The sequence below is a fragment of the Podarcis vaucheri genome (assembly GCF_965113315.1).
Source record: "Podarcis vaucheri genome assembly, chromosome: 2".
NCBI lineage: Eukaryota > Metazoa > Chordata > Lepidosauria > Squamata > Lacertidae > Podarcis > Podarcis vaucheri.
The window spans coordinates 119095878-120226220 of record NC_138760.1 but is presented as its reverse complement, the minus strand read 5'-3'; the positions used below and the strand labels follow the sequence as shown (position 1 = coordinate 120226220).

At 47.3% G+C, this 1130343-nt stretch overlaps 42 protein-coding genes and 6 long non-coding RNA genes across 89 annotated transcripts; 26 read left to right on the top strand and 22 right to left on the bottom strand.

The window, feature by feature from the left end:
• The first annotated feature begins 6606 nt into the window (after positions 1–6606).
• LOC309524979 (zinc finger protein RFP-like) lies at positions 6607–55381 on the top strand. Of its 6 annotated transcripts, none has more exons than XM_082210263.1 (8): positions 6607–6631; positions 44636–45137; positions 45858–45953; positions 46290–46520; positions 48375–48397; positions 50100–50218; positions 52051–52080; positions 54170–55381. In XM_082210263.1, exons 2-8 carry the CDS (start codon positions 44739–44741, stop codon positions 54679–54681), a joined length of 1410 nt encoding a protein of 469 aa, XP_082066389.1. In that variant the 5' UTR covers positions 6607–6631; positions 44636–44738; the 3' UTR covers positions 54682–55381. The 6 variants fall into 6 exon arrangements, with proteins under 6 accessions (XP_082066389.1, XP_082066384.1, XP_082066385.1 ...); XM_082210258.1 differs by lacking the exon at positions 6607–6631 and adding an exon at positions 34358–34471; XM_082210259.1 differs by lacking the exon at positions 6607–6631 and adding an exon at positions 34366–34531.
• On the bottom strand, positions 16908–34141 carry LOC309524958 (zinc finger protein RFP-like). Of its 2 annotated transcripts, none has more exons than XM_082210221.1 (8): positions 34059–34141; positions 27449–27906; positions 25709–25804; positions 23773–24003; positions 23266–23288; positions 20931–21049; positions 20610–20645; positions 16908–17877 (listed from the first exon to the last, which is right to left on the bottom strand). In XM_082210221.1, exons 2-8 carry the CDS (start codon positions 27866–27868, stop codon positions 17363–17365), a joined length of 1440 nt encoding a protein of 479 aa, XP_082066347.1. In that variant the 5' UTR covers positions 27869–27906; positions 34059–34141; the 3' UTR covers positions 16908–17362. The 2 variants fall into 2 exon arrangements, with proteins under 2 accessions (XP_082066347.1, XP_082066348.1); XM_082210222.1 differs by lacking the exon at positions 34059–34141 and adding an exon at positions 31091–31232.
• Positions 55382–57774: 2393 nt separating the features above from the next.
• On the top strand, positions 57775–70606 carry LOC309524973 (zinc finger protein RFP-like). Of its 2 annotated transcripts, none has more exons than XM_082210252.1 (7): positions 57775–58279; positions 60618–60713; positions 61887–62120; positions 63266–63288; positions 64529–64647; positions 66616–66648; positions 69514–70606. In XM_082210252.1, exons 1-7 carry the CDS (start codon positions 57881–57883, stop codon positions 70020–70022), a joined length of 1413 nt encoding a protein of 470 aa, XP_082066378.1. In that variant the 5' UTR covers positions 57775–57880; the 3' UTR covers positions 70023–70606. The 2 variants fall into 2 exon arrangements, with proteins under 2 accessions (XP_082066378.1, XP_082066377.1); XM_082210251.1 differs by having other exon boundaries at positions 57777–58279; positions 69511–70606.
• A 4570-nt stretch (positions 70607–75176) lies between these two features.
• On the bottom strand, positions 75177–124142 carry LOC309526189 (uncharacterized protein). Its single transcript, XM_082212104.1, has 21 exons — positions 121902–124142; positions 119094–119189; positions 116810–117040; positions 115262–115284; positions 114238–114359; positions 113280–113312; positions 110791–111302; positions 104780–105379; positions 104146–104241; positions 101655–101885; positions 101329–101351; positions 100351–100466; positions 96720–96752; positions 93612–94117; positions 89861–90406; positions 88860–88955; positions 87835–88065; positions 86035–86057; positions 84478–84596; positions 83251–83283; positions 75177–75954 (listed from the first exon to the last, which is right to left on the bottom strand). The coding sequence occupies exons 1-21, from the start codon at positions 122325–122327 to the stop codon at positions 75383–75385; spliced, it is 4668 nt and encodes a 1555-aa protein (XP_082068230.1). The 5' UTR covers positions 122328–124142; the 3' UTR covers positions 75177–75382.
• A 1381-nt stretch (positions 124143–125523) lies between these two features.
• On the bottom strand, positions 125524–166710 carry LOC309526188 (uncharacterized protein). The gene is given in 23 exon segments (XM_082212103.1): positions 125524–126089; positions 128686–128718; positions 129676–129797; positions 131215–131237; positions 132553–132783; positions 132953–133048; positions 133866–134188; positions 134191–134484; positions 136027–136340; positions 138946–139510; positions 143544–143576; positions 145596–145717; positions 146726–146748; positions 147102–147332; positions 147632–147727; positions 148359–148880; positions 153398–153909; positions 155943–155975; positions 156899–157020; positions 158123–158145; positions 161039–161269; positions 161941–162036; positions 165919–166710. Coding segments are annotated over 23 exon segments (4965 nt in total). The 5' UTR covers positions 166348–166710; the 3' UTR covers positions 125524–125598.
• Positions 152025–153129, top strand: LOC309525392. Its single transcript, XR_014216216.1, has 2 exons — positions 152025–152164; positions 152465–153129. It is a non-coding gene; the product is annotated as an uncharacterized lncRNA (long non-coding RNA).
• A 3451-nt stretch (positions 166711–170161) lies between the features above and the next one.
• On the bottom strand, positions 170162–182431 carry LOC309524904 (E3 ubiquitin-protein ligase TRIM7-like). Its single transcript, XM_082210124.1, is given in 10 exon segments — positions 170162–170929; positions 171239–172872; positions 173121–173484; positions 173486–173991; positions 174216–174248; positions 175868–175989; positions 177571–177593; positions 180200–180430; positions 180730–180825; positions 181398–182431. Coding segments are annotated over 8 exon segments (1551 nt in total). The 5' UTR covers positions 181830–182431; the 3' UTR covers positions 170162–170929; positions 171239–172872; positions 173121–173376.
• Positions 182432–188248: 5817 nt separating this feature from the next.
• On the bottom strand, positions 188249–232358 carry LOC309526187 (uncharacterized protein; the record flags this gene model as incomplete). The annotated part of the gene is given in 25 exon segments (XM_082212102.1): positions 188249–189200; positions 190944–190976; positions 194377–194438; positions 194440–194496; positions 195895–195917; positions 198941–199171; positions 199959–200054; positions 200633–201121; positions 204645–205086; positions 205088–205148; positions 207519–207551; positions 207922–208043; positions 209167–209189; positions 209994–210224; positions 210791–210886; positions 212337–213002; positions 222320–222530; positions 222532–222568; positions 222571–222876; positions 226843–226875; positions 227403–227524; positions 228410–228432; positions 230404–230634; positions 231349–231444; positions 231954–232358. Coding segments are annotated over 25 exon segments (4638 nt in total). The 3' UTR covers positions 188249–188691.
• On the top strand, positions 232284–248350 carry LOC309525296 (E3 ubiquitin-protein ligase TRIM7-like). Its single transcript, XM_082210856.1, has 7 exons — positions 232284–232379; positions 240332–240528; positions 243436–243531; positions 244703–244803; positions 245142–245227; positions 245533–246255; positions 246849–248350. Exons 2-5 carry the CDS (start codon positions 240334–240336, stop codon positions 245191–245193), a joined length of 444 nt encoding a protein of 147 aa, XP_082066982.1. The 5' UTR covers positions 232284–232379; positions 240332–240333; the 3' UTR covers positions 245194–245227; positions 245533–246255; positions 246849–248350.
• An 885-nt stretch (positions 248351–249235) lies between these two features.
• On the top strand, positions 249236–255979 carry LOC309524945 (E3 ubiquitin-protein ligase TRIM7-like). The gene is made up of 7 exons (XM_082210205.1): positions 249236–249718; positions 250231–250326; positions 250907–251137; positions 251442–251464; positions 252365–252486; positions 252864–252896; positions 255038–255979. Exons 1-7 carry the CDS (start codon positions 249290–249292, stop codon positions 255556–255558), a joined length of 1455 nt encoding a protein of 484 aa, XP_082066331.1. The 5' UTR covers positions 249236–249289; the 3' UTR covers positions 255559–255979.
• A 2121-nt stretch (positions 255980–258100) lies between these two features.
• LOC309524957 (E3 ubiquitin-protein ligase TRIM7-like) lies at positions 258101–338583 on the top strand. 5 transcript variants are annotated; one of them, XR_014216035.1, is made up of 10 exons: positions 258101–258850; positions 259363–259458; positions 259759–259989; positions 261280–261302; positions 265337–265458; positions 265684–265716; positions 266179–266693; positions 277773–277791; positions 303925–303961; positions 338410–338583. XR_014216035.1 is itself a non-coding variant. In XM_082210220.1 (9 exons), exons 1-7 carry the CDS (start codon positions 258422–258424, stop codon positions 266685–266687), a joined length of 1443 nt encoding a protein of 480 aa, XP_082066346.1. In that variant the 5' UTR covers positions 258101–258421; the 3' UTR covers positions 266688–266693; positions 277773–277791; positions 277896–278977. The 5 variants fall into 5 exon arrangements, 1 of the variants encoding a protein (XP_082066346.1); XR_014216037.1 differs by lacking the exons at positions 303925–303961; positions 338410–338583 and adding exons at positions 277896–278025; positions 292643–292796; XR_014216036.1 differs by lacking the exon at positions 277773–277791 and having other exon boundaries at positions 266179–266711.
• Positions 270505–292623, top strand: LOC309527524 (uncharacterized protein). Its single transcript, XM_082214350.1, has 14 exons — positions 270505–270978; positions 271477–271572; positions 271878–272108; positions 272461–272483; positions 273524–273645; positions 274612–274644; positions 277265–277765; positions 286911–287392; positions 287897–287992; positions 288282–288512; positions 288845–288867; positions 290119–290240; positions 290898–290930; positions 291884–292623. The coding sequence occupies exons 1-14, from the start codon at positions 270550–270552 to the stop codon at positions 292396–292398; spliced, it is 2937 nt and encodes a 978-aa protein (XP_082070476.1). The 5' UTR covers positions 270505–270549; the 3' UTR covers positions 292399–292623.
• On the top strand, positions 296598–304146 carry LOC309524959 (zinc finger protein RFP-like). Its single transcript, XM_082210223.1, has 7 exons — positions 296598–297060; positions 297555–297650; positions 298650–298880; positions 299215–299237; positions 300572–300690; positions 301692–301724; positions 303286–304146. The coding sequence occupies exons 1-7, from the start codon at positions 296632–296634 to the stop codon at positions 303792–303794; spliced, it is 1440 nt and encodes a 479-aa protein (XP_082066349.1). The 5' UTR covers positions 296598–296631; the 3' UTR covers positions 303795–304146.
• On the top strand, positions 308807–338423 carry LOC309527523 (uncharacterized protein). The gene is made up of 14 exons (XM_082214349.1): positions 308807–309349; positions 309850–309945; positions 310256–310486; positions 310826–310848; positions 312835–312956; positions 313954–313986; positions 315622–316127; positions 324766–325317; positions 325933–326028; positions 326308–326538; positions 326869–326891; positions 334615–334736; positions 335489–335521; positions 337559–338423. The coding sequence occupies exons 1-14, from the start codon at positions 308921–308923 to the stop codon at positions 338056–338058; spliced, it is 2997 nt and encodes a 998-aa protein (XP_082070475.1). The 5' UTR covers positions 308807–308920; the 3' UTR covers positions 338059–338423.
• Positions 338584–340582: 1999 nt separating the features above from the next.
• On the top strand, positions 340583–349404 carry LOC309524946 (E3 ubiquitin-protein ligase TRIM7-like). The gene is made up of 7 exons (XM_082210206.1): positions 340583–341729; positions 342216–342311; positions 342882–343112; positions 343692–343714; positions 345029–345150; positions 346497–346529; positions 348041–349404. The coding sequence occupies exons 1-7, from the start codon at positions 341298–341300 to the stop codon at positions 348556–348558; spliced, it is 1455 nt and encodes a 484-aa protein (XP_082066332.1). The 5' UTR covers positions 340583–341297; the 3' UTR covers positions 348559–349404.
• Positions 349405–354256: 4852 nt separating this feature from the next.
• LOC309525166 (zinc finger protein 621-like) lies at positions 354257–360478 on the bottom strand. Of its 3 annotated transcripts, none has more exons than XM_082210638.1 (4): positions 360285–360476; positions 358858–358984; positions 357255–357365; positions 354257–355228 (listed from the first exon to the last, which is right to left on the bottom strand). In XM_082210638.1, exons 1-4 carry the CDS (start codon positions 360327–360329, stop codon positions 354666–354668), a joined length of 846 nt encoding a protein of 281 aa, XP_082066764.1. In that variant the 5' UTR covers positions 360330–360476; the 3' UTR covers positions 354257–354665. The 3 variants fall into 3 exon arrangements, with proteins under 3 accessions (XP_082066764.1, XP_082066765.1, XP_082066766.1); XM_082210639.1 differs by having other exon boundaries at positions 360176–360372; XM_082210640.1 differs by lacking the exon at positions 357255–357365 and having other exon boundaries at positions 360285–360478.
• A 3615-nt stretch (positions 360479–364093) lies between these two features.
• LOC309524976 (uncharacterized protein) lies at positions 364094–371426 on the bottom strand. The gene is made up of 4 exons (XM_082210255.1): positions 371203–371426; positions 369358–369484; positions 368070–368180; positions 364094–367161 (listed from the first exon to the last, which is right to left on the bottom strand). The coding sequence occupies exons 1-4, from the start codon at positions 371230–371232 to the stop codon at positions 366017–366019; spliced, it is 1413 nt and encodes a 470-aa protein (XP_082066381.1). The 5' UTR covers positions 371233–371426; the 3' UTR covers positions 364094–366016.
• Positions 371427–376319: 4893 nt separating this feature from the next.
• Positions 376320–380200, top strand: LOC309526352. Its single transcript, XR_014216729.1, has 2 exons — positions 376320–379766; positions 379802–380200. It is a non-coding gene; the product is annotated as an uncharacterized lncRNA (long non-coding RNA).
• Positions 380201–381530: 1330 nt separating this feature from the next.
• On the bottom strand, positions 381531–387491 carry LOC309526351 (uncharacterized protein). Its single transcript, XM_082212287.1, has 5 exons — positions 387310–387491; positions 385445–385527; positions 384099–384225; positions 383889–383984; positions 381531–383262 (listed from the first exon to the last, which is right to left on the bottom strand). Exons 2-5 carry the CDS (start codon positions 385517–385519, stop codon positions 382163–382165), a joined length of 1398 nt encoding a protein of 465 aa, XP_082068413.1. The 5' UTR covers positions 385520–385527; positions 387310–387491; the 3' UTR covers positions 381531–382162.
• Positions 387492–401441: 13950 nt separating this feature from the next.
• Positions 401442–418325, bottom strand: ATF6B (activating transcription factor 6 beta; the record flags this gene model as incomplete). The annotated part of the gene is given in 18 exon segments (XM_082209486.1): positions 401442–402341; positions 403428–403512; positions 405088–405199; positions 405677–405747; positions 405934–406024; positions 406146–406253; positions 406887–407057; positions 408079–408170; positions 410728–410913; positions 411652–411839; positions 412276–412452; positions 412987–413116; positions 413204–413307; positions 414494–414578; positions 416212–416315; positions 417777–417924; positions 417926–418117; positions 418119–418325. Coding segments are annotated over 18 exon segments (2535 nt in total). The 3' UTR covers positions 401442–402057.
• On the top strand, positions 407066–596850 carry LOC309525381. 2 transcript variants are annotated; one of them, XR_014216203.1, is made up of 2 exons: positions 407066–407375; positions 592471–596850. It is a non-coding gene; the product is annotated as an uncharacterized lncRNA (long non-coding RNA). The 2 variants fall into 2 exon arrangements; XR_014216204.1 differs by lacking the exon at positions 407066–407375 and adding an exon at positions 445824–446045.
• FKBPL (FKBP prolyl isomerase like) lies at positions 418197–426205 on the top strand. 4 transcript variants are annotated; one of them, XM_082210545.1, is made up of 3 exons: positions 418197–418338; positions 424911–425000; positions 425134–426205. In XM_082210545.1, the coding sequence occupies exon 3, from the start codon at positions 425232–425234 to the stop codon at positions 426177–426179; it is 948 nt and encodes a 315-aa protein (XP_082066671.1). In that variant the 5' UTR covers positions 418197–418338; positions 424911–425000; positions 425134–425231; the 3' UTR covers positions 426180–426205. The 4 variants fall into 4 exon arrangements, with proteins under 4 accessions (XP_082066671.1, XP_082066672.1, XP_082066673.1 ...); XM_082210546.1 differs by having other exon boundaries at positions 418316–418334; XM_082210547.1 differs by lacking the exon at positions 418197–418338 and adding an exon at positions 420190–420607.
• On the bottom strand, positions 420603–423812 carry LOC309525355. Its single transcript, XR_014216160.1, has 4 exons — positions 423794–423812; positions 423030–423145; positions 422466–422561; positions 420603–420877 (listed from the first exon to the last, which is right to left on the bottom strand). It is a non-coding gene; the product is annotated as an uncharacterized lncRNA (long non-coding RNA).
• On the bottom strand, positions 432554–458559 carry PRRT1 (proline rich transmembrane protein 1). 4 transcript variants are annotated; one of them, XM_082210591.1, is made up of 4 exons: positions 458270–458559; positions 439293–439705; positions 437453–437629; positions 432554–433289 (listed from the first exon to the last, which is right to left on the bottom strand). In XM_082210591.1, exons 1-4 carry the CDS (start codon positions 458286–458288, stop codon positions 433113–433115), a joined length of 786 nt encoding a protein of 261 aa, XP_082066717.1. In that variant the 5' UTR covers positions 458289–458559; the 3' UTR covers positions 432554–433112. The 4 variants fall into 4 exon arrangements, with proteins under 4 accessions (XP_082066717.1, XP_082066716.1, XP_082066715.1 ...); XM_082210590.1 differs by lacking the exon at positions 458270–458559 and adding an exon at positions 445507–445543; XM_082210589.1 differs by lacking the exon at positions 458270–458559 and adding an exon at positions 440519–441592 and having other exon boundaries at positions 437453–437578.
• Positions 462674–468258, top strand: SLC25A53 (solute carrier family 25 member 53). The gene is made up of 2 exons (XM_082212991.1): positions 462674–463865; positions 466144–468258. The coding sequence occupies exon 2, from the start codon at positions 466182–466184 to the stop codon at positions 467034–467036; it is 855 nt and encodes a 284-aa protein (XP_082069117.1). The 5' UTR covers positions 462674–463865; positions 466144–466181; the 3' UTR covers positions 467037–468258.
• Positions 469886–475530, top strand: LOC309525340 (thymosin beta-15A homolog). The gene is made up of 3 exons (XM_082210909.1): positions 469886–470028; positions 472843–472977; positions 475094–475530. Exons 2-3 carry the CDS (start codon positions 472878–472880, stop codon positions 475129–475131), a joined length of 138 nt encoding a protein of 45 aa, XP_082067035.1. The 5' UTR covers positions 469886–470028; positions 472843–472877; the 3' UTR covers positions 475132–475530.
• LOC309524780 (carnitine O-acetyltransferase-like) lies at positions 477944–523283 on the bottom strand. Its single transcript, XM_082209816.1, has 14 exons — positions 523114–523283; positions 519180–519401; positions 517629–517747; positions 494152–494205; positions 492727–492892; positions 492139–492313; positions 490656–490834; positions 488751–488851; positions 487550–487669; positions 485413–485535; positions 483786–483921; positions 481562–481624; positions 480281–480418; positions 477944–478466 (listed from the first exon to the last, which is right to left on the bottom strand). Exons 1-14 carry the CDS (start codon positions 523177–523179, stop codon positions 478239–478241), a joined length of 1890 nt encoding a protein of 629 aa, XP_082065942.1. The 5' UTR covers positions 523180–523283; the 3' UTR covers positions 477944–478238.
• On the top strand, positions 542645–590738 carry PPT2 (palmitoyl-protein thioesterase 2). The gene is made up of 9 exons (XM_082210609.1): positions 542645–542748; positions 573017–573189; positions 577329–577482; positions 579652–579747; positions 580847–580954; positions 583564–583647; positions 586450–586534; positions 589062–589116; positions 589945–590738. The coding sequence occupies exons 2-9, from the start codon at positions 573028–573030 to the stop codon at positions 590086–590088; spliced, it is 888 nt and encodes a 295-aa protein (XP_082066735.1). The 5' UTR covers positions 542645–542748; positions 573017–573027; the 3' UTR covers positions 590089–590738.
• Positions 596851–602299: 5449 nt separating the features above from the next.
• LOC309524739 (uncharacterized protein) lies at positions 602300–630248 on the top strand. The gene is made up of 11 exons (XM_082209714.1): positions 602300–602362; positions 607362–608792; positions 610746–610871; positions 613718–613816; positions 616521–616634; positions 618332–618469; positions 619636–619815; positions 621707–621883; positions 622645–622824; positions 626338–626422; positions 629893–630248. Exons 2-11 carry the CDS (start codon positions 607866–607868, stop codon positions 629922–629924), a joined length of 2058 nt encoding a protein of 685 aa, XP_082065840.1. The 5' UTR covers positions 602300–602362; positions 607362–607865; the 3' UTR covers positions 629925–630248.
• A 3530-nt stretch (positions 630249–633778) lies between these two features.
• SLC44A4 (solute carrier family 44 member 4) lies at positions 633779–695772 on the bottom strand. Its single transcript, XM_082209669.1, has 21 exons — positions 695606–695772; positions 677797–677845; positions 675706–675779; positions 674332–674410; positions 671266–671365; positions 670716–670844; positions 669688–669748; positions 658013–658118; positions 656664–656747; positions 656006–656118; positions 652047–652169; positions 651823–651922; positions 649772–649864; positions 648055–648157; positions 645302–645558; positions 641740–641834; positions 639090–639193; positions 637114–637187; positions 636851–637016; positions 636053–636137; positions 633779–635841 (listed from the first exon to the last, which is right to left on the bottom strand). The coding sequence occupies exons 1-21, from the start codon at positions 695631–695633 to the stop codon at positions 635735–635737; spliced, it is 2130 nt and encodes a 709-aa protein (XP_082065795.1). The 5' UTR covers positions 695634–695772; the 3' UTR covers positions 633779–635734.
• Positions 654936–762249, bottom strand: ZBTB12 (zinc finger and BTB domain containing 12). Of its 4 annotated transcripts, none has more exons than XR_014216031.1 (4): positions 761922–762249; positions 758034–758625; positions 752785–756767; positions 654936–655078 (listed from the first exon to the last, which is right to left on the bottom strand). XR_014216031.1 is itself a non-coding variant. In XM_082210151.1 (3 exons), exons 2-3 carry the CDS (start codon positions 758528–758530, stop codon positions 755747–755749), a joined length of 1518 nt encoding a protein of 505 aa, XP_082066277.1. In that variant the 5' UTR covers positions 758531–758625; positions 761922–762249; the 3' UTR covers positions 751887–755746. The 4 variants fall into 4 exon arrangements, 2 of the variants coding, with proteins under 2 accessions (XP_082066277.1, XP_082066278.1); XR_014216032.1 differs by having other exon boundaries at positions 752801–756767; XM_082210151.1 differs by lacking the exon at positions 654936–655078 and having other exon boundaries at positions 751887–756767.
• EHMT2 (euchromatic histone lysine methyltransferase 2) lies at positions 704270–744976 on the bottom strand. 3 transcript variants are annotated; one of them, XM_082209255.1, is made up of 28 exons: positions 744883–744976; positions 742784–742832; positions 741118–741357; positions 740108–740394; positions 736752–736824; positions 735754–735854; positions 734797–734940; positions 732899–733051; positions 730175–730289; positions 729271–729372; positions 727542–727687; positions 726150–726293; positions 723996–724225; positions 723073–723261; positions 721509–721591; positions 719842–719969; positions 717759–717881; positions 717282–717383; positions 715828–715932; positions 713111–713265; positions 712841–713008; positions 712022–712166; positions 711486–711563; positions 709435–709550; positions 709222–709308; positions 708917–708995; positions 707487–707662; positions 704270–705773 (listed from the first exon to the last, which is right to left on the bottom strand). In XM_082209255.1, the coding sequence occupies exons 1-28, from the start codon at positions 744910–744912 to the stop codon at positions 705593–705595; spliced, it is 3729 nt and encodes a 1242-aa protein (XP_082065381.1). In that variant the 5' UTR covers positions 744913–744976; the 3' UTR covers positions 704270–705592. The 3 variants fall into 3 exon arrangements, with proteins under 3 accessions (XP_082065381.1, XP_082065382.1, XP_082065383.1); XM_082209256.1 differs by having other exon boundaries at positions 719842–719948; XM_082209257.1 differs by lacking the exon at positions 741118–741357 and having other exon boundaries at positions 744883–744975.
• An 8456-nt stretch (positions 762250–770705) lies between the features above and the next one.
• Positions 770706–813440, top strand: C2 (complement C2). The gene is made up of 19 exons (XM_082212101.1): positions 770706–770953; positions 774902–775138; positions 777683–777868; positions 779105–779278; positions 780028–780155; positions 782256–782673; positions 782930–783066; positions 786568–786709; positions 788029–788160; positions 788507–788596; positions 794851–794991; positions 796355–796452; positions 796566–796683; positions 799315–799468; positions 800457–800533; positions 803698–803789; positions 807175–807307; positions 809834–809883; positions 810993–813440. Exons 1-19 carry the CDS (start codon positions 770908–770910, stop codon positions 811191–811193), a joined length of 2754 nt encoding a protein of 917 aa, XP_082068227.1. The 5' UTR covers positions 770706–770907; the 3' UTR covers positions 811194–813440.
• Positions 813441–815530: 2090 nt separating this feature from the next.
• LOC309525532 lies at positions 815531–946330 on the bottom strand. Its single transcript, XR_014216389.1, has 3 exons — positions 945768–946330; positions 944270–945735; positions 815531–815921 (listed from the first exon to the last, which is right to left on the bottom strand). It is a non-coding gene; the product is annotated as an uncharacterized lncRNA (long non-coding RNA).
• Positions 816468–856286, top strand: CFB (complement factor B). Its single transcript, XM_082209583.1, has 18 exons — positions 816468–816696; positions 821067–821273; positions 823104–823289; positions 824376–824549; positions 825769–825864; positions 828827–828963; positions 831179–831317; positions 834205–834357; positions 835671–835766; positions 837829–837966; positions 838602–838699; positions 840820–840937; positions 841520–841670; positions 843149–843228; positions 849336–849454; positions 852723–852855; positions 854278–854327; positions 855966–856286. The coding sequence occupies exons 1-18, from the start codon at positions 816636–816638 to the stop codon at positions 856146–856148; spliced, it is 2319 nt and encodes a 772-aa protein (XP_082065709.1). The 5' UTR covers positions 816468–816635; the 3' UTR covers positions 856149–856286.
• NELFE (negative elongation factor complex member E) lies at positions 856722–871506 on the bottom strand. The gene is made up of 11 exons (XM_082210503.1): positions 871368–871506; positions 868905–869001; positions 867249–867321; positions 866996–867141; positions 866172–866246; positions 863926–863960; positions 862430–862656; positions 860921–861065; positions 858151–858205; positions 857297–857399; positions 856722–856906 (listed from the first exon to the last, which is right to left on the bottom strand). Exons 2-11 carry the CDS (start codon positions 868977–868979, stop codon positions 856833–856835), a joined length of 1008 nt encoding a protein of 335 aa, XP_082066629.1. The 5' UTR covers positions 868980–869001; positions 871368–871506; the 3' UTR covers positions 856722–856832.
• Positions 871852–917344, top strand: SKIC2 (SKI2 subunit of superkiller complex). The gene is made up of 29 exons (XM_082209252.1): positions 871852–872020; positions 873626–873747; positions 875596–875705; positions 875911–876028; positions 877418–877532; positions 878530–878604; positions 879279–879332; positions 880235–880452; positions 882160–882309; positions 882921–883066; positions 884188–884334; positions 885513–885597; positions 886245–886351; positions 888818–888964; positions 890158–890257; positions 891867–892079; positions 894646–894756; positions 896026–896137; positions 897938–898056; positions 899809–899946; positions 903367–903504; positions 905628–905732; positions 907373–907535; positions 909323–909449; positions 911488–911698; positions 912929–913039; positions 913908–914126; positions 914262–914402; positions 917025–917344. Exons 1-29 carry the CDS (start codon positions 872002–872004, stop codon positions 917223–917225), a joined length of 3822 nt encoding a protein of 1273 aa, XP_082065378.1. The 5' UTR covers positions 871852–872001; the 3' UTR covers positions 917226–917344.
• On the bottom strand, positions 918676–931313 carry DXO (decapping exoribonuclease). Of its 2 annotated transcripts, none has more exons than XM_082210364.1 (7): positions 931066–931313; positions 928255–928646; positions 926268–926497; positions 924029–924248; positions 920645–920780; positions 920038–920132; positions 918676–919043 (listed from the first exon to the last, which is right to left on the bottom strand). In XM_082210364.1, the coding sequence occupies exons 1-7, from the start codon at positions 931078–931080 to the stop codon at positions 918902–918904; spliced, it is 1230 nt and encodes a 409-aa protein (XP_082066490.1). In that variant the 5' UTR covers positions 931081–931313; the 3' UTR covers positions 918676–918901. The 2 variants fall into 2 exon arrangements, with proteins under 2 accessions (XP_082066490.1, XP_082066491.1); XM_082210365.1 differs by lacking the exon at positions 931066–931313 and adding an exon at positions 930793–930961.
• WHR1 (winged helix repair factor 1) lies at positions 931571–938579 on the top strand. The gene is made up of 8 exons (XM_082210670.1): positions 931571–931721; positions 934699–934800; positions 934977–935122; positions 935446–935541; positions 935630–935769; positions 936661–936758; positions 936853–937000; positions 938038–938579. Exons 2-8 carry the CDS (start codon positions 934716–934718, stop codon positions 938081–938083), a joined length of 759 nt encoding a protein of 252 aa, XP_082066796.1. The 5' UTR covers positions 931571–931721; positions 934699–934715; the 3' UTR covers positions 938084–938579.
• On the top strand, positions 942202–972182 carry NEU1 (neuraminidase 1). The gene is made up of 6 exons (XM_082210374.1): positions 942202–942456; positions 953454–953646; positions 955804–956066; positions 957829–958014; positions 968881–969100; positions 971478–972182. The coding sequence occupies exons 1-6, from the start codon at positions 942331–942333 to the stop codon at positions 971696–971698; spliced, it is 1209 nt and encodes a 402-aa protein (XP_082066500.1). The 5' UTR covers positions 942202–942330; the 3' UTR covers positions 971699–972182.
• A 3264-nt stretch (positions 972183–975446) lies between these two features.
• ATP6V1G2 (ATPase H+ transporting V1 subunit G2) lies at positions 975447–978119 on the top strand. The gene is made up of 3 exons (XM_082210890.1): positions 975447–975622; positions 975900–976000; positions 977252–978119. The coding sequence occupies exons 1-3, from the start codon at positions 975541–975543 to the stop codon at positions 977423–977425; spliced, it is 357 nt and encodes a 118-aa protein (XP_082067016.1). The 5' UTR covers positions 975447–975540; the 3' UTR covers positions 977426–978119.
• Positions 977992–986085, bottom strand: LOC309525489. The gene is made up of 2 exons (XR_014216341.1): positions 985326–986085; positions 977992–978550 (listed from the first exon to the last, which is right to left on the bottom strand). It is a non-coding gene; the product is annotated as an uncharacterized lncRNA (long non-coding RNA).
• On the top strand, positions 983394–995017 carry DDX39B (DExD-box helicase 39B). Of its 3 annotated transcripts, none has more exons than XM_082210337.1 (12): positions 983394–983522; positions 984605–984718; positions 986753–986979; positions 987109–987236; positions 987398–987490; positions 988045–988228; positions 989378–989496; positions 991235–991366; positions 991782–991891; positions 992779–992923; positions 993444–993591; positions 994174–995017. In XM_082210337.1, the coding sequence occupies exons 3-12, from the start codon at positions 986769–986771 to the stop codon at positions 994188–994190; spliced, it is 1287 nt and encodes a 428-aa protein (XP_082066463.1). In that variant the 5' UTR covers positions 983394–983522; positions 984605–984718; positions 986753–986768; the 3' UTR covers positions 994191–995017. The 3 variants fall into 3 exon arrangements, with proteins under 3 accessions (XP_082066463.1, XP_082066462.1, XP_082066464.1); XM_082210336.1 differs by having other exon boundaries at positions 986749–986979; XM_082210338.1 differs by lacking the exon at positions 983394–983522 and adding an exon at positions 983535–983623 and having other exon boundaries at positions 986749–986979.
• A 4879-nt stretch (positions 995018–999896) lies between these two features.
• On the top strand, positions 999897–1009708 carry LOC309525241 (uncharacterized protein C6orf47 homolog). Its single transcript, XM_082210766.1, has 2 exons — positions 999897–1000276; positions 1004988–1009708. The coding sequence occupies exon 2, from the start codon at positions 1005603–1005605 to the stop codon at positions 1006236–1006238; it is 636 nt and encodes a 211-aa protein (XP_082066892.1). The 5' UTR covers positions 999897–1000276; positions 1004988–1005602; the 3' UTR covers positions 1006239–1009708.
• Positions 1009709–1012609: 2901 nt separating this feature from the next.
• On the bottom strand, positions 1012610–1037681 carry APOM (apolipoprotein M). 3 transcript variants are annotated; one of them, XM_082210785.1, is made up of 8 exons: positions 1037505–1037681; positions 1030288–1030315; positions 1024519–1024661; positions 1021173–1021246; positions 1017312–1017410; positions 1016030–1016128; positions 1014617–1014657; positions 1012610–1012727 (listed from the first exon to the last, which is right to left on the bottom strand). In XM_082210785.1, the coding sequence occupies exons 1-7, from the start codon at positions 1037543–1037545 to the stop codon at positions 1014632–1014634; spliced, it is 510 nt and encodes a 169-aa protein (XP_082066911.1). In that variant the 5' UTR covers positions 1037546–1037681; the 3' UTR covers positions 1012610–1012727; positions 1014617–1014631. The 3 variants fall into 3 exon arrangements, with proteins under 3 accessions (XP_082066911.1, XP_082066912.1, XP_082066910.1); XM_082210786.1 differs by lacking the exon at positions 1037505–1037681 and adding an exon at positions 1037204–1037235; XM_082210784.1 differs by lacking the exons at positions 1030288–1030315; positions 1037505–1037681 and adding an exon at positions 1027045–1027254.
• Positions 1037682–1037837: 156 nt separating this feature from the next.
• BAG6 (BAG cochaperone 6) lies at positions 1037838–1069425 on the top strand. Of its 9 annotated transcripts, none has more exons than XM_082209278.1 (26): positions 1037838–1038085; positions 1042015–1042123; positions 1044146–1044263; positions 1045415–1045638; positions 1047279–1047332; positions 1049328–1049402; positions 1050145–1050320; positions 1050586–1050715; positions 1051976–1052173; positions 1052328–1052604; positions 1053318–1053404; positions 1053532–1053639; positions 1054817–1054929; positions 1055022–1055106; positions 1056366–1056625; positions 1058089–1058422; positions 1060184–1060353; positions 1060462–1060515; positions 1061158–1061260; positions 1061363–1061487; positions 1063257–1063403; positions 1064951–1065010; positions 1065908–1066051; positions 1066169–1066276; positions 1068182–1068328; positions 1069088–1069425. In XM_082209278.1, exons 2-26 carry the CDS (start codon positions 1042046–1042048, stop codon positions 1069184–1069186), a joined length of 3474 nt encoding a protein of 1157 aa, XP_082065404.1. In that variant the 5' UTR covers positions 1037838–1038085; positions 1042015–1042045; the 3' UTR covers positions 1069187–1069425. The 9 variants fall into 9 exon arrangements, with proteins under 9 accessions (XP_082065404.1, XP_082065400.1, XP_082065399.1 ...); XM_082209274.1 differs by having other exon boundaries at positions 1037838–1038093; positions 1042021–1042123; positions 1056252–1056625; XM_082209273.1 differs by having other exon boundaries at positions 1037838–1038093; positions 1056252–1056625.
• A 2644-nt stretch (positions 1069426–1072069) lies between these two features.
• Positions 1072070–1114448, bottom strand: PRRC2A (proline rich coiled-coil 2A). 4 transcript variants are annotated; one of them, XM_082209136.1, is made up of 32 exons: positions 1114246–1114448; positions 1097226–1097394; positions 1096730–1096907; positions 1096516–1096615; positions 1094552–1094624; positions 1094055–1094198; positions 1093082–1093218; positions 1092875–1092954; positions 1091802–1091941; positions 1091603–1091693; positions 1091060–1091291; positions 1089892–1090315; positions 1088865–1089082; positions 1088213–1088573; positions 1087877–1088087; positions 1085484–1087571; positions 1083965–1084215; positions 1083144–1083271; positions 1082082–1082211; positions 1081839–1081924; positions 1081072–1081320; positions 1079304–1079495; positions 1079132–1079209; positions 1077578–1077740; positions 1077430–1077485; positions 1077210–1077298; positions 1075849–1076107; positions 1074297–1074395; positions 1073956–1074180; positions 1073774–1073862; positions 1072957–1073050; positions 1072070–1072819 (listed from the first exon to the last, which is right to left on the bottom strand). In XM_082209136.1, exons 2-32 carry the CDS (start codon positions 1097335–1097337, stop codon positions 1072682–1072684), a joined length of 6915 nt encoding a protein of 2304 aa, XP_082065262.1. In that variant the 5' UTR covers positions 1097338–1097394; positions 1114246–1114448; the 3' UTR covers positions 1072070–1072681. The 4 variants fall into 4 exon arrangements, with proteins under 4 accessions (XP_082065262.1, XP_082065264.1, XP_082065263.1 ...); XM_082209138.1 differs by having other exon boundaries at positions 1077430–1077482; positions 1114246–1114447; XM_082209137.1 differs by lacking the exon at positions 1114246–1114448 and adding an exon at positions 1112692–1112811.
• Positions 1114449–1116114: 1666 nt separating this feature from the next.
• On the bottom strand, positions 1116115–1128407 carry AIF1 (allograft inflammatory factor 1). The gene is made up of 6 exons (XM_082210857.1): positions 1128203–1128407; positions 1124339–1124400; positions 1122036–1122102; positions 1118483–1118524; positions 1117737–1117899; positions 1116115–1116453 (listed from the first exon to the last, which is right to left on the bottom strand). The coding sequence occupies exons 1-6, from the start codon at positions 1128213–1128215 to the stop codon at positions 1116366–1116368; spliced, it is 435 nt and encodes a 144-aa protein (XP_082066983.1). The 5' UTR covers positions 1128216–1128407; the 3' UTR covers positions 1116115–1116365.
• Between the last annotated feature and the right edge of the window lie 1936 nt (positions 1128408–1130343).

Here is a 1130343-nt window from a genome sequence, read left to right as displayed (position 1 = left end):
TAACTGCGCCAGAGGTTTTGCTTGATAAACTTCAAGGGCTGCTGGGATGTATCTGCCCCCCTTCGTATAGAAGAAGCGGGACAGCATCTTGATGCTTTGAGCAGCTTTTTCTTTGGCACATTTTTGGTGGACATCCCAGGACCCGGTCGACTGGAAAACGATACCCAGATATTTGAAGGCTTTGACTTGTTCAATTGTCTGGTTATCCATCCTCCAGCTGTACTGTCTGTGTTTCCTTGCAAAAACCATGATTTTGGTTTTCTGATAGTTTATTGCAAGTTGCTCTCTTCTACAGTATGCTGAGAATTCATCTATGAGCCTATTTAAGCCTATTCTTGTTCGGGATAGGAGTATCGCATCGTCAGCGTACAAAAGCACTGATATTGCTTTGTCAGCCAGTTTGGGGGCGTGGAAGTCCGGAGATGACAAACAGTTAACCATATCATTGATGTAGATGTTGAATAGAACTGGAGCCAGGATACAGCCTTGCTTGACCCCCTTACTGACAGGAACTGGTCCTATAAGATGGCCATTTAACGAAGTTCTTACATGCAGCACCGTGTCTTTGTATAAACAGCTGATCAGAAATAATAGTCTTTTGTCTATGCTAGAGGTGCTCAATTTATCCCAGAGTCTTACACGTGGAATTGAATCGAAAGCAGCCTTTAGATCAATAAAGGCTGCATATAACACCCCACGGGATTTTTTGGCATATTTGTCAATTAAATAGGCTAGGGTGAAGCAATGGTCTATGGTGGATCTGCCTTGCCTGAAACCCGCTTGCTCTTCCGCTAGAATAGCTTCAGTTTCCAGCCAGCTAGTTAGCTTGGTATAAAGATGTTTGGCATATAGTTTGCTGAGTATAGGCAGAAGGCTGATTGGTCTATAACTCGCCGGATCTGTCATGGGACCTTTTTTGTAGATTGGGATAATTATTGCCTCAGTCCAACCATCTGGGAGTAAACCCGTTGAGTCGATCCAAGAAAACAAAGATGCCAGCAGGGGGGCCCACCAGCCAATGTTGGACTTCAGAAGTTCGGCAGGGATGTAATCATTCCCTGGGGCCTTGTTGTTCTTTAATTGTACAATTAAATTCTCAACTTCCTTCGGAGTTACTGCTGGCCAATGAGGTAGGTCCTCCAGTTGAATGCATAGTTTGTAATGTTGGGCTTCCTGGTCATAGAACAAAGATTGAAAATGGCGCAACCACTCCATTGGTTCCACTGTACAGATGGAATTAGTGCGCTCCTGGTCCAGTAGACCAGATATGGTTCGCCAAAAGCAGGTAGTATCTTTCTCGTGCGATGCCTTAACCAACCTGTGCCATGCGGCTCTTTCAGCTTCCAGTTTCTTTCTCCTTAATAATTGTTTATACGACCGTCTCAGATAAATATAAGCGTTAAGTAGGAGAGCAGTCCCTGATTTCCTGTATCTCCGATAGGCTGTTCTCATTTGTCTCCTTGTTTGCCTGCACTCCAGGTCAAACCAGCTAGCTCCGTCCTTTGCCCTCTTTGTAGCGGAGCTATGTATCACTGTTGTTAAATGGGGTTTCAATCTTTCCAAGAGTAATTTAAAGCGTTCCATAATCGCAGCTGCTGAATTTCCTGATACAATAGCGGAGCGAATAAACTTTAACTCCACTGACTGAAGAAGGAGGGTTAGGTTTTCATTCAATATTGGGGACCATTTGAGTCTTTTGGGGGCTGGTATATCCAAATTTACAGAAGGTATATATTGTGGCTCGGCAATAGAATAGTCAAAAGGCCCGCCTACAAGCTCTAAAATTAGAGGTAGGTGATCACTCAGAGTATTATGGCCCACTTGAAACTTCCTTATAAAGCTGTGAGCAAATCTTGAGATTAAGATATAGTCTATAACACTTCCCCCAGCCTTGGAGAAATGGGTATATTCCCCGGGGCGGTCCCCCTCTATATTGCCGTTTAATATCAGCAGTTCCCTCCGTCTAGCAGCCTGCACTAAGCAGAGACCTGGGAAATTACTTCTACTATCTTTGGACAGACGTGTCGCGCCAATATCCGTCTGTTCTTCAGTGTCCAAAAATTGGTTGAAATGAGTGTGTAGACTGTTGTCATCTGTCCCTATACGAGCGTTGAAATCTCCACACACAATGGTCAGGGCAGACGGGTAAATAGATTCGAGTGGCTCTAAAAACGCCTCTAGCTCAGCCCATGTAGCCTTAACAACGGGTTTTTTTTGGCCTGGGGGGATATAGACATTGACCAGCAAGAGAATAGTTCTCTTGAAGCTAAGTAGGGCGGCTGTTGCTAAAGAGTTGCAGTTGGGTAGGGCTGTTAGGGAGTGCGCTAGCTCCGTGGAAATGAAGCAAGCTAGGCCACCACTGGATCTGCCGCCCCTTTGAGATGGAGAGGCAGGCAGGTAGTGGCAATTATACCCATTAAGGAATATAGGGTCATTCTGCCATGTCTCCTGAAGGAAGATGATGTCAAATTGCTTAAGGTAACACAAAAATTGTTGATTATTTTTCTTGGCGTGCCAGCCCGCGATATTCCAGGACAACACTTTTAGGCCCCGGGCCCTTCGGGGGGCTGGATCTATGTCACCACCATGTCCAGCAATTCTTTGGTGTCTAAAAAAACACACCCGTTGGTTCTTTTCGAGGCTGGCTGCTTGGAGAGAGTGTAGTGATCCTCTTTTCTTGGTGATTTGGGGCTAGGTTTTGGAGTTGGGGGGGAAGCTAATTCATTCGGAGACAATTTAAGATAGCTGTGCCAGGAGCTTTGAGGTTTCACACCTTGCTTTGGTCTTACTTTATTGTACATCACAGGGGGCTCTGATTGTAATTCCACGTCCACACATTTAAAGGTGCCTCCCACTGTCTTCTTATCCACCAGACATTTGGGAGATATAGGCTGCACATAAGGGTCCTTCATTGTCTCACCTTGATCATCCTTTTTTTCTAGTTTGCTTCGAAGTAAATCAAATCTTTTCAGGATCTCAGTTTGAGCTGGAGAATGCAGTGACCAGAATCGCTTTATCAGCGAGAGTTCTTCCTCCCAAACGGAGTCCTCACTGTCCCACGTGGGAGGCTCGACGCCAGTTGGGTGTGAGGCTTCCTTTTTTTCATTTAGTGCTGTTTGGTGGGGATGATCCTGCTGGAACTTATGCTTTCTGTTTCGATGGTTTTGGTGGTTGGTTTTTTCCCTTTTGTGAACTTCCACTCCTATGCTCTTGGGCCCTATCAGAGGGGTTGCAGGTGCTCTATTTTCAAATATTCTTAACAGAACTATTCTTTCTTTTTTGAATAGGTTTTTAGCTCTAAAAATGAAACTGGCCAGATTATGATCTAAAAAAGTAATCAATGCTCGTACCGAGCAATCATCTTGATGTAGATACTCTATAGCGGCTATGTCAGTTGCTTTTACTACCCCCGGTAAAATGCCACTTATAATAGACAAAAAGTGGTCTGTACGGTCCAACCCTGCGTAAAATCTAGGCGGTTTAGGGTAATTAGCAAAGACAAGCTTTTGTGGGATTAGGACTAAACTCCATTCTCTTTTGGGACACAACATCTGTCGAACTTGAGAGGAGTGGTTCCCCTCGATAGTTTGGGTCGCCTGCTCACCTCTATCTACTGATTCTGTACTGGCCATGAGAGGACTCTGGGGCAATATGACTGCAGATGGATCAGTTCCTTTGTCCCAGCTCGGTGTTGATTCTTCAGAACTTGATTTAGATTCTTTTATGGGAGTATCTACTTTACGTGTCTCTTTGATGGCACTCGACTTGTATTTGTTTTTTCCACTTGTAGAAAGGGATGGAAGAAGGTTAAAGAGCTTCTGCCAATATTTTTTACAGGTACGGTGAGTTGCCTTAAGCCGCCTTAGGTTTTTCATGTTTTTGCTTTTCTTCCTCTTAGGCTCAGCTTTTTTCCTCCGGGGTTTACTGGGGAGTGGTGGATCCGGGCTGGCTAGGGGATTTGTATTCTGGACTGAAGCGCTCACATGTTGTTTGAAGTTATCCACTAGGGTCAGGAGCAGCCCGTTTGTTATCGCTAGAAAATTTTTAACGTTGAGGAGATCCTTAGAGATCTGGTATATCTGCTCCTGAAGATGATCACCCCACATTTCTGTTCCACAGTCATTGGCTTTCACCCAGTGGGATGAAAGATTACCTCCAAGTTCCAGCGGTGACAAATGAGGATTGGCATCAGATGTGTTGGCTGTATTAGCCTTTGTAGCATTCTCTGCTATGGCAAGTTCTTGAGCCAGATTTGTTGGATGGCTTGTCCACTTGTTGTTTGTTTGCAAGTCCTTTAACTGTGTTGACCAATCCAGCACTGTAAGTGGCAAAGGCATAGCTACATCTAGGATACTCTCATTCAGAGTTCTCTTGCTCGAGTCTTTTTGGGGAAAGTAGCTGGTAATTTTACTTTGTCTCCTTCGTCGTTCCATCGGCCTCTGTGGTGAATTAGGCAGAATTCCTTGGTCCTTGTAATTTTTCCTGGTGAGGACCATAGTGGGTATATGGGTATATATGGATGTATGGTAGGGGGGTGCTTGCTTACCGGCGGCTTATCTTTTGTTCTAAGCTGGAGTAAACAGTAGCAGAGGTGCCGATTTATGGAAGTTTATGGAAGTTGCCTCCTGGACCTCTCCAACCTCTCCAACCTGTTAAGTTCTCCAGCTATTTACATCGGGGCTTGTGAGGTATCAATCATTTGAAATGTTGGAAAATATTACTGGTCTTAAGCTTCTATATTGTGCCTTGTTTCGTTTAAAGTTCAGCTAGGTCTTTCTCCCTCATTCAACAACCTCACGACGTAACCAATAAGGTAACTAGGCAATATAACGATGCAGTAACGATGCAGTAAAAAGAAAACAAAAGTCCCTTGTAATAATTATCGGGTTGGACTTGCCTTGTGTTTCTTGGGGTTATAGCAGCTTCATCTCCTTCCCTTTTTTTTTTTTGTAGATAAAAAGCTCGGCGTCTTCCGAAGGAGTAGTTGGCCTCCCCCGTCTGCTAATTACCAGCTTCGTGAAGATAGGGCGGCTTGCTGAGCCTCCTTCGGATAAAAATGGGCCTTTGGCAGTTAATAAAAAATAATGATAGTTTAAAGCTGCTAAGCTCGGTTAAAAGAGAGGAGAAGAAGAAAAAAAAAAACTTTAAAAGAGCTGAGGAGTACTAATAAATCTATATATCAACGCGGAGCACAAAATTGAGCTACCGCTAACGACGCCATCTTTCGGTGGTAGACGAATTTTGATTCTGTTGCTGTCTTGCCAAATGCAAGGTGGTTCTTTTTAGAATTAGATTCAGAAGCAATTCAGAAGCAAGTGGGTGAGAAGATTATAGATTTTGTTCCAAACAGCAAGCAAAATATACATTACCAAGGAGCACTTCAATCGGCCACTGAGAAGCCCTTAAGAAGTTGCAAAGTGCTAAAAATTAGAAATTACTTGAAAGTACTAAAATAGGCCTAGGACTAAATTAAACGGCCTCAGTCCTGTATACCTGAAGGAGCGTCTCCACCCCCATTGTTCAGCCTGGACACTGAGATCCAGCGCCGAGGGCCTTCTGGCGGTTCCTTCATTGCGAGAAGTGAGGTTACAGGGAACCAGACATGGGCCTTCTTGGTATTGGCACCCACCCTGTGGAACACCCTCCCTTCAGATGTGAAGGAAATAAGCAGTTATCTTCTCTTTAAAAGACATCTGAAGGAAGCCCTGTTCAGGGAAGTTTTTAATATTTAACACTGTACTGTTTTTAACACTTGATTGGGAGCCGCCCAGAGTGGCTGGGGAAACTCAGCCAGATGGGTGGGGTATAAATAAATTATTATTATTATTATTATTATTATTATTATTAGTTAATTAAATAATAAGATTTAGAACCTTAAGGAAAGTTAAGAAATTTTACTTTAATTGGAATACTGTCTTTTCAAAAAATGATATCAGAAAACTGCTACATTTTAATTACAAGGAAATTCATACGGGAGGGCTCAGAGGAAGACCAAAATATGTTTATGGGGATAGAAGTCTAAATAATTAATTAATTTGTGTGGTTTAGGTATCTACCGGTACCTTGTTTTTATTTTCTTTTTTGTTTATATTTGTGATCTTGTCTTTTATTTCTTTGTTTTTTTCTGTTTCTCTTTTGCAAGAAACTTAATAAAAATCATTTTAAAAAAAAGAAGTGGCAAAGTGACCCCCAAGTAGCCGTAGATGCACAAAAGGCCATGTGGAGCTTTTGAGTGCCATGCACAACAACTAGATATTTTATAGACCTGTGTCCTGTTAGGGCTAATACAGGTTCTACGAACTACTGTGCACCAAAAGACAAAAAGCCGGGCCATACATCAAAGGCATTTACTGACCAGGATAGAGAAAGCAATAAAACATAGATAAGCAGAGCCAGGAAGAGATAATCAGAGCCAGGAAGAGTTGATTATGTCAGATCACTTATCTCCTCGAAATCACCATAATCTTACAGTTGCCTGCTGCTCTGGATCAGGCAGAAAGGGATCACTTTGCTCCTTTATCTGCCGGATTAGGAGCGCTACAAGTTGTTGCTCTGGCCGGATGTGGAGACAGAAGGACACTCCAGCTTGGATGCACTTTGCACACCACTCTCATCCTGCAATATCTCAAAGGTGAGAGATGTTGTTTAGTCATTTAGTCGTGTCTGACTCTTCGTCACCCCATGGACCAGAGCACGCCAGGCCCTCCTGTCTTCCACTGCCACCCGCAGTTTGGTCAAACTCATGCTGGTAGCTTCGAGAACACTGTCCAACCATCTCATCCTCTGCTGTCCCCTTCTCCTTGTGCCCTCCATCTTTCCCAACATCAGGGTCTTTTCCAGGGAGTCTTCTCTTCTCATGAGGTGGCCAAAGTATTGGAGTCTCCGCTTCAGGATCTGTCCTTCCAGTGAGCACTCAGGGCTGATTTCCTTCAGAATGGATAGGTTTGATCTTCTTGCAGTCCATGGGACTCTCAAGAGTCTCCTCCAGCACCATAATTCAAAAGCATCAATTCTTTGGCGATCAGCCTTCTTTGTGGTCCAGCTCTCACTTCCATATATCACTACTGGGAAAACCATAGCTTTAACTATACGGACCTTTGTTGGCAAGGTGAAGGTGAGAGATAAAGGTAAAGGTAAAGGTACCCCTGCCCGAACGGGCCAGTCTTGACAGACTGTGGGGTTTGTGCGCCCATCTCACATTTATTGGCCGGGGGCCAGCGCTGTCCGGGGACACTTCCGGGTCACGTGGTCAGCGTGACATCGCTGCTCTGGCGAGCCAGAGCCGCACACGGAACGCCGTTTACCTTCCCGCTGGTAAGCGGTACCTATTTATCTACTTGCACCCGGGGGTGCTTTCGAACTGCTAGGTGGGCAGGCGCTGGGACCGAACAGCGGGAGCGCACCCCGCCGCGGGGATTCGAACCGCCGACCTTTCGATCGGCAAGCCCTAGGCGTTGAGGCTTTAGCCCACAGCGCCACCCGCGTCCCAGAAGGTGAGAGATAGACATTGTTAAATACATTTTTCGGGGTGGGTTTTTAAAAATTTCGTCGCCTGCTGCTTCAGCTCTCTCCCAAGTCACCAGAGCTTCTCTGGATCAGTCAAAGGCATGGGTAGGCAACCTTAAGGCCCGGGGGCCAGATCAGGCCCAATCGCCTTCTCAATCCGGACGGCGGACGGTCCAGGAATCAGGGTGCTTTTACATGAGTAGAATGTGTCCTTTTCTTTAAAATGCACCTCTGGGTTATTTGTGGGGCATAAGAATTCGATCACCCCCCTCCCCCCAAAAAATATAGTCCGGCCCACTACATGGTCTGAAGGACGGTGGACCGGCCCAGGGCTGAAAAAGGTTGCTGACCCCTGGTCAAAGGGTTCAGCCTGGGAGTATCACTTCCAGGCAACATCCATAGCACATGCCACAGGTTTTCGCTTCTCAATGTATTATTCTGAGTGGAGCGTTTGGGGACTTTTGTATTGCTTGTTGTTTTCCCTTTTAAAATCGATCTTTTTTTTTTTTTATAATAATTTTTATTACATTTTTTACAGAAATAACAAAGAGATCAAAAAGTAAGAAGAAGAGAAAAAAAAAAAAAAAAACCAGAAAAAAAGGAAAAAGAAAAACACGACCATTTCGATAACTCATTTCAAATTTCCATTGGACTTCCCCCATCCCTCGCAGAATGCATTTCTTAACAATAAATTTATCAGCAAATTATATCCTTATTTCGTATGTTTCTTTCTATTTTCAATTACAGTTTAAATTTAAATCTCTTGATCAATATATACTCTGAACAATATACCATAATATCGTTTTTACCCATTTAAACCTTGATTCTTTCATAAATCTTGTCAAATTTCATAAATAATTAAGTTTTGTTACTGGGGCTAGATTCCCAATCACACGACATCTTATGTTTCATATAACTTATAATACTTTTGCAAATAGTCTTTAAATTTTTTCCAGTCCTCCTCCATTGCTTCTTCTCCCAAGTCTCGAATCCTTGCAGTCATCTCGGCTAATTCCATGTAGTTCATCAGTTGCGTGTGCCAGTCCTCCAGTGTGGGCAAATCTTGGGTCTTCCAATGCTTAGCGATAAGAATTCTTGCTGCTGTTGTAGCGTACATAAAAAAAGTTCTATCCTTTTTAGACACCTTCTGGCCGACAATGCCCAGAAGGAAGGCCTCTGGTTTCTTGGGAAAAGTGTACTTAAACACCTTTTTTAACTCATTATAGATCATTTCCCAGAAGGCCTTCAGTCTTGGGCAGGTCCACCAGAGGTGAAAGAATGTTCCCTCAGCTTCCTTGCATTTCCAACATTTGTTATCGGACAAATGGTAAATCTTAGCTAGCTTAACCGGGGTCATGTACCACCTGTATACCATTTTCATAATGTTTTCTTTCAAAGCATTACATGCAGTAAACTTCATACCGGTGGTCCATAACCTTTCCCAGTCATCAGACATAATATTATAACCAATGTCCTGAGCCCATTTTATCATTGCTGATTTAACTGTCTCATCTTGAGTGTTCCATTTAAGCAGCAAGTTATACATTCTCGATAATAACTTGGTCTTTGGTTCAAGCAACTCTGTCTCAAGTTTCGATTTTTCCACCTGGAAACCTGTTTTTTTGTCTAGCTTAAAAACCTCATTAATTTGGGCATAATGCAGCCAATTTTGCACCTTATCCTTTAGTTTTTCAAAGCTCTGCAATCTCCAGTTACCTTCAATATTTTCTATTATTTCCCAATATTTCGGCCAATAAGCCTCCATATTGGTTGTTTTCCGAGCTTTGGCCTCTATTGGTGAGATCCACCTCGGAGTTTTGCTTTCCAATAAGTCTTTGTATTTTTTCCAGACCATATATATTGCTTTTCTGACAATATGGTTTTTAAACATTCCATATGATTTACCCTTGTCATACCACAAGTACGCATGCCAACCTAACGAATTGTTGAAGCCTTCCAGATCTAGGACATCAGTGTTTTCTAATAGAATCCAATCTTTCATCCAGCAGAAGGCTGCCGCTTCATAATATAGCCTTAGGTCCGGCAGGGCAAACCCCCCTCTCTCTTTTGCGTCAGTTAATATCTTAAACTTTATTCGGGGCTTTTTGCCCTGCCAGACAAACCTAGAAATGTCCTTCTGCCACTTTCCAAAGCATTCCACTCTGTCCACAATCTGCAAGGCTTGAAACAAAAACAACATCTTTGGCAAAACGTTCATCTTTATAGCTGCAATTCGGCCTAACAAGGATAATTTCAGTCTTGACCAAATTTCTAAATCTTTTTTAACTTCTAACCAACATTTCTCATAATTATCTTTAAATAGATTCAAATTCTTGGAAGACAGATTAACCCCCAGGTATTTCACTTTCTTAACAATATTTAGTTCTGTCTCTTTCTGAAACCCTTCTGTTTCCATGGCCGTCAAGTTTTTCCCTAAGACTTTAGTTTTTTGCTTATTCAACTTAAAACCCGCCACCCGACCAAATTTCTGGATCAGTTCTAAAACTCTTTTTGTACTGGGTTCTGGCTCCTGTAGTGTTAAAACCAGGTCATCTGCAAATGCTTTCAGTTTATATTGTTTCGCTCCGACCCGTATTCCTTGTACCTGCCGATCCTCCCTTATCATGTTCAGCAAAACCTCCAGGACTGAAATAAACAATAAGGGGGATAGGGGGCACCCCTGTCGTGTTCCTTTTTCAATATGAAGTTCTTCTGTCACCACATTGTTCACTATCAACTTAGCTTTTTGTTCTGAATAGATTGCTTCTATTCCATTCTCAAACCCCCTTCCCACTCCCATCCCTTCCAAATTTTTCTTCATAAATTTCCAGGAAATGTTATCAAAGGCCTTCTCCGCATCAATAAAGATCAATACTGCTTTGGTGTTAATATTTGTTTGTAAAAGTTCCAAGATATCAATAATGTTCCTGGTATTGTCAAACAAATGTCTGCCTGGGAGAAAGCCGGCCTGGTCTTTATGGATTATCTCATTTAATACTTTTTTAAATCTGTTGGCCAGAATATCCGCAAATATTTTATAATCCACATTTAGGAGTGAGATGGGACGGTAGTTCTTAAGTTGAGTCTTTTCAGTTTCCACTTTAGGTATCAATGTGATGAATGCTTCTTTCCACGTATCTGGTGCCTTCCCTCCCCCCATAATCTGGTTACAAACCTCCTCTAATGGTTGTATCAAATAGTCTTTTAACGTCCTATAATACTTGGAGGTAAGTCCATCAGGTCCTGGAGATTTGCCCAGCTGCATATTCTGAATGGCATCCTCGATTTCCTGTTGTGTTATTTTACAATTCAAGGTTGATCTCTTCTCTTGAGATATTTCTGGAAGACCATTTTCTTTCAAAAATTGTTCTATCTCGGTTACATCCTCGGGTCCTTGTGTATACAGCTTTTTAAAGTATTTCTGGAAACACTTTCTAATTTCTCCCGGTTTCTGAATGTTCTTTCCTTCAACTTCTAGATTGGTAACGTAGTTTAATTTTTGTCTCTTTTTCAACTGCCAAGCTAGCAGTTTCCCACATTTATTCGCCGATTCAAATGATCTTTGTTTCATTTGTTTAATTCTCCATTCCACTTCTTGGTTAATCAGTTGCGCATATTGTGACTGGTGGAATTTAATTTCTCTTAAGGTCTCTTTGGATTTTGGGTTTAATCTTAATTTTTTCTCGCCGTCTCTTATCTTCTCCAATATCTTGTCCTTTTTACCATTCCAGAGTTTTTTCTTAATCGTATTCTGTTGTATCAGAAACCCTCTCATAACAGCTTTGCTCGCGTCCCAGATTGTTCTTTTTTCCACCGAGGTGTTCAAGTTGATTTCAAAATAGTCCTTTAAAGCTTTTTGGGCCTTCTTTACAATCTCTTGATCTCTTAGCAGGTTGTCATTCATTTTCCATCTGAAGGAGTCGGCAGTAGTAAATCTCATTTCCATTTTCAGAGCGTTATGGTCGGAGCAAGTCTTTGGGCAGATCTCTATTTTTGTGGTCTTAGGTGCCAGCCCTCTAGTTGTCCAAATTTGGTCGATCCTTGTCCATGACAGGTGGGCCTCAGAAAAGAAAGTTCCTTCCTTACCTAGGGGGCCTTTTAAAATCGATCTTAACTGTTTTTCATCTTTGTTGCTTTGAGACCTTTTTAAGATTTGTATACTACCACTAAAAAACAAAACAAAACAAAACATGTTTTTTATGTATGCAACAAGGTTATTTATGCATGCAACTGCAGCCCGTGTTTTGTTAGCCCCAAAATGGAAAAATTAGCAAGGTCCCAACCAAAGCAGATGGGCAACTTAAGTTGACAGAATATGCACAACTTGCAGACTTAACACATAGAATAAGAGAACAAGAAGAACATACATTTAAAGAAGATTGGAAAATGTTTATTGAATATGTGAAAAATAATTGTGTACAGCTGAAAATAAATTCAACAGTGTAAATAAGTGTTGATGGATGTAATAATGGAAAACCAATTGGTATAGTTTTTGTGAAATATGCAGGGATATAAGATATGTAAAATAATAATAATAATAAATAATAATAATAATAATTTATTTGTACCCCGCCCATCTGGCTGGGTCTCCCCAGCCACTCTGGGCGGCTTCCACAAAGACTAAAAATACACTAAGATGTCACACATTAAAAACTCCCCTGAACCATGGAAAGAGAAGAAGGGAAGTCATTGATATTTTAAGTATGTAAAATGTTTATTTGAAATGGTAAAACAGAAAAGATGTCAAGGAAATAAGCAGCTATCTTCTCTTTAAAAGACATCTGAAGGCAGCCCTGTTTAGGGAAGTTTTAAATATTTAATGCTGTATTGTTTTTAACACTTGATTGGGAGCTGCCCAGAGTGGCTGGGGAAACTAAGCCAGATGGGTGGGGTATAAATAATAAATTATTATTATTATAGGTCCACCAAACAGACAAAGGACAGAGGGTCTCCGAACGCATCCTCAGCCCAGGGATTTGTGATCAGTAGCAGAACCAACCTTGGTTCTGTCCCGGGAGACAATGGTTGAACGCAGCTTTGGTGTTGAATGCATAACCATACCCTCTGATGTTTCTCCAATAAAAAATAGGGACGGCTTAAGGAAAAGCGGGACATTCCGGGATCAAATCAGAAACCAGGACAGCTTAAATCTGGGACTGTCCCTGGAAAATAGGGACACTTGGAGGGCCTGTAGTTGGGAGAGGGGCGTTGTCAATCTTTTAATGGCATTTGGTTGCCCTGAAGCAGTTGCAGTGGCGTAGCATGGGGGGTGCAGGGGGGGCCGGCTGCACTGGGCGCAACATCTGGGGGTTAGGGTTAGGGTGCGCAAATCCACGGGTTAGGGGGCGCAAATCCACGGGTTAGGGGGCGCAAATTACTTGCCTTGCCCCGGGTGCTGACAACCTACGCTACGCCACTGAGCAGGTATACCATGGCATTTGTTCTCTTGTGCTCCTCCCAGCGGCCATTCCTACTTTGGTCACTGCTGTAGATGCACAGGGCTTTAAAAGTCAACACACTTTTAAATGTGCTCAGGAACCTATATAATATTGTTTTAACTGGGTTTTTTTTTAAATAAAAAACCCCTACTATGCTTTTTCTTTGTTTGCTTTACTGTCTATTGAGGGTGCTTTAATGTCCAATCGTTTTGCCTTTGTCTGTTTCAATTATACATTGAATTTATGGTTACACACCACTTAGAAGCCATCTCACCCACTACAGAGGAAAACACATTTCTAGGGTGCACCTGCGCTCTCACTTTTGAGGCTTACGTATACAAGGCTGGGTCAGCTCAAACTATAATTTTTAAGGCAGAGATTGTCTTACCGTCTGAGCTCTGTTGGTCGAGCACAGCAGAGATGGAATAAAACAACAGGAAGGTGTCTGGATCTCACTTTATATTTGAAATAACAAAGCTTGAGCCCCCTCGACTCGACCCAAACCAGAAGATGCAAAGGCAGACCCCCACTTCCTGAATTCCGGGAATCCATTCCCTAATCAAAATCTGTTGCTTAATCCCTGCCTACTGTTGGTAATCACATCACATTACTGACAAGATTCCATTGTCTGCTGAAGGAGTGATTTTTGTAGGAAAAGGTCCCTGCCCAAGCTAATAGCTTGAAAAATGTGACTGGTCAGATTAACTCATCTTCTAAGTGACAATGGCCGCCAGAAAAGAAAGATAGCTAACTTTCCCCCCTTGGGTTTGCCCTTCCCCAGCCAGGAAAATCTCACAACCTCAAGTAACTGCTTCCCAACTACCCTGCAGGGGGACTGATTCCTGTCTTATGGTAGCGAGGAGGGGCTGTGCTGCAAATGGGTAGAGCACCCAGACCTTGGCATCTCCAGAAAAGGCTGGGAGAGATCCATGTCTGAAACACTGTCAGTTAGGACAACTTTGAGTTAGTTCAGGTGTGCGGAATCCTTCAGCCTCCAAATGGTGGAGTTTGGATTTGATATTCCGCTTTATCACTACCCTAAGGAGTCTCAAATGGGATGTGGATGGTGCTGTAGGTCAAACCACAGAACCTAGGGCTTGCTGATCAGAAGGTCGGCGGTTCGAATCCCCGTGACGGGGTGAGCTCCCGTTGCTCATTCCCTGCTCCTGCCAACCTAGCAGTTCGAAAGCACCTCAAAGTTCAAGTAGATAAATAGGTACCGCTCCAGCGGGAAGATAAATGGCATTTCCGTGCGCTGCTCCGGTTCACCAGAATCGGCTTAGTCATGCTGGCCACATGACTTGGAAGCTGTACGCCGGCTCCCTCGGCCAGTAAAGCGAGATGAGCGCTGCAACCCCAGAGTCGGTCACGACTGGACCTTAATGGTCAGGGGTCCCTTTACCTTTTAAGAGTTCAGAACTCTACTAATAACAAAGGCTTTGGACCAAGGATTCCCCTGGATGCTCTGTTTGGGGAGCAAGTGCTGGCAGGACCTCCACCAGCAGAGCTAAGCCTATAGAGCTTTTCATGGACACCCGGGGATGTTTCTGCAGGAAACCCAAAATGCTTCCCCAGGCACAAATCCCACATCCCCAGTTGCTCTCTGCCACTGGAGGAGCCAGTGCCACGAAGGATGGGGTTTTTTCCAGAACATTCTCTTTGTGTTTCACAAGTATCCACCAGTCCTGCGCAGGGACTCTGGTACTCCCAAGGGATTAACTACGAAGGAGTCATTCTGTGCCAATTTCTACACGTGTGTATTTAAATATAAGCCTTTGATGTAAGAAATGTGTTGCCGGATCAGACCAAGGGCTTATCCTCTGCTTGGAAATATTTTTCTTCCTGCTGTAAGGCTGCATCTCTTCAGAGGTGATCTGCTGGGGGTCCACTGGTCAAAGGCGGGTGAGGCCAGAGTCTTGGATGGAGAAGTGGTGGGCAGAGGCAAAATTTATATTAAATGTTCTGCCCATTTGCGCCCATCACTGCCATGTGATCCTCAGACATTTTGCCCAGAAGTGAACCTTCACCCCTGCTCTAGATACTAGTTCCTGAGGAGCAACACACCTAGGACCCTCGTACTTACAGGACCACCTCTCCCGGTATGCCCCACGGAGAGCCTCAAGGTCCATAAATAGCAACACCCTAGTGGTCCCAGGCCCTAAGGAAGTCAGATTAGTCTCAACCAGAGCAGGGCCTTCTCAGCACTGGCTCCGGCCTGGTGGAAAGCTCTGCCTCATGAGACCAGGGCCCTGCAGGATCTGATTTCTTTCCGCAGGGCCTGTAAGACAGAGTTGTTCTGCCTGGCCTTTGGCTTGGAGCCAATTTGATTCCCTCCCCCTCTTTCTTTTTCCTTTCTCCTCCTGTGATGAGGCTGCATTTTAATGTTTCAATATTTTAATTGCTGTATTTTAATCTTGTTTTTAAGTTGTATTCATTCAACTTGTTTTTATTATTGCTTGTTAGCTGCCCTGAGCCCGACCTTGGCTGGGGAGGGCGGGGTATAAATAAAAATTATTATTATTATTATTAACACTGAAAGAGTGCTGGTGCTCTCCTCTCTCATAAAAATCTGCTTGGCCCCTGTTGGCAAGAGGATTTTGGGTTAGGCAGGTGGCCCTTCTTTTTCCCTTACGTTCACATCACAACAGCAATGATTTGCGTGTGTATCTGCAAAGCTTTCATCTTACCCAGAATGAATAACATTGGCAGCCATTAACTCATTCCAGGATATTGATATTAAAACATGCACAGATTTTGAGGGCAAGAAACCCCCAAAACAGTTCTTTCAAATCACATCTGCTGCATTCAGAATGCAAGTCAAACGGTTTTTCAGCATGCTTTGAAAATATCAGTGGGAGGATTTGCCTGGTGTTTCCTTTTTTTTTTAAGTAAGTAAAAAATAAATATTATGTCAGTTTAATGTAAACATTTATTAAATTCTCAGTATCTCATGCATTCCAAATTGTTGCATACTGTGGTTTGTGTGTGGGGGGGGGAAGGTGTTATTTTATTATTTGTATTATACATATGTAATAAAATTAAGCCAAACTTTGACTTAATTAATTTCAACTTTGTTGAAAGACTACGTAAGCTGCAGATGTATAAATTAAAAGTGGAAATGTGGGTCCCATGTTGCAGCCTGGGAGTCAGTGATGTGTCTTGGGTCTGGACTGGTTGAAGACTGATGCTTTAGGACTCCTACAGTTTTATATTTCTTATTTTGCAGAATAGAAATCAACTCAGAAAATCAAGCCTTCCCCAAATTGCTACAGAAGGGCTTGTAGGAGAGCAGGAAGGCCCCAGCACTGACAAAGTCTATGTCACCGGGGTGAAGATTTTTTTTGGTTCTCAGACTGGAACAGCAAAGGTCAGTGCTGTGATAAAACCAGTGAGATTAAAAAGTGAGTCTTCTTTTGGTGGGTGGGTGTGGTGGCGGCTGTTATTGTTCGGGGGAAGGCACTCTGTTTGTGCTCAGAGGAACTTAATTCATTTCTTCATTTCTCCTTTGAAATAAAAAATTGAAATTCCTCTGATTTAGACCATGGAACCCCTTGCAACCATAGATCACAAGTTCAAATCCCCACTTGTCCATAAAGCTCAGTGGGTGATGCTTTGGGGCCAGTCACTGCCTCTTTTGCCTGGTGTTTCCATGGTCGCTTGGCAGTCCACCCTTCTCACCCCAACTTTTAATTAACTCCAGTACTTTTTATTGTATTGCTCTGTAACTTTTATGCAATTTTATTTTAGCCCAGTTTGGTTGTGCTATTTTTTTTTGATACGAGCTTCTTTAAATACATTTATAGTGAAAAGGAAGAACACCTTCTTTTCTATAAAGAGCTGAACATACATACACAACTGGGGCTGGTCTTTCTTAAAGAGATATACAAGAGCAAGAAAAACCATTAACACAAGAACAAAAAATGGATTTATGTGCACCTTTTTTAAAAAACATAATGCAAGAAGTTTCTCTGAACAAACAACTATTCTTTTCAGAGAAAAACGATATAAATTGGAATATTTCTTCTTTCATAATAGTCACACCCAATAGTTTTAAAGTCAACCCCTCCACCAAAAGAAAATATTGGAGTTGCTTTCCCAAGCAAGACAGCCTTTGGGGCATATAATTTGCAATGAGAAATCCAAGCTGAATTTGGTGGGGATCCATATCGGGAATTACCTGGGAATGGTTGGAAGAGGGGACCATTTTGTCCTGTAGAGTAGTATTTCGCCCCTCTGGGCCCCTCTTTGAGGTGGACCTCCTTCTCAATCTTTCTGGAAAGCGACCCAAACGTTTTGTGGGTTTCTCTCAAGTCACTTGAAAACAAACAATACCCCCTTTGCCTCGCTCCCTGTAATAGGCACCTATTGATCAGGTGTGAAATATTTCTGTTCTCCTCGCCTGCGCTGTCTTGCCTGCTCTAGGGAGAGAGGGTGAGGCTGGCCCTTTCCTGAAGCCAAAAGAAGGGCAGCAGCAGCTCTCCGCAGAATGAAGCTTCCGTGAAACCAACGAGAGCATTTCCTCTCTCGGCGTCGAAGAAGGCCAATCGCTGCCCGGTGCAGTTCAGAGTCACTCGGATCCTCCGCAGATCCCCATTTAGAGGCAGGTGGTAATGACGGTCGTGGAGAACCCTGTACTGACCTCCCCACCTCCCCATAGCCCAGATCCCTTCCATGGGCGTAAAGCTAAACGCGCCCTGTCTCTTCACGGTACTTTTGGCAACCCCCACGGCCCATTCTCCCTCATTCCCCACAGTGACCTCCCAGGTGAACCTGCCTGTTCTAAACCCCTCGCGTCCCAGCACAGCAGTCAGTTGTTTGAATCTCTGCGGGTGGTCGGGCACCTCTTGGCAAACATCGGCACACGTCACACTCAGGCAGTCCTCAGACAGAAGGAGCTGGGGGTGAGCTGTGACTGGATCCAGAGTTACTCTTGCTATCGAGGTTTGGGGGAGACAAACAGAAGGGAATAGAATCAGAGACAGCTGGGTGTGGGATGTAACCTAAGCAGTCAAAGACAACATTTCAAAGTGTTGGTGCTGACCTTTAAAGCCCTAAATGGCCTCGGCCCAGTATACCTGAAGGAGCGTCTCCACCCCCATCGTTCTGCTGGGACATGGAGGTCCAGCGCCGAGGGCCTTCTGGCGGTTCCCTCGTTGTGAGAAGCCAAGTTACAGGGAACCAGGCAGAGGGCCTTCTCGGTGGTGGCACCCGCCCTGTGGAACGCCCTCCCACCAGATGTCAAAGAGAAAAACAACTACCAGACTTTTAGAAGACATCTGAAGGCAGCCCTGTTTAGGGAAGCTTTTAATGTTTAATAGGTTATTGTATTCTGTTGGAAGCTGCTCAGAGTGGCTGGAGAAACACAGCCAGATGGGCGGGGTATAAATAAAAAAATATTATTATTGAATTCTGGTGCTGGAGGAGACTTGCAGTCTCCCATGGACTGCAAGAAGATAAAACCTCTCCATTCTGAAGGAAATCAGCCCTGAGTGCTCACTGGAAGGACAGATCGTGAAGCTGAGGCTCCAATACTTTGGCCACCTCATGAGAAGAGAAGACTCCCTGGAAAAGACCCTGATGTTGGGAAAGATGGAGGGCACAGGGAGAAGGGGACGACAGAGGACGAGATGGTTGGACAGTGTTCTCGAAGCTACCAGCTTGAGTTCGGCCAAACTGCGGGAGGCAGTGGAAGACAGGAGTGCCTGGCCTGCTCTGGTCCATGGGGTCACAAAGAGTCGGACACAACTAAACGACTAAACATCATCATCATCATCATTTTCTGTTTGCCTAGAGTGGACATGCAGGGGAATGTTGGTCCAGCCAGTTGAACTTCCTGTTACACCTGGTCTGGAGCATCCTTCCTTTTCATGTCACCAGGTAGGTGGGCGTGGCCCTTCCAGACCCCACAAAAGGTCCAGTCACGCAGCCACCTTCCTCTTTTGATGCCTTTTCTCCTCATGGACTGCGCTGCTGCCTCTCGGTCAGCAGCACATGGGCCCATCCTTACGAGGATGTAAGCCACACTGTCTCTGTAACTATAAGCTAAAGTCTGCCTTCAGGGATCCAATTGTGAACTGAATGAGAGTAAACATCTTATTACTTTTAAAAGAAAACTGTTGTGTCTTTATTCTTTTAGGAGGGAATCAAAGGGGCTTACCAGGAATAATGGAACTTAAGAGATTCTAATGAATCTGCAACTAGATTCCTGCTGTGTTAAGAGGGAAATGTACTCTGCTGTATGAATAAACTCACTAAGGTGAGTTAGGAAGGATAATATTGAATCAATATATTCCCTCCTGCGACCCACAACATTCCAAAACTGGGAGAAGGATCAACACCCCCCCCAGCTTTGAAGCTTCCCAGGAATTGCTTTCCTGCCACCGTAAAAATCAGTAGAAGCTCGAGACCAGTGTTTCCCAAACTTGGGTCTCCAGCTGCTTTTGGACTACAACTCCCATCATCCATAGCTAGCAAGACCAGCGGTCAAGAATGATGGGAATTGTAGTCCCAAAACAACAACAGATAGAGACTCAAATTTGGGGAACACTGCTCCAGATGTTACATTAAAGATAGGGATGCTCTTCTTTCTTCCGGAATTTGCCCACATTTGAACAAGCAGATTTCTAGTATAGGGCAGAAAAACACAGCTTCCTGCTAACCATAACCCAGGATTGTTATTGTAAAAAAATAAATATATCATGGCACTTCTGTACAGGCAAGTGAGTAGCCAGCAGGGAACACCCGTTGTATGGTATGGTTTGAGAATAGCGTCAGTGTACAGCTATCGGTCAGTTTTATTCAGCAAGGGACAATTGGGGTGGATCAACACACAGGAAAAAGCCCACTGTAAATAAGTCAGAAATGAAATCGTAACAAAAATGTTTAAACCCTATGTGGAAATGCTATAGAAAGGTTTTGTGCTCTTGTTTTGCATGTTTATAGTCCGTTCAAATAGATGTATTTTGAATAATGTAGCTGAGTCCAGGGTCTGAGCCTTCAATTTAGATGCTTTTTTTTTTGGTATTTTGTATGTTCCATAACTAGTTTTTTGGGCATGGACACTCACCTCAAAACTGCACATATTTAGTAAAGCACATATTATTTTAAAATGGTAGATTGTTGTACTTTTATTAATATTAATGAAGTTTTAAAAAATTTTCAGTACAGTGGTACCTCAGGTTAAGTACTTAATTCGTTCCGGAGGTCCGTACTTAACCTGAAACTGTTCTTAACCTGAAGCACTATTTCTGGGTTAGTGGAGTCTGTAACCTGAAGCGTATGTAACCTGAGGTACCACTGTATATCTGTTGTTTGCTGAAGGTTAGGCTGCAATGAACAGTCCTTGGCTGGCTACCTGGAGGAGATATTTACTTGCCAGAAATGACCATTTGAGAGCTGGATGCTGAGGAGTAGCAACTGAGGAGGGAAATTGCTTTCATGCCCTGATTCTGGGCTTCTGAGAGACATCTAGCTGCTCACTATGATTCAAAGTCTTATTTAAAAGCAGGGAGGGGGGAATAAAAAGTTGGCAGAAAACTCCTCCATCATAACTTTCCCACTACTTATAAATGGTCTATTAATGGTTCCAGAGTCCCCCATCCCCGCCCCTCTCCACCAAACTGCAGCGAAATGGAAGCAAGTTCTTTATCAAACCTCAAAGCTTACCTTTCTGCAAATATTTCAGATCAGATGTTAGGGTGTCTGGGGAAGGAAAAGGAAAAGAGATTCAGGACCACACCGGTATGCTTTGAACGCTGACTGGAAATATGAACTGAAGAATAATTCAAAACAATTCTGAAGAAAAAAAAATTATGGGCTGAGGTTGCAGGTGCAATGTTGAGCAGAGCCCATTCCGCTAATGGACAAGGGTTGCCTTCTCAATTGTCCTGGCCCAGGCAATGTTACAAAGGACTTTACTCCTCACCACACTCAGATCTGGACCAAAATCACAGACAGCACAAAATCCTTGCAGCTGTTGTCCCTTACATTTGAATTCCTGTATGACGTGGTCCAGAAAGGGGATCACATCGCTGAATTCCCAGGCCCTCCAGTGCAAAGCAACAGAAAAAACCACTGGTGTCTCAAATGCCTCTCTCTCCTCAAACCTGAAAACAAAACCAGAAAAAAAAGTTAGCAGCCCTCCATCCGGCCCAAAGTCCTAGACCGCATTACAATTGGAGTAAATTTATTGAATATTTAACGGAGAACTGTAAAAACGTAAAGACACTAGCAGGACTGGAATAATACCTTCAATGTAAAACAGTAGTGATATAAGAATAATGTGCGCGATAAGAATGGGATAAATATACCAATTGCAGGGAGGGAGGGAACTCAAGACTCGGCAGAGTCAAAGGGAACATATGGTAACAATAAGGATTGTTGGAAAAAGAATATGTAAAGAAAATAAGAAAAATTTACTTGGGGGGGGAAAAGTCCTAGACCGCATTAAAACAAAATAAATGGAAGGAAGAGGGATGCCCGCTATATTCTAGTTCTTGTTTTAATGGCCTAACTCTGTATAACACACCTTCTGATGTTTGGTATTTCAACTTTGATATTATCCCACCCTTTAAAAAAGTTTTTATTACAGATTTGTCTTACAAAACAAGCAAATAGGGAAAAGTACATCTCTTGTACCCACTGTCATTCACAAAGTCTTTTTCACATTTCGTTTAGACGCAGTGAGACACACTGTTGTTGTAGAAATCTTACAGTTGGGGGGGAAAAGAGAAAGGAGCGATAGATTCTTATTATTTCTGTATTGTTCTTTCTGTTGCGTAGGTTTTTTTTTGTCAGCATCATATGAGTGGGTATTTTTATTTTTATTTATTTTTATTGAGATTAAGGGGTCCAGAGGTTGGTTTAAAACCACAGGCACAAGGAAAGTGACAACAGTCACTCTTCAAAACAGAAACTTAAGGGATGCTAGACAGAACTGCTAGAAATTCCGTCTTAGCTGTGGAAGACTGCCATGTGGGGAGAGAGAACGGCAATCTGAATCGCTACAGCAGCAAGAGGAAGAATAGAAACATGGGTAGGCAAACTAAGGCCCGGGGGCTGGATGCGGCCCAATCACCTTCTCAATCCAGCCTGCGGACGGTCCGGGAATCAGCGTGTTTTTACATGAGTAGAAAGTGTCCTTTTATTTAAAATGCATCTCCGGGTTGTTTGTGGGGCATAGGAATTCATTCATATATTTCAGCCCCCCACAAGGTCTGAGGGACAGTGGACCGGCCTTTGCTGAAAAAGTGTGCTCACCCCTAAATAGAAAGATTGTTTTAAGGCAGTGGTTTTCAACCAGTGTGCCATGGCACCCTGGGGTGCCTTGAATGATGGACAGGGGTGCCATGGGCAACACTGGCCTCTCTCCCTCTTTCCTTCCCTCCCTCCTCTGATGCCCTCTCATGTCTCCACCTCCCAAAGGCTGTTTGTTGCAGCAGCCCTGGCTGCAAGCTCCCCAGGTCAATGGTGCCTCTGGGGCTGGCCAGGGGGTGTTTCCCAGTGTCGGGATGCGTCCGGGGAGTTGGGGGCATTTGGCAGCCCCCAGCTGGCTCCAGCCACTGGCCGGCAGCCGGGTGAACTCCGGTTTTCGGAACAGCATCAAAAACTGTGACTCAAGCCTCAGAAGCCTTCAGAAGCTTAAGCACGCAAGCCGGCAGAGATAATAACTCTTTGCAACAGAAGAGGCGGACAGAGGCCTATGTAGGCATTTTTGCAGCATCAGGAACAAAGGAAAAACATGTCTGCTTCCCTTTGTGTCCAAGCAAACAGCGGTATAGCAAAAGCAATATACAACGGAAGTTCCCAGCAGATTGTGCTGGAAGTAAACAGACATGTGACATACAACAATCCACACATCTGTTCTAAAGGTGGAATGGAACTATATCCTAACACCCAGGCCACTGTGGGGCAGTGTGAGGAGGTACCTCTCTTTGGGGCAGGGAGGGCAGCTCAGAGACCAAGGGGCGGCAGTAGTGGCTGCCCAGAGGACTGCCAAGGAGAGGAGGATGAGGGAACGCTCCAAAAGAGAGGGTTCGAAAAGGGGTGAGGGGCTGCCAGCTCTGCAGGCAAGGGGGTGACATAGCTGGGCCCCCAGTAGTTGGTCAAGGGAGCATGGACCCAAATAGGTTGAGAGCCTCTACTGTAAGGAATGGGAAGGAACACTGATTGTGGGAATGAAAGTAGGCCAGGTTTCAACTTTAAGGCCCATTTCTGTCTGTGAAAACCTAGAGGTCAAAGAGATTTATGAGAACCTGCCGGTCACATTATTCCCAGAAAAAAGGCAAAAAGGTTTGGAAGGATATGCATGGGTTCCACTTACCTCTGCCAAAGGCTTCTAATGTTCTGCAAGGAAAAGAGAAAAAGAAAAAGGGAGCTCAGTGCCTGCCCCAGACCAGGCTACAATTTCCACTCAATCCCATGCCCTGAAGGATGAAGTATAAGCGCCCAACTAAAATTATGCAGCCCCAGAAGATAAAGCAACCTCTTTAAAAGAAGCAGGAAAGTTTCACCCTGGGCAGCCTCCCTTTGGCAACGGCAACCTCTGGGAAGCTCAGAAGCGAGGCAGGAATGAGCCATTGGAAGCCATTAGACAACCAACCATGCGCAAAGAGCAGAAAGCATCCTATTTGAAGCAGGCGCCTCTACTCTGCATTAAGATGAACAAATTGTCCCTCTTGTTTTTCTTGCTCCAGTCTGCTACAGCCTTGGCTGCCAGCTCTATAAACTGCCCCCTTTCACTTCCTACGCAGCTGCAGGCACACAAGGATTTGGAGCCAGCCTTGCACCCACCGCAAAGGGGTCTGGCTTGCTTGCTTCCCAGTCTCACCTGCAGGACTTCACTGGCTGGCCTCTGAAGCTTGGCTTCCATCTCCAGGATGAGAGTTTCAAGGGGTATGAGATCCCTGGAGAGCCTGTCCAGGTGCTCCTCCCTTTTCCTTGCAATCTCCTCCTCCACCTCTTGCATTTTCTCCAGCAGAAGGTCCTCTTGTTCCTCCAAGAACTGGTGCAGTTGACTGAACTTGGCTATGGCCTTTCCCTTCTCTCCCTCTATGTGCTCCTAGAACAAGCAGGTGGGGCAAAGCGAGAGAAGCCAAGGAGGGCATTTTTAGGAATACAGACGGTCTTTGCAGCGTCAAGAGAAGGTCTCTTCTGGATTGCCCCCAAAACCACGTCAGCTTTTAGCAGGGAATGAGTTTGCTGGAGAATACAGGAGACCAGGCCTTTCCAAGAGGAGCAGAGCTGACTTGCACCTCCAGGCCAGCCTTCCCCAACCTTAGATCCACAAAGAGTGTTGTACTCCGGATCCCATCATTCCCAAGCAACAAGGCCCACAGTCAAGGATAATGGGACCTGTAGTCCCATAGCATCTGAGATCCCAAGGGGTAGAATTAATGCTACCTTACTACCAACATTCCATCTTGCTAGCTGCAATGATCCCTTCTCTCTTCCCAGTGTGTGCTGGTCTCCTGACACCAGGGAGGCATATTTTTTTTTTTTTTGGGGGGGGGGGAGGAAAGAGGAAGCCCCATTACACAAGTGAGCTATATCCTTGTGCAGGGCTTCCAATGATGGGGCGAGTTGAATCTTGCCAAGTTTTGGAAAAGCAGCTTTTTATTGTTTTGTTAAAAGGATATATATTATAATACCTACGGGGCCGCCTCCCCCGGTATGCTCCACGGAGAGCCTCAAGGTCCATAAATAGCAACACCCTAGTGGTCCCGGGCCCTAAGGAAGTTAGATTAGCCTCAACCAGAGCCAGGGCCTTTTCAACTCTGGCTCCGGCCTGGTGGAACGCTCTGCCTCATGAGACCAGGGCCCTGCAGGATCTGATTTCTTTCCGCAGGGCCTGTAAGACAGAGTTATTCCGCCTGGCCTTTGGCTTGGAGCCAATTTGATTCCCTCCCCTTCTTTCTTTTCCTTTCTCCTCCTGCGATGAGGTTTCAATATTTTAATGTTGTATTTTAATTTTGTTTTTAAGTTGTATTCATTCAACTTGTTTTATTATTGCTTGTTAGCTGCCCTGGGGAGGGCGGGGTATAAATAAAAATTATTATTAGTAGTATTAATATCACAAAGATAATAAATAATAATAATAATACCCCACACCTCTGGCTGGGTTGCAGAGCAATTATATGGGTGAAATAATAAATGACCAAGGGATAGCTCAGTTTGGTAGAACATGAGACTCTTAATCTCTGGGTCACGGGTTCGAGCCCACATTGGGAAAAGATTCCTGCATTGTAACCAGACTAGATGACCCACATACAGTGGTGCCTCGCAAGACGAAACTAATCCGTTCCGCGAGTCTCTTCATCTAGCGGTTTTTTCGTCTTGCGAAGCAACCCTATTAGCGGCTTAGCGCTATTAGCGGTTTAGCGGCTATTAAAGGCTTAGCAGCTATTAAAGGCTTAGTGGATTAGCAGCTAAAAGGCTATTAGCGGCTTAGCGGCTTAGAAAAGGGGGGGAGCGAAAAAAAATCGGAACACTTGCAAGACATTTTCGTCTTGCAAAGCAAGCCCATAGGGGAAATTGTCTTGCGAAGCAGCTCAAAAACGGAAAACCCTTTCGTCTAGCGGGTTTTCCATCTTGCGAGGCATTCGTCTTGCGGGGCACCACTGTACAAGTATACCTACATATGCTAGATATAACCTGCTTCAGGAAAAGCTGCTTCAGACCCTTCTGCTTTTAATATTTGTTTCCCACCATCCCCCCAAAAACCCCATTCTACGTCTCATTCATTTCTCAGCCCTGCTGATGCTTACAAGCAACTGTCGCCTTTCAATTTCTGTTTGTGCTTTAAAGGTCAGAAGTCTTTCTCTCTCCGTCCTCAAAATCGGCAAGCAACTGCTGATCTGTTCCTGAAAAAGAAGAAGCAGATTTTTTTTTTTGGGGGGGGGGTGTTCTTCCTCTTAGAAGCTTACTTTTTTCTTTCTTTGGCTGCCACCTGCAGCCGAGTAAGATTGTCTTCCATAAACACGGTTTTAACAATGAGTCTGTAAATGACTGTTGAGGCCAATTCTGGATCCACACCTCCTTCCACAGTGGGGACATTGGTTTCTGGGTGGGAGCTGATCACGGTGTGGATTTGCCAAGCGTGCCTTCCTCTTAGCACATTTCTCCCTTGCGTCCTGAGCTTGAGTGTCTTCACAGCCCATGACACCTTTGGTAAAGGCTGTTCTCCAACTGGAGCGCTCGCAGGCCAGTGTTTCCCAGTTGTCAGGGTTCATACTATTTTTTTTTAGCTTTGCCTTGAGACAGTCTTTAAACCTCTTTTGTTGACCACCAGCATTACGCTTTCCATTTTAAAGTTCAGAATAGAGTAGTTGCTTTGGAAGACGACCATCAGGCATCCACTCAACATGACCAGGCCTACTGGTATACTTTATATACGCATCAAAACAAGACACGTGGAGCAGATGTGAGGACCTCATCGCCTGTCACGGTGTTGGTGAACCAAACTCCCATTGCCCATGTTTGGTGGGGCTGATGGAAGTTGTAGTTCAGCCACCTCTGGAGGACTAAAGATACCCCACACCTGATTCGAAGTGCAGCTGAATCAGAGAGTCACTCCCTGCAGGTTATTCCTATGCCTTCCAAGTCCGAATCTTTATGCCACTGTACACTTACAAGCAGGGACGCGGGTGGCGCTTTGGGTTAAACCACAGAGCCTAGGGCTTGCCGATCAGAAGGTTGGCGGTTTGAATCCCCACAACGGGGTGAGCTCCCATTGCTCGGTCCCTGCTCCTGCCAACCCTGATGTTGGGAAAGATGGAGGGCACAAGAAGGGGACGACAGAGGACGAGATGGTTGGACAGTGTTCTCGAAGCTACAAACATGAGTCTGACCAAACTGCGGGAGGCAGTGGAAGACAGGAGTGCCTGGCGTGCTCTGGTCCATGGGGTCACGAAGAGTCGGACACGACTAAACAACTAAACAAACAACAAGCCTCGCTAAATGCTCCAATACCCGCCCTCCCCCATGAAATGTGCATAGGGTTGCAACACTGGGCTGGGCGAGTTTACGCAGAAGTAATCTTCAGTGGTGGGACACGGGTGGTGCTCTGGGTTAAACCACAGAACCTAGGACTTGCCGATCAGTTGGAGGTTCGAATCCCCACAACGGGGTGAGTTCCCATTGCTCGGTCCCTGCTCCTGCCAACCTAGCAGTTCGAAAGCACGTCAAAGTGCAAGTAGATAAATAGGTACCGCTCCGACAGGGAGGTAAGCGGCATTTCTGTGCACTGCTCTGGTTCGCCAGAAGCGGCTTAGTCATGCTGGCCACATGACCCGGAAGCTGTACACCAGCTCCCTTGGCCAATAAAGCGAGATGAGCGCCGCAACCCCAGAGTCAGCCACGACTGGACCTAATGGTCAGGGGGCCCTTTGTCTTTTACCTTTATGCTCACTAGCATATTGAATAGATTTACGGGCAGACTTCAGGGTTCAAGCCCGCCCCTTCCTGAATGATGCTGTGGGTCATTCCCATCCACCGCCCACTCTTACCTTGTATACCTGGGCGGCTTCTTCCGCGGAGACCACTGTGTGGCCCCTATGCTCTTGGGAACTGGCACATTCCCCGCAGAAGGGGACTTGGTCGTCCTCACAGAACAAGTCCCACGGCTGCCGATGCCTCTGGCATTCCGAGTCCCGTTGTTCTCGAGCCTCTCTCTCGGCGGACGCTTCCCAGTCCTTGAGTATTTCAGCCAGGTTCGAGAGAGACCTGTTGGGCCTGAAGGTTCTCTCGACAGTCCTTCTGCACTCGGGGCACCTGGCATTTGCGCCAGGCTGCTCCCAGCACCTCCTGATGCATGTTTGGCAGAAGCTGTGCCCACAGTTTAGCAGCACTGGGCTGGTGAAGTAGCAGAGGCAGATGGGGCAGGTAGCTACGCACCGGCACCGCTTCATGGAGTTTCCGTCACCCATGGGCTGAACCTTTGGCAGAGATGCAGCGCCACCTCAATCTGAAACAGGGTACATCAAAAGAAAACACCTTATGAGTGAGTTAATAAAGGGCAACCAAAATGGTCAAAGGCCTGGAAACGATGCCTTATGAGGAACGGCTAAGGGAGCTGGGCATGTTTAGCCTGGAGAAGAGGAGGTTAAGGGGTGATATGATAGCCATGTTCAAATATATAAAAGGATGTCACGTAGAGGAGGGAGAAAGGTTGTTTTCTGCTGCTCCAGAGCAGCGGACACGGAGCAATGGATCCAAACTACAAGAAAGAAGATTCCACCTAAACATTAGGAAGAACCTCCTGACAGTAAGAGCTGTTTGACAGTGGAATTTGCTGCCAAGGAGTGTGGTGGAGTCTCCTACTTTGGAGGTCTTTAAGCAGAGGTTTGACAACCATATGTCAGGAGTGCTCTGATGGTGTTTCCTGCTTGACAGGGGGTTGGACTCGATGGCCCTTGTGGTCTCTTCCAACTCTATGATTCTACGTTGCAATAAACTGCTTTGAGGTTCTCTGTCGACTAAGTGATAGATATCTATATAGCGATGAGCACTTCTTTACCAACGACAGTTGTACGATTATAATAGCCCAGGTGAAGAATTTAGAAGAATTTTATTATTACGGTCACAGACCAGTTCCGGGTCACTTACAATATCAGGAAAATCATGAAACACAACAGGGATACATTGAATTTCAATTCAGATATAGCAGCAGTTAAAAAAATATATTAAATCTTGGTGACTAAAATATAACCTAAATATAACTAAAATAAAACCTAAAATTATCATTTAAAAGCTTAATCTTTTTGGTAGTACAGCTTGTTCCCTACGTTTTGTGGCAGTCGCACAGAATTTGGCCACCCTTAGCGTAATCTCTAGATCCTTGTCCTCTACCAGGAGTTTTAGACATTGAAGTTCGGACCCACTGAAGTTTGGCCCAGGTGTAGCTTTGTGGTAGGCTGCAGATCAACAGGTGTAGCTTTGTGGTAGGGCTGGAGTTCAACAGGTCAGGTATTTTTGGGCTGTGATTCCTGCATTGCATGGAGTTGGAGCAGATGATCCTGGGGTCCCTTCCAACTCTACAAATCTAGGGTTTTATAATTGGCATGAATGGCACTTGCAGGTAGGTGCAATAACAGACCAGCACGAACAGCAGCCTTTTAAAGAGGCTAGTAGTTATCAGTTTCATACTGCTAGGGGGCCGCAGTACGCCTGCCTGGAAGTGATGTCCGGGGGGAAATTCCTGCAAGGCGGCGGTTTGTCCTGGATCTTTGGCAAGCAAACCAATAAATCACGTTTTAATGTTAAAAAAAAAAGTTCAACAATTTGGGGGGTTTCCTTAGAAAAACAAAAACTCTTTTGGGGTGTCCTGATTTTTATTTTTTGAAATACAGTGGTACCTCAGGTTAAGTACTTAATTTGTTCCGGAGGTCTGTTCTTAACTTGAAACTGTTCTTAACCTGAAGCACCACTTTAGCTGCCGCCGGAGCACGATTTCTGTTCTCATCCTGAAGCAAAGTTCTTAACCCGAGGTACTATTTCTGGGTTAGCGGAGTCTGTAACCTGAAGCGTATGTAACCTGAAGCATATGTAACCCGAGGTACCACTATATGGCAACCCTACATACTTCCTACAGAGAACTGAGCTTCTCTCCCTCTGCAGCTAACATGGGTCACCTCCACACTATATTTAAAGCACATTTTTAACACTTGGCAGAGCTGTAGCAGGGGGGTGGGGTGGCTAGCTGGGTTTTGTTTTGGCTCAGGTGAAATTTCCAAAGGGGTGCCACTGAGGCTCACAGCCTGTGTGTGTGTGTGTGTGTGTGTGTGCGCGCGCACGCTAAACTGGGTCTTAGACCCGTGTGAAATAAAGAGTTTGGATTTGATATCCCGCTTTATCACTACCCTAAGGAGTTTCAAAGCGGCTAACATTCTCCTTTCCCTTCCTCCCCCACAACAAACACTCTGTGAGGTGAGTGGGGCTGAGAGACTTCAGAGAAGTGTGACTGGCCCAAGGTCACCCAGCAGCTGCATGTGGAGGAGCGGGGAAGCGAACCCGGTTCACCAGATTACGAGTCTACTGCTCTTAACCACCACACCACACTGGTCTAGTTTCACCCCTGCCACTTGGTGTAAATCATGGTTTCCCCCCTCCAGGGACGCGGACTTATAAAAAATATTGGGGGGGGGGCGGGAAAGCTCATGAATAATAAATAAGCTCATGAATATGCAAATAAAGTGGCGGCGCCTCCTCGTGAGCGAACAGGGGAGAGCGTGCTGCGCCTATTAATCAGCTCCGGAACAGCTGATATGCGGGAAACGTGGGACTAGCCGGAGAAGAGAGGGCGAGCCCCCTCCGCTCCGGCCCTAAACCGCCAGGAGGAAGGAAATTCCCCCGGCAGTGCCTTGGCAGTGGCGGTGGTGCTGCGAAGCAGCGAGGCAGGAGCCCCCGCCCCCGGGGATTCCCTAATCTCGCGGGGGACGGCCGGGGCTCTCCGACTAGGGCGCGCGGCTGGCTGGCTGGCTAGGGAGCAGGTGGGGAGGAGGCGGGGGACGGCGGCGGCGCTCTGCTGGAAGGGCGCCCGAGATTATTGGGGGGGGCTGAGCCCCCCAAAAAAATTTTTTGAGGGGGCTCGAGCCCCCTCAGGCCCCATGGAGTCGGCGCCTATGCCCCCCTCCCCAAAAAAAGACCCCCCAGAAACTTTGGAACAGCAGTTTACGCCTCACATATCTCCAGTTGCCAGCAGCCCATACTAGTAATGTTTATGGGTTTATTTACAAGTTTGAGAGAACACAAACCCTCTAGTGACCGCCTTGATACATTATGTGAAGTGCTATTATTCATTGTGCAGGAAGCTGTACATAGTCAGGCTATTGGTCCTCCTAACTCAATATTGTCAACCTAGAAATGCCAAAGGTTGAATTTGGGAGCTTCTGTACAAAAAAAGCAAAGGCTCCACCACTGAGAAAAGCGGTAGGAAGAGCTACCATCATGTAACCATCCTATTTTGAGAAATAAAATATCTCTACACCTGCATGGGTGGGAATAAAGCTGGGCTGCAAAGCATCTCCAACACTTAATCTGGAGCCCTTCGGATAGTGGTAGGTTTGCTTTCTACATTTCCACCACACCCTTCGCCCAAAAGCCACCCCTCCAAAAAAAAGAAAAAGAAAAGCCAATTGCAAAGCCCTCACCTGGCGGAGGTGAGCAAGTTGACTCAGCTTGGCTCTAAGCCACGAGAGACGGCACCAGCATTGAAAGGGAGGAGCCGAGAGCAGCGAAATCAAATTCCCCGCCAAGAACTCGGGCAGCTTCGAAACTCACAAGCTGCCGCCCTTCTAACAAGCTGGACGCGTTTTGAATGGACAAACTGCGGGGCGGGGCAACCTGCAGCCAATCAGCGGCTCTTGGAATGCTCACCCGCGGACACGCCCCCGTTCCTTGGTCCTGCGGGAGGAGTTCCGCCGATTAGCGGAAAGTCAAAGCCGGAAAGTGAGTTCTTAGCTACTAACGCCGTTTCCCGCGTTGTTGCAAAATCGCGGCGGGTGGGATTTGCAGCCAAAAGGGTATGCAAAATGACGAGCGTTTAGTCTGCTGTGGGACGATGGCAAAATCGGAGCAAGCCTAATTCTGTGGCTTGCTTCTTTTGCAGCTGCGCCTGGAGGCACGTGGAGCTTCCTCTTTAATTTTGCAAAACCCGACACGGTGTGGGGAAGCCAACAGTGCATTACGGCTGCACGTTGGCAACATGTCACGTGCCTTTTTCTGCTAAAGTGGTCCCTGCCCTCAAGTTCACAATTTTTTAAAAAAGCCAACAGCCCACACAAATACAAAAGGAAAAAGGAATGTGAGGGAGGAAGGACAAACAAGCGCAAGTTGTATATATTCCCTTGCAGCTAAGACTGCAAGCATCATGTTATGCTGTATTTCTGTTGATCTGCTGTTACTTTTTATGGTGTCTTAGAGGATATGCCGATATGATTGACATTAAGCAAAACAGGCTCTATCTACATATGTGAATAAACCTTCACATATCAGCCATTAAAAATGGTAACACGCCGGGAGGCACTTAGTGGGGCAGCATTTCTGTCTCCCGGTCACTCAAGTAACAGACTCGAAAGATTTCTTAATCAGCATTTAGGTTTCAAAGGGAGACGCCACTGCGCTGCTGAAGAGCAATCTGCAGTCTTGATATCCCGCTTAGGCATTTTCGCCTCCCTTTTCCAAATTCCATTAACAGGCGGTGAGTGTCTCCCCCTCCCCCTGATTGAATCTACTTTTCTCTTGACCAGACGCCCTTTTCATTTGCACAGGCACTCACGTGTCTTCCTCTTACACCGCTGGGCCTTCTTGCCCCACCCTTGACTTTCTTTCAACATCTGGAGGACACCGCACAAGCTGTCCCTGCGCTAAGGTGTTAACAGAGGTAACAAAGAGAGCTACGCCTCTGGAACTCTCTCTGGCATTTTCTAGCAAAAAAATGAAATATATGGGCAGGAAAAATCTCCCTCTGCTGCCAGTCTGAGCAGGCAATTGTCAGTGTGCGCGCAGCTTCTTTATATTCTTTGCATGTTTTACTCAGAAGTAAAGGTAAAGGGACCCCTGACCATTAGGTCCAGTCGTGACCGACTCTGGGGTTGCGGCGCTCATCTCACTTTATTGGCCAAGGGAGCCGGCGTACAGCTTCCGGGTCATGTGGCCAGCATGACTAAGCCGCTTCTGGCGAACCAGAGCAGCGCACAGAAACGCCGTTTACCTTCCCGCTGGAGTGGTACCTATTTATCTGCTTGCAGTTTGATGTGCTTTTGAACTGCTAGGTTGGCAGGAGCAGGGATTGAGCAACGGGAGCTCACCCCGTCGTGGGGATTCGAACCGTCAACCTTCTGATCGGCAAGTCCTAGGCTCTGTGTTTTAACCCACACGCGCCCCTTACTCAGAAGTAAGCCTCGCTAAATGCTCCAATACCTGCCCTCCCCCATGAAATTCGCATAGGGTTGCAACGCTGAGCAAGTTTACGCAGAAGTAATCCTTAAAAAGCAGAGACATCACCTTGCCGACAAAGGTCCGTATAGTTAAAGCTATGGTTTTCCCAGTGGTGATGTATGGAAGTGAGAGCTGGACCATAAAGAAGGCTGATTGCCGAAGAATTGATGTCCCATGGACTGCAAGAAGTCCTATCCATTCTGAAGGAAATCAGCCCTGAGTGCTCACTGGAAGGACAGATCGTGAAGCTGAGGCTACAGTACTTTGGCCACCTCATGAGAAGAGAAGACTCCCTGGAAAAGACCCTGATGTTGGGAAAGATGGAGGGCACAAGGAGAAGGGGACGACAGAGGACGAGATGGTTGGACAGTGTTCTCGAAGCTACCAGCATGAGTCTGACCAAACTGCAGGAGGCAGTGGAAGACAGGAGTGCCTGGCGTGCTCTGGTCCATGGGGTCACAAAGAGTCGGACACGACTAAACAAACAACAACAAGCCTTGCTAAATGCTCCAATACCCGCCCTCCCCCATGAAATGTGCATAGGGTTGCAACACTGGGCTGGGCGAGTTTATGCAGAAGTAATCTTCAGCGGTGGGACGCGGGTGGTGCTGTGGGTTAAACCACAGAGCCTAGGACTTGCCGATCAGTCGGAGGTTCGAATCCACGCTATGGGGTGAGCTCCTGTTGCTCGGTCCCTACTCCTGCCAACCTAGTAGTTCAAAAGCACACCAAAGTGCAAGTAGATAAATAGGTACCGCTCTGGCGGGAAGGTAAACAGCGTTTCCGTGTGCTGCTTTGTTTCGCCAGAAGCGGCTTAGTCATGCTGGCCACATGACCCGGAAGCTGTACGCCGGCTCCCTCGCCAGTAAAGCGAGATGAGCGCCACAACCCCAGAGTCAGTCATGACTGGACCTAATGGTCAGGGGTCCCTTTACCTAATCTTCAGTGAGTTCAGTGGGAGATGTCAGCATGGATTGTCGGGGCGCACCTTCTTCCTTAGGAAGTCAGCTGGAAAGAACACAGCATGCATCAGGAATAGGATTTTTCTCCATTCCCGATTTGCACCCCTAGGTCGATTCCTACATGTGCTTGCTAGCTTTCCCGCGCGTTTGGTTATTTCAGCTGGAGGTGACGACAGCGTCGGGGCAGCCGATATAAATTGCTGGGTTAGGTTCTCACCTTAACCCCGCAGCCACGTTGGCCTCCAGCCCCGCGCGCGAAGACTTCACATCCGAGCCGGAAGTCGAGTTGCGAGGAATTACCGTACAGTACTCTCCCTTCGGCTTTGGCTCGATTGTGACGATCGGCCGCATTCCATACATGGAACAGGGAGGCGGAGCTTTCCACGAGGCGGCGTTCTAAGCACCGCTGATTGGTTGCAGCGCGGAGCCAGTTCGCCCCGCCCACGAACGTTTGCCCATTCACAACTTATCAGCTGCTGCAATTTACTGAATCTTTTTCTCGTGGCGGGGATTTTGAGTTCTCTCCCACCGGTTTCGGCTTCTCCTTCTTGCTCCGGATCTGGGCGCTTGAACCGAAGGAGTCCCCTTTGCTCCGCCAGATTGGGACAGCTGCTTTTGCCGGGCTTCGAGGTAAAGGGAATTCGCCTCCTGGACCCCGTTTTTAGGCTCAGTCTGTTGCCACTTAAATCGGTAGGAGTTTATTGCTCGCTTCGGCGTGCGCTTGTGCGCGCGTGCTGCGTTTTGAACACCCAGCAAAGCTGTTCTTAGGTTCTGGTTCATTAGTGCCCCTTTTCTCCTGCCCGCAGTTTTCTCATTGCTTCTTGCTCAATGTCTCCCGGGGGTCTGCTTTAAAAACAAAAAGCATAAATAAATCCCAACACACTTGCAATATAAAAGCGAGGGACCCGCGCTTCCTGGAAATCGTTCTGCAGAAAGGAAAACTGGGGCGGCGACGCAGGTGGTGGTTAAAAGGTCTCTTCCAAAAACTAAATAAATGTGTGTATCAGTCCTTGGTGTTTTTAGGGGGGGTTTAGAGAGGCAGCCCCCCATCAAGTAAAACAATAGAAATAATTAACTGACCAATCACGTAGGTTCTGTAACAAAAGTCTTGCGCCCCCCCCCAACAAAAATCCTGGCTACGCTGTGTGTGTGTTAAAAATCCAACCCCAAATGTTCCAGCCCCAGTTAAATGGGTGCCGCCCTCTTTTCCATCCCTCTTTTTGGGAGTAACGTTGCCTCATGCTCATTTTTTTTTTTTTTTAAAAACGGTTTCCTTCTCAAGCCCGATTCTCTGGTTTGCCAGTCCTCAGTCCTAGCCGTTTCCTGCTGGAGAAAGGTTTCTCCTTTCTCTTGCTAGTAACCGGAGTTGCTTCAGATCCGGGCGCTTGAACAAAAGGAGTTCCCGGATCTTTCGTCCAGTTAAAATCGCTGCTTTTGCCGGTCGTTGGGGAGCGAGGGGTAAACGAAATCTGGGCATTGGGAACTGGTTTGTAGCCCGATATTTCTTTCCCCTGTGAAGTTAAAAAAAACAATTAAGAGAGTTATTCTCAGAGAAGCGCGCGTTTTATTTTGCAGGTGGCTTCGCTTGCTGCGGCGGAGTACAGGAGAGCTGCCTGGGCTTGTCGCCTTGTCCGCGTGTTGCTATGCGGTTTCGACTCATCTATTTCCCCCCAATTACTTTTATTGATTTTTCCAAATGATTGCAAATCAGACCGAATTAATTCAGTTTAATCGCAATTGTAGATTTTATTCTCTCACCCCACCCTCGCTTTTCTCGTTATTTGCTTGCCCGACACTCAAAAAAAGGTAGTTTCCTTATGCACAATTCCTGGGATGCATAGTTTTAGACTGCAGGGCAACTCCTCCCCTCCCCCAGCCTGCTTGGGGGGGGGGGCGAGCAAAAGGTGGCCTTGATAGTGGGGGGCAGGGCTCAATCCCATCCTACCCAGGACCGGATTAAGACAGTGCTCAGGCCTAAACCCTGCCCAGGTAAAAAGGCTCGGCTGCATTAACAAAAGCAAGTTTATTTTCCTAACAGTGAGGACAATGACAATAGGGCTAATCAAGTCTTACATTTGCATATATAGGCAGAGGATGCCACTTAACTCATTAGGTAAAACTGGAAATTCAGATTTGATTTGATTTATTTATAGATTTCTCTAAATCTGAGGCCTGTGGGGTTTGGATTGCATTTTTACTTTGCTTGCATAAAATGGAGGTTCTATGAGGTTTTTATTCTGCTTTTATCCTGCCAACCTAGCAGTTCGAAAACACACCAGTGCAAGTAGATAAATAGGTACCGCTCTAGCGGGAAGATAAATGGCATTTTTGTGCGCTGCTCTGGCTTTGCCAGAAGCAGCTTAGTTATGCTGGCCCGGAAAAACTGTCTGCAGACAAACGTTGGCTCCCTCGGCCAGTAAAGCAAGATGAGCACTGCAACCCCAGAGTCATTTGCAACTGGACTTAACTGTCAGTGGTCCTTAACCTTTTTTTTTACTGTAGAGGGCAGGAGAGAATGGCTCACTGTCAAGAGAGCCAGCCCCATGTCGTGTGCATGCAATCTCCTCTAGGTGCTGTACTTGAACTAGAACCAGCTTCATTTAACCAACATGCTTATGTCAAACTAATGCTTGAAGGGTTTAATTCCACAGTAAGTGGTCCTGACAGGGTTAGCTGTGTCACTTCCCCTTACCTTGGGAGGAAATAGGCAATCTTGCCAATTGTCCCCACCCACCTTGCCTGAGAAGCTTAGTATATGCAGAGGTTATAGCTGGTTGCTCAAGATCAGAAGCCACATGGCTCTCACCAGCCACTGTTGTGTTCCTAATCCAAAAAAAAATTAGGAACTTTCACCACTTTGTAACTAAGCTAGATTTTACTCCCTGTGCAACTTTTCTGACGCACATGTTTCTGACCTCTGGAGAGTTTGTAAGTAAACCATTTTTTAACTTGCCGGCATGTGGTCTTTTCCTATGCTGCGGGAAGAGGGAAATTTTGAAACTCGCTTGGAAGGGCACATTTTAAAGGTCCATCAACCTATATTTCCATGCTTTACTTTCAAATTTATTTTGTGACTTTTCTGCTGGGCTTCTCTCACCAAAGAGTACTTGCCCCAAACCTGGATCTTGGCATTCAGGAATTCTCATACGGTGTGTATGTATGTATGCATGTGTGTGTATATATGTTGCACCAACAGAACTCTTGTCACCCAATGACATTTTAGCAATAGATTCCCACCAGAGGAAAAGCAGTACCCTTTGACAAAACGCATAATGAATATGTGGAATTTGCTGCCCCAAGATGTGGTGATGGTCACTAGGGTGGGTTCCTTATCAAAGCCACTGACCACATTCCTTTAGTATAATTCCATCAACAGGATTAGTTATGAGGGTGATAGAGCTCCTTCATAACCACTGGGATTGTTTTATTGTGCATACTCTTTATGGATGTTTATCTTTTACTGTTTGTATAACTCATTTTTGTGCTATGGTGATGATGATGATGATGATGATGATGATGATGATGATGATGATGATAAATTTATTATTTATACCCTGCCCATCTGGCTGGGTTTCCCCAGCCACTCTGGGCGGCTTCCAACAAAATATTAAAGTACAATAGTGCGTCAAATATTAAAAGCTTCCCTAAAGAGGGCTGCCTTCAGATGTCTTCTTAAAGTCTGATAGTTATTTTTCTCTTTGACATCTGGTGGGAGGGCATTCCACAGGGCGGGTGCCACTACCGAGAAGGCCCTCTGCCTGGTTTTCTGTAACTTGGCTTCTCACAGCGAGGGAACCGCCAGAAGGCCCTCGGTGCTGGACCTCAGTGTCCAGGTAGAACGATGGGGGTGGAGACGCTCCTTCAGGTATACTGGACCGAGGCTTAGAATCATAGAATCATAGAGTTGGAAGAGACCACAAGGGCCATCGAGTCCAACCCCCTGCCAAGCAGGAAACACCATCAGAGCACTCCTGACATATGGTTGTCAAGCCTCTGCTTAAAGACCTCCAAAGTAGGAGACTCCACCACACTCCTTGGCAGCAAATTCCACTGTCGAACAGCTCTTACTGTCAGGAAGTTCTTCCTAATGTTTAGGTGGAATCTTCTTTCTTGTAGTTTGGATCCATTGCTCCGTGTCCGCTTCTCTGGAGCAGTAGAAAACAACCTTTCTCCCTCCTCTATGTGACATCCTTTTATATATTTGAACATGGCTATCATATCACCCCTTAACCTCCTCTTCTCCAGGCTAAACATGCCCAGCTCCCTTAGCCGTTCCTCATAAGGCATCGTTTCCAGGCCTTTGACCATTTTGGTTGCCCTCTTCTGGACACGTTCCAGTTTGTCAGTGTCCTTCTTGAATTGTGGTGCCCAGAACTGGACACAGTACTCCAGGTGTGGTCTGACCAGAGCAGAATACAGTGGCACTATTACTTCCCTTGATCTAGATGCTATACTCCTATTGATGCAGCCCAGAATTGCATTGGCTTTTTTAGCTGCCGCGTCACACTGTTGGCTCATGTCAAGTTTGTGGTCAACCAAGACTCCTAGATCCTTTTCACATGTACTGCTCTCAAGCCAGGTGTCACCCATCTTGTATTTGTGCCTCTCATTTTTTTTGCCCAAGTGCAATACTTTACATTTCTCCCTGTTAAAATTCATCTTGTTTGTTTTTGCCCAGTTCTCTAATCTGTCAAGGTCGTTTTGAAGTGTGATCCTGTCCTCTGGGGTGTTAGCCACCCCTCCCAGTTTGGTGTCATCTGCAAATTTGATCAGGATGCCCTTGAGTCCATCATCCAAGTCGTTGATAAAGATGTTGAATAAGACCGGGCCCAAGACAGAACCCTGTGGCACCCCACTAGTCACTCTTCTCCAGGATGAAGAGGAACCATTGATGAGCACCCTTTGGGTTCGGTCAGTCAGCCAGTTACAAATCCACTGAGTGGTAGCATAGTCAAGACCGCATTTTACCAGCTTCTTTACAAGAATATCATGGGGCACCTTGTCAAATGCTTTGCTGAAATCAAGGTAGGCTACATCCACTGCGTTCCCTTCATCTACCAGGCTTGTAATTCTGTCAAAAAACGAGATCAGGTTAGTCTGACATGACTTATTTTTCAGAAATCCATGCTGACTATTGGTGATCACAGCATTCCTTTCTAGGTGCTCACAGACTGTTTGCTTAATGATCTGCTCCAGAATCTTCCCTGCTATTGATGTCAGACTGACTGGACGGTAATTATTTGGGTCCTCTCTTTTCCCCTTTTTGAAAATAGGAACAACATTTGCCCTCCTCCAGTCTGCCGGGACTTCGCCTGTTCTCCAGGAATTCTCAAAGATGACTGCCAGTGGTTCTGAGATCACATCTGCCAGTTCTTTTAATACTCTTGGATGCAGTTCATCTGGCCCTGGAGACTTGAATACATCTAATCTAGCCAAATATTCTTGTACTATCTCCTTAGTTATTCTGGGCTGTGTTTCCTTTGCTGAATCATTTGCTTCAAATTCTTCAGGTCGGGCATTGTCTTCTTTATCGGAGAAGACTGAGGCAAAGAAGGCATTGAGGAGTTCAGCCCTTTCTGTGTCCCCTGTTTGCATTTCACCATCTTCTCCTCTGAGTGACCCCACTGTTTCTTTGTTCTTCCTTTTGCTACGAACATACCCATAAAAGCCTTTTTTGTTGCTTTTAACCTCTCTAGCAAGCCTGAGTTCATTCTGTGCTTTAGCTTTTCTGACTTTGTGTCTACACGTGCTGGCTATTTGTTTGAATTCCTCTTTGGTGGTTTCCCCCCTTTTCCATTTTTTGTACATTTTATATACCGCTTATTTTGGCCATAAGCGGTATATAAATTTCAGAGGTAGTATGCCACTGAATACCAATTTCTTAAGGGCAAGAGCCAGAGAGGGCTACAGTCTTCATGTCATGCTTGTGGGATTTCCAAAGGAATCCAGCTGTATACTCAGCGATGTGGGGGTAGGATGCTGGATTACTTTTCAGCTGGGCTCTCCAGATACTCTCTTGCCATTTTACATAAGGCAGGTTCTGGACACAAGCCAACTATTGGTAATGGCAACATTCAGAAACCAGTGGGAGAGCCTTGCTATTCAGTAACAGGATTGAAAAGTAGACTTCATTCATTCATTCATTCATTCATTCATTTCATGTTTCAAAGAGAACATCCCATGCAAACCTCTTGAACTGGAATATGCAGGGTTGATACCATCAGAGTGTCACTGGAGACCTCATTTGCTGTGTAAGGGAATAAGATATTGTTAAGTATGCAAGCAGGAATTGAAAACTAGACAGCCGAGGGAGAAGAGGAAAGGGAGAAGAAAAAAGAATCAAATAGGAAAACGTGCAATTTAGGATTCGATATAAGGGTTGAAATGTGAATTGGAATATAAATTTCAAATATAAAGCAGAAAATAGGGGAAAGTAGGGATGTGGGTGGTGCTGTGGGTTAAACCACAGAGCCTAGGGCTTGCTGATCGCATGGTCGGCGGTTCAAATCCCCGCGGCAGGGTGAGCTCCCGTCGTTCGGTCCCAGCTCCTGCCCACCTAGCAGTTCGAAAGCACGTCAAAGTGCAAGTAGATAATTAGGTACCGCTCTGGCGGGAAGGTAAATGGCATTTCCGTTTGTTGCTCTGGTTTGCCAGAAGTGGCTTAGTCATGCTGGCCACATGACCCGGAAGCTGTACGCCGGCTCCCTCGGCCAATAAAGCGAGATGAGCGTGGAACCCCAGAGTCGCCCACAACTGGACCTAATGGTCAGGGGTCCCTTTACCTTTAGGGACACGGCTAGAAAGAAGAGCGGGAAGTCAATGTATCTGGGGGAAATGTATCAAATTTGATGTATTGATTGGTTAAAATTTGGAAAACCATTAAAAAGTATTTGGCACCAAAAGAAAGAAAGAAAGAAAGAAAGAAAGAAAGAAAGAAAGAAAGAAAGAAACCATCAGAGTGGCTAGCTCACTACCAAAAGCAATTTCCCCTCTTTGCATGGTATTTGTCTTGCTTTGCCAGCTCATTACCAGCTGGGGGCAGTAGTTCCATTTATTTGTCGGGCCCCCATCTGCATGGCATTGTGATGCCTTTATCTCTTGCATTGCTACACCTTCTCATTGTATGTGATGTCCACCAAGATACACTTAAGTTTCTGGCAAAATAAATATCTCACACCTTTCATATTCCACGTGATAACTTTTTTAAAAACTGCAATAGACAAGTAAGGCTACTCTTTCTAGAGTTTCAGCCTGTCTCCTACTATAAGAACAAATAACAAGGAGCAAGGTTGGGGAAAAGCAGGCTTTATGTGTATTACTCTGGAGGATAGCACCCCCAAATGGTTCTTAGTTTCTTTCTTTGCCTACACAGCTATTATGTTTACACTGCACACAAAGCATGAGAACAACAAACTAAATTGTAATTACATCAACAATCCACTGTTATCTGTTGTTGTGTCCGACTCTTCATGACCCCATGGACCAGAGCACGCCAGGCACTCCTGTCTTCCACTGCCTCCCGCAGTTTGCTCAAACTCATGCTGGTAGCTTCGAGAACACTGTCCAACCATCTCGTCCTCTGTCGTCCCCTTCTCCTTGTGCCCTCCATCTTTCCCAACATCAGGGTCTTTTCCAGGGAGTCTTCTCTTCTCATGAGGTGGCCAAAGTATTGGAGCCTCAGCTTCAGGATCTGTCCTTCCAGTGAGCACTCAGGGCTGATTTCCTTCAGAATGGAGAGGTTTGATCTTCTTGCAGTCCATGGGACTCTCAAGAGTCTCCTCCAGCACCATAATTCAAAAGCAGCAATTCTTCATCAATCAGCCTTCTTTATGGTCCAGCTCTCACTTCCATACATCACTACTGGGAAAACCAAAGCTTTAACTAGACGGACGTTTGTTGGCAAGGTGATGTCTCTGCTTTTTAAGATGCTGTCTAGGCTTGTCATTCTCCCTAAAACACAAATCAAAGCTGAATAAAGAGGAGTGGTAAAGAAGGGTATCAAAGTGGGAATCGGCCTCTGTGGGTGGTGAAGAAGAAGAGTTTGGATTTCATATCCCGCTTTATCTCTACCCAAAGGAGTCTCAAAGTGGCTAACATTCTCCTTTCCCTTCCTCCCCCACAACAAACGCTCTGTGAGGTGAGTGGGGCTGAGAGACTTCAGAGAAGTGTGACTAGACCAAGGTCACCTAGCAGCTGCATGTGGAGGAGCGGGAATCGAACCCAGTTCACCAGATTATGAGTCCACCGCTCTTAACCACTACACAATATTTTCCTTTATTGGTGCACATAATACTAACCTGATTCTCTTTTTTTTTTTTTTTTTTTTATAATAATTTTTATTACATTTTTTACAGAAATAACAAAGAGATCAAAAAGTAAGAAGAAAAAAAAAGACCAGAAAAAAAGGAAAAAGAAAAACACGACCATTTCGATAACTCATTTCAAATTTCCATTGGACTTCCCCCATCCCTCGCAGAATGCATTTCTTAACAATAAATTTATCAGCAAATTATATCCTTATTTCATATGTTTCTTTCTATTTTCAATTACAGTTTAAATTTAAATCTCTTGATCAATATATACTCTGAGCAATATACCATAATATCGTTTTTACCCATTTAAACCTTAATTCTTTCATAAATCTTGTCAAATTTCATAAATAATTAAGTTTTGTTACTGGGGCTAGATTCCCAATCACACGACATCTTATGTTTCATATAACTTATAATACTTTTGCAAATAGTCTTTAAATTTTTTCCAGTCCTCCTCCATTGCTTCTTCTCCCAAGTCTCGAATCCTTGCAGTCATCTCGGCTAATTCCATGTAGTTCATCAGTTGCGTGTGCCAGTCCTCCAGTGTGGGCAAATCTTGGGTCTTCCAATGCTTAGCGATAAGAATTCTTGCTGCTGTTGTAGCGTACATAAAAAAAGTTCTATCCTTTTTAGACACCTTCTGGCCGACAATGCCCAGAAGGAAGGCCTCTGGTTTCTTGGGAAAAGTGTACTTAAACACCTTTTTTAACTCATTATAGATCATTTCCCAGAAGGCCTTCAGTCTTGGGCAGGTCCACCAGAGGTGAAAGAATGTTCCCTCAGCTTCCTTGCATTTCCAACATTTGTTATCGGACAAATGGTAAATCTTAGCTAGCTTAACCGGGGTCATGTACCACCTGTATACCATTTTCATAATGTTTTCTTTCAAAGCATTACATGCAGTAAACTTCATACCGGTGGTCCATAACCTTTCCCAGTCATCAGACATAATATTATAACCAATGTCCTGAGCCCATTTTATCATTGCTGATTTAACTGTCTCATCTTGAGTGTTCCATTTAAGCAGCAAGTTATACATTCTCGATAATAACTTGGTCTTTGGTTCAAGCAACTCTGTCTCAAGTTTCGATTTTTCCACCTGGAAACCTGTTTTTTTGTCTAGCTTAAAAACCTCATTAATTTGGGCATAATGCAGCCAATTTTGCACCTTATCCTTTAGTTTTTCAAAGCTCTGCAATCTCCAGTTACCTTCAATATTTTCTATTATTTCCCAATATTTCGGCCAATAAGCCTCCATATTGGTTGTTTTCCGAGCTTTGGCCTCTATTGGTGAGATCCACCTCGGAGTTTTGCTTTCCAATAAGTCTTTGTATTTTTTCCAGACCATATATATTGCTTTTCTGACAATATGGTTTTTAAACATTCCATATGATTTACCCTTGTCATACCACAAATACGCATGCCAACCTAACGAATTGTTGAAGCCTTCCAGATCTAGGACATCAGTGTTTTCTAATAGAATCCAATCTTTCATCCAGCAGAAGGCTGCCGCTTCATAGTATAGCCTTAGGTCCGGCAGGGCAAACCCCCCTCTCTCTTTTGCATCAGTTAATATCTTAAACTTTATTCGGGGCTTTTTGCCCTGCCAGACAAACCTAGAAATGTCCTTCTGCCACTTTCCAAAGCATTCCACTCTGTCCACAATCTGCAAGGCTTGAAACAAAAACAACATCTTTGGCAAAACGTTCATCTTTATAGCTGCAATTCGGCCTAACAAGGATAATTTCAGTCTTGACCAAATTTCTAAATCTTTTTTAACTTCTAACCAACATTTCTCATAATTATCTTTAAATAGATTCAAATTCTTGGAAGACAGATTGACCCCCAGGTATTTCACTTTCTTAACAATATTTAGTTCTGTCTCTTTCTGAAACCCTTCTGTTTCCATGGCCGTCAAGTTTTTCCCTAAGACTTTAGTTTTTTGCTTGTTCAACTTAAAACCCGCCACCCGACCAAATTTCTGGATCAGTTCTAAAACTCTTTTTGTACTGGGTTCTGGCTCCTGTAGTGTTAAAACCAGGTCATCTGCAAATGCTTTCAGTTTATATTGTTTCGCTCCGACCCGTATTCCTTGTACCTGCCGATCCTCCCTTATCATGTTCAGCAAAACCTCCAGGACTGAAATAAACAATAAGGGGGATAGGGGGCACCCCTGTCGTGTTCCTTTTTCAATATGAAGTTCTTCTGTCACCACATTGTTCACTATCAACTTAGCTTTTTGTTCTGAATAGATTGCTTCTATTCCATTCTCAAACCCCCTTCCCACTCCCATCCCTTCCAAATTTTTCTTCATAAATTTCCAGGAAATGTTATCAAAGGCCTTCTCCGCATCAATAAAGATCAATACTGCTTTGGTGTTAATATTTGTTTGTAAAAGTTCCAAGATATCAATAATGTTCCTGGTATTGTCAAACAAATGTCTGCCTGATAACCTGATTCTCTTGCTGCTGTTTCTTTCCAGGGCAGAGATAGGGGCCTTTTGAGCTCTCTTCCGCTTGGGGCTGCTTCTGAGTGCAGGAGAAAAGAACTCTGTTCCCTTTGTGTTGCACTGCAATAGTGAAGCCATGGCTGAGACCCCCAGGAAGAGGCTTCGCTTTGAAGCCACTTGCCCTGTCTGCCTGGCCTACTTTGCAGATCCTGTGACTCTAGACTGCGGACACAACTTCTGCCAAGGATGCATCTCTACGTGCTGGGAGGAGGCTGGCACAGAAACCAGGTGCCCACAGTGCCGAGCAGCCGTCGGGCGGGATTTCAAATCAAACAGGTCTCTAGCAAGCATTGTTGAAATTGCTCAGCAGCTGAATTCCATGGGACTAGAGGGGCCAAAATGTGTGACACACAAGGCGCCCATGAATTTGTTTTGCAAGGATCACGAAATCTTCTTCTGCCTTCTGTGTGACGCCGCACAACAGCACCCATGCAAAGCTGTGGTTCCCATTGACCAGGCTGTTGAAGAATACAAGGTAAGAATACTACATTTGATATGATTTGGGCATATAACCAATGCTACATTTTCAGAAATATTGAGGGCCAGGGTTCAAGGGTGGTGAGAATTCAGACTCTCCTTGTGGGAAGGCTTTATATCTGATCCCAGGTGTGTGAGGTGACTTTGCAGACACAATTGCATGGAGAAATATGTGCTCCCATACCAAGCTGCTTGTGTATTACAGCCATCTTCTGTTAAGGCTCTCCTCCAGACTCCCTTACCATTCAGGAGAATGTTGCTGTCTGTCTATGCAATTTCTGTGCCAGGGAGACTTTCCCAGTGCCAGCGCTATTACATATCACGTTGCATATGACGTTTTGGGGATGGCAGCCGTGTGGGCTAAATTTCCCCAACACTGGGCACATGCCTCAGCAGTGGCGTAGCTAGTCATTTGGCTGCCCGGCGCGGTGTGTGTGTCCTGCAGCCGTGGCGGGGCAAGCTGCCCATGGGGGTGGGGCAAGCCAAGGCAGGAGGTGCTGCGTGGAGCCTCTTGGTAGCCTCCCCCTCAGCTGTAGGGTGGCTGAGGTGGTGGGCAGATGCAAGCCCCACGCTGCTCAAAAAAGCAACGCAGAGCTTGCAGGAAGTCCACCTGTTTTTACTGTATTTATATTCAGTGTTAGTCGCCCTGAGCCCGGTCATGGCCGGGGAGGGCAGGGTATAAAATTATTATTATTATTATTATTATTATTATTGACAGGATCGGATTTTTCGCTGCCTAGAAGTTCTGAAGGAGGGGAGAGAAATCATCCTGCAGTATACAGAGAACTTGGAAAATGAAAGCCAGGATCTGCTTGTAAGTGCCGATTTTTAAAATTAATTAACATTATATCTCTCTTCCTCCCAGAGGAGCCCAGAGACCACTGTTTGTTGGAACTGAGCAAGTAATGGAACCAACAAGATGGTTAAAAGCCGTGAGGCGTCCCAGCTCCTCAGCATTACTTGGTTTCTTTTAGAAATTATAAGAATATTTCACAGAAACATGGACTCCTATAGGTTTTTAGGAAATTCTTCCATTCTGGATGTTGATGCCATTTTATATGCCCTTTGTATGAAATCCTATCTCTCTTGATGGTGCAAACATGGATTACGCTGGCCTGATTTTCTGCTCTTTATATTCTGTTTGTTGCAGGAGCTAATGAAAGAAGAGAAGGGAAAAATAGTGGCAGAGTTTGGAAAATTATGCCAGTCTCTGAGAGATCAAGAGAAACTTCTTCTGCAGGATATGGTAAACGTGGAGAAGTGTCTTGCAGTGATAAAGAAAAGTTGCCTGTCCAGGTTCTCTGAAGAATTGGCAAGTCTTGGAGGTTTCATTCAGGATATGGAAGAAGTGCGTCAGAAGCCAGAAATTGAATTCCTTCAGGTAAGAAGAGTAGAAACAAACTATCCATTAGGAGAGCAAACTCCATATTTTGGTGTTTCTCCATTTATATATATACCATATGAAGGAGCCCAAATTTATGATTGTGGTTTATGAGGTTTGTAGCGTACAACATCCCAGATAAATTTCTAATTTCACTTCACTATGGATCAGTCTGATAGAATAGGTTTGTGTGGTTTTTTTTAACTCTCTGGTCATGTGTGTGCTCCTAATGCCCTCCTAATTAGGGTATTTTTGCCATCATTCCCCGCTTGTGGGTTTCCTGGAGGAATCTGCCAACCTCATGTTGGAAACAGGAAGATCAACCCTCAGTCTGATCCAGCAGGATTCTTCTGATGTCCTGTTTCAGGGCTGGAGACTTACGTTTTTAATATTATTCTTACTTTATATACCGTATTTACTCAAATGTAATGCGCAGCTTTTTCGGCCAAATTATGTCACAAGAATTAAGGTCGCATTAGATTTGATGGCACCAGCAAATCATAGAATCATAGAATCATAGAATCATAGAGTTGGAAGAGACCACAAGGGCCATCGAGTCCAACCCCCTGCCAAGCAGGAAACACCATCAGAGCACTCCTGACATATGGTTGTCAAGCCTCTGCTTAAAGACCTCCAAAGAAGGAGACTCCACCACACTCCTTGGCAGCAAATTCCACCGTCGAACAGCTCTTACTGTCAGGAAGTTCTTCCTAATGTTTAGGTGGAATCTTCTTTCTTGTAGTTTGGCTCCATTGCTCCGTGTCCGCTTCTCTGGAGCAGCAGAAAACAACCTTTCTCCCTCCTCTATGTGACATCCTTTTATATATTTGAACATGGCTATCATATCACCCCTTAACCTCCTCTTCTCCAGGCTAAACATGCCCAGCTCCCTTAGCCGTTCCTCATAAGGCATCGTTTCCAGGCCTTTGACCATTTTGGTTGCCCTCCTCTGGACACGTTCCAGTTTGTCAGTGTCCTTCTTGAATTGTGGTGCCCAGAACTGGACACAGTACTCCAGGTGTGGTCTGACCAGAGCAGAATACAGTGGCACTATTACTTCCCTTGATCTAGATGCTATACTCCTATTGATGCAGCCCAGAATTGCATTGGCTTTTTTAGCTGCCACGTCACACTGTTGGCTCATGTCAAGTTTGTGGTCAACCAAGACTCCTAGATCCTTTTCACATGTACTGCTCTCAAGCCAGGTGTCACCCATCTTGTATTTGTGCCTCTCATTTTTTTTGCCCAAGTGCAATACTTTACATTTCTCCCTGTTAAAATTCATCTTGTTTATTTTTGCCCAGTTCTCTAATCTGTCAAGGTCATTTTGAAGTGTGATCCTGTCCTCTGGGGTGTTAGCCACCCCTCCCAGTTTGGTGTCATCTGCAAATTTGATCAGGATGCCCTTGAGTCCATCATCCAAGTCGTTGATAAAGATGTTGAATAAGACCGGGCCCAAGACAGAACCCTGTGGCACCCCACTAGTCACTAGTCACTCTTCTCCAGGATGAAGAGGAACCATTGATGAGCACCCTTTGGGTTCGGTCAGTCAGCCAGTTACAAATCCACTGAGTGGTAGCATAGTCAAGACCGCATTTTACCAGCTTCTTTACAAGAACATCATGGGGCACCTTGTCAAATGCCTTGCTGAAATCAAGGTAGGCTACATCCACTGCGTTCCCTTCAAATACTTTTTGGGTTTCAAGGTTTTGAAAATTGAGATGCGCATTTGATTAGATGGCATATTGGATCTGCTTAAATAAGGTAATGCTGTACTTTGGGTCCCTACAGAGTCTGAAGGGGTCTTTATAGTACTGTATTGAAATCTCTGTTCTTTTTCTCTTCTTTCTGTAGGAAGCTAAAAGCATATTGCAGAGGTAAGTGGATCTCACTAATTTCTTGTTCACACATTGCACTTTTCATCCTTGTACAGCATTCCTGTTTCTAATAGTTTTCTTCTGTTTCCACTTGCTTGGGGTTTTTCATTTCATTTTATTTTTTACCTGCCTTAAGAAAGGCTTTCTAGTTATTTGCTAAATTAACCCCCCCCCCCAATTTATTAATACTGATCAGTGGTTGTTTTTTTTTCTGGGGGGACGCAGAGGTACACATATCCCTAAACATTTTGTGAATCTAAGTTTGGCCTCATTGAGGGGCAGTATTTCAATATGTGTAGGAAAATGAGAGTACCCCTAAACATTATTTTAGAAAAAAAGCACTGCAGCTGATGGTAGTCTGGGTGTCATGTTCATCTTTCTCCCCTTTCTGCTCACATTAAATCAATCTCCAAGAGTCTTTCGCATGTACTTTAGATTCCTTCTACTTTTCAGTTTGGCTTTGGAATGGAAACTGCTTTTGTTGCCCTAATTGTGGACGATCTTCACTAGGAGGTGGATGGGGCACAGTGCAAACTGATTGCGGCTGATCTAGATCCCCTCCATTTTGGCTTTCAGCCTGATCTCTTGGCCTTATAACCTGTAGGTTCTCACCAAGAAAACTAGCACTATTACGCCCAGGAACCTCATCAAAATGCTGGAGAGGGTGCACCTCCACAGGCACATACCTCCACGTGTGGTGGGAGTGCCCCCAAATCCAGCTATTCTGGACAAAAGCCATACGAGAAATATGTAAAATAACCAAGCAAGTATTAGAAATCACCCCAGAACTGGCCCTACAAAACATCTTCCAAGACAATAATGCCCACTTACACCACAAAGAACTCATAACCCACCTACTTTCAGCAGCCAGAAACACCATAACCAGACACTGGAGAGACCTGTCAGGAGTAAGCATGGACCAATGGTACCAAATAGTATGGGAAACAGCCTTAGTAGAAAAATTAACCAATAAACTGAAACTGACACGGGACAAATAGAAGAAGACGCCTTCACCCCGGTATGGCTCCCCTTTATCACATACACAGCCCAACAAGACAATGACAAAAATCCACCAACAGCATATAAATTAGTATGGCTAACCTGATCCAAAACACCCACTCACACATGAAAACAAAGACCACCACAGCCAACCACAAACGAACAACCACACCCTAGGCCAAACCCAACCTCTCTCACCACCAAAGGAACGCAAGTGAACAGCAGAGAAGCAATGCTGACACAAAACCCCATATATATTAAGTAAAATAGAAACATCTCCACCCGACCCCCCCCACTCATCTCCCCCCCACCTCTTTCCCCCTTTTCTTCCTAATGTATTAACAAATGAAACCGATTTGTAAAAAATGTTACATGGGGGGAAAATAAGAGAGAGAGACATTGCACATACTATTGTAAATCAAGAAAATCTTTAATAAAAATACATTAAAACCAACAACTGTTGGTTCTCTTAGATCTCTCAGGTGGCTTTCGTTACCATGTTCTGGGTCACCTTGAAAAGGATGGAGATTGAGGGTGCTTTGTTGAAATGGCTCTGCTCATTCCTGAGAAATAGGACTCAGAAGGTAGTTTCAGGCTTAGACATGAGGCTTTCTGCCATTCCATTGTATTCCAAACCTTTCTTGTGCTGTCCTTAGGGATTCTGAATTGCATCAATGGAGGGGTAATACTGTTTTCTTTCCAGATATGAAAAGAAGCAGCAATTTGAGAATCCGTTCTTTTTCTACACCGTGCTGAAGTGGAGGATTGAGGAATTTCGTGATAGAAATGTCTGTCTGAATAGTATCGTGCAGGAGCTAAGGGGTATGAAAACAGGGGTTGGGCGCTGGATCTTGCCACAGGGGTTGGAACCAAAAGTGGGAGAGACCAGCCACCTGTCAATCTTTGTGATGTCACTTGAGGTTGGCTGACTTAACTGCTGAGCTGCAGCAGCTATGGCATGAATTGTGTTTGAGTTTTTTTCTGCAGCTGATGTCATACAATGCTGTTTAGTTAAGTGCCAAACCCAGAAGGCCTAATAAGGTCCACTGGTTGGAGGCTGCCTGCAATTGTATTAACGAATAGCTGCAAGGATTTTATACTGGATATTATTTTTATTTAAAAGCATTTATAAACCACCTGGTATTTTTAAAATCTCTTAAATCAGTGCAAAATAGAAAAACAAACAGTATCATTAAAACAATAGTACAGTCAAAACCCAATAAAACAGTAGCATGAAAGTATATATCTGACTAGGGCCTGCTTAAAACAGACCCACTGAAATCAATGAAACTAAGTTGGTCATGTCTATTAACTTTAATGGGTCTACTCTGGGTGAGACTAGCATTGAATCCCACACAAATAAAACAGGAATTCAGATTTCTCAAACGCATAAAACAGGGTCTGATGTTATGCATCAGGAAAAGCAAATCTTTACAAGATGTCTGAAGCAATTGATGATTCCTGCTTCGTCTACGGCAGAGGAAGGGCATTCCATAATATAGAGGCAGCGACAGAAAATGTCCGTTTCAGGGTCATCACCCTATGACAGGCACGTTCAAAGTCCGTTTTGGGGGCCTTTGGGTTTAATCCGGCCACAGCGGCAGTTTATTTCCTGGGGTAAAAAGTTCAACAACATCAATCCTAGAAAAAAAAGCTCAACTTCAATCCCCAAAAGGTCAACACGTTTGTCCGGCCCTCACGCGTGTTCACTTCATCTAATCTGGCCTTCTTTGAAAAAAGCTTGGGCACCCCTGCACTATGATATTCTGAAGAGGTTGGTGCCATAAGTACAACTTCCAGATGATCTAAATGATCTTGCAGATGTTGGTGTGAAAAGCTCTAGGTTAGTGTGGGGCTTCTGGAAAGAAATGTGGCAGTGTCCTTTCCTCATGCACAGTGGTTGGGACCTGTGTATCCACACACACACACACACACACACACACACACACCTGTGTTGCTGGACTACAACTCCTATTATCCCTGACCATTGGCCTGGCTGACTGGCTGAGACTTGTGTGAGTGGCTTGTGTGAGTCCAACAACTTCAGTGGGGGGAGATTTCTTGCTGGAGTGTTTCTCCCAGAGCTGCCCTTTAGACCTAGCAACCATGCTTTCTCCCACCCCAGCATAATTTACATGGACCTGGGTGAGTGATGGGGAGGCAGCAGAATTCAGGGAAGAGGGATCCAGGAGTTGGCGAATGATGCTGAGCTACACAGAAGGCCTTTGTGCACTTTTGGGCTGCCAGTATTTACTCCTAAGCAGAGGGAGCAGGACATTCCATCCCACATATTCTATTTAGTTAGTTTTCCAACAGAGACTCAGTATTCTGAAGCTATTGAGTGTGCATATTTTCCTTGTTGTTGTTGTTTTTGTGTGTGTGTGTGTATTTTGAAATTTGTGCTTCAGCAAACCCCAGAGCTACATTAAGCATGCTGAAGCCCCTGTCTTGTTCCTTGTAGGCACATTCTTGTTTCAGTCAGCACTCAGTTTATCTATTAAAGGGAGTGATGGATGGATTTTTTAAATATATATTTTATTCAGGATTTTCTTGTTTTGTGATGGATGGGTTTTAAAAACATTTTTTTGCGACAAATACAATTGTGTGACATTTTATCTCTGTTTTCTTTTCTCTCCCCCCATCCTGGCCTCCAGGTGGTCTAACTGGATTTAATGCAGCCACAGGTAATTTTGGGGACTGGTGGAGGACCAAATTCACAGAAGGGATAGGGATGTCTTTTTTTTGCAGAAAGTTTTTTGATTTGTGTTTTATGGGGGTTGTCAGTTTAGGAATGTTAAACAGATTAACCCATAAGTTGTCCACACACAGGACAGCCTCATAGACTGCATTGCTTGGGAATTCTACGAAACCCAAGAAATCAGTACAGCTTTTAACATTGGTGCAGTTTTGAAAGATTCTGTCCTCCATTTTGGTTCAAAACGGCATCCAACTGTATCAAAACTTCCTTCATCTTGGGAACAATAATACAAAGTTTTGTTACGATATCTTAAGAGCCGCCCAAATGCAAAGCTAACAAACAAACCAATATGACAGATGAGGGCAAAAGCCATTTTCTGCTCTTGTTGTCTAGCAAATGGTGCTCGGAGGTATTGCACTTTTGATCCAAAATGATTAGTAGCCATTGCTAAACTCATTCCACAAATTTGTCTAATCCTCCTTTAAAGCCGCCTAAGGGCTTATTGTGAGGGCTGGGCCCTGCTGAGGCCATCACTTGCGGTCTTGGCTGTACTCCTTTCTGGCAAGTGTCATTCCTTGACGGAGAGACGTTTCTGTTGAAATTTTACCTCAGAGGAACGAGAGTTGTTGTAAAAGGACTAATCAAAAGACACTGAAGAAGAATTAGGTTACCTTGGTGACCAATATATGCTATAGCACATACACCTAACTATAAATCCTGAGACTTGAGTCTCTCTCTTTGGATTCATCTGCATTTGTCAACTTACGATGTTATAAATGCGTTATAACAGTGTGGCACCAGATGGTGCCATAGAGCTGAAATCCCAAGAATTTCCATTGTGAGCTTTTATAACGTTTCTTTTCATAGTGTTTTTATAGGTATATACCGTATTTTTCGCCCCATAGGACGCACCGGCCCATAGGACGCATCACATTTTTTGGGGGGGAAATAAAGAAAAAAAAATTATTTTCCCCCCACAGGCGCTTGTGGGGCAGGCAGCGGGGAGAAGCGCTCTTCTCCCCACCGCCCGCCTTGCGATCAGGTCCGGGGACAGCAGGAAGATGCGCTGCGGCTCCCTGCTGTCCCCGGAGTGGTGGGGCAGGCAGCGGGGAGAAGCGCTTTTCTCCCCGCCGCCCGCCTGGAGATCAGGTCCGGGGACAGCAGGAAGATGCGCTGCGGCTCCCTGCTGTCCCCGGAGTGGTGGGGCAGGCAGCGGGGAGAAGCGCTCTTCTCCCCGCCGTCAGCCTCCAAACCACTTCGGGAGACAACGGGATGGCGGTCTTCTGCCTCCCTCTGTCCCCCGACCTTGTGGGGCTGGCGCTGGGGCTCTCCTGAAGCCTGGAGAGCGAGAGGGGTCAGTGCGCACCAACCCCTCTCGCTCTCCAGGCTTCAGTGAAAGCCTGCATTCGCCCCATAGGACGCACCCAGATTTCCCCTTCATTTTTGGAGGGGAAAAAGTGCGTCCTATAGGGCGAAAAATACGGTAGATCCAGCCTTTGCATTCTCTTTCCCTTCCCTCACAGACTTAAAATTCCCATTTCCTAACAGCACTTCACTCACTCCTAATGGATTCTTTACTGCTTTGGAATGCTCCTGTCAATCACAAGCACATCCTCACAGACTTTCTAGCATTTTCCCTCAGCCCAGGTCCGCTTGCAGCATCAGAGCTGGGCTGAGAGAAAAGCGGCTGAAGCAAGAGAGCATGAGAAATGTGACTTTGAGCCTTTAGGTAGCATCTGATTTCCTCCCCCAAAATATCCAGTATGTGGCAAGGCATAATTTAGTCATTCACATATATATGTATAGTAAACAGATTTGCACACATAGGAACATAGAATTGTAAAGGTGGAAGGGAAACGAGGGTCCTTTATTCCACCCCCCCTGCATTTCAGGAATCTCAACTACACCATCCATGACAGATGGCCATCAAACCTCTGTTTGAAAACCTCCAAGGGCAAGGAGTCCAACATCTCTTGAGGAAGTCTGTTCCACCGTCAAACAGCTCTTACTGTCAAAAATATCATAAGTTGAAACAAAGCCCTTAATTATGCTTTTTATTTCCCCAATCCCTTCAGAAACTATAACCCTGGATCCAAAGACGGCTAGTCCCCAACTCATCATGTCAAGGGACTTCAAAAGTGTGAGACACGGAGGCAAAGATCCAGATCTGTCCACAAATCCCGAGAGAGTCTATGACGACTGGCCTTTTGTGATGGGCTCCCAGGCCCTCAGAGGGGGCAGATATACCTGGCAGGTCTTTTTGGGAAGTGAAGGAGACTGGGCTGTGGGAGTCTCCCAGAAGAATGGTTCCTCAACTCCAAAGAGAAATGAGATATGGCAGGTTGGGAAGTGGGATGGGGAACATTGGGCCTCCTGCCCCTCATGTTATCGGGATCACTCTCTGCCTTTCAGTGAGGAGATCCAGAGGATCCGAGTTGTTTTGAACTGCAGGGTGGGACAGCTAGTGTTTTATGACGCCGATTCGGGAGCTGAGCTCACTGAATTCAAAGATGTCAATTTTGGAGGACGAGATGCATTCCCCTTCTTTCGGCTGTCTGAAAAGGGGTATATCGCCCTCATTTCCTAAATCGTAGGATTTTCTGGTGTTACTGTCCAGGTTGTTGTTTTTTTAAGTCAAACTGTTTATTGGACAAGAGCACCTATGATAGCTCTGCAAAGGCCCAGCTTCTAGTCAAAGTCTCTGAACCTAACTGAAACCGGAGTCTGTTTTTCTTTGCCTGCCCTTTCCCAGATTTCCCTCGGCAATTTATTTCTTTAAAAAGGAGACGTAATCTAATTGAAAATAACTCTTTATCCTAAGCAATAGCAGAAGAGTTTTTATACAGGCAGTCTTTCAGGACCCCCAATTCTGCTTTCAGAGCACACTTACTCTGAGGTAAAATCCTGTTCAATACGGCTTCGCAAAGATGTTTATGATTTCAGCCTATTTCACTTTCCTCTCTCATATCTCACCCTTCCCTCAAAACGCTTGGGTGGATTGGATTGTACATTATTCTCCCCATCCCAATTCGTAGTTACAACTCTGTGAAGGAGGCTAGGCTGAGAGAGAGAGAGAGAATAATTGGCCCAGGGTTCACTTTATTTATGTTACCATTTGGGCATGTACCACACACCAACTGGATTTTCTCAGGAGGTTTCTTTTTTTCTTTCCAAATGTGTTCTGGAGACAAATGTGACGGAGTAATTCCTTTTGTAACGACAATGTCCCCCTCCTTTCTTGATATGTACATCCACATTGTGGCTGAATAAAAGTGTTAGTCTTTTAAGATGTCTTGGTGGTGTTTTTCTTGCAACAGACTAAAACTGCTGTTTTACTCACGGAACAGACATGGGATGACTGGAGAGTTACCTTCTTCAAACATTAAAAACTTCCCTAAACAGGGCTGCCTTCAGATGTCTTCTAAAAGTCAGATAGTTGTTTATTTCCTTGACATCTGGTGAGAGGGCGTTCCACAGGGTGGGTGCCACCACCGAGTAGGCCCTCTGCCTGGTTCCCTGTAACTTCACTTCTTGCAATAAGGGAACTGCCAAAAGGCCCTTGGAGCCGAACCTCAGTGTCTGGGCTGAACAATGGAGGTGGAGACACTCCTTCAGGTATACTGGGCCGAGGCCGTTTAGAGCTTTAAAGGTCAGGACCAACACTTTGAATTGTGCCTTTGAGCTGTTACAATGCTTCGAAGAAAGAACAAAGTGCCGCGTGTTCATACCTAATCCTAACTACTGACTTCACAACCCTTGATTTGAATTGGGCTTGTTTTCTCTCCTATATCCTGCTCTGGCTGAAGCCTTGAGCCAGGAAAACATACAACCCAAATCTGGATCTCTGAGTAGCAATCTTCACACACATGCCTGAAGATAGGACCAAGCAGAAGCATTTATCCAAGATGGCAAACAAACAATAAGAATAAATTCGATAAAATTACATAGATATTCTCAAATTCAAAACTGCTCAGCCTCTTCCTGAGGTCTAGATGTGTCTGTGAAAGGCTGCATGCACACCATCCATTTAAATCACATGCCTCCCCCCGCCTCCGAATTCTAGAACTGGTTGTTAAGGGTGCTGGGAATTGCAGGATAAATGATAGTTCTCAGGGTTCCATGTTTCCCTCTGCAAAAAAACAAAACAATAAAAAACTATGAAGCGCTGGTAGAACCCTCAATAGAGTATGCAAGGGGAGCAGACAGGAGCTCTTTCTGTCAGGTAAGTTCAATTGCTTGCATTGATGGAACAATCTCCTTAGTGCTAAGCTGAATACAACCCATTGTTTTTATAGTATGGTAAAAGATAAAGGACCCCTGGAATGCTAAGACCAGTCAAAGGGGATTGCAGTCATACCTCAGGTTACAGATGCTTTGGGTTGTGCAATTTCGGGTTGCGCACCGCACCGAACCCAGAAGTACTGGAATGAGTTACTTCTGGGTTTTGGCGCTTGCACATGCACAGAAGCGCTAAATCATGCTTTGCGCGTGCGCAGAATCGTGACCCACTCGTGCACAGACGCAGTGCTGCGGGTTGTGGACGTGCTTCCCGCACTGATCACATTCGCAACCTGAGCATCCACTGTATGGGGTTGTGGCGCTCATCTCACTTCAGGCCAAGGGAGCCGGCATTTGTCCACAGACAGCTTTCCAGGTCATGACTAAACTGCTTCTGGTGCAATGGGACAACGTGATGGAAACCAGAGTGCAAGGAAACACCATTTACCTTCCCGCCACAGTGGTACCTATTTATCTACTTGCCCTGGTGTACTTTTGAATTGCTAGGTTGGCAGGAGCTAGGACAGAGCAACGAGAGCTCACTCTGTCGCGGGGATTTGAACCGCCAACCTTCCGATCCACAAGCCCAGGAGACTTGGTGGTTTGGTTTAGACCACAGTACCACCTGCATCCCTGTGCTTACACAGCCCCTGCTTGATTCAAAGATGGGGTTCCTTGAACGTGCCACAAAAACACACAATTTGGGGGTGTTGTAGCATCAAGTGTTTCAGCAGGTAACACCATGAAATGAAGTGCACTGCAGCAGTTTGGCCATCAAGTTGTAGAAGTCCATTTTTGCTCCAATTAGTAGATGGCAGCAAGAAAATAAAAAAAGACTCTGCAGCTCCTGTAACAAAATAGAAGTTACAGGCTAGGCAAAGCAAATTTGGCATTCTGTGTGCAGTGACTGACAGCTGGGAAGGTGTTGTTGTTCAGTTGTTTGGTCGTGTCCGACTCTTTGTGACCCCCTGGGCCAGAGCACGCCAGGCACTCCTGTCTTCCACTGCCTCCTGCAGTTTGGTCAAACTCATGCTGGTAGCTTCAAGAACACTGTCCAACCATCTTGTCCTCTGTCGTCCCCTTCTCCTTGTGCCCTCCATCTTTCCCAACATCAGGGTCTTTTCCAGGGAGTCTTCTCTTCTCATGAGGTGGCCAAAGTATTGGAGCCTCAGCTTCAGGATCTGTCCTTCCAGTGAGCACTCAGGGCTGATTTCCTTCAGAATGGAGAGGTTTGATCTTCTTGCAGTTCATGGGACTCTCAAGAGTCTCCTCCAGCACCAGAATTCAAAAGCATCAATTCTTCTGCGAACGGCATTCTTAAAGGTGTGCATGGGGGCTTTGCTGGAAAAATTCGTTGGCTTTAATTTTAAAATAATGGCTGAGTTGTAACATACAGACAGAATTTCCCAAATGTTTCTTCATTCGTGCCCATCATTTAAACAGGAGTCCCCTTTAAGAGGCTGGTCGTTGGCTGTGTTGATGATTTCATTCCGGCGTCATTCACAGCCATGGCTGCTGCTGCTGGTGGTGGTGCAAATCCCATCCAGGATCTCTGCCATGAAGCCACTTGCCCCATCTGCCTGGAATATTTCCAGGATCCAGTGATCATCTCCGGGTGCGGGCACAACTTCTGCCGAGTCTGCCTGACCCGGTACTGGGGGGAGCTGGAAACTGGGGCGTCGTGTCCTCAGTGCAGATATACAGCTCAGCGGAACAGCGTCCAGCCCAACCGGCAGCTGGCAAATGTGGTGGAAATAGCCAGGAAGCTCAACCTCCAGGGCGGAAAGGGGGAAGGAGGAGAGCAGGGAGTCTGTGAGATGCTCCAGGAGCCCCCGAAACTCTCCCGCAAAGACCACAAGCCCCTCATCTGTGGGGCATGCGATAAATCCAAGGAACATGGAAACAAGGTAGGAGGAAATCATTCTGGATCTTGGCGGTGTGTGCGAATAGCTGTTGATGCCTTTTTATGGGAAGTTTTCTGTGAATTCACCCGTTTACATTCTTGCATTTTGGTATGCAAATAAGTGCATGGGGAAGCTTTACATTAACTCTTTCCCTCCCTGCTAGGCTCCCAATTGGTGCCAGGATACCAAAGTGGAAACAGTCAGCCTCAGAGAGAGGATTTTTTGGGTGACCCGTGGCAAGAAGGGAAAGCAAGGGGACTGGAAAACAATCTTAAGCGCTATCAGATGAACAACTAAACTCAGGAAGTTCCAACAGCTAAACATATGCATTCAATGGAACTTTCTAACTATCTCCACCCAGATAACATATGATGATGATGATGATTTATTATATCAATCAATTAATCCAATTAATTAATTTGTACACCACCCTTCATACGAAGATCACAGGATGGTTCATAACATCAAAATACAAAACGAGAACAAAAAACACATAATAAAAACAAGAACAAAAACAAACCAATTTTTTTTAAAAAAATCCTTCCAGTAGCACCTTAGAGACCAACTAAGTTTGTTATTGGTATGAGCTTTTGTGTGCATGCACACTTCTTCAGGTATCTTAGTTGGTCAGTTAGTCTCTAAGGTGCTACTGGAAGGAATTTTGTTTGTTTGTTTCGACTACAGCAGACCAACACGGCTACCTACCCTTAACAAAAACAAACCAGTAACCCTTCTCCCACAAACACTTTCAAAAGGTCATTGAATATTAATAAGCCAAAGGCCTGGTTATAGTTGAATGTTTTTTTGCCTGGCAAGTGACAAGTGCCGTCTCTTCCGCCCAGGGACGCGGACTTATAAAAAATATTGGGGGGGGGCCCCCGGGAAAGCTCATGAATAACAAATAAGCTCATGAATATGCAAATAAAGTGGCGCCGCCTCCTCGTGAGCGAATAGGGGAGAGCGTGCTGCGCCTATTAATCAGCTCCGAAGGAAATTGGGTGGAGCTTTTGCTCGGGAGGGAGGGCAGGAGGCATGCAGCCCGACCCTGTGCATTTTGGGCTGGGGGAGGGGCGGCGATGGCGCTCTGCTGGAGGGGCGCCGGAGATTGTTGGGGGGGCAGAGCCCCCCCAAACGAATTTTTGAGGGGGCTCGGGCCCCCTCAAGCCCCATGGAGTCGGCGCCTATGCTTCCGCCATGTCTCGAAAAAACCATGTCAACCTTTCTTTTTTCACTCAATTCCTATCTGCAATAGAGAAACAGGGAGGGGGTGTAATGCCCTTGTGCTCTGTGGGGAGCTGGCTCCAGGCCCTAGGCCCCTTGGCAGACCAACTATGCGTTACAAAGATGTCTGCAAATGTGGCAACATTAACCCCACCGTCTGGGAATCCCTTGCAGATGATCGCAGAGCCTAAGAGAGTCAGGTTGTGTATCCATAGCAGTGACTAGAGTAAGGATGACTCCTGGGAGGAGTGCAGAGAGAAGAAACACCATGGTGCACATTTGTAACAGCAAAACTGGATGCCTTCATCTGTCCCGGCTGCAACAAAACATGCCTCTCCCTTATCAGTCTCTACAGCCACAGCAGGCGCTGTAACACTCCAGCAGTTTGACTTCACCCCCGAAGTTGCACTCCTCCATTGTCTCCCGAGACAGGGATGCCATCAACAACAAGCTCCCTCAACTGCTTGGGGTTGATCTCTCACCTGCCGCTGACTCCTTCCCACTTTTTCGCAGTCCTTTGGGGCCCTACCTGCAAACAGGGAAGTGTGTCAGTGTGTCTCTGTGTATGTACAGTCATACCTCTTGTTACGTTTGGTTCAGGTTACGTCTTTTCAGGTTGCGTCCCGGGCGACCTGGAAGTACCGGAAAGGGTTACTTCTGGGTTTCACCGCTCATGCATGCGCAGATGCTCAAAATGATGTCATGCGCATGCGCAGAAGCGGCAAATCACGACCCGCGCATGTGGAGACGCAGGTTGCATTCTGCTTATGTTGCGAACGGGGCTCCGGAACGGATCCCGTTCGCAATCAGAGGTACCACTGTATTCATTTTGTGTTCTGTCTTCCACCCTGTGCTGTGAATGTGCTACTGAAGTAAAACTAGTGTCAGATTCCCACAGGCATTTGTAGTTGGCCACTGTGAGAAGAGGAGGCTGGCTTGATCCAGCAGGCTCTCCTTATGTTCATAATTATTACCTGATGGTCTGTGTCTGTTTTCAGAGGCTGTGAGGCCAGAGGTATCCCCAGACACTGGAAGGGATGGCAGGAAGCAAACAAGCCTCTTTCCCCCCTCCTCTCTCCTCTTTCTCACCCACCCACTTGAGCTCTTATTTTCTCCTCAGGATCTGATCTGTACTCGCCTGGAGGTACTGAGGAAAGAGAGAGAGAAAATTCTGGCATACAAAGCCGACACGGAAAGAGAAAGCAGAGACCTGCTTGTAAGCGTTGCCTCATTTTCAACTACTGCTGCAAGGGGAACAAGTACTTGAATCTACAAATATGATTCTTTTCTGGAGTAATATAAAATGGAGGCATCCCAAAAGTTCTTCTGTCCTGCTTTGCAGAGCTATCTGTTGTTTGGAATTGTCCTGGGGCAGATCTACACTCGTCGTTTATAACTTTAAAATGTGTTATTAAAATGTGACGCCAGAGGGAGCCTCCAATAATGGAAAATTGCAATTCAGGATTATGGAACGTTATATTTTTTAAAAAAAAGTTTAGCAGATCAATGTAGATCCACCCCTGGTCTCCTGTAAAAATTCTTAATGAAAGGCCTTTCTAAGGTTGGGCTCTTGTAAATCTTTAGGAAACACCCACCCTCTTTAAGTGTTAAAGTAAATATGTGAGGGGGCTGAGGACCCTGGATTCCTGCCTCCCCCCTCAACGTTCAAGGCAGTACTTTTGTAGTAACACTTTTATGTCTGCATAGGTTCCCATCCCATTTTCTTTCTGGTGTTTATAGCCCAAAAAGGCCCTCCAAGTTTACAAAAATCAGTACTGAGATGGTCCCTGCCCTCAGGCTTACAGTCTGAAAAGATCTGACACACACAGAAGACTCAAAACGTTGACTTCCATGAGTTGGAACGTAACAGAAATGGCATTTGGGAAGGGACAGGCCTTGAGTACTTGTCCCTGCTATACCCCAACTTGTTTACTGAAGTGCCTGAATAAGACTGGGCGATGATTGTGGTCTGTAGAATATCTGAGGTGCCCTTCCAGTGGAATTCTCCCCTGGGATCTTCAGATGAAGGGCAGTATATGTTAAGTTGTGGGTGAACATATCAGACGACACAGCGATTCTTCAAACAGCTCTTTTTTATTCACAGGACAGAACTGAACTGAAGGGTTCAGTCAGCCTGCTTATATAGAGCTCCAGTACAACGTAACTAACAATTTTCTAAAACTATCCAATCACTGAACATCACTTTCGATCCCTTATTTGCATAACTATCTACAGTATCCCCCCGCTGGCCCAGGGTGAGAACTTCAGTACATAACAGTATACATATTTAACAGATGATGTTGATGATGATGATGATGATTCCCATAACTTACCTCTTGATGTTCTAAAGACATCTGCTTTTCCTCCTCTTTCCAAATGCTTCTTTTAGCTTTTAACAGAAATGGAAAAACAGAAGACGGCCGAAATGTTCGGACAATTACGGCAGTTCCTGGAAGAGCAGGAGCAGGTTCTTCTGGCTCAGATGGCAGAGGTGGAGATGGAGATTGCAAAGAAGAGGGAGGAGCACCTGGCCAGGCTCTCCAGGGAACTCTCCTCTCTCGAAAGGATCATGCAGGAGATGGAGGAGAAGCACCACCAGCAGCCAGCAAGTGATCTCCTGCAGGTCAGATTAGGGCAGAAACAGCCTCGTCTGGGAGAGGCGCCTTGGACTGATTCCAAACCTTGAACCACTTCATTCACTTAAAAAAAGCAGGGGAAAGGAAGCAGAGTGTGGAGCTGAAAGCCAGGTCTCTCATCAGAGCATAGCTGTCAACGTTTCCCTTTTTAAAGGGGAATTCCCTTATTCCAAATAGGATTCCTCGCAAGAAAAGGGAAAAGTTGACAGCTGTGCATCAGAGTGAAGCAACTTGCCTTGGGAGCAAGCTCTCCCAGAGGAGGTGCGGCCTGTGTCATGCCCACTTCTCATTGCCAAGCACCCACCACAGGAAGTGGCGGTAGTAGCTGGCTGGGCAATGAAGCGTCAACAGCGGTGGAGGCTTCCCAAGAGCTGCTGCACCTCTCACCAGTGAGAGCCCGTGTGGTGTAGTGGTTAAGAGCGGTAGACTCGTAATCTGGTGAACCGGGTTTGCTTCCCCGCTCCTCCACATGCAGCTGCTGGGTGACCTTGGGCCAGCCACACTTCTCTCAAGTCTCTCAGCCCCACTCACCTCACAGAGTGTTTGTTGTGGGGGAGGAAGGAAAAGGAGGTTGTTAGCTGCTTTGAGACTCCTTCGGGTAGTGATAAAGTGGGATATCAAATCCAAACTCCTCCTCCTCCTCCTCTTCTTCTTCTTCTTCTTCTTCTTCTTCTTCACCACCTCCCTGCCACCACCTCACCAGCACCACCACTACCCACCCCCTCATAACTCCCCCATCACAGGCACTGCCGCCGCCACAACAGCGACATCCTTCCCCTCGACCCCAGTGGCTGTGACGGCCCTCTCCTCTCCTCACCCCTGGGGAGCCATCTTCCTCCTCTCCCTCTTGGGGGCAGCCCAGGGGTTTCCCCCAATTTCCCCTGTTTTAAGTCAACCACCTTCCAAGTCATTAAAAGGGCACCACTTTCCTTGTTGACTTAACTATCTCATGTAGGTTTCCCACCCACCCCCATGGGAAAGCAGCAAAAACTGCCCTCACATCCCCAATCCTTGTGTGGTGTCTGCTAGGCAGGCCAGAGTGATTGCTAGTCAGGGTCTTTGGCATCTTCATAGCATGGCCTGAGGCAGGCATTGAATTCCTTCTCCTCTGTCTCTCTCTCTTTCCTTCTAGGACGTTGGAAGAACCTTGCCAAGGTAAGTGGATCTCACTCACGGTAGGTATCCTGCTGCCACCAGTCACCGCCTCCCTTGCTTCCCTTCCCCGTCACTATTTCCCTGTCCACTCTCAATTGCTAGGAGGGGAGACTCCACAAAAAAACCCACTCAATAAAGCAGGTGTCTGAAGCAACATTGCCTTCTCCGTTTGCTCAACGCCTAGGTCCAAAGGCAACATGGGGGTCCCCTGGATGGGCTTTGGACAAATAATTTGAATTAGTTGTACATCTGTGGAAGGTCCTGCTGAACCTCTGCCCTAAAACCAGTTTTCAAAAGATATGTAGCTTGTCAAAGCCAAGATCCCTTTCAACTCCTTATTACCTCAGGAAACAAATATTTGAGTTTCACCGTCGCAAAGAGGAAGCTGTTGGTCTCCCACACAAAATCCGCGGACTTTCTTTAGGGCAACTGGGACGTTCGCTCCAACCAAGAGAGGCCAGTTCAGTCATTCTAGCAGCAACCCACCCAGGGGACAACCCACACAGTTCCATGCGCACACATGTCTCACGGGGCATCCATGCAGTGGGGCTACTCACAAGGGGGTGGACTATATTCATTTGCAACTTCAAGGTGCCACTCAGATTCAGGACGGAGGTTATAAGGAACACCTCAGTTTTGCCAACAGCAACCGCCATCTTTCTCTTCTCCACATCTCACTGGGGGGGTCAAACAGAGAAATAAACTGTGATGTGCTGTCATTACACAGTGAAGTTGGAGCAGAGATGGCCTGAGCAGGGTTGTAGCACATGACAAGTGATCTTTCAGTAGATACATGTGGGGAGATGCAGAGACATTTTGGCCCTCAGGTATCTGGCTTTAGAGTCCAAACTGCCACAAGGGACGCGGATGGTGCTGTGGGTTAAACCACAGAGCCTAGGACTTGCCGATCAGAAGGTCTGCGGTTTGAATCCCCACAACGGAGTTAGCTCCCGTTGCTCGGTCCCTGCTCCTGCCAACCTAGCAGTTCGAAAGCACGTGAAAGTGCAAGTAGATAAATAGGTACCGCTCCGGCGGGAAAGTATACGGCGTTTCCGTGCGCTGCTCTGGTTCACCAGAAGCGGCTTGGTCATGCTGGCCACATGACTTGGAAGCTGTACGCCGGCTCCCTCGGCCAATAAAGCGAGATGAGCGCTGCAGCCCCAGAGTCAGCCACGACTGGACCTAATGGTCAGGGGTCCCTTTACCTTTACTAGGAGTTAACATTGTTTTTCTCCACCAGGAGTGAGAAAATGGAGGCACTTGTGAATCCAGTGGCCTTCCCTCCAGAGCTGAAGCAGAGGATCAGAGAATTCCATTATAAAAATCCCTCTCTGGAGGAACTTATGAAACAATTCAAAGGTAATGAAGAATGACTGCAAGGATTTTGTGCCAGGCATTATTTGACTTCCAAAATTAATGTGTCAGGTTCTTATCATATTTTATATTGCTCTTTCTACAGACAGCAGTAGCACCAGCAAAGCTTCCTTTTCAGGGGCCAAGACACCATTTTCACCCAGAATGCCCTATATACGTTGCCACAAATGAAGGCCGTTTGCAATAAGCATATAGCAAAGCCTAGGTGTTCTGCTCCAACATGTGTCAGTTTACATTTACAAATACAGTGGTACCTCGGGTTAAGTACTTAATTTGTTCCAGAGGTCTGTTCTTAACCTGAAACTGTTCTTAACCTGAAGCACCACTTTAGCTAATGGGGCCTCCTGCTGCAGCCGCGCCGCTGGAGCATGATTTCTGTTCTCATCCTGAAGCAAAGTTCTTAATCTGAAGCACTATTTCTGGATTAGGGGAGTCTGCAACCTGAAGCGTATGTAACCTGAAGCATATGTAACCCGAGGTACCATTGTAATCTCCCGTACCCACACTGAATTCCAATCCTCATAATAATTGCAAGCCCAGATCATCATTAGACTTCCTTTCTGCCCATATCAAAGCTCATTTTATGAAGACCAGGCAGTCTCCTGGTCCTTTTTTCGTTTTAGCTTTATGCAGTTTTATCCTGAAGATTTTATCAATATCAAGTGATAAGACCTCCTCCTGAACCCCCAACCAGTCCGCCAGGGCTTTTAATAATTTTGTTGAAATGTCCTCATCCTGGCTCTCTGGTATTCCTCTCAGGCGGGGATCATCTTTAGACTTCCTTTCTGCCCATATCAAAGCTCATTTCACTGTACGATACTGACAGCTGCTGAAAAGAGCTTCAGAGGGAGCCAAGTGAAGCTTGTTCTCATATCCTGACTTTTGCTGTCAATGACCACATTTCAAGTTTCTGCATCCTGGAAAAGATCTCCCTCCATTCCCTTTCTGTCAAGGGTTGCATTCCATTACAGAAACATTTTTGGGCAAAAACCCATCCCACTCCATAGCAACAGAATCACAACTCCTATCCTGATAAACCCTGGATGAGAATGAGAACTTGCGGAATGAGCAGTGAATACTGGGCAGTATCTTTACCTTTCTCCATTTCCAAGTTTTTAATACAGTGGTACCTTGTTTCTCAAACTTAATCCGTTCCAGGAGTCTGTTCAACTCCCAAAACCATTCAAAAACCAAGACGTGGCTTCCGATTGGCTGCAGGAGCTTTCTGCACTCAAGCGGAAACCGAGTCGGATGTTTGGTTTCGAAGAACCGTTCGCAAACCAGAACACTTACTTCTGGGTTTACGGCATTCGGGAGCCGATTTGTTGGACAACTAAGTCATTCGAGAACCAAGTTACCACTTTATGGCTTTAGTAAATCAATGGCCTGCTTATTTTATGCTGTTGGTGTTAAGTACAGTGGTGCCCCGCAAGACGAATGCCTCGCAAGACGGAAAACTCGCTAGATGAAAGAGTTTTCCGTTTTGGAGGTGCTTCGCAAAACGAATTTCCTATGGGCTTGCTTCGCAAGACGACAATGTCTTGCGAGTTCCTGCTGGTTTTCCCCCCTCCCCCCTTTTTCTAAGCCGCTTATCAGCTGATCTGATCAGCAGATAAGCTGCTAAAAGCCGCTAATAGCGCTAATAGCGCTAATCCGTCAATGGTCTTGCTTCGCAAGACGAAAAAACCGCTAGACGAAGAGAATCACAGAACGGATTCTTTTCGTCTTGCGAGGCACCACTGTACACTTTGCCACTTCTGAGTTAAAATTTTTTAGTTAACTTTAATCTGTCTTCCATATGCTTTTCTGGTTGTTAATTACATGTTCCACTTTATATTTTACTCCAAAGAAGGAAACAAGAGAGGATTTGTTGTGAAGTGATTGTTTTTTACAATATTTATTTTAGGTGCAACCTCGTAGAGCTTCTGATTTATATCTTTATTTTCCCCACAGACACTCTGTTAATGAGACAACAGTTTCAGAAAGGTAAATTTTCTATGGAGGATGACACTTGGGGAGGGAATGGAGACTGGTGTTTTGTTGGCATCAAACAGTCTGTTCTGCAGACTTTGGAAACACCAATTGCTTTATTATCGTTATGAGCCCTAACGATAATTTAGATTTAGAGGGGTTGTGGCAGAAAAGGAACCTACTGGCACATGTGGTGGCCTAGTAAACATGTATCCAAATGTTGAGAAGTGGTGATGAAGGAGATATCTGAAAAAAATAGACCCCAAATTGTGTCCTTCATCAATTTGGATGGATTGAATATGGACTTAATATAAAAACAGCTTACAATCCAGCTCCATTCTGCTTTGCTGGATACTGTCTTCTCCCATCCCTGTGGATCAGCCATGACAAGGGGGTGAGACCATCCACCTATCACTCAGCTGATGTCAGATGACTGACACTTGCTCATGCAGAAGAGCTGAGTAAATGTTTTCTAGGTGGTTTTGCTTCTTGTAGAAGACAGCTTGATAGACACAAGGGGCACATTATAAATATTTCGACAACAGAAACCCAATTCATATGTGGTGGGATTGTCTATTAGTTAATGAATTTTGGAAACAGATTGTCATAGAAATATAAGGAATTGTGGGTAGGAAGGTGGGAATATCTAAATTAATGGTTCTTATTAGTCTGAGTAGCACCGAGTTAAAATAAAAGAGGAATGTAAATGGGTAGAATTGAGGGGAACTGCAGCCAGAAAGGTTATAGTGAGTAACTGGGAAAATGCAGAAGAGCTAGCGGTGAACCAATGGAGGGAAAAACTGAATAATATTATAATTTTAGAATATCTAACTGTGAAAATACACAGAAGGAAAGGATTTAAGGTCAGTGAGAAAGAGGAGAATTGGTTTGAGAAGACATTGAATTATTTGGGTAGGTTTGAACAATTTGGGGCAATTAAAATGTTCAAAGTTAAATAAACCTTGTGGATGGAGGAGTGTTAATGTCTATAAAATTGTACATATGGTTGATTTGAATATTATTATTGATTATGTATACCCAATGTATCAGCCGCCTGGGGGGTTTCACTGTTTGTGTTTTGGTTGTTGGTAAAAAAATAAAAATTTTAAACATTAAAAAAAGAAAAGAAACCCAATTCACTGAGATTTATTGTGGGCAAGTCTTGGAAGGAGGAAAGGAAAATCCCAGTCCTGGATGCAATGCAAGAACAGGGCCAGATGAACTGCATCCAAGAGTATTAAAAGAACTGGCAGATGTGATCTCAGAACCACTGGCAGTCATCTTTGAGAATTCCTGGAGAACAGGCGAAGTCCCGGCAGACTGGAGGAGGGCAAATGTTGTCCCTATTTTCAAAAAGGGGAAAAGAGAGGACCCAAATAATTACCGCCCAGTCAGTCTGACATCAATAGCAGGGAAGATTCTGGAGCAGATCATTAAGCAAACAGTCTGTGAGCACCTAGAAAGGAATGCTGTGATCACCAATAGTCAGCATGGATTTCTGAAAAATAAGTCATGTCAGACTAACCTGATCTCGTTTTTTGACAGAATTACAAGCCTGGTAGATGAAGGGAACGCAGTGGATGTAGCCTACCTTGATTTCAGCAAGGCATTTGACAAGGTGCCCCATGATATTCTTGTAAAGAAGCTGGTAAAATGCGGTCTTGACTATGCTACCACTCAGTGGATTTGTAACTGGCTGACTGCCCGAACCCAAAGGGTGCTCATCAATGGTTCCTCTTCATCCTGGAGAAGAGTGACTAGTGGGGTGCCACAGGGTTCTGTCTTGGGCCCGGTCTTATTCAACATCTTTATCAACGACTTGGATGATGGACTCAAGGGCATCCTGATCAAATTTGCAGATGACACCAAACTGGGAGGGGTGGCTAACACCCCAGAGGACAGGATCACACTTCAAAACGACCTTGACAGATTAGAGAACTGGGCAAAAATAAACAAGATGAATTTTAACAGGGAGAAATGTAAAGTATTGCACTTGGGCAAAAAAAATGAGAGGCACAAATACAAGATGGGTGACACCTGGCTTGAGAGCAGTACATGTGAAAAGGATCTAGGAGTCTTGGTTGACCACAAACTTGACATGAGCCAACAGTGTGACGCGGCAGCTAAAAAAGCCAATGCAATTCTGGGCTGCATCAATAGGAGTTTAGCATCTAGATCAAGGGAAGTAATAGTGCCACTGTATTCTGCTCTGGTCAGACCACACCTGGAGTACTGTGTCCAGTTCTGGGCACCACAATTCAAGAAGGACACTGACAAACTGGAACGTGTCCAGAGGAGGGCAACCAAAATGGTCAAAGGCGTGGAAACGATGCCTTATGAGGAACGGCTAAGGGAGCTGGGCATGTTTAGCCTGGAGAAGAGGAGGTTAAGGGGTGATATGATAGCCATGTTCAAATATATAAAAGGATGTCACATAGAGGAGGGAGAAAGGTTGTTTTCTGCTGCTCCGGAGAAGCGGACACGGAGCAATGGATCCAAACTACAAGAAAGAAGATTCCACCTAAACATTAGGAAGAACTTCCTGACAGTAAGAGCTGTTTGACAGTGGAATTTGCTGCCAAGGAGTGTGGTGGAGTCTCCTACTTTGGAGGTCTTTAAGCAGAGGCTTGACAACCATATGTCAGGAGTGCTCTGATGGTGTTTCCTGCTTGGCAGGGGGTTGGACTCGATGGCCCTTGTGGTCTCTTCCAACTCTATGATTCTATGATTCTATGATTCTATGAAAATCTTGCTGATTTGAGATGGATTGTGATTCCTGGGATGTTTTATGTATCCAGATGCCTGTCTGTCTCTCAGACTGATTCTGCCTCTCCTTCTCTTTTCCTCTTCTCACCCCCCCATCCCACTTTACAACAGCAGATATAATTATGGATCCAGACACAGCTCATCCTCTGCTCATCCTGTCTGAGGGCGGTAAAAAGGTGGAACGGGGAAACAAGCAGCAAGAACTGCCCGACAACATTGAGAGATTCAACAAACTGACTTCGGTGCTGGGGTGTGAGGGATTCACAGCAGGGAGACATTTCTGGGAAGTCATTGTGGGAGGGGAGGGGATGTGGGCTTTAGGGGTCGCCAGGAAGTCTGTGAGGAGAAAGGGCTTCTTTCCCTTCAGTCCCGAGAAAGGATTCTGGGCTGTAGGAAAGATTAATCATGGGTATTGCGTCTTAAACCCTCCTGATTACCTTCCTCTGAGTGGGGAGCCTGAGAGGATCCGAGTGACTCTAGACTATCAAGGGAAGCAAGTGTCTTTTTTCAATGCTGAAACAGGAGCCCTGATCTACACATTCTTGGGAGCCTCCTTCTCTGATGAGACCCTCCTTCCTGTGTTTTGGGTGAAAGAGAAAGCCCACCTCAGAATTGTGGGATGAAAGGTAAAGGGACCTCTGACCATTAGGTCCAGTCATGGCCGACTCTGGGGTTCCGGCGCTCATCTCGCTTTATTGGCCGAGGGAGCTGGCGTTTGTCCGCAGATAGCTTCCAGGTCATGTGGCCAGCATGACTAAGCCGCTTCTGGGGAACCAGAGCAGCACATAGAAATGCCGTTTACCTTCCCGCTGGAGCGGTACCTATTTATCTACTTGCTCTTTGCTGTGCTTTCGAACTGCTAGGTTGGCAGGAGCAGGGACCGAGAAATGTGAGCTCACCCCATCGCAGGGATTCGAACCACCAACCTTCTGATCAGCAAGTCCTAGGCTCTGTGGTTTAACCCACAGCGCCACCTGTGTCCCTGAATTGTGGGATAGCCAACCTCATATAACCAACATGCTTAAGTATAGTTAATGTACTAAAGGGTTAATGCGATAGAGTAAGCTGTCCTGCCAGGCTTAGCTAGGGCACTCCTTTGGAAGAAGATAATCAAAGCCTTTATTCAACATCAGTCTACCTGAGAAGCTCAATGTGTAAGGTCAGAGCTGGCTGCTGAAGCTCAGGCCGCATGGCTGTTAGAATCCACTCTTGAAAACAGAACTGTTAGAACCCAATACCAAGAATTTGTCAAAAATGTACAACTTGTTGCTGAAATGGAATACGCAAGATGAAACAGTGAAATCAGCTATGATAAAGTGGGCACAAGACATTGGTCATAACATTATGTTTGCTGACTGGGAACAGTTGTGGACCACCGGTATAAAATTTACGGCATGTAATGCCTTAAGAGAGAATATTATGAAAATGATCTATAGGTGGTACATGACCCCAGTCAAGCTTGCAAAAATCTACCATTTGCCTGATAATAAGTGTGGGAAGTGTAAAGAAATGGAAGGTACTTTTTTTCACCTTTGGTGGATGTGCCCGAAGATTAAGGCCTTCTGGGAAATGATATATAATGAAATGAAAAAGGTACTTAAATGTACTTTCCCTAAGAAACCAGAGGCCTTTCTCTTGGGCATTGTCGGCCAATTGGTGTTAAAGAAAGATAGAACATTTTTTATGTATGCTACAACAGCAGCAAGAATACTTATCGCAAAGTATTGGAAGACACAAGATTTACCCACTCTGGAAGAATGGCAGATGAAGGTGATAGACTACATGGGACTGGCTGAAATGACTGGCAGAATTCGAGACCAGGGGAAGAAGATGGCGGAAGAAGATTGGAAGAAATTTAAAATTTATCTTAAGAAATATTGCAAAATTAATGAGTGTTAAAATGTTGTGGTTATAGAAAGTAAGGGATTATAGCTGTAAAAGTTTAAGTAAAAGAAAAGAAAAGGAAAAAAATTAGATAAAATTAAGGGGGAGGATTTGCTGAAATAAATTTGGGAATTGGAATGTAGAAAGGGGAGGTATGGGGAAGTCGGTGAAGTAAGTTTTAAGAAAAAAAGGATTTTAAATTATACATGTTTGTTTTTGTGTGTGTATGTTTGTATTGTGTATTGTGTGTGTTTTTATAATTTGTGAAAATTCAATAAATATTTATATAAAAAAATAGAATCCACTCTTGAGTTCCTATACCAATAACTTAGGAGCTTTCACCATTGTAACGAAGCCAGGTTTTGCTGCCTGTGTTTTCTGACTGATGTATGGAAAAACACATGAACCTGACCTCTGAAGAGTTTGTAAGTAAACCAATTTTTAACTTACCAGACGTGTGGTCTTTTTCTATGCTAGGGGAAGAGGGGAACTTTAGAAGGAACTTAGAATGGCATATTGTAAAGGTCTAACAACCCATGCTTTATTTTGCAGCATATTTTGCAGTTTTAAATCTCTGCTGGAGTTATCTCCCCAAAGAGTACCTGCCCCAGACTTGGACCTTGGCATCCAGGAACTCTCCTCTTATTTTTCCTTGCCAGCCAACAATAATTACTTAAGGAGACCCAAGATATCTACCAGGCTTAGATGGAGTTTCTGTCCAGATCAGAATGAATGATAAAATCAAACATTTGCCAAGAGTGTGTGTGTTCATGAAGGAGGCTCTGCATGTTTTCCCCCTGCACTATTGCAGGCCTTACGCTGCTGAATGGAACCGCAAGCAGGGAAAGCTCTCTTGCAACCCGTTCCATGTTTTCCTTCAAAACGCTTTAAAAACGCATTGTGCATGGATGATTCTAGTTCTTGTAAAACGGCCATTTTGAGACACGTTTCTTTCTCCCTGCTTCTATCTCGCCCCTCGCTCAGTTCCCCCCAAAATGAGGCTCTTTTTCTAATAGGCTGAAGTGTTCCCCCGACATAGTGTGTTCTGGAGATGGAATAATGTTACCACCAAATTTACTCTTAATTCTACCTAACACACTAGTTTTGTTTTAAATACAGTGGTACCTCAGGTTAAGAACTTAATTCGTTCTGGAGGTCAGTTCTTAACCTGAAACTGTTCTTAACCTGAGGTACCACTTTAGCTAATGGGGCCTTCCACTGCCGCCGCACGATTTCTGTTCTCATCCTGAAGCAAAGTTCTTAACCTGAAGCACTATTTCTGGGTTAGCGGAGTCTGTAACCTGAAGCGTCTGTAACCCGAGGTACCACTGTAGTGAGTTTTGTTTCAAAATTGTGGCATGTAGGAACAGGAATAGTGAAGTCAGCTTCCCAATTTTGTTTAGCTCCTGGTGGTCAGTAGGTAGCCTTGGGCAACCCCCTCTTCTCACATGGTTGTTGCAACACAAAATTGGGAAAGGAGCATTCAGGGATTCCACCCTCCCAGAGTTCGGCAGAGGAAGAATAAGACAGACATTTTTGTGAGGCTGAAGTGTGACACAAAAACCATGCAAAGAGAACCCTTTTAAAAATACAAGTAAACATCTGTACACATTTAAAACATCACTAAAACATGTTTATTATACATTATGCAAAGGAGTAATCAGAGGTTCTATCTGCAGATTAATATCTGGATCTGCTCAGCTGCGGTTCATCTGTTCACCTTATCACAGAGCTTAGAAATCTATGAAACTGTTGCTGGCACCAAAAAATACCCATTTCACAGGGGGGAAAGCAGTGATGCTCACTGCCCCCAAGGCAAAACACTCATATATAACCCCCAAACAAATAAAACACAGACCAAAATAGCTAATGCTCCTCACCGAAACAAGAAACCTTCCCAACCAACCCAAGACATTACAATAAATAAATAAATAATGAAAATCAGGAGGGACCTCCAGGGACCCACAGCTGCCATACTGGGGACCCAGTATTATGCAACAACCAAATACATGGGGATGTATTCTCCCACTGTGAAATAATGTTCCCTTGCATCAATCAGATTTACCTATTGATACGGAACGGAAGGGGGGGGGCTCCTTTCCCCCTTCCTTCTAGGAACATCCGAGGCCCCGCTTATTCCTATGGCCCCGCTTTAGCCAATCACAGCCATGCATTCGTCCTGCAGAAGCTAGCTCAGGGAGCTCCTGCACGCCTCATTTCACCCCTGACAAGCTGCTGACGGCCCCCCACGGCGAGAACAATGGATCCGAAACCAGGGACCTCCTGTTACAATGTATCCATTCTGTTTCTGCTTTTGCCCTATAGTACAGAATGGGTTTGAAATCATTGAAATCTTTAGAAATTGATATAAAATCAACCGTAACTCCGATTTCTTCGCTCTCAGTGTCATTCAACTCAGTTCCCCGTGGACTCCATGATGCTATCCCTACTTCCATAATCCCCGAAGCGGCAGGTCACGTACGCAGGAACTTCTTAATTCGCCAAACCTTCCCTCTAGGCAATATTAGGTGGCAGACGATGCATATCTCTGACCCATTGTCTTGCCACCACTGGTACTCAATAAATGTGTATCTATGTATATTTCCCGCTCCGCATATCCCCCCTCCCTCATCCGAAAATGCTAATTAATGTAATCCCACCTTTTCATAATGTATTCATGACGTGTAAAGTATATTCATGATGTAACTTGTGAAACCCAACCTTCCCATAATGTATTCGTGACGTTTCATGCACTGTATTCTGGGATATGGAGGGAAATTTCAAAAGTTCATGTCACCCCTTTCTCTGGGTTCAATCTCGCCTTGAACCTGTTGCGCAATAAACTTGGATCTTCTGCAGTTTGCTCCTGCGTCCGGCTGAGCTCATTTTCTTCCGCAGGGACCCACGGACTTAGTCCGATGAGCTGGGTGGCAGAGTAACCCCGCACCCAGATTTTAGCCGTAACACCTATACCTGCTTCAAAATAGGTATCCCTTTCTCTCACAGGATACATCTCATTTGGTGCTTGCTAAACAACAAATATGTAGGCCTCTTTGGAGAAAGTTGTTTTGCCTAGAATGTCATGTTGGTCTGCCTGCATAGAAACTGTAATGTACTGAGCTGAATCCTAGAACAATAGGATCCAGAATGCAGCGGTCTGCTTGGTTCGTAGGATCCACCCAATCCAGCTCCAGGTGGAAGTGAATCAGTGACCTGATTGGCCTGCAGGAGCAGTGAATCAGCTTCTGGAGGACGTGAATCCGCAACCTGATTGGCCTACAGGAGCAGCCCGGAATTAGCTAATCACGCAGGGCCCATTGTGTAAATAATGTATATATAGCTAGACATTTTAGGGAAAGTTTCATTCATTGCTACTATGAGCTGAATAAAGAGCATGAAATTCACACTCGACTCTGAGTATATTTCAGAAACTATGAACTCCATCTCACTAACAGCTTGTAAACATTTTGTGAGGTAGGCAGGCAGAGAAGAAAAATAGAAATTAAGATCAGGGGTGAGAACAGATATATAGGTCTTCTCAACGACCATGATGTGCAATTACTGCCTCTTTAAGACATAAAGGTATAGCAGGAATAGGGAATTCTCAGATTCCCTCCGAATAGAAGCTCATGTTTCCTTTTTCAGTTCTGTATTTGAACCAATATATATAATTAATCAAAGTAATATAATTAATGTGCGGTATTAATAGTCACTCCTGGGGGAAAGCCTCAATTAAGTCTTTACAAGCCTGGTTCCACCATGAAGTACACCAGGGAGCAAAATGATGGAGGCGGTGTTGCTGCGGCTCTTCGCCACAATATGCCTGAACTAGAACTTTGAACATTGCAGTTTGGGTAAATAAAGATAGCAGCCATAACCACAGACACTTGAAGAGTTCCTCAAAACCCTGGAATGAGTCCTGGGTCTTAAATAGAATAGTTTATTATTATTATTAAGCACTAAGTAACAGCTGCTCTCTCTCTCCTACTACTACTTGGGCCCACAAAGGGTATATGTCCTTGAATCTGGGGCCTGGTTCTCTCAGACCTATAAATAAGGTGCCCTGTGGAGTACGTTCTCACATTCAACCAAATAATTATCAGGATCCCAACAAAGCAATATCATCCTGGCCTGTGAGGGAGAGCTTGCCATCTCTAGGTGACAGAGTGAGGTGGGCTTTGTCCCTGAGAAAAACCAAAGGCAGAAGAGTCTCTCCAGAAAATGAGGCCCCCGAGAAGGTGAAGAGGGGAACTCCACTGTCAGCGTCGAAAAAGGCCACCCGACCCCCTTCAACGTTCAGAAAAACTCGGATCCTTTTGAGCTCCCCGCTCAGGGTCAGAGGAGAATAGTGGGGGTTGTTGGTGGCAGAGTATCTACTGCCCAGCTTCCCCACAGCCCAGATCCCTTCCTTCGAATTCAAGGACAGCACACCCTTTCTGCTCAGAGACTTCCTGGTGACCCCCACGGCCCACCCTCCTTCGCTTCCCACAGCAAATTCCCAGAAGTGTCTGCCCGATGTAAACCCCTCGCGCCCCAGCACAAAAGGCGTCTTGTCGAATCTCTCCGGGTTGTCCGGCCGTTCTTGACACTCATCTCCCCATCTCAAGCTTTTGCGATCCTCAGACAGGATGAGGTTTGGATGAGCTGTGTCCGGGTCCAGAGTTATATGTTCTGTTGGGGATTCGGTGGGGTTATGAGGGAAGGAAAGAGAAGTCACTTTAACCAGGAGACAGATTTAAGACCTGATACAATCTCAAGAATGCTGCTCCCTCTTAAATCAATAGAATTTCCAAACAATCAGGGCTGGATTAAGACCTTTAGAGGCATAGCTGTCAACTTTCCCCCTTTTTAAGGGAAATTTCCTTATTCCGAATAGGATTCCTCACAAGAAAAGGGAAAAGTTGACAGCTATGTTTAGAGGCCCAGGATGAGGGTCATAATAGTAACTATGAGCTATGGGAGAATTTATGGACAGAATCTTACGGAGAATATGAATCTTACGGCGTGTTACGCACTAAAAGAAAATATGATGAAAATGACCCACAGATGGTACTTAAAAGGTAAAGGGACCCCTGACCATTAGGTCCAGCCGTAGCCGACTCCGGGGTTGCAGTGCTCATCTCGCTTTATTGGCCGAGGGAGCCGGCGTACAGCTTCCGGGTCACGTGGTCAGCATGACTAAGCCGCTTCTGGCAAACCAGAGCAGCACACGGAAACGCCATTTACCTTCCCGCCAGAGCAGTACCTATTTATCTACTTGCACTTCGTGCTTTTGAACTGCTAGGTTGGCAGGAGCAGGGACCGAGTAACGGGAGCTCACCCCTTCGCGGGGATTCGAACTGCCAACCTTCTGATCGGCAAGTCCTAGGCTCTGTGATTTAACCCACAGCACCACCCGCATCCCTCAGATGGTACTTAACACCTGTCAAACTAGTGAAAATATTTAAAACAGAAAAAAGCAAATGCTGGAAATGCAATGAAGTACAGTGGTATCTCCAGCTGCAAATGGGATCCCGCCAGATCCGGAGGTTTTCACAACCCGAGGATCACTGTTATACACGTGAGTGCGGCGGTAGACCACTTCTGCGCATGCACGCGGGGCGAAACCTGGCCAAATACTTCCAGGATTGCCACTTTTGCAACCTGAAGTTTACATAACCCGAGGGTTGTGTAACCTGAGGTGCTACTGTAGAGGAATCTTTTTTCCACATGTTGTGGTCCTGTAATTAGGGAATTCAGGGAAGTAATTTACAATAAGTTTTTAAAGATATTAAAAAAACACCCTCGCCCAAAGCCTGAGACATTCCTCTTGGGAATGGTAACAACAGAAGTCCCCAAGAAACAAAAGAATTTATTATTATGTACCACCACTGTGGCTAGAATCGTATTGGCACAAATGTGGAGAACCGAGTATGGCGCCCACTAAGGAAGAGTGGCAATTTAAAATGTTTGAGTATGCTGAATTGGCACGTATAACAGATAGGATAAGAGAAAAGGATGATAAAGGATAAAAGGAGGATTGGAGAATGTTTATTGAATATTTTAAGAACCAGTATAAACAAGTAAATAACCCAGCAGGTATTGAGTAAATCCAGCAGGATAGGAGCTAACAGAAATTAACAGAGGAAGAAATGTGAAGATTAAAGATTTGGAATACCTGATTTAGTAGAAAAGCAAAGAAACCAGGGGAAGGGGAGAAGGGGAGTCACCAGGTATTTAGTTGTATGCAGTATAGGTATGAAAGTTGTATAATTGGTGGTGAGTGGAGGGAAGGGAATGTGGGATGTGAGTATATTGTTTCTGTATTAACAATATGTGTGTGTGTGTGTGTGTGTGTATATATATATATATATATATGCAGGTTTTGGTGTCTTCGGGTGTCTTCCCGTGTAAGAGTCGGGGTGTCTGGGCGACGTTTCGACGAGGTCTCACTCGTCATCTTCAGGCTGGTGCTTTCGGCTTCTTGTTACTGGAACAGAGCAGAATCTGGTGTTTGAGTTCCTATAAATACTGTTGAGGGGTGTGGTGTATAGCCTCTAACGTTATGGGCAGGGAGGAAGTTCCTAGATTAGTGTGCCTTTTCTTCTTTTGTTCCTTAATTACTTGAGGGATATCTTGGGTGATTTCATGAGTGATATTCTGAATACCACTGGGTGGGTCATTAAGTGTAGATTAGTTGCTAAAGCTTTCGTGTCTTGACCTCTTGAGCTTGTGAAGAGTTTTTCTGAGAAGATGGCTGTGCTGCATTTAGTTGTGCTCTGGCTTGGCTTCGTGTATAGGGGCGAGCTGTGATTTTGTGCCTTGTGCCAGCCAGATCTGTGTAGGGATTGCAGGGGGGTGCAGCATCCGGAGGTGCCACTATAGTTTGGCTACTGGATGGAGTCTGTAATATGTCTGTGGAGAGGGTCTGGGTTTGGGTCTGGTGTGGTTGATTGGTGACGGCGTTCTGTGTGCCTCTGGTTCTGGTGTCGGTTTTTGTGGGGAGGGCTAATTTCCAGATGTCTGGCAGGCGGGACGTGTCGTCACGCTTGTTCATGTTGTGAGGGTGTTTCTCTATCTCGATGGCTTCCATGATTATTCTCTTGTGGTGATGTTCCATGTTAAAGAGCAATTTGGAATCTGCAAAATTAATTTCGTGTCCTGTTTCTTTCATGTGTTGGAAAAGAGAGGAAGTTTTTTCTTCTTTTTTGACGGCATTCTTGTGTTCTGCGATACGTGCATTTATTCGTCTGTTTGTTTGTCCAATGTACGTGGCTGGGCAGACTTTGCAGGGTATTTCATAGACCCCTTGGTTTTCCAGCTGGATTTTGTCTTTTGGGTTTCTGAGGATATTGGCTATTTTTTGGTTGGTGCAGAAGGCTGTTTTGATATTGTGTTTATGGAGGATTTTGCTAATTTTGTCTGTAGTGCCCTTGATATAAGGAAGGAGGGCCATGCCATTGTTTTCTTCTGTGTCTTGGTTTTTGGGGGGTGTTTCTTTTTGGATTAGCTTCGTAACCCTGTTTTTCTGGTATCCATTGGCGATTAACACATTTGAGAGATTCTGTAACTCAGTTGTCAAGTGGTCTTTGTCAGCCAGGCGTTTGGTTCTGGAGATGAGAGTCTTGGCTACGGAGTTTATTTGTGCAGGGTGGTGGTGTGATTGTGCATGTAAGTAGCGGTTACACAAAGAAGGAACACCACTCAGACCAATAGTCAGCTCCATAGGCTCACCTCTACAAAATCTCGCTAAATTTCTCGCTAAGCAACTTCAGCCCTATGCAGAATCCATCGCTTCACACGTTACTAACTCCTTCCAGTTCATAGAAACAATAAAGAAGCAATACCTACATCCCGATGACCTTCTTGTGAGCTTCGATGTTGTATCTCTCTTCACTCAAGTACCCATTAATGAAGCCTTGACAGCCATCCAAAACAAATACAATCCCCCCAAATACATCCTGGACCTGACCAACCACTGCCTAACCAACACGTACTTCATCCACAATGGACAAAGATACAAACAGATAGAAGGAGCACCTATGGGATCACCCCTCTCACCGGTCATCGCAAATTTGTACATGGAACACTTTGAAACCAATGCTTTAGACAAGTCAGAACACAAACCCAAACTTTGGCTCAGATATGTTGACGACACCTTTGTAATTTGGCCACACGGGAAAGAAAAACTAGATAGCTTCCTCACACATCTCAACAGCCTACACCCCAAAATACAATTCACTATGGAAATAGAAGACAACAACCAACTCCCCTTTCTTGACGTCCTAATCTACAAAAAACCTGATGGCTCCCTAGGACACACTATCTACCGGAAAAAAACACACACCAACCGCTACTTACATGCACAATCACACCACCACCCTGCACAAATAAACTCCGTAGCCAAGACTCTCATCTCCAGAACCAAACGCCTGGCTGACAAAGACCACTTGACAACTGAGTTACAGAATCTCTCAAATGTGTTAATCGCCAATGGATACCAGAAAAACAGGGTTACGAAGCTAATCCAAAAAGAAACACCCCCCAAAAACCAAGACACAGAAGAAAACAATGGCATGGCCCTCCTTCCTTATATCAAGGGCACTACAGACAAAATTAGCAAAATCCTCCATAAACACAATATCAAAACAGCCTTCTGCACCAACCAAAAAATAGCCAATATCCTCAGAAACCCAAAAGACAAAATCCAGCTGGAAAACCAAGGGGTCTATGAAATACCCTGCAAAGTCTGCCCAGCCACGTACATTGGACAAACAAACAGACGAATAAATGCACGTATCGCAGAACACAAGAATGCCGTCAAAAAAGAAGAAAAAACTTCCTCTCTTTTCCAACACATGAAAGAAACAGGACACGAAATTAATTTTGCAGATTCCAAATTGCTCTTTAACATGGAACATCACCACAAGAGAATAATCATGGAAGCCATCGAGATAGAGAAACACCCTCACAACATGAACAAGCGTGACGACACGTCCCACCTGCCAAACATCTGGAAATTAGCCCTCCCCACAAAAACCGACACCAGAACCAGAGGCACACAGAACGCCGTCACCAATCAACCACACCAGACCCAAACCCAGACCCTCTCCACAGACATATTACAGACTCCATCCAGTAGCCAAACTATAGTGGCACCTCCGGATGCTGCACCCCCCTGCAATCCCTACACAGATCTGGCTGGCACAAGGCACAAAATCACAGCTCGCCCCTATACACGAAGCCAAGCCAGAGCACAACTAAATGCAGCACAGCCATCTTCTCAGAAAAACTCTTCACAAGCTCAAGAGGTCAAGACACGAAAGCTTTAGCAACTAATCTACACTTAATGACCCACCCAGTGGTATTCAGAATATCACTCATGAAATCACCCAAGATATCCCTCAAGTAATTAAGGAACAAAAGAAGAAAAGGCACACTAATCTAGGAACTTCCTCCCTGCCCATAACGTTAGAGGCTATACACCACACCCCTCAACAGTATTTATAGGAACTCAAACACCAGATTCTGCTCTGTTCCAGTAACAAGAAGCCGAAAGCACCAGCCTGAAGATGACGAGTGAGACCTCGTCGAAACGTCGCCCAGACACCCCGACTCTTACACGGGAAGACACCCGAAGACACCAAAACCTGCATTCCTGTACCCGTGAAAATCTACGAAAGCATATATATATATATATATATATATATATATATATACCGTATTTTTCGCCCTATAGGACGCACTTTTTCCCCTCCAAAAAAGAAGGGGAAATGTGTGTGCGTCCTATGGGGCGAATGCAGGCTTTCGCTGAAGCCTGGAGAGCGAGAGGGGTCAGTGTGCACCGACCCCTCTTGCTCTCCAGGCTTCAGGAAGTTATCTGCAAGCCTTGGGAGCCCGCGGGAGTTCCCGCAGGCTCCCACGGCTTGCGCAGAGCTGCCTGCACCCCAAAGCCCGGGCGCACTGAACAGTCGCGCCTGGGCTTCAGGTAGCTCTGCGCAAGCCACAGGAGCCCTCCCACGGCTTGCGCAGAGCTGTCTGTTCTGGGGGCTGGGGTCGGGGGAAGCTCGGGCTTCCCCCGCCCCAGCCCCGCACCTGGGGAAAAATAAATCCCCCCCCCTTTATTTCCCCCCCAAAAAACTAGGTGCGCCCTATGGGCCGGTGCGCCCTATGGGGTGAAAAATATGGTATATATATATGAATGATTTTGGTGCCCTCACATATATCCAATTCCAAGTAGAAACAATAGTAAACCATATATCATTTATTACTACTATTACAGTATTACTATTTTATTATTACAGTCATACCTTGGGTTACAGACACTTCAGGTTGTGTTTTTTCGGGTTGCGGACCACCGAAACCCAGAAGTACCAGGACAGGTCACTTCCAGGTTTCAGTGGTTGCGCATGCGCAGATGAGCTGAATTGCAACCTGCACGTGCGCAGATGCGCCTCTGTGGGTTGCAGACACTGCAGGTCGCAAACGTGCATCCCGCATGGACCACGTTTGCAACCCGAGCATCCACAGTATTATTATTATTGTGTGTGACTATATGCAATTTTTTCATCATTTGTGGTAGCCTTTTTTTGTGGGATGTGGTTTTGCTGCACCATGTGGTCTGTGGCAAATCCAGTAATGGAAAATTTCTGTGGTGCCTCTCTTCCCTCGCTGCCCTAAGCATGTCCTTCTTTTGCTTAATGGTTAATTAAGGCCTGCATTCAATGTATTCAGGACTGGGGCATTTTCCACAATTACCTGGACAGCCACTGTTAGGAGTGGAGTGGATGAGCTTTGACTCGCTTTGACCTCAACAATGTGCTGCCATTAATATCATGCTACTGAATTCAAACTAAGGGCCAAATCATGCCTACGATTAGGATGTAGCATGCAGTTGTATCACTGATTCCCTCCCTCTTACTCCAAAGAAAGCACACCTTTGAGATCTGAATTGGGTCTGGTCCGTGTAGAATAGTGTTTTAACCCTTTGCCGCCTATTGTGGCCCCAACCTGAACAGAGACCTGCCCCCACAAGCAATTTTTTGGTATACAGGTGCGCCTCAGGTCCACAGCAAAGGCCATAGGCTAAAGCTACCCCCATCCCCACAAACTACCTTCCCAAAGCTGCCCCACAACCATGGCTGAATCCTAGATCGGATCGGGGGACTGAGCTTACTTCTGGAGCCAGAAGAAAAGCTCTTGCACAGCTGCATTATGCGTATTAAAGGGAAATGTAGCTTGATCCGTAGTCTGATCCAGTAGAATAAGTTCTTTTATCTTCCTAACAAAGGGTTTATTTTGGGATGAAGGGCAGGATAAAAATATAATTTTAATAATATTAATAATGATATTTATATATCGGCAGAGACATCACCTTGCCAACAAAGGTCCGTATAGTTAAAGCTATGGTTTTCCCAGTAGTGATGTATGGAAGTGAGAGCTGGACCATAAAGAACGCTGATCGCCAAAGAACTGATGCTATTGAATTATGGTGCTGGAAGAGACTCTTGAGAGTCCCATGGACTGCAAGAAGATCAAACCTATCCATTCTGAAGGAAATCAGCCCTGAATGCTCACTGGAAGGACAGATCCTGAAGCTGAGGCTCCAATACTTTGGCCACCTCATGAGAAGAGAAGACTCCCTGGAAAAGACGCTGATGTTGGGAAAGATGGAGGGCACAAGGAGAAGGGGACGACAGAGGACGAGATGGTTGGACAGTGTTCTCGAAGCTACTAGCATGAGTTTGACCAAACTGCGGGAGGCAGTGGAAGACAGGAGTGCCTGGCGTGCTCTGGTCCATGGGGTCACGAAGAGTCGGACACGACTAAACGACTAAACAACAAATATGAAAAGCCATGGAGCTTTCCCTTAACTTTCTACGGATGGTTTCAGAGCCACCAGGACAGAACTATGAGATGATAATGAAATGTTCTCTCACAAGATTCACCTCCTGTGAATGTTTTCCCTCAAAAGCCCCCAAAATTTACCTTCTTGCACCTTGACTCCAAATACCAGAGTGTCTGTGAAAGAAAAAGGAGGAGCGAGATATTAAGATCACGCTGCCATGCCTAAAGCAAATCTTGTAACGGCAATGTCATTTCACACATTTTTTCCCTTATTTCAGTGGGAGGGTTAAGTAAAAACATATTTTTTGATGGCAGAGAAGTATTCCCCTCAACTCTGTTACTCCTCCATCACCTTAAATTCAGCTCAGCCTCCTGAATTCCAGTTTCCTCTCCTCAGACTAAGAAAAGTCTGCAGCAGGCCTGGGTGGTTGTTATTTATTCATTTATATACCGCTTGCTTGCCCAAATGGTTTCTCAGTGGTTTACATGTATGAAATCAATGATAAAAATATGAGCAATAAAAAATGTCATCGAAACACTGAAACATTCATTCTTAATTAAAATATAATAGCAAACGAGGCTAGGAGTAAGGACTCTTGATAGAGATTGTAGTTAATAAGTCCAGTCAAAGGCGACTATGGGGTGTGGCGCTCATCTTGCTTTCAGGCCCAGGGAGCCGGCGTTTGTCCACAGACAGCTTTCTGGGTCATGTGGCCAGCATGACTAAACCGCTTTTGGCACAACGGGACACCATGATGGAAACTGGAGCGCACAGAAACACTGTTTACCTTCCCACCACAGCGGTACCTACTTATCTACTGGCACTGGTGTGCTTTCGAACTGCTAGGTTGGCAGGAGCTGGGACAGAGCAGGATTTGAACTGATGACCTTCTGATTGACAAGCCCAAGAGGCTTAGTAGTTTAGACCACAGGGCCCCTTGTAGTTAATAACATCTGGCTGGAGCCTGTATTCACTAGTCAAGGTTGAACAGCCAACACAAGTTCTTTAAACATACTGTATTATAAATTAAAGAAACTAATTATTAGTTAGCAAGCACTAATTCTATGCTATTTTGAAATAAATGCCTACTGTCCCTCAGTTACCTCAAGAGCTTTTCACCTCTAAGGGAAGGAAGCAGGAGGCAGTTTTAATATTACTAGGTAGAAAAAAAAAACCCTACAGGTGTTCCCTTTTATCTCCACAAGGAAAAGGAACAGAAACTTACTCTTAATTTTTAATTTTTTTAAAAAGGGAAGCTGCAAAGAACTTTCCTTGCCACCCTTATAACCTTATATGCCCCCCCCCAAGCTCACTTTTGGACATGTAAGATGTTCTGTATCAAATCTTTGCATCCATTTCCCCCTTACCTTTGAACTGCTTCATGGCACCCTCGAGAAAAGAGGTTTTATCACAGAAGTCCCAGATCCTCCACTTCAGCTCAGGAGAAAAAGCCTCGGGATTCTCAAATGCCTCCTTTTCCTCACACCTGGCAGAGCAACAATGTTAACCCACTGTCCATCCAACTCCGTATTTCCAAATAAGCCAAAAAAAAAGGAAAGGAAAGGATGTGTTGGAAAGTTACCTCAGAGAGCCTGGAGACAGAGGGGGGTGGGTGTATTGGCAAGGAGGCAATTGCCCCTCAATATTTTTTTTTTAAATGTAATGAAATTTATATACAACTTAGTTTTTTAAAAAATCCTCTAAACCAGCAGTTCTCAACCTGTGGGTCCTCAGATGTTGTTGGACTACAACACCCATCATCCCTGAGCTCTGGCCTTGCTAGCTAGGGGTGATGGGAGTTGTAGTTCAACAATATCTGGGGAGCCACAAGTTGAGAAAGGTAAAGGTAAAGGTAAAGGTAAAGGTAAAGGTAAAGGTACCCCTGCCCGAACCGGCCAGTCTTGGCAGACTCTGGGGTTTGTGCGCCCATCTCACATCTATTGGCCGGGGGCCAGCGCTGTCCGGAGACACTTCCGGGTCACGTGGCCAGCGTGACAAGCTGCATCTGGCGAGCCAGCGCAGCACACGGAACGCCGTTTACCTTCCTGCTGGTAAGCGGTACCTATTTATCTACTTGCACCCGGGGGTGCTTTCGAACTGCTAGGTTGGCAGGCGCTGGGACCGAGCAGCGGGAGCGCACCCCGCCGCGGGGATTCGAACTGCCGACCTTTCGATCGGCAAGCCCTAGGCGCTGAGGCTTTTACCCACAGCGCCACCCGCGTCCCAAGCGCCACCCGCGTCCACAAGTTGAGAAAGGCTGCTCTAAACCATGGGTAGGCAAACTAAGGCCCGAGGGCCGGATCCGGCCCAATCGCCTTCTAAATCTGGCCTGCAGACGGTCCGGGAATCAGCATGTTTTTACATGACTTGAATGTATCCTTTTATTTAAAATGCATCTCTGGGTTATTTGTGGGGTGCCTGGTGTTTTTACATGAGGAGAATGTGTGCTTTTATTTAAAATGCATCTCTGGGTTATTTGTGGGGCATAGGAATTCGTGCATCCCCCCCCCCAAATATAGTCCGGCCCCCCCCACAAGGTCTGAGGGACATGCCCATGGCTGAAAAGTTGCTGACTCCTGCTCTAAACAGTTTACATAACATAAAACATTCACAGGAAAATGCCAATAAAATCAGCAGGCTTACAGAAAGAAGTAAACACCCTAATTAAAATAATAAAACGGTCAAAACACAGATGAAATCAACAGTTTTAAAAAGAAATACACAAAATAAAATAGCGCAGTCGGACCCCCCCAAATAAGACATGTGAGGGCAAAATAGCAGCTCCATGTGACACCGGCATGCTCAAAACTATTCAGCTGCTACCCACAGCCAAGAAGAAAGAGAGCAAGAGTGTGTCACACACACGCGCGTGCACACACACACAGAGGAATGTGATGGTTGGTGGTGCAAGTTAAGCCACTTACCGCTGCAAGAAGCTTTTAATATCCTGCAGGGGAAAAGAGAGAGGCAAGGCAGAATTCAGTGTTTGCAGCAACCCACATTACAATGACCCTTTCAGCATTGAGACTGGTGCCCTCTGGGAACAAGCTGGCAAGACTTACCAAGCCCAGCCCACTCAAAAGCGGTAAGCCACATTGAGTCCCATCAGAGAAAATGGCGGGGTATAAATAAATACATAAAAGTAAAAATAAAAGCGGTACATACATGGCTTTGGCCCAGTATACCTGAAGGAGCGTCTCCACCCCCATCGTTCAGCCCGGACACTGAGGTCCAGCGCCGAGGGCTTTCTGGCGGTTCCCTCACTGCGAGAAGCGAGGTTACAGGGAAGCAGACAGAGGGCCTTCTCGGTAGTGGCGCCCTCCCTGTGGAACGCCCTCCCTTCAGATGTGAAGGATATAAGCACCTATCCTATCTTTTAAAGACATCTGAAGGCAGCCCTGTTTAGGGAAGTTTTTAATATTTAATGCTGTATTGTTTTTAACATTCAATTGGGAGCCGCCCAGAGTGGCTGGGGAAACTCAGCTAGATGGGCGGGGTATAAATAATAAATTAATAATAATAATCATAACAACAAGAAAACATTAAAAAATTCCTTCCAGTAGCACCTTAAAGACCAACTAAGTTAGTTCTTGGTATGAGCTTTCGTGTGCATGCACACTTCTTCAGATACACTGAAACAGAAGTTGCCAGATCCTTCTATATAGTGAGAAGGTGGGGAGGGGTATTACTCAGAAGGGTGGTGGGAATGGGAGATTGGGTGATCTCAACAGGCTCATCTCAGCTATCTGCCAATCACCCATTCCCACCACCCTTCTGAGTAATACCCCTCCCCACCTTTTCACTATTTAGAAGGATTTGGCAACTTCTGTTTCAGTTTCAGTGTATCTGAAGAAGTGTGCATGCACACGAAAGCTCATACCAAGAACTAACTTAGTTGGTCTTTAAGGTGCTACTGGAAGGAATTTTTTTATTTTGACTATGGCAGACCAACACGGCTACCTACCTGTAACAAGAAAACATGTAACCTGAAGCGGACGCGACATGAGGTATGACTGTATAGGGAAGTTTTTAATGGCTGCTGTGGTTTACTGTGGTTTTATAATTTGTTGGAAGCCACCCCGAGTGGCTAGAGCAATCCAGATAGGCAGAAAATAAAGAACAAATTATTACAAATTATGTCTGGACTGTCTCCTTGAAATTTGGTGGTGTTATGTACTAAAGTTCTCACCCTGGGCCAGCAGGGGGATACTGTAGATAGTTATGCAAATAGGGGATTGAAAGTGACGTTTAGTGATTTCGCTCGGTGTTTCAGCTCAGTGATTCAGCTCCGCTCAGAGGGTGGCTGCATCTGGCTGTGCTCTGATGTCCATCGATCCCACCTTCGTCACCAGTGTTAAGTTGTGGGTGAACATATCACACGACACAGCGATTCTTCAAACAGCTCTTCTTTATTCACAGGACAGAACTGAACTGAAGGGTTCAGTCAGCCTGCTTATATAGAGCTCCAGTACAATGTAACTGTAACAACTTTCTAAAACCATCCAATCACTGAACGCCACTTTCGATCCCCTATTTGCATAACTATCTACAGTATCCCCCTGCTGGCCCAGGGTGAGAACTTCAGTACATAACAGGTAGTGCCTCTGACTTTCCTAAACCGCGCCCCTTCGTTTCTTGTGTGGGTGAAGGAGCCGCACAATTGCATTGGAGCCAACCTCGCGCTGACTGGAGAACAGTCCAGGCTGCTCCTTCTGCCATTTTACCTGCAGGAGTTCGCCAGCTGTCTGCTGGCGCTTCTTCTCCACCTCCCGGAGGATGCACTCAAGGGCAAAGAGTTCGCCGGACAGCTGGGCCATGCGCTCGTCCCTCTTCCACCTGATCTCCATCTCTGCTTGTTTCAACTGGGCCAGCATGAGCTTCTCTTGCTCCTCCAGGAACTGGCGCAGCTGCCTGAACTCAAGCAACGTCTTTTTCCTCTTCGCTTTCGTTTGCTTCTGAAATAAGCAGGCAGGAGGAGAAGAAAAGGAAGCGCCTGTTAGGATATTTCCGTTCCTCCTTAAAAAGGGAACAGGCTGTTGTGTGTCACAAGCCTGCGTACTTCCTGCTCACAGGGAGTTTCCGTTTTGTATATAGCTTTTGTTTCTGGCTGTTTTTCCTCGACACGGATGCAAATAGTCATGTTTTTCCTTTGTTCTGACCAATGTTGAATAAAGCTGCAAATATGCTCTTCTGGGTGAATCTTCCGTTGTGGAAACTCTACGAAAAGGGCGTGCATGAGTCCTGGAATGTGTCTGAGGCTCGTGTCGCTAATTGACTGATGCTGTTCCAACGGGAGACTGGGAGATCGTCCAGAGACAACGATGGAGGCCTGCCTGATTGCCTCTGTCTCCCTGGCAGTATCCCAACAGCGCCCCCCCCCAAATGCGCTCAGGGAGATCACCCCAGCTGCCCCACCTCAGGCCCACGCCAGCTCCTCACCCCATAATACAGTCGTACCTTGGATCTCGAACGGCTTAGTTGCTGAACTTTATCAGCTCCCAAGCAATTGAAAACCGGAAATGATTGTTCCAGTTTTCGAACTTTTTATTATGAAGGCAAACGTCCAATGCGGCTTCCGATTGGCTGCCAGGAGCTTCCTAAAGCCAATCGGAAGCCGTGCTTTGGTTTCTGAATGTTTTGGAAGTTGAACGGACTTCTGGAACTGATTCTGTTTGACTTCGAAGGTACGACTGTACAGGTGTTAGACAGTGCTAGCAGCCCTTCACTTCTCAATAGGAGCAACACTTACGAGCAAGACTTTGCTTTCTCTTTTTGTGTCTGCTTTGTATGACAGAACTTTCTCCCTCTCTTTCTTCAGAGTCTCCAGGCAGCTGTAGAGACGATCCTGAAAAGAAACGAGGAAATGTTAATTTAATATATGTGCAGGAATTGATGGATGGATTGTTGTCTGAAAATAAATTAAGGTGTTGTTTTTTTAAAAAAGCAAGTATATTATAATGTAAGGTTATTTGTAATGTTTGGAGTTAGACTAGGATTAACTGGGAATATGATGCAGCACCAAGGAGAATCACAAGGAGAAATGTTTAATTTGTTTAGATTAAATATTAAATTTGTTTTAATTTAATTTAATTTGTTTCAATTAGTGATCAATTTGAAAAAAAAAAGAAAATCAATGAAAAAGATGTGTCCAGAGGAATGAGGAATTCCATTTTGGTCAATTCTTCGCTGTATATTGTCAAATCAAAAATATCACTTAAAAGACTTAAAGCATAAGCCAATTTAGGGCATCTTGAATTTTTCAACTTTCAAATTCTAAGAATGAGGGGTGTTAAAAAGTTTTAACATAACTTGGGGATTCAAAAGTTATTTTTGTTAAATTAATATAATTTGGTTTCTCTTGGTTAAGTAATATATGTGTAGCATGGCATAGCATTACCTGACATTTTCAGAAGGCAAAATTAGAAATCTGTGGTTTTCTGAAGCAGTTTATGTACTGCTTCAACAAACATAGACTAAATGTCATCCAATCACAAAGATAATAGCACACACCCAAAAACATAATTTTAAGACCACTCACTGAAAGTTTTTGCAAAAATTAAGTTTCACCCCCTAAAATGACACTCCCTACAGGACCATGCCTGTAATCAGACTATCTGATCACAGCAAAACCTGCAAGAGTACCGGTAGCTTGGGATTTATTTTCCAGCAAAAGTTAACAAGAATCAGCATGAGCTATATTTGGCATTCCCAAGAAAACGAAAAGGATGCCATTATCAAGTTATTTCCCACCTTGTACCCTTGGACAGACTCCTCCGGCGGAAGCAGTGTGTGTGTCCAATGTTCTTCAGATTCTTGACAAAGCTCACACACCAATTTCTCATCCTCTTTGCAGAACAGGCTGAGCTTTTCACTGTGGCTCTCGCACAGCTCCCTCTTCCCCAGATTCAGTGGCAGGAGTTTAATCCTTTCCACGATATTTGCCAGCTGCCAGTTTGCCCGGAACTTCCCTTTCTGGAGGATGGCGCTACAGACGGGGCACCTCAAGGTCCACAGGACATTCCAGTTCACCGCGTGCTCCTTGATGCAACCCCAACAGAAGCTGTGGCCGCAGTCGACGCTCACGGGGTCTGTGAAATACTCTTTGCAGAGGGGACACCTGGCTTCCTCGACTATGTAAGCGGATGTCTGAGCTGAGGCCATGGTGGGCAGAGACCCTCGAAACCCCGTCGCTAAAGGATGTAGCTTGTGGGACCTGTTAAGAGAACAGCAGGATAGCAGTGGACTAGAGAAGGAAGGAATAACTCTTGTGAGAGGATATTGTCTCCCATCCAGCAACTACAAAGGCTCTAATTCCGCATGTTATTTCTTTGTCAATTTTATTTGCAACCTGTTCCTCATTATTTGCAACCTGTTCCACACAATCCCAGAACAAGAGACAATATTAAAATGCAATGAAATAATATTTAGTTTAAATGCAACTACTGCATGCAACAGGGACGCGGGTGGCGTTGTGGGTTAAACCACAGAGCCTAGGACTTGCCGATCAGAAGGTCAGCGGTTCAAATCCCCATGACGGGGTGAGCTCCCGTTGCTCAGTCCCTGCTCCTGCCAACCTAGCAGTTCGAAAGCACGTCAAAGTGCAAGTACCTTCCTCTGGCGGGAAGGTAAACGGCATTTCCGTGCTCTGCTCTGGTTCGCCAGAAGCGGCTTAGTCATGCTGGCCACATGACCCGGAAGCTGTACGCCGGCTCCCTCGGCCAGTAAAGTGAGATGAGCGCCACAACCCCAGAGTCGGTCACGACTGGACCTAATGGTCAGGAGTCCCTTTACCTTTACTGCATGCAACATGGATCCTGAACACCTTGCGATTCAGGGTTAGGATTTGAGTACCACCTGACTGTAGCGAAAACATCTAAGTGGTTTGCAAGAAATATTAAACCAAATATTAAATTAAATAAAAAATGATAGTTGAAAACATTTAACAATAATAAGTCAAGATAGCATAATAATAATAATAATAATAATAATAATAATAATAATAATAATAACAATAATAATAATAATAATAATAATTATTATTATTATTTATACCCCGCCCTTCCTGGTTCAGAAAACCAGGCTCAGGGCAGCTAACAACAAATTTAAAACACTTAATTGTTGCAACAAAAAACAGCATTAAATACAGTATAAAACGGGAATAACAATAAATTCAGAATACAAAAATCAATTTGGGGGGGGATCCATCCAATAAACATTAGATGATCACCAGGGTTAGCTGGCTAAATGAGTCCTATTTGGGCCAGCAAGGAGACCAGGGGAGAATTAGCTGTGGGATCCCAGAGTGGGTAATCTTCATAAAAAGGAGAGAAGGAGGGAAGGAAGGGGAATAAAAGATCAGGCTAAGTTCAAACTGAAAGCCAGGCGGTATAGCTCTGTAGGAATGGCTAAACAAATATATCTTAAGCATATTCAGCGAAGGCACCTGTCTGGTGTCAATAGGTTTCACAAGATCTGGAGATCTCCTGGAACAAATCCTCCAGAACTGACTTCCTGCGATTAAGGAAGGCAAAGGGGAAAACAGCGCTTGCTTCAGGCAACTGTCATCTGACCTCCCCGCAAACAAACCAAGACAAACACTCTGCAGGTAGCTGACAAAGCTTACCCCACCCAGGAAACAAAACAGAATGAATGCTCAGCAGCAGGTGACTGGAAGTAACCTATGGCCAGCGCCCTTGGCTTCTTTGCAGAGAATGAGCACACAAAGACCTCTTGTGAGCAGCGCTGCTGGCCCACCAATCAGTGCATGGGTAGGCAAACTAAGGCCCGGGGGCCGGATCCGGCCCAATTGCCTTCTAAATCCGGCCCACGGACGGTCCAGGAATCAGCATGTTTTTACATGAGTAGAATGTGTGGTTTTATTTTAAGTGTATCTCTGGGTTATTTGTGGGGCATAGGAATCCGTTCATATATTTTTTTCAAAATATAGTCCGGCCCCCCACAAGGTCTGAAGGACAGTGGACCGGCCCCCTGCTGAAAAACTTTGCTGACTCCTGAATCGGTGTGCAAATTGGGCACTGTTGTTTAGTCGTGTCCAACTCTTTGTGACCCCATGGACCAGAGCACGCCAGGCACTCCTGTCTTCCACTGCCTCCCGCAGTTTGGTCAAACTCGTGTTCATAGCTGTCTAACCATTTCATCCTCTGTCGTCCCCTTCTCCTTGTGCCCTCCATCTTTCCCAACATCAGGGTCTTTTCCAGGGAGTCTTCTCTTCTCATGAGGTGGCCAAAGCCCTAAACGGCCTCGGTCCAGTATACCTAAAGGAGCGTCTCCACCTCCATCGTTTTGCCCGGACACTGAGGTCCAGCTCTGAGGGCCTTCTGGCGGTTCCCTCACTGCGAGAAGCCAAGTTACAGGGAACCAGGCAGAGGGCCTTCTCGGTGGTGGTGTCCGCCCTGTGGAACGCCCTCAAACCAGATGTCAAAGAGAACAACAACTACCAGACTTTTAGAAGACATCTGAAGGCAGCCCTGTTTAGGGAGGCTTTTAATGTTTGATGTAGTACAGTATTTTAATAAAAAATTTTTTTGGAAGCTGCCCAGAGTAGCTGGGGAAGCCCAGCCAGATGGGCAGGGTATAAATAATAAATTATTATTATTATTATTATTATTATTATTAAAGCAAAGTTCTTCTGAATATTCTGGACACTGTATAGTCTTTACAAAAAAGCTATCAATCACCTAGAAGTTATTTAGCTTCTTAGATGTAAGCTACTCTGTTACATTGGATATCATCAAAATTTGTGGAATCCCCTCCCCTGACAGTGATGCATATTTATTTATTTTATATCCCATCTCTATTTATCTCCCTGTGATCATGGGGTTCCTTCGAGGAACGGGTGTGTGCAGTATATGCTGTTTTTCTAAGTCTGAAATGAAACATGAGCAATAGGAAGCAAAACCTTTAATAAAATTAAACATCTCAACCACATGAAATACACCCCAATGTCTGCTGATACATATAAAAGCAAAAGTGCTCCTTAGAAATCTATAGATGGAACTGCCTAATCCTTAACTTCCAGTTATACTAGGGGCCATATTTGTATAAATGGAAATGTCTCACCATCCCCTAGAATTTGCTCTGTCCTCTCACTAGAACTTTAATTTAGCAGGCTCTTTATTTCCAGAGGGGACACTGATGTAGAAAACCACCTCAGTGACTCTGAACAGAATGAAAGAAGACTGGCTTTTTAGTTTTTGCATTTCAGGAGCTGCCTCGAGAGATGAATGTTCTTTCCAAGGAGAAGCCAGATTTGCAGATGAGCAATTGGCTGGTACTTGTGTCAATCATGATACACCTTCCCATTTTCAGGCCGGTGACATGGACGGTAACGATTGGGCGACTCTTGTGTCAGTTAGGACACCAACCTGTTGGCCCTCCCTACTCACTACACGAGTAGTGCAGGAGCTAAGCAAGCAAGCAAAATAATAATAATAATAAACCTGTTTTGATGTACGTCTTCTGTCTGTGCTGTCCTCCCTTAGTCAGAGAGGGTCAGGTGGGCTTTACGGGGCACCCAAAACAAGGGCAGGAGGGTCTCTCCTGAGAAGGGGGCTGCTGAGAATGTGTAGAGGAGGGCCGCCCTATCTGCATCATAAAAGGACACCCGTCCCCCTTCACAGTTCAGGGCCACTCGGATCCTCCCAGGCTCCTTGCGCAGGGTCATAGTAGCGTGGGAGGAGGCCTTGTATTCTCCTGCCCACTTCCCCAGACCCCAGACCCCTTCCTCAGGACCAAACGTGATCTGACCCTTCCTCTTCACAGACTTCCTGGCCACCCCCACAGCCCAGCCCACCTCACTCCCCACAACGACCTCCCAGAAATGTCTTCCGCCTGTGAACCCCTCGCCTCCCAGGACATAGGGATGCTTGTCGAATCTCTCGCAATTGTTGGGCAGGTCTTGTTCCTCGTCGCCGAATCTCACTCTCTTACGATCCTCAGACAGGATGAGGTGGGGATGGGCTGTGTCTGGATCCAGAGTTACGTTTTCTGTGGAAGCAGATGAGGAAAGGGAAGAGAGACAGGCCTATGTCTCGACATGTGACAGGAACGGCATTTCCTCCCAAATCAACAGGGCTTCTAAGCATTTACACTCAGCTTATTAGTTCTTCAAAGCACTTCATATGTGCTATCTACAGTGGTACCTTTGGTTAAGAACTTAATTCGTACTGGAGGTCCGTTCTTAACCTGAAACTGTTCTTAACTTGAGGTACCACTTTAGCTAATGGGGCCTTCGCTGCTGCCACACAATTTCTGTTCTCATCCTGAAGCAAAGTTCTTAACCCGAGGTACTATTTCTGGGTTAGTGGAGTTTGTAACCTGAAGCGTCTGTAACCTGAGGTACCACTGTAGTTATAAACCTTACAAAGACCCTTAAGGCAAATCCGTATTATTATCCCCATTTTTCAGATAGGAGGACTGAGGGTGACATAGAACAGCTTGCCTAAGGCCAATCGGTGAGTAGGTGGCAAAGGGGAGATTCAAAGCAGGGAGTCCCTGATTCGTAGCTCAATCTTTTCAGCCAACGTTCCAGCAAAGACCTCGCTTGAAACCTCAGGAAAAACTGGCAACGAAAGATATCCTCCTTGTGAGCATGACCCAGGTTTCAATTGTTCATGTAAAATACTTTCTAACCTGCCGTTTGAGGCACACAAAAACACAACAGAGCTATTTCTGTGTTTTCCCACTTATGAAAATGGTGGATGGTGGATTACTTAGCCTCTCTTGACACTCCCCCCAAGTGAAGTGGCCAGTTTGAATCTCCGAAAGCTCCTGTTTGGGTGTCTAGCTCCCAGGTTATGTGGCTGGGCTTGGGCATTTTATTGCCAAAATCCAGTTCTGGAGGGAGCAAGTCTTGATGCTTCCTTTTCTGCACCTTTTCCAGCTGTTGGTATAACCCTTTTGTTGGTGCCCAGCCCTAGGCCAAGCTAGGTACTTAATTCATTCCAGAGGTCTGTTCTTAACCTGAAACTGTTCTTAACCTGAAGCACCACTTTAGCTAATGGGGCCTCCTGCTGCCGCCGGAGCACGATTTCTGTTCTCATCCTGAGGTAAAGTTCTAAACCTGAGGTACTATTTCTGGGTTAGCGGAGTCTGTAACCTGAAGCATATGTAACCTGAAGCGTATGTAACCCGAGGTACCACTGTATGCTAGTGACTTAGTTTTAATTTATATATTTTTTAATGGTTGCTATATCTGTATTGTCCCTGTTACAAGGTAAAGGGACCCCTGACTATTAGGTCCAGTCATGGTTGACTCTGGGGTTGTGGCGCTCATCTTGCTTTATTGGCCGAGGGAGCCGGCGTACAGCTTCCGGGTCATGTAGCCAGCATGACTAAGGCGCTTCTGGCAAACCAGAGCAGTGCATGGAAACGCCGTTTTACCTTCCCACCGGAGCGGTACCTATTTATCTACTTGCACTGGCGTGCTTTCGAACTGCAAGCTTGGCAGGAGCAGGGACCAAGCAACGGGAACTCACCCCGTCGCAGGGATTCGAACCACCGACCTTCTGATCGGCAAGTCCTAGGCTCTGTGGTTTAACCCACAGCGCCACCTGCGTCCCTGTTATGCCTAATTGTAAATTCAAATGTATCCCTATCATGTTTTATGACTTCCTTGATATTGTGTGTGGGCTGGAACTGGTCTGTGACCGAAATAATAAAATTCATTCATCCCCCATTTTGGGAGACTGGGGGTGTGGGCAGGGGAGGGTTAATGCAGCCAGAAGTGTTGCTGGAGAGACTGCTTTCATAGTCCTGGCAAAGCGGCTGCATTCATGGTTTTTCTTAGAGACGAGGCTAAATGATTATGGAATACCTGGAAGACCACGAGAGGGGGAATGTTTCCCCTGCGCATGATAATGTCATGCCAATGTCTGGGCATGAAGAAAACCTGGAGCTTGAGTGAGAGACAGAAAGACCTGAATTTGGACTGTGCAAATTTACAGCATTGCTGTCTCTTCCTGGAGGTCTGACGCAGATTTGGCTGCTGGAGAATTTAAGCAGTGAACCTATGCTCAACCTGTGTAGATTGGTAGAAGAAGAAGAAGAAGAGTTTGGATTTGATATCCCGCCTTTCACTCCCTTTAAGGAGTCTCAAAGCGGCTAACATTCTCCTTTCCCTTCCTCCCCCACAACAAACACTCTGTGAGGTGAGTGGGGCTGAGAGACTTCAAAGAAGTATGACTGGCCCAAGGTCACCCAGCAGCTGCATGTGGAGGAGCGGAGACACGAACCCGGGTCCCCAGATTATGAGACTACCGCTCTTAACCACTACACCACACTGGTAAATGAATTTAAAGGCCTCCAATGAGTTAAGAGATTCAAAGGAAACCCATTGGAATGAACTGTGCAAAAACGCTTGTGAAGCATAGATCCTTGGAACTTCTCTTTCCCACAGTGATGTGGGGCAATTGTGCCACACCCTAGTTAAAATATATAGGTTCTTCTGAACAGTGAAAAGCCTGCGAAGGCAGATAGGGAGCACATTTTGGGAACAGAGCCCCACTTTGTCCAGCGGCCTCGTCTTTTGAGAGGCGGAGCTCATCTCCTCTGGAAATATGGGCCACCATCAGACCCCAAAATAACATACCTTGCTGCAGCTGAAATCCAGATCCCAGAGTGTCTGTGGAAGAAAAAAAGAACACTGTCATCCTCACAACAAATCTGGGAACACCACCACAATATTGCAGCATGCTATAAGTGAGGGCAAGGATGATGTGTTGGTGCCAAGGTTCAGCCCTTTTGTTGTTGTTATTGTTTAGTTGTTTAGTCGTGTCCGACTCCTTGTGACCCCATGGACCAGAGCATGCCAGGCACTCCTGTCTTCCACTGCCTCCCACAGTTTGGTCAAACTCATGCTGGTAGCTTCGAGAACACTGTCCCACCATCTCGTCCTCTGTCGTCCCCTTCTTCTTGTGCCCTCCATCTTTCCCAACATCAGGGTCTTTTCCAGTGAGTCTTCTTTTCTCATGAGGTGGCCAAAGTATTGGAGCCTCAGCTTCACAATCTGTCCTTCCAGTGAGCACTCAGGGCTGATTTCCTTCAGAATGGTTTGATCTTCTTGCAGTCCATGGGACTCTCAAGAGTCTCCTTCAGCACCATAATTCAAAAGCATCAATTCTTCAGCGATCAGCCTTCTTTATGGTCCAGCTCTCACTTCCATACATCACAACTGGGAAAACCATAGCTTTAACTATACGGACCTTTACATCACATTTTCTCAGAGAGCAGGCCCTTCACCTAGAAAGCCCCCCCCCAATCTCCAGCATCCATGAGGAGCCTTCAGATTCAGGCAACCCAGGCCTAGAGGCCTCAACACCAGTCACTCTTTTACAAGGTCATAATAAAAGAGGGGGCAGAAAACCCAAAAGAGGCGACAGGGTTCCAGTGCCCAGCTACCAACAGACTCACAGAAGTGTAGATTTGGAAGGGACCTCAAGAAATCATCTAGTCCAACCCCCTAAAATGCAGGAATCCTGCCTACAGCCATCCCTGGGTGGGCTCAAACCACCCACCTTCTGGTTAACAGCCGGACACACTGACTCATCGCACCACCTGAGATTTGTGCTTGGGAAATGTGAGACTTACTTGGGAAAAGTGCGAGATTATGTCTCAGCACCTGTGCAGATCCAAAGCCTGGATGAGGCCTTGGGAAAGGACAGAGCCTCCAGCTCATAAGCAAAGGGGCTAATAATAAATAATAATAATAATATTTTTTTATTTATACCCCACCCTTCCCAGGTCAAACACCGGGCTCAGGGCGGCTAACAACAAATTGAAAACACTCAATTGTAAAAGCAGTATAAAATACAATATAAAAACATGAATAACAATAAAATTCAAAATTCAGAGATCAATTTAGGGGAAATAAGCAATTAGATAATCCCCAGGGCTAGCTGGCTGAATTGGTCCTACTTGGGCCAGCGAGGAGGCTAGGGGAGAATTAGCTGTGGGATCTCAGAGTGGGTAATCTTCATAAAAGGGGAGAGGGAGGGAAGGGAAATAAAAGATCAGGCGGAATTCAGGCTAAGTGATTTGAGAAGTCCCCTTTTCGGTTGGAAAATAAAGTCAGGCCTCCATGCAGAGTGGATGAGGTGCATTTGCTGTATTCTAGAGATGTTTGCTGCCGTTGGGAGGATGGGCTGTTCTTTAGCAGTGCCCACTGCTTGTGGTGGGTGACGGGATGCGGGTTAAACCACAGAGCCTAGGGCTTGCAGATCAGAAGGTCGGCGGTTCGAATCCCCACAACGGGGTGAGCTCCCGTTGCTCGGTCCCTGCTCCTGCCAACCTAGCAGTTCGAAAGCACATCAAAGTGCAAGTAGATAAATAGGTACCACTCTGGTAGGAAGGTAAATGGTGTTTCCATGCGCTGCTCTGGTTTGCCAGAAGTGGCTTAGTCATGCTGGCCACATGACCCAGAAGCTGTATGCCGGCTCCCTCGGCCAGTAAACGAGATGAGCGCCACAACTCCAGAGTCGGCCACGACTGGACCTAACGGTCAGGGGTCCCTTTGCCTTTACTGCTTGTGGCAGGGAATGGCCATGGCTTCGTAGAAGAGCACCAGCTTTACACAAAAATGGTCTCAGCTTCAGCGCCTGGAATCTCCAGATAGGGATGGAAGAAACTCCTGCCTGGAATCCTGGAGTGGCTGCCAGCCAGTGTAGACAATACTGAGTGAGATGGAGCAGTGGCCTGACTCAACCTGAAGCAGGTTCCTTTGCTGATTCACTCCCTGCTCCTATCCTTAAGCAATGGCAGATGCTGAAGCACTAATAGGTATAAATGAGTAGACTCCGTTTTGTAGGAGGGAGCTTTGACCAGAGCCTTTTTCCATAATGGAAGATAATTGCCTTTTCTTTTCACACTCAGCTCTTCCATTTTCCCGACACTGCTAATATGACAAGCAACCTGGAGCCTTTTATGAACATTTTTTCTTACCCCCCCAAAAAAATTTATTTACATATACATTTACAAAATACACATACATAACACACTATCTTATTTTCATAACATAAAACATACCTACATTACTCTATATAAGACAGTGGTGCCCCGCAAGACGAAATTAATTCGTTCCGCAAGTTTTGTCGTCTAGCGAATTTTTCGTCTTGCGAATCACGAAATCCCATAGGAATGCATTGAAAATCAATTAATGCGTTCCTATGGACGCGGGTGGCGCTGTGGGACGCGGGTGGCGCTGTGGGCTAAAGCCTCAACGCCTAGGGCTTGCCGATCGAAAGGTCGGCGGTTCGAATCCCCGCGGCGGGGTGCGCTCCCGCTGCTCGGTCCCAGCGCCTGCCCACCTAGCAGTTCGAAAGCACCCCCGGGGGCAAGTAGATAAATAGGTACCGCTTACCAGCGGGAAGGTAAACGGCGTTCCGTGTGCTGCGCTGGCTCGCCAGATGCAGCTTTGTCACGCTGGCCACGTGACCCGGAAGTGTCTCCGGACAGCGCTGGCCCCCGGCCAATAGATGTGAGATGGGCGCACAAACCCCAGAGTCTGTCAAGACTGGCCCGTTCGGGCAGGGGTACCTTTACCTTTACCTTATGGTCAAAAAAAGTCCAAACAAAGCCAAATTTGGTACAACAACAGTTTCTTAACTGCTCTTTAAAGTCACACATACTGTAAAGAGCAGTTCAAAAATTGAAGGGAAAATAAATTAACTTTATAAACAAAACATGTCTTTGTTTTTAGACAAAGGAAACAAAGTCGCGAGACGTTTTTGTCTTGCGAAGCAAGCCCATAGGTGAAATTCATCTTGCGAGGCAAATCGAAAACGGAAAAACCTTTTGTCTAGCGAGTTTTTTGTCTTGCGAGGCATTCGTCTTGCGAGGTACCACTGTACCTACCTATACTGTACATATCAACATACTACACACCTACCCCACACAGACACCCACCAGACTTGACCTCCAGCCGTTCTTGTTACGCTACTTTATTTTTCCAACTAACTTAAACACGTTTCATTATTTCTTTAATCTCTTCTATCTTGACTTTATTTGCCTTTCACTCTAATCATTTTCTGGATTCACTCAATATCTGTCAGAAATCCTAGTTTTCCCACATAAATTTTGATGTATTCCTTAAAGATAGCCCACTCCTTATTCACTTTTTGTACCATATCTCCTCTTATCCTCCCTGTTAGTTCAGCAATATGGAAGTATTCCATCCTTTTAGATAAGCAGTCTGTTTTGAACATTTTTTCTTAAATTCTTGGTACCTCTGAACTGCTTCATGACACCCTCCAGAAAGGGATTTATATCGCCAAAGTCCCAGATCCTCCACTTCAGGGCAGGAGGAAAAGCCACAGGGGGATCCTCAAACTTCTCCTGATACCTAGGGAAGAAGAACAAGGTCAACTCACCATCCCTCTAACGCAATGAGCTTTCTGAAAAGCCAGGTGCCTCATCTTGATGTCAGCAAATCTCCACATCATGGTGAGCTGAGATCAGGGTTTTTAGCACATGATGAAAAGCAGCGTGCAGGTGGCTTGCAGATCTACAGTGGAACCTTGGTTCCCAAACGTAATCCGTTCTGGGAGTCCGTTCGACTCCCAAAACAGTTCAGGAACGAAGGTGCGGCTTCCGATTGGCTGCAGGAGCTTCCTACACCCAATCAGAAGCCGCACCAGATGTTTGGCTTCCAAAAAACGTTCGAAAATCGGAACAGACACTTTCAGTTTTTGACCATTTGGGAGCCGAGGTTTTGCTGTACAGTGGTACTTCGGGTTAAGTACTCAATTCGTTCCGGAGGTCCGTTCTTAACCTGAAACTGTTCTTAACCTGAAGCACCACTTTAGCTAATGGGGCCTCCTGCTGCCGGACAGAACAATTTCTGTTCTCATCCTGAAGCAAAGTTCTTAACCTGAAGCACTATTTCTGGGCTAGCGGAGTCTGTAACCTGAAGCGTATGTAACCTGAAACGCATGTAAACCAAGGTACCACTGTAGTGCACAAATTATGATGCAGCCCCAAAGGCAAGGACTTATTACATATAGAAGCAAAAGGATTATGCTACAATGTAAAAATAGATGTTATTTCATTTTCTGGAAGTGAATGAAACATAGGGTCTTTAGACACTGAGGACTAGAATCTTTTAACGTGAACCATTTTAAAAGAGAGAATGGGGGAGGAATAACAGTTTTTCAACAAGTGCAATGAGTTTTCCGACCAACCTGAAGTGCTTTTTGTGTGCTTACCTCCACAAGAAGCTTCCAATGTCCTGGAAGGAAAGAAGAGATTGAATTCAGTGGAGGCAATTCAGAGTGACAGAAGGAGGGAGAGAAAGACAGGGTGGGAAAAGGGAGAGGATTATTCTCTCAATACTTTTATACTGATTATGAGCTGGCCCAGGAAGACGGACCCTTCTGCTTTTTCATTAACCTTTAAACATCAACCTTCAAGATGAGAAGGATGCCAAGTGATGGAAAGCCCATCCCATCTGTGAACTGGCAAGCAAGGGCCCTCGGACTCAGCATCCCACAACCAGTTAGTTAGGAAGCTCAGAAGCAAGACCAGGCCTGACCTGCAGGAGTTCACTCGCTGGTTCCTGAAGCTTCTCCTCCACCTCCTGGATGAGGCCTTCAAGAGAGGAGAGTTCCCCGGAAAGTCTGGCCAGCTGCTCCTCCCTTTTCTTGGCGATCTCCTTCTCCACCTCTGCCATCTGTAATAGAAGACGCTTTTCTTGTTCTTCCAAAAACCGGTGTAGACGTCTGAACTCAGCCACTGTCTTTTCCATCTCTGCTTCCATTTGATTCTGCAACAAGTAGGCAGAAAAATAAGGACAGCTTGCCAACAGCGGGATTGAATATAGCCTGACTTTGCAGCCTCAGGTCAGTTAAGAGAATTCCCTTAAAAGGGCTCTTTTGACATTTTGGAAACATCACACCAATGTTCACAAAACCTTGCATATACCCACCCACCACTTTGGAATGCTCTTTTGTGAACTTTTTTTGGTGGGAGTTCTGGCCACTCCAAATACAGTGGTACCTTGGGTTTTTCGTTCCGGAGGTCCGTACTTAACCTGAAACTGTTCTTAACCTGAAGCACCACTTTAGCTAATGGGGCCTCCTGCTGCTGCTGCCATGCTGCCGGAGCACGATTTCTGTTCTCATCCTGAAGCAAAGTTCTTAACCTTAAGCACTATTTCTGGGTTAGCAGAGTCTGTAACCTTAAGCGTATGTAACCTGAAGCATATGTAACCTGAAGCGTATGTAACCCGAGGTAGCACTGTAGTAGCAAAACATATATTTCTGCATTTCATTTTTCCAGATATTGATTCTTGGTTAAGGTAAAGGTAAAGGTACCCCTGCCCGAACGGGCCAGTCTTGACAGACTCTGGGGTTTGTGCGCCCATCTCACATCTATTGGCCGGGGGCCAGCGCTGTCCGCAGACACTTCCGGGTCACGTGGCCAGCGTGACAACGCTGCTCTGGCGAGCCAGAGCCGCACACGGAACGCCGTTTACCTTCCCGCTGGTAAGCGGTACCTATTTATCTACTTCCCCCGGGGGGTGCTTTCGAACTGCTAGGTGGGCAGGCGCTGGGACCGAGCAGCGGGAGCGCACCCCGCCGCGGGGATTCGAACCGCCGACCTTTAGATCGGCAAGCCCTAGGCGCTGAGGCTTTAGCCCACAGCGCCACCCGCGTCCCCTTGATTCTTGGTTACAGGTCTGTTATAGAACTGGTGGTGGTTTGGATGATACAGTGGTGCCTCGCAAGACGAAAAGAATCCGTTCTGTGATTCTCTTCGTCTAGCGGTTTTTTTCGTCTTGCGAAGCAAGCCCATTGAAGGATTAGCGGATTAGCGCTATTAGCGGCTTTTAGAGGCTTTTAGCGGCTTATCAGCTGATCGGATCAGCTGATAAGCGGCTTAGCGCTATTAGCGGCTTTTAGCTGCTTTTAGCGGCTTATCTGCTGATTGGATCAACTGATAAGCGGCTTAGCGGCTTAGAAAAAGGGGGGAGGGGGGGAAACCAGAGGGACTCGCAAGACATTGTCGTCTTGCGAAGCAAGCCCATAGGAGATTCGTTTTGCGAAGCACCTCCAAAACGGAAAACTCCTTTGTCTAGCGAGTTTTCCATCTTGCGAGGCATTCGTCTTGCGGGGCACCATTGTATCTCATAATTTGTTGGAAGCCATCCAGAGTGGCTGGGGCAACCCAGATTATTGGTGTGTGTGTGTGCTGTCCTCTTCCATGTCTACGTTTTTATAACATAAGATGGGGGTCTGTAGTAGAAGGAACTCTTGAAGTGATTAGTCTGGTGTCTGTATAGTTAATAGCCCCAGCACAGCCTGTTAAGCATTCTTTTTACATATTTAAGGAGTTGGTGAAGCACAGGTACCATGGAAACAACTAGCTAGTGCAGGTGGGAAGTCAGGAGATGTCTGCCTTTCTTTCTGTGCTGAAACTAAAGCTACGAATCTGGGGTCCCCCTTGAAACTTAAGAGGGGAGCAAGATCCATTGGTGCTGTGACCATGAGCCCTTCTATCTTATGCTTAGCCTAAAGGTAAAGGTAAAGGGACCCCTGACCATTAGGTCCAGTTGTGGCCGACTCTGGGGTTGCGGTGCTCATCTCACTTTATTGGCCAAGGGAGCCGGCGTACAGCTTCCGGGTCATGTGGCCAGCATGACTAAGCCGCTTCTGGCGATCCAGAGCAGCGCACGGAAACGCCGTCTACCTTCCCACCGGAGCGGTACCTATTTATCTACTTGAACTTTGAGGTGCTTTCGAACTGCTAGGTTGGCAGGAGCAGGGACCGAGCAACGGGAGCTCACCCCGTCGTGAGGATTCGAACCACCGACCTTCTGATTGGCAAACCCTAGGCTCTGTGGTTTAACCCACAGCGCCACCCGCATCCCATTATGCTCAGCCTACAGATGTTTAAATAAAACCATGTATCACAAATACCAAGGAGGGGAAATCAAACTGAGCCGGAGGGAAGTGCTTTCACCGCTCAGAGAGTGGGGTGCTTGTAACAATACTTTTGGGCTTCCCAGGGATGTTGACACTTACAAGCAGGTCTTGGCTTTCCTCTTCAGCGTCCATTTTAAATGCCATGATCTTCTCCCTCTCCTTCCTCAGATGGCCTAAGCACCTACAGATCTGGTTCTGAAGACAAAACAAAATTCCAGTCTGGTTCTATTTTCTTTTCCTGCTGAGTTTTAGGATGCATGCAAGAGGGAAGTTGAACAATATGGCTGTCCTGCATTCCAGGGTCTTTTGTGGAGATTCCCACTTATTTATCCCAGTGGATTGAATAAGACAACCAAATCCAATATTGGTTTAACATAACTCCCTCCATCCCCTTGAGAGACTGCTTCAGACCAACTCAAGCTCCAGGTTTTGAAGAGCTGTTCAACATTAGAGCAGAGAGTAATAATATAATAATAATTTATTATTTATACCCCGCCCATCTGGCTGGGTTTCCCCAGCCACTCTGGGCGGCTTCCAACAAAACACTAAAATACAATAAATACTATAACCTGTGTGTGTTTGTGTTTTGGGGGGTCTTTCTCCTTGGAGGAAAGCAGAGACATTTACAAATTGAATCATAATAGATTATAAACATTTCCCACCATTTTTGCTCTCTCATGTTACCCAGCCGTGCCCTGCCCTCCCCCCATCAAGACCCACTGCCTTTTCCTACCTTGTACTCCTGGGACGCCTCCTCTAGAGGAACCACCTCGTGGCTTTTGTGCTCCTTGGATCTTTCACACACCAGACAGATTGGGCTTTCGTCCTCCTTGCAGAAGAGCTTCAGGGGCTCCTGGTGTTTCTCGCAGACTCTTTCCTTTCCCTCCGCCCGCTTTCTTCCACAGAAATCCCCACGGAGCATCTTGGCTTTTTCTGCAACATTTGCCAGCGACCGATTGGGGATGAGGTTCCTCTGCTGAACTGTTTTCCTGCACTCAGGGCAGGAAGCCTCTCCTTCGGATTTCCCCCAATATTGGATCAGGCAGGATCGGCAGAAGTTGTGCCCGCACTCCGGGATGATCACTGGATCCTTGAAATACTCCAGGCAGATGGAGCAAGTGGCTTCCTCGAAGAGATCTTGCACGGGACCCCCAGAAGCAGCCATGGCTGCAGCTTCGCCTGGAAGAAAGTTGCTTTCGCTTTCTTTCTTGTCTGCCAGCAACTGGGCGTGTTTCCTTTGCAGGAAGGAGGTGACGCAAGATCTCTCCTGAGTCTCTAACAATGGGTTTTTTAAAAAACAACAACAACAGGGAAATCGTTCGTGGCTGGCTGTTCATTTAGGCAGGCATTTTCCGATGACAGCTGGAGACAAGTGATTTTTTTGTATTGTTATGAACTTCACAACATCCTCAAATCGCACTGAAAGTCAGTGAATCAATCGGAGCCTCTTAAGCTCCTCCCATCTGTATGCTCCGCACGCACACACGCACACATGGAGAGAGTATACATTCAAAGCAGCATAATTAGCAGGCAACTAAAATATCAACTTAAAGATGTCAAAAGAAAACGTTGCAAAGGTCGATTACAGAGCGTATTTAATGCAGCAAAGTTAACGCAAAAATTAAACATTTCAAAAGAAAGCATTACTAAAGGAAGTCAAATATGAAATGCACATTTAAAGCAGCATGATTAGCAATAAAATAACATAACAAAATAAAATAATAAAATAAAATATTACTCTAGAACATACCTGCTGCTGTTGCTGCCAAACCTGCCCATAGGGGTTCCTGGCGGGCAGTGGCTGTGGAAGCTCAGGCTAAACGACCTGAGACTGCACTAAGAGACATCCAAGATCCCTGCCCTTTCTTGTAGAGTTGGGAGGGATCCTGAGGGTCATCCAGTCCAACCCCCTGCAGGGCAGGCATGCCAACTAAAGCATCCAGGACTCCCGGGCCAGGTGGGAAAAGGCCTGCAAAAGACAGCAGGTATTCCAGGACTCACAGCCAAGGTGGTCTCTTGAGGAACAGAGTGCCTCTGAGCATGTGCTCAGCCTAGGAATTTGTCATCAGCCCCAGAGCCAAGCTCAAGAGATGCGCACATTAATCCACGCCTGGTTTCCTCACTCCAGCAGCTTTTGCAGTGATGGCAAGCTCTTGAGTTGTTGCTGTGTTACTGGAGATCTGTCAGTAGATTCCAACCTACCTTCGACCCAGCCCTGCCATAAGCATCTTGTGGGAATGTTCAGGGTGTCAGGAGAGGATATATTGTTTATTAATATCCTTCCTAACTTGCGCTAGCAAGTTCCTTTACTTAGCAGAGTGCATTCCCTTTTACGCAGCAGAAAACTAGTTGCAAACTTGTGTGAGTTTCTTAAGACAATACGCAATTCAATCTGGCTTGTCCAGATTGAAATATGTTCTAATATTTTCCTGGTAAGACCCCTTGTAAAGGTAAAGAGACCCCTAACCATTAGGTCCGGTCGTGGCCGACTCTGGGGTTGCGGTGCTCATCTCGCTTTATTGGCTGAGGGAGCCAGCGTACAGCTTCCGGGTCATGGGGTCAGCACGACTAAGCCGCTTCTGGCAAACCAGAGCAGCGCATGGAAACGCCATTTACCTTCCCACCGGAGCGGTACCTATTTATCTACTTGCACTTTGATGTGCTTTCGAACTGCTAGGTTGGCAGGAGCAGGGACAGAGCAACGGGAGCTCATCCCGTCGCGGGGATTCAAACTGCCGACCTTCTGATCAGCAAGCCCTAGGCTCTGTGGTTTAACACACAGCACCACCCGCATCCCAAAGACCCCTTGAATTCCCTCCTAAAAGAATAAAGGCACCACAGTCTTATTCATAAGCAATAAAAAGAAAGTTTACTCACGATCAGGCAGAGCACAGTGTGATATCTGAAGGCAGGCTTTAGGCTTAAAGTTACAAACATAAAGAAACAGGTTTACCCCATATGTGGATTGACTACAGTTAGCAGTCCGGGAAGTTTGCAGGACAAAAGGAAGATGGAAAAGAGGGAGAGTGGCAGCATGCCTTGTCCTTTTACCAGGTCTGGAAAGGTCACTAGTCACATGCAAGGAAGGATACTTCAGGCCAGGAGGAACAGGAAGTTTGGACTGGCTGGACCAAACATTCCCTTGCATGTCCACTCTAGCAAAACAAGGAATGTTGTACTTGACTGCTCTCAGTGGATTACATCCCACACATCTTGATGAGCTCCTCTTACATTCTTATGACACCAAATGCTTTCCACTTGCGTTAAAACACTGCTCATAGTTTGTTTATTCAGTAGTGATAGAATCATGGAGGTGGAAGGCACATCAGCAGTCATCTTATCAATGAGGGATCTTTATGGTATGGATGATGTATACCCTGTCAGGAGTTTGTCCTACTCTCTAGTAGGACCCTGGCAGAGACACATGCCCGACTGGCATGTTCCCTCCCTCCTGGTCTTTCGTTCGGGAGCTTCAAAAGCTTTCTTCTGCCCGAACATCACAGCAACCGATGTCAACAGACATCGGTACACTTAGGGATCCGCAGAGTCTTCACAGCTTGCGTAACAGACCTCAGCAACTCAGCATTTTGGCTAATCTACTTTATTTACATATAGGAGCACTGCAACATGGTTCCCTCTCTCTCTCTAGCATTGGGCAGCAAAGAGAAAAAGAACGAAGGACAATAGTCCCCATTCACGGAACACAGTAACACAAACATCCTGTCTCCGTAACTCCGCACTCTGTGGAGTCAAAACATACACCATCATGTGATAGACAAAAATCCCATGACTGCAATCACGGAGCAGGAATTCTAACTCCCCGCCCCAGGCAAAATAAAATAAAGTATTGCTCTTCTCTACCTCTACATGGAGAACAGCTAGTTTGGGAAAGGTGGTTGGCCAAAGTTGAGGTAATACAAATCCTATTTAGGGACTCAAAGCCCCTCTCCTCATACTTCCTGTCAAGTGGGAAGGTCTGAGGGATGTGTGGCACATTAAATTAAGGCCTCTCTCCATGCCAGCCAACGCTGCCTCATCGGCATTCCTGATAGCAAGGGATTGGGTGGTTTCTGCGAGGCCTGGGTAAGTCAACACCTCTCCGCTGAGCCTGTCCTACTTCACAGGGTTGCTGTGAGCATTACATAGGATATCATACCTTGGCTACGTCACTGCAGTTCCTGGAGGCAGGATTATGTGGTGTATGGGGCTGTTATACTTTTCTTTTTTTTATATTCTTATTAAAGATTTCTTAGTGTACAGGAACATGTGCGTTGTCTCATTTTTCAGGTTGTGTTTTCTACAATTCTGTTTCATTTATTGTGAGACAAGTTTTACCTTGTTGCCTCTAGCTGGGCCATCACTTACAGCTGCTTCACTAGCAGTTGGGTCAGGAGAGGCTGAGGCGGCCTCTGGGTCTAGTAACCCACCGACATCTCCCGAGCTGCAGAGACTCAGGTCTGAGAGAAGGAGAGACCTGAGTATTCGTAGGAGGAGTGCTCGCCTTTGGGTGAGACAGGGAGGTGAGTCACCGGGGGATCAGGACTGGACGCTGCCATGTCAAAGATAAAAGGCTGCCGGACCCTGCCCCGGGTTGTGGGAGCAACATTGCTGCTTGCTGGAACCTGCCTGTTACCCTGTGCCTGACCTAGCCTGGTTTCCTGCCTTGGCTCTGTTGGACTGACTCCTCATGGAAGACTTGGATTTGGGACCGGACCTGGACCGTGTTACTTGGGTTAACCCAAGCACAAACAGAGACCAGACCAGAATAATTAAAGCAAAGCGGCTGTAAACCTGATCTTTTATTAAAAGAATGACTGTTGGCAACAGGGTTCCCACTCACGTAACAGGCGATGGAGGAGAATTCAGAACAAAAGAAAACTCTTACATTTATACCTTTGATTTTCAATACAGAACAATGAGAAGTTAGAAAAAACAGTAAATGACAGGCGAGGCGTTGTCTAAGTAAGCTGCCAGCTACCGTATTTTTCGCTCCATAAGGCACACTTTTTTCCTCCTAAAAAGTAAGGGAAAATGTCTGTGCGTCTTATGGAGCGAAAAAAACGGTAATTTATTTGCTCCCCAATGCGTGCATTGGTGAAAGGGAGCCCATGCCTTTGGCATGATTAGGCAGCCATTTTTACATAGTACGGATATGTGACAAATTTGGCAATATGTATGCAAATAAATGAAGTATATTGTTACAGCAGCAAGACAGCAGTAAGTTGAGCTTTTAGAGTCAACGATGCAACGAAAGAGAATGTAACGGACGAGCAGAAGGGGAACATAGTCTAGGTACATTTGATACAGTACATTGTGAACCAAACCATATCAGTGTAGCATGTAAGGACACATACACTCAAGGGTACAGTAAAATGGTAAGTAAGCATCAGTGCAGCAAATGAGGATACAAAGGATACTGGGACATTAATATTCTTATACAGTGGTGCCTCGCAAGACAAAAAGAATCTGTTCTGTGATTCTCTTCATCTAGCGGTTTTTTTGTCCTGCGAAGCAAGCCCATTGACGGATTAGCGGATTAGCGCTATTAGCGGCTTTTAGCGGCTTATCTGCTGATCGGATCAGCTGATAAGCGGCTTAGCGGCTTAGAAAAAGGGGGGGGAGGAAAAAAACCCAGCAGGAACTCGCAAGACATTTTCGTCTTGTGAAGCAAGCCCATAGGAAATTCGTTTTGCGAAGCACCTCCAAAACGGAAAACTCTTTCGTCTAGCGAGTTTTCCGTCTTGCGAGGCATTCGTCTTGCGGGGCACCACTGTAATGGGGAATGGTGAGTGTGGTGGCAATGCTTCTATTCTACTTAGAGTGTATGTGTGGGGTTTTGCGTCAGTGTTACTTGTGTGGGTTCTCTTACTATTCACTCGTTGTGTTTCTTTGGTATTGAGAGGCTGTTACGATTTTTGAGGTGCAAATGACAAAAGAGCAACAAGAAGCAAAATCTTTGATAAAAGAAGAAGAAGAGGAGTTTGGATTTGATATCCTGCTTTATCACTACCCGAAGGAGTCTCAAAGCGCCTAACATCCTCCTTTCCCTTCCTCCCCCACAACAAACACTCTGTGAGGTGAGTGGGGCTGAGAGACTTCAGAGAAGTGTGACTGGCCCAAGGTCACCCAGCAGCTGCATGTGGAGGAGCGGAGATGCGAACCCGGTTCCCCAGATTACGAGTCTATCGCTCTTAACCACTACACCATACTGGGGTTAACACACAAAAACCCCAAATATGTCCAGACACACAAAAGTACAAGCAGAGGCGCTCTCTAAAAATCTATAGATGGATCTGCCCAACTATTAGCTGCAGACTATTTCAATGGAAATAATTGTATACATAGAAATGTACCACCATCCCCTAGAGTTCCTTAGATCAGCACCATCCTGGCTTCCAGCATCACCTACAAGCTGAACGTGACCATCTTGGGAAGGTTAGTGAAAGACCTAGGCGGACACAGGAATTTCTTTCTTACATCTGAGTTTCATAACCAACCCAGGCCACAGACTCCCGAGGAAACACTGACTGAAGCATGGGACAGGGTCTACAGGCTTTCTGACAGTGCTTCCTAGACACCTGGCCTGAGCAGGACCAGCGGTGAAAGAGCCAGCCAGCCACTGTTCTACAAATATGGCTTCTCCTCAGGGAGAAAGTAACCTCTGAGCTCATTCCTGGGAAGGAAGCAGCATGCATGTGGTGACAGCGTGGGGTTCCTCCATCTTGTCTGCCTCCTCCCTTAGGCAGGCAGGTTTAGATGGCCCTTACTGAACACAGAAAACAAGGGCTGGAGGGTCTCTCCTGAGAAGGAGGCTGCTGAGAACGTGCAGAGGCGGGCTGCTCTATCGGCATCGTAAAAGGCCATCCGCCTCCCTTCACAGTTCAGGGTCACTCGGATCCTCCTGGGTTCGCAACTCAGGGGCAAAACAGTCCGTGAACCAAGACAGGCAGCCCTGTATGCGCCTCCCCACTTCCCCAGATCCCAGACTCCTTCTTCGGGACCAGCAGTGATCACCTGCTTCCTCTGGACAGAACTTTTGGCAACCCCCACAGCCCACCCCTCATCGCTCCCCACGGTGACTTCCCAGAAATGCCTGCCTGCTGTGAACCCCTCACGACCCAGCACGTAATAATAGTTGTTAAATCTCTCTGGTCTGTCGGGCAGAACTTGACGTTCTCCTCCTCGCCTCACACTCTTACGATCCTCAGACAAGAGGAGCCAGGGATTTGCTGTGTCGGGATCCAAAGTTACATTTTCTGTGGGGGCAGATGAGGAAAGAGAAGGCAAACAAGGTCAGCTGGGAGACTTGACTTTTGTCTAGGCACGTAACAGGGAAAAACAACACCCTCTGAAATCAACAGGACCTCATCCAGGACTGGGATGCATCCTTTGATTTATAATACAGATAATAATAATAATTTTTTATTTTTATCCCGCCCATCTGGTTGGGTTTCCCCAGCCACTCTGGGCAGCTTCCAACAAAACACTAAAATACAATAACCTATTAAACATTACAAGCTTCCCTAAACAGGGCTGCCTTCAGATGTCTTCTAAAAGTCTGGTAGTTGTTGTTCTCTTTGACATCTGGTGGGAGGGTGGGTGCCACTACCAAGAAGGCCCTCTGCCTGGTTCCCTGTAAGTTGGCTTCTCACAGCGAGGGAACCGCCAGAAGGCCCTCGGCGCTGGACCTCAGTGTCCGGGCAGAACAATGGGGGTGGAGATGCTCCTTCAGGTATTCACATGTGTGCCACATGCATTATATAATTATAATGTTTACAGCAACTCTGTAAGGCAAAACAGAATTATTATTATCCCCATATTTCAGAGTGGCTTGTCTAAAGGCTACCCAGTGATCCATAGCTAAAACATTTAGCCAAGATTTCAACAAAGACCAGGCCAATAAATGGCTGGACTAAGGGCCACGACTTTTATTAAGTGACATGTCTGTGACTTTAACATTATTAAATACTGAACGATTGTTTTCTCAGTAATAGTAGCCCAGTGCATTCCAACATTTATCCGATGAAATTAGGGACGTCCCATTCTTTAATGATAATTTTACTATTTATACCCCACACATCTTATTGGGTTGCCCCAGCTATGCTGGGAAGCTTCCAACATACATAAAAACATAACAAAACATTAAACATTTTAAAAAATCTTCCCTATACAGGATTGCCTTCAGACGGCTCAGGGTTTGGATAACTCCATACCCTCCAACATTTCTCCAGTGAAAATAGGGACGTTCTAAGGAAAAGCAGGACATTCTGGGCTCAAATCAGAAATCGGGATGGCTTCTCAAAATCATAGATGGCCCTGGAAAATAGGGACACTTGGAGGGTCTGTCCATGTTGTATAGTTTTAAGTACTAGTTGAAAACATGTCCTTCTACAGTGGTACCTCAGGTTAAGTACTTAATTCATTCTGGAGGTCCGTTCTTAACCTGAAACTGTTCTTAACTAGAAGCACCACTTTAGCTAATGGGGCCTCCTGCTGCCGCCGCGCCACCAGAGCACAATTTCTGTTCTCATCCTGAAGCAAAGTTCTTAACCTGAGGTACTATTTCTGGGTTGGCAGAGTCTGTAACCTGAAGCGTATGTAACCTGAAGTGTATGTAACCCGAGGTACCACTGTATTTGGTTTTCTGATGCCTGGACTACGGGCTGGTTAGCTCTCCCTTCACAGGCCTAATTGGCACAGTATCATTTTGGTCGGAGAGATTCCTGGCTAAATGGCTAAAATTATTGGGAAGGTCCAGAAATGGGGGCATGAGTCCCTCCACCCCACACACTTAGTTAAGGATATCATCTAGGTATCTCTCCATGTAGAAAAACTGAAGTTTGAGGCAGAGGCAGACATACAATGCTCTGAGTTTGGGTTCTGTATGCTTACAGCATTTCATGCTGTTGACTGCCTCTTGCTGGAGATCGGATGTGGGGCAGCGGACTTGCCTGCTTGTGTTTAAGCCGTGTGCCAACACCCATGTTCAACCTGTCTGTATTGCCTCCTTGAGCAACTTGGAAATTATCACTGCCCACAGAAGAGAGTGAATGTGAAATCTCAGGTAAAAGTTATAGCTCATTGGAAGCAGCAGAAACATGTATGGCAGACATAGAAAGTGCTAGCCAGGGAGAACTGACATGGACAGAGTAGGCCCAATGGCCTGGTCACTTGGAGAAAAAAGCCCATCTCTCCCAGGAGTTGTGCTTCCAGCAGACCCTGAAATTACATACCTTTTCTCAGCTGAAGTCCTGATCCCAGAGAGTCTAGACAAGAAAAGGGAGCAGAGACTTAGCGCCACACCAGTGTCCTTATAACAATCTGGTAACAACAATACGAACTCATAACATTATATCAGAGGTCAGGCAACCAGAGGTGTCCTCCAGACTACAAGTCCCATAATCCTTAAGCACTGGCCATGCTGGCTGAGGCTGATGGGAGTTGTTGCCAAAAGCATCTGGAAGCCACCATGTTGGCTTTCACACCACTACTGCTTGGATAAGTAGAGGGGATGTATTAGTGCCAATGTCCAGAATAAGGACATGGTGTCTCCTTAGAGAAAAACTGCCTCCCATCCAACAGATCTTTCCATCACCAGCAGCCTTGAGGAGCTGTCAGATCCAGACACCCCTGGCCCAGGATCAGAGATCTCACTTGCCAGAGTTACTGACTGGCTCTTGGATACCTCCTGCTCCCCTCTTGGGTGCCCAGGAATTGAATAGACTGCAGCCCAGGCATGAGCTTTGGGGCCCTCCAGCTCTTGGCTAGCAGTATGAGAGGCTGTGAGGTGTATTAAAGCACCTGCGTGAATCAAGGCCTGTTTGAGAGACGGGAAGGGGTGAATAGAAGTTCTTGGTCTGAGCAGCTTCATTGCTGAAACAGCCACTCCAAGCAAGCTCAGCCTTCCTGAACCAGGGGAATGAACTGCAAGTCAGTGTAGACAATACTGAAGCAGATGGAACAATGTTTTCTGACAGTGCAAGGCTTGCACTGTTCAGCAATGCTGGGTAGTTTGTAGTTTGCAGGTTGATCACTCCCCTTTTCATGATGAAATAAAATTGCTGCTTTTTCAGCTGGCCGTCCCATCTTCCATCTTCCTGGCCCAGCTAATATTACAAGTGACCTGGAGCTTTCCACGAACATATATTTTTTTAATGCCCACTATAAAACCATTGAAGCCATTCTTAGTACCTCTGAACTGCTTCATGACACCTTCCAGAAAGGGATTTATATCACAGAAATCCCAGATCTTCCACTTCAGCGCAGGAGGAAAAGCCACAGGAGGAGCCTCAAACATCTCCTTTGCTTGAGACCTGATGGAGAAGAACAACATCAACCACCTTCCTTCCAATCAGGGCCGGCCCACCCATGAGGCAAAGTGAGGCGACTGCCTCAGGTGGCAGAATCCACAGGGGCAGCAGATCTCAATGTTGATCTTCCTTCTGCTCTTGTTCCTGATGTCACCCCTACTTTGTTGGAAGTGAATGAAAAATAAAATCATTGGACAGTGAGAGATTTTAGGATTAGGCCCATTTAAAATTAATCATTTAAAAAGAGAAAAATAGTGTGTGTGTTTATATATATGCACAGCCCTGAGTGCTCACTGGAAGGACAGATCCTGAAGCTGAGGCTCCAATACTTTGGCCACCTCATGAGAAGAGAAGACTCCCTGGAAAAGACCCTGGTGTTGGGAAAGATGGAGGGCACAAGGAGAAGGGGACGACAGAGGACGAGATGGTTGGACAGTGTTCTTGAAGCTACCAGCATGAGTTTGACCAAACTGCGGGAGGCAGTGGAAGACAGGAGTGCCTGGCGTGCTCTGGTCCATGGGGTCACAAAGAGTCGGACACGACTAAACGACTAAACAACAAATGCACAGACTATATGAGGGTAAGGAATGCTTACCCAGTGAAAACTTGCCCTCTCTTTTAAGACATTATTATGTTATTTTAAAATGAAATAATACTTGTAAATCATGTGGCGTACAGTATTTCCATAATGGGTGTATTTCCGTATGGGTGACTGGGTATTTCATCATCATAAAACGTGATTGCATATTTTTTTTAGATGAGAAAGAGGTTGCAGGAGTCTGAAACATGTTGTATAGTTGAAAATTAATTTCTCTAAGGGAATATTTAAAAAGTAATTACCCTAATATGTAAATATTAATTACTCACAATAGTGAGAGGATCATTTTCTTTTATTTTCTGCTTACCTCTGTAAGAAGCTTCCAATATCCTAGAGGGAAAGAAAGAAGTCATTTGGGTCACTTCTCTGCAGAATACTGTGTGGGTCTGAATGAAGGAAGGAGGGAGGGAGAGAGAGACAGAGAGGCGTATCTATCTTTTGGCTAAACACAAAGCAAAACACTCCCCTCTAAAACATGCAGAGAAATTTGATTCTGATTGAGTCAAACTGAGGCATACGCAATATCAAAGAACCACAGATTCAAGATTGTAATGGAAACAAATAATTTCATTGATACAGAATGCTTCGTTCAAGCCCTAGTGCTCACTTTTTCTGAATATTTGGACTTATCCAAACATCCTCCTCCCCATCTAGTTGCTAAACGGGATGTCTCAGTTCCCTAGAATGACCTAACTTCTAAGTGTCTTGGCGTCCTAGCATTCATGAAATGCAGTTCATAGTCACCCAGCCAGAGCCATGGGCCAGAAAGGACCATGCATGCTTGGCCAAACGACGTCAACATGCCGTGCTTGCATGCCTCGCAACATGCGCGCATGATGTCAGCATGCCCCACAGAATGCTGGTGCCATGCTCACAAGCTAGGGATCATGTTCGCAAGCATTATAAGCAGTCAGTTCCCAAAAGCCTGTTGGAATAAAAGGGTTTTCACCTGGAAGTGACTGGGAGTGGCCACCAAGACCATATAACACCGGTCCTGAAAGGCCTACCTTGGCTCCCAGTACGTTTCCGAGCACAAGTCAAAGTGTTGTTGCTGACCTTTAAAGCCCTAAACGGCCTCGGTCCAGTATACCTGAAGGAGCATCTCCACCCCCATCGTTCAGCCCGGACACTGAGATCCAGCGCCGAGGGCTTTCTGGCGGTTCCCTCACTGCGAAAAGTGAGGTTACAGGCAGAGGCGGAGCTATCTGCTCTGTGCCCGTGGGGGCGGGGCTGGCATACCGGAGGCGCCGCCCACAGCAAGCGTCCCGGAGGTAGCAGCGCTGTGCTGTAACCCCCCTCCCCAGGGATGACACCCAGGACGAGCCGCACCCACCACACACCCCATCCTCTGCCACTGGTTAAAGGGAACCAGACATAAGGCCTTCTTGGTAGTGGCACCCTCCCTGTGGAACGCCCTCCCATCAGATGCCAAGTAAATAAGTAACTGACTTTTAAAAGACATCTGAAGGCAGCCCTGTTTAGGGAAGTTTTTAATGTTTAACATTATGTTGGCAGCCGCCCAGAGTGGCTGGGGATACCCAGCCAGATGGGGAGGGTGTAAATAATAATAATAATAATAATAATAATAATAATAATAATAATAATTATTATTACTGGAAGGACAGAAAGGAAGGAGCCAGCCTGGCTTCTCTGGGGAGGGAGTTCTTAAGTTTGCAGCAGCCCCTCATATATGACTGCTCCCCTGTAGAACAACACAAAAGTTCCCGGAAGTTAAAAACCAAGTAGCAGGGAGGAAGTAGCCAAGGTGTGCTACTCAGCTTCTTCTTCTCATCAACATTTTAAAATGTGGGGCAGAATTCAGAAGTGATCTCCCAGCGTCAGAAGGAGGCCTCACCTGCAGTTGTTCATTCGCTGGCTGCCAACGCTTCTCCTCCATCTCCCGGATGAGGCTGTCAAGAGAGGAGAGTTCCCCGGAGAGTCTGGCCAGGTGCTCCTCCCTATTCTTTGCAATCTCCTTCTCCACTTCTGCCATCTGGGCCAGAAGAAGCTTCTCTTGTTCTTCCAGAAACTGGCGCAGTCGTCTGAACTCAACCACCATCTTTCCCTTCTCTGCTTCTATTTGTTTCTGCGATAAGGAAGTGGAAGGAAGAGACAGGAGGACAATATCAGAAATACAGTCTGGCTTTGCAGCATCCAGAGGTCAGATTTCAGAAGGATCGGCCTAAAAGTAACTTTCTCTCACAACATCTACCTGTTAGAATATCGTCTTCAGTAATGAATAAATGGCAGCAACTGATACCAAAATTTAAATGTCAAAATAACCAGCCGAGACAGAAAGCCAGAGCTATATGTGATACTAAGAAGAGAGGTTTGCAACTTCCAAATATAACAGATTTGTATTTTTCAGCTGTAATAAATTGAGTAGTAGAATGGATTATGAATGTCTATGAGGAGACAGCTAAACATGAGCCAAATTTGATTGAAGTACCATTAAATAGAATATTATGGGGAACATACAACAGACCATTTTTGCTGAAAAATTGTTTATTTTCTAATTTGGTAAGGTTATGGGACTGATATAAAAGCTTGCTCAGCTCTAAATTTTCTCCCTTGGGATCAATAATAAACATAATACTGTAGAATAGGATGTTTCCAAGTTTAAAATGTAGAAAAAGTATATGTTTAGCATTTGGGCCTTAATTAGGCAAGGACCACATGATTTCATATTTAGAGATTAAGGGATGGACGGTGGGAAGCAATCCTTTATGGTCTGAATGCTTTTGAATCTGTTCTAAATTGCAAGGCTATATTAAAACTCCTAATTAAGCTGAACAAATTTGAGAAAATTTGGTGAACATTTTGGTAAAAAGTTATCAGTCGTTCTTGATATACAGTACGGACCCAGAAGAATTTTATGGTATAATATCCCAGAACATTGGGGAAATTGGAAGTGTGGGAGAAGTTATTGTTAATTGAATATAGGTTTACTTTGAATTCAGGGATAACAGAAAATTGCTATAAAATAATGAGCAGGTGGTACACCATGCCAGTAAAGATAAACAAAATAAATACAAATTATCCCACCCCTGCCACGTGTTGGAGATGTCAGAAAGAAAAAGGAGACCTTTTCCACAAGTGATAGGAAATGTGAAACAGCAAAGAAATAATGGAGTTAAATACCGTATTTTTTGCACCATAACACTCACTTTTTTCCTCCTAGAAAGTAAGGGGAAATGTCTGTGTGTGTTATGGAGCGAATGCCTGCGGGTGGCGGAGGGGATCTGCTGCAGTCGTGAGCAGAGGATCCATGGTTCCCCTTCCTTCCCTCCTCCGTGGCTCGCTGTGAAACAGCAAAGCGGGAGAAGAGCCGCGGAGTGGGGAGGAGAGAGGGACAGAGAGCCTGCTTCTTTAAAGGAGCAAAGCGGGAGGGGAGAGGAGCCTTCTCCCCTTATACCCCTCTTCTTCATTATTAGCAGCATTCTTCTCCACCCACCCCACACGTGCTTCTTCTCCCCTTAAACCCCTCTTCTGCATTATTAGCAGCATCCTTCTCCATACACCCCACGCGTGTTCATTGTCCCTTGAGTGCTATTCCTTCCTTCCCCAATTAAAACGTGGTTACAAAGCACGGATTCACATGGATCCTCAGGATTTTTGCACTGGGTCACCCCAAATTCACCATCAGATCACATAGCATGTCCATGGCTACATCTTGCACCAAAAAAATCACGCACCCACTGTTGCCTGGGGCCGCAGTGATGCAAAAACATGGTTACAAAGCATGGATCCACATGGATCCTCAGGATTTTTGCATTGGGCTACTCCAAACTCACTGTCAGATCACATGTCTGTGGCCACAGCATGAACCACAAAAATCATATATCCACTGTTTCGTTTAGAATATTTTTTTCCTTGTTTTCCTCCTCTAAAAACTATGTGCATGTTATGGTCTGGTGCGTGTTATAGAGCGAAAAATACGGTAAATGTTCATTTAGAAAGTATTATGGGATAAATCTCTCTCATTTTGAGTGAAGCCACACTCCCCGTGGCATCCATTTTGTGAAGAGCGCCCCCAGCACTCTCCCCAAAGTTGAAATGCGCCCACTGGTCCAAAAGGCTTGGCAACCCCCCTTTTTTAGACAATAGCACTTTTTCACTTCCCAGGAACAGTAACTTACAAGCAGGTCTTGACTTTCTTTTTCCATGTCTGCTTTAAATGCCAGTGTTTTCTCTTTCTTCTTCCTCAGATTGTCTAAGCAGCTGCTGATCTGATCCTGAAGAGAAAACAAAATTCCAGTCTGGCTCCCACTTTTATTTACTAATTGTTTTAGTATACATGGAACAGGCAAGTTGATCGATATGCTTGCTCTGTCATTCCAGGGTGTTTTTGCTAAGGTCTCCGAGGTGCCCTCTTTTCCCCACTGTAACACAGAAGTGGGGCGAGGAGGCTACTAGATTCAATATGGGTTCAACACCTCTCGAGATGGGGCAGACAGAGAGCTCCTTCCCATGTCCAGATTATGAATACAGTGGTATCTCAGGTTACATATGCTTCAGGTTACATACGCTTCAGGTTACAGACTCTACTAACCCAGAAATAGTGCTTCAGGTTAAGAACATTGCTTCAGGATGAGAACAGAAATCATGCTCCGGCGGCACGGTGGCAACAGGAGGCCCCATTAGCTAAAGTGGTGCTTCAGGTTAAGAACAGTTTCAGGTTAAGTACAGACCTCCGGAACGAATTAAGTACTTAACCTGAGGTACCACTGTAATCATCTCATGTTTGAGCAGAGAAACTTGAGGTTTTCTATTTAACCCACCCCTCCACTTTTGACACATCTCACACAATCCCACAAATTAGGATTTGTCGGGATCTCCGCTCGGCCAAGCTGATAAAGCTCATCTTCCTCTGGCTTAGTCATTCGGAATCGCCTCCGATAGTTAATGACCTGAGCCTTTGATGAGGCCTCAGGCATATTCCCATCCAGCAGAGAATCAAGGAAGCACGCGGAAGTGATGAGATTTATGGTTACATTGCAAAGAGTTTTATTTTCCTAACTACGTAGACAAAAAACACATCCTCTCTCTGTGAGAGAAGAGAGCAACTGAAAACAAAGGAATAGGAAACCAGTAAACATCAGATCCGTCTCCTGTCTTCCGTGAGACTTCCAACAGCCTGGAAAGTCTCTGGAATGTAAACAGAGTTTTGTGACTCTAAGCAGCTGTGCAGGGACAAACAGAAACTAACAGGGTTGCCATATCTCTGTTTCCCCCCAGACATGTTCCAAGGGCGGAATGTCTGGGTTTTGCTCAGCAACTTTTTGTGTCTGGATTTTTACTTCTTGAAATATGGCAACCCTATCATAAACCTCTATCGTGTGCCCCACTTACTAGTGGAGTTGCTCCAGCCCACATGCAGAGGGGCACTGTGGGGTAGTACTTGACTGGGTGTTCAGTTGCCTACACATTTTTTTGTGCCATAACGAGCCTCATATAATCAACCCGCATAAATCTAAGTAATGCATGAAGGGGTTAATGCCACAGAGCAGGGGTTAGCAACCTTTTTCAGCCATGGGCCAAGGTCCCTCAGACCATGTGGGGGGCTGGACTATATTTTTTTTTGGGGGGGGGGAAATGGACGAATTTCTATGCCCCACAAATAACTCAGAGATGCATTTTAAATAAAAGGACACATTCTACTCATGTAAAAACACGCTGATTCCTGGACCGTCTGAGGGCCGAATTGAGAAGGCGATTGGGCTGGATCCGGCCCCCGGGCCTTAGTTTGCCTACCCCTGCCATAGAGTAAGCTGTCTTGCCAGGCTTAGCGAAGTCACTTCCGCTCATCTTAGGAAGAAGGAATGCAAGCCTATTGTTCTCTCAGTCTATTATGTGAACTCCAATGTGTTAAGAGGTCCAAGCTGGTTTCTCCAAACTGAGACAGCATGACTTTTTGCAAAGTCACTTTGTGTTGCCTTCATCCTGCTTTAGTGTCCTTTTTTTTTTTTGGCAACGTAACCCCCAAACCCCCTCTTCTTATTTTCCTTGGGAGATTGCTTTGGTTGCTTTCATCTATACAGTGGAACTTTGGGTTACAAACCGTCCTCGATACGAACGCTTCGGGTAACGAGCTTCGCTAGCCCGGAACTAGGTCTCCTGGTAGCGAACTTTGCCCCGGGATGTGAGCGGAAATCGCGCGCCGGTATTGCGGTGGCAGCGGGAGGACCCATTAGCGAAAGCGCGCCTCAGGTTAAGATAAGGTTACCAGATTTTTTTTCAATGAATCTGGGGACAGTTTTCCACTTCAGTAGGAATGATAGGATTTTGTCAGGGTTTGTAAATCCGGGGACTGTCCCCGGTAAACAGGGACATCTGTAACCTTAGGTTAAGAACAGTTTCAGGTTAAGAACGGACCTCCGGAACGAATTAAGTGCTTAACCAGAGGTACCACTGTACTTTTTGGGGGCACATTTTCCATGTATTGAGGTCCCAAAATTTGTTTTGCTTTAATCAAAGTCTCAGAACAGTGGATCCATTATATGAGTTAATGCATCAGGCAATACTCAACTTTTAAATCACTTTTTTAGATTTCAAATGAGGATTTGTGCACTCTCGTAGAGAGGATAATTTTATTTTATTTTTTAAGTTAAATTCAACAGGCATGCAGGATTTTACAATGCTGCACAGGAATTCCTCCTAGAGAAATCACTTTTGGTAATGAGGGGGAAATTTTGTTGTAGGTCCTACTCAGTGCTCCCCCCCTAAAATATATGTTTAGGGGTACTCTCATTTTGACTCATGAAAATCATGATTTTATAGTTCAAACCGGGGAAAATAAATACAGCAAATGGACAAAAGTACAAAGATTCACAAAATGTCTAAGGGTATGCGTCCCCCTGTGTCCCCCCAGGAAGAAAAGCACTGGTCCTACATGTCTACAGCTATTTCCCTTGTCGACAAAATCATGATCCAGAGTGATTTCCTACCTTGTACTCCTGGGACGCCTCCTCCAGAGGAATCACCTTGTGGCTTTCATGTTCCTTGGACCTGTCACACACCAGACAGATGGGCCTTTTGTGGTCCTTGCAAAAGAGTTTCAGGGGCTCCTGGTGTGTCTCACACCTTCTCTCCTTTCCTCCTACCGTTTCCCAGCCCCGAAGACTGAGTTCTTTGGCTCTCAGCGTCTCCAAAACAGTTGCCAGTGGCTGATTCGGGATGAGGTTCCTCTGCTTAATTTGTTCTCTGCACTGGGGGCAGGAAGCCTCCGCCTCAGATTTTTCCCACCACTGGCTCAGGCAGGATCTGCAGAAATTGTGCCCACACTCCGGGATGATGACTGGATCCTGGAAATACTCCAGGCAGATGGGGCAAGTGGCTTCCTCGCAGAGCTCCTGCGCCGGACTCCCTGCCATGGCTGCCTCGCCAGGAAGAGAGAGATGGTTTAGTTTTCTCTCTTTTGCGTCTGCAAATGAGCGTGTTTCCTTTCCAGGAAATTCAGACCCGATGGCTCGAGATCACTGTTGTCTGAAGAGAGGGGGAGTTAGGTGGGACACAGAGATGAGAATTCAGATGAGGTTATTTCAGTCTCTGCTGTGGATTCAGCTGTGACACAGAGTCTCTTTGACATGGGAATGTTTTGTTGTTGTTTTTTAAAAAATAAAGAATGTGAATAATTTGTTGCTGCTAAGTTAAGGAACCATTTTCTTCTGAAAGGTGGAGATGCGGGAGTTTCTCCTTCGAAAGCTAGTGATTGAATAACTCAAACTCACGTGCCTTTTTCCAGCAGCAGGGCACAATGTTCAAAGTCCAAAAGCAACACAGCCCAACCTCCCACTGCTCTGCACATTCCCGCTGGGCAATTTGACACGCATTCACAACCACAGAGAACATGTGAAGGGAACTGGGGGATTTTTAAGCTGCTCCTCAGCTCCAGCTCCTTCCCAGTCCTATCCTTCCTCTGGTCCCATCTCCAGCCTGTCCATTCTCTCTGATGGATTTTTAAAACTTTAAAAATATTTTTTTACAAGCTGTCCCAGAAGGCTGAGCTAACTCACGGCCAGCATTTGTTTTTTGGGGGGAGGTGGGGTGCAGAAGAATGTTCTTTCTCTCCCTCCCTACTTGTAATATTTTAAGATACTGCTAAAGTTATTATTGTTGGTGGTTGATCAATATTCCTAATAAAAATATACAGTGGTACCTCAGGTTACATATGCTTCAGGTTACATACGCTACAGGTTACAGACTCTGCTGACCCAGAAATACTGCTTCAGGTTAAGAACTTTGTTTCAGGATGAGAACAGAAATCAGGCTCTGGCGGCGCGGCAGCAGCAGGAGGCCCCATTAGCTAAAGTGGTGCTTCAGGTTAAGAACAGTTTCAGGTTAAGTACGGACCTCCGGAACGAATAAGTACTTAGCCTGAGGTATCACTGTATTACAAATAGATTATGTTGTTCTGTGTTGATGCTTTTACAAATTTCATTTGATCCATGCTGAAGTGAGGGTTTTATTTTCCCTTAATTTGGGTATATTTTTAAGTGTAGAAATGAAGAGAAAATAATTAAGGCCATTATAAAGCCACCAGAAACTGCATTCAGATTCAGATTCTGGATCCTCATAGATTCTGCTTCCTTTTGCAGAAGGGTCCAGAGCTTAAGAAAGGCCTGAGGTGTCCCTGGGGAGACTTCTGAAAGCTTTTGGAGGTGGGATATCTTCAGACCATGCGGGGAAAAGTTCTGGGAGGACACACAAAAAGTAGTGGGGGAGCAGTTTATCTCCATGTAGACATTGTTTTACTTAGATCCATTAAGCTTATGTTAATCATTAAGATATGTGTTATTTGCACAGGCCCTGTGGCGGCAGCAGGTCAGGTCAGTGGGGAACTGTTTCTGGGGCTGCCAGAACACAACATCATGCTATGAGGAACCTCCTGGCGCAGAGGCAGTCTACCTCTGAATAAGCTGAAGCTGTGGAGGCAAACAAAAGTAAAGGGCTTTGGGCCTCAAACCCTCCTTTAAGAGGGCGTGCAAGTCAGTGGCCACCACCACAGGAAGTGCTGTGTGAAGAGGAGAATCACCAAAACCTGTGAGCTAATCATTTTCGTCTATCTATAAAAACATAGGCACTCCTATGTCTACTCAGAAGTAAATCCCATTAAGTTCAAAGGGACTTACTCCCAGGGAAGTGGGCCCGGGGCTGTAGCTTTAATTTTGAGACTCCTTAAGGGGAGTGAAAGGCCAAGTCCAAACTCTCCTCCTCCTCCTCCTCCTCCTCTTCTTCTTCTTCTTCCTCCTCCTCCTCCTCCTCCTTCATTTGGGTGGCAAAAATGTGGAAATGAAGTGCCCCCCATATGGTCCTGTGCCGAGGGCCTTCTGGCGGTTCCCTCACTACGAGAATTTACAGGGAACCAGGCAGAGGGACTTCTCGGTAGTGGCACCCGCCCTGTGGAATGCCCTCCCTTCAGATGTCAAGGAAATAAACAACTCTCAGACTTTTAGAAGACATCTGAAGGCAGCCCTGTTTAGGAAAGCTTTTAAGGTTTACTAGGTTATTGTATTTTAGTGTTTTGTTGGAAGCCGCCCAGAGTGGCTGAGGAAACCCAGCCAAATGGCGGGGTATAAATAATAAATTATGATGATGTGTGACACCCCATCTGCTTGACATGATTTGAAATGTTTAAGTAACAAACTGGAGGCAGTGGCAGCCCTATTGCTGTGGGGATCAGATGGGATATCACTCACCCGTTTATATCCTTGGGGGAAGTGTCATGTGGGATAGATGGGGCTATTATACTATTGAGTCTGAAATAACAAATAATAAGCAAATAGTAGCAGTATCTTTAATAAAAGCAAAGATGTTAACACATGAAACATATTTCCACATTAGTTCAGTGTCTCGCCCTGCCCTGCAGTCTCCCCCCTTCTTTCTATTTTTTGTTTGTTTGTTTCAACAAATTGCCCAAGGCTGCGAATGCATAGGTGAGTCATGCACAAATTTTGGATCTCTTTGAATAGAGAGATTTTGCCGAATTGTCACATAAATTGAAGGAAAGGGATTTTGGTTGAGACGACTGAAATGTCATCATGGTGATGAGTGGTTGGGGTGAGGGTGAGCTTTCATTCTTTCCAGAACTAACTGAATGATCTTGAAGATTCCAGAAGGTTCCGAAAACTGCTAGAAGCTGTCAGAAAGCTGGATGTTTATCTTTCGTCAAGGCCGCATCTGGGAGAGGAGCTGCTTCTGTTCTTACAGCAGCTGTATGAAAAGTGTGTTTAGTATGCATTTATTTGGCAAGCTGACAGAGAGGGAAGAGCAGGGCATTGTGGGTCGCAAAAAGCAAAGCCTGGGTAACTCTAAGGAAGAAACTCTTAGTCAGACGAACTCTGTAAATGGGAGCCATTAAGCTTTTATGACCCGGTAGTGAAATATTTCTGTCTGTACTTAATTGCCTCTGTGAGTTACTGCCTTCATTGTCTGGGTCAAAGCTCCTGAAGCGGTTTGATATTGCGCATTGCTCTGCTGATTTAGGATTGCTGGCACGGAAAAGCTGCGAACTGAGAAGCTAGTCTGTCTCTACACTCAAGAGATTTTCAGGTGGCCTTTGGCAGCCTGTCAGCTCAGTCCTGAAGAGGAGAATGAATGTGTCATAATGGCAATGAATATACCCTTGTCTGTCTGCACCTTCAGTCAAGAGAGTCTCAGGTTCCCTTTCTCCCTCACATAAAAGAAGGGCTGGAGGGTCTCTCCTGAGAAGGAGGCTGCCGAGACTGAGTGGAGGAGGACTGCTGTATCTGCATCGTAAAAGGACACCCGTCCCCCTTCACAGTTCAGGGTCACTCGGATCCACTTGGGCTCCTCTCTTGGAACAAAGTTCTGATACCCACCGCCCCACTTCCCCAAACACCAGATGCCTTCCCCAGAACCGAAAGAGAAAAGACCCTTCCTCTTCACAGACTTTCTGGCCACCCCCACCCCCCATTCCTCCTCTCTTCTCACAATGACTTCCCAGAAATGTCGGCCTGCTGTGAAACCCTCACATCCCAGCACATAGGTATATCTGTCAAATCTCTCAGGGTTGTCTGGCAGGTCTTGACACACTTCTCCATCTCTCACACTCTTTCGATCCACAGACAGGATGAGGAAGGGATGTGCTGTGTCTGGATCCAAAGTTACATTTTCTGTGGGGGCAGATGAGGAAAGAGAAGAGAAACAACGTCAACGGGGAAGCTGACTTTTCCTTAGGCACGTGACAGAAAGAGCATCCGCTCTGAAATGAACAGGGACTCCATGGCTCTGCATTTGAGACAGGGATGTTCATCAAGTTCTTAATAAGGATTCTTGAAACATTTGCAGTTCTTTCAAGTACTTAGCACACATTATCTACATATAACCCTTGCAACGACCCTGTAAGTTAGGTCAATCTTAGGATATCCATTTTTCAGATGGGAGGACTGAGGTTGAGAGACAGTGGCTTGTCTAAGGCCACCCCCACCCTCCACAGTTCATGGCAGAAGGGAGTCAAAGCAGGGACTCTCATTCACATCTTAATCTTTTACCTCACATCACATGACAGACCATGCTGGACATGCTAGGTAAAACTGAGAGCAGGAGCTCTCAAGTTTCAGTTACATATTTAAAGCATATATATTTAAATATATACATATTTAAAGCATACATATTTAAAGCACATATTTACATATTTAAACATATTTAAACTACCCCATCTTTCCAGGTAGTTTATAAAAAGAACAATACATAAAAATGTATTTCTGTCCTCTGATTGATACTCCCCGTCTAAAATTTCCTGCTTGGAATTCTTGATGTGAGTGGTTAACCAAGAACAAACTTAAATTGGTTTGTTTAGAGTGAAGCAGAAAATTGATAGTTCTATATTTTAAATTGACATCTATTACATTGTTGATATTGTTTCCTTTTGCTATGAGTTGTTTTAATGCAACCCCCCCTGGGCTCCCAGGATAAAGGGAGAGATACAGTAGAAGTCTCTTTAACTACAGTGGAGGCTCGGGTTGCGAACGTGATCCATGTGGGAGGCACATTCGCAACATGCAGTGTTCGCAACCCGCAGCGCCGCGTCTGTGCACGTGTGGGTTGCAATTTGGCGCTTCTCCGCATGCGCAAAGTGTGATTTAGTGGTGCTGCACATGCGCGAGCGCCGAAACCTGGAGTAATCCGTTCTGGTACTTTTTGGGTCCGGCGCAGTGTGCAACCCGAAAATGCACAACCTGAAGCATCTGTAACCCAAGATATGACTGTATTTAAATTACCGTATTTTTTGCTCTATAAGACTCATTTTTTCCCTCCTAAAAAGTAAGGGGAAATGTGTGTGCGTCTTATGGAGCGAATGCAGGCTGCGCAGCTATCCCAGAAGCCAGAACAGCAAGAGGGATTGCTGCTTTCACTGCGCAGCGATCCCTCTTGCTGTTCTGGCTTCTGAGATTCAGAATATATTTTTTTCTTGTTTTCCTCCTCCAAAAACTAGGTGCGTCTTGTGGTCTGGTGCGTCTTATAGAGGGAAAAATACGGTACTTTATTAAAGCCAAACCCGGTAACACCTAGGAGGTGCTGTTCCCACCCTCACCTTCAATGCAAAGATGCCATCCTGGCTCCCCACACCAGATAGGCTATATGACTCATCTTTCTCTTCTCTGTTCCTCACATATGCAAAAAACGGCTTAGGGAAGTTGCTGTGACGTTAACATATATAAGAGAGTGCTGGAGGGGAAATAGTTAAATAGGTTGCACAGACAGGACCCAGGGGGGTGGAGTCAGTGGGTTTATAAAACCAGTTCTGGGAGGAGTTCTGGAAGACGTTGGTTGGGAGTTGTTGGTGGGTAGTGGGTGGGTTTTCGTGGGTTGGCTGGTTAGGAAAGGCAGTCGGTAATAGAGAGACAGTTAGGGCTGTGGCTTCTTGAGTGTGGGGAGGTAGAAGAGATAGAGAGAGGAAAATAAGACTAAGAAAGTAAAGAGCAACAATGTTTGGAATGCTGTAAAAGTTTTGTTTGTGTCTAAAAAACAATACACTCTTCTTTATTAATTGAAAAGCTGACTGAGACTGAAGTGATTTTACCAGGGAGGACCTGGTTGGTGGCAGCGGATTAGTGGTGTATGGGTCAATAGTCCGTGAGATGACCGGGGGCTCCGTACGAACGCCACAGTTGTCAGGTCTCTTGTTATTGTTGTCGCAGAGATTTCTGGCTAAATAGCAAAAAAATAGCTAGAAGGTATCTGGAGGCATGTCCCCCCACCAAGAAAAAAAAAGTACTAGCTAAAGATGATGTTATCAGGAGTCTGTCAAGAATAAAAATTAATGTTTGAGTGTATAGCAAAGGAGGAGAAATAGGGAGTGGAGTTTGGGCTCTATCGGCTGAGAACATGTCATGGTCTTGGTCCTGGCTGCCTCTCTCTGATGCCAATCTGTGGACTTGTCTGTTGTGAATGTTTAAGCTCTGTCAGTCTATTGATACTGGTAAATAAAAAACTCAAAAAGGATGAAATGTCATAAGCCTCCAATGATATCCTTCATAAGGAAACATCTTTGAACTACTCACTGACAAGAAAATTGGGGGAGTATAACACCTTAAGTACAATTTATCACTTCCTGAAAGTGACAAAAAACTGTAAAAGAGACATAGAAAGTGCAAACGGAGGCTGGGGGTGGGGGGTGATGGACAGAAGATCCACAGTAGCCTGGTCTTTTGAGAAGCAGATTCCATCACTCCTGAAACTGTTCCTCCTTTAAACCCTGACATTTACCTTTTTGCTGCTGAAGTCCAGATCTCAGGGTGTCTGGAAGAGAAAAGAGAACAGAGATTTAGCATCTTGCCACTGTCTTGATAACTCATCTAGCAATGACAATACGAACTCATGAGATTGTACAGTCATACCTTGGAAGTTAAATGGAATCCGTTCCGGAAGTCCATTCGACTTCGAAAACGTTCAGAAACCAAAGCACAGTTTCTCATTGGCTGTCGGGAGTCAATTTGTTTGGGAGCAAAGGCATTTGAGATCCAAGGTACGGCTGTAGTTTAAAGGTAAAGGTAAAGGGACCCCTGACCATCAGGTCCAGTCGTGGCCGACTCTGGGGTTGCGGTGCTCATCTCGCTTTATTGGCCGAGGGAGCCGGCGTACAGCTTCCGGGTCATGTGGCCAGCATGACAAAGCCACTTCTGGCGAACCAGAGCAGCACACGGAAACACCGTTTACCTTCCCACCTGAGCTGTACCTATTTATCTACTTGAACTTTTGATGTGCTTTCGAACTGCTAGGTTGGCAGGAGCGGGGACCAAACAACGGGAGCTCACCCCGTTGCGGGGTGTAGGTGAAGATACTTGGGAAATTAAGATGCGTGAAAGCACCTAAGGCCTGGCTGAGAGATGTGAAGAGGTCAAGTACAACTTTTTACAGACAACTCGCAACTTATGTGAGGGTTGTACTCCATCTGAGATTTGGCATGTTCCCATAAGATCTTGATGGAGCCTCTCAGAGCCTAATAAACAAGGCAGAGGCGGAGCCCAGTAAACGATAATTTCTTGCCCGCTCTCTATTTTATAGCGATCCGCGTAAAGCTGTGATTGTGTAAAGAAAGCAGCATAAGCTCTGAGTCTTCACATGTGAAAGTATGGCTTCTAGATATTGAAAGAGAATAAATAAACTTCCATTTTTCCTGGCATGGCTAATAATCCGTATGACTTGGAGCCTGTCATAAACATCCATTAAACAATCCTTTCAGCCCTTCTTTATTACCTCTGAATTTTTCCATGACTCCCTCCAGGAAGGGATTAATATCTCCGAAGTCCCAGATCCTCCACTTCAGGGCAGGAGGAAAAGCCACCGGAGGATCCTCTAAGTTCTCCTTCTCCTGAGACCTGGGAGAAGAAGAACAAAGTCAAGCCACCATCTTTACAATGCAAGGAGCTTTCTGAGAAGACAGGTGTCTCATCCTGACAATAAAGGCATGATGGATATATATCATGAAGACTTAGGAACAGGTTTTTTCCTATGGCAAAAAGGAGCATCTAGAGAGCACCTAACAAGTTGAAGGAAAACTGACACTCACTTGCTTCCAAAATATACTGAAGGAAATATATGAATATGAGACTGAAGGTAAATAATAAATAAATAAATATTTTATTATTTATACCCCGCCCATCCGACCGGGTTGCCCCTGCCACTCTGGGTGGCTTCCAACATATATAAAAACATAGTAAAACATGAAACCTTTAAAAATTTCCCTATACAGAGCTGCCGGGATGGCTTTCGTAAATCCAGGAAAGTCCCTGGTTTCTGCTTTCCTGGTTTCTAGTTTCAAGCTTTCCACACCTTGCCCCTCTTATAAAGACGAAGCTGATATATGCAAATATTAAAGAAGCTGATATATGCAAATTATTTTTGTGAAGAAAAGTGAACAATACTGGGTCTTTACGGAGTGATTTTAGGACTACAATGGGCCCTTCCTTAGGGCCAGTGGTTAACTCGCCTTTCCTCTTCACAGACTCTCTGACCATTGACTACAATGGGCATTTCTGAAATATAAGGAAGTTCAGAATGCTTTAGAATGGCTTTTGCAATTAACATAAACGTATTTTAGCACAGCTGTTATATTATAAAAATGGTGAAAATATTAGAAATTAAAGCAGTATTTTCTAAACATGGAAGATTCTCAAAATTCATGAGTGTTTGAATATGTTGCAGTTGTTTTGGGGACAAGGCTCTCAGCGCCTACTCTTCACGATGGCTGAGTCAAAGGCAGTGGTGCCTCTGATCCACAGGAGGGGAGTGTCCTCTGTTGCTCGGATCCTGATCATGAGTTTCCCACAGGCATTTGGTTAAGCACTGTGAAAAGAGGATGGTGGACTAGATGGGCCACTGGCCTGATCCAGCAGGGCCCTTTTTCACATTCTTATGTCTGAGGAAGAACCTGCAGAAGCCAGAAATACACTGGATATTTAAGGGTAAGTTATAGTGAAGATATTTACAAGTACCTTTGGAATGTCCCCCCCTTTTTGTATCAATTGCAAAGTAAGTGAATCCATCATAAAGAAGGGCCTCCAGAAATATGCAATGGAGGGGAACGAGGAATGGCTTCCTTCCCATGATTGTAGATGAGACCAATAGCTACAAATGACTATGAAAATGTGTCCCTATTTTTGTCTGTGATCTTGTGAAATGGACGATGGAGTCCTAAGCTATCTCTGGGAGGAGGAACTGGAGAGTGAGGTTCTCACCCGTTAAACAGGAACTTTTGTAGCATCAGAATAAGGAAGGGTTTTTTCCATCACTTACCTCTGCAAGAAGCTTCTGATATCCTGGAAGGAAAGAAAGAAAAAGATATCCATGGAGCCATTTCTGCACAGAGTGCTGCGGTCAGTTATAAATACTAAGCAGCTGAATTGGTGAGAGGTTAGCCAAGCACAAAAGACCCCCAATAAAATATGCAGTGCCATGTAATTTGGAATAACCATCAGAGGGCAAAAGTCAGCCACTCCAGTGATAACGAATAAAAGGTCCCTTTCTTCTCTTTTGACCAAGTCACCCAAACACCGGAGAGATTCAATCCCACCTTCCTGATTTGCCATTTTGCCTGCAGTGCATGCTGACTCCATGTTCACATGCAACTAATCGGTTCACTGCTATGTACATCCCACACTCAATCATATCCTATGAACCACCCTGAGACTTGTGGGTATAGGGTCGTACACAAACTTATTTTAATAATAATGATGATAATAATAATAATATTAGGTCACCCCCTCTCTGGCTGGACCCAAGACAGCATCTGAATGAAAAAGTGATGCAGTGCCAATTTGGAAAGCCTGTGCTGGAGGCAGTATCGGTTGTATTCAACTCGCTTTTACTCAGGCACACTGAAATTAATGAACCTAAGATAGTCATCCCCATTAATAGAATACAGAGCTCTGTTTGCTTGTGGGCTTCCCAGAGACCTTGGTTGGCCAATGAACAGTATGCCGGACGGAAAGGGCCTGTGGTTTGATGTAGTAAAAATATTGGGGGTGGGCAGGTAAGCTCCGCCCCACATAATCAATCACAAGATGCAGTACACAAACCCCATTTCAAAACAAATGTCCATTATTGGGGGGGGGGCCCTCTCAAATATTTCATTGGGGTGTCAAGGGACCTTAGCCCCTCAGAGTTGGCTCCTATAATGACACCTTTTAGAATTCATGTACTGCTTGTTTCTCTTACAACAGTATTTTTATGTGGAGAATGACTAAGAAATGCTTGTACAGTGGTGCCTCAGGTTAAGTACTTAATTTGTTCCGGAGGTCCGTTCTTAACCTGAAACTGTTCTTAACCTGAAGCACCACTTTAGCTAATGGGGCCTCCCGCTGCCGCCGCACGATTTCTGTTCTCAGCCTGAAGCAAAGTTCTTAACCCGAGGTTCTATTTCTGGGTTAGCGGAGTCTGTAACCTGAAGCGTATGTAACCCAAGGTACCACTGTAGTAATAATAATCATAATCATAAAAACAACAGAATATGCATCAATTAATTAAAATACATCTGGGTTAGTGGAGTCTGTAACCTGAAGTGTCTGTAATCCGGGGTACCACTGTAGTCTGAAGCAGCACACTCCACCCTTTCGCATCAGGATGAGGCCTCACCTGCAGGAGTTCACTCGCTGGTTCCTGAAGCTTCTCCTCCATCTCCCGGATGGCACTATCAAAAGCGGAAAGTTCCCTGGAGAGTCTGGCCAGGTGCCCCTCCCTTTTGGCTGCAATCTCCTTCTCCACTTCCGCCATCTGGGCCAGAAGAAGCTTCTCTTGTTCTTCGAGAAACTGGTGCATTTGCCTGATCTCAGCCACCAACTTCCCCTTCTCTGCTTCCATTTGCTTCTGCAGCAGCAAAAAGAGAAAGAGGAGGAGAACAGCAGGCCACTATCAGGCACAATGTTGCAGAATGAAGAGACCAGTTATCAGAATTCACTTGGAAGGGCATGTCTGACATTTTAGAGAGATTTAAGACTACAGCACTTTTTCAACTTCAAATAACAGGGATGCTTACAAGCAGCTCTTGGCTTTCCTTTTCTGCATCTGCTTTAAACATCAGAATTTTCTTTCTCTCCTTCCTCACGTTGTCTAGGCATCTGCTGATCTGATCCTGGAAAAAAAAACAAAATCCCAGCTGGGTTGCTTTTTCGAGCGTTTTAGTAATATCAGGCAACTGAATCATATGCTTGCTCCCTGCCCCACATTCCCGGGTCCTTCCGGAGGTTCCCCTTCATTCCTGCCCCCTGCCTTGCCCCACCTTCCAGTTCTAGGAGCCTTCACTGGGAGTTGCTTCCAGAGGAAGAACTGTGGGGAGTGACCCCAATATGCTGCAGGGGGACATAGAGGGAAATTCATCCCTCGAAAAGAAGAAGAAACGTTTATCAACTAGTGTTTTCAGAAGTCTCACAAGGCTGCACAAACGCTCCTGCTAGAGGGGTATCTTGGCATCCTTCCTGCCTTGCAGGGGGTTGGACTAGATGACCCTTGGGTCCCTTCCGACTATGATTCTGTGATCTTGCAGGCCTGGCTTGTCAACAGCTATTCCAAGTAAATCCAGAGCAGAGGCGTAGCATGGGCCAGCCTGGGGGGGGGCCTGTTGTGAGCTGTTGCGTCCTTCGCGCAACGTCTTCAATCTGTAGGGCAGGTAAGAAGGACTAACAGGCTGGCACCCTGGCTTTTGCAAGTCTCAGAACACGGTGCTGGGCTCGCAGTGTGCTGTGAGACTTGCACCCCTCAAAGCAGGGCAGCATCGGCCCCATTGGCTGACCGAGCTCCCCACTGCATGGCAGAGCAGGCGGCGCAATTCCCCCCCTCTTAGCCCCAGTTACTGGGGATCGCTCCACCAGCACAACGTGTCCCCATGGGGTTCGGCATGTCCCGGGCACCAGCAAGGAATGCTCCGCCACTGATCCAGAGTGTTTTCCTACCTTGTACTCCAGGGACGCCTCCTCTATAGGAACTGCCTTATGGTTTTCGTGCTCCTTGGCTTTGTCACAAACCAGACAGATGGGGGCTTCATCCTCCTTGCAGAACAGCTTCAGGGGCTCCTGGTGCTTCTCACAAACTCTCCCCTTTCCTTTGGCCTCCATTTTTCTGCCCAGAAGCCTGAATTTCTGGGTTATTTCCACAAAATTTGCCAGCTGCTGGTTTGGCCTGACGCTGCCTTGCTCCACTGTTTCCCTGCACTGAGGGCAGGAAGCCTCTCCCTCGGATTTCCCCCAATTCTGGGTCAGGCAGGATCGGCAGAATTGTGTCCGCACTCCGGGATGATCACTGGATCCTGGAAATACTCCAGGCAGATGGGGCAAGTGGATTCCTCGCAGAGATCCACTACCTCCAGAAGCAGCCACGGCCACCGCCCCAGGGAGAGAGATGATTTCGTTTTCGCTTTTCCTTCTGCAAATGAGCGTGTTTCCTTTCCAGGAAATTCAGATTTGCTGCGTCCAGATCTCTGCTGATATGGAGCTGGGAAGTTAGCTGGAGCAGAGAGCCTCTTTCGTGCAGAGGAAATTAATTTCTTTATTTTAAAAGGAATGCTCTTGGCGGCTGCTCATTTAAGGAACCATTTCCAGTGAGAGCAGGAGAAAAGTGGGGTTGTATTTTCCCTAACTTCACATGAGCCTCAGACTACTTTGAAAACCTAACTCCATTTCCCCCGCAAATTGCTCCATTCTAGCTCTTAGCCTCGACGTAAAGAGCAGAAGCAGCCCAACTCTCCATCATGGTGCCTATTTTTAATGTGGACAAAACCACCAGCCTCTCTGATAAAAAACACTGGGCGCCCCCGCTATGTGAACACTGGGATCACACAGCATTTTTAGCAAAACGAGAAACTTTGTCTTTCATAATCAAAAAAGAACTGGCTCATTTTTAATCTGCTATGAAGACCCAGTGAAGCTGAAAGGAGGGAGAGTCAGGGAAGGAAGGACTTCTCTTCACACAAGATTTTGTGGGATTCTGATTAATTTTGCAACATGCAGAAGGGTTTGAGGTGACATGAGGGAGGGGATCCCAGAGACCGAGGCAGAAAAGTGGGCAGATGCCTGGAAAAACAAACTTGGACTCTTTTTGGGAAAAGGTGAGCGATGGGGAGGCATGGTAAGAGTTATAGAAAATGTGGCAAAAGTGGACAGGAATATGTTTTTCTCATAGGCTGTGAGCTAAAGTTCATGTATGTGCCAAATGCTGTTACACTTCTAATTTTGGTGCCATTCCATAGGAAAAACCTCCTGTTTTGGGAGGTTTGTAATGCTTGATGTTTTTATTATGTTTTAGATGTGCTGTAAGTCACCCAGAGTGGCTGAGGAAACCCAGCAGAGGGTTGGGGTATTATTATTATTTTATTACTTAAAAAGTGTGCCCCAAGGTAAAGGTAAAGGGACCCCTGACCATTAGGTCCAGTCGCGGATGACTTGGGTTGCGGCGCTCATCTCGCTTTATTGGGCAAGGGAGCCGGCGTACAGCTTCCGGGTCATGTGGCCAGCATGACTAAGCCGCTTCTGGCGAACCAGAACAGTGCACAGAAACGCCGTTTACTTTCCCGCCGGAGCGGTACCTATTTATCTGCTTGCATTTTGACGTGCTTTTGAACTGCTAGGTTGGCAGGAGCAGGGACCAAGCAATGGGAGTTCACTGTGTTGCGGGGATTCGAACCGCCAACCTTCTGATCGGCAAGTTCTAGGCTCTGTGGTTTAACCTACAGTGCCACCCGCGTCCCAAAGTGTGCCCTACTAAAAGGTTAATAGTTTGCATGCTAAACATGCAGTCCTTGATCTAACGCCAACGACGCAATGTCCCCCACCCGCCTTTAACTGACGAATGAGTGGGAAGAGAAAGAGAGGTAAATGCTTTTAATATTTATGGGCAGAGCCTGGATCATTTTGAAAGGTCTGAGAAATAATAGATTCTGATTGGCTGGAGGTTCTAGTCTATGGAAGGGGGCGAAATAAGTGAGTGTGGGGACAAAGCACGTGGGTTGTCTACAGGGCCGTTTTAAGCGTATCCGGCACGTGGTGCAAAGATCCCTCCGGCGCCCCCGCCCCACCCCATTTCCCGGACTTGTCAACCCTTTATTTAGGGAGGAAACACCAGCAGAAGCGGAAGAAGCCTCAGCAGCTGGAGGGCGGCTCCTCCGGCAGAGAAGAGGCAGAGGCGTCTCCCGGTTCAGCTGGCTGCTTCCTGCCCCACGGCAGGCGGAGGCTCCGGGTGGGTGCTGCTTCGGCGCAGCATGGCAGAGGCGGGCAAGGATGGCGAACTGATGCTCCTCAACCCGTTGGGCAAGCGAGCACACCAAGCGAGCAGGCCTGCGCCGAGCGAAGATGTGCGTGCCGCTCCCGCTGAGCGTCAGCTCGGTTTTCCCCCTTTTAGCTTTCTGGCGCCCTGCAGAATTCGGTGCCTGCAGGCTAAAAATGGAGTCAACGCTCGGCAGGAACGGCGCACTCACCCTCGCTCACTCAGCGCGCTCGTTCGGTGTTCCCCAGACTCTCGCCTGGCGCCCTCCAGAACTTGGTTCCTTGGCGCCCTGCGCCACTAGTGTGTATGGGTAACATGCCCCTGGTTGTCTAGTCAGAACAGATTTAGTTGACCACATGAACCACCATATGAAAGAAGGTTCAAAACCTGGGTAGATTTAATACAGTGGTACCTCCGGTTATGAACTTAATTTGTTCCGGAGATCCATTCTTAACCTGAAACCGTTCTTAACCTGAGGCCGTGCTTTCGCTAATGGGGCCTCCTTGCACCCCGGGGCATAGTTTGCTACCAGGAGCAACTACTTCCAGATGAGCGGAGCTTGTTACCCGAAGCATTTGCAAGGAGGACTGTACGTAACTCGAGGTTCCACTGTATATGCATTTGCATATACAGAATCTGGGCACAAACTGTTGTGTCGAATGACAGCCTCTACGCTGTCTTGGCAGTGAATCTTCCCTCCTGAGCAACCAATAAATGAAATCTAGGTGTCTGATCAAAGGAATTTGCACACACGTGTGTTCATCGCATGCTTCCTCAACGCTCAATGTCTGGCAGCTTAACACGCAAACTGACTCCACAAGGAAGCATGGCGTCGGAGGTGGTGTGCAAGTGGCTCTTGTGGCGACTGATTCATCACAAGCCTCCATGAGACGTTGCCGTCGTCCAGAGAGGGACAGACCTCTGTGAAGCAGCTTGAAGTACCTGGATTTCCTTTAAGACTGTGGCTCTAAACATATTTATTTGGGAACAAGTTCCATTGCGGGAAGGGGACAGAGAGAAGGGACAGCCCACGCCAATGTCTTTGGAGGGTGGGGCGAATAGTCCCAAGATCTTAATGCTCGCACTTGAATTACTTGTGAGTTGGGCAGGTGAGCTTTAAACCAAAGCTGGCAGAGTGCTCTGTGTTTGTTTGTTTGTTTGTTTGTTTGTTTGAGAGAGACAGCTGCATTGATGTGCCGTTTGGTCACTAGACGTGGGAACTACAATGTCTACTGCGCATGCATGAGATGAGAATGAATTCACTGTAGGTTCCTGTGGAATGCCCTCCCATCAGATGTCAAACAGATAAACAACCACACAACATTCTGGAGACATCTGAAGGCAGCCCTATATTGGGAAGTTCTTAATATTTGATGTTTTACTATGTTTTTATATGTACTGTAAGCTGCCCATGGGGAAACCATGCCAGATGGGTGGGGTATAAATAATAAAATAAAATAATTATTCTGAGACTGGAATAATGCGAGTCAGGACTGGAAGTTTTAATGGATAATGTGAGGTAGGCAAACCAGCTCCTTGAGTTGGAACCTGCCTGGTCCCCTGGGGAGCAGTTCTCTCACAGTCCTTCTCCCTTTTTTTAATAAGATATTTATTAAAGTTTCACAAATTATATAAACAAACACCATAATACAAACAAACACAGACAACAAAAAACAAGTATAATTTCAAACCCTTATTTTCTTATAACTTACTTCTCCGACCTCCTCATACCTCCCCTTTCTGTATTCCAATTTCAGATTTTAATTCAGAAAATCCTCACCCTTAATCAGTCCTTCTCCCATAAAGACCCTTATGGATCCATAACTGCTTAGTTTCTGCTCACTGCAGACAGATCTGCATGGACCTGTCTATTAACTACAAAGCCCATAAGAGAAAATAATTGTATACATGGGAATCTACCACCCACCCACCCTGAAATTCCCTAGATTGTCTCTGTTCTCTCCTCAGAGCTTGTCAGTGGTTATGTTCTGGGGGTCTGCATTCAAAGGCAAAATCACATAAAAGCAGAAAGACCCCCAGAAATGCCTTCTGCAACCTTCCTAGAGGGCAGTAAGGAAGGCAGAGGAAAACCCAGGGCCAAAAGAGTTTAATCCCTCTGCCTTGCTTTCTGGTCTCTGGAGGCTCTTGTGAGATATCGCACGGCCCCTTCTGAATGTTACTTCCAAGCCTTGCGCCATCTTGATATTTTTGTTTTGACGAAGCATGCAAGGCAAGGATCGTGTAACTAAGCTGTGTGCAGATTTTGGGCCACTTTGGATATAGAGATTTTACTGAAATGCCACATAAGCTTCCCTGAGCAACAGCAAAGAAGAAGGGATTTTGGTTCTTGCATCTCCACAGCCAGTGAAGGTCTTGGGGGAGGGAAAGGGAAACGGAAAACAGGACGGAGGCTGAGGGAGGTTTTAAGCGATGCCTATTCAGAATTCTGATTTTATTCAGAAGTGATGAGCGTATTCTCCATAGAAAGCTGTAAGTCAGACTTCACTGACTTTTAGGAGACTGGAAAAAGTATTACATCAGAACGGGCATGAGGGTAGGGTTGATTTTGTGTTTATTATTAGGCTGCTTCTTTGCCCCTCCTTTGAAGCAGCTGATTCCCAAGGGAGAACATGAGGGAAAGACAAGAGGCAGGTTTCAGGACTGACGCAACCGATTGTACCATTTACAGAAGTGGCCTGAGAAAAAAAAGAGTTGCACCATGATGGACACTGGGGTCAGTCTATCACTCTTTTGCCAATACAGCTGCCCCTTTACAGCTGCTTCTGAGATAAGAGAGAACATAGATTGAGGATGCGGTGTAATATATCTGCTAGTAGTCTGTCTCTATCCTCAGAGAGTGCTAAGTGGCCTTCGGCAGACACATAAAACAAGGGCTGGAGGGTCTCTCCTGAGAAGGGGGCTGCCGGATATGCGTGGAGAAGGGCTGCTGTATCAGCATCGTAAAAGGACACCCGTCCCCCTTCACAGTTCAGGCTCACTCGGATCCTCTTGGGCTCCTCACTGGGGGAGCAGAACTTGTACATACCGTCCCACTTTCCCATACCCCAGATCCCTTTTGTAGGATCAAAAGAGGAACCACCCTTTCTCTCAACAGACTTTCTGGCCACCCCCACCCCCCACCCCTCCTCTCTTCCCACAATGACCTCCCAGAAATGTCTGCCTGCTGTGAAACCCTCACATCCCAGCACATAGCCATGTGTGTCAAATCTCTCAGGGTTGTCTGGCAGGTCTTGACGCACTTCTCCCTCTCTCACACTCTTTTGATCCTCAGACAGGATGAGCCAGGGATGTGCTGTGTCTGGATCCAAAGTTACGTTTTCTGCAGGGGCAGAGGAGGAAAGAAAAGATGAACCACATCAACTGGGGAGCTGACTTTGCTTTAGACAGAAATGTAACTCCCTCTGAAATGAACAAGGACTCAGATAACTGTGTTCAGGACTAGGATGCTCCACAAGTTCTTAATACCGTATTTTTCACCCTATAGGGCACACTGGCCCATAGGGCACACCTAGGTTTTTTGGGGGGGGGAATAAAGAAAAAAAATATTTCCCCCCCAGGCGCGGGGCTGGGGCTTCCCCCGACCCCAGCCCCCAGAACAGGCTGCTATCCGCACGCCTAGGGAGCCCGCGGGAAGTCGCACCGGTCTCCCCAGGCTTGCGGATATCTGCCCAAAGGCTTCGGGATGCAGGCAACTCCACAAACCAGGTCGGGGAACAGCGGGATGGTGGCGCTCCTCCTCCCCGCTGTCCCCCGAACTTGTGGGGCTGGCGGTGGGGAGAAGCTCCGCCTCCCCGCTGTCTCCCAAGCTTGTGGGGCTGCCCGATATCTGCTCGAAGCTTCAGGATAGCTTCCTGAAGCCTGGAGAGCCAGAGGGGTCGGTGCGCACTGACCTCTCTTGCTCTCCAGGCTTCAGCGAAAGCCTGCATTTGCCCCATAGGACGCACACACATTTCCCCTTCATTTTTGGAGGAGGAAAAGTGCGTCCTATAGGGCGAAAAATACGGTAATGATTCTTGAAAGCTCTGTACGGTTTTGGGGGAGATGTGCCATCCTATTTTCTGGCAATGAAATCACTGTGCACAGAAACCTTACACCAGCCCTGTAAGTAAGGTCAACTTTATTATGCCCGTTTTTCAGATGGGAGGACTGAGGCTGAGAGTGGCCTCTTTACTCATCAAAGCAGAGACTCCCTGATTCACAGCTCAATCTTTTCCCTCACACAACACAGTATGCTTGAAATGCCAGGTAAATCTGGCAGCAGGCCACAGCATAGAACACACCCATCTCATGGCAACCACCGAAGTTCAGTTATGTATTTAAAGAATGTTTTACCCCACCTTTCCTGGCAGTTTATAAAAAGAAAAAACACTGACACCCATAAAACTGTCTCTATGCTCTGCTGCTTATGAAAGCGACTAGTCTCCCTTGACCCTCTCTGTGTGAAATGACCTTCTTGGGGCTCTGAGAGCGAATCGGGGGGGGGGGCGCCTCTGTTTTGATGAGCAGACGTTGTCAGGCAGGCTGCCTCTCTCTGCAGATGCCAGACAGTTGACGTGCCCGTTGGGAATGTTGAAGCTCTGCTCATCTCATTGATACTGGTAATGGAACTCAAATAGGGCAAAAATGCATTCTCCTCCAATGATATCTGCCCATGTAAGATTAACCTGAACTCATTTTTTGACAGAATTACAAGCCTGATAGATGAAGGGAACGCAGTGGATGTAGCCTACCTTGATTTCAGCAAGGCATTTGACAAGGTGCCCCATGATATTCTTGTAAAGAAGCTGGTAAAATGCGGTCTTGACTATGCTACCACTCAGTGGATTTGTAACTGGCTGACTGACCAAACCCAAAGGGTGCTCATCAATGGTTCCTCTTCATCCTGGAGAAGAGTGACTAGTGGGGTGCCACAGGGTTCTGTCTTGGGCCCGGTCTTATTCAACATCTTTATCAACGACTTGGATGATGGACTCAAGGGCATCCTGATCAAATTTGCAGATGACACCAAACTGGGAGGGGTGGCTAACACCCCAGAGGACAGGATCACACTTCAAAACGACCTTGACAGATTAGAGAACTGGGCCAAAACAAACAAGATGAATTTTAACAGGGAGAAATGTAAAGTATTGCACTTGGGCAAAAAAAATGAGAGGCACAAATACAAGATGGGGGACACCTGGCTTGAGAGCAGTACATGTGAAAAGGATCTAGGAGTCTTGGTTGACCACAAACTTGACATGAGCCAACAGTGTGACGCGGCAGCTAAAAAAGCCAATGCAATTCTGGGCTGCATCAATAGGAGTATAGCATCTAGATCAAGGGAAGTAATAGTGCCACTGTATTCTGCTCTGGTCAGACCACACCTGGAGTACTGTGTCCAGTTCTGGGCACCACAATTCAAGAAGGACACTGACAAACTGGAACGTGTCCAGAGGAGGGCAACCAAAATGGTCAACGGCCTGGAAACGATGCCTTATGAGGAACGGCTAAGGGAGCTGGGCATGTTTAGCCTGGAGAAGAGGAGGTTAAGGGGTGATATGATAGCCATGTTCAAATATATAAAAGGATGTCACATAGAGGAGGGAGAAAGGTTGTTTTCTGCTGCTCCAGAGAAGCGGACACGGAGCAATGGATCCAAACTACAAGAAAGAAGATTCCACCTAAACATTAGGAAGAACTTCCTGACAGTAAGAGCTGTTCGACAGTGGAATTTGCTGCCAAGGAGTGTGGTGGAGTCTCCTACTTTGGAGGTCTTTAAGCAGAGGCTTGACTACCATATGTCAGGAGTGCTCTGATGGTGTTTCCTGCTTGGCAGGGGGTTGGACTCGATGGCCCTTGTGGTCTCTTCCAACTCTATGATTCTATGATTCTATGAAAAACATTCCTCTTTAACCTTTGGCTGATTGACATCCGATGCCCTTTTAAAATGTGTTTGGGGCGGGGTTATTGGGTTGTTTATGTTTTTATTTTGATTATAGGATGGGGGACACCCGGCTTATGAGCAGTACATGTCAAAAGGATCTAGGGGTCTTGGTGGACATGTTAACGTGAGTCAACCATGTGATGTATCAGCAAAAAAAGCTAATGCTATTTTAGGCTGCATCAACAGAAGTATAATGTCCAGATCAAGGGACGTAATAGGCCACACCTGGAATACTGTGTCCAGTTCTGGGCGCCACAATTTAAAAAGGATGTTGACAAGCTGGAATGTGTGCAGAGGAGGGCAACCGAGATGGTCAAGGATCTGGAAACCAGGCCTTATGATGAGCGCTTGAAGGAGCTGGGTGTGTTTATCCTGGAAAAGAGGAGACTGAGAGGAGATACGATAGCTGTCTTCAAATATCATAAGGGCTGCCACATGGAATAGGGAGCAAGCTTGATTTCTCCTGCTCTGGAGGGTAGGACTCGAACCAATGGCTTCAAATTACAAGAAAGGACATTCTGATTAAACATTTGGAAAAACTTTCTCACATTAAGAGCTGTTTGGCAGTGGAACAGACTCCCACGAGAGGTGGTGAACTCTCCTTTCTTGGAGGGTTTTTAAGCAAAGGTTGGATGGCCATCAGTCACAGATGCTTTAGCTCAGATTCCTGCTTTGGACTAGATGACCCCTGGGTCCCTTCTATGATTCTATGTATTTTGTGGTTTTATATTGTGATTTTATTGTGTGAACTGCCCTGAGACCTCAGGTATAGGGCAGTATAGAAATTTAATTAATTTATTAAAATAATGAAAGGAAACCTCTTGGAACTACTAACTGACAAGAGAATTGGGGGAGTGTAACAACCTAAGTAAGGGACATGGGGGGTGCTGTGGTCTAAACCACCGAGCCTCTTGGGCTTGCCAATCAGAAGGTCGGCGGTTCGAATCCCCGTGACGCGGTGAGCTCCCATTGCTCGGTCCCAGTTCCTGCCAACCTAGCAGTTTGAAAGCACGCCAAAAAGTGCAAGTACATAAATAGGTACCACTCCGGCGGGAAGGTAAACGGTGTTTCCGTGCGCTGCTCTGGTTTCGGTGTCCCGTTGCACCAGAAGTGGGTTAGTCATGCTGGCCACATGACCCAGAAAAACTGTCTGCGGACAAACGCCAGCTCCCTCGGCCTGTAAAGTGAGAGGAGCGCCGCAACCCCAGAGTCGTTTGCGACTGGACTTAACTGTTAAGGGTCCTTTACCTTTACCACCCTAATTTATCACTTCCTGAAAGTGACAGAAAACCTGTAAGGCAGATGTGGAAAGTGCTAACGGGGGGGGGGGGGGATAAGGCCTGGACTGAAGAGCTGCAATGACCTCATCTTTTGAGAAGCAGATTCCATTTCTCTCAAAATTATGCCGCTATTCGACCCTGAAATTTACCTTTTTGCAGCTCAAGTCCAGATTCCACAGTGTCTAGGAGAGAAAAGGGAACGGAGATTTAGCATCACACCATCACCCTGGTAACTAATCTGGTAATGACAATATGAGCTCATGCAATTATAGCTGGGGAAGCCAGAGTGATGAACTTTAGGTATTGTGGACTACAGTTCCCATCATCCCTAACCATCGGCCATGCCAGCTGGAGCTTATGGGAGTTGCCATTTAAAATGTCTGAAACCCACCATGCTGCCTATACCTGCATAAGCCAGGGCAGGGGCAATGTCAAGATTCAGGCCTGCTCAGACCTTAGAGGAGGAGCAGAACCCCCAGAAGATCTCCCCATAAGCAACAATCTTGAGGAGATGTTGTTGTTATTTATTATTATTATTATTATTATTATTATTATTCCCTGCCCAGTCACTCTGCGCGGCTCACAGCATATACAGTGGTATCTCGGGTTACATACGCTTCAGGTTACAGACTCCGCTAACCCAGAAATAGGGCTTCAGGTTAAGAACTCTGCTTCAGGATGAGAACAGAAATCGTTCTCCGGCGGCACGGCAGCGGCAGGAGGCCCCATTAGCTAAAGTGGTGCTTCAGGTTAAGAACAGTTTCAGGTTAAGTACGGACCTCCGGAACAAATTAAGTACTTAACCTGAGGTACCACTGTATTGAAACACAGTAAAAAATCAAACATTAAAAACTTCCTGATACAGGGCTGCCTTCAGATGTCATCTAAAAGTGAGATAGTTGTTTATCTTCTTGACATCTGAAGGGAGGGCGTTCCAGATGGTGGGTGTCCCTACTGAGAAGGCCCTCTGTTTGGTTCCCTGTAACCTCACTTCTCGCAATGAGAGAACCGCCAGAAGGCCCTCGGCGCTGGACCTCAGTGTCCGGGCTGAACGATGGGGGTGTAGACGCTCCTTCAGGTATACTGGGCTGAGGCCGTTTAGGGCTTTAAAGGTCAGCACCAACACTTTGAATTGTGCACAGAAACGTACTGGGAGCTAATGTAGATCTTTCAGGACTGGTGTTATATGGTCTCAGTAGCCACTCCCAGTCACCAGTATAATTGCTGCATTTTGGTTTACTGTAGTTGTAGTTTCGGGGTCACCTTCAAAGGTAGCCCCATGTTCAGTGCATTGCAGTAGTCCAAGCGGGAGATAACTAGAGCATGGCAAGACAGCCTGCGGGCAGGTAGTGTCTCAGCCTGTGTACCAGATGGAGCTGATAAGGAGCTGCCCTGGACACAGAATTGACCTGCGCCTCCATGCACAGCTGTGAGTCCAAAATGACTCTGAGGCTGCGCACCTGGCCCTTCAGGGGCACAGTTACCCCATTCAGGATCAGGGAGTCCTCCACACCTGCCCGCCAGACATCCCTGTTCCAGGACTGGAGTTCTCAACCCCAGTTCCCTCTGCTCCTGGGGTGGCTTTTTGACAGCCTCCCGCCTCCTTCACATCAATCTCAAGGCCAGAGGAACAGAGGAGACACCCAAAAGGCTGTAGGTGAGGCAACTTGGGAAATGGGTGAGGTGTGGGAAAGCATGTAAGGCCTGGCTGAGAGATTTGAAGCAGTAAAATACAACTTTCTACAGAAAACGTACGCGAGGGTTACTTTCCTGGGGATTGTTCATAAAGTCATGCAAAATCAGAATTACCTCCCGAATCACCCCCTCACATTAAAGATCTTGAATGGCCCCAAAAGAGCCTCTCACAGCCTACTAAGCAATGCAGAGAGCTTTAAAGCAATTTTCATGGAAGGATTAAGAGCACCATTTCTCACAAGAACCTCCACATCCCAACAAGTAATTGTTTCCTCCCCACTTCCTATTTAATTGCTTGTGATCCCCATCAAGCTGTGACTGTGTGAGTAAAATTAGCGTAAGTTGTGAGTCATGTGTATACAAAAGGGTGGTATCAGGATATTGAAAGAGGATAAATACATAAACCTTTCATTTTCCTGGCATTACTAATATTACATATGACCTGGACACTTTCATGAACACTTTGAAATATCTAGTATAGAATCCTCACAGGCCTTTTTCATTACCTCTGAATTTTTCCATGACTCCCTCCAGGAAGGGATTTATATCACAGAAGTCCCAGATCTTCCACTTCAGGGCAGGAGGAAAAGCCACCGGAGGATCTTCTAAGTTCTCCTTCTCCTGAGACCTGGGAGGAGAAGAACAAAGTCAAGCCACAATCCTTCCAATGCAAGGAGCTTTCTGACAAGGCAGGGGTCTCATCCTGATAATAAAGGCATGATGGATATATCATGAAGACTTGGGAGCAGGGTTCTTCCTATGGCAAAAGGAGCATCTAGCTGACGTCTGAATCTAGAAAGCATCTAAGAAGTTGAAGGAAAACCGACACACACCTGCTTCCATAGTACATGGAAGGGAATATATGGAGATAAGACTGAAAAATAACAATACAAGGTCCTTAGAAAGAGATCTAGAACTGCATCAGTTTTAGTGAAGCATTTCAAAGGATTAAAGTTATTAATAATTTTTAGCCCTGTGGTTACATTTAAAGTAGGAAGAAATATTAGAAATTAAAGCTGTATTTTCTAAACATGGAAGATTTAAAAAATATATTGAAGTCATTTGGAGAACAAAGCTCTCAACACTTATTGGCCACGATAGCTGGGTCAAAGGCAGTGGTGCCTCTGAACCACAGGAGGGGAGTGTCCTCTGGGGCTCGGATCCTGCTCACGGGTTTTGCACTGGCATCTGGTTAGTCACTGTGAAAAGAGGATGTTGGACTTGATGAGCCACTGGCCGGATCCAGCAAAGCCCTTTCTCACATTCTTATGTCTGAGGAAGGACCTGCAGAAACCTGAAATATGTCTAATATTTAAGGGTAAGTTATAGTGAAGATATTTACAAGCACCTTTAGGATGTCCTCCCTTTTCTGTAATTATTCCACAGTAAATGAATCGATCAGGGAAAAGGGATAAATATCTAATAGAGAGGAATGAGGAATAGCTTCCTTCCTATGATTGTAGATGAGACCAATAGCTACAAATGACTATGAAAATGTGTCCCTATTTTTGTCTGTGATTTTGTGAAATGGACGATGGAGTCCTAAACTATCTCTGGAAGGAGGAACTGGAGAGTGAGTTCTTCTCAAAAGAACTTTTCTAGTAACATAATAAGGCAGGGGCTTTTCATCACTTACCTCTGCAAGAAGCTTCCAATATCCTGGAGGGAAGAAAGAAAGATGTCAGTGGAGCCATTTCTGCAGTCAGTTATAAATGCTAAGCAGCTGAGTACCAGCTTCTGGGAATCACAGGTTTGGAGAGCACTACTGTTTTTAGGCTTCTCAGAGACCTCTGGTTGGCCAATGAGAGAACACAGTGCTAGAATGAAGAGGCCTCTGGTTTGATCTAGCAGAGTCCCTTCTGCGACCCCAGGACTGCAGCCTTTCCTTCTTCATGTACTGTTTTCTTTCCAGCAGCATTTTTTTTTTGGGGGGGGGGGAACGACGACAACGACTAAGAAACGCCTGTTTGAAGCAGCACACTCCAACCTCTCGCATCAGGATGAGGCCTCACCTGCAGGAGTTCACTCGCTGGTTCCTGAAGCTTCTCCTCCATCTCCCGGATGAGGCTGTCAAGAGAGGAGAGTTCCCTGGAGAGTCTGGCCAGGTGCTCCTCCCTTTGGGCTGCAATCTCCTTCTCCACCTCTGCCATCTGGGCCAGAATACGTTTCTCTTGTTCTTCCAGAAACTGGTGGAGTCGCCTGAACTCAGCCACCATCTTTTCCCTCTCTGCACCTGTTTGTTTCTGCAGCAAAGAGGTTGAAAGAAGAGAACAGTGGGCCAATATCAGGCATCTAGCCTCCTGTTAAAGGATGAGGAGGCCAGTTATCCCAGTTCCCTTGGAAGGCCACTTCTGACATGTTCAGCAGAGGAAGGGATTCATAAAACTTACAAGCCCACGCCCCTCCTTTAAATGATCTTTCATGCTCTGTAAGAGATCAGACTGTTCTAAAATAAACCTCTTTCTGAATTTCGTATTCATTTCCCCAGATTTTGATTCAAGACTTCAGCACTTATTCACTTTCAAGTAAGAATGATGCTTACAAGCAGGTCTTGACTTTCCTTTTCTGCATCTGCTTTAAATTCCAGAATTTTCTCTCTCTCCTTCCTCACATTGTCTAGGCAGTTGCTGATTTGATCCTGAAAAGAAAACAAAATGTAAAAGTTTGGCTCCTTTTCTTCTTCATATTAACAGCAAAGTTGAATCATATGCTTGCTCCCTGCCCCCAAAACTGCCCCTTCCCAACTCAGGGATTCCTAAGGCAGTTGCTGCCAGAGGAGGAGCTGTGGGTGAGTTACTCCTGCGCTGTAATCCCCCAAGGTAATTCTGCACTCCTGTTACTCCTGCACTGTAATCCCCTCAGTTAATCCTGCACTCCTGTTACTCCTGCACTGTAATCCCCCAAGGTAATTCTGCACTCCTGTTACTCCTGCACTGTAATCCCCCAAGGTAATTCTGCACTCCTGTTACTCCTGCACTGTAATCCCCTCAATTAATCCTGCACTCCTGTTACTCCTGTACTGTAAACCCCTGAGTTAATCCTGCACTCCTGTTACTCCTGCACTGTAATCCCCTGTAGGAAAAGAGAAATGTTTATTGAACAGAGTTTCAGAAGTTTAGTTTTAGAAGGCTGCACAAAAGCTCCTGCTGGCGAGTGACTCTTTGGCTGCCGGAGGGGAGAATACATTAAAGCGTTTTCTTGCAAGACCCCCTTCTCTGTTGCTAATTCACCCTCATCATCCCCAAACAAAATCCAGAGAGATTTCTCACCTTGTACTCCTGGGACGCCTCCTCCAGAGGAACCACCTCGTGGCTTTTGTGCTCCTTGGATCTGTCACACACGACACAGATGGGGCTTTCGTCCTCCTGGCAGAAGAGCTTCAGGGGCTCCTGGTGCTTCTCGCAGATCTTCCCCTTTCCTTCGGCCCCCTTTTCCTCATGAAGACGGAGTTTCCAGACTGTAAGTTTTCCCAAAACATTTGCCAGCGGCCGATTGGGGATGAGGGTCCTGTGCTGAAGGATTTCCCTGCACTGAGGGCAGGAAGCCTCTCCCTCGGATTCCCCCCAGCACTGGATCAGGCAGGATCGGCAGAAGTTGTGCCCGCACACCGGGATGATCACTGGATCAAGGAAACTCTCCAGGCAGATGGGGCAGGTGGCTTCCTCGCAGAGATCCTGCACGGGACCTCCAGAAGCAGCCATGGCTGCTGCCTCGCCAGGAAGAGAGAGCTGGTTTCGTTTTCTCTCTTTTGCGCCTGCAAATGGGCGTGTTTCCTTTCCAGGAAATTCAGACTTGATGGCTCGCGATCACAGCTGCCTGAAGAGAGGGGGAGTTAGGTGGGACACAGAGTCTTTGGGGCAAGGGAATTTATATATTAAAAAGAAAGGGGATATATCCTGGCTGCCGATTTAAGGAGCCGTTTTCCAAGGAGAGGTGGAGGGAAGCGAATTTTTTATGAGCTTCATGTCAGTCTCAGTTTTAGTTGGAAACCAGTGAATGAATCTGAATCTTGCAAGCCCCTCCTACCCAGTGGCTCAAACTCACACGCCCTTTTCCAGCTGCAAGACACAAAAGTTCAGACTCCGAGGAACATCGCAGCCGGAGCCCAACCCTCCCCTGTGATGCACATTCCCACGGGACAATTGAACACGAATCTGCAGCCACTGAGAACATGGGATGGAGGCTGGGGGATTTCTAAGCTGCTCTCCAGCTCCAGCGTCTCCCCAGTCCTGTCCACCCACTGGTCCCATCTCCAGCCCCTCCAATGGTCTGCCGGGGGGGATATAATTTCTTAAAATAACATTTTTTAAAAGGCTTCCCCAGAAGGATATATTTTATTGGGATGGGGGGAGAAAGTGGGCACAAGGATGTGGCATTTATTTCCTCTTTGCTCCACAGAAGAGATTAAAAAGACGACCTGCCTTCCCTTCCTCTTCCCATTTGAGCAATGGGACTATGTCAGAAATGTTCCTGTAATGTTCCCTCTCCTTGGCTATTGACCCTGGTTCTTCAGTTGTCTCACTGCCATGGCAGATAAGGCTGAGTCTCACTCACACAAAGGACTTGGAATACATGCTGAAGTTGCAGAGACAAACATCAGAAAACGGTTTAATAAATCTCCCCACCTCACCCCCTCCAAGCAGCCCTTGCAAGTTCAATAAAAGCCTCCAGAATTCTCTCTTCAATCCCCTCCACAGCCCCATTGTCATTATTTATTCTGGCAAAAAGTGGGTCGTATTTAAGTCCTGCTCAGAACAGACCCATTGAAGTCAATAGGCATGACTATCTTAGGCTCGTTCATTTCAATGGGCTTACTCTGAGCAGGACATACCTGGAACCAACCCAGAATGTATAGGATTGCTAGCCACCCTAGCCCAGATGTTTCTCCCATGCATTTCAGCAGAATCCACCAGAATTCTCTCTTCTCCACCTGGCAGGTTCTGCTCCACCAAACCTGCTGAAGGGGAGAACGTGGCTTTCCAGAGGCCCTTTTTCTCACAGCCCTCACAATCATGAAGATATGTGTTATTTGCACAGGCCCTGTGGCGGCAGCAGGTCAGGTCAGTGGGGAACTGTTTCTGGGGCTGCCAGAACACAACATCATGCTATGAGGAACCTCCTGGCGCAGAGGCAGTCTACCTCTGAATAAGCTGAAGCTGTGGAGGTAAACAAAAGTAAAGGGCTTTGGGTCTCAAACCCTCCTTTAAGAGGGCGTGCAAGTCAGTGGCCACCACCACAGGAAGTGCTGTGTGAAGAGGAGAATCACCAAAACCTGTGAGCTAATCATTTTCGTCAATCTATAAAAACATAGGCACTCCTATGTCTACTCAGAAGTAAATCCCATTAAGTTCAAAGGGACTTACTCCCAGAGAGGTGGGCCCAGGGCTGTAGCTTTAATTTCCTCTTCACTCCATAGAGCTCAGTTAGAAAGACATGCTGCCCTCACTTCGTCTCCTCATTTGAGAATCAGCTTTTGGGTGGCAGAAATGAGGAAATGAAGTTGAAATGGTTAAGTAGCAAAGTGGGGGCAGTGGCAGCCCTATTGCTGTGGGGATCAGATGGGATATCACCCTGTTTATATCCCTGGGGGAAAGTGTCATGTGGGGTGGATTATACCATCAAGCCTGAAATAACATAGGAGCAACAATAATAAAAACAAGCAAGTTAACAGATGAAGCATATTTCCACATTTGTTCAGGCAAGTTACACAAAAGGATGAGAGGTGATCTCTAAAAACATGTAGAGTCATACCTCTAGATAGGTTGCCTTCGGGTAACGGAATTTCATGTTATGGACAGTGGCAAACCTGGAAGTCCCAGAATTGTTTACTTCCAGGTTTCGCCGTTTGTGCATGCGCAGCAGCTCGGAATTGTGCCGCGTGCATGCACAGACACAGCACTTCATCTTATGGACGCTTCGGACTGTGGATGTGCCTCCCTGTGATGGCCTGGGACTCGGGCTTGGACTCAGAACCAGAGGAGTCTCAGTCCGCACCAGATCCTTTGCCTCAGGCGGCATTTGGACCAAGTCTGGGGCCTGATTCTGAAGAGCCCCAGTCTGCACAGGTTCCCCTGCAACAAGCACCAGCTGGGCCGAGTCAGGGACCTGAGCCTGCCCTGGCTCCAGATAATAATAATAATAATAAATTTATTATTTGTACCCCCCCCCCAATCTGGCTGGGTTTCCCCAGCCACTCTGGGCGGCTTCCATAGAAACCAAAAATACACTAAATTGTCACCCATTAAAAACTTCCCTGAACAGGGCTGCCTTAAAATGTCTTCTGAATGTCAGGTAGTTGTTTATCGCTTTGACATCTGATGGGAGGGTGTTCCACAGGGCGGGTGCCACTACCGAGAAGGCCCTCTGCCTGGTTCCCTGTAGCTTTGCTTCTCGCAATGAGGGAACCACCAGAAGGCCCTTGGCGCTGGACCTCAGCGTCCGGGCAGAACGATGGGGGTGGAGACGCTCCTTCAGGTATACTGGGCCGAGGCCATTTAGGGCTTTAAAGGTCAACACCAGCACTTCAAGTTGTGCTTGGAAACATACTGGGAGCCAGATGCAGGGATTACCTCGTTGCCTTCAGCTGGGCCATCACTTACAGCTGCTGCACTACCAGTTGGGTCAGGGGAGGCTGAGGCGGCCTCTGGGTCTAGTAACCCACAACATCTCCCGAGCTGCAGAGACTAAGGTCTGAGAGAAGGAGAGACCTGAGTACTTGCAGGAGGAGTGCTCGCCTTCGGGCGAGACAGGGAGTTGAGTCACCGGGGGATCAGGACCGGCCGTTTCCCCGACAAAGATAAAAGGCTGTCGGACCCCACCCCAGGTTGTGGGAGCAACATTGTTGTTTGCTAGAACCTGCCTGAGACCCTGTGCCTGACCTAGCCTGGTTTCCTGCCTCGTGTCCTGCCTTGGCTCTGTTGGACTGACTCCTCGTGGAATCCTTGGATTCGGGACCGGACCTGAACCGCGTTGCTCAGGTTAACCTCCAGGCCCAGGACACTCCCGAACGGATTACGTCCACAACCTGAGGCACCACTGTAGATGTTTCTGATTGTTTGCAAGAAGTCACTGTTAGGTTGTGGGCGAACATATCAGACGACACAGCGATTTTTCCAAAGCAGCTCTTTATTTGTAAACTGGAACAGAACTAAACTGAGGAGCTCAGTCAGCCTGCTTATATAGAGCTCCAGAACAATGTAACTGTTGCCATTTTCTAAAACTATCCAATCACTGAACGTCACTTTTTGATCCTTCATTTGCATACAAAACTGTCCAATCACTGAACGTCACTTTTCGATCCTTCATTTGCATAACTATCTACAGTCTCCCCCTGCTGGCCCAGGGTGAGAACTTCAGTACATAACAGTCACCTTAGAGAAAATAATTGTATAAATGGGAATTTACTACCACTCCCTGAAATCCCCCAAATTGACTCTGTTCTGTCCTTGGAACTGTCAGAGGCTCTTTCGTTCTGGGGATTAGCAAGTCAGGTCAGGGAGACCCCTGCAAATGCTTTGAGGAACCTTTCCTGGAGGTCAGTAAGCAAGGCGGAGAGCTTTTCCAGAGCAGGATTTGGGCACCAAAATGGTGAGCCTCCATCCTGCTTTCTGGGCTCTGGAGGTTCTTGTGAGATCTCACACGGCCCCTTCTGGCAGTCACCGCCCCCAGTCTCCCAAACTCTATTTATTTGTTTGTTTTTGTTTTGACAAAATGCACAAGGCTGCAAATGCCTAAGTGAGTCGTGTGCAAATTTTGGATCTCTTTCGACAGAGAGATTATGCTGAATTGCCACATAAGCTGAGGGAAAGGGATTTTGGTTGAGACGACTGAAATGTCATCATGGTGATGAGTTGTTGGCGTGAGGGTGAGCGTTCATTCTTTCCAGAACTAACTGGAAGTTCTTGAAGATTCCAGAAGATTCTGGAAATTGCTAGAAGCTGTCAGAAAGCTGGACCTTTCGTCAAGGCCACATCTGTGAGAGGAGCTGCTTCAGTTCTAACTGTGTTTAGTCCGCATTTATCTGGCAAGCTGACAGAATGCGATATGGGTCGCAAAAAACAAAGCCCGGAAAACTCTAAGAAACGCTTCAGCAGACAAACTGTAAATGGGAACCATTATGCTTCTGACCCGGTAGTAAAATACATCTGTCTGTGCTTAATTGCCTCTGTGAGTTACTGCCTTCGTTGTCAGGGTCAGAGCTCCTGAAGCGCTTTGATGTTGCACATCTCTCTGCTGATTTAGGACTACTGGCATTGAGAAGCATACTTAGCAGTGAACTGGGAAGCTTGTCTGTCTGCACCTTCAGTCAAGAGAGTCTCAGGTTCCCTTTCTTCCTCACGTAAAAGTAGGGCTGGAGGGTCTCTCCTGAGAAGGAGGCTGCTGGGAATGAGTGGAGAAGGGCTGCTGTATCTGCATCGTAAAAGGACACCCGTCCCCCTTCACAGTTCAGCGCCACTCGGATCCTCTTGGGCTCCCCACCTAGAATCGAAACAGGGTGCCCATTGCAGGTGGAGACCCTGTACTGATCACTCCACTTCCCTATGCGCCAGAACCCTTCCTTAGGACCAGCGATGAACTCGCCTTTCCTCTTCACAGACTCTTTGGCCACCCCCACGGCCCATTGCCCCTCGCTCCCCACAGCCACTTCCCAGAAATGTCTGCCTTCCTTGAACGCCTCACGTCCCAGTACATAGGCATAAGTGTCAAATCTCTCAGGGTTGTCTGGCAGGTCTTGATAGACTTCCCCCCATCTCACTCTCTTGCGATCCTCAGACAGGATGAGGCAGGGATTTGCTGTGTCTGAATCCAAAGTTACTTTTTCTGTGGGGGCAGAGGAGGAAAGAGAAGAGAAACGACGTCAACTGGGAAGCTGACTTTTCTTTAGGCACATGACAGAAAGAGCATCCCCTCTGAAATGAACAGGGACTCCATGGCTCTGCATTCGAGAGAGGGATGTTCATCAAGTTCATATTAAGTTAATCTTACTGTGCCCATTTTTCAGATGTGAGGACTGAGGCTGAGAGACAGTGGCTTGTCGAAGGCCACCCCCACCCCCACACTCAGTTCATGACAGAGGGAAGTCAAAGCAGGGACTCCCTAATTCACATCTTAATCTTTTACCTCACATCACATGACAGACCATGCTTGATATGTCAGGTAAATCTGGCAGCAGGTGCTCTCGCCCGCCTTGTAACCACCATTCAGGTTTCAGTTGTATATTTAAAGTATGTTATACTCCATCCTTCCAGGTAGTGCATAAAAAGCAAGAAAGTGGTTAGGTTACCCTGCCCCCTGTGTGAAATGTCCTACTTGGGACTCATGACAGCACATCAAAGAATCATAGTGTTGGAAGGGACCCCAAGGGTCATCTAGTCCAACCCCTGCAATGCTGGAATCTCAACTAAAGCACCCATGACAAATGGCCGTCCAACCTCTGCTTAAAAACCTCCAAGGAAGGAGAGCCCACCCCCTTGTGCATGTTGTGCAAAAGTCACAAAACGGAACACCAAAACCAAGGTACCACTGTATATAAAATCAAACCAAAAGCAATAACCCAATAACACCCCCCCAAAACCCCACATTCTAAAAGGGTGTTGGATATCAATAAGATCAACCAAAGGCCTGGTTAAAAAGGAACATGGTTGCCTGGCACCTAAAGGTGTGTAATGTAGATGCTAGGCAAACTTCCCTGGGGAGAGCATTCCACAGATGGGGAGCCACTGCAGGGAAGGCCCTGTTCTTGTGTTGCCACCCTCTGAACCTTGAGGAAGAGGCACACGAAGAAGGGCCTCGGAAGATGATCTCAGGGTCCGGGAAAGTTTATGTGGGAAGAGGCATCCTTGAGACATTGTGGTCCTGAACCATTTAAGGCTTTATAGGTCAAAACCAGAACTTTGAATTGGGCCCAGAAACTAATTGGCACCAACTTAAGTTTCTGAACCGTTTTCAGGGGCAGCCCTACGTATAACGCTTTGCAATAATCTAACCTTGAGGTTACCAGAGCATAGACCACAGTAGTTAGGCTATCCCTAGCACTCTGGGCCACTGAGGCCACCTGAGCCTTGAGTGACAACAAAGGATCCAGGAGGACCCCTAAGCTACAAACCTGCTCCTTCAGAGGAAGTGTAACCCCATCAAGAGCAGGCAACCTCCCAGCCATACCAGCTGTACCTTTTCCAACTCTTATGATTCCCTTTTTGTGGTGTTCAGGATCAGGCCAGACTGGACTTCTGTCTTCCCATTGAGCCTTTCCCCCTGGTCTGTGGTGTAATTCTGCCCTGCTCTGCCCAGCTCTTTTAGGTTTACTCAAGTTTCTCTTGTTTTAGCAGAGAAACCATGTCTCCACTCCAATACAAGACCCCCAATCTTGCAGGAAAGCCGGACCACTGGAGTTCACACTCAGGCAGCCCCCAGCTCCCTCCACTGACACCAGAACCCATTCACCTTCCAGCCCCCAAAAGTAGTGGCAGCCATTTTCTGAGTTATTTGTGTTCGTGCATTTCCCACTCTTACACCTTACTCTTACATAAGCTCTCCTAAAAGGGGTGGGGATCCTGTATGGCTCAAAGGGATATTTCCCCCTCATGTGCCGGGAGCCTTTGGCTTCACACCACCCCTGTGTCTTACTGAGATTCGGCACAGAAAAGCCAGCCATCCTGGGCTGGGGGCTTCCTAAGAGTCTGCAGGATCAGGCCAAGAGCCCCTCTAGCCCAGAATGCTGCTCTCACGGAACAGATGCCTCTGGGAAATAGGGGGAAATAAGGCATGGAAGGAAGAGCTGCAGTGGCCTGGTCTTTTGAGAAGCAGATCCCATCTCTCCCGAATTAGTGTCTCTGCTTGACCCGGAAATGTACCTTTTTGCAGCTGAAGTCCATATTCCACAGTGTCTGGGAGAGAAAAGGGAACAGAGATTTAGCATCACACCATCATTCAGACAACAAACCTGGAATGAACAATATGAGCTCATGAGATTGTAGCCAGGTGTTGTGGACTACAAGTCCCATCCTCCCTAACCACTGGCCACGCCGGCTGGAGATTATGGGAGTTGTAGTTAAAGCTATCTGAAGCTCTCCATATTGGCTATCCCTGCAGAACCATGGCAGGGGTGATGTCAAGGTTCAGGCCTGTCCAAATCTTGGGAGGAGGAGCAGGACCCCCAGAAGATCTCCCCATCAACAACAAGGTCCAGATATCCCTGTTCCAGGACGGGAGGCCTCAGCCCCAGTCCCCTCTGCTCCTGGCTGGCTCCTGGACAGTCCTCCTCTCTCCTTCTGCTCCCCTTGCATCAATCTCAGAGCCAAAGAAACAGAGGAGATGCCCAAAAAGCTGTAGGTGAGGCTACCTGGGAAGTGGGTGAGATGCGTGAAAGCACCCAAAGCGTGGCTGAGAGATGGGAAGAGGTCAACGACAATTTTTTATAGACATCTTGTAATCGTGCAAAGTCAGAATGACCCCGAAATCACCGCTGCCATCTGAGATCCCAAGGTGGCCCCATGAGATTTCGCAGGAGCCTCTCAGAGTCCTGTAAACATGGCAGAGGTCTTAAAAGTGATTTGTATGGTGGCCAAACCCTACCTGGCAAGAACTTTCAAGCCCTTTACCTTGCTGACTGGAATCTGGGAGTCTCCCCCAAGATCTCCCAGGGGCTTCCAGAGCCCAGCAAGAAGGAGTTACCGTCCATTTCAATTGCCTAAGTAAAATCATTTGTGAATCATCTACATATGAAAGTGTGGCTTTTAGATATTGGCACTGCTAATGAGCTGGAGCCTTTCATGAACAATTTTAAATATTTTCAACCCATCTTTACTACCTCTCAATTTCTTCATGACACCCTCCAGGAAGGGATTTATATCACAAAAGTCCCAGATCCTCCACTTCAGGACAGGAGGAAAAGCCACCGGAGGATCCTCTAAGTTCTCCTTCTCCTGAGACCTGGGAGGAGAAGAACAAAGTCAACCCTCCATCCTTCCAACGCAAGGAGCTTTCTGACAAGGCAGGGGTCTCATCCTGATGATAAAGGCACCATGGATATATCATGAAGACTTGGGAGCAGAGTTCTTCCTATGGCAAAAAGGAGCATCAAGGTGACGTCTGAATCTAGAAAGTATCTAAGAAGTTGAAGGAAAACCGACACACACCTGCGTTCAAAGCATTTTGAATGAAATATATGAAGAGGAAAATGAAGATAAAGAAGCTGATATATGCACAATTTTTTTTGGAAGAAAAATGAACCATACTGTATCCTTACACAGAGATTTTAAGACTACACCAGATTTAGTGAGGCATTTCAAGTGATTAATGAGCAAAATAAAATAGATTTGGTATGTGCATTTCTGAAATATAAGGAAGTTCAGAATCTTTTAGAATGGCTTTTGCAATTAACATTATAAATGTGTTTTAGCACAGTGGTTATATTTTACAAATGGACAAAAAAATCAAAAAGTAAAGCAGTATGTTCTAAACATGGGAGGGTTTGTAGTTGTCTGGAGGACAAGCCTCTCAGCGGCTGCTATTCGCGATGGCTGGTCAAAGGCCTCGGTGCCACTGAAACCACAGGAGGGAAGTGTCCTCTGCTGTGGGTTTTGCACTGGCATCTGCTTAGTCACTGTGAAAACAGGATGGTGACTGGCCGGATCCAGCAGGGCCCTTTCTCACATTTTTATGTCTGAGGAAGAACCTGCAGAAGCCTGAAATACGTCAAATATTTATGGGTAAATTATAGTGAAGATATTTACAAGCACCTTTGGGATGTCCCCGCTTTTTGTATCAATTGCAGAATAAATGAATCTATCACGGAGAAGGGCTTTCAGAGATGTGTAATGGGAACAGCTTCGTTCCCGTGTTTATAGATGAGACCAATTGCTACAAATGACTGTGAAAACGTGTCTCTATTTTTGTTTGTGATTCTGTGAAATGGACGATGGAGTCCTCAGCTATTTCTGGATGGAGGAACTAGAACTCTGGACGTTTTTCACCCGTTAAACAGGAACTTTCCCAATACAATATCTTAAAGCAACAGATTTCCATCACTTACCTCTGCAAGAAGCTTCTGATATCCTGGAAGGAAAGAAAGAAAAAGATATCCGTGGAGCCATTTCTGCGATCAGTTATAAATACTAAGCAGCTGAAGTGGCGAGAGGTTAGCCAAGCACAAAACAAAAGACCCCCAATAAAATATGCAGTGCCACAAAATTTTGAAATAACCATCAGATGGCAAAAGTCAGCCACTCCAGTGATGACGAATAAAAGGTCCCTTTCTTCTCTTTTGACCAAGTCACCTGAACACCTGAGAGATTCAATCCCACCTCCCTGATTTGCCATTTTGCCCTGCAGTGCATGCTGGTTCCGTGTTCACATGCAACTAATCGGTTCACTGCTATGTACATCCCACACTCAATCATATCCTGGGAACCACCCTGAGACCTGTGGGTATAGGGTGGTACACAAACTTATTTTAACAACAACAACAACAACAACAACAACAACAACAACAATATTAGGTCACCCCCTCTCTGGCTAGACCCAAGACAGCATCTGAATGAAAAAGTGAAGCAGTGCCAATTTGGAAAGCCTGTGCTGGAGGCAGTATCGGCTGTATTCAACTCGCTTTTACTGAGGCACACTGAAATTAATGAACCTAAGACAGTAATCCCCATTAATTTCAATTGTCTACTCTGAGGAAATATTAATTGAATACAGAGGACTGTGAGCTGAAGATTCTGGATTTTGGATTGGCACGACACACAGATGATGAGATGACGGGGTATGTAGCAACTAGGTGGTACAGAGCTCCTGAGATCATGCTGAACTGGATGCATTACAATCAAACAGTTGATATTTGGTCTGTTGGATGTATTATGGCTGAACTGTTGACTGGAAGAACGCTATTCCCTGGTACAGACCGTATCCTTTAAAAACATCTAAAAATGAACTGAAACATTCATTTTCACACACAGCAACATGTAACCCAAGGAAGACTTAGGAACCAGCTCTGCACTTTAGTGTTGGAATTATTTCTATGCAGATGAATGCATTTTGAGAACTACTGCTGCATTCTCCAAGAATGCTTTTTGCAGGTGGTGGAAATGCATTATTTCAGTCTGTGGTTTAACATTAGGGTTTCACTTTCTCTGTCTTTGCTTGTTCTTCTCTTTAAAAGCTTTGAAAGTGGCCTTCCACCTTGAAGGGAAAATGTAATTACTTTTTTCAGCATCTCTGAGATCTGTTTTCCAGTTCCAGTAATTCAGATGTCCTGTCAAACTACTTCAAATTTGATACTAAGGTTCTATGAGAAGACCGGTTCCCTCATAATGTTTGGCAACCCCAGAGTAAAGGGATATCTTGACAAGTCAGTGTCTTGGCTAGTAAAAGGGAAGAATATATAATCTACAGGTAGATCTGTTAATCTGTTCTTATGTAACTTGTAAATATGACACAATTTTAATTTGATTTTAATTTGATTTAATTAATTTTATAATGAATGTTTTAGAATGTTGAACTATTTTGATTGTTGTTAGCCGCCCTGAGCCCAGCTTCGGCTGGGGAGGGCGGGATATAAATAAAATTTATTATTATTATTATTATTAGTTGCTTGTGGGCTTCCCAGAGACCTTTGGTTGGCCAATGCAAGAACTGGAAGCAGGAAGGAAAGGGCCAGTGCTTTGATCATAGAGTTGGAAGAGACCACAAGGGCCATCGAGTCCAACCCCCTGCCAAGCAGGAAACACCATCAGAGCACTCCTGACATATGGTAGTCAAGCCTCTGCTTAAAGACCTCCAAAGTAGGAGACTCCACCACACTCCTTGGCAGCAAATTCCACTGTCGAACAGCTCTTACTGTCAGGAAGTTCTTCCTAATGTTTAGGTGGAATCTTCTTTCTTGTAGTTTGGATCCATTGCTCCGTGTCCGCTTCTCTGGAGCAGCAGAAAACAACCTTTCTCCCTCCTCGATGTGACATCCTTTTATATATTGGAACATGGCTATCATATCACCCCTTAACCTCCTCTTCTCCAGGCTAAACATGCCCAGCTCCCTTAGCCGTTCCTCATAAGGCATCGTTTCCAGGCCTTTGACCATTTTGGTTGCCCTCCTCTGGACACGTTCCAGTTTGTCAGTGTCCTTCTTGAATTGTGGTGCCCAGAACTGGACACAGTACTCCAGGTGAGGTCTGACCAGAGCAGAATACAGTGGCACTATTACTTCCCTTGATCTAGATGCTATACTCCTATTGATGCAGCCCAGAATTGCATTGGCTTTTTTAGCTGCCGCGTCACACTGTTGGCTCATGTCAAGTTTGTGGTCAACCAAGACTCCTAGATCCTTTTCACATGTACTGCTCTCAAGCCAGGTGTCACCCATCTTGTATTTGTGCCTCTCATTTTTTTTGCCCAAGTGCAATACTTTACATTTCTCCCTGTTAAAATTCATCTTGTTTGTTTTTGCCCAGTTCTCTAATCTGTCAAGGTCGTTTTGAAGTGTGATCCTGTCCTCTGGGGTGTTAGCCACCCCTCCCAGTTTGGTGTCATCTGCAAATTTGATCAGGATGCCCTTGAGTCCATCATCCAAGTCATTGATAAAGATGTTGAATAAGACCGGGCCCAAAACAGAACCCTGTGGCACCCCACTAGTCACTCTTCTCCAGGATGAAGAGGAACCATTGATGAGCACCCTTTGGGTTTGGTCAGTCAGCCAGTTACAAATCCACTGAGTGGTAGCATAGTCAAGACCGCATTTTACCAGCTTCTTTACAAGAATATCATGGGGCACCTTGTCAAATGCCTTGCTGAAATCAAGGTAGGCTACATCCACTGTGTTCCCTTCATCTACCAGGCTTGTAATTCTGTCAAAAAACGAGATCAGGTTTGTCTGACATGACTTATTTTTCAGAAATCCATGCTGACTATTGGTGATCACAGCATTCCTTACCTCATTCCTTACAGCATTCCTCACCTGCAGGAGTTCACTCGCTGGTTCCTGAAGCTTCTCCTCCATCTCCCGGATGGCGCGTTCAAGAGAGGAGAGTTCCCTGGAGAGTCTGGCCAGGTGCTCCTCCCTTTGGGCTGCAATCTCCTTCTCTAGTTCTTCCATTTGTGCCAGAAGAAGCTTCTCTTTTTCTTCCAGAAACTGGTGCAGTCGCCTGAACTCAGCCACCATCTTTTCCCTCTCTGCTTGCATTTGCTTCTGCACCAGCAAAAACAGGAAAAGGAAGAGAATACGTCAGATATCTAGTCTGCTGTTGCATGATAAAAAGACCAGAATTCACTTGGAAGGGCATGTCTGTCATTTTAGAGAGATCACGGCAGTAGGAAGAGAGTTTCATAAAAATCTACAAGCCCACCCCCTCCTTCAAATGGTCTTTCATGCCTTGTATTTCAGTTTCCTCACATACTGATTCTAGACCATGGGTAGGCAAACTAAGGCCCAGGGGCCGGATCCGGCCCAACTGCCTTCTGGATCTGGCCCGCGGATGGTCTGGGAATCGCCGTGTGGATCTGATTCTGATCATTTGGGGCTGCACCATTTCCCCCCTCCCTCACACACACCACGGTGGCGTCTCCTCTTGGCTTCTCTCCGCCCTGCCTAGAGCTGAGAGCAGTGGCGGAGGAGGGAGGAAAGCAGGGAGAGGGGCTGGGGGAGAGGGGGGGAAGTGAAGCCCCCCTTCACCGGGATCCCCGTCGCCCAGGCCTGGGGTCGACCCCCGATTGCATCTCCTTTCAGTCTCTAGATATGTGTGTGTGTGTCTGTGTGTAGTTTGGCCTGCCACAAGATCTGAGGCACAGTGAACCGGCCCCCTGCTGAAAAAGTTTTCTGACTATAGCACTTTTTCACTTCCAAGAAACAGTGATGCTTACAAGCAGGTCTTGGCTTTCCTTTTCTGCATCTGCTTTAAACACCAGAATTTTCTTTCTCTCCTTTCTCATGTTGTCTAGGCAGCTGCTGATCTGATCCTGAAAAGAAAACAAAATTAGATAGATTAGATAGTGAAGGGGTACACTTAGGGTTACCCCAGAAAGCCCTAAAAACTGTTTGTGAATTCCCCCCCCCCCAGCCAGGCCTCGGAGTACGCATTTTAAAAACTGCATTTTCCTCTAAGACAAAAAGCATGAGCTAAGCAGTCCTCTCTGTAACAAAAACGCTGTAACAAACTCAGAGCTGAGAACAGTAAAGCTTTTCGCTTCCCAGATCCAAAATAACCTTGTCCTGGTACATTGATTTGCAACATACTTCCGGGAACAGAGTCAGAGAACGAAAAGCAACATTTCTATGTAAGAATCTGTGAAGGGGGAGAGGAAAAAAGGGGTTTGAAAAAAGGATAAAACCTGCTTGTAAAATGTTTTCGGTGCAGCCTGTCTTTTGTGAACTGAATCACACAGGTGCCTCTGCCCCCCCCCCCCCCCGCATGGCAGAATAAAACGCTCTTTCTCTGGATTAACCCCTTGGTGTCGTTTGGCTCCTTTTGTCTCTGCTCGGGTGCTAGATGATAGATAGATAGATAGAGATAGATAGATAGATAGATAGATAGATAGATAGATAGATAGATGATAGATAGATAGATAGATAGATAGATACCATATTTTTTGCTCTATAAGACTCACTTTTCCTCTCCTAAAAAGTAAGGGGAAATGTGTGTGCGTCTTATGGAGCGAATGCAGGCTGCGCAGCTATCCCAGAAGCCAGAACAGCAAGAGAGATTGCTGCTTTCACTGCTCAGTGATCCATCTTGCTGTTCTGGCTTCTGAGATTCAGAATTATTTTTTTCTTGTTTTCCTCCTCCAAAAACTAGGTGCGTCTTGTGGTCTGGTGCGTCTTATAGAGCGAAAAATACGGTATATCTTTATTGTCATTGTCCCATGCAGGACAATGAAATTGCAAAACTACATAAAACTACCACAAAACTACATAAAACTACCACAAAACTACATAAAACTACCACAAAACTACATAAAACTACCACAAAACTACATAAAACTACGTAAAAACTACATAAAACATTCAAAACCCCCTAAAAACTCTAAAACCCTATTTTAAAATACACTATACTGTAGAAACCCCTTATGCTGCCTTTAGAACCAGAATTGCATTTGCATAGAAACTGTTTCTCAGGCGGCTATTCTGAGAATCCCAGATGGGTTGATTTTTCTTTCCCCTTTTCAAGTGTTTTAGTAATATCAGACAACTGAATCATATGCTTGCTCCCTGCCCCACATTCCCGGGTCCTTCCGGAGGTTCCCCTTCATTCCTGCCCCCTGCCTTGCCCCACCTTCCAGTTCTAGGAGCCTTCACTGGGAGCTGCTTCCAGAGGAAGAACTGTGGGGCGTGACTCCAATATGCTGCAGGGGGACATAGAGGGAAATTCATCCCTCGGAAAAAAAAGAAGAAATGTTTTTTGAATCGAGTTTTCAGAAGTTTTAAGTTTCACAAGGCTGCACAAACACTCCTGCTACAGGGGGTGGGGAGAATACATTAGAGTGGTACCTCAGGTTAAGTACTTAATTCGTTCCGGAGGTCCGTTCTTAACCTGAAACTGTTCTTAACCTGAGGTACCACTTTAGCTAATGGGGCCTCCCACTGCGCCGCCGGAGTACAATTTCTGTTCTCATCCTGAAGCAAAGTTCTTAAACTGAAGCACCATTTCTGGTTTAGCAGAGTCTGTAACCTGAAGCGTCTGTAACCTGAAACGTCTGTAACCCAAGGTACCACTGTATCACAAGGTTATCTTGGCATTATTCCTGCATTGCAGGGGGTTGGACTACATCAGGCATAGGCACCTTTTGGCCCTCCAGATGTTTTGGACTACAATTCCCATCATCCCTGACGAATAGTCCAGTTAGCTAGGGATCAGGGGAGTTGTAGGCTAAAACATCTGGAGGGCCGAAGGTTGCCTATGCCTAGACGACCTTGGGTCCCAGAGGAAGAACTGTGGGGAGTTTCTCCAATATGCTGCAGGGAGACATAGAGGGAAATTCATCCCTTGAAATATGATGAAATGTTTATTAACAGTGTTTTCAGAAGTTTCACAAGGCTGCACAAAGGCTCCTGCTAGAGGGGGTGGGGAGAATGCATTATTTCAAGAGTATCTTGGCATCCTTCCTACCTATCGTCACATCTCAGGAAAAGGGGCCCTACTGGACGCCCGCGCCATGCGGTGCCAGATCGGGTGGTCCCTGGATAGAATTTCGAACTGAAAATCCCCCTTGCTTTTGGAAGCGGGCTCACGCACGGTTACGTGGCACCGACCAGTGCGGCTGGGATTGGGATAGAAAGCCAGACCCCTTCCTGCCCCCTCCGTAAGGGCGCTCGGGAAGTTCGGAAAGAGAGCTCCAACCCCTTGCTTTCAACTGGGATGCCCGTTGCGGAAAGTCGGCTGTCTTTCCAAGCCGGGTCTCACCGTCTTACTTTCGGACTCCCAATTGGTGCGGCTGGCTGGAGATTTTAAGGAAAAGAGATAGAGCTCAGAACCCCCCTTTCGGGTTGAGCAGCGGTCCCCGGTCTCTCTCACTAACCGGACCAAGAGAAAGGCAAGAAGGAGCGATAGAGAGGAGGGCAGAGAATTCAGTTGCCAGGAGACTTCCACCCCCTTCCCACCAGTGCACTGGATTTTCCTTTTTCCTTATACTCACGCGTCTTCTATGATGATCCCGGGATCGATGAATAAGCCGGCTGGATCCCTCTTTTGCTCCCCGGCTGAACTCCTAGGGCTTTCGATTACCGCCCAGAAGATGGCTGGGGGTCCAAAAGGATCTTCCCAGGCAAAATGGCCTGGAGCCGGCTGACGATTTCGGGGCCCCCAGTCAGCAGCTTGGGAGAACCGCAAGCCCCACGTTGGGCAGCCAACTGTTACGGCTAAAATCTGGGTGCGGGGTTACTCTGCCACCCAGCTCATCGGACTAAGTCCGTGGGTCCCTGCGGAAGAAAATGAGCTCAGCCGGACACAGGAGCAACTGCAGAAGGTCCAAGTTTATTGCGCAACAGGTTCAAGGCGAGATTGAACAGCGAGAAAGGGGGTGACATGAACTTTTGAAATTTCCCTCCATGTCCCAGAATACAGTGCAAAATACCTCCCAGTTACATCACGAATACATTAAGGAAAGGTTGGGTTACACAGATTACATCATGAATACATTAAGGAGAGGTTGGGTTACACTGGATTAACATATGGAGGAGGGAGGGGGGATATGCAGAGCTGGAGATATGCGCAGATAAGCACATCCTGAGAAGACAATGGTCCATGTACACATAGTCTGTCACCTGGCATTGCCCGAGGAAAGGTTTGGCAGAGTGATTTTGACAGGATTACTTGAGAGATTATGGAGGACAGGGGAGGGGTGATGGAGTCCTAGAGAAATTGAGCAAATATATTGTAGTGAAGAAGACATGCCCCCCCCTTCCGTAACACAACTCTATGATCTTGCAGGCCTGGCTTGTCTACAGCTATTCCATGCCCCAAGCAAATCCAGAGCAGAGGCGTAGCATGGGCCAGCCTGGGGGGCACCTGTCATGAGCTGTTGCATCCTTCGCGCAACGTCTTCCATCTGAAGGACTAACAGGCTGGCACCCTGCCAGCCGCACACAGCTTTTGCAAATCTCAGAAAGTGGTGTTAGGCTCGCAGTGCACTGTGAGACTTGCACCCCCCAAAGCAAGGCAGCACCGGGCACGTTGGTTGGCCAAGATCCCCACTACATGGCCGAGCAGGTGGCGCAATGCCCTCCCCCCTCTTAGCTCCAGTTACTGGGGTTCGCTCCACTGGCACAACTTGTCCCCATGGGGTTCGGCAAGCCCCGGGCACCAGCAAGGAACGCTACGCCACTGATCCAGAGTGTTTTCCTACCTTGTACTCCAGGGACGCCTCCTCTATAGGAACTGCCTTATGGTTTTCGTGCTCCTTGGCTTTGTCACAAACCAGACAGATGGGGGCTTCATCCTCCTTGCAGAACAGCTTCAGGGGCTCCTGGTGCTTCTCACAAACTCTCCCCTTTCCTCCTGCCTCCTCTTTTCTGCCCAGAAGGCTGAATTTCTTGGTTATTCCCACAAAATTTGCCAGCTGCTGGTTTCCCCTGATGCTGCCTTGCTCCACTGTTTTCCTGCACTGAGGGCAGGAAACCTCTCCCTTGGATTTTCCCCAATACAGGATCAGGCAGGATCGGCAGAAGTTGTGCCCGCACTCCGGGATGATCACTGGATCCTGGAAATACTCCAGGCAGATGGAGCAAGTGGCTTCCTCGCAGAGATCCACGACGGGACCTCCAGAAGCAGCCATGGCCACCGCTCCAGGGAGAGAGAGTTGGTTTCGTTTTCTTTGCTTTTCTGTCTGCAAATGAGCGTGTTTCCTTTCCAGGAAATTCAGACTCAATGTGTCCAAATATGATATGGAGCTGTGGAGTTAGCTGGAGCAGAGAGCCTCTTTCGTGTAGAGGAAATTAATTCCTTTATTTCAAAAGGAATGCTCTGGGCGGCTGCTCATTAAAGGAACCATTTCCAGTGAGAGCAGGAGAGAAGTGAGGTTGTATTTTCCCTAACTTCACATGAGCTTCAGACTAATTTTAAAACCGATGAATGAATCCTAACTCCATTGCCCCCACAAATTGCTCCATTTCTAGCTATTCGCCTCAATGTAAATAGTAGAAGCAGCCCAACACGCCATCACGGTGGCTATTTTTAGTGTGGACAAAATCACCAGCCTCTCTGATAACGTGAAAAAACACCGGGTTCGCCCCCTAGGTGAAGACTGGGATCACTCAGCATTTTTAGCAATATGAAAATTGGGTCCTTCATAATCAAAAAAATGACTGGGTCTTTTTTAATCTGCTGTGAAGACCCAGTGAAGCTGAAAGGAGGGAGAGTCAGGGCACACAGAAGGAAGGACTTCTCTTGTTACCGGAAAAATCCGAGGGCTCCCTTGGACAAAAAGTAAAGACACCAACCAGAGTTGTTGTTGTTGCTTAGTTGTTTAGTCGTGTCCGACTCTTCGTGACCCCATGGACCGGAGCACGCCAGGCACTCCTGTCTTCCACTGCCTCCCGCAGTTTGATCAAGCTCATGCTGGTAGCTTCAAGAAGACCATCCAACCATCTCATTCTCTGTCGTTCCCTTCTCCTTGTGCCCTCCATCTTTCCCAACATCAGGGTCTTTTCCAAGGAGTCTTCTCTTCTCATGAGGTGGCCAAAGTATTGGAGCCTCAGCTTCAGGATCTGTCCTTCCAGTGAGCACTCAGGGCTGATTTCCTTCAGAATGGAGAGGTTTGATCTTCTTGCAGTCCATGGGACTCTCAAGAGTCTCCTCCAGCACCATCAAAGCATCAATTCTTCAGCGATCAGCCTTCTTTATGGTCCAGCTCTCACTTCCATACATCACTACTGGGAAAACCATGGCTTTTACTATATGGACCTTTGTTGGCAAGGTGATGTCTCTGCTTTTTAAGATGTTGTCTAGGTTTGCCATCGCCTTTCTCCCAAGGAGCAGGCGTCTTTTAATTTCGTGACTGCTGTCACCATCTGCAGTGATCACCAACCAGAGTAAATTGGAGCAAATCAGCAGCCTGTAGGCTTGGTCTTTATTGAACTGTTGCAACAGGGTGTTCCCCTCACTTGCAGGAGAGAGGAAAAGACACAGAAAATGGTGTGCAAGACCTTATAAAAACTTTTGAAATTCCCATCCTCTAGGTCAAGCCCACCCCCAGAAACATCATGCATACATTACAGAAAGGAGGGGTTGAGGGAGGAGTTGTGGTGGTAACCTGAGTGTCCTGTCACCTGGCTGGTTCCCTTCTCCTCCTCCCCATGAGTCATTTTCTGAAGATAAAAGGTAGTCGCAGTTTCCTGCCCCCTGAGGGAAGATCTGATCATTGTCCTTTGTTCCAGTCCATGCTGAATCCACTCCCATATGCAAGTTCTTTGTGATCTTGATTGACTTCTGTCTAGGACCATCAGGGTTGGCATAGCAACTGGGCAGGGCTCCTGTGGATGTGCTGGGCTGGCCTGTATCAAACCTTCCCCATTTTGTAGTCCTTCCTTCATGGAGTAAAATAAAAGTGGAACAGTGCAAATCCGATGTATGGTTGATTTTCTATGAATTTATAACAGTGTAGCTTATGTAGTGTGTGTGTGTGTGTGTGTGTGTGTGTGTGTGAAGTTTGTACAAACTGAATGATGGGGGGGGGGTTCCTGCTACACTCTTCACACCGGATTTTGTGCGATTCCGATTAATTTTGCAACATGCAGAAGGGCTCGAGGGTGACATGAGGGAGGGGATCCCAGAGACCGTGAAATAAATATTTAATTGCCTCCCCAAGGGGTCCCTGCCTTAGAAGAAGGCCCAGGACTTCCGAAGGAGCGCGACTGAAGGCTCTGTACCGGTCGGGGAAAGACAGAGACCACACCAGGATTTGGAAAAAGCAAAGCCTGATCTTTGTTTAAAGAACAGGAGGGGGGGGAAACACCACAAAAAACTGTTGCAACAGGGTCCCCGCTCATGCAATGACACGGAGTCAGAGACCCTGAACAAAAGGACTGCCTTGATTCTTATACATTTTGATTTTCTTTTAAAAAAAAATAATTTATTAGTTTTCCAACAAATTAAACACAACTCTACAAAACACCAAAAAAGAAAAAACATACAATAAAATACCAAAAAAAGGAAACAAACAAAACAAAACAAAAACCATTTAAAACACAATCCAATTTCAACATCTTATCTTTCTTTCCCTTATTTCCTCGACCTCCTCACACCTCCCCTTTTGTATTCCACTTCTGTTAATTGTTTCAGCAATTCCTTTCCATCGTCCTCTGTTTTCTATCCTATAATTGTCTTAACACATTCTAACCACATTTTTCCCTTTAAAGCTCTATTAATCTATTTATACTTAATTCCTTGTAACATTTCTACTAAAGCCATATAATTTCATTCCAACATTTTTCTAACATTCATTAATTTTACAGTATTTCTGTAAATAGTCTTTAAACTTTTTTCCAGTCTTCTTCCACCGACTCTTCCCCCTTGTCTCGGATTCTGCCAGTCATTTCCGCCAATTCCATGTAGTCCATCAACTTCATCTACCATTCTTCCCTGGTGGGTAAATCTTGTGTCTTCCAATAACACGCGATGAGCATTCTTGCTGCTGTTGTTGCATACATAAAAAAAGTTCTATCCTTCCTTAACACCAATTGGCCGACCATGCCCAGGAGAAAGGTCTTATACCTTTTGATTTTCATCCAGATCAATAGCAGCGGAGGTGGCGGGAAGCGACAGGAGTGGTGCGAAGAGTGGGTTAACATAAGGTAAGTAGGATGTTGAAAGACTTTTGGGAGGTGTCAATTTGCTGAAGGGCTCAGGTGATATGTGTTATTTAATTTTGGATCTGCTTAAATGGCTTTTCCTTTAACTACAGGAAAGCCTCCGCAACTGCTGATAATCCACATGCAGATGTGAGGCTGGATGTTTGAGAAGATGTTCAGGAAATGGCTAAAATATTAATGTGAAATCCTATTCTGTATTGCTATGAATTCAGGTGTGATAGCCTGATGTTTGCATACTTTTTGGAAAATAAAACTGCTTTATTTTGAGCTCATGTCTGTGTGCATTCATGGTATGGTTTGCAGACCCAGTAGGAGGCAGTGTGGTGGAGAGAGTTTTGGCAGCCTTTTAGATACAATACTGAGTCAAGTACATACATTTTGAAATACTTAGATTGTTACAGTGGTACCTCGCAAGACGAATGCCTCGCAAGACAAAAAACTCGCTAGACGAAAGGGTTTCTTGTTTTTTGAGCTGCTTCGCAAGACGATTTTCCCTTAAGGGCTTGCTTCGCAAGACAGAAACGTCTTGCAAGTTTGTTTCCTTTTTCTTAACACCGTTAATACAGTTGTGACTTGACTTCGAGGAGCAACTAATAGAATGCGGTGTGGTGGCCTTTTTTGAGGTTTTTAAAGACTTTGGTGATTTTTGAAGCTTTTCCAAAACTTTTCCGACACCATGCTTCGCAAGACGAAAAAAATTGCAAGTCTTGCGAGGCACCACTGTACATTCTTTAAAACTACATTTTGGATACATTCAGAAAAGTACAGCATACTATGGCATTTCATTAAAGATATATTCACAAATACATTTTGTAAGGGAAACACATTTTAAAAGGATAGCTTCATGGAGAAAAGAGGTACGCTTCAAAGAGGTACACTTCATAGAGAAAAGATTCATATCAGTAAGGGCACCTCAGGGAGAATACATTTAGACTCATTTCAGTGAGACATGAATAGCAACAGGCACGTTCCACTAAGATGATGCAAAAAAATGGAAAAGGCACACATTATATCACATTCAACGATGCGTAAAAAGTCACAGTAAGATGACATATTCCCAACGATGCGTTCTTCAAGGCACAGTTTATTATTGTTGTGGGGCTTTTGGGTAAAATGATATCATTACGATCATTTCCCCTTTATTCCCCTCTCTGACCTTGATTCTCTTATGACAACCGAGGCTGACAAGTGGAAAAACAAACTCTGACTCCGTTTGGAAAAAGGTGAGCGATGGGGAGGCATGGTAAGAGTTATAGAAAATGTGGCAAAAGTGGACAGGAATATGATTTTCTCCTCATAGGCTGTGAGCTCAAGTTCTTGTATGTGCCAAATGCTACAATGCTCCTAATTTTGGGGCCTTTCCATAGGAAAATCCTCCTGCTTGATGTTTTTATTATGTTTTTAAATATGCTGTAAGCCGGCCAGAGTGGCTGAGGAAACACAGCAGATGGATGGGGTATTATTATTCTTATTTTATTATTTAAGAAGTGTGCCCCACTCAAAGGTAATAGTTTGCATGCTAAGCATGCGGTCCTTGATCTAACGCCACTGTCTCACACCCACGCCATTTCTCACCTTCTCACCCCTTGCCTTTTCCTGTAAGACCTATTACAGTCGTTAAGAGTCGTCAACAGGCTCATCTCAGCTATCTGCCAATCTCCCATTCCCACCACCCTTCTGAGTAATACCCCTCCCCACCTTCTCACTATATAGAAGGATCTGGCAACTTCTGTTTCAGTGTATCTGAAGAAGTGTGCATGCACACGAAAGCTCATACCAAGAACTAACTTAGTTGGTCTTTAAGGTGCTACAGGAAGGATTTTTTTTATTTTGACTATGGCAGACCAACACGGCTACCTATCTGTAACCCACCTTTAACTGATGAATGAGTGGGAAGGGAGAAAGAGAGGCCAGGGCCGTAGCTAGGGGGTGGTGAGGTGGGCCCCTGCCAGGGAAACAGGTGAGGGGAGGTGCAAAATCGGCTAAAAATATGTCCATAAATATGTTTATAAATAAAAATATTGATTATTGCCTCATAAGAAAAGGTTTTGTGATAGGAATTTTGAGGTCTTAGATATATTGTAATGTTCATAAGCGTACCAACCAAGCACGTACATAGATCAGCACAGGAAGACCGACCTGGATCCATTTTGATTCCTAAACTAAGGAAATGTTTTCTCTGCAAGGTCAAAGTGGGAAACCTCCCCATTGTCTCTTTCCACACAAATCCTGTCTTAAGGGCACATTTAAGATATGAATAGGGTGTGAGCCTGTGACCTGGCCCAGGAACTAAGTATTTATCATCACAAAAGACTGGCCAGGCTCCCCAGGAAATCCAATCAAGTAACCTGCCAGACAAGAGATAAACAATGACAGGAGAAAAACAACATTCAAATTTCTGTTTTACACCGCCTTTTCTGTGATGTATGTATGCTGTTTCTGGGGGTGGTCTTGATCTAGAGAATGGGAATTTCAAAAGTCTTTATAAGGCCTTGCGCGCCATTGTTCTGGGTTCCTCCTCGTCTCCTACGGGTGATGGGAGCACCCTGTTGCAACAGATCAATAAAGATCAGGCTTACTAGCTGCTTTGCTTCTCAATATTCTCTGGTTGGCCTCTGTTATCTTCTCCTACCAATAGGGAACCTATGTAAGGACTCTATATGGGCTCTTTGATACCGCATAAGGGAAAAGGGCAATTTTTGTTCACAGCAGTTTTTAATAGGGTGAATTGAATGGGTGGAGGGGTTGGAGGAGAGGTGGAAAGAAAAGCTAATTCGTCCATGGTTGGGGGTGCAATCTGGACAGTTCTGCCAGGGGCACAAAATCACCTAGCTATGGCTCTGAGAGAGGCGAATGCTTTTAATATTTATGGCCAGAGCCTGGATCAGGTAAGGAAGGAAAGGGATTCTGGAGCTTCGAACTCTATGACCAGTTCCTTGCTGAAGGAAAAGGGAAACTGAGAGCAGGATTGAGGCTGAGGGAAGTTTCAAGTGGTACCCATTCAAAATTCAAATTTTATTCAGAATAGTTGATGGTATTGTCTCACTGTCTTTCAGGAGTTTGAAGAACTAAATCAGAACAAGAGCGAGAGTAGGATTGTTTTTTTATTCCAATTACTAGGTCACTTCCTTTCACCTCTGTTCCCACTGCACCTACTGAAGGAGCTAATTCCCGAGGGAGAGCATGAGAGACGAAAGGCAGGTTTCAGCTGCTAGAATAGTGATTGCTGCTAGGTGGAAGTCACAAACTATACCCACAAAAGAGGAATGGATTTGTAAACTAAATGACTATTTAATTTTGGCAAAATTAACTGCTATAATAAGAAATCAGTTGAATCAAAAATTAAAAAGGAGTGGAAATGTTTTGATGAATATATGGCAAAATATTGTTCAAAAAAATATGCTAATATGCCTAGATTAAAATGTGAAGTACTGGATGGAAGAAAAATTAGTAAGGAAAGATAATTAGAATATAGAGATGACTTGAGAAGACTGTAGAATGCAAAGATTTTTATTTTTTTTTAAAGTATTTTTTATTGGTTTTACAAAAAAAATTTATAGACAAAACAAACAAATAAAGAAACAAACAAACATGTATAATTTCATATCCTTTTTTTCATAAACCTCACTTCTCTGACTCCCCCAGACCTCCCCTTTCTACATCCCAATTTCCAAAATTATTTCAGCAAATCCTAAACTTAATTTTATCAAATGTACCCTTCTTTATTCTTTTCTTTTACTTGTAGAATGCAAAGATTATTGTAAATTGTATAATGTGGAGGAAATCGAGTGGGGGCGGAGGGAAGTGGGAGGAGGGAGAAAAGAATAATATGATGGATTGAGGAAATAGAAACGTAAATGTATGGGGGGATGGGGAGGAAGTGGTGTTGGCTTTGGCACATTTGTATTATAATGTAATATGTGAAAGGCAGGTTTCAGGACTGGCAGGAGAGTCAAGCAATCGGTGCGGTTTACAAAAGTGGCCTGAGAAAAGAATTACGCCATGACAGAGACTCGGGTCAGCCAATCACTGTTCTTCCAATACGGCTTCCCCTTTAGTGCCTCTGAGAAAAGTCTGGAGAAGACTTGTCTGTCTCTACACTCAAGAGATTGTCAGGTGGCCTTTGGCAGACACGTAAAAAAAGGGCTGGAGGGTCTCTCCTGAGAAGGGGGCTGCTGAGAATGTGTAGAGGAGGACTGCTGTGTCTGCATCGTAAAAGGACACCCGTCCCCCTTCACAGTTCAGGGCCACTCGGATCCTCTTGGGCTCCTCACTTGGAAGAGGGAACTCATGGGGGGAGGATAACTCGTACCCACCGCCCCACTTACCCAAACCCCAGATCCCTTCCCTAGTATCAAAACAGAACTTGCCCTTCCTCTTCACAGACTTTCTGGCCACCCCCACCCCCCACCCCTCCTCACCTCCCACAATGACCTCCCAGAAATGTCTGCCTGCTGTGAAACCCTCACATCCCAGCACATAGCCATATGTGTCAAATCTCTCAGGGTTGTTTGGCAGGTATCTAAACACTTTCCCCCTTTGCACACTCTTTCGATCCTCAGACAGGGAGAGCCAGGGATTTGCTGTGTCCGGATCCAATGTGACGTTTTCTGTGGGGGCAGATGAGGAAAGAGAAGAGAAAGGACGTCAGCTGGGAGACTGACACTTCTTTAGACACATGAGAGAAATATGAAAAGGGTTTTCATGCACTGCGTTCAGAACTGGGGTGCTCCTTAGGTTCTTAATAATGATTCCTTAAACACCTGCAGTTCTTTCAAAGCACTTCACACCTCTCTCTCTTGAAACTGTGCCTCCTTTAGATCCTGAAATTTACCTTGATGCAGCTGAAGTCCAGAGTCCAGAGTGTCTGGAGAAGAAAAGGGAGGAGAGATTTAGCATCACACCACCATCCAGAGAACAAATCTGGTAACAACAATATGAGCTCCTGAGATTGTAGATGTGGTGCCAACCCATCAGCCCGAACCACCAGCCACACCAGTTGGAGCTTAGGAGAGTTGCAGCTGAAAATGTCTGAAAGCCACCACAATGGCCATCCCTGCATAAGCCAGGGCAAGGGCAATGTCCAAGTTCTAGGCCTGCTGAGACCTGAGAAGAAGAGCAGGACCTCCAAAAGACCTCCCCTTCAGTATCAACCTTGAGATGTAAGATCTCTTCCAGGACTGGAGATCTCATCCCCAGTTCCCTCTGATCCCAGATGGCTTTTTGACAGCCCCCCGCCTCCTTCACATCAATCTCAAGGCCAGAGGAACCGAGGAGACGCCTGAGAGGCTGTAGGTGAGGCTACTTGGGAAGTGGGTGAGGAGTGTAAGGCCTGGCGAGAGAGATGTGAAGCAGTAAAATACAACTTTCTACAGAAAATGTACGCGAGGGTTACTTTCCTGGGGATTGTGCATAAAGTTGTGTAATGTCAGAATGACCCCTGGAATTGCCCCTGCAATCAGAGATGTCGGACAGCCCTGCTAGACCTCGCAGGAGCATCTCAAAGCCCAGTAAGCAAGGAGGATGGCTTAAAACAAATTCCGTGTAGGGATCAAAAGCGCTTTTTCTCATAAGAGCCTCCAGAGCCCAGCCAATGAGGACTTCCTGCTTGCTCTCTCTCTTTTTTTTTCAGCAATCCACATAAAAGTTTTTTTGTTTTGTTTTTTAAATAAAGTTTATTGATACAACAAGAAAAAAGAAAAAGAACACAAATACCAAATTACACACAAGAGTAACCATAGACACATAATTTTCTTACCAAATAATAAAACATCTATTGGTCTTAACACTAAAGACCCAACCTCCCGTCTATTCCATATTTCAAATTCATATTACTTATTGCCAATACACACTTTTATCATAATTAAACTTATTCTTAATAAATCTAATTTCTTATATCTACCTTGCAACTATTACTGAAGTTCCTTGAATGCTGCAACAGAATTTAAACTATTATATTTATTTTTCAGATATTCTTTGAAAACCTCCCATTTTGAAACAAATTCCTCTTTTGATTTATTCTTTATTTTTTCTGATAAACCATCTAATTCGGCATATTCTGTCAGCTTTTGAATCCAATCTTGTATAGAGGGGATTTCATTACTCTTCCATTTTGCTGCGATCAAAACTCTTGCTGCCACCGTCACATTTAAAAAGATAACCCTTCCTCTTTTGTGGAATATCCAAATCTGTTATTCCCAGGAGGTAGGCCTCTGGTTTTTTATTGAAAGAGATCTTTAGCATTTTTTGCAGTTCTGCATGGATACTCTCCCAGAATACCTGTATTTTCCTACATATCCACCACATATGGTAGAATAAAACCAGCATGATGTGAGTCATCTGTATATTAAAGTGTGGCCTTTGGACATTGTAATAAAACAAAAACATAAACCTTTCCCCGCATTACTAATATTACGTATGACCTGGAGCCTTTCATAAACACTTTTAAACATTCAGTATAAAATCCCTGTTGCCTTTCTTCATTACCTTTGAACTGCTTCATGACTCCCTCCAGGAAGAGACTCATATCACAGAAGTCCCAGATCTTCCACTTCAGGGCAGGAGGAAAAGCCACAGGAGGATTCTTAAATTTCTCCTTCTCCTGAGACCTGGGAGGAGAAGGAACAAAGTCAAGCCACCATCCTTCCAATCCAAGGAGCTTTCTGACAAGGCAGGGGTCTCATCCTGATGATAAAGGCATGATGGATATATATCATGAAGACTTGCGAGCAGGGTTTTCCTATGGCAAAAGGGAGCATCTAGAGAGCACCTAACAAGATGAAGGAAAACCGACACACACCTGCTTCCAAAATATACAGAAGGAAATATAGGAATATGAGACTGAAGGTAAAGAAGCTGATATATGCAAAAAAAATTTTTTTTTGAAGAAAACTTAACCATACAAGGGTCTTAGGCAGAGATTTGGACTACACCAATTTTAGTGAAGCATTTCAAGTGAATATAATAATAATATTTTTTTTTTAGCCCAGTGGTTACATTTAAAAAGGGAAAAAATATTAGAAATTGAAACTGTATTTTCTAAACGTGGAAGATTTTAAAATATGTTGCAGTTGTTTGGGGGAGAAGGCTCTCCGAGGCTACTCTTCATGATGGCTGGGTCAAAGGCAGTGGTGCCTCTGAAACCACAGGAGGGGAGTGTCCTCTGGGGCTCGGATCCTGCTCACGAGTTTCCCACGGGCATTTGGTTAGTCACTGTGAAAAGAGGATGTTGGACTTGATGGCCATGGCCTGATCCAGCAGGGCCCTTTCTCACATTCTTATATCTGAAGAAGAACCTGCAGAAGCCAGAAATACGCTGGATATTTAAGGGTAAGTTATAGTGAAGATATTTCACTATGGAACTAGCGGAAATGACTGGCAGAATCCGAGACCAGGGAGAAGAGTTGGTGGAAGAAGATTGGAAAAATTTTAAAGTATATTTACAGAAACATTGCAAAATTAATGAATGTTAGAAGGATGCTGGAATGAAGTTATATGGTTTTAGCAGAAATGTAATAAAGAATTAAGTAAAAGTTGATTGATAATGGACTAAAAAGAAAAATGTAAGGTTAGACCATTAAGATAAATTATAGAACAAAAATTGAGAAAGATGGAAAGAATTTGCGGAAACAATTAATTGAATTAGAATACAAAAAGGGAGGTGTAAGGAGATCGATGAAACAAGTAAATAAAAGGTAAAGATATGGAATACTGGATGTATGTTTTTTAATGTGATTGTTCTTTTTTACTGTATTGTTTTTTATGTTATTCTTTTTATGTACTGCAATGTAATGTTTGTCTTGTTAAATTTTTTGTTGTTTTCTCTCTTTTTCTTTTTTTTGTAATCCCTAAACGTCTAATAAATATCTTTTTTTTTAAAAAAAAAGATATTTACAAGCCCCTTTGGGGTGTCCCCCCCTTTTTGTATCAATTGCAGAGTAAACGAATCCATCACAGAGAAGGGCCTTCAGAAATATGCAATGGGAATGGCTTCCAGTCTGTGATTGTAGATGGGACCAATAGATACAAATGACTACGAAAACGTGTCCCTGTTTTTGTCTGTGATCTTGTTAAATGCATGATGGAGTCCTAAGCTATCTCTGAAAGGAGGAACTGGAGAGCGAGTTTCTCACCTGTTGAATTGGAACTTTCCTAGAATCAGAATAAGGCAGGGGTTTTCCATCACTTACCTCTGCAAGGAGCTTCCGATATCCTGGAGGGAAAGAAAGAAAGATGTCAGTGGAGCCATCTCTGCACTGATCACTGCAGTGATGACTAATAAATGCTCCCCTTCTTCCCTTTTGGCCAAGTTGTCCAAATAGCTGAGGGATTCAATCTCACCCTGGTTTACCATTTTGCCCTGCAGTGCATGCCGGCTCCATGTTCACCTGCAACCAATTTGTTTACTGCTAGGTACATCTCATACTCCAGTCACAGATCCCAGGACAGCACCTGAAGGAACATGCGCTTGATGCAGTAATAAATTTTTTTTTTTCTTCCAGTAGCACACGAAAGCTCATACCAAGAACTAACTTAGTTGGTCTTTAATGTGCTACTGGAAGAAAAAAAAAAATTATTTTGACTATGGCAGACCAACACGGCTACCTATCTGTAACTTGAAGCAGTAATGATCACCAACTTGGAAGGGTTTGGAAGGTTGGGTTATGAAAACTAGCCACAAAGTGTGGGAGGCAGTATCAGTTGTATTCAACTAGTTTTACTCAGATACACTGAGGTGGCAAGAATACACAGAGGAATTATACCAGAAAGATATGGATGTCTCGTACACCCCAGGTAGTGTGACTGTTGACCTTGAGCCAGACATCCTGGAGAGTGAAGTCAAATGGGCCTTAGAAAGCACTGCAAATAACAAGGCCAGTGGAAGTGATGGTATTCCAGCTGAACTATTTAAAATTTTAAAATGATGCTGTTAAGGTGCTACACTCAATATGCCAGCAAGTTTGGAAAACTCAGCAGTGGCCAGAGGATTGGAGAAGATCAGTCTACATCCCAATCCCAAAGAAGGGCAGTGCCAAAGAATGCTCCAACTACCGCACAATTTCACTCATTTCACACGCTAGCAAGGTTATGCTTAAAATTCTACAAGAAAGGCTCAAGCAGTATGTGGACGAGAACTCCCAGAAGTGCAAGCTGGATTTAGAAGAGGCAGAGGAACCAGAGACCAAATTGCAAACATGCGCTGGATTGTGGAGAAAGCTAGAGAGTTCCAGAAAGACATCTACTTTGCTTCATTGACTATGCAAAAGCCTTTGACTGTGTCAAAACTGTGGCAAGTTCTTAAAGAAATGAGAGTGCCTGATCACCTCATCTGTCTCCTGAGAAATCTCTATGTGGGACAAGAAGCTACAGTTAGAACTGGATATGGAACAACTGAATGGTTCAAAATTGGGAAAGGAGTACGGCAAGGCTGTATATTGTCTCCCTGCTTATTTAACTTATATGCAGAATTCATCATGTGAAAGGCTGGGCTGGATGAATCCCCAGCCGGAATTAAGATTGCCGGAAGAAATATCAACAACCTCAGATATGCAGATGACACAACCTTGATGGCAGAAAGTGAGGAGGAATTAAAGAACCTTTTAATGAGGGTGAAAGAGGAGAGCGCAAAATATGGTCTGAAGTGAAACATCAAAAAAACGAAGATCATGGCCACTGGGCCCATCACCTCCTGGCAAACAGAAGGGGAAGAAATGGAGGCAGTGAGAGATTTTACTTTATTGGGCTCCATGATCACTGCAGATGGTGACAGCAGTCACGAAATTAAAAGACGCCTGCTTCTTGGGAGAAAAGCAATGACAAAGCTAGACAGCATCTTAAAAAGTAGAGACACCACCTTGCCAACAAAGGTCCGTATAGTAAAAGCTATGGTTTTCCCAGTAGTAATGTATGGAAGTGAAAGCTGGACTATAAAGAAGGCTGATCACCGAAGAATTGATGCTTTTGAATTATGGTGCTAGAGGAGACTCTTGAGAATCCCATGGACTGCAAGAAGATCAAACCTCTCCATTCTGAAGGAAATCAGCCCTGAGTGCTCACTGGAAGGACAGATCCTGAAGCTGAGGCTCCAATACTTTGACCACCTCATGAGAAGAGAAGACTCCCTGGAAAAGACCCTGATGTTGGGAAAGATGGAGGGCACAAGGAGAAGGGGACGACAGAGGACGAGATGGTTGGATAGTGTTCTCGAAGCTACCAGCATGAGTTTGACCAAACTGCGGGAGGCAGTGGAAGACAGAAGTGCCTGGCGTGCTCTGGTCCATGGGGTCACAAAGAGTCGGACACAACTAAATGACGAAACAACATTGTTTCGTCATTTAGTTGTGTCTGACTCTTTGTGACCCCATGGACCAGAGCACGCCAGGCACTTCTGTCTTCCACTGCCTCCCGCAGTTTGGTCAAACTCATGCTGGTAGCCTCGAGAACACTATCCAACCATCTCGTGGGGGATGACAGAGAACCTTAGATAGACATCCCCATTAATTTCAATCAGTCTACTCTGAGTAAAGGTTAATTGACTACAAGCTTATACCTCTGGGAATCACAGATGGGGAGAGCCCTATTGGCTTATGGGCTTCCCAGACACCTCTGGTTGACCAATGAGAGAAGAGGATGCTGAACTGAAGGGGCTTGCAGTTTGATCCAGCAGGACCCTTTTTTGTGACTCCAGAGCTAATAGCTTTCACCCTTCATATACCAACTGTTTTCTTTACAATGATATTTTTCTGTGGGGGAGGACTACGGAATGCTTGTAGTCTGAAGCAGCACACTCCACCCTCTCACATCAGGATGAGGCCTCACCTGCAGGAGTTCACTCTCTGGTTCCTGAAGCTTCTCCTCCATCTCCCGGATGAGGCTGTCAAGAGAGGAGAGTTCCCTGGAGAGTCTGGCCAGGTGCTCCTCCCTTTGGGCTGCAATCTCCTTCTCCACTTCTGTCATCTGGGCCAGAATACGTTTCTCCTGTTCTTCCAGAAACTGGTGGAGTCGCTTGAACTCAGCCACCATCTTTTCCCTCTCTGCACCTGTTTGTTTCTGCAGCAAAGAGTTTGAAAGAAGAGAACAGTGGGCCAATATCAGACATCTAGTCTGCTCTTGAAGGATGAAGAGGCCAGTTATCTGAATTCCCTTGGAAGGGGACGCCTGAGATATTGAGCAGAGAAAGAACTTCGTAAAAATTTACAAGCCCACCCCCTCCTTTAAATGGTATTTCATGCTATGTGGGAGATCAGACTGTTCAAAAAGAAACCTCTTTCTCTATTTCATATTCATTTTCACATATTTTGATTTAAGACTACAGCACTTATTCACTTCCAAGTAACAATGATGCTTACAAGCAGGTCTTGACTTTCCTTTTCTGCATCTGCTTTAAATTCCAGAATTTTTTTTCTCTCCTTCCTCACATTGTCTAGGCAGCTGCTGATCTGATCCTGAAAAGAAAAGAAAATCAAACTTTGGTTGCCTTTTTCTTTGTTGGAGTTTTAGTATTCATAATAACAGGAAAGTTGAATCACATGCTTGCTCCCTGCCCCAAAGACTGTGGTCTTTGCCTTTGTCATCCAGGGACCCTGTGGCGCAATGGGTCAGTGTGTCTGGCTGTTAACCAGAAGGTTGGTGGTTCGAGCCCAACCAGGGACGGCTGTGGGCAGAATTTCTGCATTGCGGGGGGTTGGACTAGATGGCCCTCAGGGTCCCTTCCAACTCCACCATTCTGTAATTCCATCCCTGCCACCTCCATTGCTCCTCCCTCCAGCCCTTTCCTAAGGGAGCTGCTTCCAGAGGAAGGACTGTGGGTGAGTTACTTCTGCATGCAGGCAGGGGGACATTGGGGGCACTGCACTCCCCCGAAAAAAGGAAATGTTCATTGAAGAGTTTTGGAAGTTTAGTTACTGTTTGGCTGCAGGAGGGGAGAATACATTAAAACATTTTCTTGCAAGACCCCCCTTCTCTGTATCTCTTTCACCCTCACCATCCCCAAAGGAAACCCAGAGAGATTTCCTACCTTGTACTCCTGGGACGCCTCCTCCAGAGGAACCACATCGTGGCTTTTGTGCTCCTTGGACCTGTCACACACCACACAGATGGGGCTTTTCTCCTCCTTGCAGAAGAGCTTCAGGGGCTCCTGGTGCTTCTCGCAGACCCTCCCCTTTCCTTCTGCCCCCTTTTCCCCTGGAAGAGAGACTTTCTCGGCTCCCAGTATTTCCACAACGTTTGCCAGCGGCCGATTGGGGATGAGGTTCCTGTGCTGAATGATTTCTCTGCACAGAGGGCAGGAAGCCTCTCCCTCGGACTTCTCCCAGCACTGGATCAGGCAGGCTCGGCAGAAGTTGTGCCCGCACTCCGGGATGATCACTGGATCCCTGAAACACTCCAGGCAGATGGAGCAAGTGGCTTCCTCGCAGAGAACCTGCACGGGACCCCCAGGAGCAGCCATCGCCAGGAAGAGAGAGAGCTTGGTTGCCTTTTATTCGCTTTCCGCGTGCGAATTGCTATGTTTCCGTTTCCCCGGAGGCGATTACTCCACGGTGGCGACTCAAGATTTCCCTTCCGCTCCGCAGATGTGGAGTTAGCAAGGAGATCTGGGATATTTCCTCTCCCGCCCAGGAAATTCAAGCGGGACGACTCAGGATCTCGGCTGCCTTAGAGATGTGTCTTTAAGTGGGACAGGGTCTCTTTGATATGGAAATTTATTTATTTGTAATGAAAATGGGCAGAATTCCTTGCTTCTAATTTAAAGAGCCATGCACCTAGGAGAGGCAGAGATAAGTGCTTTTGATTGTTTTTTTAGCTTCACTGCCAGCCTCGAACGCCACTGAATGAATGACTCTGCCGACTCCTTCCAACTGCAGGTCACAATGTTCAGCCCAATCTCCACTGCGATGCACATTCCCACGGGACAATTGGACCCTCGTTCGCACCCACAGACCTGGGAAATTTTTAAGCTGCTCTTCAGGACCAGTTTCTTCCCATTCCCCCCCCCCCCATTGATCCCATCTCCAGTCTGTCCATCCTCTCAAAAAAATTAACATTAACCATGCAATTTTTAAAAACCATTTTGTGTGTGAGGGAGGGGGAAGTGTTCTCTCTTTTTACTTGTGATATTTTATATCTTTATATACTGCTGAAGTATTATTGTTTGATGGTTGATACATACCATATTTTTCTGTGTACAGTGGTACCCCGCAAGACGAACGCCTCGCGAGACGAAAAACTCGCAAAACGAAAGGTTTTTTCGTTTTTGAGTTGCCTCGCAAGACGAATTTCCCTATGGGCTTGCTTCGCAAAAACGAAGCTTGCCCCGGGGACAGCGGGTCTTCTCTTTTGAAGCAAGGGGCGGCGGGGAGATCGCTTCTCCCGGTGCTCCAAAGCAGGGCGGCGGGAACACCTTCCCCCACCGCCCCGCTTCAGAACGGTGCTCCGAAGCGGGGCGGGGGGCGGGACCATCTTCTGAAGGCTGGCGGGGGGCAAAAGTCTTTGTCCCCCCTGCCTGCCTTCCCAGGGGCTTTTAAATCGCCCCGGACAGCGGAGAAGTCCTCCGCTGTCCCGGGGCGATTTTAAAATGCCGCCCGCCAGCATTTTAAGATCGCCCCAGACAGCGGAGAAGTCCTTCGCTGTCCCGGGGTTTTTAAAAATGCTGGGGGTGGGAATAAAAGCCCTTGTCCCCCCCCCCAGCCTTCAGAAGAGGTCCGGGGACAGACTGTCCCCGGACCTGGTCTGAAGGCGGTTTCCCTAGGAACGCATTAATTGATTTTCAATGCATTCCTATGGGAAACCGTGCATCGCAAGACGAAAAAACTGCAAGACGAAGAGACTTGCGGAACGAATTAATTTCGTCTTGCGAGGCACCACTGTATAAGATGCCCCCATGTATAAGAAGACCCCTATTTTTTGAGCCCAAAATGAAGAAATAAAAATATTTTAAACACCCAACAGAACAACTTTGATATTTTATTAAATATCTAGGCAATCACCAAAATCTGTGAGCTAATCCTTTGTGTAAAAAAAATAAAAATAAAGTGCACTCCTATGTCTACTCAAGAGTAAGTTCAAAGGGACTTATCCCAGGACACAGGGCTATAGGCTTAATTTCCTCTTTGCTCCACAGAGCTCAGAAGAGATTAGAAAGTTGTGCTGCCTTCCTCTTCCGATTTAAGAATATGCATTTGGAAGACCATGATAAAAATATTGAATGAAAACACCTCTCCCTATTTGTTGCCCCATCTGTTTGGCAGTGGTTGCTATGCTTCCGTTGAAAACAAGGCGGGGAACTATTATAATTGGCATTCTTTGCACCCCCCCCAATTTGCCCACAACTGACTGTATTTTTTAAAAATAGGGTGTCAATAGGGTATCTGCTCTCTTGCTGAAATGGCAGGTACTGCCGAGGCTCACTGCTCTCCTGGTTGTGGGATTCCCACAAGCAAAGGATGGGCAGACTTCAGACTTGGGAGATTTGCTTTCATTTCTAATCCGAATGCTTAGATCAAGAAATGGATCCAGGTGCAAAATACGAGTTTATGCAGGGAAGCCCCTGAAATCAGCCACTCACTCAAACTGGATCAACTCCTCCTGAAGACATGCACGGTAAATACAAGGTCTGAATATGAGCTTCCACATACAGGAACTTTGCAGGGAGGGCTGTCAAGCAAATCTCTGAAGGATCCTTGTTAAGATTTCAAATTCTGAAATCTTGGGATGACAAGGCCCAGGTTCAAACCTCTTTTGACCATAAACTTTAATTTGTTTCCTTTTTTTCTAAGCCTCTCAGCTCAGTTTCTTCAACCACACAGGGTTTCTCTGAGGATAAAACAGGATATCGCCCTCTTAAAATCCCTGGAGAAAGTGTCATGGGGAATGGATGGGGCCATTATACTGTTGAGTTCGAAACAACATAGGAACAATGAGAAGGACAATCTTTAATAAAATCAAATATGATAGCACATGAAACATATCCACAAATTCTTCCAGTTATACAAAAGGATAAGAAGAGGTGATGAGGAGAAGGCCTTAGATCAGACACTCCAAACTCAGCCATCCAGATGTTTTGGGACTACAACTCCCACCATCCTGACCACTAGGTCCTGTTAGCTAGGGATGATGGGAGTTGTAGTCCCAAAACATCTGGGGGGCTGAGTTTGGGGATGCCTGCCTTAGATAATATCTTGTGGAACTTTATGAAAAAATCTATAGAAATAATAGGGCTTGGGGAAAACTTAAAGAGAGGCATTGAGGCAATATATTGAAACCAGAGAACCAAACTGATCCTTAATATTGAAATAATGGAAGATTTAAAGATAAGTAAAGGGACCAGGCAAGGCTGTCCTCTTTCACCTTTAGTATTTATTGTGAACGCAATAAGGTAAGATCAAAATATAAAAAAGTATAACAGTGGGAAAGGAATCACATAAGATGAAGGCCTTTGCAGATGATCTGATCCTAACTACCAAAAATCCAGAAGAGAGTGTACCAAAAATAATATAAAGAATTCTTTAATTAGGAAAAGTGACAGGATTTAAACTAAACAAGAATAAGACCAATATGTTAGCAAAAATATGTCAATGCAGGAAAAAGAAGAACTGCAGAAGATATCAGGATTAACAATAGTAAACAAAACTAAGTACTTGGGAATTTGGCCGACGATTAAAAACAGTAACCTATTCAAGGATAACTATATAAAAATATGGAAATAATTCAAGAGAGATTTGGAAATTTGTAGTTAAGATGTGTGGCAGGATATCATTTGTGAAAATGAAAGTGTTGCCTAAAATGATTCCAGTTACAGATAGGTAGCCGTGTTGGTCTGCCATAGTCAAAATAAAAAAATTCCTCCCAGTAGCACCTTAAAGACCAACTAAGTTAGTTCTTGGTTAACTTAGTTGGTCTTTAAGGTGCTACTGGAAGGATTTTTTTTTTTTTTGCCTAAAATGATGTTCTTATTTCAAATGATACCAACCATTGGAGGGGTGGGATTTAAATCTTGGCAAAAAGATCTATCAAAATTTATTTGGCAGTACTGTATAAAAAACCAATAATTACACATAAACTTTTAATAGATAAAAAAAATAGGGGTGGATTGGCATTACCTGATTTAAATTTGTACAGTGGTACCTTGGGTTAGCCCCATTAGCTAAAGTGATGCTTCAGGTTAAGAACAGTTTCAGGTTAAGAACAGACCTCCTTAACGAATTAAGTACTAAACCCGAGGTACCACTGTAGAGGGGACACTACTACATGTGTGGTGGACATGTGACAAAATTGGAAGCTTTTGGGAGATGGTATAAGAAGAGCTAAAGAAAATGTTTAAAGAAAACTTTGTTAAGAAACAGAAGCTTTTTTATTGGGGATATTAGATACGAATATAGCCAGAGAAAATAAGAAAATATTCCTTTATGCTACTACAGTTGCGAAAACATTAATTGCTAAATATTGGAAAAAAGAAATAACACCAATAAGAAAAGAATGGCAAGATAAATTATTTGATTATATAGAATTGGCTAGAATGACAGATGCAATTAGGGGGCAGCCCAAACAAAAATTTCAAAAAGAATGGGGAAAATACAGGGATTACTTTAAAAAGCAGTGCCCTCAAATAAAAAATAAAAACAGAAATAAAAAATGGGTAAAAAATATACAAAAAGGAGGAAACAGTTTATCAAAAATGAAATGCAACTGTGCTGAGGATGAAGGAAGTCAGCTGAAAGAAAATAATTGAAATATAAAAAGGTAAAGGTAAGGTAAGGGACCACTGGATGGTTAAGTCCAGTCAAAGGCGACTATGGGGTTGCGGCACTCATCTTCCTTTCAGGCCGGGAGAGCCAGCATTTGTCCACAGACAGCTTTCTGGGTCATGGGGTCAGCATGACTAAACCGCTTCTGGAGCAATAGTTTATTATTTGTATTGTATGAGTTTTTGTATGCTATGCTGATATTGCTTATTCTTTTCACTAGTATTCTTATCTTTTATCTTTTAATGTCTTTTTACCTTGACTTTTACTACTTTTATGTTCAGTTGTATGAATGTGTGTGCCTGTGCTGCAAAATTTTACACACACACACACACACACAGTGGTACCTCTGGTTAAGAACTTAATTCATTCTGGAGGTCTGTTCTTAACCTGAAACAGTTCTTAACCTGAAGCACCACTTTAGCTAATGGGGCCTCCTGCTGCCACCACACGATTTCTGTTTTCATCCTGAAGGAAAGTTCTTAACCCGAGGTACTATTTCTGGGTTAGCGGAGTCTGTAACCTGAAGCATCTGTAACCTGAGGTACCACTGTATAAACAAAAAAAAGAAGAGGTGATCTCTAAAAATACAGATAAGTATCTGACTGTTCACTACAAAGCACCTTGGAGAATATACAGTGGTGCCCCGCAAGACGAATGCCTCGCAAGACGGAAAACTCGCTAGACGAAAGGGCTTTCCGTTTTTGAGCTGCTTCGCAAGACGAATTTCCCTATGGGCTTGCTTCGCAAGACGAAAACGTCTTGCAAGTTTGTTTCCTTTTTCTTAACACCGTTAATACAGTTGCGACTTGACTTCGAGGAGCAACTCATAGAACGCAGTGTACATAGTAGCCTTTTTTGAGGTTTTTAAAGACTTTGGTGATTTTTGAAACTTTTCCAAAACTTCTTTTGCAGCCATTTGGTAAGTTAAGCTTTTAAAACTTTTTGGGGGGGTTTTGGATTTTGGGTTGGGGTGTTTGGAATTCAAGGACTTGGTGTTGGGAAGGGGTTTGCAAGAATCTGGAAGCTTGTGTGGTTTTTTTCTGCATTTTTATGATTTTCTGTGACCATTGGGCTACTCTGCTGTTTTTTAAAAAAAATTCTGGATTTGAATTTCTGTGTGCTGGGTGGCTGGGGGAACAGTTGGGGAGGGGTTTGCAAGAATCTGGAAGCTTGTGGTTTTTTTCCTGCATTTTTATGATTTTCTGTGACCATTGGGCCACTCTGCTGTTTTTTTAAAAAAAATCTGGGTTTGAATTTTGAAATGCTATTTACAGTATGTGTGACTTTAAAGAGCACTTAATAAACTCTTGTTGTACCAAATTTGGCTTTGTTTGGACTTTTTTTGACCATAGGAACGCATTAATTGATTTTCAATGCATTCCTATGGGAAACCGTGCTTCGCAAGACGAAAAATTCGCTAGACGAAAAAATTCGCGGAACGAATTAATTTCGTCTTGCGAGGCACCACTGTAATTGTATACATGGGAATTTACGGGGGGAAAACCCACTCCCCCAAATCCTCTAGATTGTCACTGTTCTCTCCTCAGAACTTCTGACAGAGGCTCTTCACTGTTCAGAGGGGATTTTGTTACATCAAGGCCCAAAACCTGTGGGGGGGGTTATGTTTCTGGGGTCAGAATGCAAAAGCAATATTGGATAAGTGAGGAAGACCCCCGAAAATGCCCCCCAAGGAACCATCCCTACGTGTCCGAAGCCAGAGATCTTGAGAGCTTTATGCAACCTTTGTAGCGGCCAGTAAGCAAGGTGGACTTAGAAACCCTTTCTCCCACTGCTAAAGCACCCCCCAATTGCCTTCTGAGCTTTGGAGATCTTGTGAGATCTCACACAGTCCCTTCCAAGAGGTTTTCCCATCTCTCACCCTCTTTCTATTTATTTATTAATTTGTTTAGACAAAGTGCTCCAGGCTGCGATCACACAAGTAAGTTGTGTGTTCTGGACCGACTAGCAAACAGGTCTCTGATTTTGCTATATTGCCACATAAGCTTCCCTGAGTAGCAGCAAAAAAAAAAAAAAAAAAAAAAGAGAGGATTTTGGAACTTCCATTCATGGTCAGTGGAGGTTTGGGGGGAGGAAAGGGAATCTGAGAGAGGGATTGAGGCTGAGGAAGGTTTTAAGTGATGCCCGTGCATAATTCTGGTTTTATTCATAAAAGATGATGGTATTGTCTCTAGAAAACTCAAGTTGGAGGTTGGAGAGATAACGTCAAAACAGGAATATTGCGGGGGGGTGGGGTGGGGTGTTGCTGTTGTTTCCTAAATTATTTTCTTGCTTCTTCCCCCCTTTGCACCACCTGCACTGACAGAAGTAGCCGATTCCCAAGGGAGAGAGAACAGGCAAGTATGGGGACTGACAGGGGACCCAGTCAATCAGTGTCATTCACAAAACTGGCCTGAGAAGGGAGAGTTGCATCATGATTGACACAAGAGATGGCCAATCACAGTTCTGCAAATATAGTTTCTCCTGAAGTGCCTGTCAGCTCAGTCCTGAAGAGGAGACTGAATGTGCCATGATGACAGTGAATATACACTTGTCTGTCTGCACCTTCAGTCAAGAGAGTCTCAGGTTCGCCTTCTCGCTCACATAAAAGTAGGGCTGGAGGGTCTCTCCTGAGAAGGGGGCTGCTGTATCTGCATGGAGAAGGGCTGCTGTATCTGCATCGTAAAAGGACACCCGTCCCCCTTCACAGTTCTGGGTCACTCGGATCCTCTCAGGCTCCTCACTTGGAACAGGGGCCTCATGGGGGGAGCATAATATGTACACACCGTCCCACTTCCCCAAACCCCAGATCCCTTCCGTAGTATCAAAACCTAAATCACCCTTCCTCTTCACAGACTTTCTGGCCACCCCCACCCCCCACCCCTCCTCTCTTCCCACAATGACCTCCCAGAAATGTCTGCCTGATGTGAAACCCTCACATCCCAGCACATCGCCATGTGTGTCAAATCTCTCAGGGTTGTCTGGCAGGCCTTGACGCACTTCTCCATCTCTCACACTCTTTCGATCCTCAGACAGGATGAGGTAAGGATTTGCTGTGTCTGGATCCAAAGTTACGTTTTCTGTGGGGGCAAATGAGGAAAGAGAAGAGAAACGAGGTCAATGGGTAAGCTGACTCTGTTTTAGGTACATGACAGAAATAGCATCCCCTCTGAAATGAACAGGGACTCCAGGGCTCTGCATTCAAGACAGTTTCTTAATGATTCTTGAAATATTTGCAGTTCTTTCAAGTGTTTGAAGTACTTAACGCACATTCTCTACATAGAACCCTTGCAACTTCCCTGTAAGTTCCAAGGAAGAAGAGTCCACCACCTTCTGAGGGACTCTGCTCCATGTTCTGCAGTGTGATGCAGGAGTCCCAGGCCGGCGTTTGGGCCTATGGTTTGTTTCCCCCAGGCAAACTATGAGCAGTTAGCCAAGAACAAACTTAATTTTATCTTGCAGTTTGGTTAGAGCAATGCAGAAAATTGATAGTTCTATTACATCGTTGACATGAATGGCTTTCATATCAACGTTTAGGGAAGCTTTTAATGTTTGATGTATCATAGTATTTTAATATTCTTTTGGAAGCCGCCCAGAGTGGCTGGGGAAACCCAGCCAGATGGGCAGGGTATAAATAATAAATTATTATTATTATTATTTCTTTTCCTATGAATTGTGTTAATCGTTAATGCATACACACACACACACACACACACACACACACACGTCACCTTCAATGCAAAGACCCCATCCTGGCTCCCCAGACCTGATTTGGCTATATAATTCATCTTTTTCTTCACTGTTCCTCACATTTATGGAAAAGGTGGGCAGTGGAAGCATCACGAGAAACCAATTTAAAAATTGGTCAGGCTGGTGGACATTAGAAAGAAGATCCCTACCCCTGCCACGTTACGGAAAGTAATCAAGTGATTTCTTTTTAAAAACACACTTTTGCACTTTGGAAATTATGTGGGATATTTGATGTTGCCAGTGCTGTTATTAGTTTTTTGTTTTGTTAAATGTAATGTGTTTTTCTAGTTTATTGTATTGATTAACTTTTATGTATTTTACTCAGTGTTTTCTAAAAGAATCCCAGAATATGATTTTAAAGGTAAATAAGAGTTTCCTTTATGCTGCCATTTTTACATCTTTTCCAGCTCTTATGATTCCCTTTTTGTGGTGTTCAGGATCAGGCCAGACTGGACTTCTTTCTTCCCATTGAGCCTTTTCCCCCAGTCTGTGGTGTAATTCTGCCCTGCTCTTTTAGGTTTACTCAAGTTTCTCTTGTTTTAGCAGAGAAGTCATGTCTCCCCTCCAATACAAAAACTGAGGGAAGACCCCCATCTTGCAGGGAAGCCGGACCCCTGGAGTTCACACTCAGGCAGCCCACAGCTCCCTCCACTGACACCAGAACCCATTCACCTTCTCGCCCCCCAAAGGTTGTTGCAGCCATTTTCTGAGCTATTTGTGTTCATGCATTTCCCACTCTTACACCTTACTCTTACATAAAAGGGGTGGGGATCTGGTATGGCTCAAAGGGATATTTCCCCCTCATGTGCCGGGAGCCTTTGGCTTCACACCACCCCTGTGTCTTAGTGAGATTCGGCACAGAAAAGCCAGCCATCCTGGGCTGGGGGCTTCCTAAGAGTCTGCAGGATCAGGCCAAGAGCCCCTCTAGCCCAGAATGCTGCTCTCACGGAACAGATGCCTCTGGGAAATAGGGGGAAATAAGGCATGGAAGGAAGAGCTGCAGTGGCCTGGTCTTTTGAGAAGCAGATCCCATCTCTCCCGAATTAGTGTCTCTGCTTGACCCGGAAATGTACCTTTTCGCAGCTGAAGTCCATATTCCACAGTTTCTGGGAGAGAAAAGGGAACAGAGATTTAGCATCACACCATCATTCAGACAACAAACCTGGAATGAACAATATGAGCTCATGAGATTGTAGCCAGGTGTTGTGGACTACAAGTCCCATCCTCTCTAACCACTGGCCATGCCATGTGGAGATTATGGGAGTTGGCAGTTAAAACTATCTGAAATTCACCATACCAGCTATCCCTGCATAACCAGGGTAGGGGTGATGTTAAGGTTCAGTCCTGCCCAAATCTTGGGAGGAGGAGCAGGACCCCCCAGAAGATCTCCCCATCAACAAGATCCAGACACCCCTGTTCCTGGACGGGAGGCCTCAATCCCAGTCCCCTCTGCTCCTGGCTGGCTTTTTGATGCCCCCCCTCCTTACATCAATCTCAGGGCCAAAGGAACAGGAGAAATGCCCGAAAAGTGAGGTGTGTGAAAGCACCCAAAGCCTGGCTGAGAGATGTGCAGAGGTCAAGGACAACTTTTTACAGACACTCACCACTTGAGGGAGGCTTACATTCCTGAAGATTGTGCATAAAGGCAAATCGTGCAAAGTCAGAATGACCCCCAGAATCACCCCTGCCATCAGAGATCTCAAAACGGTCCCTTGAGATCTCGCAGGAGCCTCTCAGAACCAAGTAAGGTCTTAAAAGCGATTTGCACGGTGGCCAAACCCTTCATGGCAAGAGCTTTCAAGCCCTTTACCTTGCTGACTGGAATCTGGGAGGCTCCCCCAAGATCTCACAGGAGCTTCCAGAGCCCAGCAAGAAGGCTTTATCCTCCTCTTTCAATTGCCTAAATAAAATCAGTTGTGAGTCATCTACATCTGCTCTCGACCCATTCCAGTCCGGCTTCCGCGCTGGTCATGGGACCGAGACGGCTCTGGTCGCCCTAACAGATGATCTCCGCAGGCAGCTGGATCGAGGCGGGTCGGGGCTGCTGATTCTTCTAGACCTGTCAGCAGCCTTTGACATGGTCGATCACGAACTCCTGGACCACCGCCTTGCCGACGTGGGGATCCAGGGCACAGTCCTTCAATGGCTGCACTCGTTTCTCTCCGGTCGGGGACAGAGGGTGGCGCTTGGGGGGGAATTGTCATCGCGCCACTCCTTGGTGTGTGGAGTGCCTCAGGGTGCAATTCTCTCCCCGATGCTTTTTAACATCTTTATGCGCCCCCTCGCCCAGCTTGTCCGGAGTTTTGGGCTGGGCTGCCATCAGTATGCCAATGACACCCAACTCTATCTGTTGATGGATGGCCATCCTGACTCGGCCCCAGATACACTGATCAGATGTTTGGAAGCTGTGGCTGGATGGTTACGTGGGAGCCGGTTGAAGTTAAATCCTTCGAAGACAGAGGTCCTCTGGCTGGGACGGAGCGATATGGGATTGAGGGGGCAACTCCCGTCTCTTGCGGGGGTGCAATTAGTGCCAGCATCATCCGTGAAGAGCTTGGGTGTAATCTTCAATACCTCCCTCTCTATGGAGGCGCAGATTACAGCTATAACAAAGGCGGCATTTTTTCATCTCCGCCAGGCTAAGCAGTTGGCTCCTTATCTCTCTCGCCCTGACCTAGCCACTGTGATCCATGCGACGGTCACCTCCAGACTGGATTATTGTAACTCGCTCTACGTGGGGCTGCCCTTGAGACTGACCCAGAAACTCCAGCGGGTGCAGAATGCCGCAGCGAGACTCCTTACGGGGTCTTCGCTGCGAGATCATATCCATCCGGTGCTGTACCAGCTGCACTGGCTCCCGGTGGAGTACAGGATCAGGTTTAAGGTGCTGGTTTTAACCTTTAAAGCCCTATACGGCCTAGGACCCTCGTACCTACGGGACCGCCTCTCCTGGTATGTCCCACAGAGAAATTTACGGTCTGCAAATAAAAACACCCTAAAGATCCCAGGCCTCAGGGAGGTTAGGCTGGCCTCAACTAGAGCCAGGGCCTTCTCGGCCGCGGCTCCAATCTGGTGGAACGCTCTGTCACAAGAGACTAGAGCCCTGCAGGACCTGGCATCCTTCCGCAGGGCCTGCAAGACAGAGCTGTTCCACCAGGCCTTTTGTCAGGGCGCAGCCTGACCCCCTCCTCTGGCAATCTGCACAAAAATTTGCTTGATGGTTGCCATTAATTTGATTTTAATTTGATTTAATTAATGTTATAATGAATGTTTTAGAATGTTGAACTATTTTTATTGTTGTTAGCCGCCCTGAGCCCGGCTTCGGCTGGGGAGGGCGGGATATAAATAAAATTTATTATTATTATTATTATTACATAGCAAAGTGTGGTTTCTAGATATTGAAAGAGAATAAATAAATAAGCCTTCTATTTTCCAGGCATGGCTAATATTCCGTATGACCTGGGGCCTGTCATGAACACTTCTAAACATCCAGTACAAAGTACTTTCAGCCCTTCTTTAAGGTAAAGGTAAAGGGACCCCTGACCATTAGGTCCAGTCGTAGCCGACTCTGGGGTTGCAGTTCTCATCTCGCTTTACTGGCTGAGGGAGCCGGCGTACAGCAGTAAAGTAATGCTTTTCCCTGGCTTGGGCTTAGGATATTTCCGTTCCACCTTAAAAGGGAGCAGGCTTTGTGAGTCACAGAGTCTGCGTATTTCCTGTTCACAGGAAGTTTATGTTTTGTCTCTTGCTTTCGTTTCTCTCTCTGTGTCTGAGACACTGAAGCAGGCAGTCATGTTTTTTCTTTGTTCTGGCCAACGCTGAATAAACTTGTAAATATGCTCTCCTGAGTGCGTCTTTCGCTGTGCGAACTCTGCTGATAGAGCGTGCAAGAGCTCTGGAATGTGGGAAACTATTTCTGGGGCTCGTGTCGCCAATTGCTGATACTGTATCTACGGGAGATCGATGGATCGTCCGGAGGCGACGTGGAGTCATGATGGGCTTTATCTCCCTGGCAGTATCCCAACAGTCATGTGGCCAGAATGACTAAGCCACTTCTGGCGAACCAGAGCAGCACATGGAAACGCCGTTTACCTTGCCGCCAGAGCGGTAGCTATTTATCTACTTGCACTTTGACGTGCTTTCGAACTGCTAGGTGGGCAGGAGCAGGGACTGAGCAACGGGAGCTCACCCCATTGCGGGGATTTGAACTGCCAACCTTCTGATCAGCAAGCCCTAGGCTCTGTGGTTTAACCCACAGCGCCACCCGCGTCCCCTTCAGCCCTTCTTTACTACCTCTGAATTTCTTCATGACTCCCTTTACCATCCCCTTTCAATTGCCTAAGGAAAATCAGTTGTGAGTCATCTACATAGGAAAGTGTGACTTCTAGATATTGAAAAGAATAAATAAACAAACATTCCATTTTCCTAGCACTGCCAATGAGCTGGAGTCTTTCATGAACAATTTTAAATATCCAGTACAAAATATTTTCAACCCATCTTTACTACCTCTGAATTTCTTCATGACTCCCTCCAGGAAGGGATTTATATCTTTGAAGTCCCAGATCCCCCTTCAGGGCAGGAGGAAAAGCCACAGGAGGAGCCTCTAAGTTCTCCTTCTCCTGAGACCTGGGAGGAGAAGAACAAAGTCAAGCCTCCATTGTTCCAATGCAAGGAGCTTTCTGACAAGGCAGTTGTCTCATCCTGATTATAAAGGCACCATGGAAATATCATGAAGACTTGGGAGCAGAGTTCTTCCTATGGCAAAAAGGAGCATCTGGCTGACGTGTGGATCTAGAAAGCATCTAAGAAGTTGAAGGAAAACCGAAATACACCTGCTTTTGAATTTTGAATGAAAGATATGAATAGGAGATTGAAGATAAAGAAGCTGATGTATACCCATTATTATTTTTTTAAGAAAAGTGAACCATACTGGGTCCTTATGCAGAGATTTTAGGACTACACCAGTTTTAGTGAAGCATTTCAAGTGATTAATGAGGAAAACAAAATAGATCTGGTATGTGCATTTCTGAAATATAAGGAAGTTCAGAATGCTTTAGAATGGCTTTTGCAATTAACATTATAAATGTATTTTAGCACAGTGGTAATATTTTAAAAATGGAGAAAATCTTAGAAATTAAAGCAGTATTTTCTAAACATGCAAGATTTTCAAAATTCTTTAATTTTTGAACATGTTGTAGGTGTTTGGGGGAGAAGGCTCTCAGCGGCTACTCCTCACGATGGCTGAGTCAAAGGCAGTGGTGCCTCTGAATTCCAGTTGCTGAAACCACCGGAGCAGAGTGTCCTCTGGGGCTCAGATCCTGCCCACTGGTTTCCCACTGGCATCTGGTTAATCATTGTGAAAACAGGATGGTGGACTACATGGGCCACTGGCCTGATCCAGCAGGGCCCTTTCTCACCTTCTTATGGCTGAGGAAGAAACTGCAGGAGCCAGAAATACACTGAATATTTAAGGGTAAGTTATAGTGAAGATATTTACAAGCCCCTTTGGAATGTCTACTCGTTTTGTATCAATTGCAGACTAAATGATTCCATCACAGAGAAGGGCCTTCAGAAATATGCAATGGGAATGGCTTCCTGTCTGTGATTGTAGCAACAAACTACCACAAAAATGTGTCTCTACTTTTGTCTGTGATTTTGTGAAATGGACGGTGGAATCCTAAGCAATCTCCGGAAGGAGGAACTGGAGAGTGAGTTTCTCACTTGTTAAACAGGAACTTTCCCGATACAGTGGTACCTCGGGTTAAGTACTTAATCCGTTCTGGAGGTCCATCCTTAACCTGAAACTGTTCTTAACCTGAAGTACCACTTTAGCTAATGGGGCCTCCTGCTGCAGCTGCGCCACCAGAGCCCAATTTCTGTTCTCATCCTGAAGCAAAGTTCTTAACCTGAGGTACTATTTCTGAGTTAGCGGAGTCTGTAACCTGAAGCGTATGTAACCTGAAGTGCATGTAACCTGAGGTACCACTTTACATTATCTTAAAGCAGTAGATTTCCATCACTTACCTCTGCAAGAAGCTTCTGATATCCTGGAAAGAAGGAAAGAAAAAGATATCCGTGGAGCCATTTCCGCAGAGAGCCCTGCGGTCAGTTATAAATACTTAGCAGCTGAAACAGAGAGAGGTTAGCCAAGCACAAAACAAAAGACCCCCAATAAAATACACAGTGCCATATAATTTTGGAATAACCATCAGATGGCAAAAGTCAGCCATTCCAGTGATGATGAATAAAAGGTCCTTTTCTTCTCTTTTGACCAAGTCACCCAGACACCTGAGAGATTCAATCCCACCTCCCTGATTTGCCATTTTGCCTGCAGCGCATGCTGGTTCCGTGTTCACATGCAACTAATCAGTTTACTGTTATGTACATCCCACACTCAATCATATTCTATGAACCACCCTGAGACTTGTGGGTATAGGGTGGTACACAAACTTATTTTAATAATAATGATAATGATGATGATGATGATAATAATAATAATAATAATACAGTGGTACCCCGCAAGACGAATGCCTCGCAAGACGGAAAACCCGCTAGACGAAAGGGTTTTCCGTTTTGGAGGCGCTTCGCAAAACGAATTTCCCTATGGGCTTGCTTCGCAAGACGACAGCCCATAGGGAAATCTCCGGGACAGCGGGGAAGCGCAGCGCGTCTTCCCCACTGTCCTCGGACCTCCTCCCGCCGCCGGGCATCGGAGGGAAGCTCCGATGCCCGGCGGGGGGGGGGGACTTCTCCTCCCGCCGCCGGACATCGGAACGAAGCTCCGATGCCCGGCGGGGGGGGGAACTTCTCCTCCCTCCGCGTGGCATCGGAGGGAAGCTCCGATGCCCGGCGGAGGGGGGGAAACTTCTCCTCCCTCCGCGTGGCATCGGAGGGAAGCTCCGATGCCCGGCGGAGGGGGGGAAACTTCTCCTCCCTCCGCGTGGCATCGGAGGGAAGCTCCGATGCCCGGCGGGGGGGGGGAAACTTCTCCTCCCGCCGCCGGACATCGGAACGAAGCTCCGATGCCCGGCGGGGGGGGAACTTCTCCTCCCGCCGCCGGACATCGGAACGAAGCTCCGATGCCCGGCGGGGGGGGGGACTTCTCCTCCCTCCGCGTGGCATCGGAGGGAAGCTCCGATGCCCGGCGGGGGGGGGGAAACTTCTCCTCCCTCCGCGTGGCATCGGAGGGAAGCTCCGATGCCCGGCGGGGGGGGGGAACTTCTCCTCCCTCCGCGTGGCATCGGAGGGAAGCTCCGATGCCCGGCGGGGGGGGGGGAACTTCTCCTCCCGCCGCCGGACATCGGAACGAAGCTCCGATGCCCGGCGGAGGGGGGGAAACTTCTCCTCCCGCCGCCGGACATCGGAACGAAGCTCCGATGCCCGGCGGGGGGGGGGAAACTTCTCCTCCAGTCGCCGGACATCGGAACGAAGCTCCGATGCCCGGCGGGGGGGGGGAAAACTTCTCCTCCCGCCGCCGGACATCGGAACGAAGCTCCGATGCCCGGCGGGGGGGGGGGGGACTTCTCCTCCCTCCGCGTGGCATCGGAGGGAAGCTCCGATGCCCGGCGGGGGGGGGAACTTCTCCTCCCGCCGCCGGACATCGGAACGAAGCTCCGATGCCCGGCGGGGGGGGGAAACTTCTCCCGCCGCCGGACATCGGAACGAAGCTCCGATGCCCGGCGGGGGGGGGAACTTCTCCTCCCTCCGCGTGGCATCGGAGGGAAGCTCCGATGCCCGGCGGGGGGGGGAACTTCTCCTCCCTCCGCGTGGCATCGGAGGGAAGCTCCGATGGCCGGCGGGGGGGGACTTCTCCTCCCTCCGCGTGGCATCGGAGGGAAGCTCCGATGCCCGGCGGGGGGGGGGAACTTCTCCTCCCGCCGCCGGACATCGGAACGAAGCTCCGATGCCCGGCGGGGGGGGGGAAACTTCTCCTCCAGTCGCCGGACATCGGAACGAAGCTCCGATGCCCGGCGGGGGGGGGAAACTTCTCCTCCCGCCGCCGGACATCGGAACGAAGCTCCGATGCCCGGCGGGGGGGGGACTTCTCCTCCAGCCGCCGGACATCGGAACGAAGCTCCGATGCCCGGCGGGGGGGGGAACGCCTCCTCCCGCCGCCGGGCATCGGATGGCTTTCCTGAAGACTTGGGGTGGGAGGAGGGTTTTCCTTCCCACCGCCAACATTCAGAATGCTGTTCTGAATGTTGGCGGTGGGGAGGAAAAGCCCTCCTCCCACGCAAGCCCCGGGAACAGAGGGAAAGCGCTGCGCGCCTTCCCCTCTGTTCCCTTACCTGTCCTGAAGGCTTGCGGTGCGGAGAAAAGCCCTTCTCCGCATCGCCAGCCTGCCAAGCGGTTTCCCTAGGAACGCATTAATTGATTTTTAATGCATTCCTATGGGAAACCGTGCTTCGCAAGACGAAAAACTCGCAAGAAGAAAGAACTTGCGGAACGAATTAATTTCGTCTTGCGAGGCACCACTGTAATAATAATAATAATAATAATAGGTCACCCCCTCTCTAGCAGGACCCAAGACAGCATCTGAATGAAAAGATGTTGCAGTGCCAATTTGGAATACCTGTGCTGGAGGCAGTATCGGTTGTTTTCAACTCGCTTTTTCTCAGGCACACTGAAATTAATGAACCTAAGATAGTCTACCCTGAGTAAAGGTTAATTGAATGCAGAGTTGTATTGGCTTGTGGGCTTCCCAGAGACCTCTGGTTGGCCAATGAAAGAACAGGAAGCAGGACGGAAAGGGCCTGTGGTTTGATCTAGTGACAACTTGAAGATGATATTGGGGGGTGGGCAGGTAAGCCCCACTCCACATAATCAATCACAAGATGCAGCACACAAACCCCATTTCAATAGAAATGCCCATTATTGGTGGCGGGGGGGGAGCTGGCCCCCTCAAATATTTTATTGGGCAGTCTAAGGGACCTTGGCCTCTCGGAGTTAGCTGCTATGTCATGTACTGCTTGTTCCTCTGACAACAGTATTTTTATGTGGGGAAGGACTAAGAAATGCCTGTAGTCTGAAGCAGCACACTCCACCCTCTCACATCAGGATGAGGCCTCACCTGCAGGAGTTCACTCGCTGGTTCCTGAAGCTTCTTCTCCATCTCCCGGATGAGGCTGTCAAGAGAGGAGAGTTCCCTGGAGAGTCTGGCCAGGTCCTCCTCCCTTTTGGCTGCAATCTCCTTCTCCACTTCTGCCATCTGGGCCAGAAGAACCTTCTCTTGTTCTTCCAGAAACTGGTGCAGTCGCCTGATCTCAGCCACAATCTTTTCCCTCTCTGCACCTGTTTGTTTCTGCAGAAAAGAGGTTGAAAGAAGAGAACAGTGGGCCAAAATCATGCATCTAGTCTTCTCTTGCAGGATGAAGAGGCCAGTTATCCCAGTTCCCTTGGAAGGCCACTTCTGACATATTCAGCAGAGGAAGGGATTCATAAAACTTACAAGCCCACGCCCCTCCTTTAAATAATCTTTCATGCTCTGTAAGAGATCAGACTGTTCTAAAATAAACCTCTTTCTGTATTTCATATTTATTTTCCCAGATTTTGATTTTGTTTGCTTCTGCACCAGCAAAAAGAGAAAGAGGAGGAGAAAACCAGGCCAATATTAGGCATAATGCTGCAGGATGAAGAGACCAGTTATTAGAATTCACTTGGAAGGGCATGTCTGCCATTTTAGAGAGATCACTCCAGCAGGAAAAGAGTTTCATAAAAATTTACAAGCCCACCCCCACCTTCAAATGGTCTTTCATGCCCTGTGCGTGATCAGACTGTTCAAAAATACTGTAAACTTCTTTCTGTATTCCATCTTCATTTTTCCCCAGATATTATACTACAGTATTACCTCCAGGTTGCGGATGGGATCCATTCCGGAGCTCCAGTTGGATCTCGAAGTTTCAGCAACTGGAGGTGCCTGTTCTGCGCATGTGCATGATAGATCGCTTCTGCGCATGCGCGCAGTGAAACCCAGAAAAATACTTCTGGGTTTGCCATGTTCGCATCCTGAAGTTTACATAACCAGAGGGTTGTGTAACGCGAGGTACTACTGCATAACATTTTTCACCTTAAATAAAAATAATGCTTACAAGCAGGTCTTGGCTTTCCTTTTCTGTGCCCGCTTTAAATTCCAGAATTTTCTCTCTCTCCTTCTTCACATTGTCTAGGCAGCTGCTTATCTGTCCCTGAAAAGAAAAGAAAATCAAACTTTGGTTGTTGTTTTTCTTTGTTGGAGTTTTAGTATTCATAATAACAGGAAAGTTGAATCAGATGCTTGCTCCCTGCCCCAAAGACTGTGGTCTTTGCCTTCGTCATCCTGGGAGCCTGTGGTGCAATGGGTCAGTGTGTCTGGCTGTTAACCAGAAGGTTGGTGGTTCGAGCCCAACCAGGGACGGCTGTGGGCAGAATCCCTGCATTTCGGGGGGGGGGGGTTGGACTAGAATGCCCTCAGGGTCCCTTCCAACTCCACCATTCTGTGATTCTATCCCTGCCACCTCCATTGCTCCTCCCTACAGCCCTTTCCTAAGGGAGCTGCTTCCAGAGGATGAACTGGGGGTGAGTTTCTCCTGCAGGGGGACATTGGGGGCACTGTAATCCCCAGAACGGTAAAAATAAATTGAACAGAGTTTCAGAAGTTTACTGACAAGAGACTCTTTGACTGCAGGAGGGGGAGAATATATTAAAACATTGTCCTGCAAAACCCCCTTCTCTGTAGCTATTTCGCCCTCATCAAACCCAAAGGAAATCCAGAGAGATTTCTTACCTTGTACTCCTCGAAAGCCTCTTCCAGAAGAATCGCCTCGTGGCTTTTGTGCTCCTTGGACGCAATACACACGACACAGATGGGGCTTTCGTCCTCCTTGCAGAAGAGCTTCAGGGGCTCCTGGTGCTTCCTGCAGACCCTCCCCTTTCCTTCGGCCCCCTTTTCACCTTGAAGACGGAGTTTTTCCAAAACATTTGCCAGCGGCCGATTGGGGATGAGGCTCCTGTGCTGAATGATTTCCCTGCACTGAGGGCAGGAAGCCTCTCCCTCGGATTCCCCCCAGCACTGGATCAGGCAGGCTCGGCAGAAGTTGTGCCCGCACTCCGGGATGATCACCGGATCCCTGAAACACTCCAGGCAGATGGGGCAAGTGGCTTCCTCGTAGAGATCCTGCACGGGACCCCCAGATGCAGCCATGGCTGCTGCCTCACCAGGAAGAGAGAGCTGGTTTCGTTTTCTCTCTTTTGCGCCTGCAAATGGGCGTGTTTCCTTTCCAGGAAATTCAGACTTGATGGCTCGCGATCACAGCTGCCTGAAGAGAGGGGGAGTTAGGTGGGACACAGAGTCTTTGGGCATGGGAATTTATATATTAAAAAGAAAGGGGATAAATCCTGGCTGCCGATTTAAGGAGCCGTTTTCCAAGGAGAGGTGGAGGGAAGCGAGTTTTTTATGAGCTTCATGTCAGTCTCAGTTTTAGTTGGAAACCAGTGAGTGAATCTGAATCTTGCAAGCCCCTCCCACCCTTAGTAGCAACCCATGCGTAAAAAGCAGGGAAGTCCAGCATGAACAGAATTGACACTGATCTCTAACTAGGCATGAGGGTGGTGGGTGGGGTGGAATCCGGGACTCCTGAGCTCTCTGGAGGCCAAGAGGGAAACTGGACATCCCTTCCAACTTTTATTGCGCGCGGGCACCCGGCTCCCTTTGCTTTACGAATGAATGGCGCTTTCGCAGGGGAGGTTTGGGCGTGAGAGAATTCAGGGCCGACGGTTTACGTGGCTGGAGCTAATGTCAACACGAGTGAAGGGTGCGACGTGGCACAAAGTCCCGGCCCCACGCCCTGGTCGATCCTGCCGCCAGGTTAAGTCACTAGTCCAGTGTTTTTCAACCTTTTTTGGGCAAAGGCACACTTGTTTCATGAAAAAAATCACGAGGCACACCACCACTGCGTGCGGAGAGGGAGATGTCAGAGCTCCGCTGCTCTCTATGGGGAATCGGATGAGAGCGAACCGCCTTTTTTTAATCTTTCGAATTTTTCAATTTTCCCCATGGCACACCAGCCAACATCTCGCGGAACACTAGTGTGCCGCGGAACAGTGGTTGAAAAACACTGCACTAGTCCTCGGTGAGGATACCAAGCGGCGTCGCAGCACCGCCGCCCCCTAGCGACCGGGTATGGAAACGCGGAGTGTGTGTGTTAAACAGCACCCTTTCCCCGCTCCATGGAGAGGTTTCAGCTCTGAAGTTGTTGCTTTCGGAGCCCCTTTCCCGCTGTAAGACACAAAAGTTCAGACTCCAAGGAGCATCGCAGCCGGAGCCCAACCCTCCCCTGTGATGCACATTCCCACGGGACCATTGGACACCCATCCACAGCCCCTGAGAACATGGGATGGAGGCTAGGGGGTTTCGGAAGAGATTAAGAAAACAATCTGCCTTCACTTCCTCTTCCCATTTGAGGAGTGGGACTCTGTCAGAAATGTTCCTGTAATGTCCCCTCTCCTTGGCCGTTGGCCCTGTTCCCGGTTCTTCAGTTGTCTGGCTGCCATGGCAGATAAGGCTGAGTCTCACTCACCCAAAGGACTTGGAATGCATGCAGAAGTTGCGGAGACAAACATCAGAAAACAGTTTAATAAATCTCCTGCCACCCCTCTCCAAGGAGCCCCTGCAGTTCAATAAAAGCCTCCAGAATTCTCTCTTCAATCCCATTTTCATTAACATTTATTCTGGCAAAAGTGGGTAGTATTTCAAGTCCTGCTCAGAACAGACTCATTGAAGTCAATAAGCATGACTAACATTGGCTTATTCATTTAAATGGGCTTACTCTGAGTAGGACATACTTGAAACCAACCCAGAGGGTGTATAGGATTGCTAGCCATCCTAGCCCAGACGTTTCTCCCATGCATTTCAGCAGAATCCACCAGAATTCTCTCTTCTCCACCTTACAAGTTTTGCTCCAGGAAACCTGCTGAATGGGGGAACTTGGTTCTCAAAAGCCCCTTTTTCTCACAACCCAGCTGATGACGCAGGCACTCTCCTAAATTCCCTGGAGGAAGTGTCATGGGAAATGGATATTATACTGTTGAGTCTGAAACAACATAGGAGCAACAAGAAGAACAATCTTTAATAGAATCAAACACATTAGCGCATGAAACATATCCCCAAATTCTTACAGGACCATTACACAAAAGGATAAGAAGAGGAGATCTCTAAAAATACAGGTAAGTATCTGACTGTTCGCTACAAAGCACCTTGGAGAAAATAATTGTATACAGTGGTACCTCGGGTTACAGACACTTCAGGTTACAGACTCTGCTAACCCAAAAATATTACCTCCGGTTAAGAACTTTGCTTCAGGATGAGAACAGAAATCGTGCTGCGGCGGCAGCCGGAGGCCCCATTAGCTAAAGTGGTACCTCAGGTTAAGAATGGACCTCCAGAACAAATTAAGTTCTTAACCCGAGGTACCACTGTACATGGGAATCCCCCCCCCATGCGAAATCCTCTAGATTGTCATTGTTCTTTCCTCAGAACTTCTGACAGAGGCTCTTCACTGTCAGAGAGGATTTTGTTGCATTGAGGCCTGAAACCTATGTGGGGGTTACATTCCTGGAGTCAGCATGCAAAGGCAATATTGCACAAGTCAGGAAGACCCTCAAAAATGCCCCCCACGCAATTAGCGTGGTGTAGTGGTTAAGAGCGGTAGTCTTGTAATCTGGTGAACCGGGTTCGTGTCTCCGCTCCTCCACATGCAGCTGCTGGGTGACCTTGGCCAGTCACTTCTCTGGAGTCTCTCAGCCCCACTCACCTCACAGAGTGTTTGTTGTGGGGGAGGAAGGGAAGGGAGAATGTTAGCTGCTTTGAGACTCCTTAAGGGGAGAGATGGGGAGGATATCAAGTCCAAACCCCTCTTCTTCATCATCCCTACTTGTTCGAAGCCAGAGATCTTCAGAGCTTTATGTAACCTTTCTAGAGGCCGGGAAGCAAGGTGGACTTAGAAACTCTTCCCCCCACTGCCAAAGCCCCCCCCCAATTGATTTCTGGGCTCTGGAGTCTCTTGTGAGATCTCACACAGTCCCTTCCAAGAGCTTTTCCCGGACTCACCCTCTATTTACAAATTTGTGTTTTGACAAAGGACTTCAGGCTGTGATCATGTAAGTTAAGTTGTGCTGAGTTTTGGACCGACTGCATCCAACTAGCAAACAGGTCTCTTTGGATATGGGGATTTTGCTGAATTGCCACCTAAGCTTCCCTGAGGAGTAGCAAAAAAAGGGATTTTTGAACTTCCATCTCCCTGGCCAGTGGAGGCTTTGGGGAAGGAAAAGGGAATCTGAGAGCAGGATTGAGGCTGAGGAAGGTTTTAAGTGATGCCAGTGCATAATTCTGATTTTATTTAGCAAAGATGATGGTATTATCTATAGAAATCTTAAGTCAGAATTGGAGGTTGGAGAAAGAACTACATTGAAACAGGAATGTGTGTGGGGTTGCTGCTGTTTCCTAAATCATTTTCTTGCTTCTTACCCCCTTTCCAACTCCTGCACCGAAAGAAGTACTCGATTCCCAACGGAGAGAAAACAGGCAAGTTTGGAGACTGACAGGGGACCCAGTCAATCAGTGTCATTTACAAAGTTGGCTCAAGAAGGGAGAGTTGCATCATGATTGACACAAGGGTTGGCCAATCACCGTTCAGCAAATATGGTTTCTCCTTAAGTGCGTATCAGCTCAGCCCTGAAGAGGAGACTGAATGTGCCATGATGGCAATGAATATACACTTGTCTGTCTGCACCTTCAGTCAAGAGAGTCTCAGGTTCCCTTTCTTGCTCACGAAAAAGTAGGGCTGGAGGGTCTCTCCTGAGAAGGGGGCTGCTGTATCTGCATGGAGAAGGGCTGCTGTATTAGCATCGTAAAAGGACACCCGTCCCCCTTCACAGTTCAGGGTCACTCGGATCCTCTCGGGCTCCTCACATGGAACAGGGGCCTTACGGGGGGAGCAGAACTTGAGCTCACCATCCGACTTCCCCAAACCCCAGATCCCTTCCGTAGTATTAAAATACAAAACACCCTTCCTCTTCACAGACTTTCTGGCTACCCCCACCCCCCACCCCTCCTCTCTTCCCACAATGACCTCCCAGAAATGTCTGCCTGATGTGAAACCCTCACACCCCAGAACACAGCAACATGTGTCAAATCTGTTAGGGTTGTCTGGCAGGTCTTGACGCACTCCTCCCTCTCTCACACTTTCGATCCTCAGACAGGGTGAGGAGGGGATGTGCTGTGTCTGGATCCAAAGTTACGTTTTCTGTGGGGGCAGAGGAGGAAAGAGAAGAGAAACGACGTCACCTGGGAAGCTGACTTTTCTTTAGGTACATGACAGAAATAGCATCCCCTCTGAAATGAACAGGGACTCCATGGCTCTGCATTGGAGACAGGGATGTCCATCAAATTCTTAATGACTCTTGAAATATTTGCAGTTCTTTCAAGTACTTAACACACATTCTCTACATAGAACCCTTGCAAGTTCCCTGTAAGTTAAGTCAATATTAACTATGCCCATTTTTCAGATGGGAGGACTGAGGCTGAGAGACAGTGGCTTGTCTAAGGCCAAACCCACTGCAGAAGGGTTCATGGCAGAAGGGTCTTCTAGTCCAACCCACTGCAATACAGGAATCCCAACTAAAGTATTCATGACAGCCCCCCCCCAACCTCTGCTTATAAACCTCCAAGGAAGGAGAGTCCACCACCTTCTGAGGGACTCCCTCCCATGTTCTGCAGTGTGGGCCTATGGTCTGTTTCCCTCAGGCAAACTATGAGCAGTCAGCCAAGAACAAATTTGATTATATCTTGCAGTTTGGTTAGAGCGATGCAGAAAATTGATAGTTCTATTACATCGTTGACATGAATGGCTTTCTTTTCCTATAAATTGTGTTAATCGTTAATGCATTTATTGTTGCAATCCTAAGATAAAGGGTGACACACACACACACAAAACCACAAAAAAATTATGACCTTCAATGCAAAGACCCCATCCTGGCTCCCCAGACCTGATTTGGCTATATAACTCATCTTTTTCTTCACTGTTCCTCACATTTATGGAAAAGGTGGGCAGTGGAAGCACAATGAGAAGCCCATTTAGAAATTACGTAGTCAGGCTGGTGGACATTAGGAAGAAGATCTGCTCTGCAGTCCTCCCCCTCCTCCTGCCACGTTGTAGAAAGTTAGTCAAGCGATTTCTTTTTAAAGACACACATTTGTACAGAGGCCTTTGGAAATTAAGTGGGATATTGGATGTTGCAAGTGCTGCTATTAGTAAAAAAAAAAAGTAAAATGTAATGGGTTTTTCTAATTTATTGTTGTATTGATTAGCCTTTATGTATTTTACTTACTGCTGTTTTCTAAAAGAATCCCAGAATATAATTTTAAAGATAAGTAGGAGTTTCCTTTATGCTGCCATCTGCTGCATCTTTTCCAGCTCTTATGATTCCCTTTTTGTGGTGTCCAGACTAGACTTCTGTCTTCCCACTGAGCCTTTTTCCCTGGTCTGTGGTGCAATTCTGCCCTGCTCTTTTAAGTTTATTCAGGTTTCTCTAGTTTAAGCAGAGAAGCCATGTCTCCCCTCCAATACAAGACCCCCATCTTGTAGGGACGCTGAACCACTGGAGTTCACACTCAGGCAGCCCCCAGCTCCCTCCACTGACCCCAGAACCCATTCAGCTTCTCGCCCCCAAAGGTTGTTGCAGCCATTTTCTGAGCTATTTGTGCTCATGCATTTCCCACTCTTACACCTTACTCTTACATAAGCTCTCCTAAAAGGGGTGGGGATCCTGTATGGCTCAAAGGGATATTTCCCCCTCATGTGCCGGGAGCCTTTGGCTTCACACCACCCCTGTGTCTTAGTGAGATTCGGCACAGAAGAGCCAGGCATCCTGGGTTGGGGGCTTCCTAAGAGTCTGCAGGATCAGGCCAAGAGCCCCTCTAGCCCAGCATGCTGCTCTCACGGAACAGATGCCTCTGGGAAATAAGGGAAATAAGGCATGGAAGGAAGAGCTGCAGTGGCCTGGTCTTTTGAGAAGCAGATCCCATCTCGGAAATGACTGGCAGAATCCGAGACCAGGGAGAAGAGTCGGTAGAAGGTTGGAAGAAATTTAAAGACTATCTACAGAAACATTGTAGAATTAAGGAATGTTAGAAGGATGCTGAAATGAAGTTATGTGGTTTTAGCAGTAATGTTACAAAGGAGTATGTAAAAATGGATTGTTAACAGGTGAAAATGTAAAGTTACAATATACTAAGATAAATTATTAAGATAAAAACAAAGATGGAAAGGATTTGCTGAATTAACTAATTGAACTAGAACACAAAAAAGGGAGGTGTGAGGAGGTCAAGGAAACAAGCAAATGAAAGATAAGATGTGGAAAAATTCATTTGTTTTTAACTTTTATTTTTCTGTATTTTTTTGTATTTTGCATTTTTGTTTTATTTTCTTTTACTTTTGTAATTCTTTGAAATTTTAATACATATTATTAAAAAAAAGAGAGAAGCAGATCCCATCTCCCCCGAATTTTGCCTTGGAAAATGGCTGGGGAAACCCAGCCAGATGGGCAGGGTATAAATAATAAATTATTATGATTATTATGGTTATCATGATTATTATGATTATTATTAAATGTACCTTTTTGCAGCTGAAGTCCATATTCCACAGTGTCTGGAAGAGAAAAGGGAACAGAGATTTAGCATCACACTATCATTCAGATAACAAACCTGGAATGAACAATATGAGCTCATGAGCTTGTAGCCAGGTGTTGTGGACTACAAGACCCATCATCCCAAACTACTGGCCACACCAGCTGGAGTGATTCCAGAGACCAGCAAGAAGGGTTTATCGTCCTCTTTCAACTGCATAAGTAAAATCAGTTGTGAATCATCTACATATTAAAGTGTGACTTCTAGATATTGAAAAAGTATAAACAAAAAAACCATTTTCCTTGCATGGCTAATATTCCGTATGATCTGGAGCCTTTCATGAACACTTCTAAACAGCCAGTATAAAATACTTTCAGCCCTTCTTTACTAACCTCTGAACTGCTTCATGACACCCTCCAGGAAGGGATTTATATCTCCGAAGTCCCAGATCCTCCACTTCAGGGCAGGAGGAAAAGCCACAGGAGGATCCTCTAAGTTCTCCTTCTCCTGAGACCTGGGAGGAGAAGAACAAAGTCAAGCCACTATCTTTCCAATCCAATGAGCTTTCTGACAAGGCAGACGTCTCATCCTGATGATAAAGGCATGATGGATATATCATGAAGACTTGGGAGCAGGGTTTTCCTATGACAAAAGGGAGCATCTAGATGATGTGTGGATTTAGAAAGCATCTAAGAAGTTGAAGAAAAACCAACACACACCCGCTTCCAAAATATGCTGAAGGAAATATAGGAATTTGAGACCATATATATCAGCTTCTTTACCTTCAAATTATTTTTTTTAGGAAAGTGAGCAACACTGGGTCGTTAGGTGGAGATTTTAGGACTACACCAGTTTTAGTGAAGCATTTCAAGTGATTCATGAGGAAAACATATTGATCTGGTATGTGCATTTCTGAAAAATAAGGAAATTCAGAATCCTTTAGAATGGTTTTTGCAATTAACATTATAAATGTATTTTAGCACAGTAGCTATATTTTAAAAATGGGGAAAATGTTAGAAAATATTAGAAAGTAATATCTATAAAATATTAGAAAGTCTTAAGTTGTCTGGAGGACAAGACTCTCAGCGGCTACTATTCACGATGGCTGGGTCAAAGGCAGTGGTGCCTCTGAACCTCAGGAGGGGAGTGTCCTCTGGGGCTCAGATCCTGCTCACCATGGGTTTCCCACTGTCATCTGGTTAATCATTGTGAAAACAGGATGGTGGACTACATGGGCCACTGGCCTGATCCAGCAGGGCCCTTTCTCACATTCTTATGTCTGAGGAAGAACCTGCAGAAGCCTGAAATACACGGGATATTTAAAGGTAAGTTATAGTGAAGATATTTACAAGCCCCTTTGGGATGTCCCCCCTTTTTGTGTCAATTGCAGAGTAAATGAATCCATTACAGAGAAAGGCCTTCAGATATATGCAATGGGAATGGCTTCCTGACTGTGAGTTTAAGATGAGACCAATAGCTACCACAAAAATGTGTCCCTATTTTTGTCTGCCATTTTGTGAAATGGACGGTGGAGTCCTACATTATCTCTGGAAGGAGGAAGTGGAGAGTGAGTTTCTCACCTGTTAAACAGGAAAATTCATAGCATCAGAATAAGGCAGGGGTTTCCCATCACTTACCTCTGCAAGAAGCTTCCGATATCCTGGATGGATGGATGGAAAGAAAGGAAGAAAGAAAGGGAGGGAGGGAGGATGTCAGTGGAGCCAGTTCTACTGTTGTTGTTTTTATCAATTTTGTATACAACCCTGTACCCGCACGTCTCTGGGTGGTTCACAAGATAAAATCACAGTATAAAAATATATAATTAATAATAAAAATAAAAACAAGAGCAACCAAATAATCCAAACTGTCTTCAGAGGCAGCCCCATGTACTACCACCAAGCTATGTACCCAATCCATCAGAGGAAGCGTAACCCTATCAAAAGCAGCCCATCTCCCACCCATCCAGTCTAGGGGTCCTTCCACTAATAGCTCCTCAGTCTTATCTGGATTGAGCTGCAGTTTGTTGGCTCTCATCCAGTCCGTTATGGAGACAAGACAACGGTCTAGCACTTCCACTGCCTCACCTGAAGGTGTAAAGGAGAGTCACCAGCATATTGTAGACAACATGCTCCAAACATCAGGATGACCCCACCCAGTTACCAATACTAAGGAGCTGACCAGCACTTACTGGGAAACACAGGGGGGCAGAGTGCTGCTGGTTCTTTAGGCTTCCAGCCACCTCTGGTTGGCCAATGCAAGAACACGATGCTAAAGTGAAGAAGCCTGTGGCTTGATCTAGCAGCACCCCTTTTGTGACCCCAGGGCTTTCACACTTCATGTACCAATTGTGTTTTTTTACAGCAGCTTCTTTGCGGGGGGTGGGGTGGGGGCTAAGATATGTTATCCTCCTGCCTGTAGTCTGAAGCAGCACACTCCACCCTCTCGCATCAGGATGAGGCCTCACCTGCAGGAGTTCACTCTCTGGTTCCTGAAGTTTCTCCTCCATCTCCCGGATGAGGCTGTCAAGAGAGGAGAGTTCCCTGGAGAGTCTGGCCAGGTGCTCCTCCCTTTGGGCTGCAATCTCCTTCTCCACTTCTGCCATCTGGGCCAGAATACGTTTCTCCTGTTCTTCCAGAAACTGGTGCAGTCGCCTGATCTCAGCCACCATCTTTTCCCTCTCTGCATCTGTTTGTTTCTGCAGAAAAGAGATTGAAAGAAGAGAACAGTGGGCCAATATCAGGCATCTAGTCTGCTCTTGCAGGATGAGGAGGGCCAGGGGTCAGCAAACTTTTTCAGCAGGGGGCCGTTCCACTGTCCCTCAGACCTTGTGGGGGGCCAGACTATATTTTGAAAAAATATATATGAAGGAATTCCTATGCCTCACAAATAACCCAGAGATGCATTTTAAATAAAAGCACACATTCCACTCATGTAAAAACACGCTGATTCCTGGACCGTCCACGGGCCAGATTGAGAAGGTGATTGGGGCCTGATCCGGCCCCCGGCCTTAGTTTGCCTACCCATGACTTATCCAAATTCCCCTGGAAGGGCACGCCTGACATTTTAGAGGGATCACGCCAATATTTAGCAGGGAAGGAGCTTCATCAGCACAACCCCCCCTAAATGGTCTTTCATGTTCTGTGGAGATAAGGCTGTTCAAAAAGAAACCTCTTTCTGTATTCCATATTCATTCCTCCCCCCCCCCCGATATTGATTCTAGACTGTAGCATTTTTTCTCCTTAAAGTAAAAATGATGCTTACAAGCAGGTCTTGGCTTTCCTTTTCTGTGTCTGCTTTAAATTTCAGAATTTTCTCTCTCTCCTTCCTCACATTGTCTAGGCAGCTGCTGATCTGATCCTGGAAAAAAAACAAAGTCCAAATTGGGCTGCATTATACATGAACAGGCAAGTTGAATCCAATGTTTGCTCCTTGCTCCACATTCCTGGGTCTTTTGCAGAGGTTCCCCTTTTTCATCCTAGACAAGGCAGAAATGGAAGTGTCCTACATCAGAGCTGAGAAATATGTGAGTTTTTCTATTTCTCCCCCACACTGAGCACACCTCCCCCCCTCCTTTTTATTAAATTAATCCTATATGTTGTAATCTTTCGTCCCAGGGGAGTTACTGCAGCCTGAATTCAGGGGGTCACTGTGAAATAAATATTTAATTGCCTCCCCAAGGGCCCCCCTCCTCAGGAGAAGGACCAGGGCCCTGGAAGGAGCGCAATTGAAGGCTCTGTACCGGTCGGGAAGAGACAGAGACCACACCAGGATTGGAAAAAGCAAAGCCTGATCTTTATTGAAAGAACAGAAAAAAATAACACAAAAAACTGTTGCAACAGGGTCCCCGCTCACGCAATGACACGGAGTCAGAGACCCTGAACAAAGGGACTGCCTTGATTCTGATACCTTTTGATTTTCATTCAGATCAATAGCAAGGAGGTGGGGGGAAGCGATATGAGGGGTGTGAAGAGTGGATTAACATAAGGTAAGCAGGATGTTGAAAGAGTTTTTGGAGGTGTCAATTTGCTGAAGGGCTCAGGTGGTATGTGTGGATCTTCGTTCTTCGTGTTATTTAATTTTGGATCTGCTTAAAATGGCTTTTCCTTTATCTACAGGAAAACCTCCGCAACTGCTGATAAGCCGCATGCAGATGTGAGGCTGGATGTTTGAGAAGATGTTCAGGAAATGGCTAAAATATTAATGTGAAATCCTATTCTGTATTGCTATCAATTCGGGTGTGATAGCCTGATGTTTGCATACTTTTTGGAAAATAGGACTGCTTTATTTTGAGCTCATATCTGTGTGTATTCATGGTATGGTTTGCAGACCCAGTAGGAGGCAGTGTGGTGGATTGAGTTTTGACAGAACTCACAGAAAGAGGTACACAGGAATGGCAACAGGCACGTTACCTTAAGATGATGCGTTAAAAAGGCACACATTATATTACATTCAATGATACGTGAAAAGACACAGTAAGATGGCATCTTCCCAACAATGCGTTCTTTAAGGCACAGTTTATTATTATTGTGGGACTTTGGGGTAGGATGATATCATTAGGATCATTTTACCATTATTCCCCTCTCTGACCCTGATTCTCTTATGACGACTGGGCACACTTGAAATCCCTCAAATAGAAAAAGAAATATTTATGTTTCAGAAGTTTAGTTTTATCAGGCTGCACAAGATCTCTTGCTGGAGAATTCCTTTTGGGCAGCAAGTAGAGAGAATACATTACATCATCATCATCGCAAACCCCTCTTGTCAGCAGCTCTTCCACCCCCAAGTAAGACCCACTGCCTTTTCCCACCTTGTACTCCTGGGACGCCTCCTCCAGAGGAATCACCTCGTGGCTTTTGTGCTCCTTGGATCTGTCACACACCACACAGATGGGGCTTTCGTCCTCCTTGCAGAAGAGCTTCAGGGGCTCCTGGTGCTTCTCACAGACCCTTCCTTTTCTTTCTCCCTCCTTTCCCTCTCCCCCCCCCAGATGGTTGAATTTCTTAATTATTTCTACAAAATTTGCCAGCTGCAGGTTTCGCCTGATGCTGCCTTGCTCAACGTTTTCCCTGCACTGAGGGCAGGAAGCCCCTCCCTCAGATTTCCCCCAATACTGGGTCAGGCAGGATCGGCAGAAGTTGTGCCCGCACTCCGGGATGATCACCGGATCCCTGAAATAATCCAGGCAAATGGAGCAAGTGGCTTCCTCGCTGAGATCGCGGACGGGACCCTCAAAAGCAGCCATGGCTGCTGCCTCGACAGGAAGAGGGAGCTGGTTTCGTTTTCTCTCTTTTGCGTCTGTAATGGGCGTGTTCCATTTCCAGGAAATTGAGATGCGATTACTCAGGATCTCTGCTGCCTTGGAGTTGGGTGGAGCTCCATATATATATATAATTGAATGCTCATTCTTGGTGGCTGCTCGTTTAAGGAACCATTTCCCTGCGAGAGCTGGTGAAGTTTGTTGTTTTTTTGTTGACTATCAGCATGTCAGCCTCAGACTACTTTGCAAGCTGATGAATGAATTTCCGCCCCGCCCCCGCCTTGCTCCATTGACATCTTCTTTCTAGTTAGCAGCCCCTACATACAGAGGAGAGACAGCCCAGCCCTCCATCCCGGTGCCAGTTTTTAGTGAGTCCTTTTGACAGAATCGCCGGCGTCTGATAATGTGCAATAATAACCTCTGAACGAACTCTGCAAACGGCCTTTGCAAACAGCTCAGCTAAATGGTATCCAGATATTTGCCAATAACACCGCAGCGCAGCTATTAACAGCGGGTGCTTTCAATTAGCCCCATTTTCTCAATGAATGCAGCCCTTTGTCAGTGAAATATCACTTTAGTCAGAGAGAACATGAAACAAACAAGTTCCTCTTTTGGGAAAGCTGCCTGGGGGAGAGACAAGAGGCGGGCTTCCTCTCCTGATTGACCTAACAGAAAGCCAATGAAAATGTGGCCAACCCCGCCTGCCGCTAAAGATCATGCAGAGGCGCAGGGGTCAAACTAGGGACTCCTCTGATTCACAGCTCAATATTTTGCCTTGCATCTCATCAAAGACCATATTTGAAAGGTCAGGAAAAACTGGCAGCAGGCCACAGCAGAGAAAATACCCACTTTCCAGCTACCACCCGAGTTTCTCTTATATATTTAAAGTACGTTGTCCTGCAACTTTCCAGGTACTGTAGTTTATATACCGTATTTTTCGCTCTATAACACGCACCCGACCATAACACGCACATAGTTTTTAGAGGAGGAAAACAAGAAAAAAAATATTCTAAATGAAACAGTGGATGTATGATTTTTGTGGTTCATGCTGTGGCCACAGACATGTGATCTGACAGTGAGTTTGGAGTAGCCCAATGCAAAAATCCTGAGGATCCATGTGGATCCATGCTTTGTAACCACATTTTTGCACCACTGCGACCCTAGGCAACAGTGGGTGCGTGATTTTTTTGGTGCAGGCTGTAGCCATGGACATGCTATGTTATCTAATGGTGAATTTGGGGTGACCCAGTGCAAAGATCCTGTGGATCCATGTTTTGTAACCACGTTTTTGCACCACTGCGACCCTAGGCAACAGTGGGTGCGTGATTTTTTTGGTGCAGGCTGTAGCCATGGACATGCTATGTTATCTAATGGTGAATTTGGGGTGACCCAGTGCAAAGATCCTGTGGATCCATGCTTTGTAACCACGTTTTTGCACCATTGCAGCCCCAGGCAACAGTGGGTGCGTGATTTTTTTGGTACAGACTGTAGCCATGGACATGTAATGTGATCTGATGGTGAATTTGGGGTGACCCAATGCAAAAATCCTGAGGATCCATGTGGATCCGTGCTTTGTCACCACGTTTTAAATGGGGAGGGAAGGAAAGCAAAAGTCCCCCCCCCAAGCCAGACAGGATATACGAAGTATGATTTCTTTTTTATTTACGGTTGGTTTTTTTTGGCCACCTCTGTCACTGCAACCTTTGCTCTGTGCTTGCACACTTTTGGGCAATAGGGCATGTAACACACTTTTTTTCATCTGCCAAGATAGTTGATATACAGCATATAAATCCAGAGATTTCCATGTCTCACTCTGCAATCCAGCCTGCTGTTACTTACGAGCAGGGAAGCAGGGTTTCTCTTCCAAACAAGCATACTGTCTCCCTCCAGCAGTACATTACTTGGAGAAGCTGTAATTTGGAGGGGGCCTGGGGGCAGGGCTCTCTGCTTTTGGAAAAGAAATGAGAAACCTACCATTGTAAAGCAAAAGTCGTTCCCCCCACCACCACCCAAGCCAGCCCTCTCTCTCTCTCTCTCTCTCCCCCACCTGCATGCTTTTCGGCTGCCTGCGAGGCCCTAGAGCACGGAGAGGAGGAAGTGGTGGGCTGGAGCCTGCACGCAGTGTGACTAGGGAAGATTAGAAGGAAGGACGCGATCATTTCCTTAACCCTCTGCTTGCCAGGAGGACAAGGGATTCCCTGCTCTTTGTTGAGTTTGAGCAAACGCAGCAACAGAAGCGGGCGGGCAGTAAGACCCTGAGGCAGAATGCAGGAAAGCTTCTGCCTTCCCTCTTCCCTCCGCCCGCCCGCCCGCCCGATCTTATTTTTGCCTATTTTGCCCCTGCACTCCGTGAGTCAGCTCCAGGGACCACACATTCGCTCAATAACACGCACAGACATTTCACCTTACTTTTTAGGACAAAAAATCTGCGTGTTATAGAGCGAAATTTACGGTACATAAAAAACAGTGACACTTGAACCGAACCACCTTGGATTAGTTTATCCATGCCTTTTCTTCCCTGCACATGTCACAGCTGAGTGTAAAATGAATTGGAGGCTGCAGTCTTGGCGTAACCCCCCCCCCTTACATCTGTTTTCAAATGGACACACTGTTGGGTAACGCAAAATCAATTTGCAGTGAGCTTTTATTGTGGGAATGATACCAATTTATTGCTTGCAGTTCATTTAGAAGTGATGCAGAAAACAGATGTTGCATCTTTTATAATGATATCTATTGTACTGTTGCTATAAATTGCTTTCTTTTACTACAGATTGGTTTGAGTCAAGATCTAGGAAGTGTCACTCCCACTAGTAACCTTAAATGCAGGAGCCCATCCTGGCTCCCTGCATCGGATCAACTATATGACTTGTCTTTCTCTAGACCACGAGACTCTTCATTTCAGGGTTGTGGGTTCGTGCCCCACATTGGGTGAAAGGTTCTTGCGTTGCACAGGGTTGTTTGATGACCCTCACTGTCCCTTACAACTTCTACAAGTCTATGATTCTACGTTTCTCCTAAAACTCTGCCTCCATTAGACCCTGACATTTACTTTTTTGCAGCTTTAGTCCAGATTCCACAGCGTCGGGAGAGAAAAAAGGGAAGAGAAATTTAGCATCACACCATCATTCAGATAACAAACCTGGTAACAACAATATGTGCTCATGCGATTGTAGCCAGAGTGGTGCATTCTAGATGTTGTGGACTACAAATCCCATCATCCCTAACCACTGGCCATGCCAGCTGGAGGTTATGGGAGTTGCACTTGAAAATACCTGAAAGCCACCATGATGAGCACCCTTGCATATGCCAGGGCAGGGGTGATGTCAAGGCTCAGGCCTGCCCAGACCTAGAACCTGGTGTCTCCTAAGGTGATGTCTCTGCTTTTTTAAGTACCCACCACCTTAAGTACATCTTAAGTAAAGGTAAAGGTACCCCTGCCCATATGGGCCAGTCGTGTCCGACTCTAGGGTTGCGCGCTCATCTCGCTCAAGAGGCCGGGAGAACACCTCACAGAGTGTTTGTTGTGGGGGAGGAAGGGAAAGGAGAATGTTAGCTGCTTTGAGACTCCTTAAAGGGAGTGAAAGGCGGGATATCAAATCCAAACTCTTCTTCTCTTCTTCTCTCCCTTAGAGAATTATGGAGGAAGACGATGTCCAAGTCCGCCTTTCCTTTCGGAGCAAAATGTATTTGAAATGGGGGATAAATGCCCTCACAGGAAGTCTTGGGTTTGCAATTTTGGGAGAGGGGAGATTGCGGCGCTGGGGAATGGGCAGGCTGGCGAGTCCCCCTAGGTTTAGAGGCCCTGGGCTTCAGCCTAGTTAGCCTATACATAAATCTGGCCCTGCCTAGCACCCAAGTCACTACAGGTCTGGTTTCCCAAAAACTGAAACACAGCCAGGGATTTTTTTTTTGGGGGGGGGACTTTTGTGGTGAGGGCAGAACTGAGTAATCTGTGACACAGTTGGTCAGTTAGTTAAGTGTTTTTTATTTATTTATTTGATTTAAGGGGCCAGCTGCCCTCCCTGCCCCCCTCTGTCTACACCCATGGCAGACATCTTTGAGGGGAAAGATGAGAAAGCAGGGGTCATGGCAGAACCCAAACTGGATTTAAATCCACCTTCAGAGCTTCACTGTTGACACAGGAATACCTGAACATGAGCTGCAACATAAAAGAACTTCACAATGAAGCCTTGGGAGCACATCTCTGAAGAGGGCTTTGCAACATGGTGCAGATGCTGAGAAAATGGATAGGGAGATTTTTCGTGCATGTTATACAAAAGAATAAGAGGGGATCTGTAAAAAAAACATATAGATGTATCCAATTGTTCACAACAAGTCAGCTTAGAGAAAATAATTGTATAAGTGGGAATTTACTACCAACCCCTAGGTAAAGGTAAAGGGACCCCTGACCATTAGGTCCAATTGTGACCGACTCTGGGGTTGCGGCGCTCATCTCGCTCTGTAGGCCGAGGAGCTGGCGTTTGTCTGCAGACAGCTTCCAGGTCATGTGGCCAGCATGACTAAGTCGCTTCTGGCGAACCAGAGCAGCGCACGGAAATGCCGTTTACCTTCCCACCGGAGCGGTACCTACTTATCTACTTGCACTTTGACATGTCTGATCGGACTTGCCGATCAGAAGGTCAGCGGTTCAAATCCCCGCGACAGGGTGAGCTTCCATTGCTCGGTCCCTGCTCCTGCCAACCTAGCAGTTCGAAAGCACATCAAAGTGCAAGTAGATAAATAGGTACCACTCCGTCAGGAAGGTAAGCGGCGTTTCCGTGCGCTGCTCTGGTTCGCCAGAAGCGGCTTAGTCATGCTGACCACATGACCCGGAAGCTGTACGCCGGCTCCCTCGGCCTATAAAGCAAGATGAGCGCCGCAACCCCAGAGTCGGCCACGACTGGACCTAATGGTCAGGGGTCCCTTTACCTTTACCTGCTTATTTCCCACTTTGCACCAACTGAAGCAGCGGATTCTCAAGGGAAAGCATGTGGGAGAGACAACAGGCAGGTTTCAGGACTGGCAGGAGAGCCAGCCAATCAGTGCTGTTTACCAACCTGGCCTGAGATGGTAGACATGGAATCATGACTGGCAGGAAGTCTGGCCAATCACTGTCCTGCAAACACTGTTCTACTTCGGGGGGGGGGCAACCCTTGAGGACTGTGTGGTGATGAGTGGTTGGGGCGAGGGAGAGCTTTCATTCTTTCCAGAACTAACTGAAAGTTCTTGAAGATTCCAGAAGATTTCGGATACTGCAAGAAGCTTCCAGAGGGCTGGAGTTTTTCTTTAGTAAAGGCCACATCTGCGAGAGGAGCTGCTTCTGTTCTTACAGCAGCTGTATGAAAACTGTGTTTAGTCTGCATTGATCTCTGTTCAACAGTGGAATTTGCTGCCAAGGAGTGTGGTGGAGTCTCCTCCTTTGGAGGTCTTTAAGCAGAGGCTTGACAACCATATGTCAGGAGTGCTCTGATGGTGTTTCCTGCTTGGCAGGGGGTTGGACTCGATGGCCCTTGTGGTCTCTTCCAACTCTATGATTCTATGATCTGGCAAGCTGACAGAGAGGGAAGAGCAGGGCATTGCGGGTTGCAAAAAGCAAAGCCCAGAAAACTCTAAGGAAGAAACACTTCGGCAGATGAACTCTGTAAATGGGAACTGATATAAGTAAAAAAAACCTGCTCCTTTTGCCTTGTGTGGTGTAGTGGTTAAGAGCAGTAGTCACGTAATCTGGGTAACCAGGTTCGTGTCTCCGCTCCTCCACATGCAGCTGCTGGGTGACCTTGGGCCAGTCACACTTCTTTGAAGTCTCTCAGCCCCACTCACCTCACAGAGTGTTTGTTGTGGGGGAGGAAGGGAAAGGAGAATGTTAGCCGCTTTGAGACTCCTTAAAGGGAGTGAAAGGCGGGATATCAAATCCAAACTCTTCTTCTTCTTCTTATGGGGTACCCAAGAGCCCTTATAGAGTCCTTTTGTAGGTTCTCTATCGGTAGGAGAAAATAACAGAGACCAACCAGAGAATATTGAGAAGCAAAGCAGCTAGTAAGCCTGATCTTTATTAACGCTGTTGCAACAGGGTGCTCCCCCACACGCAGGAGAAGAGGACCCAGAACAAAGGTGTGCCCACCCTTATATAGAAAGAGACTGAGATAGACAGATTTTTAAAAATTAATGGACTACCAAAATTATCCCAGGAAAAGAGAACAATCCTGAATTATAAAATAACACAACAAGAAATTGAAGGCGCCATTCAGAATATGCAATTAGGCAAATCTCCAGGGCCCGATGGACTTACCTCCAAGTACTACAAGACATTGAAAGACTTTATGATACAACCATTAATGGAGGTTTGTAATCAGATTATGGAGGGGAAGAAGGCACCGGAATCGTGGAAAGAAGCATTCATCACTTTTGATACCCAAACTGGAAACTGAAAAGACTCAACTCAAGAACTACCGTCCCATCTCACTCCTAAATGTGGATTACAAAATTTTTGCAGATATTTTGGCAGGTAGATTTTAAAAAGTGTTGAACGAAGTAATTCATAAGGATCAGGCAGGCTTTCTCCCAGGTAGACATTTATCTGACAATACTAGGAACATTACTGACATTCTGGAGCTTTTGCAAACAAATATTAATACTAAAGCAGTGTTAATCTTTATAGATGCGGAGAAGGCCTTTGACAATATATCTTGGAAGTTTATGAAGAAAAACCTTGAAGGGATGGGAGTGGGACAGGACAGGGGTTCGAAAATGGGATAGAGGCAATCTATTCAGAACAAAAAGCTAAACTGATAGTCAATAATGTGGTGACAGAAGAGTTTAAAATTGAAAAAGGAACACGACAAGGTTGCCCTATATCCCCTTTGTTATTCATTTCAGTCCTGGAGGTGCTTTTGAATATGATTAGGGAGGACCGGTTGGTGGAAGGAATACAGGTCGGAGTGAAACAGTATAAACTTAAAGCTTTTGCAGATGACCTGGTTTTAACATTACAGGAGCCGGAATCTAGTACAAAAAGAGTCCTAGAATTGATTTATGAGTTTGGTCGGGTGGCGGGATTTAAATTGAACAAGCAAAAAACTAAGGTTTTGGAGAAAAATTTGACACCTTTGGAATCAGAAAGGTTTCAGAAAGAGACAGACTTAAATGTGGTTAAAAAAGTGAAATACCTAGGGGTTAATTTGACCGCGAAAAATCTGAATCTATTTAAAGACAACTATGAAAAATGTTGGTCAGAAATTAAAAAGGATTTAGAAATCTGGTCAAGATTGAAACTTTCCTTGTTGGGTTGAATTGCAGCTATAAAGATGAATGTATTGCCAAAGATGTTGTTTTTGTTTCAAACCCTACAGATTGTGGACAGAGTGGAATGTTTTGGAAAGTGGCAGAAAGATATTTCTAAGTTTGTCTGGCAGGGCAAAAAGCCCAGAATAAAATTTAAAATTCTAACTGATGCAAAGGAAAGAGGGGGATTTGCCCTGCCGGACTTAAGGTTATATTATGAAGCTGCAGCTTTCTGCTGGATGAAGGATTGGCTACTTTTAGAGAACACTGATGTCCTAGATCTGGAAGGGTTCAATAATGCATGCATATTTGTGGTACGACAAGGTAAAGGTTCATAAAGTGTTCAAAAACCATATTGTCAGGAAAGCAATATTTATTGTCTGGACAAAGTACAAAGACATATTAGAAAATAAGACCCCAAGATGGTTATCATCAATGGAGGCTAAGGCCCGGAAAAGACTCAATATGGAGGCTGGCTGACCGAAATATTGGGAAATAATAGAAAAAATCGGAGATAATTGGAGGTTGCAGAGCTTGGAGAAACTAAAGAATAAGGTGCGAGACTGGTTACATTACGCTCAAATTAAAGAGGTTTTTAATTTGGACAAAAAGATAGGATTCCAGGTAGAAAAATCGAAATTAGAAACAGAATTGTTAGAACCAAAGACTAAGGTACTTTCAAGAATGTATAACTTGCTGCTTAAATGGAACACTCAGGATGAGACAGTTAAATCAGCCATGATAAAATGGGCTCAGGATATTGGGTATAACATCATGTTTGAGGACTGGGAAAGGTTATGGACCACCGGAATGAAATTCACGGCCTTGAAGGAAAATATTATGAAAATGATATATAGGTGGTACATGACCCCAGTCAAGCTCGCAAAAATATATCACCTGTCTGATAACAAATGTTGGAAATGTAAGGAGGCTGAAGGGACATTCTTTCACCTCTGGTGGACTTGTCCAAGAGTGAAGGCCTTCTGGGAAATGATCTACAATGAGTTAAAGAAGGTATTTAAATATACCTTTACTAAGAAACCAGAGGCCTTCCTCTTGGGCATTGTCGGCCAGAAAGTGTTAAAGAAGGACAGAACTTTTTTTATGTACGCAACTACAGCAGCAAGAATACTCATCGCCAAATATTGGAAGACACAAGATTTGCCCACACTGGAAGAGTGGCAGACGCAACAGATGGATTATATGGAACTGGCCGAAATGACTGGCAGAATCCGAGACTTGGGAGAAGAAACAATGGAAGAGGATTGGAAAAAGTTTAAGGACTATCTACAAAAGCAGTACAAATTGTATGAATGTTAAGAAATTTCACGATCCAGAAAAATATGGTTCCAGTAACTCGATTGAAAGATATAGAAAATTAAGTGATATGTAAGAAAAGAACGAAACTTAAAGTAATATTATGTTTAATCTAAGTTACAACTAATTGATAAAAATTACTTGGAGTTTAGAAATATAACATTTGAGAGGTATAAAATAAGAAATGAAACAAGGTAATAATCTGCTGGCATTTTTATTACAGAGAACGCAGGGTAGGGAGATGTGAGGAAGTCCAGCTAGTTATATAAAAAAAGTGTTATGAACAGCTGTGCTTTTTCTTTTTTCTTTCTTTTTTATATTGTTTGTTGGTGTAATTGTATGTTTTTTCATTTGTTATGTCTTTGGTGAAGGGATTTTATGTGTTTGCTATGCGACTTTCTATTCTATGATTGAAAATTGAATAAAATATTTAAAAAAAACACAAGACCAACCCCCCAGACACATCATACCTACATCACAGAAGAGGCGGTCTACAGCAGAAATATGAGTGCGTTGTTTATCTCCTGTCTGGCAAGTTACCTGATTGCATTATCTGGGTTTTGGCCACTCTTTTCTTATTATAACTACTTAATTCCTGAATCTAGCTCACAGGTCACAGGCTCACACCCTGTTCATATCTTGAATGTGGATTTGTGAGGACAGGATTTGTGAGGAAAGAGGGAGAAATATTTGAGGTCAATTTGTTCAGGACCTAATCTGTGGGGTTTCAGACATGTGGTTTATACATACAGTTATGAACATTTAATTTTTTTATATATGACCTTAAAATTCTTATAACAGGAACCATTAAGCTTTTATGACCCAATAGTAAAATACTTCTGTCTGTCCTTATCCGAATCTGTGAGTTACTGGCTTCGTTATCTGGGTCAGAGCTTCTGAAGCGCTTTGATGTTGCACATTGCTCTGCTGATTTAGGACAGGTGGCACAGAGAAGCATATTCAGCAGCGAACCTGGAACCTTCTCTGTCTCTACCCTCAGAGAGTGCTAAGTGGCCTTTGGCGGACACATAAAAGAAGGGCTGGAGGGTCTCTCCTGAGAAGGAGGCTGCTGGGAATGCACGGAGAAGGGCTGCTGTATCAGCATCGTAAAAGGACACCCGTCCCCCTTCATAGTTCAGGGCCACTCAGATCCTCTTGAGGTGCAGCAGAACTTGGCGGTAGAAGAACTTGTACATACCACCCCTCTTCCCAAAAACCCAGATCCCTTCCATAGGACCAGAAGTGAAAGCACCCTTCCTCTTCACAGACTTTCTGGCCACCCCCACCCACCATCCCCTCTCGCTTCCCACAGTGACCTCCCAGAAATGTCTGCCTGCTGTGAAACCCTCACATCCCAGCACATAGGTAAGTGTGTCAAATCTCTCAGGGTTGTCTGGCAGGTCTTGACGCACTTCTCCCTGTCTCACACTCTTTCGATCCTCAGACAGGATGAGGCGTGGATGTGCTGTGTCTGGATCCAAAGTTACATTTTCTGTGGGGGCAGATGAGGAAAGAGAAGAGAAACGATGTCAACTGGGAAGCTGACTCTTTTTTAGGCACATGACAGAAATAGCATCCCCTCTGAAATGAACAGGGACTCCAGAGCTCTGCATTTGAGACAGGGATGTTCACCAAGTTCTTAATGATGATTCTTGAAACATTTGCAGTTCTTTCAAGTGTTCAAAGTACTTAACACACATTATCTACATAGATCCCTTGCAACGACCCTGTAAGTTAAGTCAATCTTAGTATGCCCATTTTTCAGATGGGAGGACTGAGGCTGAGAGACAGTGGTTTGTTCATGGCAGAAGGGAGTCCAAGCAGGGACTCTTAATTCACACCTTAATATTTTCCCTCACATCACATGACAGACTATGCTTGACATGCCAGGTAAATCTGGCAGCAGGTACTTTCACCTTCCTTGTAACCACGATTCCAGCTTCAGTTACATATTTAAAGTATGTTCTACCCCATCCTTCTAGGTAGTTTATAAAAAGGACAAGAATACATAACAATACATAAGGATTTAGATTTGGTGGACAGAGTGCCTGAAGAACTATGAATGGAGGCTCGCAACATTATACAGTTGGCAGCAACGAAAACTATCCCAATGAGAAGGAAATGCAAGAAAGCAAAGTGGCTGTCCAACAAGGCCTTACAAATAGCGGGGGAGAAAAGGCAAGCAAAATGCGAGGGAGATGGTGAAAGATTCAATGCAGGAAATTGAATGCAGATTTCCAAAGAATAGCAAGGAGAGACAAGAAGGCCTTCTTAAACGAGCAATGCAAAGAAATAGAGGAAAACAACAGAATGGGAAGAACCAGAGATCTGTTCAAGAAAATTAGAGATATGAAAGGAACATTTCGTACAAAGATTACCATAATAAAGGACAAAAGTGGTAAGGACCTAACAGAAGCAGAAGACACCAAGAAGAGGTGGCAAGAATACACAGAGAAATTATACCAGAAAGATATGGATGGCTTGTACACCCCAGGTAATGTGGTTGCTGACCTTGAGCCAGATATCCTGGAGAGTGAAGTCAAATGGGCCTTAGAAAGCACTGCAAATAACAAGGCCAGTGGAAGTGATGGTATTCCAGCTGAACTATTTAAAATTTTAAAAGATGATGCTGTTAAGGTGCTACACTCAATATGCCAGCAAGTTTGGAAAACTCAGCAGTGGCCAGAGGACTGGAGAAGATCAGTCTACATCCCAATCCCAAAGAAGGGCAGTGCCAAAGAATGCTCCAACTACCGCACAATTGCACTCATTTCACACGCTAGCAAGGTTATGCTTAAAATTCTACAAGGAAGGCTCAAGCAGTATGTGGACTGAGAACTTCCAGAAGTGCAAGGTGGATTTCGAAGGGGCAGAGGAACCAGAGACCAAATTGCAAACATGCGCTGGATTATGGAGAAAGCTAGAGAGTTCCAGAAAGACATCTACTTCTGCTTCATTGACTATGCAAAAGCATTTGACTGTTGTCAACCACAGCAAACTATGGCAAGTTCTTAAAGAAATGGGAGTCTCTGATCACCTCATCTGTCTCCTGAGAAATCTCTTATGTGGGACAAGAAGCTACAGTTAGAACTGGATATGGAACAACTGATTGGTTCAAAATTGGGAAAGGATTACGACAAGGCTGTATATTGTCTCCCTGCTTATTTAACTTATATGCAGAATTCATCATGTGAAAGGCTGGACTGGATGAATCCCTTGCCGGAATTAAGATTGCCGGAAGAAATATCAACAACCTCAGATATGCAGATGACACAACCTTGATGGCAGAAAGTGAGGAGGAATTAAAGAACCTTTTAATGAGGGTGAAAGAGGAGAGCACAAAATATGGTCTGAAGCTCAACATCAAAAAAATGAAGATCATGGCCATTGGTCCCATCACCTCCTGGCAAATAGAAGGGGAAGAAATGGAGGCAGTAAGAGATTTTACTTTCTTGGGCTCCATGATCACTGCAGATGGTTACAGCAGCCACGAAATTAAAAGATGCCTTCACCTTGAGACATCACCTTGCCAACAAAGGTCCATATTGTTAGAGCTATGGTTCTTCCAGTAGTGTTGTATGTAAGTGAGAGCTGGACCATAAAGAAGGCTGATCGCTGAAGAATTGATGCTTTTGAATTATGGTGTTGGAGGAGACTCTTGAGAGTCCCATGGACTGCAAGAAGATCAAAGCTATCCATTCTGAAGGAAATCAGCCCTGAGTGCTCACTGGAAGGACAGATCCTGAAGCTGAGGCTCCAATACTTTGGCACCTCATGAGAAGAGAAGACTCCCTGGAAAAGACCCTGATGTTGGGAAAGATGGAGGGCACAAGGAGAAGGGGACGACAGAGGACGAGATGGTTGGACAGTGTTCTCGAAGCTATGAACACGAGTTTGACCAAGCTGCGGGAGGCAGTGGAAGATAGGAGTGCCTGGCGTGCTCTGGTCCATGGGGTCATGAAAAGTCAGACATGACTGAACAACAACAAATTAAAGCCAAACCCAGTAACACCTAGGAAGTGTCATTCCCACCTGTAACCTTCAATGCAGAGACCCCATCCTGGCTCCCCAGACCAGATTGATATGACTCATCTTTCTCATCTCTGTTCCTCACATACATAAAAAGAGGCTTTAAAAAGTTTCCAGGTTGCTGTTGTTACAGAGATTTTTGGCTAAATAACAAAGAAATAGCTAGAAGGTGACTGGAGGCATGTCCCCACCACCACCACCACACAAGCAGGAAAAAAAGTCCTAGCTAAAGACAATGTTATTAGGTAAATAGGTAAAGGTAAAGGGACCCCTGACCATTAGGTCCAGTCATGACTGACTCTGGGGTTGCTGCGCTCATCTCGCTTTACTGGCTGAGGGGGTCGGTGTACAGCTTCTGGGTCATGTGGCCAGCATGACTAAGTCACTTCTGCCGAACCAGAGCAACACACGGAAACGGCGTTTACCTTCCCGCTGGAGCGGTACCTATTTATCTACTTGCACTTTAACGTGCTTTCGAACTGCTAGATGGGCAGGAGCTGGGACCGAACAATGGAAGCTCACCCCATCGTGGGGATTCGAACCACCGACCTTCTGATTGGCAAGTCCTAGGCTCTGTGGTTTAACCCACAGCGCCACCCGCGTCCCAATGTTATTAGGAGTCTGTCAATAATAAAAACTAACGTTTGAGTGTATGGCAGAGGAGGAGACAGAGGGAGTGGAGTTTGGGCTCTGTCAGGTGACAGCATGTCGGTGGTCCTGGCTGCCTCTCTCTGATGCCAAACTGTGGACTTGCCTGTTGTGAATGTTTAAGCTCTGTCAATCTATTGATATTGGCAAATAAAAAACTCAAAAAGGATGAAATGCCATAAACCTCCAATGATACCCTTCAAAAGGAAACCTCTTTGTTTCGGTAGTTTCATTCTCTCCCATGCTGCAGTGTGTGTGTGACTACTAGACCACATGCTCTCTGTGTTGACATTCCATTCTTTGGAGGCATGAGAAACGGAATATAGTCCTATGACTTCCTAATTCCGTCCTTTGTTTCCTGTCTGTTTGTTGCTCTCTCGGAGGAGAAGAGACGCACCATAATGGTTCTGTTCTTTGTTTTGATCTTGTAAATAAATCACTAAACCCTTATGCTACATTGCACTGGTCTCAGTTTAGGCTAACTCTGCTAATGACTACATGCATGCATTTTCGGATGTATGTCGTGCCTGGATGTCCGGAGGATGACTGGTGCCAGCAAAGCACCAACACTTCTCACTGACAAGAAAACTGGAGGAGTATAACACCCTAGGTACAATTTATCACTTCCTGAAAGTGACAAGAACCTGTAACGGAGACATGGAAAGTGGAAACGGGGACTGGGGGGGGGGGTGTCAGATGGGAGATCCACAGTAGCCTGGTCTTTTGAGAAGCAGATTCCATCACTCCTGAAATTGTGCCTCCTTTAAAACCTGAAATTTACCTTTCCGCAGCTCAAGTCCATATTCCATAGTGTCTGGAAGAGAAAAGGGAACATAGTTTTAGCATCATGCCACTGTCTTGATAACTAATCTAGTAACGATAATACAAACTCATGAGATTGTAATTTAAAACTATCCGAAATCCGCCATGCTGACTATCCCTGCATAAGCCAGGGCAGGGGCAATGTCAAGATTCAGGCCTGCTCAGACCTTAGAAGAGGAACAGGACCCCAAGAAGATCTTCCCATCTGCAACAACCTTCAGGTGATATCACGAGCCCAGGCTGCCATCTTGATAACACAGCACACAAGTCATAATTAGCTGAAGATTTACAATCAGCCTCGGACGCCTATTTAGCGATCTGCATAAAGCTGTAATTGCATAAGTAAAAGCAGCATAAGTTGCGACTTCTGCATATGAAAGTACGGCCTCTAGATATTGAAAGAGAATAAAAAAATAAACCTTCCATTTTCCTGGCATGGCTAATATTCTGTATGACCTGGAACCTGTCATGAACACTTCTAAACATCCAATATAAAATATTTCAGCCCTTCTTTACTACCTCTGAATTTCTTCATGACAGCTTCCAGGAAAGGAGTCATATCACAAAAGTCGCAGATCCTCCACTTCAGGGCAAGAGGAAAAGCTTCAGGGGGATTCTTAAATTTCTGCTTTGCCTGAGACCTGGGAGAAGAAGAACAAAGTCAAGCCACCAACCGTCCAATGCAAGGAGCTTTCTGACAAGACAGGTGTCTCATCCTGATGATAAAGGCATGATGACTTGGGAACATCTAGATGACGTGTGGATCTAGAGAGATCCTAACAAGCTGAAGGAAAACCGACACACAGCTGCTTCCAAAACATGTTGAAGCTAATATATGAGATTGAAGGTAAAGAAGCTGATATATGCAAATTATTTTTTAAAAAGAAAATAAATTAAAGCAGCATTTTCTAAACATGGAAGATTTTCAAAATTCATGAGTGTTTGAATATGTCTGGGGGACAAGGCTCTCAGCACCTACTATTCATGATGGCTGGGTGGGTCAAAGGCAGTGGTGCCTCTGAACCACAGGAGGGGAGTGTCCTCTGGCGCTCAGATCCTGATCGCGGGTTTCTCACTGGCATCTGGTTAAGCACTGTGAAAACAGGATGATGGACCACTGGCCTGATCCAGCAGGGCCCTATCTCATGTTCTTATGTCTGGGGAAGAAACTGCAGGAGCTTGGAATACACTGGATATTTAAGGGAAAGTTATAGTGAAGATATTTACAAGCCCCTTTGGAATGTCTCCCCTTTTTGTATCAATTGACTCCATCACAGAGTCTCCATCACAATCAAATGACTCCATCACAGAGATATGCAATGGGAATGGCTTCCTGTCTGTGATTGTAGATGGGACCAACAGATACAAATGACTGCGAAAACGTGTCCCTATTTTTGTCTGTCATTTTGTGAAATGGACGATGGTGTCCTAAACTATTTCTGGAAGGAGAGAGTGGACTGTGAGTTTCTCACCTGTTAAAGAACTTTTCTAGCATCATAATAAGGCAGGGGTTTTTCATCACTTACCTTTGCAAGAAGCTTCCAATATCCTGGAGCAAGGGAAGGAAGGAAGGAAGGAAGGAAGGAAGGAAGGAAGGAAGGAAAGAAAGAAAGAAAGAAAGAAAGAAAGAAAGAAAGAAAGAAAGATTTCAGTGAAGTCAGTTTTGCACAGAGCACTGTGATCAGTTTGTTGTTATTATCAATTTTGTATACCACCCTTTAACCGCAGGCCTCTGGGCGGTTGACAAGATAAAATCACTATATAAAAACATAAAATTCATAATAAGAGGGGCTGGGAGCTGGGGGCACTGCTATACAGTGGTCCCGCTCCTTCCTCCTGGGCCGTGTTCAGAAAGTGGTGGTGGGGGATGAGTGTTCAGACCCCTGGGCTCTCACTTGTGGGGTGCCTCAGGGTTCTGTCCTCTCCCCCATGCTTTTCAACATCTATATGCAACCACTGGGAGAGATCATCAGGGGGTTTGGGCTGGGTGTTCATCAGTATGCGGATGATACCCAGCTCTACCTCTCTTTCAAATCAGAACCAGTAAAGGCAGTGAAGGTCCTGTGTGAGTGTCTGGAGGCGGTTGGAGGATGGATGGCGGCTAACAGATTGAGGTTGAATCCTGACAAGACAGAAGTACTGTTTCTGGGGGACAGGAGACGGGCGGGTGTGGAGGACTCCCTGGTTCTGAATGGGGTAACTGTGCCCCTGAATGAGCAGGTGCGCAGCCTGGGAGTCATTCTGGACTCACAGCTGTCCATGGAGGTGCAGGTTAATTTTGTGTCCAGAGCAGCTGTCTACCAGCTCCATCTGGTATGCAGGCTGAGACCCTATCTGCCCACGGACTGTCTCGCCAGAGTGGTGCATGCTCTGGTTATCTCTTGCTTGGACTACTGCAATGCGCTCTATGTGGGGCAACCTTTGAAGGCGACCCGGAAACTACAACTAATCTAGAATGCGGCATCTAGACTGGTGACTGGGAGCAGCTGCTGAGACCACATCACACCTGTCTTGAAAGACCTACACTGGCTCCCAATATGTTTCTGAGCACAATTCAAAGTGCTGGTGTTGACCTTTAAAGCACTAAATGGCCTCGGTCCAGTATACCTGAAGTAGCATCTCCACCCCCATCGTTCTGCCCAGACACTGAGGTCTAGTGCTGAGGGCCTTCTAGAAGTTCCCTTGCTGCGAGAAGCCAAGTTACAGGGAACCAGGCAGAGGGTCTTCTCGGTAGTGGCACCCACCCTGTGGGAACACCCTCCCACCAGCTGTCAAAGAGAAAAACAACTACCAGACTTTTAGAAGACATCTGAAGGCAGCCCTGTTTAGGGAAGCTTTTAATGTTTAATAGACTATTGTATTTTAATATTCTGTTGAAAGGCGCCCAGAGTGGCTGGGGAAACCCAGCCAGATGGACTGGGTATAAGTTGTTGTTGTTGTTGTTGTTGTTGTTGTTGTTGTTATATCCCGCCCTCCCCAGGCGAAGCCGGGCTCAGAGAAGCTAACAACAGTAAAATGATACAACATTCTAAAATCATTTCATTATAAAATCAGTTCAAATCAGATTAATGGCAACCATTGGGCTAGAGTTCTGTGAGGATTACCAAAGAAGGGGGTCAGACTGTGCCTTGGCCAAAGGCCTGGTGGAACAGCTCTGTCTTGCAGGCCCTGTGGAAAGATGTCAAGCTTGAACAACGTGCTCCAAACCTCCAGATGACCCCAGTTATCAATACTAAGCTGCTGAAAAGCACTTACTGGGATACAGAGGTGGACAGAGAGCTACTGATTTTTAAGGCTTCCCAGAGACCTCTGGTTGGCCAGTGCGAGAACATGATAGAATGAGGGGGCTTGTGGTCTGATCTAGCAGATCCCCTTTTGTGACCCCAGGCCTTTCACCCATCATGTCCCAATTCTTTTCCTTGCAACAGCTTTTTGGGGCATGGGGACTAAGACATGTTATCCTCCTGCTTGTACTATGAAGCAGCCCACTCCACCCTCTCGCATCAGGATGAGGCCTCACCTGCAGGAGTTCACTCGCTGGTTCCTGAAGCTTCTCCTCCATCTCCCGGATGGCGTGTTCAAAAGAGGAGAGTTCCCTGGAGAGTCTGGCCAGGTGCTCCTCCCTTTGGGCTGCAATCTCCTTCTCCACTTCTGCCATCTGGGCCAGAATACGTTTCTCCTGTTCTTCCAGAAACTGGCGCAGTCGCTTGAACTCAGCCACCATCTTTTCCCTCTCTGCATCTGTTTGTTTCTGCAGCAAAGAGATTGAAAGAAGAGAACAGTGGGCCAATATCACGCATCTAGTCTGCTCTTGAAGGATGAAAAGGCCAGTTATCCAAATTCCCCTGGAAGGCCACTTCTGACATTTTAGAGAGATTACACCAGTATTCAGCAGGGAAAGAGCTTCATAAACACAAGCCCACCCCTTCCTTTAAATGGTCTTTCATGTTCTGTGGGAAATAAGGCTGTTCAAAAATAAACCTCTTTCTGTATTCCATATTCATTTTCCCCCAGATATGGATTCTAGACTACAGTCATACCTTCGGTTGCAAACACTGCGAGTTGCGTATTTTGGGTTGCTGACCACGGTGAACCCCGAAGTACCAGAACAGGTTACTTCCGGGTTTCGGCGCTCGTGCATGCGCAGAAGCACAAAATAGGTAAATAAATCATACATTTTTAGTTGTACAGTCATAACTCGGGTTACAGATGCTTCAGGTTGCATTTTTTTGGGTTACGGGTGTGCTGAAACCCAGAAGTACTGGAACAGGTTACTTCCAGGTTTCGGCACTCGCGCATGCACAGAACCGCTAAATTGTTCTTTGTGCATGTGCAGAAGCTCCAAATTGCAACCCACATGTGTGCAGACGTGGCACTGCAGGTTGCGAACACTGCGGGTTGCCAACATGCCTCCTGCACAGATCTGTATAGCACTTTTTCACCTTCAAGTAACAATGGTGCTTACAAGCAGGTCCTGGCTTTCCTTTTCTGTGTTTGCTTTAAGTACTAGAATTTTTTCTCTCTCCTTCCTCAAATTGTCTAGGCAGCTGCTGATCTGATCCTGAAAAGAAAAAAAAGTCCAAGTTGAGCTGCGTTACACATTAACAGGCAAGCTGAATCCTATGTTTGCTCCTTGCCCCACATTCCAGGGTATTTTGCAGGAGTTTCCCTTTTTCATCCCAGACGAGGCAGAAATGGGGCTGCCCTATATCAAGAGGTGAGAAACATGGGGGGTTTGCTATTTATCCCCCACACTGAACACACCTCCAACATCTCCCCCTTCCTTTTTATTAAATTAATCCTAGATGTTGTAATCTTTCGTCCCAGGGGAGTTACTGCAGCCTGCATTCAGGCGGTGCACTTTAATCTCTCAAAAAGAAAAGTAAATGCTTATTGTATAAAGCTTCAGAAGTTTAGTTGTATCGGGCTGTACAAGATCTTTTGCTGGAAAACTCCTTTTCGGCTGCAAGTGGAGAGAATACATTACAACATTTTTATTTTTGCAAGCCCCTCTTGTCAGCAGCTATTCCACCCCCCACCCCCCAAGTAAGACCCACTGCCTTTTCCCACCTTGTACTCCTGGAAAGCCTCCTCTAGAGGAACCATCTTGTGGCTTTGGTGCTCCTTAGATACATTACACACGACACAGATGGGGCTTTTCTCCTCCTTGCAGAAGAGCTTCAGGGGCTCCTGGTGCTTCTCGCAGACTCTTTCCTTTGCTTCTGCCCGCATCTTGGCTTTTTCTGCAACATTTGCCAGCGACCGATTGGGGATGAGGTTCTTTTCCTGAACTGTTTTCCTGCACTCAGGGCAGGAAGCCTCTCCTTCGGATTTCCCCCAATATTGGATCAGGCAGGCTCGGCAGAAGTTGTGCCCGCACTCCGGGATGATCACTGGATCCTTGAAATACTCCAGGCAGATGGAGCAAGTGGCTTCCTCGAAGAGATCCCGGACGGGACCCCCTGAAGCAGCCATGGCGGAGTCGTCAGGAAGAGAGTAAGTGCGTGTGTGAGAGAGCTGGTTTCGCTTTCTCTTCTTTGTGTCTGCAAATGGGCGTTTTCCTTTCCAGGAAATTCAGATGCGATTACTCAGGATCCCTGCTGCCTTGGAGTTGGCTGGAGTTCCGAGCCGCTTTGATATGGTGGAAATATTTATTTATTTGTTTGTTTTACGTGGAATGCTCATCCTCCCTGCGAGAGCTGTTGGAATTTGTTGTGGTTTTGTTTACTATCAGCACGTCAGCCTCAGACTACTTTGGAAGCTAATGAATGAATTGCCGTCCCCCTCCCCCGCCTTGCTCCATTCACACTCATCTTTTCTGGTATCTGAAGAAGTGTGCATGCACACGAAAGCTCATACCAAGAACTAACTTAGTTGGTCTTTAAGGTGCTACTGGAAGGAATTTTTTTATTTTGACTATGGCAGACCAACACGGCTACCTATCTGTAACTCATCTTTCTAGTTACTGTAGTAGCCAAGTCATAGAATCATAGAATCATAGAGTTGGAAGAGACCACAAGGGCCATCGAGTCCAACCCCCTACCAAGCAGGAAACACCATCAGAGCACTCCTGACATATGGTTGTCAACCCTCTGCTTAAAGACCTCCAAAGTAGGAGACTCCACCACACTCCTTGGCAGCAAATTCCACTGTCAAACAGCTCTTACTGTCAGGAAGTTCTTCCTAATGTTTAGGTGGAATCTTCTTTCTTGTAGTTTGGCTCCATTGCTCCATGTCCGCTTCTCTGGAGCAGCAGAAAACAACCTTTCTCCCTCCTCGATGTGACATCCTTTTATATATTTGAACATGGCTATCATATCACCCCTTAACCTCCTCTTCTCCAGGCTAAACATGCCCAGCTCCCTTAGCCGTTCCTCATAAGGCATCGTTTCCAGGCCTTTGACCATTTTGGTTGCCCTCCTCTGGACACGTTCCAGTTTGTCAGTGTCCTTCTTGAACTGTGGTGTCCAGAACTGGACACAGTACTCCAGGTGAGGTCTGACCAGGGCAGAATACAGTGGCACTATTACTTCCCTTGATCTAGATGCTATACTCCTATTGATGCAGCCCACAATTGCATTGGCTTTTTTAGCTGCCGCGTCACACTGTTGGCTCATGTCAAGTTTGTGGTCAACCAAGACTCCTAGATCCTTTTCACATGTACTGCTCTCAAGCCAGGTGTCACCCATCTTGTATTTGTGCCTCTCATTTTTTTTGCCCAAGTGCAATACTTTACATTTCTCCCTGTTAAAATTCATCTTGTTTGTTTTGGCCCAGTTCTCTAATTTGTCAAGGTAGTTTTGAAGTGTGATCCTGTCCTCTGCGGTGTTAGCCACCCCTCCCAGTTTGGTGTCATCTGCAGATTTGATCAGGATGCCCTTGAGTCCATCATCCAAGTTGTTGTCAAATGCCTTGCTGAAATCAAGGTAGGCTACATCCACTGCGTTCCCTTCATCTACCAGGCTTGTAATTCTGTCAAAAAACGAGATCAGGTTAGTCTGACATGACTTATTTTTCAGAAATCCATGCTGACTATTGGTGATCACAGCATTCCTTTCTAGGTGCTCACAGACTGTTTGCTTAATGATCTGCTCCAGAATCTTCCCTGGTATTGATGTCAGACTGACTGGGCGGTAATTATTTGGGTCCTCTCTTTTCCCCTTTTTGAAAATAGGGACAACATTTGCCCTCCTCCAGTCTGCCGGGACTTCGCCTGTTCTCCAGGAATTCTCAAAGATGACTGCCAGTGGTTCTGAGATCACATCTGCCAGTTCTTTTAATACTCTTGGATGCAGTTCATCTGGCCCTGGAGACTTGAATACATCTAAACTAGCCAAGTATTCTTGTACTATCTCCTTAGTTATTCTGGGCTGTGTTTCCGTTGCTGAATCATTTGCTCCAAATTCTTCAGGTCAGGCATTGTTTTCTTTATCGGAGAAGACTGAGGCAAAGAAGGCATTGAGGAGTTCAGCCCTTTCTGTGTCCCCTGTTTGCATTTCACCATCTTCTCCTCTGAGTGACCCCACTGTTTCTTTGTTCTTCCTTTTCCTACGAACATACCCATAAAAGCCTTTTTTTGTTGCTTTTAACCTCTCTAGCAAGCCTGAGTTCATTCTGTGCTTTAGCTTTTCTGACTTTGTGTCTACACGTGCTGGCTATTTGTTTGAATTCCTCTTTGGTGGTTTCCCCCCTTTTCCATTTTTTGTACACATCCTTTTTTAATCTTAACTCAGTTAAAAGTTCTTTAGATAGCCACCCTGGCTTCTTTAGGCACCTTCCATGTTTCCGTCTCATTGGTATTGCCTGACGTTGTGCTTTTACTATCTCCCTCTTAACAAACTCCCAGCCATCATGAACTCCCTTTCCTTTTAGTATTACTGTCCATGGGATCTCACCCAGCACTTCCCTAAGTTTTATGAAGTCGACTTTCTTAAAGTCAAGAAATTGAGTCCTAGTATGCTTGGCTGCTCCTTTCTGCTGTATAGTAAACTTCAGAAGAGCATGATCACTCGCGCCTAATGATCCTTCCACTTCTAACCCACTAACCAGGTCATCAACACTGGTTAGGACCAGATCTAAAATGGCTGTTCCTCTTGTTGCTTCTCCCACTTTCTGGTCAATGAAGTTGTCTGCAAGGCCAGTGAGGAATCTGTTTGACCTTATGCTCTTGGCTGAGTTTGACATCCAACAAATATCCGGGTAATTGAAGTCCCCCATTACTACTATCTCCCTTCCTTTTTGCATGCTTGGCCATCTGTTCCAGGAAGGCATCATCTATGTCCTCCGTTTGGCTTGGGGATCTATAGTAAACTCCCACAATGAGGTCACTGTTATTCTTCTCTCCCTTAATTTTGACCCAAATGTTCTCACTTTGGCTTTGAGGTTCTAAATCTTGGATCTTGGATCTCTTCACAGGTATAGCTGTGAAGTCATCATAGCTGTCAACATTTCCCTTTTTTAAAGGGAAATTCCCTTATTCCGAATAGGATTCCTCGCAAGAAAAGGGGACAAGTTGACAGCTATGCAAGTCATACAGAGAAGAAACAGCCCAGCCCTCCATCCCAGTGCCAATTTTTAGTGAGTCCTTTTGACAAAATCATCGGCGTCCGACAATGTGCAATAACCACCTCTGGAACCAACTCTGCAAACGGCCTTTGCAAACAGCTCAGCTAATGGTATTCATATATTTGCCAATCACACCACAGGGCAACTATTAACAGCAGGTACTTTCACTTAGCCCCATTTTCTCTATTATTATTATTAGTTGAATTTATATTGCGCGCCTTCCTGCTGCCCCCCATCCTCTGGGGCTGGCGATGGAGGAAGCACTGCTTTCCCCACCGCCAGCCTCGAAGCCGGGTTGGAGAGTAGCGGCAAGGCGTCGCGCGCCTTCCTGCTGTTGGGAAAAAGCACCAAGGCAAAAGCCAGCTCCAGATGGCTGGAATGCAAAACAGGATGCTGTTGTTTTGCACTGTACTGTTGGAGAAAAGGTGGAGCCTATTCTCTGTACTGAGCACCGGATGTTAGCTCAGAGTGTCATATGACCTGTGCTGGAAGTACAGGGGAGGAGTTGAGTCTCTTCTGATGGAGTCTGAAGGGAGCAGAAGCATTTCTATGTACTGTTGAGTGACAGGAATAAAACATGTAAAAAGGACTCCTGTCTGTCTCATTTCCCCTTCCTGGGGAGAATGCAGGGAGGGAGAGAAACAAAGTAGCGGAGGGTGTGTTCTCCACGTCTGATTGATGAGGAGAATCGCTGGAGTTATGACCTAGCCTGCCGGGAGACGCAGTGGAGAGGTCATCAAGTATCCAGCTTAATTGCCTGGGGGAGGCCAGTTACCTCTGACTGTAAGCTGAGATACTAACACCCGCTGCCCCCCATCCTCTGGGGCTGGCGATGGGGGAAGCGCTGTTTTCCCCCACCGCCAGCCTCAAAGAGCAGACTCTCCTGGCTTCAGCGGAAGCAACGGAAGCCTCCGGAGCGCAGGCTTCAGAGGCTTCGCGTTGCTATCGCTGAAGCCAAGGAGTCTGCATTCGCCCCATAAGACCCACACACATTTCCCCTTCATTTTTGGAGGGGAAAAGGTCCGTCTTATAGGGCGAAAAATGCGGTATATTGTGATTTTATTTTGTGAACTGCCCTGAGACCTTGGGTATAGGGTGGTATAGAAATTTAATTAATTAATTAATTAATTAATTAATTAAAATAATAAAAGGAAACCACTTGAAACTACTAACTGACAAGAGAATTAGAGGAGTGTAACAACCTAAGTATAATTTATCACTTCCTGAAACTGACAGAAAACCTGTAAGGCAGACGTGGAAAGTGCTAGTAAAGGTAAAGCGACTCCTGACGATTAAGTCCAGTCGCAAACGTCTTTGGGGTTGCAACGCTCATCACGCTTTACAGGCCGAGGGAGCTGGTGTTTGTCAGCTTCCACAGACAGTTTTTTCTGGGTCATGTGGCCAGCAGGACTAAGCCGCTTCTGGCAAACCAGAGCAGCGCACGGAAACGCCGTTTACCTTTTCGCCTGAGCGGTACCTATTTATCTACTTGCACTTGACATGCTTTCGAACTGCTAGGTTGGCAGGAGCAGGGACCGAGCAACAGGAGCTCAACCTGTCGCGGGGATTCGAACCCCCGACCTTTCAATTGGCAAGCCCAAGCAGCAAAGTGGTTTAACCCACAGCGCCACCTGTGTCCGTGGGGAAAGTGCTAACTGGGCGAAAATAAGGCATGGACAGAAGAACTGCAGTGGCCTCATCTTTTGAGAAGCAGATTCCAGTTCTCCTGAAATTGTGCCTCCATTCGACCCTGAAATTTACCTTTTTGCAGCTCGAGTCCAGATTCCACAGTGTCTGGTGAAGAAAAGGGAACAGAGATTTATCCTCACACCATCACCCTGGTAACTAATCTGGTAATGACAATATGAGCTCATGCAATTATAGCTGGGGAAGCCAGAGTGATGAACTTTAGGCATTGTGGACTACAGTTCCCATCATCCCTAACCATCGGCCATGCCAGCTGGAGCTTATGGGAGTTGCCATTTAAAATGTCTGAAACCCACCATGCTGCCTATACCTGCATAAGCCAGGGCAGGGGCGAGGTCAAGATTCAGGCCTGCTCAGACCTTAGAGGAGGAGCAGAACCCCCAGAAAATCTCCCCATGAGCAACAATCTTGAGATGTAGTAGTAGTAAGTAAAGGTAAAGGTACCCCTGCCCGAACGGGCCAGTCTTGGCAGACTCTGGGGTTTGTGCGCCCATCTCACATCTATAGGCCGGGGGCCAGCGCTGTCCGGAGACACTTCCGGGTCATGTGGCCAGCGTGACAAAGCTGCATCTGGCGAGCCAGAGCCGCACACGGAACGCCGTTTACCTTCCCGCTGGTAAGCGGTACCTATTTATCTACTTGCACCCGGGGGTGCTTTCGAACTGCTAGGTTGGCAGGCGCTGGGACTGAGCAGCGGGAGCGCACCCCGCCGCGGGGATTCGAACCGCCGACCTTTCGATCGGCAAGCCCTAGGCGCTGAGGCTTTAGCCCACAGCGCCACCCGCGTCCCACCGTAGTAGTAGTAGTAATATTCAAACCCTGGCCAGCCACTCTGTGCGGCTCACAGCATATATCGACACATAGTAAAACATCAAACATTAAAAACTTCCCTAAACAGGGCTGCCTTCAGATGTCTTCTAAAAGTCAGATAGTTGATTTATCTCCTTGTCATCTGAAGGGAGGGAGTTCCAGATGGTGAATGTGACTACAGAGAAGACCTTCTGCCTGGTTTCCTGTAACTTCACAGTAAGGGAACCAGCAGAAGGCCCTCAGCGCTGGACCTCAGTGTCTGGGCTGAATGATGGGGATGGAGACGCTCCTTCAGGTATACTGGGCCGAGGCCGTTTAGGGCTTTAAAGGTCAGCACCAACACTTTGAATTGTGCTCAGAAACGCACTAGGAGCCAATAAAGAATCTTTAGGACTAGTGTTATATGTCCTGGCAGCCACTCCCAGTCACCAGTCTAGTTGCCGCATTTTGGATTAGTTGTAGTTTCCGGATCACCTTCAAAGGTAGCCCCACATAGAGCGCATTGCAGTAGTCCAAGCGGGAGATAACTAGAGCATGCATCACTCTGGCGAGACAGTCCGTGGGCAGGTAGATTCTCAGCCTGCATACCAGATGGAGCTGGTAGACAGCCGCCCTGGACACGGATTTGACCTGCGCCTCCATGGACAGCTGTGAGTCCAGAATGACTCTGAGGCTGCGCACCTGGTCCTTCAGGGGCACAGGTACCCCATTCAGGACCAGGGAGTCCTCCACACCCGCCCACCCCCTGTCACAGAGGACATCTCTGAAGAGGGCTTTATAACATGGTGGAGATGCTGAGAAAATGGATAGGGAGATTTTTCGTGATCTTAGCTCCTGGAGTGATCCAATAAAACTGAAGGAGAGCTGGAGGCGCTGCTGCAGGAGGTTTTGGGCTGAGAATATATAGAGTCTAGAGGGTGGGGGTCTCTTCTGAAGGCCCACTTTTCTTCTCCAGAGCATCCAGAGATTTGCTTCCCAGCATGCCAGATCTCTCTTCAAAGTCAAGACACATTCTGGGTTCCCAATTTCTCCTCCTCCATATTATATCTTCTGAGGATTAGCTACTATTATGTACTGAGCTGAATCCTAGAACAATAGGATCTAGAATGCAGCAGTCTGATTGGTCCGCAGGAGCCACCCAATCTAGCTCCAGGTGGAAGTGAATCAGCGACTTGATTGGCCTACAGGAGCAGCCAATCAGGCTCCTAGATGAAGTGAATCAGCAACCTGATTGGCCTACAGGAGCAGCCTGGAATTAGCCAATCATGCGGGGCCCATTGTGTAAAAAATGTATATATAGCTAGACGTTTTGGGGAAAGTTTCATCATTGCTACTATGAGCTGAATAAAGAGCATGAAAGTCTCAGCCTGGAATTTGCTGCCAAGGAGTGTGGTGGAGTCTCCTTCTTTGGAGGTCTTTAAGCAGAGGCTTGACAACCATATGTCAGGAGTGCTCTGATGGTGTTTCCTGCTTGGCAGGGGGTTGGACTCGATGGCTCTTGTGGTCTCTTCCAACTCTATGATTCTATGATTCTATGAAAGTCACACTCGACTGAGTATTTTTCAGCTACCCCTCCCATATTTCAGACATTATCATGATCTGAGCCTGAGGCCTGATCAAGTCTTTCTTTCAGACTGGGTTACTGCTTTCCCCCCATTACATTTTATTGTAATTTTATTGGTCCTGGGCGGGGAGGACGGAGGATAAAAATGTTATTGTTATTATCACTACTACTACTACTACTACTACTACTACTACTACTACTATAGTGCTATCATATATCAGAATAAAAAGGGAATAGAAGCTGAACAACTTTGGGAATTGCCTGTAAAAAGCTCAACAATTTTGGGGGTTTCCTTAAAAAAAGAAGAAGCTCAGCAACTTTTGTGGTGTCGTGGTTTTTACTGGATCCCACTCTGGAAGATCATTGGTTTCCACATGCATTTTAGAAAAATAGCACCCCCAAATGTCATCTTTGATATTACAGCTAACTGAGCCTGAAATATCACCCGGGGCACCTGTGAGGAATGCCCCAAATAATTTAGAGTTAATGAGGCGTCTTATCTCCTGTATTCTCCAGTTTCTTTCCTGGTACTAAATCAAAGGTTTGTTCCTGGTACTGAATCAAAGGTTGCAGAATGTCCTTGCAAACTATGAGTTTGCTTTGCACATTCTTTCCACACACACACCTTTTTTATAATTGTTTAAACTTTCATTTTGGCTGTGGACTTTGACACACACCTGAGGTGCAACACAAAGTAGAAATCCCTGGTCACCTGGTTTCCAGGAAAGGGAACACCCAGTTTGTGAAATAAGTTTTTAACAAAAGACAGCAGAGAAAAAAGTAACTCTTGTGCCCGAGGTAGCCATGGCTGCTGAGGGTCTTGCTGAGGATCTCTCCAGACGTCAGAGGGGAACATGGAGCTTCTGCGAAAAACACCAGGAACCCCGGAAACTCTTCTGTAAAAACCACAAAACCGCCATCTGTGTGATTTGTGACAAAGCCAAGGAACACAAAAAACACAAGGTTGTTCCTCTGGATGAAGCGCCTGAAATATACAAGGTAGGAAATCACGTTTTCTATTCTACTAATACTCTACTAGCTATGGGCAAGCGAGTCCTGCAACAAAATGTTGCAGTGTGTCTCCATAAAAGGAATGCTCCAGTGTGCTTTGTGGTAAGGAGGTGGAGTATTTCATTAAGTGGAATGGCAGACGCTCCAAATGTCCCTATTTTCCAGGAACCGTCCCGGATTTACAGAAGCTGTCCCAGTTTGATCCTAGAATGTCCCACTTTTCCTTAGGACGTCCCTATTTTAACCGGAGAAATGTTGGAGGGTATGGTAGGATGTCCCTACTTTCAACAGAGAAACGTTGGAGGGTATAACTAACTTAGTTGGTCTTTAAGGTGCTACTGGAAGGAATTTTTTTATTTTGACTATGGCAGACCAACACGGCTACCTATCTGTAGTTGGAGGGTATGCGACCCCTGAGCCAAGGAGATAAGAAACTGGATGTTTTTAATGGGTGGCATGTAAATAATAAATTTATTACTATTATTATGATGGAATAGAACGCCCCTATTTTCCTCAGACAAATGTTGGAGGGTATGGAATGAGAACAGGAAGTCTCTCCCCCCCAGAGTTGCTGAATTACAATTACAGCCAAGGCCAAGCAACCCTGGCCATGGCCAGAGAAGCTGGAGGGAAAAAGGTCCCCTAAGTTTGGGACTACAGTCATACCTCAAGTTAAATATGCTTCAGGTCAAGCGTTTTCAGGTTATGCTCTGCGGCAACCAGGAAGTAATGGAACGTGTTACTTCCGTTTATCGCTGCTCGCGCATGCGCAGACGCTCAAAATGACGTCACACTCATGCGCAGAAGCTGTGAATCGCAACCCGTGCACGCGCAGACACACAGACGCAGGTTGCGTTCGCTTCAGGATGCGAACGGGGCTCCGGAACGGATCCTGTTCGCATCCAGAGGCACCACTGTATTTGTCACCCATCACCAGAGCATTTCTTATAGCTATATTAGAAGTCGTTCTGTAGAATAAGAAAGGGGGAAAGTATCCTTTGGGGAAGTAAGCTGGCCTCTGTTGCTACACCATGTTTATTTATATTCAGAATAAAGTAAAGGTAAAGGAACCCCTGACCATTAGGTCCAGTCGTGGCCGACTCTGGGGTTGCGGCGCTCATCTCGCTTTATTGGCCGAGGGAGCCGGCGTACAGCTTCCAGGTCATGTGGCCAGCATGACTAAATAGCACCCCCCCAAAAAAAAAACACATTTAAAAGAATGAAGAGTATTAATCAGCCAAAGGCCTTGTTGAAGAGGAATGTTTTCACCTGTCACCTAAAAGTCTATAAGGAAGGCGCCAGGCAAGCCTCCCTGGGGAGAGCATCACACAAATGGGGAGCCGCTGCAGAGAAGGCCCTGTTCTTGTGTTGCCACCCTCCGGACCTCTCACAGAGGAGGCACATGAAGGAGGGTCTCAGATTATGATCTTGGGGTCTGGGTTGGTCCCTATGGGGAGAGGCAGTCCTTGAGGTATTGCGGTCCTGAGCCACTTAAAGCTTTACAGTGGTACCTCGGGTTACAGACGCTTCATGTTACAGACTCTTCAGGTTACAGACTCCGCTAACCCAGAAATAGTACCTCGGGTTAAGACCTTTGCTTCAGGATGAGAACAGAAATCGTGCGGCGGCGGCAGTGGGAGGCCCCATTAGCCAAAGTGGTGCTTCAGGTTAAGAACAGTTTCAGGTTAAGAACGGACCGCCGGAACGAATTAAGTTCTTAACCCGACGTACCACTGTATAGGCCAAAACCAGCACTTTAAATTGGGCCCGGAAGCTAATTGGCAGCCAGTGCAGTTGGACCAAGATGGGTACAATATGCTCAAACCGTCTTGCCCTGGTGAGCAACATGGCTGCCAAATTCCGCACATTAGTCCAAGTACAGTATGTCCACCGGGTCACCTACATCTATTTGCTTATTGATGCTCTCAAAGATCTCCGATAGGCTTCACAGAGGCATCTGATTGGTCAGTATGAGAAGAGGATGCTAGACTTTGGTCTGATCCTGCAGGCTTCTTGTTCTCTCTTTCTTGAATGCGTGATTTCCCCAAGAAATCAGCAAGGATGCCCTTCCCCAGGATTTCATTTCAAGGAGTGTTAAACCCCACTAACTTATTCAGTCTTCTAACCCATTTGGGTAGCTCAGTTGGTGAGAGCAGTGTTTCTCAACCTTTTTCTGACCTTGTTTCCTTTCTGTGGCCTCCTGACCTACCAGTAGGAAGGTAGCTATTTTGTTTGCAAATAGAACATGTTTTATATATATATAACACTATACATACAGTAGTACCTCAGGTTACATACACTTCAGGTTACAGACTCCGCTAACCCAGAAATAGTACCTCAGTTTAAGAACTTTGCTTCAGGATGAGAACAGCAATCGTGCTGCGGCGGCAGCAGGAGGCCCCATTAGCTAAAGTAGTGCTTCAGGTTAAGAACAGCTTCAGGTTAAGAACGGACCTCCGGAACGAATTAAGTACTTAACCCGAGGTACCACTGTATATATATATTCTATAATTTCACCTGTGGCCCCCTTGGAATATCCTGAGGGCCCCCAAGGGGCCACATGGCCCACAGTTGAGAAACACTGGGCCTAGAGCATAGTGCTGGTAATTCCAAGGTTGCAGGTTTGATCCCCGTACGGGACAGCCGCAAATCCCTGCTTTGTTGGACTAGATGACCCTTGGGGTTGGACTAGATGACCCTTGGGGTCCTTTCCAACTCTACAATTCTATGTTGAATGCTGCAAAGTGACATGGAAGGTACAGGAGACCTCGATAAAACTCAAGTCACAAGCATTGCATTCAACTTTCCTCTCACTTTCTCAATTTTGATATTATAAATACTCAATAAATCAAAAAAGAGAGAAAGAATCAAAGTACAAATCATGTTTCTTTCCAGGATCAACTCTGCAGTCGCGAGGAGATTTTGTGTCAAGAGAGAGAGGAGGTTCTGGCTTACGGAGCAGCAATCTTAAAGGAAAGCCAAGACGAGCTTGTAAGTGCTGGCTTGCTGGCCACTGTGAGAACAGATCACTGGCCTCATCCTGCACTCCACTTCTTATGCACTCCATAGCTCTGCGTGATGCTACCTGCTTTGACATTTCCAATTGCTTGCTAAGCTCAAATGAAAACAATTCTTTCTGTCCTACGGCCTTGCGACACCTCAACCTTCCTTATGGGGAAAAGTCACAACATCTGAGGCTTTTGAGTTTAGAAAAACAAAAGTTAAGACAAGAGGGACATAAAATTATGCACAGTGTGAAGAAAGCTGATGGACAGAATTATTTATCTCTTATACAAGAACCTGAGGGCATTAAGTAAAACTGAATATTAGATGTTTCAACACACATAATGCAGGTGGCACTGTGGTCTAAACCACTGAGCCTCTTGGGCTTTCTGATCAAAAGATTGGTGGTTCAAATTCCCACTCCCATTGCTCTGTCCCAGCTCCTGCCAACTTAGCAGGTCGAAAGCACACCAGTGCAAGTAGATAGATACCACTGCGGCGGGAAGGTAAACGGTATTTCCGTGCGCTCTGGTTTCTGTCACGGTGTCTCACTGTGCCAGATGCTGGCCATATGACTTCTGGTGAACCAGAGCAGCACACAGAAACGTCGTTTACCTTTTCGTCGGAGCGGTACCTATTTATCTACTTACACTTTGACATGCTTTCAAACTGCTAGGTTGGCAGGAGCAGGGACCGCGCAACGGGAGCTCACCCTGTTGTGGGGATTTGAGCCGCCGACCTTCCGATTGGCAAGCCCTAGGCTCTGTGGTTTAGACCACAGCGCCACTCAGGTCTAAGAGAGGCATCTGGTTGGACAACGTGAAAAAGAGATGCTGGCCTGATCCAGATTAAAAGGACACTTTTTATGTTCCCTCATTCTTGAGTGTATTCTCTTCCCAAAGCATTGGGGAGGTCTCCCTTCCTTCCTATCAAGGTGTGTTAAACCCCCTACTTCACTTGCACCCTGTAATCTATTGAATCCAACCCATTCAAATGCTGCAAGAGGATATGGAAGGTTGCAGGAGATCTCTGTAAAAAGCACAGGAATGTGAGGGCAAGGAGCAAGCATGCCATTCAACTTTCCCCCTCGGACTTCACTTCAGAAATAGACAATAAAGGAACCAAAAACAAAATGAAGTGGTTTATGTTTTCTCTTCAGGATCAAATTGACGCTCTTGCGGAGAATCTGGAGGCGATGAGACAGGCAGCATTTGGAAGTGGGGAAAAACAGACGCGGAAAAGAAGATTCAAGGGGTTATTGTAAGTGTTGCTGATGTTAGGAAATGAAAAAGTACAAGTCTAAAAATAATAAACCCGGGGAAAAATAAATCCAGAAAGGATTGGATATGTTTTAAGCACACAAGGTCACCTTCTATTTGGGGCGGCCCATTTCTCCTGCAGGAAATGACTGACTATTCCAAGGGTGGGCACCCCTAAGCTTCTAAAAAGTTATTTTCCTGATTAATGTTGTGACCTTTGTAGGGAATTTAAAAGTGCCTTTCCCAGACAATGCTCAGGAATGACGTGGTCCCTTGATGTTGCAGAACCCGAATATATTCTCCACCCTGACTCCCTTTTCTCCTCCTTCCACCATCTAGCAAATGGAAATGGAAGAGAAGACAGCCTTCCTTGAACTGTCAGTCATCTTAAGCTCTTGGGACGAGGACTGCTCTGGGCCTTTCAGGTACGTCCCTTTCCTCCCTCTGTGTCAAGCCTCAGTCTCCGGGCGCAGAGGGAGGAGATACCATTCACTGTCATACCACATAATTTTATTCTATTTATTTTCTGCCTTCCCTCCCATAGTCGCCCAAGGATAGTTCCTTCCCTGGGTGAGCAAAGTACAAGGAACAATGCTGGGCATTTAGTTTCAAGTGGGAGATGAGAGAGGCATGCTTGCTTAGATCCATTTCACAGATTATGGACACTATTGTCCTTTGCAGCAGAATGAAACAAAAATTAATTCTGCTCCGCCTTTTGCCTGGATTTCAGATCTCCAACACCTCTGCACCTCTCAAAAAGCAACCTTGCAGTTCTTCTTCTATGGGGAGAAATTGAAGAAGCGGATGGAGGAAGAGGAGGAGGAGCAGAAGCCATTGCAGAGCTGGAAACATCTGGAGCTGTAGGAAGGACCTAGAAACATCAAGTGGAGTCTCACTATTACCTTTCAGGTTAAGAAAAGATCAGCCGGCCAGCCAAGGACAGTAATCATCATAGAGGCTGTGGGGAATGTCCTGAGCAGTCTGAAGGAAATCATAGATGGGAGGAGCTACTGCCTAGAAAGCGTCTCCTTTCAGGCAGTTGCGTGTCGAGACCCCGCAGCCACCCCCTCGTTGGAAATAACTCACACAAGGACACGGATATTAGGTTTATGTTATTGGGCAAATTTTGGCCACAACTTTATTGAAATTACAGAATGTGAGCAGTATTGGCTTAGCCATTGATTGTACCTGACTATTTTTGACTCCTGTCCATTGTGCAGGAAGTCGCCAGTGAGGGTAAGCCACTGGTAGGAGGAGCCCTGTCAATGCGGACCAACTCAAGCTCCCCCTGGTGTTCCCGTCGGGGTCGTGTCAAGGCCTTAGCCCCCCCATGCGGGCTTCAGACTAGATCAACACCCCTGGGTTCCTTTAACGGAATACCCTTAAGCATGGAGGGGCAGGTGATGGCCACACCTCCCCTCCCCCACACAAGGTCAAACAATGCCTAACCGCTGTGGGAATGTTCTGGGGTGCAGGAGAGGATATATTGACTAATTATATCCTTGTCCAACTTGTGCTAACAAGTTCCCAAAATATCAGCAGAGTTTATAGACATTCCCCTTTTAAGTTCGCAACGGTAACGTGTGCACAGGTTCGCTAGAACCTCTATAATAATTACTCTGGTAATTTCCCCTTTGTTCCCTCTTAAAATACAAGACACAACACAGTCTTTATAAAAGTATAAAAGAGTTTACTCACGATCTGTTCACAATATGATCCCAGACGGCAGACAGGCTTAAAAACGTAAAATACACTTAGAATCTATCTTATAGGAAGATAGCCCTCTCCTCTCTTGGCTGAGAGCCAAGAGGGCACCCTGCTTCTTCGAAAGGTGATGGCAGAGAGAGAGAGATGGCTGCCTGCCCTGTGCTTTTTGTCATTACCTGCACAGGTGAGGCCACACCCACCTCTGGTCACATGCGGAGGAAGTCCGTCCCCAGGAAGTTTACCTGCTTGCTGGACAGACATCCCTCTCCGTGTACACTCTAGGAATGTTGTCATTGACTGCTCCTGTGTTTACATCCCACAACCGCAACCCTAACAAAGTGGTGACGATTGCTACGAGGTAGGCGAAAACCAAGTGGCCAGCGCCAATTTGCCAAGTGGAAAAATTCCTACCAGGCCCCTCGGACAACCAAGGCGACCAACCGAAGTCCATAGCAAGGCCATAGCCTAACCTGCAAAATAGGGAGGGAGGGCGGGTGATTGAGGAAGCGAGCCAAAGTGGAAGTCCTCTGGTTCACTCCTCCGTTTAAACGGGCCCCCCTAGCCAGCGGGTTGGCTGGCCAGGCTCTGACGTGGCCGGGATCACCCAGGCAATGGGGGACAAAGTCCCCTGCCCCCGGTGGGGAGTGGGTGGCCATGCGGTCCACTGCAACTCCTCCCCACTGCAAAGTGGAGCGGATCTGCCAATAAACAATTCCCTGTCCCACCCCAAAAATAATTTACATTCATAGGATCATAGAGCCATCTAGCCCAGCCCTGTGCAATTCAGGGATCTTTCGCTGGGAGGAAACCGGAAGGGGAATCAGGACTGGATTTTTGTGTCCATAGACACCCAGGCTTGATTCTGGTCCTGATCACAAATTTCTGGGTTGAGCGTATATTGTCTGCCTGGCGAAGCCACTGTTGCGCCCCTGTCTCTGGTTGGCTGACCTTAACATTCTGGTTAAAAATCAAAGCAGAACCTGGAAGCCAGAAACCTATGGGGGCCCCACAAGCAGGACCCCAGGTCTGCATTTGCAAGAACCTAGTCATTTGGTGCAGCAGCATTTTGGGACTCCCTGCCTCTTGATATTAAGCAGGTGCCTTCACTGTGTTCTTTTTGGTGCCTGATAAAAACATTCTAGGGGACACGGGTGGCGCTGTGGGTTAAACCACAGAGCCTAGGACTTGCCAATCAGAAGGTCGGCGGTTCGAATCCCCACAATGGGGTGAGCTCCCGTTGCTCGGTCCCTGCTCCTGCCAACCTAGCAGTTCGAAAGCACATCAAAGTGCAAGTAGATAAATAGGTACCACTCCAGCGGGAAGGTGAACGGCGTTTCCGTGCACTGCTCTTGTTCACCAGAAGCGGCTTAGTCATGCTGGCCACATGACCCGGAAGCTATACGCCAGCTCCCTTGGTCAATAAAGCGAGATGAGCGCCGCAACCCCAGAGTCGGCCACGACTGGACCTAATGGTCAGGGGTCCCTTTACCTTTACTAAAAAACATTCTGGTTTCATCAAGCCTACCAAGATGCTGAGAAAACAAGTTTTAGTAGTTTAACTTCTGGTATATTTTATCCCCCCCCCCCAATTTTATCTTTCTGTAAACTACTTTGGTGTTGTTGGTTTTTTTGTTTTTGTTTTACAAAACAAGTGGTGTATAATTTTTAATGAAATAAATAAGCAAGCAAGTAAGTAAGAGCGCTTCCTCCTTCTTCTGCTCTGCAGAGACTGGAATTGGGAGGAATGGTTCCTTTGATCCTGGAGGTGGTTTATAGCCATCATGAATCATAGCCATTTAAAGCTGTATCCTCTATGACTTGGATGAAATGAATGAATAAATAAATAAATAAATAAATAATCACAGGCTCACCCTATTCACACACAAATATGCCCTTAAGAATGGATTTGTAAGCAAAAAGACAATGGGAAGGCTTTCCCAATTTTTCTCCCTTACTGCAGAGGAATATTTGGGGTCAAAATGGCTTCAGGATTGCTCTCCCGTACTATTTCAGACACATGGTTCATATATTCCTATATGTGTGCATTGGTGAGTATTTATTCTATATTTGAGACCTTAAAATTCTTATAACAATGTAATATTTCACTGACAAAGGGCTGCATTCATTGAGAAAATGGGGCTAAGTGAAAGCACCTGCTGTTAATAGGTGCCCTGCGGTGTGATTGGCAAGTATCTGGATACCATTTAGCTGAGCTCAAAATAAAAAAATTCCTTACAGTAGCACCTTAAAGACCAACCAAGTTAGTTCTTGGTATGAGCTTTCGTGTGCATGCACACTTCTTCAGATACACTTAGCTGAGCTGTTTGCAAAGACCGTTTGCAGAGTTGGTTCCAGAGGTTATTGCATATTATCAGACGCCGGCGATTTTGTCAAAACGACTCACTAAAAACTGGCACCGGGATGGAGCTGTTTCTGCTCTGTATGTCTTGGCTACTAACTCGAAAGAGGAGTGTGAATGGAGGGGGGCGGGGGAGGGGGACGGCAGTTCATTCATTAGCTTGCAAAGTAGTCTGAGGCTGTCGTGCTGATAGTCAACAAAGCTAATACAAACTCCACCAGCTAGCAAGGGAAAATGGTTCCTTAAACGAGCAACCACCAAGGATGAGCACTCCATTTAAAATAAATAAAAATATATATTTCCACCATATCAAAGCGGCTCGGAGCTACGGCCAACTTCTGAAGTTCCTAAACGAAACACGCCCATTTGCTAAAAGGAAGAGATAAAAGGAAACCAGCTCCCTGTTCCTGGCGAGGCAACAATGGCTGCTTCTGGGGGTCCCGTGCAGGATCTCCGCGAGGAAGCCACTTGCCCCATCTGCCTGGAGTATTTCAGGGATCCAGTGATCATCCCGGAGTGTGGGCACAACTTCTGTCGACCCTGCCTGATCCAGTGCTGGGGGAAATCCGAGGGAGAGGCTTCCTGCCCTCAGTGCAGGGAAACAGTGGAGCAAAGCAGCATCAGGGGAAACCAGCAGCTGGCAAATTTTGTAGAAATAATTAAGAAATTCAGCCATCTGGGGGGGAAAGAGGAGGGAGAAGGAAAGGGGAGAGTTTGTGAGAAGCACCAGGAGCCCCTGAAGCTGTTCTGCAAGGAGGACCAAAGCCCCATCTGTGTCTTGTGTAATGTATCTAAGGAGCACAAAAGCCACGAGGCGGTTCCTCTGGAGGAGGCGTCCCAGGAGTACAAGGTGGGAAAAGGCAGTGGGTCTTACTTGGGGGTGGAAGAGCTGCAGACAAGAGGGGCTTGCAAATAAATAAATAAATCTTGTAATGTATTCTCTCCACTTGCAGCCCCAAAACAGTTATCCAGCAAGAATCTTTTGCAGCCTGATAAGACTTAACTTCTGAAACTATAAATAATAAATATTTATTTTTCTATTCGAGGGATTTCAAGTGTGCCCCAATGACCCCCTGAATGCAGGCTGCAGTAACTCCCCTGGGAGGAAAGATTGCAACATTTAGGATTAATTTAATAAAAAAGAGGGGGGAGATGTTTGAGGAGTGTTGAGTGTGGGGGGCAAATAGCAAAACTCACATGTTTCTCAGCTCTGATATAGAGCCGTTCTATTTCTGCCTAGTCTGGGATGAAAAGAGAAACCTCTGCAAATGACCGAGGGATGTGGGGCAGGGAGCAAAAATACGATTCAGCTTGCCTGTTAATGTGTAACGCAGCCCAATTTGGATTTTGTTTTCTTTTCAGGATCAGATCAGCAGCTGCCTAGACAATCTGAGGAAGGAGAGAGAGAAAATTCTAGTATTTAAAGCAAACACAGAAAAGGAAAGCCAAGACCTGCTTGTAAGCATCATTTTTACTTTAAGGAGAAAAAGTGCTACAGTCTAGAATCAATACCTGGGGGGGGGGGAGAGGAATGAATATGGAATACAGAAAGAGGTTTACTTTTGAACAGCCTTATCTCCACAGAACATGATAGACCATTTAAGGGGGTGTGTGTGCTGATGGAGCTCCTTCCCTGCTGAATATTGGCGTGATCCCTCTAAAATGTCAGGCATGCCCTTCCAGGGGAATTTGGATAAGTCATGGATAGGCAAACTAAGGCCCGGGGGCCGGATCAGGCCCCAATCACCTTCTCAATCCGGCCTGTGGATGGTCCAGGAATCAGCGTGTTTTTACATGAGTGGAATGTGTGCTTTTATTTAAAATGCATCTCTGGGTTATTTGTGAGGCATAGGAATTCCTTCATATATATTTTTTTTCAAAATATAGTCCGTCCGCCCCGCCCCCCAATGTCTGAGGGACAGTGGAATGGCACCCTGCTGAAAAAGTTTGCTGACCCCTGGCCCTCCTCATCCTGCAACAGCAGACTAGATGCCTGATATTGGCCCACTGTTCTCTTCTTTCAATCTCCTTGCTGCAGAAACAAACAGGTGCAGAGAGGGAAAAGATGGTGGCTGATTTCAAGCGACTGCGCCAGTTTCTGGAAGAACAGGAGAAGCTTCTTCTGGCCCAGATGGCAGAAGTGGAGAAGGAGATTGCAGCCCAAAGGGAGGAGCACCTGGCCAGACTCTCCAGGGAACTCTCCTTTCTTGACAGCCTCATCCGGGAGATGGAGGAGAAGCTTCAGGAACCAGCGAGTGAACTCCTGCAGGTGAGGCCTCATCCTGATGCGAGAGGGTGAAGTGTGCTGCTTCATAGTACAAGCATACAAGCAGGAGAATAACATGTCTTAGCCCCCACCCTAAAAAAAGCTGCTGTAAAGAAAACAATTAGTACATGAAGGGTGAAAGGCCTGGGGTCACAAAAGGGGATCTGCTGGATCAAACCACAGGTCCCTTCATTCTATCATCATGTTCTCGCAAAATTGATAACAACAGTAGAACTGGCTCCACTGACATCCTTTCTTTCTTTCTTTCTTTCTTTCTTTCTTTCTTTCTTTCTTTCTTTCCCTCCAGGATATAGGAAGCTTCTTGCAGAGGTAAGTGATGGGAGACCCCTGCCTTATTCTGATGCTATGAATTTTCCTGTTTAAGAAGTGAGAAACTCTCTCCATTTCCTCCTTCCAGAGATAATTTAGGACACCATTGTCCATTTTCACAAAATCACAGACAAAAATAGGGACACATTTTTGTGGTAGCTATTGGTCCCATTTACACTCACAGAAGCTTTTTACTTTCCTACATTCCCACCACATATGATAAAAAGTTCCTTCTTTTTCTTTACATTTGCAACATTTATTACGTGTCTTATACATTTTAGTTAATTTCATGGGAGTAATATACCACCTATACATCATTTTCATCACATTCAGAGCATCACATGCTGTAAATTTTATTCTTTCTTTCCACAAGCTCTCTCATTCTTTTAGCTGTATATTATATCCAAAATCTTTGGCCCAGTGTATCATAACCAATTTTACTTCATCTTTCAAATGCCATTCCAGCAGCGCAAAAGGCTTTCTGGTTTTCCTTATATTTCAGAAATGCACATACCAGATCAATATGTTTTGCTCATTGATCACTTGAAATGCTTCACTAAAACTGGTGTAGTCCTAAAATCTCCGCGTAAGGACACAGTGTTTCTCATTTTCCTAAAAAAATTAATTTGAAGGTAAAGAGGCTGATCTATGCGATCTCATATTCCTATATTTTCTTCACCATATTATGGAAGCAGGTGTGTGTCGGTTTTCCTTCAACTTGTTAGATACTTTCTAGATCAACACATTATCTAGATGCTCCCTTTTGCCATTGGAAAAACCCTGCTCCCAAGTCTTCATGATATATCCATCATGCCTTTTCATCAGGATGAGATACCTGCCTTGTCTGAAAGCTCTTTTAATTCAAAGGATTGTGGCTTGACTTTGTTCTTCTCCTCCCAGGTCTCAGGAGAAGGAGAACTTAGAGGATCCTCCTGTGGCTTTTTCTCCTGCCCTGAAGTGGAAGATTTGGGACTTCTGTGATATAAATCCCTTCCTGGAGGGAGTCATGAAGAAATTCAGAGGTAGTAAAGAAGGGCTGAAAGTATTTTATACTGGATGTTCATGAAAGGCTCCAGGTCATATGGAATATTAGCCATGCCAGGAAAATGGACGGGTTTTTTATTATTCTTTTTCAATATCTAGAAGCCACACTTTAATATGTAGATGATTCACAACTGATTTTACTTATGCAATTGAAAGGGGATGGCAAACCCTTCTAGCTGGGCTCTGGAATCTCTTCAGCTGGCGTGGCCAGTGGTTAGGGATGATGGGACTTGTAGTCCACAACATCAGGCGTGCACCACCCTGGCTACAATCTCATGAGCTCATATTGTTGTTGCCAGGTTTGTGATCTGAATGATGGTGTGATGCTAAATCTCTGTTCCCTTTTCTCTTCCAGACACTGTGGAATATGGACTTCAGCTGCGAAAAGGTACATTTAATAATAATTATAAGTATTATTTATACCCTGCCCATCTGGCTGGGTTTCCCTAACCATTTCCAAGTCAAACAGAGGCAGAAATTCGGGAGAGAGGGGATCTGCTTCTCAAAAGACCAGGCCACTGCAGCTCTTCCTTCCATGCCTTATTTCCCCTTATTTCCCAGAGGCATATGATGAGTGAGAGCAGCATGCTGGGCTACAGGGGCTCATGGCCTGATCCTGCAGACTCTTAGGAAGCCCCCAGCCCAGGATGGCTGGCTTTTCTGTGCCGAATCTCCATAAGACACAGGGGTGGTGTGAAGCCAAAGGCTCCCGGCACATGAGGGGGAAATATCCCTTTGAGCCATACAAAATCCCCAACCCATTTAGGAGCGTTTATGTAAGAGTAAGGTGTAAGAGTGGGAAATGCATGAGCACAAATAGCTCAGAAAATGGCTGCAACAACCTTTGGGTACAAGAAGGTAAATGGGTGTCAGTGGTAGGAGCTGGGGGCTGCCTGACTGTGAACTTCAGTGGTCCGGCTTCCCTGCAAGATGGGGGTCTTCAGTCAGCTTTTGTATTGTATTGTATGACTTCTCTGCTGCAACATGATGGCAGACTAGAGAAACCTGAGTAAACTTAAAAGAGCAGGACAGAATTGCAGCACAGACCAGGGGGAAAGGCTCAATGGGAAGACAGAAGTCCAGTCTGGTCTGATCCTGAAAACCACAAAAAGGAATTCATAAGAGCTGGAAAAGGTGCAGCAGATGGAAGCATAAAGGAAACTCCTACTTATCTTTAAAAGTACATTCTGTGATTCTTTTAGTAAAGTAAAATACATAAAGGCTAACCAATACAACAATAAACTAGAAAAAACCATTACATTTAACATTATTTTTTTACTAATAGCAGCACTCGCAACATCCAATATCCCACATAATTTCCAAAGGCCACTGTACAAATGTGTGTCTTTAAAAAGAAATTGCTTCACAAACTTTCCATAACGTGGGGAGCAGGTGAGAGGACTGCAGAGCAGATCTTCTTCCTAATGTCCACCAGCCTGACCAATTTTTAAATGGACTTCTTATTGTGCTTCCACTGCCCACTTTTTCCATAAATGTGAGGAGCAGTGAAAAAAATGAATCATCATATAGCCAATCAGGCCTGGGGAACCAGGATGGGGTCTTTGCGTTCAAGGTGACAGGTGGGAATGGCACTTCCTAGGTTTTATAAATCTTGCCTTTCATCTTGAGATTGCAACAATAAATGCATTAACACAATTCACAGAAAAAGAAAGCCATTCATATCAACGATGTAATAGTTGTCAATTTAAAAGCTCCGCTTTAACCAAACCGTAAGAGATAATCAAGTTTGTTCTTGGCTGACTTCTCATACTTTGCCTGGGGGAAACAGACCAAAGGCCCACACTGCAGAACATGGGAGGGAGTCCCTCAGAAGGTGGTGGACGCTCCTTCCTTGGAGGTTTTTAAGCAGAGGTTAGGTGGCCCCCTGTCACGGATGCTTTAGTTGGGATCCCTGCATTGCAGGGGGTTGGACTAGATGACCCTTGGGGTCCCTCCCAACTCTACAATCATAGGATGCGCTTTCAAGAATCCCAAGCAGGACATTTCACACAAGGGGGTCTGGGTAGCCTAACCACTTTCTTGCTTTTCATAAACTCTTATAAATATATAACTGAAACTTGAATGGTGGTTACAAGGAGGGTGAGAGCACCTGCTGCCAGTTTTACCTGATCTGTCAAGCATGGTCTGCCATGTGATGTGAGGTAAAAGATTAAGATGTGAATGAGAGTCCCTGCTTTAACTCCCTTCTGCCATGAACTGGGGGGTGGGGGGTGGCCTTAAACAAGCCACGGTCTCTCAGCCTCAGTCCTCCCATCTGAAAAATGGGCATGCTAAGATTGACTTAACTTACAGGGTCAGGTTCTATATAGATAATGTGTGAACCCTTGAAAGAACTGCAAATGTTTCAAGAAACCTTACTAAGAACTTGGTGAACATCCCTGTCTCAAATGCAGAGCCATGGAGTCCCTGTTCATTTCAGAGGGGATGCTATTTCTGTCATGTGCCTAAAGAAAAGTCAGCTTCCCCATTGACGTTGTTTCTCTTCTCTTTCCTCCTCTGCCCCCACAGAAAACATAACTTTGGATCCAGACACAGCAAATCCCCTCCTCATCCTGTCCAAGGATCGAAAGAGAGTGAGAAAGGGTGACGTCTATCAAGACCTGCCAGACAACCCTGAGAGATTTGAGACACTTACCTATGTGCTGGGATGTGAGGGTTTCACAGCTGGCAGACATTTCTGGGAGGTCATTGTGAGAAGAGAGGAGGGGTGGGGGGTGGGGGTGGCCAGAAAGTCTGTGAAGAGGAAGGGTGTTTTCTCTTTCGGTCCTAGGGAAGGGATCTGGGGTTGGATCTGGGGCTTGGGGAAGTGGGGCAGTGGGTACAGGTTATTCTCCCCCCATGAGGCCCCTGTTCCAAGTGAGGAGCCCAAGAGGATCCGAGTGGCCCTGAACTGTGAAAGGGGACTGGTGTCCTTTTACGATGCAGATACAGCAGTCCTCCTCTACACATTCCTGGCAGCCTCCTTCTTAGGAGAGACCCTCCAGCCCTTCTTTTACATAAGCAGGAAAGCGAAGCTGAGACTCTATTGACTGATGTGCAGACAGACAAGTGTATATTCATGGCCATTATGACATATTCAGTCTCCTCTTCAGGGCTGAGCTGACAGGCACTTCAGGAGAAACCATATTTGCAGAACTGGGATTGGCCATCCCTTGTGTCAATCATGATGCAACTCTCCCTTCTCAGGCCAGCTTTGTAAATGACACTGATGGATTGGGTCGCCTTTCAGTCCCCAAACTTGCCTGTTCTCTCTCCCTTGAGAACCGGCTATTTCTGTCAGTGCAGGAGGTGCAAAGGGGGAAAGAAGCAAGAAAATAATTTAGGAAACAACAGCAAACCTCCCCACATTCCTGTTTCGATGTAGTTCTCTCTCCAACCTCCAATTCTGACACATTTTCTATAGACAATACCATCATCATTTCTAAATAAAATCAGAATTATGTACGGGCATCACTTAAAACATTTCCTCAGCCTCAATCCTGAACTCATATTCCCTTTCATCCTCCAACACCTCCACTGTCCAGGGAGATGGAAGTTTCAAAATCCCCCCCCCCTTTTTTTTTTGCTACTCCTCAGGGAAGCTTATGTGGCAATTCAGCAAAATCCATATCCAAAGATTGTTTGCTAGTTGAGTAGTTGGCCCAAATCTCACTGGCAACTTTCTTCTGTGATCTCAGCCTGGAGCCCTTTGTCAAAACACAAATTTATAAATGGAAAGAGGGTGAGAGACCGGGAAAAACTGTTGGAAGGGACTGTGTGAGATCTCACAAGAGTCTCCACAGCGCAGAAAGCATTTAGGGGGCGGTCTTTGGCAATGGTGGAAAGAGTTTCTAAGTCCACCTTGCTTACTGACCTCTAGAAAGGTCAAGATCTCTGGCTTCAGACAAGTAGTATGGTTGCTTGGTGGGCGTTTTCGGGGGGGGGGTATTCCTGACTTGCACCACATTGCCTTTGCATGCTGACCCCAGAGACGTAACCCCTCTGCAGGTTTTGGGTCTCGATGTAACAAAATCCCCTTCGACAGTGAAGAGCCTCTGTCAGAAGCTCTGAGGAGAAAACATTGGCAATCTAGAGAATTTTGGGTTATGTGTATGTGGTTAATTCCCATGTATAAAATTATTTTCACCAAGGTGGTTTGTAATGAAGAGTCAGATACTTACCTGTATTTTTAGAGATCCCCTCCTCTTATCCTTTTGTATAACGAGCCTAAAATAATTTGGGGATATGTTTCATGCGCTAACATGTTTGATTCTACTAAAGATTGTACTTCTTGTTGCTCCTGTGGTGTTTGGAACTCAACAGTGTAACATCCATTCCCTATGACACTTCCTCCAGGGATTTTAGGAGGGTGATATCCTGTTTTATTCTCAGAGGAACCCTGTGAGGTAGAAGAGGCTGAGCTGAGAGACTTAGAAAAAGGAGACACATTAAAGTTCATGGTCAAATAGGTTTGAACCTGGGCCTTGTCATCCCAAGTCCAACACACTGTGCACTCAGAATTTGAAATCTTAGCAAGGGTCCCTTCAGAGATGTGCTTGAAAGCCCTCCCTGCAAAGCTCCTCTACACTGGTATGTCGGGTTACGAACATGATTTGTTCCGGAGGTCCGTTCGTAAGCCGAAACTGTTCTTAACATGAGCGTACTTTCACTAAGGGGGCCTCCCACTGCCCACTCACCCTATGAAGGAGGGAGGAGAACCCTGAACAATGGTGTGCAAGCCCCTATATAGACTTTTGAAACTTCCCACCTGTAGCACAAGACCAAACCCCCCAAATATCAGACATACATCACAGAAGGAGGCAGTCTTCAGCAGAAATCCTTCTGTCAGGATACCTGTTAAAGGTCACTGATTGCGTGACCTGGGCAGCTTGGCCATTCTTTTGTGATAGTAAATGCTTTAGTTCCTGAATCCAGGTCACAGGCTCACCCTATTCATACACAATATGCCCTTATGAATGGACTTCCCCCATATTCCTCCCTTACTGCAGAGGAATATTTGGGGCTATTGGGAGAGTCAAAATGGCTTCAGGATTGCTCTCCCGTATGATTTCAGACACATGGTTCATATATTGAGTTATGTGTGCATTTATGTACAGTGGTACCTCAGGTTAAGTACTTAATTCGTGCCGGAGGTCCGTACTTAACCTGAAACTGTTCTTAACCTGAAGCACTATTTCTGGGTTAGCGGAGTCTGTAACCTGAAGCGTATGTAACCCGAGGTATCACTGTATTTATTTTATATTTGAGAACTTAAAATTCTTATAACGAAGTGATATTTCACTGACAAAGGGCTGCGTTCATTGAGAAAACAGGGCTAAGTGAAAACACCTGCTGCTAATAGCTGCCCTGCGGTGTGATTAGCAAATATCTGGATACTATTTAGCTGAGCTGTTTGCAAAGGCCGTTTGCAGAGTTCGTTCCAGAGGTTATTATTGCACATTATCAGACGCCGGCGATTCTGTCAAAACGATTCACTAAAAATTGGCACCTTGATGGAGGGTTGGGCTGTTCCTCCTCTGTATGCGGTGGCTACTAACTAGATAGAAGCTGTGAGTGGAGGAAGGCGGGGGAGGGGCCGGCAATTCATTCATTAGCTTGCAAAGTAGTCTGAGGCTGACGTGCTGATAGTCAACAAAACTACAACAAACTCCACCAGCTCCCACAGGGAAATGGTTCCATAAACGAGCAGCCACCAAGGATGAGCACTCCATTTAAAATAAGTAAATATATTTATTTCCACCGTATCAAAGCTGCTCGGGGCTCCACCCAACTCCTAGGCAGCAGAGATCCTGAGTTTCCCGGAAACCCGAATTTCCAGGAAAGGGAACACGCCCATTTGCAGGCGGAAAAGAGAGAAAACGAAACCAGCTCCCTCTTCCTGGCGAAGCAAGCATGGCTGCTTTTGAGGGTCCCGTCCGGGATCTCTGCGAGGAAGCCGCTTGCTCCATTTGCCTGGATTATTTCAGAGATCCAGTGATCATTCATGAGTGCGGGCACAACTTCTGCCGATCCTGCCTGCTCCAGTGCTGGGAGAAATCCGAGGGAGAGGCTTCCTGCCCTCAGTGCAGGGAAAATGTTGAGCAAAGCAGCATCAGGGGAAACCAGCAGCTGGCAAATTTTGTAGAAATAACTAAGAAATTCAGCCATCTGGGGGGGAAAGAGGAGGGAGAAGGAAAGGGGATGGTCTGCGAGAAGCACCAGGAGCCCCTGAAGCTGTTCTGCCAGGACGACGAAATCCCCATCTGTGTGGTGTGTGACAGATCCAAGGAGCACAAAAGCCACGAGGTGGTTCCTCTAGAGGAGGCGTCCCAGGATTACAAGGTGGGAAAAGGCAGTGGGTCTTTCTTGGGGAGTGGAAAAGCTGCAGATAAGAGGGGCTTGGAATAATAATAATAATAAGAATAATAAATTAATAATAATATTGTAATGTATTCTCTCAACTTGCAGCCCAAAAGGTATTCTCCTGATACAACTAATCTTCTAAAAATTAATACAATAAACATTTATTTTTATTTTTGAGGGATTAAAGTGCCCCCAGTGACCCCCTGAATGCAGGCTGCAGTAACTCCCCTGGGACAAAAGATTACAACATCTAGGATTAATTTAATAAAGAGGAGGGGGAGATGTTGGAGGTGTGCTCAGTGTGGGGGACAAATAGCAAAACCCCCATGTTTCCCAGCTCTGATATAGGGCAGCCCCATTTCTGCCTCAACTGGGATGAAAAAGGGGAACCTCTGCAAAAGACCCAGGGATGTGGGGTGGGAGCAAACACAGGATTCAGCTTGCCTGTTAATGTGTAATGCAGCCCAACTTGGATTTTGTTTTCTTTTCAGGATCAGATCAGCACCTGCCTAGACAATGTGAGGAAGGAGAGAGAGAAAATTCTAGTATTTAAAGCAGACACAGAAAAGGAAAGCCAAGACCTGCTTGTAAGAACCATTGTTACTTTAAGGTGAAAAAGTGCTATAGTCTAGAATCGATATGAGGGGGGAGAGAAGATGGAATACAGAAAGAGGTTTCTTTGTGAATGGTCTGATGTCCCACAGAGCATGAAAGACCATTTAAAGGAGGGGATGGACTTGTGAGTTTTTATGAAACTCTTTCTCTGCTGAATATGTCAGAAGTGTCCTTCCAAGGAAATTCAGATAACTGGCCTCTTCATCCTGCAAGAACAGACTAGATGCCTGATCTTGGCCCACTGTTCTCTTCTTTCAACTTATTTGCTGCAGAAACAAACAGGTGCAGAGAGGGAAAAGATGGTTGCTGAGTTCAGGCAACTGCACCAGTTTCTGGAAGAACAAGAGAAGCTTCTTCTGGCCCAGATGGCAGAAGTGGAGAAGGAGATTGCAGCCAAAAGGGAGGAGCACCTGGCCAGACTCTCCAGGGAACTCTCCTCTCTTGACAGCCTCATCCGGGAGATGGAGGAGAAGCTTCAGGAACCAGCGAGTGAACTCCTGCAGGTGAGGCCTCATCCTGATGCGAGAGGGTGGAGTGTGATGCTTCAGGCAACAGGCAGGAGAATAACATCTTAGCCCCCGCCCCGCCAAAGAAACCTGTTCTAAAATAAACAATTGGTACATGAAGTGTGAAAGGCCTGGGATCGCAAAAGCGGCCTTGCTTGATCAAACCACAAGCCCCTTCATTCTCTCATCATGTTCTCACATTGGCCAACCAGAGGTCTCTGGGAAACTTTAAAAACCAGTAGCTCTCTGCCCACCTTTTTCCCCAGTAAGTGCTGGTCAGCTGCTTAGTACAGTGGTACCTCGGGTTACATACGCTTCAAGTTACATAGGCTTCAGGTTACAGACTCCGCTAACCCAGAAATAGTACCTCAGGTTAAGAACTTTGCTTCAGGATGAGAACAGAAATTGTGCTCCCGCGGTAGCGGGAGGCCCCATTAACTAAAGTGGTGCTTCAGGTTAAGACCAGTTTCAGGTTAACCTGAGGTACCACTGTATTGATACCTGGGGTCATCTGCAGGTTTTGAGCATGTTGTCAGCAATATGCTGGTGACTCTCCTTTACACCTTCCAGTGGAAGTGCTGGACCATTGTCTTGTCTCTCTAGCAGACTGGATGAGAGTCAACAAACAGAAAGGCAATCCAGATAAGACAGAGGCACTCTTAGTGGGTGGTTCCCTAGACCAGATGGGTGGGAGATGGGCTGCTCTTGATGGGGTTGCACTTCCTCTGAAGGAGTGGGTACAGAGGTACCCCGCAAGACGAATGCCTCGCAAGACGAAAAACTCGCTAGACGGAAGGGTTTTCCGTTTTTTGAGTCGTTCCGCAAGACGAATTTCCCTATGGGCTTGCTTCGCAAGACGAAACGTCTTGCAAGTTCTTGCGAGTTTGTTTCCTTTTTCTTAAAGCCGCTAAGCCGTTAATAGCTGCTAAGCTGTTAATAGCCGCTAAGCCACTAAGCCGCTAATAGCCGTGCTTCGCAAGACGAAAAAACCGCAAGACGAAGAGACTCGCAGAACGGATTAATTTCGTCTTGCGAGGCACCACTGTACATAGCTTGGGGGTTGTTCTTGGGGCTGCCTCTGAAGTCAGTTTGGGTTATTTAGTAGTTGTTGTTTTGTTTTTATGATGAATTTTATGTTTTTATCTTGTGATTTTATTTGGGGAACTGCTGAGAGACCTGCGGGTATAGGGTGGTATACAAAATCGATAATGACAACAGCAGAATTAACAACAACAAACTGATGACAGTGCTCTGGCTCCACTGACATCTTTCTTTCTTCCCTTCCAGGATATTGGAAGCTTCTTGCAGAGGTAAGTGATGGAAAACCCCTTCCTTATTCTGATGCTACAAAAGTTCCTGTTTAACAGGTGGGAAACTCGCTCTCCAATTCCTCCTTCCAGAAATAGCTTAGGACTCCATTGTCCATTCCACAAGATCACAGACAAAAACAGGGACACATTTTCCTAGTCATTTGTACTTATTGGTCTCATCTAGAATCATAGGAAGGAAGCCATTCCTTGTTCCCCTCCATTACATATTTCTCCATTTTCCTTGATGGATTCATTTACTCCGGAATAGATACAGAAAAGTGGGAGCATTCCTTATATAAAAGGGAAAAGGGAAAGGACCCCTGACTGTTAAGCCCAGTCACGAACGACTCTGTGGTTGCGGCGCTCATCTCGCTTTACACGCCGAGAGAACAGGCGTTTGTCCACAGAGAGCTTTCCTGGGTCGTGTGGCCAGCATGACTAAGCCGCTTCTGATGCAATGTAACACCGTAACTAGAGCAGTGCACAGACAGGCCATTTACCTTCCCGCCGGAGCAGTACCTATTTATCTACTTGCACTTTTTGGTGTGCTTTCAAACTGCTAGGTGGGCAGGAGCAGGGACCGAGCAACGAGAGCTGACCCCATCGCGGGGATTCGAACCGCCAACCTTCAGATCGGCAAGCCCAAGAGGCTCAGTGGTTTAGACCACAGCGCTACCCGCGTCCCTTAAATATCCAGTGTATTATGCTGGTTCTTCAGACATAAGAATGTGGGAAAGGGCCCTGCTGGATCAGGCCAGTGGACCATCTCATCCAGCATCCTGTTTTCACAATGATTAACCAGATGCCAGTGGGAAACGGATGGGCAGGATCTGAGCCCCTGAGGACACTCCCCTCCTGTGTTTCAGAGGCACCACTGCCCTTGACTCAGCCATCGTGAAGAGCAGCCGCTGAGAGCCTTCTCCCCCAAACACCTGCAACATCTTCAAACACTCATGAATTTTGAGAATCTTCCATGTTTAGAAAATACTGCTTTAATTTCCAATATCCTCTGTATTTTTAAAAATATAACCACTGTGCTAAAATACATTTATAATGTTAACTGCAAAAGCCATTCTAAAGCATTCTGAACTTCCTTATATTTCAGAAATGCACATACCAAATCCATTTTGTTTTGCTCATTAATCACATTAAATTCTTCACTAAAACTGCTTATACCGAAAACAGAGACTGAAAAGACTCAGCTTAAGAACTACCGCCCCATATCACTACTTAATGTGGATTACAAAATCTTTGCAGACATTTTAGCCAAGAGATTGAAAAAAGTGTTGGTGGAAGAGATTCATAAAGACCAAGCGGGCTTTCTCCCGGGAAGACATTTGTCTGACAATTTGAGGAATATAATTGATATTTTGGAAAAACTAGAAGTGAACATAAATACTAAAGCAGTTTTGATATTTGTGGACGCGGAGAAAGCCTTTGATAATATTTCTTGGAGTTTTATGAAGAAGAACCTACAGGGGATGGGGGTAGGCCAAGGCTTTGAAAACGGTATAAGTGCAATTTATTCAGAGCAAAAGGCTAAACTAATTGTAAATAATGTAGTGACGGAAGAATTAAGATAGAAAAAGGGACACGACAAGGCTGCCCAATTTCCCCATTGCTTTTTATATCGGGCCTGGAGGTTTTGTTGAATATGATTAGAAGGGACCAGTTGGTTAAAGGTATACAAGTCGGAGCTAAACAGTACAAATTGAGAGCATTTGCGGATGACTTAGTATTGACATTACAGGAGCCAGAATCTAGTACTAAAAGGGTTTTAGAACTGATTCAAGAATTTGGTCAGGTTGCAGGATTTAAACTGAATAAGTTAAAAACTAAGGTTTTAGAGAAAAATTTAACACTGATCGCGAGAGAGAGGTTTCAAAATGAGACAGGTTTGACAGTGGTTAAGAAAGTGAAATACCTGGGGATTAATATGACAGCAAAAAAATGGGAATTTATTTAAAGACAACTATGAAAAATGCTGGGCCAAAGTGAAAAAAGATTTAGAAATTTGGTCAAACTTGAAGCTTTCACTGCTCGGTCGTATTGCTGTGATAAAAATGAATGTATTGCCTAGAATGCTGTTTTTGTTTCAAACATTGCAAATTGTGGACAAAATGGATTGCTTCAAGAAGTGGCAGAGAGATATTTCTAGATTTGTCTGGCAGGGCAAGAAGCCCAGAATAAAATTTAAGATATTAACTGATGCAAAGGAAAGGGGTGGATTTGCCCTGCCAGACTTTAAACTTTATTATGAATCAGCAACTTTTTGCTTCTTGAAAATACAGACATTTTGGATTTAGAAGGTTTTAACAATGTATTTGGATGGCATGCATATCTGTGGTATGATAAGGTTAAAGCACATAAAGCATTCAAGAATCATATTGTCAGGAAAGCATTGTTTAATGTCTGGATAAGATATAAGGATTTATTGGAAAACAAAACCCCAAGGTGGTTGTCACGGATGGAAGCAAAAGCACAGAAAAAGCTCAATATGGAGGCCAAGTGGCCGAAATATTGAGAAATTCTGGAACAAGAGGGAGATAGACTGAAATTGCAGAGTTTTGAGAAACTAAAAAACAAAGTGCGAGATTGGCTTCATTATTATCAGATAATGGAGGCATATAATTCGGACAAGAAAGTTGGTTTCCAGGTGGAAAAATCAAAACTAGAAACAGAACTGTTAGCACCCAAAACTAAGATTTTGTCAAAGATGTATAACTTGCTGTTGAAATGGAATACTCAGGACGAAACAGTGAAATCTGCTATGATTAAATGGGCACAAGATGTTGGACATAACATAATGATGGCTGACTGGGAACAGTTATGGACCACAGGTATGAAGTTTACGGCATGTAATGCCTTAAGAGAGAATATTATGAAAATGGTATACAGGTGGTACATGACCCTAGTCAAGCTTGCAAAAATCTATCATCTGCCCGATAATAAATGTTGGAAATGTAAGGAAACTGAAGGTACATTCTTTCACCTCTGATGGACGTGCCCAAGGATTAAGGCTTTCTGGGAGACGATATATAATGAATTGAAAAAGGTATTTAAATATACCTTCTTGAAGAAACCAGAGGCCTTTCTCCTGGGCATAGTCGGCCAATTGGTGCCAAAGAAGGACAGAACTTTTTTTATGTATGCCACAACAGCAGCAAGAATACTCATTGCAAAGTATTGGAAGACACAAGATCTACCCAGAATGGCAGATGAAGGTGATGGACTACATGGAACTGGCGGAAATGACTGGCAGAATCCAAGACCAGGGAGAAGAGTCGGTGGAAGAAGATTGGAAGAAATTTAAAGATTATTTACAGAAATATTGTAAAATTAATGAATGTTAGAATGATGTTGGATAGAAATTAAGGGGTTTTCAGCTGTAATACTATAAAGGAATATGAAAAATGGATTATTAATAGGTAAAAAATTAATGTTACAATACCTTAAGATTAAAGACTAGGATAAACAAAGAGGGTAAGGATTTGCTGAACCAACAAATTGAACTGGAATACAAAAAAGGGAGGCGTGAGGAGGTCCGGGAAATAAGCTAATGAAAAATAAGTAATGAAAAGAATGAGGTTTTTTTAACTATTTTTATTTTGTATTTTCTTACTTTTGTATTTTTATTTTGTAATACTTTGAAAATCTTAATAAATATCTTATTAAAAAAAAATTCTTCACTAAAACTGGTGTAGTCCTAAAATCTCCGCGTAAGGACCCAGTATTGCTCACTTTCATAAAAAAATAATTTGCATATATCAGCTTCTTTACCTTCAATCTCATATTCATATATTTCCTTCAGCATATTTTGGAAGCAGGTGTGTGTTTGTTGTTCTTCAACTTCTTAGATGCTTTCTAAATCCACACATCATGCTATATGCTCCGTTTTGCCATTGGAAAAACCCTGCTCCCAAGTCTTCATGATATATCCATGGTGCCTTTATCATCAGGATGAGACGTCTGCCTTGTCAGAAAGCTCCTTGCATTGGAAGGATGTTGGTTTGACTTTGTTCTTCTCCTCCCAGGTCTCAGGAGAAGGAGAACTTGGAGGATCCTCCGGTGGCTTTTCCTCCTGCCCTGAAGTGGAGGATCTGGGACTTCGGAGATATTAATCCCTTCCTGGAGGGAGTCATGAAGCAGTTCAGAGGTAGTAAAGAAGGGCTGGAAGTATTTTATAATGGATGTTTATAAGTGTTCATGGCAGGCTTCTGATCCTACAGAATATAAGCCATGCCAGGAAAATGGAAGGTTTATTAGTTTATTCTTTTTCAATATCAAGAAGTCACACAGGCTATAATCTCATGAGCTCATATTGTTGTTTGTTGTCTGAATGATGGTGTGATGCTAATCTTGGTTCCTTTTTCTCTTCCAGACACTGTGGAATATGGACTTCAGCTGCAAAAAGGTACATTATTTATTATTATTATTATTATTATTATTATTATTATTATTACAGTGGTACCTCAGGTTACATGCGCTTCAGGTTACATATGCTTCAGGTTACAGACTCTGCTAACACAGAAATAGTGCTTCAGGTTAAGAACTTTGCCTCAGGATGAAAACAGAAATCGTGCTCTGGCGGCAGCAGGAGGCCCCATTAGCTAAAGTGCTGCCTCAGGTAAAGAATGGACCTCCGAAACGAATTAAGTCCTTAACCCAAGGTACCACTGTAATGTGTGTTAAGTGCTTTGAACTCTTGAAAGATCTGCAAATGTTTCAAGAAGTTGAGGAACATCCCTGTCTCCAATGCAAAGCCATGGAGTCCCTGTTCATTTCAGAGGGGATGCTGTTTCTGTCGTGTTCCTAAAGAAAAGTCAGCTTTCCCGTTGACGTCGTTTCTCTTCTCTTTCTTCATCTGCCTCCACAGAAAACGTAACTTTGGATCCAGACACAGCACATCCCCTCCTCATCCTGTCTGAGGATCGAAAGAGTGTGAGTTGGGGAGAAGTGCCTCAAGACCTGCCAGACAACCCTGAGAGATTTGACACAGAGGGCGATGTGCTGGGATGTGAGGGTTTTACATCAGGCAGACATTTCTGGGAGGTCACTGTGGGAAGAGAGGAGGGGTGGGGGGTGGGGGTGGCCAGAAAGTCTGTGAAGAGGAAAGGTGTTTTGTATTTTGATACTACGGAAGGGATCTGGGGTTTGGGGAAGTGGGACGGTGTGTACAAGTTCTGCTCCCCCCTTGAGGCCCCTGTTCCAAGTGAGGAGCCCAAGAGGATCCGAGTGGCCCTGAACTGTGAAGGGAGACGGGTGTCCTTTTACGATGCAGACACAGCAGCCCTCCTCTGCACATTCCTGGAAGCCTCCTTTTCAGAAGAGACCCTCCAGCCCCACTTTTATGTGAGTGAGAAAGGGAACCTGAGACTCTCTTGACTGAAGGTGCAGACAGACAAGCGTATATTCATTGCCATTATGACATATTGAGTCTCCTCTTCAGGGCCAAGCTGACAGGCACTTAAGAAGAAACCTTATTTACAGAACTGTGATTGGCCATCCCTTGTGTCAATCATGATGCAACTCTCCCTTCTCTGGCCAGCTTTGTAAATGACACTGATGGATTGGGTCGCCTTTCAGTCCCCAAACTTGCCTGTTCTCTCTCCCTTGAGAACCGGCTATTTCTGTCAGTGCAGGAGGTGCAAAGGGGAAAAGAAGCAAGAAAATGATTTAGGAAACAACAGCAAACCTCCCCACATTCCTGTTTTGATGTAGTTCTCTCTCCAACCTCCAATTCTGACATTTTCTATCGACAATACCATCATCTTTTCTGAATAAAATCAGAATTATGTACGGACATCACTTAAAACATTTCCTCAGCCTCAATCCTGAACTCATATTCCCTTTCATCCTCCAATACCTCCACTGTCCATGGAGATGGAAGTTTCAAAATCCCCCCTTTTTTTTTTTACCCCTCAGGGAAGCTTTTGTGGCAGTTCAGCAAAATCTCCATATCCAAAGATTGTTTGCTAGTTGAGTAGTTGGCCCAAATCTCACTGGCAACTTTCTTCTGTGATCTCAGCCTGGAGCCCTTTGTCAAAACACAAATTAATAAATGGAAAGAGGGCGAGAGACTGGGAAAAACTGTTGGAAGGGACTGTGTGAGATCTTACAATAGTCTCCAGAGCCCAGAAAGGATTTTTTTTGGGGGGAGGTGGGGCCTTTGGCAATGGTGGAAAGAGTTTCTAAGTCCACCTTGCTTACTGACCTCTAGAAAGGTCAAGATCTCTGGCTTCAGTCAAGCAGTATGGTTCCTTGGTGGGCGTTTTTGGGGGTCTTCCTGACTTACACTATATTGCCCTTGCATGCTGACCCCAGAGACGTAACCCCTCTGCAGGTTTTGGGTCTCGATGTAACAAAATCCCCTTTGACAGTGAAGAGCCTCTCAGAAGTTCTGAGGAGAAAACATTGGCAATCTAGAGAATTTTGGGGTATATGTGTGTGGTAAATTCCCATGTATAAAATTATTTTTACCAAGGTGGTTTGTAATGAAGAGTCAGATACTTACCTGTATTTTTAGAGATCCCCTCTTCTTATCTTTTTGTATAACGAGCCTAAAATAATTTGGGGATATGTTTCATGCGCTAACATGTTTGATTCTACTAAAGATTGTACTTCTTGTTGCTCCTGTGGTGTTTGGAACTCAACAGTGTAATATCCATTCCTCATGACACTTCCTCCAGGGGTTTTAGGAGGGTGATATTCTGTTTTATCCTCAGAGAAACCCTGTGAGGTAGAAGAGGCTGAGCTGAGAGACTTAGAAAAAGGAGACACATTAAAGTTTATGGTCAAAAGGCATTTGAACCTGGGCCTTGTCATCCCAAGTCCAACACACTGGGCACTCAGAATGTGAAATCTTAACAAGGGTCCCTTCAGAGATGTGCTTGAAAGCCCTCCCTGCAAAGTTCCTCTCTATGTTGTAGCTTCTCTTCAGACCTTCCTATGTCGACCCTGAATGTCTGCAAGAGGAGTCAATCCAGTTTGAGTGAGGGTCAGATTTCAGGGGCTTTCCTTCATAAGCTCGTATTTTGCACCTGGGTCCATTTCTGGATCTCAGCATTCTGATTAAAAATGAAATCAAATCCCCCAAGTCCTAGAAGGCTCAAGCTTGGGGCTCTCTGCCACCCATAACCTGAGTATTTCTCAAAACTTTATTGGAATAGTTCCATAGAATAAGAAAGGGGAAAGGTGTCGTTTTGGGAAGTGAGCTGACCTCTCTTGCTACACCATGTTTATATCCAGGATAGTCCCCCCCCCACCAAAAAAAAAAGACCACATTAAAACGCTGTAGAAGATTAATCTGCCAAAGACCTGGTTGAAGAGGTTTTTTCGCCTGACACCTAAAAATATTTTCACATTTTTATTAGGAATGCCTATAAACCACTGAAGAGTTCAATAATGCCATACTGGTAAACAACAAGTAAAAAAAGAAAAGAAATAGATCATAAAATACTGCCCGCGAAGAAACTTTTCAATTTTCAGAAAGAATGACATTAAAAGTTTTTTCAATAAAAGTTCTCTTCCACATGGGCAGGTGGTAGATGGGATCAGTGGGGCAAAGCTAGGAGCTGTACAGCAGATTAAAAATCCACTAGCATCCATCCTATGTTATATGACTTCCGAAGCGACCTTTTTCCATCTTTCGCACTACCATTCTTAACATTTTAAAAATACATAAGAGGGTTTGAGGTCCAGCTACCTTCACACCTGCAGGGGGAAGCAGAGACCAGAATGTCACCAGCTGCAATTTCCTGGAAAGGAAACCCCCCCAGTTCTTGAATGGGCAAAAGAGAGTGAAATTTAACACACACACATACACACCCCATGGCTGTGGCTGGGGGTCCCATCCATGCCCCAGTTCTTGAATGGGTAAAAGAGAGAGAGTTTAGCCAAGGGAGTTTCTGCAAGGAGTCAGATTGCATGGAAACGCTGTTTACCTTCCCGCCACAGCAGTATCTATTTATCTACTTGCACGAGCATGCTTTGGAACTGCTAGGTAGGCAGGAGCTGAGGCAAAGCAACAGGAGCTCACTCCTTATGCTCCCTATTGATAGGAGAAAACAGGCCAACCAGAGTATATTGAGAAGCAAAGCGGTTAGTAAGCCTGATCTTTATTAAAGGAACTGTTGCAACAGGGTCCCCACTCACCACAGGCTAGGAGGGAGGGGAAGCCAGAATGATGGTGTGCAAGCCCCTATATAGGCTTTTGAAACTGCCCACCCTGTAGCCCAAGACCAGCCCCCCTCCCAATATCAGACATACATCACAGAAGGAGGCAGTCTTCAGCAGAAATCCTTCTGTCAGGATACCTGTTAATGGTCACTGATTGCTTTACCTGGGCAGCTTGGCCATTCTTTTGTGATAGTAAATACTTTAGTTCCTGAACCCAGGTCACAGGCTCACCCTATCCATACACAAATATGCCCTTAAGACAGGATTTGCCAGCAAAAAGATAATGGGAAGACTTTCCCCATTTGACTCCCTTACTGCAGAGGAATATTTGAGGTCATTGGGAGAAGCAGAATGGCTCATGGTTCATATATTGAGATATATGTGCATTCATGAGTGTTTATTCTATATTGGAGATCTTAAAATTCTTATAACAAAGTGATATTTCACTGACAAAGGGCTGCATTCATTGAGAAAATGGGGCTAAGTGAAAGCACCTGCTGTTAATAGCTGCCCTGCGGTGTGATTAGCAAATATCTGGATACCATTTAGCTGAGCTGTTTGCAAAGGCCGTTTGCAGAGTTGGTTCCAGAGGTTATTGCATATTATCAGACGCGGGCGATTTTGTCAAAACGACTCACTAAAAACTGGCACCAGGATGGAGGGCTGGGCTGTTTCTCCTCTGTATGTGGGGGCTACAAACTCGAAAGAGGAGTGTGAATGGAGGGAGGCGGGGGAGGGGGGAGGCAGTTCATTCATCAGCTTGCAAAGTAGTCTGAGGCTGACGTGCTGATAGTCAACAAAACTACTGTACAACAAACTCCTCCCGCTTCCACAGGGAAATGGTTCCATAAACGAGCAGCCACCAAGGATGAGCACTCCATTTCAATTAAATAAATAAATTTATTTCCACCATACCAAAGCTGCTCGGGGCTCTACCCAACTCCAACGCAGCAGAGATCCTGAGTAATCGCACCTGAATTTCCAGGAAAGGGAACACGCCCATTTGCAGACGCAAAAGGGAGAAAACGAAACCAGCTCCCTCTCTCCCTCCCTTCCCGGTGACTCCGCCATGGCGGCCGCCCGGGGTCCCGTCCGGGATCTCCGCGAGGAAGCCACTTGCTCCATTTGCCTGGAGTATTTCAGGGATCCAGTGATCATTCATGAATGCGGGCACAACTTCTGTCGATCCTGCCTGATCCAGTGTTGGGAGAAATCCGAGGGAGAGGCTTCCTGCCCTCAGTGCAGGGAAAATGTTGAGCAAAGCAGCATCAGGAAAAACCAGCAGCTGGCAAATTTTGTAGAAATAACTAAGAAATTCAGCCATCTGGGGGGGAAAGAGGAAGGAGAAGGAAAGGGAATGGTCTGTGAGAAGCACCAGGAGCCCCTGAAGCTGTTCTGCAAGGAGGACGACATCCCCATCTGTGTGGTGTGTAATGTATCCAAGGAGCACAAAAGCCACGAGGTGATTCCTCTAGAGGAGGCGTCCCAGGAGTACAAGGTGGGAAAAGGCAGTGGGTCTTTCTTGGGGGTGGAAGAGCTGCAGACAAGAGGGGCTTCCAATAATGATAATGATGATAATGATCATATTGTAATGTATTCTCTCAACTTGCAGCCCAAAAGGTATTCTCCTGATACAACTAAACTTCTAAAAATTAATACAATAAACATTTATTTTTATTTTTGAGGGATTAAAGTGCCCCCAGTGACCCCCTGAATGCAGGCTGCAGTAACTCCCCTGGGACGAAAGATTACAACATCTAGGATTAATTTAGTAAAGAGGAGGGGGGACATGTTGGAGGTGTGGTCAGTGTGAGGGACAAATAGCAAAACCCCCATGTTTCTCAGCTCTTGATATAGGGCAGCCCCATTTCTTCCTCATCTGGTATGAAAAAGGGGAACCTCTGCAAAAGACCCAAGGATGTGGGGCAGGGAGTTGTGTTAATGTTGTTGTTTTAATGTGTAGCACAGCCCAACTTGGACTTTGTTTTCTTTTCAGGATCAGATCAGAAGCTGCCTAGACAATGTGAGGAAGGAGAGAGAGAAAATTCTAGTATTTAAAGCAGACACAGAAAAGGAAAGCCAAGACCTGCTTGTAAGTATCATTGCTACTTTAAGGTGAAAAAGTGCTATAGTCTAGAATCAATATCTGGGGGGGGGGGGGAGAATATGGAATACAGAAAGTGGTTTCTTTTTGAACAGCCTGATTCTCCACAGAGCATGAAAGACCATTTGAAGGAGGTGGTGGACTTGTAAGTTTTTACGGAGTTCTTTCTCTGCTGAATCTGTCAGAATTGGCCTTCTAAGGGAATTCGGATAACTGGCCTCTTCATCCTGCAAGAGCAGACTAGATGCCTGATCTTGGCCCACTGTTCTCTTCTTTCAATCTCCTTGCTGCAGAAACAAACAGGTGCAGAGAGGGAAAAGATGGTGGCTGAGTTCAGGCGACTGCACCAGTTTCTGGAAGAACAGGAGAAACTTCTTCTGGCCCAGATGGCAGAAGTGGAGAAGGAGATTGCAGCCCAAAGGGAGGAGCACCTGGCCAGACTCTCCAGGGAACTCTCCTCTCTTGACAGCCTCATCCGGGAGATGGAGGAGAAGCTTCAGGAACCAGCGAGTGAACTCCTGCAGGTGAGGCCTCATCCTGATGCGAGAGGGTGGAGGGTGCTGCTTCAGACTATAGGCAGGATAACATGCCCCCCCCCCCCGCAAAGAAGCTGCTGCAAAGAAAACAATTGGTACATGAAGGGTGAAAGGCTTGAGTCCTGGGGTTGCAAAAAGGGCCCTTCTAGATCAAACCACAGGCCCCTTCATTCTAGAATTCTGTTCTTGCATTGGTCAACCAGAGGTCACTGGGAAGCCTAAAAAACAGTAGTGCTCTCCCAACCTGTGATTCCCAGCAATTGTCGCTCAACTGCTTATTATTTATAACTGACCGCAGAAATTGCTCCACTGACATCTTTCTTTCTTTCTTTCCTTCCAGGATATCAGAAGCTTCTTGCAGAGGTAAGTGATGGAAAACCCCTGCCTTATTATATTGTTACAAAAGTTCCTGTTTAACAGGTGGGAAACTCACTCTTCAGTTTCTCCTTCCAGAGATAATTTAGGACTCCACCATCCATTTAACAAGATCGCAAACCAAAACAGGGACATGTTTTCTTAGTCATTTGTAGCTATTGGTCCCATCTACAATCACAGACAGGAAGCTATTCCCATTGCATATTTCTGAAGGTCGTTCTCTGTGATGGATTCATTTCCTCTGCAATTGATACAAAAAGGGGAAACACCCCAAAGGGGCTTGTAAACATCTTCACTATAACTTACCCTTAAATTTCCAGTGTCTTTCTGGCTTCTGCAGGTTCTTCCTCAGACATAAGAATGTGAGAAAGGGCCCTGCTGGATCAGGCCAGTGGCCCATCTAGTCCACCATCCTCTTTTCACAGTGCTTAACCAGAAGCCTGTGGGAAACCTGTGATCAGGATCCGAGCCCCAGAGGACACTCCCCTTCTGTGGTTCAGAGGCACCACTGCCTTTGGCATCATGAATAGTAGCCGCTGAGAGCCTTGTTCCCCAAATAACTTCAATTTTTTTTAAATCTTCCATGTTTAGAACAGACAGATTTAATTTCAGATATTCCTCTCTACTTAAATGTAAGCACTGGGCTACAAAATATTAATAATTTTAATCATTTGAAATGCTTCACTAAAACTGATGTAGTTCTAAATCTCTAAGGACCTTGTATTCTTAATTTTTCCTCTAAATATTAATTTGCATATATCAGCTTCTTTACCTTCAATCTGATCTTCATATATTTCCTTCAGTATATTATGGAAGCAGGTGTGTGTAGCAGTTTTCCTTCACCTTCCTAGATGCTCTGTAGATCCACACATTATCTAGATGTTCCCTTTTGCCATAGGAAAATCCTGCTCCCTAGTCTTCAGGATATATATCTATCATGCCTTTATCATCAGGATGAGACGCCTGCCTTGTCAGAAAGCTCCTTGCATTGGAAGGAAGGAGGGTTGACTTTGTTCTTCTCCTCCCAGGTCTCAGGAAAAGGGGAACTTAGAGGATCCTCCTGTGCCTTTTCCTCCTGCCCTGAAGTGGAAGATTTGGGACTTCTGTGATATTAATCCCTTCCTGGAGGGAGTCATGGAAAAATTCAGAGGTAGTAAAGAAGGGCTGAAAATATTTTATACTGGACATTTAAAATGGTTCATGAAAGGCTCCATGTCATTAGCAGTGCCAGGAAAGTGGAACGCTTATTTATTCTCTTTCAATATCTAGAAGTCACACTTTCCTATGCAGATGACTCACAACTGATTTTTCTTATGAAATTGAAAGAGGGGGATAAGCCCTTCTGCCTGGGCTCTGGAAGCTCCTGCGAGATCTTGGGGGAGCCTCCCAGATTCCAGTCAGCAAGGTAAAGGGCTTGAAAGTTCTTGCCATGAAGGGTTTGGCCACCGTGCAAATCACCTTACTGGGCTCTGAAAGGTTCCTGCGAAATCTCGTGGCAAGGGATGATTCCAGGTATCGTTCTGACTTTGCACAATTTGCCTTTATGCACAATCTCCAGGAATGTGAGCCTCCATTAAGTTGTGAATTGTCTGTAAAAAGTTGTTCTTGACCTCTGTACATCTCTCAGCCAGGCTTCGGGTGCTTTCACGTATCTCACCCATTTCTCAAGTAGCCTCACCTACAGATTTTTGGGCATCTCTCCTGTTTCTTTGGCCCTGAGATTGATGTAAGGGAGGCAGAAGGAGGGAAGGAGGGGGGCTGTCCAGGAGCCAGCCAGGAGCAGAGGGGACTGGGGTTGAGGCCTCCCATCCTGGAACAGGCATGTCTGGATCTTGTTGCTGATGGGGAGATCTTCTGGGGGTCCTGCTCCTCCTCCCAAGATTTGGGCAGGCCTGAACCTTGACATGACCTTACGCAGGATAGCCAGTAGGATGAGTTTCAGATAGTTTTAACTGCAACTCCCATAATCTCCAGCTGGCGTGGCCTGTGGTTAGGGATGATGGGACTTGTAGTCCACAACACCTGGCTACAAGCTCATGAGCTCATATTGTTCATTCCAGGTTTGTGATCTAAATGATAGTGTGAAGCTAAATCTCTGTTCCCTTTCCTCTTCCAGACACTGTGGAATATGGACTTCAGCTTCAAAAAGGTACATTTAATAATAATAATACCGTATTTTTCGCCCCATAGGACACACCACCCCATAGGACGCACCTAGGTTTTTTTTGGGGGGGGAATAAAGGGAAAAAAATTATTTCCCCCCCAGCGTGGGGCTGCCGCGGGGGGAGCCCGAGCTTCCCCCAATCCCAGCCCCGAGAACAGCCTGCTATCCGCAAGCCTAGGGATGCCAGCGGTAAGTCGCGCTGGTCTCCCCAGGCTTCGGAATGCAGGCAGCTCTGCGCAGCCATCGGGAGGCGGGCGCGAAGTGTTGCCGGTCTCCCGAGGGTTGCGCAGAGCTTCCTGAAGCCTGGAAAGCGAGAGGGGTCGGTGCGCACCAACCCCTCTTGCTCTCCAGGCTTCAGCGAAAGCCTGCATTCACCCCATAGGACGCACACACATTTCCCCTTCATTTTTGGAGGGGAAAAGGTGCGTCCTATAGGGCGAAAAATACGGTAATAATTTATTTATACCGTGCTGTTTCCTCAGCCATTTCAAGATCAAACAGAGCCAGAACTTCTAGAGAGGGGCATCCGCTTCTCAACAGACCAGGCCACTGCAGCTCTTCCATCCATGCCTTATTTCCCAGAGGCATCTGTTCCGTGAGAGCAGCGTGCTGGGCTAGATGGGCTCTTGGCCTGATCCTGCAGACTCTTAGGAAGCCCCCAGCCCAGGATGGCTGGCTTTTCTGTGCCGAATCTCAATAAGACACAGGGGTGGTGTGAAGCCAAAGGCTCCCGGCACATGAGGGGGAAATATCCCTTTGAGCCATACAGGATCCCCACACCTTTTATGTGAGAGTAAGGTGTAAGAGTGGGAAATGCATGAACACAAATAGCTCAGAAAATGACTGCCACTACTTTTGGGGGCTAGAAGGTGAATGGGTTCTGGTGTCAGTGGAGATAGGTGGGGGCTGCCTGAGTGTGAACTCCAGAGGTCCGGCTTCCCTGCAAGATGGGGGTCTTCCCTCAGTTTTTGTGTTGGAGGGGAGACATGACTCTGCTTAAACACGATGGCGGACTAGAGAAACCTGTGTAACTTAAAAGAGCAGGGCAGAATTGCACCACAGACCAGGGGGAAAGGCTCAATGGGAAGACAGAAGTCCAGTCTGGCCTGATCCTGGACACCACAAAAAGGGAATCATAAGAGCTGGAAAAGGGGCAGCAGGTGGCAGCATAAAGATAAACTTACTTATCTTTAAAATTATATTCTGTGATTCTTTCAAACAACAGCAGTGAGTAAAATGCATAACGGCCAATCAATACAACAATAAACTAGAAAAACCAATTACATTTAACAAAAAAACGCACTGGCAACATCCAGTATCACATTTAATTTCCAAAGGCTGATATATAAATGCGTGTCTTTAAAAAGAAATTGCCTGACAAACTTTCCATAACATGGCAGGAGCGGGGCGGGGGGAGGACTGCAGAGCAGATCTTATTCCTAATGTCCACCAGCCTGACTAATTTTTAAATGGGTTTCTCATGATGCTTCCACTGCCCCCCCTTTTCCATAAATGTGAGGAACAGTGAAGAAAAAGACGAGTCATATAGCCAATCAGGTCTGGGGAGCCAGGATGGGGTCTTTGCGTTGAAGGTGACAGGTGGGAATGGTGCTTCCTAGGTTTTACTGGGTTTGGCTATAATAAAGTTATATATATCTTTTTAAAAATAAAAAATTAAACATTTCTCGCCTTTTATCTTGGGCTTGCAACAATAAATGCATTAACACAATTCATAGGAAAAGAAAGCCTTTCATATCAACGAAGTTTGTTCTTGCTTGACGGCTCCTGTCAAGAATTTTAGACAGGGAATATGAATCAGAGAATGCAAATACCTTTTTATGTATTGTTGTTCTTTTTATGTGGAACTATGTGGAAGGATGGGCTATAACATTACATTAAATATGTAACTGAAAATTGAATGGTGGTTTCAGGGAGAGCAAGAGCACCTCCTGCCAGTTTTACCTGTCCTGTCAAGCATGGTCTGGCATGTGATGTGAGGTAAAAGATTAAGGTGTGAATTAGGGAGTCCCTGCTTGGACTCCCTTCTGCCATGAACTGTAGGGGGGGTGGCCTTAGAGAAGCCACTGTCTCTCAGCCTTAGTCCTCCCATCTGAAAAATGGGCATACAGTGTTACCTCTGGTTGCGAGCGGGATCCGTTTCAGAGGCCCGTTTACAACATGAAAAGGTCACAACCCGTAGCGGCGTGACTGCGCATGTCATTTTGCGCATTTGCGCATGCGCGATAGGCGAAACCTGGAAGTAACCCTTTCTGGTACTTCCGGGTCGCCACAGGACGTAACCTGAAAGAACGTAACATGAAGTGGACGTAACCAGAGATACCACTGTACCAAAATTGACTTAACTTACAGGGACGTTGCAAGGGTCCTATGTGGATAATGTGTGTTAAGTACTTTGAACCCTTGAAAGAACTGCAGATGTTTCAGGAATCATTATTAAGAACTTGATGAACATCCCTGTCTCAAATGTAGAGTCATGGAGTCGCTGTTCATTTCATGGGGGATGCTACTTCTGTCATGTGGCTAAAGAAAAGTCAGCTTTCCAGTTGAGGTCGTTTTTCTTCTCTTTCCTCCTCTGCCCTCACAGAAAACATAACTTTGGATCCAGACACAGCACATCCCCTCCTCATCCTGTCTGAGGATCGAAAGAGTGTGAGACGGGGAGAAGTGCGTCAAGACCTGCCAGACAACCCTGAGAGATTTGACACATATGACTATGTGCTGGGATGTGAGGGTTTCACGTCAGGCAGACATTTCTGGGAGGTCATTGTGGGAAGAGAGGAGAGATGGGAGGTGGGGGTTGCCAGAAAGTCTGTGAAGAGGAAGGGTTTTCTCTCTTTTTTTCCTAGGGACGGGATCTGGGGTTTGGGAAAGTGGCTTGGTGAGTTATTCTCCCCCCACGAGGACCCTGTTCCAAGTGAGGAGCCCAAGAGGATCCGAGTGACTCTGAACTGTGAAGGGGGACGGGTGTCCTTTTACGATGCAGATACAGCAACCCTTCTCTACTCATTCCCGGCAGCCTCCTTCTCAAGAGAGACCATCCTGCCCTGGTTTTATGTGAGTGAGAAAGGAAACCTGAGACTCTCTTGACTGAGAGTGCAGACAGACAAGCGTATATTTATTGCCATCACGACATATTCAGTCGCCTCTTCTGATTGGAGCTGACAGGAACAAGGAGAAACCGTATTTGCAGAACTGTGATTGGCTATCCCTTGTGTCAATCATGATGCAACTCTCCTTTCTCAGGCCAGCTTTGTAAATGACACTGATTGATTGGGTCCCCTGTCAGTCCGCAAACTTGCCTGTTCTCTCTCACTTGGGAATGGGCTATTTCTCTCAGTGCAGTAGGTGCAAAGGGGGAAAGAGGCAAGAAAATAATTTAGGAAACAACAGCAACTGCACACACATTCCTGTTTCGAAGTAGTTCTCTCTCCAACCCCCAAGTCTGAGTTAAGATTTCTATAGACAATACCATCATCTTTTCTGAATAAAATCAGAGTTCTGCATGTGCATCACTTAAAACCTCAGATTCCTTTTCCTCCCCCCAAGCCTCCACTGTCATGGAGATGGAAGTTCCAAAATTCCTTTTTTTTTGCTGCTACTCAGGGAAGCTTATATGGCAATTCAACAAAATCAGAAACCAGTTTTTTTAGTTGAGTACAGTCGGCCCAAAACTCACACACAACTTACTTGTATGATCGCAGCCTGGAGCCCTTCGTCAAAACACAAATTAATAAATGGAAAGAGGGTGAGAGACTAGGAAATATTGTTGGAAGGGACTGTGAGAGATCTCTCCAGAGCCCAGAAAGCAATGGGTGGTGGCGGCGGGGGCTTTGGCAGTGGTGGAAAGAGTTTCTAAGTCCACCTTGCTTTCCAGCAAGAAAGGTTACATAAAACTCTCAAGATTTGTTGCTTCGAACAAGTAGGGATGGTTGCTTGGGGGGCATTTTCCGGGGTCTTCCTGACTTATGCAATACCGCCTTTGCATGCTGACCCCAGAAACGTAACGCCCCACGCAGGTTTTCGGCCTTGATGTAACGAAATCCCCTCTGATGGTGAAGACCCTCTGTCAGAAGTTCTGAGGAGAGAACAGTGACAATCTAGAGGATTTCAGGAGCAGGTGGTAAATTCCCATGTATACAATTATTTTCTCCAAGGTGGTTTGTAATGAATAGTCAGATACTTATTTGTATTTTTAGAGATGATCTTTTCTTATATTTTTGTATAATGGGCCTGAAAGAATTTGGGGATATGTTTCCTGTGCTAACATGTTTGATTCTATTAATGATTGTACTTGTTGCTCCTGTGGTGTTTCAAACTCAACAGTATAATATCCATTCCCCATGACACTTCCTCCAGGGATTTTAGGAGGGTGATCTCCTGTTTTATCCTCAGAGGAACCCTGTGAGGTAGAAGAGGCTGAGCTGAGAGACTTAGAAAAAGGAGACACATTCAAGTTCATGGTCAAAAGGCATTTGAACCTGGGCCTTGTCATCCCAAGTCCAACACACTGTGCACTCAGAATTTGAAATCTTAACAAGGGTCCTGTCAGGGAACTGACATTGGAGCCAGAGCTGGAGGTGAGGCTCTCAAGCGATGCTGGAGAAGGGCCCAGCAGGGGGAGAGGCGGCTCACCAGCTGGGGAAGGAAATCTGCGTAACACCAGGGATAAAGGGGGGCAGATGGGAGAATCGGCGAGGGGGCTCCAGGACTCCTCGCCGGAGATCAGCGAGGAGAGCACGGGTCCTCCGCTACCCACGCCCTCCCTGCCCAGAAGACTTCCGCGCAGGGAGAGTAGGAAGAGACTTGGAGTCAAACAACTTTTATGCTGGAAAAGGTTTAAGAAACGCCCACTGACGGATTCTGCTAGCGACTGAACAGCCACGAAGTGTAGGGCTGTCCAGACAGAAAAGGTTTAACAAGGCAAACTAGCCAGGAGTGGCACCAACCTGCGCACGAGTAACCCCTACAGTTATTACAGGTCCCTTCAGAGATGCGCTTGAAAGCCCTCCCTGCAAAGCTCCTCTCTATGTTCTAGCTCCTCTTCAGACCTTCCTGTGTCGACCCTGAATGTCTGCAGGAGGAGTCAATCCAGTTTGAGTGAGTGGCTGATTTCAGGGGCTTCCCTGCATAAGCTCATATTTTGCACCTGGGTCCATTTCTGGATCTCAGCATTCCGATTAAAAATTGAAGCAAATTCCCCAAGTCTGAAGTCTGCCCATACCTTGCTTGAGGGAATCCCACCACCAGGAGAGAAGTGTGTCTCAGCCATATCTGCCAGGTCAGTGAGAGAGCAGGTATCCTATTGCAGTGTTTCCCAACCGGTGTTCCGCGGCACACTAGTGTGCCGCGAGACGTTGCCTGGTGTGCCGTGGGAGGGAGGCGGGCGAGTCGGGCGGCAAGAGGCGGGGCGGCGGCAGCGAGGAGAGGCCGCCCAGCGCGGGGCTCTCGCCGTCTGCCTGCCTGGCTGCCTGCGTGGCGCTGACGTCACGGGGCTGTAACGTGCCCCACATAGGCACACGCGGGGCGGCGAGCGAGCTCCCTCCCACATCCCATCGCCGGCTCTGCACCAGGCGGTAGAGCTTGGCGAAGTCGCCGCATTGGAAGGCCAGCAGTGCGCGCACCTTGGCCAGGCTCTTGCCCGCCTGCGCCTCCAGGCACGGCGCCTCGGCATCGGGCGGCAGCGAGCCCAGGAAGCGGCCCAGCTGGCCGGGGTCGCCCGCCTGCAGCAGCGCCTCGCACACGCATGAGACCTGCTCCGCCGAGAAGCGCGGCGAGCACGGAGGATCGGGCGCGGCGGAGGCCAGCCCCGCGCTTGGAGAGGACGCAGCAGCCGTCGCCAAACCTGATCCTCCTCCTCCTGCTCCGCCGCCGTCCTCTGGCTCTCGGCTGGGAGGAGCCTGCGGCGACGGGGCGGGCGCAAAAGTTGGCGCGCCTCCTCGGCAGCGCCTTCGTCCTCCTCCTCCTGCCTCTGCTCTCCTCCGGCGGCGGGGGAGCGCCGCTCTCCCTGGCCGGGGGGCTCGGCGGGGCCCGCGGGGAAGGAGGCCATGTTCGCGGCGCGCGGGATCGCGGCCCCCCTCGCCTGCCTCCGGCCCGCTCCCCTCCCCCTGCGCGCTGCCCTAGCCGTGCGGGTCTCCTCCCCCTGCGCCGCCGTCCCCTTTCCACATCCTAGGAGCCGCGGTCCGCCTTCCGCCCCCGGGCTGCGGCGCGGCTCCCGGCCCGGGCTGGCCTCCGCCTCCTGGGACGCGCGCCCACCCCCGCGGCCCCCCAAACTTCAGAGCAACTCTCCAGACGCTTCCCCCCCGGCTCGGTCTCCCTCCTTTCCACTTCTCTTCCCCCCTTCCTTCCTTCCCTCTTTCTTTCTCTTTCTCTCCCACCCGCCTTTCCTTCTATTAACTTTCCTTTCCCCTTCCCATGTAGAACAGTCCCTGCAAATAAAAACCTAGCATATTTGGAAGAGGGATGCTAGCCTAAGCATTACCTTCTATGCTGTTACTATTTTTTTTTTTTTTTTTACATAAGTAAAAAGTGACCTTTCCCCATCTGGCATGGTGGTGTGCCTCGAGATTTTTTTCATGAAACAAGTGTGCCTTTGCCCAAAAAAGGTTGGGAAACACTGTCCTATTGACACCCTACTTTTTAAACATACAGTCAGTTGTGGGCAAATGGAAGGGGGGAAACTAAAAGAATGCCAATTGCAATAGTTCACCCACCCCCCTTTCAACATAAGCATTGCAACCTGTGCCGAACGGATGTGGTGTACAAATAGGGAGAGGCGTTTTAATTCAACATTTTTATCATAGTCACCCAAACGGCAATTCTCAAATTGGAAGAAACCAAAGCAGCACACCTTGGGTTGCATACGCTTCAGGTTACAGACTCCGCTAACCCAGAAATAGTACCTCGGGTTAAGAACCTTCAGGATGAGAACAGAAATCGTGCTGCAGCAGCAGGAGGCCCCATTAGTTTCAGGTTAAGAAGACCTCCAGAATGAATTAAGTTCTTAACCTGAGGTACCACTGTATTGTTTACATTATTTCTTTAGGTATGACATAATTGGTTCCCAATCTTTCTTAAACTCTATTGTCTTTGTCTCAAAGTCTTTCAGTTAGTTTTGCCATTTTAGCATATTCCATCAGTTTTCCTTGCCATTCTTCTTTAGTTTGTACTTTATTGTTTTTCCATCTTTGGGCTAGCAACATCCCAGCCGCAGTTGTGGCATACATACAAACTTTCTGCTTCTCTTTTGGCAAATCTTGACCTAAGATTCTTAAGAAGAAAGCTTCTGGTCTTTTGCTAAAAGTTATCTTAAACATTCTTTTCATTTCATTGTATATAATTTCCCAATAATTTTTAATTATTTTACATTTCCATATGAAAAAATGTGTCTTCTTTTTTTTTTACACTTCCAACATTTGTTGGAGCTAAAGCAGCACATCTTTCTTATCTCTTCTGAGCTCTCTGGAGCAAAGAGGAAATTAAGCCTTCAGCCCTGTGCCCACTTCCCATGGATATGCCCCTTACTCTGAGTAGATATAGGAGTACCCTTTATTTTCTGGATACAGACCAAAAGGATTAGCTCACAGGTTTTGGTGATTGCCTAGAGAAAGGACCTCTTCACACAGCACATCATATGACTTTGGCCACTGGCTTACACACCCTTTTAAAGTTGGCAAGATGAAAGGTTTGAGACCAAAAGCCCGTTCCTGTTGATCACCTCCACATCTTCAGCTTATTCAGAGGTAGACTGCCTCTGCGCCAGGAGGTTTTATTGAGCAGGATGCTAAATTCCTGTTGAAATTAGGCTTTCCCAGCACCTTTTCCCCTCTGCAGAGTTGAGAGACACCCATGAGAATAGTCCACCCTCAGATGTTGATGGATCCAAGTGGCTCTGGAGGATTTTCCGGATGATATGACTGGCACTTCTGTTGAAGCCCTGGTCAATCTGGTCAAACATCCAGTTGAAGCCCTGGTCTAACATCTGGTCAAACATCCAGATAGCTCAGGATATACGTAATAAAAATAATATTTATTATTTATATCCTTCACAATGCCTCTCCCAATTTGTGATGCCCATTTGGCCTTGTGGTTAGTGTGTACATTGGGATAAACTGCTGCTCATGCTACTTTTTGGTTTCCTCCCAGAACATCCACCCCAAAAAGTTTTCAGAACTGTCCCCTCAGCCTTTTATTCAGTGACAGACCCTTCTGCAAAATGTCAACACACAGACAGCAGGTATCATAATCCACAAGGATCCAGATTATGAAACTGAAAACAGATTTGGGTGGATTTGCAATAGCCTCAATTGTTTTGCCTTCATTTTTACACTTGAACATAGACCCAAATTAAGAAGGGGACCCTCAGTTCAGCATGGATCAAATGAAACGTCAGAGAAAAATGTTTAGCACATCAACACTGAAATTTTTTTTAAAGTGTGATTTGTAAAGAATTTTATGAGGAATGTGTCAACCACCAAACAAGAATAATTCAGCAGTATATAAAGATAAAAAGTATCACAAGTGAAAAGAGTGAGAACTCTTCCCACACACCAAAAAATAAAAAATAAATATAAAAGGTTCCATGGTTAATGTTAATTTTTCTGAGAGGATGGACATACTGGAGACATAGGCGCCGACTCCATGGGGCTTGAGGGGGCCCGAGCCCCCTCAAAAATTCGTTTGGGGGGGCTCAGCCCCCCCAATAATCTCGGGCGGCGGTGGGCGCATCCGCGGCTTTTATAGGGCGCCCGGCGCGCACCAGCTCGATAACGGACACCGGCGCGGCGGGGGGCGGCCGGCCTGTCTCCTTGGCAACCCCATTGAGCAGCGCCGGCTCCCCCGGGAGGGCCATCCCCCCGCGCCGCCGATCGCCAACACCGCCGACGCTGTGGCTGCCCGAGCCCGAGCCTGAGCCTGAGCCCGACCCGGAGCCCGAGCCTGAGCCCGAGCCCGACCCGGAGCCTGAGCCTGAGCCCGAGCCCGAGCCCAAGCCCGTCAGTCAGTCAGGAAGGAAGGAAGGAGAAATGGGGAGGGAGACGAGCAGGGACGCGGACTTATAAAAAATATTGGGGGGGCCGGGAAAGCTCGTGAAATGTAAATAAGCTCATGAATATGCAAATAAGCTCATGAATATGCAAATGAAGTGGCGCCGCCCCCTCGTGAGCGAATAGGGGAGAGCGTGCTGCTGCCTATTAATCAGCTCCGGAACAGCTGATATGCGGGAAACCTGGGGCTAGAGGCAGAAGCCCCCGCCCCCGGGGATTCCCCTGTTCTCGCGGGGGACGGCCGGGGCTCTCCAGCTAGGGCGCGCGGCTGGCTGGCTGGCTGGGGAGGGAGCAGGTGGGGAGGAGGCGGGGGACGGCAGCAAGGGCGCCCGAGATTATTGGGGGGGCTGAGCCCCCCCAAAAATTTTTTTGAGGGGGCTCAAGCCCCCTCAAGCCCCATGGAGTCGGCGCCTATGGAGACGAGGGAGGAAAATTGCGCGCAGGGTGAAGAAAGGAGAAGGGCGAACGAGACGAGCTTCCAACCCAAAAAAGGGCTGGAAGACTGGGAGGATGCAGGATCGGGAAAGAAAGTGACGCCTTCCCCGCCCGCGACGTCACCCGCTTGTCATTGGCAGCGCAGCCACGGAGGACAGCTGCGCGGCTAGCAAGGTGTGCCGCGTAGAGCGCGGCCCTTGTGTGGCCCGGTGGCCAGGCAAGCTTGGGCGGGGACCCCCATGCAAATCTAAGACGGGAGAAGAGGGCAGAGCAAAGGGGGTCCCTTCCCCAACCTCCGGCTCTGAGACTTCCCTGCGCCCCAGAAAAGCGAAAGGATTTTCTCTTCTTCTTTTTTTATAAATATTTTATTAAGGTTTCAAATACAAAGTTAGAAACATACACTGAAGAAAAAAGTAAAAGAACAAGAAAAAGAAAAAAAGAAAAAGAAGAAAAGAAAACCAACCATTCAACACATTTTTTATATAACTAACTGGACTTCCTCGCATCTCCCTTACCCTGCATTCTTTATAATAAAGATATCAGCAAATTATTACCTTGTTTCGTACCTTATTTTGTACTTTTCAAATACTATACCTCTAAATTTAAGATACTTTTCATCAGTTACTTATATCTTAAATTAAACATAGTATTACCTTAGATTTTGACCTTTTCTTACTTAAAATATAATTTCCTGTTTCCCAAATCTAATTGCTGAAGCTATAGTTTCCGAATCGTGTAAATTTTTAACATTCATACAACTTATATTGTTTTTGTAAATAGTCCTTAAATTTTTCCCAGTCCTCTTCCGTTGTTTCTTCTCCCAAATCTCGGATTCTGCCAGTCATTTCAGCCAGTTCCATGTAGTCCATCAATTGCGTCTGCCACTCTTCCAGTGTGGGCAAATCTTGTGTCTTCCAATATTTTGCGATAAGTATTCTTGCTGCTGTAGTTGCATACATAAAGAAAGTTCTATCCTTCTTTAACACTTTCTGGCCAACAATGCCCAAGAGGAAGGCCTCTGGTTTCTTGGGAAAGGTATACTTAAATACCTTTTTTAACTCATTATAGATCATTTCCCAGAAGGCCTTCACTTTTGGACAAGTCCACCAGAGGTGAAAGAATGTCCCTTCAGCCTCCTTACATTTCCAACATTTATTATCAGACAGGTGATATATTTTTGCAAGCTTGACTGGGGTCATGTACCACCTATAAATCATTTTCATAATATTTTCCTTCAAGGCATTACATGCCGTGAATTTCATTCCGGTGGTCCATAACCTTTCCCAGTCCTCAAACATGATGTTATACCCAATATCCGGAGCCCATTTTATCATGGCTGATTTGACTGTCTCATCCTGAGTGATTTTCTCTTCAACCTGCCCTCCATCCTCTTGCAGAAAACTCTTTGCCTGCCCTGCCCGTATCTCGTTTTTGCTTTTTAATTCCACACACGCACCCTTCGGACTTCGTGGCAATCGGGCGCGCGGGTGCGTTTCCTAAGAGAGTGAGGACCCCCGCCTCCTCCCCACCTGCTCCCTCGCCAGCCAGCCAGCCGTGCGCCCTAGCCGGAGAGCCCCGGCCGTCCCCGTCGCGCAATCGGCTGGATCTCCCTTCAGCAGGCCGTGCTCACAACTCGGCCCAGGGACCCCCCAGCAGCGGATCTCCGGCCCAGCTGAAGAATCCGGCAACAAGCCCCCTCCTCCCCAATCGCTCCGCCGAAATACGCTCCAAAACCCCCCAGATAGGCCGCCGGCCGCCAAGTCTAGTGGCGCCCTAAGCGAGGGTCTCTCCCCAACACCGCCACCTCGAACTGCGTTCTCCCGGCTACCCGAGCGAACCAGCGGCAGGACCCCGGTATGGGCCCCCCCAATATTTTTTATAAGTCGGCGCCCCTGACTGGAGATGGGATCAGTGGATGGGGGGAAAATGGAGGAAGCTGGACCTGAAGAGCAGCTTAAAAATTCAGCTGGACTGCTGGAAGATTCATTAGTTTAGAGGGGAGGATGGAGAGGAAACAGGGATTTTGTTTGAGATTACATCAGCCCACCCCCCCCCCTTGAAGCCTGAAGTTGGAAACCAGAAAGGGCAGCCAGGCCATTATTTTGTGATGGTTAATACTTTAGTTCCTGAATCCAGGTCACAGTCTCACCCTATTCATACACAAATATGCCCTTAAAACAGGATTTGCAAGCAAAAAGTCAATGGGAAGGCTTTCCCCATTTTCCTCCCTTACTTCAGAGGAATATTTGGGGTCATTGGGGGAGTCAGGTGGTGTGACTGGCAAATATCTGGATACCATTTAGCTGAGTCCAGAGGTGGTTATTGCACATCATCAGACGCGACGATTCTGTCAGAACGACTCGCTGAAAACTGGCACCGGGATGGAGGGCTGGGCTGTTCCTCCTCTGTATGTGGGGGGCTGCTAACTAGAAAGAAGATGTCAATGGAGCAAGGCGGGGGGGGGGAGGCGGGGCAATTCATTCATCAGCTTGCAAAGTAGTCTGAGGCTGACATGCTGATAGTTAAACGACAACAACAATAAACTCCACCAGCTCTCGCAGGGAAACGGTTCCTTAAAAGAGCAGCCACCAAGAATGAGCATTCCATTTAAAATAAAACATTTAAAATAAAATATATAAAACTATATATTTCCACCATATCAAAGCGGCTCGGAGCTCCACCCAACTCCCAAGGCAGCAGAGATCCTGAGTGATCGCAGCTGAATTTCCTGGATAGAAGCACGCCCATTTGCAGACGGAAAGGAGAGAAAACGAAACCAGCTCCCTCTTCCTGTCGAGGCAGCAGCCATGGCTGCTTTTGAGGGTCCCGTCCGAGATCTCCGCGACGAAGCCACTTGCTCCATTTGCCTGGATTATTTCAGGGATCCAGTGATCATCCCGGAGTGCGGGCACAACTTCTGCCGATCCTGCCTGATCCAGTGCTGGGAGAAATCCGAGGGAGAGGCTTCCTGCCCTCAGTGCAGGGAAAGGGTGGAGCAAGACAGCATCAGGCGAAACCAGCAGCTGGCAAATTTTGTGGAAATAGCCAAGAAATTCAGTCATCTGGGCGGGAAAAAGGAGGCAGAAGGAAAGGGGAAGATCTGTGAGAAGCACCAGGAGCCCCTGAAGCTCTTCTGCAAGGAGGACGAAAGCCCCATCTGTGTGGTGTGTGACAGATCCAAAGAGCACAAGGGCCACGAGGTGGTTCCTCTAGAGGAGGCGTCCCAGGAGTACAAGGTGGGAAAAGGCAGTGGGTCTTACTTGGGGGTGGAATAGCTGCAGACAAAAGGGGCTTGTAATAATAATAATAATAATAATAATAATAATTGTAATGTATTCTCTCCACTGCAGCCCAAAAGGAATCTTGAGCAGCCTGATAAAATAAACCTCTGCAACTTTATACAATAAACATTTCTTTTTCTTTTTACGGAATTAAAGTGCACCAGTGTCCCCCTGAATGCAGGCTGCAGTAACTCCCCTGGGAGGAAAAAATAAAAATCTAGGGTTAATTTAATAAAAAGGAGAGGGGAGATGTTGGAGGTGTGTTCAGTGTGGGGGACAAATAGCAAAACCCCCATGTTTCTCAGCTCTGATATAGGGCAGCCCCATTTCTGCCTCAACTGGGATGAAAAGGGGAACTTCTGCAAAAGACCCAGGGATGTGGGGCAGGGAGCAAACATAGGATTCAGCTTCCCTGTTAATCTGTAATGCAGCCCAACTTGGACTTTGTTTTCTTTTCAGGATCAGATCAGCAGCTGCCTAGACAATGTGAGGAAGGAGAGAGAGAAATTTCTAGTATTTAAAGCAGACGCAGAAAATGAAAGCCAATACCTGCTTGTAAGTATCATTTTTACTACTTTAAGATGAAAAATGCTATACAGTGGTTACATACGCTTCAGGTTACATACGCTACATACATAGCCGTTACATCCGCTAACCCAGAAATAGTACCTCGGGTTAAGAACTTTGCTTCAGGATGAGAACAGAAATCGTGTTCTGGCGGTGCGGCAGCAGCAGGAGGCCCCATTAGATAAAGTGGTGATTCAGGTTAAGAACAGTTTCAGGTTAAGAACCGACCTCCGTAACGAACGAAGTACTTTTTCTTTTTCTGTTTTTTATGGTGCAGATACAAACAGGTGCAGAGAGGGAAAAGATGGTGGCTGAGTTCAGGCGACTGCACCAGTTTCTGGAAGAACAAGAGAAGCTTCTTCTGGCCCAGATGGCAGAAGTGGAGAAGGAGATTGCAGCCCAAAGGGAGGAGCACCTGGCCAGACTCTCCAGGGAACTCTCCTCTCTTGACAGCCTCATCCGGGAGATGGAGGAGAAGCTTCAGGAACCAGCGAGTGAACTCCTGCAGGTGAGGCCTCATCCTGATGCGAGAGGGTGGAGTGTGATGCTTCAGACTACAGGCATTTCTTGGTCCTCCCCCCCCCCATTAAAATGCTGCTGATAAGAAAGCAGTACGTGAAGGGTGAAAGGCGTCAGTCCTGGGGACACAGAAGGGAGTCTGCTAGGCCCCTTCATTCTAGCATCATGTTCTCTCATTGGCCAACCAGAGGTCTCTGAGAAGCCTAAAAAACAGTAGTGCTCTCCAAACCTGTGATCCCCAGCAGTTGCCACTCAGCTGCTTAGTATTTATAACTGACTGCAGAAACGGATCCACTGACATCTTTCTTTCTTTCCCTCCAGGATATTGGAAGCTTCTTGCAGAGGTAAGTGATGGAAAAACCCCTGCCTTATTCTGATGCTATTGGTCTCATCAAGAATCATAGCAAGGAAGCCATTCCTCCTTCCCCTCCATTACATACTTCTCCCTTTTCCCTGATGGATTCATTTCCTCTGCAATAGATACAGAAAAGGGAGACATTCCAAAGGGGCTTCACTATAACTTACCCTTAAATATCCAGTGTATTTCTGGCTTCTGCAGGTTCTTCCTCAGACATAAGAAGGTGAGAAAGGGCCCTGCTGGATCCGGCCAGTGGCCCATCTAATCCACCATCCTCTTTTCACAGTGCTTAACCAGAAGCCTGTGGGAAACCCCTGATCAGTATCCGAGCCCCAGAGGACACTCCCCTCCTGAGGTTCAGAGGCACCACTGCCTTTGTCTCAGCCATCGTGAAGAGTAGGCGCTGAGAGCCTTGTCCCCAAAACAACTTCATATTTTGAAAATCTTCCATGCTGAGAAAATAGTTCTCTCTGCTTTTGAATTATGGTGCTGGAGGAGACTCTTGAGAGTCCCATGGACTGCAAGAAGATCAAACCTATCCATTCTGAAGGAAATCAGCCCTGAGTACTCACTGGAAGGACAGATCCTGAAGCTGAGGCTCCAATACTTTGGCCACCTCATGAGAAGAGAAGACTCCCTGGAAAAGACCCTGATGTTGGGAAAGATAGAGGGCACAAGGAGAAGGGGACGGCAGAGGACAAGATGGTTGGACAGTGTTTTCGAAGCTACCAGCATGAGTTTGACCAAACTGTGGGAGGCAGTGGAAGACAGGAGTGCCTGGCGTGCTCTGGTCCATGGGGTCACGAAGAGTCGGACACGACTAAATGACTAAACAACAACAACTTTAAATGTAACCACTGGGCTACAAAATAATAATAGTTTTAATCATTTGGAATGCTTCACTAAAATTGGTGTAGTCCTAAAATCTCTGCAAAAGGACCCATTATTGTTCACTTTTCTTCAAAAAAAGGATATGAATGTATCAGCTTCTTTATCTTCAATCTCATCTTCATATATTTCCTGCCATGTATTATGGAAGCAGGTGTGTGTTGGTTTTCCTTCAACTTGTTAGGTGGTCTCTAGATCCACACGTCATCCAGATGCTCCTTTTTGCCATAGAACTCTGCTCTCAATTCTTCATGATAGATCCATGATGCCTTCATCATCAGGATGAGCCTTGTCAGAAAGCTCCTTGCGTTGGAAGGATGGAGGGTTGACTTTGTTCTTCTCCTCCCAGGTCTCAGGAGAAGGAGAACTTAGAGGATCCTGCTGCGGCTTTTCCTCCTGCCCTGAAGTGGAAGATCTGGGACTTCAAAGATATAAATCCCTTCCTGAAGGGTGTTATGAAGAAATTCAGAGGTAGTAAAGAAGAGTTGAAAATATTTTATGCTGGATATTTGAAATTGTTCATGAACGGCTCCAAGTCATTAGCAGTGCCAGGAAAATGACAGGGGTGACCTGGGGTGATTATGCACAATCCCCAGGAATGTAAGCCTCCCTCAAGTGGTGAGTGTCTGTAAAAAGTTGTACTTGACCTCTGCACATCTCTCAGCCAGACTTTGGGTGCTTTCATATCTCACTTTTGGGGCATCTCCTCTGTTCCTTTGGCCCTGAGATTGATGTAAGGGGAGCAGGAGGGAAGGGGGCTGTCCAGGAGCCAGCCAGGAGCAGAGGGGACTGGGGCTGAGGCCACCCGTCCTGCAACAGGGGTGTCTGGACCTTGTTGCTGATGGGGAGATCTTCTGGGGGTCCTGCTCCTCCTCCCAAGATTTGCACAGGCCTGAACCTTGACATCACCCCTGCCCTGGTTATGCAGGGATAGCCAGTAATGGTGTGTTTCAGATAGTTTTAATGGCAACTCCCATAATCTCCAGCTGACGTGGCCAGTGGTTAGGGATGATGGGACTTGTAGTCCACAACACCTGGCTACAATCTCATGAGCTCATATTGTTCATTCCAGGTTTGTTGTCTGAATGATGGTGTGATGCTAATTCTATGTTCTCTTTTCTCTTCCAGACACTGTGGAATATGAACTTCAGCTGCAAAAAGGTAGAGTTTGGATTTGATATCCCGCCTTTCACTCCCCTTCAGGAGTCTCAAAGCTGCTAACATTCTCCTTTCCCTTCCTCCCCCACAACAAACACTCTGTGAGGTGAGTGGGGCTGAGAGACTTCACAGAAGTGTGACTGGCCCAAGGTCACCCAGCAGCTGCATGTGGAGGAGCAGAGACACGAACCCGGTTTCCCAGATTACGTGACTACCGCTCTTAACCACTACACCACACTTCAGGGAAGCCCAACCACTTTCTTGCTTTTCATAAACTACCTGGAAGCCACGCGGCTCTCCCAGGGCTAGCGGACTGCTTGCCGGCACCCAGAAGCTTGGGGCGCGCTGAGCTCAGCACGCCCCAAGCTTCAGGATTAGCGCAGGTGTCTGCTAGCCCTGGGAGAGGCGCCTGGCTCTCCCACGGCTAGCGGAGACCTTGCCGGCACCCAGAAGCTTGGGGCGTGCTGACCTCCGCACGCCCCAAGCTTCGGGATTAGTGCAGCGCACCTGGGGGGGAAATAAATTTTTTTTCTTTATTTCCCCCCAAAAAAACTAGGTGTGTCTATACGGTAAGATGTGAATTAGGGAGTCCCTGCTTGGACTCCCTTCTGCCATGAACTGTATGGGGTGGGGCTGGCCTTAGACAAGCCACTGTCTCTCAGTCTCAGCCTCAGTCCTCCCATCTGAAAAATGGGCATACTAAGATCGACTTAACTTACAAGGTTGTTGCATTGGTTCTATGTAGATAATGTGTGTTAAGTACTTTGAACTCTTGAAAGAAATGCAAATGTTTCAAGAACCATTGTTAAGAACTTGACGGACATCCCTCTTTCAAATGCAGAGCCATGGAGTCCCTGTTCATTTCAGAGGGGATGCTGTTTCTGTCATGTGACTAAAAAAGAGTCAGCTTCCTCGTTAATGTTGTTTCTCTTCTCTTTCCTTATCTGCCCCCACAGAAAATGTAACTTTGGATCCAGACACAGCACATCCCCGCCTCATCCTGTCTGAGGATCAGAAGAGTATGAATTGGGGGAAAGTGCGTCAAGACCTGCCAGACAACCCTGAGAGGTTTGACACATATGACTATGTGCTGGGATGTGAGGATTTCACAGCAGGCAGACATTTCTGGGAGGTTACTGTGGGGAGCGAGGGGGAGTGGGCCGTGGGGGTGGCCAGAGAGTCTGTGAAGAGGAAAGGCAAGTTCATCGCTGGTCCTAAGGAAGGGATCTGGCGCATAGGGAAGTGGGGTGATCAATACAGGGTCTCCACCCGCAATGGGCGTCCTGTTTCGATTCTGGGTGGGGAGCCCAAGAGGATCCGAGTGGCCCTGAACTGTGAAGGGGGACGGGTGTCCTTTTATGATGCAGATACAGCAGCCCTTCTCTACTCATTCTCAGCAGAATCCTTATCGGGAGAGACCCTCCAGCCCTTCTTTTATGTGAGCGAGAAAGTGAACCTGAGACTCTATTGACTGAGAGTGCAGACAGACAAGCATATATTCATGGCCATCATTACACATCCAGTCTCCTCTTCAGGACTGAGGTGACAGGCACTTGAGAAACCACATTTGCCTAACTGTGATTGGCCATCCCTTATGTCAGTCAGTCTCTCTTCCTGGGCCAGCTTTTTAAATGACACTGATGGATTGGGTCCCCTGTCAGTCCCCAAACTTGCCTCTCTCCCTTGGGAATCAGCTACTTCTGTCGGTGCCGGAGGTGCAAAAGGAGGAAAGAAGCAAGAAAATGATTTAGGAAACAACAGCAAACCCCCCCCCCCACGTTCCTATTTCAATATAGTTCTCTCTTCATCTGCCAACTTAAGATTTCTAGAGACAATACCATCTTTTATGAATAAAATTATGCCCTGGTATCATTTTTAGAGATCCCCTCCTCTTATCCTTTTGTATAACAGGCCTGAAAGAATTTGGGTATATGTTTCCTGTGCTAACATGTTTGATTCTACTAAAGATTGTTGATTCTTGTTGCTCCTGTGGTGTTTGGAACTCAACAGTATAATATCCAGTCCCCATGACACTTCCTCCAGGGGTTTTTAGGAGGGTGATATCCTGTTTTATTCTCAGAGGAACCCTGTGAGGTAGAAGAGGCTGATCTGAGAGACTTAGAAAAAGGAGACACATTAAAGTTTATGGTCAAAAGGGATTTGAACCTGGGCCTTGTCATCCCAAGTCCAACACACTCCGCACTCAAAATGTGAAATCTTAACAAGGGTCCCTTCAGAGATGTGCTTGAAAGCCCTCCCAGCAAAGCTCTTCTCTGTGTTGTAGCTTCTCTTCAGACCTTCCTATGTCGACCCTGAATGTCTGCAAGAGGAGTCAATCCAGTTTGAGTGAGGGGCAGATTTCAGGGGCTTTCCTTCATAAGCTCGTATTTTGCACCTGGGTCCATTTCTGGATCTCAGCATTCCCATTAAAAACGAAATCAAATCCCCCAAGTCCTAGAAGGCTTAAGCTTGGGGCTCTCTGCCACCCATAACCTGAGCATTTCTCAAAGCTATATTGGAATGGTTCCATAGAATAAGAAAGGGGAAAGGTGTCCTTTTGGGAAGTGAGCTGACCTCTCTTGCTACACCATGTTTATATCCAGGATAGCCCCCCCCCCAAAAAAAAACCCCACATTAAAATGCTGTAGAGTATTAATCAGCCAAAGGCCTGGTTGAAGAGGAGTGTTTTCGCCTAGCACCTAAAAATATTTTCACATATTTATTAGGAATGCCTATGAACCACTGAAGTGTGCAATAATGCTGTACTGGTAAACAAGTAAAAAAGAAATAGATCATAAAATACTGCCTGTTGAGAAACTCTTCAATTTTCAGAAGGAATGACAAAAGTTTTTTCAATAAAAGTTCTCTTCCACATGGGCAGGTGGTAGATGGGATCAGTGGGGGAAAGCTAAGAGCTGTACAGCAGATTTAAAATATGCCAGCATTCATCCTATGTTATATGACTTCAGAAGCGACCTTTTCCCATCTTTCCTCTACCATTCTTAAAGTTTTAAAAATCCACATGAAAGAGGCTCTGAAGTCCAGCTACCTTCACACCTGCAGGGGGCAGCAGAGACCACGAGTCACCGGCTTCAATTTCCTGGAAAGGAAAAAAACCCGCCCCAGTTCTTGAATGGGCAAGAGAGAGTGAAATTTAACAACCCCCCACCCACCCCATGGCTGCAGCTGGGGGTCCCATCCATTCGGGACCTCTGCGAGGCAGACACTTGCCCCATCTGCCTGGAGTATTTCAGGGATCCAGAGATCATCCCCGATTGTGGGCACAACTTTTGCAGAGCCTGCCTGAGCCAGTTCTGGGGGGAGTTGGAAACGGGGGCCTCGTGTTCTGTCAGCCTCAGACTTTCCGCTTGAAAAATGAGGACGATAAAAGTGTCTTAACATACAGGGTCCATGTAAGGATTCTGAGCAGATAATGCGCTTGAAGTGCTTTGATCACCTGAAAGAACAGGTGGTTTCAAGAATTATAACTGAGAACTTGTGGAGCGGGAATGAAATTTCTGTCATGGGTCTAAAGAAAAGTTCATCTCTGAGCTCCTGCTGTTTCTGTCCTCTTTCCTCATCTGCCCCCCAGAAAACGCAACTTTGGATCCTGCCTCATCCTGTCTGAGGATCAAGAGAGTGTGAGAGATGGAGATGCGGATCCAGATCTCCCCAACAATCCTGAGAGATTAGACACACACGTCCCCATGTGCTGGGGCAAGAGGGGATCACAGTGGGCAGACATATCTGGGAGGTCACTGTAGGGAGTGAGGGGCATTGGGCTGTAGGGGGCACAGGAAGTCTATGAAGAGGAAGGGCAAGTTCGCTCCTTGTCCTGAGGATGGGGTCTGGGAGGTGGGGAAATGGGAAGGTGAATAGGGCCCTCCTTCCTCCTGATGACCCTGCTCTGTCCCTGCTTGAGGATCCGAGGGACCCTGAACTCTGAAGTGTCCTTTCACGATGCAGATCCAGCAGCCCTTCTCCATGCATTCCCAGCATCCACCTTCTCAGGAGAGACCCTCCAGCCCTTCTTTCTCTCCAGGGAGAAGCCCTATGTGCAGGACCGAGATTGGCCGGCCCTTGTGTCAGTCCTGGTGCAACTCTCCCTTCTCAGACCAGCTTTCTACACAGCACTGATTGGCTTGCTGTTGGGTCAATCGGGAGAGGAAGCCCACCTCTTGTCCCTCCCCCAGGCAGCTTTCCCGAAGGAGTCACTTGTTTGGTTCATGTCCTCTCTGAATAAAGTGAGAAAGGGCTGCATTCATCTCATGGCAACAGGAGAACGGGGCCTTCTCTGCAGTGGCTCCGTGTCTGTGGAATGCTCTCCCCTGCAGGGAAGTTTGCCTGGCGCCTTCATTATAGACCTTTAGGCACCAGGCAAAACCGTTCCTTTTTAATCAGGTGTTCATTTGACCTGTTTGACATACTATATCCTTTTAAAATGTGGCTCTTTTGGCGAGGTGTTATTGGGTTGTTGTTTTTATTCTGATCATATATGTTGTGATTTTTTCTGTGAACCGCCCTGAGACCTCCAGGTATATGGCAGTATAATAATAATAATAATAATAATAATAATGCAAACAAAGGGCTGCCTTCACTGAGAAAACGGGGCTAAGCAGATGCGGCACTGGGGTGCAAATATTGGCCCAGCGCCCCCAAATTACCAGGGATAATGTTGGGGTGGCAGTAGCTCCACCTGCCAGCCATGGGGGGGGGCGCAACTCTCCCCAATGCCGTTACAGGAGAGCGATCCCCACAGAGATTTGGGAGTGAAGTTGTGCCCCTCCCAAGCCGCCTTGAGAGCAGAGCGATCCCCGCAGAGGTTTTGGAGGGAAGATTCACGCCCACCAGCCTTATGGTTGGTGGGGCGCAGCTGGCAGGCATGCAGGGAAAGGAGAGGCCGTGCAGCCCCCCCCCTTGCTGCGGCACCCCTGAGGGGCCCTGGGGCAACGCACCACTAACCCCTATGGGAAAGGCGGCTCTGGGGCTAAGGGAAAGATGCTGGTAATAACTGCCCTGTGATGTGATTGGCAAGTATCTGGATACTATTTAGGTGAGATACGTTTGCAAAGGCGGTTTGCAGAGTGGGTTCCAGAGGTTATTACAGTGGTACCTCAGGTTACAGACGCTTCAGGTTACAGACTCTGCTAACCCAGAAATAGTGATTCGGGTTAAGAACTTTGTTTCAGGATAAAAACAGAAATCGGGCTCCGGAGGCACGGCGGCAGCAGGAGGCCTCATTAGCTAAAGGGGTGCTTCAGGTTAAGAACAGTTTCAGGTTAAGTACAGACCTCCGGAAGGAATTAAGTACTTAACCTGAGGTACCACTGTATTGCACATTATCAGACGCTGGCGATTTTGTCAAAACGACTCACTAAAAACTGGCACCGGGATGGAGGTCTGGGCTGTTCCTCCTCTGTATGTGGGGGCTGCTAACTAGAAAGATGAGAGTGAATGGAGGAAGGCGGGGGAGGGGGACGGCAGTTCATTCATTAGTTTGCAAAGTTGTCTGAGGCTGACATGCTGATAGGAAACAAAAACAACGAGAAACTCCCCCAGCTCCCACAGGGAAATGATTGCTTAAACTCCAAGGCAGCAGGGATCCTGAGTAATCACATCTGAATTTCCTGGAAAGGAAACCCTCCCATTTGCTGACGCAAAAGAGAGAAAACGAAACCAGCTCCCTCATCCCGGTGACTTCGCCATGGCTGCTTCTGGTGGTCCCGTCCGGGATCTCTGCGAGGAAGCCACTTGCTCCATTTGCCTGGATTATTTCAGGGATCCAGTGATCATCCCGGAGTGTGGGCACAACTTCTGCCGATCCTGCCTGGTCCAGTGCTGGAGGAAACCCGAGGGAGAGGCTTCCTGCCCTCAGTGCAGGGAAACAGTGGAGCAAAGCAGCATCAGGCGAAACCAGCAGCTGGCAAATTTTGTGGAAATAGCCAAGAAATTCAGTCATCTGGGCGGGAAAAAGGAGGGAGAAGGAAAGGGGAGGGTCTGCGAGAAGCACCAGGAGCCCCTGAAGCTCTTCTGCAAGGAGGACCAAAGCCCCATCTGTGTCTTGTGTAATGTATCTAAGGAGCACAAAAGCCACGAGGCGGTTCCTCTGGAGGAGGCGTCCCAGGAGTACAAGGTGGGAAAAGGCAGTGGGTCTTTCTTGGGGTGGAATAGCTGCAGACAAGAGGGGCTTGCAAAATAAAAAATAAATATAAAATGTTGTAATGTATTCTCTCCTCTTGCAGCCCAAAAGGAATCCTCCAGCAAGAGATCTTGTGCAGCCTGATAAAACTAAACTTCTGAAACCTTATACAATAAACATTTTTCTTTTTGAGGGATTAAAGTGCAGGCTGCAGTAACTCCCCTGGGAGGAAAGATTGCAACATCTAGGGTTAATTTAATAAAAAGGAGGGGGGAAATGTTGGAAGTGTGTTCAGTGTGGGGGATAAATAGCAAACCCCCCATGTTTCTCACCTCTTGATATAGGGCAGCCCCATTTCTGCCTCCTCTGGGATGAAAAAGGGGAACCTCTGCAAAAGACCCAGAGATGTGGGGCAGGGAGCAAACATAGGGTTCAGCTTGCCTGTTAATGTGTAGCGCAGCCCAACTTGGATTTTGTTTTCTTTTCAGGATCAGATCAGCAGCTGCCTGGCCAACCTGAGGAAGGAGAGAGAGAAAATTCTCATATTTAAAGCAGACACAGAAAAGGAAAGCCAAGACCTGCTCGTAAGCACCATTGTTACTGCTTCAAGATGAAAAATGATATAGTCTAGAATCAATATCTGGGGGGGTGGGAATGAATATGAAATACAAAAAGAGGTTTGTTTTTGAACAGCCTGATCTCCACAGAGCACGAAAGACCATTTGAAGGAGGGGGTGGGCTTGGTCCCCCCCCCCCGTTTTTAAAAACTGTTTTATTAAATTTGCTTAGTAACATAACATTATTATATATATTCTATAAACAAAGAATACAAAACACAATTCATTCATACTACAGTGCATACCTACATAACATTAATATATATAGTTTCTTAAAAAGGGCTTACATAACAAAATCCATTCAAAATACCATTCACTTTACCTTTCCCCCCTCCAACCCCCCCCCTCAGGCCTTCCTTCTTCATAACTGCCATTCCAGCTAGAATCATAATCTTGTACAACTCTTGCTTATTACTTTTTACTTTGTTATTTCCCAGTATTCCCCAAAATAACAAATCCCTATTAACTTCTATGTTTATTTGAAATAACCCAGAAATTACCTTTATAATCTTTTGCCAATATTCCTTAAGCAGATTACATTCCCACCACATGTGTGAATTTAGTCCTTTTTCCTGACCACAATGCCAGCATTTGGGACTAAACCCTTTCACTATATACACCATTTGTGCCGGAGTTCCATACCATTTTAATAAAAATTTTCTACTTAATTCTTTATACTTTTCTATTTTAATATATCTTCATCAGTTCTTGGGCTGTGTTTGGATGGATCATACCTTCCTGCTCCCATTTAATCTGAATTATCCTTATCATTCTTTCTTTGTCGCTTATTATTGGGGGGGGGGGGTTGTAAGTTTTTACGAAGTTCTTTCTCGGCTGGAGTGATCTCTCTAAAGTGTCACACATGCTCTTCCAGGGGAATTCTGATAACTGGTATTTTCATCCTGCAACATTAGACTATATGCCTGATATGTTCTCTTCCTTTTTCTGTTTTTTTTTCTGCTGCAGAAACAAACAGGTGCAGAGAGGGAAAAGATGGTGGCTGAGTTCAAGCGACTGCACCAGTTTCTGGAAGAACAGGAGAAAGGTATTCTGGCCCAGATGGCAGAAGTGGAGAAGGAGATTGCAGCCCAAAGGGAGGGGCACCTGGCCAGACTCTCCAGGGAACTCTCCTCTCTTGACAGCCTCATCCGGGAGATGGAGGAGAAGCTTCAGGAACCAGCGAGTGAACTCCTGCAGGTGAGGCCTCATCCTGATGCGAGAGGGTGAAGTGTACTGCTTCAGACTGTAGGCATTTCTTAGTCACATTAAAATGTTGCTGGAATGAAAACAGTACATGAAGGGTGTAAGGCGTCGGTCCTGGGGTCGCAGAAGGGGCCCTGCTAGATCAAACCACAGGCCCCTTCATTCTAGCATCGTGTTCTCTCATTGGCCAACCAGAGGTCTCTGAGAAGCCTAAAAACCAGTAGTGCTCTCCAAACCTGTGATCCCCAGCAGTTGCCACTCAGCTGCTTAGTATTTACAACTGACTGAAGAAATGCCTCCACTGACATCTTTCGTTCTTTCCCTCCAGGATATCGGAAGCTTCTTGCAGAGGTAAGTGATGGGAAAACCCCTTCCTTATTCTGATGCCACAAAAGTTCCTGTTTAACGGGTAAGAAACTCGCTCTCCAATTCCTCCTTCCAGAAATAGCTTAGGACTCCATCATCCATTCCACAAGATAACAGACAAAAACAGGGACACATTTTCCTAGCTATTAGTCTCATCTACAATCATAGGAAGGAAGCCATTCCTCATTCTCCTCCATTACATATTTCTGCCTTTTCCTTGATGGATTCATTTACTCTGTAATTGATACAAAATGAGGGGACATCCCAAACGGGCTTGTAAATATCTTCACTATAACTTACCAGTGAATATTTGACATATTTCAGGTTTCTGCAGGTTCTTCCCCAGACATAAGAACATGAGAAAGGGCCCTGCTGGATCCGGCCAGTGGTCCATTTAGTCCAGCATCCTGTTTTCACAGTGACTAACCAGATGCCAGTGCAAAACTCGTGAGCAGGATCTGAGCCCCAGAGGACGCTCCCCTCCTGTGGTTTCAGAGGCGCCACTGCCTTTGGCCCAGCCGTGGTGAAGAGTAGCCGCTGAGAGCCTTGTCCTCCAGACAACTTCAAAAAGTCATGAATTTTGAAATTCATGTTTAAAAAATATTGCTTTAATTTCCAATATTTCCCCCATTTCTCAATATAACCACTGTGCTAAAATACATTTATACAGTAGTACCTCGGTTTATGAACTTAATCCATTCCTGAAGTCCGTTCTTAAACCAAAGCTGTTATTAAACCAAGGCATGCTTTCCGTAATGAGGCCTCCCACCGCTGGTGCCCTTCCACCATTCCGATTCTGTTTGTAGATCGAGGTAAAGTACGCAAACGGGAACACTACTTCCGTTTTTGCAGAGTTTGTAAACCGAATAGTTCATTAATAGTTCATAAACTGAAGTACAACTGTAATGTTAATGGCAAAAGCCATTCTAAATCATTCTGCTCTTCCTTATAATTCAGAAATGCATATACCAAATCTATTTTGTTCTCCTCATTAAAGCTTCACTAAAACTGGTGTAGTCCTAAAATCTCTGTGCAATGGCCCAGTATTGCTCACTTTTCTTCAATTTTTTTTGCATATATCAGCTTCTTTACCTTCAATCTCATATTCCTGTTTCCTTCAGTATATTTTAGTTTTCCTACAACTTGTTGGGTGTTCTCTAGATCCACACGTCGACAAAATGCTCATTCTTGCCATAGGAAAACCCTGCCCCCAAGTCTTCATGATATATCTATCATGCCTTTATCATCAGACTCTTGCCTTGTCTGAAAGCTCCTTGCATTAGAAGAATGGAGGCTTGACTTTGTTCTTCTCCTCCCAGGTCTCAGGAGGAGGACTTAGAGGATCCTCCTGTGGCTTTTCCTCCTGCCCTGAAGTGGAAGATCTGGGACTTCAAAGATATAAATCCCTTCCTGGAGGGAGTCATGAAGAAATTCAGAGGTAGTAAAGAAGGGCTGAAAATATTTTATACTGGACATTTAAAATTGCTCATGAAATGCTCCAGGTCATTAGCAGTGCCAGGAAAATGGAAGATTTATTCTCTTTCAATATCTAGAAGCCACACTTTCCCATGTAGATGACTCACAACTGATTTTTCTTGTGCAATTGAAAGAGGATAAACCCTTCTTGCTGGGCTCTGGAAGCTCCTGCGAGATCTTGGGGGAGCCTCCCAGATTCCAGTCAGCAAGGTAAAAGGCTTGAAAGCTCTTGCCACGAAGCATTTAGCCACCACTCAAATCACGTTTAAGACCTTACTGGGCTCTGAAAGGCTCCTGCGAAATCTCATGGGGCCGTCTTGAGATCTCAGATGGCAGGGGTGAATCCGGGGGTCGTTCTGACTTTGCTCTATTTGCCTTTATACACAATCTCCAGGAATGTAACCCTCCCTTAAGTTGCGAGTTGTCTGTAAAAAGTTGTCCTTGACCTCTTCACATCTCTCAGCCAGGCTTCGGGTGTTTTCACGCATCTCACCCATTTCTCAAGTAGCCTCACCTACAGCTTTTTGGGCATCTCCTCTGTTCCTTTGGCCCTGAGATAGATGTAAGGGGGGCAGAAGGAGGGAAGGAGGGGGGCTGTCCAGGAGCCAGCCAGGAGCAGAGGGGACTGGGGTTGAGGCCTCCCATCCTGGAACAGGCATGTCTGGATCTTGTTGCTGATGGGGAGATCTTCTGGGGGTCCTGCTCCTCCTCCCAAGATTTGGGCAGGTCTGAACCATGACATCACCCCTGCCCTGTTCATGCAGGAATAGCCAGTATGGAGAGCTTCAGATAGCTTTAACTACAACTCCCATAATCTCCAGCTGGCGTGGCCAGTGGTTAGGGATGATGGGACTTGTAGTCCACAACACCTGGCTACAAGCTCATGAGTTCATATTATTGTTGCCAGGTTTGTTGTCTGAATGATAGTGTGATGCTAAATCTCTGTTCCCTTTTCTCTTCCAGACACTGTGGAATATGAACTTCAGCTGCAAAAAGGTACTTTTAATCATAATAATAATTTATTATTTATACCACGACCATCTAGCTGGGTTTCCCCAGCTGTTTCCCCAGGCACAAATTCAGGAGAGATGGTATCCGCTTCTCAAAAGACCAGGCCACTGCAGCTCTTCCTTCCATGCCTTATTTTCCCCTTATTTCCCAGAGGCATTTGTTCCGTGAGAGCAGCTTGCTGGGTTAGAGGGGCTCTTGGCCTGATCCTGCAGACTCTTAGGAAGCCCCAGGAATACCAATTTATAATACAATTCTAATGTAAGTCATTCAAATACCAAATTATATAACTTATTTAAGGTGCTAGAATTGATGATTTTCTTTATTTCTGTGTTCCAAAATCTTATCGATTTCAATGACATTCCAGTCATCATCATAATCCCTTATACAACAGCTGCAATATTTATAACTTCTATTCATGTTAACACATAAAATGACCAATTTTTAAATGAATTTCTCATGATGCTTCCACTCCATAAATGTGAGTCATACAGCCAATCAGGTCTGTGGAGCCAGGATGGGGTCTTTGCATTGACGGTGACAGGTGGGAATGGCACTTCCTAGGTTTTACTGGGTTTGGCTTTAAAAAAGGCCCCTTGTCTTGGGATTGCAACAATAAATGCATTAAATCAAGTCAGAGCAAAAGGAAGACATTCATGTCAACTATGTAATAGATGTCAATTTAAAGGACAGAACTATCAATTTTCTGCAATACTCTAACCAAACACAAGAGATAATCATGTTTGTTCTTGCTTCAGGAATCCCAAGCAGGACATTTTAGACAGGGAGTGTCAATCAGAGCCCAGAAATACCTTTTTGGGTATTGTTGTTCTTTTTATAATCTATCTGGAAGGATGGGCTATAAAATTACATTAAATATGTAACCAAAACTTGAGTGGTGGTTACAAGGAGGGTGAGAGCACCTGCTGCCAGTTTTACCTGGCCTGTCAAGAATGGTCTGGCATGTGATGTGAGGTAAAAGATTGATGTGAATTAGGGAGTCGCTGCTTTGACTCCCTTCTGCCATGAATGGTGGGGGTGGGGGTGGGCTTAGACACGCCATTGTCAGCCTCAGTCCTCCTATCTGAAAAATGGGCATGCTAAGATTGACTTAACTTACAGGGTTCTTGCAATGGTTCTATGTAGGTAATGTGTGTTAAGTACTTCAAACCCTTGGAATAATAATAATAATAATATTTATTTATACCCTGCCATCCCTGGCCAAGACTGGGCTCAGGGTGGCTAACACCAAATAGAATACATCAAAAACACATAATCACATGATTGGTTAAAATACAGTTCAAAATCACATATGAAATCAAAATAAAATTAAGTGGAAACCCATGAATCACAACCGTAGGGGTAAGGAAAGAACTGCAAGTGTTTCGAGAATCCTTATTAAGAACTTGATGAACATCCCTCTCTCGAATGCAAAGCCATGGAGTCCCTGTTCATTTCAGAGGGGATGCTATTTCTGTCATGTGGCTAAAGAAAAGCCAACTTCCACGTTGACATCGTTTCTCTTCTCTTTCCTAATCTGCCCCCACAGAAAACATAACTTTGGATCCAGACACAGCACATCCCAGCCTCATCCTGTCTGAGGATCGAAAGAGTGTGAGACAGGGAGAAGTGCGTCAAGACCTGCCAGACAACCCTGAGAGATTTGACACATATGGCTATGTGCTGGGATGTGAGGCATTCAAGGAAGGCAGATATTTCTGGGAAGTCATTGTGGGAAGAGAGGAGAGGTGGGCGGTGGGGGTGTCCAGAAAGTCTGTGAAGAGGAAGGGTGAGTTCTGTTATGCTACTACGGAAGGGATCTGGGGTTTGGGGAAGTGGGACGGTGTGTACAAGGTATGCTCCACCCATGAGGCCCCTGTTCCATGTGAGGAGCCCGAGAGGATCCGAGTGACCCTGAACTGTGAAGGGGGACGGGTGTCCTTTTACGATGCTGATACAGCAGCCCTTCTCCACACATATCCGGCAGCCCCCTTCTCAGGAGAGACCCTCCAGCCCTTGTTTTACGTGAGGAAGAAAGAGAACCTGAGACTCTCTTGACTGAGGGTGCAGACAGACAAGGGTATATTCATTGCCATTATGACACATTCATTCTCCTCTTCAGGACTGAGCTGACAGGCACTTAAGAAGAAACCTTATTTGCAGAACTGTGATTGGCCATCCCTTGTGTCAATCATGATGCAACTCTCCCTTCTCTGGCCAGCTTTGTAAATGACACTGATGGATTGGATTCCCTGTCAGTCCCCAAACTTGCCTGTTCTCTTTCCCTTGGGAATCGGCTACTTCTGTCGATGCAGGAAGTGCAAAGGGGGAAGGAAGAAAATAATTTAGGAAACAACAGCAACCCCACACACATTCCTGTTTCGATGTAGTTCTCTCTACTACCTCCAACTTGAGATTTCTAGAGACAATACCATCATCTTTTCTGAATAAAATGAGAATTCTGCACAGGCATCACTTAAAACCTTCCTCAGCCTCAATCCTGCTCTCAGATTCCTTTTCCTCCCCCCCAAGCCTCCACTGTCATGGAGATGGAAGTTCCAAAATTCCTTTTTTTGCTGCTACTCAGGGAAGCTTATATGGCAATTCAGCAAAATCAGAGACCAGTTTTTTTAGTTGGGTACAGTCGGCCCAAAACTCACACACAACTTACTTGTGTGATCGCAGCCTGGAGCCCTTCGCCAAAACACAAATTAATAAATGGAAAGAGAGGGTGATAGACCATGTGATATCTCACCAGAGTCTCCAGAACCCAGAAAGCAATGGGGGGAGGGCCTTTGGCAGTGGGAGGGGGGAAGAGTTTCTAAGTCCACCTTGCTTACCGGCCTCCAGAAAGGACAAGATCTCTGGCTTCAGACAAGTGGGGGCATTTTGGGGGGTCTTCCTGGCTTGCACTATCTTCCCTTTGCATGCTGACCCCAGAAACGTAATCCCCACATAGGTTTTGGGCCTCGATGTAACAAAATCCCCTCCGACAGTGAAGAGCCTCTGTCAGAAGTTCTGAAAAGAGAACGGTGACAATCTGGAAGATTTGGGGGGGGGGGTCAATTCGTATGTATACAATTATTTTCTCCAAGGTGCTTTGTAGGGAACAGTTAGATACTTATCTGCATTTGTAGAGATACCCTCTTCTTATCCTTTTGTATAAGGGGTCTGGAAGAATTTGGGGATATGTTTCCTGTGCTAACATGTTTGATTCTATTAAAGATTGTACTTCTTCTTGCTCCTGTGTTGAACTGATGAGTCTCCAGAGCCCAGAAGGCTGGGGGGGGGGGCCTTTGGCAGTGGGGGGAAGAGTTTCTAAGTCCACCTTCTCCCCGGCCTCCAGAAAGGTTGCATAAAGCTCTCAAGATCTCTGGCTTCGGACAAGTGGGATGGTTGCTTGGGGGGCATTTTCGGGGGTCTTCTTGACTTACGCTATATAGCCTTTGCATGCTGACCCCAGAAATGTAACCCCACATAGGTTTCTGGCCTCGATGTAGCAAAATCCCCTCTGACAATGAAGAGCTTCTGTCAAGACTTTTTGAGGAGAGAACAGAGCAATCAGTGACCGTTATCAGGTATCCTGGCAGACAGGATTTCTGCAGTAGACCGCCCCCCCCCCCGCCATGTATTTCCTCTGGGGACTGCCTCTTTCTTTGATGTATGTATGGTGTTTTGGGGGGGAGTGGTCTTGAGTTGCAGGGTGGACAATTTCAAAAGTTTATATCAGGGGTCGGCAAGCTTATCGGACGATGGGCCAGTCCACGCTTCGTCCGTCAGAGAATGGGCTGGAGTGTGCGCACACACAAACTCTTCTGGGTTGGAGCATGCATGCGCACACACTATTTCCGGCGCACAGGTGCCATTGACCCAGAATTCAGGCCCTGTGACGCGCCGTTAAGAGTGGGCAGCTGGGGGCGGCAGAGGTCACCATGGGCCGGTTAGACCCCTGGTCTATATAAGGGCTTGCGCACCATTGCGCTGGGTTCTCCTCCCTCTTGCTTGTGGTGAGTGGGGCCCCTGTTGCAGCAGTTTAATAAAGATCATGCTTACAAGCTGCTTTGCTTCTCAATATTCTCTGGTTGGCCTCTGTTATTTTCTCCTAATGATAGAGAGCCTACTTAAGGACTCTGTATGGGCTCTTGGGTACCCCAGAGGGGAAAAGGAGCAGTTTTTGTTTAAAACATCTGTTTTATCCTCAGAGAAACCCTGTGAGGTAGAAGAGACTGAGCTGAGAGACTTAGAAAAAGGAGGCACATTAAAGTTTTGGTCAAAAGGGATTTGAATCTGGGCCTTGTCATCCCAAATCCAACACACTGTGCACTCAGAATGTTAAATCTTAACAAGGGTCCCTTCAGAGATGTGCTTGAAAGCCCTCCCTGCAAAGCTCCTCTCTATGTTGTAGCTCCTCTTCAGACCTTCCTGTGTTGACTGAATGTCCGCAGGAGGAGTCAATCCAGTTTGAGTGAGGAGCAGATTTCAGGGGCTTCCCTGCATAAGCTCGTATTTCGCACCTGGGTCCATTTCTGGATCTCGGCATTTGGATTAGAAATGAAAGCAAATCCCCCAAGTCTGAAGTTTGCCCATCCCTTTATTTGTGGGAATCCCACCACCAGGAGAGAAGTGAGTCTCAGCTGTATCTGCCAGGTCGGTGAGAGAGCAGGTATCCTATTGACACCCTACTTTTCAACACAGAGACAGTTGTGGGAAAATGAAAGGGGAGGAATGAAAGGAATGCCAATTGCAATAGTTCCCCACCCCATTTTCAACGGAAGCATTGCAACCAGTGCCAAACAGATGGGGCACAAAGGCAGGGAGAAGCATTTTAATTCAACATTTTTATCATAGTCACCCAAATGGCAATTCTCAGAGGACGCAAAAACAGCACATCTTTCTAATCTCTTCTGAGCTCTGTGCAAGAATGAGGAAATTGAGCCTACAGCCCTGTGCCCAGTTCCCTGGGATAAGTTCCGGAGATGACAGGATTAGCTCTTAGGTTTTGGTAATTGCCTAGAGAAAGGACTTCTTCACACATATGGTTCTGGCCACTGGCTTACACACCCTTTTAAAGTTGGCGAGACAAAGGGTTTGAGACCAAAAGCCCTTTCCTGTTCGCCTCCACAGCTTCAGCTGATTCAGAGGTAGACTGCCTCTGCCCCAGGAGGTTTCATTGAGCAGCCCCAGACACAGTTCTGCCTTGACAACTGTGGGGCTGTCCCAACATGCTGTTGGGCTGATGAATATCGCTGGTGACACTGGAGCTTGGGGAAGAAGAGAGTGATCTGAAACTGGGAGATATGGACCTCAGTCTGTTGTCCTGGGCAGATCACTTCCTGTTGAAATTAGGCTTTTCCAGCACCGTTTCCCCCCTGCAGACGTGGGGCACCCAGGAGAATGGTCCACCCTCAGAGATTGACGGATCCAAGTGGCTCTGGAGGATTTTCCGGATGATATGACTGGCACTTCTGTTGAAGCCCTGGTCAGGATCCCTCAGGAACCCTCTCCCTTTCCCACTTTGTGATGCCCATTTGGGCTTGTGGTATCCTCTCAGGCTGTTCATGTTACAGTTATCATCATAATCCTCATTAATATAGGCTTCATGAAAACAACAAAAAACGTTGGTGTTACATTGGGATAAACTGTTGCTCATGCTGCTTTTTTGGTTTCCTCCCAGAACATCCACCCCAAAAAGTTTTCAGCCTTTTATTCAGTGACAGACCCTTCTGCAAAATGTCAACATACAGGCAGCAGGAATCATAATCCACAAGAATCCAGATTATGAAACTGAAAACAGATTTGGGTGGATTTGCAATAGCCTCAATTGATTTGTCTTCATTTTTACACTTGAACATAGACCCAAATTAAGAAGGGGACTCTCACTTCAGCATGGATCAAATGATACATCGGAGAAAAATGTTCAGAGCATCAACACTGAAAATTTTTTAAAAGTGTGATTTGTAAAGAATTTTATGAGGAATGTGTCAACCACCAAACAATAATAATTCAGCAGTATATAAAGATAAAAAGTATCACAAGTGAAAAGAGTGAGAACTCTTCCCTCACACCAAAAAAATAAAAAAGAAAGATAAACGTTTCCATGGTTAATGTTAATTTTTCTGAGAGGATGGACAGACTGGAGATGGGATCAGTGGATGGGGGAAAAATGGAGGAAGCTGGACCTGAAGAGCAGTTTAAAAATTCACCTGGACTGCAGGAGGATTAATGTGGAGAGGATGGAGAGGAAACAGGGAGGTTGTTTGAGATTACATCAGACCCCCCCTTTTGAAGCTTGAAGTTGGAAACAAGAAAGGGCATTCTGGCCATTCTTTTGGGATGGTTAATACTTTAGTTCCTGAATCCGGGTCACAGTCTCACCCTATTCATACACAAATATGCCCTTAAAACAGGAATTGCAAGCAAAAAGTCAATGGGAAGGCTTTCCCCATTTGCCTCCCTTACTGCAGAGGAATATTTGAGGTCATTGGGGGAGTCAAAATGGCTTCAGGATTGCTTTCCCGTAGTATTTCAGATACATGGTTCATATATTTAGATATGTGTGCATTTATGAATATTTATTCTATATTTGAGACCTTAAAATTCACTAACAAAGGGTTAATTGAAAGCACCTGCTGTTAATAGGTGCCCCGTGGTGTGACTGGCAAATATCTGGATACCATTTAGCTGAGTCCAGAGGTTATTGCACATTATCAGACGCGACGAGTCTGTCAAAACGACTCACTAAAAACTGGCACCGGGATGGAGGGCTGGGCTGTTTCTCCTCTGTATGTGGGGGCTGCTAACTAGAAAGAAGATGTCAATGGAGCAAGGCGGGGGGGGGGGAGGGGCGGGGCAATTCATTCATCAGCTTGCAAAGTAGTCTGAGGCTGACATGCTGATAGTTAAACGACAACAACATTAAACTCCACCAGCTCTCGCAGGGAAATGGCTCCTTAAAAGAGCAGCCACCAAGAATGAGCATTCCATTTAAAATAAAACATTTAAAATAAAATATATAAAACTATATATCTCCACTATATCAAAGCGGCTCGGAGCTCCACCCATCTCCAAGGCAGCAGAGATCCTGAGTGATCGCAGCTGAATTTCCTGGAAAGGAAGCACGCCCATTTGCAGACGGAAAAGAGAGAAAACGAAACCAACTCTTTCTTCCTGTCGAGGCAGCAGCCATGGCTGCTTTTGAGGGTCCCATCCGGGATCTCCGCGAGGAAGCCACTTGCTCCATTTGCCTGGATTATTTCAGGGATCCAGTGATCATCCCGGAGTGCGGGCACAACTTCTGCCGATCCTGCCTGGTCCAGTGCTGGGAGAAATCCGAGGGAGAGGCTTCCTGCCCTCAGTGCAGGGAAAATGTTGAGCAAAGCAGCATCAGGCGAAACCAGCAGCTGGCAAATGTTGTGGAAATAGCCAAGAAATTCAGCCATCTGGGGGGGAAAGAGGAGGGAGAAGGAAAAAGAAGCGTCTGCGGGAAGCACCAGGAGCCCCTGAAGCTGTTCTGCAAGGAGGACCAAAGCCCCATCTGTGTGGTGTGTAATGTATCCAAGGAGCACAAAAGCCACGAGGTGGTTCCTCTAGAGGAGGCGTCCCAGGAGTACAAGGTAGGAAAAGGCAGTGGGTCTTTATTGGGAGTGGAATAGTTGCAGACAAGAGGGGCTTGCAAAAAAATAAATAAATCTTGTAATGTATTCTCTCCACTTGCAGCCCCAAAGGAGTTATAGAGCAAGAATCTTTTGTAGCCTGATAAGACTTAACTTCTGAAACTATAAATAATAAATATTTATTTTTCTATTTGAGGGATTTCAAGTGTGCCCAATGACCCCCTGAATGCAGGCTGCAGTAACTCCCCTGGGACAAAAGATTACAACATCTAGGATTAATTTAATAAAGAGGAGGGGGGAGATGTTGGAGGTGTGTTCAGTGTGAGGGACAAATAGCAAAACCCCCATGTTTCTCAGCTCTGATATAGGGCAGCCCCATTTCTGCCTCATCTGGGATGAAAAAGTGGAACCTCTGCAAAAGACCCAGGGATGTGGGGCGGGGAGCAAACATACGATTCAGCTTCCCTGTTAATGTGTAATGGATTTTCTTTTCTTTTCAGGATCAGATCAGCAGCTGCCTAGACAATGTGAGGAAGGAGAGAGAGAAAATTCTAGTATTTAAAGCAAACACAGAAAAGGAAAGCCAAGACCTGCTTGTAAGCACCATTGTTACTTCTTCATGATGAAAAATGCTATAGTCTAGAATCAATATCTGGTGGGGGGGGGGAGAGAAATATGGAATACAGAAAGAGGTTTATTTTTGAACAGCCTTATCTCCCACAGGGCATGAAAGACCATTTAAAGGAGGGAGTGGGCTTGTAAGTTTTTACGAAGCTCTTTCTCTGCTGAATATGTCAGAAGTGGCCTTCCAAGGGAATTTGGATAACTTGCTTCTTCATCCTTCAAGAGCAGACTAGATGCCTGATATTGGCCCACTGTTCTCTTCTTTCAACCTCTTTGCTGCAGAAACAAACAGTTGCAGAGAGGGAAAAGATGGTGGCTGAGTTCAAGCGACTGCACCAGTTTCTGGAAGAACAAGAGAAACGTATTCTGGCCCAGATGGCAGAGGTGGAGAAGGAGATTGCAGCCCAAAGGGAGAAGCACCTGGCCAGACTCTCCAGGGAACTCTCCTCTCTTGACAGCCTCATCCTGGAGATGGAGGAGAAGCTTCAGGAACCAGCGAGTGAACTCCTGCAGGTGAGGCCTCATCCTGATGCGAGAGGGTGGAGTGTCCTGCTTCATAGTACAAGCAGGAGGATAACATGTCTTAGCCCCGCCCCCCAAAAAGCTGCTGCAAGGAAAAGAATTGGTACATGAAGGGTGAAAGGCGTCAGTCCTGGGGCAGCAAAAGGGGCCCTGATAGATCAAACCACAGGCCCCTTCATTCTAGCATTGTGTTCTCTCATTGGCCAACCAGAGGAGCCTAAAAAACAGTACTGCTCTCCAAACCTGTGATTCCCAGCAGTTGCCACTCAGCTGCTTAGTATTTATAACTGACTGCAGAAATGGCTGACATCTTTCTTTGTTTTCTTCCAGGATATTGGAAGCTTCTTGCAGAGGTAAGTGATGGAAAACCCCTGCCTTATTCTGATGCTATTGGTCTCATCAAGAATCATAGGAAGGAAGCCATTCCTCATTCCCCTCTGTTACATATTTCTCCCTTTTCCATGATGGATTCATTTACTCTGCAATTGATACAAAACGAGGGGACATTCCAAAGGGGCTTCACTATTACTTACCCTTAAATATTTGATATATTTCGGGTTTCTGCAGGTTCTTCCCCAGACATAAGAACATGAGAAAGGGCCCTGCTGGATCCGGCCAGCGGTCCATTTAGTCCAGCATCCTGTTTTCACAGTGACTAACCAGATGCCAGTGCAAAACTCGTGAGCAGGATCTGAGCCCCAGAGGACGCTCCCCTCCTGTGGTTTCAGAGGCACCACTGCCTTTGGCCCAGCCATCATGAATAGTAGCCTCTTGAGAGCCTTGTCCTCCAGATAACTTCAAGAACTTATGAATTTTGAAAATCTTCCATGTTTAAAAAATATTGCTTTGATTTCCAATATTTTCCCCATTTCTCAATATAACCACTGTGCTAAAATACATTTATACAGTAGTACCTCGGTTTATGAATTTAATCCATTCCTGAAGTCCGTTCTTGAACCAAAGCTGTTCTTAAACCAAGGCATGCTTTCCGTAATGAGGTCTCCCACCGCTGGTGCCCTTCCACCATTCCGATTCCGTTTGTAGATCGAGGTAAAGTTCGCAAACTGGAACACTACTGTCAGGGGTTCAGGAGCAGAGACGCAGGAAAGGGAGGAAACAGAGAGCGAGGGGGAGGAATCCGAGGGAAGGATGAGTGATGATGACGACCCGAGATCTCCGAGTCTTTCCAGTGAATCGGAAGATTCACAGAAAGGGGCGCCAGTGGTCAGAGCAGGGGGGGGACCCAGGGGGACACCCCAGGAAGAAGGGACCAGAGGGGACTCAGAGAGCAGCAGCTGGAAATCGGGGCCAGCGTCCCCAGCTGAGCGCAGCGGGGAGGAAGGGGGCCAGGCATCGGCTGCCGGAGGCTCTCAGCAGGAGGGAGGGCATGAGTCAGGAGTGGTCACGCCCACATCAGGGAGCGAGGAAACGGTCAAGAGGAAGGTAGAAAGTTGGGCACGCGCGCCAAGTTCAAATGCAGCGGAAGCTGGCGCAGTAAGCAGCCCGGAGAGGGAGCCAGGTCCTAAAGCCCGCCGCAAGGAGGCAGAAGGGTCCGGGGGGTCGTCGTCAGCGTCAGAAGAGTCTAGGAAGGAGGGGACCCCGGGGGGCAGAGGGACCCAGAGGAGGAAAGAAAGACGCAAGAGGTGGAGCAAGGCGAGGGTATTAAGTTGGTGTGCAGGAGGCGGGGAATCAGACGGAGCTTCGTCGGTCTAGCGTATAAGACGTAGAGCTGCACGCTGCAGTTCGGAAATGGAACCTGTAACTCAATAAAGACTTTTATAAAGTGAGCGCTGGCTAGCGTGGTCCTATGTGAGCTGGGATCTGGAAGCAGCTCTGACAACTACTTCCGTTTTTGCAGAGTTTGTATACCGAATAGTTCATTAATAGTTCATAAACTGAAGTACAACTGTAATTTTAATGGCAAAAACCATTCTAAATCATCCTGCACTTCCTTATAATTCAGAAATGCATATACCAAATCTATTTTGTTCTCCTCATTAAAGCTTCACTAAAACTGGTGTAGTCCTAAAATCTCTGTGCAAAGGCCCAGTATTGCTCACTTTTCTTCATTTTTTATTTTTTTTTGGCATATATCAGCTTCTTTACCTTCAATCTCATATTCCTGTTTTCTTCAGTATATTTTAGTTTTCCTACAACTTGTTGGGTGTTCTCTAGATCCACACGTCAACAAAATGCTCATTCTTGCCATAGGAAAACCCTGCTCCCAAGTCTTCATGATATATCTATCATGCCTTTATCATCAGAATGAGGCTCTTGCCTTGTCAGAAAGCTCCTTGCATTGGAAGGACGGTGGCTTGACTTTGTTCTTCTCCTCCCAGGTCTCAGGAGAAGGGGAACTTAGAGGATCCTCCTGTGCCTTTTCCTCCTGCCCTGAAGTGGAAGATCTGGGACTTCAAAGATATAAATCCCTTCCTGGAGGGAGTCATGGAAAAATTCAGAGGTAGTAAAGAAGGGCTGAAAATATTTTATACTGGACATTTAAAATTGCTCATGAAATGCTCCAGGTCATTAGCAGTGCCAGGAAAATGGAAGATTTATTCTCTTTCAATATCTAGAAGCCACACTTTCCTATGTAGATGACTCACAACTGATTTTTCTTGTGCAATTGAAAGAGGAGGATAAACCCTTCTTGTTGGGCTCTGGAAGCTCCTGCGAGATCTTGGGGGAGCCTCCCAGATTCCAGTCAGCAAGGTAAAGGGCTTGAAAGCTCTTGCCACGAAGCATTAAGCCACCACTCAAATCACGTTTTAGACCTTACTGGGCTCTGAAAGGCTCCTGCGAAATCTCATGGGGCCGTCTTGAGATCTCAGATGGCAGGGGTGAATCCGGGGGTCGTTCTGACTTTGCTCTATTTGCCTTTATACACAATCTCCAGGAATGTAACCCTCCCTTAAGTTGCGAGTTGTCTGTAAAAAGTTGTCCTTGACCTCTTCACATCTCTCAGCCAGGCTTCGGGTGTTTTCACGCATCTCACCCATTTCCCAGGTAGCCTCACCGACAGCTTTTTGGGCATCTCCCTCTGTTCCTTTGGCTCTGAGATTGATGTAAGGGGAGCAGGAGGGAGGGGGCCGTTCAAGAGCCAGGCAGGAGCAGAGGGGACTGGGGTTGAGGCCTCCCGTCCTGGAACAGGCATGTCTGGACCTTGTTGCTGATGGGGAGATCTTCTGGGGGTCTTGCTCCTCCTCCCAAGATTTGGGCAGGTCTGAACCATGACATCACCCCTGCCCTGGTTATGCAGGGATAGCCAGTATGGAGAGCTTCAGATAGCTTTAACTACAACTCCCATAATCTCCAGCTGGCGTGGCCAGTGGTTAGGGATGATGGGACTTGTAGTCCACAACACCTGGCTACAAGCTCACGAATTCATATTATTGTTGCCAGGTTTGTTATCTGAATGATAGTGTGATGCTAAATCTCTGTTCCCTTTTCTCTTCCAGACACTGTGGAATATGAACTTCAGCTGCAAAAAGGTACTTTTAATCATAATAATAATTTATTATTTCTACCCCGACCATCTAGCTGGGTTTCCCCAGCTGTTTCCCCAGGCACTAATTCGGGAGAGATGGGATCTGCTTCTCAAAAGACCAGGCCACTGCAGCTCTTCCTTCCATGCCTTATTTCCCCTTATTTCCCAGAGGCATCTGTTCCGTGAGAGCAGCTTGCTGGGCTACAGGGGCTCTTGGCCTGATCCTGCAGACTCTTAGGAAGCCCCCAGCCCAGGATGGATGGCTTTTCTGTGCCGAATCTCCATAAGACACAGGGGTGGTGTGACGCCAAAGGCATGAGGGGGAAATATCCCTTTGAGCCATACAAGATCCCCACCCCTTATATGTGAGAGTAAGGTGTGAGAGTGGGAAATGCATGAGCACAAATAGCTCAGAAAATGGCTGCAGCAACCTTTGGGGACTAGAAGGTGAATTGGTTCTGGTGTCAGTGGAGGGAGCTGGGGGCTGCCTGAGTGTGAACTCCAGGGGTCCGGCTTCCCTGCAAGATGGGGGTCTTCCCTCAGTTTTTGTATTGAAAGGGAGACATGAGATGATTGCGGACTAGAGAAACCTGAGTAAACTTAAAAGAGCAGGACAGAATAGCACCACAGAATGTGGAAAAAGGCTCAGTGGGAAGACAGAAGTCCAGTCCGGCCTGATCCTGGACACCACAAAAAGGGAATCATAAGAGCTGGAAAAGGTGCAGCAGAAGGCAGCATAAAGGAAACTCTTACTTGTCTAAAAGAATCCCAGAATATAATTTTAAATATAACAGCAGTGAGTAAAATGCATAAAGGCTTATAAATACAACAATGAACTAGAAAAACCCATTACTTTTCACACACACAAAATTGACTAATAGCACTGGCAACATCCAACGTCACATTTAATTCCCAAAGGCCTCTGTACAACTGTGTGTCTTTAAAAAGAAATTGCTTGACTTACTTTCCTTAACGTGGCAGGAGGGGGGGGGAGGACTGCAGAGCAGATCTTCTTTATAATGTCCATCAGCCTGACCAATTTTTATTTTTTTTAAAAAAAATTCAATTATAATAATAGCATCGTTATAACAATACCAATTTATAATACAATTCTAATGTAAGTCATTCAAATACCAAATTATATAACTTATTTAAGGTGCTAGAATTGATGATTTTCTTTATTTCTGTGTTCCAAAATCTTATCGATTTCAATGACATTCCAGTCATCATCATAATCCCTTATACAACAGCTGCAATATTTATAACTTCTATTCATGTTAACACATAAAATGACCAATTTTTAAATGAATTTCTCATGATGCTTCCACTCCATAAATGTGAGTCATACAGCCAATCAGGTCTGTGGAGCCAGGATGGGGTCTTTGCATTGACGGTGACAGGTGGGAAATCAAAATAAAATTAAGTGGAAACCCATGAATCACAACCGTAGGGGTAAGGAAAGAACTGCAAGTGTTTCGAGAATCATTATTAAGAACTTGATGAACATCCCTGTCTCAAATGCCGAGCCCTGGAGTCCCGGTTCATTTCATAGGGGATGCTATTTCTGTCATGTGGCTAAAGAAAAGCCAACTTCCACGTTGACATCGTTTCTCTTCTCTTTCCTCATCTGCCCCCACAGAAAACATAACTTTGGATCCAGACACAGCACATCCCCTCCTCATCCTGTCTGAGGATCGAAAGAGTGTGAGACAGGGAGAAGTGCGTCAAGACCTGCCAGACAACCCTGAGAGATTTGACACACATGGCTATGTGCTGGGAGGTGAAGCATTCAGGGAAGGCAGGCATTTCTGGGAAGTCACTGTGGGGAGCGAGGAGAAATGGGCCGTGGGGGTGGCCAGAGAGTCTGTGAAGAGGAAGGGTGAGTTCTGTTATGCTACTACGGAAGGGATCTGGGGTTTGGGGAAGTGGGACGGTGTGTACAAGGTATGCTTCCCCCATGAGGCCCCTGTTCCATGTGAGGAGCCCGAGAGGATCCGAGTGACCCTGAACTGTGAAGGGGGACGGGTGTCCTTTTACGATGCAGACACAGCAGCCCTTCTCCACGTATATCTAGCAGCCTCCTTTTCAGGAGAGACCCTCCAGCCCTTGTTTTACGTGGGCAAGAAAGAGAACCTGTGCCTCTCTTGACTGAGGGTGCAGACAGGCAAGTGTATATTCATTGCCATTATGACATATTAAGTCTCTTCAGGACTGAGCTGACAGGCACTTAAGAAGAAACCTTATTTGCAGAACTGTGATTGGCCATCCCTTGTGTCAATCATGTTGCAACTCTCCCTTCTCTGGCCAGCTTTGTAAATGACACTGATGGATTGGGTTCCCTGTCAGTCCCCAAACTTGCCTGTTCTCTTTCCCTTGGGAATCGGCTACTTCTGTCGATGCAGGAAGTGCAAGCAAGAAAATAATTTAGGAAACAACAGCAACCCCACACACATTCCTGTTTCGATGTAGTTCTCTCTACTACCTCCAAATTGAGATTTCTAGAGACAATACCATCATCTTTTCTGAATAAAATCAGAATTCTGCACAGGCATCACTTAAAACCTTCCTCAGCCTCAGTCCTGCTCTCAGATTCCTTTTCCTCCCCCCCTCCCCCCAAGCCTCCACTGTCATGGAGATGGAAGTTCCAAAATTCCTTTTTTTGCTGCTACTCAGGGAAGCTTATATGGCAATTCAGCAAAATCAGAGACCAGTTTTTTTAGTTGAGTACAGTCGGCCCAAAACTCACACGCAACTTACTTGTGTGATTGCGGCCTGGAGCCCTTCGTCAAAACACAAATTAATAAATGGAAAGAGAGGGTGAGAGACCGTGTGATATCTCACCAGAGTCTCCAGAACCCAGAAAGCAATGGGGGGAGGGCCTTTGGCAGTGGGAGGGGGGAAGAGTTTCTATTTTTTTTTTAAAAAAAAGATATTTATTAAAGTTTTCAATTTTTATAGAAACAAAAAGAAAACAACAACATTTAAACACATAAATTTCTCAACTTATTTTTCAATGACATATTTCCCTGACCTCCGCATACCTCTCCTTCTTGTATTTCCAGTTCGAATTATTTGTTCAGCAAATCCTTATCTCAAAGCATTACAGCTTTAAAACAAGAAAACACCTTATTTTCTATCCAACATCTTAGGTTATTTTAACCTTCAATTTTTACTTATAAAAAACCATTTTTTCATATTCCTTTATACCATTACAGCCAGAAACCACTTAATTTCAATCCAACATCATTCAACATTCCTTAATTTTACAATATTTCTGTAAATAGTCCTTGAATTTTTTCCAATCTTCTTCTGCCGACTCTTTTCCCTGGTCATGGATTCTGCCAGTCATTTCTGCCAATCCCATACAGTCAATCAACTTCATCTGCCATTCTTCCAAAGTGGGTAAATATTGCGTCTTCCAATACTTTGCAAGAAGTATTCTTGCTGCTGTTGTAGCATACATAAAGAAAGTTCTATCCTTTTTTAACACCAACTGGCCGACCATGCCCAAGGGAAAAGCCTCTGGTTTCTTCAAGAAGGTATATTTAAATACCTTTTTCAATTCGTTATAAATCATTTCCCAGAAAACCTTCACCAAAGGTGAAAAAATGTACCTTCGTTTTCTTTACATTTCCAGCATTTATTATCGGGCAAATGATAAATTTTTGCAAGCTTGACTGGGGTCATGTACCACCTGTATATCATTTTCATAATATTTTCTCTTAAGGCATTGCATGCCGTAAATTTCATCCCAGTGGTCCACAACTGTTCCCAGTCGGCAAACATAATGTTATGTCCAACATCTTGTGCCCATTTAATCATAGCAGATTTAACCGTCTCATCCTGAGTGTTCCATTTCAACAGCAAGTTATACATTTTTGACAAAATCTTAGTTTCGGGTTCTAACAGTTCTGTTTCCAATTTAGATTTTTCCACCTGGAAGCCAACTTTCTTATCCAAATTGTAAGCCTCCATTATCTGAAAATAATGAAGCCAGTCTTGCACTTTGTTTTTTAGTTTCTCAAAACTCTGCAGTTTCAGTCTGTCTCCTTCTAGTTCCAAAATTTCCCAATATTTCGGCCATTTGGCCTCCATATTGAGCTTTTTCTGAGCTTTCGCTTCCATTGGTGACAACCACCAATAAATCCTTATATCTGATCCACACATTAAACAATGCTTTCCTAACAATATGGTTTTTAAATGCTTTATGTGCTTTAACCTTGTCGTACCACAAATATGCATGCCACCCAAAAACATTGTTAAAACCTTCTAAATCCAAAATGTCTGTGTTCTCAAGAAGCAGCCAGTCTTTCAACCACCAGAATGCTGCTGATTCATAAAAAAGTTTAAAGTCTGGCAGGGCAAATCCACCTCTTTCCTGGGGGGGGGGGAGAGTTTCTAAGTCCACCTTCTCACCGGCCTCCAGAAAAGTTGCATAAAGCTCTCAAGATCTCTGGCTTCAAACAAGTGGGATGGTTTCTTGGGGGGCATTTTCGGGGGTCTTCCTGACTTGCGCTATATAGCCTTTGCATGCTGACCCCAGAAATGTAACCCCCACATAGGTTTCTGGCCTCGATGTAACAAAGTCCCCTCTGACAATGAAGAGCCTCTGTCAGACTTTCTGAGGAGAGAACAGAGCAACCAGTGACCGTTATCAGGTTTCCTGGCAGACAGGATTTCTGTAGTAGACCGCGCCCCCCCCCCCCCATGTATTTCCTCTGGGGACTGCCTCTTTCTGTGATGTATGTATGATTTTTTTCGGGGGGGTGGTCTTGAGCTGCAGGGTGGACAATTTCAAAAGTTTATATCAGGGGTCGGCAAGCTTATCGGACGATGGGCCAGCCCACGCTCCGTCCGTCAGAAAATGGGCTGGAGTGTGCACACACACACACACTCTTCTGGGTTGGAGCATGCATGCGCACACACTATTTCCGGCGCACAGGTGCCATCAACCCAGAATTCGGGCCCTGTGACGCGCCATTAAGAGTGGGCAGCGGGGGTGGCAGAGGTCACCATGGGCCGGTTAGACCCCTGCTCTATATAAGGGCTTGCACACCATTGCTCTGGGTTCTCCTCCCTCTTGCTTGTGGTGAGTGGGGCCCCTGTTGCAACAGTTTAATAAAGATCATGCTTACAAGCTGCTTTGCTTCTCAATTTTCTCTGGTTGGCCTCTGTTATTTTCTCCTACTGATAGAGAGCCTACTTAAGGACTCTGTATGGGCTCTTGGGTACCCCAGAGGGGAAAAGGAGCAGTTTTTGTTTATAACATCTGTTTTATCCTCCAAGAAACCCTGTGAGGTAGAAGAGGCTGAGCTGAGAGACTTAGAAAAAGGAGGCACATTAAAGTTTATGGTCAAAGGGGATTTGAATCTGGACCTTGTCATCCCAAGTCCAACACACTGTGCACTCAGAATGTGAAATCTTAACAAGGGTAAGAGTCATTTCAGAGATGTGCTTGAAAGCCCTCCCTGCAAAGCTCCTCTATATGCTGTAGCTCCTCTTCAGACCTTCCTGTGTTGACTGAATGTCTGCAGGTGTAGTCAATCCAGTTTGAGTGAGGAGCAGATTTCAGGGGCTTCCCTGCATAAGCTCGTATTTCGCACCTGGGTCCATTTCTGGATCTTTGCATTCGGATTAGAAATCAAAGCAAATCCCCCAAGTCTGAAGTCTGCCCATCCCTTTATTTGTGGGAATCCCACCACCAGGAGAGAAGTGAGTCTCAGCCATATCTGCCATGTCAGTGAGAGAGCAAGTATCCTATTGACACCCTACTTTTCAACACAGAGACAGTTGTGGGCAAATGGAAGGAGAGAAACTCAAAGAATGCCGATTGCAATAGTTCCCCATCCCACTTTCAACGCAAGCAATGCAACGAGTGCCAAACAGATGGGGCATACGAATCAGGAGAGGCGTTTTAATTCAACATTTTTATCATAGTCACCCAAATGTCAATTCTCAAATCAGAAGAGGAAGTGAAAACAGCACATCTTTCTAATCTCTTCTGAGCTCTATCAGCAAACAAGAAATTAAGCCTACAGCCCTGTGCTCACATCCCTGGGATAAGTCCCTTTGAACTTACTCTTAAGTAGACATAGGAGTGCCCTCTATTTCCTGGGGATAAAAAGGATTAGCTCACAGGTTTTGGTGATTGCCTAGAGAAAGGCCTTCTTCACACACATGGTTTTGGCCACTGGCTTAAACACCCTTTTAAAGTTGGTGAGAGGAAGGAATTGTGAGACCAAAAGCCCTTTCCTGTTGTTCACCTCCACAGCTTCTGCTGATTCAGAGGTAGACTGCCTCTGCCCCAGGAGGTTTCATTGAGCAGGATGCTGTGCTCTGTCCCTGGTGACATTTCTGCCCTTTCCTCAGCCCCGGACTGCACATCTCCAACTCCACGGATGTCCTGCCCTGTTCAAAGGGACGTATGGTGTGGGAGACAGGGAAAAAAGGGTAAATGGCACACACAGAGGGAAGGTGGTGAAGGTGCTGTGTGCCAGCCCTTCCAGCCAGAGGAACTGATCTCCTATCTGCCAGGTTGGCTGTGAATAAAGTTCCTCTCCTCCATGACTTGACTGCGGATGAGCAGGCTGGTCTAGTCTATTCCTGAGGCCTTATGGGTAAACATGGTGGAGTTGGTGTAGTGTCAGGGCAGACTTGAGAGCCAGCCAGTGGGGGGTTACTGTGGTCTACAGTGGTACCTCGGGTTAAGTACTTAATTCGTTCCGGAGGTCCATGTTGTTGTTTAGTCGTTTAGTCGTGTCCGACTCTTCGTGACCCCATGGACCAGAGCACGCCAGGCACCCCTGTCCTCCACCGCCTCCCGCAGTTTGATCAAACTCATGCTGGTAGCTTCAAGAACACCATCCAACCATCTCATTCTCTGTCGCCCCCTTCTCCTTGTGCCCTCCATCTTTCCCAACATCAGGGTCTTTTCCAGGGAGTCTTCTCTTCTCATGAGGTGGCCAAAGTATTGGAGCCTCAGCTTCACGATCTGTCCTTCCAGTGAGTGCTCAGGGCTGATTTCCTTCAGAATGGAGAGGTTTGATCTTCTTGCAGTCCATGGGACTCTGAAGAGTCTCCTCCAGCACCATAATTCAAAAGCATCAATTCTTCGGCGATCAGCCTTCTTGATGGTCCAGCTCTCACTTCCATACATCACTACTGGGAAAACCATGGCTTTTACTATACGGACCTTTGTTGGCAAGGTGATGTCTCTGCTTTTTAAGATGTTGTCTAGGTTTGCTATCGCCTTTCTCCCAAGGAGCAGGCGTCTTTTAATTTCGTGGCTGCTGTCACCATCTGCACTGATCATGGAGCCCAAGAAAGTAAAATCTCTCACTGCCTCCATTTCTTCCCCTTCTATTTGCCAGGAGGTGATGGGCCCAGTGGCCATGATCTTCGTTTTTTTGATGTTGAGCTTCAGACCATATTTTGCGCTCTCCTCTTTCACCCTCATTAAAAGGTTCTTTAATTCCTCTTCACTTTCTGCCATCAAGGTTGTGTCATCTGCATATCTGAGGTTGTTGATATTTCTTCCGGCAATCTTAATTCCGGCTTGGGATTCTTCCAGCCCAGCCTTTCGCATGATGAATTCTGCATATAAGTTAAATAAGCAGGGGGACAATATACAGCCTTGCCGTACTCCTTTCCCAATTTGGAACCAATCAGTTGTTCCATATCCAGTTCTAACTGTAGCTTCTTGTCCCACATAGAGATTTCTCAGGAGACAGATGAGGTGATCAGGCACTCCCATTTCTTTAAGAACTTGCCATAGTTTGCTGTGGTCAACACAGTCAAAGGCTTTTGCATAGTCAATGAAGCAGAAGTAGATGTCTTTCTGGAACTCTCTAGCTTTCTCCATTATCCAGCGCATGTTTGCAATTTGGTCTCTGGTTCCTCTGCCTCTTCTAAATCCAGCTTGCACTTCTGGGAGTTCTCGGTCCACATACTGCTTGAGCCTTCCTTGTAGAATTTTAAGCATAACCTTGCTAGCATGTGAAATGAGTGCAATTGTGCGGTAGTTGGAGCATTCTTTGGCACTGCCTTTCTTTGGGATTGGGATGTAGACTGATCTTCTCCAATCCTCTGGCCACTGCTGAGTTTTCCAAACTTGCTGGCATATTGAGTGTAGCACCTTAACAGCATCATCTTTTAAAATTTTAAACAGTTCAGCTGGAATACCATCACTTCCACTGGCCTTGTTATTTGCAGTGCTTTCTAAGGCCCATTTGACTTCACTCTCCAGGATGTCTGGCTCAAGGTCAGCAACCACACTACCTGGGGTGTATGAGACATCCATATCTTTCTGGTATAATTCCTCTGTGTATTCTTGCCACCTCTTCTTGATGTCTTCTGCTTCAGTTAGGTCTTTACCACTTTTGTCCTTTATTATGGTAATCTTTGTACGAAATGTTCCTTTCATATTTCCGATTTTCTTGAACAGATCTCTGGTTCTTCCCATTCTGTTGCTTTCCTCTATTTCTTTGCATTGCTCGTTTAAGAAGGCCTTCTTGTCTCTCCTTGCTATTCTTTGGAAATCTGCATTCAATTTCTTGTATCTTTCATTATCTCCCTCGCATTTTGCTTGCCTTCTCTCCTCCGCTATTTGTAAGGCCTCGTTGGACAGCCACTTTGCTTTCTTGCATTTCTTTTTCATTGGGATGGTTTTAGTTGCTGCCTCCTGTATAATGTTGCGAGCCTCCACCCATAGTTCTTCAGGCACTCTGTCCAGCAAATCTAAATCCTTAAACCTGTTCCTCACTTCCACTGTGTATTCATAAGGGATTTGGTTTAGATTGTATCTTACCTGTCCAGTGGTTTTTCCTACTTTCTTCAGTTTAAGCTTGAATTTTGTTATAAGAAGCTGATGATCTGAGCCACAGTCAGCTCCAGGTCTTGTTTTTGCTGACTGTATAGAGCTTCTCCATCTTTGGCTGCAGAGAATATAATCAATCTGATTTCAATGTTGCCCATCTGGGGATGTCCATGTGTAGAGTCGTCTCTTGTGTTGTTGGAAAAGCGTGTTTGTGATGACCAGCTTGTTCTCTTGGCAGAACTCTTATTAGCCTTTGCCCTGCTTCGTTTTGATCTCCAAGGCCAAACTTGCCAGTTGTTCCTTTTATCTCTTGATTCCCTACTTTAGCATTCCAATCCCCTATAATGAGCAGAACATCCTTCTTTGGTGTCACTTCTATAAGGTCTTGTAAGTCTTCATAGAATTGGTCAATTTCAGTTTCTTCAGCACCAGTAGTTGGTGCATAAACTTGGATTACTGTGATGTTAAAAGGTCTGCCTTGGATTCGTATCCGGAGTATCCATACTTAACTTAAGTATCCGGAGGTCCATACTTAACCTGAAACTGTTCTTAACCTGAAGCACCACTTTAGCTAATGGGACCTCTTGCTGCCACCACGCCACTGGAGCACGATTTCTGTTCTCATCCTGTTCTGTTCTCTTAACCTGAGGTAATATTTCTGGGTTAAGGTAAAGGTAAAGAGACCCCTGACCATTAGGTCCAGTCCTGACCGACTGGGGTTGCGGCGCTCATCTCGCTTTATTGGCCGAGGGAGAAGGTGTTTGTCCACAGACAGCTTCTGGGTCATGTAGCCAGCATGACTAAGCCGCTTCTGACGAACCAGAGCAGCGCACGGAAATGCCATTTACCTTTCTGCTGGAGCGGTACCTATTTGCACTTTGACATGCTTTCGAACTGCTAGGTTGGCAGGAGCAGGGACCGAGGAATGGTAGCTCACCCCGTCGTGGGGATTCGAACCGCCAACCTTCTGATTGGCAAGTCCTAAGCTCTGTGGTTTAACCCACAGCACCACCCTTGTCCCTATTTCTGGGTTAGCGGAGTCTGTAACCTGAAGCGTATGTAACCTGAGGTACCACTGTATAGAGATTCTCTTTCTCTCTCTAGCTGAATGGGGATCTAGATTTGGGATTCGGCTGGTTTCCCGCCCGCCTGGCTTCCTAGCAGTTCCCCTGCCTGAGTGGCAGAGCCAGTCTCGGTGGCAGAGTTGGGGGCTCCCAGACGGCTGCATCTGGGGGCTTCAACCTCCATGTTGAGGCGACTGGCTCTGGGGGTGGCGGCTCAGGAATTCACATCTGCCGTGACAACCGTGGGGCTGTCCCAAGAGGTTGCTGGCCTGATTAATATCGCCAGGTGCACACCAGATTAAGAGGAGAAGCCTCACTTCATCATGGATCAAATGAAACATCAGAGGAAAATGCTCAGAGCATCAACACTGAAATTCCCCCCCCCAAAAAAAAACCACGTGTTCTCTTTTTTCATGAGGAATATGTATCAGCCACCAAACAATAATACTTTAGCAGTATCTAAAGATTAAAAAAAATCACAAGTCAAAAGAGAGGAAACACTTCCCCCACACCAAGAGATAAAAAATAAAAAACTTCCATGGTTCATGTTAATGTAAACCCCTGTTTAAAAGGCAAGCAGCCACGCCTCCGGCCACTCCGATTGGCCAGCCGGGGGGAGTGACGCGGCTAGGAGAACCAATCACGCGGCCGACATCCCTCCGCCCACAGAGAGTTCACTCCTGCAACTCCGGAAGCGGAGAGGTTTTCTCTTCCTCTCCTAAGCGCCTGGCTCCTTGAGTTACTAGCAAGCAGTTCTGCCCGTTCTCTTTGAAAAAGCGAATTTCAATGTCAGAGAGACCCTGTTCTACTGCAATGCATGTCTCTAAGGCAGCCGAAATCCTGAATTTCCCTCCTTGAATTTCCTGGGTGGGGGAAGCAGAACCCCAGATCTCCTTGCTAACGCCACGTCTGCGGAGGGGAAGGGAAATCTCGAGTCACCCCCGGGAATCTCCTCATGGAAAGGAAACGGAGACATCCATTCGCGCGCGAAGAGCAAAGCAAACGAAAGCATCTCTCTCTTCCTGGCGAGGCAGCAGCCATGGCTGCTTCTGGGGGTCCCGTGCAGGATCTCTGCGAGGAAGCCACTTGCCCCATCTGCCTGGAGAGTTTCCGGGATCCAGTGATCATCCCGGAGTGCGGGCACAACTTCTGCCGATCCTGCCTGATCCAGTGCTGGGGGGAATCCGAGGGAGAGGCTTCCTGCCCTCATTGCAGGGAAATCCTTCAGCACAGGACCCTCATCCCCAATCGGCCGCTGGCAAATGTTTTGGAAAAACTCCGTCTTCAAGGTGAAAAGGGGGCCGAAGGAAAGGGGAAGATCTGCGAGAAGCACCAGGAGCCCCTGAAGCTCTTCTGCAAGGAGGACGAAAGCCCCATCTGTGTGGTGTGTGACAGATCCAAGGAGCACAAAGGCCACGAGGTGGTTCCTCTGGAGGAGGCGTCCCAGGAGTACAAGGTGGGAAATCTCTCTGGGTTTCGTTTGGGGATGGTGAGGGTGAATTAGCAACAGAGAAGGGGGTCTTGCAAGAAAATGCTTTAATGTATTCTCCCCTCCGGCAGCCAAAGAGTCACTCGCCAGCAGGAGCTTTTGTGCAGCCTTCTAAAAACCAAACTTCGGAAACTCTGTTCAATAAACATTTCTTTTTTCCTTGCAGGGGATTACAGTGTCCCTAATGTTCCCCTGCAGGAGAAACTCCCCCCCCAGTCCTTCCTCTGGAAGCAGCTCCCTTAGGAAAGGGCTGGAGGGAGGAGCAATGGAGGTGGCAGGGATAGAATCACAGAATGGTGGAGTTGGAAGGGACCCTGAGGGGCATCTAGTCCAACCCCCAACAATGCAGAAATTCTGCCCACAGCTGTCCCTGGTTGGGCTCGAACCACCAACCTTCTGGTTAACAGCCAGACACACTGACCCATTGCGCCACAGGATCCAAGGATGACGAAGGCAAAGACCACAGTCTTTGGGGCAGGGAGCAAGCAGGTGATTCAACTTTCCTGTTATTATGAATATTAAACTCCAAGAATGAAAACAGCAACCAAACTTTGGTTTTGTTTTGTTTGGTTTTGTTTTCAGGATCAGATCAGCACCTGCCTAGACAACATGAAGAAGGAGAGAGAAAAATTTCTGGTGTTTAAAGCAGACACAGAAAAGGAAAGTCAAGACCTGCTTGTAAGCATAATTGTTTCTTTTAAGGTCTTTGGGGGGGGGGCAATGAATGTGGAATAGAGAAAGTGGTTTCTTTTTGAACAGCCCTATCTCTCACAGAGCATGAAAGACCATTTAAAGGAGGGGGTGGGCTTGTAAGTTTTTATGGAGTTCTTTCTCTGCTGAACATGTCAGAAGTGGCCTTCCAAGGGAATTGGGATAACTGGCTTCCTCATCCTTTAACAGGAGGCTAGATGCCTGATATTGGCCCACTGTTCTCTTCTTTCAATCTCTTTGCTGCAGAAACAAACAGTTGCAGAGAGGGAAAAGATGGTGGCTGAGATCAGGCGACTACACCAATTTCTGGAAGAACAGGAGAAACGTATTCTGGCCCAGATGGCAGAAGTGGAGAAGGAGATTGCAGCCCAAAAGGAGGAGCACCTGGCCAGACTCTCCAGGGAACTCTCCTCTCTTGACAGCCTCATCCGGGAGATGGAGGAGAAGCTTCAGGAACCAGAGAGTGAACTCCTGCAGGTGAGGCCTCATCCTGATGTGAGAGGGTGGAGTGTGCTGCTTCAGACTATAGGCATTTTTAGTCACATAAAAATGTTGCTGGAATGAAAACAGTACATGAAGGGTGAAAGGCGTCATTCCTGGGGACGCAGAAGGGAGTCCGCTAGATCAAACCACAGGCCCCTTCATTCTAGCATCATGTTCTCTCATTGGCCAACCAGAGGTCTCTGAGAAGCCTAAACAGTAGTGCTCTCCAATCCTGTGATCCCCAGCAGTTGCCACTCAGCTGCTTAGTATTTATAACTGACTGCAGAAACAGCTCCACTGACATCTTTCGTTCTTTCCCTCCAGGATATTGGAAGCTTCTTGCAGAGGTGAGTGATGGAAAAACCCCTGCCTTATTCTGATGCTATTGGTCTCATCAAGAATCATAGCAAGGAAGCTATTCCTTCTTCCCCCCCATTACATACTTCTCCCTTTTCCCTGATGGATTTATTTCCTCTGCAATAGATACAGAAAAGGGAGACATTCCAAAGGGGCTTCACTATAACTTACCCTTAAATATCCAGTGTATTTCTGGCTTCTGCAGGTTCTTCCTCAGACATAAGAAGGTGAGAAAGGGCCCTGCTGGATCTGGCCAGTGAAATCCCCCCCCCCCAAAAAAAGCCATGTGTTCTCTGAGTTTATGAGGAATATGTATCAGCCACCAAACACTAATACTTTAGCAGTATATAATGATAAAAAAATTGCAAGTAAAAAGAGAGAAAACACTTCCCCCACACCAAAAGATAAAAAATAATAAAATTCCATGGTTCATGTTAATTTAAACTCCTGTTTAAACGGCAAGCAGCCAGTGACCCATCTAGTTCACCATCCTCTTTTCACAGTGCTTAACCAGAAGCCTGTGGGAAATCCGTGTTCAGGATCCGAGCCCAGAGGAGAAAACACAGCTTTAATTTCTAATAGTTCTCTTCACTTTGAATATAACCACTGGGCTACAATATATTAATCATTTGGAATGCTTCACTGGTGTAGTCCTAAAATCTCTGCATAAGGACCCATTATTGTTCACCTTTCTTCAAAAAAATGATATGCATATATCATCTTATTTCCCTTCAATCTCATTTTCATATATTTATTCCCATGTATTATGGAAGCAGGTGTATCGGTTTTTCTTCAACTTCTTCAATGCTTTCTAGATCCACACGTCATCCAGATGCTCCCTTTTGCCAACTCTGCTCCCAAGTCCTAATGATATATCCATGATGCCTTTATCATCAGGATGAGACACCTGCCGAGGACTTCCGGTTCGGCGCCAGCGCTAATGGCTGCTCCCTCTCCGAGCTCCGGAGAGAGGACGGCTCTGCGAGTTCGGGTCTGACCCGCTACGGCAAGCGGGGGACCCCTAAAATCACAGGAACGGAGCCTGTGAACAAGGAGATTCGGTGGGCACCTGAAGCGCCCCCCTTTACCGCAGAAAGAGCCTTTTTAAAGGCTCCGGAACGACAACGGGGAGCGCGGTGCTGAGAATCGCTACCCAGCCCGCAGGGTGAAGCCGCGTCGCCATTAGTGGAGAGCGCCGATTCCCTTCCTGAATAATCTGGACAAAAAAGACCCGTGAGTAAGATTGAACCTTTATTCGTGTCAAAACTACTTGAAATTAGGCTGAAAACGGGAAAGGCGAAAATTAAGGAAGTCTGCCTTCCCCCGACTGCATGACAATTAAAGCAACGAAAGTTACTGAGCTGCATCCATATGGGATATTGTCTTTAACTGCTTGAATCCGACATTTGGACTTTGACTATCCCCTCTAGCTTGCAGGGCAGAGGGGAGGAATAAGTGATTTTATAAGCTGCATGACCAACTTAAAGGAAAGGGAATTCTCTGCAGCCTTCAACCTGGCACAAACTGCTATTAAAACAAAGGAACACTGAACTGACTTGACTCCTGTGAAAGTAACAAAGTGGAAGTCTCATTGCTTATTTGTTACAAAGTTTTGGGACTCTGTGGACACAATATATCAGGGAAGGCTGGGACTCTATCTATTGGGAAAGTGTTGCAATATACATATAGAAGCCTCCCGATAAATTTGCTTTTTAAATACTCTTTGCCTTTGTTTGCGGACATTTTTATTTGCTCCCTCTAGAGGGTAAATTAAAAGTTGCTACGCTTTGGGACAGTGGAATTTTCCTTTAGGAGAAGGCTCTCGTGGGAAACGACCTTGGGATATGAGTGGCCCAGCAGACGAGATAAGCACGAGAGCCAAGACAAGGCAATATCAACAACAGCTACAGCAACACAAGAAAAGAGGCTCGATCTCAGGCATAACCCCTACAGTGACAACAGGACAAGAAAAAGGTACAGCAGTCTCCATGGATGCAGTGTCGCAAGCCCTTCTTAAGATAAACCAGTCTCTGGAGAATCTAACAAAGCAGACGGCTGAAAATACCAAGAAATTGACAGAGAATTCACAGAAATTGACAGATTTAACAACAAGACTTGACCTGAATACAGAATCTATAAACAGGCTTACGCAAGAAAATTCTGCCACACGTCAAATTGCGGAGGAAGCTAGAACTATTGCTGGAGAGACCCAGGAAAAATTAGAACCGATTGCCAGGAAGGTCTATGACCACGACGCAACTCTGGCATTGTGGGAACTACAAAGAAAAGAAAGGAATTTGAAACTACGATCAATTCCAGAGGACGAAGGAGACAATCTTACGGACTTTTTAACGAAAGAGTTTGCTGATTCCTGGGAAGATCTAGAGGAAGACGAATTTAAAATTACAACAGCATTTAGACTGGGCAGAAGACAGAACAGAAAGGCGCCGAGAGACTGTCTGATTACCTTGAGATCGAAGGAGGAAAGAGACAAAATTCTAAGACTGCACTTTGAAAAGGCCTTACAAATTGGGAACTCACCGATACAGATCTTTAAAGACATTCCTAAACATATTTTGGACTTGAGAGCTTCTTATAAGGATTTGGTTTACCTGTTGAAGAAGAACACCATTCTCTTCAGGTGGGAATTTCCACAGGGACTGTCTTTTGACTATAGGGGGAAGAAGGTGAAAATAAAGACGATACAGGATAAAGACAGGTTCCTGCAAAGAAATCAAGAAGATTTACAGAAAGGAACTGTAGACCCAATTGCTGAGCAAAAGAGTGTAATAGACATCCTGAACCTTTCGTTTGGACAGAATCTTCCACCACCAACAGAGGAGGAACAACAATTGGGAGCTGTTGGAGGAATACCAGAAAAATAACAAGATGGCCCTGCAATTCCTTAGCTGGAATTGTAATGGGATGAACAGTCCTTTGAAGAGACGACAAGTATTCCATATTTTGTACAGAGAACAACTGGACTTGATTTGCTTACAGGAAACCCATATAACTAGAGCACACAGGAGACTGCTTATGAATAAAAAATTGGGACAAGAATTTATTTCGTCGGACAAAGTGAAAAAAAGAGGAGTTGTGATTTATGTAAAAGAGAAGTGGGCTCCAAAAATGATGTTCAAAGATGAACAAGGAAGATATTTAGCGGTGGAGATTCAGGTACAAGGAGAAAAATTTCTGATAATTGGGATCTATGCACCAAATGAAGGTAAAGCAGAATTCTTCAAAAAACTCCATGAAACTTTGACGGATTATTTGGAATACAATATGATAATCATGGGAGATATGAATGGTGTAGTCTCTACAAACATGGACAAGACACAAAGATTGACACTTACTAAAGAAGGGAGACTCCCGAAGACTTTCTTCGAAATGACTGAAAATATGGACTTAATAGACATTTGGAGAACAAGGAACCCTCTTGAAAGAGAGGGAACCTTTTTCTCCCATGCAAAGATGACCTGGACCAGAATCGACCAAATATGGGTTACTAGTGGAATGGCTCCGAAGATTAAGAAGGTAGAAATCTGCCCCAAAACCTGTTCCGACCATAACGCCGTGAAGATGGAAATGAAATTTACAACAACTGGTCAGTTTAGATGGAGAATGAATGACACCCTATTCCGAGATAGAGAGATCCACATGAAGGCCCAAAAAACTCTAAAGGACTATTTTGAAATCAATCTAAAGGGCGATGTGGAAAAAAGAGTGATCTGGGACGCAAGTAAAGCTGTGATGCGAGGATTTTTGATTCAACAAAATTCAATAAAGAAGAGAAAACAGAATGAGAAAAAGGAAAATTTTTTGGAAAAGATAAAAGAAGGAGAGAAAAAATTAAGATCAAAACCAAAGTCCCAGGAGATTTTGAGGGAGATTAAGTTGTATCAAACACAATATATGGAATTGATGAACCAAGAGATAGAATGGAAAATAAAGCAAATGAAACAAAAGACATTTGAGTCGGCAGACAAATGTGGTAAACTTCTGGCATGGCAACTTAAGAAAAGACAGAAATTAAATACAGTCACAAGTCTAGAAGTGGATGGAAAAAATATATCTAAACCCAACGAGATAAGAAATTGCTTTGTGAGTTATTTTAAAAAACTTTATTCCCAAGGATTACAAAATGAAGAGGACATAGATAAATTCCTTAATAAATATGGATTACAAAAAATCTCTCATCATAGCAAGGTGGATCTAAACCAGAGAATAACAGAACAAGAGATAGAGGGTGCCATTCAGGACATGCAACTGGGCAAATCTCCAGGGCCAGACGGACTGACTTCCAGATATTACAAATCTTTAAAGGAATGGCTGATACAACCGTTAAAGGAAGTTTGTAACGAGATCTTAGAGGGAAAAAAGGCACCCGAATCGTGGAAAGAAGCATATATCTCACTCATACCAAAGACAGAGACTGAAAAGACTCAACTGAAGAACTACCGCCCAATTTCGTTACTGAATGTGGATTACAAAATTTTTGCAGACATTTTAGCAAAAAGATTTAAAAGAGTACTGATGGAGAAGATTCACAGAGACCAAGCAGGCTTTCTCCCAAAAAGACACCTCTCAGACAATGTTAGGAATATAATAGACATTTTGGAAAAGTTAGAGGTGAACATAAATACTAAAGCAGTTTTGATATTTGTGGATGCGGAGAAAGCCTTTGACAATATTTCGTGGAGTTTTATGAAAAAGAATCTTCATGGGATGGGGGTAGGACAAGGATTTGAGAATGGTATGGGTGCAATATATTCCGAACAAAAAGCTAAGTTGATTGTAAATAATGTAATAACTGAGGAACTTAAGATAGAAAAAGGAACACGACAGGGGTGCCCAATTTCCCCATTGCTTTTTATTTCGGTCCTGGAGGTGTTGCTGAACATGATTAGAGACGACCAGCAGGTTAAAGGTGTAAAGGTCGGAACCAAACACTATAAGTTAAGAGCGTTCGCAGATGACCTTGTTTTGACCTTGCAGGAGCCAAACACTAGTACAAAAAGAGTGTTGGAAATAATCCAACAATTTGGACAGGTAGCTGGATTTAAATTGAATAAACAAAAAACTAAAGTCTTAGGGAAAAACCTAACAGATATGGAAAAGAATAAGTTTCAAGAAGAGACAGGTCTGACGGTGGTTAAGAAGGTGAAATATCTAGGGGTTAATTTAACATCTAAAAACTTGAATCTGTATAAGGACAATTATGAAAAATGTTGGTCAGAAATTAAAAAAGATTTAGAAATATGGTCAAATTTGAGATTGTCAATGTTAGGCCGAATTGCAGTGATTAAGATGAATGTACTGCCTAGAATGTTATTTTTATCTCAAACTTTGCAGATTATTGACAAGATGGACTGTTTCAAGAGGTGGCAGAAAGACATTGCGAAATTTGTCTGGCAGGGCAAAAAGCCCAGAATAAAATATAAAATTTTAACAGATGCAAAAGAAAGAGGGGGATTTGCCCTGCCGGACTTAAAATTGTACTATGAAGCAGCAGCATTCTGCTGGCTGAAAGAGTGGATGCTCCTCGAGAATACAGATATCTTGGACTTAGAAGGTTTCAATAATGCATTTGGTTGGCATGCATATCTATGGTATGACAAAATCAAAGTGCATAGTGCCTTTAAAAATCATATTGTAAGGAAAGCGTTGTTTAATGTTTGGATGAGATATAAAGATCTGTTGGAAAACAAAACCCCTAGATGGTTGTCACCCTTAGAGGCTAAGGCCCACAAGAAAGTTAATATGGAGGTCGGATGGCCAAAGTATTGTGAGATCTTAGAACAGGATGGAGAGAAACTGAAATTAAAGAGCCATGAAAAATTAAAACCCAAAGTACAAGATTGGCTCCACTATTATCAAATAATGGAGGTTTTTAAACAAGACAGGAAAATTGGCTTCCAGGTGGAAAAATCAAAACTTGAGACAGAATTGTTAGAACCCAATACTAAGAATTTGTCAAGAATGTATAACTTGCTGTTGAAATGGAATACACAAGACGAAACAGTTAAATCAGTTATGATTAAGTGGGCACAGGACATTGGTCATAATATTATGTCTGCTGACTGGGAAAGGTTGTGGAACACTGGTATTAAATTTACGGCATGTAGTGCTTTAAAGGAAAATGTGATGAAAATGGTCTATAGGTGGTACATGACTCCAGTTAAGCTAGCAAAAATTTACCATTTCCCTGATAACAAATGTTGGAAATGTAAGGAAACTGAAGGTACTTTTTATCACCTTTGGTGGACATGCCCGAAGATTAAGGTTTTCTGGGAGATGATATATAATGAAATGAAAAAGGTATTTAAATATACCTTTCTTAAGAAACCAGAGGCCTTTCTCTTGGGCATTGTCGGCCAACTGGTGCCAAAAAAGGATAGAACTTTTTTCATGTATGCAACAACAGCAGCAAGAATACTGATCGCAAAGTATTGGAAGACACAAGATTTACCCACCTTGGAAGAATGGCAGATGAAAGTGATTGACTATATGACATTGGCAGAAATGACGAGCAGAATTCGTGACCAGGGAAAGGAGACTGCGGAAGAAGACTGGAAGAAATTTAAGATTTATCTTAAGAACTATTATAAACTTGATGAAGTTTAGAATGTCGAGATTCTACAGAGAGAAAGGGTTGCAGTAATATAAGACTAGATTAAGAAAGGACTATGATGAATTAGGATCGGAAAAAACATTTATAAGTTGCTATAAAATTTGGACATGAGGATGCAGAAAGGGGAGGTATGGGGAAGTCCGAGGAAAGAAGTTTATGAAAGGACATTTTGAAATTATATTTGTTTGTTTGTCTGTTTTTCTTTTATGTTTGTTTGTTATAAAAACTCTTGTAAAACCAATAAAAATTTTATAAAAAAAAAAGAAAGGATGAGACACCTGCCTTGTCAGAAAGCTTCTTGCATTGGAAGGATGGTGGCCTGACTTTGTTCCTCTCCTCCCAGGTCTCAGGAGAAGGAGAACTTGGAGGATCCTCCTGTGGCTTTTCAAACGGGCTTCACTATAACTTACCCTTAAATATCCAGTGTCTTTCTGGCTCCTGCAGGTTCTTCCTCATATGTAAGAATGTGAAAAAGGGCCCTGCTGGATCAGGCCAGTGGCCCATCTAGTCCACCATCCTGTTTTCACAGTGCTTAACCAGAAGCCCATGGGAAACCCATGATCAGGATCCGAGCCCCAGAGGACACTCCCCTCCTGTGGTTCAGAGGCACCACTGCCTTTGACTCAGCCATCGTGAAGAGCAGCCGCTGAGAGCCTTGTCCCCAAACAGCTTCATATTTTGAAAATCTTCCATGCTGAGAAAATACAGCTTTAATTTCTCTACTTTCATTTGAAATGCTTCACCAGAATTGGTGTAGTCCTGAAATGTCTGCATAAGGACCCATTATTGTTCACTTTTCTTCAAAAGAATAATTTGCATATATCAGCTTCTTTACCTTTAATCTCATCTTCAAATATTTCCTGCCATGTATTATGGAAGCAGGTGTGTGTCGGTTTTCCTTCAACTTGTTAGGTGGTCTCTAGATCCACACGTCATCCAGATGCTCCTTTTTGACATAGAACTCTGCTCCCAAGTCTTAATGATAAGATCCATTTATGCCTTTATCATCAGGATGAGCCTTGTCAGAAAGCTCCTTGCGTTGGAAGGACGGTGGCTTGACTTTGTTCTTCTCCTCCCAGGTCTCAGGAGAAGGAGAACTTAGAGGATCCTGCTGTGGCTTTTCCTCCTGCCCTGAAGTGGAGGATCTGGGACGTCTGTGATATGAGTCTCTTCCTGGAGAGAGTTATGAAGAAATTCAGAGGTAGTAAAGAAGGGCTGAAAGTATTGTTAGCTGGATGTTTAGAAGTATTCACAACACTTCAAAGATATAAATCTCTTCCTGAAGGGTATCATGAAGGAATTCAGAGGTAGTAAAGAAGAGCTGAAAATATTTTATACTGGATGTTTGAAACTGTTCATGAAAGGCTCCCAGTCATTAGCAGTGCCAGGAAAACGACAGGGGTAACCTGGGGTGATTATGCACAATCCACAGGAATGTAAGCCTCCCTCAAGTGGTGAGTGTCTGTAAAAAGTTGTCCTTGACCTCTTCCCATCTCTCAGCCAGACTTTGGGTGCTTTCACACATCTCACTTTTTGGTCATCTCCTCTGTTCCTTTGGTCCTGAGATTGATGTAAGGGGGGCAGAAGGAGGGGGGCTGTCCAGGAGCCAGCCAGGAGCAGAGGGGACTGGGGTTGAGGCCTCCCATCATGGAACAGGGGTGTCTGGACCTTGTTGATGGGGAGATCTTCTGGGGGTCTTGCTCCTCCTCCCAAGATTTGGGCAGGACTGACCTTTGACATCACCCCTGCCCTGGTTATGCAGGGGATAGCCAGTATGGAGACCTTCAGACTTCAGCTCCCATAATCTCCAGCCGGCGTGGCCAGTGGTTAGGGATGATGGGACTTGTAGTCCACAACACCTGGCTACAAGCTCATGAGCTCATATTGTTCATTCCAGGTTTGTTGTTTGAATGATGTTGTGGTGCTAATTCTATGTTCTCTTTTCTCTCCCAGACACTGTGGAATATGGACTGCAGCTGCGAAAAGGTACATTTCCGGGTCAAGCAGAGACACTAATTCAGGAGAGAGGGGATCCGCTTCTCAAAAGACCAGGCCACTGCAGCTCTTCCTTCCATGCCTTATTTCCCCTTATTTCCCAGAGGCATCTGTTCCGTGAGAGCAGCTTGCTGGGCTAGATGGGCTCTTGGCCTGATCCTGCAGACTCTTAGGAAGCCCCCAACCCAGGATGCCTGGCTCTTCTGTGCCGAATCTCACTAAGACACAGGGGTGGTGTGAAGCCAAAGGCTCCCAGCACATGAGGGGGAAATATCCCTTTGAGCCATACAGGATCCCCACCCCTTTTATGTAAGAGTAAGGTGTAAGAGTGGGAAATGCATGAACACAAATAGCTCAGAAAATGGCTGCAACAACCTTTGGGGGGCGAGAAGGTGAATGGGTTCTGGGGTCAGTGGAGGGAGCTGGGGGCTGCCTGAGTGTGAACTCCAGTGCTTCAGCGCCCCTGCAAGATGGGGGTCTTGTATTGGAGGGGAGACCTGGCTTTTCTGCTTAAACTAGAGAAACCTGAATAAACTTAAAAGAGCAGGGCAGAATTGCACCACAGACCAGGGGGAAAGGCTCAGTGGGAAGACAGAAGTCTAGTCTGGCCTGATCCTGGACACCACAAAAAGGGAATCATAAGAGCTGGAAAAGGTGCCGTAGATGGCAGCATAAAGGAAACTCCTACTATCTTTAAAAAAATATATCTGGGATTCTTCTAGACAACAGCAGTGAGTAAAATGCATAAAGGCTAATCAAGACAATAAGAAACTAGAAAAACCCATTACATAAAAAAGAGACTAATAGTAGCACTGGCAACATCCCACATCAGACTTAATCTCCAAAGGCCACTGTGCAAATGTGTGTCTGTAAAAAGAAATCACTTGACTAACCGGGGGGGGGGGCAGGGGGGAACGACGGCACTTCAGAGCAGATCTTCTTTCTAATGTCCACCAGCCTGACCAAGTTTAAATAGGCTTCTCATTGTGCTTCTACAGCCCGCTTTTCCCATAAATGTGAGGAACAGGGAAGAAAAAGATGAATCATATAGCAAATCAGGTCTGGGGAGCCTGGATGGGGTCTTTGCATTGAAGGTGACAGGTGAGAATGGCACTTCCTAGGTTTTACTGGGTTTGGCTTTAACACACACTCACACAAAATGTAATAGATGTCAGTTTGAAAGAAAGAATTATCCATTTTCTGCTTCACTCTAACCAAACCACAAGCGATAATCGAGTTTGTTCTTGGCTGACTGCTCATACTTTGCCTTGGGGAAACAGACCAAAGGCCCACACTGCAGAACATGGGAGGGAGTCCCTCAGGAGGTGGTGGACTCTCCTTCCTTGGAGGTTTTTAAGCAGAGGTTGGGTGGCCCCCTGTGGTGGGTGCTTTAATTCAGATTTCTGCATTGCAGGGGGTTGGACTAGATGACCCTTGGGGTCCCCACCAACTCTAAGATCATACGATGGGCTTTCAAGAATCCCAAGCAGGACATTTCACACAAGGGGGTTCTGGGTAGCCTAACCACTTTCTTGCTTTTTCTAAACTACCTGGAAGGATTAAACATTAAACTGGTTAGAAAAGAGCGAGAATACTTGCTGCCAGTTTTACCTGGTATGTCAAGCAGGGTTTGTGGTGTGAGGTAGAAGATTAAGATGTGAATTAGGGAGTCCCTGCTTTGACTCCCTTCTGCCATGAAGTGCGGGGGGGGGGGGCCTTAGACAAGCCACTGCCTCTCAGCCTCAGTTTTCCCATCTGAAAAATGGGCATAGTAAGATTGACTCAACTTATAGGGTCATTGCAAGGGTTCTGTGTAGATAATATGTGCTAAGTACTTCGTACCCTTGGAAGAACTGCAGATGTTTCAAGAAGCATTTTTAAGAACTTGATGAACATCCCTGTCTCAAATGCAGAGCCCTGGAGTCCCTGTTCATTTCAGAGGGGATGCTATTTCTGTCATGTGCCTAAAAAAGAGTCAGCTTCCCAGTTGACATCGTTTCTCTTCTCTTTCCTCATCTGCCCCCACAGAAAATGTAACTTTGGATCCAGACACAGCAAATCCCTACCTCATCCTGTCTGAGGATCGAAAGAGTGTGAGAGAGGGAGACTTCTATCAAGACCTGCCAGACAACCCTGAGAGTTTTGACACACATGGCTTTGTGCTGGGATGTGAGGGTTTCACATCAGGCAGACATTTCTGGGAGGTCACAGTGGGAAGAGAGGAGGGGTGGGGGGTGGGGGTGGCCAGAAAGTCTGTGAAGAGGAAGGGTGTTGTGTCTTTTGATGCTACAGAGGGGATCTGGTGTTTCGGGAACTGGGTCTTTGGGTACGACCCCCTTGAGGCCCCTGTTCCAAGTGAGGAGCCCAAGAGGATCCGAGTGACCCTGAACTGTGAGGGGGGACAGATGTCCTTTTACGATGCTGATACAGCAGCCCTCCTCTACACGTTTCCTGCGGCCTCCTTCTCAGGAGAGACCCTCCAGCCCTTGTTTTACGTGAGGAAGAACGAGAACCTGAGACTCTCTTGACTGAGGGTGCAGACAGGCAAGCATATATTCATTGCCATTATGACATATTCAGTCTTCCCTTCAAGATTGAGCTTACAAGCACTTGAGAAATCATATTTGCAGAACTGTGATTGGCCATCCCTTGCGTCAATCATGATGCAACTCCCTCTTCCTGGGCCAGCTTTTTAAACGACACTGGTTGATTGGGTCCCCTTTCAATCCCCAAACATAGGAAAAACATAGGAACATAGGAACTAACCCTACACACATTCCTGTTTCAATGTAGTTCTCTCTCTAACCCCCAACTCTGACTTAAGATTTCTAGAGAAAATACTGTCATTTGTTCCTGAATAAAATAGGAATTATGCAAAGAGCATCACTTGAAACCTTTCTCAGCCTCAATCCTGTTCTCAGATTCCCTTTTCCTCCTCCAAGATCTCCACTGGCCAGGGAGATGGAAGTTCCAAAATCCCTTTTTTTTTGCTACTCCTCAGGGAAGCTTATGTGGCAATTCAGCAAAATCTCTATATCCAAAGAGAAAGAACATGAGAGACCTCATGGGGGGGGGGGGCTTTGGTAGTGGGGGAAAGAATTTCTAAGTCCACCTTGCTTCCCGGCCTCTAGAAAGGTCAAGATCTCTGGCTTTGGACAAGTAAGGATGGTTGCTTGGGGGGCATTTTTGAGGGTCTTCCTGACTTATGCAATATTGCCCTTGCATGCACAAAGAGTCGGACACGCCTAAACAACAACAAAAATGCTGACCCCAGAAATGTAACCCCCCACGTAGGTCTTGGGCCTTGAGGTAACAAAATCCTCTCTGACAATAAAGAGCCTCTGTCAGAGGCAAAGACAATCTAGAGAATGTTAGGGGTGTGTGGTAAATTCCCATGTATACAATTATTTTCTCCAAGGTGCTTCGTAGTGAATAGTCAGATTGTTGTTGTTTAGTTGTTTAGTCGTGTCCGACTCTTCGTGACCCCATGGACCACAGCACGCCAGGCACTCCTGTCTTCCACAGCCTCCCGCAGTTTGGTCAAACTCATGTTGTGCCCCCCCCCAAGTTTTTAGGCAATCTATGGGTCTGAGGATACCCACCCCCCAACAGGTTTTTACTGTTTCCCCCGTGACGCCTCATCCCTTCTGCTCTAGACTGGGCATCAACTCCACAGAAATCCTGCCCTGATCAAAGGAAAGTATGGTGTGGGAGACAGGGGGGAAGGATCAGGGACCCACAGCAGAGGCAGCTGGGGGGTGTTACGTGTGCCAGGCCTCCCTCCGACCTGAGGAACTGATATCCTATCAGCCAGCCCTGAGGACCATGTAAGGTTGCCTGTTAATAAAGTTCCTCTCCTCCATTACCTGATTGTGGGTGAGGAGGCTGTATTCCTGAGACCTGGATGGGTAAACAAGGTGGAGTTGGTCTCACCCAGTTGTGCCCACCTGGCTACTCAGTGCAGGATCAGGGCAGACTTGAGAGCCAGCAAGTGGGGGGTTGCTGTGGTCTAGAGAGATTCTCTTTCTCTCTCCAGATGAATGGGGATCTACAGTGTTCGTTCCTGGCACTGGGTAATTAATTGGGACAGATTTGGGATTCTGCTGGCTGCTTCACTTCCCAGCAGCCCCCCAGCCTAGGTGGCAGAGCCAGTCTTGGTGGCAGAGTTGAGGGCTCCCAGACTGCTTCATCTGGGGGGGACATCCATGTTGAGGCGACTGACTCTGGGGGTGGCGGCTCAGGAATTCATGGCTGCCTTGACAACTATACAGAACCAATAAAACAACAAAAAACAAGAACAGAACAATTGTGCAAAAATTAATCCCCAACCAAATATCCATCCCACCCACCCACCCCCCAAAAAGGAAAAAAAGAAATAAAAATTTTAATTGCCACCGACTGCTTGAGGACATTTTAAAACACATTAACCGCTTGGAACAGGGAAGCAATGGCAGAACACTTCCCACACTTCCCCAAAAGTTTGTTCCAAATAAGGGCTGGGCCAGTTGGAAAGGCCTTGGAAGGAAGAAGAAGAAGAAGAAGAAGAAGAAGAGGAGTTTGGATTTGATATCCCGCTTTATCACTACCCGAAGGAGTCTCAAAGCGGCTCACATTCTCCTTTCCCTTCCTCCCCCACAACAAACACTCTGTGAGGTGAGTGAGGCTGAGAGACTCCAGAGAAGTGTGACTGGCCCAAGGTCACCCAGCAGCTGCATGTGGAGGAGTGGAGACACGAACCCGGTTTCCCAGATTACGTGACTACCGCTCTTAACCACTACACCACACAGTCCTCCCCACAGCCAATGGTCCGAGGCCTCACCGCAGCAGGAGTCCCTTTATAGCTGGGAGAGAGGCCCTGGGGCAGTTGGAAAAGGCCTTGGAAGGGAGCAGGCCCAAATTAGACCCAAAATTAAGAAGAGTGCCCTCACATCAGCATGGATCAAATGAAAATGTCAGAGGAAAATGTTCAGAGCGTCGACACTGATTTTTTTTTTAAAACACTGATTTGAAACGAATTTTATGAGGAATGTGTCAACCACCGAACAAGAATAATTCAGCAGTATAGTGGTACCTTGGGTTACATACGCTTCAGGTTACAGACTCCACTAACCCAGAAATAATACCTCGGGTTAAGAACTTTGCTTCAGGATGAGAACAGAAATTGTGCTCCGGCGGCGCAGCAGCAGGAGGAGGAGTCCCCATGAGCTAAAGTGGTGCTTCGGGTTAAGAACAGTTTCAGGTTAAAAACGGACCTCCAGAATGAATTAAGTACTTAACCTGAGGTACCACTGTATAAAAAGATTAAAAAATGACAAGTAAAAAGAGAAAGAACTCTTCCCCTCACCAAAAAATAAAAAAGAAAGATAAATGATTCCATCCATGTTACTTTTTCTGAGAGGATGGCCAGACTGGAGATGGGATCAGTGGATGTAAAAAAAGCAGGAAGAAGCTGGACCTGAAAACAGCTTTGAAATTCCCCAGGTTGGTGGCTGCTGAGGGGTCTCCAATTGTCCCGTGATTGTGCCCTGAAGCTGGAAAGATTTAAAAATGAATTTCCATATCAAAGCCTTAAATCCACGTCTCAAAGGCAGCAGAGATCCTGAGTCACCCTGCTTGGGTGGGGCAAGCAACATGCCAGATCTCCTTTCTAACTCCACATCTGCAGTGCAAGGAAATTTTGAGTCACCCCCTGGAAAGGAAATGGAAACACATCCATTCGCGCGCGAAAAGCAAAGCAAAGGGATCCAAGCTCGCTCTCTTCCTGGCGATGGCTGTTTCTGGGGGTCCCGTGCAGGATCTCTGCGAGGAAGCCACTTGCCCCATCTGCCTGGAGTATTTCAGGGATCCGGTGATCATCCCGGAGTGCGGGCACAACTTCTGCCGAGCCTGCCTGATCCAGTGCTGGGGGGAATCCGAGGGAGAGGCTTCCTGCCCTCATTGCAGAGAAATCATTCAGCACAGGAACCTCATCCCCAATCGGCCGCTGAAAAATGTTGTGGAAATACTAGTAGCCGAGAAAGTCTCCCTTCCAGGCGAAAAGGGGGCAGAAGGAAAGGGGAGGGTCTGCGGGAAGCACCAGGAGCCCCTGAAGCTGTTCTGCAAGGAGGACCAAAGCCCCATCTGTGTGGTGTGTGACAGATCCAAGGAGCACAAAAGCCACGAGGTGGTTCCTCTAGAGGAGGCGTCCCAGGAGTACAAGGTAGGAAAAGGCAATGGGTCTCGATTTGGGGTGCAGTGGGAACACATAGGTGTGCACAAGGGAGACTTGAAACAAAATGCTTTACTACACACACACGCCAGACAAGAGAAAATCTCCAGTAAGAGATCCTGGGCTGCTTCACAGGGACCAAATTCTGGGATGCACAAGGGTGACCCAAGCATACTACAGTGGTACCTCGGGTCAAGTACTTAATTCGTTCCGGAGGTCTGTACTTAACCTGAAACTGTTCTTAACCTGAAGCACCACTTTAGCTAATGGAGCCTCCTGCTGCTGCTGCGCCGCCAGAGCACAATTTCTGTTCTCATTCTGAAGCAAAGTTCTTAGCCTGAAGCACTATTTCTAGGTTAGCGGAGTCTGTAACGTGAAGCGTATGTAACCCGAGATACCACTGTATTTAACTTGCCTATTATCTGTATACTAAAACGTTTGTTTTTAAAGAAAGGAACCAAACTGTTTTCTCTTCAGGATCAACTCTGCAGCTGGATAGAAATTCTGAAGAAGGAGACGCGGGAAACTCTGGCAGTTAAAGCAGACTTTGAGAAGGAAAGCCAAGACCTGCTTGTAAGTGTTGCTCTTCCCGGGGTGTGGAAAAGTGCCATATATTTCAGAATCGCTGTCTGAAATCCAGAAAGGGGTGTATGTGTGTGTGAGAGAGAGGGGTGTGTGTTATCTAATGCACCCCCTTACTATTTATAATGGCCTGATTGCCCAAAGAACATGAAATAGCATGGGGTGAGGGGTGATTGTAAGCTTGCTTCTGAATATTGGTGCGAATGTCAGATGTGCCCTTCCAAAGGAATTCTCAGAACTGATCTCTTGAGTCTGCAAAGCCTCGCTCTTGGTTCCTGAGACTCAACGTCTGTTCTCACCTTTTCACTTTACAGTGGTACCTCGGGTTAAGAACTTAATTCGTTCCGGAGGTCCGTTCTTAACCTGAAACTGTTCTTAACCCGAGGTACCAGTTTAGCTAATGGGGCCTCCCGCTGTCACCGCATGATTTCTGTTCTCATCCCGAGGTAAAGTTCTTAACCCGAGGTACTATTTCTGGGTTAGCGAAGTCTGTAACCTGTAACCTGAGGCGACTGTAACCTGAAGCGCCTGTAACCCAAGGTACCACTGTATTTGCTGCAGAAACGAACAGAATCAGAGAGGGAAAAGATGGTGGCTGAGTTCAGACGGCTACGACGGTTTCTGGAAGAACTAGAGAAAAATCTCCTGGCCCGGATGGCAGAGGTGGAGAAGGAGGTTGCCAGGAAAAGCGAGGAGCACTTGGCCAGACTTTCAGAGAAGCTCTCCTCTCTTGAAAACCACATCAAGGTGATGCAGGAGAAGTTTCAGCAGCCAGCCAGCGAACTCCTGCAGGTAAAGTCTTATTCTAAAGTGACAGAGTAGAGTGTACCAATCCACATTACAAACAGGGAGATACCATTTTTTGAAATCTCCCCCACCTCCCTCCCCCACAGCCCAGTACTTCCCTCCACCCGTGTGCGATCTTCTTTACCTACTATTATTTTTGTTATTCAATTTATTTGTTATTCCATCCATAATATATTATTATTCTATCTCCTTGCGCCTTTTAATTTTTAAGCTCCAGCACTGACTTTTTTCATGTAAAAAAGTAGCCAGTCAGGGGAGGAAGGCTGAACTGGTACACATTATCCCAGTCTTCAACACTTTCCAGCCTGAAACTCACTTTTAAACCAAACATGCATTTTTTAAAAAAACTGCCCCTGCACAAATGGCTGTACTTTGCCATTTGACTCACTTATCTTACGATTATAGATGTGTGTGTATTTGATGGGGAAGGTTTGGTTTTGCACTTGGCCTATATATATATATATATGCCTGTTTCTGCTTGAGCTGTTGAGCGTTTGAAATAGACCCACTCCATGTTACACAGGGAAATGTCTTCACTGAATCTCCCTTTTTATTTCCCTCTAGGATATCAGAAGCTTCTTACAGAGGTAAGCACAAAGATCACCTAGGATCACTGCCGGGGAGCAGACCCAACTCAGGCGTAGAAAACGATAGGAATATGTTAAGGAGGAGAATGAAACAACAGTGACCTTACTATATAGTGGTCATGGGAGATTTCAACTTCCCCCATATCTGTCGTAACTCAACCGCTGCCAAGAAATTAAGGTCCCACAAATTCCTCCATTTCTGTGATGCTAGGATTCTAATTAAGATTCCACACCTACATAGAACTGCAGAGTTGAAAGGGACCCTGAGGGTCACCCAGTCCAGCCCCCTGCAATGCAGGAATCTCAACTAACTCATATAGTACATATAGGCCATCCAACCTCTGCTTAAAAATCTCCAAGGAGGGAGAGTCCACCACCTCCTGAGGGAGTCTGTTCTGCTGTCATACAGCTCTTACTGCTAGAAAGTTCTTCCTTAGTTGGAAACTCCTTTCTTGTAATTTGAAGCCAGTGTGGTGTGGGAGCCAGTATGGTGTAGTGGTTAAGAGCGGTGGACTCATAATCTGGTGAACCAGGTTCGCTTCCCCGCTCCTCCACATGCAGCTGCTGGGTGACCTTGGGCCAGTCACACTTCTCTGAAGTCTCTCAGCCTCACTCACCTCACAGAGTGTTTGTTGTGGGGGAGGAAGGGAAAGGTAAATGTTAGCCACTTTGAGACTCCTTAGGTAACAGTAAAGGAACCCCTGACCATTAGGTCCAGTCGTGACCGACTCTGGGATTGCGGCGCTCATCTCGCTTTATTGGCCGAGGGAGCCGACGTGCAGCTTCCGGGTCATGTGGCCAGAATGACTAAGCCGCTTCTTGCGAACCAGAGCAGCGCTCGGAAACGCCGTTTACCTTCCCACTGGAGCGGTATCTATTTATCTACTTGCACTTTGACGTGCTTTCGAACTGCTAGGTTGGCAGGAGCAGGGACCAAACAATGAGAGCTCACCCTGTCACGGGGATTCGAACCACAGACCTTCTGATCAGCAAGTCCTAGGCTCTGTGGTTTAACCCACAGGGGCACCCGCATCCCTTTGAGACTCCTTAGGGTAGTGATAAAGTGGGATATCAAATCCAAACTCCTCCTCCTCCTCTTCTTCTTCTTGTCTTACCCTTCAGAGCAGGAGGAAACAAGCTTGCTCCATCTTCCATGTGACAGCCCTTTAGATATTTGAAGATATCCTCTCAGTCTCATCTTTACCGGGTTAAACATGCCCAACTCCTGCAACCGTTCCTCATAAGGCACGTTGCTTTACAGAGAGCTGCTCTTCACTGGAAGGATGGTGGGTTGATGATGGTCTTCTCCCCCAGGTCTCGGGCAAAGCAGAACTTGCAGGTTCCTCCTGTGGCTTTTCCCTCTGCCCTGAAGTGGACGATCTGGGACTTCTGCGATATAAATCCCTTCCTGATGGGTGTCATGAATAAATTCAGAGGTAATGAAAAAGAGCTGCAAGGTTTATGTTAAAAATTGTGCACGAATGCTTTGAGGTCATTTGCAATGTGAGCAAGGCTGGGAAATAGAATAATTAGGCAATGAAAAGGCAAATATACTTAATTGCAGAAAGGGCTATGCTCAAACATAGTCTGGACAACTGCATCTGCTCATTTGTAGATGCTATGGGCTTCAGCCTTGTTTAACAGTGGGATGGGGGAATGATTTCACATCGTCCCAACTCTGGGTCCCTCTAGCTCAATATTGTCTACAGTGATGCTCTCCAGGAGTTCAGGCAAGAGGCGTTTCCATCCCTCCCTGGACAGGCCAGGGATTGACCCTGAGACCTGGGACGGCTGAAGATAAGGCTGTCCTCCAATGGCAGCAAGCCTTAACTCCCCACTCAAAAACCTGGGAATTCAAACCACCCTCTCAGTCTGGGGAGCTGAATTTGCAGCCAAAAAAAAGGGACAGCTGAGACTCGTTCTCCACTTCCCAGGATCAGGAGGGTTCAGCTGAGATCTGGCAGCTCCTCAAGGTTTCTGGGGAGATCAGTGAGTGGGGGTCCCTGTTTTTCCAAGTTTGTAAGTCCAGGCACCACCCCTGCCCTGATGTATGCAATGAGAATCAACATGGTGGCTTGCCAATGTTTTTGCCCGCAACTCCCATCATCCCCAGCCAGCATGGTCAGTTCCTAGGAATGATGGGACTTGCAGTCCATAACATCTAGAGGGCACCATGTTGGCCACCCCGAGCTATAATGCTGTGAGCTCATCGAATTGTAGGGGACCTTTTCCCAAATGCAAAAGGGTTCATTCTTAATGGATATTTGAAGTAACGACAAACCACCGGTGGAGGAGAAAGTCTGGATTTATTGAGCAAAAATAGGACATTAGACCCACATACAAAAATGCAAATCCTCACCCAAAGTCAAACAAAAAGGCAGGCAATCAACAAGCCATTAACACAGAGGAACTAAACAACCAACAAACAGCCACATCTCCCTCTTTACAAGGGCACAATACTAGACTATCGGTAGAATCCCTCCTTCCAACTGCAAGGAGGCCCAAGGACGAGCTTAGGTCAGTATTGAATGAAAGGTTAATTGCACAAGGCGAGCTCCAGCTCCTAAATCACAATTCTTCCGCATTTCCACTAAAGGGTCATCTAGTCCAACCCCCTGCAAAACCGGAAATTTTTGCCCAACATGGGTCTTGAACCCGTGGCCTTGAGATTAAGAGTCTCGCGCTCTACTGATGGAGCTACCAAGGCTCATGTTATCATTACCAGGTTCTGACCAGGAATGGTGGTGTGGCACTGAGTCTCTGTTCCCCTTTCCTTCTCCAGAATCTCTGCGGTCAGGACTTCAGCTGAGAAAAGGTAAATTTCCAAGTCTGTTTGGGGTGAAGAGCTCCAAGAGATCTCCTTCAGAAGGGGGTCGTTGGAGGCGCATTTCACGTTCTCACATCTGTGTCCGTTCACCAATAAAGACTGGCAGAACATAGGTGTTGGCAGCACACAGCTTAAATGATCTGGCAGGTGGATCCACTGCCCCACATCAGAGAGATCTCTCCCCATTTGCTTTAAGCTCAAAGAACCCAAATTCTGTTGTGTGTCCTCTTCTGCCTGTGACTCACTCAGCTATGTGTTTTTCTTCATGCACAGACAATAAGATTATATCCTCCTTAGCCATGAGTCCAGACATGTTTGCTTTCAAGACCTCACAGATATTTCTTTGTTATTTTGTCAGGGATGTTTTTAACCAAAAAAGGAAGGCGACAACTCTGCTGGGGCTAGAGCTCCATTAACTCCTCCTAATCTAACTTCTAATGGGATGCGGGTGGCGCTGTGAGTTAAACCACAGAGCTTAGGACTTGCCAATCAGAAGGTTGGCGGTTCGAATCTCCGTGACGGGGTGAGCTCCCGTTGCTCGGTCCCTGCTCCTGCCAACCTAGCAGCTCGAAAGCATGTCAAAGTGCAAGTAGATAAATAGGTACCCCTCCGGCGGGAAGGTAAACGGCGTTTCCGTGTGCTGCTCTGGTTCGCCAGAAGCGGCTTAGTCATGCTGGCCACATGACCCAGAAGCTGTACGCCGGCTCCCTCAGCCAATAAAGCGAGATGAGCGCCACAACCCCAGAGTCGGCCATGACTGGACCTAATGGTCAGGGGTCCCTTTACCTTTATCTTTAACTCCTAATCTCATAAAATGAGGGAGGCAGTGCAGGATGTGGAGACAGAAACCTGGTCTTCTCCTGGGCATTTTATCCTGGACATTTTAGCAGCAGGTGGGTAGCAGTGTAGCAGGACTGGGTGATATATCCATATATTGTCCAAAACTGGTTTGAAATCCATATTGTGATAATCGGTTTCATAATTTTTGACCTGGTAATATATCACGAATCACGATGTGTGTATGTGTGCTATGCAAAAAACACAGTGTAGGAAAAGCCTGGAAGCCAGCCAATGCTTCTTTCACTTCCGGCTGCCCCTGTTAACTCTGCCAGCTCAAACACTCCTTTGCCTCATGCAGGGGGCAGCGAATCTGTTGGTGCAGGTGCCCCAGAAACAATAGCCAACAGCCGCATTGGACGTTCAGTTTTGAAAAACTTTCAGAAACCAGATCACTTACTTCCAGGTTTTCGGCGTTTGAGAACCAAGGCGTTTGAGAACCAAGGTGCCACTGTATCACCCAGCCCTACAGTGAAGCTGCCCCCAGGAGCCTGCTGGCCTGAGGCAACTGCCTCACCATGCCTCTTGGGCAGGCCGGCATTGAAGCCTTGTTGACAAAATAAGGAAGCGCTTTCCCCTGCCATATGTTTAGACGCAATCCAATCTCCCGGCTGACGTTGCTGGTCTTCTCTTTCCTCCCCTGACCCCCCACCCCATTGCAGAAAACGTAACTTTGGATCCAGGCACAGCCCATTCCCTGCTCATCCTGTCTGGAGATCTTAAGAGTGTGAGGAAGGGAGAAAGGCATCAAGACATACTAAACAACCCGAAGAGATTCGACTACCAATACTACGTGCTGGGACGTGAGGCGTTCAGGGAAGGCAGACGTTTCTGGGAAGTGGCTGTGGGCAGCGAGGGGGAATGGGCCGTGGGGGTGGCCAGAGAGTCGGTGAAGAGGAAAGGAGAGTTCATCCCTGGTCCTAAGGAAGGTTTCTGGCGCATAGGGAAGTGGAGTGATCAATACAGGGTCTCCACACGCAATGGGCCCCCTGTTTCGATTCTGGGTGGGGAGCCCAAGAGGATCCGAGTGGCGCTGAACTGTGAAGGGGGACGGGTGTCCTTTTACGATGCAGACACAGCAGCCCTCCTCCACTCATTCTCAGAAGCCTCCTTCTCAGGAGAGACCCTCCAACCCTTCTTTTATGTGAGCAAGAAAGGCATCCTGAAACTCTCTGCCTAAGGGTGGAGACAGATGGGCATAAACTCACTGCACTGATACAGCTTCCTCCCTGGCAGTGGCGGGCTTTGGCAACCTTTAGTAACCTGGTGCCCTAAGCAAGGTCAAAATCTGCCAACCCCAAATGGTTTTTCTAAGTCGCAGGCATTCTCAATTTTGCGCCCCCTTCAGCTCAGTGTCCTGTTCACCCTAAATGCAGGATCAAACCCACAAGGTTACTTCAGCCCTGAGGAGCCGTAAGTTGCTGCAGAATGATTGGCTGGCCCATGTGGCATTCACGATGCCACGCCTCCTTTTCAACCCAGTTCTGTACAAGGGGTGCTACCCAACTGAGCAGACCCCTTTGCATTCTTTGACAAAGCTGGCCATGTTTATTAACTTTGAAGGGTATACTCTGAATAGGACTAGCATTGGGCACCACCCACAGCAATGATTTTGGCTGCCTCTTGGGTCAATCCAGAAGACTGTCAAAAGCATTTTAGTGCCAACTTCTCCTAATAAACACATGTCTATATGCAGTTTTGACCAATGCACACATTCCCCCCCCAATATATTTCTCCTAGCATAATGCATCTTTGTATGTTATTTTCACAACAATATTCATTTTCACGCTGCCAGTTTTTGAGCACTTTCACCCAATAAACGTATTATTGTGAGCATAGGTTTGGCTTGGGAAATGGCATTGCAATATTTGGATAAATGTACATTTCAATGGATAGCTATGTTTTAGGTTGTCAGGTTGCTGTTGGAATGTGTGGGTCAGATTGATTCAGTTTTCAGTAGGTTCTTTTTTTAATTATTTTTTAAAACACATTTTTATTTTTATTAAAGATTTGTTGGTTTACAAAAGTATGAGCAATGTCTCTTTTTTCAAGTTACGCTTTCTACAGATCAGTTTCATTTGTTGAGACGTTAGTGTTACATTAGGAAGAAAAGGGAGAAAGAGGTGGAGGGGGGCATGGTGAGTGGGGGTGGGGTGGAAACGCTTCCATTCTACTTAGTGTATGTGTGGGGTTTTGTGTCAGCGTCACTTGTGCAGGTTCTCTTTACTATTCACTCGTACAGTGGTACCTCTGTTTGCGAACGCTTCTGGTTACGCACGCTTCGGGTAATGAGCTCCGCTAACCCAGAAGTACGTGCTCCTGGAAGCAAACTTTGCCCCTGAATGCGAGTGGAAATCGTGCACCAGAGGCACACGCACAGCAGGAGACGCCATCCTCAGGTTGAGAATGGTTTCCCGTTATGAACGGACCTCTGGAACGGATTAAGTTTGTAACCGGAGGTACCACTGTATTCCTTTGGTGGTGAGGGAGGTTGGGGTTGGCTTAGGGGGATTAAGGAGGCAGAGGAAATATTTACAGTGGTACCTCTGGTTGCGAACGGGATCCGTTCCGGAGGCCCGTTCACAACATGAAAAGAACACAACCTGCAACGGTGCATCTGCGCACTTGCAGGTTGCAATTCGCCGCTTCTGTGCATGATGTCATTTTGTGCGTCTGCGCATGCGCGAGCAGCGAAACCCAGAAGTAAACCTTTCCGGTACTTCCAGGTCACCGCAGGACGTAACCTGAAAGAACGTAACATGAAGTGGACGTAACATGAGGTATGACTGTAGTTTTTTAAGGAGAGCCAATATGGCTTCTGGATTGCTCTCCTGTACTGTTTTAGACATGTGGTTTATATACTTATGTATGTGTGTTTATCTTGTGCAATTATCAACAATTATTCTATATTTGAGACCTTAGAATTCCTGTAACACCTGGCACCTAAAGCTATATAATGATGGTGCCAGATGAGCCTTTGAGGAGAGCATTCCACAAGTGGGAATTGGCTCAACACGGGGATGTCGTCTACCATCATTCAATGTGTGTGTGTGTTGGGATATCTGATGGGTTTGGGACTTTGGAATTGGAAAACCTGCTTTTAAAAGTCCTGCTCCACTGAATATCAAAGGTAATGCTGAGCCGGTAAAAAATTCTGCCATCATCATGTACAGAAAATTCCTTTTTGTTGTTGTTGTTTAGTCGTTTAATCGGGTCCGACTCTTCGTGACCCCATGGACCAGAGCATGCCAGGCACTCCTGTCTTCCACTGCCTCCCGCAGTTTGGTCAAACTCATGCTGGTAGCTTCGAGTATTGCAATTTTACATATTTCCTGCAAACACCCCTGCTTACACAGAGCTGCATTTCTGCGTTATCTTCAACCAGGGAACAGAAAGCTATCAAAGTGGAACTTGGGTGACCTCTGCTGGCACGTGGAGAATTAAGTGTTGGAAAGCATGAGGAGAAAAATGGCTTTCTGCCACCAGATGAATGATGGAGACTTTCCGATCAGCAAGCCCAAGAGGCTCAGTAGTTTAGACCACAGCGCCACCCGCATTTTACCTTTTTTGTGCATGGACAGTGCTGCTTTTGGCTACCTAAGTGCAACAATACTCACAGCCTGGACACAGGTTATGGAGGCAATGATATGCTTTTTGTGGACTAGACTCCAGTTCATCAAATGCATGAAACAACTGGAATATTTCTAGCATGCCTGGAATAAGGTAAAGGTAAAGGTACCCCTGCCCGTACGGGCCAGTCTTGCCAGACTCTAGGGTTGTGCGCCCATCTCACTCAAGAGGCCGGGGGCCAGCGCTGTCCGAAGACACTTCCGGGTCACGTGGCCAGCGTGACATCGCTGCACTGGCGAACCAGAGCCGCACACGGAAACGCCGTTTACCTTCCCGCTAGTAAGCGGTCCCTATTTATCTACTTGCACCCGGGGGTGCTTTCGAACTGCTAGGTTATGCCTGGAATACCTGGAATAATCCTACACAAAATGGAATGATAGTCATCCCCTCTCCCTTACGTCCATAAAGATCATATTAAGAGAACACTTGTAGCTATGCATGTACCATACATTTAAAGTACAGTGGTACCTTGGGTTAAGTACTTAATTTGTTCTGGAGGTCAGTACTTAACCTGAAACTGTTCTTAACCTGAAGCACCACTTTAGCTAATGGGGCCTCCTGCTGCCGCCGCCAGAGCCCAATTTCTGTTCTTATCCTGAAGCAAAGTTCTTAACCTGAAGCACTATTCTGTTCTTAACCTGAACCATTATTTCTGGGTTAGCGGAGTGTGTAACCTGAAGCATAAGTAACCCGAGGTACCACTGTACATTCTTATTATTAAATGTATATACTGTCCTTCATCAAAAGACTACAGAGATATTTACAGCATAGAGCACAAATGTCAAGATGTAATATCTGTACAATATGAACAAGAGAAGTCACCCAAGACTCTGAATTGTGCCTCAAAACAAACTGTCAATCAGGCAACCGAAGGGTTTGTCTCCTGAGTGAATTTTATTTATTTTATAATTTCTATACCACCCTTCATCTGAGGATCACGGGGCAGTTTACAACATAAAAACACAAAAATACATAACATAATAACAAAGAAAAGCCCAGTAGCCCCCACCTTTATTGAAACTCTTTGAAGTGAAACATTGTAATTCATTGAAACATTGAATTCTCTCTTTAAAAGCATTCTTTAGAGTTTTATTTTATATATTTTTAATTGAAGCAGGTCAAACAAATCAATATAATAAAAACAACAGAAATGCAGGGGAAAAAGCAGCGAGTGACTTCTCAGTTGGGTTTCCACAAGGGAACTCTGAGCAAAACATTTTTGATTTTCTGCACATTTACAGGGTTCCTCCCATGTGCAGGCTCTCTAGTCCTGAGGTACCATCAAAATTTTCCCTACATTCCAAGCATTCATGGGTTTGTTTTTTTGTCCCGTGTGGAGGTTGATGTGATTTTCCAAAAGGCTTGCACATTGATTTAACTATATCCCACTCATGGCATTTGCAGGGTCTCTCCTATGTGGACTCTCTAGTGCAGGCTTCTTCAACCTTGGCCCTCCTGATGTTTTGAGACTACAATTCCCATCATCCCTGACCACTGGTCCTGCTAGCTAGGGATCATGGGAGTTGTAGGCCAAAAACATCTGGAGGGCCCGAGGTTGAGGAAGCCTGCTCTAGTGTCTGAGGAACACGAAGTATCGATAAAAACTTTTTCCTACACTCCATTTATGAGGTTTCTCTCTCTTGTGGAGCCTGTGGAGTAGTGTTGTAAACAAAAATTGCCCTTTTCCCTTATGGGGTATCCAAGAGCCCATATAGAGTCCTTACATAGGTTCCCTATTGGTAGGAGAAAATAACAGAGGCCAACCAGAGAATATTGAGAAGCAAAGCAGCTAGTAAGCTTGATCTTTATTGATCTGTTGCAACAGGGTGCTCCCCTCACATGCAGGAGAAGGAGAAGGACCCAGAACAATGGCACGCAAGGCCTTATAAAGACTTTTGAAATTGCTACCCTGTAGATCAAGACCACCCCCAGAAACATCATACATACATCACAGAAGGGGTGTAACCTAAGACCATCCCTCAGATACATCATACCTACATCACAGAAAAGGCAGTCTTAAAACAGAAATTTGAATATTGTTTGTTGTTTATCTCCTGTCTGGCAGGTTACTTGATTGGATTTCCTGGGGAGCCTGGCCAGTCTTTTGTAATGATAAATACCAGTTCCTGGGCCAGGTCACAGGCTCACACCCTATTCATATCTTAAATGTGCCCTTAAGACAGGATTTGTGAGGAAAGAGACAATGGGGAGGTTTCCCACTTTGACCTTGCACAGAAAACATTTGCTCAGTTTAGGAATCAAAATGGTTCCAGGTCGGTCTTCCTGTGCTGATCTATGTATGTGCTTGGTTGGTACACTTATGAACATTTAACATATAACTAAGACCTCAAAATTCTTATCACAGTAGCTGGGGGGGAGGCTGTGGGTCTGTGGCCCTGGGTGCATTTTTTTAGAGGGGCCGCGACCAGCCACCCCCACAACAGGCTCCCTCATCGGAGACTGGCTCCAACGCATGGGGGAGCTGTGGAGGCAACTTTCTGGTGCAACAGTCCAATGCTGTCAGCTGCAGCTACACTCCGGGGCAGAGAGAGGAGAGTTGGTGGCAACTTGGGACGGAATAGTTTGTTTACTGAGCAGGTTGAGTCATGGAGTGTTGGTTTTTTTTTCCCCTTCCAGCAAACTGTTACCTAGCAACAGCTCCTGATTGGCCAGTTCCATGGGAGGCAGTTGGAGTGGAGTGAGAGAAGGTGTGAGGGATTCATGGGGTCTGAGAGAGGGATTCTGTCAGGAAAGTTTGTTCTGACATGGGGTAGAGCTGAGGAGAGCCGAGAACTGACAGTATATGCTCTCAGGTTCTGAATCGCAGAACACTGTTAAAATAGAAAAGACACAGTCCCACACAGAAAAAGGGTCCTCTGAGGGAATACTCTGACAGGAAAGAGCAGTACAGTGGTCCCTCGGGCTACATACGCTTCAGGTTACAGACTCCGCTAACCCAGAAATAGTACCTCGGGTTAAGAACTTTGCCTCAGGATGAGAACAGAAATCGTGCTCCGGCGGCACGGTCCATTAGCTAAAGTGGTGCTTCAGGTTAAGAACAGTTTCAGGTTAAGAACAGACCTCTGGGAACGAATTAAGTACTTAACCTGAGGTACCACTGTAGTGATTCTGAGGCAAAGGAGGATTTGGGGGTCTGTAAGGAAACAGTCCAGTTAAAATCCTAAATTCCTGAAGTATGTGTGGAGAAGTCTGATCTATGGAAGATGTGTAAAAGAAAGTAACCTGAGCAGCATTCAGCTTAAAACCGTACTCATTTTAATAAAAAGCAACAGCACTGGTTGTTACATTTCAGTGGAAGAAGAAGAAGAACCAAAACTCCTAGTTTACATCTGTTATAATACAGTTTGTTTACAACCTGTTTTCCCAAAAGAAAAACCCACTGTCGCTCGTGATTCATTCTCCATTGGGGATTTATCCTGTGGGAAAGGGAAACAGAGGGCTGGCCCAGCGGCGCCAGGGAGAGAAAGTGCTGTTGCGCCATTGCACCCCTCTCCTCGGCTGGGTGCCGCCATGCGAGAATACTGCCAAGGCAGTTTTCTCACGCCTGGCCGCAGCATACCCTCCACCGCTGTGTGGATCTTTTGGCGGCTCAAAAGCCACAAGCGTCAAGCAAAACACTCTCCACACTTCAGGCATTTATAGGGTTTCCTCACTTGTGTGAAGCCTCTGATGTTTGAGGAGGTGTGTTTGTTGGGAGAAACGCTTCCCGCACTTTCCACAACGATAGGGCTTCTCTCCTGTGTGAATCCTCTCATGAGCCTGAACCTGCGACTGCTGAGTAAAACGTTTTCCGCACTCAGAACAGCCATACGGTTTCTCCCCTGTGTGGATTCTCTCATGTGCTATAATGTGCGACTGCTGGCGAAAACGTTTTCCGCACTCAGAACAGCCATACGGTTTCTCCCCTGTGTGGATTCTCTCATGTGCTATAATTTGCGACTGCTGGCGAAAAAATTTCCCACACTCTGAGCACTGATAGGGCTTCTTTCCAGTGAGAACTCGCCGGTGGCTCAGGGGGACCTCTCTCCTTTGCGGTTCACACGTTCGCTCAGAAACTGTGGTTTTTTGACAGAACATGTTTGATGCTCTAAGGAACCGTGAGGTTTTTTCTCCAGTACGGCATTTCTGCTGTTCGATAAGGCAGATCTGAGGAAGATTTTTCCCATACACAGGGCACAATGGCCGTCTCTCAACATCACCTGCAAGGATAAACAACAATTCACTTCTGAACTTGAGAAGGAAAGAAAGGAAGGTAGTAAAATAATAAAGGAAGGAAACAATACATGAAGATGTGTAAGAAACTGAAATTGGTTGGTGGGGTGTGCGTGAACAATTGATTATCATCTGTTGTTGATAAATGGCCTCGGTCCAGTATATCTGAAGGAGCGTCTCCACCCCCATCGTTCTACCCGGACACTGAGGTCCAGCGCCGAGGGCCTTCTGGTGGTTCCCTCGCTGCAAGAAGCAAGGTTACAGGGAACCAGGCAGAGGGCCTTCTCGGTGGTGGTGTCCGCCCTGTGGAACGCCCTCCCACTGGATGTCAAAGAGAACAACAACTACCCAACTTTTAGAAGACATCTGAAGGCAGCCCTGTTTAGGGAAGCTTTTAATTTTTGATGCATTACTGTATTTTAATATTTTGTTGGAAGCTGCCCAGAGTGGCTGGGGAAGCCCAGCCAGATGGGCAGGGTATAATTTTATTATTATTATTATTATTATTATTATTATTATTATTATTATTATTATTATTATTATTATTTCATTCTGCTCAATTATTTTTACTTCACCCTATACAAGTGTGGGGCATTCAGTGCCTTTCTGTGAACTACAGGAACCAGCAGTCCCATGTAATTTATCTGTTACTGGACTGAACTGACTACAGGCTGAGAATGAAATGTTTTAATATTCCTCCATAAATAAACTTCTTGCACATAGAAAAGTAATGTGTCAGGGGGAAAACTTCACTCCCCACGCTCTTTTTTAAAAGCAAGCATTAAGACATCAGACCATAGAATCATAGAACTGTACAGTTGGAAGGGACCCCAAAAGTCTTCTAATCCAACCCCCTGCAGTGCAGGAGCTGGATAGTGTGTGGCGCTGATAATCCTAAGGTTGCAGGTTCGATCCCTGTAAGGGTCAGCTGCAAATTCTTGCATTGCAGGGGGTTAGACTAGATGATCCTTAGGGTCCCTTCCAACTCTGTGATTTCATGAGACAGCTAAAGAATCTCTGACAGATTGCCCTCCAACCTTAGGGTTTTTGCCTCTCACCAACCAAGACAACTATTCCTAAATGGGAGCCAGGATAAAATAGTTGATAAAAATACCCAATACAGTGGAACCTTGGATCTCGAACTTAATTCACTCCAGAAGTCCATTTGACTCCTGAAACCAAGGCGCGGCTTCCAATTGGCTGCAGGAGCTTCCTGAACTCAAGCGGAAGCTGTGTCAGACGTTCGGCTTCCGAAAAACGTTCAAAAACCCAGAACACTTACTTCTGGGTTTTCGGTGTTCGGGAGTTGATTTGTTCGGCAACTAAGCCGTTCAGCAACCAAGGTATGACTGTATAGTGATTCTTGTAACATGGTAAGGGACAGTGTCAACTGGAAACTGTGAACTGATCCACAGCTTAGGGGAGGTACAGCGGCTGTTACGGAGGTGTTGACAGTTCTCTTCTTCACAGTGTGGAATAAACTTTGTAGATAAGCAAAGCTGAGGTGGCAAAGCTGTGGGTTAAACCACAGAGCCTAGGACTTGCTGATCAAAAGGTTGGTGGTTCAAATCCCCACAATGGGGTGAACTCCCGTTGCTCAGTCCCTGCTCCTGCCAACCTAGCAGTTCAAAAGCACATCAAAGTGCAAGTAGATAAATAGGTACCGCTCTGGCGGGAAGGTAAACGGTGTTTCCGTGTGCTGCTCTGGTTCGCCAGAAGCGGCTTAGTCATGCTGGCCACATGACCCAGAAGCTGTACGCCGGCTCCCTTGGCCAGTAAAGCGAGATGAGCGCCGCAACCCCAGAGTCGGCCACGACTGGACCTAATGGTCAGGGGTCCCTTTACCTTTACCATAAGGATGCAATGTCTTCTGGGTGATTATAACTCTCTCTTGGAACAAAATGGCTCTTACATAAGAGCCAATTCTCAAGAAGCAATTAAGAGTTCCTGGTAATCCCTAAATAGTTTTTTTTTGTGTGTGTTTTTGTCCACCAGCTTCCCCTAACTTCTCACCTGACTCGGTGTCCGACATTCCTGATGCATCCAAGACTTGAGTACCCGGCACCCAGGGCTGTTCTCCCTGTTCCAGCTGGGAGATGAGAGGAGGCTTAGCCAGTAAAAATCCTTGCCAAGAAGGAACAAAAGAGTGAGTATTTTGGTGGAAACTTCCTAAATTCGGGGATGGGGAACCTGTGCAGATGTTGTGGCATTCCAACTCTCATCAACCCCGGCCAACATGGCCAGAGATTTTGGGGAGTTGTAGACCAATAACACATGGAAAGCCGCCGATTCCTGGTTCCTGCTATCATTGAAGGGAGGAGTGGGGAGAGAACAGAAGACAAGACAGCCCCTTTCAAAAAGCTGCCCAGGGCAGATGTCTGCTAGCTCCATCTGGTAGGCTGGCTGAGACCCTACCTGCCTGCACACTGTCTCACCAGAGTGGTGAATGCTCTGGTAATCTCCTGCTTGGACTACTGCAATGCACTCTACGTGGGGCTACCTTTGAAGGTGACTCAGAAACTACAACTAGACTGGTGAATGGGAGTGGCTGCTGGGACCATATAACACTGGTCCTAAAGGATCTACTTTGGCTCCCAGTATGTTTCTGAGTGCAATTCAAAGTGTTAGTGCTGATCTTTAAAGCTCTTGTGGCGATCACACAGGTACACGTTTCTCACGGGTACACACGGAGTCAAGTCAGTTGGTAACATTAACAAATAATCAAGTTTATTTTATAGGCATGAACAAGCTTATGGTTTCAGTTAATTTTTCTTGGCAGTTTCTTAATCTTAGTTCCTTAACTGTCTTATACGTTCCTAACAACTTCAAACTGATTATCCCAACTAACTATCTATCTATCTGACTCCACCTAACAATTCCTCTCACAACACAACTCCACCAACCCACAGACTATTCCTCCCTCTTCCTTCTCCAACTCCCAACTCTCAACTGGCTTTCACACAACTCCCCCTCTAACCCTAACTCCTCCTATCAGTTTCCACTGGCTAATCACATCACACTCATTTTAACCCTTTCCTTATGACCCACCTAGGAGGCAAACACCACAGCCCTAAATGGCCTCAGCTTTATATCTGAAGGAGTGTCTCCACCCGCATTGTTCAGCCTGAGGTCCAGCTCTGAGAGCCTTCTGTCTGTTCCCTCACTGCGAGAATTTCTTATACTGATTCCCGGTTGTTGTTGTTGTTGTTGTTTGGTAATTAGTAAACTGATTACAGATTTCTCTCAAATAATAAGAAGCGGTGCACAAAATAAATAAATCACCACACTCATGTTTAACTACCGCAACAGCTGTGATACCCCAGGAGAGATAGATTTCATTATTACAGACCACCCTTGATCGTTGCCTGTAGATCTCAGCACAGAAACCAAAGAGGCTGCTGACAGAAGCATAAAGCAATGCATTTCCATGCTTCCAATGTCCAAGTGATCTCCATATTCTGGAGAAAGAAAGCAAATGGAAGTCTGACCAACTGAAATAAACTCAACTCTCCTGAAAATGTAAAGGATTGGTGGGAGAGAAGAGATGTCGTTGACAAATGCACAGGTTCCTTGCAAATCATCCAGCCTCCACTAGAAGAGGAATCAAAATGCTTACCTATCGAGGCCAAGTTCTCATAGTTCTCCATCATGACTTCAGCGTACAAGGCTTTTTGATATGGATCCAGCAAACCTCCTTGTCCTTCGGTGAAATACACGGCCACATCCTCAAAAGTTACTGGACTCTACAGGAAGAAAAAGGCCTCGGTTGTTCTCTCAGGCAAAGTGATGCCTAAAATTTAGGGATGGTGGCAACCTGGGAGGGTTGGGCCATAATGTGCAGTGGGGATGTCATCTCCTTTACTTATCAGAGTGCTGTTCAAGGATGGGCGATGTATAATGATAATGAATGGCATAGGTGTGACCAAAATATGGGCACCCCTGTGTGTGTGTGTGTGTGTGTGTGAGAGAGAGAGAGAGAGAGAGAGTATGGGGGTGGGGGGGGTCCATTCCTTTTCAACTGCCCAAGTAAACCGTGGTTTGCTTCTTTCCTCTAGCTCCACCTTGGCCAACTTGGTTCTTTCCTGATGCTTTGGACTACAACTCCCATCAGCCCCTGCTCCACGCATAATACACTAGAGCAGTGGTTCTCAACCTTGAGTCCCCAGATGTTTTTGGCCTACAACTTCCATGATCCCTAGCTCACAGGACCAGTGGTCAGGGTTGATGGGAGTTGTAGGCCAAAAACATCTGGGGACCCAAGGTTGAGAAAGGCTGCACTAGAGGCTTGGTGGCACATTGGAAACTGTCTTACACATGTCAGAATATTTGTCCTTCCAACCCCAGAATTATCCATTCTGACTAGCAGACCAGATACCACCTACCCAATCCTTCACTAGAAATGCTAAGGGTTCAATCTTGGGACGTCCAAACGTCCAGCATGCAAAGCTCCAATCATCATTATCATCATCATCATCATCTACCCATCTGACTGGGTTGCCCCAGCCGGAATCCCTGGCAATGCTGTTGCTATTAACTGTTATTATATTTATCACCATCACTTAAATGTATGCACCACCCTTTGTCTAAAAGAACACAAAGGAAACCAAATCGGTTTCGGCTGCGGCATCTTAAGATGATCTTAAGAAACATTTGAATTGCGCGCCATCCTGCCTCGTTTAAGAAATGGTTGAGCAGGGGGGGAGACGGGTTACTGGGAATCGCCCGCGCGCGTAACACGCGCACACGTTCAGAGCGAACACCCGGGCCTTTTGAGGTCGTGGGAACTGCGCTCAGCCACGAGCTTCTTCCTCCCGAACCCGCTCGAGCTCTGCCCAACTCGGGGCGGCGCAGCCGAGGAGAAACGCGCCCCTAAATTCCTGCAGAAACCGAAACACTCTCCCCACCGCGCCTCCCATTTCCCCGCCGCCACTGACCGGCATCTGCACCACTCGAAGAATCATTCAGACGTTCCCTCGAAGCTGCACACCCCGCTGCTTCTATCCCGGGATCTCAGCCCTTCGGGTCCCTGTTCCATCCACCAACCTGCAGAGGTTTAGACCACTGGTCTCTTAGCCTAGGAATTTGCATTTCCTGGAGGATTTCTTTCGGCGTCGTTTGCGTCCGCCCGCCCCCCACAAGACCACTTCCTGCCGGTCGTGGGAAATGCAGGAATCCTCATTTGGGGTCCTCATTTTTACGCGCGCGCATTCACACGCAGCCTGAGTTTGAAAGACCACATCGAATCAGATTTGGAAGGGGTCCTGAGCATCATCTACTAGTCCAACCCCCCCCCCCCCCTGCAATGCAGGAATATGCTGCTGTCCCACGTGGGGATCGAACCTGCGACCTTGGTAGAATCAGCACCATGCTCTTAACCATATTCTGCTCCCAAGGATCTACCTGTGCATAAAAAGGAGAAGCTTTTGGATTTCTTAAATTCGCCCTAGGGGCACCATAGGAGGGGGGGGGGAAAGGTCGTCCAGCTTTGTTTTCTCCATATTGGAGGCGGGGGGGAGAGGGGGGCCATGAAACTAGGCAAAATATTCACACCAATCCTGCCGGGTAGACCACTGCCATTATCTCCATACGGCCTGCTGAGTTTCCCTGCTATGCTGTGAAACTGAAAGCACTGAAGGAAGAAGACTGAAAGAATTTAAAAGATTTTCTAGGAAATACAGTCTGCCTCCCCGCTGCTATTATGGGCTGGCTGTTAAGGTGCCTGGGAAAATAGGGAGCCAAAGGGGTCAACCTTGGAATTCCTATTTTAGAATGAACTATTTTAGAATGTATTTGGACTGGAAAGAATATTTGACAGAGTGGACTGTGCAGATAAGAAAAGGAAAAACATCTAGTAAAAGTGAACTATTGGGCTTTTAGACATGCAGAAGGGAGGAAAGGAATTTATTTTAGAAATGATGATTGCTGATTTATTGTAGATCGATAATTTGTGGACAACCCTCACTTGTAGATACTAGTTACAGGTAGGTAGCCATGTTGGTCTGCCGTAGTCAAAATAAAATAAAATTTAAAAATTCCTTCCAGTAGCACCTTAGAGACCAACTAAGTTAGTTATTGGTATGAGCTTTCATCTGCATGCACACTTCTGCTCACATCAATAACTAACTTAGTTGGTCTCTAAGGTGCTACTTGTAGATACTGTAAATGTTAAAATATTGTATGTGCAGGAACTAACAAGCGGACAGCTGATGGTTAAGGATAAATAAGTTTTTAAAAAAACCTATTGTAATGTAAGATTAATTGTAAGGAATGTAAACTAGAAACAACTAGGAAAATAAAGCAGCAATGAAAGGAAATTTTGGACACATCAAAAACGTAGTGCAAGAAACCAGTTTTTGAAGAAATTGCATTAAATTTGTGTTAATTTGTAGCTGATCTGGTAAAATTTGGAAAACGAATAAAAACGATTTGGTGAAAGGTTCCCTTTATCTGGTTTAGAGAAGTCGTGTGAAAAGAATGGAAGGAAGAACCTTACCTGCCAGGTGTGCAGCTGAAGACTCAGCCAGAAATTTTCATGGCCACATGCCTATGTCACTCAAGTACAACATTCCTGTAGAAAAAATCTGTCTTGGGCTGAGTGGTACAGTTTTCAGTATACTGAAGTGTGCAATCAAATACACACACTTACCTGGGAGTAGGTTCCACTGAGCACATTGAGTTATTTCTGAGTCAACATGCACAAGGGCTGCTCAGTAAGAATTAACAAAATGCAAATATCTGAATTTCGCATCTTTAAGTGCTTCTTAATTTTAATTCAGATGGGAGCAAAGTAAGACACAACATAAATTCAAAGCTTTGCATCCTTTGATCAAAGCAAAGGCAACCTACATTAATAATAAGGAAAGCAGATGTAACATATGCTAATAAACTCAGTTAATGCAAACATTTTAAATGCAAAACTAAGGAAAGCTAAATGCCTGTTATATTTTCGATAAAAAACTACCCCACCTCCACTAAAACATAAGGAACTATGTATAGTACTCATCTGATTTAAAACCGGTCCCAAAGAGACATTATCCTGTGGCCAATAAGGGAAGCCTTTATATTTAAGGAGACAGGGAAGTGTTGAGTTCTTTATTTTTCTGGATGTTGATTTGCTACAAATTACTTACATGTGTGGGCAGACTAGTGTAAAAAAAAAAGGTCGAGAATTTAAGACACCAGGTTGATTTAAACAAGCAAAATTATGTTTATCAAACACAGGGAGAGATTTTTAAAAAGGTTGCAGTTGAGTCGCCTGCAGGTATCCCAAACGATTCATCCAATTTATTCAAGTTATCAAAAGGCGACAGCACTTTGCAAAGGCAGGCAGCCACCCTGGTGGGCTTACGACACACCCTTTTAAATTGCCATGGCCTGAGCAATCTTCACAGCGCATCGCCTTCAGCGAACTAGAACCTTTTCCGCAGCTTCTCCTATCAATAGTAGCAGCACATTGGACATTATGCCCTTTTAAACTCCCCTTGCCCCACACCAAATACACTCCTACGACCAGAATGAACTGCTTCTCAAACAGCTTCCCTTAAAAAGCAGTGGATGGGGAGCTGGTGTCCTCCCAGATCCCATCAGCCCCAGTCAACACAGCTGGAAGCCAGGGATTATGGGAGTTGTAGTTCTGCTGACAAAGATGCCCTAAAGCTCAAATCAGACACTGATGTGCGGGGAGGACCTGCTAGTCAGCTGCATCTCCTTTTCCTGTATGGATAGCTCAGTCGGTAGACCACAAGACTCTTACTGATCTCTGGGTCAAGGGTTCGAGCCCCACATTGGGGAAAAAATTCTTGCGTTGCAGGGGTTGGACTAGATGATCCTTGTGGCCCCTTCCGACTCTACAAGTTCTATAACTCTCTGACCCAGAACTAATAAAATAAAATAAAATTTAAAAATTCCTTCCAGTAGCACCTTAGAGACCAACTACTGTATTTTTCGCTCTCTCAGATGCACCTGCAGCATCTGAAAAAGCAGAGACATCACCTTGCCGACAAAGGTCCGTATAGTAAAAGCTATGGTTTCCCCAGTAGTGATGTATGGAAGTGAAAGCTGGACCACAAAGAAGGCTGATCGCCAAAGAATTGATGCTTTTGAATTATGGTGTTGGAGGAGACTCTTGAAAGTCCCATGGACTGCAAGAAGATCAAACCTATCCATTCTGAAGGAAATCAGCCCTGAGTGCTCACTGGAAGGACAGATCCTGAAGCTGAGGCTCCAATACTTTGGCCACCTCATGAGAAGAGAAGACTCCCCGGAAAAGACCCTGATGTTGGGAAAGATGGAGGGCACAAGGAGAAGGGGACGACAGAGGACGAGATGGTTGGACAGTGTTCTCGAAGCTACCAGCATGAGTTTGACCAAACTGTGGGAGGCAGTGGAGGACAGGAGTGCCTGGCGTGCTCTGGTCCATGGGGTCACGAAGAGTCAGACACGACAAAACAACAATAGGACGCACCTGACCATAAGACGCACCTAGTTTTTAGCGGAGGAAGTGGGGAAAGCCCTGTTTTGGGGAGGGTCAGCTCACAGTTGTGCAGCTTCTTTTGCAAAGGGGAAAAGTTCCGTGTTCTTGAGGATCACCTACAGTTGTGCAGCTTGTCATTGCTATGAGCTTTTGTGTGCATGCACACTTCTTCAGATACCAAATTAAATAAACTAATTTAAACTGCAAGAAGGCATGAAAAGGGCAAAAACGGAACGAAAATCACAGGAAGGCACTTTGGCATATCAGTCTACCTCACTTGTCGTCGTTTCCACAATGTCCTCCAGCGATGCGGAAGACCCTGTCACTATTCAGGCCAGTCTGGTAAGTGCTGCTGGCTTTTGAAGGTTTTTTTTTTAAAAAAAGGTTTTAAAGAGCTATAGGTGTTTGCAGGCTTTATAAACAATGTTCCCCACGACACGTAATTTCAGAATTATGCCCGGTACCCAAGGACGTAACCCCTGCGTTAGGTGGGGAGATGCCTGTATAATATTTTAATTGCTTTTACGTGGGCAGTTGTTTTACATGTGCGGTTCTAAAATTATTTTTAAACGAAGTTTGTATTTCAAATTACATCACTAACTTTTTGACGGATGCTGCCCTGGGCTCCTTTGGCAGGGGGAAGGACAGGACAGAAATTTAATAAATAATATGGTTAATTGTGAAATTGCTTCATGATGCTTCGTAGGAAGCGATTAACAAATGAAATTAATAATAATAATAATAATAATAATAATAATAATAATAATAATAATAATAATATTTCCAGGAGGCAGGGAAATGTCAAGTGCAGTAATGTCGCACCACTGATCTCTTTTCACTTGATGTTACTGGAGAAACTGGAGAAATCAGATGCACGTCAGTCCTAAGCACAAATCTCTCAATTCACGTCAAGTTCAGGGCCTTGGAAAAAGCACCGTTCAATGCAACCAGCTCTGGACTCAGGTGTTTCAAGAGTTTATTCACCTGAGAGAACTCCCCAGTGCAGAATTTAGAACTGTGGCAGTCCAATGTGGGTTCACATTTCCAAGCTTAGTGCTGCACAAAACTCTCTGGGTGATTTGTTAACAGGGAAATACACCTCTCATGGCTCATTCCATGTCAAGTGATCCAGTGACTTTTACCTTACCATTTTATATTGCTTTCAGATTTAGTTTCCTAAAAGTAGTATAAGCGAAGATCCCAGATTTCGGCAAGCTATCGTTCTGCTTTGAAAAACATTTTTAAAAGAAAAGCCCAACTAGCTTTTAACTGAATAACTTTTTAAAGAAATGCCTGAAGGTCTGGTTTATTCTGCGATATTTCACTCCAAGAAAACCCAATTATGCTAAATAGAATCCAATAAGGCAGACAGGTACGTACAAAATATTTTTATTAACTGTAATGTCATTGAGATCCCAAGATGAAATTTTGCAGGAAGCTCTTAGAAATATGAAATATTCCATACATTTGGGGGGGGATCTTAATCATATTGATTTTTTAAAATCACCTTTAAATTTTTTAGCTTAATTTTAAAATTTAAAGGAGATCCATCATGTGCCACATCTTATTAAACTTCTGTATTTTTAGTTTTGACGTATCTCCATTCTGGGCTGAGCTTTTAAGGTTTTTGTGTAATAGGGCATGATCAAAACTGTCAATTTTTTGAAATTCCAAACCTTCATACGTCAAAAAAGGGACAAGACGAAAGAATTAAAAGTTTAGATTTAAACTTAGTTTTGCTCATTCAACGAGTGTACAACAGGTGTAAAGAGTGTACAAAGTTTTAAGAAAATTGGATTTACAATTTTATAATATGCAGAGAATAACATGTGCTGAAAAACCAGAGAGAGGAGCTGAGGGAAGTCTGGGGTGGGGGTGGGGGTTGCTTTTATGAGGAGGGGGGAGGGAAAAAATGGGGGAGGAGGAGCTTGGATTTGATATCCCGCTTTATCACTACCCGAAGGAGTCTCAAAGCGGCTAAAAATCTCCTTTCCCTTCCTCCCCCACAACAAACACTCTGTGAGGTGAGTGAGGCCGAGAGAAGTGTGAGTGGCCCAAGGTCACCCAGCAGCTGCATGTGGAGGAGCGGGGAATCGAACCCGGTTCACCAGATTACGAGACAACCACTCAACCACTACACCACACTGGCTCTCAGTGTGAGGAGGAGGAGGATGTGTTTTTGATAAATTGTTATGTTGAAATTCCTAATAAAAAATATTCCCCAAAAAAAGAAAGAAAATTGGATGGCAAAAAATTAATTAAAAGCTGGATCACTTGACATGGAATGACCCTCACCAGAGATTCAGAGTGCTTCTTGTTTGACTGCTCCAGCACAAGGCAACTTGCCCGCGGCAGACAGCTTCTCTTTCACGTGAAACTTCTGGTGCTTCACAATGTGCGACCGGTGAGAGAAGCATTTCCCGCACTCCAAGCACTTGTAAGGCCTCTCGCCCGTGTGGACTCTCTTGTGAGCCAAGACGTTCGAGCGGTCCGAAAAGCGCTTCCCGCACTCGGAGCAGGCGAAGGGCTTTTCCCCTGTGTGGACCCTCCTGTGCCTGGCCAGGGACGAGCTGTCGGCGAAAGACTTCCCACACTCGGAGCAGGCGTAGGGCCTCTCCCCCGTGTGGATGCGCTGGTGTTTCACGAGCCCCGACTGCTGGGCGAAGAACTTGCCGCACTCCAGGCACGTGTAGGGCTTCTCGGAGGTGTGGACGCGGCAGTGCTTCACGAGCGCCGAGGGCCGGGGAAAACACTTGCCACACTCCAGGCACTCGTAGGGCTGCTCCCCGGTGTGTATCATCCAGTGGCTCACGAGCGCAGAGTGCTGGTCAAAACATTCCCCACACTCCAGGCACTTGTAGGGGTTGGCTCCCTGGTGAACTCTCTGGTGCGCCACGACGTGCGACCGGTCAGCAAAGCACTTCCCACACTCCAGGCACTTGTAGGGCTTCCTCCCCGTGTGGACCCTCTGGTGCCTCACGAAGGCCGGGTGGTCGGCAAAGTGTTCCCCACACTGCAAACACTTGTGGGGCTTCTCCTGCAGGTGGGTTTTCTGGTGGGCCAAAAGGGACGAGTCCTGAGCGAAGCCCTTCCCGCACTCCAGGCACGTGTGGCGAGGCCCGCCGGCCGCCGCGTGGATGCGCCGGTGCTTCACGAGGGACGAGGGCTGAGGGAAACACCTCCCGCACTCCAGACATTCGTACGGCTCCTCTCTGGTGTGCACCCTCCAGTGGCTCACGAAGGCTGCGTGCTGTTCGAAGCCATCGCCGCATTCCTGGCATTTGTAGGTTTTCTCTCCCGACCGGGTCGCGACGGGGCCCGGCTGCCGAGCAAAACACTCCCCGCACACCAGACACCGGAAAGATCTCTTGCCCACCAAGATTCTCTGGGGCACGACGCCGCAACGATTCCCACACCGGGGGCACGCTTCCATTTCCAGAGGGTCACCTGGTGGGAGAAAGGAGGATTTCTTAGTCCATGTTTTAAACTAATGGAATCAGAGAACTGTAGAGTTGGAAGGGAGCCCAATCTACTCCAACCCCTTTCAAATACATATACAGTGGTACCTCAGGTTACATACGCTTCAGGCTACACACTCCGCTAACCCAGAAATAGTGCTTCAGGTTAAGAACAGTTTCAGGTTAAGAATGGACCTCTGGAACAAATTAAGTACTTAACCCAAGGTACCACTGTACATACATACACGCCTGCTTAATTTTATCTGTACGCTGCCTTTCCACAGTTCAAACCGTGCTCACATGAAACAAATACATACCCACGACATAGCAAAAGTAGTCAAAATCAATAAATGAATCATTAAAAAATACAAAGCCAAACTGAACGATTCCCACATAAATCGCAACAAAATCTAAAATAAAAATACAAAAAAGAAGCAGCGCTCAACAAATAAACCCAAACACCCCGGCCTACTGCAAGAATCTCAGCTAAAGCATCCCTGAGAGACGGCCATCCAACCGTCTGCTTAAAAACCTCCAACGAAGGACAACTCCATAACCTCCTGAGAACCCACGTTTTATGTTCTATGGAGTTTGCGGATCCCGTGCACATCCAGAGGTATCACTGTATCTTAATTATCTTGAGATGGTGGTTAAAAAGTGATTTAAGAAATGGATGGTGAAGATTTTGTTGAATCTATACTGTTACGTTTTGGTTGGAACAGCCTTACTTGTTTTTATGATTTTATTATTGTAACTCACCCTGGGATATTGTGGATACGAAATTTAATTAATAAATAAATGCACAAGGGGGAAGGAGTGTTCCAGACCATCACTAAAAGGGAGGCAAGGGGAGAACATCAACTGGCTGAGGGGTTTTTTTTATCACCACCAACTTACCTGAGCAGGCATCAAGGATCCCTGCTTCACTTCTGTTTTGGGATTCAGGTACCCAGAGTTCTTCTCCTCGTTCCATCTGGGAGATGAGTTCAGGCTTTGGGCACAGAAATCCTGTAGGCAAGGCAATGTGAGAGTGTCAGTTTGCATTTCGTAGTACAGAAAGTATCGATCTTTCCTATTCTGCTTAGTTCAAGAGGGTTCTAGAAAGTTTCTTTCTATGTGAAAGAAACAGGAAGGTTTCTGTTGTTTGGATTATTTCTTCTGGGAAGCTGAGTACAGCTGGTTTAAACTGCTTCTGTTATCTTTTTGTCAAGGCCATACTGACTACAATAGCAAGACCAGAAGGAACCTGGGCCTCACTCACTTTCTCTTTTCTGTCTCCTTTGTTCTGGTGTTCTGTTTCTGTTTGCTATAGTGTTACAGTTTAAACGTATTATAAGTATTGTAAGTTTTATTGTAATTGCCACAACTGGATTTTTTATGGACTGTGCCAGTCCTGAAAGTGCTGGATTTGTGACCACTGTGCTCATTTGCCTTCAGTACCAGTAAAGCTCTGCTGGATGAAGTACAATTCCCTCTGGTCTATTTTTGGGGAACCCTGCTGTGTGTTTAAGTTTCTTCCTGCTCCTCCTTCATGGCTGACAGAGAGTACTTGATGTACATTGTCAGAATTCCTTAAATAGTGCTAGTCAAACTGAGTCCTGGGGAAATCTAAGATTCCTCAGAAGCTCTTCACGGGTGCATAAGAAGAATTCCCACAGATGAGCTTCCATCTTATATAGTGCAGATATAGGTTGATATAGGTTTTCCCAGTAGTGATGTATGGAAGTGAGAGCTGGACCATAAAGAAGGCCGATCACCAAAGAATTGATGCTTTTGAATTATGGTGTTGGAGGAGACTCTTGAGAGTCCCGTGGACTGCAAGAAGATCAAACCTCTCCATTCTGAAGGAAATCAGCCCTGAGTGCTCACTGGAAGGACAGATCCTGAAGCTGAGGCTCCAATACTTTGGCCACCTCATGAGAAGAGAAGACTCCCTGGAAAAGACCCTGATGTTGGGAAAGATGGAGGGCACAAGGAGAAGGGGACGACAGAGGACGAGATGGTTGGATAGTGTTCTCGAAGCTACCAGCAGGAGTTTGACCAAACTGCGGGAGGCAGTGGAAGACAGGAGTGCCTGGCATGCTCTGGTCCAGGGGGTCACGAAGAGTCGGACACGACTAAACAACAACAGGTTGACAGCCTCAGCGAGGATCAGGCCTCTACATCGAGGCTGCAAACTCCTTACCCAGTGAGGTTACATTCCCATAGTTCTCCATCATGACATCCCTGTACAAGGCCCTTTGGTCTGGATCCAGCAGAGCCCCCTGGCTCTCCGTGAAATAGACGGCCACATCTTCAAAAGTCACCGGACTCTGTAAGAATAAAGGGTTCTGTCTAGTTCCCACTACTTCATGAACGACATTTCAGGTTTTTTTTAGAAAATGTAATCAATTAGTCAGTGAATAGTTTGAAAAGATTTATGGCATGTCAGCTTTAAAAAAATTGATTTTACAACAACTTCTTTGCATGGGTAACATTCCTAGCTCTAAGCCAGTCATAGGCAAACTCGGCCCGCCAGATGTTTTGGGACTACAACTCCCATCATCCCTAGCTAACAGGACCTGTGGTCAGGGATGATGGGAATGTAGTCACAAAAACATCTGGAGGGCCGAGTTTGCCTATGCCTATTTGCTCCTGGACAGGCAGGTGTCGTTTTGGCTATATAAGCACCGGCAAAAGGAAAACTTAGGCCACTTTTAGTATGTACGCTATGGTGTTAAATATGCTTACCACTGACAGAGAGGATAAGTAAACCTCAACATCGCAGGCGGGGAACAAAAGGCAAGTGCCCTTTCTGGCCTTAGGAGGCTGGATTCTCCCTACCCAACATCTTCTATTGTAATGGGAGTTAGAATCACAGAGTTGGAAGGGACCACAAGAACCATTTAGCAATGCAGGAACTTTTCACCCAATTCTTATTATTTTTGAACATGGCTCTCCTATCCTGTGCCAATAGCTCTGTAGATCAGGTGAGCAGAAGAGCCTGAACAGTGGTACCTCTGGTTAAGAACTTAATTCGTTCTGGAGGTCCATTCTTAATCTGAAACTATTCTTAACCTGAAGCACCACTTTAGCTAATGGGGCCTCCTGCTGCCACCGCCGCGCCGCAGCAGCACGATTTCTGTTCTCATGCTGAAGCAAAGTGCTTAACCCGAGGTACTATTTCTGGGTTAGCGGAGTCTGTAACCTGAAGCGTCTGTAACCTGAAGCGTCTGTAACCTGAGGTACCACTGTATTTCTGAGCCTCAGCAGAAAATAAGGCCGCTTGCTTGGCATCCCCTAGCCCAATCCTATGCTCTGGAAAAGCCTGTCCAAACTGGGAACCCTCCAGATGTTGCACTCCAGTGCCCATCAGTCCTGGCCAGCACGGCCAATGGTCGGGGGGATGATTAGAGTCCAGCAGAAACAGCAGCGGGAAGGGACCAGGCTTGGGTCAGTTGCTTGGCATAAACATCCTGCTGAACCCAGCAGGACCCGACTCTCAAGTCCAGGGCAGCAGCCATAGGTGCCTGTTCCTTCCCCATCGCAGAGCCTTCCTCCTTACCTGACCCAGCTCCGTTGGCATATAAGTGAAAATTGCGTAAGTGGGGAGCACCCTCTAAATGCCCTCTCTGCCGCTCTCTCTCCAATCCAGATCAGAAATACAGTGGTACCTCAGGTTACATACGCTTCAGGTTACATATGCGTCAGGTTACAGACTCCTCTAACCCAGAAATCGTGCTTCAGGTTAAGAACTTTGCTTCAGGATGACAGCAGTAATCGTGCTCCGGCGGTGCGGTGGCAGCAGGAGGCCCCATTAGCTAAAGTGGTGCTTCAGGTTAAGAACAGTTTCAGGTTAAGTACAGACCTCCGGAACGAATTAAGTACTTAACCTGAGGTACCACTGTACTATAGCAAAACTAGCCACAACTGCAATTGAAGCTGGAATTGAAGCAGGAGGCAGGATCATAGCTGTCAAGTTTTCCCTCTCAAGTCAGGGCAGCAGCCATAGGTGCCTGTTCCTTCCCCGTCGCAGAGCCTTCCTCCTTACCTGAGTCAGCTCCGTTGCTGCCCTGGCCATTTCTACAGAAAGGGGGGATAATCCGGATTCAAGCGCCGATTCTGCGGGGGACCAAAGGGTGGCTTATCAAAATTGGGGATACGAGCAACACAGAGTCACATACATGTAACCCTCTTTGCCCCACTTGTTCCCAGAGCATCCTCTACTTCACTTTCCCCTTTTCTCCCCGCCCCCAACCAAATAATAATAATAATAATATTTTTTTAAAAAAATATTTATACCCCGCCCTTCCCGGTTCAGAAAATCAGGCTCAGGGCTGCTAACAACAAATTAATGCAACAAAAAAAAGCATAAAATACAGTATAAAACGTGAACAACAATAAATTCAGAGTTCAATAATCAATTTAGGGGGGCAATCCATCCAATAAACATTCGATGATCACCAGGGCTAGCTGGCTAAATTAGTCCTATTTGGGCCAGCGAGGAGACCAGGGGAGAATTAGCTGTGGGATCCCAGTTAACAACCCTGTCAGGCTGAGAGAGACACACAGAGAGAAAACAGAGCAGAAGAGAACAGAAGAGAGGAGAGAAAGAGAGAGAGAATATGAATATATCTGATCATGGGATAGCCAAGTGAGCTTCAAGGCCATTGGGTACCCAACCTCCCTCGTCTCAGTCCAACACTCTTAACCACACTAGCCTTCTGGATAAAAGGTGCCCTCTTAAGAAAAAGAAAGGAAAAAGACTTTTGACTATCTCTATCCTCTTCCGGGACCCTAAACTGCGGACCAATAGCCTCCCAGGCAAGGTTGCCATGGGAGTGTGGAGAGACAACTGGCAGCAGGTTGATGGAATCCTATTGAGTGTGCAGGCAAGGAACGGGAATTAGTCAGCCATTCCAGCTACTTCCTATGGGAGCCTTATTTGCCTTCTTTGTCTGGTATGTCCCCCGCCCCCTTTTAGTTTTATTTTTCAGTCCGGAAAGCACTTATCCAGCAACAATGGCAGGGCGTGCAAAGAGAGGAGCCTTTTTGCAAAAAAGAGTTCTGCCTCCTCCTGCTCCTCCTCCTCCCAGCTCCATGACGTCTTTCGCCCCTCCAGGGTCCCCCCAAAAGCCAGCCAGCCCGCCCACCCACCCCTTGCGCTCCTTCACGGGGCTCCGGCGGGCGCTTCCTCGGCGTCGCTCCTGACCATTCCATCCCATCCCTCATCCGGGCTCCTCCAAACTGGGGCGCACGGAAGCCCAGTGGCCGCTGGGAATTGTAGTCCTTTGGCCCGCGTCCTTCCGTTGCGCGAAGTTACGTTTTGCAAAGGGGGGTTTCTGGGAATTGTAGTCCTCGCTTCCCTGCTCTGCTCGCAGCTGGCGCTTTGGAAACAAGAGTTGGTGCTTGCTTTTGGCAGTTCTTGCGTGGTGGTGGGAGGGGGGGCAACCTAACGTTGTTTTTGTTTAATAATAATAATAATAATGTATATTGTATTTTAAAATTGGGTTTCAGAGTTTTTAGGGGTTTTTGAATGCTTTATGTAGTTTTTCAAATTAATTGTATGGGACAATGACAATAAAGATATTGTATATCGAATAATAATAATAATAATAATAATAATAATAATAATAATAATAATAATAATAATTTATTTATACCCGCCCTCCCCGGCCAAAGCCGGGCTCAGGGCGGCTAACACCAGTAAAATTACAATGGAAACATAATAGGAGGTGGGAACCCAATTTAAAATACAGGTTAAAACGCAATTTAAAAAGCAGCCTCATTTTAAAAGTAGCCCCCACCTTCCCCCCCTGACAGATAAAAATAAGAACAGCTGAAAATTTGGGAGGGGTGAATAATTAAAAAGCAATTAAATTAAGTATAACGTTAGGGATTAAACCATATATAGAGCCTTGCTAATTGCTGCAGAATTTCCTTCCCCCCACCCCAAATGTGCTGCAAAGTCCTGCACTGTAGAGGGTCAGGCTAGAGTGGGGTCCCTTCCCACTCTACAATTCTGAGATTCTATGAAATATTTGTTAATCTGAAGCCTTATTTACTTAGGATCCATTTGCCCACTTACCCAGAACTTAGAGGTTGCAAAAGAAGCACCAGGGATTCAGTTCCTTCGGAGAAAAGAGTTTATTGTGATCTGCGCAGAGGCAACCAGCGGAATTGTTTCCAAAGGCTGGTGGCCCCCAATACACGTAAGCCAGCAATAGTTATACTTCTGCAGCCCCTCACCCCACCCCACCATATCATATTCCTCGATTTGCCTTATTGCCTCTTTGGGTGTTTCTAAAGCATTTTGCCAGTGCACTCCTTTCGCTTATCAGCCAACCCTACGTATCTTGTTTGCTCCAGATGCATTTCTCCTCCTGCTCTCCGGGCGTTGCCTTCCAACTGTCAGTGCACTCCCTGCCTACTCCCTTCAAGTGAGTGAGTAAGAGAGAGAGAGAGAGAGAGATGTTGCTTTCCCTTGGGAGAAAGGCACTCTGTGCATGCCCAGGGGACCTTAGGCATAGTTTTGCAGTATTTCGATACTCCCTTCAAAACCTCAACAATATTCCGCCATACTCATGTTCCATGTTTGCACTGATGCTTCTTTAATACTCTTCTCCCACCCTCTCCTGGGTATCTTCTCTCTTTTCTTTCTTATTGCCCCCCCCCCTTCTCTTATGATTTTAAAGCTGCAATAAAATTATATGAGGGGGAAAAGGAAATAAACAGGGCCTTGCTGGATCAGGCAAAGAATCCTTATAACAACTTTGGATCGGCAGAACTGGCACTGTTACAGGTACCATATTATACTTGCTCCAGGTTGGTAGGGAATCAATCTTTTAGTGCGGCACCATTTACACTCTGGAACTCCCTTTCTATTGACATCAGGCAGAAGCCTTCGCTGAACTCTTTTCAGTACCTGCTGGAAATATTTTTGCTTATGCATGCCTACCCAGATATGCAGAATGCTGACGTGTATTTTATTCAACTTTTTATCTTATTGTTGACATCAATTTTTTAAAGAGTTGTCTTTACTGATAATTACATTGTTTCATTCTTTTTTATTCAAACTGCTTTGAAGTTGTTGGTGGGCTGTTGTTGTTTTGCAATCAAGTGGTATACATTTTTACGCAATAAATAAATATTGAATCCTAGAGTTGTTTCCCATGAACTTTCTTCTTTTTTTCTTTTAAAGAAAGGCTTGTGCTGTAAGTTACGGGATGTAATGAACATAGTCAAATGAAAAGATAAAGTGAAAATACAACAACGGATATTGTTTTATGATAACTTGGAAGTTCCTTTATTGATTACAAGGAATATATGTTAAAACTTTTCTTAACCGTTAACGTGAAAAGTTACGTTTATCCATACAGAACACAAAGACAAGAGACATCACAAAACCCCCCAGGTAAGAAAAAAATCCAATAAGGTTACATCGTTTAATGCATTCTTCTTACCCACTCACGTAAATGATCCAATATATAAGTACCCTATATACTGAGTTTATTCTGAGTATTCATTTTTTCAATCAATCAATCAGCTTACAGCAAGCCCAAGTTACTCTCAAACCGTCCAGAATATTATTCCACTTTTAAATATTACAAGTGCCTTGTATTAAAATATTAACAATAGATCTATGCTGCTGGAGCCAGAAGGATAGTTACCGTATTTTTCGCTCTATAAGATGCACCAGACCACAAGATGCACCTAGTTTTTGGAGGAGGAAAACAAGAAAAAAAATATTCTGAATCTCAGAAGCCAGAACAGCAAGAGGGATCGCTGCGCAGTGAAAGCAGCAATCCCTCCTGCTGTTCTGGCTTCTGGGATAGCTGCACAGCCTGCATTCGCTCCATAAGACACACACACATTTCCCCATACTTTTAAGGAGGGAAAAAGTAAGTCTTATTAGAGCAAAAAATACTGTATGTTCTACCTCCACTGTCGGAGAAAGTATGCCTCTGAAAACCAGCTGCGAGGAGCTGCAAGGAAGGAGAGCACAGCTGTGATCAGGATTCCTACTTGTGGGCTCCCCAAGGCCACTGTGAGAATAGGATGGGCTTCATGGGCCCTTGGGCTGTTCCGGCACAGCTTTTCTGACGTTCCTATGAACCGGTGGCGCCCGTTGTAGTTTCACTGCCCAGGCGCCAGTCGTTACTCCATTTGAGGCCACAACAAGCGGGAGAAGGAGTGCTCGCTGAATGTGCAACCGGCAAACTCACCTCCAGTGTTGGGGTCTGATGGCAATTGACACTGGTCAGCCCCCATGACCCACCAGAGGACACATGCTGACGGTGTCTGCCATAAAAACAATGCCCGTTTCGCCCTGGCAAGCAGAGCATAAACAACAGGGTCACCGAAGAAGGGGAGCAAAAGGAAGGGGTGGCCCCATAGTGATGCAACAGGGCCACTTCCTTGCCTGCCAGGAAGCCTGACTGTTTAGGACAGATGTCTAGCCTGCAAACACCAGTTTGTGAGCCAAGTGGCCACTGACCAAGGAGGAGCAACCCCAGGTTTTTCTGGCAGCACCCAAAGGAAGTTGAGAGAATAAAGGTCAGGAAGCGACTCTGGGGGCGCCCAATAACACACCAACCCGTGATTTTGATTTAGCTACAACTTGCTACCTCCCGTTTATTTTGGATCTTCAGGGGTGGAATATTCCCCCCATCTTTATTTTCCATTTCATCAATTCTATCTAACGTTGATTATAAATTATTTTCCTCCAGTATTTCTTAATTTTTAATTCAAGCTTGCTGAATATCATTCGTTCATATATCTGCATCTTTTTAGCCTGTTCAGTTTTTATTTTAACCAGGCTATGGGCTATTTCCACCTATGTAATACTGATTAATATTTTTATCGTTTTTTTCTTTATTTGCAATATATATCATTCATAAATGGTGATTTATACACTGCTGTTTTCTTGTTTTTGTAACCCCACCTCCTGTCACAGAAGCACCATGTGTCTGAGTTATGTTTAATTTTGAAGTCATTTCAGCTTTTAAACAAAGGTATCATCCCACAAATGTGTTCTGCTGATTTAGAATCATAGAATCATAGAGTTGGAAGAGACCACAAGGGCCATCGAGTCCAACCCCCTGCCAAGCAGGAAACACCATCAGAACACTCCTGACATATGGTTGTCAAGCCTCTGCTTAAAGAATATTTTTTCAGTTTTATTCGAGAAGTGTGATGAAATATTTCTGTCCCTGTTCTTTCCCATGCAGAGCTACTTTATATTTATATTTAATATTTAAAAATCTACAGGATTTTTACAAAGTAGTTCTAAGGATATGGGATTCATAAACTAATTTTGTCATCCAGAGCACTCATTATTCTCCCCTTACATAATCCTATGAAATTTAACTGCAATTTGCTATTAGCTCTATCAATCAGATTGCAAACACTGAATCTTATTTGAGATTGCTATTCTAAACACACTTACTAGACAGCAAATCCCACTGAAGACAGTGGGATATTTGTCTCAGTAAACTTGTGCTCTGAATCAGTTGAATATATCCAATAAAACTGATTTTTCACAACACCACAATACTCAAAATCTAATACCTACTTCAATTAAGAAATATTTATTTCTTAAAAACCAACGTGATAAATTAATATAATTAATCGTCACAGGTCCCCAATTTGCCATCTCTCTCCTCACAATTGTAATGACTGCAGTAATCACACTGTGGAAAACATTTACAGAACGATGCATACATATCCAATATTAATTTGCTGGAGTCTTTTTATCCAACATTTAAACACAAGATTATTATGCATATCAAATGCCAACTGCTCTTATAAATCCCCCTATCTATTAAACCGATTAATAAGTTCCTTCTTTTATTTAACAACACCAACCAAGGTTGCCATAGTTCATAAAGTGAAACTCAGGACACAGAAGTTATTTTTGGCAAAGTTTTCTAGCCTTTTTTTGCTAGATCTTTTTTTAAAAAAGTGGTTTTGAGCTACAGTATTTTTAATGCCAATTGCCAAAATCTACACTACCAACATGGGCCACGTCTGGAAAATTTCACATGTATGTCAACCCTACTTTAACATTGCACACGATCCTGACAAGTACAGTACTTCTGAGTGCCCTTCGATTTTGACCGCCAGTGTTAAGCAACTACCATATTTTTCGCTCTATAAGACGCATCAGACCACAAGACGCACCTAGTTTTTGGAGGAGGAAAACAAGAAAAAAAATATTCTGAATCTCAGAAGCCAGAACAGCAAGAGGGATCCCTGCGCAGCGAAAGCAGCAATCCCTCTTGCTGTTCTGGCTTCTGGGATAGCTGCGCAGCCTGCATTCGCTCCATATGACGCACACAAATTTCCCCTTACTTTTTAGGAGGGAAATAGTGAGCCTTATAGAGCAAAAAATACGGTAACTGTTCCAAACTCTCCCACTGAACTCAAATGAGAGGCTGTAGAATCACAGAATCGTAGCGCTGGAAGGGATCCCGAGGGTCATCTAATCCAACCCCCTGCAAGGCATGAATCTCTCCCCCCCCCCCCGCCTTGGGGCTCAAACCCACAACCGTGAAATTAAGAGTCTCATGCTCTGTTGCCGGAGCTACCCTATCTGAGTTAAGTGCAAAGCTCATGTTTTGCACGGATTGCCAAGCAGTTATGACCATGCCATGCTAGATGGATTCAAGGTTTGACTATAAGGCAGCTTCACGTGTCTCGCTATGAGATTTGGAATTGCTTAAATTAGGCTGGGTTGTGCCTATTGATTCTCGTTTAATTCTTTCCAGTTGTCAGCGCCTAGGGGCTGTATCTAGCACTTGCAGCCGTGCTCATGCAGCAGACTTCCATGAGTACAACAAAACTTCTACTGCTTCTCCTGTCCCCTCCACCAGCACCCTCAAAATCAGCTCCCAAGGGATGGGGAAGTCAGGTTATTATTTCCAAGGTGGAAAGGAGAAGAAATGGAAGTTCCATTGCATAAGCAAAACTCCAGCGTTCAATGCAGCCCTTTGTAGTGATTAATACTATGAGGTTGTGTTTTTAAAAAAAAAACACCAGAAATTTCTGAGCCTGTTTAAAAAAAAACCAGAAAGCTTTAAAGCGTAATTTGAGCCACGCCAAACGCAAAAGAACAAGAAGCAATGAAATATTGCATGTATACACGCACATGCATACTGTTTCTATGTAGTGGAATATCAAATCAATAAACATTATAGGATTATAATGAAATTATAAATTATCGAAGGCAAACTTCACATAAATTGCAAGCTGGAACAAAACATGCAGCACAAAGCAAACATAGAGGGAAAATGAAGGTCACAAACACAACACAAAGAGCAAAGAGCCATGACTGGTACAGATGTACAGAATGGTGAGCTGCGAAACGAACTTTCCAAGTGCTACGAACGAACTAGTTCGTTTTCGCAAAGTTCACTGGATTACTTCAAAAAATCTCCAAAGCCGTCCCTATAATCCCCGGGGGAAGAGAACGTGAATTAAGTTTGTTTTGAGGGTAGAACTTTGAACCATGTCTAGTTCAGCTTCAGCTTCTTTCTCTTATGTGCGTTTTTGACTCTTCTAGACTCCTTGGGCCTTTACAATCGTTAATTGTTTCAACAAAACAAAATAAACAATTCACACCTTGTCTTCTTAAACTATATTTCACTCTTCAGCACAGCAGCCTGTAGCATCCTGAATGCTGAGATTCTTTTTGGTCAAGGATCCTTTAGGCGCACTTGAATTGAACTGTGGTCCGAACTAGTTCGTTTTGCAAAGGGAAGACACTGAACTGGGAGAAGTTAACTTTTGGACTCACTGAACTTGAGCTAGTTCCTATGAAAAAAAAAGAGCTTTCTAAGCTCCAGACTGACTTTCCAACTTGGCCTACAGCTAGGTAGCCAATAAGTAAATAATTCATTTAACATCCCCATCGTTTTATTTTTTTATATTTGTAGCCCACCTCTCCTCCAACAGGAAGCACATGCCCTCCCCCAAAATTTTATGTCAGTTTATTCTGGTGGGTTAGTGAGAAAAATCCTGTCATGCAAAATGGTGGTTTAGGCAGGGCTGGCCTTGCATGAGGCGGCCGAGGAGGAGAGCTGAAGGCAAGAACTGAGGTCTTAATGGTACAAGAAGACTTTTCAAAGTGTTTGCCCTGGGAGGGCGAGGAAGGGTGCCATTTTGGCTCTGCTTCAGGCCGGAGTTAAACATCATTAGACTCTGCTGCAGGTTCCAAAATGGACTCTGCGTGTGTGTGAGAGAGAGGGATCATGCTCACTGCATACATTTAAAGCAGTATAAAACACGTCATGGCTTCCCCCCAATAATTATGGGAGCTATAGTTTGTTAAGGGTGCCGAGAGTACATTCCCCCTCTCAGAGCTACAGTTCCCAGAGGGATTGACTGTTAAAACCGCTCTGGGAATTGTAGCCCTTGTGAGGGGAATAGGGAGGTCTCCTCACAACACTCGGCACCCTTAACAAACTACAGTTCCCAGGATTCCTTGGGGGAAGCCATGACTGTTGAAAGCGGTGTAACAGTGCTTTAAATGGGATCCCTGAGAAGGGGTCTGTGCATATTTTATACCCCCAAATCCACCCACTCTGTACCCACCTCTATGGGATCCCTGTCAGGGTACTATCTGGGCTAAGAGAGAGGTACTATCTTAGCCCAAGTACTATCTGGGCTAAGAGAGAGGTTCTCTCGTGGCAGCTGCAATGTCCTCATGGGATATTGCTTTTCCTTTCAGAAGCGCATGGTGACGGCACATTTAATGCAACCAGAATTTCAGAAACACTGCTAGGAACCGGAGCCAAACCTCCTTCCTGTCCCTGGTGACCCCCCCCCACCCCCAGCCATTAAGAACCAAGGCTGCCCCTATCTGTATATAAGCCTGCTCCAGGTTCTGGTTTAATTTTAAAATTGAAATAACTTTTATTGTTGTTTTTTTCCAAAAAGGAGGAGGTTATACAAGATTTTGCAAAACAGTGCTATCAAAGGAGGACTCTAGTGGCAAGATAAATACCCCGTATACAATTATAGATCATTGTCGAACATAAAATAAAGCCTAAATAAATAAACAAACGGCACCTACGCAGATGTGTGGAAGGTAACAACTAGAACTGTGTATAACACAGATGACGTAATGGTTGATCAAGACAAGCTCTGGCACCCTCCATATGTTTCCAGATTACAGCTCCCTTCGTCTCTGACCGTTGGCCATGCTTGGCGGCAGCTGAATGGAGCTGAAAGGTTGATACCCTACACACTTTGAGCTCTGGCTCCACCCATCACAGACTTTGGCCCCACACACTCCTTCAGGATGTGGCCCCCAACAGATCACCCTCAAGAGAAAGTGGCCCTCAGTGTGTGTGTGTGTGTGTGTGTGTGTGTGTGTGTGTGGAGTTTCACCACCCCTGACAGAACGCTGCAAACCGTAATATACATAGCTAGATGCTCATAAGCATTATCTCGCCTTAGAGACACAGAACTGAGCATAAACTAGGCCGCTAAGCAGCAACAACCAAAGTACTTAAACGACAACAGTGCTAATCGGAAAACTGAAGTGCTTACCCCTACTGTACCATTCCGATTCAAACCCTAACGCGACAGGTGCCCGGAATCGGGCTTCGGGTCGCAAAACTGCCATACGGAACATTTTAAAGCCAGCATTACAGATCAGAACAGCTTTGTTTATATAGCTGTACGTTCAGCTGAAATCTTTCCTCTTCTCTCAACTACTCAAAAGCAGCTTATAATTTTCTTTAAGGCATTCAGCCCCAATTCCCGAAATTCTACTCTTCCTGCTGCTTCAGTGACTGATGGGAACATAGGTGTGGCTTAAGGAGATGTTCAGTAAACGAAGGTGCAACTTTACAGAGGAGGCTCCACAGCCATAAAGCATACCAGATATTCAAGGATAATGGGGGCAGCCCTCCGCAGTAACTTCACTCCTGAGCCGGACACTCGGAATCAAAAGAGTACATACCTGATTTCTCCCACACCGTTACAGCCTAGTAACAAGGACAGATACAAACATTTCAGAGTGGTAGGGTGACTGGCAAGGGCCTCTGCTGCCTTCAATATAAATGTGTTTATTCTCTTAGCCTGGGGGGTAAGCTCCAAAAAGCTGGAGCCAGGGAAAGGGCAGTTGCGGACAGCACCAACTGGCTAGCACCCATGACGTCACAAGCAGCTTTCCCTGCTCCCCCCGTTATGCAAACAGTCGTAAAATATTTGGTGGGTTGGGTTTTCCTGTTTGAGAAAGGAACAACAGAAGAACGTACGTGAGGTCCGCTGGCTTGTTTGTTAAAGGTAGACAACACACACAGCTGAGCCCATTTGACTTGTTGGTGTGTGGCTGCCCTGCTGACTGCAAAGTCAAGCTCAGGTAAAGAACTTCTCACCTAAGCCTGAGAAGGTCCTCCTGGCACGCTTCCCACAGGTATCTGGTTGGCCACTGTGGGTGCAGGATACTGGACAAAACGGGCCTCTGGCCTGATCCAGCAAATTCTTTTTATGTTCTTAACCAGGTGGTTAAGAAAGCCCAACAGAGACTCCATCTCCTCAGAGTATTGCGGAAGAACGATGTCAATCATTCATGCTGCATCACGGTGTGGTACGCTGGTTTGACATCATCTGATAGGAAGTGCCTGCAGAGGGTGGTGAATACAGCACAAGATATTATGGGCTGTCCTGTGAATCCGCTAGATGACACTGCGGAAAAACGTTGCCTCAGGAGAGTGAGGAAAATTCTCAGGGATGATTCACACCCTGGCCGGCACTTTCTTGATCTCCTGCCCTCAGGCAGAAGATATAAAAGCAGGATTAGTCCCACCAACAGGGTAAAGAATAGCTTCTATCCGTGGGCTGTTAGGCTGCTGAATGAAAAGATCACAACAGGGCAACTGACTTTCGGGTTTGGTGGGTGTGTCAGTAAACGAGGGGAATTAAGTGAGCTGAGTTGGGGGTGCTGGGTAATCTCACTGTATACAAGTTGTACAAGTGACAATAAAGTATTTCAATTTCAATTAAGTGCTGGCTATTTGATACTGAATAAGGCCCCCCTTCTCCATCAAGCTCTCGAGATCGTTGAGGCGTTGGCTGACTTTCGCTCTCAAGTGAACTCTGTGGTGAACACGGAGGTGTGAGTGCCGTGCGAAACACTTCCCGCACTCCAAGCATTTGTAGGGTTTCTCTCCCGTGTGGACTCGCTGGTGCTTCACAAGGTTGGACAGCTGCGAGAAGCATTTCTCGCACTCCATACACTTGTAGGGCTTCTCTCCTGTGTGGACTCGCTGGTGGCTCACCAGGGCCGAGCGCTGAGCGAAGCACTTCCCGCACTCCTGGCACTTGTGAGGCTTCTCCCCCGTGTGGACCCGCTGGTGGTTCACGACGTCCGAATGGATGGCGAAACACTTGCCACACTCCAAGCACTTGTACGGCCTCTCCCCCGTGTGGATGCGCCGGTGTTTCACGAGGTCCGACTGCTGGGCGAAGCACTTCCCGCACTTCAAGCACTTGTAGGGCTTCTCGCCCGTGTGGACCCTCTGGTGGTTCACGAGGTTCGACTGGTGAGCAAAACGCTTCCCGCACTCCTGACACTTGTAGGGCTTCTCCCCCGTGTGGACTCTCTGGTGGTTCACGAGGACGGACTGCCGTGCGAAGCATTTCGCACACTCCACGCACTGGTAGGGCTTCTCCCCCGTGTGGACCCTTTGGTGGTTGATGAGGACCGAGTGGCGTGCGAAACACTTCTCGCACTCGGGACACTTGTACGGCTTCTCTCCCGTGTGGACTCTCCGGTGCCTGACAAGCTGCGATCTCTGGGTGAAGCACTTCACACACTCCAGGCATTTGTAAGGTTTCTCCCCCGTGTGGATCCTGTGGTGATTCACGAGGACGGACTGGCGCGAAAAGCACTTCCCGCACTCCAGGCACTTGAAGGGCCTCTCCCCTGTGTGGACCCGCTGGTGTTTCACGAGCTCCGAATGGTGAACGAAATACTTCGCACACTCCAAGCACTTGAAGGGCTTCTCTCCCATGTGGACCAAGCGGTGTATGACGAGATCCGGTTTCTGAGGGAAGCATTTCCCACACTTGCGGCACGAGTTCTTCTTCCTCAAGACACCTGGAAGGGCGTGAGAAGGGGGGGGGAGACACTGACAGGACTGACCTTCAACTCCAGAAGAGGAAGAATCGTAGCAAGTCAATCAGGGTGAGTTGTGGGAAATAAGCTGTAAATTTCCTGCAGACATTTTTTGCCACAGGAGGTGGTGGCGGCAACCAGACCGCCAAATCGGGTGGCTTTAAAACTGAAAGTAAGCTGTAAATTTCCTGAAGCCAGTTTTTGCCACAGAAAGTGGTGGCCACCAGACCGCCAAATCAGGTGACTTTAAAACAGGCTGAGACAAACTCACAGAAAAATAAGTCTCTTCATGGCTACTAAACGACTTAGGCCCTAAATATCTGAAAGACCATCTCCTTCCCTGAAGACCCTCTTTGATGTTAAGATCAGAAGAGGGAGGGAGCCCTTTGGGTAGTTCAGAGGTTTGGTGACTGGGGCGACCCGAGAGAGGGTATTCCTTGTGGCAGCCCCAAAGTTGTGGGATTCCCTCCCCACACAGGGCAAGCAAGTGATGTGGGAAGAGGCAACACATCCACATGTAATGGCTGAGACTCATGGCTGGCCATGTTTGGGTGATGGGGACACTCCTCAATGGATTATCTGCCTGTTGGCATGCCCTAGCCTCTCACCTGAGCACCTGCTGCCCAAGTTCCGAGGATCTGGTACCCAGGGAGCTTCTCCTTGTTCCAGACGAGTGATGAGGACAGGCTTTGCAACCGGAAACCCTTGATAAAAGATTTTCAAAAAATTAAAAGCCCTCCTCTTCCCACAAAGGACTATCAGAAAGCAGGAGTTTTTTTCTCCCTAGCTTAACAAAACAAGGCAGCAAAGTTCCTTACCTAAGGAGGTCACGTTCTCATAATTCTCCATCATGACCTCTCTGTAGAGAGCTCTCTGATTTGGGTCCAGCAGAGCGCCTTGTGCCTCTGTGAAATAGACGGCCACATCTCCGAAAGTCACCAGCCTCTGGAAGAAAGAAGAATCCTCGTCTCAGCCTCAAAAGCTCTCACCCGCAGAGAGAAAATGAAAGGCTGCAAACATTTCTATATTTCATTCCATAGTACAGTGGTGCCTCGCAAGACGAAAAGAATCCGTTCCGTGATTCTCTTCGTCTAGCGGTTTTTTCGTCTTGCGAAGCAAGCCCATTGACGGATTAGAGGATTAGCGCTATGAGCGCTTTTAGCGGCTTATCAGCTTATCGGATCAGCTGATAAGCGGCTAAGCGGCTTAGAAAAAGGGGGGGGGAACCCGCAGGAACTCGCAAGACATTTTCGTCTTGCGAAGCAAGCCCATAGGAGATTCATTTTGCAAAGCACCTCCAAAACGGAAAACTCTTTCGTCTAGCGAGTTTTCCGTCTTACGGGGCACCACTGTACTTATATACCAGATTGTTTAAACAACCAATCCTTCTTCCTAGAGAGCTCTGGGAACTGTAGCTCTGCAAGGGGAGGAGGGGGTCTCTTAACAATTCTCAGCACCCTTAACAAACTATAGTTCCCAGGATCCTCTGGGGGAAGCTATGACTGTTGAAAGTAATGTTAATAGTGTACAGTGGTACCTGGGGTTACATACACTTCAGGTTACAGACGCTTCAGGTTACAGACTCCGCTAACCCAGAAATATTACCTCAGATTAAGAACTTTGCTTCAGGATGAGAACAGAAATTGTGCAGCAGTGGCACAGTGGCAGCGGGAGGCCCCATTAGCTAAAGTGGTGCTTCAGGTTAAGAACAGTCTCAGGTTAAGAACAGACCTCCAGAACGAATTAAGTACTTAACCCGAGGTACCACTGTCTTGTATCACGTCCACGCAAGCCAGATGCGCAATCCCTCAATGGGCAGCACTTTTCCGTGGAGTTAAAAGGGTATTTTTGCATGTTCAGTGGTACCTCTGGTTGCGAACGGGATCCGTTCCAGAGGCCAGTTCGCAACATAAAAAGAGCGCAACCCACAGCGGCACATCTGTGCACACGTGGGTTGCGATTTGCCGCTTCTGCACATGCGTGTGACGTCATTTTGCGTTTCTGCGCATGTGCGAGCGGCAAAACCCGGAAGGAACCCTTTCCGGTACTTCCGGGTCGCCGCAGGATGTAACCTGAAAGAACGTAACATGATGCAAACATAACACGAGGTATGACTGTACCCCAATCACTTCCACTTGGAAGGACTTTGGGTCCAAAATCTTACCTGCGTTGGCTCCGCTGCAGCTCTTTCCCATCCTCTGGAAGGAGGAGACAATCCGGACAGAAACATGGCCCTCATATTGTCTTCTGTAGAAGTTAAAAAACCAAAGAAAAAGTGGTTCATTTCAAGTACAAAGGAGGTGTGGGGGGGGGGATCTCGTTTTTCAACATTACATTGGATTTTATGAGGTAAAATGCACGATGGGAAAAAGAGACACACACACCCCTATATTCCCCTCCCAGAGCTACAGTCGCCCAGAATTCCATGTGAAGAGGATTTGACTGTTGCACCACTCTGGGAATTGTAGCTTGGTGGGGGTGGGAGGGAAAAGCCCCCATTTACCCTTTTCCTCCCCACCCAGGGCCAGCCCAAGACATTTTGCAGCTTGAGGCAAAGGGACAAGCTGGCAGAAGCTGACCACATAGGCGGCCGAATCGTGCTTCAACGCCGGCGAGAGGACAGCAGCCCCTTTCACCTCACCTGAGGCTAGCAAGCCACCTTTGGAGGCGCAGGCTAGGCAACATGGCGCTTGCTCAACTCCATCCTCCCAACAGTTCAGCCCCGTTCTCCGCCTCACCTGCTGCCCTGAGGCGGCCACCTCAGTCGCTCTAGCACCCTCATCCAAAGAGATCCCAGGGGCATTGAAACATCTCTCCAGTTAAAGGAGCAAGGCACACGACAAAACAGGAAAGCGCAAACTAAAAACCAAAATCCGTCGCCCAACATGTGCTTCCTGCATCTGACAGCGCAGACTCCAGTCCGCAAAAACTTCTGCCACCATGACTTCAGGCGCCCTGCGACTCTCTTTGGTGCGTTAGCTGCAACGGACTTGCATCCTTGCGGCCCCCCCCCAGACTCTGCCCACCTGCACATGCGTTTTGGAGTAGGGGTCAAGAAGGAGGACGCTATCGGAGGCTACTAGCCACAACGGCTAGAGAGGCAGCATGCTTCTGTATACCTGCTGCCAGGAATCTCAAGCAAAGGGACTGCTCTTGCACCCGGGTCCTGCTTGGGGGCACTGGGTTGGCGACTATGAGACCAGGACTGGGTGAATCCTGCTTTCGGTGCACCATATTGATTGGTTTGCAATCCTTTTTTTTAGCCACCCCTCATCCAAAGAGATCCATAGATGTCAACGTTTTCCTTTTTTTAAGGGAAATTTCCTTATTCCGAATAGGATTCCTCGCAAGAAAAGGGGAAAGTTGACAGCTACGAAGAGATCCCAGGGGCACTGACACAGCTCTCCAGTTAAAGGAGCGAAGCACACAATAAAACAGGAAAACGCAAACTAAAAACCAAGTGGGTTTTTTTTTAATAAAGTCCTGCTACTACCCTGTGGGCCGCGAGATGCTGTTTGGTGCCCACAACTCTAACCACCGCTAATGGTCAGGGATGATGGGAATTGCAGCCCGGAAAAATCGGGGGGAGAGGCACCCAGCAAGGCTGCAGAATTGCTAGATGACCCGACTTCTTTTTGCTTTGCTTTTAAAAACCTGTTTCTTCCTGCCCTGCCCTTACCATCTCGTTCGATTGCTAAAAAGGGGAGAGGGCAGCAGGCGCCCAAGCAAGCCATGATCTCCTTCTGCCCACCGTTTTTGCCTCCACTGAATTCCCCCCATTCTTCTTCTTCCACCTTTCCAAGGTTTGGGGTTTGGGGGGGTGGGAGCGGCGGCGGGAGAGGAAACAAAGGAAAACTCAAAAGCCCTGCAGCCGCTCCCTTCTCCACCCCACACCGCTTCCAGGTCCATCACCCTCAAAATCTAAGACAGAATCAGAAAAGTGGGGCGGGGGGGGGAGGAAAGATGGGAGCCCACCCCACCCACCCTCCTTCTCCAGGAAGGCAAGCGCCCCTCTTTCTGGACCCTCACCTGCATTGGCTAAATTGCGCACAGGCTCCTCCAGGATGCAATTCACCAAGGTTGGGGGCGCGCCACCCCACCGCACCCCACTCCCAGCAGATCCCTTTCCGCTCCCCAACCTCCCCACCCCCAGATCCAATGACTCCGCTAGATCTCTGGGGATTCAGACAGCCTGACCCTGGCTGCTGGGACTTGTAGTCCTCTTTCCCCCCCCCTCTCTCTCGCCCCCTCCTTTGCGTCTGCCCCGCACAAAAACCAAACAGAGGGGATTCTGGGAGCTGTAGTTCCCCCAGCGCCACCCTCGCCTGTCATTTAGGAGCAAACGCCAGGCTGTCGAGAGCCCTGCTGTTAAAAATATAAAAAAGGCCCTGCGATGGGCTTGCATTTTTCAAAATCAAACAGAAACAGACGGGTTATAAGCCCGTCGTGGTTTCATTCCGATCAAGCTCATGCCCAAAATTCACTGTTTTATGTTTTATGTCCCATCCTCTGGCTGGGTCGGGATGGCATGGGGATGAGGGACCAACTCCCGTCTCTTGCGGGGGCCCAATTAGTGCCATTGCCTTCCGTTAAGAGTTTGGGTGTAATCCTTGACGCCTCCCTTTCCATGGAGGCGCAGGTTACAGCAACAGTCAAGGCGACATTTTTCCACCTTCGCCACATCAAGCAGTTGGTCCCTTACCTTTCCCGCCCCGACCTGGCCCGAGTGATCTATGTGATGGTCACCTCCAGGCTTGACTATTGTAATTCCCTCTACGCGGGGCTGCCCTTGAAGCTGTCCCACAAACTCCAGCGGGTGCAGAATGCTGCAGCGAGGCTCCTCCCGGGGTCTTTGCCATGGGAGCATATTCACCCAGTGCTTTTCAAGCTGCACTGGCTCCCGGTGGAGTACAGGGTCAGATTTAAGGTGCTGGTTTTTACCTTTATAGCCCTTCACGGCCTAGGACCCTCTTACTTACGGGACCGCCTCTCCCGGTATGCCCCACGGAGAGCCTCAAGGTCCATAAATAGCAACACCCTAGTGGTCCCAGGCCCTAAGGAAGTCAGATTAGTCTCAACCAGAGCAGGGCCTTCTCAGCACTGGCTCCGGCCTGGTGGAAGGCTCTGTCTCTTGAGACCAGGGCCCTGCAGGATCTGATTTCTTTCCGCAGGGCCTGTAAGACAGAGTTGTTCTGCCTGGCCTTTGTCTCTTGGAGCCAATTTGATTCCCTCCCCCTCTTTCTTGTTTCTTTTTCCTTTCTCCTCCTGTGATGAGGCTGCATTTTAATGTTTCAATATTTTAATGTTGCATTTTAATCTTGTTTTTAAGTTGTATTCATTCAACTTGTTTTAATTATTGCTTGTTAGCCGCCCTGAGCCTAGGGGAGGGCGGGGTATAAATAAATATTATTGTTGTTGTTGTTGTTGTTGTTGTTATTATTATTATTATTATTATTATTATTATTATTATTATTATTATTATTTTCCTAAATGGTGTGTTTTATGACGACTCTCGTCTGATCTGTAGCTGAAGAACATATTTGGTTTAAAGGGAAGTCAGAGTGAACTAGCTGTTAGGTTGCCTTTATTGCGTAGAGGAAAACAAGCTAGCAGGCAGTTTGGTTTCTTCTCAAGTGTAGTAGCGTTTGCACCTCTTTCCCTGCTCCTCCTGACCCTAGACTTAAATGTCCGCATGCAAAGAACCGATGCAATGGCTGTTGTACTCCTGGGATAGCTCAGCTGGTAGACCACGAGACTCTTAATCTCGGTCATGGGTTCGAGTTTGGGCCCAAGATTCCTGCACTGCAGGGGGTTGAACAAGATGATTCTAAAATGGTCTCCTTTGCTGCAGCACAACCTTCTTTCGGACCAGGCCAGGCTGAGGTCGCTCAGGATTGCCACAGCCTCTGTTTCCTTTTGGATTTCCAGATCTTTTCCTCAAAAGGCACTCTGGTCTAGCCCTTTCACTTATAGGGATATAATAAGAAATATTTATAACACATTTTGTGTTTTTTTTAAGAGCACCTCGCTTGTATTTGAGCTTCATTAGCAAAATTTGGTTCAATGGTTCTAATTATTCCATAGCTCCCTGTTCCCAAGGAACTTACGTAGTGACTGCGGAGAAATGAATATGCGTGAGATCGGTCGCAGTTGGCAAGAATGAGAATGCCATTATTATTATTATTATTATTATTATTATTATTATTATTATTATTATTCCGCCCTTCATTCGAACATCTCAAGATGGTTCCCAGAACAAAAATGCACGATAAAAACTCAAAATGCATAATAAAAACAGAAACAAATCTATAACCCCCTTCCTCTTTCCACAAGCATGTAAAAGGATATGAGATGTCAGTCAGCCCAAGTCCTGATTAAATAGGAACATTTTTACCTGGCGCCTAAAGATGACTAAAGATGGACCGTCTAGAGGGGTTGGGAGCTGGGGGCACTGTTATACAGTGGTTTCGCTCCTTCCTTCTGGGCCGTGTTCAGAAAGTGGTGGTGGGGGATGAGTGTTCAGACCCTTGGGCCCTCACTTGTGGGGTGCCTCAGGGTTCCGTCCTCTCCCCCATGCTTTTTAACATCTATATGAAGCCGCTGGGAGAGATCATCAGGGGGTTTTGGGCTGGGTGTCCATCAATATGCAGATGATACCCAGCTCTACCTTTCTTTCAAATCAGAACCAGTGAAGGCAGTGAAGGTCCTGTGTGAGTGCCTGGAGGCGGTTGGAGGATGGATGGCGGCTAATGGATTGAAGTTGAATCCTGACAAGACAGAAGTACTGTTTTTGGGGGACAGGGGGCGGGCTGGTGTGGAGGACTCCCTGGTCCTGAATAGGGTAACTGTGCCCCTGAAGGACCAGGTGCGTAGCCTGGGAGTCATTTTGGACTCACAGCTGTCCATGGAGGCGCAGGTCAATTCTGTTTCCAGGGCAGCTGTCTACCAACTCCACCTGGTACGCAGGCTGAGACCCTACCTGCCCGCGGACTGTCTGGCCAGAGTGGTGCATGCTCTAGTTATCTCCCGCTTGGACTACTGCAATGCGCTCTACGTGGGGCTACCTTTGAAGGTGACTCGGAAACTACAGCTAATCCAGAATGCGGCAGCTAGACTGGTGACTGGGGGCGGCCGCCGAGACCACATAACACCGGTCTTGAAAGACCTACATTGGCTCCCAGTACGTTTCCGAGCACAATTCAAAGTGCTGGTGTTGACCTTTAAAGCCCTAAATGGCTTCGGCCCAGTATACCTGAAGGAGCGTCTCCACCCCCATCGTTCTGCCCAGACACTGAGGTCCAGCGCCGAGGGCCTTCTGGCGGTTCCCTCATTGCGAGAAGCGAAGCTACAGGGAACCAGGCAGAGGGCCTTTTCGGTGGTGGCGCCCACCCTGTGGAATGCCCTCCCATTGGATGTCAAGGTGATGGACAACTACCTGACATTCAGAAGACATCTTAAGGCGGCCCTATTCAGGGAAGCTTTTAATGTATGATATTTTAGTGTTTTTTGGTTTCTGTGGAAGCCGCCCAGAGTGGCTGGGGAAACCCAGCCAGATGGGCGGGGTACAAATAATAAATTATTATTATTATTATTATTATTATTATTATTATTATTATTAATGAAGGTGCCCAACGAGTCTGCCAGGGGAGAACATTTCACAAATGAAAACAAATTGAATAACAGTCACAACAGAATGGAATGCCTCTGTCACATGACTCACAGTCAGCCAATCACATGAGAGATACGGGTGTTGTGGGCTTTGAAGATGCTCAAACTCAGGACGAAAGGGAAAAATGTGCTAAGAGGAAGACACGCTTGGCAAACCCTCACCGTGATCAGCTCCCGCCCAGAAACCAATGTCCCCACTGTGGAAGGACGTGTGGGTCCAGACTTGGCCTCCACAGTCACTTATGGACTCACCGTTAAAACCGTGTTCATGGAAGACAATCTTACTCGGCTACGAGTGATCGCCAAAGAAGAAGACTGCCAAAGGAATAACTTTCTGTGTGAGAGTGAGAGAATCATTTGTTCCAGAAACAGAGAAGAACAGAGAAGTTGTTTCAAGAAGCAGCAGAAGGCGGAGATTGTTTTGTCTATGCAAGGACCTTTTCTGTGGGAACTGTTCTTTGGACTTGCTCAGTGTGACAGGAAGTACTGATAACAATGGTTCTGTGAGTCTCTTGCTTGCGTCTTGTGGAGAGAAGCAAAGGGAGAGTGTTGGACTCTGGTTGGACTCTAAGCATGCCTTGACCACCACAGTGGTGAACGTCTGTATAGAGCCAGTGTGGTGTAGTGGTTAAGAGCGGTAGACTCGTAATCTGGGGAACCGGGTTCGCGTCTCCGCTCCTCCACATGCAGCTGCTGGGTGACCTTGGGCTAGTCCCACTTCTCTGAAGTCTCTCAGCCCCACTCACCTCACAGAGTGTTTGTTGTGGGGGAGGAAGGGAAAGGAGAATGTTAGCCGCTTTGAGACTCCTTGGGGTAGTGATAAAGCGGGATATCAAATCAAAACACTTTTTCTTCTTCTATATATTTGCTACCGATATGCTTTTATGTCTGTCAAGTAAAACTCTGCACTTGACTGAATCTTTATGGCGTCCATGAGTATTTATTGTCTACTGTGTGAACCTTCACACAACCCCGAAGACACTTCCAAGGAAGGAGCTTCGTTAGATGAAACACTGCCGAGTATGGATACTGGGACAAACACGCAACGAAAATGATGCTTGACCCAATCCTTCTAAATTATCTATCAGAGGTTGATGGATTGATCCAATAATAAAGGTAAAGGTACCCCTGACTGTTAGGTCCAGTCCCGGACGACTGTGGGGTTGTGGAGCTCATCTCGCTTTATTGGCAGAGGGAGCCGGCGTACAGCTTCCGGGTCCTGTGGCCAGCATGACTAAGCCGCTTCTGGCAAACCAAAGCAGCGCACAGAAACACCGTTTACCTTCCTGCCGGAGCAGTATCTATTTAGCTACTTGCACTTTGACGTGCTTTTGAACTGCTAGGTTGGCAGGAGCAGGGACCAAGCAACTGGAGCTCACCCCATTGTGGGGATTTGAACCGCCAACCTTCTGATTGGCAAGCCCCAGGCTCTGTGGTTTAGACCACAGCTCCACCTGCGTCCCTGATCCAACAATAGCCCCATGCTAAAAAATACATCTCAATTCAACATAAGCAAACATTCCTATTTCAGGAAATTAATCCATTATTCTTAACACCCCTACTTTTAATTTACCTGAAATAACAAAATATTTAGCTTACATAACCTCTTCCCCCACCCTGCAAAATCTAAAAAGTTAGCTCCTACTATAGGTTTTGTAAAGGCTCCTACTAAAGGCTTTGTTTACACTACTCTGCCTCCCTGCCTAACTGCCCCAAAGCTATGATTCAATTTGTGAATATTTTTGGATACAGTATTTCTGGTATGGATTGAAGAGAAAGCAGCAGAGAAGGTGTTTAAAAGTGTGTTTAGAGGGTGCTCCCAGTTTCCACTTATGTGCACGGGGGCCCAGAACGTAACCCTGATGTAAGTGGGGGGGACACCTGTAATCTGGATTACTGTGGACAAGCTATTCCAGTGCAGGAACGGTCGCAGCTGCTGTCCTGCCTGCCAAAAAGTTGCTCCTAACTACCCGAGCCTCAAGTGATGAAGCTGGATCCAGAAACGATCTTGCTCACATTCAGGTTATTTTCTTTGCCACCCGCCCTGCCACGTGGCAGGCACAATGATGTGCACTCACCAGTGCTTGAGTCCTTAAAAATGAGGCTCCACTCTGAAAGTCTGGCTTGCTTCACAGGCAATAGCTTTTGTGTTCCAAAGAGCAGCTCAGGCTCCACAATCGTAGGGAGGAACCAGGAGCTATTGCGGCCTAGGACCCACATACCTACGGGACCGCCTCCCCTGGTATGCCCCACGGAGGACCTTAAGGTCCACAAATGACAATATTTTGGAGGTCCCAGGTTGCAAGGTGGTTAGGTTGGTCTCAACTAGGGCCAGGGCCTTTTCAGTACTGGCCTCGATTTGGTGGAACGCTCTGTCACAAGAGACTAGGCCCTGCGGGACTTGACATCTTTCCGCAGGGCCTGCAAGACAGAGCTGTTCCGCCTGGCCTTTGGTTTGGACTCAGTCTGACCCTTATGTTTCCCTCCCCTTAGTGTCTTGATTTATTGGCTACTTTTAAAATGAGGCTCCATTTTAAATTGCATTTTAACCTATACAGTGGTACCTCGGGTTAAGGACTTAATTCGTTCTGGAGGTCCATTCTTAACCTGAAACTGTTCTTAACCTGACGCACCACTTTATCTAATGGGGCCTCCTGCTGCCGCCGCGACGTCGGAGCCCGATTTCTGTTCTCATCCTGAAGCAAAGTTCTTAACCCAAGGTAATATTTCTGGGTTAGCAGAGTCTGTAACCTGAAGCGTATGTAACCTGAAGCATATGTAACCTGAGGTACCACTGTATCTTAAATTGTATTCCCCCCCCATTACGTTTTTACTGTGATTTTATTGGTGTTAGCCGTCCTGAGCTCTGGGTATAAATAAAAAAAAATTATTATTATTATTATTATTATTATTATTATTATTATTATTATTATTATTATTGCACCAACCACCCGTCTCACTGATCCACAACAAAAGGAATGCTTTGGTTAAAAGCATTGGCTTTCCGCTGCCACAGAACTGCCCCCGGCGTTCAGGAATCCATGAGGTTCCATCAGCCTCCAGGGACTGGCCTCACCCATGAGGTTCCATCAGCCTCTAATCTGGCCTTACCACCCCTCCAGACCTTATGAGATATGGTGGTCCAGGGGGATACACTGCACACACAACCTCTTGTATGTACACAGAACCCTATATAGTTCTAGGAAGAAACACCACGCAGTCATGGGCATATGATGCCAGTGGGCACCCTGACACTAAAATATTAAAGTATAAGAAACCAGAGGCCTTCCTCCTGGGCATAGTGGACCAATTGGTGTTAAAGAAGGACAGAACTTTTTTAATGTATGCTACAGCAGCAGCAAGAATCCTCATTGCAAAGCATTGGAAGACACAAGACCTACCCACCCTGGAAGACTGGCAGACTACATGGAGATGGCGGAAATGACTGGCACAATCTGAGACCAGGGAGAAGAGTTGGTGGAAGAAGATTGGAGGAAATTTAAAACCTATTTGCAGAAATATTGCAAAATTTTTGAATGCTGATGACATTGAAATGAATTGCAGGGGCTCTAGCAACAGGGTAAAATGTAAGATTGGATTATTAATAGATAAACTAATAGGAGATGAATTTGCTGAATTAATTATTAAAAGGGATACAAGAACGGGAGACGTGAGGAAGTCAGGAAAATAAGTTAACTAAAGATGTAATTAAGAAAGAGGGAATTTTGTTGGTTTTTTGTTTCTCTGTGTTTTTCTTTTTTTCTTTTTTGTGTTTAAAGTGTGTATTTTGTAACTCTGTATTTTCTCTGTCTTTATATTTTTCTGAACTTTTTTATTGTTAAAACTTAATAAAATATTGATTAAAGAACCTAAAATATTAAAGTATAACTCCTGCTCCCTGAGCGATAGCAGCTGGTTGAAACCAGGTTTTTTCAAAAATCCTTGACTTGCTACCTGTCCGCTGGCAGCTCTCACCTAGAATCATAGAATCATAGAATCATAGAGTTGGAAGAGACCACAAGGGCCATCGAGTCCAACCCCCTTCCAAGCAGGAAACACCATCAGAGCACTCCTGACATATGGTTGTCAAGCCTCTGCTTAAAGACCTCCAAAGTAGGAGACTCCACCACACTCCTTGGCAGCAAATTCCACTGTCGAACAGCTCTTACTGTCAGGAAGTTCTTCCGAATGTTTAGGTGGAATCTTCTTTCTTGTAGTTTGGATCCATTGCTCCGTGTCCGCTTCTCTGGAGCAGCAGAAAACAACCTTTCTCCCTCCTCTATGTGACATCCTTTTATATATTTGAACATGGCTATCATATCACCCCTTAACCTCCTCTTCTCCAGGCTAAACATGCCCAGCTCCCTTAGCCGTTCCTCATAAGGCATCGTTTCCAGGCCTTTGACCATTTTGGTTGCCCTCCTCTGGACACGTTCCAGTTTGTCAGTGTCCTTCTTGAATTGTGGTGCCCAGAACTGGACACAGTACTCCAGGTGTGGTCTGACCAGAGCAGAATACAGTGGCACTATTACTTCCCTTGATCTAGATGCTATACTCCTATTGATGCAGCCCAGAATTGCATTGGCTTTTTTAGCTGCCGCGTCACACTGTTGGCTCATGTCAAGTTTGTGGTCAACCAAGACTCCTAGATCCTTTTCACATGTACTGCTCTCAAGCCAGGTGTCACCCATCTTGTATTTGTGCCTCTCATTTTTTTTGCCCAAGTGCAATACTTTACATTTCTCCCTGTTAAAATTCATCTTGTTTGTTTTGGCCCAGTTCTCTAATCTGTCAAGGTCGTTTTGAAGTGTGATCCTGTCCTCTGGGGTGTTAGCCACCCCTCCCAGTTTGGTGTCATCTGCAAATTTGATCAGGATGCCCTTGAGTCCATCATCCAAGTCGTTGATAAAGATGTTGAATAAGACCGGGCCCAAGACAGAACCCTGTGGCACCCCACTAGTCACTCTTCTCCAGGATGAAGAGGAACCATTGATGAGCACCCTTTGGGTTCGGTCAGTCAGCCAGTTACAAATCCACTGAGTGGTAGCATAGTCAAGACCGCATTTTACCAGCTTCTTTACAAGAATATCATGGGGCACCTTGTCAAATGCCTTGCTGAAATCAAGGTAGGCTACATCCACTGCGTTCCCTTCATCTACCAGGCTTGTAATTCTGTCAAAAAACGAGATCAGGTTAGTCTGACATGACTTATTTTTCAGAAATCCATGCTGACTATTGGTGATCACAGCATTCCTTTCTAGGTGCTCACAGACTGTTTGCTTAATGATCTGTTCCAGAATCTTCCCTGGTATTGATGTCAGACTGACTGGGCGGTAATTATTTGGGTCCTCTCTTTTCCCCTTTTTGAAAATAGGGACAACATTTGCCCTCCTCCAGTCTGCCGGGACTTCGCCTGTTCTCCAGGAATTCTCAAAGATGACTGCCAGTGGTTCTGAGATCACATCTGCCAGTTCTTTTAATACTCTTGGATGCAGTTCATCTGGCCCTGGAGACTTGAATACATCTAAACTAGCCAAATATTCTTGTACTATCTCCTTAGTTATTCTGGGCTGTGTTTCCTTTGCTGAATCATTTGCTCCAAATTCTTCAGGTCGGGCATTGTTTTCTTTATCGGAGAAGACTGAGGCAAAGAAGGCATTGAGGAGTTCAGCCCTTTCTGTGTCCCCTGTTTGCATTTCACCATCTTCTCCTCTGAGTGACCCCACTGTTTCTTTGTTCTTCCTTTTGCTACGAACATACCCATAAAAGCCTTTTTTGTTGCTTTTAACCTCTCTAGCAAGCCTGAGTTCATTCTGTGCTTTAGCTTTTCTGACTTTGTGTCTACACGTGCTGGCTATTTGTTTGAATTCCTCTTTGGTGGTTTCCCCCCTTTTCCATTTTTTGTACACATCCTTTTTTAATCTTAATTCAGTTAAAAGTTCTTTAGATAGCCACCCTGGCTTCTTTAGGCACCTTCCACGTTTCCGTCTCATTGGTATTGCCTGTCGTTGTGCTTTACTATCTCCCTCTTAACAAACTCCCAGCCATCATGAACTCCCTTTCCTTTTAGTATTGCTGTCCATGGGATCTCACCCAGCACTTCCCTAAGTTTTATGAAGTCGGCTTTCTTAAAGTCAAGAAATTGAGTCCTAGTATGCTTGGCTGCTCCTTTCCGCTGTATAGTAAACTTCAGAAGAGCATGATCACTCGCGCCTAATGATCCTTCCACATCTACCCCACTAACCAGGTCATCAACATTGGTTAGGACCAGATCTAAAATGGCTGTTCCTCTTGTTGCTTCTCCCACTTTCTGGACAATGAAGTTGTCTGCAAGGCCAGTGAGGAATCTGTTTGACCTTATGCTCTTGGCTGAGTTTGACGTCCAACAAATATCCGGGTAATTGAAGTCCCCCATTACTACTATCTCCCTTCCTTTTGCATGCTTGGCCATCTGTTCCAGGAAGGCATCATCTATGTCCTCCGTTTGGCTTGGGGATCTATAGTAAACTCCCACAATGAGGTCTCTGTTATTCTTCTCTCCCTTAATTTTGACCCAAATGCTCTCACTTTGGCTTTGAGGTTCTAAATCTTGGATCTCTTCACAGGTATACACATCCCTGACATATAACGCCACTCCTCCTCCTTTCTTGTCTGGTCTGTTTCTCTGAAATAGATTGTATCCCCCCATTATTACATTCCAATCGTGGGACTTATCCCACCAGGTTTCAGTGATGCCTATTATGTCATATTTAGTTTGCTGTACCAAGAGCTCAAGCTCATCTTGTTTATTTCCCATGCTTTGCGCATTAGTGTAGAGACATTGAAGTCCATTAATCATTCCCCCGTGTCTCTTATTTAAGGATTTTTTCCTCCCACCACTAGGTCTGCGTGCTGTTTGCTCCATTTGGTCTATGACCTTTGGATGATCATCTTCATTAATTGATAGACTCCTACCTTCAGGAGCACTGTCTCCCTCCCCCACATTAGTCAGTTTAAAGCCCTCCTGATGAGGTTTCTGAGATTTTTGGCAAAAACATTTCTCCCAACCGTTGTGAGGTGCAGCCCATCACTTGCCAGAAGTCCATCTTCAAGAAACTGCAGTCCGTGATCTAAGAATCCAAACCGTTCCTGTTTACACCATTTGCGAAGCCAGCTGTTCACTTCCACTATTTTCCCCTCTCTCCCTGGGCCACGTCGTTCAACTGGGAGGACAGACGAGATGACAATTTGTGCATTTAGTTGCTTCAATTTCCTGCCGAGAGCCTCGTAGTCTCTTTTGATCTTCTGGAGGCTATTGCTTGCAGTGTCATTGGTTCCCACATGAACCAAGAGGAAGGGGTATTCGTCAGTGGGTTTTATTATTCCTTGCAGTCGTTCAGTTACATCTTGGATCTTAGCCCCGGGGAGACAGCACACTTCCCGAGACATCTTGTCAGGCCCACAGATCACTGCTTCTGTTCCCCTCAGTAGGGAATCCCCTATCACCACTACACGCCTCCTCTTGGGTTTGGTCGGGGTTCTTCCGTGAGCTGTCCGTTCCAAGGTCACCTGCACATTCCCTGAGGACTGACTTTGCTGCTCATCTTCATATACCTGATCGACTGTAATGAGGGAGAGATCCTCAAATGGAGTCTGCTCTTCGTCTTCCATGCTAGGGGAGAGGACCTCAAAGCGATTGTGTATTTCTAAACAATCAGAGTGAACCCTGGGCCTCCTACTTCTTTGAGTCACGTTTCTCCATAAATCTGGCTCCTGTGTTGGTGAACAAGCCTCCTTCTCAGGGGAGTCCCCTGTCTCCTCCTTGGTGGGGACGGTGTGCTCTGTTGCTTCCAAGAAGAGCTCCAGCTCTCTAATTCTTTGGAGCGTAGCTACACGTTCCTCCAGTTGCTGGACTTTGTCTTTTAAAAGGGCAATCAACATGCAATTGCTGCAGGTAAAGCTGCCTGCAACCTTTGGCAAGATGGCAAACATTGCGCAGGAATCGCAGGCGACTGCAGCTGTTCCCTCCCCTTCCATCATGAGATCGTGTTGTTGGGGGTGGCTACAGAGGTCCTCCATCATAAAAAGCTTGAAGACAGGACAAATAACTTCCCCCACAAAAAAAAACCTAGGTCTCCCCAACAAACGTTTGAGATTAGCTCCCCTAAATCTAAAAGATGGGTATAACTGCGGCGCCGCTAGGCGCGCGCCGCTGCCCTACAAACTCTGATAAGCTCCTCCCACAGCTAATCCCCTGCCTCAACAGAAACCCTGCCCCCTCTGACCTTTACACAGGGAAAACAGCTAATCAGCCAGAAAGAAATACACACACACAAGAAAACCCTTTTTGCTCCTTCTTCAACTGCTGCCCTACAAACTCTGATAAGCTCCTCCCACAGCTAATCCCCTGCCTCAACAGAAACCCTGCCCCCTCTGACCTTTACACAGGGAAAACAGCTAATCAGCCAGAAAGAAACACACACACACACAAGAAAACCCTTTTTGCTCCTTCTCCAACTGCTGCCCTACAAACTCTGATAAGCTCCTCCCACAGCTAATCCCCTGCCTCAACAGAAACCCTGCCCCCTCTGACCTTTACACAGGGAAAACAGCTAATCAGCCAGAAAGAAACACACACACACACAAGAAAACCCTTTTTGCTCCTTCTTCAACTGCTGCCCTACAAACTCTGATAAGCTCCTCCCACAGCTAATCCCCTGCCTCAACAGAAACCCTGCCCCCTCTGACCTTTACACAGGGAAAACAGCTAATCAGCCAGAAAGAAACACACACACACACAAGAAAACCCTTTTTGCTCCTTCTTGCATTCCTTCTCTTGCGACATGGTTCCCAGTTTATGTGCCACTATGAGTCTAGACATGTTCTGGACGGGCATGTGAGTCGCGTATGTGAGCACCAGGCTTTTCCCAGCCCCTCCCTACCCTGAGCAAGGCTCCACCTGATTGCCAACTATTTTAATTTAAAAAAAAAAAAAGTTTGATTTTTACTATCCATCTGATTTTGAAACCCCACGATGGAATTGTGCTTTAGTTAACAAGATACGTGAAGCACTTCATTAAAGTGTTTTTGCCTGCATAGCTCAGCTGGTTAGAGCGTGGTGCTGATAACGCCAAGGTTGCAGGTTCGATCCCCGTATGCAACAGATGCCTATTTTTCTGCATTGAAGAGAGTTGGACTAGATGATCCTCAGGGTCTCTTCCAACTATAATACTATTGGGGGGGGAAGCGCTCTAAGTGGCTCACATAATACAAAACGTTCATAAGAAAATACAGATAAAAACCAATGCGCTTAAAAGAAAAACAAAAACAAATTGCACCTAATAAAATTAGGCAAATCTAGTGAAAGAGGAGAGCGCAAAATATGGTCTGAAGCTCAACATCAAAAAAACTAAAATCATGGCCACGGGCCCATCACCTCCTGGCAAATAGAAGGGGAAGAAATGGAGGCAATGAGAGATTTTACTTTCTTGGGCTCCATGATCACGGCAGATGGTGACAGCAGTCACGAAATTAAAAAACGCCTGCTCTTTGGGAGAAAGGCGATGGCAAACCTAGACAGCATCTTAAAAAGCAGAGACATCACCTTGCCAACAAAGGTCCGTATAGTTAAAGCTATGGTTTTCCCAGTAGTGATGTATGGAAGTGAGAGCTGGACCATAAAGAGGGCTGATCACCGAAGAATTGATACTTTTGAATTATGTTGCTGGAAACGACTCTTGCAGTCCCATGGACTGCAAGAAGATCAAACCTCTCCATTCTGAAGGAAATCAGCCCTGAGTGCTCACTGGAAGGACAGATCCTGAAGCTGAGGGTCCAAGACTTTGGCCACCTCATGAGAAGAGAAGGCTCGCTGAAAAAGACCCTGATGTTGGGAAATGACAGGGGACGAGAAGGGGATGACAGAGGGCGAGATGGTTGGACAGTGTTCTCGAAGGTACCAGCATGAGTCTGACTAAACTGCGGGAGGCAGTGGAAGACAGGAGTGCCTGGCGTGCTCTGGTCCATGGGGTCACGAAGAGTCGGACACGAATAAATGACTAAACAGCAACAACAAGGATAAAATTCAGTTTTAAAACTGATATACGTAATATAAAAATCGCAAGTCTGGGGAGGCCTGTCTTAAGCTAAAACGTTTGCAGCTGGCCTTGAAAAATGTACAAATGCACCTGCATAGTATCAACCTGCAGAGAGTTCCACAGAGTAGCCTTGCTATGCTGCAAGACAGATTGTAGCTTCGCTAAATATTGAAATACGACATGTGATCGGATCGTAGCTTTTGCAAAAGCACTCAGCTTTTCGCCAGAGGGGAGTGGGCAGCAGTATTTTGAACCTCAAGACAAAACCAGGAAGAGAAGCTTTGCTCTCTGTCTGGACCGTGCTGTGCCTCTGTCTATTCCACCACAGCATCAGTTCTCTCTTGTTCAGACGATATGAGTCGCCTTATTGTGGTGCTTGAAAACCAGGGGGAAGGGGGGGAAAGCAAGAAAAAACGGTTCTGGTCACATATTAAATTTATTTTGCAGCTATTATTTATCCTTTTTTAAAAATAAAAAAAACACAAGGAGGATCCAAAGGGAGCAGATCTAAGTGCCATCAGAGTAACTGGGAGGGGAGTGTACACACACACACACACACACACACACACACACTGCATTTTGCAAACTTCCCTTTGCCCTTCTCCTACATACACACACACACACACACACACACACACACGATTGGAGACAGTAGTTTAAAATAGACACCCTTCCTCACTCTCCCACATTTACCCAAATGCACAGGTTCCTTAGTCTCAGCCATCAGGGGGCAGCAGAGGCGCACAGAAAGTCTCAACTGGGCCACAAAGTGGGGGGGGGGGCGTTGTATGGGGAAGGGGGAGGTAGTGTCCGCGGTGCCAGCCCCCAGCCCCCCGAACCGCAGGATCCAATCCCCACTGACCCCTCCTGGAGGCAGCCGTGAGATCAGCTGACAGAAGTGGCATAGCCCGTTTCTCGACACAAGCAGGAGTTCCACTGAGGGGGCAGGTCCGTTCCCCTGGCGCGAGGGCCCCCACTTTCCGTTAAGGGGGCTCTTCTCCCCGGTGTCGTCGGGGTGGGGGACCTCCCTTTTCTAGCCCCCTCCCCCGTGCTCCCCGAGGTACAGGGTGCGCTGCGGGGGCCGCCGGCCTGAGGGCAAGGTGGGCCTGGGGGCCCGCAAGGCCGCGCGGGCCGTCGCTCTCCCGGAAAAGGCTGGCGGGGAAGAAGGGTGGGTGCGGTTGTCGCGGGTGGCGGCGTCGTGCCGCCTCAGGAAGGGAGGCACCGTGGAGCTCTTGATGTGGATGACGCGGGTGTCCATGACCTCACAGTCTATCTGCATCATCACTTCGTAGCCCAGGGACGAATTGTACAGGCTCTCTGGGGGAGAAAGAAAACAAAGCAAGAAGGCGATTCTTATTTGTTTCATATTTGCTTCATAGAATTTATACGCTCCCTCTGGAGGGAATGAGAATGGTCGTCTTTCCCCCCAACTGTATATAACATTATTGTAACCTGCCCTGGCACCTTATATTATAAATTTTATAATATAGGTAAAGGTAAAGGGACCCCTGACCATTGTTCCAGTCGCGGACGACTCTGGGGTTGAGGCGCTCATCTCACTTTATTGGCCAAGGGAGCCGGCATACAGCTTCCGGGTCATGTGGCCAGCATGACTAAGCCGCTTCTGGCGAACCAGAGCAGCGCACGGAAATGCCATTTACCTTCCCTATTTATCTACTTGCAGTTCGTGCTTTCGAACTGTTAGGTTGGCAGGAGCAGGGACCGAGCAACGGGAGCTCACCCCGTCGTGGGGATTCGAACCGCCGATTTTCCAACTGGCAAGCCCAAGAGGCTCAGTGGTTTAACCCACAGCGCCACCCGTATCCTAGTAATAATAATAATAATAATAATAATAATAATAATAATAATAATAATATAGGTTAAAGAAAGGTAAAGGTAAAAGACTCCTGGACGCTTAAGTCCAGTCAAAGGTGACTATGGGGTTGCAGTGCTCATCTCGCTTTCAGTCCAAGGGAGCCAGCGTTTGTCCATAGACAGATTTACGGGTCATGTGGCCACAATGACTAAACCATTTCTGGTGCAACAGAACATCGTGATGGAAGCCAGAGCGCATGGAAATGCTGTTTACCTTCCCGCCGCAGCGGTACCTATTTATCTGCTTGCACTGGCGTGCTTTCGAACTCCTAGGTTGGCAGGCGCTGGGACAGAGCAATGGGAGCTCACTTCATTGCAAGGATTCGAACCGCTGACCTTTCGATCGGCAAGCCCAAGAGGCTCAGTAGTTTAGAAAACAGCGCCAAAGGGATATATATATATCTATATACATAGATATAGATATAGATATGGAGATGCAGATGTAGTCGGTGACTGCATCTGGCACAAAACATTTGGACACAAAGTCCTCAAGTCTACCCGCACGTTTTCTTTTCTTTCTTTTTTTACCGTTGAGAGCCATGGCTGGCATCACCAGTGACATTTTTGGGCGGGAGGTTTTGTTGTGGCTGATGGCAGGCAGCAGCAAGTGATCCTAAGGTTAAAGAGGGGGAAAGACAGGAGAGGAAAATCTGTTAGTTTGCATTTCTTTGTGCAGAAAGTATGTATTGATCTGATGTGTAGAGATCTTTCCTACTCTACTTAATTCAGGAGGGTTCTGGAAGCTTCTCTGTGTGAAAGACGCAAGCAGAAGGCTCCTGATGTTTGGGTTATTGCTTCAGAAAGGCTGAGTACAGCTGGCCTAAACTGGTTCTTTTTTTTTTTTTTTTTTGCAAGTAAATTTTTATTCATGGCCTAAACTGGTTCTGTTATCTTTTCTGACAAGGTCATGCTGACTATAATAGTACAGTGGTGCCCCACAAGACGAATGCCTCGCAAGACGGAAAACTCGCTAGACGAAAGAGTTTTCCGTTTTGGAGGTGCTTCGCAAAACAAATCTCCTATGGGCTTGCTTCGCAAGACGAAAATGTCTTGCAAGTTCCTGCGGGGTTTTTCCCTCCTCCCCCTTTTTCTAAGCCGCTAATCAGCTGATCCGATAAGCCGATAAGCCGCTAAAAGTGGTAATCCGCTAATCCGTCAATGGGCTTGCTTCGCAAGACGAAAAAACCGCTAGACGAAGAGAATCACAGAACGGATTCTTTTCGTCTTGCGAGGCACCACTGTAAGGCCAGAAGGATCCTGGGTTTGACTTTCTCTTACTATCTCTTTTCCGTCTGGTGTGGTGTTCTGTACATAGACTTATTAGAAGTTACTGTAAGTTTAAGTTAAGTCTGCTGCAACTGGATTTCTTATGGACAGTGCCAGTCCTGAATGTACTGGATTTGTGACCATTGTGCTCATTTGCCTTCAGGAGCAGTAAAGCCCTGCTGGATGAAATACAATTGCCTCTGGTCTTTGGGAATCCTGCAATGTGTTTAAGTTTTTACTCTGCTAACTATAAGTCGGAGTTCTGCTCTGGATCAATATTGAGTGGGATTTCATGACAAAATCATCACTGATGTAAGAATTAAGAGACCCAGGGTATGCTGGAGTTCAAGGACACGCCCTGACAACCTCTCCCCGTTTGGCTCCCAGACTCCACAAATGCCGGCCCAAGGAGCTGAGTTCATCATCCCAGATGCCTGCATTGCAAGGCGTTGGACTAGGTGACTCTCATGGCCCCTTCCCATTCTACAATTCTATTATCCCAGCTGTTAAAAAAACATTTAAAAGAAGGGTGCAAAGCAGAGGTAGGAATGGGGTATGGTTGTGAAAGGGATGTGGCCTGGGGACAGCCCCAGCATCCCTGAGCGCCAGCAATGCTGGAAGGAGCTGGTGGGAGTTGTAGTTCAGCAACTACAGGAAGGGCCACAGCTTAGGCACTCCTGCCTGGTGGCTTCTGAGAAGGGAAAATTCTCCATTTGCATCTTTGCCGCAGTGTGCCTTTATGCAACCTGTAATCTTCTGCCCAAGTCTGAAAGGGCTTCCTTCCTCTACTGCTTTCTTCCTGGCTCTCTCTCTGGAGCCACATGCCTGAAGCAGAACATTGTGCAATGCAAAATCTGGGGCGCCGCACTGCCTGCGCAACTCTCTCAGTGGCTCAGTGCCCCGCAAGCCGCTCTTTACTCACCCTGCGGAAGGACACCACGTAGAAAGTATCCTCGCGGCGGTCAATCGCGTCCATGAAGTCGTGTTCCGTGTGGTCAGGGTGCTGGTATACCTGCAGCTGACTGAGGGAATTCCTGGAAAGGCAGAGGAGGAGGGCGGGTTGGAGAGGAGGTCTGTTTGCAAACATAAGGGCTCCCTCCACCTCATCACTGTCACGGGACACAGGAATGGAGTCTCCAGCGGGTGGGTAGAGGGAGCAACGAAGAAAGGAGCCAATTTGAAGAGGTTCCACCAGGCCTCCTCTCCCTTAGCCCTGGAGGCAGCTGTTCCGTTAGCCAGTCTCTGGGGGAGAGATGGGAAGCAGGGCTCACCCCATCCGTTCTGCTGTGAGAGGCCAGCTCAATTGCGCACCTCCTACCCCTTATAATGCCAGCTGGTCATTATAAGAACTTAAGAATTGGTGCTGGAGTTTGAGTTCTTCCTCTTCCCTCCCTGATCCCTTTTCCTCGTGTGTGTTGGGAAGGGGGTTAGCTTGTAAGCCAGAGGGGCAGGGTGTTTCCACATTGAAAAAGGGAGCTAACTCAAAACAATTTGGTGCAGAAGCCGCTTACCTCTCAGGGTGCCTGGGGGGGCTGGCGGGCACGTAGCGGGAGGGGCTAGGGGGCTTCTTTTGTGGCTTTTCCTGAAATGAAGAATGAAATTAGGATATGAAAAGGCTGTGAAGCAACAGAGCCCCTGGCCCTGCCCTCAACCTTGTTGGCAAACCACAGTAAGATTCTGGGCGCCCTTGTCTAGCCCCACAAGGGATTATCGCCACTGCACCCCTCCATTTCCCTGCCCAGTTGCCTCCCCACAATCCACATCACACCTGGCTGGCTTGAGCTGCTTTGCGAGACTGTGAGGGTTTCCTGCGGTTGATCTGGTGCCGGCGGACCCAGCCGCTGAGCTCGTCTGCCAGTCTGTAGGGGGGATGAGGACGCAGACAGAAGGGTCACCCACAATGTTCCCAGGCCTCAATGCTCACAAAAGTCCTCTCCAAAATGCTTAGCACCCCCTCCCTTCTCCTGGCCCAGGACCCACCTGAGGGATTCAGTGCGGTTGAACTGGCGGCAATCGGAAGCGAGGAACAACTTGTCTAAGTCCCTCAGCATCAGGTCCTTCATGTCAGAGAAGGGAGCTGACAAGTTTCTTGGGGTGGGGGGTGGAGAGAGAGTGAAGAAAATGTGAATTTTAAATAGAGATTGGCCGAGAGAGAAAATCAAGTGTTGAGGGAGAGCTGAGAAGAGCACATGGTGATTTGGGAGTCGCCCAATCTGTAAGTAGCTGCTCAACCTGGAGCCAAACCACATGTTTCCATAACAGAATGAGGTGGGCTGGCTGCAGTTGGGCAGTCCCTTTCCCTTCCTGCCAAACCAACTTTGCATTTTACACCATACGTTTGTAATGCGGGAATCTCGACTAAATCCTCCATGACTCATGGCCATCCAAGCTCTGCTCAGAAACCTCCAATGTCACCTTTGAGTTCCTTGGGAGAAATGGGTGGGGCAGGAACGCAATAAGCAAATAAAGGAAGGCCTGGGGAGGGGAGTATGAGTTGGCAGAGTCAAATGGGGCCACCAGAGAGGCATGGAGGGCGATTGTCGGTCCTCTCCAAGCCTGAGGACCCTCACCCCTGGTTTAGCATCGCATCCAAACACAGTCAAGGACTCCTTCCTGGTTGCCAGGGCCCCCAAAATAATTTTAACAGAGAGATGCATGGGCAGGTTGTTTCTCCTGCTCTTCACCACCTTGTTGTTTCTCCTGCCTGCCCCCCAAATTTACCGGAATTGTGCCTTTCTCAGCCTGGCTGGGGCCTCCTCTTGCCGCTCTTCCTGCTCCTCCTCTGGAGAGTCATGGGTCTCCTCCACGATGCCTAAAAGGTGCCTCCGGCCAGGCCCAGCCTCCACCTCCTGCTTCGGCAGCTCCACGTCTGCCGCCTTGCGCTCACTGATGCTGGAGAGATGGAAACGGGGAGTTAAGTTCCCTAGAGGAGTTCAGGGACACTCTACCAAAGAGGTCTGAGCTTACTTTATTATCGTTTTTATTTCATTAAAATATCTATGAACCTATCTGTAAAGGTAAAGGACCCCTGGATGGTTAGGTCCAGTCAAAGGTGACTGCAGTGATACCTCGGGTTACAGACGCTTCAGGTTACAGACTCTGCTAACCCAGAAATAGTACCTCGGGTTAAGAACTTTGCTTCAGGATGAGAACAGAAATTGCGTGTTGACGGCGCAGCAGCAGGCCCCATTAGCTAAAGTGGTGCTTCAGGTTAAGAACAGTTTCAGGTTAAGAACGGACCTCCAGAATGAATTAAGTTCTTAACCCGAGGTACCACTGTATGGGGTTGCGGCACTCATCTCACTTTCAGGCCAAGGGAGCCAGCGTTTGTCCACAGACAGATTTCTGGGTCATGTGGCCAGCAGGACTAAACTACTTCTGGCTCAATGGAACATCGTGACGGAAGCCTGGAAACGCCGTTTCCCTTCCCTTCCCGCCGGCGTGGTACCTATTTATCTACTTGAACTGGCAAGCTTTCGAAATGCTAGGTTGGCAGGAGCTGGAACAAAACAACAGGAGCTCACTCCATCATGGGGATTCGAACCGCCGATTTTCCAACTGGTAAGCCCAAGAGGCTCAGTGGTTTAGGCCACAGGGCACTTAGTCACAGCATGTGACTCCTTCCCTAGCGTGATGGAAAAAGGAGAGTTGCCTACAAGAAATGCGGGATGTGGAGAGCTTTCAGGGCTCTAGTCCAACTTCAACCCAGGAAATATGCTTCCCTATCCAGTCTGCTAAACTTTGCCAAACATCCAGCAAGCCTACACATGCCGGCTTCACCACCTACGAGTGAAACCAATTTCTCTGGGGCCTTGCCAACTTCAGAGGCTCCCAGACAGGGACTGCCTAGCAAAGTCATTCATTCCCCAATTGTGGGACTGGAGGGACACCGGCAAGCACTCAGAAGCCTCACCTGACAGGCCCAAAGTTGAAAGCTATGAAGAGCAGCAGCACCATGACGCAGATGACTTTCCGGTTGCCAGAGCCAAATTTCAGCTCGTTGTTCTGCAGGGAGAAGGCAAGAAACATGTGGTTATGGCCACAGAGGCATGTTGCCCACTTAGAAGTCTCACTGCCGGTATAATACCACTTTTCCAATTTTTCCCGGCAGTGAGACTTGGTATTATACCAACAAAAATAGAGTGGCTTGCCAAATTATTGGAGTGCTGCAATATATCCAAAACAATGGGAGAAATTGGAAGGATCTCAAAAGAGAAGATAGATAGGGACTGGAAGGTGTTTAAAGGATACTTGCAAAACCATATCGAAAAATCAGAACTCCTATTAGAATAAACAAGTTCTGTTTTAAATACTGAAATACTAAATAAGATGGATAACAATGTGTAATAGAAAAAGGAGCATGAAATTAGGTTGAAGGTGTGTGAAAGAAAATAATAGAAGTGGAAAGAAATTGCAATTGAGTAGATTGGAAGTCTAACACAAAGGTGGGGTGAGGGGTGGTGGATGGTGATGGGAAAAAGGAATTATCCGTGGGACTGAGTGTAGGTATGTTTGAACATTTTTAAGGATTGTATAAAATGTATGTTTGTATGCTTGTATATTTGCAATATGTGTGTATTAAAGCTGAATTATTTTAAAAATAAAAACTTTAAAAAAAGAAGTCTCGCTGCCCTTGCAGTGCCCAAATCGTTATTATTTAGCCAAGGGACGTCAACTGTGTCCCTTCTGTGTCCCTTCCAATGGGATTGTGAGAGTTTGGGGCTCCCATTTGGGAAGTGGGCATCATCGTATCGTAGCCCTGCATGGCACTGGTAGACGGCCCAGCCGACTTCTCGTACAGAGTGAGACAAACTAGAAAACAGCTAGACAAAGTTTCCCATCACTGAAGAGCAGCTTTCCATTAACCACTTGCATCCAAATGGCATGTTTAAGGATTTCAAGACAAACAGAACCAAAGAGCGATTATTTTGAAAGCGGACTGCTGTTCTTCATAAAACAATGGAGATGTTAGCAGCTGAGCCACTGGAACCAAACTTGTGAAAAAACCCCAGTTTACTGTTTAGGGAAACTTTTAATGTTTAATAGACTATTGTATTTTAATATTCTCTTGAAAGCCGCCCAGAGTGTCTGGGGAAACCCAGCCAGATTGGCAGGGTATAAATTATTATTATTATTATTATTATTATTATTAATAATAATTATCATTATCATTATTACTGGTAACTAAGCACTAGAATGGTTTTTACTGCTTCTTTAGTTTCCTGTTTGTGTCTTAATGTTTACTATATATTGTATTTGGGAGGGGAGGACTTGGAATTTATGATGAAGGGTGGTAAATTATAAATATAAATACAACACCTCCCCAGAAGAGGTGTAAGCATTTCAGTGCCGGTGAGGCATTTATAGATGCACAAGTGATATGTTTCAGCAGGTATGAAGATCCCACCCCTGCCCAGCACAGGAGGGAAGACAGATACAGGAAAGGAGGAAGTCTTAGTCCACAAAGGAAGAGGGCCACGACATGTGTTCCCTATTTTCTCCTGCAAGGAGAGGCAGAACAGGCAGAAGGAAAACCACACTGCCAGACTCCTCAGGATGACCCTGCATTCTGGCTTTCACATGTTCACTCCAAACTCCATCCATCTGCAGAGGTGAGACTCATGTCCAGTCATGCAACTGCCCAAGCAAACGTGTAAGAGGCAGTCAGACAGAGTTTCTTGGGCCACAGCCTCTCTTGTTGTACCATAATCACTCCCTCTAATAGCAGGCTCATAATAATAATAATTTATTATTCATGCCCCGCCCATCTGGCTGGGATTCCCCAGCCACTCTGGGCGGCTTTCAACAGACTATTAAAATATAATAATCTAATAAACATTAAAGCATTCCCTAAACAGGGCTGCCTTCAGATGTCTTCTAAAAGTCTGGTAGTTGTTGTTCTCTTTGAAATTTGGTGGGAGGGTGTTCCACAGGGAGGGTGCCACTACCGAGAAGGCCCTCTGCCTGGTTCCCTGTGACCTCACTTCTCGCAGTGAGGGAACCACCAGAAGGCCCTCGGAGCTGGACCTCAGTGTCCGGGCAGAACGATGGGGGTGGAGACGCTCCTTCAGGTATACTGGACCGAGGCCGTTTAGGGCTTTAAAGGTCAGCACCAATACTTTGAATTGTGCTCGGAAACGTACTGGGAACTCAGGTGGTGAGGGCCGACAGGACTGGGGTTAAAGTGGGACCACAGAGAAATGAGAGAGGTTCATGCTTGCTCAAAGGAACCCTGAGGTTTACAGAAGAACAGAAAGAATTGGAAAATTAAAATCTGACGGGGCAATCCCACCTCTCCACCAGCCTGAAAATCAGCTCAGTGAGAACCAAGCAGGCAGGCTCAGCAGCCACGGGGGGTGCTGAGTGTCATTGGCTGAAATCCGGAACAGAAGAGCTCCTGTTAGGAGGCAAAGCTACACTGCAGCATTTTGTTGCAGTCCTGCTGGTAATCCACAGATTGCTGAAATGTGGATGTAATGCGGGTGGACAAATATGCAGGCACATAAGGTGCGGGGTGTGTGAGGGACCCAAAAAGCTGCAGGTCTGGCTGGCACGCACTTACCTCATTGAGGACACAGTCCAGCCGGCGGCGAAGGAGCGTGTTCTCCCGCCGCAGCCGCTCGTTATCCGTCAGGGCCTCCCGCAACCGAGACTCCAGCCCTTGCAGATATTCCTTCTTTTTCCGCCGCGACTGGCAGGCTGATTCACGGTTCTTGATCATCCGCTGCTGCCTTTTAAGTACCTTGATCTTTGGGGAATTAGCAAAGTGGGTGGGGAATGCTATATTCTCTCTCTCTCTCTCTCTCTCTCTCTCTCTCACACACACACACACACACATGCATACACTCTCGCTTTAAAACAGAGATGCAGAGGCTGCGGCCCTCCAATTGTCATTGGGTTAAAATAATAATAATAATAATAATAGTAATAATAATAATTTTTTATACCCCGCCCTCCCCAGCCAAGGCCGGGCTCAGGGCAGCTAACAAGCAATAATAAAAACAAGTTGAATGAATACAGCTTAAAAACAGGATTAAAATACAACATTAAAATATTGAAACATTAAATATTAAAATGCAGCCTCATCACAGGAGGAGAAAGGAAAAAGAAAGAGGGGGAGGGAATCAAATTGGCTCCAAGCCGAAGGCCAGGTGGAACAAATCTGTCTTACAGGCCCTGCGGAAAGAAATCAGATCCTGCAGGGCCCTGGTCTCATGAGGCAAAGCGTTCCACCAGGCAGGAGCCAGTGTTGAGAAGGCCCTGGCTCTGGTTGAAGCTAATCTAACTTCCTTAGGGCGCAGGACCACTAGGGTGTTGCTATTTATGGACCCTGAGGCTCTCTGTGGGGGATACAAACACAAAGCACACATGTGGCCATAATGTTCAGCCATATACCCCCCCCCCGTCACATGTGTTCAGGAGAAGTCCCAGGACAGGACCAGTGAAGCCCGGAGCAGCAGAAAGAAGGGGGCCAAAAGGTACTTACGTCAATCTCTTGGTTGCAGGGTCCTATTTGCGTCGGCGCCGGGACAATAGTTTTGGTTTCTGGTTTGGGGGCAGAGGGAGTTGGTTTTGCTGGGAGACTTTCCTTTAGAGGGGACTGGACCTTGATCAGCCCAGAGACAGGGAGATGCAGCAGTTCAGACTGGGAAATCACAACGCTCTGTGCTGGAACTGAGGTTAAAAAAGAAGGCAAGGTCCTATAAATCCATGCCTGCCACACATACATTGTAGTTTTGCCCCACAAAAAAAGGTTCTTTTCATTCATTATTAAATTTCTATACTGCTCTCCCTCCCAAAGGACCCCAGGGTAGCAAACAACAAAGCAGCAAAAGAGCACAATGAAAAGTAACATAAAAACAGCTCAGAGGGCTGGTGGATGCCAAGGGAAGCCCTCAAGGGTGCAACTGTGCCAGTGGGTGCCACATTTAACAACATTAGGAAAATCTGAAGAGGACTTGTGTGCCCCTTAGTACAGCGTGTTCGGTTGCACTTGGAACCTGGGTTCAAGCAGGCTACTATTAGCCAAAACTATCTCTATTTCTGTACTGCCCAATCTGTGGCCTTTCACATGCTCTGGATCACAACCCCCAGCCAGCAAAAGCATTACCTGAAATCGCTGGGTTGATAGCCTGTGGCTGGGACACAGGTACAGGCTGCAATAAGATGGTCTTACTGGACGTGGCTGCAGGCTGCACTGGGACAGTGGTGACCACAACTGGCTTTGGCTGAATGGGGGGCTTCCGGCTGAGAATACTCTCGGCTTTATTGGAAGCGGCCGGTTTCCCTGTAACAGAACAAGCTGATCAGTGAAGCCGCTTTTCTGAAGGGCACTGTATTAGGTTAAACTAAATGACCCAATTTTTTGCCACAGGAGTCTCATATTGACTTAATTTGCATCCCTTTCTCCCTAAAGGTAAAGGGACCCCTGGCCATTAGGTCCAGTTGTGACCGACTCTGGGGTTGCGGTGCTCATCTCGCTTTATTGGCCAAGGGAGCCGGCGTACAGCTTCCGGGTTATGTGGCCAGCATGACTAAGCTGCTTCTGGCGAACCAGAGCAGCACACAGAAACGCTGTTTACCTTCCCGCCGGAGCGGTACCTATTTATCTACTTGCACTGTGATGTGCTTTCGAACTGCTAGGTTGGCAGGAGCAGGGACTGAGCAACGGGAGTTCACCCCGTTGCGGGGATTCGAACCGCCAACCTTCTGATCGGCAAGCCCTAGGCTCTGTGGTTTAACCCACAGCGCCACCCGTGTCCTCCCCTTTCTCCCTAGGCACTTTGCTATTTCTACTCACTCTCTCTCATCCACTACGTACCTGTCTCAGGAGCCGGAACGACACTGATCTGCACCGTGCTAAAGTGGGGGGGTAGGACATCTCCATACATGCATGGAGGGGTGGGGGGTTGCTCGGTCTTCACTCCCATCACATCGGCCTGGCCAGGGGCCTGCGAGAGAAAAGCACAGGCCTGAGCACAAGAGCTTAAGGGGCAGGAGGCAAGATTCCACTGTATCAAGAGGTCCAACAAGCATACCTGCCCTGAGAGATCAGCGGAGGAGGAGGAGGAAGAGGACAGCGTAGAGGAATCAGAGCAATGCGACGAGGCAGGCGAGACGGGCTCCGACTTCACCTGCAGCTCTAAAGGAAGAAGGGGAACAAATCACTAACATGCTTTCACTGCCAGCCAGTGGCATAGCGTGGGTTGTCAGCACCCGGGGCAAGGCAAGTAATTTGCACCCCCTAACCCGTGGATTTGCGCCCCCTAACCCTAACCCCCAGATGTTGCGCCCGGTGCGGCCGGCCCCCCCTGCACCCCCCACGCTACGCCACTGCTGCCAGCCACTTCAACCGTGGAAACAAAGAAGTCGCTCAAACTTATCTCCTCTGTGCCCCCTGGGAAGTTTGCACTGAAAATAAATGCTGGACAAGTATTTGTCTGGGAGGTGCCAAGGCAAAGAGAAGCTCCTTGTTACCAAGAAGCCCAGTCTAGCCCTGAAATGGGCTAGATTGCTGTCCAGTGGCAAAGGGCAGCTTAACCCCTGCCAAGCTGCCTTCTGGAAGAAGATGGAAACTGCCAAACGCAAGCTGCAGGTTATTTGTGGTTTTGAGCCTTAGCTGGTAGGGCAGAGCTTAGGGAGATCAGTGAAAGCAATATGCCCTCTCACCCCTTCTGCTGCTCTACCCAACAGCCAGTTTAGTTGCTGGCATTAAATATAAGACTTATATATAGAAACTATAGAAACTTTAACTAGGTGGTCCAGGATGGGGGAGGGGAAAAACTTTCCTCCATGTTAATTCTAGGCTGTTCAAACCATACTAAGGCTCAGAAATAACAACTGTTCTGCTGTAACAGACCAATGACCCATCTAACCCGCTAACAGTGGCCAGTTAGATGTTTCTGGTGAACCCATGACGAGGGCATGAAGGCAACAGCCGTCTCCTCTACCCCTCAAAACTGGAAGAAAGGGATCTCCCTCTGTAGCATGGGGCTGCTTTATACCAACTGGTCCATGGGTTCTACCTAGTCCAGTATTCTAGACTCTGATTGGCAGTGACTCTCCAATGTTTCACTGAGGCCTTTTTAAACTGGAGAGACAGGGGAATCAGACCTGGGATCTTGTCCATGCAGAGCGTGCACCTCCACCAAGAGTGCTGACACATTATTTGCATTAACTCACAAAGACAACCAAGCCTAATATGGGTCTCATCTCTGTGCACCTGGTCCACACACTTGTATACTGTATCATCCTACCATATATATATATACAGCTCTGCATCTCTCAGGCTCTCAACAGCCCTCCCACAATCTCGCAAAGGTACTTACCTGGGAAGAGAGAGTCGTGCAGTGGGTCCCAAGGTGGGTCGGGGGGCACCGTTTCCATGTCCAGGTCGAACCCATCACTGAACTGCTGCCAAGAGAATTAGGATAGAAAACAAAACTGATCTCTGTGTGTGTCTTTCTGTGAAGCATTTTGACCCCCCTCTTTGGCCCTAAATAAGCAGCTTGCAAAGATCAGTAATAAGGCTTCAGGTTTACAATCTAAATGATGCAACAGAAAAAGGAAAAAGGAATTATGAAGAGAAGAAAAATGCAAACTTGTGCATCAATTCTTAATGTTACAACATTCCATTTCCACTGTAAAGGAAACATTTCAGGGAGAAGATGAACCACACATTGTTAGCGTTTTAGCAGAGATGGTGGGGTGCTTCCCTTCTCGCCTTCTGTAAATCCTGAATGAATATATATTAATACGCATGCACAGCCGACAGGCAACAAGCCAGTGAAAGCTGGGAATTTGAGGGCATTATTGTGGGTGTAGCTTATTAACAAGTATGGGGTTTATAGTTTTGTAGGGCAAGAGTGGGTTAAACTTGTAGCGGGAGATGAGAGTGTGTGGCTTGGCGTCACAGATTTGGTAGTACACATCTGGGCAGCTTATTCAAGGACCAAGGTGAACATAGATACATCTAGTACATGCAATCTAAAGAGGAAAATGTCCCTTTCACTGTGAAGATCTCCCAGATGCAAACCCTGCTCACACCATCCTATACCAGTGGTGGAGAACCTATGGCACGCGTGCCAGTGGGCACTCATAGAGCCCTCTCTGTTGGCACACGCACCATCGCCCCAGCAGGGCCAAAGTGGGCAGCCACTCCCCCCCCCCACAGCACTGTGGGCGGGAAACACTCCCTATAGCATGCACCGGCCACAGCAGCGTTGGGGGATTTGCGCACCCGCCAACCAGCCGACATTCGGCCGCACCACTCCCCCTCCCACACCGTGATTGGTTGGATTTTTTGCTGCCATGAGCAGAAGATAGTCAGTAACGATATTGCATGTGACTTGCGGCTGTGTCAAGCCCCTTTATTTTTTTCTGCTGCCGGTGAGCGTTGAGATGATTTGTAGCTTCAGCCTGCTACAGGAAGTGTTGTCCATGTGTGTTAGTGTTTATCTGCACAGCCTACCCCCCCCCCAAAGCTCCACAACTCCTGCCAATCCTCCCCACATTTTTATTATGGTATTTATTTTTATGTGTACATGCAAACAGTCATTATTATCCCATATTAAATTGCCGTGTTGGCACTTTGCAATTAATTAGCGGGTTTTGGGTTGCAGTTTGGGCACTCAGTCTCTAAAAGGTTCGCCACCACTGTCCTATAATAATAATAATAATAATAATAATAATAATAATAATAATAATTTATTATTTATACCCCGCCCATCTGGCTGGGCCTCCCCAGCCACTCTGGGCAGCTTCCAACAAAATATTAAAATACAGTAATGCATCAAACATTAAAACCTTCCCTAAGCATCCCTATATCATGCACAAGCCCCATGATACATGCGTGTGCCCTCAGAAGATGTAGCAACAGGAATGAGGCTGAGCAGGTCCTCAAGACAAACAGCATTAAGGACTGATGTTAAGTAGCAGGGAGTGGATAAAAGATAAACAGGAGGTGAGAAGAGCATGCTGCTATGCAATGGCATAAGGAAGTAGAAAGCCTTTTCTAGGAAGGCATGTGAGAGGAAGCAGCTCTCACCAGGGAATGGGCACAGCCGCCATCCACAATGCTGCGTTCGAGGCAGGGGAAGAGCTCAGCTGCCACATCCCCATCGTCTTCCAGGCAGCTGTACAGACCTGCATCTGCGGGGAGAATGGGAAGGGGCAGTCAGTAGGGCAAGGAACAGACTCAAAACATGTTTTCACCCTTTACTGCTCTCCTTTTTCACTTACAGCCCATACCAAGCACATCTGTGTGTGTATGCATTAAGCAAGGCCTGGCCCCACCTTCTCCCCAAATACAACTAGAGCCGCTCCCCCTTAAAATACTGTTCTAGAATTCTAGAGATTAGCAACATAAACAACTCACGCCATGATAATACAAATAAGCATGTTTTTGCCAGTTTGACTGAATCCCCTAATATATTTTAAAGATTTCCCCCTCATTTCACAGCGTGTATATTTTCAATTTTCACTGATGTTTACACACTGTATTTTGATAAAAATAATAATAATAAAAGACCACACACGGTTTGTCCTTTACCTCACAGCAGGTGCCTTTGGCCTCAACTACATTATTATGACACGTAAAGAACAAAAACAAAGCACAAGCAGCCTTGTGGTACTTCAGAGACTAAAGTCAACGTGTCCCGAACACGATGGATGGCGTTGTGGGAGGTGGAGACCTGTGAACCTCCGCATCTTTGTTAAGGCAACAACTCACACATCCCTGAAGCATAAGCTCAGTCGGTAGAGCATGAGACACTTTTAAAAAATCATTATTTTTAATAAATTTTATTTTTGCATTTTCCTATTTTACATAAACGATTGAATTAAAAACATAAACATACAATACCTTCTGACTTCCCTCCCCCTCTAGTGTGGATCTTAATGTAATGGTTTCTTTCCCCCTCTGCATCTCTATCATAACTCTTATTTTTATAAATGCTTTGTCAATTCATAGTTCAAATTTTTACTACAAGTTTTCTGTCAATCCTACCAATGTACAGTGGTACCTCAGGTTAAGTACTTAATTCATTGCAGAGGTCCGTTCTAAACCTGAAACTGTTCTTAACCTGAAGCACCACTTTAGCTAATGGGGCCTCCTGCTGCTGCCGCGCCACCGGAGCACGATTTCTGTTCTCATCCCGAAGCAACGTTCTTAACCTGAAGCACTATTTCTGGGTTAGCGGAGTCTGTAACCTGAAGCATGTGTAACCTGAAGCGTATGTAACCCGAGGTACCACTGTATGTAGTTGCTTACAACAGCTTAATCTCAGGGTCGTGAGTCCCACGTTGGGTGAAAGACTCCTGCGTTGCAGGGGGCCATAGCTGTCAACTTTTCCCTTTTCCTTGCGAGGAATCCTATTTGGAATAAGGGAATTTCCCTTTTAAAAAGGGAAACGTTGACAGCTATGCAGGGGGCTGAACTGCGTGGAGACGCAGAGGGCCTGTCGCGCACCTGTTTAAACTGTGGGCTAACGTAGCGCAGAATCATCCTTCCCTCCCACCTTCTTCGCCTTTGCAGCCCCTTCCCCAACAGCCACGCTCCGCCCACCCCAAACAAGCTCCGCCCACCGGCCCCCCCCCCCGCCGAGCACCCACCCCAGTCCTCGCTGCTCAGCAGGTTATCCGCGCGGAAACGGCTCGAGTCGCTCAGCAGCAGCAGCTCCGAAGCCAGCGCCGCCATCTTCCTTCCGCCTTCCCGGTACACTACGCTGCACGGCCGACTCCGGCTCCCGCCCCCCCCCTTTGCTGCCATAACAACAGAAGCGCCCAATAGGACGCCGGCTCCGTCGCCTCCTCGGCCAACCAGAGCGAGCAAGAGGCGGGTCACGGCCGGAATATCCACCAGTGGAGAAGGAGGATGATAGGGAAGTTGTACCGAGCCGGAACGCACGCGGAGAAGGCGGAAGGCGGGAGTGCGCTTGCGCGCGGTGGTTGCTACGAAACAGCGCGCAAGCGCATTATGGAACGCGAAGTGGGTTTCTTCCTTTTGAATGTCCGCTTGGTTTTGTGGGATGCCTCACGGAGCCGCGCTTGGGTCGAAGGACGCATGCGCAGTGGGGAAACTGCGCGGCGCTTGTCCCCGGGCGCCTTGAAATTCCAGCGCGGAGGATTGAGCCGGCACCACGCTGCGTCAACGTGCTCCATGAGGCAAGGGTGGGTAAGTATTAATTCGGCGCACGCGCACTGATAAAATAGAGGTTTCAGGCGCTGCGATGCCTTTGTGCGTGTATAGAATCTAGGGAAAAGAGCGCATGCGTAAAGAAGGGGAAATACCTTGACGCGCAAGTGCTTATGGGAGTTGTAGTTTGGTTGTATTTTTTTAAATGAAGGGTTTCTATTCCTTTTAAGAATTATTATTATTAGGCCTCTTTGGCCCTTGAGAAATGTTGGAAAAGTGGCATATTCTTAGTCTCAGTTTCCTGTTTGAAAAATGAAAACAGCATCATTTCTCTCACACGGGTGTTTTAAGGATAGTGAGGCGCATTTTATATTATAGAGCACCTAAAGGTTGCTGTCGTTTTTATTCATGCATCTTTCTGGCTCTATTTGTATCTTTTTTAACCAGCAGTCTAGTGCACAGGTATTTTAACAAAGGACTTTCCCCCTTGTATGGAGCTAGGGAGTCGAAAAAGAGAAATGCTTTCCGCTGCCGATGGTTGATGTTTAAAGATGCCAGGAGCACAAGGGGCTATATATTAATTTATATGTTTTAAAACCCATCCCTTTTGTTTTGGAAAAAAAAACCCAATACAAATATTTTATATGAAAGCGAAAAAGAAAAAAATATATGCCAGGTTTAAAATGGCATTTACTTATTTATTTTATATAAAAAATTGTGTGACGCTTGATTGTAAAAATGAAACAAAACCTCAAAGTGGATGTGACACGTGCAGTTTTGGTTTAGTCCCTGGTTTTGCCAGGACAGCAGGGCAAATTGTGGCAAAGTTTTTCAGAGGCGCATCAGGGAATTGGGTGTTAGGAAGGTTGCCATCAGTGACCTCATTGCCCCACAGCACGACTGATTTGGCATGGTATGCCCTAGATGTAGCAATGATATTATCAAAGGGCGGGGAATGAAATAACGCCAGGTTTCCTTTGCTTTTACTACTCTCTCTTATCCACCATCAAATCCAGACTTCCAAAGAAATGCTTCTCATTCCCTTTGTTTATATTCCAGCAGAAGCAGCCAGTTCCTAAGGTTGCAACATTTTTCCAGCAGCAGAACAAATTTAGACAGGGGAAAATTTTCCCAGGAAAGCGTGGGTTCAGGGAGCCTACTTGAATAAAACATGGGGGGGGGCGTGCCTAGGTAAGCCCCACCCTGCATAACCCTGTCAATTCCCTGGAGAGAGAAGGGACTCATGGAAAGTATGTGTTAACGTGGATATCCACAATTGGACAAATATCAAAATCCAGAGATTGTTCATGATGCTGAAGGGTCCTACCAACCAAAAGTCAAAGAAGCCCTTCCTGATCATCCCACCCTCACCATTATGAGATAGGTGATTGAAATTCAATAAATAACGTAAGTAACAATCATGTTTAAATCACGTTGCTTCCTCCAAAGAATCCTTAGAACTGTTAAGGATGCTGGGGAATAGTGGCTTTGTGAAATGCAGACTACAGTGGTACCTTGGGTTAAGAACTTAATTCGTTCTGGAGGTCCGTTCTTAACCTGAAACTGTTCTTAACCTGAGGTACCACTTTAGCTAATGGGGCCTCCTGCTGCCGCCGCACGATTTCTGTTTTCATCCTGAAGCAAAGTTCTTAACCCGAGGTAATATTTCTGGGTTAGCGGAGTCTGTAACCTGAAGCGTATGTAACCCGAGGTACCACTGTACAGCCCCCAAGATTGCTTGGGGGAAGCCATGTGCTTTAAATGTATGGGGTGTGTGTATGCAGCAAGCCTTACAAGGAACAGTTGAAAGAGCTGGCTATGTTTAGTCTGGATAAGAAAATATGAAAGGGAGGCATGAGAGCAGCCCTCAAGTATCTGAAGAACTGTGGAGTGGAACTGTTCACTGTTGCACCCAAGGGCAGGACTAGACCCAATGAGGTGGAAACTGGGGGGAAGCAGATTTTGGCTAAGTGTTAGGTGATGCTTCCTGACATCATGAATGGTTTGACAGCAGAATGGACTGCACCGGAAAGATATAAGGCTTCTGTGGAAGGATAGCTGAAGAGGAAAAATACTGTTCTTTTCACCTTTGTGTTTGTGTGTGTATATACCAATGTGTTCTTTCTTCGGTTTCTATTTTCCTTTCATCATCCCATTTCCTGCCCCAACCTGCGAGTATGAGACTGCCAAAAAAAAAAAAAAATACTCCCAATAGAGAAAAACATTGTGGATCCCATTCTATTTCACAACCATCTCCTGCAAAACATACCGACCGACTCCCAAATTATGCTTCTTACAATGAGTTGGTGTATTAGAGCACGCAAAGTGCTTCTTTTATTAAAGCAGATTTAACAGAGGAATGGTGAGGTGGAGGGGAGGCTAAAGGATGCTCAGGTCCGTTCGATTCCTGCGTGCACAGGAGTTGTCAAACGGACCGTCATTCTCCTTCTGCCATCCCTCATTTTATTCCATCAAGAATGTGGCTTATGGATCCCAACTTCTGTTGTGGCAGCAGGGGGGGTTGCCCCTTGGCTGACAGGGGAACTAGTAGATGGCGGCACTGTGCTTTTTTGCTTGCCTATAAAAAAAGACAACAATAAGATATGTGGATGCTGCCCAGGCTGTCAAGAATGCTGATATTAATGCCTTCTCTTCACCATTAGCAAAGGCTGATCCAGAACTACTAACCTGGTTCCCTCCAAATGTTTTGGACTACCAGCTCTCTTCAGCCCCAGGGATGATGGGAACTGTAGTCCAAGAACTTCTGGAGAGGCACAGGCTTCTCATCCCTGATCTACTTGATCCTTGGCAATGCCAGGAGAAGGATAACAAGATACCTGGAGATGGACAGAGCTATTGTCCAACACCACACTGCCTCTCCCTATCCTCCAACATTTGTGCCCATATCCCTGCCCAAATCACTGAGATCTTCAGAGGAGTTGCTGCTGGTGGCCCCCTATGGCACAGATGCGTGGCTCATTTCTACCAGAAGCGCTGCATTAAGTATTGCAGGTGAGACTCGAAAAATTAGAATATCGTGGAAAAGTTGATTGATTTCAGTAATTCAACTTAAAAGGTGAAACTAATATATGAGATAGACTCATGACATGCAAAGCGAGATATGTCAAGCCTTTCTTTGTTATCATTGTGATGATCATGGCATACAGCTGATGAAAACCCCTCAGAAAATTAGAATATTCAATGAAATCAGCAAAACAAGGATTGCAAATCGAGCAAAATTGGACCTCTGAGAAGTAGAAGCATATCTCGCTTTGCATGTCATGAGTCGATCTCATATATTAGTTTCACCTTTTAAGTTGAATTACTGAAATCAATCAACTTTTCCACGATATTCTAATTTTTCGAGTTTCACCTGTATTTGCCCGATTCTGTGGAGCTGCCTCCCAGCTGAGATTAGACAGGCCCCCTTCCCATTGAACGCTTGGCAAAGACCTCTTCTTTCAGGTACCTTAGAATCATAGAATAGAATTGTAGACCATGAAGATTGTCTAGTCAAACCCCCTACAATGGAGAGATATTTTGCACAATGTGGGGCTCGAATCCACAACCTTGAGATTAAGAGTCTCCTTGTACATTACCAACTGAGCTGTCCCAGGACTGAAAAATACCTTTCTCCTACAGCTGACATTTTCTGTTTTGATGATTAGTTTTTTTAAATAACTTTTATGCGCCACACTGCTTAGAGACTTCAGTAATTTAAACCATATTTAAATACCTTTAGTAAATAAGATGAAATCTGCTGGCCTGTGGCAACTGCCACACTGCCTCATAGTAAGGCATGAAAAGCACTTGCATTCCCCAACCCCAAGCAAGAGTAGGAATATGAAAGAAGATCTTGTCTGGGAAGATTTTGGACAAGGAACGAAATATAAAATTGACAATGCGAAAAGCAATGGAGTTGGCGGCAGGGGGAAGGAGTCATTGAGAGCAGCAGATGTTTTGGGTTTGGTTGCAAGGGGGGTGGGGTCCAACTGAGACAAAGATTAAGGGATTTACATAAAAGGTTTTGTGATTCTTTTTTTAGGGAGTGGTTTAAGGAAGGGGCTTAAGCAGAGGCCGCATTTCCTGGAAGGGGGAACTTCCAGAAGATTACGGCTGGCAGGGAGAGAGGCTGGGGTGGGGTAGGATGGGGGGGGGTCACTTACCCAGCGGGCACACCCCATTCTTGCACGCCAACACGGGCTCCCCCAGATCCTCGTTGCGCAGCGATGCAGCTATTCTCCTAGCCACATAGCGGCAAACTGAATTGGAGAGAGGAAATACTTAGCGATCTGTTATTTCCCTGGAGGAGCTGGACACATCTGTGTGGCTGGTACTGGCTCCTGTTTGTAGGTTTGCAAGAAGTTTTGTGAGGCGAATTATTTGAATTATTGCAAAAATTGGTAAAGAGGAGAATTGTTAGTTAAGATAATCAAAGGCAATATGAATTTAAGAAATGCAGAAGAAGTGGATCATCAGAGGTGAGGTGCTGATGGAAGTCCAAAAAGATTGTATAAGAAGTGATGTTTTGTTGTATGTGTGATAATTAATATGTTAAAATGAATATATATATATATGTACTGGCTCCTGCCCAGGAATCCAGCCTCTAGTCTAGTGAGCACTGACTTCCTAGCTTTCTGCCTGCACACAATGTGCCCCCCCCCCCCCGATTCTAAAGGAACCCAGGAGTCCGGGCTCCCCTTGCCTCCATCTGCAGACCCGATACGTACCACCAATTATAAGTCAGACCATGCTTCAGGAAGGAGAGTGCCGGTCAGTTTGGAAGCTCTGCTATGGACCCCTTGCATAAACTGGATTATAAAAGGCAGGAAGGAAGGAGGTGGAGCTGAAGAGTAAAGAAAGGCATTATGGGAAATGTAGTTATATTACCTCTACTACAAGGTCGGGGGTGGGGTAGCTTTGTTGATCTGTTTCAGCAAAGCAACAAAGGCTTTTAAGGGGCTTAGGATTAATTGTTAGGCTCTAAAATGCCACAGGACTTTTCTACCCCATCTCAGAAAACCCATGAGTCCGTTCTTGGGGCTGTAATTTGCTTTTAGTACTGTATTTTTAAATTGCCATAACCTGCCCTGAGACCTTATGGTGAAGGGCAGGTAGGAAATCAAATAACTAATAATAATGTAGCGTATCTTCCATAGTCTTTTATATGCCCCTTCTGGAGTTTCCAGGCATCTTCCGGCCACATGTCCATATTTCTTACCCATTTCTCTCTCTCTCTCTCTCTCTCTCTCTCTCTTTTTTTTTAAATGACTTGTGGGATTTGCCATCAGCATTGAATCCAGTCAAGTACGGAAGGTGACATCACGTTGCAGGAAGTTCCTGTCTTTCTGACTTTACCTGTCCTGGCATTAATGTATATTTACTATATATTTTAAAAAAAGAAATGAAACAAACCTTTCATGCTGGAAAGCAGTAGAATGATTCCGTCAGCTTTCCAGGGCAGGCTTAAAACGTAGGGCGTTTTTCATATTACCTGCATTTCTGACAGAGGGTTCTGGTACAGAGCTTGGGAGTTGTGAGTTCACATCCTTTCCGTGAATATTGTGGGTTTTTTTAACCCTCAGCTTCTCTCTGGCAGCTGACTGAAAGCTGCATAGACAAGATGTCAAGAGGAAAAGGGGCGGCTTCCTATAAATTGGAAGGGGGGTCCCCTGTTTCATAACGGCGAGGGTGGGGTAGTCAGGGAGATCTCCCCTGGCTTCTGGAAAAATAAATAAATTATCCCTGCTTGCCTGCCTGCCTGCCTTTTCTCCTAGCATCTCCTGAAGGAAGGTTTCTGCTTACAATGGTTGCTAAGACAGGTGGTTGCTGAGGAAATGACGTTGGGGGGGGGGAGAGAGGAAGAAGAAGAAGGGGGAATGTGGAGGGGGACTAGATAAACGAGTGTGTGACTGAGGGAGAAGCTGAAGCATATGCCCTGCTCATCCATCCAGTGCTGAGGACCAGTACTGAGCAACTGAGGTAAGGGGAGGAGAGCATGGTTGATAATGATGGGGGGGGGGGAATAAAAAGAAATCATGAGGCATAGGATGAAGCAGGAAATATTGGGGGACTTTCACAGACTAAAAAGATAATTAAGCATTTTGCTGCTCTGTCAGAAAGGTTACTGCAGCATGGATGTGTTTTCGGCGGGAGGAGAGATGGGGTGCTGAATCGTTTGAGAACCTCATTTGTTCTGTTTTATGTGGCATATTAAATCTATTTTGGGTTTGGAGCCAGTTTCTGGGGGACAACTGAGTGAATGTAATCTTCATAACGAGGGAGAATGAGCTAAAGGTTGGCTGTCAAAGACAAGCCCTGCCCAGTCATTGGTTGACTTGCTGTGATGTCATCAAATGTTCGTGGGGTTTCTAGTGGCTCAGGAGAAAATGGGAGTCCTAGAAGGTCGACAAACATGGCAGGGCCTTTCTGGCTCTGCTAGCGAAAGGCAGTGGTCAAGCAGTGTGCGGCATTTAATTTGGACAAATGCCCAAACGTCCCCTTCACGTTCAGAAGAAAATGCTTCTTATAGTCTTATAGCTTGCTTGTTGCTTGTTGCTTGTGCTCACAACAACTCTGTGATTTAAGCTGCCGCTGTTCCCATTTTACAGATGAGGAACTGAAGCTGGAAGACTGTCGGCATCGCCCAGAGCCACACAGGGAATCCTTGGCTGAGCTGGAATTTGGAGTTGGGTGGAAAGGTAACAACTGTGCGCACTGCCATACGTCTGGGCTCAGTGTGGGGAGGTGTAACAGGAATTTTATGGCAAAGGCAGTGCAATTGCCCATTCTTTTCAACAGCATCTTGTGCTTTTTCTTCTTCGCTGTTACTAGGCCGGATTGCCTCCTGGCGAACAGCTCCTTAACGCCCTGCCCTTCCCTCGCTGGTGTTCAGGAGCATTGCATCCCCAAAGCTGGCAACAGTTGATGACATGATGGCAAGTACAGAGCCCGTCACTGAGAAGATACCCGGCAAGAAACCCAACCAGGGGTCAGCCGTTGGCCAAGGGGGCAGCCGTGGCGCATCCGTTGGGAGTGGAGGAGAGAAGGGGAGCAGGGCGGAAGGAGAGGACCTGAAAGAGAACCTGCCCCTTCGGGACCCAGCCGGCAGGGACGTCCCTTGGGCCTGCCCGGACGGCACGTTCGTCAAACTGGTCCTGGAGACGGGCACGGGTTTAGATAAGCCGAAGGAAGGCTCCCTCTGCCAGGTCTTCCTCGAAGCTGATCCAGGGTCACCCTTGAGTTACCCAACCCACCGGTGGGCTGAAGTGGAGCTGGGTGGCGGTGACGCCGAGTGGGACGGGGTCGTGGACCGCTGCCTGGAGACGATGCTGGCCGGGGAGCAGGCCGAGGCGAGGTTGGCAGCGGGAGGCACCGTGGCCATCCGGTTAGCGAGTTTCACGGAGGCCAAAGACTCCTGGGAGATGAGCGCCGCCGAGAAGTGGGACTTGGTCCTCAGCAACAAAGAACGGGGCGGGGAGTTGTACCGGGCAGGGGACGTCGCTGCTGCGGCACGACGCTATGCCAGGGCCTTGCGGCTGCTCGTTGTAGCTGCCCCTCCGCCGGACTACGACCAGATCAAAGCCGAGCTGCACGCCAACCTGGCTGCCTGCCAGCTGAGGCTGCACCAGCCGGCCAATGCCGCCTGCAACTGCACCAAGACCCTGGCCCTGCAGCCGGCCAACACCAAGGCCCTCTTCCGGCGGGGCTTGGCTCACGATGCCATGAATGACCTGGAGGGGGCAGCGCAGGATCTGAAGGGGGTTCTGCAAGTGGAACCGGGGAACCGGGCAGCCCGGAGAGAACTGGAAAGAGTCATGGAGCGGATCAGGGCGCGGGATGCCAAGCTGGCCCGAGCCATGCAGAAAATGTTTGCCTGAATAAAAATAATAAAAATAATAATTTACCCTAGGGTTCCTGGGGCCTAAGGAAGTTAGATTAGCTTCAACCAGAGCCAGGGCCTTCTCAGCACTGGCTCCAGCCTGGTGGAACGCTCTGCCTCATGAGACCAGGGCCCTGCAGGATCTGATTTCTTTCCTCAGGGCCTGTAAGACAGAGTTGTTCCGCCTGGCCTTTGGCTTGGAGCCAATTTGATTCCCTCCCCCTATTTCTTTTTCCTTTCTCCTCCTGTGATGAGGCTGGATTTTAATATTTTAATGTTTCAATATTTTAATGTTGTATTTTAATCTTGTTTTTAAGTTGTATTCATTCAACTTGTTTTTATTATTGCTTGTTAGCAGCCCTGAGCCCGGCCTTGGCTGGGGAGGGCAGGATATAAATAAAAATAATAATTATTATTATTATTTATACCCCACCCATCTGGCTGGGTTTCCCCAGCCACTCTGGGCGGCTTCCAACAGAACACTAAAATACAATAATCTATTAAACATTAAAAGCTTCCCTAAACAGGGCTGCCTTCAGATGTCTTCTAAAGGTCTGGTAGCTATTTTTCTCTTTGACATCTGGTGGGAGGGCGTTCCACAGGGTGGGCGCCACCACCGAGAAGGCCCTCTGCCTGGTTCCCTGTTACTTGGCTTCTCGTAGCGAGAGAACCACCAGAAGGCCCTTGGCGCTGGACCAAATGAGGCAGTGCTGCTGATGTTGATCTTTGTGGTGTGCTTTTTATCACCCTGCCCTTTTATAGAGAACGTGTAGCGAATGCGGTACGCTCCACGTGTTTCAGGCTACAATTCCCATCATTCTCATGTCAATGGCTGGGGCTGATGGGAATTGTAGTCCAAAACTCTCTGAAAGTACCAGGTTTGCTTCCCTGAATGTGTTGTCCCCTGCCCCCCCTTTTTTTTGCTGCTCTGTGACGTGAATGATGCTTACTCTGAATACCAGTTGAAGGGAACCACAGGGGTTTATAGAATCATAGAATCATAGAGTTGGAAGTGACCACAAGGGCCATCAAGTCCAACCCCCTGCCAAGCAGCAAACACCATCAGAGCACTCCTGACATATGGTTGTCAAGCCTCTGCTTAAAGACCTCCAAAGTAGGAGACTCCACCACACTCCTTGGCAGCAAATTCCACTGTCGAACAGCTCTTACTGTCAGGAAGTTCTTCATATGTTTAGGTGGAATCTTCTTTCTTGTAGTTTAGATCCATTGCTCCGTGTCCGCTTCTCTGGAGCAGCAGAAAACAACCTTTCTCCCTCCTCTATGTGACATCCTTTTATATATTTGAACATGGCTATCATATCACCCCTTAACCTCCTCCAGGCTAAACATGCCCAGCTCCCTTAGCCGTTCCTCATAAGGCATCGTTTCCAGGCCTTTGACCATTTTGGTTGCCCTCCTCTGGAAGGTTTCCTGGGGTTTCCTATAGACATCTGGTTGGCCACTGTGGAAGCAGGATGCTGGCCTATGTGGGCCATTGCCCTGATCCAGCAGGCTCTGCTTTTGTTCTTAAGTCCATTCGAGTGGAGACACAAACCCTGGTGTGGGAGATCAAAGCATAATTTCTGTGCAGTCACATGATACTGTACGCAGATAGAGATCTTGGCACCCAGCATGGAATTTGGCTGGGTGCAGGGACTGCTGCCTTCGTTTTATTTTAAAAATGAGCACGTTTGCAACCCTTATGGATGGAAATGTATGAGCTGGTGAAATCTCAGCAATTAAAAAAGGGGGGGGGACCTGTTTAGCGATATCACTGCCCAACGCCACGTACATTTCTGTTTTCTGCACCGCTGGGATTACATTAGACACATGATTTTACTAGAAATGTTGCCTAGAGGTCAACACCTTCAAAATATTACCCCTCATCTCATACAGAGCTTTCATTCTTGAAAGAAAGAAAGAAAGAAAGAAAGAAAGAAAGAAAGAGAAAGAAAGAAAGATGTAATGACAAGTTTCTAGACCTTATGGCTGCAAAACCACTTAGTGTGAAAACACATGGGCTTGGTACAATCTTGGAAGAAAGGAAGACTGGGAGCAGGGCTTCAATATTTGGTGGTGTTTTTGAATCATCCCATAGTTGCAGAGCTGAATAACTAGTGCTTCTTTCTTTCAGGGGGCAGCACATACAGACTTCTTTTGCCCTACAGACCAACTCTCCCTTATCTTCGTGCTCTTTAGCACAGCCTCCTCTTTCCCTAAAATCCTTCGAAAAGCAAAATTCTGGAAACAAACTGTACAAACATACCAGCTGCTTGTAAACTGCCATAATTCCCTCCCCTATGTGGTAGATTATTTGGGATGTGGAGAAGGGGTGTTTCAAGCAATCCCAAGCCAAAACCTTGGCGCGACCCTGAAATGATGGTGCGTTGCTGGCGGGAGCTGAGTGATGGGTTCCAGTCGGGCGTTGTGATGTAGCCAAGAGAAGCTGCTCAGAAAACCTGCAGTTCTCCCTTGCTCATTGCAGTTCTCATTGCGGGTTCTTCCCGTTTGCCTCCCCTGCAGCCAACCTCTCTTTACCGTGGGCTGTCTCACACGCTACTGCTTTGAATCCATACGTACCCCTCTTGCTGTTCCTAAGCAACCGTCTCCTGAGAGACAGCAGAGCTTTGGAAGTCCATATTGGCGGACGGTAGACCAAGAGGAAATAATAGGGAAAGGAGGGGGGCGGGAACACTGGGTTTTGAAAGAGAGAAGAGGTGAGGTGAATGGCGGGGGAGAGGAAATTCTGGATTTTCTGGCATAGCTCGTACACCATCTGCAAAGAGGAGCTGAGGCCAGGCAGGATCCAGGAGTAATAGATGGGCCAGGTTGTGACAAGGGGGGGGGGGGCTTGGCATCTATCCCCATTGTCGAGAAAAAGGCAAGGGGTCCCACGCAGAGCAAATTGGGGTGCTAGTAGCTAATGCTGTTTAAAAATACAGCCAGTTAGGATGCTGAGAATCAATCAAATGTCTTTATTAAGTAATATATATATATATATAGAGAGAGAGATTCTGTAACCAGTCACTTGCAAACAGATAATAAATAACGGAGTCCAACATCCAAGAAACTAAAAGTGGGTGTGCGGGGAATGAATTGGGAGCTCGTGTGACAGAATATGAGGTTTGGTGGAGTCTGGGGCAGGGCGGGCGGCCTGGAAACGAGAAGCCGAACAGCCAATACCCAGATTTAATTATGCCCTGCAGCGCCTGAACCATTCAACATATGCTCACACTTATGCGCCCATGTCTAGCCTCATATATGCTAAATTTTTCTCAATGCCCCTTGGAGCCAATCTACTTGTCACACTGAATGAAGTGGTATGATACCATGTTTAAAAACACCCCACCCCTTAAAAAAAAACCACCCCACCCTTCCCTGCATTTAGAAAGCTAGCCCATCAGCGTGAAAGGTTTAGCAGACGGTAGTTCTCCCACCCTGGACCAACAGACTATAGTCCAGAATTCTGCCTTTGTTTAGCACAATATGCTGACTGTCTCTAAGGTTGGCTCTGTACACAACAAAGTGACAGAGTGAACTGTGCCGTTACAGATCGTAGCTGGGGAATGCCCTATTTGAAAGTCTGCTTATAAACAAACAAACCTCCTTGTAAATAAAACAGTAGTTCCCCAACCTCACCACCACCACCACTCTCTGCAAACCACTGGAAAATTGCTGACTTGATTATTTTTCTTCCCAGTGTAGTGCCACACTAGATACTGTATGATTTCTAGGGAAGGTTGGGTTTTGGTTTGGTTTTTTTGCTGCTTTTATTTCTTATATATTGTATTTTGTTGTGTAGAATTCAAACTGCAATACAGTAAGCCATAAGAAAGAAAAGCAGTGATTAAAACGCAAATTAAAAAGCAACATGGCTTTTTAATATGATGGATGTGCCGTCTCCCAACCTCAAGCTTGTGAGCCACTGGTTGTCTGTGGACCATAGTTTGGGAAGTCCTGTCTATCAGGAAGCCCTGATAGAAACCTATCTTCCATAAGAAGGGCCTCGTCCATCTCTTCTCCTGTTGTTTGTTACATTTTCTATTTAAAAAATCCCGCCCTTCCTTCAAAGAGCTACGGACAGAATACATGGTCCCTCTGTTTAATCCTCACCACGACCCTCTGAGGTAGGTCAGGCCGCGAGACGGTCATGCAGGAATCTTTGTAGCCAAGTGGTCTAAGTCAAATACTCTTACATGTTAACTACTCTTAGTCTTATCACTGATACTTATAAGCCGCTCTGGGGCTCGGGAGTCGTTTTTGGTTGAAGAACAGGATTAAAATGCTGTTAAGATAAATACGCTTTGCCACAACATCACATGGGCTCTATTTACAAAGTGTCGTTAAGGTAGGGGATCAGTTTGGTGTTTTGTTTATTTAAAAAAAGGAAAATGCAGTCCCCGCAGCTGCAGTCTGAAGTGCTTGCAAACCGTAGACTAGGCCTCACTGGGTTACTTTGTACAAGTCAAAATGCCTTTCTTGCAGTCTTGCCCTGGCTTCTGCCTGCTCACTGGAAATACCATTGTCACAACCTGTTTTTTGAGGTTCTGCTGCTTATTCCCCATATTTTGCCCTTTCTCTTTCTCCACCTAATTCTTTTTGCTTTTTAACAAATAAAAAATAACTAAAAGTGGTTGTGGTATGTTTTTCATATGGCAGCCAAGGAACAGCCTTGCTCTCCAAAGTTTTAAATGACTATTACCTCTATAAACCCAGCTTGTAAGGCAAGCAGTGTGGATAAGAGATGGCTATATTTCAATCTACCCCCAAGCATTGAGAAGAGAGTGGGAAGGAATCCGAATAACTGGCTACATACAAGGCTTTGTGTGATAGCTCAGTCAGTAGAGCGAGAGACCCACAAGGTTGTGGGTTTGAGCCCTACATTGGGTGAAAGATCTCTGCATTGTGGGTCCCTTAGGTAAAGGTAAAGGACCCCTGACAGTTAAGTTCAGTTGTGAATGACTCTGGGGTTGCGGCGCTCATCTCGTTTTACTGGCCGAGGGAGCTGACATTTGTCCACAGACAGTTTTTCTGGGTCATGTGGCCAGCATGACTAAGCCGCTTCTGGCGAAACCAGAGCAGTGCATGGAAACGCTGTTTACCGTCCCGCTGGAGCGGTACCTATTTATCTACTTGCATTTTGACATGCTTTCGAACTGCTAGGTTGGCAGGAGCAGGGACCGAGTAACGGGAGCTCACCCCGTCGCAGGGATTTGAACCGCCGACCTTCCAATCAGCAAGCCCTAGGCTCAGTGGTTTAAACCACAGCGCCACCCGCTTACTCCCCAACAATTCTATTCTTCTTCTTTATATAAACATCAGGGCTGTGTGATATATCAGTATATCATCCAGAACCAGTTTGAAGTCCATAACTGCCCTGAGACCTCCGGGTATAGGGTGGTATATACCGTATTTTTCGCTCTATAACACGCACCCGACCATAACACGCACGTAGTTTTTAGAGGAGGAAAATCCGTAGGCATGCCACCCGTGGGCATTCCCTCCATAACACGCACAGACATTTTCCCTTACTTTTTAGGAGGAAAAAAAGTGAGTGTTATGGTGCAAAAAATACGGTAAATTCAACAAATAAATAATATCGCAATATTGGTTCCATAATCTGGCAATATATTGTGAATCAATATGTGTGTGTTAGGTCTGGTTTTCAACATGGTGATAAATCACCAGGTAAACATTGTGATATACTGATATATCATGATGTCTGAAATAATGTAACTATGTAGAGGTGAACGGTATAATGTCCTGGCAAGTGCTACTGCTTAGGGGTCTAAAACAGATAAATTTCACAATGTTGAAAACCAGGTATCACCCAGCTCTAATATCCATCACTCCCTCTGCCACCACATGGGAGAAGATATTTCTTTCTCCTACTCTCAGGTTCCCCCCCCCCCCCGTACGTTCTTTAGCGATGGGAAGTTTTTAAAAAGAAGAGTCATATGAAATGGAGAGGTATTTTTAAAAAGAGATGCTTTTAAGCAATACAGGGCATTCTTCAAAGAAACCTCGAGAAGGACTGGGAAGCTAGGAGCAGATGCACAAATGAAATGGTGAAGGGAAGGCTATGGCTTCCTAACTGCACATGAATCTTTTTGACCGCTATCTTGAATAATTCTTTGGGAATCAACCTATTTTAGAAGGGGTTCCTATCTAAAACAGAGAGCTAAAAGACAACAGAGCAAGGCTGTATTATTCAGTGCAGAGAGGAAGGGTGGATTTGGATGGGAAACAAAATGAAAGGGAGGTAAGAGGTTCAAACTGCCCCCAATATTCAGTCACTCCACCTCCTCCTGCAAGGAAGGGAGAATTGGCTGATGGAACAGCAGCAACATTGGCAGGGCATCTTATTTGGCCTTATTTCACGTGGTGGAACTGCCAGAAAGCAATTGTGGATACAAAGGGGTAATGCTTAATGAATACACAGGTGTGGTGCATTGTCCTGTTAAACAGGCAGTAGGATGCATGCAGAATGCAGCAGAAGGAAGGCGGCTGTTGCCATGGGCACGAGAGAGTGGAGCCTACTCTTTGGGAAGGAAAGAAGCAAGCAAAGTATTCTGGATTAAAATAAAAAAATCTAAAAACCGGCAGGATGGAAAATTCGTTGTGAGGAGCCCCAGCTGACGGGCCCCCTCGGGTGTGTCAGCATTCAGTCTGAATATCGTCTTCCAGAAGTCATTTTGCTGAGTAGGTACCATTAATACTGCCGGGAGCTTTGTGGGAGACGGTTGCCAAGCATTCCAAGTATTGTTGGCGGTGGGGGAGGAGACGGTTGCTAAGGACCGCAGGGGAGACAGTTGCCAAGGACCATCCTTGGGAGCAATGGTTGCCGGGGTGTGTTGTCGGTTTCCTTCCAGGGCTGTTGACACCGGTTGCCAGGGGCACAGGAGGAGTCGGAAGGCAAGGCTGCCGGGCGCTAGGGGTCCCAGTCATTGTCATGGTGCTGAGCAGCGATGATGATCACTACAGTGAGGATAGTGCACAGGACCATGGCCGCGATGCCCACAGCCAGGCTGATGAAGGAGAAGTTGCGGGCCTCTCGTGAGGCAATTTCTGCTGATACGATGTCACCGCGGGCAACTGCAGTCCGCACCTGAAGAAGTGAGAGGAGAATGGTTATTTCGTGTGCTGCTTAATGCCAAAATAGGCTTCTGAGCAAAACATAAAGGTAAAGGTAAAGGTAAAGGTAAAGGTAAAGGTAAAGGTACTCCTGCCCATACGGGCCAGTCGTGTCCGACTCTAGGGTTGCGCGCTCATCTCGCTCAAGAGGCCGGGAGCCAGCGCTGTCCGAAGACACTTCCGGGTCACGTGGCCAGCGTGACGAAGCTGCTCTGGCGAGCCAGCACCAGCGCAGCACATGGAAACACCGTTTACCTTCCTGCTATAAAGCAGTACCTATTTATCTACTTGCACTTAAGGGTGCTTTCGAACTGCTATGTGGGCAGGAGCTGGGACCGAACGATGGGAGCTCACCCCGCCGCGGGGATTCGAACCGCTGACCTTACGATCAGCAAGTCCTAGGCACTGAGGTTTTACCCACAGCGCCACCTGCATCCCATAAACAAAACATACAACCCAATTATTTGATTGATTGAGTGAGTGACTGAATTTATACACTGCCCTATACTTGGAGGTCTCAGGGCGATTCACAGAATAAAATCAAAATATAAAACCACAAAATACATAATCAAAATAAAAACAACAATCCAATAACAACCCCCCTCAAAAAAACCACATTTTAAAAGGGCATAGGATTACCCGTTCTGGGGGTTCCCGCAGGACTCTGCAATAAATTTGGAGGTGGTCAGAGTGTGTGGGGTGGGGAGAGCTCCCAGGCCCTTTTAATATCCTCCCTGTCTTTGTTAGCCTCTGTTAGACTGTTCATCTCTTCCCTGTCCCTGTTATTATCCGCTGGATTGTTTTAAGGGTTGTTTATTTTTTAATATGGTTTCAGCTTTCCAAATAGCTCAGTTAATTGATTGTGGTTGTCTATGGATTTTGTTCTCTGTGCTGGTTATGGATTTTATTGTGGCATCTTTGCGGTACTTTATTTATATTTTTGACTTTCAAAAGCTGTTTTTAATTCTCTGCGAGTTGTCCGGAGGCCTGTGCTTTACGGAACAATTAATAAATAAATAGTCTGGCTGGAACTTCCTGTGATCCTTCTGAGCAAGCCTGCTCGGCTCCAGATAACTTAACCTTGAAAGAGAGCGAACTATGCCGGCGTGGAAACTGGGCCCCAAGTGTGTGAAAGGAAATTAAAAAGAAGAGGGACAAGGGAGGCCGGGACAAGTAATAAACACAGAGGGTGGAATTGCAATTCCCTGGATTCCCTGGGAGAAGAAATGATTATCAGCAGTAAGTTATACTAAGAAACACACCCCATTGTGTTCAAATGCTTAGACCAGGAGTGGAGAGTCTTGGGCCCGTGGCCCAAATATGGCCCTCCGGGTATTTCTATGTGGCCCTCAGGATTCTCTCCAAGCCACAGCCCTCACCAGCCCTGCTCCATGACCTCCTTTGCCTGAAATGTGTCACTGAACTGTGAGAATACCTTATGCTTGCCTGGATAGAGAGAGATCTATATGTGGAAACCCCTTGACCTATGCAAAGCCTGCAACAGTTCTCCGATGAAAATAGGGATGTCCTAAGGAAAAGCAGGACATTCTGGGATCAAGTCAGAAACCGGGATGGCTTCTGTAAATCTGGGACAGTCCCTTGGAAAATAGGGATACTTGGAAGGTCTACCTATGCGTAAATGGGATGTTGCCTACATTACAAAGGGAAGAGCCACATCTGTCACCTCACCCACTTTTGCCTGTAGCCCCACCCATCACTGACATCTGCCCCCACCCCACCCCGCTCCCCTGAAGGTATTCCCCACCCTAAGCTTAAAGGTAAAGGGACCCCTGACCGTTAGGTCCAGTCGCGGACGGCTCTGGGGTTGCGGTGCTCATCTCACTTTATTGGCCGGGGGAGCCGGTGTACAGCTTCCTGGTCATGTGGCCAGCCTGACTAACCAGGCGAACCAGAGCAGTGCACGGAAACGCCGTTTACCTTCCGCCGGAGCTGTACCTATTTATCTACTTGCATTTTGGTGTGCTTTCGAACTGCTAGGTTGGCAGGAGCTGGGACCGAGCAACGGGAGCTCACCCCGTCACAGGGATTCGAACCTCCGACCTTCTGATCAGCAAGTCCTAGGCTCAGTGGTTTAACCCACAGTTAACTCCATTTAGGACTGTATCAAAAACCAGTTTGTAGCTTTTAGAAATAACTCCACAAGCACTTTCCCAACATTGTCATCTTCATAGCATGTTCCCAGAACGTTTTTCTCTCTGAGTAGGAGTCTGCGGCCGCCAAGCACCAGAGTTACATGTTATTTATTCTTTATGGGTGGGCGGGAAGGCAGGCAGGCAGAGATGGACTCAGCACCTCAGCTGGAGGCAAGAAACCTCGCGCTCTTCCAGCTTGGTAAAATGGCTGCCAGCCTCCTCTCAAGCATGGGATTATTTCCAGAGCACAGAACGAAGCGACTGAGTACAAAATGTGTGCGCGTGTGGGAGGTGAGGGGTGCCAGCCAGACGTGAACAGGGAGTGCGCCGAGCATATGTTCCTGAGGAATTAAAACTGTTTCCTTTCCCCCCGTTTTAACTGCTTGCATATTCCTCAAAATCTTCAGCCTGTTTCTGCGGATGAAAAAGGGTGGCTTGCCGCTCACAACATGGGACAGAATTTACCGTTGTGACAAGATTAAAACCTTCAACAGCAACAGTATCGGCTGCCACCCTATTCAAACCCATGGACTGCATTATGGAGCAGGGTTTTGTGACAGCTGTGATCATCGACCATGGGTCCCCAGATGTCATTGAACTACAACTCCCATCATTCCTGACCATTGGCTAAGCTGCCAAGGAATGATGATGGGTTGTAGACCAACTCTTTGACAGTGGAATGGTCTACCTCGGAAGGACTCTCCTTCATTGGAGGCTGTTAAATTATGGTTACCAGAAGTCCCCGTTTCCCGGGGACAGTCCCTGGATTTACAAATCTGTCCCTGGACAAAATCCATCCCCGGATTTCATTTAAGGTCCCTGGATTTATATTTTAAGTGTTGTGGATTTATTAGTAGGGAATGAATGTTGCGTGATTGGTTCAACGGCACAAAACACATCATATGGGGCTTCTGGAGAGGCAGTAGCTATGGGCCTCATCAGACCTAAATCTGGCCCTGGTGACCAACTCTTGAGATATTTGAAGATGACTAGGATATCTTCTCTCAGTCTCCTATTTCCAGGCTAAACATACCTAGCTCCTTCAACCATTCTTCATCAGGCTTGGTTTCCAGACCCTTTATTATCTTGGTTGCACACCTTCCAGCTTCTCAACATCCTTCTTAAACTGTGGTGCCTAGAATTGGGCGCAGTATTGCAGGTGTGGTCTGACCAAGGCAGAATAGAGTGGGACGATTACTTCCCTTGATCTGGACATTATACTTCTGCCGATGCAACCTAAAATAGCATTAGGTTTTGGGTTTTGTTTGCTAATGAACCCCCCCCCTCACAGAAATAGCAAATACATTTTAAATAAGACTGAAACCCCACCAAAGTAGACACTTGTGGTAAAGACCCATTTACCCCGCTGAGAAAGCCTGTTGGAACAGGAGTGTTACGTTTTCCATAGTCATAGCTGTCAACCTTCCCCTTTTTTGCGGGAAATTCCCTTATTCCAGCACCGTTTCCCGCTGCTTCCTGCTGCTATCCCGGATTGTTAGATATCCCGTAGACGGTCCCCAGGACAGGTGAGGCTGCTAATCCCTTATTTTCGAGGCTGCTGCTCCCTTATTTTCAAATCTGAAAGTTGACAGCTATGTCCATGGTATCGGAAGAATGCAGATAGTAAATGCTGGTTGTATCTTGACATGAAGGCTTTCCCACAGAACAAAGCCAACCCCACCAAAAGCCCTGCTCTGAGTTACTGCATAGCAGGTTTCTGAGATCTTTGCAGGAGAAGCTCTCCCGTAGACTGCCGCAATCTGGGTTTATAAGGGATAAGGCAGTCCCTCAAGTAACCTGGTCCTGAGCTGAGCAGGGCCTTATACGGATAGCTCAGTTGGTAGAGCATAAGACTCATGATCCCAGGGCTGTGGGTTCGAGCCCTGAAAGATTCCTGCATTCCAGGAAGTTGGACTAGGGCTCCTTCCAAGTCTACAGTTCTATGATTCTTGTACCTCCCCTCTTCCCTTCCTCAGCTGCTCACCTGCACGGCCTTGATGATAGCAATGATCCCCGTGGGCCAGAAGCAGCAGATGGTGGTGAGGACCGCGATGGGAAGGTAATCGTGGGGCGGGCGCCTCGGTTCCAGGATGGCGATGCCGGGGGTCATCTGTGTAGGGGACAGAGATGGTGGTGGAGGAGGGTTGGCCTGAGGGTAGGCCTGCAAGCAAGAGGGGAGAAAAGCCGGTGTCACAGGAGGAAGGCGTCTCCATTTTGCTTCTCTCCCGAAGTGTCAAAGGTGGCCTAAAGAATTCAGCACACTCAGGTGGATTTCATATTGTAAACCCCTCAGAAAGCATTGTTTGTTGTTTAGTCGTTTAGTCATGTCCGACTCTTCGTGACCCCATGGACCAGAGCACGCCAGGCACTCCAGTCTTCCACTGCCTCCCGCAGTTTGGTCAAACTCATGCTGGTAGCTTCGAGAACACTGTCCAACCATCTCGTTCTCTGCCGTCCCCTTCTCCTTGTGCCCTCCATCTTTCCCAACATCAGGGTCTTTCCCAGGGAGTCTTCTCTTCTCATGAGGTGGCCAAAGTATTGGAGCCTCAGCTTCACGATCTGTCCTTCCAGTGAGCACTCAGGGCTGATTTCCTTCAGAATGGAGAGGTTTGATCTTCTTGCAGTCCATGGGACTCTCAAGAGTCTCCTCCAGCACCATAATTCAAAAGCATCAATTCTTCGGCGATCAGCTCTCACTTCCATACATCACTACTGGGAAAACCATAGCTTTAACTATGGAAAGCATAGGCCCGGCCTGTTTGTAATGCACCAGGCACATGAATGGCACGATAAATGTGAATAAGCACTTGCAGTACTGTACCACTTCAGGATGCCGGTGGGAGACAGGGTTCTAGGGATGGGGAAGAATCTTGATTCACTTAAGTTTCTTAGATATTCACTTATGTTTTTAGATGTGATGAAACTGCGGGAGGCAGACAGGAGTGCCTGGCGTGCTCTGGTCCATGGGGTCACGAAGAGACGGACACGACTAAATGACTAGACAACCACAAATGCCACCCAGAGTGGCTGGGGAATCCCAGCCAGATGGGCAGGGTATAAATATAACCATAATTTAAAAGGCAAACCTGTCCAAAACCACACTTTCCAAAACAACGCACAGACTGAAACACAGCCACCTTTCAAACTTTGCTCCAGATTTTTGCAGTGCAGTTCTCTATCCAGATAACGTGCACACAAATGCAGGTTAAAGTGTGCCTAAAAATGCACAAATTAATGACAATAGCACGCAAAAACTCATAATATAGGTGACTCCCCACCTTTCTGGCACCCTACGTATATAAGTGAAAATTGCGTAAGTGGGGAGCACCCTCTAAATGCCCTCTCTGCCGCTCTCTCTCCAATCCAGATCAGAAATACTGTAGCAAAACTAGCCACAACTGGAATTGAAGCAGGAGGCAGGAGCATAGCTGTCAACTTTCCTCTTTTTAAAAGGGAAATTCCCTTATTCCGAATAGGATTCCTCGCAAGAAAAGGGGAAAGTTGACAGCTGTGGGCAGGAGAATGTGAGGGAAATTGGTGGCTGTGGCTGCTGCGCTGCCCCACATTTCAGCTGTTAGGGGGGAAGGCTGAGCAGCATAAGCAAAGCCCTGCTGCACATCCAGCCTCTTCTCTGCCCTCACTGATGTCGCCTTTGGGCTCCGGGAAGGGTCTCTTCACGGGCCACAAGAACTCTCCAGCTCTCTCTCCCCATTTCCAGGTATGAATTTAATGATTTCCTAGCGCCGCACATAGACGCAGTTGCCCGCAAGTTGATCACACCCATAAGAAGCACTTCAGATTGCCCACCACCATCAACAACTCACCGCCCCTACTGGGTAGACCGGAAGGTATGCCGTGCACGGCTGTAGCTGGACAGGGTATCCCGGGTGCATATAGCCTCCGATCGGTAGGGTCCCGACTGGTGGATGAGTCTGCACGACGTAGCCCTGAGGGGCTCCATTGAACTGAGTTTCCTGCATGTAGGGATCCGGGGGGAGGCGCGGCAGGGTGGCGGAATGGTGGCGCGGAGGGCGCGGCAGGGTGGCTGATGTAGGGGGAGGGCGTGGCAGGGTAGCAGCCCCTCCGAGCCGGGGCAATGTGGCAGTGCCTGAGTGGACGGTCGTGGCAGGGGGGTCGCTGTAGCCGGGGATGGGGGCATCTTGCGGGGGTGGAGGAGGCGGCTGCAAAGGGGCGTTGTAGGGGGGAGGAGAGGTGTGGGGGGCAGAGTCGGGGAGTCCTAAGGAGGAAGGAAAAGACAACATGGGGGTGGGGAACCACAAAGGAAAGATGTTAAAGGGGCATCAATATACACTCAGCAGCACAGCATAATTTGAAAAATTGGACTTTAGCTGGTAAGGGATTGCCCCAAAACAATAACAGCAACCCCCAAACAGGACTACTTGTGTCTTTTCCTTTTCTGCGAAACCTCCATTTCAACAACCAAACAAAGACACATTCATTTAATGAATCCAGCAACATTGTCTTGAATTCAAATCTCGTCCACCAAAGTGCTTGCAATCTGTCTGAGCTTCCTGTTGCCTACAAACCTGATACACATTCTCTCCATTCTGGCATTCGGATGACTGGTGAAAACAGCTTTTGGAACAAACGTACCAGACCTATGTATGCTTTTCTCTTAGCTCAAATAAGTTCTAATGCTGGTGGAATGCTCTTTCGATGGAAGCCCAGCTACACATCAAAGCACTCATCAGAGAGATGCAATGTGACGGCATCTTACCAGGCTGATATACAAGGGGCACACCATGCAGTCATATTGAACAAAGCCCAGAAACGAAGGTTCACAGTCTGTATTTTGCAGGATACAAAAACAACCCAAGCTTTAGGTTTGCACAATTAAGTGCCCCTCCAGATGTCCCTTTTTTCCAATAATCATTCATCATGCTTTGTGCTCATGATATTATTGGGGCGTTATACACATCCGCACTTTCAATATCATTTGCACCTGCAAAAGCTTTGGGGTGCTTTGCTTGCAGTAAGTCAATGACATAGTAACATTGGGGAAATACGGCAGAACTGCAGAATGGCATACCTGCCAAGTGTCCTGGGGGAAAACAGGATATCCTGGTTTTTTCTTGTGAGATTGTGGCGGCCATTTTGGGTGCTGTGCTATCGCGCTGTGCTCTCGCCCCCCAAAAAAACACTTGAGGGGGCAAGAGTGAGTCGTGGGTCATATGACTCATGTGGGAATGCGTCCCAGAAGATTAACATCCCAGTTTTGGGTGAACTGTCCAGCATAAATCCACTACTAACGTATTATTATTGCATTGATTACAGGCACTAGCCTGGAGGGGCCTTTTTGCAGTCTAGAAAGTGACAGAGAAAGACATTGCAAAATGTGGGATGAATGAATGACTATAACTAACAGTGAGATGTAGGAACACCCTGCAGGTCTATCAGGATGAATGCTCCTTGCCATATAACCACCGTGTAAACAAATAAGAATGAAGGCTTTCGAAAGACTGGATCTAGACCAGACTTCCTCAAACTCGGCCCTCCAGATGTTTTGAGACTACAATCCCCATCATCCCTGACCACTGGTCCTACTAGCTAGGGATCATGGGAGTTGTAGGCCAAAAACATCTGGAGGGCCAAGTTTGAGGAAATCTAGACTAACAATCATGTAAGCTTTGAGCAGGCAAATTAGGATGGATGCTGAATAAGCAGGTTTCCTGAGGGAGCCCTTTGTTCCAGCATTAGCTAACTAATTTCCTTTCTCTGCCTTTCCCTAAGCTACGCTCTTCCGTTCTGTGTGTCTTTTCAGTTTGTAAGCCTGAGGGCAGGGCCTCTGTCTCACACTTTAATCAATGCGAGTTGTTTTTTTGGAGATCACAGTTGTCTGAAAAGCGAGGTGGATCGATGGAAAATGACTGTAGTATGGAACCGGTGACAAAGAGGCAGGCAGTGGAGAGGGTATGTCAGGGACCCTGGGGAGACTGAATTACAAATGTCTTTGGCCTGAGGCAGGGAACTAGCCTAATGTGCTGCCTCGACATGCCCGGATGGGTGTTTGCCGCTTCCTCCTGAAATGGCAGCCAGTTGCCGCCATTTTGTTCAGCCTTCCATGCACCCTACCTGTTATGTATTGAAGTTCACCCACTACTTAATCCTCCCCCCCCCCAGCTGAGCCACATGTTAAGTTGTGGGTGAACATATCAGACGACACAGCGATTCTTCAAACAGCTCTTGTTTATTCACAGGCCAGAACAGAACTGAACTGAAGGGTTCAGCCAGCCTGCTTATATAGAGCTCCACTAGAATGCAACAGTAACCATTTTATGTAACTATCCAATCACTGAACGTCACTTTCAATCCCTTATTTGCATATGTGGACCTGAACTATCTGCAGCATCCCCCTGCTGGCCCAGGGTGAGAACTTCAGTGCATAACACCACACAACCTCGGTCAGCAGAACAGCCTTTTACAAGCAGGTGCCTTCTGGAAGCTTTGGACCGAAGCTGTGGCTGGTGGAAGTTGTGGTCTGAACAACCTGAAAGGAACCGAGGCTGGTGAAGGCTGTCCTAGGCCCACCAAGCCGTGCCAACAAGGAGTAGCAAGCAGGCGAGAGAATGGTGGCCATTTTGGTGGCTGTGATTTCACACCACAATTTCTCCCAGAAAAAAGGCTCTGCCCGGGCTATAATCTTGTGTGGCACCCCAAAATGTGTGTTTTGGGCACCGTGCCCCCCGCAAAAACATCTTTCTCCAGGGAAAAATGTGGCGCAAAATCATGTGAGATCATGGAAACCAAAATGGCTGCCCGTCTATTGTGATCAAAAAAATGGGAGATGGTGTCTGGGAAGACTGTATCCCATATTTTGCCGTCGCTGTGTTGGAGCATATGCTGGGACACCCCCACCTTATAGGAACATAGGAAGCTGCCTTGTATCGATTCAGACCCAGCTCAGTACTGTCTACACACCAGGGGTTCGGTTCCCAAACTGGTCTGTGGACCTCCATTGCTCCTTAAGATGTTCCGTGGCATATCTGCGTTGAACATAAAAAATATTTTGAATCCTGTTTTTATTTCTCCTTTATTTCTTACATCCATGGACTGCAAATGGTAACGCAAGAAAATGCAAGAAATAAAAGAAGCAATAAAAAGACAATTAGGAACTATGCCGCCTCTAGCACAGCACATTGCAATTGCTACAACAGGCAGAAAAAAATAGTTAAGTGGTCCGGGAAGACCCTCAGCTATTTTCAAGTGTTCTGTAGACAGGGCAAGTGTTTGGCAACCATGAATCTACGCTGACTAGAGCAGCTCTCCATGGCTTCATAAGGGCCTAGGAAGAGCCAGCAGCCCATTTAGTCCAGCATCCTGTTCGCATAGTGGTCAACCAAATGCCTGTGGCCAGTCGCCATGGAGATAGCCTTATCCTCTATGAATTTGTCCAGATAAATCCTGCTTAGAATCATAGAATCATAGAATCATAGAGTTGGAAGAGACCACAAGGGCCATCGAGTCCAACCCCCTGCCAAGCAGGAAACACCATCAGAGCACTCCTGACATATGGTTGTCAAGCCTCTGCTTAAAGACCTCCAAAGTAGGAGACTCCACCACACTCCTTGGCAGCAAATTCCACTGTCGAACAGCTCTTACTGTCAGGAAGTTCTTCCTAATGTTTAGGTGGAATCTTCTTTCTTGTAGTTTGGATCCATTGCTCCGTGTCCGCTTCTCTGGAGCAGCAGAAAACAACCTTTCTCCCTCCTCTATGTGACATCCTTTTATATATTTGAACATGGCTATCGTATCCCCCCTTAACCTCCTCTTCTCCAGGCTAAACATGCCCAGCTCCCTTAGCCGTTCCTCATAAGGCTTGGAGGTGCTAGGGATTGAAGCTGAGGCCTGGCCTTCTGCATGCAAACAGATGTTCTGCTACTGAGCTGTGGCCCTTCTGCGCATGAGTTCGGTGCGCCTCATGATAAGGCCTCAGAATAACTCTCTTCCAAAAGGCAATATGAAACCTCTGGATGGGCCAGGCCTGGTATAAAAGCTAGGAGCCTGACTGTTGAGCTTTAAGGCTTCAGCATCCACAGTGCTGGCAGTTCAACGCTTCTTGGCTGCAGCTGTGGAGCCCATTGTCCTTCTGTGCCTGGAGAGCCTACTCTTCAACACTTACAGCCTGGCCCTGGCCCCAAAAACATGTGGGATTTGTCAACAGCCGCCTGGTGTCAGCGCTCTGCCTCGCCCGCCCGCCCCTGCAGTGACCCTGAAGGAGACTACTGTCCTAGCTCCACAAAGAGCCATTGTTTGCCTAACATTCCCCACGGCTGTTTATTCCAGAGTCAAGCCAGGCAGGGCGAGGCAAACCACCTCAGGCAGCGTATTCGAGGGTGGCAGCTTCTCCAACCCTTCCTCCTCAGTCCCCAGGCCACTTTCCTCCGCTAGAGATCAGAGCGACATGCTTCACAGGCCTTCCATGCACCCACTAAACGGCACTATTGCTCTCAAGTGCGCTGGATAATGCTATCTAATGGCCTGCATGCACACCATTCATTCAAAGCACACACATACACAAATCCTGGGAACTGCAGTTTGTTAAGGCTGCTGGGATTGTAGCCAGGCCTACTACAGTTTCCAGGATTATTTGAGGGGTGCGTCCTCTAAATGCATGGTGTATATGCAGTCCAATTGCCGGCACTGAACTGCCAGTCAGCTTCTGTCCAAGTAATGCGGGTGAGATGTGCAGGAGGGCAGTTTTGTCCTTTGCCTCAGCAGCGGCGTAGCATGGGTTGTCAGCACCCGGGGCAAGGCAAGTAATTTGCGCCCCCTAACCCGTGGATTTGCGCTCCCTAACCCTACAAATCTATGCCTATGAATGATGGTCCCTCTCTCTCTCTCTTTCTCATATTCCAATTGATTCCCATTTCCGCCGATCGATCCCCAAAGGTCTCACCCAGCGAAATTCGTACATAATTACACTTCGCCATCTCTAATTCTGCCGCTTCCACCAGGAAATCATGACGGTGCGTTTCTCCTTTCCAAACTTTCCCCGGCCCTTTGCCGGCCGGTGCAGCCCTTTTGGCTACGAGCTCCCCTCCTTCTCTGCCCGCTTCCGACCCCACCTCCCCGTCCAGCCTCCCTACCTCCTGAAAAAAGGCGCCGGCGCCAAGCAGGACACCCCCGCGGGCATCGGAGAGAGGCGGGGCCAAGGGAGGCAAGCCAATGGGCGAGGCGGGGGTAGGTGGCCACGGGGGCGGGCGCTGCCGCAGTCCTCGGGTGGGCAAGGTAGGAGCAGGCAGAGGCTGGCCGGCCACTCTGACAATAGGGGCGGGCCAAGGGCACGACGGGGCTGGGCCCTCTGGACTCGCGCCCCCCCAGATGTTGCGCCCGGTGCGGCCGGCACCCCTGGCACCCTCCACGCTACGCCACTGTGCCTCAGGCAACAAATTGTCCTGGGCCGGCTCAGAATCCAGGCCAAGGGGAGAGAAACAGGGATGCCCAACCATGTGGTGTGTGGCCTACGGGCTCCCTCATGATAACAGCCTTTCTCTCTGGCGCAGACAAGAAGGGAGCACTCATCCTCTGACCAGCGAGAGACTCAACAGCGAGGACACACCATTTCAGACACGCCGTTTCAGAGCTCATGAGGGATTTTGTGGGACAAGGTGTCGGGAAGGGCTTGTACCACGTGGAACAGCCGACGCTTGCTGGGTACTGTCACAAAAGTCGGGTGCCTCTGTCTCTCTCTGCTGAGCGGTGGCAAAAGCTCATGGGGTTCCAGCCATCCCCACAGGAGAGAGTGGAAGACATGGTGGAGACTGTCATAGGTTTAAGAAATACGGTGTACAGCTGTACCTCGGGTTACGAACTTAATTCGTTGTGGAGGTCTGTTCTTAATCCGAAACCGTTCTTAACCTGAGGTGTGCTTTCGCTAATGGGGCCTCCCGCTACTGCTGCACCGTAATTTCCGTTCTCATCCTGGGGCAAAGTTCTCAACCCAAGGTACTACTTCAGGGTTAGTGGAGTTTGTAACCCGAAGCGTTTGTAACCAGAAGCGTTTGTAACCTGATGTACCATTGTATCCTTCAGTCTGCATGGAGGGAGTCCTGATCTTACCAGCATGGTTATTTCAAGAGAGCATCCCTAGAGTCCAAGACATCTCTCCCAGTCAGCCCTGCAGCCAGCCTGCCCAAAGATTGGTCCCAGCCTTCCTTCCTTCCTCTTCTTCCCAGCAACCTTGGCTACCACACTCCCTTTCCCTGTCTCCTCAAGCATACAGTGACCCCTAGCAACCTTCCAAACCCCTGTCTCTGTTCATTGCCAATGGCCCTCAAAGGCCCTCAATTGTTACTTAATGGCCCTAGCTCAGCCGGGTCCTTTTACATAGGCTAACCCAGGAATTCCTCTGCAGCTGGTATTTCTCCCTTCTCATCCTAAATACAGTGGTACCTTGGGTTACATACGCTTCAGGTTACATACGCTTCAGGTTACAGACTCCGCTAACCCAGAAATAGTGCTTCAGGTTAAGAACTTTGCTTCAGGATGAGAACAGAAATTGTGCTCCAGCGGTGCGGCAGCAGCAGGAGGCCCCATTAGCTAAAGTGGTGCTTCGGGTTAAGAAGAGTTTCAGGTTAAGTACAGACCTCCGGAACGAATTAAGTACTTAACCCGAGGTACCGCTGTATACAAAATCCTACCGTTTATTAATTCATAGGTTTTAGCCTCACCCGCTGACAAAACCCCTGTAACAATACATTCCCAATTAAATTGCAAATGAGCAACGTGAGCATTCATTGTGACTTTTCATTATCGCTGTTGCACAGCATGGTGTGGTTGCCATTAGAGCGGGGGAAGGGTGTGTGTCTCAGGGTCTAAGCCTTCAGGTGCTGCTGGACTCCAGCTCCCATCAGGCCTCAGCCTGCAAGGCCAATGGGCAGGCATGGTGGGAGTTGTAGTCCAGCGACATGTAAAGGGCCCACAGGTTCTCAGTCTCTATGTTAGGGGGTCAGATTAGAACTGGGCAGGCCTATGTTCAAATTCCTAAGCGAACAAGGTGACTTGGGGCCAGTTCCTATCCCTCAGCCTAAGATAACCTCACAAGGTTGTCACAGGGATAAAACTGCAGAGAGTTATTGACGTATAAATCTAAGAATGATATGAGCTCCAGAGGAGCCAATCCCCTGAGTCTGCCTGTGACTAAGGCATAGCTGTCAACCGTCCCTTATTTGGCGGGAAACTCCCTTATCCCAGTGCTGTGTCCCGCTGCTGTCCCGGATTGATGATGTCCCTTAAATTTCCCGGGTTTCATGGCCGCCCGGCTCAGGAGGGAAGCAGCGGTTCGGGGTCCTCCGCCTCGAGAGAGCAAAAGAGAGCATGCACACGAGCTGCCGCGTCTCCGTCTCTCCCTTTCCCCCCTCAGGGGCACATCATGAGAAGACGGGCGGCAGCGGGTGGGCAGGCAGCCCCTCTCTTGCGAGACTTCCGTCGCGCTGCCAGGGGAAGCCAGAGGCAGCAGCGGCGGCTGAGGAGGCAGCCTGAGGGAGGAGGAAGAGGAGGGGATGGGGAGGGACGCAGAAGGGTGGCACTTCAGCGGCTGCGCCACAACCGCCTCATGCCAGGCTCCTGGGGGACAGCGTGGGTGAGAGTCTCCCTCCCTCTCGGGCGGGGAAGGGCCGATGGAACTCATAAGCTAAGCAAAATCCCTTATTTTGGCTGCTGATCGCTTATTTTCGAGGCTGCTGGTCCCTTATTTTCAAATCTGTAAGTTGACAGCTATGGACTAAGGGTGTGCTTTCTGACTTTCAACGTGCTGGAGGCAAGGCCCAGCACGGCGCCACATGCAGGGATGCAGCAAGCAGCGTCCCTGAGAGTCAGCATGCCTCTATCAGGAAGAATTGGATGATGAGTTCACATCCCATGCAGAGATGCTGCAGGAATGCCCGGTTGCGGCACGGGCTGATTGGAAAGAAGCAAAACTGGAGCAACAAACCACACAAAGACTCAGCAGGGTCTGTGGGTGGGTACTTTGGTCCTGCAAGAACCTACAATTACATCCCTCCAAAATGTTCGCTGTTCCTCTGGCAGAACACTAAAGTGCTACAGCCCACAGTTCCTGGCCTGAATTCTTCCCGTGCTCTCGGGCAAGGTGGCTCCTCGTGGTGATATCAAGCCCAGTAAATAACCTGAGCCCCTAAATGCACGGCAATCTCTCCCTTACCTCTTTCCCCTTGACCGAAAAGGAACCCTGCCGCAGGCTCGTGCTAAGAGTCCTGCCAGGGAGCCGTATAGAACTCTGTACAAGAAGCAAGTAAGTTACCAACATCTGCACGGGGCCTAAATGCACGCTCTGGCACCAGCTTCACCTGAAAGGAGCAGGGAGATGGGCCGATCTGGCGCAAATAGGACAGTGGCATTGAGGCAGGGCCGTCCCTTCTGTTAGGCAGGTGGCAGATACTGGGAGTGGGGGTTGCAGTGGCAGCCCCTGTGGCCATTGCTCCTGAGCACTGCAGCCAGACGGACCTGTGGCACCAGCTCCGTGCCACATCAGAGCAACATATTGATTACATTTACAGTGGTACCTCGGGTTACATACGCTTCAGGTTACATACGCTTCAGGTTACAGGCTCTGCTAACCCAGAAATATTACCTTGGGTTAAGAACTTTGCTTCGGGATGAGAACAGAAATCGCGCAGCAGCGGCACGGCGGCAGCAGGAGGCCCCATTAGCTAAAGTGCTGCTTCAGGTTAAGAACAGTTTCAGGTTAAGAACAGACCTCTGGAACGAATTAAGTACTTAACCCGAGGTACCACTGTATATCCTTCAACTCAAGGGGGAAAACGTGGTTCTCTTCCTCCGCATTTTATCCTTGAGGCTGAGAGATTCTGACTGGCTCTTATGGTTAACCCAGTGAGTTTCATGGATGAGCAGAGCAGCGGTTTGGGCCCTGATCCCAGGCCCTTGCCTGACACTCTAAAAACTACACCACCACTGGCTCTCACTAATCCTTTGTTGTTTTCTCATTATTATTACTATTATTATTATTATTATTAGTTATTAAACTTATTTGTGGTTCTTTCCAACGTGCTGCCTGCATTAACCTTGCTTGCCACCTATATATGAGTGTGTGTGTGTCAGTATGATATGATCGCTCTGTATTGTTAGATTTTAGGATGGAGTGCTGTGCTGCCTACGTTCCCTTCAGTTCGTAAATTCCTTTTTTTGCCCACCAGCTCACTACTTTGTGTCAAGCTCAGCTTATTTCCTGACTAACAGCGCCATTTACTCAGCTGCACCTAAAGTATTCCACGGCACAGTTTCCCTTAATGAGGAGGTTAATCTGATTCAGCTTAATATAGCAAACAGGGGACCTTAATCGTGCCTTCAGTGCGCATTTATGCTTCCGTTGATCACAACGGCAACTTGCTCTTCAGCACAATAATGTCGCTTCCGGTGCCTTTGAGGATTGAACTGGCTCATTGCCTGCTATTTTATGGGGGTTCTGGCACACCTTTGTCAAGATGTTAAATTCTAATGTGCTTTTAAAAGGGTATTATCTGGCACTGTCAACCTTGGCCCAATAACGTTTTAAAAAGCAACAGCAACGCGCCCCTCATTGGCTTAGAAAGGAAAATTGCAATTAGAAACTAAAAGGAATTTTAGGCACCCTCCTTTAAAAAGGTGGGGGAGAGAGAATAGGATGTTGTCACCATTCTTGTTCTCTTTGGCAGAAACATAAAATCATGACTGACAGTCTTCCTGTTTCAGTCCGTATGTGTGATACTTGCTGCAGCCTGTGGCCTTGAAATCTTATTTGCAGCACATGTTCTAAGAGGATTTTATTCAGAAACTAGCACCCCTGAAAATCAGCGACAACTTTATAAAGGAAGGGCTTGTGTGGAACTGTTCCGGAAGCTCTGCAAACACCATCTTGGTAGTCGGTATATCCCCATGATTACGGTAAATGGTAGTTGTTGTAGCAACGAGATCATGATTGTATTCACTTCCTTTGATATCCGCTAATCGGCTTGCTTTATCCTTATCTGGGGGCATGAGGTGCTGGGCTCTGTGCCCAGAAAGGGGCGCTATCTGTAAGATTTGGGTATTTGCCACCTATGCCCTCATCTGGTCATGTGAAGCGATGAGAAGTACCTGGCCAAAGTGACATATGCTGCTTTGTGTATAAAGAATGTACGGTATGAATGTTTGCTTGGGCACAGACAAGCCATCCCCTCGCTGCAGTGTTTACCCCACATCTATAAAGGCTGAGGGACTTGGCAGGCTGCTTTGCTGTCAGAGAATGTGTAGGCCTTTATTTAATAAAGCACTAGAACTGATCATTCTGACACGTTCTCCGCCGCCCCCCTACAATTTTCTTGTCTTTGCTCCCCCCCCCGCCTGCCTTCAAAAGCTGTCCGGCCAAGGCTTCGCGGACCTCTCCGCCAGCAGCGGCAGCGCTGCCGCTGCTGGCGGAGGGTTGCCGGCATGCCGAAGCCCGCGCGCGCTGACATCAGCGCTCCCAGGCTTCGCGGACCTCTCCGCCAACAGCGGCAGCGCTGCCGCTGCTGGCGGAGGGTTGCCGGCATGCCGAAGCCTGCGCGCGCTGACATCAGCGCGCCCAGGCTTCGCGAACCTCTCCGCCATCTCCCTGCAGCCCCTTGCTGCAAAAGACGATCTCCCTGCAGCCCCTTGCTGCAAAAGACATCCGGGGGAAGCGGGGAAGAAGCGCGTCGCTTCCCGCTGCCCCCGGACCTCTTTTGAAGCAAGGGGCGGTGGGGAGAAGCGATCTCCCCGCAGCCCCTTGCTTCAAAAGAGAAGATCCGCTGTCCCCGGGGCAAGCTTCGTTTTGCGAAGCAAGCCCATAGGGAAATTCGTCTTGCGAGGCAACTCGAAAACGAAAAAACCTTTCGTTTTGCGAGTTTTTCGTCTCGCGAGGCGTTCGTCTTGCGGGGTACCACTGTACTTCGGGTTAAGTACTTAATTCGTTCTGGAGGTCCGTTCTTAACCTGAAACTGTTCTTAACCTGAAGCACCACTTTAGCTAATGGGGCCTCCCGCTGCTGCTGTGCCGCCGGAGCACGATTTCTATTCTCATCCTGAAGCAAAGTTCTTAACCCGAGGTAATATTTCTGGGTTAGAGGAGTCTGTAACCTGAAGTGTATTTAACCTGAAGCGTATGTAACCTGAGGTACCACTGTAATAGCTGTTAGTTTTGCCAGAGTCAAGTATTCATTTAGTTTACAAATCCATTCCTCCCTTAAGGTTAGAGTTTGTGACTTCTGCTTAGCAGCAACCACTACTCTAGTTTCTGTACTTGCATATAAGAAGATTCTCCCCCCACCCCTGTGGTATCTCTTCCCCAATCAATCCAAGGAGATATATCTCCGGTTTTTTTTATTATTGATATTTTCAACATCTTCTTTAATTCTTCATGGCACGTTTGAGATCCTTCTTTGGTATCCCTGCACCCAAGCCCTCCTTTGGGCCTGAGGTTCAGAACAGGGCTGTAGTTCGGTGGCAGAGCATCTGATTTGAATGCAAGAGGCCCCAGATTCATGCCCCCCTTCTGAAACCCTAGAGAGCTGCTGCCAGATAGTGCAGGCAGTACTGAGATAGATGGACCAATGGCACAAGAGAGAAGAGAGGAAGATGATGACAATTGCGCAAGCGGAAATCTACTGAACGCTTTGGCTAAAAACTCACTTCTGTTTCTAGCCCCACCCAACGTTGACATGTGGCCCTCAGAGAGTTGGCCAGAAGGGAATTCGGCCCTCAGGCTGAGAAAAATCCCCCCCCACCCCTGCCCTAGAAACCTAGGAACTACCAACAGAGTAACAAACGAGATAGCCAGCAATTTGCTGCCCTATTTAACAGCATCCCAAAATCGGCCACCTGAGGCAGCTGCCTCACGCCGCTGAATCACAGGCTGGCCCTGCGGCCGCATCCACGTCCCTAACCGGTCATTACGCTCTGGGTATTTTTGTCCAGCTGCCCTTTCCCTTCAAATAGCGGTTCTGCATTAAATTACGTTGGCGATGTGTTTGTTTGTTTGTTTGTTCCCCGCCCCCCTCAAAGGCCGCCCATAGCATCCTTTAAAGAGGCGGTCAAAAAAGGAGGGCAGGTACACAACACATACACACACGCACACCGACACACAATTGCACACTGACAGCTTTTCCAGTGTGGCAAATATATATGATCCACTTTGGGGGTCATACAGCTGCCCTCTCTACACACAGAGCACACAAAATAGATCTTTATTCATGCTCTCTCTCTCTCTCTCTCTCTCACACACACACCCTCTCCAAAGTAGGCCATCCCTCCAGAGGGTGAACAAATTCCCGTTATGGGTTTTTTAGGTCACTTTGTTTGTGCTTGCCTGCTTTCTATTTATAGAGGGAGAAGGAAGAAGTGTCCTGGGGGGAGAAGAGAAATGGGGTGGGGGGGGAGGTTGTAAGGGGGTTAGATGAATGAGTGAGTGGATTACAAAAGGCACATGGAGAGGTTTGTTGGGATTCAGATGCGCGGTCTCGGCCCCCCCACAACCTGGGCAGGTCATTTTCTCCCTCGGCATCAGTTACCGGCCTTTATTATTATTTTTTAAATGATATTTATTAAAGTTTCAAAGAAAAGATTACATAAATAAAAAGAAAAGAAAGAAAGAAAGAAAAAGAAAAAAAAAACTTTAAAACCGAGAGCATCCCTCTCCCGGGCAGGCTGGTTGTGATGGCGAGGATAAACCGGCTTGTAAGATTCTGAAAATTTCGTAAAGGTTAAATGGGGCATAACAGCTCAATGGCTGCTGATGTTTCAGGGCCAGCAAAGGACGAGGCCTTTTTTATTAACCTCACATTCCCTTCAGGACCGAAACCATTAGCAAACAAAGCCACCCGTTCTTCCCCCCTGTTTCCGAATATCTCATCCGTCAATCCGTAATGAGCAATAATAGTACAAGGGGCAAGATCCAGGAAATGTTAAGCTCTTCTAAGCCGTATTGATTCCAATTAGAGCGGTGGGCACGTGCCGAAGCGTCTTGCCGTCCAATCGATGGGCTGAAGTGCTTAACTTTGGTGGAATTAAGCCCTTTGTATTGGCCTAGGCCTCTTCCTAAACGTTCAGCGGGGCTTACAACAGCGGTGCAAGGTAGGCTAATATCATTCCTATGTCTCCGGAGGTGAGGCGGAGAGATCGTTTTGCTTAAAGCCCCCCAGCGTACAATCTTGGAATTCAGAAATAAGTCCCTTTGAGCTCAGTGGGAGAGTTTAACATTAAGTGCGTATAAGATGGCAGCCTTGGTGAGTCAGTGGCCAAGAGGTGACGTCTGAATTGGGGACTCCCAAGCATGCAATTCTTTGTCTCAGCTGCTATAATGCACTGGTCTCAGAAAAATGGGTGTGCACAGATCCTCCAATGTCCGTATTTTCCAGGGACAGTCCCAGATTTACAGAAGCCACCCTGGTTTATTTTTTTATTCTGGAATGTCCCACTTTTCCCTGTTTTCATCGGAGAAAGGTTGGAGAGTATGCAACTCTCGAGCCAAGGAGATAAGAAACTATACAACCTTTGATGGAATAGGAACTATTTTCATCAGAGAACTGTTGGAGGGTTTGGTGTGCAAATAATAATAATAATAATAATAATAATAATAATAATATGCTTTATTTATACCCCGCCGATTTGGCTGGGCTTCCCCAGCCACTCTGGGTGGCTTCCAACAAAATATTAAAATACAGTAATGCATCAAACATTAAAAGCTTCCCTAAACAGGGCTGCCTTCAGATGTCTTCTAAAAGTCTGGTAGTTGTTTATTTCCTTGACATCTGGTAGGAGGGCGTTCCACAGGGCGGGTGCCACTACCGAGAAGGCCCTCTGTCTGGTTCCCTGTAACTTGGCTTCTCGCAATGAGGGAAGCACTAGAAGGCCCTCGATGCTGGACCTGAGTGTCTGGGCAGAACGATGCGGGTGGAGACACTCCTTCAGATATACTGGACCAAGGCCGTTTAGGGCTTTAAAGGTCAGCACCAACACTTTGAATTGTGCTTAGAAACATACTGGGAGCCGATGTTTCAAGACCGGTGTTATGTGGTCCTGGCGGCCGCTCCCAGTCACCAGTCTAGCTGCCGCATTCTGGATTAGTTGTAGTTTCCGGGTCACCTTCAAAGGTAGCCCCACATAGAGCGCATACATATACGCATGCAAACAGGAAAGAGCAGAGTGTGTATGTGCGTGGAGAAAGGAAGGCTATTCAAGGCTGTCAGGGGTTCAGGAGCAGAGGCGAGGGCAAGGGAGGAAACAGAGAGCGAAGGGGAGGAGGCAGAAGAAAGGATGAGTGATGACGACGACCCGAGATCTCCGAGTCTTTCCAGTGAATCAGAAGATTCACAAAAAGGAGCACCAGTGGCCAGGGCAAGGGGGGAGACTAGGGGGACACCCCAGGAAGAAAGAGCCAGAGGGGACTCAGAGGGGAGCAGTTGGAGATCGGGACCAACGTCACCGCCAGAGAGTAGGGAAGAGGAAGAGCGCCAGGGAGCAAGCGCTGGCAGCTCGCAACAGGAGGGAGGGCACGAGTCAGGAGTGGCCACACCTCCATCGGGGAGCGAAGTGACGGTTAGACGGAAAGTGGAAGGTTGGGCGCGCGCGCCAAGTTCAAATGCACAGGAAGGTGGCGCAGTAGGCAGCCCGGAAAGGGAGCCAGGTCCTAAAGCCCGGCGCAAGGAGACAGGAGAGTCAGGGGGGTCAGCGTCAGAAGAATCCCGGAAGGAAGAGACCCAGGGGGGCAGAGGGACCCAGAGGAGAACTGTCAGGCGGAAAAGATGGAGCAGGGCTAGGATATTAAGTTGGTGCGCAAGGGGCGGAGACTCAGACGGAGCTTCGCCGACCTAAGCATAAGGCGTAGGGTTGCACGCAGCAGCTCAAGAATGGAGACTGTAACTCAATAAAGACTTTTATTTAACGATCGCTGGCTAGCGTGATCCTCTGTGAGCTAGGATCTGGAAGTAACCCTGACAAAGGCCATGAGGTAAATTGGGGCTAGGAATCCTTTGCAACCCGAGGGCCAGGTTTCTGAGGGCCACATGCCAGCGGTGGGCAGGGCCAGAGGCAAAAATGGGTGGAGCAATAAGCTTCCCTTCCTACAGGAGTGTAGTTTCTACACTCCGCACACTTAGACACACATGTTCTTCTCTGTCCCTCCACCCAGACAAGCAAGAGCCATGGTCAGAGTTCAAGGACCTATTCCAGCTAGGTAAAAACCCTCAAGCAAGGTGCAAGGCAGGGCTGGCAGGGTGTGGGTTTGTCCTCAGGAAATCTCCAAGCAGCTGATGGAGAGCCCTGGAGGACCACATTCGGCTCCAAAGCCTAAGCTTCCCCACTCCCAAATTTCCTACACTTTGTTGTGTAAGTGTGGGAGAGCAACAGGTCACATGGGTGTCCACAAAACCACCTGCGTGATCCTGGCATGTCGTCCTAGAATGATGTGCATGTTCAAACGGGCTGACATCCTTTGTAAGTATGTTAAATTGCTTCGTTAGTTCCCGTAAGGGTATTTTAGTTCTGGTGGGGCATAAAACAGAAGGGATTCCTGAAGGAGCCCTTTTGGAGTGGCAGCAATGAGTGTGTCTCTGTGGAAGTTTCTGCCTGCTGCATGTGTGCACCTGCGAGTTCAGAAACTGTTGTGGAAAATACTTGTGCGTGTCCATGCCCATGTGTTTGTGTATGGTGTCGTGGGCTGCCTAAGTGCGACATGCATAAAATACATTTGTATACTAGGATGTAGTGTGTTGGATTTCTGTTGTGCTCTGTGTGCATTGATTATGTGTTAGTACTGACGGGTGTGTGTATGTGTGTGGGGGCACTATCCATATAAAGCACATCCATCGCACATTTTAAGCATGCCTTCTCCCAGAGAATTCTGGGACCTGTAATTTGTTAAGGATGCTGAGCAAGCACTGAATGAGCTTTAAATGTATGGCGTTTGTGGTATATGGCAGGGATGGGGAACATTTTTCACTCCAGGGGCCACTCTCCCTTCTGGGTAACTTTCTGGGGCCCACATTCCTATAGCGGACAAGGCCAGAGACAGAAACGCGTGGAGGAAGGAATGCGAATTTAACCTTTGTACAGTGGGCTAATTTCCATCTAGGCCAGAGCTTTCCATGTTGGGGGACACACTTTTAAGATACGCTTTATTTCGCAACACAGTAATTAAGTTCTATTAGCAAACTGGAGGTTAAACTAAACCCCTTTCCAGCCCCGGGAGGAGCGCGGGGAGCGTTCGCACGACACAGCTGCAGCCAATACACTAACACACAGTTTGGAAAGCTCTGATTTAGGCAAACAAAAGCCATTACCAGATATCAAGAGCACCTTCCAGACAAAGCACTCCTGGATACTGTGAAGTAGGGCAAGTGAGGGATGTGGTCTGAGGAGAGGTGTGTGGCCTCTGGAGAGTTCTGAGGGCCAAGTAGAGAGGCGTGGAGGGCCGCATTCAGCTCCAGGCCCTAGCCTCCATACATACCCCAGGTATCAGATCATTTGTGAACATGCAAAAGCTGTGTCAGTGAATTTGTGTTTTGGAGGTTGTGGTCCGACTTCCTTTGCAAATGATGGGAAAATGCAAAGGCCAAAGGGAGCTATGTTTACATGATAGCGGTGCACGGAGTGTGTGTGTGTGTGTGTGTGTGTGTGTGTAAGATTGGCAAGTAAGGTGCTGGAGGAGACTCTTGAGAGTCCCATGGACTGCAAGAAGATCAAACCTCTCCATTCTTAAGGAAATCAGCCCTGAGTGCTCACTGGAAGGACAGATCCTGAAGCTGAGGCTCCAATACTTTGGCCACCTCATGAGAAGAGAAGACTCCCTGGAAAAGACCCTGATGTTGGGAAAGATGGAGGGCACAAGGAGAAGGGGACGACAGAGGACGAGATGGTTGGACAGTGTTCTTGAATTGCGGGAGGCAGTGGAAGACAGGAGTGCCTGGCGTGCTCTGGTCCATGGGGTCACAAAGAGTCAGACACGACTAAACGACTAAACAACAACAACAAAGGAAGAATCTTGAGAGAACCGAGTTCTGACAGCTCAGCTGGTAGAGCGTGAGACCCTTAAACTCAGGGTTGTGGGTTCAAGTCCCATGTTGGGCAAAAAGATTCCTGCATTGCAGGGGGTTGGACTAGATGACCCTCGGGGTCCCTTCCAAATCTACAATTCTATAGTTCTATCTGATTGACCAAAGGTTCATACCACATCCCTTCCTTTTCTTAAATGCAAGCAGAGTCACAATGAAGGAAAGCGCTTTAGATATTCTTATGAAGTCTGGATGCAATTGAGCCGCTCCTTAGATGCCCACGCCATTCCTTCTATATCAAGGGGAAGCCCTTCTTTAGATGTCGCCCATTTGCCATGTTGGATTGGATTGGTGGCAGCCCGAGTCCAGTATCTGGAGGGCACCCTTGTTCTGCCTCTGGATGAACAAGGGACGAACAAACACTGGGACCCACAGAGACCTCTACACCCCCTGCCCCAAAGGCAGAATCCTAAGCAATCAGACCTAGCCTGACACCATTACTAACAGAGAGATGCTGTGCGGCTCACACCTCAAACCCCGTTGTGTACCCCCATGACGGCCCACACCCCCACACTTAAAAAAACCCAAACGATATATAAATACAGTCTTCTCTCCACTGCGAAAATGCAGATGCACATTCCTCGCGGCAATATTTGGCGAGGCAGTATAAACAGAAGCGGCTCCGCTTGTCATGTCATATCAGTGGCATAATCCCTCTGCTCTCTGTACCTGCCGGATCCCATCTCCCATTTCACACCCTGCCTGATACACACACACACACACACACCCCCCGAACACCCAGACACATAACAGATGACATCACAAAGTGATGCGCACACAGTTACCCCCGGCACAGCGCTCCTGCTAAACAGTCTCACACCTCGCACATGGAATCTTGCGTCCCTCACCCGTTGCACACGCTACCTGTGCCGGTGACCTCCGTGGAAACATCTGATCAATGCACAAGCTCACCCAACTCTCCAGCGTACCAAACATCCTCCTTTCTGTGCATGTTTGAGGGAGAAAAAAACCCAAATAATTGCAAGCGCATTACACACACACACACACACACGGTTGAGGCTAACTCTCTTTTTCACAGAAATTAACGGGCCTTTGTAAGCTGTATTTATTCATTTCAATGGGGTTACTCTGAGCAGGACCAGCACTGATGCAATCTACAGGCCCCAGCTGACTGCACAACCTTTGGAAAGGCCATATACACAGATACCTTCAGCTTCTGCACTCCTCCTTTGCACACCTGTCAACACAACCACAAAGGCATTTTCCACAAGAGCTCCGCAGCACAAATCCCAGCAACCGAGTGATAGGCTGGCACGGTTGCGAGAGCCTTAAGAACTGCGCTCCGCTCCTCACAGCGGACCCATGCTCCCTCTCAAATTTCTCCTCTGCAAGCTGCATTCGTGGACAGAACATTGCACCGAAATATTTCCATTCTGCACAACGCGCAGCATTTGCACGACCCCCTCCTGACAGCACCACACACGGCGGGATAATTCCCGCACACAGCTTGATGGGCACATGTGCAAAAAAAACCCCCCAATATATATATGTATCTCAGATCTGCATCAGAGGGAATGGCACACGCTATATATATATATATATAAACAGTCTTCATGTGCCGTTCCCTCTGATGCAGATCTGATCTTTCCCCCCCCCAACCCCACCAAACGCCCACCTTGCGCCCAGCTACCCAGGCGGGCCCGATCCCCGCCTGGTCGTTCCCCACCAGCAGCATCCTTTATTAAGAGACCCATCCTTCACCTGTTTTCTCCGAAGACATCTCTGCCGCTGCTCTCGACGTGGCTGCCCCTCTGTGTCTGTGTGTCTGTTGTGGAGGCGGGGGGGGGGGTTAGAGACCCACCGGAGGAGGGAGAGAAAGCTCTCTGCGTCACCCCCCACCAAGAAAAGCCTCCCTCGCCGTCTCCTCCTGTCTCTGCCTTGCTTTGCCTCCCTCCCTCTTTCTCTCTCTCCCTCCTTCCCCGGACGAGCCACGCGGCTCTTGCTGTCCCTGCGAAGATGATGGGGGGCGATGGAGCGAGAAAGAGGCGCGCGCGGGTGGGGTGTTGGGGGGGGGAGTTAAAGGGCCAGGCGGCTTCACGGGCAACCCACGGAGCCCACCTCTCGGGTGTTTTTCTCCTGCGATGCGGGATAGCTCGCTTTCAGACCCAGGAGGACTTTCATAGGTCTCTGACATACATATATATACACAGGAAGCTGCGTTGTAATTTTTGGTCCCATCCAGCCGCATATTGTCGACACTGACTGGCAGCAGTGGGAGATGCCAGGGATCGAACTTGGGATTTTCGGCATTCAAAGCAGATGCTCTACCTATCATTGTAGAACTGGAAAGGATCCCCCAAAGGTCATCTAGTCCAGCCCCCTGCAAAGGCAGGAATCTCAAGTAAAGCATCCATGGCAGCTGGGCCATCCAACCGAAAACCTCCAAGGAAGGAGAGCCCACAAACCCCCAAGAGAGTCCGCCCCACTGTCAGAAAGTTCTTTCTCTTGTTTAGTTAGAATCTCCTTTCTTGCAACTCGAAGCCCTTGGCTCGAGTCATATGGTCCAGAGCAGGAGAAAAACGAGCTTGCTCCATCTTCCATGTAACAGCGCTTGAGATATTTGAAGGTGACTATCCTATATCCTAAGGGACGCGGGTGGCGCTGTGGGTTAAACCACAGAGCCTAGGGCTTGCCGATCAGAAGGTTGGCGGTTCGAATCCCCGTGACGGGGTGAGCTCCCATTGCTCAGTCCCTGCTCTTGCCAACCTAGCAGTTCGAAAGCACGTCAAAGTGCAAGTAGATAAATAGGTACCGCTCCAGCGGGAAGGTAAACGGCGTTTCCGTGCGCTGCTCTTGTTTGTCAGAAGCGGCTTCGTCATGCTGGCCACATGACCTGGAAGCTGTACACCAGCTCCCTCGGCCAATAAAGCGAGATGAGCGCCACAACCCCAGAGTCGTCCGCGACTGGACCTAATGGTCAGGGGTCCCTTTACCTTTACCTTATGCTATATCCTCTCAGTTTTCTCTTTTCCAGGCTGAGCATATCCAGCTCCTTCAGTCATTCCTCATCAGGCTCGGTTTCCAGACCCTTGATCATCTTGGTTGCCCTCCTCTGCACACATTCCAGCTTGTCGATATCCTTCTTAAATTGTGGCGCCCAGAACTGGACACAGTATTCCAGGTGTGGTCTAACCGAGGCAGAACAGAGCAGTACTATGACTTCCCTTGACCTGCACACTACGCAGTCTAGAATGGCATTCGCTTTTTTTGCTGATGCAAATGCATTTTGCTGATGCATTTTTGCTGACTCCTTTGACTCGTGTTAAGTAAAACCCCTTACTTAACCCCTACTGAGCTCTGGGCCTTCCACAAGCCTGTCGACCCTGGCAGTGGTTGCCTTTCCAGTCAGGCTTGTTGCCTGATTCTGGAACTTTGCACTTTTCTGCCATACAGTGGTACCTGTACGGGTTAAGAACTTAATTCGTTCTGGAGGTCTATTCTTAAACTGAAACTGTTCTTAACCTGAAGCACCACTTTAGCTAATGGGGCCTCCCACTGCCGCTGTGCCGCCGGAGCATGATTTCTGTTCTCATCCTGAAGCAAAGTTCTTAACCCGAGGTTCTATTTCTGGGTTAGTGGAGTCTGTAACCTGAAGCATATGTAACCCGAGGTACCACTGTATACACCACTGAGCCCTTCCAGTGTGGTGTAGTGGTTAAGAGCGGTAGTCACGTAATCTGGGAAACCGGGTTCGTGTCTCCGCTCCTCCACATGCAGCTGCTGGGTGACCTTGGGCCAGTCACACTTCTTTGAAATCTCTCAGCCCCACTCACCTCACAGAGTGTTTGTTGTGGGGGAGGAAGGGAAAGGGGAATTTTAGCTGCTTTGAGACTCCTTATGGTAGTGATACAGTGGGATATAAAATCTAAATTCCTCCTCCTCCTCCTCTTCTTCTTCTTCTTCTTCTTCTTCTTCTTCCTGTCCCACAGCACACAAAAGGTGTGTTCTAGACCATGGGTAGGCAAACTAAGGCCTGGGGGCCGGATCCGGCCCAATTGCCTTCTGGTTTGTTTTGCTCTTGTTTTTATTCTGTATTTTGCGTTTTTATATTGTGTTTTTACGCTGCGAACTGCCCTCAGATCTTTGGATGAAGGGTGGTATACAAATTATTTGATGATGATAATGATGGTGATGATGATGATGATGATGATGATAGGTGTACAGTGGTACCTCTGGATGCGAACGGGATCCGTTCTGGAGCCCGTTCGCATTCTGAAGAGAACGCAACCCGCGTCTGCGCGGGTCGCAATTTGCCGCTTCTGTGCATGTGCGTGACGTCATTTTGAGCGTCTGCACATGCGTGAGTGGCGAAACCCGGAAGTAACGCGTTCCATTACTTCCGGGTCGCTGCGGAGCGCAACCTGAAAATGCTCAACCTGAAGCAACTTTAACCTGAGTTATGATTGTAGATTTGCCTCTCGCACCTGCTAGCCATTGGGGTCTGCTTGGCCACTGCGAGAAGAGGAAGAGAAAGAGGGAGCTTAAATAAAGATGGAAAGAAGAAAAAGTTCCTACCAGAGAAGAATGGCAGATCAAGTTGATGGATTATGCCAAAATGGCTAAAATGACCGGAAGAATCAGAAATGAGAAAGACAAATTTTTTAATAAGGAATGGGGAAAATTTATAACTTATTTTATTGTAAACAGTTAAAATCGTTTGTAGGATTGGAATATCACTTGTAGTTTAATGGTGAATTTTGGATACAATGGAGAGATAGAAGATTTGGATTATTATAAAAGATGCGGGAGGAAATGATTAACAGTAGGACCCGGAAAAGGGAGGACAGAAGTCCAAGAGATCCTTTGGAATCTTGCTTTTATGTTGTGTGCTGGATATGTGATGTAAAATTTCAATGGAATCTTTTTGCAGCTCTTCCAATTCATCAAAACAAGTTTTTTTTGCTTCTAATATAGCAGGTACATCCATTATTTATTTATTTTTGACCCCTTGAGATCTCCCACGTGTTCCTCCTTTAAAAGTGGGGGTCAGGGTAACCTGGGAAGGATTTGCAAAGGGGTAGATGGAATTGGTGGGGAAGGGTAGGGGACCCCTAGCAGGGGCGTAGCAATGGGGGTGCAGGCAGCACCGGGTGTCAGGCTGAAGGGGGGGGATACCATTTGGTGCGCGCCCCGTGACTCCCCAAAATCCAGCGAGCGGCAAAGCCGCTGCTACCACTCTCTCCTTCCCCTGGCTCACTGTAGGCTTGGGAGTTGTGTGTGTGTGGGGGGGGCAAATGGGTTGCAAAAGAGTGATCCCATCCCCAAACTAAGCAGCCTTCCCCATCCCTCCCACTTCCAGCCAGACAGCGGCAGATTCAGTGGCGTAGAGTGGGGGGTGCAGGGGGGGCCGGCCGCACCGGGCGCAACATCTGGGGGGGCGCACTCGCCGCCTCCGGAGTTGCCGAAGAGCCTCGGGCGCAGGCTGTAGCAAAGCCCCATGTCTCGCGGAACCGACGAGCTGGCAGCGGCTCTCACCGCTGGCAACGGTCCCCGCGCGTCAGGACCGTGGAGGGTGCGCCAGGCAGCCCCTCCTCACAGCCCCCCCCCCCCGCCGCCGCTGCTGCTGCTGCAGCTGCTGGGCCATGTTGCATTTTCCTCGCCTCTCTGCCCTCCTCCTCAAGCGGCGTCGTTTGGGCGCCAGCGCCAGCGGCAACTCGCCTCAGATCACCTGACACGGACCCGCCGCCGCTGTGGCTACCTTACCGTAAATACCCCAGCCCAGGCAGCAGCAAGAAGAAGCTGGCAGCGGGGGCAGGTTAGGGGTTAGGGGGCGCAAATTACTTGCCTTGCCCCGGGTGCTGACAACCCACGCTACGCCGCTGGGTGGATTTAACTTTCCACATCAACATCAAGGGCTCCCTAGTATTGCATATAATTTTCTTTCTTTTTTTTTTTTCAAAAAAAATTATTGGTTTTCCAAATTTACAACAAACACACATAGAAAAAAACATTACAATATTAAAACGAAAAAACAAGCAAACATATAAACGCCTAACTGTTTGAAGCCCTCTTTAATTTTCTTTTGTTAAATGACTTCCTCAAATCCCCCCTGAGTTTCCATAAATCTCATTGTAGCAGTTTTTCAATATCCACTTTCTAATAAACTTAACTTATTCAAATTGCTATCTTTCTTTCTCTTAATGATAATTTCAGTCCATAATGTTATACAATTCAACATATTTTACTCCTAGGCCAATTTGGCACTTACAAATAGTTCTACTTATATTATATTAGAATATCTAGCTAAATAATCCTTAAATTTCTTCCAATCTTCTTGATATGCCTCCTCTTTCTGATCGCGGATTCTTCCAGTCAGGTCAGCCAGCTCCAAAAAGTCCACCATCTTCATCTGCCATTCCTCCACTGTTGGTATTTCTTGCAATTTCCCATTTTTGGCTAACAAAATTCTTGCTGCAGTTGTGGCATACAAAAACAATCTAACATCTTTTTTGGGCAATTCCAATCCTGCATATAACTTTCTTAATGGGGGGGGGGCTTTCCTGAATTCCACAGCGATTCTCGCCGCCCCCCTGCCCCAATCAAGAGTGGTTTTGTACAACACTCACAGAGACACAGTGGCCCTAGAATAAAATAACAAATAAGGAAATGGGGTGGGTACCCCACAAAAAAATCATAGAATTGTAGAGTTGGAAGGGATCTCCAAGGCTCATCTAGTCCAACCAAACCCGTGGCGTGCAGGAATCTCATCCAAAGCAATCCAGGTATTGATTGGAGGAAATTATTGCGGCTCCTGATGGAGAGCGCGTGGTGCTGTGCTTTTTGCTTAATGTTTCGCTGACAATTGTGCGTTTCAAAATTTCATTCAAAGAAGCACGTGGGAGCTAGTAGCCACTTTCTGCGTTGTCTCGCAGGGTATGGGGGGAGCGGGGGAGAGAAGCCTTTCGTTTAATTTTCTGCAAAGCTGCTTGATTTTCTGCAAAGCGCTCCGTTGCAAGACGGGGTTGGGCTCTCCTGACGCCAAAGGATGCAGCGATTGCATCTTTGGCTGCTGAGCAGGAGAGCACAGGCAGCCGGAAGTCCATGGACCGCGCAGACAGCAGCAGCAGCAGCTTCTTGTGAGAAAGGAAGTGGGAGGCGTCTCTCTCTCTCTCTCTCTCTGCAACCCCCCCCCCCGGCACCTGGAAGAATAGAGTAAGCGAGCGAGAGAGTTAAGGGAGGAGGATGGCACGGGGACAGATCTCCTGGCCTGTGGCTGCTGTTTCTTTGGAGCGCTGCAAGGAAGAACTGCATCTCTGAGCATCACTTGGGGCCTTTAGGAAAGAGAAGATTTGTCCAGGTACCCGAGCCAAGGCCGGTGGCTGATGCATCACCCTCTGCCAAAATGTGGGGCTTTCAGAGGCTGCTGTCCAGAGGATTGGGGGATGGAGGGTGGTGGTGGTGGTGGTGGGAATCTGCCTGCCCTCTGCGATGGGACCTCCTAATGAACGGCGATCCCCTGCAGCCTGATGAAGCCTTAAGGAGACTCCGCAAATGCAACCCCACCCCATTTTGCAGGAAGCTCTCCCAGCGTTGCAGTCGATTCATGCGAGGCCTGATCTACGCATGCAGCCAAATGAGGTGGTAGAGCAGATCTGAAGAAGAGATCTAAGGCTGGATCCGGCCAGTGGCTCACCTAGTGCAGCCTTCTGCTCTCCGGCCAGAAACCCCTTAGCATCACCTTTCCGAGAAGAAAGTGAGCCCTCCTGCAACATTACTGCAGATCTGAGGAGGATAAAAGCTCAAGGCCACAACAGAGCCTTTGCTTCCCTCCTCTCTCCCAACCCCGCTTCTTATGAAGGGGCATAGCCAGTATTTATGTTAGGAAAAGGCAGGGCACTCATCTTGTGTCTGGCTCTGTCTAGCAGAATCGGTCTAGCAGAATTGGAATGATATGTCTCAACAAGAGATGTTTTAAATTGTTTTCTTTTGACCCCACGTGCTGAGAAAAATCTGACAGAATCTTTCTACAATTTCTAATTTTAGTTAAGTATTTTTAATTGTTTTACTTCATTTAAGGGGGGCCGCTTGCCCTCCCCGGCTACGCCTCTGGGTGACAGACCCCTCATGTTAGTCATATAAGTCTCTGTATCTCTTCATAGGAACCTAGGACTCCATCTTGCCCAGTCAGGGTGTTGGCCCACCTACTCCAATATTGTCTATACTGACTGGCAGCAATTTATCTCCAGGGTCTCATGCGTGGGAGGGGGGTGTCTTTCCCAGCTGGGACGCTGGTGGTGCTGAAGTCTAAACCACTGAGCCTCTTGGGCTTGCCAATCAGGTCAGCAGTTTGAATCCCCACTACAGGGTGAGCTCCCATTGCTCTGTCCCAACTTCTGCCAACCTAGCAGTTCGAAAGCACACCAGCGCAAGTAGATAAATAGGTACCACTGTGGCGGGAAGGCAAACGGTGTTTCCGTGCACTCTGGCTTCCGTCATGGTGTTCTGTTGCACCAGAAGCACTTTAGTCCTTCTGGCCACATGACCTGGAAAGCTGTCTGTGGACAAATGCCGGCCCCCTCGGCCTGAAAGCGAGATGAGCACCGCAACCCCATAATCGCCTTTGACTGGGCTTAACCATCCAGGGGTCCTTTCCCTTTCTCTTTCCCAGCCCTGCCTAGTGATGCCACAGGGGACTGAACCATGTGGCATTGCAAATTGTGCCATTTGGCGTTCCTTCTGAGTCAGCAGAGTCACTCAGAAAGTCTCCCAGAATCTTCTTCCTCAGTTCAGCTCATCTGTTGGTGAATTCCCATGTGGGAATAAACCCCTTGCCCATGCCAGTTCTGCTTCAAATATTTCTTGAAGAATTAACATTACAACTTATGCAACTATTGGCCTGAGGAAAATAAATCGAAACTATATACAGAGAATCATTCCTCATCTGTGCTCTCTAGCCATCCGGCCAAGGTAACAGCTACAATACTGTCCTCCAGAGCATGTCTAATAAAGAAGTCTATTGCTAAGGAAACCCTGTTGCTGGGGAAGACCTGTTGCAGGGAGAAACTTGTTGCTAGGGGCAAAACTATGCAAGGATCATTTCAAGTCTGTTTTTAGATTACACTAACACCAGGGAGCTTCTACATGTGCAGGGAGTTAAGGGGCTTCTTGGTAGTGGCACCCACCCTGAGGAACACCCTCCCATCAGATGTCAAGGAGATAAGCAACAACAGTCATTTCTCGGGTTGAAGTTGCTTCAGGTTGAGCGTTTTCGGGTTGCGCTCCACGGCCACCCGGAAGTAACAGAATGCATTACTTCCAGGTTTCGCCGCTCGCATGCGCAGACGCTCAAAATGGCATGCGCATGCGCGGAAGCGGCGAATTGCAGACGCGGTTTGCGTTCGCTTCAGGATGCGAACAGGGCTCCAGAACAGATCTCGTTCACATCCAGAGGTACCACTGTATAAAACCTTTCGAAGACACCTGAAGGCCACCCTATATAGGGAAGTTTTTAATGTTTTATTATGTTTTTAAATATGCTGGAAGCTGCCCAAGTGGCTGAGGCAACCCAGTCACATGGGTGGGGTACAAATACTAAAATGATTGTTGTTATTATTTCTCTCTTCCAAATCTTGCAGTCCAAAAGAGGAAGACTCCCAGCAGGAACTCTGAGAAGATGGAGGAGAATCACCACAAAAGATGGAGCTCCGCCAGCTGTGCTGTGGGAGCGGCTTCCAGCTTCGCCACCACGCTGGTGACCTTCCCCGTCTACAAGACCATTTTCCGCCAGCAGCTCCACGCCTTGTCCATCACGGAGGCCATCGGTCAGCTGCGCCAGGAGGGCCTTGCTGGCTTCGCACGAGGCATTGCTCCTCCGCTCCTGGCCAGGACGCTGCAAGGGGCCTTGATGTACGGCACCCATGACAACCTCCTCCGTGCCTTTTCAGACAGGTCCCCTGGGCCTTACTCGCTGAGAGACCGAGCCTTCGCAGGCCTCCTCTCGGGCTTCCTGGAAGCGCTGGCCTTTGGCCCCTTCGAGAGGGTCCAGAACGTTCTCCAGGATGGGCGGACCGTGAGGAGATTCCCCACAACATGGAGCATCCTGGAGGAATTCAACTCCTACGCCCCCAAGGAGAGGCTGGCCCTGGGCTACTACCGAGGCCTCAGCCTCATCCTGACCCGCAATGGCCTGGGCTGTGCCCTCTACTTCTCCTTCAAGGACCCCCTCCGCGATGGCCTGTCTGACAGGGCCTTGCCCCGCTGGCTCCCCGCCCTGGTGTCGGGCAGCGTGAACGGAACTGCCATCTCCTTCCTCCTCTTCCCTCTTGGCGTCCTCATCGCCAACGTGCAGTCTCAGGTCGGGAAGGAGGAAACCCTCAGACTCCCGGCGGCGGCTGCAGCCGTCTGGAGGGCTCGGGGCAGGAAAGCCACGCTCCTCTACAGAGGAGGGTCCCTGCTCATCCTCCGGGCCGGAGTCACATGGGGCCTCACCACAGCCATCTATGACTTGCTCGTGGACATCAGGGGCTAGGAGCCCCTATCCCATCCCGTTAAGGCCTTCCCAGAGTGGGGGACATTATTCTGGGCCAGGCCAGAGAGGAAAGGTCCCCGTAGGGGAGGCAGGGAGAGGAAAACAGCACGGAAGACTGTTAAGTTGTGGGTAGACATAGCAGACGACACAGCGATTCTCCAAACAGCTCTTTATTTGTAAGCTGGAACAGAACTGAACTGAAGGGTTCAGCCAGCCTGCTTATATAGAGTTCCAGTACAACGTAACTGTAACAACTTTCTGTAACTATCCAATCACTTTCGATCCTTTATTTGCATATGTGGACCTGAACTATCTACAGTATCCCCCTGCTGGCCCAGGGTGATAACTTCAGTACATAACAAGGACAATGTTTAATCTTGGGGTGAGGTGGGGAAGAGACCCAGTTCTAGAGCAAAACAGCAGGTGGAAAATACAGGTCGCAGAATCTTCTGCAGAAACCTGAGGTAATGGAGAAACACCTGCTGATCTTGCCACCTAAGGCCTTCTCCTCGATCCAGTCTGTGCCTCCAACTGCAGTCCTCAGCACCATCAGAAGTGGTTCCCATTGAGATGGGGACCTGCCTCTGAGGAACAGGCGCTTGCCTGGGGCTGGGCAGGACCAAAACTGGAGGTCCACACCTCAGGTTCTTCCTTTTCGTACTATATGCGGGCAGTGCTGGTTTTCTAGAAAAAGAGGTGCCGCAACTCACCATGAATGCCTCCCTCATTCTCTTAGAATGGGAATGGTGCCCACCTGAGAGGTGCCAGGTGAGCTCCAGCTGAGGGGGAAAAACTTGCTGCATGCGGGTATTAATTAATTTAAGCTGCAGTGCTAAACAAGCATAAGGGGAAGTCCCTTTGAACACACTGCCACTTTCTTCTGAGTAAACGCAAGGGGGCTTCCACTGTTAACAAACCAGGGAAGCAAGGAACAAACAATGCAATGGTTGAATTAATTTGCACACTAAAGACTTTGATAAGCCAAACTCACCTCTGACTCTTCTGAGGAAGTGGGCCTGTACTTATTGCTGCAGATATATGCACCCACATGCATACCTAGTTATTCAGTATTACAGTATACAGACACAAATCATTATGTGTAATGCAGTAAACTTTGCTTTTTTTAAGTGAGCTGTATCTCTGTACTGACTAATGGCATGAATTAAACTGATTCAGTAGAAAGAACTATTCGAATAATTACCTGAAGCTGGTCATGACTAGCCATTATTATTTTATTTTGTTATACCTGTAAATAAGTTAAATTTAAAACATGAATTCATTACTGTATGCTGATAATGGAAAATAATAATCAAAGTCCTGGCTTTGGAGCTCCCACATTCTGCCACTGGTTGGCGCTCAAAGCAGCAGTGAAGTTTTTAATTTTTAAAATGTTTTTAAATATGCTGGAGGGACGCGGGTGGCGCTGTGGGTTAAACCACAGAACCTAGGACTTGCTGATCAGAAGGTTGGCGGTTCGAATCCCCGTGATGGGGTGAGCTCCCGTTGCTCTGTCCCTGCTCCTGCCAGCCTAGCAGTTCGAAAGCACATCAAAAGTGCAAGTAGATAAATAGGTACCGCTCCGGCGGGAAGGTAAACGGCATTTCCGTGCGCTGCTCTGGTTCGCCAGAAGCGGCTTAGTCATGCTGGCCACATGACCCAGAAGCTGTACGCCAAGTCCCTCGGCCAATAAAGCAAGATGAGCGCCGCAACCCCAGAGTTTGTCACAACTGGACCTAATGGTCAGGGGTCCCTTTACCTTACCTTGGGTTAAGTACATACAGTAATTCATTCTGAAGGTCCGTTCTTAACCTGAAACTGTTCTTAACCTGAAGCACCACTTTAGCTAATGGGGCCTCCTGCTGCCGCCGCACGATTTCTGTTCTCATCCTGAAGCAAAGTTCTTAACCCGAGGTAATATTTCTGAGTTAGCGGAGTCTGTAACCTGAAGCGTATGTAACCTAAAGCGTCTGTAACCCGATGTACCATTGTGCCTGGCAGTCAGAAATGGTCCCCTTGTCACAATTTCAAAACTCACCCATCTATCCCGCCCTAAAAATTAATCGATCCGTTGGCTGGGGGCCAGCAGACATCTGACAGGTGTTGCTAGGAAGAACACCAGCCATCGAGACAGGCCGGGCTCGCAAGGCTGTTGTAAGAATTACTGCAAGAACGAATCAATGCAGGTGGGGCGCTAACAGCACGGACAAACATGTCCTGTTTACTCAGTGGTCACTTGGGGCCTACGGGCTTACTTTCGAGTAAGTGTGGCAGGGTCGAGGAACCAAGCAAGGTTACGGGAAAGCTCAGCCGTGCTGTCATTTCGATCAGATGACAATCCATTTGGCGGCGGAGAGGGATCAGTCAGAGGACACGCATCGGGGGCTGCCTGGAACAGTTCCCGTGTCTAGGCAAAGACGACTTTCCCGGGTGGGAGAGGCGTTGTCACCATTCCGTTGCCCGGTGGCACCATGCACGACAGCGCGCATCGAGCCGTCGGGGTGATTTCTTGCTGGCACATTGGGGGGGGGGGGACAGAGGGGCGCCACATCCTCGCTACTGGACCTAGAGTGGGCTGGTAGGGACTGGAAGGCAAAGACTTCCGAGGGGAGGTTTCTCACTGGGTGCTTTGAAATTCCTGCCTTGCTGGGGGGGGGTTGGACTAGATGCCTCCTGGTGTCCCCTTTCAACACTAGGGTTGGGCATTCAGAAAAACCCCACCTGCCTTATCGCCCCGCTTCCCGGGGGCCACGTGCTGCCCCTGCCAGCTCGGGCATGCCCTCCCGAGGAGCGGGGGGCGGGGAGGCGGGCCCGCCCCGTCCAGCCCTGGGGCGCGTAGTTTTCTCCGCCGCGGCCGCCGCAGCTCAGCCAGGCGAGGGGACTACACTTCCCGGCGTGCCGCGCGGCTCGACGCCAGCTATAAAAGGTACGCCCCGGACACGTTGCCTTCGGAGAGCGCGGTGCGGATCAGTTCGAGGGCTGCAGACAGTTGAAGGTAGCGGAGAGAAAGAGGGGCGGTGGCCGGAGCTTTGTGTCCGGGGCTGTTGGGCTGTGCCGTCCAGGGGCGCGTGGCGGGGGGGTTGCAAAGCCTGGGGAGGGGGCGCTGCTTGCTTTGATCTCCCTGGGCGCGGCGCCGGGTGGGATCCCTTGGGGCGTGCGCGTTATGGCGAGGGAGGGGGGCGGCATGCACATGCTTCCGAAATGCTTGCCCGACGTTGACCTGGATGCACGGGGGATTAAGCGTTTCCCTTGCTCCTGCGAGGTGCAGGATCCTGTGGGTGTGTCCGGCGAATTCGGTGCATGCCAAATTCGGTGCATGCCTGTTTTGCAGTTTGGGTTGGGACCCCATCGCGGTAAAGATGGTTTGGGGGCCATCGAGCACTTGTGCTGCTGTTTGGAGGGAGAGAAACCCGAGCTCGCGTTCAGACGACCAGACTGACTCGCATCAGCTGTCGGGCAACGGGAGCAGCCAGGGAGGCGGAACGGTGCAGAACTTTCGAACAACATGCACCTTGAACAATAGGCTTTCTTGAAAAAAACAACCTCTCCAGTATGTTGCTTCCAGCCTGATAACGCTTGTAATAGCATGATGACTTAACTATGTCAGTAGTGAGGGGAGAGATATTGTGTTGTACAGTACATAATGGCTTTTTCCACCTGCCTTGTCCCACCCTCCAGATCTAGGAGCCTTCACAGAATCATAGGGTTGGAAGGGACCCAGGGGTCATCTAGTCCAACCCTCTGCAGTGCAGGGATCTCAACTGAAGCATCCATGACAGGTGGCCACACAACTCTGCTTTAAAACCTCCTAGGAGAGGTCTACAACCGCTCACAGAGTCTGTTCCACTAGCAAACAGCTCTTACTGTCAGAAAGTTCTGATGTCCTTCCTTGTCACTTGAAGCCCTTGGTTCGAGTCCTGCCCTCCAGAGCAGGAAAAAGAGAGCCGTTTCCAGTGGAAAAAAACCGAGGGGGGAGAGAGACTCTGTTTGCCTTTGTGGGTGTTTGATTTCACCTGTGCTGCCCCTCCTTCAAAAGGGAGTTGCTACCTTGGCAGGGCACTGAGTTTATGTGTATTTTATCGAGCTCAATAGAACAAAATATGAGTCACAGGGGCATGGAGAGTGTATGCATTGACTTAACAGTACTTAGTCTTAATTAATTCTAACATTGCTTTACAGATTATAAATGCTGTATCAATTTGTTCATCACATATGTTCTATTACGTTTTATCATGCTGGTTATTTGTAAGCCACTTTGGGATACCTTTGAATGAAAAACAGCAAATAAAAAACATTTTGTGCAAGGCTCCCGCTGGCAGCCGGAGCTGTGGCTGGCAAAAAACCAGCTGCACCAATACAAGATGGGGGACACACACCTTACAGTACGCATGAAAAGGATCTAGGGTTTTAGTGGACCACAAGCTTAACATGTGTCAGCAGTGTGATGCAGCAGCAAAAAAAGCGAATGCTATTCTAGGCTGCATCAGCAGAAGTATAATTTCCAGATCAAGGGAAGTAATAGTGCCGCTCTATTCTGCCTTGGTCAGGCCACACCTGGAGTACTGTGTCCTGTTCTGGGCACCACAGTTTAAAAAGGATGTTGACAAGCTGGAACATGTGCAGAGGAGGGCAACCAAGATGATCAAGTGAGGAACAGTTGAAGGAGCAGTTTATGTTTAGCCTGAGGGAGGAAGGGGAGATTGAGAGGAGATCAGACACCCATCTTCAAATATCTTAAGGGCTGTCATGTGGAAGAGGGGAAAAACTTGTTTTCTCCTGCTCTGCAGGGTAGTACTCGAAGCGCCATGAAAGGAGATTCCTAAACACCAGGAAGAACTTTCTGACAGCAAGAGCTGCTTGACAGTGGAATGGACTCCCTTGGGCTCTGCCTCATGGAGGTTTTTAAGCAGAGGTTGGGTGGTCGTCTGTACGATCTAGTTGAGATTTGTGCCCTGCGAGGAATTGGACTCTAGGGGTCCTTCCAACTCTACAATTCTATGATTTCAAATTATGTTTTATGCCCTTTAAGAACAAATGTGCCGGGTGTGTTTGCGTGCACTTGTGCATGTCTTATCTAAATGGGGGGTGCCAAGCCCAGGGGTCAGCAAACTTTTTCGGCAGGGGGCCGGTCCACTGTCCCTCAGACCATGTGGGGGGCCAGACTAGATTTTGAAAAGGAAAAGGAAAAATGAACGAATTCCTATGCCCCACAAATAACCCAGAGATGCATTTTAAATACAGTGGTACCTTGGGTTACATACGCTTCAGGTTACATATGCTTCAGGTTACAGACTCCGCTAACCCAGAAATAGTACCTCAGGCTAAGAACTTTGCTTCAGGATGAGAACAGAAATTGCGTGGCGGCAGTGGGAGGCCCCATGAGCTAAAGTGGTGCTTCAGGTTAAGAACCGTTTCAGGTTAAGAACGGGCCTCTGGAACAAATTAAGTTCTTAACCCGAGGTACCACTTTAAAGGCACAAATTCTACTCATGTCAAAACACCAGATAGGCCCCACAAATAACCCAGAGATGCATTTTAAATAAAAAGACACATTCTACTCATGTAAAAACACGCTGATTCCTTGACCACCTGCGGGCCAGATTTAGAATGCAATTCGGCCGGATCTGGCCACCAGGCCTTAGTTTGCCTACCCCTGCCCAAGCCTTTGACCCGGGTGAAATAAAGCCTAGTTTTTTTGTGTGTGTGTGTGTGCGGAGCGGGGGGGGGGGGGTGCCTTTCCCTCTGCTGTTTGGGTGCTGCCTCTCCCGCCCACCCCGCCCTTAACGGAAGTGTCTGTGCTTTCTTGCAGTTCTCAAGTTGTCGTCTCGCTTCCCTGTGGCCAAGATGTGTGACAAACCCGACCTCTCCGAAGTGGAGAAGTTTGATAAGAAGAAGCTCAAGAAAACCAACACGGAGGAGAAGAACACGCTTCCTTCGCAGGAGAGTAAGTGTTTTCCTGGCACGGAGCCTTCCCTGCGGGCGTAACTGGGACTCTGGTTTCCCTAAGCTCTGCAACTTGGGGAAGGGCGAACTTGACCCACGGCTTGGCGGGGCAGCTGGTTGCAGCTTCAAGCAAGAGCCCACGCAGCTCGCCCAGTTCACCGGCATCTCCGGGGGGTGGGCAAGAAAGGTCCCTGCCTGAAACCACGGAGAGTGTAGGCAATACTGAACAGGGTCTGACCGGAGTCTGGTGCTGCTGGGAAAGCCCAGGGCAGACTGGTGCTGCTTGGGAGTCCCACAGAAGCGCCTTGGCTGCCTGACCCCTGGCCGGGCTTGTTCTGCCTTCAGCGGCCCCACCCCTGGGATTGGCGCTCCGGATAAAACTGGATTCCTCTTTCCTCTACTTCTGGTTCCTGTGGCAGCAGAGGGGCTGCTGCTGCTGCTGCTGCTGCTGCTTCTGCTTTCTGTCGACATCATCCAACAGGAATCTGGCTGCTGAGGAGGAGCTGAGCATGTCTGGGCATTTCAGGGCCCCACCTGAAAAAGAGTTTTTGCACTCGGCTGGCTGGCTGGCTGAGTGAGGCCTCCATGCCCCCGAAGACCCACTTTTTATTAGTAGTAGTATTTTTTATTTTTATTTTTTTTTAAATTATATTTTATTAATTTTCCATACATTCATACCACATTACAATTTCTATTAGATTTTCCATTTTTGACTTCCTTCGGCTTCTCTGCCAATCATCCAAATTCTAACTTCTTTAATTACGCATTTCCAAATTTTTCTATTTCCTTTATACCTAGCCCCCACTTCTGTTTTGCCTTTTTGCAGTATTTCTTATGCTGTTACAGAGCTTCTCTAAATTCCACTAGCGTTATTCCATTATCACTTATACATTCCCAGTATTCAACTAATTTTCCCCAGTCCTCGATAGTAGTAGTATTTTTTAAAAGGAATTTCAGGTATTCGAAATAAGTGATGAAAGAAAACGGGGCTGGGGGAGTACAAATGATACAATAAGAAATGTATAGTGTAATTCAGGGGTCAGCAGACTTTTTCAGCAGGGGGCCGGTCCACTGTCCCTCAGACCTTGTGGGGGGCTGGACTATACTGTATTTTGAAAAAAATATATATGAACGAATTCCTATGCCCCGCAAATAACCCAGAGATGCATTTTAAATAATAGCACACATTCTACTCATGTAAAAACACCAGGCAGGCCCCACAAATAACCCAAATAAAAGGGCACATTCTACTCACACTGATTCCCGGACTGTCCACGGGCTGGATTTAGAAGGCAATTGGGCCAGATCTGGCCCCCGGGCCTTAGTTTGCCTACCCATGGTATAATCCAATGTGTAGAATCGGTTACATTTCAATACGTTATTATATAATAATGTCCTAATACGTACCTGATTATTAGTAACATATTATATGCTGTATAAGCTCGTACCAAATGTCAATATATCCATCCAAAGTCTACATCTATAAGCAATCCATTCATATGTTTGAAACACAGGTATATAAACTGCAGTTGCGATATAAGGGATTGGTATTTGGACTGGAGCATAATTGAAATTAGTAAGATTTTGGAATGCAGAAGCAAAGAAAATGATCAAGCCATTAATACTAGCATGTGGGGGAGGTACCTAAATTGTATAATTTAGCATCACAGTGATTAGTATTATTAATTGTATTATAATTTCGCATTGTTATAATGAGGCTATTATTGGATTGTTGTAATTGAAAACTAATAAAAATTATTATCAAGGTTAATAATCTAGTTTACGGTCGCCCCAATGTCTAGGTGCCATTTTCCCCGCCTAGAGGAGTTTCATTATTATTATTCATTTCACTTCCGTACTGCTTTATAATTTAAAGAAAAAAATCGCCGAACCATATTTATTTACCTACTTAACTTACAAAGCTGCCCCATAGCAGAAGTACTCTAGGAAGCCAGTGTGGTGGAGTGGTTATCGAGTGGGAGATCACTCAGTCATGAAGCTCACAGCCTCTTAAGGAATCTCCATGTAGTCGCAATTGGACCCATTCCAGTCGCAAAACACGCCTGGGTCATGTTTAACACTTGCCAGAGCCCTAATAGTTCCTCCTTCTCTTTCAGCCATCGAACAGGAGAAGGAATCTGCGAAGTGCTCATAGAGAAGGCCTCTCCTCATGGAAACATCCACGTTCTTCCTCCCTTTTTTTAATTGAGTGAGGTGTTTTTGTAATATGATGATGTCTGTTGTGTATATTGAGCAACGCAACCTCCTCTTTAGCTGCTTCGGGGGGCCTTGGAGACCTGCCCCCTCCCCATTTCTTCCTGGGCCGCTTCCTGTTTTGGGGCTGCCAAAGGGGTGGGCAAAGGATGCCAAGAAAGAAAAGAGTTCTGGGGCTCACGGCCCCCCCGCAAACCCCTCTCCTTCCTCTTCCCACACGCAGCAGCTCCACAAAGTGCCACTGCCTCAAACCTCTTTCAGCAGCTTTCCTCAATTTGTTTTTCCTACAAATGAAATGGAGAAATACCTGTGAAAAATAAAGGAACATGAACTCCTTCAAGGTTGTCTTTTGTGTCTTTGTCAGAACTGCGGAGACCTGTTGCTGCTTCCTCCCTTGTGGATTAAAGGTAAAGGGACCCCTGACCATTAGGTCCAGTCGTGGCCGACTCGGGTTGCGGTGCTCATCTCGCTTTATTGGCCGAGGGAGCCGGGGTACAGCTTCCGGGTCATGTGGCCAGCATGACTAAGCCGCTTCTGACAAACCAGAGCAGCGCACGGAAACGCCGTTTACCTTCCCGCCGGAGCAGTACCTATTTATCTACTTGCACTTTGACGTGCTTTCAAACTGCTAGGTTGGCAGGAGCAGGGATCGAGCAACGGGAGCTCACCCCGTCACGGGGATTCGAACCACCGACCTTCTGATCGGCAAGTCCTAGGCTCTGTGGTTTAACCCACAGCGCCACCCGCATCGCTCTCTTGTGGATTGCATATCCTCAAAAGTCTCCCGGTTTTCCAGGGACAGTCCTGGAATTACAGAAGCCATCTTGGTTTCTAATTTGATCCCAGAATGTCCCGGTTTTCCTTTTTCCTCCACCTCTTAGAGAAGAATTAAAAGTGGTGTGTGTGTGTGTGTGTGTGTGTGTGTGAGAGAGAGAGAGAGAGAGAGAGAGTGAGTGTGAGAGTGAGATTGGGTACGAAAACAGTCCTGTTTATACTGAAAATAAAAACCAAATGAAGGAAACATTGAAGCTGGCATACAAAGCCCTATAATTTTGAAGGAAGATGTCACCAATCTACTTGAAATTCTTTCATTGCAGTGCTTCATATGTTACAACAATGGCAGATTTTTGCATTTTTATTGCAGGCCGACTATGCATGGCTTGTAACATTTGAAGGACGACTGTGGGCTGCTCCACACTTGTGTCCCATCAGGTGAAAAGGCAGGAAATAAACAAATAAAACTTGATCACTGTACACTGATCTGTTTTTACCCATGCAAGTTCATCCCTGGATGAGTGCATCCTCACCACAGATTATGCGCCATTCCTTACATTGTGTTAAGAACAATTAAAAATAAAGGTGGGGAGAAGCTATTGAAACGTGCAAAAAAAGTTTATAATAGGTATTTTTGACTTGCTTTGGAGACACAGAAATCTGCCTTTTGCTGTGATGCGTGAAGTTGCAGTAAGACAGCAAAACAGCTACAAACAGAATACTTGGGGCATGTTTGTCCCCATTCCTAATCAAGATTAAAGTATAATCCTATAAGGTAAAGAAAGAAAAAGGTATATAATCCTATAAGGTAAAGAAAGAAAAAGGTAAAGGACCCTTGGATAGTTAATTCCAGTCAAAGGCGACTCAGGCTGTGGCGCTCTTCTCGCTTTCAGGCCGAGGGAACCAGCGTTAGTCCACAGACAGCTTTCCAGGTCATGTGGCAGCATGACTAGACTGCTTCTGGTGCAACGGGACACAGTGATGGAAACCAGAGTGCACGGAAATGCCATTCACCTTCCTGCCACTGGCGTGCTTTCGAACTGCTAGGTTGGCAGGAGCTAGGACAGAGCAACGGGAGCTCGTTCAGTCATGGGGATTCGAACTGCCGACCTGATTGGCAAGCCCAAGAGGCTCAGTGATTTAGACCACAGCACCACCCGCGTCCCTGTAATCCTATAGAGTGGTACCTCGGGTTAAGTACTTAATTCGTTCCAGAGGTCTGTTCTTAAGCTGAAACTGTTCTTAACCTGAGGCATGCTTTTGCTAATGGGGCCGCCTCCCACTGGTGTGCGATTTTCGTTCTTATCCTGGGACAAAGTTCTTAACCTGGAGCAACCACTTCCTGGTTAGCGGAGTTTGTAACCCGAAGCGTCTGTAACCTGAGGTACCACTGTAATCCACTTATGACACATAGGCCACACCTGCGCTATCCCTTTTTAAAAGAGTCATAGCACGTTAAACATCCTTGGGTTTGCGAAGGGTGCTGAAAATGATTAGGAGACCCCCTATTGCCCTCCCGCAGATACAATCCCCAGAATTCACTATGAAGAGAGACTTGTGTATTAAACCACTCTAGAAATTTGAGCTCTGAGGAGAGGAATTGGGGGTTGCTCAAGAGTTGCACCACCTTTGTGAAACTTGCTGGTTAAGTCTTGCTAAAGAGAGAGGTGGCACAAGAACTTGAAGAAAACTGCCCGTTAAGAAGCTGTGAAGAATTACTGTCAGCACGCCAGCTGGAGAAACCACAACATGCTCCGTTAGATTTCAAGAAGACGGAGATACAAAATGTGTTCAGATGACTTGCGTGGCAATAAGCATCCTTTGAGGAGACACTTTTCCCTTGAGAAATGGATCCCGTTACAGAGGAGGGACTTGCCCTGTGAGCCTACAGATCTGTTTCTTCAACTCCGCTGAACCGCACCATGCATGTGTGTCCGCCATGTTCTTTTTCATTCCTCCCCAAACATGAAAGACAAGCATTTTCCTGAAAGAACCATTTATTTCATTATTCCACGTGGAAATAAATTAGATTTGGCTTCCAATTAAGACTGTGTAGAAAAAAAGAAAGCTGTTTCCCCCCCCCCCTGGAGTGATACAAAGGGAATTCTGGATAAGGAAAGGCTAGAGGATAACAAGCTTTGGCACAAAGGGGTGGTAGAGCACATGTTTTTGGCCTGAGGTGTTTGGAATTATGGGTGGTAAGCGTTGGCCTGAGGCTGAGAGGATCTTCTCTCGGGTCCAAGGTGAGGAAGCGTCGAGGTATGGAGTGTCTTCTCAAGGTTGCCTTTGATCGCTCCCAACTCCCCAGTTCCCCAGCAAAGCTCCCACATCATCCAGGGCCTTCTGGATGCTACCAGCCAGATGCTCAGCATTGGTCTCCTGGCAACAATTGAAGGCACTAACAGCAAAGTTAACATGGGTAGGCAGAGGGTTGTAGCAGACAGCATAGCCGTCGGGGACCAGTGGCCCGTAGCACATCACACAATCCGTGCGGGCAGCTACCTGAGGGAGAAAAAACAAAATGTGATCAGCAGATCATCACCATCCCTTGTTACTTCTTTCTCTTCAAAGTATTGGCTGTTTTTCCACATTAAGATAATAATAGTAATAACAGTAATAATGATAATTTATTATTTATACCCCGCCCATCTGGCTGGGTTTCCCCAGCCACTCTGGGCGGCTTCCAACAGAACAATAAAATACAATAACCTATTCAACATTAAAAGTTTCCCTAAACAGGGCTGCCTTCAGATGTCTTCTAAAAGTCTGGTAATTGTTTATCTCTTTGACATCTGGTGGGAGGGTGTTCCACAGGGCGGGTGCCACTACCGAGAAGGCCCTCTGCCTGGTTCCCTGTAACTTGGCTTCTCTCAGTGAGGGAACCGCCAGGAGGCCCTCAGAGCTGGACCTCAGTGTCCGGGCAGAACGATAGGGGTGGAGAGGTTCCTTCAGGTATACTGGACCGAGGAATGACATAAACAACAATATTCCACAAACCACAAAGGAAGTAAAACAAAAAAAGGTCTTCACCAGTAAGCACCAGCCTCAGAAGCAACACACTGATTCATAAGTCTGTCTGGTGGAACAAGCATGTTTTTTTCCACTTGGGGCAGGAAAAGTCTTGTGTCGGAGGAGCACCAGATTCAAATTCTCACTCAGCCATGAAGCTAACTAGGTGATGTTTGACCACTTTCTCTCAACTGGACCTTCTTCACAATATTGGTTAGAGTAAGAGGAGGAAGGAAAGAGAATCTCAAGCTCCATAAGGAAAAGGTATGACTAAATTGTAATAAGAATTGGGGTGGGGTGTTTTTTAAGGGATGTTGCTTGTCAGGCCTCCTGGGAAGAGCATCCCACAATCATGGTGCCATCACTGACGAGGCCCCGCTCCGCACACCCACAGATTCTAAGAATGAAACCCAGAGCAGAATTTCTCCAGAAGGCCTTGGCAACCAAGGAGGTTCACGTGTGAGGAGACGCTTGAAAAGTCACCACACAAGGGCCACGGCTCCGTGGTACGACACATATTTTTCATGCAAAAGGTCCCAGGTTGAATCCTTAGCCTCTCTGGGTAGGGTTGGGACAGAGGCCACTTTGAAACCTTGGAGGACCACTGCCAGCCAGTGTAGACCAGTGTTTCCTTGGCCTCGGTCCAGTATACCTGAAGGAGCGTCTCCACCTCCATCGTTCTACCCGGACACTGAGCTCCAGCACCGAGGGCCTTCTGGCGGTTCCCTCACTGCGAGAAGCCAAGTTACAGGGAACCAGGCAGAGGGCCTTCTCGGTAGTAGCGCCCTCCCTGTGAAACGCCCTCCCACCAGATGTCAAAGAGAACAACAACTACCAGACTTTTAGAAGACATCTGAAGGGAAGCTTTTAATGTTTGATGTATCACAGTATTTTAATATTCTTTTGGAAGCCGCCCAGAGTCGCTGGGGAAACCCAGCCAGATGGGCGGGGTATAAATAATAATAATAATAATAATAATAATAATAATAATAATAATTATTATTATTATTATTATTATTATTATTATTATTTCCCAAACTTGGGCCTCCAGCTGTTTTTGGACTACAACTTCCATCATCCCTAGCTAGCAGGACCAGTGGTCAGGGATGATGGGAACCACTGGACTGTTGACCAATGGTGAATATATACCACTTATTTTTTTTAAAAAAGGAAATTGCTATACATAAGTATTTTTATAAATAAATGTCATTGGGACATATAATTAGGGACTCAGAGAGGATGAACAGAAGACGTAAAGGACTCTGAGCTTGAGCTACACAGGAATGCGGAGGCCTAGCAGGCTCTACCTGTCCCGTGGAGAGTTTCCAGTGAGACGCCACAGCGTAGGAAGTGTCCATGAAAAGCTCCGGCACCCGGAAGCCATCGGCAATGGCCTCCAGCTTCATTCCCAGCAAATGGCGGTCGATGCCTTGCCCAGCCAGAGCCTGCAAGAGAATCAGAGGACAGAGGGTTTCTCCCTGCTCTATGGGAAGCGGACTTTGTGACGCTGCTGTTCCAAGGCACCCCCAAAGCTTGCACGCGTTCAGGACACAGCTAGAGAAGAAAGGCTGGGCTTGCTTATCCAACAATGGTGTACAGTTATATTTCCATAGCTTGATACCTGTGGGCTCTTGTTTTCTTAAAAAAGGAGCCTGGACTCAGGACAAGGCAAACCATGGTTTTCCTCCACACTTTCCTTGGTGTTGCAATACTTGTGCTCTGTCACTACGGGCTGCTATTGTGCTGTTTGTTCCACCCACCTAAAAACAGCTTCTCCTGTAACCACCACCACGTCATCACAGGGTGTCAAGAGGAGCTTTAAATATATCTAAGATGTCACAGTTGGAGATTCACAACCTACAATCTTTGGGAAAGGGTGCGGAGAAGAAATCAAATCACAAAAACAGCACAGGCAAAATAATTTAAGCGCACTTCCTGTAGCACTGTGGAGCTGGTCTAAATTCCTTTCCCCCTTGCTCCCACCCACCAAACCTTTTTGTTCTTTTCAAATACTGTAAGAAGGGATCTAGTCAAAGATTGACTGTTTCATCTATTTACGCCCTAATTGTCACCTGCAGTTCCTCAGGGCTCGGGCCTACACGTAACAGCATTTTCTTTTCTTTTTTAATACACACAAAATCAGGCCTTCTTTCACTCAGCACCAGATGAGTTCCCAACAAGAAACACACTTTATGTGTTTTTAAAGAAAGAATCCTGCTGCCATTTTGACTTGTAGCAGAATTCCCAACGATGAGCTTCCCATTCGTTACCAACAGGAAGACACAAGTCCTACAGAACTCCTCACAGAGTCCCTTGCTTGTTGGTTACATTTTTTTAAATCTCACTTCATACGATTTGTGTATCCAACTGCTGCTCACATCAATTAGAGAGAGAAAGAGAGAGCATGCGTGGCAATGGGCTTGCAAGCTAAATAAAAATACAAGTCACACAAAGAGAAGGAAAGGGTCAGGAAAAAAGGAGAGAGGGGAAATTAGTCATTCAAAGCGAGCTGTAAAAGTAGGCATTAAGTGCTTCCTGTGTCTATCTTTTATGCAACCATGCCACTCCTGTACAGGGCGTTTTGTTACCTGCTCTGTGAGGGTGCTGTGAACCTCGACTGCTTTCTTCAGCAAAAACAATCTTTCCGGAGCCTAGTGTGCAGAAGAGGAGGAAATGGATCACAGATGGAGGGCAGGAAGTTCCAAGTTGCTCTCACACAAATAAATAATAATAATAATAATAATAATAATAATAATAATAATAATAATAGGTGGCATTTGCCTATTGACATTATTATCATTACAGTGGTAACTCGGGTTAAGAACTTAATTCGTTCTGGAGGTCCATTCTTAACCTGAAACTGTTCTTAACCTGAGGTACCACTTTAGCTAATGGGGCCTCCCGCTGTCGCTGCGCGATTTCTGTTCTCACCCTGAAGCAAAGTTCTTAACCCGAGGTAATATTTCTGGGTTAGCAGAGTCTGTAACCTGAAGCATCTGTAACCAGAGGTACCACTGTATTTATTACTAGGTTATACTCAGAACAGACCAACCCTGAAATTAATGAATATAACTAAGTTAGGTCTATTCATTTGAATATGTCTACTCTGTATAGAAGGGATGCAGGTGGCATTGTGGGTTAAACCACAGAGCCTAGCACTTTCCGATCAGAAGGTCGGCGGTTTGAATCCCCGTGATGGGGTGAGCTCCCGTTGCTCGGTCCCAGCTCCTGCCAACCTAGCAGTTCGAAAGCACATCAAAGTGCAAGTAGATAAATAGGAACGGTTCCGTCGGGAAGGTAAATGGCATTTCCATGCGCTGCTCTGGTTCGCCAGAAACGGCTTAGTCATGCTGGCCACATGACCCGGAAGCTGTACGCCGGCTCCCTCGGCCAATAAAGCGAGATGAACACCGCAACCCCAGAGTCGGCCATGACTGGACCTAATGGTCAGGGGTCCCTTTACCTTTTTACTCTGTATAAAATTTAGTTGAATATACCATCCAATGCATTTGATTTATTATCCACCCTTCACCATGAAGTCGCAGGGTGGCTTACAACAATAAAAACAACAACACAATTCACAAAATAAATTGTAGTCAAGAGAATAGACTGGGACCTAAATATATAGGTACAGTGGTGCCCCGCAAGATGAATGCCTCGCAAGACAGAAAACCCGCTAGACGAAAGGGTTTTCCGTTTTTGAGCTGCTTCGCAAGACGATTTTCCCTATGGGCTTGCTTTGCAAGACGAAAACTTATTGCGAGTGTTCCGATTTCCCCCCGCTCCCCCCCTTTTTCTAAGCCGCTAAGCCGCTAATAGCCTTTTAGCCGCTAATCCGCTAAGCCTTTAATAGCCGCTAAGCCTTTGATAGCCGCTAAACCGCTAATAGCGCTAATCCGCTAAGCCGCTAATAGGGTTGCTTCGTAAGACAAAAAAACCGCTAGACGAAGAGGCTCGTGGAACGGATTAATTTCGTCTTTCAAGGCACCACTGTATCTTGGATGTCAAAGGTCAGGGGTTAAGAGGGGCGTCTTTTGCAAAACTGTGTATGGTTTCTACTGTGTTTCTATATTTTGTTGTGAGGCTGCCTAGAGTGGAAGGTACACATGATATTATTTTTATTTTTATTATTATTACTGCTACATAATGAAGGTGTCAGATGCACCTCTGGGGGTGGGGATTCCACAACTTAGGGTCTGCCGCAGAGAATGCTCTCTTTCCAAGCCAACTCCCCAAATTCAAGGCAGTGGGATCACCTGATAACCCATCCCTCTTCGCAGGGAACTCTGGGAATTATAGCTCTGTGAAGGGAAGAGGGGTCTCCTAACAACTCTCAACACCCTTAGAAAACTACACTTCCCATTGGTTCTCTCTCTGAGAGGGCCGGAAGCCATGACCATTGATGATGTGTTATATAATAGGGCTTGAAATGCACAGTGATAATGTGGCCTAGTCTCCCAGGTCCATAGCTGTCAACGTTTCCCTTTTTTTAAAGGGAAATTCCCTTATTCGAATTGGATTCCTCAAAAGAAAATGGGAAAAGTTGACATCTATGCCCAGGTCCTGGTTCAACACTCTAGCCACAGTTCATCATATCCAAAGTTAGTGCGGTCCACCAGTGGCGTAGCGTGGGTTGTCAGCACCCGGGGCAAGGCAAGTAATTTGCGCCCCCTAACCTGTGGATTTGCGCCCCTAACCCTAACCCCCAGATGTTGCGCCCGGTGTGGCCGGCCCCCCCTGCACCCCCCATGCTACGCCACTGCGGTCTACTCTTGTCCTTTCAAGCCTCCTTAGGAAGCAGGGGCTAGATACCTGACAGTCGTCATCAGCCATAGCTCGGACAAAGGCCAGCGCGGCAGAGGTAGTGGAGCGAATGGTCTCCGTCCGGCCGCGGTGGAAGCGACGGAGAGAGGCCGACTCGGCAGTTGCGCACAGCTCCCCATGTGCCCTAAGGAAGGCACAGCAGTCAGGCACAAAGACACAAACACGCAGCCCTTCTGCGCAACGCACACAGCCTGCCCTTCCTCAGACGAGCAATTCCACATACCGTATTTTTCGCTCCATAAGACACACTTTTTCCCTCCTGAAAATCAAGGGGAAATGTGTGTGCGTCTTATGGAGCGAATGCAGGGGGGAGGTAGGCAGGAAAACCCCCCAAGAGCCACACACAAGCTCTTGCAGACTTTTCCCCAGGAGGGAGAAGGGACTGACAAAGCCAGTCAGTCCCTTTTTCCTCCTCGTAGAAAAGCCCGCAGGAGCCACACGCTCCTTAAAGGGTGTGGGCTTTTGCAGGAGGTGGGGATTCTGTGGGAGGTGGGGCTTCTGCAGTGAGAGGCTGTGCGCGGCTAAGGAAGCCGAGACAGCGAGAGGATCCATCCCGCTCACTCTCTTGGCCTCTGCCATAGCCGCGCGCAACCCCTCTGGCGGCTAAGGAAGTGAGCGGGGTCTCGGCTTCCTTAGCTGCGCACAGCCTTTCCCGGCCGGAGAGGCTGTGCGTGGCTATGGCAGAGGCCAAGAGAGCGAGCGGGATGGATCCCGCTTGCTGTCTTGGCTTCTTTGCTCTTTGGGGCTGGGGGCAGGGGGGACCCGGGCTTCCTGGGCTTCCTTGGCAGCCCCGAGAAGCTCTGGGAGAAGTGGACAGGCTTCATATTTTTTTCTTGATTTCCCCCTCTAAAAACTAGGTGTGCCTTATGGAGCGAAAAATACGGTACACAAAAGCACATTCTTCCGTTTAGCCTTAACTGGTCTGATGCCAACTTGCACCTATTCCTGGAAAAAAACAGGACAGCACCTTCCATTTAACATTCCCTAAAGCCGGCTTCACTCCTGGATAGCTCAAGTCGGTCTGAGCATGGTGCTGATCATGCCAAGATTGCAGGATCGATCCCTGTTTGAGACAGCTAGTAGGGACTAGATGAACCTCAAGGGTCCCTTTCCAGCTCTACAATTCTATAATTCTACCTGTCAAGGGACATGGGTGGACCTGGCTGTCGCAAGCGGAGCAGAGTGTTCTTTTGTACCAAACAGATGTTTTTTAGGGACAGTTGAGATGAGGTTAACAGGACAGGAAACAGAGGGACACATTGTACAGCGCCACAGAGCCTAGGACTTGCCGATCAGAAGGTCGGTGGTTCGAATCCCCGTGACAGGTGAGCTCCCGTTGCTCGGTCCCTCTTCCTGCCAACCTAGCAGTTTGAAAGCACCTCAAAGTGCAAGTAGATCAATAGGTACCGCTCCGGCAGGAAGGTAAACGGCATTTCTGTGCGCTGCTCTGGTTCACCAGAAGCGGCTTAGTCATGCTGACCACATGACCCGGAAGCTGTATGCTGGCTCCCTCGGCCAATAAAGCGAGATGAGTGCCGCAACCCCAGAGTCAGCCACGACTGGACCTAATGGTCAGGGGTCCCTTTACCTTTACCTGTCAAGGCAGTCACCTCACCTGTAATAGGCCAGCTGCAGTGCCACCTGCAGGACAGAGTCTGGGCTCAGCCTAAGGCGTTTGAGAAGCTCCTTGCCAAACCCGCAGTAAGTGAAACAGCTGATGTCGAGGTCGGTGATGAGACTGTGATAAAAGAGAAAAGGGAGGCAGACTGATTAGACAACAACCCTCAGCTGCAGCTTACAGCCTGCCTGCCTGACCACACACCCCCTTGCTATGCCAGAAACTATGTACCTTATCCTACCATCTTCCAAGGCCAGCTTAAATGCCACAGTGCAGCATGGTGGAATCTTCACCCAGTGCAAAATTCCGCCGCTAGAATTCTGCGTCAGTTGTGCTGTTTCTGTGCCCAGAACTGACAGGGTTTCTGGTAAAGGTAAAGGTAAAGGGACCCCTGACCATTAGGTCCAGTCGTGGCCGACTCTGGAGTTGCGGCGCTCATCTCACTTTATTGGCCGAGGGAGCCGGCATACAGCTTCCGGGTCATGTGGCCAGCATGACTAAGCCGCTTCTGGCAAACCAGAGCAGCGCACAGAAACGCCGCTTACCTTCCCACTGGAGCGGTACCTATTTATCTACTTGCACTTTGACGTGCTTTCGAACTGCTAGGTTGGCAGGAGCAGGGACCGAGCAATGGGAGCTCACGCTGTTGCGGGGATTCGAACCGCTGACCTTCTGATCGGCAAGTCCTGGGCTCTGTGGTTTAACCCACAGCGCCACCTGTGTCCCTAGGGTTTCTGGTACTAAACTTCAAAGCTCTGAACCCTTTGGGACCAGGTTTTGCCTATAGCAGCCCAGGACCATGAGAGCCACTGCTATCCAGACAACACAATGCTGGGAGACTAGATGGACAACAATCGGACATGGGAATGACCCAAAATGATCAAAGGGCATGTGCAAATTTTTTTTTTTGGGGGGGAGGCAAGTAAGCGGGGTGGGGAGGGAAGGGAGATGTCAATAGGAAGATGTTTTTTGCCCCTTTCTCATAACATTAGAATTCAGAGACATCCGAGGGAGCTGAATGTGGGACGATTCAGGACAGGGGGGGAAAGGAAATTATTTTTTTCACACAGCACATGGTTCAACAATGGTAGTTGCTCCCACAAAAGGCAGCGATGGCCAAGTTGGACGGCTTGGAAAGAGGATCAGACAAATTCATGGAGGGTAAGGCTATCTCCCTCATTGCGACAAGTGAGGTTACAGGGAACCAGACAGAGGGCCTTCTCGGTAGTGGCGCCCGCCCTGTGGAACGCCCTCCCTTCAGATGTGAAGGAAATAAGCAGCTATCTTATCTTTAAAAGACATCTGAAGGCAGCCCTGTTTAGGGAAGTATTTAATATTTAATGCTGTATTGTTTTTAACACTCGATTGGAAGCCGCCCAGAGTGGCTGGGGAAACTCAGCCAGATGTTAAATAGTAAATTATTATTATAGCCATGATTTTATTTTATGATTTTATTTATTTAATTTATATTCTGCCCTATACCCGGAGGTCTTAGGCTATGATAAACCACCTTCTGAATACTGGCGAGAGCACTGTTGCGCTCAGCTCCTGCCTGTGTGCTTCCCATGGGCATTTGTTTGGTGCCTTTCAAAACAGGATGGCAGACTAGATAGGCTTTTGGCCTAATCCAGCCGTGGATTCTTCTGTTCTCGTGGAAGAGGGCTGCTTCCTGTGTTCCCAAGAGGCCTCTGTTGCTCATCTCCGGTAAGTTGCAGCTTCCCATGTGCTGCCTTTCATATGCAAATGGAGGTGGCGGACAGGAAACAGAGGGACACATTGTACAGCACCAGCCACCCTTGCTCCGGCTTAACCTCATCTCAACTGTCCCCAAAAAACATCTGTTTGGTACAAAAGAACACTCTGCTCCCCTTGCGACAGCCAGGTCTCTGCGACTCGGAAGCTAAGAGACAAGGCTTAATGGGGAGAAACAAGAATCACTGTGATCTTCTTCCCTGGGCTGTGGCAGGGGTCTCTGAATGAAAACCCAGCACAAGGAGCAAGACGGACCTGGTTTTCACACTGGGAAACGCTCAAGAACGAGACCACACCATTGTCTCCAGTTTGGCTGTGGTTCTCCTCCTGCTGCCCAAATCCCACTCTGATTGTGACACCACTCTCAAACACACACACTCACATGTCCAGGTTCTGTTTGGCGTGTTCGATGTCGCGTTTGATTTCTGGTGTGAAACAGAAGTAGAGTTTTTTGGGTAACTGCAGAGGTATCAGTGGGGCACGGACTGGGACAGGATCTTTGCTGGCAATTGGGGAGGAGAGAGAGAGGGAAAAAATGCATTAAAAAGAAAGTGATGGGTTAAAGACCCACGTTTGTTTGTCTCCCTACGGCAAGGGAGACAAACTCCTGATATTGTTGGGACTTCAGATCCCATCAGCATCCCAGGAGAAGTTCAGTTCACATTATGAATGCAAGCACCGTCAATAACATCTTAAATTCAGCATATAGGGTACTATAAACCTTCCAAATATCTAGACTGGTATCCACACAAAACTGATGTCTATATGAAGTATGTTCAAATGTAGCCAGGACTGTGAGTTCCTCAGATCATTGCATAATGGATAAAAAAAACAGTTTAAAAAAGGTTTTCTCAAAACAGGAAGTTCCAACTCTCATCTTTCATCTGCCTCCCAGTGTTGAAGAACACAGGAAGTCCTCCCCTTGCACAGGGCAGCTTTCGACAAAAGAGGAACCAGTGCTGGGCATGCAATATTTATTCATTTTCATATGAAACTCAAGAACTGCCCTCTGAGGACCCTTAAACAATCTCCCCCAGTTTTTCTGTTTTTACTTCCAGACCTTTACATCTCTAGCAGTGCACCTCCCTACTCCTGCTATATATTGTTTTGTTGTTGTTTAGTTGTGTCCGACTCTTCGTGACCCCATGGACCAGAGCACGCCAGGCACTCCTGTCTTCCTGCTATATAGGCAGTGATCCCCCTTCATGGATCACTGCCTTGCCGTGGCAAAGGGGCTTGAAAAACTCAGAGAAGCTATGAACTATGCCAAGCAGGGCACCCAAGATGGACAGGTCATAGTGGAGAGTTTTGACCAAGCGTGATCCACCTGGAGCAGGAACCAGCAAGCCACTCCAGTATCCCTGCCAAGAAAACTCCACGGACAAAGACTGCTATATATTAAGGCTCCTAAACTTCCTCACAGTAATTTTTAAGAGAGCTTGAGCACCTAACATCCTTAGAACAATTTTTTAAAACAGAAATATGCTTGTCTCTTCCTCAGCATCGCCATTGCACAAAGCCTTCTCCTGGACCTGAATCTGACGAGTGCCACATCCCTTCCGCGCTCCTGGTGAGGGCATTACCAGTAGTCAAGGACGTGGTCTATGATGGTGGCGATTGGTGGTCCTTCAGCAACAGCTTGTTCATAAAGCACCCCACAGGAGCCATCTTCTCCCACAATAAACTGGGAGAATGGGGTGGGGAACAAGAGAAGGCAAACATGTGGAAAGAAAAGACAAAGAGAGAGAGGGTGTGATAGACAGAAAGGACTTACGAGAGCTTCCATCTTGAAACAGAGGCAAGGAACCTCTTCCCCCTTGGGATGTTTCCGGACTACAATTCCCATCATCCCTGACCACTGGCCTTGCTGCTTGGGGTTGATGAAAGTCAGGGCCCAACAACAACTGCAAGGCCAGATTTCTTCTCCTTTGCTCAATCAGTCACAACAGGCAATTTTTATTATCTACATTGTCAACACCTATTTTGGACCCTGGCCTTGCCCACCCCTGGTACACAGTCCAGATAAGGTTTCCTACAAGGGCTGAAAAAGTTTCCCCACCCCTGGGATAAAGAATAGGCAAAGGTAAAGGACCCCTGACAGTTCAGTCAAGTCGCGAACGACTCTGGGGTTGCGGCGCTCATCTCGCTTTACCGGCCGAGGGAGCTGACGTTTGTCCACAGACAGTTTTTCCGGGTCATGTGGCCAGCATGACTAAGCCGCTTCTGGCGAAACCAGAGCAGTGCATGGAAACGCCGTTTACGTTCTTGCCGGAGTGGTACCTATTGATCTACTTGCACTTTGATGTGCTTTTGAACTGCTAGGTGGGCAGGAGCAGGGACCGAGCAACGGGAGCTCACCCCGTCGCAGGGATTTGAACCGCCGACCTTCTGATCGGCAAGTCCTAGGCTCTCTGGTTTAACCCACAGTGCCACCCGCGTCCCTAATGGAAGGATAGAAAAGCATTAAATAAATAAGTGTGGTGACACCAAGCCGAAACAGTGTAGTACACCTTTTAAAAGGTTTGGGTTTCGTCATACCAAACCGCTCTGGCCATGCATCTGACTGGCTATGTTTCCCCATAAGAACCACAAAAGCAACGATCCAATTCTTTCCTGCTTGCTTCTGCATTTATTTAAGTACAGCCTTTGCTTAGGGTGTCTTCACAGTTTCAGGTTTTTTGCAGGAGCGAGCCAAGCGCATACAGGAGGGCAACCCAGTCAGATGAGCAGGGTAATAATAATAATAATAATAATAATAATAATAATGGAATAGGACGTCCCTATTTTCATCAGAGTGGGACGCAGGTGGCGCTGTGGGTTAAACCACAGAGCCTAGGACTTGCCAATCAGAAGGTCGGCGGTTCGAATCCCAGCGACGGGGTGAGCTCCCGTTGCTCGGTCCCTGCTCCTGCCAACCTAGCAGTTCGAAAGCACCTCAAAGTGCAAGTAGATAAATAGGTACCACTCTGGCGGGAAGGTAAACGCTGTTTCCGTGCGCTACTCTGGTTCACCAGAAGTGTCTTAGTCATGCTGGCCACATGACCCGGAAGCTGTACGTCAGCTCCCTCGGCCAATAAAGCGAGATGAGCGCAGCAACCCCAGAGTCGGCCACGACTGGACCGAATGGTCAGGGGTCCCTTTACCTTTATTTTCATTGGAGAAATATTGTGTGTGCCATTTCCAAGATTCTTTGGAGGAAGCCAAGACTGGGATGATACTGCTTTTAATGTACAGTGCAGAAGGAGCCTTAGTTGCTTCCCTCCCTCTCCAAAAAAAGCACGACAAAAATAATGCTACCCTTTTATGTGGCGCCCTATAGATGCTCTGCCTTGTGAGCCCTTCCCTACCTGAACCAAGACATGGGGGTGGCGGGGGGGAAGAGAGACCCCCACTTTCCAAGCACCTCTAGTCTGACCTCAGCGGCGGTGCCTCCTCCAGGCTTTCAAAAAGGAGTAGCCCTCCCCCCTTTACCCTGAAGTCGTCCTCACCTGCAGAGTCTTGTCGAACCAGCGATTGCCGCTATTTGAGTAGCTGCCTCCGCCATGTAGCATCTGTGCTGCCAGGCGGCTGCTCGCTAGCGCATCCGAGACTTTCAGGACAGGAGCGTCCAAGCAGACGGTGAAGAGGCTGCGCTGAATGGCACGGGCCGAATCCCGGTTCAGCTTGTCTGGTGGCAAGGAGGGAGAGGAAAGTGAAACACGAAGGTTATGCCAGCCCTGCAGTGCAGCACAGAAGGAGCGTTGCGCTTACAAGCTAACCAATGCGTTGTTTTGAAGAAGCGGCCCACCAGAGAGTGCTCTCCACGCTGGCCTGGTGTAGACATTAATGCTTGACTTTATTAGCCTCCATAGTTAAGCGTTAACACTGGGGAGGTCTTGGAAAACTGGATTAAGAGCACGCTGTGAGTGACTCCCTGGTCCTGAATGGGGCAACTGTGATAAAGGACCAGGTGCGCAGTCTGGGAGTCATTTTGGACTCACAGCTGTCCATGGAGGAGCAGGTCAATTCTGTGTCCAGGGCAGCTGTCTACCAGCTCCATCTAGAGCCAGTGTGGTGTAGTGGTTAAGAGCGGTAGACTCGTAATCTGGTGAACCGGGTTCATGTCTCCGCTCTTCCACATGCAGCTGCCTTGGGCTAGTCACACTTCTTTGAAGTCTCTCAGCCCCACTCACCTCACAAAGTGTTTGTTGTGGGGGAGAAAGGGAAAGGAGAATCTTAGCCACTTTGAGACTCCTTCGGGTAGTGATAAAGCGGGATATCAAATCCAAACTCTTCTTCTTCATCTGGTACGCAGGCTGAGACCCTATCTGCCCGCAGACTGTCTCGCCAGAGTGGTGCATGCTCTAGTTATTTCCCGCTTGGACTACTGCAATGCGCTCTACGTGGGGCTACCTTTGAAGGTGACCCAGAAACTACAACTAATACAGAATGCGGCAGCTGGACTGGTGACAGGCAGTAGCCACCAAGACCATACAACACTGGTCCTGAAAGACCTACCTTGGCTCCCAGTACGTTTCCGAGCACAATTCAAAGTGTTGGTGCTGACCTTTAAAGCCCTAAACGGCCTCTGCCCAGTATACCTGAAGGAGCGTCTCCACCCCCATTGTTCAGCCCAGACACTGAGGTCCAGTGCTGAGGGCCTTCTGGCAGTTCCCTCACTGAGAGAAGCAAAGCTACAGGGAACCAGGCAGAGGGCCTTCTCGGTAGTGGCGCCCGCCCTGTGGAACACCCTCCCATCAGATGTCAAGGAAATAAACAGCTATCTGACTTTTAGAAGACACCTGAAGGCAGCCCTGTTTAGGGAAGTTTTTAATGTTTGATGTTTTATTGTGTTTTTAATATTCTGTTGGGAGCCGCCCAGAGTGGCTGAGGAAACCAGCCAGATGGGCAGGGTGTTAATAATAATAATAATAATAATAATAATAATAATAATAATTCTATAGCTGACCCAGCATGCACACGCAAATATACCTCTCATGAGAGTGGTGTAGGCCTGTCCCCACGTGTGTCGGTGGTCACTAGTCAGCACTCCCAGGGGCTCCTTATCGGTCTTCCAAGACTGCGCACGGATTCGCTGGAGCTGCCAGTGCAGCTGGTCGACGGTGAGAGGCGTCCCGTCGCTGTTGTACACTTCAAGTTGGAAGAACTGCAGGAAGCATAAAAAGCACCGCCTTGTAGTAAGGTTTCAGCTTACTGGGAAACAATATAAACAGTGGTACCTCAGGTTACAGACGCTTCAGGTTACAGACGCTTCAGGTTACAGACTCCGCTAACCCGGAAGTAGTATCTCGGGTTAAGAACTTTATTTCAGGATGAGAACAGAAATCACGCGGCGGCAGCGGGAGGCCCCATTAGCTAAAGTGGTGCTTCAGGTTAAGAACAGTTTCAGGTTAAGAACAGCCTCCCACTGCTGCCACGTGATTTCTGTTCTCATCCTGAAGCAAAGTTCTTAACCTGAGGTACTATTTCTGGGTTAGCGGAGTCTGTAACCTGAAGCGTCTGTAACCTGAAGCGTCTGTAACCCAAGGTACCACTGTATAGCGAGACAGCGATAGTTACCTGGAAGTTGCGGACTACCGTGATGTACGTGGGCGGTCTTCGGCCGGGTGGAGGCAGCAAGACGGAATCGTGTTTAGGCCCTGGAAGTCTGCACGAGGCAAAGATGCGGGAATATTGCTCCATACAGAGAGGGTAGCCTCGGGAATATTCGACTAACAGGGTCTGGCTGGCATGAAGGGGGGAAAGGGGGATAAACAAGTCAATGCCCTTCAAATCTCAATCTGTAAGGTCGCTGCTGCTGCTTTGGGCAGTAGAGGTGATATGGGGTGTGTTTTAGGCAAGGCAGTCCACAAAAGCTTATGCCACAATATACACGTTAGCCTTTATCATCACATATATGCTCTTGAGGACCACTTCTTATTTTATTTAACAAATTTATAGAGTGTTTCACAGCAGAAAGCCACCAAGTTGAAACACCAAGTTCCAAAAAGCCATTCTGGAAAACTCTAAAAACGATACAGCCTTCTTTAAAAGTTCTAAAAACAACAGAACATTTTTTTTCTTTCAGCTACACAGTTGCTCCATAAATGACTGGGTCACCCCTTGGGGAAACGCTTCTTTCAACAAAAATGTCTTCAGTAGTCACCTAAATATTGAAATGCCTAATTCCAGAGGGCTGGAGCTGCAACACTAAAAGCCCCCCTCTTTTGCTGCATACGAAGCTCACCTCTGAGACACGGAGTACTCTCAGCAGTGCCACATTATTAGGAGCAGTTTCCAGGCAGGGATGTACGGGGCAAGGCAATCCCTGAGATATACCCAGGTCTCAAGTTGTTTGGGCTTTAAATGTTAAAAGGACCTCAAGGAACTGACCCAGCCCTGCAATCACCCTCTGAGGACCTTTTATGTGTGCCTCCTCCATGACAGGTCCGGAGGGTGGCAACACGAGAACAGGGCCTTTTCTGCAGTGGCTCCCCGCTTGAGGAATCCTCTCCCTAGGGAGGCTCGGCTGGTGCCATCATTATATATCTTTAGGTGCCAGGCAAAAACTTCCCTCTAGAACCAGGCCTTTGGACTTAGTTTAAAGTTTAATCTGCGGCCTTCTAGAAGCGGGCAAGATGCTTTTAAAGTATTTCTCCCCCCCTTGGTTTTAACTTATCTAAGTGAGGTTTTTGTTTGTTTGCCTGCTTGTACAGCAAAGATGATGTATTCTTCTGGGTTAAGCCCAAGGGAAGCCGCACATTAAGTGTGTTGCAGTAATCCAGTCCTGAGGTTGCCAGTGCCAAGACCACAGTGGCCAAGCTATCTCGGTGTGGCAACAGCCATAGCTGTCTCATGCACACCCAATAGCGCCCTGAAACAGTAGACTCTCCTCTCACACACACACCTGAAGATACCCTATGTTTACATCTCACACCAGCAGGTTGTGTCCTGCATGTGACACTCTCTCTGTACTTCCCGATTATGTCAGTCCAGAATACTCACTGGTCAATCTTTGCCTTGAAATCCAACACGCCAGCAATGAGCTTTGCAGCAAACCTACATGAAGGAGAGATAAAAATAAAATCCCAGGTTAAACGCTTCATAGAGAAACCTCCAGCTCCAGTATTCATGCACCACGGGTCCTGGGCTGCACAATACCCCTTAAACACGCTAAAATAGATTCCCTACTTAATAAAATCATTGCCTTTGTTATTATGACTGACCAACCAAAAGGGGGAAAAGATTGAGGAAGAAAGCTTCCAATTTCTCAGGAGCTCTCCATCAAGCTAAGTTGGGGATGCTTAATATTTTTATACCTGTTAGAAAAAGTAATTATTTTTCAGTGTGAGAGTGAAATTTTTTTCAGCAAACTTTTTCAGCAGGGGGTCGGTCCACTGTCCCTCAGACCTTGTGGAGGGCCGGACTATATTGGGGGTGTGTGAACGAATTCCTATGCCCCAGAGATGAATTTTAAATAAAAGGACACATTCTACTCATGTAAAAACATGCCGATTACTGGACTGTCCGTGGGCTGGATTGAGAAGGCAATTGGGCCAGATTCGGCCCCCAGGCCTTAGTTTGCCCACCCATGGAGTGAAGCATGCCTCCAGTTATAATTCAGGAGCAGGGAAGTGTGATTCAGATCTAGAAAGTTTGGGAAACAAAGTTTATATGCGCTTTATGCACAACCACAGTGGACGCTTGGGTTGTGAACATGATCCGTGCAGGAGGCACGTTCGCAACCCGCAACGTTCACAACCCGCAGCGCTGCATCTGTGCGTGTTGCAATTCGACGCTTCTGCGCATGCGCAAAGAGCGATTTAGCACTTCTGTGCATGCGCCGAAACCCAGAAGACCCTGTTCCGGTACTTCCAGGTTTGGCACAGTGCACAACCCAAAAACACGCAACCCGAAGCGTCTGTAACCCGAAGTATGAATGTATGTGTTTCAGAGCTTCAAAGAGCAGAATCACACTTTCCTTCAAAACTCACCAGAAGAGTGAGGAAAATTGCTGTTTTTAATACACATACTCAAAATACACAGAGATTTTTTGAGCACCCTTCTGAACAAAGAGAGACATTTTTAAGGACTGTATTTATACCTTACTTAAAACCCATGTACCTTTTCAGTCTCTCTTTACAATTTTGAATTTAACTATTCAATTAGGAATAATTACTACATTAATGTACATTAATGCCCAGGTAATGTTTAATTGTGGTGTTGTAAACTTCACAAAACTATAATTATGCTAAATACAAAAGAGAGGGTTGGTAGCACCAGATTAGAACCAAGACTCCTTGATCAGAAGTCAAATACCAGAACACAGGTTTTTAATCACAAAGAAATCTATGTAAGGGCACCAGATATGCCCCATATCTTTCTATAAGCAGGTCTCTTTACATCATAAATTAAGTCCTACTACCATTTTGCACAGGCTTGATCTGCAGTCAAATTCTCTACCACTGAGCTAAATGTGGAGAAGCCATCTCTGTGCCACCACTGATCTTATTTTACACCACTGTTTATTAAATCCATGTTACCCACCACAAGGTACTGGAGAAAGCAGGATGGTGGCAAACCAGAAACAAATTCCTCTAAAAAGAGGGGGCACCCGGACTTGAACCAGGGACCTCTTGATCTGCAGTCAAATGCTCTACCGCTGAGCTATACCCCCGGCACATAGACATGTCTGCCCAGCAAGCCTTCTTATGGATACTGGTTTTGCCGCATAGTTCTCCTACTGTGTACTTATGACTAATGGCTTTAAATGCTCTACCTACAGGAAACTTTGATCTTCTTCTGTCTTATTGTTGTTGTTGTTTAGTCATTTAGTCGTGTATGACTCTTTGTGACTCCATGGACCAGAGCACGCCAGGCACTCCTGTCTTCCACTGCCTCCCGCAGTTTGGTCAAACTCATGCTAGCAGCTTCGAGAACACTGTCCAACCACCTCGTCCTCTGTCGTCTCCTTCTCCTTGTGCCCTCCATCTTTCCCAACATCAGGGTCTTTTCCAGGGAGTCTTCTCTTCTCATGAGGTGGCCAAAGTATTGGAGCCTCAGCTTCACTCTTCTGTCTTAGTATATATCAAAATTGTAAGGATGTCATCAAGCTGCAGTTTGTATGGCCAACTAGCAGAGGGCCACACAAACTGCAGTGTGAAAACAAGAGCAGGTGGGCAGCTCAGGCAGGCTGTCAGGGTGTAGCCCAGGCAAGACACAGAGGAACAGGCAGGACGGACTGAGGCTGCTGCTGCCACCTGCCTCACAGCCACAGAAATTGATAGGGAAAAACCTCTGGGTCATGAAATGCAGGCTTCCTTCTCTTGGTAGTAGGGGCAATGAAGGTGTAAAAGGTAAAGGTAAAGGGACTCCTGACCATTAGGTCCAGTCATGACCGACTCTGGGGTTACGGCGCTCATCTCGCTTTATTGGCCGAGGGAGCCGGCGTACAGCTTCCAGGTCATGTGGCCAGCATGACTAAGCCACTTCTGGCAAACCAGAGCAGCGCACAGAAACGCTGTGTACCTTTCCACCGGAGCGGTACCTATTTTTCTACTTGCACTTTGACGTGCTTTCGAACCGCTAGGTTGGCAGGAGCAGGGACCGAGCAACAGGAGCTCACCCCGTCGCGGGGATTCGAACCGCCAACCTTCTGATTGGCAAGTCCTAGGCTCTGTGGTTTACCCCACAGTGCCCCCCGCGTCCCTAATGAAGGTGAGACGTCACTAGATGCTGGTTGTGGGGCATGCAGGAAGCTTGACATATCTGTGTGGTGGCAAGACCGTCAGATTGGTCTATGCCACATGCCCGCTTTTGGTCAACAGCAGCAACCTGCGGTGTTGGAAAGTAGACAGAGTAATGGAGCTTGCCCTGAACTGACTCAGCAGCTACTACGGCATGTCAGAAGATGTCTGGTAGATTGGGTGAACTATGGATATGGAAAGTTGGTGAGGTGTAAAAGGAGGGGAATTTGCAAGGGGTGGTGGGTTTTGTTGACCTTTCCATTCCACCTTAAGGAACATACATGGGATTGTAACGTGTCACATGTCTGTTTTCATTCCAGCATAATATGCTGGGAACTTCCATTGTGTGTATAGCTTTTGCTTTTGTTTCTCTCTGAGACGACCTGTTTCTTTGTCCTGATTTATGATGAATAAATCTGTAGTTGTAGCATGCTTCCACAAGCCTCACGCCTATTCTATGTGCGCAGTTCTATCTGTTGATAGTGTGCCCTGGCTTTGAAGCCCGGGTCTCTGATTTAAGTCGGAGCAGAGGCAATGGTCTTCGAACTGGGAAGACTGGAAGGAGACGGTCCAGCTGGGGCTAGCCAGCTGGCCTCCCGGCCCTCTGCATGCCGACAGGTTTGGCAGGGGGTAGTGGATGGGTGGGGATGGTGAGCAATGCGAGCAGGGGCACAGTCTCTGTTACATCGTATTCCACTAAACCTACCTATGAGTTTTCCCACTACAAGCTATTGGGGAAAACAAGGAGCTGGCAACACCTGGAAATACATTCCTCTAAAAAAGAGGGGGCACCCGGACTTGAACCAGGGACCTCTTGATCTGCAGTCAAATGCTCTACCGCTGAGCTATACCCCCGGCACATAGACATGTCTGCCCAGTAAGCCTTCTTATGGATACTGGTTTTGCCGCATAGTTCTCCTACTGTGTACTTATGACTAATGGCTTTAAATGCTCTACCTACAGGAAACTCTGATCTTCTTCTGTCTTAGTATATATCAAAATTGTAAGGATGTCATCAGGCTGCAGTTTGTATGGCCACCAGCAGAGAGCCACACAAACTGCAGTGTGAAAACAAGAGCAAGTGGGCAGCTCTGGCAAGCTGTCGGGGTGTAGCCCAGGCAAGACACAGAGGAATAGGCAGGACAGACTGAGGCTGCTGCTGCTGCCTTCCTCACAGCTTTCTCCATTCCTCTCTTCCTCCGCCAGCAGCAGTGGCATGTAGTGAAAAGAGGAAGGTCTAAGCTGCACCATGCTCCCCCTGCTACCACAGCTGGCGGGGTGGGAAGAAGACCCCCCACTGCCACAGAAATTGATAGGGGAAAACCTCTAGATTGTGAATTGCAGGCTTCCTTCTCTCGGTAGTAGGGGCAATGAAGGGGAGAAGTCACTGAATGCTGGTTGTGGGGCATACAGGGAACTTGACATATCTGTGTGGTGGCAAGACTGTTGGATTGGTCTACGCCACATGCCCGCTTTTGGTCAACAGCAGCAATCTGCGGTGTTGGAATGTAGACAGAGTAATGGAGCTGGCCCTGAACTGCCTCAGAAGCTACTACTGCATGTCAGAAGATGGCTGGTAGATTGGGTGAACTATGATCACTACAGATGGTGACAGCAGTCACGAAATTAAAAGATGCCTGCTTCTTGGGAGAAAGGTGATGACAAACCTAGACAGCATCTGAAAAAGCAGAGACATCACCTTGCCAACAAAGGTCCGTATAGTTAAAGCTATGGTTTTCCCAGTAGTGATGTATGGAAGTGAGAGCGGGACCATAAAGAAGGCTCATTGCCGAAGAATTGATGCTTTTGAATTATGGTGCTGGAGGAGATTCTTGAGAGTCCCACAGACTGCAAGAAGATCAAACCTCTCCATTCTGAAGGAAATCAGCCCTGAGTGCTCACTGGAAGGACAGACCCTGAAGCTGAGGCTCCAATACTTTGGCCACCTCATGAGAAGAGAAGACTCCCTGGAAAAGACCCTGATGTTGGGAAAGATGGAGGGCACAAGGAGAAGGAGACGACAGAGGACGAGATGGTTGGACAGTGTTCTCGAAGCTACCCGCATGAGTTTGACCAAACTGTGAGAGGCAGTGAAAGACAGGAGGGCTAGGCGTGCTCTGATCCAGGGGGTCACGAAGAGTCAGACACGACTAAACGACTAAACAAAACAAATGGATCTGGAATGTTGGTGAGGTGTAAAAGGAGGGGGATTTGCAAGGGGTGGCAGGTTTTGTTGATAATTCCATTCCACCTTAAGGAACAGACATGGGATTGTTATGTGCCACATGTCTGTTTACATCCCAGCACATTATGCCGGGAACTTCTTGTTGGTTTCTGCTCTCTTCACTGTGCAGCAAAGTGCTTGTCACAAGACAATGTTTACATTCCACAGTCAGAGTACTGTTGGGTTTTCCCACGGGAATGGGAAGCTGGATGTGATGTACTCTGGTTTCCTGTTTTTCACTGTTTTCTCTCGGTGTTCGTTATTCCGAGGAGAAGGAATGTTGCTTCTCTGCTCCCGCAGAGGCAAGATGCATGTTTGTAATTTCTCAACAATGAACTGAAAATAAAGCAACTTTAAGCATGTGGCACGTACTGTTCATCATTCCGTTGTGCAAAGGACTCTGCAATCACAACATTTTGGTTCCGGGCCCAGAAAGACGTAAATCAAACTGAGGAATGCCGGCAGAGGTACGGAGGAACGGATCGCGTTATCTGCTCTGCGCGTCAAGTTTGATTGATGAAGGTATGTGCTCATGCTCCGGAGCAGCCTGCCAGTTTCTAATTTATGGTTTTATGGCTGGACTTTGTACTTTTAAAGCCGTTTTGCTGCGATAAAGATAAAGGCACAAGCTCACAGGCTTGGATGACTGGGAAAGCGAAAGTACTTTTTACAAGTGCTTTTGGAAGCTGTACTGTGACGCAGCTCGATTAAAGCAGCAATGATGGCTGAAGCAAAGCTGGCTGAAGCTTTTGGGATTCCTAAGCTCAATAAGAAAAATTACACGGAGTGGGTGCTATATGCAGAGGCAATTCTGCGGAAAGAAGGTCTGTTTAATGTTATTACAGACAACCCCCCAGCTCCAATTACAGCTGAATGGACTGCTAAGGATTCCAAAGCGAGGGGAACGCTTACGTTGATAGTATCCCCAGAAGAGCTCTGTCTGTTGCGTGGAAAGACCACAGCCAAAGAAATTTGGAACACTTTAAGAGAGGCTCACTTGAGGACAGAAGCTGGTTCCTCAATGTACTACTATGCCAAGCTGCATGGCATGGCTCTTGCTGAAGGTGGAGATGTGCGTAAACACCTGATGGAGATGCAAAATCTGAGACATGAGTTGCAACAGAGAGGACTGACCTTTCCAGAGGCTGTGTATTCCTTCATGATACTACATTCTTTGGGTCCAAGTTGGGAGTCCGTTGCCACTCAGATTGCTGTTCAACCAACTGCTCAGCTCACAGTAGCCTATGTTACTGCCGTGATCCAGAATGAAGCAGATCGCCGGGGTGCTAGCTGCATGGGTAAGGGGGAGTCTTCACAGACGTCATCCCAGAGTGCAGTGGAACCACCAGAGGGCGCCAAAGCTTTCAAGGCAGTGAAATGCTACTCGTGTGGACGTCTAGGCCATATGAAGAGGGAATGCAAATATCCCAAGGCCAAGACAGAGCAGCGCAGCGGAAGTTCATCGCGTGGAAAAGGCCAAAGCAAAGGCAAAGGTCCGGTGTCCAGGACAACGCAGCACAAGGCAATGGTCTCACGCTTCACTCCAAAGGTTGCAAAGGTCCAGAAGACGTCTAGATCTTTCTTCGTTGTTGATTCAGCAGCTACCCACCACATGTGCAACGATAAGAGACTGTTCGTGTCTTTTACACCGCAGGAAGGTGCGATTCACCAGGCGGATGACCACATGATCCCCAGTCAAGGCTACGGAACTGTTGTTCTTCACAGTTTGGACTTATCGATACAGGATGTACTTTATGTTCCAGATGCCACACACAATCTTCTCAGTGTGATGCAGCTGAATGAGCGCAACATTGACGTTTCCTTCAAGAACAAGAAATGCACCATCACAAAGAAAGACGATTATGTGTTGCATGCTGAATGTGTTGATCGTTTGTTTGTTTTGTATTATGATGATGTTGTGCAGAATGAGACTTGTTGCATTGCAGGTTCTAACAAAAGTTTGCATGCAGGATGTATTCATGATTTTCACAGGAAATTTGGTCATTTGCATTTTGAGGCAGTATCTAAAATGCCTACCTTGGTTGAAGGTATGACTATTAAACCCTGCAGGTACCACATGAAGTGCAAGGCATGCGCAGCAAACAAGGTGAAAATGGCTGCGAAAGGTAAGGTGTCTAGTAGGCAAGCTACAGAACCATACCAGGTTGTTCATGCTGATTTAGTTGGTCCACTATCGCCCTCTTTAGGTGGCAATAGGTTCTTCATGGTTCTCATTGATGCATTTTCCAGGTATATTTACGTATATAATCTCAAGCAGAAATCAGAGGCTTTTCCAAGGTTCAAGGAATTCTGTGCTTGGTTGGAAAATGTGCATGGTAAGAAGATAAAAATTCTTTTCACAGATCGCGGAGGGGAATTCACTTCTCAGCAGTTTGAAGCTTTTCTGACTGAGAAAGGAATTCAACACGATTTGTCCAGTCCTCGCTCGCCATGGCAGAATGGGCTTTGCGAAAGGGCAAATCAGACATTGCTTCAAGGGTTAAAAACCTTGCTGCATGATGCAAATCTTCCAGAGAGTTATTGGGCCGAAGCTCTCTCATGTTTTGTTTACAGTTACAATCGCAGGTTATCTTCAGCGATTGATTGTACCCCCTATGAGAAGATGTTTGGCAAGAAACCATACATCAAACACATGAAAATTTTTGGTTCTGACATGTGGATTCACTCACCACAAAGCTCCAAGTTAGGCAAACGTGGATTGCATGGTATCTTTCTAGGTTATCAGAAAGGTTCTTACAGAATAATGATGACTGACTCTAAGACAATTAGGCTCACAAGAAGTGTTGAGTACAATGCCAAGTGGGGGGAGAACGTGGGAATTTTCCAATGTTATCCTGATGACAGTGATGAGACTGAGGATAGGCAACAACAACCCACACCCACTGATAAAGGTTCTGATTCTGAGTCTGAAACTGAATCGGATAATTCAGAGGATTTCAAGAGTGCGAAAGCCTCTATGCGACCCTCTGAAAGCTCTGATCAGGAATTGGAAGAACCATTGTTCACAATAGGTCACTTTTCTCCTAAGAAGGAAGAGGAGAGTGTTGAAGACCAAAGGCTAATTCGTAGGTCACAAAGAGCCACAAAAGGCAGACCTCCAAAGAGATTTGCTGATGAATTTGCCAAGACAGCAATAGCAGCTGTTAAAAGCTCCAAGAAGGTATTTGAACCTTCAAGTTTCCAAGAAATCCAGGATTTGGATTCTAAGGAAGCTGAGCCATGGTTAAACGCCATGAAGGCTGAGCTTGATTCCTTAGAAAGGAACAAAACTTGGGAGCTAGTTCCAGTAGTTCCAGGAATGAAACTGCTTGGAAGCAAATGGGTCTTCAAAGCGAAGACTGATCAAAATGGCAAGATAGTCAGACACAAAGCCAGATTGGTAGCCAGAGGTTTTGCACAGGTACCAGGTGAAGACTATCACGAGACCTACTCACCCACGGTGAGATATGAGAGCATTAGGCTTATGCTCAAGCTAGCTGCAGAGGAGAATCTACACATTAGTCACCACGATGTGAATACAGCGTTTTTGTATGGATCTCTAGGTGAATCACTATATATGCTTCCACCTGATGGCGTACAGGTAAAACAGGGATTTGTTTGTGCTCTAAAGAAGTCCCTTTATGGTCTCAAACAAAGTGCACGGTGTTGGCACACAAAACTCACTGAAGCATTGTTTTCTCTAGGTTTTCAGCAAGGGAAAGCTGATCCATGTGTATTTGTCAAAGAGGAAGGGCAAAAGAAGCTGTACTGTTTGTTTTATGTTGATGATATTTTATTCTTTTGGAAAGATGTCACAATGTACAATAACGCCCTAGCTCAACTGAAAGAGCACTTTGACATGAAAGATCTTGGTGAGGTAAACAACTACCTATCTCTGGAAATAGAGAGAGATCAAGATGGTAACATTCTAGTACACCAGTCACGGAAAATTGCTGATGTGTTAAGCAAACTAAACCTGATGGATGCTAACCCTGTAGACACACCCATGACAACAGGTTATCAGGTAGAAGACACTGAAGAAGCATTTTCTGACACTACACTGTACAGAAGTGTGCTAGGCAAGCTAAACTTCATTGCCAGATGTTCAAGACCTGACATTGCTGTTAGCTGTAATTTGCTAAGCAGACAAGTTAACAATCCTACTGTTAAGGATTGGAAAGCTCTGAAACGCATAGCACGCTATTTGAAAGGCACTATGCATTACAGACTGAGATTTAACAATCAGAAGTCTGGTGGTCTTGAAATTTTTGCAGATGCAAGTTTTGGAAGTGACACTACAGACAGGAAAAGTACGTCTGGAGTTTGCTACATGTACAATCAGGGTCTATTTGATTGGTCATGCAAGAAGCAAACAACAATTAGCTTAAGTACTTGTGAAGCTGAACTGAATGCACTGTCTTATTCACTTAAGGATTGTGAATGGTTGTTACAATTGTGCAAAGACATGAAAATTCCTGTCAAATGTCCAATCCAGGTTTACCAGGACAACAAAGCATGTTTGGCTTTGCTGAATTCGGAAGGTTGTAAGCAAAGCACGAAGCACTTGCAATTGAAGTTGCAACATGCTAGGGAACATATTCAGAAGGGACTCGTAACGGTGTCCTATATGCCAGGTAATGAAATTCCTGCTGATGTATTGTCCAAGATTGTATCAAGGGATCAACACTGTACCTATGTACAGAAGTTGGGTTTGTACTGATATTGTACGAACACGCTGCCCAGTGATGTTCACAGAAAGGGGGAGGATGTTGGTTTCTGCTCTCTTCACTGTGCAGCAAAGTGCTTGTCACAAGACAATGTTTACATTCCACAGTCAGAGTACTGTTGGGTTTTCCCACGGGAATGGGAAGCTGGATGTGACGTACTCTGGTTTCCTGTTTTTCACTGTTTTCTCTCGGTGTTCGTTATTCCGAGGAGAAGGAATGTTGCTTCTCTGCTCCCGCAGAGGCAAGATGCATGTTTGTAATTTCTCAACAATGAACTGAAAATAAAGCAACTTTAAGCATGTGGCACGTACTGTTCATCATTCCGTTGTGCAAAGGACTCTGCAATCACAACACTTCTGTTGTGTGTATAGCTTTTGCTTTTGTTTCTCTCTGAGACGACATGAGAGAGAGAGAGACGACCTGTTTCTTTGTCCTGATTTATGATTAATAAATCTGTACTTGTAGTATGCTTCCACAAGCCTCACGCCTATTCTGTGTGTGCAGTTCTATCTGCTCATAGTGTGCCCTGGCTTTGAAGTCCGGGTTGCTGATTTATGTCGGAGCAGAGGCGATGGTCTTCGCACCAGGAAGACTGGAAGGAGACTGTCCAGCCAGGGCTAGGCAGCTGGCCTCCCGGCCGTCTGCACACCGACAGGTTTGGGAGGGGTAGTGGATGGGTGGGGAGGGTGAGCAATGCGAGCAGGGGCACAGTCTCAGTTACATTGTATTCCACTAAACCTATCTATGAGGTTTCCCATTACAAGCTATTGCAGAAAACAAGGTGCTGGCAACACCTGGAAATACATTCCTCTAAAAAAAGAGGGGGCACCCGGACTTGAACCAGGGACCTCTTGATCTGCAGTCAAATGCTCTACCGCTGAGCTATACCCCCGGCACACAGGCATGTCTGCCCAGGAAGCCTTCTTATGGATACCAGTTTTGCCACATAGTTCTCTACCCTGTACTTTCGAGAAATGGTTTAAACACCCTACCTACAGGCAACTCACTCCACATCAAGCTTTCTACTGAGGAATAACCTCCCGCAAATCTTTGTCTTGCAAAGTGCTCTAGAGCAGAGTCAGCTGACACGGAGGTCGCAGCTTTAGGCCCAAAAACAATCCCCTGCAAAATGATTATTACATATGAGAACACTACCTGCACTTCTTCTAGTGGCACATGGCAGGAGAAGATCAGTAAAGGCGGGCATATAGAGATTAGATAGATATAGATGATATAGATATAGATATAGATAATCACCACTGATCTTTTTTCGTAGTATATAATAAAATTGTAAGGCTGTCACCATGCTGCAATGTGACTGGTCACCAAGAGGTGGCCCCATGAACTGCAGTGTGAGAAAAGGACAGGAAGCCGGCAGCTGAGGGAGGCAGACAAGAGTAAGCAGTGTCTCAAATTCCTCCTGTCACTGGTGGGGAGGAGAGGAACAAAGCGGAGATAGTAATTCTCCCCTTCGTCCTCCTGCCCTGCTGCTGTTGGAAGCAAGAGAAAAAAGCCTGTAATTTAATACACAGGCTTCTTTCTTTCAGCCATGGGGGGAATGAGCATGAGACGACACTTCCCTACACTGTGCCACTACCTACTGATCAAATGCTCATGCGCCATGCAATGTGCCAAGATCCCTGCCACCTCTCCCTCTCAGGAAACAGCAGTGGCCTGCAATGCTGGGAAGCTGGGAGAGCATGGCAGAACCAGCTGCACTTCCTCACCAACCCCCTTAAAAAATGGGGGGGGTCACATCCGGGTTTGGAGCAATGTGCACGGTCGCACACATTTCAGACGCGCATAAAATGGTTGCAGCCTCTATATCCTTACACCCATCTACCAGGTTACCCACCACAAACTATTGGAGAAAGTGAGGAGGTGGCAAACCAGAAACAAATCCCTCTAAAAAGAGGGGGCACCCGGACTTGAACCAGGGACCTCTTGATCTGCAGTCAAATGCTCTACCGCTGAGCTATACCCCCGGCACATAGGCATGTCTGCCCAGGAAGCCTTCTTATGGATACCAGTTTTGCCACATAGTTCTCTACCATGTACTTTCGACTAATGGTTTTAAACGCCCTACCTACAGGCAACTCATTCCACATCAAGCTTTCTACTGAGGAATAACCTCCCGCAAATCTCTGTCTTGCAAAGTGTTCTAGAGCAGAGTCAGCTCACACGGATGCTGCAGCTTTAGACCCAACAACAATCCCCTGCAAACTGATTATTACATATGAGAACACTACCTGCCTGCACTTCTTCTGGCGGCACATGGCTGGGGAAGATCAGTAAAGGCGGGCAATTTTATTTTTTTTAACCACCACTAATCTTTTTTCATAGTACTGTATATAGTAAAATTGTAAGGATGTCACCACGCTGTAATTTGAATGGCCACCAACAGGTGGCCCCATGAACTGCAGTGTGAGAAGAGGACAGGAAGCTGGCAGCTGAGGGAAGCAAACAAGAGTAAGCAGTGTCTCAAATTCCTCCTGTCACTGGTGGGAAGGAGAGGAACGAAGGGGAGATAGAAATTCTCCACTTTGTGCTTCTGCCCTGCTGCAATTGGAAGCAAGAGAAAAAAGCCTGTAATTTAATACACAGGCTTCTTTCTTTCAGCCATGGGGGGAATGAGCATGAGACGCCACTTCCCTACACTGTGCCACTGCCTACTGATCAAATGCTCATGCGCCATGCAATGCGCCAAGATCCCTGCCACCTCTCCCTCTCAGGAAACAGCAGTGGTCTGCAATGGTGGGAAATCAAGGCAGAACAGCTGCGCCTCCTCACCAGCCCCTTTAAAAATGGGGGGGGGGTCACATCCGGGTTTGGAGCAATGTGCACGGTTGTGCACATTTTGGATGCGCAGAAAATGGTTGCAGCCTCTATTTCCCGAAACCCCTCTACAAGGTTACCCACCACAAGCTATTGGAGAAAGTGAGGAGGTGGCAAACCCTAAAAAGAGGGGGCACCCGGACTTGAACCAGGGACCTCTTGATCTGCAGTCAAATGCTCTACCGCTGAGCTATACCCCCGGCACATAGACATGTCTGCTTAGGATGCCTTCTTATGGATACTGGTTTTGCCACATAGTTTTTACCATGTACTTACGACTAATGATTTTAAATACTCTGCCTACAGGAAACACTGGTCCCATCATTTTTTCTACAGAGGAACAACCTGCTGCTAATTTCTGGGTTCTTGAGCAGAGTCAGATCACATAATGCACTAGCTATTTCTTTGGGGCCACCATCCCCTTGCAAACTGAGATTACGTCTGAGAAAAACAGCTTAAACACCCTGTACCTGCACATGGCGGAGGAAGATCAGTAAAGGTGAGCAAACCATATAATAAAAATGTAAGGATGTTGTCACATTGCAGTTTGTATGGTCACTGATAGATGGCCACACTAACTGCAGTGTGACAACAGAACAGCATGCTGGCAGCTCAGGAGCAAGGAGCAGAGAGCATGGTGACAAAGGGAATCTGATGCGCTTGCCACCATGCAATGCACTGAGCACTGCGCACCTTCCCCTTTTGGTAAGAAGCGGGAGCCTGCAATGTTGGGAAGGCAGGAGAACAGCAGAGCCCCACCTGCCACTAAAAAGAGGGGGCACCCGGACTTGAACCAGGGACCTCTTGATCTGCAGTCAAATGCTCTACCGCTGAGCTATACCCCCGGCACATAGACATGTTTGCCCAGGAAGCGTTCTTATGGATACGGGTTTTGCCACATTGTTCTCTGCTGTGTACTTACGACTAATGGTTTTAATTGCTCCACCTATAGGCAACTTTTGCCACATCATCAATTTTTTTCCTGCTGAGAAACCACCTCCTGCAAATCTCTGCGTTGCAAAAGGTTGTTGAGCACATAGTCAACTCATGCAGAGTCCTGGCCCAGCCATCATCTGCTTGCAGGCTGAGAGGACACCTGGGAAAACTACCTACACTTCCTAGTGTTGCACAAGGCAGGGGAAGATGAGTAAAGTTGGGGAAATCACCTTTCTACCATCACTGATCTTCCTGTTCTACATTAAATTTCATTAAAAGCATCTCCCATGTTACCCACCACAAGTTATCGGAGAAAGCAGGATGGTGGCAAACCAGAAAAAAATCCTCTAAAATGAGGGGGCACCCGGACTTGAACCAGGGACCTCTTGATCTGCAGTCAAATGCTCTACCGCTGAGCTATACCCCCGGCACATAGACACATCTGCCCAGGAAGCCTTCTTATGGATACTGGTTTTGCCACATAGTTCTCCTCCTGTGTACTTATGACTAACCACTGCAAACATTATACCTAGCAGGCAATGCTTCCACATCAATCTGTGCATTGCAAAGGGTTTATGGAGCAGCCTGGTGGCCTCTGGTGTTTAGAACGTCCAACTCTCATCAGTCCAAACAGCTGGAGGACACGGCTAGTCTATGTGTTCGGAACCTTGAGGCTGGACTACTGTAATGTGCTCTATGTGGGGCTGCCCTTGGGCCTGTCTCAAAAGCTCTGGCTGGTGCAGAATGCGGTGGCTGAGCTGCTGAAGGAACATCTGACCAACAGCGTGTGACAGCGTTGTTAAAGCATCTGCACTGGCTGCTCACCTAATACCGAGTCAGGTTCGAGGTCCTTGGATTAATTTACAAAGCCCTGAAAAATATACAGTGGAAGCTCGGGTTGCGAACATGATCCGTGCGGGATGCACGTTTGCAACCCGCAGCATTCACAACCCGCAGCTGCACGTCTGTGCACGCGCGGGTTGTGATTTGGCGCTTCTGCGCATGCGCGCCCGCCGAAACCCGGAAGTAACTCGTTCCGGTACTTCCGGGTTTCGGCAGTCCATAATCCAAAAAAACACAACCTGAAGCGTCTGTAACCCGAAGTATGACTGTACGTCCTGGGTACCTTAATCTCTAAATTCCAGCTCAATCCCTGAGATCATCTGCCAGAGTATCACTGGTTGTTCCCTGAGATCTCATTTGACAACAGAGAGGTAGAGGTAAAGGGACCCCTGACCATTAGGTCCAGTCGTGGCCGACTCTGGGGTTGCAGCGCTCATCTCGCTTTATTGGCCGAGGGAGCCGGCGTACAGCTTCCAAGTCATGTGGCCAGCATGACTAAGCCGCTTCTGGCGAACCAGAGCAGCACACGGAAACGCCGTTTACCTTCCCGACGGAACGGTTCCTATTTATCTACTTGTACTTTGACGTGCTTTCGAACTGCTAGGTTGGCAGGTGCAGGGACCGAGCAATGGGAGCTCACTCCGTCGCAGGGATTCGAACTGCCAACCTTCTGATCGGCAACTCCTAGGCTCTGTGGTTTAACCCACAGCGCCACCCATGTCCCCCGACAACAGGGAACTGAGCCTTTAATGTCATAGAATACTAGAACTGTAGAATTGGAAGGGCCCTCCAAGGTTCATCTAGTAAAAGGTAAAAGGCAAAGGACCCGTGGACAGGTAAGTCCAGTTAAAGGCGACTATGGGGTTGTGGCGTTCTTCTCGCTTTCAGGTCGAGGGAGCCGACGTTTGTCCACAAACAGCTCTCCAGGTCATGAGGCCAGCAGGACTAAACCGCTTCTGGCGCAACAGAACACTGTGATGGAAGCCAGAGTGCGCAGAAACACCGTTTACCTTCCCGCCGGAGTGGTACCTATTTATCTACTTGCACTGGTGTGCTTTCAAACTGCTAGGTTGGCAGGAGCTGGGACGGAGCAACAGGAGCTCACCCCGTCACGGGGATTCGAACCGCCATCCTTCTGACCGGCAAGCCCAAGAGGCTCAGTGGTTTAGACCACAGTGCCAACCCCTGCAATGCAGGATTTCAGCTAAAGCACGCAGGACGGCATCCAGGTCACTGTGGGACACTGCCAGTAAAGGTGCAGCTTCAACTTTTAAATGCCTGCTGAAAACTTTAGTTTAAAAAAAACCTAAATCTCTCTCTATAAGTAGCTAAAGGTAAATGGTAAAGGACCCCTGGACAGTTATGTCCAGTCAAAGGCAACTATGGTGTTGCGGTGCTCATCTTGCTTTTCAGGCATTTGTCCACAAACACTTTTCTGGGTCATGTGACCAGCATGACTAAACCACTACTGGCGCACGGAGGACCGTGACAAGTGTCAGAGCGCACCAAAATGCTGTTTACCTTCCCACCGCAGCGGTACCTATTTGCAGTGGCGTGCTTTCAAACTGCTAGGTTGGCAGGAGCTGGGACAGAGCAACAGGAGCTCACTCCATCACGGGGATTCGAACCGCCAACCTTCTGACTGGCAAGCCCAAGAGGCTCAGTGGTTTAGACCACAGCGCCACTCATAGAATCATAGAGTTGGAAGAGACCACAAGGGCCATTGAGTTCAACCCCCTGCCAAGCAGGAAACACCATCAGAGCACTCCTGACATATGGTTGTCAAGCCTCTGCTTAAAGACCTCCAAAGTAGGAGACTCCACCACACTCCTTGGCAGCAAATTCCACTGTCGAACAGCTCTTACTGTCGGGAAGTTCTTCCTAATATTTAGGTGGAATCTTCTTTCTTGTAGTTTGGATCCATTGCTCCGTGTCCGCTTCTCTGGAGCAGCAGAAAACAACCTTTCTCCCTCCTCTATGTGACATCCTTTTATATATTTGAACATGGCTATCATATCACCCCTTAACCTCCTCTTCTCCAGGCTGAACATGCCCAGCTCCCTTAACCGTTCCTCATAAGGCATTGTTTCCAGGCCTTTGACCATTTTGGTTGCCCTCCTCTGGACACGTTCCAGTTTGTCAGTGTCCTTCTTGAATTGTGGTGCCCAGAACTGGACACAGTACTCCAGGTGAGGTCTGACCAGAGCAGAATACAGTGGCACTATTACTTCCCTTGATCTAGATGCTATACTCCTATTGATGCAGCCCAGAATTGCATTGGCTTTTTTAGCTGCCGCGTCACACTGTTGGCTCATGTCAAGTTTGTGGTCAACCAAGACTCCTAGATCCTTTTCACATGTACTGCTCTCAAGCCAGGTGTCACCCATCTTGTATTTGTGCCTCTCATTTTTTTGCCCAAGTGCAATACTTTACATTTCTCCCTGTTAAAATTCATCTTGTTTGTTTTGGCCCAGTTCTCTAATCTGTCAAGGTCGTTTTGAAGTGTGATCCTCTCCTCTGGGGTGTCCCTATTCTCTATATGTAGGGAGTTATAACACCCAGATAGGATTTATTCCTCCTTTCCCCCAAAGAGGGGGGTAAGAAAAGCTTGATCTGCAGTCCAATGCTCTACCACTGAGCTACCTCCTTCAACAGACAGGGAACGGAGTTATCTCTAAAAACTCTTAATGATGGATATAGGATTTGCCCAATCATATGTTTCTAGAAAGAAGTGTTACCCAACATGAGCTTTTGAGGTCATGGAAGAAGAAAGATGTAGACATTCCTTTAAAAAGTTGGGAAGCACCTGAGCTTGAATCAGGCACCTCTTAGTCTGCTATTATTATTATTATTATTATTATTTACCTGCCCTTCACCCTAAGGTCCCGGAGTGGGTTACAACACTAAGACACAGTGTTAAAGACAGTTTTAGACACCTCAAAACCACAAAAGTAAGATGGTTCCGGTCGCAGGTGCCGGGGCATTTTCCCGACAACTCGGAGCGCTGAGCGGGGCTACGGCCGTCGGGGTGGCTGCCTACGAGGCTCACGATTTCCGCCGCAGCGACCGAGATGACTACTTGAAAGAGCTCTACAAGGCGGCCAACAAATACCACCTCCTCCACAGCCTGGCCCTCCTGGCTGTGCCCCACTGCCGCTATCCCATGATGGTGGGCAGCATCCCGTCTCTGGGCATGGGGGTGTTTTCTGGCGCCCTGTATTACCACGCCGTGACAGGGGACCCGATCCTGACCAAGGCAGCCCGTTATGGTGGTTCCCTCCTCATCCTCGGCTGGATCGCCATGGCCTCTTGACACCCTGTTCTGTCCCCATGTGCCCCCCCCCATCACCAGGGCAGCTAACCCTGCCCCTCCCTCCCCCCTTAGGCTAGCCAGAAGGGAGCCCTAGGAGAGGAGAGATTTCCAAATGTCAGAGTGGGATCCCTTGAGGTCTTTAGCCCGCCCCGAACGCGTCCCTGTCCTGCATCTTGGAATTCCCCGAATGCCGAATCCCTTTTTTTTCCTTCCAAAAATTGCAACCAGATTTGAGTTTGCAATGGAGGCCCTGAAATGCAATGTCTGATCGGTGCTTTTCAATTGGTTATTAATGATCATTAATAAATGATAAGAGTGATTAAACTTTTTTTAAAAAACCCCACACACCTTTTTTCCTGTGAATAAATTTATTCAGGGGGGGAGGGAGGAGTAAGATGGTTGCCAGGGCCATATATACCTCAAGTGTATATTTGGCCCCTACAGACACGGAACTGTAGGTAATGTGGTCTTCCATCAGAGACTGCCCAATTGGACCAAAATTCAATCGCAGAGGCCATAATGGGTGTTGCCCATTCAGAGCACATTGCACTGCTCTCCTGTCTAGTATGCTGCTTCCCAGACTGATTCTGAGCTTTGAATGGTTTCCTAGGACCCTGGTTCCACTTGCCATCCGATACGTGAACTTCTCGGTTGTGGCTCCCGGAATGGGCAATGGAAATGTCTGCATGGGCACCCATGGGAAATTTTGTTCTTGGTGTTGTGGGGGTGGGGTAAAAAGTAAAACCCTTAAAAGGGGGAGCAGGCTAACAAGAGGTTGCAGGTTCAATTCCTGGCATTGGTAGGTAGAGCTGCTATTGTCTGTAGACAATACAGAGCTAGATGGACCATAATAATAATATTATAATAATATTTTTTTATTTATACAGTACCTCGCCTATCTGGCTGAGTTTCCCAGTGGTCTGACTCAGTATATGGCAGTTCCTATATACCTAATTGTGTCTGAGCATTTTGTCCCATATCCTGGGTTCTACAAATTCTATTTTTTTTTAATGAAAGCTGGGAATGTGGGGATTATGTTTTATCTGGGGCAGGGGGCAACTGCCCCCCTTGCCCTCCAGGTGGGCACCCATGTAAATATCTGCCTCCCTCCCAGGAAAAAACTTTATTTTCTTTCCTCTATGTGATTAACCAAGAATCCCCCCCCCCAAAGTCAGAAATGCAGTTTTAATGACTTAAGCTGTGGATTTACAGTGGTGCCCCGCAAGACGAATGCCTCGCAAGACGGAAAACTCGCTAGACGAAAGAGTTTTCTGTTTTGGAGGTGCTTCGCAAAACGAATTTCCTATGGGCTTGCTTCGCAAGACAACAATGTCTTGCGAGTTCCTGCTGGTTCCCCCCCTTTTCTAAGCCACTAATCCGCTTATCAGCTGATTCGATCAGCAGATAAGCCGCTAAAAGCGCTAATAGCGCTGATCCGCTAATCTTTCAATGGGCTTGCTTCGCAAGACGAAAAAACCGCTAGATGAAGAGAATCACAGAACAGATTCTTTTCGTCTTGCGAGGCACCACTGTATGTCTGTGTGGAGATAATTTTCTAACCAAAGCATGTTTCAAGAAGACTGTGGAAAATATAAGAGCTTTGGAATGACGCAGTTAAAAATACCGTCGCCATGTTGGCAAGTTCTGCCGGAGGACTTAAGTCTGGGAGGAGGGACAGAGCTGCTTTTATATTGTGGGTGAGACTCCTCAGAGGGACTTAAGAGCGACAGATCTGCGAGATTAATGATGGAAAGAGCGATGTTATTTATGAAAGCGATGATATATGGAAACCATCTTGATATGAGGATTGGACGAACGGAAAATTCACACAGGATTATAATTGGCGTTTATCTGCTTAAGGAGATTATCAGAAGAGATCATAAAGAAAAAAAAAGAAAATAATATACAAATAAGATGAGATGTGGAAACAGCAAGATAAGACTGGATAGAATTATGAACATTATTTGGACTGATTTGGATATTAACGCAGTAGCAAGAAGATGATCGGAATCCCCCTTCGGAACTTGAAATATGGGTCCCCTCAAGAAAAATTTAAAATTCGGCTTTGTAATTCGGAATTTATGTGATGTGATGTGATGTGATTTGATTTGATTGGTCGGCTAATAAAAATTATTTTTTAAAAAAAAAAAATATCTGCCTCCCTCCCAACTTCACTAAAGGCTGCAAAGATTTATTGATAGTATACAAGCACATATTTCTTGGGTAGCCTGCTTCTGTTTTAACCTGCTGGTGATCTTTAATGTTTGTTTGCTTTTACGCTGTGTTTTGATCTTATTTTGTTGAAAGCTGCCTTGTGGACATTTTGCCAAGAAAGCAGGGTAGAAATAGAGAAAGTAATATTGAAAGATGTGAGATCGCTTTCCTGATACCTTCCCATATGTTCCTAGTAAGGAGGTTACTCCTGAATTTTATCCACTATGAACCTTTAAGGAAAGGAAAGGTGAGAAATCAGACAAAATCCCTCCTAAAAATAAAAAAGAGGGGGCACCCGGACTTGAACCAGGGACCTCTTGATCTGCAGTCAAATGCTCTACCGCTGAGCTATACCCCCAGCACACAGATGTGCCTCACCTGAAGCTTAGTTATGGATACTGGTTTTGCCACATTGTTTTCTGCCGTATATTTATGAGTAATTGCTTTTGAATATTCCATCTGCAGGGAATCTTCCCACAGCAGCTTTTCTGGTAGGCAACAAACCCCTTGCATTGCAAAGGGTTTGGGAACGTATTCCAGAGCACAGCCTCTGTTGACACAGAGCATGGACCACACACACCTATGTTTGTTTGCCTTCCATCTACAAGTGGAGAACACAACCAACACTTCCTGTAGCCACAGATTATGGGCAATTATTAGTACAGTGGTACCTCGGGTTAAGTACGTAATTCGTTCCGGAGGTCCGTTCTTAACCTGAAACTGTTCTTAACCTGAAGCACCACTTTAGCTAATGGGGCCTCCTGCTGCCACTGCACCACCGCTGCGCGATTTCTGTTCTCATCCTGAAGCAAAGTTCTTAACCCGAGGTACTATTTCTGGGTTAGCGGAGTCTGTAACCTGAAGCGTATGTAACCTGAACCGTATGTAACCCGAGGTACCACTGTAGTGGGATCTCCTGTACCAGTGTTACTGATTTTATTAAGAAAAGAGCAAAAGTGTCAAGACCTCCAACTTTCCCCCTGAACCTGAAGAACCATAGAAATGTAGGGCTGAAAGGGACTCTAGGGGCCATCTAGTCCAACCCCCTGCAACGCAGGAATATGCAGCTGTCCCACAAAGGGATCGAACCTGCAACCTTGGTGTTATCAGCACCACGCACTAACCAACTGAGCTATCCAAGGATGAAGCATCTCCCAGACCTCACAATTGGTTCAGAAAAAATAGGTTCAGTAGCAAAATATTTTGCTTCTTTTTGAACGTTTTCAAAATTCATTGGCAAGCTCAACTCTTCCCCTCAACTCTTGCCAGGTCAGAGAAGGACAGGGGCTTGTCCCCACAGTCACACCGGGCCTCAGAGTATCTCCATGGGGCCGACCCTACTGTTAGGCGAAAGGAGGTATTCTTCAGGCAGCTGCTTTTGGGTGTCATGAGAGGGACATTGTTTTTATAGCTTTACTGCCACGGAGAGGCACTGGGGGATTTTCTGCCACAGAGGCCAACATAAACTCAGCCAGACGGACAGAGAATAATAATAAAGTGGTACCTTGGGTTAAGAACTTAATTCGTTCTGGAGGTCCGTTCTTAACCTGAAGTACCACTTTAGCTAATGGGGCCTTCCGGTGCCGCACCGCAATTTCTGTTCTTATCCTGAAGCAAAGCTCTTAACCCGAGGTACTATTTCTGGGTTAGCAGAGTGTATAACCTGAAGCGTCTGTAACCCGAGGTACCACAGTAGTAGTAGTAGTAGTAGTAATAATAATAATAATAATAATAATAATAATAATGGCCAGCCCTTCAGGGCTATGTGCCTTGACATGTGGGGACACAGAATTGCTGCTCCAGTTCTGACAGCAAAATATACAGTCATACCTTGTGTTGCGTCCGCTTCATGTTGCGTCTTTTTGCATTACGTCCCGCAGCAACCCGGAAGTACCGGAACGGTTTACTTCTGGGTTTCGCCGCTCGCGCATGTGCAGAGGCACTAAATCATGCTTCATGCCTGTGCCTGCGCAGTGCTTCGAGTTGCGGGCATTTCACATTACGGACGGGCCTCCGGAACGGATCCCGTCTGTAACACGAGGTACCACTGTATTGGTATCGTTCAGATGTTCTGTTCAATGACAAAATTACCTGCCAAAGTATTTCAAGATTTTACCCACAAGAAGGAGGTGCTGGGGATTTGAAGAACCAAAAATGTAAAAAGTGTTTTCTCCACACACACACCCCCACACACATAAGGGAGACCTGGCCTTGAACAAGGAATATGGGGCCTGTCGTGGCCCTTATTGTAATATTTTCCAAAGGAAAAACAATTATACATCTTAACTAACCTGAAACACTGGGGCTAGGGGAGGATTAAAAATGAGAATTCCTCCAAAAATAGGGGGCACCCGGACTTGAACCAGGGACCTCTTGATCTGCAGTCAAATGCTCTACCGCTGAGCTATACCCCCAGTACAATTGTTCCTTCCCAAGAAGCCATCATAAGGATACAGGTTTGGTCACCCGGTCCACTTTGATCTGCTGCCAGCAACAGGTTAATTAACTGCAGGGATAGCTGTGGTTAATTGCCACTCACCCACTTTGTAATTATACTTCGTTTTACATCATGCTTAACTAGTTCGGTGTCCGGGTGAGCTCATATCTAAATACCGTGACTCAGCCTGAAGCAGTTGTGTGACAACCCGGATTCAAGCCAGGGGTGTGTTCACACGGGCAGCTTAAATAAGAGCTGCTGCTGCAGGATTAACACGGCGTGGCGAACCTGTGTCATCCGGGTGTTGCAGAACTACCACTCCCACAACACCTGACCACTGGCCATGCTGTCCTGGGCTGGTGAGAGTTGGGAGTAAAACTCTGGAGGGCCAAAGGTTCCCCCTGAATGAACAGAACCCATCTGGCTACGTTTCCCCAGTCACCCTAAAAAGCCCTGGGTCCAGTATATCTGAAGGAGCGTCTCCACCCCCATCATTCTGCCCGGACACTGAGGTCCAGCTCCGAGGGCCTTCTGGCGGTTCCCTCACTGTGAGAAGTGAGGTCACAGGGAAGCAGGCGGAGGGCCTTCTCGGTAGTGGCACCCGCCCTGTGGAACACCCTCCCACCAAATGTCAAAGAGAAAAACAACTACCAGACTTTTAGAAGACATCTGAAGGCAGCCCTGTTTAGGGAAGCTTTTAATGTTTGATGCATTATTGTATTTTAATATTTTGCTGGAAGCCGCCCAGAGTGGCTGGGAAAGCCCAGTCAGATGGGCAGGGTATAAATTATTATTATTATTATTACTACTACTACTACTACTACTACTACTGCTACTACTCTGGGCAGCTTCCAACAAAGTATTAAAAATACAATAAAACATCAGACGTTAAAAACTTCCCTAAAAAGGGCTGCTTTCAGATGTCTTCTAAAAGTCAGATAGTTGTTTATTTCCTTGACACCTGATGGGAGGGCGTTCGACAGGGCGGGTGCCACCACCAAGAAGGCCCTCTGCCTGGTTCCCTGCAACCTCACTTCTCGCAGGGAGGGAACTGCCAGAAGGCCCTCGGAGCTGGACGTCGGAAATGGGTTGTGCAGGGAACATAACCTGAGCAGCCTAAAGCCAAGGCAACTTCCCCAATGACTGTCAAAATTCCCCAGCCGTCTTTAGTATCCTTCCATCCCCCACCCACTGCCCCCTTCCTTACCTCAATTGTCCTTTCCAGTCATTAAAATCCTGCTTGGGCAGCACGACAGCGGGGCTGGAGTGAACAGCCAGGGGCAGGCGGCTTTCCAGGTATGCAGACTGAACCCACCAGTCTGTGATCTGGAATGAATGGGATACAGTTAGGACAAGGGAATACAACAATTCTCTCTGCCCTGATGTGTCACACACAAACAGACAGGGCTTTTTTCCAGGAAGTAGTAACAGGAACTCAGTTCTGGCACCTCTCAAATGGGCGCCATTGAGGGAGGTGTTCGTGGTGAGTTTTCAAAACCACCAAGCCTCTTCCGTTTGCCGATCAGAAGGTCGGTGGTTCAAATCCCCACGATGGGGTGAGCTCCCATTCCTCTGTCCCAGCTCCTGCCAAACTAGCAGTTCAAAAGCACACCAGTGCAAGTAGATAAATAGGTACCACTGTGGCGGGAAGGTAAACGGCATGCACAGGTGGCAGATTACCAAGGTCTGCTCCTGGGCCATGCCAAGTCTGTCCTAACGGAGCAGCTACAGTACCAACTTTAAAACAGCGATGCCTTTCCCCAAATCATCATGGGACCCGTAATTTGTTATTTAGGGTCCCGAGAGCTGTTAGGAGACCCTGATTCCCCTCCCAGAGCTACAACCCCCTGCGTTCCCAGTGACTATGAAACCACTCTGGAAACTGTGTTGTTGTTGTTTAAATTTGTGTACCGGCCTATACCTGTAGATATCAAGGCAGTTTGCAACATAAAATTACAAAATACAGTGGTACCTCGGGTTACATACGCTTCAGGTTACATACGCTTCAGGTTGCAGACTCCGCTAACCCAGAAATAGTACCTCAGGTTAAGAACTTTACCTCAGGATGAGAACAGAAATTGCACGGCAGCAGCAGGAGGCCCCATTAGCTAAAGTGGTGCTTCAGGTTAAGAACAGTTTCAGGTTAAGAATGGACCTCCGGAACAAATTAAGTACTTAACCTGAGGTACCAGGTATACAGAGGAACCTTGGTTTTCGAACATAATCCATTCCGGAAGAGCGTTTGACTTCCGAAACGTCCGAAAACCCGTTGAGAAAATTGAAAAACATGGAGCGGAAGCCATTCAACTTCTGAGGCGCGTTCGAAAATGGAAGCAATTACACTTGAAAACCAAAGGCCCGGTTAAAAAGGAACAGTTTCCCCCGGCACCTAAAGGTGTATAACAGGCACCCCCAAACTTGGCCCTCCAGATATTTTTGGGACTACAATTCCCATCATCCCTGACCACTTGTCCTGCTAGCTAGGGATGATGGGAGTTGTGGTCCCAAAACATCTGGAGGGCCAAGTTTGGGGAAGCCTGTTGTATAATGAAGCTGCAGCTCTGTGAGGGGTTTAGCATCTCTCAGTTCCCAGAATCCCTTGCGGGGGAAGCCATGGCTGTTTAACATGGCAGCATAGCACTTTCAATGTATGCGGTGAATTTGCCCTAAGAGCTCTGCTAGGAAGCCCCACTGCCAGCGGCAGCTTCTTCCTGCTTTGTGGGGTCTCTCCGCCGAGCCCCGGGTCCCCCTTCCTTACCCAGTTCTCCATGCGGTCCGCCCGGCACTGCAGCCGTGCTTGGAGCCTCTCGCCCTCTCCGCCTGGCACCCCAAACTCAGCCAGCAGCTGCTGCGTCTGCTCCAGCTCCTCTGGGCTCACCAGCGGCTCCAGGGAGCGCAGGTACCGGGCCGTGGTCTCCGCCAGCGAGGGCAGGGGCTGGCGAGGGAGAGGGAAGGACGAGGCATGCCTGCAGTGGAGCGTCTGGAAGGGAAGAAAGGGCAGAGTCAAAAGAACAGTCACTCCCACTCAAGCAGGGTCAGAAATTCCCCAGGCGCCACAAGGAGATTTCTGGGCGCTTACATCTCCATCTGGCTTCCTTAAGCGGATCGGCAGAAGGCCTTATTTATTGCATTTATGGCCCATCTTTTTCTCCAAGGGGTCTATGCTTCACCGCCCCCCTCAGATAATCCCTATGACGACCCTGTGAGATAGGTTAAGAGGCTGCGACTGACTCCAAGGTCACCCGGTGCGTTTCATGACTGAGTGGGGATTTGAACCCTGATCTCCCAGGTTATCTAGTCTGACACTTTAACCACTACGCTACACTGGCTTCCTAGAGTCCTTCTGCTACGGGACAGCTATATAAATTAAACATAAAGCTGGGAAATGTAAAATGTCACATAGAGAAGGATCTGAATTTTTTAAAATTGATGCTTGAATATGATTTTTTTTTTCTGGGTTGCTTTATTTGATGCGTTGTAAACCGCACTGAAGGGACGCGGGTGGCGCTGTGGGCTAAAGCCTCAACGCCTAGGGCTTGCCGATCAAAAGGTCGGCGGTTCGAATCCCCGCGGCGGGGTGCGCTCCCGCTGTTCGGTCCCAGCGCCTGCCCACCTAGCAGTTCGAAAGCACCCCCGGGTGCAAGTAGATAAATAGGTACCGCTTACCAGCGGGAAGGTAAACGGCGTTCCGTGTGCGGCTCTGGCTCGCCAGAGCAGCGATGTCACGCTGGCCACGTGACCCGGAAGTGTCCCCGGACAGCGCTGGCCCCCGGCCAATAAATGTGAGATGGGCGCACAAACCCCACAGTCTGTCAAGACTGGCCCGTTCGGGCAGGGGTACCTTTACCTTTACCTAAACCGCACTGAATTTTTTTCTTTAAAATATAAAGCGGTACAGAAGCGGAAAATAATAACAACAGCAAGAATAAGAAATTTCACTGTAAAAAAAAAAGGCACCTAGACATTACAGCGCGGTGACCGTAACCGAGGTTTAAGGTACCATTTGGCGATTAGCTTCTGTATCTGAGTTTCTGCACTCAACAAGTACAGTGGTGCCTCGCAAGACGAAAAGAATCCGTTCTGTGATTCTCTTCGTCTAGCGGTTTTTTTCGTCTTGCGAAGCAAGCCCATTGAAGGATTAGCGGATTAGCGCTATTAGAGGCTTTTAGTGGCTTATCTGCTGATCGGATCAGCTGATAAGCGGCTTAGCGCTATTAGCGGCTTATCTGCTGATCGGATCAGCTGATAAGCGGCTTAGCGGCTTAGAAAAAGGGGGGAGGGGGGAAAACCAGCAGGAACTCACAATACATTGTTGTCTTGCGAAGCAAGCCCATAGGAAATTCGTTTTGTGAAGCACCTCCAAAACGGAAAACTCTTTTGTCTAGCGAGTTTTTTGTCTTGCGAGGCATTCGTCTTGCGGGGCACCACTGTACCGTATCTTCAATGGCTGCTGAGATTTCCCCAAGGGCAGATCCCCACAAATGGGTTTTAATTGAGTTGCCTTTGTGTGCTGCCAACCTGAAGGGACAAAACATGTACAAAGCCCTTCCTCTTGCGCTACCCTCAATAAGGCATGGCTCTGCCCTCAGCATCTATGCACAGCACAAACAATGAGTTCTAAGCAGAGGAAGCCCATTTAAATTAATGGTCCTATGTCAGTCATGACCACTAATTTCAATGGGTCTACTCTGAGTTTAACCAAGGCCCCTCTGCATTATACAGCAGTATCATACTGCTTTAAACAGCACCCCCACCCCTCAAATAATCCTGGGAACTGTAGTTTTGTTAAGGGCACTCAATGGTGTCAGGATGCCTTCAAGAGAGCTACAATTCCCAGAGTTCCCTGGGAAGAGGGGTTGCTTGTTAAACCTCTGTGAGTTCCACCCTTTACAGTGCTACAATTCCCAGCACCCTTAACAAACAACAGTTTCCAGGAATCAGGAATCTTTACAGGGGGGAGTTTTAAATGAGTAGACTGTAGATAAAACAAAAGGGGAGAGATGTCGGCACACACTCTTAGAAGTCTGGTTATAGTGAGGAATAAGAGTTCATTGAGGGATGTGGGTGGCGCTGTGGGTTAAACCACAGAGCCTAGGACTTGCCGATCAGAAGGTTGGCGGTTCGAATCCCCATGACAGGGTGAGCTCCCGTTGCTCGTTCCCTGCTCCTCCCAACCTAGCAGTTCAAAAGCACGTCAAAGTAGATAAATAGGTACCACTCCGGCGGGAAGGTAAACGGCATTTCCGTGCACTGCTCTGGTTCGCCAGAAGCGGCTTAGTCATGCTGGCCACATGACCCGGAAGCTGTACACCGGCTCCCTCGGCGAATAAAGTGAGATGAGCACCGCAACCCCAGAGTCGGCCACAACTGGACCTAATGGTCAGGGGTCCCTTTACCTTTAAGAGTTCATTGCCTCTGATTGCCAGCTGCTTGGGAACGGAGGTGGGAAAACACTGTTGTCCTCATGTCCTCCCTGTGGTCATTCTATGGCAGTGGCATCGTCTGTCTGACCACTGCGGCAACAGGATGTTGGGACTAGATCAGGGGCTGAGAAATTTTGCCACTCAGAGAGGGCAAATGCCAGGGGTCACTTTTCAGGGGCAAAAGTGTGGCTGTTTACATTTACTGTTGTGTAGTTGGGTACATCCCAGTTACACAAAAGCCAGATATTTCTGCATGCCCCAAAACTCTTCATCCAGAGAAGCAAAAGACGGGAGGAGGGCCAGTGAGAAGGCACAGCTTGGCAAAGAGACCCGAGGGCCCAAAAACGAAGCTTGGAGAACTGCATTTAGCAACTGTGCCTGAGGTTCCCCATTCCTGAACTAGACAGGCCTAGCAGGAATCTTTGGGTGCGTACAAATCACATTTTAAAAGCACCGCCCCCCAAAAAAAACAAATCTTAGGAACCATCGTTTTTAGAAAAGGGGTTTGGGAATTGTAGTTCTGTGACTGGTAAACAGCATTTCCCAGGATTCTGGGGACGCTGGTGGAATGTGCTTTAAATGCAAGGTGCTTGCGCCACCTTCCAACACGCGGAGCGGGAGGAACTGGAAAAAGAGGCGGCACCATGTTCAGAGGGGCAGGATTGCAAATGGCTTTGCTTTTGTGTTTTTTAAATAAGAGTTTTGCGGTTTTGCTCTGTCTGGCGCGGCCCCACCCGTTTGTATCCTAAGGGCCTCTCTCCACCCACTGCAGTTTCTCCGGGCCTCTCCACTCTCACGGGCGCTGGGATCATCTGAAGGCTAAACTCGTGGCAACTTTCCCCTTCATCCTCTGTGAAAGAGCCGTCCACCTTCCTCCCCTTGCAGGCAGACGCTCGCCATATGGAAGCCCCGAGGGCGCGCACGCTTTGCAAAACAAATGCCACTTCCCTCTACCGCCCACTATCAAATGTGGGGAGTTTTTTGGGGGTGGCTGGGTGCGAGGTTCTCCATTTCCCAACTCGATCCGACTCCGTGCATAGGCTTCCTCGTGAGGAGAGAGTCGTCGTCGTCCTCCCCCCCCCCCAGCTCCCCGGGATTTCCCACCCAAGTCTGCGCGCAAAGTCTGCCCCATCCCCATCTTGCAGACGCGGCTCCCTGCACGTCCGCACGCGGGCAGCGTGTTTGCAAAACAACGGGCTCCGCCCACGCTCGTCGGGATCGCACGCATCTCTCTCTTTTTTTAAAAAAAAAGCGAGGCTTTCCACTCACCGCGGATCTCAGTCCCGGGGGCTTCGTGTGCCCCCAAGCCCGCCACATCAGCCTCCACCTGCCCATCGCCGGAGTCCCATGCGCCCTCCTGCACAGCTATGGGGCTCGTAGGCTGCCTTAGGGGGCGGAGGGAGGGTTTAGGTGGGGGCGAGGCAGGAGGGCTGGTTGACCCGGGTGCAAATATTTGTCATTTCCTGAAAAGGAGGGAGGAAGAGGATGGTTGGGAAATGGGGGTGGGGCTTTCTCCGCGTGCCCCCCCCCCGCCCCATTCCCCACACCAAATGCATCCATCTTCTAAGGTCCTGGGATTTGCTGTGCATTTGATCTCGAGCCATAAAAACAACTGGCGTTTTTTGCTACAAGGGGAAAATATGTTTCTGTCCACGAAGGAACGGAGCGTGTTGCAAATCTCTTCCAGCGGAGCGGCGAAAGAAGGTTGCAGGCGGGGCTTCAACATTGTAGCCGCAAGAGGATGCGAAATTGGCTTTGCAATCTTTTCCTGGGATACATCCTATAGCGCGTCGCTGAATTAAGTTTCCAGGCTTGGGTTTATCGGGGTGCGGAATATTCAGGCTCGCAGAATTTTAATTGTACGCTGCCTTTCCGTAGTTAAAACCATGCTCAAGGACGCACAACATGGAAAAAGTCAAATATGATTACAACATGGCAAAAAAAGTGATAAACAATAAATAAAACATAAAAAAATATGCAACCGAGTTGTGCAATTCCCACATAAATTGTAAGACCTAAAATAAAGATACAAAAAATTAATGTCTAAAACAGCAGCAGCCCCACCCCCAACAAAAAAAACCCTTAAACAATACCCCAGCCCAAGAATCTGTTCAACAGCCTCAGCTGCAGCTGGAGTCAGTCCAGGCCCCCACCCTCACCATTTTGTGAACCGCCCTGACCTCTGAGTATAGGGTAGTGTATAAATTAACTAAATAAAAACTGATCTCTCCTCCAGATCAAGCTGCTATATGAAGGTGCAGCCACAAGGACCCATTGAAAAGCTCAGATCTTGCCCTTAAACTGATTTTTGAGAAGCTGAGTCAGAGGAACATTTTTTATTTTTTATTTTGTTCCTGTGTCTGGCAGTATAAAGATAGTAGATAGGTAGCCGTGTTGGTCTGCCATAGTCAAAATAAAAAAAAATTCCTTCCAGTAGCACCTTAAAGACCAACTAAGTTAGTTCTTGGTATGAGCTTTCGTGTGCATGCACACTTCTTCAGATACACTGAAACAGAAGTTGCCAGATCCTTCTATATAGTGAGAAAGGTGGGGAGGGGTGTTACTTAGAAGGGTGGTGACACCCCTCCCCACCTTCTCACTATATAGAAGGATCTGGCAACTTCTGTTTCAGTGTATCTGAAGAAGTGTGCATACACACGAAAGCTCATACCAAGAACTAACTTAGTTGGTCTTTAAGGTGCTACTGGAAGGAATTTTTTTTATTTTGAGTATAAAGATAGACTGCCTCAATTTTCTGGAGGCTGTACATGACTAAACTTTGAACCATCCTTAATTTTTCCAAGGCAAAACTTGGCTTGGTGGAATGGGGGGGGGATGGGACAGCAGCTAAGGTTGTGTGTGTGTGTGTGTGTATGTATGTATACCTTGGTAGCCAAATGGTTTGGCTCCTGAACAAATCAGCTCCCAAAGCCACAAACCCGGAAGTGAGTATTCCGGTTTGCGAATGTTTTTCAGAAGCTGAATGTCCGACATGGCTTCCATGGCTTCTGATTGGCTGCAGGAACCATTTTGGAATTCAAACGGACTCTCAGAATGGTTTAAGTTTCAGAACCAAGGTCCCACTGTGTGTGTATATATATGGCAAGATCTGAGCTTTCCAACAGGTCCTTGTGGCCATGCCTCAAACTGCAGCCCTGCAAAGGCAAGGAGGAAAAACTCATCTCTGCCTGCTTCTTGGGAGAAAACAATGACAAACTTAGACAGCATCTTAAAAAGCAGAGACATCACCTTGCCAACAAAGGTCCGTATAGTTAAAGCCATGGTTTTCCCAGTAGTGATGAATGGAAGCGAAAGCTGGACCATAAAGAAGGCTGATCGCCGAAGAATTGATGCTTTTGAATTATGGTGCTGGAGGAGACTCTTGAGAGTCCCATGGACTGCAAGAAGATCAAACCTCTCCATTCTGAAGGAAATCAGCCCTGAGTGCTCACTGGAAGGACAGATCCTGAAGCTGAGGCTCCAATACTTTGGCCACCTCATGAGAAGAGAAGACTCCCTGGAAAAGACCCTGATGTTGGGAAAGATGGAGGGCACAAGGAGAAGGGGACGACAGAGGACGAGATGGTGGGACAGTGTTCTCAAAGCTACCAGCATGAGTTTGACCAAACTGCAGGAGGCAGTGGAAGACAGGAGTGCCTGGCATGCTCTGGTCCAGGGGGTTGCAAAGAGTCGGACACGACTAAACGACTAAACAACAGCAACTAATTACTTTGTATCTGGCTCACATAAAAGGTCAAAAAAGGGAAGGGCTGTAGTTCAGTGGTAGAGCTACTACCTTGTAAGCAGAAGTTGCCAGGTTCAATCCCCAGTATCTCCAGGGCAGATCGGGAGAGAACCTTGCCTGAAACCCTGGAGAGATGCTGCCAGTCAGTGTGGACAATGCTAAGGTACATGAGCTGATGCTACTTCTGATGTTCCTTTAAAAAAAGTACCATTAAAAAAATTGAAGAGTTGCAATTCTGCTTGAGGCAGCGAAATGTGTTAGTAAATGTTCACAAGCAACAGAGAGAGATGATAAAAAAAATCCATCTCGCCTGCAGTCTGGGAGAAGATCTAGGCTTTACACCTTTATAAGAGACAATGTGGTTAGAACAATTACAGGGCAATGCTATGCATGCCTGTTCAGACGAAAACTCCATGTTAAGTATTCAGAACAATATTGCAGTCTGCATTTACATGGCAGCAAGCCCAGTTTGACACAATAAGAATCATATCCAAGTAAATATTCAGTCTGTAAGAGGGACCGCTGTCTGATGTTTTCTATTCAAACCGTGGGCCAATCATGGACAGTTATTATGATGATTATTTTACTATTAGGCTGTCTATCATTATGGATTTAATTACGGTTTTCTTGTTGATGTTCTGTAATGTGTTTTTAATGCCATACACTGCTCCGAGGTCTTCTGATAAGGGACGGTATATAAATTGAAAAATAAATAGTAACAACAACAATAACAGAGCTCGCAAGGCAAGTCACTGCTGGGGGCTGAATATGCCCCTCCCAGGCCTATCTGACCCCTTACTGCCATGCAGGTGGTGCTGTGGTCTAAACCACTGAGCCTCTTGGGATTGCCAATCAGAAGGTTGGTGCTTCGAATCCCTGCGATGGTCGTTGTTCTGTCCCAGCTCCTGCCAACCTAGCCGTTTGAAAGCGCGCCAGCGCAAGTAGATAAATAGGTACTGCTGTGGCAGGAAGGTACCGGTAAACGCCATTTCCATGCACTCTGGTTTCCGTCTCAGTGTCCTCTTGTGCCAGAAGCGGTTTAGTCATGCTGGTCACATGACCCGGAAAGCTGTCTGTGGACAAACGCTGGCCCCCTCGGCCTGAAAGCGAGATGAGCGCCACAACCCCTTAGTCACCTTTGACTGGACTTAACCACCCAAGGGTCCTTTACTGTTTTTACCTTTTTACCATAACTGTGTCCTTGACTGTGATGGTAATATCTCTTGCTTACCAAGATGGAGGATTGAGAGGGGGACATAGAAACCTCTGTATTTTTTTTCTTGTTTTTTCTTTTTGCATGGCTACAGAGCTTTCCAAATTTTTCATGTTGGGGACACACGTTTTAGACATGTATCATTTCACAGCACAGTCATTCAGTTTTACCAGTGTTATAATAATTTTAAGATCTTAGATATATAATAAATGTTCATAAATGGACCAAGCAAACACATACATAAATATATAAACCACATGTCTGGAGCAGCGCAGGAAGACAGTCCTGAAACCATTTTGACTCCCAAACTGACCAAATGTTTCTCTGCAAGGAGGGAGGGGGTGAGGGAACCTTCCCATTGTCTCAGGAATTAAGTGATTACCATCTCAAAGGAATGGCCAGACTACCAGGAAAGGCAATCGGATAAGGCATTATCAGATAACCTGGCAGACAGGAGATAAACAAAGCACTCAGATTTCTGTTGTAGACCACCTTTTCTATTATGTAGATATGATGTTTCTGGGGGTGGTTTTGAGCTCCAGGGCAGGGAATTTAAAATGTCTATATAATGGTAGGCACACCTTTGTTTGGGGTCCTCTTCCTTTCCTGCGGGTGAGCGGAGCACCCTGTTGCATCAGCGTTAATAAAGATCAGGCTTACTAGCTGCTTTGCTTCTCAATATTCTCTGGCTGGCCTCTGTTCTTTTCTCCTACCGATGGAGAACCTACAAAGGACTCTATAAGTGCTCTTGTGTACCCCATAATGGAACAAGAGATTTTGATTACAACACCAGCAAAACAGAGTTTAACCCCTTTCCAGCCCCGGGAGGAGCATTCGTGTGACACGCTGCAGCCGGCACACTTAACGTGTCACGACACACAGTTTGGAAAGCTCTGGTGTGGTCTGTTGTACAAAGGCACATCCATTGCTCTGCTCACTTTTGCCTCTGGCTCTGCCTACCACTGAAATGTGCCCCCCCCAGGCCACTTCCGGTTCGGCGCCAGCGCTAATGGCTGCTCCCTCTCCGAGCTCCGGAGAGAGGACGGCTCTGCGAGTTCGGGTCTGACCCGCTACGGCAAGCGGGGGACCCCTAAAATCACAGGAACGGAGCCTGTGAACAAGGAGATTCGGTGGGCACCTGAAGCGCCCCCCTTTACCGCAGAAAGAGCCTTTTTAAAGGCTCCGGAACGACAACGGGGAGCGCGGTGCTGAGAATCGCTACCCAGCCCGCAGGGTGAAGCCGCATCGCCATTAGTGGAGAGCGCCGATTCCCTTCCTGAATAATCTGGATGAAAAAGACCCGTGAGTAAGACTGAATCTCTATTCGTGTCAAAACTACCTGAAATTAGGCTGAAAACGGGAAAGGCTAAAATTAAGGAAGTCTGCCTTCCCCCGACTGCATGACAATTAAAGCAACGAAAGTTACTGAGCTGCATCCGCATGGGAAATTCTTTTTAACTGCTTGAATCCGACATTTGGACTTTGACTATCCCCTCTAGCTTGCAGGGCAGAGGGGACGAATAAGTGATTTTAAAAGCTGCATGCCTAACTTAAAGGAAAGGGAACTCTCTGCAGCCTTCAGCCTGGCACAAACTGCTACTAAAACAAAGGAACACTGAACTGACTTTAGACTCCTGTGAATGTAACAAAGTGGAAGTCTTATTGTTTATTGGTTACAAAGTTTTGGGACTCTGTGGATACAATTTATCAGGGAAGGCTGGGACTCTATCTATTGGGAAAGTGTTGCAGTATATATATAGAAGCCTCCCGATAAACTTGCTTTTTAAATACTCTTTGCCTTTGTTTGCGGACATTTTGATTTGCTCCCTCTAGAGGGTAAATTAAAAGCTGCTACGCTTTGGGACAGCGGAATTTTCCTTTAGGAGAAGGCTCTCGTGGGAAACGACCTTGGGATATGAGTGGCCCAGCAGACGAGATAAGCACGAGAGCCAAGACAAGGCAATATCAACAACAGCTGCAGCAACACAAGAAAAGAGGCTCGATCTCAGGCATAACCTCTACAGTGACAACAGGACAAGAAAAAGGTACAGCAGTCTCCATGGATGCAGTGTCGCAAGCCCTTCTTAAGATAAACCAGTCTCTGGAGAATCTAACAAAGCAGACGGCAGAAAACACCAAGAAATTGACAGAGAATTCACAGAAATTGACAGACTTAACAACAAGACTTGACCTGAATACAGAATCTATAAACAGGCTTACGCAAGAAAATTCTGCCACACGCCAAATTGTGGAGGAAGCCAGAACTATTGCTGGAGAGACCCAGGAAAAATTAGAACCGATTGCCAGGAAGGTCTATGACCACGACGCAACTCTGGCATTGTGGGAACTACAAAGAAAAGAAAGGAATTTGAAATTACGATCAATTCCAGAGGACGAAGGAGACAATCTTACGGACTTTTTAACGAAAGAGTTTGCTGATTCCTGGGAAGATCTAGAGGAAGACGAATTTAAAATCATAACAGCATTTAGACTGGGCAGAAGACAGAACAGAAAGGCGCCGAGAGACTGTCTGATTACCTTGAGATCGAAGGAGGAAAGAGACAAAATTCTAAGACTACACTTTGAAAAGGCCTTACAAATTGGGAACTCACCGATACAGATCTTCAAAGACATTCCTAAACATATTTTGGACTTGAGAGCTTCTTATAAAGATTTGGTTTACTTGCTGAAGAAGAACACCATTCTCTTCAGGTGGGAATTTCCACAGGGACTGTCTTTTGACTATAGGGGGAAGAAGGTGAAAATAAAGACGATACAGGATAAAGACAGGTTCCTGCAAAGAAATCAAGAAGATTTACAGAAAGGAACTGTAGACCCAATTGCTGAGCAAAAGAGTGTAATAGACATCCTGAACCTTTCGTTTGGACAGAACCTTCCACCACCAACAGAGGAGGAACAACAATTGGGAGCGGTTGGAGGAATACCAGAAAAATAACAAGATGGCCCTGCAATTCCTTAGCTGGAATTGTAATGGGATGAACAGTCCTTTGAAGAGACGACAAGTATTCCATATTTTGTATAGAGAACAATTGGACTTGATTTGCTTACAGGAAACCCATATAACCAGAGCACATAGGAGACTGCTTATGAATAAAAAATTGGGACAAGAATTTATTTCGTCGGACAAAGTGAAAAAAAGAGGAGTTGTGATTTATGTAAAAGAGAAGTGGGCCCCAAAAATGATGTTCAAAGATGACCAAGGAAGATATTTAGCGGTGGAGATCCAGGTACAAGGAGAAAAATTTTTGATAATTGGGATCTATGCACCAAATGAAGGTAAAGCAGAATTCTTCAAAAAACTCCATGAAACTTTGACGGATTACTTGGAATACAATATGATAATCATGGGAGATATGAATGGTGTAGTTTCTACAAACATGGACAAGACACAAAGACTGACACTTACTAAAGAAGGGAGACTCCCCAAGACTTTTTTCGAAATGACTGAAAATATGGACTTAATAGACATTTGGAGAACAAGGAACCCTCTTGAAAGAGAGGGAACTTTTTTCTCCCATGCAAAGATGACCTGGACCAGAATCGACCAAATTTGGGTTACTAGTGGAATGGCTCCGAAGATTAAGAAGGTAGAAATCTGCCCAAAAACCTGTTCCGACCATAACGCCGTGAAGATGGAAATGAAATTTACAACAACTGGTCAGTTTAGATGGAGAATGAATGACACCCTGTTTCGAGATAGAGAGATCCACATGAAGGCCCAAAAAACTATAAAGGACTATTTTGAAATTAATCTAAAGGGCGATGTGGAAAAAAGAGTGATCTGGGACGCAAGTAAAGCTGTGATGCGAGGATTTTTGATTCAACAAAATTCAATAAAGAAGAGAAAACAGATTGAGAAAAAGGGAAAAATTTTGGAAAAGATAAAAGAAGGAGAGAAAAAATTAAGATTAAAACCAAAGTCCCAGGAAATTTTGAGGGAGATTAAGTTGTATCAAACGCAATATATGGAATTGATGAACCAAGAGATAGAATGGAAAATAAAGCAAATGAAGCAAAAGACATTTGAGTCGGCAGACAAATGTGGTAAACTTCTGGCATGGCAACTTAAGAAAAGACAGAAATTAAATACAGTCACAAGCCTAGAAGTGGATGGAAAAAATATATCTAAACCCAACGAGATAAGAAATTGTTTTGTGAGTTATTTTAAAAAACTTTATTCCCAAGGATTAATAATAATAATAATAATAAATTTTATTTATATCCCGCCCTCCCCAGCCGAAGCCGGGCTCAGGGCGGCTAACAACAATAAAACAGTACAAAGGTACAACATAAACAACATTCTAAAATCATTCATTATAAAAATTAATTAATTCAAGCCACTAGCAACCATTGGGCCAGAGCTCTGCGAAGATTGCCGAGGGAGGGAGTCAGGCTGTGCCCTGGCCAAAGGCCTGGTGGAACAGCTCTGTCTTGCAGGCCCTGCGGAAGGATGTCAAGTCCCGCAGGGCCCTGGTCTCTTGTGACAGAGTGTTCCACCAGATCGGAGCCACAGCCGAAAAGGCCCTGGCTCTAGTTGAGGCCAGCCTAACTTCTCTGTGGCCTGGGACCTTCAAGATGTTTTTATTTGAAGACCGTAGGTTTCTCTGTGGGGCATACCAGGAGAGGCGGTCCCGTAGGTACGAGGGTCCTAGGCCAAAATGAAGAGGACATAGATAAATTCCTTAATAAATATGGACTACAAAAAATCTCTCATCATAGCAAGGTGGATCTAAACCAGAGAATAACAGAACAAGAGATAGAGGGTGCCATTCAGGACATGCAATTGGGCAAATCTCCAGGGCCAGACGGACTGACTTCCAGATATTACAAATCTTTAAAGGAATGGTTGATACAACCGTTAAAGGAGGTTTGTAACGAGATCTTAGAGGGAAAAAAGGCACCCGAATCGTGGAAAGAAGCATATATCTCACTCATACCAAAGACAGAGACTGAAAAGACTCAACTGAAGAACTACCGCCCAATTTCGTTATTGAATGTGGATTACAAAATTTTTGCAGACATTTTAGCAAAAAGATTTAAAAGAGTATTGATGGAGAAGATTCACAGAGACCAAGCAGGCTTTCTCCCAAAAAGACACCTCTCAGACAATGTTAGGAATATAATAGATATTTTGGAAAAGTTAGAGGTGAACATAAATACTAAAGCAGTCTTGATATTTGTGGATGCGGAGAAAGCCTTTGACAATATTTCGTGGAGTTTTATGAAAAAGAATCTTCATGGGATGGGGGTAGGACAAGGATTTGAGAATGGTATGGGTGCAATATATTCCGAACAAAAAGCTAAGCTGATTGTAAACAATGTAATAACTGAGGAACTTAAGATAGAAAAAGGAACACGACAGGGGTGCCCAATTTCCCCATTGCTTTTTATTTCGGTCCTGGAGGTGTTGCTGAACATGATTAGAGATGACCAGCAAGTTAAAGGTGTAATGGTCGGAACCAAACACTACAAGTTAAGAGCGTTTGCAGATGACCTTGTATTGACCTTGCAGGAGCCAAACACTAGTACAAAAAGAGTGTTGGAAATAATCCAACAATTTGGACAGGTAGCTGGATTTAAATTGAATAAACAAAAAACTAAAGTCTTAGGGAAAAACCTAACAGATATGGAAAAGAATAAGTTTCAAGAAGAGACAGGTCTGACGGTGGTTAAGAAGGTGAAATATCTAGGGGTTAATTTAACATCTAAAAACTTGAATTTGTATAAGGACAATTATGAAAAATGTTGGTCAGAAATAAAAAAAGATCTAGAAATATGGTCAAATTTGAGATTGTCAATGCTAGGCCGAATTGCAGTGATTAAGATGAATGTATTGCCTAGAATGTTATTTTTATTTCAAACTTTGCAGATTATTGACAAGATGGACTGTTTCAAGAGGTGGCAGAAAGACATTGCGAAATTTGTCTGGCAGGGCAAAAAGCCCAGAATAAAATATAAAATATTAACAGATGCAAAAGAAAGAGGGGGATTTGCCCTGCCGGACTTAAAATTGTACTATGAAGCAGCAGCATTCTGCTGGCTGAAAGAGTGGATGCTCCTCGAGAACACAGATATCTTGGACTTAGAAGGTTTCAATAATGCATTTGGCTGGCATGCATATCTATGGTATGACAAAATCAAAGTGCATAGTGCCTTCAAAAATCATATTGTAAGGAAAGCGTTGTTCAATGTTTGGATGAGATATAAAGATCTGTTGGAAAATAAAACCCCTAGATGGTTGTCACCCTTAGAGGCTAAGGCCCACAAGAAAGTTAATATGGAGGTCGGATGGCCAAAGTATTGTGAGATCTTAGAACAGGATGGAGAGAAATTGAAATTAAAGAGCCATGAAAAACTAAAACCCAAAGTACAAGATTGGCTCCACTATTATCAAATAATGGAGGTTTTCAAACAAGACAGGAAAATTGGCTTCCAGGTGGAAAAATCAAAACTTGAGACAGAATTGTTAGAACCCAATACTAAGAATATGTCAAGAATGTATAACTTGCTGTTGAAATGGAATACACAAGATGAAACAGTTAAATCAGCTATGATTAAGTGGGCACAGGACATTGGTCATAATATTATGTCTGCTGACTGGGAAAGGTTGTGGAACACTGGTATTAAATTTACGGCATGTAGTGCCTTAAAGGAAAATGTGATGAAAATGGTCTATAGGTGGTACATGACCCCAGTTAAGCTAGCAAAAATTTACCATTTGCCTGACAACAAATGTTGGAAATGTAAGGAAACTGAAGGTACTTTTTATCACCTTTGGTGGACATGCCCGAAGATTAAGGCTTTCTGGGAGATGATATATAATGAAATGAAAAAGGTATTCAAATATACCTTCCTTAAGAAACCAGAGGCCTTTCTCTTGGGCATTGTCGGCCAATTAGTGCTAAAAAAGGATAGAACTTTTTTCATGTATGCAACAACAGCAGCAAGAATATTGATCGCAAAGTATTGGAAGACACAAGACTTACCCACCTTGGAAGAATGGCAGATGAAAGTGATTGACTATATGACATTGGCGGAAATGACGAGCAGAATTCGTGACCAGGGAAAGGAGACTGCGGAAGAAGACTGGAAGAAATTTAAGATTTATCTTAAGAACTATTATAAACTTGATGAAGTTTAGATTGTCGAGATTTTACAGAAAGAAAGGGTTGCAGTAATATAAGATTAGATCAAGAAAGGACTATGATGAATTAGGATGGGAAAAAATATTTATAAGTTGCTAGAAAATTTGGACATGAGGATGCAGAAAGGGGAGGTATGGGGAAGTCCGAGGAAAGAAGTTTATGAAAGGATATTTTGAAATTATATTTGTTTGTTTGTTTGTTTTTCTTTTATGTTTGTTTGTTATAAAAACTCTTGTAAAACTAATAAAAATTTTATATATAAAAAAAAGAAAAAGTCAAAAAAAAAAATGAAATGTGCCCCCCCCCAGGGACCCCTAAAAAAGAACGTGGCCCTTGAGCTGGAAAATAAATCCCCACTCCTGCTATTCATGCTAACTGGGAAGTAACGCATATTTAGCTCAGTGTGACCTACTTCTCTGAATAAGCTATTAGGAATGGAGAGGTTTAAAATAATTTGTCTTGGGCTCCAAGCCTTTACTTCTTCAAATAAAGTAAGAAACATTCCTTAGCAGATCAAAAGAAGAAGAAACAGAATATGTGAGGGGCGCAGAAGATAAAAACATGCACTGATTAAATCAGAGCAGACTTTTTTTATTTGTTTCTTTTAAAGGCAGGCGTGCCAAACTGAATATTTCAGCTACATTTGACAAGTAATGTTTCCCTGAAGGAAAGGGCTGCACCGAGACAAGAAAGGATATTGTTTGCAACGATTCAATAGATCTTCTGGACCCTGGATATTGTCTGCTTTGCATCAGGCTGAATTTGTAGCATCACCCTCTTTTGTGGCTTCGTGACTTTGCTGATAATTGAAGGCAGGAGGTGGAGGAGGAGGTGCACATTGGAGAGGCGAACAGGCAGCAGAGAATATGCTGGAAGGATGGAGCAGAGCATATACAAGCAGGCAAAGGTATAGCTATAGAAATAAAACAGCCATGTGGGAAGCGATGGCGCCAGTAGCCCAATAATTATATCCAAACCCAGCTTCCAGTAGGCCTCAGGCAGGCCTGACTGCTGATGTAATACATGCATATACACATTGGGCCATCTCTACCATTAGGCAGAGGGAGGCAGCTGCCTCACACGGCAGATTTGTTGCAAGGGCAACAAATGGTGCCTCCTGTCACTATTTTGTGGGAGGGATTCAAGAAGAAACAGGAGCTGTAGCTTTGCACAATTAACATGTACTAAAGTGCTCTGTCACCACGAGCTTGGTGCAGTTCAGAAAGTGATTGAAAAGTCTGGGATGAATGAATGATTCATGGGGAGACACCCTGCCCTCAAGTGAATCTGGAACGAACGTGGGACAAACGCTCTTTGTTATATAACTGCCCCGCAAGCAAATCAGAATGAATGTTCAATAAAGACTGGCTTTCATTCTTTCCTTTTCCAGATTGTCTCTGGTTTGGGATGGGATTCAACAGGCAAATTCCAGATGTGAAATTACAGTCGACTGGTCTTGTGCAACTAGGAGCTTCCCCCAAAGATCGCTGATAAGGGAAGCGACAGGAACAATCACTGGGAAGTGTGGGAGGGATAATGCTTGATGCAATGTCAGTTCCCCCAATGCAATCTAACCTCCCCACAAACAAATCAGAATGGATGTTCATTAAATAGCCAGCATAATCTAATCTCTCTCCAAATGAATCAGGATGCGTGCTGAAAAACAGGTAATCTGGAGAATTCCAAAGCGTTCATTGTTTAGTTTGCTATTATTCCATTTTGACTCCCAGGGGGGAGGAGAGGTCCTTTTCAGAAGCAGCAAATATCTGACATTGAACCACCGTGAGCTGCAGGGGATTGTGGAACCATTCTATGGAATGTGCAGTCAGTACATGCACTCAGGGACGCGGACTTATAAAAAATATTGGGGGGGCCCGGGAAAGCTCATGAATAATAAATAAGCTCATGAATATGCAAATAAAGTGGCGCCGCCTCCTCGTGAGCGAATAGGGGAGAGCATGCTGCACCTATTAATCAGCTCCGGAACAGCTGATATGCGGGAAACGTGGGGCTAGCCGGAGAAGAGAGGGCGAGCCCCCTCCACTCCGGCCCTAAACTGCTGAAACCGCCAGGAGGAAGGAAATTCCCCCCGGCAGTGCCTTGGCAGTGGCGGTGGTGCTGCGAAGCAGCGAGGCAGGAGCCCCCGCCCCTGGGGATTCCCTAATCTCGCGGGGGACGGCCGGGGCTCTCCGACTAGGGCGCGCGGCTGGCTGGCTGGCTGGCGAGGGAGCAGGTGGGGAGGAGGCGGGGGACGGCGGCGGCGCTCTGCTGGAAGGGCGCCCGAGATTATTGGGGGGGCTGAGCCCCCCAAAAAAAATTTTTGAGGGGGCTCGAGCCCCCTCAGGCCCCATGGAGTCGGCGCCTATGCATGCACTGGCAAGGCCTGCTCAGCCTCACTGTCAGCATGTGTGAACTCAGAAGCTGCCACAATCAAACACCCCCCCCACTCTCTTGTGATTCGCACAATAATATATTTTTACTCATGGTGGATCTTTCTCTTCCAGACTGCTTCCCCACCTCCAGAGAAGCTTCTATGAAATTATAGGATCCCCCAAAACACAGAACCGAAGAACCATAGAGTTGTTGTTGGGCTATGAACCTTGTTTTGTTTTAGTTATTGTTTGGTGTCATGTGCGAACCAGACACCTTTCCATAACCATGGTTTGTCTGACTAGACCACCCCAGATGCTTACAAGTTTGCAAAGGCATGATCAGCAGCTGGGACACACAAAAAATATTTGGAGAAACGAGCCATGGTATGTGTTATGTACTGAGTTGAATAGGATCCAAAAGGCAGCAGTCTGATTGGTCCTAGAACAATAGGATTCAGAATGCAGCAGTCTGATTCGTCCTAGAACAATAGGGTTCAGAATGCAGCAGTCTGATTGGTCCACAGGAGCCACCCAATCCAGCTCCAGGTGGAAGTGAATCCACAACCTGATTGGCCTACAGGTGAATCCCAGAATTAGCCAATCACTTGGGGCCCATTGTGTAAATAATGTATATAAAGTAGACATTCTGGGGGAACTTCCATTCCTCCTCACCACTATGAGCTGAATAAAGAGCATGAAATCCACTCTCAACTCCGAGTATATTTCAGTATGTTTGATTGTTTGTGGGACAACTTGTGGTTTGTTAAACAAAGTATGGTTGAGAGTGTTGGATGAGGAACACGCCTGGCAAATCCTCACCATGCTGAACTCCAACCCAGAAAACTATGTTCCCACTGTGGAAGGACGTGTGGATCCAGAATTGGCCTCCACAGTCACTTATGGACACACAATTAAGACGTTTGTCATGGAAGACAATCTTTCTCAGCTACGAGTGATCACCAAAGGAGCAGAAGGAGGAGGAGGAACAGTTTATAGCAAAATAGCAGTGTTTCATCTGTCACAGTATTAAACAGCAGAGTCATGTAGCACTTTAAAGACTAGCAGATGTCATTATCTGCTTTCACTGATTAGAGTCCATCATGCGCATGAAGAGTAATCCTCAGGTGAGTCTCAAACCTTTGGTGAGTTAGGGACGTCTCTTGCATGCAAAGGCAGGTTCTGGTAGATTAAGTGGATGAGACTGTAAGAAACAAAAATCTGCCCTTGTTCCCTTATGGGGGACACAGGAGCCCTTATAGAGTCCTTTGTAGGTTCTCCATCGGTCGGAGGAAAGAACAGAGGCCAACCAGAGAATATTGAGAAGCAAAGCAGCTAGTAAGCCTGATCTTTATTGAACTGTTGCAACAGGGTGCCCCCCTCACCCGCAGGAGAGAGGAGGAGGACCCAGAACCAAGGTGTGTCCGCCCTTATATAGACATTTTAAATTTCCCACCTTGGAGTCCAAGACCACCCCCAGAAACATCATACCTACATCACAGAAAAGGTGGTCTACAGCAGAAATCTGAGTGTGTTGTTTACCTCCTGTCGTTGTTTACCTCCTGTCTGGCAAGTTACCTGTTAATGCTTACTTGATTGTATACCCTGGGGAGCCGGCCAGTCTTTTGTAATGATAAATACCTAGTTCCTGAGCCAGGTCACAGGCTCACCCTATTCATACACAGACATACCCTTAAGATGGGTTTTGTGAAGGAAAAGACAACGGGGAGGCTTTTCCATTTTCCTTTGACTTTGCAGATAAAACATTTGGTCAGTTTGGGAGTCAAAATGGTTCCAGGACTGCTTTCCTGTGCTGCTTCAGACATGTGGTTTATATATTTATGTACGTGTTTGCTTGGTTCATTTATGAACATTTATTATATATATATAAGACTTTAATTTATTTATTTCAAGACCAAAAGCGGGTCCAACAGTCAAGAAGGCAGTTGCTGCATGTGCTGCAGAGGGAAGTGAGGGGCAGATGGGGCTCCTCAGCCTGGGAAGGTAGCCCATCTAGGGGAAGAAAAACTCTGATCCTTCAGGAGAAGGAGCGGCTGAGGAGTAAACCTGACACAAACCCTAAGACTTGCCAGTGGTGCATGCTCTAGTTATCTCCCGCTTGGACTACTGCAATGTGCTCTATGTGGGGCTACCTTTGAAGGTGACCCGGAAACTGCAATTAATCCAGAATGCGGCAGCTAGACTGGGGACTGGGAGCTGCTGAGACCACATAACACTGGTCTTGAAAGACCTACACTGGCTCCCAGTACGTTTCTGAGCACAATTCAAAGTGTTGGTGCTGACCTTTAAAGCCCTAAACGGCCTTGGCCCAGTATACCTGAAGGAGCGTCTCCACCCCCATCGTTCAGCCCAGACACTGAGATCCAGCACCGAGGGCCTTCTGGCGGTTCCCTCATTGTGAGAAGTGAGGTTACAGGGAACCAGACAGAGGGCCTTCTCGGTGGTGGCGCCCTCCCTGTGGAACGCCCTCCCTTCAGATGTGAAGGAAATAAGCAGCTATCTTGTCTTTAAAAGACATCTGAAGGCAGCCCTGTTTAGAGAATTTTTTAATATTTAATGCTGTATTGTTTTTAACAGTTGATTGGAAGCCACCCAGAGTGGCTGGGGAAACTCAGCCAGATAGGCGGGGTATAAATAATAATAATAATAATAATAATAATAAGAAGAAGAAGAAGAAGAAGAAGAAGAAGAAGAAGAGTTGGATGAGCGGGGTATAAATAATCTATTATTATTATTATTATTATTATTATTATTATTATTATTATTATTCAGTTGGATGGTGCCTTGAATGCCTCCTGTCAACTCCTGCAGCCAAGCTCTGCTTCCCTTTGGGCCACATCATTGAGGCCAAGAGGTCTTGTCACCTGGGCAGCCCAAGACCTCCAGACACACTGACCAGGCTTGAGCCCCTAGGAGATCACTTTGGTCCTGCTAACTCATTGGTTTGGCTTCACCCCTGGAGGCCCACTCCATTCTCTCTCCGGATGGATGGATGCCGACAACAACAATCCACAGGAACATAGGACACTGCCTTATATTGAGTCGGACCCATAGCTGTCAACTTACAGATTTGAAAATAAAGGACCAGCAGCCAAAATAAGGGATTTTCCAGGCACAGGCATGTTCGACTTCTGAGCCCCTCCAAGCCAAAGGCAGAAAGCCCAGCCAGCAGCCAAACGAAGCCTCAAGCGGTGGTTCCCACAGCGCAGCAACCCGGCAAAGGGGATGCAGCAAGGAAAACCACCGTCACCTCTCCGCTGGGAAGCGCTGAGCAAAGGCGAGTCCCCAGGCAACGCGGCCGACTTGATTGGCACAAGGCATGCAAGCTCCACCCCCCCAGTCATTCTTAGACTCCTTATTGGGTGAGCAACGCAGCCAAGCAACACAGTTGGAGCCTCCCTCCTCCCTGGCCGGCAGGGAGGGAGGGAGGGAGAAGAGCTGCTTCCTTTGAAACCTGGGAAATTTAAGGGACATCATCAATAAGGGACAGCAGCAGGACACAGCACTGGGATAAGGGACTTTCCCGCCAAATAAGGGACGGTTGACAGCTATGGTCAGACCACTGGTGCATCTAGCTTAGTATAGCCTACACTGGCTGGCAGCATGGCTCCACGTTTTCCAATAGTTATCTTCCAGCCCTACCTAGCTATGCCGGGATTTGAACTTGGTACCTTCTGCCTGCAAAGCAGATTCTCTACCACTGAACTATACAGTCTCCCCCCCCTTGCAGGTATAGATACACCTGTCTGGTGGTGGGTAAGTTGTAAGCTGTGGTTCAGAGGAAAATGACATGCAAAGAAGTACAGATGGCAACATGCTGATTTATTTGTTTTTTAGCCCTGCCAAATTCAACCCCTTTGGCAACATTTCCTTTTCCCTCTTGCTTCTTCAGAAGGCTCCCTTTCCCCTCTACATCTCCTTGAGCAACCACCACTTTGACATTTCCCACTTGACAAGCCCTTAGTGCCTTTGGATTGTTTCCCTAGCAAACAGAGTCACGTGTCGCTGGGTTAAGTATTGGGTGGAACTCAGCTCCTACCTAAGGGAATATCACTTTTTCTTAGGAGAAATGATAGACAAATAGTAAAATAATCATAATAACAGTCCATGATTGGCCACGGTTTGAACAGAAAACATTAGACAGCGGTCCCTCTTACAGACTGAATGTTTACTTGCATATGATTCTTATTGTGTCAAACTGGGCTTGCTGCCATGTAAATGCAGACTGCAATATTGTTATGAACACTTAACATGGAGTTTTCTTCTGAACAGGCATGTGTAGCATTGCCCTGTAATTGTTCTAACCACATTGTCTCTTATAAAGGTGTACAGCCTAGATCTTCTCCCAGACTGCAGGCAAGATGGATTTTTTTTTTTATCATCTCTCTGTTGCTTGTGAACATTTGCTAACACCTTTCGCTGCCTCAAGCAGAATTGCAACTCTTCAATTTTTTAAATGGTACTTTTTAAAAAAAGACCATCTGAAGCAGAGCATCAGTTCATGTACCTTAGCATTGTCCACACTGACTGGCAGCATCTCTCCAGGGTTTCAGGCAAGGTTCTCTTCAAATCTCCCCTGGAGTTGCCGGGGATTGAACCTGGAAACTGCTGCTTACTAGGTAGTAGCTCTACCACTGAATTACAGCCCTTCTCTGTTTTGACCTTTTATGTGAGCCAGATACAAAGTTATTAGTTGTTGTTTAGTCGTTTAGTCGTGTCCGACTCTTCGTGACCCCCTGGACCAGAGCACGCCAGGCACTCCTGTCTTCCGCTGCCTCCTGCAGTTTGGTCAGACTCATGCTGGTAGCTTTGAGAACACTGTCCAACCATCTCGTCCTCTGTCGTCCCCTTCTCCTTGTGCCCTCCATCTTTCCCAACATCAGGGTCTTTTCCAGGGAGTCTTCTCTTCTCATGAGGTGGCCAAAATATTGGAGCCTCAGCTTCAGGATCTGTCCTTCCAGTGAGCACTCAGGGCTGAAGTGGTCCCTTAGCATGTACCATATATGTGGGAAATAAATGTAGGAAGTAAACCATAAATTAATATAACGCGATGGAGTTCCCAGGGGCAGGTATTGTCACCATATGAAAGGCCTTCATATGGAATGGGTCTCCTGATAAGGTTGTATCTCCCGGAGACCCTCTCCTGCAGAGTACAGGTGATCTTTTAGGTCCTAAGCTCTATAAGGCTGTGTACACCAGAAAAAGGAACTCGGACTTCACTCGTTTAACTTGGCCAGCTGGCAGCTGGCGCAATACTTTATGCAGAAGTGTCAACATGTGGCAAGAGTCTGCTCCGGTGGTTTACATAGGATACAGCTGTAGATGAGAAGATAAGAGAGGAACCTGGCTGTTGCATCAGGCCAATGGCCTACCTAGTCCAGCATTCTCAAAGTGGCCAGCCAGCTGCCTCAACGCCAAGCCCCGGCCTGAGCACCCGCAGCAAATGCACATGACAGCAGGACTTGGTTGCAACCCTAATTTGAGAGCAAATGCCATTAATGTTAATAGGATTTATGCATGAGGGAACATTGCCGGGGATTATTACGTTTTAAAACTGGTTGGTTCAAGAGTATGGGTAGGCAAACTAAGGTCTGGGGGCCGGATCTGGCCCAATCGCCTTCTAAATCCGGCCCACGGACGGTCCAGGAATCAGCCTGTTTTTACATGAGTAGAATGTGTGTTTTTTAGTTGGTCTTTAAGGTGCTACTGGAAGGAATTTTTTTATTTTGCTTTTTAAAAAATGCATCTCTGGGTTATTTGTGGGGCATAGGAATTCATTCTTTTTTTTCTTCTTTTCAAAATATAGTCCGGCCCCCCACAAGGTCTGAGGGACAGTGGACCGGCCCCCTGCTGAAAAAGTTTGCTGAGCGCTGTTCAAGAGCCGCCTTTTAGTGCGGCTCCCCTTTCAATCTGAGCTCCCTTATTGGCGACTGGTAGAAATCAAAGCCTTCATTTGCAGGCACTGGAAGCCGACGCTTTGGGGAACCGAAGGTTTGCATCCATTAAGAGGCAAATTAGCTCCTTTTTCTGTTATTACAGTATTGTTGTTGCAAATCCAGATGTCCGGGAACATTCTAGCGCAGAGAGGGAGGGAGGGGGTTGTGATTCCGGCTTGACCCCCAGCCCCCTCCTGATTCGCGGTCTCTTCCTCTCTTTAGGGGGCGCCAGTTTCGCGATGAATGAAGCGGGGGTGGGAATAGAACGTTGCAACATTTGGTTTCCAGGGACGCCTGCGCGGTCGCCGGGGGCGGGGGAGCATCCCCGGATCTGACGCGCGCACTCCAGGAGCACGAGAGGGGAAATAAACAACAAGAGAAAAAGCGAGAGAGAGAGAAGAGAAGAGATCAGCTGGCGGATGGGGGCAGGGAAGCGGCCGGTGTCTTGATCCAGGCAAGATCCGATGGGCGGCGGTGGGGCGCACGATCCGGTGAACTGCAAGGCGGGGGGGGGATAAAAGTTTGCGAATTAATGGGGTTTACAGCTGGGGAATCCCATTCAGGAGAGGCGGGGTGGCGAATTGCTCCACGATCTTAAGCTGGGAGCGTGTGGGGCGAGGATGGGAATGGGTTTGGTTTGGTGCTGAACGGGGCTTGATCGGGGATCCGCAACAGAAATCATTCATATACGGATCTGCTGTGGCTGGAGAAGGGCCTGCAAGGGAGCCGGGAGGGTCGCGTCGACTTTTCCTTTTGGCCTCCGTTAAGGTTTCCAGGTATGGATACTGTATTTTTGGAGAGTTGCACACGCAGAAAGGACTTTCCCTCCGGGGTGGCTCCCCAGCGCCCACCCCCCTTCTCCTAGCTGCACCGGCGAGAGAAGGCGAACCTGATGGAATTTTCCCCGCTCGGCAGCCCTTAAAGATACAGGAGCCCAAGCGGCTTTTATGACCCGGAGTTATTTTTTTATATATATTTTTATGGCTTTGCAATGAGGTTGGGTGGAGAGGGGACGCCTTAGTTTCTCGATCGCTGGGTAAAGAAAGGGCGGATTTCTTCCTGCCAGCGTTTTGCAAATTTACAAAAGGCGCAAAAGAAATGTGGAGGGGGGGCGGTTATAGTCGTTTCGGCGGGGCAAATAACTCGGTGCCTACCGAAGGAAAAGTGGAGGAGGGCTTTTGTTCGCACCTGCTTTCGTTCTCTGCCGAGCTTGCCGGCTGCTGTAGTTATTTATTTGAACCACAGCTTGGTGCGCAAGAGAAGCTCTTCGCAGCATTCGCGCCTGCACGTCTGGCTGCTGTTCAAATCGAAAAGAGCAGAATCGCGCTTTGCTCCGATCCATTGGTGAAAACCCTGCTTGCAATCTCACGAATGCTTCAGCCGTGCGGCTCTTTTGGTGCCAGCGTTGGATTTTCACAGGATCTCGCTAATTTTTGTGGCTTTGGGTGTGTGTGTGTGGGTGTGAGAGAGAGAGATAGATTCATCTTTTGGGGGGAGGGAGTGTTGTGTTGCTTTTGTGCATCGGTTTTATAGCCCGCTTTTCCTCCCAAAGGAGCTCAGAGCGACAAACACACCAGCATTTCGACAACAGCAAAACCAAAAAATAGTTTGATGCAATGGCAGGGTAGGATTAGTTACAGATAGGTAGCCGTGTTGGTCTGCCATAGTCAAAATAAAAAAATTCCTTCCAGTAGCACTTTAAAGACCAACTAAGTTAGTTATTGGTATGAGCTTTCGTGTGTATCTGAAAAAGTGTGCATGCACACGAAAGCTCATACCAAGAACTAACTTAGTTGGTCTTTAAGGTGCTACTGGAAGGAATTTTTTTATTTTGGGTAGGATTAGTTACTGCTCTGGCCAACAGCCTGTGACTTTGAAGCTGTTCCTTTGTATTATGTATATTTAGGGGCTGGACAGGAGAGAGGAAATAAGTCAAGTTTTGCAGTGCTAACAGGTTCTGCATCCCCACTAGGAAATTCTTCCCTTCTCCAGATGGTGAGGTAGCGCTGCTCAGTAGTTACCTTCATTACTGTGCTTTTCACTTGCCTTAGCTTAGGTTGCATACACACCCTAATCTTAAGGCACACAAATTTCGCAAACAGTCCTGGGCACTGCAGTTTATCTCTTAAGGTAAAGGTAAAAGGACGCCTGACCATTAGGTCCAGTCGTGACTGACTCTGGGGTTGAGGCGCTCATCTCGCTTTATTGGCCGAGGGAGCCGGCGTACAGCTTCCGGGTCATGTGGCCAGCATGACTAAGCCGCTTCTGGCGAACCAGAGCAGCACATGGAAACGCCGTTTACCTTCCCGCCGTAGCAGTACCTATTTATCTACTTGCACTTGGACGTGCTTTCGAACTGCTAGGTTGGCAGGAGCAGGGACCGAGCAAAGGGAGCTCACCTCGTCGCGGGGATTCAAACCGCCGACCTTCTGATCAGCAAGTCCTAGGCTCTGTGGTTTAACCCACAGCGCCACCTGCGTCCCTTATGGAGCTACAATTCCCAGCACCCGTAGCAAACTACAGTTCCCAAGATTCTTTTGCAGGAAGCAGTGTTCTTTAAGTGTGTGATGTGTAGGCACTCTGCTTTTCCTTCTCCTCTCCTTCCCCTCTCTTCTGAGGATTGGTCAGCTATTCCATGCTTGCACCTTTAGGAACAAATAAGTCTTTCTAGAGATATTCTCTCGCCTCTTAAGCAGGGATTTCTGGCCTGGGGAAAAATGGATTCCTTTTTATAGAACTGATGATGAACTGGTCTGTGAATCAAGATGCAGCTTCTGAGGAAGGGTTATAGCTCAGTGGTAGAACTCTTGCCTGGTACACAGTGGCGTAGCGTGGGGGGTGCAGGGGGGCCAGCCGCACCGGGCGCAACATCTGGGGGGGGCGCTCGCACTCGCAGCTCTCTGCCCCTACCTGGCTCACTCACTCTCTCTCACTGCAGTGCTGGCTGTGCGAATCCGAGCCGCTGGGTCGCCGCCCACTGTGGAGGGGGGGTGTGCCAGGCGTGCGGTGCGGAGAGAGAGCGAGGGACTATCTGGGGGAGGGACAGTGCAGCGGCCGCCCAGCGCAGCGCTGAGCGCGGGAGAGAACCACACCAGACCAGACCAGGCAGCAGCAAGAAGAAGCTGGCAGCGGCGGCAGGTTAGGGGGCGCAAATTACTTGCCTTGCCCCGGGTGCTGACAACCCACACTACGCCGCTGCTGGTACTTATAAAGTCCCAGGTTCAATCCCCAGGTATGGCTGGGAGAGTTTCTCTGCCTGAAATCTTAAGAACTGATAGTTGGTGTAGACATTACTGAGTCTGATGGACCAATAGCAGTTTCCTGTGTTCCCTCTGTCCTTTCTGGGACTTTTAATCCACCGCTTCTTTGCAGCATGGCCCGTCTGCTCAGCCTTAGCTGCCTCCTCACCCTAAGAGAGGGCACTTCCAGACAACCTGTTTATTGAGCATGCACACTGATTTGCTGGCAGGAAGCCTAGGTGACGAGTTGCATCAGATTCAGGTCACACTTCCCAGTGCATGTCCTCCACCACTTTCCTTGTTGCAAAACACCCAGGCTATCTCCACATTGCAAGCAATTATAATTGTGCAACCTGCATTTGGTGGGATGCGATTGCATCCCAGTCCCCAAAAAACAACTCCAAAAACTGGCGAGTCCAGAATTTGTCAGTGACAAATGTAGAGGCATGGGAGAAACTCTGGGATCTGACCTCAGAAACTTCACACGAGATGGGAAGGACTTTCCCCAGGGCTGTATCCATGGAATCAGATGCAGCAGGTCAGTAGTCGGTGAAGTTAACTCTTCAAGGAAATGACACACAACTCGGCAACACTTCACAGTAGGTCTTGCCCTGTGGAGCAGGTCCCTGCCCTCCACCCTTTCTAAGGCTCCTCCTCTCCTGGATGTTTCCCAAGCAGTCTCAAACTGCCTCCCTCTAGCCTCTGTTCTGCCCTCCTCAATATTCAGCACATTCTTCGAAACCAGGGTGGAGGTGGGCTTGTCGCAGGAGGAGAGGGAGACCCCCCCCTGGATTCTTCAGCAGTATCCTGATTCCTCTCCTCTGCTTCAGCCTCAGAGTCTGAACAGCTCCCCGTCACATATTCCTCCTGCTCACTAAACCCTGTTGCTCCTTCAGCTTCTGGAACCTCCTCTCAATTTCCCTCTTCTCATTGGTGTCCTGCCACCAATCCCTGGGCTCTGAGCCTTCCTCCTCTGGGGTTTCCCTTGGGGGTCCCCAGCTGGTACCTCCCACCACTCGTGTTCTTCCAGCCAGTCCCTGCCATTGGGGGACTGGCCCCCTCAACAAAATGCCAAGATATAATATCTTCTGTGCATTCTCAGCTTTCATCTTTAAAAAGTCTTACTTACTGAGAAACCAGGAAAAATATGTTTGCTGCGTTCTACTTGGTAGAGAGTAAAGGGGCCCATGTCCCTCCCTCCAGATGTTTTTGAACTACCATCAACCCCAGCCAGTGGCTATAGCTAAAGGAAGCTGGAGTCCAGCAACATCGGTCTTTTGTCAGTAAGTGTGAAGAAACCGGGGTGAATGACCGGTACTTGGAACATTGGTTTCTAATTCCAGAATTGAATAGAGAAAATAAATTTTGAACATAACTGGGCTGCACACGTTTTCTTGCCACCACTGGTTTTGCATGGGCTTTGTCCTGGGTCAATTGGTGCGCAACAACTGTGCAACATTTCTGTGGCCGTTTGTGGTTATGGACCTAAATTCCCTACACATTAAAAAAAAAAAACAAGCACCTGACATCAGTCTTGCATTATGAAAAAGCAAGATCCTGTACTGTGAGCAGTATATATTTTGCACATTGAAATTATTTTTCATAACTCTGTTTTATTTTGCACAAAAGAACAGCTATGATTTTGCCCTTTTTTTTTACTCCTCCTGAGATACCTGCATGCGATTTGTGCTCACGTGCTTTCAAGCAGAGTATTTGCAGCTAAAGACTTGCTCTGGGACCACCTTCTGTACTCTGTGCTACAGCAGTATTTATTTACTAACTTAGTGCATTCATACTCCCCCTTTTTTTTCCCAAGGAGCCCAAGGTGGCATGTATGGTTCTTCGCTCTTCGTTTACTTCCCACAACACCCCTGAGAGGTAGGTTAGGCTGAGAGGAAATGACTGGCCTGACATCACCCAGCGAGCTTTGTGGCTGAGTGGGGATTTGGCCCTCTGGTCTCCCAGGTCCTAGTCTGACACTTTTACACCTGTGCTGCACTGGCTTGCGCCCTGGGTGCAATCCGTACTATGGTAGCTCAACATCCACCTTCCAAGGGGGTTGTTTTACTGAGCAGTAAATAAATGAAGGGACGTGGGTGGCTCTGTGGGTTAAACCACAGAGCCTAGGACTTGCTGATCAGAAGGTTCGAATCACTGCGACGGGGTGAGCTCCCGTTGCACGGTCCCTGTTCCTGCCAACCTAGCAGTTCGAAAGCACGTCAAAGTGCAAGTAGATAAATAGGTACCACTCTGGCGGGAAGGTAAACGGCGTTTCCATGCGTTGCTCTGGTTCGCCAGAAGCGGCTTAGTCATGCCAATAAAGCGAGATGAGCACCACAACCCCAGAGTTGGCCACGACTGGACCTAATGGTCAGGGGTCCCTTTACCTAAATAAATGAAGGAGCGTCTCCACCCCCATCGTCCAGCCCAGACACTGAGGTCCAGCGCCGAGGTCCTTCTGGCAGTTCCGTCACTGCGAGAAGCGAGGTTACAGGGAACCAGGCAGAGGGCCTTCTCGGTAGTGGCACCCGCCCTGTGGAACGCCCTCCCATCAGATGTCAAGGAAATAAACAACTATCTGACTTTTAGAAGACATCTGAAGGCAGCCCTGTTTAGGGAAGTTTTTAATGTTTGATGTTTTATCGTGTTTTAATATTCTGCTGGGAGCCGCCCAGAGTGGCTGGGGAAACCTGGCCAGATGGGCAGGGCATAAATTTATTATTATTATTTTATTATAAAGTTGTTTATGTAGTCATTGGGACACATGCATGGGAAGAGGCAACTGAACACCTCTGCCCCAATCTCCTCTTTTGACTGCCGTAAACTAATGTTTAAAGAGTCATTATTTTTGTTGGTGGGAAAATACTGCAATCCTATTCCCCCCTCCTCAACTGGCACCCAGGATATGATATGATAATTTTAATTGCTGTTTTAACTGTTGTTCCATCTTAATGGGGTTGCATTATTGCACATTTTAATTATGGGTGTTGCAATATTTTGATGGAATTGTTCTAGCGTGTGTTGCAATTGGTTTTATACCTACTAAGAAGAGGTTTGGGGACAGGGGTGGCGCTGTGGTCTAAACCACTGAGCCTAGGGCTTGCTGATCTGAAGGTTGGTGGTTCGAATCCTCGCGACAGGGTGAGCTCCTGTTGCTCGGCCCCTGCTCCTGCCAACCTAGCAGTTCGAAAGCACATCAAAGTGCAAGTAGATAAATAGGTACTGCTCCGGCGGGAAGGTAAACGGCGTTTCCGTGCGCTGCTCTGGTTTCGCCAGAAACGTCTTAGTCGTGCTGGCCACATGACCCGGAAGAACTGTCTGCAGACAAACGTTGGCTCCCTCAGCCTATAGAGCGAGATAAGTGAGCAACCCCAGAGTCGTCCGTGACTGGACTTAACTGTCGGGGGTCCTTTACCTTTACCTTTTTTTAAGAAGAGATTTTGGCAGTCTGAAGACATATGGCCCACCCACCTTTCTGAATCTAAGTATCGTTGGGTCTGGGCAGTGCCTGGATGCATGACCTCCTTGGTAACCACATGAACACCATCTTGGGTTCCACGATTAAAGAAAGCGGGGGACATAAATGCAAGAAAATGAACTTCAGAATATTATGGATACTTGCAATGATGGCTGAACTTTGCTTGGAAGCACCACTTGGCATAGAATCTCAGAGTTGGGTCATTCCAAGGATTATCTATTCCAACCCCTGGCAATGGAGGCATGATTCGGTTCAGTGTGGTATAGTGGTTAGGGTGTTGGACTAGGACTCGGGAGACCAGGGTTCGAATTCCCACTAGGCCGTGATGCTCACTGGGTAACCTCGTAGCCCAGGGGTCAGCAAACCTTTTCAGCCGGGGCCGGTTCACTGGCCCCCAGTCCTTGTGGGGGGGCGGACTATATTTTGGGGAGAAAATGAATAAATTCCTATGCTCCGCAAATAATCCAGAGATGCATTTTAAATAAAAGGACACGTTCTACTCATGTAAAAACACCAGGCAGGCCCCACAAATAACCCAGAGATGCATTTTAAATAAAAGGACACGTTCTACTCATGTAAAAACACGCTGATTCCCGGACCGTCTGTGGGCCGGATTTAGAAGGCGATTGGGCCTGATCCGACCCCCAGGTCGTAGCCAGACACAGTCTCTCAGCCTGATTTGTTGTGAGGATAATCTAGAGATGGAGAGCTCCTTGGATAAAAAGGTGGGATAAAAATGCAATAAATAATGAGGATGAAGAAGATGAGTGACCAGATTGAGAGATGGTGAGCTAACGGAAGGAAAATGAGCCTCGATAGCTCAGTTGGCTGGAGCATGGTGCTGATAACGCCAAGGTTGCAGGTTTGATTCCCGTATGGGGCAGCTGCATCTTCCTGCACTGCAGAGGGTTGGACTAGATGACCCTCGGGGTCCCTTCCAACTCTATGATTCTACCAGTGTTGCCATCTTGGCAGGGAGTTCCTGACAAATGGCAGCTTGACTGAACAAGCCTGGGGGTGAAATGTCTGGAAGGAAGTTGTTTGGGAGGGCAGGGGGCGAGGAACCATTGGGCCTCCAGATGTTGTTATTAGTATAAAATATGCATTTATTTAAATTTATTCTATCCCGCCCTTCCTCCCGAAGCTGCCCAGGGCGGGAGATGCACACATTATAAAACAATTAAAAGATCTGAAAAGGATCTTGTTGCTGCTGAACAACATCTTGCAGCAGCTCACACAAGCATACCCAATGGCTAGGAGTGACGGGAGTTGTAGTTCGAATGAATTTATTATTTTGGTCACAGACCAGTTCCAGCCCACATACAATATCAAGGAAGTCATAAAACACAATAGGGATACATTTGAATTTGCAATAAGGTATAACAGGGACAAAACGGATATAGCAACAGTTAAAAAAATATATAAATTAAAACTTGGTCACCAACATACAGTGGTACCTCTGGATATGAACGGGATCAGTTCCAGAGCCCCGTTCGCATTCTGAAGTAAATGTAAGACGTGCGTGCGTGGGTTGCATTCCTCCGCTTCCGCACATGCCCATGTCGTCATTTTGAGCGCCTGCACATGCTCGAGTGGCGAAACCCGGAAGTAATGTGCTCTGTGACTTCCGGGTTGCTGCAGAGGGCAACCCAAAAATACTTAACTTGAAGCCACTTCAACCCGAGGTATGACTGTATAGCCTAAAATGATCATTTAAGGCCTTAATCATTATGATAGCACAGCTTGTTCCCTAGGTTTTATGGCAATCGCACAGAATTTGGCTACCCTTAACGTGATCTCAGGATCCTTGACGGGAGTTGTAGTTCAGTAACATCTAGAAAAGGGACGCGGGTGGCGCTGTGGGTTAAACCACAGAGCCTAGGACTTGCTGATCAGAAGGTCGGTGGTTTGAATCCCCGTGACGGGGTGAGCTCCCATTGCTCGGTCCCTGCTCCTGCCAACCTAGCAGTTCGAAAGTGTGTCAAAGTGCAAGTAGATAAATAGGTAGCACTCTGGCGGGAAGGTAAACGGTGTTTCCGTGTGCTGCTCTGGTTCACCAGAAGCGGCTTAGTCATGCTGGCCACATGACCCAGAAGCTGTATGCCAGCTCCCTCGGCCAATAAAGCGAGATGAGCGCCACAACCCCAGAGTCGGCCACGACTGGACCTAATGGTCAGGGGTCCCTTTACCTTTTACCTTTAACATCTGGAAATGGAACAAAACAAAACAAAACCCAAATTAAGAGAGGGCAAATCCCACTGGGCTCTTCTGTGTGTTTGCTTTCTGGCACCCTTGTGGTGTCTTGTTTCCGTCATCCAGCCAAGAATAAGTATCTTAACACTTATTTTATGCTTTCTCTTTGGGACAATCTAGAAATATGCTTTGCTCGCTGCCTGCAAACCCCCTCTTGCTTCTGAATCTGTGTGGCTGATTCACTGTTTCTCCAAGTCGGTGTGTGTTCGGCGGGTGTGTTGTTGCTGTGAATTTGGGGTGTGGCTCCTCGCCCCGTCTTGTTTACTGTTGCGCGCCTCTGCTGAGCCAGGTGTAATGTTTCACTGGAAGGGAACAGATACGATTCGGGCAAAAGGAAGCAAATTGAAGTGCCACTGATTTCGGCAAGAGACTGGCAAGGAGAGGGGGCAGTGGATGAAGCTTTTGCTGTGCCACCGACGCTGGGAAATGAGAGAGTGTGCAAGGCACAAAAGCGCAACCCCCGTTTTGTTTCTGTGCCCAGTTTGAGGTGCTTCCCCCCCACAAGAGGCTGCTTGTAGGCTGTGGTTGTCATAAACCCTGCCCCCACCTCACGCATGTAATCGTAAAATTGTACAATTGTGAGGGACCTCAGGGGTCATCTAGTCCAACCCCCTGCAATGCAGGAATCTCAGCTAAAGCATCCATAGCAGATGGCCCTCCCAACCTATGCTCAAAGACCTCCAAGGAAGGAGAGTCCAGAACTTTCCAAGGTTGAACCACTGCTGAACAGCTCAGAAAGTTCTTCCTGATGTTTAGCCAGAATCTCCTTAATTGTACAGTGGGTGCTCGGGTTGCGAACGTGATCCGTGCGGGATGCACGCTCTCAACCTGCAGTGTCCGCAACCCACAGCGGCGTGTCTGTGCATGCGTGGGTTGCGATTTGGCGCTTCTGCGCATGCGCGACTGCCGAAACCCGGAAGTAACCCGTTCTGGTACTTCTGGGTTTTGGCAGTCTGTAACCTGAAAAAGAGCAACCTGAAGTGTCTGTAACCCAAGGTATGACTGTACAGTGGTTTGTTGGGTTACAGACGCTTCAGGTTACAGGCACTTCAGGTTACAGACTCCGCTAACCCAGAAATAGTACCTCGGGTTAAGAACTTTGCTTCAGGATGAGAACAGAAATCGTGTGGCGGCAGCGGGAGGCCCCATTAGGTAAAGTGGTGCTTCAGGTTAAGAACAGTTTCAGGTTAAGAACGGACCTTGGGAACGAATTAAGTACTTAACCCGAGGTACCACTGTATCTTGAATCTGTTGTTTTGGATCTGCCCTCCAGAGCAGGAGAAAACAAGCTTGCTCCCTCTTCCATGTGGCAGCCCTTGAGATATTTGAAGAAGATATCCTATCTCCTCTCAGGCTAAACATCTCCCAGGGTAAACATACCCAGCTCCCATGACCGTTCCCCATAAGGCTCGCTTTCCAGACCTTTGATCATCTTGGTTGCCCTCCTCTGCACACCTTCCAGCTTCTCAATCTCCTTCTTAAAAGCGCTGTTTTGCTAGAAAAGGAGCTGCCAGAACTCACCATAAACGCCTCCTTCCTTCTCTTATAATGTCAATGGTGAAGTGCTGGAACTGAGTTCTGGTGAGTTCCGGCTGCAAAAAAGCCCCGCTTCTTTTATCTGCTTACAAGTGTTGAACTAATTGGCTGATGAAGAATTCAACGAGACAGTAGTTGTTATCCAGAAACACCATTCAGCGGAGTTCAGAGCTAGACATCAGAATTGGACATTTGCTGATTATACAAAGCTTCCCAGCTTGCTCTCCGCCAGGTAAAGTCTGGCACCGTGATTCATTTAAGGACTTTCAGAGACTTCAGTTTGTTAGTTTTGATGTTTTGAATTATTCCATAAAGTTTTCCACGTTGTTCTTGTTTCTGGCCACCGTGTTGCTTTTGATATTGCTGACTCTTTTATTGTGACACCTAGGACTGGACACAGTACAGTGGATGCTTGGGTTGCGAACGTGATCCGTGCGGCATGCATGTTCTCAGTTCACAACTTTCACAACCCGCAGCGCTGCATCTGTGCATGCAAGGGTCATGATTTGGCACTTCTGCGCATGCGCAAAGCGCATTTTAGTGCTTCTGCACGGGTGCCGAAACCCGGAAGTGACCCGTTGCAGTACTTCCGGGTTCGCCGTGGTGCGCAACCTGAAAACATGCAACCTGAAGCGTCTTTAACCCGAAGTATGACTGTATTCCAGGTGTGGTCTGACCAAAGCAGAATAGAGTGGGACTATTAATTCCCTTGATCCGGACACTGATCTGGACACTGTTGATGCGGCCTAGAATATTTACAGAATATTTGAAAAATTATTGTACACAACTTAAAGTCGTTGGTAGGGTTGACTTAACATCGTGCAGTGAGAGTAACTTTAATGGACTATGAAGGATAATTAGAAAAATAAATTGGACTTTGAGATGCAGCGATAAAAGATATTGCATTAGCAACCGCAGAACGGGGGGGGAGGGGGCCCGAGGACATGAAGTTTTGAACGAAAGATGTAATTTTGTGTTGATGATAATGCAAACTGAGCAAATTAAAAATAAAATACTTTAAAGTAGAATAACAATAACAATAAAATAGAATAGCATTTGCTTCATTTGCTGCTGCGTTGCACTGCTGACTCATGTTTAGGGAAGTTTTTAATGTTTGATATTTTACTGTGTTTTTAATATCCTGTTGGAAGTTGCCCAGACTGGCTGGGGAGGCCCGGCCAAATGGGCAGGCAATAATAATAATAATAATAATAATAATAATAATAATAATAATAATAATAATAAATTTATTATCACGTTCAGCTTGTGGTCTAATAAGACCCCTAGATCCTTTTCACATGTACTGCTAGTAAGTCAGGTGTTCCCCATCTTATATCTGTGCAGCCAGTGGCGTAGCGTGGGGGGTGCAGGGGGGGCGGGCCACACTGGGCGCAACATGGGGGGTGCGCTCGTACTTGCAGCTCTCTGCCCCCTGCTAAAATCCATGGGTTAGGGGGCGCAATTTACTTGCCTTGCCCCGGGTGCTGACAACCCACGCTACGCCACTGTGTGCAGCTGTTTATTCCTGCCTAAGAAAGGCCATAGCTCAGTGGTTGAGAATCTTTTCATGCAAGACATCTTAGGTACAATCTCCAGCTTTCTGCCTGGAACCCTAATCAGTGAGCTAGATTGACCAATGGGCTTGGTTCTGTCTGAGGCAGTTTCCCAAGTTCCTATATCAGGATATTCGTTTCAACAAGAGAATGAGGCTGCAATTCTACAGCCATTTGGGGGAAGCCTCTTTGGGCTAAGTGGGACTTGCTTCCGAGTACAGTCGTACCTTGGAAGTCAAACAGAATCTGTTCCAGACGTCCGTTTGACTTCCAAAATGTTCGAAAACCAGAGCACGGTTTCCTGCAGCCAATCAGAAGCCGCGGAAGCCTCATCGGATGTTTGGCTTCCAAAAGAACGTTCGGAAACTGAAACAGTCTCTTCCAGGTTTTGATTGTTCGGGAGCCTAAACGTTTGAGAACTAGGCTGTTCGAAAACCAAGGTACAACTGTAGGCAAGTATAGAGCTGTTCTGCTAAAGATTCAGGGCCTGAGCAAAAAAATCTATCTTGCATATAAATATTTATCGTAGTCTTTCTGGGTCATTATTAAAAGAAATATGCTTTTGGGAAGATGCATGTTTTTTCTAATGTAGCGCTGGTCTTTTTTTTGTACAGTTTGCTAGGCTCTTCTGGGGTTTTGAATTGTTCATATATTTTTAATATTGTTAGCATTTTAATGATATTATTCTGGGGGATGGGATGGAACGGAAGGTGCAGGATAAAAATATTCTCATAAATTAGTAATGGCTGTTTTGAGATTAGAACGTTTTAGTAATAGCATATTATATTGGAGTAGCATTTTTAAAAAGCAGCAACGCACCCTGCTTTTATGCGCAAAAGGCTCCCTGGTTGGCTTACAAATATCCTGCTCCGGAGGACAGGACTCGAAGTAATGGTTTCAAGTTACAAGAAAGGAAATTATGACTAAACATCAGGAATAACTTTCTGACAGTAAAATCTGTTCAACAGTGGGACAGCTTGAAAGGTTGTAGTTTTCCCCTCGGCCCAGTATACCTGAAGGAGCATTTCCACCCCCATCGTTCTGCCCGAACACTGAGGTCTCCAGCGCTGAGGGCCTTCGGTCAGTTCCCTCACTGCGAGAAGTGAAGCTACAGGGAACCAGGCAGAGGGCCTTCTTGGTAGTGGCACCCGCCCTGTGGAACGCCCTCCCATCAGATGTCAAGGAAATAAACTACTATCTGACTTTTAGAAGATATCTGAAGGCTATCTACCAAGGAAAGTTTAGGGAAGTTTTTAATGTTTGATGTTTTATCGATTTTTTATCATTATTAATAATATTCTGCTGGGAGCTGCCCAGGGTGGCTGGGGAAACCCAGACAGGTGGGTGGGTATGTATGTACAGTGGTACCTCGGGTTAAGAACTTAATTCGTTCTGGAGGTCCATTCTTAACCTGAGATACCACTTTAGCTAATGGGGCCTCTCGCTGCCCCGCGATTTCTGTTCCCATTCTGTGGTAAAGTTCTTAGCCTGAGGTACTATTTCTGGGTTAGCGGAGTCTGTAACCTGAAGCGTCTGTAACCCGAGGTACCACAGTATGTATGTATGTATGCATGTATAAATAAATAAACATTATTTTTGTTATTATTGCTGATGGTCTTGGTAGACCACTTAGAGAGCAATCTTAAAACCATTTACCTGGAATAAGCCTGGCTTCCTTTTCTGTAACCTTCTCCAGCTTGGAGGGCCACATCCCATCGTGCACAACCTTCAGGGGGCCACATAGATATGGTGGGTGATGCCAAAAATGCTCTACTCTCCATTCAGACAAGTAAAGAGGGATTATCAAAGTTCAAAGATGCATTCCTTCCAGGAATAGTAGAGGAAGAAGCCAGTGGGAGATGCAGGTTGTACAAAGTCTCAAGGGCCAGATAGGCAGGCTTGTAGGGCCGCATTAGACACCCACCCACCCCCTGGCTTTGAGGTTCCCCATGCCTTGTGCTCTGTAATCCTTTGCCTGCTGCCCTTTCTCCTTCTGCAGTTACAGAAGGAGTTTACCTGGTCACTGTGTGACTTTTTATAAATTTCTGTTATGATCTGTTTAACTGCCGGGAGTTCTTCTGTGTTCTTCTCAGGCTTTTGTTCCTGTGGTTGGGGATTGTGCAGTAACTTTTTTTTTAATTTATAATATTTTATTAGGTTTTGACAATAAAAAGTTTAGAAAAATAGTAAAAGCAAAAAAGATACAAAGTTATAAAATACAAAGATACAGACATTAAACACAAAAAAGAAATAAAAAACATATATAATAAAAAGACAAAAATTCCCTCTTTCTTGATTTCTCCTCTTTAGTTAACTTATTTTCCTGACTTCCTCACGTCTCCCACTTTTGTATCCCTTTTAAAAGTTGGTTCAGCAAATTCATGTCCTATTTGTCTATTATTAATCCAATCTTACATTTTACCTTGTTGCTAGAACCCCTGCAATTCATTTCAATGTCTTCAAGATTGTGCAGTAACTTTAATTGGAGGGTGAGTCACCGAGGTTGGCAACATGGCCAGATGCCAGCAAGAAAGCAATTATAAGGGAGCAGAGAGGAAGCTCTCTCTGTCCCAGAGGACTGGCTGCTGAGGCCACAATGGCAAATGGGTGGCAGAATAGAATCACAGCCTATTCTGTTGAATTGGAAGGGACCCCTGGGGTCATCTATTCCAACCCCTGGCTATGCGGGAATCTCGGCTAAAGCATCCATGACAGGTTAAAAACTCAGGTTTAAAAGCTTATCACCAAGGGACACCTTAGGTTACAGTCACCACAACAGAATGTCTAGGCGCTTTTCTCTCCCCCCCCCAATGAAATTTATTATTGATATTTATTTGCTTGGAAGTAAGCTCCCGCCACCTCCAGAGGGGCTTTCTTACCCTCAAGAAAGTGCGCCGCAGATTGCAGCTCATGCAGCAGCGCAGAGGCAAATTTTGCTGCCCCGTGAGCCAGCTGATCCGCAGGGCAGTGCAGGAGCACAAGGCCACGGGTGCCAAGTCGTGCCTGACATTGGGTGTGTGGGTGGGTGTGTGACATTAGGCATGCAGCGCACATGATGCCATGAGCATTGCATGTTCCATGTGTGATGGCTGTCGCATCAGGAGAGGCTGACCAAGTCTGAAGTGTTTGTAACCCGAGGTACCACTGTATAGAATGAAGAGACCGATTCATAAAACCCCTGCTTACGAATGGAACGCACCCGAACAGGGTGGAAAGGGTGAAATGGCTGCTGAGTGATACGGATGACTTCGTAACTTATAAAGTAGCACTATATGCATTGGCAGCTAAGAAGATCAGGAGAAAAGAACTACCGTATTTTTCGCACCATAGGACGCACCGGACAATAGGACACACTTTGTTTTAGAGGGGGGAGAACAAGGAAAAAAAATTCTCCCCCTCTCTGCCCAGCGCCCCTTCAGTGAAGCAGCAGGAGGCGCTGCACAGAGAGGGAGAGAACTTTCCCCCTCTTGTTTTCCCGCTCTAAAACAAGGTGCCGTTTAAGGTGCGTTCAGACGGTTACCTTGGAAGCCTGGAGAGCGAGAGGGGTCGGTGTGCACTGACCCCTCGCGGTCTCCAGGCTTCAGGTTCCTTTCGGCCTGCTCTTTGGGGCTGGCGGGGGAAGCCCACCACCAGCCCCAAAGAGGAGGTCAGGGAGCAGCGGAAAGGTGCAGCAGAGAGGCTCCTACTATAGCCGCGCGTCACCTCTCCAGCCGGGAGAGGGTCACGGGGAGCTGCTTTAGCCCCGCGCGCGCTCTCCCGGCTGGAGAGGTGACACGGGGCTGTAGAGGTTCCTGCCATAGCCGCGCATCACCTCTCCAGCCGGGAGAGAGTCACGGGGCTATGGCGTCTTCGCTCCATAGGACGCACACACATTTCCCCTTCATTTTTGAAGGGGAAAAAGTGCGTTCTATAGAGTGAAAAATACGGTAGATAAAATAGCGGTCAGTTGCAAAGGTGATTCAGACATTTAAGCTGGCACATTCCACCTGAGACTGGGCAAACCCAGCCAGATGGGCGGCGTATAAATAATAACTTGTTGTTGTTGTTGTTATTATTTCCACGTGGTTGCAACATGACCCTTGGGGCTTTTGAATACAGTGGTACCTCGGGTTAAGTACTTAATTTGTTCCAGAGGTCCGTTCTTAACCTGAAACTGTTCTTAACCTGAAGCACAACTTTAGCTAATGGGGCCTCCTGCTGCCGCCGCTTCACAATTTCTGTTCTCATCCTGAAGCAAAGTTCTTAACCCGAGGTAATATTTCTGGGTTAGCAGAGTCTGTAACCTGAGGCGTCTGTAACCTGAAGCGTCTGTAACTCGAGGTACCACTGTACTGCCTCCGACGAAGGAGAATCCATCAACTTCCAAGGGATTCCATTCCTATGTCGAGTAGCACAGCTTTTCCTGTAAAACTCTGTCAGGGGTAGCGAATCCACACAACTCCCACCAGCCCCAGCTAGCATGCCCATGGGTCAGGGCTGATGGGAGTTGTAGTTCCACAGCATCTGGAGTTTCCCACCCCTGCTTTTACGATGCTGAGAGAAGACTGAAGTCTTTACGAGGCAGTCAAGATATTGCACATGATAATAATAATAAATTTTAAATTATACCCCGCCCTTCCTGGTTCAGAAAACCGGGCTCAGGGCAGCTAACAACAAATTTAAAACACTTAATTGATGCAACAAAAAAACAGCATAAAATACAGTATAAAACATGAATAACAATACAGTGGTACCTCGGGTTAAGTACTTAATTCGTTCTGGAGGTCCGTTCTTAACCTGAAACTGTTCTTAACCTGAAGCACCACTTTAGCTAATGGGGCCTGCCACTGCACAATTTCTGTTCTCATCCTGAAGCAAAGTTCTGAACCCAAGGTATTATTTCTGGGTTAGCGGAGTCTGTAACCTGAAGCGTCTGTAACCTGTAGCGTATGTAACCCAAGGTACCACTGTAAGTTCAGAATACAAAAATCAATTTAGGGGGAAAATCCATCCAATAAACATTAGATGATCACCAGGGCTAGCTGGCTAAATGAGTCCTATTTGGGCCAGCAAGGAGACTGGGGAGAATTAGCTGTGGGATCCCAGAGCGGGTAATCTTCATAAAAAGGGGAGGAGGGAAGGAAGGAAGGGGAATAGAAGATCAGGCTAAGTTCAAAGGCATGAGCATGCGTGTCTGTCTGATATTCCGCCCAAATAGGCATGTAAAGTAGATCAGCTAATTATAATACAGTGGTGCCCCGCAAGACGAATGCCTCGCAAGACGGAAAACTCGCTAGACGAAAGGGTTTTCCGTTTTTGAGCTGCTGCGCAAGACGAATTTCCCTATGGGCTTGCTTCGCAAGATGAAAACGTCTTGCAAGTTTGTTTCCTTTTTCTTAACACCTTTAATACAGTTGCGACTTGACTTCGAGGAGCAACTCATAGAACGCAGTGTACATAGTAGCCTTTTTTGAGGTTTTTAAAGACTTTGGTGATTTTTGAAGCTTTCCCAAAACTTCTTTTGCAGCCATTTGGTAAGTTAAGCTTTTAAAACTTTTTTTTGGGGGGGTTGGATTTTGGGTTGGGGTGTTTGGAATTCAAGGACTTGGTGTTGGGAAGGGGTTTGCAAGAATCTGGAAGCTTGTGGGTTTTTTTCTGCATTTTTATGATTTTCTGTGACCATTGGGCCACTCTGGTGTTTTTTTAAAAAAATTCTGGGTTTGAATTTTGAAATGCTCTTTACAGTGTGTGTGACTTTAAAGAGCACTTAATAAACTTGTTCTACCAAATTTGGCTTTGTTTGGACTTTTTTTGACCATAGGAACGCATTAATTGATTTTCAATGCATTCCTATGGGAAACCGTGCTTCGCAAGACGAAAAATTCGCTAGACGAAAAAATTCACGGAACGAATTAATTTCGTCTTGCGAGGCACCACTGTATTAGCTAATCATAATATTTATTAGCTTCATTCTGTGCAAAGAAGGGAAAGAAGAGGCTACCGCTTTAGTTGGGTAATCTTATTTCTGCGCAGTCCCCTATGTAAAGCAAGCTCGCAACTGACAACATGTCTCTCTGTACCTTATTTGCACTAGATTGCAGTTGCGCTTCTTTTACGAGGTTTTAAAGACAAGGACGGGGTTGGGGAGTGAAGGTCAGCAAAATGCATGAGGGAGCCTGCCCTTTTCCCGTCCAATCGCTGACTGCCTTTTACCCAGCGGGGGAGGGGAAGGAACTCTGTGCATGTTCAGAGCAGCCCTTTTTTGTGCACAGGGAGCTTGGGAGGGATATTGGCAGGTAGAGCAAGTGGAGGCAAGCAGAAACGCACGCACCCTCCCAAGTAATTATAAAAGTAGCTCAGGTTTGCCAAAGGGCTGGGGAACAAATCTAGACTCCTGTGCTATTTGGGGTGGTTTTTGTACATTATGCTAAACCGAACAGACTTGCTTCCGGCTCCTTGGCAATTATGGACGCTAGATTGAAGGGTCAGAGGCTCCCGTGATTGAGAGTGAGGGAATTCAATTACAGTGGTACCTTGGGTTACATACGCTTCAGGTTACGGATGCTTCAGGTTACAGACTCCGCTAACCCAGAAATAGTGCTTCAGGTTAAGAACTTTGCTTCAGGATGAGAACAGAAATTGTACGGGGGCGGCAGGAGGCTCCATTAGTGGTAACTCAGGTTAAGAACAGTTTCAGGTTAAGAACAGACCTCCGGAATGAATTAAGTACTTAACCCGAGGTACCACTGTATCTTTATGCAGGTTCTTGGGTGGTGTTTAATATTATAGAGCAGAAAAGACCTTCAACAATTGAAGAAAGTCTCTGTCATTATGGAGGCATCCTTTGTAGCTTTATTAAGCACTGCAGGAAATATTCTTACAATGTGTGTTTTTCTTTGGTTTTTGAAAGTTCTCTAACACGTCAATAAATAAACCAACTAGAACAGAGGAGGGGTAGGCTGGACTGTTTTGTCTGTTCTAAAGGTAAAGGGACCCCTGACCATTAGGTCCAGTCATGGCCGACTCTGGGGTTGTGGTGCTCATCTCACTTTATTCGCCGAGGGAGCCGGCGTACAGCTTCCGGGTCATGTGGCCAGCATGACTAAGCCACTTCTGGCGAACCAGAGCAGCACACGGAAACGTCGTTTACCTTCCCGCCAGAGTGGTACCTATTTATCTACTTATAATTTGAAGTGCTTTCAGACTGCTAGGTTGGCAGGAGCAGGGACCAAGCAACGGGAGCTCACCCCGTTGCGGGGATTCGAACCGCCGACCTTCTGATCGGCAAGCCCTAGGCTCTGTGGTTTAACCCACAGTGCCGCCCACGTAGCCCATAAATCAGAACCATAAGGGGAGGGAAACATAAGGGTCAGACTGAGTCCAAACCAAAGGCCAGGTGGAACAGCTCTGTCTTGCAGGCCCTGCGGAAAGATGTCAAGTCCCACAGGGCCCTGGTCTCTTGTGACACAGCGTTCCACCAAGTCGGGGCCAGTACTGAAAAGGCCCTGGCCCTAGTTGAGACCAATCTAACCACCTTACAGCTTGGGACCTCCAAAGGCCCTAGGCTCTGTGGTTTACCCACAGTGCCACCCACATCCCACGTTTGTCTTACACCCTGCCTTTTAGCACTTTTCCTTACAAGTTGAGTGCTAAAAACAGTTTTTCTTCCTGACAGGCCCATGCAGAGGCGGGTGACAGGCTCTTTCCCCTGAGCCTCTGATAGTTGAGCTGGTTGAGGCCCCCGCCAGGGATCAGTTGTTGTTTTTTAGTTTATAACGTTATTCTTTCAAGACTCTTGCCCCAGGCCTCAGACAAATTTTGCACAGGCCTGACTTCATGCATTTATACAATCCTTTTTTTAGGATTGCCTTTTGGCCCCTCTCCTGCTGAGTTGGCTCATAGGCACATCTTTAAAACACAGCGCTCTTTTCAAAGTAATAAATGGGAATGCAGAGAGCTAAAAATGTAGAGTTGACTGGTGGGTGCTAGTTCTTTATTTGCAGGGTCTGTTTCCAAGTGGGGGCCATTCAGAGATGGACACCCTTCAACTGCCGCCTGGGGTCTCCAGCCCAGTGTGACTGATCCGAATTTATTAATTGACATCACACCCTTTCCCTCTCTTTTTTTTAAAAAAATAATTTATGCTTTTCAAGTTTATGCATTTCATTAATTTTACAATCATTTTGACATTTCTAAACTTGACTTCCTTCCTCCTCTTTCTGCGGTTCCTTAAATTTATTTTTAGTATCTTCTGCATATCCAAATTGACCTAATTTGCTCATTTATTCATCTTCTTTAAATATATACAGTGGTACCTCGGGTTAAGTACTTAATTTGTTCCAGAGGTCCGTTCTTAACCTGAAACTGTTCTTAACCTGAAGCACCACTTTAGCTAATGGGGCCTCCTGCTGCCGCCACACCGCTGGAGCACGATTTCTGTTCTCATCCTGAAGCAAAGTTCTTAACCTGAAGCACTATTTCTGGGTTAGCAGAGTCTGTAACCTGAAGCGTATGTAACCTGAAGCGTATGTAACCCAAGGTACCACTGTACTCCTAAAAAACTGCAGGTTATTACAATAATCCTGCCAATGTTTTTATCTGTTTACAGTTTATCTGTAAATATTCAATAATCCATTTCCATTCTTTTATAAAAAGTTTGTTATATTGATTTCTTATTCTTCCAGCAACATTTGCCATTTCTGCATATTCCATAAGTTTTTGTATCCGTTCTTCCTTTGCTGGAACTACTTCTTCTTTCCATTTTGGGGCAAGTAACATTCTTGCCGCTGTAGTCACATAGATCAATAAGTTTCTATACAATATAAATAGTTCTGTCCCTATAATTCCCAAAAGAAAAGCTTCTGGGTTGTTGTTTTTTTACAAAGGTTATTTTAAACACCTTTTTCAGTTCATTATGTATCATCCCCCACTTTCTTTTTTTTCCTTTCTCCTTGTGTGATGGAACTCCTATTTGGGGACTTTCCTGGCTTTTTTCTGGCCCACGTAGGACCAGTCTGGATAGTTAGCCTTGGTGAAGACTTGATGCTTTTCTCCCCCAAAAAGTTTTTGATTTGAGTTTCTACTGAAAGGAGGCTGCATTTTAATGTTGTATCTTGTTTTTTAAGTTGTAGTTCAATCAATTGTTTTATATCCGGTGTTAGCCACCCTGAGCCCGGTCTTGGCTGGGGAGGGTGAGGTATTAATTATTATTATTATTATTATTTTCCCCCAGTAGGCTTTAACCTACCACATATGATAAAAAGAACCTTCTTTCTCTTTACATTTCCATCACTGTATCACACCTTTTATCCAAGGCGCTCAATGTGGCGTACGCAGTTCCTCTCATTGCGACAACCCTGTGAGATAAACTGAGAGAGGCAGTGACTGGCCCAAGGTCACCCAGAGAACTTTGTGGCCGAGCGGGGATTTGAACTCAAGACTCTCCTGTATCCTGATCTAGCCACTGCCCTTCCTGTGCTCCTCAGTGCAGTGAACAAACACCCCAGGGCCAGAACACCTGAGGGAGCTTCTATCTCCACCTCCTTGTGTTGCTACTGGCTGAAAGGAGGAGGCTGGACCAGGAGGCGTCCTCATAAGCCCCAGAAACTGGGAAGGTGGCCAGAAGGACCGGCCACTGGGGCGAGGCCTCTCTGAGCAAGCAGTTCCCGATTCAGGAGTGTGTCATCCACACAGCCTTCGGCCAGGTAAGGGCTCAGGGATAACTAACGCCCGGGATCTGGGAGGCCTTCCTCCTTGGAAGCAAGGCAACCCACTCCTTGAAACTCGAGTGGGGCATCTGCTGCATCTCTGAAGCCACCTGCCGCCTTTCCTGAGAGATGCTAATAGGGCAGGTGCTGGAAATCCAGGTTTGCAGGCAAAAGAGGGGCAGATGTGGACTTTCAGATGTTGTTGGACTACAACTCCCATCGTCCCTGATGGTTGGCGGACATGCTTGGGGTGGAGGACCAGAGACCCCTCTGCTTTTGGCTGAGAAACCGCAGCCTTTGTTGCGGAAGCTTGCTCTCCTCAGGTGAAGTGCCAAATGTTTTGCGCCATGACTCAGTGGTGAGGGATTCTGCACATGCTTGGGTGAATTATTATTTACGGCCTCTGCCCAGTATACCTGAAGGAGCGTCTCCGCCCCATCGTTCAGCCCTGAGGGCCTTCTGGCAGTTCCCTCACCGCGAGAAGTGAGGTTTCAGGCAGAGGGCCTTCTCGGTAGTGGCACCCACCCTGTGGAACGCCCTCCCACCAGATGTCAAGGAAAGAAACAACTGTCTGACTTTTAGAAGATATCTGAAGGCAGCCCTGTTTGGGGAAGTTTTTAATGTTTGATGTTTGATTGTGTTTTTAATATTCCGTTGGGAGTCGTCCAGAGTGGCTGAGGAAACCAAGCCCGATGGGTGGGGTATAGATTATTATTATTATTACTACTACTACTACTACTACTGCTACTACTATTTGTATCTTCAAAACAGGTTCCAGTTCTGAGTGCCGGGCTCCAGCTTTTAAGTCTTGCACTTATCTAGCAGTTGTGCTTGTTTGTTTGACTGATTATCTTTAATTATTATTATATCAATATCCCTTCCTTTCCTCCAAGCAGCTCAAGGTGGTGTAAATGGTTCTCCTCACGCCTGGACTAATTTCCAAAACAACTCTGTGGACTGAGAGGCAGCGACCAAGGGCACCCAGTGAGCTGGATGGGCGAGTGGGAATTTGAACCCCAGTCTGCCAGGTCCTAGTTTGGTGCACTCTAACCACCGCACCACACTATCTCTAGGACAGCAAACATCTCTCTCCCTCCCTGCCCCCTTTATTCTTGAGACAGCCTTACACATGGCACGGCTTAGTCTCTACGAAGCTGGTGGGGTCAGGGACTATCCAGTGAGCGTCGTGTCTGAATGGGGAGTTGAGCCCATCTTTCTCTGTTTGGATACCTCAATGTGGCTAGGGGCTCCTCAGAATGGAGGGAGCCTGAACTCAAATTTCCCACTTGGCTGTCAAACTCAGAGAATCAGAGAATCATAGAGTTGGAAGAGACCACAAGGGCCATCGAGTCCAACCCCCTGCCAAGCAGGAAACACCATCAGAGCACTCCTGACATATGGTTGTCAAGCCTCTGCTTAAAGACCTCCAAAGGAGGAGACTCCACCACACTCCTTGGCAGCAAATTCCACTGTCGAACAGCTCTTACTGTCAGGAAGTTCCTCCTAATGTTTAGGTGGAATCTTCTTTCTTGTAGTTTGGATCCATTGCTCCGTGTCCGCTTCTCTGGAGCAGCAGAAAACAACCTTTCTCCCTCCTCTATGTGACATCCTTTTATATATTTGAACATGGCTATCATATCACCCCTTAACCTCCTCTTCTCCAGGCTAAACATGCCCAGCTCCCTTAGCTGTTCCTCATAAGGCATCGTTTCCAGGCCTTTGACCATTTTGGTTGCCCTCCTCTGGACACGTTCCAGTTTGTCAGTGTCCTTCTTGTGGATAACCCCAAGCCAGTATAACTCTCCCCTTCTCCCTCTTTCCACTGATCCTACCTCGCAGGATAGTTGTAACGATAAAATGGGGGGGGGACAAATAATTGTACCCACCTTATTGTGGTTTTTCTGTTGGTGTAAGCCAGGGTTAGGCAACCTAAGGTCCGGGGGCCTAATCACCACCTCAATTCGGCCCGCGGACGGTTTGGGAATCAGCATATTTTTACATGAGTAGAACGTGTCCTTTTATTTAAAATGCAGCTCTGGGTTATTTGTGGGGCAAAGGAATTCATTCTCTCCCCCTCCCCCCATATAGTCCGGCCCACCACATGGTCTGAGGGACGGTGGACCGGCCCCCTGCTGAAAAAGGTTGCTGACCCCTGGTGTAAGCACGCCTTTTCTGTTCTTTCTGGGAAAAAGCAAGTCTATGCAATGGTTTCTAAAGAGGTACGAGTGTAAATTTGTAATTGGGGGGAAGGGCAGGCTTGTAGGCCATTGCAACTGACTGCAATGCCCCCCTTGTGAGCGCTGGGTGGTGGTGATTATAATAAAAGGCCGTTGTTTTCAGTTCTTTGTAACCTAGTTTTGCAAATCGCCTAGTATTGTCAAGGCTCAGTATTTTTGGCTTTGAGAAATAATCTGCAATGCAAATGTGTTCAGCCTCTGGAAGCCTGGCCTCTTTTTCACCTATTTACACACACACACACACACACACACACACACGCATGCCTGTGAGTCTGCTACAGCTGCATTCCCCCTGGTGAAGGGTTCTGTGAAATGCAGAAGTTTGCATGTGCCAACGGCAAAGTACGCTGGCCCAGTTAGAAGTCACCGTCTTCTGAATCTCAGATGCCCAAAAGACAAGAGAGACGGTGTTTGCAACAGAGGTGGTAACTGCAGGTGACCTTCACCTGGGAGTGCTGTTTATGTCCCAAGCTGTTTAGGTCTTCCTACACCAAAACCAGCACCTTGAGGTTCACCTGCTCACTGCTTATCAGCCTGTGCAATTCTCTCAACAGTGATCAGGCAATCTCCCTCCTCAACAGTGTTAGGTAAAGGTAAAGGGACCCCTGACCATTAGGTCCAGTCATGGCCGACTCTGTGCTTGCGGCACTCATCTCGCTTTATTGGCCGAGGGAGCCAGCATGTAGCTAGCATGACTAAGCCGCTTCTGGCGAACCAGAGCAGCACACGGAAACGCCGTTTGCCTTCCCGCCGGAGCGGTACCTATTTATCTACTTGCACTTTGACGTGCTTTCAAACTGCTAGGTTAGCAGGAGCAGGGACCAAGCAATGGGAGCTCACCCCGTCGCGGGGATTCGAACCGCCAACCTTCTGATCGGCAAGTCCTAGGCTCTGTAGTTTAACCCACAGCGCCACCCCGCGTCCAAACACTCAGCTATATAAACTAATCACTAAATGGCACCTTTAACCTACGTTACGGTTGCCGCAGCAGAAAGTCTAGGCGTCATTTTTTTTTTTTTGCAACAAATTTTTATTCTTATTCCTATTCTTAATAACTCCATTTCTACAAAGCTTTATATTTTAAAGGGGGGGGGGGAATCTCCCAAGCAGTTTTCAACATGTTAAAACATCAAAGAAAACAATCCAAGAAAAAGAAAACAAATGCAAGCTTCAATGAAAATGTTTCAGATCCTTCTCTAAGTGACATTTTGCTTTCCCCATACGTCTTGAGTGACTTAATTTATAGAGCTGCCCCGTAGCAGGAGGACTCTAGGAAGACAGCGTGGTGTAGTGGTTAGAGAGTCAAACTAGGACCTGGGAGATCAGGGTTCAAATCCCTCCTCTGTCAGGAAGCTCACTGGGTCACCTTGGAGTCAGTGACAGTCTCTAAGCCCACCTCAAAGGGTCCTTGTGGGGATTAACTGAAGGTTAATCCTTGGAGAAAAAGATGTGATATAAATGCAATAAATAAACTCTTCTGTTTACCTGTTCAAGAAAGCTGGAGGGGCTAGCCAGATGGAAATTTCTTTTGCCAAACTGTCATCCAGAAATCTTCATCATACACCTGGCGAATACCCCAGTGAGCAGTGGTTAGAGTGCCATTGCAGTGGTGCCTTGGTTCTCAAATGCCTTGGTACTCAAACAGCTTGGAACCCAAACACTGCAAACCCGGAAGTAAGTGTTCCGGTTTGCGAACTTTTTTTGGAAGCTGAACGTGTTCCGTTTTGAGTGTTACGCTTCCGTTTTGAGTGTTACACTGAGGTCTGTCTGTTTTTGCTATTTATTTTGCGTTTTTGTTTTTGTGGCTGTGTGGAACCCAGTTCAGCTACTGACTGATTGATTGTGTGACTGCAGTACATTGCTTATTGCTTTCGTTTTATGGATCAGTGGTCTCGTTAGATAGTAAAATTCATGTTAAATTGCTGTTTTAGGGGTTGTTTTTAAAAGTCTGGAATGGATTAATCAGTTTTGCATTACTTTCTATGGGAAAACGTGCCTTGGTTTCGGAATGCTTTGGTTTTGGAACGGACTTCCAGAACGGATTAAGTTTGAGAACCAAGGTATCACTGTATAGGGTTGCCATACGTCCAGAATACCCAAAATACTGTAGTCGGAAGCAGTGTCCGGGCAAAAATATCCAGGAAATCTGGATGTATAGCAAGCCCTGTCTATTCAAAAGAGCTAAAAAAGGCGGAAGAGAAAGAACTACGCGTACTACCCAGAACTGCTTGGAGAAAGAAGCAGGATATTAAGCCAGGCTGAATCTTGCGTCTGTTTGGTTTAAAGATCTGAATCTCGCTCACCTGATGGAATGCGTTTTTCTTGTATGCTTATAAAATATTGGCTGCTTAGCCACCCTTTTCATATGGAAGGATTTTTCTGAGAATCGGTTCTCTGGCTCTGTCCTCCCATCACAATCTGTGATAGTTTCCTTTTTAGAGTGGATCACACCGTATGTTACTTATGGAGCGGTGGATTTCTGTGCCAAATTTTAAATCGTGGGAAGAGCTAGTTAGTTATTCAGATGACAAGAGAGGAAGAGGGCGCAACAGATTAAAACAGCAATTTTAAATTCATACGCATGTGTATGTAATGGGCATGCGAGACTGTCGTGCCGTCCTCTTTGGTGTGAAAATATACAACTGCTTGACTGTCTAAACCTACTGTAGGTGCACAACAAATTTGCATCTCTGTGACAAAACTGCTGGTTGAGCGTGCAAACTTTGACCTTATTTGCCTTCCAGGTGGGAGGGGCACCGGCATTAGAGAAATGTATATGCAAATGTAATGCATCTTAGGATCTCTGATTGCATTCTTGCAGTTGCCTGGTTTGTGAGGGAGGAGGACAACAAATAGGTTTTTAAAATTATAATTATGGGGCAAATTGCAGACTACTCCTGGGCCTCAGACACATGGGAATTCCAGGGTTGAAAGATTCCACAGTGAAAGCAGAGCTGATTGATCTGGCTTCTAGAAAGATGCTTCATTGTACAGGACCCCTTTTTTGTGGTGCTGATTGGTAAAAATGCCAGTGTGGGATTCAGGATGAAGGGCCTTTTCAGTGGTGGCACTGCATACCCAATGAGACACACCTGGTCACCTCTCTCCAATCTTTTAGATGACAGGCAAAGACACCTCTCTTCTGCCCAGCTTTTCATAGAATAATAGAATTGTAGAGTTGGAATTGTAGAGTTGTTTATCAGCTCCATCTGGTATGCAGGCTGAGACCCTACCTGCCCATGGACTCTCTTGCCAGAGTGGTGCATGCTCTAGTTATCTCTCGCTTGGACTACTGCAATGCGCTCTACGTGGGGCTATCTTTGAAGGTGACCCGGAAACTACAACTAATCCAGAATGCGGCAGCTAGATTGGTGACTGGGAGCGGCCGCCGAGACCACGTAACACCGGTCCTGAGAGATCTGCATTGGCTCCCAGTATGTTTCCGAGCACAATTCAAAGTGTTGGTGCTGACCTTTAAAGCCCTAAACGGCCTCGGTCCAGTATACCTGAAGGAGGGTCTCCACCTCCATGATTCTGCCCAGAACCAGAGGTCCAGCTCTGAGGGCCTTCTGGCGGTTCCCTCGCTGCGAGAAGCCAAGTTACAGGGAACCAGGCAGAGGGCCTTCTCGGTAGTGGCACCCGCCCTGTGGAACGCCCTCCCATCAGATGTCAAAGAGAGCTTTTAATGTTTAATAGGTTATTGTATTTTAATATTCTGTTGGAAGCCACCCAGAGTGGCTGGGGAAAGCCAGCCAGATGGGTGGGGTATAAATAATAAATTATTATTATTATTATTATTATTATTATTATTATTATTATTATTAGGCCCCAATGGTCATCTAGTCCAACCCCCTGAAATGCGAGAATCTCAACTCAAGCATCCCTGACAGGTGGCCATCCAACCTCGTGTTTAAGAAACCTCCAAGGAAGGAGTGTCCCATGAAGGAGAGTTTTGGGAGGGGGTAGAATGGTTTGGAAAAATTTCAGTTTTCTTCAGTTGGCCCGTTGCTTTAAGTATGCTGCCCCGTGAGTTGAAATAGCTTTTATGAACTTCTTGTTTGTTTGATTTCGGTACACCTCCCAGCGACATAAGGGGAAGGGCAGCATGCAGATACTAATACAAGATAAATAGGTGATGTGTTAATGAGGATATGCTTCGTGTTGTTTTTCGTTCAATAAGAGCAATAATACCTTGTGAAACTGGAATGGGCTGGCGCTTTATAATTTGTCTGCAGGAAGTCCCGGGTTCAGTTCCTGGCGTCTGCACCAGGAAGGGCTGGGAGGAGAGCTGCTGCCAGTCAGTGTAGGCTATACTGCGCTGATTCATGCTGAAGTGCTAAACTTGTATCTGGGCAGTACCATTTCAGTTTGCACGGACAGGGGAAATATCTCGTGACTGCACTTAATGACTACAAAACATGAAATCCCTGCACACAGAGTGCTAGCATGCCAGGAAGAGGGCAGGCCAGAACCTTTCCCTCTGGCACCTAGATTTCATCGTAGACATAATTGTTTCTGTACATAGGAGCATTCGCTCCCTCGATTCCCTTGCCTGCAGTCTGAAGTGCTGCAGCCCAAGCACAGATTTGCAATTAAACTAAGTTTCACTCAAGGTAGACCTACTTAAATGAATGGACCTAACTTAGTCATCTTCGTTGATTTCAGTGTGTGTGCTTTGGGTAAAACGCAGTTTAATACCTTCCCAGGAAATTCTTATTCCATTAAAGAAAATGACCCTGGAACATTTTTACAACAGAAAAACTTAAAATGCAATCACATGAAAGCAGTGATGAAATAACATCTCCGTCCATCAAACCACTGGGTGGTTTTCAGTAAACTGCTGTCTCTTTCAACTCCCTGTTGTTGTTGTTGTTGATAATAGTAATACTCCACCCATCCGGCTGGATTGCAGAATGGAGGTAATGTTGCCTATTTTACAAGATGATGACATGCGAATAATTGAAAGCACTTTACAAACAAGATCTCTGGCAATAATAATAACTTTAGGGTGATATTTACCAGGGTTCACAAGGCCGTGTGTGGCGAATGGGAGGTGACAGGTTGCAGAACTTTTAAAAGCACTGGCAGGATTTCTGGGTCATGACCCAGCAGAGGAGAGGTGTGTGGGTTGAACAGGTCGTAGACTCATAGAATATACAGGCTGTGTTCATATGCCGTGCTGAACCACAGTTTAGTGCTTTAGGCTGTGTTAGTACGTAATGCTAAGCCACAGTTTACAGTGGTGCCACGCAAGACGAATGCCTTGCAAGACGGAAAACTTGCTAGACGAAAGAGTTTTCCGTTTTGGAGGTGCTTCGCAAAACGAATTTCCTATGGGCTTGCTTCGCAAGACGACAATGTCTTGCGAGTTCCTGCGGGGTTTTTTTTCTCCCCCCCTTTTTCTAAGCCGCTAAGCTGCTTATCAGCTGATCCTATCAGCAGATAAGCCGCTAAAAGCCGCTAATAGCGCTTGCTTCGCAAGACGAAAAAAGCGCTAGACGAAGAGAATCACAGAACGGATTCTTTTCGTCTTGCGAGGCACCACTGTACTACTATGCAGCTGAGTCTCTATCAGTCGTGAGCAAAGAAGCATCAGGCTTGTGTGCTGCCATCTCCAGCTCCCATATGGCTTGTGCTAGGATTATATTGGATTTCGCTGAATCTCGCCTTAGCTTTACGGGCAAACCAGGTTTACTCAACCACTAGTCAGTTTGAACAACCTGGCTTCATGAACCCTGGTTTGAAGTTGGGCTTGTTAAGCAACCGATTGCAGTTTGTTGCAAACCAGTACAGTGGTACCTCAGGTTACATACGCTTCAGGTTGCATATGCTTCAGGTTACAGACTCCGCTAACCCAGAAATAGTGCTTCAGGTTAAGAACTTTGCTTCAGGATGAGAACAGAAATCGTGCTCTGGCAGCGCGGCGGCAGCGGGAGGCTCCATTAGCTAAAGTGGTGCTTCAGGTTAAGAACAGTTTCAGGTTAAGAACAGACCTCCGGAACGAATTAAGTACTTAACCCGAGGTACCACTGTATTCCTGGTTCATAATAATAATAATAATAATAATAATAATAATAATAATAATAATATTTTTTTTATTTATACCCCGCCCTCCCCGGCCAGAACCGGGCTCAGGGCAACTAACGCCAATAAAATTACAATAAAACATAATAGGAAAGGGAAAAAAGAAATAAAAAAGTTAATTAAAATATGGGTTAAAATGCAATTTAAAATGCAGCCTCTTTTTAGCAGTAGCCCATAAATCAGAACCATAAGGGGAGGGAAACATAAGGGTCAAACTGGGTCCAAACCAAAGGCCAGGCGGAACAGCTCTGTCTTGCAGGCCCTGCGGAAAGGTGGCAAGTCCCGCAGGGCCCTGGTCTCTTGTGACAGAGCGTTCCACTGAGTCAGGGCCAGTACTGAAAAGGCCCTGGCCCTAGTTGAGACCAAACTAACCACCTTGCGGCTCGGGACCTCCAAAGTGTTGTCATTTGTGGACCTTAAGGTCCTCCGCGGGGCATCCCAGGATGAAGGTTGGATTCTGTGAAAACCATCTTGGCAGAAATCCTCCTCTTGGCTGCAAAGGGAGGAGGAGAACATGAGGGGTCCTGGAGGTCAGTCTGGGTTCCACAACAGAGGATCAAGTAAGGAGACAAGGAAGGTTAGGCAGAAGAAGGAGAAATTGCACAGGGAGGTCCCATTAACCCTAACCCTCATCTCTCTCTTTCTCTCTTGTCTAGCTGGTGGGATCATGCGGCAGCACCAAGGCTATATTGGGCTACTTGCTCCATTATGTATCCTGTTCCTTTTCCTCCTGTTCACACTCACTGCCTCTTACAAACCCATCATCGTGGTCCATGGCCTGTTTGACAGCCCTTCCGACTTCCGGCAGCTGTTGGTGTTCATCAATGAGGTGAGGCTGAGGACCAGAATTCCTGGCATGAATGTGGGAAGTGGGAATAGAATAGTTCATGTATCTTAAAAGGTAAAGGTACCCCTGAACATTAGGTCCAGTCGTGGACGACGCTGGGGTTGCAGCACTCATCTGGGAGCCGCCATTTGTCCGCAGACAGCTTCCGGGTCATGTGGCCAGCATGACTAAGCCGCTTCTGCTGAACCAGAGCAGCTCACGGAAACGCCGGACACCCATATCACTAAAACTAAGGGGCCTGTCACGAAGCTGGATGCTTCCTTTGATCTTTGATTTCTCAAAAGGGCTCTCAGTTTGGGATTTGGCAAACGAATCCTCAGTTGTTTAAGCGAAGCGTACCTGCAGGATGCATCAAACCTCTCTTGTGACTCTGATGCATACCATATATGCCACTCATCTGCTGCAGGGCAGACAAACAAAGGGTTTTTATTTTATTTATTTTTTGCTCTTACTAGCGGAAGACCTGTGTAATTTCACAAGAGGAAGGGAGGAAAGGAACAGGAGCTTCCAGTCCCTGGTGCCACCCTTCTTCCTTGCTCAGTCCCAGATCTTTATTTTATTTATTTATCTTGTTTAGGCTTTTATCGTAGAATCATAGGGAGGCAAGGGGCCTGAGGGTCATCCAGTCCAACCCCGGCTGCAATGCAGGAATCATTGCTAAAACATCCATGACAAGTATCCATGCAACTTCTGCTGAAAAACCTCCGAAGAAGCAGATTCTCTTGGGGGAATCTGCTCCACTGTTGAATGTCTCTTACCACCAGAAGTTCTTCCTGATGTTGAATCTTAATCTCCTTTCTTTTCACTTGAAGCCATTGGTTTGGGTCCCAGCCCTCCAGAGCAGGAGAAAACAAGCTTGCTCCATCTTCCATGCGGCAGCCCTTAAGATATTTGAAGATGGCTATCCTATCTCCTCTGTCTCATCTTTACCAGGCTAAACATACCCAGCTCCTTCGACCGTTCCTCATAAGGCATGGTTTCCATGCCCTTGATCATCTTGGTCACCCTTCTCTGCACACCTCCCGGCATGTCAATATCCTCCTGAAACCGCAGGGCCCAGAACTAGACACAGTACTCCTGGGGGAGTACTATCCTTTGCCCCAAGGATCTTTGGGGTGGAGATTTTACTTTCTTGGGCTCCATGATCAATGCAGATGGTGACAGCAGTCACGAAATTAAAAGACGCCTTCTTGGGAAAAAAGCAATGGCAAACCTAGACAGCAGCATCTTAAAAAGCAGAGACATCACCTTGCCGACAAAGGTCCGTATAGTTAAAGCTATGGTTTTCCCAGTAGTGATGTATGGAAGTGAGAGCTGGACCATAAAGAAGGCTAATCGCTGAAGAATTGATGCTTTTGAATTATGGTGCTGGAGAAAACTCTTGAGAGTCCCATGGACTGCAAGAAGATCAAACGTATCCATTCTTAAGGAAATCAGCCCTGAGTGCTCACTGGAAGGACAGATCCTGAAGCTGAGACTCCAATACTTTGGCCACCTCATGAGAAGAGAAGACTCCCTGGAAAAGACCCTGATGTTGGGAAAGATGGAGGGCACAAGGAGAAGGGGACGACAGAGGACGAGATGGTGGGACAGTGTTCTCTAAGCTACCAGCATGAGTCTGACCAAACTGTGGGAGGCAATGGAAGACAGGAGTGCCTGGCATGCTCTGGTCCATGGGGTCACGAAGAGTCGGACACAACTAAATGACTAAACAACAACAAATGTGATTCCATGCCTCAGAACAACAACCCTATGAGGTATTCCATGCTGAGAGAGAGAGAACGACTAGCTCAAGGTCACACCGTTAAGTTTTAAGGCAAAACAGGAGGAGGAGGAGTTTGGATTTGATATCCCGCTTTATCACTACCCTAGGGAGTCTCAAAGCGGCTAACATTCTCCTTTCCCTTCCTCCCCCACAACAAACACTCTGTGAGGTGAGTGGGGCTGAGAGACTTCAGAGAAGTATGATTAGCCCAAGGTCACCCAGCAGCTGCATGTGGAGGAGCGGGGAAGCGAACCCGGTTCACCAGATTACGAGTCCACCGCTCTTAACCACTACACCACACTGGGTCCTCCCCTATCCTAGCCTGACATGCGCACCCGGGTTAGGGAACATTTAGCCCTCCAGATGTTGCAGTACAATAACATCTGGAGGGCCAAAGATTCCCCACCCTTGAGATAGCGGCTACACCCAACTGGCTTTATGCTTCGCCCTCTTCCCTGATTTCACCCCACCTCTCTTTTTCTCAGGGTTAATACGGGAGGGATAATTGTGTAAACATCTCTCCTAATAAGAGGCAGTGATGGGTTGTAATTTACTTCTCCAGGCCCTGTGTGACTCAGAGCCATCACAGGTGGAGCCGATGCAAAGATCCCTGTATGGCAGGCTGATGTCTGCACTGGGATTCACTGGTTAGGCTGGAATGGCAAGTTACCTGGGTAGTGAAAGAGGAAGCATGGAGTTCTGGCAACTCCTGAGTGCTTGCTTGTCTCAAATTCGTTTGCAGAAATAGAACCACAAGACTAGGAGAGTTCTTAACTGGCCCCTTGTCACTAGTCAGATAAAGCATTTGCAGGACTCTCTCACTCTGTACGTGGCATAGCACCATGCAAATGCAAAATGGGATGCAGTTTCCCAAATGTTTGCTTGTTTTTTTTAATGTAGTGGCATAGCTTAGGGGTGGTTGCCCCAGATGCAAAATTGTTCGGTAAAGGGACCCCTGACCAGTAGGTCCAGTCGTGGCCAACTCTGGGGTTGCGGTGCTCATCTCACTTTATTGGCCGAGGGAGCCGGCGTACAGCTTCCGGGTCACATGGCCAGCATGACTAAGCCGCTTCTGGCGAACCAGAGCAGCGCACGGAAACACTATTTACCTTCCCGCCGGAGCGGTACCTATTTATCTACTTGCAGTTTGACGTGCTTTCAAACTGCTAGGTGGGCAGGAGCAGGGACCGAGCAACGGAAGCTCACCCCGTCGCAGGGATTCGAACCGCCGATCTTCTGATCAGCAAGCCCTAGGCTCTGTGGTTTAACCCACAGCGCCACCCGCGTCCCTTGCAAAATTGTTAGGGGTGCAAAATTTCAACACCCAGTGCTGCCTCAATACAGCTGCACACTTCCGTCGCTGGGCTCCCTATAAAATGTGAGGGTTCTGCCAGCGATATAAGGCACGATTAAACTAGGCAAGAGGATTGGGCATCATAGCACGGGCAGACAAACTCACGCTGCCTGTGCTTTTTTCTACCTAATCCTGCTCTTAATTTATTTGTTCATTTCCGTTCCTGAATTGTTTCCTATTCCCAGAGTTCCCTGGGAAAGGGGATAGATTGCTGAACTGCTCTGGGGAACTATAGTTCTGTTTGGGGGGGAAAGGAGTCTACTAACGAGAGCTGGACCATAAAGAAGGCTGATCGCCGAAGAATTGATGCTTTTGAAATATGGTGCTGGAGGAGACTCTTGAGAGTCCCATGGACTGCAAGATCAAACCTCTCCATTCTGAAGGAAATCAGCCCTGCGTCTTCACTGGAAGGACAGATCCTGAAGCTGAGGCTCCAATACTTTGGCCAGCTCATGAGAAGAGAAGACTCCCTGGAAAAGACCCTGATGTTGGGAAAGATGGAGGGCACAAGGAGAAGGGGACGGCAGAGGACGAGATGGTTGGACAGTGTTCTCAGAGCTACCAGCATGAGTTTGACCAAACTGCGGGAGACAGTGGAAGACAGAAGTGCTTGGCATGCTCTGGTCCATGGGGTCACGAAGAGTTGGACACGACTAAATGACTAAACAACAACAACTACTTTCTGCTCCCGAAACAAACTACAGCTCCCAGAATTCTTTGCAGCCGTGGCGGGTGGGGAGCCATGACTTAGCAAAACAGTAGTTCCTATGCATGTGTGGAGATAGCCTTGGCATGATGTGAGCCGCGAGTGCTAGCCATGAAAAGCAGTGTTGCAAAAACTGAAGTTAATATTTACTTTTTAAGAAACGTATTTTCGGCGGGGCAGCAGCAGCTCACCTTAAGCCTTGGGTGCTCAAGAGAGGTTGAGCTTTCAGCCCTTTTAAAATCTCTTCTCTCTTCCCTCTCTTCCTCCATCTCTCTGTTCCCGCTGCTTCCTTGAAGACCCACCCGGGTACTAACGTCACAGTCATTGATCTGTTTGACCACACCGAGAGCTTGAAGCCTCTCTGGATGCAAGTGGAAGGTTTCCGGCAAGCCATTTACCCCATCATGCAGAATGCTGTCGATGGAGTCCATCTCATCTGCTACTCCCAAGGTATGTGTGAGCTGAGGACTTCAGAAGCTCTTTCTGGGTCTAGCCAATGGCCCATTGTCTGGTCACAGGAACACAGGGACCTGCCTTATACAGAATTGGACCATTGCTCCATCCAGCTGCTGGTGTCCTGGGTTTTAGAGACGAATTTTTCTCAGTGTTATGCAGAGATTATCATTTTCTGATTACTCTGGGAAACACCATGTTTTTTCCGTGTATAACATGCCCCCCGTGTATAATAAACAAATAAATAAATAAATAAATAAATAAATAAATAAATTTTTGTTTATACCCCGCCCATCCCGGTTTAAAAACCGGGCTCAGGGTGGCTAACAGCAAATAGAAAACATTGATTAAAATGCGACTTCAAAACAGCATAAAACCTATGTATGCAAGCATTCGATTGACATTGGAGAGAGACTGAGCTGAGAAACAAGACCAAGGGTACATATTGATATAGAAATGTATTAGATAAAATGTAAAGAAATATACAATAATAAGAGTACATTCATTTGTAAAAAAAGGAAGATACAACGGGATAGACAGGAAGTCCAAAGTGTTGGTATATATATGATTTCAGAGTAAATTTGGAATAGCTTTTTATTTTTGGGTTTTTTTTCCTTTTCCTTTTTTCTTTATGTATGTAAAGTATACATACAGGTTGGAAATTACAGCATAATAAGTTTTGTGATGTAATATGACAATGTCTGTCTGATGATGTAACGTAAGAACTTTAATAAATAAATAATAAAAAGCATAAAACAGCATAAAATACAACATAAAATGCAGCATCAATATCAATAAAATTCAGGGATCATTTCAGGGGGAAACAAAAAATAAAACACCCCAGTCAGTAGACATCGAATGATCACCAGGGCTAACTGGCCAAGTTGTTCCTACTAGGGCCAGCAAGGAGACCAGGGAAGAGTTTAAATGTGGGGTCCCAGAAAGGGTTTCTTCATAGGTAAAGGTAAAGGTAAAGGTACCCCTGCCCGTACGGGCCAGTCTTGCCAGACTCTAGGGTTGTGCGCCCATCTCACTCAAGAGGCCGGGGGCCAGCGCTGTCCGAAGACACTTCCGGGTCACGTGGCCAGCGTGACATCGCTGCTCTGGCGAACCAGAGCCGCACACGGAAACGCCGTTTACCTTCCCGCTTGTGGGGTCCCAGAAAGGGTTTCTTCATAGAAGACTCCAAATTGAAAAAGTGTGGGGGAGATCGCCTAGGGTTGTTGAGCTATTTTGCAGGGGATGGCCCACAGTTTCTGAGCTTCTTTGGGGGGGTTGCCGAAAATCGCTCACCCACTGGACTGCCACAGCCAATCACATGCACATCGACAAAACCACCAATCGTCTACACGTCTGAAGCAAGCGCCAAGCACCCACAGTAATTGCCACAGCAGCCAATAGCCAGCAGGACTTGCCGTACCCACCAATCACCCACAAAAACTCCACTGACAATCTCTAGCTCGCGGCAGCCACCAATCGCCCGTCCCATCTATCCACTATCCGTGTATAAGACGACCCCAAATTTTGAGCATAATTTTTAAATACAGTGGTACCTCGGGTTCCAGACACTTCAGGTTCCAGACGCTTCAGGTTACAGGCTCCGCTAACCCAGAAATAGTACTTCGGATTAAGAACTTTACTTCAGGATGAGAACAGAAATCGCGCGGCAGCAGTGGGAGGCCCCATTAGCTAAAGTGGTGCCTCAGGTTAAGAACAGTTTCAGGTTAAGAACGGACCTCGGGAACAAATTAAGTTCTTAACCCAAGGTACCACTGTAAAACAACCTCGTCTTATACACGGAAAAATACAGTGGTACCTTGGGTTAAGCTGCTCTCCCTGATGGTGTTTCCTGCTTGGCAGGGGGTTGGACTCGATGGCCCTTGTGGTCTCTTCCAACTCTATGATTCTATGTAACCTGAAGCGTATGTAACCCGAGGTACCACTGTACAGTACATTGTATTTTAGGGCCTTCATAAGATCTTCCTTCTTACCTGTAAACAGACACTACAAGACTGAGCAGTGACCACCACTTTGGGGGGGTGTGTGTTTCCTGTAATAAATGTTTTTTTAAAAGAAATGGAGCAATGTGGAACAAGGTTGACATCATACAGGACTAGGGTTCTTCTTCCTCTAAAATATGACCCCCCCCCCTCCTCTGTCTTCCAGGAGGACTCATCTGCCGCGCTCTCCTCTCCACGACGCCCGACCACAATGTGGACACCTTCATCTCTCTCTCTTCCCCACAGATGGGGCAATATGGGGGTAAGTCGTGGGGCAAGGGCAAGCCAGTGATTCCACACCTGCAATACTGTGTCCCAATTCAGGGCACCACAATTTAGGAAGGGTGTTGACAAGCTGGAACATGCGCAGAGGAGGGCGACTAAGATGATCAAGGGTATGGAAACCATGCCTTATGAGGAACGGTTGAAGGAGCTGGGTATGTTTAGCCTGGGAAAGAGAAGACTGAGAGGAGATATGATAGCCATCTTCAAATACCAAAGGCTGTCAACATGGAGGAGGGAACAAGCATGTTTTCTCCTTTCTGTGGAGAATAGGACTCGAACCAATGGAATCGAAGTTACAAGAAGGGAGATTTCGACTCAACAACAAGAGCAAGCTTGAGTGCTGCTGGATCCTTTTCTCTCTCTCTCCTCTCTATATAAAAGTATATATTTTTTTTAAAAAAAGTGATTTTATATATGCCATTGTTTTCACTTTTTATATATATATATATATACAGTCATACCTCGGGTTACAGATACTTCAGGTTGCATTTTTTCGGGTTATGGACGTGCCAAAACCTAGAAGTACCGGTACGGGTTACTTCCGGGTTTCGGCGGTCGCGCATGCGCAGAAGCACCGAATCGCAACCCATGTGTGCGCAGACACGGTGCTGCGGGTTGCAAACACTGCGGGTTGCGAATGTGCCTCCCACAAGGATCACGTTCGCAACCCGAGTGTCCACTGTACTGTGGTACCTCAGGTTAAGTACTTAATTTGTTCCGGAGGTCCGTTCTTAACCTGAAACTGTTCTTAACCTGAAGCACCACTTTAGCTAATGGGGCCTCCTTCTGCCGCTGCGATGGGGGAACACTTTTTCTGTTCTCATCCTGAAGCAAAGTTCTTAACCTGAAGCACTATTTCTGGGTTAGAGGAGGATGTAACCAGAAGCGTATGTAAGCTGAGGTACCACTGTATATGTAACTGCTTCTTCATTATCTTGTAAATTCACTTAGGTGTGCCTCATGGTAAGCAATTAATCAATAAGAAAGAAAGAAAGAAAGAAAGAAAGAAAGAAAGAACCACAGAGGGGGAAGCAAAGTCTGTGCTCACTCTCCTTTGATTCCTTTTGTCGTTTCAGACACCAAGTACTTGAAGTGGCTCTTCCCGGAGCACATGAAATCCAACCTGTACCGTTTATGCTACACGCAGCTAGGCCAGGATTTCTCAATCTGTAACTACTGGAATGGTGAGATTGCTGCTGCTGCTATTATTGCTACTAACGAGATCACAGATCATAGAACTGTAGTGTTGGAAGGGACCACGAGGGTCATCTGCAATGCAGGAATCTTTTGCCCAATGTGGGGATCAAACCCATGAGTCTCATGTTAATAATAATAATAATAATAATAATAATTAATAATTTATTATTTATACCCCGCCCATCTGGCCAGGTCTCCCCAGCCACTCTGGGCGGCTTCCAACAAAATATTAAAATACAGTAATGCATCAAACATTAAAAGCTTCCCTAAACATGGCTACCTTCACATGTCTTCTAAAAATCTGGTAGTTGTTGTTCTCTTTGACATCTGGTGGGAGGGCATTCCACAGGGTGGGTGCCGCTACCGAGAAGGCCCTCTGCCTGGTTTCCTGTAACTCACAGGGAGGGAACCGCCAGAAGGGCCTTGGCGCTGGACCTCAGTGTCCGGGCAGAACGATGGAGGTGTAGACAATCCTTCAGATATACTGGACCCAGGAAATGGAAATGTTCTACCAACTGAGCTATCCCAGCAGCCCCGGGGTTTTGAGGCTTCCCAGTAGCTCTCATTTACGTACCCAATCTACAAGAATGTAAATTGCATACATGCAATATGCCTTGCATGAGAGTTTGGACCTCAATAACATCCTCAAGGTCCCAGGCCTCAGAGAGGTTAGGCTGGCCTCAACTAGAGCCAGGGCCTTCTCGGCTGTGGCTCCAATCTGGTGGAACGCTCTGTCACAAGAGACTAGGGCCCTGCGGGACCTGACATCTTTCCTCAGGGCCTGCAAGACAGAGTTGTTCCGCCAGGCCTTTGGTCAGGGCGCAGCCTGACTCCCTCCTCTGGCAACCTGCACAGAATTTTGCTTAATTGGTTGCCATCAATTTGATTTTAATTAATTTTTATAATGAAATATTTTTAGATTGTGAGACTATTTGACTGTTTGATTATTTGATTGTTGTTAGCCGCCCTGAGCCCGGCTTCGGCTGGGGAGGGCAGGATATAAATAAAATTTATTATTATTATTATTTATTATCAATGATTATTTATATGAGGATGGTGACGATTATCAATATGGGAGAATCTGCAGAAAACACAGCCCAAGAAGAATCCGCAGCTATCCCTGCTCCTCCGCCACCGCCTGTTATTTGACAATTTGAGTTGCCAAAACAGCATTTGCTTACGTTATTTTGGCAGTGCTTACGATGGCCCTGTAGGGTAGGCCAGGTTATCATCCCCATATTTCAAATCAGTATCCTTGAGAATGAGAGAGAGAGAGAGCGCAGCTTGCAAGGGCCATTTGTGGCTGAGGACAGATAAGAAGCAGAGATGTCCCAGCTAATACTTTTAACCCTTAGGGACTAGCTCTGATGGCTCCATTGTGGATTTCCCATCCATCATCCTGTCTTTTGGAACACCAGAAATTTGCCACTACCAGGAAGCAGGATATTGAGATTGCTTAAACTCCATAGATGGCCATTGCTCATGTTTATGCTCTTATTTAGATGTCATAAAGTGTCATAAAGGCATTGCCCTCCAGACCAGAAAAACCAGTGACCTCAAATAGTATGTGGCTTGGCTCACTTGTGCGAGTCATCGGCAGCTATGAGATTTCCCGCAGTTCTGATGAAGTGTGCAACATATGCCATAATAAATTACCGTATTTTTTGCACCATAACACTCACTTTTTTCCTCCTAAAAAGTAAGAGGAAATGTCTGTGCGTGTTGTGGAGGGAATGCCTACGGGTTGCATGCCTACGGACTTTCCTCCTCTAAAAACTACGTGCGTGTTATGGTCATGTGCGTGTTATAGAGCGAAAAATACGGTATGTTAGTCTGTTGCAGTAACAACAACAGAGTCTCGTGACACTTTGAAGATGGTTGTAGCTGGTAATCTGGCATTTGCTTTCTTCTTCTGGCTCTTAGTAGTCTCAGTTGCAGGGGCTAACAAGGACTCATTTGTCCTACCTCAGTACAGTGGTGCATGACTAAGCCGCTTCTGGCGAACCAGAGCAGTGCACAGAAACGCCGTTTACCTTCCCGCTGGAGCAGTACCTATTTATCTACTTGCACTTTGACCTGCTTTCAGACTGATAGGTTGGCAGGAGCAGGGACCGAGCAATGGGAACTCACCCTGTTGTGGGGATTCGAACTGCCGACCTTCTGATCAGCAAGTCCTAGGCTCTGTGGTTTAACCCACGGCGCCACCTGCGTCCCCTGTCAGACTAGGACCAGAGCAAGGGAAAGGACCTTGAGCTCTTTGGAAAAGGAGGTGGGAGATAGAAAAAATAAATAAAGATTATTCCGTTGCAGGGAAATGCACTCTGCGCATTCTCTTGAGTCAGTCACAGCTTCTCGCTACTGCTACGCTTGTTCCAGAGATAAAACCTGCCAATAAAAATAAGTTCCAGGGCTATGTTCAAATCTAAAGCTGTCGTCCCGTCCCCCCCAAAAAAAGAGACTGGTTTTTAAAATGTTATTTATTTATTTTACATTTATATATTAAAATAAGGGGGAGGGGGAGTTGGCGCCTGTCTCCTGGGTTCTGGGGGTAAAGCCCAGTGTATAAAGCAAACGAGATTTCTCTGCCTTTTTTCAGATCCACACCATCGGGATCTTTACCTCAACAACAGCAACTTCCTGGCTCTCTTGAACGATGAGAGGCTCCATCCCAACGCAACAGGTAATAAAGTGCCGTTGCTCCTCAGTTCCCAATGTGAAAGGGGGAGTGGTAGGCTAGCCCCACTTGGCAGGCCTACCCCACATCCACACTTGCAGCTGATGCTTGTCTTATCCTGGCAGCCCTGTCCATAACAGCCCCACAGCCCTGGGCGACGTAGGTCTGCGTTGCTAATCTTTGGTCAGCTAGGTCTCTCAGGCAGTCTTCCTCGTAATTTCTTTTTTTTTCTTCTATAATTTTTATTACATTTTCCGTTTTACATTTTAGAAAATTCATTCTTAACAACCTTAAAACACCAGTGACTTCCTTTCTTCTCTTTCCATGGTTCGTTTTCCAAAACGTAAATCCCTGCATATTTTATATAAACTAAACCAGTCGGTATTCCATTATTACATCCCTCAAAACCTATTTACACTGTTGAGTTTATCTTAATGCTGCCCACGTTTTCAAATAAACACAATTTCCCTCCCTATATTCTATAAACATTTTCCAACCTTCTTTAAACATATGTTTAAATGTTTATAGTCTTGCTCATAAGTTCCTTCCTGAGGTGGAGAGAGAACTCCGTTGCTAAATGCACACCCACAGCAAAGCAATGGCCGAAGAGAAAATTGAAACGGGGGCTTCCTAGCTTACAAATTATCCTCTTAGGGCCAAACTAATCGTGTCGGTGGATGCCAATGTTTGTTCGTTCAGGTGTCCTCCCAATTCCTATCTCAAACATTTTCCTCCCTGGTCTGATTCACTTCCAATGTCAGTGCTGAGTTGAGAGGAAAGTGTCTGCCATGATAGAGTGCCTGGCTCTTCTCCACCTGCAAGACTGTTGTGCTTTAATAATAACAACAACAATAACAACAACAACCACCGACCCCCCCCAATTCCAGTTGATTCATGACAGGATCACACTTCAAAACGACCTTGACAGATTAGAGAACTGGGCAAAAACAAACAAGATGAATTTTAACAGGGAGAAATGTAAAGTATTGCACTTGGGCAAAAAAAATGAGAGGCACAAATACAAGATGGGTGACACCTGGCTTGAGAGCAGTACATGTGAAAAGGATCTAGGAGTCTTGGTTGACCACAAACTTGACATGAGCCAACAGTGTGACGCGGCAGCTAAAAAAGCCAATGCAATTCTGGGCTGCATCAATAGGATTATAGCATCTAGATCAAGGGAAGTAATAGTGCCACTGTATTCTCCTCTGGTCAGACCTCACCTGGAGTACTGTGTCCAGTTCTGGGCACCACAATTCATGTAGGACACTGACAAACTGGAACGTGTCCAGAGGAGGGCAACCAAAATGGTCAAAGGCCTGGAAACGATGCCTTATGAGGAACGGCTAAGGGAGCTGGGCATGTTTAGCCTGGAGAAGAGGAGGTTAAGGGGTGATATGATAGCCATGTTCAAATATATAAAAGGATGTCACATAGAGGAGGGAGAAAGGTTGTTTTCTGCTGCTCCAGAGAAGCGGACATGAAGCAATGGATCCAAACTACATGAAAGAAGATTCCTCCTAAACATTAGGAAGAACTTCCTGACAGTAAGAGCTGTTCGACAGTGGAATTTGCTGCCAAGGAGTGTGGTGGAGTCTCCTACTTTGGAGGTCTTTAAGCAGAGGCTTGACAACCATATGTCAGGAGTGCTCTGATGGTGTTTCCTGCTTGGCAGGGGGTTGGACTCGATGGCCCTTGTGGTCTCTTCCAACTCTATGATTCTATGATTCTATGATTCATGAAGAATAAACATGGCTGCCTCCCCTGGCCTGCCCTTAACCATTGTTCTCCTCATAGTCTTTTACTGCCTCTGAGGTGTTACAACCAGGCCAAGTCTCAAGTTGAATAGGGAAACTCTGTTTTTTTAATTAAAAAAAAAAAGGGCCTTGCCGGCATCCTGACACAGAAATTTAACAGGTTATTGGCCCACAACATATGGCAACCGAGCACGACGTTTTGAAGATGGAGTGTTCTTTTGTTTGCGCGAATGCGGCTGCCTCAAGTTAAACTTTCCCCAAAATGGAGAGTTAAAATGTGGGGGTGGTGGTGGGGAAATCCTTGCTTGCTAAAAGTTTATATGTCAGGCTGCTGGAATTCTCCAGAAAGGTTTGCCAGGCCAGTTCAGCTATAGAAAGGCTTGTAGAAACCTTTCTGTGTTTTGTTTTGCCAATCCTTTTTGGAACGGATTCAGTTGGATCCTGGATTCCTGCCACAGACTGCTTGCTGACTGTGCTGTGTGTGTGTGTTGTGTTTTACGACTTTTCACTGGGTATTTCCACCCAGCCACCCCTGTTTTGCTTTATTTTAATCACCTGCTATCTAGTTTTTAATACTTCAAGCTGTCTTGTGGGTCCTCATAGGAAGAAAGGCAGGCGACAAATATTTGAAGGAAATAAAAGTATGGGAGCAGAGCCAGAAAACAAGTCGTCACAGCTAATTCCTCTTTTTTTACTGCAGTTTGCCTTAAGACTTCTAAACAGCAAAGCGCTGTGAGATCAGTAGGAAATGGGCACATCTATCAGTTTTGTGTTCTTTCAGTTTCTCATTTGTTTCTGTCCCCACCTTCCCACACCAGTTTGTGAGGCCATAATAAAATTTAAGTTGCTGGCCATCACTACCTCTTGCAGGAGCAAATTATGTAGATTAACTCAGGTCCACATCTCAGAGAATTCAGAGTGAGGAGAGATCGGTTGTTGTCTGTCAGGGGCAGAGGAAGGAGAAGAACATGGGGCAAAGGAGGAGAGTCTCCACAGTGACTTTTGCGACCAGATTTCTGAATCTTTTGCCTCTCTCTCTCTCCCAATACAGCCTGGAAGAGAAACTTCCTGCGGATCCGAAAGATGGTTCTGATTGGGGGTCCAGATGACGGTGTAATCACGCCATGGCAGTCCAGGTGAGCTTTTGGAAGCCGCTAGAAGACCCTCTCACCCAGCTTGAGATATGATACAATAATCTTTATTGTCATTGTCCCATACAGAACAACGAAATTGAAAACATCTACATAAGACATTCAAAAACCAACAAGCTTGCTTTCCCAGCTATCCCAGCCTGGTTAGCCCCCTAAAAACTCTGATACCCCATTTTTAAACACAATATACTCCCATAGAGACTTCTTAAAGGTAAAGGGTAAAGGGACCCCTGACCATTAGGTCCAGTCGTGGCCGACTCTGGGGTTGCGGCGCTCATCTTGCTTTATTGGCCGAGGGAGCCGGCGTACAGCATGACTAAGCCGCTTCTGGCGAACCAGAGCAGCGCACGGAAACGCCGTTTACCTTCCCGCCGGAGCGGTACCTATTTATCTACTTGCACTTTGATGTGCTCTCAAACTGCTAGGTTGGCAGGAGCAGGGACCGAGCAACGGGAGCTCACCCCATTGCAGGGATTTGAACCGCTGACCTTCTGATCGGCAAGTCCTAGGCTCTGTGGTTTAACCCACAGCGCCACCCGCGTCCCAGAGACTTCTTACCCTGCATTTAAAACCAAAATTGCATTTGGATAGAAACTATTTCTCAGGCGGCTATTCCTAGTCTTTATAACCCTGTACCCTCTTCCAGAAGGCAGAAGCTGAAAGAGATCATTTCTGGGGTGTGCACTATGCTGCGCTATCTCTGCAGCTTTCTTATGGCACCCGGAAGCCATAAGGGGGAGAGGGGGAGATTCAGATCTTGATGAAGTAGATCAGGGACAGGCTATATGTTACCCTTCTGGGACTACAACTCCCATCATCCTGCACCATTGGCCATGCTGGCTGAGGCTGATGGGAGTTGGAGCCCAACAACATAAAATCATAGAATTGTAGAGTTGGAAGGTACCCTGAAGGTCATCCAGTCCAACCCCCTGCAATGCAGGGATCTCAACCAAAGCATCAATGACGGATGGCCATCCAAACTCTGCTTAAAAACCGCAGGGGTAGAGGCAAGTGTTCCTGAACTACCTTGATGCATTGGGTGTGTGCGTTAAATACAGTTTAAAGTCCCAATACAGTGGTACCTCAGGTTAGATACACTTCAGGTTACATACGCTTAAGGTTACAGATTCCGCTAAGCCAGAAATAGTACCTCGGGTTAAGAACTTTACCTCAGGATGAGAACAGAAATAGGCAGGAGGCCCCATTAGCTAAAGTGGTGCTTCAGGTTAAGAACAGTTTCAGGTTAAGAATGGACCTCCAGAACGAATTAAGTTCTTAACCTGAGGTACCACTGTACTGTGTTTTATTAATTTATCCATTAGACCAGATAGAACCACTTCTCTCACTTCTGTGTTGAAGGATCCTTTCTCGCTTCCTGCATGTTTAAGAGTGAAAACTCTCGGTGCCGCTGCTGCTTTGATTTCTCTCCAGCCTGTCTGCTGACTCATTCGCCTGCTTATGCCCCAACAGTAGAGCAGGGTAATAAATTGATAATAAATGAGGATAAGGCTTTTGTCTCCAAGCACAGATTTCTGCCTTCTCTGTCACTCTTCCCCCCACCCCACCCACATGCTATCAATGCAGAGACGCCATTCGGACTTGCCGATAAGGCCATAAGGCTTTTAGGCTTGTGAATCAGAGCACACAGCCCAGATTACGAACTTGTCTCACTGTTGAGATCTTTGTTGGAGGGCCAGCTTTGGAAAGTCCCCGCTCTGAAGTGAGATAGGGCTGCCTAGTCCTCTGGCCCCCTGCCCTAATGCTTTTTAGGTTTTGTGCAGAATCCCTGTTGTATTCCTAGGCCATTGGTACTGTGTACACTTTCTTTGCTGCTGGTTCTGGCCCCCGCCCCCCCAGTATTGTATCCTAATTTTCCTTTTTAATTAATTTTTATTGAATTTTACAAGAAAAGAAAAAGAAACCAAAAACAATACATAACACTGTAAACACATTTATATACATGTTTTCCAAAATGCAATCTAAAAAAAGAAAATATTTTTCATAACCAATAATATTATCAAATTCACGCTTCGATCATTGCAATATAGAAATCTTAGTTAAAATATTATAAAAGACTTCTACTGCACTCACCGCACATCTTAGCTATCTTGCTCGCCTTCACATCTGTTCTTCAATCATTTCCCTTTAGATTCTTTCATAATCAGTCAAATCTTTATGTTCTCTATATTCTTCACAAGGTTAGTCTAGGCACAACCAAACTTTCATTTTTGAGCCCTGCTTGCATAAATATTTGTTTAAGCATTCCCATTGTTTTTGAATTCTAATTTTTTATTTATGCCTTATCAAATCCGTTTCAGCCTTCAAAATTTGAAAGATGTGACACGAAAGGAAAAGGGATTGGGGAGGGAGGAGGAAGAAAGCAAACACAGGCAGCGGTTCTTAATTAAGAGTTTCAGGTCATGGGGTTGGATCTCGGCCCTGAGTGAGAGAGAGAGAGAGATCAAGCACTGTCCTTGTAATGAAACCTCTTTCTTCCCTCTTCTCCCTGCAGTCTGTTTGCCTTCTATGATGATAACGAGAATGTGAGAAATATGACATCACAGCCGGTGAGTGAGGCTAGACTGCCAAATTGGGGGGACGGAGCAGCATGTCGAAAGAAATGTACATTTTGGTTTACTCCGAAAGGAAGTTGGTATTGGGAAAGGAGGATGTTTTGAATTTTTAATAACTTGTTTTTAACTTGGATTTCCATTGATATTTTTAAATGCGCACAGATGCACAGAGAGAGAGAGAGAGAGAGAGAGAGAGAGAGAGAGGTACCTTGGTACTCAAACGGCTTGGCTCTCAAACAAATCAGCTCCTGAACGCTGCAAACCCAGAAGTGTGTGTTCTGGTTTGGGAACGTTTTCCAGAAGCCGAGTGTCCGATGCGGCTTCTGCTTGTGTGCCGGAAGCTCCTCAGCCAATCGGAAGCCGTGCCTTGGTTTTCGAACCATTTCTGGAGTTGAACGGACTCCTGGAATGGATTAAGTTTGAGAAGCAAGGTACCACTGTATATATCTTAGAATGTTCCTGTCAGTTGCAAGTCCGCTCCTCATCAACCTACCTGAAGGCCTAGATTTCGAATGCAAATATTTCTAGGCTGGTTTTCTTCCATAAGACCTTCAAAATGGCTCCTGAAGGCTAGGGGGGGATGCCTCTAGATTTGAAATATCAGAGGAAACCCGAAGCATTTGTGGCCTAGTTAAAACAAGTGTGTAAGAACCAGGACCTCAAAATCCCGTCGAAAGGTACGTGTCTCTTGCGTGTTGCAATCTAAAGACACAACCAAGCGACATATTAACTGGTTTTGTCTTCAGCTTCATGACAGGGCACTTTTTTTATTCTTATTTTTTGAGCAGGAGTTTAAAAGACCTCGTTTCTCCTTTCTCTCAGGTCTACCTGCTGGATACCTTTGGCTTGAAGACTCTGGACGCTCGAGGCGACATCGTTTTTTACAAAATGCCAGGCGTCACCCACACAAACTGGCATTCCAACCTCACAGTTTATGACACTTGCATTGCCAAATGGTTGACGTAGCTGGCGGGGACTTGAGGAGAAGCTGGCAGAGGAGGAGAGTGTCCTAAACCGAGATGCGCTGTGGTACCTCATCTTGGCATTTCTTCCCAACCGAGAAGAAACCCCGCTTTTGTTACCTATAGCTTTTTGTTTCGTTTTTGTTTTTAGGATGGTTGATATTTTCTTTCATAGTGGAAGAAACCTTTTTCCCCTGCAGGACCTTTTGGGGAAGGCTTGGAGCAGTTTGGGGGATTCCAGGGGGCTGCAGGGCAGGAAATGACCGTGCCATTTTTTAAATTTTTGGCAGCTCTGACCTGTGAAAGCTGCAGGAAAAACCGCAAAAGGACAATTCAGCAGGATCAAATACTTGAGAAGAATGGGGGGGCGGATTTAGGTGCTGAATTTAGCAAAGAGACTGAAATCAGGAAATGTATTACATTTAAATGCAACAGATAATGTTCCTATTTCATATTTCCCGCTTCCAAACCTCTTGCAGAAATCTATGCCTTGTGGAAGCTGGCCATATTTCTCTTTGAAATTCTGACACTGAAAAGGTTGGATTTAGAAAATGCCTTTTCAATTGGACTTTTAAAAAAGACATCACAGTCTTTCTGGCAAAAATCTGAATACTGTTTCTAATGGAGACTAAAGTTCCAGAAAGGTGACAGAAACTAATTGTGAGAACGTTTCAATAAGCTACCATTATTTTGCACAGATATGTTGAGATTTCTGCTTTGACATTTCAACAGAGAAGATGGGTCAGTTTGTAATATTTTACCAAAACTCCAGTTCCCTGGCATTTTCAAATTTTAACCATGTAGGCGTCACCACAAAATCATCTAATGGTTCAGGGTTGCAGTTTTTCCAGTAATTTGCTTCAGTCTCTTTGTTTGCACCACAATGTTGGAAGGCGCTTCAGAGCTTAGTCCTCCAATCATAGATCAAAACAAATATTTTAAATTATTGACTAAATGGAAAGGCGATATGTATTTATTAGAAATGTGTATATTTCCCCTCCTTTAGAAGCACATTCTCAGAAACTCAGGTTAGCAACAAAAATCAATGTAGACAGAAACTTCGTCGTTTAGTCTGTTGTCTATATTTTTAAAAAAATGTTATGTGCTTAAACCACCCAGTGACAGCTGTTAAGAGGCAGCTGCTGGCTGATTTTGGGAGAGCATCTGCTAAAGTACCCTCATCTCTTGGAGGGAAAACTGCAGAGCTTCACCACTTACAGAAAGGGAAAGGGACTGGGCCCTTTCTGATGTTTTGGGACTACAACGTCCATCATCCCTGACTGCCGGCCATGGTGCTTGGGCTGATGGGAGTTGGAGTCCCCCAAGATGCGAAGGGCCACAGATTCCCCACCCGCCTGCTACAGTATTAACTCTTACTATCACCAAGGTACAATAGGACATAACGCAGTAGGACTCAGGTTTAACACTGACTGTGGATCCAGGCTGTGTTTATGTGAAGCACATTCGTTTCCTCAAATAATTACAGGCGCTGTCGTTTACCCCTCACAGAGTTACGATTCCCAGCAGCCCTTAACAAACTGCAGAAAAGAATGTGCCTCAAAGTGTATACTCAGCTGGAGTTTGAAAAAGGAAATGAAAAGGGAAATGAAGACAAGACAGGGTTCACTTTCAGCTGTGCTTGGTGAGGCTTGAGGGGAATAATTATTCTTGGAAATGTTTTACATGCTATGTGGAATGAGAGAATGGAACGCTAGACTGCTCCACTTCTAGCAGCGTGGAGAGAAGTTGTGTTTTTGAATGTTCCTCCACATAAAAGAAAAACACAAATCCTTTATGTAGTAAACTGGTACACTGGAGAGAAATTCTTAGCTTAGCGCTTTACCTGTTGTCTTAGCTGCCTGCATGCTACAGAAGGGGCTTTTTAGCAGGGGAACATCTAGAAATGTGACCCACACAATCCGAAGTCTGGCCACCCAGACTCCTTATCCCTCCCTTTCATTCCATCTACTACGTTGATCAGCTGGCTCTGATGAGGTGATGACCAGAGCTGTGTATATAGCCCAGCTAGCAAGCAAATGGGCAATATTCAGATTTCATCATGCAAAGTTTGAGTTCGTTTGCACAGGCTGCCTGGAATTTTTTTAAAAAAAATTATTATTTGAATAAATCAGCCGAAAGGCGCAAAACTTTGGGTTTTACTGTAACGTATGGCAAGCAAGGTAGATTGTAGAGTTGAGGAAAATCCTCACTACAGTGGTACCTTGGGTTACATATGCTTCAGATTACAGACTCTGCTAACCCAGAAATAGTACCTTGGGTTAAGAACTTTGCTTCAGGATGAGAACAGAAATCGTGCTCCGGCTGCGAGGCGGCAGCAGGAGGCCCCATTAGCTAAAGTGGTGCTTCAGGTTAAGAACAGTTTCAGGTTAAGAACGGACCTCCGGAACGAATTAAGTACTTAACCCGAGGTACCACCGTATTCCAAAGTAAAAGTGCAGGTAGTGGAGGTGATTAATATCTGAGGTGCCAGATTGCTGTGAGGTACTGAGGACTTCCTCCGATTTTCTCCCTTGGCGTGAATAGTATTTTCGGTTTGCTGTCCGGGCACCAGAAGAAGGCCACATTTGCACCTAACTCCCATTTTTGCTTAAGGTGCAAAAATCCTTGTTCCAGTGGTGGCTGGTTGACATTGGGACCGATAGGGCAGGAAGGAGGGAGGCCGGCAGTAGGTGGCGCCGGAGCCAATGGCAGGCAGAAGCAACGAATTCTACTTTTGTCCCTATCCTCCCTGCTGAGTCCTCTAGGGGGCAGCCCTAAGCAGGTGGAAGCTGACACACAGCGCCACCCACTGGCTGTAAATAAGAAGGCTGGCAAGTCTGGGCTGGCAGAGAGCAGGCGGACAGTGGGGCAGACTGACAGTGGTGCTCTTGAGTGTGCCCCATTCCTTTTTCCATATAAGTCAGGGGGAGACAACCTAAGGCCCGGGGGCCAAATGCGACCCAATCGCCTTCTCAATCCGGCCTGCTGATGGTCTGGGAATCAGTGTGTTTTTACACGAGTAGAATATGTCCTTTTATTTAAACTGCATCTCTGGGTTATTTGTGGGGCATAGGAATTAGTTCATTTCCCCCCCTCCAAAGTATAGTCTGAGGGACGGTGGACCGGCCCACGGCTGAAAAAGGTTGCTGACCCCTGATATAAGTGAATGGATGCATTTCCTTCACCCCGGGGGGGGGGGAGCAGAGAGTAAAGCATTGCATTTTGGGACATGGTTGCTGAGGTAAAGCCTTGGCATTCGGTTGCAAACATTTGGCACTGCCTTCCCATGCAGCTGCCCAGTTTTAGCAAAGGTCTTAAGATCCTTCTGGCGCAAAGTGCCAAGGACTGGAGGTTCTAATCATAGAATAAGGACCTTTTAAAAAATACGCATTTGGTTTTGTTTTTTTTTTGCGAAGCATGTTCTGTACTTTTCCACATGTGAACACAGCCCCAACGAAGTCACTTGGGTTTGCTTCAGATTGTACTTTGTTTCAGGACTCCACCTTCATAATAATGTTCATAATAATAATTATTATTTCGAGGCTCAAATAGTTAGAAAAATTGATGGACATTTGTGTGTGAAATTAACAGAACTTGGGAGTGGGGGCTGTTTTGAGGAGTTCATAATTTACTAGCCACTAGTGTGGATTTTAGCAGCATTCTTACAGTACTTCATAGTTCTGCAGAAACTTAAGATTTTATTTACCGTATTTTTCGCTCTATAAGACGCACCAGACCATAAGACGCACCTAGTTTTTGGAGGAGGAAAACAAGGAAAAAAATATTCTGAATCTCAGAAGCCAGAACAGCAAGAGGGATCGCTACGCAGTGAAAGCAGCAATCCCTCTTCCTGTTCTGGCTTCTGGGATAGCTGCGCAGCCTGCATTTGCTCCATAAGACGCACACACATTTCCCCTTCCTTCTTAGGAGGGAAAAAGTGAGTCTTATAGAGCAAAAAATACGGTATTTTTTTTGCGTTCTCACATGCAATGTCTTGAAGGTTTTTTGGGTTATTTTTGCCATGTAGATAATATAGGATAAGGGATAAGGAAATGTTTTTGGCATGGATATTTATTTTTATCATATGGAAAGCTGAAGCCGTACACATTTTGGATCTGGCTTGAATTAGTAGAAGTGTCCCCCAAATTTCTGATGGCCAAGGCATGCTTTTAGTTGTTGTTGTTGTTGTTGTTGTTAAAATTGGAAGCGCAGGTGCTGTTGTTACACCTGAAAACCTTTCCTTTGGAATGTGTACGAGTCAGAACAGAGAATCTCACCCCTTTAATTTCTGCATGAGCTGCTGTCATCTAGGCCTACCTCCTGATTTAAAAGTAAGACTTCTGGAACAGCGGCCATTGCTGCAACCTACATTTAAAGCACACAGCTTCCCGCAAAGAATCTTGGGAACTGTGGTTTGTTGAGGGTGCTGGGAATTGTAGCTTGGTGGGTGTAAACTACGGCTCCCAATGGTTTGTCCAATGATTTTCCAATCATGCCTGATGCAGAGACAGGGCCGAACTGTTTTATCCTATCTGCTTGCCTCCCATATCTGGATTTGGAGGAAAGAGGTGCTAGACCAGTTAATCGTTCAAGGAGTTTGGTGGGGGTTCACACAGACTTGCTCTTAGGGGGGCAAGTTGTGGACTACCCTGAGTTGGATGGCGAGTCTGTGGCAATGAATTCCCTATACAACCACCCATCCCACTTCCAGAAGGGTTGTGAGGGTGGGGTGATCTGGTTGTGTGGCAAGGAGATCTGGCAGCTGCTCAGCATGAATCTGGTACTTGCTTGTGTCCTCAGCGTGGCATAAGTTACCTCTGAGCAGCTGCTGAAACCCTTTTCAAATTGGGGTTACTGCAATTTGGGGGCTGCTTTTGAAGAGGGTATGTACATTTCTAACCACAATCCACACATTACAGCCCTATTTTTCTCAATCTTTTGTCCAATGTGGGACTCAAACCCACAACCCTGAGATTCAGAGTCTTGTGCTCTACCGAATGAGCTATCCCAGCCTAGTTACAATGGTGGGAATGACTTGGCTAATGAGTCCCATCAGCAAAAGCCATGTGCATGGGCTTCGGCTTTTGTAATAGGGCTCCCCCTCTATTCACCCTCAAAATTGGCTTGGGGTGGTGGCGGCGGCGTCGAGGTCAATAAAACAGCACACAAGGGGAGGAGAAGCAGCGATTGCTCCATCTGGCCCAAATGCTTGCTGGGACAGATCGATCTTAGTGCAACGTTGAATTGGCATCTGTTTTGTCTCGGGACATTGAATTCCTCCCATTAAGTTCCTTGAGAGGATGAGCAGAGGAGACCATTTGCAGAACAGGTGATCCTGGCATTGCATCCTCGAGAGCAAGTGAGAAGAGTGCATGAAAATGATAAAAAAGTGAGTTTTCCCCACAATGTAAAGCTATTGTTTCTCATTTTCCCGTGTTCTAAAAGCACATTATCTGTGAATAGCACATGATCAATGAGACTTAGAGGAACTATTACAGCCCGTGTGGTTTCTTTCTTTCTAAATCTTATTTGCATCCCTGAAAAGCTTTCATATAATCTGCATTTCTCACGCTGCCTTATGTGAGGTTCCCGCCCCCCTCTTCTGTTTAGGTCCATTGTAGCTTGTGTCTGCAAACATAGGTACAGTTTAGAGCAGGCATAGGCAAACTCCAGCCCTCCAGATGCTTGGGACTACAATTCCCATCATCCCTAGCTAACAGGACCCAGTGGTCAGGGATGATGGGAATTGTAGGCCGAAACATCTGGAGGGCCGGAGTTTGCCTATGCCTGGTTTAGAATGAAGACAAAAGGAAACTTTTATTTTCTTTTTTAGAGAGGTGGGGTTGCTCCCTAAGTACACTTCGCTACATTTAGTTGAGACATTTTCTTTCCCCTGCAAGGCCAGACTCAGGAGGTGTGTGGGGATACAACTGTTTCAGGCTTGAACTGGAAAATCGCATGTGGGAAGCGATTGGCTGGTTTCCCATCATGTCACCAAGGTCACAACATAACACCTCACACCATTTTAACAACTTTAGGCTCTCCCAAAGAATTCCGGGGACTGTAGTTTGTCAAGGGTGCTGGGAACTGTAGCTCTGTGAGGGGTGAACTATAGTTCCCAGGATTCTTTGGGGGAAGCCATGACGGTTAAAGGCGATAAAAAAATGTGCTTTAGATGTACAGTGTGACAGGGATGTAACAAATGGTTTTTCGTCAACTGCTCTCTGCAGCAAGAAAACATTAGGCGATAAAGGAACCAAAAAAGTCTATGAACATTCATGTAGCATTTCTGAAGAATTAAAAAGCAGTTCAAAGTGAGAGCTGCTATTCAATTGGTTGGCATGCCCAACCCTCATTTTAGCTGTGCTTTGGGCCTTATCTCACAACTGCCCTCTGTTTTTTTATGTTCTGCCTTTACCTTTTTACATGTCCTGTTGAACTTTTATGAGTATAAATTCCTAGGCCTGGAGTTCCCTTACTGCCCGCTGGGACTGTTTACATATTTATGGTTTAAAAGAACCTTATTTATTGCTGGTAAGTTCTAAGCATGGCTTGTCTGATTGGGGGAGCGGCCAGAGTTCGTCTCCTCCCAAAAAAACCCCAACCCTGTGATAAATTCTTCCTCTGCCTTAGGGTCAGGCACAGTTTTGTCGATGGGGTTACACATGGCCTTCTTATGTGGCCAAAGGAGGCTGGTTGCCTTCCCTGGCATCTAAAGTCTCTCTGTATTTATATGAATAAAAGCAATTTGTTCCCAAGAAGAAAATGTGCATTTCTGTGTGTTGTGTTCTGAGGAGTCATTTGAAAAGGGGAAAGAGGTGGGTGGGGGGAACATAAAAGCTGCTGTTATGAGAGAAAAAACACTGTTCCTTTTCCCTTATGGGGTACCCAAGAGCCCATATAGAGTCCTTTTGTAGGTTCTCTATCAGTAGGAGAAAATAACAGAGGCCAACCAGAAAATAATGAGAAGCAAAGCAGCTAGTAAGCCTGATCTTTATTAAAGCTGTTGCAACAGGGTGCTCCCCTCACATGCAGGAGAGAGGAGGAGGACCCAGAGCCATGCGTGCAAGCCCTTAAATTGTCCACCCTGGAGTCCAAGAACAGCCCCAGAAACATCATACCTACATCACAGAAAAGGCGGTCTACAACAGAAATCTGAGTGCCTTGTTTATCTCCTGTCTGGCAAGTTACCTGATTGCATTATCTGGGTTTTGGCCACTCTTTTGTTATTTTAACTACTCAATTCCTGAATCTAGGTCACAGGTCACAGGCTCACACCCTGTTCATATCTTGAATGTGCCCTTAAGACAGGATTTGTGAGGACAGGAGACAATGGGGAGGTTTCCCGCTTTGACCTTGCAGAGAAAGATTTGAGGTCAATTTGTTCAGGACCTTTTCTGTGGGGTTTCAGACATCTGGTTTATATATACAGTTATGAACATTTATATATATGACCTTAAAATTCTTATAACACTGCCTTTTTACCAAGTCGGATCGCTGCATCTAGATTAGTATTGTCTACACTGACTGGCAGCTGCAGCTCTTCAGGGGTTCAGAAAGAAACCTCCCCCTGCCCTCCGTGGAAATGCTGGGAATTGAAGGTTCATGCAAAGCGATGGAATTTGCTTGGGCTTAAGCTATGGCCCAGGGACGCAGGTGGTGCTGTGGGTTAAACCACAGAGCCTAGGACTTGCTGATCAGAAGGTCAGCGGTTTGAATCCCCTCAACAGGGTGAGCTCCTGTTGTTCAGTCCCTGCTCCTGCCAATCTAGCAGTTCGAAAGCACATCAAAGGGCAAGTAGATAAATAGGAGCCACTCCAGTGGGAAGGTAAACGGCGTTTCCGTGTGCTGCTCTGGTTCACCAGAAGCGGCTTACTCATGCTGGCCACATGACCCGGAAGCTGTACGCCGGCTCCCTCGGCCAGTAAAGCGAGATGAGCGCCGCAACCCCAGAGTTGGCCACGACTGGACCTAATGGTCAGGGGTCCCTTTACTTTAAGCTATGGCCCACCTGTGGCCCTCCAGCGGACGCAGGGCTACAACTCCCAACATCCTTCACAGCTGTTGCCCACCTGTTGCTCCCCAAATGCTTCCTACTCTCTTAGAGTCCACCAAGTTGCCTGCCGCCCTGGAGCACAGTGTCCCATCACCTGCACCTGAAGGGCCTGGCTGCGGATTTTGTGCAGATGTTGCTGAACTACCATTCCCATCATCCCTGGTTCTTGACCCTTCCGGCTGGGGCTGATGGGACTTGGAGTCCACCAAGACAAGAGTCTCCCCCCTCTCCATTGCCTGCATGTGGGGTGGGGTGGGGAGGAGGGCTTGTATACCATCTCCACACACCCCCTCCTGAGGCAGAAGGATGTTTGGGCCTGGCTCTGCTTCCCGATCAATAGTAAAGGTAAAGGGACCCCTGACCATTAGGTCTAGTCGTGGCCGACTCTGGGGATGCGGCGCTCATCTCGCTTTATTGGCCGAGGGAGCCGGCGTACAGCTTCCGGGTCATGTGGCCAGCATGACTAAGCCGCTTCTGGCGAACCAGAGCAGCACACGGAAACACCGTTTACCTTCCCGCCGGAGCGGTACCTATTTATCTACTTGCACTTTGACATGCTTTCGAACTGCTAGGTTGGCAGGAGCAGGGACCGAGCAACAGGAGCTCACCCCGTCACGGGGATTCGAACCACCGACCTTCTGATCGGCAAGTCCTAGGCTCTGTGGTTTAACCCACAGCGCCACCCACGTCCCTCCCGATCAATACCTGTGCTTTAAAGTAATTGGGAGTAAACGGCACATAGAATCATAGAGTTGGAAGGGAGGATCACCTGGAATATTCAGCTGTCCCATATGGGGATTGAACTTGCAACCTTGACATGAGCACCACACTCAAACCCATGGGTAGGCAAATTAAGGCCTGGCGGCCGGATTTGGCTCAATAGCCTTCTCAATCCTGCCCGTGGACGGTCCGGGAATCGGCGTGTTTTTTACATGAGTAGAATGTGTGTTTTTATTTAAAATGCACCTCTGGGTTATTTGTGGGGCATAGGAATTCGTTCATTCCCCCCCCATCTAGTCCAGCCCCCCACAAGGTCTGAAGGACAGTGGACCGGCCCCCTGCTGAAAAAGTTTGCTGACCCCTGCTCTAACCAACTGAGCTATCCAGGCTGGTGGGTGTCAGTAACTGCCCGGGCCCACTAGATGGTGGTCTAGGATCACCAACTGTCTTCACGTCTGTTGCCCATTTTAAACTTCATTCTGGATTCTCACCTCTCCTAAAATACCAAAAGGAAAAGAAGTGGGGTGGTTAAAAGCAACCCTTAGCTTAGGCTGGGAGTGTGGCTTCCCCTGCTTTCATCAGCCTGTTCTGGACGGCAACTCCCAATACGGCCAATCGGAGTTGTAGGCCAAAGCATCCAGAGAACAGCATGTTGGCGAAGCTGGGCCAGTGAGCTTTGTCGCTGAGTGGAGATTTGAACCTGGCTCTCCCTGGCCATCTGGGACGTGGGTGGCGCTGTGGGTTAAACCACAGAGCCTAGGACTCGCCGATCAGAAGGTCGGCGGTTCGAATCCCCATGATGGGGTGAGCTCTCGTTGCTCGGTCCCTGCTCCTGCCAACCTAGCAGTTTGAAAGCACGTCAAAGTGCAAGTAGATAAATAGGTACCACTCCAGCGGGAAGGTAAACAGCATTTCCGTGTGCTGCTCTGGTTTGCCAGAAGCGGCTTAGTCATGCTGGCCACATGACAAGGAAGCTGTACACCGGCTCCCTTGGCCAATAAAGCAAGATGAGCGCCGCAACCCCAGAGTCGGCCACAACTGGACCTAATGGTCAGGGGTCCCTTTACCTTTACCTCCCTGGCCATAGCCCAGGACAGGGGGCCCTTTGGTCATCCTGATGTTGTTGAACTACAATTCCCATCAGCCCCAGCAAACCTAACCCAATGGCTAGGGATGGTGGGAGTTGTAGTTCAGCAACATCTGGAGGACCAAAGATTGGGTACCCACACCTGCTCTAACCACTCCATCATGCTGCCTCTTATGCAATCCACCCAGCTACAGTGCTGCCGCATTAATTGATGAAGAAAAGAAGAATTTAAATTGAGAGCAGGAAGGCAGTTCCCAAGCCACCGGCTCCAGTGCATGGATGTATTTTTTAACTGGGGAGGGAAACAAAATGCTTTCACATATACTGTACTTTATTAATGAATCACCTTCTGCACTTTTATAACTGCAATGAAAAGGAAAGTAATTAAAGGAGGAAGCTTTCCGAGATGGTTCCCCCCCCCTTCACCTGAACAAAGAGTTTGATCTAACCCCGTGACTAACTTTCCCCAGTCCCTCCTCTCCCAGAGAACCCAGGCGTCCTGGCTCCCTGCCCTGCGGGAGTGGATTAGTTTTAGAAGCCAGTGGCCATTTTTTGCTTGTCACATTCCATAGTAGCAACCCATGCGTAAAAAGCAGGGAAGTCCAGCATGAACAGAATTGACACTGATCTCTAACTAGGCATGAGGGTGGTGGGTGGGGTGGAATCCGGGACTCCTGAGTTCTCTGGAGGCCAAGAGGGAAACTGGACATCTCTTCCAACTTTTATTGCGCGCGGGCACCCGGCTCCCTTTGCTTTACGAATGAATGGCGCTTTCGCAGGGGAGGTTTGGGCGTGAGAGAATTCAGGGCCGACGGCTTACGTGGCTGGAGCTAATGTCAACACGAGTGAAGGGTGCGACGTGGCACAAAGTCCCGGCCCCACGCCCTGGTCGATCCTGCCGCCAGGTTAAGTCACTAGTCCTCGGTGAGGATACCAAGCGGCGTCGCAGCACCGCCGCCCCCTAGCGACCGGGTATGGAAACGCGGAGTGTGTCTGTGTGTGTTAAACAGCACCCTTCCCCCGCTCCATGGAGCCTTCCGAAGGGAGAACCCAGGCGTCCTGCTACGGTTCCTGCTCCGCGGGGTTCCGGCAGGGGAGGGATGGAGAGAGGAAGGTAGGGTCAGGGAAAACAAGCAACCTTTCCAGCTGGGCAGCCAGACGGAGGAGTGGATTAGCCCGGGCAAATCCTTTTAGCGCGCCCCATCACATGGTCCGTTTAAGTGGCTTGTTGGCTGCAAACCTCTCCCGCAAGGCAATTAGCAGCGCGGGGGGGGGGGGAGAGGGAGGAGAGAGCGAGGGAGAAGATGCCCTTTAAAGGGGAAAAGGACGGGGACGAACTTTGTCCGGAGAAAAATAGCGCAGAGAGCGAGGTAAGCCAAGATCAGAAAGAAAGAAAGAAAGAAAGAAAGAAAGAAAGAAAGAGGTTTTCCTATCCTCTCTCTGGGCCGATCTTTTCGCGGGACCCCCGAGTGCTCTGATTTGTAGCAACGCCGTGCGTAAAAAGGGGGAAATGGGTTACTTTTAATGGAACACCGTGCATTTAAAGCGCGCGCGCTGTGCACACACAAGTATTGCGCAGTGTAGTTTGAGGGCGCTGGGAGCTGTAGCTCTGCGATGGGCAATCTACAATTCCCAGGAATATATATATATATTTAGGGGGTTCGGATGTGCTTTAGAAGACGCGTCCGATTTAGATCACACACTAAAGCTGGGGGGGGGGGCGGATTTGGGAGCCAGGATTGCCCGGGTTCTTGGGAAAGTGGGGCGCTTCGATTTTAGCGTCCTTTTTGCAGAGAGATGGGCTTCTGTGCTTGGCCAGGCAGACAGCAGTTGGCCGGGTGCAGCTTGCTCTCCTGGCGTGGAGATGCGACGAGGAAGGCTTCACCTGGTGGATTTCTGCCTGTTAGGGTGGGGGTGGGGGACAGATCCTGAAGCTGAGGCTCCAATACTTTGGCCACCTCGTGAGAAGAGAAGACTCCCTGGAAAAGACCCTGATGTTGGGAAAGATGGAGGGCACAAGGAGAAGGGGACGACAGAGGACGAGATGGTGGGACAGTGTTCTCGAAGCTACCAGCAAGAGTTTGACCAAACTGCGGGAGGCAGTGGAAGACAGGAGGGCCTGGCGTGCTCGGGTCCAGGGGGTCGGACACGAGGGAGAGGAGCTAGCCAGAGCTCTCAAGTTCTCCCTGCGCGTGGGGCGGGGAGGGGAAGTCTGGTGAGGGCGGGGAGAGGCTCCGGTAAGGAAGAACCGGTCCGGGATGCCTGACTGTGGGCGTTCCTCCCTTAGAGGCGGGCTCAGGTGTCCGCCAGGTGTGCTGGCTGCACTTTGCTCGGGGTGGAGCAGCGGCAGGTAAGGGAGAGATGATGTGTCACAGCTAATGGAGGGCGAACAGTGCAGCCAGCCTCCCCGCACAGGTAAGCGCAGCAGCCTGGGGTCGAAAGGTGTGTGGTGGAGGGGAGGTGGCCCAGAGACGCCTGCAATGGCCGAGGGAGCAAATCAGTACAGAGTGAAACTGTAGAATGCAAAGTCCACGCTGGAGAAGCAATATGCCTCACCAGGACTCCTGGGTCCTCTTCCGTGGAGGAGGGACGTTGGTCAGGAAGGCTCCCCAGGTAAGAAGATACCTCAGCAGGAGCAGATGGGCTGCAGTAGCTTTTACATGAAGAACAATCCAGGTTCAATCTACTGCATTCCCCTGGAGAACAACTGCCAGTCAGTGTAAAGGTAAAGGGACCCCTGACCATTAGGTCCAGTTGTGGCCGACTCTGGGGTTACGGCACGCATCTCACTTTACTGGCCAAGGGAGCTTCCGGTTCATGTGGCCAGCATGACTAAGCCGCTTCTGGCGAACCAGAGCAGTGCACAGAAATGCCGTTTACCTTCCCGCCAGAGCGGTACCTATTTACCTACTTGCACTGGTGTGCTTTCGAACTGCTAGGTTGGCAGGAGCAGGGATGGGAGCTCACCCCGTCGTGGGGATTCGAACCGCCGACCTTCTGATCGGCAAGTCCTAGGCTCTGTGGTTTAACCCACAGCGCCACCCACGTCCCTGCCAGTCAGTGTAGACAATACTAAACTACTTGAACCCATGGTCTGAATTGAGGGATGGGGTGATAGGGTGGGTTGCAATGGGGCTGGCAGCCAGAGCCTGCTGGAGAAGGAGTGGGACTGTAGCTCAGCAACATGCAAAAGGCCCAGCCTGGGTTCAGTCCCTGGCATTACCCGTTATAAAAGTTGAAAGGAATCTGGTAGCAGGCAATGGGAAGGAGAGGCTTGCTGCCAGTCAGAGCGGGGCATTACTGGGCTAGCGGTAGAATGGAGTCTGACCTGGAAGGAAGCAACTGTGCTGCCTCCTGCCAAATCTGGTCAGGTAAGGCAAAGGTAAAGGGACCCGTGACGATTAGGTCCAGTCGTGACTGACTCTGGGGTTGCGGCGCTCATCTCGCTTTATTGGCCGAGGGAGCTGTCATACAGCTTCCGGGTCATGTGGCCAGCATGACTAAACCGCTTCTGGCGAACCAGAGCAGCACACGGAAACACCATTTACCTTCCCGCCTATTTATCTACTTGCACTGGTGTGCTTTCGAACTGCTAGGTTGGCAGGAGCAGGGACCGAGCAATGGGAGCTCACCCCATTGCGGGGATTCGAACTGCCGACCTTCTTATCGGCAAGTCCTAGGCTCTGTGGGCTTGCGGGGGGAAAGGCAAAATTCCAGCAAGGTGGTTGCTACTGGTTTCTTGGGGCAGAAATCCTGGACAAGCAGTGACGAGGGTCTGATACTTTTATGGGCTGGAACCTGATTAGTCAGATAGCATGTGGGTCCGTCGGCCTGCAAAACAATATCCCATGATTTAAAAAATGGACGGGTTTTTTCTTTTGTTTTTAAAGGTGCCCCACAAATCCTGCTTTCTATCTCTGGTTGGCTTTGTAAGCTGAAGGGAGCTTGAGGGAAGCGATATGTCCTGTCCTTATATTCTTGCTTAGGGTAGCTGCTTCCAGGAGTGAGAAGATTGCTTCTCTTGTGTGTATGGATTTATTACTCTCCCTTCCTGCCTCTGAAAAAAATCAATCGCCATCTGTCCCTGTTTTTCCCCTGGTCCCCTTTTGGATGTCTTGATCCAGAGACCGAGGCTATATACACACCAGATGCTTAATGCATGTAACTTTCCCCAGAGAAGGCTGGGAGCTGTAGTTCTGCACAGGACAAGCTACAGTTCCCAGGATTATTTGGGAGAAGCAAGATGCTTAAAAGGTACAGTGTGTGTACAGTGAGTTTAGAGCCCGATTTCCTGGTACCAGAGAAGCCAATCTTCTGCTTTCTTGATTCATAGCCACCAGCCCACCTGTTGTGCCTGGGGAAAGGGAGCTTTTCTCCAGGAGACACTGGTTGATAAGAACATAAGAAGAACATTGCTGGATCAGGGCAAAGGAACATCTAGCCCAGGGGTCAGCAAACTTGTTCAGCAGGGGGCCGGTCTACTGTCCCTCAGACCTTGTGGGGGCCAGACTATATATTTTTTTTGGGGGGGGGAATGAACGAATTCCTATCCCCCACAAATAACCCAGAGATCCATTTTAAATAAAAGCACACACTCTACTCATGTAAAAACACCAGGCAGGCCCCAAAAATGCAGTGGTACCACGGGTTAAGTACTTAATTCGTTCCAGAGGTCTGTACTTAACCTGAAACTGTTCTTAACCTGAAGCACCACTTTAGCTAATGGGGCCTCCTGCTGCCGCTGGAGCATGATTTCTGTTCTCAACCTGAAGCAAAGTTCTTAACCTGAGATACTATTTCTGGGTTAGCAGAGTCTGTAACCTGAAGCGTATGTAACCTGAGGTACCACTGTAACCCAGAGATGCATTTTAAATAAAAGCACACATTCTACTCATGTAAAAACACGCTGATACCTGGACCGTCCGCAGGCCGGATTTAGAAGGGGATTGGGCCGGATCCAGCGCCCAGGCCTTAGTTTGCCTACCCATGATCTAGCCTAACATCCTTTTCTCACAGATATCTATGGGAAACTCACAAACAAGACCCGTTCCAGGCCAAAGTCTAGTCCAGCATTCTGTTCTCACAGTGGCCAACCGGATGCCTGTGTGGGAAGCCAGCAAGCGGGACCCTGAGCACAAGAGAACTCTCACAATCCTGGATAGCTCAGTTGGTTAGAGCGAGGTGCTGATAATGCCAGGGTTGCAGGTTCAGTCCCCGTAAGGGACAGCTGCGTATTCCTGCATTGCAGGGGGCTGGACTAAATTATCCTCAGGGTTCCTTCCAGCTCCACTATTCTGTGAGTCTTTGATTCCTCTCCTGTAGTTTCCAGCAACTGGTATTTAGAAGTATTATTGCCTCTGATAAAGGTAAAGGTAAAGGGGACCCCTGGCCATTAGGTCAGGGTTGCGGCGCTCATCTCGCTTTATTGGCCAAGGGAGCCGGCGTACAGCTTCTGGGTCATGTGGCCAGCATGACTAAGTCGCTTCTGGCGAACCAGAGCAGCGCATGGAAACGCCGTTTACCTTCCTGCCGGAGTGGTACCTATTTATCTACTTGCACTTTGACGTGCTTTCAAACTGCTAGGTTGGCAGGAGCTGGGACCGAGCAACGGGAGCTCACTCCGTTGCAGGGATTCGAACCGCCAACCTTCTGATCGGCATGTCCTAGGCTGTGTTTTAACCCACAGTGCCACCCGCAGAGAGTATTTTCCTCCAAGAATATGTCTAATCCCCTCCTAAAGCTGCCTAAGACAAAAGCTGTTAACAAAATAAAGTCATAAAACAATTAAATACACATACACACAAGCGCAGAACAATTATGGTAACTGAAGCAGCAGCAAGCTAAAATCAGTTTCAATAAGACCAAAAATAAAAGTTTCAGTGACTTTAATGATATAAAATGTAACCCAGCAGCAATTAAAAACGGGCTGAATAATCCAGGTTTCTAAGGCTCGTTTAAATATCGAGGCAATTCAAAACAGAAATTTGTGGAAAAGTGGGATAGATATAAGATATATGTTCAAAAATACAGTAAAGGTTTGCTATCTATGCTAGCATTCAATTGACGTTGGAGAGAGACTGAGCTGAGAAATAAGAACAAGGGTACATATTGATATAGGAATGTATTAGATAAAATGTAAAGAGATATACAATAATAAGAGTATATTCCTTTGTAAAAAAGGAATATACAACGGGATAGACAGGAAGTCCAAAGTGTTGGTACATATATGATTTTGGAATAGTTTTTTGTCCTTTTTTCCCTTTAGGTATATAAACTTTGTATATAAACTTCATATACATGCTGAAAATTATATTATAATAAGCCTTGTGATGTAATATGATAATGTTTACCGATGTAACATAAGAATGTTAATAAATAAATAAAACTCCATATATATAGATATATGGCAGGACCAACCCATGAGGCTGCGTCTTCAAATAGGCATTCCCTCTGAGTGAGAGAAAAGGGGTGAATGTGTCTTTTAAAAAGCTGCTTGCCACCTGAACTTTTATGTATTAAAATGATTTATATTGAAATCTGCTGCCTGATTAATTGGGAGCAGGTTTTGAAATCTTTTTAACTGAATGAATTTACAGTACACTGCTTAACAAGCTTCACAGCCCTAATGATTTTTGCTGTTGGGTGTATCTGCTGTGGTAGCTCAGTCGGTAGAGCATGAGGCTCATAATCTCAGGGTTGTGGGTTCAAGCCCCACCTTGGGCAAATGATTCCTGCATTGCAGGGGGTTGGACTAGATGACCCTCGGGGTCCCTTTCAACTCCACAATTTTATACATCTATGATTCAGTGGATCTCTTGGCTGTTGGATCATAGCTGTCCATCACGTTCCTTGGGAGTCACACTTTCAACTAAAGAGAAGCACTTTCCCAGTCTTTGAGAGGCTAGACAAGTACGTTTTGGTTTCATACCTAGGATTTAAGTGGTGTTCATTTGGTTCACATGTGTACACCTCCCTTATGACAAAGCCTAGTTTCACAGCAAGAATAAAACAGGTTCCGCTGTCAGAATAAATGTATGCCAGTGATGATATTCTTCTTGAATTTGAACTATTTATTAACTTGCGTTGATTCCGGCCTTCAAGTTGTAATCTTTAAAGCAGTTTAAAAACCAGGACTAGAAACATGCTCTTTTTTTCCTCTCTCGGAAAAACATGAGAATACTTGGTGTGTTACTCTCTGTGTGCAAATATCGCGTTTGTGTGTTTTCACAGCTCTGGGTGCTGAGGAGAAAGAATGCACTCTCTTCCCCCACCCCCAGCCCTCCACCTTCCTGGGAAATTACAGACGGTTTTTTTAGTTCATTAAGTTTCTGGTTGGTCTGGTTTTTTGTTTTGTTTTGTTTTTTTTGTTTCTAATCCTGGGTGTGTATTTGTAAAATATATTCTTTGCCTGCAGGTGCTTCTGGCATATTGCATTTGGATGAATTTGGCAAGCAATGATCTTGATAAATGATACGAGCCATTGGGAGCAGGAACAGAGGAAGCCAAGCTGATCCATCAGTAGGTATTTCTGTTGTCGTCTTACTCAGAGTTGAAGCCGAGAAACTAGAACCTGGCTTTCCGATTTCCATTGGGGAGGCAGACTAGACCTTAAGAGGCCCAGATCAAGAAATCTTGAGTGCTCCAGAAACAAAAGCCCCAGGCACTATCTGGACCGAGACAGGATCAGAACTCTGTAGTAAGGAAGCTACAATTAGAATTTTGGAGAAAATGAAATACAGGCTTTGAGGATCCAGAAAAAACCAATCCAGAAACATTCTTTGGCTTAGCCTGAGCAGGTTGTTGAATACAGAAAAGTTATAGAAATTCCAGCTCTTGCAGTGATTTACAGCTGCCAGGGACTACATGGAGGCTCAGAAGAGCGCAGGATTTCCTTCCGCTGCCCCTCGCCTCTGAACCCATGGAGAGCCTCAACAATTTCTGCCGCCTCTGCGGCGCGGTGCTTCGCGGCAACCACCGGCGATGGCTCTTCAGCCGCAGTGGGGGCGGCTCGCGCCCTGACCTGCAGGTGGTGCTGTCCTACGTCCTCAGCCGGGAGCCTCCCCAGCGCGGTGATGGGCGGGGGGAGTTCTTGTGTGGGAAATGCGCCCAGGCCTTGGGCCGGGTGTACCGTTTTGACACCGTCATCGCCCGGGTGCAAGCCCTGTCCATCGACCGCCTCCAACGCCTGCTCTCGGAGAAAGACCAGCTGGCTCGCACCCTCCGCCACATCCACGCGCAGCGGTTCCCGGAGGATGCCGGCGCCACGTTCTCCTATGTGGGCCAAGAGATCTCCGCCAGCATCGCGGATCTGCCCCACGTGCGCTACCAGCGCCTCCTGCAGGATGACATGGCCCTCTCTCAGTATGAGTGCTGGGCCGCGGACGCCGACGGCAGCTGCCCGGGGACGCCCTGCCGGTCGCGGCAGTGCCGCAGCTGCCACGGGCTCCGGGTGGAGGATTCGGATTATGAGTGGGTGTGCCGGACCCCGAGGCGGCTGGGGGTGCTGTCTCCCGGCTTCCCCCTCTGCCGGGACAAGTCGCAGAGCATGCCCACAGTCCACCGCGCCGGATCCCGCGCCTCGCTCCGCTCGCAGAGCTTGGGAGACGCCGAGTCGTGTTCGATGCTGTCATTGGACACTCTGCACACTCTGCCAGAGTCAGACGTGGCCTGGGAGGCTCTGAGGGCACTGAGGGGCATCGAGAGGAAACAGCTGCGGGTGCCGGCGGGCAGCAGGATCCCTGTGCTGGCCAGGAACAGGCATGTGCCCACTCCTCGGAGGGAGAGCCCCTTGGGAGAGGAGGCCTTTGAAGAGATGGTGGATGAGTTCCTGCCGCTGGAGCCGAAGGTAAGAGGCAGAAAGAGAGGCAGGCAGGTGAGGTCTTCTCTGAGGATCTCTGCTTAAATCATTCCTGCTCAAGGATCCATGCAGCAAAACTGCTTTAATGGTGTAGCATATTTCTGAGCTAAGCTGTCAGGGAGCCAGGCCGCAATAAATCACACTGAGTACATGAAGTTAACTCTTTATTAGAAGAAAGAAGGCCTGCTCAGGACAGCCAGGCCTAATGAGCGCAGCAATTCTTCTTGGTAGATCTTGGCCCCATGAGGCCAAGATTAAATATTCCCGCCTTCCCACAGCTGCTTAAGTTTCCTTCTCTCCTGGGTCCTTCCCAAGCAATCTGAGACTCTGCCGTCTTCCCTGTCTGTGCTCCTCTCTCTTCATACCTCTTCGGGTCCTGGGAGACTGTAGGGAGAGGACCTTGTCACAGCAGGAGTGGGGAGACCTCCTAGACTCTTCACCAGCCTGACTCATCTCTGCCTCTTGCCTCCTCTCCTGATTCCGCTTCTGCTTCCGGACTGCTCTCTGCCGCAGCTTCTTCCTGCTCACTAAACCCTGTTGCCTTTTCAGCTTCCAACCCTCCTCTTCCTAGTCTGCTCCCTCTTCTTGCTCTGACCACTCTTCATCATCCCACCACCTCTCCCTGGGCTCTAAGACTTCTTCCCTTGGGGGTCTCCCAGCTGGTGCCTCCCAGCATTCCCCTGCATCCAGCCAGACTATGACTATGGAGTCTCCTTCTTTGGAGGTCTTTAAGCAGAGGCTTGACAACCATATGTCAGGAGTGCTCTGGTGGTGTTTCCTGCTTGGCAGGGGGTTGAACTCAATGGCCCTTGTGGTCTCTTCCAACTCTATGATTCTATGAGCCATGGTTTGTTTAGCCCAAGTGTTGCGTGTATGGACGTCAGATTTAACCATGGTTTGTTTGATACCAGAAACCACAACATGCAGCTGTAGTTTGTTATTGGCGCATGAACCGCCTAAACATCCACCAAACTAAAAAGGTAGAACCAGCTGAGGGGAAAACAAAACAAAACTTGAGGAAATAAACCAGGGGTCAGCAAACTTTTTCTTCCTATGCCCCACAAATAACCCAGAGATGTGTTTTAAATCCAGTGGTACCTCGGGTTAAGTACTTAATTCGTTCTGGAAGTCAATTCTTAACCTGAAACTGTTCTTAACCTGAAGCACCACTTTAGCTAATGGGGCCTCCTGCTGCCGCCACACAGTTTCTGTTCTCATCCTGAAGCAAAGTTCTTAACCCGAGGTACTATTTCTGGGTTAGCGGAGTCTGTAACCTGAAGCGTATGTAACCCGAGGTACCACTGTAAAAGCACACATTCTACTCATCTAAAAACACCAGGCAGGCGCCACAAATAACCCAGAGATGCATTTTAAATAAAAGCATACATTCTCCTCATGTAAAAACACGCTGATTCCCGGACTGTCCACGGGCTGGATTTAGGAGGCGATTGGGCCGGATCCTGCCCCCGGGCCTTAGTTTGCCTACCCATGAAATAAACCATACTTTGTCTGCTCGTTTCTGAGATAACCCAGGAACTGTTGAAGCAAACCATGGTGTATACTAGGTCCAAATTCCCACCCAGCCATGGCTGACCTTGGGCCAGATGCTTCCTCTCAGCCGAACACACCTTGCCAGGGTTCTTGTGTGGTTCAAATGGAGACGGGAAGAGCAATGCACGCTGCCTTCAGCTCCTTGGAGGAGCCTAGAAGTTAAGAGGCGGTTTCTGGTGGGGAAATGCGGCGAGAGTATCCAAGACAAAAGCAGCCTGTCTGCTTGATTCTGGCCCCGAAACTTGCGGCTTTATTCCTCCCTTGCCCCACGGGACCCTAAGGAGGAGGCGCACCGCTGGGTGAGGTCTTGAGACCTGGCAAGCCCTCTCACCCGCATAGATCTTGCCACCCAGGAATCCTCCCGCTCTAACCCTGTTTTCTTTCCCTTAGTTCCAGGCTCCGCAGATGCTGCACCAGGATGTCCAAGGGGCGTATGAGAACCTGAAGCAGCGCCTTGCGGCTGCCGAAGAAGAACTCCGGAGCTTTCAGGAGAAGCTGGGAGAGGACGTGAAGCCGGTAGCGCCATTTTGCTTTGGGGCAGGGGAGGGCAAGCTGGCCAGGGCGGCCTTTGCTTCGCTCCCAAATTGCAAGCTGCGCATAGGGAGCTCTGGAGCCTTCTGTCAAGTCAGACCTTGGCATCATCTAGCTCAGGATTGTCTGCACTGGCCGGCACCTGCTTTTGTTGTTGTCCCTCTAGGACCGCCTAGAGGGGTTGGGAGCTGGGGGCACTGTCATAAAGTGGTCCCGCTCCTTCCTCCTGGGCCGTGTTCAGAAAGTGGTGGGGGGGATGAGTGTTCAGACCCCTGGGCTCTCACTTGTGGGGTGCCTCAGGGTTCTGTCCTCTCCCCCATGCTTTTCAACATTTACATGCAGCTACTGGGAGAGATCATCAGGTTTGGGCTGGGTGTTCATCAGTATGCGGATGATACCCAGCTCTACCTCTCTTTCAAATCAGAACCAGTGAAGGCGGTGAAGGTCCTGTGTGAGTGCCTGGAGGCGGTTGGAGGATGGATGGCGGCTAACAGATTGAGGTTGAATCCTTACAAGACAGAAGTACTGTTTTGGGGGGACAGGAGGTGGGCAGGTGTGGAGGACTCCCTGCTCCTGAATGGGGCAACTGTGCCCCTGAAGGACCAGGTGCGCAGCCTGGGAGTCATTCTGGACTCACAGCTGTCCATGGAGGCGCAGGTCAATTCTGTGTCCAGGGCAGCTCCTTATCAGCTCTATCTGGTACGCAGGCTGAGACCCTATCTGCCCGCGGACTGTCTCGCCAGAGTGGTGCATGCTCTAGTTACTTCTCGCTTGGACTACTGCAATGCGCTCTATGTGAGGCTACCTTTGAAGGTGATCCGGAAACTACAACTAATACAGAAAGCGGCAACTAGACTGGTGACTGGGAGCGGCCACCGAGACCATATAACACCGGTCCTGAAAGACCTACACTGGCTCCCAGTTCATTTCCGAGCACAATTCAAAGTGTCGGTGTTGACCTTTAAAGCCCTAAACGGCCTCGGCCCAGTATACCTGAAGGAGCGTCTCCATCATTCAGCCCGGACACTGAGGTCCAGCTCCGAGGGCCTTCTGGCAGTTCCCTCCCTGCGAGAAGCGAAGTTACAGGGAACCAAGCAGAGGGTCTTCTCCGTAGTGGCACCCACCCTGTGGAACACCCTCCCACCAGATGTCAAAGAGAAAAATAACTACCAAACTTTTAGAAGACATCTGAAGGTAGCCCGGTTTAGGGAAGCTTTTAATGTTTAATAGGTTATTGTATTTTAGTGTTTTATTGGAAGCCGCCCAGAGTGGCTGGGGAAACCCAGCCAGATGGGCGGGGTATAAATAATAAATTATTATTATTAATTATTATTTGTTAGACAGGAACCTCTCCCAGGCTGCCTGGAGACGCCGGGGATTGAACCTGGGACCTTGTGCATGCAAAGCAGATGCTCCACCACTGAGCTATGGCGCTTGTAACATCCTCTTACCAACTAAGGGGGTGTCAGCTGTGCTGGGCACCTTTGGGAAGAAAGGTGGGATATAATTGAATAATAAAAAGGCTACAGAGTAAATCCAGAGTGGAATCCCTAAGATGTTTGGGTGTTGCTTTGAATGCCTCCTTCCAGCAACTCCTGCAGTCAAGGTGGTGCCAAACATCTTGCTATGCTTTCCTTTCGATGACATCAGAGAAGTCAAGAGGAGGGTCTTGTCATCTGGGCAGCCAAGGACCTCCAGAGATGTGGCCCAACCTTGCACCCTGGGGAGGTGACTTGGGTGCTGCAAAAACAACAAACGAGGCAGCAGTTACAGATTACCAGTCTCTTCAGCCACTTCACCCATGGAGGCGCACTCCATTGTCTCTTGAGACAGACAGATGCCAACCCCTCCCAAAAAATATTATTGTAATAACTGCAGGGATGCAGATGGCGCTGTGGTCTAAACTACTGAGCCTCTTGGGCTTGACGATCAGAAGGTTGGCGGTTCGAATCCCGCGATGGGGTGAGCTCCCATTGCTCTGTCCCAGCTCCTGCCAACCTAGCAGTTTGAAAGCACGCCATTTCAAGTAGATAAATAGGTACCACTGCGGCGGGAAGGTAAGCGGCGTTTCCTTGCACTCTGGTTTCCATCACGGTGTCCTGTTGTGCCAGAAGCAGTTTAGTCATGCTGGCCACATGACTCGGAAAGCTGTCTGTGGACAAACGCTGGCTCCTTCAGCCTGAAAGCGAGATGAGCGCCAAACCCCATAGTCGCCTTTGACTGGACTTAACTGTCCAGGGGTCCTTTACCATTTTACCTTTACCTATTATAACAACTATTACGGAGTTCTCTTCTCAGGACAGCCCTGAGCAAGTGGTGGTTTGATATTGGAGGGCAGAGTTTTGCATGCCCCCTAAGCTAGGCCATTGCTCCTGTGTCTGGTGGAGGCAGTGAAGGGCTCTGCCCCATCTCTAGTGTTGAAGTAAGAATGTACTGCCAGCCTGGCTGGCATATGGGAAAGTGGATGGGGATCACCTTCTTTTTATTTTCCCTCGGGTAGCAAAATGTCTGATCGTAGTAGCTCAGTGATGGAGCATCTGCATTGCATTACGAAGGCCCCAGTCCCTGGTGTTTCCAGGTCAGGCTGGGCAAAGCTGCTGCCTGAAACACTGGACAACTGCTGCCGGTCAGAGTTGACAGTACTGAGTTGAATAGACTTGGTGAAAAGCACTCAGTTCTGACTTGGTGAAAAGCAGGTTGCCAAGTCTTGGTTTAGCACTGCCTCTTGATGTTAGGACCTGGTCACTGTTTCCTTTTTGCTCCCTTCCCTGCCCTCTTGGGCCTACTTCAGAATTTGTCCAAAACTGTTTTGTTTTGTTCCCCAATATTAGGAGGCTGGGATTTCACCGGAGGTGAAGGCCGCCAGTAGCCAAGAGCGGCTGATTCAGCGGCTGGCAAGGTGTCTGCAGAGCAAGGAAAAGGCCTTACAGGTGAGGAGAGAGAGAGAGAAAAATCTTGGCCTCCCATGCTGTGATAGAGTGGCCCATCCGAATCTCTCAAACGGGTGAAAAGGATGAATCGGAGGTGCAGGCTTCCCATGGAGGTATCCGGTCAGCCACAGTGAGAACAGGAAACTGGCTGGGCCTAATCCTGCAGGGCTATTCTTACGCAGAATGGGGAACCTGACTGGGACTGCTGTTTTTTGTCACAACCCCTAATACCTTTTCCTGCATGGGTCTCCTCAGACTCTATTGGTGGTTCTCCGCTAGCTTTCTCTGAGTGGGCCTGTGGTCTAAACTACTGAGCTTCTTGAGCTCTCGGAAGGTCGGCGGTTCGAATCCCTGCGACGGAGTGAGCTCCTGTTGCCCTGTCCTGCCAACCTAGCAGTTCAAAAGCACACCAGTACAAGTAGATAAATAGGTACCATTGCAGCAGGAAGGTAAATGGTGTTTCCGAGCACTCTGGCTTCTATCACAGTGTCCCATTGCGCCAGAAGCGGTTTAGTCCTGCTGGCCACATAACTCAGAAACCTGTCTGTGGACAAACGCCAGCTCCTTCGGCCTGAAAGCAAGATGAGCGCCACAACCCCATAGTTGCCTTTGACTGGACTTAACCGTCCAGGGGTCCTTTACCTTTTTTACTGATACCTTTCTTTGGGTGCCGCCCTTCAGAGACGTTCAAAGGACAGCAGTGCAAGAACAGGGCTTTTGAGGGGATTAGTCCTGTATTTGTGGAACATTCCATTTTTATGGCGCAAGGCAAAGACCTTTTTATTCTCTGAGGCAACACGCTGATGTGCTGTTTCAGTGGCTCCCCCCCCCTTCTTTTTAACCAAAGTTGTTGTTCTTGGGCTGTGGGAGAGAGGTGGGGGTTTTTTGGCATGAACTTTAGAAGTACCACTGAGGAACTTAAGCGGCCCTCCATTCTTCTCTGAGTGGCCTTCAGGACTCTCCTCAGACCAATGCTCCTCCCCAGTCCTGATCTCCCTTGAGTGATTTTACCCCTTGCTGGAATGTCTCATTGACCTTTTATAAGGACTCTTGCATGCCTAGATTGAGAATAGAGAGGGACTGAGTCTTGGAACAGCTTCAAAAGCTGGATTTCTGCCTGAGAACACAAAGTTGCCCCGGTTCAAATTCTCCCCTGCTGTGACGCTTGCTGAGCTTGCTTGAGCCAGTGGTGTGCTCTCGGCCTCACCTACCTCATAGGGTTGTTGTGAGGATTAAAATGTGCATAATTTTGTGTGCTGCTTTGAGCTCCCTGGAATAAGGATGGGTTAAGATTTCAGAAACTATTTTTCCCCCAAAGGTAACTGAGGCATAGGCACCTCTCCCCTTCCAATACCTCAAATGGCAATGGGCAGGACATGGTGGCTTTTGTAGTAAGGTTAAAGCTTACTGGGAAATGATATACAGTGGTGCGCCGCGAGACGAACGCCTCGCGAGACGAAAAACTCGCAAGACGAAAGGTTTTTTCGTTTTCGAGTTGCTTCGCAAGACGAATTTCCCTATGGGCTTGCTTCGCAAAACGAAGCTTGCCCCCGCACCCCGGACCTCTTTTGAAGCAAGGGGCGGCGGGGAGAAGATCGCTTCTCCCCGTTGCCAGCCCCGCAATCTCCGGGGACAGAGGGGAAGGTGATTCTCCCCGCTGCCCCTTCCCTTGCTTTAAAACAGGTCCCCTCTGTCCCCGGACGGTCTCCATAGGAACTCATTGATTGATTTTCAATGCATTCCTATGGGAAACCATGCTTCGCAAGACGAAAAACTCGCAAGAAGAAAAAACTTGCGGAACGACTTAATTTCGTCTTGCGAGGCACCACTGTATAATGAATTGAAAAAGATGTTTAAAATGACATTTGTAAATAAACAACAACCCAGAAGCCTTCCTTTTGGTACCTTGGGTTAAGTACTTAATTCGTTTCAGAGGTCTGTTCTTAACCTGAAACTGTTCTTAACCTGAAGCAACACTTTAGCTAATGGGGCCTCCTGCTGCCGCCACGCAATTTCTGTTCTCATCCTGAAGCAAAGTTCTTAACCTGAGGTAATATTTCTGGGTTAGCGGAGTCTGTAACCTGAAGCGTATGTAACCCGAGGTACCACTGTATAGGGACACAACTACTCAGACTGTATAGAAATTTATTTATGTATGTGACTACAGCGGCAAGAATGTTACTTGCCCAAAAATGGAAAGAAGAAGTCCCAGCAAAAGAAGAATGGATACGAAAACTTGTGGAATATGCAGAAATGGCAAAACTTACTGAAAAAATAAGAAATCAAGCAAACTTTTTATAAAAGAATGGAAATGGTTTGTTGAATATTTACAAACAAACTGTAAACAGATAAGAGCGTCGACAGGATTATTGTAATAACCTGCAGTTTTATAAGAGTATATATTTAAAGTAGACGAATAAATGAGCAAATGAAGTTAATTTGGATATGCAGAAAATATTAAAAATAGTTTTAAGGAACCGCAGAAAGAGGGAGAAGGAAGTTGAGCTTTGAAATATTAAAATGATTGTAACATTAGAGAAATGTATAAACCTGAAAAGCATAAATAAAATAAAATAAAAAGCAGCATAGAAGTTAAAATGATTGCAAAGTTATTGAAATGTATAAAATTGAAGATTAAAAATAAAATAATTTTATAAAGCTCTCTCTCTCTCGTTCTCTCTGTCATCCTCTTTCTCTTCCACAGGACTGTCTTCTCCTCTTGCAGTCTCTTGGCCCTCCGGGGGTCAAGCCCTCCATGCTGGAAGCTCAGATAAAGCAAATGGCCCATCGCCTGAAGGAGAGAGACCAGGCCTTAGAGGTAACGGGAGTGCATGGAGCCAGAAATAAGACCCTGATCACTGAGGATCCCGATCCACACATCCAATTTCCGCTTTAACAGCCATGGAGAATCCTGGGAACTTTAGTTTTAAGGGTGCTTGGGATTGGAGGTCTATGCGGTCAGCACCATTAACCAGCTACATCTCCCAGGACTCTTTGGGGGAAAGTAGTGACTGTTAAAGTGGCGTGAGAGTGTTTTAAATGCACATGCGAACCATGAAAGCTTGCACCGTAATAAATTTGTTAGGCCACAACCCCACCATCTATACAAAGCACATGTAACACACTTGGCTTCACTCAAAGAATCTTGGGAACTGTAGTTACCCCCTCACAGAGAAATAATTCCCAGCACCCTAAACAAACTACAGTTCATTCCAGGATTGTTTGGGGAGAAGCCATGCGCATTAAATTTCTGTTTAACCTGCTTTAAATGTATGGATCAGTATGACATGGTTTTTGCTGCTTTGGAACTTGGGAATCAAAACTCCTTGCTGATCTACTGCCAGTCCTCCGGGGATCTACCAATAGTAGTTGTTAATTGAGTTTATATACCACCCTATACCCGGAGGAAGCGGGTGGCACTGTGGGTTAAACCACAGAGCCCAGGCTGGGCCGATCAGAAGGTCGGCGGTTCGAATCCCCATGTCGTGGTGAGCTCCCATTCCTCGGTCCCTGCTCCTGCCAACCTAGCAGTTCGAAAGCACATCAAAGTGCAAGTAGATAAATAGGTACCACTCCGGCGGGAAGGTAAACGGCGTTTCCATGCACTGCTCTGGTTCGCCAGAAGCGGCTTAGTCATGCTGTCGGTGGACAAACGCCGGATCCTTCGGCCTATAGAGTGAGATGAGCGCGCAACCCCAGAGTTGTCCATGAGTGGACCTAATAGTCAGGGGTATCTTTACCTTTATACCTGGAGGTCTCTGGGTGGTTCATAGAAAAGATCACAACATATATATTCAGAATAAAAATAACCCAATAACACCTCCCCCCAGAAAAGAGCCACATTTAAAAATGGTATACAGTGGAAGCTTGGGTTGTGGACATGATCTGTGCAGGATGCACATTCGCAACCCGCGTCTACGCGCGCGGGGGTTGCGATTCGGCGCTTCTGTGCATGAGCAAAGCGCGATTTAGTTCCGGTACTTCCGGGTTTTGGCAGTCTGCAACCTGAAAAAACACAACCTGAAGCGGATGCAACATGAGGTATGACTGTACAGTGGTACCTCAGGTTACATATGCTTCCGGTTACAGACTCCGCTAACCCAGAAATAGTGCTTCAGGTTAAGAACTTTGCTTCAGGATGAGAACAGAAATCATGCTCCTGCGGCACAGCGGCAGCAGGAGGCCCCATTAGCTAAAGTGGTGCTTCAGGTTAAGAACAGTTTCAGGTTAAGTACAGACCTCTGGAACGAATTAAGTACTTTACCTGGGGTACCACTGTATATAGGATGTCAAACAGATCAACTGAAAGCCTGGTTAAAAAGGAACGTTTTTGCCTGGCGCTTGAAGGTGTGTAATGAAGGCGCCAGGCGAACTTCCCTGGGGAGATCATTCCACAGATGGGGAATAGACCCTGATCTGTCTTCTTCCCATCCCATATGTAAGGCATTGGTTCGATTCGGAGTAAGGCAGCTCCTGGTATCTCTTCATTTTGTCTCCTTCTCTTTGCCCTGACAGAAGACCTTGTCCGGTCACTTCCTGGCATTGGAGTCTGTGCACCGTGAGGTGAGGCACCTTCAAGAGGCGCTGAAGGACAAAGACGCCGACCTGGCAAGACTTGGCGCTGCCCTCCGCACAGGAGAGGAGACCTTGCATGTATGAACGGAGAGAGGGGGTACTGTGACCGAGGGAGGAGGGGCCCAAAACCAGTGGCGTAGCGTGGGTTGTCAGCACCCGGGGCAAGGCAAGTAATTTGCGCCTCCTAACCCGTGGATTTGCGCCCCCTAACCCTAACCCCCAGATGTTGCGCCCAGTGTGGCCGGCCCCCCCTGCACCCCCCACGCTATGCCACTGCCCAAAACTAAGGACAATATGGTGGGAAGTTATTTGTAATTCAACACAGTGGGAAAACTAATTTGAGTCCTGGCCTCTCCTGTGGTCAAGGCTGGGGATTTTAAATATATATCTATATGCATATATATACAGTGGTACCTCAGGTTACATGCGCTTCAGGTTACATACGCTTCAGGTTACAGACTACGCTAACCCAGAAATAGTGCTTCAGGTTAAGAACTTTGCTTCAGGATGAGAACAGAAATCGCGCGGTGGCAGCGGGAGGCCCCATTAGCTAAAGTGTTGCTTCAGGTTAAGAACAGTTTCAGGTTAAGTACGGACCTCCGGAACCAATTAAGTACTTAACCCGTGGTACCACTGTATTTGTGGGGCCTGCCTGGTGTCTTTTTTTAATTTTGGGCCACGTTTCTTTCCGAATGGAATTCTGGATAAACCCTGATAGCTTGGGACTTTTGTGTTTCAGCAAATGAACAACCAAGAACTAAGTTTCTAGCCCTCTTGGCTGCAAAGGCACATTAACCTGACATTTCAGATAAACGTAGGGTAGGCCTTTGCTTTGTGTTTTAAGAAGGATGTGGGGAGCAGCGCGGCATCATGGGAAATGCAGCCCATTTCACTAACTTGTGTTCTCACTTCGTCTCGTTTGCTTTTCACATCTTTCCTTCTAGTATGTTAATTTTTTAAAGAAAAAACACGTGCCATTTGCAAACATTTTTTTTTTAAAAAAAAATAGTCCATTGTTTGCTGGGGGTAATTAATCTGGATTCTTCCAGGGTTAGACAGACAATCCCGGATACAAAAAGTTTGCTGGGTTTAGCAGTCAGGATTCTATGGTTGCTAAGAGACGGCACCTCCGATGACATGGTTGTTTCTGCGAGGACAAAGGAGGATCCGTGAAAATAACATTGCTTTCTCCTGTTCTGGGGGTTTGTCTTGTCTACCCTTGGCAATTGCCCCTCTTCCCCCAGGCTTTGCGCGAGGTCCTGCACCAGAAAGATCGGGAGATCCAGCGGCTGGAATCTCTCTCCGCCTCGACCCGCGGATCCTGGCAGCAGCGGGACGAAACTTTGCTCCTAGCCCTGAAGGAGAAGGAAGCCTTAATCAAAGCCCTCCAGGAAGCGCTCGCCAGCAGCACCAAGGATGTGGAGGTAGCTACTGCTAGGTTTCTAGTCCTTATGGTGTCTCCTCCTTGGCAATGCTAGAACGCCACAGGATTTTTGATATTTAACACGTGTGACGCAAATGTGCGATCTCCCTGATACCAGCGTGAGCACCAACCAGCACAAATGAAATGGAACAGAGGTCTGGAGGAGACCCAAAACCTTTCTCTCAATGTTCAACTCAAATTTACCCTCCCATAGTTGAGGTCCATGTGGCACTGTGGGTTAAACCACAGAGCCTAGGACTTGCCGATCAGAAGGCCGGCGGTTCGAATCCCCACGACGGGGAGAGCTCCCGTTGTTTGGTCCCTGCTCCTGCCAACCTAGCAGTTCGAAAGCACGTCAAAGTGCAAGTAGATAAATAGGTACCACTCCGGCGGAAAGGTAAACGGTGTTTCCATTCGCTGCTCTTGTTCGCCAGAAGTGGCTCTTGAGACAGACGGATGCCAACCCCTCCAAAGAAACATTATTGTAACAACTGCAGGGACGTGGATGGCGCTGTGGTCTAAACTACTGAGCCTCTTGGGCTTGCCGGTCGGAAAGTTGGCGGGTCGAATCCCACGACGGGGTGAGCTCCCATTGCTCTGTCCCAGCTCCTGCCAACCTAGCAGTTCAAAAGCACACCAGTGCAAGTAGATAAATAGGTACCGCTGCAGCAGGAAAGTAAACAGTGTTTCCTTTTGCTCTGGTTTCCATCACGGTGTCCCATTGCGCCAGAAGCGGTTTAGTCATGCTGGCCACATGACCCAGAAAGCTGTCTGTGGACAAACGCTGGCTCCCTTGGCCTGAAAGTGAGATGAGTGTCTCAACCCCATAGTTGCCTTTGACTGGACTTAACCGTCCAAAGGTCCATTACCTTTTACCTTTACCTTTTTTCTGACCAGGATGTACCCCACATCCTGCATGCGTTGCTTGAGAGTTGGGGAAGGCTACCTGTGGGACGCGGGTGGCACTGTGGGTTAAACCACAGAGCCTAGGGCTTGCCTATCAAAAGGTCAGCAGTTCGAATCCCCACGACAGGGAGAGCTCCCGTTGTTTGGTCCCTGCTCCTGCCAACCTAGCAGTTCGAAAGCATGTCAAAGTGCAAGTAGATAAATAGGTACCGCTCCGGCGGAAAGGTAAACGGTGTTTCCGTGCGCTGCTCTGGTTCGCCAGAAGTGGCTTAGTCATGCTGGCCACATGACCCGGAAGCTGTCTGCAGACAAACGCCGGCTCCCTTGGCCTGACCTGTCGTACTACCTGACACCTGCCGACTACCTGATCATAAGCGTCACATGAGCCGATTGGAGTATGCCAATCGGAGCTGATCAGAGTGGTACAGAGTGCATGGACTGGGCTCTGGTTTGCCAGAAGCAGCTTAGTCATGCTGGCCACATGACCCGGAAGCTGTACGCCGGCTCCCTCGGCCAGTAAAGCAAGATGAGCGCCGTAACCCCAGAGTCGGCCATGACAGGACCTAATGGTCAGGGATCCCTTTACCTTTAATTGAGGTCCATAAGCTCTATTCCTGCAAAAAAAAAAAAAAAAAAACACCAAAAAAATTCCCCTCTTTTTCGGCTGTGGCCCCGATCTGGTGGAACGCTCTGTCACAAGAGTCTAGGGCCCTGCAGGACTTGACATCTTTCCGCTGGGCCTGCAAGACAGAGCTGTTCCACCAGGCCTTTGGTAAAGGCACAGCCTAACTCCCTCCTTTGGCAATCCTCACAGAACTCTAGCCCAGTGGTTGCCATTTATCTGATTTGAATTAATTTTATAATGAAATGATTTTAGAATGTTTTATCATTTTACTTTTGTTAGCTGCTCTGAGCCCGGCTTCGGCTGGTGAGGGCGGGATATAAATAACATTTTATTTATTATTATTATTATTTCTCCACCCAAGGCGCTCGCCAATTCCCTCAGCAGCCCTGACTTCACCCCAGGGCTGCTCCAGAGGATCCAGGAGAAGGAAGACTTGCTGGCCCGGTCTTTGGCTGAACAGGAGGAGATCAGAGCCCAGTGGCAGAGGCGCCTGGAAGCTGTGGAAAACGCGGCTTCTGCCACGGAACAGGAGCTGCAGGTAGGAATGAGAAGGAGCACAAAGGGGCACTCTGTGGGATCTTAACCATCTCCAGAATATATATATATTATTTATTCATTCAACTTATTACTCACTTGAGGAACTTTTGTAAAACAATAAATTCAAAAGTAATTCGCAACAAAAATAAATAACATACCAAGCCAGTAGAAAGCAAAACGGAGGGGGGAAAGATAACAACAACAACAACAACAATTATTTATTATCTATACCCCAAGGGACGCGGGTGGTGCTGTGGGTTAAACCACAGAGCCTAGACTTGCCGATCAGAAGGTTGGCGGTTTGAATCCCCACGACGGGGTGAGCTCCCGTTGCTCGGTCCCTGCTCCTGCCAGCCTAGCAGTTCGAAAGCACGTCAAAGTGCAAGTAGATAAATAGGTACCGCTCCGGCGGGAAGGTAAACGGCGTTTCCGTGCGCTGCTCTGGTTCGCCAGAAGCGGCTTAGTCATGCTGGCCACATGACCCGGAAGCTGTACGCCGGCTCCCTCGGTCAATAAAGCGAGATGAGCGCCACAACCCCAGAGTCGGCCACGACTGGACGTAATGGTCAGGGGTCCCTTTACCTTTACTTTCCCCCCTCTCCTGCCTACTCTTTTGTACCTGACTCAGGTTCGTTAGTAGGCCTTAGGGTTGTCGCAAGCCAACCAACAAAGCAGATCCCACAAGCCTGAAGTTTGTCCTACGTCAGCCAGGTGACAATAACGGAAAGGCCGGGATTCTCAATCTTCTCCATCTCGTTGCAGGAGCAGCTGTGCCGCCATTTGCAGGATGCCCGAGAACGGGCGCAGGAAGCGGAGAAGCTGCGCAGGCGCCTGACACAGGCAGAGGCAGAGCTCACCCAGGGTGCTGCAGCTTTGGAGGAGCATCGCACAGAAATTGCGCGGCTGCAGGGGATGGAGGCAGTGAAGGAGCAGGTCCTGGCGGTGAGCAGTTTTTGTTTTCAGAAAAGGCCTCTTGGGAGAAGAAGAGGCTAGGATGCTCCAGGTATGGAAAAGCAGGTCAAGAGCTGGAGTGGACCTGCCAGACTTTCCCTTAGAACCTCAAAATCCTGTGACTACAATCTGTGTACAGTGGTACCTCTGATTGCGAACGGGATCCGTTCCGGAGGCCCGTTCACAACATGAAAAGAGCACAACCTGCAGCGGCACATCTGTGCATGCGCGGGTTGTGATTCACTGCTTCTGCGCATGCGCGTGACGTCATTTTGCGCTTCTGGCATGCGTGAGCGGCGAAACCCGGAAGTCACCCTTTCCGGTACTTCCGGGTTGCCACGGGACGTAACCTGAAAGAACGTAACATGAAGCAAATGTAACATGAGGTATGACTGTATAGGAAATGTGCATGCAGCCCTCTGCCTTCTGTGCTGTATTATTACATTACAGTGGTGCCTCACAAGATGAAATTAATTCGTTCTGTGAGTTTTTTCGCCTTGCAAATTTTTCGTCTTGCGAAGCACGGTTTCCCATAGGAATGCATTGAAAATCAATTAATGCGTTCCTATGGTCAAAAAAAGTCCACACAAAGCCAAATTTGGTACAAAAAGTTTATTAAGTGCTCTTTAAAGTCACACATACTGTAAAGAGCATTTCAAAAATTGAAGAAACAATAATTAAAGTTTCTAAACATGACAGAAAAGCATTTTAAAATCACCAAAGTGTACTGTACATACATTTTCTAAGACTCTGGGGGACAACTCGAAGGTTCCTCTTCCACTCTTTGCTTCTTGCTGAAGAACCTGTCCATGGTCTGCTGCTTCATCCGCCTTTTCAGCACCTCCCTGAAAGGCGATATGACCCTCGTATCAAAAGCGTTCGCAAGGTCACGTGTCAGGTCCTTGTCAGGGTGGTGCCGCTGTGCAAAGCCTGCACATCTTTCCACTTCTGGAAATTGTCCCTCAGTTCCTTGGAGGACAGCTGTTCCTCAGTTGCTTCCTCCTCTTCCAGCGAGGCCTGCTCCTGCGCAGCCTCTGCCTGCAGTTTGACCAGCTCCTGGGTGGTCAGCTCGTGGTCGTGCTCCTCCACCTCCTTCTTCATTTCCAGCGTAACCTTCTCCTTCTTCCTCTTGCCGGCCTCTGCAGCAGCAGTCTTCTTGGGCCCCATGGCAGCACAGCTCCTACCTTCGCAACCCCCCCCCAAAAAAATCAGTGCTTCACATCCAAAAAATTCAAAAGCATCAAACCTCCCAGAAGACACACAAGCTTCCAGATTCTTGCAACCCTCTCCCCAACACCAAGTCCTTGAATTCCAAACACCCCAACCCAAAATCCAAACCCCCCCCAAAAAGTTTTAAAAGTTTAACTTACCAAATGGCTGCAAAAGAAGTTTTGGAAAAGCTTCAAAAATCACCAAAGTCTTCAAAAACCTCAAAAAAGGCTACCACACCGTGTGCTATGAGTTGCTCCTCGAAGTCAAGTCGCAACTGCACCTCTTCAAGCAATGCACCCTGGGTATTAACGGTTTTAAGAAAAAGGAAACAAACTTGCAAGACGTTCTTGTCTTGCGAAGCAAGCCCATAGGGAAATTCGTCTTGCGAAGCAACTCAAAAAACCAAAAACTCTTTCGTCTTGCGAGTTTTTCGTCTTGCGAGGCATTCGTCTTGCGACGTACCACTGTATTACATTATTATCTCGCTCTGCTTCTTTCTGTTGCATTTCCCCCACTAAATGGAGCTGGCAAGTGGAGCCTTCCTTTTCCGCCCTCCAACTTTAAAAATAGATCCAAATTAAATATTTCATCAGCAAGGTTTGTGAAAAGCTCTTCCCTGCAGGCTTGGTCTGCCTTTGTTTACCAGACTTTTAATTGTTATCTTTCCAGCTTCAGTGGCAGAAAGAAAATAGCAAAGCTTAAAAACAAAAAAGAAATCTGAGTAAATAAAACAATAAGAATCTCTTTCTTATTGCTCAGCTCATCCTAACATTTACTGCCCGTCCTCAAAGCTGGCTTTCTTCTTCTGCTCTGATATCTAGCAAGCTGTTTCACCACATGGTATTTGCTTGGTTTAATTCCTTGCTTAGCATCTAGTGGCTGACATAGGGATTACACTTTTTGACATCGGGACACAGGTGGCGCTGTGGTCTACACGCCACTGAGCCTCTTGGGCTTGCTGATCTGAAGGTTGGCGGTTCGAATTCCCACTACGGGGTGAGCTCCCATTGCTGTGCCCCAGCTCCTGCCAACCTAGCAGTTTGAAAGCACACCAGTGCAAGTAGATAAATAGGCACCACTGTGGCGGGAAGGCAAACGGCATTTCCGTGCACTCTGGCTTCAGTCATGGTGTCCTGTTGCGCCAGAAGCGGCTTATTCATGCTGGCCACATGACCTGGAAAGCTGTCTGCGGACAAACACTGGTTCCCTCGGCCTGAAAGCAAGAAGAGCACCGCAACCCCATAGTTGCCTTTGACTGGACTTAACCGTCTGGGGTCCTTTACCTTTACCTTAAATTTTTTGATGGAGCAGGTTCAGCTACAGGGAGTGCCAGTGTGGCACCCATGGGTGCCCATAATTCCACACACACACCAACTCCTAGGGGCTGAGGTCCCTTTCCCCCCTCCCAATAAAATGTTTGAGGGGTGCAGCCCACTTGCCCACCCTCCCAATTCATGGGCATTGTCATTTAAATGTGCTGTGTCTTCTCATCTATTATGTGGAGCAGGGCATACTATCCCCCCCCCAATATTTTATTCAAGTTGACACCCCTGCACACACACACACACACACACTTTCTCTTGCCTGGAGGTGGGGGTTGCTGATATGGACATAGGAGAGAGACTTGACTGGAGTGGGTGGCACCCATGGACAAGGGTGTACGAAGTGGGGGGGTGGAGGGGGCAGGCCGCCCCGGGTGCCACTCTGGGGGTGGGTGACAAGATGGCCCCTGCCTCCACCCAGTTGTAGAGCAGCCGAGGGCGCGTACTGTCCATATGGGCATCTGTATGGGCTGCTCCGTGTGCGCACTCTGTACGGGATGCTGCACATGCGCAGTCCGTACGGACGTTGCGCATGTGTCACCGGGCAGTGCGTTCCACCCCAGGTGCCAGAGAGGGTTCTCTGCCACTGCCTGTGGGGCACACTCCCCCAAACATGCCCATGGCCTTGGTGATGATACGTCTGACAGCTGCTTCTGACATCACAAACTCTTCTGGTGGTTCCCTCATTGCAAGAAGCAAAGCTACAGGGAACCAGGCAGAGGACCTTCTTGGTGGTGGCACCCGCCCTGTGGAATGCCCTCCCACCAGATGTCAAAGAGATAAATAACTACCTGACATTCAGAAGACATCTGAAGGCAGCCCTGTTTAGAGAAGCTTTTAATGTGTGACATCTTAGTGTATTTTTGGTCTTTGTTGGAAGCCGCCCAGAGTGGCTGGGGAAACCCAGCCAGATGGGCAGGGTACAAATAATAAATTATTATTATTATTATTATTATTTCATCCCCGGCAGGAAGCTTTGCGAGAGGCAGAGGAGAAGGACCGGGTCCTACAGAGGTTGCAGGAGCTCTGGCTGAAGAAGGTGCCAGGGAGAGAAAGTACGTGGCTGGGAGGGGCGCAGAGGGTCAGGGTGGGAAGGTGCTGCTCTTTTATAGCAGAGCTCGAGGCCAGCTCAAGATGTTTTGCTGCTTGACATGCACAAGCTGATCTCCACCCCACCCCCCAAAAAGAATTTAATGTGTAGAAACCAACCGAACCTCCACCAAACTCTTATTTGAACACTGGCAATCACTTTATCCCAAGTCCCAAGTATTGTCTACACTGCCAAATTCTCTCAAAGCCGTACTTGCGGATTCCACAGATTGAAGCTGGGATTTCTGTGTGCAATGAGGCTCCTCTACTGTAGAGCTACGGCCCTTTCCCAAAACCAGAAGAGGTAACAGAGCAGTAGAGACAGGAGGGAGGAAAAAATGCATCCAGCTTCAGTCTCAGGGGAGCAGGTTCAAAAGAAGCGAGAGGGGGCAGACATTCTGCTGCATCAACCTGCTGTAGCCCTGCTCCAGATGTTTTGGACCACAACTCCCATCAGCCCTGGCAGGCACAGCTGTGTTGCCATCTGCTCAAGCATCTTCCAACTGATTGGGAGCCCGAAGCATCCGCAAGCATGCCTTATTCAGAGAAGCTGCATTATGCTACTTGCAATAATACCAAGATGCTGCGGTCTAAACCCCTCTTGGGCTTGCCAATCAGAAGGTCGGCGGTTCGAATCCCCGTGATGGGGTGAGCTCCCGTTGCTTGGTCCCTGCTCCTGCCAACCTAGCAGTTTGAAAGCACACCAGTGCAAGTAGATAAACAGGTACCGCTGTGGCAGGAAGGTAAATGGCGTTTCTGGTTTCCATCACGGTGTCCCATTGCGCCAGAAGCGGTTTAGTCATGCTGGCCACATGACCCAGAAAGCTGTCTGTGGACAAACGCTGGCTCCCTTGGCCTGAAAGTGAGATGAGTGTCTCAACCCCATAGTCGCCTTTGACTGGACTTAACCGTCCAAGGGTCCTTTACCTTTTACCTTTACCTTTTTTCTGACCAGGATGTACCCCACATCCTGCATGCGTTGCTTGAGAGTTGGGGAAGGCTACCTATGGGACGCGGGTGGCGCTGTGGGTTAAACCACAGAGCCTAGGGCTTGCCTATCAAAAGGTCGGCGGTTCAAATCCCCGCAACAGGGTGAGCTCCCGTTGCTCAGTCCCAGCTCCTGCCAACCTAGCAGTTCAAAAGCATGTCAAAGTGCAAGTAGGTTAGCTAAAGTATGTTACTGGGACACGGGTGGCGCTGTGGTCTAAACCACAGAGCCTAGGGCTTGCCGATCAGAAGGCCGGTGGTTCGAATCCCTGCGACGGGGTGAGCTCCCGTTGCTCAGTCCCAGCTCCTGCCAACCTAGCAGTTCGAAAGCATATCAAAGTGCAAGTAGATAAATAGGTACCACTCCGGTGGGAAGGTAAACAGTGTTTCCGCGTGCTGCTCTGGTTCGCCAGAAGCGGCTTAGTCATGCTGGCCACATGACCCGGAAGCTGTCTGCGGACAAACGTTGGCTCCCTCGCCCAGTAAAGCGAGATGAGCGCGCAACCCCAGAGTCATCTGCGACTGGACCTAACGGTCAGGGGTCCCTTTACCTTTACCTTAGGGCACAGGCCACGTAGCGCATACACAGCAGTCTCGGAAAGGAGGCCGCTTTAAGGAGCATAGGGAAGTACCTTGCATACTTAGTTAGACCAGATGGTCCATGTACCCCAGTACTGTTTGCACTGGCTGGCAGGGAAGCACCATTTTTTTCAGATGGGGGGAGCCTTTCCCAGCCTTACCTGAAGATTGGGCCTGGGCTCTTCAGTGTGCAAAGCAGACTCGCTTACCACTGAGCAATCACCCTTCCCCAAACACCTCTGCCATGTTTGTCCTCAAACACTGACCTGTTCTTCTACCTGACACCTGGCGGCTCCCCGATCATAAGCATCACGTGAGCCGATCGGAGTGTGCACACCCATAATGCCTGGTACAGAGTGCATAGACCGGGCTGCTTCTCTGCCTGCTTACTAACTTCGCACTGATTTTCAATGTCACCTTATTATAAATAACTTAATTTGAATCCAGAGTTCATTGGTGGTTTTTAAGCAGAGGTTGGATGTCCACCTGTTTTAGCTGAGATTGCTGCGATGTAGGGGGCTGGACTAGATGACTCTTGGGGTCCCTTCCAACGCTACGATTCTATTCACAAGTAAGTCTCCTTGAGGCATGCTCCTAGATAAGCGGGTGCAGGATCGCAGCTTTCAGTGTCATCTTTTTTTAAAAGGTGTGGCAGAACTCTTAGCTTCAGAGATTGGTAACAGACTGTGGCGATCACACAGGGTCCCCAGACATTTAACGGTCTATTGATCCCTGTGCCACCACTGGGCTCGCTCTCCTGCTGCCACCAACCAGTTACTCTCTGGTAAAATACTGAGTCCAGTCAGTTGTTAAAAGTGAACACACAAAAAAAAGTTTATTTTACAAACATTAACAGGTTTATGGTTTCTCAGATAATATTCCTGTCAGTATCTTAACTTTTGTTTCTTTACTGGCCTATACCTTCCTATAACTAATATCTTCTGACTGATTATCTCAACTGTTTAACGCACAAACTTCTCTTCTCAGTCTCTCCTAACTCCAGACTGTCTTCTCAACAACTCTAACTCTCTAAAAACCTCTGTGCTTAAATCTTATACACCGTTAACTCTGCCCGCTGGGTTCCCATTGGTTAGTCATTTTACAATACGTTAACCCTTTCCCTATGAACCCAGTATGATGTCATACACATAGGAGGGCAAACGTCACACAGACTTAAAATATTTCCAGAGGTTGTGGCTCTTGCTTTTGCTGTCACTGAATTAACAGCGATCTATTGAGATGCGCCTGCTTCTCAGAACACAAGAACTTGGGTACGTCCAGTAAGTTGGGGAATTCAGGCCAAAAGACAAAAGAAAGGACTTTTTCACACGGCGCATAGATAAACTGTGTTATTCTCTGGTCACCAACTTGGGATGGCTTTAAAAGAGGCTCTACCAGTATTCCTTCTGAACACTAGGTAAAGGTAAAGGTACCCCTGCCCATACGGGCCAGTCGTGTCCGACTCTAGGGTTGTGCGCCCATCTCACTTAAGAGGCTGGGGGCCAGCGCTGTCCGGAGACACTTCCAGGTCACGTGGCCAGCGTGACAAAGCTGCTCTGGCGAGCCAGCACCAGCGCAGCACACGGAAACGCCGTTTACCTTCCCGCTATAAAGCGGTACCTATTTATCTACTTGCACTTTGACGTGCTTTTGAACTGCTAGGTTAGCAGGAGCTGGGACTGAAAGACGGGAGCTCACCCCGCTGCGGGGATTCGAACCGCCGACCATGCGATCGGCAAGCCCTAGGCGCTGAGGTTTCACCCACAGCGCCACCCGCATCCCTGTTCTGAACACTAGTGGCTGGGAATTTCCGGTGGGGAAGAGTGCTCTTGTGCAGAAAAACAGCTCTGACAGTTTTGCTTCTTCCCAGTTCCAGGCCAGACTCTCCTGCCTGCTCTCTGAGCCTTGCCCCTGACTGACCTCAAGTGCTCCAGAAATTGAAGAGATGCTGGACAAAATGAAATTATACTTGATCAGCGGAAACACTGGACAGAGTGATATAAAACTGCGGGGGCTGGGGGAGTTCCCAGTTTTTTTTAGAAAGGGTGAGCTTCTGTTTCATTCCTGGGGAAGAGGATCTAATGTAGGGAACACTGATTGCGATTGCGTTTTTTAATCTGGGTGTGAAGTTATTGGAAATAGTAGGGGAAGCTGGAATGCAAGCTTCATGCAACAGGAGCTGTTTCTTAGGAATGCACTGCCTGAAATAATAATACAAAAGTGATCCTAACACATTGTGAAGTCTTTTTGTTCTGATGCTGGCAGCGGTGAGTGCTTCTGGATACCAGTTGCAGGAACCTGCAGGAGGGGAGAGCAGAGCTAGGCTCTAATCCTGCTCACATGCTTCCCAGAAAAGGAGGCTGGTTTGTAGGCTTGTCCACATTTGAGCATTATTTACCGTATTTTTTGCTCTATAGGGCGCATATGACCATAGGGCGCACCTAGTTTTCAGAGGGGGAAATCAAGGGGCGAAATATGATTCTCTCCCCCCCCCCCCCAGCTCTGGGAGCAGCAGCCTGTTCGCTTCTCCCAGACCTTCTCCCTGCTATGGCAGGAGGTGGAGGAATTCCCCCATCTCCCGCAAAAGCCCACAGGAGCCGCGCACCCTTTAAAGAGCGCAAGGCTCATGCAGGCTTTTCGACCAAGCTTATGGGGCTGGCGGTGAGGGGAACCGCTGCTTTCCCCCACTGCCAGCCTCAAAGACAAGTCTCTCCTGGCTTCAGTGAAAGTAGCGCGAAGCCTCCGGAGCGCAGGCTTCGGAGGCTTTGTATTGCTATCGCTGAAGCCAGGGAGCCTGCATTCGCTCCATAGGACGCACACACATTTCCCCTTAATTTTTGGAGGGGAAAAGTGCATCCTATAGAGCGAAAAATACGGTAGCTGTTAATCCACCTTCCAGCCCATTCATATTAAACTGGAGTTCTCCACACCAGTACATATTTGAATTTTTGTAGGGGGAAGAGCATTAATAATTAATATAATAAATGTATTATTAATAATAATAATTCCCCAGCCACTCTGGGCAGCTCCCAACAGAATATTAAAACCACAATAAAACACCAAACATTAAAAACATCCCTAAACAGGGCTGTCTTCAGATGTCTTCTAAAAGTCAGATAGTTGTTTATTTCCTGGTTACAGGGAACCAGACAGAGGGCCTTCTCGGTAGTGGTGCCCGCCCTGTGGAATGCCCTCCCATCAGATGTCAAGGAAATAAACAAGCACCTGACTTTTAGAAGACATCTGAAGGCAGCCCTGTTTAGGGAAGTTTATAATATTTAATGCTGGATTGTTTTTCACACTCGATTGGGAGCCGCCCAGAGTGGCTGGGGAAGCTTAGCCAGGTGGACGGGATATAAATAAAAATTATTATTATTCCTTGACATCTGATGGGAGGGTATTCCACAGGGCGGGCGCCACTACCGAGAAGGCCCTCTGCCTGGTTCCCTGTAACCTCGCTTCTCGCAATGAGGGAACCACCAGAAGGCCCTCAGCGCTGGACCTCAGCGTCCAGGCTGAATGATAGGGGTGGAGATGCTCCTTCAGGTATACTGGTCCAAGGCCATTTAGGGCTTTAAAGGTCAGCAAGAACACTTTGACATACTGGGAGCCAATGTCGGTCTTTAGTCTTTCCTGCTCATCCTGGCAGGCTTTCCCTTTTGCATTTGTCCCCACTGCTGTGTGAACTTTCCACACACACAAAATCCCTGCTCAAGAAGTGTGCAAACACATACTGTCGGGCAAGTGTAGATTTGCTTGTGTGGTTTCCTGGTTTTGTGCAAATCTGAAGGAATGAAAGAAGACGAAACGCGCTCCGTTCAGGAGCGCACTAGAAATAGTTACACACACAGCCGGAAAAGAACAATGCATTTGAGCTCATGTGCACGGAAAGGAAAGCAGCAGAAAGCGACAATTGATCCACCCACCTCAGAACAGTATTTCCATGCCAAATGGCCCAGCTTTCCCTAACGTATTGGATTATCACTGTATCAGGTAAGCCAGACTTTACAGGGGGGATTTGAAGGGCAAACGTTATGTGGACTATGCAAATTAAATGGGGAAACACACAGCAAACTCTGGTGTTGCCAAGCGCTCAGTGGGCCACTGGCCTGATGCAACAGGTTCATCTTAGATGGGCAGGGATTTCTTCTTGCAGTAAGGGGAGTGGTAAGAGAAAGCAGCTAGAACAGATAAGGGAAATGATCTAACACCAGCAAAGGGGGCTGTTTCTGCTGAAATTCCAGACACACATGCATCCGATGCAGAAACTGACACCTGCCCCACAGTTTCTACGTTATATTTTCTGAGAATGCTCCGGAAAAACCATCTCTCAAAGGACCTGTTGATGGCATTTTACCATTGCACTGTGGAGAGCGAATTAACTTATGGTCTGTCTGTGTGGTTTGGGAGCTGCATGGCCAGGGGAAAAACAATGCTGTCCAGGGTTGTAAAGACTGCAGAGAGAATAATTGGGTGCACTCTTCCCACCTTAGATCATATCTATGCTGCCAGGTGCCATAAGAAAGTGGCAGAGATAGCACAGGATAGTGCACACCCCGGAAATGATCTCTTTCAGCTTCTGCCTTCTGGAAGAAGGTATGGGGTTATAAAGGCCAGGACTAGCCGCCCGAGAAACAGTTTCTATCCAAATGCAATTCTGGTTCTAAACGCAGTATAAGGGGTCTCTATAGTATAGTGTAGGGACGCGGGTGGCGCTGTGGGCTAAAGCCTCAACGCCTAGGGCTTGCCGATCGAAAGGTCGGCGGTTCGAATCCCCGCGGCGGGGTGCGCTCCCGCTGTTCGGTCCCAGCGCCTGCCCACCTAGCAGTTCGAAAGCACCCCCGGGTGCAAGTAGATAAATAGGTACCGCTTACCAGCGGGAAGGTAAACGGCGTTCCGTGTGCGGCTCTGGCTCGCCAGAGCTGCGATGTCACGCTGGCCACGTGACCCGGAAGTGTCCCCGGACAGCGCTGGCCCCCGGCCAATAAATGTGAGATGGGCGCACAAACCCCACAGTCTGTCAAGACTGGCCCGTTCGGGCAGGGGTACCTTTACCTTTACCTTTATAGTATAGTGTATTTTAAAATGGGGTTTCAGAGTTTTTAGGGGTTTTGGAATGTTTTATGTAGTTTTTCAATTTCATTGTTCTGTATGGGACAATGACAATAAAGATATTGTATATCATATCATATACATGCATGAGAACCTCAGATTTGTTTCAGAGGCTGCATCTACAGCTATATCCCTGGCAATCACACCCCTCTTATTGTGGCACATGCAGTTCCACAGAAACAGCAAAATCGTTGTGCTAGCTGGAGCTAGTACAACTCCCATTATCACAACGGGGCTTTCTCCCCTCCCCAAATTGGCTTGGGGTATGTGGGAGAACCCATAGAATAGCAAGCAGGGGCAGGAGGAGAAAGGAGATTATTCCACCTGGCGAGCAGAAACACTTTCGCTGATGGAACAATTACAATAGCGCACCATTGAATTCCACCTCATGAAAATACCTTTGCAAGCAAACTCTCCAGGTGGGTGCATGGAATAAATTCAATGTCAAGGATGCCCTCCAACCTCCTGAAAAGGGAACTGGGCTGAAAAGCAGGGTTAAAAAAAAACTTAACAACTTGCCAATTAAGCAGTATCGTAGGCCATATGAATGGAAGACAATTTTACTTGGCTACGAGTGATCGCCGAAGAAGAAGAATATAAGCAAATATAATCCTTCGCTTACATGAATAAGAGAGACAATGTGGTTTACTTAAAATCAGCTTTAATAAATTTGTATCCTTTCTATAAAATTATTTTTGTACAGAAAGAAAAAAAGTCTATATACAGTACATTTTTAGCATTTTGAATAAAAAACTCCCCAGCCAAACAGAATGGCTGACAGGAAGTGGACCGGGGCCAAAATAGTTTAGGAGTCAATAAATTGGCACAAAATCACCAGGAAATTAAGTGGGAAAAGGATAACCCAGTTTGTCAATGAAGGCACTTAGGCAACAAAATGATTACCGTGCAAGGCAGAGCTAAGTGTGATTCAGCCCATTTGTTTCACTCGATTTGAAAGCACCACTCTTTGTTGGATGTGCGGCCAATGCCAAAGCAAAAAAGAAAAAGGTCAAGATATTCTGAAAGAGAACGACGTAATCAGGAATTGGCACAGTTGGGCCTGAAAAACCAGGATGGCAGATGGGTCAACTTACAGATTTGAAAATAAGGGACCAGCAGCCTCAAAAATAAGGGATCAGCAGCCAAAATAAGGGATTTTGCTATTGTAAAGTTACATACATTGGTAGGATTGACAAATGCTGGCAATCCGACATGAGGCGGTTGCGGCGGCGCCCTTCTGTGTCCCTCCCCATCCCCTCCTCTTCCTCCTCCCTCAGGCCGCCTCCTCAGCCGCCGCCGCCACCGCTGCCACCTCCGGGCTCGCGGGCGGTGTGGACAAGAGTCTCCCCTTCTCTCTCAGGTGATAAAACTCCTTGCGCCAGGACGACAGCGCTGGTGCGCACTCTCTCTCGCAGCGGAGGACCCCGAGCCGCTGCTTTCCTCCTGAGCCGGGTGAGCACAAAACCCGGGAAATTTAAGGGACATCATCAATAAGGGACCGCAGCGGGACACGGCGCTGGGATAAGGGAGTTTCCCGCCAAATAAGGGACGGTTGACAGCTGTGCAGATGGGAATTATATAAGCTGTTTGAAAGGTTTGCCATGGAACCAGTTGGGGAGGAGATCAATTGTAGCTTCCAGCCACCTTACTGTCTACTTCTCCTCACTGCAAAAGCCGGGGGAACAGTCTAACACTGAGCTTACCACACCGTAGGCAGCTAAAGCTGACTGCCTCTCTGTGTGATAGGTTTTTAGAAGAGGCTCTCCTGAGTGCTTCCTGATCACCCGATTTAACTCAGAGAATGGCACACAGACCTGGAAAATGCTGTTTACTGAGAAGTTGCATAGCCCGCGAAAGAACATCAGCTGAGCCCTAAAGGAAAGGACACTTTTACTGTGGCCTATAAAATCCAGCAAGATATTTGGCGGGGGAACATCGCAAATATCGGCCAAACGTCCTTTTCGCTGGGTTGGATGTGACGAGGCCCAAGCCAAAATAAGTGGGATGGCTTCTCATGAAGATGTCTGCAGGGTTGGAAGGCAAGATGGGCAGCAAAACACCAGCATGGAGGGAAAAGTTGGCACTGGCACAGAATCAGCGTGTGGGGAAGCACCGGCATTGCAGCAGTGGGAACGGGACGTCTGCCCAGCCTGGCACACGAGCGCTTGCACGCTGGGCAGAACACATCACGTGACATCGTGTGATGTGTGGGGCAAGTCAGCGCCCCTTGGGATGAACAGGACATCTTGACTGGATACAACCCCAAATGGGTGGACCAGAGGGAAGGGCAACATGTTAAAATGGCTGCCTTCATTTGAAAGGTGGGCTCTAAAATAAGATGGCCAGTAAAGGAGGATGCGGAGGAGAATGTCTTCTCAATATGGCACCGTTTAAGAAATCAATATGGCCGACATGGAGCAAGACAACATGAGGCAAGAGTGGCAAGGCCCCAAAGGCTGAAATGTGTTCAAAATGCACTGGAAAGGAAAGCAAGGGAAGGGATATGTTAAAGTGCTCTTGAGACAGGCCTGGGGCCTAAAAGCCAGGAAGCGATATACTGTAGCACGAGATGATGTGGACCAGTAACACCAAATTTTCTTCTACTTGGCCTTGCCATTCTTGTTCTTCTTGTTGAGGATATTCATGAGAGACTTGGACATGTAATACGGCTTGCTCTGGGAGCCGTCATTCCGCTCCAGGTCTTCCACTGCAGGGGAAAAGGAAAGGTCCCATCAGATTAGCAAACGAATGGTTAATCTGCGGAGAGGGGAGCCCCTCCAGGCATTGCTGAACTACAACTCCCATTATACCTGGCCATGGACTGTGCCAGCTGGGGCTTATGGGAGCAGGAGTCCAGCAACACCTGCGGAGCCCCAGGTGTGCAGTAGAGTATAATTAGGGCAAGAAGAATTACTCACAGAAACAGAGGAACAGCGTGTCGACACACATATTGTAGACGCTGAAGAAACCTTGGGCTATGAAGTAGGCGCCTACCACAACCGTCTGAAGCAGAGAGAGAGAGAAGGGGGGGACACGGCATGACTTGAGAGGGTCAAGACTTCCAGCACTGGAATCAGATGTTTTGGATCACAACTCCCATCAGCCTCATCCAATATGGCCACGGTGGATGTGGACGATGGGAGCTGTAGTCTAAATCTGCTTGAGGACACTGGGTTGCCAAAGGCTAGTTCACAATATTCTCGCCCACCATATTTTTAAAGCTCCCAGTTTGTTGGGGAGAACTCATATTCTTTCTTTAACGGTTTCTGCTGTTATTTTGTGAAGCAACACAAGAAGCTACTAAAGTTGACTAACTTGTAGCTCTTCAGATTTGGCTGAGCTACAACTCCCATTACCTTTGGCCATTGGCCATGCTGGATGTCAGCAGCATCCAGAAGGCCACAGGTTAGCCTCTCCTCAGGCCATTTGTCCAACAAAGCATATACAAAGCATTCCCTGAGCTAAGGATCCTCCTTGAGACAACCAAGATTCTTCGCCCCCAGCAATTCCTTGCAGTTTTCTGTCAGCAACTTTGGTGTTTGTTTTTTTGGAGGGGGGGTCTGTACTACTTTTTAGCTAAACTAATGCAAATCTGTGCATCTTAGCCGCCATATTGGATTGGAATGGTGCAGAATTGCCTTAAAATGGGCCGGGGAAAAGAGAGAGAGATTGAGAGAAAAGGTGACGGCCCAAGAAATGGGCACAGTTACACATACCAGGATGGGCAGCCAATAGTAGTTGAGTTCGGGAGATTTGAACTCGGGTTTATCGATGGGAATTCGCCCAGTGAAGAAGAAGAACGACAGAATGCCAACTCCGCCAACTACCAAGAGCTTCCCAGAAAACAGCAGCAGGTCCGTGACTTTATCCAGGACTACAACTCTGAGGGGTAGAAAGGGGAGGTTCGAACCAGGAATGTCCATCTTCATCCCTGCCTCTCCTTGGCCCCCTGCTGATCCCATCCTCTTGCCCCCATTACCTGGCGGCATTGCGCATCAGTAGCATGAAGGCATTTTTGGCCGACACACAGAAATTCTTTCCATAAATGGCAATCTGAGGAGGGGAAGGGTTTGAAAGAGACAAAGGAAATAAGCTCGGTCTTTTGCAAGGATGTAGGACTATGTCCTTCCCCTCCCTCAACACCACCACACCCCCTGCCCCCAAGTTGCTGCCTAGGAGTGTGGTGGAGTCTCCTTCTTTGGAGGTCTTTAAGCAGAGGCTTGACAACCATATGTCAGGAGTGCTCTGATGGTGTTTCCTGCTTGGCAGGGGCTGGGACTCGATGGCCCTTGTGGTCTCTTCCAACTCTATGATTCTATGATTCTAAGTTTTTATTGGGATTAAGATGGCCATATAGAACCACACACCCCTGCCTAGAATTTTATGGGGTTCCACAATCAATCCACACTCCACCACTGATTCCCAACCAGTTATTATTTTGCTAGAGGAAAGAGCCTGGGGGGGGGTGTAACACCACTGTTCAGGGAGCAGAAACTCTCATAAACATCGCAACATCTCCCTGATGTACTGTATGCTTCTTTTTAAAATATATATATTTTTATTAATTTTTATGTAAAATTTCCAAACAACATGCAACATATTTTCTTATCTTATTCAGTGTTTTGGACTTCCATCAACCACACCTGAAGATTTTTCAATCTTTATCACTTAATCTGCATTTCATTAATTTCACTATTACTTTTAATAATCCTTCACTAATAATTCTCTTCATACTTTTCTCTGCAATATTTCACATAGTCCGATGTACTATATGTTTCAGTGGGTATTAATTGTAAGTCGCTTTGGGAGCTGATCTTGCCTGAGAAGTGGTTTGGAAATAAATAATCAGTGTTAACCATAGAGGCTTTGAAAACCCAACCGCACTTTCCAAACCATAGTTTCCAAGGTGACCTGGTTTGTTTTAACCACAGTGCCACCACTGTTGTGCGGATGCCTGATTATTGTCTTCCAAAGCAACTACTCTATTCTGAACTTAAAAATGGAAAGCGTAATGCTGGTGGTCAACAAAAGAGGCTTAAAGACTCTCTCAAGGCAAAGTAAAATGTAGCATAAAAACTATCACTGGCAATGCCCATCAACTTTGGGGGCCCTGTCCCCCTCAAATATTTTATTGGAGCTAGCCGACCTGACTGATAGAGTCCGCGACCAGAAGGAGGTGAGTACCAGGAGGAATGGATGAAATTTAAAGACTATTTAGTTAAATATGTTAATATAACTTAATTGGAAAAACTTGCAAATACCAGATAGGTTTAAATATGTGATGTTAGAGAATAATATGTTTAAAGTCAAAATGAAAACAAAGAAGGATGTTAAGTGATTAAGTTAATTTTATGAGAAAATTGGTATTGGAAAACTGTTATAATGATAGACACTGAAATTCAGCCAGGGGGATTTGAGGAAGTCACTTAACAATGTTACTAAGATTGGGTCAAGTATAGTTAAGATGTTTGTTTGTTTGTTTGTTTGCTTGCTTGCTTGCTTGCTTGCTTGTTTAATTTTTTTTGGAAAACTAATAAAAAAATTTGGGGGGAAAATTATTGGGGGGACTGAAGAATCCTCGGCCCTGATGAATTGGCTCCTATGCAAGCCGTAGTTTTGAGGGGGGCACTGTTTGCCATGTTTGTGTAGGGGTCCTGCAAACACAGAAGAAGATCTCTGCTAGGTGAGGCCAAAGGCCTATCTTACCCAGAATCCTGTTCTCACAGTGGTCAGCTGGCCACAAGAAGGACCTGAGTGCTGTGGGAGCAGGTGTAGCAGGTCTTTGAGCCCCAGTTTCCCACCCCCAGACGCATCACAGTGGCTCTCAAGCCTCCCCCAGGATACACATTCACTTCCCTCGCCTCCTATTCCCTCGCGGGCGTCCCCATCTGTTTCCCTCCCAACCGCCACCATTAAGACCCCTGATCTCCTAGGTGGCCCACCTGCAAGGCTTACCATGATGTAGGCGTTTCTGTTGAGGAACTTGATGAACTTCTCCAGACACCAAAAGCAACACTTCATGCAGCAAAGGAGGCACTTGGCAAGCTTGTTACCGGAACCTACAAATGCCACAGGAGAATTAGGTAGCCGGGGCTTGAAAAGGACACGCTCCCCTTGGCTCTTCCCCGTTTAGTGGGGTAGGAGAGCTGAAAATAACATCAGTGTATTCCACATCTGGCAACCAGTGTGCCCCTTTGGTTTCAGATAGTACATAGGTCGGTAAAAGGTAAAGGGACCCCTGACCATTAGGTCCATTTCGTGACCGACTCTGGGGTTGCGGAGCTCATCTTGCTTTAATGGCCGAGGGAGCCGGCGTTTGTCTGCAGACAGCTTCCGGGTCATGTGGCCAGCATGACTAAGCCTCTTCTGGCGAACCAGAGCAGCACACAGAAACGCCGTTTACCTTCCCGCCGGAGCGGTACTTATTTATCTACTTGCACATGACGTGCTTTCGAACTGCTAGGTTGACAGGAGCAGGGGCAGAGCAAAGGGAGCTCACCCCATCACGGGGTTTCTAACCGCCGACCTTCTGATCGACAAGTCCTAGGCTCTATGGTTTAACCCACAGCGCCACCCACATCCAGTACATAGGTAGAAGAGTCTAAAGAGCCCGGGACTCAAATTTTCACGGCCTTCTAGCATCTACGGTGTCTCATTTGCCAGAAGTCACGAATTTAGCATTAACTCTGCCACCATGCGATTTCTGTTCTCATCCTGAAGCAAAGTTCTTAACCCGATGTACTATTTCTGGGTTAGCCGAGTCTGTAACCTGAAGCGTCTGTAACCCGAGGTACCACTGTACTTTCAACCTAACTAAACCTCCTAAGTTGAATACAGTATTACTGTATTTGAAATTTGCTCTTTTTTTCCATTCTTGTACTTCTGTATTAAAATTACAGTTACACCTTAAGGATGCCTCATAAAGGGGGGGAATGAATGTTTCGTTTTTAATTATTTATTATTATTTTGTGGTCATGGTTTTTTTTGTGGGGGGTCATACTGATGTATATTTTGTTCTAGGAGGTTTCATTTGGTCAAAATCGAGTACAGTGGTACCTCGGGTTACAGACGCTTCAGGTTACAGGCGCTTCAGGTTACAGACTCCGCTAACCCAGAAATAGTACCTTGGGTTAAGAACTTTACCTCAGGATGAGAACAGAAATTGTGCAGTGCCAGCAGGAGGCCCCATTGGCTAAAGTGGTACCTCAGGTTAAGAACAGTTTCAGGTTAAGAACGGACCTCCAGAACAAATTAAGTTCTTAACCCGAGGTACCATTGTATACAATTCCAGAGTTAATGCTAGATACATGACTTCTGGCAAATGAGCCGTCCTAGCCACTAGAGGGCCGTGAAAATGTGTCCCAGGCTTTTTATATCCGTCTATTCTCGTACTATCTGAAACCCAAAAGGGCACATTGGGTGCCAGAAGTGGTTCCCCCACCCCCGCTCTCCTACCCCACTACTTAACAAAGCGGCGGCTGTAATTTGAATTACGTGAAGAGTCTGAAAATCTTCAAAGATTCCTTCATTGCAGGGGGGTTGGACTAGATGACCGTTGGGGTCCCTTCCAACTCTACAATTCAAGAATTCTATGAAGCTGCCACACTCTGCCTAATGCTAGGGCCAGCAACATAACAGACCAGCTCTGAAACCCTTTCAGATTGTAGTTACAGATAGGTAGCCGTGTTGGTCTGCCATAGTCAAAATAAAAAAATTCCTTCCAGTAGCACCTTAAAGACCAACTAAGTTAGTTAGGACACTGGCACCAGAGCCTGCAATAAACCCAGATGCCAACTTTGCTGCCACATACACCCGGACAACACCATTACTGGCCCCAACAACATCACACATACCATCTCGGGACTATTCAATTGCTCATTGTCTAACATTGTGTATGCCATCAAATGCCAACAGTGTCCTTCAGCTCTCTATATTGGACAAACAGGCCAAACCTTACGCCAAAGAATAAACGGACATAAATCTGACATCAAGAATCACAAAACAGAGAAACCAGTAGGAGAACACTTCAATCTCCCAGGACATTCTATACAAGATCTCAAAGTAGCTGTTTTACTACAAAGGAATTTCAGAAATAGACTGGAAAGAGAAGCTGCTGAATTGCAACTCATTACCAAACTTAAAACCATGGAGAGACCTGGTCTGAACAAAGACATTGGATTCTTATCTCATTATACATGACTAAGCCATTTTTCACCTTCTCACCCCTTGCCCTTTCCTGTAAGACCTATTGCAGTCGTTAAGAGTCGTCAACAGGCTCATCTCAGCTATCTGCCAATCTCCCATTCCCACCACCCTTCTGAGTAATACCCCTCCCCACCTTCTCACTATATAGAAGGATCTGGCAACTTCTGTTTCAGTGTATCTGAAGAAGTGTGCATGCACACGAAAGCTCATACCAAGAACTAACTTAGTTGGTCTTTAAGGTGCTACCGGAAGGATTTTTTTTATTTTGTCTTTCAGATTGTGAAAGACTTTAGTGCTAGTCTACTTCCAGAGAAAATGGGCAACCCGACTCTGGTTATTCTGACTATTACTGGTATTTATTCCTGCCCTGCCCTTCTTGCCTGGTTTACTCATCACTTGCCTTTTAACTTGTGGTCCATATATTCCAGCACGATACGGATCAGTTGGACGATAGTGAGGATGAGGGAACCAAAAGCAAGAGATCCTATATGGTATCTGCGGAGAGAGAAGAGAGGTCCTGTAAGGTGGAGCTGCCTTTCGAAACATTCTGGGTCAAGACAAGGAACCCCAGACTTTGACACCATTCCTAATTAAGGCTGAGGCTGCTGCTCTTATCCAAGGTTTACGTTTTCATGTACAGTGGTACCTTGGGTCTCAAATGCCTTGGAACTCAAACACTGCAAGCCCAGAAGTACGTACTTTGGTTTGCGAACTTTTTTCGGAAGCTGAACGTGCTCCGTTTTGAGTGTTACGCTGAGATCTGTCTGTTTTTGCTATTTATTTTGCATTTTTGTTTTGGCGGCTCTTTTTGTTTTGTTTTTGTGGCTGTGTGGAACCCAGTTCAGCTACTAACTGATTGATTGTGTGACTGCAGTACTTTGTTTATTGCTTTCATTTTATGGCTCGATGGTCTCCTTAGATAGTAAAATTCATGTTAAATGGCTGTTTTAGGGGTTGTTTTTTAAAGTCTGGAACGGATTCATCCGTTTTGCATTACTTTCTATGGGAAAGCGTGCCTTGGTTTTGGAATGCTTTGGTTTTGGAACGGATTAAGTTTGAGAACCAAGGTACCACTGTATTGCATCTCCCAAAACAAACAACGCCAGCTACTCTAAATACAGGAGGGATGAGCAAATATTTTCAGCTAGTCTACAGGGTCGCATTCTCCTCCAGGGGCCACATTCCAGTAGTGGGCAGGGCCAGAGGGAAAAGAGGGTGGAGCAATGAATATAAATGTTCCCTTTGCCTGGTAGGCTAGTTTCAACACTCACTCAATCCTCTCTATGCAGGCAAGCTTTATATGGAGTTCAAGGACACATTCCAAACCAGGAAAAAGCACTCAAGGAGGGTGTGGAGCAGCAGGGCCAATTAGGGAATAATAATAAATAATAATAATAATAATAATAATAATAATTTTATTTATATCCCGCCCTCCCCAGCCGAAGCCGGGCTCAGGGCGGCTAACACCAATAAAATAGTACAACATTCTAAAATCATTTCATTATAAAATTAATTCAACTCAAATTCATGGCAACCATTGGGCTAGAGTTCTGTGAGGATTGCCAAAGGAGGGAGTCAGGCTGTGCCCTGGCCAAAGGCCTGGTGGAACAGCTCTGTCTTGCAGGCCCTGCGGAAAGATGTCAAGTCCCGCAGGGCCCTAGTCTCTTGTGACAGAGCGTTCCACCAGATTGGAGCCACGGCCGAAAAAGCCTTGGCTCTGGTTGAGGCCAGCCTCAACTATGGCTTGGAGCAAGTCCCATAGCCCAGGCAGAGAGGCCTGGAGGACTTGAGAGGTTCTCCACCCCCGTTTGAAGGCTGAGAGGTCAAGTGTCTGCACTGAGTAGCAGCAGATCCTGAGAATGCCAGACAAGGTATCTCCCAGCCATTCCTTGAGATATTGGGGAAGCCACCCAGAGTGGCTAAGGCATTGCAGTCAGCTGGGTCGAGATGGCAAACTGACTGGAAAACTCAGAAACCAAGAGGATAAAAGCTTTATAAAAGAACGGGGAAAATTTAGAAGTTATTTAGGAGACCACTGTAAGCAGGTGGAAGCAATTAGCAGGATTTTGATCTCACTTGTAGTTTAAAGATTACCATGGATAATATTTCTTATCTCATTATACATGACTAAGCCATTTTTCACCTTCTCACCCCTTGCCTTTTCCTGTAAGGCCTATTGCAGTCGTTAAGAGTCGTCAACAGGCTCATCTCAGCTATCTGCCAATCTCCCATTCCCACCACCCTTCTGAGTAATACCCCTCCCCACCTTCTCACTATATAGAAGGATCTGGCAACTTCTGTTTCAGTGTATCTGAAGAAGTGTGCATGCACACGAAAGCTCATACCAAGAACTAACTTAGTTGGTCTTTAAGGTGCTACTGGAAGGAATTTTTTTATTTTGACCATGGATAATATGGTTTGATATAAACATTGGAGTATGAAAGAATATGCAGTATTAAATGTTTATAATGGGACTTCATGGAGGGGATGGGGGGGGGAGTCCTGGGATTCGGAGGAATCTCTGTGTATGGATATACTTTTTGATTCTCTGTTTATAACTTTGTATTTGTAAAACTAATAAAAATGATTTCCAAATATTAGTATTATTACTACAGTAAACTGCCCTGAGACCTGCAGGTATAGGGCCATATACAAATTTAATTAATAATAGTAATAATAAACAAACAAACAAATACAGTTTCTGACAACCACCCCTATGTAAATGAGCGAAGGCCGGGTGGTTCCCTCGCCCTCCAGTTGGCAGGCAACACTACAGCCATGTGTGAGCCTACCAATAGTAGTAGGGCCATAGCTCAATGGTAGACCTTCTGCTTCGTAGGCAGAAGGTCTCAGGTTCAATCCCCAGCATCTCCCAGTAGGGCCGGGAGAGACTTCTTCCCAGAAACCCTGGAGAGCTGCTGCCACTTGGTGTAATAATAATAATAATTTTATTATTTATACCCCGCCCATCTGGCTGGGCTTCCCCAGCCACTCTGGGCGGCTTCCCAAAAAATATTAAAATACTTTAATACATCAAAAATTAAAAGCTTCCCTAAACAGGGCTGCCTTCAGATGTCTTCTAAAAATCTGATAGTTGTTCTCTTTGACATCTGGTGGGAGGGCGTTCCACAGGGCGGACACCACCACCGAGAAGGCCCTCTGCCTGGTCCCCTGTAATTTGGCTTCTTGCAGTAAGGGAGCCGCCAGAAGGCCCTCGGTGCCGGACCTCAGTGTCCGGGTAGAACGATGGGGGTGGAGACGCTCCTTCAGGTATACTGGACCAAGGCCGTTTAGGACTTTAAAGGTCAGCACCAACACTTTGAATTGTGCTCGGAAACGTACTGGGAGCCAATGTAGGTCTTTCAAGACTGGTGTTATATGGTCTCGGTGGCCGCTCCCAGTCACCAGTCTGGCTGCCGCATTCTGGATTAGTTGTAGTTTCCGGGTCACCTTCAAAGGTAGCCCCACATAGAGCGCATTGCAGTAGTCCAAGCAGGAGATAACCAGAGTATGCACCACTCTGGCGAGGCAGTCCGCGGGCAGATAGGGTCTCAGCCTACGTACCAGATGGAGCTGGTAAACAGCTGCCCTGGACACAGATTTGACCGGTGCCTCCATTGACAGCTGTGAGTGCAAAATGACTCCCAGGCTGCGCACCTGGGTCCTTCAGGGGCACAGTTACCCCATTCAGGACCAGGGAATCCTCCACAACTGCCCGCCTCCTGTCTCCCAAAAACAGTACTTCTGTCTTGTCAGGATTCAACCTCAATCTGTTAGCCGCCATCCAGACAACACTGAGCTAGATGCACTCAACGCTTTGACTCTTTCGAAGGCAGCTTCCTATGCTCCAGTTCCCAAGGGAGACGCTGGCACAATGCAGGGCCGGCAGCAAGGCGAGGACCAGATCCTCTGCTTCCCTGCCCACCACCAGACGCATGGGAATCCCCACACAAGATGCGCACCGTAACGTCCGGACGAAGGCGTTGCACACAGCACAGGCCGGGATATCCTCAGGCTTGTTGAAGGCCCAGTAGTAAGAGGCAAAGGCCCCCGCCAGCACACACTGCCCCAGGGCAATGACGAAGTTAATGCACCAGAGGAGGCCCACAAAGTTGTAGATCTGAAGGTTGAAGAGGTTGCGCTGGAAGAGCCCTTGGTCATTGTACTTGAAGAAGATGCAGTCCACCAGGCAGGGCCAGTAGGTGGAGGCGTTGAATGTCTGGAGGAAGAAAGCAGGGAACGGTGCTCTTAATACCAGGGCATGGAAACGGCTGGTCGTCGCGAAAAGGAGAGCCAAGCAGAGCCCCACAAGTTGCTCCACAGCCAAACAGGATCCATTTTGAACCCTGGCAGAAATATAAAACCCAGGGACGTACAGGAGATGGACTTGGAGCAGGGAGACCTGGGCTGAGATCTCTGAGGAGAACTTCCAGCCAGTCCTTTTCTGACTCACCTCGCTTTAATAACTTACCTCACACTTCCTTACCTCTCTTCGTCTCTCTCCCCCTAACTTATTTCACTATTCTCTACTGAACTTACCTCACAGTCTATTGTGCGAATAAGATACCACCACAAAATTAATAGGAAGTACAGAACTGCCACCCCCAGCATTGAAGATGCACTTTTAAATACAGTGCTGTGGAGCACGATTTGATTTATTTACTCGGGCTTTTGGAGGAACTTGAGATATCAGTGTGCACAGTACAATCCACATGTGTATATGTTGCACGATTTCAACTTTATGCAGCTGAAGGCTAGCCAGTTGAAACTGCACATGTTTATGAGGGCTCCGGGATGCTCTCCTGAAATCTCACAGGCTTCCAGAGCTACCATGTTGAGAGGGCCTTACCCCCTTCCCCACCTCGTAGCAAAGTAGAGCACAATCCAGCGGATCTGGCACAAAAAGAGCTTTTAAGCCCTCTCAGGGGTTCGATTCTGGGATGCTCACGCAAGATCTTGCAGGGCTGTCCGAGTTCCCAAAAGATCTTATGTGAGGATCTCTAAGTGTCCAGCACCAGTGCGGTTTGCCCCCTCCAAGCAAGACAAATAACTTAGAAGAAGATATTTTTGTACCATGTCATTTGGGTTCTGGGTTTCATTTTCCGTTGCCTATGAAGCCAAAATGGCCACAATTGTCCCCATTGAAAACCTAAGCGGGGATGAGACACCAACGCAGCCCAGAATTGGAGGGTTAGTCAGGGGCCGGGATGGATATATCTGCTAATTTTGATCCTCTCAGTATCTCAGTTTTCCAATCTTGCATTCAGTTCGCCACATTCTGTAGCGGTTCATGGGTTTAAATTTTTTTCTTTAAAAACGCTCATGAAAATTCGTCTGCATTTTAATGCAAATTTCTCCTAATGAGCCCATTTTTGTATTCAGTTTTGAATAATGTAATTTTGCAAGCAATTTTCCCTAACCTAATGCACTTTTTTGCATATTACTTTCCATAATACTATTTTGGCCCAAATATAAGCTGCACCTGCAAATAAGCCACACCTTTAAAATTCAAAGGGGGGGGAGAGAAAAAAGACAACACCCAAATATAAGTTGCTCCCTTAAAATTGGGTTACAGGCTGAAAACCAATGCGGTTGGTAGAATTGTAACTCCGAGCCAATTTAAGCCTTTCATCTTGCAAAAATGACCGTACAATCGCCAAAATCACAAATTGCTATTCAGTTGCTACAATTCCGCAAGCACTCAAGCTCGCAAATCAGCAATAAAACATTTTCTTGTTCTAATTTATCGTATGTCTGTTTCAGCAACAATATCGTAAATGTCAGTTTTTGTAAGGTCACGAATATAAGCCGCACTTTAATTTTTCATGGTCAGAATTTGGAAAAAAAGTGAGGCTTATATTCGGGACAATACGGTAACTTCATTTTTATGAAACCTTCCCCTAAAATATGTATTTTTGTAAGCATTGGTTGGTTGACAAAATTCAGAAAAGTGCAAATTTCCAAGGATAGATGTGTTTCGCTCCACATATTGTTTCAGAAAGTAGAAATGACTTTAAATGTGTACCAAATCAAATTGATCCCCCATCCCCTCTAGTCAGAGAGGTACCGTATTTTTTGCACCATAGGACGCACCGGACAATAGGACACACTTTGTTTTAGAGGGGGGAGAACAAGAAAAAAAAAATCTCCCCCTCTCTGCCCAGCGCCCCTTCAGTGAAGCGGCAGGAGGCGCTGCACAGAGAGGGGGAGAATTTTCCCCCTCTTGTTTTCCCGCTCTAAAACAAGGTGCCGTTTAAGGTGCGTTCAGGTGGCTACCTTGGAAGCCTGGAGAGTGAGAGGGGTCGGTGTGCACTGACCCCTCTCACTCTCCAGGCTTCAGGTTCCTTTCGACCTGCTCTTTGGGGCTGGCGGGGGGAAGCCCACCACCAGCCCCAAAGAGCAGGTCAGGGAGCAGCAGAAAGGCTCCTGCCATAGCCGCACGTCACCTCTCCAGCCGGGAGAGGGTCGCGGGGGGCTGCTTTAGCCCCCCGCGTGCGGTCTGCCGGCTGGAGAGGTGACGCGCGGCTATGGCAGGAGCCTCTACAGCCCCGCGTCACCTCTCCAGCCGGGAGAGGGTCGCGGGGCTATGGCGTCTTCGCTCCATAGGACTCACACACATTTCCCCTTCACTTTTGAAGGGGAAAAGTGCGTCCTATAGAGCGAAAAATATGGTAGATCTGGGAACCAAGATCCTTCAGCTACGTTTGTGACTCACCATTGGGCTGCAGCTCTCGTTCCCAGAGATCCCTATGCAGTCTGGGGAACTATCATTTTTGGGAGCGATGCGATAGAGGGGCGCTCCAGAGGTGGCAAGATATCTGAAGGTGGGGAGTAGTCAAGGAAAGAAGATATACAAAGGAAAAGGAATAATGGGGGCTTCCTGAAGCCCCAGCACCACCCTCACTTTTTGCCATCTTCAGTGCGGAAATGTTTAAGACCTTGGTGTTATGTACTGAAGTTCTCACCCTGGGCCAGCAGGGGGATACTTTAGATATTTAGATATACTTCACTCAGGTCCACATATGCAAATAAGGAATTGAAAGAGGTTCAGTGATTGGATAGTTACAGAAAGTTGTTACTGTTGCTTTGTAGTTGAGCTTTATATAAGCAGGTTGGCTGAACCATTCAGTTCAGTTCTGCTCTAGGCCTGTGAATAAACAAGAGCTGTTTGACTAATCGCTGTGTTGTCTGATATGTTCACCCACAACTTAACACTTGTGGTACATAGAACACAGAAATTTCCCTACTGGGAACAAAAACCTGAAGAGATGGAAGCAGTGAAGAGATGAACTTGAATACTCACGGACATTTCTAAAGCTTGCCGAGAATTTTGAGATTCAAAATTGGAAGCTGACGCTCTTACCTGAGGATAGGAGGGTTTCAGGATGTTGTTGCCTTGGTTTTACTAGGTGTTAAGATATAAAATCTCTGAAGCTGTCACCAGGAACTGCTATGTTCCGCCATTATACACTAGGTATCAAACGCCAAGTAGTACAGTGGTACCTCGGGTTACATACGCTTCAGGTTACAGACTCCGCTAACCCAGAAATTGTACCTCAGGTTAAGAACTTTGCTTCAGGATGAGAACAGAAATTGCAGCGGGAGGCCCCATTAGCTAAAGTGGTGCTTCAGGTTAAGAACAGTTTCAGGTTAAGAACAGACCTCTGGAACGAATTAAGTACTTAACTCCGAGGTACCACTGTATTACATATCTGCTATGACTTCCTGTCAAACACCAGCCAAGTATTGAAATACAAAGTTATTCTCTTCATTCATGTACTCGTCCTATGGTTGTGTACACACTTTTAAGCACACTCAAAGCACGTTCTTTCCCTCAAAGGATTCTGGGCCTTGTAGTTTACCCCTCACAGACTTACAGCTCCCAGCAGCCCTTAACAAACTACAGTGGCCAGAATTCTTTGAGGGGAGTAAACGTGCTTCAAATGTGCTTCACAAGGCACTGTGTGTAGGCAGTTTATTTCTAGCTTTCCTCCCCCCCCCCAATAATGGCATAAGCTTGGTAGCAATTCAACAGGAACTACAAAGGTAAAACCATTAAAAACAAAATGGCGCAGTGCACTGCTTCTATTTAGGGTTCAAGTCTCACCATTCCATTTTGTGCTATCTTTGCCCCAATAGCCAGTCAACTTTCCATGGCTGTAGACATACTCAGTCGCTGTCCCCACCAACCAACACCCCACTTTTTAGGGCACAGCCCCCAAAGATGTGTGTTTCGGGGTGCCATTCAAGATTGCGGGGGGGGGGCCCAAAGCGCTTTTTCCAGGGGGGAATCGCATTGCAAAATTGGGCAAGATCACAGCAACCAAAATGGAAGCTGTTCTCTCACAGTTAAAAACAAAACGAGATGTCCGGGTTTCCCCCGGGACACTTGCAGGATGCGAAGTAACATGTCTTCTCTTAATAAAGGATACAGAGCAGTAGTACCCCAGTAGGCCACACATATCACCAGCAAGACGAAGGTCACCAACGGGTAGAAAAGAGAACTCATCATGTACCCAATGGCTCTGCAGGAGAGAACAAGAGAGACCCCTGTAAACCCAGCTTTTCAGCTTCAATCAAACTCGTCTGTAGTACAGTTCTCCAGAGACACTTCAAACCAGTTAGAACCCATAATATAGCCTTTGCACCTTCTCTGCTTCTACAGTTTTGCAATGTTTCCCTTCTACTGTTCCCCATCTTCTTCCCTTTAAACACGGGTCTTCCCTTTAATTAGATTCAAGAAATTAAAGAACTTATTTATGTATGCTACAACAGTGGCAGGGACGCAGGTGGCGCTGTGGGTTAAACCACAGAGCCTAGCGCTTGCTGATCAGAAGGTTGGCGGTTCGAATCCCCACGATGGGGTGAGCTCCCGTTGCTCGGTCCCTGCTCCTGCCAACCTAGCAGTTCGAAAGCGGGAAGGTAAATGGTGTTTCTGTGCGCTGCTCTGGTTCACCAGAATCTGCTTAGTCATGCTGGCCACATGACCTGGAAGCTGTACGCTGGCTCCCTCAGCCAGTAAAGCGAGATGAGTGCCGCAACCCCAGAGTCGGCCAACTGGACCTAATGGTCAGGGGTCCCTTTACCTTTTTACAACAGCAGCAAGAGTCTTGTTAGCACAAGGATGGAAGAATGAGGAAATCCCAACAAAAGAACAGTGGCAAGAAAAATTGATGAGCTATGCGGAATTGGCTAAATTGACATGTAAACTATGTGAAAAGGACAACAGTGACTTCAAAGAAGAATAGGAACTTTTTACAAATTAAAAAGACAACAAAATGATCTGGACTCCTTGGTAGGTTTTGAATAAACATCCACAAATTTATTAGTTGAACACGATAGATAAAGCAAGGATATGTACAATTTTATAATATGCGGAGAATAATATGTGCAAAGAAATCAGAGAGGGGAGCTCAGGGAAGTCCTTGGTGGGGGGGAAGGGGGAAAATAATGTAATTGATTATGTGGATTGATATTTTGTTATTATGAAATTGTTTAATAAAAATACTTTTTTAAAAAAAGATAGTTGCATTCAGTAGAATTAAATAAAGTCTCTTTAGCAGACAGTTCAAGAAATGACCACATTAAATGGGCTTCAATGCACTTTAGCACTATGCAATTATCTCCAGTGTACTTCAAAGATTTTTTAAAAACCCCAGAGACCCTGGCTGTCGAGGAGCTTTTCGTGAATGACGTGCAAAGGGAAAAACAAGCAGAGCGAACATAAGCTTCCTTCAGGAAGACTACAACTCCCATCATCCCTAGCTAGTAGGACCGGTGGTTAGGGATGATGGGAACTGAAGTCCCCAAACAGCTGGAGACTCAAATTTGGGAAACCCTGCCCTAGTTCACGTATTTTTTTGGGGTGAAGGCAACACTCCTCATTTATTTTTCTGACACAAGATTCAGGGGATTGGAGGGAAGTCAGTTTGTTGTTGTTTTTTATTTTTGTTAAATTAATAAAATATTATTAAAAGAGAGAGAGAGAACTAAGCTGTTTGAAAACCAAGCTACGAATGTATAGAGAATTGGGCTGGGGCAGTCTAGGCAAGGGAAACTTCTCGAGGTTAAAGGGCAGTTCAGTGGAGGCAGTGAAGCACATGGAGGAAAGAAGGGGATACCCACTTTGTGGCTACAGTGAAATTAAGAGGAAGGGGCTTGCTTTCCCTCTCTCAGTGGAGGCAGAAGTGGGTGGAGCAAAAAACACCTATTTTACCCGTGCCCAGAAAACTAGTTCCTCTTGTGTGCCTCTTTCTCCATATCCTCCATCCAGGCAAAAAAAAGAGGTGCTATCAGAGCTCAAGGACACATTCCAGCCAGGCAAAAACTCTCAAGGAAGGTGTGAAACAGGGCTGGCGAGGGGTGTGGCCGAGGAAGAGGGGCGTGTGGCTTGGGAAGAGGGTCCCAAGGGCCGGACAAAGGTTTGCATTTGGCCCCCGGGACCGAGGCTTCGCACGCACTGGCCTTACAGAGACTCCCTTACCTGCTGGCTTCCTTGATGAGAGCGATGGCGATCAGGATCTGCTTGCGCAGGAACAAGAGGGTGAGGAGCATGATGCCTTCCACCACGCAGAGGATGATCACTGGAGGCGAGAGAAGGAGATTCGCACCTGGGCCACTCTCATAACCAAGCTTTGGGAACTTTGGGTTTTTTAGACCATCTTCCAACACCCGTTTTCCTGCCCGCTCCCCTCCGCCCAGGCTTACTGGCAGCCAGCCATGTCTCTTTGACGCTGCGGTAGGCGCCCACGTCCGTGGTGAAGCCAATGTTCTTGATGGTGGCTCCTTTCTGGTCGAGCTCACGGTACTCCATATAGCAGTGGTAGATCCCTGCAAAGCAAAAGAGGCAGAAATCGATAGAGTGTTAGTTTCTGTTCTTATCACTGAGCAGCTGCTTGGAGTCACAGGACTCTGTTTACATTCCAGAGACCTTCCAGTCTCACGGGAAAGGAGACGGGATGTGACGTTTGTGGTTTCCTGTTTCCCTTTGTTCAGTTGTTCTCTGCTTTCATAGAGAGAGGATGTCTTTTTTGACTGCGTAGCTTAGAAATAAACTCTTTACAATGTAGCCCAAACCTCTCGTCTCTTCCCTGTGCTAGGAACTCTGCTGAAGAATGTGCCTTGGAGCCTCATCAAAGGCTCAGGTCGTTAATTATTCGTCGGAGGCGATTCTGAAGGCTCGGCTCGGAGGAAGATGAGGCTTTATCAGCTAGGCCGAGCGGAGATACCGACATAGACGCTCCCCCACTCCCATCCTGAAAACAGAAATAGTTTTCAGGAGAAGAGCTGTAGGTCAGGTGAGGTCCCCAGGTTCAGTACCCAGCGATAATATGCAATATTTTATATGGGCTGAATGAATCCCAAACCGGAATTAAGATTGCCAGAAGCAATATCAACAACCTCAGATATGCAGATGACACAACCTTGATGGCAGAAAGTGAGGAGGAAATAAAGAACCTTTTAATGAGGGTGAAAGAGGAGAGTGCAAAATATGGTCTGAAGCTCAACATCAAAAAAACGAAGATCATGGCCACTGGTCCCATCACCTCCTGGCAAATAGAAGGAGAAGAAATGGAGGCAGTGAGAGATTTTACTTTTTTGGGTTCCATGATCACTGCAGATGGTGACAGCAGTCACGAAATTAAAAGACGCCTGCTCCTTGGGAGAAAGGCAATGGCAAACCTAGACAGCATCTTAAAAAGCAGAGACATCACCTTGCCAACAAAGGTCTGTATAGTTAAAGCTATGGTTTTCCCAATAGTGATGTATGGAAGTGAGAGCTGGACCATAAAGAAGGCTGATCGCCGAAGAATTGATGCTTTTGAATTATGGTGCTGGAGGAGACTCTTGAGAGTCCCATGGACTGCAAGAAGATCAAACCTCTCCATTCTGAAGGAAATCAGCCCTGAGTGCTCACTCGAAGGACAGATAGTGAAGCTGAGGCTCCAATACTTTGGCCACCTCATGAGAAGAGAAGATTCCCTGGAAAAGACCCTGATGTTGGGAAAGATGGAGGGCACAAGGAGAAGGGGACGACAGAGGACGAGATGGTTGGACAGTGTTCTGGAAGCTACCAGCGTGAGTTTGACCAAACTGTGGGAGGCAGTGGAGGACAGGGGTGCCTGGTGTGCTCTGGTCCATGGGGTCACGAAGAGTCGGACACGACTAAACAACAACAACATCATCATCAAAATAAAAGGCTTTTAATAAGGAAGAGGGGGCCTGCTCTGAATTGTCCTGACAGTGCTCTCTCTGTATGGAAGTAGGTCCAGCGGGGCAGCATCTGGTTTGCATGCACAATGCTTCAGTTCCCAAGTGTATCTCCAGGCAGGGCTGGCAAATATCCTCTCCCTGAAGCCCTGGGAGCTGCTGCCAGTCAGTGTAGACAATACTGAGCTGGGTGGGCTAGTGGTCTGACTCAATAGTCAGCAGGCATCCTGTGTTCCAGGGTTATCGTTCGCTAGCAGAGTACAGTGCTACCTCAGGTTACATACGCTTCAGGTTACATATGCTTCAGGTTGCAGACTCCGCTAACCCAGAAATATTACCTCGGGTTAAGAACTTTACCTCAGGATGAGAACAGAAATCACGCGGCGGCAGCAGGAAGCCCCACTAGCTAAAGTGGTGCTTCAGGTTAAGAACAGTTTCAGGTTAAGAACGGACCTCCGGAACGAATTAAGTTCTTAACCCGAGGTACCATTGTATCTGGTTCAGTCTCCAGCATTAACGTACAAAATAAAAAAAATATATATTTATAATATAAGGGTTGTTTTTTTTAAAAAAAAAAAGGAGAACGGCCCTTGTTGTTAACTGTCCTGGCAATGCTCTTTACACACAGAGCCAGCCTGCTTGAGTTGTTGTTGGCACCCGTCTGTCTTGGGAGACAACAGAGGCATGTGCCTCTCTGCTGCTGGAGATTATAGCACCTGTGAGGCTGTAGAGACCGATACAGTCATACCTTGGATCCCGAATGTCTTGTGAGTCGAATGTTTTGGCTCCTGAACGCCGCAAACCCAGAAATGAGTGTTCCGGTTTGCAAACTTTCCTTGGAACCCGAATGTCCAGTGGGGCTTCCACAGCTTCTGATTGGCTGCAGGAGCTTCCAATCAGAAGCCACGCTTTGGTTTCCAAACATTTTGGAAACCGAACGGACTTCTGGAACGGATTCCGTTCGACTTCTGAGGTATGACTGTATATGGGAGAGATGAGATTCTTGTCGTTGCTCAAACTGAGGGCTTTAATTCACCCTGGGAATTTGGACTTCCCACCTTCCAGGAAAAAGATTTCTCTCAGGTAAGAGGTCTCAGCTTCTGATGCTCCCCAGCTCATCCCTTGCCCTCCCTTTGTGTGGAGGAGATCAGAAACAGACAAATTCATGTGGGATAAAGAAGGATCCACACAACACACATGACAGGAAGGCTGGCAACATCAACCCTGCCATGTGGAAATAATAATAATAACAATAATTTTATTATTTATACCCCGCCCATCTGGCTAGCTTGCCCCAGCCACTCTGAATGGCTGCCAACACAAATAAAAACACATTGGGTACCTTGGTTTAAGAACTTAATTCGTTCTGGAGGTCTGTTCTTAACCTGAAACTGTTCTTAACCTGAAGCACCACTTTAGCTAATGGGGCCTCCCGCTGCCGCCGCGCCGCTGGAGCCCGATTTCTCTTCTCATCCTGAAGCAAAGTTCTTAACCTGAGGTAATATTTCTGGGTTAGCGGAGTCTGTAACCTGAAACGTATGTAACCCGAGGTACCACTGTAAAACATATCATGTTATACAGTGGTGCCTCACAAGACGAAATTAATTCGTTCCGCAAGTTTTTTCTTCTTGCGAGTTTTTCGTCTTGCGAAGCACGGTTTCCCATAGGAAGGCATTGAAAATCAATCAATACGTTCCTATGGAGACCGTCTGGGGACAGAGGGGACCTGTTTTAAAGCAAGGGAAGGGGCAGCGGGGAGAATCGCTTCTCCCCGTTGCCGCCCCTTGCTTCAAAAGAGGTCCGAGGTGCGGGGGCAAGCTTCGTTTTGCGAAGCAAGCCCATAGGGAAATTCGTCTTGCGAAGCAACTCGAAAACGAAAAAAACTTTCGTCTTGCAAGTTTTTCATCTCACGAGGCGTTCGTCTTGCGGGGCACCACTGTATTGTAAAAATCAATCAATCAATCAATATCCCATGCAAATGACCGCAGGGCCTGGTGACAGAGAGTCAGGTGGCCAGAGGAGGAATGACCCCCGGGAGGAGCGCAGAGAGAAGAAATGCCATGGTGCATCTGCAACAGCACAACCGGACGCCTTCATCTGCCCCAGCTACAACAAAACATGTCTCTCCCGTATCGGTCTCTACAGCCACAGCAGCCTCTGCAATCTTCCAACGGTTTGACTTTACTTCCAAAGGCGCACTCCTCCATGGTCTCCTGAGACAGACGGATGTCAACAGCACCATGCACTTAAAGCACATTCAGTGCACATTTAAATTTTGTGGCATCCCCCAAAGAATCCTGGGAGTTGTAGTTTGTTAAGGACGCTGGGGAATTATTGCTCTGTGAGGGGAAAACTGTACCTCCCAGGATTCCTCGGGGAAAATCGGGGAGATGTAGGCTTGTGGCCTTCTTCGCTTTGGCTCCTCCACTTTGGCCAATCCCCACCACGTTACTCACCGTAGGCCGCGGCGGCCAGCACCCCAACAATAAGGATCCACACCAGAACCCCAGCGATGCAACGTAGCAGCAGCAAGAATATCAGGCTCAGCACCAAGGCAATCAGCAGCCCTCTGGAGGGAAGGAAGACAAGGTAAGAGAGAGTCAGAGCACAGAGGTGATCTCCCAACGTCTGCTGAAAAATGCACTCATCCAGCCAACCCCAAATCTAACTGCCAACTTCCAGCCGCAGTTGGGTAGCGGTCAGTCAGCCACACACCCTCCTCCGAATACTCCATCCCGGCCTGCCACCCACCCGGTTTCCAGCATTCCATGCCATGCCATTCCACTTGGCCAGCACCACTGAGCGCAGCCAATCAACGCTGGGCTTTTTAAGGGGAGGCGGGCTTTCCCTGAAGGCCTTTTGTACTCCTGCCAACCTTCGGGTTCCCCCAGTCATTGTAGGACTACAGTTCCCATCATCCCTGACCCTCAGCTAAGCTGGCTGGGGGTGATGGGAGTTGGAGTCCAATAACATCTGGGGACTCCCAGTTGAAGATCGTTGCCATATACACCTTCAGCCTCCAGAGCCACCCACATGCTGTATGCAGTAATGCACAAATCATTGCTGGCCCCTCCTCCACAAAGCTACTCCCTCTCAACTTTTTCAGCCACTCACATCAAGATCCAATACCACGACCGCGTGAAATCCTCAAAGATCTTCAATCCAAGGTTCTTGGCACCCAGAGCCTCCAACAGCTGTCTGCAGAGACAAGGGACCATAAAAGTAGCTATGAGAAAGGGGGGGACCCAGGAGGTAAAGGGACCCCTGACCATTAGGTCCAGTCGTGGCCAACTCTGGGGTTGCGGCACTCATCTCACTTTATTGGCCGAGGGAGCCGGCGTACAGCTTCCGGGTCATGTGGCCAGCATGACTAAGCCTCTTATGGAAACCAGAGCAGCACACGGAAACGCTGTTTACCTTTCCGCCGGAGCGGTAGCTATTTATCTACTTGCACTTTGATGTGCTTTCAAACTGCTAGGTTAGCAGGAGCAGGGACCGAGCAACGGGAGCTCACTCGATGGCCCTTGTGGTCTCTTCCAACTCTATGATTCTATGATTCTATAAATTGTCTATCTATTATATTAACAGTCAATAAATTTGTGTATGTTTATTCAAAACCTGCCAAGGAGTCCAGTTCATTTTGTTGTTTTTTTAAGCAGTTTGTAAAAAGTTCCCATTCTTCTTTAAAGTCACAGTTGTCCTTGTCTCGCAGTTTGTATGTCAATTTTGTCAGTTCTGCATAATCCATCAATTTTTCTTGCCACTGTTCTTTGGTTGGGGTTTCCTCATTCTTCTGTCCTTGTGCTATTAAGACTCTTGCCACCGTTGTCGCATACAGTGGTGCCCCGCAAGACGAATGCCTTGCAAGACGGAAGACTCACTAGACGAAAGAGTTTGCCGTTTTGGAGGTGCTTCGCAAAACAAAACTCCTATGGGCTTCGCAAGACAACAATGTCTTGCAAGTTCCAGCTGGTTTTTTTTTTCCCCCCTTTTCCCCGCCTTTTTCTAAGCCGCTAAGCCACTTATCAGCTGATCCAATCAGCAGATAAGCCGCTAAAAGCAGCTAAAAGCAGCTAATAGCGCTAATAGCGCTAAGCCGCTTATCAGCTGATCCGATCAGCAGATTAGCCGCTAACAGCCTCTAAAAGCCGCTAATACGCTAAGCCGCTTATCAGCTGATCCGATCAGCAGATAAGCCACTAAAAGCCTCTAAAAGCCTCTAAAAGCCTCTAAAAGCCGCTAATAGCGCTAATCCTTCAATGGGCTTGCTTCGCAAGACGAAAAAAACCGCTAGACGAAGAGAATCACAGAACGGATTCTTTTCGTCTTGCGAGGCACCACTGTACATAAATAACCTTTTTATTTTCCTTGGCAGGTCTTTTCCTACAATCCCTAGCAAAAATCCCGATACCTAATTTAACCAGGAATTCATTGAAGTTCACCCAGGGAGTCAAAGGACTTACTCTGTGCCATTCTTGATAGTGTCCAGAGTTTTATTTTTATCCATCCCGCCCACATTGAAGGATTCAGCCTGAGAGATGTTAAAAGTAGGGAAGCAACGGCTCAGTACTGTAAAAAGAAATAGACGTAGATTAGGGTCAATTCTTGAAGACGCGGGACATCGGCAGAGCAGGCTAGCATTGCTGTCCTCACACTGGCAGGATCCCAGGCCTTGGGGACAATTACACGCCATACTGGAGGGTGGTGTTCATGAGATTTTGATGCCATGCCTAAAACTCTGCCCCATTCTGAGCACTGGACGAGGGCAACACTGGCCTCTGTCCCTCTTTCCTTCCTTCCCTCCTCTGATGCCCTCTCATGTCTCCACCTCCCAAAGGCTTGCACGGCTAGTTGTTGCAGGAGCCCTGGCTGCAAGCTCCCCAGGAGAATGGTGCCTCTGGGGCTGGCCAGGGGGGGCTGGATGCAAGGAGCTAAAGTGGCCTTGCAGTAAGCAAGCAGGGGAATGGACAGAGCAGTGGGAGGCCGGGCAAGCAGGCAGGTGCTGCGACAGCCTTTCTTATTGAAATAAATAAATTAAGGTCTTACATAATCCTCGTCGAAACGTCGCACAGACACCCCGACTCTTACACGGGAAGACACCCGAAGACACCAAAACCTGCATATATATATATATATATATATATATATATATATATATATATATATATATTTGCTTTCGTAGATTTTCACGGGTATAGGAATGCAGGTTTTGGTGTCTTCGGGTGTCTTCCCGTGTAAGAGTCGGGGTGTCTGTGCGACGTTTCGACGAGGTCTCACTCGTCATCTTCAAATATATATATATATATATATATATATATATATGCAGGTTTTGGTGTCTTCGGGTGTCTTCCCGTGTAAGAGTAGGGGTGTCTGGGCGACGTTTCGACGAGGTCTCACTCGTCATCTTCAGGCTGGTGCTTTCGGCTTCTTGTTACTGGAACAGAGCAGAATCTGGTGTTTGAGTTCCTATAAATACTGTTGAGGGGTGTGGTGTATAGCCTCCAACGTTCTGGGCAGAGAGGAAGTTCCTAGATTAGTGTGCCTTTTCTTCTTTTGTTCCTTAATTACTTGAGGGATATCTTGAGTGATTTCATGAGTGATATTCTGAATACCCCTGGGTGGGTCATTAAGTGTAGATTAGTTGCTAAAGCTTTCGTGTCTTGACCTCTTGAGCTTGTGAAGAGTTTTTCTGAGAAGATGGCTGTGCTGCATTTAGTTGTGCTCTGGCTTGGCTTCGTGTATAGGGGCGAGCTGTGATTTTGTGCCTAGTGCCCGCCAGATCTGTGTAGGGATTGCAGGGGGGTGCAGCATCCGGAGGTGCCACTATAGTTTGGCTACTGGATGGAGTCTGTAATATGTCTGTGGAGAGGGTCTGGGTTTGGGTCTGGTGTGGTTGATTGGTGACGGCGTTCTGTGTGCCTCTGGTTCTGGTGTCGGGTTTTGTGGGGAGGGCTAATTTCCAGATGTCTGGCAGGCGGGACGTGTCGTCACGCTTGTTCATGTTGTGAGGGTGTTTCTCTATCTCGATGGCTTCCATGATTATTCTCTTGTGGTGATGTTCCATGTTAAAGAGCAATTTGGAATCTGCAAAATTAATTTCGTGTCCTGTTTCTTTCATGTGTTGGAAAAGAGAGGAAGTTTTTTCTTCTTTTTTGACGGCATTCTTGTGTTCTGCGATACGTGCATTTATTCGTCTGTTTGTTTGTCCAATGTACGTGGCTGGGCAGACTTTGCAGGGTATTTCATAGACCCCTTGGTTTTCCAGCTGGATTTTGTCTTTTGGGTTTCTGAGGATATTGGCTATTTTTTGGTTGGTGCAGAAGGCTGTTTTGATATTGTGTTTATGGAGGATTTTGCTAATTTTGTCTGTAGTGCCCTTGATATAAGGAAGGAGGGCCATGCCATTGTTTTCTTCTGTGTCTTGGTTTTTGGGGGGTGTTTCTTTTTGGATTAGCTTCGTAACCTTGTTTTTCTGGTATCCATTGGCGATTAACACATTTGAGAGATTCTGTAACTCAGTTGTCAAGTGGTCTTTGTCAGCCAGGCGTTTGGTTCTGGAGATGAGAGTCTTGGCTACGGAGTTTATTTGTGCAGGGTGGTGGTGTGATTGTGCATGTAAGTAGCGGTTGGTGTGTGTTTTTTTCCGGTAGATAGTGTGTCCTAGGGAGCCATCAGGTTTTTTGTAGATTAGGACGTCAAGAAAGGGGAGTTGGTTGTTGTCTTCTATTTCCATAGTGAATTGTATTTTGGGGTGTAGGCTGTTGAGATGTGTGAGGAAGCTATCTAGTTTTTCTTTCCCGTGTGGCCAAATTACAAAGGTGTCGTCAACATATCTGAGCCAAAGTTTGGGTTTGTGTTCTGACTTGTCTAAAGCATTGGTTTCAAAGTGTTCCATGTACAAATTTGCGATGACCGGTGAGAGGGGTGATCCCATAGGTGCTCCTTCTATCTGTTTGTATCTTTGTCCATTGTGGATGAAGTACGTGTTGGTTAGGCAGTGGTTGGTCAGGTCCAGGATGTATTTGGGGGGATTGTATTTGTTTTGAATGGCTGTCAAGGCTTCATTAATGGGCACTTGAGTGAAGAGAGATACAACATCGAAGCTCACAAGTAGGTCATCGGGATGTAGGTATTGCTTCTTTATTGTTTCTATGAACTGGAAGGAGTTAGTAACGTGTGAAGCGATGGATTCTGCATAGGGCTGAAGTTGCTTAGCGAGAAATTTAGCGAGATTTTGTAGAGGTGAGCCTATGGAGCTGACTATTGGTCTGAGTGGTGTTCCTTCTTTGTGTATCTTGGGGAGACCATAGAGTTTGGGGCATCTGGATGATTTTTCTCTGGGGATGATTCTTAGCTGGATTTCTTCACTGATAGGAGAGGCTTTTATTTTGGATTTGGTGGTTTTTTCCAGATAGGTGGTGGGATCTGTTTTTATAGGTTGGTAGGTAGGGTCTTGGAGTAGATTTGATAGTTTTGCTTGGTAGTCCGATGTGTTCATCACAACAGTGGCGTTGCCTTTGTCTGCTGGGAGAATGATTATGTTGTTGTCTTTCCTCAGGTTGGTGAGTGCTTTCTGTTCTTCTTTGTGTAAATTGCTTCTGGGTGGTTTGCTGGAGCAGAGGATGTTGGTGACTTCAAGTCTGATTTTATTGGCTTCATCTGGGTCGATTTTGGTCAGGCTAGCTTCGACTCCGCATATGATGTTTTCCGTGGGGATGCGTCTCGGGGCGACTGCAAAGTTGAAACCTTTGGAGAGTACTTTGGTTTCAGTTGGGGTGAGGATCCTGTTTGATATGTTATGTACTGTTTGTTTCATGGGTTGTTGTGGAGGGTGGCTGGGCTTCTGGCGTTTCTCTAGTTTGTAGAGTTTGTTGGTGTGTCTGTCTGTCTTATGTGAGGAACCTATGGGATCACCCCTCTCACCGGTCATCGCAAATTTGTACATGGAACACTTTGAAACCAATGCTTTAGACAAGTCAGAACACAAACCCAAACTTTGGCTCAGATATGTTGACGACACCTTTGTAATTTGGCCACACGGGAAAGAAAAACTAGATAGCTTCCTCACACATCTCAACAGCCTACACCCCAAAATACAATTCACTATGGAAATAGAAGACAACAACCAACTCCCCTTTCTTGACGTCCTAATCTACAAAAAACCTGATGGCTCCCTAGGACACACTATCTACCGGAAAAAAACACACACCAACCGCTACTTACATGCACAATCACACCACCACCCTGCACAAATAAACTCCGTAGCCAAGACTCTCATCTCCAGAACCAAACGCCTGGCTGACAAAGACCACTTGACAACTGAGTTACAGAATCTCTCAAATGTGTTAATCGCCAATGGATACCAGAAAAACAGGGTTACGAAGCTAATCCAAAAAGAAACACCCCCCAAAAACCAAGACACAGAAGAAAACAATGGCATGGCCCTCCTTCCTTATATCAAGGGCACTACAGACAAAATCAGCAAAATCCTCCATAAACACAATATCAAAACAGCCTTCTGCACCAACCAAAAAATAGCCAATATCCTCAGAAACCCAAAAGACAAAATCCAGCTGGAAAACCAAGGGGTCTATGAAATACCCTGCAAAGTCTGCCCAGCCACGTACATTGGACAAACAAACAGACGAATAAATGCACGTATCGCAGAACACAAGAATGCCGTCAAAAAAGAAGAAAAAACTTCCTCTCTTTTCCAACACATGAAAGAAACAGGACACGAAATTAATTTTGCAGATTCCAAATTGCTCTTTAACATGGAACATCACCACAAGAGAATAATCATGGAAGCCATCGAGATAGAGAAACACCCTCACAACATGAACAAGCGTGACGACACGTCCCGCCTGCCAGACATCTGGAAATTAGCCCTCCCCACAAAAACCGACACCAGAACCAGAGGCACACAGAACGCCGTCACCAATCAACCACACCAGACCCAAACCCAGACCCTCTCCACAGACATATTACAGACTCCATCCAGTAGCCAAACTATAGTGGCACCTCCGGATGCTGCACCCCCCTGCAATCCCTACACAGATCTGGCTGGCACAAGGCACAAAACCATAGCTCGCCCCTATACACGAAGCCAAGCCAGAGCACAACTAAATGCAGCACAGCCATCTTCTCAGAAAAACTCTTCACAAGCTCAAGAGGTCAAGACACGAAAGCTTTAGCAACTAATCTACACTTAATGACCCACCCAGTGATATTCAGAATATCACTCATGAAATCACCCAAGATATCCCTCAAGTAATTAAGGAACAAAAGAAGAAAAGGCACACTAATCTAGGAACTTCCTCTCTGCCCAGAACGTTGGAGGCTATACACCACACCCCTCAACAGTATTTATAGGAACTCAAACACCAGACTCTGCTCTGTTCCAGTAACAAGAAGCCGAAAGCACCAGCCTGAAGATGACGAGTGAGACCTCGTCGAAACGTCGCCCAGACACCCCTACTCTTACACGGGAAGACACCCGAAGACACCAAAACCTGCATATATATATATATATATATATATATATATATATATATATATATATATATTTGCTTTCGTAGATTTTCACGGGTATAGGAATGCAGGTTTTGGTGTCTTCGGGTGTCTTCCCGTGTAAGAGTCGGGGTGTCTGTGCGACGTTTCGACGAGGTCTCACTCGTCATCTTCAAATATATATATATATATATATGCAGGTTTTGGTGTCTTCGGGTGTCTTCCCGTGTAAGAGTCGGGGTGTCTGTGCGACGTTTCGACGAGGTCTCACTCGTCATCTTCAGGCTGGTGCTTTCGGCTTCTTGTTACTGGAACAGAGCAGAATCTGGTGTTTGAGTTCCTATAAATACTGTTGAGGGGTGTGGTGTATAGCCTCCAACGTTCTGGGCAGAGAGGAAGTTCCTAGATTAGTGTGCCTTTTCTTCTTTTGTTCCTTAATTACTTGAGGGATATCTTGAGTGATTTCATGAGTGATATTCTGAATACCACTGGGTGGGTCATTAAGTGTAGATTAGTTGCTAAAGCTTTTGTGTCTTGACCTCTTGAGCTTGTGAAGAGTTTTTCTGAGAAGATGGCTGTGCTGCATTTAGTTGTGCTCTGGCTTGGCTTCGTGTATAGGGGCGAGCTGTGGTTTTGTGCCTTGTGCCAGCCAGATCTGTGTAGGGATTGCAGGGGGGTGCAGCATCCGGAGGTGCCACTATAGTTTGGCTACTGGATGGAGTCTGTAATATGTCTGTGGAGAGGGTCTGGGTTTGGGTCTGGTGTGGTTGATTGGTGACGGCGTTCTGTGTGCCTCTGGTTCTGGTGTCGGTTTTTGTGGGGAGGGCTAATTTCCAGATGTCTGGCAGGCGGGACGTGTCGTCACGCTTGTTCATGTTGTGAGGGTGTTTCTCTATCTCGATGGCTTCCATGATTATTCTCTTGTGGTGATGTTCCATGTTAAAGAGCAATTTGGAATCTGCAAAATTAATTTCGTGTCCTGTTTCTTTCATGTGCTGGAAAAGAGAGGAAGTTTTTTCTTCTTTTTTGACGGCATTCTTGTGTTCTGCGATACGTGCATTTATTCGTCTGTTTGTTTGTCCAATGTACGTGGCTGGGCAGACTTTGCAGGGTATTTCATAGACCCCTTGGTTTTCCAGCTGGATTTTGTCTTTTGGGTTTCTGAGGATATTGGCTATTTTTTGGTTGGTGCAGAAGGCTGTTTTGATATTGTGTTTATGGAGGATTTTGCTAATTTTGTCTGTAGTGCCCTTGATATAAGGAAGGAGGGCCATGCCATTGTTTTCTTCTGTGTCTTGGTTTTTGGGGGGTGTTTCTTTTTGGATTAGCTTCGTAACCTTGTTTTTCTGGTATCCATTGGCGATTAACACATTTGAGAGATTCTGTAACTCAGTTGTCAAGTGGTCTTTGTCAGCCAGGCGTTTGGTTCTGGAGATGAGAGTCTTGGCTACGGAGTTTATTTGTGCAGGGTGGTGGTGTGATTGTGCATGTAAGTAGCGGTTGGTGTGTGTTTTTTTCCGGTAGATAGTGTGTCCTAGGGAGCCATCAGGTTTTTTGTAGATTAGGACGTCAAGAAAGGGGAGTTGGTTGTTGTCTTCTATTTCCATAGTGAATTGTATTTTGGGGTGTAGGCTGTTGAGATGTGTGAGGAAGCTATCTAGTTTTTCTTTCCCGTGTGGCCAAATTACAAAGGTGTCGTCAACATATCTGAGCCAAAGTTTGGGTTTGTGTTCTGACTTGTCTAAAGCATTGGTTTCAAAGTGTTCCATGTACAAATTTGCGATGACCGGTGAGAGGGGTGATCCCATAGGTGCTCCTTCTATCTGTTTGTATCTTTGTCCATTGTGGATGAAGTACGTGTTGGTTAGGCAGTGGTTGGTCAGGTCCAGGATGTATTTGGGGGGATTGTATTTGTTTTGAATGGCTGTCAAGGCTTCATTAATGGGCACTTGAGTGAAGAGAGATACAACATCGAAGCTCACAAGTAGGTCATCGGGATGTAGGTATTGCTTCTTTATTGTTTCTATGAACTGGAAGGAGTTAGTAACGTGTGAAGCGATGGATTCTGCATAGGGCTGAAGTTGCTTAGCGAGAAATTTAGCGAGATTTTGTAGAGGTGAGCCTATGGAGCTGACTATTGGTCTGAGTGGTGTTCCTTCTTTGTGTATCTTGGGGAGACCGTAGAGTTTGGGGCATCTGGATGATTTTTCTCTGGGGATGATTCTTAGCTGGATTTCTTCACTGATAGGAGAGGCTTTTATTTTGGATTTGGTGGTTTTTTCCAGATAGGTGGTGGGATCTGTTTTTATAGGTTGGTAGGTAGGGTCTTGGAGTAGATTTGATAGTTTTGCTTGGTAGTCCGATGTGTTCATCACAACAGTGGCGTTGCCTTTGTCTGCTGGGAGAATGATTATGTTGTTGTCTTTCCTCAGGTTGGTGAGTGCTTTCTGTTCTTCTTTGTGTAAATTGCTTCTGGGTGGTTTGCTGGAGCAGAGGATGTTGGTGACTTCAAGTCTGATTTTATTGGCTTCATCTGGGTCGATTTTGGTCAGGCTAGCTTCGACTCCGCATATGATGTTTTCCGTGGGGATGCGTCTCGGGGCGACTGCAAAGTTGAAACCTTTGGAGAGTACTTTGGTTTCAGTTGGGGTGTCTTTCCCGAAGACACCAAAACCTGCATTCCTGTACCCGTGAAAATCTACGAAAGCAAATATCTCACCTCTACGGGGAGGAAACCTTCCAGCTGACAAGAACCTACGAGAAACTAGAAATCCGAAGAGCCACCATCTTATGTGATCTCCTGTTCCTACGCAACTGCCGAGACAACAACTTAACTCCCACATGCTTCCAACTTAAATTCCACTCTAAAACCCCAGCTACCGAAAGGATCCTGAAACGAACTGAACTATCCCTAATCAGAAACGAAATACATAAGAAAAGATACCTACTAAACCAAACCAACAAAGAGCTGCTCACTCTTCACCTCAAACTATGTAACAAAATCCACCCTGCACTCTGGGACAAATGCAAACAACTAGCCGTCTGGAGAGCTGAAACTGAGACCTCACATAAGACAGACAGACACACCAACAAACTCTACAAACTAGAGAAACGCCAGAAGCCCAGCCACCCTCCACAACAACCCATGAAACAAACTGTACATAACATATCAGACAGGATCCTCACCCCAACTGAAACCAAAGTACTCTCCAAAGGTTTCAACTTTGCAGTCGCCCCGAGACGCATCCCCACGGAAAACATCATATGCGGAGTCGAAGCTAGCCTGACCAAAATCGACCCAGATGAAGCCAATAAAATCAGACTTGAAGTCACCAACATCCTCTGCTCCAGCAAACCACCCAGAAGCAATTTACACAAAGAAGAACAGAAAGCACTCACCAACCTGAGGAAAGACAACAACATAATCATTCTCCCAGCAGACAAAGGCAACGCCACTGTTGTGATGAACACATCGGACTACCAAGCAAAACTATCAAATCTACTCCAAGACCCTACCTACCAACCTATAAAAACAGATCCCACCACCTATCTGGAAAAAACCACCAAATCCAAAATAAAAGCCTCTCCTATCAGTGAAGAAATCCAGCTAAGAATCATCCCCAGAGAAAAATCATCCAGATGCCCCAAACTCTACGGTCTCCCCAAGATACACAAAGAAGGAACACCACTCAGACCAATAGTCAGCTCCATAGGCTCACCTCTACAAAATCTCGCTAAATTTCTCGCTAAGCAACTTCAGCCCTATGCAGAATCCATCGCTTCACACGTTACTAACTCCTTCCAGTTCATAGAAACAATAAAGAAGCAATACCTACATCCCGATGACCTACTTGTGAGCTTCGATGTTGTATCTCTCTTCACTCAAGTGCCCATTAATGAAGCCTTGACAGCCATTCAAAACAAATACAATCCCCCCAAATACATCCTGGACCTGACCAACCACTGCCTAACCAACACGTACTTCATCCACAATGGACAAAGATACAAACAGATAGAAGGAGCACCTATGGGATCACCCCTCTCACCGGTCATCGCAAATTTGTACATGGAACACTTTGAAACCAATGCTTTAGACAAGTCAGAACACAAACCCAAACTTTGGCTCAGATATGTTGACGACACCTTTGTAATTTGGCCACACGGGAAAGAAAAACTAGATAGCTTCCTCACACATCTCAACAGCCTACACCCCAAAATACAATTCACTATGGAAATAGAAGACAACAACCAACTCCCCTTTCTTGACGTCCTAATCTACAAAAAACCTGATGGCTCCCTAGGACACACTATCTACCGGAAAAAAACACACACCAACCGCTACTTACATGCACAATCACACCACCACCCTGCACAAATAAACTCCGTAGCCAAGACTCTCATCTCCAGAACCAAACGCCTGGCTGACAAAGACCACTTGACAACTGAGTTACAGAATCTCTCAAATGTGTTAATCGCCAATGGATACCAGAAAAACAAGGTTACGAAGCTAATCCAAAAAGAAACACCCCCCAAAAACCAAGACACAGAAGAAAACAATGGCATGGCCCTCCTTCCTTATATCAAGGGCACTACAGACAAAATTAGCAAAATCCTCCATAAACACAATATCAAAACAGCCTTCTGCACCAACCAAAAAATAGCCAATATCCTCAGAAACCCAAAAGACAAAATCCAGCTGGAAAACCAAGGGGTCTATGAAATACCCTGCAAAGTCTGCCCAGCCACGTACATTGGACAAACAAACAGACGAATAAATGCACGTATCGCAGAACACAAGAATGCCGTCAAAAAAGAAGAAAAAACTTCCTCTCTTTTCCAACACATGAAAGAAACAGGACACGAAATTAATTTTGCAGATTCCAAATTGCTCTTTAACATGGAACATCACCACAAGAGAATAATCATGGAAGCCATCGAGATAGAGAAACACCCTCACAACATGAACAAGCGTGACGACACGTCCCGCCTGCCAGACATCTGGAAATTAGCCCTCCCCACAAAAACCGACACCAGAACCAGAGGCACACAGAACGCCGTCACCAATCAACCACACCAGACCCAAACCCAGACCCTCTCCACAGACATATTACAGACTCCATCCAGTAGTCAAACTATAGTGGCACCTCCGGATGCTGCACCCCCCTGCAATCCCTACACAGATCTGGCGGGCACTAGGCACAAAATCACAGCTCGCCCCTATACACGAAGCCAAGCCAGAGCACAACTAAATGCAGCACAGCCATCTTCTCAGAAAAACTCTTCACAAGCTCAAGAGGTCAAGACACGAAAGCTTTAGCAACTAATCTACACTTAATGACCCACCCAGGGGTATTCAGAATATCACTCATGAAATCACTCAAGATATCCCTCAAGTAATTAAGGAACAAAAGAAGAAAAGGCACACTAATCTAGGAACTTCCTCTCTGCCCAGAACGTTGGAGGCTATACACCACACCCCTCAACAGTATTTATAGGAACTCAAACACCAGATTCTGCTCTGTTCCAGTAACAAGAAGCCGAAAGCACCAGCCTGAAGATGACGAGTGAGACCTCGTCGAAACGTCGCCCAGACACCCCTACTCTTACACGGGAAGACACCCGAAGACACCAAAACCTGCATTCCTGTACCCGTGAAAATCTACGAAAGCATATATATATATATATATATATATATATATATATATATAAAATAAATGTTCATAAATGTACCAAGCAAACACGTACATAAATATATAAACCACATGTCTGAAGCAGCACAGGAAAGCAGTCCTGGAACCATTTTGGCTCCCAGACTGACCAAATGTTTTCTCTGCAAGGCAGAGGCTTGACAACCATATGTCAGGAGTGCTCTGATGGTGTTTCCTGCTTGGCAGGGGGTTGGACTCGATGGCCCTTGTGGTCTCTTCCAACTCTATGATTCTATGATTCTATGATTCAAAGGAAAAATATGAATGAAAGCGTGGGGTGAGACACAAAAAGCTTTGGGAAGAAATCAGTCCGACATCCGTTCTATTCGCAGAGCACATGGGAGCACTGAGTTATTACCTCACACTCTATTTCATCTTTTTTATTAAAAAAAATCCTCATAGCAACCCTGCAAGGTAGGAAAGTTAGCTTGAGAGGGAATGACTGGTCCAAGGTCCCTTAAGTGAACTTGGACCTTAGTCAGTCCACTTCTAACCATGATACCATACCACACTGGCTCTCTGGTACAAATTCTTAACTGAATAAATTATAAAATCACAGCAGCAAATTCAAACACACATGAAATTCACATACAGAGGCATACATATTTCAAACATGAACTGCAATATTTTCATTGAACCGAGAAGTCCTCGCTCCCTAAACTCCTCCTTGGAACATAAACAGCTGCTTTATACAGAGTTTGACCACTGGTCCATTTGGCCTCAGGGTACAGAGAGGGTCCAAGCCCCACTGAAAGTTGTACAAGGGAATTTTTTTGCTAGGCATTGCTTTTCCTTTTGGCAGTGCTGAAGCCACGAAAGACCCAGCAGAATCCTCTCCTGTGCTGCTCATCAAGGTAGATGAAACGTCAGTCAAAGGACTGGGGGCTTGTGAGCAGACTGAACCCTGATTATGTGCTCACCTGGCTCGGATGGGACAGTGAATTCTGGACAAAGTTGCAGGTGGAGAATTTCTGATACACTCTGTGAATTAAACAGGAAGTTAAAATTTGCTTTCTGGTGCAGTTTCATTCATTCAAGATATCCCCACCACCACCATCTAAAAATATTTCAGCCAACCTGGCTCTTCCCAGCAATTTAGTGCAAATTTCTCCGAATTAACCCATTTATTCTATGCAACGTTGAGACTTTGGGCGAGCAACTTCCCTTACTATGTGATCTACTGTGGAAGGACGTGTGGATCCAGAATTGGCCTCCACAATCACTTACGGACTCATTGTTAAAACCATGTTTATGGAAGACAATCTTACTCGTCTATGAGTGATTGCCAAAGAAGAAGACCTCTGAATATACAGTGGTGCCCCGCAAGACGAATGCCTCGCAATACAAAAAACTCGCTAGACGAAAGTTTTTTCCGTTCGCGATTTGCCTCGCAAGACGAATTTCCCCTATGGGCTTGCTTCGCAAGACGAAAACGTCTCACGACTTTTTTTCTTTGACTAAAAACAAAGACATGTTTTGTTTATAAAGTTAATTTATTTTCCCTTAAATTTTTGAACTGCTCTTTACAGTATGTGTGACTTTAAAGAGCAGTTAATAAACTGTTGTTGTACCAAATTTGGCTTTGTTTGGACTTTTTTTGACCATAGGAACGCATTAATTGATTTTCAATGCATTCCTATGGGATTTCGTGCTTTGCAAGACGAAAAATTCGCTAGACGACAAAAATTGCGGAACGAATTAATTTCGTCTTGCGGGGCACCACTGTACTTCTGCTGGGAATTGCAAGGAGGAGAGGGCTGTTGTGTTCAAGTTCTGCTTGTTGACGTCCCGTCAAGGCATCTGACTGGCCACTGCGAGAACAGGCCGGACTAGATGCGCCACAGGCCAGATCCAGCAGAGATCTCTTCTTATGGCCTGTACGCTTGCGGAGTGGAGAAATGGGTGGGGGTGAAGAACTAACCTGCCGTAATAAAAGGTGCCAACTTACCAGGCTGGTCGTCGTGAGGTTAATCGTTGGCTGGCACAGGGTCTGGTCCCATATGCCCTCGGGTTTATCCTTTCGGATAATCTGCGGAGGTACCGCCCAAAACTTGGAAGGGCAGGAGGGGACGCAGATCTGGAGAGAGGGAAAGGAAGGCAAGAGCACGGAACAAACGCTGGAGGGGTTTGCAAAGATTATTGATTGCTTTGATCTGACAGAATTTCCAGCTGTCACATCTGGAGTCTGGGAGAAGTCAAGGCGCCCACTTCTCACTTTCTTGGTTTCGCCTTCTCTGGCAGTTAGGGTTGCCAACTGTTTACAATGGCCCTACTCTTATTTTATTTTATTTTATTTTATTTATTATTAATGTTGCAATACATATATGAAATCTTTACATAATGATACATATACATTATATTCATAAATTCACATGTTCACATTTCATTATGTACCAACATTTATCCATTTCTTATTTCTTGCCCTGTGTCTTCCCTCCACCTGTGCTTGACTTCCTTGTTATTATTTTAAAACTCCTGAGCCCGCCCACTATTCTTACCTGCGGTGTAGAGCACTGCAATCCGCTCATCGCAGCTGATATGACGTTGAAGCTTGTGGCGCATTTCATAATGTTGAGGTAGAAAACGAAAGGTTTGCCTCTGCAAAACACAGAGAGGGAGAGTGAAACAAACCCAGATTAAATAATTAGAGGATAAGGAGGAGAGGGGAGGCCGTATCTTTTCGTTTCTTTCTTTTTTATTCATTTAAATTTTATTAACATATAAAACACTTACACAATACACATACACAACACACTACCTTATTTTCATAACATAAAACATACCTACTTTATATAATACCTACCTATACAGTGGTACCTTGGGTTTACATATGCTTCAGGTTACATACGCTTCAGGCTACAGACTCCACTAACCCAGAAATAGTACCTTGGGTTAAGAACTTTGCTTCAGGTTGAGAACAGAAATCGTGCTCTGGTGGCGCAGCGGCAGCGGGAGGCCCCATTAGCTAAAGTGGTGCTTCAGGTTAAGAACAGACCTCCAGAACGAATGAAGTTCTTAACCCAAGGTACCACTGTACTGTACATATCAACATACCTACACACCTACCCCACACAGAAACCCACCAAGTGACTTGACTTCCAGCCATTCTTGTTACGCTCCTTTATTTTTCCAACTAGCTTAAACGCATTTCATTATTTCTTTAATCTCTTCTTCTATCTTGACTTTGCTCTCCTTTCACTCTAGTCATTTTCTGGGTTCACTCAATATCTGTCAGAAATTCTATTTTTTCCACATAAATTTTGATGCACTCCTTAAAGATAGCCCACTCCTTATTCACTTTTTGTACCATATCTCCTCTTATCCTCCCTGTTAGTTCGGCAATATGGAAGTATTCCGTGAGGGGAGGCCGTATCTTAGGCAGGGGCAGAGTCAACAATTCAGGGGCCAAGGGCTGAGAGAAACTTTCTTCCCAGGGCAAATGGAAGGGAGGAGCAACGTCCACTGGGCCCGGGGCATGGACAAATGTGGGGTTAAATGCACCCTAGAGTGGTTTAACAATCATAGAACTGTAGAGTTGGAAGGGAACACGAGGGTCATCTAGCCCAACCCCCTGCAAGGCAGGAATCTTTTGGCCAACGTGTGTCTTGAACCCACAACCTTGAGATGAAGAGTCTCATGCTCTACCAACTGAGGTATCCAAGTGCCAATCACTCTTCCCAGGGAGCTCCAAGAACCGCAACTCTATGAGGGAAACAACTCTCAGCACCTTTGACAGAATACAGTTTACAGGATTCTCTAGGGGGAGCCATGATTATTTAAACTGGTATCACGGTGCTTTTAACATATAGTGCAGATGCGGCCAATACTGAAAGTTGGATCATGTACAACCGCCCTGATACCATCAACGAGCTCAAATCATCACAAGTTAGGGATGGAAGGAAATATCTGTTTTAATTCTTGAATTTTCCCATTCTATCTCAAATTCCTTACTTAAAAAAGTAGAGACATCACTTTGACAACAAAGGTCCATATAGTTAAAGCTATGGTTTTCCCAGTAGTGATGTATGGAAGTGAGAGCTGGACCATAAAGAAGGCTGATCGCTGAAGAATTGGTGCTGGAGGAGACTCTTGAGAATCCCATGGACTGCAAGAAGATCAAACCTATCTATTCTTAAGGAAATCAGCCATTAGTGCTCACTGGAAGGACAGGTCCTGAAGTTGAGGCTCCAATACTTTGGCCACCTCATGAGAAGAGAAGACTCCCTGGAAAAGACCCTGATGCTGGGAAAGATGGAGGGCACAAGGAGAAGGGGACGACAGAGGACGAGATGGTTGGACAGTGTTTGCGAAGCTACCAGCATGAGTTCGATCAAACTGCAGGAGGCAGTGGAAGACAGGAGTGCCTGGTGTGCTCTGGTCCATGGGGTCACGAAGAGTCAGCACGACTAAACAACAACAACAACAAATCTCAAATTCCATTCTCCACACTTCCGCAGTGATGTGCAAATTTCTTTTTTCTTTTTTTTAAAAAAGTGTAAATTTTAGTGTGAATTTCTCCTAACAAACGCATTTTTGAGATGCGTTTTTTGACTAGCAAGAGATTTCCCCGTATATAATGCATTTCTGTATGGTATTTAAGTGATACATCATTACGCATCACTTGCATAGCAAAGTTTGGATGAGGGAGAATTCTGAAGGACGGCTATGCTTCCGGGTTCTCATACCGTTTTGGAAAGTGAGCGTTTCATAGATTCACTTTCAAATTTCTGCTCCCAACCCTCCTATCACGAATGCACAGTAAAAAGGATTTCGGGGGGGGGGGAGGTGTTGGGAAACTGTGTACGTGCAGCTACTCACACAGAGTCAATTAAGGTTTGGCAGACAGCCAGAAGGCAATCTGAAGGAGTAAGTCTGCCTGGTGATAACAGAGTCATGGAGACAGCTCCCTGATTGGTCAAGCTCTCTCAAGGGAGTGATAATTAATGGCCTACTAACTGGAATGTGTGAGTTCAGAGGTTCAGAGTTCTGTGTGTCAGTGTAGGAGTTGTGAGTCGTATTAGAGAGAGCTAGCTAAAGATCCATGTTCTGTTCTGTTCCTGTAAATAGTCCACTGTATATAATAAACACCTAACTACAAGTTCCTGGTTCCTACTTTGTCTATCCTGTCTGCAGCCAAGTCGCCAATTGCTTCCATGGATTCTGTGTTTACTCTGCTAGGTCTGCCTAAGGTCCTGCAACTAGTCAGAAAGTTGCGAAACACAAAATAGGTTTTACCAAAAGGAGGTGGGTGCAAGTCATGTAAAGAAAGAGACTGGGAAAAGGACACAGCAAATGCGTAAAATGAAGAAGAAAAAGGTGAAGCAGCGGCTTCGTTGGAAGACTTGACTGTTGACAAAAGGGGAAACACAAATGTTAGAAGGAAGCAAAAACTAAAAACAAGTTAAATCGATGAGGAAAAGGAGGAGGAAGAAAATGGCTCTGCCAGGCCAAGGTACGTTTCTGGCCATGGGTTCCAGTCTTGTGCACTTACTAAACACGCTCCCTGTGACAATGCACCCTTCGCCATTGGTTCCCCCTTCTTTCCCGTGGGTCTCTGTACCTACCGGTTTTCGCCAATTCCGCAATATGCTCCAGTTGAATTCCTGGGATAAATAGCCTGCCGGGGATCACCGTACAGCCAGGCTGGGATTGAGAGGAAACAAAGAATAATAGAAGTGAGGAAAAGCACTCACATTTTTACAGAGGCGCTGTGAGGTGGTGTTGGTTAGGGGTGGACTCAAAGGCGGGACAATGACAAGTGCTATTTTTATAGAAAAGGAGGTGTTGGAACTCACCATGAACACCTCCCTTGTTCTCTTAGAATGGCACCTGAGAGGTGCCAGAACTGAGTTCTGGTGATTTCCAGCTGGAAAAAAAGCCTTGGGACATCCTATTCCATACCCTCCAACATTTTTCCGATGAAAATAGGGACATTCTAAGGAAAAGTGGGACATTCAGAAACCAGGACAGCTTCTGTAAATCCAGGACTGTCCCTGGAAAATAGGGACACTTGGAGGGTCTGTGCCAAGGATCAATACAGTATATTCTTTCAGGTCTCAGGGCATTAGTAAAATACACAGCAAGTTTCTATCTCATAACACTGCAGTTTTTTGTTTTTATGCTGAAGACTCTTACAATTACGGTGTCTGTAAATGGTAAAACGCGTCTTAGCACAAAGGGCAGCACTTTGCAACTTATTTACTTCCGCTGGCACTGAACTGCGATTGTGCCCAAAATCAAGCGTGCAAACGAAAACAACCTGAGTGTTTGATTAATTTCTGCAAGACGGTTTATGACTCTTAAGTTATGTATGTGAGGCAATCGTAACAATAATTCACAAAGGAAACAGTTGAAAAGAAATAAACTAAAAAGCAGATATCAGGGTGAAGGAAGTCAAAACTTTACGTTATTTATATTTATGTGGTGTAAATGTTTAAGTTTTGTTGGTTGTAACTTTTACTCTCATTATCTAATTTTTAATTTCTTTTTATTGCTGTATGTTGTTTTTGTTTTGTTTTTCTGTTTTGTTGTTGTTGATCTGATGTATCACTAAAATCTATTTAAATTTTTTAAAAAAATAGAAGGAAGGAAGAAAACAACCTGAGTGAATTTGGTTCGCATGTCATGTACTGAAGCTGGCAGAGCTTCCAGACAAACTGCGTCTGCCTGGCGAAACAATAGCTCCCAACTCAGTGGCGTAGCGTGGGTTGTCAGCACCCGGGGCAAGGCAAGTAATTTGTGCCCCCTAACCCGTGGATTTGCGCCCCTAACCCGTGGATTTGCGCCCCCTAACCTGTGGATTTGCGCCCCCTAACCCCCAGATGTTGCGCCCGGTGCGGCCGGCCCCCCCTGCACCCCCCACGCTACGCCACTGTCCCAACTTGATTCCACCTTCCTTGCCCTCATCTCCAAGCCCTGTTACTTTTAGCACTACTTACCCAGAATCCCCACCACGATGTAGCCAGCGATGAAAACCATGAAGATAAAACAGCAGATAATGTCAGTACAGCTCCTGGAACAGAAGGACGGCAGAAAGGCATGTATGAATAAATAGCAGAAATGGGGATGGAGGAGTCTGCTCGGACCCCAAAAACACTCACCCTAGGCTCAGCCTTCAGCAACCTCCAGATGTTCTGGACTACAACTCCTATCAGCCCCAGCCAGCTTGAATTACTCTAAACAAGAGAGCCAGTGTGGTGTGGTGGTTAAGAGCGGCAGTCTCGTAATCTGGGGAACCGGGTTTGCGTCTCCGCTCCTCCACATGCAGCTGCTGGGTGACCTTGGGCCAGTCACACTTCTCTGAAGTCTCTCAGCCCCACTCACCTCACAGAGTGCTTGTTGTGGGGGAGGAAGGGAAAGGAGAATGTTAGCCGCTTTGAGACTCCTTAGGGTAGTGATAAAGTGGGATATCAAATCCAAACTCTTCTTCTTCTCTTCTAAATAGGCCATATAAGTGTTGTGCGGTGAAGTTTTCCGTAGGGTTTGGGAAGGAGGAGCCAGGGGAACATTTAAGGGACTACTCTAGTCCCCCTATTCCACTGACCGCACACCACTGGGCCAGAGGAAAATTTTCTTCACATAACTGAGTCATCACTAGGGATATTGGAGAATATAGGCGACGGGAAGCCAAAATCGCCAATGTTCCCATATCCAGAATGTGAATCAGTCCAGGGAATGCAATCAGCATTTGCTCTCCTTTATTTTATCTTCATTTATTTCTTGCATTTATATCTTACCTTTCCCTCCAAGGAGCTCAATGTGGCATACAGTCACACTTTGGTTCTCGAACAGAATCTGTTCCGGAAGTCCGTTTGACTTCTGAAAACTAAGGCGCTCAAGACGTGGCTTCCGATTGGCTACAGGAGCCGCAGAAGCCGTGTCGGACGTTCGACTTCCCAAAAACATTCGCAAACCAGAACGCTCATTACTGGGTTTGCGGCGTTCAGGAGCCAAAACTTTCAAGTTGCAAGGCGTTTGACAACCAAGGTATGACTGTGCACGGTTCTCATCTTCCTTAAAGTGGTACCTCTGGTTACGAATTTAATTTGTTCCAGAGGTCTGTTCTTAACCTGAAACCGTTCTTAACCTGAGGTACCACTTTAGCTAATGGGGCCTCCTGCTGCCGCTGGAACACGATTTCTGTTCTCATCCTGAAGCAACCCGAGGTACTACTTCTGGGTTAGCGGAGTCTGTAATTCAAAGTGTTTGTAACCCGAGGTACCACGGCATTTAATCCCACAGGGTTTCAATCCCCACACAGCGATGAAGTTCACTAGGTGACCTTGGGCCAGTCAGAACTTCTCAGCATAAGCTACCTCACAGGTTTAGTTATAGGTAGGTAGCCGTGTTGGTCTGCCGTAAATAAAAAAAAAATCCTTCCAGTAGCACCTTAGAGACCAACTGAATTTGTTTTTGGCATGAGCTTTCGTGTGCATGCACACTTCAACTTCAGTGTGTGTGCACACGAAAGCTCATACCAACAACAAACTTAGTTGGTCTCTAAGATGCTACTGGAAGGAATTTTTTTATTTTGTTTTGACTACCTCACAGGGTTGTTGTGAGGAAAAAATGAGGAAGGGGAGAACCATGAATGAGCCCCTTGTAGGAAAAGGCAGGATATAAACGCAATCAAATAAACAGATGGGAATTTTTTCAGTTTTATTCACACTTTCCCCTAATTTATGTTTTTTTTTTATAAGCATTGATTGGAAAACAGCATCATAACATTCGGGTAAGGGAGAACTGTGCAAAATGGCTGTGTTTCAGTTCCCGTATTGTTTCAGAAAGGGTCAGTTGGATAGACCTAGCTGCAAATGTAATAATAATAATAATAATCCCACATTCCTAGTCAGGGGTGACGGTAGCTGTCATCTGGCAACATCTGAAGGGCTACAGGTTCCCTGCAGTTGGAACCTAAGCCTGCCCATTCTCCTCTTAGGCCTCCTTGCCTCTCAGCCGCTTTCAAAGACACCACACAAGTACTCCAGATTGCAGCCAATTCACCTGCCCATGCGCAAAGCGTTTCTTACCTATTTTTGATGGGGCCGTGGAAAGTCGGGTCATGTTTCAACTTGTCCCCTGGTGAGAGAGAGATGGGGGTGGGTGAGTAAATAGAGTACAGGAGGAAATATCTACTATGTCCCAGCAAGAAATGTGGAGGCTTTGAAATCATAGAACTGTAGAGTTGGATGGGACTCCCAGGGTTCATCCAGTCCACCCCCTGCAATGCCGGAATCTTTTTGCCCAACGTGGGACTCGAACCCACATCCCTGAGATCCAGAGCCTCATGCTCTACCAACGGAGCCATCCATGGGTTTATATAGGTTTTACTGTTCGGACCCAGAGCCACGGCAAAGCCTTTGGAGCAACTTTCTTTCCCCTCACCATGTCAGTTATAGAAAAGTATTTAATTTTACAATTAACATTTGTAAAACAGCCTGAAGCATTTTTGTTAGGGATTGTAGGGAAAGACCTGCCAAGGAAACTGAAAAACATCTTTATGTACGCGACAACGGCGGCAAGAGTCTTAATAGCACAAGGATGGAAGAACAAGGAAATTCCAACCAAAGAACTGCGGCAAGAGAAATTGATGGACTATGTGGAATTGGCGAAATTGACACACAGACTACGTGATAAGGACAACTGTGACTTTAAAGAAGAATGGGAACCTTTTACAAAGTACTTAAAGAAACAACAAAATGAACTGGAATCCTTGGCAGGTTTTGAATAAACATACACAAACTTTTTATTGGTAACATATAGTGTAATGGGAATTGGGGGTTGCTCATGCGTAAGTTGCCGCCACTCTCGGTGAGGTTGCCTGGATAAACCTTTCCCTGGCTGGACAGTCCTGATTCTGCGTCTGTCTCAGTCACTGGCAGAATCCGTCAGTGGGCGTTTCCTGAACTTCTTCCAACATAAAAGTTCCTTGACGGATAGTCTCCGCCTAGCCTCCCTGCGCGGAAGTCTTCTGCGCAGGGTGGGCGTGGGCAGTGGAGGACCAATGCTCTCCCCGCTGGTCTCTGGCGAAGAGTCCTGGAGCCCTCCCTCCGAAACCCGCCTCTGCCCGCCTTTCTCCCTGGTGTAACGCTGATTTCCTTCCCCGGTCACTTAGTCCCCGCTTTTCCTGCTGGGACCTTCTCCGGCATCGCTCAGGAGCCCTTCCACCACTCCTGACTGCGATGGCAGTTCCCTGACATATAGATAGATAAATTAAGGATCTTTACAATTTTATAAAATGCAGAGAATAATATGTGCTGAAAAACCAGAGAGAGGAGCTGAGGGAAGTCCGGGGAGGGGAGGGTGGGTTTTTCTTTTGGGGAGGAGGGGGGAGAGGGAAAAATGGGGGGGGGGGAATGAGGATGATGTATTTTGGATAAACTGTTACCATATTTTTCGCTCTATTGGATGTACCCGACCATAGGACGCACCATATTTTAGAAGGGGAGAACAAGAAAAAAAATTCTCCCCCTCTCTGCTCAGCACCCCTTCAGCGAAGCGGCAGGAGAAACGGAGCCCCTTCAATTTCTCCTCCCACTTCGCTGAAGGGGCGCTGCGCAGCTCTCCCTCTCTGCTGAAGCCAGGAGAGTCTTGCTCTCCAGGCTTCAGCGAAAGCAACGCGTAGCCTCCGGAGTGCGGAGGGAACGCTCCCTCTGCGCTTCGGAGGCTTCGCATTGCTATCGCTGAAGCCAAGGAGCCTGCATTCACTCCATAGGACACACACACATTTCCCCTTAATTTTTGGAGGGGGGAAAGTGTGTCCTATAGAGCGAAAAATACGGTATGTTGAAATTCTTAATAAAAATATATTTTAAAAAGAAAGAAAAGTATTTCTCAAAAGGTATGAATCCCAATCAGCTGTGCTTTATTCATTGACTGCCTGGCCTTCCCCAAAGGTCCCTCCCAGGGGCTGGAGGCAGCATAACAGCACAGAAGGCAGCCCTAGAGCAGCTTGCAATTCTACAACAAGAGCAGAACTTTAGCAGGCAGCCTGGTTGCACGTAAACTGGAAAACTGGCTCCCTCCTTCGAGGAGAAACTAGCCAAGTTGCCGCAACCAGCTGCTTCCAGAAGGTGGATGTTTTTTTATTCAAGCCAAGGAGCTGCCACTGCCTGGCTGCCGCCCTGCCTCCTGGGCTAGTGGCCGGCCTGTTACACAGTGCAACAGGATGCAACAAAGACTGGTTGGTAAGCAACCACAGCCTTCCCTGAATGTCCAGAGTCCCTTGTGGGTGTACAACCCAGGCAACTCGAGAAGCGTCTTCTCCAGATTATATACTTGCCTTATTTCCCCCAGTGTCAAATTGCCATGCAAATATGGCCCGGTGGAAGGATTGCTTCCTTCCGCCTCACTGGGAGCGTGATCTTTTTATTCAAACTAAGGCCCGGGGGCCGGATCCGGCCCAATTGCCTTCTAAATCCGGCCCGCGGACGATCCGGGAATCAGCGTGTTTTTACATGAGTAGAATGTGTCCTTTTATTTAAAATGCACCTCTGGGTTATTTGTGAGGCAAAGGAATTGGTTCATTATTATTTTTTTCAAAATACAGTTTCGGGTTGTGAATGTGATCCGTGCGGGATGCACGTCTGCGCACGCACGGGTTGCGATTCGGCGCTTCTGCGCATGTGCAAAGCGTGATTTAGTGCTTCTGTGAATGTGCGACCACCGAAACCCGGAAGTAACCCGTTCTGGTACTTCTGGTTTTCAGCGGTCTGCAGCCCCCAAAAAACCCAAGCGGCTGAAGCGCCTGTAAGCAGAGGTATGACTGTATAGTCTGGCCCCTCACAAGGACCAACCCCCTGCTGGAAAAGTTTGCTGTGTTCTCATTTCATATTTTTGTGTTGTGAACTGCCCTGGGATCTTTGGATGAAAGGTGTTATACGAATGTAATAAATAAATAATAGTAATAAAATCCACCTCCCTCCCCAAGCATTCAGGAATCCCTCAGTTTCTATAAGGGGTCAGCAAACCTTTCCAGCAGGGGGCTGGTCTACTGTCCCTTAGACCTTGTGGGGGGCCAGACTATATTTTTTGTGGGGGAAATGATGCAAGAGTACCACGAGCCCTGGTGGCTGCTTACCTGTGTCTTGCGAGCAGCAGGGGCTGGCAGCGGCGGAGGGACGATGAGTGGTGCACGAAAGGGCTCTGGAGAGGGGCTGCTTAAAATGGCCACCGCTCAAGCGCTGCTGCTACTGGCACCAACAAAGCCCAGCCCCCTTCCTCCTCTAGTGTCTTCCACTGCCTCCCGCAGTTTGGTCAAACTCATGCTGGTAGCTTCGAGAAAACTGTCCAACCATCTCGTCCTGTCGTCCCCTTCTCCTTGTGCCCTCCATCTTTCCCAACATCAGGGTCTTTTCCGGGGAGTCTTCTCTTCTCACGAGGTGGCCAAAGTATTGGAGCCTCAGCTTCACGGATACCCACCCCTAATCTGCAGGGAAGTATTTTCACAGCCAAGCCAAACCTCACTGGGAATGATCCAGTTGCCTGTAGGAAACTCAAGAAGGACCCTAGCACGAGAGCACCCTACCTGCCTGAGGTTTCCAGCAAGTGGTGTTCACAGACGTTACTGCCTCGGACTGTGGAGGTAGAGAAAAGCCTTCATGGCTATTATTCATTGACAGCTATATCCTCTGAGAAAGACCCAGGGCCTGGAATTGTCCGGTCTCCTAAGTAGATGGAGCAGAATTTGGAGCATGCCCGTCACTTGGATGAGTTCAATGGCAGCGCTGATAGCGAAGCTATTAGACTCAATTACCAAGAGATAAGCGAGGGAGAGCTGTAAAACTCAAACCAGGAAATAGCCACTGTAACCTGAGCCACGGAGGGCATCAGGCGCAAGAAAAGACTATAGCAGCCGCCGATGTGGAATACAAAAACATCACTGAAAACAAGCTTCTTCCCCGGAATGACATCAACCCTCAGGTATTGGCTGAGCACCTGGGTTCTTTTGCATATAGCACACACACCTGGGCATTTTCATTTTGGCACTGTGCCAAACTTGGAAGCTGATACCCACATGCAAACGTTCAATGCTCCAGTCGCATCTTGCCATCCACAAATCACCTGCAAGGACTGCCGCCAGTGTTGTCCCCTTAACCCAGGGGTCAGCAAACTTTTTCAGCAGAGAGCCGGTCCACTGTCCCTCAGACCTTGTTGGGGACCAGACTGTATTTTGAAAAAATAATTCCTATGCCCCACAAATAACCCAGAGATTTGTTGTTGTTTTGTTGTTTAGTTGTGTCCGACTTTTCGTGACCCCATGGACCAGAGCACGCTAGGCACTCCTGTCTTCCACTGCCTCCCACAGTTTGGTCAAACTCATGCTGGTAGCTTCAAGAACACCATCCAACCATCTCGTCCTCTGTCGTCCCCTTCTCCTTGTGCCCTCCATCTTTCCCAACATCAGGGTCTTTTCCAGGGAGTCTTCTCTTCTCATGAGGTGGCCAAAGTATTGGAGCCTCAGCTTCAGGATCTGTCCTTCCTGTGAGCACTCAGGGCTGATTTCCTTCAGAATGGATAGGTTTGATCTTCTTGCAGTCCATGGGACTCTCAAGAGTCTCCTCCAGCACCAGAATTCAAAAGCATCAATTCTTCGGCGATCAGCCTTCTTTATGGTCCAGCTCTCACTTCCATTCATCACTACTGGGAAAACCAAAGCTTTAACTATACGGACCTTTGTTGGCAAGGTGATGTCCCTAACCCATTGATGCATTTTAAATAAAAGGGCACATTCTACTCAGGTAAAAACACGCTGATTCCTGGACTGTCGGCTGGCTGGATTGAGAAGGCGATTAGGCCAGATCCGGCCCCCGGGCCTTAGTTTGCCTACCCACACCTTAACCTCTCTGCAGCATAAGAAAAGGACGACTCCCTGAGCTCTCAATAGGTGTGGAGTTATATTCATTTATTTTAACTGGTTTGCTAATACACTTTTCAAGGGCCATAGCCCTCCCCAAGACAGATCGCAACACATAAAAACATCACTGATAAATACGAGAAGCTCCAACATCAAAACCATCGGCTAAGGAAACGTGGGAAGCTGCTTTATACCGAGTCAGACCATTGCTCAGTATCGCCTGCACTGGCTGGCAGCAGCTCTCCAGGGTTTCAGGCGCCGAGGTTTTCTCCAGCCATAGCTGGAGGCGCCGGGGATCAAAACAGGGGCCTTCCCACATACAACAATAAAATAAAATAAATAAATGCCATGGGAAGCCTTCCATGCGATTCTCAGTTCAGCCTTCGTGGTTATATGCCTGGTATGAGGTTCTCCTATTAGGAGCTACACGGCTACACTTTGGATGAAGGGACATTTCTAGGCAGCCTTTGGGTAGGTCCGCATTAGTAATAAATAAATAAATAAATAAATAATTCATTACTTATACCTCGCCTATCTGGCTGGTCCTCCCCAGCCACTCTGGGCAATTCCCAACATAATAAAAACACGATAAAAACTTCGCTAAACAGTGCTGCCTTCAGATGTCTTCTAAAGGTCAGATAGTTGTTTATTTCCTTGACATCTAATGGGAGGGCGTTCCACAGGACAGGCGTCACTACCAAGAAGGCCCTCTGCCTGCTTCCCTGTAACTTGGCTTCTCGCAGTGAGGGAACCGCCAGGAGGCCCTTGGAGCTGGACCTCAGTGTCCGGGCTGAACGATGGGGGTGGAGACGCTCCTTCAGGTATACTGGACCGAGGCCGTTTAGGGCTTTAAAGGTCAGCACCAATGCTTTGAATTGTGCTCGGAAACGTACTGGGAACCAATGTAGGTCTTTCAGGACCGGTGTTGTATTAGGGCTGCGGTGTCCAAACTTTTTTCAAAGAGGGCCGGATTTGATCAAGTGAAGGGCCGTGAGGGCCGGCCAAAGGGCCAACCACAATTTTTGAGCTTTTTTTTATGATTGACGTTGTTGAGCTTTTTAGGGTTGAGGGTTTTTTTAGGATTTTACCGCAGGAAATAAACTGCCACAGGGGCCGGATTAAACTGACCAGAGAGCTGGATTAGGCCCCCGAAACGGACTTTGGACATGCCTGTGTTAGGGCTTGCTCACACACACACACACACACACACACACACACACACAGTAGCCGCAATCTGTAGTAATCCTTTGCAAAGAGGTAAAGGGCTCCTTCCCTCATGGTAAACACAGAAGCGGGGAGGTTCTCTTCACAGAAAGCGCATAAGGGAAAAGAGTTGCCTCCACCCAGGAAGCATAGAAGGAAATCCCACAAATCTCTCACAAGGAGATTTGAACACTTTGAAGCCAAAATCCGGGACGCCATCTTCCCAGACGCCATGTTTTGATTTTTTTTAAATCACAAGATAAACAAAGAGTCAATTCCAACTTGCACGGTGTGGTTTACTGCCAGTTTCCTTCTGAGCCCCACCCCATGCTGACTTTAAGGGCAGCCCCACATGTGGCATGTTGTAGTAGTCAATACAGGCAGGATCGGATTGTAAGCCCCACCAATTCAAGCCCTCCCCCTTCCCCCCCAAGACTTACCCCTTGACCTGCAATTGCCCTGCGCAACTCCAGCACACTGCATTTACCATATAAAGGTAAAGGTAAAGGTACCCCTGCCCGAACGGGCCAGTCTTGACAGACTGTGGGGTTTGTGCGCCCATCTCACATCTATTGGCCGGGGGCCAGCGCTGTCCGGGGACACTTCCGGGTCACGTGGCCAGCGTGACATCGCTGCTCTGGCGAGCCAGAGCCGCACACGGAACGCCGTTTACCTTCCCGCTGGTAAGCGGTACCTATTTATCTACTTGCCCCCGGGGGTGCTTTCGAACTGCTAGGTGGGCAGGCGCTGGGACCGAGCAGCGGGAGCGCACCCCGCCGCGGGGATTCAAACCGCCGACCTTTCGATCGGCAAGCCCTAGGCGTTGAGGCTTTAGCCCACAGCGCCACCCGCGTCCCGCATTTACCATATAGATCATAGTAATTACTATGATCTATATGCATTTACCATATAGATCATAGTAATTACAAGGCGGCAAGAGGAATGCTATGGGCGGTCATTAGTTTGCTGTTGACTGCGAGTGCATAAAATGAATGGGTACAGCAGGGCAATGAGCGTTCCAGGCTTTCCCTAGAGAGGAAGGCTTTCCCTCTGCAGGCTGCTCAGCATGGGAAACACTCAGATTTCTAGTCCGACAAGTTTGGCCGCTCTACAAATCAAGGGCCAATACCTGGTCACCGGGGCATAGATGAAGCCCGGTTCAGCTAAGGACTAAACGCTAGGTTTGTACATTGTAAAGTTCCTCAACTGCTTAACTTGTTGTTGATTAGTCGTTTAGTCGTGTCCGACTTTTCGTGACCCCATGGACCAGATCATGCCAGGCACTCCTGTCTTCCACTGCCTCCCGCAGTTTGGTCAGACTCATGTTTGTAGCTTCGAGAACACTGTCCAACCATCTCGTCCTCTGTCGTCCCCTTCTCCTTGTGCCCTCCATCTTTCCCAACATCAGGGTCTTTTCCAGGGAGTCTTCTCTTCTCATGAGGTGGCCAAAGTATTGGAGCCTCAGCTTCACGATCTGTCCTTCCAGTGAGCACTCAGGGCTGATTTCCTTCAGAATGGATAACTTAGAATGCTTAACTTAGATGACTTAAAAAAGGGAGTGTCCAGATTCGTGAAGGATTGAACGCATTCATTCAAGAAAAGCGGGGACATATACAGTGGTACCTCAGGTTACATACGCTTCAGGTTACATACGCTTCAGGTTACAGACTCCACTAACCCAGAAATAGTGCTTCAGGTTAAGAACTTTGCTTCAGGGTGAGAACAGAAATTGTTCTCTGGCGGCGCGGCGGCAGCAGGAGGCCCCGAGGTACCACTGTATGGGTAGGGATGCCATAGTCTGAAGAGCAAAAAAAGAGGACACATTCGCCAACTTCTACTTTTAACTATGGATCGCTATGACTACTCTCCTTTTACATGCGCATGAAAAACAGGATGCGTCCTGGGAAAAGAGGACATGGGGCAGCCCTAAATTAGCTCCAGGGCACAGATGATAAATCAAGATGGCGGCTACACTCACCTCCCTGCTGCTGGGGTCCTCTGCTTTGAAGGCCCCTGACCTTCAAACCTACATCTGTCCCTGAGCAGTTTTAAATGGCTGCCTTGAGGGATGCTCAAGTGTTTTATGGCTGGGGAGTGCTTCCCTAAGGTCCGAAGGCCATTCACAGTAATGAAGCCTCACCCTGAACAGTTCTGGAGAGAAAGAGATGAAGAAACATCCTTTGCTTTCAGGCCAGAATTGCTCTGGGCTTGTCCTCAGGACGTTGGTGGCAGGAGGAGCAGCATACATTCGGATGGTTAGGGTCTGCATAATCCAGTTTATGACAAGAGATATAACTTTCAGGAAAACCTCTCTCAAGCCATAACGCCATCAACTTTCATGGAACCATGGAACCCAACGGTGAGTGCAAAAGTAGACTGGGACTTGTTTTTAGATCTCTGCGCAATTGGCGGTCCATCGCCAAGGGGTTCTGCTTCCTGGACATTTAACAAAAGCAACAAGAAAAAGACACCATTTCCTCTCAACTCACAGCTGCATCCGCCAAACACGTTTCGCTTAAGAGTAGGCCTACTTAAATTAATGTGCCCAAGTTGGTCATATCATACAGTGGTGACTGATAAGTGAAAAGGCAGCAGAACCAACAGGAGACCCTCTCTATTTTCCAGTTTCTGGTTTTATCCCGCTTTTCCTTAAAGGTAAAGGGACCCCTGACCATTAGGTCCAGTCGCGGATGACTCTGGGGTTGTGGCGTTCATCTCGCTTTATTGGCCGAGGGAGCCGGCGTACAGCTTCCGGGTCATGTGGCCAGCATGACTAAGCCACTTCTGGCGAACCAGAGCAGCGCATGGAAATGCCATTTACCTTCCCACCAGAGTGGTACCTATTTATCTACTTGCACTTTGAAGTGCTTTCGAACTGCTAGGTTGGCAGGAGCAGGGACCGAGCGACGGGAGCTCACCCTGTCATGGGGATTCAAACCGCCGACCTTCTGATCAGCAAGTCCTAGGCTCTGTGGTTTAACCCACAGTGTCCCCCACTTTTCCTTAGGACATCCCTTATTGTCATGAAAGAAATGTTGGAGGGTGTGGGGTTATGCAACCCCAGAGTCAAGGAGATAAGTAACTATACAACCTTTGGAAGACAACTGAAGGCTGTACAGGGAAGTTTTCTTTTTATGTTTAATGTTTTTATTATGTTTTTATATATGTTGGAAGCTGCCCAGAATGACTGGAGACAACCCAGTCAGATGAACTGGGTACAAATAATAAAATGATTATTGTTGTTATAAGAATTTTAAGGTCTCAAATATAGAAGATTCATAAATGCACACATATGAAAATATATGAACCATGTTTCTGAAATGGTATGGGAGAGCAATCCTGAAGCCATTTTGACTATCCCAACAACCTCAAATATTCCTCTGCAGTAAGGGAAGAAAATGGGGAAAGTCTTCCCATTGTCATTTTGGTGGCAAATCCTGTCGTAAGGGCGTGTATTTGTGTATGAATAGGGTGAGCCTGTGACCTGGATTCAGGAACTAAAGTATTAACTATCACAAAAGAATGGCCAGACTGCCCAGGTAATGCAACCAGTGACTATTATCAGGTATCCTGGCAAATAGGATTTCAGCTGTAGACTGCCTCCTTCTGTTACGTATGTATGATTTTTTTTGGAGGGGGGTCTTGGGCTACAGGGTGGGCAATTTCAAAAGCCTATATAGGGGCTTGCACACCATTTTTCAGGGTTCTCCTCCCTCCTTCAAAGGGTGAGTGGGGACCCTGTTGCAACAGTTCCTTTAATAAAGATCAGGCTTACTAGCCGCTTTGCTTCTCAATCTATTCTGGTTGGCCTATGTTATTTCTCATACCAATAGGGAACCCACTTAAGGACTCTACAGTGGTACCTTAGGTTAAGAACTTAATTCATTCCGGAGGTCCGTTCTTAACCTGAAACTGTTCTTAACCTGAGGTACCACTTTAGCTAATGGGGCCTCCTGTGGCCGCGGCAGGATTTCTGTTCTCATCCTGAGGTAAAGTTCTTAACCTGAGGTACCACTTTCGGGTTAGCAGAGTCTGTAACCTGAAGCGTTTGTAACCCAAGGTACCACTGCATATGTGCTCTGGAATACTCCATAAGGGAAATGGAGTAGTTTTGCTTATAACATTGTTATTATGGAATGCGTCCCTATTGTCATTGGATAAATGTTGGGCCATAAAGAAGGCTGATTGCCGAAGAATTGATGCTTTTGAATTCTGGTGCTGGAGGAGACTCTTGAGAGTCCCATGGACTGCAAGAAGATCAAATCTCTCCATTCTGAAGGAAATCAGCCCTGAGTGCTCACTGGAAGGACAGATCCTGAAGCTGAGGCTCCAATACTTTGGCCACCTCATGAGAAGAGAAGACTCCCTGGAAAAGACCCTGATGTTGGGAAAGATGGAGGGCGCAAGGAGAAGGGGATGACAGAGGGCGAGATGGTTGGACAGTGTTCTTGAAGCTACCAGCATGAGTTTGACCAAACTGCGGGAGACAGTGGAAGACAGGAGTGCCTGGCGTGCTCTGGTCCATGGGGTCACGAAGAGTCGGACACAACTAAATGACTAAACAACAACAACAAATGTTGGAGGGTATGCAACAGTGGCTGGAGCCAGAGCCATTGCCAGGTCAGAGCCAACTCCTTATTCCGCCTCCACTGTCCCCTTGAACACTTGGCTTTTCCCCTTGCGGAACTCAGCAGGGAGGACAATGGAAGGATAGAAAAGCATTAAATAAACAAGTGTGAGGACACCAAGCGGAAACAGTGTAGTACACCTTTAAAAAAGCCTTGGGTTTCCTCATACCAAACCGCTCTGGCCATGCATCTGACTGGCAATGTTTCCCCATAAGAACCACAAAAGCAATGAACCAATTCCTTCCTGCTTGCTTCTGCATTTATTTAAGTACAGCATTTGCTTAGGGTGTCTTCACAGTTTCAGGTATTTTGCAGGAGCGAGCCAAGCGCACACAGGAGGTTTAAGTTGGTGCATTTAAAGCACTCTATCCCTCTAGTGAAACAAATCCCCCCAAAAGTGCAAAAGGTAGACTTTTTGCAGTTTGGAACATGGCAGGGAAATCCACTGTGAAGTGTGGAACAGGTGAATGAGTAGCAAGGAGATGCGTGAATGCTCCTTGCCATATAACCGCCCTGTGAACAAACTGGAACGAATGCTCAACAAAGGCTGTGTATCATCGCGGCACCGCATAAGCTTTGTGCAAGCCAATCAGGAGGAATGCTAAATAATTGAATTGTCAGGAGGAGGAGGAGACCTGAAGCTTCCCGTTCATTGATGGAGATGTGGCAGGTGCAAATCGCCATGTTACCCCGGTGTGTTTTGTGTCTGGGTTGCAAGAAAGGTGAAGTCCCTCTATTTTTAATGGGCGATATTTTATTCTGAGGCATTCTGTTCCCAAAGGTCCAGAGATTCAGAGCTATAAAACTTAACTCTAAATAACATGGGGCACAATAAAGAAGAAGGTACCTCTGAGCCCGTGCAGAGTCTCTACCTCATCTCACTGAGAGATCACAGCTGGTCATCATATTTCAGGTTTTCAGAATAGTGGGGGGGGGGAGAGAGGGAGAAATTTCTCCCAATATAAGTACTCAGGTGTCACCTAGTGAAGTTGTTTGTCAGTAGATTTGAGGAGGACATAAAATAAGGGTGGTTTTTTCCACACAGTGCAAAAATTCCTGTGGAACTCACTGCCACAAGCTGTGGCAATGACTACTGCCTTTTGGCAACTTAACCCCTATCAATAAAGCTCCAGAGAGAAACTGGAGAAACTACCATCTACAGAAACACCGGAATTCCCTGCCTTTTGATATCTGGCGGGCATCTTCACTGTACGCTTTTCAGTACCTGCTTAAAACAACTTAGCCCATATATTATTATTTTATTATCATTTTTATTCACTGTTTTTTAAAAATTTAATTTGTATCCTGTCCTTCATCCGAAGATCTCAGTGTGGTTCACAACAGCAAAATTCGACATGAGAATCCAAAATAAATAATAAAACAAAAACAAACCATGTTGACACGTTTTAATCTCCTTTTTTGTTCATTGCTGGTTTTAATTGCTCTTCAAATGTTTTTAAACTGCTTGTTTTCAACTGCTTTTTGTTGATAACACCAATATTTCTGGTAAACTAACCGGAAGTATTTGTTACGTTCCAGCATGTATATACATGTAGTTAAATAAAACAAAAATCAAAGCTAGCTTATCTTGTGCTTCCATTTAAAGAGAGTTTTGTTCCCTGAAGCAGGAAACTGCCCTTTCTATAATAACCTTGACTGACTTTATAGTTTGCCAGCGAAAGGCTGCTGCACTTCCTTGTCTCAGTCTGGACTGAGGTGAGCAAATATCCGCCTTATTCACCTTTTAGATCTTGTTCAGCTACACACCCTCCTGGATAAACACTCCAGCCTTTTGCCTTAGGACCACTGCCTGCCCCAACCCCCCCCCACAAGATCCAGGATACCACCCCTCCCCCGAGAGTCATTTAGTCCAACCCCATCTTTTACCCAGTGCAGAACTCGAACCCACAACCCTGAGATTAAGAGTCTCATGCTCTGCCGAATGAAAGATTTAAAGGCCTCTAAAGTTACTTTACAGCAGGGGTCAGCAACCCTTTTCAGCCGTGGGTCGGTCCACCATCCCTCAGACCATGTGGTGGGCCGGACTATATTTTGAAAATAATAATAATAATGAACAAATTCCTATGCCCCACAAATAACCCAGAGGTGCATTTTAAATAAAAGGACACATTCTACTCATGTAAAATGCTGGTTCCCGGACCGTCCACGGGCCAGATTGAGAAGGCAAATGGGCCGCATCCAGCCCCCGGGCCTTAGGTTGCCTATCCCCGCTTTACAGGATGAGTAAAACACTTTGCAGGAAAAGTGCAAGATAACCATTGCTGGGATGTAACCCTCACCCGAACCTCCACCACAAACCTACCAGGATGGATTGCTCAGCAAACAGGTCTTTTGGAAGTTCCCCAAAATTCCTCCAGACTGGCAGCCTTTCTCAACCTGTGGGTCCCCAGATATTGTTGAACTACAACTCCCATCACCCCTAGCTAGCAAGGCCAGAGCTCAGGGATTATGGGAGTTGTAGTCCAACTACATCTGGGTCCCACAAGTTGAGTACCGCTGCTCCAGAGGAAAGAAAGGAAAGACACACAAGGAGGGAGAGATGCTAGCATTATGCCCTATGCCTCCTCCCCCCCCCCCACGGCTCTTGGCCTATTCTCTGAACTCTGATCCCAAGACGACGACCAAAAGTTAGGAAGATATATAAATGATTCCTTCAAAATGACTCTCCTGTTTATTGTTTGCCTGCTTACATTCAGAGTGAGCTGTCCACTCTCTCACTTCCTGGTTTCCTCCTTCCAAGTGACAACGGAAAGACCTGCATTTCTCCACCAAAATATTAGTGTTTGCCAAGGGGGTGTTTGCCAAAATGTACCCAAAATCATTATTCATAGGAATGGCTATGCTGCCCTCACACTATAAATTCCAAGGACGGTTTCGAGGAAGGGAAAGCTATGATAGAGGCATTTGTGGAATCCAGGATCAGGAAGGAGCCTGAAGTGGATAACTTCAACTCGCAATATTGTGTAAGTGTTTTACAGCCAGTAACCACGCAACTGGTGTTAAACGTTTAGCTATTATGCCTTGAAACAACTTATGACGTAGACTGTTGATTTCCTGGAATAGCTGTTTATTTGCTAATTTTATACACACAGCCTGACACTCTACTCTCTTTTCATTAACAGAAGGCGACTCAGCAAGAGATATAATGTTAAAATAATTAACATTATTGTAATTGAGTACAGCAATTGATCAGAAGGTTGGCGGTTCAAATCCCCACGATGGGGTGAGCTCCCGTTGCTTGGTTCGAAAGCACGTCAAAGTGCAAGTAGATAAATAGGTACCGCCCCTGCAGGAAGGTAAACGGCGTTTCCGTGTGCTGCTCTGGTTCACCAGAAGTGGCTTAGTCATGCTGGCCACATCACCCAGAAGCTGTACGCCGGCTCCCTCGGCCAATAAAGCGAGATGAGTGCCGCAACCCCAGAGTTGGCTACGACTGGACCTAATGGTCAGGGGTCCCTTTACCTTTACCTTTACTTGAGTAAAGTAGGCTGGACTCAGTCCGTTGTCATGCTGTTAGCAAGACAGAGAGGATTACTGAGTCTTAGGTATGAACCTTCCCAAAAAGAAATGGTATCAAGATGAAGAAGGCATGATGTTGGGAACTTAATATTGCAAAAAAATTCTGGATATTTCAAATATCACAGACAGGTGGAGCCAGTGTGGTTTGTTGGTTAGAATGCTGAACTGGGACTGGGGAGACTGGGGTTCAAATCAGTCACTAAGCTCACTGGGCAACTGTGGGCCACTCACCATCTCTCAGCCTTAACCACTTTGCAAGGTCATTGTGAAAACAGAATAGGGAGGTGGGAATCACCTCCAGCCCCTTTGATGAAAGGCGGGATATAAAAATAATGATAAATTACAGGTTGCCAAGTAGTTTTTGGTTTTTTTAAAATGGATTTCTCCCAAGAATGGCAAGCCTGGGGAAAACACAGCCGGCCTTTCGACGACAATAATGTCATGCGGTCAACTGTGGGAAACTTGCAAGCAGGAGGAGACCCAAAGGTTTTCAGAAGTGGGATGATTTCCAGCAAAGCAGCCTGTTGCAGCAGGACAAACAAAATGGCTTGTGGCACCTTAAAGGCCAGCCAGTTTTGTCGTGGCATCAGCTTTCATGTCCACCTGGTGCAGGAAGCACAATCCTCAATGTTGTGAATGGCCACAGCTCTAACTGAATTTGTTACTATGGGCCCATCAGCGCTACACATTCAAAGCAGTATCAAACCACTTTAAACTGTCACGCCTCTCCGCAAAAGAATCCAGGAAGCTATAGTTTGTGAAGTGTGCTGAGAGTTGTTAGGAAACCCCTATTGCTCTTCCAGAGTTTCCTGGGAAGAGGGATTTGGCTGTTAAACCACCTGGGAAACGGCAGTTTTGTGAGGGGTCTCCGAACAACTCTCAGCAGATTGAATAAGCGGCAGTTTCCAGGATTCTTTGGGCGAAGCCCCAAAGAAGACTGTTTTAAAAGTGGGGTGATACTGTTTCAAATGTTCAATGCAGACAGAGCCTTTCATTTCCCTCTGACCTCACAGCTTACAACTGTTTGCAAACACCTACCAATGACGGTTTAAACTCGACACATCTGATGAACCAAACTCTATCCCACAAAACCTATGCCCTAATGGCGTTTGTTCATATCTAAGGTGCCATAAGACTGACAATGGAAAGGCAGACTTACCATGTTTGCAAGAGATTGTTGAATTCATAATTCTAAATTTTACATATGTACGTAAGGAGAGTCCCTGCTGAATCTGGCCAAAGGGCCATCTATTCCGGCATCCTGTCATTTCTTTCCTTTTAATTATCACGTTAGGCTTTCTTTTCTTTTTTTACTACCCCTCTACAAAAGTTCAAGTGCAGTATAGAATAAGCAAAAAGGGCTTCCTGGTGGTGCTAGCCGTACTTCTCCCTTGCAGACAGCAGAAGGTGCATTTCCCTTCTTAAAGGTAAAGGGACCCCTGACCATTAGGTCCAGTCGTGGCCGACTCTGGGGTTGCGGCGCTCATCTCGCTTTACTGGCCGAGGGAGCCGGCATACAGCTTCCGGGTCATGTGGCCAGCATGACTAAGCCGCTTCTGGCGAACCAGAGCAGCGCACGGAAACGCCGTTTACCTTCCCTCCGGAGTGGTACCTATTTATCTACTTGCCACTTTGACGTGCTTTCGAACTGCTAGGTTGGCAGGAGCAGGGACCGAGCAACGGGAGCTCACCCCGTCGCGGGGATTCGAACTGCTGATTGGCAAGTCCTAGGCTCTGTGGTTTAACCCACAGCACCACCTGTGTCCCTATGTTTCCCTTCTTATGTAGAGCCAAACAGGGAGAGTAAATTGTGACGGTCCCTTAACTATCTCCATGGTTGTGAAAGTTTGTGCAGCAATAAGAGAGGGAGCTACAAATCAGGAAGAGCCCACCCTGTAGTTAAAAATCTTACCTCTTGCTATGAAGTCAAAGCCTTTGGCAGGTTTCCACCCTTCTGGGTCTCAGCTTCCCACCTGAAACACTAGCCTCCCTCATAAGGCTGTTGTAAGCGTCACCTAGACGGCATTCTGTTGAGTGTTTTAAAGCGCTATAAAAATGCTACTTATTTTTTTAGCTGCTTTGTTCTTGGGAGCCAGACTCCTGGTCAACCTAAGTCCAGAGCTGTCTGTTCTGGCTGGAGGGAGTCGCTCTCTGGGGTTTCGAATCCCGGCTATTCGGTTCTTCCAGCTGAAGATATATGGGATTGAACCAGGGATCCTCTTGCAGGAAAAGCATTCCCTCTACCAATGCGCCTTCACACACCGCTAAAGGCTACATTCGTGTTTCCTAAGCTTTGGTCTCCAGCTGTTTTTGGACTACAGTTCCCACCATCCCTGACCGCTGGTCCTGCTAGCTAGGGATGATGGGAGTTGTAGTCCAAAAACAGCTGGAGACCCAAGTTTGGCAAAACTTTTATTCCATCATGTAGCCCGGAGTATCTCAGAGTGTTTTAATCCATTTTCTTTTCCCGCCCACTCCAGTTTGGAAGCAGAACCAAGTTTAAATGTCCCCTAAGCCTGAGGACGTTTATCTGAACTGAGCACATTACCCCTCGCCTGTGCTAACACGCCCCACAATCATTCCCCTCCCCTTTTGTCAAACGCTTGATTTTAATCTCCTCGGGGCAGGGAACTTCTCACGCGCCACTGACGGCACTGTACAAATAAAATACATCAACCATGCATGCAAAAAACGAGATCCGATACTCCCTCTCCAAACATGCAAACACACATCCCTGGACCCTGGAAGCGGCTTGAGCTGATCCCGACGGCAAAGAGCCCATAACAAGGAAGTGGGTTTTCCATTTACTCCTCCGGACCAATTAAATGCATAAAATAAAACATCCACGTGAGCCCAGCTTGTCTCAGTTAACTCCCCACCAAAAACAAAAGGGCGCGTGGCGTTTGCTGATTTGCGTTCAAGTTTCTGAAACCCACCCAAAAGTGTTTCCTACTTTCCCCCCCTTGCCCATCCCAAGTGGCCCAACACATCCGGCGCGAAAGCCTCTCCCAAAATGCTGTGTTCCCTTTTCAAAGCCACCAAACTCACCATCCTCCGAAACCATTTCCTGGTCTAAGGCAAATACACCCCCCCTCCGCCCCTCAGATCTCAGAAATGGTGGGTGAGGGGCATTTGCGTAGCCAGAGGGGCAGGGGCATGGCAGCTCGTAATCAAGCAAATAAATAAAAAATACTTAGGGTAGAAACTGTAGAAAGATTTTTTTTCTGAGCACTTGGGGTCGAAAGAAAGTAATTTACAACTGTTGTGGAGACCTTTCATTCCGATTGAGCCAGGCAGAGAGAGGATGACGACAGGTGGGTATCCCGCCCCTCCCTTAACATAAATCCTGGCTGTGCCCAGGTGAAAAAAGAACAGAGAATTTGGGCTTTGGGTGTCCCCCGTCCCCCGACACACTCCACTTTCAATCCCAACTTCCCATCCTCACCTGCCCCCCCCCATCCTGCACCCCAGACACTCCACGCGCGCTCACACAAAGCCGATTTATCCAGATTTAAAAAGGGGGGGTCTCCCCCTCTGCCAACCACCATCACAGCACCCCCGAGTCCTGAAGCTTGGGGACCCCCGACCCCCCCACACACACAATGGACTCACCATAGGGGCTGACGGCTTGGCTCCCCATGGCCCAGGGTCGCCACCTGATCCCAGGACTGTGCAAGGACGGCGGCGAATGCTTCGAAAGGGAGATTCTGATCTGGAACCTGTTGCTTAGCAGTTGCCTGCCAGCCTCCCTCCTCCCGCTTTGACATCACCGCCGCCCTGCCTGGCGCTGGAGAGACACACCTGCTGGCTGCGCTCACCTGCCTCTCAGCCCGGCCACGCCCCCTGCCCGCGCAGCCACGCCCACGCCACGCCCCCTCGCGCCGGCCGCGCGGCGCCTTGACCCGGCCAGAGGCTGGACGCCATCTCCTCCACCCTCCTCCTACCCTCCTCTCTCGTTGCACTTCGGGAAAGCCACCCTGATTTTCAGCCTCATTCCACGTGCTCCAAAGTTTTCCCGAAGAGAAGAGAAAAAAAACTCGGAACCTCAACATTGGGGATCGGCCCCCCTCCCCCCACCAAAAAAAACCGGGGACAAGGTTTGGCAGCAATTTTGCAGAGAAAAAAACCGTGTTTTGCAGCAGCCCCCAAACTAATTGATACTCAAACTGGGAGGTATCACCCCAAAAACCAAACAATTTTTTTTTTAGTAAGAACACAATAGGATATCAAACACTAAAAACTCCCCTGAAAAACATTTTTGCAGCATTTTGCAGAGAATATCTCATGTTTTGCGGTGGCTCACAAACTGAGTACAGTGGTACCTCGGGTTAAGAACTTAATTCGTTCTGGAGATCTGTTCTTAACCTGAAACTGTTCTTAACCTGAAGTACCACTTTAGCTAATGGGGCCTCCTGCTGCTGCCGCGCCACCGGAGCACGATTTCTGTTCTCATCCTGAAGCAAAGTTCTTAACCCGAGGTACCTATCTCTGGGTTAGCGGAGTCTGTAACCTGAAGCTCTGTAACCCGAGGTACCACTGTAATAGTCACTCAAACTGATTTGGGGGTTTGTCACTCATTGAAGCTGGATAAAAGCTTCCTTATCCCCAAGCAAAAGAACATCCACAATAACCTTGATCGCCTGGGGTTAGGGGTATACTGAGCTGAGGTGGGTCAGATCCAGAGCCGAAAAGTCAGATGACCACTCTCCCTCCTCCAAGCAAGGGCTGCCTTTCTTAATTCCCAAAATATGGATCAGGGTCTACTAAGAGGGCACATAGGTGAAGCCAGGATTTGGGCTAGCGGGGCCAGGCTTTTGTGGGGAGGGGAATCTAAGATTTGTATTGATTTTTACTGATGGCTCCCTTGTCCATGTGCAGAAGCCGTTAATATATCCTGCAGCACCAGTGTGCTTAGTGTCCTATTTATTAAAAGTATTTCTATCCCAGCTTCCTCTAAAGTCACAATCAGGATGAAAAAGAGGAATTAAGGAGAACGAAGATGACCCAAAATATCCAGAAGGTTTGGAATTTGACCTTACCAAGTTGCATAAGCAACGCGAGACAGGTCCCTGCTCCCAAGGAACTTACAGTCTCAGTCTGATAGGGAAAAGCAAGCGAAATGTTATAGAAGAAGCAGAGGAGGGGGAGCTCGCCCCCCCTCCACAATGTGCACCTCCACATTTTTCTGTATGGCAAAATAAAAAAATTCCTTCCAGTAGCACCTTAAAGACCAACTAAGTTAGTTCTTGGTATGAGCTTTCGTGTGCATGCACACTTCTTCAGATACACTGAAACAGAAGTTGCCAGATCCTTCTAGATAGTGAGAAGGTGGGGAGGGGTATTACTCAGAAGGGTGGTGGGAATGGGAGATTGGCAGATAGCTGAGATGAGCCTGTTGACGACTCTTAACGACTGCAGTAGGTCTTACAGGAAAAGGCAAGGAGTGAGAAGGTGAGAAGGTGAAAAATGGCTTAGTCATTTTTCACCTTCTCACCCCTTGCCTTTTCCTGTAAGACCTATTACAGTCGTTAAGAGTCTTCAACAGGCTCATCTCAGCTATCTGGCAACTTCTGTTTCAGTGTATCTGAAGAAGTGTGCATGCACACGAAAGCTCATACCAAGAACTAACTTAGTTGGTCTTCAAGGTGCTACTGGAAGGAATTTTTTTATTTTGACTATGGCAGACCAACACGGCTACCTATCTGTAACTGTATGGCAAAGTTAGCTTTCAAAAGCCACTGGAGCCCTGCCAGAAAGAAAAGGTGAAGGGAGAGGTTTGCCAGCTGCAGATTCTCCTCAACAGCGGAGAAAAGCTGGTAACCCTGTTTCCCCTTCTGTGCCACTGTAGAGACACTGGGGGTTACAACATTTCCGTATGTTAGTTGCATCCTCAGCAAAAACCTTGTGAGGTAAGTTAGCCCAACAATTTTGCAACCCTCAACTTGTGTCCGTGTTTGTATCCTGGTCTCTCTCTCCCACAGGTACGAAATCTAATAAATTATTATTATTATTACTACTAATAATAATAATACGTGCCCCCTTCATGGATCACTGCCTTGTCGTGGGGAAGGGGCTTGAATAACTCAGAGAAGCTATGAACTATGCCGTGCAGGGCCACCCAAGATGGACAGGTCATAGTGGAGAGTTTTGACCAAACATGATCCACCTGGAGCAGGAACCGGCAAGCCACTCCAGTATCCCTGCCAAGAAAACACTGGACAAAGTTTAAAAAGCAGAGACATAACCTTGCCAACAAAGGTCTGTATAGTTAAAGCTATGGTTTTCCCAGTAGTGATGTATGGAAGTGAGAGCTGGATCATAAAGAAGGCTAATTGCCAAAGAATGGATGCTTTTGAATTATGGTGTTGGAGGAGACTCTTGAGAGTCCCATGGACTGCAAGAAGATCAGACCTATCCATTCTGAAGGAAATCAGCCCTGAGTGCTCACTGGAAGGACAGATCCTGAAGCTGAGGCTCCAAGACTTTGGCCACCTCATGAGAAGAGAAGACTCCCTGGAAAAGACCCTGATGCTGGGAAAGATGGAGGGCACAAGTAGAAGGGGACGACAGAGGAAGAGATAGTTGGATAGTGTTCGCAAAGCTACCAGCATGAGTTTGACCAAACTGTGGGAGGCGGTGGAAGGCAGGAGTGCCTGGCGTGCTCTGGTCCAGGGGGTCACGAAGAGTCGGACACGACTAAACGACTAAACAACAACAAATAATACGGGCACTGTCTGTCTGACCTCAAATGGGAGTTCCACAAAATTGGGACCATCCACACACAACTCCTGGTGGATACAAGCCCTAATAGTGATTCCCCCGAAAGGCTGCATAGCTCAGTCAGTAGAGCACGAGACTTTTAATCTCGGGGTTGTGGGTTCGAGTCCCATGTTAGGCGAAAGATTCCCGCCTGCATTGCAAGGGGTTGGACTAAATGACCTATGTGGTCCCTTCTATGAAGGCTTCCGTGATCAGGCAGGGATTAAAGGAACTGCTAAGCATCCCGGACTCCAGTTGTTAAAAGGCCATGCAAATCAACACAATAACTTTGAACCTGGCCTGGGAGCATATGGGCAGTTGGTGCAAATTTTGGGAAATAACCTGAATTATGTGCAGACAACAGTCTGTCCGCATCAACAGTCTAGCAATTTTGCACATGTTGAAGCCTCTGGACAAGGCCCAAGAGTAGCCGCAGGTAGTTGTTGTTGTTGTTTAGTCGTTTAGTCATGTCCAACTCTTTGTGACCCCATGGACCAGAGCACGCAAGGCACTTCCACTGCCTCCTGCAGTTTAGTCAAACTCATGCTGATAGCTTCAAGAACACTGTCCAACCATCTCGTCCTCTGTCGTCTCCTCATTGTGCCCTCCATCTTTCCCAACATCAGGGTATTTTCCAGGGAGTCTTCTCTTCTCATGAGGTGGCCAAAGTCTTGGAGCCTCAGCTTCAGGATCTGTCCTTCCAGTGAGCACTCAGGGCTGATTTCCTTCAGAATGGAGAGGTTTGATCTTCTTGCAGTCCATGGGACTCTCAAGAGTCTCCCCCAGCACCAGAATTCAAAAGCATCAATTCTTCGGCAATCAGCCTTCTTTATGCTCCAGCTCTCACTTCCATACATTACTACTGGGAAAACCATAGCTTTAACTATACAGACCTTTGTTGGCAAGGTGATGTCTCTGCTTTTTAATATGCTGTCTAGGTTTGTCATTGCTTTTCTCCCAAGAAGCAGGTTGTACACACTGTTATAAGGGTGTCTCTCAAGTAAAAGGCACACTGAGCCTCCGGTGACAAAAGATGGATCCAGGAGCAGCCCCAAACTCCATTCCTATCCCAAAGAGGCAACTTGGCCACTCAGTCCAGATACAGAAGATTTATTAAATCAGCTTTAATCTGTTTACAAGCTCTCATCAACCAGGGGCAGCAAGGTAAGCAGCGGAAACCAACTTATTATTCAGGTGAACTTTTCCCTCACAACATACCAGATTTAGGCTCCACCCAAAGGCAAATTAGCTGATGTTAACTGAGAGAACGCAACTAACACCCAGGTTGTTTTGGTTTTTTAAACACAAGAGTGGGTGTGTGTTGGCCTAAGCAGCCAAGGGAGGGAGATGGAGAAACAAGGGGGGTTAACTCTTTCCCTGCCACAGACAACAAAACTGCCTGAAACCGCTATTTGTTTTTGTAATCACAACCCCATTCTTTGAGGAACTTCCTCCACAAAGCAGTTTACGGTCACCAGTAAAAATCAGCTCCAGCTCCTATGTCACCTAAATGTACATGGAGCTTGGCATTACGTCAAGCCCATAATAGCCAACTCTTGACACGGACTGTAATCGGTGGTTTTTCCTAGAAAAAGAGATGCTGGAACTCACTACGAATGCCTCCCTTGTTCTCTTAGAATGCCAAAGGTGCCCACCTGAGAGGTGCCAGAAACTCAGTTCTGGCGAGTTCTGGCTGAGAAAAAGCCTGGGCCGTAATCCTGTAACTCACTTAACCTCAGGGAATACAAGAGGATTTACCTCTGAGAAGACGCAAAACAGGAGGATGCTGGAGATAATTCAAAACAATCTGACCAGGAGATGCATCAAAACAGCCGCAAACTGTGGAGGGCAATTGAGGAGCTAGGCTGGGGTAGCAAATCGCACTCACAGCTCACAGTTCAAGGAAGGGATGTAGTTAAGAGATGAGGAGCCCACCCATTGCAGGCAGAAAGCCCGGTGTTTGTGTGTGTTTTTTTTTTGTGTGTGGTCCAAACCATCACCTCTAGGGAGGTTGAGAAACTTGTCTTCTGCTTGGAACCTTAGCAAGCCCCTAGGCACCGTGTGGGAAGGGCTGGGCTAGCCTAGCCTTTGTTCTGCAACCCAAGATGGCTGTCCATGTAGACAGTACTGAGCAAAATGGACCGGTGGCGTGACTGCAGAAGTCTAGCTTCTACAGTGCCTTTTCATATTGTCATTTTACGTTGTGAACCGTCCCGAGATCTACAGGGGGCATAGCTGTCAACCGTCCCTTATTTGGCGGGAAAGTCCCAGGTTTCAAAGGAAGCAGCTCCTCTCCCTCCCTCCCTGCCGGCCAGGGAGGAGGGAGGCTCCAACTGTGTTGCTTGGCTGTGTTGCTCACCCAATAAGGAGTCTAAGAACGACTGGGGGGTGGAGCTTGCATGCCTTGTGCCGATCAAATCAGCCGCATTGCCTGGGGACTCGCCTTTGCTCAGCACTTCCCAGCGAAGAGGTGACGGTGGTTTTCCTTGCTGCATCCCCTTTGCCGGGTTGCTGCGCTGTGGGAACCACCGCTTGAGGCTTCGTTTGGCTGCTGGCTAGGCTTTCCGCCTTTGGCTCAGAGGGGCTCAGAAGTTGAACATACCTGTGTTCTGAAAATCCCTTATTTTGGCTGCTGATCCCTTATTTTCAAATCTGTAAGTTGACAGCTGTGACAGGGGATAGGGCAGCATGCAAATTTAATAAATAATACTAATACATTCTTGTGAAGGGAATATGGAGTCAGCAACCTGTGAAAATGGCTCGCAGCCACGTTTTACATATCAGAACACTAGATACCTGTGAGATCACGTACACATGCACACACGTGAACCTGCTTCCCTGCAAATTTCCTTTCTTCCTCTGAGAGGCAGGTCTGGATTTTATTCTGGGAAGAGTTTACCTCTTTTATAACCTTTGCTATGTTTCTGTATCATTTGGAATATAGTGCTGTCATGCAATGGGTTGCTTGTTATATTGCTTCCAGCCTGCAATGGCATTGGAATGTATATTGTATCTGTCATTCATTGATACCTTTTAATGATTTACAGTTTGTTTCAGGATGATGACTTTGAAACGCCATAACGTACATGTAATCCAATTATTTGCTAAGTTGTGTTACAATTTTAAATGATTTTGTGTTTGATTGCTAGTGTAATGATGTACAGATTTTCATTTCTGCTGTGTTGTAAAATGCTTTGAGCATATTTACATGCAAATGTGGGATGCAAATTCAAATAAATAAATCCAGCCAACATTTAGGGCTGCTTATCTGAATCTGGCCTCCCAGGCTGACACCCTACCTCGCCAGAGTGGTGCATGCTCTAGTTATCTCTCGCTTGGACTACTGCAATGCGCTCTACGTGGGGCTACCTTTGCAGGTGACCCGGAAACTGCAATTAATCCAGAATGTGGCAGCTAGATTGGTGACTGGGAGTGGCCGCTGGGACCACATAACACCGGTTCTGAGAGCTCTGCATTGGCTCTCATTACATTTCCGAGCACAATTCAAAGTGTTGGTGCTGACCTTTAAAGCCCTAAACGGCCTCAGTCCTGTATACCTGAAGGAGCGTTTCCACCCCCATCGTTCAGCCTGGACACTGAGATCCAGCACTGAGGGCCTTCTGGCGGTTCCCTCATTGCGAGAAGTGAGGTTACAGGGAACCAGACAGAGGGCCTTCTCAGTAGTGGCACCCACCCTGTGGAATGCCCTCCCATCAGATGTCAAGGAAATAAGCAGCTATCTTATTTTTAAGAGACATCTGAAGGTAGCCCTGTTTAGGGAAGTTTTAAATATTTAATGCTGTATTGTTTTTAACACTCGATTGGGAGCTGTCCAGAGTGGCTGGGGAAAACTCAGCCAGATGGGCGGGGCATCAATAATAATAATAATAAAAATGCAGCGTGATGTACCTGTCATTGTTTCTATAAATGGAGACACCGGCAAAGGCCTCTTTATTCTCCCCCTGCTCATAACCACACAGACACGCAGAGCAAGAATGGCTTTAGCAAAGGCTTCCCTTTTAATTTTGCCCCTCACCTCTTCTCTGCCATTTAGCTCTGCCTTGGCTGGTGCCAGGAGCAGCCGAGATGCTTCGTGTGAGAGCCGGTTCTTCCTGTCAAAGCCTCTCCCGCTGTGGGATGGGGCTTTGAAGAGTCCTTTGCCCACCTCTAGCTTCCTGCAGGAGGGAGTCAGGGGACAGGGCCAATGCTTGCTGCCCCCTTGTCAAATGAAACTAGGGCCCTCTGTTAAAACTGGGTTGCAGGCACTCCACCTTGGCAGGCCAAAAAATGACGTCCTCTTCCGTCAACACAAGAGACCTAATGGATGAGGCCGCAAAGGCCTATCCAGACCAACAGCTCTCTCCCCAACTCGTGACTCCTAGCAACTAATATTCAGAGGCAAACTGCTTTGAACAGTGGAGGGAGAACATAGCATTTGTGACTAGTAGCCACTGACCGCCTGATCTGCCACGAATTTGTCTAACCCCACTTGTAAAGCCATCCAGGCTAATGGCCATTGCTACTGTCCATTCCATTATGCGCCGTGTGTGTGTGTGTGGGGGGGGAATAGTTTCTTTTATCTGCTTTGAAGCTTCCAAACTTCTGCTCCACTGGATGGCCCTGAGTTCTGGAATTGTAATAAAAAATGTAAGGTCTTATATATATGTTCATAAATGTACCAACCAAGCATGTACATGGATATGTGGACCAGATGTCGGGAGCAGCACAGGAAGACCGCCCTGAAACCATTTTGACTCCCAAACTGACCAAATGTTTTCTCTGCAAGGAGGGAGGGGGTGAGGGAACCTTCCCATTGTCTCAGGAATTGGGTAATCACCATCTCAAAGGAATGGGCAGACTACCAGGAAAGGCAATCAGAAAAGGCATTATCAGATAACCTGGCAGCATGAAAAACAAAAAAAATCAAATTTCTGTTGTAGACCGCCTTTTCTGTGATGTAGGTATGATGTTTGTGGGGGGTGGTCTTGGGTTACACCCCTTCTGTGATGAATGTATGATGTATGGAGGGGTGGTCTTGAGCTCCAGGGAAGGGAATTTAAAATGTCTATATAAGGGCAGGCACACCTTTGTCCGGGGTCCTCCTCCTTTCTCCTGCATGTGAGGGGAGCACCCTGTTGCAACAGTTCAATAAAGATCAGGCTTACTAGTTGCTTTGCTTCTCAATATTCTCTGGTTGGCCTCTGTTACTTTCTCCGACCGATGGAGAACCTACAACGGACTCAATAAGGGCTCTTGTGTCCCCATAAGGGAATAAAGGCAGAATCCTCTAAGGGACTTTGAGGGATGGGTGGGGATCTTGCTGAGCTTCTGGGATTCTCGGAAGACGTCTGCAAGGTCGTGTAACTACACAGACAAGGCCCTGTCCGTCCCCCCCCCCAAAAAAAAAAATCCAGAGAGGTACAAAAGACCTGCAAACTAGCATTCAGATGCCTCTTACCCACACAGTCCCCAGCTAGGAATGAGGCAAGAAGGGGGGAAAAAACACACCATTGCGGCTTTGCTTTAAGTTTGTATCAAAAAATTGCCAGATGCCAACGTTTATTGGTTTTATGGCCCCAGAAAATTACAGTTTAAAAAACAAAATTGTGAAAACCCATAGAAAAGAGAGAAGATAGAGAGGGAGAAAGAGAGAAAGATAAGGCTGGCCCCTGCAAACTGAATCAATACTTCTGCTGTTCCAGAGGTTGAAAGGAGATACAGCTATGGGACCGTCACAGGCATCACCGAGCTTGGAAAAACCTTGGCTCCAGTTCGAAACTGAAACTTGTGTCACACGCACACAACACACGGACAAAAGGTAAACATTAACTTGGCCCCCAAACAAGAAAAAGGCCATTAAAAAACATTCCCCCCCCCTTCAGCTGACAAGGCGCATCAGACAGGAAGCAGGATAGCAACACGCACATACACCATCCCACCAGGAGGAGGCAGCGTTATCTCTGAACGCAACCCTCAGGCTCCTCACTGCTTGATGTCGGCTTGTCCTCCATCAACAACCACACTGCAACATGGGGGTCTGATCCCCCAGAGTCTTTCCTCACAAACAGGAGCCTGTTTGGCGGGCCTGTCCGTGAGCCAGCGTCAGGCGATTATTTGCAGCATGTGGTTGTTGAAGGAAGAAGACCACTGGCTCCAGGCGCAGGGCTCAAAGTGTGACCCCGCTTTGGTGCCTGCGCACAACGAGAGCACCCTGGCCCGGCACGAGAGGAAAGTCCCGCGTGCAAAGGTTTCCCCGGTTGGCAACAAAAGTGTGGGTGGCTCGGGAGTTATACTGGCCTGGCTATGTGCGTCAGGCCCAAGGCCTCCAGGTGCGCACGTGACCTTTGACCTCTGCCCTCTGTATGCCAAAGATGGGGAAGCTGCAGCCCCCCAGGCGTTGCTGGACCCCCAGGCCCCACAGCGAGAGATGCAGTGCAGCCATCTCTGGAAGGCCACCAGAGCCCCACCCATTGCTCTGTCCAAGGCGCTGGGCACCTTTCGGCCCTCCAGATGTGGCCGGACTACAACTCCCATCATCCCTTGCCATTGGCCATGCTGGCTGGGGCTGATGGGGGCTGCAGTCCAATTGTGTCTGGAAAGGTTCCGCACCAAGCACAGAGGCTCCCCTCGCTTTCACCTCCCTGGAACAGGAGACAGTTTTTCTCCTTCGCCAGCCGGACTGTTTCTTTCCAGGCAAACTCTTCCTCTTGGTGGAGGGGGTTGGGGGGGGAAGGAGAAACTCCTGCGCTTCCATCTCGCTCGCCATAGGAGAGCAGGCCGCAGCCGGCTGGAGAAGGAGGGGAGGGATCCCGACGCCGGGGTCTGGCAGCTGGGCCCGGCTCAGGCCTGCGTGGCAGGGAGGTTGCTGCTGTCGGGGAGGCCGTCTTGGTGAGCCTCCAGGCGGGCGAGGCGGCTTTGCTCCAGGGCAATGGCCTCGGCCGAATGCTTGCACTTCTCCGAGCCGCACTGGCATGTGAAGTATTTGCTCTTGATGTCCCAGAAGCGGTCGCCGTAGTCAAACCTGGGTGGCAGAGCAGGGGAAGAGGAAAAGGAGGAAGAAGAAGAGAAGAAGTGTTTGGATTTGATCTCCCGCTTCATCACTACCTGAAGGAGTCTCAAAGCGGCTAACATTCTCCTTTCCCTTCCTCCCCCACAACAAACACTCTGTGAGGTGAGTGAGGCTGTGAGACTAGGTGACTAGGCCAAGGCAGCTGCATATGGAGGAGCAGGGAAGCGAACCCGGTTCCCCAGATTACGAGCCCACTGCTCTTAACCACTACACCACAGGGTGAAGTTTGGGTGGGGGCAGACCGGAGCCTCACCTCGTGACAGCAGGCACTGACTCTGCACTGGTGTATCCAAGTACAGCCGCTTCAGGTTGCATTTTTTTGGGTTACGGATGCGCCGAAACCCAGAAGTACCGGAACGGGTTACTTCCGGGTTTCGGCGGCCGCGCATGCGCAGAAGCACTAAATCACACTTTGCACATGTGCAGAAGCGCCGAATCGCAACCCGCGCATGCGCAGATGCGCCGCTGCGGATTGCGAACATGCCTCCCACACGGATCACGTTCACAACCCGGGAGTCCACTGTAGCTGGAAGCAAGGGGTTGACAACCTTTCGGGGACACGTTTGCAGGCCACAGAAATCAGCAACTTGGGGGTGGCGTTAGCCACAGTGGCTACGTTCCACCTCGGTGGATGGAGGTGGAAGATACCAAGTCGCCAAGTAGGGAGAGTGGGTACTATATATGTGCCAGGACTCCCCCTACTTGTGAGCCCCACCCGCTGGAATTGCCCCGAAGCTGCAATATAGGCTTGGAGAAAACCCACTCATATCGGCTAATGAAAGTTTCTTTCAAGCCTAATTCCAGAAGGGGGGACGGGAGACAGGTTCGTGAAAGGTAAAGGTAAAGGGACCCCTGACCATTAGGTCCAGTCGTGACCGACTCTGGGGTTGTGGCGCTCATCTCGCTTTATTGGCCAAGAGAGCCGGCATACAGCTTCCGGGTCATGTGGCCAGCATGACTAAGCCGCTTCTGGCGAACCAGAGCAGCACACGGAAACGCTGTTTACCTTCCCGCTGGAGCAGTACCTATTTATCTACTTGCCACTTGGACGTGCTTTCGAACTGCTAGGTTGGCAGGAGCAGGGACCGAGCAACGGGAGCTCACCCCGTTGCGGGGATTCGAACTGCCGACCTTCTGATCAGCAAGGCCTAGGCTCTGTGGTTTAACCCACAGCGCCACCCACATCCCTTACAGGTGCCTGTAGAGGCCAGGAATAACCTCCAAAGGCACATGCATACCCATGGGTACCATGCTGAAAGTGGTGTGTGTGTGTGTGTGTGTCTGCATACCTGCATACTTTTGACACAGCTGCCATTGGTAGACAGCCCTTGGAAGAGGTGGTCAACCCTCAGTCAGGCCTTGTGCTGAAACAGCGTTAGCATGACTGATGGAGAGGGGAGGGACTGCTTTTCATCAAGGGAAAGACAGCCAGAACCCCCACCGAGGTCGGCATTAACTGTTAACTCTTGACAACCTGTGCCTGAGCTGGTGTTTTCCTCTTCCCTCCTCTTCCTATTTCCTCACGTGCCGTATCTTTTTTTAAAGATTGTGAATCTGAGGGAAGGACTGTCTTGGTGCCGATTTTGTTAATTTTCTTGCAAGCCTTTTTTGGCTAAAGGGTGGAGGGGGGAAATGGCTCAATCAATGCCTCTTCTCTCCACTGACCCTAGCTCTTCGCCGGTCTGAATGTCCCGGCTGCTGAAGAAGGCAATGCGGGGGAAGCGCAGGTCCTGGTGAAGCATGAAGACGCGCACGGGGATGATGTTGGGGTCGCACAGGTGGTTGATGAAGCGGCTGACGTTCCCGTAGTAACGTGCGTCGATGCAGTAAACCTCACCGTCCTGCAAGGTGTAGAGGGAGGGAAGGAGGGAGATCAGACATAGGAGGAATCTGGGCAGTTTCCAGGGCCTTACGACCATCCAAGACCAAAGAGACTTTGGGCGTCCATGAGAAAGGGTGGGTGGGGAGTCCCTCTAGGAATCCCCAGATTCCTAGATTTTCTTTTTATATAATAATAATTATTATTATTTATTTATACCCCGCCCATCTGGCTGAGTTTCCCCAGCCACTCTGGGCGGCTCCCAATCAAATGTTAAAAACAATACAGCATTAAATATTAAAAACTTCCCTAAACAGGGCTGCCTTCAGATGTCTTTTAAAGATAGGATAGCTGCTTATTTCCTTCACATTTGAAGGGAGGGTGTTCCACAGGGCGGGTGCCACTACCGAGAAGGCCCTCTGCCTGGTTCCCTGTAACCTCACTTCTCGCAATGAGGGAACCACCAGAAGGCCCTCGGCACTGGATCTCAATGTCTGGGCTGAACGATGGGGCGTGGAGACGCTCAGACACTGAGCAGGTATACAGGACTGAGGCCGTTTTTAAGAAAAAAAGGAAGTTTCTAGCATTTGTAGAAGCTGAGATCCAGGGTAAAATGTGCAAGCACTCGTCTTCTCATTTTGGGAGTGAGAAACTAGCCTGCTCCCCCACTCCAGTGTTTTATGCCACCACCTTCCTGGAAATTTCCTGCTGATGACCCTGAATAATAACAACAACAACAACAATAATAATAATATTTTTATACCCCCCCCCCCACTCTGGGCAGCTCCCCACAGAATATTAAAACCACGATAAAACATCAAACATTAAAAGCTTCCCTAAACAGGGCTGCTTTCAGATGTCTTCTAAAAGTCTGGTAGTTGTTTATTTCCTTGCCGCTACCAAGAAGGCCCTCTGCCTGGTTCCCTGTGACATCACATCTCGCAGTGAGGGAACCTGGGATGTAAGACTTTCAATTCCTAAACACTGACCAATTTAACTCAGGTTCACCCTGATCTGCTTCCCTGAGCTGGGGCCCTTCCTTTTTAAGAGAGGATCCCTCTCTTCAGGCGCCCAACTCCCACCCAGGCAAACCAGGGACTCAGCTATATAGCTGCAAACAATGAGGCTTTAAGTGCATTATGCAAATGTGACACTAGATGGCGATGGTGAGCTTATGAGAAATTCAATATATTTTTCAAAACTTTTTTTTTTTTAAGCATTTCCACAGTGTTTTTATGTGTGTCTAGATTCCACCCAGGAGCCTGGATAGCCTCACCTTATTGTCCAGATCAAACAGGTACGAGTCGTCTTCCCTGACATCAGCTTCTGCATCAGAAATCAGTTCCCCCACATACCTTCAGGCAGGAAAACGTGGGAGATGTGAGAGAGGGGCTTGCTGGGCAGCTGCTCCTTGAAGCAGGCAAAGTCTAGTACCAAAATCCCAAAGTTTGGAGAGGAGGGCCTCTCTGCCTCCCTCCCTCCTTCCCACCCACCCATCCATCACAACGCCTCTCTTGATTTAGCTGGAGCTTCGGGGACAGGGGAAAGGGAAAGACGAGCTTTCCTCCAGCACCAACTCACTCGCAGATAAAGGTTCCTTGGGGAATCGTCTGCAATGCCCGGACACCCCATCCCATCTTGGCCGTGCGGTAGAGCTGCAGGCGGACCCTGCAGTGAAGGGAGAACAGAAGGACACTGGTTTCCAGCAGGCTAGAGAGGCTTGTGGTGGGGCCTGAGTCCCCTTCCATGGTTTTGGAGGTTCTGAACGCAGCAGCAACAACAAAAAGAACTCACTTGATGCCACTCTGCACCACGCGGTTCTTGCAGTTTCTCCAGCAGGTGCAGGCCTGGTTGCATTCGAAGATCAGGGGCGGCTCGATCTTGTTGAACTCTTGCAGCAAACGGCCGTCCTGCAAGGGGGGAAAGAACAGGAAGGAGAGGGTAAGGAAGTTATCCAGGCAGAGGAAGAAGAGTTTGGATTTGATATCCCGCTTTATCACTACCCAAAAGAGTCTCAAAGCGGCTAACATTCTCCTTTCCCTTCCTCCCCCACAACAAACACTCTGTGAGGTGAGTGGGGCTGAGAGACTTCAAAGAAGTGTGACTGGCCCAAGGTCACCCAGCAGCTGCATGTGGAGGAGCGGAGACGCGAACCCGGTTCCCCAGATTACGAGTCTACCGCTCTTAACCACTACACCACACGGGCTGCTGTTTCCCAATTGCCTTTCGAATCTATAGCCAGAGATTAAAATAGGGCTTGCCTGAGATGTTGAGATTTCCCTGTCAGCCTGTGTGGACAAAATGTGCAAAATGGAAATTCTGCCCATAGGACAGTGGTCTGCTATCTTCAGGGAACTGTTTCCTGTTGACGTGTCTGCAGAGGAGCTCTGCAAGTACACCTTAAAACCCGTTTGCCCTGCAAAGGGTTCCCTGATGTTCTTCAGGGCCTGGTCATTTCACAGTGGCCAGGCACTGAGTAGATGGAGTTGACGCCAGGGACCCCCCGGATGCACATCTGGCCCAATCTTGCCCACCCACTCCTGGCTCTGCCTAGTGTGGTGTAGTGGTTAAGAGCGGTGGACTCGTAATCTGGTGAACCGGGTTCGATTCCCCGCTCCTCCACATGCAGCTGCTGGGTGACCTTGGGCCAGTCACACTTCTCTGAAGTCTCTCAGCCCCACTCACCTCACAGACTGTTTGTTGTGGGGGAGGAAGGGAAAGGAGAATGTTAGCCGCTTTGAGACTCCTTAAAGGGAGTGAAAGGCGGGATATCAAATCCAAACTCTTCTTCTTCTACCAAAATCACCAGCACCCAGTTGACTTTTCCCGTGGGTCAACAGCCCTGCAAAGAAAAGAAAGGTTCCTCACCTTCGCCTTAGACCAGGGGTTGAGGAGCCTTTTTGGGCCAGAACTTTCTCTCACACTGCTGGCCAACATTTTGAAACAGGTGGGCAGGAGAAACCTACCTGTCACTCACCCAACACCATGACAAAGTCAGGTAGACAATCCTGCCCACCTGCCAAAGGTGATCCATGGGGGGAAGGGGTGCGCTTTGCTAGTGTGTTCCCCAAACTCCAAGTACCCAGGAGGGAAGAGTTTAATTTTACTCAATGTATATACGTCACTTCGTACTATATAAATATATAAAACTGATTCACAACCAAGGTAAACAAATATGATACACACACAAAAACATTGTGAAGAACAGTTTTAACCATGTCACATCATAATATTGGTGCTGTTCAAATGAACAAGAAATCAGAAACCCTTTTAGCTGCTGCTAAAAGGCCTCTTGGTGCTGTGGGTTAAACCATAGAGCCTAGGGCTTGCCGATCAGAAGGTTAGCGGTTCGAATACTTGTGATGGGGTGAGCTCCCATTGTTTGGTCCCTGCTCCTGCCAACCTAGCAGTTCGAAAGCATGTCAAAGTGCAAGCAGATAAATAGGTACCACTCCAGCGGGAAGGTAAATGGCGTTTCTGTGCGCTGCTCTGGTTCACCAGAAGTGGCTAGTCATGCTGGCCACATGACCCGGAAGCTGTACGCCGGCTCCCTCGGCCAATAAAGCGAGATGAGCGCCGCAACCCCAGAGTCGGCCACGACTGGACCTAATGGTCAGGGGTCCCTTCACCCTTTACCTTAAAAGGCCTCTTTGGGGAGAAAATTCCACAAATGAAGCTAAGCACCAAAGCCACCTTCCAGTTCAACCAAACGAAGACCATACCCCACTCTGACAAAAAAAAGGGGTGCCAGTTTATATACTCCACTTACTATGTTTCCTGACATTTCAATGTTTCCACCTTTCTGGGTCAGCTAACAAGCCACTTATACTCCCTCAGTCACTCACCTTGTCATACCAGCAGCGGATGCTGAGCTGCCCACATAAGCAGTTGCTGGAGGAACAGTCATCCTGGCAGGTGCAATGCTGGGAATGAGAAAAGAGAAGGTGTGAGATGGATGCCACACAAGGGGAGGGAGAGGGAGAGGTACCAGCCCCCACCTGGGGCAAGGCCACCTGCAGCCCACAGGTGTACTGCCTTGCCAACTTGGAGAGGGAAAGGGGGAGGGTGGAGCCGGCACTACAAGAGGGGTTTTGCCACTGTGGCGCCCTTGAGATCTTCCCCTGGGCCCCTGCCAAGCCTCCCCTGACCCCGGCTCCCCCAGCACTGGCCCCTTAAACACAAGGTACTGGGGACGGTTAACACCTGCCCCCTAAAGAAAGCAGATGCCCAATTCCAGATTAGCACAGCGATAGCCCTTTCCGGCTCCTTGCTAAAAGTGTTTCGTTCTTTAAAACTGTCCCTTTTCGTCTCAGAAACTGTTTTTATTTTTGGAAGGAGGGCACTCGCTACGAAGCCCAGGTTGCCCAGTCAATGGAAGTACCTGCAAATGGGTGATGTTGCGGTCGATGTTCATGGTGGAAGTCTCACAGTTTTCCGAAATGTATTTGTAATCCTCTGGGCAGGGCTCGTCGTCCACGGAGTTGACACAGGGAATGGGGACGTTCTCGTAGCCACGGGCCACGTCCCTGGAAAGAGAGAGAGAGAGCTTTAAAGGTACGTCGTGTGCGCAGCCAAAGTGATGTCTTTTTGAGTACAGTTGTACCTCAGGTTACATACGCTTCAGGTTACAGACTCCGCTAACCCAGAAATAGTGCTTCAGGTTAAGAACTTTGCTTCAGGATGAGAACAGAAATCGTGCTCTGGCGGCGTGGCGGCAGCAGGAGGCTAAAGTGGTGCTTCAAGTTGTGCGATTTCAGGTTGCGTCCCGCGGTGACCCAGAAGTAACGGAAAAGGTTACTTCCAGGTTTCGCCGCTCACGCATGTACAGACACACAAAATGATGTCACGCGCATGCAGAGAAGCAGCAAATCGCGACCCACGCGTGCGCGGACGTGGGTTGCGTTCTTTTCAGGTTGCGAATGGGCCTCCGGAACGGATCCCGTTCGCAACCAGAGGTACCACTGAAAATCAATAAAAACAACTGCTATAGCATGCGCGCGCGCGCTCTCTCTCTATATTTATATTATTATTATTATTATTATTATTATTATTATTATTATTATTATTACTGGTGAGACAGAATGGATGCAATTCTCTTCTAGGTCCACACAGAGACAGCCATACAAGCACCATCTCGTCCAGCAGGGAGGAGTTGGAGGCAGACCCCCTTCCCTCATCCAGACACGACCTCAAACCGCACCTGCTGATGATGCGCTCGGTGCGCACGGAGCGGTTCATAATCCCTTGGCGGATCTTGCGGTTCAGCTGCAAGGCAAACCACACCTCCGAGTTCTCCAAGGTCAGGTCCAAGGGAGTGTCCCCTTCTTTGTTCCGCACTTCAGTGTCGGCCCCCCGGGACAGAAAGAGGCTGCTCGGGGGAAGGAAGAGAGGATTAGAGCCGAAGGTGTCGTGGCGCCCAGCCTGCCTCCAACCCCCCTGCAATGCGGAAGGGAACCCTGGCCGGTCTTACAGGACACACTCGTGGTAGCTCTCCCGCGCGGCTATGTGCAGAGGCGTGTCTCCGTGGAAATTGACCGCGTGGAGGTCGCACTGGGCGTTCAGCAGGACTTCCGCAATCTCCGCGCTCCCCGTGAAGGAAGCCCAGTGCAGGCAAATGTTCTCTTCCTGGTTGGGAGAAGAGGGAAGGAGTTACAGGAGGATATGATTCTGTCTTGGGGGGGGGGGGTTACTATTATTGCAAGGGAGGAAAAGCAGCATAAAGGAACAGAGCAAAGAGAACACTAGGAGAGACTTTTGATCGTAACTCTACGCGTTCAGCAGGCGGGCTGTGTCAGGGAAGAGTTAGAGTTAGAAGATTCCAGTTTCCCAGAGGGAGAAAGCATTCCCCAAGGGGGGGAGGAGAGCAGTGAATTGAAGAGAAGAGAGCAACAGGAACAACAGGGAGGGACCGGCTGTTCCCAGGAAAGGCAAGGGTTAAGTTCTAGCTCAGATTCGGAGGAAGGGAGATACAAGCCAGCTCTAGCCAGGAGGTTAGAAAAGGGAAAGCGAAGGGAAGGCACCTTCGCCATTTGGAGAGTGGCTGGTCATGGAGAAGCAGAGCTCAGAAGGCAACTGAAATAAGTGACTCTGAGGAATAATATTTAAGAACCGTTTATAAGAATGTTTTGTTAATAAGCAATAAAAAGTTTTATAAAAGAACAAGAAGCGTTTGTGTGGTGATCTGAAGAGGACAACGACCAGTCCTGACAGGCTAAGAGAATGAAGATTCCTTCTGCTGCTTTTTCAAGCTATAGTTTCTTGAGTTAAAAACAGTTTCTCTAAATTTTAAGAACGTGCATGCTTTCCTAACGTAAAGTAGATCAGTTGGGAGTCGTTCTTGAGTGAATATTTTGAATAATTTATTTTATGTAGCTGACAGAATTAAAATCAGAAGTCCTTTTTATTTTTCTTCTACTTTTTGGTGTTCCTTTGGCATTTTCTTTTCTCTCTCTCTCTGGTTTTGTTTTTATTTAGACTGGTTTCTTTTATCTACTTGTGTTACGGAAAAGCTTTAATATAATCTTATTTAAAAAACAAACAAACTTGCACACGTTTCACGTCGCTCTAGGGTTCATCTCTGAAACGCATGGAGCTGCAATAAAAAGTCTTACACTGGTGAGCTCCGGAGCCCAGTTCTCCTCTTTGCTCTGTTTTACAAACAGCTACTAAGTCACGATGGATATGCATTTCTTCCATGCAGATTTATGCAAGTTGAACTGATTATCCCACTCGTTAGAAAGCAACAGGCTTCAGGGTCAGAACCACGTGCAGCAGAAGGGGGTGACAGAACGTTGAGGTGACTGGATGGACTGTACCACTCAAGGCTTCAAGTGGGATGGGGGTCACATTTATGGAACGGCTCACCCACATTAAACACAACAGAAAACCAGCACATTAACATGGTAGGATAGGACATTTCCAGGGCTTTCTATTGGCAGAGAGTTGTGTGCTTTTTAAAAACGTGAATGCACATTTTCTTTAAAAAAAAATTTATTATTATTTATTAAATTTGTGATAAATTTGATAAGTGAAGGTCCTGTGTGAGTGTCTGGAGGCGGTTGAAGGATGGATGGCGACTAACAGATTGAGGTTGAATCCTGACAAGACAGAAGGACTGTTTTGGGGGGACAGGAGGCGGGCAGGTGTGGAGGATTCCCTGGTCCTGAATGGGGTAACTGTGCCCCTGAAGAACCAAGTGCGCAGCCTGGGAGTCATTCTGGAGGCACAGGTCAATTCTGTGTCCAGGGCAGCTGTTTACCAGCTCCACCTGGTACGCAGGCTGAGACCCTATCTGCCTGCGGACTGCCTCGCCAGAGTGGTGCATGCTCTGGTTATCTCCCGCTTGGACTACTGCAATGCTCTCTACGTGGGGCTACCTTTGAAGGTGACCCGGAAACTACAATTAATCCAGGATGCGGCAGCTAGACTGGTGACTGGGAGTGGCTGCCGAGACCATATAACACTGGTCTTGAAAGAACTACACTGGCTCCCAGTACGTTTCCAAGCACAATTCAAAGTGTTGGTGCTGACCTTTAAAGCCCTAAATGGCCTCGGTCCAGTATACCTGAAGGAGCGTCTCCGCCTCCATCATTCTGCCCAGACACTGAGGTCCAGTGCCGAGGGCCTTCTGGCGGCTCCCTTACTGCGAGAAGCCAAGTTACAGGGAACCAGGCAGAGGGCCTTCTCGGTAGTGGCACCCGCCCTGTGGAACGCCCTCCCACCAGATGTCAAAGAGAAAAACAACTACCAAACTTTTAGAAGACATCTGAAGGCAGCCCTGTTTAGGGAAGCTTTTAATGCTGAATAGGTTATTGTATTTTAGAGTTTTGTTGGAAGCCGCCCAGAGTGGCTGGGGAAACCCAGCCAGATGGGCGGGGTATAAATAATAAATTATTATTATTACTGCCCTTCATCCAAAGATATCAGAGTGGCTCACAGCATAAAAATGAAAAATTAAAAACACAAAATGCATGATACAAACATGAATAAAAACAAAACAACCCCATAACCCCTCTCCCCACCTGCAGGCCAAAGTGGTACAGTCCATTTGGCCCCCTCGTTTCTGAGCACGTGCAGACGCAACCTCTAGTTAATCTAGAGCAAGCCCCACCCCACTTTTCTTTTGAGCCAGCTTTGCAGGCCTGAGCTCATCCTGCACGGGAGCCAGGGGACCAAAAACTCACATACATTGTCAGTCAACGTGACGTCGGCTCCACGGGTGAGAAGCATGCGGATCACCTCAATGTGCTTATGCTCAGCAGCCCAGATAATGGGGGTCCAACCGCCGCTATCCTAAACAAGGGAAAAGAGAGAGAGAGAGAGAGGTGTGATGGCAACAGAAGGCCTGTGGCTCAAAAGGCGGTTGTGTGCTATTGGGAGAATTGCACTGCCTGCCAATTAGCTGCTGGGGCAAGTTCAAGGTCAAGGTCCCAGAGTGGGCATCTTGCAGATACCGTTCTATCAAGAGGACTTTCCCTTCACCTGCCCCTTGATTCTTTGAACTGGAAATGCTGGGAATTGGACCTCCAGTGCAAGAACAAACCAAATCTCTCCCAAATAAATACCGTATTTTTCACCCCATAAGACGCAACGGCCCATAAGACGCACCTAGATTTTTGGGGGGGAAATAAAGGAAAAAAATTTTATTTCCCCCCCAGGTGCGCTGCGCTACACCAGGAGCTTGGGGCGTGCGGAGGTCAGCGCGCCCCAAGCTTCTAGGTGCGCGCAAGCAGTCCGCTGCCGCCCCAAGCCTCGCGCACCCGGTGGGACCTCCTGCCGGGCGCGCGAGGCTTGCAGGCATTCGCCCCATAAGACGCACCCCGATTTCCCCTTCATTTTTGGAGGGGAAAAAGTGCGTCTTATGGGGCGAAAAATACAGTAATTATAATGTCTATTATGACATGAGCCATTGCTTTAGACACTTACAGAACACCTTTATTCAGTGAGGGAGGCTACCCAAACATGATTTAGTTACCAATATTCATTTTGTTTGTTTTTAATTTTATTCTATTTTTTGTTCTCAACAATGATGGTTTTAGGCACATTTGTCTCTTAAACTAGTTTGTAGATTTTATCCATGCTTTAGTTACAATTTCATTTCTGTACCGCATGAAGAGCTCTTTGACCAAGCAGTTTACAAACCACCTAAATAATTCATTTTAAGCATTGCTGTATTTCAGTGTGTGTTTTCCCAAAAAATGGTTGTAGAGCTGCTGTTTTCAATACAGTGGTACCTCGGGTTACATACGCTTCAAGTTACATACGCTTCAGGTTACAGACTCCGCTAACCCCGAAATAGTGCTTCAGGTTAAGAACTTTGCTTCAGGATGAGAACAGAAATCGTGCTCCGGTGGCGCAGCGGCAGCAGCAGGCCCCATTAGCTAAAGTGGTGCTTCAGGTTAAGAACAGTTTCAGGTTAAGTACGGACCTCCGGAACGTATTAAGTACTTAACCCGAGGTACCACTGTAAATCGGTTTTAAATATTTTTGCTACCTCCTACACAGCTTCGACTACTTGCACGCAGATATGTGTGAGTGTGTAAGTGCCACAAAATAACATGCACAAACCAAGATGTGGAGGGAAGAAGGGGGAACAATGCAAGTCCGCCCCAATACTCACTTGCAACGAGCCCCTTACTCACCTGGGCGTTGACGTCCACCTGTCCTGTGGAGAGCAGCAAGCTGACCATCTCCACGTTTCCATTCTTGGCAGCGTGATGGAGACAGGTAGAGCCATCATCTTCCTGCAGTGGCACCACCGGGATGATAAAAACCAGCAGAAATTTATTTATTGCGGTTTATTTATTCCTTCCTCCTGAAGGAGTCCGAGGTAGCAAACACATTGATTCAGTGGTACCAGTGGCACCGATCCCTCTCGCTCTCCTGGCTTCAGCGAAAGCAACGTGAAGCCATGGAACCTACATTCGCTCCATAAGACGCACACACACACACTTCCCCTTACTTTTTAGGAGGGGAAAAGTGCGTCTTATAGAGCGAAGAATACGGTAAATGGCATCTCTGCCCCTACAATGAAACCCTCTCACAAACAGCCCAAATATCCCTCTAAGAGGGGTGCCTCCCCCACTCTCATCTACACAAATAGTAAGTCTCCTCTTGACCTTAGTGTAAACGCAGCCGCCCCTTTTGACCAGGTAACGCGCCAACTCCACATGGTTGTTTGCGACAGCCTCCATCAGCGGGGTCCGGCGTAACTTGTCCACCGTGTTTATATTGGCACCAGCCTGTGGGGGAAGAAGAAAAGTTAAACAGGGCTTGTATATTCCCCACTGTGCAAGCCCAAACCTACCTCACATGTCACACTAAACAGTTTAAGGTAAAGGGACCCCTGACCATTAGGTCCAGTCGTGGCCAACTCTGGGGTTGCGGCGCTCATCTCGCTTTATTGGCCGAGGGAGCTGGCGTACAGCTTCCGGGTCATGTGGCCAGCATGACTAAGCCGCTTCTGGCGAACCAGAGCAGCACACGGAAACGCTGTCAACCTTCCCGCCGGAGCGGTACCTATTTATCTACTTGTACTTTGACGTGCTTTTGAACTGATAGGTTGGCAGGAGCAGGAACCAAGCAACGGGAGCTCACCCCGTTGCGGAGATTCGAACTGCCGACCTTCAGATCGGCAAGTCCTAGGCTCTGTGGTTTAACCCAAAGTGCCATCCGTGTCCCTTCTAAACAGTTTAGCCAGACACTAAATTGACTAAGTCAACCAGGAGAGGCTCACCTAGTTAGGATAGGATAGGCCTAGTTTGTAGGAAAGGCCTAATTTAGTCAACCAGCGAAGATAGGCCTAATTCGTATGTCATCGAGGAAGGATGGGCCGAGATATTAGAAACAAGGGGAAGTTTGAGTGGCTGAAGGTGGCAGAGTTGGTGAAGGGAAGGCTAAAGAATATAAGAAGAAATAGGATTGGGAAGATAAGATGGGACAAAACTGCAGACAGTTATATAGATCAAATGGATGGAATATTATTGCCAATGTCAGCTGGCCATGGAGTTTTGTTTGTTGTTACTTTTTGCTGTCATTATGTTTATTTCAGGGTGGATAATAATCAATGATTTTAAATAAATAAAATCGATTTATTTATTTATTTATTTATTTAAATCAGATTTTTAAAATAAAATGCTTTTGGAGGAAAAACCTTTCTAAAGATAGTTTTCTATTTAAGATACATTATAGTCCAAAGGCTATTCATCAGGAAATAAGGATTTGTTTTAAGTTTTTCATGTGTGCTAAAACACAGTCTATGGTTGTTGTTTTTTTAAAAAAATTGTTTAACCACATCACTTAACAAACACGGATACATATGCTATAATGTTATTGTTTTAGTTAAATAAATTGTTTAAATTGCTATTAAGGAAATGATTATTTTTCTCCTTCCAGCAGAAAAATTGTCCAGATATAAACAGCTAACTTATTAAACCTCACAATAATTTCAAAATTATCGGTCTGTATATTTCTAACAGTATAACCAAATCAGTAATTTTTTATAGAACTGTAAAAACTACTCTGAAAATTTATTATTTCAAAAATGAAACCTTCATCTGGTTGTAATTAAGATTATACCAGCAGGAATGAGTCTTTCTGTTATAAAATAAATAAATAAATCAAGTCTTACTGACTAGTGATTTAAATCGTGATTTAAATCAATTTGATTTAAATCAAATCCACCCTGGTTTAATTTTCTTTCTTTCTTTCCTGTTCCAATTGCAAATTGTGGGGAATGGGGAGTTCAGGGCAAAGAGTTCAGCTTGTATTCAGGAGAGGATAGAAAGGCAGAAGAGGCCCAAATGTGTTGGTTTCTGTTTCCCTCACTGAGCAAGTGCTGGTAGTCACAGGACTATGTTTTCATTCCACAGTCCAGATACTGTTGGATTCCCACAGGAAAGGGAGACGGGATGTGACGTTTACTGGTTTCCTGTTTCCTTGTTCTGTCGTTTCGTTGTTGGAGTTGCTCTCTGCTTCTCACAGAGACAAGATGTATATTTGTATACTCTCTGCATAGCTTAGAAATAAAGCTTAGCAATGTAGCCATACCTGCCTCATCCTTCTGTTGCGGACTCTGGGTGTTTTATACTCTGCTGGGCTTAAGTGAAGATGAGCCGTATCAACTCGGAGGACCGGAGCTGAATTTTACTAACAAAATGCACAAACACACGACACAAACACACACACACACACGTGTCACACCTGCAGCAGGACATGGCAGATTTCCAGGAAACCCTTCTGTGCCGCGGCATGCAGCGGGAATCGCTTGCTCTGCTGCTCGCTCTGGAAATTGGGGTCTAAGCTGTCCACTGGAAAGGAAGGGCAGACGTCTGGGAGCCGAGAGAGATAAAGCAACTCGCTAAGTGGGACGCCTCAGGGCTACTTCCCAAGCACATGCAGAAGCGGCTATAAAAGCAAGTCACCAACCCCCCTAACACGGATTTCAGTCCTTGGGCATGAAGAGGCATTGAAAGACTGGGAAAGAAAACCTGTCTTTTCACTGCTCCCTTCACAAGGCCCTCCTTGAAACCATCAGGGGTCTGTGCGCATTCTGTTTGAGAGCTCGCAAAACCCCAAGGGAACAGAGGAGGCTGCTTTATACAGAGTCAGACCATTGGGTCCACTGCCCACTAAGCTGTGGCCCTTCCCCAGGCAAGAGGGTTTTTGCATGCACTCATGGGTCCCCAATGCTTGTGCCTTAGCAGTCTTCATACGCTGCTTGCTGAAGTTGATGGATGCCGAGACACAGTTTGCAAAAACACATACAGTGGTACCTCGGGTTACAGACGCTTCAGGTTACGCGTTTTCAGGTTGCGCACCGCGCCGAACCCGGAAGTACCGGAACGGGTTTCGGCGCTCGCACATGCACAGAAGCACCAAATCACGCTTTGCGCATAATAATAATAATTTATTATTTATACCCCACCCATCTGGCTGGGCTTCCCCAGCCACTCTGGGCAGCTTCCAACCAAATATTAAAACGCATCAAACATTAAAAGCTTCCCTAAACAGGGCTGCCTTCAGATGCAGAAGCACCGAATCGCGACCCGTGCATGCGCAAACGCGGCACTGTGGGTTGCGAACGTGCCTCCCGCACGAATCACGTTCGCAACCCGAGGTTCCAATGTAGAAACGTTTTAAAGCATGCAGCCCACAACAGCATTCCCAAACCACCTCTTAGCCATATTATGACGACACTCTGTTAACTAATTAATTAATTAATTAATTAATTAATTTTTATTTAATTTGTATATTGCCCTATACCCTCAGGGTGGTTACAACATAAAACCACAATATAAAAACACATAATAAAAACAGTAAACAATAAACAACCCCAACATATTTTAAAAGGGCGCTGGCTATCAATCAGCAAAAGGCCTGGTTTAGGAGGAATGTTTTCGCCTGGCGCCTAAAGGTGTATAATGAAGGCACCAGGCGAACTTCCCTGGGGAGAGTAGTAGATAGGTAGCCGTGTTGGTCTGCCATAGTCAAAATAAAAAAAATTCCTTCCAGTAGCACCTTAAAGGGTCTTTAAGGTGCTACTGGAAGGAATTTTCCCTGGGGAGAGCATTCCACAGATGAGGAGCCACTGCAGAAAAGGCCCTGTTCTCATGTTGCCACCCTCCAGACCTCTTGTGGGGGGGGGCACACGAAGAAGGGGCCTCAGATGATCTCAGGGTCCAGGCAGGTTCATATGGAAAGAGGTGGTCCGGGGGGTACTGAAGTCCTGAGCCGTTAAAGGCTTTAGAGGTCAAAACCAGGACTTTCCCCCCCATTTTTTAAAAGTAGGCTTGTTTTTGCCACTGGCCTCCCCATCTGAATGTCTACAACGCAGAGGATGAGGGAAAAGGATGCTCAGAGGAACTTACGCAACATCAGGACCACTTTCTGGAGCTCCCCTTGCTTGACCGAGAGATAGAGCTGGCGGGGGTGAAAACGCAGTTTCTTGCGCCTGAGAGAGATCACAAAGGAGCCAGTGTGTTGTGGCGGTTAGAGGATCGGGCTACGGCCTGGGAGACCACGGTCTGAACCCCTACTTGGCCAGGAAGCTCGCTGGGTGACGTTGGGCCAGTGACTCGTTCTCAGCTTAACCTACTTCGCAGGGTTGTTGGGGGGATTAAATGATCCAGTGGAGAATCATGCAAGCCCCCTTGAGCTCCACGGAGAAAAAGGTGGGATATAAATGCAACCGATATATGACAAAATAAATAAGAGGAAGTTTTCTCTCTGGCCGATGCCTCTTTAAAATGGCCCCTAATCTGCTTTACTGTAAAACCCCACGACACTGCTTGACGTTAATAAATATTCACCAATATAATAAAAACAGCAATAAATGTAAAGGTAAAGGATCCCTGGAGGGTTAAGGCCAGTCAAAGGCGACTATGGGGTTAATAATAATAAATATTTTTTTATTTATACCCCGGCCTCCCCAGCCAAGACCGGGCTCAGGGCGGCTAACAACCAATAATAAAAACAAGTTGATTAAAAGATTAAGATACAACGTTAAAACAATTAGGAAGCACTCTCTTCATAGGAGGAGAAAGGAAAAAGAAAGAGGGGGAGGGAATCAAACTGATTCTGAGCCAAAGGCCAGGTGGAACAACTCTGTCTTACAGGCCCTGCGGAAAGAAATCAGATCCCGCAGGGCCCTCAAGAGACAGAGCATTCCACCAGGCCGGAGCCAGTGCTGAGAAGGCCCTGGCTCTGGTTGAAGCTAATATAACTTCCTTAGGGCCCGGGACCTCTAGGGTGTTGCTATATATGGACCTTAAGGTCCTCCGTGGGGCATACCAGGAGAGGTGGTCCCATAGGTATGAGGGTCCTAGGCCGTGAAGGGCTTTAAAAGTCAAAACCAGCACCTTAAATCTGACCCTGTACTCCACCGGGAGCCAGTGCAGCTGGAAAAGCACTGGGTGAATATGCTCCGATGGCAGAGACCCTGTGAGGAGCCTCGCTGCAGCATTCTGCACCTGCTGGAGTTTCTGGGACAGCTTCAAGGGCAGCCCCGCCTAGAGTGAAATACAGTAGTCAAGCCTGGAGGCACTCATCTAGCTTCAGGCCGAGGGAGGGCACATGAACCAAATAATGGTGGCCTTTGTCCACAGACAGCTTTCCGAGTCATGTGGCCAGCATGACTAAACCGCTTCTGGCACAATGGGACTGCGTGACGGAAACCAGAGTGCACAGAAACGCCTTTTACGTTCCCGCCGCAGCGGTACCTATTTATCTACTTGCGCCGGCGCGCTTTCAAACTGCTAGGTTGGCAGAAGCTGGGACAGAGAAACGAGAGCTCGCCCCGTCGTGGGGATTTGAACTGCCGACCTTCTGATCAGCAATCCCAAGAGGCTCAGTGGCTTAGATCACAGCACCACCCATGTCCCAATAATGACCAGTCTTGCTTCCACGAAAACAGAGAGAGAACGCTTCACTTACCGCTCGGATTCCTGTACCACCAGGGCCCGCTCCAATTGTTCCCGGCCAGGCCCTGGAGGCAGCCCCTGAGCGGACAGCACCGCCCCGTTTGGTAGGGTCAGCCGTGGCCCCGCACTGTCGATCCCTGGGCCGAGACCCGCCATATCGTCCTGCGGGGGCTCTACGCTTGAGCCCCCCCGCATCCGAGCACTGAGGAAAGGAGATTACACAGACCTGTGAAATAATCTTGTATACACTATACAGTGGTACATATGCTTCATGTTACATACGCTTCAGGTTACAGACTCAGCTAACCCAGAAATAGTACCTCGGGTTAAGAACTTTGCTTCAGGATGAGAACAGAAATCGTGCAGCAGCAGGAGGCCCCATTAGCTAAAGTGGTGCTTCAGGTTAAGAACAGTTTCTGGTTAAGAACGGACCGCCAGAACAAATTAAGTTCTTAACCCGGTACCACTGTACATTTAAAGCGCAATGACACCCCTCTAACAGACTTGGCCCCCCCTCAAAAAAATCTTGGGAACTGTAGTTTTCTACTGGTGCTATTAGGAGAATCCTCACAGAGCTCCAATTCCCAGAGTGGTTTAACAATCCCTCTTCCCAGGGAACTCTGGGAATCGTAGCTCTGCTACAATGATGCATTGTTTATGGTAAATATTTTTCTATTGTCTAATCTTTCTTTTTTCTTTCTTTTTCCTTCTTTTCTAAACACTGCTACAAATATGTAAATAATTATGTATATATGCATATGATTGAAATTTATTTTGTTTTTTACATTCTTGTATTATTTAATAAAATTAATAAAAAAAATTAAAAATACAATTATGCATTTATTTCTCAACGTAAGTCACCAAGGAAAAGCCTGCACTATTCCTTTTCTGAGGAGCCAGCGGTCCTGGTTCCTAGCTGGCCAGCATCGGTCTCACCTGGGCTGGGTAGTGTCAGCACGGCCTGTGCTCTCAGAGGCTCCCTGGCCATGAGAAGGTGGAATGGGGACAGGAGTGGAGGTGTCTGCCTTGGCTATCGTGATCTCCTGGGCCTCGGAAGCATCTTCCCCACAGTGCGGACAGAAGATCATGCCGTTCAGCTGCGACACACAGGCCTTGTGGAAGCGATGGGCCACGCGGAAGTCAGGGTGGCACTCCAAAAAGGTGCCCTGGGGCAGGAAAACAGGCCATGAAGGATCGGAAAGGGGCAAGGGAAATTAATAATAATAATAATAATAATAATAATAATAATAATAATAATAATAATAATAATTAATATTATTAATAATATTAATATTATTAATATTAATAATTAATATTATTATTTATTGATTAATATTTCTACCCCGCCCTCCCCAGCCAAGACCGGGCTCAGGGCTGCTAACACCAAATATAAAAACAATTGATTGAAATACAGCTTAAAAAACAAAATTAAAATACATTAAAACATTAAAGTGCAGCCTCATTTCAAATGGAACTCAGTCAAAAACTTTTGGGGGGATGAAAACGTCAAATCTTCACCAAGGCCAACTATCCAGACTGGTCCTACGTGGGCCAGAAAAAAGCCAGGGAAGTCCCCAAATAGGAGTTCCAACACAGGAGGAGAAAGGAAAAAGAAAGAGGGGGAGGGAATCAAATTGGCTCCAAGCCAAAGGCCAGGAGGAACAACTCTGTCTTACAGGCCCTGCGGAAAGAAATCAGATCCTGCAGGGCCCTGGTCTCATGAGACAGAGCTTTCCACCAGGCGGGAGCCAGTGCTGAGAAGGCCCTGCTCTGATTGAGGCTAATCTGACTTCCTTAGGGCCCGGGACCTCTAGGGTGTTGCTATTAATGGACCTTGAGGCTCTCCGTGGAGCATATCGGGAGAGAAGGGACCGTAGGTACGAGGGTCCTCAGGAAACTCCTGAGCTCGATGGCCGAGCTTCCAGAAGTGTCCCAGAGCCCTCTCCAGACAAAGGAGAGGATGGGAAGCAAAGGGCCTTGGCAACTGTCAAGCAGTAAGAAACCTCTCAGGGTTGACTGGGCCTAGTGTAACTATTGGAAGACTGGCCCTCCCTGCTGCAGTTCAGACCTGCGCCTCAACAACAGGCCTCAAGGGCCCTTGGCCTGCCCCCAAAAGTATTAAACTGCGGAACTCCCTGCCCCAAGATGCCGAGATGGGCACTGGCTTGGGCGGCTTAAAAAGGGGATGAGATAAATTCATGGGAAGATAAGGCTGTATCAGTGACTAGCTATGGTAGTTCTGCCTCCACTGTCAAAGGCAGCATGCCTCTGAATATTATTATTGATTAAATTTGTGTATCGCCCTATACCCATCGACCTCAGGGCGGTTCACAACATGAATACCTGTTGGTGGGACTCGCAAGTTGGGCACCTGCTTATAGGCTTCCCAGAGGCATCTGGCTGGCCGCTATGAAATCAGGATGCTGGCTTTGGCCTCATCCAGCTTCAGGGCTTTTCCTATGTTCTCATCTACACCTTTATTCCCACAGCCCTAAAAAACAACAACTGCCAGCAACATTTATGTTCCACGTTTCTTTCATCTTGGGATTCTCAAAGGATCATCCATCTGGGCACCAGACCTGTTTAGCTTTGAGATCTGCAGGTCCGGGTGGTACACAAATTTAATAATAATAATAATAATAATAATAATAATAATAATAATAATAATACATGTGGTGGCTTCATCTGCTTTGAGACCATACTACAGTGGTACCTCAGGTTACATATGCTTCAGGTTACATACGCTTCAGGTTACAGACTCTGTTACCCCAGAAATAGTGCTTCAGTTTAAGCACTTTGCTTCAGGATGAGAACAGGAATCGTGTGGCGGCAGCAGGAGGCCCCATTAGCTAAAGTGGTGCTTCAGGTTAAGAACAGTTTCAGGTTAAGTACAGACCTCCGGAATGAATTAAGTACTTAACCCGAGGTACCACTCTATGTTTTTTCGCCAGGGCCCAGCACAGATAGGCGCAATCTGGAATCACAATCTTCCTCTCAGAGGCCTCATGCGTTCTGGTGACGCCTCCCCAATCGTGACTTGCTAGCAAGCCCTGCAAACCAAACACCCTCCTTTCGGTTTCCTTTCCTCACCGCAGTGCAGAAGTAGCCACACCCCGGGCAGCAGTGATGCTTCACCATCCTGGCTCGGTGAGCCTCGCACAGGACCATGAGGGGAACGCGGCTGGAGGGACGCATCGTCTCCCGCTTCAAGATGCTGCTGCTGCAGCCGTTCAGCTGTGAATAAGCAAACAAGATGGTCGCTCTCTTGCTCTCTCCGGCCTACGGCTCACAGTGAGGCAGGGCAGTACTGCTTTAGACTGCTCACATGCCCAAATGCTCCTCTCTCAATCAATCAATCAATCAATCAATCAATCTGCATCTGTGTCTCTGTGTGCATGCACAACACCTATCAGAGACATTTTGTCACTCTTCTTCCATTTAACTTTGAGTCCCAGAGAGAGAGAGAGAGATGTCTCATGATAGGCTAAACCTGATGAATGACACACACAGGTAACAATGATAATGATGGCGATAATAACAATAGTAATCACTTTCATCACCATCGCTAGTAATTATTATGCTTAACCATTAGAACCTGGAACAAAATGTTGCAGTGTATCCTTTTCCTAACAGGGCACTCCCATTCAGGGTTCCAGACAGCTGTTTTTTTAATTAATTAAAAGCATTTCTGGCCTGCTGGCCACTGGGAACAATTTCCTCCAGACAAGATCATTCCACTCTTCCACAAACACCCTCTTGGTTTTCTTTTCCAGCTGAAGCTCTGCATTCTGTAACAACTGAGAATAAGTCATCCTCACTGGGCTGCTGATGGATCTGTTTGTTTGTTCTGCCCCCTTAAGGTTTAGTTGTTTCAATATACAGTGGTGCCTCGCAAGACGAAATTAATCCATTCCACGAGCCTCTTCGTCTAGCGGTTTTTTTGTCTTGCGAAGCAACCCTATTAGCGGCTTAGCGGATTAGCGCTATTAGCGGTTTAGCGGCTATTAAAGGCTTAGCGGATTAGCGGCTAAAAGGCTATTAGCGGCTTAGCGGCTTAGAAAAGGGGGGGAGCGGGGGGGAAATCGGAACACTCGCAAGACGTTTTCGTCTTGCAAAGCAAGCCCATAGGGAAAATTGTCTTGCGAAGCAGCTCAAAAACGGAAAACCCTTTCGTCTAGCGGGTTTTCCGTCTTGCGAGGCATTCGTCTTGCGGGGCACCACTGTATTGCACTTCTGCAAACCTTGGGGCAGCCCTGAGGAGCCGATACCTCCCTCTCATTTTCCTCAGTGGCTGCACTTGAGTTCCATTTCTGTTGGCACTCGTCGCCTGACTTTGCTGCTAGAAGGAAAAACGATGATGCTTTATAATAAATGAAGGGCCTGCAATGGATCTCTGGGGTCGTAACAGGACAAAAGGAGGAGGAGGAGGCCTCTAACATATGTTCAATAACAGCTTCTTCCAGATTTCCCCTATTTTCTTACCTCTCCATCCGCACTCTCAGTTGCCATGCACTGATTTCCAGCTTGCTGGCTGAGGCGCTCAATGGTTGGAGCCTCCATGCGGCAGGAGCAGAGGGGCAACTCCTCAAAGCGCTCCGTCTCCAGAGAACTCGTCTCATTCGACACCCCTGGGGCGGGAACGAAAAAGGGGAGGAAATAGGACCCGGAAATGGCTGCTTTTCACAAAACAAAACCCTTCCTCTATTGCATAGCCATCTCCCTTGATGCTGCAACCATCCCCTGGTCTCACAAGTAGCATCCAAAACCCTCCTCTATTAACCCTTTACAGAAATGGCGTTTGGCACATGAGGCGGAAAACACTTTTAAGCTAGCTATTTATGTTCGTGGAACGATCTTAATGCACGTGAGCAGCAAAGTTTTAAAATGGCATCTTCACTGGCGTTAGCATTCCAATCAATTTAATCCTCCTAAATACTTAAAATGTACATTACAGAGAATATAATACGGTTCTCGTTAAAAGGAGATGCATTTTTAAAATTATTCAGAGCGCCTTCTCGGTAGAGGTGCCCTCCCTGTGGAACATCCTTCCATCAGATGTCAAGGAAATAAACAACTATCTGACTTTTAGAAGACACCTGAAGGCAGCCCTGTTTAGGGAAGTTTTCGATGTTTGATGTTTTATCGCATTATTATTATTATTATTATTATTATTATTATTATTATTATTATTATGTTGGGAGCCATCCCGAGTTGCTGGGGAAACCCAGCCAGATGGGCAGGGTATAAATTAATAATAATAATAATAATAATAATAATAATAATAATAATAATATATCCTTTTAACGTGAACTGTATTTGAATACCGCTTGGGGTGGGGTTGTTTTTTTTAAAAAAGCCTCCTCAGTTTGTCAGAGTAACAGTACCAAGCCATAGAACAGAACAGTTCTCATTAAAAGGACAGACATCTTAAATAATTATATCTTTTTAACAAGAACTTCATTTGAATTCTGCTTGGTTTTTGTTTTTTTAAGTCTCCTCAGTTTGTGAAAATAACAGTATCAATACAAAAAAATGACAATTAGTGACTTTTCAAAATGAATCTTGAGGCAGAAGCAGTAAAATCCGACACCTAAGGCAAACAACCACAACTTGCCTAACGGTAAAGAGTTTTGCCCTGATGTCTCCTATTTATAGCCAATGGATGTGAATAATATTCAAAGAAGTTTTTTTAACAATTCTCCTTGCCTTCTATTCTGGGGCGACCTAAGCTGTTAAGATTGCTTTCAAAGACAAATTAAAACTAGTTGCACATAAACACAGAGCAACTAGACGAGTCAGTTTTTAAAAACTTGGGTATGGGTGTGCATGGAGACATCACAACTCCGAAATGAAGTCTACTGGGTACCCAGACTCTGGTTGGGTTGAGCAGCAAGGAGACCTCATTCTGCATTTGCTATCAGTGGTCAAGATCTTCCTGTCTCCTAAGAAGGGGCCTGTTGCCACCATCGCTTCCTGATCACCAGCCTGCCCAGTATTAAAAGAGGTTCTTTTAAACTGAGGCAAAGTCACGCAAGCTCCATCCACTGAGGACACAGGCATGAAGACTTCTCTTAGGTCAACCTCCTGCGGCCTTCAGATGTTTTGGACTACAACTCCCATCAGTCCCAGCGAGTGCAAGAGGCGAACAAGGAAGTAGTGAACAAGGCTTGCTCAAAGCCACCCAACCCACAAATTCATAGTTTGGACGCACCGGCATTGTTGGGGGACAGCGCTCCCTGGTTGGGCAGCTCCAAACAGCCAAGAGGCACCTCCGTGTACTCGCTCTGTGTGGTTGCTGGGCCACCATTCAGCCCTGGAGAGGGAGAAAGAGAAAAAGCAATGTCCGAAGGGAAGGAAAGACAACCATTCCAGCCTGCCAGGTGCCTCTTCACTTTGTCTTTTTAAAAATTCATGCCAAATTCCACTGCAAGGATGTCGAACCTCACGGAGGCCCTCCAAATATCATTGGACTACGAATCCCATCATCCATTACCATTGGCCATGCTGCCTAGAACTTCTGGGAAATGGAGGTTTAACATCGTCTGGGGCTACAGTCAGAGCAGTACAGCTTCTGTCTGCAAATGCTGTGAGGATACACTGGATGGGGCTGGCCAATATACAACACGCCACATCATGGGTTTTGTATTACTTAGCACTACAAGGGGGGAAGTGGGGAAAGCTGTGGCCCTCCAGATGTTGTGAGATCACAGCTTCCATCGTCCCTGGCCATGCCAACTGGGGCTGATGGGAGTTGGAGTCCAGCAACATCTGGAGGTTCCCCAACCATGTCTTACTGGTACAGTGGTACCTCGGGTTTTGTACTCAATTCGTTCTGGAGGTCCGTTCTTAACCTGAAACTGTTCTTAACCTGAGGTACCACTTTAGCTAATGGGGCCTCCTGCTGCTGCCACATGATTTCTGTTCTCATCCTGAGTTAAAGTTCTTAACCTGAGGTACTATTTCTGGGTTAGCGGAGTCTGTAACCTGAAGCGTCCTTAACCTGAAGCGGCTGTAACCCGAGGTACCACTGTACTGCTCTCGTTGTGGCTTCATCTTCCCAACTTTCTCCCTCCCATTCCAGATCTTGGCTCTGGAGCCATCAGACAAGCAATCACCTCTGGCATCCTTGGGGTTTGGTTCTTTGCGCTTCCGTTTGCGCATCGGCTTGACCCAGGGGCTGTCGTTCCGCCACCGCTTCCGGGCCTTTCGTTTGGAGCTGGAGGCAGCACTCTGAAGGAGGAAAAGGGGCAGGGTGAGAAAACGAAGTCTGAGGAAGGTGCTGTCTTTCAATCGGAAGGCCTCAAGTTCTACCTCTGGCTTCTCCACTTAGGAACATATAAGGAGCTGCCTTATACTGAAGGACCAGGTGTGCAGTCTGGGAGTCATTTTGGACTCACAGCTGTCCATGGAGGCGCGGGTCAATTCTGTGTCCAGGGCGGCTGTCTACCAGCTCTATCTGGTACGCAGGCTGAGACCCTACCTGCCCACAGACTGTCTCACCTGAGTGGTGCATGCTCTGGTTATCTCCCACTTGGACTTCTGAAATGTGCTCTATGTGGGGCTACCTTTGAAGGTGACCCGGAAACTACAAATCCAAAATGCGGCAGCTAGACTGGTGACTGGGAGTGGCTGCCGAGACCATATAACACTGGTCTTGAAAGACCTACACTGGTTCCCAGTACATTTCCGAGCACAATTCAAAGTATTGGTGCTGACCTTTAAAGCCCTAAATGGCCTCAGTCCAGTATACCTGAAGAAGTGTCTCCATCCCCATCGTTCAGCCCGGACACTGAGGTCCAGCGCCGAGGGCCTTCTGTCGGTTCCCTCACTGTGAGAAGCCAAGTTATAGGGAACCAGGCAGAGGGCCTTCTTGGTAGTGGCACCCGCCCTGTGGAACGCCCTCCCACCAGATGTCAAAGAGAAAAACAACTACCAGACTTTTAGACGACATCTGAAGGCAGCCCTGTTTAGGGAAGCTTTTAATGTTTAACAGATTATTGTATTTTAATATTTGGTGGAAGCAGCCTAGAGTGATGGAAAGAGAACTTTTATTTATGAAAGTGATGATATATGGAAACCATCTCGACATGATGACTGGACAAACGGAAAAATTCACACAGGATTAAAACTGGTGTTTACCTGCTTAAGGAGATTATCAGAAGATATCATAAAGCAAAAAAGAAAAATATACGAACAAGATAAGATGTGGGAACAGCAAGATAGGACTGGATAGAATTATGAACATTATTTGGACAGATTTGTGGATATTAACGCAGCAGCAAGAAGATGATTGGAATCCCCTTCGGAACTTGAAATATGGGTCCCCCCAACAAAAAAATTAAAATTCGGCTTTGTAATTTGGAATTTATGTGATGTGATTGGATTGGATTTGATTGGTCGGGTAGTAATTTTTTATTTTTTAAAAAATAAGGAAGCTGCCCAGAGTGGCTGGGGAAACCCAGTCAGATGAGCGGGGTACAAATAAATTGTTATTATTTATTATTATTATTATTATTATTATTATTATTATTATTCTGAGGCCACAGTCACCCCACACGGTTGAAACTGAGTAACCCCCAAGGGAAGAAGTCTCAGAGCCTGGGGAGAAGTGGTGGGACGACAATGAGTGGTCAGAGGGAGAAGATTGGGAGAAGGAGGCATGGGAAGCTGAGGAGATCACAGGGCAAAGTGAGCAGGAAGAAGCTGAGGAAGAGAAAGTCCAGAATCAGAGGCAGAAGCTGAAGCAGGAGGCGAGGGGGGCCAGGAGGCAGAGCTGAGTCAGGCTGGTGAAGAAGTCAAAGTGTCTCCCCCTCCTGCTGCAACCAGCTCCCCTCCGCCTTGGTCTCCCAGGACCAGAAGAGGTATGAAGAGGGAGGAGCAGAGACAGGTGTGCAACAGAGTCTCAGATTGCTTGGGAAGGACCCAGGGGAGAAGGAGACTTAGGCAGCGGTGGGAAGGCAAGGACCTTCAGTCCCCACAACTGCCTCATAGGAGCAGACTTGCTGTACTCATTAGGCCTGGCACCCTTGAGCCGACCTTGTTTCTTCTAATAAAGAGTTCACTTCATTTACATCCCGTGATTTATTGCTGGCTGACTCCTGACAACTCTGATACCACTTTAAACGGCCATGGCTTCTCCCAAGGAATCCTGGGAACTACAGTTTGTTAAGGGTGCTGAGAGTTGTCAGGAGACCTCCCCGCCATTCCCTTGTCCCAGAGAGGGCTAACAATCCATCAGGCTTGCATACAGCAAGCCGACTGCATGTCTGCTCAGGGTTTAAGCTCCCACAGAGTTCCATGGGACTTACTCACAGGTAGGTACGCACAGGACTGTAATTGGAAAAGGAGCGAAGAATGTGAATGCAGAAGAAAAAATTATAGAGGAAAGGGAAGAAAAATGGAGGGGGGGAGGCAAGAAGAGGTTAAAAACAAAAACGAATGGAATGAAATGTATAGTGTGGGGGATGACAACAAGGGGGGAATTAAAATTTAGAATGCAATGAAAGACACCTAAAGGCAGCCCTGTTTAGGGAAGCTTTTAATGTTTAATAGCTTATTGTATTTTAGTGTTTTGTGGCTGGGGTACCCAGCCAGATGGGCAGGGTATAAATAATAAATTATTATTATAATTATTATGAAAGAGAAAACAAGTTTCCCCTGCCCTTTAGCTGCCCAGAAGTTGTTGGACTACAACTCCCTTGATCCTTGACCATTAGCTCTCCTGGCTGGGGCTGATGGGAGTTGTAGTCCAAAACATCTGGACGACACCTGGTTGAGGAAGACTGGTTAAAAGGAGAAAGAGAGAATTTAGAACCATGGAAAGGCAAGCCTCAACCTACCCTGTCAGAGAGGTTACCCGACTCTTCGTCTTCATCTTCTTCCTCGTCATCATCTTCGTCGTCCTCTTCCTCCTCCTCCTCTTCTTCCTCCTCTTCCTCTTCCTCCTCTTCTTCCTCCTCACTCATATGCTCTCCAGCAACATCTGCATCAGACTTGTCAGGCAAAAAAGGGAAAGTGTGACAGCATGAATTAAGAAATCTGTGCTTTTGACTCTGAACAGGAGACGGCTACAACAGTCAAGAGGGAGAAGGGCACATGTCATTCACTGTGGAAACAGCCCTACTGGTCCTTTGCTACCTGAGTCCTAGGAAAACCAGCGGTCAGTTTCTCAGGGCAAATATTCTGAACATTTGGGTGTCTTATGTGTCTTATCCAGAAGGGGCATCCTTTTTCTGTGAAGCCAAAGAGCATCTATACCTCAGGCAATCCAGACTTGGGATGAGGAACATTTCTCCACCAGAGGGCCAAATTCCCTTCCAGGCAAATTTCTTTCTTTCTTTTTTTTTTAGCAGGCAAATTTCTGAAGGCCGCATGACCAGAGGGGCACGACCAGAGGAAAAAGTAATCAGAACAACAGATGCAGCTCTTATACCAGGGTTTCCCAAACTTGGGTCTCCAGCTGTTTTTGGACTACAATTTTTGGTTTGGGGCCTTCTGGCGGTTTCCTCACTGTGAGAAGCCAAGTTACAGGGAACCAGGCAGAGGGCCTTCTCGGTAGTGGCACCCGCCCTGTGGAACGCCCTCCCACCAGATGTCAAGGAAATAAACAACTATCTGACTTTTAGAAGACATCTGAAGGCAGCCCTGTTTAGGGAAATTTTAAATGTCTGATGTTTTATTGTGTTTTTAATATTCTGTTGGAAGCCACCCAGAGTGGCTGGGGAGGCCCGGCCAGACTGGTGGGGTATAAGTAATAAATTTACTATTACTACTATTATTGTTGTTGTTGTTATTGTTGTTATTATTACACTTCTCAATGTCTCTGACCACTGATCCTGTCAGTCAGGGATGATGGGAATTGTGCTCCCAAAACAGCGGGAAACCCAAGTTTGGGAAATCCTTCCTTATACAATAGGATACAGTCAAGCCACACAAAAGGCAGAGGCTTCTAGTCAGGCACCTGCATCTCTCAGGTATTAAGGCCTGCAGCTGAGCGGAAGAGCAGCTGCTTTGCATGCAGAAGGTGGCAGGTTCGATCCCCACCATCTCCCTGCTTGAAATCTCAGAAAGCTGCTGCCAGCCAGTGTAGGCAACACTGAGCTAAATGGGCTTCCTACGCCCTTATCTCTCCATTCAGATAAGCCAGAGTTCAAGGGCATGTTCCAGCAAGGCAAAAGTGCTCAAAGAAGAGGCACAAAGGTGAAGGGCCTTACAGGGTGAGAGCCCTGAGGGACTCCATGAAGTGAGAACAGGACTAGGTAAGCCTTTTGCCTGACGCGGCAAGGCTCTGCTTATGTTCTTACCTACCACTCAGCTCTACGAAAGGTAAAAGGTAAAGGACCCCTGAACGGTTAAGTCCAGTCAAAGGCAACTATGGGGTTGCGGTGCTCATCTTGCTTTCAGACCGAGGGAGCCGGTGTTTGTCCACAGACAGCTTTCCAAGTCATGTGGCAAGGATAACCAAACCGCTCCTGGCCCAACGGGACACTGTGATGGAAACCAGAGCGCACGGAAACGCCGTTTACCTTCCTGCCGCAGTGGTACCTATTTATCTACTTGCACTGGTGTGCTTTCGAAAGGCTAGGTTGGCAGGAGCTGGGACAGAGCAATGGGAGCTAACCCTGTCACGCAGATTTGAACCGCCAACCTTCTGATCGGCAAGCCCAAGAGGTTCAGTGGTTTAAACCACAGCGCCACTCGCCCTATGAGAAACAAGCCCCGCCTTGCTTGGCATTACCTTGCTGTCAGAATCAACATGGCCGTCGACGGAGTAGCTGTCGTAGAAGAGGCTGAAGTCATCCCCCACCTCAGTCTCCCATTCCTGACTCCTCTCCTCCTGCGAGGCAGTGGCTGGGGCCGTCATCTCTTCCGTCACAGTGATCTGGGAAGGAAGAAATGTTTATGCGCTGGTGGTAATAGTTAGTCACTCGTTAACCATAGTCCTCAGAGCGGCTTATGCACGGCAAAAGCTCAGGAATACCAAATAAAAGCATCAGTTTAAAAGATACAAATCAGCAAGTTAAAAATGGCAGCATAAAACAATCCCAAACTAAAAGGCCGGGACAAATTACAGAGGGCCCTCCCACACCCTTAGGCACCAAAAAATATAGTAAAATAAAAAATCTCCAGAACAAAAGACAAGACAGTGGCCCGAAAAACCTTTCAGGAAGGGAATTCCAAAGGCTGGTTTCACAACCAAGGCCCCATTTGCAATACATATTTAAAGCACGATTGTGCCATTTTAAACAGTCATGGCTTCCCCACAAAAATTATGAGAACTGTAGTTTGTTAAGGGTGCTGAGACTTCTTAGGGTGCCCTCTACCCCCTTCACAGAGCTACATTTCCCAGAGTTCCCTGGAAAGAGGGCATGCTTGCTAAACCACTCTGGGAGGGAACTGCTGGGTCTTCTCAGTGTGGGCCTCTGGCTGAAAAAGGTATCAAATCAATCGACTACGGATGTGATCCTATGTACACAACGACTTGGGAGCAAGTCTCATTCAATTCAATGGGACTTTCGAGTAGTCATGAAAGGATTGGCCGTGCAGATCCACCACAAATGGTCAGACTGACCAGCTAAGGTTTCTCTACTCTATCGATAGAGAGCCCTGATCAGAACCTGACATAATCTGAATGTTTATTTTTTACAATGTATAAACCTCTGAAGAAAAGCAAAGAAGGGGGAGAGAGTCATACCTCAGTTGTAGCTCTGGGACTTGACCGCTGAAGAGAGAGGGGCATCCTCTTGTGTAGGGCATCAGCCATATAATCGTATTTTCTACGCTTGGCAGGTTCCTCTTTGGAAGGAAAAGCAGAGGAAATGGAAATATAATTCTGACAGACTCCAGAAGCTTAGGATTACAATATCATCATCATCATTATTTAATATTAGTTCCTTTATGTTGCTCAGGGCGACGAAAAGTGCCTTATAACCCAAAACCCCCACATAGATTAAAGGTAAAGGGACCCCTGACCATTAGGTCCAATCGTGACCGACTCTGGGCTTGCGGCACTCATCTCGCTTTATTGGCCGAGGGAGCCGGCGTACAGCTTCCAAGTCATGCGGCCAGCATGACTAAGCCGCTTCTGGTGAACTAGAGCAGCGCACGGAAACACCGTTTGCCTTCCCGCTGCAGTGGTACCTATTTATCTACTTGCACTGGCGTGCTTTCGAACTGCTAGGTTGGCAGGAGCAGGGACCGAGCAACGAGAGCTCACCCCGTCGCAGGTATTCGAACCGCCGACCTTCTGATCGGCAAGTCCTAGGCTCTGTGGTTTAAGCCACAGCGCCACCAGCGTCCCTTCCCACATAGATTAGGGTTGTCATATTTCCAACAGTGAAAATCTGGACAAAAGTTGTTCAGCTGCCATACGTCCAGACGTTCCTGGACATATGGCAACCCTACACATAGATACATTAAAACCAAGAGGAAAGACAAATACATTTCAATCATCCTTCCCACTTCCAAAAGGCCACAGATAGTTAAAGGCCAAAGGCCTGGTTACAGAGGAAAGGCCTGGCACCTAAAGCTATATAACAATGGCACCAGACAAGCCTCCCTGGGGAGAGCATTCCACAAGCAGGGGGCCACCACAGAAAAGGCCCATTCTTGTGTTGCCACCCTCCAGAACTTGCAGTCGAAAATATCTGGAGAGCACCAGATAAATGTCGATTGACCATCGCCAAGCCATACCTGGTTCTTCAATGCTCCTGAGGTCATCGGAGACTCGGAAATGCAGCATCTCAGAGACTCGCTTTTCAGGGACCTTCGGAAAGAAAAGTTACACCCAAGATTAGGTTTTTAAATCTTTCTGCATTCGGCAACTTCACACAGGGTAGATCAGTATGTACAAGGGAATTGAAGAGAACAATAATGTTATTTAATGTGTTTTTAATGTGTGACATCTTGGTGTATTTTTTGTCTTTGTGGAAACCGCCCAGAGTGGCTGGGGAAACCCAGCCAGATGGGCGGGGTACAAATAATAAATTATTATTATTATTATTATTATTATTATTATTATTATTATTATGCGGCCCAATGTAAATGTGACTTGAATGACACTGTGGGCTGTATTCAACTAACTTTTACTCTAATGGGCAAACTAAGGACCATAATGGACCATATAACCCTGTTCCTAAAGGATCGTCACTGGGTCCCAGTATATTTCTGAGCACAATTCAAAGTGCTGGTGCTGAGCCCTAAACGGCCTCAGCCCAGTATACTGGAGGGAGCGTCTCCACCGCCATCGTTCAGCCCGGACACTGAGATCCAGCTCCGAGGGCCTTCTGGCGGTTCCCTCACTGCGAGAAGCGAGGTTACAGGGAACCAGGCAGGGGGCCTTCTCGGTAGTGGCACCCTCCCTGTGGAACACCCTCCCTTCAGATGTCAAGGAAATACATTTTAATGTCTGATGTCTTATTGTGTTTTACTTTGTTGTGAGCTGCCTGGATTGGCTGGGGTAACCCAGTCACATGGGCAGCATATTAATGATGATGATGATGACGACGATAACATCCAGTAATTTCAGTAGGTCTGCTCTGAGTAAGTCACTTTAGTAAAAAAATGTAAAGGTAAAGGACCCCCGGATGGTTAAGTCCAGTCAAAGGTGACTATGGACTTGCGGTGCTCATCTCGCTTTCAGGTCAAGGGAGCCGTCGTTTGTCCTCAGACAGCTTTCTGGGTATGTGGCCAGCAGGACTAAACCGCTTTTGCCACAACGGAACACTGTGACAGAAACCAGAGCGCACGGAAACGCCATTTACCTTCCCGCCAGAGTGGTACCTATTTATCTACTTGTGCTGGTGCGCTTCTGAACTGATAGGTTGGCAGGAGCTGGGACAGGAGCTCATTCCGTCGCGGGGATTCAAACCGCCACCCGAGAGGCTCAGTGGTTTAGACCAAAGCGCCACCCGCGTCACTTTAGTACAACCCAATAATAACTTAATGTAGGACAACAGACCAAACACTACAGACAGTGTTCCATCATTAACAAGACACAGTACTTTTCCACTGCAAACATTTCAGCCCATAAGCTGCAAGTGACTTCTGCTGTTGGGGGCAGTATATGCCTCTGAATACCACTGGCTGGGAATCACAAATGGGGAGAGCGCTGCTGTACCTGGTTGGCCACCGTGAAGACCGGATGGGCCTTTCCCCTGGTCCAGCCGAGTTGCTCATATGTCGACAAAACAATATTTATTCTTATTTATTACATTTCTATACCACCTTTTTCTTCCAAGGTGCTCGAGGTGGTGTACGTGGTTCTCCTGCTCATTTCACCCTCACAACAACCCTGTGAGGGAAGTCAGGCTAAGAGATGGCAACAGGCCCCAAAATCACCCAGCGAGCTTCATGGCTGAGCAGGGATTCGAACCCTTCTCTCCCAGGTCCCTAGTCCAGCACTCTTAAGCACTGTGCATGTGGTCTTGTGAATCAGCCCTCAAGCTGGACCAACATTCGTATCACTTATTATTATTATTATTATTATTATTAGGATTTAAAATAGAACTTTATTTCTTTATTTGGCATAGCAAGGTCTACAAGTGGTGTCTAAAAATGTTTTTTTTTTATTGGCAAATTATTCTAAGTCTTAAAAATGTTGCTAGCGTTAACTGAGGTAGGTTCTTGACTTAAGGGATGTATATATCCCTTGCCTGGTACATCTTGTACCTTGTGCTCAATGCTGTTTTGATTCCTGATTGGATGGCAGATGTCTACACAACACACTGCCAGCTGTATTATATTTTACTTGTATTGCTCTTTATTATTAATCAAACATATTAGACACTTTTTTCACCATGTTGGCGAAACCAACATTAAAACCAAGTACAGTGGTACCTCGGGTTAAGTACTTAATTCGTTTGAAACTGTTCTTAACCTGAAGCACCACTTTAGCTAATGGGGCCTCCTGCTGCCACCGCGCTGCGGGAGCACGATTTCTGTTCTCATCCAGAAGCAAAGTTCTTAACCCAAGGTACTATTTCTGGGTTAGCAGAGTCTGTAACCTGAAGCGTCTGTAACCTGAGGTAAGGTAAAGGGACCCCTGACCATTAGGTCCAGTCTAGCTTTACTGGCTGAGGGAGCCGGCGTACAGCTTCCGGGTCACATGGCCAGCATGACTAAGCCACTTCTGGCAAACCAGAGCAGCGCACAGAAACACCGTTTACCTTCCCGTCAGAGCGGTACCTATTTATTTACTTGCACTTTGGCGTGCTTTTGAACTGCTAGGTTGGCAGGAGCAGGGACCGAGCAACGGGAGCTCACCCCATCACGGGGATTTGAACCACCAACCTTCTGATCGGCAAGTCCTAGGCTCTGTGGTTTAACCCACAGCGCCACCCACGTCCCTTGGAACCCAAGATACCACTGCATAAAAACCAGAATAAACCATAATCCTAAAAAACTCCAATACATGTAAACAGGGAGATCTAAACCCATCTTGCTAAACAGATGAGCAAGAAAGAGGTGACAAATATCTCGATCACTCATCGGGTTAAGGGCCAAATGCTTGGGTATACATTGAGGTTTTTGTCTGGTAAAAAGCAGAGACATCACCTTGCCAACAAAGGTCCGTATAGTTAAAGCTATGGCTTTCCCAGAAGTGATGTATGGAAGTGAGAGCTGGACCATAAAGAAGGCTGATCGCCGAAGAATTGATGCTTTTGAATTCTGGTGCTGGAGGAGACTCTTGAGAGTCCCATGGACTGCAAGAAGATCAAACGTATCCATTCTTAAGGAAATCAGCCCTGAGTGCTCACTGGAAGGGCAGATTGTGAAGCTGAGGCTCCAATACTTTGGCCACCTCATGAGAAGAGAAGACTCCCTGGAAAAGACCCTGATGTTGGGAAAGATGGAGGGCACAAGGAGAAGGGGACGGCAGAGAACGAGATGGTTGGACAGTGTTCTCGAAGCTACCAGCATGAGTCTGACCAAACTGCGGGAGGCAGTGGAAGACAGGGGTGCCTGGCATGCTCTGGTCCATGGGGTCACGAAGAGTTGGACACGACTAAACAACAACAACAAAGCAAGAAGGTAGCGGTGCTCCCTACCTGTCCACTGTTGGGTTTGGGCATGGTTTTCCGGGCCCGGTGAACCTTTGGCTTGGCCTCTTCCACGGTAGGGGCTGGAGGCTGAGCAGGGGCCGGTGTCGGGGCTGGGGCTTCTGCTGCGGGAGTCCCAGCATCCCCAGGAAGTCGCGACCCAGGCATACTCAGCAGGCGCATGGCCAAACTTTGGATAGACGTTGGGGACTTGCTGGTTCCGGTGAGGGACATCTTTGCCCGGCTAGTCCCACCTGCTTTGCTAGGCGACGATGGGAAGGTCTTGGCGGCGTGTCCTGAAACGGAGGAAGAGAAGCGAGCGGCCTTTAACCGTTTCGCTTGGTTTTATTTATTTATCTATCAGATTTATATACGCTGCAAGGTCTCAGGGCGGTTCGTAAGACAATAACACAAGACAAAAGCAGAAACACACAGTCCAAACAGGGTCCCAACGAAAGAAAAGCAGCTTATGAAGGTGATGGAATATGCTGAGATGGCTAGACTGCGAGAACTCAAAGAACAGAATGAAGAAAAGTTTCCCGAAGAACGGAAATATTTTGTAGAACATGTTAAAACGTACGCAGGGTGTGAAGTACAGCAGCAGATGAGGAGTGGTAGTTTAATAATTTATAATTAACATATAACTGGGTAAAATAGAAGCAACATAGAAGCATTTTAAGGGAGGAAATGAAAAACATGGAACGGTGGGTGTGAAGTCAACAGAGATGAATGTTCTGGTGGTTGTTTAAGAGAATTTGAAAAATTTGAAAAGCTAATTTTTAATTTTGTTTTTTAAAAATAGTTAAAACAGAGTACCTGGGGCAACCCACTCCGATGGGTGAGGTACAAGTAATAAACAGTAATAATAATAATAATAATAATAATAATAATAATAATAATGGCAGCTCTTGGGGGTTCTGAGGTCCTGAGCCATGCAAAAAGCTTTATGGGTCAAAACCAGCAGTTTAAACCAGGTCCTGCTGCCACACCCCCCAGCTCCCTGCTTCCTTCCACCTCACCTGGCAGGCCTTTATTCCCTGGACTAGGGCTGGTGTTTGGGCCAGCAGAGACACCCCCCGATTCGGGCGACATTCTGCCCATTTCCTTACTGCTCCCGGTCATCTGCGCTCGTGTTCCCTCTTCACCATTCCTGTTGGAGCCCAGCGGGTTATCTCCCGCTCCCCCCAAGCTACTTTTGGGTTTCCGAGGAGACAAGGACCCCGAAGAGGGATCGGGGCCATCTCTGGACGACACCACGCCTGGAGCAGGAAACACACACACACACACAGGCGCTTAGCTGAGCAGCAGAGAAACTGCCTCGCTTTCAGAAAGAGTCCTTGCTTGGAGAGCTGCTGCCTGCCAGTGCAGACAATACTACATGCAGACAGTACTAGGTATAAGACAGCTCCATGCATTATTCCAATGCCCTACCACCATAGCTCAGTGGTAGAGCAGCCACACTGCATGCAGATCATTATATTTATCTATCCCTAAAAAATACAGTGGTACCTCGGGTTACATACGCTTCAGGTTATAGAAACTTTAGACTCCGCTAACCCAGAAATAGTACCTCAGGTTAAGAACTTTGCTTCAGGATGAGAACAGAAATCGTGCTCCGGCGGTGCGGCGGCCCCACTAGCTAAAGCGGTGCTTCAGGTTAAGAACAGTTTCAGGTTAAAAACGGACCACCGTAACGAATTAAGTACTTAACCCGAGGTAAAAGGTAAAGGGACCCCTGACCATTAGGTCCAGTCGTGACCGACTCTGGGGTTGCGGCGCTCATCTCGCTTTATTGGCCAAGGGAGCCAGCGTACAGCTTCCGGGTCATGTGGCCAGCATGACTAAGCCACTTCTGGCGAACCAGAGCAGCGCACGGAAATGCCGTTTACCTTCCCACCAGAGCGGTACCTATTTATCTACTTGCACTGGCGTGCTTTCAAACTGCTAGGTTGGCAAGAGCAGGGACCGAGCAACGGGAGCTCACCCCGTTGCAGGGATTCGAACTGCCGACCTTTGGATCAGCAAGTCCTAGGCTCTGTGGTTTAACCCACAGCGCCACCCACGTCTCTAACCCGAGGTACCACTGTACTTGTCCACCGCATTTTGCTAAAATGTATCAGAGCAGCTGACAACCATTACAGGCACAACAAAACCGCGTGGAAATTTAAAACCACAGATCTTCAGCTGACTGTTCCAGAATGCTGCTCTCCTAGTTGTCTACAGAAGCTGGCAGCGTAGAAAAAATTTCAGCAAATCGATAAAGGTTAAAATAGAGGGAGACTGCTGGATTCCACCAGACCAGGCTGACGATGCTAACCGTCGCGTTAATGTCCAGTGAGCCTCGCAAACTCGAGGGAAGGCCGACGCTGCTCCTGAATATGATCTCGGTGATCCAGCTGGGATCAGCTGGTCCCCAGGGTACCCTGGAGCAGTTCATAGCTTTGTAAATGAACACAAGGATCCTGGCTCTGTATTTCAGTTCCTGGGGAAAAGACCCCTACCTTGAGCAGCTGCCAGTCAGCGTATAGAAAATACAGAGCTACATGGTTCATACACAGTAGCTTCCTATGTCCCATGCTCTAGGAGGGCTCTGGGGCCAGCAGGCTTCAAATGTGGGTGGGCTGTTAAGAAGAAAACCAGGAACACCCCCCCCCCTCCCCAAGGCAGGCAGGAACAAAAACCTACCTATTTCGTCCGGTCTCACTTCCACCAGCGACGCCGCCCCTGTCACAGCCTGGGAGGAGGGGGCGAAAGCAGAGATTAAAAACTCAGACTGAATTCCATTTTATTAGTAACACCAGAACTGTAGTTTGTTAAGAGCGCTGAGGGTTGTTAAGAGGCCCTTATTCTCCTCAGAGAGCTACAAATCCCAGGGTTCTCTGGGAAAAGGGATTTGACTGTTAAAGCATGATGGGTATTATAATAAACAACCTAATAATAATAATAATAATAATACCTTTATCGTCAATGTACAACCTGCGTACCATGAAATTAACCAAAACTCCCTCCCCCACACACAAACACTCAATCTCGTGTGCTTGTCGCACAACACACCAACCCCGAAAGTCAGTTGCACTATATTATTTTCCGTTCAGCAGCCTAACAGCCCACAGATAGAAACTGTTTTTTAGCCTGTTGGTACGACTGATTATACTTCTATATCTCCTGCCTGAAAGTAGAAGATTAAAGAGGTGCTGGCCGGGGTGTGATTCGTCCCTGAGAATTTTTCTCGATCTCCTAAGGCATCGATCCCTTGCGATGTCATCTAGCGGGCTCAGGGGACAGCCCATGATAAGAACGTGCGTTTGATTGTTTTAAACAAGGGTCCCTCCAGATTATGTACGATTATCTTTTTTTTTGCAAAAATTTTATTAGTTTTTACAATATCAATGACAAACAAAAACATAAAACAAACAAAACATAACAAACATAAATCATAACCTTATTGAAAATAACAGTTATTTACTTTGTAAAACAACTTCCTTGTTTCCCCTTAGTTGAATTTCATTGCATATCCTTATAACGGTTTTCCAAATCCCAATTTTAATACCCTTTAAATTAAACATTAACATCTTTAAATCTTCTCCTTCTTGTATTAAACATATTATTTTATCAGTTAACATAAATACAATCCTAAGCCCATTAAGTATCTGGACGCTATTTCCAGTTATTTTAGCTTAACAAATTTAGCTAAATAATCATTAAATTTCTTCCATTCTCAGATTATGTATGATTATCTGTGCTCATGATGGCTATATATATATACTTTCAATACTGTTTGTGGCTGCAAAAGTTTCAGGGCAGAGAGTTTATTTTCCCATCTGTGCATGTCCCATAGCTTCCTGCTGAAATCCTGTAACTTTGCATTCCGCAAATGTTTCGGGGTTGTTTTGCTTTTGTCCTCATTTTGGTAGCAGTAAAGTTCACAGAGAGCCCTTCCAGGTGGCAACAATGATATAAGGGAAGCATTGCAGAGCGACTGATTAAATAAAACCATCTGTGTGGACAGTGCAGCGCAAATCCACACTGGATGTTACTGTTGCTATATACTGGGAAGAAAATGTCCAATCTGGAGGTTCCCTCACTTTCTCATGAAATAGGATCTCTCTGCGAAATTAAGTCCCCAACAAAAAGAGGATTGAATCTATCCAAACTCTTCTAGTTAGAGGGTTGGAGGAGAGGGGGGCGTTTGGGGGAGGATAGTTGGGATCTGTTTGAAAGCCACGAGTTGCAACGTGGGGCAGGTTGCAAATGCGGGCATAGGTCAGACGGGAAGGAAATAAGGGAGCATATGCCGAGAAGGGATGGCTCAGAAGTCAAAGAAGGACGAAAGCCCGTCCTTCCCGCCCCCGCCCCCCGACGCGACGGATCCCTACTCTCCTCCCCCCCCCGCCCCGAAATAATCCTTCCTCACCCTTTCCCTTCTTCCTTGAAAGAGAGAGACGGCGGCTGCTCCGAACCAGCGCGATCGCCCCCCACCTCCCCATTGCAAATCACGACCACTCCTCCCGGGATCGGATCGGGTGGGGAACGACGCCCCGCGCCCGCCACGCCGCGCTCCGGATCAATGCAACATTTTGCTTTTTTTGCATTTGCGAATGTGAAGGAAGCCCCTCCCAGTTTGCAATGGGGAGCAAAAAAAAAAAAAAAGGAGGCCACGAGTGATGGGAGGCCGGTGGCAATCGGAAAACCTTCCCGCTCTCCTGATATTTAGAAATAAATATTTTTGCAAAGAACCCCACCCGCCACCCCCCGCCTCCCGCCCCGCCATCCGCGTCCCCAACCTGCGCGGGTCCCGCTCCCGCAGCCTCCATGGCCTCGCGCCGTAGCAGCAGCAGCAGCAGCAGGAGAGCCGGCCCCGCACTGACGTCACGGGCGCGGGGAGAGTGAAAGGGGAGGGGGAGGGAACCCCTTAAAGGGGCAGCGCTTTCGCTCGGCTCAGCCCAGACAAAGAGGGAAGGAGGGAGGGAGGGGGCGATGGCGCGCAAATGAACCCCCTGCCTCTCTCCACTCCATAGCTGTCAATTTACAGATTTGAAAATAAGGCATCAGCAGCCAAAATAAGGGATTTTTGCTTAACGTATACAGAAATCCGCCACTGATGGAGCCATGCTGCTTTGGCTGCCACTGACTGTGTTTTTCAGGGGGTTGGACTAGATGATCCTAAGGGTCTACAACTCCCACCAAAGAAGAGGGGCAGACAAAACTGATGAACGACGTCGAGATGGCAAAGTTGACAGGCAGAATTAGAAACCAGGAAGAGGACCTCTTTCATAAAGAATGGGGAAAGTTTATCATTTAGTTGAAAAGCTGTCGTAAAGAGTGACATACATTGGTAGGATTGACAGAAAACTTGCAGTAAAAATTTGAACTATGGATGGACAAATGATTTATAAAAATTGAGTTATGAAAGGGCTGCAGAGGGGGAAATCACGACATTAAGATGCTGCACTGGTTGGAGGGGATGCTAAGCAGCACATCGGGGCTGCCGTCGTCCTAGCGCCTTCATCATATTAGGCGAGGGATTCCCAAGGGTCATCTAGCCCAACCCCCTGCAATGCAGGGATTTTATTTTACCTTCCCCCCCCCCACCCAACGTGGGGCTTGAACCCACGCTGGCCATGAAATTAAGAGTCTCTCCCACTACCGACATTGGGCGAAGCTGAATGTTGTAAGACGATTCAAGGCAGAGGAAAAGGAAGGACTTCTTCATGCAGCACATGGTGGATCTGTGGAACTCGCTGCCACAAGAGGCAATAAAACAGAATCAACAGCAAGGGATTGCAGAAACCCACACTGGGGCCATTAGCTTATTAGGCCAACCCAATGCTACTGTGCAATGCTTGACAGTGCTTAGCTTGCGTGTGGTTTTCCAGTGGCTATTCTGTTAATGTTGTTAGCATTGTTTTGGAGATTATGAACGCCGTACTGAGTTGTCAATCATAGGACTTTGCTGTAATTGCGATGTTTGGCTTATTTTTCAATTGCTGCTTTGTTTGTGGTGTTATGCAGATTGCAATGGGTGCAACTGATGATTTGTTCATTATTCAGTGTGGTACACTGGTTTGACATCAACTGATAGGAAGTGCCTACAGAGGGTGGTGAATACAGCACAGGATATTATGGGCTGTCCCGTGAATCTGCTGGATGACATTGAGGGCCTCAGGAGAGTGAGGAAAATTCTCAGGGATGATTCATACCCTGGCTGGCACTTTCTTGATCTCCTGCCCTTGTGGGGCAGAAGATATAGAACAGGGGTCAGCAAACTTATTCAGCAGGGGGCTGGCCCACTGTCCCTCAGACCTCGTGGGGAGCCGGACTATATTTTGAAGAAAAATAATGGACAAATTCCTATGCCCCACAAATAACCCAGAGATGCATTTTAAATAAAAGCACACATTCTAGTCATGTAAAAACACCAGGCAGGCCCCACAAATAACCCAGAGATGCATTTTAAATAAAAGGACACATTTTACTCGTGTAAAAACACGCTGATTCCCGGACTGTTCGAGAGCCAGATTTAGAAGGCGATTGGGGCGGATCCAGCCCCCGGGCCTTAGTTTGCCTCCCCATGATATAGAAGCATGATTAGTTGCACCAACAGGGTAAAGAACAGCTTCTATCCGTGGGCTGTTAGGCTGCTGAATGAGAAGATAATAACAGGGCAAATGACTTTTGGGTTTGGTGGGTGTGCGTCAGTAAACAGAGGAATTAAGACTAAAAGAGCTGAGTGGGGGGTGCTCATGTAATCTGACTGTATACAAGTTGTACAAGTGACAATAAAGTATTTCAATTCAATTTCAATTACAATTTTACACGATTATGTTGTGTTGGTGACGGTCTATTATGTTTTATCATGTGGTTGCTATTTATTGTTTGTAAGCCGCTTTGGGATTCAACTGAAATGCAATAAATCAAACCAAATCTTCATCTGGGTACATAGTGAGCAACAGTGTTTGCAGATTGTTGGTGGATGTCTAACACTGCAATCAAGCCTACTGCAAAAAAAAATAAAAAAAAATGAGAGGCACAAATACAAGATGGGTGACACCTGGCTTGAGAGCAGTACATGTGAAAAGGATCTAGGAGTCTTGGTTGACCACAAACTTGACATGAGCCAGCAGTGTGACGCGGCAGCTAAAAAGGCCAATGCAATTCTGGGCTGCATCAATAGGAGTATAGCATCTAGATCAAGGGAAGTAATAGTGCCACTGTATTCTGCTCTGGTCAGACCTCACCTGGAGTACTGTGTCCAGTTCTGGGCACCACAATACAAGAAGGACACTGACAAACTGGAACGTGTCCAGAGGAGGGCAACCAAAATGGTCAAAGGCCTGGAAACGATGCCTTATGAGGAACGGCTAAGGGAGCTGGGCATGTTTAGCCTGGAGAAGAGGAGGTTAAGGGGTGATATGATAGCAATGTTCAAATATATAAAAGGATGTCACATAGAGGAGGGAGAAAGGTTGTTTTCTGCTGCTCCAGAGAAGCGGACACGGAGCAATGGAGCCAAACTACAAGAAAGAAGATTCCACCTAAACATTAGGAAGAACTTCCTGACAGTAAGAGCTGTTTGACAGTGGAATTTGCTGCCAAGGAGTGTGGTGGAGTCTCCTCCTTTGGAGGTCTTTAAGCAGAGGCTTGACAACCATATGTCAGGAGTGCTCTGATGGTGTTTCCTGCTTGGCAGGGGGTTGGACTCGATGGCCCTTGTGGTCTCTTCCAACTCTATGATTCTATGATTCTATTCTATGATTCTATGATTCTATGATTCTATGAATTCAATGGGATTTACTCCCAGGTTAGTGGGATTAGGATTTGTGTTCATTTTATATCAGCATAGGAACATAAAATGAGACTGCCGGATTAGGCCAATGGATCCGTTCAGTATCCTGTTCTCACAGCGGTCAATCAAGATTCCTGTGAGAAACCTGTGGAACAATGAGGTTGGTTTCAGTTCTAATTTCAGAGACGGACAGCCCTTCAGATATTATTCCATTTACAGTGGTACCTCAGGTTAAGTACTTAATTCGTTCCAGAGGTCCGTTCTTAACCCAAAACTGTTCTTAACCTGAAGCACCACTTTAGCTAATGGGGCCTCCTGCTGCTGCTGCTGCCGCGCCGCCAGAGCACGATTTCTGTTCTCATCCTGAAGCAGAGTTCTGAACCTGAAGCACTATTTCTGGGTTAGCCGAGTCTGTAACCTGAAGCGTATGTAACCTGAGGTACCACTGTATATCCTCAGGGTGGCATACTGGGTTCTCCCCATTTTATCCTCACAACTGAGAGGTGGGTCAAGAGTGAGAGGCAGCGAGTGACATGCAGTAGACACACCATACGGATTCTCCTCGTCCAAATTTGTTTAGGGTTTAAAACACGATCATACCTCTTTCAACAGTCATGAAGAACCCTGGGAACTGCAGTTTGAGGGGGCTGGGAGTTGTAGCTCTGTGTAGTTACCAAGGTTCTCCTTGACGGATAAAGAGGTTGCTTTAAAGACTTGACATTTTCGTCCCCAAAAAAGTTTTTGAATTTCCATTGAAATGAGGCTGTATTTTAATGTTTTAATGTTGCATTTTAATCTTGTTTTAAAGTTGTATTTCAATCAAATTGTTTTTATATCGGGTGTTAGCCGCCCTGAGGCCGGTCTTGGCTGGGGAGGGTGGGGTATAAATAGAATTTATTATTATTATTTATTATTAAATGTATGGTGTGTGTGCAACCCAAATGACAGATTCATAGGAAGGGACCCAGGGGTCATCTAGTCCAACCCCCCTGCAATGCAGGGATCTGAACTCAAAGCATCCATGACAAATGCCCATCCAACCTCTGCTTCAAAACCTTCAAGGAAAGAGAGTCCACAGCCTCCCAAGGGAGTCCATCCCACGGAAAGTTATTCTTGACGTTTAGCCAGAATTTCCTTTCTTGTAACATGAAGCCATTGATTCAGGTCCTTCCCTCCAGAGCAGGAGAAAACAAGCTTGTTCCATCTTCCACGTGACAGTCCTTGAGATATTTGAAGATGTCTTATCATATCTCCCCTCAGTCTCCTCTTTTTCAGGCAAAACATACCCAGCTCCTTCAACCAATCCTCACAAGGCCCTTGATCATCTCGGTTGCCCTCCTCTGCACACGTTCCAGCTTGTCAACATCCTTCCTAAATTGTGGTGCCCAGAACTGGACACAGTATTCTAGGTGTGGCCTGACCAAGGCAGAATATTAATGGTACTATTACTTCTCTTGTTGGGGACGCGGGTGGCGCTGTGGGCTAAAGCCTCAGCGCCTAGGGCTTGCCGATAGAAAGGTCGGCGGTTCGAATCCCCGCGGCGGGGTGCGCTCCCGCTGCTCGGTTCCAGCGCCTGCCAACCTAGCAGTTCGAAAGCACCCCCGGGGGCAAGTAGATAAATAGGTACCGCTTACCAGCGGGAAGGTAAACGGCGTTCCGTGTGCGGCTCTGGCTCGCCAGAGCAGCGTTGTCACGCTGGCCACGTGACCCGGAAGTGTCTCCGGACAGCGCTGGCCCCCGGCCAATAAATGTGAGATGGGCGCACAAACCCCAGAGTCTGGCAAGACTGGCCCGTTTGGGCAGGGGGTACCTTATTACTTCTCTTGAGCTAGGCACTGTACTTCTGTCGATACAGCATTAGCTCTCTTTTTTATTTTATTTTTTGCTTCCGCAAATTGTTAGCCTGCGCAGTTCTCTCAAGACAAGACCAGAGCGATAACACTGCATTATCAGCTAGCATTTTGCACTAGCTGAAGCTTTCAAACCATTCTCAAGGGCAACCCCACATAAAAGTACGTTCTAGTAATCTAGTCAGGAGATTACCAGGGCATGATAGGCTGCCTTTGTTAGGTCTGCCTTACGTCCGGATTTTCTAAGAATTGACGTCTGGGGTGAATTTTGTGAAAGGCGGCATTTCGTCTTGAATCTTAGGCAACTGAAAAACTGGGTTTTTGCTCAACAACTTGGGGGGGGGGTTTTCCTAAAAAAAGCACAACAGGTTTCAGGGTGTCCTGGCTTTCTCTTTTTGAAATGCGGCAACCCTAGAGGAATGACAACTTTATCTGGTGAACCAGCTGTAGCTGTGAAAAAGACACTCCTTGATGCTGAAGTTGCTCGTACCTCGAGCAACACGTGTTTCAGACTACACACCTTTACTTTCAAGCGGAGGGCTATCCCCCCATCAAGAACTGGGTGCCCAACTCCTGGGTCACCAGTACAGAGCGCCTCCATTTTGAAGGATTCAGCTGTGGCCTACTGAGTCTCACCCAGCCCATCAGCGCATTCAAGCACTGGTCTACTTTTGTCAAAGCCTTGCTTGATTTCAGTGATACGGAGTCAAAAGAGCTGGCGTTATCCACAGGCTGATGACGTCCAGCTCCAAAACCTCTGATGACCTCACCACACAGCTTCATGCAGATATTCAACAGCATGAGGGGCAAGATGGATGCTGGGTGAACCCCACAACTCAAGCACCATGGAGCTGAGCTTGCAGCAGTCCCCCCCCCCACCCATACCAGCTTCTCATACTGGTCCTGCAGGTAAAAGTGACATAATTTTAACATGGTGCCTCCAAGTACTAGCAGCTGGAGTCAGTCCAACATGAGACCAATAGTATCGGAAGCCACTGAGAGATCAAGCACTGGTCCCTTTTGCAATACAAACCATCTGTCAGAGTGGCAGAGTTTATTTCAATTCCAACCTACGGTAGAAGCCAAAGTGAAATGGACCGAGATTATCCATTTCCTCAAAGACTCTCTGAAGTGAAACAGCCCCCACCTTCTCAGGAAACCTGCCTGCAGAGGGGATATTTGCACCCAGGAGGTAGTTATCATTTTCTTCTGGGCCTAGGTGGGTTTTTAGAGAGTTGCCTCACTGCTACCTCTTTACCGGCTGTTAAAAGAGAAAGCCGCCCCATTCAGACCCTGCTTATAAGCTTTCTACAGGAATTTGGCAGGGATAAATGGACCATCTTAAACAGCCGTACCCTGGATTCCAAAAGCCTTGCGGGTCAAATGTTTTGGCTCCTGAACGCCGCAAACCCAGGAGTGTTCTGGTTTGCAAATGTTCTTTGGAACCTGAACATCCGACACGGCTTCCGCAGCTTCCAATTGGCTGCAGGAGCTTCCTGCAGCCAATCGGAAGCCGCACCTTGGTTTCCGAACGTTTTGGAAGTCGAACAGACTTCTGGAACAGATTCCATTCGACTTCCAAAGTACGACTGTACCTCATAGAAATGCAGAGTTGAAAGGGAATCCAACCCCGCTTTTCTTCACATCTTTCCCAAGTCCCTCCTCCCTGATGCATACATACACCCTAGGCAAAGGTAAAGGTAAAGGGAGCCCTGACCATTAGGTCCAGTCGCAGACATCTCTGGGGTTGTGGCGCTCATCTTGCTTTACTGGCTGAGGGAGCCGGCGTACAGCTTCCGGATCATGTGGCCAGCATGACTAAGCCGCTTCTGGCGAACCAGAGCAGTGCACGGAAACGCCGTTTACCTCCCCGCCAGAGGGGTACCTATTTATCTACTTGCACTTTGTCATGCTTTTGAACTGCTAGGCTGGCAGGAGCAGGGACCGAGCAACGGGAGCTCACCCCGTTGCGGGGATTCGAACCGCCAACCTTCTGATCGGCAAGTCCTAGGCTCTGTGGTTTAGCCCACAGTGCCACCCACGTCCCTCTATACATACACCCTAATGCACCCTGAATTTAGTAATTTGTGCTTTTCGTCTTCTTTTTTACAATTAGGGCTTCCTGCCCTCCGCTGAAACAGGTAACAACAACAAAATTATAGTTTCTTTTATTGATTTATTTTTAGAAAAAAAAGTTTTAATGAGAAAAAAGACACTAGTTAAGGGTCTTGGAGATCAGAGCCATTACCACCTCAAGGAGATAATTCACCACCCCCCATTGCCTCTGGGACAGATTCAAGAACCGCTGAGTATCCTGCGTGCGCAACTTGGCATTTTGGTACCATGTACAGAATTCAGTGTCCTGAGAATTTCAGTTCCTGTTACGGGTTTTGAAAAAGGAAAGTTTCTAGTCCTCAAAGTTGTGACATGCTTGAAAGTGAACAGTGTTGCCGATATCTCAGAAACCAGAGCAGCAGTTTGGCAGGATTCCTTGTGGGAAGCGCTTAAGGATTCGGTACCGGGCTCCAGACCCAACAATCCCCACCCCAAGTTATTCATTAGCAGAATGAATGATCAAATATAAGCAGTGATACCCATGCACATCCCATACAAGTTGTAAGATCCAGCTTTCCACGGCTCAGAATTTTGATATTATATACACACACACGTGTGTGTATATAATTTAGCACAAAGCACATGCAGGGTCGAATAATGCTCCTTAGAAGTGGAAACTAAGAATGGCCACATCTGAGTAGCAGAATATCTGCTTGGCAGTTCAATCTCAGGCATCTCCAGATAGGGAAAATAACATCCTCTGTCAACTTTCCTGGCAAACAAACAACAATGTTGATAGTACAGTGGTACCTCAGCTTAAGTACTTAATTCGTTCCAGAGGTCCGTTCTTAACCTGAAACTGTTCTTAACCTGAAGCACCACTTTAGCTAATGGGGCCTCCTGCTGCCGCCATGCCGCCAGAGCACGATTTCTGTTCTCATCCTGAAGCAGTTCTTAACCTGAGGTAATATTTCTGGGTTAGCGGAGTCTGTAACCTGAAGCGTATGTAACCTGAAGCGTATGTAACCCGAGGTACCACTGTATTGAGATTGGTGAACCAGGAGTCTCACTTGGCATAAGGCAACTTCCTATGTATTCAGGGCCAGCCCTACCGTTAAGACAGTGAGGCAGCAAACTTCGGGTGTCAGGAAAAGCTAACAGGTTGTTATCAACTGACTTCATTACCGCTGGGGTTATTTTACTGCCAAGGAGGAGGGAGATGCATGGGGGATTTTCAGCCTCAAAATGCCAAAATAACTTGGCTGGTGGCCTTGGGTATTATGTACCTTTATTTGGGGGTGAGGGGTAGTGCCCTATGCTGCTTTGTCCCAGGCAGCAAAATGTATTGGCCTGGCCTTGGAAGGACACCTATAAATGTGCCTTGCTTGCCCTTTTCTGGACCAAATAACAGTATCTTTGCATTTATTTGGCACTTGCTCTTTCTTAGTATTCAGCATGACTCGCCTCCACAAAAGCTACCAGCCTGAAAAATGTTTTACTAGCCCGGCAGGGGCAGACTTTGGTCACCTTTCATACAATTTGGCACCCCCAAAATGCATCTTTTCAGTTATGGATCTTCACAATTTTGCTCCCCCCCCCCCCCCGCTTGGTGCCCTGTGCAGGGGAACCACCTACAATGCTCTAAAATTCAGGGGTCAGCAAACTTTTTCAGCAGGGGGCCGGTCCACTCTCCCTCAGACCTTGTGGGGGGGCAGACTATATTTTAGGGGGGAGATGAACGAATTCATATGCCCCACAAATAACCCAGAGATGCATTTTAAATAAAAGGGCACATTCTACTCATGTAAAATCACTGATTCCCGGACCTTCCGTGGGCCGGAATGAGAAGGCGATTGGGCTGGATCCGTCCCTTGGGCCTTAGTTTGCCTACCCCTGCCCTAAATCTTGAGACACAACAGCTCTGTTCCTCCCACTGCATTTTTATAAAGGGCTCTTAGCAGGAGTACGGAGGGATTCTGGCAACGCACTTGTATACACAGGTCATTGCATCCCAATTTATGGCTCATGGTGGACAGCATGTAGTTGGCCACTGTGAGAGAAGGATGTGGAGGCAGGTGGGTCACTGGTCTGATCCAGGAGGAATCTTTGTACGCTCCTAACTGGCTTCTTGCTCCAATCCACTATTTTGCATCTGGCTCTGGTCAGTGGGCTTTGGGATCTCACCTCCTTTTTTAAACGAGGAGATCCCACAAGCTCCAGGTTTCCCATCCCTGCATTAGCCAATACAGTCGTAACTTGGAAGTCGAATGGAATCCGTTCCGGAAGTCCGTTCGACTTCCAAATCGCAGCTTCTGATTGGCTGCAGGAAGCTCCTGCAGCCAATCGGAAGCCCCATTGGACGTTCGGCTTCCAAAAATAGTTTGCAAACTTTGAACAGTCACTTCTGGGTTCCGATTGTTCGGGAGCCAAAACATTCGAGAACTAGGCTGTTTGGAAACTAAGGCACGACTGTATCTCACATTGGGTTTCTAAAGGTTTCCTTCTTGGCGGTGTTGTTTAGTCTCTGTGATTTGAAAAAAGAAGTAGCGGTCAATCCACATTTTGCACCAAGGAAAGCAAGGCCTTGTGACCTGAGCAGACTTATAGAAAGTAAAGGGCTTCACTGGTTTATTTTTGTGTCATTCATTTTTTTGCTGCTGCTAATCGAAAGGAGCGAGGAGGTCTGCCCCGGAAATCCACTCTCTGATCAAAGGAAGCCCTGCCTCCTGGCGCTTTCCCAGCTTCCTGCCACTGCTGCTATCAGATTCCAAACATATGTTCACAGCCATAAAGACTAGTAACTTCCTTGTTTGTTTAAAGTATTGAAGGTTGAGATTCCATACTTACACGGTGCAGAATATGCTCAAGCCTTGCTGTCCCGCCACGCTCTGGCAGTTCCTCACAGAATTACAGTGGTACCTCGGGTTAAGTACTTAATTCAATCCAGAGGTCTGTTCTTAACCTGAAACTGTTCTTAACCTGAAGCACCACTTTAGCTAATGGGGCCTCCTGCTGCCGCCGCGCCGCTGCTGCACGATTTCTGTTCTTATCCTGAAGCAAAGTTCTTAACCCGAGGTACTATTTCTGGGTTAGCGGAGTCTGTAACCTGAAGCGTATGTAACCTGAAGCGTATGTAACCCGAGGTACCACTGTACTGGCTTCTCAGTATTTGGATCAAAACGTGCCCCAAGACTAACCGGTTTCTGAAGTCAAACTACACAGTAGAGACTTTTGTGTGCGTGTGTAGGGGTCTGGCTCTCGCGGCGAATTGACATGGGAGAATAAGATCACTGCCGACTTCCCTGTCACAGCTACAGTCACGGGGAGGCTTAGGGCCACATCTGGCTCCCCTCTGCAGGCTCCTGGGTGATTTTGCACCCACCCAGCTCTGCGTCAATACTGAAGGACAAAGGGGGACAGGCTTAGGGCAGTGCTTGCCGTCTCTTGACGCAATTCACCCTCCCTACAGACACCGTGTTGTTTCTTCAATGGCCTTTTAAAGTAGTTCTTTGGCTGCTGAGATAGGTCCGGGCTATAAAAGAGGTAGTGGTTTCTGGTAACTGGGCACAAAGGACAGAGGGATGGGGCACTGCGGAAGAAGAGAACAGATCCAAACAATCCGGTATCCTCACAGCTCCCTCCCCTCACTAACTAGATCCCCTCCCCACACCTCCCAGGCAACCCAGGAGCAACGCTTCCCACGTGTTTTACGCTTCTCTAATCCTCTATCCCTACCCACCCTCATTCCCTTCCAAACAATCCAGGAATTCCATCCCTCTAGCAAACTAAGACACTAAACCTAGTCCCTACCCCCAAAAAACAACCCTCAAGGGGTTCCTGGCTCGCAGCCCCCACATTCTAACTGCTACACCCCCGCTTCCCTCCCTTGGAGCTCAGGAGTCCCCTCCCTTTCCACTTCCTGCCGCCGCGACTCCGCCTCTTCCTCCTCCTCCTCCCTCAGCGAATGAGGACGTTGATCTCGGTCACGTTGGCCTCCATGACGTTCTCGGCCGTCGTCTTCCCGTGCTGCTCCTTGAGGTGGCGCCGTATGGCGGGCTTGTGGGCGAAGCGGACGTCGCAGTAGGAGCAGCGGTACGGCCTCTCGCCGCTGTGGAGGTTCATGTGGTCGTGCAGCGTGGACTTCTGGGTGAAGCACTTGCCGCAGATGGTGCATGAGTGCGACTTGACGCCCCGGTGGACGTTCATGTGCCGGTTGAGGTTGCTGCTGTGGTTGAACTGCTTGCCGCAGCGGGGGCACATGAAGATGAAGTGGTGCGCCCGCATGTGGAAGACCAGCTTCTCCACCCCCTGGAACACCTCCTCGCACTTGGTGCAGCGGATTATCCGCGAGCCGCCGCCGCCTCCCCCCGGCGTCCCCGAACCGCCGCCTCTCCCTGCCGAAGGGAAGGTGGAGAAAGGCCGCCCGCTCAGTCCGGCCAGCACCAGCCCCATCCCTCCGCCGCTGCTCTGGCATTCTGCTGCAACGGCCGCCGCCTCGCTGGTCTCCTCCAAGTAGCCTCCGCCGGGGATGATGAGAAGGCCTTCGCCCTCAGCGTCCTCCGAGAGGCTGTAGGAAGCTTTCACCACCCCCTGCTGGGACTTCTCCGGTGTCGACTCTGGAGGGGAGCCCATGGCCTCCGCCACCGTCGAGTTGACCTGAGGTTCTTCCTGGTCTCCGGACGCGTCCTCGCTCCAGCCGGGAGGCGGAGAAGACTCTTTGCCCCAAGCTTGCTGGGGAGAAGGTTCTTTGCTCCAGCTCTGCTGCGGGGACATATCTTTGCTCCATGTGGTTCCCGCCTGCTGCTGCTTCTTCTGCCGCTGCGCCACCTCCAGGGCGGACTCCACTTTCACGATGCAGATGTCGGAGACAGCGTCATCGTCCCCGTAGTCGTCGTCCTGCTCCTCGTCCTCATCCTCCGCCTTCATCTCCAGGTCTTCCTCCATTGGGAACTCCAGCTTGATGGGCCGCGGCATGGACCTGCCAGCCACAAAGACACAAATTAGTGCAATGGTGGCAGAGAATCATCACGAGGAATCCCTTATACAGTCGTACCTCGGAAATCGAATGGAATCTGTTCCGGAATTCCGTTCGACTTCCAAAAGGTTCGGAAACCAAAGCGCGGCTTCTGATTGGCTGCAGGTAGCTCCTGCAGCCAATCAGAAGCTGTGGAAGCCCCGTCGGACGTTCAGCTTCCAAAAATAGTTCGCAAACCGGAACACTCCCTTCCGGGTTTGCGGCATTCGGGAGCCAAAACGTTTGAGAACTAAGCTGTTCAAAAACCAAGGTACGACTGTACATGCATTGGGCGGTTGGCTGATCTAGGCCTTCAGATGTTGCTGGGACTATTAACTCTCATCAGGCACAGTTTGTCAGGCATGGTAGAGTCGGAGGGATTTGAGGCCAGTGGTTCTGACTGGCTGCATTTCTCTTTTTAAAATCAATTTTTATCGTGAATTTTCAACGTAACAGGAAAGAAGCAAGAATAAACAAGAGATTAAAGAATGAAAAAAATAAAAAACAAACACCAGGCCCTCTGTTGCAACTATATCTTAATCCTTATTCCACACACAGAAAAGTGAACCCTCCCAACTATTACCTGGGAGCTTCCCCCTCTTCCTCCAGCCTCACACCCTGGGAGAACTTCCCTACCCTGCCTTCGCCTTCCACTAATTGGCTGCATTTCTCCAAAGTCTTGGGCAGAGGACACTTCCCAGCACTGCTTCTAGGTCAAGAAGTCAGGTTGCTGAATGCAAAACCTCCCACACAGAAAAACCGGGCTCCACCGCTGAGCTACCGACCATCTCCCATATCTATAGGTTGGAATTAGCGCACTGGAAAACTTGCCCGCTTGCTACTGGCGATCCTGAGCAGGTGAACAGGTGTTTGTTTAGTCAAAACAGGTTAATTAGCTCAGATTAATTGAAAATTAAAGCAGATGGTGTGCTTCTTTCACTGGCTACCAGAAAATGGTGCTTTTGCCTTACTTACCCAAAGCATTCCTTACTGCACATTTAAACAAATATTATCATTAAACCGCTTGCCTTGGTCACCTGTGGTGGGCAAGAAATCACCTCCAGGCGACCAGGCGGGGAACCTTCCCCAAAAGTTGGTTTTCTTTTTATTTTATTTCTTCTTTCAGGAAGGAACTTAATTAAGGCGGGTAATGTGAGCTCAAGTGGACCGATTTTTTTGCGGACTTAAGGGGGGGGGAAGGATCAGATGAAAGCGGATTCTTCAGCAAACCTCTTGCGTGAATGTTCTTTGCGGGACGAGGTGGAGCAGCCAACTACGCTAGGGGACTTGGACCTCCGGTGGCCTCCGAACTTTGCCGAGTCTTCCTTGAGGCTGATTTTGGGCTCAATGAACTGGGACAGGGCATTCCGGCACTTCTCCACCACGTGCTCCATCTGCAGGTAGCTGGCGGCGGTCAGGTAGTTGACGATGTCTCTGACGGCAAACTCCAGGGCGCCGGTGTAGCAAGAGAGGAGCAGGTCGGCCACGATCTTGGCGCTGTGCATAAGGGAGACCTGGAGCTCAGAGGAAGGGTTGAGGAGGAACTGGTCCCTCAGGAAAGGGGAGCAGGCAGCCAGGATGACCTTGTGGCCGCGGAACTTGAGGCTGTCGGCCACGATGGTGACATCGCAGAAGCGCTCCTCCGAGCGGAGCTGGTTCATGTTGCGAAGGGTGGCCGCTTCGTGGCCGGGGAGCTGGAAGCGAAGAAGCTCGACGCCAGATGCCATCAGTCCTCACGGGAAGGAGAAGAGGGTCAGGCTGTGCGTGGAGAAGGAAGGAAGATGCGGAAGAGGCTGGCCCAGGAGGGCAGGAGGCCGAGACACTGAAAAGAAAGAGAGGAAAATGTGGTGCTGCAATATTGAAGGATCAACAGCCTTTGGGCCGAGAGGCAATTAGGATCATTGGAAGAGCCTACTGGATTCGGCCATTGGCCCTTATAGTCCACCATCCTGTTCTCACAGTGGCTGAACAGATAATAATAATAATAAATAATAAATTTTATTTATACCCTGCCCTCCCCAGCCAAGACAGGGCTCAGGGCGGCTAACAACCAATAATAAAAACAAGTTGAAATACAACTTAAAAAACAAGATCAAAATACAGTGGTACCTCAGGTTAAGTACTTAATTCGTTCCGGAGGTCCGTTCTTAACCTGAAACTGTTCTTAACCTGAAGCACCACTTTAGCTAATGGGACCTCCCACTGCTGCCATGCAATTTCTGTTCTCATCCTGAAGCAAAGTTCTTAACCCAAAGTACTATTTCTGGGTTAGCGGAGTCTGTAACCTGAAGCGTATGTAACCTGAGGTACCGCTGTACAACATTAAAACATTAAAATGCAGCCTCATCACAGGAGGAGAAAGGAAAAAAGAAAGGGGGGGAGGGGATCAAAGTGATTCCAAGCCAAAGGCCAGGAGGAACAACTCTGTCTTACAGGCTCTGCGGAAAGAAATCAGATCCTGCAGGGCCCTGGGCTCATGAGACAGAGCGTTCCACCAGGCGGGAGCCAGTGCTGAGAAGGCCCTGCTCTGGTTGAGGCTAATCTGACTTCCTTAGGGCCCGGGACCTCTAGGGTGTTTCTATTTACGGACCTTAAGGTCCTCTGTGGGGCATATCGGGAGAGGCGGTCCCATGGGAAACCAGCAAGCAAGACCTGAGCACAACAGACTCTCCCCTCCTGCAAATTCCAGCAACTGATATCACATTAACAGGGATAGGCAACAGGGTAACCTTCGGATAGAACATACGTAAGATAAATTGTGAGGTACCTATACCAATCAGGGTGCAAGGTTTGGGCAAAAGCCTGCTCCAGGCTACATCAGGCAAATGACAGCAATGGGTTTGGGATGCAGAAGACCCTAGGCTAGCTCAGCTCCTGCCAGCGCTGTAGGACACCCTGGTTTACGGCTTGCCGTGAGCAGCAGGTGGTTGGGAAGTTGGACAATTCTACAACCTGGAAAAGCCAGTACAGTGGTACCTCGCAAGACGAATGCCTCGCAAGACGAAAGAGTTTTCCGGTTTTTGAGTCGTTCCGCAAGACGAATTTCCCTATGGGCTTGCTTCGCAAGACGAAACGTCTTGCGAGCAGTGGCGTAGCGTGGGGGGTGCAGGGGGGCCCGGCCGCACCGGGCGCAACATCTGGGGGTTAAGGTTAGGGGGCGCAAATCCACGGGTTAGGGGGCGCAAATCCACGGGTTAGGGGGCGCAAATCCACGGGTTAGGGGGCGCAAATCCACGGGTTAGGGGGCGCAAATCCACGGGTTAGGGGGCGCAAATTACTTGCCTTGCCCCGGGTGCTGACAACCCACGCTACGCCACTGCTTGCGAGTTCTTGCGAGTTTGTTTCCTTTTTCTTAAAGCCGCTAATAGCCGTGCTTCGCAAGACGAAAAAACCGCAAGACGAAGAGACTCGCGGAACGGATTAATTTCGTCTTGCGAGGCACCACTGTACAAAGGACCAAGATTCAGGCAGCTCTTCAGATAACCTGGGTCCCAAATCATTTAGAGCTTTAAATGGAACCACCAGCACTTTCAACTGGACATGGAAAGACCAGTACAGAATTTGTGCTATATGCTCCAATCGACTGGCCCGCCAAGCAGCCAGGTGATGCTTGAATTTTCAAGCCGCCTTTAATAGAAGCCCCATGCAGAGCACATGAAGTAGTCTAATCTGGATGTAACCAGGGTGAAAGCAAATGAAGCCAGATCTGTTTTCTCCAGATAACGTCTCAGCTGGCAAATCACCTGAAGCTGACAAAAAAGGCAGTTCTATATATGAAGATGTTCATCATTTTCTTTAACTTCCTCTTTTGAGATCAGTGCACCAGTACAGTAACACCCATTTATCCGGCCTCCCTTTCCAAATCTTAGTTCACACGTTACACTGAAAAAGAGAGGCGCAGATGTAGGTCCGTCACCACTGTGATTTCGAAAACTTACGCTTCCACTTCCATCTCATCTTTCAGCCCGTAAGATGTCTGAACCGTGTGTTCAAAGAGAGTTCATTTGCTGGGAACCAGCAGCTGAACCGGGCTTTCCAGCACATGAACGCATTGTGAAATAGATGCACGTGCAAGCAGAGAGATGCAATTAACTCCACAAATGTTGTTTTTTTTAAAGAATGCTGTTTGCTGCCTTCAAGTTCTGCACAGAGAAAGCACGTGAGCGATTGGGGGGTTTAGAGAGAAAGTGATTAAACTCTCTGCGGATCATTATGTGGGTGGGTGGTTGCGTTTCTCCAAAGCTAATGGGTGTCTGAGGCACCTGCAAGCAAACGCTGGGAAATCTCCTACACGCAATGTGTGAAACGGCCTGCCAACCTACCTCTCCCCCCTCCCCAGCTCTCCCGTTCACACCCATCCAACGTGGTGATGCGAGCTAAGGCGACTGAGGCGCACCAACGCTGCTCCTTCCTTTGCACCCTGGTGATGGTTTTTTTGGTTTTTGGCAAGGAATAAAGCTTCCCACGCTCCCGCGTGCGGCATCGCGCGATAATACAGCGGTACCTTGGGTTAAGTACTTAATTCGTTCCGGAGGTCCATACTTAACCTGAAACTGTTCTTAACCTGAAGCACCACTTTAGCTCATGGGGGCTCCTGCTGCCGCTGCGCTGCCGCTGCACAATATCTGTTCTTAACCTGAAGCACTATTTCTGGGTTAGCGGAGTCTGCAACCTGAAGCGTCTGTAACCTGAAGCGTCTGTAACCCGAGGTACCACTGTTCAAGCAGCGTGTGCGTTTTCTCCTATTTAAAATTTCCCCAAAAAGAGAGAGAGAAAAGCGTCTTTCTGCAAGGTTTTCGAAACGCCCACCGCCCGCCCTTTTCACACACCCCCTTTGCTAGCAAGCAAGTGCAAAGGAGCTCTTTCTTTTTCTCTTTTTCCCCCCACCACCCGCCCCCTCCCCCCCTTTTTTGCAAGCCTTCCCCCACTTCCCATTCACAGCCGGGAGCAGACAATACCATCCCCACCCTCCTCCTCCTCCTCTTTGGCTTACCCTCCTCTGCCCCCTTTTGCACGCTCCTTTCTTCCTCGCGAGCAAGCGGCAAAGAGGCACCCTTGGCCCCCCCTCCCACCTCTGAGTTTCCCAGCCCCCCCCTCCTTCCCCTTCCCCCTCCTCACCTTGCAGCCTTGCTCCCCCTCTCTTGGAGGAGAAGGGGTGGGCCCCGAATGGCCAAACAAGGAGGCAAGAGCCAGAGAAAGGAATTAAAGGGGCCTCCTTAAAGGGCCAGGCGGCCGGGGAAAGGGGAGGAATATTCGTCCTCCACATAGGGAAGGGGGGGGAATAAAAAAAAACAATGAGGGGCGACGTGTTGGGGGAGGGGGAGAAGCGAAAGAAACTACTTGGCTGCACGGTGGGACAAGTTGCTAATCCACTGCGCGGGCGCTTTAAGAGAAGGGAGGGGGGAATCCTCGCCCTCTTCCCCTTTAAGGCCCGTGGCGTCATAAACGCGCGACGCCGCGAAAGGAGGCTGGCGGGAGGAGCGAGGTTCCGGTCGTGCGCCCCCCCCGTCACCTTGGCAACCAATCCCCGCCCTCCTCTGGAAACAGGAGGCTTCGCGGCTTCCCGGGAGCGGCGCTTGAGCCACGTTGCCGCCTCCTATAAGCGGCCCCGGATGCCGCTCCTCGCCCCGACGGGCTTTCGTTATAGTCTATCGCTTAGGAACTTCCGACAATGTTTTGCTTTTATTTTAGGGTTTGACCAGTTTCTCAAAGCGCAAACTTATTATTAGTAGTAGTAGCAGTAGTGTTGAATAATAATGATAATGATAATAATAGCTTGCATTGCGACCATGGCAAAAAGAGACAAAATTTACAGCCTGCTACACAATAAAAGAAAATTTCATGAAAATGTTGCACAGGTGGTACATGACCCCCAGTAAATTAGCTAAGATCAGGGGTCAGCAAGCAAGTTATTTATTGTGTGTTAAAAAGATAACAAAGGTAAACAACACAATGGAAAAGGAAAAATAGGATAGAAGAAGCTGCAATGAGGTGGTGAGAAATCACTGGTGAAAAAACATGGATATTGTTTATACACACGCACAATATATATGTTTAAATAGGGACTGGAATATATAACCGTAACTAATGAAAATCTACCAAAAAGCATTAAAAAAATAATAGCTTGCTGTGTAACTAGTGAAAATCTAATAAAAAGCATTTTTTAAAAAATAGTAATAGCTTGTATTGCATCAGTGCTTGTCCTGAAGGAATTAGGGGTGAAAGGGTAGAAAGTCCCCTCAAATAATAGATCTTTTGATATGCCCATGATGGAAACTTTGGAGACACTTGAATTTTAACAGCACATTACGCAATATTCTCTGGAATGGATCTGTGTGCTGGAACATTTTCTTTTGCACTCGAGAAAGATAATTGAACGTTGCTGCATTACTTCTTGTTGCAATTTAAAATAAATTCATGTTTTACCATTTTCCTTACTTTTTTTCCTGACAAGGTGCCTGTTTCGGAAAATTGCAGTTAGCATTATTTTTTATTTTTTTTAGTGAGGTGTAAGTAGTTAGCCTGGTCTAGGACACAAAATAGCCTGGTACCAGCACAGGTTGGTGAGGAGAGAGAATTCTACCAGTGATCATGGAATTGTAGAGTTGGAAGGGACCCCCAGGGCCATCTAGTCCAACCCCCTGCAATGCAACATGGGGCTCAAACCCACAACCCTGATATTAAGAGTCTCATGCTCTACCAACTGAGCCATGCTCGCACCTTATCCAACCCCATGGCCAAATCAGGAAGTCCTACAGCATCCCTGCTAGGTGTGGCCTTCCAGGCTCTGTTTACAAACCTAGTGGAAGAAAGTCCACCACCAACCTGCTTCTCATTGTTGAACAGCCCATACTGTCAGGAAGTTTAGTTGAAATCCTTTTTCTTTTGATTTCAACCCATTAGTTTGGGCCCTCACCCCAAGGGAACATATAACAAATTTGCTCCATCGTTGTGCGACAGCCCTTCAGATATTTGAAGGTGACTTTCATATCGCCTGTTAATTGTCTCTTGTCCGGCCAAAGCAATGCCTGGCTCCTTCCATTTCCCCCCTCTACTGGACATGTTGCAGTTTGTCAGTCTCCTTAAACTGCAGTCCTTAGAAGTGGACAAACTGTTCCAAGTGCCTCAATATGTAACTATTCCCAGAAATGTCTATTTAGTAAGGAGGAGGAGGAGTTTGGATTTGATATCCCGCTTTATCACTACCCAAAGGAGTCTCAAAGTGGCTAACATTCTCCTTTCCCTTCCTCCCCCACAACAAACACTCTGTGAGGTGAGTGGGGCTGCGATATTTCAGAGAAGTTTGACTAGTCCAAGGTCACCCAGCAGCTGCATGTGGAGGAACAGGGAATCGAACCCGGTTCACCAGATTATGAGTCTACCACTCTTAACCACTACACCACACTGGGGAAGTCTGGCTTCTTATGCTTGGTAAAGGTAAAGGTGTCGGAATCTCCGCTGGGCCAAGCCGATAAGGCCTCATCTTCCTCCCAGCTGAGCCTTTGAAATTGCCTCCGACGTGTTTAATGACCTGAGCCTTTGATAAGGCCTCAAGCACATTCTATCCAGCAGGGTTCCCAGCACAGGGAAGAGACGAGAGGTTTGGCTACATTGTAAAGAGTTTTATTTCTAAACTATGCAGAACAGAAAAGACATCCTCTCTCTATGAAAGCAGAGAGCAACCAAACAAAGGAACAAAGGAAACAGAAAACCACTAACGTCACATCCCGTCTCCCTTTCCCGTGAGACTGCAAGGTCTCTGGAATGTAAACAGAGTCCTGTGACTCCACGCAGCTGCTCAGTGAGAAACAGAAACCAACAAAAGGGACCCCTAACCATTAAGTCCAGCAACCCCAACTCTGGGGTTGCGGCGCTCATCTTGCTTTATTGGCTGAGGTACCCGGCGTACAGGTTCCGGGTCATGTGGCCAGCATGACTAAGCTGCTTTTGGCGAACCAGAGCAGCGCACGGAAACGTTTACCTTCCCGACGGAGCGATACCTATTTATCTACTTGCACTTTGACGTGCTTTCGAACTACTAGGTTGGCAGGAGCAGGGACCGAGCAACAGGAGCTCACCCCGTCACAGGGCTTCGAACCACCGACCTTCCAATCAGGAAGTCCTAGGCTCTGTGGTTTAACCCACAGCGCCACCAAATAGCAGCTGTGTGCACGTGACACACCCCAAATAATCCTGCAAACTATGCCCTTCACAGAGCTACAATCCCAGCACACTTAAACTTCAGTTCCTGTGTGCTTTAAATATATGGTGTGTGTTTAGGCAGTCATTGTGGAAAGGCTTACTGGCAACGACTCCTGAGCGACTCTCCCCTTCGTCAGGTCCAAGATTTGATAGTCTTTTGCTTCCAAGTCAATTTCCCCTGCCTGGTCTTTCAGGGCAAATTTTGGGGGAGTCCTTGCACAGGGCCATTTGTCATGTGCCACAGCTCCTTGCTGGTTCGTGACCTGTTTCCAATTCTAATTAAAATGTAAAACAGTGGTATTGGATATCCCTGAATATACTTTGGTTGCAATAAGCCCTTGACATCTTTCTTTCTTTCTTTCTTTCTTTCTTTCTTTCTTTCTTTCTTTCTTTCTCAACACAGCTGAATTGTGAGCCTATCCGTCATTTATTTCTTTGTATCTTCATCTGAAGACCTCAGGGCATAAAAATGCAGAATAAAACCACAAAGTACATTTAAAAGATGTCAACATCTCAAACTTTCATTTTTGCCTAACTAGAATGGGAAGGTCCAGTGGTTTTCCCCGGGTGGGAAGATCCTGGAGCTTTGAAAGATTAGATATGCTGGGAAGGCCTTGACCCCTGCCTTAGTAAACTTGCAAAAATAACACAGATTTACGGGAAATCAAAGTGGGGAGGGGGTTGTTTGCAGAGGGGATGTTTTGCCATCACAGCAGCATACCTCATGCCAGCTGCACAAGGCAAAAAGTGCCAAACTAGGCTGTCTTTAGGTACCAGTGTCTCCACACACACATTCCTTGCTAGCAGTGTTGGTTCCAAGTTTTGGAGGAGCTTTGGGCAAGATAGCCTCTATATGGCTCCATCCCTGCCTCCTCACTGTAGCAAGTCCAGGGAGGCTCTTGCCACTAGGCTTTGGTTGTGGGTGGGCATTCAGCTCACCCACATGCCAACCCTTGATACCAGGCTAACAGCAGCTTGGGGAGGGATAATAATAATAATAATAATAATAATAATAATTTTTATTTATACCCCACCCTCCCCGACCAGAGCTGGGCTCAGGGCAGTTAACACCAGTAAAATTACAGTAAAAACATAATAGGGGGAAAACCCCAACTTAAAATACGTACAGGTTAAAATGCAATTTAAAATGCAGCCTCATTTTAAAAGTAGCCCATAGATCAAAACCATAAGGGGAGGGAAACATAAGGGTCAGACCGAGTCCAAACCAAAGGCCAGGCGGAACAGCTCTGTCTTGCAGGCCTTGTGGAAAGATGTCAAGTCCCGCAGGGCCCTAGTCTCTTGTGACAGAGTGTTCCACCAAGCGGGGGCCTTGGCCCTAGTTGAGACCAATCTAACCACCTTGCAACCTGGGACCTCCAAAATGTTGTCATTTGTGGACCTTAATGTCCTCCATGGGGCATACCAGGAGAGGCGGTCCCGTAGGGGGATAAGGCAGCCTGAGATCCAGAAAATTGCCTGGGGAGGAAGTTAAACACTTCCTCCTTGAGCATCACTACCCTGGTCCATATTTTTTCCCTCCCCTGCTATGTGGTAGCGGCCATATATTTGACTTTACAGAGGACAATCCTCTATTGTTGGAATGGCTGCCTGGTCTAAATCTCGTTTAAAGACCCAAAGCCCTAAGGCCCTGAAGCTGCCCATCAACAGCTTCTCCTCCTCTTCTTCTTCGGTGATCACTTGTATCCAAGTAAGATTGTCTTCCATGAACATGGTTTTAACTGAGTGTCCGTAAATGACAGTGGAGGCCAATTCTGGATCCACACGTCCTTCCACAGTGGAGACCTAGGTTTCCAAGCAGGAGTTGATCACAGTGGGGATTTGCCAAGCGTGCCTTCCTCTTAGCACATTTCTCCCTTTCGTCCTGAGTTTGAGTGTCTTCAAACCCCATGACACCTCTGGTAGAGGCTGTTCTCCAATTGGAGCACTCTCAGGCCAGTGTTTCCCAGTTGTTGGCGTTTATACTACTTTTTTTCCCCCAACAGCAACACCAAGACTGGAGAGTGAACTGGCACAGAGATCACCTGGTCATAGCCTTCTGCGTTAGGCTGAGGTGTACTGTATTTCTATCTAAATTACCATAAAAAGGTAAAGGGACCCCTGACCATTAGGTCCAGTCGCGGACAATTCTGGGGTTGTGGCGCCCATCTCGCTTTATTGGCCGAGGGAGCCGGCCTACAGCTTCCGGGTCATGTGACCAGCATGACTAAGTGGCTTTGGGGAACCAGAGCAGCGCATGGAAACGCCAGTTACCTTCCCGCCAGAGCGGTACCTATTAATCTACTTGCACTTTGACGTGCTTTTGAACTGCTAGGTTGGCAGGAGCAGGGACCGGGCAACGGGAGCTCACCCTGTCACGGGGATTCGAACCGCCGACCTTCTGATTGGCAAGTCCTAGGCTCTGTGGTTTAACCCACAGCGCCACCCACGCCAATTACCATAGTTATTCCTAAATTTCTAAATTTGCACACATATAGGTGACACCCAATGAAACGTTGCCACACATGGGACAAATAAGCACTGCCATCAGGAGCAATTGCGGATTGGCTATTTTTACTTATTGGACTTTCCATGGGCGTAGCCGGGGGGGCAGGGAGGGACAGCTGGCCCCCTCAAATCAATACAAATACATAGGTAACTGAGGTTCTGCCCCCCCCCACAAAAGCCTGCCCCCTAACAGAAATCCTGGCTTACAGCCATAGGACTTTCCATGTTAAGAGGGAAATTTGGAGTAAATTGTTTTGTGGGGGGAGCGGAAGTAAAGGCCGCCATTTTAATACATATAGGTGAGTAGAACTGATTCCACAATAGACTTCTTTCAGTTATGTGCTGCCCCCAAGGAAGGGGAATCTCAGGCCCACAGAGGCAAATGCGGCCCTCCAGGCCCCTCTTTCTGGCCCTTGAGACACTCTACAGACCATGCCCTCCTTGAGTGGCTTCGCCAGTCCAGAACGCATCCTTGAACTCTGGCAATGCCCATTGCTTGCCTGGACGGAGGACAGAGACGTAAGTGTATAGAACCAAGCCAAAGTAAAATTGACATTCGTTGCTCCTCCCGGTTTTCCTTCTGGACCCACCACCGCTGTCCTCTCTCCTGCTGTCCCTCAGAAAGGTTGTCCGGAACGGAATTCAACCCTTGAGGTGAAAATATTACTCAGCCCTGTGCCTGTTTGCTGGTCCAACTTTGACCACTAGGGTGTGATAACAGAACATTTGGAATATCCCTGCAGCAATCTGAAGAGAAACTGAGACTCCTGGGCTGCATACATACCGCACATCCCAACTCCAGCCCACCCATAATCCTGGCTACTGTAGTTTACCACTCACAGAGCTACAGTTCCCAGCACCCTTAACAAGGAAGTGGGCTGTTCTTTAAAGGTATGGAGTGGGCTGCTTCTGCAGTTAACCCTGAACGCTTATTCACACTGAGCATGAGAGGAGCCCTGGGCTGGATCAGGCCAATGACCCATTTAGTCCAGCATCCTTTTCTCACAGTGACCAACAGCATGCCTGTGGGAAACCTGCAAGCAGGTTTAAAACCCTCTTTTAAAACCCCAGTCACTGCATCCAGTGGCAGTGAGTTCCATGGTTCAACGATGCGCAGCCCATGATGAGATGCTCTGGTGCGGCAACAACCACTTCACCACGAGGAAGCCCTGTCTGCGTTGTGCTGGCCAGGGGAAACCAACATTGCCCCCTCCAGGTATTACGGGACTGCAACTCCCTGACCACCCTCCCCCCTTCCACAAATGAGGGTTGCCATCGCTCCCCGTCTCTTTCAGCCTGGGTCCTGCAGCTTCCAAAATGCTAACGCTGGCAGAAACAAAACAGGGCATGGCCCCTTCGTCTCTGAACCATCCCACAGAAAAAGCTACACCTGTTGGATTTACACCTGTCAAGCACTTCATAGAATCATAGAATCATAGAGTTGGAAGAGACCACTAGGGCCATTGAGTCCAACCCCCTGCCAAGCAGGAAACACCATCAGAGCACTCCTGACATATGGTTGTCAAGCCTCTGCTTAAAGACCTCCAAAGGAGGAGACTCCACCACACTCCTTGGCAGCAAATTCCACTGTCAAACAGCTCTTACTGTCAGGAAGTTCTTCCTAATGTTTAGGTGGAATCTTCTTTCTTGTAGTTTGGATCCATTGCTCCGTGTCCGCTTCTCTGGAGCAGCAGAAAACAACCTTTCTCCCTCCTCTATGTGACATCCTTTTATATATTTGAACATGGCTATCATATCACCCCTTAACCTCCTCTTCTCCAGGCTAAACATGCCCAGCTCCCTTAGCCGTTCCTCATAAGGCATCGTTTCCAGGCCTTTGACCATTTTGGTTGCCCTCCTCTGGACACGTTCCAGTTTGTCAGTGTCCTTCTTGAACTGTGCTGCCCAGAACTGGACACAGTACTCCAGGTGAGGTCTGACCAGAGCAGAATACAGTGGCACTATTACTTCCCTTGATCTAGATGCTATACTCCTATTGATGCAGCCCAGAATTGCATTGGCTTTTTTAGCTGCCGCATCACACTGTTAGGGGCACAGAAACACTGCTGCCAGGAGGAAAGAAGAGGACAATGCCTTTGCATTTAGGGCAACCGTATTCTGAAGGCAGCCCTGTATGTTGTTGTTTAGTCGTGTCCGACTCTTCGTGACCCCATGGACCAGAGCACGCCAGTCTTCCACGGCCTCCCGCAGTTTGGTCAGACTCATGTTTGTAGCTTCGAGAACACTGTCCAACTATCTTGTCCTCTGTCGTCCCCTTCTCCTTGTGCCCTCCATCTTTCCCAACATCAGGGTCTTTTCCAGGGAGTCTTCTCTTCTCATGAGGTGGCCAAAGTATTGGAGTCTCAGCTTCACAATCTGTCCTTCCAGTGAGCACTCAGGGCTGATTTCCTTAAGAATGGATACGTTTGATCTTCTTGCAGTCCATGGGACTCTCAAGAGTCTCCTCCAGCACCAGAATTCAAAAGCATCCATTCTTCGGCGATCAGCCTTCTTCCCTGGATAGGGACGTTTTGTTATGTTTAATGCTTTATTATGCTTTCATATGTGTTAGGAAGCTTCCCAGAGCGGCTGGGGCAACTCAGTCAGTGGGATGGAGTGCAAATAATAAAATTATTTTAGGGTTGCCATATTTCAAAAAGTGAAAATCTGGACATAAAAGTTGTTGAACTTTTTTTGGAGAAAATCTCAACAAACCCTGATTTTCCTGGGAATATAAGTGATTTCCGCCGGATTGTGTTTCTGAAGGCCGAATCCCAGCGATGTCTGACCCCAGTGTTTTTGTTTTTTCTTCTTACAAAATGTTTAGGGGTACTCTCATTTTGACTCAAGAAAATCACCATTTTATATTTCAAATCGGAGGAAACAAATACAGCAAATGGACAAAAGTACAAAGATTCACAAAATGTTTAGGGGTATGTGTACCCCTGCGTCCCTCCAGAAAAAAAGGCACTGTCTGACCCTATATAACCTTGGCGACCCTATATTAACCTTGATGTTTTTGTGAGTTTGCGAATTATGGGCTTTAGCTACTATAAAAAATGTGCCGGCAGGTTTGCGCCCGCTTGTTTCCTGGCCTTGAGCGTCGTTAGGAACAGCAGCGGCATATAAGTATAAACCTGAAGGCGGCGATGGAGAATGAGGAAGAGGAATCGAGCCAGCCACAGGCATTGCGATCGCGGTCGGGAGTAGCAGCTTTCGGCGATCTTGCTCAATCCCCTTTCTCCTCACTCTGAAGGCGGGTCCGAAAGTGACCGGGACGTTTCCCGGCAGCAGCAGCAGCAGCAGGAACGTTTGGGCACCAGCGGGGATTTCCTGATCTGCAGCGCTTGCCTGGGAGGCAGGAGGAGACGCCGGGCTCCTCGGACGCGGCTGCACCATGAAGGCGCCTCGCCTTCTCGTCGCCCTCCTCGCCCTCTTGCCAGGTAGGGGGGGGCACTGGCAATGGGGCGCGGGAGGGAGAAAGAGACGGGGGTCAGAGGCTGTCGCTCACCCCCCGCATTTCTGTCTTCTTTAAAAGAATTCCCCATTTTTTAAACCTAGCGTTTCCCCTAAAACATCTTTTTTATCCCATGTGTCCTGATGTTCTTTCCTTTAAAAGCTCTCTTTCTCCAAAGGCTTAAAATATATTCCATGCTTTCACATTCTTTAACTGTTTTTGTTCATTGCGGTGCTTTAAAAAAGGTAAAGGGGACCCCTGACCATTAGGTCCAGTCGTGCCTGACTCTGGGGTTGCAGCGCTCATCTCGCTTTATTGGCCAAGGGAGCCGACGTACAGCTTCCGGGTCATGTGGCCAGCATGACTAAGCCGCTTCTGGCGAACCAGAGCAGCGCACGGAAACGCCGTTTACCTTCCCGCCGGAGTGGTACCTATTTATCTAGTTGCACTTTGACGTGCTTTTGAACTGCTAGGTTGGCAGGAGCAGGGACCAAACAACGGGAGCTCACCCCGTCACGGGGATTTGAACCGCCGACCTTCTGATCGGCAAGTCCTAGGCTCTGTGGTTTAACCCACAGCACCATCCATGTCCCACTGCGGGGCTTTAAGAGGCGATTAATAAATTGACAACAATAAAAGCTCTTTTCTCTTTCAAGCGTCTTTTATTCCTTGCTGCCCCTGCTTTTCGAATGGACTTTGGCTCCTTTTGGTTTCTCTTCCTTTTCCACTCTTTCTTTCTTTTTACAACGCAAATCTCCCTTTATTTGCTCTGAGGTCTCCCTCCCCCTGAATTCAATGGCACTTCGGTGGTGGCTATACCTTTAAAGCAGTGTTTCCCAACCTTTTTTGGGCAAAGGCACACTTATTTCATGAAAAAAATCTCGAGGCACACCACCATTACAGCCCCATGACGTCAGCGCGCAGCGTCACGCCGGGAGGGACATGAATTGCTAGCAAATTACATAATCACCTCCTTGAGGGCTGGCTCATCTTCTCCGAAGGCAGAACCCCATTAATTAACAGCACAGACTCACACCATAGCCAAGACGAGGGGGGAAAACCTCAGTCATGCACAGTCATGCACATGTGGGGGCTAAATGAGGACGGAGACCGGGCAAAGAGCAGGGTTCAAATCACCCCACCTGGCCAGGACAATCCCTGGGTGCTCCCTTGGGCCACTCGCCTGACCCACCTCGCAGGGCTGTTGTTGCGGGGATAACACGGGGAGAACCACACGCGCCCCCGGGAGCTCCTTGGAGGAGAAAGCGGGCGATGAATGCAATGCACGAAATATATGAGAGGCGACCAGGTTTTGCAGGTGAGGGGCCCCCGCCAGCCTCCGCTTCCAACACCTGGCGCAACAACGCCGAAGTTTCCCCCCGGGCTCGGCTCGGGGAGCAGCGCTGCTCCCCCCCGGCTCCCCTTCACCCTCCCGGCTCTCTCTGCCGCCCACTGGGGACCCCCCTCACCTGCCAAGTCCGGAGCGCCGGTGGAAGTTGCATGCATGCATGCAGGGCGCCGCGTTGCCATTGCATTGCACTGCACTCCATGCAACGCCTGCATGCATGCATTGCCTTGCACGCCCGCCAAGGGGTCTCCCCGCGGTCCGAAGGGGTCCCTCCGGCGCGGATGCAGCATTGCAAAAATAACCCCTCCCCGACGCAGCCCTACCTGGGGGGCAGCCTCCGCCTCCGCCGCTCCACCTCTGCGGGGATCCCCGGGCTCCATCCTGCCGCCCGATCTCCGTGGGGGCGCAGGCAGGCTGCGCGGGGTCTGCGCGGAAGAGCCCCTGCCCGCCCGGCCGCTGCCGCTGCGCTCATTCCATGGCCGGGAGAAGAGCGCTTCAAACAAAACGCCCGGCCCGCCAGGCCACGCTGGGAAACGTAGTTTGCGCACCCCGCGCGGGCGCGGAGCCCAAGGGCGAGGGGACTACGGATCCCGGCAGCCCCCGCGCCGGGGACGGAGGGGGAGAGGCCGGGTGCAGGGATGGAGGGACGGGTGGGCGAGCGAGTGAGTGAGTGGCAGCCGCCAAGCCTTGGCCGAGAGCCAGGAAGGGCCTCCCCGGAGGAGGAGGAGGGAGGCGCAGAGCGGGAGGGAGGGAGGGAACCCCAGGGGTCATCTAGTGACGGCGCCCCAATCGAAAATTTGACTTTAAAAAAAAGAATCTTTCAAATTTTTTAATTTTTCCCGCGGCACACCAGGCAACATCTCGCGGCACACTAGTGTGCCGCGGAACAGTGGTTGGGAAACACTGCTTTAAAGCTCATTCAAAGCACACTCTTTCCCTCAAAGAGTTCTGGGCATCGTAATTCACCCCTGGCAGAGGTACAGTTGAATTCCCAGCAACCCTTAAATCAACAAACTACAGTGCCCAGAATGCTTTGAGGGCGGAAATGTGCTTTGAAGTTATACCTGAAGGAGTGTCTCCACCCCCATCGTTCAGCCCAGACACTGAGGTCCTCCGCCAAGGGTCTTCTGGGGGTTCCCTCACTGTGAGAAGTGAAGTTACAGGGAACCAGGCAGAGGGCCTTCTTGGTAGTGGCACCCGCCCGGTAGAATGCCCTCCCATCAGATGTCAAGGAGATAAAGAACTGCATCTTATAGAAGACATCTGCAGGCAACCCTGTATCGGGAAGTTTTTAATGTTAGATGTTTTACTACGTTTTATATATGCTGCAAGCCACCCAGAGTGGGCGGGGTATAAATAATAAGATGGTGATTGGTAGAATTAGATTTAGACTGTGTGCACACTATACATTTAAATCACATATCCTTCCCCAATGAATCCTGGGAACTGCAGTTTGTCCTTCACAGAACTACAATTCCCAGCACCCTTCCCCTCTTTTGGGGGGAAATGTGCTTTAAATGTGTGGTGTGTGCACAGCGCAAGTCTGACCAGTAAATATGCTTCCTTTACTGAAAAGAGAGCCACAAGAACAGAGCAACCCACAAGAGGCACAGTCAATTCTTTTTTGTTTGTTTGTTTTTGCAGATCATTTCAAATGCACTATTCTAGGTGATCAAAAGTCTAGTACTGCACTAATTGGCAAACTAATTTTCTCAGTACATCAAACTGTCAAAAAAACCCACAACCCCCTGTTGTTACTGGCATCTGTCTGTCTCAAGAGATGATAGAAGTATGCACCATCGATTGGCAAACTGATATTCTTGGTACATCAAATTGCCAAAAAACCGAAAACTTGATACACAAACATGAAACTACTAAGCTTTTAAGGTCGAGTTAGCTTTGACAAAACAGGTGTCTCTTTTCCACTGTGGACAAAGTCCTGAAAGATCTGGGAACAGTAGTCAATTAAGCTAGTCCTTGGACTAGTCCCAGAAGGTTGGCGGTTCAAATCCCCGCGACGGGGTGAGCTCCCGTTGCTCCGTCCCTGCTCCTGCCAACCTAGCAGTTCAAAAGCACGTCAAAGTGCAAGTAGATAAATAGGTATCACTCTGGCAGGAAGGTAAATGGCATTTCCGTGCGCTGCTCTGGTTCGCCAGAAGCGGCTTAGTCATGCTGGCCCCATGACCCAGAAGCTGTACACCAGCTCCCTCGGCCAGTAAAGCGAGATGAGCGCCGCAACCCCAGAGTCGGCCACAACTGGACCTAACAGTCAGGGGTCCCTTTACCTTATGCCTGTAGCAGAACTAGTGGCAAAATGTATTGAGCTGCACTTCACTTCCCTGCAGAATCACTTCTCTGAATGCTCCCTTCTGTCAAAACAATAGCAGGAATATCCCTATAAGCCTGGGGGACCTGTGTGTTTTGATCTGAGGCAGAGCTCTTCCTAACAGCTTTGTAGGCTGAAGCCCAACGCGAAAAATCAGTAGCAATACTGACTCCAGGTTCAAAGTGCGTCCTGACGGAGGGTCGGAATCCTAAAGCGGTTTTAAATCCAGGCAGCTGACACCCGTTTCCTATCCTTCACAGCTGTAGCTACACAAGAAGCAGCCCTCGATGCAACTCCATCGTGCCCAGAGTCTGTGTCTATCCGAGGTGGCACCGTGTCACTCTCAGACGGGTTTCGCCCAGGAAGCATCCTCACCTATTCCTGCCCAGATGGCAGCTATCCGTATCCAACCCGAAGCCGGATCTGCCAGTCAGACGGGAAGTGGACTCCGATGCGTTCCCCAGGAAAAAGCCCCCTCAGCCAAGCACTGTGTCGAAGTAAGTGAGCGTTGCTGGCTACTTTGGGGTTTTCTGGAGGGCTTATGGAGTACAGTGGTACCTCAGGTTACATACGCTTCAGGTTATAGACTCTGTTAACCCAGAAATAGTGCTTTGCTTCAGGATGAGAACAGAAATCGTGCTCCGGCGGCGCGGCGGCAGCAGGAGGCCCCATTAGCTAAAGTGGTACCTCAGGTTAAGAAGAGTTTCAGGTTAAGTACAGACCTCCGGAACGAATTAAGTACCTAACCCGAGGTACAACTGTAATCAGATAGAAGCCTGTTATTGCTCCTTAATGAGGGCTGCATTTCCTTGGACTTAATCTGCTGGGAACTGGGTGCTAGTGTGTGGGGTTGGAGAAGGTTGTGGATCAGTCCAGAACCCAAATATAGGGACACCTCACATCTTATTTTTCACTATTATACTGCTTTAAACAGGCTCCCCCCAAAAAAAAAAATATATCCCGGAACTGTCATTTGTTAAGGGTGTTTGGAATTGTAGCACTCTGTGAGAGGTAAGCAACAGTTCCCAGGATGCTCTGGGGGAAGCCATGACTGTTAAAGTCGCTTGAGTGAGAGATGGCATTTCCTGAGGTATCCCAGAATGCATCACCCAGGAATTGTCATGGGGCAAAGGGCGACACAGGCCCAACATTACTCCTTTTTGGAAGCATCGGTGAAAGGAGAGGGGATATCTCCAACTATCAGTGCCCGTATTATGATGGTGTTGATGACAATGATCGATGCCAAAATCCAGCATCGCCTGAGCTCTGTGAGTGCGGCTTTCTCCTGACTGAAGTGCAGAGTGTTTGAGGACTGGGACATTCGCAGGGAAACCAAAACGCTTGTTTACAAAGTTATTCTACTACCAACCTTACTGTATGCCTGTGAAACATAGACCACTTATAAACACCATCTCCAACTGCTCAGAAGATTCCATCAACGGTGTCTCCAAAAAATTTTACGCATCACTTGGGAAGACAGGCGAACTAATACCAGTGTACTGGAAAAAGCAAAGATCACCAGTGTCAAAGCAATGTTTCTTCAACATCAACTTCGTTGGACTGGTCATGTTGTTTGGATGCCTGATTACCATCTATTCCAAACTTAAGAATGGAAAGCGAAATATAAGAACAGAAGTCGTGCAGCAGCGGCACAGCAGCAGCGGCAGGCCCCATTAGCTAAAGTGGTGCTTCAGCTTAAGAACAGTTTCAGGTTAAGAACAGACCTCCAGAACGAGTTGCGTACTTAACCAGAGGTACCACTGTATAAGCACTGATAACTGGGAAAGACTGGCCTGCGAGCGCTCTAATTGGAGAATAGCCTCGACGAAAGGTGTTGTAGACTTCAAAGAACTCAGGGAGAAAGAAGAAACAAGCTGTGAGGAAGACCCTCACCGTGATCCACTCCCTCTTGGAAACCTATGTCCCCGCTGTGGAAGGACGTGTGGATCCAGAATTGGCCTCCACAGTCACTTATGGACATACCATTAAGACCGTGTTCATGGAAGACAATCTTACTTGGCTACAAGTGATCGCCAAAGAATAATAATAATAATAATAATAATAATAATAATAATAATAATATGATGATGATGATGATGATGGCATCTGTCTGTCTTGGGAGACAATTCAGCACTAGCAAAATAGTGCTGTGCTGTTAAGAAAAAGAAAGGGTGAAGATGGGGGGGGCACACTGGTCATTTCCTCCTCCCCAAGCAGAGAACAGAAGCGGACTCATAAAGTGCAGTTCACCACTAATCTCCCACTGTGTTGAAAAGGGAAGCGACAAAATGGGCATATCCTGAAAGAGGAAACTTCTAATTAATGCTGAATAGGACTTAAATACTGAGTACACGTCATAGAAGGATCTTGGCTATAAAGAAGGGCTTTGCAGGAGAATGAAAACTTGATACAGTGGTACCTCAGGTTATGAACTTAATTCCTCTGGAAGTCCGTTCTTAACCTGAAACTGTTCTTAACCTGAGATACCACTTTAGCTAATGGGGCCTCCCGCTTCCGCCACGCGATTTCCGTTCTCATCCCGAGGTAAAGTTCTTAACCCGAGGTACTATTTCTGGGTTAGCAGAGTCTGTAACCTGAAGCGCCTGTAACCCGAGGTACCACTGTACAGTCATACCTCATGTTATGTCCGCTTCATGTTACATTCTTTCAGGTTACGTCCCGCGGCGACCCGGAAGTACCGGAAAGGGTTACTTCCGGGTTTCGCGCATGCGCAGAAGCGCAAAATGATGCCACGTGCATGCGCAGAAGCTGCAAATTGCAACACGTGTGTGCGCAGATGCGCCATTGCGGGTTGCGTTCTTTTCATGTTGCGAACGGGCCTCCGGAACAGATCCCATTCGCAACCAGAGGTACCACTGTATTAAGTATTGCGTGGAACAGCAGTTTTAATTCTGCTTCCTGGTAACTGCAAAAGGATAATTGATGCTAATGTGGACTCTGCCTGCTCTGGCATTGTTTTGGATTCTGGGCCTCGACAGCCTTGTTCCATGTGCTCTGTCTTTGTCCTTCCTCGTTTGCAGAGATAAGCTGTCCTCCGCAGAGGTACTTTGAAAATGGCTCCTTTGGCCCACGGCGAAGCTTGCATCCTGTGGGTGCCATCCTCAGCTTTGAGTGTTCAGATGGATACCAGCTCCTGGGTTCCTCCAGGCGGCACTGCCTGTCCAATGGACGCTGGAACGGAACTTCTCCAGTTTGTGACGACGGAGGTATATCCTTAAATACTCCTCTCCCACCTTGACCACATGCACACATGCACATGTACCATGCACACACCTTCTGCGCTAAATAGCCTAATTTATGCAAGTTGCAGAATTGAGCTTTGTTCATACTGCGTCATTAGAGAACTGAATTAGTTCAGATGTTTAGGATTTTCTATTTGCTTGGAATGCAGTGACTTGGTTGCAGATATAACTAGGAAAAAAATGAAATATGGTGTACACATTGATGACCAAATTCTTCATTTCAAGTTCAAAAATATGGCCCAGCCCAACCCATCCACATGTTCTTGAGAGGTGCATGGGGAAGTTGCAAAGAACATTTCTCACAAGATGTGTACTCCTTACTAGATGTGGTCAGGATGACAACACTAGGGTCAAACTACAAGTTACGTTTTTCACACCATTTGCCCTTGAGTACAATATATTTCTTTGAGGAAAATCCAGTGACCCAGTTGGGAAGCCTAGCATGAATATAGGTGGGCTTTAACCCTTTGCCCCCTGCTATAGCCTCAATCCACACTGCAACCCTCCGCCTTCTATTTGTATGGAGGGGTGCTCCTCTTGGAGCAAATGGACAATTCCCACCCCACCCCCAATGTGCAAATAGCCAAAATGGGGTCTCTCTCTGGATTGGGACCACAGTGGGTTAAAAAACCCTTTCTCCTACACAATAGGTAAAGGGACCCCTGACCATTAGGTCCAGTTGTGACCGACTCTGGGGTTGCGGCGCTCATCTCGCTTTATTGGCCGAAGGAGCCGGCGTACAGCTTCCGGGTCATGTGGCCAGCATGACTAAGCCGCTTCTGGCGAACCAGAGCAGCACACGGAAACGCCGTTAACCTTCCTGCCAGAGCAGTACCTATTGATCTACTTGCACTTTGACGTGCTTTCGAACTGCTAGGTTGGCAGGAGCAGGGACCGAGCAACGGGAGCTCACCCTGTTGCGGGGATTCGAACCGCCGACCTTTTGATCGGCAAGTCCTAGGCTCTGTGGTTTAACCCACAGCGCCACCTGCGTCCTACACAATGCTCCCCTGTAATAACTTGAGGGCAAATGGTGTGACTAACATAACAGGTAGTTTGGCTCATAGTTGGTTTTGGGCCATGGAATTTGCTGCAATATGCAGTTGGAGATGTGCTTTGCTTGTGGTGGTGCTTGCCATATGATATATAACTCCACATATCCTGCGTTTCTGCCCTCATTTATGCACGTCCTCTCTGCAGCGGGGCACTGCCCAAGTGTTGCCATCCCGCCAGGGGCAATTGCTACTGGGGGGCGCAACCGTCTTGGCGACCGGGTCTCCTTCCAGTGTCAGAGTGGCCTGGACTTGGTGGGGTCTTCCCAGCGGGTCTGCACTCCAGAGGGTGAATGGTCAGGAGCTGAGCCAAGTTGTAGAGGTAAGCATCACACACACACACACACACACACACACACACACAACGCACACCATCTTCTGTCTCCCCTGGCTTCCTGTATCCTTTTTCTCTTGCTCTTCTCTCATATGTCCCTTCCTTTAATCTTTTTGTTTGTTTGTTTTGTTAAACAAAACTACCTAGTTTTTCAAATTCCCTTCTTCCGGATATTCCCTCTGAAGTGTAGGTGGGATCCCACAGCGATAACAGAAAGAACCTTTATTGAACTACATACCTGGATAACAGGGGCAATGCAACTGCTTATATACATTTCCGAAAGCCAGGGCCACTCCCAACGTGATTGGCTGTCTAAACTCCCAAGCTGTGAATCATGACTCAGAGTTTAAGGGCCAATGGCAGAGGCCCAAATCCTGAAATGTTTTGTGATTGGATATCATGTATCGAATCAGAACACTGGAGCTCAGAATCCTTAGTCCAGACAAACACAGACCACTGAATACATAACAGCTTCCACTTCATCTTCCACAGGGGGAGCCACAGGGGAGCCTCAGAAAGAATGTGGTTGGTCAAGGGAGAGGGGACTCAGAAAGGTTGAAAGCCACCCGTTTAATTCTTTATAACATAATCTCCTGTGCACAGCAGGGCAGGCTCTATCTATGCTCTTTCTATATCGCTTACACTCCATCGCACCTCCCCTTGGGAGAACAATTATTGACACCTTTGCCATTTTGGAGACAGAAAGCACCCCAACCCCCTTTTCTCTTTTCTTACAGCCCCTTATTCTTACGATAGGGCTGAAGACGTCAGAGCTGAATTTGGAGCCTCGTTTACTGAAGTTTTGAGCGACGTGTCATCTTCTGGCCCTGACCCGCCTGAGACCACTGCAGGCGAGTCTGAGCCCTGATGTAGTTTCTGTAGGCCAAGCTGGGACTCGGAGCAGAGACAGAGAGTCACATATTATTTTAAAGGGGTGCTTTCCGTGGGATTACAGTGGTACCTCAGGTTACATACGCTTCAGGTTACATACACTTCAGGTTACATGCGCTTCAGGTTACAGACTCTGGTAACCCAGAAATAGTGCTTCAGGTTAAGAACTCTGCTTCAGGACGAGAACAGAAATCGTGCTCTGGCGGCGCAGCAGCAGCAGGAGGCCCCATTAGCTAAATTGGTGCTTCAGGTTAAGAACAGTTTCAGGTTAAGAACAGATCTCTGGAACGAATTAAGTACTTAACTCGAGGTACCACTGTATTTCCATCAGCCTTCTCAATCCTTCTTGGCTACTTTGTTAAGAATTACAAGCTTGGTGGATTGGGCCCCTGTGAACATAGTGTATCTTGATTTCAGTATGGCTCTTGACAAAGTTATGTGTGATATTCTCCCCATGATATACTTTGGTGTGAAACAGGTAGGTAGCCATGTTGGTCTGACACAGTAGAAATATATAAAATTAAAATTAAAAAATTGTCCAGTAGCACCTTAGAGACCAACTAAGTTTGTTCTTGGTATTAGCTTTCATGTGCATGCTACTGGACATTTTTTAAAAATACAGGTGAAACTCGGAAAATTAGAGTATCGTGGAGTTAATGAAGCACAGTGGACCAACACCCACTGATGACATGGGTCCCCAAATCTCTTTTCTGATGAGAGCAGCTTTTGAATCTCATTTGGAAACCAAGGACCCAGAGTCTGGAGGAAGAATGGGGAGGCACACGGTGCCAAATGGTTGAAGTCCAGTGTGAAGTTTCCACAGTCTGTGTTGATTTGGGGAGCCATATCATCAGCTGGTGTTGGTCCACTGTGCTTCATTAAGTCCAGGGTCAATGCAGCCATCTACCAGAAAATTTTGGAGCACTTCATGCTTCCTTCCGCTAATGAGCTTTATGGGTATGCTGACATCATTTTCCAGCAGAACTTTGGCACCTGCCCACACTGCCAAAAGTACCAAAACCTGGTTCAATGCCCATGGGATTACTATGCTTGATTGGCCAGCAAACTCACCTGACCTGAACCCCATAGAGAATCTATGGGGCATTGCCAAGAGAAAGATGAGAGACATGAGACCGAGCAATGCAGAAGAGCTGAAGGCTGCTATTGAAGCATCCTGGTCTTCCATAACACCTCAGCAGTGCCACAGGCTGATAGCATCCATGCCACGCCGCATTGAGGCAGTAATTGGTGCAAAAGGGGCCCAAACCAAGTACTGAGTACATAATGCATGCTTCTGCTTCTCAGAGGTCCAATATTGGTCTATTTGCAGTCCTTGTTTTGCTGATTTCATTTAATATTCTAATTTTCTGAGATTGTTAATTTGGGGTTTTCATCAGCTGTACATCACAATTATAACAATTAAAGGCTTGACATATCTCGCTTTGCATGTCATGAGTCTATCTCATATATTAGTTTCACCTTTTAAGTTGAATTACTGAAATAAATGAACTTTTCCACGATATTCTAATTTTCCGAGTTTCACCTGTATATTTTTGGTGTGAAATGTCACCACTATGCTGGTGACACGCAGCGGCATTCCTCCATTTCATCCAAGTCAGGAGAAGTTGTACAGGTCTGATTTGTGCAATTGTACTCCAGCTGGCTTTATTTTTAGCAAAAAGCAAGCTAGAAACCTTCCGAATAAAAGAAACGTAGCATCATTTTATGGCGAGCCTCTGCTTGCGTCTGTGGTTCATTTTTGCCAGGAGAGGCATCTTCAGGGCTTTATTTGAATTTACGCCAGGCACATTAACCCCAAACTTGCTTTCAGGGCCAAACTGCACATCCTATTACATGCATCTTTGCATTCCTACAGCTGTGTGTGTTTTAAAATATCAGCCATGGGAGCCCCAGATTCGGATAGAAACTACAGCTTAGAAAGAAGAGTAAACTCCCCTCTGCCAGGGCCATGGACCCCGTCTGGATAAGCGGGTCATAGCTGTCAACCGCCCCTTATTTGGCGGGAAAGTCCCTTATCCCAGCGCTGTGTCCCACTGCTGTCCCATATTGATGATGTCCCTTAAATTTCCCAGGTTTCAAAGGAAGCAGCTCCTCTCCCTCCCTCCCTTCTGGCCAGGGAGGCTCCAACTGTGTTGCTTGGCTGCGTTGCACACCCAATAAGGAGTCTAAGAACGACTTGGGGGTGGAGCTTGCATGCCTTGTGCCGATCAAGTCGGCCGTGTTGCCTGGGGACTCGCCTTTGCTCAGCACTTCCCAGCGGAGAGGTGATGGTGGTTTTCCTTGCTGCATCCCCTTTGCTGGGTTGCTGCGCTGTGGGAACCACCGCTTGAGGCTTCGTTTGGCTGCTGGCTGGGCTTTCTGCCTTTGGCTCAGAGGGGCTCAGAAGTTGAACATACCCGTGCTTCGAAAATCCCTTATTTTGGCTGCTGATCCCTTATTTCCGAGGCTGCAGGTCCCTTATTTTCAAATCTGTAAGTTGACAGCTATGAAGCGGGTTCTCGCAGCTGCTATTAAACAAAAACGAAAACCCACCAATGTGACAATGCATTTAAAGCAATGTGTAGTTTGTCCCTCAGCTCTGGAATGTGAAATAATGTTGGCAGAGGGGGTGTTGTGTTTCTCATGTGAGAAGCTGCTTACAAACTGAATAAGCATAACCAACTGATCTGCGGTGAGGGGTTCCAAAATTTTTGATGGTTTTGATAGTTTCTCTTTTCCCCTTACTAGCTCCTTCCTTAGGACGGCGGCTTATACTCTCCAAAGACAGCTTCCTATATGTCTACTTCCTTGTGGATGCATCTCACAGCGTAACTGAACCCAACTTCAACATCTCTAAACAGTGTCTGGAGATCATAATCACCAGGGTAGGTTTGTATGAATGCGACTTTGTACTTTTAAAAAAAATCAGTTTTCAATTACAGTAATCCAATAATAGCCTCATTATATCAATGCCAAATTAAAATTCCCAATATCAATCATTCAAATACCAAATTACCTAATTTAGGTGGGCCCCCGCATGCTAGAATTGATGGTTTGATGGTTTACTTTATTTCTGCATTCCAAAATCTTACTAACTTCAGTTACGTTCCTGTCATAATAGTGATCCCTTATACAACAGCTGCAATATTTATAACTTCTATTCTTATTGACTCATTTAATGATTTGTTTGTCTGCAAGTGAAGATCTCATACATCCTTGTTCCTCCTGTGTGTGTGTGACATTTATTCTGCCCATGTTGTTTCTTCCTGTCCTTGAAAAATATTATGTCTATCTTTACCAGTTGTTGCTGCTATCCGTCATGCCTTGCGCAGAGCTGATATCCTGATGTTATTCCATAGGTTACTCCCTCAGTCCCGTGCTTCTTTGCTTTTGCAACTTTTTTTTAAAAAAAGATATTTATTGAAAAAAGAATTTTTTAACATTACAAAGAAAAAAAAACACAAAGTTACAAAAAAGACAAAAACAGAAAAGAAAAGAAAAGAAAACCATCATTTTCAAATTCTCCACTTTCATTACCTTCTTTCCATGACCTCCTCCTCCTCCTCCCATCTCTTGTATCTTGATTAATAATTGTCACAGCAAATCCTTGCTTTTGCAACTTTTAATGATAGCTGCAAAAGTTTCGAATTTGTACTTTTAGGTCCGTTTGTTAGTACAATGTTGATTTCTAGTTCCCCTTGAGCCCATTTACGCAGGGTGCGCATGCAAAGTATAATAATAATAATAATAATAATAATAATAATAATAATAATAATAATAATAGATGGTATTATCCTGTCAGAGCCTGTCTACTTCTTAATCTAATCTTCAGAGGTCTTGTAGGCCAAGCCCACGCGGGATTTGGGCAAATCTGTCCATTTCCATTTCTCTCGGCTTCTATTCCCCTCCACCCTGGTTTTAATTTCAGTTTTCCATATCAGTTTGTGGCAAGTTAGTCGTCATGAAAAAGTTGCCAGAGTTTTAGTGCCATTTCCTCCTAAACTTCACCTTTTTGCAACACAATTTCCCCCCAAAGTCATTTTCACCGACAACACACGTTTACCTCCACACGTACATACCTCGGGTTAAGAACTTAATTCATTCCAGAGGTCCGTTCTTAACCTGAAACTGTTCTTAACCTGAAGTACCACTTTAGCTAATGGGGCTTCCCGCTGCCGCCCTGCGATTTCTGTTCTCATCCTGCAGCAAAGTTTTTAACCTGAAGCAATATTTCTGGGTTAGCGGAGTCTGTAACCTGAAGCGTATGTAACCTAAAGCGTATGTAACCCAAGGTACCACTGTACTTGTCATTTAGCTGAAGAAGCACATTGCAAAAAAATGGAAAAAGTGTGGATTTGGGAAGAAGGCGGTGTTTCGGAAAGAGGGGAATGAGGCAGAGTCACCTTTAAATGTCGATGGAATAAAATTTATCCCATACCCATAAGCCCACATTTGTTTGGGGCAAGGGTGTTGCCAGAAAATGGGGGGCTCGCTTAGGGCCGGACCCCCTTTATCTGAGTCACTGTTGCTGAAGACTAGGTTCTTCGGTCAGAGCAGGAAGGAAAGAGAAGGCAAGCAGGCAAAAATACAAACTAGGCTGTTAAGCCTTTGGTTGTTTTATTTGTTGTGGCAAAGTTTCAGCCTCTCTAAAAGCAAAGAAAGGGCCTTCTCTGTTGCCACATCCAGACTTTGGATCTCATATACCTGGGAAGGTTGTTCCTTGCCCTGTTTTGCTGACATTTTTGTGCAGCGTTAAGACCTTCCTACTTAAAATGCCCCTTTGGCATTTAGCAACTCTGCCTGCCCCTTTGTTATCACCATTTACTACCCTTAAGAGCAATCCTATTTTCCCTTCTATCTAGCTTTTATTACTATTGTGTGTGTGGGTTTTTGTTTTGTTTTTTTACTGCTGTTTGTTTTTACTCTGGTGTCTCTTATCTCGGGTTGTTTTTGTTTGTTTTTTAAACTGCTGTTTGCTTTTAAACTGCTTTACTGCTAGTTTCGATTCTGCTCCTCCTTTTATATATAGTTCCGTTTACAAAGCGTTGTGTTTTACTGGTTTTTTTGTAAGCTGCCTTGAACTATGAGGGCAAGGCAGGGGTATATAATTTAAAAATAAAATAAAAATCCAGTTCATTAAGAGTCTTCTTTCAAGGCACTCTGGGTAACTAAGCAATGGATGGAGTTGGGGAATGATAATCCTGTCATAACTACAATTCGTAAGAGTTCTGTTATGTACTGAGTTGAATAGGATCCAAAAGGCAGCAGTCTGATTGGTCCTAGAACAATAGGATTCAGAATGCAGCAGTCTGATTGGTCCTAGAACAATAGGGTCCAGAATGCAGCAATCTGATTGGTCCTAGAACAATAGGGTCCAGAATGCAGCAGTCTGATTGGTCCTAGAACAATAGGGTCCAGAATGCAGTGGTCTGATTGGTCCACAGGAGCCACCCAATCCAGCTCCAGGTGGAAGTGAATCTGCAACCTGATTGGCCTACAGGTGAATCCTGGAATTAGTCAATCACGTGGTGTCCATTGTGTAAATAATGTATATAAAGCAGACGTTCTGGGGGAACGTCCATTCCTCCTCACCACTATGAGCTGAATAAAGAGCATGAAATCCACTCTCGACTCCGAGTATATTTCAAGTTCCTTGAGAGGAAACTACAGCAGTCATGTAAACATGCCTTTATTTATATATTTACAAATATATAAATGTACACTGAGGTCCTCCGCCAAGGGTCTTCTGCTGGCTCCCTCACTGCGAGAAGCAAAGTTACAGGGAACCAGGCAGAAGGCCTTCCCGGTGGTGGCACCCGCCCTGTGGAACGCCCTCCCACCAGATGTCAAGGAGATAAAGAACTACATAACTTCGAAGACATCTGCAGGCAGCCCTGTATTGGGAAGTTTTTAATGTTTGATGTTTTACTAAGTTTTATATATGCTGCAAGCCAGCCAGATGGGCGGAGTATAATTAATAAAATTATCATTATTATTATTATCATCATCGTTACATTTATATGCCATGTTTTCCTCCAAGGAGCTCAAGGCCTCAACCCCATTCTAGTTCGACACGCTAACCGCTACACCAGACCAGAAATGGTGGGTTTTTCTCCAGAAGACAAATAAAAAGATTCTCCCTGAAAGGAAATGAATATATATTATCAGTCACTGAAATACACTTTTGGTGGTAATTTAAGTTGTTTCAAGCTGTTTTTAATATTGTGTTTTCATTATTGTAACTCACCTCGGACCTTAGGCTGAAGGCCATGATAAAAATAATAATAAAATCTTTCATCACATGAACCACGTTTTTACCTCCTCTGCCCCTCTTTTTCCTTCTTCCTCTGTTTTCCTGTTTCTTCTTTCTTTCCTCCCCTTCCCAGATTGCCAGCTTTGATGTTCCCATCAGGTTCTCCGTAATCTCTTACGCCAGCCGGCCCAAGACCATCGTCGACATCCAGGACGATATAGCTGAAGATACAGAAATCGTTATTGAGAAGATTCAAAATGAGATGAACTACAAAGGTGCTGAGAGGGATTCCCACCCCACCCCCATTTTTGAGCAGCTGCGCATTCAAAACGTGTTTTCTGAAACTCGGGGCCTAGCGAATGTGTCAGGTCTTTCTCACGGGGGTGGAAATGTGTCTTCAAGCCACATGTGACTCAGGGCCGTCTTTAGCGTATGAGGCGCCGGGGTGCAAAGATCCGTCCAGTGCCCTCAAATGTTCATCTTGCCACTGCTTCCTCCCAAGTAGTAATAAATGCTACTTTCACGGAGGGAAGCCTGGGGGTGTGGGGTGAGGGAGGCTTGGGAAGGAAGCTGCACGCCAGCCAGCCATATACAGTGGTACCTCGGGTTACAGACGCTTCAGGGTACAGACTCTGCTAACCCATAAATAGTACCTCAGGTTAAGAACTTTGCTTCAGGATGAGAACAGAAATCGCGCGGCGGCGGTGGGAGGCCGCATTAGCTAAAGTGGTACCTAAGGTTAAGAACCGTTTCAGGTTAAGAACGAATTAAGTTCTTAACCCGAGGTACCACTGGTGGCGCTGTGGGTTAAACCACAGAGCCTAGGACTTGCCGATCAGAAGGATGGCGGTTTGAATCCCCACGACGGGGTGAGCTCCCGTTGCTCGGTCCCTGCTCCTGCCCACTAGCAGTTCGAAAGCACGTCAAAAGTGCAAGTAGATAAATAGGTACCGCTCCGGCGGGAAGGTAAATGGCGTTTCTGTGTGCTGCTCTGGTTCGCCAGAAGCGGCTTAGTCATGCTGGCCACATGACCCAGAAGCTGTACACCGGCTCCCTCGGCCAATAAAGTGAGATGAGCGCTGCAACCCCAGAGTCGGTCACGACTGGACCATATGGTCAGGGGTCCCTTTACCTTTACCTTACCACTATAGTTGGCAGGGCGCATGTTCCATCCTAAGTCTCTGCAGGGATCACTCTTCTCCCGCGGAAGCTTGGGAGGCAAGCTTCGCACCCGCCAGCCATATGGTTGGCGAGGCGCAGCTGGCAGGCATGCAGGGAAAGGGGAGGTCACCAGCAAAGCCGTGCAGCTCCCCACTCGCTGGGGCGCCCCTGAGAAGCCAGCGCCCTGGCACAGCGCACCACTAAGCCCTATGGGAAAGACGGCTCTGATGTGACTAGTGCCTAAATTTCGTGATTTTTCTCCCTCTCACCTTGCTGTTGTTTCAGCTCCTTTGATTTGCTCTTGCTGTTTCAACATCTTACATTTATTTTACGTTTCAATGCGCTGCCCGCCCTTTCAGATTTGTAAGCACCCCGAGCTTTGAAAGAGATGTAGAACAAATAAAAAACCAATGCCAATGCCATCCTCTTGCAGACCACGGCAACGCAACAGGAACCAACATTCAAGATGCCCTCGACTCCGTGTACCAGATGATGATTAATGAGAAGGCGTTTACCAAAGTGCCGTGGGACAAAATCCGTCACGCCATCATCCTGTTCACAGACGGTGAGGCGAAATGGGGAGACTCCCCCTCCCTCCCTCCCCATAATAGGAGGAAGGTTGCACAGAAGCTGGACTACAACTCCCATCATCCCTAGCTAGCAAGGCCAGAGCTCAGGGATGATGGGAGTTGTAGTCCAACAACATCTGGGGACCCACAGGTTGAGAACCACTGCATCTAACCCCTACACCCTGCTGGCTTTCTTTCTGCATTTATTTGGAATGTACAGCTTCAGCCAGTGCATACTGGAGCCTTTTAATGATTTCCCATTGTGACACCCCAGTGTGCTCCAGCGTGTAATGTGGGAATCGCTGCCTGATTTTGTTTGTATGGTTTTCTTTGTCCTCTTAGGGAAGTCCAATATGGGAGGTTCCCCCACAAAGGCCGTGCGCAGCATAGAAGACTTTTTGAACGTGAGAGCAAACAGGAAAGACTACCTGGGTAAGTCACATCAACCTACTTCACTTGAGGGCTGGTTAAAAGGAGGGTGCTGCGAAAGGCTGGGCTGGATGAATCCCAAGGTGGAATTAAGATCGCCGGAAGAAATATCAACAACCTCCGATATGCAGATGACACAACCTTGATGGCAGAAAGTGAGGAGGAATTAAAGAACCTTTTAATGAGGGTGAAAGAGGAGAGCGCAAAATATGGTCTGAAGCTCAACATCAAAAAAACGAAGATCATGGCCACTGGTCCCATCACCTCCTGGCAAGTAGAAGGGGATGGATGAAATGGAGGCAGTGAGAGATTTTACTTTCTTGGGCTCCATGATCACTGCAGATGGTGACAGCAGCCACGAAATTAAAAGACGCCTGCTTCTTGGGAGAAAAGCAATGACAAACCTAGACAACCTCTTAAAAAGCAGAGACATCACCTTGCCGACAAAGGTCCATAAAGTTAAAGCTATGGTTTTCCCAGTAGTAATGTATGGAAGTGAGAGCTGGACCGTAAAGAAGGCTGATCGCCGAAGAATGGATGCTTTTGAATTCTGGTGCTGGAGGAGACTCTTGAGAGTCCCGTGGACTGCAAGAAGATCAAACCTCTCCATTCTGAAGGAAATCAGCCCTGAGTGCTCACTGGAAGGACAGATCCTGAAGCTGAGGCTCCAATACTTTGGCCACCTCGTGAGAAGAGAAGACTCCCTGGAAAAGACCCTGATGTTGGGAAAGATGGAGGGCACAAGGAGAAGGGGATGACAGAGGGCGAGATGGTTGGACAGTGTTCTCGAAGCTACCAGCATGAGTTTTATTAAACTGCGGGAGGCAGTGGAAGACAGGAGTGCCTGGCATGCTCTGGTCCAGGGGGTCACGAAGAGTCGGACACAACTAAACAACTAAACAACAACAACAACTAAAAGGAGGGTGCCCGGTCCACCTGAGGAGATATGACCACGGCAGGCTGAAGTTCTTTTCCAGATCCCAAATGTCATGATGACAATGATGCTCCCTTTCCAATCAGTGCCTATCCTGTAACTGCCTGCGCAAATTCCAAAACCTTTTATTCCGCAAGCGTTCTGGTTTAAGTTGCCTGCACACCATCCATTTAAAGCACGTTTCACCCCACACTAGAACACTGGGAACTTAATTCACTCCACACAAATGCTTTCTGACAGTAAGAGCTTTTCGGCAGTGGAACAGTGAGAGGTTGTGGACTCTCCTTCCTTGGAGGTTTCTAAGCAGAGGTTGGAGGCCCATCTGTCATGGATGTTTTAGCTGAGATTCCGGCATTGCAGGGGGTTGGACTAGATGACCCTCAGGGTCCCTTCCAGCACTATGATTCTATTATTCCATTGCAGAGCTATAGTTTCCAGCACTGCAGTTCCCAGCCTTTTTTGTGGTGTGTGTAGAAATGTGCTTTAAGTGTATGCTGTGTATGCAACCTCATTTTTGTCCTGATTTTATTGCACTCTAGCCCCTGCAGATATACACTGGAGAAGCAACACAGAACTAATCATAAAGCAGAATAAATTCGCCACCAATACACTATTAATAATAATAATAATAATAAATTCTATTTATACCCTGCCCTCCCCAGCCAGAGCCGGGCTCAGGGCAGCTAACACCAGTCAAATTACAGTAAAAACATAACAGGGGGAAAAACCCCAATTTAAAATACAGGTTAAAATGCAATTTAAAATGCAGCCTCATTTTAAAAGTAGCCCATAGATCAAAACCATAAGGGGAGGGAAACATAAGGGTCAGACTGAGTCCAAACCGAAGGCCAGGCGGAACAGCTCTGTCTTGCAGGCCCTGTGGAAAGATGTCAAGTCCCACAGGGCCCTGGTCTCTTGTGACAGAGCGTTCCACCAAGTTGGGGCCAGTATTGAAAAGGCCCTGGCCCTAGTTGAGACCAATCTAACCACCTTGCGACTTGGGACCTCCAAAGTGTTGTTCTTTGTGGACCTTAAGGTCCTCCGTGGGGCATACCAGGAGAGGCGGTCCCGTAGGTACGAGGGTCCTAAGCCGCATAGGGCTTTAAAGGTCAAAACCAGCCCCTTAAACCTGACCCTGTACTCCACTGGGAGCCAGTGCAGGATATTGTGTCAAGATACACCCACAGGAAAACACCCATCGTGCTATGCAGTGGTTGACAAACTTTCTACAGGCAACTCCCTGTTTGCACGGGACTTGTGTTAGGGTCATTGCATGAGCCATTCCGCAATATGGTTTCCTAATACTTATGATGTCCAAGCTGTGAACCTTGGTGCTTATGCAGCTAAAAAGAAGAAGAAGAAGTCACTATGATGACTCTCATTTTAAATACAGTGGTACCTCAGGTTACATACGCTTCAGGTTATAGACTCCGCTAACCCAGAAATAGTGCTTCAGGTTAAGAACTTTGCTTCAGGATGAGAACAGAAATCATGCTCCATCGGCACAGCGGCAGCAGGAGGCCCCATTAGCTAAAGTGGTGCTTCAGGTTAAGAACAGTTTCAGGTTAAGAACGGACCTCCGGAACGAATTAAGTACTTAACCCGAGGTACCACTGTACCCCTCCTATATGTAGGCTATAGAAGCTGTGATATATTGCTGAAGCGGGCGGGAGAAGAGAAGAGGAAAGCAAGTCTTCAACCACCTTTCTGGAGGAGTCTATGTCTCCTCCAGAAAGTATAGTCAGAGACATTTTGGCAAATTTTAAAAAATCTACCCGGGCAGAAATTCTAACCTCTCAAAAAGAGGACATGTCCCAGAAAAAAAGAGGACACATGGCGTGCATGCACACGAAAGCTCATACCAAGAACTAACTTAGTTGGTCTTTAAGGTGCTACTGGAAGGAATTTTTTTATTTTGACTATGGCAGACCAACACGGCTACATATCTGTAACCGGCCTAGAACGTGCTCAGTGGCCCCAGAATGCTAACTTGCTGGGGGTTGGGGTTGGGCGTATGTGATGAATGGAAGTGGCTTGAATTCTGCACTGAAGTACTTCACACTTGCACCGTTTTGTAATAAGTCCGGCTTGTAAATGCTAATGTCAGAAGCGATGAATGAACCTGAAATAAAAAAAATTAAGGTCTTTTATATATATAGTGGTACCTCGAGTTACACACGCTTCAGGTTACATACGCTTCAGGTTACAGACTCCGCTAACCCAGAAATAGTGCTTCAGGTTAAGAACTTTGCTTCAGGATAAGAACAGAAATCGTGTTCCGGCACGTCAGCAGCGGGAGGCCCCATTAGCTAAAGTGGTCCTTCAGGTTAAGAACAGTTTCAGGTTAAGAACGGACCTCCGGAACGAATTAAGTACCTAACCCGAGGTACCACTGTCTAATAAATGTTCATAAAATGTACCAACCAAGCACGCACATAGATATGTGGACCACATGTCTGGAGCAGCACAGGAAGACTGCCCTGAAACCATTTTGACTCCCAGACTGACCAAATGTTTTCTCTGCAAGGAGGGAGGGGGTGAGGGAACCTTCCCATTGTCTCAGGAATTGGGTAATCACCATCTCAAAGGAATGGGCAGACTACCAGGAAAAGCAATCAGATAAGGCATTATCAGATAACCTGGCAAACAGGAAAAACGACAACATTCAAATGTCTGTTGTAGACCACCTTTTCTGTGAGGTAAGTATGATGTTTGTGGGCGGTGGTCTTGGGCTACACCCCTTCTGTGATGTATGTATCATGTATGGAGGGGTGGTCTTGAGCTCCAGGGCAGGGAATTAAAAATGTCTGTATAAGGGCAGGCACATCTTTGTTCTGGGTCCTCCTCCTTCTCCTGCGTGTGGGGGGAACACCCTGTTGCAACAGTTCAATAAAGATCAGGCTTACTAGCTGCTTTGCTTCTCAATATTCTCTGGTTGGCCTCTGTTATTTTCTCCAACCGATAGAGAACCTACAAAGGACTCTATAAGGGCTCTTGTGTCCCCCATAAGGGAATAAGGCCAGATTTTTGTTTATTACAAACCAAAAACAATGGTGCCCCAATTCCTTACGAATACACATTCTCCTGGTATCGGAAAAGAATGTGCTTGGCTGGGGGAGCTTCTGGTGTACTCTGCACAGTGGCGTAGCGTGGGGGGTGCAGGGGGGCCGGCTGCACCGGGCGCAACATCTGGGGGTTAGGGTTAGGGGGCGCAAATCCACGGGTTAGGGGGCGCAAATTACTTGCCTTGCCCCGGGTGCTGACAACCCACGCTACGCCACTGACTCTGCATCTCCCATGGAATCCTTACATATTTTTGAGGAGAAGTCGGGGTGCCAACTTGTGAAGGCCGAGCCCTTTTGGCCCCCCCCCAATATTTTGGATAGAGGGCCGGACCCCCATATTGTCCCCAAAAATCAGGGGGTGGAGGAGGCTGAGTGCAGAGACAAGCGCAGTGTGGCTGCAGTGACCAGCTCCTTTTCTTCCTCCTGCCACTGAGGGGAAGGAAGGTCAAAACCAGGGGTTGGCAAACTGAGGCCTGGGAGCCGGATACGGCCCAATCGCCTTCTCAATCTGGCCCACGGACAGTCCAGGAATCAGTGTGTTTTTACATGAGTAGAATGTGTCCTTTTACCGTGGTACCTCGGGTTAAGTACTTAATTTGTTCCAGAGGTCCGTTCTTAAGCTGAAACCGTTCTTAACCTGAAGCACCACTTTAGCTAATGGGGCCTTCTGCTGCTGCTGCGCCACCACTGCATGTGGTGTTCTCATCCTGAAGCAAAGTTCTTAACCCAAGGTGCTATTTCTGGGCTAGCAGAGTCTGTAACCCGAAGTGTTTGTAACCTGAGGTGTTTGTAACCCGAGGTACCACTGTATTTAAAATGCATCTCTGTGTTATTTGTGGGGCCTTCCTGGTGTTTTTACATGAGTAGAATGTGTGCTTTTATTTAAAAAGCATCTCTGGGTTATTTGTGGGGCATAGGAATTTGTTCATTTCCCCCCCAAAAAAATTTAGTCCGGCCCACCACATGGTCTGAGGGAAGGTGGACCGGCCCACGGCTGAAAAAGGTTTCTGATCCCTGGTCAAAACAGCCCCCCACCAATGGTGGCAGCAGAAGGAGCCACTGGCCATTGAAAGAGCGCTGCTGCTGCGTTTGGCTCCAGCCCAGCTCCTCCCAACATCACACAAGTGATGTCACATGCACTGCACCGCACGCAACATTGCCGCCCTTCCACAATCGCCCTTGCAAGCCGACGCTCCTGGGATAAGTTGTTGAGGAGGGAGGAATGTGACATGCGGTTTGGCTGGCATGCTTTCAGGAAAGCTTATCTGCCTGAGTCCTGATTAGATTCTGAGGAAACCCAGCTGTGTTTCCTGAGAACACACTTTAGAAAGAACTGCTAGAAGGTTCCTGGTCCTCTGGAATTCCCCTCCACAAGGAAGTTTGAGGTGGCACCGTGAGGGAAGGGAAATTAGGGCCAAGGGGCTTCACTCAGCAGAATGAGCTCAAGTATGTTGCACATGAAGCCTTAATGATACACATGATCATAAAGGCAGCAGAGAGCAGAAGACTGTTACGTCCAGAGTCTAAAACGGCCTAACTGCACCACAGCTTGATGCCCAGGTTTAACAATACTTGGAAGGCCAGTTGGCACATTATACGTAGTTACAATTAACTTACAAGGACAAGGATCTAGAGATCACGCAAAGGGGGGCCAAATTCTGTGCGACTGCCATAAAACTTAGGGAACAAGCTGTACTACCAAAATGATTTAGGTTTTAAATGACAATTTTAGGTTATATTTCAGTGATCAAGATATAATATATATTTTTAATTGCTATATCTGAATTGTCTCTGTTATACCCAATTGCAATTCAATGTATTCCTGTTGTGTTTTATGATTTTCCTGATATTGTAAGTGAGCCGGAACTGGTCTGTGACCGTAATAATAAAATTCAATTCGATACTTATGAATCGCCTTCTGAATCACCATCTCGAGGCGTATTACAAATAAAATCATAGAATCATAGATTTGTAGAGTTGGAAGGGACCCTGAGGATAATTTAGTCCAGCCCCCTGCAATGCAGGAATATGCAGCTGCCCCAGCTGGGGATCGAACCTGCAAGCTTGGCATTATCAGCACTACGCACTAACCAACTGAGCCATCATCTGCGCTAATTAAAAACAGTTTAAAACACAAAAACAACTCGTGGCTGGTGGCATGAATTTTTGAGAGTTAAGCTCCACCGGTGATGGGATTTTGGACTTTGCTTCCGGGATGTTCAGCAATGCTTTCTGTCTCTTTTCCCTCTTTCATTCAGATATCTATGCATTTGGAGTTGGAACGGTTGACGTAGATTGGAGCGCCATGAATGAGATAGCATCCAAAAAACCGGGCGAGAGGCACGCCTTCAAGTTGAATGACCTTAAGGAACTGAAGGCAGCCTTTGAAGATGTCCTGGGTGTGTATGTTCTCTGGCACTCAACAAAGACGGGGTCAAACCTTGGAAGTGAAGCAGGGTCAGGCCTGGTTAATACTTAGGTGGGAGACTGCCTGGGGATGCCGGGTCTGCAGGCTTTAAACACTAAACAAAGGTACGGTCAGCGCAAGAGGAAGGGCAGAGTGAGGAAGCATGCTGTGTTCGATGAGCATGCCCAATGGTCAAACTTGTTTCCAAAGGGAACTGCGGGTCCCCATCTAAAGAACCCGTTCTCCTCCTGGTATAAAACAATGGGACACCACCCATTGTAATCCAAAAGTAGCCAGCTTCTGTATTCCTGGATTGCCACTTCCAGTCAGGCCCAGTGTCAGCATGTGACATCCTTGAGCAACCAATGAGCAGGGGTTAAATCCTGCTCAGTTTGGCTGGATTCCATTCACACCCCTTCCTGGTGGAAGGACTTTACCTGGAATTGCCTGCTAAAATGGAGGAGGGGGGGACATTTGTTTTAGCAGCACCTTGCCAGGTGCTTTGAAGTCCCAACTATGGGATTTCAAAGCTTCTTCACCTGACTGACATCAGGTGACTGACAGTTAAGCTGCCCCATCCACCTCCCCAATTTAATCCAGAAAGGTTCAACCAACCCTAGTGTAGACATTACTGAACTAGATGGAACCCGGTGCTTTTGCTTGGTTTAAGTAGTTTCTGTGGGAATGTTGTAGGTTGCAGGAGCGGATATATTGATTAAATATTATGTTTCCTAACTCACGTTAGTGAGTTTATTCATACAGTAGAGTACATTCCCCTCTGCACAGCAGGAAGCTAGTTGCAGATTCATTAGAATCTCTTAAGTTCTATTATTCCTGGTAAGACCCTTTTGATTCCCTCCTAAAAGAATAAAGACACAACAGTCTTCTTTTAAAAGTAATAATAAGCTTACTCACATTCAGTTCACAGTTGGATCCCTGAAGGCAGACTTTAGCTTATAGTTACAGAGACAGTGTGGCTTACATCCTCGTAAGGATGGGCCCATGTGCTGCTGACCGAGAGACAGCAGTGCAACCCATGAGGAGAAAAGGCATCAAAAAAGGAAGGTGGCTGCGTGACTGGACCTTTTGTGGGGTCTGGAAAGGCCACCTACCTGGTCACACGCAAAGGAAGGATGCTCCAGACCAGGTGTAACAGGAAGTTCAAGTGGCTGGACCAACATTCCCCTGCGTGTCCACTCTAGGCAAACAGGAAATGTTGTATTTGACTGCTAATGTTACACCCCACAGTTTCCTATGCTACTATGAGAAAGTCTGAAAAAGCAGAGTAAGAAAATGAGGTGAGCATGTTGAAAATGACTGGGTTTTCTTTCTCCTTCCCTTTCCAATGCTCTCAGATCCCAGAGATCTTCATGATATATGTGGCTTGGCGAACAACTCTGACAGCGCTAGCTGGGAGCAGAAGAACCCATGGCACGTGCTCCTCCAATACAACGTGAGTAGAGGCTGCTCTCTGTCCACACACACACCCCTTTATGATATTGTTAATCCCTAACGCTGGGAGTGTCTGACCTGGATGAAACCAACCTTGTCCACTCTTCATTGTAGACACTGACAGAACCTTCTTGTCGGGGCGCCCTGATTTCAAAGACATGGGTCTTAACGTCCGCTCACTGCTTCAGCAAATTCAACAACACAGCAGGATGGACCGTCATTCTGGAAAAAGGTGCAAAAGGAAAAGCAGAACGTGTTTTTAACTCTGCATTTCTGCTCTAGGGGAGCCGTTGTGGTGTAGTGGTTAAGAGCGGTAGACTCGTAATCTGGTGAACCGGGTTCACATCCCCGCTCCTCCACATGCAGCTGCTGGGTGACCTTGGGCTAGTCCCACTTCTCTGAAGTGTCTCAGCCCCACTCACCTCGCAGAGTGTTTGTTGTGGGGGAGGAAGGGAAAGGAGAATGTGAGCCGCTTTGAGACTCCTTCAGGTAGTGATAAAGCGGGATATCAAATCCAACCTCTTCTTCTTCTTCTTCTCTGGAGACAGGGCCATTAAAGGGCAGAGTGAGTGAGCCGTTTGGGGCAGCTGATTTGGGGTGGCGTCAAAGGGCAGCAGTTTGCTAGGTATTTAATTAATTATTGTTGTACTTTTGCTGCCAAGGAGGAGGAGAGGCACTCCTACCTGCCTCAGGTCTCAGTCTCAGGCAGCAAAAATGCAATTGGCTGGCTGTGTAAAGCAAGGAAGACCCCCTTGGCTTGTACAGAAGAAATCAAAACTCAGCCTATGAGAGTATGGGTGCTTTCGGCGTGTGAGGGTAGCAAGCAGGTGTGGCTGCCCCTAATGTATGTGTGTGTGTGTGTGTGTGTGTGTGTGTGTGTAGCTAGATATGTGGTAAGAATTCGATTTTACTTTTATAATTAATTTTACAACATACAAAAATTCAAAAAACTTGAAAAGCGAACAGCTGATCATATATATCTTATTTCGACTCCCTTCCCCCTCTTTCTGCGGTTCCTTGTTCTCATAATATTTTACTGCATTTTCAAATTAAACCAATTTATTATTTATCCCCTATGTTCCATATAGATTTTTTTAACCACTGCATGTTTTTATATTAAGCCTGCTAATGTATTAATTTGTTTACAATAATTTTGTACATACTCTATAAATGACTGGAAATATAAATGATTTCAAGAAATCATTTCTATAAATGATTTTAAGAAATCATTCTTTCTTAAAAACTCGATCACTTTGATTTCGTATTCTTCTGGTTAGTTTTGCCGGAATACCCCAAGAATTCAAATGCGACACCACCTTGCCTGTTACCCAGGCGAGAAACCACCTTTTAAATAATCCATGGAACCAAGGAACCTATTTTCAAGTCCAGCATCCGTTTAGGGACCCAATGTTTATTTCTATTGCGAGAAAATAAAGCTCAGCTCGTGTGCCAGTTAAGAAGAGCAAAAGCGTATACAGTGGTACTTCGGGTTACATACACTTCAGGCTACATACGCTTCAGGTTACAGACTCCGCTAACCCAGAAATAGTACCTCAGGTTAAGAACTTTGCTTCAGGATGAGAACAGAAATCGTGCAGCAGCAGCACAGTGACAGCAGGAGGCCCCATTAGTTAAAGTGGTGCTTCAGGTTAAGAACAGTTTCAGGTTAAGAACGGACCTCCGGAACGAATTAAGTACTTAACCCGAGGTACCACTGTATAGCACACAAAGTTAGTCATGAAACATTCTTAAACATAAAGCACTCCCTTTTTGTCTGTCAAGAAAGGTCACAGGTCATTAGGTAGAAAACATGTATGGCATCTTCCTGCTGTCAACTCCCCCCCCCCAATTACCTTGGGATTCCCGCAAGTGCCTAGGTCATTTGACCATCTTTGGTCACGGATGTGACATGTTGCCGTAGTAACCAAGCGTGTGATCAGACCACCTCGTTTCCATTCTCTCTCTCTCTCACTCCTTCACCTCTTCCATTTGTCCCTGAGCCTACAGGAAGTCTCAAAAAGCGATTGGGCTCACATTCCAATGTTAATGAAAACAAGCTTGGAGAAACATTAGCAACGGCTGTTTGTACCACTTTCAAGGTTAGATAGGATTTCTTGTTTATGGCCTAGAGAGCACAGCGGTTGTAAGGTATAGCCACAGAGGAACTAGACATAAAACTACTCAGCGAAGCGTTCTATCATTCTAACAGGTTAAATGCAATTCGTATTTGAAACGTAATCAAATCAAAATCTACACCCTGGGTCTCTGATTCTTACATCAGATAGACGACTGTCCACATTCATGGTTCTTTAGGAACACAAGAGGATAGTACTCAGCGGACTTTGAATCTAAAACTCAACAGAAGCAAAGGGGAAATAGTAGAGGAGGTAAAGGGGGAAAGAATATGTGGTTGTTTCTGTTATGCGTGCTACAGCTGTGATCCTATACCCAAAAGAAAGTCCCATCGATTGCTCTGTTGGCAGCAAGGCGTGGTAACTAGAGGACAACTGATCTGGTCGAAACCTGAACTACTTCAGGAAGATTTGAGACAGATCCAGATTGGATCAAGAAAGCTCTGGATTCAGTTCACATCAGGTCAAGAGCGATCTGGGGCTCAAAGCGCTCTCTGAGAAAGACAGGCAGGCAGGCTTGTCTCCAATGTGCGGCGATGATTTATTGCAACGCTCTATAAAGAAAACGCGAGGGCAAAGAGAGGGGCTGGGGATGGGAAATGGAGTTCGCTCATATTCAAAATCAAGGCTACGGAATCTCACCCAATACTCTCCAGCCACGGCATTGGGGAAGAGGGGCGTGCTTTGGGGTGAAGATAGACACTGAAGATGTTTCACTCTTCTCTCCCTAGCTAGAGGAGGGACCAAATTGCGAATAAAGAGGCGGATCGACCACGAATTGTTCAACGTGAAAGCCAAGGTGGCTCAGGGGATCCAGGAATTCTACGACTATGATCTCTCCTTACTCGAACTGGAGAAACCTGTGCGGTTTGGCGGGAGAATCAGGTAATGTGCCGTATCAGGGCAGATCAGGCAGACAAAGGGCTCCGTTACTGATTGGAAACGAAGCAGTGTGACCACCCAAAAACCACTTCAGGCGCAAACAGTATTAAAAGCGGGAATCAGAGTTGTAGGGGCCCCCCAAAGGCCATCTGGTCGTACCCTCTGCGGGATGATCAGTACTACAGCATTCCTGCTAGGCGGCCATCCAGCCTTTGCTTATGAACCTTCACCAAAGGAGGGAATATAGAAGGAAGTTCTGTTGTCCTCTAAGATCACACCCACACCATAGATGTCAAGCGGTCTTTGTGCAGTTTTAACAGTCATGGAGAATTCTGGGCATTGTAGTTTGTGAAGGGCGCCGGGAATTGTAGCTCTGTGAGCTCGGCACCCTTAAGAAGCTACAGTTCCCAGGATAAATCATAAGAGTGCTTTAAATGTATGCTGTGGATGTGACCTAAGCCATGCTTAGGCTCTCAATCTTGTGGGGATCACAATCTCCCTGAACCAGTATTGTAGCCTGCATTTAAAAAGCGAGACTTTACACTGAGTGACTGAGTGATCTCAGAACATAACCAGGATTACGTTATTACAAGTTTATGCTCTCCTGGAAGATGATGATGATGATGATGATGATGATGATGATGATGATGATGATGATTTATTTATACCCCACCCATCTGGCTAGCTTTCCCCAGCCACTCAAGAACCCAAGTGTGTGGCCAATTCGTGCTAAAGTCCAGCAAGGATCCCATCCTATAAAAAGTGCTGAGCAGTCTGCCAGAAATTGGCCCCTGGGTGCTATTTTTCCTATTTCTGCTTTGGCCAGTCATGGGGAAAGCAGACCAGGAAAGTAGACCAGGAGGACCATGCCATCTCCACCGTTTTGATGTTGTCCTTGCTGGGGGTCCTTCCAGTCCCCCTCTTCCCCTTCCACATCTCTTTTGAGGGTTCAAGCTCCCAAGTCAGTGGGAAATATTTGTCTTCTCTGCAGGCCAATCTGTCTTCCTTGCACGGAAGGTGCCAATAGAGCCCTGAAGATGAAGCCAGGTGCCACATGCAAGGACCACGGTGAGTGCCTCCCCCAACGGCTGCCCATTTGGGGGAAGGGTCAAGGCTCAGAGGTAAGGCTTGCCACTGTGAGAACAGGATACTAGACTAGATGGGCCATTGGCCAGATCTAGCAAGCCGTCTTATCTCCTTACTAGTTGGTCCCTTACCTTTTCCACCCTGATCTGACCATAGTGATCCATGCGACGGTCACCTCCAGGCTTGACTACTGTGCTGAGAAGGCCCTGGCACTGGTTGAAGCTAATCTAGCTTCCTTAGGGCCCGGGACCACTAGGGTGTTGCTATTTATGGACCTTAAGGTCCTCCGCGGGGCATACCAGGAGAGGCGGTCCTGTAGGTACGAGGGCCCTAAGCCACAAAGGGCTTTAAAGGTCAAGACCAGCACCTTGAACCTGACCCTATACTCCACCGGGAGCCAGTGCAACTGGTAAAGTACTGGGTGAATATGCTCCCATGGCAGAGACCCCGTGAGGAGCCTCGCTGTAGCATTCTGCACCCGCTGGAGTTTCTGGGACAGCTTCAAGGGCAGCCCCGCGTAGAGCGAATTACAGTAGTCAAGCCTGGAGGTGACCGTCACATGGATCACTGTGGCCAGGTCGGGGCAGGAAAGGTAAGGGACCAACTGCTTGATGCGGCGAAGATGGAAAAATGTCGCCTTGGCTGTTGCTGTAACCTGCGCCTCCATGGAAAAGGAGGCATTAACCGAAGGTACTGGCACTAATTAGGCCCCCCACAAGAGAAGTGAGTTGGTCCCTCATCCCCATGCCATCCCAACCCAGCCAGAGGACCTCTGTCTTTGAAGGATTTAGTTTCAATCGGCTCCCATGAAACCATCAAACAATGAACAACCACGCCCAGTTTTGCTAAAACAGAAATGAGGAAGAGGCTGTGATCTCCTCTGCTGGTAAGTCAAGTTCCTCCTTCCACCAGCTGTCACCTTACGGGAGCCATGCTATGACGCTGTGACGGAGATGAGGAGAGAAGAGCTGGAAGGCAGCTGCAAAACCAGCAACTTTGGCTCTTTGATTGTATTCCGCCATTGTTTGCATCTCTCACCTGTTCATTAGAAGGACTTGGAGCTGATACCTGAGATTGCAGGTGGGGGAGAATTTCAATGCCGTTTGCACTTAAAAGCAAACCGACCTAACAGGCAACAATACGTGAACCAAACGCAGCTATGCTTCAAAATTTGCGCTTCTCTGGATTTTGCAAATGCAGTTCTACGGAAAAGTCGTGTGTACAAACATTAATATGCTAGGGTAAAGCGTGTGCATATAAATGCATATGTTGGTGAAAACGACATACAAAAAATGCGTTGGATCAGGAGAAATTGCTTTGTGAAAATGTGTATATTAGAAATAACTGCATACAAAAAATGAGTGAATTTGCACCAAAACTCAGGAATTTTCACAAAGACTTAACATATCACTAACTATTGTGGAGAACCAAACTTAAGATTGGGGAAAAAATGAGGAATTGAGAGCAACTGAAATAGATATTTGCCTAGCCCTACTTGATGCTGCGTTTTTCCTCCTCCGCCACGATCCCTTTTCCTTTTGTGTCGGAACTCTGCCTTACACAGAGTCAGACCATTGGTCCCTCTTGCTCATCACTGTCAACCCTGACTGGCAGTGTCTCTTTAGGGTTTCGAAGTCTTCCCCAGCTGTAGCCGGTGTCACCGGGGATTGCACTCAAAACACACGCTCTTCCACTGAGCCCCTTCCTTTTCAGAGTGGCTCAAAAGCATCTGTATTGCACAGGAAAGATTCTTGCACATACTAGGGAAGTTAAGGTTTCTGCAATTACACTGAAAGTCACAAAGCAATCCCCTTTGTAAAAAGAATTGGGAGGTTTTGCAGTTTGGAAAGGGGGGGATGCATTGAAAATTCCCAGAGTTCCCTGGGAAAAAGCACTGATTGCTAAACCACTCTAGGAATGGGGGGGTGATAGGGGTCCCCTAACTATTTTCAGCATAACTATATTCCCCAGGATTCTTTGAGGAAAGCCACAAGTGTTTTAAGTTGGTATAATACTGCTTTACATCTGTGGTGCAGAGGTGGCCTTTGATAACGCTGATGTTACGTCCCATTGCCTGTCCTAGGATCCCAGGAGTTGCTCTCTTGCCTAACAATGTGCATGACCCACTTGATCTCTGCCATATACCGTATTTTCCACTCTATAGGACGCACTTTTTCCGCTCCAATAATTAAGGGGAAATGTGTGTGCGTCCTATGGAGCGAATGCAGGCTCCATGGCTTCAGCGATAGCAACGTGAAGCCTCCAAAGCACAGTGGGAGCGCTCCCGCCGTGCTCCGGAGGCTTCCCGTTGCATTTGCTAAAGCCTGGAGAGCGAGAGGGGTCGGTGCGCACCGATCCCTCTTGCTCTCCTGGCTTTGCTTCACTGGAGAGGTGCTGCGCAGCTTTCCATCTCTGCACAGCGCCCCTTCAGCGAAGCGGGAGGAGAAATGGAAGGGGCTCCATTGTTCCTGCCGCTTCGCTGAAGGGGCGCTGTGCAGAGAGGGAGAGAATTTTTTTTCTTGTTCTCCCCCTCTAAAACTACGTGCGTCCTATGGCCGGGTGCGCCCTATAGAGCGAAAAATACGTGTAATGGATTTAGGGGTTGCCCGTGCGTAAGTTGCTGCCACTGCTGGCGAGGTTACCTGGTTAAACCCTTTCTGACTGAACAGCCTCCAGCATCGTGACTGTCTCAGTCGCTGGCAGAATCCGTCAGTGGGCGTTTCTTGAACCTTTTCCAGCATAAAAGTTGTTTGACGCCAAGTCTCCTCCTACTCTCCCTGCGCGGAAGTCTTCTGCGCAGGGAGGATGTGGGCAACGGAGTACCCGTACTCTCTCCGCTGGTCTCCGGCGACGAGTCTTGGAGCCTCCTCTCCGATTCCCCCATCTGCCCCCCTTCTCCACTGGTGTTACGCTGATTTCCTTCCCCAGCGGATGGGCTGCCTCTCTCCCTACTGGGACCCTCTCCGCCATCCCTCTGGAGCCTTCCCTCTGCCTCTAGCTCCGATGGCAGTTCCCTGACAATACGGTAATTTGATTCTAGGTCACCTTTCCCTCCTGTAACCAAGTAGGTGGCTGGGCCTCGCTCCCCAGACAGAAAACTCAGACATTTTCAAGCACACAGTCACACAAACCTTCATATCTTGCAGAGCTGCAGTTGCTGAGTTTGGAGGAAGTGGATGCCCAGTTCATATCCTTGGACAACAAGAGGATGGGAGTTCAGATCAAGACAAGGAGAAGTGTAAGCATGGCATTTCCTGCCCATGGAATTCTGGGTAAAAAATGGAGATGGGAAAGCCAGTTGAAGATGGGAAGTGTGAGCTGGGGGGAGGTGCATTATTTCTGAGGGTCTGGGTGTGTTTTTTTAAAAGCCTGATACAAAAAACAAAAACACTCTTGAATTATACTTCTAAAAGCAATATTTCAAGATTGATATGGTCACAGGCAGTTCACGCTGCTTCGACTCTGTCGAGAGCCAAGTTTCACAGCTGCTAGTGATGGCAGTATTGCAACACTCTTAGAACTTGATGTTTCTCAAAGAAAACTTTCAAACATTGCATCATACCGGACTTTTTGGGCATTAGGTCCAGCAGTGCAATCTGTCTGCCAAGAGCATTTTTTCTCCTAAAACTGAGGCTGCATATGCACCATATTCATGTTTTTGGAAATTCTACATTTCTACATAGGTTTTATGGATTGCATCCTAGGTAGATTTTTATTATTTCAGCCTAATAATAATAATAATAAATTTTATTTATATCCCGCCCTCCCCAGCCGAAGCCGGGCTCAGGGCGGCTAACAACAATAAAATAATGCAACATTCTAAAAACAAAATAAAAAAATTCCTTCCAGTAGCACCTTAAAGACCAACTAAGTAGTTCTTGGTATGAGCTTTCGTGTGCATGCACACTTCTTCTATATAGTGAGAAGGTAGGGAGGGGTGGTGGGAATGGGAGATTGGCAGATAGCTGAGATGAGCCTGTTGACGACTCTTAATGACTGCAATAGGTCTTACAGGAAAAGGCAAGGGGTGAGAAGGTGAAAAATGGCTTCGTCATGTATAATGAGATAAGAATCCAATGTCTTTGTTCAGACCAGGTCTCTCCGTGGTTTTAAGTTTGGTAATGAGTTGTAATTCAGCAGCTTCTCTTTCCAGTCTATTTCTGAAATTCCTTTGTAGTAAAACAGCTACTTTGAGATCTTGTATAGAATGTCCTGGGAGATGGAAGTGTTCTCCTACTGGTTTCTCTGTTTTGTGATTCTTGATGTCAGATTTATGTCCATTTATTCTTTGGCGTAAGGTTTGGCCTGTTTGTCCAATATAGAGAGCTGAAGGACACTGTTGGCATTTGATGGCATACACAATGTTAGACGATGAGCAATTGAATAGTCCCGAGATGGTATGTGTGATGTTGTTGGGGCCAGTAATGGTGTTGTCCGGGTGTATGTGGCAGCAAAGTTGGCATCTGGGTTTATTGCAGGCTCTGGTGCCAGTGTCCGTGTTAAGTCTGGTTGTAGTATTATTGTGGGTTAGGAGTTGTTTAAGATTGGGTGGCTGTCTGTAGGCAATGAAAGGTCTTCCTCCCAGAGCTTGAGAAAGAGAACTGTCATTGTCCAGGAGAGGTTGTAGATCTCTGATGATGCGTTGTACTGTTTTAACTTGGGAGCTGTATGTGATGATTAGAGGTGTTCTGTTGTTTTCTTTTTTGGGTTTGTCTTGCAGCAAGTTGTAAGACCTATTTCAGTCGTTAAGAATCGTCAACAGGCTCATCTCAGCTATCTGCCAATCTCCCATTCCCACCACCCTTCTGAGTAATGCCCCTCCCCACCTTCTCACTATATAGAAGGATCTGGCAACTTATGTTTCAGTGTATCTGAAGAAGTGTGCATGCACACGAAAGCTCATACCAAGAACTTACTTAGTTGGTCTTTAAGGTGCTACTGGAAGGAATTTTTTTATTTTTACTATGGCAGACCAACACGGCTACCTATCTGTAACTGATTCTAAAAACATTTCATTATAAAAATTAATTAAAATCAAATTGATGGCAACCATTAAGCAAAAATTCTGTGCAGATTGCCAAAGGAGGGAGTCAGGCTGCGCCCTGACCCAAGGCCTGGTGGAACAGCTCTGTCTTGCAGGCCCTGCAGAAAGATGTCAAGTCCCGCAGGGCCCTAGACTCTTGTGACAGAGTGTTCCACCAGATCGGAGCCACAGCCGAAAAAGCCCTGGCTCTGGTCGAGGCCAGCCTAACCTCTCTGAGGCCTGGGACCTTCAGGATGTTTTTATTTGAAGACCGTAAGTTCCTCTGTGGGAGATACCAGGCACCAAAGATGATGATTAGAATGTCAAAAACTACAAACATGGGAGGCTGTTATCTGGGGCCGTTTCAAGTTTGACTTTCCATGGCAAAGAAATAAAGAAAGAAGCATAGAAGTATTTGCTTCCTGCTGTGCAGCCTCTCTGCATGATTCTGCAGCAAGTGAGGCTTATGCAATCCTTGTTGGCAGGGAAGTAGCGAGAGGGGGTTTTTCTTTCTGTCCAAAGCAGATGTTGCCGGGAGGCTGAATTCAGATCAGGTATGGTTTATACAAAGAAGTTGAATTATGAAATGGGTGCAGAAAGAAATTCTGAATCAGAACCTCTTTTGGGAAGAGTAAAATTGGGCAAGCGTATGGGAATAGAAAGTGAACACACTGTGCCGTAGAGCATGAAATTGTTCAGTCTTAATTATGAGAAAACCAATGGAAAATCTTAGCTTTCAACTGGAGGGAAATCCCTAGCAAGAATGCTTTAAGATCAGCCCAAGAAAGTACAGCATTTGTTGTTGTTTAGTCGTTTAGTCGTGTCCGACTCTTCGTGACCCAATGGACCAGAGCACGCCATGCACTCCTGTCTTCCACTGCCTCCCGCAGTTTGGTCAGACTCATGTTTGTAGCTTCGAGAACACTGTCCAACCATCTCGTCCTCTGTCGTCCCCTTCTCCTTGTGCCCTCCATCTTTCCCAACATCAGGGTCTTTTCCAGGGAGTCTTCTCTTCTCATGAGGGGGCCAAAGTATTGGAGCCTCAGCTTCAGGATCTGTCCTTCCAGTGAGCACTCAGGGCTGATTTCCTTCAGAATGGAGAGGTTTGATCTTCTTGCAGTCCATGGGACTCTCAAGAGTCTCCTCCAGCACCATAATTCAAAAGCATCAATTCTTTGGCGATCAGCCATCTTTATGGTCCAGCTCTCACTTCCATACATCACTACTGGGAAAACCATAGGCAGGGATACTGGAGTGGCTTGCTGGTTCCTACTCTAGGTGGATCACGTTTGGTCAAAACTCTCCACTATGACCTGTCCATCTTGGGTGGCCCTGCTCATAGCTTCTCTGAGTTATTCAAGCCCCTTTGCCACGGCAAGGCAGTGATCCATGAAGGATCGTAAAAAGTACAGCATTACTATGAACTAAATTAATAATGTCTGTGTACGGATTTAATGTGGATTAATTCATCCAGAGTACTTCAGTTAAGACCTGTATCAAAGGAAGACGAGACAATTCATTATCTCTTTGCAGATTTTCAAAGCAACGGAAGTGAACTATTATTCCGCCATTAAATTGATTCATTCATTGCTTCCCACAGCGCCCAACGTGCATTTCCGCAGCTCTTCAAGACAAGAAAATGTTTTCCGAAGGAACTGATGCCTCTGAAGTGGTGACAGACAGATTCCTGTGTAGTGGAGGAGGGAGAGCTGTCGAGGCTGCCACTTGCAAAGGTCATTTTGCTTACAGTGTGGTGTAGTGGTTAAGAGCGGTAGTCTCGTAATCTGGTGAACCGGGTTCGCGTCTCCACTCCTCCACATGCAGCTGCTGGGTGACCTTGGGCCAGTCACACTTCTCTGAAGTCTCTCAGCCCCACTCACCTCACAGAGTGTTTGTTGTGGGGGAGGAAGGGAAAGGAGAATGTTAGCCGCTTGGAGACTCCTTCGGGTAGAGATAAAGCGGGATATCAAATCCAAACTCTTCTTCTTCTTCTCTACATGGGGAGGGTGAAGCATCCCTGGTTAAGCAGAGCAGGGAGAGAGTAAGGCCTCATCCACACTTCTGCTTCTTCCGGGTACGAGGTTTCTCTTTTGCCTCACTGCTTTCCCTGGGATAACCCGCTGTTTACCCCACAGAATCATAACAAATGCCCATCAAGTTTTCTGCAGAAGACACGGGATGAGCAGAAATGTGGGGGAGCCCTTGCCAGAAGTTTTCAATAAGCTCCTTCATCTGAATCAGGGACTGGAAACCTCAGTCCAAATGTGGCCCTCCAAGCCTCTCTGTCTGCCACTCCTAGGCCACCGGTTTCGCACCCTACTTAAGAGCTTTTGTCTGACTGGAAAGTGTCCTTGAACTTTTGTTTGTCTGGATGGAGGAAAAAGTGTGGTGTATGAACAGAGGAGCCCGGTAGCCCCTAATATTGAGTGGGCCCAGGGCATGGGGCGCAGGCTTGTTTAGCCTTCTGCTAGGCCACACCCCATGGTGTCTCCCACATTGCACAGGCCAGGGCAGCCTTCTGTGACGTCATGTCCTTTGGAGGAGGCCAAGTGTGCGCACTGGACCCCCTCAACATTGAGGGCCTCTTCAAACAAATATCAAGGGGCCCAAGACACCTTGGCTCCCTACAGTTGGCACTATAAGGAGCATGAATGTGTAGAAGCTATCCCAATGTACAAAGGTTAAAATTTGCATCTGTTGCTCCACCCTCTTTTCCCTTGCCCTGTTTACCACTGACGTAAAGGTAAAGGGACTCCTGACCATTAAGGTCCAGTAGCGGCCGACTCTGGGGTTGCGGCGCTCATCTCGCTTTACTGACTGAGGGAGCCGGCTTACAGCTTCCAGGTCATGTGGCCAGCATGACTAAGCCACTTCTGGCGAACCAGAGCAGCACACGGAAACACCGTTTACCTTCCCGCCGGAGGGGTACCTATTTATCTACTTGCACTGTGATGTGCTTTTGAACTGCTAGGTTGGCAGGAGCAGGGACTGAGCAACGGGAGCTCAGCCCATCGCTGGGTTTCGAACCGCCGACCTTCTGAGCGGCAAGTCCTAGGCTCTGTGGTTTAACCTACAGCGCCACCCGTATACGGCCCTCCAAAAGATTGTCCAAGAGGGAATGTGGCTCTCAGGGTAAAAAAGGTTCCCCACCCCTGATCTTAATGAAGCTGGCAACCTTGGCTATGTGCATCCTTCGTAAGTACAGTGGTACCTCAGGTTACATACGCTTCAGGTTACATACGCTTCAGGTTACAGATGCCACTAACCCAAAATAGTGCTTCAGGTTAAGAACTTTGCTTCAGGATGAGAACAGACATTGTGCTCCAGCAGCGCGGCGGCAGCAGTGGGAGACCCCATTAGCTAAAGTGGTGCTTCAGGTTAAGAACAGTTTCAGGTTAAGAACGGACCTCCGGAACGAATTAAGTACTTAACCCAAGGTACCACTGTACAGGATTCCAATATAGAATCCAGCAGCTGACATTGTGACAACTTCTATTCAAAGCAGAGATTCCCAAATCACATCCCACGAACCGCCAGTGGTCTGCAAGCTTCATTCAGGTGGTCTGTGGCGTTTCTGTGGTTGAATAGGGTTGCAACCAGGGACGCGGGTGGCGCTGTGGGTTAAACCACAGAGCCTAGGACTTGCCAATCAGAAGGTCGGCGGTTCAAATCCCCGCAACGGGGTGAGCTCCCGTTGCTCGGTCCCTGCTCCTGCCCACCTAGCAGTTCGAAAGCACATCAAAGTGCAAGTAGATAAATAGGTACCGCTCCGGCGGGAAGGTAAAGGGCGTTTCCGTGCGCTGCTCTGGTTCGCCAGAAGCGGCTTAGTCATGCTGGCCATATGACCCGGAAGCTGTACGCCGGCTCCCTCGGCCAATAAAGCGAGATGAGCGCTGCAACACCAGAGTCAGTCACAACTGGACCTAATGGTCAGGGGTCCTTTAGGCTTGCTATGCGTCCAAAATTTCCCAGACATAGCCGGGATTTGGCTGTTGGAGACAGTGTCTGGGCAGAAATTACTTCGATGTCTGGGAAAATCTGAACATATGGCACTCCATGTTGGAAGTGTGGATTTTGGCAAATTTCCTTAAGAATAGCTCAAAAACTTCATTTCGGGGGGGGGGGCGCTCAACAAAACTTTTAAAACTTTGGCTTTGTGAAATATGGCAACCCATATTTGAAGAAATGTGAACTTTCTCTGCTGTCTAGAGATAGTGGAGCTTCTGTCAGCTTTTAATCCTTTCGTCCTTTTTTTTCAGGTGAATCCGGAGGATCATTATTTGTGGAACGGAGGGAGAGACTCTTCCAAGTAAGTGAACCTCCAAATGTATCCTGACCCTGCCGTTCTTCTTGAGATCTAGTGTGGGGGAGTGGTTTTAAAAATCTGACACACAATCCATCACATAAGCTTTTCACTTGCGTGTCAAGACCCCGCAGCCACCCCCTCCTTGGAAATAACTCACACAAGGACACGGATATTAGGTTTATGTTATTGGGCAAATTTTGGCCACAACTTTATTGAAATTACAGAAAGTGAGCAGTATTGGCTTAGGCATTGATTGGACTTGACTATATCTGACTCCTGCCCGATGCGCAGGAAGTCCAGTAAGGGTAAGCCACTGGTAGAGGGAGCCCTGTTGATGCGAACCAACTCAAGCTCCCCCTGGTGTTCCCGTCGGGGTCGTGTCAAGGCCTTAGCCCCCCCCCCCAGGCGGGCTTCAGACTAGATCAACACCCCCAGATTCCTTTAACCGAATACCCTTAAGCATGGAGGGGCAGGTGATGGCCACACCTCCCCTCCCCCCCACAAGGTCAAACAATGCCTAACTGCAACCCTAACAAAGTTGTGACGATTGCTACGAGGTAGGCGAAAACCAAGTGGCCAGCGCCAATTTGCCAAGTGGAAAAATTCCTACCAGGCCCCTCGGACAACCAAGGCGACCAACCGAAGTCCATAGCAAGGCCATAACCTAACCTGCAAAATAGGGAGGGAGGGTGGGGGATTGAGGAAGCGAGCCAAAGAGGAAGTCCTCTGGCTCGCTCCTCTGTTTAAACAGCCCTGGCCACGCCCCCGGCCAGCGGATTGGCTGGCCGGGCTCTGACGTGGCTGGGATCCCCCAGGCAACGGGGGACAAAGTCCCCCACCCCCAGTGGGGAGTGGGTAGCCACGCGGTCCACCGCAACTCCTCCCCACTGGGAAGTGGAGCGGATATCTCTTCCCTTCGCCCTGCCCCAATTGATTTAAGCAAGATCCAGAGATCTACCAAGAAATAGATCCCAGCCTACTTCCTGCCCGCCCCTTTCATAGGGGGCTGCTGTAGCGTGTTGGCTCGCAATAAGCTTTTGCATCTTTGCCACTGTGAATTGCATATTTGCCGTTCTGTCTTTTGACCCAGTTTGCTTGCCTCTCCTGATCAGGTGGGCGTGATCAGCTGGGGCACATATAACCCTTGTGAAAAGAAGAGGAAGAAGAAGAAAGATGGGGAGACACGGGAAACAGTTCGGGATCCCCCTCCAGCGAACCATAAACCACGAGATTTCTACATTAGTCTCTTTGGTGTGCAGGACTGGCTGAGGCAACACCTGGGCCAATCCTTGAGGTTTATCCCGAAGGAATGAGCCACCAAGACAAACTCACTGTTGCCCAGGAGTGTTTGCTAAGATGTCAGTCCCTGGGACGCTTATTATAAAATTATCTTGATTATGTGTGGTATGTTTGTGTTGTTTATGCCCCTGGCTGTGGGATCAGAACTTAATTTGTGGCAGGGCTCATCAGTTTGTAGCCTTGAGTTGCGGATTCCATGGGCACTGCTATTTCACATTCTTCTAAAAATAGATTAAACCAATGATTCTTCACTTAATGCAATGCTCCTCGCCAGTGTTATTTTTCTAGAAAAAGAGGTGCCGGAACTCACCATGAACACCTCCCTTGTTCTCTTAGAATAGCAATGGTGCCCATCAGAGAAGTGCTGGAACTGAGTTCTGGCTGAAAAAAAGCCCTGCTCCTTGCCAATGTAAAAATCACCTCTTATGTTTAGTCAAATTACAGTGGTACCTCGGGTTACGTACGCTTCAGGTTACATACGCTTCAGGTTACAGACTCTGCTAACACAGAAATAGTACCTCAGGTTAAGAACTTTACCTCAGGATGAGAACAGAAATCGTGTGGCGGCAGCGGGAGGCCCCATTAGCTAAAGCGGTGCTTCAGGTTAAGAACAGTTTCAAGTTAAGAACGGACCTCCAGAACGAATTAAGTTCTTAACCCGAGGTACCACTGTATTCTCACTCAGTAAAGAGCCCTTCCAATGTGAATTAAAATCTTCCTGCTTGTTGGTTCTGCCCCTTTTGTTGCTTCCTGTTGCACAGGACAGCGTCATAACTGATGAAGAGCCTGCTTATTGTCCCTTGAATAGCGATTCTTATTTGTCCCTTGATACCAGTTCTTGCTCTCACAATACATATTCCTGTGCATACTTCAGTTACTGACTTCCTCTCATTTTTCCTCCTTTCATTGCTTATAAAGCAAAAATTTGGCTATATATTATAAACCTATTTCACTGTAGCACAACTAAAAAGAAAGAGATGGGAGGAGATCATAGTTGATAAATCGATAAATTAAGGGTTTATTTGTAAGTAATTCCATTGCCATGTTCCACAGGAAGCAATCCCAGGGACACGGGTGGCGCTGTGGGTTAAACCACAGAGCCTAGGACTTGCCGATCAGAAGGTCGGCGGTTCGAATCCCCGCAACGGGATGAGCTCCGGTTGCTCAGTCCCTGCTCCTGCCAACCTAGCAGTTCGAGAGCACGTCAAAGTGCAAGTAGATAAATAGGTACCGCTCCAGCGGGAAGGTAAACGGCGTTTCTGTGCGCTGCTCTGGTTCGCCAGTTGGTCACGACTGGTCCTAATGGTCAGGGGTCCCTTTACCTTTACCTTTACAGGAAGCAATAGAAGGGCCTGAATCTGCAAAGAGAGAGCTTTTAATTAAAGGGAATTGTAGCTCTGAAAACTCTCATTGCCAGTCCACTGTGGAAAATATTCCCACTTCTCCACCCATTTCAGCTTCTTCAAGAGCAGTTGGAACAGGCGATTTTCCTTACCCCAGTGCAACACAATTAAACTGGTTAATATGGGGGAGGGATGCATATTACTATTTCCGTAACCTCTGAGACAGGGCAGCCTTGTATACCAGACTGGTACATCACTACTCACCCTTCCCTATGTTGAGATAATATGCTTATTATGTCTCTTATTATAAAGATAAAACCTTGAAGTGGCCCGTCTTAATAAAAACACATTTATAGCTTAGTAAAACAAGTCGTGTTCACAGCGAAAGCTGTTTTTCATACTGATACTTTCAGTATGTTCAAATGTGAACCAAACACTTTCCTGTATTATTTAGGTTTAGATAATATGTCCACGTCGCTTCTATCCCAGACATGCTTTAAAAAAAAATAGCAGTTGTTTGTTTTTGATGTAGTTCTGTCAGATGTTGCTAAAATTATTTTGGTTTGAGTTTAAATAATAGTTGCAATGTATTTTGGTTGTTTGATTTCTCAAATCCGTTAATGAAGTTGGATATTTTGTGGAATGCGGTCTTGTTTTTCTTTAAAAAGTGAGAAACGTTAGAAACATTTCACTCATTTGAAAGGGGGGGGGATGGACATAAATCAATTGCTCTTTCATTGTGAGGGGCTCATACCTTTTGTTTGGTTCCCAATTCTAGTCATGCTGATTCAAGGAATTCTGACTTAATAGGGGTTTCTCAGCTCTGCATCAATAATCAATATTTTAGAATTGTAATGCTAGTATTTTATAAGGTTTTCATGCTATTAACCTTAATTCAAATAAAATAAATTTATTTCCTATGTGCCTGAAGACTAGGTTTTCTGTGCGTTTATATGAAGGGGGACTAATTCCCCACTTAACATGGCAGTAGTTGCAGAATTTCCTAAATCAGCAATGAAAGACAGCAGGAAGAGCTGCCCACAGATGAACAGCTGGCTGATTTGATACCTGATTTGATTTTATTATTTTATATGTGCCACCCAACCAGATGGGCAGGGTATTAAATACATACCGGTATATATTATTAGTATTATCATTAGAATGAACTAAGGTGAAAAACTGAATTGTCAGACTCAGTTTCTGCTATATAGAAATCAGCCTCAGATTTACCCACTGAACAAAACAACATCTCGCCACTCTGTGCAAACAACCACTGGAGTTGCAATTGACATTTCAAAAATATCACCAGAAAGCAGATCCGGGAGAAAAACAAACAGACAGGAGGACATCACAGAAAACACAGAAGCAGTCATAGGAGCATAGGGAGTCTACAGAGTCAAGCCATAGGTTCATACGACTCAGTATTGTCTACACTGACGTGAGGGAATATTTTCCAACTCTACCAAGTGATGCCAGGGATTGAATTGGGATATTCTGCATTCAGAGCCGATGGTCTACCACTGAGACATTTGTTAAGTGTCAACTCCAGATCAAACTTGTAGCAGGAACCCCCCACCCCAATCATTCAGTTTGTACAAACTTCACACACTCACACTCACACACTACATATGCCACACTTCTGTTGGCAGGAACCACCCAATCCTGCTCCAGATAGAAGTGAATCCACAACCTGATTGGCTTACAGTAGAATTCCGGAATTAGCCAATCATGTGCAGCCCATTGTGTAAATAATGTATATAAAGCAGATACTGTGAGGGGACATTCATTCATTCCTCCTCACTACTATGAGCTGAATAAAGAGCATGAAATCACTTTGCGACTCTGAGTATATTTCACTGGCGACGAGGATGGGATCCCGCTGAGCTGACTGCCACACACAACACCGCAGCACCGCCACCTGCAGCACCGCTGCCTCGCACCGTGTATCCAGGCTTCAGCTCCGGGACACAAGGAACTCAGAATGGCAACCGACAGCAGCTTCTCGCCGTTCAACCCAGCATCTGGAGACTGGGAAGCGTACGCCTCCCGTTTCACCTTCCTCCTAGAAGCCAAGGGGGTCACCAATGAAGAAGACGCCAAGAAGAGGGCGATATTCTTCAGCATCTGTGGAGAGGAGACATTTGAAATCACCCGGGCTCTCCTTGCACCTGAAGACGTCGCTACTGTTCCATACAAAACAATAATGGAACAGCTGAAGGGGCACTTTTCGCCGCAGCCCTCAGTGGTGGCTCGTCGAAATGCCTTCTACGCAAAGCAGCAAGCCCCTGGGGAAACCATAACTGGGTTTGTGACCTCTCTCCGCCAAGCTGCCCGGTTCTGCAACTTCTCAGAGCTGGAGAACATGCTGAAGGATGAGAAGCTGCAACGACGCCTCTACGCCAAGAAGGACCTAACGTTCCAGGTCGCTCTGGAGGAGGCACTGGCAACGGAAGCTGCCAAGAGGTCGACGCAAGAGGCACGGCTGAGCCTGCCACCCCAACCGAGGGTCCACCATGAAGACCTCACCGACGACTCAGGATCTGACAGGGAGGAGGTGCACCTAGTACAGCAGCGCACTCAAGCAGCCCACATACCACAGCTGCCTCGATGAGAAGGAGGGAACTGCGCAAGCTGCGGGGAAAGTCACGAGAGGAGGACCTGCCGTTTCCGCAACGCAGAGTGCAGGCAGTGCAGAAAATTGGGACACATCGCCCGGGTGTGTCGAGCTCGGCCCACCCAATGCCAGGCATCAGATGACCAATCCATGGCCACTGGTCCCATCACCTCCTGGCAAATAGAAGGGGAAGAAATGGAGGCAGTGAGAGATTTTACTTTCCTGGGCTCCATGATCACTCCAGATGGTAACAGAAGCCACGAAATTAAAAGATGCCTGCTTCTTGGGAGAAAAGCATCTTAAAAAGCAGAGACATCACCTTGCCGAAAAAGGTCTGTATAGTTAAAGCTATGGTTTTCTCAGTAGTGATGTATGGAAGTGAGAGCTGGACCATATAGAAGGCTGATCGCCGAAGAATTGATGCTTTTGAATTATCGTGCTGGAGGACACTCTTGAGAGTCCCATGGACTGCAAGAAGATCAAACCTATCCATTCTGAAGGAAATCAGCCTTGAGTGCTCACTGGAAGGACAGATCCTGAAGCTGAGGCTCCACTACTTTGGCCAGAAGAGAAGACTCCCTGGAAAAGACCCTGATGTTGGGAAAGATGGAGGGCACAAGGAGAAGGGGACAACAGAGGACAAGATGGTTGGACAGTGTTCTCGAAGCTACCAGCATGAGTTTGACCAAACTGTGGGAGGCAGTGGAAGACAGGAGTGCCTGGCGTGCTCTGGTCCATGGGGTCACGAAGAGTCGGACACGACTAAACGACTAAACAACAACATTCTATTCATTTCTGACCTGGAGCAGGTCAGACTATATTTCCCCTCTTCTTGTGGCCACCTGGCAACCCTAGCAGAAATCTGGGAGTTACATATTTACCCTGATTCGAAAGAATTGAAACTCCACACCCATCACTGCCCACATCCTGTATGCAGTCGCTTAACAGAGATAGGCCTCTTTAGCAATCTTTTCCCATTCTTTTGCGCCAAAAAAACGAGGAAGTTTAGAAGTGGGTAAATATTGCAGTGTCTGAAAATGCAAATACAGGGGGAGGAGCAGGAATTGGATCATGGCTGTGGGGGGAAATCTCATCGCCTAGCAATTTTGGGGATCTGGCCAAACTCCAGCCCCTGAGTAATCCCCTGGAATGTCCACATTCCGAAAGTCTCCTATGTGTTCAAGCTGGGAATTCCCCCAGTTGGCTTTATTCCTTTCCTGGCTTCAAGATGATTCTGGGTTTCCCCCATCTGGATTCCTGTCCACCTGCAGCCACAATATATTCTTGCTTCTCCCCACCCCCCACCCATCGCCTTGGAGTTGCTTCATGGACTTTGCCATTTCCCCAAACTCAGCTGCTTTCTCGGGGTGGGGCTAGAGACCAGCATCTAGCAAGTGGAGCGGATCGCCTAAAATTTCACAAGTAGCTGGACTGCAGCGGTGCTGCCCAAACAGAAGCTGCTAGGACTCAGAAAGGCAGCAGACCAGGGAGAACCAGAAATGCAGCTTTTTTGGGACCAGCTGTTCTGCATTCTCATTGCCCTCGGGGCATTTTATGCAGGTAAGCTGTCACAGCCAGGCACAAATTGCTTATGAGAGCTGTGAATTTCACACAGTGCCTAATTGTAGTCAGTGGTGCCTTGAGGCCAGAACTCCTTCAGCCTCAACCAAGAGACCTGTGGCACCTTAAAGACTAACGCATGTATTTATTTACGATGGTTAAGAATTGGGGGGGGGGGGTTATTTGATTGAGTCATCATTTAAAGGCAAACCTACCTAATTCACAGTTTCTGAATACGCAACTAGAAACACAGCCATCCTTCAGAATCGCGCTTCTCAAAATTTTGCAGTGTAAAATGTGACTACAGTGGTACCTCAGGTTAAGTACTTAATTCGTTCTGGAGGTCCGTACTTAACCTGAAACTGTTCTTAACCTGAAGCACCACTTTCGCTAATGGGGTCTCCTGCTGCCACCGCGCCACCAGAGCACGATTTCTATTCTCATCCTGAAGCAAATTTCTTAACCTGAAGCACTATTTCTGGGTTAGTGGAGTCTGTAACCTGAAGCGTATGTAACCTGAGGTACCACTATATACAAAAATGCAGTAAGTCAGGGATAACTGATTTGTAAAATGGTGTACACAGAAAACGTGAGAGAGAGGCACTAAAATGCTGATCAATTTTCATGGGGACTATGAAAAACAAAATCACAACAGAAGCTTTGGTGGACTAAACACATTTTGTCGGATGCAGCTGGTGAGATGGACTTTAGTACTCAAAACTTCGTGACATCGTCATAGAGAAATGTGTTTATATGTTGGTTTTGCTGCTATGGACTAACACTGATCCTCTTACCTGGAAATTTCTCTTTGAGATAATGCCATTCAGGATAATTCATTCAGGATATTTGCTTTGATGCAGAGCAGCTGAAAAGAATTCAAAGCCCTTTTTGAAATCCTATGATGAATGTTAAATGCTAAATATTTGCCAGATATTTTCTGAATACTCATTTCCCCAATGTCAACAATTTATGTGATTTTTGAAAGTATTTGATAGACAGCTATTGAGTCTCTGGAAGCATTTGGTAGGTGGTGTGCAATGCTACTCATTATCCAGCAATTTGTCTGATTTCACATATGAAGCTCGGCAAAATAATCAAGGGGTTGTTGGATGGAACGCTCAGATTTTGCATGTATTTAGCCTGTTTTTATTTTTGAAATTTGAATCCAAAGCTTCACACTTAAATTTTGAAGGGCAAAATTGGAAAAGCAGGAAATCTGCAAGCGTACATTTTAGCTCCACTCATGCCTCAGAGCCACTTCAAATGTTACAAAATTCCTGCAGGGGAGCATTTGGGTGTAGAAACTTGGAATGTAACCCACCTGTCTGGGATCGTAAAATACCTGCCTGATTTATGTCTCTGTGTCCTGGGGAGGTTTGTACTCCGTGCATATTTGACACGCGTTGTGAGTTGTAGTTTAATTCCTGCATCAAAGTGCTTTTGGCGTACGGTTTTTGTAGCTTTTGCAGCAGGTTTACCAAAAATTCAAAGAGGATCAGGTTTCCTAGCCACAATGGCTATGTTCTACCTCTGCTGAATAGCAGTTGAATCACATGGAAAGAGGAGCTCTTGAACTCGGGACCTGCTTGTAGGCTTCCCAGAAGAAGCTGGTTGGTCACTGTGAGAACAGGAGGTTTGATCCAGCAAAGCTTCCCTAATATTGTTATGTTTTGTTCAGGGCAGGCTTCCTTTCTGCTGGGGCATAAAGAGACTAGTTCTCATTGAGGTGATAAACTTATATGTGGCCACAGCACTTCAGATTGCAAGTGGAGGCTTAGATGCTTGAATAGGTAAAGGTAAAGGGACCCCTGACCATTAGGTCCAGTCGTGACCGACTCTGGGGTTGCGGCGCTCACCTTGCTTAATTGGCTAAGGGAGCCGGCGTACAGCTTCCGGGTCATGTGGCCGGCATGACTAAGCCGCTTCTGGTGAACCAGAGCAGCGCACGGAAACGCCGTTTACCTTCCCACCGGAGCGGTACCTATTTATCTACTTGCACATGATGTGCTTTCGAACTGCTAGGTTGGCAGGAGCAGGGACCGAGCAATGGGAGCTCAGCCCGTCACGGGGATTCGAACCGCCAACCTTCTGATCGGCAAGTCCTAGGCTCTGTGGTTTAACCCACAGTGCCACCCATGTCCCAGATGCTTTAATACTCTCCCATAAATGCAATTCCCTTCGTGGAAAATACAAGATGTCAGGGAGAGGGGTTCTAGCTGAGGCTCTTTGCTGTTACGCTACTTATCTGTGCACATGGATTCTGGAGTGGTGCACTTTAGCCATAGGGTTACAAACGCCGTAAAAACCAGGTTGGAGTCTATGTTTCCTTTTTTGGCTTTACAATTTTAAAATAGAGAAGGTAGTTCCGGGCGATGTTTCGGCTTGGGGGCAGGATAACTGACTTCAGGAAATGTGTCTGTATAAACAGAGTCTTGGATTAGCCATTATACTAAATACACTAAGCTGTACGGTCAGAGACCAAAAGTGGAGCTCTTGTGATTCTTGCGAATTTCCCAACGAGAAGAATAAATCAACATTGCACCATCTGAGTTTTTGTGTGTGTGCTTGCGTTCGGTAGATAGCAGAATGGTGAATTCAGATTTGGGAAGGGCAAGATCCTGTGGTTTCCTCAGCTATGAAGCATGCTGGGAGGCCAGGGACAAGGCCTGGGCCTGTTTCTCCTCATGTTCCCTCATGTATAGTGACTGATTGATCGAAAAAGCTGCCACCTCTTATATTTCCATTTCATTTACGGTGTCTTCTAAACTGGTGAGAAAGTTGATGATTATATATTTCCAGATGGAGGCAGCAACTATCTGTGTAGCTCCAAAGCTTTTGTGGGCACCAGGGGAAAACCTCAAGGGCACCTTTGTGCCCACGGGCACCAGGTTGGCTCCCAGTATGTTTCCCAGCACAATTCAAAGTGTTGGCGCTGACCTTTAAAGCCCTAAATGGCCTCAGCCCAGTATATCCCCATCGTTCTGCCCAGATACTGAGGTCCAGCGCCGAGGGCCTTCTGGCAGTTCCCTCACTGTGAGAAGTAAGGTTACAGGGAAGCAGACAGAGGGCCTTCTCGGTAGTGGCACCTGCCCTGTGGAACGGTCTCCCAGCAGATATCAAGGAAATAAACATCTATCTGACTTTTAGAAGACATCTGAAGGCAGCCCTTATTAGGGAAGCTTTTAATGTCTGATAGAACAGACTGACAGAATCCGAGACCAGGGAAAAGAGACGGTGGAAGAAGATTGGAAAACAGTTTAAATTTTTTTTTAGAGATATATTGTAAAATTAATGAGTGTTAGGAAAATGTTGGAATGAAAATATACGACTTTAGTAGAAATGTTATAAGGAGTTAAGTATAAATAAGTTTTAGGGTTTTAATGGTAAGATAAGGTTAAAATAAATTAAGACAATTTAATGACAGAAAACAGTGAAATATGGAAAGGATTTGCTGAAATAATTAACAACTAGAATACAAAAAAGGGAGGTGTGAGGAGGTCGATGAAACAAGTTCATGAAAGACAAAGATATGGAATTATTGGATGTGTTTTTAATTGTTTTTGCTTTTGTTTTTGTCTTGATGTATTGTGTCTTTTGTTTTTTATGTATTGTAATGTATTGATTTGTATTGTTTACTTTTTCTCTTTCTTTTTACTTTTTTCTGTAATACTTAAACTTTAATAAATATTTTTTTTAAAAAAATTTATTTTTTAAAAAAAAGATTGCAACAAGGTAGAGAACAGAGCCCATTGTCTTCTCAGGCCTTTCTCAGAGCCTTTGGCCTTGCTAAAGAACCACATTGCAACTTGCTTTCTGTCCGGGAACCATGCCAAAGCACAAGAATTAAACAACGGGAACACTCTGAAAACCCTCTCACCCCCTTCCTGGCAAAAGTCCAAAAATGGCCCCAAGACAGCTTTCTGTTCATGCTCAGAGGAACTCCTGGGCAGGACTCTTGAAGAAGGGGGAGGGAACTAGAAAGGGGGATATAAACTCTGTGCAATGCCTGTGAACTTCGTGCTTGTTTGTGACTTATCACACTAGCTCCTCTGCCCACCCGGGATGGCAGAATAAAGCTCTTTCTCTGGATTTAACCCCTTGGTGTCGTTTGGCTCCTTTTTGTCCCAGCTCGGGTGCAACATTTTTCCTACCCATGGTTTAAAGGGCCTAAAAAGGCTACAATACCATAGGGCAGGCTCCAAAGCAAAATCTGGCCACTTATGAGTGTCTCTTTTGGGCATGTTAAGAAATCTCAGTCAGCTGGAGCAATGTCTGCACTTTGATGCGCACAAGCAGGTTGTGTGGGCTGTCAGTGGTGATCTGAACCTTTCCCTTCTTTTTAACTTTCTGCTTTTTTCCTTTTCCCTCAGATGCAGCTGATAATGCCTGTGACCCCCAAATCGCTGAGATTGCTGGGGGACAGTATACAGTACTGGAAAATGGCACTGTGCTGAAATATGAGTGCCCAGATGGGAAATACCCATACCCTACAGACTACCGGTTTTGCCAGTACGATGGGACATGGAGCCCCATGCAGAATGCACTAAAAAGCCGCGTCTCCAAGGCCAGTTGCCGAAGTACGATAGAGCACACAAATATGCCAATTTATTGCTAATCTAGACATTTGTAGGGCAAATGCATCTGTTCTTGCTTTCTGATTTTGCCACGGCTAGTCCTCCACAAATGTTACCTTTATCTATTATTTTCATATGGTGAATATTAATCTTTGCCAACTGATCGGGGGACATAGACCTTGGCCTGCTCCTGTGTCTTTTAACAGCAGCTGATTCTGCCAAACAACGACAGGGAAACATTTCTCTGATGTGGAGATATGCATTGCAGCGCCTGCTAAGATCTACAGTTCAAGCTGCAGTTAAAGACTTAGGACTGTAGGCTGCTAGAAAAGTTGGCACGTCTGATAAGATCTGGCGGCTCCTCCAAACAACTTATTTATTAAGCATTCCTCTTGGCTTGCTTGCACAAAGCTTACACAGTGGTTAGAGTATATCCAGTCTTTATTGAGGTTTCATTCTGATTTGCTTACACATCTTCTCGTTTATCGCTTGTTTATCTCACAATCTTTATTTATTTTTATTTTTTAAAATAATATTTATTAAAGTTTCATAAACAATCAAAAGCTTCAAAGTTTAAACATAGAATACAAAAACCAAGAAAAACTACAAAAATGAAAAAATACAAAACAAAACACATAGAAGTACACAATAGAAAACAATTGACAAGATAGGAAAAAAAGAAAAAAGAAAAACACCAAAAAGCAAAACAGAAAAAAGATTAGTGTTTCCATACCTTATACTTCATTCACTAGTTTCTTGACCTCCTCACACCTCCCTTTTTGTATTCCAGTTCAGATATTTAGTTCAGCAAATCCTTACCCTCTATCATTTATCCTTACTCAGCATCTTAACCTATATCTCACAATCTTTAATACCGTATTTTTCGCCCCATAAGACGCACTTTTTCCCCTCCAAAAATGAAGGGGAAATGTGCCTGCGTCCTATGGGGCGAATGCAGGCTTTCGCTGAAGCCTGGAGAGCGAGGGGGGTCGGTGCGCACCGACCCCTCTCGCTCTCCAGGCTTCAGGAAGCTCTGCGCAACCCTCGGGAGACCGGCTCCAAGGTTTGCGCAGAGCTGCCTGCAGTCCCGGGATCAGCGCAGCTTTGCACGGCCACCGGGAGCCGGGGGGCGAAGCTCCGCCCCGCTCCCGGTGGCCGCACAGAGCTGCCTGCAGTCCTGGGACCAGCGCAGCTCTGCGCTGCCATCCGGAGCGGGGCGCTAAGTCCTGGGACCAGCGCAGCTCTGCCCATCGCCAGCCCCACAAGCTCGGGGGACAGCGGGAGGCAGAGCGTGCCTTCCCACTGTTCCCCGACCTGGTTCTTCCAGCCCCGCACCTGGGGGGGGGGAATAATTTTTTTCCCCTTTATTTCCCCCCAAAAAAACTAGGTGCGTCCTATGGGCCGGAGCGTCCTATGGGGCGCAAAATACGGTACATTTCACCGTCACTTACCAAACTGCAAAAAGCCCACTTCTTTTAATAAGTGGATTTGTTGCGCTACAACAACAGAGCCTTTGGATCCACTTTGAATTGTGCAAACCTCAAGTTCTGGTATGTCCCTCCTGAGGTCTGGAGGCACCCTTAGTTTTTACTGGTGTCCCGATGGCCTTTGACTTCGATGTAGCGCAACAGACGTCGCTGTGAGAATTGCAACTTGAGCCTTCTCCAGCTTTTCGCATTTGGGGCTGGAACAGCCTCAGAGGACCAGGACAGGATTGGCTTCATATGGCAGAATCTGAGGATTGTATGGGGGGTGGGGAGGAGATGTTTGATTGGTCAGAGGATGCAGACCAATTACTAGATCCTACTTACTGACATTTGCTATTCCTTCCAGACATCACCTGCTCCAGGCCTCTGGATTTCGAAAATGGCCTATATGAGCCCCGCCAGAGGTCCTACAACGTAGGCCAGGAACTGAGGTTTGAGTGCTACCAGGGTTACACGCTGCGAGGGTCACGTAATCGCACCTGCCTCCCCAATGGGAAATGGAGTGGAGAGACAACCATATGCGATGATGGAGGTGAGTTTAGCGTGCATTTACTGGCAGGCTCTGCCAGTTTCTCCTTTTGGGGAGAGAGGGGTTTCATTTTTCTTCACTTCCATCTTTCGATTCTATCCATCTGGCACCTTCTGTGTGGTCAGTCAAGACCTGAGTCACTATATGAAACCAATGCAACTTGCACAAACCGCAATTGGTAAGGTAAGCCCTTGCAAGAACGCGAATCTCTAGATTGAGATCCTTGCAAAGAATGCAACTTTGCTGCAGGTCACACTATTTTTCACAAGAGGTCAACTGTAAATCTGTTTAAAAGCGTTCAGCTGCTTTTAGCTTTTATAATACTGAACAGTGGCCTGGCGGCCCTGGCTTACTTTGCTGCATGCTGAATATGAGGATTCCTGAAATAACAGGCACTGTGAATAACTAGGGAAGGGGGAGTCTACATCTTTGGGAGAGTTTTGGGCATTGGCAGATAGCTGTTGCATGCATACAGCAGTTCCGAGACACAAAAACATGTTGTTGTTTAGTCGTTTAGTCATGTCCGACTCTTCGTGACCCCATGGACCAGAGCACGCCAGGCACTCCTGTCTTCCACTGCCTCCCGCAGCTTGGTCAAACTCATGCTGGTAGCTTCGAGAACACTGTCCAACCATCTTGTCCTCTGTCGTCCCCTTCTCCTTGTGCCCTCCATCTTTCCCAACATCAGGGTCTTTTCCAGGGAGTCTTCTCTTCTCATGAGGTGGCTAAAGTATTGGAGCCTCAGCTTCAGGATCTGTCCTTCCAGTGAGCACTCAGGGCTGATTTCCTTAAGGTTTGTTCTTCTTGCAGTCCATGGGACTCTCAAGAGTCTCCCCCAGCACCATAATTCAAAAGCATCAATTCTTTGGCAATCAGCCTTCTTTATGGTCTGGCTCTCACTTCCATACATCACTACTGGGAAAACCATAGCTTTAACTATATGGACCTTTTTCGGCAAGGTGATGTCTCTGCTTTTTAAGATGCTGTCTAGGTTTGTTATTGCTTTTCTCCCAAGAAGCAGGGGTCTTTTAATTTCATGGCTGCTTTATAGCAACAGCTACATAACTGTGATTTTTTTCCCCTACCTAGCGGGCCACTGCCCCAACCCTGGCATCCCCATCGGTGCCCAAAAAGATGGCACCCAATATCGAATTGAAGATCGAGTCCACTACAGTTGTGACAGAGGACTCTCTTTTGTGGGATCCAAAGAGCGGATTTGCCAAGAATCAGGAGCCTGGAGTGGATCGGAACCAGAATGTAGAAGTGAGCTGGGGAAAACATATGTGGTCTGGAATTGGAGGTTAAATCCTGGAAGAGTGGACCATGAACTGTGACCATGTTAGGGATGCCATACATCTGGAATTTCCAGGACAATGCTGGGATTTGGTTGCCAAAAGTCACATCCAGGCGGAATTTCCGTCAGCTGATTTAAATGTCTGGGAAAACCTGGACGTATGGCAACCTATTGTGGAAGTGTGGTTTTTTGCCAAATTTATCGAAAATTAATAATCAAAAATGGGTATTTTGGGGGGAGATTTTGCAAAAACAAAACAAAACAAAACACCTCAACAACTGACCCAAAACAAAAGTTTCTACTTCCTGAAATATGGCAACCCAAGTTTACCAAAAATAAATTATACTGGGGAATAACCAGCTTTCACTTCAGATTTGTTCATGCATTGAAGGTTGACGTGGATCACATGTAATGGCCAGTCATGAATGTGCTTCAGGCTCATGTGCTGTGACTTCCCTCCTACCCTCATGCAATTCTAATTTCCTTCCTCCCTTCCTGGTTTTGAGCAAACTGTAGTTTACCATGAAACCCAAATCCAACAAACTGCAGTTTGCATCCACATCAGAACTGGAATCCCATTTCAAACTGTGTTTCTAGTTCCATTATGCAAATGCAAGGGAATGATGTTTTGGGGTAACTATCAGTTGTCTGGGGATGCGGGTGGCGCTGTGGGTTAAACCACAGAACCTAGGACTTGCGGATCAGAAGGTCAGCGGTTTGAATCCTTGCAACGGGGTGAGCTCCCGTTGCTCGGTCCCTGCTCCTGCCAGCCTAGCAGTTTGAAAGCATGTCAAAGTGCAAGTAGATAAATAGGTACCGCTCCAGCGGGAAGGTAAACGGCGTTTCTGTGCGCTGCTCTGGTTCACCAGAAGCGGCTTAGTCATGCTGGCCACATGACCTGGAAGTTGTACGCCAGCTCCCTTGGCCAATAAAGCGAGATGAGCGCCACAACCCCAGAGTCAGTCATGACTGGACCTAATGGTCAGGGGTCCCTTTACCTATCAGTTGTCTGATTCATGGGATGGGGTGGGGGGAAGCCAACCATATCTGGCGAGATCAGAGGCCCCCATCCTTTGACCTTCAACCTTTTCATCAAGTTTGCTCAAGCTGGCTTCAGAATCTCCTTGCGCGAACAAGTTCTTAACACTCCAGATTGCTAATTCCCTGTCTCCCCCTTTTCCTCCCCAGACCCTTTCACCTTTGACACTCCAGAAGAGGTCTCCTCCAAGTTCATCTCATCCCTCACTGAAGTGGTCGAGTCTGCAGATTCCAACAGAAATATTTGTAAGTTTCTGAGAGCAAAGTGGGGTTTTGGGCAAGGATACCCCTGGTCCAATTTGCAGATGTGGGACAACCACATTGTGAGATGCTCCCCATATTCCTGAGTGGTAAGATAACCCAGAAAAGTGCTACCAAATTTCCTCTGGAGCAAACAGCACTAGGAACATTGCTTATTTTTGAGATGGTACTCGTTCCTCTATAGTTTGATTAGGTGTGTTTGCAATGGTTTCTTTTTGACAAATGTATAAGCAGGGTGTGAGCTGAGCGAAGGCAAACAGCAATACAGTCCTACCTCGGGTTACAGCCGCTTCAGGTTGCGTTTTTTCGGGTTGCGGAGGACCAAGACCCAGAAGTACCAGAATGGGTTGTTTCCGGGTTTCAGCGGTTGCACTTTGCGCATGCGCAGAAGTGCTGAATCACAACCCTCACGCGCACGGACATCGGTTGCAAACACTGTGGGTTGCAAACGTGCATTCTGCACAGCTCATGTTCACAACCCGAGTGTCCACTGTACTCCTGTGAGGCAGAAGATCGCACCTAGGGAGTGTTGTAGAATTCAACCAAAAAGGGGAAATGGGAGCAGAATTTTTCAATGTTTACTTACTTATCCTATGCCCTGAATGGAGCTCAATTCAGCCAACATGATCTTGTTGTTGCTGCTGCTGCTGCTTTCAGTTTGGAAATGATACATTATTATTTTTATTTTTTTAAAAGATATTTATTAAAGTTTCCAATTTTTTTGCAAAACATAAAGAAAAAACAAACATAAAAATATTAAAAACACATACATTTCACAGCTTATTTTCTTATAACCTATTTCCCCGACCTCCTCCCCTTCTTGTATTCCCAGTTTGAATTGTTTATACAGCAAATCCTTATCTCAAAGCATTACAGCTTAAAAAAATAAAAAGAAAAAAATAGAGAAAAGAAACACCTTATTTTCTCTCCAACATCTTAAATTGTTATAATTTTAAATTCTTGCTTACAAAAAGAAACTCGTTTTATCATAATTACAGCTTTAAACCACTTAATTTCAATCCAACATCATTCAACATTCCTTAATTTTACAATATTTTTGCAAATAGTCCTTAAATTTTTTCCAGTCTTCTTCTGCCGACTCTTCTCCCTGGTCACGGATTCTGCCAGTCATTTCTGCCAGTCCCATACAGTCAATCAGCGGAAATGATACATTATTTATTTGGGGGTTTTATCCACTTGTATTGTGTTTCCTTTGCACTGAAACGAATGGGATGGAATAATATAATCACAGTGTAACTTACTTAATTGACACAATTGTGTAATTAATTACGTAAGTTACCTCATTTCTTCACGGTGGACAGGAAGAGGAGTTGCAGCGGAACAAAAACAGTGCTGTACATGGCAAATTCTTTCCCCCCTCTTTAATATTTCCCTGTACCTTTGCAAACCTTAGGAGTTATTCTTGTGTGTGGATGGTGTTGTCTGACCCACGTAAGCAGCAACCCTAATGTCTGAAGGCTTACTATCCACTTAAGTTCTACTAAAGAGTAGGCCCATTGCCTCTCTCACCACCAAAGGAACACAAGTGAACAGCAGAGAACCTGCGCAAGCAACGCTGACACAAAAACCCACATATCATAGCTGTCAACTTTTCCCTTTTCTTGTGAGGAATCCTATTCGGAATAAGGGAATTTCCCTTTTAAAAAAAGGGAAACTGAAATATCCTCAGAGTCGCAAAGTGATTTCATGCTCTTTATTCAGCTCATAGTGGTGAGGAGGAATGAATGAAAGTCCCCTCAAAGTATCTGCTTTATATACATTATTTACACAATGGGCTGCACATGATTGGCTAATTCTGGAATTCTACAGTAAGCCAATCAGGTTGTGGATTCACTTATATCTGGAGCATGATTGGGTGGTTCCTGCCAACCAATCATACTGCTGCATTGTTCTAGGACCAATCAGACTGCTGCAGTTTGGATCCTATTCAACTCAGTACATAACAGAAACGTTGACAGCTATGCCACATATATTAAGTAAAATAGAAACATCATCACCTGACCCACCCCCACTCATCTTTTTCCCCCTCCACCTCTTTCCCCCTATTCTTCCTAATGTCTCAACAAATGAAACCGATTTGTAAAAAAAAAAAAAGTTACATGGGGGGGGAATACGAGAGAGAGAGATTGCACATACCTTTGTAAATCAAGAAAATCTTTAATAAAAATACATTTTTAAAAAAGAGTAGGTAAAGGTAAAGGGACCCCTGACTATTAGGTCCAGTCGTGGCCGACTCTGGGGTTGTGCCGCTCATCTCGCTTTACTGGCCGAGGGAGCCGGCGTACAGCTTCCGCGTCATGTGGCCAGCATGACTAAGCCGCTTGTGGCGAACTAGAGCAGAGCACAGAAACGCCGTTTAAATTCCCGCTGGAGCGGTACCTATTTATCTACTTACACTTTGACGTGCTTTCGAACTGCTAGGTTGGCAGGAGCAGGGACCGAGCAACGGGAGCTTACCCCCGTCGCGGGGATTCGAACCGCCGACCTTCTAATCGCTAAGTTCTAGGCTCTGTGATTTAACCCACAGCGCCACCCACGTCCTCCCCCCCCCAAAAAAAAGACTAGGCCCATTGAAATCCATGAACCTAGGTTAGCAGTGTCTATTATCCTCAATGGATTCCCTCTGAGTAGGACCAAGACAGCTCAGAGGAAACAAGGGGGACGACCTGCAGCAAAATGTAGTCTGGAGTGCTGTTGTTCAGGATTTCAGTTACTTGTTTCTATTCTCCCTCCCTGCCTTTCCAGTTTTCACACACACCCACACCCACACACACCCCTTGCATCAAACATTTGGCATCCCATGACCTCTGAGCTTGTTCAGTCCTCAGTGGGCTGTTTGGTTGGTTCCTTCCCACTAATTTTTTTTTTGGGGGGGTTGCTAACCTTTGCTGATACCTCCCCTCTTGTGGCTCTTTCCTCCCCACAGCTGCTACAGGGAAGCGTAAAATCAAGATTGAGGTTGATGGCTCAATGAATATCTACATTGTCCTTGACGCCTCCCGGAGTATTGGTCAGCCAACATTTCGCAAAGCTCGGGATGCAATCATCAAGTTCATTGAGAAGGTGTGGTAGGCTGAGAAACTTTCTGTGTTCTCCCTTTCCCCAAGAAGAGCAGCATGGGATCAGTGTAGAAGCAGAGGTCTGCTGTAAAGCCCCTACTCTATTGACTAGGATCATCAGTGGAATAAAAAGTTGTCAGATCTGGGTGGAAACCTTGGTGGGGAGCAAAGCTGAATGGGAAGGAGGAAGGGAAGCAGCCTCCAGGCATCTGGGTTCTGAGTCTTGGAGAAGGAGCTGACAGTTAGTCCAAGTAGGCCAAATGTCAGAGTAGGTGAGTGGTTCGTAACAGGGGGGTGAGTTCCAGGACAGAGGGCCCAGAAGAGGCTATATAGTCAGTTGGAGAGAGGTTTGGAAGAGATATTGTTACTGTTTTGTAGCAGCATTAGCACAATGGCAATTGCTCCAAGCACCTTAAAACTTGGTTAGATTTACATCTGCTCTCATCCACCTTTAAACAGACATTTCCCATGAAAATACTTAGGCTAGAATAAATCACAGAACTTAGCTTTGCAAATAAGTGAAGATTTTACTCACAGAGTTTGGTAGTTATAGCAAACAAGCCTACATCCGTTAGTAGTAAAAGTAAAGAAGAACAAGAGTTCCAAACAACTTAAAAAGAAAGAACTTGGTTTCCTTAAAAAATTATAATGCAGAAGATGCAGGCAGTGAAAATCTATTTTAGAGAGATTCATTTATTTGCAGGATCAGTTGAGCTGGGAGCCATGTTGCAGCTCCAGTGTTTTTTCCAGGAAAGGCCGAGGGAGAGAGAGGCAGATGCTTTCTCAAGAGGCAATGCTCTTGTACTGAGGGGAGTAGCTTCTGAGGCTAGGGCTTTATAGGGCCAGGTGGGCAGGGATTGGCCATTGACATCAGCTGACCAAGTAAGCCCTCAGACATGCTGCTAATGCAAGCTAGATGATGCTCTTGATGCACAAATTTTAGTCTGCTAGACTTGCTGTGGTAACATAGATGGGGCAGGAAGGTAGACACTGGAATCTGACTATTGGGATTTCCAGGAGAAGATATCAGAATCCTGGCACCTTGCAAGCAGAACCCAGCAGTTTGAGGAGGTGAAAAGAGTGAGAACCTAGTAATTTCCAGGTTTGGAAGGAACGCAACCCAAAGTACCAACCCCTAATCCTGTAATTTCTACACTGAGGTAGAAGATGGTTAACTGAGTTCATCCCTCCTTCTCCTGAAATGGTTTCTGGTTGTCCTCAAAGATGGAACTCACCACGAAAGCTGTCTGCCGACCTGAAGTGTGCAAAACAACAACAATATGTTACGTGAAACATATTCAATAAACACACGACGTAACCGGCTGTACTTTTGAATAAAGCACTGTTCATGGTATCAAATTGTAGATTTCAGCAGCTACTACTATGCTATAAGATCCACTGTCCTGTGATATCATATATGAGTTTGTACTACTAATAAGAGGGACGCGGGTGGCGCTGTGGGTTAAACCACAGAGCCTAGGACTTGCCGATCAGAAGGTCGGCGGTTCGAATCCCCACAACGGGGTGAGCTCCCGGTGCTTGGTCCCTGCTCCTGCCAACCTAGCAGTTCGAAAGCACATCAAAGTGCAAGTAGATAAATAGGTACCACTCCAGTGGAAAGGTAAATGGCGTTTCGGTGCGCTGCTCTGATTCGCCAGAAGTGGCTTTGTCAGCTGGCCACATGACCCGAAAGCTGTCTGTGGACAAACGCCGGCTCCCTCGGCCAATAAAGCAAGATGAGTGCCGCAACCCCAGAGTCGGTCACAACTGGACCTAATGGTCAGGGGTCCCTTTACCCTTTACCTTTACTACTGATGAAGCCCAAGACAGCGAAACAAGGCTAATATTCCGGAAATCCTTGTCTTAGACTCTGTGAAAGGATTCTGTGGAACTGTAACAACCTTTCACGTGGATTGTTGGACTTTATGAACAGACAGGTAGACTAGACACTTAAACATATATGGACCTTATGCATGAACTGATTAGTGAAATAACTGATCCACTTGGTATTCTGCTTTCTTCCTTGAACTTTATGAGCTACGTCTGTTGAAATCTACAATTTGATACAACGAACAGTATACCTTATTTATTCAAAAGCATAGCTGGTTACGTCTTGTGTGTTTATTGACCTGAAGTGTACAGCTTGAAAAAATAATAATAACAACAACTATTGCCATGAAGGTTCCTCTTTCTCTTGACACTCTGTCCTCTCCATATAGATATCCAGCTATGACACTTTCCCTCGCTACGGCATCGTCACCTTTGCCACCCACAGCAAAGAGGTTTTGAGTACGACCAACCCAAAGAGCAACGATGCCTCCTGGGTGATTGAGCAGCTGGAGGCCCTGAAATATAATGGTAAGCTGCATTCCTGACCTCTGCTAGGGAGGTGGCTGGGGGGCTGGGCAAGAAGAAGAGTTTGGATTTGATATCCCACTTTATCAGTACCCGAAGGAGTCTCAAAGCGGCTAACATTCTCCTTTCCCTTCCTCCCCCACAACAAATGCTCTGTGAGGTGAGTGGGGCTGAGAGACTTCAGAGAAGTGTGACTGGCCCAAGGTCACCCAGCAGCTGCATGTGGAGGAGCGGGGAAGCGAACCCAGTTCACCAGATTACGAGACTACCGCTCTTAACCACTACACCACAATGGCCAATTCAAGGGAATTGGGGTGTGTGTGTGTGTGTAAGTTTACTGTACCTTTGGGGGACAAATAGCAGTCTGGAGGGGGAATATTTGGCAAATGGCTCCAGACTGCTTCGGCATCCCACAACTGCTTTTCTATCAAAACAGAAGCAGCCTGTTTGACTGAAATTTGGCTCAGTTCACATTTAAAGGCAAACCTGTTTGGTTTGCGCTTCCCAGAAACACACACAAACCTTTGAAATTCATACTTCTCTAGGATAGCTCAGTTAGTAGAGCATAAGGTAAAGGGACCCCTGACCATTAGGTCCAGTCGTGGCTGACTCTGGGGTTGCGGCGCTCACCTCGCTTTATTGGCCGAGGGAGCCGGCGTACAGCTTCCAGGTCATGGGGCCAGCAGAACCAAGCTGCTTCTGGCAAACCAGAAACGCCGTCTACCTTCCCTCCGGAGCGGTACCTATTTATCTACTTGCACTTTGACGTGCTTTCGAACTGCTAGGTTGGCAGGAGCAGGGACCGAGCAACGGGAGCTCACCCCGTTGCGGGGATTCGAACCACCGACCTTCTGATTGGCAAGTCCTAGGCTCTGTGGTTTAACCCACAGCGCCACCCGTGTCCCTAGAGCAGGGGTCTGCAACCTTTAAGACAAAAAGAGCCACTTGCACCCGTTTCCGAAGAAAAAAAAACTGGGAGCCGCAAAACTCGTCATTATAAAAATAACTTTTTTGTCACTTTTTTATTATTTCTTTGTTTGACCCCTCAGAATTACTCCTCCTCATAGAAATAAACGTTAAATTTACAAGTTACCTTTGTGTGTGTGTGTGTGTGTGTGTGTGTGTGTGTGTGTTCTTCACTCCCCTTCAAAACAGTGACCAGCGTACATGCCCCCTTTCAATGCAGTGACCAGCGTACATGCCCCTTACAATGTAGCGGGCGGGCGGGAAGGTGACGTCAGGACGGTGCGTGACTAACGCACGCACCGCCCCCATGCGACGTCACAGCCAGTACAGCGCCCGCCACAGTGGGGAGTGTCGGGGCGCACAATGCGCCTCCTCCCCTTGCTAGTATCCGCCCTGGAGCCGCGGCAAAGGTGTAAAAGAGCCACATGCGGCTCCGGAGCCGCGGGTTACAGACCCCTGCCCTAGAGCATAAGACTCTTATGCATAAGAGTTGTGGTTTTGAGTCCTACATTGGACAAGGATTCCTGCATTGCATGGACTAGATGACCCTTGTCCGCAATGACATCCTTCCGCAGGGCCTGCAAGACAGAGCTGTTCCACCAGGCCTTTGGCCAGGGCACAGCCTGACTCCCTCCCTCGGCAATCTTCGCAGAGCTCTGGCCCAATGGTTGCTAGTGGCTTGAATTAATTAATTTTTATAATGAATGATTTTAGAATGTTGTTTATGTTGTACCTTTGTACTGTTTTATTGTTGTTAGCCGCCCTGAGCCCGGCTTCGGCTGGGGAGGGCGGGATATAAATAAAATTTATTATTATTATTATTATTATTGTGGTCCTTTCCAACTCTACAATTCTATAAATAATCTCTGAATTTTGCAATGCCGTTCTCAGGCTAAGTAGCGTGTACAATAGGTCATTTGCTAGTGCCAGTTTTGTGTATAAATGCATCTTTCTGCATGAAAACAATGTACGGCAATGCATTATACTGGGGAACACGGCTTTGCAAAGAGAAAGTATGAATTTTTAGGGGATTTTCCATGAAGTGATGCAGAAATGTGGAAAACTGAACTGAAGGCCTGGAAAAATGAGAAACCCAAATTGGCACATTTGCCCATCGCTAGTTGTAGAGGCCTGGTTTTTCCCCCCCTATAAGGAAGCCCCTGAGGCCTACTGAGGCTTTCCTCAGCTGCCCACCTAGTGGGTTGCTTGACATGAGCTGAATCATAGAATCATAGAATCATAGAGTTGGAAGAGACCACAAGGGCCATTGAGTCCAACCCCCTGCCAAGCAGGAAACACCATCAGAGCACTCCTGACATATGGTTGTCAAGCCTCTGCTTAAAGACCTCCAAAGTAGGAGACTCCACCACACTCCTTGGCAGCAAATTCCACTGTCGAACAGCTCTTACTGTCAGGAAGTTCTTCCTAATGTTTAGGTGGAATCTTCTTTCTTGTAGTTTGGATCCATTGCTCCGTGTCCGCTTCTCTGGAGCAGCAGAAAACAACCTTTCTCCCTCCTCTATGTGACATCCTTTTATATATTTGAACATGGCTATCATATCCCCCCTTAACCTCCTCTTCTCCAGGCTAAACATACCCAGCTCCCTTAGCCGTTCCTCATAAGGCATCGTTTCCAGGCCTTTGACCATTTTGTTTGCCCTGCTCTGGACACGTTCCAGTTTGTCAGTGTCCTTCTTGAATTGTGGTGCCCAGAACTGGACACAGTACTCCAAGTGAGGTCTGACCAGAGCAGAATACAGTGGCACTATTACTTCCCTTGATCTAGATGCTATACTCCTATTGATGCAGCCCAGAATTGCATTGGCTTTTTTAGCTGCCGCGTCACACTGTTGGCTCATGTCAAGTTTGTGGTCAACCAAGACTCCTAGATCCTTTTCACATGTCATTCTTCTTCTTCCTGCAGAACACAAGCTAAAGCCTGGAACCAACATTTACAAAGGTCTGGATGCTGTCTATAAGATGATGATCAACCAGCAAGAGGACCAACTGAGGGAGGGGCTGGATCCTGCTCCTATTGCCACCACCACCCGCCATGTTATCCTCCTCTTGACTGACGGTGAGACCGTAAGGAAGGGGGAATGTTACCTGCATCGCCACCTTTCCTCCTCTTTTTAAAAAGAATTATTAGAACAATGATTTCAGAAATTGCTTTGTTTATTTTGAATCTCTGTCCCATCCTTCCTCCCAAAGAAGCCCAGTTCCCAGCAAACACATACATGATAAAATGTCTTTTAAAAACAGTTCCGGTACAGGTGCAAGCTGGGAAATACCTCTACTTAAAAAGCTTGCTGCCTTTCCTTCTTCTTTTTACCCATAATGGGTCCACAAAAAGTGCCGCAGAGCATGTGTGCTATTCTATTCCTAGGTGACTGCAACATGAGTGAATGGCAAGGGGGGGGGCTTACCCCAAATCCTGTCTTTGAGAAAATCTCTCTATCCAGGGACCAATGTTTTTGGCCTGTTTTTAAAGGGTAAGGTAAGGGACGCGGGTGGTGCTGTGGGTTAAACCACAGAGCCTAGGACTTGCCAATCAGAAGGTCGGTGGTTCGAATCCCCACGACGGGGTGAGCTCCCGTTGCTCAGTCCCTCCTCCTGCCAACCTAGCAGTTCGAAAGCACGTCAAAGTGCAAGTAGATAAATAGGTACCGCTCCGGAGGGAAGGTAAACGGCGTTTCCGTGCGCTGCTCTGGTTTGCCAGAAGCGGCTTAGTCATGCTGACCACATGACAAGGAAGCTGTACACCGGCTTCCTCGGCCAATAAAGCGAGATGAGCGCCACAACCCCAGAGTCGGTCACGACTGGACCTAATGGTCTGGGGTCCCTTTACCTTTACCTTTTAAGGGTAAGGTGTCCCCGATAATGTGCAAAGCATCTTTCCTCTCTGGAGAGACTGTTGGCCAAGACTCCCTTCAAAACGGTTCCAAACAATGGCATTTAGCAGAACTTCCAGCTTAACAGAGACCCTTTTCCTCTGAGTACAGTGGTACCTCAGGTTACATACGCTTCAGGTTACATACGCTTCAGGTTACAGACTCCGCTAACCCCGAAATAGTGCTTCAGGTTAAGAACTTTGCTTCAGCTTGAGAACAGAAATCATGCTCCTGCGGCGCGGCAGCAGCAGGAGGCCCCATTAGCTAAAGTGGTGCTTCAGGTTAAGAACAGTTTCAGGTTAAGTACAGACCTCCGGAACGAATTGTGGGCTTCCTAGGGGCCTGCCAGAAACACAAGACTGTTAAAAGTGGAGTTTTGTTTGCTCCAATGGGGCTCCCTTAATTATGGCCTTGTAGTCTTTCCCTCCAAAAGCTGGAGGGCATTCCAGTACCATCTCTTCTACGCTCACCAAATTCTCTCCCTTTCCCCTCGTCCCAGGAGACTACAACATGGGAGGGACCCCTGTTCCTGTCATTGGGAGAATCAAGGAGTTCCTCAATATTCCCGGCCAGCCCACTCGTAATGACTTCTTGGGTAAGACACGTCCCGTAACAATGATGACTGCTGGGCTTTGTGGGGGTGGGGATGGGGGTGGGGGCAGGAATAGTAAAGGGCAGCAATGAACCTAGACCACCATTAGAGAATGGTATCATAGAATTCCAGAGTTACGTGGCGAGTTCCTGCCTCCCCCCCCCCAGTGGAAATAAAGACACATGACACAATTATTTAGGTTAATGGGCAAAAAACGGCCACAATTTTATTGGTTACAGGTAATGAGTGGTATTGGCTTAGGCATTGGTCCTAACCGACTATCCGGCTTCAGCCTGCCTGCTTGAAGACCGGCAAGGGTTAACCACCAGTAGGGGGAGTCCTGCTGATGCACATCAACTAGGAACTCCCCTGGGGTCACCACTCGGGGGCGTGCCTTAGGCCCTCACCTCCACAGACTTTGGACAGGGCCACGCCCCCCGGAATCCTTTATCGGACTACCCTTCAATATGCGGGGCAGGCGATGGCGCTTCCTCCCCTCTCTCATCTACATAACAATACCCTTACCAATGCCTAACTGCCAATGCCGAAGAAGTTGTGATGATTTGCTCCGAGGTAGGCGAAAAACCATCAAGGGACGCGGGTGGCACTGTGGGTTAAACCACAGAGCCTAGGACTTGCCGATCAGAAGGTCGGCAATTCAAATCCCCGTGACGGGGTGAGCTCCTGTTGCTCGGTCCCTGCTCCTGCCAACCTAGCAGTTCGAAAGCACCTCAAGTAGATAAATAGGTACCACTCCGGCGGGAAGGTAAACAGCGTTTCCGTGTGCTGCTCTGGTTCTCTAGAAGCTGCTTAGTCATGCTGGCCACATGACCCGGAAGCTGTACGCCGGCTCCCTCGGCCAATAAAACGAGATGAGCGCCACAACCCCAGAGTCGGTCACTAATGGTCAGGGGTCCCTTTACCTTTGCCTAGGCAAAAAACCTAGCCAATTTGCCAAGTGGAAAAAATTCCTACCAGGCCCCTTAACAGCGACCAACCGAGGTCCATAGCAATGTTGGAAAGAAAAACCTAAAGGGCGGGAGGATGGGAAACCGGAGCAGCTGAAGCAGCCAAAAGAGCGAGCACTAAATAGCGCAGGCCACGCCCGATTGGCTGGCCAGGTGATGACGCGGCCAGGGATTCCCTCAGTCGTGTGGAGGCTGAGAGCCAGCCCCCCGCACACGTGGAGGGGGCATGAAGCCCGCAACCCCACCTCCTCTTCAGCTCGGAAGTGGCTTTGTCCAGCCTTGTCCAACCTCCTGCAACGCAGGAATCTTTTGCCCAAAGTGGGGCTGAAACCCACGACCCAGAGATTAATAAGAGTCTCATGCTCTACCGGCTGAGCCACTCACGGCTACTTTTCACCTTGACTCATTTTACCTTCCAAATCTACAATTCCAGGATATTTCATTCATGCTATGATATATCTTGCCTATACATTAGCTTTGGTCAGTCCCGCTACTATCATTTAAGGTGATTTTTTTTTTTTTTTTGGTCAAGCAAATGTTTAGGCACCAAATGTGGATTGCAGGGTGCATTTACCCTGCATACCATATAAAACAATATAACTATGCAATACAATGAAACTGTGTGTGCATGTACGCACACACACACATAGCATAACAGTTGGCACAAATCAATTCACGGTGTACAGCATCACAAAGAGGACAAGGCTGAAGAGCACTGCTCTATGAATCCATGGAGCGACAACCTTTGGCGAGACGTTATCTCTTTGACTTGTTACCATGTGTCCTTGGCTGCATATGCTGGTTTTCACATGCACAGGAGGAACAAATATTTTGCATCTGTAGTTCAGGGTCACAGTCTGCTACGGGATGAATTTATATGTTTGCCAAGGGGGATCAGAAGTTGTACTATGAAAAGGGCATAGAATCAAAGAGCCTGCTTTATTTCAGAGGTACTTCTTCCATGAACTGCTGTGGCACAGGAAGGTCTTTTGCCCTCTGCCGCATGCTGGTTGTTGTTGCTTTTTTCTTTTCTTCATGTGGGAACCTTAGAAATTCTTGACTCACCCTTGCCTTCCACCACCCCCACTTGTGCCTAGACGTTTACATCTTTGGTATTGGGTCCATGGTCGCTATAGAGAATGTGAACGCCTTGGCATCTCAGAAGCCGGGCGAAAGGCACGTCTTCAAGCTCAAAGACTACGATGAAGTACGGGATGCCTTTGAAGAAATGATTGGTAAGGCAAACCTCCATTTCAGGGATTTCGGCACTCCCCCGACTTGTCCTTCAACATTTCCTTTCCCAGAAATATCTGACTCTCAGCCTCCTCTCCATTCCTCATCCTTGGTATCTATGACACAGCAAAGATAAGTTTCTCAAAGGCCAACTCAAATCCCCATTTTCCACATCAGCTTTTCTCTCATTGCAGAGGATACTGGGAAATGTTTGAGAGCACCTACACGACACTGGCCACTCCTACAGGTCTTGGTGCTACTCAGCTTGAGCAGAAAGTGCCATAATGGCCAGTTGCTTGAGTGGATTAGAACCATACATGAAAAACATTAGCCATGATGGCTGCATGGAACTAGGGAACCTGGCCTTCCAGAGAAGTACCTGGCTGGCTGTCATAGAAAGCACCGTGTCAGGCCCTTGGCCTCATCCAGTACTTCTTGTGCCCTTTAGCAGCCCCTTAACACTGGCTCAATGTATAACCAAGAAGCTGGTGCTCTCAGCTGCCTCCTCCTGTCAGTCCCCACCACTTCCTTTCCCAGAGGAACCCAGGAGTCCTGCCCCTTTTGCCTCCTTCTCAACCCACGAGGCCCCTCTCTCCTTTCCTGGGGAGCTGAAGGTGACACCGCTTTCTCTTTTCAGATGAGAGTCAGGTTCTGTCCATGTGTGGCTTGGCCAAGGAGCACACGCAAGCGAAGGACCAAGAGAAGAATCCCTGGCACGTCACAATTAGCATCCGGGTGAGAGCGGAACAAATGAGAAGGAGACAAGGGTTTTCTGCAGCAGCAATCTGATGGAGATGTGGTTCTTTAGTGACGGCCTGGTGGATATCTGGTTTGGGTTCATGGCTTCTGGAGCCTCTGAGTAGACAGAGAATGTTCGACCCAAGCAGAGTGCCAGCTATAGCATCTCCTGGCGCCCCCATCGCTAAGGAGGGTCCTTGTGAAACTTGTGAATCTCCTGCACAGCACCTCTTTGTCCAAATCTACATACAGCAGACCCTCCAAGTGCCCCTATTTTCCAGGGACAGTCCCAGATTTAGACACCGTCCTGATATCTGATTTGATCCTGGAATGTCCTGCTTTTCCTTAGGCCGTTCCTATTTTTGTTAGAGAAATGTTGGAGAGAATGGAATAGGATGTCCCTATTTTCATTGGAGAAATGTTGGAGCATATAGAATAAAAAGGTAAAGGACCCCTGACAGTTAACTCCCGTCGCAAACGACTCTGGGGTTGCGGCACTCATCTCGCTTTACTGGCCAAGGGAGCCGACGATTGTCCACAGACAGTTTTTCTGGGTCATGTGGCCAGCATGACTAAGGCGCTTCTGGCAAAACCAGAGCAGCACACAGAAATACCGTTTACCTTCCCCCCGGAGCGGTACCTATTTATCTATTTGCACTTTGACGTGCTTTCAAACTGCTAGGTTGGCAGGAGCAGGGACCGAGCAACGGGAGATCACCCCGTTGAGGGGATTCAAACCACCGACCTTCCGATCGGCAAGCCCTAGGCTCAGTGGTTTAGACCACAGCACCACCCGCATCCCTCACAGCGCCACCTATAGAATAGGATGTCCCTATTTTATCCGACAAGTGATGGAGGAGACGTCCCTATTTTCATCAGAGAAATGTTGTAGGGGATTCATACAGTATTATGCAGAATGAGGTAATAGGAAAAGATGGTAGAATTCTGGACTGTACCACTTCAGACAGAACAGGGGTGAGGAATCTGTGGCCTAACCATGAGGAAACAACATAATACCCAAGCCCTAGCCTTGTGCAAGATACAGTGTGGTGGTGGTGGGGGCACCAGGATTCATTTTCACCCCAGGTGGGCATGTGGAACTCACGCTATCCAACAAGCCAAGTTTAGGATTGCCACATATTTTCCATGGGGCTGATCCTCTGTTCCTTCAACTGCTGACAGAAATTCAATAGCTATAGTTTCCACATCCCTGACTCTCTGTCATAGCGATAAGGTCCACCTGTTGAATTTCGGCCTTCAATACTGCTTTTTCTTGGCTGGACTTGTGACGGCCTACTTGAAGTTGTCTACGGTTGCAATCCTATGCACCCTTCCAGAAAATATAAGCTCCATGGAACCCAGTGGGAGTTGCTTCCACATAAACATGCATAGGATTGTGCCATGGGTTGTCTGGGTGTTGCTCTTTTTTATTACTATTATTTTATTTGCTCAACACACAACAAAAAAAGGACAAAATGAACCATAGTGAAAGCACCATCAGTTGCGCCTTACATAGAGAGTTAATATAAGTTTCATAATCAATCAGCTGTAATGGTCTCTTCTTTATAAACCCAACTTCCCATCTACTCCATAAATCAAATTACCATTCTTTACTGCCCATACATGTTATTACTGTCATTTCACATCACGTTCAAAATATGTTAAACAATGTTGCTTGAGTTATTCAAATCCTGCTACGGCTTCTAGGTCAGTATTATTAATTTTCAAATATATTTTAAATACTTCCCATTTTGAAATGAAATCTTTCCTTGGTTTGTTCTTTAATATTTCGGATAAACTATCTAATTCAGCATAATCGATCATTTTATGGACCTACTCTTGTCTTGAGGGAACTTTTCCACTTTTCCACATTGTAGCTATGAGAACCCTCGCTGCCACCGTTGCGTAGAGAAAAATATCATTAATTTTTTTAAGGAAAATCCATGTCAATAATACCCAGTAAATATGCCTCTGGCTTAATGTTAAAGGAGATTCTTAACATCATTTCGAGTTCTAAATTGATATCTTCCCAGAAAGTTTTGGTTTTATTGCATTGCCACCATACGTGATAGTGTTGCTCTTACCTGTCTGTTCTGCTTTCCTCTTTCAAATCAAAGCGTGCTGGAAGGGGATTTGAACACTGCAAAGGAGCCCTTGTCTCCGAGTATTATGTCTTGACAGCAGCCCACTGCTTCACCATAGTTGACCAAGCTGGGGAGATCACAGTCACGTTAGGTAAGCCAAATTCTCTCAAGCTGGGAAGGACCAGAGTTCCCAGAGGGGTGTGTGTGTGAGGGAAAACGTGATGTGGTTTCCTCTTGTGCCTTTTTAACAGGAACCAGGTGAGCAGAAAGCAGAGGGCATGTTTTTGATCACTGAAATATACTCAGAGTCGAGAGTGGATTTCATGCTCTATATTCAGGTCATAGTGGTGAGGAGGAATGAATGTCCCCTCAAAGTATCTGCTTTATATGCATTATTTACACAATGGGCTGCATGTGATTGGCTAATTCCGGAATTCTCCTGTAGGCCAATCAGGTTGTGGATTCACTTCCATCTGGAGCTGGATTGGGTAGCTCCTGCAGACCAATCATACTGCTGCATTGTTCTAGGACCAATCAGACTGCTGCATTCTGAATCCTATTGTCCTAGGACCAATCAGACTGCTGCATTTTGGATCCTATTGTTCTAGGACCAATCAGACTGCTGCATTTTGGATCCTATTCAACTCAGTACATAACAATCACCTGGTGACAAGCACTGCAGGCAGCAGCATTTACTGGAACTCTGCATTTAATTCTCATCTTCTCCGCCTAGGTGAGAATCAGCGCTATGAAGTGGCTGCAGTCCGATCGCACCCACTGTACCAGATTGGGAAGCTAAAAGATCGTGGAATCCCTGAATTCTATGATTATGATGTCGCCCTGGTGAAACTCGCCAAAAAAGTCATACCCTCTGTTTCTGCAAGGTGAGGTGGAGAGGGAGAGAAAATGTTGTTTTTCCATTGGGACTCCAATTAAAAGGGAGACAAACACCCGTGCCCGAGCGAAATATCTGTGCTCTAGGCCCAAGCAAGAAACAATAAGCAGCAAATAAGCAAGGTTCAGCTGCAGTTTTACAGAACACAAGGGATATGAGATTGCCGTGTAGCATCTTGAAAATGTGTGGTTTTCAAATATTTAAAAGCAAGCTATTGCTCCTTAATAATAAGTAAATGATAGTAAGTTGTGGTCAGGCTGGATTCTGACACCTTTCATGGGTTAGAGACCTTTACATCTGCTGCTGTGGGCTCTAGTCTGCAAAATCTGCTCCACTTCCCAGTGGGGAGGAGTTGCGGTGGACCGCGTGGCCACCCACTCCCCACCGGGGGCGGGGGACTTTGTTAGAGCAGGTTAGAGCCCGGCCAGCCAATTCGCTGGCCGGGGGGCGTGGCCAGGGCCGTTTAAACGGAGGAGCGAGCCAGAGGACTTCCTCTTTGGCTCGCTTCCTCAATCCCCCGTCCCCCCTCCCTATTTTGCAGGTTAGGCTATGGCCTTGCTATGGACTTCGGTTGGTCGCCTTGGTTGTCCAAGGGGCCTGGTAGGAATTTTTCCACTTGGCAAATTGGCGCTGGCCACTTGGTTTTCACCTACCTCGTAGCAATCGTCACAACTTTGTTAGGGTTGCGGTTAGTCATTGTTTGACCTTGTGTGGGGGAGGGGAGGTGTGGCCATCACCTGCCCCTCCATGCTTAAGGGTATTCCGTTAAAGGAATCCAGGGGTGTTGATCTAGTCTGAAGCTTGGGTCAGGGGCTAGGGCCATGACACGACCCCGACGGGAACACCAGGGGGAGCTGGAGTTGGTTCGCATCGACAGGGCTCCCCCTACCGGTGGCTTACCCTTACTGGACTTCCTGCGCATCGGGCAGGAGTCAGATATAGTCAGGTCCAATCAATGCCTAAGCCAATACCGCTCACTTTCTGTAATTTCAATAAAGTTGTGGCCAAAATTTGCCCAATAACATAAACCTAATATCTGTGTCCTTGTGTGAGTTATTTTCAACGAGGGGGTGGCTGCGGGGTCTCGACACGCAACTTGGGCCATAATAATTTTCTCGTTGTTAAGCTTCTGCAAACTTCCTTGCTGTTGTTATTTTGTAGTGAGGGAAATGCACTCTGCACAACCTCAGGAACACTTTTGTCTATTTGCACGTTATGGCCGATCCCCGACATTACCTGCCGATGTCCTATCATCTCTCTGAGGTCTGAGCTCTGGTGCAAATTAATCCTTGGTTGTGAAGTGGGGTATGTCCCACGACCGAGGCAGTGACCAAAGGCAAACAATAGGAAGCTTTTACACTGCCCGAGTAAACTGCAAACAATCCTGATAAGTAGGAAAGTTCAAGTCCTTCTCCAGGGCCGGGGCTGGTGCTCTGCTAACTTCTCTCTGGTGATTCCTCTCCACAGGCCAATCTGCCTCCCCTGTACGGCTGGGACCACCCGGGCTCTGAGGAAGCCCCACCCACAGACCACCTGCAGGAATCATGGTAAGAAGAGCAGGCCTGTTTGTGTGAATGGCCAACCTACTGCAGAGGTACCACAGAGGTGGTACAAGCAGCAGACTTTGTGGCATGCCTAGCAAACAGGGTGTGAGCTGGCTTCTGGGGGGCAGAGTCAGACCTACACTTGTCCCTCTTTCTCCAGCACTGCATCTTCCCTCCAGCTCAGTAGACTAGAGCCAAACCCATCCTAATAACCCAGGGTTGTGTGTGCACACTTATAATGTAGTGTGGTACACACAGCAGAAGTGACCTGGAAACTGCAACTAATCCAGAATGCGGCAGCTAGACTGGTGACTGGGAGAAGCCACTGAGACCACATAACACCGGTCCTGAAAGACCTACATTGGCTCCCAGTACGTTTCCGACCACAATTCAAAGTGTAGGTGCTGACCTTTAAAGCCCTAAACGGCCTCGGTCCAGTATATCTGAAGGAGTGTCTCCACCCCCATCATTCAGCCCAGACACTGAGGTTCGGCTCCAAGGTCCTTCTGGTGGTTCCCTCAGTGCGAGAAGTGAGGTTACAGGGAACCAGGTAGAGGGCCTTATCGGTAGTGGCGCCTGCCCTGTAGAACACCCTCCCATCAGTTGTCAAGGAAATAAACATCTGAAGGCAGCCCTATATAGGAAAGTTTTTAATGTTTTATGGTTTATTGTATTTTAATATTCTGTTCTGAACTGCCCAGAGTGGCTGGGGCAACCCAGCCACATGGGTGGGGTATAAATTATTACAGTGGTACCTCAGGTTACATACGCTTTAGGTTACATACGCCTCAGGTTTCAGACTCCGCTAACCCAGAAATAGTGCTTCAGGTTAGGAACTTTGCTTCAGGATGAGAACAGAAATCATGCTCCGACGGTGCGGTGACAGCAGCAGGCCCCATTAGCTAAAGTGTTGCTTCAGGTTAAGAACAGTTTCAGGTTAAGAACGGACCTTCGGAACAAATTAAGTACTTACCTCGGGTTAAGTACTTAATTTGTTCTGGAGGTCCTTTCTTAACCTGAAACTGTTCTTAACCTGAGGTACCACTTTAGCTAATAGGGCCTCCTGCTGTCGAGTTGCAGCTCGGCATCCAAAGAAAAATCAGTCTCACACCATGATAGGTTCCGAAATATGGCTGCTCCTAGGGCTAATGCAGCACAGCTTTTATTGTGTGAAATCAGAAAGATACAAAATACAAGCAAGCAATTTGTTGTCAGCCAGCAGATAAGGACCTTCGTCCTAGACCGTTCGAGCATCAGGCCATGCTACGTTAGCCAATCATATAGGACAGCACGAGCTGTTCACGCGCTGTTCATGCTCCAAGGATGCTTCTAGCTATGAAATCACCTTGCAACAATAAGAACTTTGCTCATGCTCTCATGTACAAGCAATCATTTTCCCACATGTCCCCTTTTCTTGTTTATATTATTAGAGGAAAAGAGGGACCATTAGTCCAAATCGTACACTTCATTGCCTAAGCGTCTACACTTTGCAACGTAAATTCCTCTTGTAACCCCTGTGGTGGGCCGTGGTCGGTACCACCATGCAGTGCATTGGGAAATCAAAGAGGGTATGCATTGAATGCAACAACACACCATAATGAAGCCAGCAATACATGCAATTACAATCAATAATATATTTCTTAACCATAATCCATTAGGCAACTGTCAGGGCTGCTACCCAGTCCCAGCTCACATAGGACCACGCTACCAGCGTTCACGTTATACAGGTTCCATTTTCAAACTGCAATGTGCAGCCCTACGTCTTCTATGTCAGGCCAGCGAAGATCCGTCTGAGTTTCCGCCTCTAGCACACCAGCTTATTACCCTAGCCTTGCTCCATCTCCTGCGCCTCTCCTTAACGTCTCTGGGTCCTTCTGCCTGGGGTTTCCCCCTGCTCTCCCCCCTTGCTCTGACCGCTGGCGCTCCCTTCTGGGAATCCCCGGACTCACTGGACAGGCTCAGGGATCTCGGGTCGTCATCCCCACTCATCCCTCCTTCGTATTCCTCCCCCTCGCTCTCTGTTTCCTCCCTTCTCTGCGTCTCTGCTCCTGAACCCCTGACAGCAACCAAGAAAATAAGCAATCCCATGGATCAAAACCTTCAGGTGGATTCAAAGGATTATGGGCTATCATTTGTTCCATATAATCAATAGTAGCAGAGATATTGGTCGATTGATCAGTTATATACATACAGCAATGAGAATGAATTAAGGCACAAATTTCACCTTTAGATGCAAAGATTACATTTAAAGCATAATGATGTTGAAGAACTACATTTCTTATTTCTGACATTTCTTTGTTAATCATTTTTAAAGCCAAGATGGTGGAATTGAACAAATTTTCTGTCCAGTTTGCCAATTTATGCAGATCACGGTAGTTCATGGCTGCACCTAAAGAAGGCAGAAGAGACCTAGAGATGGCTGTCCCTGTATATTGAGAAATAGGTGATTGTACTTCCCTTCTGTTACGCAAACGGACCGCTGGGAGCTTATCTATTTTATATATCAAGGGTACCACTATACCTAACGTGCAGGTACCAAAAAAGGCAGAGGGGATTTCTTTGTAGGCACGTGTGCCACAAAATAACCATAAATCAGATTGAAGCAAACATGTAGTTCTGCTGCTCTTTCTCATCCAGTCGAACCAAACATAAAAGTCTCTACACGCAGCTTGTTGTTCATAGGTCATGTAAGTTGTGACATTATTAACTAAAACCTTTGGTCTGCCACTCATGGTTGTAACATTAAGAAAACAAGAAGATCCATTAATGTATTCATATGTCCAATTACAATATGGATAATGACCTATTTTTTTTTTGCTATTATGATTAAAACGAAAACAATAAGGCACTATTTCTGCAAACAACAAAACACAGGTGATAAACTTATACGATTGTCCTTCATATTATTGCTAATCTTATATGAAGCATTTACTGGAATGCTAGAATACCACCACCAAAAAAAAAGTTCAAAGCTTTGAGAAGCTTTTTAAAATCATTTTTCTCAATAGCTAAAAGGCACTAGCCAAGCATATTCCGCTTGCTGAAACTAAAAAAATTGCAACAAGGTCGAGAACAGGGCCCATTGTCTTCGTAGGCCTTGCTAAAGAACCATATTGCAACTTTCTTTCTGTCCGGGAACCATGCCAAAGCACAAAAATGAAACAACTGGAACACACTAAAATCCCTCACCCCCTCCCTTGCCAAGAGTCCACAATAGTGCCAAGACAGCCCTCTGTACATGTTCAGGGGAACACATCATAGGGCAGGACTCCTGAGGGAGGAGAAAAAAATATCTGGGGGGTAAAATCCAAGTGATGCCAATAAGGATGAGGATGGTAAATTAGTCCAATGGCTGTTTCCGAGCAACCTGTGTGATATTTCGTAGCTCGATTATTGGCATGTAAAAACCACAATCCAGAAGAAGTCACACAACCATTTCTGCAGATACAGGAGCCCATTTGCTGTAAATAGGTCTGATGTATTGCTCCTTGTACTGCTGAGTCAAAAGTCCAAGCCCAGTGAAGCGTGATGACACAGATGGGATGGTTGCTATTAGGAGGCAGCAAAACTGTAATGATGTTTGGTGGTTGAAGTGGCTTCCCAAGAAAAAGGGGGGCCAATGCAGTAGGGGTGAAGATGGCCTTTCAGCGTGCCAGGAAACACTGGAACAGCTGTGGAAGAGCCTCTTCCATTGCAGAGGTGACTGTGATCTTGTCCGCTGGATTCTTATGTCCTTTAAGGGCAGAAAATAGTGGAGACAAAGTAGAGGTGGGCAGGTCCAAATAACTCTTTATCCAATTCAGCTGTCCAAGAATTTGTTGTAAATCCACCAGTCTAAGATGACCAGGAAACTGTAGTTGAGGTGTAACTGGAATGGCTGCAGATGCTGTCAGCTTGTGTCCCAGGTACGTAATGGGTAAAGTCCGCTGGATTTTTTCCTTAGCCATTGTCAATCCAACAGGTTTTATCCTTAGCAGGATTTTGGGACACGGCGGAGGACAAGGCCGTGGCTAGCAGGCCCACTGACTGGCAGGCTTTAAGCATATCAGCAATGGCTATATTTGATGTTGCCATTAGAAGGCGCAGCTCTTGCGTACAGTGCTCATTTGCATTATCAAACACAAGCTGGCGTACAATCGGTTCTTGTGCTGCCAGGTCCTGAACTTGCCACTTGAAGGTATTATACAAGCGATCAACAAATTGTCCATAGGGCTTTGTAGGGCCCTGTCTGATGCTTCCCAATCGGCCATTGCGCTCAGTCATGTCATCAGGGACAGAGGCCAGAGCCTCTTGGGCTGAGGCTGTGGTGGCTGCCCAATACATAGGATCAAGGACCAACTGTTGGGCAATAGGAAGAAAATTTCCTCCTCCCGTCAGCCCATCGAGAACATCGGTTTGGCTCAGCATGACGGGGGCTGGGGGTGCAGGAGCAATCACAGGAAATAGATTTGGAGTATCAGCATCAAAAGGCAGCAACGGAGCGGCAGTACAAAGAGTCTCTTCTTGGAGGGCAGTGGAAATGGGGGGTGTGGTAGGAGCGGTGCCAAATGCCTTGGGTGGAGGAGGTGGAAGAGCGGGGGGTGCTGCAGAATTTGAAGAATGCAGGGGAGTGACAGGAGGAGCCGAAGGGAAAATGTCCGGCGGTTTAGGAGGTAGGTTTGAGGCAGGCAAAGCGGGAGCCGGGAGGGCGGGCGAAGAAGCTGTTGCAGCAGCCAGAAGAATGTTTGAAGGAGTTAAGCACGACATAGCTTTGTAGACGTTACACCAGGCATGCAAAACCTTGACATCAATCTGAGGATGATTTTGAAAGAAGTGTCCAATTTTTTTCCAATCGTCTAACTCCCAATTTCCGTCCTGGGGGAACCAGGGGCAGTGAGTGTCCAGGGCTTTTATAAGGGACTTAAGGTCAGCTTTCCGAACAGCAAGGTTATTACTGGCCAAAAGGAATTTAAGGTCTTTAAAAAAAATTTTCTGTGGTGCAGAGAGAGACTTTCCCATGATTGCAAGAGTTGCAAAAAGAGCAGGGAGCACTTACCGGAGGGATCCTTAGGAGGATGAGGGAGGCGCCTTTTGCCCTGTCCGGGCGGAGATAAGTGCTGATAGGTCCGTAACGTAGTCCAGAATCACATTCACACGGGAGCTCTCACCAGGGATCCACTACGTGGATGAACGACGCGTCTGCAGCCCTTGCCAGGCGAGGTGAGGCTGAACGTTGTTTAACAGCATGAAATCCAAAAGAAATCACACGGGAGCACTCACCAGGGATCCACTACGTGGATGAACGACGTGTTGGTGAGTGCTGAATAATGAAAAACAACGTGAAGTCCGAAGGCAGTCACACGGGGCACCAATTGTCGAGTTGCAGCTCGGCATCCAAAGAAAAATCAGTCTCACACCATGATAGGTTCCGAAATATGGCTGCTCCTAGGGCTAATGCAGCACAGCTTTTATTGTGTGAAATCAGAAAGATACAAAATACAAGCAAGCAATTTGTTCTCAGCCAGCAGATAAGGACCTTCGTCCTAGACCGTTCGAGCATCAGGCCATGCTACGTTAGCCAATCATATAGGACAGCACGAGCTGTTCACGCGCTGTTCATGCTCCAAGGATGCTTCTAGCTATGAAATCACCTTGCAACAATAAGAACTTTGCTCATGCTCTCATGTACAAGCAATCATTTTCCCACATCCTGCTGCTGCCGCGCTATTTCTGTTCTCATCCTGAAGCAAAGTTCTTAACCCGAGGTACTATTTCTGGGTTAGCAGAATCTGTAACCTGAAGCATATGTAACCAGAAGCATATGTACCCCGAGGTACCACTATATTATTATTATTATTATTATTATTATTATTATTATTATTATATTCTGTCTCAACCTTGATTTGCCTGGACTTGTGGCAGACTTGCCCCAAAGGTTGGCCACCCATGATCTTGACCCTTGCCGGGTTCTCTCTCTTTTCCCCCTTTCCCCTCCCCCCCCCCACAGTTTCTAGCCTTCCCAGTATACCTCCATCATGTTAAGAGGAGCCCCGCTGGATCAAGCCCCCGGGCCCATCTTCTCCTCTTTCAACAGCAGGACCCAACCTCTTTGTGCTCTTTTGTTTCCCCAGAGGAATTGCTCCTGACCATTGGAAACGTCCCGTCGTTTTTTGTGACCGACTGTAAACACGAGGATGAACAGGCCAAGGGGCTGTCTCGCAGGACAGTGAAAATCAGGAATAGTGAAAAGGTGAGAAGGGAGAACTGTGCCAGGATACCCCTTTTTGACTCGGGGACCACTAGCAATATTCAGGCGTCTTATAAAAAATATGCAAGAGCAAGAACCCAAGTGATGACTCTCATTTATCCTCAGGACAGAGGTAGCCAATGTTGTCCTCTCCAGACTTTGTTGGAGTCCCAACTCCCATCGGCTGGCATAATGGTCGGATGGTTGGAGTTGTGGTCCGTCAACATCAGGAAGCCACCAGATTGGCCACTCCTGCTGTAAGACTCATAGAATCATAGAATCATAGAGTTGGAAGAGACCACAAGGGCCATCGAGTCCAACCCCCTGCCAAGCAGGAAATAGCCTCCCTGGAGAGACTCATTGCTGCTTGCCTGTTTTATCTCAACAGGCTTCCTCTGCTTGCAAATTTTAATCGCTGCTGGTTTGCTACGCTTTGTTATTTTAGCCTTGAGTATGGATGTTTTTCTGGGACGCAGGAGGCGCTGTGGGTTAAACCACAGAGCCTAGGACTTGCCGATCAGAAGGTCGGCAATTCGAATCCCCGCGACGGGGTGAGCTCCCGTTTCTCGGTCCCTGCTCCTGCCAACCTAGCAGTTCAAAAGCACGTCAAAGTGCAAGTAGATAAATAGGTACCACTCCAGCGGGAAGGTAAACGGCGTTTCCGTGTGCTGCTCTGGTTCGCCAGAAGCAGCTTAGACATGCTGGCCACATGACCTGGAAGCTGTACGCCGGCTCCCTCGGCCAACCCTAGAGTCGTCCATGACTGGACCTAATGGTCAGGGGTCCCTTTACGGATGTTTTTGTTGATATTTTTGCTTGGCAAAAAAAGCAAAAAAGCAGCGCTGAGCTAGAGCATTTTAAAGCACAGACCCGTACCTCAAAACACAAAAAGGATTAATGGACTATGCTGAACTGGATAAGATGACAGGAAGGATTTGAAACCGGAGGGATCGGAGATTCTCAGAAGACTGGAGTAAATATGTGAACTATTTAAAAAGCAACTGTAATCAACAGATTACGCTAGCAGGATTGCAATAAGTTTTGTAAGGAGGACTATGCGAAATATTGCAGAGAAAATTTAGGAATAGAAATTATTCGTTAAGGATTATTAAAAAGTAATAGTGAAATTAATGAAATGCAGATTAAGTGATAAAATTGAAAAATCTTCTGACGTAGTTGATGGAAGTCCAAAAGATTGTATAAGATAAGAATATATGTTATATGATCTTTGGAAATTATATGCAAAATTTAATTAAAAATTATTATTTTTAAAAAAAGAAACACACAAAGTGGCCGGGATAATCCCTAAGCACCAGTGAGCAGAATTTAATTTTGCTTTCTCTCCAATGTGCTGGTTCCCTTTGGCCTTAAGGGGAAAAAATTATGGAGAAACATAATGTAATCGGACTGTTGATGGGGGAAAGAAGCATAGTGAGAGCTGGGTGCTAGGGATAATTTGGTGTCTGGAGTCCTTGCTGTCTCCTCTAGGTTGCTTCACTTTGTCCCCACTTCCACGTGCCTAGAAAGGAGGACCCCAAGTGTTTTCCCCTTGCTCTGCTCCTTTGAGGGAAAACCTGCCCTTTAGCAAAAGATCAGGAAAACCCAAGTTGCCATTTGCTCTGGTTGAGTGCTAAAGAGCAGTTTCCTCCAATGGAAAGCCGCAGGACCAGAGGAAATGTGGGAAAGCCCTTGGAATTTTAGCACCTACAATTCCTAATAGAAAAAGCATCTGTTTTTTTTAAAATAAAAGTTATAGCTTTTATAACTTTAAAGTAATTTCAAGGGAGGAGAAAAGACTTTTAATATACCGTATTTTTCGCCCCATAGGGTGCACCGGCCCATAGGGCGCACCTAGTTTTTTTGGGGGGGAATTAAGAAAAAAAATTATTCCCCCCCCCCCAGGCGTGGGGCTGGGAAGCCCGAGCTTCCCCCGACCCCAGCCCCCAGAACAGGCTGCTATCTGCAAGCCGTGGGAGCCCGGCGCGCCCCAGCCTTCGGGATGCAGGCAGCTCTGCGCAAGCCTAGGGAGCCCGGCGCGACTTCCCATCAGGCTCCCACGGCTTACGGATAGCTTCCTGAAGCCTGGAGAGCGAGACCCCTCTCATTCCCCCCATAGGACACACACACATTTCCCCTTCATTTTGGGAGGAGGAAAAGTGCGTCCTATAGGGCGAAAAATACGGTACGTGACGACAGGTGCACGAATGTTGTTAGCCCTGGGATGGAAAGAAGATAAAGTTCCTACTAGAGAAGAATGGCTAATTAAATTGCTGGACTATGCCGAAATGGCAGAACTGACCGGAAAGCTCAGGAACTAGGAAGAGCAAAACTTTAATAAGGAATGGGAAAAACTTTAAATTTACCTTGAAGACCACTGTAAGCAGTTGAAAACACTAGCAAGACTGCAATAACGCTTGTAAATGTAACAAGAACTATGGAAATCACGGAGTTATAAAAAACTTGATTATTGAAAAAAGATGCAGTAGAAATAACAAGTAATATTAAACTTTCACTTATACCCCACCCTTCCCGGTTCAGAAAACCGGGCTCAGGGCGGCTAACAACAAATTTAAAACACTTAATTGTAAAAGCAGCATAAAATACAGTATAAAAACATGAATAACAATAAAATTCAAAGTTCAGAAATCAATTTGGGGAAAATCCATCTAATAAGCATTAGATAATCACCACGTCTAGCTGGCTGAATTAGTCCTACTTGGTCTAGTGAAGAGGTCAGGGGAGAATTAGCTGTGGGGTCTCAGAGTGGGTGATCTTCATAAAAGGGGAGGGGGAGGGAAGAGAAGGGAAGGGAAATAAAAGATCAGGCTGAATGCAAATTAAAGGCCAGGCAGAATAGCTCTGTATTACAGGCCTGACAGAAGGAGGTTAAATCCTGAAGAGCCCTAGTCTCATGGGACAGAGCATTCCACCAGGTCGGAGCCATCACTGAAAAGGCCCTGGCCCTGGTGGAGGATTGTCTGACTTCCTTAGGGCCTGGGACCTCTAAACTATGGTTATTCATGGACCTTAAGGTCAACTGCAGGGCATACCAGGGGAGGCAGTCCTGTAAATACGAGGTAGAAAAGGTTTAACAGCAGAATGCATGGAGTGGAAAGTGGGAAGTCCAGAGATTTGTAGGAATCTTATAACTGTGGATGTGTTGTGGTATTATTTTAATTTTAAATTTGTAAAACCAATTTTTTTTTTTTGTGGGGGGAAATGTGGATAAGCCCTACTAGCAGTAAACCCACCTTTCCTCCTCTCCCCTCAGAAAATTGGCTGCGAAGCAGACGCCAAGAAAGCATCCCAGTATGTAAACGTCACGGACGTCTCCCAGGTGGTGACTGAACGTTTCTTATGCACAGGTGGCGCTGACCCTGAAGTGGACCCCAACACTTGCAAAGGTGAGGAACAGCACCTCCTCCTAGGACACCCCAGGAACCACAGCCAGGGCTGCCTTTGCGGACTTGCTTCGAGTTTCACATTAAGGCTGCGTTCGCAGAAAAACGTGAATTGCTTTTAGGGGGACAGTTCAGGACTTGAACGTGCTTGCTTCTTTCCCCAGAGAGTCAAGTCTAGTAAGGATACCCCTCTAGTTGTCTGGGCTCTGCTTATTCTTGCAGAAGTCTTCTTCTTTGGCGATCACTCGTAGCCGAGTAAGATTGTCTTCCATAAACACGGTTTTAACAATGAGTCCGTAAGTGACTGTGGAGGCCAATTCTGGATCCACACGTCCTTCCACAGTGGGGACATTGGTTTCCGGGTGGGAGCTGATCACGGTGTGGATTTGCCAAGCGTGTTTTCCTCTTAGCACGTTTCTCCCTTGCGTCCTGAGTTCGAGTGTCTTCAAAGCCCATGACCCCTTTGGTAAAGCCTGTACTGCAATTGGAGCACTCGCAGGCCAGTGTTTCACGGTTGTCAGTGTTTATACTACTTTTTTTTTTTTAGATGTGCCTTGAGAGAGTCTTTGAACCTCTTTTGTTGACCACCAGCGTTCCACTTTCCATTTTTAAGTTTGGAATAGAGTAGTTACTTTGGAAGATGATAATCAGGCATCTGCACAACATGACCAGTCCAACGAAGTTGATGTTGAAGAATCATTGCTTTGACACTGGTGATCTTTCCTTCTTCCAGTACACTGGCATTAGTTCGCCTGTCTTCCCAGGCGATGTGTAAAACTTTTCATAGACACTGTTGGTGGTCTTGCGGAAGCAGACAGCTGCCCATGTATGTGATGGGAGAAGCTGCCCCATTGCCCGCGTTGAAGTAAGACCACATATCTAAAGCAGTGTGACGTCATTTAACACATTGGTGGCTTCTCTGGAACCCAAAGGGTGCTGAGAGTTGCAAGGAATCCTGTGTTCTCCTCAGAGCGCTAAAATTCTCAGTGGTTTAAGTCAATCCTTTTTCCCAGTCACCCAGCGTGGCAGGGGTAACCCAGTCAGATGAGCAGCATATAAATAATAAATTATTATACTGTGGTAATAATAATAATAATAATTTATTATTTATACCCCGCCCATCTGGCTGGGCTTCCCCAGCCACTCTGGGCGGCTTCCAAAAGAATATTAAAATACTGTGATACCTCAGGTTAAGAACGTAATTTGTTCTGGAGGTCCGTTCTTAACCTGAAACTGTTCTTAACCTGAAGCACCACTTTAGCTAATGGGGCCTCCCGCTGCTGCCGCACGATTTCTGTTCCCACAAAGTTCTTAACCCGAGGTACAGTCCCCTCATTGAGTAGAACTGAAACTCTGGTACATGTATATAGCTTCAGACTTGAACACCACACACCCTCTGATAATTCCCTTTCCTTTTGCTTCCAGGTGACTCTGGTGGTCCCCTCATCATTCCTAAAAGGCAACGTTATATCCAGGTAAGCGTGGACTCCAACTTGCACCAGGCTTCTCTGCTGGACCCCAAGCCATGCCACCGGTTCCAAATGACTTGCCAGTTCCTGGTGTTCTTTATAGGCAGGGCTTTGTGTTCCCCAATTCTACAGCTGCAGCACACAAATGTGGCATGGGGGGGGGCAGCAGAAAAGTAATCGCAAGGCTTGGTTCTTTGATAGCACACTCTGAAGGTCAAAGCAAGCTGCACATTCATCTGTTTCACTTTATCCCATTAGCAGCCTTCCCTTTCTCCCAAAGGAACCCGCTGACGGCAAAGCAATGCAGCAGTTAAAAGGTCTAAAAACAATTCCAATACAGATACAGAGCAGCAAAGATCTTTGCTTAGAAGGCTTTCAGTATGTGCTGAAAAAGGCAAGAGACAGCTCCTGTCTAATACCGTACTGGCCCAGATATAAGTCACACTGTTCTCCCCAAATTCTGACTGTGAAAAGTTAAAGTGCGGCTTATATTTGTGGATATTTTGCCCCTCCCATTGCAAGAATATCATGATGTTTTCAGAAAGGAGGGGGCGGAATCTGCTCATTGCTTCTTCCATTTCTGCCCGACTCTGTGGGAGTCTGAGTGTTATCTGTGTAGAGATAAGATGACGGCATAACGATCTAACACTCACGCAGTCCAGAAGCCTCCTTTAGCTTTAGTTTATAGTTTATTTTAGTTTGCAGTAGCTGTAAAAGAATAAAGAAGTTAAGCCGTCATTCGTGTAATTCAGACTCTGCTGTGCTCTGCTGACTTTGGCGCTCACAGCTCAAAGTTGTGAGTCCGTTGCACTTAGACCTGCTCTCCCGCAGTGGAAGGTCTCTGGAAGTGCCTTCCCAGCTCGCCTGGCCCAGTCGGGGCAGAAGAGGTTGAGCCCAGTCGTTGGCACCGGCTCAAAGGCGAAGCTGACAATATCCGCAACATTACAAAAAGCCCAATATTGCTGCTGAAACAGACATACAGTGAACCCCACTCCCTCGCAGGGGTGGCGAGTGGGCGGCCGCTGGTGCTGCCACTTCACGCTTCCTGCTGTGCTCCTCCATTGTCATGGGGGGGGGTTCCCGCCCGCTGCCGAGAGCGGCGGGACGGTGAGTGCCGCCGGGGGCTGCGATATCGGCGCTGCCGTGCAATCCTCCTCTGCCTGCCTCACCACTGTTAATGGAGTGGGGGGGGCACTCGCCTGGCGCAGTGTGAGGCGAGCTATGCGCCCCCCGCAGAATGTCTCTTCTTGCCCAGCCACTGTTTGGGGGGGTGCCCGCCTGGGGGGGACAACAGCGGGTTGCGGTGGCAGGTATTGTGTTTTTTTCTCTCCCCCCCCCCTTGAATTTTAAAGATGCGGCTTATATTCAGGCCAATACAGTGGTACTTCAGGTTAAGAACTTAATTCGTTCTGGAGGTCCGTTCTTAACCTGAAACCGTTCTTAACCTGAGGTACCACTTTAGCTAATGGGGCCTCCTGATGCCGCTGCACAATTTCTGTTCTCATCCTGAGGTAAAATTCTTAACCCGAGGTACTTTTTCTGGGTTAGCGGAGTCTGTAACCTGAAGCGTCTGTAACCCGAGGTACCACTGTACGGTATGCCTGGTAGTCTCACTCCAGCCTCTTCTTTTTTTCCCCCCTGCAGGTGGGCGTGATCAGCTGGGGCGTGGTTGACGTTTGTAGAAACAGGAAACTGCCTGTCTGCGAAACTGGCCGCAATCGCCACGACAGGTCCCCTGCCTACGCCAGGGATTTTCACATCAACCTCTTCAAGGTCTTGCCTTGGCTCAGGGAAGAGCTCCGGGACGAAGGACTGGATTTCCTGTAGACTCTCCTCCCCGATTCCCACCCCCCCTTCCACCTCGCACCTGGGGTGGTTTGTGTAAATAGAACGCGTATCTTGAAATCCTGTAAAGTGAATGCAGTTTTAACAATTGTATATTAAATTCCATTGTGCGAAGAAAAAGGATAAATAGCTCTCTTCTGTGATACTGGTGTCTTTCGGATAGCTGTGAGTATTTCACCCCAGTTACGAGTTTATATCCGATTAGACTTCAGCAATCTCACAATCCCAAGCTTCTATTTTCCCTCCCCCTTTCTCAAATAAGCTTTTAGATCAAACAAAGAGATGAAATTGAAGACATCAAAGCATGTTGTTTTTCAAAAAAAGAGACACCAATGTGCCACAGGAACACTTCCCTCATACCAAACCACCGATAGGGTCTATCCTACATAAATCTGCCTAATAATCTTTGAGCATCATCTAAGATGCGGCCATCACAATTGTTCTCTTACTAGACCTTGCCTTCCTGATTCCGTGGCCAGGTGCATTATAGAACAAGTCTTTCCGCCACGGGCTCCGGTGCATTTTGAGGTACAGACTTGGAGAGAAGCGATACGGTGCTTTTTCGAAGACACAGCCAATGTTTATTTGCACATCTTAACAACAACAACAAAAAGCAAACATTTAAGAAACACCCCACCGCTCGAAATTGGGATTGTCCCACAGGCCTCAGAAGATGTCTTCGTTGTAAACGACCTGGGATCGCTTGTCCCGGTGAGAGCCCTTGGCGCTATTCTTCACAGCTGGAAAAGAGAGAGGGGAGGGACATCTAGGATTACAGAACACAACAAGGCAAAGGTGACCAGCTTCTCTCACACTACCCAGCTGAACCTCTGAAGACGATAAAAGAAGCAGATTCTGGGGCAACTGGTGGTGGACTCCCAGGCCCCAAACCCCTTTTAAGCGAGTGGGATATATTATTGGCAGACTGAAAGTTGCTGGTTGCTATTACTAGCACACACTTCTCTGGGAATCTGACCCCACTTACCTCTCAGATTCCTCTTATCAAAACACGGGAGCTTGGGAGATCCCTGAATTCCATATCCCCCACTACCAACACTCAAACCACTTCCCATCGTCTTGGAACTTGGTTCCTGCCTCCCCATTCCAGACCCCTCTCCTCCGGCACTTACCCAAAGACCCCCACACCGATTTGCCGGTGGCTGCGTCCAGCATGGGCTGCTTGCGGGCAATGCTGACTTTCAGCTGGACATCTTCCACCACCTTTCCGTTGAGCTGTTAAGGAGGCAAGGGGGTGGGGTGCCTTAATCCATTTCTACGGAAATTGCTCCACGGCCCAGAGAACCCTGAAGCACCTTAAAGAGCCATAGAACCAAAAAGTCGGTCTCATCTTTGCCTTCTGCCCCTCCTCCTCCCCTGCCTCCAAGTCTTGCCCGCTCTCTGTCACAACCTCTTCCTGCTCACTAAACCCTGTTGCCTCTTCTGCTCCCAACATCTCCTCCTGCCAGTCCTCTCTCTCTTCTCCCTCTAACCACGTGTCGTCGACTCACCACCGAACCCCAGGCTCTGAGCCTACGCTGTCTCCCGTCACTCCTCTGCATCCAGGGCAGACTCACGAAAACCCATGGACTTAATTCTAATGACTAATGTTGGGTATCACCCCATTCCTGCTTTTTCCTAGGCTCATTTCTAATAATAATAATAAGAATATTTCTAATTTATTATTTATACCCCGCCCATCTGGCTGGGCCTCCCCAGCCACTCTGGGCGGCTCCCAACAAAATATTAAAATACTGTAATGCATCAAACATTAAAAGCTTCCCTAAACAGGGCTGCCTTCAGATGTCTTCTAAAAGTCTGGTAGTTGACATCTGGTGGGAGGGCGTTTCACAGGGCAGGCGCCACTACCGAGAAGGCCCTCTGCCTGGTTCCCTGTAACTTGACTTCTCACAGTGAGGGAACCGCCAGAAGGCCCTCGGCACTGGACATTTCAGGCAACTCAGAAGGGAAAAGCAGTGGCAGTTACCTCAGCAATGGCTTGGTCCGCAGACTCCATCTTCTCATAAGTGACAAAAGCACAGCTGAGGAGGGAGAGAGTAGAGGGTTAACGGCTGATCTCTGGAAAAAGGCATTGTCTTCTTGGCTGCCTTACCTTACCAGCAGTGTTAGAAACTCAAATATGTAAGCTAGGCGCCAAATCGCTTCTTTAACCAAGGTTGCGGTCACTGAAACGAAATGCCTAGCTGCCATTTTTTGGCAGGACAGCTCTAACGTCTTTATTTTTCAAATGACAGACGTGACTGTGATTCTCAGTTACACCTACGGTTAGTTCAGATGACAATCTTGATCTAGGCTGAGCTTTGAGAACTTAAAGAAGATTCGCTTTATCCAGGGACAGTCCACATATATATTCCTACCTATTTTTCTTAATGGTGACAGTAGTAGTTTTGGCAGGACAGGGGGTGGGCTGGTGTGGGGGACTCCCTGGTCCTGAATGGGGTAACTGTGCCCCTGAAGGACCAGGTGCGCAGCCTGGGGGTCATTCTGGACTCACAGCTGTCCATGGAGGCACAGGTCAACTCTGTGTCCAGGGCAGCTGTCTACCAGCTCCATCAGAGACCCTACGTGCCTGCGCACTATCTCACCAGAGTGATGCATGCTCTGGTTATCTCCCGCTTGGACTACTGCAATGCGGCCTATGTGGGGCTACCTTTGAAGGCGACCCGGAAACTGCAACTAATCCAGAATGCGGCAGCTAGACTGGTGACTGGGAGCGGCCGCTGAGACCATGTAACACCGGTCCTGAAAGATCTACACTGGCTCCCAGTACGTTTCCGAGCACAATCCAAAGTGTTGGTGCTGACCTTTAAAGCCCTAAATGGCCTCGTCCATGTCTACCTGAAGGAGTGTCTGTAGCCCCATCGTTCAGCCACTGAGGTCCAGCTCCAAGGACCTTCTGGCAGTTCCTTCACTGCGAGAAGTGAGGTTAAAGCGAACCAGGCAGAGGGCCTTCTCGGTAGTGGCACTCACCCCGGGGAACGCCTCCCATCAGATGTCAAGGAAATAAACTACTATCTGACTTTTAGAAGACATCTGAAGGCAGCCCTGTATAGGGAAGTTTTTAATGTTTTATGGTGTTTTAATATTCTGCTGGGAGCTGCCCAAAGTGGCTGGGGAAACCTGGTCAGATGGGTAGGGTATAAATAATAAATTATTATTATTATTATTATTATTATTATTATTATTATTTGTTCATAACGTAAGAATATTCTTCACAACCACGAGCAGGGCAGTGAGGTGGGGCAAGTAAAGATAAGCAACAACAATTACCGTATATTTCACTCTATAAGACACACATTTTCCCTCCTAAAAATAAGGGGAAATGTGTGTGCGTCTTATGGAGCGAATGCAGGCTGCGCAAAGTCTCTTGAGCGCAGCCGGAGTGCTCCTCCTGCCCTGAAGAGGCTTGGCACGCTATCCCAGAAGCCAGAACAGCAAGAGGGATCGCTGTTTTTGCTGTGCAGCGATCCCTCTTGCTGTTCTGACTTTGCTTTAGTGGAGAGCCGCTGTGCAGAGACGGAAAGCTGTGCAGCGCCCCTTCAGCAAAGTGGGAGACGAAACGGAGCCCCTTCCATTTCTCCTCCCGCTTCGCCGAAGGGGCTCTGCGCAGAGAGGGAGAGAATTTTTTTCCCCTTGTTCTCTTCCTCTAAAACTAGGTGCAGCTTATGGTTGGGTGCATCTTATGGAGCAAAAAATACGGTAAGTATAACGCTGATCGCTGCTCCTGCACGGGCTGCACAGAAAAGGCATTTTGGCTGCTGAAATTCATTGATACTGATACAGGATGTGGCATCAGTGCGAGAAAACAGTCCAGATCCAATGTTTCCCAGGAATGCAACTCCAGATGGTGGAAATGTCAGGTGCCAGCCTACCTGGTAATGCCAGGGATTGAACCTGCAACCTTCTGCATGCAAAGCACTGCTCTGCCCCCAATATATTATTAGTAGAATCATAGAATCATAGAATCATAGAGTTGGAAGAGACCACAAGGGCCATCGAGTAGTAGTACAGTGGTGCCCCGCAAGACGAATGCCTCGCAAGACGGAAAACTCGCTAGACGAAAGAGTTTTCCGTTTTGGAGGTGCTTCGCAAAACGAATTTCCTATGGGCTTGCTTCGCAAGACGACAACGTCTTGCGAGTTCCTGCTGGTTTTTTTTCCTCCCCCCCTTTTTCTAAGCCGCTTATCAGCTGATCCAATCAGCAGATAAGCCGCTAAAAGCCACTAAAAGCCGCTAATAGCGCTAATCCGTCAATGGGCTTGCTTCGCAAGACGAAAAAGCCGCTAGACGAAGAGAATCACAGAACGGATTCTTTTCGTCTTGCGAGGCACCACTGCAGTAGTAATAGTACAGTGGTGCCCCGCAAGACGAAATTAATTCGTTCCGCAATTTTTGCCGTCTAGCGAATTTTTCTTCTTGCGAAGCACGGTTTAAACGGTTTAACAAACTCGCGAGACGTTTTCGTCTTGCGAAGCAAGCCCATAGGAGAATTCGTCTTGCGAGGCAAATCACGAATGAAAAAACCTTTCGTCTAGCGAGTTTTTTGTCTTGCGAGGCATTCGTCTTGCGGGGCACCACTGTACCCTCCCCATCTTACTGAGTTGTTCCAGTCCCCCTGGGTGGCTTTCCTGGTGGATGTCCATATGGGAGTGAGGTGTCGTTTGCATGTTTTCCCCTGTGGATCTGGCCCAAGCTTTGGCTCTTGGGCCAACCTTGCCTTCCTTCCCACCACTCACTTGCGGGGATTGTCCATGGAGAGATCAATGATGTTCCCGAAGGCCGAGAAAGCGGTGCGCAGCATGCTCTGCTTCATGTCCGCCCCGTAGACGTACACAGTGTTCCCTTTGCGCGGAGCACGTCGGTCCGGGAAGGAATCTGAACCTGGGTTAGGAAAGGAAGATTGACAGCTCAGAAAACATTCCTGTCGCCCCAAGGCCCTCTTAAACCTAGCCGGATGCCAAAAACCCTTTGAAACCTTGCCTACCCTTCCCGGGAACTCTATGTATCCTAGTTCACAACCAGCTCATGTGATACAGTGGTATCTCAGGTTACAGATGCTTCAGGTTACAGACTTGGCTAACACAGAAATAGTACCTCAGGTTAAGAAATTTACCTCAGGATGAGAACAGAAATCGCACGGCAGCAGCGGGAGGCCCCATTAGCTAAAGTGGTACCTCAGGTTAAGAACAGTTTCAGGTTAAGAACGGACCTCCAGAGCAATTTAAGTTCGTAACTAGAGGTACCACTGTATTCAAAGCACTATGAGAGCACTTTGAACAGCAACGGCTTCCCCCAAAGAATTCTGTAGTTTCTTAAGGGTCGTTAGGTGGGTCATTGAGAGGAGAGTGCAAAATATGGTCTGAAGCTCAACATCAAAAAAACGAAGATCATGGCCACTGGGCCCATCACCTCCTGGCAAATAGAAGGGGAATAAATGGAGGCACTGAGAGATTTTACCTTCTTGGGCTCCATGATCACTGCAGATGGTGACAGCAGCCACGAAATTAAAAGACGCCTGCTTCTTGGGAGGAAAGCAATGACAAACCTAGACAGCATCTTAAAAAGCAGAGACTTCACCTTGCCAACAAAGGTCCATATAGTAAAAGCTATGGTTTTCCCAGTAGTGATGTATGGAAGTGAGAGCTGGACCATAAAGAAGGCCGATAATAATCATTTCCGTAATAGCAATTTATTTAACTAAAACAATATCATTATAGCATATGTATCCATGTTCGTTAACTAATGTGGTTAAACTTTTTTTTTTTTTAACGTACACATTAAATCTTAAAACAAATCCTTATTTCCTGATGAATAGCCTTTGGGCTATAATGTAACTTAAATAGAAAACTATCTTTAGCAATATTTCCCCCCCCAAAGCATTTTACAGTGGTACTTCAAGTTAAGTACTTAATTCGTTCTGGAGGTCCATTCTTAACCTGAAACTGTTCTTAACCTGAAGCACCACTTTAGCTAATGGGGCCTTCCGCTGCCGCCACGCCACCGGAGCACCATTTCTGTTCTCATCCTGAGGTAAAGTTCTTAACCTGAGGTACTATTTCTGGGTTAGCGGAGTCTGTAATCTGAAGCATATGTAACCTGACGCGTATGTAACCCGAGGAACTGTTGTATTTTTAAAATCCCATTTAATTTTTTTTAAAAACCATTTAAAATTTGAACAATCTGATTTTGTTTATTTATTTAAAAATCATTGATTTTTATCCACCCTGCCCCCAAGGAGTCCTTACGGCGGAAGCTGCCCTCTCTGTCTCGGTCCCTGTCTCGGTCACGGTCACGGTCCCTGTCCCGGTCACGGTCTCTGTCGCACTCTCTGCTCCGGTCCCGGCTGCGATCACGGTCATAGTCCCACTCGAAATTGCGGAGGTTCTCCCCCCGGTCCGGCTCTTTGTCTGGATCCCTGCCCACTTCTGGATCCTTCTCTGGATCCCGCAGGCGATCGCTGGAGCTCACAAAGCTGGGAAAGAGCATGGAACGGGAGAAGTGTCATTTATGCCCATTTTTCTTTCACTTTGAAGGCAGCATCTAAAGAACGTGTGTCTTCAAATCACAATTTCAATAATACAATGCGATTTGTAAACTGCAGGTTTCAAATAATAATAATATTATTATTTATACCCCGCCCATCTGGCTGGGTTTCCCCAGCCACTCTGGGCAGCTCCCAACAAAACACTAAAATACAATAACCTATTAAACATTAAAAGCTTCCCTAAACAGGGCTGCCTTCAGATGTCTTCTAAAAGTTTGGTAGTTATTTTTCTCTTTGACATCTGGTGGGAGGGCGTTCCACAGGGGGGGCGCCACTACTGAGAAGGCCCTCTGCCTGGTTCCCTGTAACTTGGCTTCTCGCAGTGAGGGAACTGCCAGAAGGCCCTCGGAGCTGGACTTCAGCGTCCGGGCAAAACGATGGAGGTGGAGACGCTCCTTTAGGTATACTGGACCGAGGCCATTTAGGGCTTTAAAGGTCAGCACCAACACTTTGAATTGTGCTCGGAAACGTACTGGGAGCCAGCGTAGGTCTTTCAAGATCGGTGTTATATGGTCTTGGCGGCTGCTCTCAGTCACCAAATACCAAACATTTCAAAATAGAGATACAGTCATACCTCTGGTTATGTTCAGTTCAGGTTACGTCTTTGGAGGTTGGCGTCCCGCGGCAACCCGGAAGTACTAGAAAGGGTTACTTCTGGGTTTCGCTTCTCGCGCATGCGCAGACGCTCAAAATGACATTACTCGCATGCGCAGAAGTGGTGAATTGTGACCCGCGTGTGCGCAGACACGGGTTGCATTCCTTTCAGGTTGCGAACGGGGCGCCGGAACGGATCCCATTCGCAACCAGAGGTACCACTGTAATCGTTTTCAAAAACACATTTCGAAACCACCGCCAGTGCCGAAAATTACCTGCCATTAATACATAATTTGAAAATGCACTTCGAACCAGCACAACAAGCAACCTAAAAGCTGAGAAACCAGCAGCGTAATCAGTGAAATAATCCTTATTATGTATCTTTTGAAACAAATAGATCTTCAAAGGCCTAAGCTGTTAAGGCCATTTATCCCTTAAGAAGGGATCAACAGATCAGAGCAGGAGTGGGGAGCCTCATAATTATTAAACTTCCACAACCCAAACACTGTTTGCTGGAGTTCTCTGGGATTTGGCCTGATCTTACAGGCCAAAACAAATATTTAAAGCTCAAATCATCCAGATTTTATTATGAACAGAACCAACCTTTCATAGAGAGACTTCCTCTGGGGACGCCGTGACTGAAACAAAACATTTTTTTTTTAAAAAAAAGACAAGACATCAGTCATATTAAAATTAGCAGCTAGTAGCCCTGGGCTGAAACAAGAAACTTCTGGTAGCTAAAAACAAACACCTCTGCTCTCTCTTTTTGCCACCTCAAAGATCTTTTGGGATCTAGTTCCCCCTCGTTTCATCGGTTCCACAATGTCACGTGGCAGCTACAAGCATGGATGACTGGCTGAACTGTGGCTTAACAGGGGTTGGAGTGGAGCTCATGGAGAGCTCAAAACGGTGCCCTTGCTTCTTCAGCGTCAATCCCTTTGGCTACATCCTGGGAACATGAGAACAGCCCTGCTGGATCAGACCAAATACCCCATCTAGCCCAACAATCTGCTCCCCCAGTCATAGCTGTCAACTTTCAGATTTGAAAATAAGGGATCAGCAGCCTCACCTGTCCTGGGGACAGTCTACGGGATATCTAACAATCCGGGATAGCAGCGGGAAGCGGCGCTGGAATAAGGGAACTTCCCGCAAAAAAAGGGAAGGTTGACAGCTACGCTCCCAGTTGGCGATCCAATTGTCTAAGGCAGCTGTTCCCAATTCCCTAAGTATCGTGCAGCCCTTGTTTTTCAGCAGCCAAGCCATGGCCCTCCTACTTTTGAAAATGTTGACATCTCTCTGGTAGTTACTGTTCTGCGGGAACACTGGCCTAAGGGAAAACCTGCAATCAGGATTTGAGCATGAGAGCACCTTCCTCTCCAGATATTTCCAGCAACTGGCAATCATACTGCCTCTGACGGTGTGGAAAGTAAAACCTGGAGGCAGGGAGCTTGATTTGAGCTCTGCTGGATACTTGTGGGTCTTCCAGTTGCAGCTCTGAGCATACTTGGCCCCCTCCCACTATGAACAGCGGCCGGCATCCATCACAGAACCTTGCCGGCCTGTCTGAAGGTGTGCCGGGGCCCACAGCACCAGCAGTTCCCATGGACCCATCCTTGCATGTTGGGGGAAAGGCTACAGCTCCATGGGAGAGCATGTTTTGCATGCAGACGGCCCTACGTCTGATCCTCCAGACTCCTTGCCTGAAACCCTGGTGGGCTGCTGCCAACCAGCGCGGACAGTAATAATAATAATAATAATAATAATAATAATAATAATAATAATAATTTATTTATTCCCTGCCCATCTGGCTGGGCTTCCCCAGCCACTCTGGGCGGCTTCCAAAAGAATATTAAAATACTGAAGTACATCAAACATTAAAAGCTTCCCTAAACAGAGCTGCCTTCAGATGTCTTCTAAAGGCTGTTAGTTGTTCTCTTTGACAACTGGTGGGAGGGCGTTCCACAGGGAGGGTGCCACTACCGAGAAGGCCCTCTGCCTGGTTCCCTGTAACTTGGCTTCTCGCAGTGAGGGAACCGCCAGAAGGCCCTCGGCGCTGGACCTCAGTGTCCGGGTAGAACGATGGGGGTGGAGACGCTCCTTCAGGTATACTGGACCAAGGCCGTTTAGTGCTTTAAAGCTCAGCACCAACACTTTGAATTGTGCTCGGAAACGTACTGGGATCCAATGTAGGTCTTTCAAGACCGGTGTTATGTGGTCTCTGCGGCCGCTCCCAGTCAGGAGTCTAGCTGCCGTGTTCTGGATTAGTTGTAGTTTCCAGGTCACCTTCAAAGGTAGCCCCACGTAGAGCGCATTGCAGTAGTCCAAGCGGGAGATAACCAGAGCATGCACCACTCTGGCAAAACAGTCCGCGGGCAGACAGAGCCTGCATACCAGATGGAGCTGGTAAACAGCTGCCCTGGACACAGATTTGACCTGCGCCTCCATGGACAGCTGCGAGTCGAAAATGACTCCCAGGCTGTGCACCTGGTCCTTCAGGGGCACAATTACCCCATTCAGGACCAGGGATTCCTCCACACCTGTCCACCTCCTGTCCCCCAAAACCAGTACTTCTGTCTTGTCAGGATTCAACCTCAATCTGTTACTAGATGGTTACTAGATCTGTTACTAGATACTGAGCTAGATGGGCAATGGATCTGCATCAGTAAAAAGCAGCTTCCTCCATGTGCACCAGCTGAACAAGGGAGCTCCATAAAGGATGTAGAAACAATTTATACTGCCCTGGGGCGCCCCCGTGAACTAGCGAAGGTGGAGGAGGAAGCAGGATTGCCTAGCTCTCCGCCAACCCACCCCGTTTCCCTCCCTTAGCCAGGAACTCAAATGCCAGGTACCTCTTGAGAATCGTCGTCTGCGGAGATGCTGCGCTGAAAAGGTTGGAAAGTCGTGACGGGTCCTTTCTCGGGATCCTAAAGACAAGCAAGATGTTAAGGCCCTGCTGAAGACAACCCTGCTCACCCTTTCCCACCGTCTCTGTTAGGGCTGGGGGAATATATTGATATATCGCCCTAAACTGGTTTGAAGTCCGTATTGTGATATCGGTTCATAATTTTTGACCTTTTTTAAAAACAACAACACTTTATTTAAGGTAGAGAAGGACAAGATGAAATTATACAATTGAATATAAATATAGATGGGAAACGGCTACGTATAGTGAATACTTATCTACTTTAAAAAAATTTCACCTATAGTCTTTTTCTTTTACTTTGTTCTCCCCCGTTTTCTGATATCTTATCTTTCATTTCACTCCTTCATTGTGAATAGCATTTTATAGAGGTATAAATAACTGTAAACATGAAAAGAGACAAAGTATTCTCTAATTTTTTTCCTTGGTTATATGTATTTTTTTTCTTTTGTTTTTTCTTTTGTTGTAAATATGTATGTTTTCTAATTTGTACTTAATAAAAATTTTAAAAAAATAAAAAAAGGAATCATAATTTTTGACTTGGCAAAATATAACACAAACCATGATGTGCGTGTGTGCGCGCGTGAGTGCATGTGAGTGTGATGCAGGTAAAACTGTGAAGCCATCCAATGCCTGTCTTATTTCAGACATCGTGATACATTGGCATATTGCGATGTTTAGCTGGTGATATATCGCAACGTTGACAACCAAGACACCCCCCGCCCTAGTCTCCACCCACTTAGCTCCCCTTACTTTCAGCTTCCCTTCCAGCGTGCGAGAGCGCTTGAACCCCGAGTTCTTGTTCTCGGCTTTGATAGCGCTGATGGCCCCCGTTTTGACGAGCATCTTGGCTTGTTCCGTGGCTGTGGCCGTGTCCACGACCGGCTGGTCAGAGATGGCTGCAAAGCAGGCGGAAAAAAATGCAAGAGAATGTCCCAAGTGTTGGTGGACTCAGGTGCACCCTACGCCACTGCACCCCCCCCCCCTTGGTGGAAGTCCGACTTACAGCGTTTAATTCCTCCCTGGCTGGCTTGGCTGGTTGAACTCTGCTGCTTCTTCAAGGCCATGAGGGCCTTTTTCTGAGGAGGAGGAGGAACAACAACCATATTTAACGTGGCATCTCCAAACCTATTTCCCTCCCTTCCCTTCGACCCAGTCTTCTTCTGTCGTCATCTACCAACAGGTGACCCTGCTGGGCTACAACTCCCCGTCATCCCAGAGGCGTGTCTCATGAGACCAGGGCCCTGCAGGATCTGATTTCTTTCCGCAAAGCCCTTCACAGCCTAGGACCCTCGTACCTACAGGACCGCCTCTCCTGGTATGCCCCACGGAGGACCTTAAGGTCCATATATAGCAACACCCTAGAGGTCCCGGGCCCTAAGGAAGTCAGATTAGCCTCAACCAAAGCCAGGGCCTTCTCAGCCCTGGCTCTGGCCTGGTGGAAGGCTCTGTCTCATGAGACCGGGATCTGATTTCTTTCTGCAGGGCCTGTAAGACAGAGTTGTTCCGCCTGGCTTTTGGCTTAGAATCAGTTTGATTCCCTCCCTCTTTCTTTTTTCCTTTCTCCTCCTGTGATGAGGCTGCATTTTAATGTTGTATTCTAATCTTGTTTTTAAAGTTGTATTTCAATCAACTTGTTTTTATTATTGGTTGTTAGCTGCCCTGAGCCTGGTCTTGGCTGAGGAGGGCAGGGTATAAATAAAATTATTTATTATTATTATTACTACTACTATTATTAGGTTGTCTACTGTGAGAACAGAATGCTGGACTAGATGGGCCCCATGACACGCAAGAGGGAACAAGCTTGTTTTCTCCTGCTCTGGAGGGTAGGACTTGAACCAGTGACTTCAAGCTACAAGAAAGGAGATTCTGACTAAACATCAGGGAGAACTTTCTGGCAGCAAGTGAAACGATCTCCCTTGGGAGGTTGTGGGCTCTCCTTCCTCTGAAGTTTTTAAGCAGAGGATGGATGGCCATCTGTCATGTATGCGTTTGTTTAGATTCCTGCATAGATGACCCTGTTAGAATTCCTGCTCCATGATTGCAGTCATAGGATTGTTGTCTGTCACATGACGGTGTATATTTTGACTCCACAGAGTGGGAAGTGACGTAGACAGGATGTTTGTGTTACTGTGTTCCGTGAAGTGGGACTATTGTCCTTTCTTCTTTTTCTCTTTGCTGTCTGATGCTAGAGAGAGAAGGAGCCATGTTGCAGTGCTCCATGTGTGTTTATATGTAAATAAAGTAGATTAGCCAAAATGCTGAGTTGCTGAGGTCTGTTACACAACTGTGCAAACTCTGTGGATCCCTAAGTGTGCCGGTGTCGGTTGGCATCAGTCGCTGTGATGTTTGGGCAGAAGAAAGCTTTTGAAGCTCCCGAATGAAAGACCAGGAGGGAGAGAACATGCCAGTCGGGCATGTGTCTCTGCCAGGGTCCTACTCAAGTGTAGGCTGAACTCCTGACAAACCCTTGGGGTCCCTTCCGACTCTATGATTCTATTATATGATCCAGAAAGCTTCTTTCTATTCTTGTGTCTGATTGTTGGCCACGCTGGCTGGGACTGGGTGGACCAACGGCCTTGAACAGCCAACAACAACTTGATTCAGCCTGGCCTGCCTAGGGTGGAATCTACCCCTCGGCATCGACGAAAAGGAGTCTGACCTTTTTCTTGAGTTTGGCAAACTTCTTCTGCAGTGCCTCCTCTTCATCTGTCAGTCCCGGGGGTAAGACAATCATGGCTGATAAGCAAAGTCACCGTCTGGAAAGGGAAGACAACAAAATAGGCCATCAGCGGCAGCTTGTGGGTTGGTCAACCAACCTGGGTCCATAGTGAAACATGGCTTCTTCCTCCAACACCTTTAATGGTTGTGGAGAACAGGGGATTGCAGATAGCGTCTCCATAAAAGCAAGAACAATTAATGCCACCTAAGAAGGTTCTGTGCTGGATCAGGCTGATAGATAGCCCATCTAGCCCAGAATTCTGATGAGCCCATGTAAAAGCAGAATGTTGGAATAGATGGGTTGTCAGCTGATCCAGCAGGTTCGCAATATTTTTTAAAAACATTTAAAACTGATAGCAGCCTAGAGAATAGGGCAGGTCCAAAAAAAGGACGCATTTCAAGTGTCAAAAGCATGTGTGTCTTCAGCAGTCAGCAAAAAATACATAACGAAGGCGCCAGTTTCACCTCTGGCGGGGAGGGAATCCCACACCTTATTCCAGGCGCCATATTCCATTGGAAGACAAATTTAAGTGCAGAAGTTGGGTCATGCCAACTACAGTGGTACCTCGGGTTACAGACGCTTTAGGTTACAGACACTTCAAGTTACAGACACTTCAGGCTACAGACTCCGCTAAGCCAGAAATAGTACCTCGGGTTAAGAACTTTGCTTCAGGATAAGAACAGAACTCGTGCGGTGGCAGTGGGAGGCCCCATTAGCTAAAGTGGTGCTTCAGGTTAAGAACAGTTTCAGGTTAAGAAAGGACCTCCAGAACGAATTAAGTTCTTAACCTGAGGTACCACTGTACAACCACATTTGCAGCTGGGCTTTGCACGAATATCCCACCTTTGGCAGCGTCATAGCTACAGGAGGTGGGTAGCTAGCCAGGGTTCGCTTGCCCCAGGGTGAAGCTTCCAGAGGGGCGCCATTGAAGCTCCCAGCCTGCGTGTGTTGTTAGGATTTTTATCTCACTAGCTGCTTACCAAGTAGCACTATGGTTGTTTATATCACGTGAGTGAGAGCATGAGAAAGGAAGTCTGAGTACTGTGAGAAGTTACTTTCTGGTTGAGACGTTGTTCTGTACTGGTGCTGAGAGAGAGCAGACATGCTGGTGGATTCTCTGTATTTATGGACTGTAAATAAAGTAGTTTATAGCTGCTGATTGTCCTTTTCTTCTGCAATGAGATGCCAGAAGACGAGTGTGCTCCTCTCAGGAGGGATTTTGATTTGATTTGATTTATTACGGCCATTGGCCCATATATAAAACAATACATCAAAATTTATCCATAAACAAACAATTTAAACAGTTCCAAGTTAAAACACCCATATAAAACCAATTTTACTTCAATTAGGTAAACACTATATACAATAAGCTCCCTCTATATCAACCGCAATTCAAATCCCTCGGATTTTGGGGGATATGCGTCTTAGTTCTGGCACTTATTGATGGTTCTTAAGTTTGGCTAAGCTGTCATACAGTGATCCATTTCTCCTCTTATGAAATAAGACATTAATCAGGTATCTAGCGACTGCAAGGGATCTACTTGAGTCTTCGTCGTTTAATAAGTATATTATTTGGGCTTCCTGAGGTCTGTCATCAATTCTCGATAAATATGGGGCCAGAAACTTGGACCGTGAAGCCGAATGTAATGGACAACAGAAGATTATATGATATAACGATTCTATAGATCCACTTTTACAGTCACAGAGGAGTGAGATCTGACCGTTGGAGAGTCTGTTACCCAACACATTTGATGGGAAAACATTGAATCTAGCCTTTATAAAGGCATACCTGTGCATCACCACGGCTTATCACCGGTCTCTCTGGACTGAGGGAGATTTACAGCCAGAGAGTGACCACCTTCTTGGGAAGGTGGCGGCCTTCCCGGGCGTTTTCCCAACATGCATATGCATGGTGTGTGTGTGCGCGCGCACAGACCAAACTAAGTCTTTGACCCAGGTGCCCCTGCCGTTGTTTTCCCTTCCAGAAGGCTCTAGCTCCAGCGGCAGTAGGCATTGGGTAAGCCTTAGTCTTGTAACAGAGGGGAGGCTGTAGCCTCTGCCTGTCCCTGCATGCAAAAGGGTATCCCAATAAAGGGATCCAGGAGGAGTTGCAATATTTGTCGTCAGCCATAGCACCCTCACCCACTCCCAGGTTAGGTTGACCCTAGAAGGCACTCCCAGCAGAAGGGCTGGAGTTGGAAATGGTATACCCGATAGTTCTTAAGCATTATATACATTAATTATATAGAATACATTAATTATATAATGTAACCAAAAAAAGTTGTGGCCTGTTCGACCCTTTCTTCCCTTACATTCGTTTCCCTGCCTGCTTATTTACTGGGGATCCCTTGGAATGCAACGCGCTTTGCACCAATCACATCCCTCCTTCGGCCTCCCACTCACCAGCTGCTCCCGCGTCCTCTCCCTGTCGCGCGAGCCTTCTCTCCCAGCACGCTCTAGACACGCCTCTGGGACAAGCCACGCAGCGGGAGGAAGTCTCTACGTATATTTGCATAAGCCACCCGGCAACGCGAAGCCCATTGGCTGATTGGCGCCCACGATGAAAGGAGAGCACTCGCCCGCGTCTAGGGAGCGATTTACATATCGGCCGCTCATTGGCTGAATTGCAAGGCAGGACGGAAACGTTCGAAACGCGAACAGTTTGAGCATGCGTGCGACGCAAGCGACGAGACGTTTGCAATTTGCATGCCGCGCCGCCATTGGGCAACAGTGAGCGGGCACCGCCTGCGTAGGAAATGGAACCAAGCGGATCCCCGGCTGCTCTTCCAACGGCTGCTTCCGCTTTCTTCCAACCGGGCGCTCCGCCTCTGACTGGAATTCGACCAATCCCATGTCGGCGTCGCCGCTGCTTCCGCTTTTCAGCGGCTTCCGCCCGGCTGAGTAGCGACAATCCTCCCTGGCTTTGGAGTCGCTTTTTGCTGTGTGGCCGAAGCTTCCGCCCTCACCAGGTTGGACTTGAAGGAGCACTTCCGGGTTAGGGGTTGGCCACGCCCCTGGGCGAGCTGTGGAAGTGGCGATGGAGATGGAGAGGATAGGTGAGAGAACTTTGGCAGCGCCTCCCCTCTGGAACTCCCTGCCACTTGAGATCAAGCAGGCGCCTTCGACGGGATCTTTTCGGAGGCTGCTGGAAACAGTCCTGTTTAGATCAAGCCTTGCCCAGATGCTTAAAAAGCTGGAGCAATTTTAGCCACTTTTTTAAAAAAAAGTATTTCAGCTTTCGTATGTTTTAAAGGAGGGTTGTGCATTTCCCCTCAAATATTACTGTTTTATCATTTGTAAACCTGAAGAGGGTTGTTGTTTTTTAACAGTCAAGTGGTGTGTAATTTTTATGAAATGAATTGTTGGCATCCATCTGTCTCAAGAGACAATGGTGTGTATTCAAACCTCTGGAGAATCACAGCGCCCGGGAACTCATAACTGCTGCCTCCAGCGTTGTTTTTTGCTTCAATTGCAGCACCAAAGTGACCTCCCTGGGGCGCCAGCCTGGGCAGTGTGAATGGAGGTCCTGGGCTGCCCAGACGACAAGGCTCCCTCCTCCCCCCCCCTCCGCCCCCCCCCCCCCGGCCTCACTGATGTGGTTTAAAGGAAAGCAGAGCAGAAAAATAAGTAATGAAATTTGCTTTGTGCTGTACACAGATTTAAAACAAAGACGGTTCTTTCCATGCAGGCTTACAACATAAAAAAGACACAGCACAGAAGGGAAAAGGAAAGGGGAAACTGAGCAAGCTCAGGCACCAGGTCTTGAAAGCTACATAGCCAACTGAAAATGGGGAAAAGTTGAGGGAAAGTAAAAATTAGTTCTATTTGCTCATGCTTATATAAGGCCACTATTAATTTATACATTTTTTTGAGAGAGAGAAAACAAAGAATCTTTTAAGTAACGTGAATAAAGTAATAACGATCAAGAAAACACAGATAAAAGCAAAGTTATGAAAATCTAGTTTTGTGCCAGGGTTCTGTTCTGGACCCCTGCGTGCATTGGCAGAACAAGCATAAGCCCACTTTGCTCAGTTCCACCCCACCCGCCCCGTTCTGCCCCTTTTCATGATGCCTTTCACCCTGAGAGGCGCACTCCATTCATAGCTGTCAACGTTTCCCTTTTTTAAGGGAAATCCCCTTATTCCAAATAGGATTCTTCGCAAGAAAAGGGAAAAGTTGACAGCTATGACTCCATTGTCTTTCAAGAGAGATAGATGCCAACAACAACAACAGATCACCAGGGATGTTTATAATAGGTCGTAAAACAGTAAGCCAGACAATAAATTTTGTTGAAATATTGTATTTCCTAATGGGCTTTTATTGCTGCGAGGTGCTTCTCAGCTTGCTTGGAAAAGTGACACACATATTTTGACCTTTGCATCAGTAAACTTTGCATTTCCTGGAGGTAATTTAAGCAAAGGATGGATAGCCATAATTCAGGGCCCTGTAGTTGCATTCTTTTTGGGGGGTGGGTGTGTGAAAAAATATTTATTGATATTTCATAATAATACGAAGTAATTAAGTTGCATTCGGCGCCAATGACCTCTGAAGTCCCCTTCAGCCTTACAGTTCTTTGAAAGTTACACTGGGGTCAGTGGGAGTAGCGACTGAAAATGGGATGATGAATTTCAAAATGTCCTTATCTCCTTGTTCTCTGCTAGTCCTGCCCCCCAGGGGGCCTCTGGAGTTGCCCCTCTCCATTCTGGAGGTTGGATGTGCCGGCCGTTTTGAGCTCATCACCCAAGAGGAAGGGCCTCATGGAGACAGATTCCCGCTAACCACGGTAAGCCCCTTTCCAACCCTGGAATGAGAGAGGAATTTTCTTAATGGTAATACATCACCTTGCCAACAAAGGTCCGAATAGTTAAAGCTATGGTTTTCCCAGTAGTGATGTATGGAAGTGAGAGCTGGACCATAAAGAAGGCTGATCGCCAAAGAATTGATGCTTTTGGATTATGGTGCTGGAGGAGACTCTTGAGAGTCCCAGGTCGTTTACAGCGAAGACATCTTCTGAGGCCTGTGGGACAATCCCCATTTCGAGCAGTGGGGTGTTTCTTAAATGTTTGCTTTTTTTGTTGTTGTTAAGATGTGCAAATAAACATTGCCTGTGCTTCGAAAAAGCACTGTATTGCTTCTCTCCCGTCTGTACCTCAAAATGCACCGGAGCCCGTGGGGGAAAAGACTTGTTCTATAATGCACCTTGCCACGGGATCAGGAAGGCAAGGTCTAGTAAGAGAACAATTATGATGGCCACATCTTAGATGATGCTCAAAGATTATTAGGCATATTTATGTAGAGTAGACCTATCGGCATAGCTGTCAACTTTTCACTTTTCTTGCGAGGAATCCTATTCAGAATAAGGGAATTTCCCTTAAAAAAGGGAAACGTATAGTTAAAGCCATGGTTTTCCCAGTAGTGATGTATGGAAGTGGGAGCTGGACCATAAAGAAGGCTGATCGCCGAAGAATTGATGCTTTTGAATTATGGTGCTGGAGGAGACTCTTGAGAGTCCCATGGACTGCAAGAAGAACAAACCTCTCCATTCTTAAGGGAATCAGCCCTGAGTGCTCACTGGAAGGACAGATCCTGAAGCTGAGGCTCCAATACTTTGGCCACCTCATGAGAAGAGAAGACTCCCTGGAAAAGACCCTGATGTTGGGAAAGATGGAGGGCACAAGGAGAAGGGGACGACAGAGGACGAGATGGTTGGACAGTGTTCTCGAAGCTACCAGCATGACCAAACTGTGGGAGGCAGTGGAAGACAGGAGTGCCTGGCATGCTCTGGTCCACGGGGTCACAAAGAGTCGGACACGACTAAACGACTAAACAACAACAACAACAACAATAAGCAGCCACCAGCTGCACGTCTTGAAATTCTGGAAAACCATTAAAAAAACTTTTTTAAAGCAGCCACTGGCTCCTGAAGGTGAGGCAGCTGAAGTAGGCCCAGGTCTGGTCAGTAACTGAATGAGTGGCCTCCTGGGAACCTCATGCTATGGTAGAATAAAAGTGGGATCCAAATGCAAGAAGTTGAATTCATAGAATTGTAGAATTATAGAGTTGGACAGGACCCCGAGGGTCATCTAGTCCAACCCCCTGCAATGCAGGGATCTCAACTAGATCATACACGACAGGTGCCCATGCGACCTCTGCTTAAAAACCTCCAAAGGGGGAGAGTCCACAGTCTCCCGAGGGCGACCGTTCCACTGTCAAAAACCTCTTGCTGTCAGAAAGTTCTACTTACATTGAGTCGGAATCTCCCATCTTGTAACTTGAATTCTAGCATTTCTGTTTGTTGCATTGTTTCCGCTCTTGATTTCTTTGTTTGCTCAGTGGAGGCTGGTCAGTTAGGGCAACCAGCCAACCAAGTGAAATGCCACGCAATTTAAAAAAAGAAGTTTAATTCCCCCTCCCATATATGTCTGTCTCTTTTCTCTCCCCCTCGCCCACCTTTTCAATGACATTTTGTGACTTAAAACGTCAGACCAGTCTTTGAGAGCATAATCATGGTGGCTGCAAGGATACGACCTGTTTTACATCAGGATGTGACCCACTGCAAGTTACCTCGGCTGCATAGACGCTGGTATCTAGGAATGACACTTGCACCTTTTTTCCCCATCCCACCTTGCAGCTGCCTCACGGGTTGCCCCCTCATGCTGAGGATCTGGCCTCTGAACTGGAGCAGCGCTTCCTCAGCAGCCCGGACTGGCTTCCCATCCACCACTTCGAAAGGTCTCACAGGTGAGGTTCTCGGCGGCCGCGGAGCCATCTCTCCCTTGTGTTAAACTGAGGTCTCTCCTTCCAGAAAGGAGCAAAAGAGGACACAGTTACTCGTGTGTTCTCTGGTTGGGGCGGCCGTTTTGGTGGTGTGGGATCTGGGAATGTTTTTGGTGGTGTTGTTTTTTTCAAAAAAACCCCCAAAATCCTGCCTGCTTTCTCGAGGAAGGTTCTGGCCCCGCGAGAAAGACATCCAGTCGCTCTTTGAGGTGGACGTCACCCCCGTGCATTCGACGCTTCAGGCTGAGCGCAACCCCACCACAGGAGAGCTGCTGGGCTTCAGAGAGGTGAGGAACGGTGTTCCCTCCAGAATATCATTTTGTCAGGCAAGGGTGGGGAGTCCTAGGCCAAGGGACTCAAGGTGGCCTTCCGGCACTCTCTGCCTGGCCCGCAGAACTTTCCCCACACCCCCTAACCAGCCCCACTTTGCACCACCCTGACTGTTTTCGCCTGGCTGGAATTGGTTCTTAAACTCTTGCCCATGAGAAGGCTAGAAAAGTGCATGTGAGCTGGGTGTGAAAACTAGCCTGCTGTAGGAAGATCAAAGGCACACTCATTGCTCCGCCCTCTTTTTTACCTGGCCCCACCCACTGCATTGTCCTGAAGTGAGTGTGTCCCTTGGGCAGAAAGGGGTTTCCCGCCTTGTTGGGGCAGGTGGGTGGTTCAATATGCTTCAGCCAACCAGGGCTAACATACCTGGTGGAAGGCGGGTGTGGGGTAGTTTGGGGAAAGCAGTCTCGCGTGCCAAATTGGGGACCTGTGCCAAGCCACATGTTCCCCCCACCCTTGTGCTAAATCTCTGGACGCCTCCATGGTAGCAGCCAGGCTCTGGTACGTGTCCCGTTCTGCTGCCCACCCCAGCCCCCGGTTGCTCCAAGCAAGGATTGCAAGCTTAAACGACCGCGTGAGCATTTTGCTCCTCTTGCAGCTAGATACAGGCGCTGTGGTCTAAATCACTGAGCCTCTTGGGCTTGCTGGTCAGAAGATCGGTGGTTCTAATCCCTGCGACAGGGTGAGTGCCCATTGCTCTGTCCCAGCTCCTGCCAACCTAGCAGTTCGAAAGCACACCAGTGCAAGTAGATAAATAGGTACCGCTGCAGCAGGAAGGTAAATGGCATTTCCATGCACTCTGCTTTCCATCACAGTGTCCCGTTGCACCAGAAGCAGTTGAGTCATGCTGGCCACATGACCTGGAAAGCTGTCTGTGGACAAATGCTGTCTCCCCCGGCCTGAAAAGCGAGATGAGCGCCGCAACCCCATAGTCGCCTTTGACCGGATTTAACCGTCCAGGGGTCCTTTACCTTTTACCTTTACCCCCCTCCCATGACCGGGTATATGTGCGGTGCCGGGAAATAAATGGATAGATTCAAACCAGGAAATGACAAGAGAGAGCTGGAGAGTCCTTGTGGCGTCCTTGTGACATCAGTGATGATGGAGGAAACCCCAACAAAACCAGAGGTGTAGCGGGGCTTTGTTTCAGCAGTTCAGCTCCCCGCCTAACAGGTGACAAAAGCAGGAGAAAGCCGGCATTTTAGGGTCTTTTTAGAGGGTGCTTCCCACCTAATGCCATTTTCACTATGCACATGGGGCCCCGGAACATAACCCCCTGCATAAGTGGGGAGGACACCTGTATACTTGCTGTCTTGGTCTTGACACTGCTCCCCCTTCCGTTTCAGGCACTTGTGGACAATATGGGCTTGTCGGCCAAAAATTCTCTTTCCTTCCAACGAGCACCCGGCCCTCCAGTCGAGGCTCTCCGAGGCAGCGCTACCAATTACCCCTTCTGGCCAGGTATGGGTCTCCTGTTCGCACTGCCTGGTCTGGGGAATTGGCGCTACAGTCTTACGCCAGGGCTTGGAATCATGTTAGGAGTCCAGCTCCCATCAGCCCCAGCCAGCAAGGCCAGTGGGTCAGAGATGATGGGAGGAGGGCCCCCCCGCATCATGATTTTTGCCAGCGCCTGCTCTTGTGGTTGTCAGGAGTTCAGCCTACACTCAAGTAGGACCCTGGCAGAGACACATGCACAACTGGCACGTTCTCTCCCTCCTGGTCTTTCGTTCAGGAGCTTCAAAAGCTTTCTTCAGCCCAAACATCACAGCAACCGATGGCAACCGATACCGGCACACTTAGGGATCCGCAGAGTTTGCACAGTTGCGTAACAGACCTCAGCAACTCAGCATTTTGGCTAATCTACTTTATGTACATACAAACACACAGAGTGCTGCAACATGGCTCCCTCTCTCTCTAGCATCAGAGAAAGAGAAAGAAGAAAGGACAATAGTCCCACTTCATGGAACACAGTAACACAAACATCCTGTCTCCGTCACTTTCCACTCTGTGGAGTCAAAACATACACTGCCATGTGATAGATGACAATCCTATGACTGCAATCACGGAGCAGGAATTCTAACAGTGATTCGCTATTCTGTGTAGGAGTCAGGAGAGGGCTGTGCCAGCAGACTTGACAGGGACTGCAGGAATCGAGAGAAGCATTGGCTGGCTTCACGGTTTTCCCCACATTGTGATTTTTGCATAGCGCACGTGCACGCACGCACACACATACACACACAATCATGATTTGCAGTATGTTGCTGGGTGAAAAATTATGTAAGCACCATCACAATATGGACTTCAAACCAGTTTTTGGCGATATATCAATATATCGCCCAGCCCTACTGTGCAATTCAGTTGCAGAATTCTGAGTCTTCTGACTGCAGAATTATTGCCATGCATGCAGCTTTGCTCTTAATTGTCCGCAGTGCATTGTTTTAACTCAACCTCTCTCTAGGTGGGATGGACGAACCCAGCCTTGAACAGATCAAGACTCAAGAAGACCAGGAAGAGGACATTGATTTTGAGAACGGTACTTGGCAATAGATGGTGCACCTTCTCTTAAGATCCCAGCCAGTTCTGGGTTGCTGGTGTTAATGCCATGTGTCCTCTGCAGCAGCCTTGGTGAGGCTTGAAGATGTTACACTATTAATGTAGGGTGGGAAGATAGTGGGCTATGGGGTTGCCTCTTCTTGAAATCACAACTGGGTGGCCTTTGATAGCAAAAAAACATCACCCTAGTAAGGCTAAAGTAGTGGTGAAATAACAGGCACCGAGTGTGAATTATGATGTGTTGAAGTCGTTTTTTTAAGCCCACTCTTCAGATGGAAAGGCCAGCAGCACCGTTGACATAAGATCAATAAAAATAAGGACAATCCCTGCAGATTCTGGGGCCTCTCTCCTCTCTCAGGGCTCACTGCTGATACGTGGTCTGGGCCTCTGAGCAGGTGCAGGGAAGCTGCCCTACCATACCATCACTTTGGGACATTGTGGGAAATTTAAAAGGGGGGCTGGACCCAGCTGTCCTTGACAGCTGCCTCTGCAGCCAGGTATCCCACTGGCATGAGGAGGTTAGGCCCATCAGAGTATCCTCTGGCTGGGGCCTCCTCGTACCTCAAGCTGCCCCCTGCTTTGAGGCCACGGACCCTTCTCTTTCCTTCCGTCTTCAAGCCCATATCCCTTCCTGCTTTTTCTTTCTTCCCTCAGATTTGCTGACAGTCCCACCAGGCTGGAAGAAGGGAGTGGAGTTCACCAGACAAGGTAGCCTCATTTCTGGTAGAGAGATGATTAGGACTGGTGGGGAGGCTGGCCTGGGGACTGGGAGACAGTGTGGTGTAGTGGTTAGAACAAGGGCAGCTAGCATGGTGCTCTCTGGGTGTTGTTGGACTCCCAGTTCCCATCAGCCCCTTCTGGTATGGCCCAATGGTCAGAGATGATGATAACTGTGGTCTAGCAGCTTCTGTAAGGCTACCCTGGGGCAAGACCGCCTCTCTCCATATGAACCTACCCAGACCCTGAGAACATCACCTGAGGCCCTTCTTCGTGTGCCTCCTCCACATGAAGTCTGGAGGGTCGCAACCTGAGAACAGGGCCTTTTCTGTGGTGGCTCCCCATTTGTGGAATGCTCTCCCCAGGGAGACTCGCCTGGTGCCTTCATTATACACCTTTAGGCGCCAGGCAAAAACGTTCCTTTTCAACCAGGTCTCTGGCTAAACATCCTGTATATCCTTTTATACATATTTGGGGAAGGGGTTTATTGTTTTGTTTTGCTTTTGTTATGTGTTTTATATTTATATACTGTATGCTGTGAACCACCCATAGATCTTTGGATAAAGGGCGATATACAAATAAACATAAGCAATAAGAGCATTGAGCTAAGACCTCGGAGATCTGGGTTCAAATCCCCCATCTGCCTTGGAGCTTGGCCCAGTCACTGTCTCTGCCCTAACATGAGCTGAAGGACCATAGCAAGCCTTGTAGAGAGGTTTGCCCTTGCATGAAACACACATTTCCACGGCATATTTTCCACTGAGCCAGTTGCAAACTTTTCCTTGGATCCCTGAGCCCAAAAGCTGCTCTCCCCACCCCTGCCCTCCCGCCCTCAGAGGGGATTCCTGAGTACAGAAACCTATCTTGCTTGTGTGTCTCACCCCCCACTTCAGAGCTCAAGGCCTCCCCAGGGTTGCTGAACTTGACCCACCTGCTGGGGGCCCTGGACACCTTTGAGCTGGGAGCCTCCAGCGATGAAGAAGAGAAGGAGAAGGCCGAGGAAGGGAGGAAGAGGATGAAGAAGGGGAAAGGGGCGAAGGCAGAGGAGGCGCCCCCGGCAGAACCAGCGCCGCTGCAGAGGGCAAACAGCCTGGAGGAGCTGGTGCTCAAGGTAGGGCCACCTGTGTGCGGAGAGGGTGAGGCGTTCTCAAAGTAAAGGAAGGATTGAACTCTGATTAATAAGAATACACACAGAGGCTTGAACCAGCGAGACTCTGGGAAGGGTGCGTATAATAATCTGTCTCTCCACCCCCTGCCCCAGGTCCTTTTATTCACAAAAGAACTTCTTACAGAGAGTTCGTAAGAACCAATCAGATTTCTTCTGAGCATTTCAACAAACCCCACGTGGGGACAAAGTCAGATCAAAATAAATTCTTTTAACTACAAAGACACAGGAGTAAACAGGAGAGGATGGAAGGATGGCAAGGAGATAGGCATCTTTATCACTTTTTGGTTCTCCAAAAGCACGTCAAAGTGCAAGTAGATAAATAGGTACCGCTGTGGTGGGAAGGTAAACGGTGTTTCCGTGCGCTGCTCTGGTTGGCCAGAAGCGGCTTAATCATGCTGGCCACATGACCTGGAAGCTGTACGCCGGCTCCCTCAGCCAATAAAGCGAGATGAGCGCCGCAACCCCAGAGTCAGTCACGACTGGACCTGATGGTCACGGGTCCCTTTACCTTTACCTTTAAGATCAACATCCTGAGATTAACATATCGGAAAGGCTACTTCAAAGAAGCTGCCCACTATCTTTCACAGCCCAGGATGCATGCCTGGTGAAGCAGCTGGCCACTGGGCTATGTACGTGACTTGTCAAGCAAGAGAAAAGGACAGTAGAGGAAATGGCCAGAGATGCAGAGGGTTGTGGGATTTGATCAGAAATTATTGTCAATGAAACCCAGTCAACGCCATGCTTTCACGGCGGACACAATGGCTTGATGCATATTTTATCATTCCTCATAGTAGTCCCACCTGACCCCACACTCTGAATATTTGCACTCCTACAGAGGGACGGGAGGATCTTGGGGCGATGTTGGCCAAGCAGGTGGCAGCGGGGTTTCTCTGTCTAAAGAGGGGAGGGAAGACTGGCAGAAGATGCGGCAGGCTTCTGGCCTGGGAAAGAACTGCGAAGGTGCTCGCTTCGGCAGCACATATACTAAAATTGGAACGATACAGAGAAGATTAGCGTGGCCCCTGCGCAAGGATGACACGCAAATTTGTGAAGCGTTCCGTATTTTTGTACTTCTTTTTTTGTATTGTTATTAATAGAAATGTTTTGTGAATGTTGGGAAAATGTTGAAATGAAATTACTTGGCTCTTGTTAAAATGTTTAAAGAACTAGGCAAAAAGGTAATGGTTATGAGAAGTTGGTAAAAAAGATTTAAGTTTTAAGCTCTAAGGTCGTTTTTATAAGATAAAATGAGAATAGAGTAAGGTAACGTAATGATAAAATGTTATGAGTTATGGAAAGGATTTGCTGCGACAATTATTAATCAAGATACAAGAGATGGGAGGAGGTCATAGAAAGAAGGTAATGGAATTTGGAGAATTTGATAAGGATAGTTTTATTTTTTCTTCTTTTTTTCTCATTAAAAAAAAAAAAATAAGAACTGCGAAGGGCGCTGCCCCCAAGGAGCCAAAGCTGCTCTAGCCAAATTCAGACAAAAGGAAGGACAAGGCTACTAGATATGGTGGCTCTGAATAGAACCAGCATTGGTACACAACCCTCCCATTTTATTGGGTCTGTGGGTGGGTGGAGGATTCCCTTTTCCCATCCTTGGCTTCCTTTACGCTTCCTGTCTCCTCTTTGCCTTCCTCTCAGGAGGTGACGCCCGCCCCTAAATCAGCCCCACAGGCCGCCCCGGCCCCTGCTGCGGCTTCCGAGCCCCCCAAGGAGCAGTGGGCCATCCCAGTGGACGTCAGCTCTCCCGTGGACGACTTCTACAAGCGAATTCCTGATCCGGCTTTCAAGGTATGATGGCAGTTCAGAGGGCCGAGTGGGGAGAGGAAAGGTAGGGGCTAATAATAATGATAATAATTTATTATTTATACCCCGCCCATCTGGCTGAGTTTCCCCAGCCACTCTGGGCAGCTCCCAGTCAAGTGTTAAAAACAATACAGCATTACATATTAAAAACTTCCCTAAACAGGGCTGCCTTCAGATGTCTATTAAAGAGAAGAACACCATCCAACAGAGAATGAGATGGTTGGATGGTGTTCTTGAAGCTACTAGCATGAGTTTGATCAAACTGCGGGAGGCAGTGGAGGACAGAAGTGCCTGGCGTGCTCTGGTCCATGGGGTCACGAAGAGTCGGACACGACTAAACGACTAAACAACAACAACAAAAGCTGCTTATTTCCTTCACATCTGAATCTGGATGTTCCACAGGGCGGGCACCACTACCGAGAAGGCCCTCTGCCTGGTTCCCTGTAACCTCACTTCTCGCAATGAGGGAACCACCAGAAGGCCCTCGGCGTTGGATCTCAATGTCCGGGCTGAACGATGGGGGTGGGGCCAAGGACTGATGACGCTAAACTTCGCCCCCCTGTGTGACTTCCTCTGTCTTTCTCCCCGCTCCTCAGTGGCCTTTTGAGCCAGACGTTTTCCAGAAGCAGGCGATTCTCCACTTGGAGAAGCACGACTCTGTGTTTGTGGCTGCCCACACCTCTGCCGGAAAGACTGTGGTGGCGGAATATGCCATTGCTCTGTCCCAGAAGCACATGACACGGTGAGAGTGCGTGTTATGAATGATAATAATTAACATTTGTACCCCACCGTTCCTCCAGGAAGCTCAAGGAGGAGAAGTATGGAGTTTTCCTCACAACAACCCTGGTCAGGCAGAGAGGTAGCGACTGGCCCGTGGTTGCTCAGCGAGCTCCATGGCAAAGGGGGGATTTGAACCCTGGTCTCCCAGGTTGTAGTCTGACACTAACCAATATACCACAGTAGCTCTTACAGTGTTTAGCTGCCCTCCACGCCCAAATGAACACTGTTATGTAAAATACAGTGGTACCTCAGGTTAAGAACTTAATTCGTTCCGGAGGTCTGTTCTTAACCTGAAACTGTTCTTAACCTGAAGCACCACTTTAGCTAATGGGGCCTCCCACTGCCACCACGTCACCGAATCACGATTTCTGTTCTTATCCTGAAGCAAAGTTCTTAACCTGAAGCACTATTTCTGGTTACAGATAGGTAGCCGTGTTGGTCTGCCATAGTCAAAATAAAAAAATTCCTTCCAGTAGCACCTTAAAGACCAACTAAGTTAGTTCTTGGTATGAGCTTTCGTGTATCTGAAGAAGTGTGCATGCACACGAAAGCTCATACCAAGAACTAACTTAGTTGGTCTTTAAGGTGCTACTGGAAGGAATTTTTTTATTTTCACTATTTCTGGGTTAGTGGAGTCTGTAACCTGAAGCGTATGTAACCTGAAGCGTATGTAACCCAAGGTACCACTGTACTGAACCTGCTAGGGTTGAGCCTGTGAGGCCTTGGCCTAGGACGACAAAATATCTGGTTTTATTGACTCACGTAGGGAGGGAAAGTAGTAAAACAGACTCCTGTCCCAGGCAATTGCCTATGATTACCTAGTAAAGGTAAAGGGACTCCTGACCATTAGGTCAAGTCGTGGCCGACTCTGGGGTTGCGGCGCTTATCTCGCTTTACTGGCCGAGGGAGCCGGCGTACAGCTTCTGGGCCATGTGGCCAGCATGACTAAGCCGCTTCTGGCAAACTAGAGCAGTGCACAGAAACGCCGTTTACCTTCCCACCAGAGCGGTACCTATTGGGTATGCTGGAGTCCAGAGTCTCCTCCTTTTGAACTTCTAAAACTCTTTATTTTCTTCCCTGCAGCACCATCTACACTTCCCCAATCAAAGCTCTTTCCAACCAGAAGTTTCGGGATTTCAAGAACACCTTTGGGGACGTGGGGTTGTTGACGGGGGACGTTCAGCTCCATCCGGATGCCTCGTGCCTCATCATGACGACGGAAATCCTTCGGTGAGGATTTGGGGTATAAATAGGGAGGGGTTTGCAAATGTGCCCCGAAATGCCAGCAATCCTTGTTTTAAAAGAAGCTCTTGGAAAAGACAAATGTCACTCTTTAGACCCATCCTATTATTATTATTGGGGACGCGGGTGGCGCTGTGGGTAAAACCTCAGCGCCTAGGGCTTGCCGATCGCATAGTCGGCAGTTCGAATCCCCGCGGCGGGGTGAGCTCCTGTCTTTCGGTCCCAGCTCCTGCCCACCTAGCAGTTCGAAAGCACCCCTAAGTGCAAGTAGATAAATAGGAACCGCTTACAAGCGGGAAGGTAAACGGCGTTTCCGTGTGCGGCTCTGGCTCGCCAGAGCAGCGATGTCACACTGGCCACGTGACCCGGAAGTGTCTCCGGACAGCGCTGGCCCCCGGCCTCTTAAGTGAGATGGGTGCACAACCCTAGAGTCGGACACGACTGGCCCGTATGGGCAGGGGTACCTTTACCTTTATTATTATTATTATTATTATTTATTTATTTATTTATTTATTTATACATACCCCCCATCTGGCTGGGCTTCTCCAGCCACTCTGGGCGGCTTCCAACAAAATATTAAAATACAGTGGTCTGTTAAACATTAAAAGTTTCCCTAAGCAGGGCTGCCTTCAGATGTCTTCTAAAAGTCTGGTAGTTGTTCTTCTCTTTGACATCTGGTGGGAGGGCGTTCCACAGGGCGGGTGCCACTGTCAAGAAGGCCCTCTACCTGGTTCCCTGTAACTTGGCTTCTCGCAGCGAGGGAACCACCAGAAGGCCCTCGGAGCTGGACCTCAGTGTCTGGGCAGAACGATGCGGGTGGAGACACTCCTTCAGGTATACTGGGCTGAGGTTGTTTAGGGTTTAAAGGTCAGCACCAACACTTTGAATTGTGCTCGGAAACATATGATTACCATTATCATTAAATATCAACCATTTTCTGCCTTTTTCTAATGGAGGTTTTTAAGCAGCGGTTGGATGGTCGTGCATCAGGGATGCTTGAGTTGAGATTCTTGCATTGCAGGTGGTTGGACTAGATGACCCTCGGGGGCTCCTTTGCAATGCTACCATTCTATGATTCTACGGTCCGGCCAGCCCTTGTTCTGCTGTTGATCAGGGTAAAGAGTCCCGGTCTTGCAATATCCCTTTCTCTTTCCAAAAACCCTCAGGTCAATGCTCTATAATGGCTCAGATGTCCTCAGAGACTTGGAGTGGGTGATCTTTGACGAGGTGCATTACATCAACGACTCAGAGGTGAGGAAATGCGCACACCAAGGGGGAGCAGAGCTTGGATCCGCCACGTACCAAGTCGAGGCAGTATTGTCTGCACAGGCCGGCAGCAGCTTTCCCGGGTCTGAGATCTTTCCTAGCCCTGCCTGCAGATGCCAGGAACTGAACCTGAGACCTGCTACCAGAGACTGCATTCTGCACGCCAATCAGAGCCTACAGCTCCTCTCCCCATCCGCAGCCTTCCTAGAAACATAGGTAGCTGCCTTGTTCTTCCAGGTCATGTGGCCAGCATGACTAAGCCGCTTCTGGCGAACCAGAGCAGCGCACGGAAACACCGTTTACCTTCCCGCTGGAGCAGTACCTCTTTATCTACTTGCACTTTTGACGTGCTTTCGAACTGCTAGGTGGGCAGGAGCAGGGACCGAGGAACGGGAGCTCACCCCGTCGCAGGGATTTGAACCGCCGACCTTCTGATCGGCAAGTCCGAAGCTGTGTGGTTTAACCCACGTCCCACTCTGAACTGGTACAGTCCAGAATAGAGATGGCGAAGGCCTGGACGAAACCTGGAAAAATGGGGGGAGGGGGGAATCTTCTTGTTGTACTCAGGTCCTTCTGGCGGCCATGGGCCTGACATAGCAGAGGTCTTCTTAATTTCTTCCGTTCCCTTGCAGCGTGGGGTTGTCTGGGAGGAGGTTCTCATCATGCTGCCAGACCACGTGAACATAATTTTGCTGAGTGCCACCGTCCCCAACACCCTGGAGTTTGCTGACTGGATAGGGTAAGATGTGGTGCAGTCAGAAATGAAAACCTTGGTGCTGCGATTCCTGCGTTGCAGGGGGTTGGACTAGATGGCCCTTGGGGGTCCCTTCCAACCCTGCAGTTCTATTTCTAGGAAGAGGGAGGGATGAGGGATGGAGGGGACTGGGCTGGGGAGGGAATAAAGGAGCATAGTGCTTTTATGGGATGTGAAAACCCTAATGAACTGTCAATTAAAGAATAGTAATAATAAATAATAAGGGACGCGGGTGGCGCTGTGGGCTAAAGCCTCAGCGCCTAGGGCTTGCCGATCGAAAGGTCGGCGGTTCGAATCCCCGCGGCGGGGTGCGCTCCCGCTGCTCGGTCCCAGCGCCTGCCCACCTAGCAGTTCGAAAGCACCCCCGGGGGCAAGTAGATAAATAGGTACCGCTTACCAGCGGGAAGGTAAACGGCGTTCCGTGTGCGGCTCTGGCTCGCCAGATGCAGCTTGTCACGCTGGCCACGTGACCCGGAAGTGTCTTCGGACAGCGCTGGCCCCCGGCCAATAGATGTGAGATGGGCGCACAAACCCCAGAGTCTGTCAAGACTGGCCCGTTCGGGCAGGGGTACCTTTACCTTTACCTTTAATAATAAATAATAATAACATTTTATTTATACCCCGCCGTTCCCGGTTCAGAAAACCGGGCTCAGGGCAGCTAACAATAAATTTAAAACACTTTATTGTGATACAACAAAAAACAGCATAAAACGTGAATAACAATAAATTCAGAATTCAAAAATCAATTTAGGGGGGAAATCCATCCAATAAACATTAGATGATCACCAGGGCTAGCTGGCTAAATTAGTCCTATTTGGGCCAGCGAGGAGACCGGGGGAGAATTAGCTGTGGGATCCCAGAGTGGGTAATCTTCATAAAAAGGGGAGAGGGAGGGAAGGAAGGGGAATAAAAGATCAGGCTAAGTTCAAATTGAAAGCCAGGCGGAATAGCTCTGTCTTACAGGCTGCGGAAGAAAGTTAAGTCCTGCAGGGCCCTAGTCTCATGGGACACAGCATTCCACCAGGTCGGAGCCAGTGTGGTGTAGTGGTTAAGAGCGGTAGTCACGTAATCTGGGGAACCGGGTTCGTGTCTCCGCTCCTCCACATGCAGCTGCTGGGTGACCTTGGGCCAGTCACACTTCTTTGAAGTCTCTCAGCCCCACTCACCTCACAGTGTTTGTTGTGGGGGAGGAAGGGAAAGGAGAATGTTAACCGCTTTGAGACTCCTGAAGGGGAGTGAAAGGCGGGGCATCAAATCCAAACTCTTCTATAATGGTGTGCTCATTAGGCCTGACATCCTGCCAAGTCTGTGGAGGTTGTGTTTTTGCTAATGAAAGAGGTCACTCCAACTTGCTTGGTGCAATTTACTGCAGGCTCACCCCTGCCAGCAGGGATGGGAAACTTCAGCAGAAGCAGCAGCCTAGGGACTTTTCACAGGCCCCACCCCCTCACCAGGTCCCACCCTTGATGGGAGCTGCTCCACACCCTCCTTAAGTGCTTCTCGCTGGCTGGGATGTGGCCTTAAACTCTGTCAATAATAATAATAGTAATAATAATTTTTATTTATACCCCGCCCTCCCCAGCCAAGGGCGGCTAACAAGCAATAATAAAAACAAGTTGAATGAATACAACTTAAAGACAAAATTAAAATACAACATTAAAATATTAAAATGTAGCCTCAGCGCAGGAGGAGAAAGGAAAAAGAAAGAGGGGGAGGGAATCAAATTGGCTCCAAGCCAAAGGCCAGGTGGAACAACTCTGTCTTACAGGCCCTGCGGAAAGAAATCAGATCCTGCAGGGCCCTGGTCTCATGAGACAGAGCATTCCACCAGGCCGGAGCCAGTGCTGAGAAGGCCCTGGCTCTGGTTGAAGCTAATCTAACTTCCTTAGGGCCCGGGACCTCTAGGGTGTTGCTATTTATGGACCTTAAGGTCCTCCGTGGGGCATACCGGGAGAGGCGGTCCTGTAGGTATGAGGGTCCTAGGCTGTGAAGGGCTTTAAAGGTCAAGACCAGCACCTTAAACCTGACCCTATACTCCACCAGGAGCCAGTGCAGTTGGTAAAGCACTGAGTGAATATGCTCCCATGGGCAGAGACCCCGTGAGGAGCCTCGCTGCAGCATTCTGCACCCGCTGGAGTTTCTGGGACAGCTCTTGCTTGCCATGCTTGCCTGTATGGAAGACAGAGAGGGGTGTCTGTGAGCACATCTAGAAGCCAGCTGATTGTACAAATGCAAAATTTGCATTTGTTGCCCCGCCCACCCCTGGCTTGCCTGTCTCCCATTGGAAGGTGGCCCAGAAGGGATAAAGAAGGGCTCCTCCCCCTCGCAGTACCATCATGTGTATCACGCCAGCATCTGCCGTGTAGAGGTGTGCCTTGGGTGAGCTGGGGGGAACAGGAGAGTCCGCAAGCCTGCAACTCAGCCGTGCTGGGCATCCTTCTCTCTTTGCAGGAGGATCAAGAGGAAGAAAATCTACGTGATCAGCACCCTGAAGCGCCCCGTCCCGCTGGAACATTACCTGTACACAGGCAACAGCCAGAAAACGCAGAACGAGCTCTTCCTGCTGGTCGACGCCCGCGGCACGTTCCTGACCAAGGGGTGAGGGCCGATGCGCTGGCAGAGCGTCTCGGCGGCTGGTGGGAAGCCAAATGGCAGCCCCCACCCCACCTTGGTGGCCAAAAGTGTAATAAGCCCAATAATCGCACTTTAATGGTGCCCCAGATCTTGTCTCCAGAAGCAGCTCACTTAGTCCATCTAAATGGCAGGGGCATGGCCTTGTAAAGCAGTTAGGGCAGGGAAGGGAAGCCGGTGTGGCTGACGGCTGAGGATGATGGGAGTTGTAGTTCAGTAAGGTCAGGAGGGCATGGCATTGACTACTGCTGGCATCAGGTTGGCTTGTTAACCATGCCTTAGGTTTACTCCAACCCCGGCCCAAGACACTCTCTTCCTGCCTGAGACAAGCTGAAAATGGCACCTCATCCCCTTTTCTCATTTTTTCTCTTTTTTTACTTGTTGTCTGTGGAATAATGTCTTATCCACCCTTTGCTTATGTACATAAAGTGAGAAATATTATTATTATTATTATTATTATTATTATTATTATTATTATTAATAATAATGGATCAGACTCTTACTGTCCAACCAGATTCGTATTGGTATCTTGGATACCTGAGCACAAAAGCCGCTTTCCCCGCTTGCGAGTCCCAACAACTCTGGTATTTTACCCTTGATTTGGCTTGTGATATATAGCCATCATGATGAGTAGCCATTGGTAGCTGTGGCTGCTCTCCATTAGTTTGTCCAAAACCCCTAAACTTTGTGTGCTTTATGAATGAATCCTTCCTTTGGCTGGCCTGAACTCTCCGTGGGGCCGGCCGGCTCTGCCAGTAGGCCGAGTGAAGCATTTGTCTCAGGCGGCTGATGCTCAGGGATGGTTGGGGGAATGGTGGCAAGGCATCGGGAGGGCAGAGCTGGCATGTGCCACTCACAGCCTGCCCTGAGCGAACTTGCTGCCCATGGACGTGGTGGGGCGAGGGGTGCTGTCCTGTTGCCAGTATTGAAGTAAGATTCAGCTGTTGGTTTAGCTATGGAACTGGGAGCGGCGGCCATCTTGTCCTTTGCCTCAGCCAGCAAAAAAAGTTGACCGTCCAATGCTCAGCTCCACTAGATGGCTTGGAGTATTTCTGAGAGGAAAAAAACTCTGTCCCCTTTACCCTGCACCATGTGTAACTTTATACGCCTTGGTCGTGTTTCCTCTCGCCCCTTTCTCCCTATCCAAATGAATCCTCCAGGTATTACGATGCTGTGGATGCCAAGAAGGAGCGGGCCAGCAAGCATTCCCAGACCTTCGGGGCCAAGCAGCCCATGCACCCGGGGGCTGGGGCAGGCCAGGTACGCTGGGCCAGGTTCATCGTGGACCTGGGAGGGAGGGAGTTTGATGCTGGCCTGTTGGGAATCTGTGTACGTGCAGCTACTCACACAGAGTCAATTAAGGTTTGGCAGACAGCCAGAAGGCAATCTGAAGGAGTAAGTCTGCCTGGTGATAACAGAGACATGGAGACAGCTCCCTGATTGATCAAGCTCTCTCAAGGGAGTGATGATTAATGGCCTACTAACTGGAATGTGTGAGTTCAGAGGTTCAGAGTTCTGTGTGTCAGTGTAGGAGTTGTGAGTCGTATCAGAGAGAGCTAGCTAAAGATCCGTGTTCTGTTCCTGTAAATAGTCCACTGTATATAATAAACACCTAACTACAAGTTCCTGGTTCCTGCTTCGTCTATCCTGTCTGCAGCCAAGTCGCCAATTACTTCCGTGGATTCTGTGTGTACTCTGCTAGGTCTGGCTAAGGTCCTGCAACTAGTCAGAAAGTTGCGAAACACCAAATAGGTTATGCCTCCCCTCCCCCCAGCATCAATAAATACATAAAATGACCCAGTGCTGCTGTGTGTTGTAACAGGAAGGGCAATGGAGAATGGGTTCATTAGGACCTAATGTCACCGCTTCCCCTTTGGCATAGCTTTTTTAAAACAAGGGTGGGGGCGCCTTTTGGCGTGTGGTATCCTGAGCCCCCAATCCCCTGGCAGCCCACCTTGATAGGTGAGTGTGGCCTATGGGCAATAGACTTTGGGCACAATATAGAATATGATGCATGGGTCAAACTTTGGAATGAGAATTTAAAATTTACTGCATGCTCTACTTTAAAAGAACGTAATGAAAATGGTTTATCACTGGTATCTTACTCCCACCAAACTAGCAAAAATGTATAGGATGAATAGCAAAATCTGTTGGAAATGTAAAGAAAAGGACGGTGATTTTTACCACATGTGGTGGACCTGTGACAAAATGAAAGAGTTTTGGGAATTGATCTATAATGAATTTAAAAAGATGTTTAAATATACTTTCCCAAAAAAGCCTGAAGAACTACTAGGTTTGATAGGAGAGGATATTAAGAAGATGTACCAAAGACTATATTTGTATGCTACGACAGCAGCCAGAGTTTTGATAGCCCAAAAGTGGAAAACACAGGAGATACCAACTGTAAAGGAGTGGCAGACAAAGTTGGTCGAGTATGCGGAACTAGCAAAACTGACACATAGGATTCGCAGACAGGAGGAGACAAAGTACCAAAAAGAATGGAGTAAATTTATGGTCTATATAAGCGAGAACTGTAGAAATTTGAAGACGTTAGCAGGACTGAAATAAATCTTATGTCATGGTTTAGTTTTTTACTAATGAAACTCTGAATTAAAGATTGGAATAAGAAAACCTGTGGAAGGGAAGGAGGGAAGTCAGTGGCTCTATGGAGCACAAAATAAGATACACGTAAAAAGACTTGACATTTTTGTTTGTTGATGTTGGTGTATTTAAAATGAAAACTTAATAAAAAGCATTTAAAAAAAAAAAGATAGGTGAGTGTGGCCATGGTGGCGGAGGCTGATGGGACTTGTAGTCCAGGATGCCAGCCTAGGCCCCAAGCCAAGTTGACCTGTGGCGTTCCCCTCAGGACAAGAACATCTGGCTCTCCCTCATCGACATGCTGCGCAAGAAAGACCAGCTGCCCGTGGTGGCCTTCACCTTCTCCCGCAACCGCTGCGACGACAACGCCTCCATGCTCACCACCGTCAACCTGACCACCACGAACGAGAAGAGCGAGATCCACGTCTTCTTCCAGAAGTGCATCTCCCGCCTGAAGGGCACAGACCGCCAGCTCCCCCAGGTCAGAGAGTGGGGCAGTGAGTGGTTGGCTTCGCGGCGAGGCCCACAGGGCGCTGGGCCTCTTGGCGTGAAGGTGTCTCTTCAGTTTTTGGGTTGCTGAGGGGAACCGGGCCGCAAAACAGCTTCGCTGCCCAGGGAGGAAAAGCCGGGCCTTGGAACAACTTAACTGCTAGATAGCGGCTTCATCGCCTTCCACATGTGTCCCAAGGAGATGTACAATATAGAATTTTAAAAAGCTGGTTTCATATTGCTTCTTGGCTTTTTGGCTAAGATCAAGTGTAGCACCTGTTCTTATCAGTTTAATGTCTGATATGTCACCTGAGAACTATACAGTGGTACCTTGGTTGTTGAACTTAATCCGTTCCAGGAGTCTGTCCAACTCCCGAAAACATTCGAAAACCAAGGTGCGGCTTCCGATTGGCTGCAGGAGCTTCCTGCACTCAATCAGAAGCTACAGAAGCCACGTCGGACGTTCGGCTTCCAAAACACGTTCACAAACCGGAACGCTCACTTCCAGCTTTGCGGCATTCAGGAGCCGATTTGTTCAACGACTAAGCCATTCGGAAACCAAGGTACCACTGTATATTAAACGGATCTTTGGTGCTGGGAGATGGAATAGGGGCTTGCCCCATCCACTCCATACATCAGCCAGGTATTGCAGTACCTCCAAGAACTGTGCTCTTCCCTTCTTGGGAGAAAGTTACTTCTTGAAACATAATAATGAAGAAGAGCCTTTTAACAACAAAAGTACAAAAAATGATGGGAAGTTGTGTTTAAAACACACACACATACGCAAAATTGACACCTATAGCAGAGACCTGTTGAGAAAGCTTGTTGGAACGAAAATGTCTTCTTTCCAGAAAATGCAGATAGTGAATGCCTGATGTTTTCTCCGGAGGCTGTCCCGTCTCATCCGGACTGCAAGGCAGAGTAGAGCATTGGGGCCTCTTTGTGTTAAGTGGGAAAGGGACTGGGTGTGGAAAACATGGCTTCCAAGAGGTGGAGTAGATACCAGGAAGGAGGAAGAAAGAAAGAGACAGTGTATTTCAGGTTGCATCCAATTCAGTTCCTCTCAGGGTAGAGCCATTGAAATCATAGAATCATAGAGTTGGAAGAGACCCCAAGGGCCATTGAGTCCAACCCCCTGCCAAGCAGGAAACACCATCAGAGCACTCCTGACATATGGTTGTCAAGCCTCTGCTTAAAGACCTCCAAAGAAGGAGACTCCACCACACTCCTTGGCAGCAAATTCCACTGTCGAACAGCTCTTACTGTCAGGAAGTTCTTCCGAATGTTTAGGTGGAATCTTCTTTCTTGTAGTTTGGATCCATTGCTCCGTGTCCGCTTCTCTGGAGCAGCAGAAAACAACCTTTCTCCCTCCTCTATGTGACATCCTTTTATATATTTGAACATGGCTATCATATCACCCCTTAACCTCCTCTTCTCCAGGCTAAACATGCCCAGCTCCCTTAGCCGTTCCTCATAAGGCATCGTTTCCAGGCCTTTGACCATTTTGGTTGCCCTCCTCTGGACACGTTCCAGTTTGTCAGTGTCCTTCTTGAACTGTGCTGCCCAGAACTGGACACAGTACTCCAGGTGTGGTCTGACCAGAGCAGAATACAGTGGCACTATTACTTCCCTTGATCTAGATGCTATACTCCTATTGATGCAGCCCAGAATTGCATTGGCTTTTTTAGCTGCCGCGTCACACTGTTGGCTCATGTCAAGTTTGTGGTCAACCAAGACTCCTAGATCCTTTTCACATGTACTGCTCTCAAGCCAGGTGTCACCCATCTTGTATTTGTGCCTCTCATTTTTTTTGCCCAAGTGCAATACTTTACATTTCTCCCTGTTAAAATTCATCAGGGACAAATGTAAAGTATTGCACTTGGGCAATGAAGAAACCAAAGTGAGCCATCGCCCTTAATTTTACCGGCTCTTCTCTGAGTAGAACTAACATTGGAGACCACCCTTTGTCTTTGCCAGCGTGAGGCACGGAGTATTATTATTTTGTTTTATTATTTTATTATTTTGTTACGGGCTTTATACGTTAGTACGGTGGTACATCAGGTTACAGGTGCTTCAGGTTACAGATGCTTCAGGTTACAGACTCCGCTAACTCAGAAATAGTACCACTTTGCTTCAGTATGAGAACAGAAATCGCACAGTGGCGGCGCGGAGCAGCGGGAGGCCCCATTAGCTAAAGTGGTACCTCAGGTTAAGAACAGTTTCAGGTTAAGAACGGACCTCCAGAACGAATTAAGTTCTTAACCCAAGGTACCACTGTGCCAGCACCTTGGACTTGGCCCACCTTGGATTTCAACAGCCACCGCCCCTCCAAGGCCTGGGTTAAGACTTCAAAATGGCTGCCGCTCCCAAGTTGTCTCGCAAGCATCAACATGGCCGCCAGAGTTGTATAGACGTTATTTCCAAGGAGTTTCTTGACAGCCTCTTTCAGTAGAGAAATCCAAGATGGTGATGAGCTTCCTGGAAGCAATAGGGAAGGGGCTGCCGGGCTTTGTCTTTTTTTTAACAGCGTTTTAACAGCCCGGTTGCGGTTCTTCCAGGTCCTTCATATGGTGGATCTCTTGAAGCGAGGCATTGGGGTCCACCACAGTGGCATCCTTCCCATCCTAAAGGAAGTGGTGGAGATGCTGTTCAGCAAAGGCCTTGTCAAGGTGAGTCCCGTGAGCTTATACTTTGGAGAGGTGCCGCCGTGTGGCTGTTAAGAGTGCTAGACTCAGACTGGGGTCACATCCGCACTCTTATGCCGCTTTTAGCAGTCATGGCTTCCCCCCAAAGAATCCCGGGAGCTGTAGTTTGTGGAGGGTGTGGCTCTGTGAGCGAGTCTCCCAACAGCGCTCTGCACCCTTAACATTTCCCAGGATTCTTTGGGGGGAAGCCATGACGGTTTAAAGTGTGGATGTGACCTGAAGTGGACACAGGTTCCTGTTCCCGCTTGGCACGAGAGTCTCCACCCCCATCATTCTGCCTGGACACTGAGGTCCATCTCCAAGGGCCTTTCTGGTGGTTCCCTCACTGTGAGAAGCAAAGCTACAGGGAACCATGCAGAGGGCTTTCTCAGTGGTGGCGCCCGCCCTGTGGAACGCCTTCCCACCAGATGTCAAGGAAATAAACAACTATCTGACTTTTAGAAGACACCTGAAGGCAGCTCTGTATTGGGAATTTTTTAATGTCTGATGTTTTATTGTGTTTTTAATATTCTGTTGGGAGCTGCCCAAAGTGGCTGGAGAAACCCAGCCAGATGGGTGGGGCAATAATAATAATAATAATAATAATAATAATAATAATAATAATAATAATAATGCCCACAAGGTGAGGATGAAAGGGCGGACACCTCCTACGTGCTACCTTGAGTTCCTTGGAGGGAAAACGAGATGAAAATGTAAAAAAAAAATAATTAAAAGAAACAGAACGGTTGGGGGTGGATATTTCACCCCTCCAGTTGCAAGAATCTCCTGACAATGTTTTCAGAAAGGAGGGGGCGGGATCTGCTCATCCCTTCTTCTGCTCCAGCCTGACTCTGTGGGAATCTGAGTGTTCTCTGTGTGGAGATAAGATGGCTGCTTCAGCAGCTGTAACACTCATGCAGTCCAGTGTTTAGTTTCTAGTTTATTTTTCAGTTTGCAGTAGCTGTAAAAGAATAAAGAATTTATGCTTCAGAGCCGTTGTTCGTGTGATTCATACTCTGCTGTGCTCTGCTGACTTTGGTGCTCACAGCTCAAAGTTGTGAGTCCGTTGCACTTAGACCTGCCCTCCCACAGTGGAAGGTCTCTGGAAGTGCCTTCCCAGCTCACCTGGCCCAGTCGGGGCTGAAGAGGTTGAGCCCAGTCGTTGGCACTGGCTCAAAGGCGAAGCCGACAGTGGGCAGGGGACAAACATAAGGAGCAACTTGACAACATTCTTCTCCATTCTTCTTGATTCAGATCCTCTTTGCCACTGAGACTTTCGCCATGGGAGTGAACATGCCGGCAAGGACAGTGGTCTTTGATTCGATCCGCAAACACGACGGCACAAACTTCCGGGATCTGGTGCCAGGTAACAGGGAATGCGGAAGGAGGACAGACAACTTTCACGTGCACCTGTTTTGCAGACCGCAGTGGCAAAGTACCTCCCTGGCCTTAATGCTTGCTTTCCTTCCATATTTAATCATTTCCCTACCCCCCCGTTCCTCTGTGGGTTTTTCTACCCACGTTTTATTCTCTAGCTTCTTAAAGAATTGTAGAGTTGGAAGGGACCCCGAGGCCATCTAGTCCAGCCCCCTGCAATACAGGAATCTCAGCTGAAGCTTCCAGGACAGCTGGCCACCCAACCTCTGCTTCAAAACCTCCAGTGAAGGAGAGTTTCCAAGGGAGTCTGTTCCACTGTTGAACAAGCTCTTCTTCTTTCCTTTTTTAAAATCATTTTTATTGATTTTCCAATAAAAAACATCCAATTAATATCAATCCAATCATAACGCTCCAATTAAAATAAAAAAGTAAAATAAAAAAAGACCAAATTATAATTTTTAATTTTTCGAGCTCCCCACGGTCTGGATCTCTGAAGCATATCTCCACATCTCAGTCCTGCCTCTCCTCGTTGTTTCCATATTTTCCACATCTCAATTTTGACGCTTTATAATTCCGTTCCCTGAGTCCACGATTCGCAATCGTGTCAAACATCATATACTTTCATCCGTCGGATACTGCTTTGTTAGTACAGTGGTACCTCGGGTTGCATACGCTTCAGGTTACGTACGCTTTGGGTTACAGACTCAGCTAACCCAGAAATAGTACCTCAGGTTAAGAACTTTACCTCAGGATGAGAACAGAAATGGTGCGGCGGCAGCAGGAGGCCCCATTAGCTAAAGTGGTGCTTCAGGTTAAGAACAGTTTCAGCTTAAGAACAGACCTCCGGAACGAATTAAGTTCTTAACCCGAGGTACCACTGTATATATTTTTCCAACTGTCTTTTTCTCAGCGCAGCTTCATCTGACTCTGTTCCAATCTGGGATGAACAAGCTCTTTTTGATAGCTTTTATGGTGGGCACCCAAGCAGCGATAGCTTGGCTGTCTTGCTGCAGGAGAAAGAGGAGTGAGGCCAGATCTGTGGTGGCTGCTCATCTTCCTTTCTGGCCAAATGTTAAGACTGGGGATGTGCATGCAATGTTGCTCCTCCCGTCCTGCAATAAATTACAAAGCTCCCAGCTGCAGGTCTCACCTTACAAGCGGCAAGTCTAGTATCAGCAGCAAGATACGGACATGGTGTTGCTCATTGATTCACCTGGTAGCAAGCTGCCATTCACCCCCGGTGCTGAGGCAGGAACTGTTGTCCGCCTGGATAGATTCCTAGTTGGCAACCATTACTTACTGAAGAGCCCCTTTTGACCGCAGTGCCAACCATCTAATGACAGGAGCTCGTCGTCCTCTCGAGTAGGACCCTGGTAGAGACACATCTCCCTCCTGGTTGTTCATTCAGGAGCTTCAAAAGCTTTCTTCTGCCCGAACATCACAGCGACTGATGCCAACCGACACTGGCACACTTAGGGATCTGCAGAGTCTGCGCAATTCGTGTGACAGACCTCAGCAACTCAGCATTTTGGCTAATCTATTTACATATAAACACACACGGAGCACTGCAACATGGCTCCCTCTCTCTCTAGCATCAGACAGCAAAGAGAAAAAGGACAAAGGACAATAGTCCCACTTCACGGAACACAGTAACACAAACACCCTGTCTCCGTCACTTGCTACTTCGTGGAGTCAAAACATATAGCGTCATGTGATAGACAACAATCCCATGACTGCAATCAGGGAGCAGGAATTCTAACATCTAAGTGCATGTTTCTTTCTCGTGCAGCTGAGTACATCCAGATGGCAGGCCGAGCTGGACGCCGAGGTCTTGACACCACGGGGATGGTCATCATCTTGTGCAAAAACCAAGCACCTGAGATGGCTGATCTTCACCGGATGATGTTGGTGAGTTAGGCACACAAATGCCCACAAACCGTTTCCCATCCCTGTTGCACCAGATTATTCTGCAATGGGGTGTCCTTTTAAGTGTCAGGGCTGAAATAACGTATTGTAAGAGCTTTCCTTCTGGGTCAAGCCTAAATGTAATCCGGAGCTTGCAAGGAGGGCAGGACCACCAGAATCTCTTTGGTCTTGGCAACTGGTATTTCGAGGCTACTTTAGCTGATCAACATGGTTAGACTAGGACCTGGAAGACCAGGTTCAAATCACGGCTTGATCACAAAGCTCACTGGGGGATTTTGGGCCAGCCACTCACTCTCAGTCAAAACTACCTTACAGGGTTGTTGTGAGGATAAAATGGGGAGGAGGAGGACTATGTGCTCCTCCTTGACCTCCTTGGAGGAAAGGGTGATATATAAATGCAATAAGTAAATACAGTGGTACCTCGGGTTACATACGCTTCAGGTTACACACGCTTCGGGTTACAGACTCTGCTAACCCAGAAATAGTTCTTCGGGTTAAGAACTTTGCTTCAGGATAAGAACAGAAATCGTGCTCTGGCGGCGCGGCAGCAGCAGGAGGCCCCATTAGCTAAAGTGGTGCTTCAGGTTAAGAACAGTTTCAGGTAAAGAACGGACCTCCGGAACGAATTAAGTACTTAACCTGAGATACCACTGTAGTTTATTTAGCACAATCCATTTTTAAAAGCCATTTCTATGCTTGTGTGAATTTTCTGCGAGGTGAGTAAATCTGTATTGCTTTCGCTCTGCGTAAATTCTGCCGATTTTTACCATTTGGCATAATCCACAAACATACCAAGACCGATTTGAGTCTTCTCGCAATCATCCTCATTTAGCCAAAGTTTATGCACAACACAAGGGTGGCGCTGTGGGTTAAACCACAGAGCCTAGGACTTGCCGATCAGAAGGTTGGTGGTTCGAATCCCCGTGACGGGGTGAGCTCGGTTGCTCGGTCCCTGCTCCTGCCAACCTAGCAGTTCGAAAGCACATCAAAGTGCAAGTAGATAAATAGGTACTGCTCTGGTGGGAAGGTAAACATCGTTTCCGTGCGCTGCTCTGGTTTTCCAGAAGTGGCTTAGTCATGCTGGCCGCATGACCCGGAAGCTGTACGCCGGCTCCCTCGGCCAATAAAGCGAGATGAGCGCCGCAACCCCAGAGTCGGCCACACCTGGACCTAATGGTCAGGGGTCCCTTTACCTTTGCCTATGCACAACACAAGGGAAAGAAATCAGCATCAGTGTCTTGCTCTTGTGCCCTAGAAGCATCAGCCAGCCATCTCTCTCTAGCTTTGGAGATAGTAGCAGGCATTGCTTCCATTCAGCCCTAAGAGCTAGAAACTTGGCTGCTGCTTTTAAACAGATACGGGGATTCTCCAGAAGCTGAATTCACTGCTCCCAGTGCCATTTTCTGTGCACCTGCAAAACCGCAATGGAGACACAGCCCGATGGATTTCTACAGCCAGATGGGCAGGGTAGAAATAATAAATTATTATTATTATTATTATTATTATTATTATTATTATTATTATTATTAATTTTATTATTACTGCTTGTTGGTATATAGGCTTCCTAGAAGGGCCTTAAGGTCATGAAGAAGAACCCTGTAGCTGGTTCAGGCAAATGCCCCGCCTAGTCCAGCAAGGCAGAGGCCCCCGATGCGAAACCTGTGAGAGCAGAGGCATTTGGGAAAAACAGCTTTGCTGCCTTCCTCTCCCAACTCTCCTCCTCTGTCCCTCCAGGGCAAACCCACCCAGTTGCAGTCCCAGTTCCGCCTCACCTACACCATGATCCTCAACCTGCTGAGAGTAGAAGCCCTTCGCGTGGAGGACATGATGAAGAGGAGTTTCTCCGAGTTCCACACCCGGAAGGACAGCAAGGTAGGTCTCTGGAGAGAGTGGGTGTCAGAAGCGAGCCGGCAGCTAGTCACACCACGCCGTGCAAGTTGGAGTTAAATCTTTATTAACAAAATTATGTTCCACACAGGAGTGTCAAGCCTAATGAGCACAGTAACTCATCCCTAGTAGGTCTTGCTCTCATCAAACAGGTGCTGGGACTGAAAGACCCCACAGCTGCCTAAGTGGCCACCCCCACCCCAGTTTATTTCCCAGCAATCTGAGACTTTGCCTGTGCATCACCAATCTCTCCTCTGCCCTTTTCATGCCTTTACTTGTTCTGGGAGACAAGCATGGAGGGGAGACACCCGTGCCTCTTCCCCAGCCAGACTCATTGCACACACCCCTCCTCTCCAGCCTCTACTGATTCTGGACTTCTCTCTGCCGCAGACTCCTCTCAGCTCACGAAGCCTTGTTACCCCTTTAGCTTCCAACCCGCCTCTTCCCAGTCTGCGCCCTCTTCTCTGCCTGACCACGCATGGTTGTCCCACCACCACCACTCCCTAGAATCATAGAATAGAATCATAGAATCATAGAGTTGGAAGAGACCACAAGGGCCATCGAGTCCAACCCCCTGCCAAGCAGGAAACACCATCAGAGCACTCCTGACATATGGTTGTCAAGCCTCTGCTTAAAGACCTCCAAAGTAGGAGACTCCGCCACACTCCTTGGCAGCAAATCCCACTGTCGAACAGCTCTTACTGTCAGGAAGTTTAGGTGGAATCTTCTTTCTTGTAGTTTGGATCCATTGCTCCGTGTCCGCTTCTCTGGAGCAGCAGAAAACAACCTTTCTCCCTCCTCTATGTGACATCCTTTTATATATTTGAACATGGCTATCATATCACCCCTTAACCTCCTCTTCTGCAGGCTAAACATGCCCAGCTCCCTTAGCCTTTCCTCATAAGGCATTGTTTCCAGGCCTTTGACCATTTTGGTTGCCCTCCTCTGGACACGTTCCAGTTTGTCAGTGTCCTTCTTGAACTGTGGTGCCCAGAACTGGACACAGTACTCCAGGTGAGGTCTGACCAGAGCAGAATACAGTGGCACTATTACTTCCCTTGATCTAGATGCTATATTCCTATTGATGCAGCCCAGAACTGCATTGGCTTTTTTAGCTGCCGCGTCACACTGGGCACTGTGCCACCTTCTTCCCTTGAGGGTTCCCCAGCTGGGGTCTCCCGCCATTCCTCTGTGGCCAACCAGTATGTGGCTCCCTGGGGAACAGAAGAAAGGACAGGTGTCGTAACCAGATCTGACTTGAGGACACTTGGAAAGTCCAGGGCATGAGTTGGGCAGCAGCTGGAACTCCTGTCATGTAAGGATCTTAAACACTGTTGTAAACAAAAATTGCCCTTTTCCCTTATGGGGGACACAAGAGCCCATATAGGGTCCTTAAGTGGGTTCCCTATTGGTAGGAGAAGACAACAGAGGCCAACCAGAGAATATTGAGAAGCAAAGCAGCTAGTAAGCCTGATCTTTATTGATCTGTTGCAACAGTGTCCTCACTTACCACACGCAGGAGAGAGGAGGAACCCAGAACAATGGTGCGCAAGGTCTTACAAAGACTTTTGAAATTGCCACCCTGTAGATCAAGACCACCCCCAGAAACATCATACATACCTCACAGAAGGGGTGTAACCTAAGACCACCTCCCAGATACATTATACCTACATCAAAGAAAAGGCGGTCTACAACAAAAATTTGAATAAAAAAATTCCTTCCAGTAGCACCTTAAAGACCAACTAAGTTAGTTCTTGGTATGAGCTTTCGTGTGCATGCACACTTCTTCAGATATTATTTTGACTATGGCAGACCAACACGGCTACCTATCTGTAACTAGAAATTTGAATGTTGTTTTTCCTGTTTGCCAGGTTATCTGCTTGCCTTTCCTGATTGTCTTTCCTGATAGTCTGTCACCCATTAAAATGCTGAAATAAAAAAATTCCTTCCAGTAGCACCTTAAAGACCAACTAAGTTAGTTCTTGGTATGAGCTTTCGTGTGCATGCACACTTCTTCAGATACACAGTGTGCATGCACACGAAAGCTCATACCAAGAACTAACTTAGTTGGTCTTTAAGGTGCTACTGGAAGGAATTTTTTTATTTTGACTATGGCAGACCAACACGGCTACCTATCTGTAATTAAAATGCTGATTACTCCTGAGACAATGGGAAGGCTCCCTGACCCTCCTCCCTCCTTGCAGGGAAAACATTTGGTCAGTTTGGGAATCAAAATGGTTCCAGGTCGGTCTTCCTGTGCTGATATATGTACGTGCTTGGTTGGTACACTTATGAACACTACCATATATTTAAGACCTCAAAATTCCTATCACAACACACACACACACACCCTACAGGTCCAAGGCTGTATGGGAGGAGCAAAGGAATAAGAGGGGAATTGTAGATCAGGGCTAGGAATTTATGCCTCCCCGGATGTTGCTGGACAACTCCCATAATTCCTGGACAGCTATCCTGGCTGATGGGAGGCTTGGGAGTCCAATAACGTTTGCAGGGCTGCAGGCTCCCCTTCCATGTTTGATGGAGGTCTGCATGCAAATATGTAAGAAGCCAGATAATAATAATAAATAATAATAAATTTTATTTATACCCTGCCCTCCCTGGCCAGAGCTAGGCTCAGGGCAGCTAACACCAATAAAATCACAGTTAAAACATAATAGGGGGGAAAGGGGGGGGAACCAATTTAAAATACAGGTTAAAATGCAATTTAAAATGCAGCCTCATTTTAAAGTAGCTGATAAATCAAGACCATAAGGGTCAGACCGAGTCGGGAACGTGGGGAAGAAACAGCTGAATGAAGATCAGCATGGTGTACACATGAGAATTTTATAAGTGGATCAGGCAATTACAGTGGTGCCCCGCAAGACGAATGCCTCGCAAGACGGAAAACCCACTAGACGAAAGGGTTTTCCGTTTTGGAGGTGCTTCGCAAAACGAATCTCCTATGGGCTTGCTTTGCACGACGAAAATGTCTTGCGAGTTCCTACGGGGCTTTTTTCCTTTCCCCCCTTTTTCCCAAGCCGCTAAGCCGCTTATCAGCTGATCCGCTAAGCCACTTATCAGCTGATCTGCTAAGCCGCTTAACAGCTGATCCGCTAAGCCGCTTATCAGCTAAGCCGCTAATGGGCTTGCTTCGCAAGACGAAAAAACCGCAAGACGAAGAGACTCGCGGAACGGATTCTTTTCGTCTTGCGAGGCCCCACTGTAGTCCATTTAGCCCAGTGTTGTCTGCCTGCTGCCAGGGAATGAAGCTAGAAGCATTCTGATTGCCAAGAACGCGTCCTCCGCTAACCTGCGGGTGCTGTCTGTCCAGGCTCCCTTATGTCTTGCGTCTGGGGCTTTCCCTCTTCACATCGCTCCACCTTCCCTGACCCCCTTCCCTCCTAGGTCCACGAACACAGGATTGCCCAACTGAGCTGCGTCTTGGCCAACATGGAAGCCTCAGATCTGTCGGGACAGCTTGGCGACTTAGAGGAGTATTATCACGTGGTCCGAGAGCTACAGGAGACCCGGGAACTCATACAGGTGCCGATTTCGGGGGGGGGGATCCGGGGAACGGTGGTGCAGAGCTCTGCCCTCTTGGAGAGTGGCCGTAGTTTTGGAGTTGACTGACCCGTGGGCTAGACAGTATCACCCAGTGCCTCTAGGTGGTGCTGTTGGTGCGTCTGCCCAAGGTAGAGTACTCAGGCTGCATGAGACGCTCTGGGATAGGATGGCTTGCTTCCTTCAATGAGAGGGATCAGCTGTGGGCATTCAGGCAGCCTCATGCCCTGGCTCTCCTTGGAACAGGAAGGGAAAGAAGAATGTCTTGGTGCTTCCCCACTTGGAGTTTTCAGGTCTCATCCGGGAGGAGAGACACTTGAGGATCAGGAGGTGTTGACAAGAGGGATAATCTCTTCCCCCTTTTTCCAGGGGGCACAAGCTTAAACCTGCGCACAAGGCTGTAGTGTGAGTGCTCACTGTGCCAGCCAGGCCCTTCTCAAGATACTGTCAGTATCTCAGCTCACAGTCAGAGGTAAACTGGCCTCCCCCGAGGCAATTGAGCTAGATACTTGTTTACCTTCCGTCTGCTACTCCCAGCAGGCTAGGTCGTAAACCGGCGATTCTCCTCATTAGACGTGAGGAGAACACACCCTCTGCTTCTCTCTCCTTTGCTTTCCCCCCCCAGGGAGGGGAAATGAGACAGACAGGAGTCCTATTTACATGTTTTATTCCTGTCATTCAGCAGTACATAGAAAACGTGACTGCACCCTTCAGACTCCATCAGAAGAGTCACCACTCCTCCCCTGTGCTTCCATCCGGTGCTCAGTACAGAGAATAGACTCCCCCTTTTTCCCACCAGTACAGTTGCAAACCACAACATCCTGTTTTGCATTCCAGCCATCTGGAGCTGGCTTTTGCATTGGTGCTTTTTCCCAACAGATACTCCATTCCATTTTCTCCCATCCACCCCAAAATGCCCACAGTCTGCCGGTATTCCATGGCTACAGAGCGTTCTTAGTCTCCATGGGGCTGTTTTGGGTCGTGTGGGTGTCCCGATGAAGGTTTGTTTGCTTGTTTTTACTCAAGTCCCTTTGTTCTTCAAACAAACCCGAAGCCTGATATAATTATATTTATTTATTTATTTATACATACATACATACATACATACATACATACGTATGTAAATACCCCGCCCATCTGGCTGGGTTTCCCCAGCCACTCTGGGTGGCTTCCATTGAATATTAAAAACAATACAGCATCAGACATTAAAAACTTTCCTAAACAGGGCCGCCTTCAGTTGTCTTTTAAAAGTAAAATAGTTGTTTATTGCCTTGACATCTGGTGGGAGGGCGTTCCACAGGGCGGGTGCCACTACCAAGAAGGCCCTCTGCCTGGTTCCCTGTAACCTCGCAGCGAGGGAACCGCCAGAAGGCCCTCAGCGCTGGACCTCAGTGTCTCCCTCTTTGGCATAAACAATGCCATGTAAGCAACGGCGCTTACACCTGGACATGGGGAGATAGAGAGAACAACCCGTGGGATCTTTGCCCCCTTTGCCAAAAGGGCCCAAACTAAAGAAGAATGGCAACTTAAGCTGATGGAATACGCCCAGCTTGCAGATTTAACGTATGGCATAAGAGAACAAGAAGAACGTATGTTGAAAGAAGATTGGCAAATATTTACTGAATATATGGGGGGAAATTGTGTACACTTGAAAATGATCGCAGCATGAAGGTAAATTCAACAGTGTAAATAAGTTTTGATGGCTGTAACAATGGTTTAGTTCATGTAAAGTATGCAGGGGTTTATCGTATGCAAAATGAATCACGGAAAGAGAAGGGAAGTCACTGATAATGTAAGGTTGTTTAAATGAGTATTTTAAATTGTAAAACAGAAAATCTAATTATATATGTGTGTGTGTGTGTGTGTGTGTGTGTGTATGGATTGCCTTCCTCTGACCTGGCTTATGTCTATAGGAAGGAGAAAGACTTTTTGGAGGAGGGAGGGGTTTGGATCCAGCATTTTTCCTGCTCCTCAAAGTTGTGGATACAGAACTGGCTACTTTGGAAGAAAACTTGGAAGCAGAGCACGAGATCTTTCTGTTTTAGAATTCCAGTTAAGTGTGCTGTTTGCGTGTGTCCCATCCTCTAGCTGTTTCTCACTTTCAGAGGCGAGTCATGGAGTCAATGAACGGACTGAAGGCCCTTTCCGTGGGACGGGTGATTGTGGTGAAAAACCAAGAGCACCGAAATGCCTTGGGGGTGATCTTGCAGGTAAGTGGGGGAGTTTCTCCAGTGCCATGTGCCAAAGAACCCCAAATTCAGTGCTCACAGGTGTAGATTGATTTACCGCTTGATTGTAAAAAGCAAAGCAAAAACCCACCTCTAAGCTTTTTACAAGAAGAAAGATAAATAAGACATGCTCTTGTGTCTTGGTTGGTTGGTTGGTTTTGCTCATGGATAGATTTGGGCTTGGAAAAGTCAAGAATCTGAAGATGATATGTAGGGCATTGAGACTCATGACTGAGTCTTGTTCAGTCACTGCACCCAAAAATCCAAACTTTTAACCCTGGCATGTAAATTGTCTCCCTAAGCATGAGGACTAGATTCTGGGTTTTCCATACAGAAGCTGTTCTCTATGGCTGAAGCAACTTATTCTCTTTCTCTCAAATACACACACACACACACACACACACACATATACACACACACACACACACACACACACACACATACGTATATATAGAGAGAGAGAGTTAGGAAGACTAACAGACCACTTAATCATAAAACTCTCTAAGAAGTTCAAACGTAAGAAAATTGTTGATAAAATGCTGCTAAAATCCCCCAAACTGTTCAGAAAAGTATATGCAAGACAAAATCAACAAAACCTTTAAATCATAGACTAAATTATATGTCTGTGTAGGCTTGCTGTAATAATAATTTTTTAAAAGCCTTCAGCAGGTATCTAAACAACACAGTGCCTACAAATGGCTTGACAAATTCACTAAGGCAGGATCTTTCTTTAACATAGAAGAGGAAGGAAGCAACACTGAGCTATTTAGACGGGGGGGGGGGGTTGGAATTTGCAGTTGGGTACTCAATGTTAGCTGGTATTAGGAGGAGCCCAAATGTCACAAAATTGTGAGCAAGTTCTCCATAACTCTTCCAGCGGGGTGGTAAGCAGAATTTGGAGGTGAGGCGGATAGAAAGCTGGTTTCATGCTGGTCGGTCTGCATTTAATCAGCATTGTGGTAGAATAAAAGAAGATGAGACTACAGTGGTATACCTCAGGTTACAGACGCTTCAGGTTACAGGCTCCGCTAACCCAGAAATAGTACCTCGGGTTAAGAACTTTACCTCAGGATGAGAACACAAATCGTGCAGCGGCGGCGCAGCGGCAGCAGGAGGCCCCATTAGCTAAAGTGGTGCTTCAGGTTAAGAACAATTTCAGGTTAAGAACGGACCTCCAGAACGAATTAAGTTCTTAACCCGAGGTACCACTGTATAGGGATGAGGAATCAGGGTTGAGCCAGTGTGGTGTAGTGGTTAAGAGCGGTAGTCTCGTAATCTGGGGAACCGGGTTCGATTCCCTGCTCCTCCAGATGCAGTTGCTGGGTGACCTTGGGCCAGTCACACTTCTCTGAAGTCTCTCAGCCCCACTCACCTCACAGAGTGTTTGTTGTGGGGGAGGAAGGGAAAGGAGGATGTTAGCCGCTTTGAGACTCCTTCGAGTAGTGATAAAGCTGGATATCAAATCCAAACTCTTCTTCAAACTCTTCTCTGTCTCTGGCCCACTTTTGCCAAGGGATGCACAACCTCAACTGTGGATGGTTGTTTAGGCTGGAGGCCGCGCGAGGAAAAGGTAGCCTGTTTACTCCCCTTTGCAAATCACGTTCCCGGGCTCTTGACTTCAGGTTTCCTCTGATGCGGCCAACCGAGCCTTCAGCACTTTGGTGATGTGCGAGAAAAAGCTGTCAGAGGAGGACGCGGCTGCTTGCAAGGAGGCCGCTCTCCCTTCCCCTCCAGAGGTGCCTCTTCCTGATGACTTTCTTCACACCAAGCTCTTCCTTCCAGAGGGTAAGGCGAAATAGGGGTTGATTTGGGGGAAACAAGGTTTGTGGTTTTATATTACGGGGCTGGGTTATGAAGGCGCCCTAAAGACGTTAAAGCAAAGATTATGGGATAATGCACACAGTGACTTGCGATCTCGATCACACGCAGTCTGTAGTCCGCTGGCAGTAGGAGTACAATATGGGCATGTCTTTAAGTTAACATCTTACATTAAAAACCAGACAGTACCAAATTATCGAAGGCTTTTCACCAAAGCCAGACTAAACGTCTTCTGCAGTGTTGGATGGCAGGTTGAGAGGAGTTCCCTACCAGGACAGACTTTGCTCGTGTGCTCAAGATATCGATTCCATAAAACATATTTTGTTGCACTGTGCAAAATATGAGCAAGCCAGGGCTGAACTGCTATTACCCTTCTGGTACCTTTCCCGGGAAAATCAGAGGCTCACTATGTCAGGTTCCTATTGGAAGACCGGACAAATGCTAGAACTGCAAATGCAGTGGCCAAGTTTTTATCGGTGGTTGCAAGAACCAATGACCCCTATGTTCTGAACGAAATGCTTGTTTAACCTGGAGGTAGGCTGTTTGAATTGTGTATTGCTTTGTAACGATTTGTTGGGTCTCTGGACCGTAATAAAGGTTGATGATGATGATGATATTACGGGGCAAATTCTGCATCTTCTTTTTTTACTAGAACCCTGAGGTCCGCCAGCAAGACCCCGGTTCCAAAGTAGTCGTTCGGGACAGGGAATCCTCTTGGGATTAAGGAATGGGCTTCCTCTGAGCACATGCTTGGCCCAGGAGTTTGTCTTCAGTACCAGAACTAAATTTGCAGCTGTTTCACACACAAGATCGCTCCTGGCCTTCCCCTTACCCATAGCAGATTTCTTCATCTCAGCAGCCTAACTTACAAGGAAGGGAAAACCTTTTGTTGTCGCTGCTAAAAAAAAAAAAGATAACACAGAGGGAGTTGTAAATCCTTGCTGATCTACTGCAAGTTTCCCAGACTAGATCCTGATCTCCCTTTTGCTGACCTTTAAATAAGAGGGGTGGAAGTCAAGCATCATTTTTGCCTGTTGTGAACAGATCTGCTTGCATTCCCACATGGAACTCAAAGTGAGATGAATGAATGAATGAATTTTATTATTTCGGTCACAGACCAGTTCCAGCCCACATACAATATCAAGGAAGTCATAAAACAGCATAGGGATACATTTGAATTTGCAATTAGGTATAACAGGGACATTACAGATATAGCAACAGTTAAAAAATATATAAATTAAAACTTAGTCACTAACATATAACCTAAAATTATCATTTAAAACCTTAATCATTATGATAGCACAGCTTGTTCCCCTAAGTTTTATGGCAATTGCACAGAATTTGGCTACCCTTAACGTGAACTCAGGGTCCTTGTCCTCTACCAGGGATTTTAGACATTGAAGTTCGGATTCATTTGGAGATTTTTGCATAGCAGGGGTAATAAATACCGAGCGTGAGATAACATTCCAAGTTGTGTGTGCACATTAAGCGTTCCAAATAACTCTTTTCAAACTAGCGGGAGAAAAGCAGGAGGGCTTGATAGGAGGAGACAGCCTTTTTCAAATGACACTGGCAATAATTTAGTTCAAGAGAACCAGAAACTTGTTTTTTTAAAAGAAGTTGGCTGAGACATAAGCAATGCATCTAGGAATCCAGAATTGTGCAAATGGTTGATTTTGGCCCTGTGTTCTGGGTTGGGACAGCCGATGGAGGCTTGCAATATATGTATGTATATATTTCTCCACCCCACGTAGGCCCTTGCGGACATACTATAAAGAAACTGGGCCCATCAGACATTTTCAGTATCACAAACAAAACTCTGCGGGTCAATGCTGAGCGCATCCTGGAAGATTTCAAGAAGCGCCAGATGCCCAGGTTCAGGTGAGACAGGAGCCCGGCCAGCAGGTGAGGAGGGTGGGAGCTGGAGGTCAGCAACACCTGGATGGCCGCAGGTTCCCCATCCCTTGTGTCTAAGGTGATAATGCTCAGTGTTGGAGGGTGGCAGAGAGCGAGTCCTCGCAGCTGTAGCAGAACTGCGCAAAGTACTTTGGGTGGGTGCAGGGGACAGAAATAGGAGAGCTTGCTGTTCTCCAGGAAGCTTCTCGTGTTTCCTCGTCTTCCCCTGCCCACCCTCCTCCCACACTTCCAAATCTCATGATCTGGCCTCAAAAGAAGAGGCAGAGACATCTATCCCTCCACAGCCTGTGTTTTGAGTCTGGATGTCAGAAGCTTTGGCCCAGCCCTCTGCATTCTAGCCCTACAAGGACAAAGTGTTCCTTACACATAACAGTGCCTTTAAACAAAACAAAAAAAATGCATTTTTGTGGTTGTTTTTTTTTAAAAGAGCACGTTTTATTCCTTTTTGCATATGATATTATTATTTTATGATTTTCAATTTTTATACACTTACAATCATTTTAACATTTCAAAACTCGACTTCTTTCCCCCTCTTTCTGCGGTTCCTTAAGTTTATTTTTTATATTTTCTGCATACAGTGGTACGTTGGTTCTCAAACTTAATCCATTCTGGGAGTCCGTTTGACTCCCAAAACTGTTTGAAAACCAAAGCCCAGCTTCCAGTTGGCTTCAGGAGCTTCTTGCAGCCAATCGGAAGACGCGTAAGTCGCGTCGGACGTTCGGCTTCTGAAAAACGATCACAAAGCGGAACACTCAGTTCTGGGTTTGCGGCATTCGGGAGCACATTTGTTTGGGAGCCAAGCCATTCGGGAACCAAGGTGCCACTGTGTCCCAAATTAACTTAATTTACTCATTTATTCACCTGCTTTAAATACATACTCTTATAAAAACTGCAGGTTAATTTTTTCGCATACGATAAACACGAGACAGCAAAAATACCAGCTGGCCTGTCATTTCTTGGAAAGTTTGTGCTTTTACGTATTGTATTTTTATGATGTGTAAGCTGCCCTGAGATCTTCAGCTAAAAGGGCAGTAGTGTATGCAGATTTAATTTATTGATTGATTACAGGTAATGGCAGCTATGGCAGCCCTCATACTGCCGCTCACAGGACAGGGGACTTATAAGCCCATGTTAGTGGTTCATGCTCAGGTTTTATTTTGATGTATATTGGGGAGGGGGAAGGAGGAGCAAACTGGACGTTTGTGGGGAGGCCCTTTGACCACAAGAGCTCCAGAGACACTCGGTGGGTTTAGTGTTCGTTGCAGCAAGGAGAGATCAGGCAGAATAAGATGTTCCATGCCTTCTTCTCTCTCTCCCTCTTTTGTTGGAATAACGGAGATGACAGGAGGTTGGATGCAGATGAGCTGTGGAGAAGCACACTGGCAAGCATGCTCCAAACAAGCTGCCGGCTAGCTCTGTAGAGGCTCCTTTTATTAGCAGATGTCAACAATTGGAAACCGTAGTGAAACCACCCAGAACTTTACGTATTTCCATCTAAGCACATTTCCAGCATTAGCAAATACACGTGTCAGCAGGTGTTTCCCTAAAATGTTCCCCCTCAATACAGTGGTACCTCGGGTTACATACGCTTCAGGTTACATACGCTTCAGGTTACAGACTCCGCTAACCCAGAAATAGTACCTCAGGTTAAGAACTTTGCTTCAGGATGAGAACAGAAATCGTGCTCCGGCGGCACGGCGGCAGCGGGAGGCCCCATTAGCTAAAGTGGAGCTTCAGGTTAAGAACAGTTTCAGGTTAAGAACGGACCTCCGGAACGAATTAAGTACTTAACCCGAGGTACCACTGTACTTGATTCCGTCTGTGTTCCCGGTCATGCTCCAACCAAGCGATAGGTCTAACAAAAAAATTGTGAGAGGACAAAAGGTCAGGGAGAAAACCCTGTTTTTTTAGGCGTAACGCTCCTTGACACACGGTTGCATGTCTGGTGCGAGGTTTGCCTTCTCAAAGCGGAGCGTCACCTCCACACTCTCTCTCCCTGCAGGAACGATCCGCCTGGGCCGTCAGCTGCCACCGCCACCCAGGAGCTGCTGCGCTTGGCGGAGGGCTCCCCCGAGGGCCTCCCCCTCTTGGATCCTGTGAACGACCTTCAGCTGAAGGACCTGGAGGTGGTGGAAGGGGTGGTGAAGGCACGTCGCCTGGAGGAGGCGCTGCTGGGGTTCCAGTGCGTGCACAGCCCCTGCTTCCACACGGAGGTCAGTCGCGGAGTCGGGGCAGGAGCGGGAACCAATGGAGCAGGGCTGGGATGGCAGGAAGGCAGAGGTAAAGGTGGCCACTGACACCTTTCCCCAGTCCCCAAGGATGCCGTGTTACATGTGGGTGGAGGGAAGTACTGGGCTGTGGGGGAGGGAGGTGAAGGGATTAATTTAAATTGTTAAAGATTGGTATAGGATTTAAGAGATTCAAATAAGGAAAGCAGAAAGCAGCAAGAAATATCAAGTATCGGAGACATAGCTGTCAACTTTTCCCTTTTCTTGCAAGGAATCCTATTCGGAATAAGGGAATTTCCCTTTAAATAATTTCCCTTTTTCATTTTCAGTGTAAACGAAAACATGAGACTTATGGTTTATGTAAACGAAAACATGAGACTTTGGAGTTGTTTGCTTTAAAGAATGTATATTATGTGAATAAAATAATACAGTGGTACCTCGGGTTACATACGCTTCAGGTTACAGATTCCACTAACCCAGAAATAGTACCTCGAGTTAAGAACTTTGCTTCAGGATGAGAACAGAAATCATGCTCCGGCGGCGCGGCGTGGCAGCAGCAGGAGGCCCCATTAGCTAAAGTGGAGCTTCAGGTTAAGAACAGTTTCAGGTTAAGAACAGACCTCCGGAACAAATTAAGTACCTTACTTAACCTGAGGTACCACTATAAAAGATTTCAAAATGGGGGGGGGGGAGAGCACCTCAACCCCAGTTCAACTTGCATAATTTTTGCAATTCCCAGGAATACCTCAGTTGGTAGAACATGAGACTCTTGATCTCAGGGTTGTGGGTTCGAGCCCCACGTTGGGCAAAAGATTCCTGCATTGCAGGGAGTCAGGCTAGATGACCCTCGGGGTCTCTTCCAACTGTGATTCTTAAGCTACAGAACATGGGAGAGTGGGCGGAGCCCAGTGTGGTTTTCTTTCTTTTTTAAAAAAAGAATTGCCGCAGACAAGCGCAGCGCTGCACACATGGCTTTGGAGCTCTTTTTATCTGCCCACATCCAGAGGCAGCGAAGAAACGGAGGTGGGGAGGATGCTTGGACTTCTAAGTGCGGCAAGACTACACCTCCCAGCCCATCTGAGTGTTGGCTATGTCAGCAGGGGGCTGATGGGAATTGGAGTCCCAGCGGCAGCAATGCATGTGCCATAAGTTCCCTTTCCCAGCATTAGATGAGGCTTGATCTCCTCTCTCTCTCTGTTTCCTCTTCCCTTCTAGTTTGTGCGATTCAGGGAGCGCCAGCAGGTGTTGGAGGAGCTGGAACAGCTGCGCTTCCTGCTCTCTGACCAGTCCCTCCTGCTGCTGCCCGAGTATCACCAGCGAGTCCAGGTAAGAGCTTCTCCCTCCCGGAGCCTCCCAAAAGGATACAGTACGATAATCTTTATTGTCATTGTCCCATACAGAACAACGAAATTGAAAAGAAAAAAAAGTCTACATAAGACATTCAAAACCAACAAGCCTGCTATCCCAGCCATCCCAACCTGGTTAGCCCCCTAAAAACTCTTGATACCCCGCTTTTAAAATACAATATACTCCTATAGAGACTCCTTAAAGGTAAAGGGACCCATGACCATTAGGTCCAGCTGTGGCCAACTCTCGGGTTGCGGCACTCATCTCGCTTTATTGGCCAAGGGAGCCGGTGTACAACTTCCCGGTCAAGCTGCTTCTGGTGAACCGGAGCAGCACATGGAAACGCCGTTTACCTTCCCGCCGGAGTGGTACCTATTTATCTACTTGCACTTTGAGGTGCTTTCAAACTGCTAGTTTGGCAGGAGAAGGGGTCGAGCAACGGGAGCTCACCCTGTCACAGGGATTCGAACCGCTGACCTTCTGATCGGCAAGTCCTAGGCTCTGTGGTTTAACCCACAGCGCCACTCCTTACACAGCGTTTAAAACCAAAATTGCATTTGGATAGAAACTGTTTCTCAGGCGGCTAGTCCTGGTCTTTATAACCCTGTGCCTTCTTCCAGAAGGCAGAAGCTGAAAGAGATCATTTCCGGGGCGCGCACTATCCTGCGCTATCTCTGCAGCTTTCTTATAGCACCTGGAAGCATAGATTTGATCCAAGGACTTCCACCAGTGACTCAGAGATGCCCCCGGTTGTGTTCAAAATAGATGGGGGGGGTGTCTGCCCCACCCTATGCTGCTGTTTCCTCCTTCCCCCCTCGGTCACCTTGTGCCCCCACTGCCCCCCCAGGTCCTGCGCTCCCTGGGCTACATCAACGAAGGCGGTGCCGTGGAGCTGAAAGGCAGTGTGGCCCGCCAGATCAGCAACCACGAGCTGCTGCTCACCCAGCTGCTGCTGGACAACGCCCTGACGGACCTGCGGCCCGAGGAGATCGTGGCCTTGCTCAGCTGCACCGTCTGCCAAGTCCGCACCAGGGTGGAGCCCCAGCTGCCCTCCGTCCTGCAAAAGGTGAGCCGGGGGGGAGGGGCAGCGGGGAGGAGAAGCCGGAGCCCCATAGAGCCAGCCAGAGGCGTGGACGTAAATGTGGGGGCCTGGCAGCAGCTCCCAGAGTCCGGCTCTCATGACCCACACTTCCCCCTACAGGGCATAGAGCACATCCGGTCGGTGGCCGAGGAGATCGCCCTTCTGCAGCGCAAGTGCGGCCTCCAGGAGTCAGTGGAGGACTTTGTGGAGCAGTACAAATTTGGGCTGGTGGAGGTGGTCTACGAATGGGCCCGCGGCATGGTAAGGCGTCAGCCTCTGTCCCCAACCACCTGAGAGCACCTGGCAGGGGTTTGAGGCAAAGTTAATATTAATGCAGGGCAAGAGGAGGGAGCCTGTGGCCAGAGGAGGTGGCTGGGGTGGTTTTATTAATTGGATTTTATTTAAATTCATGAATAGTCTTCCATGTGAGTCTTAGTGCGATTTAAAAATACAATGGTACCTTGGTGGTTGAATGCCTTTGTTGTCGAACAAGTCGGCTCCCAAACACCGCAAACCTGGAAGTGAGCGTTCCGGTTTGCAAACGTTTTTTGGAAGCTGAACATTCGACACTGCTTCCGTGGCTTCTGATTGAGGTTCAGGAAGCTCCTGCAGCCAATCGGAAGCTGCGCCTTGGTTCTTGAATGGAATCCCGGAACGGATTAAGTTGGAGGACTTCCAGTTACTCTCACTGTACTTTGTCTATCCATTACTTTATACCACACAGTTACACATTTCTTATATAATTTATTTTTACCTCCCTACAAACTTATAGTTAGACAATACAGGGATCAGTCTAATTCTGCCAAGATGTTTCCTTTTATTCCATAGGTTTCTAAATATTCTTTAAAGATTCTCCAATCCTTACAGACTTTTTGTTTTGGTTGGCCAAACTAAAGAGCTTTGCCAGCATCAACAGACTACAACCAAGGCAGAGACCATTTCACCCAGCTATAAGATTATGGCTCCCAGCATGCTTGACCATTGGCCATGCTGGCTGTGGCTGATGGGAGTTGTAGTCCAACAAACCTTCGGAGGCCTACAGGGTTCGCCAGCCCTTACAGATGCATTTATTGCTGTTGCTGTTTATTATATTTATTACCCGCCCTTCACCAGCAGGTCCGAGGGTGGGTTACGGCAACTAAAAATTCAGAGAGTTTTTTAAAAATATATAATCACAAGGATTGGGTGAACCCTGAATGCCGACATGGTGCCTGGGCCCTGGGAGGAGGGATGTTGCAAATACACTGGGAAGAACCTGCTGCTTCAGAAGACATAAAGTACAAATTCAGCCCTTGTTCCATCTGCTTCCCAGCGAAACACTTGAACCTGGAGGCGGGAAGCAGCATCCCTCCCGTAGCTCAGTGCTTTGCATGCAGAACGTCCCCGGTACAATCCGCCATCTCTAGGTCAGGGCTGGAAGAAACCCCCTGTAATCCCAGGGAGCCACTGCTGATAGTCATAAGCTAGATCAGGGGTCTGCAAACTATGGCCCCCGGGCCGCCTGGGCCCTAAACCCAGCCTGCGCCACGAAGCTGGAACCTGCCGCAAAGCCGAGACGCTCGGTTATGGCGACAAGAGGGAGAGGCCGAGCAGCGGTGGCTCTGGCACCCAAACTCCACACCTGGTTTACCTCAGCAGCATTTGATTGGCAGAGACGTCCCCGCGCCGCGCTGAGGTAAACCAGGCGCACATTTGATTGGTAGAGCTGCCGCCACTCAGCCTCTTCCTCCCATCTCTGCTGCCGCCCTGGCGCTCCTGTGGGCCAGAGAGCGGAGCAGACGAGTTTGTTCTGCCTACACACGAAAAGCGGTGGTGGTGGTGGTGGCAGGCCCTGGGAAGGTAAGCGCAGCAGCTGGGGGGTGGGGAGGAGGACTACTTGCCCCCCCACCTCTTCTTCCAGCTCCCCCCACCCCCCGCACCACTTCTCCGGCCCGCCATGAGGTCTGAGGGACAGTGGACTGGCCTGCTGCTAAAAAAATTTGCCGACCCCTGAGTTATATGGTCTGACTCAGGGACGGAGGTAGCTGCCTTAGACTTAACTCCCCATGATGGGCTCCATGGCCTTCAAAGAATGATAGAGTGGAGAATGATAGAATGTGGAGGAATGTTGTGGACCACCACCCCTGCACTTCCCAGAGCAGAGGGAGACAGTATAGATTTAGAACAGCACTTGCAGAAGGTCGCAGTTCAGAGGCTGCAGAGGGGAGAAGCTGGGGGATATTGGGAGAGGAGCAGGAGGAAGCAGCAGCAGCACCAGGGGAGAGATAGCTGACAGACTCCGTGTCTTTGGAAAGCAGGCCTCTCCCAGGTCCCAGTGAGCGTTGAGAGTAGGAGAACAGAAAGCTCAGAGGCAGAAAGCACAGATCAGCCTGCGCAGGGATGACGTAGGATAAGAGAGACGGAGGGGGTGGGACTTTACTCGGAGCAACGCCATTATTGCAATGGAGAGCCACTTTTCCAAGCCTCTCTCTGTGAATATTGAATAAAGGACTTGGTAAGAACTCCTCCCGTTATCTACTTCTTGGCTGCCCACCGTGGGAGGGACCAGATTCCCTGAAGCCTTGACAATAGCCCATGGGTAGGCAAGCTAAGGCCCGGGGGCCAGATCCAGCCCAATCGCCTTCTAAATCTGGCCCGCAGATGGTCCAGGAATCAGCGTGTTTTTACATGACAGAATGTGTCGTTTTATTTAAAATGCACCTCTGGGTTATTTGTGGGGCATAGGAATTTGTTCATATATTTTTTTCAAAATCTAGTCCGGCCCCCCACAAGCTCTGAGGGACAGTGGACCGGCCCCCTGCCGAAAAAGTTTGCTGACCCCTGCAGTAGCCTAACCCCCTGCAAGGCAAGAGCCGCAACTTCCTTCCTTTGCTTCCTCGCCAGCCGTTTGCTGAGATCGCCCGCCTGACAGACGTGCAGGAAGGGATCATCGTCCGCTGCATCCAGCGCCTGGACGAGACCTGCCGAGAGATGCGCAACGCAGCCCGCGTCACCGGGGAGCCGACACTCCACGCCAAGATGGAGGCCGCCTCCAACATGATCAAGAGGGACATCGTCTTTGCTGCCAGCCTCTACACCCAGTGAGGGAGGGGGGGCACATTCGGCTCTTCCCACCCCCCTCAAAATGCACCTCTCTCTGTTCTAACGTCTGAAAAGTTGTAATGCGCCTTGCAGGTATACGCAATAAAATACAATTTTTTGCTTACTTAAGGGGAGTGGGTAATTTCCTTCTGACACATGCAAAGGGTGAGGCGGTGTTGGGTTAGGGTCTGTTGGCGACGGAGGCCCATCCAGAGGACAGGTGACTCTCAACTGGCACAGAGGCTGCATTCTGGGGATCGCTCCCAACAGAATATTTAAAACACGATCAAACATTAAATACTTCCCTAAACAGGGCTGCCTTCAGATGTCTTCTAAGTCAGTAGTAGTTTATTTCCTTGACATCCACAGGGCGGGTGCCACCACCGAGAAGACCCTCTGCCTGGTTCCCTGCAACCTATCTTCTTGCAGTGAGGGAACCGCCAGAAGGCCCTCGGCACTGGACCTCAGTGTCCGGGCTGAACGATGGGGGTGGAAACGCTCCTTCAGGTATACTGGGCCGAGGCCATTTAGGGCAGGCATAGGCAAACTCAGCCCTCCAGATGTTTTGGGACTACAACTCCCATCATCCCTAGCTAACAGGACCAGTGGTCAGGGATGATGGGAATTGTAGTCCCAAAACATCTGGAGGGCCGAGTATCCCTATGCCTGATTTAGGGATTTAAAAGTCAGCCTAAAGCCAAAATCACGTATAGTCAAAACACATTGGGTTCAAGGGTGGGTGGGATTGCCAAATTCTTTTATTCCAAACGCCCACCCCCTTCTATCTTTTTTGTTTGAAAAATTTGCCAAAGCTGAATGCACACAAGTTAAATGCGTGGAAGTTGCGAGTTTCCTGCTCTTCCTCTTAACAGAAGCAAGTGTTTCACTCTATCCTGCGCTACTCAGACCTTGTCTGGAGCCTCATTGGGTCCACTTAAAAAAGAAGGATGTGGACAAGTTGGGTTCATGGGAGGGCAATGAAGACAATCTTATGTATGGGAAGCCCTGTGAGAAAAGGTTGAAGGCATGTTTAACCTGCAGAAGGCTGAGGGGGAAGAAGCAATACTGTTTTTTAAATATCTGAAGACTGTTGTGTAGAACCAGGCAAAGGCTTATTCTTTTATGTGAGCTGCCACGGATCAAACTTACTTACAGTGGTACCTCGGGTTAAGAACTTAATTCGTTCTGGAGGTCCGTTCTTAACCTGAAACTGTTCTTAACCTGAGGTACCACTTGAGCTAATGGGGCCTCCCACTCTGTTCTCATCCTGAGGTAAAGTTCTTAACCCAAGGTACTATTTCTGGGTTAGCGGAGTCTGTCACCTGAAGTGTCTGTAACCCGAGGTACCACTGTATTGACAAACCACCTCCCTCTATCCCTGCTGTCCTTAAAGAAGCCCTTACCAATAAACCAGAGAGACGCAATCCCTTCAACTAAGCACTGCTAGGAGACGTTTGTGTTTACGTTAATAGTTTATTGCCCTGTCCCTCCTTCATTATGATGATGGGGGGGGTTAGGGGGCCCTCCCAGGCATGTCCCTGACATTCTGAGCACCAAGTGCCAGCCTCCTTGGGTCTGCTGTGTGTGTGTGTGTGTGTGTGTGTTTAACCTCCCACCCTGCGTTGCCCACTCAAGATACAAAAAAAAAATATCCAGCTTCTCCCTCCAGCTGCAGCCCATCAGTCTGGGATGTGCGGAGTGGAGGGCTTCTCGCTGCTCAGCGCCTCCACGTACCAGTCGGGCAGGAAGGTGTGCTCGGAGTCCCGGTGCACCGTGAAGGAGACAGGGTGGCCAGGCTCCCAGGCAAAGAGGTGGACCAACCTGGACAAAGGAGAAAGCAGCAGGTACAACGTGAGGTTCCTCTGGAAGGGAGACTAAGCCAAGGAGTTTGCTTTCCCTTGCTAGGAGCCCCCGTTCACTCTAGTCTTCCCATTTTGTTTTCCTCCTCTACTTAACCGGCCGTCATCAGCCTGCTCCCCCTCCTAGTGTTTGGACTGCAAACTCCCACTGGCCTCACCCACCATGACTACCGTATTTTTCGCTTCATAAGACACACCTAGTTTTTAGAGGAGGAAAACAAGAAAAAAAAATTCTGAACGAAACGGTGGATGTATGATTTTTGTGGTTCATGCTGTGGCCACAGACATGTGATTTGATGGTGAGTTTGGAGTAACCCAATGCAAAAATCCTGAGGATTCATGTGGATCCATGCTTTGTAACCATGTTTTTGTGCCACTGCAGCCCCACAAACCAGTGGATGCGTGATTTTTTTGGTGCAGGCTATAGCCATGGACATGCTATGGGATCTGATGGTGAATTTGGGGTGACCCAACCTAAAAATCCTGAGGATCCATGGGCTTTTACCTCCCCCCTCCCAGGCAGCCTCCTTTATCGCTAGCGTCCCTTATCTCCCTCCTGATCGCTTACCGATCAGCTGCTTCCTTTCAACACTCCCTTCCCACTTGTTTGCCTTAGTGTCTTTTCCTTAGCTGGAGCAGTTTTTTGCTCCTCTTTTTCTTCTAGTTTCTCTCCTCATTGCTTCAGTCTTCCTATCTCCTCTCCTTGCATGTTCACTGTCTTTATCTCCCCCTTCCCAGGCAGCCTCCTTTATTGCTAGATTCCCTTATCTCCCTCCCCGATTGATTGCTTATTAGCGGCTTTGTTTCAACACCTACTTCCCTCTTTTAAAAAAATAATAATAATAAAAAAGCATGATCTGTTTTTTGCCCCTGGCTCCATAAGACGCACAGATATTTCCGCTTACTTTTTAGGAAGAAAAATGTGTGTCTTATGGAGCAAAAAATACGGTACTTACTTCGGATTGTCTTCGGTCACCACTTTCTTCACAAAGCCGAGGAACGCTGCGCAAAAGTTCATGCACACCGCCGGCTTCCAGCAGCCCGGGTCCTCCTGCCCAGGAAGAAGGGAGGTTATTTTAGGGGTGATACAACCTGGAACATGGGAAGCTGCCTTAGGCAGAGTCTGGCTCCTTGGTCCATCTAGTTCAGCCTTCCTCAAACACAGTTCTGATGCTGAAAGCCAATGCCTGAGAGGAGCAGGTGTGTGTTTTCAGTTCTGAAGTGCGCACCTGACCACCTGTGCTTCCGTACCTAAGCTAATGCTTTGTCCCGGCGTACCTTGGGAGTTCAGGTGAACAAGCAGTTCATCAAGCCTGAAGTCTGCCGGCTGACTGGCTCTTACAGCAACCTCTGTGGAAGATGCACTTTCACTCTGAGCACAGCTTCACAGGGGTTCCCTGTAACCACCGATCACCTGCTGAACCCTTATAGAGAGCTGCTCTGGAGGAAGAATTAGTGCACCAACCTGCCCCACCTTTTCCCTTGGAGCTGGGAAAGGTTAGAATGAAAGGGAGGAATCTAAGATCTCAGCCTGGCTGCCCTTCCTCCTGGGCTTGGACTCACCCTAATGAGCTGGAATATCTTCATCGTCTCAAACGTCTCCAGTTCCACGATGGAGCCATCTGGCCCCCGGTACCCGGCCACGATCCGAGACACTCCGGGCAGAAAAGACTGAGCCCACCACTTGATCATCTTGTGCCTGGGAAGAAAAGAGAAGCTGGCTTATCCAATCCCTCTGCCTGACGTCCTCTTTGGCTGCCCTCCTTGAGATCTCACGAGCGCTCGGCCGTCTTCCTCCCCAAGTACTGATGCTACGCTCAGAAACAGACTTGAGGCCTATCTTGGGGTGGGGACTAAGGGTTGCGTCCAACAAAGTCATCAGCTTCCTTCCCCTTGCCTCATGTGCCACACCCCCCCAAAAGAAATCTGTTCTGGGGATTTCCCCCAACCTCTTAAAGTGGATGGGGGGGGGAGGCTTTTTGGGGGGAGAGAGTCCTGTTACAAAGACAGAATTTCTTTGTAGGATACAACCCTTTAAGGCCCGCCAGATGTTGCTGGACTCCAGCTCCCATCAGCCCCATGCAGAATAGCCAATGGCCAGGGATGGCAGGAGTTGTAGTCCACTAACACCGAAAAGGGACGCGGGTGGTGCTGTGGGTTAAACCACAGAGCCTAGGACTTGTTGATCAGAAGGTCGGCGGTTCAAATCCCTGTGACGGGGTGAGTTCCCGTTGCTCGGTCCCTGCTCCTGCCAACCTAGCAGTTCAAAAGCATGTCAAAGTGCAAGTAGATAAATAGGCAGGAAGGTAAACGTCGTTTCCGTGTGCTGCTCTGGTTGGCCAGAAGCGGCTTAGTCATGCTGGCCACATGACCTGGAAGCTGTACGCCGGCTCCCTCGGCCAGTAGAGTGAGATGAGCGCTGCAACCCCAGAGTCGGCCACAACTGGACCTAATGATCAGGGTCCCTTTAACACCGAAAAGGCCACTGGTCCCTTGCTTATTTAGGCCATCATCCCATTAAGGCTGGGTGATATATTGTCCCAAACTGGTTTGAAGTCCATATTGTGCTATCGGCTTCATAATTTTGTACCTGGCAATATATTGTGAATCATGGTATGTGTTGTGCAAAAATCACAAAGCAGGAAAACCATGAAGCCAGCCAGTGCCTCTACATAGCTCCATCCTTGTTACAGACATCATGATATATACCTGGTGATATATCATGATGCTGAAAACCAGATAATAATAATTTCTTATTTATACCCTGCCCATCTGGCTGGGTTTCCCTAGCCACTCTGGACAGCTCCTAAGAGAATATTAAAAACACGATAAAACATCACACATTAAAAACTTCTCTAAACAGGGCTGCCTTCAGATGCCTTCTAAAAGTCAGATAGTTGTCTATTTCCTTGACATCTGGTGGGAGGGCATTCTACAGGGCGGGTGCCACTACTGAGAAGGCCCTCTGCCTGGTTCCCTGTAACCTCAATTCTTGCTGGGAGGGAACCGCCAAAAGGCCCTCAGAGCTGGACCTCAGTGTCCGGGCTGGATGATGGGGGTGGAGATGCTCCTTCAGGTATACTGGACCGAGGCCGTTTAGGGCTTTAAAGGTCAGCACCAACACTTTGAATTGTGCTCAAAAACATACTGGGAGCCAATGTACGTCTTTCAAGACCAGTGTTATATGGTCTCGGTGGCTGCTCCCAGTTACGTCTGGCTGCCGCATTCTGGATTAGTTGTAGTTTCCGGGTCACCTTCAAAGGTAGCCCCACGTAGAGCGCATTGCAGTAGTCCAAGCAGGAGATAACTAGAGCATGCACCACTCTGGCGAGACAGTCCGCAGGCAGATATGGTCTCAGCCTGCGTACCAGGTGGAGCTGGTAGACAGCTGCCCTGGACACAGAATTGACCTGTGCCTCCATGGACAGCTGTGAGTCCAAAATGACTCCCAGGCTGCGCACCTGGTCCTTCAGGGGCACAGTTACCCCATTCAGGACCAGGGAGTCTTCCACATCTGCCCGCCTCCTGTCCCCTCAAAACAGGACTTCTGTCTTGTCAGGATTCAACCTCAATCTGTTAGCTGCCATCCATCCTCCAACTGCCTCCAGACACTGACACAGGACCTTCACCGCCTTCACTGGTTCTGATTTGAAAGAGAGGTGGAGCTGGGTATCATCCGCATATTGATGAACACCCAGCCCAAACCCCCTGAATGTGTTATATGGTCTTGGCGGCCACTCCGAGATACCACCCAGACCTACCTCCTTTCCCTCAGCACAGTCAGGCAGCTGCCTCCATGAAGGCTGCAAGACCGGCCCTCTGCTAACAACAAATCAGCAAGAGAGTAAGAGATCCAGTCCCCGGACTGAGAAAGTGGTTAAAACTTGGAAGACATCTTCCAGGGTGGGAAGTTACTAAGGGCAAGAGAGCCACCAGCAAGCACACATTTTTTAAAAAATCCTAGTAAGATCCCCTGCACTTTGCTGTAGAGACAAGCCGGGACTCTCCCACACCTTATTCTGAGTCTTAGAAAGCGGAGCTGAGATTTGCATTCCGGAAAAATGGCCTGGGTGGCATTCTGGCTAGGCTAGTTCAAGGCAGAAGCCTGTTTAAGGCGAGGGTGGAGAATCCCTGAAGTTCCAGGCGATACTGAACTCCAACTTCCATCAGAACCTAGGCAGCATGGACAATAGTCATGACTACTGTAATTCGCTCTACGCGGGGCTGCCCTTGAAGCTGTCCCAGAAACTCCAGCGGGTGCAGAATGCTGCAGCGAGGCTCCTCACGGGGTCTCTGCCATGGGAGAATATTCACCCAGTGCTTTTCCAACTGTATTGGCTCCCGATAGAGTACAGGGTCAGATTTAAGGTGCTGGTTTTGACCTTTAAAGCCCTTCACGGCCTAGGACCATTGTACCTACGGGACCGCCTCTCCTGGTATGCCCCATGGAGGACCTTAAGGTCCATATATAGCAACACCCTAGAGGTCCCGGGCCCTAAGGAAGTCAGATTAGCCTCAACCAGAGCCAGGGCCTTCTCAACACTGGCTCCGGCCTGGTGGAATGCTCTGTCTCATGAGACCAGGATCTGATTTCTTTCTGCAGGGCCTGTAAGACAGAGTTGTTCCATCTGGCCTTTGGCTTAGAATCATTTTGATTCCCTCCCCCTCTTTCTTTTTCCTTTCTCCTCCTGTGAAGAGGCTGCATCCTAATGTTTTAATGTTGTATTCTAGTCTTTTTTAAATTGTATTTTAATCACCTAGATTTATTATTGTTTGTTAGCTGCCCTGAGCCCGGTCTTGGCTGGGGAGGGCGGGGTATAAATAAAAATTTATGATGATGATGATGGGAGTTGTAGTTCTGGAACATCTTTGCAGTACCTGGGTTTTTTTATGGAAAGGGAGAAGACTCCATAGTTTCCCTGCTTTTCATCTCCCCGCCTACCTCACCTGTAAAAACTCTTCCTCTGAGCCGGGCTGTGCATGACTTTGCTGGTCTTCAGCTCCACGTAGCAGCTTGGAGGGTCGGGCCAGGGGCTCCGGGGGTCCGTGCAGTCCACCTCTCCCGAGAACAGCAGCGAATGGGTTCCCAGGCGGGTCCGGATCACGATGCAGAAAGCCTCGTTTGTGTTCACCACCCCCGTCGGATCCGGAGTCCCGTCCGGAGTATCTGGAGCAGAAGAAGAAGAGTTTGGATTTGATATCCCGCTTTATCACTACCCGAAGGAGCCTCAAAGCGGCTAACATTCTCCTTTCCCTTCCTCCCCCACAACAAACATTCTGTGAGGTGAGTGGGGCTGAGAGACTTCAGAGAAGTGTGACTGGCCCAAGGTCACCCAGCAGCTGCATGTGGAGGAGCGGGGAAGCGAACCCAGTTCACCAGATTACGAGACTACCGCTCTTAACCACTACACCACACTGGCTCTCACAAGGAGACATTTACTCCCATCTTCGCATTCGAGAAAGGGGAAAAAACTCCCTAGCGAAAGACACAGCACACAACGTCCGACGCCTCAACAGATTAGAAGTATATTTTAAGCTCATTAATTGGTTCTTGGATTTGATCAGGGCCGTGTAACCCTTTTGGGGACCGCGCTTGAGAGTGAGTGTTCTCCAGAGGCAAAAGAGGCACAAAGTGGATCTGTCTGATCTTTTAAAGCCATCCAAGTTGGCAGCCATCACTGCATCTTACAACAGTGAGTTCCATAGTTCAACTATGCACTAAAGAACTCCCTTCCTGTGTTTATCCTGAGTCTCTCACCCTTAGGCTTAAAGGGGATGAACCTGAAGATCTTATTATGATGAGAAAGGCACACCCACTTTTGCACCCCATGCAGCCTTTCTCTACCCGTCTTATGCCCCAACTACAACTTATTATCTGATGCTTATTTCCCCTAAATTGATTTTTGAATTTTATTGTTATTCATGTTTTTATACTGTATTTTATGCTGCTTTTACAAATGTTTTAAATTTGTTGCTAGCCACCCTGAGCCCAGTTTTTGAACCGGGAAGGGCGGGGTATAAATAAAAAATTATTATTATTATTATTATTATTATTATTATTATTATTCAACTTTACTCTAAAACAGTGGTTCTCAAAGGGCATGGCAGCAGAGGATGGTAAGCATGGTGGGGAAATTCAAGAACCATCAAACATTTCAACATTTCAATGTAGTACAGTATAGAAATAATCGTTTTTATTTGCAAAATATGGATATCACTTCAAAATGAGAGCATAAAGTGAGGCCAGGGACAATCCTAGCTGTGTTTTCCAATGTATTTCTTAATCGCTTAAAAGTTTGCCAAGGCACGAGCAAATTTTTATTCTGAAAGTGTGGCCCAGAGGGAAAAATGTTTAAGAACCGCGGCTCTGAACTGAAAAGCTCCGATTTTGATTCATTTATTACATTTCTATCCCGCCTTTCCTCCACGGGGCTCAAGACGGCGTATGTGGTTATCTCCATTTCATCCTCCCAGCATCCCTTTAAGGTAGGCCAGGAGAGAGTGACTTGCCCCAGGGTCACGTAGCGAGCTTTGTGGCCCAGTGGGGGCTTGAACCCTGGTCTCTCAGGTCCTAGTCCAACACGCTAACCACTACACCACATTGGCTCTCAATACCGCTGCCCAGAACCGAGCCGTATGCTCAGACCAGGCATTGCTGTTAACTTACAGATTTGAAAATAAGGGACCAGCAGCCTCGAAACTAAGGGACCAGTAGCCAAAATAAAGGATTTTAGTCAACCAGCTCCCGAGCCAAAGGCAGAAAGCCCAGCCAGCCCAGCAGCCAAACGAAGCCTCAAGCGGTGGTTTCCACAGCGCAGCAACCCGGCAAAGGAGATGCAGCAAGGAAAACCACTGTCACATCTCTGCTGGGAAGCGCTGAGCAAAGGTAAGTCCCCAGGCAACACAGCCGATTTGACCAGCACAAGGCATGCAAGCTCCACCCCCCAGTCATTCTTAGACTCCTTATTGGGTGAGCAACGCAGCCAAGCAACACAGTTGGAGCCTGCCTCCTCCCTGGCCGGCAGGGAGGGAGGGAGGGAGAGGAGCTGCTTCCTTTGAAACCTGGGAAATTTAAGGGACATCATCAATAAGGGACAGCAGCGGGACACGGCGCTGGGATAAGGGAGTTTCCCGCCAAATAAGGGACGGTTGACAGCTATGGTTTAGAGGCCTCTGGCATCCTTACCAGAGCACATGTACTGCTCAAACTTGTAGCCCATGTACATGAGCTCCTTCAGCAGGTCCGTGCGCTGCTCCCGCTGCCTCCGGGCGGCCTCCGTCTCGACTTCGCTGATGTACAGAGTCCCGCGGAAGAGGCTCACCGCCAGCAGCCAACCGTCCTGATTTTCGTAGGGCGTGGTCAGCACTTTGGTGAGATGCCCCCGCCACGTCACAAAGTCAGCATTCAGCGGCCGCCTGCAAAGCGGGGAGAGACAAAACTGTTAAAAAGAGCAAAGCACGAGCTGCAGGAGCCGTTCCTCTGTATTCTAAGGCCGCCAAAGTCAAACTCTGGTGAAAGCAGGGATCACCAAGGAAGCCCTAATGGGCACATAGGAACCTGCAGACACCACTCTGCATATGGTTTTAAGAAGACATCTGAAGGCTGTCCTGTTCAAAGAAGATTTCAGAGTGTGCTGTCATATCGTGCTTTTACTAACTTTTTTGTTGGGAGCCACTGGGACAACCCAGTCAGATGGGTGACATAGGGACGCGGGTGGCGCTGTGGTCTAAAGCACTGAGCCTCTTGGGGCTTGCCGATCAAAGGTTCGAATCCCTGCGACGGAGTGAGCTCCCGTTGCTCTATCCCAGCTTCTGCCAACCTAGCAGTTCAAAAGCACGCCAGTACAGACTATGAAAAGCAGTAGAAATATGAGATGATCAGAGCTCCCCCGAATATTTGGATTATTTGATATGTATAATAATTTGGAAGATTGAATGTGATTTGATTGGATTGTTAAAATGGAAAACTTAATAAAAACGTTTCATTTTGTTTTGTTTTTTTTAAAAAGCATGCCAGTACAAGTAGATAAATAGGTACCGCTGTGGCGGGGAGATTAATGGCATTTCCATGCGCTCTGGTTTCCGTCACGGTGTCCCATTGTGCCAGAAGCGGTTTAGTCCTGCTGGCCATGTGACCCAGAATGCTTTCTCTGGACAAACACCAGCTCCCTCAGACTGAAAGGGAGATGAGCGCCGCAACCCCATAGTCGCCTTTGACTGGACTTAACCGTCCAGGGGTCCTTTACCTTTTTAATTGTGTTTTTACTATTTTTTTGTTGGGACACACCCAGAGTGGCTGAGGCAACCCAGTCAGATGGGTGACATCATCATCATCATCATCATCATCATCATCATCATCATCATCATCATTTTATTAGTATGGATAGTGGCGACACAGGAATGGGCCTTTTCTGCAGTGGCTCCCCATTTGCAGAGTGCTCTCCCCAGGGACGCTCCCCTGGTGCCTTCCTTGCACACCTTCAGACGCCAGGCAAAACACAGAGGGAAAGATCATTGCTGAACAAAGCAGCACTCGCATTACAGGTGCATGGTCCCCAGTCTGAGCGTCAACCTCCCGATTTAAAAGGACCAAGTGGATTGGCCCAAGATCCTGGGGAGCCATTTCCAGTCAAGGCAAGGCAATGGTCTGACTTGTGTTTGGTGTTGTTTTGTTTTTTTTTTGAAAAAAAAAAATAAATTCTGTTTTTATTATTTGTGCTTTTATCTTGCATTTTTATGTTGTGAACCGCCCTGAGATCTATGGATAATAATAATAATAATAATAATAATAATAATAATAATAATAATAATAATAATTTATTATTTATACCCCGCCCATCTGGCTGAGTTTCCCCAGCCACTCTGGGCGGCTCCCAATCGAGTGTTAAAAACAATACAGCATTAAATATTAAAAACTTCCCTAAACAGGGCTGCCTTCAGATGTCTTTTAAAGAGAAGGTAGCTGCTTATTTCGACGAAGGGCAAATTTAATAAATAAAATAAGCAGCAGCTTCCTAACAATGTAAGCAGAGCACGGCCGGAATGGCGGAGGCGAAATATAGTCCATATATATATACTAGTCCCTGATAACCTGATCCTCCATTAAGCCTTCCTTTCTCTTATGCGGGGAGAGAAAAGAAGGAGAGACAGACCGAGAATCGTGCCTTCCTCACCCTTTGTCCTCAGTCTGCAGCTGCTTCCGGTTCTGGGTGATCCACCTCAGTAAGTGCTCCAGCCCCTCGCGGACGGTCTCATCCTGCTTCACATAGCGGTCGCGGTAGCCGTCGCGCAGGTCGAAGCCGGGGGAGGGGCCCTCGACAGGGGGCGGGGCATAGTAGCGCAGGCGGCGAGCGTCCCCGTGGTAACAGCGCTGGGCGTCCAGGGAAAAGTGTCCCAGCTGAGCCGGCCGCCGGTAAAAGGGGAAAGGGGCATCGTAGCGAGACGGCGTGACGGGCAACGTGAGGGGAGCCTTGGCGTCACTCCTCTGGCGCTTGGCGCTGCAGTCTCTAGGAGCGTCGTCCTCCCGGTCGTGAGTCCTGGTGTCGAGAGCGGTCTTCATCAGGGACTGCAATCGACAAGGGAAAGCGATGGTAAAACGCTCCGAAAAAGACGCCCTTGCGTGGTCAGATAACCGCATGACTAAAACAGGGCACAGGAGGCACGCACACAATTTCCTTTTCTGCTCCTTTCTTTAATGCTCTGCTTACCCCTCTCAACAAGAACATGCGCTCAGAAATCACATCCTTCAGCACTTATAAGTCGCACCCACAAACAGTGCATTTGGAAATCCCCTCTCTGCTCTCAAGGCACATATTAAATGGTCAGGGGAGAAGGGGACTTTTAAACTGTGAGGCTTTTGCTATTCAATTCACAGAGTTGCCGAGTTGGAAGGGACCACGAGGATCATATACCGTATTTTTCGCTCTATAAGACGCACTTTTTCCCTCATAAAAAGTACAGAGGTACCTCGGGATGTGAACGGGATCCGTTCCAGAGCACCGTTTGCATCCTGAATGCAACGTAAGAAGCGACGGTGCATCTGCACGTGCGCGGGTCGCCGCTTCTGCGCATGCGCGTGATGTCATTTTGAGCGTCTGTGCATGCGCGAGCGGCGAAACCTGGAAGTAACGCGCTCCGTTACTTCCGGGTTGCCACGGAGTGCAACTCGAACGCGCTCAACCTGAAGCACATTCAACCCAAGGTATGACTGTGAGGGGAAATATGTGTGCGTCTTATGGAACAAATGCAGGCTGCGCAGCTATCCCAGAATGCTGGGCTGCGTTATAAGGGGTGCTTCTCCCAGTAGCAGGGAAGTATCATTTGATAAGATAAGCAGGATCTTTTTAAAAGACATCTGAAGGCAGCCCTGTTTAGGGAAGTTTTTAATATTTAAGGCTGTATTGTTTTTTAACATTTGATTGGGAGCTGCCCAGAGTGGTTGGGGAAACTCAGCCAGATGGGCAAGGTATAAATAAATTATTATTATTATTATTATTATTATTATTATTATTATTATTGTGGTACCTTGGGTTAAGTACTTAATTCGTTCCGGAGGTCCGTTCTTAACCTGAAACTGTTCTTAACCTGAAGCATCACTTTAGCTAATGGGGCCTGCCGCTGCTGCCACGCAATTTCTGTTCTCATCCTGAAGCAAATTTCTTAACCCGAGGTACTATTTCTGGGTTAGCAGAGTCTGTAACCTGAACCATCTGTAACCTGAAGTGTTTGTAACCCGAGGTAAGGTAAAGGGACCCATGACCATTACGTCCAGTCGTGACCGACTCTGGGGTTGCGGAGCTCATCTCGCTTTATTGGCCAAGGAAGCCAGCGTACAGCTTCCGGGTCATGTGGCCAGCAGGACTAAGCCGCTTCTGGTGACCCAGAGCAGCGTATGGAAACGCCATTTACCTTCCCGCTGGAGTGGTACCTATTTATCTACTTGCACTTTGACGTGCTTTCGAACTGCTAGGTTGGCAGGAGCAGGGACCGAGCAACAGGAGCTCACCCCGTCGCGGGGATTCGAACCGCCGACCTTCTGATTGGCAAGCCCTAGGCTCTGTGGTTTAACCCACAGCGCAACCCGAGGTACCACTGTATTATTATTATTATTATTAGATAAGGCTGTCAATCGGATCCTGAAGCTGAGGCTCCAGTACTTTGGCCACCTCATGAGAAGAGAAGACTCCCCGGAAAAGACCCTGATGTTGGGAAAGATGGAGGGCCCAAGGAGAAGGGGAGACAGAGGACGAGATGGTTGGACAGTGTTCTCAAAGCTACCAGTATGAGTTTGACCAAACTGCGGGAGGCAGTGGAAGACAGGAGTGCCTGGCGTGCTCTGGTCCATGGGGTCACGAAGAGTCGTACACGACTAAACAACAACAACAACAACAACAAGGCTGTCAATGGATGCTAGTGGTCATGCAGCCACTCCTCCATCCAGGTCAGGAACTGCCTGCAACACGGACTCCGCGGGAACTTGCAGCAGCGGCTTTCCAGGGTTTCAATCAGACCAGCCCCCCGAGGCCAGGGGCTTGTTGAACCCCCGGACCTCCTTGCACGCAAAGCAGACGCGACGGCTTGGCGGTGCAGCCAGCAACCCAAGCGGAGGCTGCTTCCGTCCCTCTTTTCCCGCCATTTCTTCTTTCCCATTCAAGTTTCCACCATATCCTCCCAATGTCAAGTGTCGGACCGCGGGGGGAACCTCGGCTCACCTCTCCTCCTCCTCCTTCCCCGCAGTCTTCAGCCGCAAAACCTAGGCGCGCTCCCCCCGGGAGAATGCGCGCAGCACATTCAGGCGCTCATGCACACGCAAGGGACCCAGGAGTCCTGGTCACCCCAGCACCCACTTGGGAGAGATGCCCAAAGATGCTTTTTGACCTCTTCCTCCTCCTCTTGCAGTCAGGGAAAGACACCTCCCCCCCCCATAAAAAATAAATTAACAAATCAGCCTTTCATTTTTGAGCCCTGCCGGCTCCCGTACCTACCTTCTGTGACGTCATCGCAGGACACCGCCGATTCGCGCTGCGGCGGAGAGAGAGGCGGGGACGCAGCTCGCGCGTCTCCTTTGTGTCACCAGCCAAACAAGACCCGAGCGCCCGACATCTTGCTCAAAACAATCGCTGCGTTCCGTTCCTTCGGCTCGCCAGGCCGCGCGGCGATGGCGTCATCACAGGGCGCCAGTCGGGAGGCGAAGTCAACGCCCTTCCCATTTCCTGCCCACACACACATACACAAACAAACACCCCAGGAGGTGCCACGAAAAGCGCGGCCGGCAGGTGGCGACCGCGGCCCGCCTTCTGCCTCCCGCGGATAAAGCAGCTTTCTTTCCCATGTCCAAAATGGCCGCCAGTTCGGCTTCATTCCCTGTTTCTCAATGGAGATGGCGGCTTTAGCCCAGCGTCGGTCAGAGGTAGCTTCGTCCCGACCGGAATAAAGATGGCGGGCAGCCGGCGAGCGTGTCAAAGGGGCGGGGTGGGAGGGGAGTGACGTCATCTTCCGGAGGCGGCCAGCAAGGAGCTTTGCCGACTCGGGTGGGGACTTGGAGTGGCTCGTTTTGGAGAGGAAGCGGCAGCAGCGGCGTCGTCAGAGGCAGCTCTGGCCGGAAGCGGGGACTGGCAGGCGAGACTACGAGGGTCTCTTTGTGAGGCGGGGGCGCTTTAAATGGAGGAGGGGGTCCAGGGGGGTGGGAAAGAGGGGAGGGAGAGGAAGACTCAAGGAAATCAATGAGCATCACTAACTTAGGGCTATTTGGTTCAATGGGTCTCCTCTTGAGCGGGTCTTGGATGCAACTCGTGGCGTTTCAGAAGACTTTGCTTCCATAATTCGCTAGTCTATTTACATCTTCACTTTTGTTACTACAGTACTTTTCCTCTTACACAAGAGCAGTGGGTTTGCACAATAATAATGATGTGTTTGTGGGGGCGTTGTTACTGGGTTGTTGTTTCCCCCCAAAAAAAATTTTATTGATTTTCCAAAAATGTTAAACAAACATAAATCTCAATCGTATTTAAAACAATCTTAGTGACATTGTTAAGTGACTTCCTTGAATCCTCCTAGTTGAATTTCAGTGTGTATCATTTTAACAGTTTTCCAAAACCAATTTTCTCATAAGATTAACTTAATCACTTAACATCTTTCTTTCTTTCTATTTTAGCTTTAGATATATTAATTCCTAACATTACATATTTAAAGCCTATCTAATATTTGCAAGCTTTTCCAATTAAGTTATCTTAACATATTTAACTAAATAGTCTTTGAATTCCATCCATTCTTCCTGATATTCCTCCTCCTTCTGGTGGCGGACTCTTCCAGTCAGGTTGGCTAGCTCCGAAAAATCTATCATCTTCATCTGCCATTCCTCCACTGTTGGGATTTCTTGTGTTTTCCAATTCTTAGCTAACAAAATTCTTGCTGCAGTTGTGGCATACAAAAACAATTTAACATCTTTCTTGGGCAATTCCAAACCTGTTATTCCAAGAAGAAAGGCCTCTGGTTTCTTAATAAATGTATATTTCAACATTTTTTTCAATTCATTATAAATGAAGTCTTTCACCTTGGGGGAGGTCCACCACATATGATAAAAGATACCCTCCTTTTCTTTACATTTCCAACATTATCACTGTTGTGGTAAATCTTTGTTAATTTTACAGGGGTTAAGTACCATCTTTACATCATTTTCATAATATTTTCCTTTGACACCGTACATGCAGTAAACTTGACCCCTTTCTTCCGGGTTGTTGTTTTTTAAATGTGTTTTGGTTTCTCGTTTTGTGCTTTTATTTAGTGATCACTGCCCTGTGATACGGCTACTACTAATAAAGTGGACTCTGCTCCCAAGAAAGCAGTTGTGTTATAATAAATTTATCCAAGGTTATCACAGAATATCGTGTTTTCAAAACAGACAGATGTGTCATGGAAATACATTTTCTTTTAATGATATTTGTAAATTTTGATAATAACATTTTAAAAAAGAAAATATTAATTGTTTGGTTGTGGCATTAGCTTGCATGGGGCAGATATTGATGAAGGGGGGGGGAGGGAAGCTGATGCTACAGGTGGGTACTGTTAATATAAAGCCATTTATCACACTGCATACAGAGAAGACGACAATAACATTCAAAGGCAAAATTGAAGCCGGATGATGAAACCAGGCTAGAAAAAGCAGCAACTTGAATCACTCATATACAAAACATACAGCAACCCAGTTGTATGAGCAGACTATTTGATCAGCATAGGTGTGATCCACACCCAACTTGTTTTACCTCCCCTGTGCTTTTGAAGTTGCTTGATGCAGATATTAAGCAACTGAAGTGCTTTTTTTTACAATATGCTTTTTATTAAATTTTCATTTCAAATACACCAACACCAACAAACAAATATTTCAAGTCTTTTTACATCTGTCTTACTTTATGCTCCATAGATCTGTTGACTTCCCTCCTTCCCTTCCGCAGGTTTTCTTATTCCAGTCCTTAATTCACAGTTCCTTAATTAAAAACTAAAACATGACATAATTTCAGTCCTGCTAACGTCTTCAAATTTCAAAGTTCTCACTTATATGGACCATAAATTTACTCCATTATTTTTGGTACTTTGTTTCCTCCTGACTGCGAATCCTATGTGTCAGTTTTGCTAATTCCGTGTACTTGACCAACTTTGTCTGCCACTCCTTTACAGTCTGTATCTCCTGTGTTTTCCACTTTTGGGCTATCAAAACTCTGGCAGCTGTCGTAGCATACATATATAATCTTTGGTCCGTCATCTTAATATCCTCTCCTATCAAAACTAGCAATAGTTCTTCAGGCTTTTTTGGGAAAGTATATTTAAACATCTTTTTCAATTCATTATAGATCAATTCCCAAAACTTTCATTTTATCACATGTCCACCACATGTGGTAAAAATCCACATCCTTTTCTTTACATTTCCAACAGATTTTGCTACTTGTTCTATACATTTTTGCTAGTTTGTCAGGTGTTAGATATCAGCGATAGACCATTTTCATTACATTCTCTTTTAAAGTAGAGCATGCAACTGAAGTTCTTCAGGGTATGGCAGGGAAGTGATGAGGTGAGAGCTTTGCCTCCTTAATTTCTGCATGCCAGCCAGTACTTAATAATACAGGAGACAGGGCCTGCCAGTATGAATGCCGTCAGCCTTATACTGAGGTGCCAGGGCAATGAAAGTTGTGGGTTGTGTGCCATCTGCAGCATCAAGGGTATTCTGAGGACAATAGGATTGTGAGATATAGACCAGAATGAACGCTGAGGGACCTTTTGGGATGGATTAGAGATGGGGAGCGTAACTCATTGCAGAGCACCCAGAAAGGTATTGGAAGAAGGGGAGGACGATTATGACTGAAAGGCTGAGAAGGAGGAAGACACTGGTCTCTGAAATGGCCCTCAGTATTGAAGGGGTGTGAGGGTGGAGAATGAAGGCTAGCAAGGGTCTGTGGCAGGTGTGAGGAACCTGTGGCCCTCTAAATGTTGCTGGACTACAACTCCCATCGTCCCTGGGCTGTGGCTGATGAAAGTTGTAGTACCACAGTATCCAGAGGACCAGAGAGTTCTGCACACTTGGTCTACGGAGCAGGTAGCATAATGACTCTGTCTCCCATCTTTAGCCCTCACCTCCAGCCCCATGAAGCGGAAGCATCAGCTCATCTCGGATACATTCCAGGCGAAAAAACGACGGCTGGTTCTCGGATCGGAGCCTCTCGAACAGGGTAAGAATGGAGGAAGTGTTGTGTGGTGAGGGGTCAGAGTTCTCTCTCTGCATGGGGAGGTGTGCGTGAGTGGACTTCTGGGGGGATGATGAGTGAGAGGTGAGTGCCATCAATTCTGGGTGGCATGAGGCAGAGCGCTGCAGAAATATGCCAGCTTCTTATGTTTCCTCCCCCAGAAGGCCCCGAGGCAGTAGAATCTGCACTCCAGTTCTTGGCCTCTCTCTTCCCCCGCAAATTATTTGAGGATTTTCTGCCACCCTTGATTCTGAGACACCAGATCTACAGCCTCGTCAAAGACCGAACGACCGTCGACAGGCACTTGGTAGGTGATTCCTTCCTCAGTTCAGAGGCCAGGTAGAGGAATCTGGAGGGTTGAATTTGCCCCCCACTCCCCCGGACCTGAGGTTCCCCAGGATATGGGGTGTTTGAAGAACCAAAGGATCCTATGGGAAACCTATAAACCTCCTCATCCTCTCATGTAGACACGCACACACCCTACCATGATTTCAATAAAATGAGGTGTGTGTCTATAGATAGACAAATCTCTCCTCCTGCTGCCTCCAATTCTCCACCTTCAGAGTTTGCATTTGAAATAGACTGGTTAAAATAAATAAAACCTCCTCCTCCCTCTGTGTCTTTCTCCAGAGCCAGCTGAAAGATGAGGGCCGGATCCGGATGTTCCAGCATGGTTTCGATGCAGACACTTTCGTTGTGGCGTTCACAGACAACTATAAATCTAAGGTCTTGTGTCTGTGTGTGTGTGTGTGTGTGTGTGTATGTGGTTAGTGCAGAAGCAGGAGAGAGATTGTGATGGCTCTTTCTCCCACAGGTGCTAGAGTTTACGTCTGGGAAGGACTTTGACAGGACTGTTAGGAAATTCTTGGATTCTGTCCTCAGCTCCTGCCCTGACATCAGTTTCGACAAAAGAAGGATGGTGAGAGAGTTTGGCTTCAGTGATGCGGAAATCACGTGAGTAAAGTTTTCCGCAGAGTGGAGACAGAGTAGGGTGTGTTCTGAGGGCCGGGTATGAAGATTGGGCTTCCTCTTTGAGGTTTTGCTGTGTCCGGTTATAATGAATCTTAGTAAATTGATTGAATTCGTTCTGATTGGTTTAAATCTGCATAATTTTGTATGGGGTTAAACAACCCAGTTCCCTGGGGGCAAGGGGAAGTATTCTGTGACATGACTGCACATGCCACAGCAGGCACCCTCTAAGAATATAGTAATGTACTGTATATAAGGGCATGAGACTCTTAATCTCAGGGTTGTGGGTTCGAGTTACACACTGGGCAAAAATATTTCTGTAATGCAGGGGGTTAGACGAGACGACCCTTCCAAGTGTACAATTCTATGGCTACAATTGTACAAACAAAAACAAAAGCCCTCAAAGCTGTTTACAAAAATAATAAAGGTCTTGGACCATCATACCTGACGGTTAACTTGCATGGAGATTGTTGAGTAACGGGTAGTGTCTTGCCCAGAGCTGAGATCCAGGCACCTCAGAAGAAGAAACAGTGGCTCATACTGGGATCCTCAAACACACTTAGTGGTGGGGTTTGGTCATTTTGAACTCTGGACTTAGTTGTCTTACATCTCCTGGCCTCTCCATAATGGGAAGTACGTTACTTCAAAATGCAGTAAGCCAGCTCTGCTGTGCTTGGGGACACTCCTTCTCGTTTTACTGAACAGGACCTTTTCCCTGAAGTCCTGTCCTGATCGCATCACTGAGCAACGCTTCCCTTAGACTCCCGTTCTCTCCGGCTTTCCACAGTCCCAGAAGCGGCTTTATCTTGGTGCAAAAGGGGCAAGTCGTAATGGGGGGAATTCCATTTCTCTCCCATTCCTGTGTTTCATGTTCAGGCAGCTGGTGAATGCCGGAGTCCTGACTGTCCGTGACGCAGGGAGCTGGTGGCTGGCAGTGCCTGGAGCAGGTCGTTTTGTCAAATGCTTCATCAAAGGTTAGTTCGTTTCCCTGCTCCAGGCAAAAGCTGGGACACCTCTGACGGCAGCAACCTACTGATCTGTGTTGTGTGTGTCTCTCCGTCTTCCCAGGGAGGAAAGCTGTGCTGAGCATGATCCAGAAGGCCAAATACAAGGAGGTTTTGCTGTCTGACTTGCAGAACCGCCGAGCTCCAAGCGCTGTGAAGCTGGGCCTTCCTTACCACATCCACGACCTTATTGGAGCCCAGCTGGTGGACTGGTATACTAGACTTCTGCTCTCGCTCCCACCTGTGAAAAACCAAATGTTGCCTTGGATCTCAGCCTGTTGCCGTGGAGCTTGATCCTGCCCTTGGGCAGCCAACCAAGGCTGTAATCCTGCATACTGAGGAGTGGGGTCCTTTTCTGGGCTGGTGACTTGGATCCCAACCTCTCTTACCCCCAGGGGCCATTTGGGCAGGTGGGTGATGCCGCCCACCTGCCAATCACCTGGTATCATCAGAGGGGCTCTCTGTCATCAGCAGGGACAGCAAGCCCTGCTTGCAAAGGCATGCTTGGGAGTTGCTTTCACTTGGGAACAGATTTGCTCTTCTGGTTCCCTGGTTACCAGGCAGAGGGCCTTCTCGGTAGTGGCACCCGCCCTGTGGAATGCCCTCCCACCAGGTGTCAAAGAGAAAAACAACCACCAGACTTTTAGAAGACATTTGAAGGTAGACTTGTATACCCATGTAGTATCTGAAACCCAAGGGGTACATTGGTTGCCAGATGTGAAATACATGGGTGTTATTTTCTTCTCTCCTACCCCACTAGAACACGGGTGGCACTGTGGGTTAAACCACAGAGCCTAGGACTTGCCGGTCAGAAGGTCGGCGGTTCGAATCCCTGTGACGGCGTGAGCTCCTGTTGCTCAGTCCCTGCTCCTGCCAACCTAGCAGTTCGAAACCACATCAAAGTACAAGTAGATAAATAGGTACCAATCCGGCGGGAAGGTAAACGACATTTCTGTGCACTGCTCTGGTTCACCAGAAGCGGCTTAGTTATGCTGGCCACATGACCCGGAAGCTGTACGCCAGCTCCCTCGGCCAATAAAGCGAGATGAGCACTGCAACCCCAGAGTCGGCCACGACTGGACCTAAGGGTCGGGGGTCCCTTTACCTTTGTACTCCCTTTACCTTTGTACCCCACTAGAACGGGATGCTAGACTAGATGGGCCCTGGCCTGATCCTGCTGGTGCTCTTCTTGTGCTCTTCTTATTCTGTCCTGCTTTTAACCTGACCACCTCATTCTCGCTTCCTCTAGCGTCCCCACGACCTCCGGCACCCTCCTCCGACTGGCTGATGATTAAGGACGTGCCACTTGTCTGCCACCAGACCAACAGCTGTGCCTAAAATGAATGGATGCTGCTTGGGGCTCTTGCCACAGGGGACAGGATGCCTACCTGAGCCACCAGCATCGTTGTGAACAAACAGCACCTTTTCCAACAAAAAACAATTTTTTAATTATTATTTATGAAACAGATTTATACTTTGCACTTAATATGGGCCCAATGTGCGAGAGCATCTTAGTAGGACCCCTGACTGACGTGACGTGACTGACGGGAGGCCGTGGATAAGAGAGGAGGGAGCCGCTTGTGCAATCTCTTGGCTTGATCTCTGGATGCCGGAGAACTGTGGGAAACCTGCGCATCTAAGAACAGCCAGGGCCAAGATGTTCCCACAAGGAATTCATTCCTGGAAGTGTGTGTGTGGCATTGTATGTATGAGTGTTGATCTCTTAGATGACCCCCGTGTCAGAAAATTACATTGGAGCTTGATTAAAAGCATTTCTTCTTGGCTTACTGATATGTTCTGGAGAAGATACGTTTTTGGGACAAGATGCTGGCTAAACAGGGATGTATGTAACCACCTCCTGAAAGTCACTAGCAAGGGAGACAGATACATCTCACAACAGCTTAGTTCTACTTTGTTCTTTGGTGATCACTCATAGCCAAGTAAGATTGTCTTCCATAAACACGGTCTTAACAGTGAATCTGTAAGTGACTGCGGAGGCCAATTCTGGAGCCACACATACTTCCACAGTGGGGACATTGGTTTCTGGGCGGTAGTTGATCACGGTGAGGGTTTGCCAAGTGTGCCTTCCTCTTAGCACATTTCTCCCTTTCGTCTTGAGTTTGATCATCTTCAAAACCCATGACACCTTTGGTAAAGGCTGTTCTCCAACTGGAGCACTCGCAGGCCAGTGTTTCCCAGTTGTCAGTGTTGTCAGTACAGTGGTACCTTGGGTTAAGAACTTAATTCGTTCCAGAGATCTGTTCTTAACCTGAAACTGTTCTTAACCTGAAGCACCACTTTAGCTAATGGGGCCTCCTGCTGCTGCCGCACCACCTGAGCATGATTTCTGTTCTCATCCTGAAGCAAAGTTCTTAACCCGAGGTAATAATTCTGGGTTAGCGGAGTCTGTAACCTGAAGTGTATGTAACCTGAAGAATATGTAACCCGAGGTACCACTGTACTATATTTTTTTTAGATTTGCCTTGAGAGCGTCTTTGAACCTCTTTTGTTGGCCACCAGCGTTACACTTTCCATTTTTAAGTTTGGAATAGAGCAGTTGCTTTGGCAGACAATAATCAGGCACCCTCACAACATGACCAGTCCAACAAAGTTGATGTTGAGGAATAATTGCTTTGACACTGGTGATCTTTGCTTCTTCCAGTACCCTGCAATTAGTTCACTTTGTACAGTGCAAGCAGCTATCCTTCCTGCCCAGAGGAGCCCAAGAACTTCTGTCAGGCAGGAAGTAGTCTCCTGTTTGGTCAGACTACTTGTCTTTTGAGCCCAGTATTTATATACTCACTCTCCCCTGCAATGGACTAGAGGCCTCTTGGGTCCCTTCCAACTCTATGATTCTGTTGGTGGCTCTCTAGCCTGCCAGTGGAAGGTCTTCCACTTCACGACTGACCTGCTCCTTGTAGGTGGAGACGCCACTGTCCAAATCTGTGGTGTTCAGCCTGTGCCCTGTGACCGAGCTAAAATAAGACTTTTCACACATGGAAACTGACCCAAAAACACTGTCTCGTTAGATGTTCCGCCTGGTCCCTGCTTCAACATAGATTGTGTCTCTCTTTGCATATCTACAGTACATACATACAGAATCAGGATTCAAAATGACCTTAACAGATGGGGCAACTGGGACCAAACTAAGAAAAAGAATGTCAGTAGGGACAAATAGGTTCTGCACCTAGGCAGGAAGAACCAGCTGCACAAATATAAGATGAGGAACAGGTGGATGGCCAGTAGTACATTTGAAAAGGGTCTTCAGGTCTTGGTGGAGCACAAGCTTAACATGAGTCAACAGTGAGATGCAGCAGCAAAAAAAGCCAATGGCATTCTGGACTGCATCAACCGAATTACAGCGTCCAGATCGAGGGGATGAAGGCAATTATATTCCTGGAACATTTGCAGCGCCACAGGTTCCGTGTCTTTATGGCCTGATCCTACACGTTTTATACCATGCGTAGGGAAACTAGGGCCCGGGGGCCGGATCCGGCCCAATTGCCTTCTAAATCCGGCCTGTGGACGGTTCAGGAATCAGCGTGTTTTTACATGAGTAGAATGTGTCCTTTTATTTAAAATGCATCTCTAGGTTATTTGTGGGGCATAGGAATTTGTTCATTTACCCCCCCCCAAAAAAAAATATAGTCCGCCCCCCCCACAAGGTTTGAGGGACAGTGGAATGGCCCCCGGCTGAAAAAATTTGCTGACCCCTGTTTTTATACTCAGAAGTACCACAAATTCAGCTGGTAATTCCAAATAGAAATGCATGCAAGAATGCCACCTTGATTTTCTGATTACAATATGCTATTTTATATAAGAGTCTTGCTACATCGTGGGACACGGGTGGCGCTGTGGGTTAAACCACAGAGCCTAGTACTTGGCAATCAGAAGGTCGGCAGCTCGAATCCCCGTGATGGGTTGAGCTCTCGCTGCTCAGTCCCAGCTCCTGCCAACCTAGCAGTTCAAAAGTACGTCAAGTGCAAGTAGATAAGTAGGTACTGCTCTGGCAGGAAGGTAAACGGCGTTTCCGTGCGCTGCTCTGGTTCGCCAGAAGCGGCTTAGTCATGCTGGCCACATGACCCAGAAGCTGTACACCGGCTCCCTTGGCCAATAAAGCGAGATGGGCGCTGCAACCCCAGAGTCGTTCATGACTGGACTTAACTGTCAGGGGTCCCTTTACCTTTACTTTGCTACATCAGGTTCAAGGGGGGTCCTTTTCTAGAAAATGATCTCTAATAACAGCTGTCCAGAATGAATTAGGGAAGCATGCAGGCCAGGTGCAAAGGAAACTTGCCTCCTGTACTGTCTGCACTGGCATTCAGAGGTATACTGCTGCTGGAGCTGGAGGTTCCACTTAGCCCTCATACCTAATATTTGTTGTTGTTTAGTTGTGTCCGACTCTTCGTGACCCCCTGGACCAGAGCACGCCAGGCACTCCTGTCTTCCACTGCTTCTCGCAGTTTGGTCAAACTCATGCTGGTAGCTTCAAGAACACTGTCCAACCATCTTGTCCTCTGTCTTCCTCTTCTCCTTGTGCCCTCCATCTTTCCCAACACCAGGGTCTTTTCCAGGGAGTCTTCTCTTCTCACGAGGTGGCCAAAGTATTGGAGCCTCAGCTTCAGGATCTGTCCTTCCAGTGAGCACTCAGGGCTGATTTCCTTAAGAATGGATAGGTTTGATCTTCTTGCAGTCCATGGGACTCTCAAGAGTCTCCTCCAGCACCAGAATTCAAAAGCATCAATTCTTCGGCGATCAGCCTTCTTTATGGTCCAGCTCTCACTTCCATACATCACTACTGGGGAAAACCATGGCTTTAACTATACGGACCTTTGTTGGCAAGGTGATGTCTCTGCTTTTTAAGATACTGTCTAGGTTTGCCATCACCTTTCTCCCAAGGAGCAGGCGTCTTTTAATTTCGTGACTGCTGTCACCATCTGCAGTGATCATGGAGCCCAAGAAAGTAAAATCTCTCACTGCCTCCATTTCTTCCCCTTCTATTTGCCAGGAGGTGATGGGCCCAGAGGCCATGATCCTAGTTTTTTTTTTTTTAGCTTCACACCTAATATAGCTGCCCGCAGTGAATATGCTTCCTTTCCCCTTAACCGCAAACCATTTCTCAGAACATGCGTTTGGGACGTTTCGGTTCCTCGATCCTCTCCCGCACCGCCTCGTTTGAGCTCGCTTCCTCTCCTTTTAGTCCTGTCCCTTTAAGAAGCCGGCAAGTGGGCGGAGCTAGAATCCCTATTTTTATTTATTTTTTAATAAATATGTTTGTTTTCTTAAAAAGTAGAACGGGCGTCTCTAACCTGGCTTCCCTCCCTATCTCTGCGGTATTTAAGGTCATGGCATGGTCACGTGCTGCCTTTGAAGCCGGCCTTCCTCGTTCCATTCTCCAAAGCCAGCCAATCAGAGGGCGGCTGGCGGCCCGGGAGTTCCCTCGGGTTGCTACTGTTTAAACCCAACATTCGGTCCCAGCGGCGCGCTTAAAGGGGAAGTGGCCCTGGTGGATGCGGAAGAGGGGATCCTGACGGCCGAAGCAATGGGTGCTAGACGTGATCCCCGGAGGAGATCCCACCCTTGGGCCAGGCCGGGCTTCTGTCTACGGCCGCTGCTGTTTCTGGGGCTCTGCTGCTGGGAAACGCGCGGGGTGGCCACCCCTGATCAGGTACGATTGGAAATGTTCCGGGGGGGGTGTGTCTTTGTTTTGTCCTCCCCCCAATCTGCTCCCCAACCTCATAACCCCACAGAACTGGAAGGCTTAGCTGGGGCTAGTCGTTGGGCCCTCAGACCCACTGAACCCAACCGGTCCGGCCACGTATTGTGCCTCTCTCCTTTCCCCCGGTCAGGACCGGATGGAAATCTTTGGAGGCCCTAAACACTTTAAAAAAAAAAAGATTATGGTGTGTCTCCACCCTATATGGAAATAAAAAATAAAATAAAATCAGTGCTAGAAACGGGGGAGGGGGAATGTGGAGCATAAGGAAGTTCTGATTTCCCACCCTCCTGCCATGTTGACCTATTTCAATGCCTTTTCTGAAATATCAAGTGTCTAATTCTTTCCAAAAGAAAATTATATATATATATATATGGCATGCCCCTGCTTTGCTGATGCCCTAAGCACATGCTTATTCTGCCTTTTGGGTAGTGGTGGTGGTTGTCAAATATTTATTTATACCGTGCCTTTTCCCTTATGGAAACTCAAGATGACTAACAGATAAAATAAGAACAGCTAAAATCACAAAGGGGCGGCGGCAATACTTTAAAACAATTAATAGAATTAAAACTCTGTGTGTGTATTAGTTTTCTGCGGTGGTTCCCCATTTTTGGAATGCTTTCCCCAAGGATACCTTTATTATGAAAACATTCCTGTAAAACCAGGCCTTTGGATAATTAAACAATCTATAGCCTTTTTGTTTGTTTGTTACTATGTTCTGCATTTTCAAGTTTTTATGTTGTAAACGGCCCGGTGATTCTTGAATGTGATCTGTTGCCTTGAGATTGCTGCATTGCAGGGGGTTGGACTGAATGACCCTTGGGGTCCCTTCCAGCTCTCCAGTTCTATGATTATTAAAAACATTCAGACAATCAGAATAAAAACAGCACAGTGGCAGCCCCTCCCCCAATTAATAGCAGTCAGTAATCCAACGCTGGATGAATCCCTAGCCGGAATTAAGATTGCCGGAAGAAATATCAACAACCTCAGATATGCAGATGACACAACCTTGATGGCAGAAAGTGAGGAGGAATTAAAGAACCTTTTAATGAGGGTGAAAGAGGAGAGCGCAAAATATGGTCTGAAGCTCAACATCAAAAAAACGAAGATCATGGCCACTGGTCCCATCACCTCCTGGCAAATAGAAGGGGAAGAAATGGAGGCAGTGAGAGATTTTACTTTCTTGGGCTCCATGATCACTGCAGATGGTGACAGCAGCCATGAAATTAAAAGACGCCTGCTTCGTGGGAGAAAAGCAATGACAAATTTAGACAGCATCTTAAAAAGTAGAGACATCACCTTGCCAACAAAGGTCCGTATAGTAAAAGCTATGGTTTTCCCAGTAGTGATGTATGGAAGTGAAAGCTGGATCATAAAGAAGGCTGATCGCCAAAGAATTGATGCTTTTGAATTATGGTGCTGGAGGAGACTCTTGAGAGTCCCATGGACTGCAAGAAGATCAAACCTCTCCATTCTGCAGGAAATCAGCCCTGAGTGCTCACTGGAAGGACAGATCCTGAAGCTGAGGCTCCAATACATTGGCCACCTCGTGAGAAGAGAAGACTCCCTGGAAAAGACCCTGATGCTGGGAAAGATGGAGGGCACAAGGAGAAGGGGACGACAGAGGACGAGATGGTTGGATAGTGTTCTGGAAGCTACCAGCATGAGTTTGACCAAACTTTGGGAGGCAGTGGAAGACAGAAGTGCCTGGCGTGCTCTGGTCCATGGGGTCACGAAGAGTCGGACACGACTAAACAACAACAACAACAATCCAACGCTTCCCCCTGCATATAATCAGTTAAGGTGAAAGCAACGGCCGAAACTGTAATGGCATCTCTGTGTTGCTCCATATTGTTGAACTTACAGCTCTAATTGTCCCTGATCGTGGGCCATGCTGGTCATAGTTTGAGTGCAGCAGTATCCAAAGGGCCACAGATTGCCCACCCCTGAATCAAGACATTTGATGGTGCCAGATGCTGTCTATTTTTGTTTCCGCATTTATAAGCCGTGTTTCCTCCCAGGAGCTCAAAGCAGCATACATGGTTCTTCTCCCGCCTTCCCTCCCCCAGGTTTATCCTCACACAACGTTCTTGCAGAGTAGGCTAAGCTGAGAGAGAGTGACTCAATAAACACACAAGACGTAACTTTGCTGTGTTCTTAGATAAATAAGGTATATTATTCCTTGTATCAAATCATAAATTTCAACAAAAGTAACTTATAAAGTTCAACAAACGAACAAAGCAGAAGGCCCAATGGATCAGATCATTCTCTAGTCAGTTCATCCATAAGGTCCATCTGTGTAATAGTGTCTATTCCACCTGTCTGTTCATAAGGTCCAAACAATCCACATGAAAGGTTGTTACAGTTCCACAGAATCCTTTCACAGAGTCGAAAGACAAGGATTTCCAGAATATTGGCCTTGTTTCACCGTCCTGGGCTTCATCGGTAGTTAAAGCTCATATGTGATATTACAGGACAGTGAATCTTATGGCATAGTAGTAGCTGTGGTCTTATGAACTGGGTTCCACACAGTCACAAAAACAAATTAGCCGAAAAAACTTCAAAAACAAAAACGCAAAACAAATTGCAAAAAGTCCATTTGACTTCCGAAATGTTCAAAAACCAAGGCGCAGCTTCTGATTGGTGCAGGTGCCCCGGAAACAATAGCCGACAGCCACATTGGACGTTCAACTTCCGAGAAACGTTCAAAAACCAGAACACTTACTTCCTGGTTTTTTCAGCGTTTGAGAACCAAGGCGTTTGAGAACCAAGGGGAGTGTCTTGTTCTTTTAGCCCAGGTCGTGCCTTCCCTGCTCTCCCGAATCATGTTTGCTGTTCTACCAGTTTCCAGGGTGCACTCTTGAGTATTTGAAAGGTTTTAATGTCTTTTTAATCTCTTGTTGGAAGCCGCCCAGAGTGGCAGGGGAAACCCAGCCAGATGGACAGGGTATAAGTAATAAATCATCATTATTATTATTTCTGGTGCAAAGTTCTCAGGAGAAGGCAGCAGGCGGTTTCTCCCTGGTTGCACCTCTTGGCGATGTGGCCGTTTCTGCTTGCCCTCCTCCTCAATTTGTCCACATACTTGCCCTTCCTTCCTATGTTTTGTGGGAGGGAAATGTCGAACTGACCCCAGCCTTGGCTGTACTGCTCCCCAGGTACACAGGCAGTCTTCTGAAGTGCCAAACAGATGTCAGAGCAGTGCCACGTAGATGTTCCCAGTTACTTCAACTTTTAAACAAACTGTGGCTTAGCAATGAGACTGGGGTGGGCAGACTTCCCAAAATTAAAACTTAAACAAACAACACACCATCGCTGCAGGCCTTGTCATTCCTCTTCCCCTACTTTCTCGGCAACAAATAGGATATGAGCCTGCAACAAAATGTTGCTGTATACGGAGTGCTTCTCTTCATGGTTCCACATGCAACGGCCCTGTCCGCACTAGACACTCAAACCAGTATCATACCACTTTAAACTGTCAAGGCTTCCCTCAAGGAATTCTGGGAAGTGTAGTTCGTTAAGAGGGATGCGGGTGGCGCTGTGGGTTAAACCACAGAGCCTAGGACTTGCCGATCAGAAGGTTGGCGATTCGAATCCCCATGACGGGGTGAGCTCCCGTTGCTCGGTCCCTGCTCCTGCCAACCTAGCAGTTCGAAAGCACACCAGTGCAAGTAGATAAATAGGTACGGCTCCGGCGGGAAGGTAAACAGTGTTTCCGTGCGCTGCTCTGGTTCACCAGAAGCGGCTTAGTCATGCTGGCCACATGACCCAGAAGCTGTACGCCGGCTCCCTCAGCCACTAAAGCGAGATGAGTGCCGCAACCCCAGAGTCGGTCACGACTGGAGCTAATGGTCAGGGGTCCCTTTACCCTTTACCATTATACCATAAACCGCCCTGTGTCCCTTTACCCTTTACCTTTATACCATAAACCGCCCTGTGATCCACAGATAAAGGGGCTGCATATGAATTTAGTTAATTAATGAATTAGCATAATGCACATCTCAATTCCAGTGACTTTTGCATGAGAACGGTTAACCGCGTGCCCAGCTTGGCAGCCCAGCAGATCGTGATCACAGACAAGAATCTGGGCTGTGAAATCAAATCACTCTTATGTGCCGCTTGCCTTATCAAGCTTCTGTAAAAGAAAGCTATTCAGCCAAGGCGCAAAGCATTGATGAATAACTTGTTTATGCCAGTTAGAGTTAATGTGGCTTTAAAAATTGGAAATCGTGTGTGCTATCATAAGGCAATAGGCGTGGGAATGGGGATGAATAACTTTTTTAAAAAAAACATATTGGAAGGCAAATTCTTTCCTTCGACGAAGCATGGAAGCCCTACTGTCTTTTCTGGGGTGGTCAATACCTTTTTTGTAAACGTACAAAATCTTGGTTAGGATCCAGCCACAGTAAAGGATCTGATTTCTTTCCACAGGGCCTGTAAGACAGAGTTGTTCCGCCGGGCCTTTGGCTTGGAATCAACTTGATCCCCTCCCCCTCTTTCCTTTTTCTTTTCTCTTCCTGTGACGGAACTCCTATTTGGGGACTTCCCTGGCTTTTTTCTGGCCCACGTAAGACCAGTCTGGATAGTTGGCCTTGGTGAAGATTTGACGTTTTCATCCCCAAAAAGTTTTTGATTTGAGTTTCTACTGAAATGAGGCAGTTGTATTTTAATCTAGTTTTTAAGTTGTATGTTATTTTTTTTTATACCTGGTGTTAGCCGCCCTGAGCCCGGTCTTGGATGGGGAGGGCAGGGTATAAATAAAATGTATTATTATTATATTATTAAAGCATTTTGAAGCCCCACTGATGCCGAACAAGAAAATCACGGGTTTAACTTGCTCATATCAGCAACCGCAGGATGCACATGTGCTGAGCATTGGCTGGATTGTTAGGGACGTCTCATGGAAATATCTGGAGCTGTCTTATACAAAGAGTCAGACCGTTGTTCCATGTAACTCAGTATTTCCTACTCGGACTGGCAGCAGCTCTCCAGGGTTTCAGGCAGGGAGTTTGAGCCTGGATTGAACCCGATACCTTCTGCAAACAATCACTACCCGGAAGCCACAGCTCCTCCCACCTAATGCTGCCCTTTCGGATTTCCCAGAAGGGAAATCAGAGGGCAGGCCTGCAAAACGGCAATATTTTCAAGGTTCAAAGGTCCATCGGTCAAGAAGGCACGTGCTGCAGAGGGAGGCGAAGGACAGAGGGGGCCCATCAGCCCGGGAAAGAGAACTCTGGCCCTTGTAATAAACGAAAATCTGCCCTTATGGGGAACACAAGAGCCCTTATAGAGTCCTTTGTAGGTTCTCCATCGGTTGGAGAAAATAACAGAGGCCAACCAGAGAATATTGAGAAGCAAAGCAGCTAGTAAGCTTGATCTTTATTGATCTGTTGCAACAGGGTGCTCCCCCCACACGCAGGAGAAAGGAGGAGGACCCAGAACAAAGGTGTGCCCGCCCTTATATAGACATTTTAAATTGCCCGCCCTGGAGTCCAAGACCACCCCCAGAAACATCATGCATACATCACAGACAGGGGTGTAGCTCAAGACCACCCTCCACATAGGCGCCGACTCCATGGGGCCTGAGGGGGCCCGAGCCCCCTCAAAAATTCGTTTGGGGGGGCTCAGCCCCCCCAATAATCTCGGGCGGCGGTGGGCACGTCCGCGGCTTTTATAGGGCGCCCGGCGCGCACCAGCTCAATAACGGGCACCGGTGCGGCGGGGGGCGCCGGGCCAGGGGAGGGGGGCGGCCGGCCTGTCTCCTTGGCAACCCCATTGAGCAGCGCCGGCTCCCCCGGGAGGGCCATCCTCCCGCGCCGCCGATCGCCAACACCGCCGACGCTGTGGCTGCCCGAGCCCGAGCCTGAGCCCGAGCCCTACCCGAAACCTGAGCCCGAGCCTGAGCCCGAGCCCAAGCCCATCAGTCAGTCAGGAAGGAAGGAGAAATGGGGAGGGAGACGAGGGAGGAAAATTGCGCGCAGGGTGAAGAAAGGAGAAGGGCGAACGAGACGAGCTTCCAACCCAAAAAAGGGCTGGAAGACTGGGAGGATGAAGGATCGGGAAAGAAAGCGACGCCTTCCCCGCCCGCGACGTCGCCCGCTTGTCATTGGCAGCGCAGCGGGCGCCCGGTGGCCAGGCAAGCTCGGGCGGGGACCCCCATGCGAATCTAAGACGGGAGAAGAGGGCAGAGCAAAGGGGGTCCCTTCCCCAACCTCCGGCTCTGAGACTTCCCTGCGCCCCAGAAAAGCGAAAGGATTTTCTCTTCTTTTTTTTAATAAATATTTTATTAAGTTTTCAAATACAAAGTTAGAAACATACACTGAAGAAAAAAGTAAAAGAACAAGAAAAAGAAAAAAAGAAAAAGAAGAAAAGAAAACCAACCATTCAATACATTTTTTATATAACTAACTGGACTTCCTCGCATCTCCCTTACCCTGCATTCTTTATAATAAAGATATCAGCAAATTATTACCTTGTTTCGTACCTTATTTTGTACTTTTCAAATACTATACCTCTAAATTTAACATACTTTTCATCAGTTACTTATATCTTAAATTAAACATAGTATTACCTTAGATTTTGACCTTTTCTTACTGAAAATATAATTTCCTGTTTCCCAAATCTAATTGCTGAAGCTATAGTTTCCGAATCGTGTAAATTTTTAACATTCATACAACTTATATTGTTTTTGTAAATAGTCCTTAAATTTTTTCCAGTCCTCTTCCGTTGTTTCTTCTCCCAAATCTCGGATTCTGCCACTCATTTCAGCCAGTTCCATGTAGTCCATCAATTGCGTCTGCCACTCTTCCAGTGTGGGCAAATCTTGTGTCTTCCAATATTTTGCGATAAGTATTCTTGCTGCTGTAGTTGCATACATAAAGAAAGTTCTATCCTTCTTTAACACTTTCTGGCCAACAATGCCCAAGAGGAAGGCCTCTGGTTTCTTGGGAAAGGTATACTTAAATACCTTTTTTAACTCATTATAGATCATTTCCCAGAAGGCCTTCACTTTTGGACAAGTCCACCGGAGGTGAAAGAATGTCCCTTCAGCCTCCTTACATTTCCAACATTTATTATCAGACAGGTGATATATTTTTGCAAGCTTGACTGGGGTCATGTACCACCTATAAATCATTTTCATAATATTTTCCTTCAAGGCATTACATGCCGTGAATTTCATTCCGGTGGTCCATAACCTTTCCCAGTCCTCAAACATGATGTTATACCCAATATCCTGAGCCCATTTTATCATGGCTGATTTGACTGTCTCATCCTGAGTGATTTTCTCTTCAACCTGCCCTCCATCCTCTTGCAGAAAACTCTTTGCCTGCCCTGCCCGTATCTCGTTTTTGCTTTTTAATTCCACACACGCACCCTTCGGACTTCGTGGCAATCGGGCGCGTGGGTGCGTTTCCTAAGAGAGTGAGGACCCCCGCCTCCTCCCCACCTGCTCCCTCGCCAGCCAGCCAGCCCCGCGCCCTAGCCGGAGAGCCCCGGCCGTCCCCGTCGCGCAATCGGCTGGATCTCCCTTCAGCAGGCTGTGCTCACAACTCGGCCCAGGGACCCCAAGCAGCGGATCTCCGGCTCAGCTGAAGAATCCGGCAACAAGCCCCCTCCTCCCCAATCTCTCCGCCGAAATACACTCCAAAACCCCCCAGATAGGCCGCCGGCCGCCAAGTCTAGTGGCGCCCTGAGCGAGGGTCTCTCCCCAACACCGCCACCTCGAACTGCGTTCTCCCGGCTACCCGAGCGAACCAGCGGCAGGACCCCAGTATGGGCCCCCCCAATATTTTTTATAAGTCGGCGCCCCTGACCCTCCAGATACAGTGGTGCCCCGCAAGACGAATGCCTCGCAAGACGGAAAACTCGCTAGACGAAAGGGTTTTCCGTTTTGGAGGTGCTTCGCAAAACGAATTTCCTATGGGCTTGCTTCGCAAGACGACAATGTCTTGCGAGTTCCTGCTGGTCCCCCCCCTTTTTCTAAGCCGCTTATCAGCTGATCCGATCAGCAGATAAGCCGCTCAAAGCCGCTAATAGCGCTAATCCGCTAATCCTTCAATGGGCTTGCATCGCAAGACGAAAAAACCGCTAGACAAAGAGAATCACAGAACGGATTCTTTTCGTCTTGCGAGGCAGCACTGTACATCATAACTACATCACAGAAAGGGCAGTCAACAACAGAAATCTGAGTGCCTTGTTTATCTCCTGTCTGGCAGGTTACCTATTAATAGTCACTTGATTGTATACCCTGGGGAGCCTGGCCAGTCTTTTGTCATGACAAATACTTAGTTCCTGAGCCAGGTCACAGGCTCACCCTGTTCATACACCCTATTCATACACATAGCCTTAAGACAGGATTTGTGAAGGAGGAGACAATGGGGAGGCTTTTCCATTTTCCTTCGGCCTTGCAGATAAATATTTGAGGTCAATTTGGGAGGGACAAAATGGTTTCAGGACTTTTTCTGTGGGGTTTCAGACATGTGGTTCATATATGCAGTTATGAATATTTATCTTTAAATTTTTTATTTCACCCTAAACCTCCACTCCCCTTCACGGATCACTGCCTTCACCTTGCCAACAAAGGTCTGTATAGTAAAAGCTATGGTTTTCCCAGTAGTGATGTATGGAAGTGAGAGCTGGACCATAAAGAAGGCTAATCATCGAAGAATTGATGCTTTTGAATTATGGTGCTGGAGGAGACTCTTGAGAGTCCCATGGACTGCAAGAAGATCAAACCTCTCCATTCCTAAGGAAATCAGCCCTGAGTGCTCACTGGAAGGACAGATCCTGAAGCTGAGGCTCCAAGACTTTGGCCACCTCATGAGAAGAGAAGACTCCCTGGAAAAGACCCTGATGTTGGGAAAGATGGAGGGCACAAGGAGAAGGGGACGGCAGAGGACGAGATGGTTGGACAGTGTTCTCGAAGCTACCAGCGTGAGTTTGACCAAACTGCAGGAGGCAGTGGAAGACAGGAGTGCCTGACGTGCTCTGGTCCATGGGGTCACGAAGAGTCGGACACGACTAAACAACAACAAAACCTCCACTGCCTTGTGGGAGATCTTTGGGAAAAGAAAAGACTTAAGGAGTAAACCTTACACAAATCCAGAGGGGAGTCCCTAAGACAGTTGGGTGGCGCCTTGTACGCCTCCTTCCAGCAACTCCTGCAGCCAAATGTCTTGCTCTGCTTTCCTTTAGACCACATCAGGAGGCCGAAAGAGGAGTCTTGTCATCTGGCCAGCCCAGGACCAGAAGAGGAGGTTAAGGGGTGATATGATAGCCATGTTCAAATATATAAAAGGATGTCACATAGAGGAGGGAGAAAGGTTGTTTTCTGCTGCTCCAGAGAAGCGGACACGGAGCAGTGGATCCAAACTACAAGAAAGAAGATTCCACCTAAACATTAGGAAGAACTTCCTGACAGTAAGAGCTGTTCGACAGTGGAATTTGCTGCCAAGGAGTGTGGTGGAGTCTCCTCCTTTGGAGGTCTTTAAGCAGAGGCTTGACAACCATATGTCAGGAGTGCTCTGATGGTGTTTCCTGCTTGGCAGGGGGTTGGACTCGATGGCCCTTGTGGTCTCTTCCAATTCTATGATTGTATGATTCCATACCTGTGCCCGGGGAGGTCCCTTTGGTCTTGGGAATGCAGTGGTTTGACTTCACCCCCAGAGGCACACTCCATTGTCTCTTGAGACAGGTGAATGCCCTCGCTCTCTGCTCCTCCCTTGAAAAGCATGTCAGGGGAAAAGGCTTATCAAGAACTCTCTCCCCTGACATTGAACTTGACATATTCCAGGTTCAGGCAGGGAAGAGGACGATTTAGTCAAAGGACACACACAGAGAGAGACGTGGGCTCACTTGGAGCGTGACAATCAAGGACGCAGAGCGCTTGCCTCCTAGCTTCACTGCCAATGAGTCATCGGCACCTCTGATCACATGCCTGGCAGAAAACAGCAATTGTGGGATGAAAAATAGCAGGGAAATGGCACCGGATGTGTAAGAAGGCGTGGAAAGCTTCACATTTGCTAGCACACTGTACCCTTGGCTAATGCAAGAATGTGTGCTGGCGTTTTAATAAATTTTATTTATACCCCGCCCTCCCCAGCCAAGACCAGGCTCAGGGTGGCTAACACCAGGTATAAAAACAATTGGTTAACATACAACTTAAAAACTAGATTAAAATACAGTGGTACCTCGGGTTACATACGCTTCAGGTTACAGACTCCGGTAACCCAGAAATAGTACCTTGGGTTAAGAACTTTGATTCAGGATGAGAACAGAAATCGTGCTCCAGGGGCAGCGGGAGGCTCCATTAGCTAAATTGGTGCTTCAGGTTAAGAACAGTTTCAGGTTAAGAACGGACCTCCAAAACGAATTAAGTTCTTAACCTGAGGTACCACTGTACAACATTAAAATGCAGCCTCATTTCAGTAGAAACTCAAATCAAAAACTTTTTGGGGATGAAAACGTCAAATCTTCAGCAAGGCCAACTATCCAGACTGGTCCTACGTGGGCCAGAAAAAAGCCAGGAAAGTCCCCAAATAAGAGTTCCATCACAAGAAGGAGAAAGGAAAAAGGAAAGGGGGGGGGGGATCAAGTTGATTCCAACCAAAGGCCACTCTGTCTTACAGGCCCTGCAGAAAGAAATCAGATCCCGCAGGGCCCTGGTCTCATGAGGCAGAGCGTTCCACCAGGCGGGAGCCAGTGCTGAGAAGGCCCTGCTCTGGTTGAGGCTAATCTGACTTCCTTAGGGCCCAGGACCCTAGGGTGTTGCTATTTATGGACCTTAAGGTCCTCTGCAGGGCAGAGTTGGAAGGGACCCTGAGCATAATCTAGTCTAACCCCCTGCTATGCAGGAATATGCAGCTGTCCCGTGTTGCTGGTTCCTGCGTGGGACGTTGGAAAAACCCGTTCTCCCTCGAAAGTCCCTTCTGCGTTTTGTCTCTCGGCAGGTGAAGCCCATGATCACGATGGAGCAGCTGCTATGGGTCAGCGGCAGTGTCATTGGGGAGGTGAACACCTTCAGAGTCCCCCTCATCGCGGCGACGCCACAGGGCACCCTCTTAGCCTTCTCCGAAGCCAGGAAGCACTCTGCCTCCGACACTGGGGCGAAATTTATAGCCCTCCGCAGGTCGCTGGACAAAGGTTTGAGGGGAGCAAGGCCTGTGGGGAGGGGGTTGGAAGAAAAGGGTGTCCGCAGACCCCTGAGGAGCTGAAAGTGCTGGAGCACAATTTCAGGGGTGGGCTCCTTAGTTCTGTGTGTGTGTTTTAAGGGAAGCCACCTGCTTTTAATTTTTTTTTTTAAATTTACTGCATTTATATCCCACTTTTTTCCTCCAAAAACAGCTTAACTGGTGCTTGTTGTTGTTGTTACAGTGGACCCTTGGGTTGGGCAACTTTCGGGTTGCGAACATGACAACCCCAGAAGTGTATACCTCCGGATTACACCGTGCGTGCGTGCGCAAAATAATAATAGTAATAATATTATTATTATTATTATTACTATTATTACTATTACTATTATTCTGCGCATGCAGAATAATAATAATATCAATTCTGCACATTATTATTATTATTAATAGTAATAATAATAACAATTTATTATTTATACCCCGCCCATCTGGCTGGGTTTCCCCAGCCATTCTGGCTAGCTTCCAACAGAATATTAAAATACAATAACCTATTAAACATTAAAAGCTTCCCTAAACAGGGCTGCCTTCAGATGTCTTCTAAAAGTCTGGTAATTGTTGTTCTCCTTGACATCTGACGGGAGGGCATTCCACAGGGCGGGTGCCACTACCGAGAAGGCCCTCTGCCTGGTTCCCTGTAACTTGGCTTCTCGCAGTGAGGGAACCGCCAGAAGGCCCTCGGTGCTGGACCTCAGTGTCCGGGCAGAACGATGGGGGTGGAGACCCTCCTTCAGGTATACCGATCCTGATCCAACTGCACTGCCTACTGATTGTCTCCAGGCCCAATTCAAAGTGCTGGTTTTGACCTATAAAGCCTTAAATGGTTCAGGACCACAATACCTCAAGGACTGCCTCTTTCCATATGAACCTACCCGGACCCTGAGATCATCTTCTGAGGCCCTTCTTCATGTGCCTCCTCCTTGAGAGGTCCGGAGGCTGGCAACACAAGAACAGGGCCTTCTCTGCAGTGGCTCCCCATCTGTGGAATGCTCTCCCAAGGGAAGTTCACCTGGTGCCTTCATTATACACCTTTAGCCACCAGGCAAAAACTTTCTTTTTTTAACCTTTGGTTGATTTGATTGACATCCTATGCCCTTTTAAAATGTGTTTTTTTTGGGGGGGGCTATTGGGTTGTTGTTTTCATTTTTATTATGTATTTTGTAGTTTTATATCTTGATTTTATTCTGTGAACCGCCCTGAAACCCCCAGGTATAGGGCGGTATATTAATTCAATAGATAAAATAATACAGTGCACCCTCTGGATATGAACTTAATTCATTCCGGGGGTCCTTATGTACCCTGAAAAGTCCGCAACATGAGGCGCCGCTTCTGCACATGCGCAGCGCGATAGAGCGCTTCTGCACATGCACAGCGTCAAAGAGAAGAACAACTACCAGACTTTTAGAAGATATCTGAAGGCAGCCCTGTTTAGGGAAGCTTTTAATGTTTAACAGACCACTGTATTTTAATACTTTGTTGGAAGCCGCCCAGAGTGGCTGGGGAAACCCAGCCAGATGGGAGGGGTATAAATAAATTATTATTATTATTATTATTATTATTATTATTATTATTATTATTATATGCTCAAACCGTCTTGCTCCCTACAACAGCCCTGTGTGGTAGGTTAAGAGGCAGCGACTGGCTCAAGGTCACCCAGTGAGCTTCATAGCCAAGCGGAGATTCGAACCCTGATCTCCCAGGTCCTCAGAGTCACAGTCTATTAACCCACCTCACAGGGTTGTTGTAGGGATTAGTTGGGGGGGGGTGAACCATGTACTCCTTGGAGAAACAGCTGGGGATATAAATGCAACAAATAAGCTCTTCTGCTTAGCTGCTTATGAAAGCCGGAGGGCCAAGGCGGATGGAAAAATCTCCACGTGGTCACAATTGGGCCCACGCCTGTTGCAAAATGCGCCCGGCTAATTTCTAGCCCTGCCGTGAAAGCTTATGCCAGTGTCTGCCAACCTGGCGCTGCTCAGGGGCTTTGGACTACAACTCAGCCAGCCTGCACGGAAACTTCTGGAAGGTGCCAAGTTAGCGAGGGCAGACTCACGCCTCAAGCGTGCCAGAGTCTTGTGCGTTTCTCATAATAATACCGGCCTGTCTCTTCCAGGCGCTACCTGGACGCCCACTTCCTTCATAGTTGATGACGGTTCCCTGGAGGATGGCCTCAACCTGGGGGCGGTGGTGGTGGACTCTGAAAAGGACATCGTGTTCCTGGTTTATACGCTCTGCGCTCACTACAACAAATGCCCCACAGCCAGCACCATGATCATTCGCAGCCGCGATGACGGCGTCACCTGGAGCATCCCCCGGAACCTCTCTGAGGATATTGGCACAACTATGTTTGCCCCAGGACCAGGCTATGGCATTCAGGTAAGCGGCCTATATTTATTTTATTTTTTTATTCAGAATTCTAACAAGACATATTATCCAAAAACATATCATCCTTGTTTTCCCCCCCCCATTTTTCCTCCCTTCCCCCCTCCCACACAAAACCCACCCACCCCCCGACTTCCCTCAGTTCCAGTCTTTGATTTCTCTAAAAATGCTCTTTTCTGCATCTTACACAGTTGTATAGACCCTCAAACTGTTTAGCTGATTATTATCAATAAAAAGTTTGTGAATGTTTCTTCAAAACCTGCCAAGGAGTCCAGTTCGCTTTGTTGCGTCTTCAGCTATTTTGTAAAGGGTTCCCATTCATCCTTAAAGTCACAGTTATCCTTGTCCCATAGCTTATATGTCAGTTTTGACAGTTCTGCATAGTCCATCAATTTTTCTTGCCATGATTCTTTAGTTGGGGTTTCTTTAGTCTTCCATCCTTGTGCTACCAGAACTCTCGCGGCCGTTGTCGCATACATGAAGATGTTTTTCAACTTTTTGGGCAGGTCTTTCCCTACAATCCCCAGGTAAGCGGCCTTTAAAGCCCGAAACAGCCTCGGCCCAGTATACCTGAAGGAGTGTCTCCACCCACATTGTTCTGCCCAGACACTGAGGTCCAACTCTGAGGGCTTTCTGGTGGTTCCCTCTCTGTGAGAAGTGAAATTTCAGGGAACCAGGCAGAGGGCCTTCTCGGTGGTAGCCCCTGCCCTGTGGAATGCCCTCCCTTCAGATGTCAAGGAAATAAACATCTATCTGACTTTTAGAAGGCATCTAGGAAAGTTTTTAAGGTTTGATGTCTCACGGTGTTTTTATTTAAAAAATTAAAAAATTGTCCAGTAGCACCTTAGAGACCAATTAAGCCTGTTCTGGGTATAAGCTTCCGTGTGCATGCACACTTCTTCAGATACACAGATACACTTCTTCAGATGTTTTTATATTTTGCTGTAAGCTGTACAGAGTGGCTGGGGAAACCCAGTCAGATGGGCAGCAAATAAATCATAGTTATTATAATAATATGAATGACAGGTTTATGGGTGGTGTTTTGAGGGAGGGAGGGAGGGAGGGAGAGAGAAAGGAAAAGAAAGAAAGAAAGAGAAAGAAAGAAAGAAAGAAAGAAAGAAAGAAAGAAAGAAAGAAAGAAAGAAAGAGAAAGAAAGGCAGTAGTTAGTTAACTATTTTTATTTTGGGATTTTTACATACATTATATTATCTCCTTCCAATTTTTTTATTTCCCATACAATTTTTCCTTCCCCTCCCCCATATCCATTGGAAGGGTTTGAACAATTATCCTCAGCCATGGGCTGTGTGTCTCCCATGATTCCACAGGAATGGAGTGTGCTTTATCCAACAGTTTTAATTTAGGCTGCAAACCACATTGAGATTTTCCTTTTTTAAAAAACAATACACACTGGCACAGAGACCATTTAAATTAGATAAATAAATAAATACTAAATGTTCAACTTCTGGAGAATCTCAGCTTTCGTTTAACAAAAGGGCAAGTTCCTAGACCTCATTGCTGCTGGAGATATGCTCAACAACCCGTGTCAAGGCTTGCTAAAATCTTAGGAGCCTGGAGGGTGGCAGGGGTTGGGTCAGTTTGTGGCTACATGTTGCTGCTTCCACTCAGCGCTACCGCTGGTAGCCAGGAAACAAGGCTATAGAAACCTCATCCGGAGGACTGAAGCAGTGTCGTGTGCATGCAAGGAAAACGGCAGGCGATGGGCCTAACTCCCACTCGGTCACCTCTGCCTTTCAGAAACGTTACGAGCCCAAGAAGGGGCGTTTGATCGTCTGTGGCCACGGGACGCTTTTGCGGGACGGGATCTCGTGCCTCCTCAGCGACGACCACGGCTTAACCTGGCGATACGGGCGGCAACCCTTGCATGGAATCCCTTATGGCAAGGTGAAGCTGCCCAGCGACTTCAATCCCGATGAATGCCAGGTGGGTGTGATCCTGAGGTTGAGGGCTTGCTACAATCCTGCAAGCAGCAGGGAAGAAACAAGCAGTGTTGTTTGGAAGCCCTGGCTGTGGTAAGCAGAATCGTGGAATTGTAGAGTTGGAAGGGACCCCCCCCCGAGTCATCTAGTCCCAACCCCCCGGAAAAAGCCTTGAATCGATTCACAACCACAATAAAAGTGTGGCAACATACCTTCTCTCCGTGTTCTCTTTCCGAAGCTAAGCATACCCAGTTTTAGCATCTGTTTTTAATGTTAGACAGTGCGAAGGGAGCTGGAAATCTCTGGATAAAGGGTGGTATGTAAAATGGTGTATAAATAAAATAATTAATTAATAATTACTGCAATGCGCTCTGTGTGGGGCTACCTTTGAAGGTGACCCGGAAACTACAACTTATCCAGAATGCGGCAGCTAGACTGTGACTGGGAGCAGCCGCCGAGACCACATAACACCGGTCTTGAAAGACCTACACTGGCTCCCAGTACGTTTCCAAGCACAGTTCAAAGTGTTGGTGCTGACCTTTAAAGCCCTAAACGGCCTCGGTCCAGTATACTTGAAGGAGCTTCTCCACCCCCATCGTTCTACCCGGACACTGAGGTCCAGCACAGAGGGCCTTCTGGCGGTTCCCTCACTGAGAGAAGCCAAATTACAGGGGACCAGGCAGAGGGTCTTCTTGGTAGTGGCACCCACCCTGTGGAATGCCCTCCCACCAGATGTCAAAGAGAAAAACTACCAGACTTTTAGAAGACATCTGAAGGCAGCCCTGTTTCGGGAAGCTTTTAATGTTTGATGGACTACTGTATTTTAATATTTTGTTGGAAGCTGCCCAGAGTGGGTGGGCAAACCCAGCCAGATGGGCAGGGTATAAATAAATATAATAATAATAATAATAATAATAATAATAATAATAATAATAATGTTGTTGTTGTTGTTTAGTCGTTTAGTCGTGTCCGACTCTTCGTGACCCCATGGACCAGAGCACGCCAGGCACTTCTGTCCTCCACTGCCTCCCGCAGTTTGATCAAACTCATGCTAGTGGCTTCAAGAACACCATCCAACCATCTCATTCTCTGTCGTCCCCTTCTCCTTGTGCCCTCCATCTTTCCCAACATCAGGGTCTTTTCCAGGGAGTCCTCTCTTCTCATGAGGTGGCCAAAGTATTGGAGCCTCAGCTTCACGATCTGTCCTTCCAGTGAGCACTCAGGGCTGATTTCCTTCAGTATGGAGAGGTTTGATCTTCTTGCAGTCCATGGGACTCTCAAGAGTCTCCTCCAGCACCATAATTCAAAAGCATCAATTCTTCGGCGATCAGCCTTCTTTATGGTCCAGCTCTCACTTCCATACATCACTACTGGGAAAACCATGGCTTTTACTATACGGACCTTTGTTGGCAAGGTGATGTCTCTGCTTTTTAAGATGTTGTCTAGGCTTGCCATCGCCTTTCTCCCAAGGAGCAGGCGTCTTTTAATTTCGTGACTGCTGTCACCATCTGCACTGATCATGGAGCCCAAGAAAGTAAAATCTCTCACTGCCTCCATTTCTTCCCCATCTATTTGCCAGGAGGTGATGGGCCCAGTGGCCATGATCTTCGTTTTTTTGATGTTGAGCTTCAGACCATATTTTGCGCTCTCCTCTTTCACCCTCATTAAAAGGTTCTTTAATTCCTCTTCACTTTCTGCCATCAAGGTTGTGTCATCTGCATATCTGAGGTTGTTGATATTTCTTCCGGCAATCTTAATTCCGGCTTGGGATTCATCCAGCCCAGCCTTTTGCATGATGAATTCTGCATATAAGTTAAATAAGCAGGGAGACAGTATACAGCCTTGCCGTACTCCTTTCCCAATTTGGAACCAATCAGTTGTTCCATATCCAGTTCTAACTGTAGCTTCTTGTCCCACATAGAGATTTCGCAGGAGACAGATGAGGTGATCAGGCACTCCCATTTCTTTAAGAACTTGCCATAGTTTGCTGTGGTCAACACAGTCAAAGGCTTTTGCATAGTCAATGAAGCAGAAGTAGATGTCTTTCTGGAACTCTCTAGCTTTCTCCATAATCCAGCGCATGTTTGCAATTTGGTCTCTGGTTCCTCTGCCTCTTCTAAATCCAGCTTGCACTTCTGGGAGTTCTCGGTCCACATACTGCTTGAGCCTTCCTTGTAGAATTTTAAGCATAACCTTGCTAGCATGTGAAATGAGTGCAATTGTGCGGTAGTTGGAGCATTCTTTGGCACTGCCTTTCTTTGGGATTGGAATGTAGACTGATCTTCTCCAATCCTCTGGCCACTGCTGAGTTTTCCAAACTTGCTGGCATATTGAGTGTAGCACCTTAACAGCATCATCTTTTAAAATTTTAAACAGTTCAGCTGGAATACCATCACTTCCACTGGCCTTGTTATTTGCAGTGCTTTCTAAGGCCCATTTGACTTCACTCTCCAGGATGTCTGGCTCAAGGTCAGCAACCACACTACCTGGGGTGTACGAGACATCCATATCTTTCTGGTATAATTCCTCTGTGTATTCTTGCCACCTCTTCTTGATGTCTTCTGCTTCAGTTAGATCTTTACCACTTTTGTCCTTTATTATGGTAATCTTTGTACGAAATGTTCCTTTCATATTTCCGATTTTCTTGAACAGATCTCTGGTTCTTCCCATTCTGTTGCTTTCCTCTATTTCTTTGCATTGCTCGTTTAAGAAGGCCTTCTTGTCTCTCCTTGCTGTTCTTTGGAAATCTGCATTCAATTTCCTGTATCTTTCACTATCTCCCTCGCATTTTGCTTGCCTTCTCTCCCCCGCTATTTGTAAGGCCTCGTTGGACAGCCACTTTGCTTTCTTGCATTTCTTTTTCATTGGGATGGTTTTAGTTGCTGCCTCCTGTATAATGTTGCGAGCCTCCATCCATAGTTCTTCAGGCACTCTGTCCAGCAAATCTAAATCCTTAAACCTGTTCCTCACTTCCACTGTGTATTCATAAGTGTCAGGGGTTCAGAAGCAGAGACGCAGAGAAGGGTGGAAACAGAGAGCGAGGGGGAGGAAGCCGAAGGGAGAATGAGTGATGATGACGAACCGAGATCTCCAAGCCTAAGCAGTGAGTCAGAGGACTCCCAAAAGGGAGCCCCAGTGAGCAGAGCAAGGGGGGGATCCGGGGGGACACCCCAGGAGGAAGGGAACAGAGGAGATTCAGAGAGCAGCAGCTGGAAGTCGGGACCCACGCTCAAGACTGAGAGCAGCAGGGAGGAAAGCAGCCAGGCATCGGGTTCCGGAGGCCGTCAGCAGGAGGGAGGGCACGAGTCAGGGGTGGTCACGCCCTCCTCAGAGAGCGAGGCAACGGTCAAGAGGAAAGTAGAGAGTTGGGCGCGCGCGCCAAGTTCAAATGCAGCGGAAGCTGGAGCAGTAAGCAGCCCGGAGAGTGAGCCAGGTCCCAAAGCCCGCCGAAAGGAAACGGAAGGATCAGGGGGGTCAGCGTCAGAGGAGAGTAGAAGGGAGGAGTCCCAGGGGGGCAGAAGGACCCAGAGACGTAGGGAGAGGCGAAGGAGGTGGAGCAAGGCTAGGGTATTAAGCTGGTGTGCAAGAGGCGGGGACTCAGATGGGTCTTCGCCGACCTAGGGCAGAAGGTGTAGAGCTGCACGCTGCAGTTCGGAAATGAAACCTGTAACTCAATAAAGACTCTTTTAAAGTGGACGCTGTGTGGCGTGGTCCTATGTGAGCTGGGACCTGGTAGCAGCTCTGACAGTAAGACCCATCTCTTCAAAGCTTCAGAAACCTGAAACCTCGCAGCGGGAGCAGAAGCCGCTAGGGGAGGAAGAGGGGTGTCTGTAAGCAAGCTCACAAAGGTTAGCAAGATGACGGAAGAACAGAGGATCTCCGCGCTGCAAGAGGCAGTGACCCAGTTGTCCTCAGAGGTATTGGCTTCCAAGAAACGGGAGGAGGAGACTACAGCCGCCTACAGAGACCTACACGCCAGGTTTGAAATGCTTGTTAAGCAAGGGCAACCGGGACCCAGACCGGAGGGCGTGGGATTGGCACGGAGAGCAGGAGGGCTTGTGGCTCACTTCGATGGGACTTTGCAACAGTACCCTAATTTTAGAGCAGACGTAATGTGCGCACTGCAACTGCTGGCAAAAGACTTTAGAGATGAGGAAGAGAAGGTGGGGTTCATATTGTCCCATTTGCATGGGGATGCCAAAGCCTGGCTGCGCAATTTGTGGAGGGATAAAGATCCGGCGCTTCAGAATGCAGATGCCTTTATCAAAGCGATGGATGCGTGTTTTTTGTCTACTATTGATGTGGATCTTGCCAGACGGGAGATTCATGGACTAAAACAAGGGAGGGCGAGCGTCCGGCAGTATCACGCCCGATTTTTTGCGCTGGTCAGTGCTTTAGAATGGGATCGGGATTCGCCCCCTGTCAGAGACCTCTTCTGGGAGGGTCTAAGTTCTGCGGTTAAGGATGAAATTGCAAGGGGGGAGAGGCCCCGAAGCACGCAGGAGGTGGTCCAAAGGGCGCTGACTGTGGGGGTGAGGCTGGAAGAACGTCCATGGTGCAGAGATGAAGGACGTGGAGGGCGCGAAGCAGCGAGAAGTTTCTCTTTCGTTCCGAGGGAAGCAGCGCGTGCGCAATCCACACCTCCGCCAGGAGGGGGAGGGGAACCGATGGAGGTTGGAGGTGCAAGGGCTCAGTCAGCAGCCAGAGCCCTAGCACCGGCAGCAGTGAAAGCGAAGCCTCCTAGAGGGAACAGGAAGTGTTACATCTGCGAGGATCCAGGCCATTTGGCGAAGGAGTGTCCCCGGAGGCTCCACAAGCACACTGCAGCCTCAGCAATGGTGACTGCAGCAACGCAGCAAGGAGAACCACAGCAGGGAAACGACGATGTCTGGCTGGAGACGGAGGCACTGGGGCCCAGCCAGACGCATCTGTGAAGCAGTCCCCAGCGATATTGCAACCCACGGATCCCCTCCCACCCAAACCAGTAGTGCAGCTCACAGCATCTCTCCAGCTACCCGACGGCGTCACTATCGAAGTGCCGCTTTCTGTGGATTCTGGAAGCAACGCAGACTTTATAGCGCAGAGCTTTGTGGAGCAGCACGCTATACAGCTATTGCCTGCCACTCTGCCCCTGCAAGTCGTCACAGTGGATGGCAGAGAGTTGCTAGGGGGGCAGGTGGTGAAGCAGACGCCACCGATGGTGATGCGCCTTGGCAACCACAGGGAAGTCATCAGTTTTAATGTCACCCAACTGTCGGACACGCCCATTGTGTTGGGCATGAGTTGGCTGGACAGGCACAGTCCGACACTGGCTTGGTACCAGAGACAACTGATCTTCGGCTCCTCTTATTGCGCAGAACACTGCATCCTGCCCCGACGGGAGGGAGAGGAGGAGGAATCACAACTGCAGTTGGGAACGTTGCAAGCGGTCCCCCACAAATACGCGAGCTTTTTGGAGGTCTTCTGCGAGAAGGAGGCGGACAAGCTACCCCCTCACCGGCCATATGACTGCAAGATTGACCTCCTACCGGGGGCGACGCTGCCGAAGGGGCGGCTATACTCCATGTCTGAAGATGAAATGCAGGAACTCAAACAGTTCATCGAGCATAATCTGGAGCGTGGCTTCATCAGAGAGTCCAAGGCAGTGGGGGGCAGTCCCGTTTTCTTCGTGAAAAAGAAAGACACGCCCCAAAAAAGACTAGTTGTGGACTACCGCCTTTTGAACCAGATGACCAAACCGTCTGATTACCCCATGCCCAGGATTGACGACCTCCTCGCGACGGTGCGCAAGGGACGCGTGTTCACCAAGTTGGACCTGCGAGGGGCGTACAATCTCATCCGCATGCGGGAGGGCGATGAGTGGAAGACGGCCATGTTCACACCGCTGGGCACCTACGAATACAGAGTTATGCCCTTTGGATTACAAAATGGCTCTCACTGTTTTCAAGCTTTTATGCATCACGTGTTGGAGGGACTCCTCTACAAGACATGCGTCTGCTTCCTGGATGACATCCTGATTTTCTCTGACTCGCAGCAAGCTCACGACCGAGACGTGAGGGAGGTGCTCAGCAGGTTGCAACAACATAGACTGTACGCCAAGCTGGAGAAGTGCCAGTTCGACACGACGGAGGTGGATTTCCTGGGATACAAGTTGTCGGACAAGGGGATAGCCATGGACAGCACCAAGGTTCGTGCGGTATTGGATTGGAAGAGCCCGCGCAACCGGAAGGAGGTCCAGCGGTTTGTCGGCTTCGCCAACTTCTATCGCAAGTTTATCAAGGGGTTCGCGATGCAGACGGCAGCAATTACGGACACGCTCAGCTCCAAAAAAAAGAAATTCATCTGGACGGAGCAGGCGGAACAGTCCTTTCAAGCGCTCAAGCATCTCTTCGCATCGGAGAAGCAACTGCTGCATATCGACCCCAGTAAACCGTTGAGGGTAGAGACAGACGCGTCAGACAGAGCCGTGGGAGCTGTCCTGCTACAGCGAGACCCGTAGGGGGTGTGGCGGCCGGGAGCGTTCTACTCCAGAAAGCTCAGCAAGTCGGAGCAGAACTACACCATCTGGGACAGGGAGTTGCTGGCCATTCATGCAGCTTTCAAGGCGTGGAGGCACTTCCTAATCGGCGCCAAGCACACGGTGCAGGTCTGCACGGACCACAAGAATCTGGAGCACTGGCGCACGGCTCAGTTCCTGAACCAGAGGCAGATACGTTGGGCGGAGTTCTTTGCTGACTTCAATTTCCGAATAGAGTACGTCCCAGGCGACACCAACATCATGGCGGATGCACTGTCCCGAAAACCGCAATACCTAGAAGAGGTGACGCCAGCGGCGGCCATGCACATCTTCGCACCGACGGCGTGGGCGTGTGCCTCAGCTACAGTAGACCTGGATGCGGTGCGACGTGCATTGCGGGACGACTCATTCGCGCAAGACAAGATGGCGGAACTGCTCAGAGGCACGGCTACCACGGACGAGTTCCAGGTGCGGGACGGCTTGCTCCTACGCAAAGGGGCTGTCTATGTACCAGGAGACGACCTTCGCGCCAAGGTACTGCAACAGTTGCACGACGCACCCACGGCCGGTCACTTTGGCACAGAGAAAACGATGGAATTAGTCGCGAGAGACTTCTGGTGGCCCAGGCTGAGAGGAGAGGTCGCGGACTACGTCGCGAGGTGCGACACCTGCCAGAGGGCCAAGCCGGTACACAGACCACCGGCGGGACTGTTAGAACCGCTGCAAACACCGTTTGAACCGTGGGAGAGGGTGGCCCTGGACTTTGTGACGGATTTACCCAGCTCGAGAGGCAAGACAGCTGTGCTAGTGGTGGTGGACTTGTTCACCAAGATGGCACATTTCATTCCGTGTGCGAAGGTGGCCACGGCGGAACAAACCGCCAAACTGTTCATAGATCACGTGTTCAAAGTGCATGGCCTGCCACGGTCTATCCTGTCCGACCGCGGACGCCAGTTCATCTCGTCTTTCTGGCAGAAGCTGATGGGTTTTCTAAATGTCAAGGTCAATCTGGCATCAGCAAGACACCCGCAGACCAACGGGCAAGCAGAGAGGGTCAATGCCATCATGCAGCAGTACCTGAGATGCTATGCCAATCAACAGCCTGCGACGTGGGTGGATTACCTGCCGCTAGCCGAGTTCGCTTACAACAACACGAAGCACGTGTCCACAGGAGTGACGCCGTTCTTTGCCAACAATGGGAGGAATCCCAGAACCTTCCCGGGACTGGAGAGAGTGGGGGAAGGAGAACCACAGACGGCGGACGCGTTCGCGTCAGAGCTGCAGGCGGTCCACGATCAACTCAGACGGCAGCTGGAGCTAGCTAAGCACGCCTACAAGGTGCAAGCTGACAAGCACAGGCGGGTTGGCGAAGTGATCCAAGTGGGAGACTGGGTCTGGTTGGCAGCCCACGCAGTGCCGACCAGGTCACTTGCCAAGAAGAAGTTGGGGCACAAGCAGATCGGTCCGTACCAAGTCGAAGCGCAGATCAACCCGGTAGCCTTCCGACTGGCGCTGCCGGAGGGTTCCAGAATGCATCCGGTGTTCCACAGGTCGGTGCTCACTCCCTACAAGGCACCTCACAGGTTCCAGGAGCCAGGGACGGCGCCAAGTCCGCTCCGGGAACGGACGGAGACGCGGGAGGTGAAGCACCAGGACCACATCAACGAGGTCACGGAGATTTTGGACTCCAGATGGGGGGAAGAGGGAGTCGAATACCTCTTAGCCAGAGAGGGCACCCGGGCCAGCGCCAATAGCTGGGTACCAGACTACGCTTTGGAGGAACCCCTGCTCAAGGACGAGTTTCATGCCCTCTTCCCACACAAACCCATGCCAGCGAGCTTCTTCGACGACTGGTTGTTCACACCCACACTTTCTTCCAGCACGTTCCATGGATTCGACTCAGAAGGGGAACCCGCACGGAGCACCCGTTCCCCAGAAGGTTCACCGGCAGGTTCGGCATCAGGCAACTCGTATTGGTGGGACGATCGACCAGAGGAGCAATGGCGCAGGAAGTGGCTGGAGAGGCCAGGTCGAGCGACCGACGCAGAGACTGACATGGACGTGTTCGGGGAGGACCTCGGGTTCGAGCACGGCGGTACAGAGATGGAAGAGCAACAAGTCAACGTCGACGACCGCGAGGGGGAAGACTCGGAGGTCTTCAGTTGGCGGCCACCCACGGGGAGCGACCTGTATCCAGCATTCCCTCCCATGATGATGGAGCGCCCAGCACCCACACCTGACAGCGGGGAGGGGGGAAGGGGGGGCTTCGAGGGGGGGATGGATGTCAGGGGTTCAGAAGCAGAGACGCAGAGAAGGGTGGAAACAGAGAGCGAGGGGGAGGAAGCCGAAGGGAGAATGAGTGATGATGACGAACCGAGATCTCCAAGCCTAAGCAGTGAGTCAGAGGACTCCCAAAAGGGAGCCCCAGTGAGCAGAGCAAGGGGGGGATCCGGGGGGACACCCCAGGAGGAAGGGAACAGAGGAGATTCAGAGAGCAGCAGCTGGAAGTCGGGACCCACGCTCAAGACTGAGAGCAGCAGGGAGGAAAGCAGCCAGGCATCGGGTTCCGGAGGCCGTCAGCAGGAGGGAGGGCACGAGTCAGGGGTGGTCACGCCCTCCTCAGAGAGCGAGGCAACGGTCAAGAGGAAAGTAGAGAGTTGGGCGCGCGCGCCAAGTTCAAATGCAGCGGAAGCTGGAGCAGTAAGCAGCCCGGAGAGTGAGCCAGGTCCCAAAGCCCGCCGAAAGGAAACGGAAGGATCAGGGGGGTCAGCGTCAGAGGAGAGTAGAAGGGAGGAGTCCCAGGGGGGCAGAAGGACCCAGAGACGTAGGGAGAGGCGAAGGAGGTGGAGCAAGGCTAGGGTATTAAGCTGGTGTGCAAGAGGCGGGGACTCAGATGGGTCTTCGCCGACCTAGGGCAGAAGGTGTAGAGCTGCACGCTGCAGTTCGGAAATGAAACCTGTAACTCAATAAAGACTCTTTTAAAGTGGACGCTGTGTGGCGTGGTCCTATGTGAGCTGGGACCTGGTAGCAGCTCTGACAATAAGGGATTTGGTTTAGATTGTATCTTACCTGTCCAGTGGTTTTTCCTACTTTCTTCAGTTTAAGCTTGAATTTTGCTATAAGGAGCTGATGATCTGAGCCACAGTCAGCTCCAGGTCTTGTTTTTGCTGACTGTATAGAGCTTCTCCATCTTTGGCTGCAGAGAATATAATCAATCTGATTTCGATGTTGCCCATCTGGGGATGTCCATGTGTAGAGTCGTCTCTTGTGTTGTTGGAAAAGCGTGTTTGTGATGACCAGCTTGTTCTCTTGACAGAACTCTATTAGCCTTTGCCCTGCTTCGTTTTGATCTCCAAGGCCAAACTTGCCAGTTGTTCCTTTTATCTCTTGATTCCCTACTTTAGCATTCCAATCCCCTATAATGAGCAGAACATCCTTCTTTGGTGTCACTTCGATAAGGTTTTGTAAGTCTTCATAGAACTGGTCAATTTCAGTTTCTTCAGCACCAGTAGTTGGTGCATAAACTTGGATTACTGTGATGTTAAAAGGTCTGCCTTGGATTCGTATCGAGATCATTCTATCATTTTTGAGACTGCATCCCAGTACAGCTTTCGCCACTCTTTTGTTGACTATGAGGGCCACTCCATTTCTCTTACGGGTTTCTTGCCCACAGTAGTAGATATGGTAGTCATCCGAACTGAATTCGCCCATTCCCGTCCATTTTAGCTCACTGATGCCCAGGATGTCAATATTTATTCTTGCCATCTCATTTTTGACCACATCCAACTTACCCAGGTTCATGGTTCTTACATTCCAGGTTCCTATGCAATATTTTTCTTTACAGCATTGGACTTTCCTTTCGCTTCCATGCATATCCGCAACTGAGCGTCCTTTCGGCTTTGGCCCAGCCGCTTCATCAGCTCTGGATCTACTTGTACTTGTCCTCCGCTCTTCCCCAGTAGCATGTTGGACACCTTCCGACCTGAGGGGCTCATCTTCCAGTGTCATAACTTTTATATGCCTGTTGTCTTTGTCCATGGAGTTTTCTTGGCAGGGATACTGGAGTGGCTTGCCGATTCCTACTCCAGGTGGATCACGTTTGGTCAAACTCTCCACTATGACCTGTTCATCTTGGGTGCCCTGCTCGGCATAGTTCATAGCTTCTCTGAGTTCTTCAAGCCCCTTCGCCACGGCAAGGCAGTGATCCATGAAGGGGAATAATAATAATAATAAATTATTAATAGGGAGTGGAGCACGTGGAGTGGAGCCCTCAGAACAGAGCTAGGAAATGTTCTGATTCCCTTCAAAATCTGCCCTCTTCTCACCTTCCCTCTTCAAATTACCTTCTTGCAGCCCTACGAGCTTCCTGACGGCTCCGTGGTGATCAACGCCAGGAACCAGAACTTTTACCACTGCAGTTGCCGCATTGTGATTCGCAGCTACGACGCCTGCGACACCCTCCCTTTGGAGAACGTGACGTTTGATGACACTTTGGTGGACCCTGCTGTGGCCGCCGGAGTCCTTGTCAAATCCGGCCTCGTCTTCTTCAGCAACCCGGCCCATGAAAAGCGGCGTGAGTGAGGGGGAATCTGTGTGTCACAGGGGGACAATGGGCTCCATGTGGCTGGAAGAGGGGTGGCTTCCGGCAGACAACACGGCAGACTCAGTTCCTGGGCCAGACAAATGTTTCCAGCCTCTGCTACAAAGCTGATGATGCAACTAGGCTTCCCAGGTTGAGCCTCTTGGGCTTGCCAATCAGAAGGTCGGCGGTTCGAATCCCCGTGACGGGGTGAGCTCCCATCGCTCTGTCCCAGCTCCTGCCAACCTAGCAGTTCGAAAGTATGCCAGTGCAAGTAGATAAATAGGTACAGGTGAGGCAGGAAGGTAAACGGCGTTTCTGGTTTCTGTCATGGTGTCCTGTTGCGCCAGAAGCAGTTTAGTCCTGCTGGCCACGTGACCCGGAAAGCTGTCTGTGGACAAACGCCGGCTCCTTCGGCCTGAAGGTGGAGATGAGCGCCACAACCTCACAGTCGCCTTTGACAGTAAGAGCTGTTTGACAGTGGAATTTGCTGCCAAGGAGTGTGGTGGAGTCTCCTACTTTGGAGGTCTTTAAGCAGAGGCTTGACAACCATATGTCAGGAGTGCTCTGATGGTGTTTCCTGCTTGGCAGGGGGTTGGACTCGATGGCCCTTGTGATCTCTTCCAACTCTATGATTCTATGATTCTATGACTGGACTTAACCAACCTTTACCTTTACCTTTACTTTATAACCACTGCACTTCTAAATTGAAGAATGCTCTTGGTTGAAAGAACGCAAGATTTGACAAGAGCCAAGAAAACAAACTCCACCGCAGCCCTTTTATTATTGTTATTTCTTAAATTTGTATACTGCCCTTCATCTGTAGATCTTGGGACGGTTCACAACATAAAATCACAATACAGTGGTACCTCAGGTTAAGAACTTAATTCATTCTGGAGGTCCGTTCTTAACCTGAAACCCTTCTTCACCTGAGGTACCACTTTAGCTAATGGGGCCTCCCGCTGCGGCCTCACGATTTCTGTTCTCATCCTGAGGTAAAGTTCTTAACCTGAGGTACTATTTATGGGTTAGTGGAGTCTGTAACCTGAAGCATCTGTAACCTGACGTACCACTATATAAAAAAACACAAAATACATAACAAAAACAAAATCACTAATCCCCCGCCCCCCCATTCCCGGAACACATTTAAAAGGTCACTTGATTTTTGCCATGCATTTTTAAAAAAATCAAATCATTTTTATTTTTGATTATTTTTATTATATTCAGTGGATTTCCTATAATAATAATAATTTTATTATTTATATCCTGCCCATCTGCCTGGGTTGCGCCAGCTACTCTGGGCAGCTCCCAACAGAATATTCAGAACCCGATAAAACCAAAGCCATTTCGCTACAATGGTATGTTTTGTGTGTTCAGTTAACTTGTTGTGTAGTTGAATAGCTGCTATCATTGCAGTGCCGTTGGCGTGCACATGTTACTTTGCTCCTTTAGTTAGGTGCCTGACTCCAAGGCACTTGAAATCTAATACAAGGAGGAACATAATGAAGGGAAGGACAGGAGTGAGGAAATCTTACTGTAGCACGGCCAATACATTCTTGTATTGTTTATACATTTTATGCCTTAGTATTGGCTGTGATTGTGGTTAAACAAAATAGCTTTGTGTGTTCTCCCATATAGCTTAGAGCAGGGTTTCCCAAACTTGGGTCTCTGGCTGTTGTTGGACTACAGCTCCCATCATCCCTAGCTATCAGGAATGATGGGAACTGTAGTCTAAAAAACAGCCGCAAACCCAAATTTGGGGCACCCTGGCTTGGAGAGCTCAAGCCTCCCACCACATGGGAATAAGAGGTTGAGGTCCTGTTGTGTGAGGGGCTGTTTACTGGCTTGCTTTGCTTTTGTTTATTATATATTTTGTGTCTTCCTTTTGTATTTTTATGTTGTGAACTGCCCTGTGATCTCTAGATGAAGAGTGTTGTACAAACATAATGGATAAATAAGCAAAATAATGATGATAATAATAAATAACTTATTATTTATACCCCGCCCATCTGGCTGGGTTTCCCCAGCCACTCTGGGTGGCTCCCAACAGAATATTAAAAACATTAAAAACTTCCCTAATCAGGGCTGCCTTCAGATGCCTTCTAAAAGTCAGATGCTTGTTTTTTTCTTGACATCTGATGGGAGGGCGTTCCACAGGGCGGGCGCCACCACCGAGAAGGCCCTCTGCCTGGTTCCCTGTAACCTCATTTCTTGCCTGAAGGCCCTCAGAGCTGGACCTCAGTGTCCGGGCTGAACGATGGGGGTGGAGACACTCCTTCAGGTATACAAAATCAGCCCGAGGCCTAGTTGAAGAGGAACTTTTTTGTCAGGTGAACACGACCTTACGTTCTCTTTCTCCCCTCTGGCCTAGGGGTGAACATGACTCTACGTTGGAGCTTCACCAACGGTTCTTCGTGGTGGAAGGAGCCCCTGCAGATCTGGAGCGGCGCCAGCGGTTACTCCTCGATGACGTCCCTGGACGGGGCTGCCCCGGAAGATGCTCACAGCCTCTTCATCATCTATGAGAAAGGGCGTCTCCAGTCCACTGAGAGCGTCTCCGTGGTCAAGATCAGCATCAACGGGGAGCTCTGACCACACTTTCGGGCCCTCGGCCGTCCCCTCTCCCCTTGTGCCTTGTAGTCACACTGGAAGCTCTGAGACTGCTGGCTTAGGATAGAAGGGAATTCGTGGGGAGAAATCAGCAACGTTGGGTGGGAGGGCTCGGGGCAGCAATTCAAAGGGCATTTGGCAGAAAAATACTCTCTACAAGCCTTCCTAGCGGGCAGTGCAGGCCCAAGCCATTCCTTCCCCACAGTGACATTGGGGTTGCCGTTCTACCTCAGAAACACTCCTGATTTTAGATGCTGCTATTGAATTTCTGAGCGGGTGGAGGTTGCGAAGGCGATGGGTGGGGTTGGGGTGGGTTGGAGAGAGGAAGACTGATTACGACGAAAATAGACTGATGAAGAAGCACACGGTTAATATACATTGGTTTGTTTTCTAAGTGGGATCAAGCGGAAAGAGGAAAGCCGGGAAGTTTTGCGACGAATTAATAAATTAATTGATGCACCTTTAACCTATCGTCTCCGTCAAATTTTAAAAAATTATTTCTTGTGAGAAGGAGCACCCAAAAACTGGATGTAAACGGCCAGCCAGATACCCCTGGAAAGTTCACAAGCTGGCCACTTCCTGTCGTTCATCCCCGGCATCCATAACTTGAAACCTGGGCCTCCCGTTTATCCATCGGAACATACAGTGGTACCTTGGTTTACAACCATAATCCGTTCCAGAGGTCTGGTTGTAAACCAAAACAGGTTGTAATCCAAGGCGTGCTTTCGCCAATGGGGCCTCCAAAAAAGGGGGGTTGTAATCCCCCCAAAATGGGTTGTAATCCAAAAAAAGGACACACACTTCCAGGTTTGACGTGGTTGTAATTGGAAATGGTTGTAATCCGAAACGGTTGCAAACCAAGGTAAAGGTAAAGGGACCCCTGACCATTAGGTCCAGTTATGACCGACTCTGGGGTTGCGGTGCTCATCTCACTTTATTGGCCGAGGGAGCCGGCGTTTGTCCGCAGACAGCTTCCGGGTCATGTGGCTAGCATGACTAAGCCACTTCTGGCAAACCAGAGCAGCGCACGGAAACACCATTTACCTTCCCGCCGGAGCGGTACCTATTTATCTACTTGCACTGATGTGCTTTCGAACTGCTAGGTTGGCAGGAGCAGGGGCTGAGCAACGGGAGCTCACCCCGTCACGGGGATTCGAACTGCCAACCTTCTGATCGGCAAGTCCTAGGCTCTGTGGTTTAACCCACAACCAAGGTACCACTGTATAATAAAACAGAGCAATCAATCCGTTCTGTGATAAACTGCCTCTGACCATGGAACCTCGTGGTGTATGGCCACAGAAAGACCGATACATTTATTGAGTCTAATCCCTTTACAAAAGCCATCTAAGCTACATTGCCAGGATCAAACCAGCATGACATAGCACCTGGTGTTGTTTTACTGATGATGTCAATTACAGGGCCTCCGTACAGCAGGCTGGCACTCCCCACTATCCCTTGAAGCAGATAAATGTGTAACCTTGCCTACAGAACAGGTAACGGGAGGTGTGGCAGGGTAGTTAAGTGTTAACTGTTTCCTGAGCTCTTTTCAACAATCTTAACTTACGTCATTGAGGCCAATTCCTGGAACAAAGGCAGCAAGCCAACCAGGACACACTGTCCTGATGCCTCACGCTTTAATCAGCAGCTATGTCGAATTTAAAGTTTTAACTGATTTTACCGAATCAGCTAGTTTTAACGGGTAGAATTGCCGTGAAGCACACTTGCATTTTTTTTTATTTTTTTTTTGTTCTGGTGAAACAAGACATTGTGGATGTCCAACAAAGCTGAACGATTCAGGACAGAGGAACCGGAAGTGCTTCCATAATTAAACTATGGAACAAGTTTCCACAGGACGTAGCCACGGCCACAAACCTGGGAGGCTTTCAAAGAGGATTAACAAATTGTTTATTAAATAGAAACGGGCACCTACAATTCTGATACCTTGCTGAAAACCTTTCTGTTTTGCCACCTGGTTTTTTCAGAGGAGTTGTTTGGTTCTGTGTTGTTCATTTGTCCTGCGTTTTATGATTTTATAACTGAACGACGTTTTCATTTTTTATTGGACGCCGCCATTAATAGATTTACGAGCTGGCAGTTTATGAGTACTTTTAAGAAATAAATACAATAAATAAACTTTTATATCGGGCTTCCTTCTGATCCTACAACTTAAGTGGATGAGCAGGCAGCGTTGGGGCAAAGGTCAGTCTGGCAGTCCTCAGAAATGACGAGGCGGTAGTTTCAGGCGTCCTGTTTATCAAGACTGTGCCTTTCTCGATTTGTACTTCAGCAGGCGCTGTGGATTAAACCACAGAGCCTAGGACTTGCCAATCAGAAGGTTGGCAGTTCGAATCCCCGTGACGGGGTGAGCTCCTGTTGCTCAGTCCCTGCTCCTGCCAACCTAGCAGTTTGAAAGCACATCAAAGTGCAAGTAGATAAATAGGTACCGCTCCGGCGGGAAGGTAAACGGCGTTTCTGTGTGCTGCTCTGGTTTGCCAGAAGCGGCTTAGTCATGCTGGCCACATGACCCGGAAGCTGTACGCCAGCTCCCTCGGCCAATAAAGCGAGATGAGCACCGCAACCCCAGAGTTGGCCACGACTGGACCTAATGTTCAGGGGTCCCTTTACCTTTACCTAGCAGAGATCTAGGTTGCTCTCTTAAGGAGGCAAGGCAATGGGGCTTAATTTAATGGATTGCTTTCATACTATCACACCCTTTCTTTCCTCAAGGGAGCACCAAGCAAAGTGCAAACTGCCCCCTCCTTTTAAGTTCACAGCAGCCCTTCAAGGTAGGCGAGGCAGAGTGGCAGTGACCAGCCAAGGCCCCCTAGCGAGCTTTCTGGCAGTGCAGGGATCTCGAGCTGGCTCTCCATGCTCGGACAAGCTGCCTTCGGTGGGGGATGCTTCCAAATAACCTGTTTGTCAACCACACCCACCCACCCAATTTGTTGGTACAAGGTTTGCGAGGAAGTTAGGCAACATCAGATATTTATCTGGCGTTCCTTCTGATTTGCTTGTGAAGAGGTTAGACAACGTTGCATCAAGGTATGTGTCAAGGGTTGGGCTGGATGACACACAGGGTCCCTTCCAACCATGAAATTCTGCGACTCATCCCACACTTCCCACGGCATTTACCCTTAGCTTTCCTCACTGCAAAAAAAAAGTCTGATATTTTAGTTTGTGGTGCAAAACCTCCCAAACGACTATAATTGCACAACCCTGAATTGACCGGGAACATGATTGAATCCCGCTCGAAAATAGTGACCGACAATAATAATAATAATAATAATAATAATAATAGTAGTAGTAGTAGTAGTAGTAGTAATTTATTATTTATACCCTGCCCATTTGGCTGAGTTTCCCCAGCCACTCTGGGCAGCTCCCAATCGAGTGTTAAAAACAATACAGCATTAAATATTAAAAACTTCCCTAAACAGGGCTGCCTTCAAGATGTCTTTTAAAGATAAGAAATCTGCTTATTTCCTTCACATCTGAAGGGAGGGCGTTCCACAGGGCGGGTGCCACTACTGAGAAGGCCCTCTGTCTGGTTCCCTGTAACCTCACTTCTTGCAATGAGGGAACCGCCAGAAGGCCCTCGGCGCTGGATCTCAGAAGTGTGAATGCGTGCGCATTCCAATATAAAAGCACGAGAGAGAAGTCCTTGCAATTTGGCTATCTGTAGCAGTTAAGGACTGCAGAGCGCCAGCAGGGCGGCACAGAAAAAGGAGGGCACTAGGACCTCGCGCTGCCTCCCTTGGATGTTGTGGTACCCAGTTCAGCAGATGCAAGAAGATCAGCTGTTTTGGGAGCATCATTGCTAGGGAACCATGGCTAGCCAGACACAGGGAATCCAGCAGCTGCTGCAGGCTGAGAAGAGGGCTGCCGAGAAAGTGGCAGAGGCTCGGAAACGTGAGAGGGGGCTTCTGTTTTATGGGGGGGGGGAGATGGGTGGGTTGAAGAGGACCAGCATGCCTGAGTTCTCTGATAAAGGATTGCTGTGCAGTCCTTATCACAGAGGGGAATGAACTAGGATTGGGGGGGGGGGGGCTGAGTGCCCTTTGGATCCATTCCCCAGTTTCCTTCTCTTGCCCAGGGCAAGCACAACCCTAAAAAAAACAGGCCTGAAGAGGCAGGTAATGTTCTTTCCACCTGACCTTCAATGTCTGTCTCGCCACCTCCATCCCAGGGAAGGCCCGGAGGCTGAAGCAGGCCAAGGAAGAAGCTCAGGCTGAAATCGAGCAATACCGCTTGGAGCGTGAGAAAGAGTTCCAGCAGAAGCAGCAGGCGGTAAGATTTCTTGAGGGGTTTTTTTATGGGTGGGGGGAACTGAGGATGGAGGATGAGTCACGGGAGGAAGAGGCAGACAGGAACAGCAGCGTCGGAGGGGTGGGGAAGCGATTCCAAATGGTATAGGGTAACCTTTGTGATTCCCCTCCCACTTAAAATTGGGAATTTGGGGATCAGGCAAGGGTTATTTTTAGGAAAGGGAAGAATTCAGGGCAACCCCTGTTCTAAGGTGGTACAGAGGATATGGGGCAGGTTTGAAGGAGGCAGGATGTGATGTTCACCTTCTAAGAGGCCGCTGCACAGGCAAAATGGATGGCTGTGGGAGAGGGAAGAGAATGGTTTACTAGTTGTGCTAGATGTAGCTCAGTGACAGAGCATTGGATCTGCATGCAGAAGGTGGCCGGTTCAATTCCTGTCATCTCCAAGTAGGAGATGCCCCAAATCCTAGACAGCCTCTGTCAGCCTCTGTGGATGACACAGAGCTGAATGGACCAAGGGTGGAAGGCAGATCCCTATGCAAAAGAGGATTGGGTAGCCCGTTTAGGGTCGTTTTCCAGACCTCCTTATGGCAGAGATGGATTAGGGCAGGGATGGATTAGGATGGGACCTGGAGAGCTGTTTCTGGACAAACGCCGGCTCCCTCCTCCTGAAAGCGAGAAGAGCGCCACAACCCCATAGTCGCCTTTGACTGGACTCACCTGTCCACAGGTCCTTTGCCTTTTACCTTTTACTAGATGAACCTTGGGAGGCCCTTCCAATTCTACAGTTCTAGTATTCTATGACATTAAAGGCTCAGTTCCCTGTTGTTGGGGGATGCAGGTGGCGCTGTGGGTTAAACCACAGAGCCTAGGACTTGTCGATCAGAAGGTCGGAGGTTCGAATCCCAGCGACGGGGTGAGCTCCTGTTGCTCGGTCCCTGCTCCTGCCAACCTAGCAGTTTGAAAGCACATCAAGTGCAAGTAGATAAATAGGTACCACTCCGTTGGGAAGGTAAACGGCGTTTCCATGCGCTGCTCTGGTTCGCCAGAAGTGGCTTAGTCATGCTGGCCACATGACCCAGAAGCTGTACGCCGGCTCCCTCAGCCAGTAAAGCGAGATGAGCACCGCAACCCCAGAGTCGGTCACAACTGGACCTAATGGTCAGGGGTCCCTTTACCTTTATGATGTCAAAATAGACTTCACTACTTACCTGTACCTTCCTTCAGGTGCTATCATATTTCAGAACTTTGTTGTCTCTCTCTCCGCCCACAGGCTCTGGGCTCGCAAGGGAACCTGTCGGCTGAGGTGGAAGCCCAAACCCGCAAGAAACTGCAGGCGATGCAGGGAGGACAGGCCCGGGGCAAGGATCGGGTCCTGCGACAGCTACTCACCATTGTTTGGGACGTGCGACCCCAAATACACGCCAATTACCGCATAGCTGCCTAGTTGACCCATCGGCCCAGCCTGCAGTTGCCATCAGGGGGACCTTACTGACCAGCATCAAACACATATAATGTCCCTGATTCCTAAAAGCAGTGGTGCAGTTAAATAATTTTATCTCGGCCCTTAACGGTGTTTCGGAAACTCTTTAGATGATGATTATTTCAATTTAATAACAATAATAATCAATGTTGCTCCCAGCTACTCTGGGCAGCTTCCAACACATATAAAACATCAGACATTTAAAAACTCCCTGTCACAGGGCTGCCTTCAGATGTCTTCTAAAGGTTGTACAGTTACTGATCTCCTTGACATCTGATGGGAAAACGTTCCACAGAGTGGGTGCCACTACCGAGAAGGCCCTCTGCCTGGTTCTTAGGCATATGACTTTAAAGCACGTGATATCCCCCCAAATCATCCTAGAAACTGAGGTTTGTTCGTGGTGCCAGGAATTGTAGCTCTGTGAGGGGTAAACTGCAGTTCCCAGGATTCTTGTGGGGGCGGAGAGTCATGTGCCTTCACTCAAAATATGATAAGCCAAATTCTTCTGAGCGGAGCGCAGAACTGCTTCCCTAGAATCCTACTCTGACAGCACCACTGCCTCAAGTTCTAACTTTACATGCTCCTAGAACCTCTGTTCCTCCCAATCTCCAGCACGTTTCAGCTTCCTGTGCTCCTATAATCCCCCACCAATTTTTTTTTTAAAATACTTCTATCATATCTCATATCTAAGGCTGGAAATAGCACACGATGGTTATCACCATTATCCCAGACTGAAACAGCAAGCTGGTGGCATGTAAATTTACTCAGTTTTATGAATGCTCTCAACCTTTTATCAGCAATAGGAGTAAGGAAGGGGGCCATGTTTTATTGTGGGCAACCTTCTGGGGCAAAACTGGGCAGAGCAACTGACTTTTTGCCTTCGTAAAAGAGAGCCAGTGTGGTGTAGTGGTTAAGAGCAGTAGTCTCCTAATCTGGGGAACCGGGTTCGTGTCTCCGCTCCTCCACATGCAGCTGCTGGGTGACCTTGGGCTAGTCACACTTCTGTGAAGTCTCTCAGCCCCACTCACCTCACAGAGTGTTTGTTGTGGGGGAGGAAGGGAAAGGAGAATGTGAGCCGCTTTGAGACTCCTTAAAGGGAGTGAAAGGCGGGATATCAAATCCAAACTCTTCTTCTTCTTCTTCTTCGTACAATAGGCTGCATTTCCGCCACAAAAACCAGAGGTTTCTACAGAGCTACACATCTCTCTAAACAGGCAAACAATAGGCACAATCAAGGACAAATTCCAGTCAGGCAAAAACACCCAAGCATGGAGCAAAGCAAAAGGAAGAGTGTGGCTTGAAAAAAACCCTGAGGCCCATATAGGGAAGTGTGGAGGGCCTGAGGTTCCACATTCCTGCTCTATAAAACTTTATTTTGTCTCTGCATAGTTCCCTGTTTCTCTGCTCCCACAATATATATATATATATATTTAAGGGCAGTAAGGTCCCCTTAGCTGAGCCCTTCAAAATGGGTCCATCACCTTCCACATCGCAGTTCTCGGTTCCTCTCTCTGTTTTGCTGCACCCCGTGGCATGAAGGGGTGTGTCGAGAAAACTGGGGCAAAGGGGTTTTGGGGAGTGCCCCCCTCGCTTCCTGCTGGTGTCTGTACGTGTGCCGAAAATGTAGCTCCTCGTTTTTGTTCTGCTAGTGTTGTACTCCAGGACTCCTCCCTGGCCCCACCCTCCCCACAAATGTACAACTGGACGTTTCAATAGTCACTTCCAAACATGATTAATAAAAAGTGTCATTACGGTTGAAATGGATTAAAAAGTGCTTATTATACATCTGTGGGGCGAGACCCCCTGGTATCTGAGGGAGATGGGTCAGTGTCAGCAGGTGAAATAATGTGACTAGCATTTGTTTTAAAATATATTTTTTATTTATATGACTTGGTACCTGCTCTTCAACATAAGGTCTCGTGGGAAGGTTATAATAGTCATGCAGACTTATTTGAGGTGAAAGAAGGTGCTTTCAAGGTGCCTTCAAGGTAAAATGTGCACACAGCCCATATCGGAGAGATATGTCACTGGCTATAGGGGCAAGACAAGAGTCATATCCTATCACCTTAATAGCTCAAGTACAGGGTTGTATCCTAAAGCTGCAGTCCTAAACCTGGGAACATATCCCATTCAATTAATGTAAGATAATTCACTATGTAAGAAGATAACAACAACAGCAACAACAAATTTTATTTATACCCCGCCCTCCCCAGCCAAGACTGGGCTCAGGGCGGCTAACACCAAATATAAAAACCATTGATTGAAATACAGCTTAAAAAACAAGATTAAAATACAACATTAAAACATTAAAATGCAGCCTCATTTCAGTGGAAACTCAATCAAAAAATTTTGGGGGATAAAAACATAAAGTCTTCACCAAGGCTAACTATCCAGATTGGTCTTACACGGGCCAGAAAAAAGCCAGGGAAGTCCCCGGATAGGAGTTCCAACACAGAAGGAGAAAGGAAAAATGATAACCCCTCATAATCACCCCAATATTAAAAGTGTGTAGCCGAGAGAACGGAACAGGTCTACTGTGATATTTAAACCCGGAATACTAATCCAGCACAATACCATGACGCTATGGGAATGGGGAGAGAAGCATTGTGGGAGCTATTTTAGCGGGATCTGTCCTGAGTAGTATTCACTCCCATCCAGTTTTTAACATGTGTCCCCTACAATAGCGTAGGCTAAAAGCGAACCACATGGACGACACTTTATGAAGAAGCAAAAGTCTTTATATACAGAAGTCACAGAAACGAGACTTTAGACATGTCTCCATGCAGACGGCAAGAAAGATTCTAAAAGAAACGGGTTTCAAGAGAAAATAATTGGTTTCATCTCAGGAACGAAGCATGCAATCTTCACGTTAATGAAAGAAAGCAGGCCGTGTGGAGAACACCACGTGGAGTTATGGGAGCTGGAAGTCTGCGAGGGCCCCTGCTCTTAAATCTTCCTTATTCCAAACTTCTAAAAGAAATAAGCAGACTAATCTGGGGCAGAACCAAGAATGCAATGTGCTTTGAAGTCCCACCCAGGAGAATGAGGTCATAACTGTTGGATTCTTCAAGCCTTGTCAGAGGAAACTGGCCACTCTCCAGGCACTCGGCTTGAGATCCTTGTTGATCTCCCCGTCTGCGTCTCCCGGCAGGATACAGGCTAGGTCACTATCGGCGATCCTCCTCAAGCGTGAGAAGAACACACCACTCTCCCCTCATCCCTGCCTCCCCCAGGGAGGGGAAAGAGACAGACAGAAATGTATTTACATGTCTTTATTTCTGTCCTTGCAGCAGTACAGAGAAACGCATCTGCACTCATCAGACTCCAACAGTAGAGAGAGAAACTCCACCCCTGTACTTCCAGTACAGGTCAGATGACACTCTGAGCTAACATCCGGTGCTCAGTACAGTGAATAGACTGCCCCTTTGTTTCCCTGGTACAGTCCCAAACATCAACATCCTGTTTTGCTTTCCAGCCTCCTGCAACTCGCTCCCGCATTGCTGCTTTTCCGTAACAATAACCAGGGTGCTTGTTGCACCTGCTTGATGCTTTTGCTTGCTTGCCTTTCTATGAATGCAAGGTGCAAGGCAGAAACTACCCCTCCCATTGTTATTGGGCTAGATCTCCTTTCAGCCCTGATCACTGCCAATGCTGGCAGGGGCTTGTGAGAATTGAAGCCCCATAACATTTGAAGGGCGCCCTAGTTGGTTCTCCCTGGTGTAGACAATGCTGAGTCGAAATGGTCCACAGCCTTGATTCTGTATGTTTAAGGCAACATTTTAAAATAAGGTGAACATAGGAAGAATGTGACCGTTTATGTTGTAGCTCTGAGACACCAATTGATGTATAAATTGGGGTTTGGCTTTTGCAGCCCAACTCCCCATGGGACTCTGAGTCCCCTAAGTCCATGATCGGTCAGAGAAGTGATACGGAACGGGGGGGGGGGCAATGTCTTCTTCACTACAATATATTTGCTCAATTTCTCTAGGACTCCATCACCCCTCCCCTGTCCTCCATAATCTCTCAAGTAATACTGTCAAAATCCTGTTACAATGTATCCACTCTGTTTCTGCTTTTGCTCTCTAGTACAGAGTGGCTTAGAAATCACTGAAATCTTCAAAAATTGATATAAAATCAGCCGTGGTTCTGATCTGCTCGTTCTCGGTGCCATTCAACTCAGTTCCCCTTGGACTCCATGATGCTGTCCCTACTTCCATAATCCCCAAAGCGGCAGGTCACGTACGCAGGAACTTCTTAATCCTGTCAGATAGTTTTGCAAATCCTTCCTTCGGGCAATACTAGGTGACAGACGATGTATATTCCTGGCCCATTGTCTTGCCACCACCGGTACTCAATAAATGTGTATCTATGTATATTTCCCGCTCCGCATATCCCCCCTCCCTCATCCGAAAATGCTAATTAATGTAATCCCACCTTTTCATAATGTATTCATGACGTGTAAAGTATATTCATGATGTAACTTGTGAAACCCAACCTTCCCATAATGTATTCGTGACGTTTCATGCACTGTATTCTGGGACATGGAGGGAAATCTCAAAAGTTCATGCCACCCCTTTCTCGCTGTTCAATCTCGCCTTGAACCTGTTGCGCAATAAACTTGGATCTTCTGCAGTTTGCTCCTGCGTCCGGCTGAGCTCATTTTCTTCCGCAGGGACCCACGGACTTAGTCCGATGAGCTGGGTGGCAGAGTAACCCCGCACCCAGAATTTTTCCGTAACAGAAGAATAGATGGAGGCAGGATCCAGTGGAAAGCAAGGCAGATATTTATTTATTTTTCTGTTGCAACAGATTCCCTATCCTTCCAAGGAGGGAGAGACCCTGAGAGACCCTCTGCAGGAACCTTTAAAGACTTTTGACATTGCCCAACTCATTAATCAAAGACCACCCCAAAATAATCATGCATACATCATAGGAGGCGGTCTACAGCAGAAATCCTGTCTGCCAGGATACCTGATAATGGTCACTGATTGCATTACCTGGGCAACCTGGACATTTTTTGTGTGATGGTTAATACTTTAGTTCCTGAGTCCAGGTCACAGACTCATCCTATTCATACACAAATACGCCCTTTAGGCAGGATTTGTAAGCAAAAAATAATAATGGGAAGGCTTTCCCTATTTGCCTCCCTTACTGTAGAGCATGGGGAGGCAAGCTAAGGCCCGGGGGCCAGATCCGGCCCAATCGCCTTCTAAATCCGGCCCGCGGACTGTCTGGGAATCAGCGTGTTTTTACATGAGTAGAATGTGTGTCCTTTTATTTAAAATGCATCTCTGGGTTATATTTGTGGGGCCTGCCTGATGTTTTTACATGAGTAGAATGTGCGCTTTGAATTAAAATGCATCTCTGGGTCATCTGTGGGGCATAGGAATTATTCCCCCCCCCCAACATATAGTTCGGCCGCCCACAAGGTCTGAGGGACAGTGGACAGAAAAAATTTGCAGGCCCCTGGTAGAGGAATATTTGAGGTCACTGCGAGAGTCAAAGTGGCTTCAGGATTGCTCTCCCATACTATTTCAGACACATGGGTTATATATATTTCGATATGTGTGTATTTATGAATATTTATTCTATATTTGAGACCTTTGAATTCTTATAACACTGCGAAAGGTTGAAACTAAAGAAGGCGCCCGTGTGGGAAAGTCTTTTGTTACTACTTGTTTCCTCTTGCGATCTTAACAGTTTGCACGGCAGGTATGCAACTCAGCAGGGTGCAGATTCCCAGCAAGTTAGGGGGGAAACTGCTCCAGTTGAATTTCTGCCCCGTTGCTGCTGTGAAACAAAATGGCAGACAAGCCTCTCGGCGAAAAGAAACGAGCAGCCTTTCATTTGAATTTTCACAACCCCAGGAAGATCTGTTTGAAATTAACCAATTTCTAGTCAGGCTCTCACTTAGACAAGCCCCGCGAGAAACCCGCGGGGTCCTCGCGACAGATTCCCACCCGGGGCTTCCGGTGACCTCCTTCCCCTTTACCGGAAGCTGCGCACTTTCTGCTGTGGTCGCTGTTCAGCGTAGCTCTTCGACTCCTCCCCTTCGTAAAAGGTAAGGTGCTCCCCGACAATCGTGCCTCCATCCGCCCTCGGTTGTGCCATCCGCCCCATATCAGGGTGGATATCGTTTCTCCAGGCATTTTTCTACCGATGGTTCGTTTTTTGGGGGGCCGTTTGCCCGTCTGGACCTCCAAAAATTGAGTCGGGAGTGGGCGGGGGGGGGTGTCTTATCCCCTGCCATTGCAATGCTAAGTAGTAGAATTTAAGATGGCGCCCTTTTTCTTTTGCGCGCTGCTCCCCGTGAGCTGTTCGTAATCGGGAAACATCCTCCTTGTGGCGTTAACTAGGCCTCCCAAGCGTGGTCCTTTGGATAGAGAGACCCCTTGTGCCTTCCTTTTTAGCTCAGAATTAGAAACTGGAAATACAGAGGGTTTTAATTCTGGTGTGTCTAGCCGCCCCCCCCCCGCTCCCCATTTCCAAACGGCCTTTTCTCAATAGCTCACTGTACATGATGAGACAATTATGGGGTAATTGTGGGGAGGGGAAATTGCATCTAGAGGAGAGACGGGTGGGATCCCTTTCCTCACATAACGGGGTTTTGAGATGCAGCCGCAAACGTGCCGCTTTAGCGGATCCTTGCTGGGGGATTTATTCATGCAGTTCGTGCGGGTTTGCAGATTAAATATTCTAGGGGTCTTTCTTTCCCATGTTTGCTATTTGGGAAGAGTGCAGGTTTAGGTGGTCTGATCTCCACTGGGTGTAATGAGATGGGTTGCAATGGAACAGATTAAATTGCAGAGCAATGAATGGCAAGTGAGGCAGGAGATCCAAGCTATTTTTCTTTTTTAAGATTACGTTTTGGACCGAAATGTATGCAATGGATTGTTTTGGGAGCGTGATTTTAGTACAGTTTGCCATACATGTACTAGGAAGCTGCAACCCTCCGTAACTTTTTTAAGTTCATCCTTTGTATGGTCTGAGCCAGGGCCAAGTGGGTGTAATATCTTTAGGGATCGTACCCACGTGGAGTGTATTCTGGTGCTACAGGAGAACACTAAATTGCTGTTGCAGGAGAGGGTTTCTCTGGGAATTTAATGTGCTGGAATACAGATGTTTTCTTTTTCTATTTTTAAGGTGGATTTTATAGGATAAAAGAAGAAAAAGCTGCTGTTGTGTAGGAAAGGCGTGAGGAAAGAGTCAACAAGACATTCCATCAAAAAAAATAAGACCCATTCTGACACAGTGCTGGTGAGTGAGATTTATCTAGGAGGGTTTTTAGGTGGCTGTTCTTGAATCTCTTCTTTTGGTGTTGCAACTGTGCTTCAGGCAGCACCTCAAGAATGGGACTTCTCTTAGGAGTTGTAAATTTCAGTTTCCTGGTGCCATTCTCTTTTGTCCTGTAACTGGTGTCGTATATGACACGTGGATCTGAGAATCCTAATATCTTAGAAACCTCCTGCATTGATTTGGAAGTGGGGAATTGTGGATGTGTGCCTGGCTCCCTCATTTTCTTGCCCCTCTCCCCCCCCCTACTTAGAGATGAAGTGAGGATGCTCATCTTTAGCTGCATGTGTTTTCGGGGTGCCCAACATGTCTGTTATGAGCATAAATGTAAAGCTGCAAAGCCATCTGCATGGAGGCATGTTTTCATGGGCTTAGGTGATGAGGAGGAATTGTTGGGGTAACGAGCTTTTTCAGGGCATAGTGAGCTTAGGATTGTTGCTGTCCAAATGCAACGCATGCAACTTTTAGGGGGTCCCACTTGCACCCCTTATACACACTTTTCCAAACCTGCCAAAGGAATAGCCATATTGCTCTGTTGCAGAAATAGCAAGAAAGTATACTATCGTGGCACCGTAAAGGTAAAGGTACCCCTGCTCGTACGGGCCAGTCTTGACAGACTCTAGGGTTGTGCGCTCATCTCACTCTAGAGGCCGGGAGCCAGCGCTGTCCGCAGACACTTCCGGGTCACGTGGCCAGCGTGACAAAGCTGCAGCTGGCGAGCCAGAGCAGCACACGGAAACGCCGTTTACCTTCCTGCTAGTAAGCGGTTCCTATTTATCTACTTGCACCCAGGGGTGCTTTTGAACTGCTAGGTTGGCAGGCGCTGGGACCGAGCAACGGGCGCGCACCCCACCGCGGGGATTCGAACCGCCGACCATACAATCGGCAAGCCCTAGGCGCTGAGGTTTTACCCACAGCGCCACCCGCGTCCCTATTGTGGCACCATAAACACTGGTAAATTAAGTATGCAATGGGTGTTTGTGGTATATGAAAACATATCAGTAATTTTTATGCATGTCATAAAAATTGGGGGTAGGGGATGTGCCACCCTCCAGGTGTTGCTAGACTACAACTCCCATCATTCCTGACCCTTGGCCATCCTTCTTGGAGCTGATGGAAAGTAGAGTCTCAGCAACATTTGAAGAGCTGCAGAGTCCCTGTAACTGACTTGAAGTGCTGCTCAGAGGATTTGCCTTTCTTCTCTAGTACTTCATGCATGTTCTTTATGAACAATCTGGCCCTCATAAAGGAGGCTCATGTTAAGTAAAATCATATGAGGCCAATGTGAGTCTTATCCTCATTCCCTTTAGAATGCAAATTATTCTAGTTGTGACAGAGCTATACGCATCATTAGCTATTTTTAAAAAATAAAATCTCGGAGGTATGGTGTTATCCACAGTGTCTTGCGAGAACTGAAATATTCTGCTGGTTTCTAAATGCTGCCTTTTTCTTGTTTTAAGTGCAACAGTGATAAAAAGGGCAGGTAAAAATACTTGCATACATATGCAGCTTGAAAAGATGGTGGCAAAGGAACAGACAAGTGTACAGCATGAATCTTTCAATTTTTGATGTCAGGTTTCTGCCCATTTATTATTTTGTGTAGAGAACATCCTTTCTGCCCTGTGCAGGCAGCACAAGGATCTACATAACCAATGGAAGAACATTGTAATCTTCCAGGACACATTGCCGCTGACCTAAAAGTTGAATTATTCAGCAAAGAAACTTCAAAGGGGGACTTTGCTCTGAACCTGTAAATCTGGTTGTGTTTGTTGAGGCCTGAAGCCAGGCAAGGGCTTCCTCAAACAATACAGGTGTTAATTAACATAAGCTTTAAGTAGGAAGGTTGTGCTTTCACCAACCAAGCTATTGTGAATGATAACTGCACTTTACTTGCTTACGTTCAACCTTTATAATTGTCAGTCTGTTACCTCTTATATTGTTTGGCTGGACTAATTATGCACTTTTATGCTAAGTCTTCGTTTCATTTTTTAGAGAGAGAGAGAGAGGCATCACCATGACTGAGAACGATGTTGACAATGAACTTCTGGATTACGAAGATGATGAGGTGGAAAATCAGGCAGCTGGAGATGGGGTGGACGTCCCAACTAAGAAAGATGTCAAGGGGTCCTATGTCTCCATCCACAGTTCTGGCTTCCGGGATTTCCTGTTAAAACCAGAGCTGCTGCGTGCCATTGTTGATTGTGGCTTTGAACACCCCTCTGAAGGTGAGCCCGGGTGCCTTGTCTGGTGGGGGTATTTCAGAAAGTTAGCAAAGGAGGGCTGACTGTAAGTGCTTCTGAGATCCCTGACCTGCCAGGAGGTATTCATTGTACTTTTTCATATTCTCAATGCAGTGCAACACGAGTGTATCCCACAGGCCATCTTGGGCATGGATGTCCTGTGCCAGGCCAAATCTGGCATGGGCAAGACTGCCGTCTTCGTTCTTGCTACACTACAGCAGTTGGAGCCAGTCACTGGTCAGGTATGTTTCAGAAAGGAAAGCCGTTTTTCAAAATGGTGGATGGGTTTTGAGGAGGGAGCATGACAGCCTGCCAGCTTAAACAGACCTGAATGAGAATCTGCTAGAGTGCCGGAAGTAATCAGCAGGGGTTTCTTAAAACATATTTCCTCCTTCCTTCACAGGTGTCGGTGCTGGTGATGTGTCACACCCGTGAGTTGGCCTTCCAGATCAGCAAGGAGTATGAGCGCTTCTCCAAGTACATGCCCAGTGTCAAGGTGAGAGACGAAGGGCTGCCACAGCTGTTGTCCCTGCTCAAGTCCATGTACAATGTTTTGAGAGCCAGTGTGGTGTTGTGGTTAAGAGCGGTGGTCTTGTAATCTGGTGAACCGGGTTCGCATCTCCGCTCCTCCACATGCAGCTGCTGGGTGACCTTGGGCCAGTCACACTTCTCTGAAGTCTCTCAGCCCCACTCACCTCACCGAGTGTTTGTTGTTGGGGAGGAAGGGAAAGGAGAATGTTAGCCGCTTTGAGACTCCTTCGGGTAGTGATAAAGCGGGATGTCAAATCCAAACTCTTCTTCTTTGCCTGTATGGGAGTGAACAGTAGAAAATATACCTAAGAGTACGGTGGGAGAGGTGTGGACGATTTCATGGTTTGGGGATGAAACTAACATGAGGCAATTTCTGTCAAGTTACTTATTTGACAGCGTTTGCATCCTGCCTACGTCCTGTTTTCATTTCTTTTTACCCATTTCTGCACCCTTGGGGCTTTTGTTTCTCCTGGCTGCCAGCCTTTATTTGAGAGTTCCCTCTCTTTCCCTCCCTCCCAGGTGGCGGTGTTCTTTGGGGGCCTGTCCATCAAGAAGGACGAAGAGGTGCTGAAGAAGAACTGCCCCCACATTGTGGTGGGGACCCCGGGCCGCATCCTGGCCTTGGCCCGCAACAAGAGCCTCAACCTCAAGCACATCAAGCACTTCATCCTGGACGAATGTGACAAGATGCTTGAGCAGCTTGGTGAGGGGCTGTGGGCATGTGATCCGTGGGGGTTGGGCTTAGTAGTTGGACAGCAAGGAAGGTACTGCTTGGGTCAGCCGGGTGTCCATGCTTTTGACTTCTTTGAAGCTGTGTTTTCCAGAGCAAGAGGAAGAATGCTTACTATTTCTGAGCACATTGGGTTAGATCCAGGGCTGTTCCTTTTTTGTGGAAGGGGCTGTTATTTCAGTGGAGGCGCCTGCTGAAGGGAGCTGGGGAAGTGCTTTGGCTAATGCTTCCATTACTGCTCTGTATGGAGGGAGGACTGCTGGGGGAAGGGGGAATCTCTGCAAACTGTTTTGCCTCCCCCTTCTTCCAGCAAAGCATTGCGTGAGTGTAACACTACAGAGTGCAAGTCAGGAGCCAACCCAGAGAATGTACAAACAGCATGAGATTTCTTTCCTCTACTGTGTGTGAGAGAAATTGAACTTGAGGCAGCTTACAGTCAGATACAGATTGTATCAGATACAGATTTACGATACAGTAAAGCAGTAGTACGCGGGTGGCGCTGTGGGTTAAAGCCTCAGCGCCTAGGGCTTGCCGATCGAAAGGTCGGCGGTTCGAATCCCCGCGGCGGGGTGTGCTCCCGCTGCTCGGTCCCAGCGCCTGCCAACCTAGCAGTTCGAAAGCACCCCCGGGGGCAAGTAGATAAATAGGTACCGCTTACCAGCGGGAAGGTAAACGGCGTTCCGTGTGCGGCTCTGGCTCGCCAGAGCAGCGTTGTCACGCTGGCCACGTGACCCAGAAGTGTCTTCGGACAACGCTGGCCCCCGGCCAATAGATGTGAGATGGGCGCACAAACCCCAGAGTCTGTCAAGACTGGCCCGTTCGGGCAGGGGTACCTTTACCTTTACCTAAAGCAGTAGTACAGTTATTGGCCAGTTATAGCAACTGAAGATAGAAAGGCAGACAGTGACGTATGGGTATATACACCTTAAAAAGTTGCCCATACTCTTCTCATGAATGCTCAGTCCTCTGAAAAAAGCACCATAAGAGCTATTAAGTGTTTGTGAGACTGGAATAACTTCCTTACGTGGCTATGGTGTGGCAGTGGAGGAGAGGAGACCTATTGGATTCCTGGAGTGTCACAGAGAGCCATTTCTAACCCTCTGGTCCTTTTCTTCCTTGCAGATATGCGCCGGGACGTCCAGGAGATCTTCCGCATGACCCCGCACGAAAAGCAGGTCATGATGTTCAGTGCCACACTCAGCAAGGAAATCCGCCCTGTGTGCCGCAAATTCATGCAAGACGTAATTAAACCCCTTCTACCTTCTTTATCCACCTGGCCAGCCGGCCAGCCTCCCTTCCTCCCCGTCCAGGGAAGGAGCAGGGGGCCAGAGCTTAGACCGCCACCACTGCCTACAGCACCCTGGGCTGCACCGCTGCTGCCCACCGGCTACCCCAGTCCCCCTAAGGCACTTGTAGGGCACATACCTTCCGGAAGATCATTCGGGTTACGCTAGCCAGCCGCATATTTGCACACACGAACGAGAGGCCTCTCCCAAAAGGGCTAGAGAGCACCCACACACCATGATCATCCTCTGCCCAGCTGGCACACACGACCTAGAGAGTGTCCACGTTAGTGATGGAGGGGATCCATTCCAGAAGGATCCTCTTCCCGCCTCCACACTTGGCGGGTGGCGCAGAATACACGGCGCCCCCCTGCTCTTTATCCTGTATTCCCTGCACTCCCTTCAGCGTGGGATCCACCTGCTGGTCAGCACCGTGTTCCGAAGATCCTGGCCCACACACACCCACGTTCAGAAGATCCTGGCCCCCTCACACCCAGGCAAGTGTAGTTTTCTTGGCTCCTCACCCCCATGCATTACGCTCGGGTACACACGCACCGGCAGCACGCACGCACACAATCCTGCCCTCCTTGCCCTGTCCTGCCCTGCCCACTCACTGGCTGGCACTCTGGAGACCTGCGGCGAAGGACTCCCCGAGGGATCCAAGGGACCGGCTGCAGCCAGTGGAACAGACGTGCCTGGCGACCTGGAGGAGAAGTTTTATCCTTTTTTTGTTCTGAACTGGGAAAAGCGTGCTGTTTTATTTTCTATTACCCCTTTCTTCTCTGTCCCCACCCCACCCCACCCCCGTGCCATGTGGGAAAGGGATTGTCTTGAGGGTCCTCATTGCTGGGGGGGGGGAGAGGGAAGTAAACTGCTTCCCCTGCCCTCCCCAGCAAAAAAAGAGCCGTCAAATCATGGCTGGAGGTAGCGACAGTCGGAATGCCAAATTAATCTTGAAATGAATAGGATTTGTGAGGCAGATAGTGGGTCTGTGGGGTCAGGTGGAAAGATGAGTTTCTGGAAGGGAATGGGCCATGTGGAATCTGCTTCCCATGTGTATTTCGCTGGCCCTTGGTTCCAAGCACCAGAGTTTGGGTAACTAGATAGTCGGAAATTGCAGGGGATGTGGTACACGACTGGACCCGGAGCCCCTGCTTGCTATTAGGAAGAAGCCTGTGAGGGATGTGCAAGGCCAGAATGGCTTAGGTGGTTGAAATTGCTCAACATGCACTGACTTCATTCCTGTGCTGTTGCTTTTCCTTTTTTGTAAACACTGGGGATTGGGAGGAAATCGTAAAGGAAGGCATTTGAGTCTTGTGTTTCATTTCATACCCTGCCTAATCTTGAAAGTGGCTAATGTTTTAGTGCTTTGTAAAGGGGGAGGATATTAAGAGGTGGCAGTGTTAGCCTTTCCCCCAGAATGCTTTGCAGGGAATGTTCATGGCTGAGCCGGGAGAAGTGTCTCCCAGGATCTTTCGGATGGAAGCTTTTGGCTTCTTAAGATTTATTGAAAGCGGAAGGGTGGGGTGGGGTGTCCCTTCATTTTCCTGATCTTTCCTAAGGGAACGTAGGGCCGTGGGCGAGAAAAGCTGTTCCTGTGCCCGTTTTGTGCTTCTTGTCCACCCCGACCCACCCCCTCCCTCCGAGCCCAGGTCAGCCTTGCCCTGGTCTAACCGGCCCTGGGTTTGCTCCTCAGCCCATGGAGATCTTCGTGGATGACGAGACCAAGCTGACGCTGCATGGTCTGCAGCAGTACTATGTCAAACTGAAAGACAACGAGAAGAACCGCAAGCTCTTTGACCTGCTTGATGTGCTGGAGTTCAACCAGGTGCCTTCTGGAAGTAGACCCTGCCCCAGGGTCAGGGTTTCCCGATGTGGGAGGGACCAGAACTTGAAACGTCCAGTCCACCTTTAAAGATTAAGAGGGTTGACTTGGTAGAATGTGGGGAGCCTGCTTCTGCTTCCGATCCTTTTCCTGGCTAGATGCTTGATCTGAGTCTCACAGACTGAAATTAAAAGCTTAATGTTGGCTGGCATGACGACCACAAAGCGACCCGCCTTGGGGATAACCTGATGGTGGAGAAGTTGGGTTCTGCCTTCATGGCTTCCTATGAGTGCAGGCTCCATGCCCGCTCCAACCATTTTTGAGAGGGGACTTGGCAGGAGGCCAAACCGACATCCCTTCGCTATCAAGGGGCAGTTGTGAATAGGGTGTAGGATTGACACATCACTTTCCCATCTAGGTGGTGATCTTTGTGAAGTCCGTGCAGCGCTGCATCGCGTTGGCTCAGCTGCTGGTGGAGCAGAACTTCCCGGCCATCGCCATCCACAGGGGTATGCCCCAGGAAGAGAGGTGAGAAGGACACAGAGCTGCAACGCAGGGGGTTGCTGGTTGAGATGCAGGTGGCTCATTTGCTGTGATGAGTTTGCTTCAGACTAGAGTCTCTGACTCTTTCGGTGATGCTTTTCTAAGCCCTGAGCGATGGTCACTGTGCTACGTTGCTGAGACATAGATAAAAGTTCCTCCTCTTGCAGTTTGTTGGCAGGAGATGATGTTTAACGAGTGGGGTCCGGGACAAGAAAACACTATTAATGCGAATCATCTGGGTAAAGTTGATACAGACATCCACTTTCTTGGCATCTGAATCAGCTTTGGCATGGGGTGGGTACAGAGAAACATCTTCTTGCGCTTGACATTTTGGAGCGCCTTACATTTAGCAAGATCCTAGTTTGGGTCAACATGAACTTAAATGCCTTGTCTTGGGAGTGGCTAGGGGACAAAACTTTTCATAGGGTGACGAGGAGCTAAAAGTCTAGTTCGTAACCAGGGAATATGAGCCTTGTAAGGGCAGTCACATCTGGTGGGTTAAAACACGGGCTGTTTGGGAGTTGTGTTTTCTGTATGGTGATTGTCTTATTCCTTGGTTGGCTTCCTCCTCTCAGTTACTCCAGAAGGCAGGACTGTTTGCATTAAGCAAGCAGCGAGTCTTCTGTGAGACAGCATCCTCCTCCAGATGTTTGTCCTGCTTGCTTCAGGAGAGAGGTGGAAGCATAGCTCATGTTTGACCTAGGCCATTTGTGTGCATCTTTGTCTTGTTTTTTTGTTTTGCCTCCTATTTGAAAGGGTAGTTTTGTCTTGTAGGGTAGAACAAAGGGGTGGGAGTTGTCTTTCTGGTGTTCTACTAAGAGGTGGGGTTTCTAGGGGGCCTAGAGATATTACCTATTTTCATGGCCTTGCAGGTTGTCTCGATACCAGCAATTCAAAGATTTCCAGCGCCGTATCTTGGTGGCCACTAACCTCTTTGGTCGTGGCATGGACATTGAGCGGGTCAACATTGCTTTCAATTATGATATGCCAGAGGATTCGGACACCTATCTGCACCGGGTGAGTGTGGGGCTAGCGAGAAAGTAGATTCCAAACCTCAGCTTTGAGGCCCAAGTTCAAAAGGATAGAAAAGTCCAAGGTGGTGTTGCGCTGATGAGTTTGCTCAGACTAGAGTCTCTGACTTGTTTTGATGTCTCTTCAAGCCCTGAGCAACACCCGTGGTAAAGGTGGGTTTTTATGTGCCCTGGTGCCTCTTGCTTTCAGTACTTGACCTTGGAGAGAACAGCCTACTTTTGGGGAAGTACAGTGGTACCTCGGGTTACATACACTTCAGGTTACAGACTCCGCTAACCCAGAAATCGTGCTTCGGGTTAAGAACTTTGCTTCAGGATGAGAACAGAAATCGTGCTCCAGCAGCAGCAGGAGGCCCCATTAGCTAAAGTGGTGCTTCAGGTTAAGAACAGTTTCAGGTTAAGAACGGACCTCCAGAACAAATTAAGTACTTAACCCAAGGTACCAGTTTACCAGGAAATACTTCGACAGGCACTTGGGCCCATCTTCTCCTTTGTGGCTTCCGCAGGTGGCTCGTGCTGGGCGCTTTGGCACGAAGGGTCTGGCGATAACTTTTGTGTCGGATGAGAATGATGCGAAGATCCTGAATGAAGTGCAGGACCGCTTCGAGGTGAACATCAGCGAGCTCCCTGATGAGATTGACATCTCTTCCTACAGTAAGTGCAGCCTGAGACGTTTGATGGCGGTTGGAATGAGAAGGGGAGATTTAGACTGCCGGAAGAGCTTGTTATTGGAGGCCAAGCAGGAAATTTGAGACCTGAAGGGGGAGGTATAAGTTGACTGAATGCTGAGAAGCTGCTTTATGCCATTACTCCATTTAGCTTAGTATTGTCCACACCTATTGGCTACGTTTTTCAGGCATAGGCCATTTCCAGCCTTGGTGGTGTACATGCCAGGGATTGAACCTTTGAACCAGGTGCTTTGATGTTCTGAGGGCTCTCCTCTTCAATCTAAATTTGAGGAATCGGATGAGCCGTATGAGAGAGCAAGGAACACTTGGAGGAAAAAATGCCCTATGAACTGAGCTTCTGGAAGTCACTGTGAACAGACTGCTGGCTCAGTGGGAGCTGCTATTTGCCATGTGGAATTGGGGGAGGGAAGTACTTAGTTTGGTAATGGTGGACACTTTCTACAGAAGACAGAAAAATGCTGGAAAGGTTGTTCAGAAACATTAGAATTGAATGGGCAGCCTAAGCTTGTTTGCTGTGTTCTGCCTAATGTGTTTTGTCTCTTTTCAGTTGAACAGACCCGATAAAGGGGGCTTTGCCTCTTCATGTTGCCCTTGGTTTAAATTCCTGACCTCCTCCGCTTCCCTGGAGCTTCACGTTTTTAATTTCATCTGATGGAGAATGAGGTGACCGACAAGTCTGGAACACTCAAACCACATCCCACTCCTGCGGCACAGATAGAGGAGCATCTATCACTGGGCTGTGCGAAGTGGGGAGTTGGGGCTGACATCAGCAGATATCCTGCACTCCCTCAGGGCAAAAGTCTCATTGCTCAACTTGGCACTCAGATGACAAAGAAGGTTCTGCTGCTGGAGCCTCCACGTGAGACCTCCTTTCAGATGGACTTCCACTGCCTGCCTGCCAACAAGATTTTGGGACTCCACCTATTGCTCTGTCCCCGCCCCTCCACCCATACATCAATACTACCAGTGATCTGCCTCTGTGATGATGGGAAGTACGAAAGGGGAGCTTAGTTGGGGGTGCTCTGTGATACCTGACATTTAAAAGTACATTTTGTTTTATAGGGAGGGGGGAATTCCTTGGATTGGGAACTAAAAACACAAACATTTTTTCGTACGCCCGTTCATCATTTTTTAAAAAGACTGTTTTCCGTATATGTGCGTGTGTGTGTGTTATGTATGCCCTATCACTTTTTAATTTTGTCTGCATGTTAAAATTAACCCCCCTGTTTAAAGTTGATATTTCTTGGCAGGTAAACTAGTAGTGAAAGATTGATAATGTTTTAGTTGTGGCTTGTTCTCTCTTCCCCGTCCCCCTTTGAGACCCTATTATTTTTTGGTAATAAAGGAGCCCAGCTCTTATGGGTGTTGAATTAAACTAGTCTTGTGAGTAACCTTTTGCTGGTGTGGCTTCATTCTTTAGGATAGGAGTATCTCTTGTATGGGGCTGCATTCTCTCTCTTTATGAGACATCATTTGAAAGAATTTTTAAAGTTTGCAGGACAGCTCACAGAATAATTTAAAAAACAAATATACCATATTTTTCCGTGTATAACACGGATTTTTGGGGACACCAAATTAAGAAAATTGGGGTTGTTGTTGAGCTTTTTTGGGGGTAGATTAGCCCAGAGTTAAACATACTTTTTAAATAACAAACCCTTGTCATATACACGGAAAGGTACAGCAAATGAAGCAGGACAAAATACTAGGTTTTGTCTAATCAGTTGCTTAATACTCTGTGCTTTAAGGCCTATGTGCTGAAAGCGAACTTAATTGACACTTACATTGTAAGCTCCCGAAAGCTAAGCTGGGCACAGAAGGGATGAAGGGCTTGCCCTCTAGCCCCCCACCCCACCTAGATTGAAATGTCAGTTACTGGTTGCCAGTGCCAACCAGCTTATTGGTGCTTAAATACCGTATATACTAGAGTATAAGTCGACCCGAATATAAGCCGAGGCACCTAATTTTACCACAAACTGGGAAAACTTGTTGACTCGAGTATAAGCCAGTTCACCAAACCACAAACCACCTGGTGGGCTGGAGTGCATGTGTACGTGTGCATGCGCGCACAGCAGAAAGGGCTTCTGCTCCCGTCCCCCTGCCTACCTAGGATGCTGCCTAGAGGAAGAACAAGCAGCCCCAAAGGGCTGCTTCCGGGCTGCTCGTTCCTCCGCCAACAGCGGAGGAGGAGGAAGGAGCAGCCTGAAAGGACCCTCACTCAAGTATAAGCCAAGAGGGACTTTTTCAGCATAAAAAAGTGGGACAGTAGGTGCAATCATAAAGTCATGGCTTAATTTTGATTTGATACGTGTAAGGCTTCACATCCTAAATAAACATACTAAAAAAAATTAAACGCTGCAAGGTAAGGAATTGGTTAGATTCTCATGTCATTGGCTTAAACGCGTCTACTTAATTCCTTCAGTTTCTAAAAGCTGCTGCGAAATTCCCCTAACTGCATCAAAAGGAAAGGGAGAGTATACCAGATGGGTTTTCCTTCCAACCTCATAGTGTGTTGCTTGAAGTTAGCATTTCGCTGCTTTTCTCCATTCCCCTACTACTGACTTAACCAAAAGACGAATCTGCCCCTTTCCAAACCATTACGGAGCAGACCACAGAAACAAATATTTTCACCGAACATTTAATCCCCCAAACTGCTTCCCCCCAAAAAATTTTTTATTCATTTTATAACACAAAAAACAAACAGAAAAGACAATACAAACAAATTCTTGTCATATCCTTATTTTTCTAAACATTGTTAAGTGGGCTTCCTCAAGTCCACCTATCTGATTTTCATATCATAATTTCCAAACTGCTGCTTTCACACTCGGCCATCCTTGTTTCCTCCTCCAAGTGAGAACCTTATGGTGTACCCCACTTTTGCCTGTGGTCCTGCACAGTTTAACAACCCCCATAGGAATTGCAAATCAGGTGTCATTTTTAAAGGGGATATTATTTGCTTGCTGAGCATAAAAGTCCCAGGGAGACTGGCCCCCTCTGGAATTTGCCAGAACTATCCAATGGCCAGTTCAGGCCTGCAGACAAAGCTGTCAAAAGGTGATTATTGCAGGGGGTTGCCTTAATTACAGTAACACAGCTCTGCTTAGGCTGGGAAAGGCCTCAAGGTAGTTGGTTACCATAGCAACGGAAACGCGCGCGCGCGCGCCCCTTCCCTCCCTGAAAAATCCCCTATTCATTTCTATGCTGACCTAACAAGTGCCTGAAAAAAGGCCACTGGGGTTATTAAAACAGCTCGTCATGCGTTAATACCCTGAAATATCTTACTCGTCCCTTGTGATCCCACCCCCAGTTAAAACTATTTAATAGGGGACAATATACCATCTATGATCCCTGAGGGAAGAGAGATGGGATCCTGTAAAAACAATTCTTTGCAGCTCTTGTATCTGTTCATTGGGCTTCTGGGTTAGCAGACTGAATTGGTAAAGGATCTCCTTTTGATATTCCTACAGAGGTGTGCTTTTAAGAATAAATTCTTTTATCTGTCTCAGAACAGAGTCTTTCCCCTCCTTTTTTGCCCATTTGTCATCTTTTATTCAGCTGTGTACGTCCAATAGGTGGCTACCGAAAACACAAAAGTGTTTTATTTATTTAAAACATTTATACCCTGCTTCTCTGCCCCCTTGAGGAAGTTAACAATCTGACATGCCTTTCTGATAAAATTAATAGACCATAAAGAACACTCACACTGTAGAAATGGATTAGTAGCGACATTAAGCCAGCACTTGCCAGAAGCATGAGGAAATGAACTAGTTCTGACATGGCACTTAAAAGGTATGATAAGAGTTCATGGGTATTTTCTGGCTGGTTTTAGCAGAACCCAGCAGACTTTAAAAAAATAAAAAAAATAAAATGGGTGCTGTAAATCCTCAATAGGTGCCTGGCTATTTGTTCCAAAGTGACTTCTTTCAAAATAAATAGGCTATTGTAAACGACGCTTACTCAAAAGTCAGTGCCACTATGCTTAGAACTGCAGCCTCCGAGTGATTAATATATGAACAATTATGGCAGGGACAAGGGAACCCATAACCCTCCAGATCCCATAAATCTCAGCCAACAGGGCCAGCCCAAGACATTTTGGTACCTGAGGAGAACCACAAAATGGCACCCCTTCCTCACCAGCGAAGAAGGGATGAGTGAACAAAGGGAGAAATAGTGATCTACATTGGGATCTGCTGCCCCTGTGGATCCTGATGCATGAGGCAGTTATCTCACCTTGCCTAATGGGTGGGCCAGCGCTGTCAGCCAGAATGGCTCAACAACATCTGGAAGGCCAGGGGTTCACAATCTGTGCCTCAAATTGTAAGGTTTAAAGAGACAGAAGCTCTTTTGGCATGGCAACTCTATCATCAGTCCAGCTACTCCTCCTAGGAGAACCCATGACTTTTGGCTCCTAACCTTGCTATTTTCCTGGGGGAATGGACTCTTTTCATGACATAAGAAAAGGTCTGCTGGATCAGGCCAGAGGCTTACCTAGTCTAGCATTGTGTTCTCACAGTAATCAAAGAGATGCCTAAAGGAAGACTGCAAGCAGGAACCAGAAAACAATGTGGGATAACCAGCCTCATACAGCCAACAACGCTTACGTCTAATTAATGCATGAAGGGGTTAAGACCATAGAGTAAACTGTCCTGCCAGGCTTAGCTAGGTCACTCCCACTTGCCTTGGGAGGAAGGTAATCAAGACTATTGTTCACCTTCAATCTGCCAGGGAAGCTCAAAAGGTGAGCATGTCTTAGCTGGTTGCTGCGGCTCAGACCGCATGGCTCTTACAAGCCACTCTTTGAGTTCCTGTACCTCTAATGTTGGTGCTGGAGGAGACTCCTGAGAGTCCCATGGACTGCAAGAAGATCAAACCTATCCATTCTGAAGGAAATCAGCCCTGAGTGCTCACTGGAAGGACAGATCGTGAAGCTGAGGCTCCAAGACTTTGGCCACCTCATGAGAAGAGAAGACTCCCTGGAAAAGACCCTGATGTTGGGAAAGATGGAGGGCACAAGGAGAAGGGGATGACAGAGGACAAGATGGTTGGACAGTGTTCTCGAAGCTACCAGCATGAGTTTTACCAAACTGCAGGAGGCAGTGGAAGACAAGAGTGCCTGGTGTACTCTGGTCCATGGGGTCACGAAGAGTCGGACACGACTAAATGACTAAACAACAACAACACCTCTAATTTAGGAACTTTCACCACTGTCACTAATCCAAGCTTTACTTGGGGGGGGGGAATTATTGTTTTGTTTATTGTATTTTTAATTTTGTAACTGAACTGTCCTGATATCTACAGATAAAGGGTGGTATACCAATTTAAGAAATAATAAAGACTTCTACTGCCATGGTCCTAGCTCTTTCTTAGGAGAACCCTGGCTCCCACCCAGCCCTTTCTTAGGAGAACCCAGGAGTCCTGGCTCCCACCGGCCCCTTCCAAAAACGTACGGGCCTTCAGCTCTTGCTCCCCTTCCCCTCAACCCAACCGCATTACTACTACTACAGCCTAATCCTGTGGTCCCACAACATGGAGCACATGCCCCATGGCCTTTTAGGCTTCCTCCACATGAACAGGATCTTATTTTTGAATAATAATAATTATATGTCAAACGGGGTAGGGGTGGGATCAGAAGTTTAGAAATGCTTAGGTGGGGCATGGCTAAAAAAAGGTTTGGGAACCACAGGCCTAATCCTTTTGAAACCTGAAACTTGTTTTTTTGTAGGATTCCTCCTATACCTGACCATGGGTAGGCAAACTAAGGCCCGGGGGCCGGATCCGGCCCAATCGCCTTCTAAATCCTGCCTGCGGATGGTCCAGGAATCAGTGTTTTTTTACATGAGTAGAATGTGTCCTTTAAAATGCATCTCCGGGTTATTTGTGGGGCATTGGAATTCGTTCATTATTTTTTTCCCTTTTTTTCCCCTTTTCCGCCCCCCACCACAAGGTCTGAGGGACAGTGGACGGGCCCCCTGCAGAAAAAGTTTGCTGACCCCTGCCTGAGACTGTAATTTCAACACCCCACTTCACACTGCCTCGATACTGTTGCATTGACGAACAGCAACCATAATGATCCTCGCGCCCTCGCAGGGAACCCAGGAGTCCGGGACGCGCCAGCTCCCAGCCCCTCCCGCTCCCTCCCACACCCAGTCCGCCCTTCCAGTTCTCCCACTTCCTCCACCCCCCAGGTAGTCCCTCCTTCCCAGTTGACCCCTCCCTAGAGGCTCCTCCCGCCTTTGGGGTGGCGCTTCTCCCGAATCCAGTCCTACCAGAAAATCCCAAGGAAGAGACTTCTCTCTTTCTCCCACCCCCCTCCCCGCGTCTCCTTCCCCCTCCTCCTCCATCTAGGGCTGGGCTAGTCTCTCCCCTTCCTTCTCTCCCTTTGCTCGGCGGGGCCAAAGATCCTCCGGAAAGTCCCTCTTTTGCTGGAGTTTGGACACACACAAATATATATATATATATATTTTAAAAAGGTAGGGGGTATTAAAAAGAAGAGCGTTGCTACCTTCCAGGGGAGGTGGAGGAAAGGAATGAAATCAAACCGCTCTACTCTGCAAGACGAAAAGCTGAAATCGGAAGGGAAGGAGAAAGAAATCCGTAGGGAGGGGAAAGGGAAAAAGTTGCTACGGAGGCACCGCTTCTCTGGATCTCACCCGGTACGTGCTAAACGCGTGTGTGTGTGGAAGGGGGGGGGCGCGTGTTGCAGCGCTGCGGTCTCTCCGGCAAGCGGGTGGTGGATATTCCTGGAGGGGTTTATTTTGGGGGTGGGGGTGATCGGGAGATCGGCCCTAATTAGGATCGTTGGGTGCAGTCGCTTAGGGAGGGGGGTGTACAAATTCTCTGAGGGAGGGAGGAATCTTTGAGCTAAGGGAGCAGCTCTTGGGGAGGGGGGGAAATTTGCTTCTTCTTTTTTTGATGTGTGTGGCTGCATCGATTAGGATTCAGGTGAGGGTTTGCAAGGATTCTTTAATTTAGAAGGGAGGGGGGAGTATTATTATTTTTTGCAATAAAGGCCTAAGAAGGCAGTTCCCTCCGCCGGGAATCTCATGAAGCCTATAAATAGACCAGATGTTGGTTGACAAACCCCCACGGTTTGAAACATTGCAGAGTTAAATGTGTTGTGAGAGATATCTTGAAATGCCTTATATAAAATCCCAAGTATCCTTATTGCACAGCACTGCAGAAGATAGCCCTGCAGACACACACACACTGATTGTTTTAAGAACTTAAAAGCATTCGATACAGGATGCTTCTATAAAGAGACTATTATGCTATAAATGTAGACACGTTGAGGCACCTTTTCCGGTCGAGGCACCTTTTCCGATTAGTCTCGCAAAAGTCATGCTTGCTGCACACTCCAGAGCTGCAGAGAGCAAATGACATATAACGCCAAAAATATTCCGCGCCATGAGGCTCCCGCTCTTAATAACCGACAGCTCCTCAGGCACAATCCCCTCTAAGCCGAATAAAACCACACTGGTCGGAATGGGATCCCCCAACCAGAACATATGGCGCCATAATTACACCTAGACCAGGCTCCCAGCCCAATCTGAAAGTGGCTCACGAGGAATCCCAAGCGCATCCTCGCTTCCTGTCTCACACAAATATTACCACAGCAGAAGGTGCAGCCTTGCCATTTCATTAACACACATGTTTTGAGGTAGGCTGTTTCTGCATATGCATGCAAAAGGTTTGATTCGTCAAGCTACGCCTTTCCCGGTGCCTGAAGTATTTTGTGCTTGTGGGGTGGTTGTGAAGCCATTTGTGGGTTTAATGATTGTTTCGTTCATTCTCATTTTCTGCAAAGGGTTGTTGTGTCCCTTGCTAGCCCTATCCCGGAGCAGGTCCATCGAAACCGTTGGCCCTACGTTTAGCCACGATCGTTCATTTCAGTACACTGGTACCTCGGGTTACAGATGCTTCAGGTTACATGGGCTTCAGGTTACAGACTCCTATAACCCAGAAATAGTACCTTGGGTTAAGAACTTTGCCTCAGGTTGAGAACAGAAATTGTGCTCTGGTGGTGCGGCAGCAGCAGAAGGCCCCATTAGCTAAAGTGGTGCTTCAGGTTAAGAACAGTTTCAAGTTAAGTACGGACCTCCGGAACGAATTAAGTACTTAACCCGAGGTACCACTGTAGTTAGGGATGCGGGTGGCACTGTGGGTTAAACCACAGAGCCTAGGACTTGCCGATCAGAATGTCGGCGGTTTGAATCCCCGTGACGGGGTGAGCTCCTGTTGCTCGGTCCCTGCTCCTGCCAGCCTATCAGTTCGAAAGCACGTCAAAGTGCAAGTAGATAAATAGGTACCGCTCTGGCGGGAAGGTAAACGGTGTTTTCATGTGCTGCTCTGGTTCGCCAGAAGCAGCTTCATCATGCTGGCCACATGACCCGGAAGCTGTACGCCGGCTCCCTCGGCCAATAAAGTGAGATGAGCGCCACAACCCCAGAGTCGGTCACGACTGGACCTAATGGTCAGGGGTCCCTTTACCTTTACCTTTACCACTGTAGTTCCAACTCTTGACTTGGGCTGGAGGGGCCACAACCCCGTTAACATATGTAAAATCAGTGTACGTAATAGATGACTGAGATGAAAGATGAACTAGCAGAGCCAACAGCCATTATAATAAGCAGAATACAGGAGAAAATCAAGGCTTTCAAAAGTCATTTTTTAAAGCAAGCAAGCTGCTGCATATCTGACATGGATCGGCTAGAAAATCTGGCGGTGCGTCAAAGTCATTCCCTTTACCACAGCCTCAAGCACGAGTTGTGGTTATTCAGTGGTGAACTCTGAACATGCTCAGAGGCATTCTCTTTCATTGGTAGCTCTTCTGAGGTGCTCTGGGACACTCTTGGTGAACCCCTAGCAGTGGCGAACATTGGGCTCTAACATTTCCACGGCACCCTGTATGACACCCAAATTCCCCCCCCCCCAATCTCTTTTGTCATTGTTGCGGCACCCTCTTGGATCAGTGCCCAGTGTGGGTGAACCAGTATGGCTCCCCTAAATTCACCTCTGACCCCTAGTTTCATACAAGCAGTTGGATTATGGGAAACTTAGAGTGGTATATATGTTCTATCCTGCCCCCCCCCCAACAACAGGTAATTCAGGGGTAGCTGATGTGTTTAACTCTTGATGCCATTGAACTCCAGCTCCCATAATCCCTTTCTGTGGGCCACACTGCCTGGGCCTGATGGGAGTTGTGGTCCAAAATACCTGTCTGGAGGGCCGCCATGTTTGTTCATGCACTAAGGAGGAGCCTTCCCCAGATTGGTTCCTTCCAGGTATTTTGGACTACAACTCCCATCAGCCTCAGCCAGGTTGGGGAAGTCACTTTCCTGAGAGTTTAAATGAGGTTTTTGTTCGTCTTGAGGGCTCCTTGTTGGCTTATTTCTCCCTGCAGCAGCAGAAATGCATAGACGATTATAGAAACAGGTTTCGGCTTGGTGTTGCAAAATATCTTATCTATTACGCCATGCAGATCTTGTTTTGTGGCTACAGATGGTGAATATCCATCTGCTTATTTTCAACTAATTGCACATTTTGGGTTCATGCCATCCAAAAGAGATTATTGGGGGGGGGGAGAGAGCAGAGAGAAACTAAGATAGGTCAACCTAAGATAGGGGAAATCAAAATTCTGGAGGTATAAAACCCCTTTTTGGAGTTTTGCAATTAAATTCCAAAGCAATCAAGGGATTGGGGTGGCTGATAGAATGCAATTGTATTCTGAGACAGAGAGAGAGATTAGGGTCAGTGTATACAAGCAGCAGATTCGAGTGATGTAAAGGGATTTTCGGTTTTTTTGGAGCGTACCACTGCAGGAAATTAGGTCTGAGTGCTTCCCCAGCAGAAAATCCTCCTGGTAGATGCACAAATACAGAGAAGGCAAACTTGAACAGTTTCCCAACATGCTGCTTTTTTACATGTAGGAACACGCACACAGTGCTTTCAAGATTCGTCGCCTCTACCTGCAGTCTGAAGTAGTCGAATCCAGGATAATAATTTGATTTTAAACTGGCCCTTAATCACTGCCTTGCCTTCAAAAGCTCACTTGGGCAAAGGACTGTATTTTGGCCTTGCTTTGCCACAGTTGCCCATTCTCTGGTTACACCTCCAAGTTGGATTATTGCAGTGTGCTCCACCTGAAGCTGCTCCTGAAGACAGTTTGGAAGCTGCATCCAGTTGTATAAGGAAGGTGCCAGGCGAGCCTCCCTGGGGAGAGCATCACACAAACGGGGAGCCGCTGCAGAAAAGACCCCGTTCTTGTGTTACCACCTCTCACAGAGGAGGCACGTGAGGAAGGGCCTCAGATGATAAATGAGGAGAGTCTGGATTGTTTCATATGGAGAGAGGCGGACCTTGAGGCATTGTGGTTCCGTTTTAAGGTTTTACAGGTCCAAACCAGCACTTGGAATGGGGTCTGTGTAAAGCCCGAAATGATGTGGGGCCCAAATATCTGAAGGAACGCCTCTCCCTATAACTGAGTCTACCTGGTTGTTATGGTCAACAGAAGAGGTCCTTCTCAGGGTTCCATCACCAAGTGAAGCCTTCTCAGAAGTAGAAGCCCATCTTCAGAATTACCTCCTCTCTGAAGTATGTCTGGTTCTGATACTCCTTGAAGATACACGTCTCTCTTGAGGCCTTTGGGAGGCCTTGAGCATTGTGCTGGCCATGCTGTTGCTGTTTTTCATTGCTTGCTGTTCAGTTGCATTCTTTAAAAATTTTAGCTGCTCTTTTATTATTTGTATTCAACGCTTTGTTTTGTGATTTCTGTAGCCTGCCCTGGGAGCCTGTGGTGAAGGGTGAGGATACAAACCTGATCAATGAAATAATAATTTTATTATTGGATAAAATCAGTATTGAGAATTGGTGAGAATCAGTGTTTTGGGAACTGATCATGTGATCAGTTTTTGTTTTTTTAAAATGATAATCTCCCTAGAGAAACTACCAGGGAACATAGTGTGGTATTCAGTTACGTTTCACTTAGTTTTACTCACCATAGGCCTATTGAAGTGAATGGCTCTAAGTAACTCATGTTATTTTCAGTGTCTCTACACTGAGTAAAACTTAGCTGATGATAACCCACAGTTAATATCAGGGCCTTGTCAGTATTTGGGGGGTCCGAAACATTTCCTGCTAGCTAGACGGAAAATCTTCATGAAGGATGAGAATTAAAGTTTATTCGCCTTTTAGTCTTCAGTTTTCAGCATTTAAAACCATGTTCACCCTTGCAACAAGCCCATGGGTCACTATTACCACCATTTTTCAAGATAAGAAGTAGGTTAAATCAGAAATCTCCCCTTAATTGCCATCCTATCCCACCTCCGGTCAGTTCGCTGACTGAAAATTTCTTGCTTTGTTTCATAGGGGAGGCTGTTCTGGAGCGAAAGATCCCATCTTTGATTTGAGGCGGCATGATGCGAGACTTTGGAGCCCCTGAACTAATAAGAAGCTGAGATTTTTTTTATTTTGGGAGACACAAACACACCCTTTTGGAAACAGGGAACTGAACCCACCATGCCCGTTTGGGGAAACAGACCTGCGTGCCCTAAGATGGTTGGTTTGCCTGGAGTGTTGAAAAAATCAGAGTGATGTGGCAGGAAGCTCAACTTCCCTCTGTGTGAGCAAACCGTTCTCCAACATATGTATTTGCTTGGACACTGGAGATTCGTGTTGTCGGTAGCCACCATCTAGGACAGCTCCAAGCCCGGAAGAGCCAAGATTTATGCATAACCCACAATTGTGGTTTCCTTGAAGACTGAGCCACCAGCCTTGGCATCTGAAGCAGCTAGGAGGAGCGGAAAATGCCATGCAAGGCCATATTCTTCGTGGCAGGGAGCTGATCTTCGCGAGCCTCGGGTCCCAAGTAAACTTTGGTTGCTCTGGGTGTATAGCTCCCACACCTGCTCTTTAGTTTGTTTACATATATTCATCTACATTATAATAATATATCTGTATTATCGTGCATCCTCTCCCTGCGCCATGTTCCTCAGCAGAGCCAAGTCGTGGCTCCCTGGACTGCCTTGGCGACGAGGAAAGGCGAAAGATGTGAAAAAGGATGAGGAGGAATTGCAGGGGGAGCCGGAGGAAAGCACGGCGCCCCTGAAGCCAAGATGGTGGAGCGGCCGACGCCTCTTGGGCTCTATTGGCTGGGGCCAAAGTTCCGCTGCTGGAGAGAGCTCCCTATTGGCCAGGATACCTCAGCACCTCTCGCCGCCGAAAGCATCCGTCGAATCGCCAGAGCAGTTGCAGATCTGCTTCAACTTTGCCCGCCATCTCTTTGACCTGTGCGTGGTGACTTTGCTCTGTGCCTCGTCCCCGGCCTTCCGGCTGGTTTTGGATATCCTGGGATTCGGGGGTCCTCTTAAGGTCTGGCTCCACGGCTTTGCCTGCTTCTTAGTCACCGCTTATGGGATGTACTTGGCCCTGTGGCTGGTGCAGGAGTACCTGGTGCAGTTTGCCTGCCTCTACGGCTTCCTGCAGACCCTGGTCTTGTGTGTCAGTATCCAGGCCGGCGGGTCTGAGCCCCCAGAGGAGAAAGAGTCCATCGACTCCGACCCAGCCAAGGAAGAGGAACTGTCGGCAGCCGGCACAGGCAAGCAGTCGCCACCGCTATAAGGAGGAAGACTCTGTTGGCCCGCCTCCTGCGGCTGTTCGGGGTAGAATTGGGTCATGGAAGCCAAAGAGCGCAGCTGATGTGGTCCCCATTTAGGATGGCTGGACAGACACGCACAAAAGAGGAGGGAATAGAGAGTGTTGTGCGGCGGGTGTATGTTTGCAAAAACATATGTATGTGTGTATGTCCTGTCCCCCGTGCAGGTGGTTCCAGTGCCCATTTGTGAATGGCTTTTTGGGGAGCAAAGGGAGGGGAAACCATCATAACTATGACCACCTAGAGGGGCCTTGGAGAAATCATGGGGCACGAGAGTTGGGTGCACTCCACATCCAAACCAGTCTGAACCTGGTTTTCCTGTCTTGCCTGCACCCAGTGGATCTTGGGAACTAGATTTGGTGGGAAGGTGAGGGGACTCGAGGGTTCATTGACAGGGTCATGGACATGCCTCTGTAGAGCATGTTTGGCTGGCAGTTTTGAAGAAGCGTTGATGGGGTGGTCCACACATACCCAGTTCCTATAATCTGCAAAGACTGGTGATTTCATCAGTCAGTGGGGTCCTCTTAACGTTTTAGCAGAGGCGTCCCTAGACCCAGTGTGAGTTGTCTAGAACGGACACTGGGAGCTGTGCTTTGATCTTGAACAGCAAGCAAGTGCAGCTTTCTGCTCTGGTGGCCTAGCAGGTGAAAGCAAGAGGCTTTGGACAATCACTTTGGAGGGAGGAAGGGAGACGCCAGGGGAAATGATCTGGGAAGGGCTAGTAGATGCCACATTATATCTTCTTGCCCCCGTCTCAGGCTGGGGCAAGTGGGTGGGTACTAGGGATGAAGAACATCCTATCTTAACTGGGACCAGAGAGTGGATTTATCGGAGGATAGGGTGGGGTGGATTTGAGAACTAAGGGTCAGTTCCTATGAGAGAGACCTATTGTACCTGCACAAGAGGATTCAAAGGAGCCAATGGGAGGACTGGGGTTTGGCAGGAAGTGTTCTAATTGGTATAACATCTAATCTGGGGGAGGAAGATTCCAGAAAGTCATGAAAGCCTCCCGCAACTTAGAGCAGGGGTACCCATCATGGCACCTTCCAGTGATGGTTGGACTACAGTTCCCATCCTCCCTGGTTATATTGGCTGGGCTTGCCGGGGCTGATGGGAGTTGGAGTTCAGGAACTTCTGGAGGGCACTATCAGGAAATATGTAAAACTACTGAGGAGGAATCTGGATGGGGTGGACTACTGAGGACTCCCTGTTAGAAATGGACTGCCTCTCCCTAGCTTATTCTGAAAGGGCAGGGTGGCTGTTTAGAAAGTTGATCTTCCCCTCCATCCCAAACCTCAGGGATAAGCAGTTCTGAGCCTGGAATTTCAGCTAGATTCCACCTGCTCCTCACCAGCATCTAGAACTTTTTCCAGCAGGAGAGTCTAGTTCTTTGCCCTGTTTTCTTGATACTCACCCCAAGCAACTTCAGCAATATTGAGATTTAATGCTACCAGATCAGTGTGAGCAATGTGTTGCCCAAAGGATCTGTGTGTGATTGAGAGAGGATCTCAGCACACCAAGTGTGCTTGAGCCGCGCAGGGATACAAATGTCTACCTTTACCACACACCTGCACCTGAGGTGTGCCCTATTGCCTCGCAAGAGGGTGGCCCAAGTTTCCCAGAATATTAATGTTCACCTGCGGGCAGCTTGGTCACTTGTACAGACTTGCAATAGGGGCTGCCAGCCATAGGCCCAATCAGCCTCTCTTCCAAGGTCCTGTTTGTGTTTTTCTTGCCAGGGGATGGGAAGTTTATATTGCGCCATGCTTGCCGCTGGAACTAGGGACCACCGGAGTGGATGTGGCAGTTGTGTTCGTAGGAACATTATTCCTTTCCTCAAAATGGGGAGGCTCATTTCTGGCAAGGCCTCCACATTCCTAGGTCAGCACATCTTTCCAGATCAGCTCAACACTCTTCATTCTTCAGTTCTGCTGTGATCATGTATGTCTGTTGTGATCTCCTAAAACAAACGCCACCTTCTTGTGTGGAATCCATCCTATGTTGTAGCTATGTGAAGTCCACAGTCAGGTCCTTTCCAAGTTATATACCTTATATTTCTGTCTCCCCGCCCCCTTCTTCCCTTCAAGATCCACGGTCTCTGAGGCATGCCCAAAATGCCCCCACTCCTTCCACAAACACAAATAAAGTTTAACCTCTCCCCTGAACACCCCTCTGTTAGCCGCAAGCAGTGATGTATAAAACATGCTTTGATTTTGAGTCTCTGGAACCTAGAACATATCCACTCTTTCTCATTAATCCCTTTTGTGATGTCCCCTTTCCCCGCTAGATCATCCCTCTCCCTCTAGCTCCTTGAGATCCACTTGATCTCCATGTTGTGATAGACAAGAAAGTGGCAAATCGGATCATTCATTTTTATAAAAATGGTTGCAGGAAATAATTCTACATTGCAACCACACTCAGAGCAAGCTGCAATCTCATTTTCAGCAGAAACACTCCCATTTCATCTAGGAAACGTCCTCTGGATTCAAGGCCTTTTCCAAAAATGCACAACCCTTTCTGCAAAAGCTTTCTCAGATTCATTTCCTTCTCTGAATATTGTCTAATACCCATGTGATATCTTTCAAGTGAATCCCCTCTCTTGTCCGAATAGAGCCAGAACGTCCCATGCCATCTGCCTCGAGCGAGAATAAAAATCTTAAGCGTTCCGGTTCTGAGGCAGAATGAATGCCTTCTCTATCCTTTCAAACTTCTGGCCTGCCACTGCGGGCGCCGGCAAACACTGCTTTTGTGGTGTGCATTCCTGTTCCAGGAAGAAGAGCAGGGCTATGGCCTCCCAAATGCTGTCGGAATCCCAACTCCCATCAGCCCCTAGTCGGAACGGTCAGTAATTAGGAATGATAGGAGTTGTAGTCCGGAGGGCCACAGGCCCCCCACCCCTGAATCAGAGATAGGAACTGAGAGGAAACAGTTCCCTTTGCTCAGGGTCATGTCCTAGATCTTTGTCTCTCTGGGTGACAGATCTGAAGTGGACACCCTTTTAATTTCTCCCTCATGTTCACCTACGAGCCTCTTCCCCTCTTGCTGAGGGGCGATTAGAAGGCCATCGCAATGGCCATCGCTCTTTGTTGCTCCCTAACTCTGAGGAAAGCGGTCCAGAGGGGAGGCCCTCTGAGGCAAACAGAAGCAAGCCCCTTCCACAGTAAGAACACATCACATTGGTCTCCTATCCAGGTACAGTTTTTCATCTGGCGTTCCAGAGAGCAGTGAGAGGAAAGGGTGCTTTGGACAATGTCCCCACCTTAATCTCAGGACCCTTGTAGCTGACTAACTAGGCTGACCACTAGCAGCAGTCGTGGATGTGACACCTCTGTGATACTATGGCCTCGAGGGACTCCTAAAAAACCCATCTTGTGATGTATAGCTGTGGTACTGAAGTGTCTACTTTTGTCCTTCGGCCTATTTTCTCCAAGAAGTTTACTTGTGCCCTAGCAGCGGAATTAGCTGTTTCCTCAAATTGATTGACTTGACTACAGCCCATCGGGATAGGTCTATATTGTTGTGTTTTTTTAATTCAGTCCAGAGCCAGTCTAAAACGAAACCCACCAGCATAAACATCCTTCCTTAGCACAAAGTCTTACGGAATTCTTCCCCTTGTGCTGTTTGTGCGTCTGGTTGTTGTTAATACTGCAACTCCCATCGTCCCTGACTATGTGACCTGGGAATGATGGGAACTGTAGTCCAACAACATCTGGAGGGCCACAGGTTCCCCATCCTTGTGGGCCAAAGCCATCCTTCCACCCACTGAAATGTCATGAACGGTTATTCCTGGAAGAGGGGCTAATCTAGAGAACGGGCTATTGGAGCTGGATCTAGAGAGCTCTGCACAGCTCGGAAGCAGGCAGAACAGGATTTCTGACACTCGAACAAATGATTAGGAACCCACTTTGTTTTTGAAAGGCAAGGGGAGAGGGGAGTCAAGAAAATATTTTGAAACGACTGAGTCTTATAATGGGTGAGTCCCCAAAACATTTGAAGGCAGAACTTCCTTGGCAAAACTATCCTTGAATGTGAATTTGTGGCAACTTTCTTGGGTAGAGGCAGGTAGTATTCTGGTATCTGTTGATTTCCCACGACAACTGCACCCCCCACAAAAAAACCCTCATTCTTTCCTCAACCAAACTGAGCCGGAGTTGGGGGTGACAAGGATTCTGTGAGGCCATTTTTGAGAACAACCAACTCGAGGAAGGGTTAAAGCCTTCCACCTGCCTCCCCTGGAAGTGTCCTGTCTGCACACGTGCCAAAAGGAACAGACGAAGCTGGAAATCCTGCGTTTTTTTCCACATAATGTGACGTTCCACCCTCTTAGTAGTGACTGACTTCTTATGTTGGTTTCAATGCAACGCAGTGCTCTTAAAAAACAAAAAAACCCTCGCCGCCTCGCTTACTGGGATTACCAGAGTGCTTATTTGGGAAACCTAGTAATTCCTCAGCAAATTTATACTGTGTACGAATCGATCTCAAAATGGCAGGTACTGAAGGGTGTGAGTGGCGTCACACATACTAGCCAGTAGCCGCCTGCGAGGTTCCTGCTGAAACATAATGCACCTGTATCATCGCACCGCTGGCTGTGCTATTCTGCATAGGAGGGAGGGAGACGCTAGAATTTTAATAGGCTCCATCCTGAGGCAGCATTGTTATGAAAACTGTGAGGAGTTTGCCAGTGAAGGGAAGGTCAAGAGAAAATAATAATAACTGTGTGTGCTTCATGAACAGCAGGAGGAGGCTGGGTGCCTCTGTGTCTCCGCAAAACGGTACATCTCTGCAACCCCTTGAGAGCCAAAATATACCTCTTCCCTGTCCAGTTTGGTCATGCACCACTCTAGATGTTCCCCAGTGCCTGAGAAAGTGTGTTGCCGTTTGTGATTTTGGAAGCATAGTGGTCATTTTCTTCATTGGGTGGGGACCAAATTACCCTGTTTTACTTGCGAACGCATTGGTTGTGTGTAGGGGTCGGCTGCAGGCGGGAGAACTGCGTAAACTAACCTGTGTATCTATATCCTGACTGCTGTTTTAACAGTTTAAAACACTGTTGATTTGGATTCGTTTATTTTTCCAACCTGTGTCAATATATCTATATATCTATATATTTAAATAAAAGGGAAACTTCAAAGAACAATGCGAGGCTCTGCGATTCTCAGTTGCAACCGGAGCGACCTACAATTGTACGTATTGCTGGTTCTCATGGCAACTGGATAAAGCCTGGACAGCAATCAGGCAGTTTTTACTGGAGGAGAGGGAAGAAAGGGGTTCATCATTCCTCTGGAGGCTACCAGTGCTCGTCAGCAAATACCCCCTGCGCTGTGGGTCCCTGCCTTCCCCCCCTTCCTCCTTTCAGCTGGGCTTGCTGTCACTTTTCATAACTCAGCTGGGAGGCAAAATGATTTACAGCAGGGCCCACAAACTTCATTCATTAACACTGTGTGTCTATGTGTATTTGTGGTGGAACACGGGAGGCAGTTCATACATCATGCGAAATATTCATGTCGATTTTTAATTGCATTTTTATTGCTTCTTTTATTTTCTTGTTTTGTATTTTATTGTATGGAATTGTATGCAATAAAATACTATAGCAGGGTGGCGGGGTGAACATACTTTTGGCCGAATTCCTTTGTGGGGACCATGCTAGTAGTGGGTGGGGCCAGAGACAAAAAATGGGAGGAGCAACTGATGTGACTAATCACAGAATCATAGAGCTGGAAGGAACCACAAGGATCATTTAGTCCAACCTCCTGCAATGCAGGAATATTTTTGCCCAACATGGGGGCTCGAACCCTGCCAATTAAGTCTTGTGTTCTGCAAACTGAGCTATCCTTCACTGCTTGGTGCAGTTTGCTGCATTCTCCCTCCCCCCCCCCTTTTTTTAAAGAACCGGTGTACAGCTTCCGGATCATGTGGCCAGCATGACTAACCAGAGCAGCGCATGGAAACGCTGTTTTCCTTCCCGCCAGAGCGGTACCTATTTATCTACTTGCACTTTGACGTGCTTTCGAACTGCTAGGTTGGCAGGAGCAGGGACCGAGCAACGTGAGCTCACCCCGTCGCGGGGATTCGAACCGCCGACCTTCTGATCGGCAAGTCCTAGGCTCTGTGGTTTAACCCACAGCGCCACCCGCGTCCTGTGTTTGCTGCATTCTAGCCACACAAAAGTTGGGTTTCTATCCACACACACATACACACAAGCACACACCTCTCCATGCAGACAAGCAAGAGGCATTACCGCAGTTAAGGGACACATTCCAGCCAGGCAAAAGCACTTGAGGAAGTGCGTGGTCTGAGGAGAATCCCAGAGGCCGGACACAGAGACCTGGAAGTCAACTTTTGGCTCAAAGGAATTTTATTCAACACCACAAGACGTGTAAAACCACCCGCATCCCCAGTGAGTGAGGCAAACGAACTTCTGTATACGGTTAAGTCCAGCCGCAGCGGGTCCAAAGCTGAGGTGAAAACAAGAAAGGAAGGAATGAGGAGGGTTGGTACTGAAAGAATCTGAGGTTTTGTATTTCATTGGTTTCGTGAGCAACTGGGGAACTGGTAAGAAGATACCAAAAAGCAAAATTGCCTGTCGATGACTCCCGGCGTCTGTTACGAGATCAGGAGTGCCCTGGAGGCTTGTTGTACAATCCTTTCTCTGCTGGGCATTGTATGCAAATCTCCCCTCCTCTGCCTTTTCCAACCTAACCATGGTGCAGCGTTAAACGTGTACTGACACAAATGTTTTGAGCCTCATCTAGTAGCCACTGATTGCTTCATCCTTCATGAATTTGTCTGATCCTCTTTCACAACCACCCTGAGTCACTGCCCATCTTCGCTACTTCCTGTGTGAGCAAAATGCACCATTTATGCAAAAGCCCTTTCTTTTGCCTGAAGCTTGCGAGATTCAGCTTCAGTTGATGAGCCCGGGTCCGGCAGTATTGAGAGATGGAGAAAAACCGTTCTGCCCCCGTGCTCTTCATAACTTCGAACACTTCTACTGACTGAGCTCTGGCCCTTTTGCTAAGGCCCTCCTGGTTTCCCCTGCGTGAACTTGAGGCTGTGACCCACCCTGGAGAAGAATTCACAAAGCAGCCCTGCATTCCAGGGGCAGGCTGATATTGCTGAGCCACAGACGTTCGCCTGCAAGCTGGGGAAGGGATGTAGCTCGGTGACAGCGCAGCTGCCCTGCATCCAGAAGGTCCCAGGTTCAGACCCCAGCTTCTCCAGGCCAGGGCTACGCTTGTCTCCTGCCTGAAACCCTGGAAAGCCAGAGCCAGCCAGTGAGCTAGCTTGGCCGGTTGTCTGACTCTGAATGAGGCATCTTCCTTTGGGTGGCACTGAACTAAGTTCCACTCAAGAGTAGCGCCATTAAAATTAATGAACGTGAGCAAATTGGGTCTACTAATTCCCATTCTAGACAGCATCTTAAAAAGCAGAGACATCACCTTGCCAACAAAGGTCCGTATAGTTAAAGCGATGGTTTTCCCAATAGTGATTTATGGAAGTGAGAGCTGGACCATAAAGAAGGCTGATCGCCGAAGAATTGATGCTTTTGAATTATGGTGCTGGAGGAGACTCTTGAGAGTCCCATGGACTGCAAGAAGATCAAACCTATCCATTTTTAAGGAAATCAGCCCTGAGTGCTTTTGGTGTGAAAAATAAATACAGTTGTATCTTGGATGTCGAAAGGACTCCATTCCGGAAGTCCGTTCAACTTTCAAAACGTTCGGAAACCAAGGTGTGGCTTCCAATTGGCTGCAGGAAGCTCCTGGGTTTGTGGTGTTTGGGAGCCAAAACGTTCGAGTTGCAAGGCGTTCAGCTTCCAAGGTATGACTGTAATGGCATTTGGGTTTGAAGGCTGAAGAGAATGTTTACTTATAAAAAGCAGTTGTGTTGAGTGTTATATTGAAGCAGATGAGTTGAATATTGTTTATATATAGCTGACAGATGAAGAACCAGAAGTGCTTTAGTATCTTAACCTTATTTATTTATTTTCTCTCTATTTTAATCCTTCTCTCTCTCTCTCTCTCTCTCTCTCTCTCTCTCTCTTTTTCTTTTCACCTTCTTTTCCTCTGGATCTATATTTTAATTTTACCTAGATCAACGTATTTGTTTAGCCAAAAAACATGTTTGATCATCATCTTTGTATCTCTCTTTATAAAATCTAATAAAATTTATTCCAAGAAAAAAAAAAGGGGAGCTAGAAGCCAACCCTGATCTATAGGATCAGGGACATTTCTTTACTATTAGGCACCCTAAGGTTTGACTCATACCACAGGGAGATGGTGATTTTAGGATGGTAGGGAAGTCAAATATGTATTTGGGTTGGGGACAGGATGGCTTATCTTACCCAAGGAGTTTGAGGTCAAAATGCTTGGAATTCACAGGCACCTGAAAGAGAGAAAGAGAGAAGGCCAATGAGGATTAGTACACAAACGTTTGCAAAGTTAGTTGTGACTCCGGTCTTTGGAATCCAGAAGTGAATTTTGAGTCTGCAGGGCAGAGCGAGGGATGGGAATGTGAAGTTGTTTTCATAGCCGGGTGTGTCACGGACAAGAAATCTTGCTCTCCTCTAACTCTGGGATGTTGTAGCTGAGCTATAATGACAAGATATCGCTTTGCTTAGGGCAAGTGTGGGGTACACAATCTTGATTTTGGGGTGCTTCGGAAACAGCCTCTGTAGAAAGGAGCAGTCACATCTGACTAAGGTTGACTAGGCGCCCTACATTGCAAAGGACTGTCCGCTGTTTGAAACAGTCCTCCATCGGAAAAGCTCTCCAGTCCAAATCCAGTTTGGAGGTGCAAAAGAAAGAAGCATGGGGAGGGGGCTTGGAAGTTGCCCATCGGCGGTTACCACCTGGGCAACAGACTCAGTGGTCTTCCCCACCGTGGCGAGAGACATGTTGTACAGTACTGCTATCTAAATCCTAATAATTATTTCCAAGTTTGCATCAATCCATATTCAGCGGTACCTTGGTTCTCAAATGCCTTGGTACTCAAACGCCTTGGTTCTCAAACGCCGAAAACCCGGAAGTAAGTGTTCCGGTTTCCGAACATTTTTCAGAAGCCGAACGTCCGATGCGGCTGTCGGCTATTGTTTACAGGGCACCTGCACCAATCAGAAGCTGCGCCTTGGTTTTCGAACATTTCAGAAGTCAAACGGACTTCCAGAACGGATTAAGTTAGGCGCTTTTTAAAAAAAACTATTTATTTTGCATTTTTGTTTTTGATTCTTTTTTGTTTAATTTGTTTTTGCCACTGTGTGGAGCCCAGTTCAGCTACTTATTGATTGCGTGACTGCAGAAATGGATTTAAAAAACCCCCGCCCAAACAATGACTATCGTTTAATTTTAATTTTTATCATCTACAATACTGTCTTATTTATTTTGTAGTACAGTACATTGATTATTGCTTTCATTTTATGGATCAACGGTCTCGTTAGATAGTAAAATAGTTAAATTGCTGTTTTTTTGGGGGGGGCTATTTTTAAAAGCACAGAACGGTTTAATCCGTTTTGCATTGCTTTCTATGGGAAAGCGCGCCTTGGTTTAGGAACGCTTTGGTTTTGGAACGGACTTCCGGAACGGATTAAGTTTGAGAACCAAGGTGTATAAGTACCACTGTATAAGTGAACCTATCTGTGTTTTCTTTTGTCCTCTCTTTGGGGTGATGCATTTGTGACCACCCTCCATCTGAGAGATGCTAAAAGCGGAAAAGTTGCAACAACAGGTAAAGCATCACCCAGTTCACTAGTAATACCTACCTTGGGTCCTGGGTATAAGCAGGAATTCGTTCATGTCAAGGCAGGAAGCTTTGCCTTTGAAATCAGAAATACAGCCCTCAGCAGGGTGGAGGACTCGGGCTGGGGAGAAAGGACGAGCGCAGCTCAGATGCAAGGACATTTCAATTCCAAGATTCGTTACCCTAACCCATGGGTAGGCAAACTAAGGCCCGGGGCCAGATTTGGCCCAATCGCCTTCTAAATCCGGCCCGCGGACAGTCCAGGAATCAGCGTGTTTTTACATGAGTGGAATGTGTGCTTTTATTTAAAATGCATCTCTGGGTTAGACTTGTCTGAAAGATCAGCGAGCCTCTTCAGCAAAGGATCAACGGTGTCTCTACAAATGTCAGCATAAAAAGGACATCTAAAAAATACCGTATTTTTCACTCCATAAGACACACTTTTTTCCTCCTAAAAAGTAAGGTGAAATGTGTGTGCATCTTATGGAGCGAATGCAGGCGGGAGGCTCTTGCTGGAGCCGTGCTCTCTTTAAAGATTTTCCGCAAGGTGGGAGAAGGGACTGACGGGCTGCCCTCTGTCCTTTCCCCCACCTCCCGGAAAAGCCAGGCTCTGCTCAGCAATCCCTTGTAAGGGCTCCCTTTCGTCCCTCATCCCGCTTTGCTGGGAAGTCAGCAGAAAAGGCGCTGTGCAGCTGTCGCTCTTGCTCTGCTGGCTTCAGCGAGAGCTGCACAGCTTGCTCTGCTGGCTTCTCGGCGAAGTGGGAGGAGGGACGGAAGGGTTTAAAGCAAGAAAGGCAAGAGTCGCTTATATGCTCTGCGCAGAATTCCCCCCCCTTGCTTTCCCCCTCTAAAAACTAGGTGCATCTTATGGTCAGGTGCGTCTTATGGAGCGAAAAATACGGGGTGTGTTTGGGGCTTCCTATTTCCCCCAATGGGCAGGCGCAAAGTCTCTGTGCGTACAGGACTCTTCTATAGGAGACTTCCAGAACCGGTGAGAGCAAGGCTGAACTTCTAGCAAGAGTAAAAGCCCTTCTTGCGTTTCTGGATGCGAGGATATAGAGATATGTTGCTGGAGTGGCTATGTATCTCCCATTTTCTATGTTTTTATAATCGGGGACTCTCATCTCTGGGTTATTTGTAGGGCATAGGAATTTGTTCATTTCTCCCCCCCTCAAAAAAATATAGTCCAGCCCCCCACAAGGTCTGAGGGACAGTGGACCGGCCCCCTGCTGAAAAAGTTTGCTGACCCCAGCTCTAACCCAATTAAGCTCCCCAGTTCAGACATCTGTGGATGAGGGACTCACAATACAGAAGGATCCTCTGGTAGTCTCGGTCTGTTTCCTGGACAATGATGGAGTCAGGGCACCTGCCAGAGAACAGCTCTGTCCTCATGTGAGGGCGGCCTGGAGTGGGGAAGTCGGAGAGAAAGAAACATGTTCATAGGTCAAGAGAGATGGGAGCTGCAGGTCGAGGCTGCAGGCTGATGCACAGATTTCCATGGTGCAGCCTTCCCAGGACTATACCACTTCAGAATGCAGGTGAGAAAAATAACCCATTTACTCAAGTCGAGGTACATACCAAACAAATTCAAGCAACTGAATGTAGAGGTAAATTGAGGGTGGTGCTGTGGGTTCAACCACAGAGCCTAGGACTTGCTGATCAGAAGGTTGGCGGTTCGAATCCTCGCGACAGGGTGAGCTCCCATTGCTCAGTCCCTGCCCTGCCAACCTAGCAGTTCGAAAGCACATCAAAGTGCAAGCAGATAAATAGGTACCCCTCCGGCGGGAAGGTATACAGCATTTCCGTGCGCTGCTCTGGTTCGCCAGAAACGGCTTAGTCATGCTGGCCACATGACCCGGAAGCTGTACGTCGGCTCCCTCGGCCAATAAAGCGAGATGAGCACCGCAACCCCAAAGTCGGCCACGACTGCACCGAATGGTCAGGGGTCCCTTTACCTTTATCAATATCCTGGAAGCCCAGCTCATGTTAAGATAGTTCACTTTGCAGGGAGGCAGAGCACGTAGACAGTGAAGCAGGACTGCTCAGTATGGCTGCGCACCCTAGTTCCCTGTGGGTTACTGGGGCATGCAGCCAAATGCAGCAGGATTTAATGCCACCCCAGGCCTAGTAAAGGTAAAGGGTAAAGGGACCCCTGACCATTAGGTCCAGTCGTGGACGACTCTGGGGTTGCGGCGCTCATCTCACTTTATTGGCCGAGGAAGCTGGCGTACATCTTCTGGGTCATGTGGCCAGCATGACTAAGCCGCTTCTGGCGAACCAGAGCAGCACACGGAAACGCTGTTTACCTTCCCGCCATTTATCTACTTGCACTTTGATGTGCTTTCGAACTGCTAGGTTGGCAGGAGCAGGGACCGAGCAACGGGAGCTCACCCCGTCGCGGGGATTCAAACCACCAACCTTCTGATCGGCAAGTCCTAGGCTCTGTGGTTTAACCCACAGCGCCACCCAAATACAGCAGGATTTAATGCCACCTCAGTCCCAGTAGGGCTATACAAAAACAGAAAACCTTGGGCACAGGGTATTGGGATATACCCAACGTTCAAAACTCCCATTGTTCTAGGTGCATTTTGGATGGATAATTTCATTAGTGCGAGCTCTGGGTGTGGTACTGTGCCTATTAAAACTGCAGAGTGGAAGGAAAGGAGGGCCTTTTCCTGCCTCCGCACGTCCAGCTACTCTCTGCAGACTGGAGAAGAGACCCTCTTAAGAATATTAGGGGGGTGGGCAGGGGAAGGACTAGACCATGTGAAAATGAATAGAATATTTTAGCGCAGTCCACTCATTTTCAGCTTTGTATTCTTGTTATAAAAAAAGTGTGCCTAGACATTCCGTTGCTGCGCCCATAACCTAGGTTTAAGGTGCCATTTAGCTCCTAGCTTTCATTTCTCATTTGCTAACAAAGGCTATACCAGTGTTTCCCAACCGGTGTTCCGCGGCACACTAGTGTGCCGCCAGACGTTGCCTGGTGTGCCGTGGGAGGGAGGCGGGCGAGTCGGGCGGCGAGAGGCGGGGCGGCGGCGGCGAGCAGCGGCCGCCCAGCGCGGGGCTCTCGCCGTCTGCCTGCCTGGCTGCCTGCCTGACGCGCAAACCCCCGGCGCAGGCGCCCCGCTTGTTGACACGGGAGGGGATGGGGGAGAGGAAACGCTGCTGGTGTCGCTGCTCCTCGGCGGCGGCTCCTCCTCTCAGCCCGCCCTGCCTATATTTGCACCAATCCCCGCCCACTAAAGCATTCGCGCCTCCCAATGGGAAGCCTTGCCGGGCGGCGGGTGCTGCTGCCTGAGAGTTCTGAAGCCACGCCCACTTTCCCAGAGACTGGCGGTTCTGAGGGATCCAGGGCAGGGCCGGCGCGCGCGCGCTTCTTGCTGCCCGGGCGCTTGCTCTAATCCCGCCTTCCCTGGGAGGGAGGGATGGCGGTGGCCGCGAGCGTCCGGGGTGGGGCGCGCGCTGGCTCTCCCTGGCGGCCCCCGTGCCTGGCGTTCTATCAGTGCGCCTCCTCTCTCTTTCCCCACCCATCCTCCACGTGCTGCGCTCTAACCCGGAGTTAGAAGCAAATTAGAACACGCCCCCCGTGTGTGGTGTGTTTTTTGTGCTGCTCCTCTTTTTTTAGGGCTTTTTGGCGGCTTTTGGGACGGCGTCGAGGGGTGGCCGCCTCAGCTGCCGCCGTCCCTGAGTCCCTCGCTCTGCTGCCTCCTCCCACCCCGGCAAGGGGGAGGGAAAAAACTTTCACTTTTGTGCGTCCCTCCCGGCGTGACGCTGTGCGCTGACGTCACGGGGCGGGGCTTTAATGGTGGTGTGCCGCGAGATTTTTTTCCGGTAAACAGGTGTGCCGTTGCCCAAAAACGTTTGGGAAACACTGGGCTATACCATGCTATTTTTCTGAACTGGGGCTGGCCCGAGACATTTTGCTGCAGGAGGAGAAGGACAAGAATCATAGAATCATAGAGTTGGAAGAGACCACAAGGGCCATCGAGTCCAACCCCCTGCCAAGCAGGAAACACCATCAGAGCAGATGACATTCTCCTCCCATTTCCACACAGAGAAGCTGGCTGGATTTGCGGATTAATCTTAGATCAACACGGGCAGTGTCTAAACAAAGTTTACCAAACAAACAACTAGTTTTGTTGAGATTGTTGCTACCAAAAACACTGGAGACTGGAGCAACTCCCCCCCTCCCCGGAAACATGGGAGGTTGGGGAGCAGCATCTATTTTTAATACAGTTTGTTTAAACTACATTTGATAATCGTCTGGCAGTGCAGTATATCTACACAAAAAATGCACCTATGCTGGATGCATTCAAACACTTCCATTAGATGCAACCCTGGGCTCAAAGAAGAAACCAAAGGGCACTGTGTGCTACTTGGGAGGAGGATCACTTGACTTGTGTAAGTTGGAGAACAAAGAGCATCAAAGTGGGGCTGCTGTGGTCTCTGTGGGACAGAAACCAAAACCTACTGTATTTTTCGCTCTATAAGACGCACCAGACCACAAGACGCACCTAGTTTTTGGAGGAGGAAAACAAGAAAGAAAAAATTCTGAATCTCAGGAGCCAGAACAGCAAGATGGATCGCTGCGCAGTGAAAGCAGCAATCCCTCTTGCTGTTCTGGCTTCTGGGATAGCTGCGCAGCCTGCATTCGCTCCATAATATGCACACACATTTCCCCTTACTTTTTAGGAGGGAAAAAGTGAGTCTTATAGAGCAAAAAATACGGTAATTGAAATGTGGATTTCTGCTCTTACTGCTTCAGCTCCTGGTCTCTGCTAGCTGACAAGTGAATGTTTTATTTTCAGAGGGCGATTGTAAGAAGTTCTCCTTCCACTGTAGAATTTTCTTAAGAGTTTAACTTAATCCCCGTGAACAAGAACGTTACCACCTTCAAAACGCAAAAGGACTTGAACAGCAAATAATAAAAAGGACTACTTCGGAAAAACAACAAAAACGGGCAGTGTCTTCAGCGGCTCCTGAGGTATGCAGTCGGCAGGCCACATGACACTCGCAGTCCTGCCCCCTAAACACCTTGCTGCTGCTTCTCCCTACCTGCAACGCTCCACCCTCTGCCTGCTGAGAGGGCCAGTCCTGTTCTGAGCTCAGCTTTGAGAGTGGGCTTGTCAAAGGAGCCATTAGAAAAGGAAGTTCTGCCTTACCTTCTGTAGCCAGATCAGCACTCTGCTCCTTAAGTAAGTAAATCCATGATTTGGGAACACATTGGCCTGTCTTCCTGAGAGAGAGAGAGAGAGAGAGAGAGAGAGAGAGAGAGAGATGGATAGATGGCTAAACAGCCAAATGTAATGGATTCTTTGAGGTAGGTTTGGTAAGGCAGGGTGTCAGAGACAACTGAGAGGCCTTGGGGGGGGGGCCTCTGAACATGTTACCTCTTAATTTATTTTTAAATCCTGCATATTTTTCAATATCACTCCAGCTGACGTAACAATACACTCAATTAAATACCAGGATTTCTCATAGCTACAACATGCATCTTTGGCAAAGTACCCATCTAGATTTTTCCTTGAAAAAAAGTGATTTGGACAGATGGAAGAAAAGGGCTATGGAAGGACAGTGATACGGCTCCCCACCCCCCACAGAGAAGAAGAAGACGAAGACGAAGACGAAGACGAAGACGAAGAAGAAGAAGAAGAAGAAGAAGAAGAAGAAGAAGAATTATTATTTACACCCTGCCCATCTGGCTGGGTTTCCCCAGCCACTCTGGGCTCCTTCCAACAAAATATTAAAATACAGTAGTCCATCAAACATTAAAACCTTCCCTAAACAGGGCTGCCTTCAGATGCCTTCTAAAAGTTTGGTAGTTGTTGTTCTCTTTGACATCTGGTGGGAGGGCGTTCGCCACTACCGAGGAGGCCCTCTGCCTGGTTCCCTGTAACTTGGCTTCTCGCAGTGAGGGAACCACCAGAAGGCCCTCGGTGCTGGACCTCAGTGTCCAGGCAGAATGATGGGGGTGGAGACGCTCCTTCAGGTATACAGGGCCGAGGCCGTTTAGGGCTTTAAAGGTCAGCACCAACACTTGTGCTCGGAATTGTGCTCGGAAACGTACTGGGAGCCAATGTAGGTCTTTCAAGACCAGTGTTATGTGGCCTCGGCGGCCGCTCCCAGTCACCAGTCTAGCTGCTGCTTTCTGGATTAGTTGTAGTTTCCGGGTCACCTTCAAAGGTAGCCCCACGTAGAGCGCATTGCAGTAGTCCAAGCGGGAGATAACCAGAGCATGCACCACTCTGGCGAGACAGTCTATGGGCAGGTAGGGTCTCAGCCTGCGTACCAGATGGAGCTGGTAAACAACTGCCCTGGACACAGAATTGACCTGCGCCTCCATGGACAGCTGCGAGTACAGAATGACTCCCAGACTGCGCACCTTCAGGGGCACAGCAGAAGGCATGTGGGTGATGCATGTCCAGAAAACATAGGCGATTAGCCAACAACAGCAAAGCCAGGCATCTCCAGAGTGGCAGTGGGGCCTTGGCAAATGCCCAATGATGCCAGCTCCTGGTGTTGGTTCTTCCATTGTAAGCACCAGCGCATGGACCTGGCCTTTTTTGGTGTGACCTCCTCCCAGTGTTCTTCTGCAAGGACTGGGGGTGTCTACTGTTATTTTAAAACTTAGGGTGCACAGACATTGGGGAAACACACTCCGCAGAAAACCAATCTGTCGCCTTTCAAAATTTAGGAAATATTCCCTGAGAAAATTACGCTTCATTTGAGTTCATTTGAGCAATCCCGAAGCCATTTCCTCTCATCTTGGGAAACCTTTTCCAATATTTTCTTTCACTTGCAGATCCTGCAAATCGGTCTGGCAAGTATTTGTTAAAGGCAAAGCAGACCTGTCAAAAGAGAATCTACTGTGTATCAGTAGGTATTTACCATTTGGGAGGAATAGCCCTGACTAGCCAGGAAACAATCGCCAGCAAACATTCTCAGGTACCTTGACAGACAGGAGATGAGTTACACGCGCAAATTTCTGTTGTAGACCCACCTCCTCCTGTGATGCTTGTGTGATGCTTTTGGCTGGTTTTTGGCTAAGAGATTGGGCAATTTCTAAAGCCTTTAAAAGTTCTTGTACATCTTGTTCTGGGTCCTTGCCTCCTTGCAAAGCGGGGCAGAGGCACTGTTGCAACAGAAAAATAAATATCTTCCTTGCTCAGACTTCCTGCTTCCATCCATTTCTCTCTGACTGATAACGGACTTAGGTAAAGGTAAAGGGACCCCTGACCATTAGGTCCAGTCGTGCCCGACTCTGGGGTTGCAGCGCTCATCTCGCTTTATTGGCCGAGGGAGACGGTGTACAGCTTCCGGGTCATGTGGCCAGCACGACTAAGCCGTTTCTGGCGAATCAGAGCAGCGCACGGAAATGCTGTTTACCTTCCCGCCGGAGTGGTACCTATTTATCTACTTGCACTTTGACGTGCTTTCGAACTGCTAGGTTGGCATGAGCAGGGACCGAGCAACGGGATTCGATTCTCTGCCAACTCCAATTTTTTCTACAACACTACCAACTTGGGGGATCCTCTCCTACAAAATCTCTGATCTCCCCCTCCCCTCAAGGTATCCACAGAGCAGGTGGGGAGTCCTACGTAGAGAGTCCCATTTGGATCTTTTGCCTTGTCGAAACATCTTGAGTCCTGTGCTCTGCACATGCTCGAGAAACAGTCTTAGAATCATAGAATCATAGAGTTGGAAGAGACCACAAGGGCCATCGAGTCCAACCCCCTGCCAAGCAGGAAACACCATCAGAGCACTCCTGACATATGGTTGTCAAGCCTCTGCTTAAAGACCTCCAAAGCAGGAGATTCCACCACACTCCTTGGCAGCAAATTCCACTGTCGAACAGCTCTTACTGTCAGGAAGTTCTTCATATGTTTAGGTGGAATCTTCTTTCTTGTAGTTTAGATCCATTGCTCCGTGTCTGCTTCTCTGGAGCAGCAGAAAACAACCTTTCTCCCTCCTCTATGTGACATCCTTTTATATATTTGAACATGGCTATCATATCACCCCTTAACCTCCTCTTCTCCAGGCTAAACATGCCCAGCTCCCTTAGCCGTTCCTCATAAGGCATCGTTTCCAGGCCTTTGACCATTTTGGTTGCCCTCCTCTGGACACGTTCCAGTTTGTCAGTGTTCTTCTTGAACTGTGGTGCCCAGAACTGGACACAGTACTCCAGGTGAGGTCTGACCAGAGCAGAATACAGTGGCACTATTACTTCCCTTGATCTAGATGCTATACTCCTATTGATGCAGCCCAGAATTGCATTGGCTTTTTTAGCTGCCGCGTCACACTGTTGGCTCATGTCAAGTTTGTGGTCAACCAAGACTCCTAGATCCTTTTCTCATGTACTGCTCTCAAGCCAGGTGTCACCCATCTTGTATTTGTGCCTCTTCTTTGTTATTTCCCTACACCGGCCCTGGAGAGCCTTTGCTCAGCCTGGGTCCCCTGGGAAAGTAGTGTGTTTTGCGGGGAAAGGGCCAAAGGGGAAAAGGAACTCACAGTCGGATGGCAGCTTCCAGTTGCAACCGCTCTGGGCTGCTGGTTTGTGTCATGCTGAAGAGGCTGCTGTCAGTGCTGGCGAACGTCTCCAGTGAGGAAGGTGATGCTGCGGCTGCTGCAATGAAGAACCACCTGCCAATATACTGCAAAGGGGAGAACTGAGTCACACCTGGGGACAAAGCAGGGCCAGCACACCCATGAGGCAAGGTGAGGCAGCTGCCTCAGGTGGCAGGATCCACAGGAACAGCAGATTCAGCCTCAAAGAAATGCGTCACCTGCTTCTTCTGCAGTGACATGACCTTTAATTCTCACTTCAACCATTGGATAAGGTTGGTTTGATTCCCACACCTTGTTTTCAGTACAGTGGTACCTCGGGTTACAGGCGCTTTAGGTTACAGACGCTTCAGGTTACAGACTCCGCTAACCCAGAAATAATGCCTTGGGTTAAGAACTTTGCTTCAGGATGAGAATAGAAATCATGTGATGGTGGCAGTGGGAGGCCCCATTAGCTAAAGTGGTACCTCAGGTTAAGAACAGTTTCAGGTTAAGAACAGACCTCCAGAACGAATTAAGTTCTTTAATAATAATAATAATAATAATAATAATAATAATAATAATAATAATTTATTTATACCCCACCCATCTGGTTGGGCTTCCCCAGCCACTCTGGGCGGCTTCCAAAAAAATATTAAAATACTGTAATATATCAAACATTAAAAGCTTCCCTAAACAGGGCTGCCTTCAGATGTTCTTAACCCGAGGTACCATTGTATAGATCTTTACTTTTCCCTTGTTCCCAAAGTAGAAATTAATTTCTCCCTTTTTCCTGGTGTAGACCTTCACTCATCCCTTCTTCCCTGGCTGCAGGTGGGGCCACATTTTGTGGTTCGCCTCAGATGTCTTGGCCTTGGGCCAAACTACATGTTACATGCAAAAACTGTGTCTTTTAACTTGGATGGCTCTTTCCCAAGGTATTCCCAACCTTCTTTGGCCCAGGGCACATTTCAAAACCTGATAACGTATAACGAGCACCACAAAATACCCATTTCACAGAAGAAGAAAATGGTGATGCTAAGAACCCCCACCTACATGGCCATGGCCACTGTTAGTCCTACTCAGAGGGGAGCCATTAAAATAGGGTTGCCATATTTCAAAAAGTGAAAATCTGGATACAAAAGTTGTTGAGCTCCCCACCCCCCAATGACGTTTTTTAGCTATTTTTTTTTAAAGGAAATTTGGCAAAAAATCAACACTTCCGAGATGGGTTGCCATACGCCTGGTTCTTCCCGAACATTTTACTGATTTTCAGAAATTCCATCTGGACAAATCTCAGATATGTCCAGGAAATTCTGGACATATGACAGCCTTACATTAAAATTAATGGCTATGCCTAACTTAGGCACATTAATTTTAATGGGTCTACTCTGAGTAAAAGTTAGTTGGCTATAAATCATAAATGCAGGAAATAGCCACTTAGCAAACAAACCTCCAAAGCCCCCCCCCAAAAAAAACCTGATTAAAATAATTAAAAAGCAGAAGGACAGGGGGTGGAATTAAACATGACACTCATTGATGTACGTGTGTACAGAATGAGGTCTGCTTGCACAATGAGACTTTCTCCCCCTTTCCACCTCCTGCGAGCCCCCTGAACCCAGTGGCAGGTCTCAACTTTCAGCAGCAATGCCTAAATTAACCCCCCACCCCCCGCCTCTTGCCTTCCATCCTACACAATAATTGCAGTGCCCCTGAGGCTCCGAACCAGCACGACCAAAGCTGTTGCACTTCCTTAAAGCCACCTCTGATAAACCTCCTCTACTGGGGGGGGGGGGTGGTAAAAAAAATACAGTGGTACCTTGGTTCTTGAACATAATCCGTTCCGAAAGTCCATTCAACTCCCGAAACGTTCGAAAACCAAAGTGTGGCTTCCGATTGGTATAAGAGCACCGGAAACAATAGCTGATAGCCGCATCAGACCTTTGGGTTCTGAAAAATGTTTGAAAACCGGAACACTTACTTCTAGGTTTTCAGTGTTCGAGAACCAAGATTCCACTGTGATGGGAAAATAATAGTAGGATTAATAGTGATAATAATAATGTGCATTTTGTCTCCCCACCCCCCAAATGCTGGATGAAGGTCTCCTCATTCGTCAAGGGTTCTACCTGCTTGAACACAGAAGCATTTTAATTATGGGCGGCTCCCAATTGAGTGTTAAAAACAATACAGCATTAAATATTAAAAAACTTCCCTAAACAGGGCTGCCTTCAGATGTTTTTTAAAGATAGGGTAGCTGCTTATTTCCTTCACATCTGAAAGGAGGGTGTTCCACAGGGTGGGTGCCACTACCAAGAAGGCCCTCTGCCTGGTTCCCTGTAACCTCACTTCTCGCAATGAGGGAACCGCCAGAAGGCCCTCAGCGCTGGACCTCAGTGTCCGGGCTGAACGATGGGGGTGGAGACGCTCCTTCAGGACATTTAAGAGGCTTCCACCTGCCGTCAACCCCAGCTGCCCTCCATCGGCTTCAACTACCTGATCTCGGTTCAGCTCGCTGGCATGCAGCTTCGCGGGACCCTCACACAAGGAGAGAGCATCCACAAGGACCCCGTAGAGGTAGAAGAGATAGCACCACAGACCCTCCATTGCGGGAATGGCAGGCAATTCACTTGGAGAATCCACCTCTGCAAAGAACATCCTGCAAGGCTCACCTTTGCCCCCTGCCTGTTAAATGTTTAGCTCTCTGGGGTCTAGAGTCCAGCCAGGGCTGCCCTGTGCCTCACAGCAGAGGCAGAGATTGAAATCCAGAAAGACCCTACCAAGCATAACCGGGGGCCCTGAGAGCAAACAAAGGAAGCAGTGTTTCTGATGATGGGGATGTTATTGCAGGAAAACAGAGATAATCATTACCCAATGGAATGCCTTTTCCCATATCTCCCTTTGTGTGGTCCCAACAGCAGGGGTGGCCTGTTACAGGGTGAAGCAGGAGAAGGTCTCCTCTGTGGTAGCCCCCCATTTGTGGAACTACCTCTTTCCCTGACTTTTTTTTTATATATGGCAGCTTAAACACATATTTTTACATAGCAGTTTGGGAATAGGTCTGTAAGTGGGCAGAGGAATTCAAATGCTCGCTGCTGATTTCTTGTCTTGGTCCGCTGAGGATTAATTAATTGTTTCATTTTTTTATACTGTGTTTACTACTCTGAAGAGTAGTCTATAATTATAGCCAAGTAAGCACATATTTGATATCAAATAGGGATTTTCTCTAGATTAATTTGGCCACTCCAGTGACCCTGTCATTGATTTGAAAGGGAGGTTGGTTTTCTCCTGCTGTGTGCGGTTCGATCCACAAATGTAGCTGGCCAGTTAATATCAGGTGCATTTTAGCTTGTCTTCTCCTAACTGCCTGTGGGACACGGGTGGTGCTGTGGGTTAAACCACAGAGCCTAGGACTTGCAGATCAGAAGGTCGGCGGTTCGAATCCCCACGATGGGGTGGGCTCCCGTTGCTCAGTCCCTGCTCCTGCCCACCTAGCAGTTCGAAAGCACCTCAAAGTGCAATTAGATAAATAGGTACCACTCCTGCGGGAAGGTAAACGGCGTTTCCGTGCGCTGCTCTGGTTCACCAGAAGCGGCTTAGTCATGTTGGCCACATGACCCGGCCGGCTCCCTCGGCCAATAAAGCGAGATGAGCGCCGCAACCCCAGAGTCGGCCACGACTGGACCTAATGGTCAGGGATTCCTTTACCTTTACCTTTACCATTTACCCCTGCCTGCCTGCTCAGTTTCTGAGCTCATGAATCATCTGCTTCCCAAGCACCCTTGTCCTTCTGCTCTTTTTTTTGCCAACCATACAGTATAATTAATATGCCCTGAGGGTTCCTATGCATTAAGCACAATAAGCGATGAGACCAACAAATGTGAATAATGTAATGGACTCCAAAGAACAAACATGTAAAAAAATGACTGAATAGTAACACTGCAGAACAACCAGCTATAAATAGATCCTTTTCAACCTTACATCTTTTTCAAATATGTCCTAGTCAGTCCTAAGTTCCCGAGAAATGTTTTCCAAACAGTCTCCTTTGGGTAATGTGTCCATATAATTCCTCTTGTGCATTGGTGGCTGATAAGAATTCTGTTAGCTAAGTTATTTTCTCTCTGGAAAGTTTTAAAACTCCTCCTGAATGTTAATAATGGGGCAGCCAGATACATTTCATCAGAAAGGGTATTCCACAAATAGGGAAAGGACACCATCAACCGGGAATATATATGGTCCTATTAGAGATACAGTGGTACCTCGGGTTATATACGCTTCAGGTTACAGACTCCGCTAACCTAGAAATAGTGCTTCAGGTTAAGAACTTTGCTTCAGGATGAGAACAGAAATCGTGCTCCGGCGGCGCGGCAGCAGCAGGAGGCCCCATTAGCTAAAGTGGTGCTTCAGGTTAAGAACAGTTTCAGGTTAAGTACAGGCCTCCGGAACGAATTAAGTACTTAACACGTACTACTGTACAGTCATACCTCGGGTTAAATATGCTTCAGGTTGTGCGTTTTCAGGTTACGCTCTGCGGCAACCCGGGAGTAACGGAGTGCGATACTTCCAGGTTTCGCCGCTCGTGCATGCACAGATGCTCAAAATGACGTCATGCGCATGCGTGGAAGCGGCAAAACGTGACCCATGCACGGGCAGACGCGCCGTCGCGTCTTACGTTCTATTCAGGATGCGAACGGGGTTAAAGGACGGATCCCGTTTGCATCCTGAGGTACCACTGTATATTGTTCTGCAATACAAAGATGGCTCAATATATTATGCTGCCTGAGGCAAAGGACAAGACGATGCCTGTCCCTTCATGTACAAAGTTAGAAACACGGCAACATCCTCCACAGCACTTGAGGGTAGCAGACAAGCTTAGTGCAGGCTACATTACACATACAGATGTATTACAATATGCAGCTGCTTCTTGCATCTGCTGCCTGAGGGCCTAATGAGTTTCAGGCTGTAAACTGAGGGTACATATTGACTCAGTGTATCATGACATGAGAACAGCTCAGCCAATAGCAAGGGTGGGTGGATTTAAAATGTGATTGACAGGCAACACCCACGCCTTGCTGTGGGAAACAGTGTAGACTGGATTGCATAGGCAAAAACTGTGGCAGTGATTTGGAGAGAATATGGGCTGTGCCTCATAAGTTATTGCTTGTTATTCAAATTAATTTATTTGGGTTTCAACGCATGTACATTTCAAATCTGAGGACAGCAAGTGTTGAGGTCAAGCCTTATTAATACACACACACACACACACACACACACACACACACACACACAGAAACCATGTTTACAGCTGCAAACTTTGCTCCATTCTTCAGTGATTGAGAGCAGAAAGTGGCTAAGGGCTGCCTAATAATAATAATAATAATATTTAATAATTATTCTTGTATTAGTTGTCCAAGGCAGGTAAGTTTCTAGGCGACTTAGGAAGTTTATGCAAAACTTTTTTTAGCCTTCAGTATGTTTCACGTACTGTACATTATATTGTAATTCTTACCACAACCCTGTAAGGTAAATCATTTTTGTCTCCATACCGCAAATGGGGGGCTGAGAGAATAGCTGTCTGTCTTAGGGCCCCTCGCCTTGAGTTGGTGGCTGATGGGAACTGAGGGATTGCTCATTTGTAGACCAGATCCCGTCATTACATGCATACATACAGACATCCTAATCATACACGACTGGGAGAAATACCGGTGCAACTTTTCATAGCATACAAATGCGGATAACCTCATTTGTTGAAAACAGCTGTTGAAGCCTGGAGGCGTTTTTGCAATATTTTATATATATATATATATATATAGGTTTTGGTGTCTTCGGGTGTCTTCCCGTGTAAGAGTCGGGGTGTCTGTGCGACGTTTCGACGAGGTCTCACTCGTCATCTTCAGGCTGGTGCTTTCGGCTTCTTGACACCCGAAGACACCAAAACCTGCATTCCTGTACCCGTGAAAATCTACGAAAGCAAATATATATATATATATATATATATATATATATATATATATATATGCAGGTTTTGGTGTCTTCGGGTGTCTTCCCGTGTAAGAGTCGGGGTGTCTGGGCGACGTTTCGACAAGGTCTCACTCGTCATCTTCAGGCTGGTGCTTTCGGCTTCTTGTTACTGGAACAGAGCAGAATCTGGTGTTTGAGTTCCTATAAATACTGTTGAGGGGTGTGGTGTATAGCCTCCAACGTTCTGGGCAGAGAGGAAGTTCCTAGATTAGTGTGTCTTTTCTTCTTTTGTTCCTTAATTACTTGAGGGATATCTTGAGTGATTTCATGAGTGATATTCTGAATACCACTGGGTGGGTCATTAAGTGTAGATTAGTTGCTAAAGCTTTCGTGTCTTGACCTCTTGAGCTTGTGAAGAGTTTTTCTGAGAAGATGGCTGTGCTGCATTTAGTTGTGCTCTGGCTTGGCTTCGTGTATAGGGGCGAGCTGTGATTTTGTGCCTTGTGCCAGCCAGATCTGTGTAGGGATTGCAGGGGGGTGCAGCATCCGGAGGTGCCACTATAGTTTGGCTACTGGATGGAGTCTGTAATATGTCTGTGGAGAGGGTCTGGGTTTGGGTCTGGTGTGGTTGATTGGTGACGGCGTTCTGTGTGCCTCTGGTTCTGGTGTCGGTTTTTGTGGGGAGGGCTAATTTCCAGATGTCTGGCAGGCGGGACGTGTCGTCACGCTTGTTCATGTTGTGAGGGTGTTTCTCTATCTCGATGGCTTCCATGATTATTCTCTTGTGGTGATGTTCCATGTTAAAGAGCAATTTGGAATCTGCAAAATTAATTTCGTGTCCTGTTTCTTTCATGTGTTGGAAAAGAGAGGAAGTTTTTTCTTATTTTTTGACGGCATTCTTGTGTTCTGCGATACGTGCATTTATTCGTCTGTTTGTTTGTCCAATGTACGTGGCTGGGCAGACTTTGCAGGGTATTTCATAGACCCCTTGGTTTTCCAGCTGGATTTTGTCTTTTGGGTTTCTGAGGATATTGGCTATTTTTTGGTTGGTGCAGAAGGCTGTTTTGATATTGTGTTTATGGAGGATTTTGCTAATTTTGTCTGTAGTGCCCTTGATATAAGGGAGGAGGGCCATGCCATTGTTTTCTTCTGTGTCTTGGTTTTTGGGGGGTGTTTCTTTTTGGATTAGCTTCGTAACCCTGTTTTTCTGGTATCCATTGGCGATTAACACATTTGAGAGATTCTGTAACTCAGTTGTCAAGTGGTCTTTGTCAGCCAGGCGTTTGGTTCTGGAGATGAGAGTCTTGGCTACGGAGTTTATTTGTGCAGGGTGGTGGTGTGATTGTGCATGTAAGTAGCGGTTGGTGTGTGTTTTTTTCCGGTAGATAGTGTGTCCTAGGGAGCCATCAGGTTTTTTGTAGATTAGGACGTCCAGAAAGGGGAGTTGGGAATAGGTCTGTAAGTGGGAATAGGTCTGTAAGTTGGGAATAGGTCTGTAAGTGACGTCCCCTTTCTGGACGTCCTCGTCGAAACGTCGCCCAGACACCCCGACTCTTACACGGGAAGACACCCGAAGACACCAAAACCTGCATTCCTGTACCCGTGAAAATCTACGAAAGCATATATATATATATATATATATATATATATATATATATATATGCAGGTTTTGGTGTCTTCGGGTGTCTTCCCGTGTAAGAGTCGGGGTGTCTGTGCGACGTTTCGACGAGGTCTCACTCGTCATCTTCAGGCTGGTGCTTTCGGCTTCTTGTTACTGGAACAGAGCAGAATCTGGTGTTTGAGTTCCTATAAATACTGTTGAGGGGTGTGGTGTATAGCCTCCAACGTTCTGGGCAGAGAGGAAGTTCCTAGATTAGTGTGCCTCTTCTTCTTTTGTTCCTTAATTACTTGAGGGATATCTTGAGTGATTTCATGAGTGATATTCTGAATACCACTGGGTGGGTCATTAAGTGTAGATTAGTTGCTAAAGCTTTTGTGTCTTGACCTCTTGAGCTTGTGAAGAGTTTTTCTGAGAAGATGGCTGTGCTGCATTTAGTTGTGCTCTGGCTTGGCTTCGTGTATAGGGGCGAGCTGTGGTTTTGTGCCTTGTGCCAGCCAGATCTGTGTAGGGATTGCAGGGGGGTGCAGCATCCGGAGGTGCCACTATAGTTTGGCTACTGGATGGAGTCTGTAATATGTCTGTGGAGAGGGTCTGGGTTTGGGTCTGGTGTGGTTGATTGGTGACGGCGTTCTGTGTGCCTCTGGTTCTGGTGTCGGTTTTTGTGGGGAGGGCTAATTTCCAGATGTCTGGCAGGCGGGACGTGTCGTCACGCTTGTTCATGTTGTGAGGGTGTTTCTCTATCTCGATGGCTTCCATGATTATTCTCTTGTGGTGATGTTCCATGTTAAAGAGCAATTTGGAATCTGCAAAATTAATTTCGTGTCCTGTTTCTTTCATGTGTTGGAAAAGAGAGGAAGTTTTTTCTTCTTTTTTGACGGCATTCTTGTGTTCTGCGATACGTGCATTTATTCGTCTGTTTGTTTGTCCAATGTACGTGGCTGGGCAGACTTTGCAGGGTATTTCATAGACCCCTTGGTTTTCCAGCTGGATTTTGTCTTTTGGGTTTCTGAGGATATTGGCTATTTTTTGGTTGGTGCAGAAGGCTGTTTTGATATTGTGTTTATGGAGGATTTTGCTGATTTTGTCTGTAGTGCCCTTGATATAAGGAAGGAGGGCCATGCCATTGTTTTCTTCTGTGTCTTGGTTTTTGGGGGGTGTTTCTTTTTGGATTAGCTTCGTAACCCTGTTTTTCTGGTATCCATTGGCGATTAACACATTTGAGAGATTCTGTAACTCAGTTGTCAAGTGGTCTTTGTCAGCCAGGCGTTTGGTTCTGGAGATTTAGCAACTAATCTACACTTAATGACCCACCCAGTGGTATTCAGAATATCACTCATGAAATCACTCAAGATATCCCTCAAGTAATTAAGGAACAAAAGAAGAAGAGGCACACTAATCTAGGAACTTCCTCTCTGCCCAGAACGTTGGAGGCTATACACCACACCCCTCAACAGTATTTATAGGAACTCAAACACCAGATTCTGCTCTGTTCCAGTAACAAGAAGCCGAAAGCACCAGCCTGAAGATGACGAGTGAGACCTCGTCGAAACGTCGCACAGACACCCCGACTCTTACACGGGAAGACACCCGAAGACACCAAAACCTGCATTCCTGTACCCGTGAAAATCTACGAAAGCAAATATCTCACCTCTACGGGGAGGAAACCTTCCAGCTGACAAGAACCTACGAGAAACTAGAAATCCGAAGAGCCACCATCTTATGTGATCTCCTGTTCCTACGCAACTGCCGAGACAACAACTTAACTCCCACATGCTTCCAACTTAAATTCCACTCTAAAACCCCAGCTACCGAAAGGATCCTGAAACGAACTGAACTATCCCTAATCAGAAACGAAATACATAAGAAAAGATACCTACTAAACCAAACCAACAAAGATCTGCTCACTCTTCACCTCAAACTATGTAACAAAATCCACCCTGCACTCTGGGACAAATGCAAACAACTAGCCGTCTGGAGAGCTGAAACTGAGACCTCACACAAGACAGACAGACACACCAACAAACTCTACAAACTAGAGAAACGCCAGAAACCCAGCCAACCTCCACAACAACCCATGAAACAAACAGTACATAACATATCAGACAGGATCCTCACCCCAACTGAAACCAAAGTACTCTCCAAAGGTTTCAACTTTGCAGTCGCCCCCAGACGCATCCCCACGGAAAACATCATATGCGGAGTCGAAGCCAGCCTGACCAAAATTGACCCAGATGAAGCCAATAAAATCAGACTTGAAGTCACCAACATCCTTTGCTCCAGCAAACCACCCAGAAGCAATTTACACAAAGAAGAACAGAAAGCACTCACCAACCTGAGGAAAGACAACAACATAATCATTCTCCCAGCAGACAAAGGCAACGCCACTGTTGTGATGAACACATCGGACTACCAAGCAAAACTATCAAATCTACTCCAAGACCCTACCTACCAACCTATAAAAACAGATCCCACCACCTATCTGGAAAAAACCACCAAATCCAAAATAAAAGCCTCTCCTATCAGTGAAGAAATCCAGCTAAGAATCATCCCCAGAGAAAAATCTTCCAGATGCCCCAAACTCTACGGTCTCCCCAAGATACACAAAGAAGGAACACCACTCAGACCAATAGTCAGCTCCATAGGCTCACCTCTACAAAATCTCGCTAAATTTCTCGCTAAGCAACTTCAGCCCTATGCAGAATCCATCGCTTCACACGTTACTAACTCCTTCCAGTTCATAGAAACAATAAAGAAGCAATACCTACATCCCGATGACCTACTTGTGAGCTTCGATGTTGTATCTCTCTTCACTCAAGTGCCCATTAATGAAGCCTTGACAGCCATTCAAAACAAATACAACCCCCCCAAATACATCCTGGACCTGACCAACCACTGCCTAACCAACACGTACTTCATCCACAATGGACAAAGATACAAACAGATAGAAGGAGCACCTATGGGATCACCCCTCTCACCGGTCATCGCAAATTTGTACATGGAACACTTTGAAACCAATGCTTTAGACAAGTCAGAACACAAACCCAAACTTTGGCTCAGATATGTTGACGACACCTTTGTAATTTGGCCACACGGGAAAGAAAAACTAGATAGCTTCCTCACACATCTCAACAGCCTACACCCCAAAATACAATTCACTATGGAAATAGAAGACAACAACCAACTCCCCTTTCTTGACGTCCTAATCTACAAAAAACCTGATGGCTCCCTAGGACACACTATCTACCGGGAAAAAACACACACCAACCGCTACTTACATGCACAATCACACCACCACCCTGCACAAATAAACTCCGTAGCCAAGACTCTCATCTCCAGAACCAAACGCCTGGCTGACAAAGACCACTTGACAACTGAGTTACAGAATCTCTCAAATGTGTTAATCGCCAATGGATACCAGAAAAACAGGGTTACGAAGCTAATCCAAAAAGAAACACCCCCCAAAAACCAAGACACAGAAGAAAACAATGGCATGGCCCTCCTTCCTTATATCAAGGGCACTACAGACAAAATCAGCAAAATCCTCCATAAACACAATATCAAAACAGCCTTCTGCACCAACCAAAAAATAGCCAATATCCTCAGAAACCCAAAAGACAAAATCCAGCTGGAAAACCAAGGGGTCTATGAAATACCCTGCAAAGTCTGCCCAGCCACGTACATTGGACAAACAAACAGACGAATAAATGCACGTATCGCAGAACACAAGAATGCCGTCAAAAAAGAAGAAAAAACTTCCTCTCTTTTCCAACACATGAAAGAAACAGGACACGAAATTAATTTTGCAGATTCCAAATTGCTCTTTAACATGGAACATCACCACAAGAGAATAATCATGGAAGCCATCGAGATAGAGAAACACCCTCACAACATGAACAAGCGTGACGACACGTCCCGCCTGCCAGACATCTGGAAATTAGCCCTCCCCACAAAAACCGACACCAGAACCAGAGGCACACAGAACGCCGTCACCAATCAACCACACCAGACCCAAACCCAGACCCTCTCCACAGACATATTACAGACTCCATCCAGTAGCCAAACTATAGTGGCACCTCCGGATGCTGCACCCCCCTGCAATCCCTACACAGATCTGGCTGGCACAAGGCACAAAACCACAGCTCGCCCCTATACACGAAGCCAAGCCAGAGCACAACTAAATGCAGCACAGCCATCTTCTCAGAAAAACTCTTCACAAGCTCAAGAGGTCAAGACACAAAAGCTTTAGCAACTAATCTACACTTAATGACCCACCCAGTGGTATTCAGAATATCACTCATGAAATCACTCAAGATATCCCTCAAGTAATTAAGGAACAAAAGAAGAAGAGGCACACTAATCTAGGAACTTCCTCTCTGCCCAGAACGTTGGAGGCTATACACCACACCCCTCAACAGTATTTATAGGAACTCAAACACCAGATTCTGCTCTGTTCCAGTAACAAGAAGCCGAAAGCACCAGCCTGAAGATGACGAGTGAGACCTCGTCGAAACGTCGCACAGACACCCCGACTCTTACACGGGAAGACACCCGAAGACACCAAAACCTGCATATATATATATATATATATATGTAGATTTTCTTTTTAACCAAAAGTCCTGTTTAGGGGACACTGCCTCAGGTTGGGTGGGGATCCCTGTACTTTTTAAAAAATATATATTTATTTAATTAATTAAATAGTTTTAGTGACGGTGACAACTAAATCAGTTTCAAATTTGCAATACGACTATTAAAAACAAGGTAGGCATGCCACAACTAGCCAACTGAAGGCATGGATGCTGTCAGAAGATTTCCTCAAATGCCTGGGCACATAACCAGGTCTTCAGGAAACTGTATCCTAGAGGGGAGCTCCAAAACTGGGGCACCACCACCGAGAAGGCTCCCCCCCCCAATTGCCTCAGCTAAAGATGATGCCTCCAAGAGAGCCTCCCCTAAAGACATTCATCTTATCCCAATGACAAAGAATATTGGTGCGTTCCATTGGTTATTATGGGATAATATGCAAGTTCTGCCTGTGTGTGCGCCCCATATTTTGGACTTCCTACATTCACACACAGGAGAATTCCAATCATATCTAGGCAGAAGTAATTCCCAAGTGAATTTAACGAGGCTTGCTCCTGGGTAAATGGGATTTTGTTCAGGTCGGATACTGTTGCTAGGAAACAAGGTAAACAAAAATGGCGGCGACAGGATTGGTTTTCGGGTTACAAGGGGAGCATGCCCTAAACAAACATGGCGGACAACGCAGCTTTCCCGTGCCTGTAACCAACATGGCGGGCAAACTGGCTTCACCAAAGGGTGTTTGTCCTGCGCCAACATCAAACTCCGCAGCGCGCTTCACTTCCTTTTGAGTTACCTTTCACGACCGGGCGCTTGATGAGGCGGAAGCTGCGTCATAAGGGTAACGTAATGACGTCAGGAGAGCAGGGCGCAGGCGTGAGTTTATTAAGCTCCTCCCACTTCGCTCTTTTAAGCATTTATTTGGGAGCAATAAAGCCTCCGTTCGGATACGGGGAATTGTTTTAAAGCACATCCCGACCCAAATTATGGAATGAGGGAACCAGACCCGTGAAGGCGGTCATGGAGTCCGCTTGCAAGTAAAGCGAAGCAGGCACTCTTGATAGCCAGCTATACGCCGGGAACGGAAGAGCGAGACGTAAATAGTCTTGTCGGGCCGCTCGCGCATGCGTTGTAGCGAGCAGCCGGGGAACGCGACGGCGCAGGAGGAAGGAGACGCTCCAGGCGCGAGGCCGGCGGCGGTTTCGTCACCAACGGCCGCTTCAGAGCTTTGTAGAGACGGAGGGGTGCGGGGGAGGCAGAAAGGAATTTCGTGAGAAGGGACAAGAAGCGGGAAGTTTCCGGTAATCCCGTAGACCGCCCCCCTCCGTTCCCTCTGGTCGCCGAGGGAAGCGGAAGTGCCGCCATCTTGGGAGAGAGGCAAGTGAGTTGCGTAGAGCTAGAAAGGGTAGAGCTATATAGAAGCTGCGGCAAAAAGCCTTCGCGTAATGGCGTTGCTTAGCCACTTGGCATCTCTGTTCTGACGGCGCCTGTATCATTACTATTATTTGCATAAGAGTGAAAAGCCGGGTCATTAATTTAGAGACGATCGTGGCGGGGGGGGGGGGCTCGTCTTCATTCCTTCCCCCATTCCTATCTCTATGGTGCGTCAGTGGCTCGACTTCTGGACGGTCGTTTGTTTGACCGGAAGTGTCCTTACATTTGAGCGGAAGTAGGATTTTTGTGCTGGAATTGGCTCCCTCTCGGACGTGAAGCGGAAAGGACGGAGGGCAGGTTTGAAAAATAAATCTGTGGTTCAGCGTGTGTTTGTGTGTATATATATATATATAGAGGGGGGGGCGAGGAGGAGGAAAAAGAAGAAGAAGGGAGGATGTTTCTGCTTCCTATGGCTGGCAAGCTCTGGGTGGTGGCACGAGGATACATAGTTGCCAGGTCTCCTGAGGACCAGATCCTGCGACCTGCATGTGTTTGGATCCTTGGGGCTGTGAGGTGAAGCAAGGGATAGTTCTGTGAGGATAGACTCCCTTGATGTAGGTTCCGTCGCAAGCTAATGGAGAAAAGGCACTCAAGCCAGGTAGAAATCAGCCTGGTTTCTTGAACCAGGCTCCTTTCTCTGCGACGTCACACAATCCTCTGAGAAAGCTGGCCAAGAAACTTCAGATCAAGCCCTGAGATCTGACATCTCTTTTAGGTTATTGTGCTGGTGTATGTAAGCAAGGGATGGGGGTGGGGGAGGGTTCTGCTGCTGTGAGGCTTTCCCTGTACAGTAAGTGGCTGGATCACATGCTCTGCTCTTGCTTTCCTTTGCTAACTGTGATATCAGCTGGTGGCGTTCTAGGTTCCCTTTGTAAATTGCCTTGTACGTGCCACAGCCCAGCACCTTTTGAAAGAAGGTGACTAGTTTGGGTTTGGCTCCCCAGCTGGTAGTTACAAGAACTCTGTAACTTTTAGGAGCAAAGACTGCCAGGTTTCATGAGCCTGAAAGCAAATAAAAGTTGAAGGTAGGCATATAGGGGTGAGCAAGTACCCAATGCTTTGTAAGCTTCTTTGGGAGATGGATGTAAATGCTTAAATAAATAAAATAGCGGCTATCCGTGTTCAAGTTGTAGGAGAGACTTGCCAATTTCTGTTTTGTACCCTGGAGGACAGTTAGCAGTTTTGTTATCAATCTTTGGTTGGGGGCGTTGGATAAAATTAAGTTCCTAAATTAAACTTCTACTTGTTTATAAAATGCTGTTTTTAATGCATGTTACTTATCTTTAACCCTAATTACTTAGATTGTGAGCCTGTTGACAACAAAAACATCTCTCTTGGAAAGCTTGCTGTAACATGCTCTGAGTCCACATGATAGAATATGCATAAGTCTGATAAATAAAACAGCTCAGGGAGGTAGAGATGAAGTGAGGAAAAGTCAAAGCTCTCTTTCCAGGATCTCAGGATAAGTTAAGAGACTGTGACTTGCACTATTAATATTATTTGATTTATTACCTGCCTTTTACCATGAGATCCCAATTTAAAAGTACATTAAAACAGTTAATACAGATTACAATCATGAGAATAGGGTTGGTCCTAAAATATTTATCTTAGGTGCACATAAGGCTATGCACATAATACTGTGCAATGATCTTCATGGCTGAGCAGGGATTTGAACCTAATCCTTCCTGGAAGAGGGATTGTTGCTTGTGAAATGCTGTGTAAATGGTACAGAAAGGAAAGCGAAAGGCTAAAGGAGTCTGAGTGGGAAACATTATCAGTCTTTGGAAACCCAAAGTTAGCACCATGTTAGGCAGAACCAAGCTTGAACATCCCCAATCCTAGTCATGTTTATACAACAGTAAGGCCATTGATTTCAATGTACTTCCAAACGAATGTGCTTGGTTGCAGTCTGCATTTGCTGTTTTGTTTTTTATCGTGGTCAATGGGTTTCTTACGCTTCCTCATAGGAATTCATAACATTTCTTGTTGCTTTGGATGAAGGACGGTATAGAAATTTTATAAGCACGTAAAAAGTTAGAATTTCTTCCAGGTCACCAGACAAGGAACCAAATTGATGTGTTCTTTCTTTTAGGTCACAAATTTCTAACATACTCATATGTAGACTGGTGGGTTGGTAGCATTGTGGACTCCTGTAAAGCTTGTACAGTGGTACCTTGGGTTACATACGCTTCAGGTTACATACACATCAGGTTACAGACTCTGCTAACCCAGAAATAGTACTTCAGATTAAGAACTTTGCTTCCGGATGAGAACAGAAATTGTGCTCTGGCGGCGCGACTGCAGCAGGAGGCCCCATTAGCTAAAGTGGTGCTTCAGGTTAAGAACAGTTTCAGGTTAAGTACGGACCTCCAGAACGAATTAAGTACTTAACCTGAGGTACTACTGTACAGGTGTTAGTTGTACCCACTGCCTCCTGAAGAAGAGAGATGTACTTTCAGCACAGTCTTGTACATGTTAACACAGTGGAACCTAGTGCAGGAGAGTTAGAAACGCACTGCAACTTTGGAGGGACATTTCTTCCTTTTCAGTCCCAAGGCAAGGCATGCAGTAAAACAGGCTTCTTCAACCTCGGCCCTCCAGATGTTTTGAGACTACAATTCTCATCATCCCTGACCACTGGTCCTGCTAGCTGGGGATCATGGGAGTTGTAGTCCAAAAACATCTGGAGGGCCGAGGTTGAGGAAGCCTGCAATAAAACCTGAGAGTGGTTAATGCTTGTCCAGCTTGGAATTTTGCACTTTATACTTTGTATGTCGTTCCACGTGCTATTGTTGCAGAGAATGCAAGTGATGATAATGTTTTGGTAGACATGGAAACAAAATACTTAGAACGCAGAGTGCACGTACCTTTTGTTAAGCCAGTCAAGACATATGTATCAGTAATAAGTAAGCCAGTAGGGGTGAGCGGTGTCACAAAAGGAAGGGGAAAGGCAACAGAACATACAGATTCCTTGTGGTATAAACATTTGCGGACTAGAGCCCAGCTAATCAGAGCCATGAAGGGTTATCCTTGGAAAGGAAGATATGCATACGTGGGTGTACAGCCAAAAGTATTTGGTCTGACATTTTGTATGTGTGTGCAAAGTTCAAATGTAGCACAACGTAGAGCAAGCAGAGCTTTGCTTAGAAATGCCTAGAGGCTCTACTTCTTGCTGTCTGCCAGTTAAGGGTATGCTATACAGTGGTACCTTGGGTTACATATGCTTCAGGTTACCGACTCCACTAACCCAGAAATATTACCTCGGGTTAAGAACTTTGCTTCAAGATGGAGAACAGAAATCGTGCTCCGGCGGCGCGGTGGCAGCAGGAGACCCCATTAGCTAAAGTGGTGGCTTCAGGTTAAGAACTGTTTCAGGTTAAGAATGGACCTCCGAAACAAATTAAGTACTTAACCAGAGGTGCCACTGTATATGTGGCAAAATAACATTGGTCCCTTGGTTCTCAAACTCCCTACCCCATGGACCACTTGAAAATTGCTGAGGGTCTTGATGGACCACTTAATGGTTGTAGCAGTTGTAATACACTGCTAGATGCTGAGAGATTTTTAATTGTATTTTTATTGGTTCTTTTATTTACATTGTCTTACAATGTGAAATCACTTTATCTTCCTTTTTTTACATATAAACTGGCTATTATACATACTTAAAGCTGTACTCTTTAATGTTATATAGCCAGCATTGTTCTTTGTGGATATTTTTGTATATTACCTTTTTAAAAAAACACCCAACAGCTGAAGATCTATTCGGGAAAGCCACCCTTTCCTAAGTCTATTTTGTTTCTGATGCCTTCACAATTGTACTTCTTTGGTTACAGTGGCCAAGAATCAGATTGCTATGTTTCCCCTTCTTGCAGGAGTAGCTAAGGAAGAATTTGAGGCGGCGTCATGGCGGAACCAGAGAACCTTGAGGTGATGGTTAAAACCTTGGACTCTCAGACAAGGACTTTCACAGTGGAAGAAGAGGTGAGAAGGCCTTAGCCGGGGTTGCAGCCAGAAGGTGGGAGGGTAGTGAGGGGTAACTACAGTGGTACCTCTTGTTACAGACGCTTCAGGTTACAGACTGCACTAACCCAGAAATTGTACCTCGGGTTAAGAACTTTGCTTCAGGATGAGAACAGAAATCGCGCAGTGGCAGCAGGAGGCCCCATTAGCTAAAGTGGTACCTCAGGTTAAGAACAGTTTCAGGTTAAGAACGGACCTCCAGAACGAATTAAGTTCTTAACCCGAGGTACCACTGTACTAGGTTTTGGGTTCTGTCTGTTGAATCCATATATCGCTTGCTCCCCGCTAGAAAAAGCCTTGAAGCGATTCGCAATCACAATAAAAGTGCGTGGCATTTTGAAACGGAGGCAAACTCAGTCCTTCTGCACGAAAATCTGCTCGAAGTTACCCCCGACGCCCATTTAAGCTGTGTCATTTAGGGGAGCAAAGTCATAGAATTGGAATCAGGTTGAGAACGGACCTCCAGAATGAATTAAGTTCTTAACCTGAGGTACCACTGTATTAAGGTGCTCTGGTGTAACTGTGGCAGGACATTTGTATCTACAGTGGTACCTCGCAAGACGAATGCCTCGCAAGACAAAAAAACTCGCTAGACGAAAGGGTTTTTTGTTTTTTGAGCTGCTTCGCAAGACGATTTCCCCTATGGGCTTGCTTCGCAAGACGGAAACGTCTTGCAAGTTTGTTTACTTTTTCTTAACACCGTTAATACAGTTGCGACTTGACTTCGAGGAGCAACTCATAGAACGCGGTGTGGTAGCCTTTTTTGAGGTTTTTTAAGACTTCGGTGATTTTTGAAGCTTTTCCAAAACTTTCCCGACACCGTGCTTCGCAAGACAACAAAACTCGCGGAACGAATTAGTTTCGTCTTGCGAGGCACCACTGTACTGGGTGGTGGGGTCTGGAGGGCTCATGCCTTGGAGGAACAACTAAGGATCCCTAGGCCCAGTTGCTGACCCAGATGGCAGGGGCTGGTAGGTGGGAAAACACGAGCCAGGAGGCCTCTGGGAAATTAAAAAGAGGGGTGTAGATAGTCTGGCATTGTCCAGCTGTTGTCACACATGCAGTGTGGTGGAAAATCCTGTCTCGTTCAACCCACAAGCGATGGCATCAAACTTTTTGATTAATTTTTAGCGACCCATTTCACATTGCATTCTTCCTTTCCAAAATGCCCATCTCAAGCTCAGTTCCAGTAGTTTTTATCCTGTGACAGGGCCATATCCAATGCCACAGCACTGCTGGTGCAACTGGTTTCCATGAGCACAGCAGAAGTTCTTCTGCTGTCTCCTCCAGCCCCTTGCACATCTTCATAATCAGCTGTGGGGAACCGGGGTATCCTCTGCAGCAGATTTGGGGTGTTTGTGCGCATATAGGGGAGAATGAGCACAAGTCCTGTTGCTCCTGTGGAACTCTACTGGTATGGCATGGGATCATTTAGGGCAGGGGTCTGCAACCTTTAAGACAAAAAGAGCCACTTGGACCCGCTTCCGAAGGAAAAAAAACTGGGAGCCGCAAAACATTGCGACATTTAAAACAACTATAACACTGCATATATTGTTTCTTACCTTAATGTCTGATCTGACAGCGGGCGGGAAGGTGACGTCGGGACAGTGCGTGACTAACGCACGCACCGCCCCCATGCGACGTCACAGCCAGTACAGCGCCTGCCACAGTGGGGAGTGTCGGGGCGCACAATGCGCCGCCTCCCCTCGCTAGTATCTGCCCCGGAGCCGCAGCAAAGGTGTAAAAGAGCCACATGCGGCTCCGGAGCCGCGGGTTGCAGACCCCTGATTTAGGGTAATTGAATAGGGTTTTTTTTTGCCACTAGTGCTTTTGCTAGTGCTGTACAGAAGTTGTATACTCTCTGGAGGGTTTGTTATTTATTTGACTAATACTGACATGGAGCAGAGGCCTAGGACTGATGAGCAGCGGGGGCAGAGGGTTGCCCTGCTACGTCTTCTCAGTGCAGTTGTTTCTGCTTTGTAGATCACAGTGAAGGAGTTTAAGGAGCACATTGCAGGTGCAGTCAGCATCCCCTCGGAAAAGCAGCGCCTCATCTATCAAGGGAGAGTCCTTCAGGATGACAAGAAGTTGAAAGAATACAGTGAGTGGAAATTCCAGTGGGGGGCTGAGGGGGGAGGGCCTGAGGAGTTCTTGCCTGGGGCGGGGAGGGGGGCATGGATAAAATGTTAAGTTGTGAGGGACACTGAAAAGTGCTGGCTCCTGCCGTTCCTCCCCAGAAAAAGCCCTTGAGCGAGCTCAGCATTGAATAGGAACATTGTATAATTTCCTTGTTTCATAATTACTTCTGAGGGCTCTCATAATTGCTGGCTGACCTAATATGTGCTACTGTTAATCACACTGCGCAACCGAGCCCCCAAATTTAAAAAGAAACACATGTAAAATTGCATGAGGAGGCTGCAGTTTTTAAACAGCGAAGGAGGTGCTTAGGTGTTTTCCCTCTCAATACCTCCTCCCGTGCTTTGTTGTTGCTGTTGTTTTGCCTAGCAGGTTTCCATGCATGTTTTTATCTTCATAAACACACATCTGAAATGTGGGCCTGGATGAGGCCAGAACAGTCTGAGAGTAGATAATGACAAGCAGAAAATGACTGGCGGAAGAGAGGGTTAGGCACCCTCTCTGCCACTTCTCTGCTTAAAATACACCCAGCGAAAGTTCTTTTCATTTAAAAAAGGGAACTTTCTGAGCTTTTCCTATGTACATTTCCCCACTATGTGCATCTTTACCCTGAAGAGAGCTGCTTCTCTTTCCCCCCCAAAATATATTTATTAAAGTTATTTTAAAAACTTTACCCTGAAGAGAGCTGCTTCTCTTCCCCCCCAAAATATATTTATTAAAGTTTTTAAAATATAACAATGAAAATGAAAAATAAAAAGAAACAAAATACAACATAAAAACAGTTAAAAAACAAATAATTTTCCATAACATATCTTCCTTATGCTTATTTCCCCAGACCTCCTCATACCTCCCTTCTTTGTATTCCACTTCAATTTGTTAGTTCAGCAAATCCTTACCATTAAGCTTTTACCCATTTGTAAACCTTTTTTTCGTATCTCCTAAAAAGAGAGCTGCTTCTCAAAGAGCGTGAGTATGCCAGTCGAAGGCCCATGCTGATACCCTTTTTGAAACCCAAGACCCGCTCTTTGACTCCTCAACTTTGGAGGGTTGCCGGGAGAATAAAAGGCGGTTGCCCTTGTGACAAAACCTTCACGCTTGTCCCCTCTTCCGTGCCAGATGTCGGGGGCAAAGTCATCCACCTGGTGGAGCGTGCGCCTCCTCAGACACAGTCGCCCTCCTTGGGGGGCCCTTCTGGAGCCGGCTCGTCCTCCGTCCCTCACAACGGAGCAGGCCCCCGGGTGACGGGCCCAACTGTGCACGACCGCAATGCCAACAGCTACGTCATGGTGGGAACCTTCAACTTACCAGTAAGCATTATGGACCCGCAGCCACCCACGCAAGTGAGTTTTAGCCAGAGGGTGCTGCACTGCACTGCAGGGGAAGGGGGAGTGTTGTGCCTCCCCGTAATGCTTTTAGTGCTTCTCCCCCCCCCCCCACAATAAAAAGGGGAGGAATTTGCTGGTGTTAACGCTACGTGGAGGGGGGGGCAAACACGGTGGTGGGGGCTTAGTAGCTGGATGCTCTTGCATGCAGTCAGTGGCAGAGGGCGCTGTGCTGTACCTGAGCTATCTTTCTTGACCCCAGACACTTGGTGATGCAGCAGGAGGGAATGAATGCATCCTTCTGCCTGGTCCTCTTGTCCTTTTGCAAGCAGCTGATGAGGGAGGGGGCAAGGGACAGGATCAGCAAGGGATCCGCTTAGAGTAGCCATGGCAACATTTTCTCCCGCTGCTTGGGAGAGACCTCTAAAGGTCTGGTATTCGGAATGAGAAGCGGCGACCTTACCTATACGCCTCTACAGGGTCTCATCGGGGGCAAATCCCTATCTGGCTTTGCGCCTTTCATTGTATTCCCACAGCAGCTGACTTGTTGGCTTTTGTGGGCAGCATGCATGACCTTAGTCGGACTTGCAGGGGACGTAGGGAGGGTGGTGGTTTTGGGCAGTGGTGGCAGGATAGTGGCCACCCATGAAGCAAGGCAAGGGCCACTTCTGAAATTACGCGTGCTTGTTAGTGCACTTCAAACGGTGGAGTGCTGGCCGGCTGGCGAATGAGGTCTTTCAAAATGATTTATAACTTGGATTGGTGCCTCACAGCATGGTCCTAAGCTTCAGAAGCGCTCCCTTTTGAGGCTTACTTCCAGGTAAGTGTGCACTGGATTGCAGCCCAAGTACATGCCTGCCTGCCTTTCAGAACATGCCCACAAACACACGTATAGGGATGAACCAGTTTTGCTCAGGCTTGCATCTGCTTCCCTCTGACCGTCTTTGTGCCACTCGGGATAACGCTGCAGCTTGCATAAGCTGTGAACTCACAAGAACCCAGAGAATGCCGACCATGCGCTTTTGCCCCCAGGTTCAGCTCCCTGAGAATCCCAGTTTCCTTCTTAACCAAACACACATTTCTCATGCTTAGGGCTGTGACAGTTAAGCTTAAAAGCGCTTGGTGAACTCTGAGAAGCCAAGGGGTAGCTGAGTCAGATGGTCAGTTTGCAGGCAGGGTTTGGTTGGCGTTCTCCAGACCTCAGTGCTGGTTCCTGTGCCTAGCAAAGAAAGTCACGATTTCCAGTGCCTGCTTTCTGTGGTGCAGAATCTGGATTGCCGGGGCAGAGCACTAATTTCAGGACATGGAGGCTTGGAAGTAATGTTTGAATCTGGTTTAGCAGTGTGTCTTGACCAAGCTTGTCTCGTGAAAAATCAGACTCCAGTCTCGGTGCAGCCAGCGCTATGGGGCAGTATCTTTCAAGTGCTGTGTAATGTCAGAAGAGACCCTGAGGGCTGGGGGGGGGGGAAAGCCGTGGTTTGATGGTGGTATTGTTTTCTCCTGGATTTCCTTGCCTTTCTTTCTGCTCCATTTTGTTATTTCTCTCTTCTCTTCCATCCTCTCCCCCTCCCCCCGCTCCTATATTTTTTGTTTGTTTCTTTAATTTCCTCCCCCTCTGTCTCTTCCTTTTCTCTCCCCCTCAACCCCGCTTCCCAAAGAGCGATGGATCGTCTGTGGATGTTCATATAAATATGGACCAGGCTCCCATACAGGTACAAGTGGGGTGGGAAGACGGGGACTTACTGACTTAAGGTGGTACATATTCTGTCGGGGGTGTGTGTGTGCACGTGTGTGTTTGCGTAACAACAATGATTTATTTCAGTAGCATCTTGGTGATGTTTGATTTGGGGCGGGGGGGCGTTAATTTTCCATGAAGGGAACTGCTGGTGGTGTAAATTGATTTGTCCATTTTTATAACTAATTTGGGCGCCTTCCCAAAATTTTGGGGGAGTCCTAAATTATTGTTTGGGTTCACGCTTTGACTGTTGGTGCGATGCAGCTGTGACCTGGTCAGTTGACAGCCAGAATCTTATTTCACCGTAGCCAAATATTATGATTTCAAGACTGCCCTTGTGTAAGCGGCAAGCTACCTATAGATCCAGACATTGCTGCCCTAGGTGGCTAGGCTGAGGGCAAAGGCGCCAGGAAGCAGTCCAGGCTTTGAAGAAGGAATGTAGCATTACCTTAATAAAGGATAGGCTTTGCTGGGGGCACTTTGTTCTAAACTTTTTTTTTTTTGAAGACTTCTTCCTCATTGAAACCTTGGAACTCTGGACATGGTCTGGGGCTTATCCTTAGATGCCAGATTTTTTATGAACAGAGGATGTCACCTCTGCTCAGCGTCTCACAAGAGCCCAGCAGGACTTCAGAGCATGACTCTTGCTAAATTCATGTTTGAAATCTGTGGTTCCTACTTCACTAGTCATGAGACAGTCTGGGGCTTCCTCTATCAGGGATATTTTCCTGTGTGAAGGCCATTCAGCTGCCTGGCTCCCACCATCTGTTTTCGCTAGACGCTTCCACTGGCAGCACATCCAAAGGATGGTGTCCCAAATCTGTGGGTTCAGTGTTCTTGGCAGCCCGTTTGTGGTGACTCCCAGGAGAATCTCAAAATGAACTTCCGAGGGCGTTCTAAGTCTTTAAATATTGCTGTTCCCAAAACAACAACAACAACAACCCGTGCCTAAAATCTGCATAATGCTACTGAAACTACTGGGTGCCTGTCGCTATCGTTCGGACCGTGAAGTTAAAACTGCAACAAAAAGAAGTAAAGCATGAACGGTCATGAATTGCTTCCGTGTTGAAGAAATCACATTTCAGGCGCCTGTTGCAAGAAAAGAAGATAAAGCTCATTCATGTGCTTCCTAAAGGCTTATCAGAAGGAGGAGCCGGTTAGATGTCTCTAGGGGAAGGATTTCAAAGGGTCAGCATCACAACTGAGAAATCGCTGGCCCTCCCACTTCCCACGACATTGCTAGCAGCATTGCCTATCCCTGAAGTTAGACTTGGCAGTTGCTGGCACGGGAATGGGCTGCAGCTGACTGGTAGAGCATCTCCTTGGCACGCAGAACTTTCCAGTTTCATGGCATCACGTGTTAGAACAGAGCTGGGAAGCTGGTGGCCTTCCAGGTGTTGTTGAACCCCAGTTCTGTTAGCCCCAATGGCCAGGGGTGAGAGGAGTTGTGGTCCAGTAACACTGGAGGGCCAGAAGTTCCCCACCCCTGAGTTACAAGGCCCAGGAAGCAGACAATGTGCAAGACCTTCTTGCTGTGACACCAAGGAGATTTACTTCTGGGCAGGCTAGGCAATATTGGGCTTGGTTGGGGCCTGTCATAAGGTGCCTCTCTCTCTGTTCTATGAAGGGGATCTCTGAGGTTCAGGAGGGTGGCAGTTTGGGGAAAACAGGGCGTAGGTTGGGTGAATCCAATCTGACTACTGGTGGTGGACTACACACATTCTGGCTCTTGAACCCTGTTTTGGTCTGGTCCTCTGAGTTCACCCCCCCTTTTTTTTTGCTTTGAGCAGAAGATGGAATAGGAGGGGCCTGGCATTTGGTCTTAAATGCGCCCATTTTCCTTTATGGCATGAGCTCTGTAAGGGGGCTGGAGGGGGGTTATGGTTTTGATTCAGAGAGGTGGGGGAAAGGGACTCTGTCAAGGTGAGCCCCTTCGTTTGATTGGGGTCCCTCTCCTCTCCTCTCGTTCCAGAGCGAGCCTCGAGTCCGCCTTGTTATGGCCCAGCACATGCTTCGGGACGTCCAGGGCATTCTGAACCGACTAGAGGTGAGCCGGCCTTTGAAACTTTTTTTTTTGGGGGGGAGGGGGTGTATGCAGACAGGAATATATCAATAGCCTGTTAAAGCATGAGGGAGAGGCAGTTGTTAAGATAATAACAATAAAATAAGTAGATTATCTGTTATGTTTTTATTATTGTGCTCTGTATTCCAAAACCAAAAAAGAATTACAAACATCAAATTCAAAATCCATATTTGTTTTGTAACATAAGCCTATTACATAGTTGACTAGATTAAAATATACCTAATTGCTATAGACTTCCCTTTGCAACGTAAATTAGAAATGCAACGTAATTAGAAATATTATATTAGAAATGTTTATAAATTCCCCTATACTCCCCACTCCCCTTCACCCATGCGTGATCTCAGTATTTCTTTTCATTTCTTCCATCTTGTTGTGTTGTTGTAGTTTAATAATTATTCAGTTGATTCTTTTATTATTTCCTTGCTTACCCCTGCACGTTTTACACATTATCTATTAACATTCCAGTTCCGGAACCATATTTTTTCATGTATTCCTTCACTCCATCCCACTCTTTAATTATTCTCTGATTTGAATGGCCTCTAACGATTGCCGTCAGTTTTGCCATTTCCACAAACTCACAGAGCTTCCTTTGCCATTCTAATAATGATAGTATTTTCTCCCCCTTCCAATTCTTTGCGATCAGTATTCTGGCCACTGCTGTTGCATAAAGGAATACATTTTCCTCACGTGCTCCTCCTTTTCTTAGGGCCGCACCAATGGCCAAGTTGCATCGGGACCCGAGGAGACGGCATCTGCCAGCCCCACCGAACGAGAGCCCATGGAGGGAGCCGAGTCTGAGCCTCCCAGTGAGCCCACACCAGCTGAGGAGATGCCCCCGTCGGGGGCCGAGCCGCCCCCTACCGCTGAGGCTGCTGCGCCCAAGTGAGCAGCTGGCATACAGGGCAGGGAGGGCGAATGGGGTCCCGGCTGGCTTCTGTGGCCTGGCATTCAAAGGGGGGAGCTGCTGCTGCGTGGTGGAGGGGTCTCCGAAACAAGAGGGTGGCTGGTGCAAAAGGGTCACAAAAGGGGAGGGTGGAGTGGAGTAGATGGGTGAGCTCAGAAGGGGGAGGCCTTGTTGCTTCTGCCAGATGATCACCATTGAGGAGGCCTGAGCACCATCTGAGCACCTTTCCTCTCTTCCCCACAGCCACCCGTCTCCAGGCGAGTACGTGGAGGTCTTAGGGGAGCTCCGCGGGGTGGAGAGCAGGCTCCAGCCCTTCCTCCAGAGATACGAGGAGATCCTTGGAACGGCCAGCACCGCAGACTACAACAATAACGTAAGGGCAAACTCGGAGGTGTGCATCGTGGCATCCCAGACTAGGGAGCAGTGATTAGAGTCTTGCTCTGTTTTCACGTGGGGGGTTGGGTATGTCCCCCACACCCAACACTTTCTTTTCTATGCAGTGTGTTACTCATACGACAAATGCTGGGACTCAAATCTGCTTGTCCTCTGGAGCTGCTTGTCCTCCAAATCCTGACCGGTGGAGGCTTGTTGAGAAATGTTAGGGCGTTTTGTATGTTTCTGGGCTGGACCCGCAGGAAGTTCTGGGGCTGAATTTTGGCGAGTGTTGGGTCCGCTCGTCTCCTGTCCCGGTGGTTGAGACAATGGGCGATTATCTTTCCTATGTTTTTGGGACAGTCTTGTTTATTGGGAAGGGAAGCAAGTAGTGGGGGAAGCGGCTAGCTTGGCGTTCTGCGCTGTGCCTTGCTGTGTAGATATCAGAAGTGAAGAATACAGCAAGCCAGCTTCACTCCCATCAGAGTGCCTGGGGCTTTCCGCCACTGTTCCAAGAAGGGGGCCACCCAGCCCCACTGGTGACCATTCTTGCATGGGGCTCCCAGGGGGCCTGAAGGAGCGTCTCCACCCCCATCGTTCTACCCGGACACTGAGGTCCAGCACCGAGGGCCTTCTGGCGGTTGCCTCACTGCGAGAAGCCAAGTTACAGGGAACCAGGCAGAGGGCCTTCTCAGTAGTAGCACCCACCCTGTGGAACGCCCTCCCACCAGATGTAAAAGAGAACAACAACTACCAGACTTTTAGAAGACATGTGAAGGCAGCCCTGTTTAGGGAAGCTTTTAATGTTTGATGCATTATAGTATTTTAATATTCTTTTGGAAGCCGCCCAGAGTGGCTGGGGAAACCCAGCCAGATGGGCGGGGTATAAATAAATTATTATTATTACTATTATTATTATTAATAATAATAATAATTAGAGAATCAGCCAGTTCCGCACCTGGTTTGCTTCAGCGGCGCTGCAGAGATAGGTCCTTGCACTCCATTCACCAGACCACCGTCCTGGTCGTTTTTAAGGTGCCCTTCTCGAAAGCTGAGCTCTGTTCCTTGTGAGCCTCTACCTGCCCACTTCCAGTTTTCCTTCTAGCCTATTATATTACAAGGGGTTCCTGTCCTGCCCTTTGTCGGTTTCAGCTGGGAGGTGGGATTTGGCCTGGGTGTAGATGGGGTTGGCAGAGACCCCTGCTGGAATCCGAAGCCTGTGGCCGCTCACTGTCTTTCTACTCCCTTTTGCGTTTGGCAGACGGAGGGCCGCGAAGAGGACCAGCGCATCATCAACCTGGTGGGGGAGTCTCTGCGCCTCCTGGGGAACACCTTTGTGGCGCTCTCCGACCTGCGCTGCAACCTCTCCTGCAGCGCCCCCCGCCACCTCCACGTGGTGCGGCCCATGTCCCACTACACAGCCCCCATGGTGCTGCAGCAGGCTGCCATTCCCATCCAGGTGAGTGCCCTGCTTGGGGATGGGGGGTTGGTGGCGGCGGCGCTTTTGCCTTCCCTGGTTGAGGCATCGATTGCAGGCTGGCTTGCCAGCTCAGCCAGGGAGAGCCGAAAGGAGCAGTGGCGCCTGCAGCCTGCTCTCTCACTCTCTCTTCCAGATCAACGTTGGAACCACAGTCACCATGACAGGCAACGGCGCTCGGGGGGCCCCGGCCGGCTCAGAAGGCTCCGCTGCTTCCCCGGCTGCCCCCGCCGCCCAGCCCCGCACTTCCAGCCCCGTCGAGGCCGGGCAGCCATCCGAAGGGCCGCCCCCTTCGTCTTCCCCGGTGGTCACCCCGACTCAGACTCAGGCCTCCCAGACAGGCCACCCCCGCGTGATCCGCATCTCTCACCAGACGGTCGAGCCAGTGGTCATGATGCACATGAACATACAGGGTAAGGGCTGGCCAGGTTCCTTCTTGGGGAGCCGAAAGGGGGAGAGAGAGGTGGATTGTGGGGCCCTGGAGAAGGGGGGGAGGGCACAGGGCCAGTTTTTTCCCTGGGGTATGCTGGCTCCTTTCTGGCATTGGCTTATCAGGTCATTTGTAATAATAATAACGACAACAACAACAACAATTTACTATTTATAACCTAACAACAACAACAACAACAACAACAACTTACTATTTATAACCCAACAACAACAACAATTTACTATTTATACCCTGCCCATCTGCCTGGGTTTCCCCAGCCACTCTGGGCGGCTTCCAACAGAATATTAAAATACACTAACCTATTAAACATTAAAAGCACATAAAAATGTGCCCAGGTGTAGAAGGGTGCCCAGGGCCTTGCAGTGTAGTGGTCTGGCTGGGGGGCGGGGGCGGGTTAGGCCCAGAGGTCTCTGATTGGCTGAGTTCTGCGTAGGTAGCAAGGAGGGAAAGAACCCAGGAGAAAAGGGGGAGCAGAAGAAGAGAGAAAGTGGGGACTCAAGGGGGAGCGATGCCGCAGATCTCTCCTAACAAAGCTCACACAGAGAGAGAGAGAGAGAGAGAGCGCATAGGTTCGCATGTTGGATCCTGTGCCGTTCAGTTTCTCTGGGAGGAGGCGGGGGAGTCTGTGACCCTTGTTGCCGTTTTAAATTCCGCTTGCCTCTCTCATCCTTCAAGACTCAGGTTCCCCGATGGGTGGGAGCGGCTCAGCCGGAGTGCCACCCACAGGACCCTCCGGACCCCCTGGGCACCCCCAAGGAATGGGTAAGGAGGGAGAACAGAGGCTGGGGTGGGGGGGGAGAGAGGGGTTCATATGAGATTGCACATTGTGATTGTGGGCTGTTGGTTGAACCTAACCTGTGTTTTTTTGTGTTCTCTCCTGCCCCCCAAGGTGGCACTGCTCACATGCCGCTCCCCAGCCTCCCGCCAGAGTTTATGCAGGCTGTTGCCCATCAGATCACCCAGCAGGCCATGGCAGCGGCCGCATCAGCGGCGACAGGTAACGGCACGGGAGGGCGCTGAAACACAGCAGAGGATCCTGTTTTGGGGGTGGGAATGGTTGATTCTTTCCCTCCCCTTCTGTGTTGTCAGTACGCAGGAAGCTGCCATAGGCTGAACCAGATTGCGGGCCCATCGAAGCCATTGCTGCCCACACTTGACCCTCATCGAAAATTCACATGTCACTGCCATAGCATACCGTATTTTTCGCTCTATAAGACGCACCAGACCACAAGACGCACCTAGTTTTTGGAGGAGGAAAACAAGAAAAAAAATATTCTGAATCTCAGAAGCCAGGACAGCAAGAGCGATCGCTGCGCAGTGAAAGCAGCAATCCCTCTTGCTGTTCTGCCTTCTGGGATAGCTGCGCAGCCTGCATTCGCGCCATAAGACGCACACACATTTCCCCTTACTTTTTAGGAGGGGAAAAGTGAGTCTTATAGAGCAAAAAATAGGGTAATTGCTACATGGGATGTGTCGTCTTTATACACTAATGTACATTTGGACACAGTAAAATCTCTAATCCAAGAATTGCTAGTTGATCATAATCAGTCTTCTCCACCAGTGCATTTTTTATTTTTATTTCCCCCCCCAATTTTTTTATTCATTTTATAACACAAATAAAGAACACAAACAGAAAAACAAACAATACAAACAAATTCTTGTCCTAGCCTTATTTTCCTAAACATTGTTAAGTGGGCTTCCCCAAGTCCCACCTATCTGATTTTCATTTTACTACCAGTGCATTTTTTAATGGAGATTCTAGATTTAGTTCTATGGAATAATTTCTTTAGGTTTGGTTCAAAGTACTTCATTCAAAAACAAGGTGTAGCTATGGGCTCGAAATGTGCTCCCAGTGTGGCTAATATCTTTATGTGGAACTGTAACAACCCTTCTTGTGGATTATTGGACTCTATGAACAGACAGGTGGAATAGATACTTATACATGTATGGATCTTATGCATGAAGTGATCCACTGGGTCTTCTGCTGTTTTCGTTGAACCTTATGAGACTTCCGTTGAATTCTACAATTTGATACAGTGAATATTATACCTTATTTATTCAAAAGTACAGCCGGTTACATCTTGTGTGTTTATTGAATACACTTGAGTGGCAGCAGCTCTAGGGCCCGGATTTTGAACGGGGCGGACTTCTACCTGCCTTTTCCTGTTCCCTAGGCCAGCAGGTCCCCAGTTTCCAGTCGGCTCCGACGCGTGTCGTGATCGCCAGGCCCTCTGCTCCGTCTGTGCGGCCCACACACCCTGGGTCACCCCAGGCACCGGGACAAGGGGTGAGGACTAGGGCGGAGGGGAGCATCTTTTCCGAGAGGGGATCGCTGTTCCCCGCCGGCCATCTTCTACCGAATCTCTTTCTCTCTTGCAGGGCCCTGGCCTCGGGGGGAATGCTTCCTTGGCCCAGATGATCAGCGGGCTGGTGGGGCAGCTCCTCATGCAGCCGGTGATAGTTGGTAGGTGGCAAGAGGCAGAGGGAAGGAGGGGTGATGTTTTTGTAGTGTTTGGAATGGAAACGTGGGTGGGTCGTCTTGCAGTGCTCACTTAATGGGAGTTGGACCTCATCAGTACATAACTCTTCTTCTGGAATGGTTAATGGCGTAGGGGATTGTGTGTGACACCGAGAGAATGAGAGAGAGAGGGCAGGGTGCTGACTTTGTCCAATGAAGGTTTGCATGCAAACAGCGCTATTTTGTTATTTTCATTGTGCAATCCTATATTAGGATTTCAAACTCTTTCAGACTGTTTGTTGGTGGCAACAATAAATACATCTGTTCATTAAAAAAAATACATGCAAACAGTATTTCAAGATGTGCTGGTAATTGCAAATATCAGACCCAAGAGTGATAGCCAAGGATAATGTGTTCTTCAGGCTATGAAAATTTAAATTCCGAAACAAAAAAAGCTGAATTCCGCAGCCTGTCTAAATTCTGCAATTCAGACACTTCTATAATTCTGTTTTTGCTGGTAATTGGGAGGAGAGCAAAAAAGAGAACTGTATCTCAAGGGTATTGGAAAGGATGAGTGTTTTGCTATTTTCCCCACGGGTTTCTGCCCAAGTGCCTTTTCCAAAGCCTCACTTGTTGTTTTTTTTACAAACTGATTAAAAAAAAGTGTCTGTAGGAGAAAAATCTGATGGGGAGAGCCCCACCTCCAGTTCCTGTAAGCCCTAATTCAGCTCCTCTGGTTTCCATGATTAGGCAAGGTTTCCTACGCACTTCCAAGCATAGCTTTGCATTCTTTCTTTTTAAGAAAAGGAAACGGGGATTCTCCAGAGGAGTAGACATTCCCTACTTGTTCTCTCTTCCTGAAAGCCCTAAGTAGCATAAGAGCACAAGGGCACTTGTGAATCCTGGCTGTTTCTGCAGTGAGATGGTGTGGTCTCTGTAGGCCTACCCACATGGGGTTGGCTTCTCTCTACTCTGTTTTGGAAAACAGATAGAGAACTCCATCTGTGGTTGGTGTGTGGTCCAGGCAAGCTAGCCAGAAGAAAACCTTTAAAATCAGGAGTCTGTGATGGATCTGTCTTCCTCTTTCTCAAATGCTCCCATGCCCTTGCCTGGTCACTGACGTAGCAGACCTCTTCGTTTTTCCTTCCTAGCTCAGGGCAGCGGGACTTCACCTTCTTCTTCGTCCTCCTCCTCCTCCTCCACCTCTTCCTCTGTCAGCGCCCAAGCCACCTTCAGCACCAGCAATTCTGCCTCCCCTCCCACAGCCTCGGCCAGCGCTGGCACCACCAACACCGCCACCACCGCTGCAGGGGGCAGCTCGGCCGGTGCCCCGGGAGGGCCCATCCCCTCCAGCCAACCCCCCACGGCGGCTGCTGCGGAGCTCCAGTTCTCTCAGCTGCTGGGGAACATCCTGGGGGCAGCCGGCTCCAGCATGGCCGGTGTCGCCGGCCTGGGTTCCCCCACCATCACCGTGGCAATGCCTGGCGTCCCGGCTTTCCTGCAAGGCATGACAGACTTCCTCCAGGTAAGCTTGGTTCCAGCCTCGCTTCATTCCCCGGAGTGGCGGTTTCAGCAGGGGGGGGGGCGGTGGCAGCAGATCAGCCCCTCTTCCATCCTTCCTCTCAGGGGAGGAAGGGTCTGCCGGCATCCTTTCAGGAGATACAGTGCTACCTCAGGTGACAGACGCTTCAGGTTACAGACTCCACTAACCCAGAAATAGTACCTCGGGTTAAGAACTTTACCTCAGGATGAGAACAGAAATCGTGCGGCGGCAGCGGGAGGCCCCATTAGCTAAAGTGGTGCTTCAGGTTAAGAACAGTTTCAGGTTAAGAATGGACCTCCGGAACGAATTAAGTTCTTAACCCGAGGTACCACTGTACTGGGTTTTGGGTTCTGTCTGTTGAATCCATATATCGCACCCCGCTAGAAAAAGCCTTGAAGCGATTCACAACCACAATAAAAGTGCGTGGCATTTTTAAACGGAGCCAAACTCGGTCCTTCTGCACGAAAATCTGCTCGAAGTTACCCCCGGTGCCCATTTAAGCTGTGTAATTTAGGGGAGCAAAGTCATAGAATTGGAAGGAACCCCAAGGCTCATTAAGTCCAATCCATTGCAGTGCAGGAATCTCAGCTAAAGCATCCAGGACAGCCTTTGGTTTGGTTTGGTTAGCCAAACGACACTGCGAACCAAAAGCAAAGCAGTCTACAGAAATTGAAACACATAACCGCCAGCACACATGCAAGTCAGGAAATTGTGTCGGAAAGAGGAAATGGCAGAAACTGGGAGACTCCAGAGACATTCAACGTCCATAGCGAGATTAGGCCAGCACCATCACTGTTCTCTTCAAGATGTCCACTGGAAACTTTTCTGTTTCAGAAGATGTATCTAGATACCTGATTTTGTTCCATCTGCTCTTAAATTTGCTTCAGAAGCTTTATTGCTTTTAGATCTACTTAACAGTTTTCATGGGACGCAGGTGGCTCTGTGGGTTAAACCACAGAGCCTAGGACTTGCCGATCAGAAGGTCGGCAGTTCGAATCCCCACGACAGGATGAGCTCCCGTTCCTCAGTCCCTGCTCCTGCCAACCTAGCAGTTCGAAAGCACGTCAAAGTGCAAGTAGATAAATAGGTACCGCTCCGGCGGGAAGGTAAACGGCGTTTCCGTGCGCTGCTCTGGTTCGCCAGAAGCGGCTTAGTCATGCTGGCCACATGACCCGGAAGCTGTACGCCAGCTCCCTCAGCCAGTAAAGCGAGATGAGCGCCGCAACCCCGGAGTCGGTCACGACTGGACCTAATGGTCAGGGGTCCCTTTACCTTCACCTTTATCCAAAGCCCTTGCTTAATGTGCTTTGGGTCACCCAGAGACCTGCCATCTTTTGGCCTCAGCCCTTCCTTCATTTTGCCTTGTATCTGCTGGCCTGGAAGCCTTTGCATGCCTTTCCCCAGCACCCTTCCGGCCTCACTCCCCTGTCCCCTTCTCTCCGCAGGCGACGCAGATGGGGGCGGCTCCTCCCCACCCTCCGGAGCAGGCCCCGCCTCCCCCACAGCCAGCGGCCTCCCCGCCACCGCCTCCTCCCCCGCCCTCAGCTCCCCAGAGCGGCATGGAGCCGCCTTTGGGGGGCGGGAGCAGCAACGTCCGTGGCGGCGCCTCGGCAGACTCCCTGCCGCCTGAATTCTTCACCAGCGTGGTGCAAGGGGTGTTGTCGTCCATGATGGGGTCGCTCAGCGCCCAGCAGGGCAGCACCGAGAGCATCGCGGACTTCATCCAGCGCCTGAGCGGCACCAGCAACATCTTTGAGCCAGGCACAGAAGGGGCCCTGGGTAAGGAAGGTCTTGGATGTGCCCCCTTTGCACTATGGGGGGGGGACGCTGCTGGTTAATAATAACAATAACAGTAACAACAACAGCCGGTTTGAAGTCCACATTGTGCTATCGGCTTCATAATTTTGGACCTGGCAATATATTGTGAATCATGGTGTGTGTTGTGCAAAAATCACGAAGCAGGGAAAACTGTGAAGCCAGACAGTGCCTCTACATAGCTCCATCCTTATAACAGACATCGTGATATATACCTCAATGTTTAGCTGGTGATATATTGTGATGTTGATAACCAGATAATTTTTTGTTTATACCCCACTCATCTGGCTGGGTTTCCCCAGACACTCTGGATGGCTCCCAACAGAATATTAAAAACAGGATAAAACATCAAACTTTAAAAACTTCCCTGAACATGGCTGCCTTCAGATGTCTTCTAAAAGTCAGATAGTTGTTTATTTCCTTGACATTGATGGGAGGGCGTTCCACATGGCGGGCGCCACTACCGAGAAGGCCCTTTGCCTGGTTCCCTGTAACCTCACTTCTTGCAGTGAGGGAACCATCAGAAGGCCCTCGGCGCTGGACCTCAGTGTCCGGGCTGAACGATGGAGGTGGAGACGCTCCTTCAGGTATACAGGACCAAGGCCGTTTAGGGCTTTAAAGGTCAGCACCAACCCTTTGAATTGTGCTCGGAAACCTACTGGTTTAGAGAAGGCTGCCCTCTGCCCCCTGACTAATTCAAAGACTCCTCCTGTTTTCTGGGGTCCTAGGTGCCCCAGTTGGGAGAGGCAGGCTGACCCTTTTGATCTCTCTGGTCACTACCCTCTCTAGAACCCCTTGCAAACCTTGCTCCTCCTTTTTCTTGGGTGTCTGTCGCCCACAACTTCCCACAGTCTGGACCAGCGTTTCCCAAACTTGGTTCTCCAGCTGTTTTTGGACTACCATTCCCATCATCCCCGATCACTGCTCTTGCTCGCACGGGATGATGGGAAACGCTGGTCTGGACTTTTGGGATCTGGCTCGGCCACCGTTGCCCAAGGGTGGGTGGGGGGATTCCTTTTTCAGTTCCACTTCCTCTCTCTCTTTTGCTCTGCTTCATCCTGAGGCAAAGGGATAATTTCTTGCCTTAGGCCTTGGGGTAGGCAAACTAAGGCCCGGGGGCCAGATCTGGCCCAATCGCCTTCTCAATCCGGCCCACGGACGGTCCAGGAATCAGTGTGTTTTTACATGAGTAGAGTGTATCCTTTTATTTAAAAATGCATCTCTTGGTTATTTGTGGGGCCTGCTTGGTGTTTTTACATGAGTAGAAGGTGTGCTCTTATTTAAAATGCGTCTCTGGGTTATTTGTGGGGCATAGGAATGCGTTCTTTCTGTTTTCAAAATATAGTCCGGCCCCCCACAAGGTCTGAGGGACAGTGAGCTGGCCCCCTGCTGTAAACGTTTGCTGACCCCTGCCTTAGGCTGACTGAGAAGCTTATGGCTGAAATGGACAAGCTGGGTTGCAAGCTCTGCCTTTTGGCCACTCTCCTGCCTGAGCTCCTTGCCATCAATAGCCCATAGAAACGTATTTTGCTAGAGGGACGGCCTCTCCCAGCTGACATTGCTCCTTTTCCTCCATCTGTGAGGCTCTTTCTCTCTGGGGAAATCCCAAGGGAGTAGTCGATACCTCCTTCTCTCTGTCTCCCGGGGTTTCCAGCCACTGCTGCTTCCTCCCGTCCCATTTGGGTTAAGCAGAAGGTCAGCTTGCAAGGTTTGTGTCCCTTCTAGGCTTCTTTGGAGACCTGCTCTCCCTCATCTGCCAGAACTTCTCCATGGTCGACATGGTGATGCTGCTCCATGGGCAGTTCCAGCCCCTCCAGCGGATCCAGCCCCAGCTCAGCCGCTTCTTCCGGGAGGAGTACCTGCACGGTCAGGAGCCCACTGAGCGCAACGTTCGGGTGAGTGGACCTGCCCCTAGTTCCAAGCGCAGCCTCCCCTCCCTCCCCACCTTGAGTCCATTCCTGTGCTGCTTGCTAACAGTTCCCTCTCCCTTCCGGCTTTTCCAGATGGCCACGTACAATTTGATCAATGGCTTAGAGGAGTACATCCGTGAGAGTTTTGTAAGTTCCACTTCCTCCTGCTGAAAAAGTTTGCTGACCCCTGGTCTAGCCTCCACAATGGTAGGCAGCCAACATGTTCATGGAACTTTGAAGTGTCAGGTATAGCCCTAATGGCTTTAGCCCAAACGTAGCAGAGTTTTCCTGCACAGCGAAGAAGCTAGTTGAGGTGGAAATGACTAGTCAGCTAGACTCAAAATAACTATTTACAGGCTTTATTAAAAGGAAAAAAAACAAACCAGCAGAGTTTCTGCATACAAAGCAAAGCAAATAAATCCTTTCTTTCTCTCTCTCTCTTAACCATACACAGCACTTCTACTCCTTCAACACACCTAACACCAAACTGTGCTAGCATTCCTAGATAACAGAGTTGAGTGCTGGTCGTTAACCAATCACTGCAAATAGTTTCTAGGTCAAGCAGACCTTGGCTTTCTGCCAAGAGTAAATTGACACTGCCTTGAGTTAATTGTGTGAAGCCAGAATCTGTAAGTTTTCATGAGAATCAATTAACAGAAACTGAACACATGTGACAAGAGCAGATGCAGGCGGAAACGCTCTTTGAGCTGGCTTCTTGCTGCCCGAAAGCTATATAACCCCGACTTCCCCCTTCCCCCTCGTCTCTGATGCCTCCCATTTCCCCCCTAGGCCTCCGTCCGAGTTCAAGATGGCGTTGACATCACCCGCACCAACCTGGAGTTCCTGCAGGAACAGTTCAACCGCATTGCAATGCACATCCTCCACTGCGCTGGTAAGGGAAAGGGCTGAGTTCTGGGAGCTTTCTGCAGGGGGCTGCTTCTCCTCCTGGTCCTTCCCCACCCCCCTCCAGCATCCATCTCCTCTCTCCTTCCAGATAATACCTTTGGGTATCGGCTGCTGGAGTTGTGCAACCAGGGCCTGTTCGAGTGCCTGGCGCTGAACCTCTACTGCTTGCGCGGGGAGCAGGGAGCCCTGACTGCTGTCATCAACGACCGCATTGTGAGTGATGAGTTGTGCTCCGCTGACGTTCCCCATCTTCAGGGGATGTAGGGCTGACGCAGGGCAGTTTTGGGGAGGTACTAGAGTTGTGAGAAAAGGAAGCCCGCGAGTTGTGGCGTCCCCCGATGGTAGCGTCAGAATCCCATGGGCAGAGCTGCGTGCTGGAAGTCCCGTTTGGAATTCTGCAAGCATAAGTTACCGTATTTTTCGCCCTACAGGACGCACTTTCCCCCCTCCAAAAATGAAGGGGAAATCTGTGTGCGTCCTATGGGGCGAATACAAGCTTTCACTGAAGCTTGGAGAGCGAGAGGGGTTGGTGCGCACCGACCCCTCTTGCTCTCCAGGCTTCAGGAAGCTATCAGCAAGCCTGGGGAGCCCGCGGGAGTACCCTGAAGCAGAGCGTCCCACACGCCGGGCAGATATCCGCAGCCTGGGGAGCCCTGCAGGAGCCCCGCGCTTTGGGCAGACATTGGCCAACCCCACAAGCTCGGGGGACAGCGGGGAGGCGCAGCGCCGCCATACCGCTGTTCCCCGACCTGGTTTGGTTTCCCTGACCTGGTTTTGGGGGGGAAATAAAGGGGAAAAAATTCCTTTATTTCCCCCCCCCCAAAAAAAACTAGGTGCGTCCTATGGGACGGAGCGTCCTATGGGACGAAAAATATGGTAATATGGGTGTGCCCAGGGGTGAGACTGTTGAAATAGGGCGTGGGAAACATGGTCAAGCAACTAGCTTCCACACTGTGCTCCTGGCGAATGGAAGGCCCTATAAAGCCCTTCACTGTTCAAAGTGTGTCTGTTTCACCTTTCCTGACGTCTGCCCAATGATAATGACCTCGTTAAAAATGGTGCAGAAAAATTGGAGAATGAAACCGATTGAATGAAGTATGGAAGTCAACCATCCCAATTTATCTCGTAAGGTAGGCTGACCTGGCAGGGAGCAGCGGAACCAGAGTCCCACTGGTGTGCTTTGTAACTGAGTGGGGATTATAGGTAACAATCCCAGTCTCCCCAGTCAGAGTCCAGCATACTTTGTTCTGTACAGTGGTAACTCGGGTTACAGACGCTTCAGGTTACAAATTCTGCTAACCCAGAAATAGTACCTTGGGTTAAGAACTTTGCTTCAGGATGAGAACAGAAATCGCACAGCGGCAGTGGGAGTCCCCATTAGCTAAAGTGGTACCTCAGGTTAAGAACAGTTTCAGGTTAAGAACGGAGCTCCAGAACGAATTAAGTTCTTAACCCGAGGTACCACTGTATTGCACAGGGCCTCAGCTAATGCAGTACAGTGTTACCTCGGGTTACGGGTTACAAACTCCGCTAACCCAGAAATATTACCTTGGGTTAAGAACTTTGCCCCAGGATGAGAACAGAAATTGTGCGGCATCAGCGGGAAGCCCCATTAGCGAAAGCACACCTCAGGTTAAGAACGGACCTCTGGAACGAATTAAGTTCATAACCCGAGGTATGACTGTATCGGAGTTGTGTTGGTCATGAAGCACCTTAGGAAAACAAATGGAAGATCTCAGCTGGTCTCCCACTTTCTTCAGCCCTAAGGACTCTTTTCATTGAAACAGTTAAATTTGTGAGTTGTATATTGCCAACTCACTTAACTTGTCCCAAAGGACTTGTTGCCCCTGCTAATTTCGAGGTTGCGTCAATGAATCGGAAGGACGCCGTCTCGTTCCCTGAGGGCTGCTGGCTTGGAATGGGAGTTTGCGGCCCTGACAGCCTTGTGTCTCTCTCTCTTTCTTGGCCCGCCTGGGCGGCAGAGGCGGATGTCGGCAGACATGAACCCCTCCTTGGTGAGCTGGCTCACCACCATGATGAGCATGCGGCTGCAGGTCATCCTGGAGCACATGCCCGTCACAGAGGATCAAATCCTACAGTATGTCCGCAGGGTGGGCGACCCCCCACAGGTAAGACTCCTGAAATTGGATAGAGAAGCGCGAGTGGAATCAGGCACTAAACCCTAGTTTCCTGTGGCTTTTGGGAGGCTCCTCTGTTGTCCAGGAGACGGTGGACCAGGTCTCTGAGTGTTGAGCATTTTGGCCCATAACCCCATTACTGTCCCACAATCCACAATTTCAATTGCAGTGAGGACATTGCAGTTACGGGGCATAATTATTAATATTAATATTTTCTTTATTCCCCAGCCAGAGCCAGGCTCAGGGTGGCTAACACCAATAAAATTACAATAAAACATAATAGGGGGGAAACAACCCCCCCCAGTTTATTAAAATACAGCTTAAAATACAATTTAAAATGCAGCCTCATTTTAATAGTAGCCCATAAATCAAAACCATAAGGGGAGGGAAACATAAGGGTCAGACTGAGTCCAAACCAAAGACCAGGCAGAACAGCTCTGTCTTGCAGGCCCTGCAGAAAGATGTCAAGTCCCGAAGGGCCTTAGTCTCTTGTGACAGAGCGTTCCACCAGGTCGGGGCCAGTACTGAAAAGGCCCTGGCCCTAGTTGAGACCAATCCCTGGTCCCTAGTTGCGACTTGGGACCTCCAAAGTGTTGCTATTTGTGGACCTTAAGGTCCTCCGTGGGGCATACCAGGAAAGGCGGTTCTGTAGGTACGAGGGTCCTAGGCCGCATAAGGCTTTAAAGGTCAAAACCAGCACCTTATTTTTTTTTATAAGATATTTATTGCAAATTTTAAACAACAAACAAACCACCAAACATATAAAGTACCATCACCATACAGCAAACAGAAAAGATCAAAGCAAGGTTAAGAAATAAACAAAGAATAAGAAAGAATGCAAGTAAATCACAGTTATTCATAGATCATATTTTCATAATCTTTGGACTTCCTCACATCGCCCTTCCCTGCGTTCTCAGTCATATAGTTATAGACAGCAATTTGTTACCTTATTTCAATTCTTATCTTGTAGATCTCAAATAATTATGTCCCAAATTTTGAGTAATTTTGTCATGAAAAGAACTGCTCAGCTTAAACATAATATTAATTCAAATTTCATCATTTTCTTAAACACCACTTATTCTCATATATCTTACAGCTAAATTGCTGATGCCGTGTTATTTTCAATCATGCATTCTCTTAGCATTCATACAACTTATAATGTTTTTGTAAATAGTCTTAAAATTTCTTCCAGTCCTCTTCCACCGTCTCTTCTCCCAGCAAAACCAGCACCTTAAACCTGACCCTGTACTCCACCGGGGGCCAGTGCACAGCCAAGACATTCCATGGAAAACCCAAGGAGAGAGCAGTTGCAGGGTGCTGTTTGCAGTCTCTCTCGCCTTCTTCATTTTTCATTTGGCTAAGATTTGGTAGGGCCTCCAGGAGCCAGATCAGATTGTTTTGTGGACCACATCCCGGTGGGACTTGTTAGTTGGGAGATCAGAGGGGCGGCGTGTGGGGAGACCGTGACTCTATTGTGGGTGCTGGGTATCACCTCCAAGGCCTCTGAAGGCACTCTCTCTCTTCTCTCATCCTCTCAGCCTGTACCAGAAGAGCCGATGGAGCTTCAGGCTGCAGAGCAGCCTTCCGAAACCTTGCAGGTATGGAGTGGGAGTGGGAGCCGGGGTCAGGGAGCTGTGGAGCTGGGAGAGGGCAGGGTTCCCAGGGCCTTCTGGTGGTTCCCTCCCTGTGAGAAGTGAGGTTACAGGGAGCCAGGCACAGGGCCTTCTTGGTGGTGGCACCCACCCTGTGGAACACCCTCAGTGAGACTTTTAGAAGACATCTGAAGGCAGCCCTGTACAGTGGTGCCCCGCAAGACGAATGCCTCGCAAGACGGAAAACTCGCTAGACGAAAGAGTTTTCCGTTTTGGAGGTGCTTCGCAAAATGAATTTCCTATGGGCTTGCTTCGCAAGACGACAATGTCTTGCGAGTTCCTGCGGGTTTTTCCCCCTCCCCCCCTTTTTCTAAGCCGCTAAGCCGCTTATCAGCTGAGCCGATCAGCAGATAAGCCGCTAAAAGCCGCTAATAGCGCTAATCCGCTAATCTGTCAATGGGCTTGCTTTGCAAGACGAAGAAACCGCTAGACGAAGAGAATCACAGAACGGATTCTTTTTGTCTTGCGAGGCACCACTGTACAGGGAAGTTATTAATAGTTGGTGTTTTATTATGCCTTTTTGCTGCTGCCTAGAGTGGCTGGGGGAAACCAGTAGGATGGACGGCATATAAATAAAATAATATACAAAGCCCTTAGCATGCGCTGCTGCCAGTGATCCTTGTAAGAGAGATAGAAGAGGCGTGTTCCCATATAGCAGGTGGAAGGACTGAGGCTCCCTCCTAGGCTCAGTCTGTGTGTCTGAACCCCTTTGCAACTTGCTGGTATATGAGGGAAAACTTGATTATTGATTCTGAAGCTGCCCACTGTCTGACTTTGGGGCCAAGCCCCTTTTCCGCACCCTGCTTGGGCCCCCCTCCCATTCTCTCCTCCCTTTCCTCGCAGCGAGACAGCGCCGCATCCCCAGCCCCAGCCACAACAGCCGAAGAGGCCATGCCCCAGCAGCACGGGGAGCCGGAGCACGAGGAGCCGCAGCAAGGGGAGCCGCCCGCCCCCGACGCAGAGCCCTGGGCAGCTGCTGTGCCCCCTGTGAGTGGTCTGGGGCGGAAGCGGGCGGCGACCGGGGGGAGGGCAGGGAGGAAGAACTCTCTGGAGTTGCTAACGGGTCCCCCGATGCTTTCCTCTTCCCTCCTCCTCGTCCGCAAGGAGTGGGTGCCCATCATCCGGGAGGACATCCAGAGCCAGCGCAAGCTGAAGCAGCAGCCCCCCCTCAGCGACGCCTACCTGAGCGGCATGCCGGCCAAGCGGCGCAAGGTGAGAGGGCCCTTCTGCCCCAGGGAGGATTCGCTTCACTCGGGTTGACCCACGGAAATGACAAAGGCGGCCCAGCCTCTCTCAAACAGCGGGTTCTCCTCGCGTGGTCAACCCCAGGGGCTTCAAGCAGCACTTCCTGCGTGGGTGAGGGCTGAACTGAATGGTCCTCAGGGTCCCTTCCGACTCTGCAAGTCCACGATTCCATTTCCCTGGACGGGATCTTCCTCTTCTTCTTTGGCGACCACTCGTAGCCGAGTACGATTGTCTTGTCAGGAGCTTATCCTACACTTGAGTAGGACCCTGGCAGAGACACATGCCCGACTGGCATGTTCCCTGCCTCCTGGTTGATCGTTCGGGAGCTTCAAAAGCTTTCTTCAGCCCGAACATCACAGCAACCGATGGCAACCGACACCGGCACATGGGACCCGCAGAGTCTTCGCAGCTTGTGTAACAGACCTCAGCGACTCAGCATTTTGGCTAATCTACTTTATTTACATATAAACATACACGGAGCACTGCAACATGGCTCCCCCTCTCTCTAGCATCAGACAGCAAAGAGAAAAAACAAAACAAAGGACAATAGTCCCACTTCAGGGAACACAGTCACACAAACATCCTGTCTCCATTACTTCCCACTTTGTGGAGTCAAAACATACACTGTCATGTGAAAGACAACAGTCCCATGACTGCAGTCATGGAGCAGGAATTCTAACAGGTCTTCCACTAACAAAGTCTTCACAGTGAATCTGTAAGTGACTGTGGAGGCCAATTCTGGATCCACACGTCCTTCCACAGTGGGGACATGGGTTTGCAGGCGGGAGTTGTTCACGGTGAGCGTTTGCCAAGTGTGCCTTCCTCTTAGCACATTTCTCCTTTTTGTCCTGAGTTCGAGTGTCTTCACAGCCCATGACACCTTTGGTAAAGGCTGTTCTCCAACTGGAGTGCTCGCAGGCCAGTGTTTCCCAGTTGTCGGTGTTTATACTACATTTTTTTTAGATTTGCCTTGAGTGTCTTTAAACCTCTTTTGTTTTGATGGGATTCAGGGACGCCTTGCTTGTGGGTGGTGAATTTTCTGGGGGGGAAACAAATATTTATTTTTCACTCCGACTCTGGTGGGCAATCTTCACCAATGGGAAGTGTAGAGTGGAGGCAGATTTAAATCAGACTTGAGCTCCTTCTGGTTTGGGAGACATGACATGTCCCCAGTTCATTGCAGATGTTCTGGGTTTTTGTTTTGAGAAACTCATCACTTCTTTCCCCCTTCTGTCTCCTTTTAGTCCTCTCCCTTTTGTGATGCCCACTCAACACCCCTTCCCTTGGGAATTCTAACTTCTTCTTTCATGATGTTACTGTGTTACGTATTTTTCTGTGGTTTTCCTAAGCTGCCCTGTGATTCTCTGAGGAAGGGCAGTAAAGAAATTCAAGGGGTAAATAAATGATGGAAAGGAAATGGTATCACTAATAAGGATGCAAAATCCTCCCTTCCTCTAGTAGATGTGACGATTGAAAGCAAGCAAAAGTTTTGGAAGTCACCTTTCTCAACCCCCAGCTTTGAGCAAGGGCTAATGCTTGCTTCCATAATTTCAGCACATCCCAGACCTGCATGTTTACAACTAGACTCACAATAGTGATGCAGGGCTCTTCTTGGCTCTGGCCTCTAGTCATGTGAGCTTTCATTCATTCTTGCTTCAGAGCTGGAGAGGGTTGCCTTGTGGGAACTTCCCCTAATGCTTTGGGTGTGTGTAGCAGGGTTGACCCACTGCTGAAGGAAGTCTCTGTGCGAATCTCCGCTGTGCTTTTTGGCCAATCGCATAACGCAGGCAGATTCCACTCCGGCTTACCTGCCGCTCCAGCACCTTAGCACAAGCGCAGAACCCTTAACTTGTCTCTTCCTTCTCTTGGAAGACTATGCAGGGGGATGGTCCCCAGCTCCTTCTGTCCGAGGCAGTCAACAAAGCGGCCAAAGTAGCAGGCGTGAAACCTCTGACGAGCGCCGAGAGCCTGAGCAGAGACCTGGCAGAGCCAGCACTGCAGGAGGGCTACCGACAGCAGGTGAGCATGGGGGTCTGTTGGTGGGTGGGTGGAGCCTTAGTTTTTGCTTTTATACCCCAATGGGGGCTGTATGACACCTACCGTATTTTTCGCTCCATAGGGTGCACCGGGCCATAGGGCGCACCTAGTTTTTAGGAGGGGGGGAATAAAGGGAAAAAAAATTATCCCCCCCCCCCAGCCCCAAAGAGTAAAGAAGCCAAGACAGCGAGCGGAATCCATCCCGCTGGCTGTCTTGGCTTCCTCTTTAGCCGCGCGCAACCTCTCCAGCTGGGAGAGGCTGCGCGCAACTTTGGCAGAAGCCCGAGCTTCCCCCGACCGCAACCCCCAGAACAGGTCCGGGAGTGGCGGTAAGGTTGCTCCCGGAGCTTGCGGGGCTGGGGGCACGCTCCAAAGGCTTGCGGATAGCTGCCTGAAGCCCGGGGAACGAGAGGGGTCGGTGCACACCGACCCCTCTCACTCTCCAGGCTTCAGCGATGTGTGTGCGTCCTGTGGAGCGAATGCAGGCTCCTTGGCTTCAGCGAAAGCAATGTGAAGCCTCCGGAGCGCGGAGGGAGTGCTCCCTCTGCGCTTCGGAGGCTTCGCATTTCTATGGCTGAAGCCAAGGAGCCTGCATTCGCTCCATAGGACACACACACATTTCCCCATCATTTTTGGAGGGGGAAAAGTGCGTCCTGTAGAGCGAAAAATACGGTATCTGTCCAGGCGATTTGGGGCAGCCGGACTCCTGCCCCTCACTCTCCTTTTTCTTCTCTCTTTCAGCTGAAATCTGATCTGCAGAAGCGGCTGCAAGCTGATCCCAGCTTCACCCCGCAGAGGTTCCCCAACGCCCAGCAAGCCTTTGTGGCCGAGGACTTGTAACGGTCACTGCCCCCAAACCCTCCTGGATAGGGAGGCCCTCTCTCTGGGGCTCACCTCTTTGTCCTTTTTTGTGCACGATGCAGACAGCCACTCCCTTCTCAGGCCAAATATTTAAGTTCCTTCCCAACTTACGTCCCCCCTTCCCAACCCCGTCTTCTGGTTGCTGTGACCTTTCTCCCCCAGTGGAGTGCTCGAATCAGTTGCTGCTGAATCAGTAAATAAAGCCACTTGTCCAGGGACCGGTGGTGCTTGTGTGTTTTCAAAATGCTCTTATGGCTGGTGGGATATTGAGTTGCTTCGTGGCCCGGCGACTGCAGCCAAGTGCATCAATCTCGCATTAAAGGATGAATTGATCAAAACCGGCAATTTAAGCCGCCAAGGAAGAGGCCGATTTAAATCTTTACCATTGATATCGCTTCAACAGCAGTGTTAATAATATACAAGTAAAATTAACTAAAGGTTTTTTTAAAAAACACAATTTTGTTCTTAACAACCAAACCTTACATCTCATATGTATATTGTGTGTATATATATATATATTTACATGCTTTCCTTTTTTTAAAAAAAAAACCCTAGAAAGGGAATCGCTTTACACTATTCCCAAATAGACGCTTCCTTGTAACTATCACCTATGGCAGTTTGCAAGGTTCACAAATTGATAAGACTTGTATGCGAGTCCCTTTGCATTCTCCCATGTAGAGACGATACAACTGTCCTTCTTTCTGCGCCGCTTGGCCCAGTGCTACCCTCCCTCGGTAAAGCATCAAATAAAAATGAAGTTCTTTTTAGGTGGAATATAAACATTCCTGAGTGAAGTTGTCAGATTGGTTATGACACAGCTTTTACATCTTAACACTGATTCAGGTGAAAGATAAAAACTTGTAGGGCTACCAAGAGTGTGGTTTGAACACTTTATGACTAAGGCAGCGGGGTATAGCGGTTAATGTGTTGGACTGCGGTAGGAAAGATCAGGGTTCGCATCCCTACTGAGCCACCATGCGGCCTGTTACCGTCTCACATACCCTGTCTCAGGGTGAGGAGAGAGCCATGTATGTCACCCTCAGCTCCTTGGGGGAAAAGGTGGGATATAAATAAGTAAAATTAGTAAGCTTTGGCATGCTGGGTACTGCCAGAGGATGAGTGTTGCATTTCTACGTTGGGGGTGGACAGGCATCTCTTCCCTTTGCACCCCACTTGTGCCAAACCTCTGGCAATACTGGGGTACCAGGTTACTTCTCAAACACCTTTTGTTTTAAGATAGCCTTTTTTTTCAAAAAAAAGCAAACCTCATTTCCATTTAAATCAGATTTTTAAAAACCTTTCCTTTTAAAACTCACAGCAAAGTAGTATGTTGAACTTGTTTTTGTGCCTCAGTCTTGTGCGTGGTCTAAACGTGGCAACGAGGAACCGAAGAGAACTTGTAAGAGCTTAAGAAGAGCCTGCTGGAAGAGTCCCATCTGGTTCAGTTAAGAGGTTTTTTAAAGAAAAGCTGCCTCCAAGCAGATAATATTAATGTGTATGAGGGTAAAGTATGGATAAAAGCGGTGTATGTGAAAAATAGCACAGAAAAAGGGAAACGTACTTACACACATTTTTGTATTGGGGAAAATGCATACAAGAACGTGTATTGGGGAAGAATCTGCCCAAGAATGCTGCCAATTTTATTTTTTTATAAAGACCTTTTTAAAAAAGCAAGCAGCAAACTGATGCTGCAACGTGAAAAACTGGCTATAAGACTGGATTTTCTTCTTCAGCCAACATCCCTGCAGTTTCCTTCTCTTCGGGAATAGATTAAATGCTTAAGTGCCAAATGATGCTGCCCAGCACAGCTGATTCCGCCAACCAATGTAGGCCATCTGTCAATCGGTCACTTATTGCCCGTGAACCAATGGAACGGTCTTCCTTTTGTAGGTGTGGCTGGAGAATGTGCCTGCAACAGATCCTTTGACATTCAGTCCAGCTGCTCCTGTTCTTCCCTCGCTCTGTTGTAGAGGCATGCTCATTGCCTGGAGGTTCTTATAGGAGCCTCCGAAGAGCCCAGGTGTGCTGCTCTTCTCTAGTGGCTGGTAATGAGGCATTTGGTTGTCCTGGCAGAGGGGCACTTTAGCCACCCGGACTGGTACCCACTGACAGCCTTAATACTTTAGAGCAGGCATAGGCAAACTCGACCCTCCAGATGTTTTGGACTACAACTCCCACCATCCCTGGCCACTGGTCCTGTTAGTTAGGGATCATGGGAGTTGTAGTCCCAAAACATCTGGAGGGCCGAGTTTGCCTATGCCTGCTTTAGAGCCACCATCCACATTGCAGCAATAGCTGCTGCACAACTGATTTAATCCAGGGTATAAGAATCACTGCAAAGCATGCGTTTATCAGGAAGGTACACAACACAATGCTTTTTTTTTAAAGGCTAGGTGTGTGGGTGATGGGAAATAACCGTCCTTGGAAGTTACCTTTTTCTAGCAGCACAACTAAGTAGACCTTTATTTTAAGCACTACAGAAATGGAGGCAGGAAAGCCTAACGTGCAAACTTTCTAGGGAATGGTTTTGAAGGCTTGTGTGTTGCAATTTCGATTCCCCCCCCCCCCTGCCGCCAGTAGGGATTGGGAGAATGGAAGAGCTCAAGAAGCAGAGCTGCCTACAAGGGGTGGTAAGCAGTTTCTATATAACCTTTCGTGCCTCTGATAATATGGAAGCAGTCACTACCAGCGCTTTGCCAAGACAATATTTTCCACAAAGCACCGTCCCGGGCACCTGTGATTTCTAAAATCCCCATGATACAGAGAACTAATTCTTTCCTCTGACCAGGCTTCATTTTCCATGGAGTGAAAGGTTTTCGCACGCTGAGGACGTCGGCAGGTAAGGTGACAATCCAAAAAACCCACAGTCTGACTTTTTATTTTATTGGTTTTTTTAAACAACTTTTTTGGTTTTATTTATTAAACAAACCAGCTCGACCACCTTTTTAAAAACTCAATGCTTCCTATTTCAAACTCGGGGGAGCAAATAGGAGAGGAGACAGGCTCCCAGTCTCACCTCCCCCCACCCCCATAAATAGAAGAGGGAAGAGGAGAGACCCCCCGACACGTTCATATTTATATATATTTACACTCCAAACCTCAGAGCTGCTCCCCCCTCAGATCAAAGGGCAACAGAGCCCCCTACCAGAAAAATAAACTCAGGTGAAACCAAAGGAAATAAGCAAAAATACATTCAGCAGGGAGCCTCCCAAAATCCTGATCCTTGCCCCCCTCCCAAATTACACTCTGAGCACCCACTAAGTGTCTAACACCCCTACTCCAAGGGGCAAATTCCAGTGTCACCCCCCCGTACAAACAGAAAAGGAGTTTAAGGAGACACCCCGTATTCAGGATACACCAAAGGGGGGGGGGAGAGGAACAAACCCCTGCAAACAGCCCTCCCGCGATCTTGGGGAGGAGAGGGGGGGGGAGGAAGTTAACAGAATCGAAAAGGGGAGGCTTCAGCATCCTGGGCTAGTGGGGGCCGGAGAGACTGGGGTCTTGCTTGTCAGTGTGGGAGCGCACGTCTGGCTCAAGGCGGCGGGCTGGCGGGCCGTCACGCGGTGGGGCGGCTCGCTCCCAAGAGTGGGGATTCCAGCGCAGGACATCCGACTGGGGAGCAGAACACACACAGCCAATGAGAGGAGGAAGGTCGCTGCGTTCCTGAAACCCCCACCCAAACAATTGCCTTAAAAAGCGGGCTCCATTTCTCCATCCCGATCCCACCAAGTCCTGCATGGCGGCCTCACCTGCTGGTAGACCTCAAAGCGCTGGGCACGGAAGATGCCACCGTAGGCAGAACCAGGGGACTTCAGCCTGGCACCAAAGCCTCCAGAGAAAGGCCTGAGGGGGGAGAAAAAGTCTCCGTGACGAGGTAGCCAAAGGGGCCATTTCACTTCTCTCTCGCTGCTCAGGAACCATCTTCCGACACTTACTACTTTTAACGGAAATGATACTTCTGAGAACTTGCAAAGAGAAGGCACCAGTAACAGGAAGATGCTTTAGGGAAAGGCCTTTCTTTCTATGCTTCCTGGCTGACTCAAGGCAATGTGGGTCCACTCCACAAAATGTGAGATGGGCCCAGTCGTCGTCCTTTTAGGAGTCTGCTACATATTAACTGGGCGCCAGCACCCCCAGGCAGCATGGGGGGGGGGGAAATTCTTGATAACTGGAGACCTTACAGCATGGGTAGGCAAACTAAGGCCCGGGGGCCAGATCCGGCCCAATCCCCTTCTCAATCTGGCCTGCGGACGGTCCGAGAATCAGCGTGTTTTTACATGAGTAGGATGTGTCCTTTTATTTAAAAAGCATCTCTGGGTTATTTGTGGGGCCTGCCTGGTGTTTTTACATGAGTAGAATGTGTCTGTTTATTTAAAATGCATCTCTGGGTTATTTGTGGGGCATAGGAATTTGTTCATTTTTTCTTCAAAATATAGTCCGGCCCCCCACAAGCTCTGAGGGACAGTGGACCGGCCCCCTGCTGAAAAAGTTTGCTGAACCCTGCCTTAGTCTGTTTCCAGGACATTTCCTCTGTCTCCAAAGCTCTGCCCCACACAGAACACTCACCTGCCCCCAGAGGGGGGCCGGGCCCCTGGAGACCCCAGGCCATTGAGTTTCCTGTAATCTTGTAGCGGCTTCATTTCCAGAGCGTGGAGCTGGCGGGGGAAAAAAAAACCCTACATCAGAACCAGCGGGTGGGGAGGCCTTTCCCATGGAGCAGACTCCAGCCCACCAGCCCTCTTCCTTACCTCGCTACGGCCCACTCCGCCGTGAGGAAAGGCTCGCACGGCTGGAGAAACGAGGCGCCCGGCTAGCTGCCCGGGCGCCCGGAGAGCCTGGGTGGCCACGGACACCAGGGGCATGGGGGGAGGCGGCGGCTGCGGAGGGGCAGGGGCAGAAGGTGGCGCTTGCTGCAAGGAGCCAAAGTTCACCACAGGGGGCAGCTGGGGCGGCTCCACCACGGGCAACAGGACCTGGGGCAGGACAGAGGGGACGGAGAGAGAGAAAAAGAGAAAGACAAGGGCTGCATTACAATCCTGGGGCAGTTTTGGTCCAGGAGCTGGGCTGAAAGAGATGGCGCTTCGCTCACCTGCTGGCCAGGGCCTGGAGCAGTCAGGAAGTTGCTCTGGCTGCCTTGCCCCAGGGCGGCTGGGTAGAACTCGGAGGGGGATGCAAGTTCTTGGCGCACCTGCAAGGGAGAAGGGACACGATGATGGCAACTCCCAACACAGGACCAGAGGAGGAGGCCCACTTTGATCGCATCAAAGGTTTCTGAATGCAAGCTCGACATCGGAGCCTTCCTGGATCAGTTCCAAGGTCCACCATAAAGCCAATGGCTCTACAAAACCGACAAGCAGGGTGTCAGAGGCTAGCTGGCAGCAAATCACACAAGAGTGATTTTTATCAGAAGAACAGGATCTGCTGAAGAGTGCCAGGCCCGCGACCACAGCAACTCTCTTCAGTAAGTCTTGCTCCTAGGAGGCAGTTATGGAGACTACAGGTCCTTGCCTTCCCATGTCCTCTTTCCCTGGGTCCTTCCCAAGCAATCTGAGACTACGTCGACACATCTGCCTCTGCTCCTCCCTCTTCATACCCCTTCTGATTCTGGGAGACCAACGGGTCTGTTGTAGAATTAGGGCAAGATCCTCCTGGCTTCACCAGTCTGACACCTCTCTGCCTCTCCTGCTTTGGGTTCTGGACCTCTCTGCGCCAACAATTCTCTCTGCTCCCTGTTAGCTCTTCAACACTCCTCTTCCCCGTCTTCTCCCTCTGACCACGCATTGTTGTCCCACTACCACTCCCTGAGCTCTGAGCCTTCTTCCTTTGAGGGTCCCCCAGCTGGGGCCTCCCATCATTCCTCTACATCCAAACACTCCATGACACAGGACCCAAGGGCAGGAACGTTCTCCTGTTCATGATCCGCAGCAACCAATATTTAGAAGCATGCGGTCCACGATCCTCAGTAACTGGCAACACTCCTCACATCTGTGGCTCTGGAGCTGCAGAGCGAGCCAACTGAAAAGAATGCTTGGCTCCTAGGCACAAAGCTACTTACCTATGGAGAGTAAGGTAAAGGTAAAGGGACCTCTGACCATTAGGTCCAGTCGTGACCAACTCTGGGGTTGCGGCACTCATCTCGCTTTATTGGCCGAGGGAGCCGGCGTACAGCTTCCGGGTCATGTGGCCAGCATGGCTAAGCCGCTTCTGGCGAACCAGAGCAGCGCACGGAAATGCTGTTTACCTTCCCGCCAGAGCGGTACCTATTTATCTACTTGCACTTTGAAGTGCTTTCAAACTGCTAGGTTGGCAGGAGCGAGCAACGGGAGCTCACCCCCGATTCGAACTGCTGACCTTCTGATCGGCAAGCCCTAGGCTCTGTGGTTTAACCCACAGCGCCACCAGTGTCCCAAGCTGCCTACTATTATAGACACAGCGTGAGAGGAGAGCTCCTGGCTTCCTAAAACGTGACCCCGCTCCCTGAATTCCCCATTGCCCTGCTCTCTCTCCCAGCTCCCACCCATTTGTGCCACATCATAAACTCTTCCTCTCCAACCTGCCTCCAGAAATCCGGGTTTCCTCTGCACCCCCAATTCCCAGAAGGCCAGCCCTTCAGTTAATTCGTCCACCACAACGCCTAGTACCTGAAGCAGGGCTTGCTCTGGAGCCAGCTGGCTGCTGCAGAAGGCTGAGCTGTAGATGAAGGAAGGAGGGGGAGCTTGGTACAGCAGGCCTGTGGCTGGCAGCTTGGGAAGCTCCGCCGCCTGCAGGGCCGATATCTCCACGTACTGCCCCTTTAGGGCCACCCCCGAAAGCAAGGCAGAGCTGGGCAAGACAGCGCCCCCGGCCGTCTGAGCAGGAGAAGTGGGGGCTGGGCTGGGCTGGAGGTACAGGTGCTGGGACCTAGTGAAGGAAGAAAGCCACAGGTCAGAATCAGAGATGGAAGTCCAGCCCCTGCAATGCAGGGATTCGCTGCTGAAGAATCCTTGACAATCTCTGCTTAAAAACCTCCAACAAAGGAAGAAGAAGAGGAGGAGGAGGAGTTTGGATTTGATATCCCGCTTTATCACTACCCGAAGGAGTCTCAAAGCGGCTAACGTTCTCCTTTCCCTTCCTCCCCCACAACAAACACTCTGTGAAGTGAGTGGGGCTGAGAGACTTCAGAGAAGTGTGACTGGCCCAAGGTCACCCAGCAGCTGCATGTGGAGGAGCGGAGATGCGAACCCGGTTCACCAGATTACAAGACTACCGCTCTTAACCACTACACCACACTGGCTCCTAAGTCCACCACCTTCCCAAGTAGTCCAAAGGAGGGAAGCCGCCCGATTTGGTGTCACCCAGCTGGCCTAGTGCACATACTGTGATCTGCAACGACCTTTGCCAGAGTGGTGCATGCTCTAGTTATCTCCTGCTTGGACCACTGCAACGCGCTCTATGTGGGGCTACCTTTGAAGGTGACCCAGAAACTACAACTAATCCAGAATGCGGCAGCTAGACTGGTGACTGGGAGTAGCCGCAGAGACCATATAACACCCGTCCTGAAAGATCTTCATTGCCTCCCAGTATGTTTCCGAGCACAATTCAAAGTGTTGGTGCTGACCTTTAAAGCCCTAAATGGCCTCGGTCCTGTATACCTGAGGGAGCGTCTCCACCCCCATCGTTCAGCCCGGACACTGAGGTCCAGTGCCGAGGGCCTTCTGGCGGTTCCCTCCCTGCGAGAAGTGAGGTTACAGGGAACCAGGCAGAGGGCCTTCTCAGTAGTGGCGCCTGCCCTTCAGATCTGAAGGAAATAAGCAGCTATCTTATCTTTAAAAGACAACCCTGTTTAGGGAAGTTTTTAATATTTAATGCTGCATTGTTTTTAAGACTCGATTGGGAGCCGCCCAGAGTGGCTGGGGAAACTCAGCCAGATGGGCGGGTATAAATAAATAAATAAATAAATAAATAAATACTATTATCCCTGCCACAAGGGGAGCTCAGAGCCCCATATGCTCCCTGCCCTTACCTGTAGGTGTGCAGAGAAGGGGTGCTCGGTCGGTAGCTGCTGCCCCCGCTCGCGCCATGAAGCTGGGACTCCAGCTGGGCAGTTTGGACCTGCAGAAAGAGGATGCAAGGAACGTTTCAGAGGAGGTGGGAGAGCTAAAACCATTCCTCCTGAGCTGTGCCAAAGGCCCCACAGCAACACAAATTGGCCCCTCCTCTGCCCAATCTGCCAAGGTAGGTACCTGGTTCCCGTAAAACAGCTCCGGGTACAGCCGCTGACCCTGGCCCCTCTCACCTGCTGGGAGGAAGAAGCACAGTCAACCGCTGCTCTGGCTGGGAGCCGCATAACGTGAGCAATCTTCCCTTTCCGCTCCAAATGCCCCTCCATACCTGAGAACACGGAAGCGTCTGCTGGGAGGCTGTGCAGGCAAGATGCTGGGGCTACGGGGAACGGCCGGGCCTCGCAGCCGCGGCCAGGAGGCGCCTCGGGGGAAGCTCGGTGGCTGCGAGGGGCCGGCGGAAGCAGCTCCCACTCCCTGGGGGCCGAGGTCAGCTGCGGAGAGGGAGGAGGTAGGGGAGTCATTGGAGGCAACCAAGGCTCTAGCCTTCCTTTCTAAACGGACCAAATGTTTATTTCCCTCGTACAGATTTAAACTCTACCTTGCCATGTGCAAACGTGTACTAATAGAGAAATCATATCAACAGCTTAACCCCCTGCACTGCAATGACAGTAAATCTGGCAAAATATATTCCCTATCACCCAGGTCTAACAGCTGCATTTTTAACCTGCAGAGGTTTTGGGGGAAACTGCCAAGGGCAATCCTATGCGCAACAGGTTGCAGAAATCAAGCCCCAATATCGCTTGTACATCAGTATTTTTTCTGATTTTATCTTCCATGGAATAGTAAAGGTAAAGGTACCCCTGCCCGTACGGGCCAGTCTTGACGGACCCTAGGGTCATGCGTTCATCTCACTATATAGGCCGGGAGCCAGCGCTGTCTGCAGACACTTCCGGGTCACGTGGCCAGCGTGACAAAGCTGCTCTGGCGAACCGGCACCAGAGCAGCACACGGAAACGCCGTTTACCTTCCCGCTGGTAAGCGGTCCCTATTTATCTACTTGCACTCGGAGGTGCTTTTGAACTGCTAGGTTGGCAGGCGCTGGGACCGAACGACGGGAGCGCACCCCGCCGCGGGGATTCGAACCGCCGGCCATGCGATCCACAAGTCCTAGGCGCTGAGGTTTTACCCACAGCGCCACCCGCGTCCCCTGTTCCGTAGAATACGTGGTTTAAAAAGGTGCATGCTGTAACCCGCCCCGACACCTTAGGGTGAGGGGATAATGGATAGATAAACTTTATTCGCATTAGCCGACGGCCATAGCAACATAAAACAAGCAATATATACAATTAAAAAGACAACAATGGGTTAAAAGGGCAATCAAATGACCAAGATTATCGTTCAGATAGTGGCCCTTAATCTCACTGCAGCCTTGATAAACCTAGCAACCTTTGCGGTTGTCTGATCATTTTGATCTGATAAAAGAAAGAACAATGTGGCCGCAGATGAGCAGCCTGGGAAGGTAAGTAAGGGTGGGGTAATGATCTCATTCCTCAGATTAGGATTATGGTGAGGGGAGGGGAATATTAGTAATATGCAGCGGACTGATGGGGAGCAACAGCGAGGGGGGAGAGAGATGTCCCTGCTCCCATCCAAGAATCTGGCCAAGACTGGCCTTTCAAAAGAGAAGCCAGTTTAATCCTGATTTTGCATCTTGATCCAAGAGACATGCAGAAACTACAACAGGCCCCACAGCTGGAATGCAAGGTCACCCAGTGCCCAGCTAGCAAAGCCAAGCTCTTTTGCAGCCCCCCAAGCTGAACCCAAGGGGGTGGGAAGAGAAGAGGGAGCCCCAAATCAGTGCTGGCACGGCTTCCCCACTTACCCCCTCGGCAAGTCCCTGGTGCAGCTCTTCTTTGTCTGGCTTCGGCCCTTCGTTCACCATGAAGCGAAGGTCAGCATCCTGAAGGGGGCGAAAACCAGGGGGAGGGGGTTGGAATCTGAGCCTGGGACTTGGACGAGAAGGGACTGCAAAGCACATGCGTCTTGGCACTTACCTTGTCGCTAGCGCCAAACTGGATGGGTGGGCAGGCCCCGGGGGAATCGAGCTGGGGGTTTGGCTCGGACGTCATCGCACCCAGACCCTCTGCGCTGTTGTCTTTTGCTTTCTCCACTCGCTGGGAACGCTCTGTGCCAATAGCACCAGGGGGAGGGTGGTCCCGGGGCAGTGGCTCAGGGGAGCTGCTCACCTGTCGCAGGAGGAGGAGGAGGGGTGGTGAAACTCATGGGCCCTTTGAGACCATGGGGTGGCAAACAGTTTAGCCGGAGGGCAGTATCCAGGCTCACTTTCCAGAGGTGTTTTTTTTGGGGGGGCGGGGGGGTTGAGGGGAAGTGCTGCGGCTGTTACTTCACATTTATTTAGCACCAACTGATGCTTGCAGCTGAAGTGAAAGTACTTAAAAAACAACAACATATATTTATGAGTGCAAAGACAGGCATGAAGGTATGTAAGGGGGAGAATTATGCCTGGTACTATTTTCGAAATCAGTGCAGGATTTCAGGGGGTGGAAGCTTACATTCCATGCCTGGATTATTGCCAGTTCCCCAAGATTAGAATATGTGAAAATCATTTATGTATATAATGGAATTCAATCTGGTGAAAAGCCTGGGCTAGTTTTGCTTGGATAAAATTTTAAGTGCAGAGACTTGCACGTCCTTCAATTATGCTACCCTTCCTGAATATACCGTATTTTTTGATCTATAAGACGCACCAGACCACAAGACGCACCTAGTTTTCGGAGGAGGAAAACAAGAAAAAAATATTCTGAATCTCAGAAGCCAGAACAGCAAGAGGGATCCCTGTGCAGTGAAAGCAGCAATCCCTCTTGCTGTTCTGGCTTCTGGGATAGCTGCGCAGCCGGAATTCGCTCCATAAGACGTACACACATTTCCCCATACTTTTTAGGAGGGGAAAAGTGAGTCTTACAGAGCAAAAAATACGGTACTTTCAGAAAGAGGAAGGGAAGTTGCCTGAAAGAATCCCAAAGCAAGAAGAACTTGGGATGCATGGTCCGTGTTAGCTACAAACGCAGCTCACACCAAGATTCCTTGAAACCACCAACATGTGGACTCCTTTCTAGCAAGAAGAGAGCAGGGAAGCTGTTCTGGAAAAGTGGAGCAGGATGCAGCTGTTGTGGCTGTTAAGGGGTGATGCTTTCTTTGCTGCTAAAAGGATCTTTGTAAGGTGGGAATCCTCCTAAAAGCCTTGTAGTTCTTACAGATCACCATTTGTAATGCCAAACCGAGGCAGAAGTCCTAACTGGAGCAAAAATGACAAGAAGAGCTCAAGAGAGAAATGAGGTGTCTGAGTCAGGAGAACAGGCGATTTCAGAAGCCCAATCAGGATGGCAGAGTCAGCTGTGTCAAGAGGTGGCAATCACGGGAAGGGCAGTGGAAGAGCCAAAAGAGGACACCTCAGTCAGCGCAACACACACACACACACACACACACACACACACACACACACACACACACACGAAACCTTTGGGAGAGCTGTTTCAGTAAAACAGGGTGGGGTGGAACCAATCCAGTAAAGGAAACCATTAAGGCAGTGGTGGCCAAACTCGGCCCTCCAGCTGTTTTGGGACTACAATTCCCACCATCCCTGACCACTGGTCTTGTTAGCTAGGGATGATGGGAGTCGTAGTCCCAAAACAGCTGGAGGGCCGAGTTTGGCCACCGCTTCATTAAGGAAACCAATGCAGCTGCATGCTTTATATTAGTGCTGACTGAAGATGTGGCGACACCCCAGAGTTACTTGTGTACCTTCTTCTCCTTCAGCAGACTGGAGTCTCTGGCTGGCGGGGGCCGCCTCCTCTGCTCTTTAGGCTCTGCTCCCTCCGGTCCAGCTGAAGCGGCAGCATCCTCGGTGCTTTTGCCGATGGCTCCGCTGCGCTTGGCCCCAGCATCTGGTGTGGCCTTCAGACCCCCGTCGGGAGAGCTGCGCTGACTGCAGGTGGCCGAGGAGACCTGTGAGTCGCTGCTGAGGTCCACCCCGCTGTCAGACAGGCTCATCTGGGCAAGGGGCAAAGCAGAGTCAGGAAACAGGGTTAGGGGGCAGAAAATAATAATAATTTATTATTTATACCCCGCCCATCTGGCTGAGTTTCCCCAGCCAATCAAGTGTTAAAAACAATACAGCATTAAATATTAAAAACTTCCCTAAACAGGGCTGCCTCCAGATGTCTTTTAAAAATAAGATAGCTGCTTATTTCCTTGACATCTGATGGGAGGGTGTTCCACAGGGCGGTTGCCACTACTGAGCAGGCCCTCTTCCTGGTTCCCTGTAACCTCACTTCTCGCAGTGAGGGAAGCGCCAGAAGGCCCTCAGTGCTGGACCTCAGTGTCCGGGCTGAACGATGGGGGTGGAGACGCTCCTTCAGGTATACTGGGCCGAGGTCGTTTAGGGCTTTAAAGGTCAGCACCAACAATTGTGCTTGGAAAGCTCCCTCATCGGCAAAGTCCGGCTCCGCCCTGGAAAGGGAGCCTCTGCAGAACATGTACCCGATCCATCCCATCTCAACGGACCTCACCTCCGTACTAGCAACCTCTTCAAAGGCGTTCAGAGGGTCGATCCAGGGCTCCACAGAGGCAGGGCGGTAGCTCTTTCGGGAGGAGTCTGATGAAACAAAACACAGGGGCACCTCTGAGCCAGGAATGTTTGCTCTCTCTTCCCTGATCCCCAAAGCTGCTCCCTCTCGCTGCCAGTTCTGATTTCCCAGCCTGCCCCAGGAGCATGGCCTTTCCTTCTTCTCTGCATGGTTGCAATAACTCACTGGAATTCAGCTGGTTCCAGATCTGTGGGGCGAGCCCCTCGGACACTGGAATACTCCTGCTACGAGGTTCGCCAGGGGTCTCCTCTTTGGGGGCCGAGAAGCCAGGGCCACTGGGGAAGGGAATGGGGTCCTGAGACGGGACAGACACATACGTGAGACCTTGAGAAGCTGAGCTGCCTTCCTTAATTTTTTTTTTTTAAAATTATTGAATGATTTTATGTTACAAAAAAATTACAACCATACTACCACAAAGTATAATTGAGAAATAAAAATTACATACATCAATATTTTGTTTGTTATTTACCATCTTATTTCCTCCCAAACATTCCATACAAAACACACACCCGCACAAACATAAAGAAAAATAGAAAATAATAATAAGGATAATAATGAAAATAAATATTTTGACTTCCTGTCAAGTCCCTTCGCATATGTTTATCTTATAACTGAATGTACACAAAACAATAAACCTTTCTATATAAATTTTCCAATACATTCAGAAAACATAATAAATCCTTAATTGTTAACCACCTCCTTTTACTTTGTCACTCAAATGCTAGCATGGAGTCAAAACTATTATCTTCTACAGTGGTGCCCCGCAAGATGAATGCCTCGCAAGACGAAAAACTCGCTAGACGAAAGTGTTTTTCGGTTTTGCGTTGCTTCGCTAGACAAATTTCCCTATGGGCTTGCTTCGCAAGACGAAAACGTCTTGCACTTTTTTCTTAAATCCGTTTGAAGAGGCGCAGTTACGACAGACCGTGCTTCGCAAGACGAAAAACATCGCAAGACGAAAAGACTCGCGGAACGAATTATTTTCGTCTTGCGAGGCACCACTGTATAACTATCCCATTTTCCCGCAAAATTTTGCTTTGAGTTTCCTCTGAGTTTGCTAGTCAATTGAGCCATCTCCACAAATTCCTCTAATTTAATTTGCCAATCTGTTATTTTTGGAGCCTCCTGATCTTTCCATCCCTTGGCCACGAGTATTTGAACTGCTGCAGTTGCAACCTTCCTTCTGCTTCATGCCACGCGATTACATAAAAAGAGAAAATCGCTTACCTGCTGGAGCAGGTCTTGCTTCCGGGGCCTTTCCCGGCGCTTTGCAGAAAAGCCACCCAATGCACCGGACTCCTTCACTGGGGCACTGCTGGAGAGAAGCAGCTGGTTCTTGTCCAGGAAGCAAGAGTCTGAATTGGGGGGATGGGAAAAAAAAGCAAAATGGGATTGCAGTGGGGAAGGAGCAGGCATCTTGGAAAAGCAGAAGCACTTGGAAATGGAGTTCAACAAGACCTGCCAAAGCCAATTCGCAGCCGATCTTAGAATCATAGAGTTGGAAGGAACCCTAACCCACTGCAATGCAGGAATTTCAACAAGCAGCCCCCCATCCAATCCGAAACCGTACTGGGTCCTGCTTAGCTTTGGAAATGTAAGACCGTATTGTGCATTGGGAGAACTGATGCAGCACTTGTTAGCTCCTAGAAGGTCCCTTGTGGGGGATTGGGGAGAGGGGCGGGCATCTTGAAATAACTACAGCCCCCTAGAGCAATGGAAGAGCTGATTAACGCACTCAGCAGATGTACTGGTCATGTGTCCCAACACGCTTGTCAACTGAGCCAAGTAAGATAATGACCAATGGGCAAATTACCGTCTTTTTCCATGTATAAGACTAGGTACCCCCCAAAAAAATAATGCCAAAAATTTGGGGGCGTCTTATACACGGATACATCTTCCCCCATTTTCTTAAATCGGAGTCCCCCAAAATAAGGGGCGTCTAATAGACAGAAAAGATACGGCAATTGATCGCCAAGAATGAATTTAGTCACTTCCAAGAGAAAGAAATCCCGATCCCCTGGTTACTAAGCAGAGACTCTGCCCATTACCTGCGCTGCCACTGTTCCTACTCTCGAAGCGTCGCAGTGGGAGGGCAGAGGAGTTGCTGCCTCCAGGCCCCAGGAAGGGAGGCTGGGCAGGGCCGGGGGAGGCTGGCTTTGTGTGGCGGCTGCCCAGTTCAGCCAGAGCCTGCTGGATGCCAGCTGGGTCGCTGTGGATGACGCGGTCCAAACGATACACTGTGCTGGTGGTGGGTGCTGGGGGAAGGCTCAGGCCTGGAGAGTGGTCATCGGTGTTCCGGCTAGAGGAGGAGGAGGAAGCAGGAAACATAATGGCAGCGGACCGGGGATTTCCTTGGCTGTTTCTCCCTCCCTCTCCATCAACAAGTCATCTTCAAAATTCCCAGTTTTTGATGGTGACCATTTCTCTTACGGAATTTATGTAGGACTGCCCTGTCTTCTGTCTGTTCCCAACTTCCCATGGTCAAACTAGATTCCTTCCTCTGTTATTTACCACTAAGGGGCTGAAGATTTGTTAACTTTTGTGGCAAAATGAGAGTGGGGCATAACGTTCCACAAATATGCTTTAAAAGAATACTACTGGAGAAGGGAAACAAGGGACAGAATACATGCAAGTTTTTGCACGCACAGAATGAGGCCCACTCACATGTCGTGACTCCCCACCCCCTAAATCTGCTCTGGAGGTTTGGAGGAACAGGAAAGTTAGGCGGAGGAAAGTCACATTGCAGAGGTGGACTTTGTTGGGTGAAATACCACCTCACATAGCACTCTATGTAGGGCTGCCCTTGAGACTGACCCAGAAACTCCAGCGGGTGCACAATGCCGCGGTAAGACTCATTATGGGGTCCTCGCTGCAGGATCACATTCACCTGGTGCTATACCAGCTGCACTGGCTCCCGGTGAAGTAGAGGATCAGGTTTAAGGTGCTGGCTTTAACCTTTAAAGCCCTATACGGCCTAGGACCCTCGTACCTACGGGACCGCCTCTCCTGGTATGTCCCACAGAGGACCTTATGGTCTTCAAATAAAACATCTTGGAGATCCTGGGCCACAGGGAGGTTAGGCTGGCCTCAACCAGAGCCAGGGCTTTTTCGGCCGTGGCCCCGATCTGGTGAAACGCTCTGTCACAAGAGACTAGGGCCCTGCGGGACTTGACATCTTTCCGCAAGGCCTGCGAGACAGAGCTGTTCCACCAGGCCTTTGGCCAAGGCACAGTCTGACCTCCTCTTTTGGTAATTATTCACAGAACTCTAGCCCAATGGTTGCCATTAATTTGATTCTGAATTGATTTTAGAATGTATTTCAATTGACTGATTTTATATAAACTGCTATTTTTACTCTTGTTAGCCACTCTGAGCCTGGCTTTGGCTGGGGAGGGCAGGATATAAATAAATTATTGTTATTATTGTTATTATTGATATTATTACTAGCCAAATGCCACCCGTGTTTCCTTTTCAATCTTTTTTCTCTTTACCTCTTTGCCATTCCAGTTTTGTCTACCAATCCCCTGCCCCCCTCCATCTTTCGGGCTTTCTCCTCTGAGTACTTGCCTGCGATTCTTGGGAGAGGGCCAGCTCCTCTTGTCCCCTCCGCTGCGCCCGCCACCACTCCCTCCACGGCCAGCCTTGCCTCCTCCTCCTGGGCCGGGGTTGGAGCGTCGGTTCTGCCGGTCCATGCCAGGCCTCTGGCTGGAGAAGCTGCGTTTCGACATCTCCTTCCTCTGGGCTAAGCTGAGCTCGTTGTTGGAGGGCCGCCCGCCCACTGAAGGCGCCCCAGAGCAGCCACCTTTGAGAAAGGCGGTGGGGGGAGGCCCGCCAGGTGCCGGTTCCTTCTCCCCACCGCCCCGGCGCTCCGTGAAGTCGCTGCTCTCCGAAGCCGTCTCCCACTCCTCATTCGCCTGGTCCGAGTTCTGGTTGGACAAGTCGGGAGATTTTGTGCCTGCCACGCGCCGGGCAGCCGATTCCTCGGGGAGCGGGGCGGCAGGGGCCGGGGAGAACGGTTGGCCGGCCCTCTGCTCGCCGTTGAGTCGGGCCGCGTTCTCACGCTCCTGCTTCAGCCTCCGGAACCGGGGCGGCTTGTCCTGCTGCTGCGAACGCCCGTGGCGCCGGCGGCGGGGTGGCCGGTCAAAGCCACGGTCCGAGCCAGGGCCAAGAGGTGGCGGAGGTGGCTGCTGCTTTAAGGTGGCCTGGAAACCACCGGATTCTTCTGGGGGCATCGCCGGAGGGCCTGACGGCGCCTTCTCTTTGCCCGACGGCTCCAGAACTGCCTCTTGCTGCTTATCGGGCTTCTTATTGGGCTGGGGCTTGGAAGGAGGGCTCCACCCCCCAGGGGGCGCCCGGCCACCACCTCGGCCCCGGCGTGAGGGAACCCCGCGAGGGGTGAAGACACGCCCGCCACGGGTGCCAGGGTCTGAGAGGCGCGGAGGCAGCTTGTCGGCAAAGCGAGGCAAGCCAGGGTGCTGGGAGGAGGGGGCCATGGCAGAAGTCACAGGAGGGGCCCGGCTGCGATGGCTGGGGGCCGGCTCCTTGGTCACCTCCTTGTCCGAGTGGGCCACGTCGCTGGCGCTCTCGTGCGTCTCGCTGCCCGTCTCGGAGCCCCGCTGGCGCCGCCGCTTGGGTATCTCTTCGTACTCCGAGCCTTCGCTGCGTGTCTCGCTGGCGTTGCGCGGCCGGAAGGTGGAGCCTGGCCCCGCCGCTTTGCCCACACCGTCATCCAGCCGGTAGAAGGGTTCGCGGTAGCTGCGGAACTCCCGGCTTCTCCCGCGCCCCCCTCTCCCGCGCCCGCTATAGGCACCCCGGAAACCTCGCCCTCGGGCAAAGTACTCTCCTCGGCCCCTGGCCCGCCCCCGGCCGGCGTAGCCGCCACGCTCGTAGGGGGGCTCCCGGCGCCGCCGGCTTGGCGACAGTGTGCCAGTGTGCTGCTGCTCTTTGGGTGGCATCACTGTTCCGCCGTTCACCACCGGCTTGGCCTTGTTCTCCTTGCCCGCTTTCGGAGGCTCTTTAGGGAGCTCGGGTTTGCTGCCCGCCGCCTCGGCCCCCTCTTTGGCCTTCCCAGCGGAGCGCATCTCCTCGCTTTCATCTTTTGCCTCCTTAGGGGGAGGCGGCGGCTTCTTGATGGGCCCGGCTCGCCGTGGGGCCTTGTCCCCGGAAATCTCCTCAATCCTCCGGCTGCTGCCAGGACGGGGCCCCCAGCGCGTCTCCGTCTTGGACTCGCGCCGCGGCTGCTTGTGGAATTCATGCTGCTGCCGCGGGGGCTTCTCCATCCGCCGCAGGACCTCCTCTTTGACCAGAGGCTCCTCCTTGGGCTGCTCCGAGGGAGGCTTCTTAGCCACCACCGGTCGAATGACGGGAGGTTCAACCGTCTTGATCTCTTCTGGGGGGTCACGGTGCAGCAACTGGGGCTCCTCTTCGCTCTTGCGGGGCAGCTGGACCGGCGGCTCAGGGCGCCCGTTTCTGCTCACCTCTGTGGGTGCCGTCAGAGCCATGGTGGCCTGCCAAGGGGGACCCGCTCTCGGTGGCTCATCCACGGGGAAGCGGTGCATCGAGGGAGGGTTGCCGTTTTCGGAGAAACCCTGATAGTTCCCCATGTATGGCTGGGGAGTGATGGCCTCACGCAGGCGAACCGGAGGGGTCTCGCTCCTAAAGGAAGGAAAGCAAGGGTGATTGAAAGGTCCTCTATTCTGACAGCTCCAAGCAGTGTCAGCTGTCACTCCAAACTGCCACAAGTGGCAGGAGAGCCTCAACCGCTAGGGGTAGGACACAAGACCACCTGCCCATCCCACTGACATTACTGCAGTCAAGAAACTGTAAGGCCCCCAACTTGCTAGTGGTTCCAATAAAAGGAATGCCTTCAAAACAAACATGGGACAACCTCAGCCCCCCCCCCCCGCTGCGACATCTTGCTCCCAGCCAACCCAACAGACTCCCTCCAGACGTTCGCTCACCGTAAGCCCTTCTCTTCCTCTTCCTGCTGCCGAAGGGATGCCGTTTGAGACCTCGAGTCTGCACCGGAAGGGGCATTGGTGAAGACATCTCCAGCCCAGGCCAGCTTCGGATCAACCGGCGGAGTGCCACGCTCTCGGAGGATCGAAGGATGGCGTTCAAACTGCTCTGAACTGGAGCCCCCGCTGTCTGATCGCTCACGGGGCAGGAGACCTGAGGGGTGAACAGAAGACACACCCCTTGCGAGTCAGGTCTACCGGCTCCGACAGTCTTCTAAAAGGCTGCCTGGTCAAATGCGCTTGGACAAGCCTGGACTTCTTTTCTTCAGCTCTACTTACCAGAAGGATGGACCCCAGGGGGGTAGAAGTCTATGGGGGGCCGCCCTTGCATCACACGTGGGTCCATGTAAGGCGGAATCATCATCCAGCGAGGATCAAAGTTCATCTGCGGCATGGGGGGCGGCCTTCCAATGGAGCCGGGGTACATGCCTTTGGGCGGGGCCTGCTGTGCTGGAGGCGGGGCTGGGGGTTGCTGCTGCCCTGCCGGCCCAGGCTGAGCATGGACGCTGCCTGAGGGGCCCATGGCAGCCAGAGGAGCCCCTGTTGCCTGCTGCTGGGAAGAGGAAGCCATTGGGGACTGGACTTGGCTGTGTTGCTGCTGCTGTTGCTGCCATTGCTGCTGCTGCTTCAGTAACTGCTCCTGAAAAGGGGGTTGGGGGGCAAAGGAGAGAGAGGGCTCTTTCAGTGACCTCAACAGCACACTAATGAGAGACCCTCACTTCCTGCGACACGTGTGTCGTTGGATAGAGAAGTTATGAGTTGCTCAGGTAGCTGCGAGGACATCAGGGGGTGTCAGAGACTCTAGTCTAAAGACTCATCACTGCAACGGAACCTCAGCTAAGTTGCTTCCTTATATTGGCCCCACCCCAACTACCCCTTCCCCTGTTAGGAGCAAGTGCCTAGCCCAGGCGCCTGCCTCCACCCCCTGTACCTGCTGCTGCCGCTGGAATCGTGGAGGCAATGACTTCTGGTACTTGGAATAGCTGAGGGTCTGAGCCGGAGGCGGCTGGCGGGCCTGAAGGACCGTCTCGGCTTTGGGCTCCACCTTGGCTGGGGCGGGAGCGGCTGGGAGAGCAGGACCAGGCAAGATGGGTGGCTCTTCCCGCACTTCGGGGACTTCCTTGGGAGGCGGAGCCACAGCAGGCTCAGCTGTAGTAGACATGCACAAGACACACGCAAAAGAAAGGCAGGCTTTGTGAGGCAGCAGGCGGACTCTGGGTTCAACCTTGCCGATCTCTGGAGCCCGGGGTGGGGAGCCTGCAGCCCTTCACAGGGAAGCTGGGGCTCTCAATTTCTGGCCTGGCCTATGGTCAGGCATGATGGCAGTTCACAGTCTAGCATCGCATGAGGGGGGCACAGATCCCCAAAGCCCTGTATGCACCACCCACCAAATCAGCAGGCAAGATGGCATGCTGCACGAACCTTGTTACCAGGGACATGGGATGCTGCCTGACGCCAGGTCAGGCCTTTGGGCCACCTAGCTTCTCCCAGACTCACTCCCAGCTGAAATCTTGGGAGAGCCGCTGCCAATACAGTACTGAACTAGGGGGACCCAATGGTAAGAACTCAGGATGAAGACGACGACACAGCTTCCTATGTCCCTATGACTCAAATGACAGCAACATCACCTGACAGCTTGCCATGTGTATAATGGCCACTGCAACACACAGCACTGGGCTCCTTTGGGGCAGGAGGGCAATGTAGATATTCAATAAATAAAAAAAAAGGGAGATTTGACCATCAGCCAAGAATCATTTGGCCATGAGAAACACAATGTGGCATGTCTGCAGGCAGATCTTGCCTTCCTGTTTTCCTTTTATTGCATACTTTGGGCTTTCCTCCTCTCATTTCTTGTCCTTGTTTTATTGTACTTTTCAATCAAATGATTTTTCACTTTGGTTGCTAACTACGTTAGAATATATCTATACAAAAACACCGAAAATAAAAGCCAAGTTTACCAGCGCCGGAGGAGTCCAAGCTGCTCCTGCCGCTGCTGCTCGCGACAGCACTGTGAGGTTTGCTGGCCAGCACGGGCTCCTCTTTCTCCCTCTTCTCCTCGGGGGTGACTGGGGCAGCCGGCGGATTGGGGGGCACAGGGGTGGGAGCTGGAGGGGGAGGAGGAGCAGCCACAATGACGGGAGGCGGTGACTCCTTGGGAGGCTCGGGTTTCAAGCGCTTGTCGGGAGCTCCAAACTTCTCATCCAGGCGCTTGAGCTTCTCGGCGCAAGCCGCCCGCCGCTCCTCTTGCATGCGCCGCTCCTCCTCTTCCCGCCGGCGTCTGGCCCGCTCCACCGCGGCAGAGATCTCCGAGGAGGACTGCTTCCGCCGCTGGCGCCAAGCTTCGTCCTCGTCTTCTGGGGGGAGCGGCCGCAGTGAGCGGTCCTGGATGGCAAAGAGAGGAAGAGAAGCCCTCGCTCAGAGCTGTTCCGCTGAAAGGAAACCTGAGCTGGAAGCACAACTCCCAAAGACCCTCGAGGAGAGCAGAGTTCGTCCCTGCTCACACCCGTGTTCCCTCCCTAAGAAGCCCAAAGGCCCAAATCCAAGTATCGAAACATCTGCATGGAAGCTGCTCTGTTCCTTCACGGCTTCATCCCTTCAATAACTCAGCATGGAAGTTTTAGTTAAAGCTGAGAGAGAGTGGGCTAATGCCAAGTGCTACCCAAATGCCTATTTTATTTTAGCCGAAAAGCAGAGCATAAATCAAAATAACGATGCCAATGTGCATTGTTCTGGCTAAGGAAGTTTTCTATTTTTACAAGAGGAGGAGTGTAAGAGTTTGGATTTGATATCCCGCTTTATCACTACCCGAAGGAGTCTCAAAGCGGCTAACATTCTCCTTTCCCTTCCTCCCCCACAACAAACACTCTGTGAGGTGAGTGGGGCTGAGAGACTTCAGAGAAGTGTGACTGGCCCAAGGTCACCCAGCAGCTGCATGTGGAGGAGCGGGGAAGCGAACCCAGTTCACCAGATTACGAGACTACCGCTCTTAACCACTACACCACACTGACATTCGTATCACTGGTTTACCTGGAAACCCAATGCAATCTCCACACTTTTGGCCCGCCTGAATAGCAGCTGCCAACCGCAGGCGCTCTCAAGCAGGATTTGCAGCCTGCATAGACTCACCGGGAAGTCATTGGGTTGCCCCCAGTTGCCCCGGTTGGGGGGTGGCGGCGGCGGAGGTGGCGGTGCCCGGACTGCAGCAGCAGCAGGTGGCGGCGGTTCTTTGCCACCTTCTGGGGGACGTGCGTTTTCGGCCCAGGCTGCTTTGACGAGGGGTTGATCCTCTTTTGGAGTTCCAGCCTTCTTGGTGTCTGTGCCCGATGACTGGCTTTCCGGGCCGGAAGCCTCATCATTGCTTGGGGACACAGGGGAAGAGAGGGGTGTCAAATGGGGGCACTTAGATCCTGCACCTTCTGCTCAGAGCTGGCGGGGGGGCAGGGAGCAAGGAGGGCGCATGCGCAGGTATTTTTGTGATGTAGCTGCAGCCAGGCAGGAATGACTTTTCAGTAAGGTGATCCCATGTGGCTCAGGGCTGCAGCTCAGAAGCAGGCACCGGGGTGTGTGTGTGTGTGTGTGTGTGTGTCACCAGTCTCACAAAACCAACATGCTTTGTGCCAGCTGTGCGGGACAGACTCGGTTATTGGCCATACCACCGCCTAATCTTACCGGTTCTCAGTGGTTTCTTCATCAGACTCTTTCCCGTCCTCCTCATCGCTGAATTTCAGCTTCTCAGTGTAGTCCACTTCTTCGTGGGCTCCTGTGGGAGAAAAATGGGATGTCTTTCGATTGACAGATCCAGCAAGAAGAAACGCTTTCAAGAGTCCCGGCTCCTGTGGGTAGCTCTGTGGTTAGGCTCTTTCATTACCTGCCCAGCCTTCATCATTCTCCTGGTCCAGCTCATCAAATTCTTTCAGGTCATCCTGCTTGAGGACAGGGGGTCGGCTCACAGGCTCTGACACGCGCGCCGCAGGCTGCGAAGGGCGGGGTCCTGGAAGCCGCTGGAACCTGGAGATGACAGGACGACGGAGATCAAGAGAAACGTCACACCTCTGACTTTCCTTGCTGCTGATCTAAATAATAATGGTGCTCTAAACCCAGCAGAGCAGTGCATTGTAGCACTCTAGGCGCTGAAGGACCAAAACTCCCACCATTCCTCATCACCAGCCATGCCAGGAAATACTGGAGAGCTACAGATTCCCTGCACTAAGGGGACCAAAGGATCAAGTACTACGAAGAAGTGTCTGCCTTCCCTTGTGTAACAGCCAGTCTTTTCCTACATGGAGTCAGAGGGCAGGCATGAAGATTAGGGTTTTGTGGTGCACCGACCTCTAGGCCATACGCTGCAGAGAAATCAGGAGACATTTGCATTCCACTGATTCAGTGTCTGCTTCGGATGGTGCAACAGGAAGCCTATAGAGGAATTCTCTTCCATGTGGGAGCAGAGAAGGGAAAGGTGCCCCTCAATATCCTCCACTATTTCACAGATGCCACTTCCTGCTCCCTCCACTTTCTGATTGATCTGCTCGGACCAAAGAGACTCCAACCACACACCTTCCCTTTGTTGTCCGCCTGTTCAATTACAAGCTTAGTTCTCGAACGTTTTGGCTCCTGAACGCTGCAAATCTGGAAGTGAGTGTTCCGGTCTGCGAACTATTTTTGGAAGCTGAACATCTGATGGGGCTTCCGCAGCCAATCAGAAGCCACGTTTTGGTTTCCGAACATTTTGGAAGTTGAACGGACTTCCAGAATGGATTCTGTTTGACTTCCAAGGTACGACTGTACAAGGAACCCAAAACATCCGGCTCCAGTTACGCAGTTGACCGCAATCTCCTGCACTTCCCCTCACTTGCTCCTGTTCCTGGTCCTCTACAGACTTTCCCCTTCTGCCACAAAGATCACTTGCCATTATCACATTTTTAATTTTTAAAAACCCCTTACCTCTGCGCCTCTGGTGTGGGGTAGCGGTAAGGTCCCTGCGGCCCATATGGAGGCGGGAACGGGAGGTACGGGGGATACATCTGAGATGGGGTAGGGGAGAAATTGGTTACTGGAGGGTTTCCCCTCTCTCTTCCGTTTCCCCTGCCCTCAAACAAGGAAGCAGGTGGCCCGAGTCACTCGGCACCTCCTCTTCCGCAATATACTTACAAATGGCGGCATCATCCCCCGGTAGGGAGGGAACTGAGGCGGGATGTTGGGCTGCAGGCCAACCCCAGCCCGTCCGTCCTCGGGCACCAGCTCCCCGTCAGTGCCCCGCCCACCTCCGTCCCGCCAACTGGTAGCGTCTGCAAGAGATTGGGCGGAAGAGAAGTTAAGAACGGAAGATGTGCCTTGCTGGGTCAGGCCAGTGGCCAACATCCTGCTCTTACAGGGGCCAACCAGATAATATAACGCCCATGGAAATCCTGAAAGCAGAATCTGGGTGCGATTCCCACCCCCAGCAACTGGCATTCAGAGGCAGACTGCCTCCAACAGAGGAGTCTACCTCCATGTGGCCATTGTGGCTAGCAGCCTTGACCCCCACCCATTTTTATTTATGTGATATGTGAAGAGGGGCTTTGTTTTGTCTGTCCTCCCCCTCCAGGACTGCCTCTCCTGGTATGCCCCGTGGAGAACCTTAAGGTCCACAAATGACAACATTTTGGAGGTCCCAGCTCGCAAGGTAGTTAGATTGGTCTCAACTAGGGCCAGGGCTTTTTCAGTACTGGCCCCGACTTGGTGGAACGCTCTGTCACAAGAGACCAGGGCCCTGTGGGACTTGACATCTTTCCGCAGGGCCTGCAAGACAGAGCTGTTCCGCCTGGCCTTTGGTTTGGACTCAGTCTCCCCTTATGGTTTTGATAAGGCTGCACTTTAAATTGCATTTTAACCTGTACGTATTTTAAATTGGGTTTTTCCCCCTATTATGTTTTTACTGTAATTTTACTGTTGTTAGCTGCCCTGAGCCCAGCTCTGGTCAGGGAGGGCGGGGTATAAATAAATATTATTTTTATTAGCTTCATTAGATGTCCCCATGTGAAGGAGAAAATCTTCTGGCAATGGTTGATACTGACAATGCTCCCCCCACTCCCAGCTTGCTCTGGGGCTCAGAAGCAACGGACGCTTGAGCAAAACCACTCACTCTGGGGGCGGAGGTTTGGTCCGGGCCCATACGACGCATCGGTAGTGTCCTTTTCTTTGCCAGCTTTGTCCTGGTCGCCAGCCGCCTGCAGGGTCGGAAATTCCTCGCGAGAGAATCGCGACAGTAGGCTTGATCCCTTTCCACCTTGGCAACAGAGAAAGAAAGCCCAGGTGGGTCCTTTACAAGGGTCTCGTAACACATCTGGGGCGATGGCAGCACACCAGAGTGTTGAGCACCAGGGGGTGGGCCTTTTTGTTGGTGGCCCCATATCTCTGGAATATCCTTCTCCAGGGAAATACACGTGCGGCTTTCTCTGCTGGTCTTTCCAAGAAGTTTGATGTTGCAATGTTTTAGGAGGGGCAGTGGAAAATACAGATGCTAATATAATTTTTTTAATAATAAAATAAATGGTGGTGGGAGCTGAAACATACTGATTCTCCTCTCTCCAAAAGTCTGAGGTCCTAGCTTCACACAAAATTAGTTGGAAGACAGCTTACCATCTCCTTGCGCTCCATGGGTAACGCTGGCCTGCGCCCAGGACTTTGCCCCGCTTGCTACTGTAGGGGGATTCTGGAACAAGAGGAGGGGTGGGAGGTCAAAACCGACTGACCTTCTTGCCAGCTTCCTTTTGTCAAGCGATCTCCAAAACTGACACAATCTAAAGGTTCCCGTCGATTCATTAAGAAAAAACCCACAAATCTCACGGTTAAATCAACCCAGGCAAAGGTAAAGGGACCCCTGACCATTAGGTCCAGTTGTCGGCCGACTCTGGGGTTGCGGCGCTCATCTTGCTTTACTGGCTGAGGGAGCCGGCGTACAGCTTCCGGGTCATGTGGCCAGCATGACTAAGCCGCTTCTGGCAAAACCAGAGCCATGCACGGAAACACCGTTTACCTTCCCGCCGGAGCAGTACCTATTTATCTACTTGCACTTTGATGTGCTTTCGAACTGCTAGGTTGGCAGGAGCAGGGACCGAGCAATGGGAGCTCACCGCCCGTCGCAGGGATTCGAACCGCTGACCTTTTAATCGGCAAGCCCTAGGCTCTGTGGTTTAACCCACAGCGCCACCCGCGCCCCGCAAATCAATCCAAGCATGGCTCAAATGTCTTTAGAATAGGGGCAGCCAACCCAGTGCCCTCCAGAATGTCTATCATTCTGAACTGGTTACAGTGATGGTTAGGGCTGATGAGAGCTGGAGCCAAACAGCATCTGGGGGCACACTAACCTCTCCTGTTCTAGTAAGTAGCAAGGTTGGCTAGGGAGTTATGGGGCAGCCCTGCCCCTTGCTGTGCAGTTGTTAACATGGGTTTTGTTTTGATATAGCGCTAGACTATGGTTTAAAGCAGGGCTGGGGAGGCCTCTGGACTGGATCAGTCCTGTCTGCTCTGACTCAACTGAAGTCTGGTTTCATCTGGCCTGCAGTGATGCAGCCACACTACAAGGAGAAAAGAGTCTGGCAGGCACGCTCAAGCCCCGAGGCCAAGCCATGTCTCAACTGCCACACTCAGTGGCTGGGCCTCTAAGCTGACTTGCAAATGTGTCTGGTCTCACTCTCCCCAAGAGAAAGGAGGACAAGGCAGACAGCAACCCGGGAAAGAAGCCGAGTTTCCCAACCCCTGGATTAATGAGCAGGCCTTGGACTCATGAGCAACCTTCTCCTCTTCTATTGTGCCCACAACTGAGGCTAGAAGCTTTCGTTATACTCAGTTACCCACTATGCCCAAACCCAGACAAACTGTGATTAGTCTTAGCAATGTTTTAGGGAAACAAGGCAACTTCAAACAGTCTCATGATTCTAGCTTGTTTTCATAAGGCACGGGTAATGTTAGATCTGCACCCAAAACTGTGACTAACGCTTCTTCTCACTAAGCTTGAACACTCAACTGCAGGCTTCCAGAATCTCGGGAGAGCCGTGCTGGAGGAGGAGGAAGCACGTGAGCCAGAGGCTTGGGCATGTAATGCTAAGCCATAGTTTAACACAATGTCCCACACAGTCACAGAGTGAGTGACAATAAAGCCCAACTTTCTGCAAAAGCTTTGATGCCAGGGAAAAAACCAAAAACTATGCAAAATGTGGACCGTCAGTTAGGAACTATAGCACATCCATGCCAGAACCTGCAACTGTTTGCTCTGGAAGCAGGAGAAAAGCTGTCTCTAAGAGGAAAGGTGGGAGGTGATTCTTAGCTAGTCCTGAATGAGTCCTCCTTCTGATATGCTCCTGCCTCCTGGTAGAAGAAGGACTGCACCCATGCATGGACTGAATGGCGATTAAATAGGGAGAGAACTGGTGCTTCTGCTGGGGCCAAACAGAGGGGAGAAGGGACTGGAGCTAGGAAACCGTGGCTCTTTGCAGAAAAAGCGTTAGGATCTGTTAGGCTGGAAGCTGATACACACAACTGTCCAGAAGAGGAGAGCTTCTGATTGGGAGCCTTCAGCACCCCAGTTCTTGCCCTGGATTTACCTCGGGGGCTGTTGGGGGTCGTTTCGGTGGGTTTGAGGCAGACGTCTGTGAAGCCGGCGGCGACTGCGATTCCGGCGGCTGAGCTGTCGAGGCATCGGTACTGGAGACGGAAGGAAGGAAGACTCCCGTTGAAGGAAAGGTTGGTGGAGAACATGCCTTCCTCCTCCCCACCACCCGGAAAAGCAGCGTCTTCACCCCTCTGGCTCCCCCTTACCTCTTTGGGTCTGGCTGTTCCTGCTTGCTTGCCCATCCTGTCCCGTCTTTCGGCACTAGTGAGACGTTGGGGTCATTGCCTTTGTTCTCCGCTTTTAAGCTTGGCAGGTTTGCAGGGGGTGGCATGCGCCGGGCAATGGCAACTTTACCGAGACTCTGCAAGCCATGGCGGGGAGTAACTGTAGGGGAAGGAGGAGGCGGGGTCAGGCACAGTCCTTGAAAGCTCCGCCCTCTCCCACCTCCCCCAGCAAAGCTTCCCTTACCGACCCCACCCCTCCCATGAACTGCTGCAACTACCAAGAGCTTTCTTGCCAAGTCCCAAATTGGTAGTTTCAGATGTACTCAAGGAGGGAGCAGCTGCTCAGGGCGCTGCGAGTGCCATCAAGGGGGCATCAGAGACTAAGCACATTCATCATGGCAACCGCCTCCTCCTTTGAGAATAGTACTCAGAAGAAAATACTTGCCCTCCCCCCCGCCCAACACAGAGGTCATTTTACCTGTGGGTTTCTGTGTTTCTAAGGATTTGCCCTTGTATGTATCAAACAAGTTGAGTGATGAATACTTTTTTCCATCCTTCCCCTTTGCTGTTTGCCCCAAACGATCTGACATTGCGCTGTAAGGTCATTGAGTACGATGGTTCCTCCTGGCTCCCTGCGAAACGTGCCACTGTTGGGAAGAGGTTTGGGGAGAGTAAGAGGATGACAGCTCAATAGTCCCAACTCCATCCTTCCCCATCGATCGACAGCCACTTGACAACAAGCTCTTTCCTGTACAGACCCTACACGTTATCCGGAGCAAGCATGGGGAGAGGCACTTCTATTTCAGAGCAGCCCATTCAAGTGGAGTAGAGACATCTCCTATGGTCACAAAGAGGAGCACCCAGGCTGGACTGAGAAGTGCAACTGGGTGGGGTGACCACCCCATGAACGCCCCCCCCCCGATCTCTTTTGCACTGTATCTTTTAGATTGCTAGCCTAAAGACACGGACAGATTTACTAGTGATCACTGTGAGCCACCTGGGAACCTTTTCCAGGTGAAAAGGAGAGTGGAAGTTTGACTTCCCTGGGTCAAACATGCCATGAAGCCAGGAATGCCTTCAAGCAGACAACATCCCACACTTTCAACTGCAACACCTGGCAGCAAACACAGGATGGGGCTCCATGCTCCCCAGTTTTACAGGAGCTCAGGTAACCCCACCCCATTTACTTATTTTCAGATATTTCAAAATTGACTTTCAAGTCTAGTCTCCCGAAGACAACATGCAACAATATACTACCCCATTAAAAAGGGCTTTTTAAAAACCACAGCCCTGCCATCCACATAGCATGTTAAAACAGCCAGTTCAAAATGCTCAGTTACAGAAAAATGTAATTTAAAATATAACTAAGCCCAGCAAACCTAAGAAAAGGACAATCAGAAACCACCAGCAGCATATACAATACCACCTTTGGGTTAAAAACCAGAGAAGAGATACATTTTCAGACGTCTGTCTCTTGGGAGGGAATTCTTACAAGGTAGGAGCCACCACTGATAAGGCCCTCCTCTCTCTAGCACCTGCTAGCCTAAGTCACCTGGGAGCTAGGCCAATGAGGAGAACCAAAGCTTATTGAAGAACAGCTTACTCCCTTCTCAAAATCACAATCACATTTACAAGCTAAAGGAACTGTTGCTATGGACTTTGTTTAAATTCACTGAGCTATCCCCTTGGGTTCCAATTAAAAATCCAAGTACTATTCAACCACTTGAATACCGACGACACATATTTGCATAACATTGCTGGCGACAAACTAATCACAGTTGTTAAATCTATGTTTCATAACTGTTAACTAATTTCTAATTTTTTTTTGCAATTGACCTAAGTCTCTTTCCATCACAGTTCACCTGGACAAATATATCTGAACAGCCAACCCCCATCCATAAATAGGATTAGCAACATCTGTCAGGGATTGTTTAGGATTAAATGAGTCCCTTTCCACCCAACACATACACACCCATGATTATTTAACAGGACTCTCACTTTTCCCCTTGAAGCTCCTACACAGCTAAGCAGAGGAACTAGAGAGACAGAGCTGCATGTTACAGCGTTGTTAAGAGTGTCGCACATCTTCCCAAAGGTTCAACATCACAAGGCAGGTTCCAGGCATGGGATTTATGTAGCTTATCACTCTAAACAGGGGTCAGGAGAGAGAACAGTGATTTCATCCTATCACACCTTAACCTACATAGAATATTTGTAATGCTTGCCTCAGAAGTGAAATATTTCCCCTATGCTGTCTCATTGACCGTATGTTCAGCTTGTGGGATTCCTAAACACACCTGGTTGGTCACTGAGGCAAACAGGATGCTAGACTAGGGGTCTTCCTATGTTACTGAATAGAGAAACAGGCTTTGATTCACTGCTTTTGTTAAGAGGGCCACGTACTGAGTTTTTTAAAAACCCAAAAGCCTAAAATTTAACAAAATGCCATTTTCAGGGTTCTCTCCCCCCCCCAGCAGCAAACTTGAATCTTTTTAAAAATAATAATACACAGTGCTGTACTTTAAAAACTTATTTTCCCACATCCCCCAAATAGCAACAAATCATTTTAAGCAATACAACATCAGAATATGCCCTTAGTTTGCTCTTCGGAGTGAAGTTGAGAGGAACCGACAAATGAGCTGATCTCAGTGACGGGCGCAAGGTTGGGGGCAAGCAAGGACAGGAGCTTGCCTGGGACATTGAAAGGCTTCCACTTTCGCCGGCAAGAAGGCAGCAATAAAACCAGTCCTACAACAACTCTGATGGTGGAACACACACTTTGCAAGGACAACGGAGAAAGGGCAAGGAAGAGGTTGGGAGTAATGAAGCTGCCTGATTTAGTGTCAAACTGTTAATCCAGATGGCCTAGGACACATACTGTGACCTGCAACAACCTTCCCAGCCTGCTACCTAAGCTGAATTCAGTCTTAACAAGGAATCACAGAATGGAGAGTTCGACCGACTGCCTGCAATGCAGGAATCTCAACTAGATTATACATGGCAGATCACAGCTAACGAATCCCTGACACTCAGCCATCCAACCTCTGATTAAAAACATCCAAGGAAGGACAGTCTGCCACCTTCTGAGGGAGTCCGTTCCACTGACAAGCAGTTTTTACTGTCAGAACGTTCTTTTTGATGTGTAGCTGGGCTCTCCTTGAAGCCATTGTTGGGATCCTACCCTCCAAAGCAGAATAAAGCAAACCTGTACCATCCTCCATATGACAGCCCTTTAGATATTTGAAGATGGCTATCATGGAGGCAGTGAGAGATTTTACTTTCTTGGGCTCCATGATCAGTGCAGATGGTGACAGCAGTCACGAAATTAAAAAACGCCTGCTCCTTGGGAGAAAGGCGATGGCAAACCTAGACAACATCTTAAAAAGCAGAGACATCACCTTGCCAACAAAGGTCCGTATAGTAAAAGCCATGGTTTTCCCAGTAGTGATGTATGGAAGTGAGAGCTGGACCATAAAGAAGGCTGATCGCCAAAGAATTGATGCTTTTGAATTATGGTGCTGGAGGAGACTCTTGAGAGTCCCATGGACTGCAAGAAGATCAAACCTCTCCATTCTGAAGGAAATCAGCCCTGAGCGCTCACTGGAAGGACAGATCGTGAAGCTGAGGCTCCAATACTTTGGCCACCACATGAGAAGAGAAGACTCCCTGGAAAAGACCCTGATGTTGGGAAAGATGGAGGGCACAAGGAGAAGGGGACGACAGAGAATGAGATGGTTGGATGGTGTTCTTGAAGCTACCAGCATGAGTTTGATCAAACTGCGGGAGGCAGTGGAGGACAGAAGTGCCTGGCGTGCTCTGGTCCATGGGGTCACGAAGAGTCGGACACGACTAAACGACTAAACAACAACAAATCATTTCTCCTCTCAGTCTCCTCTCTTCCAGGCTAAACATACCCAACTCCCTCAATTGTTCCTCACAAGGCTCGGTTTCCAGACCCTTGATCATCTTGGTTGCCCTCCTCTGCACACGTTCCAGCTTGTCAACATCCTTCTTAAAGTATGGTACCCAGAACTGAACACAGTACTCCAGGTGTGGTCTGACCAAGGCAGAATAGAGCAGAAGCTGCCTTCTACAGTGGGCTTATCCACACTTACCTCCCCCCCCCCATTCTTTCCAGGCACAGGTTTGTGCTTTAAAATTCTGTGTCTGAGCGCTGGGAATTTTTTTTGGAGGGAGGGAGCATTCCACGCAAAAACCACTCTTTAGTGCTCAATCAGAGCAAACATCAATTTGGGTTTTCCACGGATTGCAGTTTGCTCCGATTGAGCTTTAAAGAGCAGGTTTTTGAGGGGGAAAGCTCTGGCAGCAAAGTGCTCAGACCTAGAGCTCTAAATGCAGACCGTACCTGAAATTTAAGTGTGGCTAAGCCCAGAGCCAAGCCATTATAGTTTCTCCAGCCCTTCATTGTCTACTCTGCCTAACAGCAGACAGGTCTATCACAGCCTGCTCCCTGAGATGATTTAACAGGAGATGCCAGGCCTGAGCAGGGGACCTTTGGCATGACAGGGAGGGCTGGGGAGACTGAGGGGAAGGAGAATTTGGGATGATACAGAAGCAAGGGCCAGTGGGAGAGGCAGCTGGTGCGAACACAGGGGTAGCGTGTGTGCGCGTGCGCATCCTTTCAGTTCTCTACAACAAACCAACAAGGTTTGAGATGAGTTGTTCCATTAAGCTGCAGCTCCAACTCCTTCGAAGGGCATCTGAAACAAACCACAGGAAGCCATGTTCTTTCAGCCTCTAATGTTTAAATCAGATTTCATAGTTTGCAAGGCCAGAACATCTACCCAGATAACAGAACAAAGAGAGATGACCAAGCTTTTCAAGAAGTCCTTGATGGGAAAGATCCCCACATCCTTCATAAGCTGCACAATGACACCATTAGGAAACTATGTCTAAATTTAAATGATTGACTGTGGGGAGGGGGTAAGCAGCTTCTAACCCACAAAGCCATTATTCTTCAGTTACTGGAGCAAATCCTGCATTTACAACAGAGTGTGGTCTGGCAGCCTTTTGGAACTGCATGTATTTTTGGCCCACTGCCCTTCCTTTTGCATGACATGCCATCATATGAGCGATGTCGTAGTTGCACAAAGTGTGTGGGTAATATTCACGACAGATCTGTTCACCCTGAGCTGTTCGAACAAGTGGAAAGATTGTTGGCAACCACGTGGCACAATTTACTGTATTATGTATTGTTGCGTTTGTAGATTTTATGCATGCGTTTTAGCCATAAGGCACTGCCCTGATTTTGTGAAGAGAGGTGAGAGATAATTGGTCAGTGAGATTTTTACTGAATAGAGCAAAAGGCCATAACCGGTACAGTTTAGTCAAAATATTATAAAGACACCAAAGGGAGGTGCTCCCTTGACCCCGGCAGGTTTTGGTTCAGCTTACCTTAGGAACCTGTGGATTCTTGTTTCCCGCTATAGGATCAGGTCATCCTACAAGACTCTGCTCTGGAATCCTAGCCTTTGGTGGTAAGGCTGGCAAATATGAGGAGCAGGGCCATTTTTTAGCGCTCACTCTATGGAACGTGGCTCCTAGGATGGCCATTCCAGACCCAATAAATTGTGGCTTTTAGAAAATAATTTGTGGCCTCTAGACTTTGGAATTACTGGTTGACTTCCTTGATTTTTTAAAAATCTCTCTTCACTGGTTGATACTACTGTGGCCTTTTAAAAAGTAACAATAGTGCTTTAAAACTGGGATGCTGTGCATTTCTAGATCTGTGCCACATGCATCTGCTATTAAATGCCTTGAGGACCACTTAAGGTCAGGATGGTGTGATTTTTTTAAAAAAATATTTTTCCAATCAAACTGAAAATACATAAAGCTAGCTGGCAACTACCGGCTGCTAGTTTGGGCTTTGCTTATCTTTGCAACTGAACTGCCCATTAGAAGGAGAGCAAACAAAACCACTCCCAGAAGAAAAAGCATAATTAATCAACATGGAAGCAGCTGCAGTCAGTGGCTGCAAGTGTAAGGTAGTCTCAGCTTCGCTTTCTGCTAATCCCAAATTTGTGGAATGTTTTCTAGGTTGGCATAGGTAACAGGAATCCCATCAATGAACCCTAACCACCACAATGGCAGAAACACATTAAACAACATTTGCAAGCAAATGCCAAATGGGCTTCTGTACCTGGGAGGTTCTTATTTCTCCTTCCTGATCTCTAGTTCCAAGCTGGATGAAACTTTGGGGGCCAAAACAATCAAAAACCTCTCAACTTCTATATATCAAGTTATTGGATGGCTTGGCAGTTTGGAAGCATCCACTTGGCATCGCAAAAGGGCTCTTTTGCGTCACACAACCCCTAGTCCTTTACTCCAAATTTCCCTACAACGTCTATACAGTAGTACCTCTGGATGCAAACGGGATCTGTTCCAGAGCCCCATTCGCAACATGAGCAGAATGCAACCTGCGTCTGCGCGTGTCGCGATTTGCCGCTTCTGCACATGTGCGTGACATCATTTTGAGCATCTGCGCAAGCGGCGAAACCTGGAAATAATGCACTCTGTTACTTCCGGGTCACCGCAGAGCGTAACCTGAAAACGCTCAACCTGAAGCACATTTAACCCGAGGTATGACTGTACTACTTGCCATATTGTGCCCGCTACTATTGTAGGAATAACTGCTTTTCACAAGAACGCAAACCATGCAAACGGAGCGGAAGTCATCAATTTAGAGAAAGAACAATGGCTAATGTTCCACCCCACTCTTACAACCCCATCACACTGTAGTGTGACTGAGGAAGAGACTCTAAGGCAGTCAATGCAGATAGGAGCAGGCCAAATTCTCAGTGCCTCCCATCAAGTTCTATGAAACTAGCCAGGCGTGGGTCCAGCTGCGGCCAAGTGGAGATCTCTGGATGCCAGGTAGGCAACTGGGGAAAGCAAAATGTTGCTTAGAGAAGGATCTGAAATATTTTCCTCAAAGAGTGAATTTGTTTTATTCTGGATTGTTTTGTTTGATGTTGAATGTGTTATAAAACCACTTTGAGATTTGTTCTTTATATATAAAGCGACATAGAAATGAAATTAATAAAAAAAAACCACACAAAAAAGGGACTTAAGACACCCCACTGTGGTGACTGTAACCTAGATTTAAGGTGCCATTTGGCAATTACCTGAGTTTCTGTTCCCCAACCTGCCAATCTTGGGTGATTTTATTTAGCTTATATCAAACACACAGAACTGCATGTTTTGAGTGTCAGGAGGTAGGCAGGAAAACAAATGCGCCACTGCAAAGGTTGGCAAAGATTTAAAATGTCGTAAGAGGAGCATTTGCATCTTGAAATGTGAAGTCATGCAAGCTGTGGTTAACTCAAAATACAGTTTGTGTTGGGAATAAATTAACTTTTCTTTTTTAAACTCAGCATTTCAACACCACCCTTACCTTGGAATTTTGGTTTGGCTGAGGTTAAGATGGCCTTGCCGGTGACTAGTTACATATTAGCAATCAAAATCGGGGCTCAATTCTGAAAAGTTACATTTGAAAAGATGCAAAATTGCAATTGTCACAGAGGAAAACACATGTCCCTAATCAGAGTATCACACTGCTGCCCATTTAACTCCTTAAAAACCTGGAGTCATGAAACATGCTTTACTGTACAGTGATACCTCTGGTTGTGAACGGCACATGCGTGAGTGGCGAAATCCGGAAGTAACCCGTTCCGTTACTTCCGGGTCACTGTGGGACGTATCCTGAAAGAACGTAACCTGTGCAGGTTTCAAGTTGAATAAGATGAAAACCAAGGTTCTAGAAAAAAATTTAACTATGAATGAGAGAGAGAAGTTTCAGGAGGAGACAGGACTAACATTGGTTAAAAAAGTGAAATACTTAGAGGTTAACATGACTGCTAAAAATGTGAACTTATTCAAGGATAATTATGAAAAATGTTGGACTGAAGTGAAAAAGGATTTAGAAGTATGGACAAATTTGAAATTATCATTGTTAGGCTGTGATAAAAATGAATGTGCTGCCAAGGATGTTATTTTTGTTCCAAACATTGCAAATTTTGGATAAGATGGATTGTTTCAAGAAGTGGCAGAAGGATATTTCTAGATTTGTCTGGCAGGGCAAGAAGCCTTGAATAAAATTTAAGATATTAACGGATGCTAAAGAAAGAGGTGGATTTGCCCTGCCAGACCTTAAACTTTATTATGAATCAGCTGCTTTTTGCTGGCTGAGAGAATGGCTGCTTCTTGAAAATACTGAAGTGTTGGATTTAGAAGGTTTTAACAATGTATTTGGTTGGCATGCATATTTGTGGTGCGATAAGGTAAAACTACATAAAGCATTTAAAAATCATATTGTTAGAAAAGCATTGTTTAATGTTTGGATAAGATATAAGGATTTGTTAGAAAAAACAACCCCAAGATGGTTGTCACCAATGGAAGCAAAGGCACAGAAAAAACTCAATATGGAGGCCAAATGGCCGAAATATTGGGAAATTCTGGAACAAGATGGAGAGAGAATAAAATTGCAGAGCTTTGAAAAATTGAAAAACAAAGTGAGAGATTGGCTCCATTATTATCAAATAATGGAGGCATACAAATTGGACAAAAAAGTTGGGTTTCCAGGTGGAAAAATCAAAATTGGAAACAGAATTGTTAGATCCAAAAACCAAGAATTTGTCAAGAATGTATAACTTGCTGTTGAAATGGAACACTCAGGATGAAACGGTGAAATCAGCTATGATTAAATGGGCACAAGATGTTGGACATAACATAATGATGGCTGACTGGGAACGGTTATGGGCCACAGGTATGAAATTTACGGCATGTAATGCCCTAAGAGAAAATTTAATGAAAATGATTTACAGGTGGTACATGACACCAGTTAAGCTTGAAAAAATCTATCATTTGCCCGATAATAAATGCTGGAAATGTAATGAGACTGAAGGTACATTATTTCACCTTTGGTGGACGTGCCGAAGGATTAAGACATTCTGGGAGATGATATATAATGAAATGAACAAGGTATTCAAATATACATTCCTTAAGAAACCAGAGGCCTTTCTCCTGGGCATGGTCGGCCAATTGGTGTTAAAGAAGGATAGAACTTTTTTTATGTATGCAACAACAGCAGCAAGAATACTCATCGCGAAATATTGGAAGACACAAGATTTACCCACCAGGGAAGAATGGCAGATGAAGTTGATGGACTACATGGAATTGGCGGAAATGACTGGCAGAATCCGAGACCGGGGGGAAGAGTTGGTGGAAGAAGACTGGAAATAGTTTAAAGACTATTTACAGAAATACTGTAAAATTATTGAATGTTAGAAAAATGTTGGAATGAAGTTATATGGCTTTAGTAGACATGTTACAAGGCATTAAGTATAAATAGATTAATAGAGCTTTAAAGGAAAAATATGGTTAGAATGTGTTAAGACAATTATAGGATAGAAAACAGAGGAAGATGGAAAGGAATTGCTGAAACAATTAACAGAAGTGGAATACAAAAAGGGAGGTGTGAGGAGGTCAAGGAAATAAGGGAAAGAAAGATAAGATGTTGAAATTGGATTAATTTAAATGGTTTTTGTTTTGCTTTGTTTGTTTCTTTTTTTGTATTGTATTGTCTGTTTTTTCTTTTTTGGTGTTTTGTAGTGTTGTGTTTAATTTGTTGGAAAACTAATAAATATTGTTAAAAAAAGAAAAAGAAAAAGAAAGAACGTACGTAACCTGAACCGAACGTAACAAGAGGTATGACTGTATTAGAGATTTGCAAACTTCTAAATGCCCTCCCCCCAAACCAGCAAAAAACCACCCCATTTTCCCTCAAAAATTGGAAAATAAATTATTTGCTTTATGAATGATGATTTTTTCTTAAAGACTAGGTGTTGATATATTTAGCCCCCCTCCCCCACCAATTTCTAAAATTGTAACAGGAAGACTTTTATGCAAGCCCATGTATAGTATCAGATTAGTGCAATTCCTGTACACCGAGGACAAGCAAGTCCTGAGTTTACAACTGAGATTACAACTCTCAAATGCAAGAGCAAGACGCATTTCTGCTCTTGGAGGCCACACCCTTTGTCACAAGAAAAGGAAGGCGGATTCAATGCCCTCTCTGTCTGTGGCCTTCCTCTTGTTGGTGGATCTTCTTGACTAGGCTCCAAAGAACTAGGAATGGGAGGAAGTACAGGGAACTATAACTTTGCTGGCATCCAATTCACGCTGCTGCACATCTGTTGGATCCATGATCCAAAGGCAGAAATGTTAAGCGAGGAAAGCATTGCTCCTGCACTTGCCTTGATTACAAAACAAGCATCACACTTAGGACTCAGTGTTGGAAAGGTATTTTCAAACACTGCAGGTATTTGACCAAGGAATGCTGTCTGGGATTCTGCCAAGCATACCTCTCCTGCAACATGGTGGCAAGGTTGCTTCTTACCCACCTCAGATTCACCCAACTTCTGAGGCATGTGAAAGAAACTGGTCTATTTTTGGAAGTACTCACACCAAATCAAGAAATAAACTGACATGTGAAAGGGGAGAAGTTTGTTTCAATCTGGGCAAACCTTCCCTTTCTAGAACTGCAAGAGAAATATGATGACAAATATGAAACAACATAAACCGATAGAGCTAGCTTAGAAAAAGAGAACGATTAAATTTCATGTAGCGTTCATCTGAGTTGTTTCCCCTTCCTCCTATTCTTAGCTACTATTATTTCTGCTTGACACTGTGGAAGACTGGAGAAGACATAATTTTCAGATTATCTGTTTTACTGTAATGTTGGTTGCTGTGTGTGTGTGTGTGTGTGTGTGTGTGTGTGCTTTGCCTTCTCCTCCCAAATTGGCAAAACCAAAGAGATGCTGGGCTTCTTACTGAACTGCAGCTTACAGCTCCATTTATAACCAAAACTTAAAATAAAATGTAATTTGTAATTACAGTGGTACCTTGGTTCTCAAATGGCTTGGCTCCCGAATGCTGCAGACCAGGAAGTGTTCCGGTTTGCGAATGTTTTTTGGAAGCCGAACATCCGACCCAGCTTCCGATTTGAGCGCAGGAAGCTCCTGCAGCCAATCGAAAGCCGTGCCTTGGTTTTCGAACGGTTCTGGGAGTTGAACAGACTCCCGGAACTGGTTAAGTTTGACAACCAGGGTACCCCTGTATTGTCAGAATGAACTACTTTTAGTATACCACACATGATGCCAAACCAGGTTTTACAAAATGCATTATGTCTTCCACACCCAGCTGGCTTACTGTGTGGTCTCACTCCTGGAGAAAGACACGACTTTCACTGAGCATGTGAGCCAGGGTTTTGATGTGTAGGGTGCAGAGGAGAAAACCAAGCCCTATGAGGAATGGTTAAGGGAGCTGGGTATGTTTAGCTCAGAAGAAGACTGAGAGGTGATAGAACAGGGTTGTCGCATGAGAGGATGGAGCAAACTTGTTTTCTGCTGCTCCAGAGGATCCAAACCAATGGATTCAAACTACAAGAAAGGAGATTCCAACTAAACATTAGGAAGAACCTTCTGGTGGTAAGAGCTGTTTGACAGTAGAACAGATTCCCACAGGTGGCGGTGGACTCTGCTTCGTTGGAGGTTTTTGAACATAGGTTGGGTGGCTTTTTCTCAGGGATTCTTTAGCTGCAATTCCTGCATTGTAGACGGTTGGAAGAATGACCCTTAGGGTCCCTTCCAACTCCACAGTTCTATAATTCTATGTTCCTAAAGGAACAAAGTTCTTTCAATATGTATAGGGTACATAATAAAGAAGTGTTACACTTTTTCAATTTGTCCAAAAAAATAAATCCCAGTCCCTTCACCCCAAAAATGATTTTTCTATGGTTTCTACATTTACAGAAATTTTACAACTCTAAACACATCAGTGGCTATTTGCAACTAAGATCTGTCCCAGTCTAGTACTAGGCCCAAGACTAGATATACTGAAGGAGTACAGTGGTACTTCTGGTTACGAACTTAATTCGTTCTGGAGGTCCGTTCTTTCTTAACCTGAAACTGTTCTTAACCTGAGGTACCACTTTTGCCAATGGGGCCTCCCGCTGCCGCTGCGCAATTTCTGTTCTCATCCTGAAGTAAAGTTCTTAACCTGAGGTACTACTTCTGTAACCCAAAGTGTTTGTAACCTGAAGTACCACTGTAACCAGCTCTTTTGGTGAACCCCATTCATTTCCCTTGTTGATGAGAATGAGCTGAGTTGCGCACGTCCTCCTCCTATTACTGCACATGTGAGGGGAGAAGCTTCCAGGCCTGGTTGATGGCAAACCAACACCAAACTATGGTTTGGTGGCATGTCAAAATACAGCTTGCAAACAGAATTGCACATGCGAGCATGGCCAATCAAAGGCGCTTTCAGAGTAACCATCTGGGTCTAGCTAGCTTTTCCTTCATACTGCAAACAACAGGGTTTGGACCAATTCAGTGTATTACAGCTCAAGTAGACACATCGGCTGCTTTTACGGTATATGAGGTTATTTGGTTTCAGAAATGGCATGTAGTCCATGAAGAACCAACTCAACCTCTTTATCATAGAACTTAGGGGACATATGATCATAGAATTGTGGAGTTGGAATGCACTGGTGCATTAACATATTAGCCACCTGCTCTATTAACAATAAGCCTTAATGCTGCTGGGTTTTAATTGTGTTTTTATCTTTTTGCCAATCACAGCAAGAAAAAGCTGATGGGCACATTACAGCATGGAAGCTGTAATAGCTTATTGAAACCACAAACTGAAGGAACTTCACAACCACGTTATGAGAGAAAGAGCTAGCTCCAATGAATTTATGGGAAAACTCATGAAGATGTATGGTAATGCTACTCAAACACACCACCCAAGTCATGTGGTATTACACTACACTTAAGCAGCTCCTACACCTACCCAATACAGCAGGGTAAAAATGGAAGGGTGAGTGCGTCTAACACACACTCAACTTCCTGGCCACTAGATACCAAAATTACCATCAAAAAGTGAATTCTGCACCTAATGAAGACCAATGTTTTACCTACACACATCAAAACCACCACCCCACCCCAAATATAAGCTAAAAAATTACTTTGTAGGACAGCAAACATTATCAAGTCAGTTTGCAAATGAAAATTAACACCAAGACTACTGATGGATTATATCTTTTGACTCATCATTTTTACAGAATGAGTAATATTTGCTATGATGTACACCTCTTGCTTTTTATGTGTCAATCCTAAAAATGTAACTCAGCTACAGGAAAAGGGGAGGGGGAGCCTTTGACACATTGTGTTCATAGATATACTGAGGAATACATTTAAGATTCCAGTGGCGGTTAATCCATTACCAGGCACATGTCACAGTTAAGGCCTCCTAACATCTAAATCATAATTATACTTAATTACAAGCCCTATCTGTAAAGTGCCATCTTGAATGAATAAAGGCTCAAAAGAGCACTGTACTATCATCAGACTACTGGGGGCACTATCAATAATGACTGCCACTCTATTGGTCACCTAGAATCATATTCATTTATAAACACTCCCGCAGAACTCACCGTACTGAGAAATCTTCCCTTCCACAATTTATTGTTTTATTTAAAGATGACAAAGTGAATCAAAGATGCTTCATAAAACAAAACAACAAAATTTGGGTGTAAAAAAATTGCAAATTTTAATCAAACATCATGCAATGTTTAAAGTCAATTTATGCCAGCCGATGCTGTAAAAAGATGTTCTGGCCATAATTCAATTATGTGTACACAGCCTGTCAGGCAATCAGCAATCACACTCCATCAAGTATTCAGGGAAGAGGGGGGCTCTAGAGGTAGCCCCCCCAAGCTTCTTCTGTCAAAACAGCTATTCAGCATTATTGTCTGATATCCAACCATAGTTGGATTAGGCCTGGGACCACTACTCAGCACCCATATGACCATGCAGGTGCCCATTAGATGGATCAGGGCAATTGTGTTTGCAAATGACTTACATATATAAAAAACAAAATGTATGAATTTGTATGAGCACATTACCTTATAAAGTATCCAATACTGAACATCTATTAAGAACATTTGGACCATTTCACTTGCCTTATGCTAAAAAGCAGAGGATTCTGACCATAGATTACTACTGTTCTGTTATCAGATTTAAGATAATCATCAATCAATGTTATTTTAGTGGGATTCTCTTTTAATAAACTGTTCTGCATTGCCTTTTGAAGAGACATTTAGTGTAATACCACCGCCCTCTTTGTACTTTCACTACATAATGCATAGCTAAGATGTCCAATTCCCTCAGCACTGCACAACCAGATATAATGGCACCTGAGCAAAAACAAGCCAATAGCAGTTTTAAAAATAGCACACCCTACTAGTTGCAGCTGATTTTTTTATTTAATTAATTTATACGGTCTTTCTGGAATCTACATTGCCAACCCCATTCTGCTAGGATTGCATCCCATTCTTCTGAGCACTGGCTGTTCTTTTATTGTAAATCCACACGTTTAAAACGAGTTTATACATCCACATATTTAATAATTCTAGGCATTAAAACCTCAATTTAAGGGTTTTTAAAACTGGCTGATGAGAGGAAAAAGGAAGAAACACCCTCCCCCCCACACACACACCAAAAAAACCCCTCAAAGCCACCCAAAAACTGAATCAGCAACCATTAATTATTAATACAGTATATTCAATTTATCTGCAGAATCCCAAAACTGCATTAGAGAGGAATAGCTTTCTAAAGTCAAAGAAGACACTCCTAGTTTGAAACCATGTTAACGAAGAAAAAACACTATGTGCTCAATTAGCAAACATAAATCTGAAATTAGGAGTAATTGCCATGGAAAAAAAACCCAACCCCCCTAAATTCCATCACCAGAACAGGGAAGCACCAGATGAGACAGTCCTCCTCGAACAACCATTTTATAAAAAGGGTGGTTCTGAATCAAGCAGAGAAACAAATAGGCATCATTTCAGCAACCCCTCCCCCTTGCATTTAGCACCCCAAAATGAACATGGAAAAACTGGGATCTAAGCCTATAGGAGAACTGAAGGGGGGGGGGCGAGAGGCACTCTCACTCTTCCTCACAACCAGCTCCAGCAACCCTGTAAATCTGCATGAAAGGGCTTAATATTTAGGGCAAATTTGCTTGTCTTGAAATGCGAAACTTGGCAATTAGAATTCATTTCTAACCCTTTCCTCAGAATCGCCATGCTCTCTTTTTTTGTGCACGGGTAAACCTGGCAAGGACCCAGTTAAGACACTCCTCAAAAAGCTACCTTGGCTTTGGCTACCTAATTTTTTCTCGGGGTGTGTGTGTTGTGCCTTTTAGTGGGAGGGGGGAAAGAGGACCCCCTTCTTGCTGCATAAACACACCCATTATTTTTAAAACCACCCCATTTTGAGACTTGCGGTTCTGAAATGAAAGGGAGCCATATTAGCTCACTTTTTTGTGTGTGTGTCACCATACACCCTTTACAAATCACTATCACCCCACCCTCTTGCCACAATGCTGGGAAATTTGAACTCCACTTTTAAGCTAAATTAATTCCGGCTGTTCTGTTAAAAATACCAAAAAGGGAGGGGGGGGGATATATACAACAAGAAGCCATTAATCTTTCCTAACCACACAAGTCATGAGGACGACTTTTCCTTCCAATCCACTGTGTTTGAGCGTGCTAGAAGAAACAAGGCTTTAGATTAAGAAGCCACTCTCCCTTTTCCCAAAGGCACACCCCTAGTCTCAATACTAGCTTCAAAGAGATATATTCATCACCCCCAAACAGATAAGATTTTCTATTTAAATGACACCCAACTACTGATATTGCCACTGTAGTCCTACCATGTCTAGATTTTCAGCGATACCCCCAAACCATCATAAAAGCTTCCTGCTTAACAGGTTTTGCTTTTTTAAGTGCAGCTGCAATAAAACGGGTTTTTATAACTCAGCGGTTCATCTCGCAATTAACACGGCTGTAACTTCATGACTACCTCAATATCGCCCTTATTTAGGGTATCTTCTCAATCCCGCGGGGTACTAGCCTAGGCAATGAAGACGATGATTTAGCTGCCCTCTTCAAATAGTAGTGCTGCTGCCTTTAAACCATTCTCTCTTTTTTTAAAAAAGGCCACACCTCCTGTCCCCTACTCCACCCCTCCCTTCCGACATTTGGATTTTTCCTGGGGAGAAAAATGTTTTAATACATTACAGCAAACTTGAAGGCAGAGGTTGACTTAATTAATGATATATACAGCTGCAAACCTCAAGAGCCTTACAGTATCATGCTCTAAACACACACACACACACACACACACACACACCAGTTTCAATCAAAGCACATCTCCCCTTTCCTCCCCAAAACATTTGGATGCTTCTAATACTCTCTTATTTTAAAGAAACTCCTTTATGTATAAAAAATTGGATTTCAATCAACTTCACCTCCTCATTCCAATAGTGCCACACATCTCAAATGTCGGTACTATACTGTAGGTATGCTGGGTAGAAAAAGTGTCCCCACCACCACCACCCTGTGGTATTTTAGACTACAAAAAAATCAAAATAGAAATTAATACAAAATACAGAGGGCGAAATGCCAAGGGATAAAGGAATGGCCGGATTCAGCCTCAAATTTCTGTGCTTGCTCTCTCTCTCTCTCTCTCTCTCTCACACACACACACACACACAAACCAGCCCTTTATCCCCTGAAATATCAATTTAGATTTCATCACAGGTTCTAAAGGGGAAATCTTTTAGAGGCACCAGATAAAATGTTGTGTGTGGTGTTGGGGGAGGGAAAGAGGAAACCCCAGCACCCCCCAAATACAGCCTCAATACTTCAGACCACCCTAGAGATGGATACTAGGCGATTATCTGGGCCTTATAATCCCCCCCCACCCGCATTAAAAAAGCCCCACCTGCTCCAGAACCATCTTGGCCCTTTGTATTTCCACACCTCATTCACGGCCCTCTCCAAATTTTAGATAAATCGCACCCCACAAAAAACACCAGGTGTGTCGGGTAATGGAGGGTGGGGGGGGGTCACAACTGAACTCCACCTGAAGCCTCAAACCCCCAAAGGCCTGTCTGTTAGCGCCCCCTCGACAATGGCACCCCCCAACCCGCAGGTTCCGCCGTCGTGTGAACAGCCAAGCCCGGGTTGCGGCGGGGGGGGGGTCCAAGGCGAGAGTCAGGAAGAGAGAGCACCCTCTTCACTCTCCCCTTTGTAGGCGGCTCTACCCCGGGGGAGGGCAGCCATTGGGAGCCCGACTGCCCTCCAGTGGGGCAAATACCCGCCTGGAGCCACAAGGGCAGCGCTATGTGAAGGGCACGGCTGGCCATGGGGAGCGGGGAGAGGGGCCTGAGGGGCGGATGGACGCGGATTCAGCTACGGGGAGAGCGGCCGAGGAGGATGAAGTAAGGGACAAGATGGCGGAGGCCTGAGCGCTCTACCGGCTGGAGCCGACCTATCCTCTTCCCTCGCACCAGCGCCGCCCTGCGAGCGCTCAAGCGGAGGGTTACCGGGGGCGAACCAGGCCGATACCCACCTCGTCTGATCGGGCTCGGTCCGCTCTATCCGGATACGAGCTTCCCGGGGGCGGAAGGGAAATCTAGGCGGAGGATGGAGGCGGATTACGCTGTCCCCCCCTCCCCCTTGCTTTGTAATTTGTCCAAAGCCCGATGTGGCAGCCTCGGCGTCTAAGCACCGACTAAACGGCCATCCGGGTCCCAGGCCCCGGCGGCGGCGGCGAAGCCACGCCCCCACACGCTGCACGGGAGGCGGGGCTAAGGGGGCAAAACCCCGAAGGAAGGGAGTTCGAAAACAGAGAAGCGGGCGGGCGGGGGTTCGAGGGGTTTCAACGGGCAGGTGCTGCAAAGGGAGTCTGGCAATTCGTCGTAATCCGTGCAATAGCTGGCCAGCTCCTGATCTGTGGAATTGGCTCCTTTCCCTCACTCCTTGCAAAGCAGAAAGTGGTTGTATTTATTTAAATAAGGGCGATTGGAGGTTTGAATTCCAGCAACGCGTTGCAAAAGCAAACCGACCAGAGTGGCAGTGATCCTGGGATGTAATCTTAAACGGTGCCTAGGAGCTGGTTGAATATATATGGGTGTGCAGTTTTAAGTGTGCAAAACATTTCTTTTTTCACCAGGCCTTTGGTTCTTAATTATCTGTGGCCTCCTTGAGTGGGTGAGATGTTTTAATCCTGATTTTTTTTTTTTTTAGGATTACATTTCATATTTCTTCTTACCACTTTGTTTTTCTTTTATGCTATCTATTATGTGTGTGTGTGTTTATATAATAATAATAATAATAATAATAATAATAATAATAATAATAATAATAATAAATTTATTATTTATACCCTGCCTATCTGGCTGAGTTTCCCAGCCACTCTGGGCGGCTCCCAATCAAGTGTTAAAAACAATACAGCATTAAATATTAAAAACTTCCCTGAACAGGGCTGCCTTCAGATGTCTTTTAAAGATAGGATAGCTGCTTATTTCCTTCACATCTGAAAGGACGTCATTCCAGAAGGCCCTCTGTCTGGTTCCCTGTAACCTCACTTCTCACAATGAGGGAACCGACAGAAGGCCCTCGGCGCTGGACCTCAGTGTCCAGGCAGAATGACGGGGGTGGAGACGCTCCTTCAGATATACTGGACCGAGGCCGTTTAGGACTTTAAAGGTCAGCACCAACACTTTGAATTGTGCTCGGAAATGTATATTGTATGTTGCTTTGAGAGACCTTGGGTTTTTTTTAAAGAAAGTGACCCATCAGTTTAACAAATAAAATACACAAAAAGGCAAAAGATTTGAGAAGCCAGAGTAAAAAATAAAATAAAATGTTCCAGGGTTTTCAAGAGCAGATTTGGGGATAGCACAGGGTGCACGATGGAGGAGGAGTAATCAAATTATGCACTAGTCCCATTATATATTAGAATCCTTCAAGAAATATGCCTGGGGCCGATGGGAGTTGGATATTTGGAGGACACCCGGTTGGCAAAGGCTGGTGCACAGGATTGCAATTTCCAGCCTAGGGCTATACCCAAGGTTGAGAAAGCGGTTGGCCTTCATGAAGTCGCTGGATTGCAGTTCTTGGGGCTGATGGGACATGGAAGTCCAACAACACCTGGGAAAGTGGCACAGGAACATCAATTGTGCTATGCCAGGCATAGGCAAACTCCTGCCCTCCAGATGTTTGGGACTACAATTCCCATCATCCCTGACCACTGGTCCTGTTAGCTAGGGATGATGGGAATTGTAGTCCCAAGATCTGGAGGGCCGGAGTTTGCCTATGCCTGTGCCATGCGCACAGTGGGAATAAGCTTACTTCTCAGTAAACATGAACGAGACTACATTGCAAACACTATCATTATTGGCATTACGATCAGCAGTTGTAACTGAGGAATCTAGTATATATATATATATATTTTAATGGAGAGAGTAAAAAGTAGAACAACAAATACGACCTTACAATGAAAATACCTTCTCCCCCACCCACCCCCACGCAATGAGGCAGAGTTCTGCTGTGGGAGGACTCAAGAAATACTATTTCAAACGAACCCGTTATTCTAGGACATTTTCCAAAAGAAAGGCTCTCCTGTTTTCGAAGAGCTCCAGGAACAGCTTGGAGGATGGAGCCAACCATGTAGTTAGGGGCATTTTTTTAAGGAAGATCTGCAATTATTTTTTTGGGTGGGGGTCCGGCTGGCTTCTCGTCCTTCTCTTTGGCTTTTTCTTCATACATCAGAATTCTGCAGAAATAAGAAGGAAATATGAATTCACAAGAGATGCCCCTTCTTAAATCAGACAAGTGGCCATTTAAGAAAATAAAACGAGCTCTGTTGGACCAGATACCCCCCCCAATCCACCAGGTGTGTCGTGTAATGAAAGGGGGGGGTCACAACTGAACTCCACCTGAGGATAATAGAGTCTGAGGCCGGAAAATTGTTCTAGGATTGGGGGTTATTCTAGATGTCATCTTCAGGGTCCACCCCAAGGCTGCTTTTCATATCTAATATGGGATTCTGCATATAAAAGTACTGCTAAAGTGGTCAGCTTAAAAGACAAATCAAATTTATTATAATACAAGCTTTCATGAACTTTGTCAGACGCACAAAGTTAAATCTTAGTTGACAGGTATTTAAAGGAGAACATTGGAAGGTGGAGGTTAAACCTTAACGAGATGCAAAAAAAAAAATGCAGTCAGTGATAATTAGAGCTTAAATGTATGTTGAAGAGACAGGCTTTAAACCTTTCATAGCAGCAGGCTGCTGAGATGGTTGTATTAACATCAGTAGTGGGGCAGAGTCATCACTTGTAAGTTAAATTGAGAGAAAGGTTGTTGTTGTTTTTTTAAGCATGCTGCATGTCTTAATTAGATTACCAATGCCAGGATAGCTGACTGTTTCTTGCAAATGATTCTACAGGTGCAACTGATGAAGGGGGCTTGAGTCTATGAAAGCTTACACCAAGTTATTAAGGTACCATAAGACTTTTGGGTTGTTTGAATAGCTGAAGTTGAGTTCACCAGGGACCAGTGGCTGTGAAGGAGTTGGTAGTCTTGAACTAGGCTGGGAAGAGACATAGAGACTTGACTTGCTCTCTGTCCTGAATCCAAGGCTATATAGCCTTTCCTAGAAACCAAATGTGGGGAGCAAGATCTATTGGAGAGTTAAAATCGTGAGCCCTTCCACTTTATGCTCAGTGTCCAGCAGTGAAAGTAGAACATAGTCGTCATGTTTATTATGTGCCATAATAAAAGCTGTCGGGGACGCAGGTGGTGCTGTGGGTTAAACCACAGAGCCTAGGACTTGCCGATCAGAAGGTCGGCAGTTCGAATCTCCGCAACAGGGTGAGCTCCCATTGCTCGGTCCCTGCTCCTGCCAACCTAGCAGTTCGAAAGCACGCCAGTGCAAGTAGATAAATAGGTACCACTCCGGCGGGAAGGAAAACGGCGTTTCCGTGCGCTGCTCTGTATTAATTTGTATACCATCTGATATCTTTGAGACGTTAATGGTACGTTAATGGTACTTACATTTTAAGGATAGCTGATCGCTTGCCGAGCATCATACGGACAAAGTCCCGGTAGGAGATGGTTTCGCTCATACCTCCAGTCACCTCAGTGATCATCTTCTTTAGCTCCAGGTGGGTCTTGGCTGCGCCCAGTTTTTCTAGCATGCGCTTCAAGGCCATGATATCTTGGGGAAAGGGAGACAGCAAACCTGTATAACTAAAGCGGACTGCCATAGAGTGCGCTAAAATAATAATATAATAACAATTTTTTATTTATACCCCGCCCATCTGGCTGGGTTTCCCTAGCCACTTTGTGCAGCTTCCAACAAAAGATTAAAAATACATTAAAACTGTTATGTACTGAGTTGAATAGGATCCAAAATGCAGCAGTCTAATTGGTCCTAGAACAATAGGATCCAGAATGCAGCAGTCTGATTGGTCCACAGGAGCCACCCAATCCAGCTCCAGGTGGAAGTGAATCCGCGACCTGATTGGCCTACAGGAGAATCCCGGAATTAGCCAATCACGTGGGGCCCATTGTGTAAATAATGTATATAAAGTAGACATTCTGGGGGAACTTCCATTCCTCCTCACCACTATGAGCTGAATAAAGAGCATGAAATCCACTCTCGACTCCCAGTATATTTCAAAAACATTAAAAATGCTGCAGATAAAGAAAATTAACGAATTAGGGAGCAGGAATGTCTCTGGTGCGGAAATTTGTGCATACGCAACTACGAAGCCATGCTATGAACACAATTCACCCACCTATATCTCCTTGTGCATTGAGATCAAAGTCCATGTATTTCTCTGGGTGGGAGAAAGAAAAAAACAAAACAAACAGGTTAACGTAAGTGTGCAATAGCCGCCTTGCTAAATTGGACGCAAAGTCTGGCCGCTCCGAAATACCTGTCTCCAACTATGGCCAGCTACGTACCCCTATGAAGGTCACAAACAAGGTGCAATGAAAGGACTCGGTCTTTATGTCCAGTTCCTAGCATCTAGTACTTGAAGGTATACTGTGACTAAATATGGAAGTTTTAGTCTTAGCTCTCCAAAAGCTGTTACTAGATATATGCTCAACGGGCGTGCCTCATTCTTTTCTTTCTCTTTGAAAAGATAAATTTTATTTCATACAATCGATACACAATCTACGTATTAAAAATCTGTTTTAAAAAATCTATAAACAATTGATTTTACAACTTTTATAAAACTAAACCATTTTACTATTAGAGACCCAGAAAAAATATTAATAGGTATAAATGTAAGCAGGACTTAGTAAAGTTGCAAGTTGTTTTAAACTTGCTTTTCAATATTGTGTTTTAATGTTGGAACCTGCCCTCGGACCTTAGCGCGAAGGACAGGTATAATAATAATAATAGCAATTAATGAAGGGTGCAGATACTTTGTCTAGTGTCAGACTTTTTCTTCTTTTTGTTTAGAGCTTTCTCCTTTTTTTAAAATGTGTTGATTTCATGCCTTCATAAATACATATAATTAATTACCTGCCCAGAAATCCCCAAAGCTTGTAATACGCAGGAATGAATTACCACCTTACACTTCCCAAAGCCTCTCTCCTTCCTTGCATTGCTGCTACTTTAACAATGTTCAACTGTTCCTTTACCTTCCTTATCACATCTAATTTATTAGGCTTCTGATCTTAACCCCCACACCCTTGAATAGTCATTGCTGGATGAACTTTATTGTGATGGTTTGCTTTAAATTTCTGATTATTCTGTTGTCATACCTCGGGTTACAGATGCTTCAGGTTGCGTTTTTTCAGGTTACGGACCCGCTGAAACCCGGAAGTACCAGAACGGGTTACTTCTGGGTTTCAGGGGTTGCGCATGTGCAGAAGCACTAAATGGATGGAACAGAACACAGTGCTCTAGCCAGAACGGTCAGCTCTCAATTGGTTCTGTTCAGTGATTCCGCTCGGTGTTTCAGCTCAGTGATTCAGCTCAGCTCAGAGGGTGGCTGCATCTGGCTGTGCTCTGATGTCCATCAATCCCACCTTCGTCGCCAGTGTTAAGTTGTGGGTGAACATATCAGACGACGCAGCGATTCTTCAAACAGCTCTTGTTTATTCACAGGCCAGAACAGAACTGAACTGAAGGGTTCATCCAGCCTGCTTATATGGAGCTCCACTACAACGCAACAGTAACCATTTTCTGTAACTATCCAATCACTGAGCGTCACTTTCAATCCCTTATTTGCATATGTGGACCTGAGTGAAAACTATCTACAGTATCCCCCTGCTGGCCCAGGGTGAAAACTTCAGTACATAACACCAGGGAACTCTGGGAATTGTATCTCTGTGTGGAATTGGGGTGGTGGTGGTTCCCAAACAACTCTCGGCATCTTTAGCAAACTACCATTCCCAGAGTTCTTTGGGGCAAGCCATGACAGTTTAAAGCGGCATGACATTGCTTTACATGTATGGTGCAGATGGAATCTGTGGTAAACAAAAATTGCCCTTTTCCCTTATGGGGTATCCAAGAGCCCATATGGAGTCCTTACATAGGTTCCCTATTGGTAGGAGAAGACAACAGAGGCCAACCAGAGAATATTGAGAAGCAAAGCAGCTAGTAAGCTTGATCTTTATTGATCTGTTGCAACAGGGTGCTCCCATCACCCGCAGGAGAGGATGAGGAAAATTCCTATCACTAAACCACCTACAGTGGAACCTGGGTTTTCGAATGTAATCTGTTCCAGAAGAGCGTTTGACTTCCGAAATGTTTGAAAATCGAAGGGCTGTCACCAATTTCAGTGGGGGGGGGGGGGAAAGAGGAACGCGCTTCGGAAGCCGTTTGAGTTCTGAAAAACATTCAAAAACCGGAATACTTCTGGGTTTTCGCATTTGGGAGCCGAAACACTCAGCAATGGAGCCGTTCAAGAACTGAGGTTTGACTGAAATGGAAGAAGGAAGTCTAAAATGGACTAGCCCCTACTGCCTCCAGGGAAGGAAAGCTCAACACTGCCTTACAAGGCGCTGAACAGTTCATATGATTGAGACATTAATTTCTCCTCTGGCTACAGTGATGTAGCTCCTGCCAAAGTTCAGCCCTCCTGCCCTATCCAAAACACTCCCAAATGACTCCTCTGAGAGTGCTAGGTGATGGGGCTTGGGCATGGGGAGGCAAACTAAGGCCCGGGGGCCAGATTTGGCCCAATTGCCTTCTAAATCCGGCCAGCGGATGGTCCGGGAATCAGCGTGTTTTTACATGAGTAGAATGTGTCCTTTTATTTAAAATGCATCTCTGGGTTATTTGTGGGGCATAGGAATTCGTTCACACACACCCCAATATAGTCTGCCCCCCCCAAGGTCTGAGGGACAGTGGACCGGCCCCCTGCTGAAAAAGTTTGCTGACCCCTGGGCTTGGGAATCAGCAAACAGGCCTGGGGTCTGCATTCTTTTTTATTTTCTTTTAAAATATATTTCTTAGTTTGGGCAGCTGGCTGGCAGCTGGGTGGTTACGAAACAAACAAGCAAAACCAGTTTGCCACCCAGATTTTGCATCATTATAAAATATTTTCTTTTGTTTACAAAAGTATGTGTGTCGTCTCTTCCTTCAGGTTGTGTTTTCTACGTATCAGTTACATTTGTTGCGAGACGTTGGGTGTTATATGCAGGAGGGGGGAAAAAGAAACCAAATGGGCATTGTGCAGTTTTGCATTTTGGAAAACAAAAGGGGGGGCGGGACTTGCTTAAATCATTCTGCCACCATGACTAGATGACCCCAGAGTTAAATGGGAGTTCGTTTATGTTGCCCTGATGCTGAATGTATTTACAGTGGTACCTCGGGTTAAGAACTTAATTCGTTCTGGAGGTCCGTTCTTAACCTGAAACTGTTCCTAACCTGAGGTACCACTTTAGCTAATGGGGCCTCCCGCTGACGCTGCGCTATTTCCGTTCTCATTCTGAAGCAAAATTCTTAACCCAAAGTACTATTTTTGGGTTAGCAGAGTCTGTAACCTGAAGCGCCTGTAACCTGAGGTACCACTGTACTTTGGAATAAGCACCATGTTGTCATGGAAAGGAATATTGGTTGGGTACATGTTCAGAATAGGCCCATTAATATTTGGAGACCTAAATTAGTCATGTCTATTATCATAAAATTGTAGCGTTGCAGGGTACCCTGATGGTCATGTAGTCCAACCCCTTGCCATGCAGGGGGGGTCTCCTCTGCGCAGGGCTAGAATTAGACGCAGCTCAAAAGTATTTTTTTGTTATCCATTTCTGCAACAACATGGGGCTTATTCCCCCCCCCCATCCCACACCCCCTCCTGCAACCTCAAGTCCTCCATGGATGGCACTCACTCTTAAATATTGCTAATTTGTCAGGAAGGTCTTCGTCAGTGCTGTATTTGGGGTCATCCATAAATTCCTGTAGAAAGGCAGGGGGGGAAATATTGATTAGGGTAGGAACACATCCAGTAAGGTCCAGTTAAAAAGGTAAAAAAAAAAGGGTAAAGGACCCCTGGACAGTTAAGTCCAGTCAAAGGTGACTATGGGGTTGCAGCGCTCATCTTGCTTTTCTGGCCAAGGGAGCTGGCGTTTGTCCACAGACAGCTTTCTGGGTCATGTAGCCAGCATGACTAATCCGCTTCTGGTGCAATGGAACACTAACGGAAACCAGAAGCGCCATTTACCTTCCCGCCACAGTGGTACCTATTTATCTACTTGCACTGGCATGCTTTCGAACTGCTAGGTTGGCAGGAGCTGGGACAGAGCAACAGGAGCTCACTCCGTTGTGGGGAATTGAACCGCCGACCTTCCGATCAACAAGCCCAAGAGGCCCAGTAGTTTAGACCACAGCGCTACCTGCTCCCAGTGTCACCTAGTGACTGAAGTAGGTAATGTCATGAGGCACACCAGCTGCCAGGGAAAAAGGGAGTCGCCCCCTCAAAAGAGCAGGAAACTTCAAGCCAGCTGAAGGGTGGGGGATGAAGCTTAGAGAGTCGCTGCCAGTCAGTGCAGACCACCCTTTGTCAACCCCAGGTCCCCAGATGTTGTTGGCAATGTTAGAAATTCCCCAGGCGTGTTTTTGCAACCGACTTGCGTCCAGTTTGCGACCGTGCGGAAATTTCTGGATGCCAGGTTTGCAACTGACACCACCTGGAAGACTGACTTATTTAAGACTTTACCACAGTGCAAGAGCTCCGCTTCCTTCTGGATTTAGTTTTGCACACCAGGCATGCATGCTGTGAAGCTAATCTGTCCGTCAGCCTCGCTCATCCCCTCATGTTTCAGATGCCAGCTTATTTCAGATAATTTAACAGGAAACCTGCCTTCTGTCCAGTCAGAGCGTTTGTCCACCTAGCTTAGCATTCTTGCACTGACTGGCAGCAGTGGCTGTCTAGGGCATCATATGGGGATCTTTCTCAGTCTCACCTGATACACCAGGGCTGGAACCACACACCTTCCCCATGCAAAGCATGTATTCTGCCACTCAGCTTTCCCTTCCCCTCAACTTTAACGACTCCCTGTATGCCTTGCTTACCTGCTCATTCATCCTTTTAACTTATTTGAAAGGATGGGGAAACAAAAACCTTTTTTTAAAGCAGCTGTAAAACTGCTCTGGCTACTGGACTCTCTGCGGGTCCACATGCAAATTATGGTGACGTCACATGTGCTAGCCAGTCAGTGCTATCCACAGTCGCCTTTTTCTACAAAGCTGTGGAACCATTTGTCAAAGAGCTTGACTCTGGGGTGGGGAATCTCAGGCCTGGACCCTGAATGCAACCTTCCAAGCCTTTTCATCTGGGCTCCAGTATTCTCCCCACACCACACGCCCTCTCCTAGTCCAAGCCCCTTTGCTGTCTCTGCCTTGCACCCTCATTGTGGGGTTTTTGTGTGTGGTTTGGCTGGAATGCATCCTTGGAATCTGATAATGTCTTGTTTGTTTGCCTGGATGGGAGAAATTGTATAAAGGTAACAATGACATTGGTTGCTCCACCATAGCTGTCAACTTACAGATTTGAAAATAAGGGATCAGCAGCCAAAATAAGGGATTTTCCAAGCACAGGTATGTTCAACTTCTGAGCGCCTCCGAGCCAAAGGCAGAAAGCCCAGCCAGCAGCCAAACAAAGCCTCAAGCCTCAAGGAAAACCACCATCACCTCTCCGCTGGGAAGCGCTGAGCAAAGGCGTGTCCCCAGGCAATGCAGCCGATTTGATCAGCACAAGGCATACAAGCTCCACCCCCCAGTTGTTCTTAGACTTCTTATTGGGTGAGTAATGCAGCCAAGCAACACAGTTGGAGCCTCCCTCCTCCCTTGCCAGCAGGGAGGGAGGGAGAGGAGCTGTTTCCTTTGAAAACCAGGAATTTTAAGAGACATCATCAATAAGGGACAGCAGCTGGACACAGCGCTGGGATAAGGGACTGTCCCGCCAAATAAGGGACACTTGACAGCTATGTGCTCCACCCACCTTTGCCTCTGGCCCTACCCACCACTTGCATCTGGCCCTGCAGAAGTTTGTTCAGAAGGGAATGTGGCCCCTGGCCTTAAACACCCCCCACCCCTGCTGGAGAAGATAAGGCACATGAAGGGCTGTGTGCAGCGAAACAGCTTCCAGACTGGCTCAAGCCTCCTCACCCACAGTGCTAAGAAACCGCCTTACCTTGTTGAGGGAGTCCAGGAATTCCTCCTGCTGGGCTTTTAACACTGCAAACGCTTTTCCTCCTAGAAGGCAGAGAAGAGGGTTAATGGTTGCCATTAATGTTCTGGTTTTCAGGTGTAAAAATGGTGTTTGTGTGATTTTGTTGAATCAGCAAAATGTCCGGGAAAACCCGGATGTATGGCAATGCGATGGAAAAAAAGCAGCGGAAAAGCTAAAATCACTATTTTGGGGGGAGTCCCCCCCAAAAAAGCTCAATAATTTTGGTGGTTTCCTTAAGAATGTTGGTGCTGACCTTTAAAACCCTAAACGGCCTCTGTCTATTATACCTGAAGGAGCGTCTCCACCCCCATCGTTCAGCCCGGACACTGAGGTCCCGGTTCCCCAGATTACGAGACTACCGCTCTTAACCACTACACCACACTGGAACCTAATGGGGAGGCAGGAACTGTCTTGCCATGAGCCTTTCCATCCTATGCTGAGGTTGTAAATGAAACCATAGACCTGGAAGACACTGCGCTCTCCGTTGACCTTCATTCCAAGGAAATTGAACCCAGGGTAAGCACAGCCACCCTTGGAGTCTCTCACCGCTTGGAGATTGCGGTGCATGCCACAATATTTAAAACATGTGAAAACTGTTAGGTAAAGGTAAAGGAACCCCTGTCCATTAGGTCCAGTCGTGACCGACTCTGGGGTTGCGCACTCATCTCGCTTTACTGGCCGAGGGAGCCGGCATACAGCTTCCGGTTCATGTGGCCAGCATGACTAAGCTGCTTCTGGCGAACCAGAGCAGCGCACGGAAACGCCGTTTACCTTCTTGCCAGAGCGGTACCTATTTATCTACTTGCACTTTGACGTGCTTTTGAACTGCTAGGTTGGCAGGAGCAGGGACTGAGCAACGGGAGCTCACCCTGTCGTGGGGATTCGAACCGCCGACCTTCTGATCGGCAAGTCCTAGGCTCTGTGGTTTAACCCACAGAGCCACCTGCGTCCCGTGAAAACTGTTAAGTAGATCTAAAAGCAATAAAGCTTCTGAAGCAAATTTAAGGGCAGATGGAACAAAATCAGGTATCTAGATACATCTTCTGAAACAGAAAAGTTTCCAGTGGACATCTTGAAGAGAACAGTGATGGCGCTGGCCTAATCTCGCTATGGCCGTTGAATGTCTCTGGAGTCTCCTGGTTTCTGCCATTTCCTCTTTCCGACACAATTTCCTGACTTGCATGTGTGCTGGCGGTTGTGTTTCAATTTCTGTAGACTGCTTTGCTTTTGGTTCGCAGTGTCGTTTGGCTAACCAAAGAGGAACCTAGCCCAAATTTCCTGACTCAGTTTTTTTGTTCCCTGCCTTCCTCCAGTTGCAAAGGGGAAATGGAATAGGTAAACAGCAGCAGCAGCAGCTACCAAATTGAGGCATCGCAGCTGTGGTGGGGAAAGTGAGGGGGGGACATTTACAAAGCTGGGGGATGGGAGCACCGGTTTAGGGTACACTCTAAGGTAGGGGTAGCTCATGTGAGGACTCCAAATCCCATCCCCCCCAATCACCGGCCATGCTGAAAAAAATGTTTCAGGATGGGGAGAGAGAGAAAGGGGAGAAATTACACTAAATGGAACTTCCCTCCCACAGTTTTTTCTTTAGTCACACCTACTCCAGACATTTAAAGCATACAGTGGTACCTCGGGTTAAGTACTTAATTCGTTCCGGAGGTCCATATTTAACCTGAAACTGTTCTTAACCTGAAGCACCACTTTAGCTAATGGGGCTTCCTGCTGCTGCCACGCCACCGGAGCACGATTTCTGTTCTCATCCTGAAGCAAAGTTCTTAACCTGAAGCACTATTTCTGGGTTAGCGGAGTCTGTAACCTGAAGCGTATGTAACCTGAGGTACCACTGTAGGTTTTTATGCAGAGGTTGTCATGGGTGATGCAGCAGAGATGAGAAAGTGTTTGGATTTGATACCCCGCTTTATTCACTACCCTAAGGAGTCTTAATGCGGCTAACAACCTCCTTTCCTTTCCTCCCCCACAACAAACACTCTGTGAGGTAAGTGAGGCTGTGAGACTTCAGAGAAGTGTGACTAGCCCAAGGCAGCTGCATGTGGAGGAGCGGGGAATCGAACCCGGTTCACCAGATTACGAGTCCACCGCTCTTAACCACCACACAACACTGGCTCTCTCACAACCCACTTTCTTTCGATTAGAAAAGGGAAGCTGTGGATGAGCAGAGGTGTGTGCAGTTTGGGCAGCCCTTGCGCATGCGCAGATGACAACACATGCACAAGTGACAGCTTCAGTGCGTTGGAGTTCCGAGTATGGAAACATGAGGCAATAGGGACCGGGGGGAAACTTCCCCTCTGCACAGCAACGTAAGTATCAGGGAGAGGGAGAATTCAGATCAGGAAAATGGCATGTTGGCAAGGTTTAAGCCAACCCCAACCCCCAGTTGCTAGGACCAGATTTAGGTTCCCACCTCAACTGCATTTGCCCTTGAAAAATTAAATACTGGAGATTTGATTGTGATCATCTTGTCTAGTGCCAAGGAAAAAGAAAGTGTGAACAACTGTTAAAAATACTCCTTGACTGTCTTTCAGGGAGTGAATCCAGATTAAAACCAGTGGAAGATTTAAGGAGCCAATTCACAAACCTGTTACAGTATCATCAATTACATGATATGTTTAAACTAGATAAGAAAAATGGGTTTCCGGACCAAATCTGAAAGAGATTTATTACAGAATAAGGATAAACTATATTGTCTAAAATGTATAAATTGTAAACACAGGACGAGCTGGTAAAAGCTTCAATGATACACTGGGCAATGGACATAGGGCATAATATAGCTCTAAACCTTTGGAAGAATGATTTGAAATTTACTGCATGCTACTGCATGCTGGAAGAAAATTACATGAAAATGATTCATAGATGGTATTTAACCCTGAGCAGACTGGCTAAGAAATATAAAATAGAATCAGATTTGTGTTGGAAATGTAAAGAAATGGAGGTGACTTTTTTTTTCCATATGTGGTGGGCGGGTAAAAAGGTTAAAGGAAATGATTTATAATGAGATAAAAAAAATGTTTCAAACAACTTTCCCCAAAAGACCAGAGGCATTTTTGCTAGGAATCGTTCAGACAGAGGCTCCCAGGTCCCAGAAAAACCTATTTTTGTATGCAATAGCGGCGGCCCAAGTTTTGTTAACCCAAAAGATATTTATATTCCTCCATGGATGTACCCAGTTCTCTCTCACGTCTCCCCGTTTTATTTTCACCACAGCTCTGTGAGGACGCAGGTGGTATTAGTCTGTCTCCCGTAGTTTCCCAGCGTGATAGGGTAGGCCGGACTTTGCCAAAGCTGGTGCCCTCATGATATTTTGGACTACAACTCGCCTCAGCCAGCTTAGCCAATGGTCAGGGGATGATAGGAGTCGTAAGTATGGAGGGCACCAGGTTGACGAAGGCTGTGTGCACACCATGCGCCTAAAGCACATTCCCACCCCCTCCAAAGGATCCTGGGAACCGTAGCTCCATGAAGGGTCAACTATAGTTCCCAGGATTCTTTGGGAGGGCTGGGAAAGTGCTTTAAAGGTATGGTGCAGCTGCAGGTTTGGCAACCCAGCCGCAATCTCTTTTGCAGGCTGCTGTCCCGCTCCTTCTCCCTGACGTATTGCCAGATTCCCTCTTGCCCTGCCTTGGTTGCCTCTGCTGGTTATATGCTCCTCTCTGCTTTATGGTCGCTAACATTTCCTGCGTCCAAACCTCTCTCTTCCCATACTAGTCTTCACCTTTGGATACACCACAAGCCTCCCATCTTCCTGCACTCTGGACAGTTACGATCTCTTTCCTGGACTAAGATGGTTTCCTCAGCAGCCGATACCTTGGGGGTCCATGGCTCTCCTCTTTGCCTTTTCCTCGGAGGGTTCCCCTCGACGACTTCTCTGCTGAACTGATGTCTCGCCTCCTCAGCTGCTCCCTCCTGCTCCTTCTCTGTGTGCCTATAGATATTTCAGTCTGTAATATATATGGGGAGGCCACTTCCTTTTTTGCTCTGAGAAACCACACAGCTCATTGACACTCGCACAGACCATGTGGAGAAGGAGAGAGGAAAGGTTTTCTGAGAGGGCTTGCGCTGCAAAGTGGGAGGCCTGAGAGAGAGAGAGGAAGTTGCAGGCTGCCCTTCAGCAAAAGGAAGTTGGGGGCTGAAACACAGTCCAGGTGGGGGTTGGTTCTCGGGCGCCGCGGTGTCGACCTTTGCCGCCGTAGGTCTTCGGCTGCTTGCTGTTTTGAGTTGCACGCCTGACAGTTCACACTTTTTGTGTCTCGCTGGTGCGGCTAGAGGTTGTCAGCGTGGTTCCCATGGGTGCAGTGGCACCCTCTGCCCCCCCCATCCGCTTCCTTGGCCACAAACCGGGGCCGCCTTTTCCTCCCTTGAAAAGGACACGCAGCTGGCAGATTAAGTTGGAAGAGCGATGCCCTTTCCCACGCCTTCTTTCAGCTCTGTGTGCTTTTTTTGTGTGGCTCAGGTTAGGTATAAACAAAAAATTGCCCTTTTCCCTTATGGGGTATCCAGGAGCCCATACAGAGTCCTTACATAGGTTCCCTATTGGTAGGAGAAAATAACAGAGGCTAACCAGAGAATATTGAGAAGAAAGCAGCTAGTAAGCCTGATCTTTATTGTCAGGGAACTGACATCGGAGCTAGAGGCGGAGGGAAGGCTCTCAAATGATGCTGGAGAAGGGCCCAGCAGGGAGAGAGGCAGCTCCGCAGATGGGGAAGCAAATCAGCGCAACACCAGGGATATAAAGGGGCTGATGGGGGAATCGGCGAGAGGGCTCCAGGACTCTTCACTGGACACCAGCGGGGAGAGCACGGGTCCTCCACTACCCATGCCCACCCTGCGCAGAAGACTTCCGCGCAGAGAGAGTAGGAGGAGACTGGGTGTCAAACAACTTTTATGTTGGAAAAGATTTAAGAAACGCCCACTGACGGATTCTGCTAGCGACTGAGGCAGCCACGAAGTGAAGGGCTACCCAGACTGAAAGGTTTAGCAAGGCAACAAAGCCTGGAGAGGCGGCAACTTACGCACGAGCAACCCATACACATTACATTTATTGATCTGTTGCAACAGGGTCCTCAACTCACCACACAAAGGAGGGAGGAATAACCCAGAACAATGGCGCGCAAGGCCTTATAAAGACTTTTGAAACTGCCACCCTGTAGATCAAGACCACCCCCAGATACATCATACCTACATCACAGAAAAGGCGGTCTAAAACAGAAATTGGAATGTTGTTTTTCTCCTGTCGTTGTTTATCTCCTGTCTGGCAGGTTACTTGATTGGATTGCCTGAGGAGCCTGGCCAGTCTTTTGTGATGATAAATACTTAGTTCCTGGGCCAGGTCACGGGCTCACACCCTATTCATATCTTAAATGTGCCCTTAAGACAGGATTTGTGTGGAAAAAGACAATGGGGAGGTTTCCCACTTTGACCTTGTAGAGAAAACATTTGCTCAGTTTAGGAATCAAAATGGTTCCAGGTTGGTCTTCCTGTGCTGATCTATGTACGTGCTTGGTTGGTACGCTTATGAACATTACCGTATATCTAGGACCTCAAAATTCCTATCACACGGGCCTGACTTTCCCCCAGATCCCTCAGGAAAGGCGAGTTGTGCACAGGGAATCTCTTCGCCGTTCTGTCTCTCGGGAAGGGGGCTGATGTGTTGGACAGGGAGGGAAGCGGCCAGAGAGAGTGGTTAAAGCAAAGAGCCTAGGGCTTGCCGATCAGAAGGTCAGCGGTTCGAATCCCCATGACGGGGTGAGCTCCCGTTGCTCGGTCCCTGCTCCTGCCAACCTAGCAGTTTGAAAGCACGTCAAAAGTGCAAGTAGATAAATAGGTACTGCTCTGGCGGGAAGGTAAACGGTGTTTCCGTGCGCTGCTCTGGTTCGCAGAAGCGGCTTAGTCATGCTGGCCACATGACCTGGAAGCTGTACGCCGGCTGCCTCGGCCAATAAAGCAAG

Bases quoted from the DNA above. Each gene is read 5' to 3' on its own strand.
- LOC309524958 (XM_082210221.1), bottom strand. From the start codon at position 27,868: ATGGGTGACGGAAACTCCATGAAGCGGTGCCGGTGCGTAGCTACCTGC. The intron at 25,805-27,448 runs GTAAGAGTGGGC...CTTCTTTTTCAG, and splicing joins AAGCCGCCCAGGTATACAAG to GAACAGATCAGCAGTTGCTT. The intron at 20,646-20,930 runs GTAAGGGACAAC...TTCCTTCCCCAG, and splicing joins CGTCATACAGGAATTCAAAT to ACACCCTAACATCTGATCTG.
- LOC309524979 (XM_082210263.1), top strand. From the start codon at position 44,739: ATGGCTGAGACCCCCAGGAAGAGGCTTCGCTTTGAAGCCACTTGCCCT. The intron at 45,138-45,857 runs GTAAGAATACTA...TATTATTGACAG, and splicing joins AGGCTGTTGAAGAATACAAG to GATCGGATTTTTCGCTGCCT. The intron at 45,954-46,289 runs GTAAGTGCCGAT...TGTTTGTTGCAG, and splicing joins ATGAAAGCCAGGATCTGCTT to GAGCTAATGAAAGAAGAGAA.
- LOC309524973 (XM_082210251.1), top strand. From the start codon at position 57,881: ATGGCTGCTGCTGCTGGTGGTGGTGCAAATCCCATCCAGGATCTCTGC. The intron at 58,280-60,617 runs GTAGGAGGAAAT...TTTTCTCCTCAG, and splicing joins CCAAGGAACATGGAAACAAG to GATCTGATCTGTACTCGCCT. The intron at 64,648-66,615 runs GTAATGAAGAAT...TTTTCCCCACAG, and splicing joins ACTTATGAAACAATTCAAAG to ACACTCTGTTAATGAGACAA.
- LOC309526189 (XM_082212104.1), bottom strand. From the start codon at position 122,327: ATGGCAGGGAGTCCGGCGCAGGAGCTCTGCGAGGAAGCCACTTGCCCC. The intron at 96,753-100,350 runs GTACCAAGAATT...TTTCTTCCACAG, and splicing joins TGTCATGAAGCAGTTCAGAG to ACACTCTGGGATCTGGATTT. The intron at 94,118-96,719 runs GTATGTTATTTT...CTGCTTCCACAG, and splicing joins TGGATTTCAGCTGCAGCAAG to AAAACGTAACTCTGGATCCA.
- LOC309525296 (XM_082210856.1), top strand. From the start codon at position 240,334: ATGGCTGCTGAGGGTCTTGCTGAGGATCTCTCCAGACGTCAGAGGGGA. The intron at 243,532-244,702 runs GTAAGTGCTGGC...TTTTCTCTTCAG, and splicing joins AGGAAAGCCAAGACGAGCTT to GATCAAATTGACGCTCTTGC. The intron at 244,804-245,141 runs GTAAGTGTTGCT...TCCACCATCTAG, and splicing joins AGAAGATTCAAGGGGTTATT to CAAATGGAAATGGAAGAGAA.
- LOC309524945 (XM_082210205.1), top strand. From the start codon at position 249,290: ATGGCTGCTTCTGGGGGTCCCGTGCAGGATCTCCGCGAGGAAGCCACT. The intron at 249,719-250,230 runs GTGGGAAAAGGC...TTTTCTTTTCAG, and splicing joins AGGCGTCCCAGGAGTACAAG to GATCAGATCAGCAGCTGCCT. The intron at 252,487-252,863 runs GTAGTAAAGAAG...TTTCTCTTCCAG, and splicing joins AGTCATGAAGAAATTCAGAG to ACACTGTGGAATATGGACTT.
- LOC309524957 (XM_082210220.1), top strand. From the start codon at position 258,422: ATGGCTGCTTTTGAGGGTCCCGTCCGGGATCTCTGCGAGGAAGCCGCT. The intron at 258,851-259,362 runs GTGGGAAAAGGC...TTTTCTTTTCAG, and splicing joins AGGCGTCCCAGGATTACAAG to GATCAGATCAGCACCTGCCT. The intron at 261,303-265,336 runs GTAAGTGATGGA...TTCTCCTCCCAG, and splicing joins ATTGGAAGCTTCTTGCAGAG to GTCTCAGGAGAAGGAGAACT.
- LOC309527524 (XM_082214350.1), top strand. From the start codon at position 270,550: ATGGCGGCCGCCCGGGGTCCCGTCCGGGATCTCCGCGAGGAAGCCACT. The intron at 273,646-274,611 runs GTAGTAAAGAAG...TTCCTCTTCCAG, and splicing joins AGTCATGGAAAAATTCAGAG to ACACTGTGGAATATGGACTT. The intron at 290,241-290,897 runs GTAGTAAAGAAG...TTTCTCTTCCAG, and splicing joins TGTTATGAAGAAATTCAGAG to ACACTGTGGAATATGAACTT.
- LOC309524959 (XM_082210223.1), top strand. From the start codon at position 296,632: ATGGCTGCTTCTGGTGGTCCCGTCCGGGATCTCTGCGAGGAAGCCACT. The intron at 298,881-299,214 runs GTGAGGCCTCAT...CTTTCCCTCCAG, and splicing joins CAGCGAGTGAACTCCTGCAG to GATATCGGAAGCTTCTTGCA. The intron at 300,691-301,691 runs GTAGTAAAGAAG...TTTCTCTTCCAG, and splicing joins AGTCATGAAGAAATTCAGAG to ACACTGTGGAATATGAACTT.
- LOC309527523 (XM_082214349.1), top strand. From the start codon at position 308,921: ATGGCTGCTTTTGAGGGTCCCATCCGGGATCTCCGCGAGGAAGCCACT. The intron at 312,957-313,953 runs GTAGTAAAGAAG...TTTCTCTTCCAG, and splicing joins AGTCATGGAAAAATTCAGAG to ACACTGTGGAATATGAACTT. The intron at 313,987-315,621 runs GTACTTTTAATC...CTGCCCCCACAG, and splicing joins TGAACTTCAGCTGCAAAAAG to AAAACATAACTTTGGATCCA.
- LOC309524946 (XM_082210206.1), top strand. From the start codon at position 341,298: ATGGCTGTTTCTGGGGGTCCCGTGCAGGATCTCTGCGAGGAAGCCACT. The intron at 343,715-345,028 runs GTAAGCACAAAG...CTTCTCCCCCAG, and splicing joins ATCAGAAGCTTCTTACAGAG to GTCTCGGGCAAAGCAGAACT. The intron at 346,530-348,040 runs GTAAATTTCCAA...ACCCCATTGCAG, and splicing joins AGGACTTCAGCTGAGAAAAG to AAAACGTAACTTTGGATCCA.
- LOC309525166 (XM_082210638.1), bottom strand. From the start codon at position 360,329: ATGCAAATTCCTAGGCTAAGAGACCAGTGGTCTAAACCTCTGCAG. The intron at 357,366-358,857 runs GTAAGCATTTTG...CTTCTTGGCAAG, and splicing joins TGAGAACTTGGCCTCGATAG to GATTTTTACTGGCTAAGCCT. The intron at 355,229-357,254 runs GTGAGAAGTTAG...TTATCCTTGCAG, and splicing joins AATGTCGGACACCGAGTCAG to GTGATGTTGAGAGACGGCCA.
- LOC309524976 (XM_082210255.1), bottom strand. From the start codon at position 371,232: ATGGCCAGGGCAGCAACGGAGCTGACTCAG. The intron at 369,485-371,202 runs GTAAGGAGGAAG...TTATTCTTACAG, and splicing joins CAGCAACGGAGCTGACTCAG to AGTCCGGTGACTTTTGAAGA. The intron at 368,181-369,357 runs GTAAGGAGTTTG...CCTTGCCTACAG, and splicing joins TGGGAATGTAACCTCACTGG to GATTTCTGTGCCCAAAGCCT.
- LOC309526351 (XM_082212287.1), bottom strand. From the start codon at position 385,519: ATGAGGGCCATGTTTCTGTCCGGATTGTCTCCTCCTTCCAGAGGATGG. The intron at 384,226-385,444 runs GTAAGATTTTGG...TCTTTCTTCCAG, and splicing joins CTGCAGCGGAGCCAACGCAG to AGGCTGGTGACTTTCGGAGA. The intron at 383,263-383,888 runs GTGAGAGGCTAG...ACGCCCTTCCAG, and splicing joins CTTGGGCAGCAGGTGCTCAG to GTGTCTTGAGGAAGAAGAAC.
- FKBPL (XM_082210545.1), top strand. From the start codon at position 425,232: ATGATGGCAAGTACAGAGCCCGTCACTGAGAAGATACCCGGCAAGAAA.
- PRRT1 (XM_082210588.1), bottom strand. From the start codon at position 440,669: ATGAGTCATATGACCCACGACTCACTCTTGCCCCCTCAAGTGTTTTTT. The intron at 439,706-440,518 runs GTATGCCATTCT...CTTCCTCCTTAG, and splicing joins TCCCCCAGGACACTTGGCAG to GACTCCCCGACTCTGCCCCC. The intron at 433,290-437,452 runs GTGAGCAGCTGA...TCACTTCTTCAG, and splicing joins CTATCATCAAGGCCGTGCAG to GTGCGGACTGCAGTTGCCCG.
- SLC25A53 (XM_082212991.1), top strand. From the start codon at position 466,182: ATGGAGGAGAATCACCACAAAAGATGGAGCTCCGCCAGCTGTGCTGTG.
- LOC309525340 (XM_082210909.1), top strand. From the start codon at position 472,878: ATGTGTGACAAACCCGACCTCTCCGAAGTGGAGAAGTTTGATAAGAAG. The intron at 472,978-475,093 runs GTAAGTGTTTTC...CTTCTCTTTCAG, and splicing joins CACGCTTCCTTCGCAGGAGA to CCATCGAACAGGAGAAGGAA.
- LOC309524780 (XM_082209816.1), bottom strand. From the start codon at position 523,179: ATGGGCAGGTGGAGGCTGATGTGGCGGGCTTGGGGGCACACGAAGCCC. The intron at 483,922-485,412 runs GTGAGGTGACTG...TGCCTTCCTTAG, and splicing joins CTGCAGCTGGCCTATTACAG to GGCACATGGGGAGCTGTGCG. The intron at 478,467-480,280 runs GTAGAGCCTGCT...TTTCTCCCTCAG, and splicing joins GGAAACTCTCCACGGGACAG to GTAGCTGCCCGCACGGATTG.
- PPT2 (XM_082210609.1), top strand. From the start codon at position 573,028: ATGCGGCAGCACCAAGGCTATATTGGGCTACTTGCTCCATTATGTATC. The intron at 577,483-579,651 runs GTATGTGTGAGC...TCTGTCTTCCAG, and splicing joins TCTCATCTGCTACTCCCAAG to GAGGACTCATCTGCCGCGCT. The intron at 586,535-589,061 runs GTGAGCTTTTGG...TTCTCCCTGCAG, and splicing joins ATCACGCCATGGCAGTCCAG to TCTGTTTGCCTTCTATGATG.
- LOC309524739 (XM_082209714.1), top strand. From the start codon at position 607,866: ATGGAGAGCCTCAACAATTTCTGCCGCCTCTGCGGCGCGGTGCTTCGC. The intron at 608,793-610,745 runs GTAAGAGGCAGA...TCTTTCCCTTAG, and splicing joins TCCTGCCGCTGGAGCCGAAG to TTCCAGGCTCCGCAGATGCT. The intron at 622,825-626,337 runs GTGAGCAGTTTT...CATCCCCGGCAG, and splicing joins TGAAGGAGCAGGTCCTGGCG to GAAGCTTTGCGAGAGGCAGA.
- SLC44A4 (XM_082209669.1), bottom strand. From the start codon at position 695,633: ATGGGGAGCCAAGCCGTCAGCCCCTATG. The intron at 651,923-652,046 runs GTAAGCCTGGGC...TCTCGCCTCCAG, and splicing joins AGAGACATGGCTGGCTGCCA to TGATCATCCTCTGCGTGGTG. The intron at 639,194-641,739 runs GCAAGTGATGAG...TGGCATTTGTAG, and splicing joins TATGGACCACAAGTTAAAAG to GTTCCGGTAACAAGCTTGCC.
- EHMT2 (XM_082209255.1), bottom strand. From the start codon at position 744,912: ATGGAGGCTGCGGGAGCGGGACCCGCGCAG. The intron at 719,970-721,508 runs GTAAGTTCCTCT...CTCGGCTCCCAG, and splicing joins GAAAGTGGTCCTGATGTTGC to ACGTCTGCCCTTCCTTTCCA. The intron at 705,774-707,486 runs GTCAGTGGAGAG...TCTGCCACCCAG, and splicing joins CAGACCGGCGAAGAGCTAGG to GTTTGACTACGGCGACCGCT.
- ZBTB12 (XM_082210151.1), bottom strand. From the start codon at position 758,530: ATGGCATCTGGCGTCGAGCTTCTTCGCTTCCAGCTCCCCGGCCACGAA. The intron at 756,768-758,033 runs GTTTGCTGAAGA...TGTGGCTGGCAG, and splicing joins AAAGAACATTCACGCAAGAG to GTCCATGCCGCGGCCCATCA.
- C2 (XM_082212101.1), top strand. From the start codon at position 770,908: ATGAAGGCGCCTCGCCTTCTCGTCGCCCTCCTCGCCCTCTTGCCAG. The intron at 788,161-788,506 runs GTGAGGCGAAAT...TTGTCCTCTTAG, and splicing joins CATCATCCTGTTCACAGACG to GGAAGTCCAATATGGGAGGT. The intron at 807,308-809,833 runs GTCATTTTGCTT...CTTTTTTTTCAG, and splicing joins CGAGGCTGCCACTTGCAAAG to GTGAATCCGGAGGATCATTA.
- CFB (XM_082209583.1), top strand. From the start codon at position 816,636: ATGCAGCTTTTTTGGGACCAGCTGTTCTGCATTCTCATTGCCCTCGGG. The intron at 821,274-823,103 runs GTACGATAGAGC...TATTCCTTCCAG, and splicing joins CTCCAAGGCCAGTTGCCGAA to ACATCACCTGCTCCAGGCCT. The intron at 824,550-825,768 runs GTGAGCTGGGGA...TTTCCTCCCCAG, and splicing joins ATCGGAACCAGAATGTAGAA to ACCCTTTCACCTTTGACACT.
- NELFE (XM_082210503.1), bottom strand. From the start codon at position 868,979: ATGATTGTCTTACCCCCGGGACTGACAGATGAAGAGGAGGCACTGCAG. The intron at 858,206-860,920 runs GTGAGTGGTGGG...CTCCCTCCTCAG, and splicing joins TCCATGGACAATCCCCGCAA to CTGTGCTTTTGTCACTTATG. The intron at 856,907-857,296 runs GTAAGTGCCGGA...TCTCTTTTCCAG, and splicing joins ATCGGTGTGGGGGTCTTTGG to CTGTGAAGAATAGCGCCAAG.
- SKIC2 (XM_082209252.1), top strand. The intron at 883,067-884,187 runs GTGAGAGTGCGT...TCTTCCCTGCAG, and splicing joins TCCCAGAAGCACATGACACG to CACCATCTACACTTCCCCAA. The intron at 909,450-911,487 runs GTGAGACAGGAG...CTCTCCCTGCAG, and splicing joins CGCCAGATGCCCAGGTTCAG to GAACGATCCGCCTGGGCCGT.
- DXO (XM_082210364.1), bottom strand. The intron at 926,498-928,254 runs GTGAGGAAGGCA...CCCGCTTTGCAG, and splicing joins CTGCAGACTGAGGACAAAGG to GCGGCCGCTGAATGCTGACT. The intron at 920,781-924,028 runs GTGAGGTAGGCG...TTTTCTTCCCAG, and splicing joins CAGAGGAAGAGTTTTTACAG to GCACAAGATGATCAAGTGGT.
- WHR1 (XM_082210670.1), top strand. From the start codon at position 934,716: ATGAAGCGGAAGCATCAGCTCATCTCGGATACATTCCAGGCGAAAAAA. The intron at 934,801-934,976 runs GTAAGAATGGAG...TTCCTCCCCCAG, and splicing joins ATCGGAGCCTCTCGAACAGG to AAGGCCCCGAGGCAGTAGAA. The intron at 937,001-938,037 runs GTATACTAGACT...CGCTTCCTCTAG, and splicing joins GGAGCCCAGCTGGTGGACTG to CGTCCCCACGACCTCCGGCA.
- NEU1 (XM_082210374.1), top strand. From the start codon at position 942,331: ATGGGTGCTAGACGTGATCCCCGGAGGAGATCCCACCCTTGGGCCAGG. The intron at 956,067-957,828 runs GTAAGCGGCCTA...TCTGCCTTTCAG, and splicing joins GACCAGGCTATGGCATTCAG to AAACGTTACGAGCCCAAGAA. The intron at 958,015-968,880 runs GTGGGTGTGATC...ACCTTCTTGCAG, and splicing joins TCAATCCCGATGAATGCCAG to CCCTACGAGCTTCCTGACGG.
- ATP6V1G2 (XM_082210890.1), top strand. From the start codon at position 975,541: ATGGCTAGCCAGACACAGGGAATCCAGCAGCTGCTGCAGGCTGAGAAG. The intron at 975,623-975,899 runs GTGAGAGGGGGC...CCTCCATCCCAG, and splicing joins AGTGGCAGAGGCTCGGAAAC to GGAAGGCCCGGAGGCTGAAG. The intron at 976,001-977,251 runs GTAAGATTTCTT...CTCCGCCCACAG, and splicing joins TCCAGCAGAAGCAGCAGGCG to GCTCTGGGCTCGCAAGGGAA.
- DDX39B (XM_082210337.1), top strand. From the start codon at position 986,769: ATGACTGAGAACGATGTTGACAATGAACTTCTGGATTACGAAGATGAT. The intron at 986,980-987,108 runs GTGAGCCCGGGT...TTCTCAATGCAG, and splicing joins CTTTGAACACCCCTCTGAAG to TGCAACACGAGTGTATCCCA. The intron at 991,367-991,781 runs GTGCCTTCTGGA...TTTCCCATCTAG, and splicing joins ATGTGCTGGAGTTCAACCAG to GTGGTGATCTTTGTGAAGTC.
- LOC309525241 (XM_082210766.1), top strand. From the start codon at position 1,005,603: ATGTTCCTCAGCAGAGCCAAGTCGTGGCTCCCTGGACTGCCTTGGCGA.
- APOM (XM_082210784.1), bottom strand. From the start codon at position 1,027,206: ATGTTCTTTGCAGAGGTGGATTCTCCAAGTGAATTGCCTGCCATTCCC. The intron at 1,024,662-1,027,044 runs GTAGTTGAAGCC...TCCCCTTTGCAG, and splicing joins GCGAGCTGAACCGAGATCAG to TATATTGGCAGGTGGTTCTT. The intron at 1,021,247-1,024,518 runs GTGAGTTCCTTT...TCTCTCTCTCAG, and splicing joins CTGGAAGCTGCCATCCGACT to GAAGACAGGCCAATGTGTTC.
- BAG6 (XM_082209274.1), top strand. From the start codon at position 1,042,046: ATGGCGGAACCAGAGAACCTTGAGGTGATGGTTAAAACCTTGGACTCT. The intron at 1,053,405-1,053,531 runs GTAAGGAGGGAG...CTGCCCCCCAAG, and splicing joins TGGGCACCCCCAAGGAATGG to GTGGCACTGCTCACATGCCG. The intron at 1,066,052-1,066,168 runs GTGAGTGGTCTG...CTCGTCCGCAAG, and splicing joins GGGCAGCTGCTGTGCCCCCT to GAGTGGGTGCCCATCATCCG.
- PRRC2A (XM_082209136.1), bottom strand. From the start codon at position 1,097,337: ATGTCAGATCGTTTGGGGCAAACAGCAAAGGGGAAGGATGGAAAAAAG. The intron at 1,096,908-1,097,225 runs GTAAAATGACCT...CTTCCCCTACAG, and splicing joins AGAAACACAGAAACCCACAG to TTACTCCCCGCCATGGCTTG. The intron at 1,077,486-1,077,577 runs GTATGGAGGGGC...TCTTCCTCCCAG, and splicing joins AGACGCTTCCGTGTTCTCAG to CAGGTGAGAGGGGCCAGGGT.
- AIF1 (XM_082210857.1), bottom strand. The intron at 1,117,900-1,118,482 runs GTGGGTGAATTG...CCTTTCCCCAAG, and splicing joins CAATGCACAAGGAGATATAG to ATATCATGGCCTTGAAGCGC. The intron at 1,116,454-1,117,736 runs GTAAGTACCATT...TTATTTCTGCAG, and splicing joins CGATCAGCTATCCTTAAAAT to AATTCTGATGTATGAAGAAA.